This window comes from Bos mutus, chromosome 9 (assembly GCF_027580195.1).
Source record: "Bos mutus isolate GX-2022 chromosome 9, NWIPB_WYAK_1.1, whole genome shotgun sequence".
In the NCBI taxonomy this organism is placed as follows: Eukaryota; Metazoa; Chordata; class Mammalia; order Artiodactyla; family Bovidae; genus Bos; species Bos mutus.
Genome location: NC_091625.1, coordinates 7372857 through 8526289, shown reverse-complemented (window position 1 = coordinate 8526289; position 1153433 = coordinate 7372857). Strand labels below are relative to the sequence as shown.

The following is a 1153433-nucleotide window of genomic DNA, read 5'->3' as shown; positions in this document are numbered from 1 at the left end:
CCAGCATCTTTTTCAAGTTATCCAAACTTAAAATACAGAGATCAACATTAAGAGCATGCAAGTATAGGGAAAACAGTGCTTCCTGTCATCTGGCTGACTCCTCTAAGTAGGAGTCCTTTAATAACCCATTGCTCACTCACAATGAACTCAAGGTCTGTTATCAGTTGCAGCATTTTTAAACTGTGGTCCTGATGCTTAGCTAGTCAGTGATTTACAGAATTACAATAGTGTTTGGTTTGGGACAAAGTTTAACCAAAGCTTCCTTTATTTCTAGCCTATTAATGATGTACTGTACCCACCTTGTGGAAGTGTCAAATTTCTTTATCCTACATTGGTGAGTATAGCCTCATTAAGAACACAAAATGTGTAAATACTTCCGGAAGAGGAGAGCTATATATATGTCAGCTAGCTTGACACTGTTGTGTAGAGACACCTCCTCAGTCAGTAGAAATAGACCTGTGGTTATGTTTAACAAAAACTGCCAATCTGAAATTCTCTTCAAATTTCATATGCAATTACCTGCAATTTGTACTTTATCACATTTATAGCATACATGTATGTTTATTGCGTATCTTCAGTGTGCTAGGCAGTGTGTATAAAGGAAGCATGGTTCTAGTCTTTGCAAGATTTTGGGAAAAAAAAGGCTTCGCAAAATTGTAGCATGTCACAAACATAATATGCCTCTGTATAAATATGGTCACATGTGTTTAAAATATATAAATGCTACAATTCTACTTTTCTATTTTGGCACTTAAATTTTTTTTTTTTCTTATTAAGTTGTTTTTGTTTAGTTGCTCAGTTGTGTCCGACTCTTTTGCGACCAGTAGACTGTAGCCTGCCAGTCTCCTCTGCTCATGGGATTTCCCAGGCAAGAATACTCAAGTGGGTTGCCATTTACTTCTCCAGGGGATTTTCCCAATGCAGGGATTGAACCCGTGTCTCCTGCCTTGGTAGGCAGATTCTTTATCACTGAGCCACCAGGGAAGCCCCACTCTTATTAAGCAGACCCAGGTAGATACACAGTACAGTACCAGACACATGAATCAAAATTTGAGACTCACTGCTTCCCAGACTCATACTTTTTCTGAAATGAGCTTGAATTTTAAAAAGATTTTTTAATGAAGGAGGAATGATGTTTTAACAGATGGCAGATGGGAACTTGTTCTAGGTTTTTGAAATAGCATAAACTGTCCTATAAAGTATCTATAGAAAGAGAGACAGAAGGGGAAGGGAGTGTTGTTTCTTGACTAGTGCGCTGGAAACAGGTGGGGGAAGCGATCATGGTGATACAGGTAGGTGGGCTGCGGAGACTGATGTGGACATCCAGACTGACTGGCAGTTCAGGATAGAGTACCATCGAGAGCTGTAAAGGAGGAAGATCATTCTTTTGCCCAGCAAATGAAGGACTAGCTATTTTCTAAGGGAGAAGAGATAGAATACAGAAAGTGAAAAGAGGAGACTTAGCATATGGTGAACATTCAACCCCCTAGAAAGCACTGCAGCTGCCCTCTCTAACTTCCCATTATCATCTAAGCATCAGCCTCTGAACTGAGTGCAATGAGAAGCCAGTTTAAATGAAGACTCTACTTTCCGTAAACACACACCTATCAGCAGCCCCACGCAGGCATGCTTCAAGTCCACTGTGCTGTACTCACACTGCTGAACAGGAGATGCTGGCCCCAGTCCTACAGAACTTGTAGCCTGGGTAGAGACAAGAAAATAAGTAAGCAAGCAAGCAAATATCTAATCAATTATACTATTAATGGATGGTGTGAAAAGGAGATAAAGCATGCAGTAAGAGAGACTATTGAGAAATGTTGTGGGGGGTGATAAAACTGTTTTGGACAGCATCGTATTAATAGAAGGTGCCCTGGGGAGGAGACATTTGAAATTAGTTATGAGACCTGAGAAGTCTGCCATCAGAAGAAAGAGTGTTTCCGGTAGAAGGAACAGCCTTTGTGATGACCTTGAGGAAGGGAAGAGCTCAGTGTGCTTGATAACCTAAAGCAGGCCAGTGTGGCTGGGTCAGGAACTCAAGAAAAGGAACACGAGAGACGAAGCTGGCCTGATCACAGTCCTGTAGGCCTTAACAAACTACTTTATTTTGTTCTAAGTGAAATGGGAATCATTAGAGTGTTTCAACAGGAGTGTGACATGTTCAGACTTATATTTTTAAAAGACTGCTCTGGTTACTGTAGCAAAAATAGCTGTAGTAAAGTAGGAAGGATTATACATAGACTTTATAATAACTTAGGCAAGAGTCATTAAGCAGTGGCAGCTAAGAGAATCGAGACAGGTTTGTTGTTGAGTGGATAAGACTTGAAGATCGATTATACATAAGTGCTGAGAAAGAAAGAGGGATCAGAAACAGCCCCAGGGGAGTGGTGGTGCCACACAGGGAAAATTGTGGAATATATACAGCAAAAAACCTGGGGACTGAGTATTGTAGGCACTATATTTGAGATATATATGAAGTTTGAGGTGCCTGTAAGACATTCAGCTGGAGCTATCAAACAGACATCTGATATCACAATGAACATCTGCGTCTGGAGCTCAGGGGAGATGTCCGAGTTACAGATACACAGGTGGAGGTTACCAACGTGTATGCGATAGAGGAGACATTCGTATGGACATACACCTGTTCTGTGGATGCGAAACACCCAGGGCACGTAAATGGGTATGTCTTACTATAAAGTTAAATTTGCCATCTTTGCTATCCCAGGTCCCATAAACTTTGGATTTTACTCTAGAATGGGTTTTAGTGCCTAACAGGATTTTGTGGAAACGTCAGGATACATTTAAAGACGGAAGGATTACTTTGTTTTGAAGACTACGCTCTGCCAGGCAGAAGGTGAAGAATCCAGTTAGGACTGTTTAACAAGAAACCCCATCCGTCTTCAGTTCTGAGTTTGTTACCTTGCTTCTGCTGTTGGGCCCAAAAGATTTTTTCTTTATCCCTTTCACAGATGGTTGAGGGCATCTGCATTAAGTCACCAGTTAGAATCACTGCATTATATTATTCTTCTTGCCTTTTAGCTATTATGATAATAATCAAAATTAGCATTTGGAGTGATCTTTTATAGCTTCAAATTGTTTTTAAAAACATGAACTAATTATTCCTCAGTACATTCTTGTGTAACAGAGTTTATGGATGTAAAGATGGGAGAGCAGGTAAATCGATACTGTTTTGACAGATGTTGTTTATTCAAACCAGCACTGAAATTGCTGGGTGAAATTTCTTAGCTGATAAGTACAATGCATTTACTTTTAAAAGAATGACAAAGAATGAATTCATGGCCATAGAAAAGTTATATTTCAGTTATTCTGAGAACTAAAACTGAATCTTAAATACATAATTATATGGATAAAATTACATATAACTACATATTCACTTAAAGCTTTATAATGCTATTTTTATTATATTTAACTGTACCTTTATATGGGCTTCCCAGGTGGCACTAGTGGTAAAGAATCTGCCTGACAGTGGTGGAGACATAAGAGATGTGGATTTGATCACTGGGTTGGGAAGATCCCCTGGAGGAGGATATTGCAGACCACTGCAGAATTCTTGCCTGGAGAATCCCATGGCCTGAGGAGCCTGGTGGGCTGCAGTCCACGGGGTCACAAAGGGTCAGACACGACTGAAGTGACTTAACATGCACATACCTTAATATATGATATATAAAGTATAACTTTATATACAACTATATATAAATATAATTAAAAGTTTGCCTCTTTATGAGTCTTGGAATGTCAACCATTTCACATAAAATACCTGGAATAAACCTTTATGTATTCTTAATCAGAACAAAATAATAACATAATAAACATAATTTAATGTTTTCTAGATGACAGGATCATCATTATAAACATTTGTTGTCGCACTGCCCTACACTATGAGGCCCATGTCCCAGGAGCTGTAGATTTCCTTCTGGTTTGCCCACAAGAAGACAAAGAAGGGGAGGACTCTTGCCTTCATCAGCTTTTGGCACTTTGCTCCATGATCCTGCCTGTAACTATTTTCCTAAATTCTCCTTCATTTAGGTATTTCTCATCAGTCTCATGCTCAAGCCAATGCCCAAGGAACTCTACTGGGTAAAAATCAGTAAATTTTAGGAAAATGTAAACTTTTTTCTACATTTAAATATTCATTTTTTATTAAGTTCCTTAGCTTTGTTGGAAAAGTGAGCTATAATCAGAATAATAGAAATCCACTGTATTTATATGCATACATGCACAAAAAAATGATTCTAGATTATTAAATTCAGATGGCCATTTGGATTATCCTCCTGGTATCATAACCCCAAGCTAAGATGGTAACATAATAACTGCCTGGAAATAGTGAGCTCCATAGAGCCATGAACATGGCTAATTTAAAATTTTGCTTGCAAACATGGATAGACCTAGAGATCACCATACTGAGTGAAGTAAGTCAGACAGAGGTAGAGAAATATCATATAATATTGCTTATATGCAGAATCTAAAAAAAAAAAAAATCTGATACAAATGAACTTATTTGCAAACCAGAAACAGGCTCACAGACTTAGAGAACAAACTTATGGTTACCAGTAGGAAATAGTTGGGGGAGATACAGTTAGGGAATTTGGGACTGACATGTACACACTGCTATATTTAAAATGGATAACCAATAAGTTCCTACTGTTTAGCACAGGGAAGTCTGTTCAATGTTATGTAAGAACCTAAACAAGAGCAGAATTTGAAAAAGAATAAATACATGTATTTATTTTGAATTACTTTGCTGTACACTTGAAACTATTACAACATTGTTTACCAACTAGGAAAGAAAATGAAAGTGAAGTCGCTCAGTCGTGTCCAACTCTTTGCGACCCATGGACAGTAGCCTGCCAGGTTCCGCCGTCCATGGGATTTTCCAGGCAAGAATACTGGAGTGGCTGCCATTTCCTTCTCCAGGGGATCTTTCCAACCCAGGGATCAAACCCAGGTCTCCTGCATTGCAGACAGATGCTCTACCATCTGAGCCACCAGGGAAGCCCTTACCAACTATACTCCAATCTAAAATAAAAAGTCAAAATTTTTGCAGTATGGATTTGTTTCAGGTATGTATGATTTAATAACTTTTAAAAAATTGATAAATACTGCAGCACTGTTTACAATAGCTAGGATATGCAAGCAACCTAAATGTCCATCAGCAGACAAAGACCGATGTTGTGGTACACATACACAATGGAATATTACTCAGCTATAAAAAAGAACAGATTTGAATTAATTCTAATGAGGTAGATGAAACTGGAGTGTATTATACAGAGTGAAGTAAGCCAGAAAGGGAAACACCAATACAGTAGATTAACACATATATATGGAATTTAGAAAGCTGGTAATTATGACCCTACATGCAAGACAGGAAAAGAGACACAAATGTAAACAGACTTTTGGACTATGTGGGAGAAGGTGAGGGTAGGAAGATATGAGAGAATAACACTGAAACATGTATATTACCATATGTAAAATATATGACCAGTGCAAGCTTGATGTATGAAGCAGGGCACTCAAAGCTGGTGCTCTGGGACAACCCAGGGGGATGGGGTGGGGAGCAGGAGGAATGGGGTTTAGGATGGTGGAACACATGTGCACCCGTGGCTGATTCATATCAATGTATGGCTAAAACCACCACAATATTGTAAAGTACTTAGCCTCCAACTAAAATAAATTAATTAAAAAATATTAATAGAATTTACACCAGACCACTTTACCTGTCTCCTGAGACACCTGTATGCGGGACAATAAGCAATAGTTAGAACTGGACATGAAACAACAGACTGGTTCCAAATTGGGAAAGGAGCACAGTCAAGGCTATATATTATCACTCTGCTTATTTAACTTATATACAGAATACATTGTACAAAATACCAGGCTGGGTGACTCACAAGCTGGAATCAAGATTGCCAAGAGAAATAACAACAACTTCAGATATACAGATGATACCAGTTTAATGGCAGAAAGTGAAAAGAAACTAATGAACTCCTTGAGAGGGTGAAAGAGAGTAAAAAAGCTAGCTTAAAACTCAACATCAAAAAATGAAGAAAATGGAATCCAGTCTCATCACATAATGGCAAATAGATGGGGAAACAATGGAAAGAATAACAGACTTTATTTTCTTGGGCTCCAAAATCACTGAGATGGTGAGTACCGCCATGAAATTAAAAGACACCTCCTCCTTGAAAGGAAAGTTACAACAAACCTGCTGCTGCTGCTAAGTCGCTTCAGTCGTGTCCGACTCTGTGTGACCATAGATGGCAGCCCACCAGGCTTCCCCGTCCCTGGGATTCTCCAGGCAAGAACACTGGAGTGGGTTGCCATTTCCTTCTCCAATGCATGAAAGTGAAAAGTGAAAATGAAGTCGCTCAGTCGTGTGCAACTCTAGCGACCCCATGGACTGCAGCCCACCAGGCTCCTCCGTCCATGGGATTTTCCAGGCAAGAGTACTGGAGTGGGGTGCCATTGTCTTCTCCGACAAACCTAGGCAACATATTAAAAAGCAGAGACATCTCTTTGCTGACAAAGTTCAAATAGTCAAAGCTATGGTCATGTACAGATGTGAGAGTTGGTCCATAAAGAAGACTGAGCACCAAAGAAGTGATGCTTTCAAATTTTGATGCTGGAGAAGACTCTTGAGAGTCCCTTGGACTGCAAGGAGCTCAAACCAGTCAAACCTAATGGAATCAATCTTGACTATTTCTTGGAAGGACTGATGCTAAAGCTGAAGCTCCAATACTTTGGCTACCTGATGCAGAGAGCCAACTCATTGGAAAAGACCCTGATGCTGGGAAAGATTGAGGGCGAGAGGAGAAGAGGGTAATAGAATATGAGATGGTTGGATGGCATCAGTGACTCAATGGACATGAAGTTGTGGAAACTCTGGGAGGACAGTGAAGCCTGGCACACTGCAGATCATGGGGTTGCCAAGAGTCAGACACAACTTAGTGACTGAACACCAACATCCACATTAATAGATAAAAGGATGAAAATAATTTTATTATCTCAACAGATACCTATAAATATCTGAAATTCAACACATCTAGAAAACTAGGAATAAAGGACAAAATCTTACAAAGGTTAGCTATTAAAAACTCTACAGAAAACATACTTAATAGTGAAATATTGAGGGCTTCATCCTGAGGTTAGAAATAAGACAAAGATGTCCATTCTCACCATTTAAAAATAAAATAAGTCATTGGGAAGCCTTTTATCTGAAGGTACATTCCATCAGAGAGGAGATCACAGAAAGAAATTGCAAGGTATGCAACAAAGTCCATGACCAGGAGAGAAAGGACTTATTCCCAAGAACAGGAAACTGCACAGCAATATGAAACAAAGGTTAAAATAACTATGTTTAAAATCAAAAGGGTAAATCAAGGGTTTTTCAGAGAGAATAACCAAGAAATAGAATCCATGAAACAAGACAAAATATTTTATGTATGTATATTTGTAAGTATGTTGTTTGTATGTATCTATGTATCATCTTTCTCTCTCCCTCCATTCTTCAAGGTCTGTTTAAATCTAAAATCCATGTCTTATTCCTTTGTTTCAATAAACTGCCTCCAGAAATCATTAAAAAATTAGGGAAACTATTTCAATATCCATACTGTTGGTATTGAAGTATTTAAAGTTAGATTTTTGTGAAAGAATTAGTAAACGTAGATTAGAAAGTTGTACATTTGTTATTAAATCTAGAAAAGTGAATTTATATTCAGTTTTATATTCAAATTTATATTCACAATTAGTTTTTTTCAAATAATGAGACATAGCCATGAAATATTTTAAAACTGAAATAATTGAATCTGACCATTATAAAATTAGTTTTTTTTAAATCTTAAACCTAAGCTAAAAACCTCATCGTCTTTTGGTGCAGGTTGAAAAGTACAGGTTGACTTTTTAATTGTACTTGTTTAAACATAAATATTAACTTTCCCCATGAAAGAAACTAATAATACAATGAACAAATTTTGTAAACATGACCAATACAGTATTTTGCATTTTTCTGATATCTGTGTCCCAAAATGTTTCATCTACTCTGACATTCTACAAATCTACAAAGAAAGTTCGTGGGGTTAGCACCTTTCAGTTATTGCAAAGAAATATAAATAAAATGTTTATAAGATTCTAAGAGTTTATTGTTTGTATACCAGAATGCTAAACTCTAGGTCATAACAATCTAGTAAATGTAGCTATAAAAATGAGTCAAGATGGAAACATTGGCCTTTTAGCCAGTAAATGAATCACTTGATAGGCTCGGCAGTATAATAAGCTTACCATTCAGAAAATTCACCAGGATACATTTTTGTCTTATGCAGACAAGCCATAAATTTGGGCAATATGCTATATTTTACCTTTTGTTTTGTTTTGGAAACTGTTATTGAGAGTGATTTATTGACAATATTTAAGTTAAGTTTTTTACATTAAGTGATGGATTTTTTGACTTGAAGACAAAGTATAGCTTCAGTTCAGTTCAGTTCAGTTCAGTCGCTCAGTCTTGTCTGACTCTTTGCGACCCCATGAATCGCAGCACGCCAGGCCTCCCTGTCCATCACCAACTCCAGGAGTTCACTCAGACTCATGTCCATCACGTCAGTGATGCCATCCAGCCATCTCATCCTCTGTCGTCCCCTTCTCCTCCTGACCCCAATCCCTCCCAGCATCAGAGTCTTTTCCAATGAGTCAACTCTTCACACGAGATGGCCAAAGTACTGGAGTTTCAGCTTTAGCATCATTCCTTCCAAAGAAATCCCAGGGCTGATCTCCTTCAGAATGGACTGGTTGGATGTCCTTGCAGTCTAAGGGACTCTCAAGAGTCTTCTCCAACACCACAGTTCAAAAGCATCAATAGTTGCTTTATTTTGTATCCTGAAGATTTTTGTGTTGAGTAAAGCCGCTCTCAGATCCGGAAAGAATAGAGCTAATCCCACGTGAGCTGACATCTATGCTCTTCTATTTCCTCCCTGACACTTCATTTATGATTAGTGTTAACTCTTCAACCATGCGGAGTTGCTACATTACAGAAAAGACAGCAAAGACTCATCCAGGGAGACGTGCAGGCCAGAGTTAGCTAGGCTGGGGATATATTCCCAGGTTTGGGAAAATTAGTCCAGCATTAGTCTGAAGGAAGCAAGGATCTTCGTGCACTAACAGCTGGTGTTGCAGTATCTGCCTGTATCACAGTAAAGAAAGAATTGATTTTAATTTTTTACCCATTTTGGAGTGGTATTCTGGTTGGATTACTTCTAGATGTCTAGTATCAGCTGGGAAGGAAAGGGCATTTATTATGGATCTGAGATTTGGGGTGATAACCAATCAGAGAACCCACACTCCTCATATTATTAAATTATCCTAAAGTTCACTGTCCATGTGTGCTAAGTCGTGTCTGACTCTTTATGACCCCATGGACTATAACCCACCAGGATCCTCTGTCCATGGGATTCTCCAGGCAAGAATACTAGAGTGGGTTGCCATGCCCTCCTCCAGGGGATCTTCTTGACCCAGAGATCAAACCAACATCTCCTGTGGCTTCTTCATTGCAGGCAGATTACTGCTGAGACCCTGAAGAAGCCAGCCCACCCCTCACAAAGCTCACTACTTTAATAATAATAATATTAATAGAAGTTATTATTTATTGAGCCTTGACTAGGAAAATTTTGTCCTAACCTAGTTGATTAAATGAAGCCAATGTGGACTTTTTTCAGTTTAAGGTATTTGTGCTTTCATTTGGTTTTTGCATATATTTATAAAATATATTCATATTTATGTTGCAAATATATTTAAATATCATATTTTAAAATTAACGTACTGTAGTTGTGCTGTGCTTAGAAAATTTGGCCCTTTCTGCTCTATGTGGGTCCAGGCCACTGTTGTTATTTGAGTTATATTTGAAACTGGTATCACGTATGATTAGTTTTGTATTACTGGGCCCACTGCCTTATCTAATGAAGATAATTGTGCCAGCTATGCTGGGTTGTTATGACACATTTAGGACAATGTGTGACAAAGAACAATATACAACAAGCAGCTGTTAAACTTCTTTTTAACATTTTAACAAGGCTTTGTTTTCACAAGGAAAGTTTCTAGACATCAGAGGTTATATTCTCTTGGTAAAATTCCCAATACTGGAAAGCATCCCAGGAGACTTCTGATACATGCTGTTCAGCTTCTTGATTCTGAATGATCAAGTAAGAAGGATTCAGAATTTAGGAGCTTTCTGGTGCCACAGATAAATGAGTCAGTAGAATGCAGTGATAATAAATTGGAAGATCCCATGGCATAATTTAGTACCCGTTCAATGATCTGCTAGCTGTTCATTGATAATGGTGTTGTCCTGCCTTAACCAAATTTACTACTGACATTAAGTGGGGAAATTAAATTCTTGTGATTATCAACATCCTATTGCTTAGCATCAAAAAAGCAGCTTTCTGGTGGGATTGGGTGTTATCATAGACCTTAGGCCTTAGAACAGGAAGGGCCATCACTTTTAGGGAAGCATCATGGAAATGTCTATTGATTGTGGAAGTGTCAGTAGGTATTTATAGATATTACTATTTTTTTTGCAAGACAGGCTCTATGCCAATAGACACACAATCTCACATTTATCAAATTAAAAAAAAAAAAACGAAGTGAAAATACAGACCACTGGGGTGGCATGGAAGGCAATGTCACTGTCATATACTCAATTTCATCTCGGAAGAGATAGAAGACCTCCATGTTTCAATGTTGAGCGTCTTCTAATGGTTCTCTCCAGAATAAGCATTGTAGTTCCATTTTAGACCCAGTCATCAAATTCTCTTTGGAGTTTTGACCATTCTGTTAACTCAGAAATGCTAATATCTTTCTGTTAGCTAATCTACAATTTATGTAGGAATTTTTTTTCTTGTGACCTTTTCAGCTACATAACTGATAAACTGGGATGATCCTTTGTGTTTATTTAGTTTTAAGGCTTTCTGTTACTCTCTGTGCACCAACTTTTCTAGCATCATGTGCCTGATATAAAGTTCAACTTTTAACTTCAAGATAAAGTCAAAATCCTTTCCTTTGATAATTTCATAATATGTCATTGTGAAAATAGCTCATTATGGCTAGAAAAATTATATATATATATATCTATAATACATATATTTTTATATGTAATTTTCTATATTTATATGTAAATACAGAAAGTGAAGTCACTCAATCATGTCCGACTTTTTTATGCGACCCCATGGACTGTAGCCTACCAGGCTCCTCAGTCCATGGAATTTTCCAGGCAAGAGTACTGGAATGGGTTGCCATTTCCTTCTCCAGGGGATCTTCCTGACCCAGGGATCGAACCCTGGTCTCCTGCATTGCATGCAGATGCTTTACCGTCTGAGCCACCAGGGAAGCCCAAATACAGAAAATTACATATCTATTATTTACATATAAATATTGAAAATTACATATAAAGATATATGTATTATTCATATTTATCAGGGAGAAGGCGATGGCACCCGACTCCAGTATTCTTGCCTGGAAAATCCCATGGACGGAGGAGCCTGGTGGGCTGCAGTCCATGGGGTCGCTAAGAGTCGATCACGACTGAGTGACTTCACTTTCACTTTTCACTTTCATGCACTGGAGAAGGAAATGGCAACCCACTCCAGTGTTCTTGCCTGGAGAATCCCAGGGATGGGGGAGCCTGGTGGGCTGCCGTCTATGTGGTCACACAGAGTCAGACATGACTGAAGTGACTTAGCAGCAGCAGCAGCATATTTATCAGCAAATTCATATGAAAAGCAAGAAATGTGTTTAATAGCAAGCATTGTATAGAAATGTTAACTCCATGGGGTAGGAGACTAATTGCACTGATATTTTTAAGATACAAATTATACATTATAGGAATTCTGGCCTTCTCTATTTTACACAGGGAGAAATGAAGAAACCAGACTCTAATTTTTGTTTTTAATATAAATTTATTTATTTTAATTGGAGGCTAATTACTTTAAAATATTGTATTGGTTTTGCCATACATCAACATGAATCTGCCACGGGTGTACGCGTGTTCCCCATCCTGAACCCCCCTCCCACCTCCTTCCCCATCCTAATTTTTGTGTATGTACTCTCTTCCCAAGATTGATTTCAATTCCTAGGAATCCCGGAAAGAGATAAGCAAGAGAGAATGTCATAGACCTTCAGATTTCTCTCTCCTTTTCAGTTTATTTTCCTTTGAATTTATTTTTGGAAAGTGGTACAGGTATGTTAGAAATTTAGCTTTGCTGATATTTGAATGCATTGCTGAGTCCTCTCTTTCCCCTCTAAAGAGTCAAAGTAATCTTTCATCTCGGTGATCCTTTAGTTTTATCTGCATCTCCTCTTTTCACCTCCATTTTTTTCTCATGTAGGTTCTTTTTGTTGTTCTGCCATCATCATACTTTACAGAAAGATTTAAAAGGCAGTTTTTTTTTTGTTTTTTTTTTTTATCAGTGTAGTACAGTCCACTAATTGCCTATTCAAATGCCATCTTTCCTACTTCCTTAGGGAATAACCCTGCATTTCCTCCAAGCTGTGATGTGTATTAGGTAAAGGCTCCTGGTCACAGCCTGCAGACCCAGTGGCCATGAGTGTTACTGGGCAGGACTCCCAGCAGGCTCCTCACAGGGCTTACCTTGCTATGAGGTGGGCCCTTTGCCCACCTTCTTTCATCCCTCTTCCTGCCAGGAAAACAGATGGAATGGACGGTAAGGTGACCCCAAGCAAGGAGCGCATGTTCTACTTGTAGAACAAAAACATATGAAGAGCCCTGGCCACCGGTAGCCTGGACCTGCCAGACTCCAGACTCCCTACCTTCAGACCTCAGTCAAGTGAGAGAAAAACCTTTGTCTTGCTTAGGCAATGTATTAGGATTTTCTATGGTGAGCTGCCAAATCAAATCCTGTATATGCATAAGTATACATGTATACAGGATTTGATTTGGCTGCATAAGAGAATATGCAAATATATCTCAAGTTTTAGAAATGTCTATATTGAATAGAATTTGTATGTGTGTATGGTGTGTGCATAACATATACCTGTGTAATACATATATTCATTGTAGAAATTTGTCAGAATATGAAAGAGCATAAAAAATTTATGTAGAAACCACTAATAACTCCATCACAAAGAGACCTACATTGTTAAAAATTTTTCCCTCCATTCTTATTTTTTAAGAAAATTTTTTACAAAACTTTATTTACTCTATATCTTTTTATATCCTGTCTTTTTTCACTTACAGTTATATCATTAAATTTTGTTCCAAAATCTAATTTTAATAATCACACAGTTGTCTGTCATTTAGAGTCACTGTGATTCATTTACCTAATCTCCAACTGTTGAATATATAATTGTCTCCCACTTTTTACTAGGCTAATTTTAAATCAATCTTTCTGTACATTTATGATTATTTCTTTAGAATAAATTTATGAAAATGACATAGTTAATCATATTTTAAAGCAGTACAAGCATTTCTAAAGTCCTTGACAAATTCTGTCAAATGGTCTTCTATAAAGAGCATTCTCTTCACCACTAGTACAGAGTACAGCCATTTAAAATACCTTGTGTAACTTGACTGATAAAAAGTGACCTCTCTTTTTTAAGTTGTGCTTATGTGATTACTAATGAAGTCAAATCTCATTTCATTAATTTCTAAAAAATCATCACTTTTTATTATCAGTTTATAAAAGTGCATTGTAGATTAAGAATTTTGACATTTTGGGTTGGATTTGCATTGTATTTTCTGACACAATACTGGCACCTCGTAAGTACTAACAGATGTTTCCTTTTTTTTTCCTTTGGAGAGAAAACTGTTCTTTGAAATTTTATTCTTACATAACCATAATTACTTATTAATGAATATATGAGACTTAGGAAACTGCACAACTTCTTCTTTTTTCAGAATGTTGTTACTTTTGGGGGCTTCCCAGGTAGCAATGATGATAAAGAACCCACCTGCCAATGCAGGAGACATAATCCCTGGGTTGGGAAGATCCCATGGAGGAGGGCATGGCAACCCTCTTCAGTATTCTTGCCTGGAGAATCCCTTGGACAGAGAAGCCTGGTGGTCCATAGGGTCGCAAAAAGGAGGCCATGACTGAAGTGATTTAGCATCTAGTTACTTCACAATGTTGTGTTAGTTTCTACTGTACAGCAAAATTAATGAGCTATACACATACAAATATTGCCCTGGAGGAGGGCATGGCAATCCACTCCAGCATTCTTGCCTGGAGAATCCCATGGACAGGTCATGGGGTCGCACAGAGTTGAACTGAAGCCACTGAGCACACACACATGCATATACATATCCTCTATTTTGGGGGGATTTCTTTCCCATTTATGTCACCACAGAGCATTGAGTAGAGTTCCCTGTTCTATACAATAAGTTCTCATTAATGATCTATTTTATACACAGGATTGGTAGTGTATATACGCCAATCTCAGTTTCCCAACTCATCCCACCCACTTTTCCCCTTGGTATCCATACATTTGTTCTCTCTATCTGTGATTTGGAGCATTTTCTTTTAATATTTAAAGATAGGAACACAGGAAAGGGGAGCATTTTGGTTTGTGGCAGAATATAAAAAAGAGAAATTCTGTTTTGGGTAAACTGTTTAGAGTGTCAATAGGGCATCTAAGTTAGAGTTGTCCACTCAGCAATCTCCAGGAAGGGGTTGGGCACCACTTATGGTGCATGGAGAAAATATAAGAATCTCTGATTAAATTTATTTTTAATTTTTTTTATGAAAAGAATTAAAATTTACTAAATGTCATCATGGATGGGCACTGGGGTTCCTGGGTTGTCCTTCTGTTTTTTTTTTTTTTTTTAATAGGATTGATTATACATAGTAAGTAAGATTCCCTGCATGTAGAGTTTAATTTTGCACTGAGACTGGGCTGACAGTGGCCCCTCACAAGTCTAATCAGGGCCTTGCCACACAGTAACATTATTGGATAAATGGATTTACCAAGCCTATTATGGAGTTTAATAAATATACCTCAGGGAACAGAAAAGAGGCTTAAAATATTAGTATGGAGATTACAGTTTGAAAATGATATCTATAACATAAGCACCCATGCACACAAGAAACTGTCAGAGTAACACTTGTGGCTGGAGCTCTGTGTCAGCCACACTCCGTGGTTAGAAACAGTGACAGTCTGCTCAGATCTAATAGAGTCTACCAAATGCATTCACATTATCCACATTAAGTTTTCTTTTTTTTAATTGGAGTATAATTGCCTCACAACTTTGTGATGGCCTCTGCCATCAACATGAATCAGCCGTAGGCATACCTGTGTCCACACCCTCCTGAACCCCCTCCCCCTCCCCCTCTACCCCTTCAGATTGTCACAGAGCTCCGGCTTTGGGTTCCCTACAGCATACATCAAACTCCCGTGGCTGTCTATTTTACATCTGGTAATGTACATGTTTCAGTATTATTCTCTCAAATCATCCCACTCTCTCCTTTTCCCACTGTGTCCAAAATTCTGTTCTTTATGTTTGTGTCTCTTTTACTGGACATAGGATCATTAGTATTGTCTTTCTAGATTCCATATAGGTATATACATGAAGTTTTGTAATAACATTAAGTGAGAAAATAACTGCCTTGTGAACTATAGAGAAAGTATATTCAAAGTGAACATCTGGATGTCTTTCAATCATTGAGCAACCTGTGCCATTGACATACACATATATACATACACTTATACACTCACATGTACCCCACACCCATTTTTCTTTTCCCCATACACATCTAAGAAATTTGGAAAGAGAATATTCTAAATACAGAAAAGATCTTCATGACCCAGATAATCACGATGGTGTGATCACTCACCTAGAGCCAGACATCCTGGAATGTGAAGTCAAGTTGGCCTTAGGAACCATCACTATGAACAAAGCTAGTGGAAGCGATGGAATTACAGTTGAGCTATTTCAAATCCTTGAAGATGATGCTGTGAAAGTGCTGCACTCAATATGTCAGCAAATTTGGAAAACTCAGCAGTGGCCACAGGACTGGAAAAGGTCAGTTTTCATTCCAATTCCAAAGAAAGGCAATGCCAAAGAATGCTCAAACTACCGCACCATTGCACTCATCTCACACGCTAGTAAAGTAATGCTCAAAATTCTCCAAGCCAGGCTTCAGCAATATGTGAACTGTGAACTTCCAGATGTTCAAGCTGGTTTTAGAAAAGACAGAGGAACCAGAGATCAAATTGCCAACATCCACTGGATCATGGAAAAAGCAAGAGAGTTCCAGAAAAACATCTATTTCTGCTTTATTGACTATGCCAAAGCCTTTGACTGTGTGGATCACAAGAAACTGTGGAAAATTCTGAAAGAGATGGGAATACCAGACCACCTGACCTGCCTCTTGAGAAACCTATATGCAGGTCAGGAAGCAACAGTTAGAACATGGACATGGAACAACAGACTGGTTCCAAATAGGAAAAGGAGGACGTCAAGGCTGTGTATTGTCACTCTGCTTATTTAACTTTTTTTTTTTAATGTTTTTAAATTTTTATTCCTTTATTTCTCATGTGTTCCCCATCCTGAACCCTCCTCCCTCCTCCCTCCCCATACCATCCCTCTGGGTCGTCCCAGTGCACCAGCCCCAAGCATCCAGCATCGTGCATTGAACCTGGACTGGCATCTCGTTTCATACATGACATTTCACATGTTTCAATGCCATTCTCCCAAATCTTCCTGCCCTCTCCCTAAGCCTGTTCTATACATTAGTGTCTCTTTTGCTGTCTCGTATACAGGGTTATCGTTACCATCTTTCTAAATTCCATATATATGCGTTAGTATACTGTATTGGTGTTTTTCCTTCTGGCTTACTTCACTCTGTATAATAGGCTCCAGTTTCATCCACCTCATTAGAACTGATTCAAATGTATTCTTTTTAATGGCTGAGTAATACTCCATTGTGTATATGTACCACTGCTTTCTTATCCATTCATCTGCTGATGGACATCTAGGTTGCTTCCATGTCCTGGCTATTATAAACAGTGCTGCGATGAACATTGGGGTACACGTGTCTCTTTCCCTTCTGGTTTCCTCAGTGTGTATGCCCAGCAGTGGGATTGCTGGATCATAAGGCAGTTCTATTTCCAGTTTTTAAGGAATCTCCACACTGTTCTCCATAGTGGCTGTACTAGTTTGCATTCCCACCAACAGTGTAAGAGGGTTCCCTTTTCTCCACACCCTCTCCAGCATTTATTATTTGTAGACTTTTGGATCGCAGCCATTCTGACTGGTGTGAAATGGTATCTCATAGTGGTTTTGATTTGCATTTCTCTGATAATGAGTGATGTTGAGCATCTTTTCATGTGTTTGTTAGCCATCTGTATGTCTTCTTTGGAGAAATGTCTATTTAGATCTTTGGCCCATTTTTTGATTGGGTCATTTATTTTTCTGGAGTTGAGCTGTAGGAGTTGCTTGTATATTTTTGAGATTAGTTGTTTGTCAGTTGCTTCATTTGCTATTATTTTCTCCCATTCTGAAGGCTGTCTTTTCACCTTGCTTATAGTTTCCTTTGATGTACAGAAGCTTTTAAGTTTAATTAGGTCCCATTTGTTTATTTTTGCTTTTATTTCCAATATTCTGGGAGGTGGGTCATAGAGGATCCTGCTGTGATTTATGTCAGAGAGTGTTTTGCCTATGTTCTCCTCTAGGAGTTTTATAGTTTCTGGTCTTACGTTGAGATCTTTAATCCATTTTGAGTTTATTTTTGTATATGGTGTTAGAAAGTGTTCTAGTTTCATTCTTTTACAAGTGGTTGACCAGATTTCCCAGCACCACTTGTTAAAGAGATTGTCTTTAATCCATTCTATATTCTTGCCTCCTTTGTCAAAGATAAGGTGTCCATATGTGCGTGGATTTATCTCTGGGCTTTCTATTTTGTTCCATTGATCTGTATTTCTGTCTTTGTGCCAGTACCATACTGTCTTGATAACTGTGGCTTTATAGTAGAGCCTGAAGTCAGGTAGGTTGATTCCTCCAGTTCCATTTTTCTTTCTCAAGATCGCTTTGGCTATTCGAGGTTTTTTGTATTTCCATACAAATTGTGAAATTATTTGTTCTAGCTCTGTGAAGAATACCATTGGTAGCTTGATAGGGATTGCATTGAATCTATAAATTGCTTTGGGTAGTATACTCATTTTCACTATATTGATTCTTCCAATCCATGAACATGGTATATTTCTCCATCTATTAGTGTCCTCTTTGATTTCTTTCACCAGTGTTTTATAGTTTTCTATATATAGGTCTTTAGTTTCTTTAGGTAGATATATTCCTAAGTATTTTATTCTTTTCGTTGCAATGGTGAATGGAATTGTTTCCTTAATTTCTCTTTCTGTTTTCTCATTATTAGTGTATAGGAATGCAAGGGATTTCTGTGTGTTGATTTTATATCCTGCAACTTTACTATAGTCATTGATTAGTTCTAGTAATTTTCTGGTGGAGTCTTTGGGGTTTTCTATGTAGAGGATCATGTCATCTGCAAACAGTGAGAGTTTTACTTCTTCTTTTCCAATTTGGATTCCTTTTATTTCTTTTTCTGCTCTGATTGCTGTGGCCAAAACTTCCAAAACTATGTTGAATAGTAATGGTGAAAGTGGGCACCCTTGTCTTGTTCCTGACTTTAGAGGAAATGCTTTCAATTTTTCACCATTGAGAATAATGTTTGCTGTGGGTTTGTCATATATAGCTTTTATTATGTTGAGGTATGTTCCTTCTATTCCTGCTTTCTGGAGAGTTTTTATCATAAATGGGTGTTGAATTTTGTCAAAGGCTTTCTCTGCATCTATTGAGATAATCATATGGTTTTTGTTTTTCAATTTGTTAATGTGGTGTATTACATTGATTGATTTGCGGATATTGAAGAGTCCTTGCATCCCTGGGATAAAGCCCACTTGGTCATGGTGTATGATCTTTTTAATGTGTTGTTGGATTCTGATTGCTAGAATTTTGTTTAGGATTTTTGCATCTATATTCATCAGTGATATTGGCCTGTAGTTTTCTTTTTTTGTGGGATCTTTGTCAGGTTTTGGTATTAGGGTGATGGTGGCCTCATAGAATGAGTGCTTATTTAACTTCTATGCAGAGTACATCATGAGAAACCCTGGGCTGGATGAAGCACAAGCTGGAATCAAGATTGCCGGGAGAAATATCAATAACCTCAGATATGCAGATGACACCACCCTTATGGCAGAAAGTGAAGAAGAACTAAAGAGCCTTTTGATGAAAGTGAAAGAGGAGACTGAAAAAGTTGGCTTAAAGCTCAACATTCAGAAAATGAAGATCATGGCATCTGGTCCCATCACTTCATGGGAAATAGATGGGGAAACAGTGGAAACAGTGCCTGACTTTATTTTCTTGGGCTCCAAAATCACTACAGATGGTGACTGCAGCCATGAAATTAAAAGATGCCTACTCCTTGGAAGGAACGTTATGACCAACCTAGACAGCATATTAAAAAGCAGAGACATTACTTTGTCAACAAAGGTCTGTCTAGTCAAAGCTATGGTTTCTCCAGTGGTCATGTATGGATGTGAAAGTTGGACTGCAAATAAAGCTGAGCACCGAAGAACTGATGCTTTTGAAGTGTGCTGTTGGAGAAGACTCTTGAGAGTCCCTTGGACTGCAAGGAGATCCAACTAGTCCATCCTGAAGGAGATAGATCAGTCCTGGGTATTCATTGGAAGGACTAGTGTTGAAGCTGAAACTCCAATACTTTGGGCACCTCATGCGAAGAGCTGACTCATTGTAAAAGACCTTGATGCTGGGAGGGTTTGGGGGCAGGAGGAGAAGGGGACGACAGAGAATCAGATGGTTGGATGGCATCACCTACTCAATGGACATGAGTTTGAGTGAACTCCGGGAGTTGGTGATGGACAGGGAGGCCTGGCATGCTGTGATTCAAGGGGTCACAAAGAGTCAGACATGACTGAGTGACTGAACTGAACCGAACTGAAATTTTATAAAAATATTTCATTTTATTTGGTATTTGAAACCCCTTGTTAAAAACAAGCTATACTGTCTAATGAGTTTCGAGCACAATTAGATGAGATCAAGGAAAAACATATTTAACAGTTGAGTATTTGCTTTTAATGATGGCCAGGGCCTAATGGAAAATGCCTCATGTAGATATCAAAATAAACTGAACTTAGAAACTGACCTGGAATCTAATTAATCATAACAAGATACTAAGCCAAGAGTTTAAAAAATAAGGCATTATATTTAATCATATTGTACTCAATATAGTTGGGCAGTTTTGGTAAATAAAACTTAAACGTACTGAAAATTATTACCTTGAAAATTTTAATTTAATCTCAAGGTAAAATATTGTATATTTGGACAACTGTCACAATGTATGTAACAGTTAATATATTAGTATAAAATGATCAATAAATATACATGTATTGGTATTGCATTGTCAAAAAATTATGGACATACAGGAACATTAAGCTCAGAGACCACTGATTCAGGAGACCACTGGCAATAAGAATGTGAGACTGCCCTTTTGAAGATAATTGGGTGATTAAGTCATCAGGGTCAGCATGTCAGACAAGAAAAGGGTTAATAAGAGCTCCTCTGTCTCATGACCATTTAGAATCAGTTTCTAGAGTAGAAGCCTAGAGGACACACAGTCCACAGAATTGATACTAGAAACCAGGGTGAAAAGATCTCCCCACATTCAGTTTTGCCCCCACCATCTCTCATTGCATAAGTCTGAGCAATGAATTCCTCAGAAATTTAGACTCTGTATTCGTAAAATGTAAATGATACCTAATTCTTATAATTACTCTGAGCATTTCTGAGACAACCTGTGCAGGATACTTCGCCTCTCGCCTGGCACACTGGCGGTGCTCAACCATAGCAGTATTTCTCACGGCATCTTTACAAGCACATTTTCAGTAGCCTGTTTGCTCAATGTGATGTTGTTGGAGAAATCGGGTATCTACTAATTATCAGAAAAGGCTGAATTTCGTCTGAGAATAGGAGTCACTCCCATTTTTTTGTTTGTTTGTTTTCATGACTCCAGCGATATGAATTGGTATTTACTCCAGTTTTGAGGTTTTTGGATGGATATGGTTCTGGTTGGTGGATAAGATTATACAAGGCTCATATTACCTATAGTGGGCTTCAAAAAGCACTTATGTTTAATGTCATCTCTGATCCCAGTCCGTCTTGAATTTAAATCCTTTTATTAGGTCCTTTTGCTTTTCCCCTGTGATGTTTATTAAATCATATTGCTTTATAAAAGCATCCCTGTGCACTCTTATCTCACTGCTGCGTCTCTCCACCCATCCCACTGTGCTCAAGATCCTACTGCTAGACCATCTGTTTCTGAGACAGAACACTGTTACTGAACAGTGCTGCTTCCCTACCAGGAACTCTCGAAAACATCTTTTGTAGACTTTCTAGTCTAAATACAGGGGCTGAGAAATTGATATTTTATCAGCCTCCAAAGGTCCAAATGGTACTCAGAAAATGCAGCCTTCAACTGATCTTTGTCCTTAATTATTGCTGTCAGTTAACTGTCAGAAGAAACGATGCCTTAACCTTTGGCTTTTCATCATACATCTAACGGTCTGGGGACTTCCCTGGTGGTTCAGTGGTTCCCTAGTGGCCCATGCTTCCACTACAGGGGGTGTGGGTTCAATTCTTGGTTGGGGAACTAAGATCCCACAAGCTGTACAGTGAGGCCAAAAAATAATAAACACATAAAAAATAAAATTCAAAAAATCTGCACTTGAACAAATGAAAGTCTGGATGAAGGCAATCAAGAGAATGAGGTTGAGGGTAATGGTAGCTGATCTGAGTTTCCACCCATGTCTCCTTCCCTCAAGTCTTTCCCACCTCCTGGAAGCATCCTTTTCTTGTGACTATTAGAGACCTCTGTGTTTGGACAGAGGCAGACTCTGTGTCTGCCTCCTCTGAAGCCCCAGGGCCTTGGCTGACATCCACACCTCAGACCCCATGACATACAGAAGGGGAGCAGAAATCACCTGTGGGAAGAGCTCTCTATTGTTTTTTATTGAAATATAATTTGCCGGGAGCCAGCATGAGGAACTCCCTCCGCCCGTGGCAAAGGTCATGAGGAAGGAGGCTCAGCATATGCAAAGGTGGGATCGAGCCTCAGGAGTCCCCCTGGAAATTCTCGAGCATCTTCCCCCAAAACCAGAGTCTGCCTACTTTACTACTTTGTGCTCTCACCTACACCTCTGACTTTATGGGGGGCTGTCCCCCACCACCTCTCTCTGAAAAAGAGTTAACTTACAGCTTCAGTTAATAAAGTTCCTAGGCGTGACAAGAATGTTTCAACCTACAAACTCCTTTGGAAGTCCTCTAGCCTGCCTGAACAGGTTCTTCCAGCCACATGTGATTGTTCACAGCCTCCCAACCGTGAGAGGCATGAGATGTTCTAAACTTTCTAAATACAGATTCCTTTGAGCAGTTAAAAGATTGATTAGAAATTGTATTGGTGAAGGGTTTTTCACTTGTTGGGCCAATGTTTGCTGCTAAGTTTCCATATCCCTTACCTACTGTGTCCCTGGGAGTGTATTGATTAATATAATTGGTGTATAGAAATGTAAGTAATAGCTTTAATGTTTGTAACCTTGGACCTTTGAGTTAATTCTTTTCTTGTTATAGCCCACCACAACTTTGCCCTATAGGAATGCAACTTTATCTAATGCTTTCGGAGGGTGGCGCCTGACTTTAGAATAATCACCTTTAGATAAAAATAAGTTTTCTGAAGAAAGGATCATAAAATGTTAACAGGCCTCCTGGCCAGAAGATGATGTAAATCACCTAAACTTTTGCATATGATTAGTTTGCAGGAAGAAAGCCTGGCTTACTGCTGACTCTACCCCTTCCCCCATTATCCTCTATGCACAACTTAAGGTATAAAAACTACTTTGGAAAATAAAGTGAGGGCCTTGTTCACCGAAGCTTGGTCTCTCCATGTCGTTCTTTCTCTCACCTTCTGGCTGAATTCCCATCTGGAGCATGGAGGCTCGTCAAGCCTACTAATTTTGCCTGGGCTTCTAAGATCTGACCGGGGAGGCCTTAGTGTCTCCATTCCTTCGGGAGAACGGGAGGATGCCTGCGGCCTATGTAGGTGACGCAAATTCCTTGTCTTGGAATTTAATTGACTTTCCACGTAAACCAAGTTATTCAGCCTCTTTTCTTCACTAAATTTCTTCGCTGCTCTATCCTTATTTAATCACTCTTTATATCTTTAATTCTATTGTACCCTGATCGCAGAAGCCGTCTCCCCTTCGAAACCCCTGAATCCTGCTGGGGCTGGACCCTGGTAATGATTGATGTAGAACGTCATGTAAGTTTACAGTATATGATGTGTGGAATCAATACATTTACATATCATGTTGCAGCAACCACTGTAGCACCAGCTAACACCACATCATATCCCATCATTGTCCTGTCTTTTTTGTGTGTGATGAAAACATTTAGGTCTAGTTTCTTAGAAACTTTGAAGTTGTTAGATACAATCACAGTGCTGTGCGCTAGATCTTCAGAACATATTTATCTTCTAACTGCAAGTTTATACGCTTTGACCAATATTTCCCCAGTTCCTCCACTCCCAGTCCCTGGTAACCACCATTCTATTGTGTCTCTGCAAATACAGTATGGTATCACTCATATGTGGAATCTAGAAATGCACTATATTCTATGGGAGGAAAAATATTTTTAAATTCTGTTTTTAAAATGTTCAAATGGAATGGCCTTTGCTTATTTATCTTTTAATATGCTACTAGTTTATTTATTTATATCTTGGTTTCTCCAAGATCTTAAGGCAAACTCTGTAGGATAGACTCAAGGGAAAGATGGGAGAAATGCTCATGCTGTTATACCCCCAAGGCAATTGTTCTTATACCTGGCTGCATATAAATATCATTGGGAAAAGGTTTTCATCTCTTCCACTGCTAACTGATTAAGCAATAAGTAAATTTTATTGAAGTATCATTGACTTACAGTATTAGTTTCAGGTACACAATTTAATGATTCAATATTTTATTGATTATACTCCATATAAAGTTATTATAAATTAATGGTTATATATCCCTGTGCTGTACAATATATCTTTGTTATTTATTTTATCCATAGTAGTTTGTATCTCTGAATTTCCTATACCAATCTTGCCCCTCCCCGCACCCCCCCCCCGCCACCTCTCCCAACTGGTAATTACTAATTTGTTCTCTACATCTGAGTCCATTTCTATTTTGTTATATTCATTCGTTTCATTTCTTAGATTCTACATGTAAGTGAAAACATACAGTGTTTTTTTTCTTCTATGTCTGACATTTCACTAAGCATAACACCCTCTACGTCCATTCATGTTGTTGCAAATGGCAAAATTTTATTTCTTTTTATCCTGAGTATTATTACAGCATACAAATATATAATGCACCTATTTTATTAATTCCTCTGTTGATGAACACTTAAGTTGTTTCCATAGCTCAGCTATTGTAAATAATGCTGCTATGAACACTGGGATTCATGTCAATGTACTAAAGATCCCTTTGTACCACATCCTCATCAATGTTTGTTATTTGTAGACTTTTTGATGATAGCCATTTTAACAGATGTGAGGTCATATCTCACTGTGTATTTCCCTGATGATTAGCAATGTTGTGCATTTTTTCATGTGCCTGTCAGTCACCTACATAGTTTTTTAGGCGGGGCGGAATATCTATTAAAGGTCTTCTGCCTATTTTAAATCAGTTTTCTAATATTAAGTGAATTAAGGAGTGTTCTATCCTCTTTATTTTATTGGAATAGATATTAGTTCTTCTTAAATATTTGGTAGCATTCCCTTGTGAAGCAGTCCAGTCTTGGACTTTTGTTTGCTGGGATTTTTTTGGTCACAACTTCAATATCATCACTAGTGACAGATCTGTTCAGACTGTCTATTTCCCTCTTGATTCCATCTTGCAAGGTTGTATGTTTCTAGAAATGTCTCCATGTCCTCTGTATTATTTAATTTGTTTACATATAACTGTTTATAGTATTCTCTTTGGAGAAGGCAATGACACCCCACTCCAGTACTCTTGCCTGGAAAACCCCATGGATGGAGGAGCCTGGTGGGCTGCAGTCCATGGGGTTGCTAAGAATCAGACTCGACTGAGTGACTTCACTTTCACTTTTCACTTTCATGCATTGGAGAAGGAAATGGCAACCCACTCCAGTGTTCTTGCCTGGAGAATCCCAGGGACAGGGGAGCCTGGTGGGCTGCCGTCTATGGGTCACACACAGTCAGACACGACTGAAGCAAACTAGCAGTATTCTCTTATGGTTTTGGATACCTCTATGGTATCAATTGTTATTTCTCCTCTTTCACTTATTTTGTTTATTTGGGACATCTCTATTTTCTTCTTGGTGACCCTGGATAAAGGTTGATCAATTTTCTTTATCTTTGCAAAAAAACTTTTTCGGTTTCAGTGATCATTTCTAATTTTGTCTCTATTTTAATTGTTTTCTAATTTTTATTAATTCCTTCCTTCTGTTTACTTTGGGCTTTGGTTATTCTTCATTTTTCTAATCCCTTTAAATAGTAGGTTAGGTTGCTTTATGATATTTTTCTTATTTCTTGATGTATTGTTGTAAACTTCTCTCTTAGAAGCTTTTGCTTCACTTCATACATTTTGGACAGTGGTGTTTCCATTTTCATTTCTCTCAAGGTATTTTTTAAAATTTCCTCTTTGAATTCTTCTTTGACCATTTGGTCTTTTGGTAGAATGTTGTTTAGTCTCCATGTGTTATATGTCTTTCCCTATAATTTTTAATAATTTCTATTTTAGTGCTTCTGTGTTCAGAAAAAATGCTAATATAATTTATATCCTCTTAAATTTGTTGAGACTTGTTTTGTGGCTTAACGTGTGATCTATCTCAGAGAACATGCTGAGAAAAAAAATGTGTATTCTGCTGTTTTTAGGTAGAATCCTGTAGATTTCTAAGTGCAACTTGCCTATTGTGTCATTTTAGACCAATATTTCCTTATTGATTTTCTTTCTGGATGATCTGTCATTGATGTCAGTGGTACATTAAAGTTCCAGACGATAATTGTTTTATTGTACATTTCTCTCTTAACATCTGCTACTGCTTGCTTTATATATTTAGGACCTCCAGTATTGGGTGCCTATATGTTGATAAGTATAATATCTTCTTCTTTTTATGTCTTTATCCATATATAATAAATACCCTTCTTTGTTATAGGCTTTCTTTTAAAGTCTACTTCATTGGATATTAGTATAACTATCCATGTTTTTGTTGTATTTTCCATTTGCATGGAATAACTTTCCTTTCATTCACTTTTAGTCTGTGTGTGTCTTTAGCTCTGAAGTGAGTCTATTGTAAGTACCATATAGAGTTTTTAAATAAATCATCCACCCTATGTCTTTTGTTTGGAGCATTTACTCAACTGACATTTAAAGTGATATTGATAGGCATGTACTTCTTGCTATTTTGTTCAGTTCAGTTGCTCAGTCATGTCAGACTCTTTGCAACACCATGGATGCAGCATGCCAGGCCTCCCTGTCCATCACCAACTGCCAGAGTTTACTCAAACTCATGTCCATTGAGTCGGTGCTGTCATCCAGCCATCTTATCCTCTGTCATCTGCTTCTCCTCCCACCTTCAGTCTTTCCCAGCATCAGGGTCTTTTCAAATGAGTCAGTTCTTTGCATCAGGTGGCCAAAGTATTGGAGTTTCAGCTTCAGCTTCAGTCCTTCCAATGAACATTCAGGACTGATGTCCTTTAGGATGGACTGGTTGGATCTCCTTGCAGTCCAAGGGGTTCTCAAGAGTCTTCAACACCACAGTTCAAAAGCATCAATTCTTCAGTGTTCAGCTTTCTTCATAGTCCAACTCTCACATCCATACATGACTACTGGAAAACCCATAGCTTTGACTAGATGGACCTTTGTGTTTTCTTCACAAGGGTAATACAGATTTCTTACAGGTCTATATCAGTCCCATTGGATTTTAACCAGCTGAGTGGACTCCTCTTCCCTGGTATTGGATCGCAGGACTTGGTTTCCAACACGTGGCTCCAACCACTCACTCTCCAGGTGGTCCTCAGGTGTGTGATAACCCTTTCCCTCTGAGCTCCTTCCCATGCTCCCAGAGCCATGGGTCCTGACCTTGTCACTTCTCCCTCCTTACCTGGATCTGTTTGAATCTTTCTTACAGCCTTGATTGTACAGGAGTCTTTCTCCCAGTCTCCAGTTTGCTATCATTGAGCATTGCTCCATCTCTAGATGGAGATGTATTTCTGATATGTTTGTTGAGGGAGATGAGCTTGCCATCCTCCTACACTGCCATATTGATCTCTTCAAGAAATTTTTCTTTAATTGTATGTTTTGAACCCTAAATTTAAGTTCCTGAAACTTACTGAATGCAAATGTCTGTGGTGGGTCCCAAGAGCCCACCTGATACTTCATCCATCAGTGACAATCAGTGTTTCTGAACTGCATTCAAGAACCATATTTTCCTCCTGCCCAAGAGCAAGGTCTATGCTTCTTTTCTCCTTGGTACCTCTCTTTGTTGTTGTTGTTGTTTAATTGCTAAGTTATATCTGACTCCTTGCAGTCTCATGGATTGTAGCATACCAGGTTCCTGTGTCCTCCACTGTCTCCCAGAGTTTGCTTAAATTCATGTCCACTGAGTCAATGATGCTATCTAATAGCCTCATCCTAAGCCACCCTCTTCTTTTGCCTTCAATCTTTCTGAGCATCAGGATCTTTACCAATGAGTCAGCTTTTTGCATCATACGGCCAAACTCTTGGAGCTCCAGCATCAGCATCAGTCTTTCCAATGAATATTCAGGGTTGATTTCTTTTAGAATTGACTATTTTGATCTCTTTGCAGTCCAAGGGATTCTCAAAAGGCTTCTCCAGCATCAAAATTCTAAAGCATTAATTCTTTAGTGCTCAACCTTCTTTATGGTACAACTCTCACATCAGGACATGACTACTGGAAAAACCATAGCTTTGATTAGATGGACCTTTGTCTACAAAGTGATAACTCTGCTTCTTGATATGCTGTCAGAGTTTGTCATAGCTTTCCTTCTGAGGAGTAAGCATCTTGCAATTTCATGGCAGCAGTCACTGTCTGCAGTTATTTTGGAGCCCAAGAAAATAAAAACCTGTCACTGCTTCCACTTTTTCCCTTTCTATTTGCCATGCTGTGATGGGACTGGATGCCATGATCTTAGTTTTTTTTTTTTTATGTTGATTTTCAAACCAGATGTTTCACTCTTCTCTTCACTCATCCTCATCAATAGGTTCTTTAGTTTCTCTTCATTTTCTACCATTAGATTGGTATCATCTGCATATCTGAGGTTGTTGATATTTCTCCTGGCAATCTTGATTCCACCTTGTGATTCATCCAGCCTGGCATTTTGCAGGATGTACTCTGCATAGAAGGTAAATAAACAGGGTGACTATATACAGTCTTTTTGTACTCCTTTCCCAATTTTAAACCAGTCCATTTTTCCATGTCTGGTATAGTTGTTTTTTCCTGACCTGCATGCAGGTTTCTCAGGAGACAGGTAAGATGGCCTGGTACTCCCATCTCTAAGAATTTCCCACTATTTCTTGTGATTCACACAGTCAAAGGCTTTAGTGTAGTCAATGAAGCAGAAGTAGGTGTATTTCTGGAACTCCCTTGCTTTCTCCATGATCTAATGAATGTGAGCAATTTGATCTATGGTTCCTCTGTTTTTTTCTGAATATAGCTTATACATCCTGGAGTTCTCAGTTCACATATTGCTGAAGCCTAGCTTGAAGGATTTTGAGCATAACCTTGCTAGCATGTGAAATGTGTTCAATTGCATGGTAGTTTGAAAATTCTTTGACATTGTCCTTCTTTGGGATTGGAATGAAAACTGATCTTTTCCAGTCCTGTGGCCACTGCCGAGTTTTCCAAATTTGCTGACATATTGAGTGCAACACTCTAACAGCATCATCTTTTAGGATTTTAAATAGCTCAGCTGGAATTCTGTCACCTCCACTATCTTTGCTCATAATAATGTTTCCACTTGACTTCAGACTCTATGATCACATCATCATGATTATCCAGGTCATTAAGACCTTTTTTGTATAGTTCTGTGTATTTTTGCTACTTTTTCTTAATCTCTTTTGCCTTTGTTAGGTGTTTACCATTTTTTCCTTTAGTATGTCCATCACTGAGTGAAATGTTCCCTTGATATCTCCAATTTTCTTGAAGACAGCTTTAGTCTTACCCATTCTATTGTTTTCCTCTATTTCTTGCATTGTTAATTAAAGAAAGCTTATTTATTTCTCCTTGCTATTCACTGGAACTCTGCATTCAATTGTGTATATCTTTACCTTTCTCCCTTGCCTTTTGCTTCTCGTCTTCTCAGTTATTCTCAAGGCCTCCTCAGGCAAACACTTTGCCCTCTTGCATTTCTTTGGGATGCTTTTGGTCACTGCCTCCTGCACAGTGTTATGAATCTCTGCCCATATTTTTTCAGGCACTTTGTCTACCAGATCTTATCCCTTGAATCTATTGGTCACTTCTACTGTGTAATCATAAAGGACTTTATTTGACCTGCCCATCTCAAGTGGCCTTGCATGGCATGACTCATAGCTTCATTGAGTCAAGCCAGCCTCTTTGCCATGACAAGGATGTGATCCATGAAGGGGTTTCCTCTCTACAGTCTCCTTTTTGGAGCTTTTCCATAAGTGGCCTTCATACTTCTCCTCCCTCATTACCCATGACTGCATTAGTTAGAATAAGGAGATTAATGTTAAGGTATAATTGTCATGACAAATTTAAAATAAGAAGCCCAATTCTCTCTGCAGAAAATAAGAAAAGAGACATCCCCTCTCTAATTTATTTAGAGCACTTACTTTAGTAAGCTCTTTCTCCATTCTGTAAGATTTTGTAAATCCTTTTGAGTGCTAGATAGGCTTTTGGTCAGCTTTATGACACAGGAATGACTTTCTCAAGACCCATCCTTTGAAATGTAAACATCAAGAGTCATATGCCCAGGCTCTCCATCTCTGTGGGAAGGCTGGAGACTAATTTTGAGGGTGCCTGCCTCCAAGCTGCAAAATTGCCTCCTGTCACAAAGAGATGAGGAGATTATTTTTCCCCTGGATAAAGCCAATTAGCTAATACAAATGGTCACCCCAATAATCAGTTGAGCCAGGATGAAGTCTGTGTAACAGACGGTGCTGTCAAGCCCTCTTACTTAAGCACTAGTCACTGTTCATCCTGCACACACATGGAGCATGCTGTATCTGCACTGAGGTATAAAGGGTGAGATTTCTGTCTTTGTACCTGTTTGTGGACTGCCTGTGATGCACATCACACTCTGGTTTAATGCTTATTCCATAAGGAGGCTGTTTCTTTTCTCCTCTTCCTCTGTGGGAAGGTTTTCTGGGTTGGGAAAAGATTTGGTTTTTAATTATATTTTCCTAACATAATCAGTGAAGGGAGGACTCATGAAGTAAGGAAGAATATTTACAGTGAATAAGATAAGTTTTACAGCTGGAGAAGTCCCTGACAAAGGTGGGAGTGGAAATATGGAGAGTGGTCTATAATAGGGTATTGAGGAATGGATGGGAGCTGAAGTGTACACGTGACTTAAGGCACCTAAGAAGAACTGCTACCTTAAAAATAAAAGGCAGTGTGTAACTTTTGTTCCTGTTCCATTGGTGCTGAGGTCTCAGAATGCTCTGTGGGCTTCTGGCTTTTCTAATTTTCTAAAGTAGGCAGATCTGGGCTGAAAGTGAGAAGCCAGATAAAGGAGTATGATTTCTGTCTCAAAGTTGGCAGAAACAGTGCAAACAGTCATAACTTAATGGCATAACTTAATGACATATGTCATTAGGTCATAACTTAATGACTTGACATTAAGTCACAACTTAATGACATATTCTGTTTAAGAAAAAGAGAACTTCTGACAAGAACTTCAAGAAAGCAACAACTAATGAAGAAATCAAGACAATTTGAACAAAATGTTCAGTTCAACCTGGAGAAGAAGGCTTTGGGGATCTGGACAGGAACACTTTCACTACAATAAACAAAAGACTAGAGAGCTGTTCTGTTCCTGAGCCATCTGACAAACTGCTGCTTCTTCCATAATTTCACTCCCTCTACAGATAGGCGACTGTCTGTCTCCCCAGGAGGCTGGCCTTTGGGCTACCCTAAATGGTGAATGAAGAGAATTGGGAGCAAGCAGCTTTCATGTATGCAGAAATCAGGGTTCATGTGGTTTTCACTCACTTCTACCTTCAGCAGCTCCTGGCACTTATATGTAGGTAGGCTTTTGTCTGGCACTGAAATCAATTCACTTGTAAGAATGTTCTAAGGGCTCTGCTGTCAATTAATGTGAAGAGACAGACTACACATCACCATTTAAGAACTGCAGGCTGGGTTTTTCATGAACGGCCCTATTCCTTGTAGATAAACAAGCTTTAACCTACCTTCCGTAGTTCCACAGGGAACAAGCTGCCCGTGTCTTGGCTCAGGAAACATTTGAGCTCTGCTATTCAAGTCCTTCACAAGTCAATACTTTCTATTTTCTTCATGAGCTGGGACAAATATAAACAGTACCTGAGTAGCTTTTTGTTCCAGCATTTAAATATATCTGTTTCATGTGCAATCACCTTGGCAGAAGGTATGGCTGTATAGCTTCCAGGGCTTCAGAGCATCTCATAAATAAAGGGAAGAATTTGAACATAGAATTGACTTACTCACTTCAGTGAGAACATGGCACATCTGGCCAGTTTATTATCCCTCAAGGTGATGTTCATTTTCTCATGATGCTGCTACTAGACAGCATACAACTCTGCCTAAATGTCCATCACATACATTTTCAAATGACTTATCCTGGGACAGATTTTCATTTGGATAGTTTGTACATTATGATTCAGGTGTTGGGAGACATCCAGTGTTTAAAGAATGAGAACTTGTGAGCTCATGAGTATGTATGACTACTTTTGCCAATATTTATTCAAACAAATCCACCAAACAACCTGAGGTTATGTATGGGGACCCTGGAAATAAAGATTAAACAACAACAACAAAAACAATCCCAATCTTTCATAAGGCTATGTCATCATTGAGCACAAAAGTTCAAAACACTTTACTCAAAGAATGTAATGCAGTGTATAATCTCAGTTGCCCAAATTCATTGTACTTACTCTTAAACAGGAAAAGAGAAGAAAAATACCTCAGGATGTGGCCAGAAAATCAACTGCTTTGACTAGTTCATACAATGTGGTCAGATGGACAGGAGTGAAGGACCAGTCCAGCATGAGCAAAAATATGGAGATGTGGGAGTGGGCATGGCTGATTCAGCAAGTTCTAAAATCACTGGCTCGTCTGCAAGAGAAATTTCCTCTTGCAAAGTGTATCACTTGGGATGAGTTATAAGTGTGGAGAAATCCTAATTATTGGAGGGCTTTGTTTAAAATAGAATTGCATGTGTCTCTCACGTAAAATCCCAGAGCTATGCGATATGAGGGTGGTTGAAACACTCTGACACCAAAACCCAGAATCTTTCTATCTTGTGGCTCTGGTTGTGCAAGCTAGATTTTCCAGTCATATTGGCATCATTCTAGCTGGAAGGGAGGAGGTAAAGAAACAAAAAAGAGACTTTCATTTTTAAAGACACTTTCTTCCTTTGAGGACAATTGCTGGAAATTGCACACAGAAGTCCACTGGATTCTCATAGATTTCATTGGGACACCAGGGAAACTAAAAAATGTGGTCTTCATTTCAGGCTAGCATGTGCTTAGCATGACAAGCACATGAAAAAAAAAAGAAAAGAAAATTTTCTTTCTGTTAAAAGTAGAAATAAATATAGGCATCAATAAGAATAAACTAGACATCAGTGCCACAAGGAATAATGTGGAGTAAAGTGGAGTATTTAGAGTGATTCTGGATCAGGACTCTGCAAATGTCTTCTCTCAAGGACTAGAGAGCAAATATTTCAGGCTTTGTGAGTTTCTGATGTAACTTCTCAACTCTGCCACAGACAGTAATGCAAAAGCAGCCATAGACAATAGGTAAGAAAATCACTGTGGCTGAGGTCTCAAAAAGCTCAGTTTCCAAAAAGCAGGAGGAGAGCAAAACTTGGCCAATGTACTACATGTTTTTTTTTTTTTTAATTTTATTCCTGGTCTAAATTATAAACTTTTCTTGGAAACGCTGTGTACAGGACAATATGAACAAAGAACTCGCCATGGTGGAAGGATCTCTGGAGAGATTTGGAGTATCCAATAATATCCAATAATAATTTGGATATTATTTGGAGACCTGGAGTCCAGTCCTAGTCTATCGGTTTAGATGTGCAAATTTAAGGAAGTTATTTTGCCAGTATGGACTTAACAGAAGAAGAAAATAGTAAGAAGAGTGGCAAAAATACACAGAACTGTACCCAAAAAAATGGTCTTAACAGCCTGGATAATCACACTGAGGTGATCACTCACATAGAGCCAGACATCCAGGAGTGTAACAGTCAAGTGGACCATAAGAAGTATTACTACAAACAGAGCTAGTGGAGGTGATAAATTCCAGGTGAGCTATTTCAAATCTGAAAAGATGATGCTGTTAAAGTGCCGCACTCAATATGTCAGCAAATTTGGAAAACTTAGCAGTGTCCACAGGACTGGAAAATGTCAGTCTTCATTCCAATCCCAAAGAAGGGCAATGCCAAAGAATGTTCAAACTACCACACAACTACACTTATTTCACATGCCAGCAAGGAAGTGCTCAAAATCCTTTTTTCTAGGCTTCAACAGTACATGATCTGAGAACTTCCAGATGTTCAAGCAGAGGAACTATAAATCAAATTGCCAACATCTGATGGCTCATATAAAAAGCAAGGGAATTCCAGAAAAAAAAATCTACCTCTGCTTCACTGAATATGCTAAAGCCTTTGACTGTGTGGGTCACAACAAACTTTTGACAACTCTTTAAGAGATAGGAATACCCAGACCACCTTACCAGCCTCCTGAAAAACCTGTATTCAGGTCAAGAAGCAACAGTTAAAACCAGACATGAAATAGCAAACTGGCTCAAAATTGGTAAAGGAGTACATCAAGGCTGTATATTGACACTCTGTTTATTTAAATTATATGCAGAGTACATCATATGAAATGCTGGGATGAATGAAGCACAAGATGGAATCAGGATTTCCAGGATAAATATCAATAACTTCAGATATGCAGATGGCACCACCCTAATGGCAGAAAGCAAAGAGGAACTAAAGAGTCTCTTGACGAAAATGAAAGAGGGGAGTGAAAAAGCTGATTTGGAACTCAATATTCAAAAAACTAAGATCATGGCATCTGGGCCTATACCTCATGGCAAAAATAGATGGGGGGAAATGGAAAAAGTGACAGATTTTATTTTGGGGGCTCCAAAATCACTGTGGATGGTGACTGCAGCCATGAAGTTAAAAGACGCTTACTCCTGGGGAGAAAAAGTATGACAAACGTAGACAGTGCATTAAAAAGTAGAGACATCACTCTGCTGACAAAAGTCCATATAGGGAAGGCTATGGTTTTTCCAATATTCATGTACAGATGTGCGAGTTGGACCATAAAGAAGGCTGAGTGCTGAACAATTGATGCTTTTGAACTGTGGTACTGAAGACTCTTGAGAGCTCCTTGGACAACAAGGAGATCAGAATAGTCAATCCTAAAGGAAATGAACCCTGAATAGTCACCGGAACAACTGGTGCTGGAGCTGAAGTTCCAATACTTTGGCCACCTGATTTGAAGAGCCTCAGCTTCTTGAAAGAGACCCTGATACTTGGAAAGGATTAGGGCAGGAGGAGAAGGGGGCAACAGAGGATGAGATGGTTGGGAGGCATCACTGAACTCAATGGACATGAGTTTGAGCAAACTGTTGGATATAGTGGACAGAGAAGTCTAGGGTGCTACAGTTCATGGGGTCACAAACAGCCAGACAAAACAGAGTGGCTGAATAACAAGTTTTGCCTCAGAGAGTAACAGTGTCCTCATTTTTCAAATGAAGAGATTGAATAGAAAGTCTCTAAAGTTATTTTCAATTCCAAAAGATGAAGGAGATAGTGGAATTAAGATGTCTAATTGGAAAAGTGCTGCCCCTGCAGCAGTTTGTCTAATTGTGAAGATACGAATCTTGCAGGAAAAGTGGAAGAAACGGGGAAAAAAAAAAAAACAACTGATGATGAGTTAGATAAGGTGATTAAGGAAAATCATGAAATGCCTACCAGATTTTCAGCAGTGGGGCTGAGAGTTTGGTCCCACATCAAAGACAGAAACAGAGGGAGATTCCACCTTCAGTAAAAATGTCAGGAAGAATGATTCTTCCCCACTCAGATTTTTCCCCTCTTTGTCAAGGGTCAGCAAACTTCTTCTGCAAAGGGCCAAATAGAAAATGTTTTAGGCTTTCCATGCCATATAGTGTCTGTCACAGTCAACTCTGCCCCCTTGCAATGACAGTAGATGTAGACAAATGGGCGTGGTTGTGTTACAATAAAACTGTATATATAAACTCTGAAATTTAAGCATTCTATAGTGTTCAAGGGTCACAGAATATTATTTTTTATTTAGTTTCTTTTTTAGTTTTTAAATTAAGAACGTATGATAACACATTTACAGGAGACTTGGAAAACAGAAAGCTTGACTATATATTACAATTATTTTTAAGGAGATGAATTAAGATTTTAGTTGAAGTTTCAATATCAAACTCTCAAAAATTTGTAGAATAAATAGTCCGAAAAAAGTAAGATAGAGTAGACCTGAAAAGCACTATGAAGCAATTTAACGTAATTAAGATTTTATATAATTTCCACACAACTGGAAGATACAAATTCTATTCAAGTTCCCATAGACTTTAAACCAAGAGACACTGAAACACATCCAAGAACATAAAACAAGGGGAAAAGTTGTCATGATCTAAACGTCTTGAAATCATACAGAATTTGTTCTCTTATCACTGTGGAATTATGTTAGAAATTGATATCAAAAGATATCTTAGAATAACCTACATATTTTCAAGGGCAATGTGACCTTTACCAAGAGAGATCTTTGACTTAATCATTGAAAGCCTCAATAAAGTTAGAAGACTGAAAAGACACAGGGGGTGATCACAGAGAAAAAAGCATTTAAATGAAAAATTAATATCAGAGTGAGAAATTAATATCAAACATACTTTAAAATCCCATATTTTTGGAAATTAAATCTTCACTTCTAAATGATGGGTGTTTGTAAGAACCCTTAACAAGGAAAATTAGAAAATATTTGGGTGTTTGTAAGAACCCTTAACAAGGAAAATTAGAAAATATTTGTAACAAAATAAAAATGAAAGGAGAATTTATCAGAATTTATTGCATGCAACTGAAACTGCTCAATGCAACTAAATACAGTGTAGAATTTTGAATAAGATACGAAAACAAATAATGGACACACATAAAAGTTTGTGAAATTTGAACAAAATCTGTACTTTAGTTAATAATACTGCATTACAGGTTAATTTCTTTTTAACAGCAGAGTATTTCTTTATATTCTCAGAATTGAGTTAGAAGTTTCAAGCCTCATTCAATTTTTTAAAAAGTCTCTGCTGGGCATACACACTGAGGAAACCAGAAGGGAAAGAGACACGTGTACCCCAATGTTCATCGCAGCACTGTTTATAATAGCCAGGACATGGAAGCAACCTAGATGTCCATCAGCAGATGAATGGATAAGAAAGCTGTGGTACATATACACAATGGAGTATTACTCAGCCATTAAAAAGAATACATTTGAATCAGTTCTAATGAGGTGGATGAAACTGGAGCCTATTATACAGAGTGAAGTAAGCCAGAAGGAAAAACATAAATACAGTATACTAACGCATATATATGGAATTTAGAAAGATGGTAACAATAACTCTGTATACGAGACAGCAAAAGAGACACTGATGTATAGAACAGTCTTATGGACTCTGTGGGAGAGGAGAGGGTGGGAAGATTTGGGAGAATGGCATTGAAACATGTAAAATATCATGTAGGAAACGAGTTGCCAGTCCAGGTTTGATGCACGATGCTGGATGCTTGGGGCTGGTGCACTGGGACGACCCAGAGGGTTGGTATGAGGAGGGGGGAGGGAGGAGGGTTCGGGATGGGGAACACATGTATACCTGTGGCGGATTCATTTTGATATTTGGCAAAACTAATACAATTATGTAAAGATTAAAAATAAAATAAAATTAGAAAAAAAATAAAATAAAATCAATTCTGAAAAATTCCAAGCACTCTATGAATGAATAAAATGAACAAATGGCAAAAAAATAAATAAATAAAAATAAAAAGTCTCTAAAATAATAAACTTTCTAGACTTTTAGCAGTAATAGTATTGCTAGAATAAATGGAACTATATCAAAGTTTTATGTGAATATATATTAGAGATACAGCATTCTATTCATATTTAGTCAAACAGTGGAATCAACATATCATAATTCTTTAGCTAGGAAAAATTCATACATTTTCTAGAATATATATTATGCATATTTTATATGTATATACACACAAAAGCTTTATTACTATCCTTAATAAAGGCCTGAGAAAGAACAACAAAAAAAGAGACAGAAAACTGGCAAACATAAACTAAATGAAATGGGACCACTGAATATAAAATATAAAAAGTGAGACAAACTAGACAGAAGTAAAAGATCATCATATGGTTCAGTTGTTATTAAACATAGCTATTCACCAGAATCATATCTGGAGCTTTGCAGGAAAAAACAATATCTGGGCATTTGTATTTTTCAAAAAATTCCAAGATAATTCTGTTGTGCATCTGGATTTTAAAAACTGATTACAGGCTTTTCTATTAAATGGTAGTTTTAGTGATAAAGAATTCTATTATTTTCTCTTGACCAATCATCATACAACAGTAGTATTAAAAATACAAGTTACATAATCACAATAGTAAATAATACTTAATCAGTTTTCACAATCAATAGCCAGACAAAATATAGAAGATAATTACAGTTGCAAGTCATAATGGAGACCTGATTAACCTAAGAGTGTAAATAACTACTTATAATTTGGGGACTTAAATAGAGTGATGTAATAAGTAGAAGTGCTTACATGCACATGTTTTCACCCACACAGCCAGTCTATATCTTTTGGTTGGTGCATTTAATCCATTTATATTTAAAGTAATTATCAATATTTATGATTCTATTACCATTTTCTTAATTGTTTTAGGTTTATTTTTTTTGTAAGTCTTTTCCTTCTCTGGTGTTTCCTGCCTAGAGAATTAGCTTTAGCATTTGTTGTAAAACTGGTTTTATGGTGCTGAAATCTCTAAACTTTTGCTTGTCTGTAAAGCTTTTGATTTTTCTGTCAAATCTGAATGAGAGTCTTGCTGGGTATTCTTGGTTGTAGGTCCTTCCCTTTCATCACTTTAAATATTTTGTGCCATTCTCTTCTGGTTTGTAGAGTTTCTGTTGAGAAATCATCTGATAACCTTGCAGGAGTTCCCTTGTGTATTGTCATTTTCCTTTGTTGCTTTTACTATTTTATCTTTGTCTTTAATTTTTATCCGTTTGATTACTATGTGTCTCAGTGTTTTCCTCCTTGGGTTTATCCTACCTGGGACTCTCTCCACTTCCTGGACTTGGTTGACTGTTTCCTTTCCTATGTTAGGGAAATTTTCAGCTATTATCTCTTCAAATATTTTCTTGGGCCTTTTATCTCTTTTTTCTCCTTCTGGGCCCCCTATCATGCAAATGTTGGCATATTTAATGTTGCTCCAGAGGTCTCTTCATTTTTTCATTCTTTTTTCTATAGCCTGTCTTGGGGCACTGATTTCTACCATTCTGTCTTCTCTGTCTCATCCTCAGTTATTCTGCTATTGATTCCTTCCAATGTATTGTTCATCTCTGTCCTTTAGTTCTTGTATGTCTTTGGTAAATATTTCTTGCATCTTCTCCATCCTTTTTCCAAGATCGTGGATGATCTTCAATATCATTATTCTGAATTTTTCTTGAAGGTTGCCTATCTCCATTTCATTTAGTTGTTTTTCTGGAATTTCAACTTGTCCCTTCATCTAGGACACAATGCTCTGCATTTTCATTTTGCTTAACTTTTTGTGATGTGGTTTTCTTTCTGGCCACTGCAGGACTGTAGATTTTCTTGCTTCTTCTGTTTGCCCTCTGGTGGATGAGGCTAGGAGGCTTCCGTAAACTTTCTGATAGGAGGGACTGGTGGTGCGAAAAAGTAGGTCTTGCTCTGGTGGGCAAGGCTGAGTTCACTAAAACTTTAATCCAATTGTCTCTTGATTTGGCCTGAGGCAACCCAGCCCCAGAATCTGCAGGCTCTATGGTGGGATTAATGGTGAACACCGAGAAGGCTTATGCAGAAGAATGCCTCCCAGGACTACTGCTGCCATTGGCAGTGAGCCCCTGCTAACCCACACCTACACAGGAGACCCTCCAACACTAGCAGATCGATCTGGTTTAGTCTCCTATGGGGTCACTGCTCCTTTCCCCTGGACTCTGATGTGTGCAAGATTTTGTTTGTACCCTCCAAAAGTAGAGTCTCTGTTTCCCCTGTGAAAAGTCTTGTGGAAGTCCTGCAATCAAATCTTGCTGGTCTTAAAAGGCAGAGTCCACGAGGATTCCTATTCCCTTTGCCAGATTCCCAGGGAGGAAATCTGACACAGGGATCAGAACCTTCACAACAGTGGGAGAACTTCTTTGGTTTTATTGTTCTCCAGTTTGTGTGTTGCCCACCCAGTGAGTATGGGATTTGATTTTATCGTGATTATGCACTTCCTATCATCTCATTGCAGCTTCTCTTTTGTCTCTGGACACAAGGTACCTTTTTTTGGTGTGTTCTAGCATCCTCCTGTCCATGCTTGTAAACAACTAGTTGCAATTTTAGTGTCCTTGCAGGAGATGAGCACATGCCCTTCCACTCTGCCATCATGAACCAACTCCCCCACAAGATACTACTTTTATATTCATTTTTTTTCAATCATTAAAAAATAGACAACGTATTTTTAGTTTGTAGGCTGTAGAAAAACATGTGATGGGACAAATTTGGTCTGTGGACCATAATTTGCTGACTCAGTCTATGTGTAAGTAATTCTCTAGAAAGCAATTCTCTAGATTTCTGATCTTTCTCAACAGTCTTGGTTTGGAGCTCTGGAAAGAGAAACTGGGTATGTGTAGCTCTATCTCTTCTATTCTCTTTGCTCTTAGAAGCTAGTGGTACACTCTAGTTTGCTCCCACCAAACTGAGGATGTAATCAACACATAATAAAGCAAACTATTCTGGTTAAGACAAGGTAATTTTATTTATTTCATTTGCCTTCAGATGTAAAACACATCCTCCGACCCAGATTTACCTGCTTGCTTTCTGACCTGCAACAAATTGATCTTATTGGATCCAGAATTTGAACCGTAAGAGGAGAGCTATTTATCAGGCAACCTCAAAGAATTTGGAAGTGGACACATGTTCCTAGAGGACAACAAATCTTTGTTTCAGAGACTTGGTCCCAGACAGTAGTGACTGGACAAGTGCCTAGGACTTAGGAGTTACTGGGTAAAGGACTGAGTATGTGAATACAAAAGTGTGGGAATGTCCATCTTGATACTAGAAATAGGATTCTGAAATGGGGGTAGGGGACAGAGGTAGGTTGACTGTAAAAAAGAAAAGAAAAGAAAAAAACTGGGGCTATCCTCCTTCAGCTCCAAAGCTTCCCGTCAAATGATGCACAGAATAATCAATGATTTTGACTCAAGCCATCAGGATCAATAAGGAAGCCTGGGACAATTAAGAACTTAATGGAAATCATTAGGTTCTTCCTGTTACAGAAATACGGATTTGACTTTAGAGACATGAACATAATCAATATATATTTTTTTTAATTTTGAGGAGCTGTTTGACAAAAAAAATCGTTAACTCCCTTTTACTACAAAGCACATTTTTGTACATCTCACAGGAGTGAAAATCGCTCAGTCATGTCCAACTCTTTGCAACCCCATGGATTATAGAGTCCATGGAATTCTCCATGCCAGAATATTGGAGTGGGTAACCTTTCCCTTATCCAGGAGATCTTCCCAACAGAGGGATTGAACCCAGGTCTCACACATTGCAGGTGGATTATTTACCAACTGAGCCACAAGGGAAGCCCTCAGAAGGACAGAGGGAGAAAATTCATTAAAAGAGATTTATTTAAATTCTTAAGTAATGTGTATAAATACAACAGGCAAATTGACAGCAATTATTGGAACTCTTATGCAGATTTAAAACCAGTGCTAAATGAGCCTGCATTTTAGTTTTGTAAGCAATCTTATCTCTTGTTTTCATTCACCTTTTCTTCAGGTTTTCTTGCTTTTCTAGAGAAGCTGTTCTGGAAAAGACCGGGGGCCCGTGTCTCACTCCCTGCAACTGTGCATGGTGTTCCCCTTACTTGGTACACACTTCACATGGCTGATCCAAATGCAGCCCTCTCTTTAAAACAAAGTCCAAGTTTCACCTCCTTTAGGATGCATTCATTGACTACCCAACTGGCATTCATGTCTCCCTTCTCTAAACACTTACAGCTCAAAAAATCTATTCCTTTTGTTCAGCAAGATGGATGCTGTGAACATTCAAGTTCAGTCACTCAGTCGTGTCCGACTTTTTGCAATGCAATGAATCGCAGCACCAGGCCTCCCTGTCCACCACCAACTCCCGGAGTTCACTCAGACTCACGTCCAATGAATCAATGATGCCATCCAGCCATCTCATCCTCTGTCATCCCCTTCTCCTCCTGCTCCCAATCCCTCCCATCATCAGAGTCTTTTCCAATGAATCAACTCTCCCCATGAGGTGGCCAAAGTATTGGAATTTCAGCTTTAGAACCAGTCCTTCCAATGAACATCCAGGACTGATCTCCTTTAGGATGGACTGGTTGGGTCTCCTTGCAGTCCAAGGGACTCTCAAGAGTCTTCTCCAACACCACAGTTCAAAATCATCAATTATTCAGGGCTCAGCTTTCTTCATAGTCCAATTCTCACATCCATACATGACTACTGGAAAAATCACAGCCTTGACTAGATGGACATATGTTGGCAAAGTCATGTCTCTGCTTTTTAATATGCTGTCTAGATTGGTCATAACTTTCCTTCCAAGGAGTAAGCGTCTTTTAATTTCATGGCTGCAGTCACCATCTGCAGTGATTTTGGAGCCCCTCTTCCCCCCAAAAAAGTGACACTGTTTCCACTGTTTCCCCATCTATTTCCCATGAAGTGATGGGACCAAATGCCATGATCTTAGTTTTATGAATATTCAGCTTTAAGCCAACATTTTCACTCTCCTCTTTCACTTTCATCAAGAGGCTTTTTAGTTCTTCTTCACTTTCTGCCATAAGGGTGGTGTCATATTTGAGGTTATTGATATTTCTTCTGGCACCTTGATTCCAGATTGTGCTTCTTCCAGCTCAGCGTTTCTCATGATGTACTCTGCAAAGAAGTTAAATGAGCAGGGTGACAATATACAAACTTGACGTCTTCCTTTTCCTATTTGGAACCAGTCTGTTGTTCCATGTCCAGTTCTAACTGTTGCTTCCTGACCTGCATATAGGTTTCTCAAGAGGCAGGTCAGGTGGTCTGGTATGCCCATCTCTTTCAGAATTTTCCACACTTTATTGTGATGCACACAGTCAAAGGCTTTGGCATAGTCAATAAAGCAGAAATAGATGTTTTTCTGGTACTCTCTTGCTTTTTCCATGATCCAGCGGATGTTGCCAATTTGATGTCTGGTTTCTCTGCCTTTTCTAAAACCAGCTTGAACATCTGAAAGTTCACAGTTCACGTATTGCTGAAGCCTGGCTTGTAGAATTTTGAGCATTACTTTACTAGCATGTGAGATGAGTGCAATTGTATGGTAGTTTGAGCATTCTTTGGCATTGCCTTTCTTTGGGATTGGAATGAAAACTGACTTTTTCCAGTCCTGTGGCCACTCCTGAGCTTTCCAAATTCGCTGGCATATTGAGTGCAGCACTTTCATAGCATTATCTCCCAGGATTTGAAAGAGCTCAACTGGAATTCCATCACCTCCACTAGCTTTGTTCATAGTGATGCTTTCTAAGGCCCACTTGACTTCACATTCCAAGATGTCTGGCTCTAGGTGAGTGATCACACTATCATGATTATCTTGGTCATGAAGATCTTTTTTGTACAGTTCTTCTGTGTATTCCTGCCACCTCTTCTTAATATCTTCTGCTTCTGCTGGGTCCATACCATTTCTGTCCTTTATGGAGCCCATCCTTGCATGAAATATTCCCTTGGTATCTCTAATTTTCTTGAAGAGATCTCTAGTCTTTCTCATTCTGTTGTTTTCCTCTATTTCTTTGCATTGATCGCTGAAGAAGGCTTTCTTATCTCTTCTTACTGTTCTTTAGAATTCTGTGCTTAGATGCTTATATCTTTCCTTTTATCTTTGTTTTTAGCTTCTCTTCTTTTCACAGCTATTTGTAAGGCCTCCCCAGACAGCCATTTTGCTTTTTTGCATTTCTTTTCCATGGGGATGGTCTTGATCTCTGTCTCCTGTACAATGTCACAAACCTCCGTCCATAGTTCATCAGGCACTCTGTCTATCAGATCTAGTCCCTTAAATCTATTTCTCACTTTCACTGTATAATCATAAAGGATCTGATTTAGGTCATACCTGAATGGTCTAGTGGTTTTCCCTACTTTCTTCAATTTCAGTATGAATTTGGCAATAAGGAGTTCATGATCTGAGTCACAGTCAGCTCCCAGTCATGTTTTTGCTGACTGTATAGAGTTTCTCCATCTTTGGCTGCAAAGAATATAATCAATTTGATTTTGGTGTTGACCATCTGGTGATGTCCATGTGTAGAGTCTTCTCTTGTGTTGTTGGAAGAGTGTGTTTGCTATGAGCAGTGTGTTCTCTTGGCAAAACTCTATTAGCCTTTGCCCTGCTTCATTCCGTACTCCAAGGCCAAATTTGCTTGTTACTCCAGGTGTTTCTTGACTTCCTACTTTTGCATTCCAGTCCCCTATAATGAAAAGGACATCTTTTTGGGGTGTTAGTTCTTAAAGGTCTTGCAGGTTTTCATAGAACCATTCAACTTCAGCTTCTTCAGTGTTACTGGTTGGGGCATAGACTTGGATTACTGTGATATTGAATGGTTTGCCTTGGAAACAAACAGATCATTCTGTCGTTTTTGAGATTGCATCCAAGTACTGCATTTCGGACTCTTTTGTTGACCATGATGGCTACTCCATTTCTTCTAAGGGATTCCTGCCCACAGTAGTAGATATAATGGTCATCTGAGTTAAATTCACCCATTCCAGTCCATTTCAGTTCGCTGATTCCTAGAGTGTCGACATTCACTTGCCATCTTGTTTGACCACTTCCAATTTGTCTTGATTCATGGACCTAACATTCTAGGTTTCCATGCAATATTGCTCTTTACAGCATCGGACGTTGCCTCAATCACCAGTCACATCCACAACTGGGTAGGTGCCCAATATGCTTCTGGAGATGAGTGAAGAAATAACTCCAGAAAGAACATTCAAGACCTACCCCCATTTGGCAAACATGAATCTTGACAAATCTAGAGGGGAATATTTTCTGAATGTGCAAACTTATTCTGTTGCACAGTATTTATAAAATCACTTAACATATGAGTAACTATAAATGGTGTACTGTTAACCGTTACTATTTGTGTGATTGTGCCTAATTAAGACAGGTTGTGACTCATGTTCATTCTTCAGGGTTTTGATGTAACTCCATCCCTTTTTCTATTGATGGAAGCCTAGCTGAATATGAGTGAAGTTTGATATTATGTGGTATTCCATGTATCTACTGCTGAGAAAGAAACCAGTCCAAATTTTGTAGCTTCAAACAACAATATTGATTTTGCTCACAAATCTGCAATGTCGGCATAGCTGTTGGGATGGGTCCACTTTGTGCCACTAGGGGTGGCTCAGCGCAGGGCTGAAGGGTCTACAAGCAAGCTCATGGATGGAACACTGATGGCAAGTTTTTGGGGGCAACTGGTCAGAAGAGTAGACTGAGCAAGGAGGGGAAAGCCTCGCTTCCTTCTATGTGGGTCTCTCCACGTGCTGCTTGGGTTTCTCACAGGGAATAACTGATTTCCAAGAGCAAACATCCCAAGAAAATAAGGCGAGGGCACAGGACACTTTTATGACCTTGCCTCAGAAGTCACATGAGTCCCTTCTCCATTGGTTGAGGCAGTCTCAGAAGCCTACTCGGGTCCAAGGAGGGAGCAGAAATGTGGCCTCTTGATAGGGAGTAGCAATATTCTAGAAGAAGATGTGTTATAGGAGGTATTGCTACAGTTTTCTTCGGCGTGTATAGCCTGTCACAATGTGTTTATTTTGAATGAATGGATTTCAACCCGCTAGTATTTTAACCACACTTTAGCTGGTTTATAATCCAGTGTTCTACATTTAATTTTATATTGGCCTTAAGTTATTTTCTGCTGGTCTCAGTTGTATGTGGCTTATTCCCCAAAACCAGTTTAAAGAGCAAGGACCACATCTATAGTTTTTAACTGCTCACTAGGCTTGCTGGGATGCAGGACACCTAGGCAATTCAAAAGTACTCATTGAAAGATGAGCAGAGTTTTGTGCCATAAATTTTGTCTAAATAAAGAACTAGTGCTTTAAGCAAAATCTGAAGAAGTGGTTAAAAAAATAAAAAAGACTCTCCTACAGCCTCTCCCTCACCTCACTCACATCACACACTTGTCTCTTATACTCAGGAGTATAAAATGGTGCAGAATTCAGGAAGCAGTTATGATGGAGCAATGGTGGGGATAAAGCCCAGTGTGACTACACACCTTGAACCATTTGATAAATCCAGAAAATTGGGCAGAGGGAAGCAGTTATGAAAATCAGATGGTTTCTATCTCTGTCCTAAGCATCACTTTTTTTTTAAATTTTATTTTATTTTTAAACTTTACAATGTTGTATTAGCTTTGCATCACTTTTTAAAAAAATTTAAAGAAATGCCATACAATATTCTGCTCCTGTCTTGGAACTTCTATAATTTAAATCTCTCTGTCATATGTGTGTACGTTTAATACCTTGGAATGATTGTATACCTTTGAGGAAAGTTACTTTTTAAAATTCAGTATTTATTTCATCTGAGCAGGGTCTTTGTTGCAGAGCTCGGGCTCTTTGTTGTGTAGGCTTTGCTAGTTGCAGTGGTCTCAGCAGTTGCAGTGTGTGGGCTTAGATGTGGCATGTGGGATCTTAGTTCCCTGACCAAGGAACAGATCTGGGCCCCCTGAATTGGGAGCACAGAGGCTTACCCACTGGACCATGAGGGAAGCGCCCAAAATTACTTTTTAAATAGAGATTAAAAATTCATAAGGCCTTGGTTAAAAAAAAAGAAAAAGAAAAAAATTTGGTTCAAGATGATGGACTATAAGGACATGTGCTCATTTCTTCCTGTAAGAGCACCAAAATCACAACTAGCTGTTGAACAACCATTGACAGGAGGATGCTGGAACCCATCAAAAATAGGCACCCCACATCCAAAGACAAAGGAGAAGCCACAGTGAGATGGCAAGAGGGGACAATCGTGGTAAAATCAAATCCTATCCCCACCTGGCAGGTACCCACAAACTAGAGAACAGTAATACCAAGAAGTTCTCCCACTGTTGTGAAGGTGCCAATCCCAATGTAACACCTGACCCCCAGCCTGGGGAGCTCGCAAGGGGACTGGGAATCCTCAGGCAATCTGACTTTGAAGGCCAGTGGGATTTGACTGCAGGACTTCAACAGGACTGGGGGAAACAGAGACGGCACCATTGTGTCATTATTGGTCAAACAAAGACGGTCACTACATAATGATCAAAGGATCAATCCAAGAGGAAGATATAACAATTATAAATATATATGTACCCAACACGGGAGCACCGCAATATGTAAGACAAATGCTGACAAGTATGAAAGGAGAAATTAGCAATAACACAATAATAGTGGGAGACTTTAATACCCCACTCACACCTATGGATAGATCAACTAAACAGAAAATTAACAAGGAAACACAAACTTTAAACGATACAATAGACCAGTTAGACCTAATTGATATCTATAGGACATTTCATCCCAAAACAATGAATTTCACCTTTTTCTCAAGCGCACATGGAACCTTCTCCAGGATAGATCACATCCTGGGCCATAAATCTAGCCTTGGTATATTCAAAAAAATTGAAATCATTCCAAGCATCTTTTCTGACCACAATGCAGTAAGATTAGATCTCAATTACAGGAGAAAAACTATTAAAAATTCCAACATATGGAGGCTGAACAACACGCTGCTGAATAACCAACAAATCACAGAAGAAATCAAAATTTGCACAGAAATGAATGAAAATGAAAACACAACAACCCAAAACCTGTGGGACACTGTAAAAGCAGTCCTAAGGGGAAAGTTCATAGCAATACAGGCATACCTCAAGAAATAAGAAAAAAGTCAAATAAATAACCTAACTCTACACCTAAAGCAACTAGAAAAGGAAGAAATGAAGAACCCCAGGGTTAGTAGAAGGAAAGAAATCTTAAAAATTAGGGCAGAAATAAATGCAAAAGAAACAAAAGAGACCATAGCAAAAATCAACAAAGCCAAAAGCTGGTTCTTTGAAAGGATAAATAAAATTGACAAACCATTAGCCAGACTCCTCAAGGAACAAAGGGAGAAAAATCAAATCAATAAAATTAGAAATGAAAATGGAGAGATCACAACGGACAACACAGAAATACAAAGGATCATAAGAGACTACTATCAACAATTATATGCCAATAAAATGGACAACGTGGAAGAAATGGACAAATTCTTAGAAAAGTACAACTTTCCAAAACTCAGCCAGGAAGAAATAGAAAATCTTAACAGATCCATCACAAGCACGGAGATTGAAACTGTAATCAAAAATCTTCCAGCAAACAAAAGCCCAGGTCCAGACGGCTTCACAGCTGAATTCTACCAAAAAATTAGAGAAGAGCTAACACCTATCCTGCTCAAACTCTTCCAGAAAATTGCAGAGGAAGGTAAACTTCCAAACTCATTCTATGAGGCCACCATCACCCTAATACCAAAACCTGACAAAGATGCCACAAAAAAAGAAAACTACAGGCCAATATCACTGATGAACATAGATGCAAAAATCCTTAACAAAATTCTAGCAATCAGAATCCAACAACACATTAAAAAGATCATACACCATGACCAAGTAGGCTTTATCCCAGGGATGCAAGGATTCTTCAATATCCGCAAAAAAATCAATGTAATACACCACATTAACAAATTGAAAAATAAAAACCATATGATTATCTCAGGTTCGATGCACGATACTGGATGCTTGGGGCTAGAGCACTGGGACGACCCAGAGGGATGGTATGGGGAGGTGGGAGGGAGGAGGGTTCAGGATGGGGAACACATGTATGCCTGCGGCAGATTCATTTTGATATTTGGCAAAACTAATACAATTATGTAAAGTTTAAAAATAAAATAAAATTTAAAAAAAATAGATGCAGAGAAAGTCTTTGACAAAATTCAACATCCATTTATGATAAAAACTCTCCAGAAAGCAGGAATAGAAGGAACATACCTCAACATAATAAAAGCTATATATGACAAACCCACAGCAAAAATTATGCTCAATGGTGAAAAATTGAAAGCATTTCCTCTAAAGTCAGGAACAAGACAAGGGTGCCCACTTTCACCATTACTATTCAACATAGTTTTGGAAGTTTTGGCCACAGCAATCAGAGAAGAATAAGAAATAAAAGGAATCCAAATTGGAAAAGAAGAAGTAAAACTCTCACTGTTTGCAGATGACATGATCCTCTACATAGAAAACCCCAAAGACTCCACCAGAAAATTACTAGAACTAATCAATGACTATAGTAAAGTTGCAGGATATAAAATCAACACACAGAAATCCCTTGCATTCCTATACACTAATAATGAGAAAACAGAAAGAGAAATTAAGGAAACAATTCCATTCACCATTGCAACGAAAAGAATAAAATACTTAGGAATATATCTACCTAAAGAAACTAAAGACCTATATATAGAAAACTATAAAACACTGGTGAAAGAAATCAAAGAGGACACTAATAGATGGAGAAATATACCATGTTCATGGATTGGAAGAATCAATATAGTGAAAATGAGTGTACTACCCAAAACAATTTATAGATTCAATGCAATCCCTATCAAGCTACCAACGGTATTCTTCACAGAGCTAGAACAAATAATTTCACAATTTGTATGGAAATACAAAAAACCTCGAATAGTCAAAGCTATCTTGAGAAAGAGGAATGGAACTGGAGGAATCAACCTACCTGACTTCAGGCTCTACTACAAAGCCACAGTTATCAAGACAGTATGGTACTGGCACAAAGACAGAAATACAGATAAATGGAACAAAATAGAAAGCCCAGAGATAAATCCACGCACATATGGACACCTTATCTTTAACAAAGGAGGAAAGAATATACAATGGATTAAAGACAATCTCTTTAACAAGTGGTGCTAGGAAAACTGGTCAATGACTTGTAAAAGAATGAAACTAGAGCACCTTCTAACACCATACACAAAAATAAACTCAAAATGGATTAAAGACTTAAACATAAGACCAGAAACAATAAAACTCCTAGAAGAGAACATAGGCAAAACACTCTCCGACATACATCACAGCAGGATCCTCTATGACCTACCTCCCAGAATATTGGAAATAAAAGCAAAAATAAACAAATGGGACCTAATTAAACTTAAAAGCTTCTGCACAACAAAGGAAACTATAAGCAAGGTTAAAAGACAGCCTTCAGAATGGGAGAAAATAATAGCAAATGAAGCAACTGACAAACAACTAATCTCAAAAATATACAAGCAACTCCTACAGCTCAATTCCAGAAAAATAAATGACCCAATCAAAAAATGGGCCAAGGAACTAAATAGACATTTCTCCAAAGAAGACATACAGATGGCTAACAAACACATGAAAAGATGCTCAACATCACTCATTATCAGAGAAATGCAAATCAAAACCACCATGAGGTACCATTTTACCCCAGTCAGAATGGCTGTGATCCAAAAGTCTACAAGCAATAAATGCTGGGAGAGGGTGTGGAGAAAAGGGAACCCTCTTACACTGTTGGTGGGAATGTAAACTAGTACAGCCACTATGGAGAACAGTGTGGAGATTCCTTAAAAACTGGAAATAGAACTGCCTTATGATCCAGCAATCCCACTGCTGGGCATACACACTGAGGAAACCAGAATTGAAAGAGACACGTGTACCCCAATGTTCATCGCAGCACTGTTTATAATAGCCAGGACATGGGAGCAACCTAGATGTCCATTAACAGATAAATGGATAAGAAAGCTGTGGTACATATACACAATGGAGTATTACTCAGCCATTAAAAAGAATACATTTGAATCAGTTCTAATGAGGTGGATGAAACTGGAACCTATTATACAGAGTGAAGTAAGCCAGAAAGAAAAACACCAATACAGTATACTAACGCATATATATGGAATTTAGAAAGATGGTAACAATAACCCTGTATACTAGACAGCAAAAGAGACACTGATGTATAGAACAGTCTTTTGGACTCTGTGGAAGAGGGAGAGGGTGGGATGATTTGGGAGAATGGCATTGAAACATGTGTAATATCATATATGAAACGAGTCACCAGTCCAGGTTCGATGCATGATACTGGATGCTTGGGGCTGGTGCACTGGGACAACCCAGAGGGATGGTATGGGGAGGGAGGAGGGAGGTGGGTTCAGGATAGGGAACACATGTGTACCTGTGGAGGATTCATTTCGATATTTTGCAAAACCAATACAATATTGTAAAGTTTAAAAATAAAATAAAATTTAAAAAAAAGAAATAGAGTTTTATATCACTAAAAATATCATTTAATTTGAAAAAAAAATGTGTAATCACCTTTTAAAATCTAGATGTACATTAGAATTACCTTGGAGTTATTTGAAAAATGCAAATGTCCAGGTATTATTTTTTTCTCCAAAGCTTCAGATGTGATTCTAATGAGCCGCCATGTTTAAAATATACTGGACTGGATGATGATCTTTTACTTCTATTTAGTTTGTTTCACTATTTCTGGTATATTCAGTTCTCTCATTTCATTTAGCTTACATTTTCCAATTTCTCTGTCTCTTTTTTCTTGTTGTTCTTCCTCAAGTCTTTATCTAATATAGTAAAAACTCTTTTGTATATAATATATAAAATATATTTTTTAGAAGACTTGTGAATTTTTGCCTAGTTAAAAATTATAATATTTTTATTTCATGTGTTTGACTAAGTATGAATAGAATGTTATATCTCTAATTTATATTCACTCAAAACTTTGATATATTTCCATTTATTCTGGCATCTACTATTACTGCCAAAATTCTAGAAAGCTTATTACCTTAGTCATTTTTTTAATTGAACAAGACTTGAAACTTCTAATCCAGTTCTGAGAATATAAAGAATACTCTGCTGTGAAAAAAAAAGAAAAAGAAAAAGAAAAAACAGGATATTAACATGTGATGCAGTATTATTAACTAGAGATTTTTTCAAATTTCACAAAATTTAATGCTAGTGCCATTATTCAAGATTCCACATAGTAATTGGAGCAGCTTCAGGTGCATGCAATAAAATCTGATAACTGTTCTTTTTATTTTTATTCTGTTACAAATATGTTCTAATTTTCCTTATTAAGGTCTTTGATACATTTTTCATTTAAAAGTGGACATTTAATTTCCAAATATATGGGGTTTGTTAAGTATCTTTGATGTTAATTTCTCACTTTGATATTAATTTCTCATTTAAATGCTTTCTTCTTGGCGATCACACTCTATATCTTTTCAGCCTTTTAACTTTATTGAGACTTTCAATGGCTAAATCAAAGATCTTTCTTGGTAAATGTCACTTGCACTTGAAAATTGGTGGGTTATTCTCAAAAATCTCTTCATACTGATTTCTAACATAATTCCACAGTGATAAGAGAACAGACTCTATGATTTGAATATGTTTAGACCATGACATTTTTGCACCTTGTTTTATGTCCCTGGATGTATTCCAGTGTCTTCTGGCTCATAGTCTGTGGAAACGAATAGAACTTGTATCCTGCATTTGTGTAAAAATTGTATAAATGTTAATTATTTTGAGACTTCCCTGATATCTCAGTTGGTAAAGAATCCGCCTGCAATGCAGGAAACCAGGTTTCAACCCCTGGGTTGGGAAGATCCCCTGGGGAAGGAAATGGCAACCCACTCCAGTATTCTTGCCTGGAAAATCTCATGGACATTGGAGCCTGGCGGGTTACAGTCCATGAGGTCACAAGTGGCAGACAGTACTTACTGACTAAACCTCCGAAACTCAGCTGGTAAAGAACTTGCTTGCAATGCAGGAGACCCTGGTTCGAGTCCTGGGTCAGGAAGATCCACTGGAGAAGCAATAGGCTACCCACTCCAGTATTCTTGGGCTTACCTAGTGGTTCAGCTGGTAAAGAATCCGCCTGCAATACTGGAGCCTGGGTTCAGTCCTTGGGTTGGGAAGCTCTCCTGGAGAAGGGAAAGGCTACCCACTCCAGTATTCTGGCCTGGAGAATTCTACGGACTGTATAGTCCATGGAGTCGCAAAGAGTCAGACACAACTGAGTGACTTTCACTTTCACACTTAATTATTTTGAATTGGTTCATAGTGTTTTTCAGGTCTACTATATTCTTCTACATTTTTGCCTATTCATTCCATTAATTTTTGAGAGTTTGATGCTGGAACTCCAACTAAAAATCTTAATTTATCTACTTTAAAATAGTTGTAATATATAGGTGAAACTATATGTAAATTTTTTCCATATTTTTCAAATCTCCTGTAAATGTGTTATCATACTTTCACAATTTAAAAAATAAAAAGGATGAAAAAAATTTAAAAAGCCTCATGATGAAAGTGAAAGAGGAGAGTGAAAAAACTGGCTTAACACTCAACATTCAGAAAACTAAGATTATGGGATCCAGTCCCATCACTTCATGGCAAATAGATGAGGAAACAGTAGAAATAGTGGCTAACTTTATTTTTTGGGCTCCAAAATCACTGCAGATGATGATTGCAGCCATGAAATTAAAAGACGCTTACTCCTTGGAAGGAAAGTTATGACCAACCTAGACAGCATATTAAAAAGCAGAGATATGACTTTGTCAACAAAGGTCCATCTAGTCAAGGCTATGGTTTTTCCAGTGCTCATGTATGGATGTGAGAGTTGGACTATAAAGAAAGCTGAGCGCTGAAGAATTGATGCTTTTGAACTGTGATGTTGAAGCAGACTCTTGAGAGTCCCTTGAACTGTAAGGAGATCCAAACAGTCCATTGTAAAGGAGATCAGTCCTGGGTGTTCGTTGGAAGGACTGATGCTAAAGCTGAAACTCCAATACTTTGGCCACCTGATGCGAAGAGCTGACTTCTTGGAAAAGACCCTGATGCTGGGAAAGATTGAGGGCAGGAGGAGAAGGGGATGAGATGATTGGATGGCATCACCAGCTCAATGGACATGGGTTTGGGTAGACTCCGGGAGTTGGTAATGGACAGGGAGGCCTGGCGTGCTGCGATTCATGGAGTTGCAAAGAGTCAGACACGACTGAGCAACTGAACTGGAATTGACTTGTACAAAGTATGTACAAATATCTTTGCGCTATTGCAGGCTTAGGTCCAGACCACCAGAATAAAGCAAATGTTGCAGTAAAATTATCCACACAAATTTTGGGGGGTATATAAAAGTTATGTTTACACTCTAGTCTATTAAGTGTGTAGTAGCTTTATGTTTAAAAAACAATGTACATATCTTAAAACTACTTTATTTTGCAAAACTACTAACCATCCTCTAAGATTTTAACATTATGTCTAAAAAAACAACTTACATACCTTGATTAAAAAATATTTTATTGTGAAAGAACAGTAACCATCATCTAAGCTTTTAGAGAGTAAGAATCTTTTTGTTGATGGAGGGTCATGCTTTGATGTTGGTGGTTGCTGATTGATCAGGGTTGTGGTTGCTGAAATTTAGGGTTCAGTTCAGTTCATTTGCTCAGTCATGTCTGACTCTTTGCGACCCCATGAATCGCAGCACTCCAGGCCTCCCTGTCCATCACCAACACCCGGAGTTCACTCAACCTCTTGTCCATCGAGTTGGTGATGATATCCAGCAAACTCATTCTCCGTCGTCCCCTTCTCCTCCTGCCCACAATCTCTCCCAGCATCAGAGTCTTTTCCAATGAGTCAACTCTTTGCATGAGGTGGCCAAAGTATTGGAGTTTCAGCTTTAGCATCAGTCCTTCCAAAGAACACCCAGGACTGATCTCCTTTAGAATGGACTGGATGGATCTCCTTGCAGTCCAAGGGACTCTCAAGAGTCTGCTCCAACACCACAGTTCAAAAGCATCAATTCTTCGGTGTTCAGCTTCCTTCACAGTCCAATCTCACATCCATACAAGACCACTGGAAAAACCATAGCCTTGACTAGATGGACCTTTGTTGGCAAAGTGATGTCTCTGCTTTTCAATATGCTATCTAAGTTGGTCATAACTTTTCTTCCAGGAGTAAATGTCTTTTAATTTCATGGCTGCAATCACCATCTGCGGTGATTTTGGAGCCCCAAAAAATAAAGTCTGACACTGTTTCCACTGTTTCCCCATCTATTTCCCATGAAGAGATGGGACCGGATGCCATGATCTTAGTTTTCTGAATGTTGAGCTATAAGCCAACTTTTTCACTCTCTTCTTTCACTTTGATCAAGAGGCTTTTTAGTTCCTCTTCACTTTTTACCATAACGGCGGTGTCATCTGCATATCTGAGGTTTTTGATATTTCTTCTAGGAATCTTGATTCCAGCTTGTGCTTCTTCCAGCCCAGCGTTTCTCGTGACGTATTCTGCACAGAAGTTAAATAAGCAGGGTGACAATATACAGCCTTGACGTACTCCTTTTCCTATTTGGAACCAGTCTGTTCCATATCCAGTTCTAACTGTTGCTTCCTGACCTGCATATAGGTTTCTCAAGAGGCAGGTCAGGTGGTCTGGTATGTCCATCTCTTTCAGAATTTTCCACACTTTATTGTGATCCACACATTCAAAGGATTTGGCATAGTCAATAAAGCAGAAATAGATGTTTTTCTGGAACTCTCTTGCTTTTTCCATGATCCAGCGGATGTTGCCAATTTGATCTCTGGTTCCTCTGCCTTTACTAAAACCCGCTTGAACATCATGAAGTTCACGATTCACGTATTGCTGAAGCCTGGCTTGGAAAATTTTGACCATTACTTTACTAGCCTGTGAGAAGAGTGCAATTGTATGGTAGTTTGAGCATTCTTTGGCATTGCCTTTCTTTGGGATTGGAATGAAAACTGACTTTTTCCAGTCCTGTGGCCACTCCTGAGTTTTCCAAATTCACTGGCATATTGAGTGCACCACTTTCATAGCATCATCTTCCAAGATTTGAAAGAGCTCAACTGGAATTCCACACCTCCACTAGCTTTGTTCATAGTGATGCTTTCTAAGGCCCACTTGACTTCACATTCCAGGATGTTTGGCTCTAGGTCAGTGATCACACCATCATGAATATCTTGGTTGTGAAGATCTTTTTTGTACAGTTCTTCTGTGTATTCTTGCCACCTCTTCTTAATATCTTCTGCTTCTGTTAGGTCCATACCATTTCTGTCCTTTATCGAGCCCATCCTTGCATGAAATGTTCCCTGGTATCTCTAATTTTCTTGAAGAGATCTATGGTCTTTCCCATTCTGTTGTTTTCCTCTATTTCTTTGCATTGATTGCCGAGGAAGGCTTACTTATCTCTCCTTGCTATTCTTTGGAACTCTGCATTCAAATGCTTATATCTTTCCATTTCTTATTTGATTTTCTCTTCTCTTCTTTTCACAGCTATTTGTAAGGCCTCCCCAGACAGCCATTTTGCTTTTTTGCATTTCTTTTCCATGGAGATGGTCTTGATCTCTGTCTCCTGTACAATGTCACAAACCTCCATCCATAGTTCATCAGGCACTCTATCTATCAGATCTAGTCCCTTAAATCTATTTCTGACTTCCACTGTATAATCATAAGGGACTTGATTTAGGTCATACCTGAATGGTCTAGTGGTTTTCCCTACCTTCTTCAATTTCAGTCTGAATTTGGCAATAAGGAGTTCATGATCTGAGCCCCAGTTAGCTCCCGGTTATTATTTTTGCTGACTGTATAGAGCTTCTCCATCTTTGGCTGCAAAGAATACAATCAATCTGATTTTGGTGTTGACCATCTGGTGATGTCCATGTGTAGAGTCTTCTCTTGTGTTGTTGGAAGAGCGTATGTGCTATGAGCAGTGTGTTCTCTTGGCAAAACTCTATTAGCCTTTGCCCTGCTTCATTCTGTATTCCAAGGCCAAATTTGCTTGTTACTCCAGGTGTTTCTTGACTTCCTACTTTTGCATTCCAGTCCCCCATAATGAAAAGGACATCTTTTTTGGGTGTTAGTTCTAAAAGGTCTTGTAGGTCTTCATAGAACCGTTCAACTCCAGCTTCTTCAGTGTTACTGGTTGGGGCATAGACTTGGATTACTGTGGTATTGAATGGTTTGCCTTGGAAACGAACAGAGTTCATTCTGTAGTTTTTGAGATTGCATCCAAGCACTCCATTTCAGACTCTTTTGTTGACCATGATGGTCACTCCATTTCTTCTAAGGGATTCCTGCCCACAGTAGTGTGTGGCAGAAGCGTGCTGGCTGCGAAGAACCATGCAGCAGAAGGGCAACGGACCACACAGAAGCATGGCCTAGAGGAGTTACCCCACGTCTGAGGTCAGGACTGGTGGCCAGGAGGAGCTACCCCATGCCCGAGGTCAGGGCCAGTGGCCAGGAAGAGCTACCCCACGTCCAAGGAGCAGTGGCTGTGTGGGCACAGGAGGGCCAAGAGGAGCTACTCCACATTCAAGGTCAGGAGGGGCAGCTGTCAGGAGATATCCCTCGTCCAAGGTGAGGAACAGCAGCTGCGCTTTGCTGGCACAGCCCTGAAGAAATACCCTACGTCCAATGTAAGAGAAACTCAAATAAGATGGTAGGTGTTGCGAGAGGCATCAGAGGGCAGACACACAAACCATAATCACAGAAAACTAGTCAATCTAATCACACGGACCACAGCCTTGCCTAACTCAATGAAACTAAGCCATGCCGTGTGGGCCACCCCCGCCAAGATGGGCAGGTCATGGTGGAGAGGTCTGACAGAATGTGGTCCACTGAAGAAGGGAATGGCAAACCACTTGAGTATTCTTGCCTTAGAACCCCATGAACAGTATGAAAAGGCAAAATGATAGGATACTGAAAAAGGAACTCCCCAAGTCAGTAGGTGCCCAGTATGTTGCTGGAAATCAGTGGAGAAATAACTCCAGAAAGAATGAAGGGATGGAACCAAAGCAAAAACAATACCCAGTTGTGGATGTGACTGGTGATAGAAGCAAGGTCTGATGCTGTAAAGAGCAATATTGCATAGGAACCTGGAATGTTAGATCCATGAACCAAGGCAAATTGTAAGTAGTCAAACAGGAGATGGCAAGAGTGAATGTCGACATTCTAGGAATCAGCAAACTAAAATGGACTGGAATGGGTGAATTTAACTCAGATTACCATTATATATACTACTGTGGGCAGGAATCCCTTAGAAATTTAGGGTAGCTGCAGTAATTTCTTAAAATAAGACAACAGTGAGGTTTGTCATATTGGTTGATTCTGTCTTTTATGAGCATTTCCTCTGTAGTATGCAATACTGTTAGATAATATTTTACCTACAGTAGAACATCTTTCAAAATTGGAGTCCATCCTCTCAAACTCTGCTAGTGTCTTATCAACTAAGTTTATATGGTAATCTAAATCCTTTGTCATCATTTCAATAATCTTCACAGCATCTCCACCAGGAGTAGATTCCCTCTCAAGGAACCACTTTCTTTTCTCATCCATAAGAAGCAACTCTTTATCCATTAAAGTTTTGTAATGAGATTGCAGCAATTCAGTAGCATCTTCAGACTCCATTTCTAAGTTCTCTTGCTCTTTCCACCACATCTGCAGTTACATCCTCCACTGAGGTCTTGAACTCCTTCAAAGGTTGAAATCAATTTTTTCAAACTTTTGTTAAAGTTGATACTTTGACCATGAATGTTCTTAATGGCATCTAGAATGGTGAATCCTTTCCAGAAGGTTTTAAATTTATTTTTCCCAGATCCATCAGAGGAATCATTATATGTGACAGTTATAGCTTCATGAAATGCATATCTTAAATCATAAGACTTGAAATTCAAAATGACTCCTTGATCCATGGGCTGCCAATCGGATGGTGTGCTAGCTGGCATAAAAACGAATTGCCAGTCCAGGTTCAATGCATAATACTGGATGCTTGGGGCTGGTGCACTGAGACAACCCAGAGGGATGGTACAGGGAGGGAGGATGGAGGGGGGTTCATGATGGGGAACACGTGTATACCTGTGGCAGACTCATGTTGATGTATGGCAAAACCAATACAATATTGTAAAGTAATTAAAAAAGTAAAACAACTCTAAATATAAAAAAAAAAAAATTCTCATTGTCCATCTCCATCAGAGCTCTTGGGTGAACAGGTGCATTATCAATGAGCAGGAATATTTTAAAAGAAATCTTTTCTGAGAAGCAGTAGACTTAAAATATTCAGTAAACCATATTGTAGATGGATGTGCCATCATCTTGGCTTTGTTGCTCCATAAATAGAGCGTGGGCAGAGTGGACTTAGCGTAATTCTTAAGGGCTGTAGAATTTTTGTATGATAAATGAGCACTGGCTCCAAGTTAAAGTCACATTAGCACCTAACAGGACAGTCAGCCTGTCCTTTGAAGCTTTACAGCCAATCATCAACTCCTTCTTCATAGCTACAAGTCCTTAATGACATTTTCTTCTAGTGGAAAGCAGTTTCATCTACATTGAAAATCTGTTGTCTGTGTAGTCACCTTTGTTAATTCTCTTAGCTACATCTTCTGGATGACTTGCTGAAGTTTCTACATTGGAACTTGTTACTTCACCTTGCACTTTCTTTAAACTTCATTAACCAACATCTTTTTGCTTTTTCATACTGTTCCTGGGGTTCTTAAGGCAAGAAAACTGAAGTGGTTTGTCATTCCCTTCGCCAGTGGACCATGTTTTGTCAGAACTCTCTACCATGACGCATCCATCTTGGGTGGCCCTACATGGCATGGCTCATAGTTTCATTGGGTTAGACAGGCTGTGGTCCATGTGATCAGTTTGGCTAGTTCTCTGTGATTGTGGTTTTCATTCTGTCTGCTCTCTGATGGAGAAGGATAAGAGGCTTATGGAAGCTTCCTGATGGGAGAGACTGAGGGGGAAACTGGGTCTTGTTCTATTGGATGGGGCCATGCTCAGTAAATTTTAATCCAACTTTCTGTTGATGGTTGGGGCTGTGTTCCCTCCCTGTTGTTTGACCTGAGACCAAACTATTGTGGAGGCAGTGAAGATAATGGAGACCTCCTTCAAAAGGTCCCATGCATGCACTGCCATACTTAGTGCCCCAACCCTGCAGCAGGCCACTGCCAATCTATGCCTCTGCTGGAGACTCCTGGACACTGACTGGCAAGTCTAGGTTAGCCTCTTGTGAGGTCACTGCTCCTTTCTCCTGGGTCCTGGTGCACACAGTTTTGTTTTTGCTCTCCAAAAGCCTGTTTCCCCAGTCCTGTGAAAGTTCAGTAATCAAATCCCACTGGCCTCCAAAGTCAAATTCCCTGGGAGTTCTCAGTCTCTTTTCCAGATCTCCAAATTGGTAAATTTGTTGTGGGTCCTAAAAGTTTCTTAACAGTGGGAGAATTTATTTGGTATAATTGTTCTGCAGTTTGTGGGTCATCTGTTCAGCAACTCTATGGTGGGGTTAATGGCAACCTCCTCCAAGAGGGCTTACACCACACTCTGTGTGACCTAGGTCTACTACACCTAGAGCCTCTGTCCCTGTGGCAGGCCACAGCTGACTGGCATCTCTGCAAGAGACACTCAGACCCTCAAAGGCAGGTCTGGCTTTGTCTCTGTAGGGTCTCTGGGTCCTGGTGAGCACAAAGTTTTGTTTGAGCCCTCTGAACATCTCTGGCAGGTATGGGATTTAATTCTGAACAGGATTTTGCCCCTCCTACCCTCTTGCTGGGGCTTCTCCTTTGCCCCTGGACTTGGGATATCTTTTGTGTGTGTGGGATCCAACATTCTCCTGTCAGTGGTTGTTCAGCAGTGAGTTGTAATTTTGGAGTTCTCACAGAGAAGATGAGTGCACATCCTTCTACTCCACTATCTTGATTCAAAAAACGAATCCAAAATGTAGCACTAGGGTGCAATCTCAAAAATGACAGAATGACCTCTGTTCACTTCCAAGACAAACATACAGTATCACAGTAATCCAAGTCTATATCCCAACCACTAATGCTGAAGAAGCTGAAGTTGAATGGTTCTGTGAAGACCTACAAAACTTTCTAGAACTAGTACCCAAAAAAGATGCCCTTTTCATCATAGGGACAAGAAATGCAAAAGTAGAAAGTCAAGAGGTACCTGGCATAACAGGCAAATATGGGATTGGAATACAAAATGAAGCAGGGAAAAGGCTAACAGAGTTTTTCCAAGAGAACACACCGGTCATAGCAAACATCCTCTTCTAACAACACAAGAGATGACTCCACATATGGACATCACCAGATGATCAATACTGAAAGCAGATTGATTACATTTTTTGCAGCCAAAGATGGAGAAGCTCTATACAGTAAGCAAAAACAAGACCAGGAGCTGACTGTGGCTCAGATCATGAACTCCTTTATTATACAGTTCAGACTTAAACTGAAGAAAGTAGGGAAAACCACTAGATTCATTCAGGAATGACCTAAATCAAATCCTTTATAAAAAAAATAGTGAAAGTGACAAATAGATTCAAGGGATTAGATCTGATAGACAGAGTGCCTGAAGAACTATGGACGGATTCATGACATTGTACAGGAGGCAGTAATCATGGCCATCCCCAAGGAAAAGAAATGCAAAAAGGCAAAATGGTTGTCTGAGGAGGCCTTGCAAATAGCTGAGAAAAGAAGAGAAGGGAAAGGCAAAGGAGAAAAGGAAAGATATATCCATTTGAATACAGAACTCCAAACAATAGCAAGGAGAGATAAGAAAGCCTTCCTCAGTGATCAATGCAAAGAAATACAGGAAAACAACTAGATGGGAAAGAATAGAGATCTCTTCAAGAAAATCAGAGATACCAAGAGAACATTTCATGCAAAGATGGGCACAAAAAGGAAAGAAATTGTATGGACCTAACAGAAGCAGAAGATATTAAGAAGAGGTGGCAAGAATACACAGAAGAACTATAAAAAAAAGAATTTTCATGACCCAGATAACCACGATGGTGTGATCACTCACCTAGAGCCACACATGAATGTGGAGTCAAGAGGGCCTTACCAAACATCACTAGGAACAAATGTAGTGAAGGTGATGGAATTCCAGTTGAGCTATTTCAAATCCTAAAAGATGATGCTGTGAAAGTGGTGCACTCAATATGCCAGCAAATTTGGGAAACTCAGAAGTGGCCACAAGACTGGAAAAGGTCAGTTTTCGTTCCAATCTCAAATAATGGCAATGCCAAAGAATGCTGAAACTACCACACAATTGCACTCATCTCACACGTGAGCAAAAGAATGCTCAAAATTCTCCAAGCCAGGCTTCAACAGTATGTGAACCATGAACTTCCAGATGTTCAGGCTGGATTTAGAAAAGGCAGAGGAATCAGAGATCATATTGCCAACGTCTGTTGTATCATTGAAAAAGCAAGAGAGTTCCAGAAAAATAACTACTTTTGCTTTATTGACTATGCCAAAGCCTTTGACCTTGTGGATCACAACAAACTGGAAAATTCTTCAAGAGATGGGAATACCAGACCACTTTATCTGCCTACTGAGAAATCCATATGCAGGTCAAAAAACAACAGGTAGAACCAGACATGGAACAACAGACTGGCTCCAAATAGGGAAAGGAGTACCTCAAGGCTGTATATTGTCATCTTATTTATTTAAATTATATGCAGAATGCATCATGTGAAATGCTGGGCTGGATGAAGCACAAGCTGGAATCAAGACTTCCAGGAGAAAATCAATAACCTCAGAAATGCAGATGATATCACCCTTATGGCAGAGAGTGAAGAACTAAAGACCCTTTTGATGAAAGTGACAGAGGAGAATGAAAAAGCTGGCTTAAAACTCAACATTCAAAAAACGAAGATCATGGCATCCAGTGTAATCACTTCATGGCAAATAGATGGGAAACAATCGAAACGGTGACAAACTTTATTTTCTTGGGCTCCAAAATCACTGCAGATGGTGACTTCAGTCATGAAATTAAAAGACACTTGCTACTTGGAAGGAAAGGTATGACCAACCTAGATGGCATATTAAAAAGCAGAGGCATTACTTCGCCGACAAGGGTCATCTAGTCCATCTAGACAAAGGTCCATCATAGTCAAAGACTATGGTTTTTCCAGTACTCATATATGGATGTGACAGCTGGACTATAAAGAAAGCTGAGTGCCTAAGAATTGATGCTTTTGAACTGTGGTTTTGGAGAAGGTTTTTGAGAGTGCCATGGACTACCAGGGGATGAAATCAGTCAATCTGAAAGGAAATCAGTCCTAAATATTCATTGGAAGGACTGATGCTGAAGCTGAAACTCCAATACTTTGGCCACCTAATGAGAAGAACTGACTCCTTGGAAAAGAACCTGACGCTGGGAAAGACTGAAGGCAGGAGGAGAAGCGGACGACAGAGGATAAGATGGTTGGTTGGCATCACCAACTCAATGGACATGAGTTTGAGCAAGCTCTGGGAGTTGGCGATGGACAGGGGAGCCTAGCGTGCTACAGTCCATGGGGTCTCAAAGAGCTGGACATGACTGAGCAACTGAACTGAATTGAGCTGAACCAACATCTGCTAGCTCCAAAATTTTCTTCCATCATTTCCTCACCTTTCTCAGCCTTTAGAGAAAGGGAGTTAGGGCCTGGCTTTGGATCAGGCTTTGGCTTACAGGACTACTTTAGCTGTTCTGGTCTTCCATCCAGACACTAAAATTTTCTCTATCTCAGCAATATGGCTATTTCCCTGTCTTATCATTCATGTGTTCACTGGAGTAGCACCTTTACCTTTTTTCCAGAACCTTTCCTCTGCATTCATCCCTTGGTTGTTTGGCACAAGAGGCCTAGCATTCTGTTTTGGCTTTTGACCTGCCTTCTTCACTAAAATTAATCATTTCTGGCTTTGATTTAAAGTAAGAGATGTGTTCCTTTTCCTTTCACTTGAAAAACATGGGGTTTTCAAGTATAGGGTTATTAATTGGCCTAATTTCAGTATTGTTGTCTCAATACTGAACAAGGGAACAGGGAGCTCCAAGGAAAAATGAGCTGGGTGGGAGGGCTAACTTGGGAGTAGGGCAGCCAGAACACAGGCAACATTTACTGATTAAATTTGCCATCTCACATGGGCACTGTTCATGGAACCACAAACAATTGCAGTAGTAACATCAAAGATCACTGATCACATATCACCATGATAAATATAATAAGAATAAGAAAGTTTGAGATATTGTCTACATTACCAGAAATACAAAGTGAGCAAATGCTGCTGGAAAGCTGGTGCCGATAGAATTGCTCCATGAAGATTTGCTGCAAACTTTCAGTTTGTGAAAAGCACAGTATCTGTAAAGCACCATAAAGTGAAGTGCAATAAAATGAGATGTGTCTATAATTGTAGGTGAAGAAAATTTTTCCCTTCTTCCTTTCTAGATTATTTGGTTGGTCTAATACTTTGGCCCTGGAGAAGGCAATGGCAACCCACTCCAGTACTCTTGCCTGGAAAATCCCATGGATGGAGGAGCCTGGTGGGCTGCAGTCCATGGGGTCGCTAGGAGTCGGACACGATTGAGTGACTTCACTTTCACTTTTCACTTTCATGCATTGGAGAAGGAAATGGCAACCCACTCCAGTGTTCTTGCCTAGGGACGGGTGAGCCTGGTGGGCTGCTATCTGGGGTCGCACAGAGTCGGACATGACTGAAGTGACTTAGCAGCAATACTTTGGCCACCTCATGGGAAGAGTTGACTCATTGGAAAAGACCCTGATGCTGGGAGGGATTGGGGGCAGGAGGAGAAGGGGACGACAGACAATGAGATGGCTGGATGGCATCACCAACTCAATACACGTGAGTTTGGGTGAACTCCAGGAGTTGGTGATGGACAGGGAGGCCTCGTATGCTGCGATTCATGGGGTTGCAAAGAGTCGGACACGACTGAGCGACTGAACTGAACTGAATGATTAAATTGACATAAGACTCATTGGAAAAGACCCTGGAAAAGATTGAGGGCAGGAGAGAAGGGAACGACAGAGGATGAGACGGTTGGATGGCAACACCGACTCAATGGACATGAATCTGAGCAAACTCCAGGAGATAGTGGAGGATAGGAAAGCCTGGCATGCTGTGGTTCATGGGGTCACAAAGAGTCAGACATGACTTAGTAATTGAATAAAAGTAACAAGACATATTAACGGGGGGTGGGGAGGGGAGAAGTAAATTTAATTTTGTAAATGTGGGAACTCGAAAGATAGGAGACTCTCAGACAATTACTCGTGGTTTATATATCATCCTGGGGCTTCCCTGGTGTCTCAGTGGTAAAGAATCCACCAGCCATGCAGGAATTACAGGAGACACAGGTTCAATACCTGGATCAGGAAGATCCTCTGGAGGAGGTCATGGCAACCCCCTCCAGTATTCTTCCCTGGAAAATCCACCGACAGAGGATCTTGGTGGGCTACAATCTATAGAGTCGCAAAGACTCAGACACGACTAAAGCAACTTACCATATGTACACATACCATCATGAGCTACAGACAAGGGGTAGGTGTCTGGGTGTTCAAAAGGGAGAAAGACAATTCAGAGGAAGTGGAAGGTGAAACGATCACTAAACAGATGTTTCTCATCAGGTGTTGTGGGGAGAGAGAAAATTAGCCAAGATGGCTTGGTCAGGCTTTCACGCCTCACGTTTTGTAAATAAGGACTATGTAACAGCTGAGATCATTTATAGCACTGCGCATGTGCATCACGAGGTACTCACGTGGAATCAGGCAAAATTACTTTTATAACAAAAGTAATTTTTACAACAAAGTTACTTTTGTTATATGCTGCTGCTGCTAAGTCACTTCAGTCGTGTCCGACTCTGTGCAACCCCCGTAGACGGCAGCCCACCAGGTTCCGCCGTCCCTGGGATTCTCTGGGTAAGAGTACTGGACTGGGGTGCCATTGCCTGCTCCTTTGTTATATGAGCTCCACCCCAAAAAGTGGTGTCATTACTGCTGCCCCACGACTGTGTCCATTGGTCAGCCGCGAGAGGAGAGAATATAGCGTGTCTGCTGCTATGACTGCTGCGTCAGCCAGGAAAGAAGACTGTTATGGCCACTGTGCTAGCCAGGCCAGAGGTTGTGCTGTGTTTGTTTATGCCATGGCTGTTGTCCTGAGAGAATAAACATGTCTGCAGTTCCTACGGGTCCTCGAGTCTTCTTCCAGCCTCTTAGCTCGCCCCTTGCCTTCCCTGGGTTCAATGAACAGTGTGAACAGCAATGGCATCATGAGCAGATCAGCAAGACAGATGTCTTTCTTACATAAAAAGTTATCTTTGGTAATAGCTCTGGTAATAGTTCCTGGTCTAGGCTCCCTGTGTAAACTTTTTTAGGCAGTTAAAGAGGAGGCTAAAAAAAAAAAAAAAAAAAAAACACAGAAATCTTTTCCTGAGAGGCATGTTTTAGGGTCACTTTTTCTGCTCATCTTCATAATACATCTCAATCTGAGCATTTTTTAATTCACAACTTCATGGTGGGCAGATTTCTAAGATAGTGTTCACACCTTTGCTTAATCCCCTCTTTTGAGTATGGACGGAACCTAGTGACTTGGGCCTAAAAAAGCAGAATGTATTAAAGTGATAGGATGTCACTTCCATGATTTTATCACCAAAGACTCTGCTGGATATCATGGTGAGATGTTATCTCCTGCTAGAAAGTTCTCTCTTGCATTCTTGGATTTCTCACTTTGATAAAACAAGTTACTGCATTAAAGAGTTCATGCCAAGAAGCCAAATGTGTCTGCCAACAACCAGGAAGGAAGACTCTCAGTGCAAAACCCAGAAGGAATTAATTCCTTTTGTCAAACTCACAAATAAGCTTGGAAGTAGATTCTTCTCCAGGTGGGCAGCCTGGCCGACACCTTGATTAGAGCCTGTGAGAGACCCTAAAGTAGGAAAAGTAGCTAAGTTTCATCTAGTTTTCTGACCTTCAGGAACAGAGAGAGAATGAATTTTGTCACTTGAAGCCACTAAATTTTGGAGTAATTAGTTATAACATGGCAATAGCTAAATAAAGTTAATGAATACACTGTGATGACTATAGCAAATCTTAATCCTAACTTCTATAAGAAAATGAAATGCAACTGTGTTTTGGAAAATATAACTACCCCAAATCAAGTTATTGATATGCAACTATATATTTATTTTCTTTTTCATGACTGTTATTCTCTTCTTGAAATGGTTCATTAATGAAAAGACTGGTATTGGAGTGAAAAGACAAAATATACTAAGTTTAAAAGCACTGGTTGCCGGTGTAAATTATTTCAAATTTCTTCAGGTGCTGAGTTTTGGTAAATGTTTTCAGTAGCATTTTCTTTTCACTCTACACTTAATGATACAAATTTATGTTTGACCTCAATGATAATTCTGTCAGTAAGTCTATATCATAAACAAATGCTGGTTGACTAGAAAGCAATAAATGTAAGAACAAGAACTGAGATGGTTTGGGGTTTAGGTCACTCGAGCAAATGAGCCATCCTGTGGGCACCAAAGTAATGTGTAGGATTGTAGAGTCCCCGTAGCAACAAGAATTTATATTTAGCATAAAGTTAATTGCAAATCTCTTTGGAAATCCTCCTGCCAAGCCCATGTTGAAGGAAAAGCAGTTAAATGAATTCATTTCCTTCATTAAGAAATAATTGTCAAGTGGTGTTAAAATGATGATTGTATAAAATGCCAATTAGTCATTATTTCTCTCAAAACTTTGGTCTCACAAATCAAATTTGAGTTTGTCAGGCTTACTTTGCTTCCTTTGGTGTGATGAAAGATAGCTTGTAACATGAAAAGTTGCTTATGGAGGAGTGGGAAGCCCTGAAAAGGCAGGAGTAAGTTACTTTTCCACCAACAGTTGACAGTAGCTTGCAGTGATCTTTGTTGTGTGCATCTTTTTAAGAAATATGGACCCCTTTATGGATTAGAAACATTCATCCTGTGCTATTTGTACCAGATTCATATTGTTTAACAGTTTTAGTCTATGAACTAGATGTTCCTGGGAAATACCTGTTATGAATGAGTTATTAAGATAACCTCATGGGAAAAATTAAAAAAGAATGATTGCTTTTCAATGATGACAATTTGTTTAATGGGGCAATATTTTTCCTTATAGAACTTACTGCTTCTGACTAAAGGTAAGGAGTGAACACAGGCAGAGCTGCAGCCTGATGGTTATTTTCAGGTTGTAAGGGGTGGAAAATTGCTCCCAGCATCACCTGTAACTGACAGTGGGAATAAAGCTGCTGCTTTGGAATGGCTTACAACTTTTGATTTTTGTTTTCACAGAAACAATTTGGACAGGAAAATGTAAATCAATACAGAGAGTCTGTGCTAAGTGTCTGGAATTTGGTAAAAAAATTTATGTGAAGAGGGATATGCTTTTGCAATACCAATGATTAAGTAGGCTCTTTTCCTTCAACTCTTACAAGAAACATTAATATTCATCTTTATAGTTATACAATTTATGGGATTTACTAATAACTGCTCATTTGGGGATATTTGGAGAACAAAAAATATGCACAAATATGAAACAAAAATGATGCACACTCCCACTGCTTAGAACTACATGTTATTTTCTGGCATAAATGTGTGTATGTGTGTCCAGTTTTGCCTCTTACTGTCCAGTTTTAAGTGAATAACCTAATCTCCCTGAGCTTTGGCTTCTCTACCTATAAAATGATAACAACAGGATTTTCATAAGATTGTTGTGAAGATTAAATTTATACACAAATAAAAGCTATTTTCTTATGTACATAGATTTTGATTCAAATTGATATGTTCTACACATGATTTTTAAAGCATTAGAATTATGTTAGGAAAATTACTTCTAGTTCATGAAATAGCCTTTTAGGATATGATTTAAAATGGCTAGATAGTATTTTGTCAGATGAATGGATCATAATTTATTTAACAAATACCTTTTTGTTAGAGATGTCATTTTGTCATTATAAATAACACCCACTCCTCTTTTTACTCCATATTTACCACAGATCTGACTCTTTCTTTAAAATAGAGGAAATGCTTTCTTAAAATGTATTTATTTTTAATTGAAGGATAACTGCTTTATAGTATTGTGTTGGTTTCTACCAAACATCAACATGAATCAGCCATAGAAGAGGGGAAATTATTTAATCCAATGGTATTTATGTTTTTAAAGACTCTTTGTAAATATCGTCATTACTCACCAACCTATACTCCCATAGGAAATCTTTGAGACTTCCTTTTACCCAAACCCAAATATACTAAAAAAAAAAAAATCCCTCTTACTCTTCTAACTCCTTAAAAATCCACACAAACTTCAAAACCAGAAACTTGTATCAATTTTAAGTGGATAAAAATGATATTTTAATTTCCATTTTTTGTTACTAGGGAAGCTGATTTTTGTCTTTATTGCTTATTTCTATTTATTATTGTTGTTTTGGTCTGAATAGTTACCTTAGAAAGCTTTATTTAGTTGCTTTAGATACAAGTTTAGAGACACTGATAAGGAAAGAAAAAGTAATTCTTTTCTATATCTTTGATTAAGGGCACACAGCCAATGCCACAGCAAACTGCTACTCTGTTAAAACACAGGTAAATTAAGTTTATTTCAGCTTAACTGAAAATTTAGCTTAAAATTTAACTTAAAGTTAGCTTTAAGTTAACTTAAAATTTAATTTAAAATTTCAGCTTAACTAACAACTGACAAAGTTTATTAAATCAGCTAATGTCTTTACTGATCTGTTTTAAAAACCAAACTATAAGTGAGATTTACTTGACTTGTGTCCACACGAGGGCTCTCATTGCTGTTAAACGTCACTTCTGGAGGAAACTTTTCCTTTTAGAGAAGATGCTTAATAGTAAATCTCATTTGATGATTAAATACCTTGGTCTTTAGGAATGTTCCACTATTCTATGTGAAATAAAATGTAAAGAAAAATGTTATAGATGATGTGATTAACTGCCTAGAAAATCCAAGAGAATATACAAACTATTACAACTGGGAAATGAGTGCGACAAGTTGGCTGAATACAGAAATCACTGTGTGCATTCACGCTAAATCGCTTCAGTTGTGTCGGACTCTTTGCAACCCCATGGACTGTAGCACACCAGGCTCCTTTGTCCATGGGATTCTCCAGGCAAGAATACAGGAGTAGGTTGCCATTTACTTCTCCAGGGGAACTTCCCGACCCAGGGACTGAACCAGCATCTCTTACCTCGCCTGCATTGGTAGGCAGCCTCCTTATTACTAGGGACAGAAATCACCACAAGAAATCAAATGCATTTGTATATACTATCAAAACCAGTTAGAATGTGTAATGTTAGAAGTTATTTTGATATACGAAAAAGCCCTAGGTAGTAAAATTAAAATATAAACTGAAGCACATTAAACTTTTCAAGAGTTATTTCAGCATACATCAGTTTGAGCTAGGAAGCTTGGCTTTCCCTGGTGGCACAGTTGGTAAAGAATCCACCTGCCAATGCAAGAGACACAGGTTCCAATTCCTGGGTCAGGAATATCCCCTCAAGAAGGAAATGGCTACCCACTTCAGTATTCTTGCCTAGAAAATCCCATGGACAGAGGAGCCTGGTAGGCTATAGTCCAGGGTGTCACAAGAGCTGGACCTGACTTGGTGACTAAACCAGCAACCACCACCAGCACCAAACCAGAAGTGGTTAAGAGTGTTCTAACACCAGGAGCTAGGGAAGAGATTTTTACAGAGAAAATATGGAAGTCAAGCCAGAAAATTGTTTGACTGACTGCAGCTTAAGCAGTTACCTTATTTGGGAAAGTCTAGTTGGCTGTCGGAGAGGGCAATGGCACCCCACTCCAGTACTCTTGCCTGGAAAATCCCATGGATGGAGGAGCCTGGTAGGCTACAGTCCATGGGGTCGCTAAGAGTCAGACACGACTGAACGACTTCACTTTCACTTTTCACTTTCATGCATTGGAGAAGGAAATGGCAACCCACTCCAGTGTTCTTACCTGGAGAATCCCAGGGACAGGGGAGCCTGGTGGGCTGCTGTCTATGGGGTTGCACAGAGTTGGACACGACTGAAGTGACTTAGCAGCAGCAGCAGTTGACTGTGATTGGTTTTTATTGTTTGATTTTCTCAGACTCCAGTGTGCTGAATCTGAGGTTTTGATTGCTTATGTAGCTACCAAGGTATTGGGGCTGCCTCAGTTTTACAGCCTCCTTCTTTAATTATGGTCACAGTATCTAGGGATAAATATAGCAAGTCATTTGGATCTATTATAGAGAAAATCTTAAACCTTTACTGATGATAGACCTTAATAAATAGAGAGAAATACCATGTTCCCCCTGGTTTCACTTTTTGTTGTTGTTGTTCAGTCACTAAGCATTTCTGACTCTTGCACACCAGGCTCCTGTGTCCTCCACTATCTCCAAGAGTTTGCTCAAATTCATGCCCACTGAGTCAGTGATGCTATCTAACTATCTCATCCTATGCCACCCCCTTTTCCTTTTGCTTTCAATCTTTCCCAATATCAGGGTCTTTCCAATGAGTCAGCTCTTCATATCAGGTGGCCGAAGTGTTTGAACTTCAGCTTCAGCATCAGTCCTTCCATTGACATTCAGGGTTGATTTCCTTTAGGATTGACTGATTTGATCTCCTTGCAATCCAAGGGACTCTCGTGAGTCTTCCCAGCACCACATTTCAAAAGCATTGATTCTTTGGTGCTCAGCCTTCTTTATTGTCCAGCTCTCATATCTGTACATGACTACTGGAAAAAATGATAACTTTGACTGTATCTTTGTATCTTTGTTTGCCAAGTGATGCCTCTGCCTTTTTGATACACTATGTTTGTCATAGCTTTCTTTCTTGCTTTCTTTCCAAGAAGCAAGCATCTTGTAATTTGATGGCTGTGGTCACTGTCCACAGTGATTTTGGAGCCCAAGAAAATAAAATCTGTCACTGCTTCCACTTTTTCCCTTCTATTTGCCATGAAGTGATGGGACCAGATGCCATGATCTTAGTATTTCAATGTTGAGTTTCAAATCAGCTTTTTCACTCTTCTCTTTCACCTTCATCAAGAGGTTCTTTAGTTCCTCTTCACTTTCTGCCATTAGGGTAGGGTCATCTGCATATATAGGGATATTGATATATATCCTGTCAATCTTGATTCCAGCTTGAGCTTCATCCAGCCTGGTATTTTGCATGATGTACTCTGTATATAAGTTAAATAAGCAGGGTGTTAATATACAGCCAGCCTTGACGTACTCCTTTCCCAATTTTAAACCAGTTTGTTGTTCCATGTCTGACTCTAACTGTTGCTTCTTGATCTGGATGCAGGTTTTGCAGGAGGCAGGTAAGGTGGTCTTGTATTCCCAACTCTTTAAGAATTTTCCACAGTTTGTTGTGACCCATACAATCAAAGGCTTTAGCATAGTCAATAAAGAAGAAATAGATATTTTTCTGGAATTCTCTTGCTTTTTCTATGATCCAGCAGATGTGGCAATTTGATCTCTTGTTCCTCTGCCTTTTCTAAATCCAGCCTGTACATTGGAGGCTCTTGGTTCATGAACTGCTGAAGCCTAACTTGAAGGATTTTGAACATTACCTTGCTAGCATGTGAAATGAGTGCAATGGTGCAGTAGTTTGAACATTCTTTGGCATTGCCCTTATGTGGGACTGGAATGAAAACTGACCTTTTCCCGTCTTGTGGCCACTGCTGAGTTTTCTAAATTTGCTGACATATTGAGTACAGCATCTTAACAACATCATCTTTTAGGATTCCACATCTTTAGCCAAGACAATTTTAAAAGAGAAGAAGGATGAGGATTGTTTATTTCTTTCAGATTAAAGAAAACATAAGGAAAGGAAAGTGAAGTCACTCAGTCATGTCCGACTCTTTGCGACCCCATGGACTGTAGCCTACCAGGCTCCTCAGTCCATGGGATTTTCCAAGCAACAGTACTGGAGTGGATTGCCATTTCCTCGTCCAGCGGATCTTCCTGACCCAGGGATGGAACCCAGGTCTCCCGCATCGTAGACAGACGCTTTACCGTCTGAGCCACCAGTGAAATCTTATGCACATAAGACTTGAGACTTATGTTTATAAAAACTTGTTAAATGCTGAGTTTTCATTATAAATTAACTGAGAAACTAATATATGGTGCTGGAAAAAAATCACTACATATGAAAAACGATAGGATTTCATTTTCAACTTATACTCTCTTTACCTCAAAATTGCAGGTATAATAAAGCATCAAATATAAAAAAATAAATTCTAAAACTTTTGTTTGACAATTTTTTGTGACATACAAATAATGAAGAGCTTCTTAAAATACAACGTGCACAAATCATAAATGAAAATATTTATCAATTTCTCTATGTCAAAAGACATCATTGAATATGAAAATAAGTTATAGCTTTGGTTAAGATATTTGTAAACTATAGATCTAATGAAAGATAAGTTTCCCAAATATATAAGGAACATCTACCTTCCCTTAAGAATAGGAACACATATATCTGTTATCTAGCTAGTTAGCTAGCTACATACCTATGATTCAGAGAATACTGAAAAACCAGTAACTGAGGGTTGAAAATAAGTTCAACATCAGTCATTGTACAGTCAGGAGACATTATTTATACCAAACATTTGAATACAGAGATTTTAAAACAAAAATTTAACTCTTAAAGTGGTTAACTGATAACAGAAGTTAGAAAGGACTCTAAGGGCATAGAAGTTACTAATGAAGAAAGCAGCTACCACCTCCAGGCTGAGGGAAAATGAACAAGAAAGGAACTTAGGTTACTCTGTCTCCCTTCTCTGTAAAGTTGCCAACAGGAAGACATTTTCTGGGCTAGAAGTGGCCTATAAGAGTGTCCAGCCAGGCAGCTGAGACACTTGCCTAAGGGGAAGAGTAGGCTGGAGTCAGGCCACACAGGCCACTGAAGTGAGTACACACCATCAGGACTCTTTCACACCAGTGTGCTGGCTGCTGTGGTAGATAAGAAAAGCACACTGCCCTGAGGGAGGGACATCCCTTCCTCTTGCTGTGGCTTTACACTCCTTCCAGGGGCCTCTACAGATAGAGCCATAAGAGGATGAAAATTTAGAGGGTGTTGCTCCAGTCCCATAGAGTAGGATAAAAAGGGTGGACTTGGAGCTGAGAATCAGTAAAATTGGTGCACTGGTAATCAGGAAAATGTACATAAAACACGTGGTTACCACTAACAAAACTTCAAGTGGTTACCACAAAGGTATGGTAAGGATAGCAATCATGCATTGCTGATGAGAATGTAATCAATGAAGATGCTTTAGAACTCAAAAAACTGTCACTGATTTATTTTGGCTGTGCTGGGCCTTTGTTTCTTTGTGGGCTTTCCCTTGTGGTGGTGAGCGGGTGTATCCTTTATTGCGGTGGGCTTTATTGCATGGGCTTCTCATTGCAGGGGCTTCTCTTGTTGCAGAGCACAGGCTCTAGGCGTATGTTCTTCAGCAGTTGCTGCACACAGACTCAGTAGTGGTGGCTCACAGGCTTAGTAGTTACGGTGCGTGGACTTAGTTGCCCTGTGACATGTGGAATCTTCCGAGACCAGGGATCAAACCCATGTCCCTTGCATTGGCGGAGGAATTCTTATTCACTGCACCACCAGGGAAATCCAAGATTTTTTTTAATGTATTTCTTATTGAATGACAAATTCCTTAAATTCTGTAGTGCTTTACAATTTTCAAAAGGTTCACATACATGATTTCATATAATCCCATGATAATCTTAAAAGAAACTCCTACTGTGCTTGCCCACTCCCCTCTCCTCTCCCCACTGGTAAGCACTAATTTCTTCTCTATATCTATGGGTCTGTTTCATTTTTGTTTGGTTTACTACTTTTGTTGTACTTTCTAGATTCCACATTCAATATTTGTCTTTCTCTTCATAATACCCTGCAACTCCATCCATGTGGCTACAAACAAAATGTCATTCTTTTTTATGGCTAAGCAACATTCCATGATATTCCATACACACACACACACACATAAACAATGGAATGAAGAAGATGTAGTGTGTATATGTATATATATATACACACATAGGAATAAAAATACACATAATGGAATATATAATATTATATCTATTTAAAATATATATATATATATTATACAATAGAATATAATATGATATATAATATAAATATAATATTGTAATAAAATATTGGGTATTAATGTTATTATATATTAATTATAATTAATTAATCTATAAATAACATATTAATTAATACATAATATATTAATATTATCATATAATGTATATAATATACATTATTGTTATATTAATATTACATATTATATATCTAGTATATTTAATATATATTTTATACATTTTATATATATTTGAAAATATATAAATAATATATAAAATAAAAAATATATAAATAAAGAAAACATAAATATAAATTATATATATTCTATATTATATATAAATTAAATGTTATAATAATTGACATTAATATGTATTATATATATTGTGTATATATTATTTATATATTATAATATATTATAATTATAACAATATAATAAAATATTATATATTATATATAATATATGGTATAATATATATTATAGAATATACATAATAATTACAAAACATATATTATAATTATAATATATATAACATATAAATGTATATAACATATACATTATACATAGCATATATATAGTATAAATATTATATATCCTATATAATATATATTAATATATTAACATACAATATATAATTATATATAATAGATATATAATATATAAGATATATATAATACATAAATAATATAATATATAATATATATTAATATATATCATTATAATATATAATATATATGTGATATATATATTTTATAATATGTATATTATATATATAATATAATATATAATATGTATATGTAAATATTATATATTTATATTAATATAAACATATAAATATATTAATGTAAATATATATTATAATATTATAATATATTATATATATTCATACTTATATATTTATATATATTAAATACATAAAAATATATTTTTTTATATATGTGTATATACACATATATAATATTATATATTATATTATATTGTATATTATATAAATATTTCATATATATATAAACTAAATATGTTATATAAAATATATAATTATATATATTCATATAATATATTCATATTATATATTTATATTAATATATACACAAATATATATGTTATTTATATTTTTTATATAGAATACAATATATATTAAATATATATTATATATCAGATCAGATCAGATCAGTCGCTCAGTCGTGTCTGACTCTTTGTGACCCCATGAATTGCAGCAGGCCAGGCCTCCCTGTCCATCACCAACTCCCAGAGTTCACTGAGACTCACGTCCATCGAGTCAGTGATGCCATCCAGCCATCTCATCCTCTGTCGTCCCCTTCTCCTCCTGCCCCCAATCCCTCCCAGCAAAAGAGTCTTTTCCAATGAGTCAACTCTTCGCATGAGGTGGCCAAAGTACTGGAGTTTCAGCTTTAGCATCATTCCTTCCAAGGAAATCCCAGGGCTGATATCCTTCAGAATGGACTGGTTGGATCTCCTTGCAGTCCAAGGGACTCTCAGAGTCTTCTCCAACACCACAGTTCAAAAGCGTCAATTCTTCGGCACTCAGCCTTCTTTACAGTCCAACTCTCACATCCATACATGACCACTGGAAAAACCATAGCCTTGACTAGATGAACCTTTGTTGGCAAAGTAATGTCTCTGCTTTTGAATATGCTATCTAGGTTGGTCATAACTTTCCTTCCAAGGAGTAAGCGTCTTTTAATTTCATGGCTGCAGTCACCATCTGTAGTGATTTTGGAGCCCAGAAAAATAAAGTCTGACACTGTTTCCCCATCTATTTCCCATGAAGTGGTGGGACCGGATGCCACGATCTTCATTTTCTGAATGTTGAGCTTTAAGCCAACTTTTTCACTCTCCTCTTTCACTTTCATCAAGAGGCTTTTGAGTTCCTCTTCACTTTCTGCCATAAGGGTGGTGTCATCTGCATATCTGAGGTTATTGATATTTCTCCTGGCAATCTTGATTCCAGCTTGTGTTTCTTCCAGTCCAGCGTTTCTCATGATGTACTCTGCATATAAGTTAAATAAGCAGGGTGACAATATACAGCCTTGACGTACTCCGTTTCCTATTTGGAACCAGTCTGTTGTTCCATGTCCAGTTCTAACTGTTGCTTCCTGACCTGTATACAAATTTCTCAAGAGGCAGATCAGGTGGTCTGGTATTCCCATCTCTTTCAGAATTTTCCACAGTTCATTGTGATCCACACAGTCAAAGGCTTTGGCATAGTCAATAAAGCAGAAATAGATGTTTTTCTATTCATATATATTATACAATATATATATAAATATATAAAGATATATATTAATATATAATATATATGCCTGGGAAATCCCAGTGATGGAGGAGCCTGGTAGGCTGCAGTCCATGGTGTCTCTAGGAATCGGACACAACTGAGCGACTTCACTTTCACTTTTCACTTTCACGAATTAGAGAAGTAATGGCAACCCACTCCAGTGTTCTTGCCTGGAGAATCCCAGGGACTGGGGAGCCTGGTGGGCTGCCGTCTATATGGTCGCACAGAGTTGGACATGACTGAAGTGACTTAACATAGCATAGCATAATATTATAATATAATATTTTAATATATATATATAATATTATAATAGAAAATAACATATAATATATTATAATATTATAATGTATATTATAAATATCATATTATTAATATATATTAATATATTATATGTATAATGTATGCATTATATTATATATAATATATTTGACAATATAAAATTATATTATATATAATATATATTGAATATATAATATAATATATATAATATGATATATAATATGATATTCTATTAGAATATTATATTCTAATATATATTAATATATAATATTATATTCTATATTCTATATAATAGAATATATAATATATTCTATTATAGTCTATTCTAATATTTTAATATTATATTCTATCTTTTTATCCATTCATCTGTTGATGAAGCAATCTAGGTTGCTTCCATATGTTTACAATTCTAAATATTGCTGCTATAAACACTGAGGTACATGTATCTTTTTGAATAGGTGTTCTTGTTTTTTTCAGATAAATACCCTAGTGGGATTACTGGGTCATATGGCAGTTCTATTTTTAGTTTTTTGAGAAGCCTCCACATTTTTTTCCACAGTGGCTGAACCAATTTGCATTCCTACCAACAGTGTTGGAGGGTTCCTTGTTCTCCGCATCCTTGTCAGTATTTGTTGTTTGTCTTCTTTTTGATGATAGTCATTCTGACAGATGTGAGGTGGTGTCTCACTGTGGTTTTGATTTTCATTTATCGGATGATTAGTGATGCTGAACATCTTTTAATGTGCCTGTTGGCCATCTGCATATGCTTGTTGGAAAAATATCTACTCAGTTTTTCTGCCCATTTTCAAATACCCAGGTTGTTTGTTTGCTTGTTGCTGAGTTGTTTGTTTATATATGTTTGATGTTAACTGTTTATCAATCATACCATTTGCTAATATCTTCTCCCTTTCAACAGACTGTATTTTCATTTGTCAATGGTTTCTTTTGCTGTGAAAAAGCTTTTACATTTAATTAGGTGCCATTTGTTTACTTTTGCTTTTGTTTCCTTTGTTTTAGGAGATGGATCAAAAAAAAATATTGGTGCAGTGTCAAAGAGTGTTCTGGCAATGTTTTTCTCTAGGAATTTTATAGTATTCAGGTCTTTAAGGCATATTGTTTATTTTTACATATGGTGTTATAGAATGTTCTAATTTCATTCTTAACTCTCATTCTTTAACATGTATTGCCATGGTTTCCCAGCACCATTTATTGGAGATACTGTCTGTTCTTTCCTCCTTTGTTTTAGACTAGTTGGTCACAGGTGTGGGTTTATTTCTGAACTTTCTATCCTGTTCAATGATCTATATGTCTGTTTTTGTGCCAGTACCATCCGTTTTGATCACTGTAGCTTTGTAGTGTCATCTGAAGTCAGATAACACGATTCCTCTAGCTTGATTCTTCTTTCTCAAGATTGTTTTGGTGGTTCAGGTTCTTTTGTGTTTCCATAAACATTTAAAAATTTTGTATTCTAGTTCTGTGAAAAATGCCATTGGTGATTTGCATTGAAATTGTAGATCCCTTGTACAGTACAGTCATTTCAACAATATTGACTCTTTGAACCCTAAAACAGTGCATCTTACCATCTGTTTGTGTCATCTTCAATTTTTTTTGTTTTTGTTTTGTTTTGTTTTTGGTCCATCATATGGCTGGCAGGATATGAGTTCCCCAACCAGACACTGAACCTATGCCCCTGGCAGAGGAATTGTGGAGTCTTAATTGCTGGACTGTCAGGAAATTCTCTTCAGTTTCTTTCATCAGCATCTGATAGTTTTCTGACCATGGGTATAATACTTTCCTAGGTGGGTTTCTGCCTAGGTATTTTATCCTTTTTGATGCAATGGTAAATGGAATTGTTCCTTTAAATGAAGTAACTTTGAATAGTAATTGTCAGTCGAGCAAAGCTGAAGATGTGCAGTTCTCATCACCTGTAATTCCACTTTCAGGAACACACAATGCAGAAAACCTCCCACATATATACAAGAAGATGTGTATGATGGTATATATTTCCAGATTTATCTTTGATAATGAAAAATTGGGCAGAAAAAAATGTACACAGGGGCATTACACAATAAATTGTGGCTTTTTCAGTATTTATGCAATAATTTGAAAGTATAAAATGTCTACAGATATCCATATTGATAATTTTTAAAAACAATGTGAGTTTAAAAAACAGAAGTCACAGAGGCCATCTTTAATATGACATCATGTATATATATATTTTAAAGATGCAAACTAGTCCTCTATATCAGAGATCAATAAACTTTTCTGTAAAGGGCTAAACAGTAAATATTTTAGTGAATATATATAGTCTTTGTTGCATATATGCTAATTTTTTTCAACCCTTTAAAAATATAAAAACTATTCTAACTCATGGGCATACGTAACAGGCCATGGCTGGATTTGATACACAGAGTATATATTTTGTATACCTCTTCTCTGTTTTGTTTATGGAAATGCATGCATGTGTGTATTGCTAGCCATCCTGTTTGTGACACCAATTGTCCCACAGTTGTTCACACTGTCCATACTGTTCGCTGAACCCAGGGTAGGCAAGACACGATCTAGGAGGCTGGAAGGAGATTTGAGGAGCCATGGGAACTGCAGGCTTGTTTATTCTCTTCTGGCCAGCATGGCAGCCAAAACACAGCCTCTCTCCTGGCTGATGCAGCAGCCATAGCAGTAGCCACAACATAACCATAATGTAGCAGTAAAATAGCCATGACATAGCCTCATATAACATAATCATGATACCACTCTAATGTGGCCCTAATGCTGTAGCAGCCAGGGCCCTTTGATGAAGCTCTTACAGGCATACCACACAAAGCAGCTGGTGACCGAGCAAGTACCTCGTGACTGAGCAAGAACCTCCTGATGTGCACGCACAGTGCTATAAGTGATTTCAGTTGTTACGTAGTCATTATTTACAAAACATGGAGTAAGAGGACCTGAACATGCCATTTGGACTAATTTGCTCTCCCCCTACAATGGGAAAGCTACATACATAGGTATGTGAGAAGGCTACATAACAACTTTACAATTTTAATATTTCCTAGTCTGGGGAAGCAAGCGCATGATATTTCTCCCTTATTTTGTATCTGTATTTTCTATATATTTAGTATGTGTTTCATAATTGAACATAACCTGAAGAAACTATAAAGAAAACCATTCGCATACTTAACTAACAGAGTGGGACTAGTATATTGCAGGTATAATCTAGTTGAAATAGGCAATTGAAAAGTATTTTTCTATTAATTTTTTTTATTATTTATATAACTATTAGAATTAAAACTGAAAGTATGTCTCATTTTTAATATGTTTGTAGTTGTTTCCCATAATATGTAAGAAGTGATAAGGGAAAAACTGCTTAAGAAAACAAAATGTGAAGAAGATAAAAGTGAGGTCTAGAGATAAAAGAGAAAATTATTTGAGACAGATAGAGCCCTTGTGATGAAAAAAGATAGAGAAGGCATAATAACAGAGAAAGCAACCATTTAAAAGGATGGGTTTAAATGGAGACATTATCTTCATAAACAATGCCCATATCATGCATTGGGGGATAAGAAAGTTATTTCTGTTCTCAAATCCTTATGGAGAAGCACTAATACTTGAATTATAGAGTAAAACTCATGACAGATTTTATTTAACAGTGGTAGTTATTTGCATTTAAAACTATTTTGGAATCCAGTTGTTTGTTATTGGTTTGGTAATAATAAAATTCAGGTCACAGAGATCCATGCTTTGCAGAAATGCCAAGGAGATAGTCATAGTTCCTTGTCAAATGGTTGGCATTCTTAAGTTTCTGTTTCATTTTTGCTGAAGGTCACGGCACATCCTTAACTTATGTGCAGCGTAATGTAGTTTAACATTAAAAATGAGTGTCTTCTTTTAATTGTAACTTACCTAATATCATTGTATTATCTGCCAGGAAAGCAATTTTAAAAGCAATTTTAAAAATATGACCAAGCCAAAAATAGAGATCATTATGCAGAAGCTAGCACATGTTCAAGGAGGTCAAATGCTCTTCAGAAGCATTAATTAAAAATTGTAGCCCTCTAGAGAAGTAAATAAAAATAATTTTTCCTATAGTGCAGTAATCTTGACAGAGTAGAAGACTGTATTAGTGTGAACCTTAGTTCAAAGTCAAACGATGAGTCATTACCAGGGATGCATAGAAAACTCAAGATTCTCATTTCTCTTCCCTTGAGAAGCTCCTGTACAGCTAAGTCTCTGAGTGCTAATAACCAAGGAGACAGACAAACAAATAAAAAGACAATGAAGTCTAGATCTAACTACAGCACTTACATAATGATACAGGTCCTACTCTGCTTTAATCACCGCTGTCCTGGCCCTCCGGGTTTGATTTCCCTGAGTATAGTTACTGCTAAGTACTCATAGGCATTCTCAGCTTATTACATGATATATGAGAAACATCTTTAGCCTTGGGGGAGAAACCTACTCCAGAAATTTGACATTTGTTTTGGGTGATGAAACAGGTGATTACATCTACCGATGTAAATGAATTGCTCATTAAGAGTACATGTACGGTTATGTTCACAGTAAAGTGAAAATCATTGTGCATGAGGAAGTTTAACCATTTACACAAACACTTGAAAGATAAGGTCTTTTAGAGCATTTAAAAATTCATATCATTATATTTCAAGATGAAGGGGTAATTGTTTTCAGGTTCTATGATATATGGACAATAATCCCTCAGCAAGATTATTAGCCAGATATGTAACTGATATGTTGCAAAATCCACAGTTAGTAATATGGAACAAAGGAAATATTAACCATACATTTTTGGTTGTAAATGGGACATCCCATTGTCAAGATTGACAAAGTGATCACTTATTAGTGGTCATGAACAAGATCAATTGTTCATTAATATATTTTTATTAAATCAGTAGATTCTGTTTAGAGGCTTCATTCAGGAATTTGTTTTCTTAAAAAGGTATTACAATTGCTCCAACCAACTTAAAAACTAACCATAAAATCCAACCAGCAAGTATAGGAAAATCATTCACATTTAGAGCACAATTTAGCAAATTTCCCCTTGTAATTGATTTCATGGAATATTGCCGGGCTGGCGTGTTTCTTTTTCTACTTCTACTGGAAATACTGGACAGACAGGGCAGCAACACTTAGTGCAGGGTTATAATAATAAGTCAAATTAAGTTAAAACAACATTTAATTAAGATAAAGCAACATTAATCCAATGGTTTAGCTTTGAGTTTGGCAGCACCTCTTCCTCCATGTTGCCAAAGTCGTAATCTCATGAGTGTGTCTCTCAGCTTGTATACAAGAGCTGAATGTGGGTAGTATCCTTTTAGGCTTCCTTGAGGATCACGTGCTTTCCTCTGTTCAGGCCATTTTCATGTTTACTCAATGCAATTGTTTCTAAGCCTCTTGGGACCAGTAAAGTCCCATAGTCACTATGTCAACCTCATAACTGTGATACTTATCTAAAATCTAGACTCACATGACAATGAACATTTCATGATTTGCCACAGGATGAGGAACTTCTCTTTCTGGGAAAGACTGAGGGCCGGAAGAGAAGAGGGCGACAGAGGATGAGATGGTTGGATGGCATCACTGACTCAATGGACATGAGTTTGAGCAAACTCCAGGAGATAGTGAAGGACAAGGAAGCCTGAAGTCCATGGGGTTGCAAAGAGTCAGACACGACTTAGCAACTGCACATCAACAACAGTAGTTGATTTACAATATTGTATTAGTTTTAGGTGTACAGAATTGTAATTTAGTTATATATATTATATAATGAATATATATAATTTTTGGATGCTTTTTCATTATAGCTTATTATAAGATATTAAATACAGTTATCTGTGCTATACAGTAAGTCTTTGTTATTTATCTATTTTATATGTAGTTCACTTCAGTTCAGTTCAGTTCAGTCGCTCAGTCGTGTCCGACTCTTTGCGACCCCATGAATCGCAGCACGCCAGGCCTCCCTGTCCATCACCAACTCCTGGAGTTCACTGAGACTCACGTCCATCGAGTCAGTGATGCCATCCAGCCATCTCATCCTCTGTCGTCCCCTTCTCTGCCTGCCCCCAATCCCTCCCAGCATCAGAGTCTTTTCCAATGAGTCAACTCTTTGCATGAGGTGGCCAAGTACTGGAGTTTCAGCTTTAGCATCATTCCTTCCAAAGAAATCCCAGGGCTGATCTCCTTCAGAATGGACTGGTTGGATCTCTTTGCAGTCCAAGGGACTCTCAAGAATCTTCTCCAACACCACAGTTCAAAAGCATCACTGACCTAGAGCCAGACACCCTGGAATGTGAAGTCAAGTGGGCCTTAGAAAGCATCACTACGAACAAAGCTAGTGGAGGTGATGGAATTCCACAGAGAAATCTTCTGGCATAGACATCAGAAGGGTATGAAGTGTTTGAGGGTCAGATGTATTATATTTTTACTTCATTATAATTTGTTTTTTTACTGTGTCGGGGCTTTCTCCAGAGGAACAGAATAAATAGGATGCAAATATATTAATATAAAGAGCTTTTTTTTTTTAAGAAATTGGCTCACAGGATTAGAAAGCCTGACAAGTCCAAAACCTCCAAGTTAGGCTGGCAGGTTAAAGATCTAAGGAAGCGTCATTGTTGCAATCCAAGTCCAAAGGCCATTTGCTTGCAGAATTCTTTGCTCAGGGGAGGCCAGTTTTTGTTGTATTCAGGCCTTAACTGATTGGATAAATTTCACTCACATTATGGAAAGCAATCTGTTTTAGTCAAAATTAATCCACCAACTTAAATGTTAATCTTACCTAAAATACACCCTCACAGAAACATCCAGTATAATGTTTGATCAAATATTAAAACACCATGGTCCAGACAAGCTGACATAAAATTAACCACCTCATTTACCACCATGACCATCAGCTGGAAGAAGACATGAAAAACCTTATTTGTGACTCCAGTTGCTTCCCTGGAAGAGGAAATTTTCCACTCCAGTCTGGAAAATACCATGGACAGAGGAGATGGTGGGCTACAGTCCAGGTTGTCATGAAGAGTCGGACATGACTGAGCAACTAAGCATGCACACGCCCAGACCACCCTACATAGAAAACCATGTAAGTAGTAGGAGAGACTCTGACAGCTGAGACTATTCTGGTATAACTTACAATCCTTTGTCCATATTGTTTTGAGAAGTTGAAGCCTCATTGCGTAGAGTCACCAAGGTGGGTGGGAAAGCATGTAAGAACAGTCTTCAAAAGAACCCTTGCAAAGTCTGAAAGGCATAAGGTTCTGTAGAAACACGTGGATTAATATCAAAATTTTTTTTTTACTCTACAGTGGGTAGGGGGGCTTCCCAGGTGATGATAGTGGTAAAGAACCTACCTGCCAATGCAGGAGACTAAGAGATACTGGTTCTATCCCTGGGTCAGGAAGATCCTCTGGAGAAGGGTATGGCAACCCACTCCAGTATTTTTGCCTAGAGAATCTCATGGACAGAGGAGCCTGGCAGGCTACAGTTGGTCCATAGGGTTGCAGAGTCAGATATGACTGAAGTGATTTAGCACAAATGCACATGGTGGATAGGAGATGGTGCTAGTGGTAAAAAAAAAAAAAAAAGAACTTGCCTGCCAATGCAGAGATGTAAGACACACAGGTTTGATCCCTGGGTTGGGAAGATCCCCTGAAGGAGGGCATGACAACCCACTCCAGTATTCTTGCCTGGAGAACCCCATGGACAGAGGAGCCTGGCGGACTACAGTCTATAACATCCCAAAGAGTTGGACACAACTGAAGTGACTTAGCACACACACATGGTGGGTAGGAAGAGGCACAAGATGAAGATTTTAACTCATGTTTTGTTCTCCACCTCAAATTTTATGGAAACTTCTGGCCATTTGATTTTTCAAAAAATCTTTGTGTATCCTCCAATAAATTTTGTATAACATCTGAATACCTTTGCTATAATTTCCACATACCCTTTAAAAAGTAGACTTTATTTTTTAGAGTAGTCTTAAGTTCACAGAAAAATTTAGCACACAGTATATTTATCTACTGACTCCACACATGCAAAGCCTCCCCCACCAACAGTCCCCATGAAATCATGGTACTTTTCAAGGGAAGTAAGACAGCCAACCTTGTGGGCAGTGAGGCTCCTCAGGGATGGTCACTGGGTGCCTCCTCACTGCCATCTTCTGCTCTCTGCCAGATAAGCTTTCCCCTGAACTTTGAGTCTGCAATTATCCAGATGAATCTTCCCAATACTGTGAAGGAGACTACCATCTATAACAGTTGTTAGGCATCAAGGGGATAGTTTAAAACCACTGCAATTAGCTCCTCCTTTCATCAATATTGGACTTCCCTGGTAGCTCAGACGGTAAAGCGTCTGCCTACAATGTGGAAGACCCAGGTTCAATCCCTGGGTTGAGAAGATCCTCTGGAGAAGGAAATGGCAACCCACTCCAGTACTCTTGCCTGGAAAATCCCATGGACAGAGGAGCGGTAGGCTACAGTCCATGGGGTCGCAAAGAGTCGGACATGACTGAGTGACCTGGGAGGTGTTGAGACATCAGTCCATACACAGCCATTTGAGGTGAACAGGGATCACTTTGCTTCCTCCAAGACAATACTCCAGGAAGATGGCACGCTTCACAGTCAGCCCTCAAGAGAGTTTTAACCACCTTATTTTGCTTTTCCTCCCAGGGGTGGTAATGAGACGCTACAGCTAGTGCCAAGGTGTTTCATTAAATATTGTTTCCTCATAATTTTTCAGAAGATGCATCCTTACCCTCTGCGGACCAAAACTCACAGTCGCTTTTAACTTGAGATTGTTTCTTTTCTTCCGAATCGCATTCTTTTCCTCTCTAACTTCTTTACACTGCCTGTGGTTCTCTCCCCTCCACAGAATCATTTTCTTCCTGGTTTCCTTTCCTCAATGGGCAGGACCTCATGGTTTTGTAGTGCATATGATAATCAGTGGTATAATTATTATAATTATTGGGCTGGATTATGGTAAGTGTCCATATTTGTAAAAACGATTTACTAGGTGTTCACTCTGTGTCTGGTCCTGTAAAAGCACCTAAAAAAATGCTCGCTCATTGTGTGCCTCCGTGTGTGCATGTGTGTTTGTTCGGCTGTGTCTGACTCTTTGCAACCCCATGGACTGTAGCCAACGAGGCTCTTCTGTTCATGGGATTTTTCCAGGCAAGAATACTGGAGTGGGTTGCCATGCCCTCCTCCAGGGATCTTCCAGACCCAGGGATTGAACCCATGTCTCCTGAATTGCAGGTGGATCTTTTCCACTGTGACATCTGGGAAGCCCACTATCTCATTATCTCATTTAAATCCTTACATCAACCCTGAGGGGTAGTTACTATTATCTCCCTGACAGATGCTGCAATCAAGGCACAGAGAAGCTTTTTAAATTTTAGTTATTTATAAACAATAATAGACACAGAACACAACATAAAAAAAACATCTTTTCATGCTGTGTGGATGGTGTCATTTGGTCTCCTCACTTCAATATCTTTTGACATGACTGCATGGATACATGCTATGAGAAGAACACCTGTGTCTTCTGTTGACAGGTACCTGTCCAAGGCCATCCATACTGCTCCACGAAGGGACTTGTGGTTACTGTTCTGACCTAGATTTCAGACCTCAGCAACAACAGTCTCTGTGCAACAGTGAATTCCATATCAGATAGAACTCTATTTAACAGCCTCAAATCACTTTCTTTCAATTGCAGGGGAAAGTCTCCATTCAAATGGAAGTTTCAGAGAGTTCACATTGCTTTAGATGGGTTGGAAAACACAGTTGGGTTTAAATGCTCACATGGTGCCTTTCTCTCTATCACTATGTAGTTTGATCTGTAAAGCCACTTTCTGGGAGGGATTGGTCTCTGTCGTAGTAATTAAGTGAGCAGGCTCTTGAGTTAGCCTGGCTCATCCTGTGCCTGCTTCATCAATGTCTGGGAAATGCGTGTGGATTGCAGAACCTAAGTGTCAGTGTGTTCCTCTGTGAAGTGGAAGCAAACTCATAAAATCGTATGGATTAAATAAAATATGTAAAGCATTTAGTGCAGTGTCTGATACATAAGAAGCACTCAAAATATACAAGAAGCTATAATCATTAATGGGCTTCCCAGGAGGCACTAGTGGTAAGAGAACCCTCCTGCCAATGCAGGAGACTTAAGAGATGTGGGTTTGATCCCTGTGTTGGGAAGATCCCCTGGAGGAGGGCATGGCAACCCACTCCAGTATTCTTGCCTGAAGAAATCCATGGACAGAGGAGCCTGGCAGGCAACAGTCCACAGGGTCACACAGAGTTGGACACAACTGAAGCCACTTAGCATGCATCATCATTAATAATAATTATTATATTAATGAATAACATTATTAACAATAAATATGTGACTTCATTCTTTTATATGCAACACAGTAGTTAAAAGTCTGGGCTCCAGAGCAGGGTCCACATTTTCTGTGACCCAGAAAACCTTCACTACCTGATACTTGGCACCCTCACCTGTATAATGGAGCCAATAAGAACACAGACTTTATATGGTAGTGAGAAATAATTTGGATTAGATAATATACACAAAACACTTGCTTAAAAACTCAATAATGATTGCTATTGTTATTCTTATCTTTCCTTCTTGCATTTATTTATCTGTGATGGTTTCCTCCTATAAAGAAAAAAATATATATCATTTATTTCAGCAAATAGCAAATGCGAAGCTTATCTTGTTATAGAAGTGCCCTTTCCCTAACAGGGGTCTAAGTCTCTGCACAGAAGGCTTCCTGCTAATGTTGCCATGTGCATAGACTGCCCCACATATAGCTCTATGTAATATTTGCATCTGATTGACAGCAGTGTGCATATCCTGTATGAATGCTCAGGAGATAAGTCATTTTGAGTGACTTATATATTATTCATTCTTTTAACATACATATTGAGAATTAGCCTATTAACACACTTGTAGGTTCTGGGGCCACCACAGCACAGAAAGGGGGTCTATTTCAAAGAAGAAAGTTTGGTGTATCATCAGTTCAGTTCAGTCACTCAGTCGTGTCCGACACTTTGCAAACCCATGGACTGAAACATGCCAGGCTTCCCTGTTCATCACCAACTCCTGGAGTTTGCTCAAACTCATGTTCATTGAGCTGGTGATGCCATCCAACCAGCTCATCCTCTGTCATCCCCTTCTCCTCCCGCTTTCAATCTTTCCCAACATCAGGGTTTTATCAAATGAGTCAGTTCTTCCTATCAGGTGGCCAAAGTATTGGAGTTTCAGCTTCAGCATCAGTCTTTCCAATGAATATTCAGGACTTACTTCCTTTAGGATAGACTGGTTGCATCACTTTGCAGTCCAGGGAACTCTCAAGAGTATTCTCCAACACAAAAAGCAATTATGAAAAGCATCAATTCTTTGGCACTCAGCTTTCTTTATAGTTCAACTCTCACATCCATGCATGACTACTGGAAAAATCATAGCTGTGACTAGATGGACCTTTGTTGGCAAGGTAATGTCTCTGCTTTTTAATATGTTGTATATGTTGGTCATAACTTTTCTTCCAAGAAGCAAATGTCTTTTAATTTCATGGCTGCAGTCACCATCTGCAGTGATTTTCAGTTCAGTTCATTTCAGTTGCTCAGTTGTGTCTGACTCTTTGCGACCCATGAACCGCAGGATACCAGGCCTCCCTGTCCATCACCAACTCCCGGGGACTACCCAAACCCGTGTCCATTGAGTTGGTGATGCCATCCAACCACCTCATCATCTGTTGTCCCCTTCTTTTCCTGCCCTTAATCTTTCCCAACATCAGGGTCTTTTCAAATGAGTCAGCTCTTAGCATCAGGTGGCCAAAGTATTGGAGTTTCAGCTTCAACATCAGTCCTTCCAATGAACATCCAGGACTGATCTCCTTTAGGATGGACTGGTTGGATCTCCTTGCAGTCCAAGGGACTCTCAAGAGTCTTCTCCAACACCACAGTTCAAAAGCATCAATTCTTCAGCACTCAGCTTTCTTTATAGCCCAACTCTCACATCCATACATGACCATTGGAAAAACCATAGCCTTGAGTAGACGGACTTTTGTTGACAAAGTAATGTCTCTGCTTTTTAATATGCTGTCTAGGTTGGTCATAACTTTCCTTGCAGGGAGTAAGCGTCTTTTAATTTCATGGCTGCAATCACCATCTGCAGTGATTTTGGAGCCCCCAAAATAAAGTTTGGCACTGCTTCCACTGTTTCTCCATCTATTTGCCATGAAGTGAAATGGCTATCTGAGGAGGCCTTACAAATAGCTGGGAAAGAAGATAAATGAAAAGCAAAGGAGAACAGGGAATATATATCCATTTGAATGCAGAGTTCCTAAGAGTAACAGGGAGAGATAAGAAAGCCTTCCTCAGCTATCAATGCAAAGAAATAGAGGAAAACAATAGAATGGGAAAAACTAGAGATCTCTTCAAGAAAATTAGAGATACCAAGGGAACACTTTATGCAAAGATGGGCTCAATAAAGGACAGAAATGGTATGGACCTAACAGAAGCAGAAGATATTAAGAAGAGGTGGCAACAATACACAGAAGAACTGTACAAAAAAGATCTTCATGACCCAGATAATCTTGATGGCGTGATCACTCACCTAGAGCCAGACATCCTGGAATGTGAAGTCCAGTGGGTGTTAGGAAGCATTACTACAAAGAAAGCTAGTGGAGGTGATAGAATTCCAGCAGTGATTTTGAAGCCCCCCAAAATAAAATCTTTACTTTTTTCCATTGTTTCCCCATCTATTTGCCATGAAGTGATGGAACTGGAGGCCATGATCTTCGTTTTCTGAATGTGGAGTTTTAAACCAACTTTTTCACTCTCCTCTTTCACTTTCATCAAGAGGCTCTTTAGTTCGTCTTCGCTTTCTGCCATAAAGGCAGTGTCATCTGCATATAAGGTTATTAATATTTCTCCTGGCAATCTTGATTCCAGCTTGTGCTTCATCCAGTCCAGCATTTCTCATGATGTACTCTGCATATAAGTTAAATAAGCAGGATGACAATATACAGCCTTGGCATACTCCTTTCCCGATCTGGAAACAGTCTGCCATTCCATGTCCAGTTCTAACTGTTGCTTCTTGACCTGCATACAGATTTCTCAGGAGGCAGGTCAGGTGGTCTGATATTCCCATTTCTTTAAGAATTTTCCACAGTTTGTTGTGATCCAACAGTCAAAGGCTTTGGCATAATCAATAAAGCAGAAGTAGATGTTTTTCTGGAACTTTCTTGCTTTTTCCATGATCCAATGGATGTTGGCAATTTGATCCCTGGTTTCTCTGGCTTTTCTAAATCCAGCTTGCACATCTGGAAGTTCATGGTTCACATACTGTTGAAGCCTGGCTTGGAGAATTTTGAGCATTACTTTGCTAGTGTGTGAGATGAATGCAATTGTATGGTAGTTGAAGCATTCTTTGGCATTGCCTTTCTTTGGGATTGGAATGAAAACTGACCTTTTCCAGTCCTGTGGCCACTGCTGAGTTTTCCAAACTTGCTGGCACATTGAGTGCAGAACTTTCACAGCATCTTCTTTTAGAATTTGAAAGAGCTAAACTGAAATTCCTTCACCTCCACTAGCTTGTTCATAGTGATGCTTCCTAAAGCCCACTTGACTTTGCATTTCAGGATGTCTGGCTCTAGGTGAGTGGTTGCGCTATCGTGGTTATCTGGGTCATGAAGATCTTTTGTGTATAGTTCTTCTATGTATTCTTGCTACCTTGTCTTAATATCTTCTACTTCTGTTAGGTCCATACCATTTCTGTCCTTTATTGTGCCCATTTTTGCATGAAATTACTGTATCTTACTCAGTGGTAATTTGGGGTTGAGGACAAACTAGTGAAGTATGAATGTGGAAAAAGGAGTCTGGAAAATATCTGCTGATGAGAAACTGAGAATGGGAAGTGCAGATATTGATGATGTGGGGACGCCTGAGGTGTTTTATCCTGAGTCATGAATGGCTGTTCCCACTGCCTTAAACAGTGAGGTTTCTGTTTCCCTGTCTTATTACTGCAGTCCTGCTCTGGCCCTGCCTGTCTCCCTGTCCATCACCCATGACTGTGTAATTTAGTAGACTTCTCAGTGACTAAGATGTTTGCTAAATTGTGTCTCTCCTTTGATATTTGTCTGATATTTTCATAAGGGTCAGAGAGAGAACCTGATTTATCCCTTTTTCCATTTTTAAGTTTGGTAATTATTGATTAGAGGTAATCTATAAAAGAAAGGTGGAGAAGGCAATGACACCCCACTCCAGTACTCTTGCCTGGAAAATCCCATGGATGGAGGAGCCTGGTAGGCTGCAGTCCATGGGGTCGCAAAGAGTAGGACATGACTGAGCGACTTCACTTTCACTTTCATGTATTGGAGAAGGAAATGGCAACCCGCTCCAGTGTTCTTGCCTGGAGAATCCCAGGGACGGGGGAGCCTCGTGGGCTGCCATCTATGGGGTCGCACAGAGTCGGACACGACTGAAGTGATTTAGCAGCAGCAGCAGCAGCATAAAAGAAAGGGGAGGTTCAGATAATCAGATCCACTTTCTATGGTGTTTTTGTTTCTGTAATAGCCATCTGACTAGTTCATAAAGATCAATCTATGCTTAAAGTGCCTGATGATGAAGTGCTCAGGATTACATGTAGGTCATATGTACTCTCTTGTTTTATTAGGAATGAGGGTGGAGAGGAGAGATTATTAGGTATTGAGAGCTTCATCTTGAGCAGATATCTCTTTAAGCTTCTGACAAGTCAAGAATTAAAGCGGGCTTTTCTTTTTGTTACAGTTGTAAGAAATCTAGGTCAACAAAAAACCTGCACAGAGATGCTCTATTTTTTAACTTTTTATTTTATATTGGAATATAGCTGATTAACAATGTTTTGATAGCTTCAGGTGGACAGCAAAAGGACACATATACACACATGTATCCATTCTCCCCCAAACTCCCCTTCTATTCCAGGCTGGCACATGACATTGAGCAGAGCTCCCTGTGCTATAGAGGAAGACCTCATTGGCTATCAATTTTAAATATAGCAGTGTGTACATGTCAACACCAAATTTCCTTACTATCCCTTCTCCCCACCCTTCCTCCCTGGCAACCATAAGTTCATTCTCTAAGTCTGTGAGTCTGTTCTTTTTATAGATAAGTCCATTCATGTAATTTCTTTTTAGATTCTGCATATAAGGGATGCCATATGATATTTCTTCTCTGACTTTTTGCTCTGCATGACAATTTCTAGGTCCATCAATATCTCTGCAGATGTGATTATTTCGTTCTTTCTAATAGGTGAATAATATTCCATTGTGTATATGTACCACATCTTCTTTATCCATTACTCTGCCAATGGATATTTATGTTGCTTCCATGTCTTGGCTATTGTAAATAGCACTGCAATGAACATTGTATTGCATGTATAATTTGTTTATTTATTTTAATTGCATGATAATTACTTTACAATATTTTGGTGGTTTTGACATGAATCAGCCAAGGGTGCACATGTGTCTCCCCATACTGAACCCCCTTCCCACCTCTCTCTCTACCCAATCCTTCTGGGTTGTCCCAGAGCACCAGTGTTCAGTGCCTTGCTTCATGCATCGAACTTGCACTGTTCATCTATTTTACGTATGGTATTATACATCTTTCAATGCTATTCTCTCAAATCATTCCACTCTCATTTTGTTCCACATAGTCCAAAACTCTGTTCTTTACACCTGTGTCTCTTTTGCTGCCTTTCCATATAGGATCCTTGTTACCATCTTTCTAAATTCGGTTCAATTCAGTTCAGTTCAGTAACTCAGTTGTGTCCAATTCTTTGCAACTCCATGAACTGAAGCATGCCAGGCCTCCCTGTCCATCACCAACTCCTGGAGTCTACCCAAACCCATGTCCTTTGAGTCGGTGATGCCATCCAACCATGTCATCCTCTGTCGTCCCCTTCTCCTCCTGCCCTCAGTCGTTCCCAGGATCAGGATCTTTTCAAATGAGTAAGCTCTTCGCATCAGGTGGCCAAAGTATTGGAGTTTCAGCTTCAACATCAGCCCTTTCAATGAACAACCAGGACATATTGTATTGGTGTTTCTCTTACTGACTTACTTCATTCCGAATAATAGGCTCTAGTTTCATCCACCTCATTAGAACTGACGCAAATGTGCTTTTTTAAATAGCTTAATAATATTCCATTGTATATATATGTACCACAGCTTTCTTATCCATTCATCTGCCAATGGACATTTAGGTTGCTTCCATGTCCTAGCTATTGTAAACAATGCTGCAATGAACATTGGCGTACACATGTCTCTTTCAATTCTGGTTTCCATAGTGTGTATGTCCAATAGTGGGATTGCTGGGTCATATGGCAGTTTTATTTCCAGTTGTTGTTGTTGTTGTTGTTGTTTTTCCCTTGGGAATCTCCACACTATTCTCCTTAGTGGCTGTACCAGTTTCCAATCCCACCAACAGTGTAAGTGGGTTCCCTTTTTTCCACACCCTCTCCAGCATTTATTGTTTGTAAACTTTTTGATGGCAACCATTGTGACTAGTGTGAGATGATACCTCATTTTGGTTTTTATTTACATTTCTCTAATAATGAGTGATGTTGAGCATCTTTTCATGTGTTTATTAGCTATTTGTATGTCTTCTTTGGAGAAATGTCTGTTTAGTTCTTTGGCCCACTTTTTGATTGGGTTGTTTGTTTTTCTGGTATTGAGCTGCATGGTCTGCTTGTATATTTTGGAGACTAATTCTTTGTCAATTGTTTCATTTGCTATTATTTTCTCCCATTCTGAAGGCTGTCTTTTCACCTTGCTTATAGTTTCCTTTACTGTGCAAAAACTTTTAAGTTTAATTAGGTCCCATTTATTTATTTTTGTTTTTATTTCCATTACTCTGTGAGGTGGGTCATAGAGGATCTTCCTGTGATTTATAACAGAGAATGTCCTGCCTATGTTTCCCTCTAAGAGTTTTATAGTTTCTGGTCTTACATTTAGATCTTTAATCCATTTTGAATTTATTTTTGTGTATGGCATTAGAAAGTGTTCTAGTTTCATTCTTTTCCATTTGACCAGTTTTGCCAGCACCACTTGTTAAAGAGATTGTCTTTTCTCCATTGTATATTCTTGCCTCCTTTGTCAAAGATAAGGTGTCCATAAGTGTGAGGATTTATCTCTGGGCTTTCTATTTTGTTCCATTGGTCTATATTTCTGTCTTTGTGTCAGTACCATACTGTCTTGATGACTGTAGCTTTGTAGTATAGTCTGAAGTCAGGCAGCTTGATCCTTCCAGTTCCAATTTTCTTTTACAAGATTGCTTTGGCTACTGAAGGTTTTTTGTGTTGCCATACAAATTGTGAAATTATTTGTTCTAGTTTTGTGAAAAATACTGTCGGTAGCTTGATAGGGATTGCATTGCATCTATAGATGGTTTTGGGTAGTATACTCATTTTCACTATATTAATTCTTCTAATCCATAGACATGATATTTTTCTCCATCTATTTGTGTCCTCTTTGATTATTTCATCAGTGTTTTATAGTTTTCTATATATAGGTCTTTTGTTTCTTTAGGTAAATTTATTTCTAAGAATTCTATTCTTTTCATTGCAGTGGTGAATGGGATTGTTTCCTTAATTTATTTTCCTGTTTTTTTTTCATTGTTAGCGTATAGAAATGCAAGAGATTTCTGTGTACTAATTTTATATCCTGCAATTTTACTATATTTTATCTTTTTAAATCATGTTTTTCTCCAGATATATGCCCAGAAGTGGGTTTGCAGGGTTATATGGTAGCTCTATTTTTAGTTTTTTAAGGAAACTCTATACTGTTATTCATAGTTGCTGTACCAATTTACATTCCCATCAACAGTGTAGGAGGGTTCCCTTCTCTCCACACCTTCTCCAGCTTTTATTTGTGGAATTGTATGTGATAGCCATTCTGACTGGTATGAGGTGAGATAGAAATGCTCTGCTTCACTCACAAGACTTTTGGGTAAACTATGGCCTATCTTCCTCCAATCTTATCATATTTATTCTGTCATCCAGCAGTTTCTGTTTCCCAGGTTATTTTTCATTCATTTCTTTATATCCTGGAGTATTGGGATATGATGTTCAAAGAGCAGCTTAATACTTACTGAGAGAGTTAATAGTGCTGAATGGCATCCCTGTTGGTGACTTGGATATGTTTAATGGCAAAAACAGTAATGCTGGATTGGTGTTTTTTTTTTTTTCCCTCAAGTTTGACCTAGTCAGCCCCTGTATTTATACCCATCACACAAGGGATAAATCTTTTTTTATCTTTACCTATCTACTCCTTCTGAACTGGAATAATATCCTGAAAGGAAAGTTTCAGTGCTTTTAACATATATTCATTTTTCTTACCTCATTGCAAGCCCTCTGATTGAACATGGTGAATGCATGCATGCTTAGTCCTGTCCAACTCTTTGTGATGCCATGGACTGTAGCCCACCAGGCTCCTCTCTCCATGTAATTCTCCAGGCAAGAATACTGGAGTGGGTTGATATTTCCTACTCCAGGAGATCTTCCCAATCCAGGTTGATCTTTTCAACCCAGGGCTTGAACCCACATCAAATGCAGTTCTTGCACTGGAGGGCAGATTCTTTACCACCTGGAACATCCAACTGAATATGGTACCATTTCCAAATGTACAATAGGTCTTCATGAAGTTAATCTGCCTTATGTATAATCTTGAAATCATTCCAGAGAACTCACAGAAATCTCACAGGAAGTAATCAAGCCAAGAAGCTTAATTTAACAACAAAAATAAAATAAAAATGAGGTTGAATGACTGTATATTAAATATATATATTTATGTATATAACACATATAAGTATATATGTGTTAAATAAATATATACATTTATATATATAAACACAACCAAGACTAGCCTGTTGTCAATCATCAGATATTTTCAGCATGGATAAGTCTGCCAATTCATTGAAAGTTTTATTTGAAAAAATGTAGTAAACTTAGGGTCTTGGGTTTGGGGTTGGATGGAGTGGATGCAACCTTGGGAAGTACAGGATTCTTCTCTTGTTCTATCATTGACTTTGAGAGATCAAGACTGGAGATGTTCCATCAAAACTGTAAAAACCCAGCTGGTTCTCAGATTAAGATTTTGAGGGATCAAATTACTCAGTAAAATGATTTATTTGGGGCCTTGGATGAGTGAATTGGCTGATAACAAAAATATCTGTCTTGTATGTGATTTTTAAAAATCTTCACTTGTGACTAATATTTGTGTATTTTTATGTTATTTTTAAGGCAATGATTTAAGACTTTTTTTTTTAATAGTACAGAGCATAAGTTTCAAAACCAAACATTTAAATGAAACTTCAAAATATCAGCAAAGCATTGTTCTGCCTGATATTTTGTCTCTACTGCTTTGCCCCAGGGGTTTGTAGACCCAACAGTTTGAAAGTCACTGTACTAAGATTTAAATTCCTAACAAGCTACGTAGACCAGTGGTCAAGAGGACAGGTCCTGAAGATAAATGAATTTAGGCTTTAATTTTATCTCCTAAGATTTATTAATCTTGTGAACTCATGGAAAGTTATTGAACTTTCCATGTGTCATTTTCCTTACTTCAGAAATGAAGATGATAATATTATCAATGTCATAAGGTAGTAAAATTAAATGAGACATTTTAAGTGTTCTTAACCTTTAGGTGCCATGGAACCCTTTGGTGCAATTGAAGATAAGATTTTTCAATTCATAACATAATACATATAGAATTAAAATAAATCATTTTGAAATAGTTAGCAAATATGAAAGATTGTGTGCCATAGTAATATTCATGATTCTTTACAAATTAAATAGAGACCTGATGACAAGTCTAATAATTCATAATTTCAATGAAGTAATGAGTGTAAATATTTCAAAGTATCTGTTGTAAGTGTGATGAAAATATTTGCGATTTCTATTGAAATAATTGCTAAACTTCTGTTGAAAGAAATTCCAAGTTTATGTTAAAGGCTAGTGAAAATAAAGATGTATTTTTTCCATTCAAATTTATATATCCCTGAATTATATTGGATTACTATTTAAAACCTTTGTATTAGAAGGTTTTAGCACAATATCTTATAGGTTAGTGGCTTAAGATACATCTATTGTTCTCACAATTATTATCATCATCATTGCCACCACTGTCATCATTTCAGAAGGCAGGAACATATATTTTGAATTATTAATATAGCAATAATGTTTGAAGGTTCTTAGCAGATACTGAAAATAGTTTAAAAGTTGAATATTCACTAATAATACGGAATAAAAAATGACAGTATAAATTTGGATATTTTCTTAAAGTCAAAACATAAAGGATTTTAGAAATAACAATTACATGACTTGCAATCTCAAAAACTTTTTTCATTTATATCTTGGGAAAAGTTTTCTTTCTTTTCAATTATAAACTAGTATGTTATTCCCATCTCATTACTTATTTCCACATTTTGTCACTTTAAAATAACAAATGGGACCTAATTAAAAGCTTCTGCACAACAAAGAAAAATATAAGCAAGGTGAAAAGACAGCCTTCAGAATGGGAGAAAATAATAGCAAATGAAGCAACTGACAAAGAATTAATCTCAAAAATAAACAAGCAACTCCTGCAGCTCAATTCCAGAAAAATAAACGACCCAATCAAAAAATGGGCCAAAGAACTAAACAGACATTTCTCTAAAGAAGACATACAGATGGCTAAAAAATACATGAAAAGATGCTCAATATCACTCATTATCAGAGAAATGCAAATTAAAATCACAATGAGGTACCATTTCACGCCAGTCAGAATGGCTGCGATCCAAAAGTCTACAAGCAATAAATGCTGGAGAGGGTGTGGAGAAAGAACCCTCTTACACTGTTGGTGGGAATTCAAGCTAGTACAGTCACTATGGAGAACAGTGTGGAGATTCCTTAAAAAACTGGAATTAGAACTGCCATATGACCCAACAATCCCCCTGCTGGGCATACACACCGAGGAAACCAGAATTGAAAGAGACATGTGTGCCCCAATGTTCATCACAGCACTGTTTATAATAGCCAGGACATGGAAGCAACCTAGATGTCCATCAGCAGATGAATGGATAAGAAAGCAGTGGTACATATACACAATGGAGTATTACTCAGCCATTAAAAAGAATACATTTGAATCAGTTCTAATGAGGTGGATGAAACTGGAGCCTATTATACAATATGAAGTAAGCCAGAAAGAAAAACACCAATACAGTATACTAATGCATATATATGGAATTTAGAAAGATGGTAACAATAACCCTGTATGCAAGACAGCAAAAGAGACACAGATGTATAGAACAGTCTTTTGGACTCTGTGGGAGAGGGTGAGGGTGGGATGATTTGGGAGAGTCGCATTGAAACATATGTATTAGCATATGTGAAACTAATCAGTGATCCAGGTTCAATGCATGATACAGGATGCTTGGGGCTGGTGCTCTGGGATGACCCAGAGGGATGGGATGGGGAGGCAGGTGGGAGGGGGGTTCAGGATGGGGAACACATGTACGCCCGTGGGGGATTCATGTCAATTTGTGGCAAAACCAATACAATATTGTAAAGTAATTAGCCTCCAATTAAAATATATTTAAAATATTTAAAAATAATAATAAAAAAATAAAATAGAGCCACTAAGAAAAAACTAATAAAATAAAATTGAGTCACTTAGAAAAAAATAAAATGAATAGGTAAATGATTTGACTTTGTAAACAATTGAAAGTTATATAAATCTCTTCAGAAGCTTCTCAAAGAGGCAGCAGTGGGAGAATTCTATGGCAATATCCAGTAAAAATTCCTAAATTTTTCCTAACCATCTCTTAACCCTTAACCCATTTATGGGTATTACTCCCACCAGTAGATCCTTTCTTCCTGTGGTTCACAAGTCATAAGCATACAGCTCAATAAATTCTTAACAAATTGAAGTTACAAGCACTTTGATCAAGAAATAAAACATTACCTGAAGTCCCCTCATGCTCTTCGGTTCTGCTGGCCACCAAGAAGGTAACAAGAGCTGACTTTTAGCATCTTAGATTAATTTTGTCTGTTGTGCTGTTAGAAACACACAGAACTCTGGAGTCTAGTTTAATTTAGTCAACATCATGTTTCTGAGATTCACTCACACTAATTTATGTAAAGTTATTAGTTGCTGAATAGCATTTCATTCTGTCAACATATCATATTTTGTCCATTCTTCTTTATAAGCATTTGGATATTTTATAGGCATTTTGGATTAAGAATGATGCTATGAATGTAAACTCCTGGGCCTTAGCTGAATGTCTGAGTGATTTCTGTTTGGCATTTACCTGTGAGTGGAATTATTGTGTCTGATTGTATAAGCTAGCACACAGGAAGGAACTATCAAGTGAAGGTCACATAAATGACAGAGATCTTATCCCTAAAGCAAACTTGACGAAATAATTTCATTGGAAGATGACTGACAATTTCCAAAAGAGGAGAGAGAGGTCAGAGCATCAAGGATTGCTTCTTAGGACCTGTCTTCCCTTGCCCAACACATCCCACTGGCCCAGCATAACAGATGAGAACTCCATTACATTTGCAGGGTCGCCTCAAATGTTGGGAGCATTTAAACTGTGAAGCCACAGAGCTATGTTGCTTAGGTGAGATTCTCCAGAGGGCCATGGCTCATGTATCTTGGGTTCTTTTTCTATAGGTAACCCTTAACTAGGGTATCCTACCAAGGGCATATCAGATTTAAGATCTCTTCTCCCAGATATCATTCGCCTATTTATATGGAGGTCTTATTATAAAGGAGATTAGACTGGATGACCTCAAGAGCCTTTCTCCCAAGAGTTCTCCTTGGTAAGGGGCAGTGAATGGATTGAAACGCAGTTGCTTTAACTTCCTCCTCTCAGCACGGGCAGCTTTAATAGTCAATGAAATTCAGTCAATGAAATTTAAAAGTGGTTGTACTAATTTATGCAATGGCAACCCACTCTAGTACTCTTGCCTGGAAAATCCCATAGACGGAGGAGCCTGGTGGGCTGCAGTCCATGAGATCGCGATGAGTCGGACAGGACTGAGCGGCTTCACTTTCACTTTTCACTTTCATGCATTGGAGAAGGAAATGGCAACCCACTCCAGTGTTCTTGCCTGGAGAATCCCAGGGACGGGGGAGCCTGGTGGGCTGCCGTCTATGGGGTCACACAGAGTCAGACACGACTGAAGTGACTTAGCAGCAGCAGCAGCAGTACTAATTTACTCCACAACAGTACTGTGTGAATATTCTGATTGCTCTACATTCCCACCAACAATTACATTGCATTATTCTTTGCTAGTTTATTTTCCTTTTCACCATCATGGTAGGTATGTGATTAAATCTCCACACACCTGAAGTTTTCATTTCTGTGATGACTGATAAAACTGAACATCTTTTCATATATTCACTGGCATTTTGGATATTCACTTTTGTAAAAAGTTCAGGAATCTCTTCCCATTTTCTTTTTTGAATAGTTTACTTATTTTTAATTGGACGATAATTGCTTTCCAATATTGTGTTGGCTTCTGCCATACATCAACATGAATCTGCCAGAGGTATATACATATTCCCTCCCTCTTTGACTTTGTGGATCACAACAAATTGTGGACATTTCTTAAAGAGATTGGATACCAGACAATCTTACCTGTCTCCCAAGAAACTTTTATGCAGGTCAAGAAGGAACAGTTAGAACCAGACATGGAGCAACAGACTGGTTCCAAAATGGAAACGGAGTACAAGAAGGCTGTATGTTTTTCACCTTACTTACTTAACTTATATGCAGAGTACATCACACAAAATGCTGGGCTGGGTGAATCACAAGCTGCAATCACAAGCTGGGAGAAATATCAACAAATATTTCTTCAGATATACAAATAATACCACTTTAATGGCAGGAAGTGAAGAGGAACTAATGAACCTCTTGATAAGGATCAAAGAGGAGAGTGAAAAAACTGGCTTAAAACTCAAAAACCTAAGATCATGGCATCTGGTCCCATCACTTCATAGCAAAGAGAAGGGTAAAAAGTGGAAACAGTGATAGATTTTATTTTCTTGGGCTCCAAAATCACTGTAGATGGTGACTGTGGTCATGGAATTAAAAGATACTTGCTCCTTGGAAGAAAATCTATCACAAACCTAGAGAACATGTCAAAAAGAAGAGACATCATTTTGTCAACAAAGGTCCATATAGTCAAAGCTATGTTTTTTTCATTAGTCACGTAAGGATGTGAAAGTTGGACATAAAGAAGCCTGAGCACCAAAAGGAAATCAACACTGAATATTCATTGGTAGGACTGATGCTGAAGCTGAAGCTTCAGTATTTTGGCCATCTGATGAGATGAGACAACTCATTGGAAAAGACACTGATGCTAGGGAAGATTAAAGGCAGAATGATCAGGCTACAGAGGATGAGATGGTTGGATAGCATCACTGACTCAATAAACATGGGTTTGAGCAAACTCCCGGAGATAGTGAGGGACAGGAAAGCCTGGCACACTGCTGTCCATGGGGTTGCCAAGAGTCAGGCAGGACTTAGGGACAGAACATCAACCTTAATTCTTGAACCTCCCTCGCATCTCCCACCCAACCCCACCCATCTAGGTTGTCACAGATCACTGGGTTGATCTCCCTATGTCATATAGCAAATTCCCACTGGCTATCTATTTTACATAATGTAATGTATGTTTCCATGCTACGCTCTCAGTTCATCCCACCCTCTCCTTCCCCCACTGTGTCCAGAATTCTGTTATGCAAATAAACCTATTTGCAGTACCATCTTTATAGATTCCATATATGTGTTCATATATGATATTTGTTTTCCCCTTTCTGACTTACTTCACTCTGTGTAATAGGCTCTAGGTTCATCCACCTCATTAAGACTGACTCAAATTCCTTCTTTTTTATGGCTGAGTAATATTCCATTGTATATATACCATAGCTTCTTATCCATTCAACTGTTCATTGACATCTATGTTGCTTCCATGCCCTAGCTATTGTAAATAATGCTGCAATGAAAATTGGGGTATATGTGTCTCTTTAAGTTATGGTTTTCTCAGAGTATATGCCCAGTAATTAGATTGTTGGGTCACATGGAAGTTCTATTTCTAGTATGGAGATTCCTTACTGTTCTCCACAGTGGCTGTATCAATTTACATTCCCACCAACAATGCAAGAGAGTTCCCTTTTCTTCACACCCTCTTCAGCATTTATTACTTGTAGAGTCTTTAATGATGGCCATTCTGACCAGTGTAAGATGATACTTCATTGTAGTTTTGATTTGTATTTCTCTAGTAATGAGCAATGTTGAGCATATTTTCATGTGTTTATTAACCATCTGTATGTCTTCTTCAGAGAAATGTCTATGTAGATCTCCTGCCCATTTTTAGATTTTCTTTTCTGTCTCTCATGGAAGTTTTGCAGCTTTATACAAGTATACAAATCTTGTAAGTTTTGTTAGATTTAGTCTTATGTACTTAATTTGGGGGTTATTAATGTGAATGGTAGTAGTATTTTAAATTCCAATTTTTCATTTCTAATATACAGGAAAGCAACCAACTTTTGTAGATAAGCCTTGTATCCAACAACATTTCTCTTTTTTTAATTTTATTTTATTTTTAAACTTTACAATATTGTATTAGTTTTGCCAAATATCAAAATGAATCAGCCACAGGTATACCTGTGTTCCCCATCCTGAACCCTCCTCCCTCCTCCCTCCCCATACCCTCCCTCTGGGTCGTCCCAGTGCACCAGCCCCAAGCATCCAGTATCGTGCATCGAACCTGGACTGGCAACTCGTTTCATACATGATATTATACATGTTTCAATGCCATTCTCCCAAATCTCCCCACCCTCTCCCTCTCCCACAGAGTCCATAAGACTGATCTATAAATCAGTGTCTCTTTTGCTGTCTCATACACAGGGTTATTGTTACCATCTTTCTAAATTCCATATATATGCGTTAGTATACTGTATTGGTGTTTTCCTTTCTGGCTTACTTCACTCTGTATAATAGGCTCCAGTTTCGTCCACCTCATTAGAACTGATTCAAATGTATTCTTTTTAATGGCTGAGTAATACTCCATTGTGTATATGTACCACTGCTTTCTTATCCATTCATCTGTGGATGGACATCTAGGTTGCTTCCATGTCCTGGCTATTATAAACAGTGCTGCGATGAACATTGGGGTACACGTGTCTCTTTCAATTCTGGTTTCCTCAGTGTGTATGCCCAGCAGTGGGATTGCTGGATCATAAGGCAGTTCTATTTCCAGTTTTTTAAGGAATCTCCACACTGTTCTCCATAGTGGCTGTACTAGTTTGCATTCCCACCAACAGTGTAAGAGAGTTCTCTTTTCTCCACACCCTCTCCAGCATTTATTGTTTGTAGACTTTTGGATCACAGGCATTCTGACTGGTGTGAAATGGTACCTCATAGTGGTTTTGATTTGCATTTCTCTGATAATGAGTGATATTGAGCATCTTTTCATGTGTTTGTTAGCCATCTGTATGTCTTCTTTGGAGAAACGTCTATTTAGTTCTTTGGCCCATTTTTTGATTGGGTCATTTATTTTTCTGGAATTGAGCTGTAGGAGTTGCTTGTATATTTTTGAGATTAGTTGTTTGTCAGTTGTTTCATTTGCTATTATTTTCTCCCATTCTGAAGGCTGCCTTTTCATCTTGCTAATAGTTTCCTTTGTTGTGCAGAAGCTTTTAAGTTTAATTAGGTCCCATTTGTTTATTTTTGCTTTTATTTCCAATATTCTGGGAGGTGGGTCATAGAGGATCCTGCTGTGATGTATGTTGGAAAGTGTTTTGCCTATGTTCTCCTCTAGGAGTTTTATAGTTTCTGGTCTTACGTTGAGATCTTTAATCCATTTTGAGTTTATTTTTGTGTATGGTGTTAGAAAGTGTTAGAAAGTATTCTTCACAGAGCTAGAACAAATAATTTCACAATTTGTATGGAAATACAAAAAACCTTGAATAGCCAAAGCTATCTTGAAAAAGAAGAATGGAACTGGAGGAATCAACCTACCTGACTTCAGGCTCTACTACAAAGCCATAGTCATCAAGACAGTATGGTACTGGCACAAAGACAGAAATATAGATCAATGGAACAAAATAGAAAGCCCAGAGATAAATCCACACACATATGGACATCTTATCTTTGACAAAGGAGGCAAGAATATACAATGGATTAAAGACAATCTCTTTAACAAGTGGTGCTGGGAAAACTGGTCAACCACTTGTAAAAAAATGAAACTAGAACACTTTCTAACTCCAACAACATTTCTATAATTCAGTTCAGTTCAGTTTAGTCACTCAGTCGTGTCTGACTCTGCAACTCCATGAATTGCAGCACACCAGGCCTCCCTGTCCATCCCCAACTCCCAGAGTTCACTCAAACTCATGTCCATCGAGTCAGTGATGCCATACAGCCATCTCATCCTCTGTCGTCCCCTTCTTCTCCTGCCCCCAATCCCTCCCAGCAACAGAGTCTTTTCCAATGAGTCAACTCCTCGCATGAGGTGGCCAAAGTACTGGAGTTTCAGCTTTAGAATCTGTCCTTCCAAAGAACACCCAGGACTGATCTTTAGAATGGACTGGTTGGATCTCCTTGCAGTCCAAGGGACTCTCAAGAGTCTTCTCCAACACCACAGTTCAAAAGCATCAATTCTTTGGGGCTCAGCCTTCTTCACAGTCCAACTCTCACGTCCATACATGACCACTGGAAAAACCATAGCCTTGACTAGACGGACTTTTGTTGGCAAAGTAATGTCTCTGCTTTTGAATATGCTATCTAGGTTGGTCATAACTTTCCTTCCAAGGAGTAAGCGTCTTTTTAATTTCATGGCTGCAATCACAATCTGCAGTGATCTTGGAGCCCCAAAAATAAAGTCTGACACTGTTTCCACTGTTTCCCCACCTATTTCCCATGAAGTGATGGGACCAGATGCCATGATCTTAGTTTTCTGAATGTTCAGCTTTAAGGCAATTTTTCACTCTCCTCTTTCACTTTCATCAAGAGGCTTTTGAGTTCCTCTTCACTTTCTGCCATAAGTGTGGTGTCATCTGCATTACAAGGGTTTTGTTGTCAATTCTTGGGATTTTCTACATAGACAATCATGTCATTAAAAAAGGTGGGGAGGGGCAGTGTTTTTCTGTGTTCCTGATCAGTATATACTGTATTTCCTTTTTTTGTCTCTTTGCAATGGCTAGGACTTTCAGCACAGTTTGAATAGAAATGATGAGAGACCATTCCTTCTCCCCATTTTAAGGAGATAACATCCGATTTCTCATTGTAAGTATGATGTTACCTGTAGGGCTTTTTTGTAGATGTCTTTAGTTTGGGTTGAAGAAATTCCCCTCTATTCTTAGCTTGCTGAGAGTTTTTATTGTGACCAGAAGTGATATTTTGTCAAATACATTTTTGTATCAGTTGATATTATCTTGTTTTTTCTACTTTATCCTGGTAATATGTTAAATTACATTGATTGATGTTTGAATGCTGAAACACTCATGTCTGGCTGGAATAAATCTCACTTGGTCTTTGTTGTATAATTTTTATATACATTGTTGGATATTATTTGGTAATATTTTTTGAGGATTTTTGCATATGGTGGCTCAATGGGTAAAGCATCTGCCTGCCATGTGGGAGACCCAGGTTTGATCCCTGGGTCAGGAAGTTCCCCTGGAGAAGGAAATGGCAAACCACACCAACACTCTTGCCTGTATTCCATGGACGGAGGAGCCTGGTAAGCTACAGTCCATGGGTTGCAAAGAGTCATACACTACTGAGCAAATTCACTTCTTCATACAAGTTATGGGTTTCAGTTTTCTTATTTCTTTCTTTCTTTTCCTTTTTTTCTATTAGAGTAATGCTACTCTTACAGAATAGTTAGGAAGCATTTCTTTTGCTTCTATTTTCCAGAAGAGCCTGAAAGACATTTCTTCCTTAAATGTTTATGAAATTTATCAGTGAAACCATCTGGTCCTGGCATTTGATTCAACTTCTTAAATAGATATGAAACAATTGAAGTTTTTCTTTTTCCTTATGTGTTTTCTGGTAATTTTTTTATGCTTTTATTTATTTATTTATATTATTATTATTTTTTTAACTTTACAATATATTGTATTGGTTTTATCATATATCAACATGAATCTGCCACAGGTATACACGTGTTCCCCATCCTGAACCCTCCTCCCTCCTCCCTCCCTGTACCATCCATTAAAAAGAATACATTTGGATCAGTTCTAATGAGGTGAATGAAACTGGAGCCTATTATACAGAGTGAAGTAAGCCAGAAAGAAAAACACCAATACAGTATACTAACGCATATATATATGGAATTTAGAAAGATGGTAACGATAACCCTGTATACGAGACAGCAAAAGAGACACTGATGTATAGAACAGTCTTTTGGACTCTGTGGGAGAGGGAGAGGGTGGGATGATTTGGGAGAATGGCATTGAAACATGTATAATATCATATATGAAATGAGTTGCCAGTCCAGGTTCGATGCACGACACTGGATGCTTGGGGCTGGTGCACTGGGACGACCTAGAGGGATGGTAATTTTTGTCTTTAAGAGAATTGGCCTATTTAATCTGAGTTATCAAATTCAGGGGTATGATGCTGTTTATAATATTTTACTTCCCTTTAATGTCCATGGGCTCAGAAGTGATTAATATTTTATATTTTTATTATTAGTAATTTACATCTTTTCTCTTTTATTTTCTTGGCTAGTCTGGCTAGAGATTTATGAGTTTTATTGAGCACTTCAAAGAACCAGCTTTTGATTTTGTTGATTTTTAAAATAATTTTCCGAGATGCCAGTCCAGGTTCGATGCACGATACTGGATGCTTGGGGCTGGTGCACTAGGACGACCCAGAGGGATGGTGTGGGGAGGGAGGAGGGAGGAGGGTTCAGGATGGGGAGCACGTGTATACCTGTGGCGGATTCATTTTGATATTTGGCAAAACTAATACAATTATGTAAAGTTTAAAAATAAAATAAAATTTAAAAAAAAATGAAAAAAAAATAAAATAATTTTCAGTTTTACAAATTTCTCTGCTAATTATTTCTTCTCTTCTGTTTGTTTTTAGTTTAAATTATTCTTCCCTCTCATACAAGTTTAGAAAGATTATAAATGCTTAGATCATTCTTCTTTTCTAATACTTACATTTAACGCTATACATTTTCTTCTAAGCACTGATTTTCTGTATTTCACAAATTTTGATGTTCTATTTTGTCACTTAAGTTCAAAATTTGTAAAAATTTCTTTTGAGACATTTCTTTGACCTACGTGTTACTTATTAGTGTGTTATTTAGTTTACAAACATTTTTGGATTTTCAAGCTTTATGTTCAGTTAGTTCAGTCGTTCAGTTGTGTCCCATTCTTTGCAACCAAATCAGTTCAGTTCAGTTCAGTTTAGTCACTCAGTCGTGTCCGACTCTTTGCGACCCCATGAATCGCAGCACGCCAGGCCTCCCTGTCCACCCCATAGAATACAGCATACCAGACTTCCCTGTACATCACCAACTCCCGGAGCTCCTTCAAACTCACGTCCATTGAGTCAGTGATGCCAACCGACCATCTCATCCAATGTCATCCCCTTCTCCTCCTGCCTTCGATCTTTCCCAGCATCAGTCTTTTCCAATAAGTCAGTTCTTCGCATCAGCTGGCCAAAGTATTGGAGATTCAGCATCAGTCCTTCCAATGAATATTCAGCACTGATTTCCTTTAGCACTCATTGGTTTGTTCTCCTTGCAGTCCAAGGGACTCTCAAGAGTCTTCTCTAACACCACAGTTCAAAAGCTTCAATTCTTTGGTGCTCAGCTTTCTTTATAGTCCAACTCTCACATCCATACATGACTATTGGAAAAACTGTAGCTTTGACTAGACAGACTTTTGTTGGCAAAGTAATCTCTCTGCTTTTTAATATGCTGTCTGGGTTGGTCATAACTTTTCTTGCAAACCACAAGCATCTTTTAATTTCAAAGCTGCAGTCACCATTTGCAGTGATTTTGAAGCCTAAGAAAATAAAGTCTGTAAGTTTCCATTGTTTTTCTATCTATTAGCCATGGAGTGATGGGACTGATACCATGATCTTAGTTTTCTGAATGTTGAGTTTTAAGCCAGCTTTTTCACTCTCCTCTTTCGTTTTCATCAAGATACTCTTTATTTCCTCTTCACTTTCTGCCATATGGGTGGTGTCATCTGCGTATCTGAGGTTATTGATATTTCTCCCCATAATCTTGATCCAGCTTGTGCTTCATCCAGCCTGGCATTTCTCATGATGTACTCTATATATAAGTTAAATAAGCAGGGTGACAATATACAGCCTTGATATACTCCTTTCCAATTTGGAACCAGTCTGTTGTTCCATGTCCTGTTCTAACTGTTGCTTTCTGACCTGCATACAGATTTCTCATGAGGCAGGTAAAGTGGTATGGTATTCCCATCTTGAAGAGTTTTCCACGCAGTAACCTAAGTCTATGCCCCAACCACTAATGCTGAAGAAGCTGAAATTGGACAGTTCTATGAAGACTTACAAGACCTTCTAGAACTAACACCCACAAAAGATGTCCTTTTCATTATATGGGACTGGAACGCAAAAATAGGAAGTCAAGAGATATTTGGAGTAGCAGGCAAATTTGGCCTTGGAGTACAAAATGAAACAGGGCAAAGGATAACAGAGTTTTGCCAAGAGATCGCTGGCAAGTGAAAACACCCTCTTTCCAACAACACAATAGAAGGCTCTACACATGGACATCACCAGATGGTCAACATCGAAATCAGATTGATTATATTCTTTGCACCCAAAGATGGAGAAGCTCTATACAGTCAGCAAAAACAAGACCTGGAGTGGACTGTGGCTCAGATCATGAACTCCTTATTGCCAAATTCAGACTTAAATTGAAGAAAGTAGGGAAAACCACTAGACCATTCAGATATGACCTAAATCAAATCCCTTACAATTAAACAGTGGAAGTGACAAATAGATTCAAGGGGTTAGATCTGATTGACAGAGTACCTGAAGAACTATGAACAGAGGTTCAAGACATTGTACAGGAGGCAGTGATCAAGACCATTCCCAAGAAAAAGAAATGCAAAAAGGCAAAATGATTGTCTAAAGAGGCCTTACAATAGCTGAGAAAAGAAGAGAAGGGAAAAGAAGGGAATGGAAAGGAGAAGAGGAAAGATTATACCCATTTGCATGCAGAGTTTCAAAGAATAGCAAGGAGAGATAAGATAGGCTTATTCAGTGATCAATGCAAAGAAATAGAGGAAAACAATAGAATGGGAAAGACTAGACATCGCTTCAAGAAAATTAGAGATACCAAGGGAATATTTCATGCAAAGAAGGGCACAATAAAGAACAGAAATGGCATGGACCTAACAGAAGCAGAAGATATAAAGAAGAGGTGGCAAGAATATATAGAAGAACTGTACAAAAAATTCTTCATGATCCAGATAACTACAATGGTGTGATCATTACCTAGAGCCAGACATCCTGGAGTGCGAAGTCAAGTGGGCCTTAGGAAGCATCACCACGAACAAAGCTAGTGGAGGTGATGGAATACCAGATGAGCTATTTCAAATCCTAAAAGATGATGCTGTGAAAGTGCTGCACTCAAATGCCAGCAAATCAGGAAAACTCAGCAGTGACCACAGGACTGGAAAATGTCAGTTTTCATTCCAATCCCAAAGAAGGATAATCCCAAAGAATGTTCAAACTACCACACAATTGCACTCATCTCACACACTAGCAAAGTAATGCTCAAAATTCTCCAAGCCAGGCTTCAGCAGTACATGAACTGTGAAATTCCAGATGTTCAAGCTGGATTTAGAAAAGCCCGAGGAACCAGAGGTCAAATTGCCAACATCCATTGGATCATAGAATAAAGCTTATGTTATTGATTTCTAATTTAATTGCATTGAGGTTCTAGAACATATTTGAATGATTTCTATTCTCTTAAATTTCTTATGGTATAATTATGGCCCAGAACATTGCTTGTCTTTAGCCATATTTCATATCAGTTTGAGAAGAATATATATTCTTCTCTTCTTTGATGGACTATTCTATAAATGTCAATTATGAACACATCTAGAGATAGAAAGTGCTATTAAGTTCAACTATATCCTTACTGATTTTTTGCCTGCTCATCTGTTGATTACTGAAAGAAGGATGTTGAAATCTCCAATCGTAATAGTGGATTTTTCTATTTTTCCTTGAAGTTCTAGCAGACATTTTCTCATGTATTTTGATGCTCTGCTGTTAGGTTTATCTGCATTTAGGACCATTAGGTTTTCTTTATGTTATTGTCTTTATGTTAATGTCTCTTTATATCCTTGGTTATTTTCTTTGTTCTGAGGTTGGCTTAGTCTGAAATTAATATAGCTACTCAAGCTTTCTTTTGATTAGTGTTAGCATAGTTTATTTTTACTTTCAACATATTGCTTAACATAAGTGGGTTTCTTGTAGACAACAGATAGTTGGATCATTTTTTTAAAAGTCTACTCTGCCAGTCTCTGTCTTTAAATTGGTGTATTTAGACTACTCACATTTTGTATTTAGACAAAGTATAATTTGATTATGGATATAATAGAATTATTATTTACCACACTTGTAACTGTTGTCTCTTTGTTATATTAGTTTTCTTTCTTTCCTTGTGGTGGTTTAGTCACTAAGTCATGTCCAACTCTTGCAACCCCATGGACTATAGCCTGCCACGCTCCTCTGTCCATGGGATTCTCCGGGCAAGAATACTGGAGTGGATTCCATTTCCTTCTCCTTATTTTCTGCCATATCTAGTTTGGATTGAGCATTTTATATATGAGTCCATTTTTCTCCTGTCTTACCACATCAATTATATTAAAAAAATTCAGTGGCTGCCTTACAATTTTCAGTGTACATATACAACTCATCTAAGTCAACTTTCAAATACAGTTTTAACACTTCAGGTTAGCACAGGTAACTTATAGTAGAATATCCCCAACTTCTCCCTCCTATCCCATACTACATTGCTGCCCATTTCACTTATCCATAGACTATTATCACTCTATACTATTATTTTGAACAGTTATTGATTAGATCAATTAATAACAATAAAAATTAAAAATCTAAAAGATTTTTACCTTCTTTTATGCTCTTCCTTTCTTTATGTAGATCCATATTTCCTGACCTATATTATTTTCTTCCTTCAGGAAGAACTTCCTTTAACATTTTTCATAGGCAGTTTTTATTTGTTTCAGAAAGGCTTTATCTCTTCCTTTCAAAACAGTAGATTTTGCATTCTACTCTCCCCTTGATACATATTTTCTGACAAGAAGTTCAAGATAGTTCATATCATTGTTTCACTATAATTATTTCTCCCGACATCTTGACTTTTGACTTGTTTTAAGATTTTCTCTTTGTCTTTGGTTTCCTGCCATTTGAATATGAAAAATCTAGGTTTGTTTATTTTACCTTGTTTCATGTTCTCTGAGATTCCTGCATCAGTGGTTTGGTATTACTAATGCTGGAAAATTCTCATTGCTCAGACAGTAAATAATCTGATTGCACTGCAGGATACCCAGGTTCAATCCCTGACTGGGAAGGATTCCCTGGAAAAGGGAATGGCTAGCCACTCCAGCATGCTTGCCTGGAGAATTCCATGGGCAGGGGAGCCTGGTAGGCTAAAGTCCATGGGGTCGCAAAGAATCAAACAAAACTGAAGGACAACACAAGTCATTTCTTTCTTATTTTTCCTCTGCTTCTTTCTTTCTTTTCCTTCTGATATTCTGATATTTCCTTATGATAATAGTGTATGCTATACCTTTTTAAAGTGACCCACAGTTCTTGAATGTTCTGTTCTTTCATTCTTTTTTTATCTTTGCATTTCTGTTTTGGAAGTTTCTATTGACATATTTTTAAGCTCAAAGATTCTTTCCCCTGCCATGTTCAATCTACTGATAAGCCCATCAAAAGCATTCTGCATTTTTGTTACAGTGCTTCTGATTTTTGGTATTTACTTTTGATAAGTTCTTAGAGTTTCTATCTCTCTGCTTACCTTGCCCATGTGTTCTTGCATATTTTCTAGTTTTTTCCTAGTTAGTCTTCAGCATAGTAATTATCCTAACATTGAATAAGTTATCTGATAATTACAAAATCTGTCATATTTGAGTTTGGTTCTAATTTTTGTCTCTTTATTCTGTTTTTTGTTTCTTAGTATAGCTTATAATTTTTTGTTGACAGTCAAACATAATGTATCAGGTAATTTACTATGGTTTTATGTTAAGCAGGTCAGGTGTTGGGCTTTAACTTTTGCTGTAGTTGCAGGCTCCAAAGTCTTCAGTTTCCTCTAATATCCTTGGTTTTGTCCCATCCCCTTCCTCTTTTGTTTGTTTCCTTAAGAACTTCTCCTAAAAAGACTCTGTTGCTTGTAGCTCCTTTGCTTGTGAACCACTGTTTTATTCACTGGAGCTTTGCTGAGGTGGTAGGTTTGAGGGAGGGGAGAAGGTCTATAATGTTGTGATTAAACCTCAGGCTTCCAGTGGACATGTGTCCTTCACAAGTGTCCCTGACTCTTTTCTCTCCCCTCAGGTAAGACAGGAAGGGTAGAGGAGACTGGAGTTGGGGCGTGCCCTTCTTCCAAGTAGGATAAGGAGCTTATAAAGTCTTTTTCCTTAAGGAGCAGCCCTTTGTTATGGGGGAAAACTCAGAATGTATTTCAGAATGGTTACTTTCCTCCTCCTTTCTCAGAAATGTAAGAGTGTTTTCTTTGAATCTTCCCTGTGAGAACCTGCTGGGGTTCCTGGAAGTAAAATTTGTAAACTTGTGTCAGGTATTCTTCTCTTCAAGTTAGTCCACACTCAGCCTCCAGCAACTCACCAGAATTACCATTTAACTGCTTCTACCAATTTATGGTTTCAGCTGCTTCTGCTCCAAGTGAATTGGTCTCTTCTGTGATTTTCTATATTCACCTTATTTCTCCAGATCTTGAGGTGGTGGTTTGCTCTGTGACCTCAAACCCGTAATGGGTCCAGGAAAAGTTACTAATTTTCAGGTTGTTTCGCTTTTTTCTTGTTGTAAGAATCAGAGCAACTACTTCCAAGCTCTTCACATGTCAGAGCTGACACTGGAAGTTCAATATATTTTTTATAATTAAAAATTATATCAAATTTTGTATTTTTTCAAACTTAGGACCAAGTAGAATATCTTTTTTATAATTAAAAATATACAAAACTCTGTTTTTTCAACCTTAGGCCCAATATAAAATTTTCACAGAGTTGCTTAGTTAAGATGATTTTAAGATGCATAAAACTGAACCTACTTTTCAGTTCAATTCAGTCCCTCAGTCATGTCCAACTCCTTGTGATCCCATGAACTGCAGCACTCCAGGCTTTCCTGTCCATCACCAACTCCCAGAGCTTGCTCAAACTTATGTCCATGAAGACAGTGGTGACATCCAACCATTTCATCCTCTGCCCTCCCCTGCTCCTCCTGCCTTCAACCTTTCCCAGCATCAGGGTCTTTTCCAATGAGTCAGCTCTTTGCATTAAGAGGCCAAAGTATTGGAGCTTCAGCTTCAGCATCAGTCCTTCCAATGACTAGTCAAGACTGATTTTCTTTAGGATTGACTTGTTTGATCTCCTTGCTGTCCAAGGGAATCTCAAGAGTCTTCTCCAAAACCACAGTTCAGAAGCATTAGTTCTTCTGCACTCAGCTTTCTTTATAGTCCAACTCTCACATCCATACATTCTAGAAAAACCATAGTTTTGGCTAGACAGACCTTTGTCGGCAAAGTAATGTCTCTGCTTTTTAATATGCTGTCTAAATTGGTCATAGCTTTTCTTCCAAGGCACAAGCATCTTTTAATTTCACCATCTGCAGGGATTTTGGAGCCCAAGAAAATAAAGTTTGTCACTGTTTCCATTGTTTCCCCATCTATTTGCCATGAGGTGATGGGACTGGATGCTATGATTTTAGTTTTTTGAATGTTGAGTGTTAAGCCAGCTTTTTCACTCTCCTCTTTCACTTTCAAGAGGTTCTTTAATTCCTCTTCATTTTCTGCCATAAGGGTGGTGTCATCTGTATATCTGAGTTTATTGATATTTCTCCCAGCAATCATGATTCCAGCTTGTGCTTCATCCAGCCTGGCATTTCACATGATGTCTGCATATAAGTTAAATAAGCCGGGTGACAATATACAGCCTTGATATATCCCCTTCCCAATTTTGAACCTGTCCGTTGTTCCATGTCCAGTTCTAATCGTTGGTTCTTGATCTGAATAGGAGGTCATTCTTAGGAGGCAGGTAAGGTGGTGGTATTTCCATCTCTTCAAGAATTTTCCACAGTTTGTTGTGATCCACACAGTCAAAGGTTTTAGCATAGTCAATTAAGCAGATGTTTTTCTGGAATTTTCTTGCTTTTTCTGATCCCATGGATGATGGCGATTTGATCTCTGGTTCCTCTGGCTTTTCTAAATCCAGCTTGAACATCTGGAAGTCTTCGTTCAGGTACTATTGAAGCCTGGCTTGGAGATCATAATGTAACTACCAACAAAATATTAAGGTTTAGAAGTAATTATGCTTATCTTTAAAATAGACCAAGCTTTCTACCTTTGGGGGTTGTTTTTTAGGGGAGTGGGGTGGGGAAACAGTATATCATTACCTATTTTTTTCACATTCACCATGTAATTGTAAAATGTACATAATTTATTAAACCACATACTTTAGGGTAGTCAAATTTCAATTATTCAAAGGCTGGTTTTACTTATAGATTGTCAGTAGCTATGCTTTCTCATATTTTGCTGGAATGTCTGATTTGGGTCAGTGTTCTTATTCAAATAAGACTTCCTAAAGTGGTTGGGAGTGGGTAAAAAAGAAGAAGGAAAAAAAAAAAACCCAAACCCTTTTTTCTCTGTTAGAAGCATCAGGTAAGAAGTGAAGAAGAAAATAGGAACTAATAAAGTGAAGTGTCGAGATTGTGGAAATGAGTTAGACTCTACCCTAGACTTGTTATTATCCTTAATTGAGTAAGGGATATAGAATTTAGGACTGGAAACAGTTTGGTGAATGTTATTAAGGGAAAGACCTTGCAAAGTATGAGATTCAGTCTCTTCACCTTGTGAAAATTTTCACTTCATTCACAATGGCTAGCAGAGTTTTCAAAGACTTTAAATAATTTTCATCATCAGAAAAGGTTATCCTATTCAAGATTTAACAAGTCTTCTAAAAACGCACTTCTGTGACTATATGCCTCCATTAAAGAGCAAGGGTTATACATTAGCATTTTGGGTGTTATCTCTCAGTCCCTATGAGCTATATAATGAGGTCTTAAATTATTTTCCTGCAGATGATCAGGTGAATCTATGGAGCTTTGTTTCTGAAGAGCATAGTATAAGCTAAGTTGGAAGGCAAATAAAATGCTTCTATAAGAATTAACACTTATTTGGCAAAGTATAGCTCTGTGATTTGCATTTACAAGAAAGTATCATTTAAAGCAATTCAGATATTAAATTATTGTTACTGCTTTCAAAACACCCCAAAGTTTAGTAGGTATAAAATGATAATAATTTTTACTGATTTCAAGTTTGTTCTACTCCCCACACCACAGGCCAGTAAAACAACAGATGAGTTACTGGGTCAAGGAATAGAGACTTTACTTGGAAAGTCAGCAGACCAAGAAGATGGTGGACTCATGTCCCAAAGAGCCATCTTGCCTGAGTTAGAATGCAAGCTCCTTTTATACTAAAAGAGGAGGGAGTAAAGTCAAACATTTCCTGATTCCAGTCAACCTCTGGAAGAAATGGGTTCATTGCATCCTTCCAGCAGCCATTGACAGGTGGGCCTGGTCAGGATGTTTCCTGTGAACTTAAGGTATTCTAGCTCATGCTTATTACCGAGGAGGAAGGGTTTGCAGAGATGGGCCATTTTAAGGCTATAGGCAATCTCCCTTTAGTGATAAACTCATACTAGAACACAAATCTTCTTCTATATTACATAATCTTTTATCTTTCATGGTTTTTGTAGGTCAGGGATTTGAAAAGGGCTCTATAGGGTAAGTTCTGTCTTGAGGATTGCAGGAAGTGGCGATCAGATGCCAGCAGGAGCTGCAGTATTATCAAAGCATGCATAGGGTCGGGGCTCACTCAGCTGGCACTTTAATGCTGGCTCCTTCCATGCAGGTTTCTTCAGCAGGCAGCTTGAGTGTCCTCATGGCACAGTCACTGGCTTCCCCCCAGAGTAAGCAACCGTCTTAGAACCCAAATGCCTAAGGTGGAAGTTGCAGTGCCTGTTATAACTTCACCTTGAAACTTATAGCAACTCCCACTGTGTGCTGTTGGTCACCAGTAGTGTGATTCAGCACAGGAGGGTGCTGAGCAGGGCATAAATTGAAGGAGGCATGGCTCGACGTTGCCTGAACTTCCATTGCTTGTTTTTATGAGCGTGCAATAATTGAGTTTTAAATTTTTATTTATTTTTGTAATAATTTATTTTTTAAATGTGTTATTTAAAATTACTTCCCCCCCACACAATCATTCCTTAGAAGTAAACCCATCACTATTATTCAATTTTCTTATACTTCTGCAATTATTTCATTTTTATATAGCTCAGTATGCATTGGAGAAGGAAATGACAACCAACTCCAGTACTCTTGCCCAGAAAGTCCCATGGATGGAGGAGCCTGGTAGGCTGCAGTCCATGGGGTTGCTAAGAGTCAGACACGACTGAGCGACTTCACTTTCACTTTTCACTTTCATGCATTGGAGAAGGAAATGGCAACCCACTCCAGTGTTCTTGGTTGGAGAATCCCAGGGATGGGGCAGCCTGGTGGGCTGCCATTTATGGGGTTGCTCAGAGTCAGACACAACTGAAGCGACTTAGCAGCAGCAGCAGCAGCAGCAGCATAGTGGAGGGGGTTTCCTTAGTAGCTTAACTGGTAAAGAATTTGCCTGCAAAGCAGGAGATTCCAGTTAGATTCCTGGCTGGGGAAGTTCCCCTGAAGAAGGGATAGATTACCCACTCCAGTATTCTTGGTCTTTCCTGGTGGCTCTGAAGGTAAAGAATCCGCCTGCAATGCAGGAGACCTGGATTAGATCCCTGGGTTGGGAAGATCCCCTGGAGGAGGGCATGGAGACCCACTTCAGTGTTCTTGCCTGGAGACTCCCATGGACAGAGGAGCCTGGTGAGCTAGAGTCCATGGGGTCGCAAAGAGTTGGACAGACTGAGTGACTGAGCACAGCACAGCAGCCTAATGGACTAAATTTTATTCTCATTTTTCTCTCATCAATATTATATATATTCTTAAAAATAGAAGTAGAAAAATATTTCTTTATAATATCAATATGAAAAACTTGTCAGATCCATTGACTAAAATCCGGTTCTGTGTCTATAGGAAAACAGTCCACATCTGTATTTCCTAAGAGGTTATTCTGTGTGCAACAAGTTTCAAAGTTAGATACAATTGTGATATTTTGGGTCTTGCAAACGTAAACAGACTTTGTTTTATTTTGTAGCTGGATTCTTTCACAGCACTAATCTTTAATATGCTACATTCACTGCAGATTTCTACAAAGGGAATATAATATGGACCATTTTTCAAAGTTACAGGACCATGGGACAGTTTCCCCTTAGGACATTTTGCATTGGTGTTTTGTGAAATACATTCTATGAAATGCTTAAATATCTTATTTCACCCATGTGTTCTCTCTCTGTTTAAAGCAGTATTTGGGCTTAAATCCTTTTGCATGCCTTCCTGTAATTCATTTCCCCTTGCCACAGCCAGCATATTCTTTTAAAATGCAGCTATCCCCCAACTGCATCCAAAAATTCAAATCAAATTCCAGTTTTGCTTATGGTTAAGTCCAGTGTCCTTCATGAGCACTTGCATGGTCTGGCCCCTCCATGAGTGGGTGTGCCCCTGTCTTCACTGGGTCACACTGACCTTCCCTCGGTGTTTATTGCTTGCTATGCTTTTCCCACTGCGGGATATTTCATTGGCTCTATCTTCTACCCTTTTAACAGCTCTGTGTATCTGATTCCAGCTGATCCTTCAGATCTAACTTCAGGTGTTAATTGAAATTTGCCTCACTAATCTTACTTGGTTAAATCTCCCAACTATAAGCATGTTCTACACTTTGAAGTACTTACAATATTGACAATTTTGTAATTATTTGTATTATTTGATTACAGCCTGTCTCCCACAGTAAATTATGTGCTCTCTTAGGGCAGGGACTTTTGACCACTGTATTAGATGTTCTATCACTATTTGTAAGAGACTGAAGGGACTGCTATCAGGAATCCCCCTGTTCCTTCTGTCAACACTCTGATGTGGGTTCAGGCTTTTATCATTTCTTCCTTAAATTGCCATTGACACCTCCTAGTAAATTTCCTTCATTCCAATTTATCTACTTTCTAGTTCTTATTGAGCACCACAATCAGACTCCTCTTCTGAAACTACAATAATCCATGTGTTACTCTTTCATGAAAATGCTTTAAATGGCTCTCCAGGATTCAGAGAAGGATTTACAAACTCAGAAACCATCAAGTGAGGTCAAGTGGAAAACATTTGCTGCTGTTAAAACCTTCAGACCACCAGTTTATGACCTCGATTTATAAATGTCTAAATATGATGTCTAAATCCCTCAGCTTTATACTCAGGACTCAGATGAGAATTTAAATTGAATTTCCAGTTCTAATCTGCTAAACTGATACATCAATCACAGTTTCAGTCAAAAATCGCCTCTCTGATTATCACCTCCTGAACAACTTTCACCCTAACTTCTAGACAACTCTCCGGTCACTACATTCCTTGGGCTTAGAATCCTCTTCTTCCAGATACGTACCTTTCAGAGCCTTCAAAAGCAGAAATGTTTCTTATCTCCTAAATCACTACCCCCACCAGGGTTTATTTCTCTCCCTTCATTGCTAATTAGCAACAAATATAATCCCTACTATCTGCATTTCCTTGTCCAAAATGTCCTTATTTAGAGTATGCATAATAAATGTTTATCAATTATTTTCTTTAACATTCATCAGCAGCTGTAGTTAACAGGCAAAAAGGTAGCAAAAGCTCCTGGGAGCATTACTTGTTAAACTGAGAATTTGTCATTTTTATTTATTTTCTTCAGTGAAGCCACCAAAGCAAGTTTCTTCAATTTCCCCCATTATTAACATCAACATGTATTCATTCAACTATGTTTAAGACACTACAAATATTAGAAAAATAAAATAGCTTTTAGGATGAAAGTACAGCCAAAGGGGCTGCCATCCTATCCCATAGAAAATAACGGAGAAATTTACTTATATTATTTCTACTGGTTCCAGGGAAAAGAATGCATGAAATAAATTTGAGATAGAGCATTGTGAACAATGCTTGTCTGGAATGTATAGAAAATATTGAACAGAGCAGCAAACCGATTTCCAAGGAAAGTGCTGTGAAAATCCTGGGAATAATCCAGTAATGAAGCATTTCTGAGCTGGGTTGGCAGTTCCCTCAGTGATGGACTGGAATCTGAAAGGACCAGTGTGATGGTGGAGAAGAAATGCAGCCACAGCAGAACATAAGGACTTCATAGCAGAGTCAGGACTTCAGTGCTACTCTTGGATCCTAGAATTATTGAACTATTACGCTTGCCATGAAGAAAAGGGTAATATCTATTGCCCACTTTCATTTAATATACTCTTATTGTGCTTTATTTTGAACAACCAAAAGCTCTTCATTTAAAGCAGAATCAAGAATAGTCTTATGAATAGAGACACCAAGTTCTTGGAATTTCTTTCTCGCTGGGCACATAGCATGGAGTCAGTCATTAGGAATTCTTTTTTCACACCCAGAAGTAACCACATTAAAAGATCTCACCAGAAAAAGTTATTAAAATTGTGTGAGATTTTGAAATGGAAATTTTATGTTTCACTTCGGTAAGTGGTGAGGCAGCATATATATTGTATAAAGGATCTACTACATCTAGTATTCTGTTTGTATGATTCATGTAAGATTTATGTACAATACTATTCAAATTATCATGTGTAATTAATGTTATTGATTTTAATGTAAATACGCTACTTTATTGATTTTTGTGCCCAAAGGCAGCCTCTATATTTTCTTGCATTGATGTAGACTACATTATGACTAATTTCCACATTTTCTCTCCACTAACCTCTAGTCGATTTTCCATTCCTGTGGCATATTAACCAGATTGGCCTACTGAGCACCATTCCATGCCCTGCTACACCACAGAAACTAGTGGCTTGAAATCACACCCGGAGATTCACTTGAAGCTGGGGTTCTGCATGTTTGTGGGTTCCTCCAAGCAGATAAACCCACAGAAAACTGGAGGTGGAAGTGAGCTATCAGAAGAAAGGGGCACCATAAAGGGAGAGGATTTCTGCTGGGCAATATGTTTGAGAAAAACTATGCAGTTCATATGTTGGAGTAGAACAGATGTCGGGGTGTCTTAGGTGGTAAAATTGGCAATCACATCCTGTAGGCACTTGCAAATGACTTTAAACCCTCTGGTTTTACATTGAGTAAGACTGGAAACCACAGAAGATTTTGAATAGAGACATCATCTGACTTCATTTTAGAGGAATTGCTTAAGCTGACATTGAAAACAGATTGTAATGTGGCAGGGTGGTATGACCCTTTTAGGAGGTCATCACAAAAATCCAAGAGGGAGGTGATGATGGCTCGAGTTGGATGTCAGCAGTGGAGTGGGGTGGAGAAGGAAATGGCAACCCACTCCAGTATTGCCTGGAGAATCCTGTGGATGGAGAGCCTGCTGGGCTGCTGTCCATAGGGTCGCACAGAGTCAGACACGACTGAAGCAACTTAGCATGCATTGGAGAAGGAAACAGCAACCCACTCCAGTATTCTTGCCTGGAGAATCCCAGGGACAGAGGAGCCTGGTGGGCTGCCGTCTATGGGGTCACACAGAGTCAGACATGACTGAAGTGACTTAGCAGCAGCAGCAGCAGGAGAAGTGGAATGGAGAGAATAGTCAAAGCCTGGATATATTTTGAAAGAATGCGGAAGGGTTTCTGGGTTTTCTCATCCTAGATGACAGATCACATTCCACTGGAGAGTTGCCGAGTGTATCCAGGAGAGGGTACACACCCATGTCAAATGCCCACCAGCTAAGGAGGGGGTGGATGAGAAACTGACAATGTGGATGTTACAAGTGAGCAAGATAAGAGTGGTTTGGGCATAAAAGACACACTGGAATACATTGAGAGATAATCGGAGGGCAGTTGGAGGCAGTGTGGATGGTGCTGTCAAGGAATTTTGCTCTAGGAGAGCAGAGTAGTATGGTGTTATCTGGCAACAGGTAGACAAAGAAAATCCTTAATTTTTCAGTATGGGAGAAATAATAGTGCATTTTAGTGCTACCAGACAAGCAGAGAAAATGTACTGATGCAGGACACACAGAAGAAAATTTCTAAAACCATGCCCTCAAGGAGGAAAGAGGAGATGGAGTTCAGGTGGATGCCCTGGCTTTGGATGGAGGCAGGGATAGCTTGTTCCTAAATGAGAAGGCAGAACCCATGGGTGCAGATGCAGAAAGGGGCTGGAAGCTCTCTTCTGGTTGCTTCAATTTTGTCAATGGATGGATTCAAGGGCCTTTGAGTTTGAGTGAGTTTGAGATGATTATTGGGTCAATTAATGAGTAGTTAGACAAGCAGTGATGTATCGTTCTCAGGTTAGTTCAGGCTGAGTCACATCTTTGCCCACTGTCTGGGCGTGGATGGATGGAGAGCGGGAAGGGTGAGCAAGAGAATAGAGTCTGAATTTTGCTAGGAGGACATTTGGCAAGGAGTAGGGCCAGGCACCAGGGCCCGATTCAGGAAAACTGGGGCTCAGAAGAGGTGTGGATGGCAGCCATGGATAGGATCTGGGAAACTATGAAAATCAAAGCAAAGTGTGGGTGGTGTTGGATAAAGAGAAGGGGCTCAGCTTTGTGTGTGTGTTTAGGATCCAGAGACCCCATCCCAGGAACAGCTAGCTCCCAGCAGAGACCCTCGCTCCCATTCTGCTTCTGTCTGCTTAGGTGCTAGCAGGGCTAAACTGACTCCTGGAAGCCCTTTGTTACCTAGAGCTTGAGAATCCTGTTGAAACAAAGGGAAAACTGCAGAATTCAATTTATTTTTCATCTATCTACATAATAGTGGAATCCTATCAATTATTTTAATGTTTTTACACACAAGCATGTAAATTTAAGCAAATAACTGAACACTGGGCTTATTGCAATATGGCCTCTGTTATCTCAAAATAAGACAATAATTTCTTAGTAAAGCAGATAGTAAATTGTTGTGATAATATGTTGCCTCTAAACAACTCAAATGTTTGTATACACTATAACATGTTATTCTGGGAGGCATGCACCATGGTAGCTGAGAATGCTGTGTGTTAGAGAGTTTAACATCCAAGATTACAAAGAGATGATTGATGACGGATCCAGACCCTGATTCTGATTCAATGAACGCGTGTTACGTTGCTATGGGCCAGATACCCCGATGGGTGTCTTGTTTCAGCCTCTCTATCTCCAGCCTGCTACTCATTCCAAAAAAAGATCATCTCAAGAAAGCTCCATCACCAAAAGGACTATTTTTGCTCATGCCTTCTATTGACCAATATACTCCCATTATTTTCACTCTAAGTGATTTCAAATTACGTCTGCAAATATTTTCACAAGGAGAAGCTATAACTATTTCTTCTGCAGAACTGTAATTGCCTATGTTCTGATTTTTTTAAATATCATCTTCTGAAGAAGTCTTTTATAAAATGGAGACTATTTTTGATTTGTCTTTCAAAGGAGAAAAGTGTTGGTGTTTTTAGTGGTAAGGCAATTAATAGCAGTGAATTCATGTCCTGCCATTCCTCCAATGAATACTCTGTTCTTGACTTCAGACTAACGTGCATAACAGAAAAACCAGAGGCATAAGAGAACTGTGCCACTTCCGCACCTGCATTCATCTTGGAGGCAGGTGTTTATAGCTACTATATATGGGTGTTCAGATAATACGGTGCATTTTGTCATAACTATGTCAGAGCAAGTAATCAGACTTAAGAAAGAGATCTGTGCTTAAAGAAAACTGTCTACGTTGACAAAGTTGATCTCTATAAAGAGCTAATGGGTTTGACTCTTTAACTGCCTATGTGGAGAGCGTTATGAAGACAAAACTTTGAACAATGCCAGAGGCAGTGCAGGCTAAAGCTTCAATTATTTACTGTACTAGTGTTTTAAGATCAATATTCCTTTAATATATACAGTTTGGAGCCAGGATAGGACTTTATGTCTCAGTATTTCACTCTACCATCCATGGAGGTTTTTCTTTAAGAATATATGTGGCTATTTGAAAATTCCATCATGTGTGAGACTTGGTATGTGTGATAATAAAACATTTATATTAAAAGTCTTTCTTTAGGAAACATGGTGCCAGGAATTGGTACACTTGTTATGCTCTAAGTTTATTGATCACGTTTTCTGATTTTCCTCTGCCTAACCATGTTGCTTATCTGAAACTGAGCTTCTTAATAGAGAAGTGCAAATACCAATGGGCATAATTACTTTAATAAAGAGCTAACACATTAGAAAAATCCCATTGGAATTTTCAGAAACTCATATTTAAAAATCGGTTTTCCTTTAAAAAATCTAAACAAACTAGAATTGAGTGATTGCATACCACCTTCCTTTACATTTTTGTACCATTTTTATTTAGATTTTGAATGAATAATGCTTTCATATATTTCAAAAATTAAAACTAATATAAATATATACATAGAAACATAGGGAACTCTGCTCAAGGTTATTTGGCAGCCTGGATGGGAGGGGAGTGAGGGGGAGAGTGCTGTTGTTCAGTCACTAAGTTGTGTCCATCTCTTTGCACCTCCATAAACTGCAACACACCAGGCTTCTCTGTCCTTCACTATCTCCCAGAGTTTGCTCTAACTCATGTCTACTAAGTCGGTGATGCCATCCAACCATCTCATCCTCTGTCATCTCCTTCTCCTCCTGCCCTCAAACTTTGCCAGCATTAGGGTCTTTTCTAATGAGTCGGCTCTTTAAATCAGGTGGCCAAAGTATTGGAGTTTCAGCTTCAGCAACAGTCCTTCCAGTGAATATTCAGGACTGATTTCCATTAGGATCAACTGGTTTGATCTCCTTACAGTCCAAGGGAAGATTGAATACCTGTATGTGGTATGGCTGAGTCCCTCCACAGTCCACCTGAAACCATCACAACACTGTTAATCAGCTATACTCCAATATAAAATAAAAAGGTTCTTAAAAAGATATACACAGAGAAGCTTTGCTACTATCTCTGTTTTCTTCCATCTCCAATAAGGAATAGTTGCAAACTATTATTTCCTTGATACTTTTTGTTAAGAATCTCTATGCTCTCTGGGAAGGTAGCCATCCTTTTCAAAGGAAGATCCATTCCAAGTGAAGCCAAGTGAGGTGTGTTCTTGTTTGTTGTTTCATTGAGTAATTACAACAAACACTATGCAAACAAAAGCTATAGAAAGCATATGTGTTTCTCTTTCCCTCTTGGTCTGCATAAACACATAGGCATATCCTCTCTAACAATGGATGAGTCCATCACTCCATGGATTTTAAGCACAATAAAATCACGGTGTATACTGGTACATAGGAAAGGATTCAGTTGTTCAAAGGAAGAAATCAAGTCAAGCAAAACAGCCCCTGCAGAACTGACCTCTTCAATAAAAATGACCAAGTTTTAAATAAATCTAATGTGTCTGTTCAACAGGACTCAAGGTGGTCTTGCGTTCATATAAACAGAAGAATTAGAAAGTGGGACAGCTTTATTTCAGATGACTTTTGATTACTGAATTTGAAAAAGCAGTCACTGAACAGCGTGTCCAACTCTTTGCGATCCCATGGACTGTAGTCTACCAGGCTTCTCCGTCCATGTGATTTTCCACGCAAGTGTACTGTAGTGGGTTGCCATTTCCTTCTCCAGGGGATCTTCCTGACCCAGGGATCGAACCCAGGTCCCCTGCATTGCAGGCAGACGCTTTACCCTCTGAGCCACCAGGGAAGCCCGAACAGCAGATTAGAGACCATCAAAACCTGGATCAGTGAACTAGAAAAGCAGCACAGGAAGATCTCAGAGAAGATAAATAAAATAAATTAATAAATAAAGGACTAGGGTACAAAGAATGTGGAGGATAGATACAGAAAATCAAATATAGGCATAATGAAAAATACCAAAACATTTCCCTAATGTAAATGAGTGTGATGGCCACCTGGACACATTTAAAATGCTGTGTCCTGAGCCCTGTCTTCAGAGATGCTAGTTGAATATGTTGGGGATTGGACTGAGGTCAAGGCTATGGTTTTTCCTGTGGTCATGTATGGATGTGAGAGTTGGACTGAGTGCCGAAGAATTGATGTTTTTGAACTGTGGTGTTGGAGAAGACTCTTGAGAGTCCCTTGGACTGCAAGGAGATCCAACCAGTCCATTCTGAAGGAGATCAGCCTTGGGATTTCTTTGGAAGGAATGATGCTAAAGCTGAAACTCCAGTACTTTGGCCACCTCATGCGAAGAGTTGACTCATTGGAAAAGACTCTGATGCTGGAGGGGATTGGGGGCAGGAGGAGAAGGGGACGACAGGGGATGTGATGGCTGGATGGCATCACCGACTCGGTGGACGTGAGTCTCAGTGAACTCCGGTAGTTGGTGATGGACAGGGAGGCCTGGCGTGCTGCGATTCATGGGGTCGCAAAGAGTCGGACATGACTGAGTGACTGATCTGATCTGATCTGATATCTGTCTTTCAAAATAAGAACATGGAGTGATTTTAATGATATAAAAATTCAGGGAAACACTGCCACAAATAATGTATACATATGTATTAACCTATGTATATCATTTATATATGTAAATATATATGATATTATTTCCAGAGGTTTTAAAAAGACGGTCTTCATATTAAAGGGGTCATAAAATACCAAGCAAAATTAATGACGAGACATAGTCTAGTAAATTGAATTTCAAACATAAAAGGGAAAGTCTTCAAATATCCAGTCAAAAAATCTTATACAAGGCAAAAATATCAGTTTTGTCATATTTCTCTTCTGACACTAAACACTAGAAGAGGAAGAAGAAATGTCAGCAATTGTGGCAAAAAAGCTTTACTCCCTGGAAAGCCACTCTTCACTGCAGTAGCAGACAAACAATGGCTCAAGAAGTATTTTAACTGCTCACCTCTTCTGAAGTTATTGCACATAGGGGAACATTAATTATAAATTAGAAATGGGAAAAATGTAAGCCTAAAATTGTTAACATAGCTTAAAAAGCCAAACATAAAACGTACTGAATTAGAATATAAGTAATATCCAAAAAGAAAATAATAATAATGAAAATCTAGAATTTTTCATTTAATTTATTTTTTTAAACACTTTAAATAATTTCCAACTCTCAGAAGAGTTGCCTGAATAGCATCACGAATTCTGGAATACCCTTCTCCCAAATTCAAGTTTTGCGATTGTTCTAACAATGTTCTTATAGCAAAAGGTTCCATTCAGAACCACAGATTGTATTCAGTTGTGACATCTCTCTAGCTTCCTTCAGTCTAGAAGAAATCCTAGTCTACCTTATTTTCATGACTTTGATATTTTTGAAGGTAAACTATTTTGTACAAGCTTTCCAAATTTCTGTTTGATATTTCCTCTTGATTATAAGCATGTTATGATTTTATTTGCTGAAATAATAAAGAAATGATGCTGTATTCTTCTCATTATTTTTTTTTTTTTAAGGACAGATTATTTCAACAAAATCTTGGAGATGGGAAGAAAGGAGGTAAAAATATACTAAAAATACACTAACCTTTCACTTTACATGTGGTTGTCAATAAACATGGTTTACTTTTTACCTTGATAGACAGTACATGTTAAAATGTAATTAAAATTTGAAGGTGATATGGGTTAGCTGGATGCACAGCACCTGAAATGAAGACTACATTTCCCATGTCTCTGGGCAAGTAGGTGTGGCCATGGCACCAGGAATGAGTGGGAGGAAATCCCGGAAGAGAAAGAGACACAAGGATGAGCCTCCAAATTTGTGGACTAATTTCTCAAATTCTTGCTTAGCTCCAGAACTGCACATGTTTGGAAGATGCCAGCATGCCCCAGGGGAAAAACAGCAGTTGGAAGGCTGAAAAAAACAAAAACAAGCAGTTCAGAAATTTTCACAGCTACCCTGATGCTGGAGAGATAGAGTTTGAAGTTTGATTCCCATCAGTTTAATGGTGTTTGGGAAACATCCCAGGTTTTCCATGGAATCCAGAAAGCAATGTTTAGGAATGAGACCCATGTCTCAGGAGTAAGGGCAGAAATCGAATGGACCTGCTTTATTTAGCAAAGCCTGATCAATTTAATTGTTTTCAGCGGGGGAAAAAAGCCTCAATACTTTTCAGAGGAAGATAACAGTTTTTTACTGGAAGCCAAGTGCACAAATAAATCAGTAGGAGGGAACAGCTCAGAAATAAACCCAAATAAGCATAATGTATTAGGTAATACTAGGTTTGATTGCGTTTAACTGGAGAAAGAAACAAAACAAATGAAAACTCCTCAAGATAATTGCTGTTTAAAAGTTCCGCAGTTTACCACCTACCAGTCTTTGTTGCTGTTGTCCAGTCATCCAGTCATGTCCAACTCTTTGCAACCCCATGGACTGTAGCACGCCAGGACTCTCTGTTCCCCACCGTCTCAAGTTCATGTCCATTGCATAGGTGATGTCATCCAGCCATCTCATCCTCTAACACCTTAATCTCCTTCTGTCCTCAGTCTTTCCCAGCATCAGGGACTTTCCTGATGAGTCAGCTGTTCTCATCAGATGAACAAAATATTGAAGTTTCAACTTCAGCATCAGTCCTTCCATTGAGTGTTCAGGGTTGATTTCCCTTAAGATTGAATGATTTAATCTCCTTGCTGTCCAAGGGACTCTCAAAGGTATTCTCCAGAACCATAGTTCAAAGGCATCAATTCTTCAGCGCTCTGCCTTCTTTATGGCCCAGCTGTCACAACTGTACACGACCACTGGGAAGACCATAACTTTGACTAGATGGACCTTTGTCAGCAGAGTAATGCCTCTGCTTTTCAGCACACTGCCTAGGTTTGTCAGCGTTCCTGCCAAGAAGCAAACATCTTCTGATTTCATACAATAAAAAAATCTCTAGGCCTATGATAAAACAGAAGTTGTAATTCATAGTCAAGAGGAAAATATGGTTAACAGAAACAGAACAACAGATCACCCAGACGATAAAATTAGCATGATTAAACTGTTAGAAAATCTACATGGAAAATATGGAAGTAATGAGAAGGAATTAAGAAATTTCAGGCAAATGAACCAAATGGAAATCCTAGAACTAAAAAATTACAATCTCTGAATAAAAATTTAATTATATGATATTAATAGATTGTATACAAACCACTGTTTGGCAAAAAAAAAAAAATTATATGATATTATAAAGCTCAACATTCAGAAAATGAAGATCATGGCATCTGGTCCCACCACTTCATGGGAAATAGATGGGGAAACAGTGGAAACAGTGTCAGACTTTATTTTTCTGGGCTCCAAAATCACTGCAGACGGTGACTGCAGCCATGAAATTAAAAGATGCTTACTCCTTGGAAGGAAAGTTATGACCAACCTAGATAGCATATTCAAAAGCAGAGACATCACTTTGCCAACAAAGGTTCGTCTAGTCAAGGCTATGGTTTTTCCTGTGGTCATGTATGCATGTGAGAGTTGGACTGTTAAGAAGGCTGAGCGCCGAAGAATTGATGCTTTTGAACTGTGGTGTTGAAGAAGACTCTTGAGAGTCCCTTGGACTGCAAGGAGATCCAACCAGTCCATTCTGAAGGAGATCAGCCCTAGGATTTCTTTGGAAGGAATGATGCTAAAGCTGAAACTCCAGTACTTTGGCCACCTCATGCAAAGAGTTGACTCATTGGAAAAGACTCTGATGCTGGGAGGGATTGGGGGCAGGAGGAGAAGGGGACAACAGAGGATGAGATGGCTGGATGGCATCACTGACTCAATGGACGTGAGTCTCAGTGAACTCCGGGAGTTGGTGATGGACAGGGAGGCCTGGCGTGCTGCAATTCATGGGGTCGCAAAGAGTCGGACACGACTGAGCGACTGATCTGATCTGATCTGATACATGTTTCATTGTCATTCTCCCTAATCATCCCACCCTCTCTCTCTCCCACAGAGTCCAAAAGACTGTAGATTTCTACCTGACACCTTATATCAGGTAAAAATATGTAAAGGAAAAAATATGTAATTTTTGTATAAAATTATAAAATATTATTATAAAATATTTAAAGTAAATCATGGAAGATTACACAAAATGTAGGTAATATTTATATTATTTCAAGGTGGGGAAGGCTATTCTCAACATGGCACTAAACATACAAGCAAGTCTTTAAAAAGTGAAAGATTTCATGGATAAAAATGTTTTTATTATAAAATTAATAACCCCTCAAGTGTAAATACAAAGTATAGAAAAAGGAAACGTATTGGTAGCATATATATGTTACTGGTTTTATTGGACTGACCAAAAATTTCGTTCAGGCTTTTGAAAAAACTTGAACAAACTTTTTGGCCAACCCAATATTATAAAAGTATCAATTAAAAAGTCACATTTCAAACAGAAAAGGAGGCAAAGAGCAGGGGAAAACTTGGTAAATGAAGAAGTATAAATGGATAAGTATAAATGGATTAGAAGCATGTGGGAAATGTCCCATCTCAACAATAGTGAAAGATGCCGCTGAAAACACAGGAGTTGCCATTACATAACTGTCAGGTTAGCAAGTTTATAATGTTTACAAGGTTGGTTGACAGCAGTGTGGAGACTGGGCAAACACACAGTGTGTTGAAATGTAGGATAATACAACCTTTCTAGAAGTCATTTGTGAAGCTGCGCATGAATATCACTATAACTACAGCATTCTTAGACTTAACATTTTATCAATAATTCTAAAAATTTATGCAAAGGAAAGAAATATGTGAAGATAGATATTCAATGATATACAAATGTGCATATTTATAGTACAAAAAGAAAAACACTAGCCATTAACATTTAAAGTGGTTATTGTTAAGTATATACTTATTGCCATGTTGCTACTTGTTTTTGTAGTTCTTTTCTGTCCTTTTCTTCTTTTTGTGTCTTTCCTTGTGGTTTGATGATTTTCTCTAGTTTGCTTGCATTTCTTTCTCTCTAGTTTTTGTGTGTCTATTTGTATTTGCAGTTTTTGATTTGTGGTTAGCATGGGCTTCATATGTGTTATCTAACTGTATCTACTCCTTTTAAACTGTCATTTAACGTAACATGGAAACTTACAAGGCCATTTGTAAAATAGATAGCCAATGGGTATTTGCTGTGTGACTCAGGGAACTCAAGCAGGGGCTCTGTGATAATCTAGAAGGGTGGGATTGGAAGGAGATGGGAAGGATGTTCAGGAGGGAGGGGACATGGGTGTACCTATGGCTAATTCTTGTTGATGTATGACAGAAAATCACAAAATTCTGTAAAGCAATTATCCTTCAATGAAAAAAGTAAAAAAATAAATAAAATGAATTAAAAAAAGAAGAAAAAGCATATTATAAAGATCATTTTTTACTCTCCTTTCACATATTTTTGTATCTTAATGTTATATTTTATATATTCATGCTTATCCCTTCACTATATTGTAGTTATACAATTGTAGCTGATTTTACAGTTTTTGTCTTTTAACCTTGTCATGGCTTATTTAAATGAATGATCCACAGCCTTTACTATACATTTGCCTTTCCTAGTGGATTTTTCCTCTCCTATAACTTCTTCCTTTTTGTAGTAACCTTTTGTTTTCTATCCCAAGAAGACCCTTTAATGTTTCTTTCAGGATAGGTTTAGTATTGATGAATTCTTTTGGCTTCCGCTTGTCTGAGAATTTCCTTCTCTCTCCTCCTATTTTAAATGATAATTATGCTGGGTAAGGTATCCTAGTTTGCAGGCTTTCTCTTTCAGGAGTGAATGTATTATGCTACTGCCTTCTGACCTGCAACATTTCTGCAGAAAAGTCTTAGTATTATGGTCATGGGTTCCCTTGTAACTGACTCTTATTTTTAATTTTCTTTTCTCTTTCTGCCTTTAACATTCTCTCTTTATTTTTCAATTTTGCCACTTTAATTATGAAAAGCCTTGGTGGGGATCTGTTTGGGTTCATCCTGTTTGGAATCATCTGTGCTTCCTGTACCTGGATATCAGTTTCCTTCTTCAGGTTCAGAGGGTTTCAGCCATAATTTCATCAAATGCTCTTTGGTCCCTTTTATGTTCTTTGGGGATCTTATAATCCAAATGTTGGTATGACTAATGTTGTCTCAGAGGTCCCTGAAACTGCTTTCAATTCTGAAAATTTTTCTTTCTTCTGTTCTGATTGGGTGATTTCCATTATTCTGTCTTCCAGGTCATGTATGTGTTCTTCTGTGCCACCTAGGCTACAGTTAATGAGACTGACCCTTGCCAAGTTGTGCTTCATTGACACAATGAATAAAACCATTAGTGATTATAACATAGATACATGCTTCTTGCTATGTTATCTCTCATATGTTAAGTGAGGAAAATCAGGTTTCAAAGCAAAATGCATAGTATGATCATATTGTGTTAATAATTAACATTACACACATTCATACAGATGAGTACAGAAATGTCTCAGGTTTGCTAGATATACAATAAAAAAAAACTTTTGTGATTTGAACACCCACAGATTACCATGTTTAATATTTTGAACCTTATTATTTAATGACTGAGTGACTTTTTCACTTTTACTTTTCAGGTTTGCTAAGCAAAATAGAATTTAAAGATGGTTTCTGTAGACTTTTTAGGCGCTTCTTAGGTTCTGGCTATATGCCTTGTTGTGAGCATATTGAGTAAAATAACCTTTAGAAAAATGAAGGTTACTGCCACATAGCAATTAGCATCACATTTGAGGGGCACTTTGGGTTGAATAGGTTTCAGTGGGTTGGTGTGCTTATTGCATATAATGCTGTCGGTAGGGGAAAATGTGTCAGGGTTCCAATAACATTCTCAGGGATAAAAAGCATTGCAGGACAAGAACTTCTCAATCTGTTCTAGTCACTCTGTCCCTTTGGCAACCATTTGCTCTTTGGGCCATTATGAGTCCCTGAAAAAACAAGAGACAATCTGTGTTCATACTTTGAGTGGCAAGTTTAATTCAGACAATCTGAAAATTTAAGAAAAAGATCCCATCCACTCTCTCTGAGCTTTCTTTTCTGCTCAAGTCAGCTAAAATTCTTCCAACTTTCCACAGCCACAGTGGGGCTCAAACTTGTGTACACAGAGCTCTTTTGGCACAATTCAGTGCCAGCATCCCATGGAACTCAGTCCTAAGCTGTCAAGAGCTCCTTTTAGAATCACATCTTTGGTTTCCTGGGTGATGGAGGCAACTGCACTCATGTGAGAACAATACACAACTTTGTTACCAGGAGTGTGAGCTGCTTGAGTTCTGTACAGGAAGGAAGAAAATCAGAACCTGCACTGCACTTAGATTAAGCTTTGTGGAAAAAATGTGGGGAATTAAACTTGGAATATGGCATTTTGCACTGAAATATTAAAACAAATGTCCATAGGAACAATATAGTTAAAGCACAGTGAGTGAATAAACCTCTTTCTTCTCTCCCCAGTTTGGAAAACTACAGGCCCCTTTTAGCTATTGGTGTTGATTTTTTTAAAACTGTTATTACAAGTCATTCTTACTTTGTACTGCTGTGCAAGAATATTAAATGGCTGTGCAAGCTGACACCACGCATGGAAATCTTAATCACAGCTGAGAAAACTTATGATTGCTCTGTGACTATTAGAAATTGTCATTAAAATTTGTTACTTTTGGTCTTAAGTGCAGAAGGAGCTGTTTTTAAAGACTAAAACTAATATTTGCTTAATATACTGCTATTTAAAATGTTAGAAAGTGTTTCTTTATTTATATTAAAAAAAAACTTTCAAGGGTAGCTTAAACAGTGATGCCGTTACTCTTGTTGCACACCTGCCCTGGCCAATTATCACATTCCTTTTTAGGTCTGGATCAACTTCCCATTTGTATTCTTTCAATGCTGTGAAATATCTCCAAGGATTCTTTTGGTAAGACATTTTGCCAGCATCACTTCCTCTCAGACATCATCCTTCTTTGCCTCACCACCATTTCCTCCTGTCTATCAATAGCCTCACCTCACCAGGCTTTCTGGCTGCAGGTCTGGAGCCTCCTCAGTGGTAGCTGTGCCAACATCCCCACAGTCAGTGAGACGCCATGTGAGTTCCAGTCAAATATCTCTCCCCATGTAATCACTTCTGGTTTCTTTGCTGTTCCTCCATTTGTGCTGATCAGTTCCCTCTTTGAGGATCCATTTTTGAAACAAGTCACATGAAAGGAGCTGGATGTCTTATGGATTCACCTGGAGACACCACTGCAGGAACAAAAGGGATGGCATGATGTTACTGCAACTACCCTGATGCATGTATGCATGCATGTATGCTCAGTCATGTCCAACTCTCTATGATTCTATGGACTGTAGCCCACCACACTCCTCTGTCCATGGGATTTCCAAGGCAAGAATGCTGGAGCAGGTTGCCATTTCCTTCTCCAACCCTGATGCATATATAGCCCGAAATATCATGTCATCTATAGGCTCATTCACCTCATTAACAGCAGTAAAGTCAATAATTTTCATAATTTGAGAAGAATTTACATGCAAACTCCTCTACTAATGAGAAATTTCAGTAGTAGAACCTACTACTAATAACCTAGAATGGGAGACGAGGAGGCAACACAAGCATGTGCTTTCCTACTTGTGAACTGAATGGGCTCTACAATGGCAGGCTTTGAAAGAAGCGACATGACTGGTCATGATCATGAAGCACACCTGTGGGCTCTTATTTACTAGGTGATTTGTGGATGGCAGCTGGCAGCCAAGTGAGTGCTTCATGCATTTGCTCACAGTGATGACAACAAGGTAACTGGAACTTGAACTGTGTGGTTGGGGTCTGCTGCTTTTTAAACGAAACTGTGGTGACTAAAGTTCTTACAAAGTGAGAATGGCAAGTCCTGGATCAGAGTTACATCCTCAAAACTTAGGTGAGAGAAGACACAGCTCTGTGTGGAAAACTAGAGCCACTTCTGTATTTCTAGGGACAGGACTCTTCTGAACTGTCGAATCTAAAGTTGTGAATTCACTAACAAATCACTTTGGTAATCCTAAAGACTCAGTTGTGTGAATGAGCTGTCACATATGTGAAACTTTTGAAATGTGATGATGGAGAAGACTCTTGAGAGTCCCTTGGACTGCAAGGAGAACCAACTAATCTATCCTAAAGGAAATCAGTCCTGAATATTCTTTGGAAAGACTACTGCTGAAGCTGAAGCTCCAATACTTTGGCCACCTGATGTGAAGAGCTGACTCATTGGAAAAGATCCTGATGCTGGGAAAGACTGAAGGCAGTAGGAGAAACAGACGACAGAGGATGAGATGGTTGGATGGCATCACCAACTCGATGAACATGAGTTTGTGCAACCTCTGGAAGATGGTGATGGACAGGGAAGCCTGGTGTGCTGCAGCCCATGGGGTTGCAAAGAGTCAGACACAACTGAGTGACTAAACAACAGAAATCATGGAGTACAGCTGATATGAACCAAAACTGACACAGAGTGAGCCTGTTGGCAGAACTGTGGGCTTCCAATGTGGTGCTAGTGGTAAAGAGCCTGCATGCCAATGAAGGAGACATAAGAGAAGTGGATTTGGTCTCTGAGTTGGGAAGATCCCCAGGAGGAGGGCACAGTAATGCACTCCAGGGGAGCCTAGCAGACTACAGTCCATAGGTCACAGAGTCAGACACAACTGAAGTGACTTAGTAAGTGTTGGCAGAAGTGTAGAAAGGGAAAAGAGTTGCTCATCTCTGTGTAATCAGAAGGAAATTAGGAAAATTGGAAAAAATGTGGAGTGGTTCTGAACATCATAAGTAAACTGGTTGTTGTACAGTAGCTCAGTTGTGTCCGACTCTTTGCAATCCAATGGCAGCACAACGAGCTTCCCTGTCTTTCACCATCTCCTGGAGCTTGCTCAAACTCATGTCCATTGAGTCAGTGACACCATTCAACCCCCTCATCCTCTTTCGTCCACTTCTTCTCCTGCCTTCAATCTTTCCCAGCATAAGCGCCTTTTCTAATGAGTCGGTTGATTGTATCAGGTGGCCAAAGTATTGGAGCTTCAGCTTCAGCATCAGATCTAATAAATATTCAGGAATGATTTTTTTTTTTATGATTAACTGGTTTGATCTCTTTGCAGTCCAATGGACTCTCAGGAGTCTTCATCAACACCGCAGTTCAAAAGCATCAGTTTGTCTGCACTCAGCTTCATTTTTGGTCCAAATCTCACATCCATACATGACTACTGGAAAAACCATAGTTTTGACTAGATGGCTTTTCATTGGCAAAGTAAAGTCTCTGCTTTTTAATATGCTGTCTAAGTTAGTCATACCTTTCCTTCCAAGGCACAAGCGTCTTTTAATTTCATGGCTGCAGTCACAATCTAAAGGGATTTTGGAGCCCAAGAAAATAAAGTCTGTCACTGTTTTCATTGTTTTCCCATCTATTTGCCAGGAAGTGATGGGACCAGCTGCAGTGATCTTCATTTTTTGAATGTTGAGATTAAAGCCAGCTTTTTCACTCTCCTCTTTCACCTTCATCAAGAGGCTCTTTATTTCTTCTTTGCTTTTTGCCATTAGGGTAGTGTCATCTGCATATCTGAGGTTATTGGTATTTCTCCTGGAATCTTGATGACAGCTTCTGCTTCATCCAGCCTGGCATTTTGCATAATGTACTCTGAATATCAGTTAAATAAACAGATGACAATATACAGCCTTGACGTACTCCTTTCCCAATATAGGACCAGTCCATTATTCCAAATCCAGTTCTAACTGTATCTTCCTGAAATTCATACAGGTTTCTCAAGAGACAGATAAGATGGGCTGGTATTCTCATCTCTTTAAGAATGTTCCACAGCTTGTTGTGATCCACATAGTCAAAAGTTTTGGATGTAGTCAATAAAGCAGAAGTAGCTGTTTTTTCTGGAATTCTCTTGCTTATTCTATGATCCAACGGATGTTTGCAATTTGATCTCTGGTTCCTCTGCATTTTCTAAATCCAGCTTGAACATCTGGAAGTTCACAGTTCACTGTTGAAGCCTGGCTTGGAGAATTTTGAACATTACTTTGCTAGTGTGTGAAATGAGTGGAATTGTGCAATAGTTTGAACATTCATTGGTATTGCCCTTCTTTGAAATTGCCACTGATGAGCTTTCCATATTTGCTGGCATATTGAATACAGCACTATAACAGCATCAACTTTTAGGATTTTAAATAGCTCAGCTGGAATTCTATCACCTCCACTACCTTTGTTTGTAGCGAGGCTTCCTAAAGCACATTTGACTTCACATTCCAAGATGTCTGGCTCTAGGTGAGTGATCACATCATCGTGATTATCTGGGTCATGAAGATCTTTTGTGTACAGTTCTTCTGTGTATTCTTGCCACCTCTTCTTAGTATCTTCTGCTTCTGTTAGGTCCATACCATTTCTGTCCTTTATTGTGCCCATCTTTACTCTTATTTCAACAAGACAGGAGTTTCCCACAGGGCCCCCTGGTATTGAAGGAAGTGGATTACACTAACATTTTCTTCTTGTCTTTTCCTTTGTAGTACAGTGAATGCTTTTTCTGGGGTCTTTATATTATACCAAAATAGAACATTAAAAAAAAATTAAATGGCTAACATACTATCTGAATAATTAAAATAAAATTTGAAAGAAGAATAATTTCTAATAAATAAGGCAAATATTGTGTAGTGAACAAGAAGACTTTTTAAAAATGACTTGTGGTCATTAAATCAATTAGCAAAAACATTTAAAACTTATTTTAGAATAGGAAAGAATTTGTCAAAATAGCTTTCAGGAAAGTAATGAGTATACTCAAGAATATTTAACACTCAAGATACCAGATCCTGATTTTGATGCATTTTGTGAATCAGTTTTGGAGATGATAAAATGCAAGAATTCCATGAAGCATACAGTTATTTGCAGCTTCATGAAAGGCAGGCAAAATAAAATACAGAAATAGTATGGACTTAACAGAAGTAGAAGATATTAAGAAGAGGTGGCGGGAATACACAGAGAGCTATAAAAAGAAGATCTTAATGACCCAGATAACCATGATGGTGTGATCACTCACTCACAGCCAGATATTGTGGAATGTGAAGTCAAGTGGGCCTTAGGAAGCATCACTATGAACAAAGCTAGTTGGGGTGATGGAATTTCAGCTGAGCTATTTCAAATCTACTAATGCTACTAAAGTGCTGTGCTCAATATGCCAGCAAATATGGAAAACTCAACAGTGGCCACAGGACTGGAAAAGGTCAGTTTTCATTCTAGTTCCAAAGAAAGGCAATGCCAAAGAATTTTCAAACTACCACACAATTGCACTCATCTCACATGACAGCAAAGTAATGCTCAAAACTCTCCAAGCTAGGCTTCAACAGTACATGAACTGATAACTTCTAGGTGTTCAAGCTGGATTTAGAAAAGGCAGAGGAAACTTTATTTTCTTGGGCTTCAAAATCACTGCAGATGGTGACTGCAGCCATGAAATTAAAAGGCACTGACTATAGTTCAGAAGGTAAAGAATCTGCCTGCAATGAAGAAGACCCGAGTTCAATCCTTGGGTCAGAAAGAGCCTCTGGAGAAGGGAATGGCAATCCACTCCAATATTCTTGCCTAAAGAACCCCATGGACAGAGGAGCCTGGTGGGCCACAGTCCATGGGGTCGCAAAGAGTTGGACACGACTGAGTGACTAACACTACTACTGTGCCTTGGAAGAAAAGCTTTGACAAAACTAGACAGCATAATAAAAAGCAGAGACATTACTTTGCCAACAAAGGTCCATCTAGTCAAAGCTATGGTTTTTCCAGTAGTCATGTATGGATGTGAGAGTTGGACTCTAAAGAAAGTTGAGTCCTGAAAAATTGATGCTTCTGTGTTGAAGAAGACTCTTGAGAGTCCCTTGGACTGCAAGGAGATCAATCCAGTCAAACCTAAAGGAAATCATTGAATATTCATTTGAAGGACTGATGCTGAAGCTGCAGCTCCAATACTTTGGCCACCTGACTCATTGGAAAAGACACTTATGCTGGCAAAGGTTGAAGGCAGGAGGAGAGGGGATGACAGAGGATGAGATGGTTGGATGACATCACTGACTTGATGGACATGAGTTTGAGTAAGCTCCTGAAGTTGGTGATGGACAGGGAAGCCTGGCGTGCTGCAGTCTATGGGGTTGCAGAGAGTCAGACACGACTGAGTGACTGCACTGAACTGAAAGAAAGGTAAACACATGAAGTTAACATCAGGTGAGATGATTATAGAAAAATGGTGCTAGTGGTAAAGAACCTGCCTGCCAATGCATGAGACATAAGCCACGTGGGTTCGATCTGTGGGTCGGGAAGATCCCCTGGAGGAAGGCATGGCAACCCATTCCAGTACTCTTGCCTGGAGGGCTACAGCCCATAGCATCACAAAGAGTCGGATATGGCTGAGTGACCAAAGAAGCTCGAATTGTACATGTAGGAGCAATAAGTAAAATACTGTGAGAACAGGTAAGAATAAATTCGGTTTCATCTTCAGCTTTGGTTCTCTCCCAAAGATATTGCATTAGAAAATACACAGAATGTGCCTCTGCATCTGAGGTTTTCTGGAATAATTGATAGAGTGCCTTGTGAATTGGATTTATTTCCCAAAATGGGTTTAGCAGGCTTGGAGAAAGGGCAGCTGGGAATACTGCAATCTGGCTGACAAACCAAACCCTTATGATGGATGTGAGTGGGTCCAGCTGGAGGGAGGAAGGAGGTGGTGGAGTGCCTTCCCAGTCACTATTAGATATGATCATAATTAGCATTTTTATTAAGGAATCTGAATAAGGAGTCAAATTAATGTAAAGGCTGAAAAATGAAGTAGGAGCATAGTTTATAGCAGTGGGGAATGTCATAAAATACAGGTAGGGGAAACTAAAATATCATGAGAAAAAGAAAAGGAAAAAAAACAAATAGAAATCTAGTTCTGTAAGATGAGTCATTTCCATAGAGAGTTTCATCTGAAGCTTAATTATAAAGTGCTCTGAAAATGCATAATAATAACTAAAGTTACCTGCATAGACAATAAACTTGAGCATACGTTGCGGTCAGGGTTTTGTCATCTGCAGTGAATTAATTATTCTGCCCGCCTACACCCGTATCTCATCTGTGCTGAGGAAAGGCTGGGATGAAATGCCTGAATTGGAGCCTCTGTAGCCAGAACTTCATATGTATTGTCACACACACACATCCAAATGGGATTTGACAACAAATCTCATAAATATTCCCATTGATTATGAGCTAACACTGGACTCCTTTTATTAATGTAATCACAGATGTAGCAAATAATCATAGCGTCGCACAGAGTCGGACACGACTGAAGTGACTTACAGTGAGTGAGTGAGTGAAGGCAAATAAAGGGTCTGTCCTGAGCATGCCCCCGGGTTGGGCCCTGAAGGAGAAGTCCTTTATTCGAGGGGTGACAGCAGACAAGCCCCTGAGGAATAGCTCCATGCCTTCCTCCTCTGTGTACCTCTGACAGTCTTTTTGTTTCCCCCTCATACATCTGGATATCCAAAGAAAACATGATGCTGGCTTTTTTTAATATCCAAACTCCCTTTTGCGATACAGTTTCAATTCTCTGATTAATTGAGAACCTTCAATGATAAAGGGATTTCAGTGTCTACACTTTAAAACCATAGATCTATCTTTTTAAAAGAGTGTTTTCTGAAGCTCTTGGTTGTCCAGGCATGAGCCAGCTTGTAGTAGCTCTTATTTAATACCAAATACAAATTCCAAACATTTTTCTAACATTTAACATTTATACAGTTGCTCTTGTGTTCATTTTGATAGTGGAATGGGCAGACAATGTTTTTAATTGAGCAGCAAATCTAATGTAGCCAGTGGAAACCAAATTGGAACTCATAAATTCACTTGAGAAGGCTTCCTAGGTTACAGCCCCCCTAGGAAAAAAGAGAAGCATTATCAGCAAGCTGAATTAAGGGTGAATGTTTTTCTGGTCTTTAAGGAAAATTTTTTCTTCAAATTTTATTTCATTTTTTGCCTTTCTGCTCTCAAGTCAGTCGAAATCGCAGTTACAAGAACAATTCTGACAACTTTGCCCCAACGGCCAAGGCATTCAAAGCCACTCAAATCCATTCTGCCCTACTGTAACACTTGTTCTATTTTTTAACCTCAGACTAAAGTCCACTCAGCCTGACAGATTCTTTTGTTTATCATTGTTGCCTCTAAACACACCATGCCGTTCTTTCTCTTGAATAAAAGCATTTTGTGAGTGAAAATGGTATGAAAGTAAACGTCTAACTCTCTAAAATCTTTACCTTTACATCTCTACTGGAAATAAAAAACAGAATGAAAGCAATGAAGTAAAACAAAATAAAATCCCAAGATAACCAATACAAACAACCAATGGCAACAATAGAGAAAACAATAGCAAAACATCAGGAATTTTACACTAAGAGTGCATTCAAATCAAGGGGGGAAATTAACACAAACCACAAAACTAAAATCTTTTATTGCTTATTTATGAATGCCTTTTTTTGTGTAATTACAACAAGCAGTTATTCTGCTAGTTAAGCCATATAGATATTATACAAAGAAACAGCTTATTTTATCAATCCTTATAACCTCACAAGAGTACAGTATCATTGTTCCTACTTTGCAGACAAGAAAGGAGACACAGAGAAGTTTAGAACTTGCCCAGAAACACAGAGCCTGAAAAGGTGTTGAAGGACCCACAATCAACCAGCTGTTCCCACTCAGCGAGTGCCTTTTATTTCCCATTTTTGGTAACTCCATACTTAAGAACTTAAGAAACATATCTCACTCATTTTTAAAGTGAGGCTCAGTGATGCAAAAGACTCAATGGCAGTGCAGAGTGGAACTTCTCACTGCTGGGAGAAGCAAAGTGTTTGCTCTGTTTTCAACTTTTTAGTTCCAATTTAATCTCGTACAGCACAAGATGAGTGTTTATGTTGAGCTGCCCATACTCTGCAGAGCAAGAAAAAAATACAGAAACTTAGTGGGGAGACATGCGAAGAGCTGACTCATTGGAAAAGACCCTGATGCTGAGAAAGATTGAAGGCAGGAGGAGAAGGGGACGACAGAGGATGAGATGGTTGGATGGCATCACTGACTCAATGGACATGAGTTTGAGCAAGTTCCGGGTGTTGGTGATAGATAGGGAGGCCTGGTGTGCTACAGTTGATGGGGTTGCAAAGAGTCAGACAAGACTGAGCGGCTGAACTGACTGATATGCTAAAATGTGGTTGACAGGAAGATTTCTTGCATTCTTTCTGATGGAGGGAAGACGCAAATTGATTATGGACCTTCATGACCACTGTAAGAATCTTTTTTGCCAAATAAAGTAACATAACCCTGGGAATGAGATCTCCCACATTCAGTCTTATCCATTCACAAGGGGAGGGGATACACACAGTGCTTGCACAGACAAGCCGGGATCTTGGGAGGCCAGGTTAGGATTCTGGTTACCACAGAGTAAGAGAAGCTCCTGTGAAGTTTGTTCTGGCTACGTACAATAGAGGGAAAAAAAACCCACTGATTATGACATGTATCTGTTGACAATGTTGAACTTTCCCCAAAAGATCCTGGGAAACAGCTGTGGTCAAGATAGCTTAACCTCCAGCTTTTTGTGTTTGGGAAACTAAGTGAAAAGACTCACTCTTCCCTGTATGACTTCAGTATATAGTTCAGGGATACTGCCTTTGTTTACCTATGATTAGACAGACAAAGACCTTCCAAATTCTCACTCTGCCTCGTAAATGATTGGCTAACCTGCTTTGTCTCTACTAATTGAAGCAAAATGCCCATGAATCTGATTTGATCAAATTTGGTTAGGTTTCTCTCCTTCCCCTAGGCCCTTGAACTTTGGTTCACCATCAGCTGACAGTGACTGCAGCCATGAAATTAAAAGACCCTTGTTCCTTGGAAGGAAAGCTATGACAAACCTAGACAGCATATTAAAAAGCAGAGACATTACTTTGCCGACAAAAGTCCATACAGTCACAGCTATGGTTTTTCCAGTAGTCATGTATGGATAAAGAAGGCTGAGCACTGAAGAACTGATACTTTTGCATTGTGATGCTGGAGAAGACTCTTGAGAGTCCCTTGGATTGCAAGGAGATCAAACCAGTCAATCCTAAAAGGAAATCAACCCTGAATATTCATTGGAAGAACTGTTGCTAAAGCTGAAGCCCCAGTTCTTTGGCCACCTGATGCGAAGAGCCAACTTATTAGAAAAGACCCCGATGCTGGGAAAGATTGTGGGCAGGAGGAGAAGGAAGCAATAGAGGATGAGATGGTTGGATGGCATCACCAACTCACTGGACATGAGTTTGAGAAAACTCTGGGAGATAGTGAAGGACAAGGAAGCCTGGCATACTGCAGTGCATGGGGTTGCAAGGAGTCGGACATGACTTAGAGACTAAACAGTAACAACAGCCTGCATCAGGTCCTCCCCAAGAGTAGGCCCACCCCCAGTAACGCCTCCTCCGACCTACTGTCCTCTCACTGCCGTGTCCAGCCCATCTTGACATCCATCCACTTTCCTGGAGCAGGCCCCCTCTGGTTAGCAGATCTGACAGTGGGGACATCCTCCCTACCACAGTAGCTCTTAGTCTTCTCTCTTGCAATAATCCTTCTGAATAAAGTCTCTCCTTAAATGAAATGCTGGTGTGTGGGGTTATTTTTATTTTAACATACATCTGTGCCTTTCAAAGGAATATTCTACTCAACTAATGCAATTTTTTAAGCCATTGCTCTGAGAGCAGGACAATTAATCCTCCATCTCAGCTGCTGTGCACTGAGACAATGGTCCAAATGGGTCCCACAGAAATCTCCACGGAGTCATAGTCCCTTTCCTTGGAGCAGTTAATTAAAAATCACCCCTCTCAGACTCCAGTGAATTTAATCTTGCCAGCTAAAATTAACACAACTGAAAGTAAGTAAGAATTTCAAGGAAAAAAACTTCAAGGAAAGGTCAGAACAGTTTTAAACGTATGAGATTGCCATAGATGTTGGCAGTGTGGGAAGACTATTTTTACTTAGAGGCTGAGATAAGATAGAAGTTATCCTACCCCTCTTACTCACTTGTGCCCTGGCATCCATAAAATAACAAGACCTCATAGCCTATCCAGAAACTATTAAAACCACTACACCTTCATTTGGAGCTTTTTAGAGTTCTGATGAGGACAATTTCAAGTTATAACTGGGTTTTAATATTTTTCACAAAGCATAGTAGTTAACCATTATTACTTTAATAATCAAATCTACTATGAGACACAAATAAAAGATGTCAGTTACATTTACAAGGACGAACTTATTCTTTGATGTTAGGTAGGTCCAGGTTTTCAAAACTTGGATTAAGAAAGCTCTTTGGACTATTGAGGAAATTTGGACCTTCTCTGTCAAAGTTTAAGTATTCGTTTCAAATTTTGAAAGCCTCATTTCTACCCAGGAGAGTTCACTTTTCAGATTAAGAGATTTGAAAAGCAAAATAGAACTCAAAGCTTAAAATGTATGGAGATAGGCAAGTTTTAAAATCTCTCCTGGGCTGAATTCTCAGTAATAAACATTAGATTTTTAGACTTGAATAATGTCATTTGCCATTCAACATCTATCATACAACATAGTTTATAAATGGAAACGAAAGAAAAACGAATCAATTTAATGCATGTGTGATCTAAGACCTGATATATTTCTCTAACCACTAGCAAAACAGAAAATCTGCTTGATTTAACATCTCTTTTTCTTTGTTAGCTTCCCTCAGGGCTCAGACCATAAAGAGTCTGCCTGCAATGCAGGCACAGATTTGATCCCTGGGTTGAGAAGGTCCATTCTTGCCTGGAAAATCCCATGGGTGGAGAAGCCTGGCAGGTTTCAGTCCATGGGGTCAAAAAGAGTCGGACAGGACTGAGCTACTAACACTAACAGTTTTGTATGTTAGCGTAAGCAATGTGGTCATTTGATAAAGGATATTAAAAGACTGACTTAACGAGAATTAAGTGGGCCCATGTCAAGTCCTGTCATCATAATCTCCACCTATTTCTTGTTCACATAGGAAGGCTTTCTTATCTCTCCTTGCTATTCTTTGTAACACTGCATTCAGATGGGTATATCTTTCCTTTTCTCCTTTGCCTTTCTCTTCTCTTCTTTCCTCAGCTATTTGCAAGGCTTCCTCAGACAAGCATTTTGGTTTTTTGTATTCCTTTTTTACTGGGGATACTTTTGATCACTGCCTCCTGAACAATGTTACATACCTCTGTCCATAGTCATTCAGGCACTCTGTCTATCAGACCTAACCCCTTGAATCTATTTGTCACTTCCACTGTACAATTGTTAAGAGATTTGATTTAGGTCATACCTGAATGGTATGAAGCACAAGCTGGGATCCAGATTGTCAGGAGAAATATCAGTAACCTCAGATATGCAGATGACACCACCCTTTTGGCAGAAAGCAAAGAGGAACTAAAAAGCCTCTTGATGAAAGTGAAAGAGGAGAGTGAAAAAGCCAGCTTAGAACTCAACATTCAGAAAACTAAGATCATGGTATCTGGTCACATCAATTCATGGCAAATAGATAGATAGGGAAGCAATGGAAACAGTGACAGACTTTATTTTTGGGGCTCCAAATCACTGCAGAGGGAGACTGCAGCCATGAAATTAAAAGACACTTGCTCCTTGGAAGAAAAGTTATGAAAAACCTAGGCAGCGTATTAAAAAGCAGAGACATTACTTTCCCAATAAATGTCCATCTAGTCAAAGCTATGGTTTTTCCAGTAGTCATGTATGGATATGAAAGTTGAACTCTAAAGAAAGCTGAGCATTGAAGAATTGATGCTTTTGATCAATTGATTTTGGTATTGGAGAAGACTCTTGAGAGTCCCTTGGACTGTAAGATGATCAAACCAGTCCATCCTAAAGGAAATCAGTCCTGAATATTCATTGGAAGGACTGATGCTAAAGCTGAAGCTCCAATACTTTGGCCACCTGATGCGAGGGACTGACTCTTTGGAAAAGACCCTGATGCTGAGAAACATTGAAGGCAGGAAGAGAAGGGGATGACAGAGGGTGTAATGGTTGGATAGCATCACTAACTCAATGGAAATGAGTTGGAGCAAGCTCCGGGAGTTGGTGATGGACGGGGAGGCCTGGTGTGCTGCAGACCATGGGGTCACAAAGAGTCAGACATGACTGAGCAACTGAACTGAGCTGATACATAATGGCTTATCAGTTTTCCCTACTTTCTTCAATTCATGTCTGAATTTGGCAATAAGGAGTTCATGATCTGAGCCACAGTCAGCTGCCAGTCTTGTTTTTGCTGACTGTATAGAACTTCTCCATCTTTGGCTGCAAAGAATAGAATCAATCTGGTTTCTGTACTTACCATCTGGTGATGTGTATGTGTACTGTCTCTCTTGTGTTGTTGTAAGAGATGTTTGCTATGACCAGTGCGTTTTTTTCACCTAACTCTGTTAGCCTCTGCCCTGCTTCATTTTGTACTCCAAGGCTAAATTTGCCTGTTACTCCAGATATCTTTTGAGTTCCTACTTTTGCATTCCAGTCCCCTATGATGAAAAGGACACACTTTTTTAGTGTTAGTTCTAGAAGATCTTGTGGGTCTTCATAGAACTGTTCAACTTCTACTTCTTCAGCATTAGTGGTTGGGACATAGACTTGGATTACTGTGACACTGAATGGTTTGCCTTGGAAAAGAATTGAAATAAAATACTGCATTTTGTACTCTTTTGTTGACTATGAGGGTTACTGCATTTCTTCTAATGGATTCTTGTCCACAGTAGTAGATACAATGGTCATCTGAATTAAATTCACTCATTCCTGTCCATTTTGGTTCACTGATTCCTAAAATGTTGATGTTCATACCTGCCATCTCCTGTTTGACCACTTCCAATTTAGCTTTGTTCAAGGACCTAACATTCCAAGTTCATAAGCAATATTATTCTTTATGTGGAAAAGCAGAGGAACCAGAGATCAAATTACCAACATCCTTTGGATCATAAAAAAGCAAGAGAATTTCAGAAAAACATCTATTTTTGCTTCATTGACTATTATAAACCTTTTGAATGTGTGGATCACAACAAACTGTGGAAAATTCTTAAAGAAATGAGAATATCAGACAACCTTACCTGCCTCCTGAGAAACCTGTATGCAGGTCAAGAAGCAACAGGTAGAACTGGACACAGAACAACAGACTGGTTCCAAATCAGGAAAGCAGTACATCAAGCCTGTATATTGTCACCCTGCTTATTTAACTTATATGCAGAGTACATCATACAGAATGCTGGACTGGATGAACCGCAAGATGGAATTACTATTGTTGGGAGAAATATAAATAATCTCAGATATGCAGATGACACAACCCTTACGGCAGAAAATGAAGAGGAACTAAAAAAGCATCTCAGTGAAGGTGAAAGAGGAGAATGAAAAAGCTGGTTTAAAACTCAGCATTCAAGATGGCAGAGGAATAGGATGGGAAGACCGGTTTCTCCCCGACAAATTCATCAAAAGATCATTCAAATGCTGACCAACTTTCACAAAACAAATTCTGAACCCTGGCAGAGGACACTGGGAGCCCAGAAAGGCAGCCCAATCTCTTCAAAAGGAGGTAGGACAAAATATAAAAGAGAAAAACAGTGACAAAAGGTTTAGGGATGGAGACTCATCCTAGGGAGGGAGTTGTGAAGGAGGAGAAGTTTCCTCACAGTATGAAACCCTCTCACAGGCTTGTCTGTGGGGAGTTTTGGAGTCTCAGAGGGCAACATAACCAGGAGAGAAAAAAAAAAAAAAACTCCCAGAATACACACCTAACTGCAAATACAAGCAGAGAAGGAGAAGTGGCCCAGATGCTCACGTCAAATATCAGTGAGTTGGGGGTGGGCAGGCAGGCGTGGGCTGCATCATCGGTCCTTAGGGTAAGGATCAGGCCTGATTGCCCTGAGGACAATCTGAGGGAACTAATGTGAGATAGCAACCAAAATGATGAGATTGCCAGAAAGACAAAAAAAGAAAAAAAGCTTTCCTGCGAAAGGCTCTAATGATGCACAGTGACCCCTGGCACACTCACAGAACAAAGGATAGAGCAAATACCAAAGGAGAGCAAGCCAGTTGCATACAGGGCCCTCCCTCCCTGGAGGCAGAAAGGCAGGTGAGTGACAGCCAGAGCCAGAAGGCAAGGGGCTGCTGCAGTCTCAGCCTCAGAGACCTCATCTTCCACAAACTGTGAGCAGGCTCCCAGTTGCTAATCATGTCTTCCCGGGATGCTGGACGGTTGACCCTTGCCAGGAGTGTCACAGGCTGAGACCAGCTCTCCAGAGGAGACACATCTAGAACTGTGCTCTCAGGACACACCCCGGGAATTCGAGTGACCCAGACTGGGGCGGTGATTACGACACACGTCTCACCTGGGACAGTGCATTCTCCAAGCACCTGGACGCCTGAGCTGCTCAGACCTGGGAAGGGCACAAAACACACAGCACATCCAGGTCTATGCCCTTGCAGAGCACCTGAGACCCTGAGCAGCTTAGACCTGGGAAGTGCATGAAATGCAGGGACCACTTGGAACAGTGCCCTTGCAGTGCACCCTGGAGCCTAAGCAGTGTAGACCCGGGAAGCACACGTTGCCTTGGGGTGTGGCATGGTCCTTCCACTGTGAGCACTCCCCACACACGCCAGCATTATTTGTTTGCACTGTCCCTCCTGCCCCACAACACAACTGAACAAGTGAGACTAAATGAGTGGCCACCTTTGCCCTCTTGTCTCAGGGCAGAAATTAGACACTGAAGAGACTTGCAAACAGAGGAAGCCAAAATAAACAAAGGGGGGACTGCTGTAGAAGTTACAAGTGCAACAGATTAAAACCCTGCATTTAATACTGGAGACTGTGTATTTGATGGGCACCTATAGACCTTGAGAACAAGTACAAGCCAGAACAAGGGACTATCTGACACTGACCTGACCCCACACTGCCCACAACAGCTCCAGACAAATCCCTAGATATATTTTTATTATTCAGTTCAGTTCAGTTCAGTTGCTCAGTCGTGTCCGACTCTTTGCGACCCCATGAATCACAGCACGCCAGGCCTCCCTGTCCATCACCAACTCCCTGAGTTCACTCAAACTCACATCCAGCCTATGATCACTTTTTAATTTTTTTAAAAACATTTTAGTTATTTATAACTCCTTTAACTTTCATTTTTAAGCTTTTCAAAAAACCTACTTTAAAAAAACAAATTCCATACATATTTTTTAAAACTTTTGTGATTATCTTTTATATTTTTATATTGTATTTTTGAGAGTCTAAACTCTATTCTAGGTTTTTTTTTTTCCTAATTTTATTTTATTTTTAAACTTTACATAATTGTATTAGTTTTGCCAAATATCAAAATGAATCTGCCACAGGTGGTTTTTAATCTTTGTTTTTCAATATTTGCTATAAATTTTGTACCTCTAAGAATCTAATCTTCAGTATCCATTTTAACTTAAGGATTTGATTACTGACTAGATTGCTCTCTTCCCTTTTGACTCTCCCTTTTCTCCTCCAGACTTCCCTGGTGGCACAGATGGTAACACGTCTGCCTACAATGTGGGAGACCCAGGTTCAGTCCCTGGGTCAGGAAGATCGTCTGGAGAAGGAAATGGCAAACTGCTCCAGTATTCTTGTCTTGAAAATCCCATGGATGGAGGAACCTGGTAGGCTGGGGTCTGGTACATGGGGTCACAAAGAGTCAGACACGACTGAGTGACTTCACTTCATTTCACTTTCTCCTCCAGGTTACATCTATCTCCCTCTTCCCTCTTCTCTTCTCTGTGTAACTGTGAATCTCTCTTGGTGTTCCTGGGTGTGGAGAATTGTTTCATCAATAACCTAGGGTTTTATCTTCTATGCTATATGGATGGAGAAGTCTTGAAGCTACTGTAAGAGAAGGACCAAAAGCCAGAAGCAAGAGAGTTAACTCCAAAACATCAGAGAACTCCTGACTCCAGGGAACATTAATAGACACGAGTTCATCCCAAAGTCTCCACACCTACACTGAAACCAAGCTCCACCCAAGAGCGAACAAGATCCAGTGCAAGACACACCACACTAATTCTCCAGCAAAACAGGAGCACAACCCTGACCATTAAAAGACGGACTGCCCAAAGCCATACCAAACCCATAGACATGCCCAAATTCACCACTGGACACTTTTTTGCACTCCAGAGAGAAGAGATCCAGCTCTAACCAACAGAATGCAAACTGGGGAACCTTGACAAGCCATTAGTCCAACCCCATCCACAGGGAGCAGACTCCACAATTAAGGGGAACCACAAACTTCCATCCTGCAGAAAGGACACCCCAAAGACAGCAACCTAAACAAAATGCAGGTAAAGGAACATGATATAAAAAACAAAAACAAAACAAACAAACAAACAAAAAAAACACCAAACCAAACAAAAGAAGAGATGGAAAGTCTACCTGAAAAGGAATTTAGAATAATGATAGTGAAGATGATCCAAAATCTTCAAAACAAAATGGAGTTACAGATAAATAGACTAGAGATAAGGATTGAGAAGGTGCAAGAAATGTTTAACAAGGATCTATAAGAAATAAAGAAGAATCAATGAATAATGAATGATACAATAACTGAGATCAAAAGCACTCTGGAGGGAACCAACAGTAGAATAACTGAGGCAAAAGAGAGGATAAGTGGAGTGGAAGAGAGAATAGTGGAAATAAATGAAGCAGAGAGGGAAAAAAGAGAATTTAAATAAACGAAGACAACCTCAGAGACTTCTGAGACAACGTTAAACACCGCAACACTAGAATCATAGGAGTCCCAAAAGAAGAAGACAAAAAGAAAGGGCTTGGGAAAATACTTGAGGAAATAAATAAATATAAATAAATAAATTAAAATTTCCTTAATATGGGGAAGGAGATAGCCACCCAAGCCCAAGAAACCCAGAAAGTCCCAAAGAGGATAAACCCAAGGTGAAACACCCCAAGACACATATTAATCAAACTAACAAAGATCTAACACAAAGAGCAAATATTCAAAGTAGCAAGAGAAAAGCAACAAATAACACACAAGGGGATCCCCATAAGGATAACAGCTGATCTTTCAATAGAAACTCTTCAGGCCAGAAGGGAATTGCAGGACATACTTAAAATGATGAGAGAGAAAAACCTACAACCACGATTACTCTAACCAGCAAGGATCTCATTCAGATATTAAGGAGAAATCAAAAGCTTTACAGACAAACAAAAGCTGAGAGAATTCAGCACCACCAAACCAATTCTTCAGCAAATGCTAAAGGATCTTCTCTAGACAGGAAACAAAATAAAGGTTTATAAAAAATGAACCAAAAACAACAAAGTAAATGGTAATGGGATCATATTTATCAATAATTACCTTAGATGTAAATGGGTTAAATGCTCCAACCAAAAGATAAAGACTGGCTAAATGGGTGCAAAAACAAGACCCCTTTATACGCTATCTACAAGAGACCCACCTCAAATCAAGAGACACATACAGACTGAAAGTGAAGGGCTGGAAAAAACATATTTCATGTAAAGTGGACCAAAAGAAAGCAGGAGTAGCAACATTCATATCAGATAAAATAGACTTTGAAATAAAGACTGTGATAGGGGACAAAGAAGGACACTACATAATGATCAAAGGATCTATCAAAAAAGATATAAAAATTATAAATATATATGCACCCAACATAGGAGGACATCAATATGTAAGGCAAATGCAAACAAGTATGAAAGGGGAAATTAATAGTAACACAATAATAGTGGGGGACTTTAATACCCAACTCACACCTATAGATAGATCAACCAAACAGAAAATTAGCAAGAAAACACAAGCTCTAAATGATACAATAGGCCATTTAGAACTAATTGATATAGGGCATTTTACCTCAAAACAATGTAATTCATCTTTTTCTCAAGTGCACATGGAACATTCCCCAGGATAGATTACATCCTGGACCATAAATCTAGCCTTGGTAAATTTTTAAAAATTGAAATCATTTCAAGCATCTTTTCTGATCACAATGCGGTAAGATTAGATGCCAACTACAAAAAAAAAAAAAAAAAGAACTATTAAAAATACAAACATAGGGAAGCTAAACAACAAGCTTCTGAATAAACAACAGGTCACAGAAGAAAGCAAAAAGGAAATCAATATATTCATGGAAACAAATGAAAATGAAAACACAACCCAAAACATATGGTATCCAGTAAAAACAGCACTAAGAGGGAGGTTCGTAGTAATACAGGCCTACCTCAAGAAACAAGAGAAACATCAAAGAACCTAACCTTACTCCTAAAGCAACTAGAAAAGGAAGTCATGAGGAACCCCAAAGTTAGTAGAATGAAAGAAATCATAAAAATCAGAGCAGAAATAAAAAAGAAACAAAGGAGACCAAAGCAAAAATCAACAAAACTAAAAGCTGGTTCTTTGAGAAGATAAATAAAATAGACAAACCATTAGCCAGACTCATCAAGAAACAAAGGGAGAAAAATCAAATCAATAAAATTAGAAATTAAAATGGAGAAATCACAAAAGACAACAGAGAAAGACAAAAGATCATAAGAGACTACTATGAGCAATTATATGCCAATAAAATGGATGACTTGTAAGAAACAGGTGTGGAGAAAAGCAAACCCTCTTACACTGTTGGTGGGAATGCAAACTAGTACAGCCACTATGGAGAACATTGTGGAGATTCCTTAAAAAACTGGAAATAGAACTGCCATATGACCGACCCATCAATCCCACTGTTGAACATACAAACTGAGGAAACCAGAATTGAAAGAGACACATGTACCCCAGTGTCCATTGCAGCACTCTTTACAATAGCTAGGACATGAAAGCAGCCTAAATGTCCATTGACAGACGAATGGATAAGGAAGTTGTGATACATATACACAATGGAATATTACTCAGCTATTAAAAAAGGAACCCATTTGAGTCAGTTCTAATGAGGTGGATGAAACTCGAACCTATGATACAGAGTGAAGTGTTTCAGAAAGAGAAACACCAGTACAGTATACTACTGCATATATATGGAATCTAGAAAGATGATGACAATGATCCTATATGCAAGGCAGCAAAAGAGACACAGATATAAAGAACAGACTTTGGACTTTGTGGGAGAAGGCAAGGGTGGGACGATATGAGAGAATAGCATTGAAATATGTATATTACCACATTGAAAATAGATAACCAGAGAAAATTCGATGCGTGAAACAGGGTACGCAATGCAGGTGCTCTGGGACACCAAAAAGGGTTGGATGGGGACGGAGGTGGGTGGAGGGCTCAGGATGGGGAGACACATGTACACGTGTGGCTGATTCCTGCCAATGTATGGTGAAAGCCACCACAATATTGTAAACTAATTAGCCTCCTATTAAAATAAATAAATAAGTTTTAAAAATAAAAAAATAAATTTAAATGCAGGAAATTAAAAAAAAAGAAACCCAGCGTTCAAAAAACTAAGATCATGGCATCCAGTCCCATCACTTCATGGCAAATAGGTGGGGAAGCAATGGAAACAGTGACAGACTTTATTTGGGTTCCACTGTTGATGGTAACTGCAGCCATGATCCTTGGAAGAAAAGCTGTGACAAACCTAGACAACATATTAAAAAGCAGAGATATTACTTTGCCAGAGAAGGTCTATATAGTCAAAGCTATGGTTTTTCTATTATTCATGTATGAATGTGAGAGTTGGTCCATAGAGAAGGCTGAGTGCCAAAGAAATGTTTCCAAACTGTGGTGTTGGAGAAGACTCTTGAGAGTCCCTTGGACTGCAAGGAGATCAAACCAGTCAATCCTAAAGGAAACCAACCCTGAATATTCAATGGAAGCACTAATGCTGAAGCTCCAATACTTTAGCCATCTGATGGGAAGAGCTAACTCACTGGAAAAGACCCTAATGCTGGGAAAGATTGAAGGCAGGTGGAGAAGGGAACAACAGAGGATGAGGTGGTTGGAAGGCATCACCGACTCAACAGACCTGAGTTTGAGCAAACTCCAGGAGATGGTGAATGACAGGGAAGACTGACATGCTGCAGTTCATTCAGTCACAGAGTCAGACATGACTGAGTGACAGAACAACAACCTATTTCTTCTTTCCTAGCCTATGTTTGAAGACACTGAATAATAACACTTAATCATGAAAGCTGATATGATGGGTTAATATGAAATTCTTGTTATTAGGGTACTTATATATTTAAACATTTCTACAATTTACTGAATCTCATTAAACTTGTATCAGATAAATATCTTGCAGATCAAAACATGGAAGTTTTAGCATCATAGGATTTTGAGCACACTAGGACCAAGAAGGAACAGAATTTGCTCCTCAAATGTAATTCAGGTACCATTTCAAAAGAATAATAGGAGGAATCAACTTTGTTGAGATATTTCAATTATTAGAATATCAATACTATCAGTCTTTTAAAATTTTTTTAATTGTGGTAAAAGTCAAATAATATAGAATGTATAATCTTAGCCATATTTAACTGTACAGTTCAGTGGCACTAAGTACACACACATTGCTGTGCAACTCTCACCACCATCCATATCCCAAATTTTTCACTTTCCTGAACTGAAACTCTATCCCGATTAAACACTAGGTCCCCATCCCCATACCCCACTTCCCAGTCCCTGGCATCTACCAATGTACTTTCTGACTCTATGGATTAGACTGTTTTATGTACCTTGTATAAGTGGAATCAAACAGTATTTGTCTGCAGCTACACTGGCCTAAAGCTCAACATTCAGAAAACTAAGATCATGGCATCTGGTCCCATCACTTCATGGCAAATAGATAGGAAAACAGTGGAAACAGTGGCAGGTTTTATTTTTGGGGGCTCCAAAATCACTGCAAATGGTGATTTCAGCCATGAAATTAAAAGACACTTACTCCTTGGAAGGAAAGTTATGACCAACCTAGCATATTCAAAAACAGAGACATTACTTTGCCAACAAAGGTCCGTCTAGTCAAGGCTATGGTTTTTCCAGTGGTCACATATGGATGTGAAAGTTGGACTGTGATGAAAGCTGAGCACCGAAGAATTGATGCTTTTGAACTGTGGTATTGGAGAAGACTCTTGAGAGTCCCTTGGGCTGCAAGGAGATCCAACCAGTCCATTCTAAAGGAGATCGGTCCTGGGTGTTCATTGGAAGGACTGATGCTAAAGCTGAAACTCCAGTACTTTGGCCACCTCATGTGAAGAGTTGACTCATTGGAAAAGACCCTGATGCTGGGAGGGATTGGGGGCAGGAGGAGAAAGAGACGACAGAGGATGAGATGGCTGGATGGCATCACTGACTCGATGGATAAGAGTTTGAATGAACTCTGGGAGCTGGTGATGGACAGGGAGGCCTGGTGTGCTGCGATTCATGGGGCCACAAAGAGTCGGACATGACTGAGAGACTGAACTGAACTGAACTGAACTGAACACTGTATATTGGAATGCATTTTAAAGGTTAACTTAATATATGTCCTACAAACAGATTGTACCTTCTGCCACACTCCCCCTCCCCCACCCTGTGCTAGATAAATTATTGTTACCCAGTGTGGAACCACGATGTCAACATCATCACCACTTAGAGTCAAGACATAGCCAGTTCCACCACCAATTCCTATGACCTAATCTCAGTGGGACCCACACTTGCGTTCAGTAACTCTTTAAATGACCACTGGATGCATCTCTTATGGCATCCTGAGCATGGTGCTTTTCTGGTCTCTTCCATCTTCAACTTCACTCTTATTCTCTTTGCTCTTTATAACTGATTGCATATCAAGACTGAGATTCATGACATGACTTATTTACAGATTTTCTTTATCTCAAGCTTTCTGCATCTGTTCATCATATTCTTCACCTTCACCCCAGAACAAGTGAATTCTTTATTCCATTCCCTCACTCCCTCAGGCACCTTGTACATATTAAATATTTTTTCACTGGCTCCTGTCCATCTGCCTATGGATATTGTCAAGCCATTATTTTTTTTCACATTTTACTTCAAGGTCATTTTTTTCCTTTAAGGCCTTTTTTAATAAATTTGCATATGTCTGTTTACTCACTGTTTATGCAAAAACTCTGTCCTCTGCAGTTTGGCTATTTCCCAACCATCAGTGACTGTCAACATCTCCATTGATATCTAGTTTACAAGTCTTGAGAAAGAAAAAAAAGAGTAGCCCCTAAGATCCAAAAACACTCCACAACAGGGCTTTGCTTATAAGCTAGTCTGACTCTCACAGCAAGGCCATGCTGGTCTCTTGTTGGACACAAACCATGTCAAAGAACATCAATATCAGAAAACGTCATTCTAAGACCGTCATAAATGGGATAAAAAAAAAGCATACAAAATACCAAACATCCCTCCTTAACTAATATGAATGACTACAACTTCTTTACCAACTACATTTTTGTTTATAGAAAGTTATCTATATGGAGAACTACATTCTAGTTTGCCTTCCTTATGGATAACAGTTATTGAGATACTCAATGAGGGTGTGTGTGTGTGTGTGAATTTCCTGGATCAAGTCACTGTAACCCATTTCCTGACAAAGATGTCACATTTCCTCTCCACATGGAGAAAAACCCCTGATAGTGAGAAAGAAGAATGAAGCTGATAAGCAGAAAACTAGGGTTAGAAATGGAGTGTGTCCTGAGGCTTCCATCGGGATTCCTGGCCCCAAAAGTTCCTGAGGCTTCATGCATCTCTGCCTTTGCAGGAGTTTGTGTGTTCAGCTGTTCCTCGGATTCTGAGGATTCATTTGTTTGTCTTACTTCCTAAGCTCCAGCTGGGTTCCTGTCCCATGGAATAGAAAAATTCCAGACTGATATAGTTATTCACATTCTTCTGCTGGGCTGCCCCTTGGTCTTTGTGACCAGACCTTTATAAAGAAGATGACCCATGTTCCTGGCTGAGAATTATAGAGGAGGATGTACTTCGAAGACAGACCCCACTGACTTTGACCCTGATGTGTAGTTTGGGTGATTATCATCGTCATGCATAGATAAGACCTATACTAGATCTTTCTATGATCCTCCAGACATTTTTAATTCTGGAAAGATATTCTAAATGAAAAATTACTTTTTTTGATATGTACTACCCTTAGAAGATTTACATGAGATGAATATGATGGGAAAGTAAATGGTACATAAACTTCTGGAAAGGAAAACAAGACATCAACATCTAGCTAGATAAATTACATTCTGATTTGAATTTCCACTTTTTTCTAAAGAAACACACTTACATTTAGGTTACAGTGCTGCACTTTGCAAAGATAGTAAACTGAAATCTTAGTAAATAAAAATGAATGAGATCACTAACAGGTTTCTTATTTTGTTACCAGAATTTTCCCTCATCATCTGGAAAAAGATCATTGGTGTTAGTTCTAACAAGTGAGTCAATGCAGGGAAAGGGACAAGTCTTCATATTTAATTCTAGGCAGTCTCTGTTTGTGATGAAAAATGGTGTTGCTCCAATCAATTGGTTCTTTCAAAATCTCATTATTTATAAACAAATACTTACCAGAAAGAGCGAAAAAGAAGACTAGAAGAAAAGATACTTGATTTCTTGAACACAGTCAATGTGGCATTTCAATTAAGGAGTAATAATTAGGTGAAAGAAATGTGTTTTTTTTAATATTATATTCATATGTAACATGGTCCACTAGAGAGTCCTGAAAGGTAGCACTGATTTCAGGAATCATTTATTCAGGAAGTTTTTATTGAGCACTTGCCCTATTCCATGGGCTATTCTAGGTATTCACAGTATAGTGCCCTGTCCTCAAGGAGATTACATTCTCAGGTGAACAGCAATCTATCAAGAATCCACAATATGATTGGTCTTCATATTTCTAGACAGTGCGTGTGAAAATGATCACCATCTTTCTACACACATGAGAAAGTTACACCATTCAGATGGAAGTACAAAAGCAGGTGTCACTCAGCAAATTTTACAGGAAGCAGGACCCTTTGGATATGCTCTTGCACCTGAATACCTGTTTTGCCAACATACTGAGGCTTGGTCACATGGGGTGAGGTCAACAGCTTTCTTTCTTCTATTTATAAGGGAATGATATAATTCATGTTCCAAACTAGGAAACATTAGAAAGTAAAAGGAGGCACTAATAATAATTATGTCCTGGCAGCCTTCTGAAGACCCCTTATTCCCATGCACTCCCTCTGCTGGTGAGGTCTGAGACTTTAGACAGCCATCCTGGGCTACCTGGCAAGACGCTGGAGCTTCCAAAAAAGCTGGCTGACTGTGGAGATACATATGAGACTCCAATTTTAACTTCCCTGGTTTGTAGAGCTAGACAAACTGTCAGCAAGGAGCCCTCGATATTTTGACAGCCTTGTCCCCAGTTCTACAAGGGGGATGACGTTCTCTCCAAAAAAAGACCAATCTTTCTTGCTTTATCAGCTTCCAAAAGGGCTAAAGTAGAAGTTTGAAATTTGAGTCCCTGGGAGCCTGAAAATGATGAGTGAATTGTGTGAGAGCTCCCTACAGCGCCCCTGCTGGGTAATGGAGCACATAACAAACTTCCTTAGGCTACCACACCAGAGGAGTGGGACAAGAAGGTATGACTTACAACAGCCATTCAGTTTCTAATATTTATGATATAATATGTAATGCTCCATAAAGGTTACACTTGTGCTAGTCCAGGTAATACAACATGCAATCATTTTGCTTGACACATGTTAGTGCAGGAGATTAACAGCTCTGAATAGATTGTTATTATTTATTATGATTTAACCTTGATAGCATTCCACTAGGGGCTTCCCAAGAAAAAGAAATGAAAAAAGGCAAAATGGTTGTCTGATGAGACCTTACAAATAGCTGAGAAAAGAAGAGGAGCAAAAGACAAAGGAGAAAAGGAAAGGTATACATTTGAATGCAGAGTTCCACAGAATAGCAAGGAAATATAAGAAAGGCTTCCTCAGTGATCAATGCAAAGAAATAGAGGAAAACAGTAGAATGGGAAAGGCTAGAGATCTCTTCAAAAAAATTAGAGATACCAAGGGAACATTTCATGCAAAGATAAGCACAAAATAAAGGACAGAAATGGTATGGACAAACAGAAGCAAAAGATATTAAAAAGAGGTGGTAAGAATACACAGAAGAACTATACAAAAAAGATCTTCATGATCCAGATAACCATGATGGTGTGATCACTCACCTAGAGCCAGACATCCTGGAATGTGAAGTCAAGTGGGCCTTAGGAAGCATCACTATGAACAAAGCTAGTGGAGGTGTTAGAATTCCACTTGAGCTATTTCAAATTCTTAAAAATGATGCTGTTAAACTGCTGCACTCAATGTACCAGCAAATATGAAAATCTCAGCTGTGGCCACAGGGCTGGAAAAGGTCCATTTTCAAGCCAATACCAAGGAAAGGCAATGCCAAAGAATGTTCAAACTACCACACAATTGTACTCATCCCACACACTAGCAAAGTAATGCTCAAAATTCTCCAAGCCAGACTTCAACAGTACGTGAACTGTGAACTTCCAGATGTTCAAGCTCGATTTAGAAAAGGCAGAGGAACCAGAGATCAAATTGCCAACATCTGTTGGATTATCGAAAATGCAAGACAATTCCAGAAAACATCTACTTTTGTTTTATTGACTATGCCAAAGCCTTTGACTGTGTGGATCACAACAAACTGTGGAAATACCAGATAGGAATACCAGGTAAGCCTGCCTCCTGAGAAATCTGTATGCAGGTCCAGAAGCAAGAGTTAGAACTGGGCATGGAACAATAGTGTTGGGAGGCACAGTGCAAAATAGCCTTGAAGGAGAAAGTCCATGGGGAAAATGGTGAAGGGCCAGAAGTACCCAGGCATTGTGTACTGATTGCTGAAGAACATTTCCTGCCTTTGGCTATGCTCGGCGCCTAGATTTAACAATTAAACATTAAAGACGTTGCTTGAGAAAATGGGTCATAGATAAATACATGGGTCATTAAGAATGCGCTGTTCCTTGAGGTATCTTTTACTGATTATATCCTAGCCTTGTACGTGTTCTGCTGACTCTATGCTCTAGGCTCTTTGTTCCTTGCTCCTATAAAAAGGCTTGACTGCAGAAATAAACTTGTCAGTCCTTGCAGAGACTGTCCAAGTGTTGTTCTTTCAGGCTCACCATTTCCAAGTCCCAGAGACATATCTCCAACAAATAGACTGGTTCCAAATCGGGAAAGGAGTAAATCATGACTGTATATTGTCACTCTGCTTATTTAAATTATATGCAGAGCACATCCTATGAAATGCTGGTGGATAACGCACAAGCTGGAATCAAGATTGCTAAGAGAAATATCAACAACCTCAGATATGCAGATGACACAATTATGGCAGAAAGCAAAGAAGAATTAAAGAGCTTCTTGATGAAAGTGTAAGAGGAGAGTGAAAAAGTTGGCATAAAACTCAACAGTCAGAAAACTAAGATCATGGCATCCAGTCCCATCACTTCATGGCAAATACATGGGGAAACAATGGAAACAGTGATAGACTTTATTTTTTGGGGCTCCAAAATCACTGCAGATGGTGATTGCAGCCATGAAATTAAAAGACCCTTGCTCGCTGGAAGAAAAGCTATGACCAACCTAGACAGCATATTAAAAAGAAGAGGCATTACTTTACCAACAAAGTCTGTCTAGTCAAAGCTTTTGTTTTTCCAGTAGTCATGTATGGATGTGAGAGTTGGACTATAAAGAAAGCCAAGTGCTGGAGAATTGATGCTTTTGATCCATTATTTTTGGTATTGGAGAAGAATCTTTGGAGTCTTGAGAGTCCCTTGGACTGCAAGGAGATCCAACCAGTCCATCCTAAAGGAATTCAGTCCTGAATATTCATTGGAAGGACTGATGCTGAAGCTGAAACTCCAATACTTTGGCCACCTGATGTGAAGAACATTGGAAAAGACCCTGATGCTGGGAAAGATTGAAGGCAGGAGGAGAAGGGGACAACAGTGGATGAGATGGTTGGATGGCATTACCAACTCAATGGACATGAGTTTTAGTAGGCTCCGGGAGTTGGTGACAGACAGGGAGGCCTGGCGTGTTGCAGTCCATGGGCCGCAAAGAGTAGGACACGACTGAGTGACTGAATTGAACTGAGGGACTTCCCCGGTAGTGTTAGGGGCAAAGAAAGAATCTGCCTGGCAATGCAGGAAACATAAGCGACTTGGATTTGATCCTGGGTAGGGAAGTTCCCCTGGAGGAGGGCATGGAGACCCACTCCAGTATTCTCACCTGGAGAATCCCATGGACAGAGGAGCCTGGAGGGCTACAGTCCATGGGGTCACAAAGAGTCAGACATGACTAAGGTGACTTAGCATGCACGCACATGCTCCACTAGTATTGCTATTCAGTAAGACATTCTTTGTACTTTAAGAAAGATCTATTATGTTATTTAAACTCATACGCATATGTGAAAATCTGGGGGTGGGGAAAGGGTGCGAGAGATTTAGGGGGAAGCTTGCCTTATCTGGAGGTGGGGGGCTTCCCTGGTAGCTCAGAGATAAAGAATCTCTCTGCAATGTGGGAGACCTGGGTTTGATCCCTGGGTGGGGAAGATACCCTGGAGAAGGAAATAGCAATCCACTCCAGTATTCTTGCCTAGAGAATTCCATGGACAGACCATGGGGTTGCAAAGAGTTGGACATGACTGAGTGACTAACACTTTCACTTTCACACTTGCCTTATCTGGGGTCGGGGGTGGGGGGTAACCGTTCAGTAATTCCCAACAATCAATTGCCTTCCTCAATCAGAAAAGTGTGATGTGTTGAAGAACCTCCTCCAGCCTATGTTGAATGTTCTGCAAAGACAAAGTATTTAAAATACACCGTGATAAGTCAAGGAAGTTTTAAAATGAAAATGAAATGTTCACCCAACAGGTTATAAAGGCATTGCAAAGCACCAACTGAATGATGGCTTACAAAAAGTTTAGAAAAATGTCTATGACATGGAACAAAAGGGTAAGGAGATATACAAAATTCAAATTGTGAATCACCCTTTCTATATAAGTCACTTTAGCCAACTAACATCATGTAATCTTGGGCTGGCTATACATTGGCTGCAAAGCAAGACTATCTTCACCTAGAGTGTTGTTACCATTGTGATTTAGACATTCTCCTAGAGATCAGTTGGCCTCCGCCACACTTCACAAACCCACATGTTCATCTCTCATCCAAATGTAACAGATCCAAGACATGCTGCTCAACTAAGACACAGAGAATGTCCATCCTGAGCTCATCCCCTTCTGAGATTTCTTAGCCCCTCTGAAAAAAAGATAGGTTTATATTTGAAAAGATGTGATAGTATTATGGACAGGTCATTTCATACAGTAAATCTGATTTCATATCTCTTTATTAACATAAGATGAAGGATAAAGCAACACAGAAAACAATAATGTGAAGTGTAAAATAAAACACTTGTATTGCTAAGGATCATTCCTTAACATAAAATCTCAGTATTTTCCTGACTCTAATATAAAATTTCTAGTTTTTATTTTCTTTTACTTTTGAAATGTATGCATGACTCAATGCCCTTCAATCTGTCTTCTTCCATTTATATTATCATATTATGGAAAGAAAGATGCCAAAGATATGCAGAGGCCAAGTCCACCCAATTTGATATTCTAAAATAACTCCCAATGATGTGCAGATGAGAGGATTCCTGGTTCTGGGGCAGAAAACAGTCTTCAGCTGCTTCTCTACCACTTATTTCTCTGGGCTTGCTTAAAATATATAGTAAATACATATTTTTACAAAGGCACCGCAAAGATTCAGAAATACATGGATAAGCTGAGCTGGAGAGATTTTATGCCTGCCTCTCTTTTCCCACGTTGTGAGCTTCTTCAGGGTTGCATTTATTTATTTAATTTTATCCCCAGCACTTAACAAAATGTTTGGCACGTGAAAAGTTGGTGCTCAAATATGTTTGAATGGATGAATATAAAATATGTAGAGATGAGAATTAATAAGAAAAACTGAGACGGGCAAAGGGACCAGTCAGTTTGCCATCCTTTACAGATACACGTTTTTACTGGAGGTACGGTGAACAGGAAGGTCTGGGTTCCCTCTCTTTCTCCTTCTCCCATTTATCATCATAGAAAAATAAAGCACATTTGCTATTCACTCCTGTTTTTGCCAACTGTCTGCTGCCTGAAGGTTCTGACTCCTGTTCCAAAAGAAAGTGCATTCTCCTGGTTTTGCTTTTTTTGGTAAAAGGTCTGTGCTTCCTACTGATGCTCAGTTGCTTCAGTCGTGTCTGACTCGTTGCAGCCTTGTGGACTGTATTCTGCCAAGATCCTCTGTCCATGGAATTCTCCAGGCAAGAACACTGTAGTGGGTCTCCATGCCCTTCTCCAGGGGATCTTCCCCACCCAGAGATCAAACCCGGGTCTTGTGTGTCTTCTGCATCGCAGGCGGATTCTCTACCACTGAGCAATGGGGGAATCACAATTACCTTGATCCCCATCTGAATGTGGCAGGTTCTCATGTTGGAGACTCAAGAGAGATCATGAACACACACACACACACACACACACACACACACTGAATTACTGAATAAACCTAGTTTTGCTCAGGGTTCTCAGCGATCCATTTCCAGCTAAAATCTTCTTCCTATTTTTTTCCATATACTTGTTTAGCAAGGGGTCATGTATCTGGTTTTTATTCATCACTGGGGAACTTTATGATGAGAACACCACCTTGACTTCTTTGAGTTAACCATCTTTGCAATTATTTCACTAAGAAAAGCCATGACATTTAGTTAACTATATTTTTGCTCATATTTTATTATTTCTTAAAAAAAAACTTCATTGTAGGATAACTGGCATATAACAAACTGCACATATTTAAGGTGTATAGTTGGTTAAGGTTTGGTGTATACATTCACAAGTGAGGCAACCATACTCAAGAGAATTAGCATACTTGTCACCCCAAATTGCCGTTTGCTATCCAAGCCCAGTATCTTCAGGGTCTTGGATCATTTTTGAAAGAAGTGAGGTAAGAGAGTGGATCCATTTTTTTAAAGTTATTGTCTCTGTCCTATTCCATTCCTGGGGTATAAGTAAAACTCATGAGAAACACGTTGTTTTTACAGTTTGTTGTTGTTGTCATCTAGTTACTAAGCAGTGTCCAACTCTTTGAGACCCCATGGACTGCAGCACACCAGGCTTCCCTGCCCTTCACAGTCTCCCGAAGTTGGTTCATAACCATGTCCATTGAGTCGGTGATGCCATCCAACCATCTCATCCCGTCGTCCCCTTCTCCTCCTGCCTTCAATCTTCCCAGCATCAGAGTCTTTTCCAGTGTGCTGGCTCTTCGCATCAAGCAACCAAATTATTGTAACTTCTGCATCAGTCCTTCCAATGAATATTCAGAGTTGATTTCCTTTAAGACAGACTGGTTTGATTCTCCCTGCAGTCCAAGGGATTCTCAAAAGTTTTTTCCAGCACCACAATTCAAAAGCATCAATTCTTCAGGATTCAGCCTTCTTTATGGTCCAATTCTCATATCCATACATGACAACTGGAAAAACCATAGCCTTGACTATCAGTTCAGTTCAGTCGCTCAGTCGTGTCCGACTCTTTGCGACCCCATGAATCACAGCATGCCAGGCCTCCCTGTCCATCACCAACTCCCGGAGTTCACTCAAACTCATGTCCATCGAGTCAGTGATGCCATCCAGCCATCTCATCCTCTGTTGTCCCCTTCTCCTCCTGCCCTCAATCCCTCCCAGCATCAGAGTCTTTTCCAATGAGTCAACTCTTCACATGAGGTGGCCAAAGTACTGGAGTTTCAGCTTTAGCATCATTCCTTCCAAAGAAATCCCAGGGCTGATCTCCTTCCGAATGGACTGGTTGGATCTCCTTGCAGTCCAAGGGACTCTCAAAAGTCTTCTCCAACACCACAGTTCAAAAGTATCAATTCTTCGGTGCTCAGCCTTCTTCACAGTCCAACTCTCACGTCTATACATGACCACTGGAAAAACCATAGCCTTAATTAGACAGACCTTTGTTGGCAAAGTAAGGTCTCTGCTTTTGAATATGCTATCTAGGTTGGACATAACTTTCCTATATGGATCTTTTAATATGTTTAATAGGATTGAAGGTAGGAGGAGAAGGCGATGACAGAGGATGAGATGTTTGGATGGCATCACCAACTCAATGGACATGAGTTTGACAAGCTCTGGGAGTTGATGATGACAGGGGCCCTGGCGTGCTGCTGTCCATGGGGTGACAAAGAGTCGGACACAACTCAGTGACTGAACTGAACTGAACTAGGTTTGTCATAGCAGTCCTTCCAAGGAGAAGTGTCCTTTAATTTCATGGCTGCATTCACCATCAGCAGTGATTTTGGAGCCCAAGAAAATAAAATCTGTTACTGCTTCCACTTTTCCCCCTTCTCTTTGCCATGAAGTGATGGGATCAGATGCTATGATCTTAGTTTAAGACTTCATTAGTTCTATTTTACAGCACTGCTGAGGGTTGCATTTGGTTCTTTGTGTGGCAGAGAGAGCTGGTTGTCTCCTAATATCCATGTTTCTGCTTTGCTTAATAAAAGCTACCCTGCATTGTAGCTGGACAGGCACATATCTTCTCAATTGACAACCAGGTTTCCCAGTTTTCCTTGCAGTTGGGTGTGACCAGGTTCAGTCCCATGGGGTGTAGACAGGAGGAGTGCCCAAGAGTGTCTTGAGGGAAGGCATGTACGGCTCCTTCAGCGTCCCTACTGGCCAGATGCATTTAAGACCAGGAGACGGAAGTTGGAAGCTGAAGCTGGGAAGCCAAAAAACAGAAGACACTATCTCAGCTTGGGACTCTTAGGAAAGTGTAATGTGGGAGAAAAACAACTTTCTGTCTTCTTCAAGATACCGTTACTTGGGGATTTCATTGTTGTTCTTGCTACCATATCCAAACATATTCTAATTAGTACCCTTCTATTTTATAAATAAGGAAAACTTGGACACAGAGTGGCTAAGTTAACAAAACTGCTTTGAACTATCTTATTATAATAATTATTTGTTTCCTGTAAAACTCAAGGATAAAGTCTACAATTTGAAATCATTCCAGTGAGGGTCATAGAATCTCAGACATCTATTTAGGAAAATGTTCCAGCAAGATTGGCAACTTGAAATGCTTGCATGGCTGCTTCTTTGCAGGCTTCAATATAAATCCATAAAGTCTGTTCCTAAGAATTTTCCTTTGGACAAATACTTGGCTAGATATACTAGCATCATTTATTATATACAGAACATTAATATTCTTATTTTTCTAGGCCTGTGCTGTTTGGCCTTCATGAGAGTGAAGTTAGAAACTTTTGTAGATTGATAACAAGTTGATTTGATATCATCAAGGAAATGGCCCCAGAATGATGGTTCCTTAATGCTCTGCCAGGAAAGACTGAGTGTTAAATATGTCATCATTTTATACTTTTTATACCCAGAAAGTCTCATCTGACATTATCTCAGTGCCACAGCTGCACTGATTTTCCTTGCTACCCTCACACCCCTCAGCATTTGAAGCTCCTTTATTAGAATGGTAGATATTATGTAATGAAGGTGGTTCTGAAAGACCGTAACATAACAGACGTTTACTGCTGCTGAATTGAAATATCAGGTTCAGCAGATGAACATGTTGCCTAGCAACTGATACTGCAGGCTCCAGCGACTGCTCATGCCCACTGAGATTGACAAGGGAGTCATCGCAGGCTGTCTGTACCTTCCTGTTTAGCAATTCTGACAGTGAGACCAAAGCCCCTGAAGCGAAAGGGAGTGATTAAATATTCACATTTAAAGAAAGAAATATATATGTATATATCATGTATATACAAAATGCACCATCTATAATACAGTTAGAAACTTTTCTTAAGGAAACCCTATATTAATTGAGAGAGAGCAGGAGTGAGAGAGAGAAAGCCTGGAGATGAAGGAAGTAGATTAGGATTTGAAAAAGATCAAGATGGAACAGGGACCTACCACGGCCTTTGGCTGTCCATCTTACACTGAAGTGCAGTTTATTTTGGCCGTGAGCCTTATCTGATGCATGCATGACTAGGCATGTCCAGGAAAATTTATCTTTGACTACAGCAACCATGAAATGACTGTTGAACATCTGAGCAGGTGGAGCTCCGTGTTCCGTGTGCTGCTTTATATGCAATCGTAGCTATGACGTGTCTGCCCCAATTGTCCAGCAGTATCAGCCATCTGACTTAGCAGTGCACATTTTCATCCAATGGGGATGAGATTTTATGTTTTCTTATCGTCCAAATAATTACTATGAAGGGTTTCTTTTCTAAACTGTTTCACAAATGGCGTTCATTCTCTGAAGTTTGTGAAACATGTAAACATGAAGCATCATTTAAAATGTATTTCTTTGAAATAAATATAGAGTTTATTGTGCATGACAATCCTTTTGTAAAACGTTCAAGCAGGGAATTAAAACCTCTTTTGTTTTAGGGGAAAAGAAAAATTCACCTTAAGATGCCCCATATTTTGGAAGTAAATCATTGATTATAAATTCTGTCTTACAACAAATAAAATTAAATTCATGTTTTGCTCTCTTGAAGTTAATATTTTTAACCTCATGGATATAACACACATAACACAACTAGAGTATTTTAAAAATACATATCCCTTCTGGCCTAACTGGAATTTATCTTAGAATGTGTTTCTGATTCTTAAAAACATATAAGTTCAAAGATCCTCAATAAAGTACTGATAATAAGAACAAAAATTTGATACCTTAATTGTCTATTAATAGGGTACTAGCGATGGCACCCCACTCCAGTACTCTTACCTGGAAAATCCCATGGACGGAGGAGCCTGGTAGGCTGCAGTCCATGGGGTCGCTAAGAGTCAGACACAACTGAGCAACTTCACTTTCACTTTCATGCATTGGAGAAGGAAATGGCAACCCACTCCAGTGTTCTTGCCTAGAGAATCCCAGGGACGGGGGTGCCTGGTGAGCTGCCATCTGTGGGGTCGCACAGAGTCGGACACGACTGAAGCGACTTAGCGGCAGCAGCAGCAGTGACATAATTATTGTATAACCATAAAATGAAGTACAAAGAATCTATTTTACATATACATATATATGTATAAGTGTATATGTGTGTGTTGCATGTACATATGTGTGTATATGTGTTTGTGTGTATTACATGTATGTATGTGTATATATGGGCTTCCCCTTGTGGCTCAGCTGGTAAAGAATCCACCTGCCATGCAGGAGACCTGGGTTCGATCCTTGGTTGGCAAGATCCCCTGGAGAAGGGAAAGGCTACCCACTCCAGTATTCTGGCCTAGAGAATTCCATGGACTATACAGCCCATGGGGTCGCAAAGAGTCAGACATGACTGAGTGACTTTCAGTATTATTCACTATGTATCTATATATTAATATACATACACATACCTACAACCTAAAAATATACATTTTTGCAGGAAATATATTCAAAATGCATTGTTAAGACAAAATTTGAAGAAGACAATATAAAGAGAAACAGAATACATAAAATGTTTATATGCCTTTACAGCAGTTATTTTTGGAGAAATTTTTTAGGGTGCACTGAAAGGTGAGTAGGGGGCTGTGTTTTGCTGTTTACCATAAACATTTATGCCTTTTAAAAAAGAATCACAAACATGTAAACCTTTTATAATAAAAAATGCTAAAACATGCATTGCTTAGTACCAATACATTGTTTCATTCCTGCTTTGTGCAGACATATGCAAACTGAAAAAAATTTTTTCATATCATTTCAGCACAGCATCTTTACAATCATCTTGTCCTCAATAATCCTATTAGTGAAAAGATCGTAGAGAATGTCTCAAGGTCTTCCTTGGGTCTTATGTGTGTTTCTGGGGTCTTAAGTAAATTAACTCATGAACTTTCTGAATTACAGGCAATTATCTTTTAAAAAGTCTTGAGAAGAGTTAGGGGATTAGGAAGGAACACATGTAATACTGATCTCTTTCTTTGGAGCACCAAAGCCAGTAATATAATTACCTTCTATTGAGTCTATTTCATTCCCCAGTAAAATAATGAAGCAAGCAGCAATGAAGTGGCCCTGGAGCCTTGATGATCTCTTGTGCAAAGAGCGATTATTCAGGGATCTGCAGAGTCAATATTCTAATTGGGAGGAAACCCTGTGTCCGCCTTGGATGGTGTCTCCCCACTGACTGCTCCTATGGAAACAGAGCTCAACGCATCTATTAGAGAAAAGCCATGGACGACTTCGGTGCTGGAATTTTGACTGCTTACGAGAAAGGTCTGATTTTTTTTTTGGTGGTTTCCTAACCCTGATCTAAAATGAGATGTTTCAAATACCATCAGTTTGGGTTTTTTTATTACTGCCAGAGCATCTAGCTTCTGATTACCAAAGGTTTTCCAGAGGGAATGTTTAAGTACAGAAGCTCCTAAAGGTATGTGGTAGCCAGTCAGTGGCAGGCTAAAGGAGAAAAGCGTGAGCTATTTAAGAATTTGCACAAACTAACTCCAGTTTCTTTGTAATATCCAGGTTACCCCGTGGAAAAATCAGAGTCACCCAGTGTGAAATGAATGAATGAAGAATATAGCTTATTTATCCCAGTAATGGGGATTACTTCTAAGCAGGTTTTCTTGCGTATGGAGAGGTCTGTATTAAGCCAGATGCCACAGTGGACTGTCCCCTCCCATACGCCATCAGCACTTCCTGACTACTGTATTCATGGCATGCTTACTGTAGTAATTGACTTTTCCTCCCACACAGGCCCAGAAATTTTGCTTATAAAATCAAGTGTTGCTCTGTCCCAGTCATCACTGCTGTCTAACAAACAACTCAAAATGCAGTGGTTCGAATCCATTACCGTGGATGGTGGTCAGAGAGTCTGTGGGTCAGGACTTGGAAAGGGCACAGCAAGGGTGGTGTGTCCCTGCTCCTCGTCTGGGGCGGCAACTGGGGGAACTCAAGGGTTGGGGGGCACTGGCTTGTTTCGAGGCTCTTTCACTCGCATGACTATGCTGGGGGTCAAAGACCCACACCAGGCCCGGTGTGCCCATGATGTGGCCTCTCCACGTGGCTTGTTTCCTCAAGGCATGGGGGCTGCAGGGCAGTCAAGCTCACATGGGCACTCGAGATTCTAAACACAGGCCTCCAAGCACACAGCTGAGGCTCGCAGTCCCTTTATGGCCCTGCCCCGAGTGTCACATGGTATCACCCCTACTGAGCACTGTTGGCCGAGGCAGCCACCAGCCTGCACAGATTCCCAGGCTAGAGATGCAGACTCTGCCTCTGGGTTGGAGGAATAGCATGGGGTTTTAAGATTGTGTTTTAAATTACCACATTCTCATTTACAGAAACATAGTGACATGTTTTGTTGGCCATGGAAAGTTTCTGAACACAAACAAATATCATCCACAACCAGACCTCTGAAGGCATAATTATGGAGCATCTGCTCTTTGCCAGCCCTGTGTGAAAAACCTGCTATGTAACACCTCTACTTAACTGTAGCATTTTCAAATTGGACTCTGAAAAACAAACCTTAGAGTGGGTAGACTGGACTGGAATTTAGGGAGCCATTTTGTGTAACATTCCATGTAATACAGAAACCCTGTCTGCACGGCCCTGCCTGTCCTCAATTAAATTTCCCTTGAATCTCCCTGCCATGGGGAGCACACAAATTTATGAGGAGAACTGCTCCACCACTATAAATACTGTGACTGTTTTAATTACATTGAAATGCATCTTCATTTTCATCTTTGGTCCTGATTTTGCCTATTACAGCAATACCAATAAGTACAGCCCTCTCCTGTGTGATTGGTTTTTTTTAAACAACTGAGAAAACTGATATATTTGCTGTGACTTTTCTTTTCTCCAAGCTAACTATCTTCAGAGCTTCGAGCTTTTAGTCAAATATCTGAATTTCAGGACATGTATGTTCTGAATCAACTTCCTCTGAGTGCTTTCTGCTTTGTCCATTTTCTTTCTAAAATGCAGTTCCAATACTAAACAGCAATCACATTTGAATTGATCAGTGAGAAATCAGCTATAGCTGAAAATCACCTCCTTTGATCTGGACAGTATATTTCTATGAATACAACCCAATTTTGCATTTGCTATTTAAATTAGCCACATCCTACAACTGGCTTAGCATCACTCATGCCAGACAGCTCTGCCCAGTAATTGCTTGTACAGCCCCCGAGTCAGAAGCTTGATTTGACATCTTAGGTTCATTTTTTCTACCTATATGACCTTAGACTAAACACTTTGCACCTCAGCCTCCCCATCTGTAAAATTAAGATGGTAGTACTATGGCTGTGACACTGCATATAAAGTATTTAGTGCTGTGCTTGGAAAAAAATCTATAATCTGTAGATATCAGCTATTCAACCAAGTCTAATTTACATAAATTGCTATTAAGCCAGCCCCCAGTCCCCCCAGAACACCTGCGTTGTGCAGGGTTTTGAATATGAAGTGACCAGGTGGATCAGTGGTAAGGAATCTGCCTGCCAATGCAGGAGACACGAGAGGCATGGGTTCAATCCCTGGGTTGAGAAGATCCTCTGGAGTAGGAAATGGCAACCTGCTCCAGTATTCTTGCCTGGAAAAGTCCATGGACAGAGGAGCCTGACACGCTTAGTCCATGGGGTTGCAAAGAGTCAGACACAGCTGAGCACGCAGAGACATACCTTCAAATTATCCCTGTATATTCCATTATGTTAGCTTGGACATCAAACCAACTGGCGTATATTTTATTCTTGGTCTGTTGTCTTAGGCATTTCCTCTGTTTTGTATCATCTGCTGACTTCTTTGCTGTGTCTTCTCTGTCTTTGTCAAAGCCACTGATAAAATATTAAATGTGCCGGGACATTAGGTCAAAGAACCAAGCCACTGCAAACCCTTCTCTCTTTCTCCCACCCCCTCACCCGCAAAGCCCTCCTCACGCTGTGAGTGACCCTCCTGGAGTGTCCTGTCCAACCACCAATACCGGCACCCAACAACCTCAACTGTATTATTCCTTCTAAGTCTGCATCCCTGAGGCTCTGAACAGCCCTGGTCCACTGCAGGCACTCAGGAAAGAACCAAGCCATCACTGCAATCAGAGTAGAGTTCCCTACTCTACTCAATACTCTGCAATGACCTATATGGGAATAAAATCTAAAAAGGAATGCATGTGTGTATATGTATAATGGATTCACTTTGCTGTACACCTGAAACTAACACAATATTATCAATCAACTAGACTCCAATAGAAATCAGATTTTTAAAAGTGCTGTGGACATGTGAACGAGACATCTATGAATATAGCCTTCAGGAGTCAGGGAGGACTTCTTGGTGGTGGTGATGTTAGAGCTGGGCCAGGGAATCAGGAGAATTGTTCCTGATGCTGGTGCTGTTTATAGACAAGAGTACAGTAACTTCAAACCCACAGGGACAGTCCTGTGCTGGGGCTCTGAGGGTAAAGGCTTGTTACTTATATTCAGAAAACTTAGCCCTAGGTGATTAGAGTCGATGGAAGGAGTGTGTGTGTGTGTGTGTGTGTGCGCGCACGTCTGTGTGAAAGGAGGGAGAGAGAGAAGCAGGGAGGGAAGGAGAGGGTAGGAGATGAGGCTGGAAAAGCAGAACTCGATTTTTCAGGGCTTTAGTTCAGTTCAGTTCAGTCGCTCAGTCGTGTCCAACTTTTTGCGACCCCACGGACTGCAGCACGCCAGGCCTCCCTGTCCATCACCAACTCCCGGAGTTTACTCAAACTCATGTCCACTGAGTCGGTGATGCCATCCAGCCATCTCATCCTCTGTCGTCCCCTTCTCCTCCTGCCTTAGAGCTTTGCTGAAGAGCTGGGCTCCCTCCAGTGGGCAGAGTGGCGCCGCGAAAAGTTTTCTAAAGCATGGCTGTGGAATAATCAGGCATTGGTTTAGAAAGGTAACTGCAGACAGGAATGGGTAGAGGACCGAACCGGGGCAGTGGCAAAGGGAGAGGAGATGATGGAGCTGACTGATGCAAGAGGGTTTTGCAGGTGAAATCCACAGGGCCTGGTGGCCCACGGAAGCGGGATGGGGAATGCAGGCAGAGAGTGGTGCGGGGCAGAGAGTGGTGCGGAGCCCGCGGGCCTCAGTAAGGGTGGGTGGGACCGGTGAAGGTGAGCGGCCACTGACCAAGGCAGTGGCCGGGGCTGGGAAACACAGGGGCTTCAGTCCTGTTGCTTTGGGAGTCTGCGTCAGCAAAGGCAGACAGACAGCAGTCAGGCATTCAGGATGGGGAGGAGGTGACTACCCATGGGCTCAGAGGGCCCAGCGTGGACCCGAGGAGCCTAGAAAATCAGTGCCTGGACATCTCCCCCCATTACCTGTCCTGCTCAATCCGGACAGCAAACTCTTACGTGCTTATACAGATGTGAGAGCCTATAACATCACCTACAGGGGGTCTTTCTTTAGGATGTTAAGAGGAGACTAGAAGGAGGAGTTGAAAATAGCAGCCCCCACGCTAGGAAAGGAGAACTAAACACGGTGAAGTTCAACCCAGTGATGGGAAATCTCTAAATAGCAAAGCTTGGCACTCAGCTACATCCAAGACTAGATGTTTTTTTTTGTTGTTATGAAACTGGTGAAAGTCTTCAGTCAAATGGGGCAAAGGTAATTATTTCTTTTCCTCCGGGTTCTACTGATCCTATTCTATATTCCCTGCTGTCTTTGTCCCACACCAGAAAGTGCTCAACACCAGCATTGAGCAATTGGTCTGTAACTGCTCAGATTTCAATCAGAACAGAGCCAGTATTGCATTCAGAGGTTCTTTATGTCACATGCCTTATGCTAGAGACATGCTTTCAGCTGTTACTCACTCCTGGGCTTGCTTTCCCGCATGACTGGTCTCTCCTCACCCTTCTGTCTTGACTACTTCCTCTTTATTTTGCCCTTGGGAGCTTGGTATTCATTCCCTAGGGGAGTAACAAGGAGCTAAGGAATACTGAATAGAGAATAAAGAAAGTATTCCTCCTCCCTTTTTCCAGAAACAGATGAATTCCCAATTGTAATCAAATTGTGTTACCCCCACTGGCCTGACATTTGCCATATATGGCCTGACATAAATCCCTGCATGATTTATTAAAATGTTTTACTCTCTTCTGTACTTGTGGGGTTTCACCATTTTCTTTGCTACCCTCGAGTGATAGATAAAGGCAGAAGTGTGCATGGACATCCTGCTGAGCAGACTGTAGAGGTCTGAGGGGCCCTGGTAAACAATCACACGCACCTAAAGAGGAGCGTGCGGTTTTTTACTCTGATTCTTGAGAATCGTCAGTTCCACTTCTTTTTCTCTGAAATTATCATAAAGCCATTCACTTAATAACCTGTTCCAGAATTCTGTGGAGACAGATACTAAGCACACTGATGTATGGTTTTTGGAACTCCTGCAACTCTTGCTCATCTTGCCAGCCACATCCTGAATACACTCAGAAGCACTGAGTTCAGCATTTCTCTGCACCATCCATCTGTTCCCTGAGGCTTGTGTCCATGCAGAGGGTTGGTGCTCTATCACCATCTTCTTGCCTCTCCTAAAAATGAAAAGTGAAAGTGAAACTCACTCAGTTCTCTTTGCGACCCCATGGACTACACAGTCCGTGGAATTCTCCAGGCCAGAATACTGGAGCGGGTAGGCTTTCCCTTCTCCAGGGGATCTTCCCAACCCAGGTCTCCCACATTGCAGGTGGATTCTTTACCAACTGAACCACAAGGGAAGCCCAAGAATACTGGAATGGATAGCTTATCCCTTCTCCAGCAGATCTTCCAGACTCAGGAACCAAACTGGGGTCTCTGCATTGCAGGCAGATTCTTTATCAACTGAGCTATCAGGGAAGCCCTCTTGCCTCTCTTATGAAATCTACATCCTGAAACTTCATATTAATCTTAGAAGTTATCTTTTAACTCTATGCTAGAAAATGTTGGGGGGAAATGAGATGATCTTAAACTCTGTGAAAAACATATAATGCAAAAGTTACATGTAATGGTCTGTATAGTCAAAGTTATGGTCTTCCCAATGGTCACATGCTGTTGTGAAAGCTTAAACAAAGAAGAATGCAGAATGCCAGAGAATTGATGCCTTCAAAATGTGGTGCTGGAAAAGACTTCTGAAAGTCCTTTGGACAGCAAGGAGATCAAACCAGTCAATCTTAAGGGAAATCAACCCTGAATACTTGTTGGAAGGACTGGTGATGAAGCTCCAGTATTTTGGTTATCTGATGTGAACAGACGACTCATTGGAAAAGTCCCTGATGCTGGGAAAGACTGAGGGCAGAAGGGGAAGAGGGCACCAGAGGATGAGATGGCTGGATGACATCACTGATGCAATGGACATGAACTTGTACAAATTTCAGGAGGTGGTGAGGGACAGGGAAGCCTGGCGTGCTGCAGTCCATGGGGTCGTAAAGAGTTGGACACAACTGAGCCACTGAACAACAACAACAACAGTGGGAAAGTTATTTGATCTACTTATGTTAAATCTAATACTCTAACTTGTATTTTAGAGCATAGAGTCCTTCTCTAAATCTGTTTTATTTAATGTTCTTTTAGAACATTATTTTGTCAAACTATCAAGTTCCACCACTTCTCCTCACCCTTAAAGTCTCACCTGGATTTTACCTCTGCTGTAATTTTTTCTCAGGATCTTCTTAAGACCATTACTAGCAAGTGTAAATGCATACACTCAAAGCCCATCAAAACAATGCTTAAACTACCTGGACCTTTGTCTTCCTTACAAGTCAGAGAAGTCCAGTAGCAGCAACAACTCTTCTGGGTGTTCAAGTTGTCAGGGACCTGGGTCCCTGCAGCATCTCCAGCTGTTCCTTTTACTCTTTGGATTTGGTTTCACAGTCCCTGATGCAGCTTCACACTTGTATTACAATCAGCAGAAAGGAGCCATGGGCAACCTGTCCTTTTCCTGGGGCTTTCTAGGAGCCCCAGGTAATATAGTAACTTCTCCTCACATAACATGTCCACACAGCTGCGAAGAGGTTTGGGACACATAACCCTTTGACCAGATAATACTGTAACCATTTAAAAATCTAGATTTTATTTAAGAAAAAAAAGGAAAGGGAATTCCTGGCAGGCAATCAGCTGTCTTTGCTATATTGTTGTTCCTAAAGTCACCTTATCCTTGTCAAGTGAAGTAAAGTGAAAGTCGCTCAGTCGTGTCCAACTCTTTGCGACCCCATGGAATTCTCCAGGCCCTCATTGCAGGCAGATTCTTTACCATCTGAGCCACCAGGGAAGACCCTCCTGAGTGCATTTTTTTTTTTTTGTAGTCTTATTCTCCTTTCCATAAGACATGCAGCTTCAAGGATGCATCTTAGCTCATCATTGGATGTGTCATTCTCAGCTTTTCTCACAGCCCCTCATGGGAGTCAGGGATGTTAAGGGTGAGTGAGAGTCCCTTGATATTTATATTAAGATTCTCACGATGGACTGTATGTGATGGGTAAGCTCCTGTTTGGATTTGGTAAACACTGGAGAGCAAATCATTAGAGAAGAGCAACTTTAACTCTCACCTAGGGGTTCTCCTGTGTCGCTAGGGAACTCCAGACCTTCCCTATGTAGAAACACAGAAACATGGAAACCTATGCTGGCGTTTATTCCGTCGCATGAAGTTGCCATGTGGGAAGCACAGCGTGCATCTGACTGTTTCCTCAGCTCGCTTCAGCTGTTCTGTCTCTGACACTCAGCGTTTCTCCCTTTCCTTCCTCATTGCATTAGAGGTCACAGTTCCTGAGTTCTCATGTCCCTCAACTCTGGGGCTGACATCTAGTTCACAGGTTCAGGACCTCCATGGCTGAATTTTCACACAGTGTCCCTGCAGTGCAAGTCTTTCCGCGGTGTTGCAGACTGAGGACCCCTCTTCTGTTGACGGTCCCCAGAGACATCTAAAATTAACTAAGCTGCCAATTAAACTCTCCAGACCCTCACTCATCACTCTACTTTACGACCTTCTTCAGGTGTCATCTATCCAGTGACTGCCACCACCATCCATGTGGCTGCAGGATCTAGATGTAAGGAAGCATCTCTGCACCTTCCTCTTCCTCCCAACCCTAAGTTCTGTTGATCTTACTCCCTTAAATCCAATCACTCTTCTCTGTCTTTTCAGCCACGTGACAGTCACCTTTCACTTACTCTGCCACTTCCTAATGTGTTTTTCACGTCTACCCCTACCTAGCTTGTCTCTATGTTATGTCCAGAGTAATGCCTTCAAAAGACAAATCAGAAGACAATCACTCTCATGTTTAAAATACTCCAAAGCTTTCCCCATTTTCTCTTGGGTTTAAAGACATAGTTCCACAGCATCACTTACCACACTCCATTTAGTGGAGGCTCAAAAGCATCCTGAATGCTTATGTATTCTTCAGCACATGTCCTCCTCTGGATATTTCATTCTGGTTTACCCTTGAGCACAGAAACTTTGCACACACTGCTCTCTCTGTCTTCGGCCTCCACCCAAGTCACAGGAACCAGCTCTTCAGCATCACATCACTGCTCCATCATCACTAAGAACATGCTCTTGGAGTCTGCAACAAGGTCGAATCCTGCTTTTCTTTGCTCTCAGGGCACTGATACTAGCCTTTCCCTTTTTATGAAGCTTGTTTTAGGAATTCCTTTTCAACAGCAGTCTCCAACATGAGACTGCAAGCTCCCCAAGGTCTGGCACCATATTTGTTTTCTCCATTGTGTCATCAGTCCTCAGAACAGCTCCCAGCTCATAGTGGGCATTCAATACCTGCTTGTTGGATGCATGGACTGCTCTAGTAAATCCTTCATAATGATGAGAACACACTCTGTAAGACCTATGCTGCTTTTGGCTGATATTCAGGAGTTTAAGGCAATCTCCAAGCCAGTGGGCAGCACTGGGAGTGGAGGTTTAGATGGGGCTGGGTGTCTACCTGTGGTTCATACTTGTCCACAGGAGTCTGATGGTAAACACAGCTGACTCTAAGCCAGATTGAGATGATTTTGGTCTCCTTCTGTGCCCCTTTTCTGCCTCTCTTTCTGTCCCTTTTGCTTCCTGTTCTCAGATTCCTTGCTTTCTGTTAAAACTGGAATGCCCCTGACACCAGACACTTCACTTATCTTCATCATCAATCTCTGCTTTCTGTGCCATTTTTGCCCATTGGTATTGATCCTGTACCTTCTCAATTTCAGGCCCTGTTTTCAGGATCTGTCTTCTGTTAAAACAAGTATGGTTCTGAGTTGGGTCATGTCATCCTTCCTTGCCCTCCCCTTTCCTAAGTTTTGTTCTAGATGGGAGCTGGGCCCTTCATGGGCCAGAGGTACTGGACACTCATTGCAGGGGCGTGTGAATGATGAGAAGTGAAAGTGATAGTTGCTGCATGGTGTCCAGCTTTTTGTGACTCCCATGGACTGTAACCCACCAGGCTTTTCTCTGTCCATGGAATTCTCCAGGCAAGAAAACTGGGTGATGAAAAGGATGGGTCCCCTATTACAGACTCCTCCAGGACTCTGCCTTTTGAAGCAGCTGAGGATGGTTGGTGCAGGATTTTCCCTACAAGAGCATTTGGCCAAGTGGGAGCATGAAATTCAGTGCATACCCTGTGTGTGTGGGAGCTATCACCCAGGAAGGGGGGTCACTGTGAGAGCCACAGGCCCTGCCGTGGCCTCTGCTCTGATCCCAGGGGGGTTCCCAGCCAGGCTCCCTCCGGCTGCAACCTTCAGGCTGCTCCAGCCCAGTCCTCTCTGTCTTTCTCCAGCCTCCAGATTCCTCTCTTCAGCTCCTCTCCTGTCCTTTCTCATTCTTTCACCCACAGCTCCCACATCCATGCTCTATGTTTTTTTCCCACTTCTGATGTGATTTTATTTTCTATTTCTTCCTATAAATTTGCCTCTTAGCTTTTATTAAACTCATATGTACACATTTCTCCAAAGAAGACATACATATGGCCAACAGGCACATGAAAAATGCTTCATATTGCTAATTATTAGAGAAGTGCAAATCAAAGCAGCAATGACATATTATCTCACACTGGTCAGTTTGGCCAACATCAAAACGGCTATAAACAATAAATTTTGGAGAAGGTGTGGAGAGAAGGAAACCTTCCTACACTGTTGGTGGGAATGTAAATTGGGGTATCCACTATGGAGAACAGCACAGATGTTCATTGAAAAACTACAAATAGAATTGCCATATGATTCAGCAATCCCCCTCCCAGACATATGTCCAGAAAAAAATATAATTCAAAAAAATACATGTACTCCATGCTCAATAGTGGAATTATTTACAGTAGGCAAGACATGGAAACAACCTAAGTGTCCATTGATTGATGGATAAAGAAGATGTGGTATATATATGTGTGTGTATATGTATGTGTGTGTGTGTGTGTATATATACAATGAATGCTGTATACAGTGGAATACAATGGACTACAAATGAAGCTTAGGTTTTATATATTTTATAGATGTATAATATATACATATATATGCACAGTGGAATACTACTAAGCCATAAAAGGAATGGAATAGCATCATCTGCAGCAGCATGGATACACCTAGAGATTATTATACTAAGTGAAGTAAGCCATACAGAGAAAGACACATATCATATGACATCACTTATATGTGGAATCTAAAACATGATACATGAATGGATGTATCAGATGTAACAGATGAATGGATAAAGAAGATGTGGTACATACATACAATTATTCAGCCATAAAAAGGAATGAAATTGGGTCATATGTAGTCATGTGGGTCTGTCATACAGAGTGAAGTAAGTCAAAAAGAGAACAACAAATATTGTATATTAACATGTATGTATAGAATCTAGAAAATTAGTGCTGTTTGCAGGGCAGGAATAGAGACACAGATGTGGAGAATGGACTTGTGGGCACAGTGGGGGAAGGAAAGAGAAGGCTGAATCAAGGGAGTAGATTTGATGTGTGTACACTACCATGTGCAAGACGGCTAGTAAGAGGCTGCTCTGTAGCACAGGGAGCTTAGCTCAGTGCTCTGTGATGACCCAGAGCGAGACCTGAGAGGGAGGGGATGTATGTGTACTTACAGCTCATCCACACTGTGGTACAGCAGAAACTAGCACAACATTGTAAAACGATGTTTCTGCAATTAAAAAACTTTAAAAAAAATTAAAAGTGATACAAACAACTTATTTATAAACAGAAATAGATTCACAGACATAGAAAATAAACTGATGGTTACCAAGAGGAAAGGCTAAATTAGGAGTTTAGGATTAACAGAAACACACTACTGTATATTAGATAAACAACTAGGACCTACTGTGATGCATAGACTCAATATCTTGTAATAATCTATAAAGGAAAACAATCTAATATATATACAAATCATTTTGTTGCTTATCTGAAACTAGCACATTAGAAATCATCTATGTTTTAATAAGCACTTTTTAAAAAGTCATACCGACACACACTCAAATGCCAAACGGTTCTGTAATCTTCTTGTGAGAACCTGTAGACTCTTCCCTGTATACCTCACTCTTCTGCTCCCCATTCAAGCACTATGTGTGAGCACTTCCTGCAAGCCATGTAACACTCCAGGTGCTCTGGATACATCGGTCATAGAGGTCAGTCACTCAGCTGTGTCTGATTCTTTGCAACCCTGTGAGCTATAGCCCACCAGGCTCCTCTGTCCATCGAATTTCCCAGGTGAGAATACTAGAGGAGGTTGTCATTTCCTCCTCCAGGGGATCTTCCCGAGGCAGAGTTTGAACTTTCTCCAGATACATTAGTATGCAAGAGTTGAAACCCCCTGCCAGCATGGGACTTCTATTCTTTCAGACAGGGAAGGCACAGATGAAAAATAATACCAGTGGCAAGCAAGCAAATTACATAGGATGTGCCGTGGTGGGCAGAGCTGTGGGGGAGAAAACAGCAAGCAGAGGGGACTCTGAGTATGGGGGGGAGGTGAGGCTAGAACTCCAAGACAAGCCTCACTGAGGAAGAGTTGAGGGGGTGAGAGGATCAGTTCAGCTCAGTCGTTCAGTCGTGTCTGACTCTGCGACCCCATGAATCGCAGCACACCAGGCCTCACTGTCCATCACCAATTCCCGGAGTTCACTCAAACTCATGCCCATCAAGTTGGTGATGCCATCCAGCCATCTCATCCTCTGCCATCCCCTTCTCCTCCTGCCCCCAATCCCTCCCAGCATCAGGGGCTTTTTCAATGAGTGAGTTCTTCGCATTAGATGGCCAAAGTGAGAGGTTAGCCTGCAGGTAGATATATGGGTGAGGTGTGGCCCATGCAGACCAGACAAGGCAGCAAAACAAATCAGGCAGCAGAGCTGGTGCGAACAAGGGAAACTAGGAAGGCAGTGCAGCTGGAACCAAACCAGCAGAAGGCAGAGGAAGGGATGAGAACAGACATGCGAGGGAGGCGAAACCTCGGAGAGCAGTCCAAGTTGGAATAGCAACTTACAACTTTTGGAGCAGTTTCCTTGGTTATTGAGCAGGTACTGTAAAATAATAATCTGGTTAATTTTGATTTTTAGGTTTTAAATGGTTATTTCTTTACCCTCCATTTTAGATGCCAGAGTTTAACTCTTTCAGGGGCTTCCCCAGTGACTCAGATGGTAAAGAATCTGCCTGCAATGCAGGAAACCAGGGTTCAATCCTTGGGTCAGGAAGATCCCCTAGAGAAGGGAATGGCAACCCACTCCAGTACTCTTGCCTGGAAAATCCCATGGACAGAGGAGCCTGGCAGGCTACAGTCCATGGGGTCACAGAGTCAGACAGGACTAATACTTTCACTTTTTTTAACTCGCCTACCCATACCCACCACCAACATACATTTCACCCCCTCCCCTTTCCCAATATAGTTATGTTGTAATTTATTTAGATCTGTATCAATGACTTCATTATTAAAACTGTGAAAGTGCTCTTCACAGTTGAACTATGTGGTACATTTTATCATTTTATTTCTGTGGAGGGTTTGCTACTTCAGTGGTTTCTCTTTGCATGGTTCCTATACCCTGAGGGTCCCCAAGATCCTTTCAGGATGTCCAAGAGACAAAACTGCTCTAACACCAAGATGTTATTTGCCTTTCCCACTAGGTTGATATTTGTATATTGAAGATGTAAATGCAACAGCAATAAAAATTCTAGTGATTTTCAGCTTAATTCTGTTTTTCTAACCTGCAAGGCATTCTTAGTAGAAAAACAAAACAAAAATAAGTAAAAGCAAAAAGTCCACAAAGCCAGTTTCACATGAGAATGGCATTCGTGAATCTGTAAAAATTAACTGTGTTAAATCTTGACCCTGAGCACATGTTCTTTTACTGTTGTGTAGGACAGAATCCCGAAGTACTAACCTGTAACTCACTTGCAACTGCGATATAAACTGAATGATCTACTTGATTTGGAAAGTAACATGTTTACTTGAAAGAATGAATTACAAATAGCTACCCTCGGGCATTTGGGAGACATTTTCTTGAAACTGAACAAAATGAGCCTGCCACTTCAAGGAAACCGACTGACAGTATTTGTTGCCAATGGTAAAATTTTAGTGTTCAAGTGAAAACTAGAATTCTGAAAAACTCAAGTCTGCCACGACAAACTTTATAGCTTCCCCAAACTTAAAGACTGACGGTGATATGAATAAATGTGATTTTTTGATAGTATATAAATGAAGTGTTTTATTTTTTAATAAATTTTATTTTATTTTTAAACTTTACAATATTGTATTACTTTGGCCAAATATTGAAATGAATCCACCACAGGTATACATATGTTCCCCATCCTGAACCCTCCTCACTCCTCCCTCCTCCCTCCCCATACCATCCCCCTGGGTCGTCCCAGAGCACCAGCCCCAAGCATCCAGTATCGTGCATCGAACCTGGACTGGTGACTCGTTTCATACATGATATTATACATGTTTCAAGGCTATTCTCCCAAATCTTCTCCCCCTCTCCCTCTCCCACAGAGTCCATAAGACTGATCTATACATCAGTGTCTCTTTTGCTGTCTCGTACACAGGGTTATTGTTACCATCTTTCTAAATTCCATATATATGTGTTAGTATACTGTATTGGTGTTTTTCTTTCTGGCTTACTTCACTCTGTATAATAGGTTCCAGTTTGGTCCACCTCATTAGAACTGATTCAAATGTATTCTTTTTAATGGCTGAGTAATACTCCATTGCATATATGTACCACTGCTTTCTTATCCATTCATCTGCTGACTGACATCTAGGTTGCTTCCATGTCCTGGCTATTATAAACAGTGCTGCAATGAACATTGGGGTACACATGTCTCTTTCCCTTCTGGTTTCCTCAGTGTGTATGCCCAGCAGTGGGATTGCTGGATCATAAGGCAGTTCTATTTCCAGTTTTTTAAGGAATCTCCACACTGTTCTCCATAGTGGCTGTACTAGTTTGCATTCCCACCAACAGTGTAAGAGGGTTCCCTTTTCTCCACACCGTCTCCAGCATTTATTGCTTGTTGACTTTTGGATTGCAGCCATTCTGACTGGTGTGAAATGGTACCTCATAGTGGTTTTGATTTGCATTTCTCTGATCATGAGTGATGTTGAGCATCTTTTCATGTGTTTGTTAGCCATCTGTATGTCTTCTTTGGAGAAATGTCTATTTAGTTCTTTAGCCCATTTTTTGATCGAGTCGTTTATTTTTCTGGAATTGAGCTGTAGGAGTTGCTTGTATATTTTTGAGATTAGGTGTTTGTCAGTTGCTTCATTTGCTATTATTTTCTCCCATTCTGAAGGCTGCCTTTTCACCTTGCTAATTGTTTCCTTTGTTGTGTAGAAGCTTTTAAGTTTAATTAGTTCCATTCATTTATTTTTGCTTTTATTTCCAATATTCTGGGAGGTGGGTCATAGAGGGTCCTGCTGTGATGTATGTCTGAGAGTGTTTTGCCTACGTTCTCCTCTAGGAGTTTTATAGTTTCTGGTCTTATGTTGAGATCTTTAATCCATTTTGAGTTTATTTTTGTGTATGGTGTTAGAAAGTGTTCCAGTTTCATTCTTTTACAAGTGGTTGACCAGTTTTCCCAGCACCACTTGTTAAAGAGATTGTCTTTAATCGATTGTATATTCTTGCCTCCTTTGTCAAAGAAAGGTGTCCATATGTGCGTGGATTTATCTCTGGGCTTTCTATTTTGTTCCATTGATCTATATTTCTGTCTTTGTGCCAGTACCATACTGTCTTGATAACTGTGGCTTTGTAATAGAGCCTGAAGTCAGGCAGGTTGATTCCTCCAGTTCCATTCTTCTTTCTCAGGATAGCTTTGGCTATTCGAGGTTTTTTGTATTTCCATACAAATTGTGAAATTATTTGTTCTAGCTCTGTGAAGAATACCATTGGTAGCTTGATAGGAATTGCATTGAATCTATAATTTGCTTTGGGTAGTATACTCATTTTCACTACATTGATTCTTCCAATCCATGAACATGGTATATTTCTCCATCTATTAGTGTCCTCTTTGATTTCTTTCACCAGTGTTTTATAGTTTTCTATATATAGGTCTTTAGTTTCTTTAGGTAGATATATTCCTAAGTATTTTATTCTCTCCATTGCAATGGTGAATGGAATTGTTTCCTTAATTTCTCTTTCTGTTTTCTCATTATTAGTGTATAGGAATGCAAGGGATTTCTGTGTGTTGATTTTATATCCTGCAACTTTACTATAGTCATTGATTAGTTCTAGTAAGTTTCTGGTGGAGTCTTTAGGGTTTTCTATGTAGAGGATCATGTCATCTGCAAACAGTGAGAGTTTTACTTCTTCTTTTCCAATTAGGATTCCTTTTATTTCTTTTTCTGCTCTGATTGCTGTGGCCAAAACTTCCAAAACTATGCTGAATAGTAATGGTGAAAGTGGGCACCCTTGTCTTGCTCCTGACTTTAGAGGAAATGCTTTCAATTTTTCACCATTGAGGATAATGTTTGCTGTGGGTTTGTCATATATAGCTTTTATTATGTTGAGGTATGTTCCTTCTATTCCTGCTTTCTGGAGAGTTTTTTTTTTTATCATAAATGGATGTTAAATTTTGTCAAAGGCTTTCTCTGCATCTATTGAGATAATCATATGGTTTTTATTTTTCAATTTGTTAATGTGGTGTATTACATTGATTGATTTGTGGATATTGAAGAATCCTTGCATCCCTGGGATAAAGCCCACTTGGTCCTGGTGTATGATCTTTTTAATGTGTTGTTGGATTCTGATTGCTAGAATTTTGTTAAGGATTTTTGCATCTATGTTCATCAGTGATATTGCCCTGTAGTTTTTTTTTTTTGTGGGATCTTTGTCAGGTTTTGGTGTTAGGGTGATGGTGGCCTCATAGAATGAGTTTGGAAGTTTACCTTCCTCTGCAATTTTTTGGAAGAGTTTGAGCAGGATAGGTGTCAGCTCTTCTCTAAATTTTTGGTAGAATTCAGCTGTGAAGCTGTCTGGACCTGGGCTTTTGTTTGCTGGAAGATTTTTGATTACAGTTTCAATTTCCATGCTTGTGATGGGTCTGTTAATATTTTCTATTTCTTCCTGGTCCAGTTTTGGAAAGTTGTACTTTTCTAAGAATTTGTCCATTTCTTCCACGTTGTCCATTTTATGGCATATAATTGTTGATAGTAGTCTCTTATGATCCTTTGTATTTCTGTGTTGTCTGTTGTGATCTCTCCATTTTCATTTCTAATTTTATTGATTTGATTTTTCTCCCTTTGTTTCTTGATGAGTCTGGCTAATGGTTTGTCAATTTTATTTATCCTTTCAAAGAACCAGCTTTTGGCTTTGTTGATTTTTGCTATGGTCTCTTTTGTTTCTTTTGCATTTATTTCTGCCCTAATTTTTAAGATTTCTTTCCTTCTGCTAACCCTGGGCTTCTTCATTTCTTCCTTTTCTAGTTGCTTTAGGTGTAGAGTTAGGCTATTTATTTGACTTTTTTCTTGTTTCTTGAGGTATGCCTGTATTGCTATGAACTTTCCCCTTAGGACTCCTTTTACAGTGTTCCACAGGTTTTGGGTTGTTGTGTTTTCATTTTCGTTTGTTTCTATGCAAATTTTGATTTCTTTTTTGATTTCTTCTGTGATTCGTTGGTTATTCAGCAGCTTGTTGTTCAGCCTCCATATGTTGGAATTTTTAATAGTTTTTCTCCTGTAATTGAGATCTAATCTTACTGCATTGTGGTCAGAAAAGATGCTTGGAATGATTTCAATTTTTCTGAATATACCAAGGCTAGATTTATGGCCCAGGATGTGGTCTATCCTGGAGAAGGTTCCATGTGCGCTTGAGAAAAAGGTGAAATTCATTGTTTTGGGATGAAATGTCCTATAGATATCAATTAGGTCTAACTGGTCTATTGTATCTTTTAAAGTTTGTGTTTCCTTGTTAATTTTCTGTTTAGTTGATCTATCCATAGGTGTGAGTGGGGTATTAAAGTCTCCCACTTTTATTGTGTTATTGTTAATTTCTCCTTTCATACTTGTTAGCATTTGTCTTACATATTGCGGTGCTCCCGTGTTGGGTGCATATATATTTATAACTGTTATATCTTCTTCTTGGATTGATCCTTCAATCATTATGTAGTGACCATCTTTGTCTCTTTTCACAGCCTTTGTTTTAAAGTCTATTTTATCTGATATGAGTATTGCTACTCCTGCTTTCTTTTGGTCCCTATTTGCATGGAAAATCTTTTTCCAGCCCTTCACTTTCAGTCTGTATGTGTCCCCTGTTTTGAGGTGGGTCTCTTGTAGACAGCATATGTAGGGGTCTTGTTTTTGTATCCATTCAGCCAGTCTTTGTCTTTTGGTTGGGGCATTCAACCCATTTACGTTTAAGGTAATTACTGATAAGTATGATCCCGTTGCCATTTACTTTATTGTTTTGGGTTCGAATTTATACACCGTTTTTGTGTTTCCTGTCTAGAGAATATCCTTTAGTATTTGTTGGAGAGCTGGTTTGGTGGTGCAGAATTCTCTCAGCTTTTGCTTGTCTGAAAAGCTTTTGATTTCTCCTTCATACTTGAATGAGATCCTTGCTGGGTACAATAATCTGGGCTGTAGGTTATTTTCTTTCATCATTTTAAGTATGTCTTGCCATTCCCTCCTGGCTTGAAGAGTTTCTATTGAAAGATCAGCTGTTATCCTTATGGGAATTCCCTTGTGTGTTATTTGTTGTTTTTCCCTTGCTGCTTTTAATAATTGTTCTTTGTGTTTGATCTTTGTTAATTTGCTTAATATGTGTCTTGGGGTGTTTCTCCTTGGGTTTATCCTGTTTGGGACTCTCTGGGTTTCTTGGACTTGGGTGATTATTTCCTTCCCCATTTTAGGGAAGTTTTCAACTATTACCTCCTCAAGTATTTTCTCATGGTCTTTCTTTTTGTCTTCTTCTGGGACCCCTATGATTCGAATGTTGTAGCATTTAATATTGTCCTGAGGTCTCTGAGATTTTCCTCATTTCTTTTATTCGTTTTTCTTTTATCCTCTCTGATTCATTTATTTCTACCATTCTATCTTCTAATTCACTAATCCTATCTTCTGCCTCTGTTATTCTACTATTTGTTGCCTCCAGAGTGTTTTTAATTTCATTTATTGCATTATTCATTATATATTGACTCTTTTTTATTTCTTCTAGGTCCTTGTTAAACCTTTCTTGCATCTTCTCAATCCTTGTCTCCAGGCTATTTATCTCTGATTCCATTTTGATTTTGATTTCAAGATTTTGGATCAATTTCACTATCATTATTTGGAATTCTTTATCAGGTAGATTCCCTATCTCTTCCTCTTTTGTTTGGTTTGGTGGGCATTTATCCTGTTCCTTTACCTGCTGGGTATTCCTCTGTCTCTTCATCTTGTTTAAATTGCTGAGTTTGGGGTGTCCTTTCTGTATTCTGGCAGTTTGTGGGGTTCTCTTTATTGTGGCGTTTCCTCGCTGTGTGTGGGTTTGTACAGGTGGCTTGTCAAGGTTTCTTGGTTAGGGAAGCTTGTGTCGGTGTTCTGGTGGGTGGAGCTGTATTTCTTCTCTCTGGAGTGCAATGAAGTGTCCAGTAATGAGTTATGAGATGTCTATGGTTTTGGGGTGACTTTGGGCAGCCTGTATCTTGAAGCTCAGGGCTGTGTTCCTTTGTTGCTGGAGAATTTGCTTGGTATGTCTTGCCCTGGAACTTGTTGGCCCTTGTGTGGTGCTTGGTTTCAGTGTCAGTATGGAGGCGTTTGATGAGCTCCTGTCAATTAATGTTCCTTGGAGTCAGGAGTTCCCTGGAGTCAGGGTTTGGACTTAAGCCTCCTGCTTCCAGTAACCGGTCTTATTTTTACAGTAGTTTCAAAACTTCTCCTTCTATACAGCACCATTGATAAAACATCTACGTTAAAGATGAAAAGTTTCTCTACTGTGAGGGTCACCCAGAGAGGTTCACAGCGTTACATGGAGAAGAGAAGAGGGAGGAGGGAGTTAGAGGTGACCTGAATGAGATGAGGTGGAATCAATAGAAGACAGAGTGGGCTAGCAAGTAATCACTTCCTTATGTGCACTCCACAACTGGACCGCTCAGAGATGTTCATGGAATTATACAGAGAAGAGAAGAAGGAGGAAGGAGACAGAGGTGGCCAGGAGGATAAAAGGGGGGAATGAAAAGGAGGGAGACAGAACCAGCCAGTAATCAGTTCCCTATGTGTTCTCCACCATCTGGAACACACAGAAATTCACAGAGTTGGGTAGAGTAGAGAGGGGTTAGGGAGGAGACACAGGCAACCTGGTGGAGAAAAAGGAGAGTCCAAAGGGAGAGAGAGCAGTCAAGCCAGTAATCTCGCTCCCTAGTGAAAATAGGTACTGAAGATTGGGTTCTTAAAGGTACAAAATTGGTAACAAATACATAAAAGCAAAAATTAAAAATCTAGAGTAGAGTTTGGAATTTCAAAAATATGATGTTAAAGAAAAGAAGAAAAAAAGAAAGAGAAAAAATGAACAAACAAAAAGAAACAAGGTCGCAAAAATTATAAAGAAAACATAGGTATAAAATTGATAACTAATACCAAGAAGCAAAAGTTAAAAATCTAGAGCAGAGTTTGGAATTTCAAAAATACAATGTTAAAAAAAAAGAAGAAGAAAAAGAAAGAGAAACAAACAAACAAACAAACAAAAACAAAGTTGCAAAAATTATAAAGAAAATACAGGTACAAAATTGATAACAAATACCAAAAAGGCATAAATTAAAAATCTAGAGTAGAGTTTGGAATTTCAGATATACAATGTTATATAAAAGAAGAAGAGAAAGAAACAGAGAAAAAGAAAAGTCACAGAAATTATAAAAAAAACTATAGGTACAAAATTGATAACAAATACCAAAAAGCTAAAATTAAAAATCTAGAGTAGAGTTTGGAATTTCAAAAATACATGTATACCTGTGGCGGATTCATTTTGATATTTGGCAAAACTAATACAATTATGTAAAGTTTAAAAATAAAATAAAATTTAAAAAAAATACAATGTTAAAGAAAAGAAGAAAAAAAAAGAACAAGGTCAAAAAATTATAAAAATATATATATATGAAGTTTGCTTAAAAAAATAGGGTTTGTTTGTTTGTTTGTTTTTTTTTTTGCAAAGTAATAGGTTATAAAAGTGAAAATTAAAGGACTAATAGAGGATTAAAATTTTTTTTTAAATTAGAAAAAAAAGAAAGAAAGAATGATCGTAAAAATAGTAAAAATATATCTAGGACTTTCTCTGGTTTTGTTGTGAGTATTGTGGGTTCAGTTTATTTTTGGCTAGTTTCTTGGTCTGACTTATATTTCTCAAGATCTATAGGCCCCTTCCTATGTAGTCCGTACTAACCACAGGGTTTTAATCTATTGCCTGTAGCTTCCAAGGCCGTTCCCTCTGTTATAGCTTCTTCTGTTTGCTGGTCTCTTCAGTGTCTGGTTTCCGCCCTGACACAAAGGGAATGGTGGAGGACAATTTTTTTTTTTAAGGCTCACTTGTTCAGTCGCGCTGTGGGGAGGTAGGGAGGGATGCTGCAAACAAATAACACTGGCGTGTGCTTGCAGTGCCTCAGCCACACTGGGTCTGCCCCTGCTCACTGCGCATGTAGCCTCCCTGCCCACACTGCTCAGGCTCTAGGTTGCTCCTCCAGGAACCATCCGTGGCCGGCCCTGGGCTGCCTGCCCCTCCCAGGTCCAAGCCGCTCATGTTCAGGCACTCGGGTAGTCCTCAGAGCCCCAGACTTGGTTGGGCCTGCGTTTTGTGCCCTTCCCAGGTCCGAGCAGCTCAGGTGATGAGGTGTTTGGTGAGCGCGATTGCTGCAACTTATCGCCTCCCCGCCAATCGGTTATCTGGGTGTAAAACCGGCGCACCTTCTCAGGCAAATGTTGGCCGTCCAGACCCCCAAGAAGTTTTGGTTAGCAAAGAAGCCTGCTTACAGTTTTATAGATAATGTCTGTCTGGGGCTGCGATTGCCCCCTTCCAGCTCTGGCTGCCTGTCACCTGAGGGGGGATGGTCTGCAGCCGGCTATCTCTGTTCAGTCCTTTGTTCCCTGCGCAGGCCTGGTGGTGTCTTAGGTTAGGGCTGGCTTTTCGCGTGGTAGATATCCCACAGTCTGGTTTGCTAGCCCAAATTATTTTGCTCAGATAGCGCTCAGGGTATTCAGGCCAGATCCTTACTCTAAGTGATGCAGCCCGCACCACATCTCCTTGCCCAGCCCCCGCTTGCTAGTGGCGTGTGCAGGCATCTGTGCCGCTTCTCCACTGGGGGAGTTACCATAGGACTTGCAATCTGCGGGTTTTAATTGTTTATTTATTTTTCCTCCCTGTTATGTTGCCCTCTGTGCTTCCAAGGCTTGGCACAGATTCGGCAGTGAGAAGGTTTCCTGGTGTTTGGAAACTTCTCTCTTTTTAAGACTCCCTTCCCAGGACGGAACTCTGTCCCTCCCTCTTTTGTCTCTTTTTTTGTCTTTTATATTTTTTCCTACCTCCTTTCGAAGACTTGGGTTGCTTTTCTGGGTGCCAGATGTCCTCTGCCGGCATTCAGAAGTTGTTTTGTGGAATTTACTTGGCGTTTAAATGTTCTTTTGATGAATTTGTGGGGGAGAAAGTGTTCTCCCCATCTTACTCCTCCGCCATCTTAGCTCCTCCCTCCAAATGAAGTGTTTTAACATTAGGAAGAACTTCATAACTTGTCCAATATTTTCTAAATGATCAGAGTATGATATTACAAAACCATTCAGTGTGCAAGATACATTCAAAGTACAAGACAGACCAAGGCATTTAATGTAAGAGAATATGAAAGATTTACAGCTATGATTTCAGATTCCACATTAAACTAATTTTTAAGATACTCTTGCTGCTGAGTTTTGGTATAGTATCAAAGGAGAATATCCAGAATAATTGGAAAAGACTCTCCTTTTCCAATCACACACCTTTGTGGCCTTGATGTTTTTCATCTACTTCAACAAAAGCCATGTGTCAGAACACACTGAATGGGTGCACTGAAGGAATACAGAACAGATCTTAGAATCCAGCAGTCTTCTCTTCATCCAGGCATTCAAGATATCTGCAAAATATCTGAAATACTGCTATTCTTCTCATTAAATTTTATTCAGTTTTGGAAAATAGATTATTTCTAAAATATGTGACATGCTAACAGGTTATGGATTTATTATTATTTTTTTTAATTTTACTTTTTGCCACAGGATATGCAGAATCTTAGTTCCCTGACCAAGGATCAAACCTGTGCCCCCTACATTAGAAGCACAGCGTTTTAACCATTGGGCCAATAATAAAATATTATTGTTATTTTTAAATAAATAAATATCATTTGAAGTGATCACATTAGATTTCTAATCTGCATAGTTCAGATATTTTAACAAAGAAACGATTTGGGGAATGGTCAAGAATTTTTAAGAGGTCCTGAGAACAAGAAGAATTGGGAGCCAGTGTGTATGAAGGACCCAGGACTGGGTGTCCACTCCTCACACCCCTGCAGCCTGTCCTAGTACCCCGAGAACTTGACATGCCAGCTCTCCTCTGGTGATGCACTAAGGAACAGGTACTTTGAGATGGTTTAAGTATAAGAGGAATTGTTTTAATTTTAAGAAACCTGAAGATTTCTGTATGTGGCAGAATCATGATACAAGCCTCATCACTCTGGCAGCCACAGCTCCGGGGTTTGTATGGTTCCAGGTGGGTCAAACTCCCAGAACACAGGTGAGGGTCAGCTCCACGGCTAAAGCAAAGCAGAGATCAGAACCTTTTTTTTACCTTTAAATTTTCTTAAACATCTCCCTTTCTGTAGTAGGTGATGCTTCAGAAACAGTTGGCTGGTCAGTGTGTTTTCCTTCTTATTTTACTTGAAATACTTGGGCAATGATCAGGGGGAGAGTGAGGTACTTGCTATGGCAAATTTTTGTTCTACAGTAAGTTGTGCAATCAGTGTTTGGGGATTTTAATGAAACCTATTTTTTTTTTTTTTTTTCTTCTGGAAATTGAAGAATTCAATTGGAGTTTACGCTGATCATCAAATGGTGGTAAAACCATCTCTATGAAACTAATTTTAATCATTTGATTGGAAGCAATTTGCCAACAGAAAAATCTGTGAAAAGATTTTTCAATCCTGTTCTAAAAAGTCTTTTAGAAAAATCTGTAGTTCGATAACATTTTTAAGGGCAGCACTAGCTCTCATTGTTGGGCATTAAGTGGCTGAAGGGAATTCTCTGCATTCCTTGAGCAGATCAAGGTCCAGGAAGCCTGCCCATGGGTGGAATTTCAAATCAACACTGGCAGAACTTTTTTCTTTCTGTACAATGTTCTTTTTCTAAGAAATCCTTGTGTTTGTTTTTAGAAATAACAGATCAAGCTCAGTTCAGTTGAGTTCAGCTCAGTCGCTCAGTCATGTCCGACTCTTTGTGACCTCATGAATCGCAGCACGCCAGGCTTCCCTGTCCATCAAGCTCAAAGGTCAACAAAACATGATTGCTGTGCTATTTGCAAATATTCCATTATGTCCGGAGAGCCTGGAGTCAGTCACTGAGGTGGAGGAGCTTTTCTAGAATGTTCCTGGACGTGGAGTGGTGGACAAGGTGAGATTCAGGTTTGGGGAGAAGTTGATGATGGCTGCCTTTGAGCCTCAGAGCTTGGCAAGACAGGTTATGCAGGGCTCAACTCATCAGGAACAGACTAGGTAGAAAGCAATTACTTAAGTGAACACGATCACTTTGTGTTAGAAGAATTGATTTGAGAAGCCAGATTCAACTTGTAATCAAATGGAGAACAGGCCTTTTAGAGATAAGGCAGAGGAAATAAACAAGCACACCTCACAGGGTCTGTGCTCCCTGTCACCAAGCAGTATTGGTGAGTCGTGGCATTCTGTCACTTCCAATCCTTCCCAGCCGATGTCCCCAAGCACCCTTTCAGCTTGCTGATCACATCAGGAAATGAGTTGGCTACCTGATAATCTGCTTTTTAATAACTTAGTTTCTAAATGCATTTGTTATCCTTGTCAGAAAAGAAAAAGATTTCTTTATTCTCAGGAAAAGGAGTAAATCATTGCTGCTAGTGGGTATGTGCACAGTCTTATCTTGTATTTTCAACAGCCTTTTACTCTCTCCAAAGAAACACAACATTTCCACATCACTTCTCCAGTAAGATTATGTAACCAGATTATGTTACAAAACAGCAATGGGCTCAGTGTTGTTTCCTGTAATGTGCTAGTGTGTGATGATGCTCTTAAAGTGTTTGCAGTCCAGTTTGGGAGCATTCATAGTTTCACTTTCATTAAAAACAAAAATTCAGTAAAGGAAAAAAATGTATAAACTTCCAAGGGCTTTATCAAATAGTAAACTGAGGCATGTACTATGAACTTCTCTCCCAAGGCAAAAACAAGGGGTACTTTTATACTACTTATAAGCCATGGGCTGGTAATGAGATGGCATAGTCCATGAAGAAAATTTATATTCCAGAAACTTCTGCAATGGAATAAAAAATCACATGGCTTCTTTAATGACATGAATTTCCTCAATATGATCTCTATGTGTTTTGATAAAATGATTCATTAGAGTGTTTATTTTCTTGGGTTCTAAAACCCCTGTCAACAGTGCCTGCAGCCATGAAATTAAAAGACTCTTGTTCCTTGGAAGAAAAACTATGACAAATCTAGACAGCATATGAAAAAGTAGAGATATCACTTTGTTCAAAATGATCCATATATGAATAGAATGGGCTGATTTAATTCAGATTACCATTATATCTACTCCTGTGGGCAAGAATCCCTTAGAAGAAATAGAGTAGCCATCACAGTAAAAAAAAGGAGTCTGAAATGCAGTGCTTGGGTACAACCTCAAAAACAACAGAATGATCTCTGTTCATTTCCAAGGCAAACCATTCAGTAATTCAAGTCTATGCCCAATCCAGTAATGCCAAAGAAGCTGAAGTTGAATGGTTCTATGAAGACCTACAAGACCTTTTAGAACTAACACCTAAAAAATACGTCGTTTCATCATAGGGGACTGGAATGCAAAAGTAGGAAGTCAACAGATACCTGGAGTAACAGGCAAATTTGGCCTTGGTGTACAGAATGAAGCAGGACAAAGGCTAATAGAGTTTTGCCAAGAGAACACACTGGTCAAAGCAAACACCATCTTCCAACAATACAAGAGAAGACTCTACACATGGACATCACCAGATGGTCAATACTGAAATCAGATTGATTATATTCTTTGCAGGCAAAGATGGAGAAGCTGTATACAGTCAGCAAAAACAAGACCGGGAGCTACTGTGGCTCAGATCATGAACTCCTTATTGCCAAATTCAGACTTAAATTGAAGAAAGTATAGAAAACCACTAGACCATTCAAGTATGACCTAAATCAAATTCCTTACAATTAAACAGTGAAAGTGACAGACAGATTCAAGGGATTAGATCTAACAGACAGTGTGCCTGAAGAACTATGGACAGAGGTTCATGATATTCTACAGGAGGCAGTGATCAAGACCATCCCCAAGAAAAAGAAATATAAAAAGAAAAAATGGTTGTCTGAGGAAGCCTTACAAATAGCTGAGAAAAGAAGAGAAGCAAAAGGCAAAGGAGAAAAGGAAAGATATACACATTTGACTGCAGAGTTCCAAAGAATAGCAGGAGAGATAAGAACCAACACAATATTGTGAAGTTGAAAAATAAAATTAAAAAAATAAATAAAAACTAGATTATTAAAACAAAAAGAAAGCCTTCCTCAGTGATCAATGCAAAGAAATAAAGGAAAACAATAGAATGGGAAAGACTAGAGATCTCTTTAAGAAAATTAGAGATACCAAGGGAACATTTCATGCAAAGATGGGCTCAATAAAGGACAGAAATGGTATGGACCTAACAGAAGCAGAGCATATTAAGCAGGGGTAGCAAGAATACACAGAAGAACTATACAGAAAAGATTTTCATGATGCAGATCACCACAACGGTGTGATCACTCACCTACAGCAAGATATCCTGGAATGCAAAGTCACGTGGGCCTTAGGAAGCATCACTAAAATAAAAGCTAGTGGAGGTGATGGAATTCCAGTTAAGCCATTTCAAATCCTAAAAGAAGATGCTATGGAAGTGCTGCACTCAATATACCAGCAAATATGGAAAACTCAGCAGTGGCCACAGGACTAGAAAAGGTAAGTTTTCATTCCCATCCCAGAGAAAAGTAATAATAAAGAATGCTCAAACTATACCACACAATTGCACTTATCTCACACACTAGCAAAGTAATGCTCAAAATTCTCCAAGCCAGACTTCAATAGTCATGAACTGTGAACTTCCAGATGTTCAAACTGGATTTAGGAAAGGCAGAGGAACCAGAGATCAAATTGCCAACATCCACTGGATCACAGAAAAAGCAAGAGAGTTCCAGAAAAACATCTACTTCTGCTTTATTAACTATGCCAAAGCCTTTGACTGTGTGGACATAACAAACTGTGGAAAATTCTTAAAGAAATGGGTATACCAGAACACTTTACCTGCCTCCTGAGAAATCTGTGTACAGGTCAAGAAGCAAGAGTTAGAACCAGACATGGAACAATGGACTGGTTCCAAATTGGGAAAGGAGTATGACAAGGCTGTATATTGTCACACTGCTTATTTAACTTATATGCAGAGTATATCATGTGACATACTAGGCTGGATGAAGCACAATTTGGCATCAAGATTGCCAGGAGAAATATCAATAACCTGAGATACACAGATGACACAACCCTTATGGCAGAAAGGGGAGAAGAAATAAAGAGCCTCTTGATGAAACTGAAAGAGGAGAGTGAAAATGTTGATTTAAAACTCAACATTCAGAAAATGAAGATCATGGCATCTGGTCCCATTACTTCATGGTGAATAGGTATTGAAACAATGGAAACAGTGAGACTATTTTTGGGGGGGCTCCAAAATCACTGCAGATGGTGACTGCAGTAATGAAATTCAAAGACACTCACTCCTTGGAAGAAACGCTATGACCAACATAGACAGCATGTTAAAAAGAAGAGTCATTACTTTGCCAGCAAAGGTCTGTCTAGTCAAAGCTATATTTTTTTCCAGTAGTCATGTATAGATGTGAGAGTTGGACCATAAAGAAAGCTGAGTGCCAAAGAACTGATGCTTTTGAACTGTAGTGTTGGAGAAGACTCTTGAGAGTCCCTTGGACTGCAAGGTGATCCAGCCAGTCAGTCCTCAAGGAAATCATTCCTGAATATTCATTGGAAGGACTGATGCTGAAGCTCCAATACTTTGGCCATCTAATGGGAAGAACTGACCCCTTGGAAAAGACCTAATTCTGGGAAAGATTGAAGGCAGAAGGAAAAGGGGACAACAGAGGGTGAGATGGTTGGATGGCTGGATAGACATGAGTTTGAGCAAGATCCAGGAGTTGGTGAAGGACAGGGAAGCCTGTTGTGGTGCAGTCCATGGAGTCGCAAAGCATTGGACCTGACTGAGCAACTGAACCAAACTGCAGTAGTAATGTATGGATGTGAGAGTTGGACCAGAAAGAAGGCTGAGCACTGAAGAATTGATGCTTTCAAATTCCAGCACTCTAGAAGACTCTTGAGAAGCCCTTGGACTGCAAAGAGATCAAAGCATCAATTTAAAGGAAATCAACCCTGAATATTCACTGGAACAACTGATGCTGAAACTCCGATACTTTGGCCACCTGATATGAAGAGTCGACTCATTGGAAAAGACTCTGATGCTCAGGAAGGTTGAAGGTAGGAGGAGAAGAGGAAGACAGAGGATGAGATGGCTGGATGGCATCACTGACTTAATGGGCATGAGTTTGAGAAAATTCCGGGATACAGTGACGGACGGGGAAGACTGGTGTGCTGCTGTGCATGGGGTCATAAAGAGTCGGACATGACTTAATGACTGAACAGCAGCAGCAGCAGTGTTTATAAATTGAATGTGTCAAATCCTTCTTTGGAGAACAGATTCTGAAACATCCTCAGATTCAGCACACCCTCCCTTGGGTAGTATAATTATTAGTAGATCTAATTTGCCATCCCATTTTTTACATGAATAGAAAGCGATCATGTCCATGTACACATGGCCCCTCCTGTTTTCCTGTTCCTATTCTGTTTCTCCTCGGCCACATATTTTCCTGTCCAATGGACTCTTTTCATCTCTTACACACAAGAAATCAGAACATTTGTTCCTCTGGGCCACAGGGAATACTGGTGTTTACTTTTGTAACCCAGTCAAGAGTTTAGACTGAATGAACTCTTGAAGGTAAGAAACTTTATTCTTAATCTTGATCGGTACTTCGGAAAAATATAAAAATGGACTTCAAGCAGATGGAAGACATTCAAGCATTAGTTTCTAGATACAATATTTCTGTGGTGCCATAAGTGCGTTTCCCTAGTGAGTTTATACCATTTACTAGAGAACCAATTTTCTCTAGACATGGAGGTAAAATATCTGTATTGGAAAAGCAATTAAGATGCTTTATTTCTTGGTCCCAGCCACAGCTCGCCCACAGCTGGAAGTTCCCTGGACACCGGTCCTTACAAAGGATCTGTCGCTGACTATCCCGTTCAGTGTCTCGGTGTGTCCTCTGCATTCCGTTACCTCCTTGTTTCGTCCCTTCCTCCCCTGCCCTTTGCCTTCAGGACACTAACAGTGCTTCTTGCCTTTCTTTTTGTGCAGCATTTCACAAGGACTAGATTCTTTTTGATTCCTGTGAGTCTTCATGCTCTGGGCTAGCAGAGAAGGTCATGTTTGTTTGTTCATCCCAAAATGCTTTCTACATTTGCCTCTTCTATTTCTTCCAGCTTAGCTCTCAGTTCTCATCTCTCTCCCTGTTTTCCTACCTCCTTCTGCCTCTTCCATTTCCCCCATCTTCCTCCACCAGCCCCTAAAGTTAATGGTCGTGTTTTGAATCCATGTGTTGCTGGAAAACACAGGTCACCAGGCAAAGTGGCAAAGCAATATTCAGTCTCTAATTTACATTTTTGAGGCCTTCTGAAAAAAGCTTTTTATACATTTTTGAATAGCAGGAAAACTTTGATATACAAAAATTCAAAACATCTAGGCTTATCTAGGGGCTTCACTGGTGGCTCAGATGGTAAAGAATTTGTTGGCAATGCAGGAGACCTTGGTTCGATCCCTGGGTCGGAAACATCTCTTGGAGAAGGGAATGGCAACCCACTCCAGTATTCTTGCCTGGAGGATTCCATGCACAGTGGAGCCTGGTGGGCTGCAGTCTATGGGGTTGCAAAGAGTCAGACATGACTGAGCAACTAACACTTTCCTCCCCAACCTCCAACAGGCTGATATAACTTGAAACTTAGAAGAAAAAGGAGTCATTTCTACATGACCTGAATTCCTGCATTTGTGGTTGTGAACAGGAAGTAGACTGGCTTGTTTAAACTCCTTCACCATTTTTGAGGAGGCTCTGGTCAGACTACGCAATTTTGCAAGATTTTGATCTGTGACTAGATAGATGCCTGTGAATGCCTACTGGCTTTTCTTGGATGCATATTTAAAAGAAGCAAGATGATTTCTTTTAATGATGAAGTCATTTTTAGAGATTTTTCTCTTTGAATGTCAAATAATAAATTTTTTTTGGGGGGTGCAGAGGGGGAAACAAAACCTACCATGCTAGAATTATAACATTGGAAGTTAATTACGCTAATTCAGATGGGGTCAGAAAGGTCTCTGCACAGCTGCAGTGAAGTGAAGCATTGGAAATTATGGACAAGGGCTAGCATTTTGCAATATAAACACATGGTGTTTGTGATGTTGATGTCAACAGGAAGATGTGGTCTGCTGCCTCTCAGGAAACACATCAGGTAAACACTTAGAAAGGGTCTCTGCTTGGGCTCCTGAGAAATCTGGATGCTATGTGCTTACTTACCATTTCTTGGCTGCTCCAAAATAGCACATACACAATCACCTTTAAAAATCAAGATACAAAATAATCTCTAGGATATGATGGCCTTTTGATAACATAAAAATTATTTTAAAAAGCTACATTCCTCCTTACAATTCAAGTATTAATATTTTGAAGTGTCTAAATACAGGGTAAAAAAATCAGCTCAGTCCCAGGAACCATGCTGAGGACAAATGCCTGAGGCCTGCTCAGGAGGCCCCCAGGATGGTTTTCTGTGAAGTCGTCTCTAATTTGCTACCACACTTATCAGGGACAGAGGTGGTCTCTTCCCTGAGGCTTTTCCATGGCCAGAGGAGAGAAACTGACCCACATTGAGGCTGCTGCCTCACCCTGGCTCAGTCGGACTCTGTCACTCAGTTCTGGACAGTTTCAGAAGCACCTGGCAAGTGGGCTTCCCAGCCACTGAGGACACAGCTAGGGAAACTGGGGAACCATGATTTGGATGGGAGAGCCTCGGTTCACAGCGTGAAAGGGTGTGCTTTATATTTGCACCAGGCCCTGGGAAGAAAAGTGAATCCACTTTTCACCTGTCTGATAAATGACCAAGAGTGAAATTGTGCAAAGAAAGGGCTTGATCCAAAATCTTCCATGGGCTGGGCCATTTGATACGGCTGATCTGCCTGGAGCTTGAGTCTAAGGAACCCTGGAAGTGAAGAGGAAAGGGAAAGGTACCCAAAAGGTGGCTATATTCCAAGATCCAAAACTAAGAGGTAAGAAAAATCATCTTCGTGATGGCTTCAGCAGGGAGGGCATTTGCTCAGAGTGTTCTGTGGGATCATCTCTCTTTTTAAAGGGAGTCCGTCTGTTGAGATGATGAGATGGCTGGACTCAGAGACGAAGAGGCCTTGCCAGGAGTTCACTTTGTTCTTTCTTGTTTTCCTGAACTTTTATCTTTTGGTCTTGCTGTGTTGTCTGTGGGATTTTAGTTTCTCTGACCAAGGATCAACCTGAGCCCCCTACAGAGGCAGTGCAGAGTCTCGACACTGGACCACCAGGGAAATCCCTCCTTTTGTTCTTTACTCTGCTTTCCTGATCCTTAGGTCCCTAGGAAGTTTAGGCAACAAAAGAATATATATGTTGTTGTTTAGTCACTAAGTCATGTCCGACTCTTTCTGACCCCATGGACTATGGCCCAGCAGGCTCCTCTGTCTATGGAATTCTCCAGGCTAGAATACTGGAGTGGGCTGCCATTTCCTGCTCCAGGGGATTGTCCCAACCCAGGGATCAAACCCATGTCTCTTATGTCTCCTGCATTGGCAAGCAGGTTATTTACCACTCGTGCCACCTGGGAAGCCCCATGAGTATATGTGTGTGTATATATATATGTCTATATATATAGATAGATGGATAAATAGATATGATCTGCTTTAGTAACTTGATAACACTCTCTAAGCGAAGCTCATTTTGAGGTAAACCCTCTCTCACCTTGTGCATAACCAGACCCAGTTTTGTGTGCTGGGGAGATTTCTGGTGGTTCTTCCTTAGCATTTTCTGCGTAGAAGAGGAGAGGTCCTCTGGATGCCCATGTCTCTGCTTGATTCTGCAGGTCTGTCCTTCATTCATTCCAAACACTTGCCAGTGAGTTTTCAGCAGAATAATTGGGAGCTTAGTCTCTGGGGTTTTCAGCAGAATAATTGGGAGCTTAGTCTCTGGGGTCAAACTCTGAGGACGTGTCCCGGCTCTGCCATTTGCTGCCTTGTGTGGTGTTGGAGGAGTTACGGATCCCAAATGGGAATAATGATAGAACATGCCTCTTAGGCTTGAGGATTAAATGAATATTTATGCATAAAGTATTCACAAGCATTCAGAAAGAACTTAAGATTATTACCAAAATCTTGGTTTTTGGAAAGTCATCTTCATGGGTGATTTTTGAAAGTAGAATAATGTTCTCCATTTTTTTTTTTTTTTATTCAACCAGATACTGGGGAAGCTTTGTGCTTGCAGAACAATGTTCTGACTGTGAGAAACTGGTTTTAGTGATTGTACTTAAGTCTTAACTATTTACGTGTATTACGATTCTCTAAAGGAAGAGCACCAATAGGATGTGTGTATGTGTCTGTGGGTATAATTTTTTTTAAAGAGAGATTTGAGAAATTGATTCAGGTGATGGAGAGGGCTAGTGAGTCTGAATCTGCAGAGCAGGCAGCAGCTGGAGACTTGTGGAAGAGCTGGTGTTACAGCTCTAGTTCTGAAGCCATCTAAGGGAAGAATATTCCCTCTGTTGGGGAGCCTCAGTCTTGATCTCTGAAGGCTTCCCCCGATTACATAAGGCCAACCCACATTATGGAGGGTAATCTGCTTTAATCAAAGTCTTATTGGTTGGAATGTTGATCTTTTCCAAAATATACCTTCATCATGACTGGTGTTTGGCCAAATATCATGGTCTAGTCAAATTGAGAAATAAATCAATCATCACATTATCCTTTAAGAAGAGACATGTCAGACACAGAAAGACAAATACTCTATGATATTGCTTATGTGTAGAATCTAAAAAGTACAACAAACTAGTGATATAACAAAAAAGAAGCAAACCTATAGATATAGAGAACAAACCTGTGGTTACCAGTAGGGAGAGGGAAGGGGGGACAGCAGTATAGGGGTAGGGGAGTGGGAGGCACAAACTATTGGGGTTAAGACAGGCTCAAGGTTGTACTGTACAACAAGGGGAAGATAGCTGATATTTTGTAATAACTGTCAATGGAGTGTAATATTTAAAACTTTTGTAAAAAATAAAAAATATTTTCATGATCTCCTATATATGTATATTGGGCTTTCCAGGTGGCACACAGGTAAAGAATCTGCCTACCAAAGCAGGAGACAGAGGAGACATGGGTTTGATCCTTGGGTGGGGACGATTCCCCTGGAGAAGGAAATGGCAACTGATTCCAATATTCTTGCCTGGAGAATCCCATGGACAGGGAAGCCTGGTAGGCTACAGTTCACAGGGTTGCAAAGAGTTGGACACAACTGAGCATGCATGCATATACATATGTGTACATTTAAAATAAAACAGGGTTTGCATAAAGACAAAAGGTGGGGGGATGTGAGAATAATGTCTATAATGTTCAGGAAATATATAAGGGTGTTATTTATATAGAATTCACCTGCAGCATGAGGGTTCATGAGAAACACCTCTTGGCCTTTTCTGTTTACAGAGGAGATGTTGGCTTTTATCTTAGGGGCACTGTGAACTACAGAAGGAATTGCAGTTTCTATATTTGCACAGGTTGCTAGGGAGCTCAGAGCTGTCACTTGTTTGTAGTCCCAGAGAAGAGTCTAGAACCTTGAGGCATATATTTTAAGTGTTAAGTTAGCCTCTGTATCACCTTGATTGTCTTTCCTCATGTTTTTTTACTTATGTATCAGTGTCTTTCCCAAGAGTTTGATAGCATAAATCCATCAAATAATTGTAATTCTCTTTCTTGGTCTGTCTGTTCTCAAAGATACTAAGTCCCTGAAAATAGGGATCATGTTTTGTTCACTGTTGAATCACCACTTCTTAGATGCTATGTTGGTATCTAGTCTGCAATGGACTCAACTATTTGTTGAATAAATAGATTAATGTATATATATTTTATAAACTATCCCAAATTCACTTCAGAATAAAGCACAATACAATTACTACATAAAATTACCTTTTAGTCTCTATGTAAAATTCTCTATGCGTTTGAGGACTGCAATTCTAGATTTGACAGGGAGAAAAAGAGAGCTACTGGGTGACGCCAGGCATTCATTTCAGAAGTTGACACAATAATCTTTGTGACTCTTTCATGGAGAATTGATTATTAAAAGTGAGCTGGCTCCTCTTCCTGGAGTTTAGTGGCTTTGGTGAGGAGGAAGCTCTAAGCAGACTCTCCTCAAGAGGGCTTGAGGCCTCTGACATTGGTGGTTGCCGCCAGAAGAGTCATTTTCAAGATGAATTGCTGTCTTTGGGAGGGATGAGAAGTGCTTGATGCTTTGAGGTGATGAACACTAGTGGATTAAGCTTGCGGATATCTTAACAGTTTAGTTAGTTTTCAGGTGTCAGTGAGTTTACCTGTGACCAGGAAGATCTTAACCTTCCCCTCACTTGACCAAACTTCAGACAGGATTCTCCTGGACTCTAGGTCCTTGACCTGCCTTGTCTCTTATTAGAGAGAACTTGGAATTCCACCTGTGCAGAGCTGACTCATTTGACTCCCTGATGCTGGGAAAGATTGAGGGCAAGAGGAGAAGGGGATGATGGAGGACAAGATGGTTGGATGGCATCACCGACTCAATGGACATGGGTTTGGGTGGACTCCGGGAGGCCTGGTGTGCTGCAGTTCATGGGGTCACAAAGAGTTGGACATGACTGAGCTACTGTACTGAACTGGAATTGTAAATTCTCTGCCTCTGTGAGATGTAGTTATTTTAAAAAGCTTCTTGCAGGTTTTACAGGCCAGGAATATATTTCTCAAGCACCTGCACCAAGTCTATGAAAGTGCAGGAAGGTGACCGCTCCATCTCCCAGTCTGGAGGGAGGGGGTTCAGGAACCTAGCATCACCAGGAGCCTGTGTCAAGGGAAAAGGTACCTCCTCATCTGTACCCATATCCCAGCTCTATCTGATTTACAAACCAAAGTGCCTTTTTTTTTTTTTTTTTTTGCATTTTAGAAAGTTTAGTATTTCTAAACCAACACCTCAAGACCAGCAAGCTGTATGGTGGAAAGATACAAGGAGTCAAGCTGAACTTTAGCCCATCCTTGAGTTTAAACAACTATGAGATTAACAGGTGGTTCTAGTGGTAAAGAATCTGCCTACCAAAGCAGGAGATGCAAGAGACATGGGTTTGATACCTAGGTCGAAAAGATCCCCCAGAGTAGGAAATGTCACTTCACTCCTGCATTTTTGCCTGGGAAATTCCATAGGCAAAGGAGCCTGGTGGGCTACAGTCCGTGGGGTCGCAAAGAGTCGGACACGACTGACCATGAGCATGAGCATGTGCAGGAGATTAAACGTGGAAGATGGAACAACCTCCCCTACCTGTCTGTCTGTCCCAGAATTGTCTGGCCACCAAGAAAGACACCCCCTGTTCAGTTGCCTGGTCCCCCCATCCGCTCATCCCACTCTCTGACCCAGTTCTTTCTTGTCTTGCTCAATCTTCCCTCCTGCATGATGTTTGGGATGCTCTGAGTCTCACAGGTGGAGTGTTCTCCCTGTGTCAGCAGTTCTCGGCCCTACTGCAATAGTTTTTATAAACAGAGGTACTCCGTACCTACATCTGGACTTGTTTTATGACACCGATAATATGACTGCCATTTTCATCAGTTGCCAAAAGTTCTTCAATCTCTATGTTCTTCTGGTTCTCTTATTAAACCTCTTTTCCGTTGTACCACACCAGTTACAGGTAACTACAGAAGTATCTCAGGAGGGCAAAGTGATTTTTTCATCACTTAAAACTCTGTGTAGATTGACACGCTAGAGACATGTTTGTCCTATGTTCTTCAATAAAGTGCTCCAACATGATAGAATTTCATGAATTAATTTTGACATAGATATCTCTGGAAAATTTAAAACTAATGAAGTTTTCTAAGAAGCTGAGAATGATTCAAAATTTACAAGTTGAATTTTCTGAAACAATGGCTTATTGACTGCACCTTTTAAAAAAAAAGTTCTTGTGACTGTGTATTTTTACCAAATGTCTGAATCCAGTCTGAAAACTCAGGTTGGATTCTCTCTTCTAACTCTGTTGCATGTGTTCAGGTAATAACACAATGCGAGGAAAACTAAATACATTTCAAGTGGGTTTGAGAAGTCAAGCAGGTGCAAGTAGAACCACACAATGGATTTTAGATCCAAATCTTTTAAGACCACCTGTTATTTTGGATCAGCCATGCTTTTCTACTCCCAGAAGCTCCCAGTCTCAGCATCCCAGGGCACCTAATGCATGTTTTCAGTTCTCTGCCTCTGTGACTCGCCTGAAAAATATCTCCACTTATCATTATTTGATTTGGGAACTTAGTAATCTAGAAGAAAAAAACTGGAAACATTATGGCATCATAGGAGAGGTCCCAGAGCAGAAGTCAGAAGACCTGGGCCCTAATATTGGGTTGTATATATTTATGGTGATCTTATGTCACCTGCTAAGGTGGTCAGCTGCTTCTGAGCTGCATCTTGGATAAGTGATTCTTTCCCATGTGGTAATCTGAAGGACAAAATGATAACATGGGGGTTATAGGAGCTTATTAATATTTAAATAATATAAATACTTGTTTCACACGCGATCTCATATTTATTTTTATTTCTTTATTTTTGGTTGCACTAGGTCTGCACTGCTGCCTGCGGGCTTTCTCTAGTTGCAGCGAACGGGGACTCCTCTTCATTGTGATGGGAGGGCTTCTCATTGTGGTGGCTTCTCTTGTTGCAGAGTGCATGCTCTAGGTGCAAGGACTTCAGTAGTTGTGGCACACAGGTTCAGTAGTTGCGGCTGTGGGCTCTGGAGAGCGGGCTCAGTAGTTAACATGGGCTTAGTTCCTCCACAGCATGTGGAATCTTCCTGGGCCAGGGACAGAACCCTAAACAGAGTATAGACTTACAGAAATACACACATAGTGATTGTTCAGTAAACTTTTGGGGACATGTGACTTGATATGTATAACTGTAAGCAATACTAAAATAAATTCCACAAATAATTCAACACATGTTTATTGTGTGCACATTATTGTGGTAGATCCCTTATGAGGTACAAAAATGCATCAGACATGAATCCTGCCCTCCAGGCACTTACAGTCCATCAGAGAATATCAGAAATGTGTATAAGTAACAAGGTAGAAGATCTAGATCTTAAAAGTCCTAGGAGAGGTACAGAAGCAATGCCATAAGAGTTCACAGGAGAAATCATTTTCTAGTTTGGTAAATCATGAAAAAGTTTATGAGGATGAAATATAAGGTGTAACTTGAAAGTGTTAGTCGCTCAGCCGTGTCCAACTCTTTGTGACCATATGGTCTGTAGCCTGCCAGGCTCCTCTGTCCAGGAATCTTCCAGGCAAGAATGCTGGAGTGGGTAGGCATTTCCTTCTCCAGGGGATCTTCCCCACCCAGCGATCAAACCCTGGTCTCCTGCATTGCAGGCAGAATCTATACCATCTGAGCCACCAGGGAAGCCCCGTAAGTCAAATCTGGTCATGAGGCAGGGACTGTCCGGCCCAAGGGCACCAGGACCCTGGCAGGTGCTGAGTGAGCTTTGAGGGACGTGTTCAGACTGTCAGGGGACCGCTGTACTCAGCACTGTGCCTGAGTCCATGTATGTAAGTACAGTGCACACTCAGAAGGCACGGACTGCAAGAGGGCGGCCTTAAAATCATGATTCCGTGATACTGACTGATTTGGATTTTCTTCTTACAGATTAAAAAACAAACAAAAGCACCCCAAGACTTCACATCCTTCTTAGAGTAACCAAAACATTTACCCTAACATTTTTAAGTATGCAATTTTTGGTTAGGTTTCATGTATTACTCTAGTATTTAGAGTTATCAGAACTAGGGAAAAATGGTGAAAAAAAGTAAGTTTTTGTTTTATGCCCTTGAATATTACGATTTTAGAAGAAATATTAGTCTAATATATTGAATTTATGTTTTAAACATATATAATTTTCAAACCTATACTTGTGGTTTTTTATTTTCCATCAAGATTTCACAGTTTGGAATTGAGAACTGTGTATATGAATTTCATTCCCTCTAGAGGGTACTAAGATGGAGCAGAGTGTTATGGATTTTATATACATACATGTATATATATGTATATATACAGGTGTATTATACACCTATGTATAGGTGTATATATATACATGTATATATGCACACTTGCATATGTGTGTTTATACATAATAGAGAAAGTGAGAGAAATTACTAAATATTCTTGTCACCATAAAGTCACCTGATAAATTTAATAAGCATTAAATATTACAGTTACATTGTAATTAGCATCATTTATTTTATTAAAAAACAGTCCTTTGTTATATTATATGCTTTTTAGCATAATGATATCATTTTATTTTTAAAATCTGATTAAAAATATACTTCTCACACCTGGAGTACAGGAAGGGTGTCTGACAGGAGTTGGGTTTTAAGGCTCGGCTCAGAGGCGCGCCTGAGATTGAAGCACCTTGGCGTCTGCCTCGTGGCCCGTGGGCTGGGGTCCCCTGGTCACTGGTAGAAGGAGCCCACCACAGAAGACCACGGAGTGCAGGCTTAACCAGCAAGCTAATCTAAATAAACATCCGAGAAGTTTTGAAGCCCCCAATATCCTCCCCACTCCCTTTATTTTTCCCTCAGACTATAAAGCACAATCTCCTCATCTCCTGAAAGGATGAGGAAATTGCCCGAATCCTCCCCACCCCAGGGCTCCCAGGTTCCTCTGGTGCCGCTTTGCAGGGTGGGGGGCATTGCTGTGCAGGTCCAAAGCCAGACAGAACACCAGGGAGGCTTCTGCAGTTGGCTCATCTCAGATAAAGCATCTGCCAAGTACATCCACTCCCTTTTCCTTCTGCTAGAGGATGTACAGATACGAGTTTTTTTTTAAATCCCAAGTTCATCTTCCCATATGCTGTGAAGAACAGTAGTACAAGTAGTTTCTTTTGTGGAACATGCAGTGAGCTTCATTACTTATAGCAAACACTGTCTCTGTATTATTTTTTTTGTACGGTAACTTACTATTTTCTACTAGCTTTTCTTTTTTTTTGCCACGAGATAGAAAAAACATGATATTTATGTAAGAATATGATGCCAGCAGATTTCTGACAAGCCCCATTTACATGGTACATTGTTCCACAGGGTGTTTGAGTAGAAAATACAGAAGCACTATACAAACCTACTATTACATTGGAGAAATCATTAGCCTCAAAGGAGTAATAACGGTATGCTATTAAAACCATGAATACATTTTCAATATCTGTAATGAAAAAAAAACTTTATAAATATGTAAATTTCTGTTCAACAAATCCAAAATAAAATGCACTAAAAAACTGATATGTAGACAAAAGTTTATTTACACCATACAACATTTTAAATATTTTATACACAGCTGCAGCAGAGAAAGCTACTCAGAGCTTTCTAGAGAAAACTGCAATAATAAAGATGTGAAATATATTATTCATATAAAAGTGAGATTATTACTTTATTGCATTTAAAGCAATGAAGAATGTAGCTCAACAAACATTCATTTAATGACAAAAACTTTGCTTTTATATTATAAAGTAAAAAGTGTAGTAATGGCCAAACAGACTGTTATAAACTTTAAAAACTGCATAAATATGTACATTGTGCTTCATGGTGAAGTTTTTTGAAAACTAAACCATATGAAGCGGTTACAACATGAATCGTTGCTTGAGGTTTATCTATAAAGATTACCTTACAAATCCATTCCACGGGTACTTACAACACAGGGCAGTCAGGACTGTACACCTGGGCCTCTCTCCACTTGCCTGACCAGGGAGAAGTTACCAAAGCAAACATCACTGACATTTGGCACGTGGAGATGCTGACGTAGGAGAGTCGCATTGTCTGGAGAGAAATGTCAGGCTTCCCAAGTCTTAAGCGTCAGTGCAAATACATTTTGTCTCCAGCGCAGTCCATTTTGATTCTGTTAAACTTCTGTTTGAAAGTCCCCCTCCTGCACGTCCAGAGGCAAACTCAGACATTTCTCCCACTCTGCTGGTCTCAGTTCCAAAGCATCTTTTGCCTCTGTGTCTAAGACATTGATTGTGGTGTAATGTTGGTATTCACTGGGGTTTTTGAAAGTGTCCCATGGATTCTTGTTTGGTGCTGGGTTTTCCTGTCAAGAAGAGAGGGGAAGGGAATCATTTATTTGATGACTTGGATGGCCGCTAGTTGAAATCTCCAGGAAGAGAGCCTGTTTTGAGCTTAATCCAGTTTATGTGGTTCAGAGATGATTGGAAATTGTGGCCAGCTGCAGGAAATGGTTTTGATTTCAGTTTTCTTTCATTGAACAAACTGATGAACACCTTCTTTGAGTTACCCTAAAATGTTCCAGCAATCAAAGGAAGTGAATAGTAATATAACAGGCAATGTAGATAATGTTTTGTTTGGGAGCATCTTGTAAAGTGTCAGGATGGCTATAGGTTCAAGTAGGAAGGAGCATTTACACAAAATGTAGAACACTTACATATTTTGGCAGAATCTTTGGTGAGATTAAAGCAAATTGAGGCTATGTCATAAGGAATGTTGTGTAATATTAAAAACTATAACCCAAACTAGCCTTACATTATAAAATAAAATTTTAGATCTCTATCTTTGCTTAGTTTTTCTTCAAGAAATTACCCGTTTTAGAATATGAAAATGCTATGTGCGATCTATTTTTTTCTGCTGTATATTCTTCACAATTTCCTATACACTTGCATGACACACTACCAAAAATCCTTTCAAAGAGCACAGCTTTTTGCAAGACATATCCGGCAATATAAGGGTTTAAAAAGAAATGTCTATAAGCTATTTCTTCTGAAGTTTCATAGTCCACTCCCTCTAATTACCTAAGATTTAAGATCTGCCTAATTATAACTCTGCCAAGAACTTCGATGTTGTAGGTGCTTGAGAAATGTATGAACAGACATCATTTGTGGTTTTTATATCCTGATATTGGCTAGAAGTTAGCAGTAAAATTGCTTTACTGTAGTAGCCAATATACTGTAAAGTAATTAGCCTCTAATTAAAATAAATAGGTTTATATTAAATAAATAAATACTACAAAAAATTTTAAAAAATGTCATTTAAAGATTTCTATAAAGTGAGGGGCTTTGAACAGGATTTACTACACTGAGTAATATCAAAGACAAGAAGACAATCATGACTGAAATCTCCTTAGGAAGAAGAAAACAGTTCATGGTTGTTGAATCCGTTCCTTACCCCTCCACACACAAATTCTGGCCTTCTACTAACTACAATCAATTAGCAGGGGGAATAGAAAACATGTACCTGAATAATTGTTTGGATTCCACTCAGTAGATTAAACATCATTCTCCAGTATAGTCAAAAGACACAGCTTATAGAAATATTTATAACTAGATTATTTTTCTTTTTTTAAAAATTGATTTATTTTTAACTGGAGGATAATTGCTTTACAATATTGTGTTGGTTTCTGCCATACATCGGCATGAATCAGCCATAGGTATACATATGTCCCCTTCCTCTTAAACCTCCCTCTAGAACCTCCCACCCCATCCCACCCCTCTAGGTCATCATGGAGCACCGGTCTGAGCTCCTTGCATCATACAGCAAATTCCCACTGGTTATCTGTTTTATATATGGTAATGTGTATATTTCCATTGTGTTCTCTCGATTCACCTCACCTTCTCCTTCCCCCACTGTGTCCACAAGTATGTTCTCTATATTTGCATCTCCATTGCTGCCCAGCAAATAGGTTCATCAGTCCCATCTTTCTAGATTCCATATATATGCGTATAAGTAGAAATTACATTATTAAAATTCTCAATATGTTAGCTATTTTCAGCACTTGTTAGCCTTAATCATGAAGACATACAAGAAAAAAAATAGCTAATAGTGAAGATTTAATAAAATGTATAACTTTAAGGCATGTACACAGGGCTGATTCTGATTTAGTCAAATACCCTAATATCTCATGAATTATAGTCCTAGAACTCTACCCTTCTCTCTCTCTTTTCTTTCCCTTTCTCCCTCTTTGCTTCCTTTCAATCCGTGTTTATTTATCAACTGCTCTATGCTGGCATCATATTAGGCACTTGGGAGAGAAAGGCGATACATCCAATATAGAAAAGCACATGGTCCATGAGGGAACACAGATTTAGAGCTCGGTACACACAGGTCCAAATTCCAGTTGCTCCATTCCATATGAATGTGACCTGGAACAACTGACTCCATTTCTCTGAACCTCAACTTTAACATCTGCAAAACAGGTATGCTTTGTCTTTTGGGCCAAAGGATTTAGCAAAAGGTGCAGCTCATCACCTATTTTAAGGGTTGCAAAGATTAAAAAAAAAATGTGGAGAAGCTGAGCATAATATTTGATTTCAATAAATACTCAGTAGATAGTAATTATACTTGTTATAAAGGTGTCAATAGTTAAGTGGAGGTATAAAATATATAGATATAAACACACCTACAATCCAGAAAAAGTACTGTGGGAGTTTGGAGGAGGGTGGAAATACAGCTTCCTTTTGTGGAGAGCACAGAGACCTTTTTGAGGAAAATGACTTTAGGCCTGGCAGAGAAGAACGCGCTTTGTCAGGAAGACATATGAGTGGCTGGAGGTCAGGTGGCTGGAAAAGTATGTGTACTAAGTTCAAATCCAGACAGCGTAGAAATGGGGCCTCTCAGAACACAGACCAATTTATTTCAGTTGTAGTGAAAAAGAATATTAGAAAAAAAAATCAAGCAAAGATGAAAGTCAGATCATAAGAGGCTTTGTCTGCCAGGCTACTTCTCAATTTGGAATTTATTTTGTAGGCAATGAGGAATGGTTGGGCCTTCGGGGGCACTATAGGGATCAGAACAATCAGTCATCAATGGAAGGGTTCAAGGGCAGAAATTCTTCTGAATCAAGCCATGGGGTGGATTTATCCATCTTGGAGGAGGGTTGTCTCAAGGAGCTTTAAGGGAATCCTAAGTTTGACAGAGAGCTAATTAGTTCAATCATAAAAGAAGTCAAAATATGTAAAGTGCTAGTTCATTTGCTTTAAACATGACTTCCACAAATATTGTATATTAATGCATACGTGTAGAATCTAGAAAAATGGTATATATGATCTTATTTGCAAAACAGAAAAAGAGACACAAATGTAGAGAAGAAACATATGGATGCCACAGCGGAAGGGAGGGTAGAAAGAACTGGGAGATTAGAAGTGACATACATACACTATTGATACTATGTATAAAATAACCAGTGAGAGCCTACTGTATAGGAAAGGGGACTCCACTCAGTGTTCTGTGGTGACCTACGTGGGAAGGAAATCTGAAAAAGAGGGGATAGATATGTGTGTGTGTGTGTGCATAGCTGATTCACTTTTCTGTACAGCAGAAACTAACAACACTGTAAAGCAACTATAATAAATATAATTAAGTGTTTCTTCATGTTTAGAATAAGTGTGATTTTCCTTTTATATTTTAAAGATCCAGTACTGCGGATACAGGAAATAAAAAGGCTAATTTTAAACTTTGTCAGGATGTCTTGTTTCTAATTTCAAAGAGTATTGTTGCCTATACACAGCTGATTGAATTTCTGAGTTAGGAATACATTAATGAATGAGGTTCATCTCCTCTGGCATCCTACAGCACTCCCTGCGGAGCTGCGGTTCCCACCACGGCTCAAAAGCGTGTGGATACCCTTGTGTGGAGAAGACCACCACAGCCAGCAAGCAGGGCAGGAAGCGGGAAGCGGGGGATGCGGGCCACCCATCTTCCTCTGTGGTCGGAGGGTGATGGACTGTCATGGAGAGACTGTGACCTGTTCAATGGTCCAAGGAACGATCACCCCTGGAACAGCCTATGGGGGTTACTGAATTCAACAGGGAGAGCCACCTGGACCAGGAAAGCTTTCAATGGAGGCCTGAATCTTGATACAAAATTCAGTTAGAATAAGTTCCTGAATTGATGCAGTTGTATTACATTCATTTGTTTGTTTTTGAGCTCAAGTGTAGAATGGAGATGTACTTAAACTGAAGCACGTGTGATAAAGGACTAATAAACGATAAACTCAATATAAGCCAACATGCATAAGGCTTCCAAAAATGCTAATGTGGTCTTAGGCTGTATAAATAGAAAGAGAACATTCATAGAATAGGAGAATTCAGAGCCACCTGAAACATGCCTGTTTGTTTCCCCAAATTTCCTCGCCAGGGCAGACAGATAAGTAAGACAGGTGGGTAAGTCCCTCCCCGCCTCCATCCATCCTTCTTTTCCCCCTTCACTGATCTTTTCTTCCCTCCCTCTCTTCTTTCTTTCCTTCTTCCAACCTTTTTTTCTGGGGGGAAAGCGAAAGACCCCTATGCCTATTCTGTACGTTGATGGGGCTGTTAACCACACCTATTCCTTGGAGGAGATTCAGGTGCTGTCCTGCCTAGAGGCAGGGAGATAGATAGAGAGGTCTTCTGGTTTCCCTTTTATTCCCCAGATTCTACATAATTACAGTCATTTGCATTGAAAGGCAGGTGTTGTGAGTTAGTAGCCAGAAAAAAAAAAAAGGAAACAGACTTTATTGAGGTTTGTGTTTTGAAAATCTCTTTCTCCACCCAATTAGGCACTGTTTCATTAGCAACATGCCACTATGAATTATAGGATAATAAATTCACTCACATGTTCCTTATTAATCAAAACGGAATAAGGATGTTTTTTCCCTCTGTTCACATGTATTTAGGACAATAGTGAAGCAGCAATGACAACTATCCTCCCCACTCCTAACCTCCCAAATGATAAATATTTATAAATCTTTTCTAGAAGAGGCAGGCTGCTGCAGAGATGTGCTGTAATTAGGATGCTATTTTGGTTGTCAGGAAACTGAGATACAGATATTTGTGCCATTAATGATTTAATACCCAGACCATACAAGGGGAAATTACAATCATATTATAGCAGTCAGCCAGCTGTATCTGTTGCATAAGTCTTTCAAATTTGTAAGCATAACCTTCTCCTTTTAAAAAGAAAACAAGAACTTTCTTCAATTCATTTCAATGTTAGCTTTCAGGATTTCAAAATGAATAGCTAATGAGTTTAGAGCTAATTTCAATGGTGCAATTTTCATTTTCCTGCTAACTAAAAATTGACAGTTTAATATTTGGTGGTGTTGGGGGGTGGGTAGATGAGAAAGAACACTACATATAGTGTTCTCTGTATGCTTCGTGTTGATGATTCCACATAATGCATGATTCTTGCTGTATGGAGGAAAATAGATTGATATACACAAACTGTTTAGAGACCAGTGACGAGTTAAAGTCTACAATATTTCATTTAACAAATGCAGATTAAACTATTTGACATGTAAGAAATCAAGAGTGGCCATTTATTGATAACTTACTTTGTATGGCCATCATGCTTTTTAGTACTAAGAGGAATACAAGCAAAACACAGAGACACATAAATGCTTCCTCTTGATAAGTGAATAGCATTAATTAGAAAGCCAGGACTAAGACTCATACATGTATGAAAGAATTACTAGCATGAGAAGGTGACCAGAAACACCTCAGAGGATGTGTATTTCAGAACACCAGAGGCTGGGAGGAGGACAGCCAGCCAGGGTGAAGCTGAGAAAAAGTGCCACACTTGGAGAGAAGAGGGTCAGAGGGTGGGCCATCCCAGCTCTAATTCTCAGAGCTGAGTCAGAGAGTTAGCTAGTGGCTGGTAAGGCCCCTCCCACTTTGGCAAGTGTGAAGATCCAAGGGGCACATTATCAGACTACTTTCTATGCTCAGTTTAGGAGAAAACTGAGCTTCAGAAATTGAGCTGGGTAACTTGCTGAAGCTCAGATAGTTCTTGGCTGAGCTTTCTGCTACAGGTCTTCCGCAACTTACCATGGATGAATGGTAAGTTCATTCCCATGAATCTCATCATAGTTGAAAATAACATACGCTCAAAGTGCATTCAGTACACCTAATCTACTGACCACCATAGCTTAGCCAGGCTTTGTTGTTGTTCGGTCACGAAGTCATATCCAACTCTTTGCGAGCCCAGGGACTGCGGCACGCTAGGCTTCCCTGTCCTTCACCATCTCATGTAATTTATGGAACACTGCACTGAAAGTGGAAAACAGGGTGGCTGTCTGGGTACAAAACGGTTGTCAACGTGTGGCTGTTTATCCTTGTGGTCTCAGGGCTGACTGGGAGCTGTGGATCTCTGTCCCTGCCCAGCATCATGGAAGAATACTGGACCACACATCACTAGCCAAGGAACACACCGACACTCAAAATGTAAAGTGTGACTTCTTCTGAATGCACATTGCTTTTGCACTATCATAAAACTGAAATATCTTGTTGAGCCATCATACTGATTTCTAGACCCATGATCCAGTGCTCTCACAAATAATGGCATAGCCTTCTCTGGAGCTCTGACCGTGCCATGCACACAGTAGTTGCCAAATATCATTGTATATGATTAAGTCCTATGCTAGGATTATAGTTAGAAGGACCAAGTGAAGAGAGTGGTCAAAACTAACGATCAAAGCCCCCAGCACTGATGCATATCCTGAAACTCTGGGGGAAAACCTACCTCTCGAGTTTCAGGTAATAACTCTCTCTCTACAGATAGGTGTGCTTATTATCTATATGTTATATATTTATAATACATCTTATTTATATTATATAGGTTATATACATTACATGTTATGACTTTAAAATGCCAGGCATTCAAATGAAAATATTTAATCAACTCTTTGGAAATTTGAATTAACTGGCTTTTAGCTCTGATAATAAAAAGGCCAGGTGAATCCAGCACATTTATATATATATATAAAACTCATTCTCATTAGCCCTTATACTTGAGAACATTTGAACTATGAACAAAAAACTTTAAAATTCTGTTATTCCTAATTTGCCTCTGAGTACAATTCAAAGCACCACTGGGGGATTTTTTTTTTCTTTCTATTTTCCATTCTTGTATTCCCAAGACAGCATCAGCACCAATGAAGTGATGTACACTCACCAGACTGCTTGTATTTGGTATATCCCGAAATCTGTCCAAAGTTTGAAATTTCTGATTGAGTTCCTGAAACAGCTCCATGTGCCTCTTCCTTGTATGCATAACCTTCTGCAAAAGAAAGTATGATGGCTCACATTTCTAATCTGATTTATGCATTAAAAAAAGAGATTTAATATTTTATTACACTAATAAGGGAAATCAAGTTTTGCAGGTACTAGGAGGTCCCAGAAGATGCCACAAAGGCAAATGAGCTGCACCAAGCCCTTGTCTTACAGTCAGCACTTCCAGGACATGAAGAATTGGTTTTTTCTTCCACTTATAAGATTAGCAAAAAATAGTTTTCTCTTGTGGGTGAATAAAAATGCAGCAGTCATTTCTGTGTAAGATTTTCATCATTTAAAGTTAAAGCTGTTTTACAAAAATTGCTACAATATAAAGAATGTTTAAAAATTTCAGACTGTAAAGCACCAGAGTCTCTCAGTGTTTGTCACGGGAAATATTACTTTTTATGTTTCATTTCTATGAACACTAAAATCTTGGCTGGCTCTACTAAAGAGGGAGCAAAGTCCCAGGCTATGCCAATTAAGGCTAACTCAAAGCAATAAAGTGTCTGAAATATAATGCTGAACTAAAAATCTTACACTTTCCCTGTGAATAATGATTGAGCTTCACAGAAGGAAAATCTGACCCATAGGTTTCATATATTTGTTTACAAAATGGTACAGAATCTTAACAATTAGAATTCAGAGCATAAATTGTGTGGTTGATGAGCTTCTAAAACCATAGATACAAATACATTAATACTCGTCATCCCCAATTATATACTTTCTTCCAACTTCATCACAACTCAACAAATAGAGTCCGAAATAAAAATGACCTTGGGGGAAGTATCATGAGCTGAATCTTTTTCTATTACAGAGCATTTAAAAGAGCACTAACAAAGGAGGGATGGGTAAAAGTTCCCCTGTATTTAAAAGTGTTATTTTAAAGGAGAAAATACCTTCCTCAATTGTGATATTTGAAAGTTTAAAATATCAAAGTTTTGGTGGTTCTCCAAGATTATGCCTTCATGTTTATGCAAGATTTTATAGTCTTTTTAAGCATGGGCTTCATAACTCACCATTTGCTCTTGCAGACTGCATAGGTATACCATATTCATGTCTGAGCTATGATTTGAACATTTGGTCTATTGTTTTAATTACCAAATATTTTCAAAACTAAGAATTTGTTTTGAAAAAGAAATGCAACTTTGGGGAAAGATTTATAATGCCCAATTTTGTTCTCAAAAGACACATGTGTAGAAAACTTTATCTCCTGGAGAACAAAAAAAGGCAAAAGAAAAATGCAAATGGTATCTTTAACATTTGAAAAAGGCTTGTTCTCTCTTATGCCAACTTAAATTTCTTATATTTAACGAATCTGTGTTTAGGCAATGCTTTGTTTAGCTAATTTTTCTTTTTTCACTAGCCGACTTTAATACGAGAGAAATTCGGCTGTTTTAAGTGTTGCTCTACTGGATTATTTCCACCTCGGCTCCTCTGAGTTCTAGGAGTTTGCTGTTGATGAATCAGGTGGGGAGGATGGGAACATGGCATCATCACTCATGCAAGGAGCATAAACACAGCATGAAGCTGCAGGGTGATTAACTTCTCTTCAGTTCTGGGGAGAATACAAGAAACAGATCTGTAGGATTTACAGAGAAACACTGGGCATACACCACTTGACTAGTGATGGCTGATGCAGATTGCTGTGAGGCGAGGATTTGCAAAAGCAACGCAATGGAGGGATTCTGAGGACCAAGTAGCTGGCAAACAACGCCGTACTTTCTATCCTGAGGGACGCAAATATTCCCAGGCAGCAGCTGGTCCTAAGACACTGTCTAAATTATGGGTCTGAGTCACAATGAGTGCTTTAAAACAAAACAAAACAAAAAAACTATAGTTGTCAGTATATTGACTTCGGCTTGAACTACCATATAGTGCTTTTCCTGATAATGAATCTTATCACAGTTATTTTGTGTTAGGGTGCAGTAGGAGTGATGTCATAATAACGACATTTCTCTAAAGAGATTCATTCGGTCAGCTAATACATATTCATGACATCACATACTGAGCTAGACACTGGAGTAACAATACTGTGCAAAATCTGGTAGAGTCGCTGCCCTTTTATAGCTTGCACTATAATGGGGGACACACTTCAATCACATAGTTTAATTAGACTATGGTGAGGAAAAACAAGACATGCTGTTATAGGAGTAAGTGATTGGGGAATTTGCTAAGAGAAATCCAAGTGACTCAGATTCCAAAATATTTACATATTTATTTTATTTTATTTTATTTTAATTTGGCCATGCTACATGGCACGTGGTATCTTAGTTTCCTGACCAGGGATTGAAGCCACATCCCCTGCACTGGAAGCATGGAGTCTTAACCACTGGATGGCCAGGGAAGTCCTACATATTCATTTTTAGGTTAAATTCTCAAATCAGTTATTCCTGCATTTTGTTTGTTTTCTTTCTTCTGTTTTATGAAAGAGAATTCCTACTGCAATTTTTAATCTTGTGCCCCAATCCCCTTTCCTCAGGGAGATGATTCCTTTCTGAAGAGGACTCATTCTCTTCTAAGATGGTTGATGTTATTGGTATCACTTGCCCGCTCTGAGGTGGCTCTGTGCTGAGTTGGTCTGGGCTGTCTCTTTCCACTCATGTTTTATCTCATGAGAGGGGTCTGACTTTGCATTGGGAAACTGCCAATCAAGGTCCTGACCATCCCCTCCTGAGAGGTGAATTTTTACGTATCCTTCCAACAAAGTTCTCTTTTGTCTATCAGTCAAAGTCACTCTGTCTCTTGCAACCAGATATCTCTAACAGATAAATCATGTTTAATAAAGCCAAGTGTCAAATATATTCCATGGAAAGGAGGATACTGATAGGAGTTTTTAAATCATATGCTCTGATGGAATGAGGAGCACCTTTTTCTGAACCGGGTGGATTTTGAAGAGTTGGATTGTTATGACATTCTTGTGTATATGGTGGGCACCAATCTGATGTAACCAAAGAGTAGTTTATGATGTTCTCCAGAAGCTCATAAAACTACTCTGAACAATAAAGCTCAAGGACCCTGAAATGAATATAAAATCAAATGAAAAATTTAGATGCTGAAATCTGGGCCCCTTCCTACCTAGAAAGATAACTGCAAAAACATCCTCAAACCAGATCATCAGCCTAGTTTGAAACTGATACCTTGTCATGGCCTGAAATCACCATAGCAGTGATGGCCTACTGGTTCCGAGAAGAGTACCACATTGTGGTTGCCAAGGGACAGCGCGTGAGTCTCAGTGTGACCTTCCAGGCATGATCATCTTGTTCAAAGACTCAAGTATGTCTTTCCGCTTTTTTAGTGGGGAAAGATCCATTGGACAGCCAGCATCACAGTGAATAGTGGGTGGTTTCTAACCCAGTGATGTTCTGGGATAAAAACTTAAGCTGAAGTTTTAGTTGTCACAGGTGATATGAGATTCACCTATTTGCTTAAATATTTAATTATTTGAAGCAATTACACCTTTGATGATTTTCATTACCTAAATAGAGTTTCATACTTATAAATCTTACTGATCCATTTTGATGGCTCTTTCTGAATTTTGCTTTTTTGCTGTTGTTTTTCTTGGGGTTTTTTGTTTTTTTTTTTTTCTTTCTGGACTTTTACTGACCTTAGGGTTTATCCATTTACCTTTTTCATTCTTTTTCATTTCTTTTGCAAAGAAATTGATTTCAGTGACAAAACTGCAACTTAAATAAGTGGAGTATTTAAATAGTCAAATATATTCTAATTGGCAACACCACATAAAAATCAGTTCCTTCAGTTATAATGCCTGTCAAATACTACAGGCATCTTTTGCAATAAAGACAAATACTAGACAAAGCTCACTTTCACTTAGATTATTATCACTCAGCCTTTTTTCAAAGCTGTGCTGCTATCCCATTCTAAAAGGACCAGCCACCTAACTGCACAAATGTAGTGTCTCCCAAATAGCTTTTTTAATAGGACTTTTATCCTTCATTTATATCTTTGTAACTCAAGGAAGGTAGTCTTTGTGGCCTTTTAATTGTTGAAATAAGGGGGGAATTGATATGCTGTCAAGCACTTTCATGAAATTTCAGATATTTGAGAAAAATTAGGATGTAAATAAACTTCATGTCTTGAGGTCCTACTATATTCCAGGCAGTCTCCTTAATTAAATGCTTGTCAAAGCTAGTAGTTTTAGATCTGGACAAGCTTGGATTTGGATCTTAGTTCCATGGCTTTCCAGTTGTATGGTAAAAGACAAAAAACTCAAATCTCCTTAAGCCAGAGTTTCAGTTGTCAGAATAACCTTGTAAGATTGCTTTGAAGATTTAAAAAGGGTTCTAAATCACTTATCACTGGAGCACACAGGTAAGAGCCACTTAAGAAAAGGTGGCTGTATTATCTTTCCTAATCCTCACAATAACACTGGGAGGTAGTGGTCATTACCTCACTTGACTGATTAGGAGATTTAACTTGAGAGGTCAGTAAAGCTTGCAGCTCACACAGGTGGTGGGAAGCTGAATACCAAATCCAAGTGAATTCTCTCTGCATGCTGCTGTTTTAGGTGGACCCCATGGATTCAGGGAGCATCCTTTATCAGACTATCCAAGTTTGTGATGATGCCATCTCATTTTTCAGATGAAAAGGAGATTAAAACATTGAGGGTGGATGAGAGGGCTTCTGTTGAGAGCTCATGAACTCTGTGGATATCAATCACCCTGCAATGGTCTCATAGCCAAGCACTGCAATTTTGGCTTGAAGGCTATTCTGCTCATCTTGTTCTCTGAACATCTTGTGGGCAGTGACTTTGAATCCCTGACACCCAGCACAGTGCTTGGCATTCAGCTGGTGCTCCACAGACAGGTATGGAATAAATTAAATGAATGAGGTGTCATAGACACATAGGTAGACAGACACAGAAGGCCATCACCAACCTCGCCTTCTCTCCTTCTGTTTGAAGGTTTTCTCTTCCAAATTCAGAGTCTAGAATTATAGAGTTGGAATCTCTTTAAGTTTGAATTACAGATAAGATAGGTATTACCACTGCATATATTAATTTTTTAGAAATGGAAGGAAGTGGTTAGAAAAAGTTGGAGAATCTCCCAACTATAAACTTTAGACTATGGGGCTGGGAAATTGTGTGCTGTTAGGAATTAGACACCGCTTGGCCTTATAGAGTTCTTCTGCCATTGTCCATATAATTAGTATAAAATTAGGGTTATTTTTCTTCTTCTTGTTGCTTTGAATGTGAGCCTTTAATTCAGCTCTTGCTGCTGCTGCTAAGTTGCTTCAGTCATGTCCGACTCTGTGACCCCTAGACGGCCGCCCACCAGGCTCCCCCGTCCCTGGGATTCTCCAGGCAAGAACACTGGAGTGGGTTGCCATTTCCCTCTCCAATGCATGCATGCATGCCAAGTCGCTTCAGTTGTGTCTGACTCTGTGCAACCCCATGAACAGCTGCTCTCCAGGCTCCTCTGTCCACAGGATTCTCCAGGCAAGAGTACTGGAGTGGGCTGCCATTAATTCAGCGTGGGCTGTTGAATACTAGTCTGCAGTGGTGTTAAAACTCATGTGAAGGAAACAACACATACTACAGGAATTAAACTTGATTCTCAAAGTCATATTGTGGGAAGGGGATGATTTAAGTACCTTTCTTTGGTCAGAGTCCCAGTGTACCCATAAGACAGAATCTGTTGACCCTTGAAATGCCTGGCATTACAGTGTCAAATATGTTTCTATCTGAATAAATATGTACCCAGGGCTTAAAAGAAACCAGACAAAAAAATGAAAGAGGTGTGTATATATATATACATACATACAAATATATCTGAGTGACAATTGCTGTCACTCAGAGTATACTAGCTACAGATAAATAATTTTGCAACAGTAGTTTAAATTTAGTAAGCTAGAAGAGAAGGATATAGCCAAGTTTTCAGTGCACAAACTCTTCCCCCCAAAATATACTGATTGCATAACAAAAGGCACACACAGCTAGGGGTTGGGTCAAAGCACGAAGGGGTCTTTTGTGAATAAGACATTTGTAAGAAATCATGCTTTCAATTTAGAAATTAATATAAATATTTTCTTTTATATCACAGCTTAGCTGTGTTCATAAATGATATAAAGTTAGTATAAAATAATATTTTATCTTACTTGACTATGTTCCCCCAAATCGTCCAATAAAATCAAGTGCCCACCAAGACAGGTCACAATTACCCTGGGTCTGTGCTGCCTTGTCCCCTCTGCCAAGTGGGAGAAGCGTGGATTGACTGGGTGTGGGGGCTCACCAGGAACTTCAAAGGAACATTCTAAGGTGTGTTTAAGAGGCTGCATGGTTCCCATGTTAGAATGTGACAAGGTTTATCCCCACATTTTTGCAAGAGAAGATACACAAAAGACACCTCTCTCTATGTATTTTTAACATGGAAATGATAAAAATATATATTACAGTTTCAGGAAGGAAGTTTGTATTCCTAAGAATTCTTTGAGCTTTGTCGTCAATCCAAGACAGACAGTTTAAACCACCTGCCAAATATTTTTAATTTCACATAATAAGAGGCACCTTTATCCCCCAAGTATTAAAATACAATTCATCCTAGCTAAATGTCTCCTTTGCTTCCCTGGATGTGTTTGTGGTACTAGCAGAAGCTCAGGCTCAGACCTGCAGAGCTGTCTTTCTTTGGCTTCCTTGCCCTTTGACCTTGACTCTTCAGTGTCCTTTTAGCCTACCACCTCTGCCCTCCTGGGCTTCCCTGGTGGCTCAGAGGGTAAAGCATCTGCCTGCAATGTGCAGACTCGGGTTCGATCCCCAGGTCAGGAAGATCCCCTGGAGAAGGAAATGGTAGTCCACTCTAGTACCCCTGCTTGGAAAATCCCGTGGATGGAGGAGCCTGGTGGGATACAGTCCATGGAATCACAAAGAGTCGCACCCGACCGAGCAGCTTCACTTCTGCTTTCCAACACCTCTAGGAGGTAGATGCTCGTTTCTTCTTTCCTAGTCTAGTCACTCCCTAGTTTATATTTCAGCTTCCTCCCTCACCACACTACCATCTCTCCTTCCTATTACTGCCACATTCATCTTTCCATAGCCCAAATCAGAACTAAAAAAATTCCTCATTAAAAGTAAACAAAACAAAATACAACAGAAAAAACTCAGGGACTTTTAGCAATGAATTAGGTAAAAATTGTTCCTAAGGTATACAAGCCCTTCACTAGATGGTTTATAAACCGCCTCCTCGGTCTGTTCTTGTCTTCCATACGACCCAGGTTACAGTGAATTTTGACGTGCTTCTTGCTCATTAAACATGCAAGGGCAACCTCCACGCCTTTTCCCCCTCTGGGGATTTCTATCTGACATTACTAGCTCCTTGAATTATACATGACATGGTATCTTTGAAGTCTAATGTGGCTATCATCTTTGAGGTGTTGCCTCCACTGTGGTCCATTTTCTATATTGCTCTCTGCTCCACCTCAGATATAGTGTTTGACCATGTTTTATTAAAGTGGATCAGATTAAAAATTCAAATTTTCATCACTCACTCGACAAACACTTACTGGAGGGTTACGTATGCACTGTACCACCTCTCTGCTTAGAGTTGGGAATACAAACTCAATAGACAGTTTGGTCACAAAACATAGGGTCAATACTAGAGTAATTTCTGTATACTTTCTAGAAAGTAAGAATCTATATTCCACAATTTTATGACCAGTTTACTTGCCGTGTTCTTTGCTCAATGCTGTCTTGGAGATCGGCACTATGAAACGGCTCCTCCCATTTACGACACTTACCCACAGGGTTTTTGGATATGTGAGTTAAGAGAATGTTGTTATCATGTGTGGATTCTGGGGAGTGAGTGAGGCCTTCACCTGAAGGGAAGATGCTTTTAGGTATCCAGGAGGCAAAGTTTGTCTGGCAGTGGTTTAAATGTCTGAGTTGGCCATTGTGTGGTAAAACTAGCAGGCTCAGGTGGGTGTTATCAGAAAGTTTGACATCAACATTGTTTAATTTATCCAGCCTGAATTAAAACAGGGAGGAGACAACTTGGACTCATCCTCAAGGAGTATCCATAGAGAACAGATAGATTGTATTAAAATTTGTCATCATTTAAATGCAGCAACAATTTCTCTGAACACAGTCCATGAAACATCTGTTATATAATTATAGTTGCACATATACTAAGGGGAGTAGTATTAAACCATTCAAATCATGAATCAAAGACATTTTCTGGCAAAACCTGACACCAATAGAAGTCATGCAAGAACCAAAGTAATTAAAGAGCACAAGAAAATATCCAGAGTTGCAGTGTTGCAACTTTTTGTTGTCTTTTTGTTATCAGCAGATGTTTTCATAATACCCTGGTTATATGTTGGAATCCAAAGCACAGGAAGAAAGATCAGCTTAAGGAGTCTGTTACCAGTTGCCACAGAGAAAATTTTTAAAAAGAACAGTTTTTCTAATTTTCCAAAGGACACAGATTTCTTTTCAGTGCTGGCAATTACATAACTTTAGTTGGTTGCACTGAGGCTTAATTTTAGATCTAGATTTTTACTGTATTTTATCAGTGATGCCTAGTGGGTTAATCTCACTTCTTCCCTTCCCCCTACTAATAACTAACTGCTTTCAGGAATATGTGTATACACACACACACACACACACATATATATGTATAAATATATACACACGTATACATATATCAGGAACATATACATATACAGGATGATCCTCTCTTTTGGCTACCTGAAGAATTAATAGGAAAAAACCCTAAAATATCTGTTCCTTAAAAGGTACTAAAGAATCTAAAAGTGAAGAGTTTTGCTTATTTTCTCTTTGAATTTACAGTCTTGATACTTATATCTTAAAATTTAGGCTATAATGAAATATCTGTCCTGTGCCAGTTTAATATTGATGCAATTGAGCCACATCAGTACTAAAATGTGCCATATCATCATTGAGGTCAGACTCATCATCACTATTTTGTATCTTGTACAAATTCTACTAAAATATGTCTTTAAAAAATCTAATTCTCCTTAGACTCTATTCAAGGTAAACTCTGGGCTTGCTCACCACTGTTGTAAACAGAAACTTCCGTCTCCCTTTTGACACTTGATATGCATTGCTGGGTTACAATTTTCATCTACGTAAATGAAATGATGGAATTATGAATTTCCATGTTCTGGGAGGCTTCTAAAATTTTAGGATATCAGCTAAGAGTATTAAGTTCTATGTAGGCATCACAACAGTACAAATATGCTGGAAAAAATTGATAATGCTTTATATCCAATTATGTCAGCAGGCTATGAATCATATCCAATTATCAAGATGCATAAGTGCATTTTATGTGATGCTCAAACATCATTAATTTTGTGCTTAGCACAAGCTGCTCAAATGGTATGATTTCAGTAATTTCTAGCATCAATATTACAGCATCAATATAAATTCAATGCAAATCGGAAAATGAACATCTTCATCTGTTTATATCTGTGAAAAAGCATTTACCAAACAGAGGAGCATGTTGAAACAACACTTGCTATTGGAAAAACGAGTCTAGAATGTACCACAGGGAGCCTGAGTCTGGCAAGTCAGTCCCAAGGAAACCTAGCTACCCAGCCAAAGACCCCTCACAGGTGCTCTTCACATCATCACTGAAGTAGAACAAACATGACCATTTTAAATATGAAAAATATTTAGAATATCAAGAAACCAAAATTCCTACTTCCCAACAAACTGAGGGATTTAAACAAATTGACCAGATTCAACTCTCACCATAAATAGCCCACATGTCTTAGCATTATGAAATGGAATCTTTAATTGTATGTAATATCTCAGACTCAGCACACATTTAAAGCAATCAGAACTTACATTTTTTCTCTAAAACTAGTTATACATTATGGATTTTAATGAAAAACATGACTCCTCGTTTTAATTAAAAAACGTAGAACTCTTACATAGCTGCACAGAGTAATATGCTTAAGTAATTATACACCAATTTCAAATTCAAATAATTAAAGTTAAAACAAAAATAATTCTTAGACACTTACCTCAAAATCAAGGTCTGAATATCGTGATTTTCTTCTCTGTTAGATATTTTTTAAAAAGAGAAAAACCAAAAAAGTTATATTTAGTATTAAAATAAAAATGATTATTTTCAATAAGATAATCCTGTTTCTTTGTGATATAAACACTTCCTTCACAAAAGAATCTCAACATTTTTATGATCTCAAACTATGCCATCCACATTATTCCATTTTCACTTTGGATTTCCTTTAAAATTGGAGAATATAAATTTATAATATATTCCTTATCTTGGCCTCAAGTCTTTTTTTTTTTTCAATACAGAGAAATTTTTAAGGGGAAATTCACTTAAAAAGTTCAATCTTGAAGGAGACTTTAGGCCTGCTACAGCAAAACTACTTTACAGACACAAAGGATTCAAAGCTGTGGAGGAAAGGCATCCAGTCATCTCAACACTTTCCAGCCATTACCCCCTCAACCTTCATTTCTACCAAATTCTACCTAACCTTCTGTCTACATGCCAAAATTCTCTATGGGTCTCATCCACAAATTTCTCCGTGCTTGGTAATCTTCCTTGACAGCACAATCTTTCTCAGAGCTAGGCATGAAAGTATTTGCTCTTATTTTTCTTGCCTGCAGATTCCCCACAGACAGAGGAGCCTGACAGGATGCAGTCCATGGGGTTGCAAAGAGCGGTACACAACTGAGCAACTAAGCACAGCGCAATAAAACAAGTAGCAGTCTGCACCCCAGTAGAACACAGATGTAGACGTAAATACCTCACTATGCCTCAGAATCCGGAGAAGGCAGTGGCACCCCACTCCGGTACCCTTGCCTGGAGAGTCCCATGGACAGAGGAGCCTGGTAGGCTGCAGTCCATGGGGTTGCTAAGAGTTAGACACAACTGAGCGACTTCACTTTCACTTTTCACTTTCATGCATTGGAGAAGGAAATGGCAACCCACTCTGGTGTTCTTGCCTGGAGAATCCCAGGGACAGGGGAGCCTGGTGGGCTGCTGTCTATGGGGTCACACAGAGTCGGACGCGACTGAAGTGACTTAGCAGCAGCAGCCTCAGAATCTGTTAAACACTTCCTGAATCTAGTTACAGATAAATGTCTTGATAAAATCAGGAAATGGTTAAAATGAAATTAATGTGATTATTTAATATTAGTATAGGGCAGGTATTCTTAACATCTTCTCTCAATCATTCACTGAATTCGTAGAATTATTAGGTATAGAAGGAGCTATCTGATAAATATAGACAATGTCCACGAAATTATTGGCGCTCAAAAGTTTCCAATACAGGCTTTTTTTTGTTTGTTTGTTTGAGAAAGTAGGAATGAAAAACAGAGGAAATTAATAAATATTAAAAAGATGAACTATACAGGCAGTAGGGAAGATATATAAAACTTCTTCTGTTTTTTTTTTTTTTTCTTTCCTCTTCTCCTATCCAAATAGCTATAGTGTGAAGTTCAATAACCTGAGGGAGTCATGTCCAAGATAATGGAGAGATTCTTGTAACTGTTGAATATTAGGAGAGAAAGAAAGGAACTAATGCAGTTCATTGGAAAATATGACTAAATTTCTGCAGCCAGAGTTAAAATTGTCCCTATAGACCCTGAACCTTCCCTAACCAACTTTCCAAAGCATGTTGCAGTAAACAGAAGGTGATACACCCAAAGAAAGATTATGTTTAAAACAAAAAAAAGGTTTACAAGTTCTGAAATAATTTGATTTTGGTGGAGCTGCTTAAGACTTGAGAATCAAATCCTTCAGTAGGGTCAAAGAGAGGCAGAGAAGGAACTGCTTTATTCAAAGGAAAGTCACCCTGCTGACCCCACTCTGCTTCATGTCCCAGTTCTGGGGGCATCCTGGAAGGAGAGGTGTGTGGGGAAAGCCGTGTAACCCAGGCTTCCTTGGCCACCCCCTGCCGCTGTTATCAGCTGCCCATGATGTATGAGCCGGGCCTCAGCGCCCTGCATCCTGCTTTGCTCTGAGATGTTAGACCAAAGGTCAGGGCATCCCTCCTGTTCTTGGGCGCTTTGCCTTCTCGGCACTGTGACTCACCAGGACACTTTTGCAACTGTACATTAAGCAAATTTCTTTACTAATACAGCAAAATTCAAGCATGGAAACACTTAGTGTTAAGCAATTACTACAGAACATTAGTCACGCGCTTTGGGTTTCATTTGAAAATTAAATAGTGAGACCTGATGGAAAAGGTTCAGTTATCCAGCAAAGAGGCCTGTCCACTGCATGGGCTGAGGGCTTCTCTGTTGAAAAGATCCTAACAGCCATATGCTGCTCTCTTGTTTCTGAATGCAACGATGTGTTGCCTAAGAACTGGAAATGCGGATGGATACATATTGCTGTAGACCTTAGATTTCAGGCCCAAGATGGGAACCATCCCAAGATGGGAACCCAGAGGAGCAGCAGAGAGGGGTTGTCCCTGCGAGAGCAGGTGCCAGTTATGTGGCTGTGAAATATGGAAAATAAAATGGATATACGCCCATAAATAAGTTTCTGTTTCATTTCATTAATATCACATTATAATGTAAGGGATTAGGCTAAGAAATGAGCACATGAAGCAGACTTCTCAAAAGATAGTTGGGTGGACGGGGGTAGGTAGGCTGGAAAATCCAGCAGTGAAGACTTGAAATTAAAGAGTTGAAAAAATATGGCAGATTTTTAGAGTCCAAGGGTAATAAAATATGTGTAATATTGACCAAGTGTTTCAACCTTTTATAAAGTGCTTTCACGTTAGAACATGCTAGCTGGCCTGTAGGTTGGTTAGGAAAGAATTATGCATTTTCCCGGTTTATGAATGAGGAAAACTGAGGACCGGAGGAATTCAAATAACTCGCCTGCTTCACCAGGGTAGTAATCGCGTGAGCTAGGATTCCCACTCAGCTCTCTGACTGCAAAATCCTGTGTTTTTTCTCCACTGTTGCCCAGTGACTATCCCATGGTACAAGGTTCATAGCCAAGATGGTTCATAGCCAAGATTCACGTGATAGTTTGCTGACTTTACCTGGAACTCAGCAAGAATAACATTGTAGGATCCAGTCAATCCCAGGATGACAGCAGGAGCCTGAATGCTTTGCAAGCCTGAAGCAGCATCAAGCATATCAACTGCTACATGTCAATTATATTTTAAAAGAGAAAAAAGTCTGATAAAGTGATTCTAACATGGGCTAGTTTATGAGCCAAGATGCAACAACACAGTGGCAGACTTCACTCCACAATGGGTTTCCCACTGCAAAATCAATTTTATCCTAAGGAAGTATTTGCATTGGAAAATCTGTGATGGAATGGAAGGACCAGAATGTTAACTTCTGTTCTTCACTTCCTCATGATAACACTCACCATCTCTCAGTCTGTTTTGCAGTGTGTGGAAGAATCTTTCAAAGCACTGAAATCTGTGGAAACTGTGACTGCCTTACATGCTTATTCAAACATACCTCTGAGCTCTCTGAGTATTATTATAAGGTAGGAAAGTGGTTAGAAATAACCGTTACATGTTTAAAAGATGAGAATCAATGAAGAAAAGTGATCAAGTCAAAACAACTTTTCTGATAAGTTGATAATTGAAGAAATGCTACATATAAATTTAAAATACGTCAGGATGTGGCTGCATGCATACTCAGTCATGTCTGATTATTTGCAACCAGATGGCCTGTAGCCTGCCAAACTCCTCTGTCCATGGGATTTTCCAGGCAAGAATACTGGAGTGGGTTCCTATTTCTTACTCCAGGGAATCTTCCCGACCCAGAGATTGAAAAGTCAGGATGGTGCCAACATATTTTATGAAGATAAAAATATCCCTCTCTCTATGGCCCCAAGTTCCCAAATAACTTGATATAATTTATCCTTTTTGCCATAGTAGACGATGTTTCTTCTATGCTCTTTCCTTTTCTTAATTTCCCACTTAGAACTCATCCCAACTTGTATTCTGTCCTCAATATTCCATTAACATTCTTCTTATTGAGGTCTCAGAAGAGATCCATCTGGTCAATTTCCAAGGTTATTTTTCTCTCATCTTACTGGACTCTCAGAAGCTTTTGAGAGTTAATCACTTCCTCATTAAAGCACTCATTTGTCTCAGCTTTTCCATTTATTTTCTTTTCCTCCCTCTTATGTACTGCAGCTCAGCCAAGTCTCCATCGCTGGCTCTTTCTCATCACCCTGCTTTTAAATGTTGAGTTGCATAGTTGTCTTTTTTTCACATATTCTCTTTTGGATGAACTCATCCACTCCCATGGTTTTAAATACCATCTCTTAAGTTGCAAACACCTTATTCCCAGGTCTTCCCATCACAGGAAATGTTGCGTATCTAGTTCGTTGAGTGACGCTCTTTGGCATCACTGTTCATCCGCCAGCAGTGCCATCTGTTCATCATGTGAACACAAAACACATCTTGATCTGCCCAATCTTCTCCACCTCTGCTTCTCCTCCATAGTCAAAGGCATCCTTATCTCTCATCTGGATGACCTCAGTGGTCTCCTAACTGTCCTCCAATTTTCTGTTCTACACCTTCTCCCATTGCCACTGGATCCTAATCCTCTCTTCCACACTATCAAAGTGATGGATGAATGGATGGAGAAATGACCATGAGAAATGCTTATCTGTCTCATTTGCTTCTCTTCTTTTACAAGGCTCTAAAAAGTCTCGTCTCTTCTTCCTACTCCAACTCTATAAGAAGCGTGCCCCTCACTTCACAAGTCTTCTAACCCTATGGGATTTCTTTGGAGGGAATTATGCTGAAGCTGAAACTCCAGTACTTTGGCCACCTCATGCGAAGAGTTGACTCATTGGAAAAGACTCTGATGCTGGGAGGGATTGGGGGCAGGCAGAGAAGGGGACGACAGAGGATGAGATGGCTGGATGGCATCACTGACTCGATGGACGTGAGTTTGAGTGAACTCCGGGAGTTGGTGATGGACAGGGAGGCCTGGTGTGCTGCGATTCATGGGGTTGCAAAGAGTCAGACACGACTGAGCGACTGAACTGAACTTAACCCTATGAGAACATTCCAAGCTCTTTCCTACCTCAGAGCCTCTTCACTTGCAGTTTCTTTTTCTTGAAACATCACCTGATCCCTTAGCACCTCACAAACCATGTTCCTTCTTAACTTCACTTTTCAATGGAGGTTTGGAAGTCTTCTCAGTTCTCCTCATCTAAAGAAGCCTCTCTCTCACACATTCCACGGTTATTGCCCAGCACAGCACACTTTCAGATTATTCATTTGTTAACAGTTCACCTTCTATCTCTTCCATAGGGTTTATTCACCAAAGGGGCAGGATCCACATCTGTTTTGACCACTTTTATATCTCAAGCACCTTAGCCTAGAGCCTGGCACAGTAGTAGACATTCACAAAATTAGCTGAAAGATTGAAGGAGCTACACTATGGAAGCCAAACAAATTCAAAACAATGTGACTTGTTTTTCTGGTTTTATTTTTCTCAGGAAGACTCCAGGAGAATTTGTATAAGCAGGTGGACTATATACACAAAGAAAACCATTTTGAATAGATCAGCTGACAGCCAAGTGGATCAAGACCATTTAGAGGAATTCAGGCCTATCACTAATAGAAGGAAACATTCTTTAGGATGAATTCTGAGTAAGAAAATGCCCACCAATATGGGGCTACTCAGGGGAATAGGATGTGCACAGAGGTGTCTCTGCACAGCGAAGTCTTGTAGAATGATAAATAATTTCTCAAAGGGAATACTTCATTGTCTGTGTCTTTGCAGATTAAGCTGGACAAGATCTTAGAATATTCACAGTGAGGAATAAATTCCATGGACTAATAAATGCCAATATGAGTGCCATTAAAAGTTTCCATTACAAACTGAGCAATGAACTCACTCAAGTGAGAAAGCTTTGATGTCATATCCATTCAAAATATCTGAGTAAATGAAACTTGAGAATCATTCATTTTGAAAAATGACTTATTAGAGCTAATTTTGCTTGCCTAATTTTGTGTGCCTGCATAAAAGACAAAATCCCCTAACCCAGCAGCAAAAACAAAACACTGAAGAAGGAAAAGCCTTTCTTTCACCACAGCTACATGAGGGAAAAAAGTTTACATAATAAAAAGATGCTTCTGCCCAATGGTCAGTTCTATAATTGTTTCTGTTAGTGACGGAGTCTCTAGTCCCCAAGCATGGCCATAATACTTTGTCTAATATCTTGAATATTGACTTAATTATAGCAATCAAGTTTCTGCAGCAATATTTAAGGTATAATGGTAATCAAATAATAATCACACCACCTTACATCTAAAGCGCTCTTTACAATTTTCAAAGGATTTTTCACACACATTATCCAATTTGATGTTCACCGCAGCCATAAGGGAGGCACCTGTGATGTGACATTATAGCTAAAATGTTTTACCTTTCAAAGCCATTATATTGAGATCTCCAGAATTCATGTCCAGAGGAAAATTGGCATATAAAACGTTAGCACAGAATGCTGTCCCTTTTTATGCACTTAGAAACAGAGAGAGATTTGGCTGAGCGTGTTTTGAGATACATCGTTAAATTTATACCTGAATACTCAGAAAACCTGGAGCAGCAAAACTTTGTTTAAAACAGCAATTGTGCGATTGACTATCTAATTCTGTTTAGTTACAAGAAAAGCTTAGGCCAGATATGTCAGGAGAATAAGAGAAACCACTTAAGTGCTGACACTGGAGCAAAGCGTTTCACAGGAATCCAAGTGATGGAGGAGCCGAGAAGCCACATAAGGGGCCACAGAGGAACGCAGGGATTCACAGGAGAAGAAGCTAGTGCTCCCCTCCCACAGGGACAGACAAGGGAGATGGCACAGCGACCTGACCCCGGGGGCTGAGGCATCTAGCCAAGGCTGGAGGCACCACAGAACTGCAGATAAAGACGCAGGTGCTGCCCAAAGCAGAGCGAGGAGAAACACCTTGGCTTCCCTCTTCTGACCAGCCTCCAGCCTCACAGTGTTTCCTCGTGGCCAGCCCTCTCACCTAGCCAGAAGCCTGCATCAACCCCCAAGAGACCCAGGGGCACGGGGGTCTCTTGACTTGGAGCCACATCCAAGTTGAGAAGACTTTTGAGTGAGGAAATATGTCCTATTTAGATATACCAGCTACCAGACACAGAGTAAAGAGTGGTGTGGCCATGAGTCCAGACAAATACTGACCTATCTTCTTATACTGATATATCTATAATTAAAAAAAATAAGTAAGTGGAACCACAGCCCAAGGTTTAAACTATATCTCACAGTCCTCAGTGGCTTGAGAACACAGATCCTCCTTTTCCCTCACTTGCTTCACAGGGGCTTGTAGTTGTCTATATACACACCATTCACTCGACACATTTTGTTCCTTAACTGAAAGGAAAGGACTTAAATCCTAATAACAACCTCATCTTTCTTAGCTTTAAGGAAAGCAACTAGATGATATCCAGGCCTGAAGCCATCATGAGAAATTCTACCATGGGCATATTGCAATGAATCCATAATTGTGGAAATCTAAAAATTTTCAGACTTGCTTAACAAGTCCGTTCTGGGAATGGATACAGTTTGGAAAATGGCAGCTAACATATTTCGTGAAAGAAAGAAACCAGAGAGTTTTAAGAGGGGAGAGAAGTTGGATGTACTTTTATGCCAAAAACAAAAGAGAACAAAAAACACAACTTGATGCATTTATGAAACTTTCTACACGGAATAACTGGGGGTTAGCTGCACAGGCTCCCCCGGAGGTCGGAACCTGTTCTGCGGGCACAGTCTTGGGGTTGGGGAGTCGCCCTCTCGCTTTGGTGCCTCCTGCTTACTTGAATAAACACTTCCACCCACTCTTTGGCTTTGTTTTCTCTCCTTTGCCTCTTGCTGTTCCTCGCCTGCACTTTTCCTCAGCAACACTGTATTCTGTGCAGCACTGGCAGCTTCCACCCTCTTCTTTCTTCCCCCCACCACTTCCCACCTCGGCAAATTGCGAACACCCACTCCTCTGGAGGCGACTTTCTGAATCACTGTGAACATCTTTTCATGACACCCTTGAGAAGCTCTGGTGGCATCTGGCTGTCCTCTGCTGCCCCAGCTTCCTGGGCAAGAGGCCCCTGCGGCTGGGCCCTCCTTTCTCACTCCAGGAAGACTCAGACTGCGCCAGGGCCTCATGTCAGCCAGAGGGCCACTCCCTTCTGTCTTCCTACGCTCTTCCAGGTCTCAAGACACCTCCTGGCTACTGCTGCTCCCCACGCTCCATGTTGATGCTCTAGGCATCTTTCTGCTTCTCCTCTAGTGTCAGAATATCATCTTCCCTGATGGTTGGCTACAGACATTGTGGCAGTTAACCACTCACTCTGCCCACAGAGGAAGTCACACCAGACTGGACCTTCACGGCCATAGTCCTGCTCCCAAACTTGGCTAGCTGTACACATCTACGCTTCATCCATTCCATGTCATTATTCCATATGACCAAGTGTCTGACCTGGGTTAAATGAACTTTATAAAGTGATTCTCATGTTAACATTCAGGCACATGATTGTCTCTTTGAGTCAGTGTAAAATTGGTGAGGATAGAAAGATTCAGGTCCTATACTCTCTGTGCACTTGCATGGTAACCTTGAACAAATGACTTTACTTCAAGGATTAGAAAAACTTATGCATTGTACAGAGGTGTTGTGAAGATTAATTAATTCATATTTTAAGGTGATTTGATGATCAGCTAATGAAAGATGCTATATAAATGCTAATTTTATTATTCATTCCCACATCTATATATTCAGCTGCCTCCTAAAATGGTCACCCTAAGCAATTACTCACTATTAAACTCTTTGAAAGAATGAAAATGAAAAACTGAATTTACATTCTGAATCCTGAATTTTCTTCCTTTTCAAGATGTGAGCCTTGTGATTTCTAAGTCATTTAAGTGCAGAGCTTTTGGCTGAATCATACTGATACATGATGCTTATATTTAATACAGAGATTTGGAAAAATTACCATGGAACAAAGCAGCACTTGGAAATCCAGTCTATTGTTCAAGCATACACAATCTATACAATATCAAACCCAGAAAGGTTTTTAGACATAAAACATTTTTAGAACAAGCAAAATATTGTAATGTTTCCATTCTAATCCCTCTAGCACATTTTAAAGAGTCATTCTATGTAGAAAAACTTCATATGGTCATTATGATTATTTATGGTATTATGTTCTTATATTCATAATCACTGAAATTCTTTGAGAAACTTTTCTGACTTTGAATAAATGTTATGTAGTTTGTGTTTACGTGGTCATTATTGTCATAGACCTGCGACTGTTGGGGATATGCAAGTTAGAGACAGACACAGTAGCCCTTCTGCTAGTTCAGAATGATAGCCTGTTTTTGTCTTGAGGGAGCTCCAGCCACTCAGGACTCAACTTGGACTCACTGCCCCTATGCCTATGGTTCCAAGGAATGATTTTCCTCAGAAACTGTCTTTTGTTTAACACTGATTTAGAATTTAGGGATTTATCCTAGATCTTGTCTGCATGCCTATTTTGGTCTAGAATTCCCTCAACTCAGTTGGGAAGAACCTCAAAATTATACCACACAAGTTACTATAAACTTTCAGGATCTCTCTTCATCTTGACATAGTACAAGGCACAGCTTTGTGGGGAGAAGGGAGGGGTAATTTGCTCTGGGCACTTTTGAACACTAGAACCTAAGATTATCAGCAAACATCTGATAGAAAGAGCAGGCAACCAATTATAACGTATTGTGAGATAATCTGTTATGTTAAAACAATTGGAAATGCATATAAAATAAGGCATGTATTGCACTGTATACTGAACATATGCAATATATCAGTAATGTTGTTGTTGTTGTTTAGTTGCTAAGTCATAACCAACTCCTTTGTGACACTGTGGACTGCAGCCCACCAGACTCCTCTGTTCGTGGCAAGAATACAGGAGTGGGTTGCCATTTCCTTCTCCAGGAGATCTTTCTGACCCAAGGAATAAACTTATGTCTCCTGCACTGCAGGTGTACTCTTTACCACTGAGCCACCAGGGAAGCCCATATCAATAGTGCGTTTATAGAAAAATTTTAAGGTAAAGAATATAAAAGTCACATACAAAATAGCAACAGGGTGTCTATCAAAGACTATTATACATGAGTTGTCTTATTTGACTTAGATATTACTTGATTAATTGTTATAAAATATGAGCAATATTGATACCTGTTGACTACTCTTTGCATCACTTTGTGGGTAAGAAAGAAGCTGAGGGGAGCTTGCTTTATTGCAAAAATCATGTGGTTGGACCTCAGGGTCCTGTCTCTTGGCCTGCTTAATTTATATGCCTCCCAAGAGTTCACAATTTAAGACCAAAACATTTAGTGGTCATAATTCTTCAAGAGCTAAAAGCAATATACTTATTCTGAAAGATATCAATCTATGGTAATCATACGTTTATAATAATCAGTGTAATGGTAGACCTCATTGAGACATTTCAATTTTGTTATTTCAAGAGCTGCCCTCAAACAAAAAGTCCAGATCTTGGTTAAAGTCTTCAATGTCATCCAGAAACTACTTTAACCATCAAAAACCTCTGGTACCTGAGAAACGTCAGGAGGATCTTCTGTTTGTTCAGGAATGCTCTTATTGGTTCCCATTATGACAAAATTATTACATATAAGTATCTTTTTAAAATAAAGAGGGTTTCTTTAAAAAAATATAGTCTTGAGAAAGGGGATTCTGATGCTCTACTGGAAAAAAACAGAATTTTAATCCCAACATAGCAATATAAACGCGCAAAAGCTAAAGCTAAGGGTGCTGCACTTCTCCCCAGTGCAGTGCCCCGTGACTCAGTTTATCTAGCTATCTATATCTCTCATCTATCAGTCAGTCTATCTACCAGTCTCTCTATTGCTCTATCAATCTATTTATTGATCTGTCTACTTATTTATCTATCAGTCTATGAATCTATCAGTCAGACTGTCTATTAGTCTATCTGTCTTTCAAATATTAAGGGAAGACTTGGTCCATTGCTTACTTCTAAAGAACTCATCGATATCGTTGATCCAGTTTCACTTCTTGATAATCCTGCATTTTCATCCAACTCAGAGGCCATGAAGTTCTTCACAGCTGTGCGAGGCTCAAAGGGCAAATTCTGCATATGTTCCTGGGGTGCGAGATGTTGCTCTAAGTTCATATTGAACTGGTCCATGACAGGAGGATTCATGTTGAATTCAGGATTCACTTTGTAGTGCAATAACCTTTCGTGGGGCAGGGTTTCCATGCCGATATTCATTTTGCTTTCTTCTTTCATTGATGGCTGGGTATTTACAGAACTTCTGGGCATCACAATATAGTCACTCTCCATCATTCTCTCTTGAGGATGGACGATGTCCATATCCGCCCCTCTCAAATTATCATCCGTACATAAGTACACAGTTCTCCGCAATTCACTGTTCTCTTTTTTCAAACATTGATTGCCTAGCTCATTCATACCCATGGGCATGTGTAGACCTGTGGGCTGCTGAATAATGACTTTGGAAATGACGTTTCCAGGCAATGTTGAATAGCTAAGTGCTTCAGTGTTTGTTCCTTTTTCTTCTTCATCATCATTCAGAGAAATCCTGGAAAGGGTGCCTGTTATTGTTGCTGCTCGGCAGGGACCAATATCCTTATGAAGAACTGTGAATCAGAACATAAAAGCAATAAAAGAAAGTTAATGCATGCTTATCGTTTATTATTATATTCTGTTGTTCCTTGTTTTACTAAACATTTTCCTTAATAAAATAAAAATTATCAAAAATTACATTTCTATTTTTTGTACCTGGTCCAGATAACTGAATCTTTCTATATTGATTCTGATATGCTCTGATTCTGATATGATAGATCTCAGGTGGCTAAAGCAGATCTGAAAACTGATAAAAAGATTTGCAAAAATCTCAGTGCCCTAACCTTAAATAACTCTGCCTTACTTTCACAGGAAAGGAAGGTTCCCTGAGAAATTTTCTCCATCAGTGTACTGCAAAGGGCTTTATAAAATTATGGATATATTCACAAGAGTTTGACTTTTTCTTAAAGGGTTCCCCTCTGCAGTATTCTACAAGTTCTACTCATTAAAATACTTCTTGAAAGAGGTAATCAATGAGAATTTCATCCCACGTTGTCAGAAATACCTTCAAAATTTATGCATGTTGAAAACTAAGGAGTATTTATCTATGAAGTCCATATGGTCAGGTAGATACAGGGTTCAAATGTATTTATCATTTTCAGTCCCATGAAAAGCAAGGTCTTTTCTTTTTACAAGATCAATTCATCCATATGCTCCAATGCTCATGAGTGGGTATTAAAAGTGCCAACTGACTTTAAGCAGAAAAAACTGTATAAGTCTCTAAAACTTCCAGTTTAAGACTGTGAAATACTGGCTTTGAAAAGTTAAAAAATGCACAATAGCTTGTAGCAAGAAAGAGAACAAAATGAAAACATAAACCACATCAAAGAAAAAACCATCAACAGAATAGTTCAGAATTATTTATTAAAATATATTTTAGTTTCTCTTTTCTGCCTCTCTATAAAGAAGGAAGCCATAATTTATGTGTCGTGGAGGCAGAATGACTTGAAGCCTGCTTAGTTGTGAACAGCTGTCAGTTTCAAAGTCTAAGAGAATGACATTCTGAAGAAATATTCTTGGTGATGGTCGTGTTGAAAACAGACAGACCAGCTCTGTGTGCTCATTGGTACAACAGGGGCTCCCAGCGCTGCCTTATCAACAGGCAGAGCCCTTTTCACTGATTGCTTTGTTAGGCATGGAGAAGGCAGTGGCACCCCACTCCAGTGCTCTTGCCTGGAAAATCCCATGGACAGAGGAGCCTGGTGGGCTGCAGTCCATGGGGTCGCTAGGAGTCAGACACGACTGAGCGACTTCACTTTGACTTTTCACTTTCATGCATTGGAGAAGGAAATGGCAACCCACTCCAGTGTTCTTGCCTGGAGAATCCCAGGGACAGAGGAGCCTGGTGGGTTGCCGTCTATGGGGTCACACAGAGTCGGACACGACTGAAGCGACTTAGCAGCAACTAAAGTATTTGGTTTATTGTCTCCTTGTGAGAAGTCTCAGACATATTCAGGGTTACCCATCATTACCAAGTTTTCAAATAGCATCTTAATTGTTATGCATTAAAGCAAGGGTTGAAAATAGAAAATTCTGAATGTTTTTCCCTATCACAAAGAAGAGACGCTTTCAAATTATTTCAAGACAGGTATCATTCACGTAATATCTCTTATCTTAGAGTTACTGTATTTAATTTTGCACTAGGTTTCTCTCTCTTTTAATATATTAAAGATGTTATTCAATTATAGTCCAATAAAAGTTTTTTTAAAAGAGCAGAAAAAAAGCTAAAAACAAAACAAACAAAGATATTAAATCTACTCTACATCGCATATTTTTATTAATCCATAATTTGGTGTGACTTTTTATATTTAACTATTCTATTTAAGAATTAGAATAATTCCATTAAAAAATTATTTCCAAACATCTTAATGTAAGGAATTGGGATTGTCAGGAGCAATTTACATAAAAATATTCAGAGATAAACTATGTTAAATTAATGCATTTAGTAATATTCCAAAAAGTAGCCCTTAAAATAATTCCAAATTCTGGCAAGAATCTTTAAATCTTAAACTGTAAGCAAATATTAATCCAAAATTTATAGCAATATAATTTAAAGGCTAGTTATGGGGACCTATTATATTTTATTAAGTACATATAGATAAGTTTTTACTTTTGTGATATATCATAAACTACAATTAAATCTTGGTACTGGATATTGATTGCATAATCTGCATTTCCCTGGTGTCTCAGTAAAGAATCTGCCTGCAGTCAAGGATACCCAGGTTCAATCCCTGGGTCAGGAAGATCTCCTGGAAAAGGAAATGGCAATCCACTCCAGTATTCCTGCCTAGGAAATCCCATGGACAGAGGAGCCAGGTGGGCTACACTCCATGGGGTCACAAAGAGTTGGACACAACTGAGTGACTAACACTTTCAATTTCAATCTGGATTTGTATAACATATATTTAGTTTGTATAAATATAATTTGTAGTTATAGTAGCACACTTTTATCAGTGATACAGCCATCTTTACTGAAAATTTGTATATCAAATATTTGGGGAAATACAATTCATCTTATGAAGCAGTGTTGACTCTATATGAGAAATGTAACTATTCCTTTGACATGCTCAAAATGTAGATATCCAAATTTTGAACACACAACATAAACAAATCAACACCACCTACACATACAGACACGATGTTGAAGTGATGAGACTTTTGAGAGAAATAAATCAAGTAGTGAAAGGCAAAATGCAAACAAAACCAAAACAAAGCAAAAAGCACTTGAATATTTTGCATAATCAGATACGTGCCACTCTTTGGGAAAGGAAATTTCAACAAAACTTGGAGAAAGATTACTCAGAGACCAGGAATTGAGGCTTTGACACTGAATATACAACGTGGAAGGAAATCTTCAGAAAAACACAAGAGCAAGTTCTTGATAAGCTCAGCTAAAAAAGGGCACAGACCGAAAGTGAAAACATTAAAAGATTTTTTTTCTAATAAAATAATGGTACTGGCCTAATATTAAGAATACTAAATCTCTGGATGCAATGAATCTGGGGAAATGCATATTTTAACAAAAGAGAACAAGATGAGTATCATTCCTTTATTTGTAAAGTTTGGAAGAAGACTTATTTAGAAGGCATTCTTATCAAAGTTTCAATGGCCAAAAAATTTCAAATGGATAGAATGGTAACTTATAACTAGTAAGATAATAGCAAATAGAGATAAATGCAAAGGCTAGTTTTTCTTTAAGGGAAAAAGAAAAAAAGCAGAACCTTTACATAATCATAGCCTAGGAAATCCCTGACAGCTACTACAAAAAGTCTTGGGATTATTATTTTACCAGCTGCTATGAAATCAGATGTGAATGTACACAACATTAATATAAGGAAAAGAGCCAACTGTGATAAGTGCTGGCTAAAATGGGCACCATACTTAAAATTTGGGTACCATAATTTTAAATGACTGACCCCAGGGGGCACGATGTCTGCCTGGGAGGATGCTGAGCAATGAGTGAAGGAACACAGTTTGCTTAATCTTAAAAAAAAAAAAAAGACCGGGATTGGGCTAAATAGTATTTGCTTTCAAATATCTGGATGAAGGTTATGTGGATATTCACTGTTATTCTCAAAGGTGCCATTAGAACAAATGAACAAAAAATAAAAGAAAGTGTATTTTTTCCCAGTATAAAGAGGCATTATTCATCTGCTTTTGGTGGTATTCACAGGCTGTATATTGCCACCCTGCTTATTTAACTTCTATGCAGAGTACATCATGAGAAATGCTGGGCTGGATGAAGCACAAGCTGGAATCAAGATTGCTGGGAGAAATATCAATAACCTCAGATATGCAGATGATGCCCCCTTTATGGCAGAAAGTGAAGAATTAAAGAGCCTCTTGGTGAAAGTGAAAGAGGAAAGTGAAAAAGTTGGCTTAAAGCTCAACATTCAGAAAACTAAGATCATGGCATCTGGTCCCATCACTTCATGGGAAACAGATGGAGAAACAGTGCAAACAGTGTCAGACTTTATTTTTTTGGGCTCCAAAATCACTGCAGATGGTGACTGCAGCCATGAACTAGAAAGATGCTTACTCCTTGGAAGGAAAGTTATGACTGACCTAGACAGCATGTTAAAAAGCAAAGACATTACTTTGCAAACAAAGGTCCATCTAGTCAAAGCTATGGTTTTTCCAGTAGTCATGTATGGATGTGAGAGTTGGACTATATAGAAAGCTGAGGAGTGAAGATTCGATGCTTTTGAACTGTGGTGTTGCAGAAGACTCTTGAGAGTCCCTTGGACAGCAAGGAGATCCAACAAGTCCATTCTAAAGGAGATCAGTCCTGAATGTTCATTGGAAGGACTGATGAAGCTGAAACTCCAGTACTTTGCCCACCTGATGCGAAGAACTGACTCACTGGAAAGGACCTTGATGCTGGGAAAGATTGAAAGCAGAAGAAGGGGACAACAAAGGATGAGATGGTTGGATGGCATGCATCACTGACTTAAAGGACATGGGTTTGAGTAGGCTCCGGGAATTGGTGATGGACAGAGAGGCCTGGTGTGCTGCAGTCCATGGGGTGGCAAAGAGTCTGACACGACTGAGCGACTGAACTGAACTGACAGGCTGGAGGACAGCTACTGGGGACATGGTCACAGGACCCAGGTCTCTAAGCAGGGCGTGTGCATGCTCTGTCGTGGTCCCCTCTGCAAATACAGCAATAAACCTATAGTACACACACACACACACACACACACACACACACACACAGTGGTGTTTCATCCTTCCTACATGGATGATGAACCTGAGGCACAGAGAGACACCAAACTGACTGGACTTGCACCTGACAACCAGTGAGAGGTGGATGGAAGGCTTCCATCTCCAAGTCAGTGCTTTCCTGTGATCTGTGCTCCCAGTCAACCATTTTCACCTCCTCCCATTCCCCATTCATATTCTCTCTCTCTCATTCCCTCCTCCTCTCCCACATTTGCTATTACAATGCTTCCAGGTGACTCAATTTGCTCATCTATAGGAATATATGATGTGTAAACTACAGCACTTTCTTTAAAACCAAAAAAAAAACATAAAAATGATTCAACATCTAATGATTGCATTTTCAAAATTCAAATATTCTTACCTGATCGACAAGCAATGTCTACATCCTTTTCAAAGTCTGTCTGTAACAAGAAATAATAAGACATAGAATCATCATTTAATGAAGACCTCAAGCTTATACTGACCAGAGTATCTGAAGTTAACAAATATCTGACTAGGCAGTACCAGGATATTGTTAATACTTTGTGCAAAGGAAGTTTCTCAAGGAATAATCAAATGCTTTCAAGAGTATTTTCTAGCAACCATATGTTGGATAAAATCAGTTGGAAATATGTTGTACAGTTTTAATAAGGCAATATTGTACCTATGGTCCTCTAACACCAGATATGAAAGAACAGAATTTTAAGGCAATTCCTTAATGAAATTAATTAAGGAATTTCAATTTCACAATGAAAATACTAGAATGTGAAATATTGTGAAGATACGTAAATAAATGTCCTTGTTATTTACATTTTAAAAAATTCACTTTGAATATATTGTTAATACTGTAATATCTTACTATATAGCTTTGTCAAACCCTTAAAATCAAACTAGGGTTTTCTGATGCAAATCTGACAAAAGCCTTAGGGTTTACGGATTAAAGTTGAAGATTAAACAATACTAATCTGGCCCAGAGCCTGCTAGAGTTTAGCTCCATCCTCATATTTTCTCCAAACTTTTATTGTAAACAAATAGTTGTTGCTGTTCAGTCACTAAGTTGTGTACAATTCTTTGCAACCCCATAAACTTCAGCATGCCGGGCTTCCCTGCTTCACTATCTCCTGGAGTTTGCTCAAACTCATGTCCATTGAGTCAGTGATGCCACCCAACCATCTCATCCTCTGTCACCCTCTTTTCCTTCTGCCCTTAATCATTCCCAGCATCAGGGTCTTTTCCAGTGAGTCAGCGCTTCACATCAGGTGGCCAAAATATTGGGGCTTCATCTTCAGCATTAGTCCTTCCAATGAATAATCAGGGTTGATTTCCTTTAGGATTGACTGTCACTATTTAATGGTGAAATTATATTAGCCTGTTTTAATCAATATTTAGATTCAAGATATCAGTATTTATCTCTTTATTTTTAAAAAGAAATTACTCTTTCTCCTGTTTTAGTTACTAGCATATCATTTAGGCTATTTTTGTGTTGCTTAATACAAACACATTGATAATAAATCAGGTATATTATGAAGAAAACTCTATTAAGCCTTGCTGTTAATGACATAGCTTAAAGCTCACTTCATTTCTAAAATATATGGAAGTGATTATGTGTAAAGTATCCCTTATTTGAACAGCAGTCAGAACTCATGCACAGTGGTTGACCATTCTGCTGGGAGCATGTTTGCCCTTCCTGCTTTTAGGGTGGTGGTCTTTGTCGTGGGTCTCCCCCCAGGCCAGGTCCCACCCCAGGGATCCTTGTTTCCTTGGTCTGGAGTGCAGCTCCTCTGAGGAGTTTGAAGGGCAGGCAAGGTGAGGACCACGGCAGGTCTGGCTTTCAGGCCAGAACTGCAGGTGCAGCATGTTTTGATCTGTAAACAAACATGATCCTACAGATATACTGCTAACCCTAATTCTGTGTGAGGATGAACATACCCCCCGGGTGTTGCCCAGAAACCCCACACTCAACACACCAGTCTGCCAGTAACACATCCAGGACTCCCACCCAGTCCGGACGCAACCATCATCTGGTACTGAAGCTCCAAGTCTGTGACTGAACTACAGTCCAACTCAAGAGAAATCTGACACTATTTTACTAGTAAGAACAATTGTTTATTCCCTTGAGAAACCATGACTGAATCAACACTCAGAGGGGAAGTTAAAGCTCACCATGATTTGAGCATGCCCGTTGGGAAATGAACTGGAAGAATCAGCATTGATTGGGTCCTGACAGTTTCTCAATCGACATCTAAATGCATCCTGAACCTGTGAAAAAAGGACAAACGTTCATTTTCATCTCTCTTGGTAATTACCAAACACTGTCTATATTGGCAATTGACTGAGAAAACCGTTATTGCTATTTTCATGATCTCACACACATTTTGTTTGCTGTTTTCTATGACCAGAGAATTCATCACTTGCCATCATCATAGACGGAGGTGCTGGGGACTCCTGAGCTGTGCCTATGGCTGTGTCTCGCTCAATACTAATCATTCTTGCCAGAGGGCAGGCTTATTTCCATTGCTACAAACAATATGCCTGTCTTTCAAGGGGGGATTTACTATTTGGTATGGCATCATCTTCATAATGGCTTTAAACACTGTGAAAAACGAGATGATCTGTTGGCCAAAATTGATTTGGGAGTTTCCTTTTTTTGCCTTATGTAAGACATACTGGGGAGAACCTTTCTTGTCTCCCTTCAAGTACTATATGCCCTGATGTCCAAAACAAACAAACATATAAACAACGACACAAAAAGATAACAAAAATGACTGTTTCTGGTTGAGCGTCATAAAAAAAAAAAAAGAAGAAGAAGAAAAGAAAAAGCACTTTAGCAAGACCAGACTTATTTACAACTGGATTCTGAGCAAAGAGCAAACACATCGACAGGAAATGAAGATCGTTAAAGCCGTCATTAAACACCATGTGGGTAAACCTGAATAGATGAAAGCAAACCCACAAATCAACTGACAGCTACTCTGATCCCCTGGCGCCCCCTGGCCAGCCAGTCCTCTAGCTCCTGTGACTCACCAGGTCCCTAATGATGGGTGGGCGTGAGCATAGGCTGAGTCAAGGGCAAGGTCATTTTATGAACATCTGGCTTTTCCAACCTCATACCATTAATATTTCCTCCTTGTTATGATCTGTCTTTTGCGGTTACAAAACAAAGCACAGATGATGTGGCATTCTACTTTCCCGAAGCACATGGTAGAGACCACCCAGGGAAACACATAATGATGTCCAGTTTTGAGAAGCACTGGAATAAAATATCCTATCATGGTTTTGTTTTTGAGATGTGCAGAACTTATCTATTGGCCATGAAAAACTCTAAGCCTATTAAGTTGTTTTCAGCTTCTCTCATCCATTTCATAAATTGTTAGCAGCCTCCTTCCCAAATGGCAAGACTTGGAAAGTGATATGAAGCTTAGTCACCACTGAGCCCTGGCTGAGCTCCATCATGAGAGCTCCACCCACATGGATTTCGCCCCTCAGGTTCTGATCCTGGTGATGCAACCACTGTGGTGTGCTCAGTCACTCAATCGTGTCCAGTTCTCTGTGACCCCCATGGACTGTGGCCCACTAGGCTCCTCTATCCATGGAATTGTCCAGGCAAGAATACCGGAGTGGGTTGCCATTTCTTCCTCCAAGGGATCTTCCCGACCCAGGGATCAAGCCCCTGTCTCTTTGTGTCTCCTGCACTGCCAGGCTGATTCTTTACCACTGTACAACCTGTTCTTCCCAGGTTGTACTTAATACATGCTTACTTAATACATTGCTCTGTGTTATTATGTTATAAGGCTTCCCTAATAGTTCAGTTAGTAAAGACTCTGCCTGCAATGCAGGAAACCCGGGTTTGATTCCTGGGTCAGGAAGATCCCCTGGAGGAAGGCATGGCAACCCACTCCAGTATTCTCACTGGGAGAATCCCATGGACAGAGAAGCCTGGCAGTTTACAGTCCATGGGGTTGCAAGAGTCAGACACGACTTAGCGATTATATTCTAAGGTGTGTGCTAATCAAATCATTTTGAAAAGCAATCTGAGTCACTGGCAGTACCAGCTATGATTTCATAGATATGTTTCAAACTTACATCTGCTGCATTGGCAGGTAGATTCTTTACCACTGCTCTATCTGGGAAGCCAATGTAACCACTATAGCTATGAATTAAGAGAGGTGGGGATGGGCTCCACATCCTCTGACCTCTCTTTCACTCTCTAACTTTTCTTTTTTCAACCATTTTTAATTGAAGTACAGTTCATTTACAATGCTGGGTTAGTTTCAGGTGTATTGTGGGGTGATTCAGTTATACATACATATGTGTATACGTGTGTGTTAGGTCACTCAGTCGTGTCTGACTCTTTGCAACCCCATGGATAGTAGCCTGAAAGGATTCTCTGCCCAAGGAATTCTGCAGTCAAGAATACTGGAGTGGGTTGACATTTCCTTCTCCAGGGGATACTCCCAATCCAGGAATTGAACCTGGGTCTCCAGTATTGCAGGCAGATTCTTTACTGTCTGAACCACCAGGGAAGCCCATATTTATACATACTTTTTCAGGTTCTTTTCCATTATAGATTATTACAAGATATTGAGTATAGTTCTCTGTGCTATACAGTAGGTCCTTGTTCATCTATTAATATTTTATATATAGTAGTGTGTATATTCTGAGAGGTTTTTTAGGTGGCCCTAGCGGTAAAGAACTGACCTGCCAATGCAGGAGACATAAGAGACACTGGATTGGTCCCTGCGTTGGGAAGATCCCCTGGAGGAGGGAATGTCAACACACTCCAGTATTCTTGCCTGGGGAATCCTATGGACAGGGGAGCCTGGCGGGCTACAGTCCATAGGATCGCACAGAGTCAGACACGACTGCAGCGGCTTAGCATGCACACATATTCTAATATTTCTAAATCTGGAATTTTCTGGAAAAAAAAGAACAGGGAATTGCCTCACACAACCAGGTGAGGCAATTTCCCAGAGTCTCTTTCAGACACATCAACAGAAGTTTAGGCTCAGTGAGATTTAGCCTGAACGTGTTTTCCTGAAGATCTGGATAAACATTGGGAAATAAATCATCCAGCTTCTCCTTTGAAGGAGACATCATGTGGACAAACTAGACTCTTTAGAAGCAAATACTTCTTAGATTAAGAAGTCATAGCTGTAGGTCACAAAAAGACACAATTAATAATCAAAAAAGATCATTATACACTAGGGTAATGAGTCTACTGTTAGATGATCTGTGTTTCTGTTTCACAAAAATTTGCATTTGGGGGAGAGCACTAAGAAAGCATATGTTTGTAGAAGAAAAATTCTAAGTACTAATGTCAGAAAAATAGGTACTTGCTAATTTTTTGTTTGTGCCCCAAGGCAACTGTTAAAGAAGAACAGTTTATAAAGGAAGATAAGCAGTATGTTAGAAATGTTGCCTTCCAGGGGCTGGTCACACAAATGTTTTTCAAGTCTGCTTCTAAACACCAGCATATATAAAATATGAAAGTGGCCCCTGGTAAAACAAAAACGTTAATTTAACTCTTCTTCACCAGCTACTCTTAGGTCTTTGAAGTGCAGCTGTCAAAGATATTTTTGTCTGACAATGAAATGTGGAAAAGCAACTCCTCTAAATTTCTCAAAATCCACCCTCTGATTGCTTGAAGGAAATATAACAGAAATCTCTTTTTCATAACACACATACAAAAACTCGATACCTTAAACCACCAAACTTTCAAATATGACAATGGATTAAGGGTATGTCTATCCTGGAGAATGATGTCAGCTGCATGAGTCAGTCAATGCTAGTCACAAGAAATATAGAACAGAAAAGCATAAGAATTCTGCAGTAAATTCAAGGTTATTTTAATGGTCATATATCAATAAATGCCATGATTTAAGTGTTGAATTCTCTGACACTTTTAGTGCCTCTATTCCTTTTAATTCAGAAAGATCGGTAGCAGAAATTCCTCTGATTTAAAAAAAAAAAAAATCTTAAGATTGCATTCAGGCAAGCTAGATGAGCTAACCTTAAATATTTATTGAATACTGACAGGGAAGAATTATTAGACTAGATCTCACACCACATACTTTTATCACAGAAAAGGATGTTTCAAGCAAGACAGTACTTGGAAGATGCATCTGTAGTTATTTGGAAACATTTTGATAATTAAATGAATATTCTATCAAGGAAGCAAAGAGACTTTTATCTTTGGTGAGTTAATTTAAATTGTTTTTGTGAAGAACAACTAAAAGTTAAAAAAAAAAAAAAAAACAAGTTTCTGAGGACTTTAATTCCAAACAAGGAGAAAGCATAAAAACAAACATAAGACAGAATTCAGATATGACTACTGCATGCTGAAATTAAAGTTTTGTGTCAAAAGTCATATTTACAAGACTGGACAACAATAGTCCTTACGCTTTTCCTGCCTCATGATTAAGATGGAAGAAAAAGAATTGTTAGAAGATTCATATTCACTATTTAAGCAGAGTCCTCCCTCGTGGCTCAGATGGTAGAGAATCCACCTGCCAATGCAGGAGACCCAGGTTTGATCCCTGGGTCGGAAAGATCCCCTGAAGAAGGGAATGGCAACCCACTCCAGTATTCTTGCCTGGAGAATCCCATGGACAGAGCGGGCTTCAGTCCATGGGGTCGCACAGAGTCTGACATGACTGAATGACTTTAACTTCACTTCACTCCTTAAGTTGACTATCTGTGGAAAACAAGTCACTTACTTTAGGTACCAATTTAAAGGTTCTTTTTAGATACTAAAATCATTATACCTCTGAGTTCTTCCAATATCAATCAATTTTTAAACTTATGTAGGACCAGTAAATATAATTCTTAAACAAAACTGTCTAGAATAATTATTTAACACAAATTGTGGCACAGTTAATATCTAGATTTCAAAACGTCTTATTTTTATAATACTCTGCCACAGATATTTCACCTTAATTGACAGCCAGACAGAGGGTTAAAAAGCATCAGTGGTGTAGCAAAGAAGAGATATGTGAATAGCCTTGGAATATTTAGGAGACTTTACAGAAAGCTGACATCATGTTGTGAAATAAAAAAAGAAGTGTCAAGAAACATCTTCAAATATATAGTGAGGTGACCACAGCAAGCTATCAGGTGTCTTCTGAGACGACCCGTCAGGCACAACCAAAGTTACCTTGGCCAAATCTTTCTGGGGGCAACTCTAAGATCTCCTGAGAAAGCTATCCCCCCTTTTCCTGTGTATGGGTTCCTGGGAAAGAACAGCGTTCGGAGGTCTGCAGGGTGTATCTCGCTCCTGCCCCTCCCCTGGGGACACTGACTCAGTTCATCTCAGCAGCAGCTAGCAAGAGCATTTCTGCTGGGCTTTGCTCTGAAGACAGCGGGCAATGCCACGATGAAAGTCAGTGCCAGATTTAGAGTCTGCTGGGGAAGAACACGGAGCAATGCTTGGCGGAGCTGCAATTTAGAGGGAGCTCCGGGAGAGAGCTGCACTGCTGGAGACTGGCTCTGTATTTAGCTACAGGCCCCAAATCTTCACCTTTTAAGAAGACAGCTTTACCTCCGGGTTGTCTCCCTTACTTTCTAATTTCCGAGGATCGTTTATTTGAGATTGTTAGACTAGGAGAAGAGCTTAACTTTTTTTTTCTTTCTGAATCTAATATCAACTATTGTTTCTATTGATTCATAGTTGAATGGCTTTTAAATTACATTAAATTTCATATCATTTCACCAGTAAATGAATGAGTGTTGTCAGTTTCATGTGTATTATACCAGTTCACAGAAGCACCATGAATAACTACACATAATTAAAGTATTATTTGACCTCTCTGATAGGAAAGGAAATGAACAAACATGGTTAATCATTTCCTATATGTTGAAGGAAAAATATGGACTTTGGTCCCAGATTTCAGTCCTAATGACTTTCTATTGGAATTCTCTAACACTCAAGGGATTGTCACTTAGTCTCAAAATTGTTGCAGAGTTTTACGTTTCCTTGTATCAGATTTAAGGGTCACAGAAGCTGCCCTCGATAACATTTCACATGTGTGATCTGAAAAAGTGTAACAGCATTTCTTTAGCACAGGATGAGAAAAGAAGGAAAGGGAGTCACACACCAGACACCTCCACCCACGCCTTCCCGGAAGATACTTTGAGCCCCCTGCTGTCCATGTCAAGGCAGAAAACAAAAGCTTTATTCCTGACCTCTTCTTACATTTATCTTAAACCTTTATTCCAGATGTACTCAACTTCTCCTCACCAGTTTAACACTGTTGCAAGCTGGGGCTCTGTGGTCTGAAAGGAGAGAGAAGGGAGCTAGAAAGCCGTGGCTGGATGCTACCTGGCAGACACACCAGAGTTTGCCAATCTCTGCCATGACCTCTCTGCGTCTTAACTTGTTCACTGATGCTATATCCTATGAGTCAACCTGGTTTCACCCTCTTGCGAAGCTCCCTGTATGGAGTTGGAGAACCACAATGTGGATCAAGATGGACAGAAATATTCATGACAGAACTGAAATTATGCTCCAATCAGAAAAGCTGAACTTGGAAGGAAAGATAAGACTAACAGTCTATTGACCAAGAAACGGGATGACTCCTGAGTGCAAGGAGGCTGGTGATATCTGGGAGAAGCATATAGGGCTACACATGGTCCTTGCCTGCTCCTGTACACGTGCCTATTTAAAGGCATCTCTGTGTTTCCTACCCTTTGTTCCAACTAAAATCCAGCTTTATTGTGGTACCTTTAGCCATTCTCCCATTTCCAGACACACATTCTGTCTTATTAAAAACTAGACAAACAAAATAAATCTTTAAATGAAAATTTTTTTTTGGAAGCTTCAATTCAACCTGACAAAGATGAAGCTCTTAGCAACTCACCTCACTCTCTTCAACCCAACTCCCCTCCAAGCAAGAACCCTGACCCTCCCCACCCTGGGCTACTCACTCATTTTCTGAAATCTCTTCCTTGTGACATACAGTGGCCTCTTTTCAAGGCCTCTGCTCACCATCAAGAGAAAGCTCTAAAACACCACTTAGTGCTGCACCCTTAAATGTCGACGGTTCTGTTTTTCTCTAGGCGCCACGGTCAGAGCCATCAAAAAAAAAAAAAAAAAAATCATCCTGTTTTCCAGGATCATGTTATCACTTGCTTTATGCCTCCATGGGCCCCAGGAGGTCTCAGAGGAGAAGCAACTCTTTGCAACTCACCACAAGCTTCATTTCTAAGAAGCCATACGCCCATGGCCCTCTCTCCATTTTCCTCCACGTGAAACTTTCACTTTCTTCCTCAGGACCCCTACAGGTTCTGAAGTCTTCTATCACCCACCCCCTCATCTTCCAAGACCACTGAAGCCCCTGCCCTCTTTCCACTGAGGACTAAGATGTACCTTCTTCTGTAGTACATGGGTCCTACCAAATTTCCCTGCAACTCAATCTGGGAGAGTCATGCAACTCTCCATCTGAACTATATTATGTGCAATACACCTCTTTTCAAATTGCCATCAAGTACCATTACTGGTTTCATTTTTTAAAAAAATAATATATTTGGGAGAGAATATTTGTTTTAACTGAGATAGTTAAGGTGGCTTGTCTGCCTTGTATATTCACTGTTATATGCTTGTAAATAACTTTGCTCATCTGTATTTTTATGAAAATAATAGTCAAAATGGGAATTTGACAAAAAAAAAAGGAGGGGGGACTGGAAGGGAGTGGGAGATTCAGAAAGAAAGAAAACCCTGTTCATGTTTATTTTAAGCATTTGCTACAAAATCGCTTCCCAGGTTTGGATGAAGCTTCTGGGACCTCATCTGGTGCAGCCCAGCCCTCCTGCCAGCAGCAGGGAAAGAAGAGAGACGAGCTTGGCCCTGCCACTGAAGCTTCGGAGCCGCCCCAGCATCCTCATACACCGACACGACAAAATGATCCATTTAGGCACTCTCTGTTCCCCCTTCCTTTCAGCGAGAGGGTTTTATTGTAGCTTATTTCGTACCACAGTCTTGTTATTTTCCCCCTCTGCCATCAAGCTGTACGATTGTCTCAGATCCAGGCACAGCCAGAGACAGCAGCCATGAGAAGAATGCAGCACCAGGGAAGCGGTTTCCTAGCAACCGGAACTATTTCAAAGCGTTCATGGCTCTGGTGTAGTTAGGCTTTCCATAGCAATGCAGAGAATAGTAAACAGTGGGTATGTCGTTATGTGCTTAATGCAAATGAATTCTAATCAAGAAAGCACACGGAACTCTCCTCCGTGCTCTGTGGCGACCTAAATGGGAAGGGAATCCAAAAAAGAGGGGATACATGTAAACATACAGCTGATTCACTTTGTTGTACATCAGAAACTAACACAACATTGTAAAACAGCTCTACTCCAATAGAGATTAATAAAAAACACTTAAGATGGAAAAAAATGACGGGTAAATGAAGGAAACACCTACATTTTCTATTTTCTAGTATATCATTATTTTCTATTAGATCCTTATCCTTATCTTATTAGGTATGACACATTAGCTTTCAAGATGTAGGTTTCTGAAAGTCATGTGTTGTGATCAGATAGTTTAATTTTTAAAAAATTCTCATTCCCTCTTTGCATTTTCTCTTTTGTCAGAGACATCTGCTAAAGCAATTTAAAAGAGAAAGGGGCTTCAGAAGAAGCCATACTTCAAGAATATACATGTTATGAAATTTAAATATTAAGATCTCAGTCTGGAGTCACAACCAATTACTAAGCAAATAATCAATCTGATTTATTTTTTTAGAAAAGTGAAATATAATTGAGATCATACCAGAATGATCCTTTCTCCTTTCTTTCTTGACATGTAATAGTTTAGAAAAATTTGATCCATTGAAAGCAGTGGTGCTTTAAAAATGAATGAAGAGAACCCCCCATTAACATTTAAAATGCCAGTGTTTTACAGTATTTTATTTCTTTTCTCCTTCTTAACCTGCAAAGCTCCTTTCCTCCCCTGTGCACACCCACCTGCTTCAGAGAAGACTGTAGAAATAAACACGGGGAAAGCCTTTTGAATCATATTGGATGAAACATTAAAGACTAAAGACAACCAAATTATGTTAGCATGTACCAAAATACACAGAAACAGAAATATGTTTATTTGTATCCAGCCTCTCTCTAAATTGAAGGAAATATTCCTTAGTTTGCTCATATACTTTTCTTGTTTGTTTTTTAAAACAGCTTTATTGGGATGGGATTTACATATCATAAAGGTCACCCATGTAAGGTGTATAAAGGCTTTTAGAAACTAACCTAGAATCCAATTTGAAAATCTTTTCATCACCCCCAAAATAAACCCAATACCCACTGACAGTCATCCCTTATTTTCTACCAACCCCCACCCCAGCTCTAGGCAACTACTGTTGTCCTTTCTTACTATATACTTTTACAAAAGAAGTCCAGGGAATTCCCTGGCTGTCCAGTGGTTAGGACTCTGTGCTTTCACTGCTAAGGGTCCAGGTTTGATGGCTCGTTGGGGAACTAAGACCTTATAAGCCATGTGACACAGTCAAACAAATAAATTAATTAAAAAATAAAATATAAACATCTAGCATAGATGCTGGCACATAGCAAGGACACCATAAATTTTAAAGAAATAAAAAAAACAAAGAGTACATACAAATTATTTTGAATTGTTGTGAAGGAAATGTTGTAAAGTGAAAAAAATCAGTAGATAAAAAACTCCTATCAGATTATCAAGTAGAGTGATAGATCTGAGTCATTACCCAATATTTTACAGGTAGCTATTGAGTTCATCTGCTCTGGTGTTTGTTTTTATGAAATGTTTGTTCGCAGGAGACACTAAGGACATGGAAAGGTGCCTTGTTCTCCTGGACTGTGGTTAATGCTAGGGCTGTGTGTCCACACACAGCCAGATAGACCCATCGCTAGTGTCTGGCAGTTTACATTTAGAAGGTCAAAAGAAAAAAAACCTTCTATGAATTCAGTAAGATACCCTTATGATGCATTCTTTGGAATTTGCAAAATTTAAGAGGCTCTTGGTTTTTCAGTAACAATTTCCACTGAAGAATTCTGAAAGAGACTTGTATTTCTTCTCTGTGTATTTTAGCAATGTTACAGGGTATTTTTAAGGGTTAATGCAAAACTACTGAATATGCAATTTATGATTTCAGTGTTAAAATGAGAGACATGACACTCTGTTATTAATTTATCAACAATAAAATTATTCAATTTGAACTAATCATTGAAAATGGAACAACAGGGCCAAAAATCCATATTTTGCTTCCTATTAATACAGAAAATATATATTTACAGACACGTATTTAACAGAAGTATTTCTATATGATTTAATTTAATTACTCTTAAGAGAGTCCCTCTTAAGAGATCCAACCAGTTCATCCTAAAGGAAATCAGTCCTGAATATTCTTTGGAAGGACTGATGCTGAAGCTGAAACTCCAGTACTTTGGCCACCTGATGTGAAGAACTGACTCCTTGGAAAAGACCCTGATGTTGGGAAAGACTGAAGGTGGGAAGAGAAGGGGATGACAGAGGATGAGATGCTTGGATGGCATCACTGACTCAATAGACATGAGTTTGAGTAAACTCTGGGAGTTGGTGATGGACAGGGATGCCTAGCATGCTGCAGTCCATGGGGTCGCAAAGAGTCAGACATGATGGAGTGACTGAAACTGAACTCTTAATTCATGTTTTTGATAATTTTTAATCCAATTAGCAAGTATGGAAAAGTTCTGGTGGAACTGAATTTTTGTGCCAAGTATTTTTCTTCATGTAAGCAGCACAAATTTGATAATCAGCCAACAAAATATCTGTCACTTTAAAACCTGAATATTTTGATCATAGCCTAAGGCTTTTTAGAGAGCTTATTTTTGAAGAAAAATAAAGACTTAATTTAGAGATGGGACATTTTCTCCTCTTTAACACCTAAAGTATTAATATCTTCTGAAAATCTTATGCAGATAAATCATGTATCTTCCTTACAGCCCACATTGTTCATCCTGAATCATCAATCAAAAAAGTATCGTGTCCACACACTTAGAACAATTTTGTTACATAAACATTTTAGAGATAATATTAACACAGAAGACTCTCAGGATAGTGAGTGAGTCAATTCCTAGGCAGATTGAGAAGAAGTCCAGGGTCCCCAAGGAGGAGAAAGGGGCCTGGGGCTCTTGAAGTGGAAATGCTATGCTATGCTATGCTAAGTCACTTCAGTTGTGTCCAACTCTGTGTGACCCCATAGACGGCAGCCCACCAGGCTCCCCTGTCCCTGGGATTCTCCAGGCAAGAACACTGGAGTGGGTTGTCATTTCCTTCTCCAATGCATGAAAGTGAAAAGTGAAAGCGAAGTCACTCAGTCGTGTCCGACTCTTAGCGACCCCATGGACTGCAGCCTACCAGGCTCCTCCATCCATGGGATTTTCCAGGCAAGAGTACTGGAGTGGGGTGCCATTGCCTTCTCCGTGAAGTGGAAATAGGGGTCTGGAATTCTCAAGGAGGAGAGAAGGACAAATGTTTTTCCCCTCTATATTCCTTAGTCTTAGTCAATTACACAACTCAGTTTAAACTGTACTGAGGAAAGTTCAGTCGTGTCTGACTCTTTGTGACCGCATGGACTGTAGACTACCAGACTTCTCTGTCCATGGAATTTTCCAGGCAAGAATACTGGAATTCCCTTCTCCAGGAGATCTTCCCAACCCAGGGATTGAACCCAGGTCTCCCGCACTGTAGGCAGACGCTTTACCATCTGAGCCACCGGGAAATCCAAACTGTACTAGGGATTATAAAACAACAATGTATTGGGCTGGAGGACAGTTTCTCCTTCCTGAAAACCTGACTAATCCTGATATCTTAGAATGTATTATGGGAGTGGGTCTGCCAGGATCTTTCTATTGTTAAATTCTAATCTTGTTATCCTAAAATGTAAATTGTGGGAGTGGGTCTGGTAAAATTTTCACAAACTTGAGACATTCTTTTGATTCATTGTAATAACAAATTAAAAGGTATATAACTCCATTGCTAACACTAGCAAGGGGGTACTCTTTCTGCCCCTTCTGATGCCTATGTCAGAAGCTTTCTCTATCTTCTTTATACTTTAATAAAACTTTATTACACAAAAGCTCTGAGTGATCAAGCCTTGTCTCTGGCCCTGGATTGAATTCTTCTCCTCTGGAGGCCAAGAATCCCAGCATCTTTTCGTGGTTCAGCAACAACCTTTCAATAGTTATGGTCGGAGAAGAACATTTTTATGCAACTTTGGCCTATGAAAAATTCAACACTTAAAAGGGTTTTAATGCTGATATTCTAGGTAGTAATTTGTGATGTCCTGGCAACGGTGAGCTAGATCAGATCTTTTAAATGATGAAATTCCCTTTCCCCTTGCAATGTGAAGTCATTCTTCTGTTTTCCTTGTTTTTCATCATACAATATTCTTGGAATACACTTGTGGGTTTATGGCTGACATCTGTATTATACTAAAGGAACTCAGAAACGTTGTTCTCCTCATCTGGTAAATGAGGTTAAAAACTTTGCTTACCTTCACACATCACTGAAGAAGCTATGGGATGTGTAGTCAGATGACATGTGTCATTCTGCAATATGCACATCATAATAAAGTTCTCATGCAAGCTAGATAATACAAAATGACAGCGGATACCACCTTCTCAAAATTACTAGCATGGCACTGTGTCACTCTGTGTTTTAGTCACCACCATCCCCAGAGTAAATGCTAAAATGACTCAGAAACCTTGTAAACACTGTCGGTGCTTGCAAGCACTCAGAATAATTTTTGCACCAGTTGGAAAACAATATTTTATCCCTAAATAATTTAAGTGTGAACTCCATCACTCATCTGGATAGATTTGGTGCATGTCAGTCTCAGTTCATGAAGGATGACTTCCTTCTGTCAGTGCTATCAGCAAACCTCACCAGAACCTGGAAAAATGCTGTGATTATAGACCTACAGTCCTTGGGGACTGTCCATCATGCTCCACTGTGGCCATTTTTTTGGAGGGGGGTGGTGTGTGTGTGTTTTCTAAGCATCAAATCCATATCAAAAGCATCCCTTTTGAGTAACCTTAACCACACCTTAGTACAGAGACAAAAGAATTGCTCATTCATCTTCAACATTTTCTACTTAAAACAAAATTAGTTAAGTATGAGGAATGGGGTTACGCTGTGTGTAGAAGCACAAGTTAGGGAACAGCTTTAAGAAACAACATCATATTATTTTTTACAGATAGGCTGCCCACCCTCTTATCTATACCTGTGATTGCATCATAGCCTCTCTTGGCACCTCTGCTGATGTTTTCCCTTGCTTCATCCCATTTGTTTTAACCTGTCATTTTCAGAGTCCAAAGAGTCCCCTTTCCCTTAACCTTTTCCTTTAGCATTGACTCTCCAACAATTGTCTTTAGAGGAGACCAGCTTTAATCTCAAGATCCAGTTATTAAAAGAAAAGATCCTATTTATTAACACGGAAAATACTCTTCTAAGTATCATTCTTCATTCCTGCAAGAATGATCTTTCTCACCTCTCTTCGAAGAATGCAGTGGACCATGACTATCACAAAGCCTTGTAATGAATCAAACACGGCAAAAAGTATCTGAAACAGGATGGAGCGTTTGTCTGTCATGGCCAGAACTGCAGACATCCACGTCAGAGCCAGAAGGGGCAACACCACACAGGAGCTCCAGAGAGATGCCCTGTTGGAAGAGAAGAAGGGACGTTATGTAGCTGCACGTCCACCTCAGGCCATAACCTAATCCCCGTTCAACAAAGCATTCTTGTATGTGGCACCAATATATTAACTTGGAAGCCACAAAGCATATAAGATTCCACAGTTTTACTTATTTTTTGATAAGCAATCCCACAATAGTTATAAAAACAGTTGCAAATTACAAACATTTAAGTATGATCTTAGTTCTAATATTAGTGAATATGATTTATTTTCCATCATAGCATTTTCTCACATGCATGGTAAAAGATTTGTAACAAGAAGATGTAAATGATTGGGACTAACATGGCGTTACTGGCGGTGGTGGCTGATAAAGCTGTTGTTGAAACTACTCCACACTTGGCACATTTGAGCGTCAAACCGCTATGAGGCTCACTCATCTGACTGCAAACAAACAGAACACCCACAAAAAGAACAAAATATTGAATTGTCACCAAAAAAAGTTGCTGCTATAAGTTAGCTTTTAAATATGATTTCATGCAGAAAAACATATTTATCAAAGAGGAATTCTCTTGGTTGTGTTTAAAGATGCATTTATACTACACAGTATTTTTGTAACATTTACCTCTTAATAATATGGGCCTTTGTTACATGTAAAGCATATTTCAATCATTTATACCATAAATGGCCCTTGTATCTACAGGTCAAAGTTGCCCAATACACTGAGTTAAACATAAGCATGTATTTGTGTGGAAATACAGTGAAAACCCTTTATTCAGAACCTTGATAATCAAACAGGTAAGGATTCCTAGTTTCAAAGATTTTCAATGTCATTTACAGGAGGAACATAATATCAACTAAAACCTTCTGAAATACACACAGGTATCTCAGAACTCCAACATAAGGAGATACATATTATAAGCTTTTAGTCCTATGAGGAAGATGTAGCCTTTAACCCAACATATTTACATTTTGAAATTTCATTTAGCATCAATGTACTGCCTATATTTTAGGATGATCTGAATAGAGAGATTGATAAATTTGATGAAGTATTAGTTGCTAATAAATAGAGTGGTAGCTTAGCTTTAATATAGTCACTAAGTTCAAAATGTTCTTTCTTTTTTTTTTTTTTTTTTTAATTTTATTTTTTAAAAAAAAATCACATGCTCCCCATCCTGAACCCTCCTCCCTCCCAACCTCCCCATACCATCCCCCTGGGCCTTCCCAGCGCACCAGCCCCAAGCATCCAGCATCGTGCACTGAACCTGGACTGGCATCTCGTTTCATACATGACACATTTTGTCACAGACATAAACCTAATAGTTTTTAAATGGTATATTCAAGTCTAGAGGATTCTGCAGGCAAATTCAGATTCAATCTACTATCTCATAGAAGCAAGTCACACGATGTAGAAAAACTTGACATACATTTCTTTAGAAAAGAGTATTTTTTAAACGAAAGGTTTAACAGAACCTTACCCTCTTAGGAGAAACGAAAATGGAATTATTTGAATCAAACTTCAAAACACCTTGAAATAATTTTCTGTGGTCTCTCATCCATTACCATGTGATGTTTATGTGTAAAATACAGGCTTTCCCTATATTTTGACATTTTAGGAATCAGTGAACTAAAATGTATTGGAATGGGTGAATTTAATTCAGATGACCATTTTATCTACTACTGTGGGCAAGAATCCCTTAGAAGAAATGGAATGGCTCTCACAGTCAACAAAAGAGTCCGAAATTCTGTACTTGGGTGCAGTCTCAAAAATGACAGAATGATCTCTGTTAATTTCCAAGGCAAACCATTCAATATCACAGTAATCCAAGTCTATACCCTGACCAGTAATGCCAAAGAAGCTGAAGTTGAATGGTCCTATGAAGATCTACAAGACCTTCTAAACTTAACAGCAAAAGAAGATGTCCTTTTCATCATAGGGGACTGGAACACAAAAGTACGAAGTCAACAGATACCTGGAGTAACAGGCAAATTTGGCCTTGGAGTACAGAATGAAGCAGGGCAAAAGCTAACAGAGTTTTGCCAAGAGAACACACTGGTCATAGCAAACACCCTCTTCCAATAACACAAGAGATGACTCTAAACATGGACATCACTGGGTGGTCAACACTGAAATCAGACTTATTACATTCTCTGCAGCCGAAGATGGAGAAGCTCCATACAGTCAGCAAAAACAAGACTTGGAGCTGACGGTGGCTCAGATCATGAACTCCTTATTGCCAAATCCAGACTTCAATTGAAGAAAGTAGGGAAAACCACTAAACCATTCAGGTATGATCTAAATCAAATCCTTTATGATTATACAGTGGAAGTGACAAATAGAATCAAGGGACTACATATGATAGACAGAGTGCCTGAAGAACGATGGACAGAGGAAATCATGAGGAGGCAGTGATCTAGACCATCCCCAAGAAAAAGAAATGCAAAAAGGCAAAACGGTTGTCTGAGGAGGCCTTACAAATAGCTGAGAAAAGAAGAGAAGTGAAAGGCAAAGGAGAAAAGGAAAGATATACCCATTTAATGCAGAGTTCCAAAGAATAGCAGGAGAGATAAGAAAGCCTTTCTAAGTGATCAATACAAAGAAGTAGAGGAAAACAATAGAATGGGAAAGACTAGAGATTTCTTCAAGGAAATTAGAGATACCAAGGGAACATTTCATGCAAAGATGGGCAGAATAAAAGACAGAAATGGTATGGACCTAACAGAAGCAGAAGATATTAAGAAGAGGTGGCAAGAAAACACAGAAGATTTTCATGACCCAGATAACTATGATGGTGTGATTACTCACCTAGAGCCAGACATCCTGGAGGGTGGTCAAGTGGGCCTTAGGAAGCACCACTATGAACACAGCTAGTGGAGGTGATGGAATGCCAGTTGAACTATATCAAATCCTAAAAGGTGATGCTGTGAAAGTGCTGCACTCAATATGCCAGCAAATTTGGAAAACTTAGCAGTGGCCAAAGAACTGAAAAAGGTCAGTTTTCATTCCAATTCCAAAGAAAGGCAATGCCAAAGAATGTTCAAACTACCACACAATTGCACTCATCTCACAAGATAGCAAAGTAATGCTCAAAATTCTCCCAGTGAGGTTTCAATACTATGTGAACCAAGAACTTACAGATATTTAAGCTGGATTCAGAAAAGGCAGAAGAACCAGAGATCAAATTGCCAACATCTGTTGTATCATAAAAAAGTGAGAGAGTTCCATAAGAACATCTACTTCTACTTTATTGACTATGCCAAAGCCTTTGACTATGTGGATCACAGCACACTGTGGAAAATTCTTCAAGAGATGGGAATACCAGACCACCTGACATGCCTCCTGAGGAATCTGTATGCAGGTCAAGAAGCAACAATTAGAACTGGACATGGAACTATGGACTAGTTCCAAATTGGGGAAGGGGTATGTCAAGGCTGTATATTGTCACCCAGCTTATTTAACTTATATGCAGAGTACATCATGAGAAAAGCTGGACTGAATGAAGCACAAGCTGGAATCAAGATTGCCGGGAGAAATATCAATAACCTCAGATATGCAGATGACACCAAAATTATGGCCAAAAGAGAAGAACTAAAGAGCCTCTTGATGAAAGTTAGAGGAGAGTGAAAATGTTAGCTTAAAACTCACATTCAGAAAATTGAGATCATGGCATCTGGTCCCATCACTTCATGGCAAATATATGGGGAAACAGTGGAAACAGTGACAGACATTTTTTTGGGCTCCAAAATCACTGCAGATGGTGACTGCCACCATGAAATTAAAAGACGCTTGCTCCTTGGAAGAAAAGTTATGACCAACCTAGACAGCATATCTGGAGAAGGCAATGGCACCCCACTCTAGCACTCTTGCCTGGAAAATCCCATGATCGGAGGAGGCTGGTGGGCTGCAATCCATGGGGTCGTTAAGAGTTGGACATGACTGAGTGACTCCACTTTCACTTTTCACTTTCATGCACTGGAGAAGGAAATGGCATCCCACTCCAGTGTTCTTGCCCGGAGAATCCCAAGGATGGAGGAGCCTGATGGGCTGCTGTCTATCAGAGTCGGACACGACTGAAGCGACTTAGCAGCAGCAGCAGACAGCATATTAAAAAGCATTAAAGATATTACTTTGCCAACAAAGGTCCATCTAGTCAAAGTTTTGGTTTTTCCAGTAGTCATGTATGGATATGAGAGTTGCACTATAAAGAAAGCTGAGCACCAAAGAATTGATGCTTTTGAACTGTGGTGCTGGAGAAGACTCTTGAGAGTCCCTTGGACTGCAAGGAGAGCAACCAGTCCATCCTAAAGGAAATCAGTCCTGAATATTCATTAGAAGGACTGATGTAGAAGCTGAAAGTCTAATATGTTGGCCACCTGATGTGAAGAACTGACTCATTTGAAAAGACCATGATGCTGGGAAAGATTAAAGACAGGAGGAGAAGGGGACGACAGAGGATGAGATGGTTGGATGGCATCACCGACTCACTGGACATGAGTTTGAGTAAATTCTGGAAGTTGGTGATGGACAGGGAGGCCTGGTATGCTGCAGTCCATGGGGTCACAAAGAGTTGGACTGAACTGATCAGGTTTTCCCAGTAGTTTTTTAAAAAACTAATATTGTGGTGGACCATATTTAAACTAAAAATGGTAGAACAGAGAAAGTGACAAGGGCCTCATAATTTAGAATGTCTGGTTTCTTTTAAAGAGGTGCCTTAAGGAGGGTTCGGGATGGGGAACACATGTATACCTGTGGCGGATTCATTTTGATATTTGGCAAAACTAATACAATTATGTAAAGTTTAAAAATCAAATAAAATTAGAAAAAAAAAAAAAAAAAAAAAAAATAAAGAGGTGCCTTCATTGGTGAATTGAACTTTGATAAGATGATAAATCTGAAATTTATTAAGTAAGCAGATTAATCAGCAGACCCCATGAGAAAGATCAAAACTCTGAGTTAGATGTGGGGGTAGAGAATATGATTCTAAACTATTCACTTTACTGATTCAACTTAGGGCAAAGGTATTAGCCACAAGTATCCAGACTTTTCCAAATAATAACTAATAACAGTCTACCCAGTTTGGCTCAGGAATGCTTCAGTGGCCAGTGTGTTTGCATCTGCTCCCAGAAGATTGCCTATACCAATATTCTTCACATTATATGCTTCATAATAGTAGATAAGAAAGTTTCATTGCAGGAAAAAAGAAGAAAATGAAATATCTTATTTGAGATGCTCTAAAAAGACACGTCATTTTATCTTATTTTCACTCTTTTCCAAATATCACTTTATATATGATATGTTGACATTTGCAGTAAATTCCCCCTTGGTAACTAACTATCCTTTATGTATTAGAAAACGTTATTCTAGTTTGGGTATTACAAAACTTGTCAAATTATTGTATTATTGTTTTAATATGCATTCACCCATTCTTTTATTAATCTTTATTGAGCATAAACTATTTGCTTGTCAGTTTCTAATAATTGATGATGAAAAGAAGAAAGGAGATTAAGAAGTAGGTAAAATGGGAAGAGGAATATGTTGATATAATAGAATATGTTGGTACTATATTTGATTCCAAATTATAATGTTTCAAAGGAAACATATGCATATGTATATATATTCTAATAACCTGAAATGGTCTATATTTACAATTAGAGTATCAATTAAATTAATCAGTTAGCTTCTTTACTAATGTTTCTTTAGATAATTCTGATTATGTTCTTCACTGAAGTCTGTGTTATTGGTCTCACTGCTTCTCTGGGAACTAAAAATTAGCTGCAAATGTTCAGGTATGAAAAATTCATTCAGTCACACATTGGAATAGAGAGCAAATTTCAATCTTTAAGCTAAAATAGCATTTTCTATTATAAAAAAAAATTAAGCCTAGAATCATTAATTTATTAATAGTCTTTTTCTGCTGTGGACAGTAACCAACATTCTGCTGCTTTAACTTGTATTAACTTTATTTGTATTTCTCCAGTAGTGGCCTTTCAACAAGGAAAAAAAAAAAAGTTTGACTCAGTTTTCCCAGTAAAATAGATGCAACTTCTTTGACATTTTTAGAAACAGGTATTTTAAAATTAATATGTAGACTGAAATGGATACTTTCTATATTCATAAGGATAATGTCATTTCTCCTAAACCTATGTTATGCCTTACAAAGAGTTACATGAATCAAACTGCATATTACATATAAAACAATCAAATGAGAAAAACAATACTGCCTGACTTTAATAAATCCCTAGCATTATGCTTATTCTGATAATCTCATCTCTTTTCCTGACCTCAGTGTCATGAATGGTGGAATCACGGGTGCTTGCTTGACAGAAGTTCAGGGTCCTTTGCAAACAAACTGTCCAGCTTGGCTTCTTCATGTCACCCATCATAACAAGAGTCACCAGTGCTGAGTGAGTGCTTGCTTGCTACTTGCTAGATACTTGAGTGAATGCTTGCTTGGTATTTGCTAGATACTCTAGTGAATGCTTTACACACTTTTTTTTCCCATATACTTTTATCATAAGGCAAGAGTTATTACCCCCATTTTATAGGTAAGAAGATTGAGCTTCAGAAAGATGAAATAACATGCCTAAAGACACACAAAGCTAAGAAATTGCGGAGCTAAATACTGAGCATGATTTTCTCTTTTACCTCCAAGCTTTATCTTAACCACTAACCCACTCCACCCTCAATTTCAGCAAGTAATTATACAACTTTACATCACTAGTGGCAGAAATGAGTTTCTATATCCAGTACCCAGTATGAACAATTTATTCTAACATGATTAACCTAGGCAGAAATAACTGAAGTAGCTGTTGCTCCAATTCTAACCATACATCAGACTATTGATTAATAGTGTGAAAGTTTCAAATTTAAATGGCATAGGAAGCTCAGTGTCTATCCAAGCTCAAGTCTGCCTGTTTAAAGTTGCTTTAAGAGACTTATCTGAAGTGAAAGGGGTCTCCAGATGGGAAGTGATTCCCCCTCAGAAAGGAACCACCAATTATGTGTTTATTACATCATTGCAGTTCTAATGTTTGATTTGAATGATATCCAACTTCACACTGAAAGCCATTAAACCTAATCTTTTAATAGGGGAAAATGCCCAACCTATCTTGTCTATTATTACATAGATTATAAACACATAAATGACTTAAAATTCCCACCAGCCAGTGATAAAATACTATGACCATTAAGGATACCACAGATTATTAAAGAAATGAGAACATCTGGGGTAAGCTTTGAATGGGGGTACAGTTAAACAGAAAGGAGAAACCTATAAACATTTTATAAGAAAAGATACAAAGGGAAATTCAAAGACATTACTATTTAATTCAAGGTTTTACAAATTTATGAGTTAATGATATAACTTTTAAAAGCTGCTATCAACCTGCTTATGAAATGTTATTAAGTCATTAGATATGGTGATATTATAATACAGTAAAATTAAAGGAGATACTTTGCAAAATTTTATAAGTGGTTAAAATGTACAAGTGAAAATTATGAGTAACTTTCTAGCAAGTTATAGTGAAAATGTCATAAAAATGAATGTATGATAAAACTAGTGTTTCCTGACTATTTCGAGTGAAGAATTTTTCTGATATATACAATGAACAAATAAAAGGCAATATTTTTGCCCTACTAAGGTTTGCTTGTCCTTATTCTGTTGTGTCCCATGCTGAAATTAGGTTCAATCTACCCTCCTTTGTGACCAAAACTAGGAGGTCTTTGAAACTCTCACCCAAGAACAATTATTCAAGTCTAGCCTTAATATTTAACCTTCTTGTCTTACAAACAGGCAATACACACAAACAAATCCAGATTTTCTTAATGGACTTTTTAATTATTTTCAGATTTTGCTGACACCTCTTAAGAATAGCCCATTGGAAGCTCGAATGGCATAGTCCACCATACACACCGGTTTTTCAAGAACAAAATCCAAGGCCCAGTCAAATGCAGGCGGTGATCTGGGACTGGTGTGTGGGACGTGCTGTAAAGACCCTTCAAAATCCACCAATTGCAGCTTACCCGGCTCTGTGTTTGAGCTTTTTATCTAGGATCCCATCTCTTGAAACAAGTTTATTAAATACCAAAATGCCAATCACCATGTTGACCTGTCAGACAGAAACAAAGGTTGAAGGGAATCAGGTCCCTGATTTTTCTCAAGAACCCACTTTTATCCATTCACAACCTTGGCAGAATTATGTACTCACAATGGTAGTGACAGGAAGCCCTTCTCAAACATTTCATAAGTGCATACAGGAAAATAGGGCAATTTACCAGTAGTGTCAGTGTCCATCTCTTAAAGGATTCTCGTGAGTTGGCTAGGTGGGTTACTTTAATGTTCTAAAGTACATTCAGCCCATTTACTGTCCATGCTTTGCAGTTAACATTGAGGAAATTAATATTGCACAGGCTAACTTTTAAATTGCCATATTATGCCAATCTAGCATTCTTTTCTCTGACTCATCCTTGAATAAAACAAATGGACTAATGAGCTTTACACTGTGTCTGGGTATCAGAAGATTATGTCTTGCAACGTGCAGCCAGGGTAAGTCCTGCCAGGCAGAGGTGCTAAGGTTTGTCATTGCCCGCAACTGGGAGAACAGAATGACTCTATCCTTCATGCTGTGCAACTATTTTCTCCCATGAGACTGGGGGCATTTTAATGCACCTTGCTTTTCTGGACAAAGGGGAAAGCCTATTCAATTCACCAGCAACCTTTCAGATGGACACTTACACTAATTTTTATACTGTGCTCTATTGAACCAGTCTCAGCATCTCTAAGACTCTTCTATCCATTTAAAAGGTCTCTTGCATAACACAGCTGAGACGAAATCAGACATATTCATCTTTCTCAAGTCAAATTGTAAAATGCTGCAGAGAGAGCTGTGGTCTAGTTGTAGCGGCTTTATTATAAGTGCGCTGGGTTCTCTAACCTACTGGCACTTCCTGATAAAGGAATCCAGTACAATGCTGAAACCAAGATAATCAAGGAAAAATATTTTCTCCTTTTTGCCTTCCTGTTCCTTACCCTCCACAGTCAAAAGAATCTTGGTGTGATACCCATTGCAAATGGTGAAGCCTGTACATTGCAACTAGTAGCTTGCGAAAAATCTGTTTTAAATGAAGCAGGATGACTGGTTCATAAAAAAGAAACTTCTACTTTTCCAATATACTTCGAGCAGATGGAATATAAAGCTAGAGTCTGCTTAATTACTGGTGTAAAGAAGATCCAAAGAAACTGTTAGGTAAAGGCTTAGAAGGGGCTACTCTTCACAGCTTCTTAACAAGATACCATTTGATCAAGCGAAAGACTGACTCATCTTCGTATATCTATATTTGAACTAAAAAACTGTATTCTGTGGATTCTATTAATCTATAATTTAAACATGAGAGAATTCATCACCACTCCAAAGACCTTTTGTCTTTCAATTACACACATACTCATTGTTTCTTCACTTTAGGGTTATATGTATATTAATCTAGATGCCTAGGGAAATAATTCAGTTGATTAAATAAAAATTCAATGCAGTGGATAGAACTATGTCTGATAGTTTTAGTTTTCCTATGCTCTTCTAACACTCATGCCTAGATTTTCTTGTAAATCACCAACAATTTCTGCTCCCTTTTATAATGTAGAGGAGGAAGAACAAACTTTAAAGAAAGAAAACCACATAGAACTATTAAGAAAGATATCTCCAGCTTCCAACTTATTGAATGATTTGTTCAAGAATCGAAAAGGTAACTTTTCAGTTAGAAATCTGATTGTACAGTGAAATGCATCTTTGTATTTAATTCAGATTGTTTCTTTTTTCTCTGACATTTTTCAAAGATTTATTACATAAGAAAGATCTGTAATCAATAAATTCAGAGACACACAGAGGAAAGGCAAGTTTGTGGAAAATTTTCATGTTCCTATAAATAAACATGCAAAGGAATTATTTTGTGATTCAAAAAAGAAAAATTTGTAAAACTTCATGCATAAATATGGTAGGGGTTCTCAACTAGAGGGGGGTGATTTGTACCCTCAGTGAACATTGCAAAATCTCTGGAGACATTTTCTGATTATTACAACTTGAAGGGTACCATTGCTATTTAGCAGGTAGATGCCAGTGGTGCTGATAAACACACAGGACAGCCCCACAACAAAGAAATGTCCAGTTCAAAACATCTGCAGCAGTGAGGAGGAGAAACTTTGACACATGAACATACATTTTCTTGTTGATATTTGGTGTCAGCCCCAGACACCAAATTAAGAGATCTGAATAATTATGTAGATCATATTACAAAAGTATAAAGGTGTAATAGTGTAAAGGTGAAATAATAATAAATGAGGAAATTCTATATGTTAACAAGGAAGAATTTACCAAAACTTACTCAAACTTCTTCACAAATGTGAAATTCCTGAAACAGAAATCCCATACTCTCATGCTTAATATTCTTCAGGCTTCAAAATAAGAGTATTTTAGTGTGATAAAGCGCTGGGTAGACATCAACATTAAAATTTAAGTAATGATTCATCAAACTTTAAAATTTCTGCACAATCAATACGAAAGTGTCACTCTAATGGAAGCAAAGTAGACTTTCTTTGTTAAGAAAAACAATTTAGCTGATTTTGGTGTTTACCAGGACAACAGCGGCTGCAGGTCCCACAAAGGCGTAGAGCAGACCTCCTTCAAGAGAGAGCCAGCAACTGGAAAGAACATCAGATAAAAACTAACACCAATTAGTGACACGTATTACATCACTAACGTGTGACACAAACAGTTTGGACTATGTGCTTAGTCTTGGAATTCTGGCATATTTCAAGGGTTCATAGTTTTTTAAAAAAATACAAGGAAGATATGGAAAAAAGCTAAAATTAGTGCACTTCGTGAGTAGCAAATACCACATACCTCTCACAGACAAGAAACTTTGATTATGAGGCTTTACTGTCAGGCAGTTAAAACATTTTAGACAAATTACTGTTGCAGTGAGATTTTTACAGTGACTTTCAGTACAAATGTAACTATTAAGTTATGCAAAATGCTGCTTTATATCCATTATGGAATTTTTCAAGTATACTCTGAAGCAGAAACAGTGTGTTTTTAGAGACTTATATGTGCCATTTACCTGTTCTTCCTTGAGGCCATTGAGATAGTGGAAGATATTGGTTTAAAAGCCATCATTGCAGGGAACAGAAAATCTACATTTTGTATGTTTTTTTTTTTCTTTCTTCCAATTTTACTTTTTCCCAGACTGCTAAAAAATCACTAAAGATAAGCTTTTGAATGAAAATAAGTATATCTGTGTTTGTTTCAATTAATAGATTCCCCAAGAGTTGCAGGTTTTCATGGACAAAGACAGTAAACATTTAGGTACAAATGCTCATTCTGTCACATCAAAGGACTGTCAAGAGGTCTTCCAGATGCAGAGTCGTGTCTACCACTTCATGCACCTCTCCTTAACCTCTGACCCTTTCATATTAGTTCTCAGTCCCCTGAATCAGCATGCTGCCTCCAAAATGAACAACAATCAACAATAAACAATACCTGGGGCTTCCTTGATGGCTCAGTGGTAAAGAGTCCACCTGCCAATGCAGGAGACACAGGTTTGATCCCTGACCCAGGAAGATCGCACAGGCCACAGTGCCACCAAGTCTGTGGGCCACCACTATCAAGCCCGTCCTCAAGAGCCCAGGCGCTGCAACTGTTGACCCCACATGCTGAAACTACTGAAGCCATTGCTCCCTAGAGCCCACGTTACGGAACAAGAGAAACCTCTCAGTGAGAAGCATCACAACTCGAGATGAGCCCCTGCTCACCGCCACCGGAGAAAAGCCCGTGCAGCAACAAAGACCCAGCACAGACAAAATAAACAATCTTATTAAAAAGAACACTTAACAATACTCTTCTCTCCTCTTCTAAGAACTTTTTTATATTGGCTGTGGTGGTGGTTCCATGATTCATGCATTTGATAACTCACAGGATTATATACATTTAATAGTGCATGCTACCATGTAAATCAGTGTGTGTGTGTGTGTGTGTGTGTGTTTTCAAAGTCTGCATCTAGTTATTGCTCCTTGGTCATAACAGCAATTGATAAAATTCTACTTTCCCACTTTGAGATCAACAATGTAATGTCTATTAAAAAAAAACCACAAAAACCACCTGGAGGAAAAGCCCTTAGGTATGATAGAACACTTCAGTTTGGCGTCTCCAAGACTGCCACTAAACTTCTCCTGCAGTTTTGTGTAAATTCATCTTCAAATTGGTACTCTCCTGCTTGTACTGCATTCATTTTCAAATACACTCCTTGAGAGCTGGAACTGTGCCATCTATGATCCTACTTCTTTCCATATCCCCACCACAGTGGATTTCAAAAAGAGTCATGCTATTTTGAAAAATAACAGATTAAAGGCAACGGTGCTATAGGAAGACAGCTCTACAGTATACGCTCTCAGCTCATCCTGTAGGTTGTATGAGAGAAACAAGCGCTCTGATGATGTGAGTTCTTGCAATTCTTTGGAAGTTTCCTTGGGATGGCAAGTCCAGTGGTGTCTCTTGGCACACTTTCCACTTAGATGAACCCACCAAGGGCCTAATAAGCCCCAATTCCTATCTCAAACCTGAAGACAATTAAACAGGACACCTCCTTTTAAGACTTACACTTCTAACAAGATGCCATCCTTCTCCCCATTTCTCAGCTGTCTCCTCTACTTTAAAGAGCAGATGAAGCAAAATATGAGACTGTACTGCTTTACATTTGAAATATTAAATATAAACTTGACAAATTCTCCCACAGAATGTTCTCAGTTTTACAGGTCTGATTAGGGTAGGCTGGTACCACATCCCCCTTTTACTCCCTTCTAGTTTCTTCTGTAGCCCAGGCATTCTATAATGTGGTCTACTGATCCCCTGGCCTTTGAATTTGAATACATATCTCCCTAATACAGCAACAAAACTTGAAGTAACATGACAAAATATGGTTGCTGCCAGTATATATTATCATCTGTGAAATCAGAAGCTCAGATCAGAGTCCTATTTTAAAGTGTAAACGTGTCAAGATTTATCCAGGTCTTTAAAAATGCATCTGAGATGGAACATGCAATGTAAATATAGAAATATTTTACAAATTATGATTCTACTTAACCATTAATACTGGAATGACCTATATGGGAATACAATCTAAAAAAAGAGTGGAAATGTGTATATATATATATACACATATAACTGATTAACTTGCTGTATAGCAGAAACTAACAGAACATTGTAAATCAGCTATACTCCAACAAAAATTAATTTCAAAGAAAGAAAGAAATTAAGACTCTGGTGTTCCAAAGAAATGGGAAATTAAAAGAATTCTGAACAGCCCTGCAGCATTTAATGCCGAACTTTTGTGCATTTAAGAAACCTTATATCATTCCTCGTAATGTGACTTCAACCACCGTTAATGACTCAGTGACAGAGTACAAGCCATCAGCGGTGCCAGCCAAGACTAATGAAGCATATTTGACAGTTTACTTAATTATAAATAAGATTTATCACCGTGGACGGACTTACTAGTGATCAGTGCCATATCCTTTTGTCCTGGTGAAGCCTACGGATGTGGCCACCACTAACGCTGGTAAACCTGCAAGAAAAGCATTGTCACATTTCACATTCAGCTTCTGCCACTGTGCACACGGGCTCAAGCAAAGCCAGGACAGACCCGGAACACCGAAACTGGAGGAACTACCTATGGATGGATCACTTCATAAAACATTATAAAATTTTTTCCAAGTACAAAAATATGAGCGTGATAGCTGGGTTTTTAAGTCAGTGCATTTCTCTGATGTTGCTAGGTTACCACTGCATTTGACATGGGTTTAAAAGAAACTCATAACAGAGATTTAGTATATCTTTTTAAGTTATTTTTTCCCTAGGGGTTTACATTCCTATAAAGGAATTTATAGTTATAAAATCAGAAAGGCAAAAAAAAAAAAAAGGATGTTCTGGGGTGATGGAATATCACAGAAGTGGAATGTACAGTTGACCTCATATTGATCCACATCAAGCTGTACTTATAATAAGACAGAAAAATATATCTCATCATTTAACTCTTTGTGATTTACTTATACTAACAAGAATGTAGGAACAAGGTTAAAGGCCCTGAGGATCTTTAGGCTTCCCACTCATCCTCTTTTCACAATCCTGAATGAAGGTCAGCGATTTATGCCAATTTTTCTTCATGAACCTCTAGGTAGGTAACACTCCATGCCTTAGTCCCTCTTGGCATTCAAGTGCCAGCATCCCTGCAGCAACTCTGACCCGACATCTTTTACTTTATGCTTCTACGAATCATGCTTACCTTGCTCAAGTTCAACAGAAACTCCCTGTGTTTGGTGAGTGGGATTCAGTCTGACCTAAGTTGCTAGCTTTTTTTTTAAGTTCTAGAAGACCGTGCTTTTTTTTTCAGGAAGCCCATGCTTGTTTTTTTCCGATTGAAAAGTTCATCTTCTGATCATCTACCTGTGTCCCCTCCACTCATCATTTTCCCTCCTATCATTTTTCCTTATTCTGGCTATTTTCTTCTGGAAATTTTCACATGATACCATACCCCTTCAGGAGGTTTAAATTATGGGAACTCCAAGGGACACAACTTTTTTTTTAAACAAATACTGGTCTGTGTGTGTGCATATATATATATATGTGATATGTAATATATAAAGTACATATGTGTGCATGTACATTTATACATGTGTATACATACACACGTGCATGCATGTGCACACACATATGTAAAATATCTCTTCTTCCCTTTCTCTTTTCTTCCTTCTTGTCCTTCTTCTTTTCAATATAGGTGACTTTTTTGATTGACTAGACCAAGTTTGTCAGAAAAAAATATCCTCTTCTGGGTCCTAAGCTGAAAAGCTAACAGTCTTCATTCCATGTAATTTAGATTAACTTCTTTCTAAATTATTATGTTGCACTTTGCCATCATGAAACTCATATGCCACTCTTCTGCCCACTCTCAGACCTCCTCACAGTCTAGAACCATTGGTTTAGCTTTTTCACTACCCAGAATAGTTTAATATTAGCTGTAAACCTGGAGACCCTGTAAAGCTGTACACCCTTCTCTTCAAGATCACCTTTGGTAATGATGTTAAATAATTTAGCTAAGGTTCCTGTAAATTGCTATTCTTTATACTTCAAGGGAAGTCTTCATTTCCCTACATACTGTAGTTCTTGGATCTAGTCAAAGCCTGATTCAATACCATTCCAGCTTTAGATGGTCTTTATCATGAAATTCAAACAAAAATTGTAACACAGTGTAAGAACATTGCATTCTCCAGTCTCTTCTTAATGGCTTTCCCCCTTGCCTGTGCAGACACAACAGCCCTTGGCTGAAATCTGATGGATAACCTTGGTGCTCCTGGTCTTGTGTTTTTCTAGCATGGATTATTCTGACATGGTAATAAGTCCACTTATTTGTGATTCTTTAGGCTACCTCTAGCATTCATTTGTTATATCTTTGGTCCAAATTTCCTCATTTATTTTTAGTGCAAGTCTTTTGAAACTCAAAGGCAAACGTGAAAAAATCCTGAGCTTTTTCTAAAACTAGTTCTTTAATTAATTAATTCTAATTAAACTAAATGAATTCATTAATTTCAGTTAAACTTTAGAATTGGCCCTTTGAAATGTATAAGTCCAAACTTTAGAATTGGCCCCCTGAAATGTATAGGTCCTCCAGATTCCCATTTCATACGGCACTGTGAGAGGAACTTTTATTAATGAAAAATTAATTCATCCTCAGCCTGTCAGCAATTTTTGTGCTTCCTTTGAGAACTCCATGGACTAGCCATGTGGTTTCATTCATGGTCTAGATGACTTTCTCTTGTGTCGTGAATAGCTCTCTTGAAATAGACACTTTAAAGCTTTCTGAACTTTGCACTGAACTGAACTTCTTAAGACATTTTGCATTTTCAGAACCTATAGTAGAGAATACTTTTGATTTCTTCCCTGTAGATACCTTACATCTCATTTACTACCATGTGAGCACTATTGATTACCAACTGACCAGCTATGTGTCCATCCAGTATTCACTCTTTTTAAAGTTCCACAACCTCAAAGAATGTTCCAATATGACTAACATCCTATATTTCCACTTCGACATACTGAATTAGACACAAAGAAAAGTAGCCTGGGGATAATCACAGTTTCCAACTTCATTCATTACAGCAGCGTTCAAAGTCATTTTAACAAGAGCATAAAAGAGAATAGCAATACGCTTACCCCATCCAAGGCACAAAAAGCGTTTCCTTATAAGCCGTGTTCTAATTTTTCCAGTTACAGCCATATATGATTGCCACGCTTCAGTCAAAACCCAACAGAATGAAGCCAGGAAGAAAAAGTGCAGAAATGCTGTGGTGGTCGTACAGATGCTCTGTGGAAACAGAAAAGACTCAACTCAACACGGGGGGGATCATGTGTCTTTCAGAGGGTTGTTAATCTCCAACTCATTGCTTTTACTTCAAATATCTACTTCTTCTTTGTGCCAGAGTAATTGTTTACAGAAATTAGAAACCCTGGAGTCTTTAAGCTGTACAGTGTCTTACAGAATAAAAGTTCTAATGTCATTTGTGTGCTCAATTTTTTATGAGAAGAAGCCTGAATGTAAATTTAAACTCAAGGGAGATTCAAGTTACTACTTTCCTTGATTTTTTTTTCTTGAATCATAATTATGGGAATGGTCCTTTCTCTGGTTTAATATAAGTTACAGACATCTTGCATAATTCTTTTGGCTACACTGTTCATCCCTCCTTTTAAACCAATAATGCTTTGCTGTTTTATCTGCTGATGTTCAGATTATATCACCACAGTCTCTCAAAAGAAAAAAATTACTTTGCTTTTATACAATGTGATATTCAAAGTATAAGAGCAAAGTACAAAAGGAGGTTTGGCTAATAGCCTAGAACAAAAATAACATATGTATTTTAAAGTACTTAATACATTGTGTGTGTGTACACAGTCGTCAGTCACGTCCAACTCTTTGCATTGCCATGGACTGTAGCCCACTGCTGCTAAGTCACTTCAGTCGTGTCCGACTCTGTGCGACCCCATAGACAGCAGCCCACCAGGCTCCGCTGTCCCTGGGATTCTCTAGGCAAGAACACTGGAGTAGGTTGCCATTTCCTTCTCCAATACATGAAAGTGAAAAGTGAAGTCACTCAGTCGTGTCCAACTCTTCGCAACCCTGTGGACTGCAGCCCACCAGGCTCCTCTGTCCATGGGATTTTCCAGGCAAGAGTACTGGAGTGGGGTGCCATTGCCTTCTTCAAAGGGGTGGAGGGTTACTGAGATATATATAGGAAGCCCACTAGGCTCCTCTATCCATGAAATTTTCCAGACAAGAATACTGGACTGGGTTGCCATTTCCTTCTCTAGGGGATCTTCCCGACCCAGGGATCAAACCTCTGTCTCTTTGTGTCTCCTGCCTTGGCAGGTGGATTCTACCATTGCATCACCTGGGAAGATACTTAACACTTTGCTCTGTGTTATTATACATCACTCTGTGTTATTATATTATAAGGTGTGTCATAATCAGATCATTTTGAAAAACTAGCCACAGGCAGTACACAGCCGTGATTTCACGGATATGTTTCTTTGTGTAACTTAATCAATTAAATGTGTCACCATTAGTTACTTATGACTCATCTGCAAAGACGAGCAGCTTCATTTGGGTAAAGGCTGCTACTTACTTCATTACTAGTATAATTTCTTTGTGTAAATCTTGCTAAAATGCAAGTCTTTGTAAACTTTCCTTTGTCAGTTTCAGTCTTGGTTATTTCCAAAAATTGAAAAAAGGAAAACATGGAGCTACAAAAAAGATCACTAAAAACTCCTAACAAAGAATTAAAAGTATTAATACAATCCCACCCTTCTCCCTCCACTCTGATCCACTGTCTTTAATACCTTAGCCCACATTATTCATATTTTTAATTCTTTCAAAATTCACCAGATGTTCAGTCCTTCTTATCCTACAGAAAGACCTTGATCATGTTTATCTCATCAGGTGGTTTTAATGAGGAGGGATAATATACAGATGCTGAGTAGGACTATAGTAGGCACTCAGCAAGTGCTTAACCGATTACAACCACAGTCATTATTTTAAGTAGAACAAAAACAGGGTGTTATCAGTTTTCAGCATGGGGTTCCTTATCTCATGTGGTACTTAAATATACTTGGTGCTTAAGTTTATTCTTATAAAACTAATAATTTTCAGTCTGAGAAAGTCATGGATTTCCAGCATCCTCTTCCTCATCAGTTTACTCCTGTTTCAGCCAGAAACAGGAGTAGGAGATTTACCCAACTCTGATTCCTTCTGTACTTGAGACACTGAGACTTTTTCCAAGTTTGAAGTTTAAACATCAGCAGGCTGATTACTTTGCTCATTCCTGATCTGCAGTCTCTTGCAGATTTGAACTTCAAAGATAGCTTTTCCATTCAATTCCTGAACTAGTTACATATTCTAATTCACCTGTCATTTCTTTCCATCCTTTTGTCTCACCTCAGTAGCTTGTGTTTATTGATTTATAAACTATCAATACAGGGTTATCTAAAACAATGTAAAAATGCTGAATTATTTAAAGGCTAAGTGCTAGATGCATGGAAATTTTGTAAGAAATAATAAAATGCTCAATATCTCAATATAGAGACTTTTAATTTGCTATCTCTATATTATGTTGATTACTTTGGGACTTCCTTTAATTCTGATACAAATTGACATACTAATAACAAAAATAATTTGGGGCTATTGACATTCATATTTTAATAATTCATGCCTCTCTGGACAAAGATATGGCCACAACATGTAGGGGGAATAAATGGTAACAGGAGAAGTAAGACCCTATGGGTGGATGTATTCTACTATGGTCAGGTCAGGTGAATATTCATAAATGACTAGAAAGTGCTCCAAGTATGGAGTTAAGCTGTCTCAATCTAAGCAAAGTGTATATGTGAACTGAGAGGTCTAAAGTCAAGCGTGCAGCAAAAACCTATGATGCCGGGAGAGAGAAGGAGCTACATTCTGCTTTATTATCATATGAAGGGTCAGTATAAAGTCAGATACTGCACTTCACGAAACACACATTGATCTTTCTACTGATACATTCGCTAAGTTGTCTTTTAAAGTACAACTTTTACAAACAGCAGTCTTCAAGTAAAGTCTGTTATTTGCACATTTGTTACATCAGTTTCCACAAAGTGGCTATTCTAAGTTTGGTGTTCAGGATTTTTTAATTTCTTCTCAGGTAGAACCTAAGTCCCATCTCAGTAACCCACAGAGATCAACCATCCTTTGGATCCTGCAGTACTGGGATTTTTTCACTTTTTAAGTCAAACGTTGATGTTCCTTTTATGTAAGTGTTGATATCATGCCATCTGCTCACCTCTTCCTACCCAGACACACTAAGGTGACCTCTGCTCTCACATTGTCTTCTTATTCAGCCTGCGTGTCTGCTCTAAGCTCCACCACAGCTGGGAGTTCACAGCTCACCACTCCAAACACAAGACTCACTAGCTCCTCCAGCTCTTCAGTCAATTCTTCGACTCCTCGCCAAACCTCAGTGTGGTCCCCTCTACAAATGACGAGTGTTGCTGACAAATACTAGAAAACTTGAAAAGGTACTTAAATTGGCAAACTGATGGTGGTTTATACCTATAGACTTCACATACACTCTTCATCCCAAGTCCATAGGAATGATAGAAAATGTTTCATAAAATAACTGGAAAGAAAAATATGTAAACAGTGGTAGACTAGCTACTACAAGGAGTGCCTGAAAAACAGAAAGCCAATGAAAGTAGGATGAATACCAGGGTTAAAGCTACCCATTAGGAGCAGAGATTAAGACATGGAAAGTAGGAGATTTAAGATATATGGATGGCACAGAAGTTCAACATCTGTTTAAAAGTATTTTCAGAGGGAAGAAAAAGGGAATTCTGGGAAAATGGAGCATTTAAAGAAATCTTATGGGGAAATTTCTGAATAACATTAAAGATTCTTTAGCTGAAAGATAGCTAACACACACACACGTACACACACCCTAAGATATATTGCAATGAAATTTGTGAACATTAAGAATAAAGAGAAAATCTTAAAAGCTGTCAGAATCAAAAGAAAGATCACTTACAAAAGAATAAGAATCAAACTGACATTGGACTCTTTGTGAGCCACCCAGGATACAAGAAGACAAAAGACTATCTTCAATATTTTATGGGAAAATAACTTTGTTGAATTCAACACATAGCAAAACTATTATTCAAGGAGAGGTAGAAATAAAGACATCTTTAGAATGGTAAGGAACTTTGAAGTTATTACCTTAAGAATTGCTAGAGAACATAAACCAATAATAATAAGAAATCCAGAAGTGCAGAATGAGACAAAAGCTAGTCTCATGAATATCAGTATTAAAATATATTAAGTCTAAACAAATGCTTATTAAACAATAAAATATATATTGATAACATAGCCACTTGGATATAAAACTGAATTTATATCCAAAAATAAACTCAGTCTTATTTTATTTGCAGGAATATTTCAGATACTGATTAACTCTAGATTAGAAAAGGATGTTTGAACATCTATGTTAATAATGTTAAGGTTACCACAAAAAGCAGAAACAAATAATATATTTGCAAAAGAGTAGAAAAATAGAACTAAGAAAAATTTATCAGTCCAATTAAAGGCAAGCAAAAGGACAACTAGAAAATACAATAAACAGAAAAATCAAATGATGATACAGAAATTTCCAATTACAGAAATCACAATAAGTGGGAATGCTTTAAATTCACTAGTTAAAAGTTAAGAATTTTTATCCCAGATAAAAAAAATCCAGTAATGAATTTATAAGAGACCTCAAATGCAATGACATAGGAAGACTGAGAATAAAGAGATGAAAGAGCTAAATTAAGCAAATGCTAATATGCAAAAATCAGATGTCACAATGTTAATATTGAAAAGAGCATTAAAAAAGATGAAGGAGTTTTCATACTGACAAAAGGAGCAAGCCATAAAGAAGTTTCCAAAGTAACATATTTCTATGAAACTCATAAAAATTTTCCAAAGTATATGGAACAAATACACAAAAATACTTAGAAAACTGCAAGGATAAATGTCAAACTAAGTTTAAAATGAAAGACAACCTATAGCTCTCAGAAAGTCATGGAAAATGTGGAGAAAAATAGTAATATGGAATTCTATGATGATCATAAAAGTGATTAATCTTTTTTAAATATTGTAGATAAGAAACAGAGCATGTACAATTCTTTAAAATACAAATAGAATATTTACAGAAGTTAACTAGTCCTAGGACAGAAAGGAGAATAAGATAAGCTTAAGAAGTTTGATAACACATAGAATATTTTCACAAACTATAGTACAATTAATTTAGAAATCAACATTAAAATTCTGTACATCTTCGGGGGGAAACTTTTAATAACTAATGATTTAAAGAGAAATTAATATCCAAATTACAAACTATTTAGAACTGAAAAACAAAAGAAAAACTTGTGCAATTTTGGTATGACAGTACTCAGGGTTATAAAAGCCTTAGATAGAAAACAATACAAAATGAAAATAAATAGGCCACTTAAATCAGAAGAAATTTAACAAAGGCAAAAGCAGAAATTACAAACGAAAACTCTTAAAGACAGTAAAATTGATCCATAAAATCTAAGCTGATTTGAGAGGCTGATAAAGCAGCTAAATCTTTGGGTATTGTGATTTTTTTTTGAGGGTAGAGGAGAATGAAAAATAAGTAACATTGAGAATATAAAAACTTTTTAAAATTATCATAAAAACAGCAGGCACTGTATATATAAAATTGAAAACTTATGTAAGATGGACATTCTTCAAGGAAAACATAAATGATCTAAATAGGACTGAGATAAAAAATTAATCCTAGATAAAATGGAAAGTTAATAAAAAGTAATAAAAAATCTTCAAAAATGATAAAAATTGCAGAAAATTTTACAGGCAAATTCTAACAAATGTATATATAAGCCCCATTTTATAAAATATTACCAGGTCAAAAAAAAAAAAAGATTAGATGTACCTGACTCATTTGACAAGGCTGGTATAACAATGACACCAAAATGAACAAGAAAACTATAAGCTTTGATTCTTTCATTTTTCTACATAAATGTGAAAGTATTAAATAAAAGATAAAATCCACAAATACAGAAAAAAGATAATAAGTCACTATCAAGTAAAAGTGTGTTTACTAAAACAGGATGATTTCAATGTTAAAAATGACCTCAATATAATTTATTATATTAACATTAATGAAGACAAGTTATCATATCAAGAAATGTGAAAGAATTTGATAAAATTCCAGTTATCACTTAAAATATCTTCATTGTATATTAGAAATAAAGGAGAACATTCATACTTCATAAATGTTATATCTCCAAAACTTATGATTAAAATTGTATTTAACAGTGAAATATCAGAAGCATTCCCATCACAAATAAAAGCAGTATGGCCAACATCACCTCAACTATTCTAAATTGTTATACGAGGTCCTCACCAAAACAATACAAGAGAAAGCAATACAAAAGGAAGAAATAATATTGTCATTATTCTATAAATATATCTCCTTACTAGAAAACACAAGAAGATCCATTTTTTTTTAAGTAATGGAAACAATAAGGAGAATCAAGAATGTGGCTGGAAATAAGATCAGCATACAAAAATTGTATTGTACAGTGAGATCAATACACAAAACTAACTTCCTAATGCACCAACAATGTCTACCGGAAAATGTAATATAAAATTTATAATGAATCATGAAAGATTCATATCTCTTCTCCTTCCCAAGCCATGTTGAAATGACAAAATTTCAAGCCCCAGGAAAAAAGAGAATAGGCTGTAGATAGGAGTGCTGACATTCAGAAGATGCTGAGAGAAGAAGGGGTGACTGACTTAGAGTGGCAGAGAGAGTTACATCCTAAGTGCTTAGGGGTAGACAGTGGGGGTGGAAATTATGATTGTAATGGAGCCAATTCACTCTGAAGACCTTCTGTGGGTTTAATGCTTTTAGATAACACTTTACTCCTCCAGAAGCAGAAGGAGGACCTAGTTTTGCATGGGACTGAAAAAGAGCCAGGTTGGCTGAAAACTCTACATACAGAAGAGCTGAAACTGTTTCCTTCCAGCTCAGGGCAGCCTAGTATAGTCACAGTGAGGTTTAGTTTCTGGAAAATTCAGTGGCTGGGTTCTAAACTCAGACACCAGTTTCATTAGGGGTACAAGGCAGATACAAATGTATGCATTAACTATTGGCTCCTCACTCTAATTTTCCTTCATTTCTACTCTCAAATTGCCAGCAGGTCAGAGGTTAAATTTCTCCCCCAAAGGGGAAAAGTCTTCATACTCTGGCTCATCCTTGATTAACATACTACACAACCTTTCAAAAAGTCTATCTACCCTAGTAGAGAGCTTCAGGTCACTTTTGAGGACCTTGCTTTTATATATATAAATATAACAGAGAAGAAGAATCAGATAGCTGAGGTTATCTTCCAACATGAGAGAAAGAAAAACAAAGCCAGCAAAGAAAAAAAAAAAGTGAGGAGTGAGGAGAGATAATAGGGGCAACCAAAAAATAAAAACTTCTAAAACAGATTAAGTCATTCAGAAGCTGAGAAAAGATATTGCACCAAAAACTAAAATCACTAGGGAAAGATTATCAGATGAAAGAAAAATTCCTTATTCATATTAACAACTATAAAACACCTCAAATACATTTAACAAAATGTACAGGAGGTTTATAGAAAATTATAAAATTTAATAGAAGAACATAAAACAAGACATTACTAGTGTGTGAGATGAGGGCAATTGTGCGGTAGTTTGAGCATTCTTTGGCATTGCCTTTCTTTGGGATTGGAATGAAAACTGACCTTTGCCAGTCCTGTGGCCACTGCTGAGTTTTCCAAATTTGCTGGCGTATTGAGTGCAGCACTTTCATAGCATCATCTTTTAGGATTTGAAATAGCTCAACTGTAATTCCATCACTTCTGCTAGCTTTGTTCGTAGTGATACTTCCTAAGGCCCACTTGACTTCACATTCCAGGATGTCTGGCTCTAGGTCAGTGATCACACCATCGTGATTATCTTGGTCGTGAAGATCTTTTTTGTACAGTTCTCCTGTGCATTCTAGCCACCTCTTCTTAATATCTTCTGCTTCTGTTAGGTCCATACCATTTCTGTCATTTATTGAGCCCATCTTTGCAAGAAATGTTCCCTTGGTATCTCTAATTTTCTTGAAGAGATCTCTGGTCTTTCCCATTCTATTGTTTTCCTCTATTTCTTTGCATTGATCGCTGAGGAAGGCTTTCTTATCTCTCCTTGCTATTCTTTGGAACTCTGCATTCAGATGCTTATATCTTTCCTTTTCTCCTTTGCTTTTCACTTTTCTTCTTTTCACAGCTATTTGTAAGGCCTCCCCAGACAGCCATTTTGCTTTTCTGCATTTCTTTTCCATGGGGATGGTCTTGATCCCTGTCTCCTGTACAATGTCCTGAACCTCCATCCATAGTTCATCAGGCACTCTCTATATCAGATCTAGTCCCTTAAATCTATTTCTCACTTCCACTTAATAATCATAAGAGATTTGATTTAGGTCATACCAGAATGGTCTAGTGGTTTTCCCTACTTTCTTCAATTTCAGTCTGAATTTGGCAATAAGGAGTTCATGATCTGAGCCACAGTCAGCTCCTGGTCTTGTTTTTGCTGACTGTATAGAGCTTCTCCATTTTTGGGTGCAAAGAATATAATCAATCTGATTTCGGGTTGACCATCTGGTGATATCCATGTGTAGAGTCTTCTCTTATGTTGTTGAAGGAGGGTGTTTGCTATAACCAGTGCATTTTCCTAGCAAAACTCTATTAGCCTTTGCCCTGCTTCTTTCCATACTCCAAGGCCAAATTTGCCTGTTACCCCAGGTGTTTCTTGACTTCCTACTTTTGCATTCCTGTCCCCTTTAATGAAAAGGACATCTTTTTTGGGTGTTAGTTCTAAAAGGTCTTGTAAGTCTTCATAGAACCGTTCAACTTCAACTTCTTCTGTGTTACTGGTTGGGGCATAGGCTTGGATTACTGTGATACTGAATGGTTTGCCTTGGAAACAAACAGAGATCAAAGAATGCTCAAACTACTGCACAATTGCACTCATCTCAGAGGCTAGTAAGAAATGCTCAAAATTCTCCAAGCCAGGCTTCAGCAATACGTGAACCATGAACTTCCAGATGTTCAAGCTGGTTTTAGAAAAGGCAGAGGAACCAGAGATCAAATTACCAACATCCACTGAATCCTCGAAAAAGCAAGACAGTTCCAGAAAAACATCTATTTCTGCTTTATTGACTATGCCAAAGCCTTTGACTGTGTGGACCACAATGAACTGTGGAAAATTCTGAGAGTGGGAATATCAGACCACCTGACCTGCCTCTTGAGAAACCTATATGCAGGTCAGTAAGCAACAGTAAGAAGTGGGCATGGAACAACAGACTGGTTCCAAATAGGGAAAGGAGTACATCAAGGCTGTATATTGTCACCCTGTTTATTTAACTTCTATGCAGAGTACATCATGAGAAACGCTGGACTGGAAGAAGCACAAGATGGAATCAAGATTGCCGGGAGAAATATCAATAACCTCAGATATGCAGATGACACCACCCTTATGGCAGAAAGTGAAGAGGAACTCAAAAGCCTCTTGATGAAAGTTAAAGTGGAGAGTGAAAAAGTTGGCTTAAAGCTCAACATTCAGAAAACTAAGATCATGGCATCTGGTCCCATTACTTCATGGGAAATAGGTGGGGAAACAGTGCCAGACTTTATTTTCTTGGGCTCCAAAATCACTGCAGATGGTGATTGCAGCCATGAAATTAAAAGACACCTACTCCTTGGAAGGAAAGTTATGACCAACCTAGATAGCATATTCAAAAGCAGAGACATTACTTTGCCAACAAAGGTCCATCTAGTCAAGGCTATGGTTTTTCCAGTGATCTTGTATGGATGTGAGAGTTGGACTATAAAGAAAGCTGAGCGCTGAAGAATTGATGCTTTTGAACTGTGGTGTTGGAGAAGACTCTTGAGAGTCCCTTGAACTGCATGGAGATCCAACCAGTCCATTCTAAAGGAGATCAGTCCTGGGTGTTCATTGGCAGGACTGATGCTAAAGCTGAAACTCTAATACTTTGGCCACCTCATGGGAAGAGTTGACTCCTTGGAAAAGACCCTGATGCTGGGAGGGACTGGGGGCAGGAGGAGAAGGGGATGACAGAGGATGAGATGGCTGGGTGGCATTACTGACTCGATGGACATGAGTTGAGTGTACTCCAGGAGTTGGTGACAGACAGGGAGATCACGTGTGCTGCAATTCATGGGGTCGCAAAGGGTTGGACATGACAGAGTGACTGAACTGAAGTGAAACAAGACATAAGTAGATGGAAAATATGTACATGAATTGGGAGCTTCAATGTCATGTAAATGTCAATCTTCTCCAAATTGATAAATATGCTCAGTGCAATTCCCATCAAAATTTTTTTAAGTTGGCAAGTCACTTTTAAGTCATGGAGAAAACCAGATACAGAGAATTGTCTAGAAGTCTAAAATGAAGAATAAAGCAGGATAGAGGTTTTCCTAAAGGCATAAAACAGAGTAACATGTAGTCAGATGATCACTACCCCCACCAAGCATATGATGCTTTAGAGACACTAAATAACTTGGCCAATGTCTCACGGTTACTAAATAAGGAGGAGGGGTTAACACTGACTCCAGAGCTTGTGAAAATCGCTCAGTTGTGTCTGACTCTTTGTGGACCCATGAGCTGTAACCTGCCAGGCTCCTCTGTCCATGGAATACTCCAAGCAAGAATACTGGAATGGATAGCCATTCCCTTCTGTTGGGAGCCAGCGTGAGGAACTCTGCCAGTGGCAAAGGTCATGAGGAAGGAGGCTCGGCAAACTCCTTGTCTTGGAGTTTTATTGGCTTTCCATGTAAACCAAGTTATTCAGCCTCTTTTCTTCACTGAATTTCTTCAATGAGCTATCCCTATTTAGCCACTCTTTATATCTTTAATTCTATCATATCCTGATCGCCGAAGCTGTCTCCCCTTTGAATTCCCTGGATCGACTAGGGCTGGACCCTGGCACCCTTCTCCAGGGGTCCTTCCCGACCCAGGGATCAAACCCCAGTCTCTTGCATTGTAGGCAGATTCTTTACCATGTGAGCCTGCAGGGAAGCCCCCAGAGTTTGTGCACTTCCTCAACTACCATAACTGCACTGCTTTTAGATGGTATTTTTTGCTCATTAATAGCCTAATCCTCAGTTTTTTCATTCTTTTCAGGCCTCAATTTCCCTCCTAACTCTTATATCAGATGAGTTTGCCTTCAACATTGCTGATGAGGTACAGACCACAAATAGTACTGACACTCTTCATATTCCATGGGACCCTTAACTTCCTCTACACTCTCCTCCTTTCCAGAGCTGACATAATAGAGCTAAGACAAAGGTTCACACACTGCTTCGTTGACTGTAAAAACGAGGATACTGACAGCACCTACACTGTAGGATTGTTGCAAAGATTAAATTAATATGATCTATGTGAAGAGCTTGATATACAGCAACCACTCTGGAACTTACATTTGGTCAACTCTATACTCTTTCCCTTTAATTAGCTCCTATATGCTTATAAACATAATCTCTTAGCCTACAAATCTGTTAAAATATTTATCTTCAACCAACAAACTAATCAATCAACCTTCTTTTTATTGACTTTTTTTGCACTGGTTCTCATTGGGTTGTTTTCTCTCTTTCCAACTGTCAAATTTCTTGAAAGGTTAATCTGTTTATCAATTTATGACCAGCTCACGCATTTTCTTCCTATCATCCAGCATCAGCCCTGAATTGCCCTTCCACAAGAATCACCCACAACTTCCTAATTTCCAAAGCTCATGAATGAAATTTCTTTTTAGTTTGCCACAAAAACTCTGGACCTCAACATTCTCACCTGTAAGAATGTCTTTACTATATGACCCTTAAAGGCTTCCCTAGCTCTAAAATTCTACAGAACTATGAATACTCTCTAATGAAAGATTTTATCAGGATACTTTTTCTTGAACTAATTTAGTTCTTAATTAACTTTGGACATTTATGTTTTCCCAGTAAATTATTGGGACTTCCCTGGTGGCTCAGTAGTAAAGAATCCACCTGAGAATGCAGGAGGCACAAAAGATGTAGGTTTGATCCCTCGGTCAAGAAGTTTCCTTGGAGTAAGAAACATCAATTCACTCCAGTATTCTTGCTTGTGAAATCCTATGGACAGAGGAGCCTGGCAGGCTTCAGTCCATGGGGTCACTAAAAAGTTGGACATGACTTAGTGACTAAACAACAAATTATCCATTTCATACATATTTTCCAATGTCTTACTATCTGATTGTATATAAAGTTCTCATAAGTTTTAAGAAATACCATTTGTTTATTTCTAAGATTGCATATCTGTTTGTTACTTCTTACTAGGTTTATCAAAGATGTCTGTTTTACTAATTTATTTCAAACCTTAATGATTCTTTAATTCCAACTTGAGAAATATTTTACATTATTACAGTGATGAATTTTTCAAAGTGTGAAATATAATTATTTACTCTCTTCATTTGGCAGATCTTCAAAAATTCTAAGCACAAAATACTGTGTTTACCTTATTTTCAGCATTCAAATAAATCAGAGAGAAGGGTGTTAACTCTGAAAAGTAATCTTAGAAAATTATTTTATAAATGCTTCAAAAAGCTAAAGAGAAAATGCTTTTGATGAGAGATATATGATATAATAAAACACCCATGGAATAGAGAATGCAGATAAACCTGATTTTGTTACAAACATGAAAACCAGAATATTAAGATGAAGCATTCCAGTAAAATACTTATAAACTCTCAAACACTATCAATATCTGTATACTTCAATTGCAGTATTTATGGAAAAATCAAGAATTATTGCAGTTATCACAATACCTTAGCAATCTTAGACAAAGTGAAATAATCCTTAATATAAACAAATTCTTGTTTGAATTGTTTTAACTTTCCTGTATTCACATACAGAATTGTCCATAATAAATGAATTATAAATATGTATATTTTGCTGCTGTTGCTGCTGCTAAGTCGCTTTAGTCGTGTCTGACTCTGTGAGACCCCATAGACGGCAGCCCACCAGGCTCCCCCGTCCCTGGGATTCTCCAGGCAAGAACACTGGAGTGGGCTGCCATTTCCTTCTCCAGTGTATGAAAGTGAAAAGTGAAAGTGAAGTTGCTCAGTCATGTCTGACTCTTCGTGACCCCATGGACTGCAGCCTACCAGGCTCCTCCATCCATGGGATTTTCCAGGCAAGAGTACTGGAGTGGGGTGCCATTGCCTTCTCCAGTATATTTTGCTATTACCATGCAATAAAACATGTACAAGACACATACAATATAATTTTTGGATGCACCTATAACTCTTTCCATATGAATATTGCTACAGCTTATTACCATCATGATTTTCAAAGACAGTTCTTTAGAGGCTACACTAATAATTTCCTATTTATAGTATTCAGAAAGTGGTAGTTCTTAGGCTAAAATGGATTATTGTCAGGGTGAAATAAGATTATGAATAAAAAGGGATTTATAAAAGGAAATAAATAACCACACATACAGTAAGTACACAATAAAATTCTAGGTGCTAATTGGCAAAACAGACTTATTTAAAGATGTTTTACTACATTGTAAAAGATGAAGAGAAAACTAACTCGTCAAGAATCTCCTCGATCTTAAACATTAATTTTACAGCAATGCTGCTGCTGCTAAGTCACTTCAGTCATGTCCAACTCCGTGTGATCCCATAGACGGGACCAGGTCAATATTTATAATGAGTACATGAAGCCCCAGGAGGTGGTGTCTGTAGCTGCACAGGTAGCAGGTGAAGAAGCATGGCATCTTTTCATGCAATACACTGCCTTGTGTTGCAAAGAACCTGCTTTCACTAATATTTATAAATATAAATATGGTGTTACCATATCATTTCAAGCCACCAAAAATTCTTTTTGAAATAAGTGTATAGGTTTTAAATAAACAGATGTTACTAGAAACTAACAAGATGATATTATATGATTTGCCCTCACTGTTCAAATCACTATCAACTCAAACAGAAAAATGCACCATTTAAAAGTATAACTTTTCAGTAACAAACTTTGGTGAGGATGTAGAAGAGGGAACCCCAGGATACTGTTGGTGGGAATGTAAATTGGTGCAGCCATTGTGGAAAATAATATGGCAGTCTCTCAAAAACCTAAAGTAGAGCTGCCCTATGATTCACCAATTCCACTCCTGAGTATATGTCAAAGAAGATGAAAACACTAATTCTGAAAGATACATGCACCCCAATATTCACTGCAGCATTATCTACAATAGCCAAGATATGGAAGCAATCTAAGTGTCCATCAACAGATGAATGGATAAATACTACTCAGCCATAAAAGCATATGAAATGTTGCCACTTGCTATAATATGGATGGGCCTGGGGTATCATGCTTAATGAAATGTCAGATAGGTAAAGACAAATAATGTATATTACTACTTATGTGTGGAATCTAAAAAATAAAGAATATATAAAACAAAACACAAACAGACTCACATATATAGAGAACAATCTTGTGATTAAAAGTGGGGATAGTGTTGGGGCAGAAGCTGGGGATTAAGAGTTCGGCAAGCTACAAACTTAGTCAAACTACAAGGACATATTGTACAGCACTGAGAATCCAGCCAGTATTTTTAAGTGGAGTGTCATCTATAAAAAGATTGCATCAGCATATCGTACACCTGAAACTAATATAGTAATGTAAATCAGCTATATTATAATAAAAAGAAAAAAATTGCTGAGAGAGTAGATTTCACATTAAGTCCTCTATTAAAGAAAACAACAACAAAGGGACACAGGCAACTTTCGAAAGCGTAGGGTGTATCCACGACCTTGATGGTGCTGATGGTATCATGAGTATTTGTGTATCTTTAAACTCATCATATTGTGCACATTAAGTATGTACAGTGCTTTATTTATCAATTAGATCTCAATAAAGCTATTTTATAAAAGCATAATTCTTCTTATACAGATTTCATTGACACATATGCAAATATTGAATGGGATGAATCAATAAAACCAGTAAGCACTATGGCCTTAAACATCATCATTTCACACAGTTAAATGAAAATTTTATTGTATTAAGGACTCAATCAGAAACTTTCTGTTAATGTCACTTTATTTGACCTCCCTCATTCTATAGTTGCCGTGATGTGCTACATCAACAGCAATGTCACTTGTAAATAAGAGAAGAATGTCTCTCATAGGCCCAAATACTTAGATTATGCATTGTTCTCCTTGGATGCAATGGAAAATATCAACAGAAGAGATATGATGGACTTCAGTTCTCTCTTGGAAACTCTTGGCTCACCATTAAAAGTTGTAATACTCACTCAAAACCAGTGGCACAAAACTATGATGAGGAAACATATTATTATCTCTCTGATTCATCTTCTCTGACAAAACATTGAAGAACAGAAGACATTGCTAACAGAAGAAATTGCTAAATAGATATGTATGATATGCAATATTTGATGACTACTGCTGCTGCTGCTAAGTCGCTCAGTCGTGTCCGACTCTGTGTGACCCCATAGACAGCAGCCCTCCAGGCTCCTCCGTCCTTGGGATTCTCCAGGCAAGAATACTGGAGTGGGTTGCCATTTCCTCCTCCAGTGCATGCATGTGACCCCACAGATGGCAGCCCACCAGGCTCCTCCATCCATGGGATTCTCCAGGCAAGAATACTGGAGTGGGTTGCCACTTCCTTCTCCAGTTAATGAGTAAAGGAACCATATCAACATTTGCTAAACATGAATACCCAAAACAATGGTAACTCTTATTTCCTAGATTTATATAATTTCATTTTAAAATAAAGCAGTACTATTAAAAAGAAAATAAATGCTAGATAGATGTCAGAGACACAAGTGTATTCCACAGATGTCAAAAATATGGATCTTGCAAAAAATATGCTCATAATTTGCAGACCTTGGAAAGTTTGTTACAAATAACACGGAAATCCGGTTCTTTGAAACATGTCCGTTGGGAATCCAAACATTTGTACATCACACACAGCAGATGCTTCATTATATACTGTTATCTCCAGGCTTAGGAAATAAAAATTTTATTCAAAATAAAATTTAATTAGGCCACTTACTATATAAGGCCAAGAGTTCATCTAAAGCCTTACTAATAACTTGAAATCTTCAAAATGTGTTATAATCTCTATTACAATCTCTTAAAAATAACTCACATTATATTCTGTATCTGTAGAGGAAATCATTCATCAGTGAGTTTGCATCCTCTGGTGTAAGCAAGCACCATATACAGTTGCTCAAAAAGGGGTTATAGTAACTCTAGTGTAAAGTTGCCTTCAGTGTATAATAGCAGAGCAAATAAAACCCTATAGCCTTGTTGCTAAGGTTTCTATGTTTTGAAGACATTTCTTCGATGACTTGGAAGGCAGAGGACAATGACAAGAAAATATTTTTAATATCAAGAAGACATTTATTTATTTACTGTTTATCAAGTTTAGTCAACAGTCTATTTTGTGTTATGAGACTATTTCAATGTGGACTGAAAACAATTTTTGATCCAGAGACACCATGATGTGAAAGGGTCCCAGATTTTGTAAGCAGGCTAGTATTTATCAACCTTGAGTGGACAGAGTTATCTCCTAGGGAGCTCTGAAAAAAATATGCATCTATTAGTGCTATTCCCTAAGACTCTGATGTAATCAGTCTGGGGTGTAACCTCTCCGTTTTAGAATTGCTAAGGTCCCCCCTTATGATTCCAATGTGCCTCCAATATAGTCAATGGCTCCAAACATGTGACCTTGCACCAATTACTCAACCTCTCATAGCTTCAATCTTTCATCTGTCAGATAGAGGTGAAATATCCAGTACATAGGTTCATAAAATTACATATAATAGATGCAAAGTGCTTAGCTCTTTGTGGGTTCTAAAAAGGATTAGTGACAATGACTATCCATGAGAATTCTAAACCCATTACAGTAACTTATCTAGTCTTAGTTGGTTCCTAAAATTCTAGAAAGACTAACAAAAATGGACCCCTCTGCTATGCATTCATGTTTTAATTTATAATGCCATTAGAACTGATATACTTCTTTATAGAACCTCTTATGAAAAGAGAATCAAGCACCTAACAATGAACAGTGTGGAAAAAAAAAAAAAAAAAGCAGAGTAACGCCATCCTTCGTGGCACTGAGGAGGAAGCCACACTCCGCAAATACCTAAGGGAAGAGGCCTGATGCTGAACAACAGCCCTCACAGGTAAGTTGCGCAGTTCACTCAGCCAGTTATGGGACTCTGGGAATGATGAGTTACAGAAATCCCAATTCTCCACAGGACCAGTTTTGACCTTGAGATTGATTGCATGGCTCCTTTTGTGCTCGCCTTTTAGATATCTATTTCCTTATCTCTGAGCCATCCAGCTCCAGATATTGCAAGTCCAGTATGTCTAAAAACAAACCCTTTTACCCTTCCTCTCTAGTTAGCTTCTCTTTCTGTGTTTGTTATCAGTGAAACAACACCCTCATGCTCAGGTAGAAATCTAGGTATCATCCTCATAATACCACCACATCCAACCAATTACCCATTCCTCTTTGAATACATTCAATTGGGAATATCTTCCCTTTCTTGCTTGCCTTTTTTTTTTTTTTTCCTCAGCTATTTTTAAAGCATCCTCATACAACCACTTTGCCTTCTTACATTTCTTTTTCTTGGGGATGGTCTTTCTCCCTGTCTCCTGTACAATGTCATGAACCTCCGTCCATAGTTCTTCAGGCACTCTGTCTACCAGATCTAATCCCTTGAATCTATTTGTCACCTCCATAGTATAATCCAAAGGGATTTGATTTAGGAGGTCCAGGGAATAGCAAGGAGAGATAACAAGGCCTTCTTCAACGTACAATGCTAAAAAATAGAGGAAACCGATAGAATGGGAAAGACTAGAGATCTCTTCAAGAAAGATATCAAGGTAGCACTTCATGCAAGGATGGGCACAATAAAGGACACAAATGGTATGGACCTAACAGAAGCAGAAGAGATTAAGAAGAGGTGGCAAGAATACACAGAACTATACAAAAAAGGTCTTAATGACCCAGATATCCATGATGGTGTGGTTACTCACCTAGAGCCAGATATCCTGGAGTGCAAAGTTAAGTGGGCCTTAGGACATGTTGCTACAAAAAAAAAAAAAAAAAGCTAGTGGGGGTGATGGAATTCTGGCTGAACTATTTAAATCCTAAAAGATGATGCTGTTCAAGTGCTGCAATCAATATGTCAGCATATTTAGAAAACTCAGCAGAAGTCACAGGACTGGAAAAGGTGTTTTCATTCCAATCTCAAAGAAGGGCAATGACAAAGAATGTTCAACTACTGTGTCATTGTGCTCATTTCACATGCTAGTGAAGTTATGCTCAATATTTTTCAAACTGGGTTTCAACAGTACATGAACGGAGAACTTCCAGATGTACAAGATGGATTTAGAAAAGGCAGAGGAACCAGAGATCAAATTGTAACATGGGTTGGATCATAGAACAAGCAAGAGAATTCCAGAAAAACATCTACTTCTGCTTCATCGATTAAGCTAAAGCCTTTAATTGTGCGGATTAAAAGAAACTGGAAAATTCTTAAAGAGATGGCAACATCAGACCATCTGAGAAACGTGTATGCAGGTCAAAAAGCAATAGTTAGAACAGCTGACTGTTTCATAATTGGGAAAGGAACACAACAAGAATATATATTATCACCCTGCTTATTTAACTTCTATGCAGAGTATATCATGCAAACTGCCAAGCTGGATGAATCAAGCTGGAATCAAGATTGACGGGAGAAATATCAACAACCTCAGATATGCAGATAGTATCATTATGATGGCAGAAATTGAAGAGGAACTAAAGAAGCTCTTTATGAGGGTGAAAGAGGAAAGTTAAAAAGTGGATTTAAAACTCAATATTAAAAAAAAAAAGACAAAGATCATGTCATCCAGTCCCATCACTTCATGGCAAATAGAAGGTGAGAAAGTGACAGATTTTATTTTCTTGGGATCCTGAAATCACTGTGGATGGTGACTCCAGCCATAAGATTAAAAGACACTTGCTTCTTAGGAAAAAAAGCTATGACAAAACCAGACAGTATATTAAAAAGCAGAGACACCACTTTGCTAACAAAGGCCCATATAATCAAAGCTATGGTTTTTCCAGAAGTCATGTACCAATGTGAGAGTTGTACCAATATGAGAGTTGTACCATAAAGAAGTATGAGTACAGAATTGATACCTTTGAACTGTGGTGCTAGAGAAGACTCTTGAGAGTCCCTTGGGCAGCAAGGAGATCAAACCAGTCAACCCTAAAGGAAATCAACCCCGAATACTCACTGGAAGGACTGATTCTGAAGCTGGAGCTCTAACACTTTGGTCACCTGATACAAAGAGCCAACTCATTGGAAAAGACCCTGATGCTGGGAAAGATTGAAGGCAGGAGGAGAAGGCGGCAGCAGAGGGTGAGATGGTGAGATAGTATTGCTGATTCAATGGACATGAATTTGAGTGAACTCCAGGAAACAGTGCAGAAAAGAAGAGACTGGTATGCTACCATCCATGGGGCCACAGACAGTCAGACACAAGCTAGTGATGGAACAACAACAAAAATTTGAATACATGAAATAACATGACTCCACTGACTTCTTTCTCCAACCTTAGCTAGGGCCACTATGCACTCTCTCCTGAACTCCTAGTGATGGAGTGAGCTCTCCCTGGAGAGAGCGCCCTTCTGCTGGCTGCACCTCCAGCTCCTTCAGCAGCTCCAGAGTAACGTCAGCAAGATGTCCCTGTCCCCTCCCCTCAACAAATTAATCAAGGAAAGGTCTTAGGATATCCCGGGCAGGTACAAAGAGGAAAGATGAGGTGTAGTTCTCAGTACTTTCATATTTGTTCAAAGGGAGTATGAAGACAAGATTTATTTTCACAATCAGAAATACTAAATTATGTGTGAATGTTATGTGAAGAATCCAATAGAGAGAGCAATTGTGAATCTGGAGTGACAGAAAACTGATTACATCAAGTTTGGGAAAAAATTTGACAGAAATGCAATCTGAAGCACACGAGAACAAACCTTTGAGAAGGTCCTGGTTTAAAACAGGGAAGAGAAAGACTGAGTGAAATGTAGATAAGGTGGCATACTTGTGGTGGGAAGGTAAGATCATTCCTCTCTGTGATGGCTGGTGGGTTCTTTCTGGAGGAGGGGTTGAAACAGTTGCTGAAGTTACAGAAGTAGGAAGGAGGTCAGAGGTTTGAGTACATTCAAAGAGTCTAATTCTCTCTATTGAAAACTGGAGAGTGAGATAACATGGAATTGCTAGACAGCTCTGAAGCCTCTATCCAGCTGAATGACCATGCATTTATCTGCTCATCACCACCAGAAAACCAAAGACCTAGAGCGTAGACCCCTGTCCAACTATGAAACAAGAATTCCAGCCCCCTGCAAAGGCTTCTTTCTGGGTATTTTATTGGGTTCCATCTTCCATGGACCACCCAGTACACACAAGCTTCCGTTTCCTCCCCCTTGAACTTCTCATTCCCCTCCCCTTGCTGCCGTGCCCTCAGAAGACTGAACCCAGCTCCATGGAAACAACTCACACTACTGCCAGGAGCAAATCGAGATTTCAGTCCACGGGCTGGGGTATTCTGAAATCACACTGTATCAAACCCCTCATTCTGAAGCAGGACGAAGATGTGTCTCAAGCTGCTTCTTATCTTTTAATAAACAATTACTTTTGAAAGTTCGGAACCCTACCAGGCTCGGTTCTCAGCTTCTCAGCATGTGGGACAGACAACTATGGTCAGAGTGCTGTAGTCCAGACTGGACAAAAATAACAGCTGGCAGAACAAACTATTTCTAGTACCATCACTTTTACAAGAAATGACTAGTATTTATGGAACACACTCATATATTAGGAAAGAATAGTTTAGCCCAGACAAAACCAAGGTAATCTTTTCTTTTTCTTTAGCATGTCTTAATAGGCTTTGCTGTTGAGGAATTTAGGGTCAAATATTTCTTGAGGATCCAGTGTATGCAAAATCTTGTATTAGGCAAGTTACAAGCATTTTATACAAGAACATAAACATATAAATTATTTAAGTATAACATACACCTGCAAGTAGTTATTACATATGTGTGTATTTAGAAGGATTTCTACAAGGAGCAAGATCAAGAGGGTAAGGACACTTCAAGTACTGAATTTAAGTTGTTGGGTTTTTTGTGTGTGAATAAAACACATTCTTAAAATCACTTAATTTCTTTTGTCAATACAGAATAATAGCTAAATTTTATGAGGACAATTCACTTTTAAATCTGGAGCTCAAATGATACTAGCAAAAAGTTGATTGAAAAAAAGGAAGTAAAAACATTATTTTGCTTTATTTTCTGGGCATTAAAAATTAGCAGCATATTACATAATAGCCTCACATTTTGTTTAGAAATGGTGACAGCTGAATTACAATGTTTCTGGGTTGGCCAAAGTTTTGTTATTAAGCTCCTTTGGTTTTAATATGACGTGTCATACCTATACCATTTGCTTTTATCATATTTAAATTTTTTATGTAAAACCAGAAAAGCAAAAAAGTGTCAACAGGAAGAGAAGCAAAATTCAAAAGGCCATTAAGTCAAAAATAGGTCTCACTAAATATTTTAAGTATAGTCCTTTATTCTTATATCATGACTTTAAATTACACAGTTTAAAGTAATGTGGATGAGCTGAGAAACTCCCTGTGTTTTTACTGGCAAGCAAGAACACAAATGAGCGAGATACGGGCTCAAGGCTGAGGGGGAGAGTGTGAGGAGGGGAGGAGGAGTTGAAATGTGTTCCCAGTCTCCTCTGGAGAGCTATAATTTCATTCCCCTCATTCTGAGAGGGTGAAAACTGCTCCTCTCACCCCACCTCCGACCTTGCCGCCTCCTATTCTGCTGCATGCATTTTTGCCTTCTGAGGAGAGGCGTGGCAGCAAAGTTAGTATTGGAGGAAGAAAGAGAGAAGAAAGAAAACGCAGTTACATCCAGCAACCTGTCCTCCTCCTTTGACTACAATGTCTTAATGCCAGGATTCCTCAAGAAGAGAGCTTTGCTGCAGAATCAACTCAACTCCAAGAAACCAAATATATAAATAATGGTATCATTTCAAATCCAGCTAATATTACATAAATAATATCTGTCTTTTCTAAGTACCTACTTATTTATCTTATTCAATTCAAAATGAGTCGCCAAGTGTATGTTTCTAAGAGAAATCAGATTATGATTCATATTCAGTTCTGAATTACAGGCTCTCAGTGCTTGAAATATTCTCTTGTAGTAAATGAAGCATTTTCAGAGGAATACACATTCTTTCAGGTTTCTAGGATCCCATTTAATCCATGACTATAGCAAATAATGATTGTATCTCAGAATAACATAACACATATGAATTGAAAATAATTTTGTCTTGTTTATTATTGCATGATCTTCTGGAAACATATTTTTATGGCAATTTCATAGATTATAGCTTATAAGGGGAGAAGGCAATGGCACCCCACTCCAGTACTCTTGCCTGGAAAATCCCATGGATGGAGGAGCCTGGTAGGCTGCAGTTCATGGGGTTGCTTAGAGTCAGGCACGACTGAGCGACTTCACTCTCACTTTTCACTTTCATGCATTGGAGAAGGAAATGGCAACCCACTCCAGTACTCTTGCCTGGAGAATCCCAGGGACAGAGGAGCCTAGTGGGCTGCCGTCTATGGGGTCGCACAGAGTCGAACATGACTGAAGTGACTTAGCAGCAGCAGCAGCAGCAGCAGCTTCTAAGGATCAGGGATTTTTCATTTTTTTAAATGTTCAGTGGAATATCTGACCCATAGATTTTATCTACTAATTATTTGCAATATTAAAAAGTTAAGAAAATAGCTCTGTTATCAATAATTTTAAAATTATTGGTCTGAATATTTAATCTGTTCCTTGGTGGTGATTAAGTGTGAGGAGTTACCTATCATTACTTTGTGGGGATGATAAGCTTCCTTTGATACTTGTTCATTCCTTGCTTTCATAACAGAATCTCAAAAACAAAACAAAACAACAACAACACATGTGGGCAAGTGAGGCTCCAGAATAAAGACTGAATTTTTCAATCCTTTGTTTTAAGGTTATATGATTAATCTTATAATCATAAGGTTATGATTCTTGCCAATGGAAGATACATAAAAGTACTGTGGGAAAATAGTATGGAAAGTGTGGAAAATGTCTTTTTTTTTTCCCTTTTCCTTTTTGTTGTAAGATGGAAGGTTTACATCATGGCTAGAGTTGGAGCAGCCAGCTTAGGCATTGGAAGGAAGTTGCAATGACAGAAAATAGTTGGTATGACAGAAAATAGTTTGAAGGAATTTGGTTCCTAATGACAAGGAGCTGCCTATACTTATATTAAATATGGAATAAACTTTTATATCTTTTAAATCACTCTTGTTTTGGGTTTTCCCATAACTTAGAGCCAAATTTAAGTCTCAATATTACATTTGGTTGTCGCTGTTCAGTTGCTCAGTCATGTCTGACTCTTTGTGATCCCATGCACTGCAGCACTCCAGGCTTCTGTGTCCTTTACCAACACCCAAAGCTTGCTCAAACTAATGTCCATTGAGTCGGTGATGCCATCCAACCATCCACCCTCTGTCATCCCCTTCTCCTCCTGCCTTCAATCTTTCCCAGCTTCAGGGTCTTTTCCAATGAGTCGTCCCTTTGCATCAGGTGGCCAAAGTACTGGAGCTTCAGCTTCAGCATCAGTCCTTCTAATGAATATTCAGGACTGATTTCCTTTAGGATTGCCTGGTTTGATCTCCTAGAGGTCCAAGGGGGTCTCAAGAGTCTTCTCCAACACCACAGTTCAAAAGCATAAATTCTTTGACTTCAGCTTTCTTTATTGTCTCACATCCACTCCTGACTAGTGGAAAAACCACAGCTTTAACTACGAAGACTTTTGTTGGCAAAGTAACGTCTCTGCTTTTTAAAACACTGTCTACGTCTGTCATAGATTTTCTTCCAAGTAGCAAGCATCTTTTAATGATATGTGGTATCAATATGTAAAAGAAAGACTTATATTACCATGCTCTTAATTTATAAAATACTATATATTGCATTTAATGCACTCTGTGAACCAGTTAGAATGAATTTCACAAACTTGCCAAGCACTGAAGTAAATCCAAATATTTGCACCCCATTTAATGTACTCTGAATCATATCATTCTTGACTCCAATAAATCTCTCTTTACTTAGCAATAAATTATATTTGTGAAGTTTGGTAGGCTTTACATAGTACATTAAAACCCAGTATCTGTATTCATGTACAGATGTAAGAGTTGGTCCATAAAGAAGGTTGAGCACTGAAGAATTTGATGCTTTTGAATTGTAGTATTGGAGAAGACTCTTGAAAGCCGCTTGGAAAGCAAGGATATCAAATCAATCAATCCTAAAGGAAATCAACCCTGAATATTCATTGGAAGGACTGATGCTGAAGCTGAAGGTCTAACACTTTGACCACCTGGTGCAAAGAGCTAACTCATTGCAGAAGACCCTGATGCTGGGATAGATTGAGGGCAGGAGGAGAAGGGAGCAACAGAGGATGAGGTGTTTGGAAAGTATCACTGACTCAATGGACACGAATTTGACCAAACTCTGGGGGATGGTGAAGGACAGGGAATCCTGGCTTGCTCCAGTCCATGGAAACGCAAAGAGTCGGACACGACTTAGCAACTGAACAACAACATCTCCTTTGATTCTTTCACTTCATAGAAAAAGAAGATATAATTACTATAATTTTTATTTTTGTTAAAAAATAAAACATGCCCAGTGAAACTGAGTGACTTTTCCAAAGTCACACAGTAGGGGCTAAGTGAGGATCCAAAGCCATGGTTTTTTATTTATTCCAGATCTCATTTGCTTTCCTGGATTTGTTTCAGTTGGAAATGACCAATATCATCTAACATTTATACACTGGAGCAGATCCTAGACATCTAAAACTTCTTGCTAAGCAAAATTCTCACCTTGTTACTCCCTGCCTTTCTAGCAGATGGAAGTCAAGATTCCTGGGCTTCATATTTTTCCTAGTGTGATACTGCCACCAGAATTTACACGTAGTTTCAAATTTAGTTCATAACTTGGGATGAATATTTTACCAACATATTTGAGACTGGGTTCTCTGCAGCAAGGAGAATAACATTTGTGCAGCCACATACCCCAACTATTCCCCCATCTGCAGGACCAGTGACCTGAGTTCTTCCAGTGGGGTGACCAGTTGGGTTGGACTATTGTAATAGATTAGAGCAGCTGGGTATGTGATCTTTATTACAGATCTCCAACCCAGAACTTGGTAGGTTCATAAGGAAAAAAGTTCTTACTTGCTTTAGCATATCAAGGCAGAACTAGGACAAGTAGAGAATTTCCAAAAGGGTCAGGGAAGGGTGAAGAAGAGCCATCCAGAAGATGTGGTTACAATGCAAGCCCCCTTAAGCTATTAGTTTAAATAGGATGCTGCAGGAACTCAAAATGTATCAGTGTTCAGATTATTCAAAAACCAGAGATTATGATACTTGATACTTTTTTAACCTGACTTATTTTTAATGTGGATTACTCAAGCATGAAGACATCTCTTAGCTTTGCTTAAAATGTAGCAGTTAGCACAAGTGTGACTCTGAAATCCATAAGAAATTTAACTACATTTTTAATCAGTTTCCATGTAATTGGTTCTTCAATATGATAAGTTTACAGAAGATAATGACATTAAGAGATTTTTGGAATCAAATACACATCAATGAAAAGGAGCGATTGCTGAGAATGCAATGAGACTGGGCTTAGAACTCCAGCTTGAAACTAGAGCAAGAGCACAACTAGGAAAGCAAGAAAGTTGTCAGTGGCATAAAAGAGATATATTTACAAATATAACCTATACAACACCTTGAGAACAAAGCACAGAGTAAGCAGAAGGATGGGTAGCACTGCCCTACAATGTGACAGGGATATAGCAAGAAGCTACAATCTCACAGTGAGTAGGAATGAATGAGATGGGAAACTGGGAAACCTCGCTGGCTCTTCCAAGTCTACCACCTGTCTTTCTATGTTCCCAGGCCTCGTCCTCCAGGATAAGCACCACTGTGTTATCACAGCTTGTTTAATTTTCTGTCCACCCCTAGCCACAAACACATTAAGATGACAGGACCAAAGAGGGAGCTTATGTTTGCTGTAACTTTATTGCTGTTCATCATGATTAGCCTAGAATCAAGCCTAACCTGTGTTAAGAAATAAAGACCCCCAGTTGCTGAATGAATGAGTGAGTGAGTGAGTGAATCACTGAATGAATGAGCCCCTTCTCTTTTCTTGCTTCTCTGTTTCTAGCTGCTAAGGTGCCTGGCTTCTCTCCCTGGATGCAAACCTCCTGAAGCAGCTCTATCTCTAGTTCCCTTCTTTATATGTTCCTGAGTCTAGCATACAGGTTCTCAGTTGATGAATTCATGATGAGAAGATATTCTTAGCTTTCTCATAACTGAGAAGAGGCAGCATTTTATGTTCTATGTTTGACAAAGACTGGTGACTTTGGATAAAGGCAAAATGAAAGAGAAGTGTTATTGGTCTTGCTTTTACAAAGAAACTATATGCTGGATGACAATACATCAAGACATCACTGAGCTTACGGAGATAATATTATGATGGTGCTGGGTGATTACTGACACATTCCTGATTTCTATGGAATAAAAGAAAATTCATGGTGATTTACCAATCTCCATTCAAACAGCAAAAAATATTTAGAATCAATGAAAACAGACTATATGAGGAATTGAAGAACAGGAAAAAGCTCTGTGGTCAAAGAAAAAGCCTGATAGAGATTACTCTGAGGTCAGGTGGACTGTTCACCTGCAGCTCCACAAATGTGACCACAACCCTACGTCCGGTCCCTATGTGGGCTGGTTGACTCTGTTTTACTCTCCCACCGCTTCACACACTCTGATACACGCAAACTTGATGGGCCCAGCGTAACTATGATGGAACTTATGTGTAGAAAAGTGTAAATCTAACCTGAATTCTAGAAGAAAGATTAAAATGACCTGGGAGCCTCTCCTTTTCAGCAGAAGGGCTACAAGCGAAGAGAAATAAAAGATGACTTGATCATTCAAACAGAAAAGTAACTCATCTTCTATCAGCCAGTCATCTCTATCAACCAGGAAAAAAGCAGACTCTGGAGTGGTCACAATTTGAACATCTTGTAGTTAATAATCAGTTCAGTTCAGTTCAGTCACTCAGTCGTGATGGATGTTACTTTCTCTTAGGATCAGACATATTTGGAATAGGTATAATTTAGGAATATTGTATATTCATTAAATGTCTTTGTTTTAGTTTTATTTTATTTCATTTTGAATGGCTACTCTGGGCTTAGACTTTACAATGGTCCTTCAAGGAAGTATTACCACTTGTTATTACTATTATCATATACAGATGGGGATAGTGAGGTCAGACAGGTTAATCAACATGCTCAAAGTCCAGTAAATTTAATGATCCATGTTGAGATTCAAATCCAGACACACAGAACTCCTTAGGCCATGCTCTTATATGACTATACTTCCTCTGAAGTATTTGAAAATTATGATTAATGTATGGTACACAACAGGCTTAGACACCAGAACATGCTATTAGCTAGAATACTTCATTTGAAAACCATTTTAGAAAATAGACTAGTACATGCCTTCAAAACTGACAATGCTGATAGAAAGAGCTACCCTTACTCTAGAGGCAGATAAACTGAGAAAAACAAAGAAATACTATACCTCCAAATATGCAGCAAGCTAAAATAGGAGTATAATTCATTACCAACTTCTGAATAGTCAACTGTAGCATTCAGTATGGCAAAAAATGGAATAGTATAAGAAACAACTGTTTGGACATACAAAGACTGAAAGAAGAAAAAAATTAACTTTCACTTGAGTTTATAGTAGCTAAGATTTCAAATCAATAGCCAGCTGGTTCCAGACTTATGGTTCAATTTACAATTTTTAAACTTTATGATGGCGTGAAAATGACAGTATTCACTTCACTTTGAACCTTACTTCAAAGTTTGCTTTTGATCTTTTTCTGGGCTAGGGGCATGTGGTCTGATCCTCTTCCATGATGCTGGGCAGGGGCAGAGATCCACAGCTCCCAGTGAGACCCAAGGTCACGAAGGTGAACAACTGATACATTGACAACTATTCTGTACCCAGACAGCCATTCTGCTTTTCATTTCAGTACAGTATTCCAGAAATTACATGAGATTCTCAGCACTTTATTATAAAACAGACTTTTCTTTACATGGTTTTGCTCAGCTGTTATAAATGTCTGAGCATGTGTAAATTCGGCTGGGCTAAACGACGATGGTCGGTAGTTTCGGTGTATTAAATGCACCTCCAGTTACAATATTTTCAATGTATGATGGGCTTTCCAGGACATAAGCCCATTTTAAGTCAAGGAAGACCTGCAGTTAAAACAGAAAAAAGACAGTTGCAGCATCTAAGATATCTATTAATAATTTCATTTTAAGCTCCAGGAGCTGTACTTACACTCCCATGTGAGTAGGAAAAGAGTCTCAGAAACAGACTGTCCCAGGGAGAAGACAGAACATTTGATTAAAAAAAAAAAATTCTTTGAAATCCTAATATCAGAGGATTAAATTTACTTAATATGTTCAAGCCACATGGATGATATATTTTTGTTTTGACTCAAAGTCTGGAGAAAACAAAGGAGGTTTTCTACAAAGATTTAATAATGCACTAAATAAAATTTTGAGAAGAAAACCTACAACACTAATAACCCAAGGATTAAAAGTTTGAGTTGCTTTGCTATTCAGTTATGAAAGTGGTAAAAATGTGGTTAAACTTGGAAATTAGAAGTGTATAAACCCCTTTTCTTTAAACTTATGATTTGTCTAAAATGTTTTAATTAGAAGAATATTATTGAATGGAAAAAAAAATAGAAAAGTCAAAATCATATAAAATTAAAAGTCTACAGTGGAGCTATAGCAGCATTTGAACCTTGAGAACAATTACAGTGTGAAGAAAAGTGTGTTGAGGTCAAGGACAATGTCCTTCAGAGAAGAAGCACAATTCATAGATTATAATTAAGCTAATGATGCGGTTCCAGTTTATGACTAAAGCAAACACCAAAGTCTCGAAAATAAAAGCTGTTATTCCTAGGCCTCCCACGAAACAAAGGTCATCTAGAGATAGGTCAGTTTTACAGATCATTTTAAAAATAATACTTTTTATTGCGTAGGACAGAAGACCTAGAATGAAAGTCAACAAAACAAAACAACCAGGAAAAGCTGAAGAAAAAATGCACTCCAAAAGAATCAGATGATGTGAAAGGAAGTGAATAAAAGCCACAACTTTGTGAGATGGAAAAACGCTGAGTGTGAGGTACCCAGGATATTCCCACCCCATCCTCGACTCAATGTCAGACAGACTTTCTCTCACTGCAGGAGGCCCATTTCCCTTTCCTTAGAGCATTCACTTTAAGAAACTTGGAATTGCAACTGTTTCTCTGACCCCTGGAGATGTAAATCTTTTCTGCCACTCAGGATGTCTTTCTCAAGGACCAGGGAGCCATGTCAGGAAGGCAGCACTTGCTCCCAGTCTCTGTGCGAAGAACAATTAACCTTCCCCACCATCCCCCAGGGCTTCTCCAGTCACTAACCCCAGTGTTCAATAATCCTCTCACTTTTTGATTCAGCAGAGTTGAGTCAATCTCTTTGTCCCGTTGCAAGTGTCTTTTTCCTCTATTTCCATAAAAAGTCTTCCTTGACATTTTTAATGATTGTCCAGTGCATTTCTTTCTTTTTTTTTTTTTTATTTATTTTAATTTACAAGAGGAAGAGACTTAGTGCCATGGACTGCCTTGTATATGGTTTCATATGACTCACAGTAACTCCTGAGTGGCCTCAACTCACAGAAACTTCCCGAGACCAAGGAACAAAACTAAACATACTTAATAAGTGGAGGAACAGGGTTTAAACCATGAGCTCTCTCTATGGAAGGCCAAAACTAATGGCAGGAAGGATACACATTAAAAAAAAAAAGTAAAGTGACAGAAATTTACTTGGAATGTATCTTTCCTGTTAAAAACAGTGTCATAAATAAGCAAAACTAAAATGCCTATTTCAAGTGCAACTCAGAAAGGACCCCTCCTGTTCATTTGCTTGGCTCTTTCTCCGGAACACCAGCCGGTGCCCTTCCTTCTGAGTCCATCTTATAGGATACATGAACCTCTTGCAAACGTGCAGTTCTCCTCTCATTTAAGGCCAAACCCAACATCCATCGTCCCTCTCTCTGTACCAGCTTTAGCCACCTGATTGCTGTGGGTGAGGGGAGATGTCAGAGCTTTTCTTTGCCTTCCTCACACCCTAGTGATAGGAAATAAATGAACTTTAAGTAACTTAACCTTAAAAAGTATCCTCAAATAGAGTTTTCTTGAGGTAGAGTTTTCCAAAAACTTTAAAAAGTGATCTATAGTATTTTATTAATAAAAAGCAGGCAGGAATTTACAGAGTCAAATTTCCTTAGTATTTATTGTGCTGGATTATATTGGTTCTGTCAATGTCACATAATGAAAAACGCTGGACTGGATGAAGCACAGGCTGGAATCAAGATTGCTGGGAGAAATATCAATAACCTCAGATATGCAGATGACACCACACTTATGGCAGAAAGTGAAGAACTAAAGAGCCTCTTGATGAAAGTGAAAGAGGAGGGTGAACATGTTGGCTTAAAGCTCAACATTCAGAAAACTAAGATCATGGCATCTGGTTCCATCACTTCATGGCAAATAAATGGGGAAACAGTGGAAACAGTGGCTGACTTTATTTTTCTGGGCTCCAAAATCACTGCAGATAGTGACTGCAGCCATGAAATTAAAAGACACTTACTCTTTGGAAGGAAAGTTATGACCAACCTAGACAGCATATTCAAAAGCAGAGACATTACTTTGCCAACAAAGGTCCGTCTAATTAAGGCCATGGTTTTTCCAGTGGTCATGTATGGATGTGAGAGTTGGACTATAAAGAAAGCTAAATGCTGAAGAATTGATGCTTTTGAACCGTGCTGTTGAAGAAGACTCTTGAGAGTCCCTTGGACTGCAAGGAGATCCTACCAGTTTATCCTAAAGGAAATCAGTCCTGGGTGTTCATTGGAAGGACTGACGTTGGAGCTGAAACTCCAATACTTTGGCCACCTGATGCAAAGAGCTGACTCTTTTGAAAAGACCCTGATGCTGGGAAAGATTGAGGGCAGGAAGAGAAGGGGACGACAGAGGATGAGATGGTTAGATGGCATCACAACTCAATGGACATGAGTTTGGGTAAACTCCAGGAGTTGGTGATGGACAGGGAGGCCTGGCATGCTGTGGTTCACGGGGTTGCAAAGAATGGGACATGACTGAGTGACTGAACTGAACTGAACATATTGACAAATAATCTCCATAATCTCTACTGGGGACAGCTATGATCTCCATTACCATCACCACAAAACTAAAAGAACCAAGTGTTGTTGACCAAATTTGTAGTTTCTATGGTTGATTCAGATGTGCATCAATCAGGTTGATCCAAGTAAAGACACAAAAAAGATGGGAGTTGTGCCAAATGCTGTTTCAATGTGGCAAGACAATAATCTAAGCCTGTGATAACCAGGTTTCCCAGGTGGTGCTAGTGGTAAAGAACCTGCCTGCCAATGCAGGAGACGTAAGAGACGTGGGTTCAGTCCTCTGGTTGGGAAAATCCCCTGGAAGAGGTCATGGCAGTCCACTCCAATATACTTGCATAGAGAATCCCACAGAGAGAGGTGCCTGGCCAGCTACAGTCCACAGGGTTGCAAAAAGTCAGACATGACTAAAGTGATGTAGCATGCACACATGCATTATATAACCAAACTCTGATTTTACTCTGTGGACATGCACTTGATATCCTCAAAACAACTTTTTAAAAGGTCACAAATTTTCACAATGAAGAGTGTATATGAATGGGTCAATTATAATACTAGTATGGGGTCTAATGAGCCATGAGGTCCCATGAAATTGAGGACAAGTTGCAAGGTGGCTTCAGACTATTCTCTTGAGGGTACCATCAAGTATCATATCTTGGTCTCCTCTTCCTTATGAAGAAGGAGGATAGGACAGGTATGAGGAAAACACAATTCAAGTTTTTTTTTTTTTTAAGCTTGGTAAGTAAGGGGAGTTATTTTTATTACTTTGAGAGTGGCCATCTGTTTTTGAGGAATTCAAGTGAGAATATGACCATTCACTTGACACGGAGTAATTTTCAGATAATAAATTTTCATCACCTTCTGTGCTGGAATGTTACTTGAGCTAAAAGATACTACTCTGTCTCATATTTCTCTGACATGTTGAGGGATCTAATTATTTTTAAGAAAGACATAAATTCCTATTAAAGCTTGAAAAATATTGCCATGTCCCAAAATGTGCATTTGGGAGAAGTGGGGTTAGCAAGAAGAAATAAGATAAGTAAGAAAATAATGATGAGACTGGAAATAATGCTGAGTCTCTTGTTTGTAACATTATTATAGGAAATAAACATCTATGCTGGTTATTTAACATGATTAATCTTCATGAGTTCATTTAATTTCTTGAAATGTGTAGTGCAATTTTGTCGATTGTACTTATTACAGCTATTAACAATAATAACCCCATCTCACTTTGACAATTCAACTTAGTTAACATGGATATTATGATAGGCGGTTCCATGTTTGGTGGGAGTCACCAACAAAGCACAATTTATCAGTTGGCTTAAATTTCAACAGAAGTAGTGAGGGTAACACAGCAACTCAGACTAGCTGGAAGATATCATTAACACTCTATATATGCAAACATGATGCTACTAGTCCGTCCAATAGGAAACACATTCTCTGATCCCCCACCAAGATGTCAACATGACTTCTGGCCAACATTTGGAATAGGACAAACAACTGGAGAAAATAAATACAAGCACACAACTCTTCATGATTTTGCAGTTGATTATATAGCTTATAAATTATTGATTTTCCTTCTTTGACTCTTTGAAGAACAGTCTAGTACTGTCAACAGTAAAGGTAGAATATTGCATATCTTTAACAGTTCAGGGAGAAGGAAATGGCAACCCATTCCAGTGTCTTTGCCTGGGAAATCCCGTGGACAGGGGAGCCTGGTGGGCTGCTGTCCATGGGGTCACAATGAGTCGGGCATGACTGAGCGACTATCACACGCTTAATAGTTCAGATACAAGTGCTATGGAGCTCTGCCCTGGTGTTTGCATGAGGAAGCATCTTCTCCCAGGACGGAAGAGTAACCATGGTGATGATTGCAATCACCTCTCTTCTCTCTCTGCTGAGTGGTTTAAGGGGTTAAACATTATTGTTCCCATATGGTATGCCTTCTCTCATGCCTTCTCTCTTGGGCGCAGGTTGCCCACTCTCAGATCGCTCAGCCCTCTGGTGAGAAAACGCAGGCCCTCTCTCTGATCTGCCTGTGTGTCCAGGAGAGGAAGTTCAGTTTGGAGACGGTGGGGGGAGCAGGATTACTAGTCACCTAAAAATTAAGGCCAATTTCCTCAGGCCAGTTTTACCTGCCTCAGTCTTGACCTATGGCTCAATTTGTTTCTCAACCACAAGGCTCTGATGACTACTTCAGAAATCCTGACTAAAAAGAACAGGAAAAGTCTGTGACTATTGATCACATGCAGCTCTAGTTGTTTTGTTTCTATTGTTGTTTGTTATTTATAGATTAGGTCTTGATTTCAAAGATCTTTTCATCTCCTAACATGGATAATTAAAAATTGGCTGCAGTTTTTAGTATCATCCAGCAGTCAAGCTGATTACTTTCCTTTTACCTCTATTGTCAAGTCTTGGCAGTGTCTGCCGGGTCAGCCAGAGCATGCATGATGCAGTGAGAAAGGGTTATGAGCAAAGGCACAGAAGAGGAGAAACAGTACAGGAAAAACAGATCGTGATTTTTATCAGTAACTATGTTCCCAGTGATGATGTGGATATGGTGACATAGAATATAGAATAGAAGTTTTGGCACTCAAATTAGGATTTTTTAAAATATAAAATCTTATTCTTTAGTAAAAAAAAAAGATCAGAAGTCAGATATATGTCAAATTCTTGTGCCTTCCAGGAAAAAACAAAGAACAACAAATCTAGGAACTAAATCATTATGTAACTCAGGCAGCATATCTCCTGAAGCGTTATCAAGAGAACAAATGTGAACATTTCCAGGCCCCACTGCACAGGTTTTATTTCCATTATATAAGTACCATATGTGTAGGTCTTATTTTAAGAACTAGCAGTGCACTGCCCCAGTAGAATGACACGTGAAAGAGGGCCAATGTGGGAAGTGTCAGAGCGAGTTGCAGAGAACCCAAAGGCTGCTGCTCACCATCAAAGGCTCTATATTAGGTAAGAGGCAGCATTTAGTTGAATCACTACCACTTCCCCACCCCTCTGCCTGGCATGCTGAAATATCCCACTTCTATTTTTCTCTATCTGTCCTATTTACCTTGTAACTGCACAGCAAATTTAGGTACATCTAAATATATAACGCCTTCTGAAATATGAACTATGAAATGTGCATGTGTTGGTAAAAGATTTCAATTGTCAGAAAACATTTTATATCTCTGACTCTATCAGGGGGCCTGTTCTCTTTAGTTCAGATGCATGCACAGAATGACCAACTGTGCACAGGAAAGATCACTGCAATCTATACTTTTTAAAAAGCTTTTCAATGAGCTATATCAATGATAGTACAGTCAGGAAAACAGAAAACTTTCTAGGTGTTGCAAATAGAAGTAATTCAATACAGGGGACTAGTCAAACATGGGTGAGACGAGCTGAGGAGACCAGCAGAGGACAGTGATGTGACCCAGATGGGACATGTGTGGGAAGCTTCCATCATCACCATACTCAGGGGACTCCTCAAACCCTTAGACCTGGGCAAAGTGAAAGCTGCTCTGGGCTCTTCACGTTAGAACGCCTCTCTCTGCTCCTCCCCAGTGATATTTCTTCCTAGCTGGAGGGAAGTTTCCTACCTTCCAGAGAGAGAAAAAAAAAGACCTCTGAGTCAAGAAGACATACCTTCCCAGAGAACAAGCTCTGCCCCTTCCTAGACCATGTCCTAGGTCTTGGCCTTCTCATCTGAATGGACAAAGCTTTCCTCTAGGGCTGGAAGGGGTCTTTTTCCTGGGTCTGTTCTCTCTCAGATGGCACAGATACCTGGAGCCAAGAGCATGCGGTTATTCTCAGGAGACGAGTTGCTGGTAGTGTTGGGCAGGGTGAGCGTGGGGTCTGCAGTATCCATGTAAGTGCACTTGAAGCTCCTCACCGTGTGGACAGGAACCAAGAGAGGCAGGAGAGGGGGTGGGTCGCAAGCTCGCGGCCTGAGAGTTCTGAACCTGAACCTGGCCTTCCAGCTCTAGGTTCCTCTGAGGAACATAAAGCGTCAGTGTCAATGTGATTAGGGGATTAGTGGACACCTGTGGGCAGATAATTCTTGGATTGGATTGGCTAGATTAAGGCAAAATCTCCACTTATGGGATTCTCAGAGATTCTAGATGTGGAGAAGAGGAATGACAGACATAAGCTGCAGTGTGTGGGAAGTAAATGCCCCACCCTAAGGAGCAAGGGAAAAAGGTATTTATCCTGTGGATTCCCAAGAAAATGATTTTATTTTTAAATCTGTCATCATTGAGGTGTATTTGTCAAACAGGAAAGTGGGAAATGCTTTGAGCTTGTATTTGCTTCATATAACTTTTGATTATTTTACATATTTGGGGCATCCTTTTGCAGCCTCACCGTGGGTCCTGCAAATGTTGGGACAGGCTGGCCAAAGACCAGTGCTGGAGCCTTCCAGTGGGAGCTGAACACATGTGAGGGCTGCTGGGTGGGAAATGGGACAGCCCAATGCGAACCAGAATCCCAGAGGCAGTGCAGCCACTGTAAGCAGAGAAAGACTGTCTTCTCACCACCTCCTCTCTCTAATCCTCCTCCAGAGTGTCCCACGAGCCAGCCTGCCCAGGAGGCAGGAGGCAGTGGAGTGTGACAAGTGCAGTTCCCTGAGATCTGGAGCAGAATAGAGTGGAACCAGGGGCAAGGAATGGAAGTGAGAGCTGACAAAGGATATCCCACAAACCAAGCAAATAAACTAATGCATTCTGTTCAAGACTCCTTGATCTGCTTCAGAAACCTTCTGAGACCAAAATGGATACTATGTACACACTCTTTTCAAGTCTACATTGGAGCAGTCTCCAGGAGAGATCACATGCTAGGCCACAAAACAAATCTCAACAAATTCGAGAAATTTAATCAAGCATTTTTTCTCTGGCTACAATGGTAGGAAACTCGAACTCAATTACAGAAAAAAAGAGGAGAAGAGCAAACATCTGCAGACTAAACATGCCACTAAAAAACAATAGGTCAAGGACAAAATCAGAGAAGAAATCACTTATACGGGGTATCTAAAAAATAAACTGTATGTAGCAAAACAGAAACAAAGTCAGAGAAAAAAAACTACTGGTTACTAGCAGTGGAGAAAGCAGGAAAGGGCAAGATAGGAGTACAAGATTAAGAGATATAAACTACTGTGTATAAAATAGATAAGCAAGAAGGATATATTATATTAATACAACACAGGAAATTATAGCCATAATCTTATAATAATAATTTAATGGAGTATAACCTGTAAAAATACTGAACTACTATGCTGTGTACCTGAAATTAATGTAATATTATAAATCAACTATGCTTCAATAGACAAAAAGAACTGTACATATACATATATATATATACATATATATATATATATACACACACACACACACACACACTCAGACACACATATACATACACTATGTCTTCTATATTGTTTTCTAAACAAGGGAGAGAGTTGGGGTGACCTCGGGAACAATCTGCAACCTCTCTTAATAAGAAGATTTCATTCTATTTCCACTATCTCTAGGAAATGTTTGCCATTAGGTTAGGGATTGCTATAGGCTTACCTCATTGAAGAAACCACAATCTATACAAAATTGGGGAATTCTGTAAACTGGGCTTCATGTTAGAAAAATATGGAAAATATTGTGAGTCACTCCATTCTGAATATTAAAAAATAAATGCAGTTATTTAATTCTGATGGTACTAAGGAAGCTAAATTCATAATAATAATAAAGGAAATGTGAAATAAGAAGCAGCAGAGTCTTTGGGGGAAAACTATGTATTTCTATGTTTGAATCCTAGTTCTGCTGCTTAATAGTGGGCATTATATATCTTTCAATGAAATACTGAAACTCCTTTAGCCATTGTTCTCTACTCCTTCAAATAGGGTTAATAACATCCACCTATTTAGTGACAAGTTATAATCCATGCATGTAAGCACACATCTGTTATGTAGCAGACACACTCAAATGATGGTTACTAATATCTATGATGGTAAGAATCACATTCATAATAGAGATCATTGATAGAATTCTGAGGTTTATCACAAGGAAGACACATACCCACAGGCTAAAATAGCCTTCATTTCTATTTTCCAGAAAAGTAAATGAAGACATTCTCACAAAAATGTGAGAAACGTTGAGAACAGGATGACCAAGTTTCCTTAGAAATCCATTTCCAGTGTTCAATATTTTATTTCTCATTGCTAATCTTAATGTTTCAGTCAAAGCTTTTTCTGTCTATACAATCAGTTTTGACTAAAGTGAAAGCTTAACATAAATGGAATATCTGCTATCATTCCAGTAAAGGTCATAAACTTTGGCTTAGAATACTAGATGTTTAGAAAACGTATTTTGAGTAAAGGTCAGCCTTTTTAGGAGCTTGCTTTAGATATTTTCATGTTAACGTTAACTTTACCATATCTTTGACAAAATTATATTACTTCCTTAATGAGTGTCACAGGATTTTGCCTGTGGCACTGTTATATATGGTAAACATATAATGGCTAGAAAATTCCTTAGCTAGGGTTTTAGATTTTGCTATGAAATGTATTTACTTATTTGTTTGAAACAAAGACTCTGTTTTTATTACAACACTAATGCTTGCCAGAGAGTAAAAAGGAGATAGAGCTACATAAGTGTATTTGAACATCACATACTTTTGAATTTAAGGAGCGTTAGTTGTATACCGATGAATAGAATTAAAAACTTACTCAAGTCAGGAAGTAGTTATCTGTATCTGTAGGACAAGCAAAACATGAATTGAAGCCACTAGTGACCTATGCTTGAGGTGTCCTACCTGTCTCCCGGGCTTTTTCTTCTGCATCTCCTGCCTTCAAGGGTTAATGTTTTGACAGCTCCACCACCAACCTTGTTACTAAGTATTTTAGAACCACTGCTGCAGCACTTCTGCTGGGTGTGATTGCTGCTTTCCTGTTTCTGTCACTCCCTTCTGTAATTAACCTTGCTATTTTTAGCCACAAAGCTCAAATCTCGTGCCAGGCTCCTCCAGGATTCTATTTTCTATTTCAATGGCCTGTTCCTGTCTGATTTTCTCCTGGGAAAGGATCTGTAATCACTCAGTTATATTAATGATTTTGCCCCATCACACACTTTTCACTCTGATAATCTTCCACACAATTCATCCTCTGAATTTAGCAACTGGAACTGAGTCATTGACTTGCAGCCACAACTCTGGTTCTGAGGTGTGTGAGCATTAATAACTGGTGACAGTTAAAGTGCCTACTAAGAAAATTCAGTGTTTCCGTGGGGTTTTAACAGGCTTCTTTCCTGTTAACCAAGAAGATGAAGTCATTCTGCAATGACCGTATCTTGCACAACCATGCATCACGCAGCTGCTGACCTTCTGTAAACGAGGTGCACAAGATGCAGGGCAATTCGTTACAGACAGAAGCATACCTGAAGGCCAGACCTTGCTCTGGGCTTGGGCTGCAAAGCCCTATTTGCAGTGTAGCCAACAGTGCATGGCTGGGAGTGATGGGGGAGGTTATGGGATAGAAAGGCACACCTGCATTTGTCGCAGATCCTATGCTGAGGCCTGGGGGAAGGGGCGTCAAGACCATGCACACCTGGCAGAAACTCTCTTTGGTGCCATGTGCATGTAAGTATCAGTGAGTCACAAACAGGCTGTGCAAACGGGTGGCTGGGAGATACAGCTGCAAAGAAGTCTGAGGCAGAGCTACAAAGCTTGAAACAAATCTATTCTTATGGAATTATGAAGGGGAACAGGCAGTGAAAAACATCCCCCCCACCCTTTTCTTTTTCCTTTTGGTCAGAGCAATATAAAAGTGCTAAGATGGAATTTTAGCGGTTTTGACAACTTGGGCCTTGACTGAAGCCCACCCTTGTCTAAGGAGTGGCAGCTCTGTGGGGGCTCTGGTGCCTGGAGGTATATTCAGGTGACTTAGGTTGTGATGCGTGTGGCAGCTGAGGCTCTAACAGCTGGCAGGATCTGATTCCCTCCTTCCTCAGTGATTGGTTTAAAATTCACACAATTGATGTCACACTCTTGGGGAGAAAACTGGGCTCTGTATTGGGAGGGAAGTCAATGGTGGAGTGTCCTCGTCTTACTTGGGGGCCATAGGACAGACAGTTCTCTCAAGCTATTTTAGTATTTCATTAGCTACTTGCTTTTTCCTTTGGTTGTTGTTTGGGGAGGCTGCAAACAGACCACAAAGGGAATGAAGGTATGCTGGAGGCGGTTTGCTTTGGGAGTAGGGGTGTGCATAGGGACGGGGGCCATGGAGATGAGGAGGAGGTCAAACAGAGTGGGTTCGACTGCAGGAGAGACGGCTCTGCTTGTACCAACCATGGTGCCTCGACACAGTAAGAAAAGTAACTCAGTAGAAGACATTTTTTTCTAGCATCCCATGTACAGAGGTGCCATCATTATCAACAAAAATTGTGAAGCAGGTCTTTAATTTCAAACAAATAAATGAACAACCACAGTGGGAAAGGGAAAACCACAACGTTGCCCAGAAAGTACACCAGTGTTTAAGCTAATGACTCCCTCGGGAAGATAGATCTGCAAGAATTGTCATTAGACTGTTGAACCTTAAGCCGATCCATCAAGATGTAACGATGGAAGAAGATTTGAGGGAAACTTCATTTCAGCCTGTAGAGAATGGTCACAGTGAACCTGAAGGAAAGCAAACGTTTTCAGTCGCAATGTAAAAGGTACGGTCAGAAACCACGTTGGATTGCTGCACATGGAGAATTCAAATATCCACCTTTTTTTTTTTTTTTTTTTTGCTGTTTCTGAAAGTTGCCATGTGTTTTAAAATAACTTACCCTAGACATTAGAAAACAAAATGATTGCACTGAGACTTTTGGAGATATACTTTTGGGTTTCGCAATTACAGATTCACACAGAAATTCAGGCAGTCATACAATTTACTTTGATCCATAAGACCACAATTTGGTTTATTGGAGGACAGACTGAGGCAAATTTATATTCAGAGAGGAGTGTACAGTAGAAGAGAGTGTGGGGTTGGGGTCCTGGTGACAGGTTTAAGTCTTGACTCTCACATGTATTCCCTCTGTGACCTTGGCCTTTATGAGCCTCAGTCTCCTCAGGAGGGAAAAAATGGGGCAATTACACTGACACTGGGTTGTTGTGGAGTTTCAATAAATCAACATTTGTGAAGGTACTTGGCTCGATGCCCACCACATAATCACCTCATTTTTCTTTCCTACTGCAATAGTTTCTTCCACAAGAAATGGTGGTGAGTGCTGACGCAACTTATTTCATTTTTTAAACAGAATCCACATGTGAAAATGTTCCCATTATCGCCTCTGCTCAGAGGAAACTTTAATCCACTTGGAGACTGGAGAGCTTGTGGCCCCTCCTCACCCAGTGTCCTCTCTACTCTGGGGCAAGTGTCCAGGGGCAGACACGGCACGCTCAGTCAGTGAGGACACAGCACAGCCTTGCCAGAAAGAGCCTGCACACGCGCACCACACACACGTCAAACCACACTCACCACAGACACACCGCACCCCCACACACATTACAGACACACCACACACACACACACACACCACACACACAGCCCACACCCCCACACACGCTACAGACACACCACACACCACAAACCACACCTCCCACACACATGCCTTATGCCACACACACCACATAGCACACACACATGCCTCATACCACACATACCACTCACCCCCCCACACATATGCCTCATACCACACACACCACAGACACACCACACACACATCAAACCACACTCACCACAGACACACCACACACACACACTATACCCCCACACACACTACAGACATACTACGTACACACACCACACCCCCACACACATGCCTCATACCATACACACTACAGACACATCACACACACCACAGACACACCACATACACACACCACACCCCCACACACATGCCTCATACTACACACACCACATACCGCACACACCACACCCCCACATGCCTCATACCACACACACACCACACACATGTCATACTACACACACCACACACACACCACACCCCCACACACATGCCTCACTATTCACCCCCCCACACATGCCTCATACCACAGACACCACACACACGTCAAACCACACACACCACACCCCCACATGCCTCATACCACACACACACCACACACATGTCATACCACACACACCACACACACACCACACACACACACCACACCCCCACACACATGCCTCACTACTCACCCCCCCACACATGCCTCATACTACAGACACCACACACACGTCAAACCACACACACCACACCCCCACATGCCTCATACCACACACACACCACACACACGTCATACCACACACACCACAAATACACACACACACCCCCACACACATGCCTCACTACTCACCCCCCCACACATGCCTCATACCACAGACACCACACACACGTCAAACCACACACACCATACCCCCACACATGTGCCTCATACCACACACACAACACCCCCCACACACTACAGACACTCCACACACACCACAGACACACCATACACACACACCACACCCCCACACACATGCCTCATACCACACACACCACACACACGTCAAAACATACACACCACAGCCCCCCACATGCCTCATACTACACACACCATGCACACGTCAAACTACATACACACCACACCCCCACATATGTGCCTCATACCACACACCACATACCACACACACTCCACACACACCATATACACACCCCTCCCACACATACCACTCATACCACACACACCACACAAAGTCTCATACCACACACACTGAAAACCCCACAAATCCCACACACACCTCAAACCACGCGTACCACACACATCCCCCACACACCACACATACCACAAAATCTCCCCACATACATAATCTCATACCACACACATAGCTCATATCACACACAGTACACACCACACACACACCTCACATACCACACAATCTCCACATCCCACACATCCCACAAGTATCACACACACCTCAAACCACACAAACCAACACATGCCCCCACACTCACATACCACACAATTCCCCCACACCCTGTATTACACACACACACACACACACACACACACACACACCATATACACCTCTCACCAACACATGTACTGTACACACCCACATACTCAAAAACTACAGCCTTCAAAGCATTTTAATTTTTCTTTGAGCGCACCTAATGTTCATATATTATGAACAAAACATTCTGTGATGTGGGTATAGGATCTAAAGCTGCAGACTTTGAAATGGTTGCTCATGTGTAATGATTGAACAGATTTCACAGAACCTGTGTGTTACATGGGCTTGATAAACAGTCAGTTAAAGAAAAATGAGCAGAATGTTAGTCATGCCAACTTTAACCTCATCAGAGAGGTTAACAGAGTTGGCCACTAACATTATGTATGTAATAGAACAGGTATTATATGGTCATTTAATTCCAGAGAAGACTGTGAAGATTTTACAGGAGCTCAATTCTACCTCCCTTTTTTGAGTTATATTTCTGATTGATTCCTTTTGCTTATAATAAGTTACTCCCAAACGAACAGTAAAATGGATTCCATGGTGGATTTAAATACTAGGGCTTTGAAAACAAAGCATTTATACACATTTCAGTTTTGAAAAGGCTCCAAAACAATTTCTCCTGGTTTAATGCTTGTAGGGACAACAACTGCCTCCTCCACTTGGATCCAAGGGTGCTCTCTGGCAACCCCTTCTCTGGATCATTCTACCTCACCTGACAGCCCAGTCCCCTGCACTGGGGGTGTCTGGCACACACGGCCGTGGTGACAGCAGCTAAAAAGGCACAGGTCAGCAGCATCTCCTTTTCAGCTTGGGGTTCCCACAGTGCCATCAGAAGTGAGCCCTTGTGACAAGGAGGAAGGAAGATGCCCAGCATTAATCGTGGAGGAATTAGGATAAACAAGTAGGTGAGGAGATATTAAAGCAAAGGGTTAAGAGAAAGGAAAAAAGATGTAAAGTGTATGAGGGACAGTGAGATCAGGCAAATGTTAAAGAGAGATGGGAAAATACAAGGTTTATAAATGAAGGGTATATTTCTGAAAGGTGTCTAGAACCAGAAGGAAAAAATCATGATTAAGAATGAGGACTGTCAGGAAAAGCTAGCCAATGTCAGCCTTTCCTTGGAAACCTTTTTTTGTTTGTTTATTTATCTATCCCCCTCCTTTTTTTTTAGCAGCCTGTCTTGTAGAAGCATCAGTGGAACAAGAGTGGGCCAGGGTAACAGGGAGGCCCATGATTCAGAGGTGAGAAACCGAGTTTGGGCAGAAGCTGTATAAGGAAGCAGAAGCATGATTCCTTTGCCTCCTTTCATCAGGGAAGAATTTAATCAATGTAAAGCTCTTGATTTGCTTGGGGAGGCCAGTGTTGGTGGTAGAACTAAGCTGGTGTCTGCCTCAAGATAACAGGCAGGCAAACAGGCCCAAGTCCAGGAGAAGGTTCATGTAAAGAAGAGGTAAGAGGCAAGGCTGGATAGGGGAGGTGTGGACGGTGATGCAGAGTCTCAAAGCACAGAGAGAGGCTGGAAGGTGCCGTCACCGGTGCTTCTGGGGAGGAGACCATCACATCGAAGTCCCACTTTAATAACCCAAGTGCTCGCTGAGAAGGGAGTCGATAAAGAAGATGTGGAACATATATACAATCGAACTCAACACAAAAAAGAATGAAACCTTGGTATCTGTGATGACATGGACCTAGAAATTATCGTATTGAGTGAAGTAAGTTGGTCAGAAAAAGACAATATGATATCACTTATATGTGGAATCTAAAAAGTGATACAAATGAACTTATTTACAAAACGGAAAAAGACTCATACACATTAAAAAAAAAACACAACTTATGGTTAAAAAGGGAGAAAAATGGGAGAGGGCTAAACTAGGCATTTGGGATTAATAATATATACACTACTATAAATAAAACCAACAAGGACTTACTGTATAGCATAGGGGACTAGTCTCAGTATTTTTAAATAATCTATAAGAGAAAAGAACCTGAAAAATTTATATATTCAGTTCATATATATAAACTGAATCACTTTGCTGAACACTTTAAACTAACACAGCATTGTAAATCAACTACATTTCAATTGAAAAAAAAAAGATTGGGGAGTGAGTGGGGTGGAGGACTGTGTGGAAGCAGGGCTGTGTTGAGGCTGTTGCAGGAAGACGGGTCTGTGGGGATGCAGGTGAAGGAGCCAGGCCACAAATGAACTTATGAGAGGAGGTTCACGTTCTCTTCCCTCACCACTCACTCTCTAGAAGCAAAGTCACTTCTGTTTCCTTTGGCAGAATTTCTCTTTAGGCTTCTTAATATTGGAAAATGGTACCACTCTCTCAATCTCCATGGAATATTTTAACATTTATGCCTCTTGAGCAAACAGACCTAAATGAAGAACCCATAAATTGTAAAACTTTCTGTGAGTATTTTATTACTCCCCAAGGTGTTAATTTTTTTATTGTCAATTTTAATCATTTTTTTTCATATTCAGTGAGTAACTATATTCTTAATGCTTTTTTCTCTGCAATTTCTTGCCAGTTTCATTTATCAAATCCAACTTTTTATTTCCTTAGTGTTTTTCTTATAATTCTCCATTCTCTCGATTGGTTTTACACACCTATCACAAAGCCTTAATAATAATCTTTTTTTTCTTTTCTCCGTTTTTAATGATTAAGGGTAACCTAAGTCACACTAAATATTGGTACATACCCATGACTAGACATTTCAGGAAGCCCCTTTAGTCAGGTTAAGTGGCAAAGTTCAAATAAATCTAAATAAACCCAAGTTACTTTTGAAAGCAAGATACACAATGCCAAGAGAAAGTTCCACTTCAGTTTGCATTTCTTCTCCTTTAGAAAGATTCAGAGAAAGGGACAGATGTTGAAAAGCCATAACCAGGACTCTTTGCCCAATTTCATATGATGCCGACTCGGTCTTAGCTGGGTAAGCTGTCTTCATTCTGACAGTCTGCAGCCCTCTCAAGTTGCCCGGGTGGGAATCATGATGCTGCTAGTTAAGCAGTTCAAGTCAGCTGATATGATTCTATTCTCTGACCTTTACCAAGAATACAACAAGGATCAATTATTTTCATTACCCAATAGAGTGCAAAGAAAAGCTGGACTACACATGTAGTGGAAAAATATGATGACTTTGCATAAATTATATGCCTAAAGGCAGTGGCCAGAGAAAAGAGGTGGAAAGTGGGAGCAGAATGAGGGCAGCCAAGGAGATCTCGGGACTCCATGTCAGGCCAGCACTGCCAGCTCATGAGAGGGCAGATGGACCTTCAGTTCTGCTCTGCTGGACAGGCTCCAAAGAGAAATCTTAAGAACAAAGGGGATTAGAGCTTCTTTGTCACCTACGGATAATAGAAGCAAAAGTAGTCTTGGGTAGAAGCATCATCATTCCAGAGCCCCTTTTTGTGGAATAAACCAATAGCTGATGAGTCACTGTTATTTTTCTTTTCAGGGAAGAGATTACAGATTCTAGGAAGTGTATCCTGCTCTGGATTTTAGTAGGGGAATATATGTGAAGTTCAGCTGTTGCTTGACACCACTCTGCCTGAATATGCTTGCTTGGTCTACTAATGTCACACTTCAAAACGTGAAGGCCTTACCCACTTGGATTGAGACTTCTTTGGAATATCTGAGAATCTCTTGGAATCTGTATCAAATTAAGGAGAGTGCAGTAAACACTGAGAGTTCAGTAAACACTGGTTTACTGAAAAGGATATTCATGGACCCAATGTAAATTTACTGTCTATAGTTCCTACTTGTAGTCATAGCTGCTACAAGTAGGAACTACATAGCTGCTAGCTACTGACTTTTCTCCATATGCCAACCAATGTGCAAAACTTTCTGAACAGAAGGAAACTGAGGTGTGAAGAGCTCTGTAACCTGCCCAAATTCAAACAGTCATGCTCTGTCTGAATATAGGCTCCACCATAAGAAACCAATACAAGGTCCAGCTTCTCTGGCGGGTCTTCCCTTGTGGGCTGGAGAAGCCCTGCTTCCTGCTGCACCTTGTCTGTCTGCACAGACACGGCAGTTGTTACACAAGTGGCTGGGTGGCATGATATTCATGCTCTGACCCCTGAAGAGAAGGCTGAAGCGTGCATTGTCTAAGCACCAGGACTTGCCAGCTCTTCACTGATATCATTGGCAGATCAATCTTGATTTTCATTACAGTCTCATCTCTTGCTCAAAGCATTTTCTAATTGTGTCACTACCCTGTTACCAGGCAAAAGCAAAAAAGATATATCTTTTAATATGTCTCCCAGTCCCTTTGGCAATCTTCTAGAGAGTAAAGTTCCAATAATTTTTCCAGGTGCATCTCCCTTTGTCCCGTTTCTGACACCCTGTGTCTGAAACAGCCACCAGACTGCTAACCATAGCTCTCTTCCTGCCTTGTTTTTCTCCTTTGCACATTTTCCTCATTCATCTACCTCAATATATTTATTTTTTGTCTACCCTTTCTTTGCTGGCTCACGGAATTTTACCTGAACCACCCAGCTTCCATGTATCTTAAGATGCTTGGAATTGCAATATCACTTTGGTTCTGTATTTTAAGCTACTTAAGGGCAGATACTGTGCTGTGTTCAATTTTCTCTCTCTTATATGGTTCTAATCTAGTGGTTGGGAAATATTAACATAATTACTTACTAAAGCTTCCACCTCATAAAGTCAGATTTAGTTTTGCAGCTTATGGTCATCTGATAAATACTGGGCAGTTTAAACCTCAATAATCCCATTATTAATTCTTTTACATATTTTCCCATTGTTAATCCTTTTACATATTATGTGAGGCTTTATGTAGGCTGGGACTCTTTCATTGCTCTAGAATCTCGTGTCTATTATCCTTTTATTCTCACAAAGGCCATCTCTTTATTTGGTTCTGGGAATAAGTATCAAGCATCTCACAGCTTCCTAAAACAGTGGGTGCATTTCTATGTTTAAGCCACTTTTTAAGTCAGATACTGACATCTGTCCCCTTTTCCAAGTGATTCTCATCTGGTGCCCTTTTTTTGGGAAAACTGAAGGGGAAGTGGAAGCAGGACCCTGCTGGGGGGCTGGGAGAGATGGATCGCCATCCTAAGTCTCCGAGTTCCTGGTACTCAGGCAGGGTCTTGGTGGATCCATGCTGTGAACTGCCCTTGACGCCTCGTGAGCCCTGCTTGCTGAAGGCAAGTCCCCTCAGTGAGCCCCTATTGAGCTCTACTTGTTCCCTTTCCCAAGAACACATCTGGATAGGGACCTGAATAAATTCACAAGGAGGCTAGCTTATCCTCACCATCAGGGAATTTATGTTTTGTTTCAGGGGTATGATCTGCCATGCAGAACACAACACATTTCATCCTTGGTCATAGCTTTCCATCATGTAGCTTTATTTGGCATCCAACACAGGGCAAGGCTTTTGTATTTGTCTAAGAGTGGATTCTCCCAAAAGGAACCCTCCCACGCTGTGGGTGGGAATGTAAATTGGTGCAGCCACTATGGAGACAGCATGGAGGTTCTTTAAAAAACTAAAAATAGAGCTACCACATGATCTAGCAATCACATTCCTGGGCATATATCCAGAGAAAAGCATAATTTGAAAAGATACATGCACCTCGATTTTTCACAGTAGCACTATTTACAAGAACCAAGTCATGGAAACAACCTAAGTGTTCATCGACAGATGAATGGATAAGGAAGATGTGGCACATATCAACTATTACTCAGCCACGAAAAGAGTGAAATGATGCCATTTGTAGCAATGTGGATGGACCTAGAGATTATTCTAGTAAGTGAAGTAAATCAGACAGAGGAAGACAAATACCATACGATCTCTCTTATATGTGGAATCTAAAAAATGATACAAATGAAAATAGTTGCAAAACAGAAACTCACAGATTTCAAAAGCAAACTTATGGTCACCAAAGGGAATGGTAGGGGAGAATGGAGATAAATTAGGAGTTTGGGATTAACAGATAAACACTACTATATGTAAAAGAGGAAAACAACAGGACCTACTATATAGCACAGGGACCTATACTCAACATCTTGTAGTAATCTATAATGGGAAAGAAACTGAAAAAGAATATATATACGTATGTATATGTGTGTGTGTGTGTGTGTGTGTGTGTGTGTGTGTGTAACTGAACGCTTGCTGTACACTTTAATAAAAAAGGAGTGGATTCTCCTAAAATGAGCCTTTCTCTGTAGCCCCCTTTATCTGGCCTTCCCTGGACCTGCTCTCTCATACAAAGCAATTCTGGAGGGCCACGGGTGGTTCCCGTTTAGCGGAGCTTGGAGCTGAGAAGCACAGGCACTCCGAGAAGGTGCTACAGGGGCTTGTTGTTGCTAAGCCACATCTGACTTCTTGTGACCCCTTGGACTGTAGCCCACCAGGCTTCTCTGTCCATGGGATTCTCCAGGAAAGTATACTGGAGTGGGTTGCCATTTCCTTCTCAAGCGGATTTTCCCGACCCAGGGATCAAACCTGCATCTCCTGTGTCTCCTGCATTGGCAGGCTGGATTTTTACCACTGAGCCACCAAGGAAGCCTACAGGGGCATGAATGCTTCCCAGCCTGAGTTGGGCCTCTGGGGTCTGCAGAGAGGAGACACCTCCACGCTGGTGACAGCTCTTCTATATGAAGTGCTCACAGCCACAACACATTCACTGTGGGTGCCACACTTTCAAGACACTCTTTTACCAGTTTCCTTCCTTAGTCCCCACATGCTCTATTACCTGTTTCTTGGAAAGCGAGTCAAAGCACTCACACTCTGAGAATCAGTATATGTGTCTGAAAGTGGGTTCACTGTTGTTTAATTGCTAAGTCATGCCTGACTCTTTGGGACCCTATGGATTAGCCTGCTAGGCTCTTCTGTCCATGGGATTTCTCAGGCAAGAATACTGGAGTGGGTTGCCATTTCCTCCTCCAGGGGATTATCCCGTCCCAGGCATCCAACCCATGTTTCCTGCATTGGCAGGCAGATACTTTACCTCTGAGCCACCGGGGAAGCCCATATCCCCTTGTAAGTAGGTACCAGAGCCTGGTAGTAGATGCTGTTGGTCCCTATGGGTGAGCAGAGAGCGCCAGACAAGTGAAAAGCAGACCGGAGAAGGCCTGCCCTGGAGCCCACGCTTCACTGGCCGAGGATGCTCTAAATTACTATCAATGCTCTTCCTTGGTCTGTAGCTTAATTAAATGCTGCAAGGCTGCCTGAATTGCTTAGTTCTCCAGGTAGCATTGTCCTTTCCACTGAGCTTCATATTAATTAATTGGCCTGCTGCTGTATTTCAGGAGGGGATTCAGATACGCCAGTTACTAGGACATTTTAGTTTGATAGAAAGGAGATCCCACTGAGATTCTGTTTCTTTTTACAGAGAATTCTTTTTCTCCCCCCACCCTTTGTTTTTTCCCCATTTTCTTTCTTATAGATTTTGGGCTTTTTTTCTGGTAGTCACAGAAACATGCAATTTTATTTTGCCGTTGAAGCCTGCTGGGGCGTTTGCTGTTTGGAGTTCGCGGATAGCTTTGTCTTTGAGAACCAACTCTGATACTCATTGTGTGCCAGTCATCATGCTGGTTTCTTGGGATGAGAGAGATTGATTAAAATCTGCTGCTTTCCAAGAAAGTAACACAGATCCTTGGCTGGCACTTACTGTGTGCCAGGCACTCTTCTAAGTGCTTGTCACATATTAAGTCATTTCATCTTCACATTAATATTAGATAGATATTATTCCCATTAGAGATAGGTAGATGGATAGGTAGATAGGTAAATGGATGGACGGACAGACAGACAGATGGATAGACAGACAGACAAGGTAATTGGGCCTAGAGAGGTGAAAACACATGCCCAAGGTCACATAGCCAGGGGTGACGGAGCCGGGGATCCAAAACCAGGCATTCTGAGGCCAGAGTCCTCAATTTTGTAACACAATACTGCCTCTCAGGAAGACACAGAGAAACGAACATCTGTATAGCACTGATTTTGGTTCCTCAGTGGGATGGGACCCCAAATGAGAGCTGAAGGGTCAGTTCTACCTGGCGAGGTCAGGAAAGGCTTTAAGATTTGTGAGCTACAAATGTGAAGTGTTTTGTGGCTTTGCCCATTGAGATCCATAGGTGATCTGGCCTCGGCCTCCTATTATAAGGAAGACTATTGCTCTGCAGAAGCAGAATAGACAGCCAAAGTGAAAACCAGGAATGCTTACTTTTAAAAGTCCCATATCTTGCCCCTGCTCCTTCTCTGGCCATCAGCTGGCCCCCAAAGAAGGCATCTCCTGCTCATCTCTAGGGGGTCTGGCCAGGAACCAGGGGCACAGACACCCCACAACCATGGGAGGCTGGTGACTCAAGCAGCAAGGGGCTTTTCTCTAATATATTTTTTCCTCCTTGGAGGTTTTGTGGAAGGACAAGATACAAAGTGGGAGTACTGGCTGCCAAGTGTAAGAAGATGAGACACAAAGGTGGTTTCAGTTTAATGCAAGTGAACAGATCCTTCTCAACCTCACATGCTGCCCTTTAATTCTGGGCACAGGAAAAACTTAGCATCTTTCCTTTAAGAGGGCTGCATTCTATAGGCATTGCAATTTTACTATGTGGTCAAAGGGGTTCATATTCCAACTGAATTGGTTATGTTAGCAGGTACTAACCTTGACATTGGTAATGTCAGGATGAAGCCCTTTTATCACAAATTTCAAAATCAGTTGCCCTTGAAGTACAGAAATATATATATATATATATATATATATATATATATATACATACATACATACACACACACCAAAAGATCAGAATCAGAGTCAAATTTTAAATGTAGGCAAGGGGACATTATTTGAGAAACAGCTAGATAAATATACACATATATTTTAAATGGCATGTGAGGTATCGAGGAATCAAGGAAGGGAAGTGAGAAGTGAATTCTTGGAATAGAATTCTTGTTATAGGACTGTGAAAATCAGAACACTGAAATAAAATGCTTTCATTTTCTTTCCTAAGAATTCCATGAAGTTCCTTACTTTGGGATCATATCTAAATGTGCTATTAGTGAGAGTTTAAATACAGTGAGTACTTTTCTCCATGCCAGGGACTGCTAGGTATTTTATATATCTCTTTGATTATCTTTAATCCTCCAATAACTCTCTAAGACAGACAGTAGTAGTACCCCTACTTTACAGATGAGGAAATTGAGACCAAATCAGAGTAGGAAAGCAAAGATACAGGAGTTTGAACCTGGAACCCACACTCTTCACTAGAATGCTGAGTTAGCTCTCATAGCTGACTATGAACACATGTTTACTAATTTTTGTAAATCTGGTTGTCATATCTTAAGTCCAAAAGAATTACAGATGCAAGAAGGTTGATACAGGATTTATTAAATTTATGCTTATGATTAGCTAAGTACTATTCCGCAAAAAAAAAAGATTGGATGAGGTACAGAACAGTGCATGCATGTGTGCATGCTGAGTCACTTCAGTCCTGGTCCTGTCCAGCTCTGCGACCATATGGTCTGTAGCCCACTGGGCTCCTCTGTCCTTGGGCTCTCCAGGAAAGAATACTGGAGTGGGTTTTACATGACTTCCTCCAGGGGCTCTTCCTGACCCAGGGATCTAACCCACATCTCCTGAACCTCCTGTATTGCAGGCAGATTCTTTACTGCTGAGCCACCAGGGAAGCCCAAAGAGCAATACAAGGTATCAAACAATGAGAGGAACATAATTCATGAGATAACACAGGAAGTGTAATACACCAATTGTCAAAACAAATTAATTCATCACTAATATTCTACTGTTTTGCATCATGAAGAATTTATCAAAGTTTACTAATTCAAATGTGTGATGGTTAACTCTTTTCTAAAACCTTGAAATGAAGAAGTTACAGTGAAGTTACTTGCTTTATCATAAATGCAACTGATCATAAGGTATGAATAATTTTAATGCATGAATATATAAAACTGCCTTTCCAGAATTCCACAGGGTTGGAAAATGTTAAACATCAGCCATTTTTCCACAGTGTCTGCATGGTGCATTGACATTGGAATTCTGTGAAAGTGGTTACGAATTTCGTATTGCAAAACCCAATTATTTGAAGAAACATCTTATTTTCCCTCAAAAACAGCTTTGTCAACCCTTAATAAGAAAAAATGACATAGTGTGTGCAGAGCAGGATACTAGTAAAATGTAGCATGAATGTCTCCAAGGATAGAACATTATTCATGTTACATGATAAACAGCCATAACAGTAATCATTAACATCCATCAAATAAATTCCTGCCACATTCCAGATATGATTTAAGCACTTCATTGAATTATTTCATTTAGTACTTAACACTACTACAGGTGAGTTCTATAATCACCTTCCTTTTACAGCTCCTGAAACTACAGAAAGGGTGACCAATAAGTTGCCCCAGGTCTCACTGGTGCAGCCAGTGAGCCAGACCGCTGGCTTTGTTCTTAATCATCATTTCTTCTGTTTCCTAATGATAATGATGGGGATGATGATGGTGGCGATCAGGGGTGAGAGGCGCATTAGCCCCCTGGAAGTCATCATTAGCAGACCACAAGTCTAAAGCACGACTACCGTCCTACCCAAAACTCATACTGTGGCAGTTTCTGAGATGACAGTGACAAACCCCTATGAAGTCCTTTGGAAAAGCTTACACTCCAAATCCACAGTCCCACTTGAACTGAGCCAGCTCCATGACAGGCCATACAATCTGATGTTCTCTCTCCATAAGTGCATAAAATGTGTTTATGCCGATACTGGACATGAAGGACAATGATCCATTCAGCTCACGAGAGGAACAGTGCGACCAGTTAAGAACAGTGTTCCAAAATCCATTCTGGGTGCACAGATGGAGCAGAGGTTTAAGACTATAGTAATGATTTTGTGTTCCTAAAGCATCCTATAAATAAGAAGACGCCAGAAGGCCAGAAGGTCCTTAGGCGGATAGATGATGAGGGGAAAGCAGTGAGGTGAACTAATTCACATCATCTGCATATGAGCAATGAATTCATCCTCAGAAGAGCCCTATTGATTCCCCACTAGTGGCTGATAAAAAGATCCTGGAAAGTCTTCTATGGGCTCCAGAAGAAGAAAGGTTAAATATAATCTGTGGTTGCTGTTCAGTCACTAACTCATGTTCAATGCTTTGCCACCTCATACATAGATTGTAGCACGCCAGGCTCCTCTGCCCTCCACTATTTCCTGGAGTTTGCTCAAACTCATGTCCACTGAGTCAGTGATGCTATCTAACCATTTCATCCTCTGCTGCCTTCTCCTTTGGCTTTCATCTTTCCCAGCATCAGGGTTTTTCCAATAAGTCCTCCCTTTGCATTAGATGGCCAAAATATTGGAGCTTAGCTCCAACAACAGTCCTTCCAATGAATATTCAGGGTTGATCTCCTTTAGGATTGACTGGTTTGATCTCCTAGCAGTCCAAGGGACTCTCAAGAGTCTTCTCCAACACCGCAATTCGAAACCATCAGTTCTTTGGCATTCAGCCTTCTTTATGATCCAATTCTCACATTCATACTTGAAAAGACTACTTGAAAAACTATAGCTTTGACTACAGGGATCTTCATCAGCAAAGTCATGTCTCTGGTTTTTAATGTCTCTTCTTTTTATGACAAATGCTGTCTAGGTGTGTCATAGCTTTCATGCCAAGGAGCAAGCATCTTTTAATTTCATGGCTGCAGTCACCGTCCATAGTGATTTTAGAGCCCAAAAAGAAAATCTGTCACAGCTTCCACTCTTTCCCCTTCTATTTGTTATGAAGGGATGGGACCAGATGCCATGATCTTAGTTTTCATTTAATGTTGAGTTTCAAGTCAGCTTTTTCACTCTCCTCTTTCATCCTCCTCAAGGAGCTCTTAAGTTCCTCTTCACTTTCTGCCATTAGGGTGATACCATCTGCCTATCTGAGCTTGTTGATGTTTCTTCGGCAATCTTGATTCTGGCCTGTGACTCATCCAGTGCAGCATCTCACACGATGGACTCTGCATCTATACGGCCTTGTTGTACTCCTTTTCCAATTTCGGACCAGTCAGTTCTTCAATGTAAGGCTCTTACTGTTGCTTCTTGACCTGCGTACAGGTTTCTCATGAGACAGGTAAGGTGCTCTGCTGTCCCCATTCCTTTAAGAATATTCCACAGTTTGTTGTGATCCACACAGTCAAAGGCTCCAGCATAATCAATGAAGAAGACATAGAAATTTTCCTGGAACTCCCTTGCTTTCTCCATGATCCAATGAATGTTTGGCAATTCAATCTCTGGTTCCTTTGCCTTTTCTAAACCCAGCTTGTACATCTAAAAGCTCTAGGTTCAGGTACTAGTGAAGCCTAGCTTGAAGGATTTTGAGCAAAATCTTGCTAGCATGTAAAGTGAACACAGTTGTATGATAATTTGAACAATCTGTGGCATTGTCCTTCTTTGGGATTGGAATGATAACTGACCTTTTCCAGTTGTGAGACCACTGCTGAGTTGTTCAAATTTGCTGATATATTGAGTGCAGCACTTGAACAGCATCATCTTTTAGGATTTGATATAGCTCAGGTAGAATTCCATCACCGACACTAGCTTCGTTTGTAGTGATGCTTCTTAAGGCCCATTTGACTTTGCACTCCAGGATGTCTGGCTCTAGGTGAGTGATCACACCATCGTGGTTATCTGGGTCATTCACATATTTTTTGTATGGTTCTTCTGTGTTTTCTTGCCACCTCTTCTTAATATCTTCTGCTTCTGTTAAGCCCTTACAGTATCTGTCCTTTATTGTGCCCATATTTGCATGAAATGGTCCCTTGATATCTTGAATTTTTCTGAAGAGATCTATAGTTTTTTCCACTCTATTTTTCCCTCAATTTCTTTGCACTCTTCATTTAAGACTATTATTTCTCCTTGCTATTTTCTGGAACTCTGCATTCAGTTGAGTATATCTTTCCCTTTCTCCCTCATCTTTTGCTTCTCTTCTTTTCTCAGCTATTTGTAAAGCCTCCTCAACCACTTTAGCAGTGTGTGAGTCCTAGTCATGTCTAATTCTTTGGGACCCTAAGGACTGTAGCCTGCAAGGCTCTTCCCTCTGTGGGATTCTACAGGAAAGAATACTGGAGTGAGTTGCTAATTCCTCCTCCAGGGGATATTCTCGACCTAGGGATTGAGCCTGTGTCTCCTGTGTATTCCTCATTGAAAGCTGAATTCTTTACCACTGAGCCACCTGGGAAACCATGGACAATTACTCTGCCTTCTTGCATTTCTATTTATTTGGGATGATTTTCTTTGGGATGTTTTGCCTCCTATACAATGTTATGAAGCTCTATACAGTAAGCAAAAACAAGACTGGGAGCTAACTGTTGCTCAGATCATGAACTCTATTGCAAAATTCAGACTTTAGTTGAAGAAAGTAGGGAAAACCACTAGACCTTTCAAGTATGACCTAAATCAAATCCCTTACGATTATACAGTAGAAGTGACAAATAGATTCAAAAGATTAGGTCTGAAGAACTGTGTGTTCATCAGAACTCACTGAGGAACTTCTTAGTGCCTGAAGAACTATGGGCAGAGGTTTACAACAATGTACAGGAGGCAGGGATCAAGACCATCCCCAAGAAAAAGAAATGCAAAAAGGCAAAATGGTTGTCTGAGGAGGCCTTACAAATAGATGGCAAAAGGCAAAGTAGAAAAGGAAAAATATACCCACTTGAATGCAGAGTTCCAAAGAATAGCAAGGAGAGATAAGAAAGCGTTCCTCAGTGATCAGTGCAAAGAAATAAAGGAAAACAATAGAATGGGAAAGACTAGAGATCCCTTCAAGAAAATTAGAGATACCAAGGGAACATTTCTGCAAAGATGGGCTCAATAAAGGACAGAAATGGTATGGACCTAACAGAAGCAGAAGATATTAAGAAGAGGTGGCAAGAAAACACAGAAGAACCATATAAAAAAGATACTGATGACCCAGATAACCACGATAGTGTGGTCACTCACCAAGAGCCAGACATACTGGAATGCAAAGTCAAGTGGGCCTTAGGAGGCATCACTACAAACAAAGCTAGTGGTGGTGATCTAATTCCAGCTGAGCTATTTTAATCTAAAAGATGATGCTCTTCAAACACTGTACTCAATATATCAGCAAATTTGGAAAACTCAGCAGTGACCACGGGACTGGAAAAGGTCAGCTGTCATTCCAATCCCAAAGAAAGGCAATGCCAAAGAATGTTCAAATTACTGCACAATTGCACTCATCTCACATGATAGCAAACTAATGCTCAAAATTATCCAAGCTAAGCTTCAACAGTATGGGAACTGAGAACTTCCAGAAGTTCAAGTTGGAATTAGAAATGGCAGAGTAACAAAAGATCAATGGCCAACATCCATTGGATCATCAAAAAAGCAAGAGAGTTCCAGAAAAACATTTACTTCTACTTTATTGTCTACACCAACAACTTTGACTGTGTGGATCACAACAAACTGTGGAAAATTCTTAAAGAGATGGGAATACCAGACCACCTGACCTGCCTCCTGGGAAATCTGTATGGATGCCAAGAAACAACAGTTAGAATTGGACATGGAACAACAGACTGCTTATTTAACTTATATGAAGAGTACGTCATGTGAGATGCCAGGTTGGATGAGGCATAAGATGGAATCAAGATTGCCGGGAGAAATAGCAATAACCTCAGATATGCAGATGACACCACCCTTATGGCAGAAAGCGGAGAGGAACTAAAGAATCTTTTGATGAAAGGAGAGTGAAAAAGCTGGCTTAAAACTCAGCATTCAAAAAACTAAGATCATGGCATCCAGTTCCATCACTTCATGGCAAATAGAAGGGGAAACAATGGAAACAGTGACAGACTTTATTTTCTTGGGCTCCAAAATCACTGCAGATGGTGACTTCAGCCATGAAATTAAAAGAAGCTTGCTTCCTAGAAGAAAAGCTAATGCAAACCTAGAAAGCATATTAAAAAGCAGAGACATTACTTTGCCAACAAAGGTGTGTCCGGTAGTCATGTGTGGATGTGAGAATTGAACCATAAAGAAAGCTGAGCACCGAAGAATTAATGTTTTTGAACTGTGGTGTTGGAGAAGACTTTTGAGAGTCTCTTGGACTGCAAGGAGTTCAAACCAGTCAATCGTAAAAGAAATCAGTCCTGAATATTCACTGGAAGGACCAATGCTGAAGCTGAAGCTCCAATACTTTGGCCACCTGACGCCAAGTGCCAACTCTTTGGAAAAGATCCTGATGCTGGGAAAGATTGAAGCCAGGAGGAGAAGGGGACAACAGATGAGATGGTTGCATGACATCACTGACTCAATGGACATGAGTTTGGGTAAGCTCCATGACTTGGTGATATACAGGGAAGCCTGGCATGTTGCAGTCCATGCAGTCACAAAGATTCAGACATGACTGAGTTACTGAACTGATACTGATACAATGTTATTAACCTCCATCCATAGTTCTTCAGGCACTCTGCCTACTGGAATCATCTATTTGTCACCTCCACTGTATAATCATAAGGAATTTATTTTAGGTCATATCTAAACGTCCTAGTAATTTTCCCTATTTTCTTCAATTTAAACCTGAATATTTCAAAAAGGAAATCATGATGAGCCACAGTGAGTGTGGAGCTTCTCCACTTTCATGTGCAAGAATATTATATAATCTGTCTCATTTTAGTGCTCACCATTTGGGGATGTCCATTTGTAGAGTTGTCTCTTCTGTTATTGCAAAAGGGTGTTTGCTATGACCAGTGTAATCTCTTTACAAAGCTCTGTTAAATGTTGCCCTGCTTCATTTTGTACTCCAAGGCAAAACTTGACTGTCATTTTGGGTATCTTTTGACTTCCTACTTTTGCATTCCAATCTCCTGTGATGAGAAGGACATCTTCTTTTGGTGCTAGTTCTAGAAGGTATTGTAGGTCTTCATAGAATCGGTCACATAATATGATGTATGTTAAAAAAAATTAAAAATAAAATAAAATAAAAAAAATTCAAGCCATGTATTTAGAGGAAAAAAAAAAACTTTGGTCATTATTAAAATGTCTACAAATAACAAATACTGGCAGTTGTGGAGAAAAGGAACTCTCCTATACTGTTTGTGGAAATATAAATTTGTGAAGCCACTATGGAGGTTCCTTAAGACACTAAAAATGAAGTTGCCATATGATCCAGAAATCCCACTTCTGGGCATACATCCAGACAAAACTATGCTTTGAAAAGATACATGCACCCTTATGTTCATAAGCACTATTCACAGTATCAAAGACATGGAAGCAACCTAAATGTCCACTGACAGATGAGTGGATAAAGAAGCTGTGATATATATACTATTGAAGATATACTATGGACGATAACTCAGCCATCAAAAAGAAGGAAATAATGCCATTTGCAGTAACATAGATAGACCTAGAGACTGTCATACTAAGTGAGGTAAGTCAGAGGAGAAAGACAAATACCATATCGCATCACTTATATATGGATTCTAAAATACAGCAACAATGGTCAACAACAAAACAGAAACGAACCCACAGAAACCTGTGGTTGCCGAGGGAGGAAGGTGAGGGAGGGAGGGACTGGGAGCTGGGGATTAGCAGACGCAGACTACTATATACATAGGATGGATAAGTAACAAGGTCCTACTGTATAGCATGGAGAGCTGTATTCCATATCCTGCGATAAACCATATGGAAAAATATGAAAAATGATATTCATGTATTGAGTCATATAACTGAGTCACTTTGCTGTACAGAAGAAATTAACACAACATTGTAAATCAACCCTACTTCAATAAAATTCAAAAAAACAAAGCTTTGACAATAATTCAACCATCTTCCTCTTTAACAGATACTCCCTTTCTCTCCACCTGCCTTGGAGTATTTTTATTTTGGATTAACTCAAATGTGAACTAATATATGCCTGAGAGGTTGTTTACTAGCTTCTTTTTTAAACTTCTTTGAATGCCACCTAATCACAACCCTGATTTAATAAGACAGCTTATTTCTTTTCTTCTCCTCCATTTGGCCCTTTGCTAATTTCTAGCTTTTCATGTCCTTTGTGGACGTACTTAAAATGATTCTAGTTTTCCTGATGGTGTCCACTCTCCCTCCTAAGTATAAATGAAGACATTTTATGGAAATAAGGTGAATACCAGATGCGATAGAAATCTAGGGGAATCCTTTTCCAAATCACCATTATCTTTTTCTATGTTCTGTCTACAATTTTTACTTTACGAGAATGTTCAGTGGGATATAAAATTTGAATGAAGGGATATTTTATAATGTAATACAATTCAGGGCCATGCAAAAGGCTATAACTAACACTTGATTACCACGAAGATGTTGCAGTTCGAGTAAAAAGGAAGAAAGAATGGCTAGGACTTATTTACTTGGATTTGGTGAAATGATACTAAAAGAAATTTTATAGCATATGTATTGAATATGCTTATCTCATTTTTTTGGTATTCTTCTTTCCTCCATCAAGCATTGACCACTGAAACTCAGGAGAAATTATTCCATTAACCTCAAAACACTCAGAGGTCACTATAAATAAGTATTTTAATATAATCGCATGTGCCGATAAAATGTCTGCACATCTGCTGAATTTTGTAGAGTTTCATCCAGCCCTGGACACTATTTGACTTACAATTATCATTTTTTATCTTTAAGGTCTTCTTTAACCACAATATATCAAAGATAAATGAAGGGATGTATCATGGCATATATTTTATAGGAAGAGATTTTCTGACTGTGTTTCACAGTGGTATCTAGATCATACAGACCACAAACTCAGATCCTTCCCCTCCTTCCCCCAACCCTAAGAAACTGAAGTTTAAAAAGCACGCTACACAGAGGCTACTGTTGGGATTTCTGGACCAACGAGGAATTATCATTACTTATATAATAATATGGCTTCCTCCCCCTCTCCCTTTTTATTTATCATGCAAATTTAAGTCTCCTGAGCATTTTTTTCCTAAAGAATTGCAGTTGAAGTAAAGACGGATGAGAAAGCTATAAAGTAGCGACAACTCAAGATCTGAAACATTTGAGATTTTGAACAAGGATTTTGAATTTGATCTATTCCATGTAGCGGTCAGTAGGATTCTGGAAAGAGGCAATATTGGTCAGATCTCAACGTTCTTGGCATGCCAGGTGTACACTGCAGCACTGGGTTGCCTACTAGAAGCATAGGATGGTTAGTCTCTATAAGCCCATGACAGCCCACAGTATTCACCTTCTCTGTCAAGAAGAACTCTCCTCCAAATCAAAGAGGACTGTGTGAGATCTAATTAGGGAGTCCACTGAATGCAGAATCTAAGTGGGGAGGAGTAGCACAGTGATACATTTCTAAGAATTGGTTTCATTCCTCAGTGAAGGGTTCCACTGATGTTTTACTGTGGCTCTTTCCAGACCCTCCTCAGTGAGTGCTACGTGGCTTCAGTCATGTCTGACTGTGCAATCCTATGGACTGCAGTCTACTCTGTCCATGGGATTATCCAGAATACTGGAATGGGCTGCCATTTCCTTTTCCAGGGGATCTTCCTGACCCAGGGATTAAACCTGGGTCTCTTACATCTACTTGCATTGGCAGGCAGATTCTTTACCACTAGCACCACCTGGGAACCCTGCTCAGTAAGATGATGCAAAAAGCATTCCCCTTTCTTTTGCCTGATTGACTTCTTTCAGAGCGCCACCTCATCTGTCCAGTTGGATTTAGCTCCACAGTTCTTTGCTTCTTGGAATGAACATTGCAAGTCAGGTAAAAACATTTAGCTGCGCATGACCTGGGGATGGAAGGGTAAAATCTCACAAAATTGGTTTGGCTTAGAACCCAGAGAGTTTTCCCAGAGGTAAAAGGTTTGTGTTCCAGCATCACAAACATTGATTTTTGTTTCTTTCTTCGAAGACATTTTAAAATGCAACTTGGAACTGTGAACATTTCAGGGTACGGATAATGTTTTCATCTCCTTCACCTTGTTTTGCTCAAAATGCCCATTTCAGCTCCCTTTAGGTTTAAATAGAAATTTGAGAACCTGGGATGTCTCTATTCACAATTTTACTCCAATGTCTAAAGAGACCCACCAGCATCACTCCTCCTAGCTGACTCCCACAGACACAGCTTAGAATCCAGAGCTGTCCTTCCTATTCTAATTTAATGCATCATCATCTGTGTCACTGGGTAGTAGGTGAGTGATGTGAATTTACCCCAGGAAGACATGGTTTTCCATAATCACAGTCCATATGGAGATAAAGGTCCATGGACCATGACCCTGTCCTTCACCAGAAACAGAACCGTGTCATATCTGAAGTCTCTGTAAAACCTTCCACAACTACCCGAGGCTGTCTTCTTGATTTTCCTCAGCATTAGTGATTGCACAGAGTGACACAAAAAACCCTTGAAAGTCATCGTATTATTTTTAAGTGTTTAACATGCAACATTTCCAAAATGGGGCACCAAAGATAATGACCAAAACCAAGGGAAGAAACGGCTTCTGAGGCTGTTTGCCCCTACACCCACTCACTGCCCAATTCTGTCTTCTACACACTGACCCCAGCTGCTGGCCTGAGTCTTCAGATTCTTGGGTAACACAAATGGCCCAGATGAAGGATTTCCAGGTGTATAATAAAACCCACATGAAACTAAATTTTCCATTTTTCTAAACTGCAAGCATTTACCTTTCTCATCATGCTGGATGTGGTCAATCAAACTGCAATTCTAAGTGGCCTCCTTTTCTTTTAGAGAGAACTGAATGTGATAAATGGGTTTTATACATGTTCCCATAGGTAAACTGAAACTTGAATTAGCAGAACCCTGGTGGCTCAGACGGAAAAGAATCTGCCTGCAATCCAGGAGACCTGGGTTCAATCCCTGGGTTGGGAAGATCCCCTGGAGAAGGGCATGGCAACCCACTCCAGTATTCTTGCCTGCAAGATTTTGTGGACAGAGGAGCCTGGCGGGCTAGAGTCCATGGGGTTGCAAAGAGTTGGACACAACTGAGTGACTATGCATGTGAGGCACAGAAGTGGGTTTTGACGGAAAAAAAAATTTTTTTAATGGTAATAAAGCAAATAATTATCAGGAATGTAATAAAGGGGAAACCTGACTTATGAAATGACTGAAAATTATTTGTTCTGTGCCCAGATCATACCAGATGCAGGGGAACAGGTGAGGGTCCAGGCTGATGGTGAATCTTTCCGTCCACTCCTCTGCTCCCCAGGTACCCACCCCTCTAGCCACTCAGCCTGGGGCTCATCTCTCACCTTCCGTGGCACAGGCCGCCCTTTCCTTACCCGTCTCTGCTCTCTCTTGACTCAAGTTCCTGCCACATACTGCAGCGAGCTTGGTTTCTCTCGAGTTCACTTCCCCCTACATCTGTACCACGACACAGGGATCATGTAAACCTGGCTCCCCTCCTTCCCTCCAACACACGCTCTGGGTCCTGACTGCACTTTGATGCTGGGGAGTGTTTACTGTTTACCCACCCTGCCTTTCTTTCTTGTCAGGCAAATTGCCATGGATATATGCCGGGTGAAAGTGTTAGTCGTTCCGTTGTGTCCAACTCTTTGCCACCCCATCAACTGTAGCCCTCTAGGCTCCTTTGTCTATGAAATTCTCCAGGCAAGAATACTGGAGTGGGTAGCCCATTCCTTTCTTCAGGAGATCCTCCTGACTTGGGGATTGAACCCAGGTCTCCTGCATTGCAGGCAAATTCTTTACAGCCTGAGCCACCAGGGAAGCCCCTTTGATATGCCGAGTCCTTTGCCAAATACCATGCCCTGCGTGGAGTGTTCCCTAACATCTATCTCCTCCCCACTCCCACTTGTGCTGTGCAGATTGACTTCCTATCTTCTCTTTTGAGCTAGAAAACAGCCATACTGTGTCCTAATTATCTGCTGACCAGCCTGTCTCCTCCAGGGCAGGAAGTAAATCCACTTGTTTCTGCACACTTAGCACCTGAGAGAAAGGAGAGCTAAAACAATAATTCTCAGCACACGTTCCAAATTCAGATGGAAATTTCTACAACTATTTGGAAAAGATTTTCCTGTACCTATCTACTGGCCAGGATGTGTGTGTGTGTGTGTGTGTGTGTGTGTGTGTGCATGTGTGCCCACGCATGTGTGCACACACATGGGCATGATTGCTTTTGGTTTATATCGATTTTTCTTTACTTCTTTTTATTCTTAATTTGTTCAGAAATATTTTTGTGAGTCACTTTTCACCTTTCAGATAAAAAGAGATGTGTGGTATCTGCAACAATAAGAAATGCTGCAATTTTGCTAATAAACAAGGAAAGATTCAGATTTTCTTACTATGCTGTGCTAAGTGGGGAATGAATTCATATTTAAGAAAGAGAGACCAAATAACAAGGCTGAAACAAAAAGGCTTTCTTATGAATCTGAAACCCTAATTATAATATTTTATCCCTATATTTGAAGGATGTGGATTTACCTGAGCTTTCAAACAGAATAGACATATTCAGCCATAGTAAGGAGAAGGGGTGAAGGGTGGGGAAGAGAGAGACATAGGGTGGGAGAGGCATGGTGGGGGAGAGGGATGAATTCATTTACATCCTTTCTGATCTGAAATAAGTTAGATAATATATTTTACATGATGCCTTGGCTTTAAATAGAAAACTAAATTTCAGAATAAAATGCCATACTGCTACAGAATTAAGGGAAAGCTGATGCTATCTTGTTGACTTATATTCTACCCCAAATATTATTTATAAACAGAAAAAGAATCTGGATGAATACATTAAAAAAATTTATTTAACTTTTTGGACCTCTTGGCTTAATCTTAATCTGTGGTCTACAAAACAGTCTCATCACTGTGTGGTTCTCTCTTTTCATTCATTGATCCATTCATTCATGAATGTATTAGTAATGTAGCATGTACTCATGACCGAGCCACCCAACACAAAAGACAAAACCTTTAAAATACTTTTTATACAGCCATCTGGTCGTCTACCAACTGACCCCCTTGATTCTTACCCTATGGTAACCAAATCTAAACACATGTTTACTGTGATCACCCTTTCCTTATTATTCAATTTTATTTCATATTAATACTTTCTCACATTTAATACCTCTCTTATGGGCAAAGGATGCTCTTTCAGTTTTTACGACAATACTGAAGAATTCTTCCATTAATGACACAATTTGTAGCTTTTCTGATTTAAGGCAAATTACGCATGCCTTTATGATCACTTAGCATTTGAAGGAGATTGCTGTCAACTGATCTAAAGCCAAGAAAGAGACTTTTCTCTGTGTCAGCCTTTCTTCTTGTCGCTGTGTAGCCAACAGAGTGCTCCTTTACCATTAATTCATTTAACTGGTGAATGTATTTGACATTATGTACCTGAAATTCTAATCTGAAAAGCCTGGTGATCTAAAACCCAACTTTGACAAGAATTCACTGCTGGAAGTCTAATATCAAAACGTCAGCCACAGTGGAGGAACCGTGCTCATTAAGAGTAGCAGGCCCATCACAGACTCCAAAAGCTGCCACAATCAAGCACACAACTCTGATGAACCGAGGTGTATAGAAAAGAAACAGTGTCTTTTATACCTTTGCATTCTAAAATACTGTCCCTTAATTAACAAAATTGCTCTCAAACCTTTAATTTTACATGCTACTTCTAGTATTTAGAGAAAGGATTCTATAGGACATTGAAGTGTGATGTAGCTTCTAAAACACATCAGTTCTTTGTAAATTTCAGAAGGAAGTTATTATATAGAGAATCCTATTTAATAAATGTAAAGTACCAAGGATATGATATAGTAACTAAATGAAACATTTTAGTGATATAAATTTTACTTCTTGGACCATTTCTTAGTCCTTTCCCATAAAAATCACACAATACTACAAAATGATTATTCCTGTAAGCACAGCAATAATGAAAATTCTGGATTTGTTTGGAGATATAAATGATTTAATGCTAGTATTGGCTATTTTAGAAATGTCAAAGCTAATGCAAGCTAAAGAAATATAAACCTATTTGATAGCTGTGCATTTATGCAATTCAAATTCTGATAAAGGAGAACCACTTGAAATATAACTAATGTTGAATGAATGATTATAAGTGTAAACTACTTTGTCAAAATGTACACATCAGCTTATTTCAAATTACAGGAACAACTATCACTTTTAAGATGAATTTTTTTACATTTAAAGACATTTTTACATGATGGATCTTTTTAATATTTTTTTAATCCTCTTCAAATGAAATCTCAAGGAATACCTGCATTTGATGAAGACAATTTTCAATACTGCATTTTTCTCTGTACAATCTAACCAGCACCTTGGTGTTCTGCTGTAGCTAGACAACTGTTCAGCTGTTTCTGGAGTTCCACAAACTTAAGCTTAACACTTGGTTCTGTCTGAACAGCTGTATGACCTTGGGAAAGATTGTTAACATTTGTATGTTTCAGCATGTTTATTTATAAAAGGGGGGCGGTGAAAGAACCTATTTGAATGGATAGTTGGAGGACAGAATGTGATGATTTATGAAAATGCTTAGCATCGTATGTCACAGAAAGTAAATGCTGAATACATATTGGGTGTAATAACAATGCTTATGGTGATGATGATTATAAGTAGCAGGAGTAGCAGACCAACTGCACATTTGAAATATTTGAACCAAAAGAACCTTTTGACCATCTGTTCATCTCCTTTTAGAAATGAAAACATCAAGACTCAGACAGCTTCAGTGACAACCCCACCATGTCAGCCCTTGTGTGCTCTGTAGAGCGCTCTGTTAACTAACCAGCCGACCCTCTGCCAGTCCAAGGGTTTCTCTGGTGGCTCAGTTGGTAAAGAAATCTGCCTGCAATGCAGGAGACTACCTACAATGCAGGAGACCTGGGTTTGATCCCTGGGCCTGGAAGATCCCCTGGAGAAGGAAATGGCAACCCACTCCAGTATTCTTGCCTATGAAATACATGAAGGAGCCTGGCAGGCTACAGGCTATGGGGTCATGAGAGTGGGACATGACTTAGCAACTAAACCATCACCAATGCAGGGAAATCAGCGCTAATGTTAAGGTAACAATAGGTTTTACTCTAATGAACAAAGAGAGATCACGTATGACGGAAGAGCAAAGTTAAATCATTCCATAGATTGCTCAGAAAATCAACAGAGAGTTTCTATCTAAAGAGCTGGTTTAGAGCTCAGAAAAAGAGGTCGCAAAGACTGAGTAATAAAGAGCACAGCACCTCCAGGACAGGACATGTCAGCAGTTGGCATGGACGCCCATGATGCCCTGGGTGTCTGAGAGCAAACCCGTCCTCTGGCTGCTCTGAACTGTGGGGTCATCTTGTCAAAATGGTGATGGCTTAGAGAGAAGTCTAATAGGAACAGTAATAAATTCAACTGGATATAATGTCATAACCATTTAATGTAATACACTGGGCCTGACTTGGACTTCCTACTTAACCAAAAGGAAGCAGGCTCTTTGAGAGTATAGCTCTTCTTCAGTTTATGATGGCGTTACCTCCTGAGAAACCCATCATAAGTTGAAAATATCGTAAGTCAAAATGCATCTAATCCACCTCACCTACCAGCCATTATAGCTTAGCCTAGCCTACCTTGCACTGTGTTCAGATACTTACATCAGCCTATAGCTGTGCAAAATCATCTAACATGAAGCCTATTGTATAATAAAGTGTGAAATATCTTGTGTGATTTTTGAATACTGTACTGAAAGTGAAAAACAGAACAGCTGTTTTTGGTTGTCATAATGGTTGTCAGCGAATCAACTGTTCACCCTCATGATCTTGGGACTGACTGGGAGCTGCCCAGCATTGTAAGAGATGACAGGACTGCACAGCACCAGCCCACGAAAAGATCAAAATGCAAAGTACAGTTTCTACTGATTGCACATGGCTTTCACATCATCTTAAAGCGGACAAATAGAAATTCAAAACTGTAGTTGCGGACTGTTGGTGCTTAGTTCAACACTCAAGAAACTAAGATACGTTCATTACTTTGGCTTTCAAATAATTCTATTCAGAACTTGGATTTAAATATTACAATTGGACATTAGGAAAATATAAAAATAGACTCTCACATTTAAAAACATGAAAATTATATAACAAATCTTCAGCTACTTATCCAAATGCTATCACTGGACTATTCAAATTCTTGTTGTCTGATTTTTAATAAGACTCAAAAAGTTGAAAAAAATAACACAACCACACATCGATCTAAAAACATTCTAAATGCTTTCCAGGGTCAGTTATTTTCAAAAAAGGGAATCTTCACATCTTCATATTTTACAAATTGAGAGACTTGATTATGCTTTTTGCTTTGTAAATAAATACTCTACATTCCTGAGTATTTTAATACAAATCAGAAACAGACAACAATAGTGAATCAGGATTTATTTACTGATGAATCAAGCATTACACAAAAGTAACATTATTATCCTCAGGCCATAATTCTCAGAGCTACTCTCAAGATTTTACAGTCATCAAAAGGTGACGGCAACACTGCCAACCCTGCTGGCAGACAGATTCACTGCTCGGTGGCCAGGCGGTAAGCATCAGTGCTTAGTGCAGGATGACCTGAGTTCCAGACCTAGTGCAAATTGCTTAACCTAAATCTCACTGAATAGTAAATGGAACTAAAATCAAGTTTTCAATTGTGTTAAACAACATTGATTTTATTACAGCAATAGTTTTTAAGTGTCCAGTGGCTTCTACATAAAATAAGCATTTTACTTGATATTTCAGGTTATATGATTATATATAATTTATGCATGTATACATATATAAATAAAATGTGGCTCTTACAAATAGTTTAATGGGAAAAGATTATTGACTAGCTTGCTGTTGAATAAAATGTGACATTGAAACTGGTGAACAGATTAATACCTGGACAAGTACAAATGACTCTTACGTTCTGTCTGCCACAATAAATCTTTTGTAGACAGAGATTAGCCTATTGTGCCAAGATCTCCAGAGAAAATAATGTGCACTGGCCCTCAAGGAGAGATGTTCCATCTATATCTCAGTAATGCTCCCAGAGACTCTGGGCTGTTCCCCAACTGTTGCAAAGAGTACATAGAACTGAAAAACGAAAATAAGTACCCTTGAATTAAAAACAAGCAAACATGCAAACACACTCAGATTCTGCTTTCTTTTTTTTACCATTACAGTCAACACAAAACAAGGAACACCATTCACAGCCCTTTGACACACACAAATATCTAATTATATTCTTTATCTATCCAGTAAATATTTCAAGTCAGTCAGTAGCTCTGAACCATATTTTCCTTTTCAATTTCCTCTCTTTTTGAAATTATCAGGCAGAAAAATATAAACATAAAACTTATTGACATAAAAGTACTACTCTTTCAAAAAACTGTTTCTGTAAACTCTCTTTTTCTTAATATATTTTTTGAAAAATTAAAGCAACTTGAAATATTTTTTTATGTACATTTTTTTTTTAATGTAATTTTTTTCAGTTACTAAGCATGTAAATAATAGGCCATGGAATGAAGCAGGGACTGGGGTAAACAAGCTGTATTTGCCTTGAAGGAGTCATTTGTCTTCTGTAGAAAAGCAGGTTATTTCCAAAAGGGAGGGCAATCCGTTTACTTCAGTCCATCACAGATTTGGGTTAAGCTAATTGAAAATGTGCTTCAGGACACATGTGGAGATAGCATTTGCAGAAAACAGAAAGAAAGGAAGTGACCAGGAGCAATTTCTATTTTTAAAATTAACCATTAAGCTCAGGTTTTTTGAGATCTTGGACTAGAGAAATCATATTTGGGAGTTTTAAAAACATTTGGTCAAAATTATTTATTTTTGGAACGAGTGATTTGGTAATATTCATCTAAATCGGGGTTAAATGTAGAGATGTTTTCATAAGTAGGTTAAATTTTAATAATAAAATTTACAGATTTTCTTTTAAAGAAATACATCATGTTAGGCAGTTTTTTCCACCTGGAAAATGGGGGTTGTTGGAGGAATGAAATGTGAGAGAATTTTCAGTCCTGCTAATGAAGATTTTCCTTGTGGAGGCTGGGTAGGTGGTGAGGGATGCTATGTGTGGCTCTCTGCTCTATAGATAACTGACTATCCCATCCGTGTCAATCATGCGTGTAACCTTATAGGGTCTGTTAATAAACTATGTGCCCCCCTGGCTGCAGAGCAGCAACACTTGTGATGCTTTGTACGGCCCTCATTCCCTGATCTCAGCCCCACAGGCTCTAATTTAGACAACTTCATGGATCAGTCCCAGGACTCCCAGCTTTAGAAAGCTCAGTGAGTTAACTCCAAGGAGTAACCAGAGCTGAGAACCACTGTGGAAGGCAATGTTTCAGTTTATTTGTTCCTGCTGAAAGGCTATTATTTGGACTTCAGCAAGAAATAGAAAGAGGGAGAATGAGGGAGTAAGAAGGCTAATTATATTTTGGATAGTGATCTTACAAAGAGAGAAACCAAAGGAACCATGTTTCTTGAAACTCACGATTGAATTTCCAGAAATTTAGTGCATCAATAGAACACAAAAAATGAATAAAAAGTTGAGAATGCCTTTGGACCTCTAGGTTACAAACAAGTGGATATTTTTCTGGCAACTAGGAAACGATGTTTCGTTTTCATGTTGGAAAGAACTCTCATCTCAGTCCATTGTTGTTATTTTATATCCTACAGGATAGCTTGGTGAGTGTATGAGGCGAGCTGTGATGCCTGCCATTAACAGGCACTTTTGAGAGAAGATCTAGAGAAAAGATGCTAGTAAGAGTTCATGCAGCAATCTGCGATAGAGAATGTAGCACCAAATGGGTTTTGTAGCAAAATATTCAAGTTATTGTATAAATCCCAAAGAAAGGGAAGAGGGAAGACACGCCTGTCTAGGGAGAAAGATGGTCTTAGGACAAAGAAGGACAGAAAATTAAAAAGGTGAAAGATATACTAAGAAGATACAGTAATAAAAACAGAAGTGAGAAAGAACATATTTTTCAGACTGACAGTTGAAGTTAAGACTGATCACACTGAGAGTTTTTAACGCACGAAAGCAAAGCCCCGCTGGGCTTGAAATAGCCATGGCGGTTTCCAGGTCTAAATTTCCTTAGTCTATGGATCACAGATATACTACTTGTAATTTAACTTTTGTACTACAAGTAAAATAAATTTCCCTAGAGAGATTTCCTCCTCACTTTGTAAATTGGTTTTTCCAAGAAATTTTAATTGGATATAGTTTTTGCATAATATCTGTCTTAGATTTGATTTAGAAAATGGGGAGAAGCAGCAAATAACGATAGCAGTGAATAATGATATGTCCATTCCTGATGAGCACATTTCTGTGTCCAAGGATGTTGTTCCTGAGCCTTCAGTTTTGACTTCAGAGTTAAACTGGCTGCTATGAAACATAAGGACATCAATGGAGTGGGAGGAATATTTTATTTACACAGCAGATATCTAAGTGAGGTTCACCTGGTCCACATGCAAATGGAGGAAGAGGAGGTTTTTTTTTTTTTTTCTGTTTCTGTTGCTGATTATTTGCTTTGATCAACTATCTACCTCTCTGCTTACTCATTTGTAAAGTGCGGTGATTTGAGCAAAGTTAATTATTAAGACATTACAGTTAACCCTTGATGATGTGGGAGTGTGGGGTACTAAGCTTCCTCACTGCCCCAAACCTCCATACAACTTACAGTCAGCCCTCTGAATGCACAGTTCCTCCATACTGGGGATTCTTCATCTGCAGGTTCATCTGACTGTGCATGGAGTAGTACTACACTATTTACTACTGAAAAAAATTGCTTTATAAGTGGACTCAGGAAGTTCAACCCATATTGTTCAACGGGCAACTGTATGTAAATTCCTGTGAGACATCACATCTACTTCCTTTACCATTCAATATGCCCGGAACCTCACTTTCCCATGAAGCTTCAAATTAATTAAAAAGCAGACAAGTGACCTGTCCACATTTTAACATGAACTTGGAACTTTGAGGGCTGCAGTTCTTGAATTTAGCCTTAACTGTGTTCTTGCCTGGAGAAGCCCAGGGACGGGGGAGCCTGGTGCGCTGCCATCTATGGGGTCGCACAGAGTTGGACACGACTGAAGCGGCTTAGCAGCAGCAGCAGCAGCTAAACATAAAGGTAACGTACACAAGACTGACATATAGGCGACCACAAAGCAAGTATCTCCGCCGGATCGTGTGGGGTCCAGAACGGGCTGCACTGAGAGGACCTGAGAATGCTGCTTAAGAGAAACTGGCTCAACCCAGGACTCATGCGATCACCCTGTGTCAAAATGCAAAAGTCCTTTAGGGGCCACTGTGCAAAAGTCTCCCTTCTCGTCATCATGATCTTGGAAAGAAAAACTTGAAGTTTTTTGGAAACATAATTATCAATCTTAAGTGTTAGTCACTCAGTTGTGTCCAACTCTTTGCGACCCCATGGGCTGTAGCCTCTGTTCATGGAATTCTCCGGGCAAGAATACTGGAGTGGGTTGCCATTCCCTTCTCCAGGGGATCTTCCTGACCCAGGGTTCAAACCTGGGTCTCCCGCATTGCAAGCAGATTCTTTACCATCTGAGCTACCAGGGAAGCCCACATCTATCTTAAATACCTACCTTAAATATCTATCTTAAATATCTTAAATTCCCTGGTGGCTCAGTTGTAAAGAATCTGTCTGCCAATGCAGGAGACACAGGTTTTGATCCTAGGGTTGGGAAAATCCCCTGGAGAAGGAAATAGAAACCCACTCCAGTATTCTTGCCTGGGAAATCACATGGACAGAGAAGCCTGGCAGGCTACCGGGGTCCATGTGGTTCCCAAGAGCAAGGCATGACTTAGCAACTAAATAACATCAGTCTTAAATTCAGCAGATGCATGAGAATGAGGATTTGTGTCACCTACAGGCATCAATAGTAGCATAAAGAATACTCACTGAATCAGTGACACATTACTGTGTAAAGACAGAGCCGCTTCCTTCCCTTGTCTTATAGTGAACTGAAGAAAGTCCCAGAAAAGTGATGTCCATAGCTTCCCAAGAGCTACTTTCCACTGAAGATAAATGATACTTGCAATTAACTCTAACTTTAGACTCTACTTTTTAATAAATAGATTCATTATACTTCTTGAAACCTTTTCAGTCAACCAAATGGCTCCCTTTGGGGGAAATTTGACATGTGTATTTAGAAAATGCTATGTGTAAAGTCTCAGATACACTTAAAACAGCCTCAGATTTACTTAAAACAATTGTTGGAATTTTCATGTGAGACTGATGAGAAAAACTGATGACCTGCCAATAAGTGATAATTTTTTTTGGAAAGATAGTTAGAAGCAATTAAAAAGAACATGTCATGAAAACATCCTGATCACCCACAGAGAATATCATTTGTGTAAGGAAAGAACTGGTATTAATAAGAACAAAAATGAAAAAAAATATATAAAAGTTCTCCTCCTTGAAATAAAAAACAAAGCTCATCATTCATATGCTTTTAAGTCTGCTTATCTTTTCTACTGAAGACTTCTGGTTTCTAAGGTACCAAAAATTTATATATGTCTAGGGAAAAAATGAAATAAAATGAAGATTCAAGAATTAATACAATAATGAAATTATCCATGTTTCTTTAAGGTAGTTCTATGACCCACAATGAAATTCTAAAGAAGAGCACTCTCTTCTATTCACCAGAATTCATGTATCTTGGACCCCATCCAAAGTGTGATGATTACAGACCAGAAAGGACTGGTTATGTCTGATCCTCTATAACAAATTGTGTTACCTTTCCTCCTACAAGTTACTTTTCCCCCTATGTATTCCTAGGAGGTATGGAATGCCTTTGAAGACAAGGCATGCTAACACTGACTATAAATGCTTATAATCTATTAATACAGACCCTCTAATCTCAATTGTGTGATAAACATTCATTGACACTATATTTTTCTAACACTAACAAATAAATGCCAATGTACGTAAGGAGTTCTCAGTTAACCTTGGGTTCTTTCAATTCTGGTCATGTTTGACTGTATACTATAAAATCTTCCTTTATTCGAAACCAATGCAATATTAGAAAGCAATCCTCCAGTTTAAATAAATTAAATTTCAAAAACCTATTAGAATGCTTTGGCCTTCATTGGCAATTTTCAATATGAGTGATTCAAATAAATTCTACATAATCTAAACCTGGGCTTTCCAGGTGGTGCTAGTGGTAAAGAACCTATTTGCCATGCCAGAGATGTAAAAAAACATGGGCTCAGTCCCAAAGTCAGGAAGATCCCCTGGAGGAAGGCACGGCAACCCACTCCAGTATTCCTGCCTGGAGAATCCAGGATAGAGGAACTCGGCAGGTTACAGTCCACAGGGTCTCAAACAGTTGGACAGGACTGAACAGACTTAGCATGCTTGCATGAAATATAAACCTATCATTAACGACCAGTATAAAACATCATTATATATAATGACTTGGAAAATCATTCCATGGCATGAAACATGGATTCACACATATGCATGTGTTTATTCTTTCAGGGTTTTGTCATTTTACATGACATCTGAACAGAAGTATAAAAAGGTTCTTGAATAAAACACTTGAATGATTTAACTGAGACTCCACAATTTTCTAAAAGATGAAATAAACATATAGAAATTGGCCTATTTATATAATAGTTGGAGTTATCCTGGCAGCTCAGACAATAAAGAATCTGCCTGCAATGAGGGAGACCCTCATTGCAGGTTCAATCCCAGGGTCAGGAAGATCCCCTAGAGAAGGGAATGGCAGCCCACTCCAGTATTCTTGCCTAGAGAAGTCCATGGATGGATTCAGCAGGCACTGAATCTATATTTTGAGGTCAAAGTTATTTTCAGATCCATACAACTGATAGTTCTTCATTCTAGATGAACTTTGATTCCAAAGGAATATATTAAAAGTTTTTCATTTCTGCTAATATAACCTAAAAAAAAGAGTCCAAAATGCAGTACTTGGATGCAATCTCAAAAACAACAGAATGATCTCTGTTTGTTTCCAAGGCAAACCAATCAATATCACAGTAATCCAAATCTATGCCTCGACCAGTAATGCTGAAGAAGCTGTAGTTGAACAGTTCTATGAAGACCGAAAGATCGTCTAGAACTAACACCTCAAAAAAGATGTCCTTTTCATTATAGGCGACTGGGATGCAAAAGTAGGAAGTCAAGAAACACCTGGAGTAACAGGCAAATTTGGCCTTGGAGTACAGAATGAAGCAGGGCAAAGGCTAACAGTTTTGTCAAGAGAATGCACTGGTCATAGTAAACACCCTCTTCCAAAAACACAAGAGAAGACTCTACACATGGACATCACCAGATGGTCAATACCAAAATCAGATTGATTATATTCTTGCAGCCAAAGATTGAGAAGCTCTATACAGTCAGCAAAAACAAGACCAGGAGCTGACTGTGGCTCAGATCATGAACTCCTTATTGCCAAATTCAGACTTAAATAGAAGAAAGTAGGGAAAACCACTAGACCACTCAGGCATGACCTAAATCAAATCCCTTACGATTATACAGTGGAAGTGACAAATAGATTCAAAAGATTAGATCTGATAGAGCACCTGAAAAATTATGGATGGAGGTTCATGGAATTGGACAGGAGGCAGTGATCAAGACCATCCCCAAGAAAAAGAAATGCAAAAAAGGCAAAATGACTGTCTGAGGAGGCCTACAAATAGCTGTGAAAGGAAGGGAAGTGAAAGGCAAAGGAGAAATGGAAAGATATACCCATTTGAATGCAGAGTTCCCAAGAATAGCAAGGAGAGATAAGAAAGCCTTCCTCAGTGATCAATGCAAAGAAATAGAGGAAAACAATAGAATGGGAAAAACTAGAGATCTCTTTAAGAAAATAAGAGATACCAAGGGAACATTTCATGCAAAGATGGGCTCAATAAAGGAGAGAAATGGTATGGACCTAACAGAAGCAGAAGATATTAAGAAGAGGTGGCAAGAATACACAGAAGAACTAGACAAGAAAGATCTTCATGACTGAGAAAATCACGATGGTGTGATCACTCACGCTCACCTAGAGCCAGACATCCTGGAATGTGAAGACAAGTGGGCCTTAGGAAGCATCACTACAAACAAAGCTAGTGGAGGGGATGGAATTCCAGTTGAGCTATTTCAAATCATAAGGGATGTGCTGCACTCAGTATGCCAGCAAATTTGGAAACTCAGCAGTGGCCAAGGGACTGGAAAAGGTCAGTTTTCATTTCAATCCCAAAGAAAGGCAATGACAAAGAATGTTCAAACTACTGCAAAATTGCACTCATCTCACATGCTAGCAAGTAATGTTCAAAATTCTCCAAGCCATGCATCAACATTATGTGAACTGTGAACTTCCAGATGTTCAAGCTGGATTCAGAAAGGCAGAGGAACCAGAGATCAAATTGCCAACATCTGTTGGATCATTGAAAAAGCAACAGAAACTTCAGAAAAACATCTACTTCTGCTTTACTGACTATGCCAAAGCCTTTGAATGTGTGGATCTCAAGAAACTGTGGAAAATTCTTAAAGAGTTGGGAATACCAGACCACCTAATCTGCCTCCTGAGAAATTTTATGCAGGTCAAGAAGCAACAGTTACAATTGGACATGGAACAACCAACTGGTTTCAAATTGAGAAAGGAGTACATTAAGGCTGTATACTGTCATCCTGCTTATTTAACTAATATGCAGAGTACATCATGAGAAATGTTGGACTGTATGAAGCACAATCTGGGATCAAGATTTCTGGGAGAAATATCAATAACCTCAGGTATGCAGACAAAACCACACTTATGGCAGAGAGAGAAAAAGAACTAAAGAGCCTTTTGATGAAAGTGAAAGAGGAGAGTGAAAAGCCTGGCTTAAAACTCAACATTCAGAAAACTAAGACCATGGCATCTGGTCCCATCACTTCATGGCAAATAGATGAGGAAACAATGGAAACAGTGAGAGACTTTATTTTTTTGGGCTCCAAAATCACTGCAGATGTTGACTACAGCCATGAAATTAAAAGACACTTGCTCCTTGGTAGTAAAATTTTGACCAAACTTGACAGCATATTAAAAAGCAGAGACATTACTTTGCCAAAAAAGGTCCGTCTAGTCAAAGCTTTGGTTTTTCCAGTAGTCATGTATGGATTTGAGAGTTGGACTATAAAGAAAGCTGAGCAACAAAGAATTGATGCTCTTGAACTGTAGTGTTGGAGAAGACTCTTGAGAGTCCCTTGGACTGCAAGGAGATACAACCAGTTCATACTAAAGGAAATCAGTCCTGAATATCCTTGGAAGGATTCATGCTGAAGCTCAAACTCCAATTACTTTGGCTACCTGATGGGAAGAACTGACTCACTTGAAAAGACCCTGATGCTGGGAAAGATTGAATATGGGAGGAGAAGGGGACGACAGAGGATGAGATGGTTGGATGGCATCACCGACTCTATGGACATAAGTTTGAGTAGACTCTGGGTGTTGGTGATGTACAGGGAAGCCTGGCGTGCTGCAGTCCATGGGGTCACAAAGAGTTGGACACAACTGAGCGACTGAACTGAAATGAACTGAATAAAACCAAAAAATCTAATGCAAGCTAAACTTATGGAATTTCTGAAATTCTATCTGTTCTAACAGCTTGAGACCTTTGCGTTACAAAAACATGCATTTCCCTGCAGGGTTTTGAAAAGTTTCCCAGCAACACTCATTAGGAAAGGCCACAGCTATAGATTAGCTTTGCTGCTACTATTTTCCTTTAAAAATAGACAACTTTCTATTCAGTACTGCATCTGCATATTATTATTCAAATACAAACGTCTGTTGTAGAAGAATGTGAAGATAATGCAAAATCACCAAAATCAAGTGAACTGCTATGACTTTAAGATAAAATTTTGTCCTTCACTGTATTTACTGACAAATACCATTAGGAAAGATTTTTGTTTAAGAGAATAGGGCAGATTTGGTCCATATATAGGTAGACAATATTCCTAAATAAATTTTAGATTTAGGAACTGATTCAGATGTATAAGAAATAAAATAATTTGCATCTCTAGTATGCTGATATATCATGACCAAGTTGTTAGGAAAATGAAATAGCAACTACTAATGTCCACATTTTAATACCAGGACACAGGGAAATTAGAATATATGGATAAAACATGCTAAGATGGAGTTTATAGAAATCACAATAAAAATGTTAGACAAAAAATCATTTTTGCTTCTAGGCAGGAATCCTAGACTCTTAGAGCCATAAGGAAATGAAAGGCAGGTTCCATTTAACCCCTCCAAGCAGAGTCCAACCCTGCTTTCATCCTGGCCATCCAACCTTCACCAAACATATACCCACACATTTCCATTTTGCTGTTAGGCAAACTGCTGTTGAGATGAGCTAGACTTGCCTAAGATCATCTCTTGATGAGTGACAGGGTTAAGATTTGGGACTGGGACCCCTTTTTGCTGTGCCAAGCTTACTGTGAAAGGACGTCTGGAAGGAGGTCTAATACTAAGTAAGACAAAGCTAAAAGACTTATTTCTGCTCCCAATGAGTCAGGTCACTCCTTAGAGAAAGCCTGGTGAAACATATGGAGGTAAATGGCCTCACTATATAAAAACACAGACATGATGGACTATAGCCCACCAGACTTCTCTGTCTATGGAATTTTCCAGGCAAGAATACTGGAATGGGTTGCCATTTACTATTCCAAGGAATCTTCCCAACTCAGGGATCAAACCTGTGTCTCCTGCATTGGCAGCCAGATTCTTCATCACTGAGCCACCTGGGAAGCCCCTTAAACACCAAACAATTCCCCTCAAATCTGCACTAATCCAGTCTGGTTTGCTATGTATTAAAAGAAAAAGATACTTTAAAATTTATTTTTAAGTTTAACTTTTCATATGTTCCTCCCTCACATCCTCTCTCCCTCTGTAATATAATTACCAAGAAGAAAAAAAAAAAAATCCTATAACTCAGCACAAAGTACAGCACACATACATACATACATTCATGAATATTATATTTAAAAATAGACTTTATACAAGGTATCCCAAGGAAGAGATGGTTTCTGTTCTCAAGAATTTGAGTTTAGAAAGATTAAGTTTTTTTAACTTCTAGTTAACTTTTCTCCAATTGCCAACTATAATTTTATAGTCAGGAAAATATGGATTATCATAACCTAAAAGCGAAAGATTACCCAGCTTAAAAAATTCTAGAACTTATTTTTATTCTCTGCTATATTCAATGCCTTCTTATATCTGATTTCAGAAGCATATATAATATTTATATGTGTATATAATATTTACATATTTGGACATTATTGAAAACAGATAAGTAGGAATAAAAATCTACCAATATATTCTTGTTAAACTTTTCAAGGTGAAACTAAACATATTTCCCTGAACACAGGCACAGGAGAAATATTAATAAATGTAGTCAGAGGGCTGCCAAAGTTGGCTGCAACAAGGTTAGTCATTGAAGACGTCTATCTTTTACTTAAAATTATTCTCCATGTAGGCCCAGCTATTGTAGAGTCTCATTTGCTTGGAGCTTAGAATTTGCATTAATTTTCTGTGAAAGTACTGACTCACTTTCTTATTAAGCAAATTTGAAATGCTATGATATTTTTGGCTTTGCCAAATTCCTTTGTCTTAATACCTAGTGTTTTCTCCAGGAAGGTCAAAGAGTTAATATTAATCTTCATGACACTGCTGTGACATATTCTTATCCTTATCTGACACATGGTAAAGCTGAGGTCAGTAGAAGATTACACAGAATTGACCAACACTGGAGAAGTACTAACAGCAGAACTTCAGCTTTGCATTTCTTACTCACTTTTCCCCTTTCTTATACAAGCTCTTGAGACTAGTAATTCTGAACCAGGATGCTCATCAGAACCACCTGCAGGGTATTTTCAGTCTATTCATGACATTCTTGAGGGCAAAGTCTGGGGAGGATTCAGGGACAGTGAAGACCCTCCATGTGGTTCTAAGTGCCTGAGCTCCTTCACCGGAGTTGACCGCCACTGCTGTCTCGGTAGTTCCCTAATATTCGCACTTCGGTTCTTTGCGACTGACATGTACATTCTAGTATATTTTAAATGGATAATCAACGAAGACTTACTGCATAGCACAGGAAACTCTGCTCAAAATTCTGTGATAGCCAAAAAAGGAAAAGAATTTGAGAAAGTAATAGATACGTGTAGATATATAAAACCGAATCTCTTTGCTGTATATCTGAAACTAACATAACTGTTAATCAACTATACTTCAATATAAAAGTTTAAAAAACATATTTCCCTTTATAAATCATCTTTTAAATGCTTATCCCATTATGACAATTTAATAATTTCTACATTGGGACCCTGGACTATATACTGTTTAGTCTTTGAAAAATGGTTGTGAAATCTAATATTTTTGACATATAAAGGTAACCTATTTTTTATTGACTTTATAATATTCACTTTATTGAATGCATTTACTTTAATATTTTCATAATCTGCATAATTCTCACGGAGAAGGCAATGGCACCCCACTCCAGTACTCTTGCTTGGAAAATCCCATGGATGGAGGAGCCTATTAGGCTGCAGTCCATGGGGTCGCTAAGAGTCGGACACGACTGAGCGACTTCACTTTCACTTTTCACTTTCATGCATTGGAGAAGGAAATGGCAACCCACTCCAGTGTTCTTGTCTGGAGAATCCCAGGGACGGGGGAGCCTGGTAGCTGCCGTCTATGGGGTCACACAGAGTCGGACACGACTGAAATGACTTAGCACAGCATAATTCTCAACCTTTTTCATTTCTATATACCTGTGGATTGAACATGCAGACATTCCATATGTCGACAAGTTGTCCCTTATGTGGCTCAGCCTCAGTTGTGTCTGATTTTTTTTCTGACTCAGTTGTGTCTGATTCTTTTACGATCCCATGGACCACAGCCCACCAGCTCCTCTATCCATGGGATTCTCTCAGCAAAAACACTGGAGTGGGTTGCCATTTCCTCCTTCAGAGGATCTTCCAGATCCAGGGATCGAACTCATGCCTCTTGCTTCTCCTTCATTGGCAGGTGGATTCTTTACCACTAGTGCCACCTGGGAAGCCTGTTCCTTTAACTGGCATTCTATGAAAAGGACTCCAAAATTATATCTTATTCATGTTCCCTTAAAGTTCCAAGAATAAGAAATAAGCATGGCTGGGTGGGATTACTCTTTATATTTAAAAATATAAAAAAGAAACTCTTCTCTATTAACAATATTTTCAACTCTGAAACTTGGTAGTTGTTCTGTAATCCTCAAGAAGTTCTTTACTGATCTTAGAATTCTCTCTACCTGCAGAAGTAGTTGTCTCTTTTCTCTCCTTCCTTGTGAATACAATTCCATTTCTGAAAATGGAGTCTGAGCATTTTCTTTATGTTGCTAGCTATGGAGATTTCATTCAAATTCTCCTCTTTTCCAACAAATGGGCCCTGGAGGCTCAGCTCGGATACTCTTCATGGCTGGACTTGACTGGAGGCTGGGGAAGAGGCATAAACACACTCCAGCAATCTCTACTGTAAGCTAATCACCACATCTCTACAAATGGATAGATTTGCCAACAGGCGTTAAGGATACTGTTTGAGTTGCATTGCGTGAATCCCCAAAGAATCTCATTTTCCCTTGATGTGCATGCTGCTACTGCTAAGTCACTTCAGTTGTGTCTGACTCTGTGTGACCCCATAGACAGCAGCTCACCAGGCTCCCCCGTCCCTGGGATTCTCCAGGCAAGAACACTAGAGTGGGTTGCCATTTCCTTCTACAATTGATGTGCATAGCTGAGCTCTATTATCACCACAAGAAATTACACGTGGGTATCCAGGGGAGAATGCATGCTGAAAATGCACTTTGCTCACAAAAATCACACCATCTCCTTTGGAGACACAAAAGCAGACCAGTCAACTCAATCTTGAATATAATCAGCAGACAAAAATGGAAAATAATTAACTTTTCCCCCATCTTTGGAATGCATTTTTGTCATTTGTTTTCAATCGAGTTTATCACTGCTTGCAAGTCGTGAAAATAAGTAAACAGTATTTTGTTTACTTCAGATGGCATTTCTTTTTTACTTACAACCAATAGTTAATAAACCCCCAAATGAGAGGACTGCTGGATGCAGGACTGCCATTGATGCAAATGAGTGCAAGATGGAATCTTTGCACATTTCAGGGGAAAAAAAACATATGTCCTTATTGAATAACAAAAAATATTCAACAAAGAAAATCTGGGAAATAACTATGAGTTTTTTAGCTGTAGGATTTAATGATCAAAGAAAATGCATCACTTTTTCTTGACCATATAGAAAGCAAAAGGAAAAATGATAACATAGAAATAGCTATGCTACATATTCCTATTTCTGTATCTCTGAAACAGCCTCTGAGGGGAAAATAGAAAAGGCTTTCTCATTGTAAAACACAATTTATACTCCACAAGGTCCTTTCTAGTATTTGGGAAAAAACAGGCACACTCATGGTTGCACTTTATTAGGAAAGAAGGAGCAAGCCCTATTAATGATACATGGGTAACTGTCTTATTTTACCTTTTGAATAACAACATTAATTATGTTTGCATTAATAGACAAAGAGTGGCTATTTTCAAATATGTGGATGCTGAGCAATTTAAAGGAAGTCAGATAGCAAAATATTACCTACACTTCAAATAAAAAACCCAGTCAGTGAAATTTAAAACATCAATGGTCTCCAGACCGAACAGTCACTTACTGGATTTTTAAGCTTATTCTCATTCATTGGAAATGAAGTGAAAGGTGGTGGTCTGCTTGGCACCGATTCTGTTTATTATGCTCTTTTCTTCCCCTCAATCTGAGAACTGCTTTGCTCCCGTGCAAAACTGTGCCTCTCACTCGCTGGAGGGGAACACAGACGCTCACTCTCTAATTCTCTGCAAAGACTTTTTGTGCCTAGTCATAAAAGGTATCAAGAGACAGGCCTTCATGCCTAAAGACAAAGTGGTCTGTGAACTTTTGATCTTAGACACAATTTTGCCTCAGCTGGTAATTAACAAGCTCAGGAAATGTAAAGAAGATAAATTCAGTCTGTAATTGCATATGTTTTGATGAAAACAGATGCCATCTTGGAAGGAAAATGCGCCACATTTTAAAGAAAACATATGTAGGAAGTAATCAAGCGAAAAGTCCCCAAAGAGTGAAGGATTAAAGAACAAAAGCAAGGGGAAAATTGGTTGGAGAAGAATATTTTCCCTAGAGCAGGACACAGATCCCCCGATGGACCTATGTTCCTCTCAAATGTTTCTCCCGTTGAAACAGGAACATTACATCAGAGCCAAAACAAAACTGCAGTTTATAACTCTAATTTCTTTCTCAACATCCTATCCAACTGGTCAAAAAATCCCAATGATTCTGCCTCATGAAGTCAATCCATACCCACTGCTACTAATTTAATAACAGTCATTGAAAGCAGATACCGGTTCTTTCCTACATTAACCAGTAGCGTCAGTGCAATGCCAGCAAAACGACAAGCTTTTTTGTTGTTGTTGAAATTGACATGTTGATTCTAAAGTGTATTTGGATATTTAAAGTTTCTGGATTAGGCAAATCTAGGAAAGGATCTAGATTAGACAAACAATCTTGAAAAGGAATGAAATTCGGGAACTCAAACTTTGATTTCCAGACTTACTATAATTTTATTTTCTACAAAGGTACCAAAGTAATTCAAAGGGAAAAGAAAAGTCCTTTCAACAGACGGTGCCAGACAGTTGGGTATCCATACAGAATAAAACTAGACTCCAACCCCTATATGTACAAAATAATATAAAAACATTATTTTGTTGTACCAAAGACCTATATAAAAGCTATGACTATAAAGTTCACAGAAGATAATATAGAAGACTATCTTTATGACCTAGAGAAGTAAACAAGGATCTCTTACAGAATACTCACAAAATAATAACTATGAAAGAAAAATGTGATAAACTAGACTTTACAACATTAAAAGCTACTTAACTTAGCAAAAGATGCCATTAGTAAAATACAAAGGCAAGCCACAGACTGAGATAAAATAATATGCATCTATATATATATCATATATGTGAAAAAATATACCCAGGTCTCCTGCATTGCAGGCAGATTCTTTACTGCCTGAACCATCGGGAAAGTGCCAAAGTGAAAATGTTAGTCGCTCAGTCATATCCGACTCTTGGGACCCCAGGCTCCCCTGTCCCTGGGATTCTCCAGGCAAGAACACTGGAGTGGGTTGCCATTTCCTTCTCCAATGCATGAAAGTGAAAAGTGAAAGTGAAGTCATGCAGTTGTGTCCGACTCTTTGCGACCCCATGGACTGCAGCCTACCAGGCTCCTCCATCCATGGGATTTTCCAGGCAAGAGTACTGGAATAGGGTGCCATTGCCTTCTCCATACAAAGCAATAATAAAAAGACAATCCAATTTTTAAAAGGAAGGAAATACTTAGAGACTTCACAGAAGTGGCTCTAAAATGGCATAAAAGCACATGAAAAAGAGCTAAAAGCTCTTAATAAGCTACTACTTATTAGGATGTAAATTTAAATGTTCACAAGGGTGAATACGAACTATCGTGACTGCTGGTGCAGTGTGAAACGGTACAACAATTTTTAAAAACTGTTCTGCAGTTTTGTTTTGTTAAAAAAGAAAACTCTAATTTATCAATATTCTGTGGTAAACTATATGAGAAAATAATCTGAAAAAATGGATAGATGTATTAACTTTGCTGCACACCTGAAATTAACACAGCCTTGTAAATAAAATATACTTCAATAAAATTGAAAAAAAAATACTTTACTTCTTTTTAACCCAGCAATTCTATTCCTAGGTATTTAACCAAGAGAAATGAAAATTCTTGTCTGTCCATAAGCTTTTATAGGAAATTTAAAGCAGCTTTATTAAAAAAAAAAAAAAAAAAAAAAAAACTAAAGCTGGAAATAATCCAAATGTCTCTTAATTGGAGAATGGGTTAAAAAATCGTGGTACAGTCACACAATGGAATAACACTCAGCAACATAAAATAACTAACTCCTAACACACACAACGTGCAGCTCAGAGACACTGAGACGAGTGGAAAAGGGCTGAATGGAAGGCACTCATTCTTAGATTCTATTTACATGAACTTTCAAAACAGACAAAACTGAGGTGTGATGACAGAAACCAGACCAATGGCGGCCTCTGGCAGAGGTGGTTGGAGGCAGGCAGAGAGCGTTCCAGGTGGGGGGAATGTTTCCAGTCTTGACTGTGGTGTTGCTTACTTGATGCATGTCGGTAGTAACGCCCATTCCATCATTCACTGTACCTTCCCCTGTATGTACACGGCACCTCAAGTAAAAGCTTGCTGTTTGCCAGACATTGTCTCAGGTGTCATTTTATTTGATCCCTATAACGTCCCATCCCCAACTCTAGAAGGGAGTGCTAGACCTCCTTTCCATCCATTGAGGAACATTCGAGAAGTGTCTGCTATTGTGTCGCAGGCGCTATACTGGCACTGATTACACAGCAAATGATGTCCCCTCCCTTCTTATGGAAAGATAAGATGACCAGTCATAGTGATTATGATGAAGAAAAATAATGAGCTCCTTCAAAAGAGCATTGAGCAACTGTACTACAGTGAAGGAAAAAAATAAATGAGCGAGAAGAAAACGTGAGAGTGTTCTGGGTTGAGGAGTGGCATTCTAAGGAAGGTCTCTGAACAGGTTAGATGTGAGCTGTAGCCCTCTGTCGGTTTGCTCAGCTGGTCCAGGAGTGAGAGGCCGAGAGAAGGGCAGGGACCCAGCCCCGAGACGGCAAGAGAGCAAGGGCAGGCCCCGCAGACAGAGGTGAAGGCGTGTGAGTGGCCTGCGGGCCACTGGGCCAGGACTGGAAGAGAAGCGTCACTTCTTAGCCAAAGGATTTAAAGCAGACAAGTGTCACAGTCTGATCTACAACTTTAAAACATCACTAGGCTGGTGTGTGGAGAACGGTTAAGCAACTGGACAAAGGACGCAGAGCCAGTGTGTGACAGAGCTTGAAGACTGAGGATGAAGGAAGCTTCCACTCCACCTGCAGGGACGAGCCAACTCACAGCATGTCCTCCAGCCAGGCAACCTCCAGATGACCGCGGGTCTCACGTCTGACTGCACCCCCAGGACAGAGGCTGAGCACAGTGGCCCACTGAGTGAAAGTGAAAGTCACTTAGTCGTGTCCGACTCTTTGGGACCCCATGGACTATACAGTCGATGGAATTCTCCAGGCCAGAATACTGGAGTGGCCTGTCTCTTCTCCAGGGGAATATTCCCGACCCAGGAATTGAACCGGGTCTCCTGCATTGCAGGCAGATTCTTTACCAACAGAGCTATCAGGGAAGGCCGGCCCACTTACGTCATGCCCAAATTTGTTACTCAGAAACTGGGAGGATGGCAAGTAATTCTTTGTTGTAGGGCCATTAAATTGGAGGGAATTTGTTTCACAGCAATTTCATCTTACAGAAGGTGCTCTTCCTTTGGTATGCAGGATTCATTTTGCAGCTTTCTTTCAGAAATTACGAAAATACGTAATAAAAGTTTCTAAACAGAGAAACAGATGCTCTTATTTTTAATAAAAAGAAACAAAAGTAAGTATCTGTTTGAGTAAAAAAAACAGAAAACCAGAACCAATTTAGATGTTGTAAAAGTAATATACATCATTCTTTTCTACTAGGAAAAATCATTTTAAAATACAAATAGAATTTAATTAACAATAAGAATGTAAAATAGACACCCATAAGATTCATTCAAAATTCTTTATAGTCCTATGGGTCATCTACCACAGACACATCTATAGAGATATGCAAAAACTACGTGTATTATAGTTTGACATAGAACATATATCCAGGTCCTCATCATGAATATTTGCGAATTGAAATTTAATTTCACATATAATTTAATATTATATGTTATTAAAATGATCATTTTATCATACAGTTCTACTGCTTAAACTAATGATTTCTTCTTTACATTATAGTTGAAACTTTAATTTTTTAGTTTGCTAGCAGCCTAGATAACTATAAATATTTTAATTTATGCATTTTGAATGTCATAAATCTTAAATTTCATAGTTAGGACCTAAATGCAACTCAGTCATATGCCTAATTCATTTTTTTAAGGCTTAAGATTTTAAATGAGCCAACTAGCATCACAAAAGAAGTTTAATCTTCAAATGCATTCATGTTTTTTGGTAAGAGGCATTACTGCTTGTGCTTTAGTTCTAAGTTTTGCTATAGTAATGCTTATGATCTAATATACATAATAATTATTCAATTTTTAGGCTAGAGTGAGGACCAGAGGCTGGGAGGTGAAAAAGGCCATTTATGGTTGAATTCAGTGGGATTAGCTGGACTCTGCCATCCCTCCTTCCTGCGTCAGCTGTTACCTTTATGCCCAAGACTGTCAGATAAGAGACACTCTCTAAAAGGGGCTTTACTACTTATTGCTGTACTGTAAGAAGCTTTCTTTTACAAAAAGCTAGCTTTGTTGCCTGATGCACGGGCGACTGTTAGCTGCTTTCAGCTTCTTCAATTCATAAAAGGTCCTGGTTGGTTGAGAGTGATTTGATTCTAATTTCATTCTAATTTTGTATATACTGGTAACCAATAGTCACCATATGTGAAGAAACTCTGGGTTTAGTCATTGCTCCAAAGAAGGAATTCAAAGTGCTTTCCCCTCCTTTATCTCTGCAGAAGCCTTTTCAAAAACTGTTAAAACTCTCCTGTTCTAGTTCTGCAGGTGGAGATTCAGAACTGAAGGTCATTTTTACATAAAAGTATCAGCCTAAAAATGGATTGGCCTCAGCTGACATTGTAGTTCTTCCATTCACTTGTATGGTAGATGCTTCTAGAAAACTCAAATTGCCCACAGTCAGCAAACGATGACTTCATGCCGAATCCACCACATCCATGTCCTAATGCACATGTTGATGTAGTTTTTGAGCTACAACAGCTATGCTAAGAGTTGTGGTGGAGGGTACATGGCTCACAAAGTCCCAAATATTTATCACATGGCCCTTTACCTTCCAGACTTACAAACCTTTGAATTAGATTCTGAATTATTTATGAAAGGAGTTCTCTTTGGACACAGAGTTAGCATAACAGAATACTGAAAAATTTGTTATCATCTTATCTCAAGGGACTTTCACTTTTGTGAGAATGTGATTTAAAATGGTTCATTTTAAGGGGTCATTTTTTTAGTACTTTGGGAGGTATTCAGAATTCTCATAAACATTATCAGTCATAAAGATACAACACAGTTCTCGTGTTGACATTAGACAAATTTCTGACCATTTCACGTTATGTACCAAGAAGAGGGAAAGTGAAAAAATCATACATTGGGATAAACTTGTTATTCATCTGCTGGTTTGATTCTAGGAGATAAAAACAGACACTCTTTAACCTTTTGTCGTACTTTTGGAAAATCATTCAACATCTCAAATTCTCTCTTAGATAACTCAGCGTCAAGTTAAAATCTGACTTACGGTCATCATTTAAAAACCATAAATAACAAATGTTGCCAAGGATGGGAGGAAAGGAATCCTTGTACATGGTTGGTGGGAATGCAAATTGCTGCAGCCACTATGCAGAGCAGTATACAGGTCCCTCAGAAAACTAAAAATAGAGTTACCATATGATCCAGCAATTCCACTCAATGGGCATATCTGGAGAAAAGATACAAGTACCACAATGTTCAGAGCAGCACTATTTCTAATAGCCAAGATATGGAAGCAACCCCAGTGCTCGTCAACAGACGACTAACCTAGGAAGATGCAGTGTGTGTGTATATATATATATGTATATATATGTATATGTGTATATGTGTGTGTATATATATACACACACACATAATTACACACACACAATTACAAAAGAACGAAATAATGAAAAAGCCATAAAAAGAATGAAATAATACCATTTGCAATAACATGGATGGACTTAGCATATTACGCTAAGTGAAATGTTACACAGAGAAAGACAAATACTATATGATATCGCTTATATGTGGAATCTAAAGAATAAAATAAACCAATGACTATAACAAAATAGAAGCAGAGTCACAGATGTAGAAAACAAACTAGAGGTTACTACTAGAGAGAAGGAATGAACGGGGGGCAAAAAAAGGGTAGAGCACTTGAAGGTACAAACTGCAATGTATAAACTTAACTACAAGGATACATTATACCACACGGGGAATATAGCCAATATTTTATAATAACTGTAAATGGAGAATAATCTTCAAAAATTGTGAATCAGTATGTTGAATGCTTGAAACTTTCCTAATGGTGTATATCAACCACACTTAAATAAAAAAAATTTCCAAGTAAGCACCAAAAAAAAATAAAAAAACATTGACAGCAAACCATAGTACTATAAGCTGCCCCAATATTTTGCAAAATATTTTAGCTCTCTTTGGAGAGAGGACACTGTAGGAATGTGGAACCAAGTCATTTCTAAGATTATTTGAGACTTAATCACAATCTCTTTCCTACTGCCTTGCCATGCTCTAATCACTGGAGAACTTGGCATTGCTTATTGTAAATCATATGACCTTTAAACCAAAAAGTAGATGAGATTCAGAATGTCAGGGAACTCCCAAATTATTTATTTTCCATGTATGCAAGGCTAGTATATCAAAAGAATATACAACCCAGTATTATCAGCCATGATATGTCTCCCCCTCCAAAAACAAACAAACAAACAAAAACAAAAAACCCAAATTTATCAAAAACAAATTAAAAATTGAACAGAAAACAGATGACTCCAGGGCACCTGGAGTCAGATGCCCTACTGTTGAGCCACAAGGTCCTTAAAATATGATTCAACTAATCATCTCTTATCAAAGAAAGGTCTCAGAACAAGCCTTTAGTATTTTTCTCAAGCTCTTTCTCTCATCATAAAACAACAAAAACATAAAAATTGATCTAGGCTGAAATTATTCCAAATAAGTCCCCCAATGTACAAGTGACTTTACTGCTGTTATGTGACCCCTCATTTCATAGATAGAGCCACAGCTTCATTCATTCAACATTTATTGATTCCATACCACGTTTAAACAAGTACTAATACTAGTGGTCTCACGGTAAGTGGGCAAAGTCGATCAGTAAATGAAAGTTATAGAATAATGTTGTTGGTGCTAAATACAGAGGTATGTATATACCACATGCTAGGGCTTCCCTGGTGACTCAGAAGGTAAAGAATATGCCTGCAGTGCAGGAGACCTGGGTTCAATCCGTAGGTCAGGAAGATGCCCTGGAGAAGGGATACTACTCCAGTATTTTTGCCTGGAGAATGCTATGGACAGAGGAGCTGGACACAAAGAGATAGGCATGACTGAGTGACTAATATGTTCACTGACTTTCCACCACATCCTATGGAGGTGTTGCAGGGCTACACAAGGATGATTTACCAACTTCCAGAGGGTGGTAGGAGTTTTATCAGGCAAAGTGAAGAGTAAGCACAGAGGCAAGGATGGGTCCAGTGCACATGGGCTAGGGTGCTCCGGGAAGCACAGAAATGGGCCTGCAGAGCGGGCTAGAGAGCAGATGTAGGAGGCCAGATGCTCTGCTGGAGGCCATCTCAGCCTGGAGAGACATGAGTGCTTTCATAACTCATCAGCCCAGAAAGAGTGCCCTTTTTTATGTCCTACAAATCCAGTTTACATACTAGAAGCAGCTCTGAATGTGTGTAATGTTCAGAATGTGGGGTTAACCTCATGAGTCCTACAGACCCACTGTACAGTTAGGAGAAAGACTTAATCGGGTGGGTGCTTGCTTTTCCTTTACATTTAGGAACTTTTGCATAGTAATATGTTAATACAAACAAAGGCTAAGTGAGCAGACCAAAGCAAGAAGAATGTTCTAGCATTCTAGAACTAGAAATCATGAAAGCCAGGTCTAAGGTGGGATGGCTGGGATAGACACCAGTGATTGGCCAATTTGAGGAGTTTCTAGGTTATCTGGAAAATATTTCTGTACAACTGCCTAAGAATAAATGAGCAGAAATAGCTGGAGTATGTTTGACACTCTCCAAAGCCCTGCCAGCACACAAGTCTCCCTGATTATTTCTTGGGGAATTTTGTCCAGCTCTGGAGACTGACCCAATAACACAAATTGAATGTCCAAACTGGCTTCCTTGTCCTTCAAGATAATCTGCTTTCTGATACTGCAACCATTTGAGTCACTCCTTATTGTCAAATTATTCCTCTTTCATCTCCGGTGCTTGTTCCAAACCCATTCTTCACATTGATCTTTTGCTCTGTGTTGAAGTTGACTTCGACAATGTGATCCTTGGCTCATAACACACAAAACTGGAACCATAGAGTCAGGGGATAAGAAGGTTGAAGTGGGTCAAGAGAGTCTCTCTAATCCCACTGCCTCCACTCTGTGAGCCCCACACCAAAAGGATACAATAAACCTGACTGCCAGGAGCCAGAGGAAATCAGGAAACTAACCTACTCTTCAGTTCCGTGGTCTAATGGTTTTCAGGAGCCCAGGAGAATCCTGGTAGAGTGAGTAAGATATCTCAAAATGGACTCAAATGAATCACATGTAAGCTTACTACATCCAAATCCTTTTACAAACATCATAGCAAGTCAATAAATGGGATTAAAAAAATCTAAATAAGAAGCTTTGACCTCAGCCACAGAGATCACAAACAAATTTGAGACAAAATAGACTGGCATTTGGGACATTCTTGGCAGGAAGTGACTTCTATGAGTGAAATTATGAAAAAGCACATTTCTTTTGAAGGATGAAAACATTATTTTACATGACTTCTCAAGTGAGAATATTCACATTTGTGGGCTTTCAGAGTTTCTTTAACTAAAACCCAGAAACCAGATTGCCTTTAAAGTAAGCCATCAATCACTTGGAGCTTAAATCAGGCCTTAAGAAAATAGTCTTGTTCACCATGTTGGCCTAGATTCTGTCTAGAGTCAGGGACCCTGATCCTCTTAAAACTAACCACAGCTATTAGCTCCATAGATACAAGCCTAACTGATGAATTCAAATAAATGCATTTACTCATTCATTCAATAAAGGTCTATTAGATATTTGCTGTACTTAGGTCCTATGTTGTCAGTGAATTTAAGAATGAATATAACCCAGCCTTGCCCTAAGAAGTGGATAACCTGGCTGGAAACAGGTAATAGAGTACAAGATAGCAGTCTTGCACCAGGAATCACAGAGTCTCAGAGCTGGTGAACCTAACTGTGGAGGACAGTGAAGGACTTCCCGCAGGAGGAAGAGTATCAAAGGATGAGTACGAGTCAGAGGAAGATGTTTTGGAAATCGGATGGGGTGCAGGGGAGTAACAGTGTTCCAAGTAGGGGGGGAAGCAAGAAATAAGCTACCTCCATGATTCTGATGAACTATAAGTAGATTGGTATTGCTACTGTGATAAAACAAAAGTCAATAAAGTAGAGCAAAAATGGAAAGGTCAGCCTAGGTCATGTTTAGCATTTCTCAAGTTTGATAAACTGCAGAGCTATTTCTGAATACAATTTATTCCTGAGCCCCAACATATTAATGCAAGAAAATCAGTGACTAGAAACCTTCATAGATAAATAAAACATGCTCATTTCTTGTGTCTGAGCAGAGTTTGAAAATCACTTCTGTAGTAAGTGAGACAATAACAAATATTTGTCCAAGGCAGTGGAGTGGTCAGATTTCACTTTTAGCTCCATGACCTGTGTTACAAGGTAAAGAGTGGGGTTAATGATGCTGGAAGCAGTAGACTAGTGAAAGTGATTCATAGCTGATGGAGGCAAACATCTGGATTTGAGAAATAGGTGAGGGTACACCTGGCCCAGGCCTGGTTTATTCGATTTACCAAGTGAGGGAGAAGGAGATAACTCTCAAGAGTTCCAACACATGTAGCTGGGTTGGAGAGGACAGAAAACACATACAGTTTATATTGTATAAAACACATACATTTCTATATAATGTGTTTGAGTGTGGGGTGGAGACAAAACGGGGAATTCAGTGGTGAACAGAAAATTTGACACAAGGCTATATGAAGCTCCAGTGTATGTCCATGAGTCATCATCGTCACCATCACTATGATCACAGCAACTGTTTAAGGAGTCTTACAAAGTGCCTCATATATACAGTCATGTAACCTTGACAGAAATACCATAAGGGAGATACTGAGAAGAAGCTAAGGTGTATCGAGCCCAAGATCACAGAAATAGAAAGCAGGAGAGGTAGCGTGCTTGGGTCCCTCTGGCTTAAAATGCCTGATCTTTACTTTTACCCCAAAGAGATGGATGTCTCCAGAGAAACCTGGAGAGCTCTGACCTAAGGATGGGCAGACTGTTTCAGAGGGTAGCAGGAGAGACAGATTGGTGGATGAAAACACACAGTCAATATTCCTCCCCAGAAGCTGAACACGTATACATTCAGAGGCCAAGCACGGAAGTAAACGCGTGAAGAATGTGGGTCTCTGGCAAAAGGCAGCCATGGGAGAAATGGCTGAATTAGGGAGCGCTTCAACCAATGAAAGTATTAAAATTCAAGACTTTATTTTAGAAGAACACAGTTCTGACAATTCAAAGACATCTTCCATTAAAATAATCACAGCCTTCTAGTTTGGCTCAGTTTTACTGATTATCTCTACACAAACTATATAACAAAAATATGACAACATTGATAAAGGTGAAGTAAGCACCAATGTAGGAAGAAAACTGTGTACAGTTTGTGACTTTTAAAAACTGCTCCAACACAGTTTTTGTATTTTTCGCAAGACCGAATTAAAAGACACGGCTTATTATGTAATTCAGTGGCCCAAACATAAAGAACTATGAGAGAAATTCCTTCCAAAGAGTGATAAAGATGTGTCTGCATATCTGAAATAATTTGTGAAGTTTCCCTTGACCTGTCAATGAGAACTTTTGCTAAGTCTCCTAGATCTCCTGGGATTAAAGTTAGTATGTATCTTCACCCTCTTACATTTAACTATTATTTTTTAGAATAAGGATGTCTATTCAGGATGTCTGTAATTTATTTTATAACGCGTTGGTGTTCTTGGTATGATACTATATTGGTGCCTGTTATTTTAATCTTTAATTCTAGGAGCTGTCTAGGAATGCACAGAACAAGGTGTTCAGCTGACCTTGTATTTGAAAGGGTCATACTCCAGAGTCTAGCAGAGTCAGCTGAAAGACCTTTTGATTTGGGTAGATCTGTCCACAGTCAACACTTCAATTATGAGCTAAATACAAAAGATTGATTTTTACTGATGAACTAGTGTCTAGGCAATTATTATGGTGGATGTATCAGTGGCTTCCCTTTGGTGAACATAAAGGTAGTCGACATATGCAGATGAGATATTATAGCTAAACGTCTTAATCTAAATGGACTGAATGGAAGATTCCATTGGTGCCTATATCCTGTACCTTTTAGAGATGAGGCCCATAGTTTTATCCCCAGGTGTACTGAGTCCAGACAATGGGTTAGGAGGATTCCTGATTGAAAGATGCTGACTAAAGGCACAGATGCCTGCTTCTAGAGTGTTGCTCTGTCCACCTCAAGGGAGTGTGCTTATAAGATGTGATGAAAGTATCTAAAATGACAGAGACCCACAATTTCACTATGTTTACAGAACAGGTTTTGCTCTTCATTTGCTAATAAATGTTTATCTAATAAATACCTGACTGTCTGATTGAAATTAGACTTGGCTTGCTTTCATTATAACCTGGTACTGAGTTTTTGGTTGTGGGGAGAAGCTCTCTCAGAATCTTCTTGGGTGTTCACTACTATATAACCAAAATAACAATTTTGCTAATTTTGGCTTCCATCAGTAAAAAGAATGCTGCTGCTGCTGCTAAGTCACTTCAGTCGTGTCTGACTCTGTGTGACCCCATAGACGGCAGCCCACCAGGCTCCCCCGTCCCTGGGATTCTCCAGGCAAGAACACTGGAGTGAGTTGCCATTTCCTTCTCCAGTGCATGAGAGTGAAAAGTGAAAGTGAAGTCACTCAGTCGAGTCCGACTCTTAGCGACCCCATGGACTGCAGCCTACCAGGCTCCTCCATTCATGGGATTCTCCAGGCAAAAGTACTGGAGTGGGGTGCCACTGCCTCCTCCGAAAAGAATGCTATGAAATGGTTAATAAGATAAATCATCTCAAAGTGTTCTAGAAAAAGATAGGTATACATTTTTCTGATAAAAAAACTATTCTCTGAAAATATGTTTCCAAAATACTAGGTCCAAAATAATCTACATGGCTCAACAGAAAACATTTGCATACTTTAAAGTACAAAGGAAATTCTAAAAATAAACAACATTTGAGTGATAAAAGAACATCCTGGTTGAAATTTAAAATGCACAAAGAAATCAAAGGGCAGAGACATTTTATGAGATAACTTGAAATACAACGAAGTCAGTTATAATTACATTTTATCACTGCATTTTAAGAAGAGATATAAGAAATTGCATTTGATTCCTCTCTCTGCTGCCAGCAATTGAATCTATAGTTCAAAGATTTGAATACATCATATTTTAAACAATGGATCATTTCAGCTTGTTTCTATCCCAACTCAAAAGAAGGCAGAGATACTCAGTAGTGAGATAATTGAATCAATTATAATTCGGAAAGCAATTTAGAGAAAAATCACAGTCTGACACTTCAAAACTATTCTGGACCTCAGCATCAAATACCAGTTTCAACACAAACTACCCATGATACCTCTCAGAGGCAATACCAAAGAACCTGTTCATCAAGAAATCCTCTCAGATGTTTCCAAGTATGGAATGGTAAAGCATTAGTCAGAGCTTATCAGGGAAATAAAAGATAGGAATTTGATCAATTACAAAATGCCCAGGGCAGTGATGGGATCCTACACACAACCTAAAAAATACACTGTACTCACTGATCATATATTACTTTTTAAAAATATTCTTTTGAAGTTTATACAGATCATAAGTTCATACAGATATTTCATTTTGCAAGTTTTCTTTTTTTTTAATCATTGATCTCATAACAGTGAAGCAGGTATAGCTTTTCACAAACTGCTATTTCACATAAAAAATAAAGTGAGGTCGATTAAATTGAATTCAGCACGTGTATCATAATCAAATATACAATTATTTCCCCTGGAAACCTGATTTTGTTGAGAGTGATTACAAATAAAATCCTAGTGGGTTACATTTTTCTTTCAAAGTCACTCCATAGTGGATTATCCTAAGCTAAGAAGATCATTTACTCAGACTTAATAAAGCAAAATTAACATAGCATGAGAAAAAAACCCATAATTTTTCATTTTCTTCATCACCACCACCACTTACCACCCGCTCCTCCCCACAAGCATAAACAACTGTAGGAGCAGAAATAAGCACAGTCTGTCTGGAACAGAACCACCAGGATCCCAAAACCACATAGAACCTATTCTGCAAAAACAAAACTATGCTGACTTTTTTTTTTTAAAACCAAGCCCAATGTCAGTCATGCTGCATAATCAGAAATGAAAAATAAAATTAGACTTGTCTTATTTTGCCTTTGATGTTATAATAATCACAGATATCCAAAAGACATTCTAACTAAAAACCAAAAAACAGGACATTGAGAAACTGGAAAAGCCCAAATGGGCAAGTAGAATGGAATTTCTCAAGACTACTCTAGTTTCTAAGTATTACTATGATTTAGACCTATTCAACATAGGACTCACTTGCTACATGTAGCCACTGAGCACTTGAAATTCACCGGGTTCAAACTGAGATGTACTATAAGTATAAAATACAAATCAGATTCTGAACACTTCATTAAAAAATGTTTTAAAATATTGTATTAACATCTAAAAATGTTACTTATATGTTAAAATGGTCATCTTTTGGATATACTGAGTTAAACACATTATTAAAATTGATTTGGCTTATTTATTTTTACTTATTTTAAAGTGGCCACTAACATATCACTATCAGATAGGTAGCAGGCATGTGTGGCCAACATTGTCTTTGTATTGTACAGCAATGATCCAAAAGACATAGACAATAGCCATTACAACATGTAGAAAACCTCGTGGGAAATTCTACTAGTCAAACCATTTGGCTCAGAACTTGTAAAAACTTTGGCACATAGTATAAAACAGTTTTTACAGCATATTTCCTAAGGAAGACCATGATGTTGGGAAATAAGAGTGTTTGGAGGGTAAAACATGACAGAAAGGGAGGCTCTGGTGGGGAAAAAAAAACCAACTTCAACCACCAGCTAAAGCTAACTCTAGCTCAACTTTTTCTGGTGCCCAGATCCAGTAGGTGACTTCTGCTTCAGAGGGAAACTCCTTTTGCAGGGAGGTTCAAAGATGAAGAGTTAAAAGAATTATGACCAGGTGAGAACAAGTATAGGAGTTCTTCTAAGATCCTGCTCAGGGAACAGTAAGAACAGGGGTGATGTGGGCGATGATTGCCTGCTCAGTATTCTTGGGCTTCCCTGGTGGCTCAGCTGGTAAAGAATCCGCCTGGAATGTGGGAGACCTGGGTTCAATCCCTGGGTTGGGAGGATCCCCTGGAAAAGGGAAAGGCTACCCACTCCAGCATTCTGGCCTGGAGAATTCCATGGACTCGCAGAGTCGGGCACGACTGAGGACTTTCACCCTACTTGACTTCCAGGCCCCTGGGGGGTGGGTGTCTCCCACGCTACACCCGCACCCTTCCCCCTCACTGCCCCTCTCTCCTTTCCTCCCCAGCTAGTTTGAGCCCACCCCACTGCCCTGTGGCGCCCAGCGTCCCCTTGGCTGGCTGCTTCTCACACTTCTTTCTCCTCTCAGTTTCAACTGCACCTTCCTCACTCTGGCCTTTCTGTCTGACTTTCCTTTTCCGGTGCCTTTCTTTGCAAACTTATGTTTAACAGTCAGAAGGGAGACCTGAAATATATTTTAATAAACTTTGCATTTTCTTATCTCATCAAAGGAAAGAAATGGGGCAGGGGGAACAAACCCTAGGCACTCAGATACATGAAAGGTGGATGCGCCTTTTACTTTTGCAGGGCCCCTTTCTGGACGCTTACTGCTGTTCCCTGTTTTGTTTGTCTGACCCTTCACTGTCTTCCAGTCTTCCTGCAGCCCAGACAGAATACAGGTCAAAACAAATCTTCATCAGAATCATCTAAGTAGTTTTCCAGGACTCTCAAGACCCAAAATCAGATCCTTTGGGTGGGAATCAGATTCTAAGGAGTGCAAGTTTAGTAAAATAATAAAACTATCTATAATTTTCTGATGTTGATATCTGTCCTACAAATACCTAATATATTAAAAGAACCAATTGAAAAGTATATTGGATGTTCCAAGAATAACAGGGTATAGGGAAAAAATTCAATTATTGACCTTAGTATTTGAAAAAAATTAAGAACAGGCCCAAATTGACAAATATTATCAAAGCATTTTTCAACATAATTTCTTTGAGATTATGGCCATTTAATTTAAGATTTCTATTAGTGGTTTCTTGGAATGTATTTCAAAGTCATATTGTAAAAAGACTGACAATCATTCCTCAAAACACACAGTTATTTAACTCAAGTCATACATTTTTACATTCTGCTGAAAATGATTATTCAGTTAAAGAACTACAATACTGTTGAAGTGTAAAACTACTTTTTAGTTAAATTTTTTTGAAGGGCATAACATGTAGAGTCATTTTCACCTAATGTTCTCTTCGATTATTGTCTAAAAAAGCTTTTTAGTGGATTTTCGAGAGCTATGTTACACTTGTTAGCAATTTACATCTGAATTTAGGAATCAAAATGTTAATCAATTAGGCCAAAACACAGGAAATCTTATTACAATTAGGATAATGAATTAAAAATTCGTGCTTTTGATGTTTCAAAGTTTTGAACTCATAGAGCTTTGATATAATGTTTAATAAACACATATTTCTACTATTATAAACAGCCTCTCAATCCCCAAGAAATTAAGTCAAAAGCATGTATTTCTATACTGGAATACATAATACTTTTATTCAGAACAAGATATTTTTACTTTTAAAAATAATTTTGTCAGAAATTCCCCATTTTATTAAGAAAAAACATTTAGATTATCAATAAGCAACTTTAGGTCACAACATAAACACAGAAAGAGAATCAAAATCATCACCAACCATACCTTATTATGTGTCTGAGTTTGTCCAACCAGGATGAGGATGTTGGATGAGATGATAGACAGGCAGAAGTTAATTAGAATTATGGACCTCTCAGAGCGGATGTACCTAACCAGAGAGAGAAAGAGTGCCCGACTTTAAAGTTCAAAGGAAAGAGGAAAAATTCTCTATTACACAAATTGGCGGAACTCATCCAGAAAAAGATACACTAAGCTGCAGGCTTTACATGAGAAAACATATAAAAACCAATCATTTTTAAGAAAGACTATGGCAAAACCCACCACAATATTGTAAAACGATTAGGCTCCAATTAATATAAATAAATTAATTTAAAAAAAGAAAGATTATTCTTTGAAACTCAATTTTATAGTGACATGTGATATCCAAAAGACCTTTAAATTTTCTTTTCTTTAGACCTTACTGTAGACAACATGGCATTTCTGACAGAGGCTAAGTTGTACCTCTGTTATCACCATACAATTTTTTTACTAGAAATAAAAAATTTCTTTGAACTATGTAAATTAGTATAAGAACTTTTACTATATATGTATATATAATATGCTAATTGTCACCAGACTCATCAATGGGTGAAACTCTAGAACCAAAAAGAAAAAAAATCCAGACAAATTCTGAAATATCCCCCCAGCCCCACACCATTTACTAGAAAGATGCCATTATTTTCATGAAACCACATTTGCATCCACTACGTTATTATCTCAAGTTTTTTAAGTACTTAGGTTGTTACTCTTTACATTTTTCTTTTCCTGAGTAATTGTTCCAGAAATCAAGAAAAAAGAAAAGGAATCTTTATTGCTAAAGATCCCTTTCACTTTCATGAAACTACATTTTCATCCACTACGTCACTGTCTCAAGTTTTTTTAAGTACTTAGGTTGTTACTCTTTACATTTTTCTTTTCCTGAGTAATTGTTCCAACCAAGAAAAAAGAAAAGGAATCTTTATTGCTAAAAACTAACCCCGGTCCACAAATTATTCATCATTAGGCTAGAAAATTACTTGGCATCTGGCACCCCACTCCAGTACTCTTGCCTGGAAAATCCCATGGACGGAGGAGCCTCGTGGGCTGCAGTCCATGGGGTTGCGAAGAGTCGGACACGACTGAGAGACTTCACTTTGACTTTTCACTTTGATGCATTGGAGAAGGAAATGGCAACCCACTCCAGTATTCTTGCCTGGAGAATCCCAGGGACGGGGGAGCCTGGTGGGCTGCTGTCTATGGGGTTGCACGGAGTCTGACATGACTGAAGCGACTTAGCAGCAGCCATATTTTACCCTTATGAAGAAGAGTTTATATACGGTCTGTCACATAATTTTTAAGTGCATCAAGAATGTAATTCATGGAGAAAACTGCTCAGAATCAAATATTCTACCAGCTGTTTACCCTAACAGGGTAGTAGCTATTTCGCTTTCCTGTACCCAGTGGCAAATCACTGAGTGCCAGTTAAAAAAAAAAAAAAAAAGATGTATTTGTTCTTGCTGTGTATTTGAGACTGTTCGATTTGTATTAGAACATGAAATCACTGTCCACAGCAGGCGTGGGCTTCCCTGTGCAGGTTACATGCAGGTGCGAGAGAGCAGGAGACACTTTAGAAAGTAAAATCTATCAAAGTTCTTTCTCTCTGCTGTGAGGAATATGAAGGCAGAGGCCCTACATTCCACCACATAGTTCCGAAAAGAGTGCAGAACAGAAACAAGAGTAACAATAAAATATAAAAAGCAATTTTTAACATAAGAGAAACTTCCTTTCTTCACAGAACATAGAAGGAGCCTAAGTTGACTCTCAATTAAAAAATAAAAATGGGCTCAAGAGTAGCTTAATCTTGTCCCTGCATTATCAATATCTAAAAATATAATAAACCACACACTGGGATACTGAAAACATCATCAAATGTTAAGTTGCTTCTTATTTTGTGGGTGGGATATGTATCACAAAAAGTTTAAGGACTGCACAAACTGACCCTTTATGTGATATGAAAGGCTTCTATGACACCACAAGTACATAGATGTTATTTAAAAGTTTTCATTGATATTATTTAGTCAGTAAATAGAAGAATCAGGGTAATAAGGACCTAGACTGACCAACCTGCAGAGTTTTTCCATTTTCATTTCCTTTGTAGTATTGTTGCCTTAAAATTTTATTAGTTATCTCAACTTTGAAAACTTTTTATAAAAATGTTTTATGTTTTAAACAAAATTTGTGAATGCATCATTTCAATATATGGGCTGAAAGACATGCTCAGTTGCTCTTTGATGTAATAACATAACTCCACAGAATATATTTATAGGTGGAGAGAACGTCACAGTGGATTCATTTTTTGATGAACATTTCTAATAAGCTATGCGAGACATCAACACATTTCAAAGTAGTAATTATATATAAAATAATTCTGATGTTCACACATTTTATATATTAGGAAAGCAAAAATTATAAATCTCTTAATTAAAAAAAAGGCAGCTGGATCCTGAGCATTCATGCTATAAGAGCCACTTAATATCAATAGTTTTTGAATCTTGAAACTTCTATCAAATTATTAATATTACTTCAATTCTTCTACCTGTAGACAATGAGCTGATGGCCACTAACTGTTAGGAATTCAAATTTATGTTTTTTCTGGGTACTGTCTTTTATACTTCTAAGTGTCATGTCAAAATTGGGTAGATACTTTCAGCTGGTAATTCCTGGAAAACTCTTACAATAGGTGATTTTCCTGGATTTTCTGTACTACAGAAAACTTTACTAGGGACTAATTAATCCCATACTTCTTGGATAAACTTTTTATATCATTTACACCAGCAGTGTTTGTGCTAGCATTAGCCATATGTGTTGAGGTGTGAAGAAAAGGTGAAACTGGTGACTGAACTCCATGTAATGAGAAATGGAACTTAGTCCTGAATATCTCAGTGAATATGAATTATGATGCTATTGATGAACTGTGATACCATTACCTAGTATCCTGGCCTGTAAACACTGCCTCATTTCCTTAGAAGAACCTTTTAGGCAACTATGGGAGAGAAAGGCTTCTTTCCAGTCTTTGCCTGTCTTGCTCTTATATTATCAGGACAATGCCTGATTGACTGAGCCCTGAACCCAGGATTCTACTGTCTACTATGCTATGCCTAGACCAAGCATCTCTTTCGTTTCATAAGACTGATCATAGATTATTAGATTGTCTTTCTTAGCATTTCACTACCCTTCATGGGAAGGCAGAACTTCTGTTACCTATCTACACCAACAGACCAAGAATGTATACATACTTTAGTTTTGTATGAAGCATAAAAATTTTAATATCTTTGACAATATACTATCCTGGACAATTAACTTTTGTCTTCAAAAGAGTAAAAAATGTAACAAAAAACTTTTTTTCGAAAAATAGATGTCAATCAAATGACTTTTCTTTAATAAATTATAATTAATTTTTGGATAGAATTTTTTTTGTATTAAGTGAAAGATAAGTAAAATACTAGGGCTGGCAATCTTTGCAATTTTAATATTTCAAGTATTCAAACAATAATATACAATTATCTAGTTATTAATATAGCAACTGTTTTTAGAATATTTTTAACTAATAAAAATGGATATAAAAATGTTTAACATTTAAAAATTTATTGGGAAGTTTTGTTACATACTAGCTAACAATATGTCAGTAGACATAATAAGCCTTACAAGTCTAATATTCTCATTAATAGAATAAGAAAAATCTTAGGAAAATACTATATTTTCACATAATATCAAGCAGATGCAGTTTCATATATTATGGAACAGTATTTTTCAATCACTTCCTCTTGTCTATGTATTTTTTCTGACTTCTTTTAATCAGTTTGTCAAAATCTGACTTATTGGAAACATTCAACCAAGAAACCTTTTCTAAAGCTTTATGGTATTTATTATGTTAATATATTAATATTATAGAAGATTTTACTCATTGTCTGGGACACATTGACTTTATGTGTTTAAAACAAGAATTGGTAGACCATATTTCTATAACAGAGAAATTAATTTGACTGTATCAATTAAACTCTCAAACTCAATAGCAGTTGGGATAAGTATAAACCACACATTGACTGAATTTTGGGTATTAAGAATACTTGGGGATAAGCAACTTGTTGAAGACTACCATCATTTGAATTGAGTATGTGTGTGTGTATGCTTCACTTATTTTCTTATCATAGGAAAATATAGAGAAGAAAATTAAGTAAACACTTACTTAGCACTTTTGAGTTCATTTATTATAGTTCAAGCAAAGCAATTATAGCTGTTTTAAAGGTACTTTTTTCAGTAAATCAAGAAAACATGAGACATATAGCAGTTATCATATTCTCTGATTTAACTCTGAATAACAGCATTCCATTTGAAGTGTGTTAACTGATTACATACCTCCATAACGCTGCATAGACAACTGCTAGGGTGACCAAGGCCAAGCAAGAAAGGCCACTGCCTACGATTAGGGTAACTGAAGGTGTACTGGAGGATTCCATGATCTGCAGATTAAACAAAAGAAGCACACAAAAAAGAGAGAGAGAAAGAGGATTTTTAAAATAAATTAAAATAACTTCTAAACTCAACCAAACTATCCTAACACTCAAAAATAGCCAATATAGTTGTTATAGTAATCAGATAATTATCCAGTAACCACTCTGTTCACATATTCTCAACCCCTAAAATGACTAATTCTAGCTACTCCCTCTCTCCCACTGTGAAGTAATGAAGGCCTTAAGAGTTTTCAGTGCTTGATTGTGGCATATACCCACTTATTGCTTTCTAAAATAAATCACTGAAGTTACAACTTGGTCAGCATTAACGTGTTAAATTTTCTCTAGCTGATATTTGAAGCAGTATTCATTTTTCTTCAACTTACAACAGTTCAGTTATTTTACAATATGTGCTTTTAGCGAAATGTACCTTGATCCTCCTATTTACAATCCATTATGTTATACAAATCTGGTAACTAGATATTTTAAAATGTTCAAACTTTCTGACTTTTGACAACTTTGCTTTAAGTCAAGTATCCTCTCATTTAATTTCAGTAGCTTGGCCTCCTAGAATATAGAGGAAAATCAAATTTCAGATATAAGACCTAGAATATATTTTGTGATTCTTTTTTCTGTGAACAAACTATAGAGTTAATTTTCACAGTCAATATCATTCTCTAAATATATGACCTTGAAAAGTAAAACCTTATGTTTTTTAAAAAATGTATAAAGATCACAAGCAGTCACTGATTTGAGAGATTTCTTTCTTCAGACACTAACATGGTACTAACTAGTAAAATCTACTGTTTTTTCATATTTTTAGTATTAGAAGTTTAAAGAAATATACTTTAAGATCAAGTGTGTTCCTAATCTTAGATATGTACAATGAATTTTATAGATATTTTTGGTTATCAAAATAAGTAAGAGTGATGCATATTTAGGCCAGATTTAGACAGAAAGTCACATTTATCTTAATAATTATATCTTACCATTTCAATTTCTGAAATAATTTTTCAAAATACCTTTGATGAGGATATTGTTTTTCTTTCAGACAGTTTATATAGCTGCCTGTTTCAGAAACTAGTTTTGCAAACCTATATACTTCTAAGGAATGATTTTACAGTTTCTGATAGTCCATACTTTCACAAAAACTTCATTTAATGTTTTAAAAATAAATACCCAAGGACATCCCAGAAAACCTGTACTGAAAATATCCAATGCAGATATGCAATGTGTTTGGCTATAGTGTCTGGGGTCTTCATTCTACTACTAACAGTATCCTTACAAATCCCCCAGAACAGATTTCGAGTTCTAAAATAAAGGTTAAGCTGACAATTATTTTTATTTGAAAGTTTGCAGCATATTAGCAATATGATTGGACTACATACTTAAAACTATACTGCAGAAATTTCAAGTTAGAAGACATAAAATTGAGTAGAATTTAGTTATAGCACACCAACTAGAATTCATTTCACCAAGCCACTGTAGCTAAGGAGGAGATGAACCCAATTTTGCCACCCTGCAACATTTTCCATTTCCCCATTTAAAATGCAGTTCCCTGGAGAAACACTCTCCACAACGTCCCTGCCTTTGCATTAAAGCCGTGTTTTCCCTTTGTTACTTACTATTTCTCTAGGTTGCTGAGCCAAAATGGCGAAGGTAGAGAGACGATCACATAAGCATTTCGTATGGGATGCATCGGTAAGCACAGTTTTACATCCCTGGGTGGACCACGTTCCCAAAGAATCGTTCCTGCAAAGTGTGGGGGGAAGATCGGGATAAATACGCCTGACGGCCAATTCCGTAAAGAAGCAAATGCAGTTTAATTGAGAGAATCGTCTACTGTAATTCCCGTACAGGAAAAAGGAAAAAAAAAATCTACTTGTTGTTGAATAGGACGTAATTTAGATGCATCTCCAGTAAGGCAAAGCGAGAGTGTTTGGAGGAAGCAGGCGGGCGGCGGTGCAGCGTGCAGAGAGCTGTCCAGCGCCGGAGGTGCTGAAACCGGGACTGACTCTGTCCAGCCCTCTGCGAGGAACGGCGGCAGCGGCGGCGGCACGAGCAGCCGCCAGAGCGTTGGCAGCCACTTCCTATGCTCATCGGATCGTTTCAAACACTCAGAGTGTAAAGAGGCTTTTCACATTTCATACCAGCTCTGATTCCCGTCCCGTATTTTTGGATCGTGAATGTTGGCTTTTAAAACGAGGATTTCTCTGAAAAGCCTGCCTAAAAGGTTAGATAGCTCGTGTTGGGTGATAGAATCTTCTCCGCTGTTGGTTAGGGATTTTTTTTCCCCCTCCCCTTAGAATTAGCTGCTGTGAAAATTTCACCCTGGAAATGGGAAGCAGCAGCAGCAGCAGCAGCAGCAGCGGCATCAGCTGGTTCCGACTCTCATTGCCTTTGCCTGGTATCCAGGGGAGGGGTGGGTCTCAGACAGAAGCTTCCCACTCCACACTTCACTCAGCCCGAGCTCCTCTGAAGCCCTTGACATTGCTCCCCCCATCCCCACCCACCTCTCTTCCCGGGGTGGGGCATTAAGCGTTAAGCTAACCTGGAGTCTGCTACAACATATAGCAGAATAACTCCACCTCAAAGTCTGGTAGGAAAGGGGAAAGAGGGCCTGCTTCAATGTTCCCTTTGGTGTAGCCATTCAAAATTCTAAAGCATATGGTTTATTTCCCACCCCAGCAGAACAATAAAAATGGTATCAACCTACGCCTTCTTGAGGGGGTTAAAGATGGGGGAGAATCCACCCCCGACTGAACTACTCCACAAGAAGAGGAAGGAAAAAAAAAAAAAAAAAAAGCTATGGAGTTCAACCAATCAACTTGATTATCATTACACGTGTTATATACTGAATGCACCAATTGTCACCTCCCCTCCCTTAGGCATGGAAACTCTCCGATTAGCAAACCTGTGTGTATATGTGTGCTTAAATTTCAAACCAAGTTACTATCTATGTTAAAAATGACTCTAAAACTCCAGAAGCAGAACACATGGCTTGATGTTAATTTTGATAAGGTACTTTTTATTTCACCTACTCTATATCTATGAATGCCTAAAGCTATTGGGCTAAATACGAATGCAGTCTATTTCAATGACAGAGGTTTCACTGTGATAGCTGGACCTCCAGGTTGAGTTGTAGAATATAATTCACACTATCCCTATTTTGGTATTTAGATGCAATATCTGTTTAACATTCATTAATTTTATTTTAATATTGACTTGATATCATTAATATTCATGACTCAAAATACTGTTAGTTACAACTTTTTTTAAACAGAAAGTATAGACTATATTTGGGAAGAGGCACATAAAAATTATAACTAAGTTTACCCGAGTACTTCTAAGTATTAGCCAGCTAATATGAGTCAGTTAAAAATTTGGTAGGTCTCTTTTCTTTCTCATGATGTCATAGAACCATATATATATATAATTGACTGTCTGTCTCTTATGTCTATCTTCTTGTGACAAACAGTTAAGGCCAAATAAAAAATGTTTATCTCAGTAGATTAAAGTTTAAAGAAGAATGATACATTTAAGAGAATCTGACAATTTTTAAAGCATAACATTGCATTATTCATCCTGGATAGCAGCTTATTCATCCTGGAAAGCAGTATTTCTACTCTCAAGATGCAGTCCGATACTTACACTTTTCACATTATGTAGCTATGACCAATAAACCAAAACAAAGTCTTAACCAGGAAAAAAACTTTACTGCAAATAAGGCCTCATAAGAGACAAAGTGGCATGTTTATATTTAGGTAGCAAAAGCTTGTTTACTCAAAAAATGTTAGCTATCACTAACCTTTGACTGTCAGATATAGTCTATGTTCAATACAATGTTGCCATACTCTGAAGATCATGTAAATTTTATATGACATCTTTAGAAAAGTAGGTCAATTTACTTTGCTCTGTACAATGATGTAGTGCTGAACTGATCCAGCCCCAGGCAAAACTGGGAAGTAAGTGACACTGGTTTCCATTTTTTAATCTTTCATTCCCCCCAAGCATGAAATGTTTCTAATCTCACTGGGCCCCTTTTGATGGGTCCCCTCTTAAGGTTACATAACCTCTGTCCTTAGTTTTCTTTGGAATTATTATCCCTTTGTTGACTTTATCTGATTAAACTAAGATAATAAAAGTGACTGAGTACAGTTTGATGTGTTCTCTTCAGTTTAACACAAGTCATAAAACACAAATAATGCATCTGGTGGCAGAACACCAGAATATGATGATGGGTAGGAGTGAAAATTTTGATAGGTGAGGGGTAACTAGCAACTTCTATACTTGGTCACTTCCAAGAGTTGAGTAATAATAAGTGTGATGCCATCAGATGTTAAATTTTATATTGTTTCATAAAACCTCTTGATATTATAAAATCACTAGCATACACATTACTATTATTACAAAAACCATATATGTCACCGTATTTCCAAACAGTTCATAGCTATTCCAACTGTACAAAATTCTTTGAAAGCATGGCACATGTATCTGATTGATTTCAGGGAGACCTTATAAAACAAACTGTTATGGTGGTAGAGATAATGTGAAGCAAAACGGCTTCCTTAGTCTGCACAGAACAAGGTTTTAAAACACGTGGACTATTCCAGCAGTCACATTATTCTTCTAATTTCAGAGATTTGCATGCCATGATTAATGGTATAACTGTGAATTATTTTTAGTTATTAAGTGTACCTTGTCATCAATGGGGCAAGCAAATACAATGAAATATGTATGAACATTAAAGATATAATAAGACTAACAGACTGAGGACGTCAGAAACAAACACAAAATTGTGATACTGAAAAATCACATCTTTTTTTTTTCATAGTGTCTTTTCTGGACACTAATTTTTTTTCAAATAGTTTTCAAAAATAACTAGGCCTGCAGAAATTTCATATAACCAGCACATTCTTTGTTGGCTACACCTACATTCACCCATGTTAGCCATTAGCTGTCATCTATACCTATTTTCCTTCTTCCTATTATTAGGCTGGATAAAAGAAGAACAGAGTCTGCCTGTCACAAGTACTCGAAAATACATACTCACAAGCACAGAATTCTGTGAAAATACAAGACCCCAAATCTATTACTTCCCAGCTTACTATTTATTTGAGGCCTTTCCCAATTTGCTAAGTTTATATGATATTTCTTTGGCTCTGAATTCATTGTTGGGTTCTTGATTTCATGGGAGAACTAAGTAATATAGCAAACAATTATATTATTTAGCATTTACAATTAAAGAAAAAGATTATCCATTCACTCCAATGAAAAGTTGTTAGTAAAAAACTTGACAGCAATAACTCACAGTGACACATTTCAAAACTGTGTCAAGAAAACAAACTTGTATCTTTTGAAATACCAATACAGCTAAATATTCCTCTCAGATCAGTCTTTTATAAACTGTTTATACTGCTTCATGGTACATCAATATGTAAAGTGTTTATCATGAATAAGTGACACACTTTAGGAGATTTATTATAAAATCTCAGGATGTTGACAGTCAGTTTATTCAAAATCAAAATAGCTACAATATCACTTCAACTGGCATGCTTCAATTTATGGGGTCGCAAAGAGTCAGACACAACTGAGCAACTGAACTGAACTGAACTGAAAAAATTAATACATAGCTTCTGAGTACACTGTCCTTAAAATGTATGTGCACTGAAGGAACGTGCTTCCCGATCAGAACGGTCATTAATGTCTAAGAATTAGGTGAATCTGTATCACTTTTAATGTATATGCTACACTCAAATGAATAATATATATATGTCTCTTTGTATAAATTATTCTCATAATACAGAAATTTTGGAGTACAGATAAGGAAATGTTCTCAATTTTGAGCAGAAACAGTCTTTAAGGGCAATCTAGTTTCCAGGACATTGGAAATACTGAGAGATTTGTTATCTCTAGCAACCATTACTATGCCAGAATACAATGAATCATAAAATTAGGAAGTTTTGTGAGAAGTAACCTTAGTGATCACCTAGCCCATTGGTTTTCACCACTTATTGTATATTAAAGCCATCTGGAGACCTTTAAAAATTAAAGTCTGAGGTGGGGCCTGGAATTATTTATTTTCCCCAGATGATTCTAGTGTGCAGTCAGGGTTGAGAAGCCCTGATCTTTCACCAAACACTTACTTTTACAGATGAGGAAAGTGAAGCGCAGTGAATCTAGGAAGCTTGTGGAAGGCACAGAGTGAGACACAAGGCTGTCTTTCTCATTCCTAGAGATTTTACAGATGAGGAAAGTGAAGCGCAGTGAATCTAGGAAGCTTGTGGAAGGCACTGAGTGAGACACAAGGCTGTCTTTCTCATTCCTAGAGATTTTTCTCAATACTAAATTTTAGATGTAATCTGTTTTAAAACAGAATTAATGAACAGTCCTATGAAGTATAAGGTCTGCATGTCATGTTATCTACACTTGCAAATAACATGGCCCTTGTGTAGTGGTTTTTACCAAGTATGATTTATCAGTGGATGAATTTAGCTAAACACAGATTATAAAACTGTTGTGTTCATCTTGTTTTTTAAGCGAAATATACTATGATGTGTCACAAACACTATTTTATACCAGTTTTTCATGACATAAAGCATCTTTCATCTCTAGTGAGGTCATTTATAGTTTTGGATGATATAAAAGTTGAAATTCAAAATACTGAAAACATGATACTAAGTAAAAGTAATAAGCTCCTTTTCTTTCTAAAAGTAATATCTTCTGTATTTAGGTTCAGTAGGAGATGATTTAAGATTTCATAAATTATCATAATGGCTGCATACAGTATTATATACTAGTATACACATACATATATAAATCATTTTTACTGCAAAATGAATAAAAACAACAAAAAACATTAATATTTCATTCACTGTCATGAAATTTAGGAGTGAGTACTTTGCAACAAGAAAGAAGAGCACTTATCATCCACGAAGGAACCTGAAATTAGTAGTGACTCCTCTACCACCTTAAATACCACCAGAATCCCAATGTTTCACCTCAGTTCAGTTCAATCGCTCAGTCATGTCTGACTCTTTTCAACACCATGGACTGCAGTACGCCAGGCTTCCCTGTCCACCAACTCCTGGAGCTTACTCAAACTCATGTCCATTGAGTCGGTGATGACATCCAACCATTTCATCCCCTGTTGTCCCCTTCTCCTCCTGCATTCACTCTTTCCCAGCATCAGGTCTTTTCCAAGGAGTCAGTTCTTTGCATCAAGTGGCCAAAGTACTGGAGTTTCAGCTTCAGCATCACTCCTTCCAATGAATACTCAGGAATGATTTCCTTTAGGATTGACTGGTTTGATCTTCTTGCAGTCCAAGGGACTCTCAAGAGTCTTCTCCAACACCATAGTTCAAAAGCATCAATTCTTCGGTACTCAGCTTTATAGTCCAACTCTCACATCCGTACATGACTACTGGAAAAACCATAGCTTTGACTAGACAGACCTTTGTTGGCAAAGCAATGTCTCTGCTTTTGAATATGCTGTCTAGGTTGGTCATAACTTTTCTTCCAAGGAGTAATCATCTTTTAATTTCATGGCCGCAGTCACCATCTGCAGTGATTTTGGAGCCCCCCAAAATAAAGTCTCTCACTGTTTCCATTGTTTCCCTATCTATTTGCCATGGAGTGATGGGATCAGATGCCATGATCTTAGTTTTCTGAATGTTGAGCTTTAAGCCAACTTTTTCACTCTCCTCTTTCACTTTCATCAAGAGGCTCTTTAGTTCTTCTTCACTTTCTGCCATAAGTGTGGTGTCGTCTGCATATCTGAGGTTATTGATATTTCTCCCAGCAATCTTGATTCCAGTTTGTGCTTGCTTCATCCAGTCCAGCATCTCTCGTGATGTACTCTGCATATAAGTTAAATAAGCAGGGTGACAATATACAGCCTTGACATACTCCTTTCCCGATTTGGAACCAGTCTGTTGTTCCACGTCCAGTTCTAACTGTTGCTTCTTGATCTGCACACAGATTTCTTAGGAAGCAGGTCAGGTGGTCTGATATTCCCATCTCTTGAAGAATGTTCCACCTAGATATGAACTAGTTCTAGGAACACCCTACACTTAGATCTTCCCAGCACTTCTCTGTGCCTATTCATGCTTTCTGTCCAACACTAGAACATTAGTTGATAAATTCACCTTACTTTATTTATAAAATTAACACTCTCCATGCCACAATAAAATGTTAGTGCTTTTGAGAACTGTATCCTGTATGAATTTGAATCACTGAACTACCACTTTTCACTTAGTAAGGACTTAATGACAATTTTTTGTTCAGTTAATTTAACAATCATTTATATTTCAAGGGATGGATTTTTAATACTTTTGGACCCAGACAGAATGTCTTAGCTCTAAATCATCTGCTGTCCTTCAGCGTATCGTAGAAATGCAATCTGAAGAGTGTCAATGAATCTTAATAGGCTTATGTATTTGCTTAAGGTCGTTAAACATCATCTGTTGATAAATTCTGAAAGATTTGGCATCCTGCAATGATTATGCTCAATCCAGCAGTAAGGCCTAAGTCTTCACTAACTAGCCAGTGAGTGTTTTTCAAATACCAAAGTGGAAGACACATACAAAAAAAAAAAAAAATCTAACATTTTCTTTCCTAGGAAAGTCGACCTTCTGGTTGGGAAGACTATACAATCCAAGAATGTTTTCTATCTGATTAGTTTTACAAATTGTTCCAGAAAATTCTTCCAGTACTGCCCTTCTAATTTAAGGCACTATCATTTTCTCTCCAGATAAATATTATTATTGGGCTCCCTGTTCCTTCCTTGCTGAACCTTATTGAACCCTCAAGTTCAATTTCAACACAGCAACCAGAGATCCTATTGACACATACGTGAACTTTTGTTGCTCTGTTCAAGACCCTCTCAATGGTTCTTCTCACCTCACATGGAGTGAAAGACAAAGCCTGTAAGCTTGTTGTTTCCTCACCGTGGCATTTTTGTGCTGTGAATTCTCAGGGCTCACAATGCATTCCTCAAAGACAGTCATGTTGCTGATGTTCTCTCACATCCCAGAGGTCTCTGCCTTTATGTCATCCTTCCAGAGATGTCACTGACTATCCAATTTAACATAGTAACTCCTCCTTTGTAGTAGGCTATAACTAGCTCAACTCCTATACAGTTCTTCTCATCAAGAGATGGAGGTTTTCCTTCCTCTTGCTGTGAATCGTGGTAAGCCTGTGGTTTGAATTGGTCAGAAAAAATGCAGTGAAAGTGATCTGTTTGAGCTGAGGGCTCAAAAGGTCTTACGGTTTCCAGCCTCATCATCCTGAAAGTCTGCTTTCCTGTGGGGTGGCACGGGCTAGCTCCACTGAGGGTGAAGCAGCACCAACCACCAGGTATGCGAGTGAGCCCATGTTAGGTCATCCACCCCTAAGTAGAGCTGTCAGTCTACTGTAGCCTCGTGAGTGACACCAGATGAAACTGCAGAAGAACCAACCAGCTTAACTGAGTCAAAGAGCTGAATCATGGAATTACGAACGACATGAAACAAAGCCACTAAGATTTGAGGTGGTTTGTTATACAGGAAATGATGTGTTACCCAATACTTTCCTACATGCCCTGCTCTTGACCTTATTATTGATCGACTCTTGCCTGTAGCACTTACTACATCTAACACATTTATGTATGCACTTTTTAATTCACTTTTTCCTGTCTTTGCTTACTAGAATGCAAAGTTGCAGAGAATAGTGATATCTATACATTCATTTGTCTTCTTAGATCCTAAACAGAGCTTGACACATAGCAAGTGCTCAATAAATATTTGTTGAATGAATACCTGGTGTAGATTTTGACCTAGAGTAGCTGGACTTTCTGACCTCATCACTTCATTTCTCAACAAATATTATTAATCTTCAAAGACATTCAAACACTGTGCTAGATTATTTTATGGCCACACAGATTTCCACTTTGCCTTTTGGAGCCTGAGAGCTTCAGTGGTAATTATTTTGCAGGTGTAGCGTCATTGCCATTTTGTCATAAAATACACACTAAAATCAAGAATATGTTGCTCTTGAGGGTGACTGAATATCATTTGCAAGAATGGTAGCACCAGTTTTATTTCCAGTAATGGCATCTGTTCATTTACCTACTTAATTTTAAAACTGTGGTAAGAACAGTTGACATGCGAGGCACAGAATACACAGCTGACAATAGCCAGAATGTTGTACACAGATCTCTGGCACATAATTATCTTGGATAACTGAAACTTTACCCCACAGAACAGAAACTCTCCATTTCCTCCTCTCCCAGCTGCTGGCAACCACCATTTCCAAAGTATAAGCAACAAAAGCAAAAAAAATGACAAGTAGATGATATAAACCAAAAAAAAAAAAAAAATTCTACTTAACAAAGGAAGCAAGAGAGTGAAGTGGCAGCCAACAGAATGGGAAAAAATACTCTTGAGCCACATAATGATAAGGAGTTAATATGTAAAATATATAAGGAACTCTTACAAATCCAGAGCAAAAAGAAAAACAATTAAAAAAGGTATAGTAGTATCTTTTTTGTTGTTTTGTAAACTGGAAGCACTGAGAATAGAAAGGAGTATGGGAAGTAACACCATTAAGGGAATCAATCTACTGGCTTATAAATATGTATAAACATCTTCACCATGATGTATTAATAACGAAAGGTTAAAATATGCAAGATGCCATCATTAATTAGTCAATAGGCAAATAAAAATAATCATGCTAATGAAAATAACAGCTAACATTTATTGAGTGTCTATTCAATGTTAGGTGCTGTGGTGGATACTTTAAACACATTTACAAAAAAACCTAAAATGAAATATCAAGGTTGATAATATTGACAAAGAGACTTAGTGCCTCCGTTCAGGACCATGAGGACCCTGGAGACAGAAAAAAGCCTACAGTTGGAAGGTACCTGGATATCTCCATCTGCCTAGGATCCACACAACCATGGAGGCCTACCTTTGTCCTTATTACATATGTTTAAAATAAATAAATGTCACCAAGAGATGGTGACATTCTTAACGCCATCCAGCTGGTGCAGAGGTACACCAGGAGCTAAGCCTGAGCCTGTATACCTTCAGAGCAGATTCCCAACCCTCAGTTCTCTCAGCGAGGGGAAGACAGGGAGTGCACAGCTTGAGCTAGGAACATTCAAGGGGATACTCAGAAAGGGCACCGTTTTGGGAACTGAAGTCTCAGATCATCATACTAGTGAAGTGATTCAGATGGAGAAAGAGAAATATCATACTGTATTGCTTGTATGTGGAATATTAATGGTACAAATAAACTTACTTACAAAACAGAAATAGAGTCACAGATGTAGAAAGCAAACAAGATTATCAAGGGGGAAGGAAGGGAGGAATATATTGGGAATTTCAGGTTGACATTTACACACTACAGTATATGAAACAGATAACAAAGACCTACTGTATAGCACAGGGAACTCATTCCTTAAGACTCTGAAGGGGCCTATATGAGAAAATAATCTAAAAAAGAGTGGACATATGTATATGTCTAACTCATTCACTTTGCTGTACAGCAGAAATTAATACCACACTGTAAAGCAATGGTACTCCTTGCTGTTGTTCAGTCACTAAGTTGTGTCAAATTTGTCGTGACCCCATGGACTGCAGCATGCCAGGCTTCCTTGAATTTCACAATCTCCTGGAGTATGCTCAAACTCATGTCCATTGTGTCAGTGATGCCATCCAACCATCTCATCCTCTGTTGCCCCCTTCCTCTCCTGCCCTCAATTTTTTCCAAGCATTAAATCTTTCTCAATGAGTCGGCTCTTCGCATCAGGTGGATAAAGTACTGGAGCTTCAGCTTCAACATCAGTCCTTTCAATGAATATTCAGGACTGATTTCTGTTAGGATTGACCCATTTGAGCTCCTTGCTGACTAAGGGTCCCTCACGAATCTTCTCCAGCACCACAGTTCAAAAGCATGAATTCTTCGGCACTCAGTCTTCTAAGTCTTCAGGACCTTAAGGTCCTGCTCTCACATCTTACCATGCCTACTGGAAAAACCATAACTTTGACTAGATGGACCTTTTGTCAGAAAGTGATACCTCTGCTTTGTAATATGCTGTCTAGGTTTATCATAGCTTTTCTTCCAAAGAGTAAATGTCTTTTAATTTCGTGGCTGCAGTTACTGTCTGCAGTGATTTTGGAGCCCAAGAAAATAAAATCTCTCACTGTTTCCACTTTTCCCCCATCTATTTGCCATGAAGTGATGGGACGAGATGCCATCATCTTAGTTTATTGAATGTTGAGTTTTAGGCCAGCTTTTTCACTCTCCTTTTTCACCCTCATCAAGAGGTTCTTTAGTTCCTCTTTCTGCCATTAGAGTGGTATCATCTGTATGTCTGTACTTTTGAATTAATTTAATTAAATTAATTTTTAAAAATCTCACAGAAAACATGTGAGAAGGGTTTCATGAAAAGGGCCTGGAAAGGGCAAATACTTAAGAGAATAAAAAGAATTGTGTTGAGAATGGTCACTGTGGGCACAGAGGCCATTAAGAACATTTTAGAGAATGATTTTAGCAGAGGGCTCATATGGAGACTAGATTTCTGGAAGTTAAAAAAGGAAGCCTGTGATATCAAAGAGTTTAGCAATAGAAGAAAAAAGATTGCATGTGAGTCAACATATAAACATAAAATTTTATCAATTATGTTTTTACTTTGAGGTAGGACTAAATCTCCTAATGTCTTCCAACACAGACCTTAACAGTTGAGAGATGATTCTGATAGGATGTAGCAATGGTGAAATAGTCGTTCAGTCGTGTCCAACTATTTGAGAACCCATGAACTGTAGCCCGCCAGGTTCCTCTGTCCATGGAATTCTCCAGGAAAGAATACTGGAGTGGGTCATTCTCTTCTCCAAGGGATTTTCCCAACTGGGGACTTGAACCCAGGTCTCCTACATTATAGGCGGATTCTTTACTGTTTGAGCCACCAGGAACCAACACGTTCCACAATTTGTTGAAATAGAGGTTCCATAATTTGATTCAGTGTTGGGATTAGAAAGGAAGAAGGAAAAAGAAAACAAACAAACTACTGAACCTCCACAGGGAAAAGTATTATTCCTGTCAATAAAATGAAAGAACATTCAAGAATAAAATCTCATTGATATCATTTTAAGTCTTTTTTGTCCTCAGAAATTTCCCCAAAATTTGTTTAGACAAATTTAAAAGAAAAAAAAAAAAAGAGTCAAGAGTAGAAGCAATGGACAGAAGAAAAAAGTGAGAGAGTGAGGCCATTTGAGGGATATGGAGTTCTAATTTTGAATGGAACTTAAAGGGGCTTGCTTTAACATATTTTAGTTTATTGATAAATTATTTATGGTATGTCTACTAAAATAGCAAAAAGACAATTTAGTTCTATCTATAACTAATTTAAAAAAGATTTCCAAAGTCATTCTAGGGTGTGGGTAAAGAAAGCTCCTAGAAATGATTTTTCTCTGCATTTCTTTCTAAAATAAACATTTCTTGAACCACTGAGGGTGAGTTAATCTCAAAATCACAAAACAATTCATTGTATTTGGATATTTTCCTCCCTCAAAAAACAAAACTGTTTACCTAGGCTAGTAACCAGTTTTTAGTCTGATATAATCTACAACAACTGAGTGTACAACCGTGAAACAGGAGTATAACTGAAATAAAATAGAGCAGATTTAAACATAAGTTCCTTTCCCCACTAGTTCTCAGATAATCTGGACACAAAGCAGTCCTGTGTATCCATCTAAATTGCTCTTTTCCTGATTCTAATGGCTTTTGTTTCTTTTTGCAGAGGATTAATTCCAAATATGTAAAATACACATATAAAAAAGACTAAATGTATATTTGACAAATTAATTACAGTAGTTGCTTCAGGATATTGAATTATAAGTATTATTTATTGCTTCTTTATATTTTTTGTACCTTTGTATTTCTCCCATTACTATATTACCTCTATAATAAAAAATTCTTTTGTAATTCAAAAAATTATCTGAAATAAGAGGAAGCTAATATATTATTACCATAAGATTAATTCTTTCATAGTCTTTACTTGTAAAAAATGAATATTTATTTGTAAGTACTTTTATAATTTGAACCAAAATAGTCCCCTTACCAGAAAGCTAAAAGGACAACTTTAAGAAAAAAAAATATATATATAGCTTTCAATATGTACACATATTAATGTGTGACTCAGGAATATAAGAGTTTCAATATTAAATGGATTATCTAAGTCTTTTATTCTCAAGTCATTTTGTAGTATATAAATATTTTCTCTTAAACTAAAGTAGCATTATGGCACAATGAATTGAATTAATAATGACTGGGCTCATAAACCAATATTTAGTTTTATTACTTTTCACTATTTACCAAGGAGGTGTAATATTATATAAACTTTTGCTAAAGTTAGATAAATAATCTATCCAGATTTATAGTGATAAAGCAGAGTTTGCAAATTGATATTTAACCTCTGACTTACAATGGTCATCTTGAAGCTTTAGCCAGAACATCCAGTTATTACTATTTTGCAGAACATGCAGTAAAAAAGAGACAACTTATAAGAGAGCATGCAGTCCTACGCTTGCAAGTGAAGGTCTGCTGTTTATCCTGGAAATTTATGCTACATATTTTGGGATGAGATGATAAGTGTAGAGAGTTCTTAGAGTTCCTAGCACCTTGAAGTCAAATCACCATACTGTTAACAAATTATCAACCAAAAACAGTTCATAAAACACTGTGAAAGGTACAGTAGCCTTCTATATGTGGAAATCCCGGTTTAAAAAAAAAAAAAAATTCCACAGCAGAATCACTGAGTAAGCATCTAAGGCAGCTATTTATATTACATTAATTTTTTATCATATTCTATTTGAGATTATAATTATGACATGGTTTGGCTGTAACCTGGTCTAGTCATGCTTTTGGCACTGGGTCACAGGTCAGCTGGTTTCCAAGTTAAAAACTGGAGCACATGCCTGCAATGTTAATCCAAATTGGAAGAGCAGTTCTCAAAAATTTACAGTTGAGACATGAAACTGAAGCACCACTTATGAGTGGGAGCTTAATTCACTCAAAATTCTGATGCATTAATTCTGGGACAAAGCTAGAAATCTTTTTTTTAACACTAGAATTATCATTTCTAAGAAACTGAAATTTTAATTATTAGGTTAATCATACATCAAAAATTATGATTCATCATTGACTGCCTACACAAAAATGAAAAAAATGAGAATTCACTGAACATATATATATATATATATATAGTCAAAGTGACTATCTGGGTGGTACAATATTCTCAGAACTCTGAGAAAGGGAGCCCTGCATATTGGCGGACTGTTTCTCTGCTTTCTTCCCCATGGTATTATGTGCAATTAGGGAACCTGGATATTAGTAGAGAGGAAATAGAAATTACTGGAGTGGCAGAACAAATTATTAGTATGTACAAACATGTGTCCATGAAATTACCTAGTCTCTGAAAAAACTGAATTCGATTAAAATATAAACTAAGAAAATAATTGGTTAACCTCAACCAAGTGGTTCCTGAAAAGTGAAAGTGAAGTTGCTCAGTAGTGTCCGATTTTTTGTGACCCCATGGACTGTAGTCTACCCGGTTCCTCTGTCCGTGGGATTTTCCAGGCAAGAATACTACAGTGGGTTGCCACTGGTTTCTGGTCATACATTTATTCAACCAACACACTAATTTTGCATCAGCCTCCAATTCCACTCATTTGCAACTATTGAATTCTTTACAAACAAATCAATATCTCAGCATTGCAGTGTTTAAAGTGAAAAATCTCACTCAATGAAAACCACGCTGCAAACGTTTTATGCCTACTTGATGACAGAGATGAGTTCTTATACCAAACCAAACTTTGTAATAATGGCTTCAGTAAATATTCTTTTCATCCGTTCTTTTCCCCTTCTAATTAAGATTACACTTAGAATTTACTTATGACCAGTTTCAAAAGAGCTTGCCAGTTTTCCTCCCTTCTGTATCATTTATAGACTTAATGGGAAAATCAATGTCCTTGTCCTTCATAGTTGCATTGTTTTTGTTTTTTAAAGTCACAGATGTGGCAACAGGAATCATGGTTTCTGATGTCAGCACCACCATAGTCTTATTATCTGGAGGAAATTCTTAGCCTAAATTGGGACTCAGTACTCAGGGAGTTGGTGATGGACAGGGAGGCCTGGCGTGCTGCGATTCACGGGGTCGCAAAGAGTAGGACACGACTGAGCGACTGAACTGAACTGATCCTCACTGATAAAGTTAAACAACTGTATGTTCTATCTATCTTTTGGGGATTGCTGCTGAATACAAAGAAGATAACAGACATTCTTGTCTTCAGTCTCTTCAGTTGTGTCCAGCTCTTTGTGACCCCAGGGACCACAGCTTGCTAGACTCCTTTGTCCTTGGGGTTTTCCCAGCAAGAATACTAGAGTGGGTTGCTGTGCCCTCCTCCAGGGGATCTTCTTGACCCAGGGATTGAACCCATGTCTCCTGCATCTCCTGTACTGCAGGTAGATTCTTTACCACTGAGCCATTTATTTAGTGGTTATATTGCCCAAGCATTATTAATGGGAACAAAAATACTTTTCTGAAAGCTAAACGCTTTATATAAATGTTGTATCATCACAATGAGGACATGTATCATTTTACCAACAAGAAAACCATATCAGAGGAGTCACGTGAGATGAACAAGATTATTGATTAAGGATTATTGTTCTTGTCATGGCGTCATAACATTTCCAGGCTTCAGAGTCCTGGTTTGGAAGACCAAAAGTTAAAAGAAGTAAAGTCATTAATGTCCTCTATGAAGAAGAAAAGAGATGATATGATCTGATTTTTCATGAATTTTTTGATACTGTAAAGACCTTAAGAAAACAGAACCCTGAATTAGCAAATCTCTTTGTGATTACAGAATCACACAGCCAATAGCTAAATTACATATTGTTTTTAAGTCTCGGGTGGCTAATGAAACATCAAGACAAAATATGTATGTACAACCAGGGAAAGAAGCCATGTCAAATCCTTAAATGAAATGCAAAGGATGTGATCTTTCTATCTCCTAAACACTGCCAAGAAATTATTAATGGAAACCTCCTACTGAAACTAGTCTCTCTGGAAATTATGAATATTTAAAACAAATGCCCTCATAAGTATGGTCAAGAAGAATAATGTGTAAAATTACAAAAATGTAGTAATATCTACAAAATTCTGGCTTTATGGGAATTTGAAGATAGATCTCTTTTGTGCAAGGCCATAGATTACCCACCCCTCACAAAACAAAAGGGTGCTAGGATAGAAGACTTCTACTTCTGACCACAGTTCGCAGGGAAAGCGTTGTTCCCAAAACATCCTGGATCACCCACCTGGCCAGGCATTTGCCAAGCTGACCACTCCTGACTGTGTGTCAACGTGACCAGAGAGAAGCGATGGAAGCCCGTGCTTAATTTCTCGGTCATAGCACAAGCGAAAACGACAGTAAAGAGGCAGGAGTGGCTTTGTATGAATCATGTAATGTGGCTTTTTAAAGTTCAGTGCTTAATGATGCTTAATATGTAAGTTGATTTTTAAATTCTGACATAAAATGTGAAAGAATGGTATTTTATGAATTCATGGGTAGGTGAGATTAAGGCTTTTTCAGTGCTGATTTAAACACCATAAAATACTGACTTTTGTAATTTAGAGAATATGAAATTCTTCTTTAACCTCACTCATTTGTAAATTTATATAAAATGTTTTAATGCCTTTTTTGTGCTCTGCACAGTATAGGTTATAGAGATTGCAGAGACTGAAAGGTACACATTGTATAAAGTGAAGACAAACATGTAGCCTGTCCACTCGCACCCCCAGTTAAGAAAATTTCAAAACTCTGTAACCCAGTTAGAGTCTGTAATGGTGTGGTGAGTGAACTGGTGATAAAGGGGAAGAAGTGCATGAATTCATTTCTCCAAAGATTGGCATTTAAAGAAATATACTTAAATGTATACATACTTAAATGCACATAGTTTAATAAGTGTGTACTATCTTTCTCTTATGCTGTGATTCTGCTGGTACTATGGTTTCTTTAACATTAATAGGTTGAGATGTGAAAATTCATGGTTGAAGGACAAGCCCTGAACCCTCCATTGCATAATTAACATTTTAATGAGCAGTTGAGACCTTTCGTGTTTTGGATCTCAACCATTTGTCCCCTGAGTGGAACTCAATCTGTTGAGCTCAGAGCGTGCAGTGATTCTATCTTTGTGAGACTTTTAAACAAAAGTAGATCACACAGGCCACTGTTTTAGCTTGATACTGCTCTCTCCTTTGTCAGCAGAGCTCACTTATATTCAAAGGGGCCATGTCAGAATCCAACAACTAGTCTTCAGCTTAGCTTCTTTTTTAATAGGTACAAAAACTGTATCTACCACACACATTTTAGAAGTGGCTAATTTTCAGTTACTGACCAACTAAATGCAGTTCCCTTCATTTGCAAAGTGTACTGGGCAACTGCTATTTGGAAACCCGGCAACTTGAAGAGGAAGCATTGGGTGATGCTTGTAATTTAATTATTTGTAAATCAAACTTTGCCTCACACATGAAAGGCAATAAAATTCTTCATTGGAGATAAGTTTGAAGGTCACTAAAAATCTATTTGGTTTGAGGTTTCAGAATACAAAGTAACTTAAAAATGTTCTAAAAGAACACTTTTACTCCTAGATAAAATCTTTCAAAAACATTAAAAACCAATCTCCTGTTTTCATTACTATGCAAAAAAATGTCATGAGAAAAATTCCTGTGGGAAAGTTTCAAGCATCTGAAAAATGAAGCCTATAATAGGAAAGCCTTCTCTGTCATAATTAATACAACATCACTAATATAAAATTCGGGTTGCATCTCCTGTCTTCCTGTCTCATTTCTGACTACTGCAGACCCATAACTATAATGCATGTTACACGTATAGCACAATATTTGTTATATTATTATTCTTATTAGATAAAGGCTGCAGAATCTCAGGGAATTTTAACATTTATTTCTTAGTGACAAGAAAGCATAGCTCTAGTTATCTCTAAAGATGTGAACATTAATAATGCACATAGATATCGAAGCAGTTCAACCACCGCTTTAAATTTTGCTTCCTGATTCAGGCATAAAACCAAGGACACTGTGCACATTTTACCCATGAGTTACATAATCTTTTAGCCAAGTTGCAGACTCCAGGTGTGTTCATTGTACCCTTTAGCTTTCCTTTTTTCCTTTAAACCACAGTCAAGGATATTAAAAATTAAATAAATAAATAAAAACTTAAAGTATAGAAACGTCTGCCATATTTAGTTGACTGATTTTATGAAGAATAGTTGTCACATGGTATCTGCCACTGAAGAAATACCATCTGGAGAAGAAGATTCCAAGTTCTCCAAAGAGAACTTCAACATAATGCTCCACAAGACAAACTACCAATTTTTGTAGCCAACTATCTAGGATACATAGGAGATTCCAGGAAAGCAGAATTGTTCCTATTGAGGATGCAGTTGGGAAGACTGGTATGAAGACTGCTCATTCTCAGAATGGCACATAAAATTCACTTTGTACAATTTCCAACACTGCAATTCTAAAACAAAGAAATTACCTATATTAAAACTTCTCTAACTCAGGCCATTATATGTATCTTCATGTTCTAGGGTTTAACTGTGGTCACGCAGAGGGACAGACACAGGTTCAAACACAGCCCTAGACAGTATAATAAACACAGTCTGGAACAGTAGTTTTACATTAGTAAGGTGGTTTCTGGACACATGAGACAAATGCTGATAGAAATACGGTCACTTCCAAGTAAGAGTAATGGTATTCCATGAATCGGTTTGGGAAAATATTTAAGGACCCAGTAAATGTACAGAAAATCTGTTTTGGGTGACCTTGCAAAGTCCTGTAGACTCCAACTGTACCTGCTGAGGGCTACCTCCTCCCCTTCCAGAGTTGTCTTCACTTAATTAGGCTACTTTTGCTACCAGTCTTGCCCAACAAAGCCTCCTCTGAAGGCAACAGATTCTCTATGGAAAGTCAAGCCCAGAAGAAGAGGAAGGAGAGGGAGAACTTGCTTTTGGAATCCCATGTCTATATCCCAGGAGTTCAGTATAATTTCTTTCAGGTTCTGAGTACAGACATCTTATGGTAACTTATTTATTCATATCCTTGTGAGTTCACTTTCTTCCATATCTTATAAGAACTGCTCACTGCTACTCAGAGCCAAAATACAGATTAAATAGAGTCTTGTTCATCCATCTACACCGGGAAGCCAACTACCCAGGGCTGCGGTGTAAACAGAATGTTGGCACAAATGGGGCTTTAGAGATGGTAAAATATTACTAATGGATTCTGAGAATGGACTGTTATTTAAAATAAGAGCAACCCCCATTTGTACAAGACTCAGTCTTGATGTTAATGGGTTCAAACATTCAAGGACAAGTACTTATGGACCATTTTGGACAGAAGAGTTCATATTAATTTAACAATGGCTGCTTCTTTTGCAATATAATATTTGAAAGACCTAGATTTTTTTTTAGAAGGAGATAAGGTTTTTATAAGCACACCAAAAGATATTGAAGTTAAGTGCAAAAAGAAGTGTCTCAGACCATCTCCTAGTTATCAGAGGCCTTGAATCCCTATTTGAAACTAAATACCTATGTACTCCAGGGCTTCCCTGTTGGCTCAGTTGGCAAAGAATCTGCCTGTATGCAGGAAATGAGGGTTCGATCCCTGGGTCAGGAAGATCCTGTGGAGAAGGGAATGGCCACCACTCCGGTATTCTTGCCTGGAGAATTCCATGGACAGAGGAGCCTGGTGGGCTACAGTCCATGGGGTCGCAAAGAGTCAGACACGACTGAGCGACTATCACTAACTAACTAAGCTATGTAGCTGCAAAGGGGCACATGGGGAAAAGGGCTTAGCCTTTGAATTTTTAAAATTAATTACTCTTAATTCTCCCAGATTCAAATCTCACTTTCAGATACTCCTCAGGGAAGACTCAAGGACAGAGAACTCTCTCCCACCCGATGGCCAGGGGAGCTGTGACGAGAAGCAAATTGGTTTTTGAATCAACCTAGCAGCACAAAGGAGGAAACATGCTAATGCCAAATTGCCCATGTTGCCAGGCCTCTTTCAGCCTAATCGAAGGCCCTGCGGGGCCAATGCTGAGATCCATTCCTGCAGCTCACGGATGCTGCGTGACACCCTGACTCCTTTGCCTTTCTGCCAGGCCACCGTGAACAAACCACTGCCTTCCTGCTGCATCACACAGCCCTCCTCACCAGCCCATGTTACTGGCTGGAGGTAATCTATGACTGTCACATTCAGGAGTAAGCGACAGGAAAAAAAAGAGATGCTCAAGGCTGGATTTTCCCAGTTTTATTCTGTGTGCGCTCTATTGCTTCATAGAAACTTTTCCCCCTAAGTTTTAACTGCAATCACTGAAAAGATGTCTCTAAGACAGTAGGGGTGAGGAGACCAGCCACTGTCACAGACTGGCCTTGGACACCTTGCTGACAAGCCTTTGCAGGCTGCCTCCAGAAATCATGCAGAGTCTCAGAGGCTTTGTCTGTGCTGATGAGGGCCAAGTCTTTGGAAAGACCCTTTTGGACACAGTATCTACAGCCACTTGGGACTCAGAGAAGCTGAGGGCTGGCTGGACTGGATCCAGAGTGGCTGCAAGGAGATATGAAGATTTACATATCCCTCTTGTTCCAGGAAGGACTGTGCTCCTTGATGCTTTGGCCTTTTCATGAGGCCCTTCCTGGTTCCAGGACAAAACAGGCTGCGGCTTCCTTGTGAGGCTAGCTGTCCTGTGCTGTCCCAACTCTAAACCTGATGATCTGCAGTTTCTCTGTTGACTGACAGCTGATTCCATCATCCCACTGAAGACCACTAAACATCAAAGCCCCTGTGATCCCCCAGGCCCGAAATCTAAACACAGTCACTTTTAGGACTTTCAGGTGGACTCTTCCTAGTTATTCTGTCCACACAGATTCTTTATACCTTGGGATTCCGTGGAACCCTTCTAGGGCTTTCTAGGTTATTTTTCTATTGACACAGAACTGGCACCCACAGGAGTCTCCATTTATATGTGCTTGTAATTCCTTTGCTCAGAGTACTCCATATCCCAAGGTTTTCCTGTCCTCTGGTCTTTCATGGTGGACATTCACGCAGCCCTGGGCTCACCAGGCATCGCACACAGTGTTGGCAAAGCTCACTCATCTCTGTGCCTCTCTCTGGACCGCTGCAGCAGGCTTGCATGATGGAGGGGAGCTGCACCACCTTAACCCCAACTAGCCCTGCTCTTCCCTCAACAAGGTGTTAAAATCCCTTCAAATCACTTAGCCTTGTGATTGGAACCTTGATCTTGAAACAGAGGAAGCAAATTTTCTCACTACTTCTGGGTATTCAAATGCAAATGACCCAGGCAGTAGTCTTTGAGGATGTCAAGTAGTTCTGTTTAGACCCATTAGCGCCTCTCAATCAAGCCGATTCTTTGGCCTAAGGCCTCCCATCCATCCATCCACTTAAATGAAGTGTCCACTATTGTCAGGCATTTACAAGACTTTGGGGAAGATGAGAAAGATACTCTGTCACCAAAATCACTATAATACCTTAAGGAGAGTGAAAAAGTTGGCTTAAAGCTCAACATTCAGAAAACTAAGATCACGGCATCCGGTCCCACCACTTCATGGGAAATAGATGGGGAAACAGTGGAAACAGTGTCAGACTTTATTTTGGGGGGCTCCAAAATCACTGCAGATGATGATTGCAGCCATGGAATTAAAAGACGCTTACTCCTTGGAAGGAAAGTTATGACCAACCTAGATAGCATATTCAAAAGCAGAGACATTACTTTGCCAACAAAAGTCCGTCTAGTCAAGGCTATGGTTTTTCCAGTAGTCAGGTATGGATGTGAGAGTTGGACTGTGAAGAAAGCTGAGCACCGAAGAATTGATGCTTTTGAACTGTGGTGTTGGAGAAGACTGTTGAGAGTCCCATGGACTGCAAGGAGATCCAACCAGTCCATTCTAAAGGAGATCAGTCTTGGGTGTTCTTTGGAAGGAATGATGCTAAGGCTGAAACTCCAGTACTTTGGCCACCTCATGCGAAGAGTTGACTCACTGGAAAATACTCTGATGCTGGGAGGGATTGGGGGCAGGAGGAGAAGGGGACGACAGAGGATGAGATAGCTGGATGGCATCACTGACTCGATGGATGTGAGTCTGAGTGAACTCCGGGAGTTGGTGATGGACAGGGAGGCCTGGCATGCTGCAATTCATGGGGTCGCAAAGAGTCAGACATGACTGAGTGACTGAACTGAACTGAACTGAAGGTCAATATTTAGCAACAGCTTAAAAATATGATGGGCAGAATATACATTTATTTCTAATATAATCTCCTTTGCCAGTAGAATATTTTGCATATAATCTTTGTATTCTAGAAAGTCAAGACAGATAAATCAGTTCAGGAGATTTAAATTTATTTTAACAATCTAGGTCAACTGTGAAAAAGAATTAATGTGTAGGCAACATTCTGCTTGAATATTATTGGGACCTAAGAAATTTATTTCAGTGTGTTATAAAAGACAGCTACCCACACGTCTCCTCTAATAAGAAATGACAAAAATTTTGTTTTAACTGTGGGAGGAGGTCTTTAAATCAGTAATAAAAACCACCACTAATAAATCCTATTATGATTTTTTGCTTTTTTGTACTTTTTTTTCCATAAGTCTTTAAAATGTTTAATGAGAGAATATATTAGGTCTCTTGTAGGTTTTATAATCCTTTGTTCAAGCAAAATAAGCTTGAGTTTAGTCAGTATTTTCCTGAAAAGAAAATGCCCAACTTTGGAAAGCAATGCACATTTTATAAGGTTAAAATTTGAACAAAATATATACATATATATATGTGCCCACACACACACACACACACACACACACACACACGCATGCATACACACACATGCCATTTCCTCCTCCAGGGAATCTTCCTGACCCAGGGATCGAACCTGTGTCTGCTGCACTGGCAGGTAGATTCTTTACCACTGAACCGCCTAGGAAACCCTCAAGCCAGGACTAAGAATAACAAGAAATAGGAAGGATCATAGTTTATTTGTTCTCTCTCTTTAGCATTTTATTTTGAAACAATTTTAGACATAAAAAGTTGCAAAACAGTACACAGACTTCTTTTTTTCCCATAGAATTCCTGTTTATCCTTCACCCAGCTTTGCCTAACAGGTTCATCCGACACAACCACATGAAATTAACCTGAATCATGAAATTAACATTAGAACGCACTATTTCTATGCTACCAGAACATACTGGTCTGCAAAGCTTATTCAACACTCAGCACTTGTACCCCAGTGTCCTTCCTGTGATGGGCCATCCCGTCCAGGGTTCAGCCCTGCATTTAGTTATCCTGTCTCCCTCGTCTTTGGTCTGTGTCCGTTCTCACCCTTTGTCTTTGTGATCCTGACCACTGTGGAGAGTACTGCCCACTGACTTTTCAGAATGTCCCTCAATTTAGATGTGTGTGCATTTTCTAAACAGTAGGTTGAGGCTGTGCATTTTTGACAGGAATGTCACAGAAGTGATGTTTTGTCTAACTTGGTACACCGCTTCAGAAAAGCACATGACGTATATAGGTCTTATTACTGGTGAAGTTAACTCCAATCACTTGGTTCAGGTTGCATCTACCAGATTTCTCCACTTTTTCCATTTGTAATTAAGAAACATCGTTGAGGTGATATACTTTCTTTTGAGACATGTATGCTTCTCTTTTTGAAATTAAAACATGGATGATTCCAGGGCAACATTTATAGGGAAAGGAAGCTTATTTCCTTCTTAACACCTAGCATGCCCCACAGTCATCCTTAAGGCTCACCAGAGAGTATTTGTCTTAATTTTAAACCTCAACAGATTTGGAAGTCAAGTCACCAATCTGGCTGTCGTTTCAGTCACTTTTTAGGTTGATCTTTGCCAGAAATTCCTTCCACAAATAGGGTGGAGCTCTGGAATAGAATCCATGGCTCAACAATATAAAGGTAGTCTCTTTGGCCTAGCATGAAAATAAAATAGATCTGAATCAGGAGGAACTCAGTATCTAGTCAAGCAGTCTGTCGACAGTGTTCAAGGGCTGCTGAGAACGGTACCTGATCTTGTACCCAGATCAGGTACAAGACATGGTCATTTATTACCAAGCTAACAATCCAATGCAATACTAGCCCCAACTGACAACTGGCACGAAAAAGGGAACTGAAGATTTTCACATCCACTGTGAGCATGCACGTCTCTATGTCTTTGCTAATGCTGTCCTTCCTTCTCCCCTCTGCGTTGGTCAGATGACATCTCCTCTGGGAACCTTCCTTGACCTCTCACTTCAAGGATGCTGGGACCCTCCACGTCTGGAGAGCATTTATAGCAAATCACATGCTGTACAGTCGTTGTTTACTGAAGCCTGTTTCACCCCTACTCAGCTTTCAGGTCCTTAGTATCAGAAACTGTATCATTCTACTTGGAGCCACAATAAATAGCTTGGAACATATCAAGTGGTAAATACTGAGAAATTAACTACATACTTCAAAACCACTGAAACAACAAATCTTATACTTTTGCTAGGAATGGGGTCTAAATTAAGCCTTATGATAAATATGAAATACTTTTTTTTCAATATGAACTACTTTTTGTTCAAAAAATGCCATGAAACATAAGGAACCATGCTGGGCAGCTACAGAATGTTCTGTTTGACGATGTTATAAAAAATTAACAAACTGAAACCTGACTTAAATAGAGGGGGTAGACTAGAAGAGGAACTCTCATTCTTTGTGATGATATGAGAGTCCCACAGGAAAGAGAAAATCTTTTCTTTCCTGGCAAGGACTCAGCCAATGCAAAGCCATGGACGATTTGTTCATTCCAGCCCTCCGACCTTCCTTTTCCCTCTATAAAAGGGTTTCTTTCTCTTGTCAAGAGGGAACTTGCATATGTCTCACTGTGGTGGCACACCCTGAATTGCAATATGCTGCTGATCCTGAATAAATTCATCTTTGTTGGAGAAATATTTGGCAGTCTATTTATTTTAGGTAAACAGTTTCTTTATCCCAAAGTCAATATATGGTAAATGTTAACTTTTAAAAACAAACACAAAAATAATCCTGTATTTGTGTAAAGGTGTTTAGAGATTGCCAGTCAAGGTTGGTGAAACAATGTACACACCTGCCTCCCATTCACAACGATGAATTTGGAACAAGGCTTCCTGGAAACCAGACAGAGGAATGTCACCCATGCTGATGCTGCTGCTAAGTCACTTTAGTAGTGTCCGACTCTGTGCGACCCCAGAGACCACAGCCCACCAGGCTTCCCCGTCCCTGGGATTCTCCAGGCAGGAACACTGGAGTGGGTTGCCATTTCCTTCTCCAATGCATGAAAGTGAAAAGTGAAAGTGAAGTCACTCAGTCGTGTCTGACTCTTAGCGACCCCATGGACTGCAGCCTACCAGGCTCCTCCATCCATGGGATTTTCCAGGCAAGAGAACTGGAGAGGGTTGCCATTGCCTTCTCCAATGTTACCCATAAGTAAATGCGATATGAGAGTTAAAAGCAAAATGACTCTCTGGTTTGTTGGACTGTTCTCATTCCTAGAATGAGTATATAGGGAAGAAAATTGTAAGCATTTGAGAGCTTTTTAAAAAGAGAATGGGAGATATGAACAAACAGCCTAATTTATTTACATATGTTCATTTTAATCTTGTGCTAAATATTCACATTCATCACAATATAAAGTGATTTCTCTATGAAATCAATGCTTACCTATAACTTGTAGCTACTCAGGTATCTCATTAGATTCCTGGATTAAAGTGGAACATTATTTCATCACACTAAGGTACATTTTTGTCAAGTTATATGTCAACTCTGTTACACAAGATAATATAATTTTTTCCTCTCCTTTATAAATTTAAAACTAAAATAATGTCTGCTACCTCCTACCACCGAACTATTGCTGCAAAGAGGCATCTCAGGGCCACAGGTCAATGAGATATTTCTAAAACCAGCAAGATGAAACACTGGTTCAGTCTTGCAGATAAAGGTTACTTGCAAAGACCCTCAATCAAACACTGCCCATTCTTCTTTTCCAATCATTAAGTTTTCTTATCAAACTAGTACTTTCATTGTCTGCAATGGGATCTGAAATATGGATAACTAGCCAATTAAATATTTCAAATATTCTGCCTAACAAATCAAGGAGAAGCACAGTCAAGGAGTGTAATTTTACAAATGTTCATTAGTTTGGAGGAATAAAAGGGCTTCAATTTCTACTGGGGAGTCTTCCTTTTTCCCCTTCTTCAAATAAAACTTTTATGGAAACAGTTGTAAATTAGCCCTCTCTTGTTAGGCCACTTTTTGAAAAATTCATTGCTCCACATAAAGTGAGAATTCAGAATAGTGTGGTTTGAATTACTCCTAAATACAAACTCTAGCATTTCTTCCATTTCAGGCTGAGGAATTCAATGCATTGACTTAAATTTTTAAATGTAGCTACATGTGATTTATGCTTTCACCTATTCAGCAAAATAACTGGAGGGCAATACTGGAAAAGGCCAACATCAAGCACATTTCACAGGCAAATAAGCAACAAGTAGGATGAGTTTTAATTTTCTTTTTAAGATGTTTTATTGTTCTCAGTGTGGTTACTTCGAATTTATTTGATTTTATGCAAGTTTACTATGTTAATATTGGAAATTAATTGTTCTCCTACATCAGAATTTATACAAGTCAAAAATATTAAACTTCTCTTATATCTAAGAATAAAAATAACTCCACTAAATAGAATAATAAATGATGGTCTTGGGTTTCTCTCTACTTCTCTTGATACATCTCTCTAGATTATGTAATTTCTGAACATGTATCCCCAAATCAAAAAATGCTGAGATATGTAACATGTGCAGCCAAGTTGTAATGCATAGAGAATTGGTCTCACAAAATCACAAGATGGAATGTGATATAATTTGGTGGCTAAGTATTTGGCTTTTAAAGTCATGTACTCGTATAAGCAACAAATATTGCTCCAGGCTCAGCTGTAGATTCTGAGGATATGGTAATGAACAAAGAAACATTCCTGACCATACATTTGAGTAGGAAGAAGATGATACTATAAATTGATAAATATTTAGTATAATGATACATACAGAGCCGGTATGAAATTAAAATGATACATACAGAGCCGGGTATTAAATTAAAAGACACGTGCTCTTTGGAAAAGCTATGGCAAACTTAGAGAGCATGTTAAAAAGCAGAGAAATCACTTTGCTGACAAAGGTCCATCTAGTCAAATCTATGGGTTTTTCATAGTCATGTATGGATGTGAGAGTTGGACCATAAAGAAGGCTGAGTGCCAAAGAATTAATGCTTTCAAATTGTGGTGTTGGAGAAGACTCTTTGAGAGTGCCTTGGACAGCAAGGAGATCAAACCAGTCAATCCTAAAGGGAATCAACCCTAAACATTCATTGGAAGGACTGATGCTGAAGCAGAAGCTCCAATATTTTGGCCACCGGATGCAAAGTGCCAACTCATTTGAAAAGACCCTGATGCTGGGAAAGATTGGAGGCCGGAGGAGGCAGGGACGACAGAGGGTGAGAGGGTTGGATGGCATCACTGACTCAATGGACATGAGTTTGAGAAAGCTCTGGGAGATAGTGAAGGACAGGGAAGCCTGGCGTGCTGGAGTCCATGGGGTTGCAAGAGGTTGGACACCAAATAGGAAAAGGAGTACATCAAGGCTGTATATTGTCACCCTGCTTATTTAACTTCTATGCAGAGTACATCATGAGAAACGCTGGACTGGAAGAAACACAAGCTGGAATCAAGATTGTTAGGAGAAATATCAAAAACCTCAGATATGCAGATGACACCACCCTTATGGCAGAAAGTGAAGAGGAACTCAAAAGTCTCTTGATGAAAGTGAAAGTGGAGAGTGAAAAAGTTGGCTTAAAGCTCAACATTCAGAAAACGAAGATCATGGTATCCAGTCCCATCACTTCATGGGAAATAGATGGGGAAACAGTGGAAACATTGTCAGACTTTATTTTTCTGGGCTCCAAAATCACTGCAAATGGTGACTGCAGCCATGAAATTAAAAGATGCTTACTCCTTGGAAGAAAAGTTATGACCAACCTAGATAGCATATTCAAAAGCAGAGACATTACTTTGCCAACGAAGGTCCGTCTAGTCAAGGCTATGATTTTTCCAGCGGTCATGTATGGATATGAGAGTTGGACTGTGAAGAAAGCTGAGCGCCGAAGAATTGATGCTTTTGAACTGTGGTGTTGGAGAAGACTCTTGAGAGTCCCTTGGACTGCAAGGAGATCCAACCAGTCCATTCTGAAGGAGATCAGCCCTGGGATTTCTTTGGAAGGAATGATGCTAAAGCTGAAACTCTAATACTTTGGCCACTCACGTGAAGAGTTGACTCACTGGAAAAGACTCTGATGCTGGGAGGGATTGGGGGCAGGAGGAGAAGGGGACGACAGAGGATGAGATGGCTGGATGGCATCACCGACTCGATGAACGTGAGTCTGAGTGAACTCTGGGAGTTGGTGATGGACAGGGAGGCCTGGCGTGCTGCGACTCATGGGGTCGCTAAGAGTCGGACACGACTGAGAGACTGAACTGAACTGAACTGAGCGATTAACAACAACAAGAGCAGGGTAGGGACCCAGTCACTGACAGAGAGGGTCCAGGCTTCTACGTGGGTGAGACTGGCCTCTTTAACACAGTCTTCACATTGTTTACAATATGCCTACCTCGCAGGGTTGTTGTTACACATTAAATAACATCATCCAGGAAAATGTTTTGGCAGTACCTAGCACTTAGATGAACTAAAAATGTATACATATATTATAAACTTACAGGATTAGGTTTGGCAGAAAACCCCAGATAATATTCCTTTTCACTTACAAACTGATGGAAGGTTACCCAGGGCTATGTCAGGGACCCCAATCCCTTCTTTTTTATTACTTCATCATGTGTGACCTCTGGTTCAACACAAAGGTGCCTGATCCAGCCCCAAGCAGACCATCTCTGTTGCAGTCAGCATGAAAAAATAAGTGGAATCAGAATTTTCTCTCTTTCCTGAAGGATATTTCCTCAGAGTCACATACATCACTTCTGCTTGTGTCTTCTTGACTAGAATGTGTTCATATTTAGGTGAAAGTGAGGCTGGGACATGTAGAATTTTTGTTGTTGTTTGTTTTTAAACCTTAATATTGTGTTCCAGCGCAAAAGGAAATTGGCTATTTATCACAGAAAAAGGGGAGAACAAGGGTAACAGTTAAAATATCAAATACGGGTAGACTGTATTACTGAAAATATTTTACATAAGAACCCAGGCAAGAAGAGCCTCTGGAGCATCTGAGAACCTCCTAAAATCTTAGAGAGAAGAGAAATGTTGTAACAATGAGGACCCCAGATGGTGTGAGTTAAATAAAGCTTTCTTGCATGGAGTGGACATTAGCTAACTATTTGATTCAGTGTTTTTATAGTAAGTGCACTAAGCAATCACCCATTATACAATGATGTTTCACTAAGGCCTATTTCTAGCTGGGTTTGCTGTAACAATTACACAAATTATTTCCGTTAACTTGAGGGATGTTTTAAATGAAGAAAATATTTGAACATATGATATGAAAACATAAAATAAAATCAATTCAGCTTTATTATACTAGATTTTGCTGAATATTATATTAGGTACATGTTAACAAGCACATCATAATTTTTAGAAATTGAAAATTCTATAAAGTACATGACATTTACTGTCTACTTTTAGATGTTCTTAACTTTGTCCACTAGTACCAGAACTGTAAAAGAAACTGGTGGTAATTTACAACAATCCCATAATTTTACAGTCGTAGAAACTAGGGGTCAGGGAGGTTAAAAGTCTTGCTCAAGGAAAAAACAACTAACGGTGGCAACTGGAGGGTAAGTCTTCTGATTTTTTAGTTGTTTTGCAAAAATAATAGACATAAACTAGAGAAAAAAATAGACCAAGCAGATGAATTTCATGAACCCAGTTCTTATCAGTTTCCTTAGAACACTTAATTCAACAGCAGAGAGCACACAGATCAGATCAGATCAGTCGCTCAGTCGTGTGCGACTCTTTGCGACCCCATGAATCGCAGCACGCCAGGCCTCCCTGTCCATCACCAAGTCCCAGAGTTCACTGAGACTCACGTCCAATGAGTCAGTGATGCCATCCAGCCATCTCATCCTCTGTCGTCCCCTTCTCCTCTTGCCCCCAATCCCTCCCAGCATCAGAGTCTTTTCCGATGAGTCAACTCTTCGCATGAGGTAGCCAAAGTACTGGAGTTTCAGCTTTAGCATCATTCCTTCCAAAGAAATCCCAAGGCTGATCTCCTTCAGAATGGACTGGTTGGATCTCCTTGCAGTCCAAGGGACTCTAAAGAGTCTACTCCATCACCACAGTTCAAAAGCATCAATTCTTCGGCGCTCAGCCTTCTTCACAGTCCAACTCTCACATCCATACATGACCACAGGAAAAACCATAGCCTTGACTAGACATCCATTTATCATACATATACACATATACATGCATATATATAGCTCAATTTCTTATGAATACATTGTTGAGATCTTTAAATATTTTGAGCTTTTCATAAATAAGAATTTAACCATTTTCATTAGTATTACAGGAAAAAAATATGATTTAAGTGCCAACTAAAAAATATAATGTCCAGTGAAAATATTTTTGCCTCATGGGAAAGGGAAAATATTTTGAGGGCTCTGGGCTTTTGTATTGCACACAGAATATTCAGGCTTGAGAGCCAAGATAAGATGCAGAGAGGCTTTGGAAGTTTAAGTTAATGTATCCAAGATAAAGGACAGGCTCGTTCTTAGTGCACTGCTGGTCAGCCAGCCAGTTGGTCCAACACCATTTATTTAAACTGAATATGTTTGGGGCACAGCTTTGGAATGTTAAAAAATATGAGAGTTCTGTTTCTTCGATCAGAACCGTTAATCATTGTAAAGGTAACTGAGAAATTTCTCAAATGAAAAACCACCAGAGGCAACATATATATAAAATTAGTAGCAATCCTCTTAGCCTCTGTACCTAAGACCAGAGGGATCACTGGAATTTCTCATATACAAAATTTTGGCAGTGAAGTGAAGACAATTAAACCATGAGATTGAAATGGATACATCTCACCAAAAGAGATTTCCAGGTCTTCAGAAGGAGGCATAATGTTCAGTTTACGCAGAGTTGTGTGTAACAATACTGATATGACTGTTGGTTAGAAGAAAGATGTGTGAGACATGAGAAGGTAGGGGTCTTAGAGAACAATGCAAGCACTGGAAGTAGAAAGCACTGTCCCTGGAGAAGTGATCAGGGGCTAGTTGCTGAAGGAATTTAAAGGCCACATTTCTAAGACTGGCCACCTTTTAGATGACTGGTCAGCACTGAGAGGTTTCAAAGGAGAAGGACATGACTTCCACCAACTCCAGTAACTCCTATAACTCCCAACATGTGTGCAATCCTAGTATACTTAATCATGGGTAGAATAAAGGGAAGGATGAAGACAGAACATTGAAAAAACTAAAAGCAAAGACAAGAGAAAGGGCTCTGTCATTGTTTTGACCCTAAAGTCAAGGTCTCCACTCAGTCCTAACAATGCCTCCTTTTGCTGATAAATGATGTTGAGCAAAGTATAGTTGTTCAAAATCTACTCAAAGATAGTAACAGTAAAACCACGGCACCAGACAATGCCCTTGTATCCTCCCAGATTACAGCATGACTTAAAACGGTTTCCACAATGTCTTTGCATAACACAGTGCTAATTTCACAAGAAATTTTTGATGAAATACATGTTTTCTTAACTGAGCTCCTTTCAGGCCTCTGCACTCATATCCTTCAGCACTTGGGATCAATATGTTACATTACATGATTACTATCTGTCATGGTGTTAGTTTTCACATACTATTGGCTGTTATGATTATTCACTAGCAGCTGGGAAGACTAATTTATTACTTGGCTATTTTCATTGAAGGTCATGTAACTCCAACATACCGTCAAAGCATTTTATCACATTCTGCAGGCTCTGCCAGAGAAAGGTTTTCTTCTACAACACCTCAGGTTTCTGTGGAATGTATAATTTTTTCAACCAGCAAAGTTAAACAAGTAAGTACTTCTGGTGGCTGTCAATAAAGTATCTGATTTCTCAAATGCCTCTGCTCTCATATGTAGCTTTTTCTTAATTCAATTAGTTGTAAGAAATGGGGTTTATAAAAATTCAGCTATCTATGCCCTCAACCTTTACCTATCAGTTGGAGACTACCTTAGTTTTAAATATTATATGAACTCTCAACTAGTAAAATTCACTTTATTATTTCAGTACGTAGAATGCTTTCAACTCTGCCTAATAAAAAGTCTATTGATATTGCAAGTATAAATTTTGGCTTATAGGATTTTGAGACAAGCAGAGAAAGGATTTATCTATCTACCTATATAAATAAATGGAATGGAAAGTATGGATTGGAATGTTGTAGAACTTAAGTGAAATAATGCAACTGGTTAAGTGTTATTGTTCTAGATGCAAAAGACAAAAACAAAATCAGAATCCACTTCAGGAGATGGAAAAAGTATGGAAGTTCTTGGGATATGTCATAGAAACTATAGAAAACTTTGCAATTAGATGTTAGTTCAGTCTCAGAATTTCTAATATTGAAAAGCAGATGACTCAAAAGCATCAATTTCATGAGATAGCTTTCCCATAAATATTAGGATATTTATAAATAAAACATGGCCTCACTAGATGAAACATGTGAGTTAACATAAGCAATATATCCTCAAAACAAGCCCAAATTTAACTTCTGAATAGAGAACCCTCATGAACCTGGCCTCATCCTGGTAAACCAAGTTGGAATGTCAGAGTCATGTCCTGCTGGCATACTCTGAACAGAGTTCAACACACAAAGAATATGTTTGTATTCAAAACAACATACAACATACAAACATATAATAGAATTCAGCTTTTTACATGGAAAAGATATTTGATTATGATGGTAGTGTCATATTTCTGGATACTTCATTTGTGTAATTTTAAATTAAAAGAAGACAATAGAAGACATATTGGTCCTGGGCATACCTGGAGAAAACCATAATATGAAAAAATACATGCACCCCAATGTTCATTGCAGAACTATTTACAATAGCCAAGGCATGGAAGCAACCTAAATGTTCATCAGTAGAGTAATGGAAAATGAAATATGATACATATATACATTGGAATATCAATTCAGTTCAGTTCAGTCACTCAGTCGTATCCGACTCTTTGCGACCCCATAAAGTGCAGCATGCGAGGCCTTCCTGTCCATCACCAACTCCTGGAGTTTACCCAAACTCACGTCCATCAAGTCAGTGATGCCATCCAGCCATCTCATTCTCTGTCGTCCCCTTCTCCTCCTGCCTTCAATCTTTCCCAGCATCTGGGTCTTTTCAAATGAGTCAGCTCTTCACATCAGGTGGCCCAAGTATTGGAGTTTCAGCTTCAGCATCAGTCCTTCCAATGAACACCCAGGACTGATCTCCTTTAGGGTGGACTGGTTGGATCTCCTTGCAGTCCAAGGAACTCTCAAGAGTCTTCTCCAACACCACAGTTCAAAAATATAAATTCTTCAACACTCAGCTTTCTTCACAGTCCAACTCTCACATCCATACATAACCACTGGAAAAACCATAGCCTTGAATAGACAGACCTTTGTTGGCAAATTAATGTCTCTGCTTTTTAATATGCTATCTAGGTTGGTCATAACTAGTCAACCATAAAAAGAACAAATTTATGCCATTTGCAGCAACATGGATGAACCAAGAGGTTGTCATGAGTAAAGTAAGCCAGATAAAGAAGGATAAATATCACATGATAATGCTTATACATGAAATCCAAAAAAGGATACAAATGAACCACTTTACAAAACAGAAATAGAGTCACTGGATTTGAGAGAGGTGGGAATATTATGAGGTGGTTGAAATAGTCTGTTTGGGGAAAGAATAGGCTCCAAGCAGGAATTCTGGTATGTAAGTAATCTCATGGAAAGAGAGATACAGAACAGGGGGACCTGAAGCTGATGTTATCTGTGTAGCTATAATCCAGAGTGGACAAGAGTATGGTAATGCTGACAGTGATGGAGTTAAGAACACAGCATATAAAGAAGGTAAAAGGGTCTACTTTTGATAGTTTAAATCAATAAAGGAAAGATGTATAGAAGAGAACGAAGCCAAGAACAGAACTCCAGAACACAGACACGTAAAGGAGTTAGAAAACAAAACAAAACAAAAATTGTAGCAATCAGAGAAAATGAGGAGGAGGAAAGGATCAGAGACAAAATACTATGAACGGGGCAAGAGACACACACATAGATACAGACACAAAGGAGGATGGGAAAAGGCAGCAGAGAATTTCAAGGCCCAGTAGTCAACAGGTCTTACATGTCCCAGAGGAGGGTTCAGAAAGAAACAGCTGAGACCAGGTCCCGGGAGCTGGGCACTCTAAGGAGTCAGAGGAGGAAGTGAGATCCAGCCAGTGTGGGGACAGTGGGAAGGCAGCAGGCATAAGACCATCTTGGGAACACTGCTCAGTAAAGCCCTTTCAGAAATGGGGTGTTAGTTCACGAGGAGCCAGGGAAATGTTTTAAGATAACTGAGAAACAATGAAGGTGCTATTTATTGTTCATGTATTTCTTCTGAGGGAAAGAATGTGGAAGTGTGTGAAGAAATAGAGTGATTTATGGGGCAAAGTCCTGTAAGGAAAGACTCAGTGGAGGCAAAGCAGTGATCTTTGTGTTAAAGCTACAAAGAGGCATGCTCTGTGAAGCATTTTTGTCATCTTACATCATGTAAACAAATGTATATATTTCTCATTTCTTCAACAAATCAATAACTATAGGAAAGCATGCTCTCAGTCCTCTGGAAACTACACAGATACTGGGTTCTAGCTTTGGCTTAGCAAAACTTCTCTTCCATTTCTTCATCTCCAACCACTTTAAAAATTTCACTTTGGGCATATAGGAACTGGCTTCTTCTAGTTTTCCCAAAGCCACCTGCTTGCAGATTTGGGAGATCTCCCAGGAGATACAGCGAAGCAGTCTTTCAGAGGCTGCCATAGATCCACCTTCAGCTGCTCTTCTTAGATCACAATGGCCACTTGCTTTTCTACAGATGCTTAGGTTTCCATTTTGAACAGAAACATTCTATCTTGAATCAGAATTTTCCACTGGATAAAAATTGCATTTAGCATCTTTTTGGGAGCTTAGACTCTGACACAACTTTTTTTTTTTTTTCAGGTGTCATCAGAGTTTCTGTTCTCAGACCTCTGCTCCTTTCTACTCCACACATGTCTCTCTTTAGTAATTTGGTCTGTCAACGTGGGTTTAACTTCATTTGTATACTGATGACAACAGATTGATGTTATAAAATTAGCCTTAATGTTCTCTCTGCCACATCTGTGCTACATGCTCGCCAAACTAATGTCAAGGATAGGGTATCTAGAGATTGTCTTCAACTGATCACTATAAAAATAGTTGTTTTCATGAAATGCAGGCACATTCTTATTCCTTGGTTTCTCCTTCCCAGTTTCTTCAAACTTCATACTGTAAACCAACACTTTGAACATGAGAATACCAGGCCCAATTGAGTTTTCTCTTTTAATTTTTCTAATTAAAAATTAATTTCTGGTTTAAAAAAGAAAAAAAAGCAGTATGCATAGAGCAGAAAACTGGTGACATCAAGTTTTAGCAATTTAAATATAAAAACAACACTTTATTTATATTTCAGAAAGCAAATACCAGGGAGTAAAGCCAAGATGGCAGAGTAGGCCCTAAGCTCATCTCCTCCCAAAAGCACACCAAAATTACAATTATTTGCAGAACAATTCTCTATGAGGAGGTTCTGAAGACTACCAGGAAATATTTCCCACGGCCACAGGACTGGAAAAGGTCAGTTTTCATTCCAATCCCAAAGAAAGGCAATGCCAAAGAATGCTCAAACTACTGCACAATTGCATTCATCTCACACGCTAGTAAAGTAATGCTCAAAATTCTCCAAGCCAGGCTTCAGCAATACGTGAACCGTGAACTTCCAGATGTTCAAGCTGGTTTAAGAAAAGGCAGAGGAACCAGAGATCAAATTGCCAGCATCCGCTGGATCCTCGAAAAAGCAAGAGAGTTCCAGAAAAACATCTATTTCTGCTTTATTGACTATGCCAAAGCCTTTGACTGTGTGGATCACAATAAACTGTGGAAAATTCTTCAAGAGATGGGAATACCAGACCACCTGACCTGCCTCTTGAGAAATCTCTATGCAGATCAGGAAGCAACAGTTAGAACTGGACATGGAACAACAGACTGGTTCCAAATAGGAAAAGGAGTACGTCAAGGCTGTATATTGTCACTCTGCTTATTTAACTTCTATGCAGAGTACATCATGAGAAATGCTGGGCTGGAGGAAGCACAAGCTGGAATCAAGATTGCTGGGAGAAATATCAATAACCTCACATGTGCAGATGACACCACCCTTATGGCAGAAAACGAAGAGGAACTAAAAAGCCTCTTGATGAGTGTGAAAGAGGAGAGTGAAAAAGCTGGCTTAAAGCTCAACATTCAGAAAACTAAGATCATGGCATCTGGTCCCATCACTTCATGGGAAATAGATGGGGAAACAGTGGAAACATTGTCAGACTTTATTTCTGGGGGCTCCAAAATCACTGCAGATGGTGACTGCAGCCATGAAATTAAAAGACGCTTACTCTTTGGAAGAAAAGTTATGACCAACCTAGACAGCATATTAAAAAGCAGAGACATTACTTTGCCAACAAAGGTCCGTCTAGTCAAGGCTGTGGTTTTTCTAGTGGTCATGTATGGATGTGAGAGTTGGTCTGTGAAGAAAGCTGAGCACCGAAGAATTGATGCTTTTGAACTGTGGTGTTGGAGAAGACTCTTGAGAGTCCCTTGGACTGCAAGGAGATCCAACCAGTCCATTCTGAAGGAGATCAGCCTTGGGATTTCTTTGGAAGGAATGATGCTAAAGCTGAAACTCCAGTACTTTGGCCACCTCATGTGAAGAGTTGACTCATTGGAAAAGACTCTGATGCTGGGAGGGACTGGGGGCAGGAGGAGAAGGGGACGACAGAGGATGAGATGGCTGGATGGCATCACCGACTCGATGGACATGAGTTTGAATGAACTCCGGGAGTTGGTGATGGACAGGGAGGCCTGGCGTGCTTCATTCATGGGGTCGCAAAGAGTTGGACATGACTGAGTGGCTGAATTGAACTGAACTGAAAGACATAAAGGAGAAAGAACGCAAGACGGGCAGGAGGAGCAGAGGGAGGCATGGTGTAGTCAAGACTCATGCTCCTGGCAGCAGATGACTGGCCAGTGGGAGGGGAATCACAGTGAAGAGCCCGGAGGAGTGAGGGACTCAAGGCTTCCACTGGGCTCCCCAGCTCAGAGTTCCAGCACCAGGAAGGGGAGCCCCAGGACGTTAGGCTTTGAAGGCCAGTGAAGCATGCATTCAGGAGAGCCAGAAGGCAGTGAGAAACTGTGACTCTGCTCTTAAAGGGCAAAAGGAAAATTTCACATGCCCCAAGTTCCACTGCTTGAAAGAAGCCTGGATCAGATGCATTCTCTGGCATTGGAGAGCCTTCCTGAAAGCCAGGAGGCAAGAGAGACTCCTTCTGGAAACAATGATCCTAGTGGCAGTCATTTCTGGGAGCTTTTTCTGGGAGCATGAGGACACTGATACTGGAAAAGACCATTCTGGAGACCTCTCATCAGTCTATAGTACTCCCTCCAGCAGGCCAGAACCAGCCCGTGTCCCACTGGCCCTACAGTCAGCTTCCGTGAGACTCAGCCCCATTAATCAGTGAGCTGGCAGGTACTGCACAAGACGCTCTGGCAACCAACTGGGCCAGGGGAAGATCCAGGCTACCAGTGCACCCACAGTAGTCAGTACCACCAACAGAAGGGCCCCTGCAGCCAACATGAGGGGCATCCTTAGAGCACAGATCTGGTAACCAGAGGGGAGGGTGCTTCTGGGCCCCATCGGATGTCTCCTCCAAAGGGCCACTTCTCTAGGTTGAGAAATGTAACCAAGCTACCTCATACATAGAAATAGACCCAGAAAATCAGGCAAAATGAGGAGAAAGAGTAACATGTTCTGAAGGAAAGAACAAGACAAAACTCCAGAAGACCTAAGTGAAGTGGAGATAAGTAATCTGCATGATAAAGAGTTCAAGTAATGATCATAAAGATGCCCAACAAACTCAGAAGAATGAATGAATACAGTGAGAATTTTTAACAGAGAGTTAGAAAATATAAAGAAGAACCAGAGACTGAAAAATACAATAACTGAAATAAAAAATATACTAGAAGGAATCAACAGTTGATTAGATGACACAAAGGAGTGGAAGAATTAACTGGAAGACAGAGTAATGGAAATCATCTAAGATAAACTGAGTAAAGAAAAAAGAATGAAAAAAATGAAAATAGTTTAAGAGACCACTGGGACCATTTCAAGCACACTAACATTTGCATTATAGGGATACCAGAAGAAGAAGAGAGAAAGGAGAAGGTAATTTATTTAATAACATAATAGCTGATAAATATCCTAACATGGAAAAAGAAACAAATACCAGTCACACGAAGAAAAGAATATCCCAAATAAGATAAACCCAAACAGGTCCACATGAAGAAACACTACAATTAATTATGAATGTTAATTATAATTAATTAAAAATGAAAAATAAAGATTAAAGGAGAATATTAAATGCAGAAAGATAAAAGTAACTAGTTATTAATACATACAAGGCTACTCCCATAATGCTATCAGCTGACATTTCAGCAGAAACTTTATAGGACAGAAGAGTGCAGTTCAGTTCAGTTGCTCAGTCGTGTTCAACTCTTTGCAACCCCATGGACTGCAGTACATGACGCTTCCCTGCCCATCACCAACTTCCAGACTTTACCCAAACTCATGTCCATTGAGTCGGTGATGCCACCCAACCATCTCATCCTCTGTCGTCCCCTTCTCCTCCTGCCTTCAATCTTCCCCAGCATCAGGGCCTTTTCCAGTGAGTCAGCTCTTTGCATCAGGTGGCTGAAGTATTGGAGCTTCAGCTTCAGCGTTAGTCCTTCCAGTGAATATTCAGGACTCATTTCCTTTAGGATGGACTGGTTGGATCTTCTTGCAGTCCAAGGGACAGAAGAGGGTGGCATGATATATTTAAAGCGATGAACAGGAAACACAGCCATGAATACCCTACCTGGCAAGGCTATCAGTCATATTTGAAGGAAAGAAAAACAGAAGCTAAATGAATTCAGTACGACTAAACCAGCATTACCAAAAAATTATAAAGGGGTTTATCCAAGTAGAAAATAGATAATAACAACTAGAAATATAAAAATTATGAAAGGATTTTTCATTTGCTAAAAGCAAATGTACAGTAAAGGTGGTAGATCATGCACTTACAAAACTGGTAGGAAAGCAAGAAAGACAAAAGTAATAAAATCATCTATACACACAGTAAGTAGTAAGATCAGATCAGTTGCTCAGTCGTGTCCGACTCTTTGTGACCCCATGAATCGCAGCACGCCAGGCTTCCCTGTCCATCACCAACTCCCAGTGTTCACTCAGACTCACGTCCATCGAGTCAGTGATGCCATCCAGCCATCTCATCCTCTGTCCTCCCCTTCTCCTCCTGCCCCCAATCCCTCAATAAGTAGTAAAGGGATTCACAAAACAAAAAGATGCAAAACATTAACAACAAAGATACTAATCAAATCACAAGAGGAAAGAGAAGAAAAAAGAACACAGGAAACTACGATAACCATCAGAAAAAAGTGAATAAAAAGACAGTAAGTATGTACCTATCAATAATTACTTTAAATATAACTGGACTAAATGTTCCAGTCAAAATACACAGCGTTGCTATATAAATAAAGAAACAAGACTCACATATGCTGTTTACAGGACACTTAATTCACATCTAAAGACACACATAGACTGAAAGTGAACAAACGGATAAATGGAAAAAGGTATTCTATGTAAATGAAAACGAAGAGAAAAGTGGGGTAGCAATAGTTTTTATATCAGACAAAACAGACTTTAAAACAAAGACTATAACAAGAAACAAACACTGTAACAGAAAACAGAGACCAATGCATAACGATGAAGGGATCAATCCAACAAGAAGGTTTAACAACTGTAAACGGATATGCAGCCAACACAGGAACACCTAAATGCATAAAGCAAATGTTAACAGACATAAGGGGAGAAACTGACAGCAACACAATGATAGTATTGGATTTTAACACCCCACTTACATCAATGGACAGATCATCCAGACAGAAAATAAACAAACTTTGGCCTTAAAGGACACCTTAGACTCCATGAACTTAATGGATATATATATATAACATTCTATCCTGAAGCAGGAGAGCACACATTCTCCTTAAGTGCGCCAAGAACATTCTCCAGGATACATCACATTCTAGACCAGAATACAAGGCTCAGTACATCTATAAGACTGAAATCATATCAGGTATCTTTTCTGACCACAATGCCATGAGACTAGAAATCACCTTAAGAAAAAAAAAAAGTGCAAATAACAAACATTCGAAGACCAAACAATATGCTGCTAAATAACCAAGAGGCCACTGAAGAAATCAAAGTAGAAATTAAATAATACAAATGAAACTGAAAACACAATCAAAAATCTATTGGACGAGGCAAAAGCACTTGTTAAGAAGGAAGTTTATAGTGATTTAAGTTTACCTCAGGGAATGAGAAAAGTCTCAAAAAAAAAAAAAATAATAACCTCACCTTCCATCTAATGGAACCAGAGAGAGAACAAAGTAGAAGGAGACAAACAATAAAGATCAGAGTGAGAATAAATGAAATAGACATAAGATAACAAAAGAGAAGATCAACAAAACCAAGAGCTGGCTCTTTGAAAAGATAAAATTGTGCCCATCAATGGATGAGTAGATAATGAAGATGTGGTAAATTATATGCAATAGAAATTATTCAGCCATAGAAAAAGATAAAATCTTGCCAGTTCTGACAACATGAAGACGTGGTGACCTATATACAATATAATATTATTCAGCCATAGAAAAGAATAAAATCTAGCCAGTTGTGATAACATGTTTGGACTTACATTAAGTAGAGTAAGTCAGACAGAGAACGACAATTACTTCACGATTTCACTTCTATGTTGAATGTAAAAAAAAAAAAAAAAAAGCCCAAAGAACAAAACCAACGAACAAACAAAAGAGAGACCAACTTATAAATACAGAGAACACACAGATAGTTGCCAGAAGGGAAGGGAGTGTGGGCTATGAATTAAGAGGCGCAAACTTCCAGTTATAAAACAAATAAGTCGAAACATAGGAATATTGTCAGTAATACTGTAGTAACTTGTATAATGACAAACAGTAGCTAGACTTACTGTGATATTCATTTGTAAAGTACGAAAATATTGAATCACTATGTTGGATGCCTGAAACTAGTACACTATTGTAAGTCTATTATATTTCAATGAAAACAAAGAAAGCAAATGCCAGGACTGATTGGCTATATACCTTTTCATCTTAAACTGTCTTTTGATCAATACAGAAATGGTCAAACACTTTAATAACAAAATAACTAACATTTGAATAAGGTTATAAAGATTTCCAAGGACACTGATGAAAACGCTCACTTTGACTTCATATAAAAGCCTTGCAAGAGAGATGTTATTTTTGCCCTCACTTTACAGCCAAGAACAAGGAGAATAGAAAGGTCAGATAACCTTCACAAGATCAACAATAAAGCAGGTCACTGATAAGGACCAAGTCCAGTATTTTCGCGTTCCAAGCTTGAGTTGCTTTTATAATTTCACATACTCTGCAAGTCATGTGTACAGTTTCTGAGAATGGTCATGGCTTCTATCATGGTAATGCTTTGTCCCAAACCACTGAACCTGAGAACAGGCTGATCCTTCCTCTCCTTTAAAGACTCGGATCCAAACTTAGCTTTTAGAATATCAGAGGAGTTACCTTGGTAAGGCTGAACATCAGGAAAAACATTATCTTTTCCTGGTTTTAATAAGAAAGGTTAATGTTTATAGAACAATAACCTCATACCAGGAACACTATTAAGGGCCTTACATGAATTATTTAATCAGCACAATAATATTTTGCTATTATTATCCCCAGCTGGTGGTTCAGATGGTAAAGAATTCGCCTGCAATGCAGGTGACCTGAGTTCCATATCTCACTCGGGAAGATCCCTGGAGAAGGAAATGGCAATCCACTCCATTATTCTTGCCTGGGAAATCTCATGGACAGAGAAGCCTGGTGGGCTACACTCCATGGAGTCTCAAAGAGGTGGAAAAGACTGAGTGAGCAACACTTTAACTTTCACCAATGCAGAAAGTGTGGCATTGACAATTTAATTTGCCCAAGACCATTCAGCTGACTTAATAAACAGGCTGATTCCAGAGTCTGTGTGGTTAACTTCTGTATATATTCCCTTTTAGCTAAAATACTTGGAATGCAGTTTCTCTACTAAGAAATCTTCTCTAGAATAGTAATGTAGCACCTAAGTAAGCACTGGAAGAGACGGACTAATCAATGGAAAAAAAAAGTGAGAGGAAAAATGATTTTGGTGCAAGTCTCTCCCCTGCAGAGATATTTACTGACATACTCATTGCTGCCGGGTATTTCTGCTTCACATCCATGGGTAGCCTTAGTATTCTGGCAGAACCAACACTGGACCTGTCTTCAGTTACATACTTAGTTGCTTGAGGGTTCTCATCATTTGCTCCAATGAGTCCAGATCTTGAGTCCAGATTCTTATAAAATGATCAGACTTCTTTTGTTTTTAGGGTATGATTAGCATGCATAAAGTGGTATTTTGGTAACTGCTCTGAAGTAAATGTACTTGGATCACACTGTATTTATTTATTCATTGAGGGGATTCAAAGTACTCTCAAAATCTAAACTCCTTCTAGACAACAGGCCCTATGTAATCCTACCCTGTTAATCACTCCAGACTTGTCTCACAACTTTCCCTGGTGCTCTCTTATTTGAATTTTTTCTTTTAAGCCAAATCTATTCCGGTTTCAGAGCCTTTCTAGTTAGTTGCTTGTGCCTTTGTCAGAGCTGAAGTAAACTCCCCAGTCCGCAGGTGCTCACTTCATTCAAGCATCTGCTCAGAAGTCACTTCTTCCCAGAGTCCAGAGTCCTACCTCATTGCCTTATCTAAACACCACTCCACCTATCACGACATTACAAAGTCACACCCCATTACAAGTGCTTTTCCTGTATACCACTAAGTAATAACAGTGTGTGTTCACTCTCATTTTTCTACACTAGAATACAAACTCAGGGGAGTAGGGGCCCTGTCAGCTTATTGATCTCTGTAGTTACCAGCACCCTAAACAGTAACTGGTTCCCTGAAGGTGCTTGAGAACCAGTTTTTCCAGGCATTTCTCTAGATTCTGGACATAGCAATGAACAATACTGATAAAGCCTTGCTCTTACAGAGCTTATACTCTGGTGGAGAAGGCTGATTAAAATTAATGATTTGTTATGTCAGATAGCAATGAATTAATAAACTGCATACCTATAGTACATGCCACCGTTAAGAGGTTCAGAAACATGGAAGCAGAAAATAGCATCCTATGTGACAAATTTACAACTATTCATACAAATATATAAGAATAAAAGACTATGAAAAGACAAAACAGTGATTACGGAAGAGTAAGAATGTTAGGGAATCAGAAGGGGAAAGTTTTGAATTAGGCAATGGAAGATGGGGTGGGTGGATGTGAGCAAAGGGAGGAAAGGCTTTGTGCACATGAGATTAATTTCTTTCCAAAATACTGTGTGAATCCTTCTTTATTTTGGATTCTCTTATTTCCTCCCAGCCTTTCAACTGCCTAGCCTCCCACCTTTGGTTGGCATTATACCCAAGTCAATAGAACACCCACACTTGATGCCATTATAATATGAAGGTTTAATTTATACCTAACTCCAAACTTTTTTGGTGCCTCAACTAAAGATCCTCAATTAGATGAGAGAAGAGGATCAGGAGTCCTACATTTAGAGCAGGTGAGTGGAAATGTAAATTTGTAAAAATCAGTGGAGATTTACACTGAGCATCTAATATACCACAGTTATTCCTTTTCCATGAAATAGCATGTCCAAGGATACATGTGTTTATGCATATTTTCTTATCCTAAAGCCCAGAATTCAAGTTTTTCATTTAAGTGTATAAGTGGGTAACTGAAAAATCCAAGTGTAAAAAAACATCCTTAGAATAATGTTCATAAGAAGAAAGAACTTCTGTTAACTACTCTTATTCTACACACAAGAATAATAAATAAGATGTTGGTAAGAACTTTTGGAGGTGATGGATATTTTTATGGCATGGATTACGGTGATGGTTTTAAAGGTTTATACTTATCTCCAAAATCATCAAGTTGTCTACATTCAATATGTGCAGTTTTTTGTCTATGTCAATCATACCTCAATAAAGTAGTTTAAAAAAATAAAGCACATTGCTTTCAAAATTTAGACCAAACTTAAATCTAGTTACTCAATGTAATATGCATATATATGCAACATTATAAGCAATTACCATTTGTAAAATACATGAGTTGGTATGTAACAACCAATACTGGAATTGGTGATGGACAGGGAAGCCTGGCATGCTGCAGTCCATGGGGTCGCAAAGAGTTGGACATGACTGAGTGACTGAACTGAAAATATATACATTTAAAAATAAAAATGCTAATATATTTTTGATTTGAAAAAGTAGCAAATAAACTAGTTGAATAATAGCATCATTGAATATGAAAATAGAGAATTAATATTAAGTTGACCAGTAAAAGTTCAATTTACACCAAGACCAACTATCATAATTGTCATCTTTTATCTTCTGTCTTGCATTCAAAGGACCCCAGTGTATATAGTATTAATATTAACAGTATGACAAAAGAGCGAGGGTAAAGAGCAATTATTTCAAGTTCTCATAGCAACCCAGCAGGACAGTAGTAGTCTCTCTGTTGCAGTTGAAATACTGGAGCTCTGAGAGATAAAATATTTGCCTGCATTCAAGTACAGGTCCGTCTGATCCTAGAGTCTGTGCCTCTTTCATTCTCCCTTACTGCCTTTCATTAGATAAAAAATAACCATTTGTGAAAAACCAAGGATTTCTCTTTTTTAAAGAGAAAAGCCAGAAGGGATAGCAAATATGTATGAAGAATTTCGCTTGTGGCAAAGCCTTCCCCATGACTAGGGTGCAGACAATGAGAATCTTACACGCCAAAATAAAATGTTTGGGTTTTACTACATGTAGAGGGTTGTCATTGATCAGTGGCACCACCTCACATGTCTGTATCGGGGATAGTTCACAGGAGTTAGTGTTTGTGAGGTACTCAGAACAGAACTTGGCACCTAAAGCTGTGTAAGAATTAAACAAACAAATCCTTAATCTTGTGTTTTAACTATTCACTAGAGGAACTCTCTTATGCATGTCACTTTTTTCCTCTAGGAAATCTATCCAGCTAAATATAAAATAGTATGCCCACCTAAACTTTAATTAGTTAATCATGTGTTAATTTGTTTTTAGTGATGTATCATTGACCTATGATATCATATTTTTCTCAGGGATACAATGCAATGGCAATATTTGCATATATTGCAAAATGACCCTCACAGTAAATCTAGAGTATCTTTTTAAACAAAAACAGGGGAACTACAGAGACCTCATTTGCTCTGCTCGTCCATCATGAAAATGTTATGGACTGAATCTTTTACTCTCCAAATTCATATGTTGAAGTCCCAAACCCAAGTGTCTCAGAGTTTTATTTGGAAAGAAAGACTTTCAATAGGTGACTAAGTGAAAACGAAGCCCTTATGGTGAGTCCCTGATCCAACAGAAGCAGAGGCCTTACAGGAGGAGTGAAGGACACACTGAAAAGGCCACAAGAAGAGACAGTGAGAGATGGGACTGTCTACTGGAGGAGGAACCAAATCTGCTTACACCTGGATCTCAGGCTTGCAGCACCTGGAACTCTGAGAAAAGCGTCCGCATGTTTGAGCCACCCAGCTCGCGTCGTTCTGTGACGGTGGCTCTAACAAACACCAGCAACAGACTTAAGCTGTGTGACATTTTATGAAGATTGACATGATGGATCTATTATTACCTGGAATGAGAGTTAGGACTTTAGTTCCCACAACATTAGCAACGGAGAAGATCTTTGCTACGCAATTAGGAGTTTACATGCTGGTGCTTACACTATACGTGTCCTAAAAAGGGAAACTTCTGTTTAGCAGTGACTTGAGATTCTCTGGGCAGTGTGCAACTTTTATCAGAAGAATATTCATTTTTCCTTTGAAATCAATAGCTGTTTCCTAAACTCCAAATTTCTCAAGATAAATAAGACCCTGTGACATGTTTATACTTTCACGAAGCATTTAAAAAAGGGAGTCATTTAGACTGGTGTTTAGAAAAATGGTCAAGGCCGGGAAGAAAGACAGGGACTGTATGTTCAGCCAGTATTGGCACAGTGCAGCCTTGTCTGGCCTTGTGTATGGAAAATCTCTTTGTGCACTAATTGCTCCAAACAGAAACCAATTGGTGCAAATCTGACTTCCCTGGGTCCAAGAAGCATGAAGAAGGGGTGGAAAGAAGAATGAGAGAAAGATAGGTAAGATCTGGGCTTTCAGCTGCTTCACGCTGTATGAAGACCAGCCAGTCTCTTAAATTTTGAGGAGTACAGTTTGCCATTTGTACAGTTTTGAAACGGTTCCACTAACAAAACTGAAAACTGAAAAAGTCTGATGTTTCCAAGTTCAGTTCAGTTCAGTCGTTCAGTCACGTCCAACTCTTTGCGACCCCATGAACTGCAGCATGCTAGGCCTCCCTGTCCATCACCAACTCCTGGAGTCCACCCAAACCCACGTCCATTGAGTCAGTAATGCCTCAAACCATCTCATCCTCTGTTGTCCCCTTCTCCTCTTGTCCTCAGTCTTTCCCAGCATCAGGGTCTTTTCAAATAAGCCAGCTCTTTGCATGAGGTGGCCAAAATATTGGAGTTTCAGCTTCAGCATCACTCCTTCCAATGAACATCCAGGACTGATATCCTTTAGGATGGACTGGTTGGATCTCCTTGCAGTCCAAAGGACTCTCAAGAGTCTTCTTCAACACCACAATTCAAAAGCATCAATTTTTCAGCGTTTAGCTTTCTTTATAGTCCAACTCTCACATCCATACATGACCACTGGAAAAACCATAGCCTTAATTAGACGGACCTTTGTTGGCAAAGTAATGTCTCTGCTTTTGAATATGCTGTCTAGGTTGATCATAACTTTCCTTCCAAAGAGTAAGTGTCTTTTAATTTCATGGCTGCAGTCACTATCTGCAGTGATTTTGGAGCCCAGAAAAATAAAGTCAGCCACTGTTTCCACTGTTTCCCCATTTATTTGCCATGAAGTGATGGGACCAGATGCCATGATCTTAGTTTTCTGAATGTTGAGCTTTAAGCCAACATGTTCACCCTCCTCTTTCACTTTCATCAAGAGGCTCTTTAGTTCTTCTTCACTTTCTGCCATAAGGGTGGTGTCATCTGCACATGTGAGGTTATTGATATTTCTCCCAGCAATCTTGATTCCAGCTTGTGCTTCCTCCAGCCCAGTGTTTCTTATGATGTACACTGCATAGAAGTTAAATAAGCAGGGTGACAATATACAGCCTTGATGTACTCCTTTTCCTATTTGGAACCAGTCTGTTGTTCCATGTCCAATTCTAACTGTTGCTTCCTGACCTGCATACAGATTTCTCAAGAGGCCGGTGAGGTGGTCTGGTATTCCCATCTCTTTCAGAATTTTCCACAGTTTATTGTGATCCACATAGTCAAAGGCTTTGGCATAGTCAGTAAAGCAGGAATAGATGTTTTTCTGGAACTTTCTTATTTTTTTGATGATCCAGTGGATGTTTCCAAGGATGCAGTGAAAAGCAGGTATAAGAGGGGAGGCTTACCCCTTGATTCCTAGGACATCGAGATGTCTCTCTCTCCACCACTCAAGCAGAGTGGGGCCAAGGTGCCTGCCAGCACCAAGTTCTCCCTATAAAGAAGCACCCATCTCTGCAATGGAATCCAAGCGTTTGTCCACCGGATGAATGAGAAACATTAACAGCTAACATTTAACATTAACAGGTGGTGGTCCCAGCACTTTACACATAAAAGCATGTTAAAGTCTCATAATCTTGTTAGTGCATTATTACGATTACTCATTATATGATTGCTATTATGTATTATTATTACAACTCCCTGTTCAGAGATGAGAGAAACTAAATGCCTAAGGTCACACAGAAAATAAGCACCAAGTTGGTCCCAGAACCAGGCAGTGTAGCCCCAGAGGCTCTGCTCTTAAATATCAAGCTCTATAGACTCTAAGAGGGGCTACCCAGGTGGCACAAGTGATAAACAATATGCCTGCCAATGCAAGAGAGGTAAAGAGATGTAGGTTTGATCCCTGGGTCTGGAAGATCCCCTGGAGGAGGAAATGGCAACCCACTCCAATGTTCTTGTCTGGAGAATCCCATGGACAGAGGAGCCTGGAGGGCTACAGTTTATGGGGTCACAAAGAGTTGGACACGACTGAAATGACTCAACATGCATGCAGACTCTAAGAATAGTGAAGTTCTATTTATGAGCACCCAAATACCTCTCGTATGGTTGAGGGGTTACCCTACCTAGGGATTAAGAGAGTTGATCACCATTACTGAAGCCATGAAATTAAAAGATGCTTCCTCTTTGAAAGAAGAGTTATGACCAACCTAGATAGCATATTCAAAAGCAGAGACATTACTTTGCCAACAAAGGTTCATCTAGTCAAGGCTATGGTTTTTCCAGTGGTCATGTATGGATGCGAGAGATGGACTGTGAAGAAAGCCAAGTGCCGAAGAATTGATGCTTTTGAACTGTGGTGTTGGAGAAGACTCTTGAGAGCCCCTTGGACTGCAAGGAGATCCAACCAGATCATTCTGAAAGAGATCAGTCCTGGGTGTTCTTCGGAAGGAATGATGCTAAAGCTGAAACTCCAGTACTTTGGCCACCTCATGTGAAGAGTTGACTCACTGGAAAAGACTCTGATGCTGGGAGGGATTGGGGGCAGGAGGAAAAGGGGATGACAGAGGATGAGATGGCTGGATGGCATCACCAACTCGATGGACATGAGTGTGAGTGAACTCCAGGAGCTGGTGATGGACAGGGAGGCCTGGCGTGCTGCGATTCATGGGGTCGCAAAGAGTCAGACATGACTGAGAGACTGAACTGAACTGAAACCGGCTCTTAAAAAGTAGAACCAAATCTAGAAGCTAATACCTCTCACACTCACACTCCTTCTCACACAACCAAAATCTATTTGGGGCAAGAGGGTGGAACTCAATGCTACTTCATGTCTTTGCCTTAAGCTGCCAAACCATGCCCTTACTAAGAAGGAACCAGATAGGTATTAAGAAAGCCTGCCTATCTTCATTCTGGAACACCTGGAGAGGATGTAGTGACAGCATCCGGGCCCAGAGAGAAAGGCCTCCTCAGCAGTGGTCCAACCCAGCCAGCATCCCCATCGCCCCGGGTCCCCATGGGAGACAGGACGGAGTACCAAGTCCTGTCACGTGCAGCCCCACGCTCTCAATGCAGGTCTGCATGGAGATGCTCGTTCCCACCAAACTTGGGTTTGGATGAAGCTTCCTTCCCTTTTCTTAACCATCAGTCATATGCCTTATATGTCAAAGAATTAAAAGGGAATCCGCATTTCTTCTCTTGTAGACATTTACAGCAAATCCTCGGGGCTTCCCTGGGGGCTCAGACAATAAAGTCTCTGTCTGCAAAGCAGGAGACCTGAGTTCAATCGCTGGGTCAGGATGATCCCCTGGAGGAGGAAATGGCAGCCCACTCCAGTGTTCTTGCCTGGAAAATTCCATGGACGGAGGAGCCTGGTGGGCTACAGTCCATGGGGTTGCAAACAGTCAGACATGACTGAGCGACTTCACTCACATAGCGAGTCCTCAGGTAAATGGAGAAGCAAGAAGGAGAGAAATTCTAAAGTGGAATTTGTTGCCTTGAAGATTTACAGAGAGAGTGAGAAGGAAGAGAAAGACAGGGAGAAGAAAACATTCTGAAAATGCAATGAATACAGTGGATGGAGGAGACGGATAAGGGAGGTACTGGGAGCTGGAAGGACAGTGAGCACCAGGGGTCAAGGACCAGAACACACTACAGATTGATCTCATTCACTGGCTTTATTTTTCCCAACCAGACTTCACCCAGGTTTCCCATGGGTCAAGTTCTGAAATAGTGTCATCTTAATTTATGTTATATTTCGTAGTTCACATAGACCTTCTCATTCCTTAATTTACAGAACAAATCTATGACATGCTCAAAGTAGGTCATTATTTGATTTCCAGGGTAGAAAAGCAAGATCCAAAGGGTCAAATAGTTTTACAAAGGTCACACAGCTGGTCTGAGGACCAGCTCAGGTATCCCACAGTCCAATATTCCACCAAGCTCGGGTTCTCTTTTCCAAAGGATGCTCCCTTGGGGTGGTGCTCTTCCATGTGGTCTCACAGTGGCAGGAAAGGTAACCAGCATCTCACTGTTTCCAATTGTCTCTGTCTCTCCTGATGCTGTATGTGATTGAGCTGAGAAGACAGAACTGAGAAAAAAGTACATATACCGAAGTGCACCTGCATCCACCATCTGAGCTATTCCTTCATAAAGTTCTCCTTTTCAGGACAACAAAGTTTAAGGGTCATGAAGTAAGAGAATACTTAATTCATTTCAGGTTTTTTTTTTTTTCTTGCTGGTATGTACTTCCCATCTTGCCATCAAGCTGCTTCATCACACTCTGGCCTACTCTGGGAGAAGAGGGAGCCACAGAAGTGGGGTTGCTGAGTCAGGGGGAGCAAATGGCCTATTCAAGGAATGCAGAAGGTAGGAGCAGGCAGAATGGGTCTCACAATAACCTTGAAGAGTCAATTCAAGTCTTGATTTAAAAGTGAGAAGAAATCTAGTTTAAGGTACCTTAACTTCATGGTTTGCTTGAACTCATGATATTGAAACATAACAAAAAGGATGATCATTAGCATCAATTCCCCATTTAAGTTCCAGGGAAATAATAGCTTAACCAAGGATGTTTCCTCCCCAAAATAATGAATTTGCAAGAAAAACCTTGCAGTTGGCAGTGAAAAGTTATAAGCATCTGTAGACAAAAGCTCTCAGTGGGTTGGGAACATGTCTGTCTTGTTCATAGTTGCTTCAGTGCTACCAACATTAGTGCAGAATATAACAAGCTCTTGAAAATCTCTCTTTAATAAAAATGAATAAATGACTATGAAGGAAACAGAAAAAAATTTCAAAATATAAGCAAGATCTCATAAGTGAGAATCAGCACTACAGACACAAAGAAATGGATAATCCAGCTTGGTCTTCTTTGAAATAAGAAAAACCAATCATTGAAAGACTTCAAGTTTTAGAATCATTTCACTGTTTCCTACTATAGATGAGAGAGGACTTGCAGGTCAGAATTCCTGAGGCTCAGATGAAAGCTGAGGATTATTAGGATGCCAGGACCATGCCTGTCAAGTTGCCCTTCCCTGATCCTCACAACCTAGTTTTAAGTTTCCAACTATAGACTTAGATAAGGAAATATTCACTCACAGTGGTCCCAAGAGTGCATGGAGCTTACTTTCCAGGCAACAAGGTGGGGTGGAAAAAACATTTAACTAGGAGTAGGAAGCCTAGGAAATGGCAACCCACTCCAGTGTTCTTGCCTGGAGAATCCCAGGGACGGGGGAGCCTGGTGGGCTGCCGTCTATGGGGTCGCACAGAGTCGGACACGACTGAAGTGACTTAGCAGCAGCAGCAGCAGCAGCAGCAGGAAGCCTAGATTCTTGTCTTAGTTTCACCACTACTGACTATATAAATAGATATAAAATTCTTAATATTTGGAGGCCAGTAGTATTTCATTTCAAGGAAGTAGCAATATTTGTTGAGAGAATTACATGCAATCAAGTATATGAAAACATTCTGTAAATGCAAAAAGCACCATACAAATATAAAACACTATTATGATTATATTCTGCAAAGGACCTCTCTATCTTAAAATAGGATTAGATGCCATTAGTAAATAAGATTAAATAAGTTGTATGTATCTTACAAAGTAAAGAGACCAGAATTTTATTGATGAGCAGTCTAAGGTCAACTGCTGACTCACTTTAGCAGAAATTGGCCTAAATTATAATAGATGTGTCTATTTATAATTCTGAGAGATTCCCTAGGGAGACTCATATTGAATAAAATGGTATTTTTACCAGACAGAATTCTTTTCCACAGAAATTAATGTGAATATTAATATGAGCTACTCTGGTGCTAGTCACTTTAATAATTCCACAACATTTCTAACAAAGCAATAATAATAGATGTTTATGACTTTTCTTGTGCTAAGTCAAGATAAATCCTGAAATCTTTCATTGCTGATGAAAAATCTTTAATATGAAACAACTCCATTGTGGACAAACAGTAGAGAGAATTCTATACATAAAAAGTGCTGGTATAAAGGCAAGCATTAAAACATAGTTGGACCAATAATTTTTAGGTGAATATTTCCCAAAGGGACTGACCCTCTGGTGGTCAATAATGAACCATTCAAGTCTTGTGACTTCATGAGAGAAAAGATGTTCTTGATAAATTTGACAGTTTTTGACATTCCTGTATTATCCCCCATTGTGGAACTGTAGTTATTCTTCTATTTCTATGTGTTTCTAAAGTACACACAGGGCAAAAATAAACACAACATTATAAAGCAATTATCCTCTAATTGAAAATAAAAAAAAAAATAAAGTACACACAGTTCTCCAGAACAAATGCTATTAACTTCAATGGGCATCATTTCATGAGTGACCGTGAGGAAAAATACAGACATTATTCCTGTCCCATTAAATTCAACAATTTACCTTTTACCATAAAAAACCACAGAACATTTGTGATATTATTTTTATCTTACTATATGTACTTAATTATATTATGTATGAAGAAGCATTTAAAATTAAATTCCACTTATTTGTGAAGTTCAGTAAAGATAAATGGAGGCAAATGGTTTATTCAGAGGAGCACCTTTCAAATAAACTTTGTTATATATTTTTTTAAAAATTAAAAATGCTTAATCTTGACCACATAGATAATTTTAAATGAGTTTTACGATTTTTGTTTTTAATATGATTTGGACATACAATGGCACCCCAAAATGTACCTGTTGTGAAACATCATGAATCATAAAAAGAGACTCTGGGAGGGAGACATAATGAAAATGGTCTTCAAATATTTCATGGATAGTAATCCCCAGAGTAGAAGGCATTTTTTTTTTTTTGGCTACTCCTTGAAGCATGCAGTCTTAGTTCCCCAGCCAGGGATTGAACTTGGGCCCCCTGTAGTGGAAGTGCAGAGTCTGACCCACTGGACCACCAGGGAGATCTATAGTAGAAGGCATTTCATGGAGAATGCTCCTTGTTCTATCAGGGTAGAAAGCAAAAAACAAGAAAAAAAAAAAAAAAAACCTTACAGTTTTATGAAAATAATAATTCACTGAATCTGGACCTCACTCCCTTCTGCAGCCACAGCCAGAACAAGGCAATATTGATCACTTAGCCTTCCTGAGAACAGACGCAGAGAAAGACGGGAGTCTTATAAAAGAAATCACTTCTCAACAGGACTGTTGAAAAGAACCAGTCTGAGTTCCTTTGGTTTACCAGCACTTTGGTCATCACTTGGACAAGCCATAGAACAATTCATTTTCTGAATGACCCCAAACTAAAGGGAGTCCACAGCCTCCAGCCTCCTTGCTTTTTGCTGATGTCAACACTGTTCTGGAACAAGGAGCTTGGTGAGCGGCCAGGCTGGCTCATTCCGGGTCTCTCACAGCTTTTCCCTTTCACATTTGCTGTGCTCTCCTCTCAAGAGCCTGTTCTGCAAAGCTGTGCAAGCTTCATAGACAGGTGGGCTTGTGGGAATGCCTACACGCAGAACATCTCCCTAGACAATGCTCTTCTTTGATTTGTGTGAAAAGTGATTTTCATTCTGCTTTGAAACTGGCTAAGTTCCAGGAAACCAAACTCATCAGGTATCAGCTTCAAAGGGGACGTGAAGTCGCAATATGAAAATGTTATTGATGGCACATGACTGCCTAAACGTCGATACTACATGAGTCATGTAATTTCAGTTGACAATCGTTTTGTTGCTGTTTTATTAGGTCACTCATTTGAAGAATGACTTGAATGCCCAATGGAGCATCACACCCAGCTTCCTTTATCCTTCTGAACAGGCTTTCCCCAACTCCCTCTGTAGAAGAAACCTCTGACAAGGCTAAGTGATTACCTTCTCCCCTTATCAACACACATGCATGCACATTCACACACACACAGAGATTTACTCTGTGTATTTTAAAATCTAGTATTCTGATTTCCTTTCTCTGTTTGATCACTTTGGTCCTTCTGGGCTATTATGACTTGATGTGTTTGTTATTAATAAAGGCATTTCTTACACAAAGATATATATATATATATATATATTTTTTTGAAATATAAGTCCAAAATGCATCAGCTGCCAGATTCTTGTATAGGGCTGTCATTTAACATTTGGGAGTTCACAATATGCTAATTGCTTCTCAGATCATACAGAACTCATCTGTATTCTTTGCATCCTAAGAGTCAATGGTAAGTAGGTTCTGCCTTTGAAAGATAAGGCACAGACATATTTTATTTCTTTCAGTTACAGGAATAGAGCCCTAAATAGAGCCTCATGAAATAAGATCAACATATGCTTCTTGTAAAAGAAACGATAAGAATGAGTAAAGAGTTCAGGAAACTCTTCACTATTCAGGGGGTATAGACAGAACAGAGGGAGATAAAACGCAAGGAGAAATTCTGAGAGAGAAGGCTCTGGTGCTTGTATCATTATGCCATGTTCTGTTCTGCACTGTGCTGAAAATGTTCCTGGATCAGTTTAACCTGATGCCTTAGCTACATAGCAGTTTTTCTTTCATGAATGACGTGGGAGGGTTTATACACTCTCCTACCAGTCCTGTGGCCAAGGAGAGGTACAGTCCAAACTTTCAAACAATACATCAGTGAATAAAAATCTGTGAATCTATAAGAAGAGTTTTCATGCTGTATTCTTCTCTGTTCTGCGTTTTGTTAATACTAGAGTTAGATGAGGCAGGTTACATGTATAGTATAATCATAGATTCTTGAATTTTCATTACACCCAACTTCCAAAATGGCTATACAATATATTTTTTGCCCTGTTTTCCCATACATGTTGTTTTCCTCTAAAGAAGCATTTGGGGGCTAAATCCAATTTAGAAAAAATAAGAGAATTTATGTAATATTAAAAAATAAAACAATGAAGTGAGAATGTGAGTGCTTCAAGTCTATGAGTGTGTAGTGTGTGAATGGCTCCTGTGCTTAATTTAAAAGAATGACTGTGATTCAGAAAACAATCTTTTTGCTAGACTGTGTATGAAGAAAATAATTTAAAACTTCCAAATCATACATTTAAAAATTAAATCTCAAGTATTCTTCAATGGCATCTGGTCCCATCACTTCATGGTAAATAGATGGGGAAACTGGAAACAGTGACAGACTTTATTTTCTTGGGCTCCAAAATCATTGCAGATGGTGATTGTAGCCATGAAATTAAAAGATGCTTGCTCCTTGGAAGAAAAGTTATGACCAACCTAGACAGTTTATTAACAAGCAGAGACATTACTTTGCCCACAAAGGTCCATCTAGTCAAAGCTATGGTGTTTCCAGTAGTCATGTACGGATGTGAGAGTTGGACTATAAAGAAAGCTGAGCGTTGAAGAATTGATGCTTTTGAACTGTGGTGTTGGAGAAGACTCTTGAGAATCCCTTGGACTTCAAGGAGATCCAACCAGTCCATTCTGAAGGAGATCAGTCCTGACTATTCATTGGAAGGACTGATGCTAAAGCTGAAACTCCAATACTTTGGCTATCTGATGAGAAGAGCTAACTCATTTGAAAAAAGCCTGATGCTGGGAAAGATTGAAGGTAGGAGGAGAAAGGGACGGCAGAGGATGAGATGGTTGGAGGGCATCCCCGACTCAATGGACATGAATTTGAGTAAGCTCCGGGGGTTGGTAATGGACAGGGAGGCCTGGCGTGCTGTAGTCCCTGGGGTCGCAAAGAGTTGGACACGACTGAGCAACTGAACTGACTGACTGATTCTTCAAGTACCCCAAAAAATACACCCCATGTAAATTGTTGATTTAGAATGACAAGGGTATTTCTGAAAACATTTTCATTTACATTGTTTTCTCTTCCATCAGCAATCATTCTTCTGGGTTCATATGAAAGCATTTTTTATCCTTTCTACAGATCCATGTATGCATTTTTTTAAAAGAAATCAATAAGATAGAAATATATCTTGAAAGGTCAAATTCTTCCAGTAAGGCAACAATGTCAGGCCAGTTTATAACGTTAAACATAAAAATAATGCTTCTTTGAACTTGATGAATATTTTAGGATGGTAAATTCTATATGTGACAGAAAATTACAAAACTCCATGTATAACTAAGGTACACTGGATTAATGATGTATTTGGTATAGGTTTTTTTTTTTCTTGTACATTATTTTTAATTTGTTACAATTTTTCTTGATGGTGGTGGAAGCTACGATGGCAACAGTCATTTTTATTTGGGATGGAGGAAAGAAAGATTACATTTGCATTTTTCCAAGTCATATGAGAAAAGTCAAACTGCCACATTCATTTTCCTGTTTCTTAGAGCACGTAGGACAGATACAAACAAATGATGAACATGACACTGAAAGCTGGCGGATAGGGACCCGTTTCTTTGTAATGGATGGACCTACACAGAGTCACTGGTTTCAATCATGGTTTGTTAAGGTTATTAGGATTCAAGAGTGCCTTGAAACCGCTGCATCCATTTCTTTATGGACAAACTGTCACGGTCAGCAGCCTCAATTTTATTTGATTTATGAAGAGTAAAATAGTATTACTCCCTTTTGTCTACATACCCTAACATTTTCTAGAGTTATTGCACCAGCTTTTATTGAATTTATTTTTATTTCAATGGGAACAAGATGGCCATGTTAATTAATTTTCATAATAATTTTATCATAGCAGCATGGAGGGTGGAAGGCACAATTTTTTACATTATCTATATTCATAAGGCGCAAGAAATAATATGAGGATGTTTACTTCCATAAAATGAGTTTGTTCAGACCTGTGAAGTTTGTTTTCATTCCTATCTCTTCAAATCTATAGTATTTCATCCTCCTCCAGCAAGTGCTCAGTCGTGTTCAGTTCTTTTGGGCCCCCATGGACGATAGCCCGTCAGGCTCCTCTGTCGTTTCCCAGGCAAGAATACTGGGGGGTTTGCCATTTCCTCCCACAGGCAAACTTCCCAACCCAGGGAACGAACCCACGTCTCCTGCATTGGCAAGCAGATTCTGAGCTGCCTGGGAAGCCTGTAGTATTTCAGAAATACAAACCTCTATATCTCAAAGGATCAGAATTTAAGGATGTGAGTTAACATTTAAGATTAAAATTGGATCCATGTTTATTTTTCACACATATCGTGTAAGTTCTTAATTGCAGATTGAGGAAGAAAAGAGATTAGTAATGTGACCATGTCCTCTGAGAAGTAGCTGAAGGATTTTTAATGTATAATACTTCTTTGGTAAGGAGCTCTGTACCAGAATTTTGAGTCTACAGCATTCAGCAATTTAAACTTACTGGAGCACTTCACAAATTGGAATTCCAATTTGAAAGAATGAAGGTCTTCTAAAACTCCAAAGCACTCCAATAATTTTAAATTATTTTCTACTTCATAAGTTCAGAGTCCCTACTGCTTATAAAGAGGCACTTATAATGAAAAGGAAAGTACCACAATAATTTCAAATCACCATGTATGGTGTAGGACAATTTTAAGACTGAAGTACTTACAGGTTTTCCTGTTTCATTTGAAGACTTTCAATTTGAAAGTAAGTCAAGCAGTTTTTACAATGGAACAATGCAAAATACACTCAGTGATTTCAAACTGAAACAAAATCTATGGCAAAAAATAGAGTGCACAAGGTTATGGAAAAATATATACATATCGTGTATCCCCTGAAATACAAAGGAAACTTAAACTGCCTTATAAATTAATTGGTATAAAATAGTGGGAATTTGGGAGGGCAACATTCATGTAACAGAAATGTCATGTTTTAAAGTGATAACTCAGAGGCAGCTACTGAATTTTATGATGAAGGATTAGAAGAACAAGATCTACATGCCAAGATTGAACGTTTGATCCAGTGCTGCGCTGGGATCAGCTCCTTCAGGCTCACGAGAACTGATCATGCACACCTCTTCCTCATTCTGGGCTGTTACATAACATTATGTTGGTAGCTTGAAAGAAGTCATGGTAGCAGTATTTATACCATGGAAATTGATAAAGGCTACCAATGAGTTCCTTTTTCTCTGAAGAGTTAGTTGTTGGACATGTATCAACACACCACTGGTGCATTATATCCAATTCATTTCTATGTTAGGCTCTTTCAAGTGACAGGAGCAGGGACCCATGCAGATTGCCTCAGATAATGGAAAGGATAATGGTGCTTATGCGAAGAACAAGGGGGAAATGGCTCTCAGCCAACTGAAGAGTCCCAGGCCAACTGGGACAAAGTGACCCAAATAGTGAAGAATCAAGAACATCACACAAATAAGCGAAAGGTCCATAGCTAAGAATCCAGGGTAGCCTAGAAGCCTCAGCAGATGCGTCTTAGCTTAGCTTTCCTCGGCTAGATTTCTGTTTCTGCATGCAACTCCATGCTCATCTCCCCTCCATACCTGGTTTCTTCAGATGCTACTTTGCAGTTTTTCTCTATGTCATAATTTATGCTTACTCATGGTTTTGAATTGCTCACATTTCCATCTTACATGCCTCAAGACCCCTCTTATCTTATGTGTGTGTCCATGTGGGTCTATCTTTTCATCTTATGTCCCTGCTGCTGCTGCTGCTGCTGCTAAGTCACTTCAGTTGTGTCCGACTCTGTGTGGCCCCATAGACGTCAGTCCACCAGGCTCTCCCGCCCCTGGGATTGCTTCCTACCAAACACAATTATTTCTGTATTTCCAAGTCAAAATTACTGAGTTTGGAAATCTGTGAGCCAATTTCTGCCATGAATATCCTCTTAGTGGAATCATGGAATTTTGTAGAATTGAATTGTTTATTGTATATCTTCTTTAGGTATTAATGGAAACACAATGCCCACTAAGAATACCCTTAAACAAGAGAAATCATCAATATTTTTGACTATAAAAATCTACTTGGCTAAAGAACTATAGTAAAATGTACATGTAATAAAATAGAAGAGATGCAAAGATAGTGCTCTGGACATTCAAAAGAGGGAAAATATATTTCTGAATACATGAAGGCAGTTTTAAAGGAAATAGTTTAAATGATATTTGCAGATGGATAATTTGGAGTAGGAAATGGCAATCCACTCCAGTATTCTTGCCCGGTAAATTCCATGGACAGAGAAGCCTGGTGGGCTATGGTCTCTGGGGTCACAGTCAGACATGAGTGAGCACACACACAGATGGATAATTATTAATAAAACAATGCATCAGAAGATGGCATCCTAGGCAGAAGGAGGAATCTGTAAATTTTGGGGGTGAGTGCATTTCTCCATATGTCTGTCACATTTCTGCATACATTGGGAGCGAATCACTGATGGCAATTTTTTCTGGAATCTGTTCCAAGATAGAGACAGAATCCCACTTTGGAGCAAGGGGTGGGGATTCCCCCTCTTCAGTGTAAACTACTGAAGCTTCCTAAGCTCAGGGTTGGTGCCTCTCCTGGAACACAACCCACCTTTACTGTCCTACTCTCTGTGCCGACCTGTATGAAGTGGGGCTTGAGGAGTTAGCCCCCAAAATGCTGACACTCCACAATTTTTCTGCACTGAAAAGTCAGGTTTCCTTTGTTTCTCTTCCAAAGTCTCATGGAGCCCACCAGCACTTATGAAGCTATAGTAGGCCACCTTACTTGGCTGCAACTGGGAGGGAATCTTGGATTCATTACAGTTCTTGACAGAAGCATGATGTATAGGCCATGTTCCACGTACAGACCAGAACCTGCCTATGTATACAGGAGACCTGGAAAGAAACACTGAAAAATCCACCAGGAGCCCCTCTGCCTTTGACTGTCAGGATGAGGTGTTTGCATTCAGTTAAATAGTTGGTGCTGAGCCACGGAGAGTTTTTTGAGAGATAAATGGTTTCAGAGACATACCTGAGAAAGGTTAGTCTGAGATCAGTGTACATATAGGACTGATTTGAGTGAGACAAGGAAGAATTAGGGAGGAGAGAAAAGAGACAGCTAAACAATGATGACACCCTTGTCTTTCAGATCTCTACTGGACCTGTGGCAAGGTAAATAAAGAGGTGGCTTTGACTTGAGGCTCAGGGCAGAAGCAGGGTTTACAAGAATTCATTCTCTATTGGCCAGACTTAAAAAGGAAGGAAGAACACAGAGTCAATCCCAGGAGAGGCTTAACAGAGCCCACATGTTTGCAGTAATTCTTCTTTTGCGAATCAAACCTAAGGAAATAATCTTGAAGATAGAGGTTTATACAGAAAGTTAGTACCTCAATATTATTTATTACAGAGAAAGACTGAAAATAATTTAAATATTCAAGTTTTAGGAAGTGATAAGAGAATTATGCCATAACCATTCAACTAAAATATTTACTAAAATATTCAAACTAAAATATTTTGTGAAATATATTTCCTTAATGAAATATTTAAAACCATATTTACATGTAAACTATTTAAATATTAAAAGTATATTTATTTGATAATAATAGAAATAAAGGAAAAAATGGTATGATCTTGTATATGCTGTGTGCTTAGTCGCTCAGTCATGCCTGACTCTTTGTGACCCCATGGACTGTAGCCTGCCAGGCTACTCTGTCCGTGGGGAGTCTCCAGGCAAGAATACTGGAGTGGGTAGCCTTTCCCTCCTCCAGGGGATCTTCCCAATCCAGGGATTGAACCCAGGTCTCTCACACTGCAGGTGGATTCTTTACTGTCTGAGTCATCAGGGAAGCCCATGAATACTGGAGTGGGTAGCCAATCCCTTCTCCAGGGGATATTCCTGACCCAGGAATCTAACTGAAGCCTCCTGAATTGGAGGCAGATTCTTTACCAGCTGAGCTACCAGAGAAGTCCCTCAATTGTATAAAACTCTTCAAAAACTTCTGAGGGAATTTAGCCTCTAGATAATGAAATTAAGAGTATTTTCAACTCTACACATCTTTGCATCTTAGATATTTTTATAATGTATTTTCAATACCTTTAAAAGCTTAAAGTTATTTAAACCAAAAACTGAGTTTATGAATTCAACCTGTGTGACTGTCAAAATGTAGTCCTATCTGTTAAAGAGATATATTATACAGGAAGAGTAACGAAGGAGAATACACATCATAAATAAAACATCAATAAACCTAAATGAACCATTTCATTTAAAATAATGAGAGTTTTACATATTATTTATTTTCCAGTAAATGACAGAAAATCCTTTTCTTCAGTTGTCTGGATTCTGCAGCCTACCAGCTAAAGTATTTTCTGTGAGAAGGGCTTAGATAAAACATGGAAGTGAACAAATGCCCCTTCTCCCGTGTCCACCCTCAGTTCAGTCAGTTCAGTCGCTCAGTTGTGTCCGACTCTTTGTGACCCCATGAGCTGCAGCACACCAGGCCTCCCTGTCCATCACCAACTCCCGGAGTCCACCCAAACCCATGTCCATTGAGTCGGTGATGCCACCCAATCATCTTATCCTCTGTTGTCCCCTTCTCCTCCTGTCTTCAATCTTTCCCAGCATCAGGGTTTTTTCCAATGAGTCAGCTCTTCGCATCAGGTGGCCAAAGTATTGGAGTTTCAGCTTCAGCATCGGTCCTTCCAATGAACACCCAGGACTGATCTCCTTTAGGATGGACTGGTTGGATCTCCTTGCAGTCCAAGGGACTCTCAAGAGTCTTCTCCAACACCACAATCCACCCGCACTTTCTGCTTTATCCTCTTTTCTCCTCCTGGCCACAAAACCCTCAGGGGTGCTCCCAGCATTGTTTCGTTTGCCCCCCATCCTGAGGTTTTCTCCTAGTAGTGAGGATTCACACACTGTTCCACTCTATGACCTTTTTTTTAATCTACTTCCAATTATTTTTTCAGTATTTCTGCTGCTCCTTCCAGGTCCTACTCTCTGTTAGGTAATAATGAATAGTAATGACTTAGAAAAAAAAAATAAATCCTATAAGATTAATGAACTATTGGAATATCTCTTCCATTTACCCAATACTTTCATTGTATGAAAATATATGTGTCCATAAACTTATGGTTACCAAAGGGGTGGTGGATAAATTAGAGTGTGGGATTAGCATAGGCACACTACTATATAGGCAAACTATGCTGTGCTGTGCTGTGATAGTCAGTCAGTCGTGTCCAAGTCTTTGCGACCCCATGGACTGTAGCCCACCAGGCTCCTCTGTCCACAGGGATTCTCCAGGCAAGAACACTGGAGTGGATTGCCATGCCCTCCTCCAGGGGATCTTCCCAACCCAGGGATTGGACCCAGGTCTCCCGCATTGCAGGTGGATTCTTTACCATCTGAGCCACCAGGGAAAACCAATAATACTGGAGTGGGTAGCCTATTCCTTCTCCAGGGGATCTTCCCCACCTGGGAATCAAACCAGGGTCTCATGCACTACAGGCAGCTCTTCACCAGCTGAGCTACCAGGGAAGCCCATATAGACAAAAAACCACATATAAAATGAAAACCTATAAGGACCTACTGGATAGCACAGGGAACTGTATCTGTAGTAACCTGTAGTTCATAAGGGAACTACAATATCTCAAACTATAACTCAATAGCTTGTAATAACCTCTAAGGGAAAAAAATCTAAAAAGAATAGTTACATATATATAATTGGATCACATTCCTTTTCATCTGAAACTAACACAATATTGTAAATAAGCTAAATTTCAATAAAAAAATAAAAGAAAAAAATATAAAAATAAGTAAATAGGGTTTTCCTTGGTAACCCAATGCCTAAGACTCCATACTCCCAAATCAGAGGGCCCAGGTTCAGTCCTTGGTCAGGGAACTAGATCCCACACATAGCCACTATGAGTTCACATGTTGCAACTGAAGATCCGTGTGCCATAACTAAGATCAAAGATCTCATGCGCCTCAGTTAAGACCTGGCACAGCCAAATAGATAAATAAACATTAAAAAAATTAAATAAGACTCAAAAAAAGAAGATACATGTATTCATCTTCATCTCTGCCATTTCCATCTTAGTCCAAGATGTAGCTATTCTTCACTTTCTCCTACACATAGTTTTCTTACTCCTGTCTTATCCACTAAATGATCCATCAAAGTATAAATTATAAGTAAATAAAAAGTTAATTTAAAAACTAGATCACTTATTCTCCTGTTTAAAAGATTACTTAGTGGCTTCCTGGTTTCCTTAGGAAAGAATCTGAATAGCTTTCCTGACCTGGAGGGCTCCATACGGTCCATGCATTCCAGGCACACTCTTATGCTGTCTTCTCTCTCCTGTGGTGGGCTCCCCATCGCCCTGCAAACCACTGCTCCCATGGAGACCTCCCTAACTGTACTCAGCAGCCTTTCTCTGCTGTTAAGTCCCTCTTGAGCTTGTTCACTTATTATCTTTCTTTCCCCCAAAGTGGATCACGTTTGTGTGGGCCACTGCTGCCCGCCCGAGGAAGGGCAGGGCTAAACAGAGGTGGAGCTGTCCTATAATGGAAAAGACTCGAAATACCAGTGGTTAAAGGAAAATGGATGTATATCCCCTCTCCTGTAAAAGGAGTGTGGTTAAAAGTGATACGGAGGCTTAGGCGGTTAAGAGTGATTTGGAGGTCCCATGATCGCATCAGGAGCCCAAGCTCCATGCTTTCTGCTCTGCTATCCTCAGCATACAGCCTCCAACCTCAAGGGCACATCACAGTCCAGAAGGCAGCTATAATCAAGCTATGAAGTACGAGACCTCCAAGAAGTCACAGGGGACGTTCTTGCAGCTCACTGGCCAAACTGAGTCACATGGTCACGTCTCTTCAAAGAGGACCCGGAAATGTAGTGTTAATTCTATGTGGCCATGTGCCAGAATCAAACATCAGCTTGTCTTTGTAACCTTGCTAAAAGCCCCCTAATCATCACTAACAACCTTCCTGACTCCCAATTAAGATGCCCACTGCAGTAAATACCCTATAGTGTCCCAACCAGTCACTTAAAACCAAACTTCCAGCTTGAATTTTCTTTGTCTTGACACTATAAAAATTGGCTATTAACCCATGAAAATGGTCAGCTTCCCCTGGTCTGTCAGGAGGTTGGCCGACTGTATTTTCAGGGCCCATTTTATCTCTGCTCTTTGCTCTTAATAAATTCACTCCCTTCTGGAAAAAAAACAAAAAACAAAAAACAAAACTTGTCCATAACTAACGAAAAAGAAGAAACTGGATCCAGGGTTGCAATCTCTCACATGGGATACAGAGTTAGACCAGGCTTCTTGAGGCAAGCAAGGCTTCTCTCTACGTTTTATCCACAGCTGCTTAAAATCCTGTTGTTCACATTGAGAGAGAAACAGAGTGGGGGGAGAGACCGAGGCATGCACCCGGGCTGCTTTCTCAACAGACACAGGAAGCGCCTTTCTTCTCCATCCCAGGAAATATCTCCTCCAACCTCAGCAGTCACAACCAACAACTATATCCAGGGGAAACGACTGAACGCGTTAGCATGGGACTAAGTCTTCTGCACTTTTCTATAGAACCAGATGTTGAATTACCAAGGCTGTAAGCAAATGGACTGTGGCTGGCAGCTGAACAATGAGAACAGTTACCCAGAGCAGGACAAGACGGTGAGCAGGCCATTTTGGAAGCTGCATGTATTTCTCAACATATCACACAATATATACATGATGAGCAAAAATGTGTGTTATCTTTTATTTTTATTCAATTTATATATTTATTTCTTGTCCTCATTAATTAAAATCCTCTCAAGAACTACATTGTTTAATATGCGAGCCACCAGCCACATGTGATTGCAGGAATTGATATGTGTTTTGAGTGTAAGCTACATACTGGCTTTCAAAGACTTAGGGTGAAAAACAATGTAACTAAATATCTCCTCAATAAATTTTACATTGATTGTGTGTTAACTATTACAAGTTTAGATCTATTAGGTTAAATGAAAATTATAATTAAAATTAAGTTTACTTTTGAATGTAGTTACTAGAAAATGTTAAGTTACATAGGGGGCTCATGTTGTGTTGCTCAGTCGTGTCCAACTCTTTGCAACTCCATGGGCTGCAGGGCACCAGGCTCCCCTGTCCTTTAATATCTCCCAGAGTTCGCTCAGATTCTGGTCCACGGAGCAGGTGATGGTGGCTCATATTATATTTCAATTAGCATTCATCAAAAAGGTTTTCAATTGTCTTCTAAGACCCTGTCTTACTTGAGCTTTCCACCTGGACTTCCTCTATCTTCAAGCAAACGTGAGCTACTTGCAGCTGACAGGCTCTAATTCCATACCTAAAACCCACTCCCTACTCCCTTTTCAAGCTCTTTGCGCCAAGGCCATGTCTTCCAAAAAGTGGTACTGTGATACCTTTCCAACTTTCTTCCCTTTCTCTGACTACCATCCAATTTACCTGTGCAGGTTATGGCAGGGAACACCACTTACTATCTATTACAGTGGATTGTTTACATGGTTCAGCACCTATATAGACATCATGTTTTCTTTTCTGGGCAAAAGTTTGGCTTCTAAACATTTGTTGCTGCTGCTGCTGCTGCTAAGTCACTTCAGTCGTGTCCGAGTCTGTGCGGCCCCATAGACGGCAGCCCACCAGGCTCCCCCGTCCCTGGGATGCTCCTTTGTATCGCCCCTTTAATCCCTTCCTTAGGCACAGGGGCTGCCGCACTTGCGCTCATGAACTCCAGAGGTTGGGCTCGGCAGCTGTGACGCATGCGCTTAGCCGCCCCACGGCATGTGGGGTATGCAGGGATCAAATCTATGTACCCTGCACTGGCAAGTGGATTCTTAACCACTGAATCACCAGGGAAGCTACTGAGAGTCCTACTCTTGAAGAAAAGCAGTGAAAGTGTTAGTGGCTCAGTCATGGTTGACTTTTGGTGACCCCGTGGACTGTAGCCTGCCAGGCTCCTCTGTCCATGGGATAATACTGGAGTGGGTAGCCATTCCCTTCTCTAGGGGATCTCCCCGATCCAGGGATCAAACCCGGCTCTCCTGCATTACAGGCAGATTCTTTACCGTCTGAGCCAGGAGGGAAGCCCGCACTTGAAGAAAGGCGAGAGTGATGCTAAGGAAAAGCAAGGGCCTCGAGGGATTTGAAAGTGATAAAGTACTAGTTATGTGGCTTAAAGGAAAAGCACTTGCTATGAAAGCTAAAAGTATGCAGTTAAGAATCCACATTATATGGAGCATACAGATTCAGATTTTCAGCCAAATGCCCTATTTTTCACATACACTTAGACTGAAAATGGTTCAAGGGAAAGAAATCATATACTTGGCCTTGTTATAAAAATTTGGAAAATTACTTTTGAGTGTCTCAAAGCAATTCAGTCTAAAATACTAGTAAAAACGTTCTGGGCCCCTTAAGAGCAAGGTAAAGAAAATCCATCCAAAGCTTCTCCTTTGGGTCAACTTTTGCTCATCAATGATACTTAGAAATTGCTGTGTTCCCTGAAGTCTGAATGGTCTTCTTGAACTGACTTTCTCGTAGAATTATCAGGTTTCAGAAGTGCACCAGAGAGCCTTCTAACCAATTCTAAATTTTTCTGCACTTAGTCAGTCAGGGACCCCAAGGCTGCTAAGACAGAATAGAAGCTGTGAGAAGGATGCAGCCCAAGGTCAGGCTGTAAACTATCATCTAAGCAGGCCATAGCTGCCAGGAAAAAGTTCATGAGCCACACTGCATTAGACAAGGTTGAACCTCCCAGAGCTTTAAATTGGAAACCAATAGTTCTAAAATATTATCCTCATTGTATTTTCCCCAAATCTTTATATTTAAGTTCAAAACTATCATTTGTAGCAGATACAACTGGTAAGGTCCTTAATACCTATTGTATTTGATTTTTTTTTTCATTTATAGCACACATGTTTTGAGATAGCTTACAGCATTGTACAACATAAATTTAAAATAAATAAGAGAAACAGGCAAAGAAAATAAGGGTAGGTAAACTATAGTAGACACATTGAGCACACTGTACATGCCAAGAAACCTGAAAGCAAAAGTCACTCAGTCCAGTCTGACTCTTTGCGACCCCATAGACTATGCAGTCCCTGGAATTCTCCTGGCCAGAATACTAGAGTGAGTAGCCTCTCTCTTCTTCAGGGGATCTTCCCAACCCAAGAATTGAACCGGGGTCTCCTGCATTGCAGGCAGATTCTTTACCAGCTGAGCTATCAGGGAAGCCCCTAAGAAACCTAGATAGTTGCTAAATGTGGGTGACATCTCAAAAGAATCTGCATTTCTAGTAGTCAGCTGTAAAACTGTATAATGAAGATTTATGGTAAGTGAACAATTTTTACCAGTCCATCCATCTGATCTTGTTTCTCCTACAATAGTATTTCCTTCCTTTTAAGGTATATTTGTACCCTGGATAGAATGTCTACAAAAGAACTGTCTTTTTTCCTGCATAAACTTAGATGGAAGTTTATTCACTACTGTAGGTATACATTACAATATTAGAAAAAGCCAGTGAAACTGAATTCCTTTGAAACATATCAAATTTTCATGCTAAATATCACAAAACAAAAACATCAAGTTGAGATATTATCTTACAGTAAAATAATTAGTGATATGCTTTTTAAATAAATTTAATTTATAATCAATGTATCACTTCTTATAACCACTGTAGACTGATTTTTCAAACAGAAAATTAAGATAGAGCAAAAGACATTCTGTTAATAATTCTGGTATGATATAAGCAATTCTGCAACTTTGCTCACAAAAACTACATGAAATCAGTTCTTGCAAAATTTGAAATTTCAGTTTGTGATTGATTTGCATCAAAATTAAATTTTAAGTTAGATATTTAATATGTAATAACCAATGAGAGACTGACTTATTAAAAGGATCTGACTGTCCTGGTGCAGATAGATGCTGCTGTGAAGTGGGCAGGTTGTTTCAATGGGGACCAATTTCATAGAACATGACTTTATTGAGGAACATTTTCCTTTAAGCAACCCATGGTTCGCTATCATCATCACCATAACTTGGGTATTCAGATGGTGAAAGTTTGGGTAATTAGTATGCCCCAACATTAAATAGTCATTTAACTTCATTTGTTGCATCTCCATAGATTTTGCTCATCCATGCTAGAATTCTGCTTTTACTTCCACATTTAATTATTCTGATAACTATAGTCGTCTTAGTCTGACACTGCATTTTAATTGGTGAAATCAAACTTGGCTTTTGCCCTGTTCTTTCCTAGTTGGTACTGTGCTATAACATTCCATTGATTAAACATCTTTCCTTGATGGTCACTTGGTTTTAGTTTATTTGATTCTAAAGTGTGCATCAAGTCAGAGTTTCAGGCCACATAGTGAGGTACAGACAATGTCAAACTTCCGGAATTTTCTAAGAATTGACTTGTAATATGAGTCTTGATTTTGCATCCCTGCTCCAGGGATAAAAGTAATCTTTAATGCGAGCAGATCATGCATTGTCCTGCACTCTGGACTGCAAGGTGATTCCAATCCAAGTCCCTACCAGTTATTTCTCTGACCCTTCTTGGGCATACAGCAAAAACTCTGCTGCTGTGAGGACCTCATTGAGGTTGGCTTCAAACTTGAACCCTGTCAGTACTAGGCACCCCAACCCCTTGCACTGGCAACTAAGAACTCTGGAGACCGCCTTAGACCCTCTGCCCAGCTCCTGTCCGGGCTGCGCAGCATTTCCATGGTACAGCCTTTGGACCTGCTGGGGGACAGAAGAACCCTGGGCTCTGGTTACTGCATTGGACTTTCTTCAGGAATATGGCCCATGTCCCTTCTGTTCACAAACAAATCTGAGGAGATGTATTCTCCTCCTAGCTTGGAAGAGCTTATTTAAAATCAGAGGAAACCAGAAAAGCCCAAATTACTAAATCTAGATGTTTGGAAAGAAATCCAGGGAAAAAAACAGTCAACAATCCTAAACAAATAGGGATTGAGTTTTACACACTGGAAAGATGGAGGCATGAAACAGAAAGGACAATTAGCTTTAGAAAAAGAAAACGTATGTCTTGTATATCTGAGTTTTTGTCCTGAAATCTGTACCTTCTAAAAATTCGTATCGCGTTGTGTCATTTGTTTTCTAAAACCAGCAATGACTTTCTACCAAATACAGACTGAAGTTCCAACCCATACTGGTCCTCAGAATCCTCCTGACTTGGCCCAAAGCTTCACTTCCAATCCATTCTCTCTGATTATAAGCTAGAAACACAATTATCTATTTGCCAATTTGCAAACATGTACAGAGCACAGTTGTACTTGAGCTGCTCTGTAGGTAATGCATAGCCCCAGCAACAAAGTATGAAAAACTTGGAAAGAAGGAAGTAAGGTTTCCGCCTTTCTGACAGTTAAACTCTAAATAAATATGCAACAGAACAGAGAAGGTATGCCAAAAACAAAACAACAACAACAAAAAAAAGAGAATGTCATCAGATCAAGACTTGAGTATAAACTAATTGTTAAAATAAGCATCCCTCAAGAAAGAATTTCTTTTTTTAGTATATATATTTTATTGACATGCAGCTATACAATATGTACAAGATGTGCAATACTATACAAGTTACAGGTATTCAGTTCAGTTCAGTCGCTCAGTCATGTCTGACTCTTTGTGGCCCCATGGACTGCAGCACGCCAGGCCTCCTTGTCCATCACCAACTCCCAGAGTTTACTGAAACTCATGTCCATCGAGTCGGTGATGCCATCCAACCATCTCATCTTCTGTCCTCACCATCTCCTCCTGCCTTCAACCTTTCCCAGCATCAGGGTCTTTTTCAATGAGTCAGTTCTTCGCATCAGGTGGACAAAGTATTGGAATTTCAACTTTAGCATCAGTCCTTCCAATGAATATTCAGGACTGATATCCTTTAGGATGGACTGGTTGTATCTCCTTGCAGTCCAAGGGACTCTCAAGAGTCTTCTCCAACACCACAGTTGAAAAGCATCAATTTGTCGGCACTCTTGCTGCTGCTGCTAAGTTGCTTCAGTCGTGTCTGACTCTGTGCGACCCCATAGATGGCAGCCCACGAGGCTCCCCCGTCCCTGGGATTCTCCAGGCAAGAACACTGGAGTGGGTTGCCATTTCCTTCTCCAATGCATGAAAGTGAAAAGTGAAAGTGAAGTCGCTCAGTCGTGTTGGACTCCTAGCGAGCCCATGGACTGCAGCCCACCAGGCCCCTCCATCCATGGGATTTTCCACGCAAGAGTATTGGAGTGGAGTGCCATTGCCTTCAGTATGCAATGGAGTTATTCACAATTTTTAAAGGTTTCACTCATTGATAGTTATTATAAAATATTAGTGTATTCCCCATATTGTGCCCTATAATATCCTTATAGCTTATTTCATACATAGTACTTTATATCTCTTAATTCCCTTCTCCTCTTCTGCTCTCCCCACTGATAACTACTAGTTTGTTTTCTGTATTTGTAAGTTTGCTACTTTTTTGTATTTTATTCACTAGTTTGTTGTATTTTTTAGATTCCACATGTAAGAGATGTTATGCATTATTTGTCTTTCTTTAACTTATTTCACTTAGCAAAATAGCCTCCAAATCTACCCACGTTGTTGCAAATGGCAAAATTTTATTCTTTGTGTGGCTGGGTAATACCCATTGTGTGTGTGTGTGTGTGTGTGTGTGTATATATACACACACACACATACACTTGGACACCTAGTTTGCTTCCATATCTTGGCTATAATAAATAATGCTACATTGGGGGTACACAAATCTTTCTGAATTACTGTGTTTGTTTTGGTTTTGTTTTTTGGGATATATTCCCTAGAGTAGAATTGCTGGATTGTATGGCAGTTCTATTTTTAGTTTTGTGAGAAATCTCCATAGTGTTTTCCACAGTGGCTGCATAAATTTACATTCCCACCAATAGTGTACTAGGATTCCCATTTTTCCACATTTGTGTCAATGTTTGTTATTTCTGTTCTTTTTAAAATGTATTTATTTTTTTAAATTAAAAAAATTTATTATATTATGTTTTTACTTTACAATATTGTATTGGTTTTGCCATACATCAGCATGAATCCGCCACAGGTGTACACGTGTTCCCCATCCTGAACCCCCCTCCCACCTCCCTCCCCATACCATCCCTCTGGGTCATCCCAGTGCACCAGCCCCAAGCTTCCTGTATCCTGCATCGAACCTGGACTGGTGATTCGTTTCATATATGATATTACACATGTTTTAATGCCATTCTCCCAAATCATTGCCCCCTCCCTCTCCCACAGAGTCCAAAAGACTGTTCTATACATCTGTGTCTCTTTTGCTGTCTTGGATACAGGGTTGTCATTACCATCTTTCTAAATTCCATGTATATGCATTAGTATACTGTATTGGTGTTTTTCTTTCTGGTTTACTTCACTCTGTATAATTGGCTCCAGTTTCATCCACCTCATTAGAACTGATTCAAATGTATTCTTTTTAATGGCTGAGTAATACTCCATTGTGTATATGTACCACAGCTTTCATCAAGACAGTATGGTACTGGCACAAAGACAGAAATATAGATCAATGGAACAAAATAGAAAGCCCACAGATAAACCCACGCACCTATGGACACCTTATCTTTGACAAAGGAGGCAAGAATATACAGTGGAGAAAAGACAATCTCTTTAACAAGTGGTGCTGGGAAAACTGGTCAACCACTTCTAAAAGAATTAAACTAGAACACTTTCTAACACCTTACACAAAAATAAACTCAAAATGGATTAAAGATCTAAACATAAGACCAGAAACTATAAAACTCCTAGAGGAGAACATAGGCAAAACACTCTCCAACATACATCACAGCAGGATCCTCTATGACCCACCTCCCAGAATACTGGAAATAAAAGCAAAAATAAACAAAAGGGATCTAATTAAAATTAAAAGCTTCTGCACAACAAAACAAACTATAAGCAAGGTGAAAAGACAGCCTTCAGAATGGGAGAAAATAATAGCAAATGAAGCAACTGACAAACAACTAATCTCAAAAATACACAAGCAACTCCTGAAGCTCAATTCCAGAAAAATAAATGACCCAACCAAAAAATGGGCAAAAGAACTAAATAGACGTTTCTCCAAAGAAGACACATAGATGGCTAACAAACACATGAAAAGATGCTCAACATCACTCATGATCAGAGAAATGCAAATTAAAACCACACTGAGGTACCATTTCACGCCAGTCAGAATGGCTGCGATCCAAAAGTCTACAAGCAATAAATGCTGGAGAGGATGTGGAGAAAAAGGAACCCTCTTACACTGTTGGTGGGAATGCAAACTAGTACAGCCACTATGGAGAACAGTGTGGAGATCCCTTAAAAAACTGGAAATAGAACTGCCATACGACCCAGCAATCCCACTGCTGGGCATACACACCAAGGAAACCAGAAAGGAAAGAGACACGTGTATCCCAATGTTCATCGCAGCACTGTTTATAATAACCAGGACATGGAAGCAACCTAGATGTCCATCAGCAGATGAATGGATAAGAAAGCTGTGGTACAAAATTTATTTTTAATTGGAGGATAATTGGTTTACAATGTTGTGTTGGTTTCTGCAGTACAACAACATGAATCAGCCGTAAGTATGCACACATCTCCTCCCTCTTGAACCTCTCTCCCGCCCCCTCACACCCCGCCTCTACGGGTCACAGAGCATCAGGTTGAGCTTGCTTTGTTTTACAGCAACTTGTAATGTCTCACTGTGGTTTTGATCTGCATTTCCCTGATGGTTAGTAATGTTGAGCATCCTTTCACATGCCTATTGGCTGTCTGCATTTCCTCTTTGGATAAATGTCTATTCAGCTCTTCTGCAATTTTCTAATTAGGTTGTTTTCTGGTATTGAAATGTATGAAGGTGAAGTGAAAGTTAGTCGCTCAGTCATGTCTGCCTCTTTGCGACCCCATGTTCTATTAGTCCATGAGGCTCCTCTGTCTATGGAATCTTCCAGGCAAGAATACTGGAGTGGGTTGCCATTCCCTTCTCCAGGGGATCTTCCCGACCCAGGGATCAAATCTGGGTATCCAGCATTACAGGCAGATTCTTTAACATCTGAGCCACTTTAGATATTAATCCTTTATTGGTCAAATTGTTTGAAAATATTTTCTCCCTGAGTGTAGATTATCTTTTCATTTTGTAGATTGTTTCCTTTGCTGTGCAAAAGCTTTTAAGTTTAATTAGGTCCCATTTGTTTACTCTTGCTTTTATCTTTACTTTAGGAGGCTGATCAAAAAAAAAAAAAAAAAACTGCTTTGATTTATGTCAAAGAGTGTATTGCCTATGTTTTCCTCTAGGAGTTTTATGATTTCCAGTCTTACATTTAGGTCTTTAATCCATTTTGAGTTCATTTTTTGTGTATGGTGTTAGAGAATGCTATAATCTCATTCTCTTACACACAGCTGTCCAGTTTTCCCAGCACCACTTATTGAAAAGACTGTCTCCTTTCCATTGTATATTCTTGCCTCCTTTGTCATAGGTAAACTGACAAGAAAGAATTTCTTAAATCTCACGTGAATCTGTGATCAGTGACAGAGCCTCGATCGAGCAGGCAGTCAGGAGCAAACGCTGACTGAGAGCTGACTGTACTGCTCGCCAGACGGTTCCCTGTCATCACACCAGCACAAGATGGGGCTGTCCCTATAATGCAGATGGAAGGACAGGTATACAGCATGTAATGCAACCCCAGGATTTAGTATCTGTGAGCGCAGATCTTTGCCTCTTTTGATCACTGTTGTAGTCCTCAGTGCGGTGAGTGGCACACAGAGGGACTCAACATTTGTCGGGAAATTATGTGCTCCTGGTAATTTTTTAGTTATGATGTAACTTCTTGTGAATGTATACATCAGGGAATGAATGATGAATTAATAAAGTATCACTTTAATTTATGTATTAATATATTGGTTTGTGATGAATTTTAAGTTGAACAAATCTTCTAAAAACTGATGACCCCTAGAAGTATTAATATTCAAGTTTGTGAACCTATAAAGCTCAGAGTAAGACCATGTGCCCACACCGAGGTCCTCTTTACTGTGGGAATCTGAGAGGTCAATTGATCTTCCCTATTCAACATCCCTTCTCCAAGCTACCAGGTGGTGAGAGTGCTAAAGAACTCCCTCGCCTATGCAGGAAACCTAAGAGGGGCGGGTTCTATCCCTGGGTCAGGAAGATCCCCTGGAGGAGGGCATGGCAACCCACTCCAGTCTTCTCGCCTGGAGAATCCCATAGAGAGAGGAACCTGGCAGGCTAGAGTCCACAGGGTCTCGTAGTCCAATATGACTGAAGCTACCTAGCACAGCACATAAAGAAGGAAGTGGATGAATAATTCCATTAAATATTTAATAACAAGTATACACACACACAGGGGCTTTCCAGGTAACTCAGTGGTAAAGCATCTGACTGCTAATGCAGCAGACATGGGTTGGATCCCTGATCTGGGGAGATCCCCTGGAGGAGGGCATGGCAACCCACTCCAGTATTCTTGCCTGGAGAATCCCGTGGACAGAGGAGCCTGGCGGGCTACAGTCCACAGAGTTGCAAAGAGTCAGACACAAGTGAAGCTCCAAGCTACAGAACCTTCCATTTTCATCATTATTTGTCCACAGACCAGGCTCTCCTAGTCTTCCCAAGGTTCAATTCTTCCATATTCAGATCGCATAGGAAACACTCTGTCAAAGAGTTAACAGAGGGTGTTCTCCCCACACTGTTACAGGCAGAAACTAAAGTGTGCCTTGCTGAAAGATGATTAATATTACTGATGACATAAGGTAAACTTCCATGTGCACTGAAAGTATTTGGTACTCAGCAAATGGCAGCTATTATAAGTATCATTTCAGCAATTTGCTGGTATCCCTAATACTGCTTTTTAATTCAGTTCATTCTAATAAGCTTTTTAGATAAACTTCTTGACTCAAGGAATTAAAATTTAACTTCTCTGTGCCTGTTTTTTTTTTTTCAACTATAAAATATACATACAAATAATACCTACCTCATACATTTTTGTGAGGTTTAAATTGTTACATGTATGTATGCATCTATATATTTATATATACGGCTTCCCTGGTGGCTCAAATAGTAAAGAATCTGTTAGAACAGAGCCTTACGCAATTACAAGCCTGGAATAAATATTAGCCATTACTATGAGTACTATTAGCAATACTTCTAAAGTTTAGAGAACTGGCATGTGAGTAAAGATAATTATGAATATGACAGTTATAATAGTAAGACAGGGAACTGCAGAGCTATGTGAAAGGACCAGAGGTAACTCAAAGAAACAAGAGATGACTTTTATTAGGGCCCATTGAAGGAGACTTCCTGGAAGAGGTGAAATGCAAGCTTGTTTGTGAAGGGTGATTAAGGTTCGCCTAGCAGATAAGTGAAGGGATTACAAGATGACAACACCAATCCAAGGAAGACACGTGGAGTCTAGGAGACCATGGTAAGGCTGTGTGCGAGGTGAGCTAGGGGGTATGACTGCTGGGGCAGAGGGTCGTGACTGATGGCATAGAAGGGACATCTAAACAGCTTGTGTCCTACTAAACAGTTTGCATTTTATCTTGGAATTCTTAAGGTAAAATTCCTAGACCTCTATCAGGCGTAGGAGATGGGTTTCAGGAAGATCACAGCCACCTAGAAATTAGGTACAATGTCTTGTGTTGTAAATGCATTTAAGTGGGAAAATGATACTTGGCTTTCATCAGCATTCAAAAGGGTTTGCATGATCAAAGTGAAGGACCACTGTTACCTGCTGAAGATAAAATTAAGATTTTTAAGCAGGATCACACATCGTTTTAGAAAGGCCCCTCTATTGGCAGCGAGAAAGAAGTCTGGTTAGAGATTTGAGGGATGAGTGAGAGCCTCTGAAGGGTCCAGGCAGAGATGAGGGCCTGTGGGAGGAGACAGTGGGCATGCCCCAGAGAAGATGGCCAAGTTCCCTTGGTTTTAGAAGGACGCATCCATTCTGCAAGAACCTATGAATGCCTTAGATAGTCCAGTCACTGTGCTAGCTGCCACAATAGAAGATCCTAGTCCTCATAGAGCTTTGAAACTAAAAGAAGAAACAGACAACAGAAAATCACCTAATTATTACTGTGATAGGTGCTATGCCTAACCCTTAGATAGACATTTCCAGAGTTCAGGGACTATGTCTTAATCCTCTGTTTTCTAACAATGACTTGCCCACAGGAAATGCTTGATTAATGCCTGTTTCATGGAATAAATATCTCAATTTATCCCTGTGTGGTGACCTGTTCTGAGGGCCATCTTTCCCAACAATAAATACATCCCCCCTTCATGGATTATAGCCTTATCGTGGTGATGGGGCTTGAATCTCAATGAAGCTATGGCCCATAGAAGGGAGAAAAGTGGAAACAGTCACAGATTTTCTTTTCTTGGGCTCCAAAGTCACTGCAAACTGAAGCTTCAGCCATGAAATAAAAAGATACTTGTTCCTTGGAAGGAAAGCTATGGCAAACCTAGAAAGCATATAAAAAAGTAGAGACATTACTTTGCTGATGAAGATTTGTATAGTCAAAACCATAGTTTTTCCAGTAATCATGTACAGATGTGAAAGTTGGACCATAAAGAAGACAGAACTGAAGAATTGATGCTTTTGAACTGTGGTGCTGGAGAAGACTCTTGAGAGTCCCTTGGTTTGACTGATCAAACCAATCAGTCCTAAACGATATCAACATGGAATATTCATTGGAAGGACTGATGCTGAATCTGAAGCTCCAATACTTTAGCTACCTGATGCAAAGAGCTGACTTATTTGAAAAGACCTTGATACTGGCAAAGATTGAAGGCAAGAGAAGAAGGGGACGACAGAGGATGCTGCTGCTGCTGCTGCTAAGTCGCTTCAGTCATGTCCAACTCTGTGCGACCCCATAGATGGCAGCCCACCAGGCTCCCCCGTTCCTGAGATTCTCCAGGCAAGAACACTGGAGTGGGTTGCCATTTCCTTCTCCAATGCATGAAAGTGAAAAGTGAAAGTGAAGTCACTCAGTCCTGTCCGACCCTCAGCAACCCCATGGACTGCAGCCTACCAGGCTCCTCTGTCCATGGGATTTTCCAGGCAAGAGTACTGGAGTGGGGTGCCATTGCCTTCTCTGGACAGAGGATGAGATGGTTAAATAGCATCACTGACTCAATGGACATGATTCTGAGCAAACTCCAGGAGTTGGGGAAGGACAGGGGAGACTGGTGTGCTGAAATCCAGGAGGTCACAAAGAATCAGACATTTAGTGACTGAACAACAACAACAACAACACAAGCTTCCTAGCTGGTGCCCATACTTGCCTTCCTATCCTTTCGGGGCAGTGTTTTGCTTTGAGAAAAATATCTTTCCCTAACCTAAAATTTGCAAGTTATAAAAAAATAATGAATTCATTTCTTCAGGTATATCATGAAATCATTTCAATGGCTGGATATGTGATTACATCTGCATGCCTCCTTTCTACTTTGGGGAAAAAAAATATAAGAGATATAGAACTGAATTAGACATAACTTCTACCCTCAAAGATCTCACAACCACATGTGGATGATTCTGCCTTTAAGTGAGACAGGTAATACTGAAGAAGGAACACGTTCATACCTGTCAGTTGTCTCATTAAGCACTTAGAAATACTGGTCTAGACTTTAGGAAACATTAGAAGAAATCAGGGGTGAAACTAGAAATGGCTCAAATAATGCAATATTTGCTCTTAAGCTTACTTACTTACTCAAATAATGGAATACTCTCTCACTTTTATTGAAAGAGTTATGCAATATTTACAATTCAACCAGCCCCTTAATCTACCCTCAGGTGATGGGAATCTATCTTACCTGGGCTTAGGGTTGCTTTACAGGAGTGGTTCTACTATATCCTAAGTGAGTTGATTAGCATCTATAAGGCCAAACTAAAAAATGCATCTTGTCTCTCCCTCTTTTAATTTTTTTCGTACGGTTTGCATGGTTTCACTTGGTGATTTTCTGAATAACACTTGACCTTTTCAAACTTATGTCCATTTGTACTTTATTGAGCATCAATTATCCATCTCATGGCAACATGGGGAGTACTTGGTTTCAGGGGAGGTAAGAAACGTTGCTTGGTTAAAAAAAAATCGGGTCTTTGAAATATTTTCTGACAAGAGCTAACTCTTCTATTTATTTTGCTAAGTCTGAAGTAATGCTAAAGAAAACGCTCCCTTACACTCGGGCTGCTGTCTGCAGAACAGATTACCTGAACCTGTCTTGTGCTGACATGATGGGTAATGGTTAGGGCGTCTCTGCTCCTGTCTCTCTTTTGGAGATGGTTTAAAAAAAAAAAAAATTGAGAACACAGTGAACTAAATGTCAGCCAAAATCAATGTCTAGGAGGTGAGAACAGACTGAAGCAAATAAGCAAGCCAAAGAAACTGAATCCTCAGCCAGAGGGGCTAACCTGCCCCCTGCTGCCGTGAAACTACTGAATGTCTCAACATTGGGCATTACTGATGGGATGAGGCAGGCTGCTCACCTCAGCTTATAGGATAGTTTCTTGGTGCAGAGTCTCATCAAACTGCTGAGCTTTCAAAAAAAAAAAAATTAGAACATCATGTATTCCCATGCAAAAATAATGTTATTAAAATAACATTCAAGTCTACTTATGACTTTCTCACACTTTGAAAGCCACTTATTTCTACTTGTAAATTAAAATCACTTTCCCTTTATTTTATGAAATGTTGTTCCATTTTTTTATGTCCATTTTCTTAGCAAATTTAACAGTCATTGTGTCCTTGAATATATTCCTAATTCACACCCTACTCTAAGCTTTCAGAGAGACAGAGATGTGTTGAATGTCTGTACTTAATGTATTTAAAACCATCAATTGCCTTTATCTTGGAATGCTGTTAGTGGTCAAACTTAAAGTACCTTTTCTGATAGTCTAGGTTGAAGCCTCTCTAGATTTAAATACATGCTTAATGGTAAATAAGGGGACAAAAGTGTACTGAAACCCTTAATGGAATATAACTCCACACAAATCTTTTTATATAATCTTGAAAGTTGTTTTCAAATATCTCATTTATAGAGGAAGTTTAGACCAAAACTTGGAGGCATAATTATTAAATATGTTGATTAAAAAGAGCTAATTTTCAAAACAAAAAAGAAGGTTAATTATACACAAATAAAACTCATCATGTAAATTATTGAAATAGCTTTCAGAAGTCTCACCTCTTCCTTCACCTCTTCATCACGTGGCATGCTTCCCTGTCACTCACTAGCTTAAAATTATTTACAGCAATGGTTCTTAGAATATTGCCTCTAGACCAGCACAACCATAATCACCTTGGCCACCAAAATCTCCCACCTCCTGGTGTTCACAGCCTTCCACTGACTATGGCTGGATCGAGTGACTTATTTCTAGCAAACAGAATATGGCGGATATAACGGGATGCCACTTTCAAGATTAGGTTAGAAAACACAGTGGCTTTTACCTTGGGGCTGCTCTCCCGTTTGCTGGCTCTGAAGAAAGCCAGTTGCCATACTGTGAGGTGTTCTGTGGAGAGTCTACATGATGAAGAATGAAAGGAAATCTAAATAACAAACAATGCAATCAAATAATTGGCCTAAGACCCCAGAAAAGATATTTTTCCAAAGGAGACATACAGATGGCCAACACTGCTCATTATTAGAGAAATGCAAATGAAAATAACAATAAGATATGATCTCATACCTGTCAGAATTGCTATCATCAAAAAGTCTACAAATAACAAATGTTGGAGAAGACATGGAGAAAAGGGAATCTCTGTATACTCTTGGTGAGGATGTAAATTGGTGCATCCATTATGGAAAACAATAGAAAGTTTCCTCAAAAAAAAAAAAACAAAACAAAAAAAAACCAAAAACAGAACACCACATGATCCAGCAATTTGACTCATGAGTATATATCCAAAAATATTAAAGCACTGATTTGAAAAGATACATGCACGCCAATGTTCACACCAGCATTATTTATAGCAGATAAGACATGGAAGCTACCTAATTGCCCATCAGCAGGTGAATGGGTTAAGAAATGAACAATGGAATATTACGTGACCATGAAAAGGATGAAATTCTGCTATTTGCAACAATGTAGATAGACCTATAATGTATTATGCTTAGTGAAATAAGTCAGACAAATACTGGATATCACTTATAAGTGGGAGATATAAACAATACATAATGTATAAGCAAAACAAACAGATTCACAGAAAGAGAAAACAAATTTGTTGTTACAAAAGGAAGAGTGAAAGAAGCAGGGACAAATTAGGGGTAGGGTTAACAGGTACAAACTCAGTTGAGTTCAGTTCAGTCGCTCAGTTGTGTCTGACTCTTTTCGACCCCATGGACTGCAGCACGCCAGGCCTCCCTGTTGATCACAAACTTCCGGAGCTTACTCAAATTTATGTCCATAGAGTTGGTGAGGCCACCCAACCATCTCATCCTCTGTTATCCCCTTCTCTTCCTGCCTTCAATCATTCCCAGCATCAGGATCTTTTCAAATGAGTCAGCTTTTTGCATCAGGTGGCCAAAGTATTGGAGAGTTTCAGCTTCAGCATCAGTCCTTCCAATGAATTCAGGACTGATTTCCTTTAGGATGGTCTGAATGGATCTCCTTGGAATCCAAGGGACTCTCAAGAGTCTTCTCCAACACCACACTTCAAAAGCATCAATTCTTCAGGGCTCAGCATTCTTTATAGTCCAACTCTCAAATCCATACATGACTACTGGAAAAACCATACCTTTGACCAGATGAACCTTTGCTGGCAAAGTAATGTCTCTGATTTTTATTATGGTGGCTAGGTTGGTATTAACTTTTCATTTCATGGCTGCAGTCACCATCTGCAGTGATTTTGGAGTCCCAAAATATAAAGTCACTGTTTCTACTGTTTCCCCATCTATTTTCCATGAAATGATGGGAACAGATGCCATGATCTTAGTTTTCTGAATGCAGAGTTTTAAGCCAACTTGTTCACCCTCCTCTTTCACTTTCATCAAGAGGCTCTTTAGTTCTTCTTCACTTTATGCCATAAGGGTGGTGTCATCTGCATATCTGAGGTTATTGATATTTATCCCAGCAATCTTGATTCCAGCCTGTGCTTCTTCCAGCCCAGCATTTCTCATGATGTACTCTGCATATAATTTAAATAAGCACGGTGACAATATACAGCCTTGATGTACTCCTTTCCTGATTTGGAACCCGTCTTTGTTCCACGTCAAGTTCTAACTGTTGCTTCTTGACCTGCATACAGATTTCTTAGGAGGAAGGTCAGGTGGTCTGGTATTCCCATCTCTTTAAGAATTTTCCACAGTTTATTGTGATCCACAGTCAAAGGCTTTGGTATAGTCAATAAAACAGAAGAAGATGTTCTTCTGGAACTCTCCAAAATCACTTCAGATGGTGACTACAGCCATGAAATTAAAAGACGCTTACTCCTTGAAAGGAAAGTTATGACCAACCTAGACAGCATATTAAAAAGCAGAGACATTACTTTGCCAACAAAAGTCTGTCTAGTCAAGGCTACTGTTTTTCCAGCAGTCATGTATAGATGTGAGAGCTGGACTCTAACAAAAGCTGAGTGCCAAAGAATTGATGCTTTTGAACTGTGGTATTGAAGAAGACTCTTGAGAGTCCCTTGGACTACAAGGAGATCCAACCAGTCCATCCTAAAGGAGATCAGTCCTGGGTGTTCACTGGAAGGACTGATGTTGAAGCTGAAACTCCAATACTTTGGCCACCTGATGCGAAGAGCTGACTCAACTGAAAACACCCTGATGCTGCGAAAGATTGAGGGCAGGCGGAGAAGGGGACGACAGAGGATGAGATGGTTGGATGGCATCACCGACTCAATGGACATGAGTTTGGGTGAACTCCGGGATTGGTGATGGACAACCGGGTGTGCTGCGATTCATGGGGTTGCAAAGAGTCGGACATGACTGAGCAACTGAGCTGAAATGGACTTGCTTTTTCTATGATCCAGCAGATGTTGGCAATTTGATTTCTGGTTCCTCTGCCTTTTCTAAATCCAGCTTGAACATCTGGAAATTCACAGTTCACATACTGTTGAAGCCTGCTGCTGCTAAGTTGCTTCAGTCGTGTCTGACTCTGTGCGACCCCATAGACGGCAGCCCACCAGGCTCTCCCACCCCTGGGATTCTCCAGGCAAGAACACTGGAGTGGGTTGCCATTTCCTTCCCCAATGCATGAAAGTGAAAAGTGAAAGTGAAGTCGCTCAGTTGTGTCCGACTCTTAGCGACCCCACGGACTGCAGCCTACCAGGCTCCTCTGTCCATGGGATTTTCCAGTCAAGAGTACTGGAGTGGGGTGCCATTGTCTTCTCCGGTTGAAGCCTGGCTTGGAGAATTTTGAGCATTACTTTGTTAGTGTGTGAGATGAGTGCAATTGTGAGGTAGTTTGAGCATTTTTTGGCATTGCCTTTCTTTGGGACTGGAATGAAAACTGACCTTTTCCAGTCCTGTGGCCACTGCTGAATTTTCCAAATTTGCTGACATATTGAGTGTAGCACTTTCACAGCATTATCTTTCAGGATTTGAAATAGCTCAACTGGAATTCCATCACCTCCACTAGCTTTGTTCATAGTTATGCTTCCTAAGGCCCACTTGACTTTGCATTCCAGGATGTCTGGCTCTAGGTGAATGATCGCACCTTCATGATTATCTGGGTCATAAAGTTCTTTTTTGTACAGTTCTTCTGTGTATTCTTGCCATCTCTTCTTAATATCTTTTGCTTCTGTTAAGTCCATACCATTTCTGTCCTTTATTGTGCCCATCTTTGCATGAAATGTTCCCTTGGTATCTCTGATTTTCTTGAAGAGATTTCTAGTCTTTCCCATTCTATTGTTTTTCTCTATTTCTTTACAATGATTACTGCAGAAGACTTTCTTATCTCTCCTTGCTATTCTTTGGAACTCTCATTCAAATGAATATACCTTTCCTTTTTCTCCTTAGCCTTTCATTTCTCTTCTTTTCTCAGCTATTTGTAAGGCCTCCTCAGACAACCATTTTGCCTTTTTGCATTTCTTTTTCTTTGGGATGGTCTGGATCACTGCCTCCTGTATAATGTCATGAACCTCTGTCCATAGTTCTTCAGGCACTCTGTCTATCAGATCTAATCCCTTGAATCTATTTGTCACTTCCAAACAGATACAAACTACTATGTATAAAATAGGTAAGCAACAAGGTTACACCATCCAGCACATGTTATCTTCTAATAACTTATGTGTGTGTGCCAAGTCAGAATTTAATCGTGTCTGACTTTCTGCAACACTATGTACCATAGCCTGCCAGGCTTCTCTGTCCTTCGGATTCTCCTGGCAAGAATACTGGAGTGGTTTGCTCTGCCTTCCTCCAGGGGATCTTCCCCACCCAGGGATTGAACCTGCGTTTCTCAAGTCTCCTGTATTGGCAGGCAGGCTGTTCACCACTAGTACTACCTGGGAACCTTGTGATAACCTATAACAATCTGCAAAAATACTGCATCACTGCATTGTACACCTGAAGCTAATATAACATTGTAAAGCAACTTTAGTCCAACTGCAAAAAAAAAGCAAAATGAGAAGGAAGTCTTGAAAGAAAAGAAGCAAGTCATCCAGTCAAGCTTTCCTTTCCAATAAGACCACAGCACTAGCTGACACTTGATTGCAATCCTCACTGAATTCTTCATCCACAAATCTGAGATAATATATGTTTGCTGTTTTCAGCCAGTCAGTTTTGAGATGGTTTGTCATGCAGCCATAGTTAATGAATATATCCTGACACTTGTTATATATGCAAATTCAAGGATCTACTGCACACCTACTGAACCAAAAGTTATGGGGGCAGAGCTCAGCAATCAGTGTTTTCACAAGTCCTCCAAGTGATTCTAATGTGCTTTCAATGTGGAACCACTGCATTACAGGAGAAAGCCTAAAATCCTTATCGAAGCCCACAGGACCCTTTCTATGGGCAAAATACATTTCATAGAGAAAAGTAACGTCCCTAAGATCACGAGGATAACTTAGAGTGATGACCCGGCAGGAGTCTAACCGTAGCCTTTGCACATGGAGCCTCCCAGAACATGCACTGACCGTTCTGTGAGCTCCCTGTATTCTCTCAAGTCCTGAGGCCCCTTCCCTCTTGACGGCAAAGATATGTGCTCATTCATTTATATTTATTGAAAGCTTATTATATGCCTGGAGATATTCCAGACATTATAAATTTAGCACGGGAAGAAAAGTACACAAACCAACAAACAAAAATTATTCCTTTAAAGCTTACATTCTAGTTGGGTATTGGGGGAGACAGCCTGAAAGAAAATATGTGAAAAACAAATAGTTATTCTGGATGATTATTTTAAAATAGCATACAGTAAATCAGCGAAAGTATATAAATGATCTGGTGGTGGTGGTGGAGGGAGGGTGTTAAAAATAATAACTTGGAAGGCTGACACTAAAATATAACATTGGAGCAGATTCCTGATGTAGGCAAGGGAGGCATTTTCTGGCTTGGGTAGGTAAAGGATCTCCATAGTTAGAAATAAGCAAGTCATGTGCAAAAGTCCTGAGGTAGAGATGCCTGCCATGTTGGGAAAACACAAAGGAGACCTGAGCAACTGGACTTAAGGAACAGATAGCAGGAGAGAAGGACAGAGAGAGAAAGACAGATGCCAAGAAGGGTCACATAACATATTGTAAGGAATTCTGGGTTTTCTCTGCTTGGGATGGGAGGCTGTGGAAGGGTGTTGAGCAGAGGAGATGGCTCAGTTTAACGTACAGTTCAGTAGATCACTTAGGCTGACGTGTTGAGACTTAACGGATAAGGGCAAAAGCGAGAAGCACAGTCAGAGTAGGTAGAAACCTATTTCAGTAATCTGGATCAAGGAAGCTTGGGTCCTTCAAAGATCATGGAAGCTTGGGTCATGATGACAGCAGTGGGATTCATAAGAAATCATCAAATTCTGGATACATTTTAAAGACAGCTGATAGTAATTACTAAATGATTTGATATGGAGTGGGAAAGAAAAAGGGTCAACTTTTCTGGTTTGAGCAACTTGAACAATAGAATTGGCTTTTACTGACATAGAGGAGAATGTGTAAATTGTAGGTTTGAGGGAAAAGTTCAAAGCTATGGGTTTGTAATGTGAAATTTGTGAAGCACAGTAGCTACCAAAGAAATGTCCAAGTAGAAATCAGATATACAGAGACATTCAGAGGAACAATTGATGATGCAGATATAAATCCAGTAGTCATCTGTTACTAAATAATATACAGTATTTAAAACCACAAGAGTGGCTGAGGTTATTAAGAGAATGAATACAGATGATATCCTTGGGACTCTGAAAACAAACATGTCTACTCAAATACAGCCCTTTCTCCCTGCCTCCTGTCCTTCCTAGACATCTACATAGCAAACATCTACTATCTGCTCAGCAACCAGCTGGACCTGCTTGTTCATTTCTCTCCCCAACTATAGCAAGAGCCCATCGAGCTGGAGTTCATTTATATCCACCTTTCTATTCCAGGTAACTGGCATATGCTGCTGCTGCTAAGTCGCTTTAGTTGTGTCCGACTCTGTGCGATCCCATAGATGGCAGCCTACCAGGCTCACCCATCCCTGGGATTCTCCAGGCAAGAACACTGGAGTGGGTTGCCATTTCCTTCTCCAATGCATGAAAGTGAAAAGTGAAAGTGAAGTCGCTCAGTTGTGTCCAACTCTAGTGACCCCATGGACTGCAGCCTACCGGGCTTCTCCTTCCACGGGATCTTCCAGGCAAAAGTACTGGAGTGGGGTGCCATTGCCTTCTCCGAATTGGCATATAATAAGCCTTAATTCCATGTTTTTTTGAACATGTTGTTAAATATAATCAACATTACTAAGACTTAAGGTAAGAAAATAAAACACAAAAACTTAAAAAAATCAGTTATAGTCTGTACATAAGATTATGACCATGGTTAAAATGCTGGTGGCATGTAAAGGAAGGCCATTCATTTTTACTTTAGAACCTCTAAGTTCTACTAAATGATGGAAGGCTTTTATTAGGACATGAAACAAAAGTGGGTCAAAAAGTTATGGAAAGAATTTCAGGAACAGTGAAAGAGATACATCAGAGGGAGTTGATTTATAGTTACTTATGGGCATCTACATTTCAAATTCTCTGTCGAAGACTAAAGGATATTTTGGAACTCTAGACTTTAGACTAAAGCCATATTTCCTCAGTTTCCTTCACTTGCAAACAGGGAATAATTTCACAAGATGAGGGGGCTTGGAGCATGAGAGAAATAAGAGGAGATGAATAATGTTGTAAGAAAACTGGAATTAGGAGTTTGGTTCTGACTTATTCAGATCTTCGAAAGACTGAAAAATTGTGATAATCAAATGATATTATAGTCTGTATTACTGTATTATTTACTTTGGTGTTGGGAGAAAACCAGCTCACTCTGGAAAGTGCTCTTATGTTCACTTTGAAGTAGATGAGAAAAAGCTGAGTGGAAGCAAATGAAAAAAAATGATGTCTTCAAGCAGTTTTCAGAGAAAGCTGTCCTGACAGTTTAGTAATGTTGAAAAACCTATAGATAGGAATATTTCTTTCCTCATAAGATCCTCCAATGAGTGGTATCAATAAGAAAAGCTTATTAGTAAGGTAAACTCAAAATAAATTTTCTTTTTCTTTCCCTACTTTTATAAAACTTTATTTATAAGTGAAGCATAATTCTTAGTTGTAATGTCTTTCAATTAGAACAATACTCATCTATTTACACTCTTCCTGAAACTGCTCAAGCCTTGTTTATATTGCTTTCTTTGACTGAACTTTAGCTGAGGGTGAGAAAATTAATACTTAATGTAATGTGTGTTTTTCAATCTAGGTTTAATCATCTTCGGTTATATGGAATTAGAGATGGGAGAAAGCAGATTCAATTATCCAAAGCTATTCAAACAATTCAATAAACATTAATCAATATCATTTAGTACCCAAGGAATTTTATTAGGTGTTATGGAGGGAAAGGGGAGGAAGAAATGAAGAAAACAACCCATGTCTTCAAATTATTTACAATATAATACAGAGGAATCATAGACTTAAATAGTGAATAAGAAAAGCATCATAAATTTTCATACCTATTTTACTTGTATGATAAAATTAAGTATAAGATGGCATTAAAGAGGTTCAATTACTATTTGCTGAAAAAAATGAATGCTTTTGGAGAATATTTCAGACAGGATGATTCTACTCCAAGTTAAAAAAAAAAAAAAAAAAACTAGTTGAAAGAGGTCCAGACAAGAGAAATTTGTTAATAAATTGCACTTAGAAATAACTTCAGATATAGGTAGTTCTCTGGTTGAAGACTTCAGCAGTTCAGTGATTGCAGGACTTCAGTTATTCTTTGATATACATGGGCTTTCCTCATGGTCACAAGGTGGCTGCCACCACTCCAACCATTGATCCCTAATTCATAAACATTCAAAACCATGCATGGATGGGAAAAGAGAATCTTATCAGGAGGATTTATCTTTCTCTCTTTTTTTTATTTTTTAAATATATTTTATTTTTTAACTTTACAATATTGTATTGGTTTTGCCAAATATCAACATGAATCCACCACAGGTATACACGTGTTCCCCATCCTGAACCCTCCTCCCTCCTCCCTCCCCATACCATCCCTTTGGGTCATCCCAGTGCACCAGCCCCAAGCATCCAGTATCGTGCATCAAACCTGGACTGGCGACTAGTTTCATATATATTATACATGTTTCAATGCCATTCTCCCAAATCAACAAACCCTCTCCTGCTCCCAGAGTCCAAAAGACTGTTCTATACATCAGTGTCTCTTTTTTTATCAGAGAGAAAATTTGTTAACAGAAGCTTGAGCCTCCTCCTCCTCAGCTACACACACACACACTCTTTCCTGCAATCCCTTACCAGAATCAGATGGTCAAACCCAGAAATGAAATCGGAGAAAGAACATGTATGGCATTTGAGCTTTTGTTGTTAGACATGAGCTCCACCAAAAAAAAAAAAAAAAAGGAAATTGCTGCTGGGTAGGAAGCCAATAGGGGATTCTCTCAGAAATGGCATCATAAAGTACAGTAGTTGCTTTGAGCAATGTACAATATCCCTTCCTCTCCTTGCTGCCCACCCCCTCCCAAACTCCCTCAGGGAGTATACAAGCTCCTACACATCCATGCACCCCAGGGCCTTGGTGCCTGGTGCTTGCAATATTTCACACATCTGTACTTCTGTGGCCTACCTTTTAGTATTTTTTGTGACCATTTAACAGTGTATATCAAGTACTGTTCTTAGCATTTTATAAATTTCAACTCATGCAATTTTCATACCAACTCTATTAAGTAGAGTTTTGCTTCTATCCTCTCTGCTTATAGACAAGGAAACAGAGGCCCAGTAAAGTTAAGTAACCTTCCCCCTCTTACATAGCTAATAAAAGTGCAAGGCAGGATGTGAAGAATAGAGTGGACCCAGAGTGGGCAACTTGACCACTATGTTGGGCTACTTCCTCAGTGGCTGGAGGAGACCTGGTATCTGCTCTGATCTGAAGCTGAGGCCTCCTGGAAGACAGGTTGGTTACCTGTTGCTAAGTCACTTCAGTCGTGTTCGACTCTGTGCGACCCCATAGACAGCAGCCCACCAGGCTCCCCCGTCCCTGGGATCTCCAGGCAAGAACACTGGAGTGGGTTTCCATTTCCTTCTCCAATGCATGAAGGTGAAAAGTGAAAGTGAAGTCGCTCAGTCATGTCCAACTCTTCACGACCCTATGGACTGCAGCCCACCAGGCTCCTCCGTCCATGGGATTTTCCAGGCAAGAGTACTGGAGTGGGGTGCCACTGTCTTCTCCGTTGGTTATCTAGTGATAACTAATAGACATGATGATGACACAGCTTGATCAGGAAGTAAGTTGTGCCACCTAACATTCTTGGGCTTTATTTATTCATTTGTAAAGTGAGGAAAGAAACGTGACCTCTAAGATCACTTCCTTATTAAATATTCAGCAATAGAATTGACAATTATTAACAGGAGTAAGTTTGACAAAAGTTGAAAATCAGCCTTTAGTTTCTTAGCAACACTGGTCTTTCTGATATTTCCACTTCTGTCTCTCTGTTGTCCACACAGCAACCTAAGGGATCTTTTGAAATTAAACCTATCATGTTGCATCTTTAGCTGAAGAGTTCCTGCTGGTGATGATGTGGAGAACAGGAAACCCTCCTACACTGTTGGTGGGAACATAAATTGGTACAGCCACTACAGAGAACAGTAGTTTCAGAAATCTAAAACCAGAACCACCACGTGATCCAGCAGTCCCACTCCAGGGCATGTATCCAAACAGAATTATAATTCGAAAAGATACATGCACCCCTATGTTCATAGCAGCACTATTTGCAATAGCCAAAATACCAAAGCAATCTAAGTGTCTATCAACAGACGAATGGATAAAGACGATGTGCTAATGCAGCATTACTCAACTATAAAAAAGTATGCAATTTTGCCATTTGGCCAACGTGGATAGACTTGGAAGGCATTTTTCTAAGTGAAACAAGTCAGAGAGAGAAATACAAATACTGTATGATATCACTTATATATAGAACCTAGGAAAACAAACTTATGAATATAACAAAGAAATAGACTCATAGAGCACAAACTAGTGGTTACCAGTGTAGGGAAGGATGGGGGAGGGCAGTAAAGAGGTGGGGAATTAAGAGGTACAAAGTACTGTGTGTAAAATAAATAAGAGACAGGAACATATTGTTCAATAGAGAAATGTCACCAATATTTTATAGTAACGATAAATGGAGTATAACATTAAAAAATGGTGAACCTTGATGTTGTCTACCTGAAACACGTAAGTCAGCATACTTCAGTAATAATAAAAATGCACACATGCACACAGTACACACACACACAAGTATCTTCACAGAAGGAAAAAAAACAACTGATCGTGTTGTTCCTTTAGCTAAAGGGCCCATGTGACTTCTCATTGCTTGTAGAAAATATCCAAAACCCTTGCAATGTCCTAGAGATGCATGATCTGATGCCAGAGAAAACCATTCTCTTACCTAATGTGTCACTCCCCACAGTGGCTTGTTCTGACCTGCTGTCTCAGCCCTGCCCTCTCCCCCAGCCTCTCTGCTAACTCAGCCATTCTGCATCACGCTATCCTGCCTCTTCCTTCACAGAAGCTTTCCCAAATCATCTTGTTCATTAACTTGAGGACACAGACAGTGTCCATTTTTAAACCAACACCTTGAATAATAATACCTTGTTGAAAAGGAGCTTCTCATTACTGTGAAAGATAATTACAATATTTGGAGACTTAATTGAGAATAAGTTCTCAATTACATATTTTTAAATTAAATCAATCAACATACATAAAAATATGAATGTATCCCCAAATTATCTTTATATTTTTGTTTATTTTTGACTTTCATTAAATATTCATAAAAAACCCAAGGACATAGATAGTGTCATATTGCCAAATTAGTGAAAAGGACGAATTTGCCTTGAGGTTTTGGTCCTATTTCAGTATTCAAATAACTACTATCATGCCATTTCTCTCATTTGCAGCTTCTGAATGAAGAAAAAACTATTCTCCATCTTAATTATGTCTTTCTCTTCTCAGAGCAGTTGAAAGTTTTGCAGTTTTTACATACAGATTGGTTTATGAAAAATTTTTAACTCATTGTGATTATTTGTACTAGCTACCATGGCTCAGAATCTGGTAAAGAATCTGCCTGTAACACAGGCGACCAGGGTTCGATCCCTGGATCAGGAAGATCCCCCGGAGGTGGTCATGGCAACCCACTCCAGTATTCTTGCCTGGAGAATCCCATGGACAGAGGAGACTGGCGGGCTATGGTCCATGGGGTCACAAAGAGTCAGACACGACTGAGCGACACACTTTCACTTCTCTTCGTGCTTCAGAAACGGCTCCCTTATGAAATGCCAGCATTATACTGATTGGGACTGATGGCTGCTCTCAACTCCCTACTAGTGATGACTCAATTTACTCCTGCATCGAACAATCCTTTAAAGATACTATTGGCTTCAATTTTATAATAATATAGAATTTATAATGTACCTTGGCACAGGGCAAAAAGTATGTACACTGAGATATTAATACATGATGGCTTAATGTCAAATTTATATTTTTTTGGAATTTGATTTCTTGAACTCAAAACATAGTGAACTGTTATTTTTATTTTGTCAGATAGAAAGAGCCCACACCACCTATCTGGTGGCCAGCACCAAAATGTAGAGGTTTCTATTGCCTTAAAGTTAATGGAGGTAGGATTTGGGGGAATGTGTCTGCAAGGGGAATGCTGCCAAGGAGTGAGGTATTCAATTGCTTTCTTTCTTCCTTCTTCTTAAATATATTGGACACATCCTTCCATAGGAGACAGTTTGTCACATTAGGGTATTAGCTACATGAGAATTAGCTCTCAAATCCAACTTAATAAATTAGCTCTAGATTTAGAACACTTGTAAAGACTATTAAGAGTTTCAGAACTACTTAAGTAACCAGATGCCAGCGAAATGCACTTTCAATGTTCTCTGTTCTCTTTATCACTTTGAAATTGTCAAAGCTACTACAATTTTAAAACCTTTACACTAGGCGTTCTTTACTTATAAGAATATGCCATCTCAGCAAGGAGCAAGGGCCTTGATAAACATGATGAAATTCAATACCTGTTGTCGGAATGAGTGGATAAATGGATGGATGGATGGAGACTGTTGGTCAGCTCACGTGCACCGTTCACTCCAGCTTAGCAGACAATGAGCATCTAAAGTGAGTCCTCAGGAAATTGAGTTGAAGGGTCTTTTGGCATTTAGACCTGCCCTCTAGGTTGGAGACTGCTGATAACACAGAAGCTCCTTACCACTTGCTGTGAGCTAAATTAGTGGTCGGTATAAGCTCTGGAACCTTCCCAGGTGGCTCAGTGGTAAAGAATCCACCTGCCAAACAGGTGATGTGGGTTCGGTCCCTGGGTCACAAAGATCCCCTGGAGAAGGAAATGACAACCCACTCCATTATTTTGCCTGGGAAATCCCATGGACAGAGCCTAGTGGGCTACAGCCCATGGGGTCACAAAAGAGTCAGACACAACTCAGCAACTAAACAACAACAAAAACAATGTAAGTTGCTCTGAGCAAGCAGAGGGACAGACTGAAGGTGTGACCTGAATTTGCCAAGAACAGATAAAGTATATGGAGAGAGCCACTGACAGCAGACAGAACAGCAGGGAGAAAAGTGTGAGTCAGCATGACTGCTGTGGAAATAACAGCTAGTTGACTGCTGGGAGGCCGAGGCAGGTGCAGCAGGAAGAGAGAGGAGGATGGAGCTGCCGCTGGACCACAAAGGCATCCTAAACCACACTGAGGAGCCTGCTTATTATTTAAGGAGCAAGAGGGGAACCAGAGAAAGAGAAAATAGTATGGTGGAGAAATGGAAGAAAGATTCAAAATCCAAAGACCACGGGTCAAATCACGTGTCGTACTGCGCCTGTGGATTATAAATGCAGGTCTCTCACCATCACAGAGAGAGTAGGAACTGTCCTTAAACCCCAACATTGATCTATTAGGCAGACAACGAATAAACAAAGAGTCCAGTTTTGATGTGTGGATGCAGTAGTGAGGGTCGTCAGTAGGTCATTACAGCTCAATTTGCTTTACTAACATTTGGCAAGGCCTACTTTCACTATGTCTGTATTGCAGCTTATTATTATTATTATTTTTTTATTGGAGCATAGCTGCTTTACAATACTGTGTCAGTTCTGGTTGGACAACAGAGTGAATCAGCTCTATGAACACATATAGCCCTTATCCCTTGAGCCTCCCTCCCATTCAGCCGCCCATCCCACCCATCTCGGTCATCACAGAGCACTGAGCTGAGCTTCCTGTGCATTACACCAGGTTCCACCAGCTATCTATTTTGCACATGGTACTGGACATACGTCAATGTTGCTCTCTCAATTCATCCCACTCTCTTCTTCCCCTGCTGTGTCTACATGCCTTTTCTCATATCTGCATCTCCATTGCTGCCCTGCAAATAGGTTCATTTATATAATATTTCTAGATTTCACATATATGCGTTATTACACGATACCTGTTTTGCTTTGAGTTATTTCATTCTATATGACATCTGTGTCTCTACAAATGACTCAATTTCATTCCTTTTCATGCCTGAGTAATTCTCCACTGTGTGTAGGCACCACAGCTTCTCTGTCCCTTTTCATGCCTGAGTAATTCCCCACTGTGTGTAGGCACCACAGCTTCTCTGTCCCTTTTCATGCCTGAGTAATTCTCCACTGTGTGTAGGCACCACGGCTTCTCTGTCCCTTTTCAAACCTGAGTAATTCCCCACTGTGTGTATGCACCACACCTTCTCTGTCCGCTTTTCTGTGGATGGACACAGGGTGCTTCCATGTCTCGGCTGTTGTGAGTGGTGTGGCTGTGAGCACTGGGGTGCATGTGTCTTCTTACCAAACTCCAACGCTGGACTTTTCTTGGGGTGGGGGTCTGAGATAAGTCAAATGACATTTGTCTGTTAGAGTCCATTTGAAATTTCCCTATTTTCATAGAGGCATGACTTGACTAATCCTTCTTGAGGACAAAGATACTGTGTTGTACACCGCTGAAAGAGCTTTCCATTTCTGTGAAAGACAATCACAACTTTTGGATGCAAAGTGCCACCTCCTCTCTTCTTGATTGTTCCCTCCATTTACCTTTCAGCCTGCTTTTCTATATTCCTTCTCAGGCTTTAAAAAAAATCCTCAACTTCCCCTTCTCCATATTATTCCATCTGCTGTCAACCTTGACAAAATACCCTATACGATTTCCTGAACCACAATGCTTTGTGTATAGAAGCAGGAGGAAGGTAGAGTCTTGAAGGACAACTGCCTCCCACCACAGGTGGATCTCTGTCTCTATGCTACCCTTTCTGGCTTTTGTAAAGTTTTTACCTTTTCATAGAGCTTATAATTGAAGATCCAATTCTGTGCTGGGTTTCTTGGTTTTTTATCTTTTAGACATACTTCTTTCAGTATCTGGGAGGACTCTGTATGCAGATTTCACTTCTAGGGCTACATATTGTTGATTATGACTCTAAACTCAGCACCTGAATTTGTTTTATTGTCTTTTCCTCAAAACTACAGCTAAAATATATATTAGAAAATAAGTGTGATCATAAATTGTCTCAGTGCAACTCCAGGACCCTTGGTTCAGCCAGAGATACATAAATGATCCCCTTTAAAATTTACTAAGACTTTACATATGTTATTACAGTATAATATTAAACACATAAACTCAATTTCTCTACTTGCTCACAACCTGTCTAGATATTAAAGTAGATACTATTGTAGAATACTATATAAAATAAATGTAAATGTGTCACTGAAAATAACTGTGTCTCAGTTGTGAAGGGTCAACTTTGATATCTATAAAACAAAACGAATACTGAATTCTGCTTCTGAATTCAGGCACTTAACACTTGTAGCTTGAAAAACTGTGTAGCCAATACAACTTCCTCTCTGAGTGACTTGGGACATACAGAATTAGCTATTCGTTTTTGTGATCGGGGCAAGTCACTAACTGCACCTGTAATGAACCACCTGTTCACCTAATTACAGAATCACAGATCAGGTATTCTGGAAAGCAATTCACTTTCTACATTTCAGATTAAAGATACAGATTTACATAATAGGAGGACATTTATCCCACTAATGGTTTCTAATAAATTCACACTCAATTTGCATTCAGGAGAGTCACATTTGGGACATGAATTTAAACTCTATGTTTCCAAGATTTCTCTCTGGTGGTAGCTGTGGAAGCTACAAAAAGTAATGGCTCCACCAGATAAATCCATTTTGAAGAATTAAGCGTGGAATAATGCCTGTATTTTTGACACATAAAAATAAGATTTAGAGCTTGAAAAGAAGTACAATTACTCTCTCCTCACCCCAGAAGGCCAGCTTTAAAAATGAAAAAGAAAATTTGCTCACTTTGGTTGGGCCCTTCCAAATACATAATGTAAACAACTAGCCAAACCATTCACAGTATCAGAAATATATGAACAAGGGCCCCTAGACAGAGATTAGCTGCATTCATTCATTCAGCAAACACTTAATGAGTACCTGCTCCATACCAGGCACTGGTTTAAATGTAGCTATAAATATTAAGACAGACACAAATTCCTCCCCTAATAGAGCTTGCATGAGGGCAGGAACAAGCGAAAAACAAAATAATTAAGAAAAATAATCCAGTATTTGGACAGTAAATGGTAAGAAGAATAGAGAAAGTGAAAGAAGGGAGATAAGGAGCCAGTGTTGGGGCAGAGATTCATATTTCCGAAGGGTGGCAGAGAACGTCTCCCTGAGAAGGTGATGTGTGAGAAACTGCTAACAGAAATGGGAGAGCAGGTCCTACAGCATCCAGAGGGAAAACCGTCCAGTCAGTGAGAAGGTTGCTCTGGAAGGCGCCAGTGTGCAGGGCAGAACCAAGGAGGCCAGAGAGACATGGAGAACAAGGAAGAGAGAAGTAGGAAACCAGGAAGAAGAGGACATAACGGAGAGGGGTTCATGTACAGCCTTGAGGGTCACAGCACAGACTAGACTTAATATTTCAGTGAATAGTCTGCGAGATACTTTGTCAACTCAAAACAGGATGAAGGAAAATGTAGTTGTAAAGCTTTAGAAATTGAGAAATTGGGGTATCTGAGCTGTGAGCAAACCTGAGTCCTTTAAGACGATGAAATAAAAACTCAGAGCAGGTGAGATTTACCCACATATTATCAGTCAAAAGCTAAATTCTAATTAGACCACATATGCTGTCTGAGCGTCTGAGAGAGGTTCAGGAAGGTGTGTGTCTTAGCTTCAAGGAGCCTCAAGATTTGAAGGTCAGTATCGATGAATTTAGAATCAGCAACCTAAGCTGAACAATCACAGTAATAAAGTATTGAGGGGAGAAGGAATTCTCTAACATTATGCTTTGATCTTGCTTTTGGCAAGTACTTCCTAACTTATTGAAAGTTTTTAATCAGATCATGTTCCATGAGGAGATTTCAAATAGTTAGATTGATCTAAGTTGGATTGATCTATCCCTACATTTTCTCTCCTGGACTTAACTCAGACTGGTCTCAAAAACTGTTTACAGGACATATGACAGTGGTTTGCACGTGCAGAGTGCATTTGTCTTGTCTACAGTTAAGAATGAGTGGCATGCGTAGATGTGCAGAGCTTTCTGGGGAATGCTCCATGGCCGTTTGGCTCAGTGTGTGAGGCTTAAAGCTAATTAAGTTGAGAGCGTGAGTTCCATCCCATGTGGGCATGTACCTTGGCCCCGTCACAGCTGTAGAATGCATCCCAAACCCTGGCCAGCTGTCTTGAAAATGTATGTCCTTGATCAGAAGGACAGAATCACACAAGTCAATCACTGTGGATGAAAAAAAGATTGCTCAGCGCACATGCCATGCTGATAGTGACAAGCAGCATCCTCGTAAAGCTCACGGTGATCAGTCTTGACTTGGAGGAAGCTGGAGACTTTCCTAGCTCATGACAACAAAGGCAGACGAGCAGCAGCACTGGTTCTTGGTGTGGGTGCATCCCCTCCTGTGCGGGGCCTCTGCTGAGAGTGTCTTTCTCAGTGGGTCTCTTTCTGTTGGAGTATGTACATGTTCTAATCTGGGATGCGGTCAAGTAAGATTGCATATTTGTTTGTTTTCCTCGATGCTCTACTTAAAAGTCTGAGTCCAGTTATTGTTTTCATGAATTATCCTATTTAATCTTATTTATGAGGCTCTTGAATTCAGAGTATAAAATTAATGATATAATATTACCAATTAGTATGTTGCTATGAAGCTTAAGAATATTTTCACTAAGAATCTGAAAGGACAAGGTTTGAAAGAGATCAGATTCTAAAATGGCATATTCACTGAGTCATCTAGGTTATAGTACAGGAGCTAACATGTTATAGCAGCAAGAATATTCATTCTAGTTCTCGTCTGTGCTGTGTGGCTGACTTATGGTAAAAGGGGGGCATTTTATTTCTGTGCTTACTGCTACTGCTAAGTCGCTTCAGTTGTTTCCGACTCTGTGCGACCCCATAGACAGCAGCCCACCAGGCTCCCCTGTCCCTGGGATTCTCCAGGCAAGAACACTGGAGTGGGTTGCCATTTCCTTCTCCAGTGCATGAAAGTGAAAAGTTAAAGTGAAATTGCTCAGTTGTGTCCGACTCTTAGTGACCCCATGGACTGCAGCCTACCAGGGTCCTCCATCCATGGGATTTTCCAGGCAAGAGTACTGTAGTGGGGTGCCATTGCCTTCTCCATTCACTTCTGTGGGTCTCAGTTAAAAAACTGCTTTAGATGAAGTGATCTCTGTTTCCTTCAAGATATAAAATATTTCTAGTTTGTTCACTTCATATTGAGAGTAAAGTGAAAAATATGTAATTGAAGTCAAGATATACTACTCATTATTAACACAATGGGCATTGGCCCTAGACAATCCTGTGATCTAGGCTTGTCTCTTAGTTAGTACTGGGTGAGCTTGTGCAACTTACACAACTTTGAAAACTTACTTGTCTTCTCATCTGTAAAACAAGTATACAAATATAAAAATGCAGAAACCATTTTTGAGAGGATTAACTTAGGTAACATACTTCAATAATTGAATGGAACATAAAAGTAAACAATGGTAGCCATAATGATCTTTGCTCACATATTTCCACATACAGTTTATGAATATAAATCATTTCATCATTAAGTAAGTTACAAATCAAAACAGTTCTTCAAGACGACCATATCTAACAGATGGGTCATAGCTGAGTTACAATGAAGATACACCCACAATAAAATGCCTCAGTGAAAGCAGAATGCCCTGAAATTCCGAGTCAGCAGGTACTCTCGACATAGTAAAGAACAGGGCACAGAAGGACCAGGCCTAATGTCAGTGGATGGCACTGTCATTTTGGGCATTGGACCTGCCGCAGAAACAAGTCTTTGTGGTGCTGCCACCGGGCAGAGGGGCAATGACCGAGGGGCCAGGGGGCATGGGTGAGTGGAGGAAGCTTGCAGGACACTCCTTGGGGAAGCCCAGCTGCCCGGGAAACCAAGCATCTGCTGTGGGGAGAGGCTGAGGTGAAAGAGGCATGAAAAAGGGGTTGAACAGTTCCAAAATCATGACAGTCACGATATTCTGAGAGGCTGAACCTGGTAAGGTACCTGCTTTCATGACCCCATGAGACACGAGGGGCCCTTGTCCCATGATGAGTCATCTTTCTCAGTACTGCTCGGTTTTCAAGTAGAAATTCCTGGACTTGTAAACTCACAAATCAAGGTCTGCTTGTTCTGCACAGCGCCATGCACTGGTTAATTTTAAATTAAAGTAATATTTTCCTCTAGAGTCTTCTGATGGGCGTAAAGCAATTTTTCTCCGCGAACATTTTGCCTCTTATAACCTTTGCTTTCCTTAGTCACTTGAATTACAATGTGAACTTAATCACAGAGCTCTCTCTTTCAGTCTTAATGGCAACTTTACAAAAGAATATTCTTATTCCTCATTATAATTCATTAGCTTAGCATTTTATAAACTTAATTTTAATAAATCTCATTAATTTGGAATTCAAGGAAGAAAAAAAATAGCAACCATCAGTTAAAAAAGAATTCATAGTATACTGTAATTCACTTTAACCACCAGAGAGCCAGCCTCTTTTCTCCAAGGAAAGGACTTATGAAATAATCAAGTAAGTTGTAGAAGAGTGTGTGGAAGTCGGGGGTCGTTAAGGCAAACTTTAAATCTCACTCTCACTTGGGCACATTTATGTGTGAACACTGGCTGCCACTGAATAAGTTTTTCAGTAAGCCATGATGATGCCATTATGGCACCAGGTAAGGACAATTAGAGAGCTACACCTGAGCCCTAAACAGCTCTGGAGTTGGCAGCTGAATACACACAGACACATGGAGACACAAGGAGAACCCTGAAATAGTTATACACAAAGTGCCCACAGCTAGTGTCTTCCAACTGTGCCTTTCCTGATGCTGAGACAGTGTCGCTGAACAAAGCAGATGTGACAGAGACTGCCAGCTAGCTTCCAAAAAGCTTTTCTTTCTTTCTTTCACCTTCGTGGGGATGGAACCAATTAGGACCCTATAGGGACTTCCCAGGACAGACCCCCTTTCCCACCCACAAGTCCTCTGCCAGCCTTCTGTCTGTAGAAAAGCTTTAGTCAAAGAATCAATTTAATCAGAGAAGTGAGACGTGCAGAAAGGAAAACAGTCAGATTAAGACAGAATAATAATAGCTTCAGCCACTGAACAAAGTTAAGGACCTTTAGTTTCTCCTCAAGGGCTACAGATATTCTGAGCCATGTCCTTGAGTTGCTTTGCAGATTGTGAAACCTCCATCAGGTGGGAGAAATGAACTGAATACTGCCCCCAGACTGTCCAGAAATAGAAGGTTGATGATGTTGACTCCTGATTACCTCACCACCAACCAATCAGAAGAATGTCCAAAAGCTGACCACACATCTCACAACAGTTTCCCTCACCTTGTCTTTAAAAACCTTTCCTTGAAAGCCTTTGGGGGAGTTTGGGCCTTCTAAGCACTAGCTACCTGCACTCCGTCCCTGGTGCCCACAGAAAATGTTGTGCTTTCCTTTACCAAGATCTGGTGTCACTAGATTGGCTTCACCGAGCATGCTGGCAAATGAATCCAACTTTGGTTCAGTAAAAGGAACATAGTATACCATAAATTTCTAGCTTCTTCCTTGTAGCTGGGTATGGTCATTATTTTGTCATTATCTCTCATACATCATGCTATGATGTTACTTTATATTATATTTATCATTGTTTTTGTTTGTGCACTTGTATGTATATTGTATATTTGTGTACTTTATTTAGGTTTGATACAGTTTTCACCAATAAAATGTACCTAGAAGTGGTGGGTACCTCTTTCAGGCCTGGGTCATTAAAACCTCCCATGCTTGTTCTTCCCTGTTATTCTCCATTTTATCTTGCACCAAAGCAACTTCTGCAGATACGTTGCCGGTGGAAAAACATCCTCCCCTGTGTTGCTGCATGACTGGCTGGAGGACGGTCATCCTGTTAGCCTCTTCATTTGTCTTCACCACATGAACTTTCAACAGAAGGGGAAAGGGATCTATTGGGTCTGCTGCTGCTGCTGCTAAGTCGCTTCAGTCATGTCTGACTCTGTGCGACCCCATAGACGGCAGCCCACCAGGCTCCCCCGTCCCTGGGATTCTCCAGGCAAGAACACTGGAGTGGGTTGCCATTTCCTTCTCCAATGCATGAAAGTGAAAAGTGAAAGTCAAGTCACTCAGTCGTGTCCAACCGTTCGTGACCCCATGGACTGGAGCCTACCAGGCCCCTCCGCCCATGGGATTTTCCAGGCAAGAGTACTGGAGTAGGGTGCCATTGCCTTTTCCCATTGGGTTTGAGCCATGGTAAATTAAGGGATTCTTTCCTACAGCAACTAGCATAATGAGCCTAATAGGGAGAATACTACTATTTGAGAAGCTGTTCTTTTAAGTTTCTGATATTTATTTGTGTGTTTGTTTTAACTTACCATAGCATAACTGATCATATAAACTAGATAACTAACCAGAGGAAATGTATGTTCATTGATTCACTTTAGCATTTTATGAAATGATGGTAACTTAGAAAAGGATAAAACTACTACATAGAACTTACTGGGCAAAGAGTAACATAATTGAGAGAAAAACAAGTCTGTATAGAGACAAAGGAAAAGTATTCAGACGTTTGTCAACACTACTGAGCCACTGAACTGAACTGAATTGCTTTATAGAATTTTGTTGTTTTCTGTCAAACCGCAACATGAATCGACCATAGGTACACATATATCCCGTCCCTTTTGAACTTCCCTCCCCTCACCCCACTCCAGTACTCTTGCCTGGAAAATCCCATGGATGGAAGAGCCTGGTAGGCTCCAGTCCATGGGGTCGCTAAGAGTCAGGCACGACTGAGTGACTTCACTTTCACTTTTCACTTTCATGCATTGGAGAAGAAAATGGCAACCCACTCCAGTATTCTTGCCTGGAGAATCCCAGGGACGGGGGAGCCTGGTGGGCTGCTGTCTATGGGGTTGCACAGAGTTGGACACAACTGAAGCGACTTAGCAGCAGCAGCAGCCCCTCTCCCTCCCCATCGCACCCCTCTAGGTTGATACAGAGCTCCTGTTTGAGTTTCCTGAGACATACAGCAAATTCCCATTGGCTATCTATTTTACATAAGGTAATGAAAATTCCCATGTTACTCTTTCATACATCTCAGCTTCTCCTCCCTTCTCCACTTGTCCATAAGTCTATTCTCTATGTCTGTTTTTCCACTGCTGCCCTGTAAATAAATTCTTCAGTACCACTTTTATAGATTCCATATATATGTGTAGAATATATATATATATATACACATATATATATATATATTAAAATAGAAGGAAACTAATAGTGAGGAATTGAAATCTGTTCTGTGAGGAATTGGAATCACTGGCCCTACAGAAGATACTATCTTTTCATATTAGTTAGTATGTTTATTATACAATAATAAAACACCACAAAGAGCTGGGCATTATTCAAAGTAGAGAGATAAATAATTTCCTCTAGGTTTACATAAAAACAAAATAGGTTGTTACTTGAAGTCCTAAATGTAGTTCTAAATGAAAGGTTCTAAATCTAAAGGTTCTAAATGTAGTCTGGGTATTAAAATAAATAAAGACAATTCGAAGAGGAACCAAAATAATCAAACAAAAAGTTAAAGACTGAAGAATTCTTCATTATGAAGATAGAAAAGGATAGTAGGTAGGGTAAAACCAAAAGAAATACAGTTATGAAGGGAATTTTTAAAAGAAAATAGATGTGCTTGTGGAATTCCAAATTTATTGACCTATAGAAGTCTACAGAAAGTTTAATATTAAATATTAAATAAAAGAAGGCAATTACTTTTAAAAGAGTAGGATGCATATTCTGTAGTGAAAAGCATTGTAAGTATTTCCTGTGGACCGGCCACTACATAAAGAAGGACTTATTTGCAATTGTAAGTGATATACTCGTAGAGAAAACTAGATGTTAGATACATATTCCTAATTTGAGGGCAACTATAGATATATAATCCAGTTCACAGGGTTGCAAAGAGTTGGACACGACTTAGCAACTGAACAACAACAATCGTGGGTTATAAGCCTTTTTCCCCAGAAATTATTTTATGATGAATATGGGAATGGGGAAAAATACAATTCTTTACTCATGATGATTTTTCTTACATTCTACAGTAAGTCTCCCTCATACGAACTTTCAATTGTGAACTTCCAAAAATGTGAACGTCCCCTTGTATATCAGCTGTTGTACGGCACTGCTGTACTTTTTAAGGTACTGTGGTGCTGGTTTAGTTGCTAAGTCATGTCCCATTCTTGCGATGCCATGGACTGTAGTAACCCACCAGGCTCTTCCGTCCATGGGATTTTCCAGGCAAGAACACTAGACTGGATCGCTGCTTCCTTTCTCCAGGGGTATTCCCAACCCAGGGATCGAACCCAGTGTCCTGCACTGCAGGCAGATTCTTTACCAACTGAGCTCTAGATGTGCTGAACTGTAAGTTTAAAATGTTTCTTTGTTTTCTGTGTTTGTTTTTTACTATATAATTTGTGTGAAAAGTATCATAAACCTATTATAACATGGTACTATATAGCTGATTGTGTTAATTGGGCACCTAGGCTAACTTCATTGGACTTATGAACAAATTGGCTTACAAATGGATTCTTGGAACTGAACTTGTTCATACACAGGGCGCTTACTGTCATTTTTTTATAGCAACAGTAGTTTACATCATATTTACAATAATGCAGATATATTTTTATATGCATTCACACACTTGTATACAGACACACATGCACACATGTGGATACAATACACAAACATTTAAATATATATGTAACCCTTGTGTATGCTCAGTTATGTCTGATTCTTTGCAACACCTCTAGGCTCCTCTGTCCATGGGATTCCCCAGGCAAGAATACTGCTGCTGCTGCTAAGTCACTTCAGTCGTGTCCGACTCTGTGTGACCCCATAGACGGCAGCCCACCAGGCTCCCCTGTCCCTGGGATTCTCCAGGCAAGAACACTGGGGTGGGTTGCCATTTCCTTCAATGGATGAAAGTGAAAAGTGAAAGTGAAGTTGCTCAGTCGTGTCTGACTCTTTAGCGACCCCATGGACTGCAGCCCACCAGGCTCCTCCGTCCATGGGATTTTCTATGCAGGAGTACTGGAGTGGGGTGCCATTGTACTGTAGTGGGGTGCCATTTCCTTCTCCAGGGATCTCCCCATCTCAGGGATCAAACCTGTGTCTCCAGCTTGGCAGGTGGATTCTTTACCACTGAGCCACCAGGGAAGCCTCCATATATGCATACATACACATATATGTATACTATGCTAACTAAGAGCATATTTCTGAAATTGTTTCTTTTCATTAAAGAATATGCTAGGAAAGGCATATCACACAGTTATTATTCAGTTTTGCTCCCTGTGATTTTCTTCCCTCTTCAGTGAAGACTAAATCAAAGTTATGTCTTGGTATATTTCCTTGTATTTCATCTCAATTACACAGGGAATTTCTTGTAGAGGGAAAGTTTTCTGTTTTACATTCGGTTTATTGCTGCAGACTAACCTGTTATGACTTTACCAAATTCAACATTTGGCATATTTTTCTTTTCTTAATTGTCCCTATCACCTCTTTTCTTGGTTATTATGGGCCTTTTTATCCTGAGGCAGATTTTGATAACCATAAGTCAAAAACTACAAGTTGCTGAATTTTCCAAGTCAGACTCGAAATTGGTCCTTTGGTATCATTTAGACACAAGATACTGCAAATTCCTAGTAATTAAGACGCTTTAACTTGCTGGATTTTTCTGTGCAAGGACATTTTTTTTTTTTTTAATGACATAGAAACATAAATACCAGGTAATCTGTATTTATAAAATTTGTATGTAGAAATTAATTCTTTCTCCTTGCTTAATATGACAGAACATTTATTAGGTTGAATGAAGAGAATTGTTGGAAAAATAACTACACTTTTACTGGCATTAAATTAGCTGATAAAGAACATTTTTATGGGCCTTATTGAAATCGATGTCAGAAGGTAAAAATCTGAATATACTTCACTTAAAAAGGCCTGATATAATTTATCAAATCCTTTCCACATAAAATGTATCTGTTATTTTTGCTTAATAGTACTTACATAACTTAGGCTACTTCTGGAAGAAACCAGAAGATAAGCCCATAATGGACAAGAAAAATCTCTAACTTAGCATAACCAGTTTTGCTTCTTATTTGGAATTTACAAAGCTCCTTCCTATTTTGCTTGCCTGGAGAATCCCAGGGACGGGGGAGCCTGGTGGGCTTCCGTCTATGGGGTTGCAGAGAGTCGGACACGACTGAAGCAACTTAGCAGCAGTAGCAGCAGTTCCTATTTTGACATCTGTTGATAACCCTTTAATTGGCTAAGTACTTTAAGTCTCCTCTTAAATAAAGTTCTCAATGTGTTGAACTTTATACCCCTCAGAATACACTGTAAAAAAAAGATGATCTTTCGAGAAAACCAAAAACAACATTGTCAACAGGATTGTTTGTATGCCAAAGGTGCAGTTTACATTTAGAAACATACACATTAAAATACATGTAATCCACCTTGTCTGACTGAACGTATTCTATGGAAATGCTACTCTTAAAATTCTTTTGATACTAGCTTGTATTTCCTTATTGTCCATCTGTTCATATATGCTCTTAAGTTAATTATTCTCCCATTATATTAGTTATGTATATAGAGATGCCCCCTCAATAAGAGAAGCCACTTTACTATGTTCATTAGGGCAGAAAATGTCCTATTTATCAACCTGTATCCTCCTGTCCTCTCTTTTCAAAGTTGTTAATGTTTACTACTATACTTTAAAAAATGCAATAGAAATCATATGTGGGACATGACACAGGAAGAGACACGATAGTTAAAGAGAAGCAAAACGGTCTTGAATTTCAATTGTGTTCTCACAATTCAGTTGGCAAATAAGACTCACAAAGCTATCTGTCAACAATGTAGTGTCTGGTGACCAGAATAAACCACAAGTGCTCTAAAAGATATAGAATTTTATGGTGATGAGGAAAAGTTTTCAGAACAAGTGGGACTAAGCCTGACCCCTCAATGGAAAGTAGGACTTGAATATACAGGGAAGAGTAGAGAACATAAATAGTGATACCAGTATGTGAAGGGAGAAGATGGTCTGTAGGGAGAATGTTTATTTGAAGGATATGCATGAGATGGAGATAAAATAGTGGAGTAGAAGGATTGAGCTCACCTCTTCTCATGAAAGAGGAGCCTGGTGGGCTATAGTCCATGGAGTAGCAAACACTTGGACACAACTGAGAACCAACTTTTTCTTTCCTCTCATGAAAACACCAAAATCACAACTAACTCCTGAAGAACCATTGACAAAAAAAAAACTGGGACCTACCCAAAAAGATATTCTACATCTGAAGACAAGGAAGAAGCCACGAGAAGACAGCAGAAGAGGCTGGAAAATAATGACATTACAGAGGTTCTCCCAAAGGAGTTAGAGATCCATGCTCCACGTCAGGCTCCCCAGGCTGGGGCTCTGGCACCAGGAAGAGGAGCCCCTCAGAGTACTTGGCATGGAAGGCCGGTAGGGTTTGATCACAGGAATTCCACAATACTGGAGGAAATAAAAACTCCACCCTTGGAGGACACACACAAGGTCTTGTGCACATTAAAATCCAGGGGAAAAAGGCAGTGATTTTACAGAAACCTGGGCTAGACCTACCTGTTGGTCCTAGGGGGTCTCCTGGGGAGGTGGGGGAGGGCAAGCAACTGCGGCTCACTGGTGGGGACAAGGACACTTGTGGTGAGGTACTGGTGCTCTTTAGTATGAGTCCTCCTAGAAGCCACCCTCTTGAAAACTAGATCTGGCCCAACCCAGTGGCCTGAAGGCTCCAAGGCTGTGATGCCTCAGGCCAAACATAAGAGGGAGAAGCACAGCCCAAGCTGTCAACAACTCAGGGCTGCCCAAAGTATTCCTGAGCCCACAGCTACCTCCAGACATACCCCTTTACATAGCCCTGCCCAACTGAGGGACAAGACCCAGTTCTACCCACCACTGGGAAGGCACCAGTCTCTCCACCAGGAATACTGCACAAGCCTCTAGACCAGACTCACTCACTTGAGGGCAGACAGCGTAAGCAAGAAGAACTACAGTCCTACAGCCTGCAGAACACAGCTTGCAAACACAGATGTTAGACAAAATGAGATGGCAGAGAAACATGTTCCCAAAAAAGGAACAAGATAAAACTCAAGAAGAATAAACCAAGTGAAGTAGAGATAGGCAATCTTCCTGAAAAAATAATTCAATGTAGTAGTACTAAAGATGATCCAAGATCTCAGAAAAAGAATGGAGGTACAGACTGAGAAGACACACGAAATATTTGACCATGAGACAGAAGATTTAAAGAACAAACAAAACTGACTAATACAGTAACTGAAATTAAAAATACACTAGAAGGACTAGCAGAATAAATGAGGCCGAAGAATGAATAAGTGAGCTGGAAGACATAAGGGTGGAAACCATTGCTGCAGAACAGAAAAAGAAAAAAGAATGAAAAAAAAAATGAGGAGAGTATAAGAGACCTCTGGGACAACATTAAAAGCACGAACATTCACATTTTAGAGGCCTCTTATAAGGAGTTGAGAGAAAGGACTTGAGAAAATATTTCAAGAGATAATAGCCGGAAACTTCCCTAGCATGGGAAATGAAACAGTCACCTAAGCCCAGGAAGTGCAGAAAGTCCCATAAAGACTCACAAGCTCCCCAACCTTTTTGGCACCAGTTCTGTGGAAGACAATTTTTCCAAAGATGGGGATGGGGGATGGTTCAGGTAGAAATGCATAGACCAATACTGGCCCATGGCCTGGGGGTCAGAGACTCCTGCCAAACAGGATAAACACAATGAGGCACACACTGAGACCTAAGGTAACTGAATCGACAAAAGTTAAAGACAAAGAAGAAATATTAAAAAGAAAAAGGGGAAAACCACAAATAACACAAAGGGAATCCACGTAACATTATCAACTGATTTTTCAGCAGAAACTCTGCAGGCCAGAAGGGAGTGGCACAGTATATTCAAAGGGATGAAAGGCAAAAACCTATCATCAAGAATACTCAGAAAAGCTCTCATTCAGATTCAATGGAGAAACCAGAGGCTTTATAGACAAGCATAAGCTAAGAGAATTCAGCACCACCAAACTAGCTTCACTACAAATGCTAAATGAATATCTCTAGGTAGAAAAGAAAAAGCTGTGACTAGAAACTGTAAGATTACAAATGGGAAATTTGTAATCTTAAAAGTAAAGTCAAAATATACAGCAAAGGTATGAAATCCTCCACACAGAAATATGATATCAAAATTGGCAATCATGAGGAGAGCATAAATGCAGGATATTAAAAATACATCCAAAATTAAGAGACCAGCAAGTTAAAGCAATTTTGTGTGTGTGTGTGTGTATAGTATAATTACTATAGACAGACCAGCAATTTAAAACAACCTTGGGTGTATGTATATATATATAGTTACTATACTATATCAAAACTTCATGGTAACTGAAAACCAAAAATCTACAAAAGATATATACAAAAAAACAAACAGGATTACAAACTCAACATTAAAGATACCCATCCTATCACAGGACAAAATAACAAAAAAAAAAAAAAAAAGAGGAAGGGAAGAAAAAAGACCTTCAAAAACAAACCCCCAAAATGAATAAAATGGCAATAGCAACATACATATCAATATTTTCCTTAAATGTAAATGGCTTAAATGCTCCACCCAAAAGATATACACTTGTTGGATGGATACAAAAACAAACCCATATGTGTGCTGTCTACCAGAGACCCACTTCAGACCTAGAAACACATATAGACTGAAAGTGAGGGCATGGAGAAAGATATTCCATGGAAAGAGAAATCAAAAGAAAGCTGAAGTAGTAATACTTATATCAGACAAAATAGACTTTAAAGTAAAGACTTTTGTGAAACAAAGGGCAGTACATAATGATCAAAGAATTAATCCAAAAAAGAGCTATAACAATTATATATGCACCCAATATACAATCACCTTAATATTTAAGGAAAATGCTAATAACCATACAAGGGAAAAAAATCAGTAACACAGTAATATTGAGGGACTTTCCTCAATGGACAGATCATTCAGACAGAAAATCAATCAGGGAACACAGGCATTAAATGAAGCATTACAGCAGATGGACTGAGTTGATGTTTATAGAGCATTCCATCCAAAAGCAACAAAACACACATTCTTCTCAAGTGCACACGGAACATCCTCCAGGATTCACCATTTTCTGGGACACAAAGCAAGCCTTGGTAAATTCTTTTTTGAACACAACACTGTGTATGAGATTGGAAATCAACTACAAGGAAAAAAAAAAAAGCTAAAAAACACAAACATAGAGGTTAAAAAATATGCTACTAAACAGTTGATGAGATCATAAGAAATAAAAGAAGAAATTTAAAAAGGATCTAGAGACAAATGAAAATGAAAGCATGACAATCTCAAACCTATGGAATACAGCAAAAGCAGTTCTAAGAGGGAAATATTTAGCAATACAGTCTTACCTCAAGAACTAAGAAAAATCGCAAATAAACAACCTAAATTTACACTTAAAGCAAGGAGAGAAGGAACTAGCAAACCCAAAGTTAGTAGAAGAATAAAAATAATAAAGATCAGAGCAGAAATAAATTAAATGGAGATAAAACAATAGAAACGATCAATGAAACTAAAAGCTGATTATTTGAAAAGAAATAAAATTGATAGACCTTTAGTGGATTCATCAAGACAAAAATGAGAGGACTCAAATCAATAAAATCAGATATGAAAAAGGAAAAGTTACATCTGACACCACAGAAATACAAAGGATAATCAAAGATACTAAAAGCAACTATATACCAACAAAATGGACAAACTAGAAGAAACACATTTTTGAAGGTACAATCTCCCAAGACTGAATCAGAAAGAAATAGAAAATATGAACAGACCAAATATAAGTACTGAAGTTGAATCTGTGATTTTATTTTTTTAAGTAATTAATTTATTTTAATTGGAGGATGGTTACTTCACAATATTGTAGTGGTTTTGACATACATTGACATGAATCAGCCACGGGTGCACATGTGTCCCCCATCCTGAAACCCCCTCCCCCCTCCCTCCCCACCCCATCCCTCAGGGTTGTCCCAGTGCACCGGCTTTGAGTGCCCTGTTTCATGCATCAAACTTGGACTGGTCATCTATTTCACCTATGGTAATATACATGTTAAAATGCTATTCTCTCACATCATCCCTCCCTTGCTTTCTCCTAGAGAGTCCAAAAGTCTGTTATTTATATCTGTGTCTCTTTTGCTGTCTTACATATAGGGTCATCATTATCATCTTTCTAAATTTCATATATATGCATTAATATACTGTATTGGTGTTTTTCTTTCTGACTTACTTCACTCTGTATAATAGGCTCCAGTTTCATCCACCTCATTAGAACTGATTCAAATGCATTCTCTTTAATGGCTGAGTAATATTCCATTGTGTATATGTACCTCAGCTTTCTTATCCATTCGTCTGCCGATGGGCATCTAGGTTGCTTCCATGTCCTACCTATTGTAAACAGTGCAGTGATGAACACTGGGGTACACATGTCTCTTTCAATTCTTATTCCTCGGTGTGTATGCCCAGCAGTGGGATTGCTGGGTGATATGGCAGCTCTATTTCCAGTTTTTTAATAAATCTCCACACTGTTCTCCATAATGGCTGTACTAGTTTGCATTCCCACCAACAGTATAAGAGGGTTCCCTTTTCTCTTGAATCTGTAATTTTAAAACTCCCAACAAACAAATGTTCAGGGCCAGATGGCTTCACTGTTGAATTCTATCAAATATTTAGAGAAGAGTTAACACCTATCCTTCTGTTCCAAAACACCTATCCTCAATTTCAAAAAATTCCAAAACACTGCAGTTGAAAAAACACTCTCAAACTCAATCCATGAGATGACCATCACCCTGATACCAAAACCAAACAATATCACCACACACACACATAAACAAAATTACAGGCCAATATCATTCATGAACATAGACACAAAAATTCTCAACATGATACTAGCAAACTAATCTAACAATACATTAAAAGGATCATACACCCTGATCAAGTGGGATTTATTCCAGGGATACAAAGAGTCTTCAATATATGCAAATCAATAAATGTGAGGACACCCCACTAACAAACTGAAGAATAAAAATCATATGATCATCTTAGTAAATGCAGAAAAGCCTTTGGCAAAATTCAACACCCATTTATGAATAAAACTCTCCAGAAAGTGGGTATAGGGGGAGCATACCTCAACATAATAAAGGCCCTATACGACAAACCCACAGCTAACATCATATTCAATGGTGAAATGTTGAAATCATTTCCTCTAAGATCACTAAAAAGACAAAGATGTGTACTCTCACCACTTTTATTCAAGATACTTTTGAAAGTCCTAGCCACAACAATCAGAGAAGAAAAAGAAATAAATGAAATCCAATTGGAAAATAAACTGTTACTGTTTTCGATGACATGATATAGATAAAAATTCTAAAGATGCTACCAGAAACCTACTAGAGCTCATCAATGAATCTGGTAAAGTTGTAGGATACAAAATTAACAGATACAAATCTGTTGCATTTCTCTACACTAACAATGAAAGATCAGAAAGAGAAATTAGGAAACAATCCCACTTATCATCACATCAAAAGTAACTAAATGCCTAGGAATGCTGCTGCTGTTGCTAAGTCGCTTCAGTCATGTCCGACCCTGTGCGATCACATAGATGGCAGCCTACCAGGCTCCCCCATCCCTGGGATTCTCCAGGCGAGAACAGTGGAGTGGGTTGCCATTTCCTTCTCCAATGCATGAAAGTGAAAAGTGAAAAGGAAGTTGCTCAGTCGTGTCCGACTCTTAGCGACCCCATGGACTGCAGCCTACCAGGCTCCTCCGTCCATGGGATTTTCCAGGCAAGAGTACTGGAGTGGGGTGCCATTGCCTTCTCCAATGCCTAGGAATAAACCTACCTAAAAGGAGGCAAAAGACCTGTACTTCACAAACTATAAAATTCTAATGAGAGAAATCAAAGATGACACAAACAGATGGGATGATACACTATGTTCTTGGATTGGAAGAATTAATATTGTGAAAATGACTATACTACTCAAGGCAATCTACTAATTCAATGCAATCCCTATCAGGTTACCAATGCCAGTTTTTTGGCAGATTTAGAAAAAAATATTAGAATTTGTATGGAAATACAAAAGACCCCGAACACCCAAAGCAATTTTGAACAAGCAAAATGGAGCTGGAGGAATCAAACTCCTTGACTTTAAACTACCCTATAAAGCTACAATAATCAAAAAAGTGTGGCACTGGCACAAAGAGAGACATACTGAGCAAAGGAATAGGAATATAAAGCTTAGAAATAAGGCCATGCAATTATGGTCAATTAATCTATGACAAAGGAGCCAAAAATATGCATTGGAAAAAAGACAGCCTCTTCAATAAATGGTGCTAGAAAAATGCACAGCTACATGTAAATAATGACATTAGAACATTCTCTAACTCTAAACACAGAACTAAACTCAAAATGAATTAAAGATCTAAGCATAATGCTAGATGCTATAAAACTCTTAGAGGAAAATACAGGCAGAACACTGTTTGACATAAATCACAACATGATCTTTTTTGATCCACTTTCTAGAGTAATGAAAATAAAAACATAAACAAATGGAACCTAATTAAACTCAAAAGCTTTTGCACAGCACCTGAGCTATCAGGGAAGCCTTTGCACAGCAAAGAAAACCATAAACAAAACAAAAAGGCAACTTACAGAATGGGAGAAAATATTTGCAAATAATGGGACTGACAAGGAATTAACCTCCAAAATATAAAAAGAAGTTCATACAGCTCAATATTGAAAAAACAAACAACCCAATAAAAAATGGGCACAAGATTATTTTATAAATAGATATTTCTACAAGGAAGACATACAGATGGCTAGAAAGCACATAAAAAGATGCTTACACTGCTGATCACTACAGAAATCAAAGTCAATGTACAATGAGGTCTTACCTCATTCTGGTCAGAATGACCATAACCAAGAAGCCTACAAACAAAAAACGCTGAAGAAGGTGTGGAGGAAAGAGAACCCTCCTATACTATAAACTTGTCCAACCCCTATGGACAACAGTATGGAGCTTCCTTTGAAAACTAAAAATAGACCTGCCATATGATCCAGCAATCACACTCCTGGGCATATACCCAGACAAAAGTGGATATATAATTAAAAGATACATACACCCCAATGATTATTGCAGCACCATTAACAACAGCCAAGATATGGAAACAACATAACTGTCCATCAAAAAATGAATGGATAAAGAAGGCGTGGTACGTATACACGATGGAATATTACTCACCCACAAAAAGCATAAAACAATGCCATCTGTAGCAACATGGATAGACCTTGAGCTTATCATAATTTATGAAGTCAAACAGAGAAAGAGAAATACCCTATGATATCACCTGTATGCAGAATCTTTAAAAATATAGAATGAACATATACAAAACAGAAATGACTCACAGACATAGAAAACAAATTTGGTTTCTATGGTTATCAAAGGAGAAAGGTGCTGTGCAGGGGGTTAAATTAGGAGTTTGGCATTAACATATATATACTACTATATATAAAATAGATAAACAACAAGGACCTACTGTATAGCACAGGGAATTCTATTCAATATTCTGTAATAACCTATATGGGAAAAGACTATGAAAAAGGATAGATACATGTATATGGATAAGTGAATCACTTTGATGTACACCTGAAACTAACATAACATCGCAAATCAACTACACTCAAAGATAAAATAAAAAATAAAGCATATGTGTGAATGACTTTTCAAATAGTCCCATTTTAAATTTTTGTGCTTTAACTGCTAAGACCCACATGGCACTATACTTATTGCTATTACACACACTGTGAACTTGTATTCAAATTTAAAGCTACTTTTTTCAATACCATTTGGTGCTAGACATAATGAGAATATTCAGTGTCATCTCTCTACTCTATTTTAAATATAATTTCCAATATTAACTTTCAGTACTCTACTGTTTGACCTCCATGATAATGCCATGATTTTTAATTAAATGTCTTATGCTGAAAGGCTATTGAGTTAAACACTCTTCTTTTTTCTGATTTTGAGCTAATTTACATTAGGTTTTAACTTTGAAATAATTAACGGCTATCTTCCAACACTTGAAATGCATGGCTTCTTCTCAGAATATCTTCTATTTTAATGATTCTTAATTCTCATCTGGAGATTTTCATAAAAATATAATTATAAATTGAGGGAAAATTAGCAAAAAACTATATCTTATATCTTTTGCTATTGAACAAAGAATAAAAACATGTTCCAGAAATAGACGGAGAGAGGTCTCTCAGTCTTCTTGGTGGAATATCTAGTGAAGAATGTATCTCAAGAAGAAAATGATACAGAAGGAAGAAGTAAATTTAGAAGGAAATAATGAGTAAAGAATTTGTTAATCAGATGTAAGTAATTTTACTAAGCATGACTTTTAAAAGAAAAATAACAATGGCTATATTTGGAACATATAAACATAAGGTAGATATAAAAGTCTAGAAAAAAATAATGAGTAAGTGAGGATCATGTGGCAGGAGTTAACATTACAAGTCTTTGTAATGTTCTGGAAAAGGGCTGAGATACTGAACACAATAGATTCTATTAAATCAAGTTTATAATTTACAAATAATGGACAACCATTAAATGAAAAGAACGTACAATTACTAAAACCAGAGGTAGGGCAAAAAGGGATTATAAAGGTTCAAATTATCTAAAAGAAATAAAAAGAAGGAGAAAAAGAAGTCAAGGGTATAGGACACTTCTAAATCTACTAAGTCCATTCAGGAAGCACCCTCCGCTTCTTTGGCAGGGTGTTGGTGTCAGTGGGTGATGTGAGCATGTCAGAGGGCACATGAGCGTTGAATAAATTTGAGTTGTGAACCCCGCAGGCCCAGGTAGTCAAGATGACACACAGCAAGAATGATAACCAGGGATTTCTCATCATCTTTCAGGCCAACTGATCTCTACAAAAACTGGTTACATAATTAGAGTAGATTACTTACTGGGCTTCCCTGGTGGCTCAGAGGGTAAAGCGTCTGCCTGCAATGCAGGAGACCCGGGTTCAATCCCTAGGTTGGGAAGATCCCCTGGAAAAGGAAATGGGAACCCACTCTGGTACTCTTGCCTGAAAAATCCCATGGATGGAGAAGCCTGTAGGCTACAGTCTATGGGGTCGCAAAGAGTCGGACACGACTGAGCAACTTCACTTTCACTTCACTTACTGGGAAGGGAACCCTGTATTTAGACAGAGTCTGGAAAAGGTATTCAAGTTGAGGATAGACTGCGTTTCTGCACTGAAAAGGATCCTTAGCAAACATTTCTTTTTCTGATTTTATAGAATATAAAGACTCAGTGAATAATAAAAGGCCATTGTTCAGTGAGACAATTTTCCTAGCATCTCACATGAACTGTTGTCTGATATTGACTGACATGGGACCAAGATTGGGAGTCTGAGCGATTATGGTGGGTGTAACTCAGGTAGCAATAATGTAACAAGTGTGTAGCTGTTTAAGAATAAATTGACGTTCCAGTCCCACCGACACTGATTTCTCACTTTTCCTGTTTAGTTTTCTCTTTTTCCAATATTCCTTTCCCCTATCCCCCAGTACTCCTTATTCTTTTTGCAGTGCTACCCTCCAACTTCCATACATTACCTTTTTCTCTTTCACTTTTGTTTTTAGCCCGTCTGCATCATCTACAATCTAGTGGCCCAGCTGGTAAAGAATCTGCCTGCAATGCAGGAGACCTGGGTTTCATCCCTGGGCCAGGAAGATCCCCTGGAGAAGGGAATAGCAACTCATGCCAGTATTCTTGCCTGGATATTCCATGGACAGAGGAACCGGGCAGGCTACAGTCCATAAAATCACAAAGAGTTGGACATAAGTGTTTGACTTTCACTAAAAGTTCTATTAGGTTCCAGAGGAGTTTATTTAATTGCACACATATACTCTGAATTCCTACTTCCACTAGCTGAAGTAGTGGAAGTATAAGTTAGAAGGTAGAAGGTAGAACTCAAGAGTTGCCTAGTTTCAAATTTTTGTTACCTTACATACTAGCTGTGTGGCTTTGGCCAAATCACCTAGTGTATTTCAGATCAGGGCTTCCCTTGTGGCTCAGCGGTAAAGAATCTGTCTGTCAATGCAGGAGATTCAGGTTCGATCCCTGGGCCGGGAAAATCCCCTGGGGAAGGAAATGGCAACCCACTCCAGTATGCTTGCCTGGGAAATCCCATGGATGGAGGAGTCTGGTGGGCTACAGACCATGGGGTCACAAAGAGTCAGACTCAACTTAGTGACTAAACAACAACATTTCAGATTAACTCAACTGTAATGATAATAATAATAACACCTATTTCATTAAGTTGTGAAGATTAAGTAAATTAATGCATGAAAACAGAGCAGAACAGTACCTGACATACAGTCAGCATATACACGCTATCTTTCCTCACATACTCTGTGTACTGTTTCAGTCTCTTGGTACACACAGGATTCAAATGTAGTTCATGTCATGGGGAATTTATAATCTACTGATGTCCCAGAAAGCTAAATTATCTAGCCTAGGAGGAGGCTGGCTGAAACAAGCACTACATGGAGAAAAGAACTGGTCTTCTAAGTTCATTGCATCATTATTCAAGAGAGGGAAGCAACTTAAGTGTCCATCAAAAGGAGAATGGATAAAGATGATATAAAGTATTATTCAGTCATGAGAAATAACAAAATTCTGTCACTTGTGACAACATGGATGGCCCTTGAGTGCATAATGCTAAGTGAAATAAATCACAGAAAGAGAAATACTATATGAGATCACTTACATTTGGTATCTAAGAGAGATGAGCTCATATAAATGGAGAGTAGATTGGTGGTTACCATGATGGGAGGTGAGAGAAATGGGGTGATACTAGTCAAACAGTACAAATTTCTGAATAGAAGACTAATTCATTCTGGGGGATCTATGCACAGCATTACGATTAAAGATAATACTGTACTATATACTAGAAAGTTGCTGAGAGATTAGATCTAAAATGTTCTTATAACAATAAAAAGGTAATTATACAATGTGATGGAGGTGTTAGCTAACACTACAGTGGTAATTGTATTGCAGTATATCTGTATCAAATCAACACTCTGTATATCTTCAAATTACATGACCTTATCTATCAGGTATATTTCAATATACTGGGGTGGGGGGAGACTTAGAAGTGACCCAATTGACAGCAACCCAGAGTAGGAAGATACCTCAAGTTTATCCTTAGATTTTATGAATGTCAAGTTGTGTTGTTGAGTTGCTAAGTAGCATCTGACTCTGTGACCGCATGAACTGCAGTATGCCTGGCTTCCCTGTCCGTCATTATCGCCTGGAATTTGCTCAAATTATATCCACTGAGTCAGTCAGTGATGCTATCTAACCACCTCATCCTCTGCTGCCCCTTTCTCCTTTTGATGAAAGTTGAGTATTGTAAAGCAGTAAGAATTGTGGAATTATGATTAATGTCAAACTGGGGCAGTAAGGCCCCCAAACTGGAGGAACTACGTTCTTTGAAGATAGTCTGAAAATAAACAATTTAAACAGCATCAAACTTGCACACTGAAAAAAGGTGAGAGAAGCAAGTAGCTCCATTCCATTTACATTTTTATTGTGTGGCTTGTTGAGAAAGTACTAAAAATAGATTGCTTGGCTTCAAGCCTGGATCAATGATTCTTGGAGCTTTTTTTTTTTTTTCTCTTTTCCTTTGGGGAAGAGGTAGGTTTATATTTGCTATGTAGTTTGCCAAAAAGCAGAAAAAGACTTTAGAAGAAATTCTATGATTATAGTTACTATCTATTAAAGGCAAAGAGGGAACATTTTAAATTATCAGTATTATCCCTGCAGAATAAATAATTGTCTTCAAATCATGGACTACAGGATCCCCTAACAGCTTTCTTCATTTAAATCGAGGGTTTAAATTTTAATAAATGACTCTAAGCTGTGGATTTTGTCATTTTGGCTTTGGAGAATTAAGTCTTTTAAGTAAAATTGATGTAGCAAAGATACAGAAATACATTTGACTTTCAAATAAAGGGTAGCCCTCAGATACTTTTTCTTAGGAGCAGACAGGTGACAGTGAGGATAAGCAGATGTGCCTTAAATACTGATAATAAGCACACAAAGTGTTCACAGGCAGCTTGTGCTTTTCACAGATTGGGTGCAGCCTAGCTATAATGTCTCACTGGAAACAGAATACCTGGATTTTTTGCTAATGGAGAATCTGTCCATATGTGAACACATTATGCTGATGCTTAGCATTTGATTTCTTTTTTCTGTGGGGAGACAGCTCTAGTGTCTCTTTAGGTGTGAGTATGAAGGAGACACTCAAAGGCACCTGTGTTGAAAAACCATGCCAGAAGAAACACTGTTACCTTGGCTGTAATCTTGCCCTCACCTCACGCCAATTCCCAGGCACTGGAACACACCTGGAGCAAAATTTTAACATTTTTCTGTTGGTAGAAGCTGATACCAAGGTGTTCACAGTATCAAAAAATTTTGGAATAAGAAATCACACCTAAATATGAGGTTAATATATTCTGGAATAAAATATGATCTGTAATGCAAACAAATAAAGGAAAAAAGGTTGCTTTTTTAAATATAAATACACATTAATTGGTTGATATTATACCCTCCATTTTATAACAGAGCGAACGTAGACACAGAAGGCTAAGTGATACGTCACAAATCACACAGTGATTAAGTAGAAACCAGATTAGAAGCTACATTTGTAGTTTCAAACCTAGAAATAACTAGACCATCATAATAACCATCACAATAAGAAAGGATCACAATAACTGACTTCATGTATTTGAAGATACCTGGGAAATTGTCTAAGACTCAGAGTTTACTCACGTTCGAGAATGAGAAACTAGGAAGCCACACATAAGTGACATAAATATAAAACAGCATAGTTTTTTCTTTTAGGATAAAGAAGAAAACAAAAATTACAGAAGTTTCCATTTAGGTGTAAGTATCAATAGTTAGACTGAAAGTGGGAGGAAAAGGGGACGACAGAAGATGAGATGGTTGGATGGCATCACTGACTCGATGGACATGAGTTTGAGTAAACTCCAGGAGTTGGTGATCGACAGGGAGGCCTGGCGGGCTGCAATCCATGGGGTGGCAAAGAATTGGACACAACTGAACCACTGAACTGAACTGATCAGTAGTTAATTTCCAAAAGAAATACACTATGTGATTTATAAAACACATTTTCTCTTAGCATTTTCAAAGCATCACTGCCTATCAAGACTTGAATATGATGATGAAGGTGGTAGTAATTACTGACAGATAGCACAAAGCAAAATTTAATGGCAGATTTAGACATTATCTGGTATTGAGGCTTCAGACCTCAAAAACAATTTTATGTAGTGTATGGGTCAGACTGACTTGTACAGGATCAATTTTAACAGGAGTCAGAGATCAGAAATAGACTCATAAAGAGATAGAACACAGCTTAGGAACTGTCATGATAGAAACACCTAATTTTGAATCAGAGATTTGCAGACCGCCATGCACTCTTCATACAACAGATGGCAAAGAATCCAGTTTGAAAATTGCAATTTAGGAATACCATCTTCAATGACAAATAACTCAATTCAAAGGCAAGAGTCGTAAAATTTGCTTTGTTTCAAATTCATGTCAGCCAATACATGGATTAATCATTAATATGAAGATGTCAAGCAGGAAATGATGCCAGCAGCACTGTGTTATCATTTTTCCCTCTAGTGCTGAATCAATTCATATTTACTGATTTGCCTAAAATACGTTAATGCAGAACCTGATTCAAAGTCTAAACAGAAATTATAATAAACAAAATGTGTCTTAGTGAGTCTGAAGTGAATGTTTTAACACTACTTCTAAGCTTTGGAATTTAGGATTGAGAATGGGAAGAAATCTGTTTCTAACCTACTCTTCAGTTTGTAAAGGTCTGAGGCAGATGACTTTGGGCATGCTGTGAGCGACTTTTGATGAGTCCATGTGATAACCACGTTTGGGCCTCAGAGGTTGCTGGGACATTGATGAACCGCCATGGTGGTACCTAAACCCAATCTCAGAGGGAGACACGTGGAATATTTTACCTCTTAGCACTGAAGCACAATTACTGTTTACTTAGTGATAAATTAGGCATTTTATCAGACAATATTTGTAAAGCACCCTACTATAATGTACATTACTAGGTATGAAGAGCTCAAAAGTTATATAGTTAACATTAAGCTATGGGTAAACATGAAACTCTTTATGTATTTATGTTAGAATTGTTCTTGGTTTTCTCTAACATGGGCCCTGTCTTTTCTCCAGCCCTACAGTTTCCTCAGTCACTTCCAGATTAAAACAGTGTCCTTTGGGTGAATACAGTCATATTCAAACATTTCCAGGATCTCTTTCTCGTTCAAGTCTCTCCCCAAATTCCCTTTCCTCCTACTCAAGCTTGATGTAAATATGTATCAGAAAAGTCCAAGGAATGTTTTCACAAAAGGAGCCTATAAACAAATTGGTGACAGGCTGTGAGTCTGGTTCGGGCCACTTCTCTGTTGGCCAGTCTTCATCTCATTGGCCCTGTGAGTACATCCAGCTTCTGACTCCAGGGTGGCTCATTTGATGGCTTTGGGGCACCCAGCTAAGTGACCATCTACAGTCTCCTGATCTCATGTATCTCCCATCTCTCTACAGCCTGCTGGTGGTGTTAGGAGAGTGGATTAACAGGCGAGGTCCATTCTAGCCAGGGAATAGGTGGCTAAACTTCCTTTGAGTTGAAATCCTGAAATTCGCTTTCAGGATTTCACATCCACAGGTGGGAACAGGGAAGACTAAATGTCTCACTTCTCCTCTCCATACACTGTTCTCAAAATTTCTTCTCTTCTCTCCAGCCTCTGACACCATCTCACTTCCCTGTGCTCTATCCTAGGTTTAATATCTTCCTAGCAGCAAACTCCAGAAGAAGGCGATGGCACCCCACTCCAGTACTCTTGCCTGGAAAATCCCATGGGCGGAGGAGCCTGGTAGGCTGCAGTCCATGGGGTCGCGAAGAGTCGGACATGACTGACTGACTTCACTTTCAGGCACTGGAGAAGGAAATGGCAACCCACTCCAGTGTTCTTGCCTGGAGAATCCCAGGGATGGGTAAGACTGGTTGGCTGCTGTCCATGCGGTCGCACAGAGTCAGATACGACTGATGCGACTTAGCAGCAGCAGCAAACTCCAGTGAAACCACCCTGCCTTACTTCACCTGTGGAAAAAGGGAGTCTGGTCTGAGGGGATTAAGGTTCTCTGATCTTGGAGCTGAAGAGGTAACGGCTATTGTTCTCAGCTTGGAGATCCCACTGTGTAATCAGGGAAACTCATCTTAGAGGTGAAAGGTCAAACTGTATGGGAAGAGGAGGAAGGGAAGCTCTTGATGATCTGACCCCCTTGTGCTACAAACTACTATGTTAGCCGCAGACCTCTGCCACTCACGGTCCTGATTCTGAAACCCAGGCTGCGGAGTGCAGGTTAAAAGATGTGGACTTGCCTTGTGTACCCAACTGTGGGATACAGTGCAAGCTTTTCATCATTGTGCGGTCTCCCCCATTCACTGAAATGACATCAGATATACTCTGAGCACAGGTCCTGAAGTCCAGGTAGGAGTTCTGATACCACGGGTGCAGATGGGATGAGACTGGAAGGGGAACCAGCAGAACCAGCTGCCTTCAAGGTGAGAGGTGAGCCTTGTTGTTTTCAGAGATGCTCTGGGCAGCTCTCAGAGTCACAGGAGAAATTAAATCAAGAGGGGCTGGTCAGGTCCCTCTTCCTATTTAGATACACATGGAATGATCTAGTTACCCTCTGAGAAGTCCCCAAGGAAACTGATTAATCTGCCTGGGGAGGGCTCCGAGACGGGGTTTGAAAGCTGGAGCAAGAACAGAGTGGAGGCAAAGGGGAATCTGGGTTCCCACAAGTGGTGCAGATGGATGGCTCAAACAGGGAAAGGGAGCCCCTCCAAGAGGGACGTCAGAGGGCAGCTGCTCGCTTGGTCTGCCTGCTTGTCCTCCCCCGGCCCTTGGAGGAAGCCTGCCTTCCTGCTACAGTCCGCTGGTAATGGAGACCCTGAAAGGAGTCTTCCCAGCCAAGGGAGACTATCCAGAGGACTCCCCTGTGTCAGATATCTGTATACAAGATAAACCTTTGTCTTTCTCCCATTAATATGGACTGACAACTGAGTACTTCCATTAATATGGACTGACAACTGAGCACTTCAAGGCATGTGAAGAAAACTCATGGCAAAATGAAAAAAAAAAAAATACTAAGGAATACACATAGATTGGCAGACTCTTGAGGAAATAGAAACAATCTGGGGAAGAAAATAACTTCCCATTTTTCTAATTGTTTTCCCCAGGGGATTTGATAGCATATTGCATACAGAGAAAAAGGATAGGCTTCTATGTAGAAAGAATGAGTCAAAAAGAGAGAAAATATCCTTGCAAATTGAAATCATAATTGCTTGAATTTTTCAAAAAAAATAACAGGAACTTCTCAATGATAGAATGAAGTTACTGAACACTGAAGATAAAGAGCTAACATTAATTTATCATTTTCTATGAATTGATTCATACCAAACAACATTCCTACAAGGCAAGTATCATGGTTATTATTCTCTTGTTATAGATGGAGAGTCACAGACAACACGGAGATTAAGTAACTAGCCCAAGGTCATAGAGCGAGTAAGTGACAAAGACGAAAATTCTAACTGGCAGTCTGTGGTGTAGAAACAGATAAATATGTGGAAATTATAGCAAAGAAAAGTTAGCAGACATAGGAAGAGCTAGAAAATCCATCACCCTTTTTTTTAGGAATGTTAGAAAGGATGAGATAATGAAGAGAAAATAATCCAAGAAATTTTCATAGAATTGAAAGATTAGAATCTTTAGCTACATGAGAACTTTTGGAGGCCAAAAGAAAAAAAAAGAACTAAAACCCCTACCTGGGCACAAACTCTATGTAAAATATAAAGATACTGAGAAACGCTAAACATGACAGGGAGATGGAAGTCTCATCCACTAAAGACAACAAACCAGAGCTCCCACGTGATGATACATGGTTTGGAGCAACTGTGACTTCAGAGTTTATGGGAGAATGACTTAACCCCAGAAGCTTATTTCCAGGGAAGTTCTTGGTCAAATGAAAATACAAAAGAAAGAGATCCTTGGATGGAAGCCAGGTCGTGTAAGCCCTCTGCCAAAACTCTCGAGTTCCTATTTCACACCAGGTATTTCAGACCTGACAAAGGCCCACAGGGCTCTTTATATTTTGCATCTTGTCCCCATCTCTGAAATCTCAATCCCCCTCTCTGATCATACTGGCCAACTTGCTGCTCCGAGATCTGCTCCGATTCCAGGACTTTGCAGTCCCTCCTCTGAGAAGTCTCTTCTTCAAATATGTACCAGGCTCACTCCTTCACACCCGTGAGGTCTAGACTCAAATGTCACCTTCTCAGAGATTCCTTCCCCAGGCTCTGTATGTAGAATTACCTTTGCCTTACCTCTCTATTATTAATATTCTTTTCCTTGTTTAATTTTCCTTCATAGGATGTATTACACAGCACATACAGCCTATTATAAAACCTACTGATCTTACTTATCGTCTGCCTGCATACACTGGAATATAACTTCCAGACGTGTATCTATTTAGTTCCCAGTTTAGTTCATTGCTGGGCTCCCAGGTATCCAGAGCAGTAACAGAGATACATGAGATGTTCAACATTCTTTTTCTGAATGAATGTTGAACACATTGCAAGCATATTATTAGAGAATTCCAGAGGCAGGAAATAAAAGTTTCCAAACCAGGCAGGTAAGTATTGACTTAAATTATACTTGTGTAAAACAAAACTTTTTAACACTATTATCTAATATCTATTACCTTCACTGTCTACTGAATATATAAAAATAAAAAGTGGTAGTTAATTCTTAATTTCCCAGACTAGTGATGTTAGTCTATGTTCTGAAAATTTATTCATTTCTATGCAGACCATAACAGCTCATCAATCAAAACCCTAGATTAATTAAGATTAGCATAACCAACTATGAGGTGACACTTCTGTCTGGTAATCAGTCTGGTCAGCTGCCATGGCAAGAATATGTTCAGTTCAGTTCAGTCACTCAGTCGTGTCCGACTCTTTGCGATCCCATATGTTAGTGACTTCAAATATAAAAACTCATGCTATATGACAAGTCTTTCAAACTTTAAAACATTGCTTTACCACCATGTAGACTTGGTTTTAGCAGATAACCTGAGTATCTTATAACAAAATGAAAGAAGAATGAGTTTTCCTGGAAAAAAGCGGTTCCAAGACTACATCTCTCTTTATTTTTAATTTATATGAAGACTTCTGTAAAATTCATAGACGTCATACCCTGCATTGTCTAGAAAAGTAGAAAAGTAAACCTCAAGTTTGCAAACTAAATGTAAACAGATGCTAAAAGATAAGCACATACACTTAGAGAAGCCAATTCATATTGAAGTAGGTGTTTCTATTTTGTAGTAAAAATACAGACTTCTATTTTCTTCCCATATTAATTCAACCAATTCTTCTTTCTATTGAGTCACACAAGTAGCATCATCAATCTGAGATTTGTTAAGCAATCATTTTTACTTGAGTGTTAAAATCTAGCAAAGTTTCAAGAAAAATTCTGATCTTCCATGTAATCATTACTATTTCTTCTTGAAAGCAAGAGGATATTAGTGAAAAGTACTATACCAGTTATGACCAACCTAGATAGCATATTAAAAAGCAGAGGCATTACTTTGCCAACAAAGGTCCTTCTAGTTAAGGCTATGGTTTTTCCTGTGGTCATGTATGGATGTGAGAGTTGGACTGTGAAGAAGGCTGAGCACCGAAGAATTGATGCTTTTGAAGTGTGGTGTTGGAGAAGACTCTTGAGAGTCCCTTGGACTGCAAGGAGATCCAACCAGTCCACTCTGAAGGAGATCAGCCCTGGGATTTCTTTGGAAGGAATGATGCTAAAGCTGAAACTCCAGTACTTTGGCCACCTCATGTGAAGAGTTGACTCATTGGAAAAGACTATGATGCTGGGAGGGATGGGGGCAGGAGGAGAAGGGGACGACAGAGGACAAGATGGCTGGATGGCATCACTGATTCGATGGACATGAGTTTGAGTGAACTCTGGGAGTTGGTGATGGACAGGGAGGCCTGGCGTGCTGCGATTCATGGGATTGCAAAGAGTCGGACACGACTGAGTGACTGAACTGAACTGAACTGAACTGAATTATACCTCCCCATTCCCAGCCTCTTGTCTCCCTTCCTAATTCTTTGAAGATGCATAGGGTTGTTAGCCTACCTTGTTTTATTAGGTTTCTGATAGCAATCCAGTGGCGCAGATATCAGTATCTACCCTTGAATGAAGTGAAGTGAAAGTCGCTCAGTCGTGTCTGACTCTTTGCAACCCCATGGAATTCTCCAGGCCAGAATACTGGAGTGGGTAGCCTTGCCCTTCTGCAGGGGATCTTCTCAACCCAGGGACCAAACCCAGGTCTCCTGCCTTGCAGACAGATCGTTTACCAGCTGAGCCACAAGGGAAGCCCATCTACCCTTTACTGTTACTGCTGCTAAGTTTCTTCAGTCGTGTCAGACTCTGTGCGACCCCACAGATGGCAGCCCACAGGCTTCCCCGTCCCTGGGATTCTCCAGGCAAGAATACTGGAGTGGGTTGCCATTTCCTTCTCCAATGCATGAAAGTGAAAAGTTAAAGTGAAGTCACTCAGTCGTGTCTGACTCTAGCGACCCCATGGCCTGCAGCCCACCAGGCTCCTCTGTCCATGGGATTTTCTAGGCAAAAGTACTGGAGTGGGGTGCCATTGCCTTCTCCGATCTACCCTTTAGCGATAGAGAAATTAAGACTCAGGTAGAGAGACCATCTTGCCCAAGTCAGGTGGGATTTTAACCCAGGTCTTCTAACTTCAGAACCCATGGTGTTCCCATTCTGTGACAGTGGTGCAGGGTCCTTGTCAACAACACACAGTGTTTCTCAAACTTGAGAAAGCATCAGAATCTCCTGGAGGGCTGGATATCACACAGACCACTGAGTGCCACGGCTCAAGTCTCCCATTGAGAAGGTTTAAGCTGGAGTTCAAGAGTATGAGTCTCTAACAGGTTCCTAGGTGACGCTTCTGCTGCCAGTCCAGGGACCACACTTTGAGAAGCACTGCAGTAGACAAAACATAACCTCCCACCTTCTGGATTCAAGGTCCTGTTCCCATCCCACAAACCCAGTCCATGTGTCACTTTCTCCATCCTGCTTAATGGCAATGCCTTTGGTTCATATTTCTGACCCCAGCCTCTGAGGTCATTCTGGAATCCCCTTCAGCCCACGTACTGTGAATCCAGTCTTTCAAACATCCTATGGTTTCTGCTGCTACCGTCCAGATAGGGACACCCAGGTCACTGAGACGGCTTCACATTTGGCCTCTCTGCTGATACCACCCACAGCCTGTTGTAAACACAGTAGCTCCAGCAAGATGCATTTAAAATGGAAGTCTATATCACTCTTGTGCTCTAGGCCATGACATTTTCCCAGAGCCAAGCCCTGAGCCCCTGTGATGGCCTGGGAGGCCCTACATGACGTGGCCTTCAGAGTCCCTGAACCCCGCCTCCGGTTGGTCTCCCCGCGGTGCACTCCTGCCGCCCGGGGCTCCTTGCTCTGCTTGGGCAAGCCTGCTGCATTCATACTTAATACCTTTTACCCCAGGGCCCCCCCTGGCTGAAATGCTCTGCTCCAGATGACCACAGGAATACATTTCCTCGCTGCCTTTGCGTCTGCTCCACTCGGCCATCTCCATGAGGGCTATGCTGACCACACCGCCCCATGATCCCCACCCGTGTCCCACTGCTCCTTTGCCCCCCACCCTTTTAGCTTCTCCACATCGTGTGTTGCCTTCTGTAACCCAGTCTGCTTGTGCATGAGGTTTCTTATTGCCTCTCTACCCGTGTTAGAGTCAGTGCTCGGGGAGGACTGAAATCTTTGTCTGTCTTGCTTACCGCTATGTTCCAAATCCTGACTAGGGTCTCACACGAATCAGGCATAAATAAATATTGTTTAATGAAATGAATGAATTTCAGAAGGAATTCCTATGTGTATACATTCCTATACACAATAGGAAGGAATTCCTATTCACCTAACATGTCATCAGATTGATAAATTCCATGCCAACAATCTGCTCTAGAATCAGCCCTCATCAATATTCTCTCTGAAATAAGTTTTTTAGCTCAGCTAGACAGAGAAAATAAAATTATCAATAATTTGTGACTTCTACGTAAATCAGAGTTTTCCTGTGACAGTGATTAACTGGCAAAAAGGCATCTGTATAGGGGTATGTAGACTCAAACTACTATTAATAACAAATGCCAGTTTTGAGAAGTCTATAATCTAAAGTATCAGAATATGTCCATTACAGCAGCAGCTCTAATTCTTTTTGAGCAGAATAAAATATGAGCAAATTAAAGCTCAATTCATATTACTTTAGGGCCTATTTATCATATGCTCTTCATTTCAAGGCAAAAACAACATTAAAATATTGTCACAAAAAAACAGTTTTATTATAGACAGACCAAATATAAACTTGATTATTACATAATCACTTTGAAAACTTTGTATGGTAATATATTCACATGTAAAATAAGTATATCCACATATTCAGGCATATTTTTTGATAAAACAGTGGTCTATGGGTTTCTGGTACCAATCAGGTATTGAGAACATCTGGGACTGTAGTCTGACTCCCTAAACAACGAATCCATCCTTCAGTCTGGGGTGATACCTTCTCCTGCAGCAGCTGGAGACCTGAAATGAAACATGTCGGAGAGGCCTACAGGCAGAGCTGAGAGTCACTCAGGTTTCATCAGTCACTCGCCCTCACATGAGGGCTGAATTTAGAAGTGAGGGGAAGAAGAAGTGCACCAGGTGCCAGGCATGCAGTCTGTGGTACAGACTGGTGTCTGACTTTCCTGCAGGCAGCTTCTCAATCACGTTAGAAGCATCACTTAACCCAGATGGCTGGCTAAGTTCTGTGCTGAGTCTTTGACGATCTCTTCTAGGAACTCAGCCAGTGGATTCAGTAAGCCATTTAATATCACATGCTAACCTTGGGAAAGTGAACAGTTTCCTGGTAGTTTGGCTCTGACCAGAAAAGAATCCCAGGTCCAGTATTCAGTCACCAGTGCTTGAGGTAGAAGAAGCTTCTGGCCTCCAAATGGGTGAATCATACTACCTGGAAGGTTCTCAATGCTCGTTTAGTTCAACTGTTTCATTTTACACATAATGAAAGTGGGAGCCAACTGCTTTCTCAGTGTGATTGATGACCAAGCCACAGCTAGATGTCAGGTGCGCCTGACTACCTGTTCAAAGTAATTCTTGCTATAATCACATAGACTTGGGCCCAGATTATTCATTATACTGCTACTCTGTGACTTTGTAAAATGCATATATTGGTAGAAGAGTCAGAAAAATAGGAAAGGAAAATCTGGATGTTGCAATGCTGTTATCTTTACATGTCAAGAGAGGTATTCTGGAAATGAATGATTCAGCTTTGCACTGACGACATCAGTAATTCCTGAAATAGGCAGTAGTGAAGGGGCCTGCGTGACGGGACGGTGCACTCTTTCATGACAACTACATCATAAGTTCCTGAACTTAATTTTCATACAATTCAATGAAACACATCATACTCGGACACAGGAAGACAACTGTTACAGGGCATTGAAAACTTGTCTTGGGTTTGAAGCCTGCTGCCGTAAAGCTCGAGATAATAATAAAAAAAAAAATCTGAAAAGCAAGTTGTTCTTGATTTATCACTCTTATTTTGGAACTGGTTGAGATAATTAAATTTTAAACTAATGTTTATTCCTGAAGTATTACCTATATTGCCAGTGAGAGTTTGGCTTACTGTAATATGGCTGTGATATTACTTATTAGAGATGATGATTTAGATGACAGAGGTGTATCTTTTCTCTTTCCTGCTTTCTAAAGACAGAAAGAGAAATTAATCTATGCCTGATGGTCTGGGAATCAGAAAAACATCAGGAATGTATGCTCTGGAGGAATAACATATCTGCACTTTATCAAGGGATTATGCAGTTCAACAGTACTGGAGACTACAAATATAATGGAATTCTACACACCCCTACCAACAGTTGTAGAAATATATCTATTGTCATGGAACTATATTAATGGTACAAATAATTGAGAAAGCAGGGCATAAAACTGTATATAAAGCACAAATCCATTTTTGTAACTATATTCTCCTTGTATCCATAGCCAGATCTATAGTAACATTCTGGCTAAATTTAGAAGTTTTGAGACTGTGCATCAGCATAGGTGATGGGACTACAGGCAATTTTTTGTCTGGATTTTTTCCAGGTTCTTTCAGACAATATATATTGCTTTTGGAATAAGAAACAAATAATAGTTGGAAATGAGGAAGGAGATTTAGAAAAGGCAGAGGAATCAGAGATCAAAGTGCCAATCTGTTAGATCACAGAAAAGGCAAGGGAATTTTTAAAAAAATCTACTTTTTCATCTACACTAAAGAGTTTCACTGTGTGGATCACAACAAACTGGAAAATTCTTCAAGACGTGGCAATGCCAGACCACCTTACTTGTCTCCTTAGAAACCTGTATGCAGGACAAGAAACAATAGTCAGAACTGGACACAGAACAATGGACTTGTTCAAAAATGGGAAGAGGATGTCAAGGTGTATATTGTCACCCTGCTTATTTAACTTAGATGCAGAGTACCTCATACTAAATGCCGGGCAGCATGAAGCACAAGCTGGAATCAAGATTGCTAGGAAAAATACCAACAAACTCAGATACGTAGATGATACCCACTTTAATGGTAGAAAGCAAAGAGGAATTAAAGAACCTCTTGATGAGGGTGGAGGAGAGTGAAAAAGCTGGCTTAAAACTCAACATTCAAAAACCTAAGATCATGGCATCTGGTCCCATCACTTCATAGCAAATAGATGGGGAAAAGGTGGAAACTGACTGATTTTATTTTCCTGGGCTCCAAAATCACTGTGTTTGGTGACTGCAGCCATGAAATGAAGACATTTGCTCTTAGGAAGAAAAGCTACGACAAACCTAGACAGTGCCTTAAAAAGCAGAGATATAACTTTGCCAACAGATGTCCAAATATTCAAAGCTATGGCTTTTCCAGGAGTCGTTTATGGATGTGAGAGCTGAATCATAAAGATTGAGTGCTGAAGAACTGATGCTTCAAATTGTGGTGTTGGAGAAGACTCTTGAGAATCCCTTGGACAGCAAGGAGATCAAAGAAATCAATCCTAAAGGAAATCACCCTGATATCATTAGAAGCATTGATGCTGAAGCTAAAGCTCCAGTACTTTGGCCACCTGATGGAAAGAGGTAACTCATTGAAAAAGCCCCTGATGCTCGGAAAGATGGAGGGCAAAAGGAGAAGGAGGAAACAGAGGATGAGATGGTTGGATGGTATCACTGCCACAATGGACATGAGTTTGAGCAAACTCTGGGAGATGGTGAAGGACAGGGAAGCCTGGCGTGCTGTAGTTCATGGGGTTGCAAAGAGTAGGACACGATTTAGTGACTGAACAACAACAATAGTTGGAGGCGGAGGAGGCTTTGACCAATGGCTTTGACTTATGAGGTCAGCGCAGCCCAGCTGGAGTGCAGGCCAGGAGCGCATCAGTCGAGGTCCAGGCCCTCAGTGCCCCTTGAAGCAGTAATGTGGCTGCACATCAGCCAGGCACGTTAGAGCAACTGGCCTGCCTGCTGCCGTAATGCGCCCGAGGAGTTCTGCCGCCTGCCCAACAACCGTCTGTCCATTAATGAAAGCTGTCTTCTGAAAACCATATTCCCTTATTTGTTTGTATATCTGCCCTGGCAACAAAGTTTGTTTCTTTAATTGTCCATTTATTTTCAAATTACATTTTGTTGGGGTCTAGTTGATTTATAATGTTGTGTTAGTTTCAGGCGTACAGCAGAGTGAATCAGTCATACTTATACCCCCTCTTTTTTTACATTCCTTTCTCATATAGGTCATTACAAAGTATTGAGCAGAGGTCCATAGTTTCAGATTACACATATCATATGATAGAATCTGGATGGAAAGCAATATCATGTGATATTTCCCTGTTGAACTACTTCACTCATTATGACAGTCCCTAGGTTCATCCATGTTACTGCAAATGGCATTATACCTTTATCTCACTCTAGAGATGTTACCCCTAAGGAATACTATAGCTCTCAGAAACCCCCCCTTCCTCATACTATCTGGGACAAAAAACTGTCTCTAGCTTTTACCGCAATCAGTGAAACCATGATTCACAATCCCTGTTTTCTCCTGTTCCCTCCTATAGCTTGTTTGGTCTCATCACAGAAGCAACCAGCCGCACCCACTGGGGCCTCTCCCGCCCTCTACAGGACTTGCGGTTTCTGAAGGAAACCCCGCACACCTGAAGTCTCTTTCTCTGTTCCAGTGTATCTGTCAACATCCTATCGGTTCTGTTCTTCTGGAGAACCCTGACTGACATATCCACACCCACCTTGACTTAGATGTAGTAAGAGCTGGGTAATATTCAAGGATTTTGGAGCCAGAGAAAGGAGAGCAAAACCATGGTCTTGAACGAGCTCATCACTTTTCCAAGCCTCAGGGTCTCTACCTGTGAAACGATGCTAGTAGTCCTCACCTAAGGGTTGTTGATCCTGGAGAAGGAAATGGCCACCCACTCCAGTATTCTTGCCTGGAGAATTCCATGGACAGAGGAGCCTCACAGGCTACAGACTATGGGGTCGCAAAGCATCAGACATGACTAAGCATGCAAAGCCTGTCATAAGGATTAAAGTGAAATACTTAGGACAAAGCCTGGGACAGGGGACAATCCCTTGAACCCAAGGAGTAGTGGTTCAAAAAGAAAAAAAGAAAGCCATGTTGAGGAGTTATTGGGAGGCTCCATTTTTCCTTCCAAAATGTCACTGTTTGGGCCTGTCACTCTCCTAGGCACCAGAAATCTGCAGGATTTATATGCTAGTGTTATACTAGGGGCCTATGAGACCAAGTAATGCAACCGTCTGTTTTAAGATGCACTTGAAAGAGCTTCCTTGCTCCATAAATTCCAATACCCAGGCTGACTCAGGTGACATGATTAATGACTATCTAAATCAGATCTAAAGTAACAGTCATTGAATTATTTGAGACTGCAAAACAATATTAGGAAAAGCTGTACAGATAAAAACTAAGTTCACTGTCGCTCAGAAAAAGACTTTGAATACATCACTTAGCAGAACAAAATAATTGACTAATGGCCTTAATCATGTAAGTTTACCCTCTCATTTTCATGCCAGGAAATGTTGCAACAGTTAATATAAACTTCAGAACTAGGTAATATGTAAACATATTTAGTCATTTTGTATAAATATTTACAATCTATTGAAGTGAAAACTTGCTTTCTCATTTAATTTACTCAGAATTATAAAGAAACTGGAGTTATGCATTCTATTGCGGTTATTAATTATAACTGTTACTTATCTTAGCTTTTTTAGAACTTGAATTTTTGTTAGTTTGTAAAATCACATAAGTATTAGAAAAATATTTCTCTGGGAAGTAACTGGAAGCGTGCATATATGTATGTGAATGCTAAATGCATGATACATGTAATATACACATAGATATGGGTATACAGATATGTACATGAATAAGACGAATATTTTATGGTATTAATGTTATGGAAACATGGAAAAATATGAAGGAGCTCCATACTTAAATTGTTACCAGCGCTCTCATTTCTCTAGTATTAGAGTCCTAGAAGGTTTTAGCCAGAGACTACAGTTCTCAGCCTTATGGCTACCTGGTGGGACACGTGGTTTTGAGTGAGTTTTGGTCTGGTCAGTGGGATGCGATGGTCAGAGAGGAAGCAATCAGACCAACAGCTCCATCACATTCCGTAGAGGAAAGTGTTTACCATCTACCTCTTTTCTTTCCCTTTCTGCTATTCTGCTGGGTTAAATGGAGTTTCGGTCTTTGGTGCAGAGACGGAAGGCAAGCCAAGGACGACAAAGTGGTACCCCCAGTTTGGGAGTGGTCCTCAGGTGAACTCCTGGACTGAGGCAGCTACTCGCTCTGGACTGCCTGCCCATTCACAGACTCTTAGGAACAGACAAGGTAACTTCTTCCTTGCTTGAACCCCTGCACTTTTTATTGTGTTGGTTCTGGTACCTTACTCTATTTCCTAAACATCACAGAGCCCATCTATAATCAGGAGACACCCAAGCCAAACAATGAGATCACTGCTGATTCTGAGAGAGTCCCAAGCCCCTGGGATCTAGAACTGGTTACTCCGTGGCCACTGCAAGGGACCCGCTCCCCAGTGCAAACCAAGAGGTCAGCCAGGTGGAAGGTGACTCTGTCATCGAAGCTGTCACAGACAGGTTTTGAAACTGATGCTTCTTATGTGCTCAGTGGTTCTGTTTCTTCTTTTGTTCACAAGCCGGAAGTGAAATGCCATTTTCATTAAAAACTCTTCACTGCATCAGCTGCAATTATCTTGGTTTCATGTCACAGAAAACTCAACCCAAACTGAGTAAACAAAGGGTCAAGCACGTTGAGCTATTTAGCTGAAGAATCCACTGTTAATGGAAAGTGCAGGGGTGGCCTGAGGCAGACACTCACGATGTTACCAAGGATATACTCACATTCTTCCCTTTTCTCCATACTGTTTCCTACATGGCAGTTTTATCCCAATGCTGGCTCCCCGAGGTCACAGGACGGTTGCAGGCAGCAACCTGGGCTCCATTCCATCTTATTCAGGTCACATAAAAGGGAGGCACATTGTTGCAGAAAAAGCCATGAGGTGCAGTTTTACAAATAACGCTCAGTCCAGTACCCACACCCCATCAGTCAGTTAACTTTGATTCAGGCTAGTCAGCATATACCATTGCCTTGGTCAGGAATGAGGTCAAACTGACACAAAACCTGTGGCTTTATCTGGTGGAATGAGTGGTTTTCCTAAGGACAGTGCGATATTCGTCCCAGAAAGAGTGAGAGCACATGCTGGGCAGCAAAGCAGCACTTAATGTATTTCAGCCCCAGCATGTATATCTGGAAGGTCCCTAAGTGACTGTAATGTGCCTAAGTGAGATATGATTCTAATAATGCTTCTGTGTGGAGAACATCCTATTTGTTGATAAAAGAGAGTCTCTTTATACTACAATATTATTTCCTAAAAATAATATTATTTTCTAAAGATATTAAATCATCAAAGAGAAACCAAATCCATTTGATACCCTGAATAATGATAAAAAACATAATGTATTTTCAAGAAAATTTTGCTAAATATATTCAATTTCTGTGAGGTTGAATGTCCCACAAATGGAAAGTTTAATGATGCATATTCCACAGAGAAGCTTAAGAGCAAGATTTTAAAATGTTCATCGTATGTACACTGAAGATAACAAGTATCAACATTAGGAAGGTTGTTAATTTTTCTGCTTTCTTTGTATACCTCTGGTGCTATCAACGGCCTGAAAATTGGGTAGTAAATGTTTATTGTTTACCACTTTTGATGGCTTTTGTATTATTATACAAAATAAATGGGGTTTTAAAATTACTGTAACTTTAAAAACAACTTATCTTCTACCATTTTAATAAGAAGAAGGGAAATGATAAGGATGAAAGAGTTGTTTAAAGAAAAGTGTTAGTGACATGATTACATGCTATGCTATGCTATGCTAAGTCACTTCAGTCGTGTCCGACTCTGTGTGACGCCAGAGATAGCAGCCCACCAGGCTCCCCCGTCCCTGGTATTCTCCAGGCAAGGATACTGGAGTGGGTTGCCATTTCCTTCTCCAATGGATGAAAGTAAAAAGTGAAAGGGAAGTCGCTCAGTCATGTCCGACTCCTAGTGACCCCATGGACTGCAGCCCACCAGGCTCCTCCGTCCATGGAATTTTCCAGGCAAGTGTATTGGAATGGGGTGCCATTGCCTTCTCTGGACATGATTACATACTTGGTATCAAAATAAATTCTATGATAATAAGATTTCATCAACACAAGGTATTTTTAAACTTCTTTATTGTAAGTTCTATAGCAATTTCCTATGTAAATTATGGTGACTTAACTAAGTCACAGCACAGGGTACTATGTTCAATATTCTGTGACAAACCATAATGAAAAAGAAAATAAAAATAATGTGTGTGTGGGTGTGTGTGTGTGTGTGTGTATATATATATATATATATATATATATATATATATATATATATGACTGTGGAGAAGGCAATGGCACTTCACCCCAGTACTCTTGCCTGGAAAATCCCATGGACAAGGTGCCTGGTAGGCTGCAGTCCATGGGGTTGCTAAGAGTCGGACATGACTGAGCGACTTCCCTTTCATTTTTTACTTTCATGCATTGGAGAAGGAAATGGCAACCCACTCCAGTGTCCTTGCCTGGAGAATCCCAGGGACAGAGGAGCCTAGTGGGCTGCTGTCTATGGGGTCGCACAGAGTCAGACATGACTGAAGTCCTGAAGCAGCAGCAGCATATATGACTGAGTCACTTTGCTATAAATAAGACATTGTAAATCAACTATATTGTTGTTTAGTTGCTAAGTTGTGTCGACTCTTTTGTGACCCCATGGACTATAGCCTGCGAGGCTCCTCTGTCCAAGGGATTCCCCATGCAAGAATACTGGAGTGGGTTACCATTTCCTTCTCCAGGGGATCCTTCTTCTCGACCCAGGGATCAAACCTGTGTCTCCAGCATTGGAAGACAGATTCTTTACTACTGAGCCACCTGGGAAGCTGAGAGAGTCATTTCCTAGGCAGGCTGATAAGAAGTCTAGTGGTCCCCAAGGGGAGAGGGGTCTGGAACTCTCAAGGAGGAAAAAAGGACAAACTTTTTTTTCCCTCTACATTCCTTAGGATTATATAACAATAATGCATCCTGCCTGAGGACAGTCTCTGGATTAAACCTTCTGGCTAACCCTGTTATCTTAAAATGTAAATTATGGGAGTAGGTCTGGTGAGGTCTCTACAACCTCCAGACATTCTTTGGATTCATTGGAAAGCATATAACTCCATTGCTAACACTAGCAAGGGGGTACTCTTTCTACCCGCTTCTGATGTCTATGTCAGAAGCTTTCTCTATCTCCTTTATAATTTAATAAAGCTTTATTACACAAAAGCCCTGAGCGATCAAGCCTTGTCTCTGGCTCCAGATTGAATTCTTCTCCTCTGAAGGCCAAGAATCCCGGCGTCTTTCCGTGGTTCAGCAACAACCTTTCAAAGCCCGTAAATCAATAAAGTTTTAAAAAAATTATAATCACTTTTTTTCCATTTTCAACACAGACTGACTTGGCCATTATAAATTATTCACTGCTACTAGGGATATATATCCAAAATATGGGCATATTCCATCTTCAGCTCAATATGTGGAATGTTTTAATCTCATTGTTTAGCATGGGAGCTATTCTAGAGTGCATACCATAGCCTAAAATAAGTAGCAACAGTTCATATGATTTTTTGAAAAAGAAGGCCATCATAGTATCACTGTGCCATTTCCATTTTGAACGTACCATGGCTATTCTAAACAACAGTAACAATAACACCTTAAGACAGCGAACTTGCACACAGAATCGCCCTTAGAAACTAGACTAGGTACACCAATCTAGTTTAGTTTCTAAGGTCGATTCTGTGTACAAGTTTTCACTTTCACTTTTCACTTTCATGCACTGGAGAAGGAAATGGCAACCCACCCCAGTGTTCTTGCTTGGAGAATCCCAGGGATGGGGAAGCCTGCTGGGCTGCCGTCTATGGGGTCGCACAGAGTCGGACACGACTGAAGTGACTTAGCAGCAGCAGCAGCAGGTACACTAAGCCTAGCAAATACTAGTTAATCTTATCACCTTCTTTCCCCTACTAGATCACCAAAACAGAGCTCTGAAAGTCACTCACCTGCCATCCCCAATTCAGGGAACTGGAGCAGGGAATTTGCCATCAGACAATCTGGAATGAAGCTCAACTCTTCCCTTGCTGGTTGGGCAAGTCACCTAATCCTGAGAAAGCTCAATATTCTCCTCTATTAAATAAGGCTAATAATACTTACCTCACAATTCGAGAATTAGATAATGAATATGACACCCAATAGTATGCTTTTTGGTAATCAACATTAGCTATAACTACTTTATTATTCACTTTATTGAGTTATCTCATGTCTAGCACAGTCACATACTGAAATACAAAGGAAACTGAGGGGCTGGGATGGGTAGGGCTGGAGACAATATTGATTCTCACTGGCCTTCGGCCACTGATTTTGGAAGCATACCCAAACAGTTGTCAGCAGAAAATGACTTCTCCACCCCTCTAAAACACAAAAGACACTTCTTCTTCTTGACTGTTTCATTAATGAAATAGAAGAAATCCATCCTTGGCTAAATCATGTCATTAAACTGGCTCTTACTTTGTTTATGCAAAGAGAAATAAAATCCCAGAATCTTATACACAGGCGTCTATGGTGGGTCGTTTTATTAAAGCACAGATCCAATGTGTCACCCTCTAAGTGAATGCCCTCCAGCGGCCTTCCATCACCCTTGGACACTGCCAACCAGGAGGTGCTGTGCAGCCTGTGTGCCCAAGATGTTTCCTGTGGCTTCATAATGACCCACAGCACCCCTACCACAACATTTACTCTTTACTGAGTTTCCCAGCTCAGAACATATATTATGCAATCAGCTCCAAATGAGGCCCAATTTCTTCCCCACCACACTCCATCCCCACCACACACACAGCTAGCATCTCTGATTGCTGAGGTTAACAAACCCTTTCCTGCCTGAAGGCCTACCTGCACTCTACCAAATCCCTCCCAGGATAACTCTTACCTATCATCAGGCCTCAGTTTGACTTTATGTCCTCAAAAAGACCCTTGGATTTCCCCAAACTAAATTGTGACCTGCACTGCATTCTCTTCTCCCCTCTCATCTTGTCTTTACTGTCCCTGCCCTTAACACAATCTCCCACCTCTGTCTGTCCATCAGTCTCTCTCTCATACACACACATCAGACGTTGAGGGCATGTCTTTCTCATTTCTATGCTGTATTCTCAAAATATGTTTTGCATATGCTATTTGATTTCCATCTCTTCAAATCCATTGCAGAGAGCTTCATATCCTCATTTCAAATACAAGACTCAAAAAAAATGAGAAGTTCACCAGCTACAGATGGAGCTCACATTAGAACTCAAGTTCATTTGACTTCATGTCCCTGCCATACATGCTAACATGCTGATCTGATACTCTAGGTACATGCTCAGTTTTCCTACACTCACTGTACCCAATCTCAGGTGTATAAGAATCACAAGGTCAGGGAATCTCTTGGCCAGGTTTGGCATTTACAGTCCTTCCTAAAAGAAGGAGATATAACAGCCTCTGTGATCTGGAGCTAAGATTCCTAGTCTTTTCCACTGATTTACTCCTTCAGTTAAGTTCAGTTCATTTCAGTTCAGTTCAGTTGCTCAGTCGTGTCTGACTCTTTGTGATCCCAGGGACTGCAGCATGCCAGGCCTCTCTGTCCATCACCAACTCCTGGAGTTTACTCAAACTCATGTCCATTGAGTCAGTGATGCCACCCAACCATCTGATGTTCTGTCGTCCCCTTCTCCTCCTGCCCTTAATCTTTCCCAGCATCAGGGTGTTTTCAAATGGGTCAGTTCTTTGCATCAGGTGGCCAAAGTATTGGAGTTTCAGCTTCAGCATCAGTCCTTTCAATGAATATTCAGGACTGAATTCCTTTAGGATGGACTGGATGGATCTCCTTGCAGTCCAAGGGACTCTCAAGAGACTTCTCCAGCACCACAGTTCAAAAGATTCAGTTCTTCGGTGCTCAGCTTTCTTTATTCTCCAACTCTCACATCCATACATGACTACTAGAAAAACCACAGCCTTGAATAGACGGACCTCTTTTGGCAAAGTAGTGTCTCTGCTTTTTAATACACTGTCTAGGTTGGTCATAACTTTTCCTCCAAGGAGTAAGTGTCTTTTAATTTCATGGCTGCAGTCACCATCTGCAGTGATTTTGGAGCCCCCCAATATAAAGCCTGTCACTGTTTCCACTGTTTCTCCATCTATTTGCCATGAAGTGATGGGACCAGATGCCATGATCTTAGTTTTCTGAATGCTGAGCTTTAAGCCAACTTTTTGCACCTTAGTCTACACAATCAAGCCAGTGTCTTCTTCCTCGGCTAATGCTTTTTAGCTCTATGATATTAAAAAAAAAAAAAAAAGTATATATTTTGTAACTGCTAGTAATCCACACACTCTTGGTTCACTTCTCACAATGACAAAGCTAATATAATCTAAGATGGGCGTAAGTAAGAAGGAAAACTCTTTTACTCCTGCATAATGCTTTGCACACATTAGATACAATGAATATTGGTTAAGTGAATAATTTTCAAGGATTCTAATATATATTTAATGTGATAGACTAAAATAATGTAGGTTTGAATGTGATCTTTTTATACACATTCAGTGTACTTTAAAAAGAAACATCAATTTTAAGAAAGCTGGATTTTAAAAACTCTTGCTTTTTAAAAAACTCATACCTAAGCAGAAATGTATTTAAGGTTTTTACTATTTTAAAGAGCCTAGTTAATAAGAAAAAAACACTTCAAGACACCATGTAATTTTCCTGTAGAAGGTTAACAAAGATTAGTCATATTCTATTGCTTTGCTATTTATGAAGAGCATCAAAGATTTATTTAGACATTCTTTGATGAAGGTAATTATTGAACAGATTCATGAATAATAGTAGCGTGAAGATCCTCGAGGAAGTAATACAAGTTTTGAGAGACTGGAGAATCGGGCCAGATTTATGTTCACATGAGTTCACATGATTGCATCTAAACTGCTTCCACTTGTTTCTTTATAATAGGAAGTTTTTATCCTGGCCACACGCAGAGGCCACAGATACAGGGTAAGGATCCTTCTTGGGGCACTCTGCTGCTGCTGCTATGTCACCTCAGTCGTGTCCGACTCTGTGCGACCCCGTAGACGGCAGCCCTCCTCCGTCCCTGGGATTCTCCAGGCAAGAACGCTGGAGTGGGTTGCCAAAGCACACTGAAATCCTGACGTGACCTCCTTCGGCTCTGCAGACCACTCGGTTCCTCTTTTCCGTGGCCGTTGGCATGCCAGTCATTCTTATACTACTGCACAGTTCAGTGTGAACAGATAATTCATGATGAACGTTTTCCAGTCACGCTGGTGTGTGCTCAGTTGTGTCCGACTCTTCGCAACCCCATGGACTACAGCCCACAAGACTCCTCTGTCTATGGAATTTTCCAAGCAAGAAATATTGGAGAGGATTGGCCTTTCCTGCTCCAGAGGATCTTTCTGACCCAGGGACCAAACCCACGTCTCTTGTATCTCCTGCACGGGCAGGCAGATTCTTTCGCACTAGCACCACCCGGGAAGCTCACAACAGAGTCCCTCGAGGAAAGTCCCTTTTCTGGCTTTCCAATATAGAATACCACTAAAGCCTTGGAAAACAGCTGAATCCATTGAATTCTCCTGGGGAACAAATAGATCTGACCATCGACGATAACTGAAAAAAGCTGACTGAGGAACAAAAGCTTTCACTGACTTAGATACCCTTCAAGCAGTGACTGACTTCCTCTTGGGAGGGAGGGGGAAATACAAACGCATTTTCTCACATTTTTGGTGCTGCTGGGACAGGAAAAATAAGGCCCAATAAAAGTAACAGGTGGCAGAACTATGACTCTACCTCCGCCTGTCAGGCTCTGCATACCAGCATCCAATTAAATGTAATTTACACCTTTTTACAACCGTATGACTGAAACCGCACGGCTAGATGGGCACACCTCAGCCAGGTGATGAGGACCATGGCAAATGCCAAAATGTGAAATGTAAACAATGTCAACATATGTAAAAATGAAACAAAATCATTATCAGATTTGATAATACTGCTATGAAATAATGTCCTTCAGCTTATTGCTATTTTTGACACAAAACTTAACTTTTACAGATGTGTTTGGTTCTCATAGCCTGGTTAAGAAAAAACCTTCTTAGAATCACAGTTACCTGTGTTTTACTTAAACAAGACTATTTCCATGTTCTCTACTGAAGTTTGCTTCATTCTGTATTTATTGATTTCATAGTATTTTAACAACTGAGGAAAAAAAATAGTGAAGAAAAAACATATATTAAAAGTGTTTGATTTTCTGCAAACTGATCTGCCATGTAGGGAGGAAAATCAGCTCATGGCAAGAGGCTGACGGATGGTAAAATCAACCTTAGATTATTTTAGCTACTATGCTGAGACACATACATGGAGATGTGAGCTTTAGGTGAGACATTTCTTGCAATCCAGAGTGTAGAAATTATACCAACTATACAGCCATTCCCAGTACTGTTGCCTGGAAAATCCCATGGATGGAGGAGCCTGGTAGGCTGCAGTCCATGGGGTCACTAGGAGTGGGACACGACTGAGCGACTTCACTTTCACTTTTCACTTTCATGCATTGGACAAGGAAATGGCAACCCACTCCAGTGTTCTTGCCTGGAGAATCCCAGGGACGGGGGAGCCTGGTGGGCTGCCGTCTCTGGGGTCGCACAGAGTCGGACACGACTGAAGCGACTTAGCAGCAGCAGCAGCATACAGCCATTCCATTTATCACTACTATTAGTATCAACTGGCTTCCTACTTCACTTATTTAAGGATCAGTTCTTAAGCCATTTGCTATAAACCACAGCATTAAAGTAAATTCACCTTCCAAATGTTATCAAAACCATAGAAAACTCATCTGTTGTGATATTCTGCTTCTCCCAATAAGAAGGTACTTTATTTTCATTTTTTAAAGTTAATTGTATTGGAGTATAGTTGCTTTACAATGTTGTGTTAGTTCCTACTGTACAGCAAAGTGAGTCCATCATACATATACATATTTCTCCTTTTTGGCAGATTTCTTTCTCATTCAGGTCACCACAGAGCATTAAATAGAGTTCCCTGTGCTAGACAGTATGTTCTCATTAGTTATGTACTTTATATCCAGCATCAATAGTGTACATATGTCAATCCCATATTGTATTATTAATGCATATATATGGAATCTAAATGGTACAGATGATCCTATTTGCGAAGCAGAAATAGAGACACAGACATAGGGAACAAGTTATGGATACCAAGGGGGATAGGGGAAGGGTGGGAGGAATTAGGAGACTGTGAAGAAGGTATTTTAAAAGAAAAATATCTTTTAGATAAAAATGGATGGATAATAAAACAGAATATACATATTTGCATAAAATTCTTTGAGCAGGCAATAAATAACTTGTTTAAATATAAATTTTTGTAGAAATTTCCAGGAAAGTAAATTACCAGAAAATGGGTAGATTAAAAAAATATATTGACTTATTGAGTTACTAGGGAAGTTGTACTGAAATAAATATTATGTTTTCAGTGTTACCTTTTGGTATCTTATTACAAATGTGTTTGGTTAGGAGTTGCCATGTATTTTCTTTATTATATTATAGAAAAGGGAAGAATATTCTTCACACAATAATTTTATTATGTTCATAGATTTTTATATCAAAGGCTTCAAGAAATCAAATAAAAACAAACCAAAAAAATCTCAAACTAAAATTTAACAACAGGCAAAATTTATGTTCTGTCTTAGACCTTTAACAAAATATAAAGTTTCAGGGAATATCAGATACAAATAAAAATTTCAATTTCATAACATTATTATCTAGTGCATGCATTTTCAGGTGTAAGTTAAATATTAATAACAGGACCCACAAACACCTTGAGAGATAGGTCCTAATTGTTAATTAGTTTGCCCACAAGTTCTCCCCCTGTTACCACTTGGCGATTGTTAAACACAAATACTTCTGCCTTAATATACACTTCTTTGTAATTATAAATACATTTTGCAGAAGTTCACTTGGAACTATAGATGACAAAGAGCTTTTCTGAGTGCAAATGTAAGAAGATCCATGCAATTTTCTTCTTCATGATTTTCACAGTTCATTATAGGGTGGAACTAAGGATGGCAGCTATAGGAAAGACTTTAAAATCTTTAATCCATTTTAGGAGCTCAGAAAACACTTTTAAAAGTTGGAGAAATGCCATAGATTTGTCATAATTAGTAAATATCCAAGGGTTCATTGCTAAATGAGATTTTTTTTTTCTTAACCATGTATTAAGAAAATGTGATTATGGAGGCAGAAGGTAAGGGCTTTTTTACTTGATTGACAAGGGGCACACTCTAGTTATGTTGTGTATAATTAAATCTATAAAAATAACCCGTTTAATGTAGTCATCTAAGCAGAGCTATATAAAAGTTTTCTTGATGCCTACTTTGTTTAACAAAAATTAGCTTCTCTTGACATACTCTGTGTGTGTGTGTGTTCAGTCTCTCTGTCGTGTCTGACTCTTTGCAACCCTATGGAATGTAGCCCACCAGGCTCCTATGTCCATGGGATTTTCCCTGTAAGAATACTGGAGCCATTTCCTCCTCCAGGGGATCTTCCTGACCCAGGGATCGGACTCATGTCTCCTGCATTGCAGTTGGATTCTTTACTGCTTAGCCACTGGGAAGTTCCCTTGACATACTGGCATGATCTAAATTCCATTTCAATAAATAATGTAACACTTTCATAGTTATGACTTATTTATTTCAACTGAATGAAATATAATTTTAGTATACCAGAAATACTTGAACTCTTCTAAAGATCAGTTTACCTGAATTTCATATTTTATGCTCAAAAATGAATTGGGCCATTTTCCTTACAGAGGTCAGCAGCTTTTTTATTTGTTAGTTGTTTTGAAGACAATCTCTGAGCACTTTGTAATTTCCATTTTGAGAATACCATGGAAATGAATTCAGTCTGAGCATATTTTCCCTGTTGGAATTTTTGTCATGAGAACAAATATACAATATAAATAATGCTTTTTTTTAAAGTAAAAAATACAAGAGGAAAAGAACAATAGAAGAATGAAATGAATTACACTTTGGGTTCTATGGGTTGTCTATTCTTATGGAGAAATTTGAATACATTTAAACATAAGAATAAGCCTCAGTATAAAATGAAAAACTGCATAGTGATAATTTATTCATGAACCGACATAAAGTATATCAAAAAAGGTTACAAGTTTCTTTGAAAGAGGTCAGCTATATCTGGACTCTCATTACCAGTCCAATCTGTTCCGTAAATCAGATGTGGCACCAGGTAGCGTCTTTTCTACCAAGTAATCAGTGCAAAATTATAGAAGCTCTCTTTTCCCTTTGGGCTCCACCAGGCTACCTTATTTGTCCCACTGTTCAGTGATCCGTAACTTAATACCACCTTATACTTAGGTGAGCCCCTCCGCTCCTGTTAGCCCAGGAACTCGGCCTCAGTCATGGAGCCGGAGACCTCTGATCCCTAACACCATGTATTCAGATGGCTATTTCTTAAAACCTAAAACACATCATAGACACAAGTTTGGATTTCTTGCAGGGAAATTCAGATGTACATGTAAAACATGAAACATATACAAAAACACACATTATTTGTAATATCTTTGCAGGTTTATTCTAAGGTGCTCACTATACTGACTTATTTAACTTTATTTGTAAAAATTTCAGGACAGGTGCATCTCTTATGTTTGGGATCACTTTATATAGTTCACTCCAGCAAATTAAATGATTCTAATGGGAAGGCTTCAAGTTGACTGACTGGGAAAATTTTGTACTTAAGTGTTTTCAAGATGGAGAGTCTTAATATGGTATATCAGGAGAAAATATAATATTCGTGCTGGAGTAGGTTGTTTGGGTTCAAATCCCATTCTATCCTCACTAGCTTAGTGATATTGTAAAGGCTTTTTAATTCTCTGTGCTTCATTTTCTATTGTATAAAATGGAGATGGTACTACTTTATCAGGCTTTATGAGATTAAACATATTTATATACAAGAAACATTTAGAAAAGTATCCTGCACCTAGGAAGTACCATATAAATGTTTCTTGGAAGTATGGTAAATAGAAGTTTGAGTCTATTCTTTCATAATCTGTTGAAAGAAAGCTATAAACAGCATGAAGACCCAAGGCTCAGTTCACCTCCAACTCCTGTGTTTCCCTCTCTAGCCCATTTTTCTGTAGCATACCTTTGTGATACTGACGGTATCCAACATTTGCACTTCAAAACAAGCGGATAAAGTTGTTTTAAGAAAAAAATACACAAAAATTAATTTTGCTGTAAAGAGCTATAATCCATACGCCTATATGTATAACCCTCAGTGAACCAAATTATTCAAGTAAAATTTTTCACGCTGTAAGCATTTTAGATTTCTTGAAGGGCACTGTTAAAAGTGATCATATCCAAGCTGTCCTTAATCTACCCAAACAAAGTAGGAGATGAAATCTCATTTTGAATTTAGAAACTACTCTGTCTTCTTCGCCAACTTTGAGAGCATATCAGTGGTTTCTACACTTTGGGGGTGCTCGCCCAGGTCTGCAGCTGGGACTTCACAAGCCTCCTTCTCTCTTCCTCCCTCCTTCCTTCTCTCTCTCTTTTTTTTCCTTCCATTAAATATACACTTTTTCTAAGAAGGAAATTGATCTTAAAGTCTTCTGATATTTAACAGTATTTATCTCTGAAATTATGATACCAATTTTTAAGATATCTTCTGAAAAAGTTCAAGCAATTGGAATAGTATCAAGGCCTTATGTTACTTGAAATTAGAAACCAGTGTAATCAAGGAGACATCTGTTTATGTTCCCCTGGCCCATACACCACAAAGCATTTATTTTAGGAGAAAGGCAACTGTTTTATTTGAGTAAAAGCTCCCCAGTTATTAAAAAATTGGATAATTTAGCTTTTGCCTTTCTTTCCTCTTCCTTCCTTCCTTAAAATGAAAGCAACTTTACTTAGGAATCTAAGTCACACACACACAATATTAGTTTAGAAAAGCAGGCATTTTTCTTCATTCATGTTAGATGCTGACATTCATAGCTGTGAATATCACTGTTTCTCTGGTTATCACTCCACATACAAAGGACATAATATACACTGCAGTAAATTGGATATACCTCTTAACTGTACAACAGAATAAGCGGAAGCATAAAACACAGTTATTTGTTGGAGGTTATCCGTGCCTCAGTATACAAATAACTTTTTGAGATTTATTATGAAGACATTATTTTCTCAGTGAACACTTTATGGACTGAAACAAATTTGTTGTTTGTTTTTATTTTCTAGCTATTCTACATCCAGTTACAGCCCTTCCAGTGAATAATGAATATGTGTTTTTTTCACAGAATATAAAGGACAAAAGCAATCGACACCCAAAATAAGAAAGATTGAAGGAAAACATTAACATATGAGATACATTTAAGAATTATAGATGTAAAAAGAATGATTTACAGGGAATTCTGCACCACAGTGGAGCAAAACTCATCCACACATATTCCTCTGCAAATGATTATTTCTAATAAAAGTTAAAATGATATCTAGAGGGAGATCAGTAGTTGTTTATTTTTTTTATAGGAGATACTCTTTCTTAATTTATTCAGGTAAATGAGTTATGTGTCTAAATCCAATAACAAAGTTGATAAAATTGACTTTAGAAGAATTATCTTCATTTGGAATGACTGCATTTTTTCCTTCCTTGTTCTTTATGGATATTAATTCAAGAGCCACAAATATTCACATAAGGAAACAAAGGACTAAGATATTCCATATGTCATGTGTAGATCTCTGTGGTTGATGATTTACTTAGTTCAGCTTACATGATACTGGGCAAGGACTAGTTAAGCAGACCAGCCCTTGGATGGTCTCACTCAGAGTATGGCCTTGCATCTAATGGTTATGAAGACTGCATTTCTGCCTTGGGGGAATGAAGGAAATGTGTTTTTATCTCAAATCCCCATTGGAAGCACAAATGTGTTCAGAGTGCATGGGGAAACAGTGGAAACAGTGTCAGACTTTATTTTTTGGGGCTCGAAAATCACTGCAGATGGTGATTGCAGCCATGAAATTAAAAGATGCTTACTCCTTGGAAGCAAAGTTATGACCAACCTAGATAGCATATTCAAAAGCAGAGACATTACTTTGCCAACAAAGGTCCGTCTAGTCAAGGCTATGGTTTTTCCTGTGGTCATGTATGGATGTGAGAGTTGGACTGTGAAGAAGGCTGAGTGCCGAAGAATTGATGCTTTTGAACTGTGGTGTTGGAGAAGACTCTTGAGAGTCCCTTGGACTGCAAGGAGATCCAGTCTATTCTGAAAGAGATCAGCCCTGGGATTTCTTTGCAAGGACTGATGCTAAAGCTGAAACTCCAGTACTTTGGCCACCTCATGCAAAGAGTTGACTCATTAGAAAAGACTCTGGGAGGGATTGGGGGCAGGAGGAGAAGGGGACAACAGAGGATGAGATGGCTGGATGGCATCACTGACTCGATGGACGTGAGTCTGGGTGAACTCTGGGAGTTGGTGATGGACAGGGAGGCCTGGTGTGCTGCGATTCATGGGGTCGCAAAGAGTCAGACACGACTGAGCGACTGAACTGAACTGAACTGAATGAATGAGCACCAAGTGGTAGGAAGTGCAGCAAAATGAAAAATGAAGAAGGTCACCCTTTTATGGAACATGTTGGAAAGAAGCAGGGCCGCCCTTGGAAACTAAGGATGAAAGTTTTACTGAAACTTGAGACTTTCTGCTAAGGGTCTATACTTGCCATATACTGATATAAGGAAATCAGAACTAGATGTAAGTTTTAGTAGAATCTGAAAGCAAAGAAATTTAGGTTCTGCCAGAATAGAAGCTGTCACTCTCTTTGGCAGTTTGACTCTATGGTATCACCAGCACCTTGAGTTAAACTATAACAAGGGTTCAGAATCCTGTCACTATTGCCTTTTAGACTAGATAATTCTTCCCCATCGGGGACTCTCTTGTGGATTGCAGGGTATTCAGCAGCATCTCTGTCCTCTACCCAGTAAGTAGATGCCAGTGCACCCTACTCCTGTGTGACATTGTCAGAGGTCCACTGGGTGGACCTTCACACCCTCAGCTGTGAACCTCCGGAATTGATGCTAATATCGAAACTGCATACAATATTTTTATAGATATAGGAATTTAAAATTAAGTTAGTTACAGATTCCCCAAAACTGGTTCTTAGCGAGGGCACTGGTGAAGTGCCCTAATGAAGTGCACCAATGAAGTTTGCACTGAAATGAGATTAAATGAGAAAAATATAAGACAGCATAGTAACCTTCTGTCCTAAATAAACGTACTTCACTTTTTTCATTAACAATTTAAAGTTATCATTTTATATGAAAATTATCCTTTCTTTAATGTTCTTATCATAATAATGTACAATTTTATTTGGATTTTAATCTAGTAAAATAAGAAACTAATAGTTATTTGTTGGGAGCCAATAATATCCCAAGCTAATACCTCATAAGTATGATTATGTATCTCATGATGGGAAGGTATCTCATGATGCGTTTCACTCATTCTTAAAAAAATTCTTGTGCAGTTTTCCTAGAGTCCCAAGTGAATAACACTTGAACTTGGTGGTTCATTTTAGTCATGATTCTGGTACTTAAAGTAGTAAAACTCAGGTAAAGCTGTATTCCTAATTTAATTAAAGTTTGACTTGTAGGTTCATGTGTGTGAACAACACAGAATAAAATAAAAGGCTGGGGGAAAATAACTGAGAAAGTAGAAGTAGTTTATTCAAGTCAGAATTCATTCATTTGGCAGTTCAAGAAAATAACCTGTTCTACCTAAATGAACCAGCTGTGTAAATGAGGCCACAAAATATGTTTCATTTGCTAACATAATTATGCTTTTTATTTTTATATGGATTATTATAACTACTTCATTCAAAATAACTCATAAATGTTTAAATCTGTTTTCTAGGTTCTTTGGAGGGAAGACTATAATTTTTACCTACAGTGAATATAATTGTGTATTAAAATAATTCTGGGAAACAGTTTCAAAATACTTCATAGTATATGTAGCAGCCTATGAGATACATACTTACATCTCAGGGACAAACTGTTTCAAGCACATAGACAGGATGGGTTAGGTATATTACATTGATTTCCATAGGAAATGCTTCTTATTGAACAATTCTAGGGATCACGAAAAAAATGCAAAATGTTTTCAGCAAAAAATTAGTTATTTCATTCATGATCTAGCAATTATTTAAAAAAAAAAATGCATTCTTTAAGTAAAATCATTTGACCTAAAGCTGTTCATTGAGTAATATTGTTGTTCATTTGAAATGTTTAAATCCACAGAATCATTTATATTATTCTTATTAATTTGACCATTCTACAGAGCTTAACCCGCATCATAGATATTCTAATATCATGATGTGGTGATACCCACATGACCTATCTTTAAAAATTATTCAACATTCTCAAAGATAAAAGGAAATAGAATGTAATATTTACCTCTTATTACTAGTTAAAGCTTTTAAAGTGAAATTGCATTCTTAGTGTCCTCTTTTAATCTAATACTTGAGGACATCATTATTTATATACTGCAAAAATTCAAACGGCTCACAGAGAGAGCTTGTGAGTTTCTTTGACTCAATGCAAATTCCATTTGGATTCCTGAGAGATCTTGCATTTCACTAAACATGTCATTTGAAATGCAGTGTGGTTAAAACACAGAACAGAACCTCTGGGTCTCTGAATGGTTCCTTCAGATTAAATGAGGCTCTTACAGAGATCAGAAAGGTATTACCCTCTTCTATGGCAAAGATGAGATTTAATATGTTTGAACAGAGTGTACCAGTGACTTTCAAAACTGGGTAGGAGCTATGACAACAAAGTCATATGAATAGAAATGACCAGAGAAAGATTTTTACAAAGGAGAAAGTTAAGCACAAACAATAAGCAAAGTTACATGGCTTGAGCTTAGGGAAGTATCAGATTTTAAGTCAAAAAGCTGAGAGTTTAAGTACTTAAGGCAATGGGAAAGCTAATATTTAGGGTTTTAATAAATTATAAGCATTTTAGTGGCATCAAATAGTTACCATAATAGCTAATGCTCCTCTTAGTCTAGGGGAAGTCTGTGTGTGTGTATAGATGCATAGAATAGATATAATAGGTGATGACCACAGAAGTAGAAGAAGTTCTCCTCTTTTCTGAGCAGAAGACCATCATCAGAAATTAAAGCAAGCTCACAGAGCTCCAGGATTTGTGTTGGTTTTATGTCCTGATGTGAGGCATTGTCACATTAAAAAATAAATAAATAAATAAACATCTGACTATAGCAGTTTACAGTGAAAAGTTAGGAAGCCTAAGATGTTAACTTATGACCTAGAGAGACTTTCTAGACTTTGTCACATTAGAAATACTTCAAATGAGGTCTTTAGAAAGTTCCAGAGACAATGAAGATGTGGTACGTGTATACAATGAAATATTATTCAGCCATTAAAAGGAATGAAATAATGTCACTCAAAGCAGTATGGATGGAGTTAGAGATTATCATATAAAGTGAAGTAAGTCATACAAAGGAAGACAAATATATAATATCGCTTATATGTGGAATCTAGAAAAAGGGTACAAATGAAGTTATTTGCAAAACAGAAATAGAGTTACAGACATAGAAAACAAACTTAAAAGTTACCAAGTTGGGGAAGGGGTGTGCAATGAATTAAAAGATTGGGATTAACATATATACACTATTGATACTATGTTTAAAATAGATAACTAATAGACAGGAGCTGTGTGGCACCCCACCCCAGTATGCTTGCCTGGAAAATCCCATGGACAGAGGAGCCTGGTGGGCTGCAGTCCATGGGGTTGCAAAGAGTTGGACACGACTGAGCGACTTCACTTTCACTTTTCACTTTCATGCATTGGAGAAGGAAATGGCAACCCACTCCAGTGTTCTTGCCTGGAGAATCCCAGGGACGGGGGAGCCTGGTGGGCTGCTGTCTCTGGGGTCACACAGAAGGACTGAAGCAACTTAGCAGCAGCAGCAGTGTATAGCACAGGGAACTCTATTCAATGCTTTATGGTAACCTAATGGGAAGGAAATCTTAAAAAAAGGGTGAATATCTAATTCTCCCTGCTGTACAATAGAAACTAACCATTGTAAATCATCTATATTTCAATAAAAAAGTAATTTTAAAAAATAAATAAAAATGTAAATTTCCAGAAAGAAATGGAAAATTCCACTAAAAGGTGCAGTCAGTCACAGAAAAGTCAGACAAAACAATGAATACAAATGTTGATTTTTTTAAAAATAATCTTTAGAGGTGTTCTAGGTATCCTGATCTTTATTGTATACTATTGTTCATTATTTATATCTGTTCTATATGTCTGCTGCTGCTGCTGCTGCTGCTGCTAAGTCGCTTCAGTCGTATCTGACTCTGTGCGACCCCATAGATGGCAACCCACCAGGCTCCCCCATCCCTGGGATTCTCCATGCAAGAACACTGGAGTGGGTTGCCATTTCCTTCTCCAATGCATGAAAGTGAAACGTAAAAGTGAAGTCGCGCAGTCATGTCCGACTCTAGCGACCCCATGGACTTCGGCCTAGCAGGCTCCTCCGTCCATGGGATTTTCTAGGCCAAAGTACTGGAGTGGGGTGCCACTGCCTTCTCCGGTTCTATGTCTACACAATATTAAAAAATAAATTGTCTCAACTAGTGTCATATGGGACATATAGAAAAGGAAAAAAAAAATACTCAATATAACAGTACAAACAAGGGAAAGTTTGTGGGGAGATGGGGGTGTGGAGGGTGTACCATCCCAGGTTATTGAAATATTAAAGTAATAAATTGCAGTGGGCATCTGTTTGCCAGGTTTGGGGAACCACTTTTTCTTTCATCAGCCCAGAATTCATTAACTAAAAAGTGAAAACAATACTAAAGTATGACACTTTTTTTCCAGACAGTCAAAGCTATTAAAACATTTTGGTAAACAAAAAATCTTACTGCTAAAACCTATTTTGTTAGCCTGGACTTTAAATTTACTCATTAATCAGTCTTCTCTGACTGATCATCTTAACTATCATCGTTTTCACTAGCTCAATATGTTGGCTGTGACTCTGAGCAAACTTAATGACTACCCAACCCCCAATGTCACATATAAGCTATTGTCAACCATGCCTGCAAGGACCTCGCCCCTGTGCTTCTGCAGGGCAACACTCAACCTTCATAAAATTTAATTCAGAACTCTTTGCTGAAAGCCTTCCATGACCAAACTTTGCACTCTTACTGCCTTTTTTTTTTTTTTTTTTTAAATTTTACTTTACAATATTGTACTGGTTTTGCCATACATTGACTTGAATCTGCCATGAGTGAACATGTGTTCCCCATCCTGAACCCCCTCTTACTGCCTTTTTTTTTTAATTAGAAATTGCAAAACCAATTCAGTACATCTACTGTTCTGCTTATTCTTGGCATTTAATCCAGATTTTCTTGATTGTTAGAACAGAGTGAGTGCCATATTTGAAAAGTAACCTGCAGAAAACCACAGGTCATTCAAAAACACAGAGTTTATTAATTCTGACTTGGATAATTAGAACAAAGGCATACACACTAAAGAGGGAGTGAGTAATGAAACATCCCTGTGCTTAACAAAAGCCTGAATATAAGGCTGGGCTGATGCCTTCTGAGACACCCGCAGCTTTGGTTTGCTTCATGTAGCTCACTCATGTCAGAGGCAGCTTGGGATCTGCATCATTGTAAGCCCTCCTAAAAGTGTGTTGATACCTGCATCTTGAAATTCTCTAGTTTTCTGCCTCACACAGGAGAGATCCAGGCTTTGGTGACTTCTCTGCAAATGGGCAGGTATCCAAATAGAGCCCCTAAGCCACATTATCTGACTAGAAATTTATATTTTTCAATGTACATAAGCCATTTACTTAAAAAATAAACTATGATCTTATGTGCTATATAGTCAACCATGAATATCTGATTGATATATCAGAAAGAAAGTGTATTTGAAGGAATAGTGAAAGCCAACATCTGATAACCATGTTAAAAACACAGAAGGGTACATTGCTTTCAGTATCTGCTGAGTATTTCAATCTTTTCTCTTCTGGGTACCAACTTAACTTGGGTTTATACATCCAAATGCTCAACATTAGCATCTGTGAGTTAGTCTACTAACTAATTTGGGGTTTATGCTCAATCAGAACATAGTCTAGACTAATAAACACCAGTACTAGCACCTTTGTTAGCAAACACAGTAACAACTAATAAAAAGAGTTTTGAAAAGAAAAATCTTCATCTTTAATCATTTAAATAATTATTAGGTCATTTAAATAATTTAATATTTAATAACATGATTTATTAAATCATTTAATTATATTTAATGATTTATTAAATCACTTAATAATATGATTTAACAATCATTTAAATAATTATTCGAGTATGACAGAATCATCAATTTGGATGTCAAAGTAAAACATATCAATTACACTTCCCTCCACGAGAAAACAATGGTCCTCAGAGAGAAGGTGAGGCATAGACCCTCTGCTGTGGAGCTTAGAAGCATCCTCCACTGTTCTCCGTCCCTCTGCCCTGTGTCCAGGTGGTCACCAGGTCCTGTTGGTTTTCAGTCACAGGCACTCTTCCTACCTGTCCACACCTCCTCATCCCCGTCTGCTGTCCAAACTCCTTCCTGTCTCACCTGGAGTTCTATGGGGCTCTGAAAAAGTTTCCTGCCTGCTATCTTGGTTCCTCTGGTCCAGGTTCTTTCTCCATCACTATCTAACTTTAAAAAAAAAAGAAGGTTTCTTTGTATATTTCTCTGGTTTAAACATTTTTTGCGTGTGATTTTCTGTACCTTTCAAGAAAAAGTCCTAACTCTGTCACAAGGCAAACACAGCTCTCCCCTCTCTTTTTCTGACCACCCTTAATTCTTGATCTGTTTATCTCCTGTACTTAGGCTCCAAGCATCCCTGAGAGGCTGGATGCTCCAACATCACCATCCACACCCTTATACATGTTGCTGACTCTGTGTTGTAAACTTCCTTCCTCTGCTCCTCACTCAACACTTCCCTACTTAATTCAGGAAACAATTCAGGCATCACACCCTCTGAGAGATCATCCCTGGATCTCAGAATCCTACAGGTTCTGTATGCACAATTCTGCTTAAAAATGTATCCATGTGTTCACTTTTCTGTTTTCATCACTAATGATAACTTCCTGAAGGAAGGGTACATGATTCAGTAGATATGAGTTGGGGCAAAATCTGTGTTTTTAACAAAAGTTCTCTAATATCAATGGTTCTCAATCAGAAATGATTCTGCACCTCCCCATCCTTGGGAGCACTTGGCAACATGTGAAGTCAAGTGGGCCTTAGGAAGCAGCCCTACAAACAAAGCCAGTGGAGGTGATGGGATTCTAGTTGAGTTATTTCAAATCCTAAAAGATGATGCTCTGAAAGTGCTGCACTCAATATGCCAGGAAATTTAGAAAACTCAGCAATGGCCACAGGACTGGAAAAGTTCTGTTTTCATTCCAATCCCAAAGAAAGGCAATGCCAAAGAATACTCAAACTACGGCACAATTGCACTCATCTCACAAGCTAGAAAAGTAATGCTCAAAATTCTCCAAGCCAGGCATCAACAGTATGTAAACTGTGAACTTCCAGATGTTCAAGCTGGATTTAGGAAAAGGCAGAGGAACCAGAGATCAAATTGCCAACATCCACTGGATCATCAAAAAAGCAAAAGAGTTCCATAAAAACATCTACTTTTGCTTTGTTGACTACACCAAAGGCTTTGACTGTCTGGATCACAACAAACAGTGGAAAATTCTTAAAGATATGGGAATACGAGACCACCTGACCTGCCTCCTGAGAAATCTGTATGCAGGTCAGGAAGCAACAGTTAGAACTGGACATGGAACAACAGACTGGTTCCAGTTGGGAAAGGAGTACGTCAAGGCTGTATATTGTCACCCTGCTTATTTAACTTATATGCAGAGTACATCATGAGAAATGCTGGCCTGGATGAAATAAAAGCTGAGACAAAGATTGCCAAGATAAATATCAATAACCTCAGATATGCAGATGACACCACCCTTATGGCAGAAAACAGAGAGGAATTAAAAGAATCTCTGGATGAAGGTGAAAGAGGACAGTGAAAAAGCTGGCTTAAAACTCAACATTCAGAAAACTAAGACCATGGCATCTGGTCCCATCACTTCATGGCAAATAGATGGGGAAACAAGGGAAACAGTGAGAGACTTTATTTGGGGGGCTCCAAAATCACTGCAGATAGTGACTGCAGCCATGAATTTAAAAGACACTTGCTCCTAGGAAGAAAAGCTATGATCAACCTAGACAGCATATTTAAAAGCAGAGACATTGATTTGCCAACAAATGTCTGTCTGGTCAAAGTTATGGTTTTTCCAGTAGTCACGTCTGGATGTGAGAGTTGGATTATAAAGAAAGCTGATTGTCAAACAATTGATGCTTTTGAACTGTGGTATTGGAGAAGACTCTTGAGAGTCCCTTGGACTGCAAGGAGATCCAACTGGTCCACCCTAAAGGAAATCAGTCCTGAATATTCATTGGAAGGACTGATGCTAAAGCAGAAACTCCTATACTTTGGATATTGATGCAAAAAACTGACTCATTGTAAAGACCCTGATGCTGGGAAAGATTGAAGGTGGGAGAAGCAGGGGATGACAGAGGATGAGATGTTTGGGTGGCATCACTGACTCAATGGACATGAGTTTGAGCAAACTCCGGGAGTTGGTAATGGACAGGGAAGCCTGGCATGCTGCAGTCCATGGGGTCGCAAAGAGTCGGACACAACTGAGAGACTGAACTGAATTGGAGATATTTTTGTTTATCACAATTAATGAGGAGTGGAGGGCTCCCCTGGTGGCTCAGAGGTTAAAGTGTCTGCCTCCAATGCTGGAAACCTGGGTTCGATCCCTAGGTCGGGAAGATCCCCTGGAGAAGGAAATGGCAATCCACTCCAGTACTCTTGCCTGGAAAATCCCATGGACAGAGGAGCCTCGTAGGCTACAGTCCATGGAGTTGCAAAGAGTTGGACATGACTGAGCGACTTAAGGGTCGGGGGGTGGGGAGGGCTCCCAGTGTCTCATGGGTAGAGTCTGAGACACCACTACACATCCCATAGTCCAGATGGAGAGAAGCTGTATGTTGGGAGAGAGAGCGCTCTAGGGGCTCAGCACTATCACAGCCTGGATCACATCCCTGAGCAGATAGGAGGAGGTGAGGTGCATTCTAGAAAGATGTAGCTTAAATGAACATGACTGCAAAGTGCCTCTTCAGGTAACCATAAATCTTTAACCAGGATAAATGAGGTGTCAGTAAATCATTAATTTAATTAATGCTCACAGTAGAGGCTCAGAAAAGTTTCCGATATTCCCAGGTATACTGCACGGGAGATACTGGTTCAGACAAAAATGATCTAACTGTTCATTCATTGATTCTTTCAACAAAAATTCCTTTTGATGTCCATTTATTGAGTACCTAATTGACATATTTCAGAAAAAACTGTAATATTCCACTTTATTTATAAAGTTAATGATTGTGCTTAAGTTCAGGATGCATCTCAATAAATACCCTGTGTTAATAATTTTTGACATGTTTAATGACAGTTTTAACTGATTTCTGTCCTGTTAGCATCTTATAGTGCTATTTGTTTTTTTTTTTTTTTAATCCCTTACTTTCAACAGAAAGTATGAAATTTCAGATAGAAATCTGCAGATGACTTAACTGAGCATTGTAAACTTCAGAGAGCAATACAATGCTTGATATTTAGGACTTGAGAGAGTTTCCATTAATTAACCCTTTCTCTCCATAAAGTGAACATATCACTCCCTGGCATTTCAAGACAACTGTAAGCCTCCTTTTCTAAACCTGTAATATCAAAACATAAGAATCATTTCTTTCACCAACTGTGGTTGATTTACCATTTAGCAGAACAAATTAAGAACTTATCCAGTAATTATGAAAATAATTTCCTTCTTTTATTGAAATGCTTTGCAGCCGCAGCAGCTTAGCACATTATTATTCTGGGTGGCGTAGGTGTTGTTGAAAGGCAGTGTGAAAATAAGAGTCTGAATTATGAATTCTTCCCATGAACACTGAATACAAAGTGTTGTATTTTCTGTGGCAAAAGAGAATGCATTTCTTTCTTGAAGAGAAAAAAGAATGAGAACATTTTAACTTTTAGGAATAGATAAGACTGCTATATTGAGCTAGATGATCTATCAACACTGAAATAATATTTTATTATTTATGTCATAAAACTTACATTATTTAACATATCTATTTAGACAAAGGAATAACCTGCACAAATTTACTATAAAATTGAACACTTCAGTTAAATGCCTTCTCTGTCTAGGAACTGTTCTAGGTGCTGAAAAAGCTGCAATGTATGATAATGGGATTCTCAGAAACCAGGGATGAGGAGAGATCTCCTAAGAAAGTGAATGAAACTGTAGAAAATGTACTTTCTTGTCCTTAGTTTTTGAAAGGTATCTTACCTTTCAGGAACTTGTCATCTGTACACAGAGCAGGTTGAAAAGATCTGTCAGGATCAGACCTACATTTAGCCAAGGCATAAATGCCTTTTAATTACAGTGATTACTCAAAGGAGAGCTGCTCAGCTGTGACCTACACTCATGCATGGTCTGAGGTCATTTCAGAGGTGTTATATTTCTTTAGCTGCAACATAGGCTAATTGTCCATAAGTTGCTTTCCATCTCTATCTATACTGTTTACATAGTTTCTTTTATTTTCCCAGCATCAGTTCAGTATGTAATAGCTATTTAGAAACCAGATAGTCTATTTTCCACGTATTTCTAACGTGAGACCGTGTATGGTAATGGATTTAGAACAGTGACGTTAAATTCTACCTTGTAGAATTCTACCTCAGCTGTCTTGTCCTGAGACTTTTAAGTTGACAAAAATTGAAGAACCTAAATCAGGTTCCCTCTGTAGGCAGCAGATATGGAGGAAGACTAGGTCTGTTCTCTGACTTCAGTTTTAGTACAGGCTCAAGTTTCAAGTTTTAAAGGGCCCATATATGTGTATGATTCCCCAAAAGGAGCTTACTGGTTGTAGAATTTGGTAAGTATTATTTTATTGAGACTACAAGTTACATTACAATTATGTCTCTAGTAAAATAGCTCAGCAGTGTGCAAAATTTTCCTTGCTACTAGAACACTTTTGTGTGTGTGTGTTGGGGGGGTGCCCTGCTGGATTAATATAACTTTAAAATCTGCTTAGTTGCATGTTTCAAACACACAGGAATCCACAGATAGTGATTCTCTAAGTGGTCGCCACTATGATCCTGGAAATAGTTTAAAATGTACTCTATTGGAAGACTTCCTTCAATGCTACTGTTATTCTTCTCTTCCCACTCTCCATTACACCCCAAAAAAGCCCAGCACCGGGTTTCAAAACCTAACTAGATTCTCAAATATGGTTTCATAAAACCTAGTAACCTAAACCACACTTTTAAAGACTACAACCACTCCGACTAGTGAGATGGAACAATACCACTCACTTTGACTTAGCCTTCTGAGTAAGCCCCCTTAGAAGAGTGCTCTTATAACACTTACGACAATGCAGGGCAGTGAAACTCGTCCAGTTCTTGCCAAAGCCCAGTAGTATAAACAGTGTTAAAAAGCGATCACATAACAACAAGACATACAAAAACAGCTGCTTTGTAGAAAGCACAGAGCGTCCAGAAAAATCTTCTGTGTATTTTATATTCCTATACAGTGTTTAATCTTATATTTAAGATATTAACCTTGTCCTTTATATATTTCCAAATTGCTTTCCTTTCTATAGGCCACATTTACACATATTTTTAAATGAGTTCTTTTGTTTTCCGTCTTTTCAAGGTAAGGCAACTTCAATAAAAACTCCAATTTGACTCCAAATAAAAATTTTAAACTATTGTGGTCATAGTTGTTCCTTGATTTATACCTCTTAAGTATACTTATGTCCATTATATCAAACAAATAAAAATGATTAGAGTAGGTTTAACTTTTTAATGAAAATCATAACTACTACACATGTTCTTATCCTGTTGTTTCTCCTCAGTGTTCCCCACAGTTCAATCAACAACTGTGTATTTATTATCAAATCTGAAAATTATTTTCCATACCTTGATCTCACATTCCCTAATGTTCACTCACACCTATATTTCAGATAATTTGGAAGAGAATATTATTTTAAAATTTTAAAGATATTAACAGATATATACTGAGTGTCTTGGTTAATGGGGTCTAAGGAGAGATGACATTACCTATCTTTAATTACTGAATGTCTTTAACACAGAAGTTGGCAAACAATTACTAACTATGGTACAATTGAACAGTTCTGAGACTTAAATTTTTTTAATTAAATAGCAAATTAAGAAATGTCCAGCCTGTTGTTTATAGGATATATAAGTTGGAGAAAATTTTGCTTACGTCATGCAAACAGCTGGGAAAAAAGTGGGGTTCTAAAATTATCTAATACAGATAACTGGTAATTTAAACCTGGACCTTTTCAGAAACAGAACCACCGACATTGGTGAATTAAGAGACGTTCAGTAGTGGTCTGTCCTTACCAGCCAGCACACTGTTAATCCCAGGAATATTTTAACCTAATTTAAACATAATACTTAAACCTAATTTTTAAAATCCTGTCAAAAGTAATTCCTGGAATCATCCCAGGGCCTGTAATAGCAGTATAAATTGGAGAGAAATGTTGGATGAATTACCAATTTTGCTATTATTGATTTTTAAAACATTTAGTTTAAGTAAATACTTTGAAAACTGACTTCAGTGACTGTGAGGATGGCTGGGAAAAGAAGGAGCTATGGGGAAGGGGCAGAGCAGGTACAAACACCAACGAGAGTTTCCATGGTACAGACAAGTCTCTGGGCAGCATTGCTTGGTTTTACTTCATTCAGGCTTTTTTTTTTTTTTTTTTTTCACTTTCTGTCCTATAATCCTACCCAAGGTATCTTGACATCTTAAAAGACTATTTTTCCAGATACATGAGGCCCAATGTTGAGAAATGGGAGTATGCATAGTTATCCTTCCCTGCCAGAATAGCCCACTAACTAACCAGTAGACCAAACAGCTCACCCACCCCTCCACAAAACTTTACTGAGCTTCTGCCACATTTAAGTTACTGAACCAAGCATGTTAGGGCAGTTTTTCTGTTGATTCTCATGATCCTATGCAATAATCAACATTATGCTCATTTTAACTTTTTAATCATCTGGGTTTTAGAAATATTTAATTTTATTATCATATTTTTCCTAAATTATTGATTAAAAAGTTGAAGTTAATTTTCAGTTTCATATCCTCAAATAGGTAGACAGCTTTCCAGATAAACTGAGAGCCCCTCATGGCTATAATACTTTCAATGAACTTTAAAGAGGAATATTGCGCAATATTTGGAGTAGGCAATGGCAACCCACTTCAGTATTCTTGCCTGGAAAATTCCTTGGACAGAGGAACCTAGAGGGCTACAGTCCATGGGGTCGCAGAGTCAGACGCAACTGAGCACACATGCATTGTGCAATATTCTTCCTTCAAAAATTATAGTCTTTCGAGTGGGTCTGAAAAAAGCATATATGAGCCCTTGAAAAGACTAGCGAGGGGGGGGCACTTTCCACCCCCTTCTGATGTCTGTGTCAGAAGCTTTCTGTGTTCCTTTTCGTACTGTAATAAAACTGCTGCGCACACACACACACACACACACACAATTGCAGTCTTTTGAGATCATTATTCATATAATAAATAATTGACTGTAGAAAATTGTAAATCTAGAAATCATTTGCAATATTTTGGATCCAGAATGCCTATGGATAAAGTCAAGGAGTTTTTCATTTCTAAATTTTAGTGGAAAGTATAAAATGAATTGATTCTGCCCCTTTAGTAATTTTTGAAAAATTTTCAACTGTTTCAATTTCAGAAAATATTTAAATTTAATAGCTTATGTCTACTGCTTCTAAGGCATTACACAATGTATAGTTGGGATAACGACTGTGGTGGGGCCAGAGGGACAGACATTCAGACCAAAGACAGAGTGTAGATGAAGAAAGGACATTCATCGATATCACAGCTATTCAGGTAACCTAGAAAAGCATCTGGTCAAACCTGAAGACCCAGGGATAGATGCTGAAGTGCTACCTTGGAAACTTGTTAAATAAATATTATATAACAAATGGTGGCATCTTGGAATAAGTCAAAGGAATATAAACAAATCAACTGAATTAAATGGCATGCTCTATTCTCTTATCTTGATAAAAGCCACCATGACATTTTTACCTTTTAACACACTATATAATTTATTTATAGATTATGTTCTTATCACCCCCTACTTCACCCATCCTCCCATTTAAGTTCCATGATTCAGGTATTTTTGTCTGTTCACTAATACATGTGTCAGGCACCTTGAGCATCAGAACAAATAATAGGGTCTCAAGAAAGATTTATCATATTAATTAATGAATTTACTCAGCACTATTTGCAAATCTTTTTGCTATGCATAAAATCTAAAAAGGTGAATAAGACACACTTCCAGTCCTCTAGATACTCAACTCTAAGGAAATATTAAATTGCTATAATGAGGCAGAAAATATAGAGTTATCAAGAGCAGACAGAAAATACTTCAGGCAGTGCTTCCCAACAAACGTACAAGGGGATAAGGTGAGCTGTTCAGGGATTATAGGTGTGATAAGGCATTGATTTAGAGTTCCAATTTCCAGCAATAAGTTCTTTTTTCAGATCAGTCCTTCCATGTGAATACTAATAGAAATGCTGGGATACATGAGGAAAAAATGTGACAATGATCCAGCCCTCGTGTAGAATCGGAGCTTGTGTTGACATTACCTGGATAAATCAGGTAACCTCAAGACTGAATTGAAATCCTGGTTAGTATTATCACCAAGTGCTCAGAAGAGGCAAAAACAAATCATCCTTGGAAGATGATACCTTAATAATAGGCATCAATCCTCACAAATAATATTTTAAGAACAGATAGCATAATATAACCTAGCACATTTGGAAATAAGGTCCTATGAGTAAAAATTAAGAGAGAAAAAAAAAAAAAAAACAGAACAGACCCACGAAAATTCAAATACAGAAATCACTAATCACCAATTATGAGACTGTACTTACTAAGTTAAAATAAATAAAACATAAGTTTAAAAATAACTGAATAAGCTAGGAAAATCTAAAAAGTAACCTAAAAGATAAAAATGGAAATTCTAGAAATGAAAAATGGCAATAACTTAAAATCAAAACTCTGTGGATAAACAAATAACAAATTAGACAGAAGTGAAGATAGAGATAGTAAACTAAATTGTTAAGATAATTTTTTCCCCAAAATACATTACTGAGAGAAAAAAGAAACCAGAGCAGAAGATCAGGAAGAGAGTTTATGATACAAGGAAAACAGGAAAAAACATTTTCAAAAGCTCTAGATACAATGAAACATTATAGGTGAATATGTATTTGAAATCAACAATGATGGAGAATTCTCCAGGATTAATAGAGTAATGGTCCCCTCACCCTTGGGCACCTTAACCTGACTCAGCTTGCAAACATTTCATTTGTTTGTCCCAATGTGTTGAGTAATTATTTTTTATGTGTGCCAAGACATGAAAAATGCTGGGGAACATTTTTGGGGGCAGGAGTTGGCAATTTTTTTTTTTTTTTAAAGGATTAGATAGTAAATATTTTAGGACTTGTGGGCCACATGATTTCCATTGCAATGACTCAAGGCAACAGATGCAGGACAAAAACAGCCATAAACAATATATAAACAAACAGACGTGGCTGCGTTCCAATAAAACTATACTGAAACGGCTATCAGTCTGGGTTGATCCCACACGCTGCAGGCCATACTTTCTTGAACTTGTCCTGTGCGTGTTCAGTTGCGTGTCTGACTCTTTGTGACCGAATGGACTGAGTCCACCTGGCTCCTCTGTCCATGGAATTTTCCAGGAAGGAATACTGGAGAAGGATGCCATTTCCTACTGGAGAGGATCTTCCTAACTCAGGGATCCAGCCCAAGTCTGTTGTGTCTCCTGAATTGGCAAATGGATTCTTTACCAGCAGCACCACCTGAGAGGCCCCAGTATACTTTGCCAACCCGCACTTTAGAGCATCAAGGATTGCAATGAAGAATATGTGGTGTGATTTCACTCCCAATATCAGTCCTGATAGACAGAATACCTGAAGAACTGTGGACAGAGGTTCATAACATTGTACAGGAGGTAGTGATGAAAGGTATCCTTAAGGAGAAGAAATGCAAAAAGACAAAATGGTTGTCTGAAGAGGCCTTACAAATACCTGAGTAAAGAAGGGCAAAAGGCAAAGGAGAAAAAGAAAGACATACTCATCTGGATGCAGAGTTACAAAGGATACCACGGAGACATAAGAAAGACTTCCTATGTAATCAATGCAAAGAAATAGAGAAAAACAATGGAATGGGAAAGATTAGAGATCTCTTCTAATTCGCCAAAATGGACAAATTTAATTCAGATGACCATTATATCTACTACTATGGGCAAGAACCCCTTAGAAGAAATGGAATAGCCCTCATAGTCAAAAGATTCCAAAATGCAGTACTTGGATGCAATTTCAAAAACAATGAAATGATCTGTTTGTTTCCAAGACAAACCATTCAATATCACAATAATCCAAGTCAATGCCACAACCACTAATGCTGAAGAAGCTGAAGTTGAACGGTTCTGCTGCTGCTGCTAAGTCGCTTCAGTTGTGTCCAACTCTGCTACCCCATAGACGGCAGCCCACCAGGCTCCTCCCTCTCTGGGAGTCTCCAGGCAAGAACACTGGAGTAGGTTGCCATTTCCTTCTCCAATGCATGAAAGTGAAAAGTGAAAGTGAAGTCACTCAATCGTGTCCTACTCTTCGTGACCCCATGGACTGCAGCCTACCAGGCTCCTCCATCCATGGGATTTTCCAGGAAGAGTACTGGAGTGGGTTGCCATTTCCTTCTCCATGAGTGGTTCTATGAAGACCTAAAAGACCTTCTAGAACTAAGACCAAAAAAAAAAAAATGGATGTCCTTTTTATCACAGGTGACTGGAATGCAAAAGTAGGAAGTCAAGAGATACCTGGAAGTAACAGGCAGGTTTGGTCTTGGAGAACAAAGTGAACCAGGGCAAAGGCTAACAGAGTTTTGCCAAGAGAATGCACTGCACATAGCAAACACCCTCTACCAACAACACGAGACACGACTCTACATGTGAACACCACCAGATGGTCAATACCAAAATCAGACTGATTATATTCGTTGCAGACAAAGATGGAGAAGCTCTATATAGTCAGCAAAAACAAGCTGATTGTGGCTCAGATCATGAACTGGCATGCAACAGCCAGAGTGGAAGGCAGCGGGCAATCTCGGCCCCAGAGACCAGCATCCTCCACCAAACTGTGAGCAGGCTCCCAGTTGCTAACCACGTCTTCCTGATATCCTGGACAGCTGACATCTGCCAGGAGGGTCACAGCCTGAGATTAGCTCCCCAGAGGAGGCACCTGGCACACTTGAGATGGTGCTCTAGCGGCGCACCCAGGAAATCGAGCGGCCAGGACCAGGGAGGTGATTAAGACGCACTGTCCGCCAGGGACAGTGCACTTGCCAAGCACCTAGTCACCTGAGCTGCTCAGACCTGTGAAGGGCACAAAATGCACACCCAACCGAGTCTCTGCCCTTGCAGAGTACCTGAGAATCTGAACCTGAGCAGCTTAGACCTGGGAAGTGCATGAAACACAGGGCCTGCTTTCAACAGTGCCCTGTAGAGCACCCTGGAGCCTGAGCAGTGTAGACCCTGGAAAGCATACACGGCTGTGAGCTGGGGCAAACCCAGGGTGGTCCACAAATTGCAAGCACTCTCCACACATGCCAGTCATATTTGTTTGCAGTGTTCCTCCCTCCCCACAACACAACTGAACAAGTGAGCCTAAATAAATGACCACCTTCGCCCCCTTGTGTCAGGGTGGAAGTTAGACACTGAAGAGACCTGCAAACAGAGGAAGCCAAAATAAACAGAGGGAAACACTCTGCAAGTGACAGCTGCAACAGATTAAAACCCTGTAGTTAACATTGACTAAGCACTGAAAGGGGCCTATAGACCTTGAAGATCCCCTGGAGAAGGGAACGGTACCCACTCCAGTATTCTAACCTGGAGAATTCCATGGACTGTATAGTCCATGGGGTCACAAAGAGTCAGACACGACTGAGTCACTTTCACTATAGACCTTGAGAACAAGTATAAGCTAGAACAAGGAACTATCTGAAACCGAACTGACCCCACACTGCCCACAACAGCTCCAGAGAAATTCCTAGGTTTATTTTTACTATTATCAAACTTTTTAATGATTTTTAACTTTAAGTTCTTTATTACTCCTTTAATTTTCATTTTTATAACCTACTATTACCTTGGAAAAAAAAAGACCCTATTTTTAAGGAAAATTTCATCTATATTTTCATATATATTTTATATATTCATATATATTTTATAATTTTTGTGATTTTGTTTTGTATTTTTAATAGTTTTTTTTTTTTTTTTTTTTGAGAGTCTAACCTCTACTCTAGATTTTTAATCTTTGCTTTTTGGTATTTGTTATCAATTTTGTACCTTTAAGAATCTAATCCTCAATATCCATTTTCACTGAGGGGCGATATTACTGGCTTGATTGCTCTCTTGCCTTTTAACTCTCCCTTCTTCCCCCAGGTTACCTCTATTTCCTCCCTCCCCCTTCTCTTCTCTACTTAACTCTGTGAACCTTTCTGCATGTTCTGGGTTGTTGAGAACACACAGGGAATTGATTACTGGCTAAATCGCTCTCTCCCCTTTTGATTCCCCCTCTTCTCCTCCTCAGAGAAGGCAATGGCACCCCACTCCAGTACCTCTTGCTTGGAAAATCCCATGGACGGAGGAGCCTGTTAGGCTGCAATGCATGGGGTCGCTAAGAGTCAGACAGGACTGAATGACTTCACTTTCACTTTTCACTTTCATGCATTGGAGAAGGAAATGGCAGCCCACTCCAGTGTTCTTGCCTGGAGAATCCCAGGGATGGGGGAGCCTGGTGGGCTGCTGTCTATGGGGTCGCACAGAGTTGGAAACGACTGAAGTGACTTAGCATAGCTTCTCCTCCTGTTCACCTCTATCTCCCACCTTCCTCTTCTCTTCTTCATATAACTCTGTGAACCTCTCTGCGTATCCCTGGCTGTGGAGAATTGTTTCACCATTAACCTAGATGTTTTAACATCTGTGCTGTATGGATGGAGAAGTCTTGAGGCTATTTTAAGAATAAGGCTGAAAGCCAGATGCAGGTCTGGGAACATCAGAGAACTCCTGATTCCAGGGAACATTAATAGTCAAGAGCTCACTCAAAAAACTCCAAACTTACACTGAAACCAAGCTCCACCCAAGAGCCAACAAGTTCCAGAGCAAGACATACCATGCTAATTCTCCACCAAAGCAGGAACACAGAATTGAGCATTAAAAAGACTGGCTGCCCAAAGCCATGCCAAACCCATAGATACCCCAAAACTCACTACTGGACAGTTCATTGTACTTCAGAGGAAGAGATCCAGTTCCACCCACCAGAACATAGATGCAAGCTCCTCTAAACAGGAAACCTTGACAAGTCACTTGTCCAACCCCACCGACAGGGAGAAGGCTCCACAATAAAGAGGAACCTCAAGCTTATGAACTTCCAGCCTACAGAAAGGGCACCCTAAACACAGCAATCTAAACAAAATGAAAAGGCAGAGAAACATTCATCAGGTAAAGGAACACAATAAATGCCCAGCAAACCATACAAAAGAGGAGGAGATAGGGAGTCTACCTGAAAAAGAATTCAGAACAATGATAGTACAGATGATCCAAAATCCTGAAAACAAAACGGAGTTACAGATAAACAGACTAGAGACAAGGACTGAGAAGATGCAAGAAATATTTAACAAGGACCTAGAAGAAATAAAGAAGAGTCAATCAATAATGAATAATGCAGTAAGTGAGAACAAAAGCACTCTGGAGGGAATCAACAGAAGAATAACTGAGGCAGAAGATAGGATAAGTGAGGTGAAAGATGGAATGCTAGAAATAAATGAAGCAGAGAGGAAAAAAGAAAAAAGAATTAAAAGAAATAAGGACAACCTTAGAGACCTCTGAGACAATGTTAAATACCTCAACATTTGAATCATAGGAGTCCCAGAAGAAAAAGACAAAAAGAAAGGGCATGAGAAAATACTTTAGGCAATAATAGTTGAAAACATCCCTAAAATGGGGAAGGAGATAGCCACCCAAGTATAAAACGCTCAGAGAGTCCCAAACAGGATAAATGTTTAGGACATTTACAAGGTGAAACACACTAGTACACAAATTAATCAAACTAACGAAGATAAAACACAAAGAGCAAATATTAAAAGCAGCAAGAGAAAAGCAACAAATAACACACAAGGGGATCTCCTTTCAATAAAATGTCTTCAACCAGAAGGGAATGGCAGGACATACTTAAATGATGAAAGAGAAAAACCAGATTACTATACCAAGCAAGGATCTCATTCAAATATAAAGGAGAAATAAAAAGCTTTACAGACAAGCAGAAGCTGAGAGAATTCAGCACCATCAAATCAGCTCTTCAACATATGCTAAAGGATCTTCTCTAGACAGGAAACACAGCAAAGATTTATAAACCTGAATCCAAAACAACAAAGTAAATGGCAACAGGATCCAACCAAAAGACAAAGACTGGCTGAATGGATACAAAAACAAGACCCCTATATATGCTATCTACAAGAGACTCACCTCAAACCAAGGGACATATACAGACTGAAAGTGAAGGACTGGAAAAAGATATTTCATGCAAATGGAGACCCAAAGAAAGCAGAAGTAACAATACTCATATCAGATAAACTAGACTTTTAAATAAAAGCTGAGAAAAGAGACAAAGAAGGGCACTACATAATGATCAAAGGATCAATATAAGAAGATATAACAATTATACATATATATGTACCCAACATAGGAGTACCTCAGGACATAAGGCAAATGCTAACAAGTATGAAAGGGGAAATTAACAATAACACAATAATAGTGGGAGACTTTAATACCCTACTCACACCTATAGATAGATCAACCAAACAGGAAATTAGCAAGGAAACACAAACTTTAAAAGATACAATGGACCAGTTAGACCTAATTGATATCTGTAAGACATTTCACCCCCAAACAATGAATTTCACCTTTTTCTCAAGTGCACAGAGAACATTCTCCAGGATAGATCACATCTTGGGCTTTAAATCTAGCCTTGGTAAATACAAAAAAAACAAAATCATTTCAAGCATCTTTGCTGATCACAATGTGGTAAGATTAGATGTCAACTACAGGAAAAAAAAAAACTATTAAAGATAAAAACATATGGAGGCTAAACAACATGCTTCTGAATAACCAACAAATCTTGGAAGAAATAAAAAAGGAAATAAAAATATGTGTAGAAACAAATGAAAATGAAAACAGGACAACCCAAAACCTATGGGATTCAGTAAAAGCAGTGCTAAGGGGAAGGTTCATAGCAATACAAGCTTACCTCAAGAAACAAGAGAAAAATCAAATAAATAGTCTAAATTTATACCTAAAGCAACTAGAAAAAGAAGAAATGAAGAACCCAAGGGTTAGTAGAAGAAAAGAAATCATAAAAATTAGAGCAGGGATAAATAAAAAAAGAAAGAAAGGAGACTATAGCAAAAATAAAAAAAAACTAAAAGCTGGTTCTTTGAGAATATAAATAAAATAGACAAACCAATAGCCAGACTCATCAAGAAAAAAAGGGAGAAGAATCAAATGAACATAATTAGAAATAAAAATGGAAAAATCACAACAGACAACACAGAAATGCAAAGAATCATAAGAGACTACTATCATCAACTATATGCCAATAAAATGGACAACTTGGAAGAAATGGACAAATTCTTAGAAAGGTATAACCTTCCAAAATAGAACTAGGAAGAACAGAAAATCTTAACAGACCTGTCACAAGCATGGAAATTCAAACTGTAATAAAAAATCTTCCAACAAACAAAAGCCCAGGAACAGATGGTTTCACAGGTGAATTCTACCAAAAATTTAGAGAAGAGCTAACACCTATCCTACTCAAACTCTTCCAGAAAATTGCAGAGGAAGGTAAACTCCCACACTCATTCTATGAGGCCACCATCACCCTAATACCAAAACCTGACAAAGACGCCCCCAGAAAATAAAACTACAGGCCAATATCACTGATGAACATAGATGCAAAAATCCTCAACAAAATTCTATCAAACAGAATCCAACAACATATTAAAAAGATCATACATCATGACCAAGTGGGCTTTATCCCAGGGATACAACAATTCTTCAATATTGGCAAATCAATCAATGTGATACAGCACATTAACAAATTGAAAGATTAAAACCATATAATTATTTCGATAGATGCAGAGAAAGCCTTTGACAAAATTCAAAATCCCATTTATGATAAAAACTCACCAGAAAACAGATATATCTCAACATAATAAAAGCCATATATGATAAACCCACAGCAAACATTATCCTCAATGGTGAAAAATTGAAAGCATTTCCCCTCAAGTCAGGAACAAGACAAGGGTGCCCACTCTCACCACTACTATTCAACATAGTGTTGGAAGTTTTAGCCACAGCAGTCAGAGAAGAAAAAGAAATAAAAGTAACCCAGATTGGAAAGAAGAAGTAAAACTCGCACTGTTTGTAGATGACATGATTCTCTACATAGAAAACCATAAAGACTCCACCAGAAAATTACTAATCAATGAAAATAATAGAGTTGCAGGATATAAAATTAACACAGGGAAATCCCGTGCATTCCTATACACTAGTAATGAGAAAACAGAAAGCAATAAAGGAAACAATCTCATTCACCATTGTGATGAAAAGAATAAAATACTTAGGAATAAATCTACCTGAAGAACCAAAAGACCTAAAGATAGAAAACTGTAAAACACTGATAGAAGAATTCAAAGATGACACAAATAGATGGAGAAATATACCATGTTCATGGATCAGAAGAATCAATATAGTGAAAATGAGTATACAACCCAAAGCAATCTACAGATTCAATGCAATCCCTATCCAGCTACCAACGGTAATTTTTCACAGAACTAGAACATATAATTTCACAATTTGTATGGAAACACAAAAAACCTCAAATAGCCAAAGCAATCTTGAGAAATAAGAATGGAACTGGAGGAATCAAGCTGCCTGACTTCAGATTACACTAAAAAGCAACGGTCAACAAGACAGTATGGTACTGGCACAAAGACAGAAATATAGATCAATGGAACAAAATAGAAAACCCAGAGATAAATCCACACACCTATGGACACCTTATCTTTGACAAAGGAGGCAAAAATATACAATGGAGAAAAGACAATCTCTTTAACAAGTGGTGCTGGGAAAACTGGTCAACCACCTGTAAAAGAATGAAATTAGAACACTTTCTATCTCCATACACAAAAATAAACTTAAAATGGATTAAAGATCTAAATGTAGGACCAGAAACTATAAAACTCCTAGAGGAAAACAGAGGCAAAACACCCTCTGACATAAATCACAGCAAGATCCTCTATGACCCACCTCCCAGAGTAATGGAAATAAAAGCAAAAATAAACAAATGGGAACCAATTAACCTTAAAAGCTTTTACACAATGAAGGAAACTATAAGCAAGGTGAAAAGACAGCCTTTGAAATGGGAGAAAATAATAGCAAACAAAGCAACTGACAAATAATTCATCTGAAAAATATACAAGCAGCTCATGCAGCTCAATACTAGAAAAATGAAATACCCAATCAAAAAACGGGCCAAAGAACTAAACAGACCTTTCTCTGAAGAAGACAGACAGATGTCTAATAAACACATGAAAAGATGCTCAACATCACTCATTATCAGAGAAATCCAAATCAAAACTCCAATGAAGTACCATCTCACACTGGTCAAATGACTGCTATCCAAAAGTCTACAAGCAATAAATACTGGAAAGGGTGTGTAGAAAAGGTAACCCTCTTATACTGTCTGTGGGAATGCAAACTAGTATAGTCACTATGGAGAACAGTGTGGAGATTTCTTAAAAAACTGGAAGTAGAACTGCCATACGACCCAGCAATACCACTGCTGGGCATACACACTGAGAAAACCAGAATTGAAAGAGACACATGTACCCTAATCTTCACTGCAGCACTGTTTACAGTAGCCAGGCCATGGAAGCAACCTAGATGTCCATTGGCAGACGAATGGATAAGAAAGTTGTGGTATATATACAGAATGGAATATTACTCAGCTATAAAAAAAGAACACGTTTGAGTCAATTCTAATGAGGTGGACGAAACTGGAGCCTATTGTACAGAGTGAAGTAAATCAGAAAGAGAAACATCAATACAGTATACTAATGCATGTATATGGAATTTATAAAGATGGTAACAATGACTCTATATGTGAGACAGCTAAAGAGACACATATAATGAACAGACTTTTGGACTCTGTGGAAGAAGGTGAGGGTGGGATGATTTGAGAGAATAGCATTGAAACATGTATATTACCATATGTGAAATAGATGACCAGTCCAAGTTCTATGCATGAAACAGGACACTAAAAGCCAATGCACTGGGAAAACTCAGAGGGATGGGATAGGGAGGGAGGTGGGAGAGGGGTTTGGGATGGGGGACACATGTACACCCATGGCTGATTCATGTGAATGTATGGCAAAAAGCACCACAATATTATAAAGTAATAGGCCTCCAATTAAAATAAATTAATTTTTTAAAAAATTCTTCAAGCTAGGCTTCAAAATTATGTGAACTGAGAACTTCTAGATGTTCAAACTGCATTTAGAAAAGGCAGGGGAACCAGAGATCATATGGACATCATCTGTTGGATCATAGAAAAATCAAGAGAATTCCAGGAAAGCATCTACTTCTGCTTCATTGACCATACTAAAGCCTTTGACTGCGTGGATCTCAACAAACTGTGGAAAATTCTTCAAGAGACGAGAATACCATACCACCTTAGCAACCTCCTGAGAAATCTGTATGTAGGTCAAAGAGAAACAGTAAAAGCCAGACATAGAACAATGGACTGGTTCCAAATAGTAAAAGGATTATGTCAAGGTTGTATACTGTCACCCTGCTTATTTAATTTATATGCAGAGTACATCATGCAAAATGCTGGGCTGGATGAAGCACAAGCTGGAATCAATATTGCCAGGAGAAATATCAATAACCTCAGATATGCAGATGACACCGCCCTTTTGGCAGAAAGCAAAGAGGAACTAAAGAGCCTCTTGATGAAAGTGAAAGAGGAGAGTGAAAAAGTTGGCTTAAAACTCAACATTCAGAAAACTAAGATCATGGTATCCAGTCCCATCACTTCATGGCAAATAGATGGGGAAACAACAGAAACAGTGACAGACTTTATTTTCTTGGGCTCCAAAATCACTGCAGATAGTGATTGCAGCTATGAAATTAAAAGATGTTTGCTTCTTGGAAGAAAAGTTATGACAAACCTAGACAGCATATTAAAAAGCAGAGACATTACTTTGCTGACAAAGATCCAAAGATCAAAGCTGTGGTTTTTCTAGTAGTCATATATGGATGTGAGAGTTGGACCATAATGAAGGCTGAGCATTGAAGAATTGATTGTTTTGAACTTTGGTGTTGGAGAAGACTCTTGAGAGTCTGTTGGTCTGGAAGGATATCAGACCGGTCAGTCCTAAAGGAAATTATTCTGAATAGTCATTGGAGGAACTGATGCTGAAGCTGATACTTTGGCCACCTGAGTGAAGAACTGACTCCTTCGAAAAGACCCTGATGCTGGGAAAAACTGAAGGCATGAGGAGAAGGGGATGACAGAGTATTAGATGGTTAGGTGGCATCACTGACCTGACAGACACAAGTTTGAGCACGCTTTGGCAGTTTGTGATGGACAGGGAAGCCTGGTGTGCCACAGTCCATGGGGTTGCAAAGATTCAGACATGACTGAGTAACTGAACTGAACTTATTAGTCCTCAGAATGCATATTAAAGGCAAATGCAATGTATCTTGAACTTTACATCTCACAATAATGGACATAATGGGTTGTTAATAGTATTAGATACACATGTAAATTTTATCAGTTAAAAATGATACTTTATACACTAACAAATCCAAAAATATGCTTTAGGAAACTAGATTAAATTGCTTAGAGCTTATGATGTAATTTAAAACCTTCTAATTTTTTTTTTATTGAAAAGGATGAAACAGGAAAAAAAACCCTAAATAAAGGTGAAAAATATAATTTTAAATTATAATGGGTTTATAAAAAAACACACATCTGTGGATACATGGAACTTCAAAAAGTAATGTACAGTCTAAGAAAAGCAAAAGTAAAGAAAGCATCACTTAATTTCATACCAATGAATCTTTAATTATATTGGTAGTTTCTCAGAAAATAAGCTTTTTCTATTGCTTTTTGCAGTGCTTTTAGAATAGTATTTGTGTTTTGTGAACAGAGGCAAAAACTTTATCAATTATAAATCTGAACACCAGTAACTATTATGACTTTGGGCATGGTTGTTATTGACCACAGTAATATATTTAGTTTTTTAGAGATTGGTTAAATTTTAATTTATAAAACTCATATTTTGATAATGTAAGCATCTAATAATCTTATTTATGTTACCATGTGAATATTTAAGGGGAAAAAGCACATTGGTTTTATTTTACTAGAGAACTGATCGTTGAATCTGAACAGAAAATGGTAAATTCCATGAAATCCGGACATCTTAAGACACAAACACTGGTAATATAACTGCTTCTATAGGTGATCCATATGGGCCCTGAATATATCAACTGAGGCAGAATTACATCAAGTGCCATTCAGAACTAGCTATTTCTTCCAATTCTAACTGCAGAGAAGCAGACATGTACTCAGACACTGTCCAATAAAATTTAACAAACTGACACCTAGGACTTACATTGGACATATTAGAAATTGTGAATAACAAAGTCAATTTGGAATACTGAATGTCAGACATTTATTTTATACTCATGTAATTTCTTTCCAAAGTACTGACTTTATGAGGTACTCAGTTAAATTTTAACTAGTTTTCAAAGATAAATCTATTCAAAAGAGTAAAAATGCTTCTTGAAGCTAAATAGTTTTAAAATCCTGTCTCTGGTTAACTGTAAAAGAAATTCTAGAAGTACTGATGTACTAGAATCATGACTGTAAGTATGCAGAATATTTTGAAAATAGATTTTCTTTTTTTCATTGCTTCTGAAGAAAATGTTTCAGTTAGATAGCTGCAAGTCTGTAAAAGATGCTTCCATTTTACCATAACAAGAAGAGCATACATTTACTGTTTTACATAGCAGTTCTTGTTCTTTTTTTCTTCCAGTTTTACTGACATACAATTGACATGCAGCACTATATAAGTTTAAGGTGTACAGCATAATCATTTAGCTTTTATACATCATGAAATAATTATCACAGTAAGTCTGGTGAACACCCATCATCTCATACAGGTACAAAACTAAATAAATAGAAAATAATTTTTCCCTTGTGATGAGAACTCTTAGGATTTGAACTCTTAGCAACTTTCATAATAACATCTAGCAATGTTAATTACATTGATCACATTCTACATTATATCCCTGGAATTTATTTACCTTATAACTGGCAATGTTGTACCTTTTGACTGCCTTCATTCAATTCACCTTCTCTTCACTCCCGCCTTTGGTAACCACAAATCTGATGCCTTTCTTGTATAATTTTGTTTGTCTGTTGGTTGGATTTTGAAGTATAATTGATCTCTTTTCTTTCTTAACTATTTTATAAATTTTCTCCAATAAGATCTCTTCGTTCTTCCTTTAGTTCCCTTATAATAATTGTAAACCATTGCTATTATTAAGTTCTGCCTTTATCAGTTTTTCCCAAGTCTATCTGTCAGTTCAAAGACAGCAATTTGAGTAGAGCACATAAACTATGCCTTATCATTCAGTTATTATTCAGAGGATAAAGGTTGGTTGAAGAAGGCCTTCTTGTCTCTCCTGCTATTTTCTGGAACTCTGCATTTAGTTTGGCATACTATTCCTTTCCTCCCTTACTTTTCACTTCTCTTCTTTCCACTGTTATTTTTAAAGCCTCCTTAGACAATCAGAAAGACTAGAGATCTCTTCAAGAAAATTAGAAATATCAAAGGACCATTTCATCTGAAGATGGGCACAATAAAGGACAGAAATAATAAAGACCTACTAGAATCAGATGAGATCAAGAAAAGATGGAAAGAATTCACAGAAGAACTGCACAAAAATAGTCTCTCATTTAGAGCCAGACATTCTGGAGTGTGAAGTCAAGTGGGGCTTAGGAAGCACTGATGCCAATTAAGCTAGTGGAGGTGACAGAATTCCAGCAGAGCTATTTAAAGTCTTAAAAGATGATGCTATTAAAGTGTTGCAAACAATATGTCAGCAAATTTGGAAAACCCAGCAGTGACCACAGGACTAGTAAAGGTCAACCCTCATCACAGTTCCCAGGAAGGGCAGTACTAACCAATGTTCATGCCACCAGATAATTGCATTTATCTACCATGTTAGTAAGATTATGCAAAATCCTCCAAGCTAGGCTTCAGCATTACTTGAACTGAGAACTTCTAGATGTTCAAGCTGGATTTAGAAAAGGCAGAGGAACCAGAGATCAAATTGTCAACATTCGCTGGATCATAGAAAAAGCAAGGGAATTCTAGGTAAACATCTATCTCTGTTTCAAGGACTATGCTAAAGCCTTTGACTTTGTGGATCATAATAAACTGTGGAAAACTCTTAAAGAGATGGGAATACCAGACCATTTTACCTGTCTCTTGAGAAACCTGCATGCAGGTCAAGAAGCAATAGTTAGAACCTTACATGGAACAACTCACATGGAACAACAACTAAGAAGTATGACAAGGCTGTTTATGGTCATCCAGTGTATTTAACTTATACACAGAATACATCCTGTGAAATGCTGGGCTGGATGAGTTACAAGCTGGAATCAAGATTGCTGGGAGAAATATCAACAGCCTCAGATATGTGGATGATATCATTCTAATGGCAGAAAATGAAGAGGAACTAAAGAGTCTCTTGATGAGGGTTAAGGAAGAGAGTGGAAAAGCTGGTTTAACACTCTATTTAAAAAGCTAAGATCATGGCATCCTGTCCCATCTCTTCATGGCAAATAGGAAGGGATAAAGTGGAAGCAGTAACAGATTTCCTCTTCTTGGGCTGTAAAATCACTGCAGATGGTTACTGCAGCCATGAAATTAGAAGACAATTACTTCTTGGCAGGAAAGCTATGACAAACCTAGACAATGTGCTAAAAAGCAAAGACATCACTTTGCTGACAAAGGTCTGTATAGTCGAGGCTATGGTCTTTCCAGTAGTGACGTACAGACGTGAAAGTTGGACAATAAACAAGGTAGAGCACTGAAGAATTGACGCTTTCAATTTGTGGTGTTGGAGAAGACTCTTGAGTATCCCTTGGAAACAAGATCAAACCAGTCAATCTTAAAGGAATCAACCCTGAATACACTTTGGAAGGACTGATGCTGAAGCTGAAGCTCCAATACTTTGGCCACCTGATGTGAATCGCTGACTCAATGGAAAAGACTCTGATGCTGAGAAGGCAGGAGGAAGAGTGTGATAGAGGATGTGATGGTTCAATGGTATCACCAATTGGATGGACATGAACTTGGGCAAACTCTGGGAGATGATGAGGGACACAGAAGCCTGACATGCTGCAGTCCACTGGGTCATGGAGTTGGTCATGACTTGGAGACTGAACAACAACAACAAAGGTTGGTTATCCAATAGTAGCAATGTTTTATATAATTGCTTTGAACTTCTAAGAGCTAGCATATCTTTATTAAAGTATATTTCCTGACAGTATATGTTTCCCTAACAACACAGGTATGTTTGTCACCTGAAGATCAAAAACAGGGATAACAAGCTCCCTGGAATGATGGGATTTGGCTAAAGTGTTAGTTTTATATTTTCTAGGAATCATACTGTGAGATCAATGAAATGATGGCTTACAATATGAATAAGAGAGAAAGATTTCATGGGTATTAAGAAATAAGGATAGCAAAAGTAAAAGAGAAGAACACTTCAATTACATGATTTTGAGATAAAACAAGCCAGTGTCAGTCTCAGTCAAGATGTGACTATTGCAGCTTGCAACTCCAATAAATCAATTTAAAATGTAGAGAAGTAAAAGTCTAGTCTACAAAAGCTTTTGGCTTCAACTATGAGGCAAGAAAATAAGTTATAAATTGATTTATGAACTTGTTTATCAATCATTAATAAGTTACAATGAAAAGTCATGCAATTAAAACTCTGGAGAGGGAGATCACGATTGGCAACTAGGAAAGTGTGGAACTCACCTTCCAGGAACACATCAAAAAGACATCTACATGTGGAGCGATTCTTACTGAAACTAGCAGAAAGGCTCCTGCACCACCAAGGCTGTAAGAAAGATTCCTATATAATCAGGTAGGATGGGGACAGAAGAGAGTGGGTGGCGGGGGGCAGGGAACACAGAAGTTAAAAATTTATCAGATGAAGAGTTCAAAGCATTAGGAATGATAGCTGAATTAGGGAAAATAATAGATTAACACAGTGAAATTATAACAAGGAAGTAGAAAATATGAACAAGAACTAATCAGAACTTAAGAATATGATAACTAAAATGAAAAACACATTAGACAGTATTAGCAGACTAAGTAATATAGAAACACACTTACATGAACTGGAAGACATAATGATGTGAATCACCAAATAAGAACCAAATAAGAGAAAAGATAACTGACAACAGTTTAAGGGACCTCTAAGACTCCACATTCAAGGTTAGGAGGGGCAGCGGTGAGGAGATACCCCTCATCCAAGGTAAGGAGCAACAGCTGCGCTTTGCTGGAGCAGCCATAAAGAGATACCCCATGTCCACTGAAACCATAATCATAGAAAACTAGTCAATCTAATCACACTAGGAACACAGCCTTGTCTAACTCAATGAAACTAATCCATGCCCTGTGGGGCCACCCAAGACGGGCGGGTCATGGTGGAGAGGGCTGACAGAATGTGGTCCACTGGAGAAGGGAATGGCAAACCACTTTAGTATTCTTGCCTTGAGAACCCCACAAACAGTATGAAAAGGCAAAATGATAGGATACTGAAAGAGGAACCCCCCAGGTCAGTCGGGGCCCAATATGCTACTGGAGATCAGTGGAGAAATAACTCCAGAAAGAATGAAGGGATGGAGCCAAAGCAAAAACAATACCCAGTTGTGGATGTGACTGGTGATAGAAGCAAGGTCCGATGCTGCAAAGAGCAATATTGCATAGGAACCTGGAATGTCAGGTTCATGAATCAAGGCAAATTGGAAGTAGTCAAACAGGAGATGGCAAGAGTGAATGTCGACATTCTAGGAATCAGCGAACTAAAATGGACTGGAATGGGTGAATTTAACTCAGATGACTATTATATCTACGACTGTGGGCAGGAATCCCTTAGAAGAAATGGAGTAGCCATCATAGTCAACAGAAGAGTCTGAAATGCAGCACTTGAATGCAATCTCAAAATGACAGAATGATCTCTGTTCATTTCCAAGGCAAACCATTCAATATCAGAGTAATCCAAGTCTATGCCCCAACCAGTAATGCTGAAGAAACTGAAGTTGAACAGTTCTATGAAGACCTACAAGACCTTTTACAACTAACTCCCAAAAAGATGTCCTTTTCTTTATAGGGGACTGGAATGCAAAAATAGGAAGTCAAGAAACACCTGGAGTAACAGGCAAATTTGGCCTTGAAAAATGGAATGAAGCAGGCCAAAGGCTAATAGAGTTTTTCCAAGAGAATACACTGGTCATAGCAAACACCCTCTTCCAACAACACAAGAGAAGACTCTGCACATGGACATCACCAGGTGGTCAACACTGAAATCAAATTGATTATATTCTTTGTAGCCAAAGATGGAGAAGCTCTATACAGTCAGCAAAAACAAGACTGGGAGCTGACTGTGGCTCAGATCATGAGCTCCTTATTGCCAAATTCAGACTTAAATTGAAGAAAGTAGGGAAAACCACTAGACCATCCAGGTATGACCTAAATCAAATCCCTTAAGATTATACAGTGGAAGTGAGAAATAGATTTAAGGGACTAGATCTGATAGATAGAGTGCCTGATGAACTATGGACTAAAGTTCGTGACATTGTACAGGAGACAGGGATCAAGACCATCCCCATGGAAAAGAAATGCAAAAAAGCACAATGGCTGTCTGGGGAGGCCTTACAAATAGCTGTAAAAAGAAAAGTGAAAAGCAAAGGAGAAAAGGAAAGATATAAGCATCTGAATGCAGAGTTCCAAAGAATAGCAAGTAGAGTTAAGAAAGCCTTCCTTAGCGATCAATACAAAGAAATAGAGGAAAACAATAGAATGGGAAACACTAGAGATCTCTTCAAGAAAATTAGAGATACCAAGGGAACATTTCATGCAAAGATGGGCTCGATAAGGACAGAAATGTTATGGACCTAACGGAAGCAGAAGATATTAACAAGAGGTGGCAAGAATACATAGAAGAACTGTACAAAAAAGATCTTCATGACCCAGATAATCATAATGGTATGATCACTCACCTAGAGCCAGACATCCTGGAATGTGAAGTCAAGTGGGCCTTAGAAATCATCACTATGAACAAAGCTAGTGGAGGTGATGGAATTCCAGTTGAGCTAGTTCAAATCCTGAAAGATGATGCTGTGAAAGTGCTGCACTCAATATGCCAGCAAATGTGGAAAACTCAGCAGTGGCCAGAAGACTGGAAAAGGTCAGTTTTCATTCCAATCCCAAAGAAAGGCAATGCCAAAGAATGCTAAAACTACCGCACAATTGCACTCATCTCACACACTAGTAAAGTAATGCTCAAAATTCTCCAAGCCAGGCTTCAGCAATACATGAACCTTGAACTTCCAGATGTTCAAGCTGAATTTAGAAAAGGCAGAGGGAACCAGAGATCAAATTGCCAACATCCACTGGATCATGGAAAAAGCAAGAGAGTTCCAGAAAAACATCTATTTCTCCTTTACTGACTATGCCAAAGCCTTTGACTGTGTGGATCACAATAACTTGTGGAAAATTCTGAAAGAGATGGGAATACCAGACCACCTGACCTGCCTCTTGAGAAACCTATATGCAGGTCAGGAAGCAACAGTTAGAACTGGACATGGAACAACAGACTGGTTCCAAATAGGAAAAGGATTACCTCAAGGCTGTATACTGTCACCCAGCTTATTTAACATATATGCAGAGTACATCATGAGAAACGCTGGGCTGGAAGAAGCACAAGCTGGAATCAAGTTTGCCAGGAGAAATATCAATAACCTCAGATATGCAGATGACACCGCCTTTATGGCAGAAAGTGAAGAGGAACTCAAAAGCCTCTTGATGAAAGTGAAAGAGGAGAATGAAAAAGTTGGCTTACAACTCAACATTCAGAAAATCGAAGATCATGGCATCTGGTCCCATCACTTCATGGGAAATAGATGGGGAAACAGTGGAAACAGTGTCAGACTTTATTTTTTTGGGCTCCAAAATCACTGCAGATGGTGACTGCAGCCATGAAATTAAAAGATGCTTACTCCTTAGAAGAAAAGTTATGACCAACCTAGATAGCATATTGAAAAGCAGAGATATTACTTTGCCAACAAAGGTCCATCTAGTCAAGGCTATGGTTTTTCCAGTGGTCATGTATGGATGTGAGAGTTGGACTGTGAAGAAAGCTGAGTGCTGAAGAATTTATGCTTTTGAACTGTGGTGTTGGAGAAGACTGTTGAGAGTCCCTTGGACTGCAAGGAGATCCAACCAGTCCATTCTAAAGGAGATCGGTCCTGGGCATTGTTTGGAAGGAATGATGCTGAAGCTGAAACTCCAGTACTTTGACCATTTCATGCGAAGAGTTGGCTCACTGGAAAAGACTCTGATGCTGGGAGGGATTAGGGGCAGGAGAAAAAGGGGACAACAGAGGATGAGACGGCTGGATGGCATCACCGACTCAATGGACGTGTGTTTGCGTGAACTCTGGGAGTTGGTGTTGGACAGGGAGGCCTGGTATGCTATGATTCATGGGGTCACAAAGAGTTGGACACGACTGAGCGACTGGACTGAACCGAGGGCAACACTAAGCATACCAATATTTGTATTATAGGAGCCCCAGAAGGAGAGGATCACCAACAGGCGGGGGGGCGGGGGGGGGGTTGTGGGGGTGTGACTGCCAAAAATGTATTCCATGAAATTATGGGTAAAAATTTTCCAGAGCTGAGGAATCAAACAGATATCCAGGCATAGAAATCACAGAGAGTCTCAAAGAGCATAAACTGCAACAGGCCCAGATCAAGACATATCATAATTAAAATGGCAAAAGTTACAGAGAATTATAGAGGCAGGAAGAGTAAAACAAAGAACCATACAGAAGGTAACCCCCATAAGGCCACAAGCTGATTTTTCAAAAATGTTGCAACCCAAAAAGTGTTGCTTAAAGGGAAATACTTGTAACCTAGGATAATTTACCCAGCAAGATTATCATTTAGAATTGAAGGAGTGTTAAAAAAATACCTCTCATTCAAGCACAACTTAAAAGTTGTTATCAATAGTAAACCTACCTCAAAGAAATGTTAAAGGGTCTTTTATAAGTGCTAAAGAAAAGGTTATAGCACAAAGTAAATATATATATACATATATATATGTATATATATATAAGAGAGGAAAAATCCTGCTGTAAAAGTAAGTGTATGATAAAGGCTGAGGTTCAACCACTTAAATAAGCTAGTACAAAGATGTATAGAAATAAAGAATAAAAGCAACTATAACAATAATAATCAGTATAGGGATAAACATGAAGAAGTAAAACATGTAGACAAAATGTGAGGGAAGGGAGTTAAAAATGTAGACCTTTTAGAATGTGTTTGAACTCGAAGGACAGGTAAGGACTACCTGTTTAAAACAAATAGATACAGTTATAAGACAACATATATGAACTTCATGGTAACCACAAATCAAAAAATGTACAATAGATATACAGGAACTATAGGAGAATAAAAAAAAAAAGCATACCACAACAGAAAATCATTAATCCATAAAGGAAGAAATTAAAATGAATAAAAGAGCAGTGAAAAAAGAAAAATAGTCAGAAACACGTAATACATGGCAATAAGTAAATAGTTACCAATAATTACATAAATTTCAACAGACATTGCTCTAATCAGAATACATAAGGTGGTTGATTGGGTTAAAAAGACAAGACCCATCTATATGCTGCTTACAAGAGACTCACCTGAAATCTGAAGAAATATACAGGATGAAAGTGAGAAGATGGAAAAATGTATTTCATGCAAATGGAAATGATTTAAATAAGAATAGCTGTACTCATATCTTATAAAGATAAAATACTTTTAGAAACTCAAAACAGACAAAGAAGAGCATTATATAAGAATAAAGTGATCAATAAAAGACAAGGTTATATTCATTAGCATATATGCACACAACACAGGCACAGCTAAATATAAAAAGCAAATATTAATAGACTTAAAGAGAGAAATTTACAATAGTACAATAAAAATAGGGGACTTTAGCACCCCAGTGCCATCAATGGACAGACAGGTCATCCAGGTAGAAAATCAATAAGGTAACAACGGTCTTAAATGACACAACAGACCAATTGAACTTAATAGATATGTATAGGACTTTACAACCAGAACCAGCAGCATACACATTCTTCTCAAGTGTACATGGAATATTCTCCAAAACAGACCATGTTAGACCACGAAACAAGTCTCAAAAAATTATACAGAGTGAAGTGAGTCAGAAAGAGAAAGATAAATACCATATTCTAACACATATATACAGAATCTAGAAAGATGGTGCTGAAGAATTTATTTACAGGGCAACAGTGGAGAAAAAGACAGAGAATAGACTTATGGACATGGGCAGAGGGGAGGGGAGGGTGAGATGTATGGAAAGAGTACGTATTACCATATGTAAAATAGATAGCCAACGGGAATTTGTTGTATGGCTCAGGAAACTCAAACAGGGGCTCTGTATCAACCTAGAGGGGTGGGATGGGTAGGGAGATGGGGGGAGGTTCAAAAGGGAGGGGATATAGGTATACCTATGTCTGATTCATGTTGAGGTTTGACAGGAAGCAGCAAAGTTCTATAAAGCAATTATCCTTCAATAAAAAATAATTATACAAAAAAATTGGAGTGTATAGAAATTACATTAAGTGTCTTTTCCCCAAAGAAAATAATACAAAACTAGAATTTGACTACAGAAAGAAAAGTAGGAAAGAATGAAAATACGGAGATCAAACAACATGCTACTAAAAAAAGCAGTGGTTCAATGAAGAAATCAAAGGTGAAATCAGAAAACATGCAGAGACAAATGAAAATGGAAACATGGTTTCCCAAAACTATGGCATGCCCAAAAGCAATTCTAAGAGGGAACTTCATAGTTGGCCTTCCTCAGGGGCTTATTTGGTAGCTCAGCACTAAAGAATCTGCCTGCCAATGCAGAAGGAAATGGTAATCCACGCTAGTATTCTTGTCTGGAAAATCCCATGGATAGAGAAGCCTGGCAGGCTTCAGTTCAGAGGGTCACAAAAGAGTCAGATATGTCTTAGCTACTAAATAACAAAAACACCTACCTCAAGAAACAAACAAAAATCCCTCAAATAAATAACCTAATCTACCACTTAAAAGAAGTAGAAAAATAAGAACAAATAAAGCCCAAAGTCAGCAGAAAAGAAGAAAAATTTAAGAATCAGAGAAGAATTAAAAAAAATAGAGACAAAAAAGAAGAAAGAAGAAATAAAAATAAACGAATCCAAGAGTTGGTTTCTTAAAAGGATTACAAAAATGAGACATTTTTAGCTATCTCACCAAGAAGAAATGAGAAAGGAATCAAACAAAGTAAGATATAAAAGAGGAAGAGTAACCAATATTACAAAAATACAAAAATTATGAGAACATACACCAACAAATTGGACAACATAGAAGGGATGAACAAATTTCCAGAGACAAACACTTACCAAGAATGAAACAAGAAGAAACAGACAATTTGCACAGACCAATTACCAATAATGAAATTAAATTTGCAGTTAAAAAAACATTCCCAGCAAACAAAAATCTAGATCTGGACATCTTCACAGGTGAATTCTACCACACATATAAAGAAGAACTAATACTTATCCTGCTTAAAGTATTCCAGAAAAACTGAAGAGCACAGAACACTCTCCAATTCATTCTATGCTGCTGCTGCTGCTGGTAAGTCGCTTCAGTCGTGTCCAACTCTGTGCGACCCCATAGACGGCAGCGCACTAGGCTCCTCTGTCCCTGGGATTCTCCAGGCAAGGATACTGGAGTGGGTTGCCATTTCCTTCTCCAGTGCATGAAAGTGAACAGTGAAAGTGAAGTCACTCAGTCGTGCCCAACTCTTAGCGACCCCATGGACTGCAGCCTACCAGGCTTCTCCGTCCACTTCATATCAAAACCAGGCAAAGATACTACAAAAGCAGAAACTTAAAGAGTAATACCTGCAATGAATATAGATGTAAAAGCAAAATATTAGTAAGACAAATTCAACAATATATAAAAAGTATGGCACACCATGATCAATTTTGGATTTATTCAAGGATCATAGGACAGTTCAATATTCACAAATCAACCAATGTGATAGACAACATCAACAAAAAGAAGGGTAAAAATTACATGATTATTTCAATGGACACAGAAAAATCATTTGACAAACTTCAGAATCCATTCATGATAAAAACTCAGAGTGGATATAGAGGGAACATATCTCAACATAATAAGGGCAAGTTACGGTAAACCCACAGGTAACACTCAGTGATGAAAAGCCTTTCCCCTAAAATTAAGAATAAGAGAAGGATGCCTACTCTTACAATATCTATTTAACACAGTACCAGAAATCCTAATTACTGCATGAGACAAGAAAAGGAAATAAGACACATGTAAATTGGAAGAAAAGAGGTAAAGCTGTCAACTATTTGCTGATGTTATGATGATATACATAGAAAGCCCTAATGTTTACACCAAAAAATCTATAAGCATTAATAAACAAATTCAGTAAAGCTGCAGGATAGAAGGCTATAGTGAACTATTTAAAAGAGGAAGCAGTAAAATAATTTCATTTAAATTATCCTCAAAAAGAAATAAATTTAGCACCTAGACTCTGAAAACTATAATATACTGATTAAAGAAAATAAAGATGATACAAAGAAATGGAAGTATACTTCATGTTCTTGGGTTGGAAGTATTGTTAAAATTGCCACAGTATCCAATGAAATCTACAGATTAAACGTCATACCTATCAAAATCAAATTTTTCACAGAACTAGAAGAAATAATCCTAAAATTCATATTAAACAACAAAAAAAATCCTGAATTGCCAAAGGAATCTTGAGAGAAAACAACAAAGCTAAAGTTATCATGGTCCCTGAATTCAGATAATAATACAAACCTACAGTAGTCAAAACAGCCTGATACTGACACAAAAATAAACACGCAGATTAATGGAACAGAAGAAACAAACTCAGGAACCTATGGTCAATTAATACACAACAAAGGAATGAAAAATATACAATGGAGGAAAGACAGTTGCTTCAATAACTGCTCCTTTGAAAGCCTGACAGCTAAGTGTAAAAATATGAAACTAGAACATTTTATCATACCATGTACAAAAATAATCTCACAATGCATTAAGACCCAACTATAAGGTCTGAAGCCATAGAACTCCTGGAAAAGAACACAGGTATAACACTCTGACATAAATTATAGCAATATTTTTTTTGATCTGTCTACTAAGGAAAAAGAAACAAAAAGGAAAATAAATAAATGTAATCTATTAATAATTAACCTTAAATGTGTTTGCACAGGAAAGGAAACCACTGACAAAACAAAATGACAACCTATGGAATGGGAGAACATATTTGCAAGTGATGTGACCGATAAGGTGTCCATTTCTAAAGTATATAAATAACTCACACAATTCTATTTTTAAAAGCTAACAATTTAAAAATGAGTAGAAGACCTGGATAGACATTTTTCTAAAAAAAAAAAAAAAATAGATGGCCAACAGGCACATAACATCACTATTTATTAGAAAAATGAAAATCAAAACTAAAATATGGTATCATCACCTCACACCTCTCAAAATGGTTATCATCAAAAAGTCTACAAATAACAAATACTGGTAAGAATGTAAAGAAAAGGGAATCCTAGCACACTGTTGTAGAAATGTAAGGTGGTATAGAAACTATGGAAAACAGTATGGAAGTTCCTCCAAAATCTAAAAATAAGACTACCACATGATCCCACAATTTCACTCCTAGGTATATATATATATTAAAAAAAAAAAAAAGCCCCAAATACTAATTTGAAGATACATGCACCACAAATGTTCATAGCAACAATATAAATAATAGCTGAGACATAGAAGCAACCTACATACACATCAAGGGCCTCCCTGATGGTTCAGTGGTAAAGAGTCTGCCTGCCAGTGTAGGAGACACAGGTTTGATTCCTGGGTTGGGAAGATCCCCTGGAGAAGAAAATGGAAACCCACCCCAGTATTCTTGCCTGGGAAATTGCATGGACAGAGGATCCTGGTGGGATACAGCCCATTGGGTTGCAAAGAATTGGACATGACTTAGCAACTAAACAACTGCAACAAGTTCATTGACAGATGAACGGATAAAGATGTGAACAATGAAATACTGAAATATTACTCAGCCATGAAAAAGGACATTTGCCATTTGCAACAATGTGAGTGGAACTTAGAAGGCATTATGCTTAGTGAAATTAGTCAAACAACTCTGTTTTCATTTATATATGAAATATAAAAAATAAATCCAATTATATGCATATAACTGAGACTCACAGATACAGAGAACTAGTAGTTACCAGTGAGAAGAGGGATGAGAGGACTACAAAATTGGGGTACAAGATTAAGAGATACAAACTATTGTGTACAAAATAATAAGTAACAAGAACATTTTGTACAGTACAGGGAAATACTGCCATTATTTTATAATAAATTTTAATTGAAAGTGAAAGTGAAGTCGCTCAGTTGTGTCCGACTGTTCCTGACCCCATGGACTGTAGCTGACCAGGCTCCTCCCTCCATGGGATTCTCCAAGCAATAGTACTGGAGTGGGTTGCCATTTCCTTCTCTAGGGGATCTTCCCAACCCAGGGATTGAACCCGGGTCTCCTACATTCCAGGCAGACACTTTAACCTCTGAGCCACCAGGGAATCAATTTTAATTGAGTACAGTCACAAAATGTTGTATCACTATGCTGTACTACTGAAACTAATATACTATAAATCAACTGAAATAAAATAAAGAAAAAAACGAATCTCTAAAACATTTTCTGAGAACAAACACAATATTTCACAGACCTGTTAGCAACAAATGGTGTTGCTGAGAACAGGATAAATATTATAGCTTCAGATGAAAGGAAGACTTATGGATTTTCTAGGGAATGTCATCAACACAAGATTCAATACCCAAAAATCCAAATTTGGAGTAGTACCAAAAATGTGCAAATTATTAATCACACAAGTGTAAAAACAAACGTTTTTGTAACTAAAATAAGCCTTTTTGTGATGTGAGCAAAGTATTTTCAAGTTATTCCTTGGGTCAGCCACAAAGAAGCAAGTGCCTTTTAATTTCATGGCTGTAGTCACCATCTTCAGTGATTTTGGAGCCCCAGAAAACAGTCTGTCACTGTTTACATTGTTTCCCCATCTATTTGCCATGAAGTGATGCGACCGGATGCTGTGATCTTAGTTTTCTGAATGATGAGTTTTAAGCCAACTTTTTCACTCTCCTCTTTCACTTTCTTCAAGAGGCTCTTTAGTTCTTCTTTACTTTCTGCCATAAGGGGGTTGTCATCTGCGTAACTGAGGTTATTGATATTTCTCCAAGCAGTCTTGATTCCAGCTTGTGCTTCATCCAGCCTGGCATTTTGCATGATGTACTCTGCATATAAGTTAGATAAGCAGAGTTATACAGCACTGACATATTCATTTTCCTATTTGGAACCAGTCTGTTTTTTCACGTCCTGTTCTAACTGTGGCATCTTGACCTGAAAACAGATTTCTCAGGAGGCAGGTAAGGTGGACTGGTATTCCAATCTCTTTAAGAATTTTCCAGTCTGTTGTGATCCACACAGTCAAAGGCTTTAGCATAGCCAATAAGGCAAAAGTAAATGCTTTTTGGAACTCTTTTGCTTTTTTGATGAATCAGCATATGTTGGCAATTTGATCTCTGGTTCCTCTGCCTTTTCTAAATCCAGCTCGAACATCTGGAAGTTCATGGTTCATGTACTGTTGAAGCCTGGCTTGGAGGATTTTGAGAATTACTTTGCTAGTGTGTGGGATGAGTGCAATTGAGTGGTAGTTTCAACATTCTTTGGCATTGCCTTTCTTAGGGATTTGAATGAAAACTGACCTTTTCCAGTCCTGTGGCCACTGCTGAGTTTTCCAAATTTGCTGGCATATTGAGTGCAGCACTTTCACAGCATCATCTTTTAGAATTTGAAAGAGCTCAATGGAATTCCATCACCTCCACTAGCTTTGTTCATAGTGATGCTTCCTAAGGCCCACTTGACTTCCATTCCAGGATGTCTGCCTCTATCTAGGTGAATGATCACAGCATCATGGTTATCTGGGTCATAAAGATATTTTTTGTATAGTTCTTCTGTGTAGTCTTGCCATCTCTTCTTAATATCTTCTGCTTCTGTTAGGTCCATACCATTTCTATCCTTTATTGTGCTCATCTTTGCATAAAATGTTCCCTTGGTGTCTCTAATTTTCTTGAAGAGATCTCTGGTCTTTCCCATTCTGTTGTTTTCCTTTTTTTCTTTGCATTGATCTCTGAGGAAGGCTTTCTTATCTCTCCTTGCTATTCCTTGGAACTCTGCATTCAAATGGGTATATCTTTCCTTTTCTCCTTTGCCTTTAGCTTCTCCTTTTCTCAGCTATTTGTAAGGCCTCCTCAGACAACCATTTTGCCTTTTTGCATATCTTTTTCTTAGGGATGTTGTTGATAACTGCCTCCTATACAATGTCACAAACCTCCATCCATAGTTCTTCAGGCACTCTGTCTATCAGATCTAATCCCTTGAATCTATTTCTCACTTCCATTGTATAATCATAAGGATTTTGATTTAGGTCATACCTGAGTGGTCTAGTGGTTTTCCCTACTTTCTTCATCCCACTTTCTCATCATAAGAAAAAAAAGTTTGCAACTATATAATGGTGACAGATAGCTTCCCAGATGGCTTGGAGATAAAGAATATATTTCTAAGCAGGAGACATGGGTTCGATTCCTGGGCATGGAAGATCCCCTGGAGAAAGAAATTGCAACCCACTCCAGTATTCTTGCTTGGGAAATTCCATGGACAGAAGAGCCTGGTGGGCTACCTTCTATGGGGTCACAAAAGAGTCACACATTACTTAGTGACTAAAAAACAAAACAACATTGGTGACAGATAGTAACTAGACTTTTGATGGTGGTCACTTAGCAGTGTAAACAAATATGGCATCATTACGTTTCATACCTGATACTACCATAACGTTACATGTCAAATACTTCTTAATAAAAATTTAAGGTAATCTGATTACTACACCAAAATTTAAAAAATGAATTCTAATTTCAACTGTGCTACTGCAGTCTTGAAAGCATCATTTAGATCAATGCTTTTCTGATTAAAAAAATGAGCCATATCTCTTCATTATTAACTATGCTTGGTGTCTTATACTCAAAATTAACATAACTGCATCGATAAAACTATTGTGTATGTGAACATTATCAAAATAGAAGAACAGATGTGAAAAAACAAACAAAAATTTGTCTTAACCTTCATTGTTTCAAATTCACCCAGAAAAACAATTTAATGATGAAGCAGTCTGTTAAAAAGTATGACAGGATGGAATTTCTGTCACAGAGGAAAGATTTTTGATCATTCTTCAGATACATCAAGGAAATATGAACTGCACTGATCTCTGGAGATAAGATGATTTGAAAGGCAGCTAAACACACCTCTCACTGAATAGTTTTCTTCAAGGACAACTACAAAGTTGAGGTTTGTAAAACCAAGACATGTTCTTTGTGATGGATAAGAGTCAGCAGATGTTAGAGAAAGTAAAATGTGATTGATTTGTAAACTCAGTGCTGACCTCAAGCACCAATAGTTCCATAAATTAAACTTAACACCTTAGAAAAACTGAGAAAACAAACCAAGAGAAACAAAAAATAAGGGAATGCCACGTTTTCTATAATATTCCTGTAAGTCCCAAAGATCTTTTGGAATAACCAGTGCATTCTCCTACTTGGATCAATATAGAAACATATTCTATCCACTAAAAAGATAATGAAACTAAACAAAAGTTGGTTATTATTCATGGAGATATGCAAATGCCTATAATCATGTGTGTAAGATGGCATGCTTTTCTTGAGTAGAAAACAATTAGTTTTTTTTTGGTAGACTTTTATATTCCCCTTGGCTATACAACATACTAAACAGTGACTTAGAATATACTATGAACATCTTCTCTGGCTACTGGTAAAGAAGAAATCTTGCAGAAATTTTACTACAGTGGATTTCTTCATGTGGTTTTAAAAAGAAAAAAAAAAAAAATCACATCAATGAGAGCATCCAACTCATGTTATTACCAGGGCAAGTTGAGACTCTCTTTATGTACTAAGGTTCCTAGGAAAAGAGGATCCTAGAATATCTGACTCTAAAGAAAAAAAACAAACAAACATGATTCATACCACTGAAAAGAAAAAAGGAAAGAAAAAACATGATTCATATCATTGATTTTTCACCCACTATTTTAACCTGCATCACTCTCCTAAGAATTAGCACATTTCCAATAGGTTTGTTTTTTACCTAGAAATCTAAGAACATCCCTCTTCTAAACTCTCCAATAACTACAAATAGGAGACAAGCAACATCATAAAACCCTGAATACACATCCAATTAAGCGGGGAGAACACTGGGAAAATTCTTAGAATACATAGAATGTGGTGTGTTAACTGACAGCATACACGTGGTACTACTTTTTGAGATTGATTGACATTAATTTCTCCTCCATGCAAAACAAAGAAAAAGAAGATTGTATAATCTGGCTACTACACTGAAAAAAATGCACACAAGTACTTAAAGTATGGGAGTCTAATTAAGCCTTAATCATGGATTTTTCTGCTCTTTGAGACCTTAAAATCTCATAGCATTACCAATGAGATTAAGATGATTTTGACCAGATATATTGCAAGTACTTGTACAAACAAAGCAATACATGGAAGAATGATTCATCCTTATTTATTGAAATTATTTTCTTTTGTCTTCCTGAATTCATAAAATATAGAAAAAGAAAATTAAATGTCACTCAACATTTTCATAAGAAAACACTTTGAAGGGCCATATAAATATTGCATTACTCTGATAATAGATTCAAGGTTATGCAAGTAATGTATTGGCTAAATGACCATAGAGATTGCTATTTTATTCTGCAATGCTAAGCAGAATCACTAGGGCAAAATGTTGAAATAGCATTTGAGCTACTATAATTTTAAAACAGTAGAGCTTTTTTCAAAACCTCATGGAATTCACATTGCAATGTGCCTTACACATGAGGTAATGCAGTCCTATCTTGGGATATAACCTGATGGCATCATCACACACACAAACACATTCATCATGCTGTCTTGCACCTTCAAAAAGGAGACTCTTCTCAATGAGTGTAACTCTATCCCACTAACTTATCATATTCCTGTGGACTAGAAGGCAGCTGAAATAACTTAACGTGCTTTGAATATTTAGTCCAAAGTAATGTAAGGAAACATCTGTCACTTACGTTTTTGAGTCATCCCATAACACACAATAGGGATTCAAAGTACCCTAAAAGTAAGAAGAAAAAGAATAAATTATCTTGAGTAGGTGTATTAAAAAACTGAAGTATTCCGTGAAATGCAAACGGAATGGCACATTTCTTATCTCGCAGTAAGATACTTTAAAGATTCCACCTCTGTTTTGCATAAAAATTTGCATGTCCTTCCTCATAGTTTTAATGGCTCATTTAATGAAATTCTACTCAAGAAAACTTACATCTATTCCAAATATCATAACCCATATTTCATTTTTTAAAATTATAAATGAAAGTTTAATTTACCACACAGTCTATACTTTTATATTTATACTTTATTTTCATATACAACATGGTTTATACTTTTATGATTTCTATTTGATTTTTTTCTCTAAAATACTAACTGCTGGATTATTTCCTTTAAGAAATACTTGTAGTAGTTAAATCACAGTAAAACATTCTGTATTAGGTACCCTCCTTGCCATGTCCTATTCTGTTTCCAGGGGTGTAGCTTCTAAAAGACAAGAGCATTTCCAGAGAGTCTGTGGACTTGCAATATTTTCTTAACCAACAGAGCATAGTTCTATAGAACCACATCTAATAAAGCTATGGGGGAAACATGCTAAATTTTTATTTAGTTTAATGATTATGTACTGAGTAGCCACGATGACCTTCAGGATGACACAATGAGTTTTCCACATTGGATAATCCACCGGGCACACAGTTTTGAAGAGCTCTGATTGATGGAATGTTTTACTTTTGGTTTTTCTGTCACATTCACGGGGCCTTATCGTTCCCTTTGAAACTAGCCTAGTAGTTCTTCTCTGTGATATCTTTAGCTATCCACAGATCCTCTTGTCTTTTCTATTAAACATACTCTGCTGCTTTCAAGTTCTCTCATTCTCCATGACACTCATCTTCTGGAGTGCTTACTTTACAGTGTGCCTAGGAAAACATCCACCTGAGCTGCATGCACAGAACAAAGCGGAAATTTGCCTCTCCAGTATAGGTGGCCTAATCCTAATAACCCACACCAACAGTGTATGGGATATTTTGGTAGTTTTCTCCTGAGCTTGACACATTGTATTCTCTCAGGAAAGATTTCTAAATCCTGATATTGACATCCCACACACTCACTACTTCTTCTAAACTTTGGGTCACTGCAGGATGAAGACGCATCACGTCTATGGGCTCATCCAACAAGTCACTGATATCAAAATGATGAATAAGCCAAGACAGGTGAAAGTTCCAGTCCTGAAACAGACTACAGGCACCTTCCCACAGGTGGACAAGCTCCTTCAGTGATTGCCAGCTATGAACTTGCCCTCAGTCTTGTTTCCAAATAGATAATTACTGGGGTAGATCTGGCAAAGCAATATCTTCAAAAATCTAGGCAAGTTCTTTGGGAAACATTGCCTCTCTAAGTACTATTCACTATGTTCATTCTAGAATTATATTAGAAAAAGAAAAAAAAAAAACACAACTTTGGCTCATTATTCTAAAGTTGGTGAAATCTATCCCTTGGACTGCAAGGAATCCAACCAGTCCATCCTAAAGGAAATCAGTCCTGAATATTCCTTGAGAGGACTGATGCTGAAGCTGAAACTCCAATACTTTGGCCACCTGATGTGAAGAACTGACTCAATGGAAAAGACCCTGATGCTGTGAAAGACTGAAGGTGGGAGGAGAAGGGGATGACAGAGGATGAGATGGCTGGATGGCATCACCAACTCAATGGACATGAGTTTGAGTAACCTCCAGGAGTTGGTGATGGACAGGGAAGCCTGGCGTGCTGCAGTCCATGGGGTCGCAAAGAGTCGGACATGACTAAGCGACCAAACTGAACTGATCCCAATTTTATTAGCATTTTATTTGGGATTTGACTAACTCCCATATGTTAGCACTGTTACCATTCTTCAGAATCCCTCATAGACCAGATCTCTAAGATATCTTTCTTCTAATAAGACACTCATACCTATAAACCATGCTCTCAGAGCATAAAAACATTCCCTTCCTTGAAATGGGGTATAGTCTTATAGAGATTGATGAGGAACATGTGGAATGTTCATGTAACAATAGAGACATGCTCAAAATAAATATAGCTAGTCATAATTTATTTTTTAGGGGACAAATGATGGACAGAGCATCATGGCCTGTGTTACAGCAAGTTCCATGGAAGAAGTGGGTTCTTATCTAGTCATTACGTGAGGCAGAGATATGTGGATGTTCATGAGATGAAGAGGTGATGGCATCTCAAATTTGTTTCTTTCTCTGTCCTATGAGACCCTTTCTAGTTTTACCTGAAATTCTGACACAGCTTCTGACTTCCTAACAAGTCCTCAGCAGAAATACAATATTGTATCATAAAGTTATTTTATATATATCTAGAGTTCTATTGAAAAGAACTCAAGGCAATTTATAGAAAAATTATCCTTGGAATATGACAATGAAGGGCATGGCCGTGTGTACACTGGATATAGGCAATAAGCATAAAACCTTGAAATTACAGGTCCTCTATATTGAGCTTGTTTCTTTAGGAATGGACAAGTGAGATTAAGGTCAATCTCTATATAAAACAGCACAGGATACTGATGATAGGATTAATACTTCATAATTATAATTCATAACAGGTTACAAGAAAGTTAGAAAAGAAATAGAATATAAGCTTAATTGTTTAGATATTTCTTTCTGTTTTACCCCTCTAAGAAAACTAATTTTCACTTAGGATGAAAGTATGAAGGTGAGAAATGCCTTTTCTACTCTTACCCATACCTCTGTCAAATCTTAGTTTCATCCCTACCTTCCTCACTCTAACTGCTTAGAGCTCATGCTTTTCTCTCTCTCTGTCCTTTCGAAAATTTAGAAACAATCCACATGAGAAATATTATAGGTTCTGATATGCACCACTCCGTCTTGCTTTTTACTGTACATTCTGGGACCTACACAAAAGACAGATACACCTCTGTGAATGTTCATTCCAGAACAGTCACCCTGTGGGGCCGTGGGCTGAGGTCAATTACATAAACATCTGAAGTTTACAGAAATATGCAGAACAAGCAGATTAGAGGATCTTAGTACCTCGACAGACCAGTAACTTAAGGAATAAGAATGTGAGATGGTTATAGCACCCCAATTTTTTTAAATTTAAATTTATTTATTTTAATTGGAGGCTATTACTATGGAAGAAAAAGAGAATAAATATTGGAATGCATATTTGGTTATTAAAGTTATGAACATGAAGACCAAAAAAAAAAAAAAAAATGTGAGATGGTAAACAAAGCAAAATCAATGATGAATGAATTCTATACATGGAAAAAAAAACTGGCTACAAGAAACCACTTGTAAAATATTTGTTATAATTTTAAGATACTTTTCTCAAAGGCACTCTGCTGTAAGATCTGTTATGAGGAATTTATGGAAAATCAATAATAGGAAATGGTGAGCTTGACAGAACGGAGGAACATAATATAATGGCAGAAGCAAGGGGAAAACAGGCTGTGAACTAACTCACAGAAGGGGATTTAAGAAATTCATGAAACTAAAAAAACAAAGATTGTCTGGTAAATGAGCTAAATGGACTAGAAATTAATCTATAGAGCAGTCAATATAATTGATACTTAAAATATTAAGACTGAATGTGTTTGAAAACTTTTTAGAAAGAATATGCTGTTCTTTAAAAATAAGTTTTTGGCCAAAAAAGTGTCTCCTGACTCCATTCAAAACTGTAAAGTTGAACAGTACAGTTGAGTTAAACATTACCACTCACCCAGTTTCAAGCATTTGAAAAGTGTACCAAGGGTCACATTTTCTAGTTACCATAGATGTTCTAAACATATCATTTGTACTATCTTTAATAGTCTTTGATATTTTATTTTACTTCTTTCCTCTGTCTCAACATCAAGCAAATCAATACAGAGCATCCTTGACTGATGATGAGCAGGTTACATTCTGATAAACCCATTGCAAGTTGAAAATACTGTAAATTGACAATGTATTTCATACACCTAACCTGTCGAACATCATTGCTTAACCTAGTCTACCTTAAATGTGCTCACAACACATTAGCCAAAATTTGGGCAAAATCATCTCATGCAAAGCCTGCTGTACTGAAAGTAAAATCAAGATGGTTTTATGGGTACAGAATGGCTGTATCACAATTGCCCACCCTCACGATTGTGTGGCTGGTTGGGAGCTGTGGACCACTGCCCAGCATCACAAGGGAGTAACTGCATTTCTCTAGCCCAGAAAAAGACTGAAATTCAAAATCCTAAGTGTGGTTCCTACTGAATGCGTATCACATCCCACCATCAAAAGGTGAAAAATCATGAATGAGGGGCTATCTGTATATCTATTTAACAGTATAATACATCACTGGCTTTGTCTATGTGTTTCCATACATGGTCCTCTTTTCCTTTGGTCTTACGTAACTTCCCTAGTTTCTTGTTTGTAAAAAGGGGAATTTAGACATCTTTTCTAGCACTACCCCGTAGAATTACCCTAGAATGACATTTATTAATGACTTCCTTTTCTTTTTGAAAACTCTCATCCAAGTCTTTTTTTTTTCACCTATGTAATATTTTCAGTACATCTCACAATGGTAAATCACTCTCACAAAAATAAGTCAGGAGAGAGCTAAGATGATGAACAAGTTCATCGACTCATGCAAAAATCGCTTAGCAAATATCTGTTACATTCCAGATAACTTGGAGGCACTGGGGACACAGCATTGAACAAAACAAAGCCTTTGCCTCACAGACTTAGCTATAATGAAGGGGGCAGGGAGAGAGACAAAGAAAAACCCAAGGAAATACACAATATGCTAGGGGGCAATATGTGCTGTGTTGAAAAGTAGATTACACTGAGTAGGAAAGACTGGGAAGTGAATGGATTGCAATTTTGTACATTGAGAAGGCTTAACCAATAAGGCTTGCCAACAAAGGTCCATCTAGTCAAGGCTATGGTTTTTCCAGTAGTCATGTATGGATGTGAGAATTGGACTATAAAGAAAGCTGAGAGCCAAAGAATTGATGCTTTTGAACTGTGGTGTTGGAGAAGACTCTTGGGAGTCCCTTGAACTGCAAGGAGACCCAACCAGTCCATCCTAAAGGAAATCAGTCCTGAATATTCATTGGAAGGACTAATGTTGAAGCTGAAACTCCAATACTTTGGCCACCTGATGCGAAGAGTTGACTCATTTGAAAAGACCCTGATGCTGGGGAAGATTGAGGAGAGGAGGAGAAGGGGACAACAGAGGATGAGATGGTTGGATGGCATCACTGACTCAATGGACGAGTTTTGAGTAAGCTCCGGGAGTTGGTGATGGACAGGGAGGCCTGGCGTGCTGCAGTCCATGGGGTTCCAAAGAGTCAGACATGACTGAGCAACTGAACTGAACTGAACTGAACCAATAAGATGATATTTGAATAAATACCTGAAGGAGCTTGTTTACAGAAAAGATAATAGTCATAATAAACATGAATTTTGACCAAGTTACTTCAATTTTTCCTTGGAGTTTTTAAGTTCTGAATAAATTCAATTCACATGAAATCTTAATTATGTTCTTGTTACCTTAATGTTTTCAAGGTGTTTTCTCTGGACTTACTCTAGAATCACCTGGGATGCTGATTAAAATGGTAGGTTCTTTGGCTTCAGGAACTTTGAGATTGGGGCTTAACCTAGGAGGAGGCATTCTTACAACTACTTCTTCCACTCCTCATAATTTTTAATCCACATTACATTTGTAGAATCATGGACACAAAAGAGGGGCTTCCCAGCTGGCTCAAGTGGTAAAGAATCTGCCTGCCAATGCAGTAGCCACAGGAGATACAGGTTCAGTTCGATTCCTGGGTCAGGAAGAGCCACTGGAAAGGAAAAAGCAATCCACTCCAGTATCCTTGCCGGGATAATCTCATGGACAGAGCAGCCTGATGGGCTACAGTCCACTGGGGGCTGCAAAAGAGCCGGACATGACTGAAGTGACGACTGAGCATGCATGCATGCACGCACACACAGACACACACCAGAGATAACATGGCTACTTCACTCTGCTTTTCTTTGAAGTATTCAAATGTTTAGATCTCATATTTCACAGTAAATTCCTAATCTGGAAACCTTTTAACTTTCCTGTACCTTTCATAGCCCTCTTGAAACAAAAATGTCCTCTCATCTGTAGAGGAAAAGCAAGCTTGTAGACAACGCTTCTAAGGACGTGGAGAAGGGCAGTGACCTTCTTAACACTGTTCCAACATTTCCAGGGCTCTGGGTCATATGTTCCAGGGCAAGTTCTTCTGTCTCATCTTCCCATGATTGAGCGCGTTGAGTTCTTGTATATATGGAGAGGAGATAGACTGTTCAACTGACATTACAAAGCCTCTATTTCTGAAATTTTATATGTAAAGGCATTACATTAAAAAGACCTGGATTTTGCTAAGCTTATCCTGCACTTCCATCCCACTTTTAATTGTAATTGTTAAATAACTGCACAAACAAAGTTTGGGAATTCCTAAGAACATTCCCAAAACACCTGATCTGACCCACCAAAGACTAGTTTATATCTTGCCTATAATTCAAATACTTCTTGAGAAGAGCGACATCTTAAAATGCTCAGGAATGCATTCTAAGGGAAGCAGAATTCTAGTAGAGGTAAATCTTTCCACACTCATATCTCTGACAGGTCACTAAAACGGATCAGTGAGCGGAAGCCCTTTCTGGAGCCCTTTCTGTATATCTTTTAACAAGTAAACATCTTTATAATCCCTGAAAGTATAATACACCACCTAAGGGGATGATGCCATTGAAAATAATATGCAGCTTAATAACAGGAAATCGTTTGTTGCATGTTCTCCACACTTCTTAAGGTTTTCAAGAATATTTTAGTATTTTTAAATGATACTTAAAAACATCTATATCTGGGTCTAACTCTCCTTTTTTGATAGGGTGGCTGAGATACACCTGGAGCCCAAAGAACTTCACTGAGAATGCAGCACTGTGTTATTGCTTAAAAGGACATGGAGACATAGAATTTTTCCATTTATTTGCATGAGTTTTATAGAAAGCAAAGCATTGAGAATATTAGCTAAATCAAGAAGAAGGAAAAGAGCTGTCTTTAGGTAAAGCAGAATGGTATATAGGGCAGTGAAGTGAGAAATGCAGAATATGGTTCTATCAGGACAAGTCATGTCCTCCAGAAGCTGGCAGCTGTTCAGTTAGTACATGGGGAGGGCATGCTTCTGCTATCTAGGTACTCAAGAATCCACATTACCCAGATGACACTGATTTTGTGGATGTGATAACAGCTTGCTTCTCTGATTCCTTAGCTATATCACCAATCACAGAATGTACATTATTTCCTGACACATTTTTTTTATTGAAATAGAGGAAGTAGTAAAAGTAGAACCAGTATCAGAAATTATTTACATGTATATCTTTCAAAGAAAACCACTATCTCCACATCTATGTGTTAGTCTTCTTCATATGTGACTGCGAACTAGATTCCGTATAGATATAGTATACAGCTTTTCCTTCTTCCTTTAAATCCAAAACGATGTAACAATGTGTCCCAGTAGTATTTTCATGGGGTCCTGGCAGAGACAAGAGCTGGATGGACTGTTTTGGACAGTTTCAATGTATCAGCTGCCAGCAGAGAAATTTCTTCAGCTGCTTTAAGAGCACAATACATCTACAAATGTCAGAGTTGCTCCTGACATCCTCCAATTTTCCCTAACATCCCACTACCAGCTTACAGTGGCCATTCTCATTGTCTGGCATGATAATCAGCAAGCCGAAATGTAATCTGTAGTTGCTGACTGACTTTCACTGAGAAATATATGATTATTATTGTAGTTTATCTGTTAAGGTACACACATATATTATTTTCATAATAAAAACTTGATTTTGCAATATTCCAATGCAAATACAGGTTATTAGTTTTCTATTGCTGCTACTACAAATTAACACTCTTAGCAGCATAGAACAACACAAATTTATTATCTCACAGTTTTTCTGTGTCAGGAGTCTTTGTGAACTTAGCTGGATTTCTGCTCAAGAGATTCACAAGGCTGGAATGCTAACAGGATTGGAGTCCTTTCTGGATATGAGGATGAATCTGCATCTAGCTTCATCCAAGTCTCAGCATAATTGAGCTCCTGTAGTTGTAGGACTGAGGTCCATGCTTTCTTCTTTGTTGACAACCAGGGGTTGTTTTTAGCTTTTAGAGTCTGCCCATATTCCTTGGCTTTCGGTCCTACTCCTTCATCTTCAAAGTCAGCGATGGCAGGTTGAGTCCTTATTACCTTGCTTCTCTCTGACCATAGCTGGGAAAGGCTTTCCAGTTTTAATGGTTAATGTGAATGGGACCGACTCACATAATTTAGGATATTTGCCCCATCTCAGTGTTCTTACCCTTAATCACATCTGCAAATTCCCTTCTGACCTATAATATATTCAAGTTATGAGGGCTAGGATGTGGGCATCCTGGTGGGGGCACACTCTCTTTACCATACAGGGGGTGATAATATATGCAGTCCAGGGACTGAATCTGGCTTGCTACCTACTTTGGTAAATCATATATTGTTGTAACAGAACCACATCCATTTTTACATACTGTGTACGATTGCTGTCACACTGCAATAGCATAACTGAGTAGATACGACAAGGACCATTATAACTCATACGCCCCAAATGCCTGACTCAACTGCAACTGCTCCAACAATAGCATAATTAGTCTAAAACTTTTTGAAGAATAACAATGTTGTATTATGAATAAAAATAAACTGAATTTGAGATGTAAGTGGGAAGCATGCTTACTCAAGTTTAGGAATTTAGGATATAACCAAAAAAACTGTAGCTAAAGAATAATTTCTATCTCAATTTTAGCCGCTGGCAGAACCATCAATCTGCTTGTCTAGTTAGCATTTCAAGACTCTCCCATTAAAACTACCAAGAGTTTTGAGCAGGCAAAACATCAGAAATCTCTTCCAACTGGACACAAGCTAGGGTAGAAAGTAACTTAAAAAGTAAAGGGATACAAATATCCTTCTGTGGAAATTACAATCGCATAGACTGAACTTATTCTTTAAGCTTTGCCAAGTGATTTTTAATTCCTTGGATTGTTATTGGCCTGTGCTATTCATGAAAACATCCACTAACGAACGTGGGGATTTCTCTTTATTGTTTCTCATGCTTCTTAATAGAAAAAGCATATTCATTAGTTTTCCATTGTGTTTTCCACTATGATTTACAAAGCCATGACTCATGACTAATTTTAGTTTATAAACATAAAACAAACTCCTTAATTTGTTAGGTAGATCCTATTAGTATTCAAGCAATATGGCAAAGAGAATAAAACCTACAAGCCTGATTCCCATGAGGTCATTTGTAAATATGATCAATTTGAGAACTACAAATAAACCCAGTAGATTTTTCTTAATACTGAAAGATAGCAGGTTCACCCTACCTAGACCATGAAAGCTGTTACTCAGGGAAAGAAAGAAAAGGAAAGAGAAAAACTGACTGCAGAGACTGCAGGCTAGTGTGGGCCAATCTACCCCTCTACAGAAATGGAACTCTATTAAGACATTTTGTTTGGAAAAAGGGGACTACAGGCTTGCAAAGCTGATAGAGCACAAGATAACTGAAGTTCTTCAAACTCATCTTTAAAGATAAGGATGTTATATATCTTGGACAGTCAGCAGGCCCAGATCAGTCAGGACCAAGGAATCCTATTGGTGGGTGTATGTGTGTGTGTGTGTGTGTGTGTGTTTCCTTTTGTGTGTACTTACAGACCCACTCAACTCCCCTTATTTAGGTCCCAATAATTACTTTCAATAAATGTATTAACTTTCCTTGCACATTATGGAGTCTAATAATACTTAAGTAATATAACATGGAAAACAAAATTACTTTTCTCAGAAAAGCAAATTTGGTATTTCTAATAATGAAGCAATTTCTGTGTTCAAGCGCTAAAGACCACAAAACTGGACTCTGCAAATTATAATAATAAAGTCATGAGCCTAGAAAACTGAACTAAAAATAGTATCTTACTCTTTAATGACTTATGAGCTGGTTAAAACTGCAAATGGCTTTGCTGAATACAGTATGCAATTTCAAGATTCTATGTTCTTTTACCTAGTCCTACCAGTTCCCAAGGGTCTCATTATACCTAACATGCTTTAAATGCTATTTGTTAAAAAGCCTGTTTTTAAAAAAAAAAACACTTTTTTTTTTTAAACAAACACTAACAGGCTTTTCCCTAGACTCATTAGAACTATTAATTTTCATTCTTCCTTTTTCTGCACATGGTATATGGAACAGATACAATTTGTTAGTCATTATTCTCTTCTGAGCTTAGTAAAGTGCAGCAGATACATTTGCTGTAAGAAAACAGGTGAAAGTAGACAGTGTTGATATTAGCAAGATGTCATATTTGAAACAGGTCAACTTTGAAGGCAACACCAGTGATAATGTATCTGTGTCAATATAGTTATAATGAAATTTGTGTTTGTTGTAATCCACTTTAACTTCATGTTTGAGATACATCTTTTCTTCACATTTTAGTGAAGAATACTTTATGCTAGCGTAGGCTCTTCTGACTACCTCTTCAATGAAAATATAACAAAGTCAGAAGATACTTTATAAGACATTCAATAAACCAGTCATATATTCCTTCCCTCAGGGAACAATAAAGTCTTTGAGACAGTCTCATCTGCATGGTGAGTATAAATACAACAGGCACGGAGACTTCAAGCAGCAGAGCGTGAAGAGGTGTGTGAGGGAGGGATTTATAAAGTGGAGGAAAGACAAGCGATGAAGCAGCAAGAGCACCTCCACTGCGTGGCCTGGAGTCAGGTGGCCTTCAAGGACACGCATAGGTGGGTGCCGCTCTGACCCAGGAATGCCTCGAGGCATTTCTTCTCCAGAGTAAACTTCTCTTCTCCCTCAGCCCTTCTGTGTAACAGATTTGTCTACATTATCTCAGATCCAGGCCTTTGGCGGTGGGATAGTATTGTTTTGGGAATCTGGTCAACTCAGTCAAAACACTGAAAGAACCAATTCGAAGTCACTTGGTAATCAGCTCATCCTGCTTATACTCTTGACTCAGTGCCACTCCAGAATCTAGCTAGGGCTTCATAAAACGTATTGACCATATACTCTAGTTTCCATACATAGAAAATAACTTTTTAGATGTGCTGTATCTCTTTGAAATTGAATTGACAAAATATGCTGCCAGAAAAGTGTGACTCAAAAAAGTTTAAATATGTTCATTTCAAATAGTTTTATTCAATTGAAATAATGAGACTGTTTTATCAACACTATTTTACAGTTAATCTTTCTTCAATTTATGATAAAAATACCATTTAATTAACATGTTCTTTGAATTCTCAATAGTGATTTAACCTTTATTTTGCAAAGTTTTGTGAATGCTCATTTAGAGAAGTGTTTTCTCCCTAATAAAAAGGGAGCAATGTAGGCAATTAATATCTCTTAATATTCTTCACCGATGCTTATAACTCAATAGACATTACCATGATAAAAATATATATACAAACAAATATGTAAACAAATATTTTATAATACATGTGGAACAAGCAAAGGAACAATTTCCTTATTCAAAAGTAATGTTGAAAGTATCTCTTAGTTTTCAGTTCAGTAGTGATATTAGAGCCATTATAAGTTATGAAGAAGTACATATAATAGAAATAAGACACATTGTCAAAGTTAGAACCAGTATGGACACATTTTGGCAAAAGTGCGAAAAGACCTGATAGTTAAAATACTAATCATAATGTTTAAAAATCAGTGCTGAGAGATGTGAGGTTTACATTAAACAATCTAAGAAGCCAGAACAGCTTTTTAAAAACTGGTTTATAGGAAAGATGATTGTCATTTTTTAATAAAATGTATCTGAGTTCTTTAATATCAGAAATTATAAAATACTAGGAAAAGTACAGGTTTTATAACTAAAGGATGTGGGAATAAATTCCATTATGTCATTCACTTTGGGAAAATGACAATCACTCTGTGCTTTCATTAACTGTACTTAAAAGCCAAGTTCATAGAAAATTTGCAAGGAGTAATAAAAAAAAAAAAGAACTATGTATGTGCAACATAGGAGATTGTCTTACTTGAACACAAGTATTGTAAAAGCATAATTAAGAAAGCCTTAATAGGAATCACCTTCTTTGCCCCTTAAATCAATGAGTTAGGTATCTGAGGTGAATGTATAAAGGATAAGTATATGGTTTAAATTTCCGTCTATGGCCTAAACAAGGTCTGAAGAATTTCATTTGCATTTGGATGAATTCTTGTTACAAGGAGCCTCCTCTGATCCTGAGTGTAGAACATTAAAAAGCCACTCCACCCACTCTCCAACCCTGGGGTACCCTGCAGGACAGCACTCCCCTTTGTATTATGTCTGTAGCTTCTGCTGCTGCATGCATCTTACATCGTAGTCTTTCTCACCAGGTGGCGAGACTGGTTCTCATCTTGACATCCCCCATTGCCTAGCTTAGAGCCCAATAAAGATGTAGGCACTGACAAACTATTAAGTACTATATTGGAGAAACTGAGAGTTCTATTATGAACAAAAACATAGGATAATATGTCATCTTGTTTCTATATAACACATATCTTCATAAGAGAGAAATTCATTTGCAACTCTGAAGAGTTTAGAAAATGTGTTCTGGTCTTATTAGTCCACAGAATGACTATTAACCTCTTTAAAAGGTCAATTCTATAAGAAACTCAAAGCTAAATGAATGATACTTACATTAGCCAAATGAGCTAGCTCTATCTCCAGGAATGAATCCGTTGTTTTGGGTTCAGGCCTTATGGTGACCACGATGATTTTGGAATTGACGACAGTATAATTTCTGAAACAGAATAATTATGATTAAAAGGAGAAAGGATTGAAAAGGAATATTAATTCATATGCTCAGTACATGTTGTGATGACACTTTTAATAAATGTATCTAGGCAAAGACATAGAAACTACACGAACAGATTTAAAACATGATCCTTGAAGTAGTATTCATGGAAAGATATAGTTGATTTCTTGTTATAAATATACCCTACCTGGAACTAGAAAGCTTTAGAGGGAAAAAGCTATTGCTGACTGTTACCATTTTAAATGCAGGAAAGATAGAAGAGCAATAGTACCGACAAGCTTTCGATTACTTAAATCTGATTCACCTGTGAGATAGATGCATTGTGAATTCAAACCTTCAGGCGATCTTTAAACGAATATAATCCATTTATCTCAAGGTGGACTTAACAGTTTTGCTATCCAGGAGACCAGATACTTTTCTTGCAAAGTGCTGTCTTTGCATTTTTTTAAACTTTTTCAAAATTCATTAAGATGAATGACTGGTAAGTAGTGTAGAATGAAAACAAGTAGAATTTAAATATCAATAAATGTTGTTAATTACTGACCATCATTTATTTCAATAAAAGATATTTTCAGGCCACTTCTTTATCTCAATATGCTAGATATAAGGAACACATTTGCATTTTGAAATATCTCACCAATATAGTTCACTCACAAAGAAGTTTTCAAAACAATTATATTTATAAGCTACAAAAAAATATCTATAAGTATAAACCTATAAAACCAAACCAGATGTTTCTTGCACATGTTTTTATCCAACAGGTATAAAGTGTTTTACACCTTCTATTATATAGAAATTTAAAGATTTTATTATATTTGAGCTATTTGAAGATGTATATATTCCTTCCTTCTTGATTTGAAATAAAGCACCTGCTCTTCCATAGATCATTTACTATTCTGGGGAACTCATAACAGGTATCAAGACAAACTCACTTAATTTTTCCATCTTTTTTTGTTGTTTAAGGCAATATTTATAGTTAATAAAATTCATCAGTTTTAAGTCAGTAGTCAAAAGCTTTCAGTAACTGTACCAGCAAATCCAGACAACCCTCCAGTTTCCTTAAGACTCTTTATACTTGATCCTTTCCCATCTCCATGGTTCCAGGAAACCACAGACAGGTTGTCATTATAATTATGCCTTTTGAGAATTTCATTTAAATAAAATCATACAGTACATACACATGTGTGTTTGATTTAATTCACATACCATAATGATTCTGAGATGCATCCATCCTGTTTCTCTTTATAGCTAAGTAGCATTTCATGACATGCAATTTCTGATCTACTCATCATTTCAATGAGCAACATTTAGGATGCTTCTGATTTTTAGCTTTTATGATTTTGAGTAGCTATTCCATATTTGCCTATTATGAATAACTGGTATGCATACATTCTGGATGACACATATTTTCACATTCTTGAGTATGATTAGAATTGCTTGCTCATGTGGTAAAAGCATGTTTAATTTTTTAAGTTACTGCCATATGTTTTCTAAAATGTCTGTATCATCAAAGTCATATAATTCCAATATTGTAGAATCATGTTGAACCTCACATTCTTTGTGAAAATCATTTCTCTAATGAGATAATCTTTGCCACAAGATTTCACCAGAAAAAAAAAACCAAGTATACTACACTTGGAGGAATATTTAGTAGAATATTTAGTAGCAGAGAGACTATAAACAAATTCTGAGTGGGATAACATTTTAACCCATCTCTCATGTATTTAGCAATGTCAAATAAGAAAATTCTTAAACACTCAGGAAGTTTCATTGTATCCAGTCTAACAACAAATAGTAAAAAAAAAAAAAAATTTGTTTTAATATTCTTTAGAGGAGTGTGTTTGCAAACAAAGAAGGCTGGTTCACTGTTATTTATTTCATTTAATATTAATGAGCCAACTGAAGATAAGATATATTGAGAAGGATATAAAAGCAAGCTCTAAATGCCAAACTTCCTTTGCAAACTGACTTTTTCCTGTTTTTTCATGAGCAGAAGTGATCAGGGGACCAAATGAGAGTAGATGGAATTAATTGTGAGTTGATGCTAGGTGATTAATTATATTAGAAGATCTGACAGGATTCCCAGAAACAATATATACATATATATCTCATCATACATATTTGTGTGTGTGTCTGTGTGTGCATGTGTGTGTGTGTATAAAACACTTGGAGTTGGGGAAAATACTCGGGTGTCACCACCAATAAGAACAAAAATAAAATAAAATATGGAGATTTCTCCCACAGGACAGTCCTAGGACACAGACACAAGTTTCCTTCTCAGGAATGAATATATTTCAGTTCAGGGAGTTTACCTGAAACAAAAATATTTACACATTACTCAAATTCAGTCTACTGCTTTATTCTGGTCTTGTTTATAATCCTGTATTCCTGCTATAAATAAAACCAAAAGATTATAAAATGTTAATTTTAACAACTGTTAAAATGATATTATACAGAAACTGTATTATTTTAGAAGATGTATAAGTGAATAATTTATTGGAATATACAGATGTGAGGATTCCAAATAATGTCAAGATATTTATGAAGTTCTCTTTGTCTTTTGGCTTGTGGAGATTTTAGCCTCAGGAAACTGAGCTGTAGACAACCAAGTGGCTTAGAGAAGCTAACTTCTGTAGGGTATTTAGTCTGTTGCTAAATCAGCCTGGTGGAGAAGGTTCCTAGAAGATTAATTCCACCTATGGTTTTTGGTAAGTATGTGTGTATGTGTTAGGGTTAACTTATATGCAGAGTACATCATGAGAAACGCTGGGCTGGATGAAGCACAAGCTGGACTCAAGATTGCCAGGAGAAATATCAATAATCTCAGATATGCAGATGACACTACCCTTATGTCAGAAAGTGAAGAAGAACTAAAAAGCCTCTTGATGAAAGTGAAAGAAGAGAGTGAAAAGTTGGATTAGACCTCAACATTCAGAAAACTAAGATCGTGGCATCTGGCCCGATCACTTCATAGCAAACAGATGGGGAAACAGTAGAAACAGTGGCTGACTTGACTTTCTTGGGCTCCAAAATCACTGCAGATGCTGACTGCAGTCATGAAATTAAAAACCGCTTGCTCCTTGGAAGGGAAGTTATGACCAACCTAGACAGCATATTAAAAAGCAGAGACATTACTTTGCCAACAAAGGTCTGTCTAGTCAAGGCTATGATTTTTCCAGTAGTCATGTATGGATGTGAGAGTTGGACTATAAAGAAAGCTGAGCACCGAAGAATTGATGCTTTTGAACTGTGGTGTTGAAGAAGACTCTTGTGAGTCCCTTGGACTGCAAGGAGATCCCACCAGTCCATCCTAAAGGAGATCAGTCCTGGGTGTTCATTGGAAGGACTGATGCTGAAGCTGAAACTCCAATACTTTGGCCACCTGATGTGAAGAGCTGACTCATTTGAAAAGACTCTGATGCTGGGAAAGACTGAGGGCAGGAGGAGAAGGGGACAACAGGGGCTGAGATCATTGGATGACATCACCAACTCAATGGACATGAGTTTGAGTAAACTCTGGGAGTTAGTGATGGACAGGGAGGCCTGGCGCGCTGCGGTTCATGGGGTCAGAAAGAGTCGGACAGAACTGAGCGACTGAACTAAACAGTGTATGTGTAGCAGGGAGAGAAACTATGTGTTCATATGTATAATAACTTTATTTAGAATACATTTGGGAAGGGATATGCATTAATGTATTTATGCAGTTGGATGGTCTCATCACACTTATGTGAGCACCCCCTTCACTTTGCGTCATTAATATGTACTAGCTCTATCACAGCATCCACTGATACTATGCATGTCTCCTCCCATAAGATTTTAGTTCAAGGAGGACAATATTAGTATCCAGCATTTATGTATCCTGAGTACATTACGTTTGGCACATTTTAGTGATAACATGATAATATACCAAAAAAATATTAAACTTTTGACCAAGTTTTAAAAAATAATGTCAGTATCACAGTATCCAAATATTTAGTGAAGGAAAAGCAAGCAAATACACATTATTCAATAGTTGCTTTTAAAAAATATGCAGTGTACAAAATTAATTTATTCCATCAACTTATTCTAGTTTGCATAAGTGAATAGCTGGCTCCTCGTGTGTCATGTCAGACTTTGTGATCTACTAATGCCTCCTGGCTGGGTTCACATTTGTATTCACTGCTGGAAAAGCAGATCTTACCGCTAAATGGATTTCATGACTAAAGTAATAAAGTTCTTTCTTGTCCTTGAGATTTGTGCTAGTCAGAACCTGAAACATTTTAAAATGTGTAGAGTTCTTTATTCAAACAAGGCTCAAGTTATTCTTCACATTATTAAAAAGGCTTAAAGTGCAGATGGTACATAAAACATATCTTAAAGAGAGTAAAAAGTGAGAACAAAATGCAGTGCAGCTCTTTACAAGAGACTCACTTTAGGTATAAGGTCATAGACAGGCTGAAGTTAAAGATGCAAAATGATACTCCTTAGAGATGGTAACCAACAGAGAGCAAGAATGGATATATTTCTATTCACAAAACAGACTTTAAGCAAAAACTATAAGAGACAAAACAGACTTTAAGCAAAAACTATAATAAGAGACAAAGAAGAACATTAGTTAATGATAAAAGGGTCAATTCACCAGGAGGATATATAACAATTATAATGTATGTACCTAAAAAGAAGTTCTCACACTATTGTAAAAGTTCTAGGGCCCACAACAGATTCCCCAACCTGGGGATCTGGCAAAGGGACTGAGAACCCCCAGGGAATTTGACTTTGGAGGCCAGTGGAATTTGATTATAGAACTCCCACAGGACTGGGGAAACAGACTCTTGGAGAGCACAAATAAAACCTGTGCACCAGGACCAAGGAGAAAGGAGCAGTGACCCCACAAGAGACTGAGCCAGACTTGCCTGTGAGCATCCAGGAGTCTCTGGTGGAGGCGTGGGCTGACAGTGGCCTGCCATAGGGTCAGGGGCCCTGAATACAACAGTCGGGGTTGTGGGGAGTGCTGGCATAAATCCTTTTGAAGGAGGTCACCTATCATAGTTTGGTCTCAGGCCTAACTCCCGGGAGGGAACACAGCCCTGCCCATCAACAGAAAATTGGACTAAAAATTTACTGAGCATGACTCCCCCGCCCCCTCACCCCAGATCAGAGCAAGACCCAGATTACCCAATAGCCAGTCCCTCCCATCAGGAAGTTTCCACAAGCCTCTTATCCTTATCCTTCAAAGGGCAGACAGAATGAAAACCACAGTCACAGAAAAGTAACCAAACTGATCACATCGATCACGGCATTTCTAACTCAAAGCAACTATGAGCCATGCTATGTAGGGCCACCCAAAATGAACAGGTCATGGTGGAGAGTTCTGACAAAGCATGGTCCACTAGAGAATGGAATGCCAAACCACTTCAGTATTCTTCCCTTGAGAACCCCATGAACAGTATTGGTAGGTAGTTAGAATAGGAAAAAGGAATCCAAAATGGCGGTAGCTAAAAGACACAGGGAAAAGCATGTGAAAAGGGAACAGAAGAAAATCCATGACCTGGAATTAAAAACCCAGATGAAACAAACACAGCCCCTTCCTGGCTAACCCTAATTTGCATAGAGCAAGAGAAGGGGAAGGAAAAACAAACTTATAACAGAGGGAGCCAAGTCAGGTTGAGGCCTCTCCTTTGGGGTTGACCCGCCCTCAAGCCTTGGAGACGTACTATCCTTTGTTTGCCGAATAAAGCTCTGAGCCATAAAAAAGCTGTAACAGTGGTCCACCATTTCAAATCTTTGTTGCAGTCCAACAGAATCGAGGAAATTAAACCACTCACCCAACAATATGAAAAGGTAAAAGGATATGACACTGAAAGAGGAACTCCCCAGGTCAGTAGGTGCCTAATATGCTACTGGAGAAGAGTGGGGAAATAACACCAGAAAGAATGAAGAAACAGAGCCAAAGCAAAACAACACCCAGTTGTGGATGTGACTGGTGATGGAAGTAAAGTCTGATGCCGTAAAGAACAATATTGCATAGGAACGTGGAATGTTAGGTCCATGAATCAGGGTAAATTGGAAGTGGTCAAACAGGAGATGACAAATGTGAACATCGACATTTTAGGAATCAGTGAACTAAAATGGACCAGAATGGGTGAATTTAATTCAGATGAAAATTAAATCTACTACTGTGGGCAAGAAGCCCTTAGAAGAAATGGAGTGGCGCTTGTAGTCAACAAGAGTCCGAAATGCAGTACTTGGGTGCAGTCTCAAAAATGACAGAATGATCTCTGTTTCCAAGGCAAACCATTCAACATCACAGTGATACAAGGCTATGCCCAAACCAATAAAGTCAAAGAAAATGAAGTTCAATGGTTCTATGAAGACCTACAAGACCTTCTACAACTAACACCAAAAGAAGATGTCCTTTTCATCATAGGGGATTGGAATGCAAAAGTAAGAAAGTCAAGAGACACGTGGAGTAACAGGTAACTTTGGTGTTGGGAGTATGAAACGAAGCAGGCCAAAGGCTAACAGAGTTTTGCCAAGAGAACGCACTGGTCATAGAAAACACCCTCTTCCAACAACACAAGACAAAACTCTACACATGGACATCACCAGATGGTCAATACTGAAATCAGATTGATTATATTCTTTGCAGCTGAGGATGGAGAAGCTCTATACAGTCAGCAAAAATAAGACTGGGAGCTGACTGTGGCTCAGGTCATGAACTCCTTATTACAAAATTCAGACTTCAGTTGAAGAAAGTGAGGAAAACAACTAGACCATTCAGGCATGACCTAAATCAAATCCCTTATGATTATACAGTGAAAGTGACAAATAGATTCAAAGGATTAGATCTGATAGACAGAACTATGGATGGATGTTCATAACACTGTACAAGAGGCTGTGATCAAAACCATTCCCAAGAAAAAGAAATGAAAAAAGGCAAAACGGTTGTTTGAGGGGGTCTTACAAAGTGCTGAGTAAAGAAGAAGGGCAAAAGGCAAAGGAGAAAAGGAAATATATACCCATCTGAATGCAGAGTTCCACAGAACAGCAGGAGAGGTAAGAAAGTCTTCCTCCATAATCAATGCAAAGAAATAGAGAAAAACAATAGAATGGGAAAGACTAGAGAGCCCTTCAAAGAGATTAGAGATACCAAGGGAACATTTCATGCAAAGATGGACACAATAAAGCACAGAAATGGTATGGACCTAACAGAAGCAGAAGATATTAAGAGGTAGCAAGAATACATAGAAGAACTATACAAAAAAGACCTTAATGACCCAGATTTCCATGATGGTGTAATCACACCTAGAGCCACACATACTGGAATGTGAATTAAGTGGGCCTTAGAAAGCATCACTACAAACAAAGCTAGTGGAGATGATAGAATTACAGCTGAGCTATTTGAAATTCTAAAAGATGATGCTGTGAAAGTGCTGTACTCAATATGCCAGCAAATCTGGAAAACTCAGCAGTTGCCACAGAACTTGAAAAAGGCGGTTTTCATTCCAATTCCAAAGAAAGGCAATGCCAAAGAATGTTCAAACTCCTGCACAAAATGCTCAAAATTCTCCAAGCCAGGCTTCAACAGTACGTGAACCAAGAACTTCCAGATGTTCAAGCTAGATTTACAAAAGGCAGAGGAACCAGAGATCAAATTGCCAACATCCATTGAATCAAAGGAAAAAAACAAGAGAATTCCAGAAAAATATCAACTTCTGTTCTACTGACTACGCCAAAGCCTTTGACTGTGTGGATCACAACAAACTGTGGAAAATTCTTAAACAGATGCGAAAACCAGCCCACCTTACCCACCTCCTGAGAAATCTTTATGCAGGTCAAGAAGCAACAGTTAGAACCAGATATGGAACAATGGACTGGTTCAAAATTGCAAAAGGAGTATGTCAAGTCTGTATATTATCACCCTGCTTATTTAACTTATATGCAGAGTACATCATGAGCAATGTCAGGCTGGATGAATCACAAGCTAGAATCAAGATTTCCAGGAGAAATATCATAACCTCAGATATGCAGATGACACCACCCTTACGGCAGAAAGTGAAGAGGAATTAATGAGCCTCTTGATGAAAGTGAAAGAGGAGGGCGAAAAAGTTGGCTCAAAACTCAACATTCAGAAAACTAGGATCATGGCATCTGGTCCCATCACTTCATGGAAAATAGATGGGGAAACAATGGAAACAATGACAGACTTTATTTTCTTTGGTTTCAAAATCAAGTGGATGGTGACTGCAGCTGTGAAATTAAAAGATGCTTGCTCCTTGGAAGAAAAGTTATGACAAACCTAGACAGGATATTAAAAAGCAGAGACATTATTTGGCCCACAAAAGTCCATACAGTCAAAGCCATGATTTTCCAGTAGTCATGTATGGATGTAAGAGCAGGACAATAAAAAAGGCTGAGCAAAGAACTGATGCCTTCCAACTATGGTGCTGGAGAAGACTCTTGAGAGTCCCTTGGAAAGCAGGAGATCAAACCAGTCCATCCTAAAGGAAATTAGTCCTAAATATTCATTGGAAGGACTGATGCTGAAACTGAAGCTCCAGTACTTTAGCCACCTGATGCAAAGAGTTGATTGATTAGAAAACACCCTGATGCTAGGAAAGATTGAGGGCAGCTGGAGAAGGACGACAGAGGAAGAGATAGTTGTACAGCATCACCAACTCAATGGACATGAGTTTGAGCAAGTTCTGAGATGGTGAAGGAAAAGGAAGCCTGGTGTGCTGCAGTCCATGGGATTGCAGAGTAGGACATGACTGAGTGACCGTACAACAACAATAATTGAAAGAACAAAAACTACATGATCATCTCAACTGACGCAGAAAATTCAGTTGAAAATTTCAATACTGTATCATGATAAAAAACTGGAAATAGAACTGCCATATGACCCAGCAATCCCAATGCTGGGCATACACACCAAGGAAACCAGAATTGAAAGAGACACGTGTACCACAATGTTCATCACAGCACTGTTTATAATAGCCAGGACATGGAAGCAATCTTGATGTTTATTGGCAGACAAATGGATAAGAAAGCTCTGGTACATATACACAATGGAATATTACTCAGCCATTAAAAAGAATGCATTTGAATCAGTTCTAATGAGGTGGATGAAACTGGAGCCTATTATACAGAATGAAGTAAGAGTAGAAAGAAAAACACCAATACAGTATACTAATGCATATATATGGAATTTAGAAAGATGGTAATGATGACCCTATATGTGAGACAGCAAAAGAGAAACAGATATATAGAACAGTCTTTTGGACTCTGTGAGAGAAGGTGAGGGTGAGATGTTTTGAGAGAATAGCATTGAAACATGTATATTATCATATGTGAAACAGATCACCAGTCCAGGTTCGATGCATGATACAGGGTGCTCGGGGCTGGTGCACTGGGATGACCCAGAGGGATGAGATGGGGTGGGAGGTGGGAGGGGGATTCAGGATGGGGAACACATGTACTTCCCATGGCTGATTCATGTCAATGTATGGCAAAATCACTACAGTATTATAAAGTAATTAGCCTCCAATTAAAGTAAATGAATTAATTTAATAAAAAGTTTTAAAAATTAAAAAAATAAAAAGGAAAATCAATGTAAACCTTAAAAAAAAAAAGTTCACCCAATTATGGTTTAGAAGGAATGTACCTCAACATAATAAAGGCTATTTGAAAAGCCCTCAGCTAACATCATTCCCAATGGTGAAAAACTAAAATTGTTCACTGTAAGTTGATGAAGAAAGCAAACATGCAATATATTGTCACTTCTATTCAAGCTAAACCTAGAATTATTAACAGGTAGGGGTTCTGTAATAGCCTAACAATCAGGCAAGTAAAAGAAACAAAAAGCAACCAAATTGGAAAGGAAGAAACAAATTTATCTCACTTTGCATATAAAATGATCTTAACATGTAGAATACCCTAAAGATTCCACAAAAACCCTCTTAGAACTAATAAACACATGAGCAAGGTATAAGATGTAAAATTAACACACAAAAATCAGTTGCAGTTATGTACACTAACAATGGGGGTTTCCTGGTAGCTTAGTGGTAAAGAATCCACCTGCCAATTCAGGATCCCTGGGTTGGGAAGATCCCCTGGAGAAGGAAATTGCAACCCACTCTAGTATTTTTCCCTGGGAAATCCCATGGACAGAGGAGCCTGGCAGGCTACAGTTTATGGGGTCACAAAAGAGTTGGACACAAATTAGCAAACTAAACAACAACACCCACAATGAATAATCCTAAAAGGAAATTAGGAAAGCAATCACATTTGAAACAGCATCAAAGAGAATAAAATACTTAGGAATAAACTTAACCAAGGAAGTGAAGAATTGTATGCTGAAAACCAAAAAACATTGTTGAAAGAAATTAAAGACGATAGGAGCAAATGGAAAGACATCCTGTTTTTATGAACAGAAAGACATAATATTGTTAAAATTTCCATAATGCCCAAAGCAATCCACAGATCAATGCAACCCATATCAAAATCCTAATGACCTTTTTGTAGAAATAGAAAAAAAATTCTAAAATTCATATGGAATCTGAAAAGATTCTGAATAGTCAAAACAATCTTTAGAAAGAATATGAAAGCTGGAGGTACTATACTTCTTGATTTCAAAACATGTTACAAGGTTATAGTAAGTCAAAACAGTATGGCACTGGCATAAAGACAGAAGATAGAACATATAAACATCAGTTGAATAGAATAGAGAGCCTAGAAATAAACCCTCACATATATGGACTAATTATTCTTGACAAGGCTGACCATAAAATTTGAAACAATAAACTCCTAGATTAAAACATAGAAGAGCTTTATGACGTTGAATTTAGCAGTGATTTCTGATATGACACCAAAAGTACAGGCAGTAAAAGTTAAAATAGACATATGATTCTACACCAGACTTAAAAATAGTATCGTAAAGGAAATAACTGTCAGAGTGAAAAGTCAAGTATGCAATAAGACAGAATATTTAGAAGCTATATATATGATAAATGATTATTATTGAGAATATTTAAATAAATTCTAAAGTGAAAACAAAGAATAAGACTGAGAAATGGACAAGAGACTTAATTATCTCTATGAAGGTTATATGTGAAAGGCCAATAAGTATATGCAAAAGTACTCAACCATCACTAATTATCATGGAGAGGCAAATCAAAATCACAAGGAGATATCACTTCACATCCATTAGGATGGCCACTGTCAACAAAACAGAAAATCATAAGCGGTGAGTAGGTTGTAGAGAAACTGGAAGCCTTCTGCACTGTTGGTGAGAACGTGAAATGGTGTAGCTCCTATGCAAAACAGTACACAGATTCTTCAAAATTCAAAAGTTTAATTACAATATGATCTAGAACTCCCACTCCTAGTTATATATCCTAAAAAACTGAAAACAGGATCCTGAATAGGTATTGACACACCCATGTTCACTGCATTACTATTCACAGTAGCCAAGAGGTGGAGGCAATCCAAATGTCTATTGACAGATGAATGGATAAAGAAAGTAAGTTAATACAGATGATGGAACATTATCCAGCCTTAAAAAAGAAGGAAATTCTGTCCTATTTTACAACATGGATAAGCTTTGAGGACATCATGCCAAGTGAAATAAGCCAGTAACAAAAAGACAGATACTGTATGATTTCATTTATACAAGGTTATCTAAAATAGTCAAATTTTCAGAAGCAGAAAGTAGAATCATGGTTTTAGGGGTTAGGAGGAGGAGGTCAAAGTGGAGTTGCTGTTTAAGAAATATGCAAAGTGAAAAAATTCTAGAAATCTGTTGCACAATACGCATCATAGAGTCAACACTACTATTCTGTACACTTTACAGTGGTTAAGATGGTAAATATTGTGTGTTTTTACTACGTTTTGGGCTTTCCAGGTGACACTAGTGGTAAAGAACTCCCCTGCCAATGCAGGATATGTAAGAGAGGTAGATTTGATCCTGGGTCGGGAAGATCCCCTGGAGGAGGGAATGGCAAGCCACTCCAGTATTCTGGCCTGGAGCATCCTATGGACAGAGGAACCTGGTGGGCTACAGCCTATGGGGTCACAAAGAGTCAGACAGGACTGAAGTGACTTAGCACTAAAACAATGTAATGCAGTGTTACAAAACAAATATCAGTAGAAGGGATTGTGGAACTAATTGTGCAAATAACATATAGCCAGATAAGGTACAGTAAAAAGGAGTTAATGAGGAACTCCGCCCGTGGCAAAGGTCACGAGGAAGGAGGCTCAGCATACGCAAAGGTGGGATGGAGCCTCAGGAGTCCCCCTGGAAATTCTCGAGCATCCACCCCCAAAACCAGAGTCTGCCTACTTTACTGCTTTGTGCTCTCACCTATACCTCTGACTTTACGGGGGCTGTCCCCCACCACCATCTCTCTCCTGAATAGGTTCTTCTGGCCACATGTGTTCACAGCCTCCCAACCGTGAGAGGCATGAGATGTTCTAAACTGTCTAAATACAGATTCCTTTGAGCAGTTAAAAGATTGATTAGAAATTGTATTGGTGAAGGGTTTTTCACTTGTCGGGCCAATGTTTGCTGCTAAGTTTCCATATCCCTTACCTACTGTGTCCCTGGCAGTGTATTGATGAATATAATTGGTGTATAGGAATGTAAGCAGTAGCTTTAATGTTTGTAACCTTGGACCCTTGAGTTAATTCTTTTTCTTGTTATAGCCCACCACACCTTTGCCCTATAGGAATGCAACTTTATCTAATGCTTTTGGAGTGTGGCGCCTGACTAATCACCTTTAGAGAAAAATAAGTTTTCTGAAGAAAGGGTCTTAAAATGTTAACAGGCCTCCGGGCCAGAAGATGATGTAAATCACCTAAACCTTTGCATATGAAGAAAGCCTAGCTTATTGTTGACTCTACCCCTTCCCCCATTATCCCCTATGCACAACTTAAGGTATAAAAACTACTTTGGAAAATAAAGTGCAGGCCTTGTTCACCGAAGCTTGGTCTCCCCATGTCGTTCTTTCTCTCACCTTCTGGCTGAATTATTCAGCCTCTTTTCTCCACTGCATTTCCTCACTGAGCTATCCTTATTCAACCACTCTTTATATCCTTAATTAACGTTTAATTAAGCAATTGTTTCCTGATCCTCGCCGAGGCTTTCCCCACTTCGAATTCCCTGGATCCACTGGGGCTGGACCCCGGCAGTAAACATATTAAAATTACTGTAGCCTCTTTCTATTTTTAAAGTATAGTTCGTGCAGCTTCTAACCTGAAAGCTTTCATAATTGTTTTAAATGAGCTTTTCAATTAAAATAAAACCAAAATAAAATAGGTGATTTCATATATTCCAGGAAATGGAGACTGCATCAAAATCATTAAGCTAAATACATTTACTTAAAAAAAAATAGTTTCATATTGAAGTATAGCTGATTTACAATGTTATGTTAGGTCAGGTATACAGCACAGCGATTCAGTTATACATATAAATACACCAATTAATTTTCAGATTCTTTTCCCATATAGATTAGTACAGAGTACATTGTATATCTCCCTGTGTTATATAGTAGGTCCTTGCTGATTATTTACTTTATATGACGTAGTGTGTATGTCTTAATCCCAAACTCCTAATTTATTTCTCTTCCCCTTTCCTCTTTGGTTACTATAAATTTGTTTTCTATGCTGTAAGTCTGTTTCTGTTTTCTAAATAAGTTCATCCCTATCACTTTTTTATATTCCAAATATAAGTGATATCATATGATGTTTGTCTCTGACTTATTTTACTTAGTGTGATAGTCTCACTTATGCCTAATACTAAAATCAGCTGATGGCTGCTAAAAGTAGTTGGGCTAACTTAGAACTTGGAAAACAAATGACAATTTCAAATTAGGTAACACCTAGATCCACAATGAAGCCAAGGGATCAGAGGTTTAAACTAACTTTAAAACAGTGTGCCCAAATTAAACTCATTTTTAAAAAAATAATATACTGACTTTGTAATAGTACAATAATTTATAGCATTAGTCATATAAATTTGTTACCCCATGGATAATTTTAATTTCTAATGTCCTTACCATAGGACATTATTAAAAGATACAGACTACTACAAACTACAATATTTCATTGCAAACTCAGAATGAAGAGGCAAAGTTCAAAATCTGGTCCTCAAACTGAAGAAAACATGTTCTTGGTGCAACTCAGTATTTCAGATCGATTACGTTCAAGATGTATTGGTATAAATGTGATTATGTTTTTGTTTTTCTATTATTTACACTATTTTCTGGTTCATTGCTATTCTTGTTTGCTTTTAATTCCTATAATATTAGGAACTCAGTTCAGTTCGGTTCAGTTAAATGGGCTCTATTTCCTAAATATGAAAAAAGTTAGCATCATTTATCTTTTATGTTGGTGTACTTGACAGCAAATTTATGTGATTTTGCATTATTGAAATGTTTTCTTCCTTTTTGAAAAAATAGTTCTCATGTTACTGGCTAATGAAAATGTTAGTTAGTTTGGTTTATCCATATTTTTTCTAGCACTTTAATACTACAGTGTAATTTGCATATAATTTTAATTAGGTCCTTTATAATGAATATTAATAGCTTCATTTATGCACATTTTTTCTTTTTTTTAAAGCAGGACTACGTCTTCCATCTGGAGGAGGACATGGCAACCCACTCCAGTATTCTCGCCTGAAGAATCCCATGGATAGAGGAGCCTGATGGGCTACAGTCTATGGGGTCACAAAGAGTCAGACATGACTGAGCGACTAACCACAGCACAGCACATCTATACATCCTATGAGGAAAAGTACACATTACTCCCATACTCAAAAGTATTGTAATTTTCCTATATAGCTGGAACTTGGCTTTATTAGATGAATTAGAAAATGGGTTGATTACAACTGTTTCTTGAACTCTTTGGCTTGAATGCATGCTTGGATATACTTTTCTTCCTTAGAGATAATTTCTATTAGATAATCATGCATTTTTACAGGCTCCTGGATTTACCAAATTGTCCTACTAAAATGTACTACAGTTAAACCCTCAACAGGGTAAGAACTGTGGGTGGTTATTAGTTCCCTAATGTGCATAGAGCCTGTGTGGATGCTCTCAGCACCCTCAAAGGATCCCTGACCTTTGCTGGTCAGCTTTTAGCAATCAGTCTCAAAAGTGGTCATGAGGGGTAGGAAGAGTCCAGCCCTTGGTGTTAATAGCCTTGGCTGGGGCCACCAAATTGACCCCTAGCACTTTGAGGTACCCATGCATGGCTACCTCCTCCTGGGCCTTTCAAGTTTTTCTGCAGAAGATACACATGTATCCAAAGGAATGTAGAAATCTGTACTACTCAAAGAAATAGATATGTGAGCATCCAGAGGCAGCAAGAGAGTGAAAGATAATGGTTTTGGAAAACCAAAGACTTGAGATGGATTAGAATCCACCCACCTTCGGGACACAACATCTTGGGCTCAGTTCCTCTATTGGCAGAATCAGATTGTGGACAGAACTAACTTTTAAAGGGCCTGTGGCACTGGCTCTATGCTTTTTACTGTGAGATATTATTCTGAAGAATACAACTGGGAGGCTGAGAATAGCCCTCACTTAGTTTGGACTTGAGTAGAGCACATTTCCTTCAGATAAAGTCACAATCTGAATCCACTTAATTGTAAAAGGAAAAACAATCCAACAGTAAAATTGAGGTTGCAGTTTGAAGAAGAGTTGAAGGTATATTAGGGCAAGAGAGGAAAAACAAATATCTAAATGAAAGAGTCAACATGCAAAGTTATTGCTATCTTTATATTAAGGCAAAATTCTAAATGATATCTATTCGAAACATTATCAAGTTCTTCTTGGTCTGCACCAGGGCAATTATGCAAAGTATTGTTTTAAAAATACTGTATTAAAATACAAAACTCCTGGAGATTTAACAGCAAGCCTGACATTATTCTGTGTATGGGAAAATTGGCTTCAAAATATTCAACAGATAATTATTAGTAAAATGATCACAGAAGAAAATGTGTCATGAATATCTGATAAATAATAACTAAACATATAGAGTAAATTTGTGTATTTTCATGTTGAATTAGAAGATATGTCTTTTTCTCTTGGATTCAGATCGCATAGTCAAATTTTACAGTGAAGCAACAAAATATATGTATTTTATTCCTTTGTTCCTAAAATATTTTAATAGTATAAAAAGAAGGCAAAAAGCCAAAGAATTGATGCCTTCAAACTGTGGTGTGGGAAAAGACTCCTGAAAGTCCCTTGAACTTAAGGGAGTCAATCTTAAGGGAGATCAACCCTGAATACTCTTTGGAAGGACTCATGCTGAAACTGAAGCTCCAATATTTTCGTGTAAACAGCCGACTCATTGGATGCAAACAGCTGACTCATTGGAAAAGACCCTGCTGTTGGAAAAGGTTGAGGGTAGAAGGAGAAGCAGGCATCAGAGGATGAGACGGCTGGATGGCATCACTGATGCAATGGACATGAACTGGGGCAAACTCTGGGAGATGGTGAGGGCCAGGGGCCTGGGTGCTGCAGTCCATAGGGTTACAGAGACTTGGACACGACTGGGAGATGGTGAGGGACGGGGGGCCTGGGTGCTGCAGTCCATGGGGTCACAAAGACTTGGACACGACTGGGTGACTGAACAGCAGCATAAACACTAAACTTCTTTGTACCTCAATTTTTAAAAAACTGGCTTTTTATATAGAATATTTTATCAAAGACAATTATTCCAGTAAACATTTCTTATGCATTTATTATTTATAATAATAAATATAATGCACTGTTCTGGGAGTTCTGAGAATAGAGGAGACTTAAAAGAATTAAGACAGTTGGGTGAGGAGGGATGTTGCATAGTGAATATTTGTCGAGTGACTATGTAACAAAAGCATCACTCTTGTCTTCTGAAAGGCTTCTTCTACTCACTAGACTTTCTGAAACAATTTTTTGGAAAGAAAAAAACAAACAAAACTTAGTGGTTCATCATTGTACAGTGTGAAATGAAAGAAAATGAGGAGGAAATGCTAATATTTCACCTTTCAAACAGTGCTTAAACAAACTTTTTATCCTAAGCATTCTATGGTCATTATTTCTAATGAAGCTAAAGGTGAATATTGTCTTCCTATAGTCGTTTACCTAGTTACTTTATCCTTAGGAAGTGTAAGTGGGTGTTGGAGAAGGAAATGGCAACCCACTCCAGTGTTCTTGCCTGGAGAATCCCGGGGATGGCGGAGCCTGGTGGGCTGCCGTCTATGGGGTCGCACAGAGTCGGACACAACTGAAGCGACTTAGCAGCAGCAGCAGTAAGTGGGTGTACATAGTCACAATTCTTATATAAAGGTTATTAAGAACTTCAAATAAATGTGCCAGAATGCTAAAATTCTACAATTTTACTGAAATAAAGACAAGGAATTTTTGAAGTTAAAAAGAACCTTTGAGTTCAACTGAACGATTTACACACAGTCAGTGACTTGCCCAGAGGCTAATCTGAATCTCTGTCACAGGTCGTACCAGTGGAGTACAGTTCTGGACTTTTTCAGTTTATGCATTAAACTGCCCACAATGTAGCCATTAATCCTCCCACAAGTGATCACTGCTTCTGCCATGATGTAAAAAATGTTGAAAGTTTTTTTTTTTTTTTTTTTTAAAAAGGCCCATTCAGTTCAGTTCAGTTCAGTTCAGTTGAGTCGCTCAGTCGTATCTGACTCTTTGCGACCCCATGAATCACAGCACCCCAGGCCTCCCTGTCCATCACCAACTCCTGGAGTTCACTCAAACTCATATCCCTAGATAAATTTCCAATTCTCTTCACTCTGTGAATTTATGAAACTTAGACTAAAACTTAGATGTGAGAGTTGGACTGTGAAGAAAGCTGAGTGCCGAAGAATTGATGCTTTTGAAGTGTGGTGCTGGAGAAGACACTTGAGAGTCCTTGGATTGCAAGGAGATCCAACCAGTCCATTCTGAAGGTGATCAGCCCTGGGATTTCTTTGGAGGGAATGATGCTGAAGTTGAAACTCCATTACTTTGGCCACCTCATGCGAAGACTTGACTCACTGGAAAAGACTTTGATGCTGGGAGGGATTGGGGGCAGGAGGAGAAGGGGACGACAGAGGATGAGATGGCTGGATGGCATCACTGACTCGATGGACGTTGAGTCTGAGTGAACTCCTGGAGTTGGTGATGGACAGGGAGGCATGGCGTGCTGTGATTTATGGGGTCGCAAAGAGTAGGACACAACTGAGTGACTGAACTGAAGTGAATTAAGACTAATCTGACTTTGTGTAGGTGAGCGAATTCTATGGTGTTATTCAAAATAAGATCAACCATAATGCAGCTCTGTTTGACACGTAGCAGTGAAACTAATTCACAGTCTAAAGCATTACACACTGAGTATTTCATTTGCATTCACTATGTCCCTCTGCAGCAAACAGAATGAATGTTGCACATAAAGGTGCTTCTATTTTAAAGTTGAACTGAAGCAGATGATGACTGAGTGACTGAAAAGCTTATAAATTTCTTGTTATGTTCAATTGAAATTAAAACCCAGATCATCTGATTTTGAGTTAGTGCCTAATCTAGAATTCTTGCAAGATTAGGTTTACACAAACAAACTGCCAATGGAAATAAGGGGCTAACTTTGAGTATCTTTTAACTTTCTCCTCAAATAAATATACACAGAGATAGATGCAGTGTAACTCCAAATTAGTTTTAGCTGTGAGTAACTGTGCAGACCAATGTGTTTTAATAAAACCCGTGGAAAAACTGAAAGTGAAAGAATTGGCTTTGAAAAGGTATTAGCAGAACCAAACGAACCACAAACCTATTTAAATTCAGGAAGCCCAATTTCCATCCAGAGAAGAACAGAGTTAAAGAAAGCTAGATTTCTGAGTTGTCTCTGTGGTTGAAACCTCCCCTTGGATGACAACCAACTCTATCAATTTGCTCCATAAAGATTTTCTCCAAATAATCTTGCAGCCACTGCAACTGTTGCTTCTTTCTTGGGAGGTCTTTTCCTACTGGACTGAACTCTAATTGTTTTTATTTATTAGCCCATTTGTTATACCCCTGGTATAATGTACACATCAATTTGCAGTCTCTCCCCTCGAAAAACTTAGCGCTTTACTCAGATGGGAGTGAGGAAGTGCTCACAGCCCTGGGGCTGTATTTAACTAAAATACAGTTTTGTCTCAGTTCTCCACTGCGAGCTCTGCTGGAGGAAACAGATCATCAAGAGTGAGGACAGCATCATCCAGACAGATGGACACCTTGCTTTCCGTGTGCGTTAAGTGCTCAGTAGTTGAGTCCTGTCAGACTCTTTGCGACCCCATGGACTGTAGCCCACCAGACTCCTCTGTCCATTGGTATTGTCCAGGCAAGATTACTGGAGTGGGTTGCCGTGCCCTCCTCCAGGGGATCTTCCTGACCCAGGGACTGAGCCCGCGTCTCTTGCATCTCCTACATAGCAGGCGAATTCTTTACCACTGCACCACCTGGGGAGCCCATGTTTTTCTTTCTTTTTTTTCTGTGAAAGTGAAGTGAAAGTGAAATTCGTTCAGTTGTGTCCAATTCTTTGCGACTCAGTCCATGGGATTCTCCAGGCTTGAATACTAGAGTGGGTAGCCTTTCCCTTCTCCAGGATATCTTCCCAACCCAGGGATTGAACCCAGGTCTCCCGCATTGCTGGTGGATTCTTTACCAGCTGAGCCACAAGAGCAGCCCAAGAATACTGGAGTGGGTAGCCTATCCCTTCGCCAGCGGATCTTCCAGACCAAGGAATCAAACCGGGGTCTCCTGCATTGCAGGCGGATTCTTTACCGATCTGATAAACCAGTTAAGACAGCAGAACAAATAAATTAATGTTGGTAGAATTACTATTTGTAATTGTTTCTTTTTAATGTCTGGGAGGAAAGAAATCAATGGATTTCTTCCAAAATTACTCCTCTAATTGAACAACAGCATTCTTTCTTAATGTAACTGTAATTGGATATTTATTTAGAAGCAAATTGAGATCTTGTGCCAGTGAACAAAACGTGTGTTCTCAGCCATCATGACACTGCTTTAATTTCATGTCATGCTGGTAAACAGTAACATTAAGTACAAATAAAGCAAGAAGACAGATTAATTTTAAAATGACCCATTCTATTATAGAGCCTTGAGGTTTTCTTTTTCTTACGTTTTTTCCCTCAGTCAAGGCAAGTCAGAATTACAGGGCTATAATCAGGAACTAAAATTGTCTTTCCTACTTGTTTTGCAATGCCATGATATGCTAATAAGCTGTTCATTAAATTGGTATTTTCTATTTCATTTAAGAAAAGCCCTTTGTATTACCAAAGCTTGTTTGACTATTTTCATAGAATGAGCTATAATCACATTTCTGGAATAATTTACAGAGATTACAACAGCTTATTACTTTGTAGCTTACCTCAGAGTGGGCAAAATTAGATCTAAGTTTTTGTACAGGACTGCTCCAAGAACAAAGACCGATGATTCATCTAATTCTAGAAAGAATAAAATTTAAACATATTAGCAAAACAGCAAGAAAAATACTATGTCCTATAAAACTTTTAATCTCCTAATTACAAGGGGATTCCAGTATTTACCGATGCAAAGTCAGGAATAAGAAATGCTTTCTTAACCGTGCCGGGCAATTGAGCCCACACACTGTATGTGTTAATCATGACCCAGAAGACATGTTTTCAGTGGGTTTTGTGTCATGAAGTAACCTTCCTTCAAGCTGAGACAAGAAGTGACTGTAGTTATAGCAAAAGAGCTTAAATTCCAGGTGATGTGGGGAGACAGCCTATGCTCTTTGGAGCTCTCAGTTAAAATGTCAGACCTCCAAGGTAAGGATTGAGACCCCACTGTCACTACTGAAAAGGGTCATTCAGTTTAAGAGGCTACCTAAGATGTTCTTAAAACTCAATTCTTTTCTGAGATTTGGTTTTATGTATCAATTTTTTTAAGTGAGGCAGAAATAATTTATTTTTAATGGAATAGAAAACACAACCTATTTCAATACCTGAATTTAAAATAGTGTGCCACATGCTTTACACTGGGGTGAGACTGTCAACACTGAAAATCTGACCATGTCATCAGCAGGTCTACAATATGCACTTGTATTTTTTTTTTTTTTAACATTTTAATAGATCTTTTACTCAAGTAAATTAAGATTTTAGGTGACACCAAATTGAGTTTTCTATAGTAACAAAATGACCTTAAGATCATGATTACAGACTAAATTGCTAGTGTAGTATTGAACTCGTATATTTTTTGCTCAAGGCCTAAATCGCTTCACATATTTACCTTTTGATGACACAGGAGTGAAGATGCTTTTTGGAATGACCACCCTGTCTTCTGAGTTTCTTGCCCAGTCAACCATCCCCTTCCTTCCTTTCATTGGGAAGTTGATGTCTGTTAGAACAGAGGCTGCAGGAAGCTTCTGAATGCTAGCCACTATTAAAAAAAGAAGTAATGATGTTAACTAAAATCTTTCAGTGTTATCAAAATTGACCAAATTAAACCTTTCAGTATAGTCAAAAGAAAATTTCTAGTCCAAATTATGTTTATCAGAGCTATAAAACATACATACTTATTCCTCCATATTAGATGATGCTCATTAAGGCTGTGACTGTTTTTCTTATTAATTTGGTTTCTGTTGCTGTCAGCGGAGATCATACAATGATGTTCAGTGGTGCACATTCAGAGCACAAAACGTGCAGACATACTGGTTGTTTAGGATGGGCCTCCATTCTAATGGTTAGAAGCCCATGCCATATTTTTTGTTAAATATTTTGATTAACACACTCAACTCACAGACTGACATTTTCATTTAAATCTGTACTTTGTCTTCAGAACAAAGTTTTCTGTGCTCACCTCTGAACATTGCCATTGGAACAATTATTTCACGGATTGGATTGGGTATCATGAACATGAAAAACAAGCATATTGCTCTGGGAGACAGAACTGTCAGATTCAAATAACCAAGCACCAATGCCAAAACCACAGAGACAATATAATATGCAGAATTATTCAACAAGTAGAAGAGCAATAACAAACAGTTCTTAAAATGTACACCCATAATTGAAGGTAATAAATGTAATAAATATGTGAAAAAAGAATTCTGTGTTTACTCAATGAATAATATGTTTGGTAATGCCTTGGTTGGTTGGTGGTGGTGGTTTAGTCACTAAGTTGTGTCTGACTCTTGTGACCCTGCCAGGCTCCTCTGTCCATAGGATTCTTCAGGCAAGAATACTGGAGTGGGTTGCCATTTCCTTCTCCAGGGGATCTTCCCAACCAAGGAATTGAACCCAGGTCTTCTGTATGGTAGGCAGATTCTTTACCAACTGAGCTATGACTTAATATATATTTTATTATACATATATATATATACATCAATATATAACTATATGTAATAAAACTATGATAGTAAATACTCAAGCACTTATTGATTATATATATCTTCAATGATTACTTAATTTGTAAATTTTACTTAGGTCCATACTTGACTTAACATTAAAGTTTCAGATGTCCTATGTATGATTTAAATGGAAAGATAGTGGGGAAACCCTAAAAGCTATCACAACAGAAAAGCCGTAGTAAGAAACCATTAGGCTCCTCATAAATGTATTTCATTTGAAAGAAACTTGTAATTTAAACAAGAGAGAATGAAAATTATGAATTTAACAATATTAGTTGTATAAACATATTACTTCACCACTGGCTTAGTTGCAAATTAAATTGGTTATATATTACTATACTTTATGAAAGCTCTTTCAGACTATTATACACATCCATTATCAGAACAGAATAGAATTTCATTTGGCCTGTAATTTGACATAATAATGTTAAAAAAGGATTTTGTAACTAAATGTTGAAGGAAAAGGGTGCCGGGTAACATTAATTGTTATGGATGTGAAATGCTATTTTGGGATAGCATCTCTAATTATTTTAGTCTCTTTAATAATTCAAACAACATAGTCTTTATGCTCCAGAAGTCAACCCAGTTTATCTGTCCTAAAGGGTCCAAACACTCCAGTGCATGTAGATGGACAGACCAGCACATTGGCAGCATGCTCTTTCTTAAGGGTCTTCCAGGCCTCATTCAACATGCAAAGCTAAGTGCATCTACTTCCAAATTCCTTGATTCTAACTTTGGTTGTCTTGGTGTTGAGAGGAAATTTATTTCACTTCGTTGGTCTAAAAACTGATGAAAAATAATAAAGCCTTTTCTGATTTCTGGTTTCTATTTTAAAGGAAAACAAGAGATAAACTGTTGGATTCTGAAGTCTATTAATTCCTATGGCTTCTATATACATTGAAAAGAAAATAAAACAGAAAAAATAAACAATCAAAAAGAAATAGATGTCATATGGAAGAAGCTTATTCTGTATCAATTGTATATCACTTTATCCTAAACAAATGCGGGTTCAATACATTACTCTTAAATATATAAAAATGAGATAATTATACATGCATGCATCTCACTTTATGAAGTGCATTCATTCTTCAGTTGGAGGTACACTGGGTGTTAAATGACAACCATATAGATTTAATTGATTACTGATTCTAGACTAAAGGAATACAAAAACCACTTAGAATCACTTATCTAACTTCTGTAGGAAGTCCTTTAAATTGTGCAGTATTGCGCATAGGAAGTGTATAAAAACAAACATGTATGCATTAATTTTATAGAAATGCAGTTCATAAAGTAAGATGGCATTTTAAATAAATACATGATAAAAAGAGATATGACTTCATAGACTGACAAGATTCAAATACAGCCTCAATTACCAGTATACAAGTTCTTTAAAATAGGCAGTATTTAAATGTGCACATTTTTACCTTAAACCTACGTAGGAAGATGCTTAAGGTGACACTGTCGTTCTTTATGTTGGTGCCGTGATTAACAAGAAAGCCTATTTCCATACAACAAAAATGATTTAAAGACGGCTTTTATTTTTTCCTTCTTTCAGTCCCTGTAACAGACACTTGGACCAACCCAGTCCTCAATTCCTTCCCTTTTTCACTCAGTTTCTCTAAAACCTTCATGTAAAATTTAAATGCAATTAGTCTTTAGGGAACTAGGGAGCTCAAAAGAGGTAAGATTAAAAACAAATGCCTTATATATATCCAGAGAAAACCATAGTTTGAAAAGATACATGCACCCCAATGTTCACAGCCGCACTATTCACAACAGTCAAGACCCGGAAACATCTTATATGCCCATGGATAAAGAAAGCGTGGTACATTTGTACAAGGCAATATTACTCAGCTATAGAAAAGGATAAAATGATGCCATTGCAGCAACATGGATGGACCTGAAGATCATCATACTAAGTCAGACAAAGACAAATACTGCATGGTACCACCTAAATGTGGACTCTAAAAAATAACACAAATTAACTTACTTTTACAAACCAGAAATAGATTTACCGACATAGAAAACACAGTGACAGTTATCAAAGGGGAGAGAGGTGGGGGAAGGATAAACTAGGCAGTTGGGATGAACAGGCATAAAATACTAATAGATACTCCACAAGGACCTACTGTATAGCACAGGGAGCTATATTCAATATTTTATAATAACTGATAAGGAAAATAATCTGAAAAAGATATATATATATATATATATATATACTAATATATATTTGACTCACAGTGTTGTATACCTGAAATTAACATGACATTGTATGATGTCTTAAGACATGTCTAGAGTATATACGTGTCTAGTGCTGACAAAGAGCATCAGTGCAGAGCATGAGGCACAACCTGCATGCTTTGCTTCCATAAGTTGCTGCATAAAATCCAGTCGTGAGGATTCAAATAATATAGTGTCTTTCCTCAAAAACTGAGAAAATATCTTTCTTACAGAAGACTAAAGTGGTTAGAAAAAAATCTCAAAGGACATAATGTCCCTGAACACATAGGCGAGTCTTGAATGCTCCAAGAATTAGCCTAAATTCACTGTATCGTGTCTTCATTACAACACTAGACCTCATTTCTCATGTAATAAAAATAGGTGACTCACCATGGATAAGCCTTGGAGCAAACCCAGCTGCCTTTCATTCTGCATGTTCACTGCTTTCCTTCTGCATTTGGAATACAGCATAAAACCCTCTGGGAGCACCATGTCTGTTACTGGCCAAGCTCTCAGAGGGTTCGAGTTTCGTATAGATTTTTGCTCATCAGAAAGCATAAGGGAATTTATACAAAGGATCTAAAAGCACATGAGTCATTCTTCTGTTTTTGTTTTTGTTTTTTTGTAACCACTGAGTTCTCCTTTGCTTCATCAAAGCAGATAGGGTGCCTCTAACTTGTTCCTGAGAAAAATCATGATGTTTTAGCCCTTTGTCCTTATTGACTGAGGTCCTGGACAATGGGGATTCTGAATGATTCATCCTTGTAATGTGTATGGTCCACTACAAGTTGAATCAGCTGCATTATGAATAAGAAAAAAAATAAGGAATAAATAAGGAGCTTGGGCTTAACATATACACATCAATATGCCACCAAATTTGGAAAACTCAGCAGTGGCCACAGGACTGGAAAAGGTCAGTTTTCATTCCAATCCCAAAGAAAGGCAATGCCAAAGAATGCTCAAACTACCACACAATTGCACTCATCTCACACGCCAGTAAAGTAATGCTCAAAATTCTCCAAGCCAGGCTTTAGCAATACGTGAACCGTGAACTTCCAGATGTTCAAGCTGGTTTTAGAAAAGGCAGAGGAACCAGAGATCAAATTGCCAACATCCGCTGGATCCTCGAAAAAGCAAAAGAGTTCCAGAAAAACATCTATTTCTGCTTTATTGACTATGCCAAAGCCTTTGACTGTGTGGATCACAATAAACTGTGGAAAATTCTGAAAGAGATGGGAATACCAGACCACCTGACCTGCCTCTTGAGAAACCTATATGAACGTCAGGAAGCAACAGTTAGAACTGGACACGGAACAACAGACTGGTTCCAAATAGGAAAAGCAGTACGTCAAGGCTGTATATTGTCACCCTGCTTCTTTAACTTATATGCAGAGTACATCATAAGAAACACTGGGCTGGAGGAAGCACAAGCTGGAATCAAGATTGCCGGGAGAAATATCAATAACCTCAGAGATACAGATGACCACCACCCTTATGGCAGAAAGTGAAGAGGAACTAAAGAGCCTCTTGATGAAAGTGAAAGAGGAGAATGAAAATTTGGCTTAAAGCTCAACATTTAGAAAACTAAGATCATGGCATCCAGTCCCATCACTTCATGGGAAATAGATGGGGAAACAGTGGAAACAGTGTCAGACTTTATTTTTCTGGGCTCCAAAATCACTGCAGATGGTAACTGCAGCCATGAAATTAAAAGACGCTTACTCCTTGGAAGGAAAGTTTTGACCAACCTAGATAGCATTTACCAACAAAGGTACGTCTAGTCAAGGCTATGGTTTTTCCAGTGGTCATGTATTGATGTGAAAGTTGGACTGTGAAGAAAGCTGAGCACTAAAGAATTGATGCTTTTGAACTGTGGTGTTGGAGAAGACTCTTGAGAGTCCCTTGGACTGCAAGGATATCCAACCAGTCCATCCTAAAGGAGATCGGTCCTGGGTGTTCTTTGGAAGGAATGACGCTGAAGCTCAAACTGCAGTACTTTGGCCACCTCATGTGAAGAGTTGACTCATTGGAAAAGATTCTGATGCTGGGAGGGATTGGGGGCAGGAGAAGGGGATGATAGAGGATGAGATGGCTGGGTGGCATCACCGACTCAATGGACAGGAGTTTGAGTGAACTCCGGGAGTTGGTGATGGACAGGGAGGCTTGGCTTGCTGCAGTTCATGGCGTTGCAAAGAGTCGGACATGACTGAGTGACTGAACTGAACTGAACTGAACATATAAAACAGGGGTCTGCCTAGATGGCTCAATGGTAAAGAATCTGCCTGCCAATACAGAAGACACAGGAGACATGAGTTTGATCCCTGCGGGGGGAGGATCCCTAGGAAGAGGAAATGGCAACCCACTCCAGTTTCTTGCCAGGAAAATACCATGGACAGAAGAGTCTGGTGGGCAACAGTTCATGGGATCACAAATACATATATATGAACTAGATAAACAGCAAAGACCTATAAGGGTAAAGAATCTGAAAAATTATATACATATATACACACACACATATATGAATTACTTGGTTGTATACCTGACACTAACACAACATTGTAAATCAACTATACTTCAATTGAAAAAAATACACAATGAGAAAAAATAAGGCCCCTGGAAAGAAAATGCTAGGGACTGAAATGCACAGATAAAGGCTGCAGGAATGAACAGAATGGGCAAATGAGAGCCAGTGGAGGAAAGGGGCAGTTTACTAGAGTCAGGTAAGTGTAGACTCTGGATCTGGGCCTGGATTCAAATTCTGGGTGTTTTAGGCTAACTATGATGTCCTGAACTTTTAGGGCCAGTCCCAGTTCATTTCTGTTATTTTATACGATTATGATTAACACCACCTATCACCTAACACCACCTATCTCAAAAGTCTCATTTTAGAAGATAAATTTCAAGTTCATTTTACATGCTGTGTGACCCAGGGCAAATTGTCTAACCCCTCTGTGCCTCCATTTCCTCTTCTGTACCATGGGAATAATAATATTATCTATCTCATTGGAATGTTGGAGGATGAAATAACTATATGTCAAGCAGTGAGAGCTGGGGGCTGAATCAGTACCTGAAGCACGAGTGGTCCTAGGGAACTGTTGGCTATTCTAGTAGGTTTCCTCATAATTACTTCCAAGGGAACTAGGGAACCACCTCATCGTACATCCATAGGATGATAAAGCATTTGAATTTTGCATTAAACATTCCTTTTTGGTTGTCCTTCAGTGACCTTAGGCATGAAATTACATAGTCAAAACTTAATGTCGAATATATTCAGACCAAAGGCAGGAAGTGCACTTAAAATAAATACAGGTCATTCTTCAGTACTTTAATGCATCAACTTTAATGTACCACCTCAGGAGTGACTAACAGTTCCCTTTAAATTCATCCTTTCCCTTCCTTCCCTCCTCCACTCATCCCTTTCTGTCTCCCTTCCTTCTTTCCTTTATTCTAGTAGCTTCTGACAGAGGCAAGGCACTGCCTTCTCTGGTTATTTGGTTACCCAAGGTCAGTCACATTAAAAATCTATCTCCTCCATTGAGAAGGGAAATGACTATGTTGTGGATGACAAATTCAGTATTTCTGTTGCAGTCATGGCCATTGCCTGCACAAAGAACTTCAAAAGCACTACTTTTAGGCAGTGACCTAAGTGCTAAATTCAATGACCCAGGTCCTGTAATGAGTAGAGGAAACTCCCCAGGGAAGGCACGTCATAATCATAAACACAAGCGGAGGGGCATACAGAACCTCTTTACGGGATGCCCTAAAAGCTGTCTTTCTCACTGCCTTCTACTACTGATGCTTCCAATATATTTAAAATTCACACTGTATTTCATGTCAATTAAGACGGGACAACTTACAAACTGGATCCTGACTCACTAGTATTAGAAAACTGGCCAGTTATCCAAATGAAAGTGCTTGTGGAAAACATCACTCAACATTACTGGATGGTTACCCGCACAGTTTCAAAGTCCCATACATAATACTTGGGACGGAGGGAATGGTGCATTGCCTAAGTGTGTTAGAAAGCAACTCAACAATGGCACCCCACTCCAGTATTCTTGCCTGGAAAATCCCATGGACGGAGGAGCCTGGTAGGCTGCAGTCCACGGGGTTGCTAAGAGTCGGACACGACTGAGCAACTTCACTTTCACTTTTCCCTTTCATGCATTGGAGAAGGAAATGGCAACCCACTCCAGTGTTCTTGCCTAGAGAATCCCAGGGACGGGGGAGCCTGGTGGGCTGCTGTCTGTGGGGTCGCACAGAGTCAGACATGACTGAAGTGACTTAGCATCAGTAGCAACCATAATGGAAAAAATATGAAAAGAAAATGTATATATATATATATATATATATATGTATAACTGGATCACCTTTTATATGGCAGAAATTAATACACGACTGAAAAATCAATGGTACTTCAATAAAATAAATTAAGAAAAAAGAACGTGACTCAGTTTTGCTCAGGAGCCCATAGCAAGCACATGGGAGCTGAGCAGAGCCTATATGTAATGTGACTTCTGTGGCACTTAGCAGCTTAAGAAGCCATTGCTTTTATACTTCTTTGGCAATGCTGAGTGGCTTGCAAAACACTGAGGGTATTTGGGAGAGAAGGGAAGGACAGCTGACTTTTATTGCATGCTTGCCATGGTCTTGGCACTTGCCACTGTTCCTTAACTGATACAGCATGCATTAATATTTATTATGTAGTTCCTCTGTGTTAGGCCCTGTTCCTAGTATAGTACTTGGCTCAGATGCCTTAAACATGATACACTATTTACTATTTAAAACAACCCTAAGAGGTACTGGTGTTATCAGTATCCGTATTGTTATTATCTGTGCTTTCAGTTTAAATGAGGAAGAGGGCTCTAAGTGGTCACATTGTGATTCAAATCTCCGCTTGCCTACTCAGAAGCACAGGATTTTGCGCTGTGTGGTGCAGTTTGTACCTAACGCATAACAGAAAATTTACTTTGCCTTACTCTAATATTTTTGTGCTAAATACAAAAGACAGACATAATGATTCAATTAGAGGAAATAAAACAATCTTATTTGCCCAACAGAAGATCAAAACTAGATATCACTGAAGAACCGTGGTTAGCAAAAGGGGATGCAAGAACCGTGGTTAGCAAAAAAGCATAAACTATACACACACATAGTTTAATTCATTCATCATAATCTTCATGTTCTAATATCTTTATGAACAATCACATTTCAGGTTTCTTCAACACTGTTTATAGGAAACAGACATTCAAACGGACAGATTTTTTGGTTTCCCTTCTCCCCATCCAACTTCCCTCATTTATGCTGTCTCCTTCCCAAAGGCTGGGACTGGAGCGTTAAGGGTCTTGGGGAAAGAACAGGCAACCCTGGAGCAGACTGCAGCTTCCGTTTCCTGGGAAACAGAGCTGGTGGGCGGGGCGTCTGCAAGGAGAGGGTGCTGAGCGCTGAGAGCATCGATCAGTTCGGCCTCCACCATCCCTGCTACAGGGAGTAACAACCCCACATCCCAGAGCAGCACACAGAGATTTAGGTGAGAAACATCCTTCCTATTAGAGAGTTCACTGACTTGTTTGACGAGAGATTGCAGGACCCTCTGATATTTAGAAATAGACAAACTCAACAGGCAGCTGAGAAAGTGGCAAGTCAAAGATCGTATTCAACATGCTACTTTCTAAATACCTGCTGTATATATATTGAAACTTTAACCGTTTTGTATATTCCTTTGTGGCATTAAAATCAAAAAGTTTGTAAATTAATTGTGGATTATCAGCTTCAGATTCTATTTTTTAATCCTTAGCCATTTCAAAGCCTGGGAGTCTCTGCACTGCAGGGCACTTTTCTGATTTCTGCTTTTGAACTTCTGGCCGAACTTCAGCGATCTCTGCAGAGGCTCCCCTCAGCTTCCTCTCAGATACTACTACTCGGCATGTATTCCTGCTGATACACATGGTCACCCCCAGCCAGACAAACACATCACCTTGTTCAAGCTGAACTCTCTTAACTAGGGGCTGGCAGACTACAGCCCATAGGCTGGATCTGACCTCGCAGCTATTTGTGTATGATCTGTGAGCTAAAAATGGTTTTCAGACATTTAAGTAGTTGAAATAATCAAAAGAAGAATCGTATTTCTTGGCACATGAAAATTAAATAAAATTAAAATCTCAGTGTTCGCAAATTAAGCTTTATTGGGATACAGCCACACCATTCATCCACGTGAAGCCTACAGCTGCTCTCAGGCCACAGTAATACACTTGGACAGTTATAGCAGAGACTGTACTGTCCACAAAACCTTAAATATTTAGTACGTGGCCCTATACAGAGAAGGTTCGCCTACCCCTGTTACAGACAAATGTTGGAGAAGCTATTATTAAATATTATAATCTTTCTTTAAAGAGAAATACATTGTAAAAGCATTTTAATTTCTGTACTTTTTCTGTTAACTACTGCATGTTCTGACTGCCATTTTCTTTCTATGCTATGCAAAATTTAATGAGGGAAATTTTAAGCTGATTATATCAGTTCTATTTCAGTTTTTAAAAAGGGTATGTTTTGTGTACTTTTATAAAGAGGCACTTATAAATGGTAATCTTCTCTACACAAGTAGTTCATTATTTCATTCCTAACATAAATAGAAAATAAAATATGATATGCAGAAAATTTTTGCATGTATACCTGAATTTTAAAGCCAAATCGATAAAGAAAATGCTTTACGAAATAAATTTTCTCTCTTCTCTGAACCTGTGAAATGAAGAGCAGTATTCTTGCAGAGGAAGGACCTTCAGATGATAATAAACCAAGAGCAGAGAAATAGGCGTGCTTGTGTATGCATCATTGTGTGTGTATGCCTGTGTGATGTATTGTTTTGAGATCTATGGGTATTTAAACCTTACTAGAGGAGTAAGAATCAGGCACCCATATACGCAGGAAACAGCAACTGAAGTCCAGAATCCCAGGGCTTCCCAAGATAGTGAATCATCCATCCCCAGAACAGTAACAGCATTGCCAAGTGCCAAGACTTGACAAGTGAATGATCATTGTGGACTGGAGTTCTCTCTGGAAATTCATTCCTCTAGCAAACTTCTTTTGAGCCCTGAGAGTATTCCAGGAACTGTCCCACCACTGAGGAACTAGCAAGTGAGCAAGAGATGCCGAGTCTTTGCCTTTAACAAGCTTGCAGTCTAGTGGGAAACACAGATTTGGTAAGTGAAGAAACAATTTGGATGATTTGAGGTGTGACAGGTGGTATGAAAGAAAGAACCAATGAGGTGGCATGTGATCAGTTTGCCAAAGATGGCCTCTTTGAAGAGGTAGAACGTGAGCTGAGATCTGATGGATGAGCATAAGTGAGAGGAAGAAGAAAGAGCCAGTGCAGACTCAAAGCCTGGAAGAGAGCCAAGATGTCCAGGAGCATCAGAACAGCAGTGTCTGGGTATAAGGTGGGGAAACTACAATGCCCTTGAAAAAGAGTAACATTTTTAATAGAATATAAAGGTTTAAGTAGACAAGTAATCAAAGAAAAGGTTGAAAATGAAATTTTGGACTAAGTGACCTGAGATCTACAGCATGATCAAATTTAGTACTTGGAGATATGAACTGGATGTCTTCTAGTAAGAAGTAATAGTTGATAATGTAAACATGGATAAGTTCCCCCAAAGAGAGAATACAATGAACAGATTAATTCATTCAACAGATATTAACTGAATATCTATCACATGCCAAGCACAGTTCTGGGCAAAGGAAATACACCAGTGAACAAAACAATCCAAGCCCCTGCCCTCATGTGACCAGCATGGTATCAGAGGAGAGCAGACAGGGTACAAACAAACAAAACCAGACCAGATGTCAGTAACAGTAAGTGATCTTCGGGAGAATGGTGAGTGGGTAGGGACCCTTCCTAAGTACAGGAAGCTTTGGTGGTCAGGTGGCTTCTCTGCAGACATCAAGGAGATGGCAGAAAAGAGGCTGCAACGTGTATAGGAAAGATTCACTCTTAGAGGGTAAAGAGAAGCAAACAAGGAAAGATACCAAAAATAAATGGAGAGCAAAAAAAGAAAAAATAAACAAACCACAATAGTAAAGTAGCTGTGAATAATAATGACGTGTGATAAGTTGCTTCAGTCGTGTCTGACTCTGTGCAACCCCATGGACTAGAGCCTTCCAGGTTCCTCTGTCCATGGAATTCTCCAGGCAAGAATACTGGAGTGTGTTGCCTTGCCTTCCTTGAGGGGAATCTTCCCAACCCAGGGATCGAACCTGTATCTCTTATGTCTCCTACATTGGCAGGTGGGTTCTTCAGAATGAGTGCTACCTGGGAAACCCTTAACAATGACAGACTGGCTTTATAAGGAGATAAAGCCTTTATAAAGATTATTGAAAAGCACCACTGGTTTAGAAAAATGAGAACCATACTCTAAAATTAGGTTCCAGCCATGCTCTACTGCAGAGCTAATCAGTTTTTTAGACAGGGCCAAATAAGTAAATATTTTCAGCTTTGAGGGCCAGCAAACTTACGTTGCAACTACCCAACTCTTCTAGTAAGATGTGGAAGGTGCCACAGACAATTCATAAATGAATGGTCATGTAAGAAAACACTGTATTTAACTATAGAAGAAAAAATATCTGATGTGACCAACATAGTGGCTCTTTCATTTAGTAAACAGTGTTTTGGATCAAAACTCTAGATTTTCTGCCACCAAGCATTTTGTCTCCACAGAAGGTGCTGCCAGGTACTCAGATATTCAAATAAAAACCTAAGGGTTGTTCCAGTTTTCCTTCACTTCCTAAAACCATAAAGCAACACCTCCTCTCAATATTATCTCTAGCAAGTGTCTTATCACCTCTCTTCCCTCTGTTTCCATTCCAGATCCCTCTTGAAGCCTCCAGAATGTCACCTGTAAAACTCTCACTGTTTGCAGATGACATGATCATCTACATAGAAAAGCCTAAAGATACCACCAGAAAATTACTAGAGCTAATCAATGAATAAAGTAAAGTTGCAGGATATAAAATTAACACACAGGAATCCCTTGCATTCCTATAAACTAATCATGAGAAAATAGAGAAATTAAGGAAACTATCCCAATAACCATTGTGATAAGGGAATAAAATACTTAGGAATAAATCTATCTAAAGAAACAAAAAATGTATATATAGAAAACCATAAAACACTGACAGAAGAAATCAAAGATGACACAGATGGAGAAATATACCATGTTCATGGATTGGAAGAATCAATATAGTGAAAATGAGTACACTAACCAAAGCAATCTATAGATTCAATGCAATCCCTATCAAGCTACCAATGGTAATTTTTCACACAACTAGAAAAAATAAATTCATAATTTGTAAGAAAAAAAACTTCGACTAGTCAAAGCAATCTTGAGAAAGAAGAATGGAACTGGAGGAATCAAGGTGCCTGACTTCAGACTATACTACAAAGCTACAGTCATCAAGACAGTATGGTACTGGACCAAAGACAGAAATATAGATCAATGGAACAAAATAGAAAACCCAGAGATAAATCCATGCTCATATGGACACCTTATCTTTAACAAAGGAAGCAAAAATATACAATGGAGAAAAGACAATCTCTTTAACAAGCAGTGCTGGGAAAACTGGTCAACCACCTGTAAAAGAATGAAACTAGAACACTTTCTAACACCATGCATAAAAATAAACTCAAAATGGATTAAAGATAGACCAGAAAGTATAAAACTCCTAGAGGAAAACAGAGGCAAAACACTCTGACATAAATCACAGCAAGATCCTCTATGACCCACCTCTCAGAGTAATGGAAATAAAAAATAAACAAATGGTATTATACATGTTTCAATGCATTCTCCCAAATCATCCCACCCTCTCCTGTGGTGGATTCATGTTGATACATGGCAAAACCAATACAATATTGTAAAGTTAAATAATAAAAAAATAAAAATAAACAACAACAACAACAAAAATAGAACTAAAAATAATAATAATAAACAAATGGGACCTAATTAAATTTAAAAGCTTTTGCACAATGAAGGAAACTATAAGCAAGATGAGAAGACAGCCTTTGAAATGGGAGAAAGTAATAGCAAACAAAGCAACTGACAAAGAATTCATCTCAAAAATATACAAGCAGCTCATGCAGCTCAATACTAGAAAAATGAAAGACCCAATCAAAAGCTGGAATCAGGATTGCCAGGAGAAATATTAATAAGATATTTCTTATATCAATATCAATAAGATATCCTCAGATATGCAGATAACACCACCCTTATGGCAGAAAGTGAAGAGGAACTAAAGAGCCTCTTGATGAAAGTGAAAGTGGAGAGTGAAAAAGTTGGCTTAAAGCTCAACATTCAGAAAACGAAGATCATGGCATCCGGTCCCACCACGTCATGGGAAATAGATGGGGAAACAGTGGAAACAGTGTCAGACTTTATTTTGGGGGCTCCAAAATCACTGCAGATGGTGACTGCAGCCATGAAATTAAAAGACGCTTACTCCTTGGAAGGAAAGTTATGACCAACCTAGACAGCATATTCAAAAGCAGAGACATTACTTTGCCAACAAAGATCTGTCTAGTCAAGGCTATGGTTTTTCCAGTGGTCATGTAAGGATGTGAGAGTTGGACTGTAAAGAAAGCTGAGCACTGAAGAATTGATGCTTTTGAACTGTGGTGTTGGAGAGGACTCTTGAGAGTCCCTTGGACTGCAAGGAGATCCAACCAGTCCATTCTGAAGGAGATTAGCCCTGGGATTTCTTTGGAAGGAATGATGCTGAAGCTGAAACTCCAGTACTTTGGCCACCTCATGTGAAGAGTTGACTCATTGGAAAAGACTTTGATCTGGGAGGGATTGGGGGCAGGAGGAGAAGGGGATGACAGAGGATGAGATGGCTGGATGGCATCACTGACTCGATGGACATGAGTCTGAGGGAACTCTGGGAGCTGGTGATGGACAGGGAGGCTTGGTGTGTTGCAATTCATGGGGTCACAAGGAGTCAGACGTGACTGAGTGACTGAACTGAACTGAACTGAACTGAATCAAAAAATGGGCCAAAGAACTAAACAGACATTTCTCCAAAGAAGACAAACAGATGGCTAACAAACACATGAAAAGATGCTCAACATCACTCATTATCAGAGAAATGCAAATCAAAACCACAATGAGGTACCATCTCACACAGGACAGAATGACTTCTATTATGTAAAGTTTAAAAATAAAATAAAATTAAAAAAAAAAAAAGAAAAAAAAAGTCTACAAACAATAAATGCTGGAGAGGGTGCAGAGAAAAGGGAGCCATCTTGCAATGTTGGTGGGAATGCAAACTAGTACAGCTACTTTGGAGAACAGTGTGGAGATTCCTTCAAAAACTGGAATTAGAACTGCCATAGGAGACAGCAATCCCACTGCTGGGCATACATACTGAGGAAACCAGAAATGAAAGAGACACATGTATCCCAATGTTCACTGCAGCACTGTTTATAATAGCCCGGACATGGAAGCAACTTAGATGTCCATCAGCAGATGAATGGATAAGAAAGCTGTGGTACATATACACAATGGAATATTACTCAGCTGTTAAAAAGAATGCATTTGAATCTGTTCTAATGAGGTGGATGAAACTGGAGCCTATTAAACAGAGTTAAGTAACTCAGAAAGAAAAACACCAATACAGTATACTAATGCATATATATGGAATTTAGAAAGATGGTAACGATAACCCTATATGCGAGACAGCAAAAGAGACACTGATGTATAGAACAGGCTTATGGACTCTGTGGGAGAAGGCGAGGGTGGGATGATTTGAGAGAATAGCATTGAAACATGTATATTATATGTGAAACACATGACCAGTCCAAGTTTGATACATGAAGCAGGGCACTCAAAGCCAGTGCACTGGGACAACCCAGAGGGACGGGGTTCAGGATGGAGGACACATATGCACCCGTGGCTGATTCATGTCAGTGTATGGCAAAACCCACTAAAAATTGTAATATTTTAACATATTTAGCCTCCAACTAAAATAAATAGAATTTTTTTTAAAAGAAATAAAAATGTAAATGAGACCGTGTTGTTTTCATACTGGGAGTAATTCAATGGCTCACCAGTGCTTTTAGAGTAAACCCACACCTACCTGAAGGTCTTCATGTAGCTGGTGCCTGCCTGTTTGTGAGTCATGACTAAAGCACCATCCACTGCTCCCCCCGGTTGGCTGCACACTGTTTTTCCTCTCCACCACAGGGCTCTCCCTCTCCACCTAGAAGATTCTTTCTACTCTTATCCTTGAATCTCTGCTAAATTGTGCTTTCCTTAGCTCAGTCTACCTGAACCACCCCATCTAAAGAGGTTCAACTCCCCCATTTCCTCTCTATCATATAATGCCGGGGTCCAGCCCTGGTGGATCCAGGGAATTCGAAGAGGGGACGGCGTCGGCGAGGATCAGGAAACAACTGCTTAATTAAACGTTAATTAAGGATATAAAGAGTGGTTAAATAAGGATAGCTCAGTGAGGAAATTCAGTGGAGAAAAGAGGCTGAAATAAGGATAGCTCAGTGAGGAAATTCAGTGGAGAAAAGAGACTGAAATAAGGATAGATCAGTGAGGAAATTCAGGGGAGAAAAGAGGCTGAATAATTCAGCCAGAAGGTGAGAGAAAGAACGACATGGGGAGACCAAGTTTCCGTGAACAAGGCCCGCACTTTATTTTCCAAAGTAGTTTTTATACCTTAAGTTATGCATAGAGGATAATGGGGGAAGGGGTAGAGTCATGCAGTAAGCCAGGCTTTCTTCCTGCAAACTTATCATATGCAAAAGTTTAGGTGATTTGCATCATATTCTGGCCTGGAGGCTTGTTAACATTTTAAGACCCTTTCTTCAGAAAACTTATTTTTCTCTAAAGGTGATTAGTCAAGCGCCACCCTCCAAAAGCATTAAAGTTGCATTCCTATAGGGCAAAGGTGTGGTGGCTATAACAAGAAGAAGAGTTAACTCAAGGGTCCCAGGTTACAAACATTAAAGCTACTACTTACACCAATTATATTAATCAATACACTGCCAGGGACACAGCAGGTAAGGGATATGGAGACTTAGCAGCAAACATTGGCCCAACAAGTAAAAAACCCTTCACCAATACAATTTCTAATCAATCTTTTAACTGCTCAAAGGAATCTGTATTTAGACAGTTTAGAACATCTCATGCCTCTCACAGTTGGGAGGCTCTGAGTAATCACATGTGGCCGGAAAAACCTATTCAGGCAGGCTAGAGGACTTCCAAAGGAGTCTGTAGATTGAAACACTATCACACCCAGGAAATTTATTAACTGGAGCTGTAAGTTAACTCTTTTTTTCAGAGAGAGGTAGTGGGGGACAGCCCCCTGTAAAGTCAGAGGTGTAGGTGAGAGCACAAAGCAGAAAGTAGGCAGACTCTGGTTTTGGGGGTAGATGCTCGACAATTTCCAGGGGGACTCCTGAGGCTCGATCCTGCCTTTGCGTATGCCAAGCCTCCTTCCTCATGACCTTTGCCATGGGCGGAGTTCCTCACGCTGGCTCTCTGCAGTGATAGAATTCCAGTTGAGCTATTCCAGATCCTGAAAGATTATGCTGTGAAAGTGCTGCACTCAATATGCAATATGCCGGGAGATGGCTCCCGGCAATATAACTTATTTATTTTTTATGGCTCTATTAACAGGTAACCTGGAGAAGGAAATAGCAACCCACTCCAGTATTCTTGCCTGGGGAATTCCATGGACAGGGGAGCCTGGTCGGCTACGGTCCATGGGACGGCAAAGAGTTGGACAAAACTGAACACGCAGCACATTAACAGGTAAATACTATTCAGTTTTACATTGATTCATATATTATCTGCCTCCCACAGTAGACTATACGCTCCAAAAGGAAAGGAAGTTTCCATTTTACTGCTGTGTACCAGGATCATAACATCTAGTAGTTTTGACACAACTCTCCATGTTTTTAATGAATGCGGTGTTCCAAAGGCTCACTAGCATGCACTGGAGTTTAATGTGATATCTTTGGGCTGTGAAGACAAATACACATGGTTTTCCAATTACTTTGTGATCTTTGGCAAGTCATTTAATTGCTCTTGCTTTTGACCATCTGTAAAAAATAAATAACCTTTCATGAGGATTAAGCCAAAGAGAGTTATCACTTAGCAACCTTTTGGCTAAGATCAAGCGAAGCCAAAGACAGCTCATTTTTTATACACGGTAGGACATGACATAGGCCAATTTCCTTCTATCCTTCACTTCAACCATTCTGTACCTTGTGTAAAATACTGTGGAAGATCCAAAATTTTAGAAGAAAATAACTCTTATATAGAAAGAAACTACAATAAATGCTGGAGAGGCTGTGGAGAAAAGGGAACCCTCCTACACTGTTGATGGAAATATACATATTTACAATGTGTGCATATATATATATATATATATATATAAAACATATGTATGTTATATATATATATATATGTATAACTGAATCACTTTGATGTACATTTGAAACTAATATAACGTTGTACACCGACTATACTCCATTAAAGTTATTTCTTTTCAAATGAATACATAAGTTCTATATTTGTGAACATCATTTCTTTCTCTTCAAGCTCCAAAAAAAACATTTTGGTTTTTGGATTGTGAAATCAAAAACCCAAAAATAATCCCTAAACAACAATGTACTTTTATTCCCCGTTTGCATGCATGCACAAATAAAAATGTACACTCTGAGACTGAGTGCTCTATTTCACTACAGTAATCTATGTTATTAAAAACAGCATACAAACCAATTACAGTTTTGCTTCACCTATGCAGTCTAAATTATACTGCTCAATAATATAATTACTTTGCAATTAATAGATATTTTAGAAGTAAATATTATATACTTTAATACACTATGATATTTTTGAAATATTAAGGAGTCTTAGAATAAGTTTTAAGGATGATTATCCTCTTTAATAAACACTAATGTATTTTAGGGAATGTAAAAGAAAAAAAATGAAGGAGTTAGGGAAATTTAAAAGAGAATTAATTAGGCAATGAGTCTGGGGAACACAAACGGAGATTGTCTAGAAAAAAAGGAGGTAGAGATTAATGTTCTCAAATAATGAAGACCAGATGCTTCAAAAGGAGGAAGGTTTATAATTCTAAAAATAATAAAGTAGCTCAAATGGATATCAAAGTTGATAATTAAAATGTTTTGTAGTGGCAAAGACAATGTGTAAGTGTCTTCATCTTAACTATATTTCCCTTTTAATAATTTCTATGTATCAACTTTATTTCATTTTAGAACATATATTTGGATATATAAGCTATTGTCCACTATAAATCATTCCTTTATGAATTGTTAAGTCCCTATTATAACATCCTACTTTGTGGTTATCAGCTACAATTTGAACAAAATACTGTTCAGCATAGAAAGGTTTTCAAAGCCTGTGACTATTGCGTTTTCAAGTCAGTGTAACTTTTTTTAAAAAATATCTTTAGTGTTTGATGTAACTTTAAAGGAAAAAAACACTAATTTTCTCCTAAGCTCAGAATATCTTAGAACATATACACACAAGCACATTCCTTCACATCTGCTCTCTCATATTCATAAGCCACACACAAAAACAGAAGATAAAATTAAAGGGAACACATTAAACTAGCCACATGTCATTACTTACATTTCTAAAGTTAAAGTTCTTCACATGAAAAATTTAAGTGAATAACTAATGCAAAAAAGTAGTTTTTGACTATTCAAAGATATCATTTAAGAATAAATGAGAACTAATTCACTTATGAATGCAGGAGGATTTAACACTGCAGAATTATTTAATGCATCTACAGAGTTGGTTTATACATTTTTGCAAACAACAGGTGACGTATTACATGTTAAGGGACAGAAATTATAAAATTAAAGCTGAAGAGATTTGCCTCTCTAAATCATTTACAAGAGCTAGGATTTGACTAATGAGAAATAAATACATGGAAGAGAGGAGCTTCTTAAGATAGCGAAGTGCAAGTACCACTGAAATGTTTGTGGATCATTAGTGGCATCCTACTACAGAAGACAGCCCTGGAACTAACACACTTCCAAACACCCAGACACAACTCTAGTGACTTTCCAGATTTAGTTATTGCATAAACCTGTAAATATAGGATCTGGTTGCCTTGTGAAATAAACAGTATATGTACTCTTGAGATTAAAAACAACTACAACCATTCATCTCTCAGTGGACATTTAGGTTGTTTTCGCGTCCTGGCTATTGTAAGTAGTATGCAATGAACACCGGGGTACACGTGTGCTTATGTACTGTGGCTCTCTGAGGGTATATGCCCAAGCAGTGAGGTTGCTGGGTCATATGGCAGATTTAGTTCTTAAAGGAACTAACACAACATTGTAAAGCAATTATATTCCAAAACGTGTTCATAAAGCAAACAGAACAACAATCAAAAACATAGAGTCTTAAAGGGTAGATAGGTTGTAGAGCAATTATCCTTCAAATAAAAATAAATTAAAAAAAAAAAAAGAGTAGGTAGGAACTTTAGAAGCTCCCTAGAGGGGAAGACTGTGCCTATGGGAATGGAGGGACCTAACCAAAGTCCCATATTCCATCAGCCAGATGATGTGTATATATGTGTGTGTACATATATGTATATATATAGATGTGTGTGTATCTGTGTCTATATCTACATATCTTTAATTTTTACTGTAACTCTTCAGGAAAGAGACCGTTACTTCTACTTTTGAAAGGAGCACCCTGAGGGGTTTGGAGATGAAATGGCACAGAGAAGTTCAGCTAATTGCAACACAGCCAAAATTTGCAGCTGGTCAGGTTCCAAAGCCAGCAAGTCTTTCTAGGTACAAAATAGCATCCCAGCATTCACTGAAATAAAGAGCATCAGTCTTTAATTTGGGTCAGAGTTTTCTGTCAGACTCAGATGACAACATTTTTACTTATATTTCTGGAATTCAGTGAAGGAAACAATGGAGACGAGGAACAATTTAGTAAATAATTCTTGGTCTGATCAAGTAAAATATTTGCAAAGGTGAAACCATAAAAAGAAAAAAAAAATTAAATGATAAAAGGAATTAGCACTTCTTTTCACTGGTTATTGTTGTAGAGGCAAACCAGTATTGCCATAGAGATAAGCAATTATTTCCATAGAGACAGTTAAAATAGGACTGTTTTTCATATTCACACAAACTCATAGTAACATCCTTCTAATTCAGTTGAACAGCAAAATAAGAAAGATGGCCTGTGTGTGACAAATTTAGTGATTCCAAATCCTTACTGCATAAACCAATAGAGACCAGACATACACAAATGTTGCTTTTAGTTAGCTTTAGGTTTTCTATTTCTAGTCCAGTCTATAAATGAGCCTATCAGACTCTGACGTTACTGTTTCAAACAGAAGAATGAAGTCAGACTGAGAAGACCTATCATTCCAGCATCATTATATATATTCTTTTTCAAATTCTTTCCCATTTAGTTATTGCCGAATGTTGAGCAGAGTTCCCTGTGCTCTACAGCAGGTCCTTGTTGGTTACCTATTTTACATACAGCAGTGTGCACATGTCCCTCTTTTAGAGGCAGTGTCTCAGGGCACTAGGAAGCGATTCCGTCTCCAGCATGGGCCTGTGCTAATCTGAAAGCCTTTCCCTGACTGGAATCTTCCCCCTGATGTCCAGCTGATAGACTGAAGCAAAGAACTGATCCCTTTGGGCAAAGCTCTTCACAGCTTCCAGAGGCCACAAAAGGGACAGCAACTTTTTTGCTAAAACTCATGTTCTTTACCAAGAACAGTTAAAATTCAAATCCAGAATGTCTGTGGTTAGGTCTATGTGCCAACACGTGTGAAACCCAAGAAATCTCAGTCTCGTTCTCACCAGATAGCTTAATTTCTGAAACTGTGGCTTTCTATCTCAGGGCAGCTTTTACCATCCGTGTCTAATAGACAAAGATGTAGCCCTAGGAAACACTTCTTCATCATTCCTGTAACATGCCTTTCATACTTTCAACTTTTTTAAGACAGAATTTATTGAAGTGTAGTTGATTTACAATGCTGTATTAATTTCTTCTGTACAATAAAGTGACTCAGTTCTACATATATATGTATGCATATATATGTACATACATAAATTTACACTTATATATTCATATTTTCTATTAGAGATGATCACACTAAGCAAAGTCAGACAAAACAAGTATTGCATGATGTCACTTACATGTGAAATCTAATATATAACACAAACCATCCTTTAAGCTTTAAACTCTTCTTTCACAGACACACACAGTGATGCTAGAAGCCAGTTTGTCCTCTGCTTTTCCTGTTCCTGCTTCTACATTGCTGAGCATCCCTGTGATCCTATACGTTGTACATTTCCAACTGAGCTTTGTGTGACCTCATTAGATTTTTTCAGACAATGAGCATTTTCCCAGTACATACAAAAATCCAAAAGAAATGACAGGACTAGGCCAAAGATTTGGTCTTTATCTGGGCATTCTCTCCTGGACAGTTACTGAAGGGATGGAGAATGAATGAATGACAAATAAGCTTACGAATTTTTCTCCAGCCAAGATATGTTATAAAAGATTCAGAAAAAAAGCATTATTCAAGCATCCTTTAAAATGTGCAATTGGTCAGAAAAACAATTTTGAATTTTCTAATAAAATAGAAATATATGAAAAATGATACAATAAAAGAATACAAACATTAGAGCTCATTTTACTTTGATGTGTAATAGAGACTCTATGAGTAAGATTCCCCTAGAGTCATATCAAAGGCTACAGTGAAGTTCTTTATATAAGAGAAGAAGGTTAGAACGTGGTTGGCTGAGCAACATAATCCAACCAATCCTTAACTTTCAATTACTAAGATGCCAAGGGATAAAAATGCATCCACTCTGAACAGGAAGCACTGATGAGATCACACTGCGTGGGTGCCCTTAACGCTCTGGCAGCAAGGTTGCATTGGGAGCATTTGTGAAAGAGTTAATTTGGGAAACACTCTAATACTAAGGATGCTTTACCAAAACATTTCCTGGAAAGCCTGAGGAATAAAAGTAGAAACAAACAAAAACATTTTCCTATGTATTGTACTCAAATGGCACCACTGAAAAGAGTTCCTTAGAATAACAGTCGCTTTATGGCTAGGGAGTTTTCATTAAAATATGTAGAGATCAAAGAGTCAATCTTAAAGGAAAGGAGTCAATCAAAGGAAATCAACCGTGAATATACACTGGAAGGACTGATGCTGAAGCGGAAGCTCCGATACTTTGGTCACCTGATATGAAGAGCTGACTCATTGGAAAAGACCCTGATGCTGGGAAAGATTGAAAGCAGGAGGAGAAGGGGTGACAGAGGATGAGATGGTTGGATGGCATCACCGACTCAATGGACATGAGTTTGAGCAAACTAAGGCAGAGAGTGAAGGACAGAGAAGCCTTTTGTGTTGCAGTCCATGGTGTCGCAAAGAGCTGCACAGGACTTAGCCACTGAACAGCAAGTGTTACTTTTGTAAAAAACGCTATTAAGTAACAAATGCTATTAAGATCAGGAGACCGCATGAGAGATTTATAGCATGGCAGTAGTTAGGATTCCTGAGAAGGCAATGGCACCCCACTCCAGTACTCTTGCCTGGAAAATCCCATGGACGGAGGAGCCTGGTAGGCTGTAGTCCATGGGGTCGCTAAGAGTTGGACATGACTGAGCGACTTCACTTTCACTTTTCCCTTTCATGCATTGGAGAAGGAAATGGCAACCCACTCCAGTGTTCTTGCCTGGAGAATCCCAGGGATGGGGGTAACCCTAGTGGGCTGCCGTCTGTGTGGTCACACAGAGTCGGACACGACTGAAGTGACTTAGCAGCAGTAGTTAGGATTAGAGCGAAGAGCTGGCACAGCACAGGGACACTGGAGAAAACGTTAGGATATCTGGGTTACTTGAAATGAGAAAGAATAGTTATTAACAAGGTTTTCTAGCTTGAGTTTTTTCAGGGACAAGAAGCATTATTTTAAAATGACTTCATGAGTATGGATGTATAAAACATAGATAAACAGATAGATAAACCTGCAACTATGTAACTATTATTATATGCTCAGAAAACGAAGATCATGGCATCCGGTCCCACCACTTCATGGGAAATAGATGGGGAAACAGTGGAAACAGTGTCAGACTTTATTTTTCTGGGCTCCAAAATCACTACAGATGGTGACTGCAGCCATGAAATTAAAAGACGCTTACTCCTTGGAAGGAAAGTTATGACCAACCCAGATGGCATATTCAAAAGCAGAGACATTACTTTGACAACAAAGGTCCATCTAGTCAAGGCTATGGTTTTTCTTGTGGTCATGTATGGATATGAGAGTTGGACTGTGAAGAAGGCTGAGCACTGAAGAATTGATGCTTTTGAACTGTGGTGTTGGAGAAGATTCTTTAGAGTCCCTTGGACTGCAAGGAGATCCAACCAGTCCATTCTGAAGGAGATCAGCCCTGGGATTTCTTTGGAGGGAATGATGCTGAAGCTGAAACTCCAGTACTTTGGCCACCTCATGTGAAGAGTTGACTCACTGGAAAACACCCTGATGCTGGGAGGGATTGGGGGCAGGAGGAGAAGGGTACGACAGAGGATGAGATGGCTGGATGGCATGACTGACTCGATGGACGTGAGTCTCAGTAAACTCTGGGAGTTGGTGCTGGACAGGGAGGCCTGGCGTGCTGCGATTCATGGGGTTGCAAAGAGTCAGACACGACTGAGAGACTGATCTGATCTGATCTGATAACTATTTTAACCCCAGTTAACTTATAAAAGAATATAGATCTACTGTTAATTTGAAACACAATCACATGATAAGAGTTTTCGGTGTTAAGGTCCAGGGTTATAATTATGACAGTATTACTAGTAGAAAATAATATTTTTTTAATTGGAGAGAAAAAAAGTGCCTTGCAAAGACCTTTCCAACTCAGATAATAAACCTACTTATTTTTTATATTCCAAAAAATTTTTAAAAATTACAAAGTACTTGAAGATGGACTGACAAGTTTATGGCTGGACTTAGTTGATTCATAAGTGTTCTTTCATTCTTGAGCTCCCGTGACTTTATAAAGAGAAAAATACAAAAATGGTAGGAAAGGTGGAATTTATTAAATATGTTAACTGGCAACTCAATCTGACGGCTTTAAAAAGTCATCTTAAGGAACAGTTTCATTCTAGATTTTGACCAAGGATTCAGAGGTTTTAACAATGACAGAATACTGATGGCTTCAACGGGTAAAGCTGCTTAAGCTGTAAGAGCAAGTATTTGTGTCGGCCTCAGGAAGCAAGAGTACGTAAAAAAGAAACAGCATGGTGACTAAACAACCTCTATTATATATGTAAATTTGCTAAGAGAGTGGATCCTAAAAGTTCTCATCTCACACACACACACAAATTGCAACTGTGGTCATGAATGTTAACTGAAATGATTATCTTAATCATTTCATAATACATATATCAAATCATTATGTTGTATACCTACAACTGATACAATGTTATATGTCAACTATAAAATGAAAAGGATTTAGGAAAAAATAAACCAAACAATTTTTTTTGGATCCTAAACTGTAGAGACATTTACATGGTCACTGAAGTAAGTTTTAGATGTTTGTTTATAGTATACAGATTTGGAAATCAACTTGTCTTATTTTTGTTGTTGGGTTCTTGGAGACATAATGGAGACATTTCCTTGACTGTCTCTTTCACACCCTATTTCTAACTGTCAGGACATTTAGATCAACCATTGAAATACCTCCAGCATCTGACTTCTTGTGTTATTTCCACTGGCATTGGGTCCAAACCATAGAGCTCTCTTGCCTGGCCTATTACAATAATTACCCTCCCATCTCCACATGTCCATTCATAACCTCAACTGTCTCCATAAGTCAGAAGGGTCCTTTCAGGACAGGCATCAATCTGGTCTGGTTTTTCGGCTCAGATTCTTCAGTGGTTTTGCATCTAGTTCAGACTTACGGTCAAAAGCCCTCCAATGGTCTGGTCCTCAGCCCCTTTCTGACTTCAGCTCCTCCACGGCCCCTCTGTCAGCCACCCCACCATCACTGGCCTCCTTCAGGCCTCTAAGATGTCGAGCACAAGGACACATCAGGGCCTCTGTACTTATTCCTTCTGCTGGAAAAGTCTGTCACACACTCAGGGCATCTCTGTTCAATTAGCACTTCTCCACCATCCACCCCCTCCGCTCTCCCCTTTCTGACCCCTCCTGATGGATTCTTTTACTTGTCTTCATATCACTTAGTATCACTGGGCGTGTTAGATGGTGCTTGATTGACCTCTGTCTCTGCTACAAAACACAGGTTCCACAGAACAACAGCTTCATCTGGTCTGTTCACTGAGAAATCCCCAGAACCTAGAACAGAACCTGACACTCTCTTAACACCAATTACATCTACGAGTTATTACCAGACTAGTATACTGACACTAGAGAGCATCTGAAGGGGTTTCAGTTGGGTTGAAAGGAGAGCATGATATCCCCAGGAGGAGTAGGTCTTTCCTGCCACTAGAAGCATCAGGTATGACCTTTTCTCAGCAGCCTCCCCAGACACTCACCGCTGACCATTTGGAATAATTGGTCATAGAAAATGCAATAAGGTAATTCCTACTAAACAAGAAATTATTCAAAGAACTCAATGCTGCATAGCGTTCCAAACCATAGTTTTAAAAACAATGTTTGAACTATGTATTTTCCCAAGGAAACTGGTGTGTTAGTATCATTAAAAAAAAAAAAAGACAAGTATTTTTAGTTTGTTCTTTCTGACCTAAGGAAACACATACCACATGCTTCACATGTCTAGCAGGAAAAAGTATAGTGAGCCAGGCAGATGAGGTAGAATCTGATGCTTTCAGACTCAAGTCTCGCTGACTTAACCAACATCAGGTGCTACAGATAAACAACCAAAAAGATGTTAAATTATGTATTTTTCAGGCTTGATGTCAACTGACTACAGGCGTCTGTTTTTTCAAAGAAACAAAGCTAAGCAAGTGATGGAGATGTACAAACAATGAATGGAAGCAGGGATAGGAAAATAAACCTAGAAAGAGAAGCCACTTTATTTTTATAATTACATCATCAGACTGAAGGTAGGTTTCTCAATGGAAGAACAAGATATTCTACTAAAGAAATGATTAAACTTACCTGTGAGTGTAAGAAGGAACATAGATGTGATGTTGATGAGACAGCGTTGTGGAGAGAAAGGAGATGCCAAAATTGTATTATGCCATTCTTGAGATTGAATTTGGATTCGATTCCAGAAAATATCAAGTGTGAATGTTCATTATGAAAAGCCCAGTGTCTTATATTTCTAAACCAAGAACAGACAGCAATATCTAGCTTGGCGAAGAAAAGTGTTTTAACGTTAATATTTTAAAGGCATTGGCCTTATTGGATTAACAAGGGAAAATGGAAACTATACTTTCCAGAATATTCTATGTCTTAGGGTGTATATCGGAGAAGATGATGGCACCCCACTCCAGTACTCTTGCCTGGAAAATCCTATGGATGGAGAAGCCTGATAGGCTGCAGTCCATGGGGTGGCTAGGAGTCGGACACGACTGAGCGACTTCACTTTCACTTTACACTTTCATGCATTGAAGAAGGAAATGGCAACCTACTCCAGTGTTCTTGCCTGGAGAATCCCAGGGACAGGGGATCCTGGTGGGCTGCCGTCTATGGGTCGCACAGAGTCAGACACGACTGAAGCGACTCAGCAGCAGCAGCAGGGTGTATACAGGAGTGACTTCTGAAATTCCTTATTAAAGCTAATAATTATAACATATATTTTGAAACTTTTTTAGCCTAATAATATTCCTTTTTTATTTGATATTACCAACTTTGAATAGTTTTGAAGGAACAGCTGTGAGACAGCAGTAAGCAACATTGATCTGTGCAAAGTAAATCCTTAGAGATAACTGTATCAGAATGTTAAGGGTGAATCCATTTCCAAGCTAAAGAGCTTGGAAATATAGATCTTGTTCATTGGGCATGCACTTTTCCTATAGAACTTTTATGTTACACCATCAGCTATCATGCAAGATGTTTCTTAACTCTACTGTTCTGAACTTTATTAGCAATTCATATTAACTACAGTATTCATTTTGACATGTTCTCTTTCTCCTATTAATTACATGACATTGATTTTTCTACTGTCTTATTCTGGAACATTTTATACTGACTATCTCTGACTATTATTCTGACACCAGCAACCATTCTTTGGTTTTTTATTTTCCCTGTCGACATTGATTGCTGTTCAATAACTTACATGATTTCCTTCCAGTATAATGTGTAAATCTTATCTGACCATAAAGTATATTTCTTAACCTGGTTTATTACTATACCTACTTTTCCAGGTGAGAATGTATTCTAGAGATCTCTCCATAGTCATACATAGAGATATTTTTTCTATTTGGATATAATTGAAATATAACATTAGTTTCAAGTGCACAACATAATGATTCAATATTTTTATATTTAGTGAAATGATGACCACAACAAGTATAGTTAACATCCATCACCACACATAGTCAGTGGTACTGTTTTTCTGGAGAATCCCATGGACCAAGTAGGACCAAGGCCTACTCTCCATAGGGTCGCGAAGAGTTGGACATGGCTGAAGCAACTCAGCACCCACGTGCACACACAGGTATCATCTTCCTTCTTACCCTCTTCCTGTTCTGAGAATTGAAAAAGCTTCTTTGGCTTCAACTATCACTTCTCTGCAGTTGACTACCAAGCGTATATCATAACTATTACTTCTCTACCAAAGCCTAAGACTGTTAAGTAGAAAGTTAGGCATGAGCAAGGAGGGGTAGCCTCGCAGATTCAAGCTGATCTTTAAACCCCATCTCAGACAGGTCCCAGTGCAGCCCAGGAGAGCTCACAGATACCCTACAAAATAACCAGAGACTGTTCCAACTCAGGCACAGGTGCCCTAGGCACACGTGCCCTAGGCACACAATGGATACAATCTAACCACAGGGGCTTCTCCAACATCTGGACATGTGCCCTTGATCACTGCTGTGTTCTCCAGTGACCTTAGACAGCCAGGAGCCCATTAAGCATTCATAAATATTCTATATATACATATACCTTATATAACAGACTGAATTATGGGAAAAGCATGCACAATAGAGCCTGTTGTTACGTAGCTTGCAACTGTCAATCCAAATGGTCAGTCCACACCTGCTTAGATGAATATGTAAAAGCCCTCTCTTGAAAACCCCCATACCTCATCCTTCTGAAGCCAGTACCTCTCTTGGCTTGGCCTACCTCTCCCTTGAGGTGTTCTTTCTCTTCTTTCCTTAATAAACTTGTTTTTGCCACATGTAAGACCTCAGATTCTTTGCGTTCTTACCAAGAGCTAACATCCACAAAGGAGGATCCTCTTTGACCCTCCTAAAACTGGTAACAAGACCACATTTTATTTTTCACTGGAGAGGTACATTTGCATTTAAACATTAATATGTGAAAGACACTCTCAAATGCTTGTTGAATGAATAAGATCCCAGTTCCTTCCTTCTTTATGACACCTTGTTCAGTTATGGAATGCCATCGTTTCTACCTTCAGAGTCTCAAACTGGTGACCATGTTTTGGGTTCTTTTCTATCACCAACTCTTAATTATCTCCTGCATGGAGATATTATAAAATATTATTTTAAAATATATTATAAAAAACCTTCTAGTCTTCAAGTCGTTCTCAATTTCAACAAATCATATTGCTGATGTAACTGGTGTCTCTCCGGGGCACAACTCTCGCATATGGCCAAGCCTAAGGAGCTCCCTATGCTCTTCAGAACCAGAAACTGTCTTACACCAGGTCTCAGCATGCCTCTCCAACTTAGTCTCATTTCTTTCACTTCTGTAAATGGGCATCTTTATCAAAATAGACCACTTAGCCTATAAACGCTATCTCAACTTTGAGAACTCTATTCTGTTTTTGCTAGAAGAACATTCTGGAATGTCACCACCTCCTTGCCACTCACTGTCCCTCCGACTGCTGCCCTGTCAACAATCCAGCCATCCTTCACAGTATACTCTAAATGATTCTTTCTTAAGAAAAATTTCTAGTTCTTTGTGTGGAACAGCATCTCCAAGAATGAATTTCTGTAATGTTGGTTTACATGACACCACATACCAATGCATACTTGGTATTTTATTCATCTATGAAATCCTTTTAGGTGTACAACTAGACTGCAAAATCCTTGTAAGATCACTCATACATTTTAATGACGTGGATCACTGAGGAAAGGCTTTGCTTAAGAGATAAATTCTTATTGTTTTTAATTGAACACAGTCAGTAGACCGCAACATGCCTCACATCACTGATTATTGAATTCAGTTTGGTGAACACAATTCAGGTTTTAAGTCCAAAATTAAAACAAGTAATTTCTAAAGAATAGGGTATTCTTACCAACAAATAAGGCAAACACAAGGTGTTCCTTGAAGTGGTTATGGAAATGACTAAAAATATAAAAGAAAACTATAAAACATTCTGCAGTGACTTTATGCAAATCTAGAGCATGCAGAAAGGGAAGAGGAACTAAAGAGCCTCTTGATGAAAGTGAAAGAGGAGAATGAAAACGTTGGCTTAAAGCTCAACATTCAGAAAACTAAGATCATGGCATCCAGTCCCATCACTTCATGGGAAATAGATGGGAAAACAGTTGGAACAGTGTCAGACTATTTTTTTGGAATCCAAAATCACTGCAGATGGTGATTACAGCCATGAAATTAAAAGACGCTTACTCCTTGGAAGGAAAGTTATGACCAACCTAGATAGCATATTCAAAAGCAGAGACATTACTTTGCCAACAAAGGTCCGTCTAGTCAAGGCTATGGTTTTTCCAGTGGTCACGTATGGATGTGAGAGTTGGACTGTGAAGAAAGCTGAGCATCAAAGAATTGATGCTTTTGAACTGTGGTGCTGGAGAAGACTCTTGAGAGTCCCTTGGACTGCAAGGAGATCCAACCAGTCCATCCTAAAGGAGACCAGTCCTGGGTGTTCACTGGAAGGACTGATGCTGAAACTGAAACTCCAATACTTTGGCCACCTCATGTGAAGAGTTGACTCATTGGAAAAGAATCTGATGCTGGGAGTGATTGGGGGCAGGAGGAGAAGGGGACGACCGAGGATGAGATGGCTGGATGGCATCACTGACTCGATGGACATGGATTTGGGTGAACTCCGGGAGTTGGTGGTGGACAGGGAGGCCTGGCGTGCTGCGATTCATGGGGGCGCAAAGAGTCAGACATGACTGAGTGGCTGAACTGAACTGAACTGAACTGAGAGCAGCTGGAATGCATGCACTTGCCCTCTCACTCTGGGTCAGGTGAGACTGCACACGCCCTGTTCTGTCTGGGACTGCAAACAACGTCACATCTCCTGCTCAGTGACTGGCTTTATGCTACTGCCTCCAAGAATTCTAAATAGTTTTGAGTCATGAGTTTGACTTTCATCCCCAAATTCTATTTTCTACTATAATAAATATGCAAATGCTAAAAGAATGGACAGTTTCAAGAGAGAATGGCTAACAAGGCACAGGGGACCTGAGTCTGAAGTATGAGAAGAGGTTTGATTTGACAATAGGGAGATTCCAGAAGGCTTTTCTGAGAGGCATTTCAGGAAAGTGATGAAACATGGGGCTGAAAGGAAGAGAGGAGAAAATGTTTGAAGAGAAAGGGTAAGAAGTCAGTTTAAACTCTTCAAGACATATTTTTCTTGACCAAAAATAACTTTAATGCAAATAATAGTAAGATATAGCCACACTGAGGTAACTGACAATATTTTTAAAAATATATTTAAAAATTCAGATTTTTACTCAAAGTCAATTACTTCCTATTCAGTATATTTAGAACATATACAGTATATTTAGAATACAACAGTTTGATAAACTAAGGCATAGTGAAATTTAAGTCTCTCTGTAGACATCAATGTTTCATATTCATTCACTTATTCAGTAATTATATAAGCTATTTAATAGTGTTTACTATGTGCTCACTAAATTTTATTCACTACAACTTATCATTTGTCTATTTGAATGTCATACTCACACAAGACATACAAAAAATATTCAATTATCTTATGAATTCATTGGCTTGTTTAACATCTTTGTTCATAGAATATTTTTCCCAAGTCTTGTGTTAATAAACTTCTTGAGGTCACAAGTCTTTTGAGAAAGCGATCAGGGCAATGGACCTGTTCCCTCCCACAATGAACATGCTACATTTATACGAAAAAGTTCATAGACTTTTAGCATGTAAGAGCATCTCAGTTATCATTGATACAGGTAGGGACACTTTTCAGATAAAAGGAGCTTCAAAAGTTTTCATGTGAATTATTTCCGAAGAAAGTCTAAATCTTTCTAAGACATGTCAGTCATTTTCCTGCCATCTTAATCGATTGCAGGAAATTTTATCCTGATAAACAAGTGTTGCTCCCACAGGCAGTATCGGCTCCACCCTGCTAGTTTCTTTCAGAGCTTCTTTTTCATCATCTCAGCTATTCCATTTGCTATGTATGTGATCCTAACACCACCATCTCTGCTCCTAAACCGTTCTACCTAAACCAGGAACCAGGAAAAACAGAAATACTGAACCTATATTTAAAGTTGAAATAAACTAAGCTATCAGCAAGGTTCTGAGACTCTTAATCATATGGTCTTTCTTTTATATGTGGTTATTCAACTCTTTTTTTTTTTTTCCTCAAGAGTTTATCTCTATTCCCAGAAAAGTGAGGAGGCTGGGCATACTGGCTTTATTTAAAAAAAAAAAAAAAAAAATTGTAATCTCTGAAAACATGATGATCTTTTAAAATTCTTTGTGGAGTCTTACTCTAACACACTAAACAAGAATAGCCAGAAGGAATAGCAAACTTTATTAGTTACTACTTTATTTTTCACTAACATGCTGTGTGTGTGTTTGGAGGCCTGCAGGCATGTGTGTGTAAGTTCCATGTTGAATAACTAATATTTGGACTTAGGATATAAAATGAATGCTAACTCACACATTTCACAATTTGTCACTGCAAATTATTCTCTCTGGGTGTCCTTGTCCTAAAACATTGGACATACCTGACAAGACAGTATAGTCATGTTTTATATATATACTAGTATCAAATATGATAACATGAAGAATATGAATAGTAAGTAATTATTATTGGTATCCTCTAGCTTGATATAACTGGGTTGTGATGGCTAATTTTATGTGTCAACTTGACTGGGCTAAGGGATGCCCAGGTGGCTGGTCAAACAACATTTCTAGGTGTGTCTGTGAGTGTATTTCTGAAACAGACTAGTATTTGAATCAGCAGACTAAGTATAGATCTCCCTTACCAATGCAGGTGGGCATCATACCATCCACTGAGGGCCTGAATAGAACAAAAAGGCAGAGGAAGGGAGAATGTGCTTTCTGTTTAAGCAGGGACATTCATCATCTCTTACCCTTAGACTCCAGCACTCCTGATTCCCAGGTCTCTAAATTCAAACTGGGACTTACCCCATTGGCTTTCTTGGCTCTCAAGCCTTCAGGTTTGGACTAGAACAATACCGTCATCTTCCCTGGCCTCCAGCTTGCATAGGAAGATCTCAGAACTTCTCAACCTCTAAAATTGCATGAACCAGTCTCCCCAGATAAATCAATTTCCATGTATCTACATATATCCTACTGATTCTGTTTCTCTGGAGAATTCTCACTAATATATGGATATTCTTTGGAAAAATCTTAAATATTATTGAGGATAACCTTCTTCTGGTCATCAAACAACAGTAAGTCAGTTCCTGTGCTAGTATTTGGAACAATAACAATGAATAAAATCTCTTCTGGCTAGTGTAATAATTGGGGGATATTTATGCACAGGACATAACTTTTTCTTATATGGACAGTCAGTGATGCATAAGTGAGCAGAAGGCCAGACAACCACACTGTCCTTACACAAGGCTGAAGGCAATATAGGACGATATTGGTTTTATTTGCAACATTAAACTGCTTTGAGTTACCATGCTTAATATACTTCTTTAATAATGATAAAGGAAGTAGGTGGATCTAGGTAAAGCTTAATTTTAATACAAAAAATACACAAAGTTTTCAAAAATCTATTTGGGAAGTCAAAAGAAAGGTAAAGAGGAATAAACATCTGCAATTGATGGCTATTTTTGGAATTTTTGTTGTAAATAATACAAGTAACACAGGGAATTTGACATGCTACTATTCAAACAGCCTAGTTACTACACTCTGAGACTGGCTCTGTTTTTTAAAGTTTTCTTCCAAACACATTCTGAATTGGTGCCATGTTTTGATCCGATACTTTTAGCCAGTAATGCATTTTAGAATTAGATGTTAACATTTACAAAAGTCAAGAAAACAATAGCTCTTTGCTTTTACCCTTTAGTTTTTTTTTTTTTTTCCTTTGTAAATTATTTTGCAAATTGTCCAATTTTGCATAGCACACTTCCTGGTTCCTTCCTCCCCTCAAAATTCATAGTCCCTTAGATGAGTGGTTCCATCTTGAGTGATCAGCAACCCCAAAATCTCTCAAGGGTTTTCCTTTCATTTGCCCCAAATTCACAGCCCAACATGGCACCCCCTTTCCCCAGAGACATTACCTTTCCTCTCTTTGCCCAGACAAATTTGAATGGATATTTAATTTGAATTTTCTCTGATTTCTGAATCCGTCCTACTGAAAAGATACTATTTTCAGTCATTTTTTTTTCTCATTGCCCATAGCAAAGACTGCTCCCTTCATCCCTGAACCAGAACAAGATGCTAGACATGCACACTGGGGAGAAGTCTGGGGTCTCCACCATCTCCAGAAAGTGGACTAAGACATAAGTCTAACTCAGAAGACATAAGTCTAAGCCCAGGTTTGATTCCAGGGTCGGGAGGATCCCTTGGAGGAGGAAATGTCAACCCACTCCAGTACTCTTGCCTGGAAAATCCTACGGACAGAGGAACCTGGTGGGCTACAGTCCAAGGTATCGCAGAGTCGGGCGCGACTGAGCAACTAACACTTTCAGTTTCTTTCTAACTCATAAGACCTCGAGCTGCATAAAGATGGCCTAAGGGCAGGGAACCCTCTCCAGACCTTTGAGTACTCCAGTACACAGGTTCTTATCAACTGAAGAATACTCCCGGTAGTCAGCCATCCATTACCTGTTACAAGTTGAGGCTACCCTGCTGGATGATATCTCAGAGTCAAATGAGTCCCTGTAGTTCTAAAGGACTCAAGTATAGAATGAACCACCACACCATAACCATAAGGAAGTTATGTTCTATAACAGTTGAACTCCCCTGGTTAATCCCTCTACCAAGTTAGGCCTCTTTCTGATCTGCAAACTAAAACTTACATAGCCTGTAAATACGAATGTGAGGTAAGATATCTAGATTTAAGCTCATCATTACCTACAGTTAAGGGTCTTTATGTGAAGACTGCAAAAACATGACAAATGAAAGAAAACGAGAGTCCCAGTAACATCATGAGAGAAATCTTTAAAGAAACAAAACTGTAAACAGTGCTGTGATGAACACTTGGGTACACGTGTCTCTTTCAATTCTGGTTTCCTCTATGTATATGCCCAGCAGTGGGATTGCTGGGTCATATGGCAGTTCTATTTCCAGTTTTTTAAGGAATCTTTACAATAGCCAGGACAGGGAAGCAACTTAGATGTCCACCAGTAGACAAATGGATAAGAAAGCTGTGGTACATATACACAATGGAATATTACTCAGCCATTAAAAAGAATACATTTGAATCAGTTCTAATGAGGTGGATGAAACTGGAGCCGATTATACAGAGTGAAGTAAGCCAGAAAGAAAAACACCAATACAGTATACTAATGCATATATATGGAATTTAGAAAGATGGTAATGATAACCCTATATGCGAGACAGCAAAGGAGACACAAATGTATAGAAGAGTCTTTTGGACTCTGTGGGAGAAGGCGAGGGTGGGATGATTTGAGAGAATAGCACTGAAACATGTAAATTATCATATGTGAAACAGACTGCCAGTCCAGGTTTGATGCATGAGACAGGGTGCCCAGGGCTGGTGCACTGGGATGACCCAGAGGGATGGGATGGGGAGGAAGGTGGGTGGGGCTCTCAGGATGGGGAACACACGTTCTCCCATGGCTGATTCATGTCAGTGTATGGCAAAAACCACTTCATGTTTAAATGCCATTCTCCCAAATCATCCCACCCTCTCCCTCCAATCCAGGTTCCATGTACGATACTGGATGCTTGGGGCTGGTGCACTGGGATGACCCAGAGGGATGGTATGGGGAGAGAGGAGGGAGGAGGGTTCAGGATGGGGAACATGTGTATACCTGTGGCAGATTCATGTTGATATATGGCAAAACCAATACAATATTGTAAAGTTAAAAAAAAAAAAAAAACCCACTACAATATTGTAAAGTAATTAGTCTCCAATTACAAAAAAAAGAAACAGAACTATAAACCTGTATTTGCTCAATGCATATACTATTTAGGAAGAATATTTCTTTGTTCTTGCAGTTTTTCTTTTAACCACAAAGAGAAATATGCCATTCAGTTAACATAACTGCTGGAGGCAACAGCAGCCAACAGACCTGTGGCTTTGCTTCTCTGTGTAATGTCCCCTTATGAGAGACAGTGTTACAGGCGGCTAAAGAAGGAAAGATGCTTCCGTTTTACCTGTGCTAACATTACGGAACTACTACAGAGGGATCCGAGAGACACACGGTGTCCAAGGACTCACTCAAGAAAACTTCAGTGGCAGCAGCACTGTGACAATGACCCCTAAAGGTCTCTCAAATGTTGTCCCAGCCCCATGGAGACTGAGCACTCCCTTGGGACACTCAGCAAGAAAGTGGCTCCGCATCTTTGAGAACAGTGTTCAGAAGCCCACGAAGGTTTATTTTTTATATAATCACATAGCATATACTGTATATTTTCAACATGAGATTGGACAGTAATAAATGCTTGGTATATTTCTGTGCAGATAAATACAAGTAGGCCTATGTAAATGTATACATACACACATACACGTGCAAGTGTGTGTGTGTGTATGTGGGTATAACACACATGTTGTTTGGCCCATCGAAAAACCAGACACGAAGTATCCATAATACATTAGCCACAATACTCAAAGATATGAGCAATGGGTATGACAATTAGAAACATATGGCTCAGATACCTGCAATGATTTTTTTAAATTTCAGTAAGATTTTGGGAAAACATCCTATTTCTTACCTACATTTCCAGTCATTAAGTATGAATTCTGAAAGTCCATCATCCCCATTCCAACAATGTGTATAAAATCTTCAATCACCTGCATTAACTCTATCGAGCCTGGATAAATCTACAAAAATAAGCAAAGGTTAGATGGAATAAAAAAAATCTACATAACAGAAAACATAACGAGTTAAAAAATGACACAATGAAATAATAAATCAGCTCTGATTTATTTGAACATGTTTCTACAACTAGCAAAGCTGTAATTTTTGTTTACTTCTTAAATTTATGTTTATTAATTTTATTTATTAATATTTTAAACCATCTAATATTTGTATTTCTTGCACTAGTAGTTGAGAATAGTAACAAACATCACACAGCAAGAACTCTGGAGATGATAGGATACCATGATTGACACTTCATAAATCTAAGAGACTCAGACACCTAACACATTGTACACTTAGAAGTAGCATGTCTTCACTTTTGATGGGCTCCTTTCCTCACTTAATTACAACATAGAACAACCACTGAAATTTGAGGGCTTTTTACATTTTCTTTTCTTTTCTTTTTTTTTTTTTACTTAGGATCTACATGATGAACACTGAGACAAAAAAAAAAAAAAAAAATTATCAATACCATCATAAATATTTACATACTGTGACGTTCACTGCAAAATAACTATCTTGGGAGAGACACATTTCTAATAATTATAATAGCTACTGTATCAATAATAATGTTGGCAATACTTGCAAGATAATAACAGCTCTAGTGTAGGTATCTTACACGTACATACACAAGATACCCAACACCAGACACTTCACAACACTAGAAACAGATGTGTGTTTGCTAACAGATGACCTGATTCTGGCAATAGCTCATAACGAGTGGAATGTGAGGTCCATTTAAAAAGACACATGAATTTTAGCATGTGTAACCCATCATGCTGAAGAATTCAGCCCTCATTATATAACCATATTAAAGCAGAAAGTCTTTTGAAGTTAGGTTCATTTCTTTTAGTCATTCAGCTTCACTGCAGCTTCTAGCCATAAAAAAGTTAAGTGGATTAGAGAGTCTTAGTGGCTTCCTATTTGCAAAAGCTAGTGCAGAAGGGGAGGACATACTCTAATTAGCAGAAAGACACCTTGGGCAGGGTGGCCAGTAGAACCGTATGTATATTTACAGGAGCTGTGGCTGCACCAATCCAAAAATCAGACACTTCAAATGCATCATAGACTTACATATAGCTGAGGACAAGAACAATGGCTGATAGTTCAAAATGTATGCCATAGATAGCTGTAATTTTTTTAATTATGGAAAGATTTGGGGAGAAATGCTATTTCATTCCTACAGTTAGTCATAAACTATGAATTTTGACAGTTCATTCCAAAAATGTACAGGACATTTCCATCAACTCCAAACTTCCTCCTGCTACTGTATTTTTCCTTCTGTTTTTGTATAGGTGTATGTGTCTATGAGTATGTGTAATATGTGTAAATACACATTAAATAGAAGAGGCTTAATTCTCCCTGTTGAAAATAGAGAAGAGACTCCCTCTGTAATTAACCCCTTGCTCCCCTCCCTTTTCTTAGGGGCATTTACTTTAGAAAATGTTGTTCAGTTGCTAAATTGTGTCTGACACTTTGCAACCCCATGGGCTGCAGCACACCAGGCTTCCCTGTCCTTTACTATTTCCCGGGGCTTGATCAAGTTCATGTCCATTGAATCCGTGCTGCTATCTAACCATCTCATCCTCTGTTGCCCTCTTCTTTGCCTTCAGTGTTTCCCAGCATCAGGATCTTTTCCAGTGGGTCAGCTCTTTACCTCAGATGGCCCAAAGCATTGGATTATTAGAAAATGAGTAACTGTTAAATCCTCTCTATGTCTTCTTTGAAATGTATGTAAACATTTTTGAAAGCTAAATAGCTTCTTCCCAACTTAAAGAACCAGGGATGTCTCTCAGTGGAAAGTGGTCATCAAGGAAGGCAGGACTCTATCTTGCATTGCTGTCAGGGGTGGGGAGGATCCTAATTCAGAGTTGCAAAACTGTCTGCAGGCATTAAGATACAAGAGCTTATTTTTTCTTTGAAGAAGTGAAGTGAAGTCGCTCAGTCGTGTCCAACTCTGTGTGATCCCATGGACTGTAGCCTACCAGGCTCCTCCGTCAATGGGATTCTCCAGGCAAGAATACTGGAGTGGGTTGCCATTTCCTTCTCCAGGGGATCTTCCCGACCCAGGGATCGAACCCAGGTCTCCCGCATTGCAGGCAGACGCTTTAACCTCTGAGCCACCAGGGAAGCATTTTTTTTTTTTTTAAGTCAATTAAGTAACAAGATGGTAATCCCAATTATCAAGTGAATTTAGGATGAACTGCCTGTGACAAATGGTGTTATCAAGTCCTCTTAAGCAAGAACTAGTTACTGTTTATCTTGAGGACAGAGTGTAATGACTTGCATCCTGTTTGGATGTTTGAAAGGGTGAAGTTACTCTATATCTCTTAGTGAATTGTCAGTGATACACACCACATTCTGGCTTAATGCCTGTTCAGTAATAAAACTGCTTTCTTTGTCATCTACCTTTGGGGAGAGGTTTTCTAGGGTGCAGGCAGATTTTGTTTGTAGCAGATTTTGTTTTGTTTATATTTTCCAAGCAGATTTCAAATATCATAGAACAAGGGCTGATATATATATATATATATATAAAAAATATATATATATATATATATATTTTTTTTTTCCCATAAAGGGTCAGAGAATAGCTCTGTGGCTCGTGGGGTGTCTGTTGTTCCAACACCCAGATGTGTCCTTGCTGTACCAGAGCAGCCATAGATCCTGTGACTATGCTCCCAAACTATTTACAAAATAGGTGTCAGGCTGGATTTGGACCAATGGTCATAGTTTGCACACTCCTGTAGAGACACACGAGCTTTCAGTATAACTAAGAAATGCCAGTCACAATATTATGATTGAAAATGACCCGTCCATTCCAACTACGATCTTAGTCTATAAAACAGTGCTATGTAAAATGCAGCCTTTTTCCCCCTACTTTAGTATCCTGAGATTTTTGGGCTTCCCTGGTGGCTCAGATAGTAAAGAATCCACCTGCATGAAAGAGATGTAGGTTTGATCCCTTCGTTGTGAAGATCCCCTGGAGAAGGGAATAGCAAGCCACTCCAATATTCTTGTCTGGAGAATTCATAGACAGAGGAGCCTTGCAGGTTACAGCGCAAAGAGTTGGACATGACTGAGTGACTAACACATATACTGTGGTTTTGGTAGGATGCTTTAGCAAAACATAATTTGGTCCTTCATAACTGGGGCTGATGTGCCATAAAAAAATTCTGGAATGACAGTTTGTTGTCCAAAAGTGTGAATTCTTGATGGCAAAACCCTTCTGACTTCAATATTCACCATTTTATGCTGCTAGTTTTCCAGGTGCACCCAGAGCTATGTTTTATTGAGCTATTCCTCTAAAATAGATAAACGATTCTCTCTGTAGATTTTAAACAGCTCTTATTTTCAAAGAGTTCACCCTTAGTGTCAAAAACCTGAAGATTCTTTTATTACGTGGGTACATTTATGACAATACGGCTACAAAATAGTTGATTTATTTCAAATAGTTGTTTCAAAGAAGCATTAAAGATAATAACTACTGAAAATATATTTAAAATATAAGAATATAGCTAACTCACAATCACAAGTAAATAGGGAGATTATGAATGTAGGATTTTCCATTGACAAAAAGTTCTGCCAATGTTCACTGATTGTTCAAGTTGGGATCTCATAGTAAATAATACCATCTGATGAATTATAGTCTTGTTTTAAATAGGGTAGTATTCATTTGATCTAAATATATCCATAGTGAATAGTGACCAGAATTCTGATGCACTCAGCCTTTGCAGTGTGTTCTACCGAGAGACACCGTTTTCTCACAGTGAGTGAAGGAGGTTCTCCTCTAGAAGGAAGCCAAGGGCAAGTATATAATTCAAAGTAGTAGGAAAAGATAGATTTAGGGTCTTAGACTAAGCAGTGATTTTTTTATTTTTTTCTTGCTATAGCCAGAAGCACAGCACGTGTACCTGATAATGAGGTGGACCATGCGGGACTATTTTTAGAGTTCCTATGATAACAGACATAGTGAGCTTTACTGCTGAAGGCCCAGAGCATGATCACAGAAGGAAGAGCAGAGAGAAGAGGAGCTCCCTGAACCTCAGTAAATACTCTCAGTTTCAATACTGCACTGCTGTCTTGGATTTTTTAACAAGGATCAAGTATCAAAAGAACTTAAAGCCATTTATCATTTATCATTTAAGTATCAAAACTTAAAGCCATTTAACATTCAGTTAAGTTAAATTTCCACAGGGTTTTTAAAAATATGCTTATTCTCCCTTTGTTAACTTCTAATCCACATTTTTGTGTTTAAGAAAAAATATTATTAACCACGCATCAGTCAGTATGGCACAAATGGCATTTTTCAAATAATAACTAGAAAGATGGTAACGATAACCCTGTATGCAAGATAGCAAAAGAGACACATATGTATAGAACAGTTTTTTGGACTCTGTGGGAGAGGGAGAGGGTGGGATGATCTGGGAGAATGGCATCGAAACACGTATAATATCATATGTGAAATGAATCGCCAGTCCAGGTTTGATGCATGATACAGGATGCTCAGGGCTGGTGCACTGGGATGACCCAGAGGGATGTTATGGTGAGGAAGGTGGGAGGGTGGTTCAGGATGAGGAACACAGGTACACCCGTGGCGAATTCATGTTGATGTATGGCAAAACCAATACAATATTGTAAAGTAATTAGCCTCCAATTAAAATAAATAAATTTATATTAAAAATAATAACTAAACCAGTAAGGCTATTCGCTACAGTTTAACGCTTAGCAGAAAGAGAAAAAAGCAGAATACATTTTTTTTTTACTAAGAATTCATTTTTACAACTCTTGGCATTGAATCAAAACAGACATCTGTATACATAATTCAGATTACACGTAACATCGCAGTAAATACAAATGATGTAACTAGTTAGTACCCCACAGTTTAGTTTGCAATATCTCCTTTTAGATTTGTTGTTTTCCCTATAGTCTGTAGACAGGAAAGAAAATGATGGCTGAGCTGCATAGTCATTATCTGTTAATACCTTAAAGTTAGATATTAAACCTACACCATTTTTTCACATTTTAAATATCATTTATTCCATAGATTGTCATGATAAAGGAGCTTATTTGTTTTCTCTAAATTTAGTATGAAATAATCTAGAATGACTTAAATTTTTCACTTTATGCTCTTGGAATAGCAAGCCGTTCCTTTTTTCACAGATTAAGAAGCTTGATTTAGCCACTTTCACTTTAAGTTCTGAAATAACCTGGTCTTACCTGCTGTGCATCTTCCCATTTTTCCTTGTTGTCTTCATCGAGAAGGTTGCTAACTATTTGAAAGAAGTTCTGTAAATTAAATTAGAAAAAAAGATTTAATGTTACATGAGGGAGCATACTTGCTGACAACATCTATTTGGACTGATAATGCACTGAAGGTCTAAACACTGCCATATTGCTTGATGATACCAACATACCATCCTGGAAGATCTCTGAGGATCCCTCAAGATCCTGGGATTTCCAGTGACTTTCCTACATATATATCCACCTCGGAAGATAGCAGAATAGGTACAACAGTTCTTTTCTCTCACAGTTATTTGTCCCTGATTCTGCTGTCTCATGCCACCATATGATTATTTCTTACAAAGAAGCCCTCTTTGCGAGCACCTGTAAGACAGCCCCGTGCATGTCTTATTCAAGTGGCCCACTTCCCTGGGACCCACGTTCGCCTCTCACATGGCTGTGTCGAAGGGCATGACAGTGAAGGCACAGCTGATGAGTGAAGCCTTCCTCTGCGGACCCGGGCTCTGCCCTTTTTGCTGGCTATATTATTTTAACGGTTACAACTACATATCGTAAAGATGGCATGCAACTTTTCAACAAGCACTCAGTAAATCTTGGCTATTTTCAAATCCTTGCTTTTGATTCCCCTGTCCCTTGCAGCAAGTCAGAACCAAGAAAGGAATGGTCACATGGTCCTGGGGATGTTCCAAATCTTTGCCCTTCCCCATGTCCCTGATGACCCATTGGAAACCCACTGACAGCACTGTGTCCTGGGAGTGCTCACCGCCAGTTTCAGCGTCCCCTTTCCAGGCAGGCAGGCACCTTGCAGGGTTCACTTTCTGTGTCACACACCCACACGGGCGGTGTTAATGCCTGGCACTTACACAAGGGGTGGTTACAAAGGATGGACCTCCCCGTCTTCTCATCCTCTCTCTGTCCTCAAAACACAGGGGCCAGGAGAGGAAAGCCAGGGTGCCAGTGACAGGGTCACGGGAGGCCCAGGAAGTGTACAGTGAACCTGCGACGTCTGTGTAAAGTGACACGGATGGTGGTCCCCGCTGCTGTCCTTGGAGCCCACCTCTTCCAACTAGTCTGCCTGGAGTTAGCAGGAACACGGCCTCACTGATCCACTCAATACATTTGCTTGGGGCAGGTCTCCCTTTGCGGGGTGGGGGGTGAGAGCCAGAACTTTTTTACCTCCTTAACCCTCCTGCCTCTCCAGCTGGCTTTTCAAAACAGGCCTTTATTCGAATTCTAAATTAATTGACCTGGGTGTTTTTAGAAGGAAAACAAAGCTGCTCCATTTCCTCCTGTGCTCTGAATCTGTTAGTATCTATATTTAATTGCCCTATTTGTGCTATTTATTTTAATAGTTCCTGGCAATCACATGGTTGAAACATGTTTTGAGTCACAGCCTCAATAAAAGTTACAGAATATTTTATGCAACTCTGGGGAAAGAAAAAAAAAAAAAAACGGGCAAGTCTGTGTGAGACTGGTTTTCTAATTCATTTAACCTTTTTGTACTACCAGCCATTTTTTCCACTTAAAATGTCCTGGTTGGAGTGATAACATTTTAAGAGCTTTGTCCATTGAGCTGTAACTCTACATAGGAGCAGAAAGAATTAACCTTCAGAGTTCTCAGATTGCCTGTGGCTGGTGAACTCAGCAGGGGATGTGATGCTAATGAGACAAAAGTTGCAGACTGTATCCCTGTTCACACCAGTGAGCAGAGCTGAGGTCCACGACCGAGCCCCTGCCAGCTCTCACACAAAATTCATGCCGCTCCTAACGAGGGTGCCACGCGAATGGGAAGCAATTTGTGCAAATGCATCTCCATTTCTGGGAAAGCATTTCACAGAGCGTGTTTTACTAACAGAGGGTCAGCGACGCCGTGCTGTACGCCAAGGCCAGTGCGAGCACACGTGATTCCTTGATCAAAATGATACATCCAGAGTTAGGTTTTTCAAAATCACCAGAGAGCATAATGTAAAAAACACAGATTTTTAAAATATACGTTCAAGCAAGCGGAGAGTCTATGAAAGGCTGTTGGACCACTCTCCAAGGCCAGTAAATAGTACTTGACTCTATCGGCGAGGAGAAATAGCACAGAATAAAGCTCTCATTCCATCTTCCTGTGGCTTAGGTTTGGAAATGGCCAGTTGTGGGGCCATGCAGGTCACAGGACTTTTCACTTTCATGCATCGTAGAAGGAAATGGCAACCCACTCCAGTGTTCTTGCCTGGAGAATCCCAGGGACGGAGGAGCCTGGTGGGCTGCCGTCTATGTGGTCGCACAGAGTCGAACACGACTGAATCGACTTAGCAGCAGCAGCAGCAGCAGCAGCTAAGGTCACAGGGGCTAAGTCAGAACATCCCAGGTGAGGGGGTGGGTAGGCATTTATGGGTATACTGGACTTTTCCTGTTTCTTAGAGTATCTTCCTCACATGCAATGCCTTTTTCACAGCAGGTGGTTAATAGGAAATAACAGAGTTATAAAGTCAGTATACCTGCATTTCTCCAAGACTCAAGCATCATTCCTTGGAGTTGACCCTGCTCTAATCTGTCTCACAGACACTGGGGAAGAGGTATATGTATGGAATCTGGAAAATTGGGGAGAGACAGACATAGAGAATGGATATGTGAATGCAGGAAGGGAAAGGGAGAATGAGTTGAGAGAGTGGTGTTGACATATATACACTACCAGGTGTAAAATATAAAACAGCAAGTGGGAACCTGCTGTCTAATACAGGGATCAACTCTGAGCTCTGTGATGACCTAGATGGGTGGGAAAGGGAAGTGAAGGGAAGTCCATAATGGTGGGGATATATGTACACATATGGAGGATTCTCGTAGCTCAGTCGGTAAATAATCTGCCTGCAGTGCAGGAGACACAGGTTCGATCCCTGAGTTGGGAAGATCCCCTGGAGAAGGAAATGGCAACCCACTCCAGCATCCTTGCCTGGAAAATCTCATGGACAGAGGAGCTGGTGGGCTGCAGTCCATGGGGTCGCAAAGAGTTGGGCATGACTAAGCGACTAACACTTACTTAATTATTTACGGCTGATTCATGTTGTTGTACAGCAGAAACCAACACAACATTATAAATCAAGTATACCTTAATTAAAAAAATAAATATGGAAAAATGTATTTCAATACATCAATTCACCTTGACCTCTGCTAAAGACCAGTGTGAGAGAACAAGGCAAAACCAAACAGAACAGAATTCTGAAGAGGGGACTCATAACATTTAGGTCACTGAATTGAATTTTTGAGAAAAATATAAAGAAACTTCCACAGCAGCAGATGCGCTCCTTGTAGTTTTTTTAGGAGTGCTGCTAACTGTGGTCAGATCACTCATTTGATGAATTATGGATCAAGTCCCTTAGCCCCGGAACTTCGTCTGACAGTGGGTTTCTGTTTGGTTTTGATCAAGCTCTGATCTCTATGACTTACACCAATTTGAAAATTGAGAGTCCTTGGCAGAGTCTGAGTTTGGAGCTTGAACTAGCTGACCTAGTTTAAAATTCCCCCATTACTTATTACTTGTATGGTTGTGGGCTTACGTGGCCCATCACCGCTTGCCTTCTCTGTAAGGCAGGGATGCCAACAGCTGCTGGGCAGAGCACTTGTGAAGCTCAGAGCTCGTTCTCCACACAGTAATCGGACACAAGCTAAGTACTCGATATATGGAAGCTTTATGATTTTATTCCCTTGGTGCTATCATTTTTATGACTGGCTGCATGATTTGTATTTACAGCCACATTATGGCCCGTGATTTGTTCAGCAGAAAACTCTCCTTCCTGCTCTCCCCTGGGAGGGGTTTCAGAGTTGTGATGGTGAGACACCTGCTGCGTGGCAGGCCCTGTGCCAAACAGCATGGGCACTGAGTTCAGGAGGCAGGACTCTGCTTGTCCTGGGCAGGAAGTATTCTGAAAATCAGCACAAGGAATGCACGTCACAAAGAGAAGTGCCAATGTCCCTGCCACATTCAAAGTGCAAGTCCTAGGTTTAGCCACACGAGACTAAAAGGACACTCACTTTTATGGAAAGCAGTAACTAACAAATTCTTTGCTCTGTGCCTGTCTGGCTTCCACTTGACAAATTTCTTAGGGACAATCTATGATTTTCTATAAATATACTGAGGCACATCTCTGCACATGCCTTTAACTGAATTCGTTAGAGAAAGAGAGCTGTAGATGAGGCTCCTAATCTGAGATATCTGAGCCACGGGAAGCATGTTCTCCTCCCTTCAATCCAGCAGCAAATGCCTGGGCACCAAGATGCAGAGACGGGCCCCAGGGAGTAAGAGTTAGTTAGCAGAATGGAATGCTTTCATGGATTGTGGTGATCCGACTAGAAATATAAGGGGATTGTAAGGAAAGCTTCAAAGACAAGCAGGGACACAGGGACACTCCACTAGGATTGAGATAAACACCTCAGGACAGTCGTGTATCCCCAGTCCAGACAGCAGATGCAGGTCAAGTGTGATCCAGCTCCTTCCTGCCTCTTCACCCCCTCTTGAGCTATCCTGCCCCCAACTCTCTCTACTCCAGGCTCAGCAGACTACTCAGAGCATCTCAAACACGATTCTACCCAGCTTCTGGATCCATACAATGTGGCTCCCTTTCTTCAACCATTTTTCTGTTTGTTTATTCAAAGAGCCGTTTTTTCTTTTTTTTTTTTCCCTTGCCCTCCACACATAGATTTACATGCCATTTCCTCAAAAAGGCTTTCAGATCACCACCACCCCTAAAGCACATGAGGTCTACATAGACTCTTTATTTATTTATTTCTGATTAGTGACCATTTTTATCTTTCACTTACCAGTACTGTTATCCTTCATGACTGGCAAAAAATTCATGGAAGAAGGAAATAGCCAGTATATGGAAGTAATCACCTACAAGAATGTGATGTGAAGGAAGGGGTCCTATCTACTAGAAGGGCTCCTTGTTCTCTGTTCTGTGAGCTGGTGTTCCCCCAAACCTGGAGAATCAGTATGACAGTCTCTGCAGCCAGGCATGAGCACCCCAGCAAAACCACCATGAGCTCACCCAGAAACAGGTAAGAGCTCCTTCACCCTAACGTCAGGCAGGCAGCAAGCAGTCGTAAGCACCACACACAGGGCAGCAAACACGATGAGCTGCAATTGTACTCTGTAGGTTTTTTGTGTGGTTTATCACATTTCTTAATTATGATGCATTTATGTGATGATCAGTGTAGGGCTTTTTCTTGACCAGCCTATCATTTAGTTCAGATTATTTCTATTTTGCTCACTCTCATGCCCCTAGCATACAGCACAAGGCATAGGCAAATATAAATACTCAAATATTTCAACTTGACTGGCTTCATTCCTACTGTGTAGAAGACCCTGGGATGAGCACTGGGGGAATAAAGATCGTGGATAAATGGTCCCTTCCCCAATGTGCTGCCTCCTTTTCAACACCGTCCTCTGCTCTATACACAGGGCTCTTGTATGTTTGTATGTCCAGGGAAGGAGATAAGAGTGCTTAGTTTTGCAAGTAAGGAAGCTGGTTTTCCTGATTAAATATAGGACCAGACTCTTCCTATTTCAATGGCATTTTAAAATTAATTTTTCTTGGAACATAGTTGCTTTAAAATGTTGTGTTAATTTCTGCTGTACAACAGAGTGAATCACCCACACATATACATATATACCCCCTTCCTTGTATTCCCTTCCAATTTAAGTTACAACAGAGCACTGACTAGAGCTCCCTGTGCTATACAGTCTGTTCTCATTAGTTTATTTTATCCATAATATCAATATTATATATATGTCAATCCCGATCTCCCAATTCTTCCCACCTCCCACTTGGTATCCATAAGTTTATTTTCTACAGCTATATCTCTATTTCTCCTTTGCAAATGAGATCATCTATATCATTTTTCTAGATTTCACATGTACGCATTAACAAAAAAACATTTACACACTACTATTTATAAGCTGGGCTTCTCTTGTGGCTCAGAGGGTAAAGAATCTGCCTGCAACGTAGGAGACTCAGGTTCAATCCCTGGATAACCAACAAGGACCTACTGTATAGCAGAGGGAGTTCTAGTCAATATCCTGTAATAATCTACAAGGGAAAAGAATCTGAAAAAAAATGAGTAAGTATGTATGTATAACTGAATCACTTTGCTGTATACCTGAAACTAACACGACATTGTAAATCAACTATACAAATTCTTTGAAAACGTCATTTTAAGTCTCAAGGCCATCATGAGCACAGACACCCACTTTTGGGCTCCAAAATCACTGCAGATGGTGACTGCAGCCATGAAATTAAAAGACACTTAAGAAAAGTTATGACCAACCTAGACAGCATATTAATAAGCAGAGACATTACTTTGCCAACAAAGGTCTGTCTAGTCAAAGCTATGGTTTTTCCAGTAGTCATGTATGGATGTGAGAGTTGGACTATAAAGAAAGCTGAGTGCTGAAGCATTGATGATTTTGGACTGTGGTGTTGGAGAAGACTCCTGAGAGTCCCTTCGACTGCAAGGAGACCCAACCAGTCCATCCTAAAGGAAATCAGTCCTGAATATTCATTGGAAGGACTGATGTTGAAGCTGAAACTCCAGTACTTTGGCTACCTGATGCTAAGAACTGGCTCATCTGAAAAGATCCTGATGCTGGGAAAGATTGAAGGCAGGAGAAGAAGGGGACGACAGAGGATGAGATGGTTGGATGCCATCATCGACTCGATGGACATGAGTTTGAGTAAACTCCCGGAGTTGGTGATGGACAGGGAGGCCTGGTGTGCTGCAGTCCATGGGGTCACAAAGAGTCAGACACGACTGAGCGACTGAACTGAACTGAGGTGCTATATAACTTTTAGACAGTGATTTAACCCTCACATCAGCACTATACATGGGCACCAGCATTCCACATGATGGAAGAGAATATGGTGGCATGCAGAGATCCAGTCACCTGGCGAATACAGAAGAGGATGTGTGGCCCTGATTCTTTCCCAGGAAGGAGCCACCTCTCTCACACACAGCTTGCTCTTTGTCCAATACTGTAGGCCTCACCCCACACTACATCATTGCCCATCCCTGGTGGAGTGAGAGCTGCCTTGTTTAGCAGCAGAAGGGCATCAGGAGAGAGAGAAAAATCCACTGCAGGTAGCAAAGCCGGGGCTTTGGGGAGTAAGAAGGCTGGAGAGAGGAATGTCCCTGGGAGAGTTTATAGCCCAAGGGAGAGGCTATGAGGGTGTAAGGGGACAATGGACGTGGGATGGGCGTGCGGAAAGACGCAGGGGACACTTGTGAAGCAGAAGTGCATGTGCTTTTTCCAGAATACTTCCTGCATACCTGCTATGTACTTGTCCCAATTCTGAGTGCTGGGAAAACAACAGTGAGCAAGACACTCACAGGTCCGCCCTCGTGGACCTTACACGGTACTGTGTAAGGAAAGTAAACTTAGGAGTAAGTAATCATCTAAGACATGACTTAAGGCGATGATACAAAAATAAAGTAGTGTATGGGGCCAGGGAGTCACTGGGCCGGGGAGGGGTATGCGTGTGCATGCTTATGTACACGTGTGTGTGGATGGTGAGGGCGTGTGCTGTGCTAAGTCGCTTCAATGTTTCTGACTCTTTTGTGAGTCCATGGACTGTAACCTCTCAGACTCCTGTGTCCGTGGGAGTCTCCAGGCAAGAATGCTGGAGTGGGTTGCCATTTCCTCCTCCAGGGGATCTTCCCGACTCAGGGACTGAACCCGTGTCTCTTCTGTCTTCTGCACTGGCAGCCGGGTTCTTTACCTCTAGCACCACCTGGTGTGTATGTGTGGGTTTTTGTGTATAAATGTATATATGTGTATCTGTGTGTGTATGAATGTGTATATGTGGTGTTTGTGTATATGTGTGTCTCTGTGTATGAGTCTGTGTATGAGTGTTTATGTGTGGATGTTTGTGTATAAGAGTGTGTATGTGTGGGTGTTTGTGTATATGTGTGTGTGTATGTGTATGAGTGTGTATGTGTGGGTGTTTGTGTATATGTGTGCCTGTATGCGTGCATTAGTGTGTGTATGAGTGTGTATGTGTGGGTGTTTTTGTATATGTGTGTCTGTGAATGTGGATGTGTGGGTATTTGTGTATATGTGTGTCTGTGTGTGTATGAATATGTGTACATGAGTGCGTATGAGTATGTGTGGGTGTTTGTGTATATGTGTGTATAGGTGTGTCTGTGTGTGTATATGAGTGTGTATGTGTGGATGTTTGTGTATATGTTGTCTGTGTGTGTATATGAGTGTGTATGTGTGGGTGTTTGTGTATATGTGTGTCTGTGTGTGTGCATTAGTGTGTGTATGAGTGTGTGTATGAGTGTTTATGTGTGGGTTTTTGTGTATATGTGTGTCTGTGTATGAGTGTGTATGTGTGGGTATTTGTGTATATGCGTGTCTGTGTGTGTATGTGTGAGTGTTTGTGTATAAGTGTGTCTGTGTGTGTATATGAGTGTGTATGTGTGGGTGTTTGTATATATGTGTGTCTGTGTGTATGAGTGTTTATGTGTGTGTGTATGTGTATCTTTGTGTGTGTATGAGTGTGTGTATGAGTGTGTATGGGTGTTTGTGTATATGTGTGTATGAGTGTGCGTGGGTGTTTGTGTATATGTGTGTCTGTGAATGTGGATGTGTGGGTGTTTGTGTATATGTGTATCTGCGTGTATATGAGTGTGTATATGTGGGTGTTTGTATATATGTGTATCTATGTGTGTATATGAGTGCGTATTGTGGGTGTTTGTGTATATGTGTGTCCGTGAATGTGGATGTGTGGGTGTTTGTGTATATGTGTGTATAGGTGTGTCTGTGTGTGTATATGAGTGTGTATGTGTGGATGTTTGTGTATATGTTGTCTGTGTGTGTATATGAGTGTGTATGTGTGGGTGTTTGTGTATATGTGTGTCTGTGTGTGTGCATTAGTGTGTGTATGAGTGTGTGTATGAGTGTTTATGTGTGGGTTTTTGTGTATGTGTGTGTCTGTGTGTGTATGTGTGAGTGTTTGTATATATGCGTGTCTCTGTGTGTATGAGTGTGTATGTGTGGGTGTTTGTGTATATGTGTGTCTGTGTATGTATGAGTGTGTATGTGTAGGTGTTTGTATATATGTGTGTCTTTGTGTATGAGTGTGTATGTGTGGGTGTTTGTGTATATGTGTGTCTGTGTGTGTGCATTAGTGTGTGTATGAGTGTGTGTATGAGTGTTTATGTGTGGGTTTTTGTGTATATGTGTGTCTGTGTATGAGTGTGTATGTGTGGGTGTTTGTGTATATGTGTGTCTGTGTGTATATGAGTGTGTATGTGTGGGTGTTTGTATATATGTGTGTCTGTGTATGAGTGTTTATGTGTGTGTGTGTATGTGTATCTGTGTGTGTGTATGAATGTGTGTATGAGTGTGTATGTGTAGGTGTTTGTATATATGTGTGTCTGTGTGTGTATGAGTGTGTATGTGTGGGGGTGTGTGTATATGTGTGAGTGTACATGTGAGGCTGTTTGTGTATATGTGTGTCTGTGTGTATGAGTGTGTATGTGTACACATGGTTGGATGTGTGTGTACAGTGTCTGTATGTGTGTGCATGTGAAAGGCTGCATTAGGTTGAAGAGCCAGTAGGAAAGACCTTTCTGAGGAGATGAGGTGTGAGCTGAAAACGGGGTGAGGAAGGGGCCATCAACCAGGGGCAGGCTCAGGACGGTGCCGGGAAACGACAGGCAGGCGGGCAACCTGAGGCGTTCAAGAGACAGAGAGGAAGCAGACGCAGCCGTGCGACCTTCAGTAGGAGCTGAGGGGTGGAGGAGGAAGACTGTTAATACAGGATGCGAGAGAGGCAGGGGTTAGTTCAGAGGGGCCCAGATCCCACCAGAGTCTTGTCACACAAGTTTCAGGAAAACACAAAATCTAACAGTGGCAAACAGGGGACAGGAAAGTGAGAAAGAAAACGAGGGGTCCCAGAAGGATCCTGTGTCGTCCACGGAGGCCGGGGGCGGTGGCTTCACTAGGGGGACAAGGCGATGTGGCGATGCTGGTGATGCCCCCTTAATCAGGGGACGAGACGATATGGCGATGCCTCCTTAATCAGGGGACGAGGCAATGTGGCAATGCCCCCTTAATCAGGGGACAAGGCAATGTGGCGATGCTGGTGATGCCCCCCTTAATCAGGGTAAAAGGCAATGGGGCGATGCTGGTGATACCCTCTTAATCAGGGGGAGAGGTGCCCAGGAGGCAGACGGCAGCAATGCCAGGCCCAGGCTCAGGCCCCTCAAGGACGGGCAGCCCCACGCCACACGGCAGACCCTGCGGGGCGTGCCTGGGCCAGCTGGCAGCTCCGCTGCAGCGGAGCTCAGGCTCCAGGGTGGAGCTGAGAGCACGTGTCCAGCCTCCACCGCCCCATAAGCCTGAAGCTCAGAATCTGTGTGTCCTGAGCCTTAGTGGAAATCTGGAGCCTTTCGCAGAAAAATAAAATTACCAGGAATAGAGCTAAATGGGATAAAATCAGGGTGCAAACACTGGAGATAAAGCAGACAGGAAGAGGACCAGGTGAGGGAGGTGACAGAGGAGGCGGGGAAGGAGAGAAGACTCTTCCCTGGGGAAACTGATCCAGATGAGACAGGCCAAGCCTGCAGCAAGGCAAGCATCCAGAGAGACTTCAGGCTGCAGTCTTGGTCACCTGGGAGGGTGCATGGCACACACCTTTCTTGGCTAAACGGGAACTCTGCCAGTCCTGCAAGATTCCCTGTGGTGGGCTCAAACTGGTCTGCCTCCTGATCCTTACCCTGAAGCTTTCAACCCTCCAAACGTCAGAAGGCAACTGTATTTGAAGACAGGGCCTTTGAACAGGTGATTAAGTGAAAATAAGGTTGGGTCCTGACCCAGCCTGACAGGCATGCTTGTGAGAAGAGGCACTGAGAACACACAGCAACATCAGGGGCGATGCACGCAGGGACGAGAGCCCTGGGAGGCCACAGGGAAAAGGCAGCCACTACATGCTGAGGAGAGAGGCCTCGGGGAAGCACACCTGCCCACACCCTGACCCTGGCCTTCCAGCCTGCAGAACTGCGATGCAACACACTTCTGTTGCTGCAGAACTGCGATGCAACACCCAGTTCATGGTATTTATTACGGTAGCCCCGTGACCTGACACATTCCCTGATAATTTAAGAGGAAAATTTGATAATAAATGAAACCACAAGAAAAGACTATCTGTACACTGTGCTTGTGCAAATGCCAATGTTTTCTTGCATCTGAAGGAAATAACGAGGGATTCCAAAAGGGCAAGACTGCTTATCAGATGCCTCATCATTTTTTCTTGAGCTCCACCAAAGCCGTTCATGTATACCACATGACAGGTACCAGTTGATAAGTGGCATTCCACAAACACCCAACTTTCCTGAGTTCCTCTCAGCTTGCAGCCATCTCCCAAATTCTGTGCACAGTAGGTTTTACTCGTGTTGATGGGTGAAGCAAGATGCGTTCCTTAATATCTCCCTCACTGAAGGCAGGTATTCAGCATTGAATTTCTTCTTTCCTTCTTTATAACAGGGGAACACCCTCAACACTATCTAGAGATAGCTTTGAGTTGCATAACTTCTCTCTACCCTGGAGAAAGAATAGGGAACCTTCTCAGGCTTCAAGCATTGAAAACAGCATCTGTTGTGACTCAGACTGATTGTCAGCTGGATTCAAACTGGCTCTCACAGGGCCAGGAATCCTGGCTACTGATTCAAGCCATCCTCTCATCCACTTGCTGGTTAACTATGAAATGGTCTTGGGGTGTCAGCCTTTCGGACTAATTCTTCTTTTCAGACTCCCATGCTTCTTGACATATTCCCTGCCTTTCTCCTGTGTTAAGAGTAGGGAAAGAAAAGAAAAAAATCCAGTAACCCATTCTTGCTTAGGTAGTGCTGTGAGGAACACTTGACCTTCCTTTGTTCCCAGGAGAGACAGCAAAATATACGTCTGCAGCAGCAGCAGACACGTGTGGTCCAGAGATGCTTCAGGTGTTTGCTCTGTCAGAATCTCACCTTCCCCAATCATAAGGGTCGGCAGGTTTCTTGACCTTTTACTGTGTGCCATGTGCGAAATTAAAAGATGCTAACTCTTTGGGAGAAAAGTTATGACCAATCTAGACAGCATATTAAAAAGCAGAGGCGTTACTTTGCCAACAAGGTCTGTCTAGTCAAGGCTATGGTTTTTCCAGTAGTCATGTATGGTTGTGAGAGTTGGACTATAAAGAAAGCTGAGTGCTGAAGCATTGATGCTTTTCAACTGTGGTGTTGGAGAAGACTCTTGAGAGTCCCTTGGACTGCAAGGAGATCCAACCAGTCCATCCTAAAGGAAATCAGTCCTGAAGATTCACTGGAAGGACTGATGTTGAAGCTGAAACTCCAATACTTTGGCCACCTGATGTGAAGAACTGACTCATCTGAAAAGACCCCGATGCTGGGAAAGACTGAAGGCAGGAGAAGAAGGGGACGACAGAGGATGAGATGGTTGGATGCTATCACCAACTGGATGGACACGAGTTTGAGTAAACTCCGGGAGTTGGACAGGGAGGCTTGGTGTGCTGCAGTCCATGGGGTCACAAAGAGTCAGACATGACTGAGCAACTGAACTGAACCGAAGTGAGGTGCTATGTAACTTTTAGACAGTAATTTAACCCTCACATCAGCACTATACATGGGTACCAGCATCCAGTCACCTGTCCAGCATCAGACAGGGGACAAGTAGAAGAGCCATGACCAGAAGCTCAGGACTCTGCCTACAGAGCAAGTTCTCTGAGTCATCATCCTCTACTACTTCCCTACATCCCCAGGAAATTATTAATTTATACTAATTATTATTATTATTAATTATAGGAAATAATTAACTATAGGAAATATTGTAGTTATTAATTAATTACAGGAAATTATTAATCCTCCTGGTTGCCTTCTCTGAAAGAGTACTTACTAGATTGTATTTGGTCAAGAAAATTAGGCTAATCATTACATGAGGGCCTTGGATGATCACAGTCATAGATGCATCCCCATCTGTCAATCCACTCTTTTGTACACAGAAAACAAAAGGGAAATGAAAGCAGAACAGAAATGCTACTTAAGGATCCTCGCCTACTTCTTGATGGGTACATGAGAAAGATCCAACGTACCTTCTTTCTCATCAAGTGTTTTAGGAGAGAAGATGCTTACCTTATCCAAAATCATCAGCTCTATTGAGAATTTAATTTCTTTCTTTTTGTTGTGTTGGATCTTCCATGCCACACTGGGGCTTTTTCTAGGTGCAGTGAGGAGGGGCTACTCTTCATTGCGGTGTGTGGACTTCAGCTTCCCATTGTGGCGGCTTCCCCTGCTGTGAAGCACAGATTTCTTCTCTTGTTCTCTGGTGCTTGGGCTCAGGAGTTGCAGCTCTCAGGCTCTAGAGCATGGGTTAGTTGCTGTGCAGTATGTGGTGTCTTCTGGACCAGGGATGAACCCTGTCCCCTGCACTGACAGGTAGCGTCTTTACCACTGAGTCATCAAGGAAGCCCTCGATGTGATTTCTTGACCTCCTAATTCTGAGAATTTTCCTAAGAAGATGGTTTGCATTTAAGAAACAAATTGGAAGTGGAAGTTTTCGGCCTCCTATTTAATCTAAGTTATTGGAAAAATGAATTTTCAAGCCTTAGGAGTATGTCAGGCAAACAAATGATTTTCAAACATTGAGAGGGGAACCTGTTTGAGGGTCCTGATCAACGTTTCATAACATGATAGACAAGAACAAAAAATGCAAGAGTGCATTACCTACAGAATAGTTAATGTTTTGTAAAAGTCTATTTTTCAGTTATATATTGATGTTAACTGTGTGTTTTACACAGTAAAAAACATTTGGAAAACACTGAGTTGGGCCAATAGAAGTTTCATCAGGAAACTAAAAGATGCTTGAAAAGAGACAAGTCCTCATATTCATCAAGTTTGAGGGCCACTGTACATGAGGAGTCTCTGTGGATACTCCATGTGCGTATTTTTTCCAGTTTTTCTTTCTTTACTTCCAATGATAAACCATCTCAGAGGCCTGCCTTTCATTCCATTAAGCGGATCTTGCCTCCTTTTCTTATCCACTATTGCTGAAACATGCTTGCCTTCTTTTCTCTGAACCTCTAAACCAGTGATGTGGCCAAGTCTTCCTCGACTCACGGATCCCCCTTCTCTACCTCAGCCAGACCACCTTTCAGAAACAGCACTCAGGTTTAGTACTTTGTTTATAGAGAATCACATCCAAACTCTTCTCTAGCCTTGGTTCTCCTGCCTTCATGACTGACATTTTCCAGTATGAATCTCATTTTTTACAAAACTTGGTCTTTTGAATGTGTCACATGCATACCATTACTATGTCTTTTCTTTTTTCTTTTTTTTTAATAAACTTTTTGGCCACAGCCTGTGGCTAGTGGGATCTTGGTGCCCATATGAGGGATTCAACCCATGTCATCTGCATTCAAGCATTGAGTCTTAATCACTGGACTGCCAGGGGGGGGTCCCAATTTTTACACCTTTTATTGGAGTTTGATGATTGTTTCTGCCCTAGCTTTCTTCTCCAAATTCTATCTCAAAGCCTAAGGTTCTTTTTTTATTGCTGCAGTTCAGACTCTATGTTTTGAGAGCTCCTGGAAGGGAGATACTGTAATCTCTCTTCCTCATTACTGGCCTAGCCTCATTCCTAAATTATCTTTTCCTTTAGAAATATTGTAAGCAGCCTGAGAGCAAGGCGTTAAGAGCTACACCACCAGTACTAATGGCATTACAGAGAACCTGCTGTCTGCCACATGATTCACAAATGGGTTGTTACATGTATAATCTGCATTTTTTCTAAGCCTCTCAACAACCCTGAAAAACAGATATCACTGGGCTTCGTTATTCATGGATTTCATATTTGCAAGTTCAATTACTCACTAAAATTAATTTCTAACTCACAAATCACAGTTCATAGCTTCAAGAACATGCATAGCATGGTGAGTTTGAGTCACCCCATGCACATGTACCCCGCTCAGGTCACAGGACCATGCAGCCCACATACTGTAAACAAGTGTGTTTCATGGTCGATTTAATGCCTAGGTTTTTTTCCCCCATATATTTTGTGCTTTTTGATGGTAATATCGCTGTTGAAAATGGCTCCCAGCATAGTGTTGGAGGATTATCTAGCATTCCTAAATTCAAGAAAGCTCTGGTATGCCTTAGAGAGAAAATATATGTATTAGGTAAGCTTTGTTCAAGCATGATACGTAACAATAATAATGTTTTATATAAACAAATATATAATAATGAATATATGATAATAACATACATATTGTTATATATACATAAATAAGTCAAACAAAGTCATGTATTAATTGGTTGATTAAATTATACTACCAGATTCTTGTAGGAATCCTTCCTGTATTTTCCCGGCTAGTAAATGATTCAGTATTCTTTCACTTATAGAATATAACTGCCATGATTAATGGAATAGACTCTACTACTATTTATTCTTTAGATATGAAGAAATAAGGTACATAAAGATTAAGCAATGTGTCTGAAAACATCAACATAGTTATTGGACAAATTTCAATTTGCATGTCTGATTCAACTTTGTAAGTTCCATAGTTCCAGGCATGGGTGGTGTAAACTCAACTTCCACTGATTATGCAACTCGGTATGAATTATCCCAGGGGTGAAAAAACAAGTAAACGGATAAATCTCTTTTTTTCTTTCTTTCTCTTAATTGGAGGCTTAGGGTACTTTTCTTTTTTGTAAAGCAAATTCCTCAAATATTACTATATTATTCACATTCACTAATTACTTGAACAAATATTTGCATGTCTACTATGCTCCCAGTGCCAGATTAAGCCCCAGGGACCTAATTGTCTTCTCAACAAGTTTGAAATTTACTGCTGAAAAGAGGCCTGGAAACAAATAATTTCACTGTTATGTGAAACACCTGCTCTAATAGGAGTACTTTGTTGTTTTTTCGGCACTAAGTTGTATCTTAGTACCAACAAAAAGATTCTTTGTGACCCAATGGACTGTAGCCTGCCAGGATTCTCTGTCCATTGGGTATTTACAAGGTTTCAAAAGGCAAGACAATTAGGAAAACACTGAATTCTGCCTGAGATCTGAAGAGAAGATTTTTGGACTAGAAATGCTTTTTGATCTGCATCTTGAAGGAATCTGCATCAGATTAGAAACAGGAAGACCAAACTACAGCAGAGAACCAATAAGAGCGGAAATATGGACATAAGGCCAAACCCCAGGGTTTGGAAAGAATATGCCTGAAGGGAAAAGGCTTTAGGAATAATTTTATACTAACCAGATACCCAAAATAAAACTACTACTATGCTCTATACTTCCAAGAAATAAAGGCACACCTTATTTTTCCCCTAATTTCAACAGACTGTGGCTATTCTATCTCACTTTCATCAATGTATCAATGGAGATAGAAGATTGATCAATGTGTTACTCTTTTACTGAATCTAGCATTAACTAGGCATTTTACACGGAGAAGGCAACCGCACCCAACTCCAGTACTCTTGCCTAGAAAATGCCATGGATGGAGGAGCCTGGAAGGCTGCAGTCCATGGGGTCGCTGAGGGTCGAGGGTTGGACACGACTGAGCGACTTCGCTTTCACTTTTCACTTTCATGCATTGGAGAAGGAAACGGCAACCCACTCCAGTGTTCTTGCCTGGAGAATCCCAGGGATGGGGGAGCCTGGTGGGCTGCCGTCTATGGGGTCGCACAGAGTCAGACACGACTGAAGCGACTTAGCAGCAGCAGCAGCAGCAGCAGCAGGGCATTACACATAAAAAGCCTTGCACAGAACTACACTTAAAAGAACGTATTCTCTCTAAACAGTTTTACTTAACATCTCTTTGGTCTTTGCTCTTTCCCCAGTTAAAAAAAAAAAGGATAAAAATTCAGTGGTGTCTATATAATTATTAATTTTGCTGTGAATTCAACAAATATTTGTTACACACCTTGTATAGTAAAGAATCTGCTAAATCCTATTCGGATGAGGGGGACTTGGAGCTAGGCTAGGATCCAAAGATTGATCAGGACTATTTTTTCTTTTGCAAAGATTCACACATGACTGCTAATAACTCAGGATGTAAAGAGATACAGGAGGAAACGTGTTTCTGGCATGCAGAGGCTGAGTACTGAGAGATTAATTTAGAAGATGGAGAGAGACTAAGCCAGTCTGAAAGCAAACAGAAAGCTAAGGCCTGGAGCCAAGAAACACAGCACATCCAGGAGGCAGGAAGTGGTTGATTTAGCTCTAGGTCAGGTCCATCTAGTCAAGGCTATGGTTTTTCCAGTGGTCATGTATGGATGTGAGAGTTGGACTGTGAAGAAAGCTGAGCACCGAAGAATTGATGCTTTTGAACTGTGGTGTTGGAGAAGACTCTTGAGAGTCCCTTGGACTGCAAGGAGATCCAACCAGTCCATTCTGAAGGAGATGAGCCCTGGATGTTCTTTGGAAGGAATGATGCTAAAGCTGAAACTCCAGTACTTTGGCCACCTCATGTGAAGAGTTGACTCATTGGAAAAGACTCTGATACTGGGAGGGATTGGGGGCAGGAGGAGAAGGGGATGACAGAGGATGAGATGGCTGGATGGCATCACCGACTCAATGGACGTGAGTTTCAATGAACTCCGGGAGTTGGTGATGGACAGGGAGGCCTGGCGTGCTGCAATTCATAGGGTCGCAAAGAGTCAGACATGACTGAGCGACTGAACTGAACTGAACTGAACTGTGAAGGGAGAGAGTGGTCCATGCTCATGGCTGGAGAGATAGGTTATCCAGGTACCGTGGATACACTAGAAGGCAAGACACAGGCTTTGGGTTGTCTTTCAGGCAACCTTGGAGCCCAGGTGAAGGGTTCTGACTTAATCATGACATAATCATGGCCATCCTAGGATAGCCAATGGGGCTTCCCTGGTGGATCTGCAGTAAAAGAATCCGCCTGCCAATGCAGGAGATTCAGGTTCAATCTGTGGGTTGAGAAGATCCCTGGAGAAGGAAACGGCAACCCACTCCAGTATTCTTGCCTGGGAAATTCTATGGACAGAGGAGCCTAGCCGGCTACATTCCACGGGGTGGCAAAAGTCGGACCTGACCTAGCAACTAAACAACCAGGACAACGGACATGATGAGTAGGGATGTAGGGAGAGATCTGAGGGAGTATGGAAGGAAAAAGGCCATGGAACTAATGCAGGCTGGGGTCACTGAAAGAAGGCAAAGTTAGGATACAGCAGTGGGAAAACAGGAAAGACAGATGGAAGAGGCACAGGATCGGCTGCCCATAAGGAAAGGAAGAGAAGGGAAAAGTCCAGATGATATTACAGGAGCAGCCTAAGGACCAGTAATTCTACCAAGGTGAAAATGCAAGAGAACATGGCACTTACGATGAATTTAGTTTATGTCATATGAAGTCTGATGAGCCAAGCCAATCACAAGTGCCCAGAGGCCCTGGGGAGTAAAGGCATAGAGGTTCTGGGTAAGGCTGTCATCAATTAAAGACAACAAATACATCCAAAAGGTTTGTGCAAAATGGTTTGTGGAAGGTAGAATAAAAGAGGTGCGAAGTCCCCTGGGATTTTAGAGATGAGAAAGGTCATTTTCAGATCAAGTCTGGGGCTTGCAGGACTGGCCTTCAGAAAGACTTGCAGCAACTTCACCTGGAGTGGGACAGGCAGAGATGAAGAAGGACTTCCAGAAGAAGAAGGCTTCAAAGACTGCAAAGACACCAGTCAAGACAGCAGAGTAGAAAAATGCAGCTCCTTTATGTGAGAAATGACCAGAACAGCACCTGCTGAGATTTTGTGTGCATGCCAAGGACTAACTACCGAGTAGGACAGAAAATCAGCAAGGTGTTTCTGACCAAGATAAAACAACACAATCACATTGCTCTATTTAAGTCAAACCAGCTGATGTCCATGACAAAGCCTCTGGTTACACTAATCGTTCACGGAGTCCGTGCCCTCCAATGAGAAGTTCATTCACAACATGACCCCAACACAACCTGGTAATTGTAATTTAAGTACGATTAAAACCTTAAAGTCCTACATTCTTGACGGTACAGAGAGGCCCAAGAGCTCAATGAGTACAGCTTTCTGCCTGATGTTTCCTTTGTAAATACAAGAATCTGACGTGTTTTGAAATTACAACTTGTACCTTACGTGAAGGAGTTCACATGTAATTTTTACAATGTAAACGCTAATGGATAGAAGTATTTCAGAACTAAGGAGAAAAGTTGTACTTGGCTTACTTTATTACATTATTAAAACTGGAAAACTTTCATTCTTTGTAAAGCAGCAAAGTGTTAGTTGATTAGTCATGTCTGACTCTATACAACCCCATGAACTGTAGCCCGCCAGCCTCCTCTGTCCATGGAATTCTCCAGGCAACAATAGTAGAATGGGTACCCATTGCTTTCTCCAGATCTTCCTGACCCAGGGATGAAACTGCATCTCATTGGAAAAGACCCTGATGCTGGGAAAGGTTGAAGGCAGGAGAAGAAGGGGGCAACAGAGGATGAGATGGTTGGATGGCATCACTGACTCAATGGACATGAGTTTGAGCAAACTCTGGGAGACAGTTAAGGACAGGGAAGCCTGGTGTGCTCCAGTCCATGACTTAGCCACCGAATAACAACAAAGTAATAAAAGTTTTGGGAGTTCCCTGTTAGTCCAGTGTGTTAGGAACAAGTACTTTCACTGCAGGGGCCTGGGTTTAATCTTTGGTCGTGGAACTAAGTTCCTGCAAGCACTGCAGTGTAGCCAAAAAAAAAAAAAAAAAAAAAGAATCGAAATGCTCAAATGACAGTATCTTCTACTCTTCCTCCCTGTAATGCATTTTTACAGTTAGAAATGTATTCCTGGACACAGGTAATATAATATTATATATACCACAGCCCCTCTAATTCTTATCGCAGCTACTATCAACAGAATATTTATATAATTTAAGTACTATATGAATCTCTATACAAATTAGGGCACAGGTATTATTTATGAATAATTCCATGATGCCAAAAAGCATTCTATTCCTCTTTCCCTTCAATCTCTGGTCAAAACAAAGCAAAACACAAACAAACAAACAAAAACACTGAAAAAGCCCACCCTCTGCATTCTCTAAGTGAAATGCAAATAAAACTCCCAAAGGAAGAGTGGGCTGAAAGAAAATTACCTGATGTGGGAGTTTTGCCAAACTTTTATGTTAATGAACTTCATGCAGAGATACAGAAGAACATTATGCTGGAAACACAAAAACTAACTCAAAAACCAACTCAGTATTCTTGGCAGGAGTACATCTAGCCTACAGCACAAGAAAACTTAAGCTGAAATCCAAACTAGTGTTGCATCAAATATGCTTTGTTTGCCATTCCACAAGCTTGGTCTTAATGGCAAAGACAATTCTAAAATTGGATGAGTACTTAAACTGTACTATGGGAAAAAAATGATGCCGTTCTAGAAGTTTGCCATAACAAGACAAACAGGCTGTTGAGGAGTTACTGAACTTATTTTCCTATCCAGGACAATTCTCTACTCGCCCAGCATTTTCAGGCAATAATTCCACAAAATTAAGTATGGCCTTCCCCCTTCTAATAACAAAACTCCGAACAAAACTTAAACCATGTCTTCTTTGCATGCTATAGTCAATGTGCTTTCATTATGCTTAATGTACTTTTAATAGTCTCCTATGGCAAGATGGTGTTATTAAGTGTGGGAATAAAAGATCCATGCCTACAACCTTGAATTTGCTATAGTGTCTTTTAGCCGATGGCTCAAATCACTTCACACACATTCTTACTCGCTCTCTCATTGAGGTGCATTATGTTTGTTGGGGACACTGAAGGGTAGAATGACTAAGGAATTGGGGTCACTTCCACAGCTCATACTGCACACAGCTTGGATTCTTCCCCAACAGGAGGGAGCACACCCCGCTCCAGACCAGGAATCCTCCAAGGTGGCTGTACCAGCTTCTCAGGCCCATAAGTGATCCCAAGGTCACTTGGTATTCCTTCATGGAATTGCCTCCCTTACCTGGACGCCATCAGAAGCAGGGATGTAACTTGCCCTTTTAAAGGTGTCCGTCACATTCCTGAGGATTTCAACCGACATCAGAAGATCGCCTGCATAGAAGTTTTTCCTCTGAGTTAAATCCAGCAGTGTCTTGGTGACCTGGGACATCCCATCACCCGCCAGCATTCTTTGCCCCTTTGCAAGGTGTTCTTTGATCTGTGATGGTCAACAGAACAGAATAAACATCAGAATCTTCATTACTGTTTCCCCACATAGCTTCATCAGACAAATGTGTTTAAAACTAAAGAGCTGACTTTCCAATAGCACTGCAAACCTTGGGAAGGTTTCAAGACTAAGTTGAATGTTTCCCACCGTAGCAAGGATGAACTGCCAGAATCTGTGTCCACATTTTGGCAGGCTTGATGGACTTGCCTTTTCTAGTTTTCAGAAAACATAATTTAGCGTTTCGCAGGAAGCATGTATTAATTTAGGGTTTTAACTGAAATAAAAATTAAAAATAGCTTTGCACATGGTAAACATGGGAGGTTGTTCAGTGAGGTGTGAGCAGAGACGGGAGACTATAAACACGTCAAAATATCCTTTTGTATTTAAGAAGCTGAGTTTAATGACTTTTGCCTTACTTCTTAAAGTAAACACATCTTTATGTAGCAGCAAAAAAAGTTTTCACAATAACATTTAGCTTAAGATAGACATTTAGTTAAACTTTAGAAGTCTACTATGATGAACATGACTGAACACTAGATTAATTTAGCTTTATTTTAAAAAGGAATAAACAACAACAAAATAAAAATCTCTCAGCTAGGTTTTCAGCAGCAGAATGAATCATTGAGGTGCAAGACTTAAATTAGTTTGATGACCAGAGAAATACACTGTCAGTTTTCATATTTGCTTATCATCCAGTCCAAGGGAAGAAAAGCATCTTATCACATGGAAGAATGTTACAGTAAAAGTATAGCAAGGATAAATTTACTTATTTAATAGATACACTAGCAAGGATACACTCATAGCAACGATACACTATATGTTTACTTATTTAATAGAAGGTTAATCTTTATCATCCCATTGCTAAATTTGTGATAACGTTAACTTATCAAAAGATCATGAAATACTTAGGAACTAACACAGCAGAGAAAGACTGGCCTAGAAAGGTTCAAGTATAATACTATAACCATCAATTTCCCATTAAGAAAAGTGTTAACAAATCCTTTGAGGTACAGCAATCAATCTGAATTAATTTTGGAGTTAGGAATTTTCTTTAAAATGTATTTTTAGGTGCTTCCTTGACACTTCAGACATTTAAATTTTCCTTAGCCTCTAAAACTCTAAACATATTTTGGGAAAATAAAAATCTTCAGAGACATGCTCTGTTATTTGCATTACATTAAAAACATAACATGTTAATGGAGTTTATTTCTTCCCATTTTCTTATTCCTCTCCTGGTCTCCCCTCAGTGCCAGCCATCAACACCTGACCCAGAGAATGGATGGTCCAGCAATGATTCAGCGGTTGCTTATCTCTGTGGTCTCAATGCTCGTCGCTATAGAGTGATACTTAATCTAAGATGCAGACACTGTGTTGGCCAATCAGAAAGAACGCTGATCCCCCAGTAGAAGCAGACTGGGGTACTATGAAGATATGTGCTACCAGGTTGAACTCCAGGCCTGCCTCTAAACTAGTGATAACTCAGAAATTTTCTATTCAGGTTACGTGTGCCATAATGTCATATTGTTTGCACTGGATATGCCACCCATTCCTCTCTCTTTTTTTTTTTTTTTTTTTACCACTCAGATAGTCCTGGTTCTTCTAAATATCTGAACTGAGTTAATCAGCTCCTTCTGTGTGGTCTTAACTCATACATCCATCAGCTACTCTATCACACTGAATTAAATATAATAATTTGCTTATATGTCTTCTGTCCCAGTAGTCTTTCTGGACTTTAAGGGTAGGCTTTCTGCCTTGTTCATAGCCTTAGAATATAGAACAATAAAAGTATGCTAGAGTGAACTCAGCTATGATATTCCGACTATATCTTTATGATGGAATATGATAGAATGGGCTGTAAAGCCAGGGTTGCCTAGGTTTTTATTTAAACATTTCAACTTACTATTTATATAATTGAAGTCATCGGAGACTCAGTTTGTCATGTCTCTTCTCAGCCTTGAAAAATATGCCTATACGGTTTCAAGTTTTAAAAACATACATATTTTTAATTAAAATAAACCCACACAAGCCTCCATAGTCAGCACAGCTATAGCATACAGAAAAGCAACTAGTTCATCGTGATCTGCATGCCTAAGAGATCTAGTTCCTGGAGACTCACACTTGTCCTCTGATTCACTGTGTTCTGGTCACTCTGGTCTTTTTCATCTTCCTCAATTTTAAGTACATGCTTGTCTCAGGGTCTTTACCCTGCTTCTCCTTTTGTCTGGAACAGTCTTCCCACAGAGATCCACATGTGTTCTTGTCATTTCCTCACAGAAGTCTTACCTGACTTCCTATCTAAAAGGCATCCTTATCATTCTCAATTATCTTACCTTTTTTTTTTTTTTACTTAGGTATTAATTTAGCTTTTCAAAAAATACCTTACCTTCTTTGTGCTTAACCTTAGCCTACCATTGTGCTAGATCTAATGTCTCATTGAGATCTTATTTCTCATTTATTTTTCTGCTTCCCACATTAGAACAGAAGCCATGTGAAAGAAGAGATTCTTGTGTATTATGTTTACAGTTATACCCTCAGTACCTAGTGGACTTAATATGTTGGACAAATTAGTAAATGAATTATTGAATGATTCCTCCTAAGCTCATTAAGTTTTTGGGATTAAGTTGTTGTTCAACCGCTAAGTCGTGTCTAACTCTTTGTGACCCCATGGACCGTAGCACACCAGGCTTCTCTGTCTTCTACTATCTCCAGAAGTTTCCTCAAATTCATGCCCATTGAGTCCAGGATGCTGTCTAACCATCTCATCTTCTGCTGCCCCCTTCTCCTTTTACCTTCATTTTCCCCAGCATCAGGTTTTGATTTTTCCCAATGAGTTGGCAAAAGTCCTGGAGCTTCAGTTTTAGCATCAGTCCTTTTAATGAATATTCAGGGTTGTTTTCCTTTATGATTGACTAGTTTGAACTCCTTACAGTCCCAGAAACTCTCAAGAGTCTCTCCAGCATCACAATTCAAATGCATCAATTCTTTGGTACTCAGCCTTCTTCATGGTTTAATTCTCACGTCTGTATATGACTACTGGAAAAACCATAGCTTTGACTAGATGGACCTTCTTTGGCAAATGGATATCTCTGTTTTTTAATATGCTATCTAGGTTTGTCATAGCTTTTCTTCCAAGCACCAAGTGTGTTTTAATTTCTATGGGATTAAGTTAGGCACACTTGGAAAGTTGTCCTAAGCTGTCCCACAGCATAATCCATAGAAAACACTGGTATCAGAGAGCATAAGATAAATAAACTCCCTGACCTGCAGAGACAGTGCAGCTCTTGGACTCAAAAGTATCTGCTTCAGTAGGTACAGTGTGAAATGGTAAAGAAAAATGAAGTTAATAAAGTCTACCCTAAATAATTTTGCAGACCTCAGTTCTCAGTTTGGTGCTCGCAGTACAAATCACAGCTGAGATGCTCAAAGCCAAGGAACACTTAGACAGTTCTCCACTAGGAACGTGGGGTAGCAATGATTGCCAAGGTAAACATCTGATTATTCAACTCAGCTGCCCATCTATTATTTTGTCAATCCCCTCCTATGCCCTGGAGGAGGAAATGGCAACCCACCCCAGTATTCTTGCCTAGAAAGCTACATTCATGGAGGAGCCTGGTGGACTATGGTCCATGGAGGCACAAAGAGTCAGATACGGCTGAGCAACTGAGCATGAGCACCTATACTGGTGAGAGTGTGATTCATATGGACATAATGCATCCTTCCCCTCAGACAAAAGCATCACAACATTGACTTGAATCTTGGGGAATGCACCATTCAGACATGTTTTCTGTTTGCAATAAAAATAATACAGAGAGCTTCGGATGTCTCAACTAATCAGAGCTAGGAAAGGCAGACTTTCATGTGTGGGTCAGCACCAAATTTGGCCCAGTCAGTAGAAATTAGTCATTGCCAGCTGACAGCTGCTTAGCAGGCTTATGTAGAATGAGCTGTTCTCAGTCTTGATCTTTGAGACAGATGACCAGACCACAAACCAGCTCTCACAACTGATACTAATTAGCATCCTTCCTGGCATTGTCTATATATGGAAGGCATTCAGAACAAATACCTTGTAATATTGGTACCCAGTAGCATAGGCTACTGGTAGCGTTTTTAAAGGATATAAAGGGTATTTGGGTAAGACACATTCAGAATGTATTTAGGTGAAAAACAATTACAGTTTCTTGACCTTCCTTCCATAACACAAGAGTTCCTACCTTGGGCCTACCCTTTCACCACTTTTTTCCAGAGTGATGAATCCATGTTTATCTCCTGGACTTTTTTCTCTTTTCTGGATCATGAAGAAATAGAGTTCAAAGTGGGTTTGCTCACCTCATCTTTCTTTGTTTCATACTGTTCCTCATTTGCATCTTCTGTTCTCATCTCCATGATATAATCCTTTGGTTAAACCTCGATGATTTTGAATCCCACCCATTCTTCAGTCTTCATTCTTTTCCAGTCTTTCCTTCTCTCAAAATATAGCCTGACTTTGGTACCTTATTTATATACCAATAACTTATCTTGTTTGGAGAAAGGCATGGCAACCTACCCCAGTATTTTTGCCTGGAGAATCCCATGGACAGAGGAATTTGGTGGGCTACAGTCCATAGGGTCGCAAGAGTCAAACATAACTGAGAAACACACACACACACACCCCTCATCTTGCTATTTCCTTTGAACTAATCTTTGTTTGTCTTCAAAATCAAAATCAGAAGTATGAAATTTGACTTGAATCCCACAATTCTTTAAGCTGAAAATTAAACTCAACAATTACCTTCTAAGCATTCTCTCTGAAAATCTTAGGCACACACTAGGTTTAAAGAACAGTTGGAATCATCAAACCTGGATTTAAATGTCGTCCAAGGGCTTCCCAGTTGGCTCAGTGGTAAAGAATCTGCCTGCCAATGCGGGAGACATGGGTCAGGTCCCTGATCCGGGAAGATCCCACATGATTCACAGCAACCACTAAGTCTGTGCGCTAGAATCCAGGAGCCGCAACTACTGAGCCCACCTGCTCCAACGACTGAAGCCCATGTGCCCTGGAATCCCTGCTCCACAGCAAAGAGGAGCTGCCATGATGAGAGGCTCTCACACCATGACTAGAGATCAGCCTCCACTTGCCTTAACTAGAGAGCAAAGTCTGTACAGCAAGAAAGATCCAGCAGAGCCCAAAACAAATAAATTAATGAATCATTTGATTTGTCTGCTAAAACAACCAAATATCTTCAGTTGCTAGGGTGGGCTAATACAAAGAGATTAAAAATGGATACAGCGACTGTTTTCCCTTCTTATCTTCAATTTCTAACTTCTCTAAATACTAGCTATGTTATGTTTCTCATATCCATCCTTCTTACCTGTGGGCAAGATGGAATCTGGTACAGGCTTCAAGGCCTATCATCACACTCTTAACAATACTCTCCTAACTGGTTTAACTGAGTGAGTCTTTCCCCAAGCTAATTATCCTACCTTTCACATCTCTGAACAAGTTGCTTCTCTTCTGGGGGGAAAAAAAAAAAAAGTCCACCAAAAAATCCATCCATTTTCATATTAAATCAAATATGCCCTTTATTATTTAACTTACAAGGCCAAACAAATATAATCCTAACCAACAATTCCAATCTTTTATCTGTCTCATTTTATTCATCCAACCCTAATCTCCTATTATTTCTATCCAGTGAGTTATCGTTTCAGTCTTTACATCTTTATTGCTCATTAATAATTCAATCCACTTTAATTTTGAACTCTTCATACTAGTCTTTACTTTTATTATTGTTGACTTTTAAAACCAGCAATATATTTAATCTATTAATTCACTATTGCTTCTCAACCACCGATTCTTTAATTCTCTTCTTCTTTCAGAGCATATTTTCCTTTTTTCTAATCTTTTAGTAAGGTTCTATGAATGGTAACTCATTCAATCTCTGATGTACTTTATATAAAAATTATACTCATTTTCAATTGATCTTTTATGTGAGAATGTTTTTATTTCCCTTTTAGCATTTTTATAATGTGATTCCGTGTCTCTCTCGTTGCAAATTACACAGTTGATCTTTTGTAGATTACCAGTCTTTTCTTAATGGTAGTTTTTAGTATTTTTCATTTTGTTTTTAGCACAATACAGATTAAGTTACTATGGACTTGCATATATTTATTCACAATTCTTTTAAATCTGAATATATTATCTGTCTTCCACATTGGAAAATTCTTAAGTATTAATTCATAATGCAGTCTCTATGTACTCTACTTCTGGATCACATTTCCGTTACATTATATACATTTCTATTAAATGTACACTAAACTGTCTCATTTTACTCTTATTTTTCTAAGTTCTCTATCACTCTTTTCATTTCTGTATCTATTCTGGCTTCTGCGTGATCTTTTTCCAAACTAACTTCTAATCACTAATTCTTTCTTCAACTATATCTAACTGGTTCTTTATTCTGCTCATTCGTTTCAGTGACATTATTTTCCACTTATAGAAGTTCTAGATCATTTTTTTCACAGTGTTGCATTTTTTAACTGTGCCTTCTGTTCTTTTATTGCTCAAATTATTTTCAACAAATACATGATCATTTCTTTCATACTTTCTAATATTTCTACTTGCATCACTGATTCCCTTGATTCTTGTGTTTGCTAACTCTCCCTCATGATATTTGATATTGTCAACTCATATTCATTGAGGTGTGTTTCATGCTGTTGGTTTGTGAAAGAGTTGTTAGGGACTAGCTTTGAGTGTGTTTCTCTGAGGGTGAGGGCCTCAGGCAATTCAATGATACTGTATCACTTTATGTTAATCTCCATGTTAATTCCTTCTATTTATAGTTCAGCTAGCCTTTCAGTTTCTGAAAGGTAATTTCTTCCCTCTTCTTCCTAAAATCTTGTATAAACTTAATTTTTTTAGACCCATCATAGACCTATAGAGTTTGTTTCATCCATGAAGCCAGAGAAGTCAAGATAGTGCCAGCTTGTTGCAGGGAGCTTGGATCAGCTTGTTCCACAACTTAGCCTTGTGCAGGCCATGACTCATGTGGAAGGCGCTCTTGTCACCAGCTTTAGAAACTGGTGACAAGTTTAGAAACCTGGTTTAGAAACAGGTTTAGAAACTAAACAAAGCTTTAGAAACTCAACTTCCAGTACCCAGGACTCATGCATAATCAGAAATCCTCCCAGGCTGCTCCCAGGAAGTATTAACTTCCCCCTATGACTCTCGCATTCATTTCTTCTTTTCCTTCACTCCTGATATCTAAATATTTCTGTCTTTCTTTTGAGCTCAGTTATCATGCACCTTTTAAAAACAGTCTTGATGTAGTTTATGCAGAACCTCAGCATGATCTGTGAAGTATTATGTTGGTCCACCCCACTGTTCCTCTACTGCCGTGGGTCCCTAATGCCAAACAGAATAAACTACTCACCATTCCCAAAGAAAGCCCAGGGATTCTGCTGTTACTCCCTGAATTATGTGCTTCTATGACTTTAAATGTTTTCTCCAAATCCTTTTGTTAAATTGTTATCTTTCTTTTCTCCTTCCTGAATTCTTTTCAGATAACTGCAATCATGATATGATCTGTACTTTCAAACCTCATAGAAGTGATCTTGCTCTATCTTACAATATTATAGTGTTTGTGTTCTTATCTCATCCATTCTATTAGACTGTAAACTCCAAAGGGCCTGCAGTTTCTTTTTCAATTTGTTTACCCTGTAATTTCCAGCACATTGTCTGAGGCACAAAGGTATCTTCTCAAAGTGCTTGTTAAATGAAACCAAAACCATAGAAGAATTTTCTTTTTTCCTTCTGTAACTGTGATCTTCAAAAGTAGACAATGTAAAAACATAGCTGTCCATGATTATTCAAAACAAAGAAGTATGTGATAATTAGGGAACATTTACATTTCCTGACAGAACTGCCTTTTAAGAGCTATTCAATTAATATAAGTAGGCAAATTTTAAATTTCTACAGTTGTTAAATTTCTACAGTTGGAAACCTTTTGAAAAATAATAGCAACAATTACCACAAAATATAATAGCATTTATTAAGTGCCTATTTTATGGCAAACATGGGACTAAGCATTTTACCTGATTTATCTCATTTGAGTTTTAAAATAATTGGAGGTGCTGTAATTACCCACATTTAACACAGACATGCTGTGGTGAGATGCCTTCCTGAGGAACACACAGCTCGTAAACTGTCCCAAGATTTGAGCTCAGGCAGTTGGATTCCAGGGTCCATACACTTAACCATTACACATTTAACTCAGGTTTTATACAACACTTTTGTTAGAAACTGTTAAAATGCTTTAATATTTAGAAGTTATCCTCAAACATGCTTGTTTTGACACTAAATCTTTTTCATATGAAAAAAGAATATAAAAATAAAGAGGCTTGGCAAGCAACTTTCCAGGCTGCTGAGATGCTGTCAATTATTAAGTAGTGGTCGTTAATTTGAAATGCAGTGTGGAGGTGTTCCTAAAGTCATTTACCAATCTCTATAAAAGATTTTATAGATATTGGAGTGGCAGCTGCATGGTGCTGGAGCAGCACCTGCGTGGCACTGGAGTGACTTTGAGGAGATACCCCACATCCAAGGGCAAAGGAGAAGCCCCAGCAAGATGGTAGGAGGGGCGAAATCACGTTAGGATCAAACCCCACACCTGCCAGAGACGCTCAGAGGGCTCAAACATAGCATGTGTGCACCAGGACCCAAAGATCCCACAGAGACTGAGACAGACTATGTCTGAGTGTCTTTTGAGGAGATACAGGTCAGCAGTGGCCTGCTGCAGGGGCAGGGGATCTGGGTGCCGCAGACGTGGGTATGGCATAAGCCACCTGATGGAGGAGGTCGCCATTAACCCTGCCATAGAGCCACAGAACTTACACAGGACTGGGAAACAGACTCCTGGAGGGCACCAACAGAACTTTGTGCACCAGGACCCAGGAGAAAGGAGCAGTGACCCCACAAGAGACTGACCCAGACTTGCCTGTGAGTATCCAGCAGTCTCCCGTGGAGGCGTGGGCTGCGGTGGCCTGGTGCAGGGTTGGGGGCACTGACTGGGACCTTCTGAATGAAGTCACCATTATCCTCATTATCTCCACCATAGTTTGGCCTTAGGTCAAATAACAGGGAGGGAACACAGCCCCACCCTTTAACAGAAAATTGGATTAAAGATTTTCTCAGCCTGGCCCCACCCATTAGAAGAAGACCCAATTTTCCCCTCAATTAGTCCCTCCCATCAAAAGCTTCCCTAAGTCTCTTATCCTTCTCCATCAGAGGGCAGACAGAATGAAAACCACAATCACAGAAAACTAACCAATCTGATCACATAGACCACAGCCTCGTCTAACTCAGTGAACCATGCCAGGTAGGGCCACCCAAGACTGAAAGGTCATGGTGGAGAGTTCTGACAAAACGTGGTCCACTGGAGAAGGGAATGGCAAACCACTTCAGTACTCTTGCCTTGAGAACCCCATGAACAGTATGAAAAGGCAAAGAGATAGGACACTGAAAGATGAACTCCCCAGGTTGGTAGGTGCCCAATATGCTACTGGAGATCAGTGGAGAAACAACTCCAGAAAGAATGAAGAGACAGAGGCAAAGCAAAATCAACACCCAGTTGTGGTTGGGAATGGTGATGGAAGCAAGGTCTGATGCTGTAAAGAGCAATCTTGCATAGGAACCTGGAATGTTAGGTCCATGAATCAAGGCAAATTGGAAGTGGTCAAACAGGAGATTGGAGAAGGGGATGGCACCCCACTCCAGTACTCTTGCCTGGAAAATCCCATGGACAGAGGAGCCTGGTAGGCTGCAGTCCATGGGGTCGCAAACAGTCGTACATGACTGAGCGACTTCACTTTCACTATTCACTTTCATGCATTGGAGAAGGAAATGGCAACCCACTCCAGTGTTCTTGCCTGGAGAATCCCAGGGACGGGGGAGTCTGGTGGGCTGCCGTCTATGGGGTTGCACAGAGTCGGATACGACTGAAGTGACTTAGCAGCAGCAGCAAACAGGAGATGGCAAGAGTGAACGTCAGCATTCTATGAATCAGCAAACTAAGATGGACTAGAATGGGTGAATTTAACTCAGATGACCATTATATCTACTACTGTAGGCAGGAATCCCTTAGAAGAAATGGAGTAGCCATCATTGTCAGCAAGAGTCTGAAAGGCAGTACTTGGATGCAATCTCAAAAATGACAAAATGATCTCTGTCCTTTTCCTAGGCAAGCCATTTAATATCAAAGTAATGCAAGTCTATGCCTCGACAAGTAATGTTGAAGAAGCTGAATTTGAACAGTCCTACGAAAACCTAAAAGGCCTTCTAGAACTAACACCCAAAAAAGAGGACATTTTCATTATTGGGGACTGGAATGCAAAAGTAGGAAGTCAAGAAATACCTGGAGTAACAGGCAAATTTGGCCTTGGAGTACAGAATGAAGCAGGGCAAAGGCTAATACAGTTTTGCCAAGAGAATGCACTGGTCATAGCAAACACCCTCTTCCAACAACACAAGAGAAGACTCTACACATATACATCACCAGATGGTCAATACTGAAATCAGACTGATTATATTCTTTGCAGCCAAAGATGGAGAAGCTCTATACAGTCAGCAAAAACAAACCGGGAGCTGACTGTGGCTCAGATCATGAACTCCTTATTGCCAAATTCAGACTTAAACTGAAGAAAGTAGGGAAAACCACTAGACCATTCAGGTATGTCCTTAATCAAATCCCTTAAGATTATATAGTGGAAGTGGCAAATAGATTCAAGGGATTAGATCTGATAGACAGAGTGCCTGAAGAACTATGGACAGAGGTTTGTGACATTGTACAGGAGGCAGTGATTAAGACCATCCCTAAGAAAAAGAAATTCATAAAGCCAAAGTGGCTGTCTGAGGAGGCCTTACAAACAGCTGAGAAAAGAAGAGACAGGAAAGGCAAAGGAGAAAAGGAAAGATACAGTCATTTGAATGCAGAGTTCCAAAGAATAGCAAGGGGAGACAAAGCCTTCCTCAGTGATCAATGCGAAGAAATAGAGGAAAACAATAGAATAGGAAAGACTAGAGATCTCTTTAAGAAAATTAGAGAGCCACGGGAACATTTCCTGCAAAGATGTGCTTAATAAAGGACAGAAATGGTATGGACCTAACAGAAGCAGAAGATATTAAGAAGAGGTGGCAAGAATACACAGAAGAACTATACAAAAAAGAACTTAATGACCCAGATAATCATTGGGTCATTGTGATTGTATGTGACTGGTGTGATTACTCACCTAGAGCCAGACATCCAGGAATGAGAAGTCAAGTGGGCCTTAGGAAGCATCACTATGAACAAAGCTAGTGGAGGTGATGGAATTCCAGTTGAGCTATTTCAAATCCTAAAAGATGATGCTGTGAAAGTGCTGCACTCAATATGCCAGCAAAATTGGAAAACTCAGCAGTGGCCTTAGGACTGGAAAAGGTCAGTTTTCATTCCAATCCCAAAAAAGGCAATGCCAAAGAATGCTCAAACTACCACACCATTGCACTAATCTCACATGCTAGTAAAGTAATGCCCAAAATTCTCCAAGCCAGGCTTCAACAGTACATGAATGGTGAACTTCCAGATGTTCAAGCTGGATTTAGAAACGGCAGGGGAAACAGAGAACAAATTGTGAACATCCATTGGATCATTGAACAAGCAATAGAATTCCAGAAAAACATCAACTTCTGTTTTATTGGCTATGCCAAAGCCCTTGACTGTGTGGACCACAAAAACTCTAGAAAATTCTTCAAGAGATGGGAATACCAGACCACTTGACTTGCCTCCTGAGAAATCTGTATGCAGGTCAAGAAGCAACAGTTAGAACTGGACATGGAACAGACTGGTTCCAAAAAGGAAAAGGAGTATGTCAAGGCTGTATACTGTCACCCTGCTTATTTAACTTCTATGCACAGTACATCATGAGAAATGCCAGATTGGATGAAGCACAAGCTGGAATCAAGGTTACTGGGAGAAATATCAATAATCTCAGATATGCAGATGACACCACCCTTATGGCAGAAAGTGAAGAACTAAAGAGCCTCTTGATGAAAGTGAAAGTAGAGAGAGAAAAAGTTAGCTTAAAACTCAACATTTAGAAAACTAAGATCATGGCATCTGGTCCCATCACTTCATGGCAAATAGATGGGGAAACAATGGAAACAGTGTCAGACTTTATTTTTTTGGGCTCCAAAATCATTGCAGATGCTGACTGCAGCCATGAAATTAAAAGATGCTTGCTCCTTGGAAGAAAAGTTATGACTAACCTAGACAGCATATTTAAAAGTAGAGATATTGCTTTGACAACAAAGGTCTATCTAGTCAAGGCTATGGTTTTTCCAGTAGTCATGTATGGATGTGAGCGTTGGACTATAAAGAAAGCTGAGCGCTGAAGAATTGATGCTCTTGAACTGTGGAGTTGGAGAAGACTCTTGAGAGTCCCTTGGACTGCAAGGAGATCCAAGCAGTCCATGCTAAAGGAGATCAGTCCTGAATATTCATTGGAAGGACTGATGCTGAAGCTGAAACTCCAATAAATTGGCCACCTGATGTGAAGAACTGACTCATTGGAAAAGACACTGATGCTGGGAAAGATTGAAGGTGTTATTAGAAGGGGCAACAGAGGATGAGATGGTTGGATGGCATCACCGACTGAATCAATAGACATGAGTTTGGATAAACTCTGGGAGTTGGTGATGGACAGGGAGGCCTGGCGTGCTGAAGTCCCTGGGGCTGCAGAGAGTCGGACATGACTGAGCGACCGAACTCAACTCAACTTATGAAAGATATTTGTAGTTTTATTCAAGTGGAGAGAAAGAGCCCACATGGGTACATGAAGGCTTCATTTCCCTTGGCCTGTATTTTTCAATTCTCTTCATTTAGTCACAGAAGTAGTTTAGAAATAGTTATAATTTTAACATTTCTTGTAAAGTTACTATTATCAGTGATTATATCTGCACACATTGCAGTACTTTGTGTACAATTTTGCTCCAAAGGACAATCCTTAAAAGTTTCTGTGTCATTCGCATTTAATAGTGTTGACAAGAGCAGCAGTGAAGGGAAAACATACAAACAAAAAACCTGAAGTCTAAAGACGGTAGCTTCTTATAGTTCTGGATTAAGCCTCCTTGCTATTTATGTAGAGAGATGTGATGAGGGTCATGGTTTAAGGAGTAGCTGTGTTCCTGAAATAACCTTATTCTTTTCACTTTATGCCTCCTTCTGGCAGTCACAGTTGCCTCTATTGTGTGAATCCTAAAAAAAGGTTTATCGTAGTTGCTCTGTGCAAACGACACACTTTAAAATCATATATTTATATATTATTTTCAGCATCAACTCCTACAGTCCATCTGTAAGGTATATTAAAGGTTTTTGCAGCTCTAAGTGGCTTCAATTAAAAGATAATTATAGAAGAAACTTCTTTTCCTAAAGCAACGGTCTAAATATGTACTTTTTGCTTCAGTTCATAACTGCCCACTTTTAAGACAAAAATCACTCCCTAGATGGTGGTCTTAAGTGGTTTACAGATCTATCTGATGTCTCCAGGAAAGATAGAGATCATCCTGCATAAAAAAGAGGGCAGCTCTTTTGTTTTAGTTATGTGAATACTTCTTAAGTTGCTCTATATTTGATACAAAAACACATAATCATCTTAGGCCTAGGAGTTCAAATTTTAAGAGAAAATTGTTTAATGACAACATGTTGGGGAGATTTAGCTAAATATTTCCCTGCATAAATTAAAAATGTACTGCCCAGAACTCAGGATGGACAGTATTTGACCACAGTGCATCAAGTACCCCAATTTCTTGCCCCAGGAATTTCTGAAATGAGAGAGAAGATGCCATGAATTTGAAGATTGCAAGGTACTATTATGAGAACAAACTGAGTCTTGAAAACGGAGCCAGGTATATATCCACTGCCTCAGTTCAGTTCAGTTCAGTCACTCAGTCATGCCCGACTCTTTGTGACCCCGTGAACTGCAGCAAGCCAGGCCTCCCTGTCCAGCACCAACTCCCGGAGTTCACTCAGACTCACGTCCATAGAGTCGGTGATGCCATCCAGCCATCTCATCCTCTGTCATCCCCTTCTTCTCCTGCCCCCAATCCCTCCCAGCATCAGAGTCTTTTCCAATGAGTCAACTCTTCTCATGAGGTGGCCAAAGTACTGGAGTTTTAGCTTTAGCATCATTCCTTCCAAAGAACACCCAGGACTGATCTCCTTCAGAATGGATTGGTTAGATCTCCCTGCAGTCCAAGGGACTCTCAAGAGTCTTCTCCAACACCACAGTTCAAAAGCATCAATTCTTTGGTGCTCAGCTTTCTTCATAGTCCAACTCTCACATCATACATGACCACTGGAAAAACCATAGCCTTGACTAGATGGACCTTTGTGGGCAAAGTAATGTCTCTGCTTTTGAATATGCTATCTAGGTTGGTCATAACTTTCCTTCCAAGGAGTAAGCATCTTTTAATTTCATGGCTGCAATCACCATCTGCAGTGATTTTGAAGCCCCCCAAAATACAGTCTGACACTGTTTCCACTGTTTCCCCATCTATTTCCCATGAAGTGATGGGACCAGATGCCATGATCTTCGTTTTCTGGATGTTGAGCTTTAAGCCAACTTTTTCACTCTCCTCTTTCACTTTCATCAAGAGGCTTTTATTACTCCATAAAACCTGGACATTTACAAAGTAAGAATAAGAGTACAATAAACTTATCTACTTGTGAAAAAAAAAATTAATAGTCTTAAATTCTAGTGAAAATGAAGAAGCACCATTCCTGGGCAAAGGCTACTGGTAGGTGAAATTTCTTAACACCAAACAAATCTAGAATGATTATTATATTCTGAGCTAGCACTAGGGCCTGTGCATGAGCTGAAAGCACTTTAGTGGTCACAGGCGGGGACCTAGACTTTCAGAGACCTGCCCAGTGGGACGCAGGGCAGTAACTGATCTTCCTTCCTGGAGGCTTTTTCAATTCTGTTTCTGTTACTGGAGTTTCCTAGTTCTAGAGACACTGCATGAGTCAGAATGGGACAGGTTATGCTGTGACAACAACTCCAAAACCTCAGTGCCTAAAAGCAAAGCAATCTATTTCTCAGTCACACTACATACTCAACTCAGATCATCAGAGAGGCTCTGTTTATCCTAGTCACTCCAGGGCTTGGCATGACAGAGGATGAAGGAGTTTGCACTGGCAAGGACATTCTCAGGCCTGGAATAACAAAGGCACCTCCACATACAAGCAGTTGGCTGAAACTAGTCACATGTGTATGCCTAACTTCAAGGGAGTGAAGAAGCACGATCCTTCCATGTGCTTCTAGGGATCACTTCACATAGCATGTCTTGCGATGGTACAGAGCCAGCCAGAACTCACTTCTCTGAATTCATCTACCACAACTGCAACCCTAGGCAAAATCTACTACAGTGCATCTTAAATTTTAATGTGTATATGAATCACAAAGGCAAATTTTCAAAGTGCGGGTCTGGTACAAAGTGCGGGTCTAAGAGTCTGTATTTCTAACAAGCTCCCAGGTGCTGCTTCTACTTGCAGTTTTGGGAAAACATGTTAGTTCTACCACAAGCATTCACTGCATTTGAATCCCAGAAACTCAAGTTTGCTGGAGAAAAGTCACGTCTCTTCTGGCCAGCTGTACCCTGAGTTCTTCATGTAACCTGTGGCAACCCCTAAACCTACTTGTTTCAAACTATCCATAAGGTTTATCACCCTGCCTTCTCGTTTCAGAAAAGGACACAGCGTCAGTTGCATGTGCTCACTCAGCCTTAATAAAGGGCACCGTCCTCACTCTTCTGGATTTTGCAGTGAGCTCCATAGCTTGCCATCCTGCTCCTTCAGCCTATCTTCAAGAGCCCTACGACCCTCTTTCATTATTGAATCACATCCCTCCTTACTGTCAATGGCTTCCACTGCCCTTAGAATAAAATCCATACTCTCAGCAAAGGTCTTTAAGGCATAGAAAAAAATAATTTTTTCCCTACCTAGTTCTCCAACTTCATCTCATGGCACTCTCTTCTTGCTCACTACCGCTGGCTACTGGATCAAGTTCCACTTCCTTAAAGACCTTAAGGTTTCCCCACGTGCTATTCTCAACAGAGGGCTGCCCAGGTGGCACACTGGTAAAGAGTCCACCTGCCAATGCAGGAGAGGGAAGAGATACAGGTTCGATCCCTGGGTCGGGAAGATGCCTTGGAATAGGAGACTGGAACTCCAGTATTGTCTAGAAAATTCCATGGACACTCTCCGCAGTAGAATATGCTCATGCCCTGAAAAACTCATTCTCTGCACTCTTAGTATATCTGAATCTATCTCATCTTTCAAGTCACAGTTGTAAGGTCATTTTCTCAATGATACATAACGCCTTTCTTATCCCAGTCAGTCCCCAAACTTTATTCCCTATGTTGGCACTTGGTTAAGTTCAGTTCCTGACATCTTGTCGTTTGGAATCATTTTCTCTCTTTTCTGGTCTACTTTATTTTGTATTTGTTGTGTGTGTCACACTCATGTTGCATCCTTACACTGTGCTGCACCTCAATAAAGTTCAATGTGTATTCGTAGAATAACTTATTGGGTAGTTGAATGGATGGATGGACAATTAAATAATAGAGTAGGCTTTCCTTTACAATATTTTCCTTTGGCATCAGCCTAAACAGGCTGTTCTGTACAGGTTTATTCTACTAAATCATTCCGTGGATAAATTTCAAGTCAGTAGATTTCAATCCCTAAAGACTAACTCTAACATTTCTTCATCAAGCCACTAAATTCATAACTGGGGCGAAGCTTCAAATTCTCCTGGGATTTATAGATATGATCAGTAATATGTTATAAGTTTTTAGAAAAGAGGAAATAAAGTATAACTTTAGATATATTTAATTATACATCTATTTAATATACTCCCTTACTATTTCCTAGAAACACTATCATATGTGCCTAAAATATTTTTATATTTTATTAATATAATACAGTGACAAATTATTATTTTAGTAGAGTATAGAATATATACAGAGTGTATATTCCTGTACGGCCAATGTATTTGCCACTATAACTAGAAAAAAATATTGATAGATTACAAAAATCATTTTCTTTAGAGCTTCAGAAATTTATGGAAGGGATAAGTTACATTTCCAGAAAGAAGAGATCCTTTTTGAGATAGGAAAACAATTTCAGCCAGTTTTCTCCCCGCTTTGGAATCTCTGCTAAATTTTGGCAAGAAATGAGGGGCAGGTGCAGCCCAGGCAGAGGCTCTGTAGGGTAGAAAAGAAACTAATGCTTTTTGGTTGCTCAGGGCTGGAGCGCTATAATGGGAATTGGAGGGCCCCTAAAAAGTCTAACTGGGATTTTTCCCAATGAAACATTTGCTGTATCTTTGGAATGTGTAGGAAGCTGAGGAGTAAGGATAAACACTTTTAAAAGGTGGACTGTAGTTTTCTCCATCCTTAAGTATGCCTTTTTCCCCTAGATCTGAAGAAGGAGTCCAGCTTTAAGCAACCAGTTGTCTCCACTCATGATATCTGATGCATTTGAAGTTGCCTGGACAGAAAGCTTGGACCCTCTGAAGGGTAGAGCTGAATCTTCTACAGTTTCTCAGGGCTGATGGGATGGCCACACATAAGCTCTCTGTCTAAAGTGTATAACACACACAGCGGAGAAAGGAGACTAAGGGGATATAGTCTTAAGAAAACTGAGAAACTTCTTGACCCAGATCAATCCTTGGCTGCATTAAAATTTCAGTTCCTCATTATATTTGAATAACCAAAGAAAACAGGAATGCTTTTTGGTTGACCTCAATATCGTCCCCAAATCCTACATTTGTTTTACACAATGCCTGAGATTTAATAAAAAATGATTAGATATGACAGACTATATGATGAAATAAAACAAGGCCTTCACAGATTATTCAAATAATAGATTTTGCTGATAAGAAATGTAAAATGATTGGTTAAAATCTTTTAAAAATAGAGAAGAAAAGAAGAAAAAATAAAATCTGTCCATCCTTTGATGGAGAATTCTCATAGAATTGAAATGTTACAAAAGAAAAATAAAAAAACTTAAAATGTATACTACAGACCAGGAGTTAGTGAACTACATATAGCCTGTGGGCCAAAGCCAGCACACTGCCTGTTTTTGTAAGAGTTTTACTGGAACTTAGCCACGTTCACTAATTGTCTATGGTTGTTCTTATGCTACAAAACCAGAGTTGAGTATTTAGAACAGAGACCATATGGAATACAAAGCCTAAAATATTCTCTATCTTGTCGTCCTTGAAATACATTGTAAACTTTGACATATGAATTGCTTAAAATAACAAGATTTAATTAACATCTTCCTTCTGATTTTTTTTTTCCAGTCAGCTCCCTCAGGGCAGATACCATTCAATAAATGTTAACTATTATCATTTGATGAACACTCAGGAAACTCATAATTTTATTCAAGATCTCATGTTAAAAATTTTGGGATTGTGAAGTTGAACTCAGATAACAAAACCTTAACATGTGGCCTTGAATAAAATTAAAAGCCTTCTGTCCATTTTAAAGGTAGTAATGTTTTTCAACTTTTCCTTGGCATTGTTGGATTATGCAATAATTATCTGAGCTCTGGAAGTGAGGACTCCGACAAACTTGGCAGAAACTTGAAACTTCTTGAAACTTGGCATCAAAAATAGAAAGGCAGTCACATGCCATGTCTTGAGTACTTAAAAGGAGAGAAATAATGTGAACATCCATTTTTTATACATGTAAATAGAAATACATTTATATGAATGCCAAATTAATGTAATTAGTAATAATAATAACATACAGCTACTGAGTGTATTCTGTAGACTGGTAATAACTCCATGTTATTGGCCTTGAGTGAACTTCCCATTGGTATTTTTTTAAGAACCCCCACATGGTTGCAATGTTCAGCCAGGATTAAAAAGCTATTGATCTAACTTCCCCCAGAATTACCCCCATTGTTTGCTGTGTTCCAGCCACATAATACTGCAAACAAAACAAAACAAAACACTGGCAGAACAAATTCTTGTTCTCTCAGGCTCACTCACCTTTATTTAATTAGTGAATATTCAAAAATTAAAATCAGGCTAGTTCCCCTGGTTGGCTAGACCATGCTGCTACTGCTGCTAAGTTGCTTCAGTCATGTCCGACTCTGTGTGACCCCATAGACGGCAGCCCACCAGGCTCCCCCGTCCCTGTGATTCTCCAGGCAAGAACACTGGAGTGGGTTGCCATTTCCTTCTCCAATGCATGAAGTTGAAAAGTGAAAGTGAAGTCACTCAGTCATGTCTGACTCTTCACGACCCCATGGACTGCAGCCGATTTTCCAGGACAGAGTACTGGAGTGGGTTGCCATTGCCTTCTCCAGGCTAGACAATAGCATGAGGTTATTTGTCCCAAAATTACTCACTCAAAAAAAAAAAAAAATAATAAGCAAATGTAAACAAAACTATGGTACCTATTGTTTTCTTCCTTTACTGTAAATAAGCTGTAGTCATAAAATGTATTGTTCTTTTTTAGGCAATGTTATGGATATTTGTGCAATGAAGTGGTAACCAACAAAGTGTGATATGTAAGAAGTTGTGTTGCAATGGAGCAAAATTCACCTGGAAGGCAGGGAAAATATATTTATATAAAGCAAAGGTTATGATGTGATTTCTTTTGTATTATGACTCCTACTCAGCTTCTATGAAATGGAAGGATTCAAGCTACCAAGGAATGGTATGGGGAGGGAGGAGGGAGGAGAGTTCAGGATGGGGAACACATGTATACCTGTGGCGGATTCATTTCAATATTTGACAAAACCAATACAATATTGTAAAGTTTAAAAATAAAATAAAATAAAATAAAAAGACTCAGTGGAGCAAAAGATGATCATAAATAGTTAGTAATTTACGCAAATACTGTGCAAATGCAGTAGATTAATTGTTTAATAAAATAAACCATAACAACAACAACAAAAAAGACATGATGAGAAACTCAAAATGAATCAGTGGCCAGTGTGAACTTCTACACTAGTAGTTTTGAAACATCCTCTACAGGACTGTGATCATCTTGGAGTGATAAAGACTGTTACTTTAGATCAGAAGATTAATGGGTAATGTACCTCACTGGAAGAGAGGGAGCAACTGGCAAGACCCCTTTTCCTGGAGTAACCACTACTCCTTAAAAAGAGACCACTAAAAACAAATATAAGATATTAACACATACATATGGAATCTAGAAAAATGGTATTGATGAACCTATTTTCAGGGAAGGAATGGAGACACAGATGCAGAGAACAGACTTTTGAACACAGTGCGGAGGGAAAGAGTGGGACGAATGGAGAGAGTAGCATCAACATACATACGTACATACACTATCAGATTTAATAGGCATAGCTGGTGAGAAGTTGCGGTGTAGCACAGGGAGCCCAGACTAGCACTCTGTGATGAGCTGAAGGGATGGAAGAAGGGGAGGGGAGGGAGGCTCTAGAGGGAGGGGATGGATGCATAATTATGGCTGTTTTGAGCTGTATGGCAGAAATCAACACAACATGGTAAAAATTAAAATAAAAAAAGGAGTCCACTAAGTTGAGTGATGTGAATTAACACTCTTCCGTCGAGGACCTGAGAGATGTTCCTGCTGGGCAGATAGCAACTTCCAATTCACAGTGACTCCCAATTCACACTGTCCAAGACCTGCGCCAGACCAGAGACCATTGCCTTCTTCGTGGACTTTTCCAGGAGAGACTTGTTACCCCCTTTCTATTTTCACATTTGAGGAATCAGTGGACTAAAATGGACCAGAATGGGCACAACTTAATTCAGATGACCATTACATCTACTACTGTGGGGAAGACTCTCTTAGAAGAAATGGAGTAGCCCTCATAATCAACAAAACAGCCCAAAATGCAGTACTTGGGTGCATTCTCAAAAACGACAGAATGATGTCTGTTTCCAAGGCAAACCATTCAATATCACAGTAATCCAAGTCTACACCCCAAGCACTAATGCTGAAGAAGCTGAATGGTTCTAAGAAGACCTAAAAGACCTTCTAGAACTAACATAAAAAATGGATGTCCTTTTCATCATAGGGGACTGGATGTGAAAGCAGGAACCCAAGAGATTTCTGGACTAACTGTCAAGTTTTTGGTCTTGAAGTACAAAATGAAGCAGGGCAAAGACTAACAGAGTTTTGCCAAGATAATGCACTGGTCATAGCAAACACCCTCTTCCAACAACACAAGACTCTAAAAATGAACATCACCAGATGGTAAAAATCAAAATCAGACTGAATATATTCTTTGCAGCTGAAGATGGAAAAGCTCAAAAAGTGAGCAAAAACAAGACCAGAAGCTGACTGTGGCCCAGACAATGAACTCCTTATTGCCAAATTCAGACTTAAATTGAAGAAGATAGGGTAAACCAGGAGACCATTCAGGTATGACCCAAACCAAATCCCTTACGATTATAAAGTGGAAGTGACAAATAGATTCAAGGGATTAGATCTGATAGACAGACACGGAAGTTTGTGACATTGTACAGGAGGCAGTGACCAAAACCATCCCCAAAAGGAGAAATGCCAAAAGGCAAAATGGTTGTCTGAGGAGGCCTTACAAATAGATGAGAAAAGAAGAGACGCTAAAGGGAAAAGAAAAAAGGAAAGATATATCCACCTGAATGCAGAGTTCCAAAGAGTAGCAAGGAGAAATAAGAAAGCCTTCCTCAGTGATCAATGCAAAGAAATAGAGTAAAACAATAGAATGGTAAAGACTAAAGACCACTTCAAGAAAATTAGAGATACCAAGGGAACATGTCATGCAAAGATGGGCTCAATAAAGGACAGAAATGGTATGGAGCTAACAGAAGCAGAAGATATTAAAAAGAGTGGCAAGAATACACAGAAGAACTATACAAAAAAGATCTTCATGACCCAGATAACCACAATGGTGTGATCACTCACCTACAGCCAGACATCCTGGAATGTGAAGTCAAGTGGGCCTTAGGAAGCATCACTACGAACAAAGCCAGTGGAGGTGATGGAACTCCAGGTGAGCTATTTCAAATCCTAAAAGATGATGGTGCTGCACTCAATATGCCAGCAAATTTGGAAAACTCAGCAGTGGCCACAGGACTGGAAAAGGTCAGTTTTCATTCCAATCCCAAAGAAAGGCAATGCCAAAGAATGTTCAAACTCCTGCACAATTGCACTCATCTCACATTCTAGCAAAGTAATGCTCAAAATTCTCCAAGCCAGGCTTCAACAGTATGTGAACCGAGAAATTCCAGATGTTCAAGATTTGGAAAAGGCAGAGGAACCAGAGATCAAATTGCCAACATCTGCTGGATCATCAAAAAAGCAAGAGAGTTCCAGAAAAACCTCTACTTCCACTTCACTGACTACGCTAAAGCTGTTGACTGTGTGGATCGCAACAAACTGTGGAAATTCTTCAAGAGATGGTAATACCAGACCATCGTACCTCCGTCCTGAGAAATATGTATACAGGTCTAGAAGCAACAGTTAAAACCAGACATGGAACAACAGACTGGTTCCAAATTGGGAAAGGAGTACGTAAGACTGTATACTGTCACCCTGCTTATTTAACTTCTATGCAGAATACATCATGAGAAATGCCAGGCTGGATGAAGCACAAGCTGGAATCAAGATTGCCAGGAGAAATATAAATAATTTCAGATATGCAGATGACACCACCCTTATGGCAGAAAGTGAGGAGGAAGTAAAGTGCCTCTTGATGAAAGTGAAAGAAGAGAGTGAAAAAGCTAACTTAAAACTCAACATTCAAAAAATGAAGATCATGGCACGTGGTCCCATCACTTCAGAGCAAATAGATGGGGAAACAATGAAAACAGTGACAGACTTTATTTTCTTGGGCTCCAAAATCACTGCAGATGCTGATTGCAGCCATGAAATTAAAAGACACTTGCTTCTTGGAAGAAAAGCTATGACAAACCTGTATTTATTCACTGTTAAATGACAGCATATTAAAAAGCAGAGACATTACTTTGCCAACAAAGGTCTGTCTAATCAAAGCTATCGTTTTTCCAGTAGTCATGTATGGATGTGAGAGTCGGACTATCAGGAAAGCTGAGGGCCAAAGAATTGATGCTTTTGAACTGTGGTGTTGAGGAAGACTTTTTAGAGTACCTCGGACTGCAAGGAGATCCAACCAGTCCATCCTAAAGGAGATCAGTCCTGGGTGTTCATTGGTGGGACCGATGCTGAAACTCTAATACTTTGGCCACCTGATGTGAAGAACTGACTCATCTGAAAAGACCCTGATGCTGGGAAAGATTGAAGGCAGGAGGAGAAGGGAACGACAGAGGATGAGATGGTTGGATGGCCTCAACCACTCAATGGACATGAGTTTGTGCAAGCTCCAGGAGTTGGTGATCACAGGGAAGCTTGGCAGGCCGCAGTCCGTGGTTCACAAAGATTTGGACACAACTGAGCAAATGAACTGAACTTCTGTTTTCACAACTCTGTGTTGTGTGCTTATCGTGTGTAATAAACTGAGGGACTAGTGAACAGAGTGTCAGCATTGTTGGGTGAATCTCCCACCTTCCTTCCCCTGGGCCCTCGAGATCCAGCAAGTCCATTCTCCCCCTCAGCCTCCCTGCCTCTGTCGTGCTCTATCTCCCCTGACTTCCCATTCCATCCATCTCCATCATTCTCTCTCTCCTAATAAAGAGTCATAAATGTAGAGCAAAACAGAATAAACAAAGTCCTTAAACCACAAATCAAGCTCCTTGACATCACTTCCCACAAAGTCAACCTTTTCGTGACTAGACAGATTATTGCTCCAGCCTCTGTATTTATTCACTGTTAAATGACAGCTTGAAAAATAGAAAGCAGAGGTTATAAGGCAGAATGACTTTAAAGGAAACATTTATACCAATTCTTTCCATTTCTGTGAATATAGAGGAATATCTGTGAGCTTTTTCAGTCCCCTATCACACACTCCTCTCCATGGAAGAAGTGACTTTTCTGCCTGATGAATTTATGAGATGGCATTGTCATGTTTGATTCAACTCCTTTTGTTCTAGAGCTGCTAGTTCTATGTCATCTGCCATTTCAGGTGTGTAAGTATGAACTCGAATGTGAATAAAACAGAGTGAGAGGGAGAGAATGAGAGAGAGAAATAGAGAGGAAGAGAGAGAAAGAGTCATCTTGATTGTTCAGTTGTAAGAAAGACTAAACGATCTGTTTAATTTGGGGGGTGGGGAACTGGCCCACTTGGCCCACAATATCACCCATTTTCTCCAAATCATTTAATAAGTTTAAAAAAAACTTAATGTATTCTTAATGTCCCTGGCCCCTGTACCTAGTTCTCAATAGGTTCTGAAGTTCTTTCTTTGTTGCTGGGTATAAATTCAAAAAATATCCCAGAGTATGAAATTAAATATTACAATATGGGAAAAAAAAAACCCTGAATTGTCCAAAACTCCCACTACATTGAACACTCTATTCCTTTATTCTCACTTTTTAAAATCTGTTCATTTGTCACTTTTTTAATAAGCAGCAGTTGGATCACAGTGTTCAGTTTTGTATCTTACAAAGTTTCCAAAAAGACTTCATGAAGTTGAGCTTATTGAAATTCTTCTTCAATGACCAAATTATTGCATAAAGTAAAATTGTAAAGCCCTCCACATTTCTAGATGGTTTTGGACTAGGAAAATTGCAGGTGAGGGATAATCCTATTAATTTCATGTGGTTAAAATTCACAAACATGAAATTTTGTGTATCACCTTCTTAGAACTCTCCAGCTGGCACATCCCCTTTCTGATAAGAAAAGGTGCAGTCATTTATGGAATATCTAGAACAATTTAGCACTGTGTTGAACACTAGAGAAATAAAGCTTAATAGAAATGATTTCTGTCCTCAAAGAATTCAATAAACGTTCAATATGACAGATGAGTAAGTTCCTATATTTAGCTAATTAATGATTCCTTTTTACCTCAACTGGTTTATAAGAGGTCAAAGAATGCACTCAACTAATGTTTGTTGACAATATGTCATTTTAAACTTAGTCTTCATATAATTTTATAAAATGGGTATATAAAATATTGTAATCTATGTATGTGTACATATATTGTGATCTATATGTGAAAAGTTGGAAAATACAGGTCTACTTATTTTAAATAAGTCTCTGCAGTGGGTGACAATTAACATTTAATGAGTTTCACAAATGTAGAGCAGCAAGAAATTAAATACCCCAAGAGAAATAGGACATTAAATTGTGAACCAACAAACTCTACTAGAAGAGAAGGTGCAGAATCATCAAAAGCAATTTCAGAAGTCTGGGGAATTAGAACTATTCTACATTGAAGTACTACCTAGCTTTGCTACTCAAAGTATGTGAAGCCATAAGCGTACAAGCATGCAAAGAAAAGGATTTAATTCCCATCTCCAACTGACCTTTGAGAGTACATATGATGAGCTCCATGTATTAGGTAAACACTCTTTAAGGCATCCTTCAGTGCTATACTTCCCTGAATTTGTAAAGGAGAAGACCATGGTCCCCAGGGAAGTACTAGATGAGTGTTTGTATGCATGTATAACTGTATGTATGTTTCTGTATGTGCATATAAACCAAATTCATGTGCAAATATACATATGACATCAATCCTATCCACCTATCTATCCATTCAGTTATCCACCTGCCTGCCTTTCTATCTATCCATTCATCTGTATTTGTCCATAATTTTTTCACATGTACATTTCAAGTTAACTTAAGCTCTAAATTTTACTCTTAATTTTTTTAACTCAACGCATTTTCTGTACCTGTAGATATTAATACCTCATAGTTACATAGCACATTGCAAACATCTCACATACAGTATTTCATCTACTCTTACTCAAAACCTCCAGAGATGCTAAGACGATGCTATCAATTTCATCTTGCATAGCAAACCAAGACTTGAGTGAGATCACATGACTTTTCCAAAGGACATGCAATCAGAAAATGGTGCCTATAGCACCAGATTCTAGGGCAGAGGATTTCAAATCAAAGACTCAGAAGGGAGCATGACTTCCAGAAAGAAGGTTAAGCTTTGGAACAATTACACCAGGGATGCAGCTTTCACTCTTGCCTCACTTAGCTGGACTGCTCCCAGGATCTTCAATTTCTTTCCATGTGACTAAGGCAGGGATGCCCATATTGCAGACGGTGGTGGGGACTGGAATTAATCTGTGAAAGTGCCCAGCGCAGTTTGCTTTGGTCGTCTGTGGGAGCTGAATGCCCTGAGGCTATTTCTTATTCTGCAAAAGCGTGCACTTGATTTCTGCCTGCAAGTGAGCAGGGGCACAGACACATGGGCTGTCCAATCACTAACTGAATGATTTCTACGTGACTCACAACATGAGACCATCTCTCCTATTTCACAGTGGGTTTCTATTTCTCTCCATTAGCAGATGACCTGCACTCACAGAAGGCAAGTACATTTAAGTATTATTATATAAAATGATGAATTTAAAAAGCAAACATTTTACACCAAGTGATATTATTCATTCTTAACAAATTTATAAGGCTTGATCTACGATTTACTTAATACAATTATTCTCATTCATTACCAAGAATAAATAAGAACTAAACATGAATATTAAGATTAAGTAGACAAAGTATCATGTCTAAAATTATGAGAAAATAAAATTCATTTAAAATTAAATTCACAATTTGTATGGAAATACAAAAAACCTCGAATAGCCAAAGCTATCCTGAGAAAGAAGAATGGAACTGGAGGAATCAACCTGCCTGACATTAGGCTCTACTACAAAGCCACAGTCATCAAGACAATATGGTACTGGCACAAAGACAGAAATATAGATCAATGGAACAAAATAGAAAGCCCGGAGATTAATCCACGCACATATGGACATCTTATCTTTGACAAAGGAGGCAAGAATATACAATGGATTAAAGACAATCTCTTTAACAAGTGGTGCTGGGAAAACTGGTCAACCACTTGTAAAAGAATGAAACTAGACCACTTTCTAACACCATACACAAAAATAAACTCAAAATGGATTAAAGATCTCAATGTAAGACCAGAAACTATAAAACTCCTAGAGGAGAACATAGGCAAAACACTCTCCGACATACATCACAGCAGGATCCTCTATGACCCACCTCCCAGAATATTGGAAATAAAAGCAAAAATAAACAAATGGGACCTAATTAAACTTAAAAGCTTCTGCACATCAAAGGAAACTATAAGCAAGGTGAAAAGACAGCCTTCAGAATGGGAGAAAATAATAGCAAATGAAGCAACTGACAAACAACTAATCTCAAAAATATATAAGCAACTCCTACAGCTCAATTCCAGAAAAATAAATGACCCAATCAAAAAATAGGCCAAAGAACTAAATAGACATTTCTCCAAAGAAGACATACAGATGGCTAACAAACACATGAAAAGATGCTCAACATCACTCATGATCAGAGAAATGCAAATCAAAACCACTATGAGGTACCATTTCACGCCAGTCAGAATGGCTGCGATCCAAAAGTCTACAAGCAATAAATGCTGGAGAGGATGTGGAGAAAAGGGAACCCTCTTACACTGTTAGTGGGAATGCAAACTAGTACAGCCACTATGGAGAACAGTGTGGAGATTCCTTAAAAAACTGGAAATAGAACTGCCTTATGATCCAGCAATCCCACTGCTGGGCATACACACTGAGGAAACCAGAATTGAAAGAGACACGTGTACCCCAGTGTTCATCGCAGCACTGTTTATAATAGCCAGGACATGGAAGCACCCTAGATGTCCATCAGCAGATGAATGGATAAGAAAGCTGTGGTACGTATACACAATGGAGTATTATTCAGACATTAAAAAGAATACATTTGAATCAGTTCTAATAAGGTGGATGAAACTGGAGCCTATTATACAGAGTGAAGTAAGCCAGAAAGAAAAACACCAATATAGTATACTAACACATATATATGGAATTTAAAAAGATGGTAACGATAACCCACGAGACAGCAAAAGAGACACTCGATGTATAGAAGAGCCTTTTGGACTCTGTGGGAGAGGGAGAGGGTGGGATGATTTGGGAGAATGGCATTGAAATATGTATAATATCGTATATGAAACGAGTCGCCAGTCCAGATTCGATGCACGATACTGGATGCTTGGGGCTGGTGCACTGGGATGACCCAGAGGGATGGTATGGGGAGGGAGGAGGGAGGAGGGCTCAGGATGGGGAACACATGTATGCCTGTGGGGATTCATTTTGATATATGGTAGAACCAATACAATATTATAAAGTTTAAAAATAAAATAAAATTTAAAAAAATTAAATTCATAAGAAAGTCTTTGGTTATACTTAATTCTGAAACATTTTAATTTTGACACAAGTAAAGCTCAGCGAGGTCAAATATCACCAAATACTTATATGCACATAAGTATATATTATTAAATATATGTATTTGTGTATAATTGTATTAATGTGTGTATATATAATATCATGTATGTATATACACATATGTGTGCTGTGCTTAGTGGCTCAGTCATGTTTGACTCTTTACAAGCCCATGTACTGTAGCCCGCCTGGCTCCTCTATCCATGAGGATTCTCCAGGCAAGAATACAGGAGTGGGTTGCCATGCCCTCCTCCAGGGGATCTTCCCAACCCAGGAACTGAACCTAGGTCTCCCACATTGCAGGCAAATTCTTTACCATCCGAGCCACCAGGGAAGCCCATGTAGGTGTATACATAATAGGTGTATACATAAATGTATATACACACAACAACAGAAATAAGGCTCTAGGTAGCCAAATAAATCATCAGTTTGATTATTGATTTGGAAAGTAAACATACTAAACAGCATTTGGTTTTCAGATATTTTAAAAATGTGCTTTTTTGGTTTTCTGATAATGAGTCAAACACATTCACTTCATTAACAAGGGTTCTACAAGCTATTTCTCCGTCCACGAATGAGAATGTTCTTTAGTTTTTGGTTTTTTTAAATTATGTTTACTTGTGAGCAACAGTAAGAAAATGAAAGAAAATATAAGCACAACAAAACTTCAGGGCTCTTAACTGCACAGCACCCCTCCAATGTTGGGTTCTCCAAGGCTCCACCTTGTACTTGGTTCTGAGCCCCGTAATGTGTGTTCACACAGGAAGCTTTCTCGACTGTCAGGCTGAATGACAACAGTCTCCGAAAATGACAATGACTTGCACTGGTAAAAAACCTAGCAACACTTAACTGTGCTCAAAATATTCATACAGCATATTCTGAATAATTCAATGATGTGTGGGAGGAGAGGGGCTATTTCTGGAAATTTGTCCCATGTCATCTTTTGTGAGCAACTAATTTTCTCTGATAAAATAACACTGTCTTTTTGTTTTGTTTTTGGTGTCTTAATGTCAAAATGCAGTGAAATTTTTGATACCTATATGACACAGCTTTATTATTTCCTGAGTACTAAAATATTAAAGAATTTAATTTTAATTTTAAAATGTATGGTATTTTGAAATAAGTCTTATGCACTAGGTAACTGATTTGTGCCAGTCATGATATATAGTTTAACTCATATAGATAAACCCAAGTAACAGATTTTATTCAGGACTTTTTCCCCAATAGACAAGGAATCTATTCATTTAAATAGCAGGATCCAAGCAGGATCCATAAAATCCCAAACCCTTGAAATAAAACAGTTTAGCACTGATTTATAAAAGTTAGCTTTTTAGCACAGACTTTTTTACTTCAGGTGTTATTTTCAGAGATTTTATCAATTTGACTATATAGCAGCAGACTAAACTCTCACACAGAGATCATTAACAGGAATTAAACAGAGCAAGTACTAAAGCTGGCTTTGCACCTACTGAATGCTGCAAGTGTCTGTACTCATTTGATATGCATCTTGCAAAGCTCGGCTGTTCCCAGAAGGCCACTCCGTGAAGACTGAGCGAGCAGCGTCTGCTAGCGGTGCCTGCGAGTCACAAAAACAGAGAGCTTTACGACAGGGAGGCTTGGAGGCAGGCTGAAAACCTGGGTTTGTACATTTTCACGCTCTAAACATGCAGGTAGATTGTTCCTTTGATTATTTTCACAATGCATATTACTCACACTGAGAAACCATTGAATCAGCAAAATTTTCCAGATCTCTTCATAGGCTCCACTTAGGAAATCTTTTACTAAAATTGCTTTATTAACTGCTTATTAGACAGACTTAGTTTTAGATACAGGACAAAACACAACAGAAGAACACAGCAGGCTGCTGTTGGTGGGTGGTCATTGTCTGGGTTTGAGGGTCATCCTACATTACCTGTGGCATTCATTGGGCACTGATTGAAGGCAAAGTCGCCTGCCGGAGTCCTCTTCCACACCATTGACATCAGATAATCCTCTGGGCATATTTCATAAGGTGCTGCAATTTAAAACAAAGGGACTTTAACACCCGTGGTGTTTATTTTTTAAATGCTGGCAATAAACAATCCTGAAATGCAGCTATCTGACTGAAGAGAGCTCTCTTAATTTAAGTGTGGTGTTTATTGAAATGTTAGAGATGTCTTCAGAAACAAAACACCACTAGCCTTCATTTCATTCCCTACAAAATCCTCACAGGAAAAAAGCACTTTCCAAAGAAAGCTTAGGCTTAAAAAAAAAAAAAAAAAAAGTCATTTGACTAGTCAAGGCTATGGTTTTTCCTGTGGTCATGTATGGATGTGAGAGTTGGACTGTGAAGAAGGCTGAGCGCTGAAGAATTGATGCTTTTGAACTGTGGTGTTGGAGAAGACTCTTGAGAGTCCCTTAGACTGCAAGGAGATCCAACCAGTCCATTCTAAAGGAGATCAGCCCTGGGATTTCTTTGGAAGGAATGATAGTAAAGCTGAAACTCCAGTACTTTGGCCACCTCATGCAAAGAGTTGACTCATTGGAAAAGACTCTGATGCTGGGAAGGATTGGGAGCAGGAGGAGAAGGGGACGACAGAGGATGAGATGGCTGGGTGGGATCACTGACTTGATGGACATGAGTCTGAGTGAACTCCGGGAGTTGGTGATGAACAGGGAGGCCTGGTGTGCTGGGATTCATGGGGTCGCAAAGAGTCAGACATGACTGAGCGACTGATCTGATCTGATCTGATCTGATTGTGGGGAAGAGAGCAAACTAACCAAGATGGTGTGCTCAGGCTCTCTCACTCCACGTTTTGTAAATAATGACTATGTAACAGTTGAGCTCCTTTATAGCACTGCCCATGCACGTCACGAGTTACCCGCTCAGTCACGGGCTACTTTGTGAGGTTTGCCTGTATATGCTTCACCTGGAAAAGCCCAGAAGGGTTGTGTGTGGTTATGCTGTGTTATGTATGTCTGCTGCTGTGGCTGTCGTGTCAGTCAGGAGAGAATAAACGTGTCTGCAGTTCCTATGGATCCTCGCATTTTCTTCCAGCCTCTTAGCTCACGTCTTGCCTACCATGGGTTCAGTGAACAATGTGAACAGTGAGATGATGTCATGAACAGGATCAACAATACAATTGATGTAGTCAACAGGAAACCCAGCTGGTAGAGGAGCCTGAGGCTCCACAGAAGAGGCGGAAGGATATCCAGCAGGTAGAAGAGCTGGAGACTCCACTGGCTGGAGGGAGCCAGCGGCCCCCACTTAGCATGTCTACCATGTGGCCACGATCCTTTCGGCATGGGTTCCAGTAGAAGACTGGGAGGCAGTGGACGGTTCACCAGATAGCACTGAAAAGGTGAACAAGGCAGCAAAGGCTGCTGCTGGCACCGTGGAATACATTTTCTTGACTACCCTGCAGGTGAATATGGATAGTACTCCCCATGAGGCTGCATCAGTGTGCAATGTGCAGTCACTTGGAAGAACTAGAGCAACATATATTGGCATTAGAGCAAGAACCCGGTGGCCCTGAAGAACCCAGCATCTCTGACAGCAAGGCGGTAAGTGATGGTGATAATTAATGCTCTGAGACCATGGATCCCACTTGGCAACAAGGCCTGTTGTGCAGCAGAAGGTGAAACATGAGCAGCCTATGGCCCGGGGTGGGCATCCTCAAGGGGCCCCAGATGTGACTGAGTTCACAACATACTGACCATATACTCAGGCGGAGTTGGTCGACTTGGTACACCATTTCGGCAAAGGCGAGGGGAACCCTTGGCAGTATGGCTCTTGAGACGTTGGGACACAGGTGGACAGTATCCTGTGTTCTGGGGATGGGGCAGAACGGCTGGCATCTATCACCATTCACCCCTCGTCGAGACAAAGGCAGCAGAATGCTAGGCGGCTCGCGGCTCACGCAGGGGGCACCTAACCCAGTGCACACCCTCATGGAATGGATTAACACTGCCATCTGCACCTTGTGGGTGAACGTGGGAGAGCCCCAGCATACCGGAAGTAAACGGTGTAACTATGCCGTGTTGACCCAAGTGGTGAGAAACCTGGGCATGAGGCAGTGGATATGTAACCCAGATGCCTGAGGTCCAGATGATGAGCGTTTTACTGGCGGCACTCCAGACGCCATTTGAACAGTGCCCATTGACCTCTTCTGGATCCCTGACTTCTATTCCCGCACCCTGTGTGGGGCGCCCCATCTACGAGGTGAACTCTATGGTGGCTAGCTTGGGAGAAGAGGGATGGCGTGCCAGACGCCATTTTGAACAGTGCCCGTTGACCACTTCTGGATCCCTGACTGCTGTTCCTGCACCCTGTGTGTGTGGGGGGGGTCCCATCTACGAGGTGACCTCCATAGTGGCTAGGTTGGGAACAATAGAGGGATGGCGTGCCAGACGCCATTTTGAACAGTGCCCGCTGACCTCTTCTGGATCACTGACTGCTATTCCTGCACCCTGTGTGGGGGGTCCCATCTACGAGGTGACCTCCATAGTAGCTAGGTTGGGAGCAGTGGAGGGATGGCATGCCAGACGCCATTTTGCAAGTGTGAAGACCCTGAAGGGGGCCTGAGCTAGCAGGGCTTCCATCAGGTATGCAGATGCCAATGTGGGCTGATTTGTGCCGAGGCATACCGTAAGGGCTGTGTCCTATGGTGTATAATGTAAATTTAGGCTGTGTGTTCCATGCTGTAGATTCAGTAGAACAGCTCTATTGCTAATCCTGTTGGGGCCGCCAACTGTCTCTCTGTTCACACTGCTGAAAGCAAGGCATGAGCTAAGAGGCTGGAAAGTCTCTCCCCACAACAGTGTATAAAGGCTGTGTCCATGATGTGCTACTAACCTCTGACACTCTTGCAGATTTACAACACTGTGAAAGCATTTGGAATCTTGTGGGTGAGCTGTGAATGCCCTCCTCGAAGGGGTAGGCCTGGCGCCTGTGGGGTTTTCTGAGTCCTTAATAAAAAAAACCATGGGGTAGAGTTGCCCCTTTGGAGGCATTCCTGCAATTTCACAAGGACAGATGGTGGACTGGACTTGGCCATGCAAGATAAAGGCACTCCACATATGGTGGGTGGTTCTTCTAGCCCCATGAGGGCAAGGACTGCAACATGAGTTCCAGGCGATACCTGGCATTGGGTTTTGCTATGTATTGGGGATTTAACTGTTTGTTGTTGTAGCTAATGCTGCTGCAAGAGGTAAATCCAATGGTCAGTGTCACTCACCAAGGGAATATCACATCAGATGGACTGCATGTAGAATGTAAGGTGAGGGAGCTTGAAGAGGTGGACTGTGGGGAGAGGGCAAATAAGCCAAGATGGTGTGGTCAGGCTCTTTTGCCCCATGTTTTATAAATAATGAGATGCATTTGTAACCGCTGAGAGCCTTTATAGCAGTGCGCATGTGCGTCAGGAGGTTTAGGCTACAGCTGAGCTCGCTTAAAGCACTGCGCATGTGCATCACGAGTTACCACTTGGTCACGAGCTACTTTATGTTCACCTGTATATGCTTCACCTAGAAAAGCCCGGAAGGGTTCTGTGCGGTTATGTTGTATTATGTTATGTCTGTTGCTAAGGCTGCTATTCCAGCTGGGAGAGAATAAATGTGTCTGCAGTTCCTACAGTTCCTCGCATTTTCTTCCAGCCTCTTAGCTCGTGCCTTGCCTACCGTGAGTTCAGTGAACGGTGTGAACAGCGGGACAATTACTGTCATGAACAGTATCCGCAATACACCTAAAAACTGAACATTATATCATATTCAGATGTATAAATAGTCTTTCCAATACTCATCATTATTCATAAAGTTCTGGGATGTTACAAAATAAAATGATTTCTAATAAACTGAAAGTCATATCAGAATTATTAACTGTAGGTGTCAACAGTAAATAAACATAAAGGACAAAACATATAACTTTGTTTTTCTTCATATAAGAGCAATAATGGCAATCACACTACATCATATAAAAATAAATGAATTATTTTCTTTTCCTTCAAAAGCTCAATTTGATTACTAAGCCAAGAAAGATAAAGGGAATTTCAAGAATAACAGATGCATACTAGAAATGATAGAATCTGTGAAAGAAAAAAAGCATATGTTGTACTAAACCTGACACCTTACTCCTAGAAAGAGCAATTGCCACTTTTCCAGACACACCTACTGTTCTGCTCCCACACAGCACTGACATTTATATGTTCATATATTTATCCTCACAACTTGCCTGGGATGTTAGGTCCTTTCTATCTTACACATAAAGGTGTGTCTGGCACAGAGATGGCGTCCAATGTTGAATGAATACATGAATGCCTATATATGAGTGCGATACCTGTGAGAAATTTCTTGTTCTGGGGACAATATGCTATATAAGTCATTCACAATAAACTATTGAGAAAACTGTATGCAGGTCAGGAAGTAACGGTTAGAACTGGACATGGAACAACAGACTGGTTCCAAACAGGAAAAGGAGCTCGTCAAGGCTGTATATTATCACCCTGCTTATTTAACTTATATGCAGAGTACATCATGAGAAATGCTGGACTGGAGGAAGCACAAGCTGGAATCAAGATTGCTGGGAGAAATATCAATAACCTCAGATATGCAGATGACACCACCCTTATGGCAGAAAGTGAAGAGGAACTCAAAAGCCTCTTGATGAAAGTGAAAGTGGAGAGTGAAAAATTTGGCTTAAAGCTCAACATTCAGAAACCAAGACCATCCATGGCATCTGGTCCCATCACTTCATGGCAAATAGATGGGGAAAGAGTGGCTGACTTTATTTTTGGGGGCTCCAAAATCACTGCAGATGGTGATTGCAGCCATGAAATTAAAAGACGCTTACTCTCTGGAAGGAAAGTTATGACCAACCTAGATAGCATATTAAAAAGCAGAGACATTACTTTGTCAGCAAAGGTCCATCTAGTCAAGGCTATGGTTTTTCCAGTTGTCATGTATAGATGTGAGAGTTGGACTGTAAAGAAAACAGCACTGAAGAATTGATGCTTTTGAACTGTGGTGTTGGAGAAGACTCTTGAAAGTCCCTTGGACTGCAAGGAGATCCAACCAGTCCATCCTAAGGGAGATCAGTCCTGGGTGTTCATTGGTGGGACTGATGTTGAAGCTGAAACTCCAATACTTTGGCCACCTAATGTGAACAGCTGACTCATTTGAAAAGACCTTGGTGCTGGGAAAGATTGAGAGTAGGAGGAGAAGGGGCCGACAGAGGATAAGATGGTTGGATGGCATCACTGACTCGATGGACATGGGTTTGGGTGGACTCTGGGAGTTGGTGATGGACAGGGAGGTCTGGCATGCTGCGGTTCATGGGGTCGCAGACAGTCAGACACGACTGAGTGACTGAACTGAACTGAATCTAGATACTAATTCTACTTCGGAGTTTAGGAGATCGTTAGGACCTATTAGAGTTGTTAGTAGATTAAGAATGCACTTTATTTGTCATCTTGAAATAATACTTTCCTGAAATAATAATTCACTGAGATGAGTGGTTTAAATGTGGGCATTTAGAACTGAGAGTTACACTGAAGAGCACCTAATCTATCTCCTTGTTCTTTATGGTTGGGGCACCAAGGCCCCCAAAGAAGAGGCTTGTCTAAATGATGGGACTGGTAGAGGTATCAGCAGGACTGATTCTGGAACTCTGACTCATGCACATCTTCTCTGCTACCTTGATAATCTCCCTCATATTGAGTTTATATGTGTGTGTATAACATATATATATAATCTAGATTCTCATTAAAACCCGCAGGCATCTGTCTCTGAGTCATGGAATCTTTGTTTGGCGGGTGGTTTAGCTGTTGATCCAACCTTCACCAGCCCCATATTCATAAATGCCCTGTCCTCACCCACCAATGATCTCCTAACAGCCAAACCCAACACACTCACCTTGGTCATCACTCTCAGAACCTTATGCATGGCACTTGTTCCTTTGACATCTCCCTCCTACCTGGAAACGCTTTCTTTAAGATCTTAGAAGGCTCTTTTCTCTCAAGCATTTGTACCATTCTTTCTCCCTGTCTCATTCACTGCATTTTTGCAGAATCATCGACCCCTTACATTTTTCTTATGTTAAAAGCTTTCCTTAGACAATTTCAAACTATTAATAACAGTAACATTATTGAGCCCTTACTAACCGTCTTACATGAATGGACTCATTTAATTTCCTCAACAACTTTATAGGATAGAGACTATTAGCTGCATTGATCAAATGGGAAAACATGCTCAGAGAGGTGAATTTATTTTTTATTCCAAATATAGATGTATTTATTACATGTAAGATGCAGGATATAAAGTGCTTCTATTCTTTAGCATCTTTCCTCTTCAATGCAATTTTTTTTCCTTTTATTTTAAATTCATTTTAATTGGAGGCTATTTACTTTATAATATTGTAGTAGTTTTTGCCATACATTGACATGAATGTTCAATCCAATTTTTATACCACATCAATAAAGTAATCTCTAAAATAGAGAGTAATCCCATAACGTGCTGCATGAAATTTTCCATGGTTTTCCAGTCATCTGATAGGATAAAAATAACTGTTCTGGCTGTGACAGAAAAGGCCCTTCCAGCAAGCCCTAACCCACTCTCCAATTGCAATTCATATTTATTCTCCCATGAACCAGCCAGCCACATAGAATCGTACTCCTCCAGATACTCCATACAAATTCACATTTCCTTGACTTTGCAGAAGCTATATCCTCCACTTAAAATACTCACGTCCCTCCTTGATTTTTGTTAATATTCCTGTTTATCTTTAAAACACATCTTAAACTGTGGATCGTCTGGGAAGCCTCCTCAGTACCTCAGTCACTGGATGTGCAAGTATTATAGCTCTTCTCACAGTGGACGGAAAGCATCTGGTTACATTTGTAAACCTTCTCAACTCCAAAATTTTGCCTTTTAGGAGACTAATTATGTTTTATTTATCTTTCACCTGCTGTAATGAACTGTTATGATGTCTAGCATGTAGTAAAGACCCAAAATATGTTTGTTGAGTAAATCAGTTTTACTGAGGAAACAATATAAGACTAGTGTCATACAGTAGAACTTTCCGCAATGATAAAGGAGAATTTCACTGTCCAGTATGGTGGCTTCTAGTCAATGTGGCCACTGAGCACTTGGAGTTTGGCAAGTAAGACTGAGAACTGAGTTTTAAATATATCTAATTTTTATTAATGTAAGTTAAAATTTTAATATCTACCATCCTGGACAATACAGTAACAGATGATAATTGTGTTTCTGTAAATGTCAACCCAAACTACTATAGAACATGAAAAGGAAAATTATGTGTTAAAATGCACAGAATGCATCTATTTTAAGAAAGCTATAGCAGTAATCAATCTAACATTATCATGACGTTTGACTATTCTTTTTGCTTATCTATATACCCAGCTTCTGCTCAACATCACCTAATTAACTCTTCCTTTGTAATCTTTCACTTCACTTGTACCTTTTTACTATTTTCAAACCCAAATTTTCATCTGTTCCATTGATGAAATTTGAAATACATTTCATGAAACTTATTGCTATAGCTTTCAGTTTTCTTTCCTGATTCAGTCTTGACATAAGTCAATGATAGAGCCACCTGCACCCTGATTTCTTCATTTCCAGGTAAGGTTTCTGAAAGTTTCTCACATCCATTGTTATTCCCAAGAGCGTCCTGCCCCAGTCCACCTTGGGAGTAAGAAAATCTGGCAATTACAAGTACCCACCGATAGCTCAGATGGTAAAGAATCTGCCTGCAAAGTGGGAGACCTGGGTTCGATCCCTCGGTTGGGAAGATCCCCTGGAGAAGGGAAAGGCTACCCACTCCAGTATTCTTGCCTGAAGACTTTCACTTTCCCCACTAGATGGCAAGAGTGGACCAACAGGGTGAAACAGTTACCCAGCTCACACCTGGAACTGATGAAGTTCAAAATCAAGGTGGGCTAGGATCAGTGCTCAATTTTTTAAAAAGGTACATTACTTGGGGGAAACTTCTCTCCATAAAAGTGCAACGCTGAGCGATTTAAGGAGCATCAGTTACAAGGCTCTACAGCCTTGCTCCTTCTTCAGGTCCTCCGCTTCCACTCTCACTGCCCCCTGGAGACTTCTCCAGCTTCAGGAGGACCCCACTCTAGAGCCTGTGCACCTCTTCTTTCTGCCCAGGACACCGCCCAGCTTCCTTCCCTAAACCTCCTCCTGGCTCCTCTCCACTGCCTTCAAGCTCCTCTGTAACCTGTCTTCTCAGAGACAGCCTGCCTGCCTGCCCTACATATCCAGTCCTTCCTCTGCCCTTGTGTTCTCCAAGACACTCCTAACCACATACATCTGCATGATTTTCTGCTTTATATATTATTTTTTGCCTCCTCCTGGTAGAATGTGAGCACCATGAGGAAAAGGATTTTTGTTTCATCCTTAGGACACATAGCATTTACAGGTCTGCTAAAAGATAGTGGAAAACTACTCCCTGGTAGCTCAGTTGGTAAAGAATCCGCCTGCAATGCAGGGGACCCCAGTTTGATTCCTGGGTCTGGAAGATCCGCTGGAGTAGGGATAGGCTACCCACTCCAGTATTCTTGGGCTTCTCTTGTGGCTCAGCTGGTAAACAATCTGCCTGCAAAGCAGGAGATCTGGGTTCGATCCCTGGGTTGGGACGATCCCCTGGAGAAGGGAAAGGCTACCCACTCCAGTATCCTGGCCTGGAGAATTCCATGGACTCTGTAGTCCATGGGGTCACAAAGAGTCGGAAACTACTGATCGACTTTCACTTTCACGACTACACACACACATGTATTTTTAACCCAAAGCTACCAAATATGCTCAAAAGGTCTATTTTCCCATTACTCCAGTGCCTAAGATGACAGAGAATACAGATGATTTTGCAAAGTACTGAGGACTCTGTGTATGTGTGTGTGTGAAATAGGTCAGTAGTAAATAATAAATTTCATTTAGAACCAATAAGAGTGAGCAGTTAGTTACTACACTTTTCCTAAAAATTAGCCAAAATGGGTTTCCATGGTACTGGATAATTACAAAAATTGATCTTGTATGGCTGTGCCTGACTTGGTAAGAGTCCCGGGGACCCTATTCAGAATCCTCTGATATGATCTGCATACAGTCTAACTGGTTAAAGAAAAAGCTGATTAAAAAGCTATTTTTCCAACCACACCACTCAAGTAAGTACTAATTCCCATTTGCCTATGACAATCACAAGGGGGTACTTCAGCCAATTCAAAAACAGAAACAAAAAAAAAAATCACAGTAACTTTATAAACCCAGAGAAGTCAACAAACTTTGTTCTCTGCCCTGCAAATTCATGAAGCTTAGCATTCATCATGCTTTTTGTACTGAGTTTCTACTTAGCACACAAGTGATAAGAAAGGAATATGCCAGGGGAATCAGAGATTCAAAGTTGCAAATTGGTCCAGGATTCTCAGCTTTTTAGAAGGAATGTCGAATCCCTCAGCTGTTTTAAATATTTCATCAAAAGTTATTTGACATCTTTGAAGATTAAATCTTTAAAAAAAATTAGTTCAGAAAATAGTTCTATTGCGGCTCATACCTAAAGCAGAACAGTGTAGACAGTAAAATGACATTTTATTTTCTTCCATCTTAGGTTGATGAAGTTCCCAGGAGTGAGAATCTTTCTGGGGTCGCCTCAGTGGCAGGTATGGAACTCATTCATTCTATAAATATTTGAGCCTCTATCATGCCCCAGTCTCCTTGATAAATACTATACACACACAAAACCAAACAAGAACAGTCAGGGCTTCTCAACTCCATGATAGTGAAGGACACGTAAGTAGAGAAACTGCAATGCAGCTGGGCGCCCACTATGATTTGGGAAGTCTGGGCTGCTCTAGGAGCACATCAGGGCAGGACTTCCTGAAGGATGATCAAGTGGAAGTGTGAAGAACAAGGAAGTGCCAGCCAATGAGGATGGGGAAGTCCTCAGGAACCCTGTGCAGCAGGATCAGCGGGGAAGGAAGAGCCTGGTCCATCCAAATCTTGGGGAACCTTTCAGGATGGCAAGGAGAACTGGGGATGGTCAGAGAGGGGTTACTGCAGGAGGGGGACAGGGTGAGATGAAGAGCTAAAATAGGGCTTTGAACTTAAGGGGAGGGACACGTATTGTCATGTTTTGAAAGCCATCCAGGCAGTTTGGAGAGCGGGTCGAGGGAGAGAGACACTGAAGTCAGGCAGGCCTGTGACAATTGAAATGGGGTAACCAGGGAAGTAGGGCTGGGGGATCACAGGAAGTGGCCAGGGAAGTGGGTGGATTCCAACCCCCTTAGGAGGATGGCAGGCTCTGCTCCACAGCTCATGTGGGAGGTGAGGACAAGAGAGAGAGCAAAGATGGAACTCGGGTTTCCGGGAAGAATGTCTGGTGTGCTCTGCCCTGAGTTACAGAACACAGGGAGGATGCGGCTTAGGAGAGATGCTGAAAATAGTTTTGATGTGGAGTTACCTAAGCACATCCTGGCATCAAAAAGCTGGCTGGTGCATTAAACTAAAGTGCAGGAGAGAAAGAAAAGCTGGAAATAGAGATTTGTGTTATTTTTTTTTTTCTGTTTAATGCTACCTGTGTGCATTTTGTAAATTATGAAATATATAATTAGTTCAGGCCACGGTTCTGTGCTCAAAATAAAAAACATATTATTGTGTAGCAATATGAACCATTTGCTTTTTTATGCCTCAGCAAAATGGAACCACGACTCCGTTTTATCAGCTGAAAAATCCCACTGTTTACTCTCACTAGTGTAAAGATATAAAAACCCATCTGTAAGATACAACTGTACTTGAAGGCACAAGTACACAGTTAGCATGCTCCCTTAAAACAAGGTAGCAATTACCTAGTGATTAGCTGTTAATCTGTCTATTCAAACTGATTTTCTGTCTCTTAAAAATAGCAAAAATTATACAGGACTTAAATCAATTTGATGTGGAAAATTAGTTTTCCCCACTTATGCTAGAATTTCAGCATTAAAGAGAAATTGATTCTACACTGCAGAGCTGCATGCAGAAAACAGAAGAAAAAATATGCATGATGCATGACCCCACATTTCAAATCTGACTTGCTGCCAACTCTCTAATTCTAATGTTTCAGGAACCCCCTATCCTGGGGGTGCAGAGGTAAATGAGATCGATTCTGCCTTTGTGCTCACACTGCTCTAGTTCAGCAGCGGAACCAACACATATGAAGACTTCATGGTGCTGCTAAGGTATGAGGGAAGAAGAGGGGTATTTATCAAATATGTTTCTTAAGAGCCTTCCTTATATGGAGAATGACTATTATCAGTCTCAAGCTGATACACCGTCACAACAGCAATATTTACACACCCCTATGAATCAGGCAGTCTTCCAAGTGCATTAAATATTTTTAATTCAAATAACTCTCATAACAACCTTCAAAGTGGCTGCAGTTATTTTCGTCTCTGTGATCATGGGGAAAATAAGGCCGAGAGAAATCGCTCTGTGAGGAGGTAGTAGACCTCAGTCCATCAAACAGCTCTTTCAGCCTATACCACTTAGAAGTCTGACTTTTTAACTTGTTAAACTTGTCTCTAACAAAGACACAATATTTGTATTGATAGTGATTAATTAATCCCCAGTCCTCCCCCTGGGAATGGAGGAGAATGTAAGTCGATATGAGGCCAGACTCCATCCTCCTTCCTGATACTTCCCTGATCCAGATATTACACAGCTGTATGTGTGTGCACAGAGTAGCTCTGAGCATGGAGACAGGCAGTGAAAAAGCACCTCTGCTACAGAGGATATGTGTCCTTGAGGCACACAATTCACCTCAAACGGGTTCCGGTGACACCCCAGTTCTTCCTGCACCAGGACTGTACAACCATGTGCTCTGCATAAACCATTCTTCCTTGTCCACAACAGCTGGCTAATTGCCCTATGTTTCTCTTTTATTTTGGTTGAAACAAGAGTTGGGTAAGGGAATGTGAAATGCATTACCTGTATTTTTGTTATGAGCAGATTTCAGAAATAATCCCTCCTTACTTATGAAGTGTGAATACAATAAAATCCTGCAATCTTATTAAGGGGATATTGCAACTTGCAACAGTGTGGCTGAGGGTGAGAACCATTTTCCATTCTTTGCTAGTTTTGTCACCTGTATTTACTTACTTATACTCAAGGCCAGTGCAGCCTACTGGGTCATCCGCAGCATTGCCACCAACACCTGGGAGCTTGTTAGAAATGCAGATTCCCAGGCCTGGACCAGACCTACTGAATCAGAACCTTGGGACAGGACCGGCCCATGAATCTCCATCTTAACAAACTCTCTGGGTGATTATTCTGTCCACTAAAGTTTGAGGTGCATGTATCTTTTTGAATTATAGCTTTGTTTGGATATATGCACAGGAGTGGGATTGCTGGATCATGTGGTAGCTTTATTTTTATTTGTTTTGAGGAACCTCTGTACTGTTTTCCACAGTGGGTGCACCAATTTACATTCCCACCAACAATGTGGAAGGGTTCTCTCTTCTTCACACCCTCTCCACCATTTGTTATTTTTAGTAATAGTATTTTTAACTATGGCCATTTTGGTGTAAGGTGGTATCTCACTGTAGCTTTGATTTGCATTTCTTTAATAATTAGTGATGTTGAGCATCTTGTCATATGCCTGCTGGCCATCTGTATGTCTTCTTTGAAGAAACATCTATTTAAGTCTTCTGCTCATTTTCTGATTGGGTTGTATTTTTTTGTTATTGAGTTGTATAAGCTGTTTGAACATTTTTGAAATTAAGCCCTTGCCTCCTTTGTTGAATACTAATTGTCCATAGGTGTATGGGTTTATTTCCAGGCTCTCTATTCTGTTCCATTGATCCATATGTCTGTTTTTGTGTCTATATCATGTTGTTTTGATTACTGTGGACTTGTAGTATTATCTGAATTCTAGGAGGGTTATGCCACCTGTTTTTAAATTTTTCCTCAGGATTGCTTTGGCAATTCTGGGTCTTTTAAAGTCCCATATACATTTTAGGATTATTTGTTCTAGTCCTGTGAAAAAATGCCATGGTAATTTGATAGGAATGCATTAAATCTATAGATTGCTTTGGGTAGTATGGTCATTTAACAATATTAATTCTTCCAGTCTAAGAGCATGGGATATCTTTCCATTTCTTTGAATCATCTTCAATTTCCTTTATTAATATTTTATAGTTCTTAGCATATTTTTTCACCTCCTAGGTCAGGTTTATTACTAAGTGTTTTTTGATGCAATTTTTTAAAGAATTTCTGTTTTTCTTTTTTTTGTTTTAATATAAATTTATTTATTTTAATTGGAGTCTAATTACTTTACAATATTATATTGGTTTTGCCATATATTGACATGAATCCACCACAGGTGTACACGTGTTCCCCATCCTGAACCCCCTCCCACCTCCCTCCCCATACCATCCCTCTGGGTCATCCCAGTGCATCAGCCCCGAGCATCTTGTATCATGCTTGATGCAATTTTAAAAGGCATTTGTCAACTAAAGTTTGAGGAGCACAGCTCTGGACAATTCAGAGAGGCACTCAGAGAAAATAAAAACTCAAAAAATGCAAGTATGGTGATATTTTCTTCCTACTAAAAGAAAGTTAGTCAGAAACCAAATAAGTGGCTCTGAATATCTAGAGTTCAGAATCACAATAACTGCTCCATCTCTGTTTAAGTTGCTATTACAAAGATTTTCTCAGCACATTCCACCTGCAAGCTTTGCTCATCATTTGTAGACAAAGCAATGGTGACTCCAAGAAGAACATTTTATATATAAATTAAGTGTAACATCTGCCTGTGAATGGCAGGTTCCAAGTTCCAATTTAGCAACCACTGACTAAAGATTCATGGATCCTAGAACTGGGCTCTGGGTAGAGCAAGCCCTTCCCTGGAACAGAGCAGAGAGGCCTTGTGAAGCCTAGGCTAACACAGGTGAATCCAGGGGAAAATTGGGGGAGAAAAAAACAACCAAACAAAAGACTAAAAATAGTACGTTTTCACATTGTAGCAATATAACAAAATTATTCCACTAGTTTAAGCCAAAAAGCTTGGGTATATAACGAGACTGAGATCAGTAAAATCATTATTTGGTGAGTTTGATCAATTTAAAATTTGGGCAACTTAATTATCTCCCCTGTAGCTCTTTTATTTCTTAACTAGCAGTAGTTTTTAAAATAATAATAGTTTTCTCGTTCTCTTTCTTATGAAGACAGGGACATTGATGATGCTCTTTTTAATACTTTTTGTTTATCTATTTACCAGGAAAGAAATATCCTAATCTTGTTAGGAAAATATTTCATATTTTCCATTTTTAGTAGATGTCATAAGAGCTTTTGATTAAATCCAGATAATTAATCGTTATTTTCATTAATTACCCAGAGATGTGCATATATTATACTTTACTTTCTTGACAACAGAGGGTCTCTTGGCAAACTTGATTAATTTGTTTTGTATCCAAATTAAGTTAAGCATAAAAATAAATACTAATTTGTTTCCAGCAAGATGAATAAAATTAAGAATGAACAATACTATAAATAGCACTAGAAAAATCAAATTATTTCAAGAGAAACCTTCAGCTTTGACAAAACGAGAAAAAATGACTTAGCAACTGTTAAGATAATTTGAAAGTTTTCTCAATTTATATTGCCAGTGTGCAAATTAGGAGCAATCTAGTGGAAGAAATTAGAAAACCTAGGCTCCTAATTATAAAAGGAATATATACTGACCATACAGAAACAACTGCTCTGAGTTGAAAAGCCAGTATATCGTATAAATAAAGTCCACTGTGGAAAACTAAGTTATTTATTATCCCTGCCTTTTTGAAAAAAATAATCTGGAGATGACATTGATGTGCATGGAAAAGTTAAAGGATAAATATTAAAAGAAACCTACTTTTATTTTGATAAAATTTCTATACAGAGGCAGAAGTATTGTTGAAATTAGTCACATTATAGTCCCATGTTAATGGACAGTGTGATTTGTATGAAGGTGAAAGATAAGGATATATTTTCAAAAGCTTGGTCCATATGATTATCTTTTTACCCCTGTACAAGCATTAATTTGTGAACTGTTTAGCTAACTCAATAATTCATTTTAATTAAAAAATGTTAGTTACATACTTGGAGATGATTTAAATCATAGTTTTGAATAGAGAAAAATGAAAGTATCAAGGTTAATGTCAAAAGTATATATTTATATAATCTAAAAAGTGTTTACAGTTTTATATAATTTTTCAATCTCCCCGAAATCATGAAAGCCAGCAAATAAGCCTAGCAAACAAGGTGTAATATCTTTTTTTGTAAATAGGTATGTAAAATGTTTTCCAAACAGCAGGTGGCAATCTTTATAAATCTGGTTACAAGCAGCACCATCTTCTATCTGTATTTGCAGATGAAAGTCAGTGTTAAAGGACTGGTTAAGAACCTTGGCATGCTCAGACTAGTTTAGATAACTTCAAATATTAAAAAGGGTCTTATTTAATTATGCTTACTGTTCCAGTGAAATTTCTCCCAGGGCAAAATAAATGCCTTTGTTTAATGCTTCTTAATTTTTATGACGCACAGGAGAAATTTCACAGTGCTAATTTGTGTAGATATCCTTCTCAACAGAATCCTCCATGCTGGTTACTTCTTATCATTCAGGATTCATATGGCTTTAAGAATGAACAAAACTAATTTTAGATTTTTTAAAGCTCTACAAAGAACACAACTGACTTATTGTTGCCCTCAGAGTCTAGTTTCTGTTGCTATTATCTCTGAACCATGAAAAGTCTTTAGAATTCTAAATATGGAGAAAAGAAAGTTTTGATCCCAGATAACTCTTAGAATTCATTGAGTTTTTTCTAAATTGAAGTAGTCATGTTAGATAAGAGACAGAAATCCATAGTTGTTGTCTGAAAAGGAATCTCAAACAGGTGCAGTCATCACACTCAGCAGGACCAGACAGCCAGAGTTGGCGAGCTTGCCCACAATTAACAATGGCAACATCAACTCTAATTGGGTCTTCGAATCTCTAAGTTCAGAGTTTTATACACAGCAATGAAATCTTAAAATTCCATGCTATTAGCTTTTCTGTCATGTTTACAAAATTTTGCCAATGATATCATTCTAAAATCCTAATTTTCACTTATTTATTGAGTCTTGAGTATTAACAGTGTTTTATGAAATATACACACTCATAGGAAAGAGTCTCTGTTCCACATGAACTTTCAGATATATGTGATTGATAATATGGTCAATTTCTGACCTTTCCTGTATGCTATGCTTATGTGTAAAATCCTCTAATGTAGCAATACTTCCAGGTTTTCTCTATGAATTAAGACCTGATGCTGTCATTTTAAAGTGAGTTCCTCATAGGGATTTCCTTTCGCAGTGAGAATGGGGCAGGTAAACCGAGGTGTCCAAGGTCACACATCAGGATGGATTAACAGTGAAATTTACAAGTTTCTGAGTTTCAGTCTTATATTTGTATTTTCTCACGTATCTATTTTCTACTAAATAATCTAAGGCAACTTGTTCTCAGTAAACAATATTTCATAAAGATAGTTACAAAAATGATACCCCAAACTATTAGTAATTTTAAACATGTCTACCCATGTTATTGTTCATTATGCCTACTCATTTTGCAGCAAACAATTTAAAAACATACAGAAAACAGTCTATGACACAGAAACAGAGGAAACTTCATACATTAGGGAAAGAAGGGAATCACCATTTATCAACACCAATACTTTAACTGAGGAAACATTATCTTTAACCAACGGCAATATTTTTCATCTTTTTTTTTTTTTTTTTGAGGGACCAGTGTATGTCCCCGGGGACACTGAGCGCACTCACCAGGACAGCGCTGCTCACTGCATCTTCGCACTTCCTCGCCTGTCCCTTCGCAAGGCTGCCCGGTCACGGCCGCGCCCTGGCAGGTCCTCATCCTTCTCTCCCAGCCTCCGTCACAGGACCTGGAGCAGCCACTCCAATGACCCCATTGATTCCACTGCCCATTGGCTGAAAGAAACACACCACCATGGTCAACAGCAGAAGTGCAGTGCTAACCGCTTTAGGTATTCAAAAATCTGAGGACCACGATTGTTCAGTTTTCATTAGTCTACCACCACAAATAACGTATACACAAATATTTGACTTTCTGGCCAAATTTAGAGCACTGTGATGAACAGAAGCTTCTATAGGTTTGTCAGGATCTGGACAAATGGACACTGAGTTTTAAAAGAGTACAAGAGCAGCTCTAGACTTCATCGATTTACATCAATATTTAGTATAATCTAATTAATTTCATCTAATTTAAGAAGCTGCTGAATTTTGTTGCCTTCTTAATACAACATACAGTAGAATGAGTTTTGGTACAATTGGCTTCATTGAGTAGAAATGTATAATGATCGGTTTATCCCATGACTGTCCTGCATGGCTCTGTCACAGAACTTAATGGCAGGCATCCTTAAAATGCAATCCTCAGGCCTCACCTGTGCACTCGGGGTTGTAACACTCTCTGCTCTCTGCCCAAGGCCCCCTGCACTCCGAGCCCCCGTGTGCAGCTGCAGTGCACAGCCGGCTCCTCTGCTGGGTCCCATTCGAGCAGGTCGCCGAGCACTGGCTCCAGGAGCTCCACTCCTGCCACTGTCCATCGACTGCAAGGCAGAAGCAGAGATGGTATGAGGAGGTTTCCAGGAGACAAGGCTGTACACAAAGTAGACACAGGTCTTTACTGCACTTTTCAGATGCTGCACTTGTGACAAATTAGATTCTTTAGTGACCTTGTGTACAGCAAGTGTATCAGTGCCCTTTTTCCAACGACATTTGCTTCCTGTGCCACATTTTTAGTAACTCTGACAATAATTCAAACTTTTTATGATTATTATATTTGTTATGGTGGTCTATGATCAGTGATCTTTGATGTGAATGTTGTCACTGCCTTGGGGCACCAGGCACATACAAGACAGGGAACTCAACAGATAAGTGTTTTGAATGTGTTCTGCCTGCTCCACCCGGCAGCTGATCCCTCATCTCTCTCCCTCTCTTTGAGTCTCCCTATTCTCTGAGACCCAACAGTAATGAAATCAGGCCAATTTGCAGAAGGAAATGGCAACCCACTCCAGTACTCTTGCCTGGAGGATCCCATGGACGGAGGAGCCTGGTAGGCTACAGTCCACGGGGTCGCAAAGAGTTGGACACGACTGAGTGACTTCACTTTCACTTTCAAAGGCCTCTAAGCGTTCAAGTGAAAGGAAGAGTCATACATTTCTCACTTGAAATCAAATCCCAGAAATTAATAAGCTCAGTAAGGAAGGTGTGTTGAAAGCTGAGGCAGGCCAAAAGTCAGACCTCGTGACAGTCAGCCAAGTTGTGGATGTAAAGGAAACTCTTAAAGGAAATTAAATGTGCTACTCTTGTGCACACTGGAATAAACAAAGCCTTCCTGCTTATACAGAGAAAGTTTGACCGGTCTGGAGAGAAGATCCACACCACCATACCATTCCCATATGCAGAAGTCTCATCCAGACATAACAGGGCCCTGAAGTGAAGTTGCCCAGTCGTGTCTGACTCTCTGTGACCCCTTGGACTGTAGCCTACCAGGCTCCTTTGTCCATGGAATTTTCCAGGCGAGAGTACTGGAGTGGGTTGCCATTTCCTTCTCCAGGGGATCTTCCCGACCTTGGGATTGAACCCAGGTCTCCCACATTGCAGGCAGACATTTTACCTCTGAGCCACCAGGGAAGCCCAAACTCCCTTCCCTTCAATGAGGGCTGAGCGAGGTGAGGAAGCTGCAGATGAAAAGTCTGAAGCCGGCAGAGACGGGCTCATGAAGTTGAAGTAAAGAAGCTGTCTCCCTAACATCAAAGTGCAAGGTGCAGCAACAAGTGCTGATGTAGAAGCTGAAGCTAGTTATCCAGAAGATGTGGCTCAGAGAATTCATGAGGGTGGCTACCCTAAACAACAGATTTTCACTGTATACAAATAGCCTTTGATTGGAAGAAGATGCTGTCTAAGACTTTCATATTTGGAGAGGAGAAGTAAATGCCCAGATTCAATACTTCAAAGGACATGCTGACACTCTTGTTAGGGGCTAATGTAGCTTTAAACTTGAAGCCAGTTCTCATTCACCATTCTGAAAATCCTAGGGCCCTTAAAGTATGCTAAATCTTCTCTCTCTGTGTTCTATTAATGGAACAACAAAGCCTGCATGACAGGACATCTGTTTACAACATGGTTTACTGAATATTTTAAGCCCACTGTTGACCTACTGCTCAGAAAAAAGATTTTTTTTCAAAACATTACTGCTTATTGACAATGCACTTGGTTACCCAAGAACTCTGATGGAGACAATGAGACTAATGTTGCTTTTTCATGCCCGCTAACATAATGTCCATTCTTATGGATGGAGATCAAGGAGATATTTTGACCTTTAAGTCCTATTATTTAAGAAACACATTTTGTAAGCCTATAGGCACCAGATATAGTGATTCCTCTGATGGATCTGGGCAGTGAAGAAGAAACCTTCTGGAAAGGATTCACGATTCTAGATGCCATTAAGAATATTCATGATTCACAGGAAGTGCTCCAAACACTAACAGAAGTTTACAGGAAACTGACTGCAATCTTCATTGACTTGAAGGGGTTCGAGACTTAAGTGGAGGAAGTAACTGCAGATGTGGAAACAGCAAGAGAATTGGAATTATACGGGGAGCATTAAGATGTGACTGCTGCTGCTACTGCTAAGTTGCTTCAGCCGTGTCCGACTCTGTGCCACCCCATAGACGGCAGCCCACTAGGCTCCCCTGTCCCTGGGATTCTCCAGGCAAGAACACTGGAGTGGGTTTCCATTTCCTTCTCCAATGCATGAAAGTGAAAAGTGAAAGGGAAGTCGCTCAGTCATGTCCAACTTAGCGACCCCATGGACTGCAGCCTACCAGGCTCCTCTGTCCATGGGATTTTCCAGGCAAGAATACTGGAGTGGGTTTCCATTGCCTTCTCCCAAGATGTGACTGAATTACTGCAATTTCATGATAAAATTTGCAGGGTTGAGGAATTAGTTGTTATATATAAGTAAAGAAAGTTTCTTGAAGTGGAATCTACTCCTGGTGAAGATGCTGTGAAGATTATTGAATGACAACAAAGGATTTAGAATATGACATAAACGAAGTTGATAAAGCAGAATATAAGTTTGAGAGGACTGACATCAATCTTGAACGTAGTTTTATTATAGGCAAAATGCTATCAAACAGGATTACATGCTACAGAAAAATATTTCATGAAATGAAGAATCAGCCAACGTGGGAACTTTTCTGTCTCATTTTAAGAAATCCACTTCCATCTGAGCCCTCAACAACAACCACTTTGACCAGTCAGTAGCCACCAACATGTGGGCAAGACCCTCTACCAACAAAAAGATTACAATTTCCTGAAGGCTCAGATGGTGGTTGGCATTTTTTAGCAATAAAGTATTTTAAAATTAAGGTACGTACATTGTTTTTAAGACATAATGTTATTATGACACACTTAAGAGAATACAGTATAATGTAAACATAATTTTTATGTGCACTGGGGAACCAAAAAATTGGTATGACTTACTTGATTGTGATATTCCCTTTATTGAGGTGATCTCGAACTGAACCTGTGATATTTCTGAGGTGTGCCTATACAAGGGTAAACCAACCTTGAAGATGAAGGCCAACCAAGACACTCTACATGAATCCAATTAGATGCTATTACCCTCCAAACAACTATTACCTCATTCTTCATTTCTATTTACTTTTATGTGTCTATTATTTCATTTATTGATTTATTTCTTCAAATATATTTATTGACCACTTAAAAAGACAAGACCTTGATTTTGGAGATGGGGACAGATAGCAATGAATATAATAAATAATGATAATTACAGAGCTCATATTTTAGAAAAGGACTCCCCAGAACAAGTTGAACAGTTAGTTACATGCCACATAAGTTAATTCTATAGCATTGCTGCAAAGGATGATTTCAAGACAGAGTGAGACAAGAGTTTTCAGGGTCTTGGGAGTCTTCCCTGACAAAGCAAGTTTTCAAGTGCACTTGAAGGATAATAGGAAGTCCCTAAGAAAGCGCTTATTCCATGAAGATACAGAGGTGCTGGGCGGGACTGAATAAGGGGCATTGTGAGCATCACCCAGACAGCCAGGTGAATAACTACCAGGGAGGTCAGGGAAGAGACAGGGGCCAGATTTCAAACTTTTTGTAACCATGTTAAGGATTTTAGCTCTTTGCTCCGATCGTTAAGCAGCCATTGGAGAATTTCAACGGGACTCGGATCGTATCTGGTGCAGGAAAGCAGAGGAGGGTCTGAGCTGGAGGAGGAAACCTGCCAGGGTGGCATCCTGGGGAGATCAGGGACGCGAGGGAAGGGCCCTGAGCAGAGAGAGGGCCCTTTGTGTTAAGTCAAATTCCCATTTCCAGTGGGAAAATGGACAATTAAGAAGTTAGAAAGAGAGGGGTATGTGAATTTAATTTAAAGAATTAGATAATTGACCAATTGTATACAAAAGAATTTCTTTTAGTGTCAAATGTGGAACATTTATTTTGTCATCTTGGAATTAAAAAAAAAAATCATTGATTATGTTCTAAGGTGGCGGAAAAGGTCACTTTTCATTCCAATTCCAAAGAAGGGCAATGCCAAAGAATGTTCAAACTACTGCACAATTGCACCCATTTCACTGGCTAGCAAAGGAATGCTCAAAATCCTTCAAGTTAGGCTTAAACAGTATTTGAATTGAGAACTTCTAGATGTACAAGCTAGATTTAGAAAAGGAAGAGGAACCAGAGATCAAATTGCAAATATCTGTTGGATCACCGAAAAAGCTAGAGAATTAAAAAAAAAATCTGCTTCATTCACAATGCTAAAATCTTTGACTGTGTATATCACAACAAACTGAGGAATATTCTTAGAGATAGGAATACTAGACCACCTTACCTGTCTCCTGTGTGCAGGTCAAGAAGCAACAATTACAACTGTACATGGAAAAATGGACTGGTTCAAAATTGGGAAAGAAGTATGTCAAAGCTTATATTGTCACCCTGCTCATTTAACTTATATGTAGAGTACATCATGCAAAATGCCAGGATGGATGAAGCACAAGTTGGAATCAAGATTGGCAGGAGAAATATCAACAACCTCACATATGCAGATGACACCACCCTTATAGCAGAAAGTGAAGAGGAACTAAAGAACCCCTTGATGAAGGTAAAAGAAGAGAGTGAAAAAGCTGGCTTAAAACTCAGCATTCAAAAAATGAAGATCATGGAATCTGGAATCCAGTCCTATCACTTCATGGCAAATAGATGGGGAAACAATGCAAACAGTGACAGACTTTATTTATTTTCTTGTCCTCCAAAATCATTGCAGATGGTGAATGCAGCCATTAAAGACACAAACTCCTTGGAAGAAACGCAATGACAAACCTAGTCAGTGTGTTAAAAAGCAGAGACATGACTTTGCCGATAAAGGTCCATATAGGCAAAGCTACGTTTTTCCAGTGGTCATGTATGGATGTGAAAGTTGGACTATAAAGAAAGCTGAGCACCGAAGAATTGATGCTTTTGAACTGTGGTGTTGGAGAAGACTCTTGAGAGTCCCTTGGACTGCAAGGAGATCCAATCAGTCCATTCTGAAGGAGATTAGCCCTGAGATATCTTTGGAAGGAATGATGCTAAAGCTGAAACTCCACTACTTTGGCCACCTCATGCGAAGAGTTGACTCCTTGGAAAAGACTCTGATGCTGGGAGGGATTGGGGGCAGGAGGAGAAGGGAATGACAGAGGATGAGATGGCTGGATGGCATCACTGACTCGATGGACGTGAGTCTGAGTGAACTCCGGGAATTGGTGATGGACAGGGAGGCCTGGCGTGCTGGGATTCATGGGGTCGCAAAGAGTCAGACACGACTGAGCGACTGAACTGAACTATTATATATAAAACAGATAAGCAAGAAGTACCTACTGTATAGCAAAGGAAACTATACTCTCCTGGTGGCACAGTGGTATGAATCTGTCTGCCAATGCAGGAGACACGAGACACAATGTGGGTTAGTTCTCTGAGTCAGGAAGATGTCCTGGAGTAGGAAATGGCAACCTGCTTCAGTTTTCTTGCCTGGGAAATCCCATGGTCAGAGGAGCCTGGCAGGCTACAGTTCACAGGGTCACAAAAGAGTTGGGCATGACTTAGTGAGGAAACAACAACCACAATAATAACGGACAAGAGGGAAGAATCTGAAAAAACACTGGTACATATGTACATATAACTGAACTACTTGCTGTACTCCTGAAGTAAACTAAATCAACTATACTCCAATAAAACTTTTTTTAAGAAAAGAGTATCACAATATCATGAAAATATCTGAACCAAGAAGGAAAAAAGAAACGTCTTTCTGAAATGGTAGTGTTATTTCACTAAATGAAAAAAAAAAGTTGGTTTCTGAGAGGTGGAAATTAAGAGCTCTGTTTTGGACATTTAAGCATTTCCCAATCCGACCTGTACATTACACTTCAGGGATAAATGGTGAGATACTTGAAAACCAATTATCATATGATACACCTTAGGTTTTTGTTTCATAACCACTTAGCTAAGTACCACACAAGCCATGAAGAGACTTTTTTCTTCTTATCTGATGCTTGCTGGAGAATCCGAGGCAGGGCTGATGCTGCCTCTCCCAGCTGCATTTAGGTTTGCTCTTCACCCGGGCGAGCTCAGACCAGAGACCATCAAAGCACTCCCCACCCCATCTCCACCTACTCAGGTGGGACTGTCCTACACACTTACAGGGACAACCCCAGACTCTGCAAACCCATGAATGTGAAAACACCTCAAAGCTTTCTTTCTAGAAATCTGTGCTTGCTGCTGCTGCTGCAAGTCGCTTCAGTCATGTCCGACTCTGTGTGACCCCATGGACAGCAGCCCATCATTTTCCCCTGCCCACAGGATTCTCCAGGCAAGAACACTGGAGTGGGTTGCCATTTCCTTCTCAAAAATCTGTGCCTATTGCAAGCTAATTAGGATCTTGTCGTTCTGTCAGAAAAGTCTTCCTGATGATTTGGGGAAATGTAAATAATCCAACAGACTGGTTCCAAACAGGAAAAGGAGTACGTCAAGGCTGCATATTGTCATCCTGCTTATTTAATTTATATGCAGAGTACATCATGAGAAACGCTGGGCTGGAAGAAACACAAGCTGGAATCAAGATTGCTGGGAGAAATATCAATAACCTCAGATATGCAGATGACACCACCCTTATGGCAGAAAGTGAAGAGGAACTAAAAAGCCTCTTGATGAAAGTGAAAGTGGAGAGTGAAAAAGTTGGCTTAAAGCTCAACATTCAGAAAACGAAGATCATGGCATCCGGTCGCGTCACTTCATGGGAAATGGATGGGGAAACAGTGGAAACAGAGTCAGACTTTATTTTTTGGGGCTCCAAAATCACTGCAGATGGTGATTGCAGCAAAGAAATTAAAAGACACTTACTCCTTGGAAGGAAAGTTATGACCAACCTAGATAGCATATTCAAAAGCAGAGACATTACTTTGCCCACTAAGGTCTGTCTAGTGAAGGCTATAGTTTTTCCAGTGGTCATGTATGGATGTGAGAGTTGGACTGTGAAGAAAGCTGAGCAGCAAAGAATTGATGCTTTTGAACTGTGGTGCTGGAGAAGATTCTTGCGAGTCCCTTGGACTGCAAGGAGATCCACCCAGTCCACCCTAAAGGAGACCAGTCCTGGGTGTTCATTGGAAGGGCTGATGCTGAGGCTGAAACTCCAGTACTTTGGCCACCTCATGCGAAGAGTTGACTCATTGGAAAAGACTCTGATGCTGGGAGGGATTGGGGGCAGGAGGAGAAGGGGACAATAGAGGATGAGATGGCTGGATGGTATCACCAACTCGATGCACGAGTCTGGGTGAACTCCGGGGTTGGTGATGGACAGGAAGGCCTGGCGTGCTGAGATTCATTGGGTTGCAAAGAGTCAGACACGACTGGGCAACTGAACTGAAACAATCCAAAACAGGCTTCCGAGCTGGCACTCATGGTCCAAAATCCACCTGCCAATGCAGGAGACACAGTGGCCTGGGTTCAATCCCTGGATGGGGCGGATCCCCTGGAGAAGGAAATGGGAACCTACTCTAGTATTCTTGCCTGAAGAATCCTATGGACAGAGGAGCCTGGTGGACTGCAGTCCACGGGGTCGCATAGAGTCAGACATGCCTGAAGCGACTTAGCACGCAGGCATGCATGCAGACATTCCAAAACTGGTCTTGCAGGCTGTGGATGCCCTCCTTAGAATCCACACTGTGACTGGCGTCCTTCTCCTAGACTCATGGACAACTGTGCTGATGAAGACGCACTACGCTCTGCCCTCCTGTAACCCACAGTCTGAGCGGCTGTGGTGGAGACAGATGACGGTAAACAAGGAAACACAGGAGAAACAACAGTCTCATCCGGAAGAGTTCTGAAGGCAGAATGACCACAGAAGAGCTGAGTTCCCATCACTAGGAGGAGCCAGAGACCTGAGCTCCATGGAGGGCTCCACCCAAGGAGGGCTTGGGGGCAGGAAGGCTTTGTGCATTTCAGGAAAGAGATGAGTCTGGGGCTCATGAAGAGGGCGACACAGCAGGAGGTGGGTCCTGAGGGCAACAGAAGACAGATCTTGGGGGGTCCAGTAGGTACAGGACCAAAAAGCTGAAACGCCACGAGAGGACTTGATAGTTGTGAAGAGACGTGGCGTCATTCATATTTGAGCCCTTCTATTTTGTGGATTTGTGCAGACTGGGTTGCACAGGGGCAGGAATTGGTGTGGCAGACGTTAGTGGACTAGACTACAGCCCAGACAGGGGTAAATGGTAGGACCTGTTACTGAACTGGGTTAGAGGAACTTTCAAACAGGTCAGCAGGCATATAGCCCTGAAATAAAAATGTTTATCTGGAACATGTTGAACCTGCAGTGCCATTATAGACATAACCCAGGGAATCCTGCATTGAATAAACTTTGTTTAAAGTTGTCTCTCCCAAATTTCCTCCCTCCCTCTTTTCTTCTTATTTTTTCTTTCATGGAACACCATTTGACATCACATTATAAGGCATAATTTCTTCTGTGAAGAGCCAACATTTTCTTGGGCTTTTCATTTTCTCTTCATTTCTATCATCAGCATTTGCAGTTGGGCTTTTTAATTGTCATTTTTCAATTTAAAAACTCCAAATGCCTATCACCTGTGAACCATCACACAGAGGTGTCTAAGGATGGAGAATGGGAGGCCATATTTTAAATCTGGGAAGATGCTAAGATCAGCCAGTCCTACCTTCACAGCAGTACTTCCTTATAAAACAGAGCCACTCTGCAGACACAAAGTTTTTTTTTTCAGTAATGTGACACATGAGACATTTTCTGGACACAGAAAAATTAAAATTACCATGTTTAAATTGTTAGATTCCTGGGTTTTACTTTGTTATATAAGCTTCCTTCTGCAGTTGTGTTCACTTGGAAGAAAAATCTGTCTCCCATATGCAGGGAGTTAGTTCCTATGATATATTTTATTTTACTTTATAACTTTAAAATTTTTATTGAAGCACAATTGATTTAACTGTTGTGCTAATTTCTTCTTACACCAAAGTGATTCAGTTATACACAGATATACATACTTTATTATATTCTTTTCCATTATGGTTTATTCAAGGATATTGAATATAGTTCCCAGTGACTATGATACATGTTAATGAAAATACTATGCTTCAGTCTATTTTCTCATCTTGAGAATAACTAGTGACATTCTAGAACTGGTTGGATAACAATAAACACAAGTTAAAGTCATGAGTATTTTGGACACGAAAACCATCATTTCAACAACTGTTCTGGGTTGATTATTGCTGGCTGATTAAGTTACTGATAGGGAAGAGTTGGGGGACAAAAGCTGCCTTTTAGGCTATCTGACTTAGGAATGGCAAAGTGGGAGAGCCTTGATTTTTATTGAATTGAAAGTTACCCAGAAAATGGGAAAGACTCCTTTGGAATATAAGACTGAAATATGGAAGAACCATATGCTGAAGAGCTTAAACTTATGTTTCCTATCTGCCATTTTTATATAAATGACAAGAGAGGAGACATCAAAATGAAATATGCTTTAAAAAAATAGAATTAAGGATAGTCTTACCAAGTTATCATGGTAAGAGTAAGGATTTAAAAAAGTAAGATGAAGTTAAGATAAAGTTTAAATGAGAAAAATATTAAATAGTAAATGAAAACAATCCAGAATTAACACAGACATAATGATTTTTTTAAAAAATTTCATAAGCTAAGCACCGAAACATCACCAGAATAGTGCTTAAACATCTGAAATGACACAAAATGAATACAATCACCACATAATAGACCAGAAGGTTAAGATTATAAACTACAAATTAATTAAAGACCAGGTTAATGAGGTATCATTTGTGTTGTAAATTATAACGTCCTCATGCTGGGAGATCAGGGACCTCTCAGGTCCTGAGTCAGATAGGGCCAAGTCTCCGCACCTTTCCACTCACTGTCTCCCCAGGAGCTCCCTGCAGAGGGACAGTGGGAGGTCACCCTCTCACAGATGCTGAAGAATCAAAATACTAGCACCGCAGGAGACTGAAGCCTCGTGCTCATGGTAACAGACATTTGGGTCCAGCTCTATTGCTCAGGACCTACCATCGGGTGGTTCTTTCTTTCTTCTTGGAGTTTATAAGAGTCTGCAAATGTATCTGGAAAGTACAACCAAATCAGATCTCTCTAGAAAGGTTCTGGATCCTAAGGAATGGATTTCTCAAATGCAGGACTGCTCAGTCCCATAGACTGACACTTACGTACCTACTTCTCCTTAGAAAAATCCTGCCCAAAGAATCTCTTTTGAGTATCTGGTTAAGCCTGTCCATAAGAAGCAAAGCTCAAAAAGTATCATAATATCCTGAGTTTATTACACCAAATCCCTCACTTTTCAAGTAATGCTGCTGCTACTGCTAAGTCGCTTCAGTCGTGTCCGACTCTGTGCAACCCCAGAGACGGCAGCCCACCAGGCTTCCCCGTCCCTGGGATTCTCCAGGCAAGAACACTGGAGTGGGTTGCCTTTTCCTTCTCCAATGCATGAAAGTGAAAAGTCAAAGTGAAGTCGTTCAGTCGTTCCCGACTCTTAGCGACCCCATGGACAGTCCTATCTAAATCATGATAAATACCCTCAACTTTGTTATTTTATACTCATAGAACATTCCTAAAATATGAAGGGTAATGAATACTGGCTCTACTTTACAAATGAAAGTGGGGAATAGAAAACAGGAAGAAGTTGCCAAAGTAAATATTTACAATTAAGGACTGGGATGAAACCTTCATCCATGTCTTGTGGATTCCAGACTACTGAACCATATTCATTCATTCAGACATAGTTCTTATAGATAAATGAAAACTTGTCAATAATTCCTTATTTCAGTCTCTCATCTGTCACTTACATATTATTTACCCCTGCCTATCTTCGATATTATTTGTCCTCTACTTCATAAATATATATCAGAAGGAGAATTGTTAAGACAGAAACAAGTAGGGCCAAACTTGAATCACTTGTTCCTCCAGTCTTCAACTTTGGACAAAGGGAAATAATTATTACTATTAATATAAAGCCAAATACTATGAAAGAAATTATAATGAACCTTGAGACTTTGAAGTAAACACTTAAACATTTATTTTCCCCAAATAATTTAATTTTGGAAAAGATAAGGTAGATTTTATTTTGCATATACACATCTATATAATGTTAAGGGAGGGCCTACCTGGGAAATGCAAACATTTCATAATGCCTGTTAATTTTCTCCAGATGAATATTAATCAAAATCACTAACAACAGAAACCTCTGAAGTCACCATGGAGGAGGGGTCACCATCCTGACAAACTTAGCCAAACTTCAGTGCTATTGGCAGCCTCCCTGGTGTCATAATGATGTGTTATCTCTTGTTGGGCCTAAAACCATCACAGCACATGAATACCAGACAAGGTCACTTGGAGACTGTGATCAAAATGAGGTAAACCAAAACCACTTCATGGACAAAGACAGGTCGCAGTGGAACACACAATTCTCAGAACGCACATTCTGAGAGAGGAGTTGTGTTCTCCTCTCAGCTGAGTGACACACCAACTCAGCTGGTCTTCACTTGTCCTAGATATTTACTAAGATACTAAATCCTAGAGTTGCCCCCCTCACCCTGACACCATCAAATGTGAAGCAAAGTCCTACTTTAATAAACTTTCTGTGAAATCACCCACCACAAGCCCAAACCATTGGTAAGTCTTTCCTAATACCCTCTTGGGCTTCCCTGGTACCTCAGAGGTAAAGAATCTCTCAGCCAATGCAGGAGACTTGGGTTTGATCCCTGGGTCAGGAAGATCCCCTGGAGAAGGAAATGGTAACCCACTCCAGTATCTTGCCTAGGAAATCCCATGGACAGAGGAGCCTGGTGGGCTACAGTCTATGGGATCGCAAAAGAGTTGGACAGGACTTGGTGACTAAACTGCAACAACAACACCCTCTTACTAAGATGCCCTGCAGTTCCCTATGTTAATTCCCCCTCACTGTGGAGAGTGACAAACCCAACTTGTTCAACGACAAGTGTCATCCTGATGGACTCTCACTGGAGTGCACTGACATGATAATACTACTAATATTTATTAACAGCATTTGCTAGTTTGTTAACTACCAAGTTCTCTCCTTTAAAGCATCTCATGTGGCCTTCTCATGAAGAGGGTGTTACTATTCTGTCCTCAATGTGCAGCTGAAGAAACTAAGACCAGAGGAGCAACACAGATGTGAAATGTGATATCTAAATTCAAATATGTTTTCGCTTGCAAAAACCAAAGATCTTTCCACTACAACACATTAATGTATTTTTAAATAAGAACAGAAATGCCCTACAAAACATCTGGATGAGCATTAGAAATTTGGATATGTATAGGTGGAAAGAATCCACTTAATAATTGGATACAACCAGGAATAAAGTTGCACAGAGAGATAAACAGGAAATACAAGAGCACTTCTTTGTTGTCAAATATATCAACTAATATCATTGTGAACTTGATGCTCAATTAGTGACTGCAATGAAAATTCAGAGAAAACAGAAAGCACAGGTTGGACTTCCAGAAATTCTGGGTATGGTGAGGTAATAGAAACAGATCACAAAGACCACTGGACACACAGATACATACATACATCCTTCCATAGTATGACACTTGATTGGTACTGTAGATGAGAAAAGAGGCTCCTCTGTCTATGGGGATTCTCCACGCCAGAAACTGGAGTGGGTTACCATGCCCTCATCCAGGAGATCTTCCCAAGCCAGGGATCAAACCTATGTTTCTTATGTCTCCTGCACTAGCAGGTGGGTTCTTTACCACTAGCACCGCCTGGGAAGCCCTGAAGAAACACATTTGCTGTGCTAAGTCACTTCAGTTGTGTCTGATCTGCGACCCTATGGATTGTAGCCCACCAGGCTCCTCTGTCCATGTTCTCCAGGCAAGAATACTGGAGTGGGTTACTGTGTGCTCCACCAGGAAGAAACACATATCATCCCCATAATGAAGTGGATGCTATGTAGGAATGAAGAGTGTTGTTCACACTAAATGATGAAATGTGTTTGATCTATGCAAATTCTGATCAGTTCAGTTCAGTCACTCAGTCGTGTCTGATTCTTTGTGACCCCATGGACTGCAGTATGCCAGGCTTCCTTGGCCATCAGCAATTCCTGGAGCTTACTCAAACTCATGTCCATAGGGTCAGTGATGCCATCCAATCATCTCATCCTCTGTCATCCCCTTCTCCTCCTGCCTTCAATCTTTCACAGCATCAGAGTCTTTTCCAATGAGTTAGTTCTTCAAAATTAGGTGGCCAAAGTATAGGAGTTTCAGCTTCAGCATCAGTCTTTCCAATGAATATTCAAGATTGATTTCCTTTATGATGGACTGGTTGGGTCTCCTTGCAGTCCAAGGGACTCTGAAGAGTCTTCTCCAACACCACAGTTCAAAAGCATCAGTTCTTCAGCGCTCAGCTTTCTTTATAGTTCACCTCTCACATCCATACATGACTACTAGAAAAACCATAGCTTTGACTAGATGGACCTTTGTTGGCAAAGTAATGTCTCAGCTTTTTAATATGCTGTCTAGGTTGGTCATAATTTTTCTTCCAAAGAGCAAGCATCTTTCAATTTCATGGCTGCAGTCACCATCTACAGTGATTTTGGAGCCCCAAAAATAAAGTCAGCCACTGTTTCCATTGTTTCCCCATCTATTTGCCATAAAGTGATGGGACTGGGTACCATGATCTTAGTTTTCTGAATGTTGAGGTGTAAGCCAACTTTTCACTCTCCTCTTTCAGCTTCATCAAGAGGCTCTTTAGTTCTTCTTTGCTTTCTGTCATAGGGTGGTGTCATCTGCATATCTGAGGTTATTGATATTTCTCCCAGCAATCTTGATTTCCTACTGATAATACATGACATCCTATTCTTATCTGATACTTTCCTTAGTCAATGTCCAACTTTCTCCCATTCCTTTTGAGCAAAGGTAAATCACTTGCCTCCTTGCCATACGAGGAGAGAAGGAAGGAAGGAAAAGTTAGATCTGGTATTTCCTAGTTTGAGTCATTAGTAACTGATTTGTGTACTATATCTAAACAGTGACTGGTGTTGGCTGGGGCAGTCGGCCAGAAATATATAGAGCAAAATGTGTTTCTTAAAAGCTGGGAGGCTGTTCTCACATGACCCTACACTAAAACATCACTGCCCATGATCAGAACTTGCACGATCAAATCTTGCAGAAGTGGTGACCAGAGACGCAATTTTTTGTTGTGAATGTTTCCCCTGTTTTCTTCTGCTCTGTGGCCCATGTCAGCCTAACCAAGGAGAACCAAGTGTGGGTCTTACCCACACTCTTCATCACGGTCACATTTCTTATAATGGTTTTTTTCTTTAAGAGGATATCTTAGGAATCTCAGGTAGGATGGCTATAAGAAATGTAGGTTGAAATCACTTAATATTCAAATTGCTATCTTTTATTAAGACTAGAGCATTTATTTGTGTTTTTCAGAATTGCATTCTATTTTTCACATGCCTGGGTTTCCCTTGTGGCTCAGTTGATAAAGAGTCCGCCTGTAATGCAGGAGACCTTGGTTCAATCCCTGGGTTGGGAAGATCCCCTGGAGAAGGGAAAGGCTACCACTCCAGTATTCTGGCCTGGAGAATTCCATGGACTGTATAGTCCATGGGGTGGCAAAGAGTCAGACATGACTGGGTGACTTTCACTTTCATTTTTCACATACGTGTTTCTAAATCCTCAGAAGAGATTGCAAATTTCTAGAGATCAGGGATTCTACATAATTCTCAGCCGTGTTTTACATCTAGTTGATAGTTAATAATGCTTTATATTCAGTGAAGATCCCTGAAATTAGTCATAATTAGTTCTACTTCTTCTTATATGTCTGGATATCCAACTGTAATGATCTTAGAGTGATTTCAGTGATAGTACGATACAGGTAAAACACTAGTAGCTTGAAAACACACATGGTTACTACGTGAGTGATACGTGATGTATGTGCCTGCAGAGGAGCCAGTGGGGCAAAGCTACCATCTGTGGAATTATGACTGAACACCTCTAAGTCATAACTGGATCAGCTTAGAAAAATGCATTTTCTTATCTGAATTCTAACAACTTAGCAGCTCTATGTACTCATATCTAAGCTTTTCATGTCTAGATAAATTAATGGAAAATGGACTATGAAAAATCCGGCTGACAACATTTTATTGATTGGTGCCATTTTATCTTTGTACTTATGGGGATCAACTGAGGTAAAGAATTAATTAAAAACAAATATATCCAAAGATATTCCATAGTTAGCTATTATTCTTTACTTCCCAGTGTTGTCTATTTTTTTTCACATTCCATAGAAAAATGAGTGAACTCTGACTACCTATAAATATCACAGCTTAGTTGTTAGAAAAAAATTCTAAAATGTGCATAAGTTAAATCTTTGGGGAAAAGGCAGAGCATAAATATACATGGATATGTCTGGTGTGCCTATCTGTATATTTACATAGAGATAGACAAAAGAACTTAAATAGATTTTCTGGGAATGATTTAAAAATAAGGAATCATGATTTTGACACCTTAGTATTCATAATACCTGAATACTGAATCATACAGTTATATTCGCAATTCATAGGATTCATAAAATTCTAAAAGTAAAAAGTATATTACTCAGTATAACTGCTACATATTTACATGTATACTCCCAAGTGTAGGAACCCTAGTCTTCGTCTGAATTAAAAGAGTACAATTAAGCTTGTTAGATGACTGTTTCTTCTCTGCATTTTGAGTGTTTTTCATAGTCCTCAGATATTTTAGATTCTTAAAATTTCCAGAAGAACTTTAAAACATTGTATTATAAGATAAGATATTAATGTGGGGAATTTAGAGGGCAAATGGGACTCAATGTGAGTTAAGTAATGTGTCTGGAGTTCACTACTGGGATCCCAGCTGTTTATTGCATGGAGAATATGTGAGTGCATGGGTCAGTGAGAAACTCTCCCAAACGGAAGATGCTGCTTATTAATACTGGTCTGCACATTTTTGTTAGACTTTTCCATTTGCTACTCATACCTGTGTCTTCTTCTAGGAAGTATCTTTGCTTTCCTGGGAGATTCTATCATTGTTTGTGTTCATTTTCTCCCATAAATTGCAAACCCCTTCAAGCTAGAGATCAGTCTTTTTCATTTTGTAGGTATTTGTTTTATGTGTGAATGTTTCAGCATCCTAAATAACAGCATTAGGAAGACTTTTCTCTGGAGCAATGGTGGAAATTATCAAAAGGTAAAACAGAATTGAAACATTTTAAAAGAAAAGAAAAAAATGTAAATACACTTGAAGAACAGATTTTACAGTCCTTATAATCATATCAGGATTATATATCACTTATGATCTAACCATTTTGAATATCTAGCAGTGAATGCAGAAAGTCTGATTTTCTAGCAAATGTCTATAATCCTCTTATTGAAGGACCATCTCTACACCAGACTCTCTATTTACAGTGTGGAAGCAACAGTCCATTCAAGTCTTTGGGAAGTCTTATAATTTTTCCAGGAGAGAAATCCATGTGTAGGATAAAAGTCTTAGTGGGAATCATTAATATGCATATTTATAGAATTTCAATAAAGGTAAGCATCCCCTGGTACACAGTATTAATTATTAATACTTCAAAATTAATGAAATATTAATATATACAACTGCATACAATAGAATCAAGGAAGGCAGCTGGCTTTATTTAAGCAAGAATCAATAAAGAAAAGGCTCATTTTCCAATGCGGCTAAATGAAGGTTGTACTCTTAAAATCTCTTAGGTATCCTGGGGACCATATACAAAGATCAGAAACACAAAGCTCACCAAATGCAGAACAGGCTCACCTGGGCAGAGGGCGATATTACACGGCTTATGATGTGTCTCCGGCCCTTCGCACGGCCTCCCCCCATACTGGGGCGGAGTGCACGACCGCGTTCTGGTTCTCTGGCCTCGACCACAGGTGAATGAGCACAGACTCCACGGAGACCACTCCTCCCAGACTCCATGGACTGCAATAAAGCAAAGAAGCTTCAACAACAGAAACCGAGACGCAAAGTCAAAGATTACTTTTTTAAATACATAACTAAGAAAAAAAAAAACTCATCAAATAGACAAGTATGAAGGTATTTTAAAAATTCATTTGAATTACTCTTATTTGCCACAAGATGTAAGTTAACTCAAAAATCATTAAAATAATATAAACTTGCATGTACCTTTGTATTTGAACAATTACTTATGTCATATAGTTTATTATTATTTTTTTAATGGAAATGTACCTATGTCATGGTAAAACAGTCATGAGTTACTTCACATCTATGTAAAACTAACTAAATTTCTTAGAGTAACCCTCTGGAGTTAAAGCTGAGTTTAAATAGAGAGGGTCAACTTAATTTTTTCAACATTTAAAAAGTTTCAGGATTAATAAATTTGATTAATAAATTTTATGATGTCAGAGAATCGAAGGTACATATTTTAAACAGACCTCACATTTTATAAAATGTATTTTTGCCATTTAAAATCTGTGGGTGTTTAAAGTCACTGTTTTTTGAATAAGAGGTAAATTTCAAATTTCTATTTATTTGCTAAGAGTCCCCTCTTTCCCTAGGTTTAACATGAGGGGCAAATATGAAGACCTATTTCTAATAGCCAGGAAACCAGAAGACACCTTTCCTCCTCCAATAACTAAATGACACTGGTAATTCTCCTACTAAGTAAAACTTCTTGAAAAAACAAATGATTTAATTAAGATTATGCTTCATATAACTATCAATACATCAGTACTTCAAATATGCCATCATGATGAATTCAAACTTGACTGGAAATACTAACATAATTTGTGTTCCTCCATAATAAACACTTCACATAAATATTGATAACTTTTGCCAAAAGGCCATTAGGGTTCAAAGTTTAGGTCCCTTTCTTGAACTGTCAAATCACCAGTTCCATCCCAGTTTTTAACATTTGGGGCAGTAAGCAGTAGCACTCCATGGATAATACATGTATTATATCCACTCCATGGATAATACAAATCAAAATAAACCAGGCAAAATGTGCTCTTCAGGTCAAAAGTTCTTGTCTTGATACTGAAACTCTATCTTACTCTTGAAAGTCCATGAGCAAATGCTTGATATAACACCTACAGACATGAGTAGGGGGAGTAGAAATTTATACTTAAATAACAACAAAAAAAAGATGCTCATTTTCTCTTCAACATTGGTCAGGGCAAGTAGAAGTAACAGAAGAGTTATTCAAGTAAATATAGTACGTCTAGAATCTCCTTCACGTATCTGCTGACCAAGTTGTTATTTTAAAAACACAGATACAATATCCTTAATTATAAGGCAGTCTGTTCTATTTATACTATTTGCCCCAACTTGTGAAAATGTGTTCAAATATTGGAAAAATTAGCCAAATTTAGGCAATAGTCAATGAAATATTCTTTAAGATACTGTGAAACTAGCTGGCAAATATATTTCAAACACACTGTATAGAAAAAGAGAGAGTGAGAGAAATTAAGATGTTTGCATTTTTCCCATTTAAGTTTAGGAACACCAAAAATAATTTGTATCTATTGGTATAAGAATAAATAGTATGTCTATATTTAAAGTCTAAGGAAAAAACATATACAAATACCTATATTTACATATGGGAATATATGATTAATTATAGCAGAATATTTTAAAGTAACATATACAAACATTTAGTTATGTAAAATGCATACCTTTAAGCAATTTTTGCATTTATGTTTAGTTACCAAGTTTCTTCATTTAAAAAACACCATTTCTCCCTTATTTTCTGTATAAGATGTTAATAGTCTATATAGTATTTTTATTTCTCGTTCTGTTCGTTTTCTCTTCTATCAAACTGCATTGTTCCAAGAGCAGTGAACAATCTCAGAAGAAAAAGCTGCTAAACTGCCAGGTTTTTCTCCAAAATCTTACTGAAATGTTAATTAATCTTGATGACTTAGTTAAATTATGAAGCTAGAATCCTCTGAAAAGTAATCTTACCTCCTACTTTTTAAGTCTTTATTGTTTCATGGTGAAATTTCGTGACTCCTCCACATCATTTTTAAAAAGCAAAAATACTTGTTTTTTATTTGAAAAGGACATAAAATTATCAATAATTTTTACGATACTATTGAATTAGGAAATTAGGGCACAATTTTTTTTATAAATTTTATAAATTATCTTCATAAGATTTAGGATAAAGGTTAAATATTTTCATTTTAATGAGAATTCATTATATAAACTTTTCTTTTTAGAAAAGTATGAAAAGTGATCTAGTGCATTTGAAAAATATGCCTAGATGCAAATCAAATCAATCTATTTTTATAGTTTCCTCTTTAGATACCAGCTGTAATATTTCTATTTCATCTCTATTCTATCTAGAGATGAAATGAAGAATATACAATATGCAAATTATATTACTACCAGATTTTGAAATAAGTATACAAATTATGTTGTAATTTATATTGGGATGTATAAGATAACTCTAAGTGAAAGTTTTCTTTTTTTTTTCTTAAGAAAATAAATGGATATGAAAATATGACCTTAAAAAAAAAATTCAAAACCACTCCTTAGCCTAAATAAACATTTATTCTAAAATACTGCAGTACATATAGAATAGATTAGTAGTTCTCAACCAGCGGCAACATTGCCTCCCCAGGGAACATCTGGGAACATCAGAGACATATTTGGTTGTCACAGCCTCAGGGGAAGAAGGAAGTCTCCTGGCATCTGAAGGGTAGGCGTCAGGGATGCTGCCAGACATCCCTGCACCTTCAGGCCAGCTCCCCACAATAAAGATTTATCCACATCAAAATGTTGATAGTACCAAGGTTTCAGAAACCCTGGAAGAGATCATAAAACTGTAAGTCAGAAAAAAGAAAGAAAGTTGCCCAGTCATATTTGACTCTTTGCTACCTCATGGACTGTAGCCGACCAGGCTCCTCCATCCTTGGGATTTTCCAGTCAAGAAATTGGAGTGGGTTGCCAAAACCAGGTCAGTAAATACACAGTCTCACATAGCTCTCTAATTTTCTCAATTTACTTTCTGTTTATCTCTAGCATTTTCTTCTCTAAGCAATAAAAGTTTCTAAGAAACTATGATGTCAAGGCAAAACTTTTGTAAAAGGCTGGATATTTTAGGATTCATATTAGAAATAACACATTATTATGCAATTTAATTTTAAAAAACTCTTTAAATGTGAATAATATGGGTGAATGGTAACTAATATATAACACTATTGATTAACCTTTAATAGCACAAATAAATATAAGCTCTAGTTCTATCATTCCATACATTTTGTGAAAAGTGACATTTAACATTCAATTTTTCCTTGTGTCATTTTCATTAACTAAATGGCAAATGCACTTCTTTATACACAGTGTGACAAGTAGGTTATTTATTTCTGAGGTAACTTTCTTCTTGGGAATAAGCTATTATTTCAGAAAAAAATATTTACACTATTCCAAGTACTATCTCAGATTTTAAATTCATCTTTTTTTTTTTTTAGTGTTTTCATTGTATGTTGTATAAAAACATACATATTTACCAGCATGGCAAATAAGTGAACAAAATGTTGAACACAAAATATTTCAAACAAGCACAATCACCATCTGAAATGTATCACAGTTTCCTGTAGTGGGATAATTATTGCACATTCAAAAAATAATAAAGTTGCTAAGTTATTCTTCATGTTTGGAAAATTAAAAAGAAATCAACAAAACTCTTGTCAAGATCTTTGATTCAATATCAGAACTATAATAGTGGTTAGATGATTAGAAGATACAGATTTCTTATCATCCTTACTATTTAGAAAGACAAACCTCTATGTACGTGGAGGTGAAGAGGAACCAATAATTAGTATGTACTTCTTCAGTAGGCATCACGGTAGGAGGTTTAAGAAAATGAGGACAAACTTGACCATCATAGAATATTATTGTTTTCTGGACCTGAGACACAGAGTGAAAGGGAGAACATGCTGGTCCCACGACAGATGGTCTCCATGCCCAGGGATGGGTGAATCAACATCGTCTGGCAGGAAGATGGAGGTTTTCATTTGCCAACCAGGTGAGTGTTTATGGCTAGTATCTGGAAAGTAAGCTCTGAACAGAGAACTGTGGGGAACTCCTCAGCCCCACTCAGACCTGCACTTAGGGATCTGTTAGCCATTAGATTTTATTCCTGTACATTGAAAGGATCTTGACTCTTCAAAAGGATGCTGACAAGGTAAGTGTATAGGTCAAGTACAACCTAAATTTCTCTTGACAGTTCTCTCCTTGTCCAGTACAGAGCCCTTAATGTAAACACTGTTAAGTAGAGGCCGGATTTAAGTACTAGTCCAGACAGTGCACTGTGCACTTAACACACACTCAGCAGAAATCCACTAGCATTTTTCATGAGCTCCTTTTACCTACAAAATTTAGAAATGTTATAATTCCTAAAATGCCCATCTCCTTACTATTTGCTTTTCTGCTCTTGCCTAATGTGTATTAGAGTCCACTTTGCTCTGTGACTCCTGTTTTTGTTTTTTTTTTTTTGGTCTTCCCCATCCACAACTTCCTTAAGCATTTTTCCCTCACTTTATAATTTTCATTTGATGTTCCTTCTCATCTAGTCTGATTCTCTCTGATGCTCATTGACTTTTCTTGTTTTTAGTGGATTTATTGCTCTTTTCCTGCTAATTCTACCTTCCATTCCTCATAGATTTCTGCCCTGTTTATCTTTTTTTTTTTAATTGAAGTAGAGTTGATTTACAGTGTTTCGGGTGTACAGCAAAGTGATTCAGTTATATATGTGTGTTATGTATATATCTATTCTTTTTCCTGTTGTTCTGCTCTGTTTATTTAGTTATTTTTTACTTTTTGATTTTGGCTGCGTAGTGGGGCCTGTGGGATTTTAGTTTGGTGACCAGGCATCAAATCCACTGGCCCCTGCAATGGAAATGTGGAGTCTTAACCACTGGATCGCCAGGGAAGCCCCACTGTTTATTTTTTAATTCTACTGCTATGTGCCTTCCAAGCCCCTGACAAAGGGATCTCCCAGCTCACCAAAGCATTCCTTTTTCAGGACTGCTTACCACTTTCTTCCCTTTTTATTTTTACCAGTGTGTCTTTCCTTTTATTGTGATAAAAATATACCAAATGGAAAATTTATCTTCAGATCTTTTCTAAGTATACAATTCAGCAGTATTAAGTATATCCATATTGTTGGGAAACAAGTCTCCAAAAAATTTTCATTCTGCAAATCAAAACTCTGTCCCTATTAAATAACTCCTCCTCCAACTTGTTTTTGAATGGGTTGCCCTTGCCCCTTCTGGGAAATCCGGACTATCCCTGCCCTGGGCCACCCACTTTGTACTTTTGCTTTTAGCAACTGCAGAATCAGCTTTCTCTGGAAGTGGAACTTTCCAGAAGCCTTAAGCACACTTCACCAGATGAAAGGCAGTGCAGTGCCCAGCCCTTTCCTTGTGCCCATCTCACTCCAGAGGATCTACATGGGCTGTGAATGCAAGTCCATTGTCAACTGCAGGAAATGAGTTTGCATCACCCATCCGTCAGATGGCTGAGCATAAGTATAAACCTGGAGATTCACAGGATTATGTGCTTTGGACTTCTTGAAAGAATCCTGTTGGTACTCATTTTACAGGAAAGTCAGAGTTCTGAGAAGAAGAAATGCTCATAATATGCATATATGCACTGCCTGCCAAAAAATGAAGCAACATGGAAAAATTGGATCCTAAGTGGGTAAGCTATTATGCTATAAAGAAGACCATCTTTTTCCATTAGTGACTTTAAGTTTACAAAGCAGAGGATAGCTTTGATGAGGGCAGTCACTTGAATGAAATAAACTAACAGAAAGTCCTTTGGTTAGGGGCACTTTTTTTCTGATGGGTTAAATAAGTGGTAGGAAAATAGCTGACTCCCTTAAAGGTTGTATTGCTGCATTAACCACTGCCTAAACAGTGCCTACTGATCACATTCCAGGATGCTGGCAAATTTCACTGTTCATCCAACATTCAATTGGACTTTTTCACCTTTTAAAATAAGACTTTGAACCTTAAATACCATGAGAAACAGATACAGAAATATCAAGCTTATAGTTTCAAGTGGGTAGGGAGTCACTTATATAATTGCTTGACTGCTCTGAAAGCAGAAAGAAGCACATACATAATAAAATTTCACAGCTGAAAACAAATTACACTTATTCACTCTTATTAAAATGTCTATACCCAGTTCATATGAAAATAACACATTGTTCCAAATGCGTAGCATGACACAATTCAATAACATCCACAGTTGTAGTTGCTGCTAACACTACCTGGACAGAGGGCAGTGTTATTGCAAACCCTTGATTCTCTTAATGGGCCGCTGCAGTGTGTCCCGTAAGGTGATACACAAGTTCTGGTTCGCACCTGCGACCCCTGACCACAAGTAACTGAGCATGTGCTCCACTGGGACCACTCTTCCACGCCAGATTCACCTGTGAGCAAGACAACAAACAAACATGAAATACCGTCTTGAATATTCATCTAGTAAGCATTATACCACAGTGACATTATGACATGCAAGGATAATTTCAATGTAAAAACATGACAGTACATCAAAGCCATACAAAACCATTTCAGAGAAAAAGAAATGTAAATAGAGATCCTATAACACTGATGCAAGGTTCACCTTAGCTATAACCTTGTTAGCAAGACTCTACTTCACAAATCCACTGGGCCATGGATGCTATGAATGGACCAGTCGGTGTTTTTCAACAAGGAATGAATGATTGTTGGAGCGATTCTTTTCAAACCAGTCTAAGGCTCTGTACTTGCTTGGAAGAGAAAGCAAAATGCATCGCTAAACTTACTCTGGCTTTGATGAGCAGGCATATATTGATGCATCCTTCCCCAATTCTTTGTTGCATAATCTCCTTTCTAATGCTGAATTAGGTAGGGCCCTGGGAGTTTGGGCATATCTAATTTTTATTGTGTTGAACATTGACACTTATTTATAATTTATTCCTAGTTCAATTCCTAGTTTTTCATCCTATAACAGTTATTCATTTGTGATAATGTTTTAAAATGTTCTGCTCACAATTTTCCTCAAAATGAATTTTAATTGAAATAAAGGAAAATTTCTCTATGATTTCTGTTAATTTAACCTGGAACTAGTTTTTACTAAAAACTAGGGTTTTAAAAGTCATTGAATGTCTGAATTCATTAATTTTCTTGGAGTAGATATCACCCTGAAACTATGTCTCCCTTCTATTATTATCCAAAGTCACGTCCCAAGGAGATGTAAAATCAAGAATTTCTAAGACAATCCCAAGAGCTCCTATTGATAATTATATTCTGGTCATGGTGTTCAGAATAGATTTTTGAAAACTGGTTGGAAAAGTTGTAGTTGCTTTTCTCCAAATACAAAGTCAGGCCATTTACCTACTGGAAGATACTAGTTAAATTTAGACTTTGTTGAACAGTACTTTTCCATCATTTGGCAAAGTGTTTCTGAAAGCTTTGTATCACTGATTATATAAACCAAGGAGCAATTTATATTTTATAGGTTTCACTTAGAATTTGCCTTGGGAATAGAATTCAAAGGATAGAATGTGATAATCCATGTGTCCACCTTCTGTGGAAAGGTTAGTAAATGACTTAGAAATGATTTGCAGTGTAACTCAAAGCAGCTGATCCACAGGCGGGGACTCTAGGACAGAAGGAGATTGGATCAGAATGTAACTCAATGTTCTGATTTCTTCACTGAGAAGTTATTTTTTCCAAGAAAAAGAGAATCAGCTGAAATAAAACGCGCATTTGATAAAGTAGTTCTAGTTACATTCTGTTGTAAGCGTCTTATCTCAAGGCCCAGGACAATTAGGTCACAGACAAGCATGGGTCCACCACCCACACTTTGTATGTAGGAGAAACATTTGTTCTTATATTGGTCTGCATTATGCACCCAGAGGTATAAATAATAGAATGCATTTATAACTGGATGTATGTCATAGGGTACAGTGGTAACTGGGATGACAGTTTATATTAAGTAGGACATCTTTTCAGTGTTGTGATCAATGTTTGTCTTGGTCATACTCTAATCACCACCCTTGATTATTCCAGTATTTTTTGCCTCTACCAATTTATATATTCTAGTCCATAAAATGTTATTGAATGACATTTGAATAATATTTAAAGCTATGACTAATAGTTTATGCATTTACATTAAAGAATACTCTATCAAGGTTGAAAATCATTATTTTAGAAACCAAATAATATAACAATGGTTAAAAATATCTACACATGTATATATAATATATACGTATATAGTAATCAAAATTTAAACTTAAATTTGGGGAAAATATAATGAAATTTTTTTTTCTTGTGATAGTTGAACTGGTGTTTATGATAAGACTAAGTGAAGTAGAAATATCATGGTTGAATATTATTAATTAAAAGCCAGAAAACTTTGAACATTGTGAATTCTATAATAAGTAAATGATAAAAGTTATGAATACAATTAGTTCTATTTTTCCACAAAAGCATTGCATTGTTATGATGGCAGGAAAAAATGTTTTAATTTAAGTGAGCAATGAATCAGGATCACAAACTACTTTTAAGTGCATTTTTGTACAAATATTTGAAAATTTAGGTTGCTTCTGTATGTATGAAGCTACAATGTTGTTGAAAAAGCTAGACAGTGATGCCTAGGTTGGAGGGACTGATAATTATTCTTCAGAATTGGCTAATTCACTCTCTCAAACTGATGGTTCCTTTTGCTGATCGAAACCAAAATAAATAAATGGATAACATATATATGGGCTTTCAAATTACTAATCAAACCTTGCCATTAAAATATTGGTCAACCTATAAAAATGACCTTGTTATATCTCCATCTATAATTTCAAGTAATACTTCCATGCAGTAGTTACATTTTCCATTCTGCCCATGGCCTCATCCCAGAAGGGCATGAAGGCTGTTCTAGTCTTGGGGCTTTGTGAGAAACACTTTCCAGCAAAATTATTTTATAAAAAATGCACTGATATTAAAATAGTAAAGTATAACACAATGTATACTCTTTTTAATATATGTGTCTTTGGAGAGAGCACAAACTACTATAATTTGGTTCCTTAACTTGTAACTGAAGGCACATTACACATGGTGTAGAAGGATTCAGTATCTACGGAACTTTTAAGGCCCTTTATTCTGACATAAAACATGAAAGGAAACTAGAAAGCACTGCACGTAGAGTCAGAAGACCTGTGTTTGATGGAAATCTAATGCATATTAGCTCTGAGACCTGGAGAAAGTTACTTTATTTTTCTGAATCTCTCAGTCAGATGTGTAACATATCTACCTCAAAACCTATTTGTGAGAATTAAATGAGATAATGTATGAGTGCATTTTAAGCTATAAACAAAAGATTAATATAAAATGTTGCTAGTATGTAAAAATTATGAAATTAGAAATATATTTACAATTTTATTTTTCTGTCTTAAATAACATGCAACGTATTAATGTATTCTATTTTCTCCACTGGAATAAAAGACTAGTTTCCTAAACATTTTTATAAGATCATTTTATAACTATGACGTTAAAAAAGCATCAGTGAGTATAATTAAAATGGCTTAAGCCATTTTGTTGGCATTTAATTTAGATGTCTATATATCTTATCACAGCATTTCATTTCATTCGAACATTGTACATGTATGCCCAAACTAACCTATCTCAATTACCTAATTGACTAAAATGATCGAGTTAGTTTGATAAAGTAATACAACCTTACTAAATATTACTCTTCTAAAAAAATTGCCACTTAATTATTATTTCATAAAAAGGGTTGACTGATCAGACTGGTTGAAGAGGCCAGGTTACTCATTTTGAAAGGAATTCTTAAATTTTAAGGTCTGATAGCTGCTGCTTTGTTTTCCCTCAGGACTAATATACAAATATATTGTATTTTATTATTCAGCTTTACATCTATTTTATTATTCTTTGTTTTTAAATTAATGTTAGCAAATGATTATCATTGTTTATATGTAACACTCATTTATTTTGTTTTATAAATAGAAAAGTTTTATTTGGTGAAATAGATGTTTTATAAATAAAAGTTAACTTTCATAAAATTTTATTGTGTGATACTCAGCTGTATTTATCCCAACTACCTAAACATCTAGAGAAAGTATAACTCAAAAAATATTTAAGGGGAAAAAACCCTCTCCGTTTAGCTTTACAACTGTGAGTGTCAAATTATGCATTTTAAAAACTAATAATGCAGTTTTCTAGTCTTTTATCAGTATTATAGTAATTTAAACTTAAAATCAGTCTTATACCTGTATTTATAGTTGCTTATCTTTGGATTAAAATGAAATTAGAAATATATACTAGCTATCAAATCAAGCATTCCATCAATATTTTCAGAAGTTTAATTCTGAAGTTTATTGACATTTCCAACTTATTGTTCACAGCATGGAGAAACAGTTTTAAAGCTCTTCATGTATCTATTTAATAAGCATTTCATCTATTTTACCAAATCATGTGTTACTATATAGTAGATACAAAACAATGCTTGGAAAATAATGAGTAAATTAAAACAGAAATTAGTAATAAATCACTAAGAAACCATAATGTTCCTTGTGATTTGACTTTGCAAAAAGGTTTTTGGCTGAAAACTCTGAATTCTCTTGGTATGTGTCAGGCAAATCCAAAAATTAAGTTTATATAAAAAACTTGTGCTACATTCTTGGAAAATTAAAACTATGGTTCTTCATTTTATTAATAAGTGACCGTAGTTTTAGGAATTTTAGTAAGCCAGTGTCTGCCACTTCTTTTGCAAAAAGTCAAGACACCTCTAATCTTAGAAGGCTGAGTAGTCAGCCCATGCTCTATGCTTTATTTAGAGACAAACACTCCCTAATCTCTGGTCAGTAGTTGAATTTTTGATCCCTGTAAGGGAGAAAAATACATTTAGAAATTTGAAAATTTGCCAAAACCTAGTCATGCACTTTTGCTTTTGCACAATCAAACAGTAAAAACATAAATAAGCTTTTCTTAAACAAGAAGCTGCACAAAAAGCAATCCAGATAAGCAAGCTTTCTTCATTTCTGGATTTGGCTGTAACATGTAGTTTTACAAAGCTAAAAATATGTTCTTAATTGTAGAATTCATTCTAAATGTTCTTTCTGTTCTGAGAATTCATTGACCTATTTGCCACTAATATATTCAAGTCTACGACTACTAACCCATTACTAAGAGCACAATTCATTAAGAATATTTGCAGTTTTTAAGCTGTAGATAAAAATCTAGTGTTCTGAATAAATATTATCTGAAGAATATATGAACTAAAGGACATATTCATTTTTCAAGAGAATTTCATCAAAATTTCTCTGAATGTTATGTCAAAAGTTGATCATGTACTTGAAACTTCTGTAAAAATAGTAAAACACATCATCTAGATTGGGACATATAAGACTTTGTGAAGACATAGATAAAACTGTTAGTTTGCAATTTCCTGAAATAAAAGTGATGGCTGAAAATAGTCACAATACAGTTTAGTCATATTTTCATCTAAGAACATTCTACATGCAGTACAAAGAGGTGGAACTATAGCCCACTTATTATGATGAGCCAAAAGAGGAATGTATCTATATTTGGAGGGGATGTATTTAAGAATAATCTGATTTATTTAAAATTAAAATGTTATAAACCAAAAAAGTTATTCTATTGATATTAAATTACTAGGAGTGTTTTACAGCTATGAATAAAGACTGTCAACTTTTTATTATTTAGCTCATATAAGAAAACTCTTCAAATTAAAAATATTAAATTCTAAAAAAATTTCTAATTGCTATACATTTTAACAATCAATTAATAGTTAGATGGTGCAAGACATTTGAAAAAAATATTAAACATATTAAACATTAAATTTCATCATCTAAAGTCCTACTTCAAATTTTAATTCTGAAAAGTCAAAATAATCATTTGTTGATGAAATAACTTTGTTGACTTTCTGTAAAAGTTTAATAATACATTTTAATTAGTTAATTAACATAAGTAATAATATGTAAATCCTAAATGTCTCACGCCGAAAGCAAAATAAATCTTACACATTTTTGTGCACTTTCAATTCACAGCTACTTCATTTATGGACTTTAACTGGTGACAAAAAAAAAAATGGCTCAAAAAAAATATCAGCTCCAAAAACTGACAAATGTGCAGCAAAAGATTATGAAAACATGCAGTGGTTTCATTAAATTAACAACAATAAATAGAAAAATGTAACTAACGTATTACCAGTTTGTGCCATAAATTTAGCAGCATCAGCTTGTTCCTGAGGGACCCTTTTTTCATGAACAGATCGAGGTCGCTGACTTTTAATTGTATGATCTCCCATCATTCCAAATTCTAAAGACAGAATAAAGGTATATGAAAGCTCGTGTGTAGACATTTCTCACAAATCACATCACTGTCTCATGCAATATGTTCCTACACAGATCTAGAAGTTACTGATTCATTCCATGATTCTAAATTTTCTAGGCTCATCTGCTTGGAATATTTCTAAACTCCAGTCAAAAAAAATCTATAAACAAGAGCAAGATTTCAAGAGACAATAATAACAGTCAGTGAAATGAAACATCGGGTTTTAAGTCAGCTTAATTAACAGAAGTAGTGTATTCTTGTCTGATCATGTTTTGAAGCAATGCATCCGAAAAAATACAACCACAGTGCTAACTTGTTCTTCAGAGAATCCTGACTGCAAAGCGGTTGCTGCTTTGCCGAAGAGTGATCACGCCCACAGGTTTTTTCAGCACTTTCTTGTGGAGTGAGTAATCCTGTAACCTAGCTCACCTACGGCAAACATTCACTTGATGAACTGTTTTTCCAAAGATGAAGTTGACCTTGGTGTCCTCCAAAGCTTATAGAAAATGGTAGCTTAAATAATTCTCATCTTCTCCTGCCTTGTCCCCACATAATTCTTCATCTCTTTTCTAAGCACTTTTAAATGTTATGTTTAAGAATGAGAATGACTCCAGGTTTTTTCATTTAATCCTTTCAATGTATACCTCCTAAGAAAGGAAGAAAAATCTGGGCATAACTCAGAGACAGATGGGGGAGAGAAAAAAATAAGCTGAACAAAAGAATAGATTCCACATAATATATATTTTTAATCTATACGCTTAGAACTCTGTAAGAGTTCCATACTTTTCACTGCTACTATAAAATAATTTTTGTAGCCTTCCAGGCTCCTCTGTCCATGGGATATTCCCAGTCAAGAATACTGGAGTGGGTTGCTATTTCCCCCCACCGTGGGATCTTCCTGACCCAGGGATTGAACTGGCGTCTCCTGCACTGGCAGGCAGATTCTTTACCACTGAGCCACTAAAAATAATTTTAATAAAAACAAAGCCTCATGAATGGCATGTTTTGTTCTGGCTCACCGGAGTGCAGGTGTTGGGAGGGCATTGCTGAGGGCCAGAGGTCAGTGGTGCTCAATGTTACAAGAAAATTGCTGGGCCTTTAAGACCAGGTCTTTTCTACATGACACAGATGATTGGGTAAAATACGTTCTAATGATTGTGCAGCTCTATTGCTAGAACTAATAATCTCAACATTTAGGAATGGGTAATTTCACCAGCTTATTGTTTTGGCTTTTCCCATCCATCTTTAAATAATCTTCTGCTAAAATACTACGGTGTACTTTGTGCAATTAAGCAGTGCATTTTTGTATGCACAGCTCTGATCTTTTGTGTGAAGAGAAAACATTAGCATGTGTTTTGTCCAGCCTGGCAGCTTTCCTCATAAATATTAAAAGTATGGCACCTGACAGATTGATTTATCAGAAATCCTTGCCAGACACTCTACACAAGTGAACATCCCATGAGAAATTTGAGAAATTTAAATGTGTGTTTTTGTCAGTTTAGATAGAATCCAAGGCAGGAAACTGAAATTTTCATAAAATGTCAGTTGGTTTAATCTTGTAAAATCCATCACTGTTTCCCATTGCTGCCAACGACCTTTCAGTGCATTTGTTTATGTGCACTGTAGGTTCTGCCTAAATCATGCTTCATTCTACTAATAAGAAGCATCTAATCACATATCATTTAATGATTTTGGAAAGTGACTACTTTGAAAATTTATATCTAGATTCATGCACTACCCAATATTTTAAAATATTATATATAACTGAAATTTCTCTGGATCTGAAATAGCAAAGGAAATGGAGTAGTAATTTTTATTAACAGTATGCTTTACCTTCTGTCCCCTTGAATTTATCATTTAAATTGTGTATGTGTCTGTGTCTTTCACTTAGGGCATCTGAATCAGAGTACAGGTTCACGAAAATAATCTGGAGGCTCGGACACCTAGACTAAGGCAGTTTGGGCACCCGGAGAGTGAAGGACAGCGAAAGAAATTATCCCATGCCTACAACATCCTAACTACTAGGTAACTTTATTACCTGCTTTAGAAAAGGCAATTCTTCAACTCAGTGGCAGTATGATAATAGCCTGCAATTTGTTTTCTAAGGAAAAACAGTTTACTGTACAGGGACAATGATGCTGAAATTTAGGAGTCTGAGGATATAAGCTGACACTGCTGAGATCATTTTAAAAGTATCATATTCAATTTTGAATAATTCTGAAGTTTAAACATGAGTTTACTTATTTTTTTAAAATAGGCATTAGTTATTTCAGTGAATATGTCATATTATTAGCTGGAATGTAATTGAAGTCTCCTGAATATATTTATATTACAAATTAGATTTCTATATTCTTCAATCTAGTCACTTCTACTTATTAATCACCAATGTTATAAAATATTAGTGCTGATGCCTTATCATGGGTCATAGTATTTAAAAAAGTCTTCAATCATATATGGACATTATTACATAATTTTTATACAACCAAAACTTTAAATGAAATTTTTATTATTGCCATCAAAACAACTTATCTAAAATTACTTTAAAAATTAAAACTATTAAGAAGTATTGATGTAACCAAATTCCTTATAAGACAGATGACATGTTAGCCATTTATTTATTTTTCTCAGATGGAAAAGCAACACTATGGTGGTATTTTTTTTAATGTTCTAGACTGACTGTTTCAGACCTAAAATAATCCCAATTTGTAAGTGACATATGTAAACTCTTATCTAATTAAATGACTTTCTCTTGCTAATGTTTATGTGCCAAGTGTTTGGAAAAAAATAAACATCTTTGTTTAACTGTTATTATCAATGGTGAGGTTTAACAACAAACGTTATGGCTCCATCCATATCTCACAATGGGATACTTTCAAATATCGGTATTCTCTTTCAAGATGATATTATCTTCTTGACTTCTTATGAAAATAAAGGCCAATTAAATCATCCAAACTTTAAAAATAACAAGCTATTATGTTTGCTATTATTCTCTTACTTGGTGAGTATGAGAGAAGGTAAACCTTTAGAGTGTTATACTTTCTGAATAAGTAAGTTCTTCATGATTGTTGATCCATATTCAAATGATTCAAAGATCATATACTACATTAGTTACATGAGAAAATAGCATAGCCAAATAAAAAGATGATCTGCTTTGGTGAAAGCAATGAAAAGCAAGTTATGGAATCAGATGAAGTCATGTATAGCATAATATTGTGTATATACATATGGTATATGGCTTATGAAAATACAGGGTTATTTCCTATATCTTTATACTGATACTATCAATGAAGGGGTCAATAAACAACTGTGTTCATGTATAAAACTCATATGGCTTCCATGTTTAGGCACATTTTCTCATACAAACTCTTTCGCTGCACTTCAAAAAAAAGCAGTAGCCTCTGGAAGTTAGATACAAATTTGTTGCTTTAAATATAGTTTTATGTCTTTTATTCCCCCACCCAGGACTTATAAGTAGATGACTAAGAAACAAATACACTCGTAAACTGACTCTTGGTGTTCAATTTTCAGTTATGAATTTTTTTCTGGAAATCAAGGGTTATAATAAAGTGAAATCATCAATAAGTTAACACACACATAATTCATTATTTTACCATGTGTTTATTCTTCAATGTATGGACAAGTAGAACATCAGATTATTTGATAACAATTGTTACTGCCATCTAGCTTGCAATATAAATATTAACTTCATGTTGTCAGATAGCTTTCGCTCACCTTTCCACAGAAACTATTCTAGCTCACTATTGCTTCTCAAGAAACTCTCAAAGTTATGCTGTACTTTTATGCTACAGCCCCATTGCACGACTTTTGGTCATGAAAATGGTCAGGCCAATACACCCTTTCTCTTAATTTCCTCACCTGAAACATCTTTTTCTCCAGGCATGCCTGCAACAAAGCCACTGCAAGTCCCACCCCCAATGGCACCACCACGATGAACTAACCAACCAATCAGCATCAGCTTCCATATGCCTTAGCTTCTGTCTGTTTTATGTCAATAATGGATTTTCAATTATTAGATTAGGTGCCTTATTCCCCCAACTAGATTATAAACTTCTATGAGAAGGAAGTACACCTTATGAGATTTAAAACCACCTCCTGCTTTGCATAGCTAGGGTTCAATATTTATTCTATAAATAAATTTTATTCTATGAATTGCTTCTTCAAAATGCAAATTTTTAGATGCTGAGAATCATTTCTCTAATATTCTTTGGTGAACAGTTCAGTGGGTAAAAAATAAAATTCTTATAAAGTACTTAAATGTTAGGTATGCATGATTATGATGGTCAACATTTCTTTAGTCAACAGCATTTACTATATATTTTAATGTATAAATATACTCAGGTTATGAAAATAATTAAAATACTATTTTATTTAGGACTTAAATCTCAGTGTCCTAAAACAAAGCTTAATGTTTTAAAAAACCACTTAATTTTTGTCAATTATTTACTATGTTAAGTATTAAAATTGCAAAGATAAGTAAGAAATAGACTCTGATAATTTCACACCCAAGAAAAGCCAGTAAACATGGCCTGAGCCTTTCAAGTACATAAATTACTTATCTTAATTGAAGTAATTAGCTACACTTACATGTTATTAAATTTATTATTTTTACACTTATTGGAAATAGAGTTGGCACAGTTCTTTTTCATGCAAATTCTTTTGTGTGCATAAGACTGCTTGGAGTTCTCTAGGTAGTGACAAGGAGCCAGATTATCAGTCATTATAATATTCTTCTGTTTTCTGAGATTTTTTTTAAAAACATTTAATGTGATTAGACTTAAAAATTGAATTCTCTCCCTCACCAAGTATTTGTTGAGCGCTTGTACAAGCAGGTGATTTATGGAAACAAATAGATGATTGAGGAAAAGACTATTATCTTTTGTAGTCTGTATCATCAAAGACATTTCTAGAACTTACATGAACCATTGGAAACAAGGAATTTTAAGATTAGGCATCATTAGTTGAAATTCTAAAGGACACCGGTTACGAAAAACCTTTTACTGTTAGTTATAAATGTTGTTGTTCAGTCACTCAGTCGAGTCCTATTGTGTGCAACCCTTTGGACTGTATAGCCCGAGAGGGTCCTCTGACCATAGGATTTTTCAGGTAAGAATACTCCTGTGGATTGCTACTTCCTCCTCCAGGGGATCTTTCTGACCCAAGGATTGAATCCATATCTCCTGCCTCTCCTACACTGCAGGAGTCATCACTGAGTCAGTGAGTCATCACTCAGTCATCACTGAGTCATCGGGGAAGCCCCAATTTTAAACATACTAATACTTTAATTTCCCCAAAGAACCAAACAGGAATAGACTAAGTGAATAAATGACAATTTCCAAAGAATTAATTCAAGAATGACCATTACATAATAAATATCAGGAAATATTTAAGTAAAATACATTTTTAGAGGATCACAAAATTAACGCTAATGTCTAAAATAAATTAATTTCTATTAAGAAACACTAGAAATCTGAGCAATCCATTATTAAAAATTAAAAGATTACTTGATATCCTTTCCTTCAAATTACTTCTTGGTTTCATTGCCATAATCAGATACTTGGTTATAGGAACCAAGATGCTGTTTATTATAAAAATAGAATCTTGCTTTTGAAAATACTACCACAGAAATGATACTTTTCAACATTGGCCATTTCTCTGTTAAGTAAATGGGTGATTTTACAGCACTTCTAAATTGGACAAAAGATAGTATAATCAAAGGGTATGCTGTTAGTATGTCCATAGAAAAACTAAAAATGATCAGGTGTTTTAAGTTTTTAAATTACAAAACCCAAACTATTTTATAGAAACAATTGTCAAATATATTTAGTATCGATACTCTTAGACAACAATGATATATTTTAATTTACTGTATTTCCAAATACAAGCTTTGAAAAATAATTACATATAATAATAGATTTTTTAAATCTCTTCTCAAACATGTATTCAAAAATTATATTATAAAGCATCTTATCTAGAATGATTCCAGGACATTTGGGGTATAAACCTTTGCATCATTATTTTTATACTAACTCTGACTTCTGGGAAATGTTAGTAAATTGGGTACACCATTCCATGTAAGAAATCATCAATGTCGGAATTATTTGTTAATATTTAGTTAGTATATATTATCCAATTGCATTTTATGATCTCATCTCTTTCTAAGATAAGTTGAATTTTTATAAACTATCAGGAGTGATTTGCTTGAAAAATACTTTATTTGTTGGAGATGAGTAAAATAAATATAGTGTGTGTGTTAGTTGCTCAGCTGTGTTTGACTCTTTGTGACTCCATTGACTGTAGCCTGCCAGGCTCCTCCATCCACAGGGTTTTCCAGGCAAGAATCCTGGAGTGGACTGCCATTTCCCTCTCCAGTGGGATCTTCCCGATCCAGGGATAGAACCCGGGTCTCCCGCATTGCAGGGAGACTCTTTACCATCTGAGCCATAGTAAGGCTTAAAATAAATATAGAAACACATAAATAATAAAAGCAATTCTACTTCCAATATCAAACTAGTAGTATTCATCTCTTCTTGTTGACCTGCATCAGAATTTAACATTTTAGCACAGCAGTGGCAAAATAAGATGCTATGCTGTGAGTTCCAGCACCTTTGTAGGGAACTAAACCCCTCATACTGTAAAATGAATCTTATTGCTAATGTGACCCAATAAGATCTTAGGGAATCTGAATGAAAAGAAAGTGAACTGGGCTGTCCCTGGATGAACCATTTCTGTATTTTCCTAACAATAACAGGGCTGACTGGCTTTCTGCCAACCTCTCTGACATGACAGGGAATCGGGCGCATAGAAAGCCTTTTTTGGGCCTTATGAAGAACCCTGGAAAGTATCTCTCTCTAATAAAATGAGAAACTCTTGTAGGATTTTAGAGGCAATGAGTGAGAAATCATGGTTTGATTTGCATTTAGGTAGATTATGGTAACTGAAGAATGGAGAGCAGACTGTAGGGAAAAAGAATTAGAGGCAGCATAAACTATGAAGAGTGGTTGCAATTGTCCACATACAACCATCTGTGATTGGGCAGAGGGTCAGGTTCGACGGACAGGTTTCTGGCAGCTCCTAAGGGTAGAGGAGCAGATAGATGGGGTACCCCCATTAGATAAGAACCAGAAGGACACACAGAATGCTGGCCAGCCCCAGCTTACTGCAGGCTGAGTACATCTTTGGGGTCCAAATCATTGGCAATTAGAGTGCATTTCAATGCCCCAAAAGCTTACAGGAAAAGTGTTTTATAGAAAAGTTTATGTTTACAAAAGTCACACATTTTAGTATAATATTTTTGATAGATGCTACCTTTATGTACATATTTATATATTATACATATTATATAATCTATATATTATATATTATGTATTTGTTTAAAATGTTTAAGAAAAATAATCCCTTTATGATTTTTTATGGTTTTTCTTTTTTTTTATTTTATTTAACTTTACAATATTGTATTGGTTTTGCCATATATCAAAATGAGTCTGCCACAGGTATACATGTGTTCCCCATCCTGAACCCTCCTCCCTCCTCCCTTTTATGATTTTTTAATTAAAGCTCATATCCATTTGGGACTTTTCAACTTGCTAAAGTTCAATCTCATTTACTATGACAATATACGTGCATGTGTGATCAGTCGCTTCAGTCGTGTCCGACTCTTTGCCACCCTATGGACTACAGCCTGCCAGGCTCGTCTGTCCACAGGATTCTCCAGGGAAGATTATTGGAGTGGGTTGTCATTCCCTCCCCCAGGGGATCTTCCCAACTGAGGTATCCAACCACCAAGTCTCCTGCGTCTCCTGCACTGTGGGAGGGTTCTTTACTGCTGAGCTACCAGGGAAGCCCACTCTAACAGTAGAGCACAGAATAGTTTAACTGAAAGAAATATCACCCTATGCATATTTACTGAAAGAAATAATTTAATAAGATACTCCATGAAAAGAATTAGTGCATTCAACATTACAACTGAAAGTTAAAAGATTAGGTAAGTGGTTGTTTGACCAAAACAGTTCAATATATATACATAGTGGGTATTCCATGAAATGACTGTTTTTTTTTTTCATAAGCACTGATAATTCAGAAACATCTTTATTGCACTTAATTACATTCACTTGATTCACATGATCTCAAGGATGTATCTGGAAGTAAGAAAAGAGCATTTCCTCTGACATTTACACTTTTTGACCTATTTTGTTCCTACATAATCTATTTTTTAAGTAAATAGTTCTATTCATGTTTTACCATTTATCTACTGCTATATTTCTACATTTTATTACATTTTAGTTTAAAGCATTATTGTATACATAGTTACTGAAATAATAAAACTGACTTATTTAATGAAAATGATTAAGATGTACATAGAGTGTTTATAATTATTTCTAAAAATAATATAATACTATCTTTACTAATCCCTTAACACAGCTTATTTTTAAGGGATATGTGAACACATGTGAATGATATTTTCAGAATTTTTCTAGGATAAAAACTATCCTTATAATCAATTAACATATATTCAAACTTGTTTCCATAGGTTGTCCTTATTAGTATTGAAGCCCAAGAGGCATTCAAAAAGAGAACTAAAAACAATTTGCAGTATCATAGAAGTGCTTCATATACTTCCAGAGAAGGAAGACCACTGAAACTCAGGTGGAAGCTGCAACTTAATGTCGCAGTGGACAAGTGAATGGTCAACCAGCAGAAGCAGCTTCTGTTTGAGCATCACACCTGAGCTTCTCTTAACCTGCTTCCTCCTCTTGCAAAAGGGGATTCTAGAACAGGTTTCTGAGGTCTTCTGAAGCACTAAAACTGCATCATTTTCTCAGGTCAAAAGTTGGCAAATGGACCTGTGGGCCATCTCTCAGCAGACCCAGAGGCCTAGAGGCTGTGCCAAGTTTGCCTGGGGTGCTCAGAAAAAACAGGCCCCAGAGTCTAAGGAAAACATGGAGCTGTAGCTGCTTCTATACCTTTGCTCAAGTCACTCAGTGTGGAATGGAGACAAGCCTGGGGCCTGGAATGCTTTGCTGCAATGCTACACCTGGATGCACCTCTCTTGGGTAACAAAACACAAAGAAACTGTATGGGACTAAAAGTAACTGTGTGCATGCACATTTAAGGCAAATTCTGGACCCCAAAGATACAAAGAGGTGGAAAAACCCAACTGCCACTTTTGAAGAGACTGGAGCAAAAACCAGGTATCAGAAGCAAAAGCAGGGTACCATATATGCCCCTGCACTCAGCAGCACCTAAGGGGTGGGCAAAGCACCTAAGCCCCTCTGTGGGTGGACTCCTCTACACACCCCTTCCCTCACCCCATATAAGGAAAAAGCTGACTCCCCGACCCGCCTTCTGAGCAAGCAGGGAAACTGTTGTTTCTTTTCCCAACCCTCTGACTCAGCAGGGGCCCCTATAAAGTTTGCCTGAATTTCTTGTCTGGCCTCTAACAAATTCCTTTAAGGAAGTCAAAAGTCCTGGACTGTAACAGAACAGGTCCCTGGGTGAATGAGGTTCAATGGCTCACTCTTATCTGACTATTTGCAACCCCATGGACTCCAGGACACCAAGCTTCTCTCTTCTTCACCATCTCCCAGAGTTTGCTGAAATTCATGTAAATCAAGTCGGTAAAGCCATTCAACCATCTCATCCTCTGTTGTCCCCTTCTCCTGAATTCAATCTTTCCCAACATCAGGTTCTTTTCTTTTTTTTTTCTCATTAAACTTTTTTAATGGGTCTCAAATTCTGTGACAGGTTTTTGGTCAAGTTGTTTTCATTAAAAAGTACTGATTTTAAAAATAACTTAAACTGCCACACACAAAACACATGGTCCACAAAAACATTCTCCTTTCCTTCTGAAGGTTTTACGATGCATTGTTATCATTAACCAGTCTTTTACTCTTAAACTTAAATGGCCAATTGAGACAAACAGTTCTGAGACCGTTCTTCCACCACTGATTAAGACTGGGGTGGCAGGTATTGGGGATAATACTCATTTAGCCTTCTGAGCTTTCTGGGCAGACTTGGTGACCTTGCCAGCTTCAGCTGCCTTCTTGTCCACTGCTTTGATGACACCCACAGCGACTGTCTGTCTCATGTCATGCACAGCAAAACGGCCCAGGGGAGGATAATCAGAGAAGCTCTCGACACACACGAGCTTGCCAGGAACCATATCAACGATGGCAGTATCACCAGATTTCAAGAAATCAGGGCCATCTTCCAGCTTTTTCCCAAAACGACGATCAATCTTCTCCTTCAGCTCAGCAAACTTGCAAGCAATGTGAGCTGTGTGACAATCCAGCACAGGTGCATATCCAGCACTGATTTGGCCTGGATGGTTCAAAATAATCACCTCAGCTGTGAAGCCAGCAGCTTCCATGGGTGGGTCATTTTTGCTGTCACCAGCCACACTGCCATGATGGACATCTTCCATAGACACGTTCTCGACATTGAAGCCCACATTGTCCCCAGGAAGGGCTTCACTCAATGCTTCATGGTGCATTTCTACAGACTTCACTTCAGTTGTTACATTGACGGGAGCAAAGATGACCACCATGCCAGGTTTGAGAACACCAGTCTCCACACGACCCACAGGGACAGTACCAATACCACCAATTTTATAGACATCCTGGAGAAGCAAACGCAAGGGTTTGTCAGTTGGGCGAGTTGGTGGCAGGATGCAATCCAGAGCTTCAAGCAGGGTGGTTCCACTGGCATTGCCGTCCTTACGGGTGACTTTCCATCCCTTGAATCATGGCATATTAGCACTTGGCTCCAGCATGTTGTCACCATTCCAGCCAGAAACTGGCACAGATGCTACTGTGTCGGGGTTGTAGCCGATTTTCCTAACGTAGGTGCTGACTTCCTTAACAATTTCCTCGTATCTCTTCTGGCTATAGGGTGGCTCAGTGGAATCCATTTTGTTAACGCCAACAATCAGTTGTTTCACACCCAGGGTGTAAGCCAGAAGGGCATGCTCATGGGTCTGCCCGTTCTTGGAGATACCGGCTTCAAATTCACCAACACCAGCAGCAACAATCAGGACAGCACAGTCAGCCTGGGATGTGCCTGTAATCCTGTTTTTGATGAAGTCTCTGTGTCCTGGGGCATCAATGATGGTCACATAGTACTTGCTGGTCTCAAATTTCCACCAGGAGATATCAATGGTGATACCACGCTCACGTTCAGCTTTAAGTTTGCCCAAGACCCAGGCATATTTGAAGGAGCCCTTTCCCATCTCAGCAGCCTCCTTCTCGAACTTTTCAATTGTTCTCTTGTCGATCCCGCCACATTTGTAGATATGATGGCCAGTCGTGGTAGACCTCCCTGAATCTACGTGCCCAATGACAACGATGTTGATGTGGGTCTTCTCCTTTCCCATTGTGGCTTAGGTTTAACGGTGGTTTTCATGACACCTGTGTCCTGGCAGCAAGCCCGTTGTGAAAAAGCAAGACTTTTCTAATTAGTCAGTTCTTTGCATAAGGTGACCAAAGTATTGAAGCTTCAGCTTCAGCATCAGTTCTTCCAGTGAAGATTCAGGACTGATTTCCTTTAGGATGGACTGGTTGGATCTCCTTGCAGTCCAAGGGACTCTCAAGAGTCTTCTCCAATACCACAGTTCAAAACCATCAATTCTTTGGCACTCAGCTTTCTTTATGGTCCAACTCTCACATCCATACATGACTACTGGAAAAACCATAGCCTTGACTAGACAGACCATTGTTGGCAAAGTAGTATCTCTGCTTTTTAATATGCTGTCTAGGTTGGTCATAGATTTTCTTCCAAGAAGCAAGCATCTTTTAATTTCATGGCTGCAATCACCATCTGCAGTGATTTTGGAGCCCAAGAAGATAAAGTCTGTCACTGTTTCCATTGTTTCTCATCTATTTGCCATGAGGGGATGGGACTGGATGCCATGATCTTAGTTTTCTGAATGTTGAGTTTTAAGCCAACTTTTTCACCTGCCCCTTTCACTTTTATCAAGAGGCTGTTTAGTTCTTCTTCACTTTATGCCATAAGGGTGGTGTTATCTGCATATCCGAGGTTATTGATATTTCTCCCAGCAATCTTGATTCCAGCTTGTGCTTCTTCCAGTCCAGCATTTCTCATGATGTACCCTGTATATAAGTTAAATAAGCAGGGTGACAATATATAGCCTTGATGTACTCCTTTCCTGATTTGGAACCAGTATTTTGTTTCATGTCCAGTTCTAACTGCTGCTTCTTGATCTGCATACAGTTTTCTCAAGAGGCAGGTCAGGTGGTCTGGTATTCCCATCTCTTTCAGAATTTTCCACAGTTTATTGTGATCCACAGAGTCAAAGGCTTTGGCATAGTCAATAAAGCAGAAATAGATGTTTCTTTGGAACTCTCTTGCTTTTTCGATGATCCAGCAGATGTTGGCAATTTGGTTCCTGGTCTCTGGTTCCTCTGCCTTTTCTAAAACCAGCTTGAACATCTGGAAGTTCATGGTTCGTGTATTGTTGAAGCCTGGCTTGGAGAATTTTGAGCATTACTTTGCTACCTTGTGAGATGAGTGCAATTGTGCAGTAGTTTGAGCGTTCTTTGGCATTGCCTTTCTTTGTGATTGGAATGAAAACTGACCTTTTCCAGTCCCGTGACCACTGTTGAGTTTTCCAAATTTGCTGGCATATTGACTGCAGCACTTTCATAGCATCATCTTTCAGGATTTGGAATAGCTCCACTGGAATTCCATCACGTCCACTAGCTTTGTTCGTAGTGATGCTTCCTAAGGCCCACTTGACTTTGCAAAGAAGTCTGGCTCTAGGTGAGTGATCACACCATCATGATTATCTGGGTCTTGAAGATCTTTTTTCTATAGTTCTTCTGTGTATTCTTAGCACCTCTTCTTAATATCTTCTGCTTCTGTTAGCGCCATACCATTTCTGTACTTTTTTGTGCTCATCTTTACATGAAATGTTCCCTTGGTATCTCTCATTTTCTTGAAGTGATCTCTAGTCTTTCCCATTCTATTGTTTTCCTCTATTTCTTTGCATTGATCACTGAGGAAGGCTTTCTTCTCTCTCCTTGCTATTTTTTGGAACTCTGCATTCAAATGGGTATATAGTTCCTTTTGTCCTTTGCTTTTCACTTCTTTTCTTTTCACAGTTATTTGTAGGCCTCCTCAGACAACCATTTTGCTTTTTTGCCTTTCTTTTTCTTATGGATGGTCTTGATTACTGCCTTCTGTACAATGCCACAAACCTCTGTCCATAGTTCTTTAGGCACACTCTGTCTATCAGATTTAATCCCTTGAATCTATTTCTCACTTCCACTGTATAATCATTGAGCGATTTGGTTTAGGTCATACCTGAATTGGTCCAGTGGTTTTCCTAATTTCTTCATTTAAGTCTGAATTTTGCAATAAGGAGTTCATGATCTGAGCCAAGTCGGCTTCCAGTCTTGTTTTTTCTGACTGTACAGCTTCTCCATCTTTGGCTGCAAATGATATAATCAACCTGATTTTGGTATTGACCATCTGATGATGTCCATGGTAGAGTCATCTCTTGTGTTGTTGGAAGAGGTGTTTGCTATGTGCAGTGTGTTCTCTTGGCAAAACTCTGTTACCCTTTGCCCTGATTCATTCTGTACTCCAAGGTCAAACTTGCTAGTTTTTCCAGATATCTCTTGACTTCCTACTTTTGTACTCCAGTCCCCTAGGATGAACAGGACATCTTTTTTGGTGTTAGTTCTAGAAGGTCTTCTAGTTCTTCATAGAACCTTTCACCTTCAGTTTCTTCAGCATTAGTAGTTGGGGCATAGACTTGGATTACTGTGATACTGAATGGTTTGCCTTGGAATCAAACAGAGATCATTCTGTCGTTTTGGAGATTGCACCGAAGTACTGCATTTCAGACTCTTTTGCTGACTATGATGGCTACTCCTTTTCTTCTAAAGGCTTCTTGCCCACAGTAGTAGATATAATGGTCATCTGAATTAAATTCGCCCATTCCACTCCGTTTTAGTTCACTGATACCTAAAGTGTCAATGTTCACTCTTGCCATCTCCTGTTCGACCACCTCCAACTTACCTTGACTCATGGACCTAACATTCCAGGTTCCTATGCAATATTGTTCTTTACAGCATCAGACTTTACTTCCATCTTCAGTCACATCCACAACTGGGCTCTGTTCTTGCTTTGACTCAGCCCCTTCCTTCTTTCTGGAGCTATTTCTCCACTCTTCTCCAGTAGCATATTGGGCACCTACTGTCCTGGGGAGTTCATCTTTCCATTTGATAACTTTTTGCCTTTTCATACTGTCCACAGTGTTCTTAAAGAAAGAATACTTAAATGGTTTGCTATTCCCTTCTCCAGTGGACCACATTTTGTCAGAACTCTTCACCATGACCCATCCATCTTGGGTGGCCTTATACAGTGAGGCTCATGGTTTCATTGAGTTAGACAAGGCTGTGATCCAAGTGATCAGTTTGGTTAATTTTCTGTAACTGTGGTTTCCATTCATCTGCCCTTTGATGGATAAGTATAAGAGACTTGTGGAAGCTTCCTGATGGGAGGTACTGGCTATGGGGGAATCTGGGTCTTGCTCTGATGGGCAGGGCCACGCTCAATAAATCTTTAATCCAATTTTCTGTTGATGGGTGGGGCTGTGTTCCCTTCCTGTAGTTTGGCCTCAGGCCAAACTATGGTAGAGGTAATGGTGGTAATGGCAGCTCCTTTGAAAGGACTTAGACCAGGACTGTTGTATTAAGTACCCCTGACCCCACAGTATCCCACTATTGACCCACACCTCTGCCACAGACTCCTGGATGCTCACAGGCAAGTCTGGCTCAGTCTCTTGTGGGGTCACTGCTCCTTTCTCCTGGGTCCTGGTGCACACAAGGTTTTGTTTGTGCCCTCCAAGATTCTGCTTCCCCAGTCCTACACGTGGAGAAGGCAATGGCACCCCACTCCAGTACTCTTGCCTGGAGAATCCCACGGATGGAGGAGCCTGTTGGGTTGCCGTCTATGGGGTCGCACAGAGTCGGACTCGACTTAGCAGCAGCAGCAGCAGTCCGGTAGGAGTTCTGTAATCAAATCCCATTGGCCTTCAAAGTCAAATTCCCTGGGGGTTCTCAGTCCCTTTGCCAGATCCCCAGGTTGGGAAATCTGTTGTGGGCCCTAGAACTTTCACAACAGTGTGAGAACTTCTCTGGTATAATTGTTCTTCAGTTTGTGGGTCATCTGCTTGGTGACTCTAAAGTGGGGCTAATGGCAACCTCCTCCAGGAGGACTTAGGCCACACGCCACACCTCCCAGGTCTGCTGCAGCCAGAGCCCCTCTCCCTGTGGCAGGCCACTGCTGACCTGTGCCTCCACAGGAGACACTCAAAGGCAGGTCTGGCTCAGTCTCTTATGGGGTCCCTGGGTCCTGGTGCATACAAGGTTTTGTTGAGCCCTCCAAGTGTCTCTCGTGCGTATGGGGTTTGACTGGATACCTGATTTCACTCCTCTCACAGTCTTGTTCGGGCTTCTCCTTTCTCCCTGGGTGAATGTCTGAGCACTAAAGCAAGGTTTACTTTGCAGGTGAGGCTTCAGATTATGCAGTTTGAAAAGCTGTAGCCAGCATCCTCATTGGAGAGGGATTTTTTTTTTTTTTTTTTAGAAGACAATATGTTTTCAAAGGCTTCTGAGCACTAATGCATTCCATTCATTTAATAAACATTAAATTTGCACTTATTATAATCCAGTCAGGACTCTAGACACTGGTGATACACAGACATGAACTGAACAGACAAGAATTTGTTTTTGTGAGAGAAAATTTTATAGTTATTCCTAGTCTGATATACAAGGCTTATAAGTCTTACATAAATATTAAATTTATTAGCCAGTCCTTGGACAGCTTCATTACAAGTGGTCAAAAATACATTAGTCAGATTCATAACTTTTAATATCATTGTTTCATTCATAAACTGCTGCAGATAAAGGGAATTTAAGTAATATTTCATCTGTATCATTCGATGGAGGATGATTAAGAGATCACTGAGATGAAAACTTGACACAAAAGCCAGGTTACTATGTCCAAATTCATGCTGTGGTCTCATTGGCTTCTCTTCTATTATCCCAGAGCTTTCTTTCCTTTCAATTTTAATTGATTTTGTTATACATGGATCTAGTCTTTATGTGCACTATGCGAAAATGCTTGTTTCCTCATTCCATTCACTATTGTTATATTATACCTCTTAAATGCTTTTATTTTTGTAAACTACCCAAGAAGACATAAATATAGCTTCATTATAGCATGCCTCTCTATTTTCACGGGGTCATACATTTACATTTATGCAGCCATCAAAGGTTTGCTCTCAGAGGAAGGAGCCATAGACACAGTTTTGATGTCACCTCCCCTCCCAAAAATACTTCACAACTCATAGTTCAGGGAGGGAAAATGTTAGATTTTTTCTTGGTCTACTATCTCTCAACATACATCTCTCTTCAACCTGAGTAGTGCTTCTCCTTGTCCAATTTTGCTTGATATTAATACTGTTACTGCTGCTTTGTTAACACCTTTGTCTGCTACATCTTTTTCCATATGTTTTCTACTCTTCAGTATCATTTTGCTTTAAGCATATATCTTACATAAAACATGTATAGCTGTATTTTAAAAATCACATTGATCCTCTTCCTTTTAGTAGGAAATAAAATCATCTTAATTTATCATATTTATCATAATACTGGACTTATTTCTTATATCTTAAATTTTTTACTTAGCATATTTTCTTGTTTTTTCATTTTCCCCCTATTTAATTCTTTTGGATTGATAGCAATTTTCACTGTAATAGTTTTTATTTAGATATCCTTAAATTATTGGTGTTCACCAATTTTATCACATGTACTTAAATAAAGCTTTAAATCTATCAATATCTATAGTTAATTAGTGTTTGTACTCTTTCCCAAACCAAGACAAGAATTTTAATGTGTCATCCATGCTCCTCTGTCTTGATACTCATGTATCATTATTTTCCATATTCATTTTCAAATTATTGTACATCATTCTTCAATAATTAGACTTGACTATTAGTCTCAACTTAATCTAACTCTCATTAGTCTCAACTTAATCTAACTCTCAGTATCAGTTTCTGTGTTGATCTCCTTTCTTAGATTTGCTTAATTCTGTTCAAGTACCTCTTTTAACAGAGAATGGTCTAACATTGACCCATCTGGCTGTCACATTTGAATGCTGGTTTTACTAGACCTAGAAACTTAAGGTCAAGGATTTTTATCTTAGTTCCTGAGGCAGGGATTGAACCCGGACCCTGGAAGTGAAAAGCACCAAATCCTAACCACTGGAGCACCAGGAATTCCCGAGGTTGAGTATCTCTTTTCCTCAGTGAACACTGACGATAACTTGTACACAGAATGCAGGTATCCATTGTCGCCTGTGAGATGTCTACTGGTAAAATGGCACCCCACTCCAGTACTCTCGCCTGGAGAATTCCATGGACAGAGGAGCCTGGTGGGCTACAGTCCACGGGGTTGCAAAGAGTTGGACACGACTAAGACAGTAACACATACAAGAGAATCTGCTTTTCTTTCTGGAAGTTTCTTTGGAGATTTTTCCTTTTATCATTGGAGTTCTGAAATTTTACCAGTGCATGTCTAGATATGGGTCTTTCTCACTCAGCTTACTTGGAACTCTGTTCCCTTTCCATACAAGGACCAGCCCTTTAACTGAGCATACTCAGCAATTCTCTCTTAAGCCAACTTCCCCTTTTCTTGGTTTCTATCCATATCTGGTGTGGAGGTTTGAAGGTGCTGCAAGCTGCCCTTTGCTTGCATTCCAGCTTCTCTGTATCCCTTAAGAGCATCCTCTGAGAAAACTGAATCCTGACTTCTGACTATTAAAGTTAAGTGCAAACCATATTACTTTCCATGTCATTCTCTGAAGAATTCTCTCTCCTACTTACATAAACCTTTCAAAAGAGTGTCCTCTGATTCTCCACTCTCCCCTCGTCCAATAATGTCAGGCATTCTGACTTCAAGCCTCCTTCCCTGAATGAAACCGCTTTCTGGAAAGGCAATTGCCTCAGAAACTGTCACATTCATCTTGATTCCTCCAGCATTTGACACCCTCCCACTCTGCCCCATCCCACAACTTTTCCTAAAATGTTCATCCCCCTTGGTTTGCAAAGCTGACGATTTGATTTTATTCCTCCTCCTGACTGCTTTGTTTCCTTCACTGCCTTAGTGAATCTTCATCCTCTAAAGCTAAGTCTTCCCCTCAACATTCTCTCCTTGAGAAATTCCACCCATTCCTACAGACTCCGGTATCACTTTTGGAAAAACAACCATCAGTCTCCCACTCCTGTAGGCTGATCTACATCTTGAGGCCACCCACACTATAGTGCCTCCTAGTTATAGTGATACAGTTAGGATATATGAAAACAAGCTTATTACCACCTTGGTGAGAGCTGGTCCTAGACATGCATTCCAAATTTATTTTTAAATAAACGTATGGCGCTCAGGATAAATCATTCATGAATAAATAAAGAGCAAAATAAAATAAAAGTTGACTAGAAATAATGCAGAAAATTTTCTTAGAGTTATCAAAAATTTCTTGATGAACCAGTTTGATTATGTAAAGATAAGCCCTAAGGTGAAATCTGGAAAACTGACAGTGATAAAAGAGAGAGATTAGTTTGCATATTAACAAGTAATAATTTGAACTTTACTGAGGCTCCCAGGGAGACAAGGTGAGGCTTCCTGAGTAAAACAGAGGAAGGAGGTGAGGTTAAAAAGAGGATTAAGGAGTAAGGGGAGAACCATCCAGAAAATGCTTGAAAACTGAGACCGCAGGAGGAAACTGTGAGATTCCACATGGAAATAATATCAGAAGCAATTTTAATAACAGTGATATTTAAGTATAAAGGTATATACTGTGAAATAAAATCCTTCTACACTACAACTAACTTTTATTAAAAGCATATACCTTATATTTGTAATATTTAAAAAGAGGTGTTACAGAAATTAAAGATTGATTTCACACTGAGGTTGGCAAGGGGCAGAATAAAGAACAGCCCCACCTACAAAATACAAAGCAATGGCCTAAATACATCTAAGATTGAACAGGCAGGAACACACATAACCCCTCCCTCAAAACATCCCTCGGGATATCGAGAGTATAATAAATTTATAGCTGCAAATTAGGCAGAAGATCAAGCCACGTGTTTGCTTAAAAATTACACTAAAGCTAGCATTTGAAAGGATGGAGAATTTGGAAACATATTGATGGTAACTTTAGGATTACAACCTGACATTCTTATATTGGGCTCTTATATATGGCTCATGCTATAATATCCATTATACACAGTCTCTCAGCTGATTTTGTACTTTCTGTACCAAATGCAAACACCACCCTGATATAGAAGGGAATCTAAAGTTGTTTACTAGTCATTGCTGGGTTCTACTGAACTGGTGGCTAAGTGGCCAAGTGGCCAAGGATTGGCAAAGGGAATTAAGGATGGCATCTCTTATGTGCTAAATTCTTCCTGACTTTGGTTTTGGGCTTTTTCTTCTTCCCTGACCCCAACCTTCACAGAGCACAATAGTTCTGATTAGCTAATTATTGCAAACTGCTCCAACAAGACTTAAGTGGGAGATGTAATTAAAATTTTGCTTCTCAGAAGGAAAAACAATGTCATCTTAGTGCTGTAGCTTTAAGTTTTTAAATGTTTTCCAATTAATTATAATATCTCTTCAAATCTATGTATTATATAAGTTATTATTCCTTTGCCAGAAGTCTATATCAGGATATGTCTTCTAGGCTGGCATACACCTGGCGTAACAAGTTATTTTAAAGTGAATATACTAGGGTTTTTGATGACTAAAGTCTGATGAGTCAACATTGTAAAATAGCTGTACCAAATCTCAATTTAAACTTTTGTTGCATTTTGTAAAGTATAGAATTCAGAACTTTTGGTCCATTTTATATTCAGATGTGGACATTAGTGTTTTTAATGGAAACACTGATAAAGTATAATATGTGGAAAGAATAGTGCTCAGAGTGTCAAAAAACAGTGAGAATTTTCTCAAAAATTATAGTCTCATTTTGGAAATAAATTTTGAGTGCCTAATGGATAAGGTGCTTTAGAGAAGAGAAACCGTCTAACTTCACTATAGAACTATAGGGCTCCAAATGTGATAAAAATAGATTCTTATAATAATTTTAAAAAAAACTGTGTATACTTAACTTGGGAAAAAAATTCAGGAAGAAACAGTGATTTTCTTTGAATATTTGGAAATTCATGTGCAGAAGGATTAAAAATAAGTGAACAAATAAGAAAGAATACAGGGGAAAGCGTCAAATCCATAGGAAGAATTTTCTGACAACTCAGAGTCCATAAAAAGGAGTGAGTGTCCACATGAAGTACCAAAGTGTTGACTAGCAGAGGTGCTTAACTAGTGGTGTGACTAGTCAGTTCTCCACAGGGATGTATCTCTGATTCCTAGAATCTATGATTCTCCCCATTCCGCAACACTGTATTCTGTCAATTTTTCAACTGTCCTGTGTCCATCCAAACAATTTCCAAACTTGTCAAGGTCTCTTGAGCGCCACCATCACCACACAGGTACACATCCGACTAGCTTCTCGCACTGGGACCATTGCAATGACTGTCTAACTGCCTCTTTTCCACCACCACTTCTGCTCACCATGCAGTCTCCTCATGGCAGAAAGGCAGACCTTTTAAAAGGTAAAACAGATAATGTAAACCTCCTCTCTAAATTCATTTCATATCTTTCCAACTCTTAGAATAATATCTAAACTCCTTACTCTGGGTCTTACTAATAGGCCTGTGTAATCTGCCCAGCCTACATCTCAAAAAACCATCTCACATTCTTCTCCCTATGATTAACCATGTTCCAGCCATATTGACCTTTTATTGCCTAAAACATATACTGATTTCTTTAATTGGGAAACTTTTCTGATCTTTTCATGGTTGTTTCATTCTTGTCATTCTTCAGTTCAGTTCAGTCACTCAGTCATGTCCAACTCTTTGCAAACCCATGGACTGCAGCATGCCAGGCTTCCCTGTCCATCACTAACTCCGAGAGCTTGTTCAAACTCATGTCCATGGAGTCGATGATGCCACTCAACCATCTCATCCTCTGTCACCCTCTTCTCCTCCTGCCTTCAACCTTTTCCAGCATCAGGATCTTTTTCAGTGAGTCAGTTCTTCACATCAGGTGGCCAAAGTTTTGGAGTTTCAGCTTTAGCATCAGTCCTTCCAATGAATATTCAGGACTGATTTCCTTTAGAATGGACTGGTTGGATCTCCTTGCAGTCCAAGGGACTCTCAAGAGTCTTCTCTAACACCACAGTTCAAAAGCGTCAATTATTTGGCACTCAGTTTTCTTTATAGTCCAATTCTCATCATCCATACATGACTACTGGAAAACCATAGCTTTGACTAGATGGACCTTTGTCAGCAAAGTAATGTCTCTGCTTTTTAATATGCTGTCTAGGTTCATCATAGCTTTTCTTCCAAGGAGCAAGCATCTCTTAATTTCATGGCTTAATGCAGTGATTTTGGAGACCAAAAAAAACAAAGTCTGTCACTGTTACCATAGTTTCCCCATCTATTTACCATGAAGTGATAGGACTGGATGCCAAGATCTTCATTTTTTGAATGTTGAGTTTTTAAGTCAGCTTTTTCACTCTCCTCTTTCATTTTCATTAAGAGGCTTTTTAGTTCTTCTTCGCTTTCTGCCATAAGAGTGGCGTCCTGTGCATATCTGAGGTTATTGATATTTCTTCCAGCAATCTTGATTCCATTGATATTTCTTCCAGCAATCTTGATTCCATTTTGTGCTTCATCCAGCCCAGCATTTCACATGATATATTCTGCATATAAGTTAAATAAACAGGGTGACAATATACAGCCTTGACATACTCCTTTCCCGATTTGGAACCAGTCTGTTTTTCCATGTCCAGTTCTAACTTCTTTTTCTAACCTCCAGTTCTAACTGTTGCTTCTTGACTGGCATACAGATTTCTCAGGAGGCAGGTCAGGTGGTCTGATATTCCAGTCTCTTGAAGAATTTTCCACAGTGTGTTATGATCCATACAATAAAGGCTTTGTCATAGTCAGTAAGTCAGTAGTAGATGTTTTTCTGAAATTCTCTCACTTTTTCAATGATCCAACGGATGTTGGCAATCTGATCTCTGGTTCCTCTACCTTTTCCAAATCCAGCTTAACATCTGGAAGTTCATGGTTCACACATTGTTGAAGCCTGGCTTGGAAAACTTTGAGCATCACTTTGCTAGCGTGTGAGATGAGTGCAATTGTGCAGTAGAGTCATACAGAATAGTAGAATGTTTGAACATTCTTTGGCACTGCCTTTGTTTGTGATTGGACTGAAAACTGACCTTTTCCAGTTTGTAATTCTTAGTTAAAATCTCACCATTTTCCAAGAGGTTCTCCTTGATCACCAAATACAAATACAGTCATTCTCTAAGACCTGATTTTAATTCTTCACTGAACTTATCATTATCTGTATTGTGTTTGTTTCTGTTTTGTTTAATAACTGTATCCAACAATCCACTAAAATGTGAGCTTCATAAGACTAGGAGTCTTTTCTGTCTTGTCCATCACTGTATCATGTGCCTTGTAAGTGACTGCAAAGTATGTTGCAATGTTGAGAGAGAGGAAAAACAGAGAAAGGAGAGAAAGCTATTATTATTGAGTATCATGATCTTAATCTTACTGCGCTCTGGGTGACATCCTCTAAATCTATTTTCTGTTATGTTGCTCTGTATTTCTTCTTTATTATTTCTATTCTTTTAGAAAAATCACTTTAAACATATCTGTTTTGTGGCCTATTTAAAGATTTTGCTTGTGTGTTTTCTCATTCAGAGTGTGCTCCTTGCATTACATCTGCTGATTCTCCTGCATGGTTTTTGCTTTCTCCTGTATTTTATTTTGTATGATTCTGTGTTATTTCTACTGAGGGCTCATCTTGCACAGCACTTTCCCCCTCCATGAAACTCATATAATCCTCACTGTAAAAATATCCTTCACAGCCATAAATTTCTTGGCTGTAGGTTGATATATCACAAAACCATAAATGTGCATCATATACTTGCATGGCCTGTGCTAGTGTTTGCTTCTTTTGTTGGGGTGGAGGTACCTTTTTTCTTCCCACCAAGGCTCTTGAGGAAGGCAAGCTTCTTTCTCACTCTTTCCTGCAGCTATTGAATAAAATTTCTCTAAACTCCCTTTGATAGAAAAGGGAATTCAGTGAGGCCTCCAGCTTTACGTAGTTGTTTTTTTTTTCCCCGAGCCTATGCTGGCTGAGCATACTCTCCTCTCCATGCAGCAACACTGAAGTCATAAATTCTTAACCATCTAGAGCTTATAATGACCCAAAACACTCAAAAGCGCCAACTGACCCTATACCTCACTTTTGTCTTTTTGTTATTGCTGCTGTATTTTATGGATACCTATATATATATATATATATATTTTTTTTTTTTTCAGGATGGCTCATGTTTGTTATCCCACATTTATTCAGCATTTCTATGAGTTTTCATTAGGGCTGGGGTCCATCCACATCAGATCATTCTGCCATATTGTTCAAATTCTTTCCAACAAGTTAGCTACTCTATTTAAGTGCTATCATGAGTTAAGTTCTAGTTCCCTCTTAGATATTGAAATGATGAAGTTTCAAGAGAGAACTTGACTTGTCCATCATTATACAGTTGAAAGTGTTTGGGGTCTGGGATTAAAAAAGTCACATATAATCGATGACCACAGCAGGCTCTCAAGTATAAGGCCATATAGTTAATATAAACCCTTTCTAACTTAAAATTAATTTGATATCCTTGCACTTTGAATGGCTTATTTTCCTAAGTTGGAATATGTGGTTTCATGGTGTTAATCATGGTGGAATACATAATCAGGCTAATGTTTGCTCAGAGCTTTTATAATCTCAGCTGCAGATCCCTTCCAATTGCTTTGTGGATTTTCCATGATACACCATGGGAAGGAAAATATGTCAAATTAACAGTTTCACTATGTGAATTAATATTAAGATGCCTCCCCAAAACTGTAATCTTATAGTGTCATTAACATGAGTTTGGATAATGGAAATATTTTAATAGTAAGTAACATATCATACTGCTCCTTTCCTAAAATTTTTACCCTTCACAATATTAGTCATTTTAATTTGTGTCTAACAAAATTTTCTTTTTTAAGTATGAATAAAGAGATGCATTTATATTTTCAATGAAGAATTTAGAAGTGTGAGTACTAGGCCACATTAGATTCACTCTGGAAGAGGCACATAAAAAAATCAGAGGAATTTATATATTCAATCTTTAAGTTACTGAGAGTGGAAAGGCTTTAGTTTTGGTTCCTCTACAGACTGTAAAGTTTTTCTGACTCCAATTTTAATACAAGAATTAAATTCTCACAACAGTACTCAATTCTTCTTAGTAAATGGCTGAGAAAGAACTGAACTTTTTTACCAGACAAGCAATCTGTTAATCACTTGTAAAGGTCAGGACTGAGCCACACAAGAACTTGATTTTTCACTTGTGACAATGCTCTATGTTCTTTTCATACCCTATGGTTTCAGAGAACCAGAATTTCCCACTACCTCAAAACACTAGGTTAACCTCAAAAACAAGTCTGAAAAAAATATTCTTTCAGACATTAAAAAACATGAAACATGAACAACTACCAAGTGATGTTTGACATTTAAGAATGACCTTTGTGCAGCAAATAAAGCCATTTTCCAAAAAGCCAACGTTCAAACATTCCCAGAAACACATTTGCAAATGAAAAGACATCACCAGCTAAAAAAGTAATTACTAGCCATAAACCTTTTTTTTTTTTTGCAAACACCATTGAAATTAGTGAAGTGAAATCCTCAGATTAAGTAGAAATTCTCCATCAATTCTCATGCCACTTTTGTAACACTGCTGAATTAGATTTGGAAACTTCACTGAATCAACATAAACCACCTTCTCTTGCAGCCTCCTCTGAAGATGGAGAACACGTTTTGCTGGTATCCAGAGAATCTCAGTGAATTTACTGACTTACAGATTTAAAGTAGCTTCATGGTTGACTGTCTTGACCACAGGTTTTGAGGTCAAAATCTCCTACTGCTTCCATAAAAGGCAATCTCCAGGCTTCCTGGAACAGACTGTCTGGAAAACTGTAGATAGAAGCATTTTGGTCCTACCCTAAGACCAGCCAGTAAGTGATATCAATAAATACATTAACACAGTTACCATAAAATGATTATATGAAATTAATTTCAGAGTCCACATACATGTGTCAATGTTTTCTTTCTCTGGTGCTTAAATGAGGATACCTACATTTCTTTGGCATTTACTATGTCACTACCCTTTGGTGGAAAGATGGAATTTGTTACCTCTTTTATATTTAAGAATTATGACCCCCTCACCCATGTAGAGATGAGAAATCAAATGATAATGTAATAGTATCACTTGCACTATACAGAGTGGTCATTCAAAATCAGGTGTGACTATGTTCAATGCCTATGTTTTCTTCTTTAAAGTATTAAACTAAAACAGAGGGCACAGTATCCATCCCCTGAGTAAAAGCAATTCAAGTTCATCATGATAAAGATGTCAGAAAAAATATTATGTTTATCCCTATTCCACCACCAAAAAATTCTTACCACCATTATTTCCAAATTTTAAATGCTCTTTTGGGGAGAGGCATGTGTAATAAGATGTTATGAGGTTTTCTTGAGAACTTGTACCAGAGGCAAATTAACAGTGCAAAGATTTCACTGTTGAGAATACATTCACTGAATTAAAATCTCCAATATCTCCCACAGACACAAGGACAGATTTACAATTGAAAGTCATCCCAAGGTAAGAGTATTGACAATTTTTTTTTTCCAAAAGGAGAAAAAGAGGCCTGTGGAGAGTCACTAATAAATTTAGGGGTGACTGAAACCTCTCCTGATTGGACATTCACTTAAATCATCAGGCTCTCTTATCAGCTGGGTGCTCTCAGATAAAGAGGAGGAGTTACCAGTGGAAGACACTTCTGTGAGGCCACATCAACCACAAATGCAGAGTGTATTAGATTTTGCAGCTGAAGGAGGTGAATGAGGATCTGGATAACCTCAGGGTTTAAGGATAAGATTTAGAAGCAATGGAAATGGTACAGTCAGCAATCAGGAAGTCACAACATGGAAGTACTTTTGAGAATTTTATGACTTCACTTTGAGCTTAAGGTGAGAGTGAAACTTCTTAGTGGAAATGCTAGCAGATGAACTAAGGAAGTCAATATGAGGATATAGGTTTATTGACTTTTTGCTGTGATAAAGGTTGGGTGAGGTCTACAAAGCAAAGAAGGACCAGGAGCTGCTTTTGGAGAGAGCCCACATTGGGGTTTGGAAGAGGAAAGTGGAACACTGAAATAAGATTATGAGAAACAGCGAAAGGAGACAGAACTTAAGAGGGTGTTTCATCCAGGGAAGCCCAGCCTTCAATTAATGAAAGGGAGTTGAGAAGGTTACTGGATTTGAATATTAGATAATCACTGGTGATCTTTAAGAATCAAATAATTTCCAAAAAAGGTAAAAGAAAAATAACTTGATAAGAAACAGAAATATTAGAATTGAATACTGATCAATAATAGAAACTCAATCTCTTTTTATGATTCTAATGAATGCAGTGAATAAATAAAATATGAATAAATTAAAAGGGGAAGAGATAACTAACATTGATTTTAATATTAAGGAGACTATGATATTTGTAAATATTAACATTACAATTTCATTGAAATTAATAATTTTCAGAAAAATTTAGCAATGTTAATTCAAGAAGCAGGAAAAATATTTAATTGTCCAATAAACAAGGAGGACAGAAAATGTTGTTAAAGGACTATATGCCAATAAGGACCAGCTTCATATACAATGGGAAGAGGTAGCTTTTAAATTTTTATAACGAAATTATTTCCTAATATAGACAAAATGTTATAGAACTTGCAAAACATTGAAAACTATCTAATTTGTTTTATAAAGTTAGGGTAACAAAGGTAGTAACATATAACAAATATGGTTAAAAATAAAAAGTGTAAAGCAAAATAATTTATGTGAAAACCCTAAATAAAACACTAGGATGAAATTAATGGTACATGAGTGGAAAAATCTCTCATAACTGGGTAGGGTCCATTTGAAGAATTAATTATGCATCAATGTTGGAAAACATTTGAGAAAACGTATAACTGAAACAGATCTAGAAAAGCCTAAAATTCATCAACTTCTTGTAATTAAAATTATTTCAAAACTAGTATAAAACAAAGACTGTTGCCCACCCTCCAGTTCTCCAACGATCAAGTCATTAGCCAAGGCAGTTGGCTAATGTCACCAAGGCAGTGACACAGTGCACTTGGAAAGGAATTCAGGATAAAAAACAGATGAGGTTCTCTGTACTTTGAAAAAACAGACCCCTAGATAGTTAGGATGTATTTCTCAGGAAAAAAATCAGGTGAGCCCTAGGCTTGCATCTTCTGATACCTAGAGGAGCACTGAAACTATTAACTGAGATACCTGTTACTCATGGCCAGCAGTCGGAGAAGGCGATGGCACCCCACTCCAGTCCTCTTGCCTGGAAAATCCCATGGACAGAGGAGCCTGGTGGGCTGCAGTCCATGGGGTCGCTAAGGGTCAGACATGACTGAGCGACTTCACTTTCGCTTTTCACTTTCATTCTTCACTTTTATGCATTGGAGAAAGAAATGGCAACCCACTCCAGTGTTCTTGCCTGGAAAATCCCAGGGACTGGGGAGCCTGGTGGGCTGCCGTCTATGGGGGTCGCACAGAGTCAGACACGACTGAAGCAACTCAGCAGCAGCAGCAGCAGCATGGCCAGCACTAATCCTTCCCTGTGATGTATGCTTGGCTTCATGTGCCCTCTTCTCCAAGATCATATAGACACTGGTCTCTCCCCTTAGCTCTGGAGGAACAGCTCCTCTAAGTTATTGACCAGCTGTCTCCCAGGCTATAGTCCTCAATAAGGTCCCTGAATAGAACTAAAGCTCACAGCTCTCACATAGTGTGGTTTTGTTTTGTTGTGCTACTTCAGTCAAAACTGAGAGTCTTCAGATAAGGAAAAATAACTAAAAAAACATCAAGTCAATTGTTCCATCATACTTAGAAATGAGACTCTAGAGACACCCTCATAAGTAAAAAGCACAAAACAAGGATGCTTATAATAACAATGACTACTTTGCATTCAGTTCAGTTTAATCGCTCAGTTGTGTCCGACTCTTTGCGACCCCATGAAAGGCAGTACGCCAGGCCTCCCTGTCCATCACCAACTCCCAGAGTTCACCCAAACCTATGTCCATCGAGTCGGTGATGCCATCTAACCATCTCATCCTCTGTTGTCCCCTTTTCCTCCTGCCCTCAACCTTTCCCAGCATCAGGGTCTTTTCAAATGAGTCAGCTCTTCGCATCAGGTGGCCAAAGTGTTGGAGTTCCAGCTTCAACATCAGTCCTTCCAATGAACACGCAGGACTAATCTCCTTTAGGATGGACTGGTTGGATCTCCTTGTGGTCTAAGAGTCTTCTCCAACACCACAGTTCAAAAGCATCAATTCTTCAGCACTCAGCTTTCTTCACAGTCCAACTCTCACATCCATACATGACCACAGGAAAAACCACAGCCTTGACTTGACAGACCTTTGTTGGCCAAGTAATGTCTCTGCTTTTTTGCACTGGTTTGGAAGTATTAATAGAATCAGCACAACTAGACTCAAAACATTTATACACCACAAAATAATGGAAAAAAAAAACTGTCTTTATTTGCAGACAAAATTCTTTACCTAGAAAGACCAATTTTAAAACTAGTAGAATTAATAAGATTTCATTATGTCTGCATATGTGATAAAAATATCCAAAATAATAAATAGCCTTACTACAATAAAAATAATAAAGTAGAAATATTTTTTAAAATATACTAAAAATAAATTATAACACAAGTAGTTAATTTAACAATAAATATGCAGAGGCTATCTGAAACAAAACTACAAACGTCAATCAGAATTATAGAGTGTGCTAGACATAGTGCTTCATAGTATGATAATATGACATATTTATTCCTTACAATTACCCTCTGTATATTATTCCTGAGAGGCTTATAAAGATGAATAGACATGCCTAATATCTCAGAGTTAAGTGGAAGGATGAAGAGAATGGAAGTAAGAAAAAGGGAGGAAAAAGATAAAGTGGAGATTACAAAGGCAAATATACATGGACATAATAGATTTTATTGTAAAAGACTTTCTGAACACAATATTTTGTTTATCATAAACATAATCAATATAACCTAAGGTTTGGCAACAAACCAGTGAACATAATTGTGGTGCTATTATATGAATACACAATTAACAGACAAAAAATGATAATAACTAATACACATGCTGACTCCATTAGCAACCTAGATACAATAAACTGTAAGAACAAAAAGTTATTTTAATGTATTAGATTAGCAAAAATTAAATGTTAGACAATCCTTTTAAAAGCTCATTTCACAAAATGAGCACTCAAAGAATGCTATTGGAATCCAAATTATTTCCAACTTTGTCTTTAGCAATGTGGCAATTTTTATCAGGAACATTAATACTGTCAATATTGTGTATTGACTGGGAAATTCCATTTTTCTGAATATACCTGATTAAAAATATTGGAGATGTTGTCAAACATTATGATCAAATTTTTGTTAATTTCTAAAACTGAGCAATTAGAAACTAAGGAATTAGTAATTAATGAAATTAATGTAGCAAGTAAAAACTATTTCCAAGAAATTTTAGTGGCAAAGGAAAATGATCTTGCTATATTTATAAGCACAGTACAAAAACAAACAAACAAAAAACTTAAACAAAAAACCCCAAGGACAAAAATATGCCTATATCTACTCTGTGACATTATAAACAATTTTTGTGTATCTTTATAATCAACTGTCTTTTCCAAGTGATCCACAATGATTACATGTTATTTCTAAAAGTCAGGAAGAGAGCATTTAAAAAAAGTTTGCTTTCAGCACAATTTCTCTAGAATATACAGAGGAAAACTAAATTCATGTATTTAAGGAGGGTAGGTAGGGAGAAAATGGAGACTGGTCAAGTTTGTGCCTTCTATAACCATGAAAAGAAAGGAGGAAATTGGGACAACAGCCAGAGGAAAGAACGGAGTCTGAATATTTGGGAAACTTTTTAACCTAATTTATAAAACTCATTTCCAGATTGAAGACAATCAAAGAACTGCTGTGAAGCCAGGAGCCATGGGGAGGCTCTCCATCCCTCTCTGAGCTGAGCAGTGATGACGTGGGGGATGGAGGTCATGGACCAGCCTGCAGCAGGTGTCTCTGAAGTGGGACACCTGTAATTATTTGCTTGACCAGCCAAGCAGAACAAGAAGCCTGCTGGAGGCCTCATTGCTTAGTGATTAAAAGAGATCACAGCATATTTTCTACAAATGTATCCATTCCCAAGTAGCCTTACAGCTTAAGTCCATAATAAAGGAAGTGTTTTTGCTCAATCCTTATGGACAGTAAATTATGAGATCTCATGGAGTAAGAAACAGGATGAATTTATTCATTATTCTTAATGTCAAAGTCTTGGGAAGAGGCTTTGTGGAGTTTAGGTCAGCTGTCAGAAAGGGTAAGAGTAGCATTAATAACACAAGCTTAAGGACTAACAATGGAGAAGGCGATGGCAACCCACCCCAGTACTCTTGCCTGGAAAATCCCACAGACGGAGGAGCCTAGTAGGCTGCAGTCCATGGGGTCGCTAAGAGTCAGAAATGACTGAGCGACTTCACTTTCACTTTTCACTTTCATGCACTGGAGAAGGAAATGGCAACCCACTCCAGTGTTCTTGCCTGGAGAATCCCAGGGACAGGGGAGCCTGGTGGACTGCCGTCTATGGGGTCGCACAGAGTCAGACACGACTGAAGTGACTTAGCAGCAAGGACTAACAAGGGTTTCCCTGGTGGTTCAGCAGTAAAGAATCTGCCTGCAATGCAGGAGACACAGGAAACACAGGTTCGATTGCTGGTTCAGGAAGATCCCCTGGAGGAGGGCAAGGCAACCCACTTCAGTGTTCTTGCCAGGAAAATCTTACAGACAGAGGAGCCTCACAAGGTACAGTTCACAGGGTCACAGAGTCAGACAAAACTGAAGCGACTGAGCACACAAGGACTAGTAAGAGAGGCCCTTATTAGTATCCTAAAGCATATGCTGTCCACTTTTAGGAATGGAGCTCTAAAAACACAACATGGCATGGACCTATTATTTGGGACTATTACTAAAGATATAATTATAAAGTATAATGATGCAGTACACTGGCCAGATTTTAATAACTAAGATATAGGAAACAGCAACAACAACCTAAACAGACATTCTTCTTCATTACAATGTCAACCAGTATGAGCTAAAGTTGGCAGCTACACACAGTGGTCATGTCCCTCTTCACAAATGGAGCAAAATTCAATTCTCATGTAACATCAACAATGTGATAAACATGCCTTACTTTAAACTAGAAGAAAAGAAAGATCTACGTTCTTAAGTGTCCTAACATCACTGAAGCGATGGAAATCACAACATCTCATCAGGTTGTATGCTTGAAGAATAGATGACTCTGAGGACTACTTTCAGTATTTGAAAGAGAATTGTGAGAGAAATGGTCAAAACAGAAAATCACAACAGAGGGGTTTTGGACACCCATGGTTGGAAGTATGTCCATGAAAACATCCTAAATGTCCATCAATAAGCAAGGGTGAAATTAGGATTCAGCTAAAATACAGACTATTCTGGAAGCCATGAACCATTTAGTAGATGCATGTGTATGGACTTGGAAGGACCTCCAAAGTACACTGTGAAGTGAATAGTGTCAGATAATTTGCACCTGATTCCATTTATTCAAAACTTCACTAAAACCTGAGTGCACTCGTGTGTGTGCTTGTGAGCACGTATAAATGTCTCTAAAGAATCACACCAACTGTTAACATTGGTGACTTCTTTGTATCGAGATCAGATGGAGAAATACCAAGGTATGTGATCAATATATTCTTGTACTGTTGGGGTTTTTACAATAAATGTTACAGTAAAAATTTTACAAAAAAATACTAATATTCAATGATTCACTAGGATAATAGCATTTAAAAACTGTCACTGAACAGCTTTTGAAAAACAGTCCATGGATTACATAAAAAAAGGTCAAGTACAGGAAAACTCAGAAAGGTTCTAATCTTTGTAAATCTGCATAAAAGAATGGGACACTGAGCATCTCACAGGCAATTAACTGTAAGCTGGAGGTGGCTCTGGACTGCAGGTACATACAGGAAACATCTAAAAGCTGAGCTTTAGGGAACTTAACTGAAGAGGGAGGTTCTCAGACAAGGAGGCCATGGTGCAGATTCACTCTTCATCTCTACATCACTCCCCTCATTTCACCAATGATGTGGATATTTCTTTCCAGTGAGACCAACTCATTTCTTCAGTGAAAGTAGAAAGAAATTCTGATTCCAATGAGCCCTGTGTCACTTCCACAGATGTGGTTATACACATCATTTTGTTTCTAGCATAGGTGTACTTATATGGACATCCTCACACAGTTCTTTGCAAGATATGATTTTCAAAATGAATAATTTCATGCTTATTTTGGCACTTTTAAAACATTTTTATTGGAGTACAGTTGACTACAATGTTGTGATAACTTCAAATGTACAGCAAAGTGAATCAAACATATACATATATCCACTCTTTTTCAGATTCTTTTATAAAATATTGAGTAGAGTTCCCTGTGGGTACTTTTCTTAATGTTTAATTAAACCAGGCTGATATGTGCTTCATCAGAGATTGTGTGATACTGAAATCACTAAACCAGAAATGTGAGCTCACATAGAAGAATGTGACACTCCCAGCATATCTGTGTAAAACATCCTAAGACTTAAATTTTGCTTTATCTCCTTTCATTTTCAAATGTTTAGAAGAAATAAACTTACACCATGTTTTTAAAAGGTTACATTGCCAGGGAAATATCTGTTATAGTTTTTTAAATGCCTCTCAGTGCCTAAGTCAAATCTGTTGAATTTATGTTGGGGAGCCCCAGGAACAAGGATTTGTAACAAGTGCCTGGTGATTCTGCAGCCCATCTCTACATCCAAAGAATCATCTGCTCCTGAAAATCATTTATCAACACCACACACTGTTTACAAAATGATTTTGTTTGGTTTAAAACATGCCTTAACAATTTCACATGAAATCTGTATTTCTGACTTCTACTTATATGTCTGATATCTGGCAATTAAACCTTCTTCTATGAAAAAATAAAATCTTTAGACTAAATATACCCTTTTCCAGTCCCTAGTGTCTCTCAGTTCAGTTCAGTTCAGTCACTCAGTGGTGTCCGACTCTTTGTGACCCCATAAATCACAGCACGCCAGGCCTCCCTGTCCATCACCAACCCCAAGAGTTCACTCAGACTCACGTCCATTGAGTCGGTGATGCCATCCAGCCATCACATCCTCTGTCGTCCCCTTCTCCTCCTGCCCCCTATCCCTCCCAGCATCAGAGTCTTTTCCAATGAGTCAACTCTTCGCATGAGGTGGCCAAAGTACTGGAGTTTCAGCTTTAGCATCATTGCTTCCAAAGAACACCCAGAACTGATCTCCTTCAGAATGGACTGGTTGGATCTCCTTGCAGTCCAAGGGACTCTCAAGAGTCCTCTCCAACACCACAGTTCAAAAGCATCAATTCTTTGGGGCTCAGCTTTCTTCAAAGTCCAACTCTCACATCCATACATGACCACTGGAAAAACCATAGCCTTCACTAGACGGACCTTTTTGGGCAAAGTAATGTCTCTGCTTTTGAATATGCTATCTAGGTTGGTCATAACTTTCCTTCCAAGGAGTAAGTGTCTTTTAACTTCATGGCTGCAATCACCATGTGTAGTGATTTTGGAACCCCCCAAAATAAAGTCTGACACTGTTTTCACTGTTTCCACATCTATTTCCCATGAAGTGATGGGACCAGATGCCATGATCTTAGTTTTCTGAATGTTGAGCTTTAAGCCTAGTGTGTCTACCAGTTCCTAAATGCCTTTCTTCTTTCTTACTAGTTTCACTAATTAATTTTACCTGTTAGAACTTGTGATTGCCAAGGGGAAGGGGGTTGTGGGAAGGATGGATTGGGAGTATGGGATTAGCAGGTGCAGAGTAGTACATAGTAGTATATAGAATGGAAACAGCAAGGTCTTACTGTATAGCACAGGAAACTATATTCAGTAACCTGTTATAAGCCACAATGAAAAAGAATACATGTATGTGCATATATATGCACATATTATATATATATTAAATTACCACACAATTGCACTTATTTCACATGCTAGCAAGATTATACACTAAATCCTTCAAGCTAGGCTTCAATAATACTTGAACCAAGAACTTCAAAAATATATAAGCTTGATTTAGAAAAGGCAGAGGAACTAGAGATCAAATTGCCAACATATGCTGGATCACAGAAAAAGCAAAGGCATTTCAAAAAATCATCTACTTCTGTTTCATTGACCATGCTAAAGCCTTTGACTATGTGGATCACAGAGAACTGTGGAATATTCTTAATGAGATGGGAATACCAGACCACCTTACCTGCCTCCTGAGAAACCTATATGCAAGACAACAGTTAGAACCTTACATGGAATAATGGACAGGTTCAAAATTGGGAAAGGAGTATATCAAGGCTGTATATTGTCACTCTGCTAATTTAACTTATATGCAGAACACATTGTGCAAAACACTGGGCTAGATAAATCACAAGCTGGAATGGATTGCCAGGAAAAATATCAACCTCTAATTTGCAGATGACACAGCTTTAATGGCAGAAAGTGAAGAGGCAGAAACTTCATCAAGTTGATGAAGATCAAAGAGGAAAGTGAAAAAGCTGTATTAAACCACAACATTCAAGAAACAAAGATCAGCATATCCAGTTCTATCACTTCATGGCAAACAGATGGGGAAAAAGTGGAAACAGTGTCAGATTTCATTTATGTGGCCCTCAAAATCAATGAGGACAGTAACTGCAGCCAAGAAATTAAAAGACGCTTGCTCCTTGGAAGAATAGCTACAGAAAACCTAGACAGTGTATTAAAAAGCAGAGACATCACTTTGCCCACAAAGGTCCATCTAGTCAAGGCTATGGTTTTTCCAGTAGTCACGTACAAATGTGAGAGTTAAACCATAAAGCTGCAAGCTGAAGAACTGATGAGAGAGTCCTTGGACTGCAAGGAGATCAAACCAGTCAGTTCTAAAGAAAATCAACCCTGAATATTCATTGGAAGGACTGATGCTGAAGCTCCAGTCCTTTGGCTAACTGATGCAAAGAGCTGACTCCATGGAAAACACCCTGATGCTGGGAAATATTGAGGGCAAGAGGAGAAGGGGGCGACAGAGAATGAGATGGTCGAATGGCATCACTAACTCAATGGATACAAGTTTCAGCAAATTCTGGGAGATAGCGAAGGACAGGGAAGACTGGCATAGGGCAGTTCATGGGGTCGCAAAGAATCAGAGAGGACTTAGCGACCGAACAACAACCATAACCATATATATATATACACCATGTGGCACTAGTGGTAAAGAACCCGCCTGACAGTGTAGCAGGAGACGTAAGATACGCGGTTTGACCCCTGGGTCAGGAAGATCCCTTGGAGGAGGGCAGGGCAATTCATTCCAGTATTCTTGCCTGGAGAATCCCCATGGACAGAGGAGCCTAGAGAGCTATTAGTCCATAGAGTCCCCAAGAGTTGGACATGAGTGTAGCTACTAGGTGCATGTACTCAGTCGCTCACCCATGTCAGTAATTCGTAGATATATATATAAGAAAATATGAATTACTTTGCTATACACAGAAATTAACACATTTTAAAACAAGTTGACATAACAAAATTCATTATTTTTTTTAACATGTTAGCATCTAGACTTGAAATTTCTCATACCTACATATGATGTGGCTATTCTATTTTATAACTCAAACCTAATGCCTGCCTTTCAGACTGAACCTGGTAGTTCAGTTCAGTTCAGTTACTCAGTTGTGTCCGACTCTTTGCGACTCCATGAACTGCAGCATGCCAGGCCTCCCAATCCATCACCAACTCCCGGAGTTCACCCAAACCCATGTCCATTGAGTCCGTGATGCCATATAACCATCTCATCGTCTGTTGTCCCCTTCTCCTCCTGCCCTCAATCTTTCCCAGCATCAGGGTCTTTTCCAATGAGTCAACTCTTCGCACGAGGTGGCCAAAGTATTGGAGTTTCAGCCTCAGCATCATTCCTCCCAATGAACACCCAGGACTGATCTCCTTTAGGATGGACTGGTTAGATCTCCTTGCAGTCCAAGGGACTCTCAAGAGTCTTCTCCAACACCACACTCCAAAAGCATCCATTCTTCTGAGCTCAGCTTTCTTCACAGTCCAACTCTCGCATCCATACATGACCACTGGAAAAACCATAGCCTTGATTAGATGGACTTTTGTTGATAAAGTAATATCTCTGCTTTTTAATATGCTATCTAGGTTGGTCATAACTTTCTCTTCCAAGGAGTAAGTGTCGTTTAATTTCATGGCTGCAGTCACCATCTGCAGTGATTCTGGAGTCCCCCCAAAATAAAGTCAAACACTGTTTCCACTGTTTCCCCATCTATTTGCCATGAAATGATGGGACCAGATGCCATGATCTTCGTTTTCTGAATGTTGAGCTTTAAGCCAACTTTTTCACTCTCCTCTTTCACTTTCATCAAGAGGCTCTTTAGTTCTTCTTCACTTTCTGCCATAAGGGTGGTGTCATCTGTATATCTGAGGTTATTGATATTTCTCCCAGAAATCTTGATTCCAACTTGTGCTAAAAGCTGTAACTAAATTATTTGGTTTGATTCATCAAAAGGGCCTTGGGAGATGACTAGAATTTCTTCAGATCGAATGAGTGAGATTTAGTTATGGCTTCTAGGGTGTTATAATTATTGTAATTGTTATCAGTATTATAGGCAGTATTATCATTTTATCAGGTTTCAGATAGAAGCCCTATACTTGCAGGTATCTTAATTAAGTAGGACTTCCATTAAAAAATACTAGTAGGCATTGGGTGGTTAGCTCTTTTATAATGATTAAGTCTGATCTCTAGAATAATAAATACATAATGAAGCAAATAAGTATGTGTTGGATAGGTTATAACGTTTTTAAATATGAAGATCAAATTTGCCCTCTTGTTTTTCTGGGCTCCAAAATCACTGCAGATGGTGACTGCAGCCATGAAATTAAAAGACACTTACTCCTTGGAAGGAAAGTTATGACCAACCTAGATAGCATATTCAAAAACAAAGACATTACTTTGCCAACAAAGGTCCGTCTAGTCAAGGCTATGGTTTTTTCTGTGGTCATGTATGGATGTGGGAGTTGGACTGTGAAGAAGGCTGAGCGCCAAAGAATTGATGCTTTTGAACTGTGGTGTTGGAGAAGACTCTTGAGAGTCCCTTGGACTGCAAGGAGATCCAACCAGCCCATTCTGAAGGAGATCAGCCCCCGGATTTCTTTGGAAGGAATGATGCTAAAGCTGAAACTCCAGTACTTTGGCCACCTCATGCGAAGAGTTCACTCATTGGAAAAGACTCTGATGCTGGGAGGGATTGTGGACAAGAGGAGAAGGGGACGACAGAGAATGAGATGGCTGGATGGCATCACTGACTCGATGGATGTGAGTCTGAGTGAACTCCAGGAGTTGGTGATGGACAGGGAGGCCTGGCGTGCTGCAATTCATGGGGTCGCAAAGAGTAGGACACGACTGAGCAACTGATCTGATCTGATCTGATCCACTCATTATACAAAGAAAACATACAGATAACCAACAAAAAGATGAAAAACCGCTCATCACTCATTATTAGAGAAATGCAAGTCAAAACTACAATTGAGGTATCACTTTACACAGGTCAGAATGGCCATCATCAAAAAATCTACAAAAATAAATGCTGGAGAGGATGTGGAGAAAAGGGAACCCTCTTGCACTGTTGGTGGGAATGTAAATTGATACAACCATGATTATCACCCTGCTTATTTAACTTATATGCAGAGTACGTCATGAGAAACGGTGGACTGGAAGAAGTACAACCTGGAATCAAGATTGCCGGGAGAAATATCAATAATCTCAGATATGCAGATGGCACCACCCTTATGGCAGAAAGTGAAGAGGAACTCAAAAGCCTCTTGATGAAAGTGAAAGAGGAGAGTGAAAAAATTGGCTTAAAACTCAACATTCAGAAAACGAAGATCGTGGCATCTGGTCCCATCACTTCATGGGAAATAGATGGGGAAACACTGAAAACAGTGTCAGAATTTATTTTTTTGGGCTCCAAAATCACTGCAGATGGTGACTGCAGCCATGAAATTAAAAGACACTTACTCCTTGGAAGGAAAGTTACGACCAACCTAGATAGCATATTCAAAAACAAAGACATTACTTTGCCAACAAAGGTCCGTCTAGTCAAGGCTATGGTTTTTTCTGTGGTCATGTATGGATGTGGGAGTTGGACTGTGAAGAAGGCTGAGCGCCAAAGAATTGATGCTTTTGAACTGTGGTGTTGGAGAAGACTCTTGAGAGTCCCTTGGACTGCAAGGAGATCCAACCAGCCCATTCTGAAGGAGATCAGCCCCCGGATTTCTTTGGAAGGAATGATGCTAAAGCTGAAACTCCAGTACTTTGGCCACCTCATGCGAAGAGTTCACTCATTGGAAAAGACTCTGATGCTGGGAGGGATTGTGGACAAGAGGAGAAGGGGACGACAGAGAATGAGATGGCTGGATGGCATCACTGACTCGATGGATGTGAGTCTGAGTGAACTCCAGGAGTTGGTGATGGACAGGGAGGCCTGGCGTGCTGCAATTCATGGGGTCGCAAAGAGTAGGACACGACTGAGCAACTGATCTGATCTGATCTGATCCACTCATTATACAAAGAAAACATACAGATAACCAACAAAAAGATGAAAAACCGCTCATCACTCATTATTAGAGAAATGCAAGTCAAAACTACAATTGAGGTATCACTTTAAACAGGTCAGAATGGCCATCATCAAAAAATCTACAAAAATAAATGCTGGAGAGGATGTGGAGAAAAGGGAACCCTCTTGCACTGTTGGTGGGAATGTAAATTGATACAACCACGATTATCACCCTGCTTATTTAACTTATATGCAGAGTACATCATGAGAAACGGTGGACTGGAAGAAGTACAACCTGGAATCAAGATTGCCGGGAGAAATATCAATAATCTCAGATATGCAGATGGCACCACCCTTATGGCAGAAAGTGAAGAGGAACTAAAAAGCCTCTTGATGAAAGTGAAAGAGGAGAGTGAAAAAATTGGCTTAAAACTCAACATTCAGAAAACGAAGATCGTGGCATCTGGTCCCATCACTTCATGGGAAATAGATGGGGAAACACTGAAAACAGTGTCAGAATTTATTTTTTTGGGCTCCAAAATCACTGCAGATGGTGACTGCAGCCATGAAATTAAAAGACACTTACTCCTTGGAAGGAAAGTTACGACCAACCTAGATAGCATATTCAAAAACAAAGACATTACTTTGCCAACAAAGGTCCGTCTAGTCAAGGCTATGGTTTTTCCTGTGGTCATGTATGGATGTGAAAGTTGGACTGTGAAGAAGGCTGAGCACCGAAGAATTGATGCTTTTGAACTATGGTGTTGGAGAAGACTCTTGAGAGTCCCTTGGACTGCAAGGAGATCCAACCAGTCCATTCTGAAGGAGATGAGTCCTGGGATTTCTTTGGAGGGAATGATGCTGAAGCTGAAACTCCAGTACTTTGGCCACCTCATGCGAAGAGTTGACTCATTGGGAAAGACTCTGATGCTGGGAGGGATTGGGGGCAGGAGGAGAAGGGGACGACAGAGGATGAGATGGCTGGATGGCATCACTGACTCGATGGACGTGAGTCTGAGTGAAGTCCGGGAGTTGGTGATGGACAGGGAGGCCTGGCGTGCTGCGATTCATGGGGTCATGAAGAGTCAGACATGACTGAGTGACTGAACTGAACTGAACTGATGATGAAAAACAGTAAGGAGATTCCTTAAAAAGCTAGGAATAAAACTACCATGTGACCCAGCAATACCCCTACTTGGCATACACTCTGAGAAAACAGTAATTTAAAAATGCACAGTACCCCAATGTTCATTGCAACACTATTTACTTAGACATGGAAGCAACCATCAACAGATAAATGGGTAAAGAAGATGTGGTACATCTATACAGTGGACTATTACTCAGCCATAAAAATAAATGAATTTGAGTCAGTTGAAGTGAGCTGGATGAATCTAGAGCCTGTTATGCAGAGTTAAGTAAGTCAGATAGAGAAAAACAAATTTGTATGTTAATGCATATATATGGAGTCTATTTAAATGGCACTGATGAAACTTCTTGCAGGGCAGGAATAGAGATGCAGATGTAGAGAACGGATTTGCAGACACAGCAGGGGAAGGAGAGGATGGAACAAATTGAGAGAGTAGCACTGAAATATATACATTACCATGTGTAAAACAGATTGCTAGCAGGAAGCTGCTGTCTAACACAAAGAGCTCAGCCTGGTGCACTGTGATGACCTAGAGGGGTGGGATGGGGTAGGGTGGAAGGGAGGCTCAAGAGGGAGGGGATATAAGTATACTTATGGACAATTCCCACTGTTGTATGGCAAAAACCAACAAAATGTTATAAAGCCAAAAAATATTATAAAGTATTTTAAAACAATAATATAAAAATATTATAAACCAAGAAAATATTATAAATTTATAATAAAATTATCCTCCAATTAAAAATTAATAAAAAGACATGTGTTCAGTACTTTTATGATAGCTGTTCATTACAACATAGACCATCTTGGCTATTTCTCAATTTTAAGTAATAAGATATTTAGAGATACAGTACTCTTAAACATCATCATCATTCTATTATAACCTTGAAGCTGTTTAACTTCAGAATATTAGATCTGTTATGTACTGTCATCTTTTACCACTGACTGTTACTTCGAAAGTTGTTCTTTCCCCAGACAATTCATCTCCTTTCCACAAAGACCATTTTAATGTTGGATCACTGGGCCTATTTATAGGAAGCTCGTCAGAATTGGAAATCATGGGCCAATTAGTTTTTCTTAATCTTTATCCCAGATTAAATTATATGCCCTGGATTTATAAAGAAGTCCAAATTTAAAAATTGTATAATCATAAATACATATCAGAACATATGGATTGATGTGCTGTACAAACCTGCTTCAGTTGTGTTCAACTCTTTGAGACCCTATGGACTGTAACCTGCCAGGCTCCTCTGCCCATGGGACTCTCCAGGCAAAAATACTGCAGTGGGTTGCCATGCCCTCCTCCAGGGGATCTTCCCAACCCAGGGACCAAATGCATGTCTCTTACATCTCCTGCATTGGCAGGCGGATTCTTTACCACTAATGCCACCTGGGAAGCCCCATATGGATTGATGCTTGTTTCTACATTCCATATTCAGAGAGCCTCCACAGGCAGCAGAGATCTTGTAAAGGACTACTCCCTGATATTAAACAATGTAAAAAGTACACTGAAAGCATATTACACGAGGCTAGTTGTTGTCGTTCAGTTGCTAAGTCGTGTCTGAATCTTTGTGATCCCATGGACTGCAGGATGCCAGGCTTCCCTGTCCTTCGTTATCTCCTGGAGTTTGATCAAACTCATGTCCATTTGTCAGTGATGCTATCCAACCATCTCATCCTTTTTTACCCTATTTTCCTCCTGCTCTCAATCTTTCTCAGCATCAGGGTCTTTTCAAATTAGTCAGTTCTTCACATCAGGTGGCCAAAGTATTGGAACTTCAGCCTCAGCATCAGTCCTTCCAATGAATATTCAACATTGATTTCCTTTAGGATGGACTGGTTTGATCTCCTTGCAGCCCAAAGGACTCAAGTCTTCTCCAACACCATGATTCAAAAGCATCATTTATTTGGTGCTCAGTCTTCTTTATGGTCCAACTCTCACATCCATACATGTCTACTGGAAAAACCATAGCTTTGACTAGATGGACCTTTGTTGGCAAAGTGATGTCTCTGCTTTTTATGTTTTTATTTTTATTTTTTTTTCCAGCTATAATGTTTATTTTTTTTAAATTTTATTTTCAAACTCCACACAATTGTATTAGTTCTGCCAAACATCAAAATGAATCCATCACAGGTATACATGTGCTTCCCATCCTGAACCCTCCTCCCTCCTCCCTCCCCATACCATCCCTCTGGGTTGTCCCAGTGCACTAGCCCCAAGCATCCAGTATCGTGCATTGAACCTGGACTGGCATCTCATTTCATACATGATATTTTACATGTTTCAATGCCATTCTCCCAAATCTTCCCACCCTCTCCCTCTCCCACAGATTCCATAAGACTGTTCCATACATCAGCGTCACTTTTGCTGTCTCGTACACAGGGTTATTGTTATCATCTTTCTAAATTCCATATATATGCGTTAGTATACTGTATTGGTGTTTTTCCTTCTGGCTTACTTCACTCTGTATAATAGGCTGCAGTTTCATCCACCTTATTAGAACTGATTCAAATGTATTCTTTTTAATGGCTGAGTAATACTCCATTGTGTATATGTACCACTGCTTTCTTATCCATTCATCTGCTGATGGACATCTAGGTTGCTTCCATGTCCTGGCTATTATAAACAGTGCTGCGATGAACATTGGGGTACACGTGTCTCTTTCCCTTCTGGTTTCCTCAGTATGTATGCCCAGCAGTGGGACTGCTGGATCATAAGGCAGTTCTATTTCCAGTTTTTTAAGGAATCTCCACACTGTTCTCCATAGTGGCTGTACTAGTTTGCATTCCCACCAACAGTGTAAGAGGGTTCCCTTTCCTCCACACCCTCTCCAACATTTATTATTTGTAGACTTTTGGATCGCAGCCATTCTGACTGGTGTGAAATGGTACCTCATAGTGGTCTTGATTTGCATTTCTCTGATAATGAGTGATGTTGAGCATCTTTTCATGTGTTTGTTAGCCATCTGTATGTCTTCTTTGAAGAAATGTCTATTTAGTTCTTTGGCCCATTTTTTGATTGGGTCATTTATTTTTCTGGAGTTGAGCTGGAGGAGTTGCTTGTATATTTTTAAGATTAGTTGTTTGTCAGTTGCTTCATTTGCTATTATTTTCTCCCATTCTGAAGGCTGTCTTTTCACCTTGCTGATAGTTTCCTTTGATGTGCAGAAGCTTTTAAGGTTAGTTAGGTCCCATTTGTTTATTTTTGCTTTTATTTCCGATATTCTGGGAGGTGGGTCATAGAGGATCCTGCTGTGATGTATGTCGCAGAGTGTTTTGCCTATGTTCTCCTCTAGGAGTTTTATAGTTTCTGGTCTTATGTTTAGATCTTTAATCTATTTTGAGTTTATTTTTGTGTATGGTGTTAGAAAGTGTTCTAGTTTCATTCTTTTACAAGTGCTTGACCAGTTTTCCCAGCACCACTTGTTAAAGAGATTGTCTTTAATCCATTGTATATTCTTGCCTCCTTTGTCAAAGATAAGGTGTCCATATGTGTGTGGATTTATCTCTGGGCTTTCTATTTTGTTCCATTGATCTATATTTCTGTCTTTGTGCCAGTACCATACTGTCTTGATAACTGTGGCTTTGTAGTAGAGCCTGAAGTCAGGCAGGTTGATTCCTCCAGTTCCATTCTTCTTTCTCAAGATAGCTTTGGCTATTCAAGGTTTTTTGTATTTCCATACAAATTGTGAAATTATTTGTTCTAGCTCTGTGAAGAATACTGTTGGTAGCTTGATAGGGATTGCATTGAATCTATAAATTGCTTTGGGTAGTATACTCATTTTCACTATATTGATTCTTCCAATCCATGAACATGGTATATTTCTCCATCTATTAGTGTCCTCTTTGATTTCTTTCACCAGTGTTTTATAGTTTTCTATATATAGGTCTGCTTTTTAATTCATTGTCTAGGTTTGTCATAGTTTTTCTTCCAAAGAGTTTGTGTCTTTTAATTTAATGGTTGCAGTCACTGTCTGCAGTGATTTTGTAGCCCAAAATAAAAAATAATGCGATCAGAGAGACTGAAATCATGTTGTCTAAGTCCTTCATTCTACTCAGTCACACAGAGGTTAAGTTGAGAGTTCCAGCACCAAGATCACTAGGTGGAACGTTTTTTCAGTTCATCAGCCGTATGGGAAAAGAAGCATATAATTATATTTGGAATTTCTTTCACATTTATAGCAAATAATATAGTTAGTCCCTCTGATGCCTTATCTAAACAAGATTCTAGGATTTTTCATTGTTTTTTCAATATTATCATACAAACAAGTATATTAATCACAATTTGGTGCTGAAACTCAATGACCAGTATCTTATTTGCTAACTTTTTCTTTATTTTATTCTACATGTAAGTTTAGGGACATTTCTGAATTTTTTTTTGGTGTAGTATGTAGAAGGACAGTGGGCAAAATTATTTGACTTTTTCACAGTGAATAAAACAGAGTCTCCAGGCTACTTAAGACATGACATGCTATTTATTTCTTGCTTAACAAAAGATAAATTAAAATAATTTGACACTGCCATATGTTAACAATCATATTCTAGACAGAAAAATAATTACTACAGATGGTTTGATTTAGTGTCCTACAGAGGTTGAGGGAATAAACTCTCTGTTGTCAGTACAGTTTTTGGTGTAATAACAGACACACTATTCAGTGAATAAAATATCCAAAGTACACGTGGCTCTTCCTGTCATTTTGAATCAGAGGTGGCAAAATGAATAACGCCTAATTACTTGGAGACTGGCTTCAGAATATAGATAGAAAACATGTGGTACAAAATATGGATTCTATATACACCAGGATAATGTTACTAAAATCCTGATGCCATGAGAGATAAAAGGTGTGTTGAGAATCATCTTTACTCCATCATGTCCACTTTATGCCAGTTCTTATGCTGAACTCATGCATTAAGGATAATATGTTTCTTACCCTTAGGACAGATAAAGGAAAGTGAAGTTGCTCAGTCGTGTTTGACTCTTTGCAACCCCATGGACTGTAGCCTACCAGGCTCCTCCGTCCATGGTATTTTCCAGGCAAGAGTACTGGAGTGGGCTGGCATTTCCTTCAAGTTAATATTAAATATTATCAATAGAGTGGGCTTCCCAGGTGGTGGCTAGTGGTAAAGAACCCACTTGCCAATGCAGGAGGCAAAGAGACACAGGTTCAACCCCTGGGTCAGGAAGATCCCCTGGAGGAAAACATGCCAACCCACTCCAGTATTCTTGCCTAGGGAACCCCGGGGACAGAGGAGCCTGGTGGGCTGCAGTCCATAGGGTCTTAAAGGGTCAGACAAGACTTAAATGACTTAGCATGCATGCATTATCAATATGGTACCACTTCTCTCATTTTATAAAGTATTTAAAATATTTTTGAAATGTTAAATATTTTTGAAGGAAAAAAAAGCACTTAACCATAATACTATCATTCTAATTCAATACATTGTATTGCCTTTTGTGACTTGCCTTCCAAGTTTTGTCCTTTGGAATGTCATAGCAGTGGATGGTGGCGGTGGTGGTTTAGTCGCTAAGTCAAGCCCAACTCTTGCCATATCATGGACTGTAGCCCGCCAGATTCCTCTGTCCATGGGATTTTCCAGTCTAGAATACTGTCATTTCCTTCTGCATGTAACAGTGGATAAACAAATAAATAAATCCACAGATGACAGTGTTGGCAGGAGCCTTGTGTCTGTTCTAGGAACAATAAGTGCTGCCTCTTCCATGATGGATGTGTTTCCACTGGTAATCCTTCTGAGGAATCCTGGCACACTGTAGCCTCAGCGCTGGTCTCTACTGCTGGCAGCCAGGTGCACACACTGTTAGTGTGTGGAGGCCCACGTTGCTGAGCCCACGTACAACCTCCTTCCTTGTCACTGTGGCCACTTTAGTCATAAGGCACTTTGGCAAGGAAAGGAATGGCTGGGGATGGAGACTGAAGTTCACAGAATGAGCCATTCTATCCACTTCTTTATTAAAATTCATCTCCTCTGAGTTCACCCTTTAGTGAGCCTTGCAGTGAGAAACACATATCTTCAGACTCGTCTATCTTGAGAGGTCTATCCATGTACCTCTTCCCCAGACGTTGTTGTGATCAATTTTTCAGGTACATTTCTCCCAAGTCCCTGATAACCTAGTCAAGAATTTAGCCATGATCTGTGGATCTCACTTGACTTGTACTTCTGGTTATATAGTACTAAGTATCAAATACACTTAAGAACATCCTCAGAAACGGGATTACAGGGCTGAAGGTAATAGCTAATGACTTTGAGTTATTATTTTCACACTACCATCAAGTTTTTTCACTGCCACCAAACAATACATGAGCATATTCATTTTACTGCCTTCTTATTGGTAATTATTATACATTTTTAAAATTGACCAAACCATTGTATGCCAGGCACTGTGTTCAATGTTTCACCTTTTAAATTTCCTTTATTACTTTCAAGACAAAATATCAAGTTTCATTTTTTGCTGTTTACCCTCAGCATAGTGTTCATGTCTTCTTAGTCATCTGTTGAACTCTTGATTTAAAATTATTAATTCACTGGAGTCTTTAAACAGTGTATTTTAAATAGTGTTACAAATGTTTCACATTTTTTAGTCAAAGGTTTAAAAATAGAATTTTTCACAAAAATTAAATTACAAATATATAAATTATACTTACAACTATATAATTATAAAATATAAACATACAATTCATTTAAAAGGGAATCATTTATAACTTCTCCTTTCTAAGATCATGTGTTGCCCTGTGCTTAGTTGCTCAGTCCTGTCCAATCTTTGCAATCCCCTGGACTGTAGCCCGCCAGGCTCCTCTGGTCATGGGGATTCTCCAGGCAAGAATACTGGAGTGGGTTACCATGCCCTTCTCCAAGGGATGTTCCCAACCAGGGGATCAAACCCAGGGCTCTTGCATTGCAGGTGCATTCTTTACCAACTGAGCCACCAGGGAAGCCCTTGTGACAGATTTAAACTTAGGAAAATATTTTTCTGAGACATATTTGATCCTATTATTGTTATATTTAATTTTTTTTACATTTACATTTTACTTTTTTTTTTTTTTTACATTTGGCCTACAGTTTGCTTCCTAATGATATAAGAATGGCAGATGCATTTATCTAGGGAATTTTGCTGCACACAATTTTTTTTTTTCCAAAAGGCTTTTAATATTAAGTTGTAGGTAACTGTCAACTAATTTCTTAAATAAATATTTTTAGAGTAGTCTTATTTTTACAGAAAAGTTGGGGAGACAGAACACAGGGTTCTTACCACCACAGACCCAGTTTGCTCTGCCATTAAAATCTCTCATTACTATGGTACATCTGGGACCACTAGTAAACCGATGTTGTTATTAATACATTATCTATAACATTATTAGTCTATCTATAACATCATTAATAAGTCCATGTTTCTCAGATTGCCTTAGATTTTTAACGTCTTTTTTAACATCTGTCCCAAAATCCTAACCAGGACACCACATTTGTTTTATACGTCAAATCTCCTAAGGGTCCTGTTGTTAAGATAGTTTCACAGACTTTCCTTGTTGTTGATGACATTAGCAGCTCTGAAGAGTTCTTGTCAGGTGTTTTATAGAATGCTTCTCAATTAGCATTTGCCTGATATTTTTCTTACAATTAGACTGGAGTTACAGAACTTGGGGAGGAAGGTCGGAGGTGAAGCGCCATTCTCAAAACATCATACCAAGGGTCCAGGACATGAAAGTGCCTGGTCACTGCTGGAACTGACCGTGGCCACCGTCTGGGGCAGTGCTGACTAGTTCTTCATCTCCATCACGAAGTTATTCCCCTCTGCTTTTCATACCGTGCTCTGGAAGAAAATCACTATGTGCCATCCACACCTAAGGAGTAGGGAGTCACAGTCTAGCTCTACTCTTTTTATTTTTATTTTTTAAATAAATTTATTTATTTTAATTGGAGGCTTTATTACTTTACAATATTGTATTGGTTTTGCCATACATCAACATGAATCCGCCACAGGTGTACACGTGTTCCCCATCCTGAACCCCCCCTCCCTCCTCGTACCATCCCTCTGGGTCATCCCAGTGCACCAGCCCCAAGCATCCTGTATCCTGCATGGAACCTGGACTGGCGATTCATTTCATATATGATATTATGCATGTTTCAATGCCATTCTCCCAAATCATCCCACCCTCTCCCTCTCCCACAGAGTCCAAAACACTGTTCTGTACATCTGTGTCTCTTCTGCTATCTCACATACAGGGTTATCGTTACTCTTTTTAAAATAAGAGCCCAAAGTAACTTTTCTCTCAAAACAAATACTCTGGGACTTTGCTATAATGTGTTTCTCTGCATTTCTTGTAGTAGATATGTTAAATATCAAGTGCCAATGTTTCACAATGATATTATCTTCACTCCTTTTCCTTCTGCAATCCTTTCTTTACAGTATTTAACCATGCTTCCACCAGCAACACACACCAGTTGAGATCACTTGGTGGGCTTATTGCTAAATGTGTCCTAACCTGGGAAAAGCAGAGCTGAGATTAAAATCTAAAACGTCAAAGAAGCTGGGAGAAAAATTTAAGTCAAAGGTTGATCTGGGAATCTAGGTGAGGTACCTGTAGCAGAAGCTGGGTGAGGCCAGGGGACCAGGAGATTTACTGACTTTCAGTTAAATCATTTTTTTTGCCTTGTTCATTTGTTTATTTAAAGCTATTGGCTCTGATTCCACAAATCATGTGATAGAAACCATTTTCCTTATTGTTGAGGGCAGCAACAAAACCAAGGTGCCTAGCCCAACAGACAGGTATTTTTATCTCTGATGATCAGATGGGATCAGGTGACAATTTAGAACATCATTTTTCTTTAAAATTCTTAATAAAACATCAGATATTCAATCTTCATATACTTTATCATTCCCTTTACTGATTATCTCCTTTACCCATATATTTTATGCTTTCCACTCAAGAAATAGGTTTGTGTCTGCAAAACTTCACACCTACAAGATTTTACCTTTGCAAGTAGGATTAATTAAGGCAGGATGACAGCTGGGAGAAGTTATAGTCAATTAAAAAGAGAAGAATTGGTTCTTGACTAAAGGGAAATTCATGTCATAATTTTCTGCTTGCTCCATAACTTTAGAATTGCAACTGTTTAAAAAGTAGTTTCTTTGTTTCTTTCTCTCTCTGATCTCTATGGACAATCTTTTTCTTTAAAGGCCAATGAATTGTCTGGATTTATTTTATTAATGCCACCGGCTTTCTGTTATATATCATATTAATTTGCATATTTTATCCATTAAAATATAAAATATGTAAATATTTTATAGATACACATAAAGAATTTTTGAAAAGAGAAATTTCTACATCATTTTATGGTAATCTCTGACCATGGTCCCAGGGTAATGTGGATTTTTCATCTGGTCTTCCTTCTATAAAGTGCATATCAAGATATAAAGTACTTTAAAAAACAATTTTAAATTCTCCAGTTCTTTCATATATTTTTCAAAACCCTTTGTGATTATTAGCTGCCAGGTCAACCATTTCTAAGGGAATTATAGCTTTCAAGGGTTACTTGAACCTGAATCCTTATCCTTCTCTTACCCATCATTAGGACTTTATGTTCCCCTTAAAAGAAGCTTCCAGTTCCATTAATCTTTTCAATCCACAGAAAGGCTGTCCTAATCTTATTTCTGACTCGTATCTTTATACCAGAACTTTAAGTTCCCTGTGAAACTGCTGCCCATATAAAGATTTACTGCTGTTTTCATTTTTCTCAACTCCATGCTAAGCTGCTAAGTCGCTTCAGTTGTGTCCAACTCTGTGCAACCCCATAGACAGCAGCCCATCAGGCTCCCCCATCCCTGGGATTCTCCAGGCAAGAACAAGGGAGTGGGTTGCCATTTCCTTCTCTAATGCATGAAAGTGAAAAGTGAAAGTGAAGTCACTCAGTCGTGTCCAACTCTTTGCGACCCCATGGACTGCAGCCTACCAGGCTCCTCCATCCATGGGATTTTCCAGGCAAGAGTCCTGGAGCGGGGTGCCATCACCTTCTCCGGCTCAACTCCATAAATTCCCTTTAATAACAGATGACATATTTTGTTTTTAAAGGTATTATTTTGATTCTTTATACAGCTTTTTTTTTTGTCTGCTAATGTAGTACAGTTTTATTATAATATAAACTGTTTCTTCAAGAATATATACACTGATGACCATTCAGCAAAGAAATGGCATCACAACATTCCTGGCTACCACTCCACCCCCAATGTGTTCAGATCTCACTTACCTGCTGTGGGTCTTGGATATGTTGTGTTTGTAACAAGTTTCTTGGTTACTCTATTCACCAGGAGATACTGCGAAACAGTAATCTGAATATCTGGCATACTGTGTAATACATTCATTCTCTACCAATATCTTAAGACTTGATTAATGTTTAGAGAAATGGAGTATTTTCTATATGAGAAATTCAGTTTAATCCTCTTAAATGACCTAGTGCAACAAACACTCCTCCCCTCCTATAGAACACATGGCAGATCTATGGGGTAGATCACAGACAGATTTGTTCAATTTCATCCTTCTGGTACATTCTAGAACCCCAGACTAATAAAGATGCCTTCTTAAACATCACAAAAATTTGCAAAATCCTGGACACTAAATACACATTCCATAGAACTTGCAAAAATAAAACAAAGAAAAGTTCAAATGCAAAAGACATTATATTTCAAATCAGTGTGACTAATTACAAATATTTAAACAGGAAGTGTAGTCTGCACATATTGAACTTAGGAAGAAAATCAGTCTCAGCAGAATCAGCTTGTGAAGTCAATGAAATATTTTCTGAATTAAGAAAACGGGGATGTAAGTACAGCTACATCTGGGAAAGGACTATTATGCTAATGATTATTGTATGTTTCAGAAGGGAACATCTTCTAGAGTTTTTGTTTCCTGTGTTTAAAAACTATGTTTAATGTCACTTCAGTTATTTTTCCCACTAACTCCCTTTACCTATGAGACCCAGGGTTTGACAACAGTGTTGTTGTTTATTTCCAAAATGATCCTTTTTGATAAACTAAAGATGAAGTCCGTTAGGATTCACCAAATGATGATGGACTTCCGTCTAATTATTTACACAATAAAACACTGAAATAAGAAACATGTTAATTCACATAGCAGTTGAATTAATTGCTATTTGAAGTAACAAATTAAGCTTCTATTTTAACTCTTATGATTTGAAGTGAAATGTTTATGCCAAAATGACTGGGGTACACCACATGTTCCTCAGACTCATTTAAATTTTTGAGATCAGGATGAGTTAGTATTTTGACAGAGTGATCTAAATAATTACCTCATCTGCATTTCACAAGCTATTACTGCAATTTTTTCATACTAACCAATCCATCTGTGTATATAACATGGGTTCACAAGGTAATTATCTACTTTCTGACATGCCCCTTTGGGCAAGGGAGGAAGATAAAGGAAACACATGAGTCTTTTGAGGGCTCATGTTGTAATTCTCACCACTTGAAAGTCATCTGCCTTTTATTTACTCAAATTCTCTACCTAAGGAGGCACAGTGTAGCAAGAAAATAATGATACAAAATTTGTAACTCATGCAGCACAGAGAATCCTTCCCCAGAAGAGACATTCTAGAAGTTAACTGTTACATCAGAAAAATATTACAAAGCTCATAAAATATGTCCCATTTTTATGTCCCAAGTTATCGTTCAGAATTCTAAAACAGAGACCCATTTTGCTTTCATTCTTTAATGTAGGACATTACCAAAATGTACCATATTCCTATGGGGGGAGGTTTCATGATTATCTAATTTAATAGGCACTACCTGGTAAGTAATGGGTCATGCAGTAACTATGTTAAATCCACGGGGAAAATGAAGGAATTAGAAAAAGATTTCAAATGAAAGGCTATTTTACAATATTATTCATAAGAGTGTCTTCAATTTGGGGACACGTTTATTGGAATATTTTTTATACTTAGGCTTAATTTTATATTACTAAAATATGTCATTTAAAAATCACATATTTTATTTATACTTAAAGACGCTTGAACCTTGGAAGAAAACTTATGACCTAGACAGCATATTAAAAAGAAACATTACTTTGCCAACAAAGGTCCATCTAGTCAAAGCTATGGTTTTTCCAGTAGTCATGTATGGATGTGAGAGTTGGACTATGAAGAAAGCTAAGTGCCAAAGAATTGATGCTTTTGAACTGTGGTATTAGCAAAGACTCTTGAGAGTCCCTTGGACTGCAAGGAGATCCAACCAGTCCATCCTAAAGGAGACCAGTCCTGGGTGTTCATTGGAAGGAATGATGCTGAGGCTGAAACTCCAATACTTTGGTATTTCGCATCGCAATACCTGATGCAAAGAACTGACTCATTTGAAAAGACCCTGATGCTGAGAAAGATTGTGGGCAGGAGGAGAAGGGGTTGACAGAGGATGAGATGGTTGGATGGCATCACCGATTCAATGGACATGGGTTTGGGTAAACTCTGGGAGTTGGCGATGGACAGGGAGGCCTGGCGTGCTGCAATCCATGGGGTCACAAACAGTCAGACAGACTGAACTGAACTGTCAGTTCAGTTTGGTATATTGTTTATACCAATATAAGGAAATTTTATGCTTTTCAAACAAAATTGTATGCTTTTCAAACTTCTGGAGTTACTTATTTGGGTGTGGGTCTAAGTTTCAGATGAAGGAAGATATTTAAGTTTTTGAATAGAGTTCTGATGTCTCAGTGGGTAAGGAATCCACCTACACTGCAGGACACATAGGAGATGCAGGTTCGATTCCAGGGTTGGGAAAATCCCCTGGAGAAGGAAATGGCAACCCATTCCAGTATTTTCTTGCCTGAAAAATCCCATGGACACAGACTGGCAGGTCACAGTTCAAAGGGTCGCAAAGAGGTGGACATGACTGAGCACCTAATCAACTTTGCATGCACACAAAGTTAGAATTAGAAGGCGTTTTTTAAATCCAACTTTATTTCCCAGAGACTTCCCTATTTATAAACACTACACATCAGCATAAAAATTAAATACACAGGATTTAACTTTTAACTTAGATTTGGAAATAAAATTAGAATTCAGTAAACATATTCTTTTGAGATAAAATGTTCATACTAGCATATTCAGTTAAACTTCTGTTTTCTCCTTTATTTCCTTCTTCTTTCACTGTCCTTTTCCTTTTGTATTTTTAAAACATTCATAGCAATGAAACAGGAAGCATAACAGGTGGGGGGTAGGGAAGAGCTGCTTGCCCTGGAGGGGGATTTCTTCTTCTTTTAAATCCATAGATATGAACCATCATTTTAAGTACTAAGGAAAAATACTAGCTTTCATATACATAATTTCTTTACATTTGACTTAGACAAAGGTCTTTAAAAACAGAAAAAATGTACCATCAATTTCATTCCTAGTGAAATAAAATTTTATTAACAGTATCATTCTCTGGTTACTTAAGTAGTAGAAGCAGTTCAACAGGGTAGCACTTTATTTCACTCATACAATGAAGGTAAACAACTCTTTTCTGAGCGATAAATTGGTCCTTATTTCTCATGCATTTTCAAGCCAAAACAGATCTTTCTCTAACAAACTGCCAATCTGGGACCCAAAGGTTTTATTTCATTTTGTTTTCTAATTGGTAATAAAAGCAATGTCTACCTTCCATTATTACTGACAAATTAAAAAAAAATACCCTGAGAAAATGTAGAAGTGCTTTCAAGGATCGTAGATGTCTAAAGAATAGATCAGAAATAGGCATTGGAGGGGTAGCTAAGAAATAAAATCTTCCTCTGGGGTAGGAAGAAACTGAGAGGCTGGGAATTCCAGACTTGAGGCTTTTATGAATATACCATCTTATTCGACATGAAGTACTACTCAAATTGTATCATTCAATACATTATTATCTTAGTTTCTTCTTTTTAATGGACTTTACAGGTACACAATTTAACAAACTGTCTGTGTAAGTTGCTCTGAGCATTTGTCTGCCGAGATGGGCTCATTCCACAGCAACAAGAAGTTATTTACAGAAACTTGCTTGCAGTTGCATAGTCTTTGTCAGGCAATCCTTGTCGGTACTTGATCAACAATGGCCCAATATTTGTTGCACACACACTATGTGCCAGGTGTTCTGAGAGGTTTGAGAAACAGAACATCTGCCCTCAGAGTTTATAGTCCAGTGAGGAGGGTGAGGGAAATATATAGATTGCTACTGCTGCTAAATCACTTCAGTCGTGTCCGACTCTGTGCGATCCCATCGACGGCAGCCCACCAGGCTCCCCGTCCCTGGGATTCTCCAGGCAAGAATATTGGAGTGGGTTGCCATTTCCTTCTCCAATGCATGAAAGTGAACAGTGAAAGTGAAGTCGCTCAGTCGTGTCTGACCCTCAGCGACTCCATGGACTGCAGTCTTCTAGGCTCCTCCGTCCATGGGATTTTCCAGGCAAGAGTACTGGAGTGGTGTGCCATTGCCTTCTCAGAATATATAGATTATTGAATACCAATTTTGACCAGTGGCATAAAGGAAGTAACACCTACATAGAGACGTGAAATACCAAGAAGTGACACCAGAAAGGACAGGAGGAAATGGAGGATGAGGAAGGGGTAGGCATTCAAGAAATGAGAACACAGGCCAGGCCTGGAAAGTTTCAATCTGCGCCAGAGAGCTGATGGGTTTGGGGCTTTGGCGAGGAAGGCGAAATCATAGATTTCTCCTTGCAGCCATGATGCAGTAGCTTGGGTCTTACTCCAGACACTGAAGAGCCTTTGGGGAATTTTAAGCAGGGAAAGGACACATTACACTTTATATATTTGGAGTGTCACTTGGTGGCTGAGTGGAAATGTGATTGCAGTGAGATAATAGTGGGGGAGAAGCCTCAGAAATACTTATCAATGCAGCAACCATCAACCTCATGTGGCTGTTAAGTTTAAACTAACTGAAACTAAATTCAATGGATCATCGAAAAAGCAAGAGAGTTCCAGAAAAACATATACTACTGCTTTATTGACTATGCCAAAGCCTTTGACTGTGGATCACAATAAACTGTGGAAAATTCTTCAAGAGATGGGAATACCAGACTACCTGACCCATCTCCTGAGAAATCTGTATGCAGGTCAAGAAGAAACAGTTAGAACTGGACATGGAACAACAGACTAGTTCCAAATAGGAAAAGGCGTACGTCAAGGCTGTATATTGTCACTCTGCTTATTTAACTTCTCTGCAGAGTATATCGTGAGAAATGCCAGACTGGATGAAGCACAAGCTGAAACCAAGATTGCTGGGAGAAATATCAATAACCTCAGATATGCAGATGACACCACCCTTATGGCAGAAAGTGAAGAACTAAAAAGCCTCTTGATGAAAGTGAAAGAGGAGAGTGAAAAAGTTGGCTTAAAGCTCAACATTCAGAAAACGAAGATCCTGAGATCCAGTCCCATCACTTCATGGGAAATAGATGGGGAAACAGTGCAAACAGTGTCAGACTTTATTTTGGGGGGCTCCAAAATCACTGCAGATGGTGACTGCAGCCATGAAATTAAAAGACAGTTACTCCTTGTAAGAAAAGTTATGACCAACCTAGACAGTTTATTAAAAAGCAGAGACTTCTTTGCCAACAAAGGTCTGTCTAATCAAAGCTATGGTTTTTCCAGTAGTCATGTATGGATGTCAGAGTTGGACTATAAAGAAAGCTGAGCACCAAAGAACTGATGCTTTTGAACTGTGGTGTTGGGGAAGACTCTTGAGAGTCCCTTGGACTGCAAGGAGATCCAGCCAGTCCATCCTAAAGGAAATCAGTCCTGAATATTCATTGGAAGGACTGATGCTGAAGTTGAAATTCCAATACTTTGGCCACCTGATGCTAAGAACTGACTCATTGGAAAAGACCCTGATGCTGGTAAAGGTTGAAGGCAGGAGGAGAAGGGGGAGACAGAGGATGAGATGGTTGGGTGGTATCACCGTCTCAATGGACATGTGTTTGAGTAAGCTCCTTGGAGTTAGTGATGGACAGGGAGGCCTGGCGTGCTGCAGTCCATGGGATTGCAGAGTTGGACACGACTGAGCGACTGAATGAACTAAACTAAGATTTAAAGCTCGGGTCCTCATTTGGCACATGCTGGCCCCCAACCTGGACGGCACAGATGGAGAACACTCCCATGACTGCAGGACCTTCTCCGGGCAGTGACATTCAGGGACCGCATCCACGTCTTCCCAGGCTCCATCCTCAGCTCTCCACCTTCCATGGAACCTGCCGGTGGTAAGATCCCTCTGGAAGTCCCCACCTCACTCCCTACTTCCCCACTCTTCCACTTCCATGCCCCTTCCTATGCCTCCTGCCTCATCAGCTCTTTCCTCTTCTCTTCTCTGTTCCAGACACAGCTTTCCAACAGCCTATTGTGAGCTTCCTAGAGCTTCTATGATGGCAGTGTAAATTCAAGATGTCCATTTGCTGTTGTTTAGTTGCTAAGTCATGTCCAAGTCTTTGGCACCCCGTGGACTGTAGCCTGGCAGGCTCCTCTGTCCATGGGATCTTGCAGGCAAGAATATTGGAGTGGGTTGCCATTTCCTTCTAAAGGATATCTTCCTGACCCAGGCATCAAACCTGGGTCTCCTATATTGGCAGGTGGATTCTTTACCACTGAGCCACTTGGAAAGATGTCCATAATCATATTTTTCCCCATGACTACTAACTCCTCCTGATCTATTTTATTAATGGCACTACCAATTTCCTAGTCACCAGATGCAAGTGCTCTGCATCCCTTTCTCAGGCAGCCATTCAATCATACATAATCTACTTTCATGATTTCTCTTACATACTTCTCATTTCCAATATTGCCTAATTAATTGCTGCCTGGGCTAATTTAAAATTTCCCTAATAAAATTCATTACAAATCAGCATTGGAAGATTAATCTTCTTGAATTAAAAGAACTCCTTGCTCAAAGATACATACTCTTCTTCCAGTACAGCTTTGAAAATAATGTTAGATTTCCAATTTTACTACTGTTTTGACCTCTTTTCAACAGCTTGTTTCCTGTTGCAGGAACTTGTCCCCTGCATTCCACCCTCAGACTCCATTCACTCAATCCCTTTTCTATCCACTGAACATCTCCCCTCCACTCATGACTATCCAAACTCGCCTTTAAGATCCATCGTATAACAAATGCTACTTGCTCTCTGAATTCATTCTTTAGATTAAAAACCTGATATTTACTCTGTTTAATCGCCAGTAAAATTTTAATGTCCTTTTCTTGAATTTAAAAATTTTCACTCACCATTACAGAGTTTATTAATATACTATGTTTGATAATTTCTAAGCTCAAGAATAGTGTAGACATATCTGAGGCAACATCTAGCACCCATTGCACAGAATTAAGTAGAATATACACACACCTCCACATTTATATTTCATTGTGGCTCTCAAGCAATACTCTGCCTTGATTTATACCGGTATCAAAAAAGTCTAACATCCTTGTAAAAATTGCTCAAGTATAGTGTCGATGAGCAGCACTGATATGCATCAAGATATGCTGACATCTTGATGAACCAAGTGTCTTATTGTTTCCTTAGGACTTTACTGAAAGAAAGGATTTAAAGAACAAATACCTTCGTCATTTACATCGTAACACATACAGAAAATATCACTGAAGTTTTATTATTTGCATATTCCTTCAAAGAATTCACTTGGACAATTTTGAAATTCATAATTAGCTGATGGTCATGTGTAAATGAGCTTCCCAGCTGGTGCTAGTGGTAAAGAATCCACCTGCCAATGCAGGAGATGCCAGAGTTGCGGGTTCAATCCCTGGGTCAGGAAGATCCCCTTGGTAGGAAATGGCAACCTGCTCTGGTATTCTTCCCTGGAAAATTCCATAGACAGAGGAGCTAGAGGAGTCCATGGGGTAGCAAAGAGTCCGCCATGACTGAGCATGCATGCACACACATGTAGACAGATGGACAGACTGACAGATAGATACAAAAGAATATGGGAAGTTTGCTCCATGATGTTAGGTTAATCTTGCAAATACTATTAATGCCATCAGCACTGCTCATTTAGATGCTAGGGATATTTATTTGTTGACAGCTGGAGCACCAAAGTATAGACTCGAAGGCAGATATCATATACCTGGTTCTGTTCGGTACTACTGGATAAACTCATAGTCTCAGGTCAATTAACTGTCCATCAAAATCCAGGAATCCAATGTGGATACAACTTTATAAGACTTATTGTTCCAATATGCTACTTTTTGTTGTTATTATAACTTAAATTAGGCATGGAAATCAAAATATTAAGTTGAAATAAAGTCTCAATTTCAATATTTGGATAAGCAGAATAATGTTGATTTATTTAGTCACTACAGGTCATTAGTCATGTCACCAAAGCATTTTTGTTAAAATTTATACACTAATCCTACTTTTGTCCCACTATTTTACCTATCCTATTTAAGCATATCTTCTCCTGATTATCTACCTTACCAGTCTTGCCTTTAGTCATTTCTAACATTAAAAAAAATATATACCTAAAAGAACATACATTATTGAATATAATTTTTATGTTTATTACTTTCTATTTATTCATTTGGGCCCATTAATGGATTTCAAGTTAAATGTGAAACATTAATTTGATAAGAAATTAAGGGAGTAATAAAAAGTTTCCAATCTCTGAACATGCACACTCCTGTTTCCACACCTCCCCATGTGCTCTTCACTCAGACTTCGATGCTCTTCAATCCAGAAACCTGCAGAGTCCTCCCAGGACGAGCTCCACTGCCAGTTCCTCCAAGTGACCATCACTGACGTCCACACAATACTAAGAACCTCAGTCCCTCTCTAACTCCTTACTGTGTAAATTTTTCTTCACAGCTCTTATCATCACCCTTCATTATCTTTTGTAACAATTTATCAGTCTGCTTGTTACTGACTTTCCACTTAGAATGCAGGTAGAGGTCAGAAGCTTTATTCTTTATCATGTATCTGACAGCCAAAATGTGTGTTTGACACCTGACAAACACAAACTGAATAAATAAGGAGAACAAAATGATTTAATCTTTGGACAGTGCAAATCTACATGATTTCTACCTGTTCCAGAATCAGGAAATCTATGTTCCTGAATGGATTAAACTGTTAATTATGGAGTGGATCATTTTATACTATTACCATATCTCTTATTAACACATGGAAACAATTATTAAACTGCATTAATAAGTCAAGGCTGTATATTGTCACCCTGCTTATTTAACTTACATTCAGAGTACATCCCTGATATCTCAGTTGGTAAAGAATCCACCTGTAATGCAAGAGACCCCGGTTCGATTCCTGGGTCAGGAAGATCCGCTGGAGAAGGGATAGGCTACCCACTCCAGTATTCTTGGGCTTACCTTGTGGCTCAGATGGTAAGGAATCCACCTGCAATGCAGGAGACCTGGGTTCGATCCCTGGGTTTGGAAGATCCCCTGGAGAAGGGACAGGCTACACACTCCAGTATTCTGGCCTGGAGAATTCCATGGACTGTATAGTCTATGGGGTTGCAAAGCGTCGGACATGACTGAGAGACTTTCACTTCACTTCAGAGTACATCATATGAAATGCCAGGCTGGATGAAACACAAGCTAAAATCAGGAGTGCTAGGAGGAATATCAATAACCTCAGATACGCAGATGACAAACACCCTAATGACAGAAAGTGAAGAGGAAGTAAAGAGCTTTTTGATGAAGGTGAAAGAGGAGAGTGAAAAAGCTAGCTTAAAATTCAACACTCAAAAAGCTAAGATCATAGCATCTGGTCCCACCACTTTATGGCAAATTGATGCAGGAAAAATGGAAACAGTGACAGACTTTATTTTCTTAGACTCCAAAATCACTGTGGACAGTGACTGCAGCCATGAAAGTAAAAGAACTAGAAGAAAAGCTATGAAAAACTTAGCATATTAAAAAGAAGAAACATCTCTTTGCCGACAGAAGTCTGTAGAATCCAAGCTGTGGTTTTCCCAGTGGTCATGTACAGATGTGAGAGCTGGACCATAAATGAGGCTTAGCGCCGAAGAACCGATGCTTTCAAACTATGGTGCTGGAGAAGACTCTTGAGTCCCTCGGACTGCAAGAAGATCAAACCAGTCCATCCTAAAGGAAATCAAACCTGGATATTCATTAGAAGGACTGATGCTGAAGTTCTAATATTTTGTCCACATGATGCAAAGAGCCAACTCATTGGTAAAGGCTCTGATGCTTAGAAATACTGAGAGAAGGAGGAGAAGAGGGCAACAGAGGATGAGATGATTGGATGGCATCATCGACTCAATGGACATGAGTTTGCACAAACTCTAGGAGATGGTGAAGGACAGGGAATCCTGGCATGCTGCAGTCCATGGGGGTCGCAAAGAGTCAGACACAACTGAGAGAATAAACAACAACAAGCCTCCTTTTGTCACGAATCTCCTGCACATACTTGAGAAGTGTGGTTATGCATGCTTTGCAAAAGTATTTTCTTCCTACCCCTTATTCTGTCTCCTCTTTTTGCACCTCACTCGTTCCCGAACACCATCAAATTCTGATCTCCCACTGTCAATCTTACACTGTTCCTCTACCCCCAAATTTCCACCTACAGCTTCAGTTTTAACCAGGACACATTTTCTTTAAGAAATTACAGTTCTGTGTAAGAGACAGAAAGGCCCTCTTCTGTCCTGCAGGAAGCAGAGCTCTTGGAAAGGGGGCCAGAGAGAAAAGGGAAAACTTAGTTCTTGTCACTCACCAGGTAGGGGAGCAAAGATTTCAATTTCTATGATTACTCACGCTAACTAACTTGGAAGTTTTCCACATTATGCTGGCTGTTCAAATACTGGTGAATATAAGTTCTACCTTCAGTGGCAGTGCAGGGCGACCACTTAAATTTTGGCTTTTACATAAAAATCTCTGTTGATATGTTTGAGGTGTTTTTGTGACGACAATCCCCATAAGAGAATGGTAAAATAAATTACATAAGATACGTTGGAAATATCACCACATTTTTCATTTTAATTAAAACATACATTGAATAAACAGCTTAGGAAAATGAGAGCTACTGATGTTAAACAATACCAGGTGCTTAACACCTGGAAAATACAAAATCATTCTTTTGCAATAAAATAATAGAAATAAAAATCTAATTATTTAAGTAATCTTTTAAAGCTAGTTGTGTTGGCTGATGCTCATAAAAACATTTAAGAAATTGGTTTTAACTCTTGTGGAAAATGGGCAAAGAATAAGAACAGGCAGTTCAAAAAGGAATAATACTAATGACCAATGAACAGAAGAATATAATGCTCACCTACAAATAACTTACAAATGCAACTTAAAACCCTGAGATACATTTATTCAGCTAATAGACTCCTTATGGTTTTATTGTTGAAAGAGTGAGGAAATCAGTACTTACATATTCTACCCAGGGGATTATGACTTCTGTAAGACAGTTTGAAAATATGTATGATAAGACTTAAAATTGTACAACTTTGAAGTAGCATATTCTTTAGAAATTTACTCCAAAGAAATAATCAGACAAGTGTGTCAATACATGCACACATGTGTGTATATATATACATATATATATGTATCTATACGTGTGCCTTTCTCTATATGTGAGTATGTAAACATTTTATGATAACATTTACAGTAGAATATATTAAGAACCATGTAAAACATACTAGAAATGTACTGAAATAAAATTTAACACAGGTTATAGGAATGATGATGCTTACAATTTATTCACTGAAAAGACATTCAACAGCTAATTTTGATTTGAGAAAAGCAGGTCACACAACAGTAGATACAAATACTACATTTTCAATACAAAAAATATGATCACATTTCTGTAATAAAAGATATTTTATGTGCATTCAGAAGCTATAAGCTAACCCAAATCAGTGGTTATGTCTGGATGGTATGATGATAGCTGATTTCAATTCTATTTCTTTTTCCTGTTTCAGTTTGCTTAATCTGGATGAATTTTTAAAAAATAAATTTAAAGGCACTTTGAAAAATTGCCTAAAAAATAAACAAGATATTTTGGTTGGAGACAGTATGTTAAACAATGAACTGTTAAACTCATTGTTTGGAAAGGAACTGTGGATAGTTCCAACTATGATTTTGGAAAGCTATTACTAAAGGAGAAATGACAGTGTATATGTGACACAGTCCATATTTCTGACCAGTGGTCCATTTTACTTTCCAGGAAGAGAAAGGTTATCACACTTAAGGGTTATCATGGCCTAAGCCATGTCCAATGGAAGAAAACCATATGGAGGACCAAGTACAGCCACGAAGCAATGAGCAGTCCTTCTGGTTTATGAAAAGCATGAGTTAAGCAGAGAGACTGTCAGGGAACGACGCCAAGCAGGTAGACACCAGCCACTAACACTAGCGAGGCTGAACACCCGGATTTGACAGCAGCAGCAGTACAAGGGCTCTTCCCTACCATCCTCACAATCGGGTGGCGGTGCAGGCTAGGACTAGACCACGTGTCTAGGTGATGGGTAAGCTCTATATCTTATTGGACAGCACTGCTCTGCTTAACTTACTGAACTAGATTGTGTCCAACACTCCAGTGGGTTAAACAGTGACAAAACCGTTCCCCAAATTTACAAGGTGCAGATTTTTGCTTTCTTGGACTCCTCACTTTCCCATGAGTTCCATATCCAAACAATTATCCAGTCCTGTCTCATCTTGTGTTGTTACTTTCATTTGATCTGTCAAAAATTCTCCTTACTTTCCATTTTCATATTCATCACTTCAAGCTTTATTGACGCAGGCCAGGATTCTGACTCCAGGCTTCTAAATGTGATGACAATTTCTTCCTTCCAATCCGTTTGTTAAGGTTTTCACTGAATCCTTTTGACCAATTTGATTTTAGCATCTCCTGCTCCAAAGGGGCAGATCACAAGGGGTCCTGTGATCTGTGTCATGACTTGATATGATTTGCAGTCAAACTGCCTGACTTCTGATTATTTCATCAAATTGCAGTGATCTCAAAACATCTTCTGATTCCCCCTTCTATAATCTCCACTACTATTAGCTCTGAGATGTCCTAAGTCCTCCACTCATATCATTCAAATTCTGTTTTTCAAGATCCCAAAAGAAATGCCTGACCACTGCAGGCCTCTGAGGCATTATTATCTGCTCAATTGACTAAGGCATTGTACATGGCTTGCATATTATACTTCCTCTATGCTTGTCCTGAATTGTGCTTTAAATTGGTTATGATTAATTACCATTCCCTAAGTTCCAGTCTTTTCTATTCAATGAGATTGCAAACCCTCTGAGATCAGCACAGTGGTCTTCACATAGGGTATGAGGAGTCCCAGGTGGGAAAGGAAGCCTTTGAAAAAACATCTTCAGATGATTAAATTCTTCACATCTGAAAGGATGTCCTTGAGAACCCCACCTTTTCAAAAAGGCGTATCTTCACAAAGCAAACCACCAGCGTCTCTGTTCCTCTCGGGCTGCCCCTGTACTTAATGAAAGCCCTAAGCTGGCCTTAGCCATCCCATGACATACTCTCTGTCCTCTCTCCACACACTCGTCTTCTTAGACACAGACTAGGTCCTGGATCTCTAGGCGATTTCACCGCTCTGCCTGGAACCTGGTTCTGCTTCCCTCTACCCGCTGCGGTGTCTCATTGCTCAGATTTCTATGCTGTCAGAGAAAGTGCCAACTCTCACTCAAGTTCGGGTCACCCCACTATTGTCTCAGGACATCCCTGTGGCACTGGTAGCAATGTCCATGCAGCGGCTCATTTCTGTGATGCTGTGCTGTGTCTCTTCCTGGATCCCGGGCCCCATAGCACAGAAATTGTGTCTGTCTTGTCCACTGCTTCATCCCTGCACCCAGCAAGGTCGCTGGCAGGAAGGAAGTACTCAGAGGATAGAAAAGGCTAGTGTGATTCCTAAAATTACATCTGACTTAGATGAACTTTGGAGACCATGAAAACCAGACTGAGTAAGAGATTCAAATGCAGCACTTGAGTTCCAGTCAAATCCTCTTTGAATTCTGCCACTCTCACAATACCTCACTGAACAAATATCCATTGACAGAACACCGATCGAAGCAGTTTGCTTGACTTCTTGTTTGAATACAAGCCTCATTAATTCTAATGCAATTAAATAAATGCAATGTCTATGCTACGGAAACACACATTACTATAGGTAATATGAGACAGTCAATGGAAATTTACTGTATGACACAGGGAACTCAAATCCAGTGCTCTGTGATAAGCTAGAGGGGTGGGAGAGAGATTCAAGAGAGAGGGGACATACATATATCAATGGCTGGGTCATGTTGGTATATGGCAGAAACCAGCACAATACTGTAAAGTAATTATCCTCCAATCAAAAACAATTTTTTAAAAATGAAATGTCTACATTTTTAAAGATATCTTTAAAGATATCATGGATATCAGTTATTTCCATCTGTATACTATGGTGATTCTTCTAGAAAGCAGCTTGGGGACAGCTTATCAGAAGTACAGGTTATAGCGTATCTAATTTCTTTATCCCTTATTACTTGGAGAAGAAGGGTTTTGATCTTTCTTTTAATCATTTGCCTGAAAGAAAGATAAACATTATAACATGGTCAAGTAAGAATTAAGGATAATGATTCCTCACATATGCCTTTCTATATGAACAGTTTTGGAGCATCTCAGAAAGATACATTTACCATCCTGAACATTTTTCCTGCTCTGAAGGCTGGTTCTTCACACCTAACTCACAAAACCAGTAGTAGAAGCAATAGTTAATGGGACTATATTCTTTCTTACCAAATTAATCTTCCAAGGAAATAAACTTTAGGGGTCTCTTTGGTATTCCATTATTTCAAAAAGTCTTTTTAGGTGTTGTTTAAACACGTTTACAGTAAAAGCAATGAAGAGGAGGAAATCTATATTGCCACAGAAAACATCTGATGTAATTTGTACAAACTAGCATAGTCCATGAGGTCCATGGGATCGCAGAGAGTCAGACACAACTTTGTGACTGAATAACAACAAAAAGCATAATTGAAGTTCCTTATGTCACAGGATAAGGGAGAAGCCTACAGATCACTCAAAAGAGGGGGTAAGCCCATCTACAGAGAAAATTCAATTCAGAGAGAGAACATAAAGGATATTATCACAGAATAGAATAAGGTGATGCAATGTGAAAGAAGGGCAACATTCTTTTAAGGCTGGAAATAATCTATTTTTTTTAAATCACAACACAGCATTAGCATTCTACTGCTCATTTTATACAATAAAATGGAAACCTACAGCTGTTCAGATGGAAGAACAGCATCGCATTTACATGGAAAACTCCCAACAGGAAATGAGACTTCAGTATCCTGTGGCTTAAATGTTACACATGAAAGAATAATAACTATTATTTGCATGCAAACTACATGCATTACCTATATTGAATCACTACTTCAAAAGATTTTTCTGAAACACCTCAGGACTCTACAATCTAAATATACTTTTCCCTTGTGGTAATGGAGCAATTACTGATAATATCCATAATTTTCTGGGAAATAAGATCCATATTATGTCCCAGGTTTAGAAACAGCATTAGAGGAATATTTATGAAATTAATGGGAATGTAACATTTCTAAGTCAAAGTCAAATAACCTGTAAGAGAACATTAAAGATTTTTAATGGATCCAGTTTATCAACACTTAAGAGGATACAATAGTGTACGGAAAAGGATTCATAGATTTCACACAAGCAATTATGAATGGATTATCATAATCACAGACCTGCATACATAAAATCGGGATGTAACTTGTCTAGTGAAATAAAAACCATAATTATAGTAACACTTAAAAATATACATCAAATATTTTGTTTATTCCAGGATGGAGCAGATGAAGATGATAATCATTTTTACCATTTTAAACTGAAACACAAAGAAAAAAAGAAGCAAATCCTTGTTTTATTCATTTATCAAAATTGCTAATTAAAACCTATCTATCAAAAGAGAGTGCTACTTTCCAAAACATAAATCAGAATGTTCCACAATGAACTCTAATCTCCAAGAGATTCCATGACCTCTAACCTTTGAGACTAAAATCTTCTAGCCCTTTGTTCAGACTGCAGTGTTGCCTTTTAATAAGATTTATGTCATGACTTATCCCCAAACACTTAGGCACACTAACTGGAAAACTTCATGAAGAAAAGAAATGTGTCATAGAATAGAGCCTTATGGACCCAGGCTCACTTAGGAAGTATTTCCTGAAGGAGTCATTGTTCACCATTCAACATATACTAGCCAACCACTTACTTGGTGCCCAAATGTGCAAATCACTGAACAAAACAAACATTGTCCTTGCCCTCAAGGAGCTGTTATAGGGAAGAACAAATCTGACTCCATATTCGATCTGTTCCTTTTACTTTAACCCTTGCACTCTATTGCCTGACCACTGCACCTTTTGTAAAAGAATGTTGCCTATAGCCTGAAATACACAGGATAGCCCATTCTTTTTTTTTTTTTTTTTTTCTTTTTTTTTTTAATTTTATTTTTAAACTTTACATAATTGTATTAGTTTTGCCAAATATCAAAATGAATCCATCACAGGTATACATGTGCTCCCCATCCTGAACCTTCCTCCCTCCTCCCTCCCCATACCATCCCTCTGGGTCGTCCCAGTGCACTAGCCCCAAGCATCCAGTATTGTGCATCGAACCTGGACTGGCATCTCGTTTCATACATGATATTTTACATGTTTCAATGCCATTCTCCCAAATCTTCCCACCCTCTCCCTCTCCCACAGAGTCCATAAGATTGTTCCATACATCAGTGTCTCTTTTGCTGTCTCGTACACAGGGTTATTGTTATCATCTTTCTAAATTCCATATATATGCGTTAGTATACTGTATTGGTGTTTTTCCTTCTGGCTTACTTCACTCTGTATAATAGGCTCCAGTTTCATCCACCTCATTAGAACTGATTCAAATGAATTCTTTTTAATGGCTGAGTAATACACTATTGTGTATATGTACCACAGCTTTCTTATCCATCATCTGCTGATGGACATCTAGGTTGCTTCCATGTCCTGGCTATTATAAACAGTGCTGCGATGAACATTGGGGTACACGTGTCTCTTTCCCTTCTGGTTTCCTCAGTGTGTATGCCCAGCAGTGGGATTGCTGGATCATAAGGATAGCCCATTCTTAAGGCTCTGACCTTTAAAGGTATAATACTTTTCCATTCATATAAAGATAAAATGTTTCAGAACAGAGAATAATATTTGTCTTGGAGGTTTGTTTACAGGAACATTGTGGCCTGACCTACAGGGACAATCGCAAGAACAAAGGATTCCTACACCAAGAGGTTTGCAATAACCAGCTACTGCCTACCCACTCCCAGCCCCTTGTAGTATAATAGAAGAGTGAATTAACCTGGGTAATTTGGTTCTTTGGGACACTAGTCCACCATCTCCTTGGTCTTCTGGCTATTCCTAGGCCCTACAACTGATCTCCAGATTTATTGGCCTGTTGTGTGCAAAAAGAACAATTTTGGACTTGGTAACTGCTACTGCTAAATGTTGCCAAGAAGTAACAGAGAAATTGGAATAATATGTGTTAGGTGCTCTGATACATGAACTGTGGGATGTCAGGGATACGTTTCTCAAGGCAGGCATCATGGCAAGTTGAACCCTGGTGAACGTGAAAGACCTTGACAGGTAAAGGTGGGGTGCTTAGTGCAAATGATAGGATGCTGTATTAGTGGACCTAACAGAATGCAAAGGAACAGGATTTGAGTGGAGAGATGAGATCTCAGCTGAGGCTGTAAGGACGGGCCTTGCAGTACACACTATAGCACACACTTGTTCTACAAACAAGGAGCTGATATTAAAAGCCAAATGTATGTGTCTTCTGATGTATCTTCATAAAAACAATAGAAATCATGAATATTGGGTAGTATCATTGAAATAAAGGCATCTTCACGAATACGAAGGTAATTTAGGTAATTAACATAGGTAATTCTTTCCTAAAAGGTCATATTTACTAGAAGGTAAATCTAATAATTTTAATAATGATAACCAGGTTGGTTTTTGAGAGAAATCACCCTGCCATGTAGAGAAAAGAGAGCAAGGAGGTAGAATTTGTATTTTTTAGTCGTAAAACTGTGGATTTGACAACGAATATGTAAAAATATCCAATGCATACTTTTTAGGACTCCTTTTAAAGAACTTTTAAAAGCTGAGGCCACAGTAGTGTGGGCAACTTTCCCCCAACTCAGTCCCCAGGCAGTAGGGTGCCAGCTTACAAGCCCTATCAGTGCCCTTCCTGATGAAAATGGGAAATCAGATACTCCTCATATTTTCTAACCAATAAAAGTTAGGAAAATAAGCAACAAAGATGTCTTTTTTCATTATTTAAAAAATTATTTTCCTTATTAATTACATTTATTTTTCTCTAATTTAAATGAAATTTCAAAACATTCTATGTTCATTGCAGACAACTGGAAGAACACAAAAGCATAAAGTAAGAAAATATTAATTGCTTTTCATCACCAACCCCTCAGAGATAGCCACCACTAGTATTCTGATGCACCTTCTTGTTAATGTCGCACAAACTTGACAAAGATAGTATTGAACTATTGATTAGCTTTATAGTCCTTTGTCTTTTTACCTTTTAAGGTAAGATCTAAATTTGTATGATTAAAAATAAAAAGATCAACAACAATGCCTAGAATATTACAGGTAGCCAATATTTGTTGAATAAATATATGCATGAACTAATATTAGATTTTTCCAGAGGATGATGGCTCTTTTGACTTTCATTTTCCTGTAAATATACTGTAAAAAACGCCCTGCCTTCTCTCTGAATTGCAAAGTCCCTTCTGGTGCCTTCTTTAAATTTCTTCTTTATACAATGCACACTCTTCAAAAAGCATTGATTTGGTAGCTAGTATGAATTAGCAGAGTGTGTTTCCCTCATGATAGGGTATCTATCTAGCAAGCCTGAAATGACAGTGTTGTTAGATAGCGTGGAAAGAGTGGCTTTGGAGGATGGGGTAGCAACAAAGATAATTTAATGCAATGGAAGCTTTGACTGTATAAATTTTTTTAAGAAATTTAAGGGAAAAAACTGACTTTCAATGTCCTCTTTTTAAAGTGATAACATTATGTAATAGTACAAGAAACAAGAAGGGATGATGCAGGCCATCTTTAACACTACAACTTATGGCCAAGACTCAATTCAGTTGCAGGAGTTGTTATCAGTGGGGGTGGCCCATCCTTCTGAGTCAATGTCCCAGCCAGAACCCAGTCATATCCTCCTCTTAATCCCAGGGAGCGGCCGTGTAAATCTGGAGGTCAAAAGTCAGGACCTCTGGCGTACTAAACCTTTTGGTTATATAACAATATCCCATGACTTAGAAATCTCTCCTCTTTATATAGTTCCAAGCAGTCTGATCATAGCTGACTACTGTTATGAATGTGCAACAACTGTACATGGCCGTTTTATAGGAACTAGTTTGCATCTCACAATCTGTGATGCTGTCATGTAGACATGCTTTGAATTCAACTGGCCTGGGTCAGCATGCCAGTGGGAAGCGTGAAAAGCCTCAGTGTCCGCTTTGGCTCAATTGGCCTAAATTTTATTGAACATAGGAATTAACTAGTATCCCAAGATGACTCGGATGGTGCCTGAGCTATAATTTTTCAAGGCCTGATCACAGTTTGTATTCAGAAAAGATGCACATTGAAAGACTGACTCTCTGATTTATTCTTCTAATAATTGTTTTATATATACTGTAATTTTATTTCAATCACCCAAAGTTAGCATGTAGGAAATTTAAATGAAACAGTAAGCTAGAAACAGTAAAGAACCAAAAACTCTAAAAAGGAAGTATACCTAAAGCATGAGAATTCAACATTCACTAGAGTTTCATATGTCAGTTTTGATAAACACATGACTCTTGCAAATTTTGAGACAAACTTTGAAATCATGATGACTAGTCTGAAGAGATTTCAGAACCAGCACTAAGATTTGCACATTCAGTTGGTTTGCAATTGACTTGTTATCTATTTACATAGTGTATAGTACAGATTTTTACCAGTCAGATCACATTTTAAGGAAAGAAGTATCTTCCTGCTGGTATTTCTTAGCACATAAATTTCTAAAGTACATCAGAAAACCAAAGGCTTATTGACACAAGGTTCTTTTAACATTTGGAAAATAGAGACAGAAACATAATGACAGGAAGCAAGTGACTGAATGCGGAGGTCCCTGAGTAAGAAGTTCACCCATCAGTAGTGTCCCTATGTAATTTCTCTTCTTCCCCTCTCTCCACCACTCTGCCTGTTGCTCTCTTCTTCTTTTCTATAAAAAAATTATTTATTTTTTAATTGAAGGATAATTGCTTTACAGAAAATTCTGTCGTTTTCCATCAAACCTCAACATGAATCAGCCATAGGTATACATATATCCCCTCCCTTTTGAACCTCCCCCTCTCCCTCCCATCCCACCCCTCTAGGTTGATACAGAGCCCCTGTTTGAGTTTCCTGAGCCACACAGCAAATTCCCGTTGGCTATCTATTTACCTGCTGCTTTCTAATCTTGACTTTAAACAAGTCAGCTACAAAAAAGAAACTGTTTAATTTAGATGAGTCCAAAAAGGTTCTGACAGGTTTACATTTCAAGAATATACTGGATCTTAATTTTACTGTTATTAAGTATTAATTTTACTGTCCTTAATTTTATATATGTATAATTAGGCATTAGTGGTAAATAATCCACCTGCCAATGCAGGAGACATAAGAGACACGAGTTCGATCCCTGGGAAGATCCCTAGAGAAGGAAATGGCAATCCACTCCAGTATTCTTGCCTGGAGAATGCTATAGACAGAGAAGCCTGGTAGACTTCAATCCATTAGGGTCGCAGAGTCAGACACAACTGAAGTGACTTAGCACACACACATATTAATTATACATATATAAAATTTTGTTTTTTAAACTGATTTAAACTCTAAAAGGTGAGTCTAATAATTTTTATATACTTTATCACAAAACTGTTAACTCTGTCACTACCATTAAGGAAAATGTTCCGTGTATAAGTTTTTTTGAACTCATATCTTATTTAATCTTTATCTATATATTCTTGCATTATTATATCCCATCTTGCTGAATAGGAAACTGAGTTTTAATCTAAACACTGTATGTAGCTCTATAGCAATTACAGTTAAAGGACATGAAAGTGAATTTGAATACTGTACTTTAAGCCTCACCAATTTAGAGGATATTATCTTCTGCCATTGCCAGGAGAAATATCAATAACCTCAGATATGCAGATGACACCACCCTTATGGCAGAAAGTGAAGAGGAACTAAAAAGCCTCTTGAGGAAAGTGAAGGTGGAGAGTGAAAAAGTTGGCTTAAAGCTCAACATTCAGAAAACGAAGATCATGGCATCCGGTCCCACCACTTCATGGGAAATAGATGGGGAAACAGTGGAAACAGTGTCAGACTTTATTTTTCTGGGCTCCAAAATCACTACAGATGGTGACTGCAGCCATGAAATTAAAAGACACTCACTCTTTGGAAGGAAAGTTATGACCAACCTAGATAGAATATTCAAAAGCAGAGACATTCCTTTGCCAACAAAGGTTCGTCTAGTCAAGGCTATGGTTTTTTCAATGGTCATGTATGGATGTGAGAGTTGGACTGTGAAGAAGGCTGAGCGCCGAAGAATTGATGCTTTTGAACTGTGGTGTTGGAGAAGACTCTTGAGAGTTCCTTGGACTGCAAGGAGATCCAACCAGCCCATTCTGAAGGAGATCAGCCCTGGGATTTCTTTGGAGGGAATGATGCTGAAGCTGAAACTCCAGTACTTTGGCCACCTCATGCAAAGAGTTGACTCATTGAAAAGACTCTGATGCTGGGAGGGATTGGGGGCAGGAAGACAAAGGGATGACAGAGGATGAGATGGCTGGATGGCATCACTGACTCGATGAACGTGAGTCTGAGTGAACTCCGGGAGTTGGTGATGGACAGGGAGGCCTGGCGTGCTGCGATTTATGGGGTTACAAAGAGTCGGACACGACTGAGCGACTGATCTGATCTGATCTGGTCTTCTGCCATCATGCCCCTTTTACAATAATTATATTAATACTTGCATGGAATTCTCATAGTATACATTTTTTAAAATAGTATTCTGAACCATAACTTTTAGCATGCCAATGGATATTAAATTGTTAAATTTAATTAAACAATTAAATTTAGTTAAAATTGCCACAAACTGCTAATCATAAGTTTAATATAAGTATAGTGGAACTTTATTAAGATTTGTGCATTATAGTAATATAGCATGATATATACAAACATGCATTGTACTCTAATTATGCTTGACTTCAGCTAACTGTCTTGCTTTTGGAGCTGGCTTTAGTCATCAATATTTGATTTTTATACTGGCTATGTGATCATAATGAAGGGCTCTCTCTCATCTCTGTCTCTGTCTCTCTGATGGTATAAAAGAGTCTGTTATTTCATTTTATAGGTGCCGTGGTAGACACCTACTTTTTTACTTCTCTGCTATATACAATATATACTCCTATACACCCATTCTCCAGGTGAAAATTCTCCTATTTCCTCTGGGGAACGAATTTACTCCTGCTTTAGTCCATGTCGTCTGGGTAACACTGATGCTAACTGTCCTCCTCGGGTTGTGGAGTGGATGGAGGATCCTGTGGAGTGGATCCTGGCCCATCCATCAGAGACTTCTTGCTGGTAATGGTAAGCTCAGGGATGGGAATGAATCTCAGGCTGAGACAATGAAACCCTCCCTGGAACTTTCACTGAGGTCACTGGGAAGAAGCACGCTTGGGTGTTTTCTGCCAGGGATGCCAGCCAGAGTGGTGGAAAACTGCTTTGTCACCAACTGGAAGAGATTCACAAGAATGAAGCCAATCAAATGGCAATCAGAGGAGAGAGAAGGGAGAGTCTGATTTCTGAGCGCTGGCCCCAGTCAGTAAATAAACAAATCCTCTCTCTTGTTGAAGCCATTTTAAGTAACTCATGCAAATGAAAGAATTCTGACTAAAACTGAGGTGGTCACAGAATACATACATTTATACACTTTTGTACCCTGGATTTATCAAGACTACAAACATCTCATAAAAGTAATTAAAGGATTATCCATTATCCTACATCTGCTTCTTTAGTTATCTTCCTAAGTTTCTTTAATATAAATAGCACAGAAAAAAAAAATCTAAAACATGAAAGACTTCCTATAGTTTATCTTATGTCTATAAATTTTTATATAATTCTAGGTAACTATTTTTTTTGCAATTTTCAACAATCCATCAAATTCACTGCAAACACTACACCCTCGGCAAAATTACTTAATTTTTTTAGACAGACAAAATAAACAGATACACATTATTTAATCTTCTGTACCAGGCAGCTGTATATAAACACAGTTTTAATTAAGTTCCTTGAAATTTTATCTCTCTCTTATAATAGAATAGGCACTTAAAATCCTCTGAACTTAAATTAGGATAAAAATATTGAAACATTTTCAAATAAGCACAAGGATCAAAGAATATAAAACTATTATTTAAAAAGTTACTCTACAGAGGAATGGATAAAGACAATACGGTAGATTCATACAGTGAAATACTACTCAGGCATTAAAATGAATGAAACAATGCATCTGCAGTGTCATGGATGAACCTAGAGAGAGTCATACTGAGTGAAGTAAGTCGGGCAGAGAAGGAGAAATATATGACATGCTTTATGAGTGGAATCTGAAAATAAAGAGTACAAATGAACTTACTTAAAATCCAGAAAAAGACTCACAGACTTACAAAATAAATTTATGGTGCTGGGGGCAAAGGATAGTTAGGGATTTGGGGTAGGTCATGTCCACACTGCTGTATTTAAAATGGATAATCAACAAAGACCTACTGTGTAGTACATGGAACTCTGTTCAGTGTTATGTGCCAGCCTGGGTGGGAAGGGGCTTTGGTGGAGACTGGATACATGTGTATCTATGGTTGAGTCCCTTCCCTGTTTGCCTGAAACTACCACAACACTGTTAATTGGCTATACCCCAATACAAAATGTTTTTGGTGTTAAAAAAATTAAAATTAAAAAAAAAGTTACTCTAAAAAATTCTCTTGAATATATTAAAATCTAAAAGGAGTAAAATAAAAGAAATTTCGAGTTTTAATATAATGAGAAGTTATAGCAATGAGAATTATAGCTATCGTGGAACAGTTGACATGATCCTATGTGAATTAGACACTGAAATTCCACTAAATATCATAGCCATTTCTTCTGATCTTGATCTTCTGATCTTGATCAGGTACTTGAATTGTGAAATAAAATTACTTGATCCAAATTTTTTAAAAAGGAAGGAAGTTTAGAGTGATAGATTAACTGAGTTATCAATCTTGCAAAACAATTTATCTTTGTGATGATAATTCTAGTTAACAACTAAGATGGTCTATGACAAGAACTGTTATAAATTAGTTGTAAACTATATTTTCCCCTTCCCTCTCTTACTATACATCAATGTAAAATGCTTGTCAACCAATGAATTGCAAGGAAGGAAATATCATTTTATCTTCAATTCTTCAGAAGGAATATTCAGATACATGTAATGAGGTAAAATTCATTAAAACTGGGGCTATGCTGGGAACAAAGGCCACTTAGGAATCTCCATTTGGAAATACCTTCCCTCCGCTGCCTTCAATGAAATCATGATCAGTGAAGAAATATCAGTTAAAAAAAAGATTAAGGGCTTTTTATGGGGATAAAATAGTCTTATGTGGACAGGAAATATTTTTTTATCTATCTCCAAATTATGAGATTATGCTATGGCTTGTTTAGGGATTGTCTTGAATCTAAATAAATAATAAATTTTAAGTAATAATAAAATTTAAATAATAAATGAATCCCTAATCCTTTCTTTTGAATTTATGTATTATGCTTCAACATGTTTTTCTCAGTGGTGGCAACTTTCTATGTAGACATATAACTGTTCTCAAATGCTGCCACCTAAAGGTTAAAATTGGGCACAGCCTAATAATGTCTGGAAATCAAAAAAGTATCTTTCTTTACCTAAGATACACAGAAATCCAATCACTTCATTATATCCAAGTACCAACTTACACATACATGTATCTATATGAATGCTTCTGAAGAGAAATATAGAAGTCAAATATTAAATAATTAATGAGTATTTTATCAATGGCCTTACCAAAAAAAGGAAAAAAATATTTTAAAGAATGACTTAAATATGTACCAAAACAGTATTACTACTACTACTACTACTAAAAATTAATGCTTTGCAAGTCATTTTACAAATGAAAAAGTTTGAAGTATGTTTTCTGATTAAACATGTAAGGTTACATTATAAATAAATGAGACCCATTACTGGTGCCGGTTACAAATTGATATTTCAGATTTTCAGAAAAGGTCAGAAAAATTCATTTTTGCAAACTAGTTAAAATCATCAATAAAAAGCAACCTTAGCCATATGCAAAAATATTGAGGACACTCTGAAAACATTTTGCAGAATACGAATGCCCAGGTCAAACCCAGCTGACATCCAGAGAAAGACAGTACTGAAATTTAACTGTTAACCTATGGAATGTTTTTATAATTGTGTTTTTGGTAACCCACAAGAAGAACGATAATACAACACAGTATTCTTACACAATGGTATATGTCAATTATAACTCAATAAAACCTGGAAAAATAAATTGTGTAAACTTACAATTAAATTATATCAAACATGAAAATAAACAACAAAGCTAAATAAACATTTTGCAGTGTTTATTCATGATTTCTCATAAGGACTAACATTATCTGGAAAATTTTGGCTAGCAAAAATGTATTCTAGCAATAGATTGGTGATATTAATATACAACTGTTGACACCATCAAAAACATTTGGTATGATTATTTACCAAAATCTTCTCCAATAATTTCAAGTCCCAGGCACTACCTATGAAGATATTACCTAGCGTCACCTTTAGAAATCAATAAAATATTGTTTTGGCTTTTATATCTCTGTCTTATGAGTTCAGTTAAGACAAGTTTATTTATCAAGGATTGATCATCTCCTGGTAGAATAATACATTCAGCTTCAGAACTCATAAAGAATGCTCTGCAGACTGCACCAAGGGAATAACACACCAAAGAGCAGGTCACCTTTCGGTTGGATGTCTTTTTAGCTGTGAGTCATTGTGTGAATGTGACAGCCATCGTGAGACAGGAAGGTCCTTGAAGGCAGAGACTGTCCACTTGGTTCATTCAATCTCTAAGCTCTGGTACACTCCATACACATTTATTGATTGATTGGATAAATAAATATACTGTTTATATTTAATAATTAAGTTTTTAACTATATCACATATGGATGGAAATAATTTTCAAATATAAAATTTGTATCCAAAATAACTTTTACTAAGCTTCAGTTGAGCTTATGCTTTAGCACTGAATATTAATGGAAAACATTGATAAATTACTTTCCACATACAGCATATGGACAATAATAGTGCTTGCACTTTTCTTGGGCAAACATGACATACATTATTAGCAAACTTTCTTATTTCCCCCCTTCCCATTTTTATTCTTTTAAAAATTATAATTGCTTGCCTAATAAAATAATCTCAGAAAAAATTTCACTTATTGACCTCAAAATAATTTACTTGAAATAAGCTAATTTTTCTTAAACGTGATTAAAATAGTATCAACAGAGCTAATACCTAAAATACTTTAACCCTTTGAAACCCAGAAGGCATAGACTCAAATCCCTCTTTTCTGTTATCCCAACAAAATACTCAATTTCCTTAATTCTTAAAAGAGCAATAATAATACCGTAACCCACAGGAAGGTCGTGTCAGCAGAATGACTGAAACAAAATAAGATCTGAATAAATAACAGGCATATATTAGGAAGAAGAATGTCTGGAAACTGGGGCTCTTTCTCATAGTTCTAAGCGGACTGTGCCCTTGCTGCTAGATGTGGTCCTAAAACATGTCATCAGCTGGGGGAAACCACTTGTTTTAAGAGCAATGGCTTATTTTCAAGCTTCCCATTGAACTCTAACAAAAGTGTCACCTGATTTAGGCAAGTACTGATAAGAAAGAGAGCTAAGGCCCATTTTTTTTTGGTAACAGTTTTGCTTTGGAGAAAGGAGAAAAAACATTTGTATCCACATTGATACTTGTCATCAGGGCACTGCTCTGCCTCAGGACCAGCCATTCTAACATCCAGGCTCTTACTGGCAACATGAGGCATCATGCGGGACCAAGACTGTTCTCAGTGAACACCCTGGCTCCACTAAAAACAATGTTCAATCATCAACATACTTTATTCATGACTCTTTAATTCACATTTCTGAAGAGCCCATGTACTCTGTGAATCATGATCACCAAGCCATGACACATTTGCATGGATGGACTGATTAATTGAACAATTTAAGGAAAAATTCCATGAAAGTCACTAAAAGCTATTTAATACATATTTATCAATGTTATGTTAGTAACATAACATAGTCATCATGTTAATAATTAATGGACTGTGACTTCATTTGAATCTCATGTATGGAATTCTGCTAGGATCTGGCTGTATACATATATGTGACTAAAATATTAATACTGGCCTTCTCAATCTTCCTAAAATCATGTTGTTTTTGTCTTAGGTACATAAAGAACATTTCCAAGTTTGCCTAAATATGAAGCTTAACATACCAATGCACAGAAAGCTAATTCAGGGCACAGACAAATTTTTATTTATTATTAACTTTCTAAGAGGCTGGGTGTAATCCGGACTAACTGCTCCATGAGGTAGGAATTTCAAAAAGCATATTTAAGAGTCTACATTGAAATAATCCATAATCCATAACTCATAGATTTGAAAAATTTATAGTCATGAGTCAAGCTTAGAAACTTGAGTGCTACCTGAAAGAGCAATAATATGTCATAAGGTTGTAACATGTTATTTCCCAGAAGGTTATGTTTTAAGAAAACAGTTACAGTAGTAATATTTATGTGAATTCATACATTTTCATTCTTGTCAAAAGCACCTACATAAAACAGAATATTATCCCATCCTATTAGAAAGCCCTGACATTAACAATAATGTCACCTGACATAAAACATATGCACAGGCAGCATTTCTGAAAGTGAAACCTCAGAGTTGTATCTACTGTGATGAGTGGTATGTTAGCACCCAGAGATCTTCAGTCTGGAATCACTACATTTATACTGCTGAATAACCAATATAATTTAAGCTTTCATTTAATATCTAGGATTTTCTGAGTTATGTTAATGAGCTTGGAATGAAGAAAGAATACATGCTAAATTTTATAAAATAATTTTTAGAGAAATGTAATACAGCATTTTGAATATTTAATAAATTTCCTAGTATCATGAAGTTATGACTCCTTCACACTCCCCTTCCTAAGAGTGAATATTTTATGAATGCTGCTTCTTTGGTGAAAAAACTTAGATCTTGTAAGATCTTACGCTTTTCACTGCTGGGATTTAGAGTTAAAGATTTAAGGTCAAATCTTCCGTATTATTACTTCAATGTTATTGAAAATAACAACTGAAAGCACTGGGTTATCATGACATTGCCCTCAGGGCAGACAGAACCCGTCTGCCCCCATTTCTCAGCTTCACTTATTTAATCCTTCCTGCTGATGAACTGACTCTTGTCTTATCACTGGTACTTACAGCACCCACATCTGTTATCCTAAATGTTGCCCCAGTTATTTCTTCTCCAGGGATTAATGGCATTACATCCACAGGATTTTCATTAGCTTTCCGGGAGAAAAATACATGAAATACAGCTGTAATCCAAACTACAATCTTACACAGAGTAGCCAAACCTAAATCAGACTGTGTTCACCTGCTCTTCAGAAATGATTTGCATCCATTTTCTTTGCTGAGACTGGTTCAGAATTAAACAAAGCTAATGCATTTATCATACTAGATATTAATACTATATATTTTAAGACATCTTGAAGGATTTTTCATAATTTTAGTCACTGCAAACTCTTCATTTGTAAAGGGCTAACTCAGTTCTTTTGATTTCCAGCAATGCCATTTCCCAAAATCCTGCATGTCTTCCAGGAGCTAAGGACACAGAGAAACATGTGGTCGTGGGTTTGTTGAAACTAGAGAAGGATCAGTCTGTGGCCATTAGGTAAGTGCATTTATGAGTCCAAACACCCAAATACTCAATACATTTCTCTCCTAATTCCCTTTCTTTAGGAATATATACATATATCAATATAATTTTCATTATATATATATATGTAGTGCTTGTGTTTGTGTGTGTTGTGAATTGATTCTAGAATATTTGAGCTTCCTCAGTTAAGAATCAAATACATTAAAATTCTAACTGTGGTCCTGGAACTTGGCAAAATGTCTCCAAATGGGTCACCAATTCAGAACCAATGTGTCTTTCTTGTTCAGAGCAGCTAAGCATCACAAAGTCCATTGGAAGTCATATTTTGGGTTACACTTAAGAGCAAATATAGCCACATAAACCACAGCTTGACTACAGTTATTTTTTTTTTTCGATTTCAAGAAGTACATCCTTAATTCAATGACAAAATTAAACCACCAAATTAATAAAGAATCCATCCTCAATGTGACCAAAACTTTTGATGTATTCAAAACAGTAAACACTAACAAAGCCTAATCTGGACACTTGGAAAGCTATATGTAGGTGAATAAAAAAAATGAAGCTTAAAAATTATGACAGACTTTTGATGCAAAGGATTGCTCTTCTATTTCTTGCTCGTCTCATATACTTATTTTTTTTTTTAAATCCCTTTTCTAGTTGTTTCTTCTGTTCAAACCATACCTTTCTGACAATTGTTTTCACCTTCCCCATTTTTTTTCCTGTCAGTAATTCAACTTAGCTATTGCATCATTTAAAGTATGTAACAGGTGGCTAAGTTAGCTCCCAGTATTTCCACAGGCAACAAATGGTACCTAAGCCTGGCATGCACTTAGCTTCAAAGAGGCCCTCATTTGCTGCAACTTGACAGGAGGCACTGACTGCTACAAATACAATACATATTGCCTTATCTGAATTATAGTAAGCTTTCCAACCACTATCCAAGTGTCAGAGCCTCATACGTAAGGATATTTATAGCTTTTTTAAACCACTTTTTGCAGTTGATTTACAATGTCATGTCAGTTTCAGGTACACAGCATAGTGATTCAGTTATATATATATACATATATAAATTCCTTTTCAGATCCTTTTTCAGTATAGGTTGTAGTAGACTGAATACAGTTCCCTGTGCTACACAGTAGGTCACTCTTAATCTGTTTTACAAATAGTAGTGTATATATGTTAATCCTAAATTCCTAATTTATCTCTTTGGTTTACACAGCTTTTATTTATATGGGAAGTACAGGAAGAGAAAATGAATTTATCAAATGTAATTAAAATTATAAAAATTACTTATAATCATTGAAAATAATTTGTTATATAAAACCTTAGCACAAATTTAGGCATCAGAGATGATCTTAGGAAGACACATGCTTAGTCGTTCATTTGTGTCTGACTCTTTGTGACCCCATGGGCTGTAGCCCACTGGGCTCCTCTGTCCAAAGAATTCTCCAGGCAAGAATATTGGGGTGGGTTGCCATTTCCTTCTCCATGGGAAGACACAGGCCTTGTCAAAAGAAGAAACAGATGAACTCAAGTGAAGTACTATTTACTCCACAAAAATGTTCGGTCTTGCTTCCAGGTAGATGTCAGGGTGATAAAAGCTAATCTGACCAGAGGGTAATGTGGAGTCCCACTGAGTATGACATAAGTCTGATACGGTTGCACATGTACCCAATATTGGAATTTACTGTTTGCAAGGTTAGGGGGATAACAGGGACTGTGTAAACCTGACGGGAACACATCCCCCGACAGGGCTCAGCTGTGGACTCAGCTTCACCGGATGGCTACACAAGCCCATTGTGTTTTCATGCTGGTTTTGACTTTTCAAAACAAGCTGAGAATCAAGATTTCTATGTGAAATTTCCAAATATTTAAAAGGTTTTTAAATTTATTTTTAATTGGAGGATAACTGCTTTACAGCGTTGTGTTGGTTTCTGCCATACAGCAATGTGACTCAGCCATGAGTATACATGTATCCCCTCCCTCAAGCACAGCTACTGTTGAAAGCTGCCTATGAGTCACCCGTTGGTTTTTCACAGAGTCAGTCCCCCAAACCCCTTCTACGATACCCATTTGGTGGTATATTTAATGGTTATTTCTCATGGGAAACTCAAGGCAATGATACCACTGGTTTCAGACACAGGATGTATACAGTAAAAGTCCTGTGGGTACTTACATCAAGGAAGATGGGCTTGCCTTATACGGCACAAGAATATTGTTGTTTTTTTTTTTTTTCAAAGCTCTGTATATGTCTCTTACATAAAACTGGATTTTAAAATAGCTCTTTATGATTTTCCATATGCAAGAGTGATTTCAGAACTCTAAATAAATTGAAAACACACTTAACCAAGTGATTAAATTTAATATCAATGACCTAAAAAAAAAAAAAAAAAGAAAACATAGATGTTTTTTCCTATTTTCTGTATATTAGAAATGTAACTTTTGCTTTTATATTGTATCCATAAATTGAATGATTTAGCTGACTTGACTATACAAACATTGTTTACTAGGTTTTACTGTCAGCTTTTACTCTGTGCATCATAAATGCTCAATTTGATCTTTGATTTTCCTGCATGATTTCTCTCCTTGTTTCCAGTCTAGAAAATTTAAGCTTCTATAGATATAATTATCACTCTAAATTTGAAGTATGCATATGGCATACTCAAAAGCAACCAAGGGTACTCCTTAAAATTTCTACTGCAGAAAATCTCTCTGAATAATTTTAACTGTAGTTTTAATCATAGTTAAAATGATAAATATATAAAGAACTCTATATGTCAACTATAGGCTACTCACATTTCTGAAATGACTATGAATGTGAGGGTGTTTTTCCTACTCCTATATTTAGCAAGGAAATGATAGATGGAATTAGTAATTGCAATGATAAATGCAGAATAATTGAAATGTAAGCATCTTGTGATTAGCTTCTCTCTGATGTGCTTTAGCTTCCAGTTGACTGCTGAGAAGGATAAAATCTTTGAGGTTAAACTCATTACATTGGAATCTTCTGGAAATGATTCATTTTGCTTTGAGAGGCATCAGGAAAGCCAAAACATAAGAGTTTTAGAGCTGGATGGGATGCTGAGATGAAGTTAAAATGTGTGTGCATGTGCACGCATGCGTGCGTGCTCACACACACACACATACACCCCCCACTATCTGCCAGTCTTGTCTCCATAGTTAAATTCAGAATATAAAACACTTCGCGGTTACTGCCCTTCCAGGAGTTTGTATTTTTGGATTGCAAAGCTGCATGTCATCTCACATCTGGCATATGCCGACACAGAAATATTGCACAAATGTGTATCATAATATTTATTCAAAACATCTCAGAGAATGATAATAGTAGTTATCAAGGTTATGACAATTCCTTAACTAGATTTTCTAAAATAAACCTAAACATAGCAGCACTTTATGCTCCCTTCAAAGCAGGCATTTGGGGAGCAAGGGAAAATAAACATGTATTTTAAATGTGTGTTGTGAAGCTACTGAATAACTGCTGAAGCCAATTCTGTGGTTTTGGCTTACAAATTATATTCTGCATAAAATGATATGTGGTCCCCACAGAGGAACCTCATCCTAGAAGCAACAGCATGGGAAGGGGGACCAGTGCCAAACCTGGGAGGAACTCCTCTCTCTGAAGAGAGGGCCTGGAGCTGGGGGAGATAACAGGACCCACCCTGTCCCAATTCTGGAAACAGAGGGGCAGAAGGGAGGTGGAGTGCCTGTGGGGAGGTCCTGTGAAAAGCTGGTGCTATTGCTAAGGAGTCACGGTGGAGAGGAGGTAGCTGTTGTCTGACCAGCAAATCTGGCCAGATTTACTCGTCTGACTCAGACCCTTTGGACAAAAGAAAACCAGAGGGAGACAGCAGGTAGGGTGAGTGGAGGGGGCAGGACGGGCAGGACTGTCACGCTCAGCATCTGGCAAAGGAAGGTGCCCATGGTCCGTGTGGACACGCAGAAGGTCAAGGACCGGGGTCCTTGGCTGGCAGCCCGCTCGGGACGAGCCTTCATCCCCTGGATGCAGGCACCTCTGTGGCTGGAGGGCGACAGTGCCCCACAAGGGGTGTGGGGTCACGTTCCAGAAGGCTCTCGCCCTGCCTCACCAGGGAATTGAGCTGCAGGAAGGCCCTGCAGGACCTTCCCACGAGACACCAGCACTGTTTCCTCCCATCAAGGAGCAGGTGAACTCTCAGAGTGAGATGGGCTAAGAAAAGCCAGGCCCATGCCTTCCACAACACTCCAGGCTCCTCAGTCGGGCCCAAGTTTGTGCTTTGGAAAGAAAAGAAATGAAACTTAAGTTTGAGAACTGAACCACGCTTTTAATTACCAAATTCACAGGAAAAGCTAGCAACATCTTCAAAACGTTGTTAGGGGCCAGGAAAGGGTCTGAGGGCAATTAAAAAGATTAAAGAACTTAAAACCACTTATTTTATTTTTAATTTCCTGCTGGGTTAAATGTCTCTAGAAACTGGGATTTCAGCAAGAGTCAGGTTACTTTGGGTCTCTCTTCTATTCTATTCCATTCTATTTTACTCTATTCTGTTGTGTTCTAGTCTTTTAATCAAAATCTGAAGAGGCAGCTGAAACCAGAGGTACAGGTAACTTTGCAGACCAAGGTTCATGGGAGGCAGGCCAATCTGTCAGTCCTTTGAATCATTCAACAGGCCAAATATCAAAAAGAACTTAGGGTATAGGTTTACTTTTTCAACTGGAGTCAGAGCTTAAGAAGACTAAGAAAAATAGTCTTGCTCTAAACAGCACTTCATTCACGCAGTGCCTGCTTTATTTATCATCTAGCGAATTAATAAGCTAACGACAACCAACTATCTTCAGAAAACTAATGTTTCAAACCTCAGGGCCTGAGCAGATGAGACTGAAATAAAATCTCCTGCGTTTTCACTCAGAACAGATGAACCGGCCAGTAGCTTGAGCAGAGAAGCCATCTTTACACACTTAACCCTTCAGTTGCACTAATTAGGATTACGAACAGAAGCACAAAAAGACTCCAACTAATAGTGGCTTAAAGAAAAAAGACGACATATACTTTGCCCTTAGTTTGGAGTATCTTTGTCAGCTTTCTGCTCCACTATCCTTAGGGATGGTGTGACTCTCATACTCTCCTCGTCAGTGGGGGAGTTGTGAGTTCCAAGCAGCTGGGCAGACAGAGGCAGAAAAGCACACAGCTTGCTTTAAGGCTGAAAACGGTACCCTCTCCCTTCACATCTTTGCCCAGAATTAAGGTGCATGGCTGTCCCTTCCTGGTAGCCAGGGCTCAGCTGAAGGTTCTACTACGGTAGAAGGAGACAGCGTCTAGGGGCCAAGTAGCAACCGATAGTTGCTACACACATACACCACTTTTACAACAAAGTTAACTAGACACAGATAAAATCGTATTTAGGGACTAAGTAACCATAAATTCTGGGCAGTCCAAATAAGTATTACAAGCCCTGGTACTAAGCTTTTATTCACACTAGAGCCCTTATATCCATACTACTGGCTTTTAATCTGACCAAATAATTTTGATGATATGGAATAAAGCCCACAATTCAAGAGAAGCAACCAATTGTGAGAAAGAACAGGAGATGAAAAAGGAAGAATTACTGAATTATAATGAGCATTGGTAGCCTGAAAGTAAATGTAATTAAGAAAAATGATTAATGAAGTTCATTATGAACTTTCAAAAAAGGCTGGGCTATTTTATAGAAGGCAGGGCTGAATATGATACAGTTTTGGAGTGGCTCAGTTAAGCTAATTTCTGTGCTTATAGACAACAATAATCAGGCATTTCAAAAACTCAGTTATTCAGAAAAGTTCATTCTCCATCTGAGCGTTTCACCTTAATGTGTCCCTGTGTACATTCTTAAATGTGTTCATCACATTTATGTTTATGTTTTTGGACATAGAGATTTTTTTAAATGCTTGAGATTGTAAATTAATTGCATTACACTTAAGGAAGATTAAAAATTATATTGAATGTTAGTAACTAGGATTCATAATCATTATAATAGATATATTCATTTTACCCCAAAATGACATTATAACTTATTCTAATTGCTAAAATATTCAGTTACCTTACACTTGTCAATATGCAATGAGAAACATTACAGACCATTCTTATTTTATAAATATAAGGTAGTTTTAATAGCAAACATCTTTTTACATTAACCTAAGAGAGAATTTCTATTAATGCATTTCTTTTCAGTGAATACATGTGATCATTTCTTCTCATCCAAACTGATAAAATTGGATTTATGAGTATCTAAAATATCTCTGAAAATCCAAATAGGTGGCAAATACAGTGTGTCAATTAATGAAAAGAAAAGGACTAATTTATTTGCACGTCCGTTATAGAATGTCTTGTGGGAAAATGTAGACAACTGGGAGACACTTGGAGATTAAAATGGTAGAAAATATGCACCAAACTTACAATTTCAAAATTGCAATAAAAATGAAAATTATATAATTATTAACTTCAGGGAAGGCAAAAAGTAGTGAATATAAGGAAAAGTAATCACACTGTAAACAGCTTATACATACTCATAATAATGTATACATTTGACACTAACCTACACCAGAATTATGACCCATCCTATAAAGAATTTTGGGAGGGTGCACATTCGTGATGAAGCAGGGAAAGGGTACCTATCCTAATCTTCTATAGTGAAAAGTTACAAAACCATTTCTAAACCTGCAAATCAAGAGGAAGCAATGCAAATATGCCCTACAAAGACTTGAAGGTAAACACTGAGTGGATCATCCAAGAAGTGGTGGCCTTAATGGTAAGGGGAGGGAGAAGGATGCTTATTGTCTGAACAAGCTTATTTTAAATGTTTGTCTTTTTTTTTTTTTATCTTTTATTTATTTTTTAAATTTTTTTTAAATTTTATTTTATTTAACTTTACAATATTGTATTGGTTTTGCCATATATCAAAACGAATCTGCCACAGGTCTTTTAAACTTCCTTTGTGGCTCAGCCGGTAAAGAATCCACCTGTAATTCAGGGGACCTGGGTTTGATCCTTGGGTTGGGAAGATCCCCGGAGCAGGGAAAGGCTACCCACTCCAGTATTCTGGCCTGGAGAATTCCATGGAATGTATAGTCCATGGGGTTGCAAAGAGTCAGACACGACTGAGTGACTTAAACTTTCACTTCACTTTAAAATAAAGGCAAAAATAAAGGAAAGTGGTTGTTGTTCAGTCACTCAAGTCTTGTCTGACTCTTTGTGACCCCATGGACTGTAGTACTCCAGGCTTCCCCGTTCACCACTATTTCCAGGAGTTTGCTCAAACTCATGTGCACTGAGTCAAATATGCCATCCAACAATCTCATTGTCTGTCGCCCCCTTCTCCTCCTGCCTTCAATCTTTCCCATCATCAAAGTCTTTTCCAATGAGTCAGCTCTTCAGCTCAAGTGGCCAAACTATTGGAGCTTCGGTTTCAGCATCAGTCCTTCCAATGAATATTCAGAGTTGATTTCCTTTAAGATTGACTTGTTGGGTCTCCTTGTAGTCCAAGGGACTCTCAAGAGTCTTCTCCAATACCACAGTTCAAAAGCATCAATTCTTCGGCACTCAGCCTTCTAATGGTCCAATTCTCACATCCATACATGACTACTGGAAAAACCATAGTTTTGACTATATGCACCTATGTTAGCAAAGTAATGCTTCTGCTTTTTATTATGCTGTCTACTTTGCATAGCTTTTCTTCCAAGGAGCAAGGGTCTTTTAATTTCATGTTTACAGTCACTGTCCACAGTGATTTTGGAGCCCAAGAAAATGAAGTCTGTCACTGCTTCTATTTTTCCCCCTTCCCTTTGATTTGCCATGAAGTGATGGGATGGGATGCCGTGATCTTAATTTTTTGAATATTGAGTTCTAAACCAGCTTTTTCACTCTCCTCTTTCACCTTCATCAAGAGTCTCTTGATGAGATGAAATATGGGGAGGGAAATTTAACACATAGAAGCCAGGTGAGCTTGGCTAAGGTAGCTGGGGCAGACACGGGCACCTGCTGATGCTTTCCATGATGGGGAGCAAGTTACTCAATCTCTCTATCACTGGTGTCCCACTCCCCCCACCCCCTGCTGTGAGTTGTGATAATACTGTCTTCATGGAATCATGCTAAAAATGAAAGGAGGTTATGTTGCTAAAGAGTTAGCACTGCTTGCTGTCCAGTAAATACACAGGGTCTTGCTCAGTTTCATCTGCTTTCTCCTGAGTTGTTATTATTGGTACAGGATAATACACAATATTATTGAATACCAGGATGAAACACTGACTGTTCCCATTTCATTCATGGTGTCTACAGAGACACTACTTTGCCAACAAAGGTCTGTCTAGTCAATGCTATGGTTTTTCCAGTAGTCATGTATGGATTTGAGAGTTGGACTGTGAAGAAAGCTGAGCACCGAAGAATTGACTCTTGAACTATGGTATTGGAGAAGACTCTTGAGAGTCCCTTGGGCTGCAAGGAGATCCAACCAGTCCATCCTAAAGGAGATCAGTCCTGGGTGTTCTTTGGAAGGACTGATGCTGAAGCTGAAACTCCAATACTTTGGCCACCTCATGTGAAGAGTTGACTCATTGGAAAAGACCCTGATGCTGGGAGGGATTGGGGGCAGGAGGAGAAGGGGATGACAGAGGATGAGATGGCTGGATAGCATCACCGACTCGATGGACATGAGTTTGGGTAAGCTCCGGGAGTTGGCAATGGACAAGGAGGCCTGGAGTGCTCCGATTCACGGGGTCACAAAGAGTTGGACACGACTGAGTGACTGGACTGAACTGAACTGAACAGGCTAAAAGCAAGCATGTATGCTAAGTGGCTTCAGTTATGTCTGATTCTTTGGGATCCTATGGACTGTAGTCTGCCATGCTCCTCTGTCCATGGGATTCTCCAGGCAAGAATACTGGAGTGAGTTGCCATGCCTCCTGCAGGGAATCTTCCTGACCCAGGGATCAAACTCGGATCTCTTATGTCTCCTGCATTGGCAGGAAGGCTCTTTACCATTAGCACCACCTGGGCAATTATATAGTGTCATTTCTGCTTTATTTAATTGGTCACACAAATCAGTCCTGATTCACTGAAGAGGGGGCCACACAGGGAGTAACTAGCAGGAGGCTGGTTACTGTGGGTTTCTAGGGAAAAATTCATCCCCTATGGGGATTTATACTTCCCTGGTGTCTCACACAGTAAAGCGTCTGCCTACAACATGGGAGACCTGGGTTTATCCCTATGTCGGGAAGATCTCCTGGAGAAGGAAATGGCAACCCACTCCAGTATTCTTGCCTGAAAAATCCCATGGACAGGGGCACCTGGTAGGCTGCAGTCTATGGAGTCACAAAGAGTCAGAGACAACTGAGCAACTTCACTTCTTCACTTCATAGGGATTTAAGAGAGAAATGCATAGAACAATAGCTTCCAAACTATGTTGGGAAGCATCCATTGACTGGACAAGCAGAAACATTTTAAATGTCTTTCTTATTTTATAATTTCCCATTAGGCTCGTTTGTCTGTAACTTTTTTGCCAAACATTCTAAAACCCGTAATAAAACTTTGTCCTGATATAAAGGTGGAAATTTCTTACAAACCTGTAAATCAAGTCATATTTGAGCATTAACAGAGAGTTTTGCTTTTGATATGGAAGAGTAAGCTCTCAGTTCAGTTCAGTTCAGTCGCTCAGTCGTGTCCGACTCTTTGTGACCCCACGAACTGCAGCATGCCAGGCCTCCCTGTCCATCACCAACTCCCAGAGTCCATCCAAACTCATGTCCGTTGAGTCAGTGATGCCACCCAGCCATGTCATCCTCTGTCGTCCCCTTCTCTTCCTGCCCTCAATCCCTCCCAGCGTCAGGGTCTTTTCAAATGAGTCAGCTCTTCACATCAGGTGGCCAAAGTACTGGAGTCTCAGCCTCAGCATCAGTCCTTCCAATGAACACTCAGGGCTGATCTCCTTTAGGATGGACTGGTCTTCTTCTGAAACCCAAAATCCACATCTTCTCAGAGATGTAAATCAGAACCCTAACCCGCAGAGTCAGGCCGGGCCACAGGGTGGGTGTGGCTCCTTGCCGTGATTTCTGGTCCAGAGTGAAGCTACACAGTGGAGGAGCACTTTGCTGTGCTCCGGGCAGAGGCTGTCCATTGACTGGATTGATTCGAGGCTCTGTTTCCTGAAATTCCCATACAGGTTTTACCACCTGGTGGACAGAGCTCTCCAAAACAAACAGGCTCCCGCCTCCCAGCATTTAGGTTTGTGTTGAACTCTGGCAACAGAGATGGACCATGGGCTTATCATCAATGGAAGGAAATATCAGTGCTCCTTAGGTTCTACATTTGCTAAGTCCTTGCTACCAGAGGTCAAGTTCCAACTACAGAAATCAGGTAAAACTCCCAAATCTAAAGAGGTGGCATTGAAAGAAACCAGGGAAAAGGAAATAGTAGCAACTGACATGCTGAGCTTTATTTCTCAGCCATAGACATACCCTGGGAACCCAACCCTTATCTTATAGTAAGAAGTCTTTTTAGCCATTCAAAAAATGAAATAAAATTACAGTGCTATGGTATGTTCAAAAATAACAGTGCTCTGCATAGGGAACTCTGCTCAATGTTATGAGGCAGTCTGGATGGGAAGGAAGGTTAGAGAAGAATAGATGCATGTATAGGTATGGCTGAGTCCCTTTGCTGTCCAGCTGAAATAACTACAACATTGTTAATCAACAATCAACTATACTCCATATTGAAGAAACATTGTATATTTGTTACTAATGAAGTACATTTTTAATATTTAGTAAAACAATGAAACCTATAATGTTATCATTTTTCCATTGCTCTTTGCAGAATACTTTGTCATCATGTAACACCCTCTTACAAAATTATTTTGTTTAATAATGGTGCATATTGGAGAATAAAAATGTCTGATCATCTCATATAGAAAGGCAATACACTTTTAGCATAGTATATTTATTTTAAGAAATCATTAATAATATAAAGGCTTTAAACTAGAAATTATAAACGCTTTTAGTTGTCAGATTTTTTTTTATTTTTTGGTTTTCTTTTATATTTAAGTATTGAAATTTTAATTTTATGGTCACACATCCTATGTTCTGGCAGACTCTCATTCAGATAGTAGCCATGAAGCTATTTGAAGACACATAAAGCTATATCTGCTCTTTGGCAGTGGGGGCTTAGTCTCTAAGTCGTGTCCAACTCTTGTGACCCCGTGGACTGTAGTCCACCAGGCTCCTCTGTCCATGGGATTTCCCAGGTAAGAATACTGGAGTGGGTTGCCATTTTCTCCTGCAGAAGACCTTCCCAACTCAGGGATCAAACCCATGTGTCCTGCATAGAAGGCAGATTGTTTACCACTGAGCGACCTAAGAGATTCTATATCTGCTACTTATAAGTATTCAAAATTAGAGTTCTTATTGTCTTTAAACAGCCTAGTCCACAATCACCTTGATTATAGATATTTAAAAATGTTCAGAGTTTGTATCTACTAAAAGGCAGCAGTCAAAGAGTTAAACAGAAGACCTAAACTTTCTTAAAGGAAATAATAATGAAACACAAAGCAAAAGACATGGGACTCAAGGGAAGTTTTTATGTCAAAATAAGTTTGGAAGCAGGTAACTTCTATACCCAAGCTGCCCTGCTTGGGTCTAGCTCCCCAGGCAGAGACAGGAGAAGTGAGAAGCTATATGCAGGTGGAGGGTACAGGGAGTGGTTCCCGGGGCAAGTTCAGCAAGAGCCAGGATGCCCTCCTCGGATATCCTGCCCCGAAGGAGAAATGCATCCAGCTGGGGAGAGCCTGAGTCTGCATCTGTGGGAATGTGATGGTGGAGGGCAGAAACTGGGTCACGCTCAGATCAGAAAGGCAAAGCAACCAACAGAGAGAGAAATGCGCCCCAGCTTCAAAGCTGGAGAGAAAGAAGTTGAATATACAGCAGATAAGAGGTGGCAGTTGAGACTCTAAATCTGCAAAAGCCTAGCACAGACAGTACATTACTTTTCTGCATAGCCAAACCCTTTGCCAGGATGAAAACAGTTCCTGATGGGCGAATCCTCTCTGCACCACCCAACCCAGCTCTAAAAACTGAGTTCTTGAACTTGCAAAAATGAAAGCTAAATAGAGAAAAAAACTATTTCCAGAAAACTAGCAGCCACGGGCAGAGGTCTGCAGAGATAGCTCAAAAGAAAGAAACAATAACAATAAGTGCTATAGCGGGACTGTTGACAGAGTGTGTGTCCATAGACTCTTTCATCATACCAAGACAGAAAACCTTTAGAATGCGTCTTGATAGGAAGAAGTAGCTGTCCTTATATAGATCACTACAAAACAAACACAGCAAGAAACGAGCAGATGGTGCAGAATTAAGAATCAGGATGATTAATAAAAGGTCTGTAAAGGATGAGGTTGAAGAAAATTCCCTCTGCACACGCGTGGTTAAGGATTTCAGCAAGACTGAAAGTAAACATCACAGCTTTACTGTCTGTCATCTATGCTATTCTTATTCATGTTTCAGTGAACTCTCTAATAAACTGTACACATTATGTTCCACGTGTAATTTCAGTCATTCTCACGTCATTTACCTTGTATTTTGCAAATCCAAGTTAGAACAATCTGTACAGTTAGTGTTAAATAAAGACATAAAACAGATTCCAGGTTCACAAATACTGAGAACATTCCCAAACATAGCATATAGCAGTGCTGTTCTCCTCACAGAGCTATTAATTACGTTTCTTTACTCAAAATATTAACAGAAATATTTCAGATTTTAGTTAGTGTCCCCACTGCCCGCATGTTTCTCTGTATAATAACATCTTGATTTCTTTGTTTCTCCAATAACAAAATCCAGCTTGTATTTTTACTTACAAAGATAAAAATCACTACAGAATGAAAAATGTTATAGAGTGTTTTGCCAACAATTGAATGAAACCCCTAATTTATTTCAAATTTATGGTTATTAAATATTGGTATTCAAAATATTGGTATTCAAAACCTGAAAACAATACAGGTTATGAAATCTCTACTCAATTATAACATAAGTTAATTGCATTTTTCCCAAATGCATTTTTCTTTTTATTTACTCTGGGTGATTCTGTCAGAAATTACTGTACAAAGATATATCATAATTTGTTCTGCTTTGGCTTGTCATGATTGCAGCAAAGATTAAAAGCTAACCCATGGGTAAAGATAAATTATATACACTAATGAATTACAGTTTCAGGAGAAAAAAATATCTGGGCTCTAGAAGGTAGAGAAAGCAAAGGATACATGATTTCAGGGATGAACGTAAATACTGATCCTGGTCAAACTGATCCCATCTGCACTGAGGACGTTTTTGTTGCTGAGTGATTACACACAGTGCCTCATTTAATATTCTAGTCACAAAGGTAACATGGTTTCCATTCCTGGCATTTTACTCAATTGAGTCTAAGAAGCAACTCATTATTCCATACTCAGAGCCAACATTTTCTACTTGAGACACAATTTTAACAAAATTAACGGGAGAGGAGGATGGTATTAATTCATTTCCAGCTAAATTAGTTCTCCCACCTCTGACAGTCTGCATTGTCACCATGTGCATCAGTGAAAGCTACAAGGCTTTAGTTAAAGAAAAAATTAGCACTTAAAAGACACGAAGTCATGCTTTGGTAGCATTTTTTGCAGAGGGAGACCATTAAAAAGATGCCACTAATGATGTTGACATAAATCCTAAAAGGTGGATCTTTTTTTTAGATGAACATGTCCAATCAAGTCAAAATGCATTTATTTACCTCTGAAAGAAAACAATTTCAGATGACCTTAATGAGTTTTTTGTCAACAACTCAAATGTTTATCAACAACTCATTTTGTCAACAACTCTTTAAAGACACACAAGTTATTGGGTATACACTGACAGAGTTTTCTACCAATTATATAAAATAATTTGAGCATTTTAATCAGAGATCCATTACCATAATTCTATTTTTCTATATTCAGTTCAGTTCAGTTCAGTCACTCAGTCATGTCTGACTCTTTGCGACCCCATGAATCGCAGCACGCCAGGCCTCCCTGTCCATCACCAACTCCCGGAGTTCACTCAGACTCACGTCCATCGAGTCAGTGATGCCATCCAGCCATCTCATTTTCTATATTAGGCTAACTTAATGTGTTCAACATATACTAATTTAACTACTTAAAAGACTCCTAGATCCCTGTACAAAGTACTTTTATCTGTAGAGACCTTACTAACTAAATATAATACACATGAAGTACAAATATGATTTTTCAAATATAGAGTTTAAGGCTCTAACAAAATAGCTGATAAATCTAGACACTTGTGATTGGAACATTTTTGTAAGTCCCTGATCTTTGAATATGATTTTTAATTTCATTTTTTTAAAAAACAAGAAATACAAACCATCAGTTTATTTAAAAAGTAGAATAGTAACCACTGGCTTAATGCTAAAGGACTTAAAAATCTACTGTAATAGATTATAATAATCAATGTTAAAATGAATAATAAATAGAGATTTTATATATGTGCTCTGCCTCGCTCAGGTAAGAAAAGAAAACTTGGTCATTGTACAATGCAAATAAATAGCTTATGTTTTTATGAATCAGTCAACAATACTAAGAAGAGTATAAACTGTCTCCACGAAAGTCATGTTTCGTACAACTTGTATGTATTATGCTGAAACTCTGCAAAGTCATTTTACCTGCCTATCAGAGGAAAAAAATTCAAACATATATTTGAGGATCACCCACATACACTATGATAAACCTGTCATTAATGAAGGACTATTTTTTTTAATGCAAGGTGTTTTACTTATTATTTAAAATTATCTATTAGTTTCTTTTTGGCTGTGCTGGGTCTTTGTAGCTGCGTGTGGGCTTTTCACTAGTTGTGGTGAGCAGGGGCTACCCTTCATTCGGTGTGCAGACTTCTCTGGCTTCTGTAGTTGTGACACGTGGTTCCTTGGCTGTAGAGCACAGGATCAATAGTTAGGACACACAGCCTTAGCTGCTCCATGGCATGTGGGATCTTCCTGGACCAGGGTTCAAACCCATGTCTCCTGTATTGGCAGGTGGATTCTTTACCACTGAGACGCCAGGGAAGCTGGCAGGTATTTTAAAATGCCACAGTCTGTGTAGCATAATTGTCTCTGAAATATAATGACCATTAAAAATCACATGTGGTGTTGGGAGAATCATTTGACGATGTATTGCAAAACATTAAATACTAAATAGGGACCTCAAGGTTAAGAGCACTAAAATAACTTCAGTTTTAGAATTCCCTTCACCAAAACCAAATATTGAACAACAAAGGGTCATACAAAGAAAAAAATAACCAACATACCCAGACAAGAAACGAGGCCAACATAATATAATAATCTTCAAAAATTAGCAAGCAAAACAGGGAGAGAGGGAACGCTTAGAGGAAGAAAACAAGGAAGGGGTGAAGAAGGCAGTGGGGAGAGAGAGAAAGAGTAAGATGAGCCCTGCACAAGCCCTCTGGAGAGTCGTTCTGATATCAGCACTGGTACCTTCCTCTGCCTCTGAGTCACCACTGAGTCACACACACCCTTGATCTAAACATGCTTAATCTGCAGAGAAGCAAACTTGAACTGCCATCCCTTCAGGACTACCCTGTAGCTCAAAAGGTAAAGAATCTGCCTGCCATGCAGGAGACCAGGGTTCTATCCCTGGGTTGGAAAGACCGGTGGAGAAGGGAATGGCAACCCACTCCAGTATTCTTGTCTGGAGAATCCCATGGTCAGAGGAGCCTGGTGGGCTACAGTCCATAGGGTCACAGAGTCGAACACAACTGAGCGACCAACAGTTAGCAAAGTGGAGTAGAAGTGAAGATTCTGGAAGGTATGAAATAATTGGAGGGATGATTGAAGTCCAAGGATTAACTTTTTGAAAATCATATATGCCCTCATTCATAGTTAGATATAGTGAGTCCATACTGAATAACTGACAACATTTCAGATGGAGAGAAAATCTAACAAAGACTGTGGGCCACCTCATCTCACCCTCCCACTTCCACTCACTCTGTCATTACCTCAGGTTTTAAAAATTAGCCTATTTTTCAATAGATTAAAGAAGGCAAGAATACATATAAAGAAACGACAGTCTCTTCAGTAAGTGGTACTGAAAAAGCTGGAGAGTTACATGTAAAAATGAAATTAGAACACTCTCTAACACCATGTACAACAATAAATTAAAAATGAATTAAAGACCTAAATGTGAGACTATAAAACTCCTAGAGAAAAACAGGCAGAATACCCTTTGCAATAAATAGCAGCAATATTTTTTGGATCCATCTCCTAAAGTAAACCCAGAGGGATAGAGTGAGGAGGGAAGCGGGAGTAGGGTTCAGGATTAGGGGACACATGTATACCTGTGGCTAATGAATGGCAAAAATCATGATAATGTAAAGTAATTACCCTCCAATTAAAATAAAATAATTAATGAAAAAATAAAAACAAAGTTATTCTTTTCACTCCAAAAAAAGAAAAGAAAAGCAGGAATTAAACTTGAAACTAATTAAACCAATTAAACTTGAAAGCTTTTGTACACCAAAGGAAAGCATTGAAACAATGGAAAGACAACCTACTGAATGGGAGAAAATATTTGCAAATGATATGACTGATAATGGGTTGATATCCAAAATATATGAACAGCTCATATAATTCAGCATCCAAAAAACCCAAACAATCCAATAAAAATGGGCTGAAGAACTGAACAGACATTTTTCCAAAGAGGAGATGCAGATGGCCACCAGGCATATGAAATCAACAGGCATATGCTAATTATCAGGGAAATGCAAATCAAAACCACAATGAAATATTACCTCACACCTATCATAATGGCTGTCATCAAACAAACAAACAAAAAACACACACACACAAAAATGTCAGCAAGGATGAGTAGAAAAGGGAATTTCCTACATTATTGGTAGGAATGTAAATTGGCACAACCATTGTGAAAAACAACATGTAGGTTTCTCAAAACACTAAAAATAAACTACCATATGACTTAGCAATTTTACCTCTGAGAATGTAGTCTTAAAAAAAGAACTAATTAGAAAAAAAAAGCAAAAACAAAAAACATGCACCCCTATGTTCAAAGCAACATTACGTAAAATTGTGAAGGTATGGAAAGAACCTGAGTACCCATCAACAGATGAATGGATAAGGAAGAAGTTGTATATTTACACAATGGAATAATACTGTAATCTAGTGAATAAAACAACAACAAAAGACAACAGACTCACAGAGAACAAAATGATGCTTATCAGTGGATTACCAGTGGTTACCACAATACAGAAGTGGGGGAGTGTGAGTCACAAGCTATTGTGTGTAAGATGAGCTTAAGGATATATTGTACAGCATGGGGAATATACCTAATACTTTGTTGTAACTGCAAATGAGAAGCAATCTTTAAAATTGAATATATATTTTTTAAATTTTAAAGTACATACAACTAAAATAAGGGGATAAGAAAACCAAAGGTATAGCCCTTGATCTGCAGCTCTGAAAGAAAACTTAACTGAAGTCAGATATAGCAGGAAGAGAGTAAACATGTCCTACATATTTTATCAGAGCAGAGAACACCTCTGTAGAATTCCCAATATGGCAAATAAAGACAGAAGGACCAAGTTTGTAACAACAAAGAAAAATAATTCATGGAACAAAATGAAATTCCTCATAATTATCTCATGATATAAAATAACATTGAGAATGAGAATTCTGCAAAAATGAGCTCAAAGATGAGATGAATGGACTACATAAGATTTAAATGTCTATAAAAAGCTTGATCATACAAATCAAGAATCACAATTCCACCACTACATAACAATACACACAACTTAAGAACAGTAGAAACAAAACTAATTAAAGATCAAATAATTGATATTTAGGAAACAATGAGGTTTATATAGCGAATGCTGACTTTTTTTAATGCAAGGAATTAAAATGATTAAAGTAAAACAAATATGGAAGCAAGACTATAATCGCAAGGGAATTTTACATAAAGATCAATAATGTTTGTGCAGTACTGAAAAAGTGGAAGTGTTAATGGCTCAGTGGTGTCCAACTCTGAAACCCCATGGTCTGTAGCCCACCAGGCTCCCCTACCTATGGAATTCTCCAGGCAAGAATACTATAGTGGGTTGTCATTCCCTTCTCCAGGGGATCTTCCCAACCCAGGGGTAGAACCCAGGTCTCCTGTACTGCAGACAGATTCTTTACCATTTGAACCACCAGGGAAGCCCAGATGCCCACAATGCAAGAAAACATGCATTTTAGCAAATCTGCAATATAAAATAGTCCCTTCCATGAAGAAGTGAATCTATACATTAAAGAATACACTGTCTTTCAAACAAATTTAATACAGAATAGTCAAGGCCAAAGCATGGCCCAGTCAACTGACTGACTCTACAGTCCTGTATTCACCCTTAAATAATTTCTTAGTAAACCTCATGCTGGCAGCAAATATTTCCAACTTTCAATGCGAGAGGTAGTAAAGCAATGTCTACAATGTTCTAGGGTAACAAAAGTGAAACCTGAGAATTCTATAACCAGTAACAATATTATTTATGTAAAAAGGCAGTGAAAGTTAAGTCACTCAGTTGTGTGCAACTCTTTGTGACCCCATGGACTGTAGCCTACCAGGCTCCTCTGTCCATGGGATTTTTCAGGCAATAGTACTGGAGTGGATTGCCATTTCCTTCTCCAGGAGATCTTCCCAACCCAGGGCTCGAACCCAGGTCTCCCACATTGTAGACAGATGCTTTACCATCTGAGCCACCAGGGAAGTCACATAGGCAGTAGGCAGACACTATTCTTAAACAGGAAAACATTGAGATAATGCCATGCTCAGAAGCCCTTGTTGAGAAAGCAAAAAAGAAACAGACAATAAAAGGTAGACCATTAATTTTTCCAATTAGGAGATAAATGAAAATTAACAGCGAAGAACTGGAAACCTATGGGAAAAGTACTGGTGAGGGAAACGAATCCAGTTACACGCAGATCACTCCATGGATCTGAGGTTATGGAATGAAAGATGAAAAAGGTAAAAACGACCTGCTATATGCTTGTTAACATATGTATATATATATATATATGTTAATATGCCTTGTTAAAACAAGTGGGAATAGATTGATCTTTTAATACAGCATTGAGAAAGTTAAAATGGAAGTAGATATTGGATTGGCCAAAAAGTTTGTTCAGGTTTTCCTTAACAGCTCACGCAAAATCCCAAACACACTTTTTGGCCAACCCAACAGTTTGGAAACAATGACTCTACCTTAAAAAGGGTACACTTCCTTTTGCCTTCTCTCCTGGCTTCTCCTTTGCCTTTTCCTCCTTCCCTGACCTCCTCTCCACTTCCTCTGCCCCCTCTCTTTAACCTTACAGGCATATTTTAACTGGTACTACACTGTAGTGTAGAATTGTTAAGGGAAGCACACTGACTGAAACTGCCCACCCTGGATAGACCCCACAGCCATTTGCATGAGTTGCTTTATGACAGGTAGTCCTGGTAAGGAACAGGGAACTAATAAGCCTCCGCCAACCGGAAGAGTTCAAGAAAGGTCAAAAGGAGACACCACATGTCCAACCACCTCCCAGAATCCTCCTCTCTGGTGTCCATCTTGGCTGAACAAGGCCTGCACCACCAGGAAGGACTCTGAGTCAGAACGACTGGCTAAAGACAACCAGGAGCCTAATCCTGTCACCATAAAACCCAAGACTGCAAGCCATATGGCAGAGCTATTCTCCTGGATTACCCTCCTGCTCTCCACCCAGGCGTCCTTTCCCAATAAAGCCTTTTGCTTTGTCAGCTCGTGTGTCTCCTCAGACAATTCATTTCAAGTATTAGACAAGAGCACAATTTCGGGCCGTGGAAGGGGGTCCCCTCTTCCTGCAACAGAATCATCTGCTGCTGCTGCTGCTAAGGCGCTTCAGTCGTGTCCGACTCTGTGCAACCCCATAGACAGCAGCCCACCAGGCTCCCCCATCCCCGGGATTCTCCAGGCAAGAGTACTGGAGTGGGTTGCTATTGCCTTCTCCAATGCATGAAAGTGAAAAGTGAAAGTGAAGTCGCTCAGTCGTGTCCAACTCCTAGCGACCCCATGAACTACAGCCCACCAGGCTCCTCCGTCCGTGGGATTTTCCAGGCAAGAGCACTGGAGTGTGTTGCCATTGCCTTCTCCACAGAATCTGGGTGCATGGGTGGATGGATAGATGGATAAAAACATGGAAATATTTTTATAACATGGGAAGCCTAGTATAAATAGTTTTTTAAGTTAAAAACTCAACTTTAGTTTCATTTGAGTTTCATAGAAGAAAAATACACTGATATGAAATTGAAGGAAAATTTTAGTGTTCAGTAGATGATTCTGTGAACACTAAAATTTTTCTTCAATTCATATCAGTGTATTTTTCTTCTATGAAACTCAAATGAAACTAAAGTTGAGTTTTTAACTTAAAAAACTATTTATACTAGGCTTCCCATGTTATAAAAATATTTCCATGTTTTTATCCATCTATCCATCCACCCATGCACCCAGATGTTTGGCTGTATTTCTGGCACAGAGAGGAAACTGGTGAATTGAAAGATGAGCTGGTGGTCAGTTCATGTTAAAAATGATTATTTTAGAGTGGTAGAATTTAATTTTTCATCTTTGATTTTCAGTATTGGTTGTATTCTTTAAGCATGTATAATTATGGCCAACAACAAACTTTTTTTTCTTTAAAAACTGGAAGCAAATGTGTCAGCTAATTTTCAGCAGCTGACTCCTAACGGAAGATCAGTGACAGGTTTGACTTGGATAATGTGGGTGCTTAATCCCTATGTGTTTACAGCTTAGCTACTCATCCCTTGATATTTCCTCTTTTAAGGAAGAAATCATTTGAAATTTTATCAAACCATTGTAAAAACTGTAAGTCTGAATTTAACTGTGCAATTTAGCTGCCAGTGCCTGTATTCTGGTCATTCCTTAGACTCTACTGCAAAATCCCCAGACACAGATTCTAAAATGATATTAACAAGAATATGTCATAAAGTACCTCCACTGGGAAAGATTTAATTTAAGGACATTGATGTTTTCCAAAAGCCCTTTTTCATGATTCAAGAACCATTTTTCACCTACAAAACATGAAAGCAAATATCATTCCTTTTCAAAAACTGCCTGATAAAAACTCAAACACTTCATTCACCACAACAAGCCTGACAGAGCATTAATATTTTAAGAAATTAATCAACCTTAGAGAACAATCTTCTGTTTTACATCTAAAAAGATTAAGTCAGGTTATGGCCTTTTTATTTACCAGGAAAATACATAAAGAATTGGGTTAGCCTTTGAAAAATCAATGTTCAAAATTCAACAGACAATGCACAGGATGCTAATATCACTCAGAAAAAGCTTTTTAATGTTATTGTATGTGTAATAATTGTTATATTTTATTAAATTTTGGTAGCATTGATCATGGAAAGAGTAATAACTATTAGGGTGAAATAAATTTCAGCAAAACAAACGAAAGCATTTTAACATTATTTTGTTCCTCAGAATTTTCCTTTTCCCTGTTGATTTCAAAACTGTGAGTCTATAAACCACAAAAACAAGCATATTTTAGTAGAATTATGTAAAACATGGTAGAAAAAATGTTTTGAGTCAGAAAGAAAAGACCCTTTAAAAATAAAAATGGCATCTTTGGCAGCTAGTTTCTTGGATTAATGCAAAACAGTAGCCATTATGTTGTTTCTATGACCTTTTACTCTTAAGAGTTAAACTTGACTTTCTACCTGTTTTCCTAGTTAGTACTTCTTAAGAGTAAAAATCAGCATTTTCCATCCTTTTTTTAGATGAAAGTATTTGTCACTGTTAATGGGAATAATAACATTCCTTTTTTCATATAGTATTTACTAAAGAGCAAGATAAAGTCAAGAGACCCTGGGGAGTGAATATCCAGCCTGGAAGATTTATGCTTTTCCTTTTACCTCTCTTTATTGCTTTTTAAAAATGTTGTTTTTTTTAATAGTTATCACTGTGTTGTTTTATGTTTTAATTGCCCTAGTCCTTTTTAATGTATAAACGTTTTTCAATTCTGTTCAAAATCATTTAATTTTACAATACAGTTAACAAGTTTTAGCTCTTTCATTTTTAAAAACTATTTTATTTTGAGATCTTTTTTGGACTTAATTTCTCAGTTGACTCAAGTTCTTAAATTTTTACTTTGTTAATACCTCTTTTCTTATCTTCTTTCTTCTTCTGTTTTGCAAATGTCATCCTCTGGTTCCTGTTGAACTTGTCTTTTACATTACAGTTATGCCTCTGGATTTCACATGCTTTAAAAGTGGCCAATTTGGAACAGGATTGCAAGCCTACAACTAGACAAAGTCTACACCACCAACAGGAAATTCGAACTTTATTCTACAAGGATTCGAACTTTCTTCTAGAAGCATCTGTCTAAAATTAGCTCATCAAAAGTTATATCCCTGGGTACTGGGAAGAATGATAGAGCAAACATCCTCAGGACAGTAACTGCTGTTCACATATAAATGGTAAATTTGACCTTTTAGATGGCACTGCCTCTGACATGCTACATAATCAAGTTACCATATAAGAAGCTGTACATTCTGAAGTTCATGGTTTCAGATAAACTTGGAACAAATGTGCTACTAAGGTGGAATGATGGCAGATTAATATATACAACTTCACCCGACGTTCCTGAGAAGCAGGGTGATGACTAATTCCTACGAGAAAATGACATAAGAGGGTCTTGTATTTCTATCATAGGATGGATATAAAGATCATATTTCTAATTTGCACCACTCTGTTCACAACTCGTCACAGCAAGGGACAGAGAGACTCTGAGATCATGTGTCCATTTACCCTTTCCTTTTCTGTTGACTTCTCAGAACCGACAGTACGTTTAGACCCACTTTTATGCTAGTCTTTACCTTGACTTATTTTTGTTCCGTAGGCATGGCTCAGATGGTAAAGAGTCTGCTTGCAATGCTGGAGAACCAGGTTCAATCCCTGGGTCGGGAAGATCCACTGGAGAAGGAAATGGCAATCCACTCCAATATTCTTGTTTGGAGAATTCCAAGGACAGAGGCACCGGGCAGACTACAGTCCATGTGGTCGCAAAGAGGTGGACACAACTGAGTGACTAACACTTTTGTTACAATTATCTGTTCAAATTCTATACATCTCTCTAAGCTGTTTCAAACAGATTTTGGAATATAGTATGGTTACTAAAGCAAGCACACACAAACCCATGAAATCGTCACCAAATAGCCCTTTAAATTGGTTGATCCAATCAAAAAATGGGCCAAAGAACCAAATAGACATTTCTCCAAAGAAGACATACAGATGGCTAACAAACACATGAAAAGATGCTCAACATCACTCATTATCAGAGAAATGCAAATCAAAACCACTATGAGGTACCATTTCACACCAGTCAGAATGGCTGCGATCCAAAAGTCTACAAATAATAAATGCTGGAGAGGGTGTGGAGAAAAGGGAACCCTCTTACACTGTTGGTGGGAAGCAAACTAGTACAGCCACTATGGAGAACAGTGTGGAGATTCCTTAAAAAACTGGAAATAGAACTGCCTTATGATCCAGCAATCCCACTGCTGGGCATACACACTGAGGAAACCAGAAGGGAAAGAGACACGTGTACCCCAATGTTCATCGCAGCACTGTTTATAATAGCCAGGACATGGAAGCAACCTAGATGTCCATCAGCAGATGAATGGATAAGAAAGCAGTGGTACATATACACAATGGAGTATTACTCAGCCATTAAAAAGAATACATTTGAATCAGTTCTAATGAGGTGGATGAAACTGGAGCCTATTATACAGAGTGAAGTAAGCCAGAAAGAAAAACACCAATACAGTATACTAACGCATACATATGGAATTTAGAAAGATGGTAACAATAACCCTGTGTACGAGACAGCAAAAGAGACACTGATGTATAGAACAGTCTTATGGACTCTGTGGGAGAGGGAGAAGGTGGGAAGATTTGGGAGAATGGCATTGAAACATGTAAAATATCATGTATGAAATGAGATGCCAGTCCAGGTTTGATACACGATACTGGATGCTTGGGGCTAGTGCACTGGGACGACCCAGAGGGATGGTATGGGGAGGGAGGAGGGAGGAAGGTTCAAGATGGGGAACACATGTATACCTGTGGTGGATTCATTTTGATATTTGGCAAAACTAATACAATTATGTAAAGTTTAAAAATAAAATAAAATTTAAAAAAAAAATGGTTGAAGCATCTTTTCCACTTCGCTTATCAAGATAACAGGTTCGACACAGGACACTGGATGCTTGGGGCTGGTGCACTGGGACGACCCATAGGGATGGTACGTGGAGGGAGGAGGGAGGAGGGTTCAGGATGGGGAACACGTGTATACCTGTGGCGGATTCATGTTGATATATGGCAAAACCAACACAATATTGTAAAGTTAAAAAATAAAATAAAAAAAAAAGATAACAGATGTAGAGAGGTGAAACTAATTACATAAAAGTCAGCATATAAGTAACAGATCTAGGATGCTAAAATTAGGACCCTGATTCCTATTTAATGAATGAGCTATTTCAGTAGCTCATTTGGCTATGCTACAATTTTAATTTTCTTTACAAAACAGTTTACCAAATCAAAGAAATACATTGTTGTTTGCTGTTAAAACCAATCTGAATAGGTAGTATTTGCCAAAGGAGGTAATGGTGGAATGAGAAATGGGAACAATGAAGTAAATCCAGTTGAGTTCAGGAATTAAAGTTGCTGTTAATGTTTGTTTCCTTCAATACTTTGTTAAGAGCAAAAAAGAAAGTGAGGCAAATTGATGCATTATGTGTTATGTTAGTCGCTCAGTTGTGTCTGACTCTTTGCAACCCCATGGACTACAGCCCACCAGGATCCTCTGTCCGTGGAATTTTCTAGGCAAGGATCCTGGAGTAGGTTGCCATTTCCTTCTCCAATTGCTGCATATGCCCCCCAGAACTACATTTCTGCATCTTGTGTGGTAAACAGATGAGCTACAAGGAGAGACGGGACCAGGAATGGAGCAGGCTGCTCGTTCTGACAAGAAATTGTCACGACAGAGCTGGCGTCACTTTCTCTGTTTTGAGGGGATTGGGGGAAATGAGCCTGATAACACACGAAGGTTCTGAAAACCAGGTTTACTGCAGCATCTACGGACTGACAGGCTGACGGACTGACTGACATACTGGTAACAGTCTGCAGAGACCCTGGCATCCCTTTACCTATCATAGTTCATAATGCAGGTTGGCATTTCTCTGTATATATGCATCTTTTTCTGACTGCTTCTTTTTCCCTCTAATTTTTTTTTTCACATAAAAGTGAAATGTAGGTTTTGAAAATTCAAAATCCAGAATGAAAGCAATGACTGTCAGAATGGCCTTGGAGGTTAACATGGACGGGAGATCCAACAGGTCAGCTTGAGATACCGTTTGGTAGTTGCTACTACAAATAGCTACTGTTAAGTCACTTCAGTCGTGTCCGACTCTGTGCGACCCCATAGACGGCAGCCCATCAGGCTCCTCTGTCCCTGGGATTCTCCAGGCAAGAATACTGGAGTGGGTTGCCATTTCCTTCTCCAAACAAATAGCTATTAAACCTGGTTAAATCCTCAGACAGCAGCATCCTCCTTAAAGAGCATGAGTGGGAGTCCTAGTGCAAGAGTGGCTCTAAATGAAAAATCCACTCAGACAAAGCTGGGCCTTCAGAAGCCATGCAACAGACTCCAGGTCACCGAAGCAATTTTTCGAATGAGAAAGAGCATAATCCTGCTGTGGAAGGCTATCTTTAAGCTCATATTTATTTCCTGGGCTAGGACCATAAGCGATCCCCGAATGATATGACTCAGTTTTTAGCCTATTTCAAGTCTTCAAGAAGAGCAAATGAAACTTTTTATTGTTACCCTTCTATCTTTAAAGGACATGCACTTCAAAGAAATTCTGGCACTTATCTACCTTACATTGTACAAATTACAGATTAATTCTACCATATTATTTCATAAAATATTTGAATAGTTGCAACAAATAGCATACACATGCTATATATAAAATGATTAATTATATAAAAGTTAATTTAAGGCAAAAATATATCAACTATTACTGACTTCTACAACCTTTGGTGCTTAAATTATAGTTTGACTTATTAGCATCTTTATTCATTCTTTAATGCTCACACATCTCATGGTGCATCACATGACAAAAGGAGTGGTCCTAAGAATCAAGACTGGTAATTAATTCCCACACCCCAGGAAAGATTCATAGCCAGCAAGTTAGTTACAGAACAAAGCTCTTTTTGTTTATCATCTCATTCCTGTTTTCTGGTGTGTATGATTCTAGGAAGTCATGCATTTCCTTCCTGTCCAAAGGTCTGAGCAGGAAAGAGCTGGTGAGGTGGCACGGTCAGTGGCTGGATTGGTGAGTGCAGAGTTGCAGAGAGGAAAGCTAAACACTTTTTCAAGTTCTCTACATTAGGGTCCTCACAAAGAAGCTTCCTTTTTCTAAGACACATGGACTTTGAACACCCCGAGTTCACAATCAAATGAAAACGAACATTGAAGTTAAACACAGCAAATCTGTGTGTTCACTCACTCCACACATCCTCTTTCACAGACATTTTACTCTTGAAATAAGGTCTATGGAGATGAGGAAAGAGATTATGCATTGTTAATTGTTATTCTTTAAAAGAGACTGAGAAAAATAATTCTTCCCCAGGAGGCTAAACCGCTATCAGCACCTACAGCAAGTAACTCCTAAGAATTGCCAAGGGCCCGATGTGTGAATGTAACCTGGAACGTCCAGTTAAAGATGCAGAAGTAAGGCTCTGCTTTCTGAAACTAACCAACAAGAACACAAATACAGGCAAGAAAAACGTGTCTTGGTGAAGCTAGAAAATGGCCACAGTCCTGAACCACAATCTAGGATGATGAGCAGCAAACTGGAGAAGTAAAAACCGGTCCAGGTCCAAGGAAGAGGTAGAGTGAGTCCCTGCCCCTGCAGCTCTCAGACAGCATAGAGCCCGCAGGCCAGCCCGGCATCCGTCATCTGGAGAGGAGACAGAGGTGGGTAGGCACATAGGAGGGAAATCCCTGAGCCCTCATCACAGATGGGAAGACACTCATCTGTGCCAACTCCAACACCCCAAGTTCCCAACACAAGGAAGGCCTTCGACTGGTCACGCGGAGGAGAAAAGTCACCTCTGCACCTGTGTTTCGGTGCATTAGCGAAAAGCAAGGTGAGATGCCCAGGACGGGCGATATGTAATGACTCACTAGGAGCCTGCTCACAGCGCCACTAGCCAAGAGCAGAGAGCTCTCCCTGCTTGGTGGGGGCTGGAGAGGTGCAGCTCTGGCAGGAAGGAGCTAATAATATCCCGCCAGCCCACCTCCCCCACCGCAATAACTACAAAATTGCTGGGCGGGAGAAAAGAAACAACCTCCACCAAATGATGAGAAATATTTGAGAAGAAAATTGATCTCAACCAAAATCAAATTTTACAAATGCCACAAGAAAAACAAAGAAAAGGACATGAAAAACTAAAGACAGATGAAGAAGCTATGGCAGGAAACTTATGCTGTAAAATAAACAAAAAAACTATAAAAGACTCCTTGAAATCCAAGAAATCGCAGAAGTTTATGACCTCTCTAATACATGGGAGAGAAGAAAAAAAAGAACAGGAGACAAAATTTGAGCTGGAAGAGCCAGAGTAAAAAGAAAAAAATGGTAATAGGATTATACCTCATGCTATGTGGGGTGTAATTTGGTTTCTTAATAGCTCATTTAGACAATTTTCATTTACATTTAGGATAGTTATTTTTTTCCTATGATAATTGAAAAAGAAACACAACACACATTTCTTTCTTATGAAAATAAGAGAACAAAGAAGCACTGCACATCATTTGCATATATTTTATCTAAAAATAAGCTCCATGGGAAGATCAATCACTTCAAATCACCAAGCAACATCCTAAGTTGATTCCAGTGATATCAATTCAAGATGAATCAGAAAATTAGTGCCAGACAGTGATAGTAAGTCAGTGTTTCTGCCTGCTCTGTGCAGCCTGGCAAGATCCAGCCCTGTCCCCAGAAAGCAGCACGTAGGTACATGGAAAACATCTCATACCTCACCTTACTTTAGCAGACCCAACAGCAAGCATCTTATCTTGAAGTCCCTTGGTATAAGGTCATAGTATTTTATGTATATCTAAACATAAAATTTACTTTTAAAAATAAAAAATATAAAAGGTTTAAGGTAGTCTGATGATATCATTCTGTAACTAGTGTTGACAAAAATTTTTGAAGTTTCTTTTAGGTATGCTAAATATTCTGAGGGTTGAAATTATATAAATAAATATATTTTTAAAACCTTATATGGCCTAGATGTTGGATTTTTCAACTGAAATATTTTCAATCTAACCATACAGTAATGCTTAGTTTGAGGGAAAAAATAACATTTATGCCCGATTTCTCCAAATCTTAAAGGCTTGAGGTCTGACCCAGATCTTCAAAACAGAATCTTGAACTTCATTTTATAAACAGTATTTCACAAGCCCTTCTGATTCCGGACGTGATGTTAGTACTTTCTTGCTTTAGTGACTCATCAGATTGAAGCAAGAGGCCACCCATAAATATATCCTTCTACGGTCCCTCCGCACTGAACAGATGGGAGTATCCATGAATAAATTCAGCAAACTTAACTCAGAAAATAAAAGACCACAGAAACACTGGCTGAAGTATTCTCCTGAAGGAGTTCAACTTGGCTGCAATCTTCTAGATTTCTGTTCCTCCACGCAAGGTGGCTATTTTTTTAATGTGCTGTGTTTTATAACTTTTGAAATCAGATACACTAGTTACAGAATGGAACCATCAGACTACCCTGAAACCTTTGTATTATTGATTTTTAAAAGTAAATTTCATGTATAGACAAACACAAACTCTTAAGCACAGTGTCATTTATTTGCCCCAAATCCAGAGACTTTGAAGTTCACGTGATTATTCATACAGGGTTGGTTATTTGTGTTGATCTGCACCTCGGCCTGGTTGAAATCTGACCCCTGTACATTATGAATGAAAGGCAGAAGAACCCGGGGACGTCAGAGCCTGCTGTGAGAGCCTGTGACTGGGTATGCTACAGAAGGGAGCTAGACAGAGCTGCACAGAATGATAGCGTTTATTAGTCTCTGTTTACGCGTTACTTTTCTTTGTATGGCACAATTATATTAATTTATAAAAAGGAGACAGTTCCCAGATTGTCAGAGTCGTTTGTATTTATTCATTGATTCTTACTAAATGCTTGTATATAAGCACTTTCCTTGGTGATGAGGGTACTGCAGAGATCAAAAAAGATAAAAATCGTGCCCACATGAAGCTTACACTCGGGTGCAAAGGAAAAGGTCTTCCTCTTGACTGCTTATAATACCAAATAAATTAACATTTTTTCTCATTTTTAAAAATAATTTATAACTCCAGAAAAAAAATTGCTTTAAGTTTTTGATGTAATAACTATATCTTTTCTTCCAACTATACCAGAATTAAATCATGTGTAAGTTATGAATCTTTTAGCAGAGTAATTGTCAAAAAACTAGTTATTTTTTCGTTTTTAATAAATTTGCAATAATATTAATAAACTTCTGTTTTAGTAAGTTAAATAATATTTACATAGTGATATACTGATTTCAGGAAAATAGAGATGATAAAAATTTTGAGTTCAAATACATTTTCATGTAAAAATGCTTAACTAGCTAAAATAATAATGAATATTTTTCTTTTATCTACTTGAAAATATAAATATAATAATACTTTAGTCCAATGCTTAGATTTCAACTTTTGAACTTGATCAAAACCACACTGTGAATGACTTGATATATTGTACTCCTTTGGCAGTAAAAGGCCTTCAAAGTACCAATAAAATAAACTTAATAACTATAATATTTTCAAGTTTTTGTCCCCATACTCATTAAATTTTTTAGTTTATGTACACTTCCTTAACATTATTTTTAATAAAAAGTTTTGCATTCTATCAACTTGTTTCATTTATAAAATAATTGAAATTTTTTTAACTAATTCATCATGAAATGTTACATAGAACTGGATCAAGAAACATTACAGTATCTTAGATTTTTATATTGCCTACATATACCCTTTCCTGTACAAAATGGAGATGGCTATTTTGGTTTATATACCCTTTCCTGTACATAATGGAGATGGCTATTTTGGTTTAAAATTAAAAGCCTTTGAAATAAACATGCATTTTTTAAAGTCACGTCTTAAAACTTACATTTTTATAAGTTTTAAGGAATATAAGGAGACATCTTTATATTCCTTAGGTGTGGGCTGAATGAATTTTGAGCACTCTGCTGGAAACCGTACCCAGGAAGGTACATGGCAAGCAGATGCTAGCAGGTCAATACTGGAGGATCGTCAATACAGGAAATCCAGATATCAGGCAGAACAAAGATAAGGTGCTGCTCCTCAGAACAAATGTGCTACCGACCAAAAAGACAGCATTCTTTGAATTCATTTTCCAGCTATATAAATGGATTTGTAAATAGTCTCTCCACTTCCATCCACGCACTGCCCCTTTATTTTTAATCAATAATGCAAATATGACCATGGCTAAGACTTAATTTGTGTCTCTGAGCAAAGAGTTAAAGTTTCACGCAGAACTCAAACCTTAGGTTGGTCGCATTAGTACCATTTTAACCAATCGAATCACTAGTCAAAGTTGTAACAAGAAAAATGAAGAAGCTAATTTTTAAAACTGTAAAACATTCACTGTGCTTTGTTTTAAATTCCTTTGCTGTTTCAGGAGCAAAACTTAATCTTATTCAATTAGGTAACTAATGTGTACTGATATTTTGTTGATATGATACATTGAGAAATATTTTACTGTATCTCTAATTTTGGACTTTGGGTGTGGAGGCAAAGCAATGTGGGAAACTCAGAGATGAGTCAGAAGACTCCTCTTACCATGGAAATTAAAGATTGGCTGAAGAAGTAAAATACCTAAATGATTACAAAACAAAGTATAAACATTATGCATATTTATTAAACACTGTAATGATAGTGACTTTTAAATAAATGGTAGCTTAATCAATTATACTTTATTGATGTTTTTATACTTTATTCATGAATCATAAATAGTTATTTTAATAACTGAGTTGGATTTAGATGTAACGCCATTATTTTAAAATGCTTTTTGGGGACTTCCCTGGTGGTCTAAGACTCTGTACTCCTAATGTAGGGGGCCTGGGTTCTATCCCTGGTCAGGGAACTAGATGCCACATGCCTCAACTAAGACCTGGCAGAGCCAAACAAATAAGTATTTTAAAAATAAAATAAAATACTCTCTGAATGTCCTCATTTTTTTTTTTTTTTTTACAAATACTGTTAGGACAAATAACTTTCAGGGTTCTAATGTTAATTCTATTCAATCCTATTGGTTCTGTTGTTGTTCAGTCATTCAGTCATGTCTGACTCTTTGTGACCCCATGGACTACAGCACACCAGGCCTCCCTGTCCTTCACCATCTCCCAGAGTTTGCTCAAACCCATGTCCATTAAGTCGGTGATGCCATCCAACCATCTCATCCTCTGTCGTCGCCTTCTCCTCCTGGCTTCTATCTTTCCAGCATCAGGGTCTTTTTAAATGAGTCAACTCTTTGCATCAGGTGGCCAAAGTATTGGAGTTTCAGCTTCATAATTAGTCCTTCCAATGAATATTCAGGAGTGGTTTCCTGTAGTACTGACTGGTTGGATCTCCTTGCTGTCCAAGGGACTTTCAAGAGTCTTCTCCAACACCACAGTTCAAAAGCATCAATTCTTTGGCACTCAACCTTCTTTATGGCCCAATTCTCACATCCATACATGACTACTGGAAAAACCACACTTTGACTAGACAGATTTTTGTCAGCAAAGTAATGTCTCTTCTTTTTAATATGCTGTCTAGGTTGTTCCTAACTTTTCTTCCAAGGAGCCAGCATCTTTTAATTTCACATCTGCAGTCGCCATCCACATTGATTTTGGAGCCCAAGAAAATAAAGATTGACACTGTTTCTACTGTTTCTCCATCTACTTGCCATGAAGTGATGGGACTAGATACATTGATCTTTGTTTTTTAAATGCTAGGTTTTAAGCCCGCTTTTTCACTCTCCTCTTTCACCTTCATCAATAGGCTCTTTACTTTAGTTCCTCTCCACTTTCTGCCATAAGGGTGGTTTCATCTGCATATCTGAGGTTATTGATATTTCTCCAGGCAATCTTGATTCTAGCTTGTGCTTCCTCCAGCCCAGCATTCCCCATGATGTACTCTGCATATAAGTTAAATAAGCAGGGTGACAATATACAGCCTTGACATACTCCTTTCCCAATTTTGAACTTTCCATTGTTCCATGTCCAGTTCCCACATTATAGATCATAACCCGCCAGTCTCCTCTGTCCACAGAATTTTCCAAGCAAGAATACTGGAGTGGGTTGCCATGACGTTTTCCAGGGGATCTTCCCAACTCAGGGATTGAACCCAGGTCTCTTACGTCTCCTGCACTGGCAGGCAGGTTCTTAACCATCAGCATCACCTGGGAAACATTCAGGGTAGATTTCCTTTAGGACTGACTGGTTTGACTTCCTTGCTACCCAAGGGACTCTCAAAAGTCTTCTCCAGAACCACAGTTCAAAAGCACCAATTCTTCGGTGCTCAGCCTTCATTATGATCCAACTGTCACATCCATACATGACTACTGGAAAAACCAAAGCTTTACCTATACGGACCTTTGTTGGCAAACTGATATCTCTGCTTTTTAATATGTTGCCTAGGTTTTTCATAGTTTTTCTTGCAAGGAGCAAGCATTGGATACTAAGTCCAATTTAGACTATACACTTTAAAGTATGCACAAGTTACTAAAATGAAAGGCTCTGATTTAAACTCCTTAATATTAGGCCACCAACAAGAAAAAGGTAGCCACAAAGTTCATATTCAGTCACTGCCCATGATCCTGTTAGCAATGTCATCACTGACTCTCCAGTCCATCTGGGCTTAGATCACAGTAGGAACAGTCAAAAGTGATCTGTAAGAGGCCTTGGCATTCTAATGATGGATGGTTGGAAATATTCCTTTGGGGCTGCTGCTGCTGCTAAGTCGCTTCAGTCGTGTCTGACTCTGTGAGACCCCATAGACAGCAGCCCACCAGGCTCTTCTGTCCATGGGATTCTCCAGGCAAGAACATTGCAGTGGGTTGCCATTTCCTCCTTCAATGCATGAAAATGAAAAGTCAAAGTGAAGTCACTCAGTTGTGTCCGACTTTCAGCGACCCCATTGACTGCAGCCTACCAGGCTCCTCCGTCCATGGGATTTTCCAGGCAAGAGTACTGGAATGGGGTGCCATTGCCTTCTCTAGTTCCTTTGGGGCAGGGGACATAATTTACAACATAATTAGTTTAAGTATAGGTTATTTTTTCCTAATTTTTGAAGTACAACTTTTCGTTTCATTTGACTTTTTCCCTCTTCTCAACACTATCCCCCTTGACTTCCCAACTTCATCTCTCCTGGTCCTCTTCCCACCATTGGATGACTTTCTCAACTAAAAGCTTTCCCAGAGATGCACACTTGACCATCTTCTCCCCAGAGCCCCATGGGCTGTCTCCAGGAGATCTCACTCATTACCTTATTTAAGGACTCTGAAAACTTAACAAGACAGACTGCTGTGTCCCATAGACAGAAAATCATAGTTTTGAGTAATCTGATGAATACAACCCAGTCTTCTCTCTTGGGTTCTGCCCTCATGCTCTCAACTGCTCAATGACCTTTCACCTAAATATTCCACACAAATTTGCAAGGCTTCAAAGTCAACTCGTCTAAAATCACGGAAACAAGGCTTTCCTTCTGTCTTGTCCATTTTAACATTCATCATTCACCTCAATGAGAAAGCAGCCTTGGGGTCACTGTGCCATTTTTGCTCTCTATGCTCACAGCTGGTTCATCACTGTGGTTCTTATCATGTCTCTACAACTTTTCCAAGTGTGTCCTTTCTCTATACTCCTTTTTGATTGGGCAGTCCATTACTGACATTTTCAGGACTATGGTATTTTCAAGTATATCATTACTGACCACCTAGGCACAAAAAGGAGATCCAACCAGTCCATTCTAAAGGAGATCGGTCCTGGATGTTCTTTGGAAGGAATGATGCTAAAGCTGAAACTCCAGTACTTTGGCCACCTCACGCGAAGAGTTGACTCACTGGAAAAGACTCTGATGCTGGGAGGGATTGGGGGCAGGAGGAGAAGGGGACGACAGAGGATGAGATGGCTTGATGGCATCACCAACTCGATGGACGTGAGTATGAGTGAACTCTGGGAGTTGGTGATGGACAGGGAGGCCTGGCATGCTGCAACTCATGGGGTCGCAAAGAGTCGGACACGACTGAGCAATGGAACTGATCAATGGAACAAAATACAAAGCCCAGAGATAAATCCACGCACATATGGACACCTTATCTTTGACAAAGGAGGCAAGAATATACAATGGATTAAAGACAATCTCTTTAACAAGTGGTGCTGGGAAATCTGGTCAACCACTTGTAAAAGAATGAAACTAGACCACTTTCTAACACCATACACAAAAATAAACTCAAAATGGATTAAAGATCTCAATGTAAGACCAGAAACTATAAAACTCCTAGAGGAGAACATAGGCAAAACACTCTCTGACATTCATCACAGCAGGATCCTCTATGACCCACCTCCCAGAATATTGGAAATAAAAGCAAAAATAAACAAATGGGACCTAATTAACCTTAAAAGCTTCTGCACATCAAAGGAAACTATTAGCAAGGTGAAAAGACAGCCTTCAGAATGGGAGAAAATAATAGCAAATGAAGCAACCGACAAACAACTAATCTCAAAAATATACAAGCAACTCCTACAGCTCAACTCCAGAAAAATAAATGACCCAATCAAAAAATGGGCCAAAGAACTAAATAGACATTTCTCCAAAGAAGACATACAGATGGCTAACAAACACATGAAAAGATGCTCAACATCACTCATTATCAGAGAAATGCAAATCAAAACCACTATGAGGTACCATTTCACACCAGTCAGAATGGCTGCGATCCAAAAGTCTACAAATAATAAATGCTGGAGAGGGTGTGGAGAAAAGGGAACCCTCTTACACTGTTGGTGGGAATGCAAACTAGTACAGCCACTATGGAGAACAGTGTGGAGATTCCTTACAAAACTGGAAACAGAACTGCCTTATGATCCAGCAATCCCACTGCTGGGCATACACACTGAGGAAACCAGAAGGGAAAGAGACACGTGTACCCCAATGTTCATCGCAGCACTGTTTATAATAGCCAGGACATGGAAGCAACCTAGATGTCCATCAGCAGATGAATGGATAAGAAAGCCATGGTACATATACACAATGGAGTATTACTCAGCCATTAAAAAGAATACATTTGAATCAATTCTAATGAGGTGGATGAAACTGCAGCCTATTATACAGAGTGAAGTAAGCCAGAAGGAAAAACACCAATACAGTATACTAACGCATACATATGGAATTTAGAAAGATGGTAACAATAACCCTGTGTACGAGACAGCAAAAGAGACACTGATGTATAGAACAGTCTTATGGACTCTGTGGGAGAGGGAGAAGGTGGGAAGATTTGGGAGAATGACATTGAAACATGTAAAATATCATGTATGAAACGAGATGCCAGTCCAGGTTCGATGCACGATACTGGATGCTTGGGGCTGGTGCACTGGGACGACCCAGAGGGATGGTATGGGGAGGGAGGAGGGAGGAGGGACCAGGATGGGGAACACATGTATACCTGTGGTGGATTCATTTTGATATTTGGCAAAACTAATACAATTATGTAAAGTTTAAAAATAAAATAAAATTAATTAAAAAAAAACTGAACTGAACTGAGGGATAAAAATTGTCAATGAAATTACAGAAAGTTCAAGAATGGAAATCACTTTGCTTTTCCAAATTTTTATACACCAGTTGCTTTAATTCAAACTAAAAGACATCACTGTTGTCTCTAAAAGCAAGTAACATCTAGATGTGAAAGCTGGAACAGGAAGTCCAAGTTCTATTAATATAGATTGCTTTCAGACATCGCCTCTGTGGATAGAATTGAAAGATCTAGGTTACAGAAAAATTTGGCTGCCATTATAAGTTCCAAATCTGAATATGAACCTTTTCTTACTTTGAGTATTTCTGCTTTTCCCCCCTTTATCTAGCATTGCCCACTGGAAAGTAAAAGGCAAGGTATTTCCAGGTCTGATACCATCATAGATCTTAAAACGTCGAAAGTAATACTTGTTAACGGAGACTGTTAACTGGCTCTGGTTATGACATAATTATGATTCACAAGAAATCAAAACTTTTCTTCAAACCAGACTCATATATCACTAATCTGTTCAAAGGTGAAAGTTCAGACAGCTCTTACTACATCTGCTGTGATAGTAAGATCTTAGTAGTTTATTGTGCTTCTTAATCAAGGTATAATTATACTCACTATGGATAATTTTGTAAACTCAGTATATCTAAAGAGCAGATGTAACTATTTCAAATATTCATTCTTGTCATTATGTTCTATTTCATATGAGATTAATTCATCTTCTAATAATAGCAAATTTCATTTAGAACTTGCTCTAATCAATGTGCAAAATAGTACTTCTGTTTTGAGATAGTCATTTAGATATGAATGTGGTAAAATTAATAAAAACCTGAAAAATCTGACTTCTAAGTAAGCTCTTTTGACTATACTTCAATTCAAAAGCAGACCCCAAAAAATAAGTGCCTTAAGTTACTAAGTGTATTTATTTGTCAATAAAAAATGCTTTCTGTTTTATATTCATCAAAAACAGGACATGCTAAGTTGATTCAGTCACATCCAAGTCTTTCGGACACTTGGACTGTAGCACACCAGGCTCCTCTGTCCATGGGACTCTCCAGGCAAGAATACTGGAGGGGGTTGCCATTTCCTGCTCAAGGGGATCTTCCCAGGGATTGAAGCCCTGTCTCTTATGTCTCCTGCATTGGCAGGTAGGTTATTTACCACTAGTGCCACCTGGGAAGCCCAAACACAGGACACTAGATATTAATACAGTTCTACAAATGCACGTTGAATAATTAGCATTTTCTCTGCCTCACAACCTATTAACTTCTAACAAGAAGGCACTGCTAAGCATGATGATTTTGGCATGTTGATATTCTTCACTTTGAATCAACACAGGTCAAAGAATGCAACCGGCACATGACACACCAAAACACTCAAATGAACAAAATTAATACATTTTTGAAAGTAGACATGTCTTTTTTATGTTCTTTCTAAAATATTAAATTAGTTCTAAATTAAGGAGAATACTGGTCCCATCACTTCATGGCAAATAGATGTGGAAACAGTGGAAACAGTGACAGACTTTATTTTTGGGGGTTTCAAAATCACTGCAGATGGTGACTGTAGCCATGAAATTAAAAGACGCTTACTCCTTGGAAGGAAAGTTATGACCAACCTAGACAGCTTATTAAAAAGCAAAGACATTACTTTGTCAATAAAGTCCATCTAGTCAAAGCTATAGTTTTTCCAGTAGTCATGTATGGATGTGAGAGTTGAAGTATAAAGCAAGCTACGAGACAGCAAAAGAGATACTGATGTATAGATCAGTCTTATGGACTCTGTGGGAGAGGGAGAGGGTGGGAAGATTTGGGAGAATGACATTGAAACATGTAAAATATCATGTAAGAAACGAGTTGCCAGTCCAGGTTCGATACACGATACTGGATGCTTGGGGCTAGTGCACTGGGACGACCCAGAGGGATGGTATGGGGAGGGAGGAGGGAGGAGGGTTCAGGATGGGGAACACATGTATAAATGTGGCGGATTCATTTTGATATTTGGCAAAACTAATACAATTATGTAAAGTTTAAAAATAAAATAAAATTAAAAAAAAAAAAATGAAAGCTGAGTGCCAAAGAATTGATGCTTTTGAACTGTGGTGTTGGAGAAGACTCTTGAGAGTCCCTTGGGCTGCAAGGAGATCCAACCAGTCCATCCTAAAGGAGATCAGTCCTGGGTGTTCATTGGAAGGACTGATGCTGAAGCTGAACCTCCAATACTTTGGCCACCTCATGCAAAGAGCTGACTCATTTGAAAAGACCCCAATGCTGGGAAAGATTGAAGGCAGGAGGAGAAGGGGATGACAGAGGATGAGATGGTTGGATGGCATCAATGACTCAATGGACATGAGTTTGAGTAAACTCCGGAGTTGTTGATGGACAGGGAAGCCTATAGTCCTCCAGTCCAGGGGGTTGCAAAGAATCGGACATGACTGAGCAACTGAACTGAACTGAAGGAGAATACCAAATTTTCCTCCCCTCCCTCTATTAATGCTAAAATAATATAGAATTTTGTATTAAATTTATATAACACCTCACCCTATCTCAAGTCCTTCATTCTCTTGACTTTTTGTCATACATTTCTCTACTCATTTTATATGCCAGAAACTGACAGGACTGAATTTTGCTTGGGTACCACCACAACAACACTAGAGCAGTTATTTAAAAGGAACGTGGATTAAAGCTTCTCTGTTCTACCTGAGACGCAGGCTATGTGAGGGATCAATGAAAGGGATAGCATGGACCCTGGGGCTGCATATTTAGGGATGGAACATTTTTTAACTGAATGAAAGACTGTCTAAATTCTGTAGTGCTTTGCTTCCTTGGTAGCTCACCTGGTAAAGAATCTGCCTGCAATGCAGGAGACCCTGGTTCGATTCCTGGGCTGAAAAGATCTAGTAGAGAAGGGATTGGCTACCCACTCCAGCATTTCTGGGCTTCCCTGGTGACTCAGATGGTAAAGAATCCGCCTGCAATGTGAGAGACCTGGGTCAATCCCCATGGTGGGAAGATTCCCTGGAGGAGAACACGGCAACCCACTCCAGTATTCTGGCCTGGACAGTTCCATGGTGTGTATAGTCTATGAGGCCCCAAAGAGTTGGACATGACTGAATGACTTTCACTTTAGTTTGCCCTGTCTTTTTGATTCTACACATATATGGCATCCTACAGTAGTTGCCTTTTTCTGTGTGACTTATTAATACTTTACTGGGCATAATGCCCTCCAAGTTCATCTGTGTTGTTTAATTCTCTTTTATGGCTGAGTATTTTATTGCATATATATACCGCATCTTCTTTATCCACCCACCTGTTAATGGAAATTAGCTTGTTTCTATACCTTGACAGTTGTACACAGTGCTACCACAAACACTGTGGTGTCTGTATCTTTACAACTTAGTGTATTTGTTTTATTCAGATATATACTCGGGCATGGGATTGATAGATCATATGTTAATTATATTTTCCATTTTTTGAGAAACCTCCATACTGTTTTCCATAGCAAATACACCAATACCACCAACAGCATATAGGAGTTCTATGTTCTCCAGATCCACAGAGCCAACACGTGTGGGTTTTTTTGATAACAGCCATGTTGACAGATGTGAGCTAATAGCTCACTGTGGTTTTCATTTGCATTCCTCTGATGATTAGTGATGTTGAGAATCTTTTCATTTGCCTGTTGACCATCTACATTCCTCCTTGGCAAAGGATCTATTAAGTTCTTCTGCCCATTTTAAAATAAACTGTGAGTTCCTTTTTTATGTTGAGTTGTATGAGCTATCTATATATGTTGCATCATAATCCCAAATATCAGTCATATTTACAAATAGCTTCTCCCATTCAATAGGTTGTCCTTTTCATTTTGTTCACGGTATCCTTCATTTTTAAAAAGTTATACAGCTAAGCTAGTAGGCAATCTCTTTCTGTGGAACTCAATACTTTTAATTTCCCTTTCTATCTTGTAAACTCAAACTCCAGTCACACAGTGAGCTCACAGAGAAGACCAGTGCAGCCCCCACTTCAGCTGCAGAATTAGGTCTGTCTGTCTGCTGCTGCTGCTGCTGCTAAGTCGTTTTAGTCGTGTCCAACTCTGTGCGACCCCAGAGACGGCAGCCCACCAGGATCCCCGTCCCTGGGATTCTCCAGGCAAGAACACCGGAGTGGGCTGCCATTTCCTTCTCCAATGCATGAAAGTGAAAAGTGAAAGTGAAGTCGCTTCAGTTGTGTCCGACCCTTAGCGACCCCATGGACTGCAGCCTACCAGACTTCTGTGTCCATGGGATTTTCCAGGCAAGAGTACTGTCTAACCCTCTGTTGATAACCACACAAGGAGCAAGCCTCGGAACCCACACTATTATTTGATTCCTGACTTCCCTGGTGGCTCAGACGGTAAAAGCATCTGCCTACAATGCAGGAGACCTGGGTTTGATTCCTGGGTTGGGAAGATCCCCTGGAGAAGGAAACAGCACTCCAGTACTCTTGCCTCGAAAATCCTATGGACGGAGGAGCCTGGCAGGCTAAAGTCCATGGGGTCGCAAAGAGTCGTACACGACTGAGCGACTTCACTTAACACTTAAGGTTTTAGTTATTGTTGAAATTCTCCTGATTTTGGGGTATCAGTAAAATCTTTTAGCTACACTGTTTTATTCCTCATTTTGTTGTTTGTATATCATTTGAATCAATGTGAAGCCACTGATTTAATTTTTGTTTAAATATAAACACGTTTTCAACCACTTGCTCCCGCAGGCCAGCACACACTTTAAGCTCAGAATCAACATGCTCCACTAAAGGTGTACTTTTACAGGCCAGTGAATGCTTTATTTCAGTTGGAAAATATTCTACATATTTAAGGCAGGGCTATCTCTCAGTTGCAGAAGCACAATTAAAAGTTCTTAAATTGAAGCTTACTTTTGGATGTCTAAATAACTTTTGCAGGGTGCGTGCTTTTCTTTCTTCTTTGAACAAAGTGGTGGAACATCTTCTTCCAGTGTAAACAACTTGCTGGCTTATTAAGACTGCATTTTACTCATTAAAATATGTTATCCAGGAAGCTCAGAACTAAGTACAATTATGAATATAATGAGCTTAATCTGTATACCTCCTAGGCAGCCAAACTGAATAGCAGGAAGCACCTGCCTCATGTACCTTGTATAAGTTAAAAAACAGACTAAATTAAGTACATTTTTAAAAAACAAAAATGTATTTCATTCATACTATACTTGCTAATAAATAACGAATGTCACTGTTTGCTACTTAATATACACTTATGCTTTTTAAACATTTTAAGAGATGTGGTCCAGCCTCATGGGATTAAAGCCTCATGGTAAAGGCTATTGTTAATCAATAAGCCCAGGACTGCATAGACGGTTATATCTGAGGAAAGTGCTCTGAAGATCTGAATGAAGCCTTGGAGTGGGTGCCCTTGCAGGCAGATGTAACTGACATGCCAAGGTTTATGGTGAGTAGGAGGCTCTCAGAGACTGAAAGGTCACTGTGGTTGGACAACAGAGGAGGCTGGAGTACACGGAGGGCTTCATGCTGTACTACCGAAGAGGACGCATTACATTCGTGAAAATACATGTCCATTTCTGACAATATTATAGATTATACGAGCAAAATATCCATCCGTGAAATGCCTCGGAACAAACATCCATGTAAACTCTGGGTCCTGAGCACAGGCTCCTCCACTCAGGCTGTGCTGTATCCACACCCTCCTGTATACTCCTGATCAGAGTCCTGGAAGTGTCTGCTCTCTCCTGCACCATTGATTTTTCTCTCTCTCCACTTTTCTCCATCTACAAACATGCCACCTGAATTTTCACCACCTAAGCAATACCCTTTTTCACCCCCACTTCCCTCTCTAGCTAATGGTCCCATGTTTTGCTCTGTTAAAAGAATCTTTCTTCTCCTCTCTTGCACTCACAGCGATCAGCCTGGAACACCCCTCCAGCTCGAACACTAAGGTCAGGTCACACCCTCTGGTCCACACCCTCAGCTGCTTGTTCACTTGTCAATGCACCACTACCCTCGCTTCCAGGACACCTGTCTCCTGGGCTTCCTTCTAACACGGGGCCTGCTCAGTTTCAATCCTGTACCCTGTGCCTTAAAAACAGCTCCAGAAGCTGGCCCCTCCTCTCCACCTCCACCGCTCGCTCCAGTAAAGCCACCGCTGCCATGTGGGCACTATAAGGACCCCAGCAGATCTTCTCACTATGCCTTTGCTCAATTCCAGCAGATCTCGACCTAGCAAGCAGGTAAATCCCTTTAAAATAGACCAGATGACACCATTTCTGTTTTCAAAACCCGCCCAAAGCTCCCCGTCCCCCTAGGAGATGATGCCTACCTCCTACCAGTGCCTCTGGAGCATGGCCCTGTCCTGGCTCTGAGCTCACCTTCTCCTGAAGCTCACTCCCCTCCAGCCACGCTCTCTGTTTCCTGGTCCTAAAGCACGTTGGGGCTGTTGCTCTAATGTTCCCTCTGCCTCGGGTGTCCTCCCACATAACTTCCCTACTCAGTCCCTCACTCCCTTCAAGTCTCTCTTCTCAGAGAGGCCCTCCCTCTCTCAGTATAGTTTTCAAAGCATAATTCCTGTTGTGGCTAACACTCTCTCCATTCTGCTGTTTTCTCTTCTGTAACATCTGTCCCATCGGACAAGGTCTGTGTGTTACCTACTCCCTCTAAGTACAGCCGTGGCCCTACTAGAGTACAAACTCTCTAAGGACAGAGGATTTTGTCTGTTTTGCTCATTTCTGAGCTTGGAACACATAGGATCATATCTGGAACACAGTGGGCATTCAGTAACTACCTGCTGAACATGTAAACAGATGAAAGATTTCCTTGTGCGAGAAAAACTGCTGGCACAAACACAGGGAGGAAACACCACCAGTGTGAAGTGTTAGTGCTGAGAAGTTACTGTAAGTGGTGGTCATTCTGCTTCTTAACCTATGGGGAGTGAAAAATGTATTAATTTCATTATTCTATTTTATTACTTATATATTACATATGTATGTATTTCCTTATATATTTGAAAATCCTGTATTATATATATGAAAATCCTATATTGTATAGATATGTGAAGTATTACACAATGTGAACTCTAAAGTGATCTTGGATACCTGTGGAGTGCCTAGAGGAAAAAAAAAAAAGTAAACTATCCCTCAAAGACCACTTCCACAGCAAATGTCAGACAACTGACCAGAGAAAATGTGCAAAATTATATACTCACAGTGCACAAGCAGTAAAGCCACCATGAGCATAATTCATCAATAACAACCAAATAAAAATCTGACCATAATTAGGCCACAAGAGGTTCAGACTATAGCACCAACTGGATGTCCATCACAAAACAAATACATCTAATATTAAGAGGGTGAGTTAATATTTGTAACATACTTGGACCAGGGCTTAATACAGAAGTACTATTCAAATATCTGTTACATAAACTTAAATATACGTTATATTCACTAACTTACCAATCACCTGGACATTTTAAAATTTATTTTTAATTGGGGAAAAACTGCTTAAAAAAAACACATTTAAAAGCAAAACACACAAAACAATGAATGAAATATGTGAAGGTAATAAGATGCCATCAGAAAAATGTTAGAAAAAAACACAAAAATAAGCAATGAAAATGATTTCCATTATGTTTATATATATATAAATATATATGTATATATAACTGTATACTTGAAATCTGTAAAGTTTATTTGATATAAATTATATCTCAATAAAGGTGACTTTAAAGAAAGTTATAGAAAGGAAAAACTGCCATTGAAATAAAGATGCAGTTCAGTTCAGTCGCTCAGTCATGTCCGACTCTTTGAGACTCCATGAATCGCAGCACGCCAGGCCTCCCTGTCCATCACCAACTCCCAGAGTTGACCCAAACCCACGTCCATGGAGTCAGTGATGCCATCCAGCCATCTCATCCTCTGTCATCCCCTTTCCCTCCTGCCTCCAATCCCTCCCAGCATCAGAGTCTTTTCCAAAGAGTCAACTCTTCACATGAGGTGGCCAAAGTACTGGAGTTTCAGCTTTAGCATCGTTCCTTCCAAAGAACACCCAGGGCTGATCTCCTTTAGAATGGACTGGATGGATGCAGAGAACGGTGTAAACTGTAGGTTAATCATGATATGAAAAGTAGTGAACTAGAAATGAAGTTAAAGATGCAACTCAGAATTCTTCGAAGAGACCAAAAGAAATGGAAATATAAAGAAAGGTTAGGAGACATGGAGAACAGGTACGTCCTGCCCAGCTCTAGTATGACTTTCACAAAGGTTGGTACAAGGAAAGATGGGACATATTCAAAGTTAAAATGGATGAAAGTCTCATAAACAATGAAAGACATGAAACCTCAAATGTAGGAAGACTCAAGTCCACAGCAAGTCAGACAATTATAAAGAATTCCACATCTAGGCTAAAACTTTGACACAATAGGACAAAGGGAAAAAACTGTAAAAAAAAAAAAAATCCTATGAAGGAATAACTATTAGACAAGAAAGAAACAATAGAAATCTAAAGATAGTGGAGTAAAATCTTTTTTTCCAAGAAAATAACAAAATCAAATACCACACTAAATTGTCATATAACAATGAGGGAATCATTATGAGTTTTTTAAAATATAAAACCCAAGAAAGTTTACCAGTAAGAGAAACTCATTTGGAACTTCTAATGATAGAAGCAATGGTGACTTAGTTTAAGAAATTCATTTCTTATTTTATGACATGACCCCTTATTCAAAACATCTTTTCAAATTTTTCCTCACATCATCAAACAGAGAACATCAAGCATGAATGGTTTTACATGAAGATTGCTAGTCACTGACATGGTTATTAACCAAAATATGACTACTTCTTAGAAAAATCATCCCATAAACAACTGGAAATAATATCCATGAGAGAAAAAAATGTCCATCATTATTTATAATGAAGGCCTTTAAAAAAACAGAGAACAAGAACATCGAAGGTAAACATGTTTCCTTCCATATTACCTCAGCATCTGACGGCTTAAATAAATCATGGAATAGAGAGTCAGGAGAACTGCTGTAATATTTTTGAGGTAAATTCTTCTTCCATCTTCTTTTCCAGCATAAAAGTAATACTTCCAAGTGTAAAAACATATGAAAAGTACCCGTACTTCTTGACTTGTTCCATTTTTCTCTATGCCCAGGTTTTCAGAATCGTGATCATATTGAATTTTGTGCTCTAAACCTTTCAATGAACGTTAAGAGTGCTTTTTAGTGGCTCCATGATATTCCACCGAGCAGACGAATGAAACCTGCCTGCCTCTGCCCCTCAGGAAACCTCTTTAGTTGCCGTGAATTATCTAAGAGTAGCAATCATTTTGGCGTCTAAAACATTTTGTGCTTAATGTTTATTTCTTCCAGTCAGATTCCTAGAAGTGGAATGACTTATTCTTTAGCTCGGAAACCAATACAGCTTTCCTGTCCAATGTAAAAGGAAATGATGCTTCCAAAGACTCTTCACTTAGTGGAAACATAGCCTCTTTGAATTATTACTAACTCCAGTGAGCAGAAGGTCATTTAATTCAGGGTCTAAAATGAAATGCCTCACAAAATGCTTGGATGACAATTTATATTTCTCAAAATCACTTATAGAGCTTCTTAAGGTACAGTCCAAGGCTCTAAAACTGAAACTTTACACAGAACCTGTTAAAATTGTGTTTATCTATGACAAGCTATTCCTTTGGCACATCCTTGGGGATCTGGTTCAAATAGAGATCAAATGGACCTTGCATGGCAGCTTTTGAATTTTAACAAGAAAAAACTGCTAAACAATAGGAATATTACTTTTCAGAGGACACAATAACTCTATTTGAAGACAGATCTTAAACTATTCTTATTTGACAATGCACCTCAAATATAGCAAACAGTAGGTATTTCAAATGGAACAAAATGTCAGAAAAGAAGGAAGTACTCAAAAAGGAGCCAGATCCTCTAATATCAGAAAGATCTCACCAGGCTGCTGATGACCACTGTGTCCTGACAAATTCTAGAATTGTATACATCAAATTATAAATAATTATTTCTTTTACCCCTAACTTCTCTTTTTATCCTTCTCCTTAACTTTATTATTCATAGATTTGGGGATGATGAAATTGGTTACATAAAAAGCTGTCTGTTAAATTGTGCCTAATATATTAGGAACATACTTGAGATCAGCCTCTCATCTCTTCATTTCCTTATGGCCATCAGCGGTGCTTTTCCTCATCTCACAGGCACATACATCCCTAGGCAGAGCCAGGAGAGCGACTTCCTAACAGCACAGAATCTGAAGTTACACTTGGTAGATTCCCGAGTTCTCTAAAGTTGAACAATTAACATGAACTCCTGGTACTTATGAATTCTCTATCTGTTAACATGAACAATAATAGTTCTGAGCATCTAGGATTGCGGTAAAATATTAAATGGGTTAATATTTGTCTTAAGAGTATAAGACACATATACAAAGTACAATCTTCATTTTAACTAGTAATACCAATATCTTTCCAATTACCCAATTGCATTATGGAACTAAATTATTTTGCTTCTTAATAACATACATGTCACAAATTTATAAATAATTTCATGAATGCAACAAAAGTTTAGATAAAACACTGCAGCTTTGCCATCAATTGAGTTTACTAAAATTATCAATCTTAGCCTAAGATTTCTCAATTTATACAATAGTGGATTTTATCAAGATTTTAAAAATAAGAAGCAGATTATATATATATATATATATATATATATATATATATATAGATATATAGTTCGTATCAACCACACAAGGGCTTCCAAGAACTTCCAGATGTACAAGCTGGGTTTAGAAAAGGCAAAGGAACCAGAGATCAAATTGACAACATTCATTGGATCACAGAGAAAGCAAGAAAATTCCAGGAAAAACATCTACTTCCGCTTCATTGACTATGCCAAAGCCTTTGACTTTGTGGATCACAACAAACTGTAGACAATTCTTAAAGAGCTGGGAATACCAGACCACCTGACCTGTCTCCTGAGAAACCTGTATGCAGGTCAAGAAGCAACAGTTAGAACCGACATAGAACAACAGACTGGTTCAAAATCAGGAAAGAAGTATGACAAGGCTGTATACTGTCACCCTGCTTATTTAACTTATATACAGAGTACATCAGTGGAATGCTGGGCTGGATGAAGCACAAGCTGGAATCAACACTGAGGGGAGAAAAATCAACTACCTCAGATATGCAGATGACACCACTCTAACGGCAGCAAGTCAAGAGGAACTAAAGAGCCTGTTGATGAAGGTGATAGAAGAGAGGAAAAAGTTGGCTTAAAGCTCAACATTCAGAAAACTAAGATCATGGCATCTGGTCCCATCACTTCATGGCAAAAAAAGGGGGAAAAGTGGAAATAGTGACAAACTTTATTTTCTTGGGCTCCAAAATCACTGCTGATGGTGACTGCAACCATGAAATTAAAAGATGCTTGCTCCTTGGAAGAAAAGTTATGACAAACTTAGTGTATTAAAAAGCAGAGACATCACTTGCTAACAAAGATCCATAGAGCCAAAGCTATGGATTTTCCAATAGTCATGTATGGATGTGATAGTTGGACCATGAAGAAGGCTGAGCACTGAAAAATTGATGCCTTTGAACTGTGGTGTTGGAGAAGACTCTTGAGAGTCCCTTGGACTGCAAGGAGCTCAGACCAGTCCATCCTAAAGGAGATCACCCCTGAATAATCTTTGGATGGGCTAATACTGAAGCTCAAATATTTTCTTCACCTGATGCGAAGAAGTGACTCACTGGGAAAGATCCTGATGTTGGGAAAGATTGAAAGCAGGAGGAGAAGGGGATGACAGAGGATGAGATGGTTAGATAGCATCACTGACTCAATGGACATGAATCTGAGCAAACTCCAGGAGATAGAGAAGGAAAGGGGAGCCTGGCATGCTGCAGGCCATGGAGTCTCAAAGAGAGACTGAAGAACAACAATCACAATAAATTTTTATAGAGACAAATAGTAAACAGATGAGGTCATTAACTCATGCCATCAAAAATGTATATCAAGCTCCAAAATGAGGCCACTTCCAATATATGACAACAGTATTGACTAATATTTTATGTAAGTAATAATATTTTATCTATTATTCTAAGCCTTATTCTAAGTTTTGCATGAATATTGCTTAGTCCATTTAATAAATATTTCAGAGCATTTTATACTGGGCTAACCATTGCAAGGTTAGAAAAATAAGTAAAATGTAGTCTCTGACTTTTTGGTGCTTACCTACTGAAGGGGGGATGAAATAAATACAAAAATAAACACAGATTTGGGAGAATGGCATTAAAACATGTATAATATCTTATAAGAAACGAATTGCCAGTCCAGGTTCGATGCAGGATACAGGAAGCTTGGGGCTGGTGCACTGGGATGACCCAGAGGGATGGTATGGGGAGGGAGGTAGGAGGGGGGTTCAGGATGGGGAACACGTGTATACCCATGGTGGATTCATGTTGATGTATGGCAAAACCAATACAATATTGTAAAGTAAAAATAATAATAATAATAATAAAATTTAAAAAAAAAAAACAAACACAGCATAAAGCCTTTGACTGTGTGGATCACAATAAACTGTGGAAAATTCTGGAAGAGATGGGAATACCAGACCACTTGATCTGCCTCTTGAGAAATTTGTATGCATGTCAGGAAGCAACAGTTAGAACTGGACATGGAACAACAGACTGGTTCCAAATAGGAAAAGGAGTTCGTCAAGGCTGTATGTTGTCACCCTGTTTATTTAACTTATACGCAGAGTACATCATGAGAAACGCTAGACTGGAAGAAACACAAGCTGGAATCAAGATTGCCGGGAGAAATATCAATAACCTCAGATATGCAGATGACACCACCCTTATGGCAGAAAGTGAAGAGGAACTAAAAAACCTCTTGATGAAAGTGAAAGTGGAGAGTGAAAAAGTTGGCTTAAAGCTCAACATTCAGAAAACGAAGATCATGGCATCCGGTCCCATCACTTCATGGGAAATAGATGGGGAAACAGTGGAAACAGTGTCAGAATTTATTTTGGGGGGCTCCAAAATCACTACAGATGGTGACTGCAGCCATGAAATTAAAAGACTCTTACTCCTTGGAAGGAAAGTTATGACCAACCTAGACAGCATATTCAAAAGCAGAGACATTCCTTTGCCAACAAAGGTTCGTCTAGTCAAGGCTATGGTTTTTCCAGTGGTCATGTACGGATGTGAGAGTTGGACTGTGAAGAAGGCTGAGCACCGAAGAACCAATGCTTTTGAACTGTGGTGTTGGAGAAGACTCTTGAGAGTCCCTTGGACTGCAAGGAGATCCAACCAGTCCATTCTGAAGGAGATTAGCCCTGGGATTTCTTTGGAAGGAATGATGCTAAAGCTGAAACTCCAGTACTTTGGCCACCTCATGCGAAGAGTTGACTCATTGGAAAAGACTCTGATGCTGGGAGGGATTGGGGGCAAGAGGAGAAGGGGACGACAGAGGATGAGATGGCTGGATGGCATCACTGACTCATTGGACGTGAGTCTCAGTGAACTCTGGGACTTGGTGATGGACAGGGAGGCCTGGCGTGCTGTGATTCATGGGGTCGCAAAGAGTTGGACACGACTGAGCAACTGATCTGATCTGATCTGAAAGCACTATAACATAGATGCCATAAGATGGGGTAAAAAAAAATAACTAGAAGAGTCAATTATTTATTTGTTCAATTAATATTTATAGAGCATTCACTACAACCTCTTAAGGTATTTGAAGTTTTATAAGAGAGAAAAATGATACAAGTCGAGATATATAGAGCTACAATAAAAGTAACTGGGTTAAATTAAGTCAACATGAAGGCAAGTAGTGGGTACAAGGTAGATCAGCTTTTCTGTGTAGGGCCTTGAATGCTAGTCAAAGCAGAAGGTCATGGAAGCTACTCTGAAGGAAAATTATACAATCAATCTGAATCTTCTAGCCTAGCAGAGATGCAGAATGGCCCAGGATAGGAAAAGAGATGATGTGGAACCAATTATAACGGTTTTTATTACAACAGCTCAGGCTAAACATAATAAAAGATGGAAGGCAATAGCAGGGGGAAAAAACAAGTAATTACTTTGAAAACCAGTCAAAGAGGAAAATTCCATAGCACAAAGCAAACAAGAAGCAAAAGGGAATGAGAAAGTAAGGTTTGCTTTGTAACTTCAAAGCTGTTATCTATTGCCAAAGTAAAAAAAGGAAGGAGAAATCAATTTCTATGGGGATATAGTGAGTTTTGCATTGGGACTTTGGGCGTTGAGGTGTCCAGTGGTACATCCTGGCAGAGATCCCCAGAAGCAGCTATTTAGACACGGGAGATGTCAGTACTGCATGTAGATATTCAGAAGACATTGCCCTAGAGGGACTGGCTAAACTCAATTTATGGGCATGAGTGAATATACCAAGAAGGAAGGTTATCGAGAGAGCAGTCATCTGAGGATGCAATCTGATTGCAAGAAAGAGAAAGGCAGGGTAACAAAGGAGACAAGGAGTGGAGAGGAAGTGCACAGTGTGCAGAGGAGAAAGTTTGTGTGTGCTGAGTGGAAGGAGGCCAGGAGTGCAGACACGGAGGAGAAGCAGCAGAAGCAGCATTCAGGCAGCCAGAGGGCTGTGGCAGTGGGGATGATCGGTTTTAATGGAGTGAAGCTGGCAAAAGCCAGATTTAAAGGGGTGGGTGAGTGCCATGGACATGCGCATGTAATTGACAATAAGCAGCTAGTTACACATGAAGCAAGGTATGTCCCATTGCTTTCAGACATCAAGGTGAGAAAAATGAAAGAAGTCTTTATATTCTGAAGGCTGGATAATTTCTTTAGTGAAATAAACAATACTCTACTCATTCAACCATCATTACTGTAACAGATGACAGCTGTGAAATTCCAGGATAAAGAAGCATCTGCCACGTGCTTTGTTCCTTTTAAGTCAAATGTTTTATATACTGAAACATGTACTTATCAAACTTTTATAGAAACACTGTTGATTTATTTGAAATACATCTTTCCTAGCAGAGCTGGCTTTCTTTAAGAATCTGAAAGAGAGAAAGTCTGGAAGATTAAATAAAGAATGGAGAGACCTTCTCGTCCTCGAATTTTCCATCTTTCAAAATTTTGTTTTGGCAAAATAGTGTAACATTTCTTTGGGTCTATCAGTTGGGGATACAAAGACTAGCAGCTTGTTTATTCTGGAATGGTAGATGATGAGAGTTGCAACTAGTAAACTGACATTTTATGGGAAGAAAATGAGGTCCAAAAAAATCTGAGGGTCCAAGGTCACAGAGCTAGGGGGAGAAAGCCAGGACTTGAACTTGTTTTCTTCTCCCAAGAAAGGTTTCAGGCTAGTTACACAAATTCTAAATTCTCCTCCTTAGTCTTCCCCACCAAAGCAAGCTGTTTCATTTTTCCAGTAGTGTATTCATAGATCACCGCAGCTTGGGCAGAGGGTCAGGGAGAGGAAAAGGAGGGAGAAACACTGGAGCGCCTGCCCCGTGCCATGCTGGGTGCTGGGTGCGTATGTCTTGGTGTTTATGTGTCCCCCGCTCCTTCACCTCTCATTCGGGGAGGTGGGCACCAGCTTCTGATTTTACGTAAAACAGTGGTGACATTAAAGGTGTGAACCAGTAAGCGGTTTGTGTGGAATTCCACTCACACTGCAGCCAGGGTGTGCAGATGGAGAGGCTGAGGGCCCAGGGAACCAGACCTGAGATTTGCATTCTTCTCCCTCTAAAGTCTTTGTTCTATTCTTTGCCCTTCTCTCCAAACTTAGCAAAGGAGGAGGAATGGGCCGCAGTTGCTAGTAGAAAAGCTACTCGATTCCTCAAAAAAATAGTAACTCAGTTACTCACTTTCTTTTCTACCACCTTTCACCCCCAGCCAAAGATAAAATCATGATGCTAAACATTTCAATGACAAGCACCACAGTCATTTTGCAGTAATAAGCAGGTTGTTGTTGTTGTTGAGTCACTCAGTTGTGTCCAATTCTTTTGCAACCCCAGAGACGGTAGCCCACCAGGCTCCTCCATCCATGTGGATTCTCCACGAAAGGACACTGGAGTAGGTTGCCATTTCCTTCTCCAAATAAGCACATCAGTTCAGTTCAGTTCAGTCGCTCAGTCACGTCCGACTCTTCTCGACCCCATGAATTGCAGCACACCAGGCCTCCCTGTCCATCACCAACTCCCAGAGTTCACCGAGACCCCCATCCATCGAGTCAGTGATGCCATCCAGCCATCTTATCCTCTGTTGTCCCCTTCTCCTCCTGCCCCCAATCCCTCCCAGCATCACAGTCTTTTCCAATGAGTCAACTCTTCACATGAGGTGGCCAAAGTACTGGAGTTTCAGCTTTAGCATCATTCCTTCCAAAGAAATCCCAGGGCTAATCTCCTTCAGAATGGACTGGTTGGATCTCCTTGCAGTCCAAGGAACTCTTAAGAGTCTTCTCCAACACCACAGTTCAAAAGCATTAATTCTTCGGCACTCAGCCTTTTTCACAGTCCAACTCTGACATCCATACATGACCACTGGAAAAACCATAGCCTTGACTAAACGAACCTTTGTTGGCAAAGTAATGTCTCTGCCTTTCAATATGCTATCTAGGTTAGTCATAACTTTCCTTCCCAGGAGTAAGCGTCTTTTAATTTCATGGCTGCAGTCACCATCTGCAGTGATTTTGCAGCCCAAAAAAATAAAGTCTGACACTGTTTCCACTGTTTCCTCATCTATTTCCCATAAAGTGATGGGACCGGATGCCATGATCTTCGTTTTCTGAATGTTGAGCTTTAAGCCAACTTTTTCACTCTCCACTTTCATCAAGAGGCTTTTTAGTTCCTCCTCACTTTCTGCCATAAGGGTGGTGTCATCTGCATATCTGAGGTTACTGATATTTCTCCCGGCAATCTTGATTCCAGCTTGTGTTTCTTCCAGTCCAGTGTTTCTCATGATGTACTCTGCATATAAGTTAAATAAGCAGGGTGACAATATACAGCCTTGACGTACTCCTTTTCCTCTTTGGAACCAGTCTGTTGTTCCATGTCCAGTTCTAACTGCTGCTTCCTGACCTGCATACAGATTTCTCAAGAGGCAGGTCAGGTGGTCTGGTATTCCCATCTCTTCCAGAATTTTCCACAGTTTATTGTGATCCACATAGTCAAAGGCTTTGGCATAGTCAATAAAGCAGAAATAGATATTTTTTTGGAACTCTCTTGCTTTTTCCATGATCCAGTGGATGTTGGCAATTTGATCTCTGGTTCCTCTGCCTTTTCTAAAACCAGCTTGAACATCAAGAAGTTCACAGTTCACGTATTGCTGAAGCCTGGCTTGGAGAATTTTGAGCATTACTTTTTTAGCGTGTGAGATGAGTGCAATTGTGCGGTAGTTTAAGCATTCTTTGGCACTGCCTTTCTTTGGGATTGGAATGAAAACTGACCTTTTCCAGTCCTGTGGCCACTGCTGAGTTTTCCAAATTTGCTGGCATATTGAGTGCAGCACTTTCACAGCATTATCTTTCAGGATTTGAAACAGCTCAACTGGAACTCCATCGCCTCCACTAGCTTTGTTTGTAGTGATGCTTTTTCTAAGGCCCACTTGACATTACATTCCAGGATGTCTGGCTCTAGGTCAGTGATCACACCATCGTGATTATCTAGGTTGTGAAGATCTTTTTTGTACAGTTCTTCTGTGTATAGATGGCAACAAAACTGGTGAAACCAGATTATTCTTTTTTTTTTTTTTCAAAGTTCTATGATAAGCTCTTTTTAATTGACTCTCTGCTACTCACAAATGCACTTGGCTTGAAATACAATCATAGCTACAATTTTATTTTTTAAAGTTTTTATTTAAGTATATTTTTCTTCACAATGTTGTGTTAGTTCCTGTTGTATAACAATGTGAATCAACTATATATATATATATATACACATATATATATATATACATATAACCCTCTCTTTTATTATGCAGCCATAAAAATGAATCAAATTGTGCTGCATTTGTAGAGACATGGATGGACTTAATGATTGTTAAACAGAGTGAAGTAAGTCAGAAAGGGAAAATAAAATATATATTAATTCATATATGTGGAATCTAAAAAATGGTACAGATGAACCTATTTTCAAAGTGGAAATAGAGGCAGAGATGTAGAGAACAAACATGTGGATACCAAGGTCGGGTGGGAACCATCCAGGATGAATTGGGAGATTGGAATTGACATATACAAACTCCTACGTATAACATGGGGCTTCCCAGGTGGCACAGTAGGTAAAGAATCCACCAAGGCAGGAGATGCAGGTTCGATTCCTGGGTCGGGAAGATCTCCTGGAGTAGGGAAGAGCAAACCACTCCAGTACCCTTGCCTGGAAAATCCCATGAACAGAGGAGCCTGGCAGGCTTCAGTCCACAGGGTCGCAAAGACGCAGGCAGGACCAAGTATGCACGCACATGTATAAAAGGGATAACCAAGGAGACCTAGAGTACGGTGCACAGCTAGTTCACTGAAAGCTTCCCACAGGTGCTAGACACTACCCCAGAAACTTGGCATAAATATTTTACCTGAAACTTGTAACCATCTTAAGGATTATTAGAAGACCCATTTTGCAGAGGTATTTTGAGTGTTGCTAGGTGTTTTGCTAGATATTTTCTACACACAAGACTTGTATGCTTTAACTCAACAGTCTTCATTTCACATTCCAGCAGCAGCCTACATTCAACACTCTTTTTATACTATACAGTGGTACTAGCTGGAGATGCATAGCGAGAAAAAACTAGCTAGAAAAATAAAAGTAATGCCTTAAAGGAAACAAAGGTGAAATACAGCATCGCAGGTCTTACACATACAAGGGCAAGTATAAAGAATAAATACCTTTTCACCATTTGTTATCTCATGGTTGATTAAATAAACAGATCCTTGGCATTTATATCAAGATAGTTACTGAGTCTTTTCTTCCACTCATTTATTCAACAAATACATATAAAATGTTCACAGTGGCCAAGAGCCTGGGGCTCCTGTGGGGTTAGCCTCCGAGGAACACAGAGATGAGGAAAACAGGTTTTTGCTGTTCAGAAATGTTTAGTCTAGCAGGGAGGAATGTATGGAACACAAGGATATTTTATAAAAGATATAAAAAGTATGTTGTGACAATTACAGGAGTTATCGTAACGAGTCTCTTTGGGTTAGGAAATCATCTCTGTGTATTTCTCGAATAATATTTGAGAGGATAGCACTTGGTGAATTCACAGTGGAGGAATGAGCTGCCAACAAGAACTCTAGAAGGACACAGAAGGATGGTATTCAACAGACCTTTCAGTTTAGGCGGGGTCATGGGCATCGTGAGAAGCCTGCAGGCCTGGCTGAGGGATGTGGGCTGGGTGCTCTTGCAGGGAGCTGGAGCTGATGCCCAAGCCCCGGAAGGCAGCCTACAGGGAAGGGCATTGGACACAGGACTAAAGCGGGTACAGGCAGTGTCAGCGCTGTCAGAAGCAACTTACAAACATTTCTGGATTTAGGTTTGGGTCTGTTTTCGTTTTCTCATTCACTGTAGCCTTTGTGCAATTCATGAATAACTTCAAGGCCAAGAAGGGAGAAACAACTGAAACTTTCTTGCAATAGAAAAGGTAGCTTGGAATCCATACCCGTTGAGAGGAAAATAAATAATGTATTTGTGTCATCAATAAGAATTTGCAAACCAAACTAATTAGGAGAAAAAAAGAGCTTTCCTCTTTAATCTGGTTGTCATTAATACTACAGGAATTACTTTTGCACTCCTGTAGAGCTAATTGCAAATCAATTTTATATAATTAGATATTAATACTGTTATGTTTTCTAATAACTCCCCATTTAACAGTGTCATAACTCAGTGCAGATTCTTAATCATTTTCATAATAATAAATAATCATAACTTTTATTCCAATAAGCATTGGATACTTATTTTAAACTAAATATTTCTAGGTTTATTTCAGATTTAAATATATCTCAGTATATTCAAGAGTGCTTAAATTAGTTATTCCAAGTCAATTTAACTTTGTTTGCTAATTTAAAATCAATTAATAGCATTTATTTTCCTGTATCAACTAATTTTTATATTTTCATGAAGAGGCTGTGTGCACTGCATTTAATATTACTTGATCTTTGCCTTCTTCCAGGGATGGGTCCTTGTTCTTCAGGAACTTTCAAAGCTAAAATAAGAAGAAAAGATGTTGGAAGACACCTCCCCGTCTGCCTACACTGTTGAGGGTTTCCTTTCAAGACACACAGTTTTATCACAACTAGTTTAAAACCAAAAGCACATATGCTCCAAAAAATAGGAAAGGAAGCTGAAATACCATGAATAGATCCTATTTTAAAGGCTTCTTAACTTTTAAAAATTGTAATGTCAAAAGGCAATTGCCTATTATCATATTCTTTTTAAAAATATTTTGTTCCAAAGTACTTTTACAGTTTAAAATTATGACATACTGGACCATTACTACTTCCGAGAAACTGCAAAAGATTTTAGAAGTTCTTTATTCTGAGGAGAATAATTTGCAGCTTAAAGCTTAATACTGCACTAAAAGAAACTACATAAAATAATTCTGAGTCTGGTAAATAAATCTATCAATGTGAGTGTGATAAATATGTGTAATATTATGATATTTTAAAAAAGCATCAGATATAACATATATCAACCAAATTCTTACAATTTTTTGGAAATATGTAAAGCAATATTAAAGTTTTGTGGAAGATTTTTGGCTGTGTATCTTTAACATATGTCTATTTTGTGCAATTATATATGCAAAAAAGTTTAAGGGCAGTGATTATTTTCTTTGGCTGAGTTTCATAATGCAAGAAGAGTGTTCAAGGAACCATTATCTTAAGCAAGGATGACACATGCATATATTCTCACATAAGTTACATGTGGGTATCATGAAAATTGAAAGTGGAAAGCACTAATATTTTTTGTGGATTAACAAAAAGTACACTAAGAAAATAAATATTTCTTTTGGGAAGTTGATAAGAAGCATCTCCTAACTCAATTAAATTAGAGAGAATGCTGTTTTACTTTTTCAAAAAAATTAGACTATTTCAGTTGACTGACAAATTTAGCCTGTTGGCTAATAATGCCAATGCTATAATTAGCTTATATAAAGCTTCAAACTATATAAGGTTCATCTTTTGAGATTCAGTATCTAGTTTGTGAAGACAGTAAAGACAGAAAGTAAGAATCGAAATTTCAGTCCTGACTTAAATCCTGTATTGAACACTTAAAGCATCTGAGTAACACTGTGAAGGGTTGGCTAAAGGGTATAAAACAAAGCATCCCTGGTTTTTCCAGTGGTCGTGTATGGACGTGAGAGTTGGACCATAAAGAAAGCTGAGCACAGAAGAATTGATGATTTTGAACTGTGGTGCTAGAGAAGACTCTTGAAAGTCCCTTGGACTGCAAGGAGATCCAACCAGTCCATCCTAAAGGAAATCAGTCCTGAATGTTCATTGGAAGGACTGATGTTGAAGCTGAAATGCCAATACTTTGGCCACCTGATGTGAAGAGCTGACTCATTTGAAAAGACCCTGATGCTGGGAAAGACTGAAGGCAGGAGGAGAAAGGGACAACAGAGGATGAGATGGTTGGATGGCATCACTGACGTGAAGGAAATGAGTTTGAGTGAACTCCAGGAGTTGGTGATGGACAGGGAGGCCTGGCGTGCTGCAGTCCATGGGGTCACAGAGAGTCGGACACAACTGAGCGACTGAACAGAACTGAATTCATGGCAAGTCAAATTCTTTCCAGCATCTGGTTCCTTCATGTGCTAGGTTAATGTGAGCCTATATACCTGCTACAAGGTGATATTAGGTCCACTATCTGGTATTTTTGTAAGCCTAATTATAACTGTGACTAAGATATTTAGCTGACACTACATAGCACAATTTAGCCCAGCATGTACAAAAGTTGTGTGCTATATTCAGGACGCTAAGAACCTTTAGATTCCGCGGGCTCAATTCTTAAAGAACACTGGGGAGCAATCGTTGTATGTACCTTGGTGCAGGCAAGGTTCACCGTTAAGTACCCAACAAATGACTCTTTGTGATGTGAATAAGCCTTCGTGTGCTACACAGGGCACTGACGTGTATACATATGCAGAAATAAGAATTCAGGCAGACTAATCTACCCTCATCATATTTAATAATGTAAATATTTCTATTATCCCTAAGGCTTTCTTCTGCCCACAGGATAAATTTCAAGTCTACTAAGCTGGCATTTAAGGCTTTTTCTACCTCGGTCCCAGACACATATACCGTCCCTCATACGAGGTCACTGCAATAGCCAGGTTCGTTTGCTAATCTCCTCCGTGTCTCCCAAACCACTCTGAGTTGCTGTGTCCGACTCTTTGCGACCACATGAACTGCAGCATGCCATGTTTCCCTGTCCTCCACTATCTCCCAGAGTTTGCTCAAACTCATGTCCATTGAGTCAGTGATGCTATCTAACCATCTCATCTTCTGTCATCCATTTCCCCTCTTGCCCTCAACCCACTTTACACATTGCACACTCCTACTTTTATTCATGCCTTTCCCTTTGCAGCTTTTGGCACCTGTTCAAATCCCAGGTTTGACTGGCCACATACTTCTAATTTTGCCATTAAATATTTTATTTACTACAACTGAAAATGATTTCATCTTCACTAAATTCTTATTTATTGACTCAATCACTCAAAAATATTTATATGTTTAATAACAGATCAGTCTTGTGTATGGGCTCCCCTTGTGGCTCAGCTGGTAAAGAATCCACCTGCAATGAGGGAGACCTGGGTTCACTCCCTGGGTTGGGAAGATCCCCTGGAGAAGGGAACAACTACTCACTCCAGGATTCTGGCCTGGAGAATTCCATGGACTGCATAGTCCCAGGGGTCACAAAGAGTTGGACACGACTGAGCGACTTTCCCTTTCTTTTTACTTTGTGTATGTGTGATTCTGTCTGTCATCATCATCGATTTCGGTATCTGTAGCATATCACACTTCTCCCACAACATCTTGAAAAGTACCTGGTCCATTCTGATGTAAGTAACTGCTTACAAGTAACTGCTAAAAAAAATAATTGATTTGGCATGATGGAGAGATATAAGAGTAAAAACTTATAAGTTTTATAATAAAAAAACATGAAATACAAGCCTTAGTCAGATCCACATGATTTATGCCATACATAAACTTAGTACTTTGGTTTGTTTGCACACAGATGTAGAAAACTCAAAAGGTTTCCAACATACAGAAAATGCAAGTGCCTAGGAATTAAAATTTTCTTATCATTATTATCTTACAGATATGAGTGTAGTTCAAAAGAATGGAAGTAGAATTAGATGTTAAATTGTATCAAGATTGGATATAGCAGAATATTCTGACATCAAAAAAATTATTGACCATGTGAGGTTAAGTGGAGTTGTTTGTTTTTAATTGATTTTGGAAATTTGTTTTTAATATTGAATATAACTTCCATAAAAAAGAAAGGGTGAGAAAATACAAAATGAATCCACATTGCTATTTTTGTTAAATAACTTTAAAAAACACAGTTAAAATTCCTAAAGCGTATGTGTTGAAAAGCACACTTTAAAATATAATTCCATTAGTCTTCTATCTACTTGCATACAAGCTTGGAGAAACACACTGCTATTCTTTTTTCTTAACGTGATCCCTCTAGCAAACACTGTCTATCATTTTATACTTTTAAAGACACTCTGGTGATACATTTTCCTATTGTTCTCACTCTTATCTCTTTCCTTTCTACCCCAACATGTTTCATATTTAGATTTTCATAACATTTTTCTATCTTTTCTTAATTTTTATTCACGTTTAACCTAATTATGATCTAATCATTGTTTATCTTACCACCACATACTTTGCACTTTTCTTATCAACTCAGGTGTATTGTGCAACCAAGAAAAATTCTCAAAATTGCCTATCTCAAACCACTTTCCCTAAAATGAGGAAACGGAGGCCTGGCAAGATCCGTCCCGTTTCTCAGAATCAAAACATTAGTGACAGTGTGACCCAGAAATGAGTCTCCCCACTCTCACAACCCCACCTGCCCCACGAAGCAGAACCCAGTCATTTTGGGATGAGCGCCTGTTTTGTTCGGGAGGGGTCCACCGTAAGTAACTAAAGGTCTTGTCATTGCTGGTGGTGTTCAGGGCAGTGATTCTAAATGGGCTGGTGTTTTTGACAGTGTGATAGTTTTCAGAAGCATTTACGGGACAAGCTGAGTTACAGACAACATTACTCCATCCTACCCTAAGGGCATGACATGGCTCACTCCTCCCAGGAAGCACAGTCTGCATTATCGGTCAGGAGTTAGGTGCGTGTCAACCACTGATCCTTTGAGTAATTTTCCATTTATGCTCCAACATGAGGTAATAATAACAATAACAACAGAATGAAAATGAAACCGGTACAATTCCAGGGAAAAAAAAGTCAGATGCTAACATCTTTAGACATCCATGAGGAAGTAAACACTCCTAAAAAATGTGGTAAAACCAGGAACCCACAAAATTCTCTTACTCCAAAGCTTAGAGCACTTTTGCATAAAAAATAAAAATGAACTTTTCACTAAATTATGTATGCTAAAATATGTATTTTTTGACATTAAATTTTCAGAGCTGTGGAAAGAATTGTCTTGATTTGCATAATATCCTTGTGTTGTGATTCAGCTTCAAACATTGGAGGGAAAAGAAGCAGAGACTAATATGTTTTTAACAGAGATTAAAATGTACAAGTCAAAAAGAACACCATAGGAAATGGATTTTTCACTAATAATCAATAGTTTCGACACTGATATTGGGAATATTTTTTTAAAATGAAGGAAACCCAAAATTAGCATTTGACCTTTGGGGCTGTGAATTCATTTCTCGTTTTTTTATGCTATTTTTTTCTTAGATGAGAAAAAAACTTTTAAAGTGTATAAAGAAATAAGCTTATGTTGTCAGAAGTTATAATTAAAATATTCCCTCAAATATATTGTAATTTAAAAATCCATATTAGCAATGATCAATCAGCACTAACTGTTATTTAGATGATATTTATAATATTTGCCTGGGCAAATTATATTTCACCATCAATAGATTTATAGTAAACATGTTGGCATGCAAACAGCATTTGGTATTCAAATTCTTCAAATAATTTGTATGCTTCAGCAATTCAGATACCTACACCTTAATTATTGTGTTACTTAAACATTAATTATACTTATCATTTGGGTTCACTTGAAAGAAAAACACTCTGTAGGTAAATAGTCATTCTATCCTAATATGCTCCTGCTTGCATTTCAAGGATGAGCCTTCTAACAGGAGTGAACAATATAGGGTGAATAAGTGCTCATCAGTTTCTGCTTTCCAACGCATTCCCCATGGAACATTTATTTTCTTAGCAGGTTCTGTGCATTTACACTGTTCTTAATGCTTGAGAACAAGTCATAATATATGACTAGTTTTTCTAAGCCAATATCATCTTTCTAAATCAGGTTACGGGTCAGAATTTTCAATTAACTTTATTTACACTTTAGTGCAACAGATTTCAAACTCTAGAGGGCACAAGATCATCTTTGGTGCTCCTGGAAAATACAGGTCCTTGAGTCCCATCCCAAGGGGAGCTGACTTTGCAGATATGGACCAGCATTCAGGAAGCTCTGCTTCTAACAAGCCCAGTTGCAGGTGGTCCTCCAACCACACTTGGAAAAAAAAAAAAAACTGCTGTAGCTGATTCTCTACAACTGCTATGCAAGAACCTTCTTTTATTCATTATGCATTCATTCTATTCCTCTCTCCCCTTGTCTTTTCTCTTTCCTCCTTTTTGCCCTTTCCTCTGCCCTCTTCCTTCCAGCTGATATCCACACTGAATGTATACAAAATGCACTTTTTGTGAGTTACCTAGTAGAGTATCTAAGGATGGTGAGGCATTCTGAGGGAAATTACGAAATATACAAATATTGAACCTGGAGTCTAACTTGATATATCCCATTTTATCCATTCCTAGTATACAGTATTTTGGGGCAATAGTTCAGAGAAAGAAAAAAAAAAAAAAAGAAACCATCTGCTAGTATTGAAAATGGATTAAAAAAAAAATCTTAAGTGTAGCCAATGTACAGTTAGGGATAGCAAGCGAGAAGTTTTGAGAAGTAAGGTGGTTTTCTCTTGCCAGACGTATATACATAACAGTGCCGTGGGACTGAAACCAGCTTCAGAGGTATTATCTGAAACAGAAGCCCAATTTCGACTTTGTGTCCAGCTGACAAGGTGACAGATGACATCACCAAAACAAGCACTGCTCCCTTTGATTGATCTGGCTGGACTTTTGACACTTCTAAATGTCAGGTCAGAAACTACCATACTGGAATCCTTGGAAGCCTGATTTAATTTTATTAAATTAAAAAAACTGTAATGGCTTCATTTTTTTCAGAGATGAAAAGAAAATCAGATCCAACTGACCTTGAAATATTCTTACTGAAATAATTTTACAAATATTTTAGAGCTTTCTTAAGGTACAACAAAGTTTTCATGACTAGGTGTTAAAGGAAATGCAAGCTGAAATTTACATACTTATATGTTTTTTTCACTCTCAGTCCTGGAAATTCTTTCAACTATTAATTAATGATACATTTAACTCACCGAGCTGTGTAAGTGGTTCCACTTATAAAGTGGCACAGTGTCCTAGACAAAAAGCTCTAGTTGCTTTTTTAAAACGTTTCACTATTTCTGAGTCCTTACTTAAGTGAAATACAGGTTTAAAAATTAATTTGGAAAAACTCTGTCTACAGCTTATGGATAACTGAGATACTACTACCTGGGCATGGTTACTATGTCTTTATTTTTATTGCGGAATTTATGCTCAAATGGCAGAGACTACATCACTAATCACTGTTGTGTTAAGAGAAATTAATATTTATTTCAATTTGATAAGAAAAAGTCCAATATAACCATTATCTAACCTTATATACAACTAAAACTGGGTTTTATTTGAGATATTTTGTAACATGTGTAAGCAAATTTAACAGTTCATGCTAGAAGAGTTCTTTTAAAATGTTCAAAAAGGCTAAGTTGTGTTACATCTTTGATGTCAGAAATATAACTTCACATAACCTTTTCTTAATCCTTTCTGGTGCAGATAGTAAAGCCTTAAAATATGCATACCTTTAACTATATTAGAATTTATTTTAAATAACTAATAAGACAGCTGCATAATGATATGGATACTTAACCACTGCAATGCAACAAAGTATATTCTAAGTGTATAATAACATATTCCAAAAAGGAAATACTATGCAGATAACTGTGATTTGTAAGTGCAAAATTGGTCATAATATACTATCAATAAGATTTCTGATTATAACTTGTATATTCTTTTATATATTATATAGTCACATTAAAAATACACAGATAATATAAATTTATGTGCCTGTTTGTATGAATATTTAATAAACTAACTAGATATATAAATATAATATTCAAAATATATTCTAATATATTAATTGTGATTGTCTGCAGGAAGTGAAATTCTAAGTACTTTTTCTTCTTAATTCAGGTTGCTTGCTGATTTATAATTCTACAATAAACCTGAATATTTTGTAAGTAAACAGTAATGAGAATATTATGTAAATTTTAGAATATCAGATCTCTAGACTACTATGTCGGAGAAGGCAATGGCAACCCACTCCAGTACTCTTGCCTGGAAAATCCCATGGATGGAGGAGCCTGGTAGGCTGCAGTCCATGGGGTCGCTAAGAGTTGGGCACGACTGAGCGACTTCACTTTCACTTTTCACTTTCATAAATTGGAGAAGGAAATGGCAACCCACTCCAGTATTCTTGCCTGGAGAATCCCAGGGACAGAGGAACCTAGTGGGCTGCTGTCTATGTGGTCGTACAGAGTCGGACACGACTGAAGCGACTTAGCAGCAGCAGCAGTTACTACTATGTAACCACTAGAATAATAATATAAAAGATTCTGACAATGCAGACAATTCTGTTTGGCAATATATTAATACACAGAACACTAATCCGTATATATGCTAAGATTACAATGTAGTGTTATTGAAAGGTAATACCAATGATTTATAGGTTCTGAAATTGTAAGGGCTTTTTAATATTTTAAATGTTACTAGTATAACAGTTTTTTTAAAAAATCTGAACTCAGATGCATAAATCCAGACATAATCTATAATATGAAATGTCTATCCTTAAGTTCAGACATTGAGAACCTAATTATTCTGAAACTCTGATAAACAGGTAAGGTCCTTACCGACTAAGAAGAAGAACATGGGCTGCGATTACATAAGTCAAAGCGTTCAGATGAAAGTTAACAACTGTAATCATGAGGACATTTTATTCATATTATGCTTAAAGGAAATGCCACAAGGTCTGCATTTTTTGTTTAAAGACAAAAACAAATCCTCAGGAGTTAAAAAATAATCCATCTTAACTTTAATACTTTAATTTCAGCAAATCATGAACACTGATTTTGCAAACATTCTAAAACTACATAGGAAATGTAATGAATGTAAGTGGGTAAAATAATTACCATGATCATCATTCATTCATTCACATCTATAATCACAGCCCCTCTGCTGAGCTCTGGCACGTAACTGCCTTATGCAGTCACGTAAGACTTGGTTTCTGCAGTTGAGATGTGACCTGGTTGGTGAAGGTAAGCTCCAAACACCTCCTCAGTGGCTACAGATAATCTGAACTTTTATCTCTGGTCTCTAGGATGCAGTAGGCGAGAATTTCAGAATGTGGGAGTTTCCCTTTCATGGGTTAAGGTAAAATAAGATGGAAGTTGCCCCATATTAGGCTTTCTTAACCATTCAGTCCCATCATTACAAGACAGTTTAATTCAGTAAATCCAATAAAATTACACTGAGAAAAGAAATAGCTATCAGGTGAATGATCAACATTCGGGAGAGAGTAAGAGTTTCTAAAATGTTCACATTCTGTTCTGTAGAGTACACAGTCAGTATAAATTCATTTTAAGCTGGCATTTTTCAGAACTATGGTCTACACATTTTAACAGAACATGACAAACCAGAGAATAGTCAGAGGTAAATCATGAAAGATGGAAAAAAAAAAAACACAAGAGCTACAGTTAATATTAACTGAACTTGAATGATTGGACTGTAAACTAAAAATTTAGAAATTATATTTTAAAATACTAATTTAAAATATTTAATTCTGTTGTTGTCATTACAACAAACACTTTGTCCCTAATTACTTCAAATTCACCACCTAAATTGTAGAAAAACTATTTTTTATCCAATCTCTTTCATCAATTTATTTTATAGAGATACGTAATTGGAGGAATATGGCAAAATTGTCCTCACCAAAGAGCTCTGATTGAAGACAAACTATCATTAAATAAATCAATATTTAGTGACCACTTACAGTGTGCTAAGCATTGTGAATGTAAAGGTAAATACAGACCGTAACCTGAGGAAATAGCATGATAGGAAAGAGAAAGTTTTAAAAACACTTTCAATATGAGACATGTACTATTATCGAAAATTTGTAATGCACATTAAAAAGTGTAAAAGCAACAGAGGCAGTTACTAATTTTCCACGTAATAATTAGAGAAGGCAGGTGGTACGGTGGGAGTGACATTTGGGAGATAATTTGCAAGATAAGCATGACTTTCTCAAGTTGAAAAGTGTGAAACAGCATTCTACACAGAGAGCAACAGCATTATCCAAGGCCGGAAGGTATGAGTGTGTGTGATATTTTGGAAGCCTTCTGGTGTGGTTCTAAAAGGCTGTGCAAAAGTTAGATTGTATTAAGATTAAGAAAGTCCAGGATATTCATTATGTAGGTAATCGGGACCTGATAGTTCAGGAATGGCGTGTCCAACTATATTTTCAGCTCCTAACAAACAGGAAAAAAAATCAGAAAAGTAGGAGAGGAGAGTGGATAATCCATATTCTTCAAACCGGAAGAGGGTACTATTTCATGAAAGAATGTTGGCGAAATGTGCAGAGAGTGATAACAAAGTCAGAAAGGCCATGGGTTTGGACTTCAGAAGCATGGCAGCTGTACAGGGTGACTGACATCCGAGTGCGTGGACTGGAGGAACACATAGAACTGATGTGGTGTCACAGATGCCCACTCCAGGACTCTTGGGCTTCCCTTGTGGCTCAGCTGGTAAAGAATCTGCCTGCAGTGTGGGAGACCTGGGTTCGATCCCTGGGTTGGGAAGATCCCCTGGAGGAGGGAAAGGCTGCCCACTCCAGTATCCTGGCCTGGAGAATTCAATGGACTGTGTAGACCGTGGGGTCGCAAAGACTCGGACACGACTGAGTGACTCTCACTTTCATAGATACCCACTAGTATTCCCACACACTTGTAATCAAATAAAAAGCAAGTACTAAGCAACACTGCAGTTGTTTGAGAAAGAAGCTGAAACAGGCGGAAACACTGCGGTTTGAAATGAACAAAAATAAAAACCAGGATAGTGCAGGTTGACAGGAAGAGGCCAATGGTAAGAAGGTACAAAGGTATGGGAGAGTAAAGGGCCACGTCCCGGACAAGGAAAGGGGTGCGGGGGGAGCACAGGCCAGTGATCTGGAAGGGGACACCGCGAAGTGCAGGAGGGAACCGGCGCGAAGGCGTGCGTGGACCTGCTGGGCGCAGGTACAGGTTAGTGGGGCTCGCGTCTCACAGCGGGTTTCTCAGTGAGTCGTCCACTGAACGAGCCATCAGGGCAGTAGGGCTGAAAAAGGGGGTACCTGTGACACAGCCGCTTTAGAGAATGAAAACAGAATGCAAGCTTGGACAGGGAAAGGGAGAGCTGAATAACCTGCAAGTCCTGTGAATAAGAGTCGACGAATTATAATGGGGGCCAGAAGGAGTCATTGGAGTCTCAGGTAAGTTGACATCTGATAGGAGTGTTTGGTGTCAGAAGCTTTCAGCTGGTCAAGACGAATTAGAAGAGCATTCCAACAGGAGAGAGAAAGAGAAAGAGAGGCGGGAGGCAAGCGTGCGGTGTACACACGCGAAATAACTTGGAGGCAGCTATTAACAGGCATACCTGTGAATGAAAGGTAGGTAGTAGAATAATATAAAGAAAGAAAAAAAGGATTTGGCTAGGAAAAAACCTGAGTAACAGGGGCCAGTGACACCATTAGAAAGGTAAGTCCAGTTAGACGGAGAGGACCCTGACTTCTTTAATGCCATATAAAGAAGTTTGACATTCATTCTGCGGCAAACAGGGACAAAGTTTTACATAAAGGGACTGGTTAAACAAAGGATTTTTAAAAGGTAACTCTAGTAGGAATGTGGAACCCAGATAGGATTGGTGGAGATCGAGTTTATAACCACCTAGCAGCAAAATCTAGTCCCCAGCTATTTACACAAATAAATTTGAAAATCTCTAACATTATCTGTACAAAGTTGATTCCTTAACCAAAAGTTCAGTTAGATTTATATTTCGCCTAACCAGTTGTTTCTGTAAATACACATCTCTATGATTATTGTGATACTCTGCTACCCTACACAAGATTCATGAACTTCAGAAATTCAAGATTTTATACTCCTTTTCAATATTTATTGTTTCCCATCCTCTAAGCAAATCTATTCAAAACTATTGCTTCTCCATTATAAGTTGATACAATTTGAAGTTTGAAACATAAAGAGAAATTAGCCAAGCATTATTGTCCTTCTCTTTCTGAGTCTGCAGTATGATACATCCAATTATCACCATGTTTGTCTCCCAAATAGTTCTCTTGTTTCCAGGAGTACAGTAAAATTAATCGATCTACTCAATGGAAACAGTTAGACCGTATTCAAAATTCAATTACTGTGGTATTTCTGTGTATATTTGTGTGTTTTTGCTTTATTGGAAAAGGAAATAGCCCAAGGTTTGGAAACTTGGATACATGTCTGAGTTCTAGAAAATTCGGCTTTGTGTCTTTAGATGCATCAGTTAACATTATTGGATTTCAATTTCTTCAAGTGAAAGATAAATAAGTTGGATTATTTCTTTTTCTTACCTAAGAAGAGAAGATACTATTCATGTTTGTTTTTCCTATCTGCTTCATTTTCTATCTGCTGTAGTTCAGACATGTCTGGACAGATTTGTCAGGCGAGGGGGACTGGAGAAGAGTGGATTTATCCATGCCATGTGCACCTCTTTCTTTGGCTTAACAAGGAAGGCGCCAGTACTGTGCTCTTGGCAGAGAGGTACTGGGGAGGGCAAACATGAGGAGGGCAGGACAGACACACTCTGTTGAATCTGAAGTCTGTTTGAAGTCCTAAACTGAAGAACAGTGATGCTAACACAGCCTCCAGGGAAAAGCATGACTCTAAGCAGGGGAGAGAAACATTTCTGTAAAGGAGAGAGTACCTGATGAACTCATGTTCTCTGAATGCCCAGAAATAACACAGGACAAAGGTGACTGAGATTTACCATCGTGCACACGGGTAACAGCAAGTAAAATATGGACCACAGCCCGCCAGGCTCCTCTGTTCATGGGATTCTCCAGGCAAGAACACTGGAGTGGGTTGCCATGCCCTCCTCCAGGGGATCTTCCCGACCCAGGGATGGAACCCACGTCATTTATGTCTCCTGCATTTGGCAGGCAGGTTCTTTACCATTAGGGCCACCTGGGAAGCCCAACTTAGCACATGCGGGAGCTGAAGAAAAGCAAAAGGAACTCTGGCTATTATCTCAGTAGCACAGAGAGTCCTTCTGTCTCAGAATCAAGTGTTTGCACCAGGCAGCTGGTGAAGTGGAGGCAGGTCTCCGTGGTCCCAGGAGCCCTGTGCTCTGAAGTCGGCTGCTTGCTCCTTCTTACCCACCAGCTGCCTGTTAGACACATTTCCCTCTTTCCTGTGCTCCGAACACAGAGGTTTGTACACATCTGGAGCAATAATACTCTTCTTTTTGTATAATAATTTTACATGCACTGTTCTTAAGTAGTTTTGTTTTTTTTTTCATTTTTAACATCTTCTGTGATAATTTTTTCTAAGAGAAATTCTAAACTTAAAAATGAAAACCAAACACAAAACAGCTATGGTAAGGACATAGGAAAGCAAGGGAATACTCTCCCAAATATTCTTGGGTAAGAGCCAAATGCTTCTACTGCTGCTAAGTCCCTTCAGTCGTGTCCGACTCTGTGCGACCCCATAGACGGCAGCCCACCAGGCTCCCCTGTCCCTGGGATTCTCCAAGCAAGAACACTGGAGTGGGTTGCCATTTCCTTCTCCAGTGCATGAAAGTGAAAAGTAAAAGTGAAGTCATGTCTGACTCTTAGCGACCCCATGGATTGCAGCCCACCAGGCTCCTCTATCCATGGAATTTTACAGGCAAGAGTACTGGAGTGGGGTGCCATTGCCTTCTCTGAAGAGTCAGATGACGTCTTATTGTATCATTAAGTTATCAAGTATAGTTAATTTACAGTGTTATATTAGTTTCAAGTGTACAGCAGGGTCAGGAGATATATATATATATGTTTATACACACACACATATTCTTCTTCAGATTATTTTCTATTATAGGTTACTACAAGACATTGACTATAGTTCCCTGTCTTGATATATACCTGTTTTATATATAGTAGTGCATATATACTATCATAATTACAAATTTTTAAACTAGCTCATTCAAAGGCAGAGTTCAGCTAATTTTTAAAATTCTGCAGGAACTCAAGATTTAATGATCTGACCTGTCAGTAGCAATTGATATAACTGATACATACCCTCTTTCCCGTGATATTCTCATCACTGAAATTCATCAGTAAGACGCCTCAATCCTCTCTGTGTTTCTCCCCACCCCCCACTGCCAGCACCTTCTCTGACTTCTGTGTGCTTCCAGGCTCACTCTCCCCGCCCTCTTCCGCCCTCTGTCCTCCAGTCCAGAAGATTCCATTCACATTCAGGCTGATGATTCATAAGTTCACACATACAGTTGGGACTCGCTCAACACTCCTGGTGTCATGTTCCAACCATGGACCCGACATCTCTCCATGAATGTCCAAAGGCACCCCAGGTTTCACAGGCCCCAAAATGAACTGCTCATTTCTCTCTTCCATATTCCGCCAAAACTCTTCCCACACCTTAACTGCTGAGTTCAACCATCTAGCATTCCTCCTCGAATGGTCCTTTTCCTCACATTGGAACTTATCCATCCATACGGCCATGTGCTGAAATACATACGGAACCTAAAGACTCCTCAAATCCTCACCATCCCCCTAGTCCAAGACATCATGATATCCTCCTGAGCTGCTGAAACCACTTCCTAACTTTTCTCTCTGCGTCTACATTACCTTCCGACAATCCGTTCTCTGTGCTCAACAGCTTGATATTTTGAAGACATAAATCAGATCTTGTCACTCTGATGGCCAAACTCTTCAGGGTTTCATTTCAAATGACATAAAATCCCAACTGTTCTCGACAGCAAGACCACTTCCTCTCTGAAACCCGCTTACCCGTTCCCCACACTGGCTGTCTCCACGGTCTGATGCAATCAGTCCTGCTCCCCAGGGCCTGGAGTCACTGTGCTCTCTTCCAGACCTTCATGCTGTTTTCTGCTTCCTACATTTCTCCAATTAAATATCACCACCATGGAGAGAAGGTATTTAGTGATTTTCTAACCATCTTGCACATAGACTGTTGTAACAGCCTTCCCAGCCTACAGCTGCTATTGGCTCACCTGCTTTAGATTTCTCTATGGCACTAACCACCACCTGGAATTACATTATACACTCTTTTTGCACACTACCTGTTTTGTCTACAGATTGTAAACTAAGAATAGGAAATTTGCCTTTTTATTATTTTTTTTATATGAACAGCACATAGCAACGCTAGCATTTAGTAAACACTTGATGTATTTGTTTTAATCACGGGTAATTATTCCCTCTACAACTGCTTCACTCCACACCCCCTGTCTTGGTGAGTGGTACCACTTCCTAGTCTTCCTCCAGGACCAGAAACCTGAAAGTAATCTTGGGCTCTGTCTTTCTCACTATTCAAATCCAAAGAGCCACTAGTTTCTGGAGATTTTTCTTCCTAAATACTTTTCTTCTCCCTTCTCCACAGCACTGCCTTAGTGGAATGGTGGCTGTGCTGGAAGTTTATGTGTATTTGAGTTTTATATTTTATTATCTGCTTTGGGATTTTATAACCATTCCCTAACTCAGCGGTCCCCACCCATTTTGGCAGCAGGGATTGGCTTTGTGGAAGACAGTCTTTCCAAGGATGGGGTCAGGGTGGCGGTTCAGACAGTAATGCCAACAATGGGAGCAGCAGATAAAGCTTCTCTTGCTAGCCCAGGGCTCATCTCCCGCTATGTGGCCTAGTTCCTAACAGACCAAGGACGACTGCTGGTCCACAACCCAGGGTTGAGGACCCCTGTCTGAATTAGTCTCCCTTATGTAAAATGGCACATCTTTCCCCTCCATTTGTGCTGTGCTTAATCACTCAGTCGTGTTCAACTCTTTGAGACCTCATGGACTGTAGCCTGCCAGGATCCTCTGTCCATGGCATTTTCCAGGCAAGAATGCTGGCATGGGCTGCCATTTCCTACTCCAGGGATCTTCCTGACCCAGGGATCGAACCTGCATCTCTTGCATCTCCTGCATTGGCAGGAGGATTCTTTACGACTGCGCCACCTGGGAAGCCCCTATTATGTAAGTTTGTTCAATTACCTTTCTTGCCTTAAACCCTCCTGTCTTCCCACAGCCCAGAGGGTAAGGTTAAAGCAGTCAGGTGGGTATATAAGATGTTCACTCAGCCTTGCTAGGATCCTACCTCTGCCTGTTGTCCTTCCACAGTTGGAGTTTAAGGCTAATGCACTTAACCATTCCTGACCAATTTATGGCATTTCACCCATCAATGTAATTTTTTTTTATTTAAGCATAGTAGATTTACAATGCATTGTTAGTTTCAGGCATATAGCAAAGTGATTGTTATGTGTGGGTGTGGGGGTGTGTGTGTGTATAGTTGCAACTGAGCAGCTTTCCACACATGTGAAAGCTGTTCAGTTGCATCCAACTCTTTGCAACCCCACAGACAGTAGCTCACCAAGCTCCTCTGTCCATGGGCTTCTTTCTCCAGGCCAGAATGCTGGAGTGGCTAGCCATTCCCTTCTCCAGGGGATCTTCCCAACCCAAGGATCAAACCAGGTTTCCTGCATTGTAGGCAGATTCTTTACCATCCGAGCCACCAAGGAAGTCCAAGAATACTGGAGTGGGTAGTCTATCCCGTCTCCAGCTGAACTTCCTGACCCAGGAATTGAACTGGGGTCTCCTGCATTACAGGTGGATTCTTTACCAGTTGAGCTACCAGAGAAGCTTATATATATATTTACACACACAAATAAAACTTCAGATTATTTTCCATTATACGTTATTACAAGATACTGAATATTATTTCCTGTGTCACACAGTAAATTCTTGTTACTTACTTGTTTTATGTATAGTAGTTTGTATCTGTTCATCCCATTTCCTGCTGCTGCTGCTGCTAGGTCGCTTCAGTCATGTCCGACTCTGTGAGACCCCATAGATGGCAGCCCACCAGGCTCCCCCGTCCCTGGGATTCTCCAGGCAAGAACACTGGAGTGAGTTGCCATTTCCTTCTCCAATGCACGCATGCATGCTAAGTCGCTTCAGTCATGTCCGACTCTGTGCAACCCCATGGACAGCAGCCCACCAAGCTCCTCGGTCCACAGGATTCTTCCTGCTAGGATATCCTAATTTATCCTTTCTCTTATCCCTTTTCCCTTTAGTAACTGTAGATTTGTTTTCTGTGTCTGTGAGTCTATCGCTGCCCCATTTCTTAGATTTTACGTATAAGTGATATCATATAATACTCGTCCTCTCTGACTTAGTATGTTTTCTGTCTCCATCCATGGTGATAATTGCTTAATTAGTCCTATTATATTTATCTCCTTTAAAAAAAGCTTATATTATGTATTGGATCAATACCTAATAATATTGTCTATAAAATTTAAATATTCAATATATATTTCTTTAATTTTTGACAGGTCCGCATATAAGCATCTACATATAAGTGATATCATATGGTATTTGTCTTTCTCTGTCTGGCTTACTTCATTTAGTATGATAATATCTAGGTCCATCCATGTTTCTGCAAGTGGCACATTTTCCCTTTTTATGGCTGAGTAATACTCCATTGTATATAGGTACCACATCTTCTTTATCCACTCCAGTCATCACTCATCAACATCTTTACAAGATGTCTTTCTGCTGGGAAGATCCTATTCAGAATAATTTGCTCCTCCTAAAAAACTCCTTTGCTCAAAGTTTTGAAAGCATAATTTTGAGTTCCTTTCCCCTGGAAGCTTCTCCTTCCTCTCCAGGCTGAGTCACCGTCTCATCAAAATCCTCTCTGCATTTTGAATGTGTTCCCAGTGCTGCACTCTGCATTCAGGGTTCCAATTCACTAGCTTAAATATTTGGTTTCCCTACCCATCTCAGAGTCCTTCGAGGGTGGGGACAATGTTTTATTCATCTTTTAATCCTCTACATGAAGACAGAACGGACTCAAAGCATAGAAAGCTTGTGAATGCATGCATATTTGCCAAATGTAATGAAAATATACTTCCGCAAAATTTATATCATGTATAGGTTCACTGTTTTTCAATAAACCATCCATTTTAATGAGTTTATTTTAAATTTTATTTAAAATGTTCAGCCTTGACTTGAAAAGCAAGTCTGTCGCTGAGGAAGGGGCAGCAGGAAAGATGTTCTTTAATCTTAAAAGTTCATCTTGTAGAGAACTGCTTACAACTAGAAAGGGAACAATGGCAATGTCACACTGAGAAAGGATGAGTAGGTGGAAGGAAGCCTGATGGGCACAGAAAACACAGAGGTACCTCCACTGGTGACAGGTTAGAACCCATCAAACCGAAATGCTTTTAAGTGGCTCACTGATAAATCAAATGCTATTATATGGTTTCAGCTCTCAGCTTAAGGCCTACAGTCCAACGGAGATGAAAGGAACAAGACTGAAGAGAAATACACGTTAGGAACATCTTTGGCCAGAGGAGGGCCGCCTGCCCCTTGAAGCCACAGTGGTAGGAACACCCAGTGAGATGACCATATCACGAATGCAGGACCTGGAAGTCTTGAGCTCAAGGTCAGTGACTTCACAAACAGAAGTCAAGCCCACCACTCAGAACCTCTACCCCCACACCTGTCGAAAAGGAATGTGATTCCTAGGGGTTTTGCAGCTGGACCCGGTGCCCTCCCACCAGTGGATGGATGGCTTCCATGTTTCGGAAGCAGCAGGACGCCCTTTTTTCCTTCTGCTGAAAATGGTATCCTGACGCCAATCTCCACCTTCTGAGACTCAAAGGGAGAGCAGCCCCAGAAAGCTTCCCCTTGCAGCTCTAGGAAGGACGGAATGCTTCTATATGTGGTCTGTTTTCCCCAATGTGCCTGTTTGTACATCTGTCTCCTCCCCCCCATAACCAGAAGCTTCTATCTCAGTGTTTGAAGATGCTAGACAGCCAAGCCACGTGTGTGGAGAGAATGGAATCAGGAATGACAGATATAAGCGGCCATCATCACGGCTCATTCCTTTCTAAGAATGTCTCACTCCAGCTGCCAGACAGGCCTTCAGATAAGGACAGGCAGACATTCTCGGTATAGAATATATCCCCTAAAAACCCTTGAAAATTAGGGAGACAAATACTCTGTGTCTCTGAAAATATTTTTAAGTAGCTCTTATCACCTGTGAGATTCCTTTCTCTTAGTTTACAAAGAAGAACGTACAGCAGAGACACAAGCATACATAAAATGTGTATGTTTTGTTCTCCTGTAATAATTTTCTCCACAGAGGCTACCTGTTTATAAGCACCTAAGAAACTGCATCCTGTGGTCTGGCAAACTCATTCTACTTTATTTTATTTCCAAAAAGAATTATGCCTAAGTTGTTATAAATGGGCAAAGGTATTGCCTGGACTGACTGTATCAGAAGATATAGAAGCAAACATTTCATTTCACGGTTCTCTGAATCAGGGCCATAATAGTAGGACTGTCACTGAGAAAGCAGAGACGGATGGAGTGAACCTCCAAGACGGGCCAAGCATATTCCCAGAAGATCCACATTCAGAAAGTGCTTCAGCTAGGCTTTTGGAGAAAACAGGGCATTCCCAGAAATCACTTGGAAAGACTGGTGGCAAAATGACTAAAGACACTGGACAAATCTAGACACCTTGAAAGAAGAGGAAAGAAAATGGGAACACTTGTACCCCAGAATATGAGGAAAGAGTGGAGCAGCTGTCAGGCAGAAGAGGGTTTAGACTTGCAATCTAAGAATGCAGTGCTTCAACAACAACACTGGAGGCAAATGATATTTCTGCAGACTCCAGTCAATAGAGTATAAAAAAAGAATATTCTGATAAATGGTAAAACACAGAATGGAATATGGCATATCTTGGACTGAAATGAAGTTCTGTCTGGATGCAAAATGGTATCATATATATGTGTGTGTGTGTGTGTGTGTGTGTGTATACACATATATGTATGTGTATGTCTGTATATATATATATTCCAATGCAATGGACATGAACTTGGGCAAACTCTGGGAGATGGTGAGGGACAGGGAAGCCTGGCGTGTTGCAGTCCATGGGGTCATGAAGAATCAGACACAATTTGGTGACTGAACAAATACACGTGTTTGTGTGTGTGTGTGCACACACGCTCAGTCGTTCAGTCGTTGTCTGACTTTTTGCAACCCCCTGGACTGCAGCCTGTTAGGTTCCTCTATCCACGGAATTTCCCAGGCAAGAATACTGGAGTGGGATACCATTTCCTACTCCAGAGGATCTTCTCCACCCAAGGATAGAACCTGTGCCTCTTGTATCTCCTGCACTGGCAGATGGATTCTTTACCACTGTGCCACCTGGGAATACATATATGTTCAGTCACTAAGTTTTGTCCAACTCTTTGCAACTCCATGGACTGTACGGAGCACACCAGCTCCTAAGTCCTCCACTGTCTCCCAGAATTTGCTCAAATTCATGTCTATTGAGTCAGTGATGCCATCCAACCATCTCATCCTCAGCTGCCCTCTTCTCCTCTTGCTCTCAATCTTTCCCAGCATTAGGGTCTTTGCAATGAGTCAGCTCTCCACATCAGGTGGTCAAAGTATTGGAGCTTCAGTTTCAGCAACATTCCTTTCAATGAATATTCAGGGTTGATTTCCTTTAGGATTGACTGGTTTGATCTCCTTGCAATCCAATCTCAAGAGTCTTCTCCCACACCACAACTTGAAATTATCAGTTCTTCAGTGCTCAGCCTTATTTATGGTCCAACTCTTACATCCATGCACGACTACTGGAAAAACCATAGCTTTGACTAGACAGACCTTTATCAATGAAGTGATGGTCTCTGGTTTTTATTATGCTACATAATCATCATTATTATAAGTAAGGAATGATGAGATTCAAAAACTTATGAAATCTAACCAAGTAGCAGGGGGAAGTTCTGAACACAAATCTACCTGGCTCAAAAGCTTTTTTCTCCTTTCACAAGCATGATTCTTAAGCATAGGCTTATTTTCACTTGGCAGCAAAAGCAGAAGTGATTCACAAAAATGGAACCTGAAATTCTAGGAGCCCATGATTACAACTTTATATAAAATCATCAACACACATTGAATATGAAGACTTCAAGCCAGTCTAGTTCACGGCCAGGTAAAAAGGGGAAAAAAATACTGTTCTTAAGCAATAATTATTAACAGTTTTTGGACTCTATTCGAAATCTAAAGAAAGAGACAGACTTTCTCTTCAGACGCTTTGCATTTTAATTCAAGGTGTTCTTGGACACCTTCAAGCTCACTCACAAGCATCTTCTGTTTACTTATTCCTTAGCTTAACCTTTTCCCAAGGACTTACGACAATTTCAGCTTTTAGATTCCCCATAAATATTCAACCTTTAAAAATTAAAATTGACTGAGGAAAAATTCTGATGTTTTGATTTGAAGAAAAACATTGATTTAACCTCTAGCTAGCTAAGAGCACCTTAAGATTTGCATTTCTATCACTGTATACTTGCAGCTGATTATTTTAAGAAATATATAACAGCTCCTGTTTCTCAGAGCATCCTCTAGCTTCTAGAATGTCTTATCGATCTGTATTTTAAAGGAATCTATCTCATTTACCTTAGCATTCTGTGCCTTTCTATACTACATACTGTGTTTTATCTCAAGATACATATGTTTTTTCCTTCAGGACTATTTCATTTGCCTTTAGTTTATAAAAGAAGACTTTAACTTTCTATTTTTATCTCTCTTTTTTCAAAATGCCACGGACCGTTACAAGTCTTAAGATGTTGTAAGTCTCACCACACCAGTTACAAGTCAAGACTGTGGAAGTGATGTGTCCCCAGGGCACGTGCACGAAAGCCCAGGTAACAGTGAACATCCCTGAGCTCACCTGATGGTTTAGGGACTGAGGTTCTCAATGCTACACACATGTTCACTTTCACGTTCATGGAAATGTTACTGAAAGGCCTAGCCACTTGGCTTCACCTGGGTACTTTTGACTTTAGTCTATATTTTACATAATTACAAAGTTGGCAAAAATAATGATGGTCAAGAATAATAAAGTTTATGATATTTTTCATAAACTTTATGAAAAGTTTATAACCTTCCCCAGAAAAATCAATTGAGAATGCTCTTGTTGACATATGGAAATTGAAGGAAGATATATAATATTATGCCATCTAAGGACTCCAACAGTGCCTGGTATTAAACGTTTAAATTATCTGAGCAGAGTTAACACTCAAATACAGGATTCACTCAAGCTGGATTTAAGTGATGGGTCTCCAACACCTCTGTGATCCTTCCTGCACACAGACCTCTTGGGGAGGAGCATCTATTGGACAGGGCTTCCAATCCCTGATTCAGGGTCTTCCTGAACTTCCTTACGTTCCTAACAGGCATATAGTTCTTCACTGTAACTCTCACTGCCTTCAAAACTAAAACGGAAATAAAGCCACTAAAATAGACAACTGGGTGGTGGATGTGCTAACTGCCGTATCTTGGGTGAAATACTTAATTTCTTTAGGGCTTACCTCATATGTAAAGTGGGAATAAGAACAGTACTCGCTTTACAGGGTTGTTGTGAATATTAAATAGACGAGCATATAAACTGCTATGTGCTCTGAGCTCAATGTGCTGGAGCTATTACCACAGCATCAGTTTCTTTCCCAGGTAGCATCTCATTCTGCAGAAGAGTAAAACATAAATGCTTGCATTTCAAAATGACTCTACAGCTTTTCATAATTCTTATTTTTCATTGATCTATGTTTATGTTACTATAAATACACACATAGTATCAAAACACGAGTTAATATCACACAGCTCTCCCTTAAGGGACTATACTTTGATTCACCTATTCACTCTGGCTAGAGCTTTGAATCATTTCCAAATTTAAATGATACATAAAATCTGCTAATATACATAAGCGATTTTTACCATGGAGGACCTCCAATGTTGGATTGGTTATATTGGATAAAGTAAAAAACAGGACATTTGAGCTGAAATACTGCTTCTCACATACAATTCCCATACTGTGATTTTTTAACACAGAATCCGAATGACACAGGTTTACACACATCTTGAGAAAGCAGCAGTGGAAAAATTCACTCTGTCCTGAATGCAAAGGTAGTAAATAACACACGAACTGCAAACAGTTTCCAGATTTAAAACATGAAAGACTGTTTTCAATGATGAGTGAGATTGTAACTAATACAAACTCGTGGGTAAAAGGGTGATATTTGTATCCAATTAAATTTTAAAGGACAGTGTATAACCTTGAAGAAAATTATGACTGTCCTAAGAATAAATTCATGCATAGAGCTAAGAAAGCAATTCACACTGGACTATGGAGATAAAGGAACAACCTATGGTTGTAAATAGAGTTGACCCTTGAACAACACCGGGGTTAGTGGTGCTCATCTTTCATGTAGCCAAAAATCCGAATATAAATATAGTCAGCCCTCTGTATACATGGTTCCTCCGTATCCACGGTTACACATCCCAGCACTCAATCAACGCTGTGTAGCAGTGCCGTCTTTGCTATTTAAAAAAATCCACTTAGAAGTGGACCCATGTAGTCCAAACCCATGTGGTTCAGGGGTCAATTGTAGTATGTAAAAATAGACACACACACACACACAGAATACAAAAGATACCGACTAATTTACTTAGCAAAACACTGAATGTAGACACGATGTGTGATCTGTGGGTTGCTAGAATTACAACAACAGACAGCGAATTTTAAAGATCAAAACCCTAAACTCCTATGGGGCTGGGATGCCGGCAGGGGCAGTAAGAGCCTGGAAGACCCACGAGGCAGGCTCCAACCGCCTCCCTCTGTTCTGTCACAGCTGTGTGCCCGTGAGATCTTCTTTTAGGTTTAACAAGGATCCCAAAATGAATTGAATCATAAAGCCAATTTTTTTTTTCCATGGACAAATTTACCAGAAATAATTTCAAATGCTTGATCACGAAAAATGAGGCAGAAAAATAAACAAAAGAAAAGCAGTCACTACCTAAAATGACCAGGAATAAATACATTCCCTGGAAGTAAATGACTGCATTGCTGAGGGTTTCTTTCCTGGGTCTCCTCGGCCTGTGGGTAGTGACCTTGTCAGGAAGCGGGGAGCCCAGGCCTTTGCTCAGCTCTCTGAATGTGAGCACTCTGGGTGATAAGTAGTCTTTTTAATAAGGTAGGGGAGAGTGTACCTGGAGCAGGACTGCAGCCATCAACCAGGGTAAGAGCCAACGGGGCCCCACAACGGATTACATGATGGCATCTCCTCCTTCTTCCCTCATCCCGGTCTTGCAGCTTCACGGGGCCCATTTAGCTCCTAAATAACAAGGAGGCATATAGCTGAACAGGGAGCAGAGATGCTCCACCTGGGATACATCTCAGCTATCACCAGGGGGAGGGGGAGGGGCACAGGGGAGAGCTGTTTATTGTTGATAGAAAATGTGTCATCGGAATGTAAGTGTCATTGTTTCTGCTCAATGTGAGACACGTTTACAGTAAATTGCTTCTGCTGAGGGGGTTTAAACAGTGAGAGGAAATGTTGACTGTGCAGAACAAATGAAGCCAAGCTGCCAGGACATCACAGATACAGACATGGGAGAATTCATATGGGAGGGTGGAGGGCTTCAGAACTATGGACAGCGTCACTGGGTAGCTCACAGAGAAAGAAAACCAAGGGTTACTCAGGTTCTATACCATTAAACAAGAGACTAGGCACTTACTGTAACTTAGCACTGAGAGCCCCGAAGCAATCCCCGGCATCCTAGCTCCCAGGACAGGGGCCACACTGGCCACTGTAAGGACCATGAGCAAAGCCAAAGTCCACCCTCTTCTCAGGAAGAGAGGAAGAGAAGGGGGCAGACAGAGTCACAGCCAGTTAGCACATTTCTCCAAGAAGACATACAGATGGCTAACAAGCACATGAAAACAAGCTCAGCATCACTCATTATCAGAAAGATGAAAATCAAAACCACAATGAGGTACCATCTCACGCCTGTCAGAATGGCTGCCATCAAAAAGTCTACAAACAATAAATGCTGGAGAGGGTGCGGAGAAAAGGGAGCCCTCTTACACTGTTGGTGAGAATGCAAACTAGTACAGCCACTATGGAGAACAGTGTGGAGATTCCTTAAAAAACTGGAAATAGAACTGCCTTATGACCCAGCAATCCCACTGCTGGGCATACACACAGAGGAAACCAGAATTGAAAGAGGCACGTATACCCCAGTATTCATTGCAGCACTGTTTACAATAGCCAGGACATGGAAGCAACCTAGACGTCCATCAGCAGATGAATGGATAAGAAAGCTGTGGTACATATACACAATGGAGTATTACTCAGCCATTAAAAAGAATACATTTGAATCAGTTCTAATGAGGTGGATGAAACTGGAGCCTATTATACAGAGTGAAGTAAGCCAGAAAGAAAAACACCAATACAGTATCCTAACGCATATATATGGAATTTAGAAAGATGGTAACAATGACCCAATATGCAAGACAGTTAAAAAGACACAGATGTAAAGAACAGTCTTTTGGACTCTCTGGGAGAAGGCAAGGGTGGGATGATTTGAGAGAGTAGCATTGAAACATGTATATTATCATATATGAAATAGATTGCCAGTGCAGGTTTGATGCATGAGACAGGGTGCTCAGAGCTAGTGCTCTGGGATGACCCTGAGGGATGGGATGGGAAGGGAGGTGGGAGAGGGGTTCAGGATGGGGAACACATGTACACCCATGGCTGATTCATGTCAATGCAAGGCAAAAACAACACAATATTGTAAAGTAATTAGCCTCCAATTAAAATAAATTAATAAAAAAAAACACCAATAGCCAAGGTGTTATAGAGTGTAGAACAAAGTCACTGGTTCTCACAAATATGCTTACCTTAAAAAATTTTTTTAGTAAAATAATGTTTACTCAAACTCCAGAATACTCCATATAACACTTTTACTCAAGACTCTAAAGTCTAGAGGTGATAAAATAGGAAAACAATGTTCATCTTTCTACCAAATTCTCTTTTTTTTAATTGGAGCATAGCTGCTTTACTGTCTGAGCCAAGGTTGTGTTAGTTTCTACTGTACAGTAAAGAGAATCAGCTATACGTGTACATATATGCCTTCTATTTTTAGATTTTCTTCCCATCTAAGTCACCGCAGAGCATTGAGTAGAGTCCCCCGTGCTCTACAGCAGGTCCTTACCAGTTTTCTATTTCATACCGAGCAGTGTATATGTGTCAGCCCTGCTCTCCCAGCTTACGCCACCCGCTTCCTTCTTTGGTGTTCATATGCATGGCCTCTATTTCTGCTTTGTAAATGAGATCACCTATACCATTCCTCTAGATTTCACACATACACATTAATATACGACATTTGCTTTTCTCTTTCTGATTTACTTCACTCTGTATGACAGTATTTGCAGGGACCTGATGGGCCTAGAGACCAAATTCTTTCTTAACACAGGTTCTTTCTCTGGCCAAGCTACAGGTTCTGCTGGCCCTGCTCCAGTGGACCGCTTTTCTAGCCCTTTTGCATTGACTTTTCAGACTTTGGACTCTTGATTTTCATTCCTAGAACTTGTCTTTCTGGCTTTCTAAACCATAATTTGGATTTGCTGACAAACATTATTATAATACCCTTGGCTTATATTATCACATTTAAGTGACTTCTAATTGACGTGGTTTAAACTATATTAAAAAAATCCAAAATGTAACGTGAATATTTTGTTCATCAAAGTCTCACATTTTTTAAATATAAAAAAATATATATATATATTTTACCTTCAAAAAACCATTTTAGGTCATAAATGTGATTACACTCTTATGTGGAAAATGAGGCACAGTTTCCTCATTTAAAGTCAGCCAGCTCGTCTTCTAACTCAGAGGCTCTGTCTATACTATATGGCATTCAGTCTTTCCCAGTAGGAAATTAAATTCTAAGGCAATTTCCATAGAAACAGCAGCAAACAAAGGAATGAAAAAAGGAATACAGAGCATCAACTAGCTTTCTTTATATTTTATATTGTAAATATTCATCATACTCATATGCATATATTTATAATTTGTACACAGAATTTTCACTCTTTTTAAATCAACACTTTCTAATTGTTACCTGCACAGTCACGAATCACTCTGTGAATATATATGCATATGAACACAGTGTGGAAAAGACAGAAATGAAAGTTCATTTTAGAATCATGACACTGACAATTTTAACTCTTTCCTTTAAGTAAAGCCTACTGAACATTTGATGAAGCTATTACCAAGGAAACTGGGACAGTAGAGATATAAGCTGTCATTTAAGGAGCCAAGGTTTTTCTTTTTTTCCCTTTTATCAGGCATGAAAAGTGAAAGTGGATTATTCTGTGCTACAGATTCCCTTACTTTGTTCTAGTAGCAGGCCAGGAGCTGCTGGCAGAGTTCCTAGGGCTGCAGGATGCAAACCTTTAATACCCTTTGCAATTAGTAGTTTAGCCCTGGATTTCTTGTCTCCAGAAGCAAGGCCCCTCAATTTAAAAAAAAAAAAAAAAAAAAGAAAGAAAAGTGAAAGTGAAAGACTTAGCTGCTCAGACATGTCCCACTCTTTGCAACCCCATGGACTGTTGCTCCTCTGTCCATGGACTTCTCCAGGCAAGAATACTGGAGGGGGTAGCCATTCCCTTGTGTAGGAGATCTTCCAGACCCAGAAACTGAACCCCGGTCCTTGGCATTGCAGGCAGATTCTTTACCATCTGAGCCAAGTCAATTCCAATATAAGCTCATTAATACTGAATTATTTCACTAAATAAATAGTGCTGATGAGGGTATAAGAGAATCAGAATGTCTTGCATTCCCCAGAACTGTGGTTATTGACCATAATTAAATCCAGCCACTTCCATTCTCTGCTCACCTAAACAACTTTAATCACAATATGTGGCAGCTATTAATATCTAGAGAACTTTGACATTCAAATAAATAAAATGGACACTATTAAATTCTGTGGAAAAAAAAACAGAAAAGGACATGCACTATTTCAATACTAAGAATTCTCTCTGCTTTGCTGATATGAAGCTGCCTACATTATAACATAGATGATGTATAACTCAAATGAGTGCCTACAAGGAAGTAAATCAAAGAAGCTAGGAAAATCATTTTTCTCATGTGGTAGTGAGCAGGCCAGAAATGCATTTCTACCTCTAAAGCACCTTGCAACATAATGGAAACCAGGTGAAGCTAAGTTTAAAGCTCATATAAAAGTATTCAATAGCTTTCTATTTGCTGAAGAAATTGATATCCTTGACAAGTGACATTTCTGAGATGTAGACAATTGCCAAAGGAAAAAAAATTAAATCCATCACAAAGTCCATTACTGAGAAGTAATAAATGTGTATGTGGATATAAAAGGAAATCAATATCCAGAAAAATTGGAGGAGTTATATGGAAATTTAATTTCTTTAAATAAATACATGGCATAATTATAACAGAATAATGAGGGATAATTCAGTTTTGAACAAAGTTAATAAAGAGCACAACCTAGCACTTAGCAGAAGCCTATTCAAATATCACCAACACCTTATCAAGAACATCTATTTCCAATGATAGAGAGGAATGAACAGTCAGTGGTCAGATGGAGCTGGTGGCATTTCTACTTGACTAGCCTAACACTTAGGCTCAAGTCTGTCTTTCCAGGATTTCCTCTGACATTCACCCAGTGCCAGAACAATGACTACGCATTATATGAACATGTCATAACAGTCACCTAACTGCAGGCAGGGGAGATCTAAAGCAAAGTGGGCCAGGGGCTAACATCCCTCCCTGCCTCTGACTGCCCCTGCCTCTTGGTCCCCCTGGAGAAACCCTCCAAGTTCAACTTGAGTGCACTGCCTCCTATGAAGTCTCCCCTGCCCCCTGGGACAAACTGGTCACTTATTCTTTGGCACCTACCCTATACCTTGAACATAGACAAAATCCTAGAAGTTGATTTTATCACACTTAGGGAGACAATGTAGCATAGGCCAAGGAGCATGGATTTTAGGTTTAGAAGGTTTGGGTCAGAATGTCGGCTATGCTGTGTTGTGACCCTCGGTAATGCATCTGACCTCTGGAAGCCTCAGTCTTATCATCTGTAAAATGGGAATAATAAGTACAACCCAAAGGGTTAAACAAGGAACTGCATTTCAATAGTTAATTATCGTTCCTGGCACATAAGTGGTACTCAGTGGGTAGTAAATACAAGTTGGATAGTAAATACAACTGGATAGTAAATACAAGTTGGCAGCAGGAATAAGGATAGTTGTTGTTTATACGGTGCCCCCTCCCTTACAAAACGGAGCCATTTCTTCCCTGCAGAGATAACGTGCAGTTCACTGCTGACCTTCAAGCTGAGCAACATGCCAACATGTGGTGTTTCTGTTTACGAATGAGTACACCTGCCCAATACTATTTGGCCCATGTGCTCTGAGATCAGCTCCCCACACTTCCTTTCTTCCACTTAGAATTCCTGTGGGTGTGAAACTCCATTTCCCTTCCTCACCAGCCTTTAGGCTTCGGCTGAGCTTGAGCTTCCTGGGTGGTGCAGTGGGAAAGAATCCACCTGAGAATGGCAGGAGTTACGGGTTCAATCCCTGGGTCGGGAAGATCCCCTGGGGTAGGAAATGGCAACCTACTCCAGTATTCTTGCTCATGAATTCCATGAACAGAGGAGCTTAGTGGGCTACGGTCCATAGGATCTGCAAAGATTCAGACACAATGGAACGACTGAGCACAGCAGCAATCTTGGCTGGTGGGAGACAATGGTCTAACAAAGTACCTCTGCTTCCTGGGACCAGCCACCCCATCTCGGCTTTTAGCCACTGCAGGGAAGGCAGACAGTCTCTGGTGCCTGCCAACCTGTTTGCTTCGCTTTCCCCTCGTGTTCTTGTTGCTCTCCCATCTAATTTTAGCTATCCTATTTTAAATGCTCCATATTAAATTTCCTCTATTGATTTATGTGGCACATATATGTCTTCCTAACTGAACCCAGTTTTTTTTTTTTCTGAATGGATCTGATATTTAGTCTCAGGGGCCCACAAAGCTTAAGTGGAAATAATAAAATATTTACTCAGCCTATTTCACAAGGTCCTTGTGTGGGATCCAGGAAAAGGCTGCCCATGAAAGTATTCTGAAACTATCAATCGTTGCACAAATGTAACATTTTGCTCTTGATGTTTTCAGTTGCAAAGGAAAAACTTAGCTTCACTGATCTATAGCGGCAATGTTCCAAATGATACTGGTGGCTTCCAATGACATCATGCTTATAATTTGCACAGTTGAATAAAGGGGAGGATGCAGTCCAAGAGATAACTGCGTTTGGCATAGCAGAACTCCTATGAGCTCATAAGTCAGAAGACACTGATAGAAACAGTGAAAACCATGGTTTTGCGGAAGACAAGGAATTATTTGGAAGACAGCCACCTTAGAGGTTTGCTCCAAGTCTTAATTTTGCAGATGAGCAATCTCATTAAACTCCACAAGAATTCAGGCAATGTCAGGTTACAGTATCTGCTTATTTGAGAACAACACAAGAACAAAGGCAAAACATAAATGCAGATAGGAAAGATTTGCTCAGGAAGTCCAGCTTTCAAGCAAAGTTTTGAGTTCTGAACCAAGGTATATTAGTTTAAGCAGCTATCTGAATCACAATAAAATAATTTAAAAAACAATCATTAAGACATGCTAAATAATGTTTTCTAAACTGCATAAGTCTGAAATCTAAATGAAGTCTGTAGTTAATGGCAGTGTACCAATGTCACTGTCCTTGTTTTGGTAATATATTCTGATTATATAAGATGTCATCACTAAAGGAGCTTGGAACTCTGTACTATTTTTAAAGCTTCTTTTAAAACCAAAACTATTTAATTCAAAATAAAAAGTTTGTGTGTGTGTGTGTGTTTAAGCTTCTTTGTATGCCAAGGGGAATGTATCACACAAGAAAAAATCCATTAAAATCTGAAGTGCAAAGTTTGCAGCATTAAAAGGACTATCTGGATGAAATTAGAAATATAGTTCTTACTCTGCTACACAACCAAGCTACTTATGCATTTTTCGAATCACTCCACAAACACATACCATCAAGTCATTAAGCGTGGTACTTTGTCACATTTTCCTCCTTAGGTCTTTTATCATTCGGGAGACGTCCTACCTTCTTTAATGAACCATCCTTCAGTTGGCCATGGGGTTCAAGTAATTTAAACTCCTGTGTTTGAAGTTTACTCACTTCCCCCAGGAACAACCAAGGACAACCTGTCACCAAATACCCTAACTCACTTCTCAAAATGTCAAACAGACCACCAACCTATCAGTCAAACGTGAGGCTCTGACCATTTCCCACTGATATTTACCTCTTGGTTCATACGGAAGATTTGTTTGAGGCCTAGGAAAATAAAATATCTGGACAAATAGCACCGCTCCATTCTCAACCATGTGGATGTTTGGGGACAGACTCTTAGGGAGGGTCCGCCCTGGATCCAGAGATGCCCGCAGTCACTGGGAAGGATTCCTGGAGTCCGGCTCCGATGGGAAACATGGTGACGTGATTTCTTACAACCATCCTGACTTTCCTCCAGATGAAAAAGCTACAGCATCCTTTTCTTTGTACAATGAAACCCTTCAACCTCAAAGACATTACTTTCAAAGAAACAACCATACTCTTCGGGAAAACTGCTCTACAGGATATGAAAGTGTCTGTCCTGGGGCTTTATCTCCTTCCAAATGTTACTTTCCCACACAGCACAGCTTGGGCAAGAAGCAGGGAGAGTGAGAAGCCAGCAGTTTCCCTCTCATCCCCTTCCTCAGATACAGAGTTGCAGAGGGTTCACCACATCCAGCATCGTTGCTGCCGTCTGGCTGGGAACGTTTTTATCTCAAGTACTCTATGTTTAGTATCTGTGATTAGCTCAGATGTATTTGTTACAGTGCTTGGCACACAAGATGCCGTTTGCTTCCTGAAAACTAGGCAGTAGGAGGTAGACCTATTATTCAGAAATACCTGGGCCCTGTCTCCGCTTTCTCCGCCCTGATGAGAGATCCTGATTTTAGTGTAAGATGGGTGTGCCGTGTGCTGTCGAGGATTCCCTCCCCTGGCCCTCCACCATGTGTCAGTGCAATTCTTGTGCGATGTCTACATTATCCCTGAGAGTCACTGGGATGCATATCTAGAAGGGAACCCTCCACGGCTTCAGAGACCCCCTGTTGCTCAGGCAGCATCACATGGCCAATGTGGGGATTCCGGGGAGTGGGCCTTGGTGGCGGGGGCGGTGCATGTTTGTGGGAAGAGAAAAGGGAGTAGGTAACTTCGCTCTATCTAGCTTTAAGCGTGCTTTGCTTCTACTGGGATTGCCTTTGCCTTGTCGAACACACAAACACATATATAATGTATTTACACATGCACTGTGTGTGGATCAATATAGAAAAATTTTTTAAAATCTTGATAGTAAAGTTGAGCATGTGATCTCTTCTCACCAGTCCCCATGCCCCCACCATAGCCACTGAGGCCCTCAGAGATAGTTTCAGCTGCTCTCATCTGTACCACTGTCTCCTTTCTTCACTGCAGGCTCATCTACATTGGAAGGCTCCCATTTTTTATGCCAGTCCTTAAGACTTGCCTGGTGGTTCAGATGGTAAAGCGTCTGCCTACAATGCGGGAGACCAGGGTTCGATCCCTGGGTTGGGAAGATGCCCTGGAGAAGGAAATGGCAACCCACTCCAGTACTCTTGACTAGAAAATCCCATGGACGGAGGAGCCTGGTAGGTTACAGTCCATGGGGTCACAACGAGTCAGACACCACTGAGTGACTTCAGGTTCTTTCTTTCTTTCTTTGGAAACCTGAACAATCATGATCACAGTTTTGACAAAGTCCAAACCAGAAGTGCCTTCTGTGTTCCACCAGATGGCAGTCCCGCATCAGGGAAAAGGGGGGGTGATGGTGGTGGTGGTTGTATTTTGGATACAGAAGTATGCAATTCTGGTATTTTCTGTGATGGGAAATACTGACAAGTATACAGGTTGGTTCAGTACAAAATGAAGTGTAGGTGTTTTGTACAAACTCATCACAAGTGATCTGTAAAAATACAAAAGCAAACCATGCGAATTCCCCGAATTAAAAATATTTTGATGACTAACCTAAACTTCTGGTACATGACACAGAGTTGAAAACAAAACCCACGAAACATAGAATACGTTCTTATAGTCACTATCCGGATTTGGTTAGTATCCTAAGTATACCTCTGCTTCATAGCTACAAACTGGTTCAACTTTTTCCTTTGGAAAGTGTTATGACGACATATTGCATAGCGCTAAGTTAGAACGCCGGCACACGTATGAGCAAGCAGCAAGGAATTATCTTTCTGTGGTGATAAAGGGATTCTTTAAAAAAATCTAGTTTTACCCAGCCACATGGGTGAATGAAACCTTTCCATCTGTCTCTCACAGCAACCTTTACCAAGGACCGCACAAGACAGTTGTCATCCATTCCTGGGGAATCCAGTCCAGAAGCGAACGCATCTCTCGTGCCAGAAGCCTGGCTCTGCTCCAAGACCGTGTCACTCTCTGGCAGTAAGTGATGCTAATGAAATAGCATCTACTTCAGAATGCCTGATGTGATGTCCATGACGGGCTAAAGGGCCAGCTCCACAGATAAGAATGGGCAGGCTCACGCTTGCAGCTTCTACCTGCAGAAACTGAACATGGCACTGGACCCGACAGGCTCTCTGGGTGTGTTGCCTTCACGATATGCTAAGCTGACTGGATCCAGGTGGTCTGGCATTACCCTGTTTATCAAGATAGCATTTTTCAGGATGCTATGGACATCAGCTAAATCAATGTTTAGCCTCAGCTTCCAGTTGGGTATTTTTGAAGCAAACTATTATCCATCTCTGTGCATGAGTCTTCTGGATCTTCATCTACTCTTAGCTTGAAGTCAGCTGTAAACCCCTGTGACAGATGGTTCAAAATCTTTTCTGTGGATCGGTGTTAACATATCATGCTTATCTTTAGTCATTTTCTTACTTCCGGAAGAGATTATTTAATTGTTCCCTATTCCTTTTGTTCCCACCAGCAGCTTTCCAGTAATAAAGAAGTTTGTGTTTCCTTTTTGTAGCCATTTGCCACCATTTTTTCACGTGTCCAGAAACACTTTTCCCTTGATCTTATGCCTCTTATCATGGATTATTTATTTATTCTGTTTATCAGTGGTAGGTAATATAAGTTTGTACTTTCGTTTCCTAATATACATTTATCTTGTAGGATCCAAGTGTATAGATATTTAGAGAGGGAAATTGTTTGGAAAAAGAAGTATTTTTATATTTCTTCCAGAACTTTGAGTCAGGCATATTTCTCTGTTTAGGTTATTAACAACCAAAATGTTAATTTCTACAGATACTTGTAATTTGCATCATTGCACAAGTGAACTAAAGCTAATTAATTTAACACAAACTCTATGAGCAATGGTAAAAGTACTCTACCACTATGTTTTTGGAGACAACACACACTTTTGTGCACCATTACAGTGCATGGTTTAATCTGCCCTGCACATACAGAAGGCATTAAAACAAAGCTTATCAAAGCCTACATTTACGACAATTGAATTACATCATATCACAAAAGCAAATTTCACATACTAAAGATTCAATCTTAACAAAGGAAAATGTAGGTCTGCTGGCTGTTTGGAAAGATTACCTATAATCAAGTAGCTAAATGGGTCACAATGTAACATTTTATATATTTTTCCTAACCCAAAGGCCCTGTAGAAAATTGACCTAATTAAGGCTCTGTAGAGAGCTTTTAATTTTTCCACTACTGTGAGTTTTACTTAGTTATGAAATGAAGCTTAATGATTTCTTTTTGATTATTTCCTATAAAAATCTTCAATAAAATCAAAGTAGATGAATAGCTTTAGAAACAAAAGTGCTACCCAACAGACTCCAGCCTTTCATTGTGAGGAGCCATTATAATCAGCAGTATCATTCTCCTTAGATTTGTTTACTTTCCATTACTCATAACTGCTTCTTTTAATTGGACCAAGCTAGCTTCCTTTAGACTCCCCTCCAGAGTGATGTTGGCAGAAATGATTGGCAGTTCCTTCTCCCACACGGTGTCATCCTGAAATTGCAAATGTCAGTTAACAGGCTTCTTTCTCTCTCCAATGTTTAAGAGTGGGAGTCTGCATTTAGCAGAAAGTAGTCTGGGTGCACATACTTCTGAATAAATGCATGTGAATCTATGCATTCAAATTCTGGAATCAAGGGCTTAAAAGAAGCCAGAAAGGTCAACCACTCCATCCATGGCTTGCGTTCCCATCTGTCATCTATTTGTCAGCCACTCCAGGCAGGTGAAACTATAGCCTACTTTCAAAAATCATTACATTTAACCCCTTCTCAGTTATTTGTAGTAGAGGGTTAAGAAGAGCAGCACTGACTTAATTTTGCAAAGCATTTTTTTGTTTATACCAGGACTTTTTGCACTAAGGCTCTTATTAGATTTTATGGCCAGGAATAAAGTGGCATTTCTTAGTCCCTCACCTCCTTATTTTTTGTATCCAATTAAAATTGAGGGACTATTAGCAGTGAAATGGCCAATAAATGCAGGTAGTGTGATAAGCATAAGCTATCAAGGTAACAGAGTCTGTGTTTGGCCCAACATCTGGCTCCTAACTGAACCTGTGCTCACCATGTACTTAAAGCATGTAAGGGAGCCTCAGTCATGCTGGAGTGACATTACAATTCCACCCTAATTTCCAAATTCTTATTTATCACACCACTAAAAAAAAAAAAAAAAAAACCTAAATCTATTATTAAATAAATGCTGCATGAATAAAACATTTTTATAATAAATCAGCTAGATGTTTCTTTTAAGGAAAATAAGAAAAGAAAAAAAAATTATTTTGGTGGCCAGGGTGCCTTAGCTCAAAATGAACTAAGGTTAACAGAAGAGGAAGCTCCCCAAGTTTATGTCATAATTAGCGGTGTCTTAAGGAGAGAAATCCGTGACCAGGGTGGATAAAAAGCAAGGAGATGCACAGAAAGGAGCCTTGCTATCTTTGCCATCATGGATGACATCAGGGACAAGCCTTGATCAGTGACTGTTATTTTATTTGAAACGGTTCCCACATCATGGCAGCAACTGTCCTGAGTACTTTACACACAGTAAGTCGTTTAATCTCGGGCCTGAGGATGAGGATGAGGTTCAGGGGCTTCCTGCCGCCATGTGCAGAGGACCGCAGGCCCGGCCTTACGCTCACTGCTGCTTCTGGAAGGCAGGCACTGTCGGCCAGCACGCCCCGTGGCCCTCTCCAGGGGCCTGCGGCGGCCGGGGCCCGTAAACGGCCTGTGAGGTGCAGGGTCAGCCTCAGTCTGTGCCCCAGGAACGGGGTAGTGTCCCCTTAGGTCACACACATGCAGAAAGGCGCGAAAGCCCCGCCGGTCCCCACTCTTTTCGGCTCCTATTGCTCTTCCCTCACCCCCCTCCCCCACCCCACGTCAGAAGCCACTAGAAAATGCAGGCTGGAGCTTAAATGGATGAAGGAAGGCAAAAAAAGAAAAAAAAAAACATTTTTTCTTCCCCCTGAGCAATTAGCTTGTGAGAGGCATGGATAAGGGTTTGTGGGATTTATCTCATTTAATCCTCATAAGAAAGGTTCTTAGTCCCGCTTTACAGGCAAGGCCGTGTTAGTCATGAGCCTTTCTTTCCCACCCCCTAGACTTCCCTGTCTCCTGCCCAATTACTCTCTTAAAAAACTGAAAATGTCTCTTGCCTACAAAATAAAAAATATGCTCCTTTCCAGAACTCCTCTTCCCAAAACCTTACAAGAGGAGGGCATATTTATAGAGCAGGATTTTGCTTAGGGGCCTGAATATATTTGTTGAATCCTGAACAGGTTTCTGCTAGAATTGTGTTTACTGCTATGATAAATACACTTGTTGATAAAATGTTGCTGTCGTAACTTTCACGTGGGTGAAAAATGTTTCAAAACAACATATTTGGGGAGCCAATTGGGATACATTCCCAGGATGCCTATTATATTTCACATCTTCAGAAACGTTTCTGAGAAACAAATGTGTCCTGGAAGCATGACCTTTTTCTGAACAGAATAATCATTGGAAAAGAAAATAGCAATCAACGTTAAAAGGCCACATTCCACTGCATGTCCTGTCTCCATAATCCTTTTCCTGTAATTAAAAGCATCCGAAAACCTGCTACAAAATAACTACAAAAGCAAAATTGGGGGAAATTAATTCCATCTGAGGTTGTTACAGCTAAATTCACCTGTTCCAGGAAGGGATCCTGAGAATACTGACACCAAGGATGTTTAATCAAAACTTCAGTGATTTTACAGCCTCCCCACCCCGCAAGAAAAAGGAAATGTGACAAAGCAGAAGGTTCAATATTGGTCTGCTGAAAAAAGGCATTAAAATACAGAGGCAGATCATTACAATTCTGAATCCAATTCTCGTCCTGTTCCCTACCCTTCTTCGGTTCCTTTTTTTATGACCTATGACTTAGCAGATGATAATACAAGGTATCACAGGGACACCTCGCTTATTCAGGAATACCTTATTTCATACAAGGTCATTTTCCAGAAAAGTTAAAATTTAACAATAGGCTTCACAAACTTAAAAAAAAAAAGAAACCTGAAATGTATTAGACACCATTCAGTTCTCTTTAGAGAGAACCCATCACATACAGTTTTATAAATTTACCTGTAGTTTAGGTGTCAAGGCACCACTTTGTCTTCCCTTCTTATCTCTTTGAGTTCACATGTGGACAGCTCACCATCCAACCTTTTAGGTTCCTAAGCCCTCTTAGGCTTCCCATCTTTATGTCTTGCTGCTTCTTTAATAAACCCAACTCGTCACATCACACTTCTGGTCTCAGCTGTCCAAGACACTGGTTGCTGCTGCTGCTGCTAAGTCGCTTTAGTCGCGTCAGACTGTGCGAACCCATAGACGGCAGCCCACGAGACGCTGGTTAGACACTGTCTAACCCAGCAGGACCCCACAGAGCCTTCCCAGGACAGATTCCTCCCCCATAACTCCTGCTTTAGTTCCTCTATCAAATAAACAGATAAAAGTGTCTGATGCACACCTCTGAGAAGTTTTACAAATGCAAAGACCCCCACCAAACAGAAGAACTTAATTTCTTGACCAGGAGCATGTAGCCCCCCTACTTGTTAGAGCCAGAGGACTGATGATGTTAACCCCTGTGACCCCACTCTGTTACCTCACCATCAACCAACCATCAGCTGGGCATGAGCAGATCATATATATCATGCAACCCCTTCCCTCACTTGGCCTTTAAAATGCTTCCTGGAAGCCCAACTGGGAATCCAGGTGTTTGGAGAACTAGCTGTCTGTTCTCCTTGCTGGGTGCCTGCAATAAATGCCATACTTCCTTCACTACAACCCAGTGTCAGTAGACTGGCTTATTGTGCACGGGAGAGTGGACCCAAATTTGGCTCTATAACAATATCTCCTTCCCTGAGAAATCTTCCCTGACCTTCCGAATCTGGGCTCCAGGTTATTCATGAGTTCTCACAAGCACCATGGACTTTCCAGGAAAGAACTGACCACACAGTCCTTATAACTGCCTGTTTACTCCTCGGAACATTTCACTGAACACCAAGCAGACCAGGAAAGGATTAATTTCTATCTATCTTAATTTCTATCTTACATGCTTTCAAACCTCTAGAGTTAGTACACTGCCCAAAGCATGGATATTCAACAAATGCTTGTTGAATGAATGAACACATCAATGAAATAAGCTACCTCACTATGCACTAATACTGGCTTCTATCAAGGTTTGTGAACTGGACAGGTTGGTATTGGTTTAGCTGATATGTTCTAATTCAGGAAGCTGGCAGTGTTTAGGATGATATCAGTTGTGTGAGGACAAGTCCTAACTCCGCCACATATGAACTGGGAAACTTTGGGAAAATTGGTCCGTTTCTTCAAACCTCAATTTCCTTCTCGGGTAAATGAGAAGTCATACTGAACCCACAGCTTGCTATTGTGGAAAGAATGAGACAATTTATGCAAATTTTAATAAACTACAAATAGCTACTTATGTCTTGCCTGTAATTACAATTACTAATATAGGGCTATCTTTGCCTACACTACCCTGAGCTGCCTTAGTTTTATTCTAATATTTTAAATGTCTTGACTTCTCCCATTAGAGTAACTGACACAATAGCTTCTCTCAGAATTGATTGCTTGTATGGTAAATCATTACTGGCACTTTTGTTCCTTTTTTTTTTTTAATCACATGTCCCAGCTATTTCTTTTTATGCTGAGCGTCTTCAATTTCAAATTTGCATCCTGAATTCCACACTTTCTCACAAAATCCAGCCCATAATTGCATGGGATTCCTGGGTACCTCAAGTTAAGAGCCATATCACTACCTCAAAAATCTGCACTGAAAATGATCTGTCACGTTTCCAGAAACCTGCTCCGGTGTCCACTTTCCAAAAGTCCCCTGATGGTTTCACAACCCCTTCCTGTGTTCAGGCTCAAAACCTCAGACGCACTTCCGGTGCCCTTGTGCACACATCCAGCTTCGAGACTCTCAGTTTCAGCCCTCTCCGTGATGGCCTTACTACTCAACTGCCTGGGGAGCCACTACACCCTCCTAACTGATCCACCTCAGTGGGCTTTCACAACTCTAACTTCTCCCACAAAGTGAAATGGAACACTTTCCATTTCTTGGTAGAGCTCTCCTCACAGGAACCCTCCACTTATAAACAGAAGCGAGCAAAAGCAGAGCTGTTAGAGACTTTCCAGGCCCTCGGAAGGGCCACACTCCATACCCAAGCACTTAGGATCCCAGGCAATCTGATCCACGGTGCCTGCGAAACAACCTCTTCTCTTTCAAGTTCCATTTACTTTTGTCTGTGCTTCAACCTTCCCTTTGCCTGCCAGTCAGATGCTGAAGGGCTTGGAGACCCCTTCCCTACATATGTTATCTAGCCAAGCACACCAAGAGCATACCATCTCCATCTCCTTTTGCTATTAAATTTCTCTTCATGGCACTGGAAACTACATGATATGAATAATCTGTTTACTTGCTCCTTATCTGTCTCTCCTTGTTAGAATATAAGGTCCCTGTACTTTGTTTCATTCACTGTTGTAGTCTCAGAACTCAGACCCAGTGTAGGCACTCAACACTTTCTGGATGAATGGATGCACATGGCTATTATCACAAGAGGCATTAAAATACAATAGCTGCTGTATTTAAATCTCTTTAAATATATGACAAATCTCTTTATTTTTTGAGTTGTTGTTCAGTCGCTCAGTTATGTCTGACTCTTTGCAACCTCATGGGCTGCAGCACGCCAGGCTTCCCTGTCCTTCACCATCTCCCGAAGCTTGCTCAAACTCATGTCCGTTGAATCAGTGATGCCATCCAACCATCTCATCCTCTATCATGCCTTTCTCCTCCTGCCTTCTATCTTCCCCAGCATCAGGATCTTTTCCAGTGAGCTGGCACTTTGGATCAGGTGGCCGAAGTATTGGAACTTCAGCTTCAGCATCATTCCTTCCAAAGAAATCCCAGGGCTGATCTCCTTCAGAATGGACTGGTTGGATCTCCCTGCAGTCCAAGGGACTCTCAAGAGTCTTCTCCAACACCATAGTTCAAAAGTATCAATTCTTCAGCACTCAGCCTTCTTTATGGTCCAACTCTCACATCTATACATAACCACTGGAAAAACCATAGCTTTGATTATATGGACCTTTATACGGACCATTTTTGAGTTAAATCTTTTTAAATGAATCATTTATTTAAATCATTAATTCCAATGATTTAAATAAATGTTTAGAATGTAATCTACATATAAGCATAGGCACATGTCTTACTTATATATCCGTCAATACTCAGCATGGTCTTAGCATGTTACAGATGTTCAATAAATGGTGAATTCAATCAAATCATACACAGACCTTGGTTATTTGATTTTTATGACTGCTCACTTTTCAATCCCTTAAGGGAAAATATTTTCCACACTCTGCTTATTCTGTTTTTGAAGTCACCAAAATCTGACATGTGGAAACTGAAACAGTTCAATAATTAAAGTAAAAGTTTACATAGCAAAAGTATAAGTTAAATATTTAAGATAATTCATTACAATCTGCTCATGGCCGTGTTCTTCACTTGATCAGTGTAAAAGAGCTTTCACTCGGCATCTGTGGACTAAGAGAAAGAAATGCGCTGTTCCAGCCGAACCGCACGATCACCTCTCCAAACGCAGAGCAATGGTAAGATGACCACCAACAGGGGCAATTTAGCTTTTCGGTGCCTAATAAGGAAGTCGTGCAAAAATGTTTGCTGAATGAAGTCCCCAGTGTAAAAGCAATGAGTCAAGGATATGAAGCTGGGCGTCTCTGCCTCCAGGAAAGACTCCCCGAGGCCCCCACCCCACACCCGTCCTCAGGGGTCACGGTATGCAGGTTCCAGCAGTAGGCTCACGTCTCATCTCAACTTCTCTGAACTCAGTTTTCTCTTATTAGCAACTAACAGGCTGGTGATATTTGGTAAGTACTTTTGTAGTTATAATAAAATGAGACCCAAAGAATAATGTTACATTATAGTTTCAAAATGGTGTGAATAAATTTTACTCTTTTTCTAAAGATGTTCTATAATTTTATGAAGATAGGATTATTTATAATTCAAAACAATTTTAACTAAATACTCATATTCATATATATCATATATTCACCAACCAGAAATGAATTAATAGCTGCTCCCTTTGAGGGCCTTTTTTAAAAAGCTGCTTGGCAGTCTATGTCACTCGATTCTTAGAATTCAGCCTATCAACTTCATTGCCTAACTTACTCTTACGGTAAAATTAATACTTTCATATTTACATGTTTCCTTCAACATCTTCAACCCTAATTTAAACTATTTGAATTATAGTCTACACAAGGTTATTATGGCATTTTTCAAACTTGAATTTATTTTTTTTATTTTATAGAGGAGAAATTTCTTTGCATTTTTAAAAAAATTCTGAGCTATTTACATAAATTTGATGTGTTCAATGTCATAGAAATAAACCAATGTCTTCTGAATTTTCATTAGAATAATCTTCAAATACATGTTAATTCTGAGAAACTAAGGTGAATAATGACCAAAACAAAATTCTTTTTGAAAAACAAGAGGGCAAGTCTGAGTAACAGAAGAGCAAAACATGACATCTTCCTTGTCAATTACCAACAGCCCATCTGAGTAACAGGTTCTCTCACTGAGAAAACAATTTCTTATTCCATCTAGATTGCTTATGGGTGTGGTATTAGCAGTTATGAATCAAGTAAAAAAATATATATAAAGTTTGCCAACTGTTCTATCAAAATTTTAGTTCCTTTTTTTTTTTTTTCTGGCACACATTCTAGATTGCAGATGCTAATGAGAGGCAGAAAGGCAAAAGATAATGCATAGAGTGATTAGAGGAGGGTCTACACACTCCCAACCTTAGAACCTGAGACAGAGACATGCATCACCAAAGTGATACAATATCAGTGATTCTGGCAACCACTTATCAGACAGTGAGTGTTGCTGTTCCCTTAATGTATTCCTTCCAGAGTGCCTATCTTACTGGCCAAAGAATCAATAAGAGCCCTGGGATAAAAATGAGAATGAAGTCTCAGAATCCAATTACTGAGGTTTGTGTATAAAACAGCAGAAAACAAAATATGCAGATTTCTTTTTCTCATTCTATTAGGATGATAAAGACAGTAGTTGTCTGTTCACAATGAAGACAGCCAGAGTAATTCAAAATACTGAATGCACAAAGAAATGCCATGCCATATTTTTAATGAATGAGCTTCAGTTAATTTCAATAGGAAGCCATTAAAAATTTTAGGCATTTTCTCAAGGGTGAATTCTCGGCTTCCCGCAACCAGACTTAGAATACATAGAGTTCAGAAATTACTTCTTACCTGATGGATAGCTATACTTTTCTATTTCTTTAATAAAATCTATTTCAAACATTGTTATCAGAACTTCATTTCCTAAACACAGCAAGAAAAAAATACTGTTATGTGTTATTTGTTTTCATAAAATTTAGAACTTAATTTTGAATATTTAATACTTTCAAGAACAATAAACTGAGATTATACTAGATCAAAATTCATATCAATATATTTCAAATATATTATGAACCTCCATGTTAGAGTACTTAATGTAGACTGAAATGTCTTTTATAAGTTTAATTATGCCACATATCAAGTGAATTTGTTTTATAAACAAAGGGTTGCATTCAGAATAGGAACAAAAAATTGACATTTGTGCTTGTAGATATTTTATTTGAATAAATGCTTTTTAAGTTTTGACAATGAATACACATTTTCTTCTTCATCTTCTCTAACCTAAAGGAGATTTACACACAGTCGCTAAGAAATAAACTGAAATACAGGCATACCTTAGAGATTTAGTGCAGGCTCAGTTCTTGACCACCACAATAAAGCAAATATCATAATAAAGACAGCCTTTTTGCAATATCTGTCTTTTCTTGTCTATTTGGTAAATTTTTACTCATTCTTCTATATAGCACACCTTATATATATACATATATATAACCCTAACCCTAACCCTACATTATGCTGTAGTCTATTAGAAAGACGATGTGCATACGAATGTTAAAGTATTTTATTGCTAAAAAATGCTAACCATCATCTGAGCCTTCACCAAGTTGCAATCTTATTGCTGGAGCAGGATCTTGCCCTGAGGTTGATGACTGCTGACCAATCAGGGTGGTTGGCTGCTGAAGGGTGGGGTGGCTGCAAAACAAATTCACTTGATATATGGCATAATTAAACTTATAAAAGACATTTCAATCTACATTAAGTACTCTAACATGGAGGTTCACAATACATTTGAAATATATTGATATGAATTTTGATCTAGTATAATCTCAGTTTATTGTTCTTGAACCCAAAATTAAGTTCTAAATTTTATGCAAATGTAACAGTATTTTTTTCTTGCAGTTTTAGAAATGAAGTTCTGATAACAATGTTTGAAATGCTATTTCAGGTGCAACATGAAGAAGGGAAAAGGAGGGGACAGTTGTGCAGTTCTGAACAATGTTTTGAAATGACTGAGAGAAAAATTTGGACACTTTCATTATTGGTGAGCATGATTACGGAGGGGACAGTGCTGATGCTCTCCTGCATGCAGGGCCGGCATCTGTCCAGGGGACCATGATTAGGGATGTATCTGACCCCACAGCCAACCAGGAGGAGCAGCTTTTCTGTCACCATGTTTTCAAACTAATCTGTATTAAACTGAGTAAATCCTCAGAAGATGTGGATCTTCTGGCGCCCCGGGAACTTGAACTCGGCCCGGCGGACGGCTTGGATCACATGATCTTTGTTCTGCAGCCTGGTGCAGGCGGGCATTATCATTTGGCCAATGTGGACCCTGGCCACTGTGCCCAGGGGCTTTCCAAAGACACTGCGCGTATCTGTCTGGAGTCTATCAACTCTAGCACAAGGCAACATCCTGTTGATGCCGATAACCTGGAAGAGGTGGAGCCACAGTTGGATGTGATTTACCACCGCTAATGGCAAAATATAACAACCTCAGGGCTGAGAGAGCTGCTCACCATCGGAGCCGTGGGCAAGAGTGGGAACTCATCCAGTTGCCTGGTGCCCCAGATGGTCTTGCACCTGAGGGGACTTGATGACAACTGCTGACCAATCAGGGTGGCTGGCTGCTGAATGGTGGGATGGCTGCAACAATTCCTTAAACCCAGACAGGAGGCTGATGAGTCCAGGGGTTTACATGACTGAGAGACATCTTTTCCTTTCATGCATTGGAATGATTATTCTTGCTGCAGACAGAGGAGCCTGTGGGCTGTTTGATAGCATTTTACATACAGGAGAAGTTACTGCAATACCGTGGATACTGCAAGTCAAATTTTTGGTTTCAAACCCTGGCAATGCTTTCTATCAATGTCTAAATTGATGCAATATTTTGTGCTAAAATTTAAAGTATTTTATTGCTAAAAATGTAATTCATCTGAGACTTCATCTTTACAGCATCTTCACTAGGAATCATTTTCTGTGCTCATCCATAAGAAGCAACTGCTCAAATGTTAAAGTTTTACCATGAAATTGCAGCAATTTAGTCAACACCTCAGGCTCCACTTCTAACTCTAGTTTTTTTTCCATTTCCATGACACCTTCAGTGACTTCCTCCACGAAGCTTTGGACCCCTCATCCATGAGGGGAGTCATCCATGAGGATTGAAATCAATCTGAAGTCCCTGTTAATGTTGATATTTGGACCTCTTCCTGTGAATCACAAATGTTTTTTAATGGCACCTAGAATGGTGAATCCTTTCCAGAATGTTTTCAATTGATTTTACCCAAATATATTAGAGGAATCACTGTCTAAGGTAGCTATAGCCTTAAACATGCATTATTTAATATAATCTGAAAGTCAAAATGACTCCTTGATCCATGGGCTATAGAATAGATGTTGTGTTTCCAAGCATGAAAACATTCCTCTCGCCCATCTCCATTGGAGCTCTTGGGGACCAGGTACATTGTCAATGAGCAGCAACATTTTGAAAGGAATCTTTTTCCTGGGCAGTAGGTCTCAGCAGTGGCCTTAAAATATTCAGTAATCTACGTTGTAAACAGATGTGTTGTCATGAAGACTTGTTACATTAACAGAGTTCAGGCAGAAGACTCAGCATAGTTCTCAAGGGCCCCAGAATTTTCAGAATTGGTGAGTGAACACTGGCTTCAACTTAAAATACCAGCTGCATTAGCTCCTGACAAGAGAGTCAGCCTATTTTTTGAAGCTCTGAAGCTAGGCAGTGTCTTCTCTTCTCCCGCTATGAAAGTTTTAGATGGCGTCACCTTCCAATATCAGACTGTTTCATCTAAATGGAAAATCTGTTGTTTGGGGTCACCACCTCCATTTATGATCTTAGCTAGATCTCCTGGGTGACTTGCTGTTTCACCTTACACTTCTGTGTTATGGAGATGGCTTCCTTCCTTCAGCCATAGGAACTGACCTCTGTTACCTTCAGACTTTTGCAACTTCCTCAGCTCTCTTAGACTTCATAGAATTAAAAAGAGTTTGCTCTGGATTAGGCTTAAGGGAATGTTGTAGCTGATTTGATCTTCTAACCAGACCACTAAACCTTTCTCCATATTGGCAATAAGGTAATTTGCTTTCTTATCTTTTGTGTGTCCATAAGGGTTACACTTTTAATTTCCTTTAGGACTTTTTCTTTACATTCAAAACTTGGCTAACTGTTTGGCACAAGAGGCCTGCCTAGCTCTTGGCCAGTCTTGGCTTACAACATGTCTTCCTCACTAAGCTGAATCATTTCTAGCTTTTGATTTAAAGTGACAGACATGCGACTCTTGCTTTCAACTAAACACTTGTAGGGTGATTAATTGTCCTAATACAATATTGTTGTATCCCAAGGACAGGGAGAGAGACAGGAAATAGTCAGTGGAGCAGTCACAACAGGCATGATGTTTATCATTTAAATTCACCATCTTACATGGGTACAGATTGTTATGCCCTAAAACAATTACCATAGTAACAACAAGAATCACTGATCACAGATCGCCATAACCAATAATAAAAATGTTGGAAATATGAGAATTACCAATATGCAACAAAGATGCAAAGTGAGATGATGCTATCGGAAAACCGGCGCTGACAGACTTGCTAAATGCGGGGTTGTGAAGGTTTCTTCAACATGTAAAAAACACACTATTTTAAAAGACAATAAAACAGGCTTTGTCTGTATTATAGGATAAATTCAGCTTTATCTCTAGAAAAAGGAGTTTTAGTGTGAGGCAGAGATTCTGAAATACACCAAGCATGATATTTTAATACAGATTCTCTTGTCCAAGGTTACATGTGCTGCAGATCAGGACAGGCTGCCCCCAAATGTGCCAAAGTGGCATATTGATTATTTTGAATCAAGATTAAAGGAGAGCCAGCTGGAACAAAAAGAACACTCTGGCCCTCCTTTGTCCCCATGAGAGCAGGAAACAAAGCTCCCATGGGAAGGTGCCCTACCTTTGGCCGTGGATGGAGGGCATCCTTATTGACAGAGAGAGGGGATTCAAGGTCCCGAAAGCTGTCTGAACAAACTGTGTTACCTCTTCATTTATCTGCTACCCCAAGGAAGACCTCTTAGTTTCATCAAATATTCACAACTACTTGATTCTTCGTCGAAAAAGGTACATTAACAACCTGATGCATTCACTTCTTAGCTCCCTTACCTATAGGGCCTCCACATTTATACAAATTAAATTCGTTTTTCTCCCTTTAATCCATCTATGTCAATCTGATTATTAGATTAGCCAAAAGACCTCAGAAGGGTATAGGAACACCCCTCCCTCAAAACGTAACCTAAGCTTCACAGTGGAACTGCTGTATCTACTAACACTTTACAATTTCAGTTCCTTTTCTTTATTGTCAAAACCTAGAAAATAACCTTAACAAACAAAATGTAACAGTCATGATTTTTATCATACAGGTGCATAGTATACATTTTTAAGTTTAATAATTTTTAATTTAAAGAACCGCAGATTTTTTCAACAAAAAGTTTTATTACACTATTATTTTAAAGGGAAAGATTATGCACAACTTTTCCCCTGAAAATCTTTTAAGCTGCAACTTCCCAAAGTGTAGCTAAATCAGTATTGTAATGTTATTTATTCTAATTCATAAAACTTAAAAGATGGGCCAACATATTGATTATTTTGACATCAGTGATGTAAAATAATTTATGCTTCTAGAAACATACAATTAAGGAGCTAAAAATAAATAACCTTTAATAAAGCACTTATTTTAAAGAAAGCCTAGAGTTTCAGAAAATATAGACTATTAGAGAGAATGTAATTCATCCAGCATTGGAAAATACGACCATGTGTAGTCAGAGTGTCCATGAGAAACCTAGAGAAGCTATTTATGTTGGGAACCATGGATTATAAACCAGTGCATTATGAATGAATTATTGTTCCTTAATCAGATTTCATCAAGTTGATCTCTCCATCAGTGGCTGATTTATGTATTTATGACTCACAGTACTGCATATTTGCATCATGAATAAACTATAACTTTTTTCTATAGACAACTTTCTATTGATATACCTCTTTTGGAGATTGTTCAAGTAGGATCAGTGGTTGTAGCTAGTAGTGAAATATCTAAAGAGAAGTTGGACAAGAAATAATAAAAATATTTTTTAAATGACTACTGATTGGGATCCTTTCATGGACTTGTTAACAGTAGTCTTTAAGGGAAATGGTTCGTTAAAACAATCAAGAAAACATAAATCAAGTAAGTATACAATTATGTTCAAAATAGCTTTTTCTAAGGCTTAGAAATTGCATCAAAGGAAAATAATGTTATTTTTGTTCATTAGGTGGCAAATTGTCTATCCAATCCATAATTCCAGGTCTAGAAGTAATGCAGTACCAAAAATCCATGCATTTCTATATGTAGAGCTATTGTGTATGAACTGGTGCAGACTCTGTAAAACAGTGCTCAATATGTGTATACTCCTGTGAAAAGTTCATACTACATAGGAAGCAGCTAGTACAGTAACCCCAGGAAAAGGTTTAGCCAAAAACTCATTTAATAGAAAACATAAAAAACTGAAAATAAATAATCTGAGCATTCAATAGAATAAGATATAAAAGAATACAAGACATGTAAGGAAGAGAAACGACTGAGGAAAAAGTAATTAAATGAAATAGAACCTGAAAACAAAACAAAAACATACACAATTGATATGGTCAATAAAAATAATTTCCTGTATTTTGAAGTAGAACCCAAAATATATCTAACAAAATTGAACAAAAATAACATAATAGCTCATATAATATAAAAGTGTAAAATAGATACGTCCTATATAAACTTTTTATTTTAAAATATGTAAGTTATCATTAAAATATTCACTATGTTTGAAAACATGAGTGAAACAATATGTTTCTAGAAATTTCTTAATATTTAGAAATACACGAATTACCAAAATTGACCAAAGAATAAAAATAGGTGTCTCATCCAGAATCATTTTGCAAAAATTATTTTTCTGTAATTTCAACAGATAATCCTTATACACATTGTTCCATAATATAGAAAAAATCCAATATTATCAAAATGTATGAAACTACTATAACTTGATCTTAGGATGATATAAGGCATCTCATGTAAAGAAAATTATAAGCTTGTCAAACTTATAAATAAAGATGAATTAAAAAGGTCAAGAACCTTGCAGGGGTTGATACTGATAACACACCGTCAACTGTGCAGCATGATTGACCCAACCTTCGACTGCAGTCATATATTTAAAATATTTATATATCATAGACAAGAAAGTTTTTTTCAATAATGCTCCAAATTTAGAAAATCTACCAATGTTATTTCATCACATAAATGATATGATCAAAGTAAACAGATGAAGAAAATATAATTGATAAACCTTAATGCCTATTCATTGGAGAAGGCAATGGCACCCCACTCCAGTACTCTTGCCTGGAAAATCCCATGGACGGAGAAGCCTGGTAGGCTGCAGTCCATGGGGTCGCGAACAGTTGGACACGACTGAGTGACTTCACTTTCACTTTTCACTTTAATGCACTGGAGAAGGAAATGGTAACCCACGCCAGTGTTCTTACCTGGAGAATCTCAGGGACAGCAGAGCCTGATGGGCTGCCGTCTATGGGGTCTCAAAGAGTCAGACACGACTGAAGTGACTTAGCAGCAGCAGCAGCAGCAGCAATGCCTATTCATGACTAAAAGCACCATAAAAAAAACTAGGAGTAGAAAGTTACTTCCTTAGTCTATGAAAGATAGTTCTCCCTCTTCCTCAAGAAGACAAATCTAAAGTAAAGATCATCTCTGACTGGTATAACTTTACTAGTATTCAGTAAGAATAAATGCATGAGTGCCTGGTATCACTTCTACTGTTCAACACTGTCCTAGAGCTCCCTCTCAGAAAGACAAAACTATGGCGAAAGTAAAGAAAAGGTATGAGAATCACAGAGCAGAGTCAAAACTGACATGTTCTACAGAAAACATATATTAAGCCTTTGACTGTGTGGATCACAATAAACTGTAGAAAATTCTGAAAGAGATGGGAATACCAGATCACCTGACCTGCCTCTTGAGAAACCTGTATGCAGGTCAGGAAGCAACAGTTAGAACTGGACATGGAACAACAGACTGGTTCCAAATAGGAAAAGGAGTATGTCAAGGCTGTATATTGTCACCCTGCTTATTTAACTTCTGTGCAGAGTACATCATGAGAAACGCTGGGCTGAAAGAAGCACTAGCTGGAATCAAGATTGCCGGGAAAAATATCAATAACCTCAGATATGCAGATGATACCACCCTTATGGCAGAAAGTGAAGAGGAACTCAAAAGCCTCTTGATGAAAGTGAAAGAGGAGAGTTAAAAAGTTGGCTTAAAGCTCAACATTCAGAAAATGAAGATCATGGCATCTGGTCCCATCACTTCATGGCAAATAGATGGGAAACAGTGGAAATAGTGTCAGACTTTATTTTTTGGGCTCCAAAATCACTGCAGATGGTGATTACAACCATGAAATTTAAAAGACGCTTACTCCTTGGAAGAAAATTTATGACCAACCTAGATAGCATATTCAAAAGCAGAGACATTACTTTGCCTACAAAGGTCCGTCTAGTCAAGGCTATGGTTTTTCCAGTGGTCATGTAAGGATGTGAGAGTTGGACTGTGAAGAAAGCTGAGCGCCTAAGAATTGATGCTTTTGAACTGTAGTGTTGGAGAAGACTCTTGAGAGTCCCTTGGACTCCGAGGAGATCCAACCAGTCCATCCTAAAGGAGATCAGCCCTGGGTGTTCTTTGGAAGGAATGATGCTAAAGCTGAAACTCCAATACTTTGGCCACCTCATGGGAAGAGTTGACTCATTGGAAAAGATTCTGATGCTGGGAGGGATTGGGGGCAAGAAGACAAGGGGACGACAGAGGATGAGATGGCTGGATGGCATCACTGACTTGATGGATGTGAGTTTGAGTGAATTCCGGGAGTTGGTGATGGACAGGGAGGCCTGGCGTGCTGCGATTCATGGGGTCACCAAGAGTCAGACACGGCTGAGCAACTGAACTGAACTAAACTGATGATCATTATATGAGCCCAGAGAATCTAAAAACTCTTAGAATGAATAAGAAAGTTCAAAAGTTGCTGGATATCAGGTCAGCATGTGAAATTTAGTAGTGTTGCATTAAACCAGCATTCATCAAATAGAAATTTTAGTAGAGAAATGTTGAGGAGTAAAATTTTGTAAAATAAAATGGGATGAAATTTACCAAACTGTGATACATTTTGGAAAGGAAATTTAAGAAAATAAAGGGAGACATGATTAAATTAGGCATTGCAATATGTTGACATATTTAAAAATGAATTAATCAGTGAACTCTATTCTAATCAAAATCCCATCAGGATTTATTTAGAGAACTTTTTTTTTTTTTTTTCTGATACAGGAAAACATTATTAAAGCAAAGAATGGAATAGAATTTTATTTATTGTTTTGGCCATGCTGTGCAGCATATGGCATCTTACTTCCACAACCAGGGATATAACCCATGCTTTCTGAATTGAAAGCACAGAGTCTTAACCACTGGACAACCAGGGAAGTCTCGGAACATAATTTTAAAGGAAGTTTTTAAGGGGATTCCATCTCTAGCACCTTGCTTCTTACATCTTCCTTGAGGAAGCATGCAAGATTACTTCAACCTTTTCCAGTGCTGCTGCTTTGCCTGCTCTTAGTAAAATCATCTTCCTTTCTGATTCTTGTTTGTCAGGAGTCATATATATTTCTTTACTCTTTTTTCATTTTGAATAATGGTCTTAATCTGTTTGGCATCCTACAATGTTACAGCTCAGTTATCATATTTTGTATTTCTTTTTTTCTAACTGAATCTTGATTTTCTCTAAAACGCTGACATGTTTTAACTTTTACTTGCTCTAGAACTTTATTCAATAAAACTGAAAGATATTTTGCAGGCAAGCCTTTGCAAGAACATTAAATATTGATTATAAGAATTGTATGGGAGAACAATTGTACACATAAATTTTATAAAGCCCAATTTCTGCTCATATCTAAAAATACTATTTTAAAAAAGGAAGAGAGACAACTAAGGAAAAATAACTTTTTTTTTCCAAAACAAGTAAATAACATGAAATGATCCTTAGTAATCAATCCTCAGGTGCACTTCTATTAAAACCAAAAATATGACATAAATACTTGCTATCACTGCTAATAAAATCTCATTAATATTTAAAATGTGCATCCCCAACATCCAGTAATTCTTGCAGCAGGAAGAAATCCTTAACAGGTGGGTACATGAAAATGTTTCTTTGTAATAAGGAACATAAAAAAGCAATATAAAAGTCTACCAATATGACACAAAAGAATAAAATAAGTAGTTCATTTCTATGAATCATTAAAATACAACAGTTAAATGCAGATTTCTCTCTTAAACATGTGTTTGTGTGTGTGTATCAAAAAGTTCATCTGAGTGTCATAATATTAATAAAGTAAAACAACCTAAATAGCTATATACAGGAGTGTTTTATAGAAACATAAAAAGTTAGGCTAAAGTTTAAATTATGACAGAATTTAGTGAGTTACCTGAAATCTAAGATCTGTGTCCCTCTCCTGGAAAACACAGAGACTGTAATGTGAGAGTCACAGAGGATTAAATGTGATATTACAAGTAAACCACTTATTAGAGTTTCTGACACTCTGATAAGGTTTCAGAAAAGGACAGGTGCTATCATTATTGTTAATATAATTCTTATTTTATTATTTATATCTGTAAGTCAAATTATTTGATCATTCCAAGTATCAGTGATCATATGATATTGCATTTAAAATATATGCAAATATGTTTATAATTTATTTAATTGCTTTCTTGTTTAGGTTAAAGGTTAAAATACATTCTTACCTTTTTTTTTTTACTTCTGTTTACTTTTCAAATAGTTATTTACCAGTCCTACTTATTAAACAATTCATTGATTCATCAATTTTGGGGCCACGTCTATTGTTATATGTGTACTCATACTTGGGCTTATGATGCGGTGGATTTATTTTGACGGAAGCTTAGGCTTCATCTGTATAATACCAATTTAATTATTGTGCCATAGTAGGTTTTAGCACTGAGATCAAGTTGCTTATTATTACTTTTTTTTTAAAACAAAACATAGATGTATTTCTCACTTGTTTGTTCTTCCATATAAACTTCAAGGTTACTTTTACAAGTTCTTAAAAAATAAATCTAAAAAAAAAACAGAGAAAAGGAAGAATGGCAAAAAAGTAGAGAGAAGGTTATTAAAAAGAAAAAGGAGAGGAGAATGGGAAAGAGGGAAAAGATAAAAATGCTGCAATAATATGTAGGGTTCGGCTTCCCAGAAGGCGCAGTGGTAAAAATACAACCATCAGTGCAGGAGACTCGGGACACACAGATTTCCTGGGTCAGGAAGATCCCCTGGAGAAGGAAATGGCAACCCCCTCCAGAATCCTTGCCTGGAAAAGTCCGTAGATAGAGAATCCTGGTGGGATGCAGCCTATGGAGTCACAAAGAGTCAGACACAACGGAGCGACTAAGCACACACACAAAAACATGGGGTAGTTTGGAGAGCAGTGATAGTCGTACAACACTCAGTTTAACCAGCAAGGGACGTGGTAAATCTCTCTATGATATTTAAATAGATTTGCATAGTTTAGCTTAAAGTGGATTTTAAATGTGGTGCTATGGCTTAAATCACTGGATGAATGATGAGAATAAAAATCTGTCCTTTAAATACCACTTGATATATTGCACATCACTCACATGTGGAATCTAAAATATGACACAAATGAACTCATCTTTGAAATGGAAACAGGCTCACAGGCACAGAAAACAGACGTGTGGTTGCCACAGGGAGAGGAGTGGGTGAGCTGGATTGGGAGTCTGTGATTAGTGGATGCACACTAGTATATACAGAATGGATAAACAACAAGGCCTTACTCTATAGCACAGGGAACTATCTGCAACATCCCGTGAAAAACCAAAATGAAAAAGAACGGGAAAAGGAGTGTATATGTACGTATACCTGAATCAAATACTCTGCTGCATAGTAGAAATTATACAAAACTGCAAATCACCTCTACTTCAGAAAAACAAAGAAATAAATAGGTCATTTTTATACAAAAGTATTAGGCAATAAAATGTTCATATACAGTACTTCTCAGGTAACCACAAACTTGACTTACATATTATCTGCTGCTGCTGCTGCTAAGTCGCTTCAGTCGTGTCCGACTCTGTGCGACCCCATAGATGGCAGCCCACCAGGCTTCCTCATCCCTGGGATTCTCCAGGCAAGAACACTGGAGTGGGTTGCCATTTCCTTCTCCAATGCAGGAAAGTGAAAAGTGAAAGTGAAGTCCCTCAGTCGTGTCTGACTCTAGCGACTCCATGGACTGCAGCCCACCAGGCTCCTCCATCCATGGGATTTTCTAGGCAAAAGTACTGGAGTGGGGTGCCATTGCCTTCTCCGTACATATTATCTAGCTGGTCTCATAAAAACATTTCCCATCTTTCCATTACTATTTTGGAAGACAGGCAAGTATGATGATAAGGAGAAAAATCTGACAGTAAAATAGATTAGCAGTTTCATATTTAAAAAACTTAAGACTTAATCTGAGGAAAGACAAGTTGGATCACGCACCAGAAAACAGAACCTATAAGAAGATTAAGGAGAAAATAAACAGGCTACTTAACACCAACTGCAGTCTATACAATAAAACAGACCATACATTGACATGAATCAGCCATGGGTGTACATGTGTCCCCCATCCTGAACTCTCCCACCTCCCGCCCCATCCCATCCCTCAGGGTTGTCCCAGTGCACCAGCTTTGAGTGCCCTGTATGGTAAAAACCAGTATAATAGTGTAATTAGCCTCCAATTAAAATTAATTAATACAAAAATTAAAACAGAAAATGTATGGCTGAACCATACACAATGTGATCACAGAAGCATAGTAACGCTGTGGACGCCTTGAAAAAAACCTACTCAATATTCTCTAATAATCTATATGGGAAAAGAATCTGAAAAAGAATGGATATATTTATATGCATAACTGAATCACTTTGCTGTACCCTGAAGCTAATGGCAACATTGTAAACCCATTATGCTGTTGTTGTTGTTATGCTTCTCTGGTAGTTCAGTTGGTAAAGAAACCGCCTGCAATGCAGGAGACCCGGGTTCGATTCCTGGGTCGGGAAGATCTGCTGGAGAAGGGATAGGCTGCCCACTCCAGTATTCTTGGGCTTCCCTGGTGGCTCAGCTGGTAAGGAAACCACTGATAGTGTGGGAGACCTGGGGTCAATCCTGGGTTGGGAAGATCCCCTGGAGAAGGGAACTTGCTACCCACTCCAGTATTCTGGCCTGGAGAATCCCATGGACAGAGGAGCCTGGCGGGCTACAGTCCATGGGGGTCACTAAGAGTCAGACACAACTAAGTGACTTTCACTTTCTCAGTTGTTACTTAGTCGCTAAGTTGTGTCCAACTCTTTGACGACCCCCTGGACTCTAGCCTGCCAGGTACTCTTCTGTCCATACTTCAATATAAAATAAAAACTAAAATTAAAAAAAAAGAAAAGAAAACCAAGCAACGCCCATGCAGGTACTCAGAGGGGCTGCCAGGGATACTGAAGGACTGCCCAGACCACAGGAGATGTGGAGAAGATACATCAGTGGATGCAGAGTCCAATTCCGGCCCAAGGGAGCCAGCACCAGAGACTGTGGGCAGACAGAGCCTGCCCCCAGGAGGTGCCAACTAAGTCCTGGTTGAGTCAAAAGATGGAACCGAATAGGGAAGTTTACGGTGTCTGTGTAAAGTCACAAATCCAACTGGGAGGAGGGGAGCCCTGCCCTGAAGGGCATGGAGCTGAGCTGGCTGCAGGAACCTCCCCAGAACTTGCTGCCCTGAGCAGTAACCTCAGGACCACCGGGCAGGAGCCAGAACGCTGGGGGAGGTTGCTGGAAAGGAAACCTGGTGAACTGACTTCTTTTTTCCCAACATGGAAATAGCCCAAGCTATTTAGCTAGAAGTCAAGGTGAAAAAAAAAAAGCTGATATACTTTAAAAATTATGTTTGGCAAAAAGAAAAATGAGAGCATTTGAATAGTTTCCCTTGCTTCCCCTCTATATTATACATCTAACTGCAACTGGCAAATGTATTCAGGGAACTGAATATGCTGCTCTTACGGCGTCAGCGCACAGGCTCCAATCGGACACCAAATCCTGTTAGATTTCATACCCAGTTAGGTCTTACGAGGGGAATATCACAGCAAATGGCACCGTCTTCTCTCGCTGGAATGCAATCAATAAAAGAGTCAAGCCCACCTGCACTGCAGCTGCTACTTCACAGACTCTTTGCCAGAAGCCACTATTTAATAGAGCTGTGGGTATGTTATGTTTGTGGTTTTCCTTCTGACAAAAAGTAAGATGAGTTGGACTGAAGGTTTGCCTTGACTTGCTTTTATAGTTTCTATTGTTTTGTGTTTTTTTTTAGGAAACAATACTTGGTAGTGTCATTTTATTTAGTTCTCTTGAAAGCAATCCTTTGATATTTTATGAATTACTTATCTCATTCTAATAAGGCTGAACATGTAAAATTAACCTCCTATACATTCCTAATTAGTTTTTAATGAATTTTAGTTTCTCTGTTAGGAAAAGATCTATCCAACTAACTACTAGGAATTTAATCTCCATTACTGAAGCATATGACAACCATCCCAAGGGGAAAAATGTCCTTGAAGTGTGTGTGTGTGAGTGAGTGAGAGAGAGAGTCAGAAAGAGAGTCATTCTCAGAAATAACTAAAATACCTAATTTTTTCCCTTCAACTTTGATGGCATATGGAGCCAGGATCATTTACAACTAATGAATGACTTCATTATGAAACACTGAGAAAAACAAAAATTATGATATTCAGGTATACTGAATTGCTTGCTTCTGCTTATGCCCTATGCTTTTAATCAAGATTTAATTTAAAAAAATGGAACTAACTAGCTAATTACATAATTAAATTGAATTTTCCAACTTAAAAAGACATTGACTAGAAGGAAACCAATGGTACACATAGTGTAGTAAAGGAATAATTTTTTAAAAAATTAAGACATTACTTTAGTTAATGAACAAGCATTCATGGGATTTTCTTAGGCTAAATTTTATAATGTATGGTAATATAATGAAATAATTTGTGCTATTAACATTCATTTTCTTCAACTATAACCCTTGTCTTTTACCTCTCAATTGACCTAGTTTCTTTGACTTTTCTGGAAAGAAAAGTTCTTACATATGGAGAAAATTTTTGTTAATACAATAATCTATGTTTGAACTGTATTTGAGTTTAAGAAATACTGGATATGCATTTTGGAAATATCTTGTACACAAAAGAATCAATTTGATTTAAAGACTTCATAAGGACCATTTATATAACATTAGGCCACGTCAAAAGTGAAATGTAAAAGTAATCTGGAATAAGGAAAGCAGTAGCCAAATGTTTCACACACTACACTAAAAATAAAAAGAGGCCAGACTACAACTAATACAGACAATGGAGAAAAAGGATTTGTCAAGAATGCTAGTTAATGAGGAGCACATGTTTTTTTAGGCAAAGATAGGTGAATTATCTTTTAAGAACTGAATAGAATATCTTAAAAAAGTTCAGAGTAATAATATAAATCTTTTCTACTCATAAATAAATAGAAAATTAAATATTTTGGAATATATTGATTACATTTTCATTTTGTCTCAGATATATGGAAAATAAATGCTTTTATTGAATAGATATGTACTCTATATAATTATAAATAATAATAGGGCACAAGCCATCAAAAAAACACATATTTAAATTACCCAGATTGTGTGTAATTTAGTTATTTTCTCAGCTGGTAAGGAAAACGTCAAGGTAGGCTGACACTTTATCATGGGAAGCCTCTCTCAACTGAATAATCTTTCTGGCTTTGTAAGCCATAACAGCTCACAGCATAGGATTTCATATTCTGGGTACCTAGTATATTTAAATAACTTTGAAATTATGCATGTTTGCAGGTATGTATATATAAAACTGTAAGTCTCAGAAATCACTCATTTGAGATAAAAAAACTGGTTGAAACTCAAAATGAATGAATCAATGTAGTTACCCTAAGCAGCTTTTAGGATTAGTAGAGGGGTGTTCCGGAGAAGGCAATGGCAACCCACTCCAGTACTCTTGCCTGGAAAATCCCATGGGCGGAGGAGCCTGGTAGGCTGCAGTCCATGGACTCTCGAAGAGTCGGACACGACTGAACGACTTCACTTTCACTTTTCACTTTCATGCACTGGAGAAGGAAATGGCAACCCACTCCAGTGTTCTTGCCTGGAGAATCCCAGGGACAGGGGAGTCTGGTAGGCTGCCGTCTATGGGGTTGCACAGAGTTGGCCACAACTGGAGCGACACAGCAGTGCAGCAGAGGGGTGTTCAAACAGACAAATAAGTGACTCATAATCCCACAAGCAAACTAACATACATGTCATAAAGCTCAAAACAGTTCTGAATACACACAAGGGAAGGAACACTTAATCATTCATTCAGTATGAGGAAATAAGTTACAACTGAAAGTTTTTTAACAATAAAAGTGATACAATGAAATTAGTTCTCAGTACTGATTTTGTTACAGTTGTGTTCCTGTAAGTGGACACCTGTCAGCAAACAAGGGATAACGAGTGAAAGAGAGAAAACTGGTGCTCCAATAACTAAGGTGCTGAAAATGCCAGTGGTGATGATAGTGGTTTGACAGGGATGCTGGGATGCTGCTGCTGCTGGCGATGCCTGGACTGACTAGTTACTGAGTGCTTCATGTGTATCAAGAGCTTGCTAAGAGTTAATATCCATTACCTCTAATCTTGATAGCAATTTAGCAAGGACAATTTTTCTCTGCTACGTGAACGAATGAGCCTTAGAATAATTAAATAGCTCTCCTTGGGTCACATTCATGTATAATCAGAGGCCAGAATGGAAAGGTGAGTATGCAAAGCTCCACAGCCCACATATGTAATCTTTCACCAGGATATTTTCTGTTAGTGCTAGGAGAGGGACACATTACCAGGAACACATAATAAGGAGTTTCTCATCAAAGCTGCAAGTGAAATCAAGCAGCCAGTAGCATAAATATTGTAAACAAATAACAAAATCAGTAACTTTAGAGGTCAGTGGTAATACCAGAGAGCATAGCCATGAGTGGTAACCATGGCAACCAGACTGTACGTGACTAAAATGGTGGTAAGATTCCAAGTAGTTCCAAGAGATAAGGAGACGTGGTATTATTTTGAGGGACTTGAAAGCAAGACTAAAAGAAAGTTCTTTCTTTCTTTCTTTCTTTGGTTTTGCTTATTATAATAGGAAATTCTCAAGCATCTTTAGAGTTCGCAGAAAAAGAGCTGTAAAAAGCGAGGCTGAAACTTGAGGAGCATATAGGGAAATGAAGGGGCACAGAATTAGAGAAATGAAACTGCATGTGAATAAAAGCACTGGTAGATAAGCTGGTGAAACCCAAGGATTTAGAAACTCTAGGTATTTTATTTTCAAATCAGTGGTCAGGTAGATAAAGAATCTTAGATTAAGAATCAGACAGATCAATAGATGGAGATCAGGAAATATCAAGATTCAGACACTAACTTCAGAGGTTCCACTTAGCAAATACAGAGTGCCCAAGAATGATTTTTTTTTTAAAGTACAGACAAACAGAGAGTCCATACAAAGATGAAGAGGGTGAACAAAACACAATGATGGGGGAATCGGGTGATGCTCACACATCTGGGCAGGTCAGGGTCCTGGTTGAGATTCTGCTCTGGAAGAGGTTGTGCTCCTTCTGATACAGAACAGAAAGGCAGGGAAGGATGACTACACACAGATCTATGACCAAATTGGAGGGGCGCTGATGGCATTCTCAACACTTTGTTGTTTCTAAAAGCACAGGGTAGCAGGGATCCGGGAGTGTGCAGAAGGCGTGAAGATGGGAGAAGAGCCAGGAGGTGTGTCCCAGCCATCCTGGGGACAGAATGGCAGCCCCAGGCGTGAGAAATGGAGCTCAAAACGGAAAGCACATGTTCTGTGATTAAATGTCCATTATCACACTGCAAGGAACACTGTACCCAAACAATCATAATCACTCCTGAAAGTAAAAGTGTCCTCCGCGCAGAAGCAGTGTGTGTGCAACTATTAGAAGACTGGGGTTTGGGAATAAACAGTCAGTGTTCCTTGTAGCAACTTCTTCCAGCATTAGATACAAACGTGTGAGAAACAAGACTGTCCTGAGCTCCCATCTGGTTTCTGGGCAGCGTGGGTAGCCCATGCAGACCTGGAGAGGTTTGTCTGGTACTGAATATGGCCTGCCTGAAAGCAAGCACCTTCATGACATCCTAACAAACAGATTTCCTTTTTTTTAAAGACTTTAAATTATTTTTATTGAAATATAGTTGATTCACAATGTTGTGTTAGTTTCAGGTGTATAGCAAAATAAATTTCAGTTTATGTGTTTTATAAATATATATATATATGTGTGTGTGTATATATATATATATGTGTGTGTGTGTGTATATATAGGCTTCTCTTGTGGCTCAGCTAGTAATGAATCTGCCTGCAATGCAGGAGACCTGGGTTTGATCCCTGGGTTGGGAAGATCCCCTGGAGAAGGGAAAGGCTACCCACTCCAGTATTATGGCCTGGAGAATTCCACGGACTGTACAGTCCATGGGGTCACAAAGAGTCGGACACGACTGAGCAACTTTCACTTCACTTTATATATGTGTGTGTGTGTGTGTTTTAGTCTCTCAGTTGTGTCCAACTCTTTGCAACCTCAAAGACTGTAGCCCACAAGGTTCCTCTGTCTATAGGGTTCTCCAGGCAAGAATACTGGAGTGGGTTGCCATTTCCTTCTCCAAGGGATCTTTCCAACCCAAGTATTGAATCTGGGTCTTCTGCACTGCAGGCATATTTTTTACCATCTGAGCCAGATTTTATACATATATATATATATATATATATATATATGTATAAAATAATGAATCCATAGACTGAACAATATATATATATATACACACATATTATTTTGTAGATTATTTTCTGTGATAGGTTATTACAAGATATTGAGTGGCATTCCCATGCTATATAGCAGATCCTTGTTGATTATCTATTTTATATATAGCAGTGTGTATACATTAATCCCAAACCCCTAATTAATCCCTCCCACCTTTTCCTTTTAGGAACCATAAGTTTGCTTTCCATGTCTCTGAGTCTATTTCTGTTTTGTAAATATGCAACCCACCATCACTCCAGCAAACAGATTTCCTAAACAATGAGCCTGAGCACTGAGTTCCCATTTTGTGTCCATACCTGAGCATTCGCCTGCTTCCACAAGCCCAGCTTTTGGTGCTGCCTCTGTGGCCACTGTTCCCCCTGGACTGCAAGTGCTCTGTATGCGCTTGAAATATTATCCTATTAAATTGTTTTAGTTCTTAACTCTCATACCCATGGGGTAGATAGGAAGGAAGCAGCGTTATTTAATTATAAAGTAACTCTCCCCTTAACCAAATGCTTTAAATTACACCAGGGCAATTTTTTCATTGGTGGCATTTAAATGAAAGTTATATACAGCTGTCTCCTCAGCAGGAATACTCTGTCCCCTACCCTTAATTTGACCTGAAGAGATTTTCCAGAGCTGAGTTAGCCAGCATGCCCATCAACCAGAACTCTAGACTTGGAAGACACATCTATCAGTGTTTTCTAAAATCTCTTTCTAACAGGGCCTGGGAAAAGGTAGAGGGGTTTTTACCCTACCTGAGAATTACCTTCCTTGAATGTGCTCACATACGAAAAGCATTTTATTTTAGTGGAAATTTAAATAAAGGGACGATGTCTACAGCAGAAGGTTGACACAAACAACAAAACACCATTTATCAGAAAACAGGACATCTTAAGAGGCAATGTTCCAAAGCAAACGCCCTCAGTTAATTCTTCAGAAAAAACACTTCCCCTGTGGCTGCAACCTTCCCACTTCCAGACAAGCAAAGCGCTCAGCCCCTGCTCTCCTCTCTTCTATCATAAAGATTTTGAATCTCCTCTTATTCTTGTGGTTTCTGCCTCCTTCCTTCAATTCCCGCGCGCTCAGCTTTATCTGGGCTGCTCTGTGTTCCCTTCAGACACCAGCCATCTTTTTTCATCTTCAAATGGCCACCTCCCACGGGGCTCCCTGCTGACGTTTCCTTCTCCTTTCAGGTCTGTGCATCCTGGGCAGGCAAGGGCAGGGGACCCCACCATTTAATTCTCCAAGAGAGACCGAGATGGACCATCACATCTATCATGAGCTCATTCCTAGAATCCCCCCATTTCAGTGACCCTATGGTTTCTCACACCCTTCTCTCCAAGGTCAAAAAATACAGACATCCTTCCTGTTTGCTGGGGCCCAAGTTGCCACACACTGGCCAAACCCCCTCCCCAGGGCGCATTTCAGGGAAACTCATCAAAGGCAGGACATTCGCTGTCTTATTTGTCTTGCTCCTTCCTTCACAGTTTTTTTTTTTTCCATAATGTGCATCTATTTATTATTTTTAAATTCATTTTATTTTATTGAAGTACAGTTGATTTACAGTCTCCTGCTAGTTTCAGTGCACAGCAACATGATTTGGTTATGCACATGCGTGCTCAGTCTCTCAGTCTCTCTTTGCGACCCCATGGACTGTAGCCTGGCCGGCTCCTCTGCACATGGGATTTTCCAGGCAAGAATACTGGACTGGGTTGCCATTTCCTCCTCCAGGGGATCTTCCAGACCCAGGGTATTCAGTTATATATATATATCTATGTATCTATTCTTTTTCAGATTCTTTTCCATTATAGGTTATTACAAGATACTGAATATGGTTCCCTGTTCTAATCAGTAGGACCTCATTATTTATCTATTTTATATACAACAGTGTGTATATGTTAATCCCAAACTCCTAACTTACCCCTCACTTCCCCTTTGTAACCGTTAGTGTGTTTGTACATAGTTCAGTTCAGTCGCTCAGTCGTGTTCGACTCTTTGCAACCCCGTGAATTGCAGCATGCCAGGCCTCCCTGTCCATCACCAACTCCCAGAGTTCACTCAGACTCATGTCTATCGAGTCAGTGATGCCATCCAGCCATCTCATCCTCTGTCGTCCCCTTCTCCTCCTGCCCCCAATCCCTCCCAGCATCAGAGTCTTTTCCAATGAGTCAACTCTTTGCATGAGGTGGCCAAAGTATTAGAGTTTCAACTTCAGCATCAGTCCTTCCAATGAACACCCAGGACTGATCTCCTTCAGAATGGACTGGTTGGATCTCCTTGCAGTCCAAGGGACTCTCAAGAGTCTTCTCCAACACCACAGTTCAAAAGCATCAATTCTTCAGTGCTCAGCTTTCTTCACAGTCCAGCTCTCACATCCATACATGACCACTGGAAAAACCACAGCCATGACTAGACAGACCTTTGCTGGCAACGTAAAGTCTCTGCTTTTGAATATGCTATCTAGGTTGGTCATAACTTTCCTTCCAAGGAGTAAACGTCTTTTAATTTCACGGCTGCAGTCACCACCTGCAGTGATTTTGTACATCTTTACACATAATCATATCAGCGAACAACTCGAGGAAATCTCCCCCTCCATCCTCACAATGTGCTTGAACTTGCTGTCCACTCACTTGTCCACTTAAGGACCCTCAGCCCTCAGATCCATTCTCATTAGTGCCCACAAGCCAGCTCTGCACCTTGTACCAGATGCAAAGGAGCGTGTAGGTCTGTTCCACAAGCATGTGCAGTCACACGGCACACATGAACTCCTGAGTGCACGCACATCCTGTCTTCTGAGGACTGCACCTTTGATGCTGTCACACCGACTTGTCTCGTGTCCTGTGACACCTTCAAAGCCTCATCTGTGCGGCTGGAGGTTCTCGTTAGTGATGTCAGCCTGAGAGGTCAGCCCTCATTTCTCACCCAGGCTCCCAGCCCTTCCATCAAGAAAACAGATCAATGCTCTGCACCCACAGTGAACACCCACACGTGTTACATGTCTACAGTCATGAAACTTCCCAAGTGCTGGTTTGTCTAACTGCCCTTCTCCTATTCCCAGCACATAACATTCCACACAGAAGCTCCCTCCTAGATGAGGGTGTCCTCTAGATTTCCTTATGAGCTATTGGAGCTCAGGACCCATATTTTCTATTTCATACACTTCTTACTCCTCAGGTCCCCTTTGCAGACTGCATAATAAGGAAAAACAAATCTGACTCCATGTTGGGTCTGTTTCTTTTATTTTAACCTTTGTGTTCTGTTGTTTTCACTATAAGTTAATCACTAAAGGCAGGTTGTCTATAGCTTAAAGCATACATAATGGGCTACCTCCAGGAACCCTGCCTCCTATGCAATGAGCATTAACCTAAATATCTTTGTTTAGCTCACAGCAAACATTCTGACCAGGCCCACCTGTGAATGGCTGCAGAAAAGAAATTAACACTTCCCCTCTGGAGTCAGCAGGAATCAGGAAACATTTGCCACCACTTACCACCTTGTTTTTGCTTTGCCTCTTCACCTCCCATCTCTCTGTTCTATTAGAAACAAAACAAAACAAAAGCAACAACTAGCATCCACAGCCAGGGAAGACAGTTCTTTGGGACATTAGTCCACTGTCTCCTCAGTCTGCTGACTGTCTGAATAAAGTCACTATTTCTTGGCCCAATAACTCCTCTCTCGATTTATTGGCCTGTTGTGTGGCAAGCAGTAGGAGCTTGGACTTGGTAAAAATAGTGCATATTCATAAAAATTTGTGAGCCATCTGAATAGTACTATGTTAAGTGCCAAGAGAGAAGACAAAACACGGAGCATGGGTGGTGAGGCCACAAGCACGGATGCAGCTCTGGGGATGGTACAGCCCTGTGCAGAGCCTGCTGTGAGAAGGAGCAGCAGGGCAAGCCCTTTCTCCTACCTTCTCAGTTAGAGCTGGTCTCCGTCATCACCTTTAATTTAGATTCCCTGCCCCTTGACCCCCGACTTCTTGGTCCTTAAGATTCTTTTCTGCTATGCAGAGGGCTGGCAGAAAAGATGAAAAATGTCTGCATTTCCTAATCCAACACGGGGATAATAGTGTTTGTTCTGCCTTAGTCATGATTAACATGAAGATCAAATATGAATTGTACCTGAAAGCAGTTTGTAATGTTTTATCCCTGGTTTTAACCTCTGACTTTCAGAGAAAAGTAAAGCTTGCTTCCTAAGTCACGGACCCAAACCTCAATGTGACACTAAGCTTTCCCCCTAGGGACTTGCTCTTTTATAGAATTCACGCCTCCTCTGGATTTATATTCACTTCATATTTTCATCCATTACCTCAAATAATATACCTTCTCTGGATACCAAAGTCCTTCTATTTAAAGTGATTTAATTTCTAAATCTCATTTTTAAATGACCTTGTGCTTTTAAAACTTGCCTCTCTGAGAGTCTAACCAAAATTTCCAACTTGGTACTCTTCTAAGACCTCCAACCAAATTTGATATGTTGCCTTAGGGATACACCAGCCCCTCCAATCAGCACCAGGAAGCTTTGCTTTTGTCCATGACATACTACCTTAAAAACACACCCAGTTAGGAAAAAACAACTTCACATTCACTCTCCTACTTTCAGTTGGTTACTGAGATTATTTTTTAGACTGATTTTTTTTTCTTATTTATATTTTAAATATACATATCTGCTTATTTAATCTTTTTTATTACTTGACCTACTGTTAAGACAATCGATAACAAAAAGAAGAGAGTGTATTAGCACGCACAGTGTAATCAGATGAGTAGCCAGGAAACAATACAAAATGGTCCTTTGTCCACTGTAATTTCTAGAGAAGTAGATCTCATAAACTCACTTAGCAGGCCAGAAATAATGACTTCTAAAGCCTTAAATATCTACTGAGACAAACGATGCCAATTGTAATCTCTCATGCATACTCAAACTGCACTAAGATAAAGCTTTAAATGTGATCATTTTAAATTCATATCTAAATTTTCTTAGATTAAAACTACAAGGGAGTAAACGGCAAAGCCAAATAACTTAAGAGCAAAACTCGTTTAAACAGCACTGTATGTATCTAAATATCATGATCACGATAACATAATATGTCAAATTGTGGAAGTTGGTGGCATTGTAAACAATTTAGTTAAGTACAATTTTACCATATAAGCAAAGATCAAATCAAACTTTAAGTTAATAAGAATATAATTTTTATTTTTAATTTTTTAAATATAAAAAGTAATGAAAGTAAAACACAGATCACAAAATCCTCATTTAGTACAGATTATTTTGAAAAGTAAAAAATTTGTAATAAGGTAGCTTTCTACCCTACACCCAAAGGTAAATAAAATATTTTCCCCAGATTTATACTCCAAACTTGGGCTTCCTAGGTGGTGCTCAGTTCAGTTCAGTTACTCAGTTGTGTCCGACTCTTTGCAACCCCATGAATTGCAGCATGCCAGGCCTCCCTGTCCATTACCAACTCCTGGAGTTCACTCAGACTCACATCCATCAAGTCAGTGATGCCATCCAGCCATCTCATCCTCTGTCATCCCCTTCTCCTGCCTCCAATCCCTCCCAGCATCAGAGTCTTTTCCAATGAGTCAACTCTTTGCATGAGGTGGCCAAAGTATTGGAGTTTCAGCTTCAGCATCATTCCTTCCAATGAACACCCATGACTGATCTCCTTTAGGATGGACTGGTTGGATCTCCTTGCAGTCCAAGGGACTCTCAAGAGTCTTCTCCTACTCCACAGTTTAAAAGCATCAATTTTTTGGCGCTCACCTTTCTTCACAGTCCAACTCTCACATCCATACATGACCACAGGAAAAACCACAGCCATAACTAGACAGACCTTTGTTGGCAAAGTAATGTCTCTGCTTTTGAATATGCTATTATCTAGGTTTGTCATAACTTTCCTTCCAAGGAGTAAGTGTCTTTTAATTTCATGGCTTCAGTCACCATCTGCCGTGATTTTGGAGCCCCAAAAAATGAAGTCTGACACTGTTTGCACTGTTTCCCCATCTATTTCCCATGAAGTGATGGGACCAGATGCCATGATCTTCGTTTTCTGAATACTGAGCTTTAAGCCAACTTTTCAACTCTCCTCTTTCACTTTCATCAAGAGGCTCTTTAGTTTCTCTTCACTTTCTGCCATAAGGGTGGTGTTATCTGCATATCTGAGGTTATTGATATTTCTCCTGGCAATCTTGATTCCAGCTTGTGCTTCCTCCAGCCCAGCGTTTCTCATGATGTACTCTGCATATAAGTTAAATAAGCAGGGTTGACCATACACAGCCTTGACATACTCCTTTTCCTATTTGGAACCAGTCTGTTCCATGTCCAGTTCTAATTGTTGCTTCCTGACCTGCATACAGGTTTCTCAAGAGGCAGGTCAGGTGGTCTGGTATTCCCATCTCTTTCCACAGTTTATTGTGATCCACACAGTCAAAGGCTTTGGCATAGTCAATAAAGCAGAAATAGATGTTTTTCTGGAACTCTTGCTTTTTCCATGATCCAGCGGATGTTGGCAATTTGATCTCTGGTTCCTCTGCCTTTTCTAAAACCAGCTTGAACATCAGGAAGTTCACGGTTCACATATTGCTGAAGCCTGGCTTGGAGAATTTTGAGCACGACTTTACTAGCGTGTGAGATGAGTGCAATTGTGTGGTAGTTTGAGGTGGTGCTAGTAGTAAACTATTTGCTGCCAATATAGGCAGTGAAGTTTCTCAATCCTGTCCAACTCTTTGCAATCTGATGGACTGTAGCCTACCCAGCTCCACCATCCATGGAATTTTCCAGGCAAGAGTACTGGAGTAGGTTGTCATTTCCTTCTCCAGAGGATCTTCCCGATCTGGGGATCAAACCCAGGTCTCCCGCATTGCAGGCAGACACTTTGCTGTCTGAGCTATCAGGGAAGCTCAGTACAGGAGACTAAGAAATGCAGATTCAGTCCCTGGGAAATGGCAACCCACTCCAGTATTCTTGCCTGAGAAATCCCATGACAGAGGAGACTGGTGAGCTACAGTCCACAGGGTTGCAAAGAGTTGGACATGACTGAGTGTCTGAGCAAAAAACTCCAAACTTAGTATAACCTAAAAATTGTTCAAATCTGTGAAAAAAATCTGTTCAAATCTGTGATTTAAGTTACCTGGGAAAGGGTAAGGAGAGGAGATTAATAATCAGAGTCAGTTGCATACAGATGGAAAAAAACACTTGCAGTCACTTCCAAATATAACCCTACACATTATACAAAAGCATTAGTGTCAGTCGCTCAGTCATGTCCAAGTCTTTGAGACCCCGTGGGCTGTATCCTCTCTCTTTGGAATTCTCCAGGCAAGAATACCAGAATGGGTTGCCATTTCCTTCTCCAGGGGATCTTCCTGACCCAAGGATCAAACCCAGGTCTCCCGCATTGTGGGCAGATGCTTTAATTTCTGAGCCACCTGGGCAGCCCCCCACAATGCAAATAAAAGTGCCTAAATTATGGAACTGTGACATTCGTCTAAAAATAACACTAATAAAAATAAACGGAAATCATTGGTGCATAAAGACTAATGTAATGTTGATAAGGCTGGGAAATACTGAAATACAGTTAAGACTCAAAACACAAGTTTACCCAATAAAAAGTTTTCCAGAGAAATAAAATGGTAGATAAGAAAGCAGAACTTTTCAGCAGGATGGCCTTTTAGACCAATTTGAAACACAGACATATTCTGAAAGTGAAAGTTGCTCAGTCACATCCAACTCTTTGGGACCCCATGGACAATACAGTCCATGGAACTCTCCAGGCCAGAATACTGGAGTGGATACTCCGGTATACTTCTCCAGGTGATCTTCCCAACCCAAGGATCAAACCCAGGTCTCCTGCATTGCAGGCAGATTCTTTACCAGCTGAGCCCCCAACCCACCATAAATCCTAGTTGATGTAAAAAGATAGGGGGAGGTTAAAGCAAAGTAAAAACTTCTCCCCCAATCTCCTGCCCCAGTGAATTTAGGGGACAAAGTCCCCAACACTGATCTCTGTCCACCTGTCGTATTTCCCTTTAGCAATCCCACCTCCCTTTCTCTGTTATCACATTTTGTCTGTTTCTCCCCAGCAAACCCTGGCTCCTGGAATCAGTGCTTAAAAAGCATATGAGATTATTATCCCAGAGTCAACTGAAGGATGTACACTAACCAAAAGCTCTAAGTTAACTACCAAGAGTGCAAACCTCAAATTCTTATTCTGAGTCCAGCATCTGATGATTGATATTTGGCACTAACTAGATAAATGCAGGTGTAATCAGAATTTATGAGCTGAGTCAGATGTAGTTAAAACAGAACCCAATATTTGCAGCTTATGATCTGGTGTGAAAAGCAAAAGACAGGAATAGACAGCCACACCTTAAATGCTTTTAGAATTGGAGAGGAAACATTAAGAACAAGATAAAAACAAAACGAGGCAAATTAGTTTGACAAATAAAAATTCTTGTTAAAAAAAAAGCAAACATGTCATATCCATCTGATAATTAGAAAAACTGCACATTTTTCTGCCCTTAAATTAAACACAGGCAGACGTCTTTCTACCATGCTAAAATTTTTCTACATGTGTTTTTCCTAATTCTCAGAGCTTAATGAGACATCATTTATTCTACAAAGAAGTACAAATATGGCCATATATATGGCCACAGTCTAAAATATGCTTATGATAATATGAAACTTCAGTCACTTTAAAGATCCTGCACTATTACATCATGGGTCTATGGTAACCCATGTGGTGCAGGGTCTGATCGCACCAGAAAGCGTCGCCGGCAGGGCCCAGGGTGGATACTAACACTGCACACAGAGATGCAGGAACGGCAAAGACTCTAAAGAACTCATCCTATTTATTTTACTTTGTAGGCACACTCAGTTAATGTTCCCAAATAAAAACAGTGCTGTAAATCCAACTTTAATGGAAACCAAGAAGCTGCAATACCAGAGGCCACCTGTCCCTGCAAAGTGGGACAGAGCCCATCTGCATTAAGAATCTGGATGGGGAGAGGCAGGCAGGGAGGCACAGGAGGCAGACTTCAGACAGACAGGGACACAAAACTGCTGTGCTGCTGGCGGTTTCACTTGAGCACGTCCGAACTCAGGCTGAGAACACATTCCAACCTCTGCAGGTCCAGCCTGACACGCTTCAACAAGCCACGCGCATCCAGGGTGGCAGCAGGTGAACAACTCATCAGCAGAGCAATTTCGCCAAAACAATCTTCCCACTTCAACAAATTCTCCATTTTCTGACCGATGGCTCAGCATAGCAGCTGAACCCTCTAAAACAAAGAAGAACTTCTCTGGTTCTCCCTGCACCAGTCTTCTGGCTGTCTTCAGTCTGGACCAGTTCCATGGCATCAGCTACCCTGAGATGTTTCCACTTGTCCAGAAATGCTAAAATAGATCCCTTGCTAAAAGACTCCTCACACATCTTCAGCTTTCTTGGCACGCTTCCCGGTAGGATCCTTCTAGAGTTGTCTTGGGACGATGCCCCACAACTTCACATCTGTCTGGGCCTTGAAGGTAGCTGCTCTAGGTGCTCCATGATCGAAGCAATTTCCCCAACACTCCTTCCTTCCCCGACACTGGTTGCCCATTCACTGTTGACACAGACTTCCATTTCTCCTTGATCAATCACAAAGAAGTTATTCCTTTCATGACCTTGCTGAATGACAATCTCTCCAGCAATAAAGGAAACTGGAAACATGGCATCAAAATGATTGCTTCTCTCACTATCATCAAGATGTGCAAACAGCACATTCTTTTCAACAGCTTTAGCTAAAGCAGTCATTGTCTTGTAACCTTCTGGTCCAACCTTCCTAACATAGGATGTGGCATCTTGCTTAGTGTAGACCTCAGCGTAGATGGCACCTTGTCGCCCCCAGCCCCTCACCGCTGGGTTGGTTGGAGGGAGAGAGACTTCATCCTTCCTTCAGTCTGCACAAGAGCTTGCTTTCTGCAGATTCTGGATCCGTTTTGCCTCCTTCTTCTCCAACCTCTCAAAGTATTCCCTGAGGAATGTCATGGCCTCTCGGGCCGTGCAGTGCACAGCTACATGATGGAGTCTTTGAACAGGGCCTGGATGTGTGCTTCTGGTCGTAGAGTTCACGTTCCCAGGAGCTGCGCTCCTCCTCAGCAGAGGTGCCACCAGGAGCCAGGGCTCTCTTCCGTCCTGGCGGTGGCCAGCGGAGCACCCTCTCTTGTCCTGTCTCCACTTGGTGAGCATCATTGATATTTGTGTGTATGGATTCTGTTCTCCCCATAAATCATGGATGGTGCACGAATATTGTTTATTAATTGGCTTCTTGTTTCTCCCATCACTAAAAGGTTTTGCAGGTATATACCAGATTTACTCATTGCACTATAATTTAATCAGTCAAGACCAGTAAATCACACATGTATAGCATATGCTTGACTCTTGGGGCAAAAACATCAGAGGTGCATCTTGAACTTGACCTGCAAAGTTCAAGAGCGCCAGACAACTGGACCTATCTTCCCATTTCATATATTTCTCTTTATTTAGACTGTATATTCTGAGACTCCCTATACCTTCCTATATCAGGAATAATCTACTATAACTGAAAAGCCTTTTTTAGGCTAAGTCAATTCTTAAAATTCCAAAAAACCTTTTTAGCCAAAAAAACCTTTTTGGGCTAAGTCAACTCTTAAAATTCCTAATTAAGTTAATTCCCTATGCTAGTTTTAATTTCTTATAATACTTATAATGCATAGCTTGTGATTTATTTATAGATTACCTACAGATCACCTTAATTTTTCATGTACACATTTTTATCCAATTACATAGGTTCCTGAAAGCTAGAACTTTTGTTATAAATATTAATTTTCTATGCTCTCTGGCATAGGCTGATGTGAGATGAATAGTCAGTTAATGATAATTGAATTAACACAGAATTATAGGAAATACATAATTAGCACCCAGTTATTCATGTCGCTACATCACATCCTTAGGGCCTTTATGTTACACACACAGAGGATTTACAGTGGTGTCATACACAAAGTTTGTACTCAATAAATATACACTTAATACATACTTATATACTTATTAGCAATACTTAATAATAGAATGTGAAGACACTCAGTCATGTCCAACTCTGTGACCCCATGGACTATAGCCCACCAGGCTCCTCCATCCATGGAATTTTCTGGGCAAGAGTACTGGAGTGGGTTGCCATTTCCTTCCCCAGGGGATCTTCCCAACCCAGGGATCGAACCCGGGTCTCCCGCATTGCAGGCAGATGCTTTACAGTCTGAGCCACCAGGGAATCCCAATAATAGAATATATATTACTTAAAAAAATAATTGCAATATCTCTTTTCCCTTAAATTCTCTCTGCACTTGAAACAGATTTTTTCTAGCAGTGAATGGGCTGCAATTTTGACAATAGCTACAAACAGATGTGGTAAAGAATCCTCCTGCCAATGCAGGAGACATAAGAGAGGTGGGTTCGATCCCTGTTTCAGGAAGATCTGCAGGAGAAGGAAATGGCAACCCACTCTGGTATTCTTGCCTGGAGAATCCCATGGTGGGAGAAGCCTGGCGGACCACGGTCTATAGAGTCGCAAACAGCTGGACATGACTGAAGGACTCAGCACACACATAGTGCAAACAGATGGGGGACTACGGATAGGATGTATTTTTCTTTTTAAAACTATCAGCTTTTCCTACTTCTCTACAGGTTGTACTTTAAATGATTTCACTGCAAAATGCTTCCTTGATATGGGGGAAATTTTAATAAGCCTTTTGGTTATGTAAATGTGTTATAATACCTAGGAGACAGGCATTTTGCATAATAATATGTTTTAAATAAGTTTCTTCCTTTCTCCATGAATTTACATGTCTGCCGTTTTATCATTTTATTTTATTTAACTTGGAGGCAGAGCTGTGACTGGGCAAAAGGGAAGTGAGATGGGGACTTATTTTCCTCTGCTTAGGCTTGGCAGATTAAGGTCAATGCAGCAGGGGGTGGGCATGGGGTCGGGGTGTGCACAAACTGGGGGCAACCTGGGTAAGGACAGTCTTATCGACAGAGGATGAACTGGCCTCTGAAATACAAGAAGACTCAGCAAGGGGTGCCCAGCAAGGGACAAGTCTTGTTCTATGCAGCCTGAGAGCAGCGATATGTAGCCTGGAGTTGGAGTCATTCTTGCCCATGTGGCACTTTCTGGAAGTCACGTGAGACAGCAGAGCTAGGATTCAGCTATGCACTGAGTCATGGGCTTGGTGAGAAAGCTGTCCAGGAGAGAAACAGCCACCCGGGAGAGAGAGGCTGAACATGAGGGGCAAGAGAAGCTTCCAGAAGAAAGGGTCAGCTCTCGGTAACCCAGTGCAGATGGGTGGGATAGGGTAGAACTCCAATTTCCAGAAATACATGGGGAATGGAGCCTGGTAAAGGCCCCACTTCCTGCAGCCAGGCCTGCTGCAATTCAGACAGTGGCTGTTCGGGCATTAAAGGCTGAAGGCTACAACTTGAGTTACATGCTTTGAAACTGTACATTTTTCTGGCCCATGTTATCACATCATCCACCAACCCATACCTCCCTTTAGTCAGCTCCTGCACCACCAGTCTCTCCCTTTGTCAATGGTGGGTAAGAAAATACACTGAAAGAAGGCCTGAATGAATCATCCTCATGATTTATTTACAGATACCATACAGCATTCTGATTGCAAGATCACTATATTATCCATTATAAATATTTCAAGGCAAACACACTCCAAGGGTTCTTTAAATATGGGTCCAAACTAACAAAACAGGTTATAAAAAGAAAGGCAGAGGTGAATGGAAGTCTCCCAGAACAAAGAAAATTGTTAAATGCCAGAGAGGAAAAAAATGCTATGGCCAAAGTTCTATGCAGAGACAAAATTAAAAATTAATTGACAAGGTATCTGTTCATACATATCTGCTACAGTGCAAATACACAGAAGAACTATATCTGATAACACAGACAAATAAAGGTTACTGTAATCTATGCATTCATTTATTTATAGGCTGTAAACAATGGGAATGGGTTTTTCCTGGTGACTCAGTGGTAAAGAAACTGCCTGCCAATGCAGGAAACTTGGGTATGATCCCTGGGTTGGGAAGATCCCCTGGAGAAGGAAATGGCAACCCACTCCAGCATTCTTGCCTGGGAAATGCCATGGACAAAGAAGCCTGGCAGGTTATAAAAGAGAGGGACACAACTTAGCTGCTAAACAACAACAGCAGCAAACAAAGAAAAGAAAACAAAAAGAAAAAAAAAACAAAGAAAGCAAAGGCATTCTTCTTGTGGCAATAAATAACACATATGCCCTATTTTGATTGACCTTCTTCCACTAATTCCTCTGATCCTCAGTCACGTATGCTGAAGCTGTGTACTCAATATTGTATAGTTCAGAAACATATAAAACCTTTTATAGCAATTCAGTGATCACAAGCCTCCATATTTAATGAAAGACCCTTGTTTAATATGAACTTCAATATAAAATATTCAGAAACTCCCTACTTCCTTTTAGAGCAATGGTTTTTATTCTTACCACAAAACATGTGGATAGTGATGTTTATGGCAGCAATGTTAATTGCTGAATTTCAGTAAAGCCAGTTTCATAATACATATGCTGAAATTTTAATGTAATTTTTTTCAGTGAGTAGCATGGCATAAAATGGAAATTCAATCAAATATTCTAACTACCACAGATACTTTACATCTGTTAATTGGGTTACCAATTAGTCAAGAATTAGAGCACACTATTATAGTCAATTCTTTAATTTTGATAAAGTTTCATTGTTTATGAAAATGATTGTGCTTCAGGAGCTTATATTACTATACCATCATATATGTTTATCAATGTCCTTACAGATGTTTAGAAATACCATACACCAGGTATCAAAGGCTTTACCCTAAGTTGACTATTCTGACTTATTTTTCAGTAGTCACAAAATTTGACTTGGAATGCTTTATATTCTGCAACTCTGCAAGTACTATTGCTGCAAATGTTAGCAGTATTTCTTTTTTTCCTGACAGCCAGCCTGTCCAGTGTTACTGGACAGATTCACACAGACATAAAACTTAATCATGATACACGTATTTGCAACCAATTTTATTCAACATTACAATACTAGACTAATTTGCATGCAGTATTGCCAACGAAATGCTAATACTGCTAATGACAATTTTTACCAAATGATAATATGAATACTGTGGGTATTTCATTGCCAAGAAAATGCTCAGCTAGATAATTTTATTTCTAGGTTTCACAATCTCCCATGAACTATTCACAGATTCTTTCATTACACACGTTTTTTTTTTTTTAATTAACATTCTTACCTACTCTGACTACTGCCAAATGTGCAAATGCCATTGGCTAAAATGGTTCCATTTATAGTACTTAGATGAATTATACTAAAGTATATGGAAATGGTGTATCAGTTTCTGAGTCGATTCTAGGAAAGTCCTTCTGTCACTTGAAAATGCATAGGTTCAAATGAATGAAAAGAATAAGTGATTAAAAAGCATGTCATCAGGCAGCAACACATTCTTAATGAATTGCTCCATTACCACAAACTCTGCCTTGAATATGCATGTTATATAAATGCTTGCCTTTGAGTGACTTCACTACTTTTGCTGCTCACTGCACATGTATGGATGATTCATTACCCTGAGAAGCAAAGGAGAGGCTCACATTCTCATAAGACTATTTTCTGTCCACATGGCCAGAGTCTTCAGTTAGATAGGCTATTGTACACCAAAAGCATTTTTTCATATATAAAATACAGATTAATATATAAATTCATGCATCACATATGACTGGATAATTTAATTCACAGAAGGTAATTTAATGTCCTGTTTCCATGGGCCTCCCTGCCTACTGTCCTGACCAGCTGAGCCCTGTGTAAGCCACCCTAGTACATGCTGCCGTAACAAGACAGTGACTTATGGCAGCTGTGAGATGACTCAGAGCCTGCTGCTTTCACGACCCATATATTCTGGCCAATAGACACAACAGCCCAATGACAGAGCAAGCTCAGTAATCCACGGGGAAAAACAACTGGACCACTGGGCTAACAGCATGGAGTGGAATATTAGAGGATGTGAAAGTCAAATTATCTTCAAAGGTATTAAATAAAATTAAAATGTGTTTAAAATGATTAGAGAAAGTCAAAAAAACATTACTAAAGAAATCAAATGGAAATAGAAGAAAGCCCAGGGATAAATAATAAAATGCTCTACTAGAAATAGAAGAATGAAAAAGGAGAACATTTTCACAGCAAAGAAAGTGGCTGAGGGCCACTGAGAAAACATCCATGTCCCAAGACCCTGTAGGGTGAGCTGTATTAAGATACCAGAAATAGAATTCTAATTACAACTGAGTATCACATGTCCCATTAAGCAAACTCCGATTTCATTGATTATATAAAGATCACAAGCATTTCCATAAACATTTCTAGATAAACTTACATAAAGGGTTCCTATAAACTAATAAAGAGACAGTAACAATCATAATTCAGAGCCCCTTGGACTGGATGAAGCACAAACTGGAATCAAGATTGCAGGGAGAAATATCAATAACCTCAGATATTCAGATGACACCACCCTTATGGCAAAAAGCAAAGAAGAACTAAAGAGCATCTTGATGAAACTGAAAGAGGAGAGTGAAAAAGCTGGCTTAAAACTCAACGTACAGAAAACTAAGATCATGGCATCTGGTCCCATCACTTCATGGGAAATAGATGGGGAAACAATGGAAAACAGTGAGAGACTATTTTGGGGGGCTCCAAAATCACTACAGATGGTGACTGAAGCCATGAAATTAAAAGACACTCCTTAGAAGAAAAGTTACGACCAACCTAGAGAGCATATTAAAAAGCAGAGACATTACTTTGCTAACAAAGCTCTGTCTAGTCAAGGCTACGGTTTTTCCCGTGGTCATGTATGGATATGAGAGTTGGACTATAAAGAAAGCTGAGCACCGAAGAATTGATGCTTTTGAACTGTGGTATTGGAGAAGACCCTTGAGAGTCCCTTGGACTGCAAGGAGACCCAACCAGTCCATCCTAAAGGAGATCAGTCCTGGGTGTTCATTGGAAGGACTGATGCTGAAGCTGAAACTCCAATACTTTGGCCACCTGATGCGAAGAACTGACTCCCTGGAAAAGACCCTGATGCTGGGAAAGATTGAAGGCGGGAGGAGAAGGGGACGACAGAGGATGAGATGGTTGGATGGCATCACCGACTCAATGGACATGAGATTGAGTAAACTCCAGGAGTTGGTGCTGGACAGAGAGGTCTGGTGTGCTGCAGTCCATGGGGTCACAGGGTCGGACAGGACTGAGCGACTGAACTGAACTGAACAGAACAATCATAATAAAAAGGCATAAGTTGGAAATGAACAAGAGGTATCCAGATAATACACAAATCATGATACATTAAAAATTACATTAGGAAACATTTACATTATGTTTCATTTAACCATTTATTGATATTATCCAATATTGGCAAGGTTATACCAAATATTCTCAGGTTTTTGGAGGTTAATTTTTAGTACTTCTTTTTTTAAAAAAAAAAAAAAAAAAAAATTATAAATATACATATCTGTGATTGAGAATCACCTTACAGGAATGCATCAGTAAGAAAATTTGTACTGAATTGTTGACTACAATAAGACTTTACAATAAATATGCCCATCACTAGAGGAATGATAGACAAATGCTATGCTGTCAGTAACTGTGACATCACTATCATCAGTATCATCTTTCTTACAAACTGTAATAAACAGACGTAGAAGGAGAGCTGTATTATATTGTCAAGTGCAAAAGGCCAGCTGCAACACAAGGAAATAATAAACTCTCACTGGGAAGAAAAGACTAACTAGATAAATGTGTGTGTATATGTATATATTTGTGTATATATATATATTCACATGTGTATATATCTGTGTGTATATATATATATTCACATGTGTATATATTTGTATTTATATATTCACATGTATATATTTGCATATATACATATTCATATTATATATTTACATAATATATAGGGATTTTCTAAATTCATTTCAAAATATACAGAGATATAAGTATATGATGTAAGATATATAGGTGTATATATACATATATGTGTGTATGTGTATATATAAATGTACAAGTATTTATACACATATATAAAAATGACATCATATAATGAATAATGCAATAAATGAAATTAAAAACACTCTGGAGGCAACAAATAGTAGAATAACAGATGCAGAAGATAGGATTAGTGAATTAGAAGATAGAATGGTAGAAATAAATGAATCAGAGAGGATTAAAGAAAAACGAATTAAAAGAAATGAGGACAATCTCAGAGACCTCCAGGACAATATTAAATGCTACAACATTCGAATCATAGGGGTTCCAGAAGAAGAAGACAAAAAGAAAGACCATGAGAAAATACTTGAGGAGATAATAGTTGAAAACTTCCCTAAAATGGGGAAGGAAATAATCACCCAAGTCCAAGAAACCCAGAGAGTCCCAAACAGGATAAACCCAAGGAGAAACACCCCAAGACACATATTAATCAAATTAACAAAGATCAAACACAAAGAACAAATATTAAAAGCAGCAAGGGAAAAACAACAAATAACACACAAGGGAATTCCCATAAGGATAACAGCTGATCTTTCAATAGAAACTCTTCAAGCCAGGAGGGAATGGCAAGACATACTTAAAATGATGAAAGAAAATAACCTACAGCCCAGATTATTGTACCCAGCAAGGATCTCATTCAAGTATGAAGGAGAAATCAAAAGCTTTTCAGACAAGCAAAAGCTGAGAGAATTCTGCACCACCAAACCAGCTCTCCAACAAATACTAAAGGATATTCTCTAGACAGGAAACACAAAAATGGTGTATAAACTCGAACCCAAAACAATAAAGTAAATGGCAACGGGATCATACTTATTAGTAATTACCTTAAACGTAAATGGGTTGAATGCCCCAACCAAAAGACAAAGACTGGCTGAATGGATACAAAAACAAGACCCCTACATATGTTGTCTACAAGAGACCCACCTCAAAACAGGGGACACATACAGACTGAAAGTGAAGGGCTGGAAAAAGATTTTCCATGCAAATTGGGACCAAAAGAAAGCAGGAGTCACAATACTCAGTATCAGATAAATTAGACTTTAAAACAAAGGCTGTGAAAAGAGACAAAGAAGGTCACTACATAATGATCAAAGGATCAATCCAAGAAGAAGATATAACAATTATAAATATATATCCACCCAACATGGGAGCACCGCAGTATGTAAGACAAATCTTAACAAGTATGAAAGGAGAAATTAACAATAACACAATAATAGTGGGAGACTTTAATACCCCACTCACACTTATGGATAGATCAACTCAACAGAAAATTAACAAGGAAAAAAAAAAAAAAACATGTATCTATAAAGTTCACTAAAGCAAAGCACAGTAAAATGAGGTATGGCAATAAAAGGCGTTAAATTTATCAAATAAAAAAAATAAATAAAGTGCTGAAAAATTTAAAAAAAAAATGACATATATATATATATGTATATGATTTACAAAAATCCTGTAGGATACAAATACTTACCGATTTTTAAAGTTTATTTTTTTCAACTTCACAAAAATATTTTATCTATTTTTTGATGTTTATAACAGCTTTATTCATAATCATCAGAACTTGGATGCAACCAAGATATCTTTTTAAAAATTTATATTGGAGTATAGTTGATTCACAATGTTGTGTGAGTTCCAGGTATACAAGAAAGTGATTCAGTTATACATATATATGTATCAATTCTTTTTCAAATTCTTTTCCCATTTAAGTTATAACAGAGTATTGAGTACAATTTTTTATGTGGTTAAGAAACACACAGCACAGAATGGACCATCTTAACTTCTATCAAGTATGCAGTTCAGCAGTGTTAAGTATATTCACATGGTTGTGAAATTGCTCTAGAACTTTTTCATCTTGCAAATCTGAAATTCTATGCTTAATGCTAATTCCAACAGTAAACAACAGTTCCCCTCTTCCTATGTTCTTTCCATTATACCAACTCAATTTTCAAACAAGAAACCCTATTTCTGAGAAGGAAGCATACAGATAGTATTTTTATTTTTCTCTTCTCCCTCTGTCAGAGTCAGGTCCCAGAAGAGGCAGGAAAACCATCAGATTCATTGTTACATGTATATCACCTGCGATTGGAAGGCTCTGAAGCCCTTTTACATCATGAAGAAGCTGCTCATTAGCAATGATCTGTGTTAAGACTGGGAAAAAAACACCCAAGTAATTTATTTTCTAGGATTTCTCCAAAAGCCTGTTGCAAGCCAACAGTAGGGAAAGAAATCACTGACTTTTAACTCCTATTTCAGAGAAAGTGTTGCTGTGTTATTTTCTTCACATGTTAGGTGAAATTCTTCACACAAGATATATGTGTATTCAGCCCTGTCACTAAACTTTCAACAAAGGAATCTGTTTAAAATCTTTATGAACTTTTTCATGTTGCCCTGCTTACCAAAGCAGTATCACCCATGAATGATGATGGGAGAGTTTACACACTTAGGTAAAATACCATAAGGAAAAGAATGGAAAGAAGATGGGAAAGATTTTTAAAGAGCATTTCATCAGAAGGAGAAGGACATGGCAACCCACTCCAGTATTCTTGCCAAGAGAATCCTGTGGACGGAGGAGCCTGGTGGGCTGCTGTCTACCAGGTCACGTACAGTCGGACACGACTGAAGTGACTAGGTGTGCATGTGTGCATTGGAGAAGGAAATGGCAGCCCATTGCAGTGTTCTTGCCTGGAGAATCCCAGGGGCAGAGGAGCCTCGTGGGCTGCCGCAGAGTCAGACACAGCTGAAGTGACTTAGCAGCAGCAGCAACAAAAGCAAATATATTTAGGCTCTGAGGAATTAGCAACATGAATTCACAATGCTCCCTCAAGAAGCCAATTTGCTGCAGTAGCCCTTTTGATCTGGTTTCAAAAAAGGGACATGCCATGCTGTGTAGGAAGGCCAGGCTGCTTGTGTTCAAATGCCAGCACCACTCCATGCTAGCTGTGTGACCTGTGTGACCTTGTGAAGCTGCCTTTATCTCCTCTGCCTCAGTTTCATAATCTGCATCATGTAGATAAAAATAGTATTTCTCAGAAAACCAAAATAGTTCATTTTTGCTGACAATTCAGTTCAGCTCTCCAATTCCTTCAGCTAAACTTCAAATCATTGCTGCCTGATGGATTGGGAAGGCTAAAAAACCACCAGCATCCTCTCCAACTATGCTTCAGGTTCTACAAACATACTCTTCGTTAAGAGTGTAAGAGAAACGGAAGACAAGGTTGTGTTCCAAATTAAATTTTATATATTAAAAAAAGTTACTTCTGTTCTTCTACAAATACACTGAAGCTAGTTTTCCAAAACACACAGACACAAGTAACTAGTACATTTTAATAACACATGATCTTGTAAAAGGATAACATTGCAACTATCGCATACATGGTTTTAAAACAAAAGCTCATGTAAAAATGGACGCCAACATTGGGGTCCATACAAGACCACGGTTCCCTGAGGTTAATGGTAAAAGTTGATTTTTTATAGATTTTATTATTTTATTTTAGGTCATCATTAGTTGATCTTCTTCATCTTTCTTCAAAAGATAGTTTATCTCTTTTTTCCTGATTGTTTTTGTTTATGTTTTTATTGAGGTATACTTGATTTATAATGTGTTAGTCACTCAGTCGTGTCTGACTTTTTGCGACTCCAGACTATAGCCTGCCAGGCTCCTCTGTCCATGGGATTTCCCAGGCAAGAATACTGGAGTGGGTAGTCATTCGCTTCTCCAGGGACTCTTCCCAACCCAGAGATCAAACCCGGGTCTCCTTTACCGCAGACAGTTTCTTTACCATCTCAGTGTACAGCAGAGTGATTCAGTTATACATACATATATAGAAATTTTTTCAGATTCTTTCCCATTATAGATTATTACAAAATATTGAGTAGATTTCTCTATGCTATACAGTAAGTCCTTGTTGGTTATCTGATTTACAGTAGTGTGTATATATTAGGAGTTTGGGTTTAACATACACAAGTTGATTTTTAAGGTGTCTTTATTATCTAACTATTATAAGAATGCTTATGTTTGTTTGTTGTTGCTATTTGTTTTCTGTTTATCACTTTATGGATTTGTGTACCCAGAGCCCTGTGAAAAGCTGGCCCAAACATTTAACACTGTATATAACTATAACCCTGAATATTCATTGAAGGACTGATGTTGAAGCTCCAATACTTTGGCCACATGATGCGAACAGCCACCTCACTAGAGAAGACTGTGATGCTAGGGAAGATTCAAGGCAAAAGGAGAAGATGGCAAGAGAGGATAAGATGGTTGGATGGCATCACCAATACAATGGACACGAACTTAGGAAAACTTCAGGAGATGGTGAGGAAAGGGAAGCCTGGTGTGCTAGAGTCTGTGGGGTCGTGAACAGTCGGGCACAACCTGGGGACTAAACAACAACATGATTTTAAGTAGCACAGACTCCCACTCACTACAATATACCTTGAGATCTGTTTTGAAAAGAATTCTTTATTGATCAGCAGAAAGCAGTAGAAACAGAAACCATTATCCGTGCCCCGTCAAGTGTACAACATCTGATAAAACGGAGATGTTAGCAAGCTGCGTGAGGATCTCCTACTCCTAGATATTGGAATTCGTCTCCTATGGTTGTACTTGTGTAGATGAATATTGTTGTTCACTTGAAAATGTTAAATCAGCATCTCCCTTAACAAGCTACAAACTTTGGCTATCAGTAGTCCAAAAAGTTGAATAAAAGTAAAGAAAACTATAGTAAGTCTCCTACATACAAAAGTGTTTTATTCTGAGAGCACATTTCTAGACCCAATTGGTTCCCATGTCCAACAAAGTTAGACTAGGTATCCAACTAGCACAACCAGCTAAATAGTACTGTACTGTAATAGGTTTGTAACACTTTTCACACAATTAATACATTAAAAAATAAATAAATAAATAAATAAAATATTTTTAATCTTACAGTACACACCTTGAAAAGTACAGTAGCACAGTACAACAGCTGGCATACAGGGACTGGTATTGAGTGAACAGGCAAGAAGAGATACCGATTGAAGAAGGGAGAGGAAGTGGGAGATGGTAGAGCTGAAGGATTGTCAACTACAATTGCAAGCTGCAATTCAACTCCTGCCTGACATTGATAGCACAAGTTCTGGTTCCTTGCTGGATTCAATTCTATCTAACCTTTTGCAAAAATGATCCAATGATGCCTGGGTAGCAGCTCTTTTTGTCCTTGTCATAGATGACACAGCTGTTGCGACCTTCGTGTACTGTTCTGTGTTCAGGTCCATTGCCTCAAAAACTAACAGCACCTCTTCAAGTAAAGAACACCCCCTGCCATTTTCTGCATCCTGAATCTCTTCAGTTCTTCACTCACTTCTTCTTCCTCCTGTCTCCCTTCATTTTTCCTCTGGGCCTCCAATTCCATCAGGTCTTCATCAGTAAGCTGCTTGGGTGCACAGGAAGGAGATCAGGGAAGTCTTCCTCTTGCAGTTCTGGCTCCAGCTTCTCGCTGAGGCTCCATGAGTTGCTCAAGACCTCTTTGGCCTCCTCACCCACCTTCTCAAATCCACAAAAATCGTGCACAAACTGCAGACAAAGATTCTCCCAAAACCCATTCATGGTGATGGCCATAACCTGATGCCAAGCAAAGTTAATGTTTTTATCACCTTGTAGTTGTGATAGTCCTTCCAAGTGAAAGTGAAAGCCACTTAGTCACGTCCGACTCTTTGCGACCCCATGGACTGTAACCCATCAGGTTCCTCTGACCATGGGATGTTCCAGACAAGAGTACTGGAGTGGGTTGCCATTGCCTTCTCCACGGGATCTTCCCGACCCAGGGATCAAACCCAAGTCTCCTGCATTGCATGCAGATGCTTTACCATCTGAGCCACAGGGAAGCCCATAGCCCTTCCAAAGCTGTTGCAAAGTTGCTCCTGATTCATCACTCACCTTTACTGCCTGACAAAAAGCATTAACATGAATAATATATCTCCAAAGTCACTGTAACTCCCTGGACCACAGGTTGGATAGGCAATATAGTATTCTGTGGCAGACGCACTGCTGTGACGTTTGCATGAGTCATCCATGGATGAGGGATAGCCCGGAGCACTGTTGAGCAGCAAAGCGGTGTTGAACGGGGTGTCCTTCTCCAAGCAGTCCTTCTCTACCTTAAAGATAAAGTGGTAGAAAAACAAATCCTGGAAATGGTTCTTATAACCCCGGCTTTGGGGTGACTCTGCCACAACAAGAAGAGAGCCCTTGGCTATGTTTTCAGGGCTCCTGGATTCTCTGAATGATAAACTAAAAGAGGCTTCAGATTCACATTGTGGAAGCCTTGTCACTAAACTATACAGTTAGCATACCCTTTGCTGTTTTCAGCCTGGCGTCAACTTTACCTCCTTACTGATGTAAGCGGTCTGGTATCTTCTTCCAGTACAGTCCTGTCTCAGCCACATTAGAAACCTGCTCAGGTAAATATGTGCCTTCATCAGCAATTTCTCAAAGCGTTTCAGGACGCTCTCTGGCAGCTACCAAATCTGCACTCGCTGCCTTGCCATTTACCTTTACATTGTGAAGGCTGGCCCTGGCCTTGAACCGATGAAACCAGCCATGGCTGGCATTAAAAGATGCTCTGATGCTTCACCGTGTCTCTTCTTCAAGTCTTCATGAAGGCTTTCAGATTTCTCTTGAATCAGCATTAAGCTGAGTAGGACTGGAGACTGATGCTGACCCTGCATCTATGCACTGAAAAGTTTCTCCATCTCTTCCGTCACTTCTCCAAGCTTCTTTTATATTATTGTGAACATCATTGGCACAGCAGACTTCACATGTTCCATGATTGTGTCCTTGTTCTTTAGAATCTTGCCAGTGGTTGAATGATTCATGTTATAAGAACAAACAACAACTACCATCTTTTTGTTTCACACTCTCTCAATCATTTTCACTTTTATTTCCAAGAGCTTCTTAGCAGTACCAGCTACATCACCATTGCATTTACACTTGCTTGCATACATCCTGGGCTTGAAATAAAGATACTGTACTATTGTACTCTATACAGTAATACACAGTAAAGTACACAAAAGCACAGCCACTTATAAAGGATGCACACACACGTGACAATGCATGCCAGAGACGTGAACTAATTTACATGATTAGACATGCAAATGCATGTTCTCATCTCTGAAAGTCTGAACTTGAAGGTTCGTATGTAGGAGAATTACTGTATTTAAAACCAAGCAGGGGATATAACAAAACAAAATGACCACTGATATTTTAAACTCTCCAACAAATAACAAGGTATGGCATGAGATCTATTAATAATTAACCTACAATTTGAATATGTTAACATATGTTATGTATTTTAGTCCTATGATTTTTTAAAAATAAGTCAGAGTTAAGGACAATTCACATCCCCAGACAACTAACCATATCATGTCTTTTTTCCCTAGAACTTCAACATCTCCCTGCCTCACTTGCAGCTGAGTTTATAATCACAAATTATAAATAAGCAAAAAAGAGTCCAAGGGCTCTTATCTGTGTATCTACCATCGACATGCACACATACCTACAGACTCGGGTTCTTTCATCTCCTGCAAGCTCCTAACTGAAGAAGTTGTACACCAGGATACATTCTCTTCTCATCTATTTAAAAATAAGCTTTTATCCTCTTGACTCATTATATCACCAAACTCTTCTCTAAGGAAAATTCTGATCAGCATACTAAAGCATGCTCAACTTTCTCCCACCTTAAAAACAAATCACAACAAAACTTCTGCATGACGGTACATATTTTGCCAATATCTAGCTCAGTGTCCCTTCCCAACAAAATGCACAGAAGGAGTTGGTTCTTCCAATCACTCTCTTCCTATTCATTCTTCAAGCTAATCCACTCAGGTAGTGGAGATTTCTGTCCTTCTATGATTCATCTCATTCAAAATACATGCAACAAAGAAGGAAAAAGGGACATTTTCAGGGGTGTCACCCCAGACGTCATAAAGGCGCTTCCTGTTGCATATACTGGCTATGTAACATTTGAAAAGGAGAAACAATATTTGGGATTCACTTACAAGTTGAATCAATTTTTTTTTCATTACTATAATCACCTATACTATAAGCACTCTTATGGCAGAAAGTGAAGAAGAACTAGAGAGCATCTTGATGCAAGTGAAAGAGGAGAGTGAAAAAGCTGGCTTAAAGCTTAACATTCAGAAAACTAATATCATGGCAACTGGTCCCATCACTTCATGGCAAATAGATGGGGAAACAGTGGCTGTATTTATTTTTGAGGGATCCAAAATCACTGCAAATTGTGACTACAGCTGTGAAATTTAAAAGATGCTTACTCCTTGGAAGGAAAGTTATGACCAACCCAGACAGCATATTCAAAAGCAGAGACATTACTTTGCCAACAAAGGTCCATCTAGTCAAGGCCATGGTTTTTCCTGTGGTCATGTATGGATGTGAGAGTTGGACTGTGAAGAAGGCTGAGCGCTGAAGAACTGATGCTTTTGAAAGGTGGTGTTGGAGAAGACTCTTGAGAGTCCCTTGGACTGCAAGGAGATCCAACCAGTCCATCCTAAAGGAGATCAGTCTTTGGTGTTCATTGGAAGGACTGGTGCTGAAGCTGAAACTCCAGTACTTCAGCCACCTGATGCAAAGAACTGACTCATTTGAAAAGACCCTGATGCTGGGAAAGATTGAAGGCAGGAGGAGAAGGGGACGACAGAGGATGAGATGGTTGGATGGCATCCCTGACTTGATGGACATGAGTTTGGGTAGACTCCAGGAATTGGTGACGGACAGGAGGCCTGGCATGCTGTGGTCTGTGGGGTTGCAAAGAGTCGGCCATAACTGAGCAACTGAACTGAATTGATAATCACCTAATTGTAAGGTAATACTTGGGTTGTAAAGAGAAATTTCATTTTTTCCTGAAAGGAAAGAAGTAACAAATAATTGTTAAAACATCTCCTCTTTATCTATTACAAAATCTACATATTAAATAATCACTTTGGTTAAAAAAATTGCATGGTAGAGAAGAACACTTAGTGAGGTCCTCACTGACCAGCATAATGCTAGGTCATTGGTCACTGTCCTCATTTTACTGACCAACAGCAGAATGTGAAATGTTACCTCACATCCATTCCCTGGTCTTCTCTTTCTTTTCCCCGTGGAGGCGCACAGCCTGTTTACTGCCAATAATTTATGTCTTGTTCATCACCATTTTCTTGGAACCTAAAGCACCCATGAATGGCTTCATGCTGCTCAAGGAATATGTTTAGTACTTTTTCTTTGGGTTTTACTGAGATAGAGTTGACATACATAACACTGTGTAAAGGTGTATTGCATAATGATTTGACTTAAATAGATCATGAAATGATTATCCCAATAAGTTTAGTGACCATCCATCATCTCATAAAGATATGAAATTAAACAAAAATTATATTTTACTTGTCATGTGGTCTCTTAGGATTTACTCTATTAAAAACTTTCACATACAACATACAACAGTGTTAATGATATTAATCATGGTGTACATTGTATTCCTTTCTCTTTCTTGATTGAGTACAGCACAGTACACACTTAGTTTTCTATCTTAGGAAGACTTTCTGTCTCCTTGGCTGTATCCTCACAATATCTCCAAATGTTAACGTTGGACAGACCCAGCTCATAGTTCTCACAGCTCTTCTCTATTTAAAGTCATTTTCTTCTTAACACCACACAATTACATTTTAAATTTTAATCTTAACTATGCACTGACAATGGCAACAGCATTGCCATGGTAATGTCAAAGAATGTTCAAACTCCTGCAAAATTGCACTCATCTCACATGCTAGCAAAGTAATGTTCAAAATTCTCCAAGCTAGGCTTCAACAGTATGTGATCTGAGAACATGCAGATAGTCAAGCTGGATTTAGAAAAGGCAGAGTAATCAGAGGTCAAATTGCCAGCATCCCTTGAATCACAGTAAAAGCAAGAGAATTCCAGAAAAACATCTACTTCTGCTTCACTGACTATGCTAAAGTCTTTGACTGTGTGGATCACAACAAACTGTGGAAAATTCTTAAAGAGATGGGAAGGAGTATCAGACCACCTTACCTGCCTGCTGAGAAACCTGTATACAGGTCAAGAAGTAAGCGTTAGAATAGGACAGGGAAAAATGGATTGGTTCCAAATTGGAAAAGGAGTACATCAAGGCTGTACACTGTCACCCTGCTTATTTAACTTACATACAGAGTACATCTATACTGTCACCCTGCTTATTTAACTTATATACAGAGTACATCGTGCAAAATGCTGGGCTGGATGAAGTACAAGCTAGAATCAAGATTGCCGGGAGAAATATCAATAACCTCAGATATGCAGATGACACCACCCTTATGGCAGAAACAAAGAGGAACTAAAGAGCCTATTGATAAAAGTGAATGAGGACAGTGAAAAAGTTGGCTTAAAGCTCAACATTCAGAAAACTAAGATCATGGCATCTGGTCCCATCACTTCATGGCAAATAGAAGGGGAAACAATGGAAACAGTGAGAGACTTTATTTTTTGGGCTCCAAAATCACTGCAGGTGGTGACTGCAGCCAAGAAATTAAAAGATGCTTGCTCCTTGGAAGAATGACCAACCTAGACAGCATATTAAAAAGCAGAGACATTACTTTGCCAACAAAGGTCCATCTAGTCAAAGCTATGGTTTTTCCAGTAGTCATGTATAGATGTGAGAGTTGGACTATAAAAAAAGCTGAGTGCCAAAGAATTGCTGCTTTTAAACTGTGGTGTTGAAGAAGACTATTGAGAGTCCCTTGGACTACAAGGAGATCCAACAAGTGCATCCTAAAGGAAATCAGTCCTGAGTATTCATTGGAAGGACTGATGCTAAAGCTGAAACTCCAATACTTTGGCCACCGGATGCAAAGAACTGACTCATTTGAAAAGACCCTGATGCTGGGAAAGATTGAAGGTGGGAGAAGGGGATTACAGAGGATGAGATGGTTGGATGGCATTCCCGACTCGATGGACATGAGTTTGAGTAAACTCTGGGAATTGGTGATGGTCAGGGAAGCCTGGTGTGCTGTAGTCCATGGGGTTGCAAAGAGTCGGACACGACTGAGAGACTGAACTTATTCACTGACAACTTCCACATTTTCATCTCTACTTGGACCTTTGTGAAACTCCAGACTAGTGTACACAGGGACCTCTGTTATACACAGACAATGTGAAATGTGTTTCCCAGATTTATTATGACCCAAACCAAATAGAATCTTCTTGCAAAGACTGGGCTTCCTTATCTCATTAAGGTCAACTTCATTCTTACAGCTGCTCATCCCAAAGTCCTCAGGCCCTTCCTCATGGGTTACTCTCTTTCCTCTATATTCCATATTGAGCATTCAGGAAATTGCTGGCTTTTGCTTTTAAATATAGTCAGTCTCTCGTAATGTCCCACTGTCTCCACCATGTCTTATTACCACAGTTATTGCTCTCATTCAGTCCATCACCATGTTCTGTCCTGGGTTATGGGAATAGTCTTCCAGCTGGTCTCTTGGCTTCCACTGTGGTCCTTCAACTGTTCTTAGCTCAGGGGCCAATGCAATTAAAATGTTTGTCAGATTACATCACTTCTCTGCACAAAATACTTGGAGAATTCACATTCTACTGGCCCACTACCGGGACCTGCAAGATGATACAAGTCCTGGACTCCACTCATTACTCAGACTCCACCTGTGACAACTCCCTCCCCTACTCAGGTCATACACGCCATGCAGCTGCTGCTGCTGCTGCTGCTGCTGCTGCTGCTAAGTTGCTTCAGTCATGTCCGACTCTATGCGACCCCATAGATGGCAGCCCACCAGGCTCCCCCGTCCCTGGGATTCTCCAGGCAAGAACACTGGAGTGATTTGCCATTTCCTTCTCAATGCATGAAAGTGAAAAATGAAAGTGAAGTTGCTCAGTCGTGTCCGACTCTTCTCGACCCCATGGACACCAGGCTCCTCCACCCATGGAATTTTCCAGGCAAGAGTACTGGAGTGGGGTGCCATTGCCATGCTGACTCCCCTTCAAATCACCATCAATCCTCTTATTTTATGTTTTTACACTTGCCATTTCATAACCATCTACCCCAAAATCTATCTGTCACATCTACTGTATAATCCTAAGGGATATGATTTAGGTCATACCTGAATGGTCTCATGGTTTTCCCTACTTTCTTCAATTTCAGTCTGAATTTGGCAATAAGGAGTTCATGATATAAGCCACAGTCAGCTCCCAGTCTTGTTTTTGCTGACTGTATAGAGCTTCCCTATCTTTGGCTGCAAAGAATATAATCAATCTGATTTTGGTATTGACCATCTGGTGATGTTCATGTGTAGAGTCTTCTCTTGTGTTGTTGGAAGAGGGTGTTTGCTATGACCAGTGCATTCTCTTGGCAAAATGCTATTAGCCTTTGCCCTGCTTCATTCTGTATCCCAAGGCCAAATTTGCCTGTTACACCAGGTGTTTCTTGACTTCCTACTTTTGCATTCCAGTCCCCTATACTGAAAAGGACATCTTTTTTGGGTGTTAGTTCTAAAAGGTCTTGTAGGTCTTCATAGAACCATTCAACTTCAGCTTCTTCAGCATTACTGGTTGGGGCATAGGCTTGGATTACTGGGATATTGAATGGTTTGCCTTGGAAACGAACAGAGATCCTTTGGTCGTTTTTGAGATTGCATCCAAGTACTGCATTTCGGACTCTTCTGTTGACTATGATGGCTACTCCATTTCTTCTAAGGGATTCCTGCCCACAGTAGTAGATATAATGGTCATCTGAGTTAAATTCACCCACTCCAGTCCATTTTACTTCACTGATTCCTAAAATGCCGACATTCACTCTTGCCATCTCCTGTTTGACCAGTTCCAATTGGCCTAGACTCATGGACCTCACATTCCAGGTTCCTATGCAATATTGTTCTTTATAGCATTGGACTTTACTTCTATCATCAGTTACATCTACAACTGGCTGTTGTTTTTGCTTTGGCTCTGTTTCTTCATTCTTTCTGGAGTTAATTCTCCACTGATCTCCAGTAGCATATTGGGCACCTACCAACCTGGGGGGCTCATCTTTCACTGCTATATATTTTTACATTTCTATACTGTTCATGGGGTTCTCTAGGCAAGAATACTGAAGTGGTTTGCCATTCCCTTCTCCAGTGGACCACATTTTTTTAGAATTCTCCACCATGACCTGTTTGTCTTGGGTGCCCCTAGACACAAGGGCATGATCATAGCTTCATTGAGTTAAGACAAGGCTGTGGTCCATGTGATCAGATCCATTAGTTTTCTGTGACTATGGTTTTTATTCTCTCTGGCCTCTAATGGATAAGGATAAGAGGCTTATGGAAGCTTCCTGATGGGAGAGACTGAGGGGGAATCTGGGTCTTAATCCAATTTTCTGTTGATGGGTGGGCCTGTGTTCCTTCCCTGTTGTTTGACCTGAGGCCAAACTATGGTGGAGGTAAGGAAGATAATGGTAGTTCATAAAGGTAATGGTAATGAAGATAACCTCCTTGAAAAGGTCTCATGCATGCACTGGGGCACTCGGTGTCCCCAACCCTGCAGCAAGCCACCAGCCACCCATGCCTCCACCAGAGACTCCTGGACAAGCACAGGCAAGTCTGGGTCCATCTCTTGTTGGGTCACTGTTCCTTTCTCCTGGGTCCTGGTGCACACAAGGTTTTGTTTGTGCCATCCAAGAGTCTGTTTCCCCATCCTGTGTAAGTTCTGGCAGCTGTATGGTGGGGTTAATGGCAGCCAAGAGGGCTTATGTCATACCCAGGTCTACTGCACCCAGAGCCCCTGCCCCTGTGGCAGGCCATTGTTGACCTGTAAATCCACAGGAGACACTCAGACACAGTTCTGGCTCAGTCTCTGTGGGGCCTCTGGGTCCTTATGCACACAAGGTTGGTTTGAGCCTTCTGAGCATCTGTGGCAGGTAAAGGGTTTGAATCTAAATGCGATTTTGCCCCTCCTACAATCTTGCCGGGGCTTCTCCTTTGCCCTTGGATGTGGGGTATCTTTTTTCGGTGGGATCCAACATTCTACAGAGATGGTTGTTCAGCAGTGAGTTGTAGGTTTGGAGTTCTTTCAGGAGAAGATGAGCACACGTCCTTCTACTCTGCCATCTTACGCCAGATTAGCTCTGATAGACAGAGTGCCTGAAGAACTACGGATGGAGGTTCATGACACTGTACAAGACACAGTGATCAAGACCATCCCCAAGAAAAGAAGGCAAAATGGTTGTCTGAGGAGGCCTTACAAATAGCTGAGAAAAGAAGAGAAGTTAAAGACAAAGGAGAAAAGGAAAGATGTACCCATTTGAATGCAGAGATCCAAAGAACAGCAAGGAGACACAAGAAAGCCTTTCTCAGTGATCAGTGCAAAGAAGTAGAGGAAAACAATAGAACGGGAAAGACTAGAGATCTCTTCAAGAAAATTAGAGATACCAAGGAAATATTTCATGCAAAGATGGGCTCGATAAAGGACTGAAATGGTATGGGCCTAACAGAAGCAGAAGATACTAAGAAGAGGTGGCAAGAATACACAGAAGAACTGTACAAAAAAGATCTTCATGACCCAGATAATCACGATGGTGTGATCACTCACCTAGAGCCAAATATCCTAGAATGGGAAGTTGAGTGGGTCTTAGGAACCCTCACAACAAAGAAAGCTAGTGGAGGTGATGGAACCCCACATGAGCTATTTCAAATCCTAAAAGATGATGCTGTGAAAGTGCTGCACGGAGTATGCCAGCAAATTTGGAAAACTCAGTAATGGCCATAGGACTGGAAAAAGTGAGTTTTCATTCCAATCCCAAAGAAAGGCAATGCCAAAGAATGCTCAAACTACCGCACAATTGCACTCGTCTCACACACTAGCAAAGTAATGCTCAAAATTCTCTAAGCCAGGCTTCAACAGTACTTGAACTGTGAACTTGCAGATGTTCAAGATGGATTTAGATAAGGCAGAGGAACCAGAGATCAAATTGCCCAACAATAGTTGGATCATCAAAAAAACAAAAGAGTTCCAGAAAAACATCTATTTCTGCTTTACTGACTACAGCAAAGCCTTTGACTGTGTGGATCACAATAACCAGTGGAAAATTCTGAAAGAGATGGGAACACAAGACCACCTGACCTGCCTCCTGATAAATCTGTATGCACGTCAGGAAGCAATAGCTGGAACTGGACATGGAACAACAGACTGGTTCCAAATAGGGAAAGGAGTACGTCAAAGCTGTATATTATCACCCTGCTTATTTAATTTATATGCAGAGGACATCATGAGAAAGGCTGGGCTGGATGAAGCACAAGCTGGAATCCTCAGTTAAGTTTACTCCTAGGTACTTTTTGTTTTGATGGATACAAATTTAAACAAGTTTATTAATTCTTTTTTTTTTTTTTTTTTACTTTCTCTTCCTGGTGAAAAAGTATACAACTGACTTTTAAACAGGGAAAACATGCAACATCACTAATAATAAAAGAGATAAAAATAGTATTGATAGTATTTTTCTACTAAAAAACAAGCTACAAAATACTCAGTGCTATGAAGGATGGGGGGAGCTGGTTCCTATTTGAAACAACTCTTCTACTTTATTCATAACTCCTAATACAGTAATTCCAGTTATGAACAATAATAAACTGCTGCTGCTGCTGCTGCTAAGTTGCTTCAGTCGTGTCCGACTCTGTGTGACCACATAGATGGCAGCCCACCAGGCTCCCCCGTCTCTGGGATTCTCCAGGCAAGAACTCTGGAGTGGGTTACCATTTCTTTCTCCAGTACATGAAAGTGAAAAGAGACAGTGAAGTCACTCAGTCGTGTCCGACTCTTAGTGATCCCATGGACTGCAGCCTACCAGGCTCCTCCGTCCATGGGATTTTCCAGGCAAGAGTACTGGAGTGGGGTGCCTTTGCCTTCTCCGAATAATAACTTGCTGCTGCTGCTGCTAAGTCACGTTAGTCGTATCCGACTGTATGCAACCCCATAGACGGCAGCCCATCAGGTTCTCCTGTCCTTGGGATTCTCCAGGCAAGAACACTGGAGTGGGTTGCCATATCCTTCTCCAATGCATGAAAGTGAAAAGTGGAAGTGAAGTTACTCAGTCGTCCCCAACTCCTAGTGACCCCATGGACTGCAGCCCATCAGGCTCCTCCGTCCATGGGATTTTCCAGGCAAGAGTACTGGAGTGGGGTGTCATTGCCTTCTCCCAATAATAACTTGAGACTTACATAAAGATTTAAGCATAGAAACAGTCATTGTTACATTATAAAGAAATGTTGGAAAACATCAGTAATTTTTTTTTAAGTTAAACAAATTATGATGTATTCACAGGCTAGAGTATCATAACCACATGTAGCATTTCCTATTACATAGAAGAAAGCCCATTATGTCTTGTTGAGGGAAATATTCTTATATAAAGATATGAGACATTAAAATGCTATACATGACTAACTCAAGTATACTTTTAAAAAGACAGACTGACAGACAATACAACAACTATTAGCAGTAAGTGATTTTGGGTGCTGGGACTACTTTACAAATGAACATAGTTTAATATATTTTTATTTTCATGGAGATATTCAAAGTGATCTATATTATAAAATTTTATTAATTATTTTTCAACTTCCTGTTACTGATAATAAGGACAATAATCACTCTTGCAATCATTATTATCATGATATCAAATATAATTAGTTTCATTTTGTTATAAAACATTGATAAGCTATTTAAAGTCAAAGCATTCTCCATCCATAATAAAAATTTCAATGCCAATAATTGTAGTAAAATATTTTTAGAGGAAAAGGAGAATTCAGTAGTCATTTTATTATAAAAATTTTTAAATCTTTTCACTTAAATGCTTTCATTAAAACTGAAGCATTCATCTATTTTAAGACAGAAGGACAAAAAACAGGTTTCCAGAGTTTGCCCCTAATATGGGATTATGCAATATCCAGTTCTTTTTCTCCATAAATTAAATCCAGTCTAATGCCTTAAGCCTCCATTGAATAGCTGTTTCAAGCAAGGCATGGTGATAGGATAACTCTTAGTATCCAGGCTAGAAACCTTCCCAGAGAATAAATTTGAAGGTGGAATTTTCCCTTCCCAATTTTGTTACATAATTTCAAAGCTTAACATGCTAAGAAAAAACTTTATATAATCAATTCAATTAAGCTAAAATTTAGTTTCCAATGTACTTTATTTTTTTCCAATATATTTTAATATAGACAAAATCACACTGTTCAACCATCACAACCTTCTCAGTACTTTCCACATTAATAGATGTATTTCTATTTTTAATTTGTAAACTTATGTTTACCTGTTTTCTTCTCTATCATATACATTTGTTGTTCAGTCATCAAATCATATCCAACTTTTTGCTATCCCATGCACTGCAGCATGCCAGGCTTCCCTGTCCTTTACACAACCTATAACTGTAAGGCAATTTAATCAATTTCTCAGATGCTAACAAATCGTCATTGTACCCTCCGTCATAGAAAAGCAAAATTGTGTTAGATATTCTCAGCAGGCTTTTAGAAACTGGGGTAAGCCTATTTTTTTCATGTCAGACACATCTTAGATTTAACTATATATATTTTATAGTTTAATTAATAACCTCAATTCTAGAACTTGATTATTCATTCTTTCAAGTAACTTTGTATCACATGCTATGTGTGTACTAAACATGACATGTAGAGCAGTAAATTAGATAGAAGAGATTATTTCCTGAAAGTATCAGGCTAGAAGTGAAAAAAAAAAACAGAGCAGATATTCCCAGGTATGTTGTGTGTTATAGAGATGGTTATGGAGCTCATAACCAGTGACCCTAGGTAGATACATCAGTCTCAGGCAAGAGGTGAAGTCGACGGTATCCAAAGCAAAGAGAACAGTAAAGACCATGAGGCAGAAAAAATCTCCATGAATTTTTAGTACCTGAAATGAGTCCCAGATGGTTTAAGCACATTATTGTGAATGAGGTGAGGAGTCAACAAGATTGAGGATGCAGATATACAGATTTTTTTTTTTTTTTTCAGTTTTTACCTGCAATGGGAAACTAAGAACAGTAATTAGGAGTACCGTGGGCAGTGAGATAATCATCACAGTTTTTGAGATTTTTTTCTTGAGCTTTAGCATTAGCATTAGCCATTTTCATAGCAGTATTGACCTTGTGTGAGTTCTGTATTTTATCACTTCATTTCACTCAGTCAAGTATCAGATGTCCCAGAAGAAGCCCAGGTTAAACTCCATCAATAGGGTAAGAAGTAGGAGGCCTCTCATGTGGCCTGATCAACAGACCTAATCTGAACCAAATCCTGGACTCTCCTTCCTAAATCATTCCTATAAACACTTCCAAGTTGAAAAGCTGACTATTCTTCCAAAAGTCTTGTTAAAAGGGCAATCCAGCGTCCTCCTCAGTCTTCCCTGGTGGTCTTTCAGTGATAAACATGCCTCTGGGTAGACTGCTGAGGAGCCTCCTCTCCACGGAATGTCCTTGTCCTCTGTATACATCCACCTGTTCCCATTTTTAATTACCATCCTCCAGTATCTGGGACAATCCTCAGTGTTCTTACAGAATGTTCTTATAGAATCCACGTTTTTCTTCTACATTACCATCACCCTGATATGCATTTAAATATCCATATGGTGCTTTCAAAATTTCATATCAAATTCAGTGTCTTCTTGTATCTACTCCTTTTGCACATCCCCAAAGCTTCCCTGTTGGCTCAGAGGGTAAAGCATCTGCCTGCAAGGCAGGAGACCTCGGTTCGATCCCTGGGTTGGGAAGATCCCCTGGAGAAGGAAATGGCAACCCACTCCAGTAGTCTTGCCTGGAGAATCCCGTGGACGGAGTAGCCTGGTAGGCTACAGCCCACAGGGTCGCAAAGAGCTGGACATGGCTGAGTGATTTCACTTTCACAAGACTGAAACCACATCTTTGGATAACAGGCAGAACCTCTAGCACTCAATGCATTTTGATCTTTTGCCCTCTGAATTTTCAAAAACCTCAGAACTCCATTACCATTAACTTCTTTGGTATTCTTGATAAGTTATAGCCTTGCTAAGTATTACTTTCTCCAAAGGTATCCCCAGCATGAGTAAACTCCAGTCAGGATAAAGGGGAAAGATGCTAAATTTCAATATGAATGCCTAGCTATGAATAGGTAGTAAGAACTTGACAGAAGATAATCTGTAGGTTCGCAGAGCTCAAAAAGCAAAAATGGGAAGGAAATGTTTAAAAATGAAACGCTCTGAAGCACACTGGAAGAAGAGGGACTAAAGACATCCTCTTTAGTCCTCTGCATTTGTATTCTACATCCGTCTGATACAAGCTGTCGTTAATAGTCCTTTCTTTCTCAAGTCCTGTGAGAAACTTCTGCCCACTCTACAATTTATTTAATTAGTTTTCTGGTACTAAATATTTCTATGAACCTCGTTTTATTTTCAAGTTCATATTTATATATCTATTTGTGATCTCCCCTTCTTCCATGAAAATCCCATTGGTAGAAGAGCCTGGTAGACTGCAGTCTGCAGGGGTCCCAAAGAGTCGGACATGACTTAGCAACTGAGCGTGCACGCACATACACTTCTTCCACGAAGGATCTGAGAAAGTTCCCTCTCTGTTTACTGATTAGCACTCTCGCATCTTCAAAGCAAAATTCTCATAAGGGTGGCGAGTAGTGGTTCTCAGACTATGGACCCAGACTAACAGCAAGTCATGTATTTCTGAGATGATATCAGAAACATAAATTTGGTCCAGTCCCAGGTCCGATCAGAAACACTGGGGTGGGGTCCTGTAACTTTTACTCCGGCTGATTTTGATGCTCTCCAAAGTTGGAAAACTATCAATTCTTTTCCTTAACCCTGATGGCACATTAAAAACATCTGGGCTATTTATTTATTCTTGGTTTCACTGGGTCTTCATCACTACCCACAGGCTTTCTCTAGATGCAGTGAGCAGAGGCTACTCTTGTCACGGTGCATGAGCTTCTCATTGTGGTGGCTTCTGTTGTGGAGCAAGGGCTCCAGGGCAGGTGGGCCTCACTGGTTGTGGCACACAGGCTTAGCAGTTGTGACACAAGGGCTTTTAGGTGCTCTGCATGCAGAATCTTCCTGGACCAAGGATCGAACCCACATCCGCTGCGTTGGCAGGCAGAGTTCCATCCACTGTACCACCAAGGAACTCCCCCGGGCTCTTTCAAGTAAGACCTTTGCCTGGGACTCACCACGGACCATGCGAAGCCCAATATGGTGGCAGCCCAGGTTCCCCAAGACTCTGATACGAGGGTGGAATCTCGCCTCTGCTTCAGCCCTGTCCCCCACAGAGCACTCCAGCCTGAACCCTGTCCACTCAGAGACACACTCTGCGAATCCTCCTGGACCCCTGACCCCAGTCCTGCAGACCTCTTCTCCGTCTGCTTGTCACACATTGTCTCTCCAGTCCCACACCACATGTGATAGGACGGTATTTATTCATCTCTGAATTTCATTTAATTGTTATAACTCAAAACAACTTCCTTTAAAAATAGTTCAGTGTTTAAATACTTTAAAACAATTAAAATTTTAAAACTAGTAAATTGTTTTTAAATTATCAATTATGTAATAAGGAATTATTTCACTATTATAAGGCCTAATACTCATATTAATTGATTTACAAAATACATCTATAAGGAGATAAGCTAAATATAACCATGAAGTTCGTACTGCATGTTTTTTTTACACTATTAAAAAATAAAGTCTTAGAAAACAACTTGAAAGTACAGAATAGATATGAGTATATATGCACATATCGGTGAAGGCAATGGCACCCCACTCCAGTACTCTTGCCTGGAGAATCCCATGGACGGAGGAGCCTGGTGGGTCACTAAGAGTTGGACACGACTGAGCGACTTCACTTTCACTTTTCACTTTCATGCATTGGAGAAGGAAATGGCAACCCACTCGTGTTCTTGCCTGGAGAATCCCAGGGACGGGGGAGCCTGGTGGGCTGCCGTCTATGGGGTCGCACAGAGTCAGACACGACTGACGCAACTTCGCAGCAACAGCAACAGCATGCACATATGGCAAGGTATATTGATATGCATTTAAGTTGTCAATGAACACTATTTAATTTATTCAAGTCTATTACTTTTATAAACAGTGATCAATATCTGCATATAGTGATAATATGATCCACACATCTGTAAGTTGGTAATATCCAAATATATCTCATTTCTTTTTCATTCTTGGAATTAAATCTAATTTTACATTGTAGAAGTGACTAAAATTATATTATTCATTGTTTTACTATAAATGAAAACAACTTAATTTAGGCATATGGTAAGCCAAAAAGTTCATAAATATCATGAGTTTGATCATTAGTGTTACTTCATATTATTAGAAAGTACATTTACTTGAAGAATATCATTTTTCAAAACATTTATGTTTTGATCTTGAAGCTTCTTAATAAAAGAATTGGTACTGTAGATAACATTGTAATGTCATAGTTTTAAATTTTAGGCTTTTGTTTTTTTCAGAAGTTCTTTTTGTGTGACTGGTCTATACTCATCTTGACATCTTGAAATGCAACTTAAGTTATGCATTAAAGTATAAGTACATTATAGCTGATGCTATTGCCTTGAAGCATAATGCATAAATCCTTATAGAAGACTCAAACAGAAATAATGTAAACCCTAGTGAAGCCATGTGATTTTAATCACTAAATAGTTGACTGATAGTAAATCAGTACCATAAGAATTAAGATATCTATGGGAAAACACTCTTTTAAGAAAAAAGAAAGATAAGTTATGAGATTACTAATCAAATATTCACTTATTTATATGTCTATCTTATCATCACTATTATTATCAAGTCTCTTTCATCTTTAGCAGACTTGGAAGAAGGACTTCTATCTACATCATTTGTATTTCTTTCTGATACTTTCTTAAACTTGCTCAAACAACACATCTGACTTACTTTTTTACTTGGCTGTAATCCAGATAAACCATTAATTCCTTCTTAATTTCTTCCTAAAGATTTGTTTTTCCCTTGTTTATGTGACTAACTAAGATTTTTCTTCTTCCTTTCTGAACATTACCCTGCAGGTCTGTGATTGACATCAAAGCAGTGTGCTGTCTCAATCTGTGGATTAACAAATAGGGAAAAAACTAACTCGGCCTCATGACTAACGAAAACAAGGACTCTCATGCATCAAGGAAAGCTACATATAATTTAAAAGCCCCATTTAATCCATTAGTTTTAGCATCTTCTACTACTACTTCCCCTTGTAACTGAGCTGTTGAAGATTATGGAATCTACCCTTGAGTATTACCTCCTCCTTTCCACGTCTCCTCCTAGAAAGGTGAGAGCCCAACAAGGACCAAAAAGAAGAAAACAGGAGAACAAGAGAGGACTGCATAGCCACAGCCCTTCATCAGCCAAGAGGAACGTGTAGCGTTCCTCTGGGTGGCGGGCAGCATTTCAACCCTGACGAACAATGATGTGCCCATGTTTCCTTCTTCCTTTTGGCTCCACAGTGCCTCTGTATTGGATGTGTGCTAGATGTGTGTCATAACACCAACATCTTAAAATGCAAATTTCTAAAGGAAAGAGACATTAGAGTGTTTAAATTCTATACAGCAGCACAGACATATATATAGAAACAAAATGCTACTCCTCTTGTGGGATTAATTTCATTCTCTTTCCTGATGTGTTATCAACCTCTTATCATGGATCATTCCAGAAGTTTAGGGAATGGGAATGACTTGTACAAGATCAAGATTCATTGTTTACAGTTAAAAAGCTACAAAATTTTTAAGTATAACATTACTACTGTACATTTAATTGAATGTAAGAATTTAGATATGTACCTGATTCAGCTTTGAAAAGATTTTAAGTGCCAGTCATTTATAAAGATAAATAAGACAATGGCCCTATTTCCCCAAACTTTACTGTTTAATCACAGAAGGAGACAAGTAAACAAATAGAATAGGATACAGTCTTATTTCCAAATACCAATTGCTTTATTCTTCAAGCATCCTTCTGCTACCAGACTATAAACCTCTCTAAGGCAAAGGCAATTTCTTATTCATTTTTATATTCCCAGAGCCAAGGAGACGGCTTTTACCAGTTCATAACTTGGCACAATAGATTTTTGGCTTCTAGAAGTGGGATCCATACTATAAGAATAAAGAGGGAAAAAATGTGTATTTGTAAATGGAGAATCAATAAAGCAAGGAGAAAAGCCATTATCTGACTATGCTTCCCTCAGCATGGCACTGATGTTAACTGCTCTGAAAAGTGCTACCATATCAGCAACAGTAATTGCAAGAACTACAGTTGAACAATAATGGAAACTTTGGCCCTGATTCTGTAAACAGTGTGGGAAATAGATTCTCAGGGACTCTTATGCCTGCATAAGCTAGCTCAGGGCCCTTCACTGCCTGCCCCAGAGCACAGAAGCCCCTGGGTCTCCAGAAGTCAGAGACATCCCTCCAGGCTCGGCTTCATGATGGTCACTCAGACCCCCCCACATGCAGCTTTCATCTGCAGCGTCCACCCCAATCTCAAGCACTGGATAGGGCACTCTGCATTGGAGATTACTTGGTTGAGAAATCCGATGGTGTATGTTTCCTTAAAATGACCAAGGTTCCTAAGAGAAACAGGGTCCTAACAATAAATAACAAAAGCTCATGGATTCATCAATACCTCGATACTGATTCCTAGGGTGAATTGAGCATTTAGAAAGGATTTTAAGTTCAAGATGACACTTTCCAAAGAGACATTATATTTTCTGGATGACTCGTCCAAGAGGTTCCAGGGACTGACCTCTAGACTGAGCATCAGCAACACCAACGCTTCTAACAAGGGGAGCTTCCAGGGCAGCTCTGCTATCCAAGGGTGTGGCCAGGGCAAGGCAACCAAGTGGATGGACAAGAATTCCCGTGGGGAGACTAATATCCCCATTAATGCTTTAAAAAAAAAAAAAACTTGATTACAGTGCAAAAATGTTCTCAATTTACTTCTAGTTTAATGTTTGAATTACTCTATGTCTTCTTGGCCTACCTCAGAGTGGCTTAGCTTAGTATGTTTCTCCCTAGTGGAAAGGAGAAAGGTTCATCAACGTCTATTAACGGAAAAAAGAAAAAAAAATAGTACACTGTGGAATTCTGGTTTCAGTAAAAACTTCTGATAGTTCTTTTGTCTCACTGGGAGCTACACACTATTTTGCTCATTTAAGTCAGAGCTGCACAGCACTGTTTAGTGATTAGGTTCAGAGGCCCTGGGGTCAAGTGATCCTGTTGACTCCTGCTCTGTCTCCTGCTGACTGTGCCAACTTGAGCTTCAGTTTCCTCACCCGAGAAATGGGGCAACAACAGTCCCTATATCCTAGGGATGCTGTCGAAAACAAATGACATGAATTACATACATAATTTAGAAGAATGCCTGGCACACAGTGCTATGAAAGTGTTCATCTCTGTGCATTTGTGTGTTTTTGCAAAGCAAAATATTTTGAAAAGCAAAGTAGACTCTATATTGTCTAGAAATTCAGTGGCTGCGAAAAAGATGACTTCATGGTTTCAGAAAGGTTTTTTGTTTTTTTTTTTTCAGTCCCACATTGCTAGACAGGGAGAGGAGGACTTTGTGGTATTCATAGACAGCCAAGCACTCAATTTGCATACAGAAATCCAGATACAGAAAGACGTACTACAATATTACCCAATATCATCTGGACACAGAGTGGGAAGTACGGCTCTGGGAGCTACCAGACAGCAGCAAATATGTTATCAAGCTGCAAAGGAAATCAAAATGTACTTTAAAATGTCCCTTTGGTGTTCTCTGTCAATATTTTATTTTTCAAAGAACACAGCCTATCTTCTAGAAATTTCATTAATGTGTTAAACCATCAAAATGTCAATTTGAGTGAAACTTACAAGCAAAAAGCCATTCTCATAGAAGAGATGGAAAAATCAAATCAAGTAAAATTCAATAAAAATGCCCAGATAAAATCAAAAGAAAAAAATTTATATTAAGCTTCTGACAAATACATGCCTGATTATTTCATTCTCAGAAACTATTAAAAGTTCAACAGTCCTCTTGGCGAAGGAGCTCAGCTGCACTTGGAGAATTGTTTTTTGTCATCTGATTGAAATGACAACCATTTTATCACCAAGAAAGATGTGTCAACTAGTTGGATGCAGTACACTTAAGGGAATTCACAGAAACCATTCCTAGCATCAATTTCTAGCTTTTTCACATTAGATTTTTTATTTCCAAGGAACGTCTAGAGAACTAAAAGCTCCAATGTTCCTTGTAAGACAAATCTTATGACCCTTCAAAAGTAAACTGAGAAAGTCCCAATGATAGAAGATACAGAACTGTAGTAACTCCTTACAATGAAAAACCATTCCTTAGCCTAAAAAGTGAGTTTTGGGAAAAGAGGGTTAAATTACAATGTACCGCCACAGATTTCTGTCTGTACTTCTTTTTTGTTTGTTTTCCCTAATTTTATGGAACAGTATTGAAAATAATTTGGAAAGTCTCTTTAAAAACAATCCAACTAGGAAAGAGCATCCTGCTGATTACATTGTGTTACCATTTTTTGATAACCTTTAATGCTCTTTTTTTTTTCAAAAATTATGTATCTATCTTTGGCTGCACCAGGTCTTCATTGCTGTGAGTGGGTTTTCTCTAGCTGTGGTGAGCAGGGACTACTCTGCAGCTACAGAACATGTATTTCTCTTTCTAGTGGCTTCCCCTTGCTGTGGAGCAGGGGATCTAGGGTGTGTAGCTTCAGCAGTTGTGGAGTGTGGGCTTAGCTGCCCAGCAGCAGCATATGGAGTCTTCCCAGAGGAGGGCACGAATCTGTGTCCCTTCAATTGGCAAGCCAATTCTTAATTACTGGACAACCAGGGAAGTCCAAATTTAACGTTCTGATGACCTTTGATAATTATATTAAATGATATATGCTTCTTTAACCTAAAGGATTTTTTAAAATTTTTATTTTATTGGCGTATAGTTGACTTACAATGTTGTGTTAATTTCAGGTGTACCAAAACATGATTCAGTTATTCAAATACATGTATCTGTTCTTTTTTCAGGGGTTTCCCCAGTGGCTCAGTGGTAAAGAATCCATCTGCAGTGTAGGAGAACCAGGTTCGAGCCCTGGGTCGGGAAGATCCCCTGGAGAAGGGAATGGACACCCATTCCAGTATTCCTGCCTGGAGAATCCCATGGACAGAAGAGTCTTGGAGGGCTACAGTCCAAGGGGTCCCAAAGAGTCAGACACAACTGAAGTTACTGAGTATGCATGCATGCACATATTCTTTATCAAGATTTTTCATTTCTAGTCTTAAATCAGTTTGCTAGGAGTTTGCAACTCTGTCATTATGGGCATTTTGGGCAACAAATAGCAAGCCTGGACAACAGTTCCAGGACTCTGAACGCTGTAATAAGGAATCATGGAAAATCCAAGCTGAAAGGGGACTGGACATCAGGGTTCACAAGCTCAAGCCCTACAGAGGCCGTTACCTGGATACATGACAACGGGACCTAAGGTAACCTAGGGGGAGCATTTCTGGTTGAAGATATTACAACTCCAACAGGTATGTGGGTTGTACCAAACAAGTCTTCAAGGGACTTCAAAAGATCTCAGTTTCAAATGCTGACCTAGTGCAGCAAGATAACTAAGGCCCACAGAGTGTGAAGGGCCCACGGGCACAAAGTACCACACCTGGGGTCAGAATTCAGCTTTCCTGAATTCCACCCCAATGCTCTCTCTGCTTCATCTGTTTCTTCTGCTAAAAGCAATGCATTCTGCTCCGTTTTTAACACATAAAAAGCACAGCAGGTCTAATGAGAAGACACAGAAGTCCAGAATCATATACAACAAGAAGTCAAAGGCAGTCCTCAAAAATCCCACAGCTCTAGGAATTTTCTCATAAAGATTTTGTATCTTCCATATTCCGTATCTTGAAATAGCCAAACCCCTCAAGTACAAGAGTTTCCTTGCCCTGTCCACACGGTCCATCTAAATTCAGCCCAGCAGTCTCAATTCCTAGGAGTCCAGACTGAGCTTCAAAACAGATGGCTGGAAACCATGCAGAACATTTCTGCAATGACACAGCTCATTTGTTTTTCTCTGCATAGAAATGACCTCTATCTTTCTGTTCACGGAGTAATGGATAATATACCAGACCAGGAATCAAGAGGATGATTGCAGAATTGGTTTTACAACTGACTGTGCACATTCTGGACAAGACCCTTAACCTTTTTCATTCTAATTTCCTTCTAAGTTGAATAGGTAGATAAGGTAATCCATAAAGTCTTTTTCTGTATCCCTCTTTTGTTTTTATGTGGGTGTACATACCTTTGGGTGAAAAATATTCGCACAGATGACAACAACAAAAAAAACTTTCTAGCAAATAATCCTCATTGCTGCTGTTGCTGCTAAGTCGCTTCAGTCGTGTTCGACTCTGTGCGACCACATAGACGGCAGCCCACCAGGCTCCTCCATCCACAGGATTTTCCAGGCAAGAACACTGGAGTGGGTTGCCATTTCCTTCTCCAATGCATGCATGCATGCTAAGTCGCTTCAGTCGTGTGCGACTCTGTGCGACCCCATGGACAGCAGCCCACCAGGCTCCTCCATCCACAGGATTCTCCAGGCAAGAACACTGGAGTGGGTTGCCATTTCCCTCTCCAGTGATCCTCACTAGAGAAAATCTAATCTAGACAGCATCCCTCTAACACTTACACTAACTCAACAATCTGCCTTTTACCCACAGATGTTATGGAAATATTTATAGTCAATAATATGAAGCTTCTAGCTGCCAAAACCATAGGCCTCTGTCATAGTCTTGATCTTTCTTAGACTTCTGCAAAATTTAGTACTGCTATTCGTCCTCTAGTTTTCCTTTATTTCCATCTTGATGTCTGTGCAATACTCCTGGAATCTATTTCCTTAATTAATTTACTTTCAGACTCTCAGGTCCTTTCTGTCAGCCCTCCCCTTAAACTTCTGTCAAATCTTCCCCTTCTCACCCTGTGCTGGCGACAGACTCACCCCTCCTCAGCATCAGCACTGCTATCTGGAGATACTAATGATTCTCAGATCCGAGCCCCTCACTCTGTCCTCTCTCCTAAGAGATCCTCCCAACTGCCCCCTAAATGCTGCACAGTTCAGTTCAGTTCAGTTGCTCAGTCGTGTCCGACTCCTTGGAACCCCATGAACCGCAGCACGCCAGGCCTCCCTGTCCATCACCAACTCCTGGAGTTCACCCAAACTCATGTCCATTGAGTCGATGATGCCATCCAACCATCTTATCCTCTGTCATCCCCTTCTCCTCCTGCCCTCAATCTCTCCCAGCATCAGGGTCATTTCAAATGAGTCAGCCCTTCGCATCAGGTGTCCAAAGGATTGGAGTTTCAGCTTCAACATCAGTCTTTCCAATGAACACCCAGGACTGATCTCCTCTAGGATGCTACACAGACACTGCTGCACAAACAACTGAAAACCTGCCATCTAGCAAACAGGTCTTTGGTTCGCATCCTCCACATCACCCAAGCTAAATCTACGGCATCATTCTCAAGTTGTCTTGTTCTTAGTTCTGACATCTAGTTGGTCACCAATTCTTTTCAATTTGTGACAAAAATGTTGAAAAACTCCCCTTCTGGGCACTGTCTCCTGACTTTGTACTTATCTTCAGCATGTGGATAGCTATAATAAGCTCCTAAATAATTTCTATCATTCTAGTTTTTCTCCTGTCTAACCCATCAACTGAACTCCTTAATTATCATTCTAACACAAAAATCTGATCATGCCACTCCCACTGCCTTAAAAATTTAGGACTCTAAACTCCATGAAGTAAATCCTAAAACTCTCACTGCATCCTATGTATGTGCGCAGTCGCTCAGTTGCATCCAATTCTTTGCAGCCCCATGGACTGTAGCCTGCCAGGCTCCTCTGTCCATGGAATTTTCCAGGCAAGAATACTCGAGTGGGTTGCCATTTCCTATCCAGAGCATCTTCTGGACCTAGGAATTGAACCTGTGTCTCTTTGCATTTCCTGCGTTGGCAGGCAGATTCTTTATCACTTTGCCACCTGGAAAGATAATGCATCCTATATCATCCTTCAGATTCTAGACTGAGCCCCCATTTTGCTTCCTCCTGCTTCTCCAGTGGGTAGAGGGGCACAACTTTACTCTTCTTGAAATTTGTGATGCATGATTCTATTACACTTTCCTTGAATGTCACATCCCTCTGCCTAGAATACTCCAACCCCTTCCTAATCTATGAAGCTTTCTTAAGCTCCCCAAAGCAGTTGATGGCATGATTCTCTGACTCCAGCAGCACAACCAGGAGATCTGACAAATATAAATATATTCATGGAAACTAAAGATTGAGGGAAAGAGGAGAAGGGAGTGACGGCATATGAGATGTTTGGATGGCATCAGCGAATCAATGGACATGAATTTGAGCAAACCTCGGGAGAGAGTGAAGGACAGGGAAGCCTGGCATGCTGCAGTCCATGGGGTTGCAAAGAACTGGATACAGCTTAGTGACTGAACAGTAAGTCAGATTATTACACATTAAGGTAGCACCATCAGTGCTGGGATAGCAGCTGCACACGGCTGTGTGGCAGCACTTGTAATGACTGTATTTCTGTCTAGCGTACAGGCCATGTCTCACTGTGGTGTGTGCTCCCTCGACTAACAAACTGCCTAGGCACCTTCTCCATAAACTAAAGAAAATGGTTCCTGGATAGTTTCTTCCCAATGACCAAAGTTAAAAATAGAGATAAATTGGAAAGACTCTTCCTAAGAACTCATAAAGAACTGTGAGTTTTTAAAACTGCAAGTTAAAAAAAAAAAAAACCTTAAAAAAAAATCACCTTTTAAATAAAATCTGTGCATCTTTGTTATATGCTCTAGCCTGAATCTGCCATGATCATAAATCTAAAAAACAAAAGGACACACAAAGTCAGTAATCAGTTCTCTTCTTTTGACATGTAAAAGTTCAAATCAAAATTTTATAGTTATTTACAATTTTGTGTGTGTGTATGTGTTTAAAGACGTGTTGGTATCCAGGAAGTAGAAAAGCTTGTTTTCACCATGAGCAAGAATTATTAAATTAGACAGTTTTTCCCAGGACAATGAGCTATTGAGATTTAGAGAACTGACCTACAGTTGACCGATATTTTGGCCATTCCTAAAAGTCAATAAAAGTCCACTGAACCTCTAATTTAATTTCATAGTCCTAATTTTGCAGTTAAAATCTGTTTCTAGTCAGAAATTTGGAATCCATGCTGACTAAAAAGAATTAGTATATGAAATCTGAACTTCTTAAATGTGATTCCAGGACATCTGTACAGTTCTTGAAAGTATTTTTCAAGACTTCAGTGTTTATTGGACCAGAACATAGTAAGAAAAATATAAAATAATCAACCTGATAAAAACAACCTTTCCACTTACACTATTTCCTGAATACTTCACATGCAGAAGCTTAACTACATTTTAACATTCAGGTCAAGGTTTCTCAACCTTGGCACTACTGGGCTGGATATCTTTTTGATGTAGAGGGCTGTCCTTTGCATTGTACAATGGTTAGCACATCCTTAAGTGGTACTAGATGACAATAAATGTCAGTACTTCTCCCAGGTGTGACACTCAAAGATTTCTCCAAACGTTGCCAATTGTTTCCTAGGAGGCAAAATGCTCTCCAGTTGAGAATCATTGCTTCAGATAGTGAGCAAATTGGCTTCTTTTGGTATCCACCATATAGCACCTCATTTAGCACTTTATAGGTATTCAATAAATAGTTCCTGGAATAAATTAGTAAGTGTGAATTACACTTAAGACTATGTCATATTCTATCTCAGCAATCCTATAATTATATATGTCTTAGCCCCAATGAGTATCCATGGCCTCCCTAGTGGCTCAGAGGGAAAAAATCTGCCTGCAATGCAAGAGATCTGCAATCAATCTCTGGGTTGGAAAGATCCCCTGGAAAAGGGAATGGCAACCCACTCCAATATTCTAGACTGGAAAATTCCATGGATAGAAGAGCCCGGTGGGCTACAGTCCATGGGGTCATAAAGAGTTGGACATGACTGAGTGACTCACACTTTCACTTCACCTTAGCTCAAGGAATATCCAGTCCATATATACTGATGAAAAGTGAGCGACCCCCGCCCCACACTCCTGGGAATAGTTAAAAAACCAACAACATTTGACTTCCTTATGTGTAAGTATACCGCTAGGACCTCCCTGGTGGCTCAGACAGTAAAGCATCTGTCTACAATGTGGAAGACCTGGGTTCGATCCCTGGGTCGGGAAGATCCCCTGGAGAAGGAAATGGCAATCCACTCCAGTACTATTGCCTGGAAAATCCCTTGGACAGAGGAGCCTGGTAGTTACAGTCCATGGGGTCGCAAAGAGTCAGACACAACTGAGCGACTTTACTTTCTTGTATGCTGTGTAATTTTTTATCTGAGCGAGACCACCACTTACCATCATTCCTCTTCAGAGATTACAGACTCCTCGTGCAACTGGGAAATAACATTGCCTTCTGAGAGTCAAACCGTCAAACCATCACTGAGCAGATACAACAGAAGTCATAGAAAGTCATCTTAAAGGGGTCAGATGCCTCCAAGACTGGCAGACCTTGGCTGTAACTTCACTGAATATATTAACATCAATGGAAGATGCCAGGGAAGAGAGAGCTGCTGACGCTGGGGAAACATCTTGAAGGTAACCATGGGGTCGGAGCAATCCAGAGACCGACTACATGTAGTGTAGCTCTCTGCCAGTCACATCTTCATATTATGGTTTTACAAGTAAACTACACGGGGAGGCAAATTATTAGAAGTTTGCTTGTTGAGCATAAAATCTGAACAAAAGAAGTTGTTTATACAACAGAAAGCTTAATATCTGCAAACACTCTTATTTGAGTATAGCCTTGGCCACAGGCAAAAATTTACCAGATGAATGTCACCGTAGAGAGCCCTCCAAAGACCACAGGTTGCCCCCCAAAAGCACGGTGCCCTACGGGCCTTTTCTGCAAGTAATTTCTTTCTTGGGGCTTCTAAGATATTTTTCCTTGCTTTTTAAAACTGCTTGCTTGTTTTCTTGGCTCATTTCTGAATGAACATCATCATATGCAAAAATTAAATATAGACAAGGTGGGGTCACTCCTTATATTGTCTTTTAGGAAAGAAAGAATTGATTTCTATTTGAGACATTACACACTGTCTCATATTACGGGGCAATTTCTAATCACTATTTTTTCAAAATAAAGAGCTGTTTGGGAACACACGCCAGCCTGAAATGAGGTCAAGCAGTGACTTTGAAACACAGAAAGAACCTGATAGAAGCAAATAAAACAAGGGAAAAATTTTTAACACAAGTCATTATTCAAGGCACTATAACTTCATCTTTGAATAGTAATAACATTCTGGGTACCTATGAACATATATCTCACGATCAATTTTTTAAATCCCTACACTATGCAAATTGATATCTGTGGTTTGCACTGAAATTATACATAGATCCAAAGAGTGCTGTATTTCAAATAATTTGGTAGGAAGCAATCATATTGTCAATCTCATTATATAACTCACAAAATAACCTGGGTGATGATAACGAACACACAGCTCTGCACAAGATGCATATAAAAATTGCTATTTCATAAAATATGAGTGGAGAAATTATAATAAAATTTTATTGCATAGTCAGTCACATTAATAAATATGATGAGTTAAAGAGATGCTTAATCTGTATTTCTAAATGTTTATTCAATGTGTCCTTCTCTTTCCGATTTAAACAGTTTCACAGTGGAAAGGGAGAATTTACCTAATATTAGGGGATGGCACCTCTTTGAGCTCATAGATCAATTTATGTATGGCCTTCCCTTCTGATTTACTTGAATGACTTAGAGGAGACCAGAGCACTTTATTTTACATACATACATACATATATTTTAAATATACATATTAAATGATAAGAGATACTTGCATGGTAAGTTGCTTTAGTTGTGTCTGACTCTCTGTGACCCTATGGACTGTAGCCTGCCAGGCTCCTCTGTTAATGGGATTATCCAGGCAAGAATACTGGAGTGGGTTGCCATGCCCTCTTCAGGGAATCTTCCCAAACCAGGGATTGAACCCATGTCTCTTATGTCTCCTACACTGGCAGTCATGTTCTTTACCACTATTACCACCTGGGAAGCCCCAGTGATAGAGATACCTATCAGTTCAGTTCAGTCACTCAGCTGTGTCCTACTCTTTGCGATCCCATGAACCACAGCACGCCTGGCCTCCCTGTCCATCACCAACTCCCGGAGTTTACCCAAACTTATGTCCATTGAGTTGATGATGCCATCCAACCGTCTCATCCTCTGTCGTCCCCTTCTCCTCCCGCCTTCGATTTTTCCCAGCATCAGGGTCTTTTCCAATGAGTCAGCATTTTGCATCAGGTGGCCAAAGTACTGGAGTTTCAGCTTAAACAGTAGTCCTTCCAATGAACACCAAGGACTGATCTCCTTTAGGATGGACTGGTTGGATCTCCTTGCAGTCCAAGGGACTCTCAAGAATATTCTCCAGCACCACAGTTCAAAAGCATCAATTCTTCAGCACTCAGCTTTCTTTATAGTCCAACTCTCATATCCACACATGACTACTGGAAAAACCATAGCCTTGACTAGATGGACCTTTTTTTGGTAAAGTAATATCTCTGCTTTTTAATATGCTGTCTAGGTTGGTCACAGCTTTTCTTCCAAGGAGCAAGCATCTTTTAATTTCATGGTTGCAGTCACCATCTGCAGTGATTTTGGAGCCCCCAAAAATAAAGTCTGCCACTGTTTCCCCATCTATTTCCCAAGAAGTGATGGGACCAGATGCCATGATCTTAGTTATAGATAAATACAAATGTGTTCAAAAAACAATTCAGACAATGACTGCAGCCATGAAATTAAAAAATGCTTCCTCCTTGGAAGAAAAGCTATGATGAACCTAGACAGCATATTAAAAAGCAGAGACATTACTTTGCCTACAAGGTTTCAGTCAAAGCTATGGTTTTTCCAGTAGTCATGTATACATGTGAGAGCTGAACTATAAAGAAGGCTGAGCACCTAAGACTTGATACTTTCAAATTGTGGTGCTGGAGAAGACTGTTGAAAGTCCCTTGGACAGCAAGGAGATCAAACCAGACAATCCTAAAGGAAATCAACCCTAAACATTTATTGGAAGGACTGATGCTGAAGCTGAAGCTCCAACACTTTGATTCGAAGAGCCAACTCATTGGAAAAGATCCTGACGCTGGGAAAGATTAAGGGCAGGAGGAGACAGGGGAGGCAGAGGATGAGGTGGTTGGATGGCATCATCAACTCAATGAACTCGAATCTGAGCAAACTCTGGGAGACAATGAAGGACAGAGAAGCCTGGTGTGCTGCAGTCCATGGCATGGCAAAGAGTCAGATATGACCGAGGAATTGAACAACAATACGTAAAAGATCTATATATAGGTATATCTACATCTGTAGATACCTACTAAGATTGAGTTGGAAATTCAGGTAGAAGCCTCACCTAATTTGAAGAAGAGAAAACATTCAGAAAGCTTGAATGCCATATTATAATGACCAAGACATGAAAATGACTGCTACAAAGGGAAACATCATTCTCATTTTTCCAATGTGAGCTTTGTCTACACTGGTTGACATGACAATTCTAAGAACCCTGTGAAACACAATATTCAGTGGATGTTTGACTGCCCTACTTACTCTCCAAAGTAACATCAGGAACAGCATCCCTTCCACCCTTCTCTTCATGTGCTGGACAGGGCTCTGAAACAGGTGCATACGCTTGATCCATCCTTTAATTTGTACTTTTCCACACCTACACAGTTCTCATTAAATGCATTCATGGCACAGGGAAGTTTAATTCAAGTTCAGTGAACACAAGTGCAGAGACGATAACTACACGTGTGAGAGCCCCCCTTTCTTCACCAGCAGTGACAATGCACACAAGCCCTGGGCCAGCCTCTCCACCTCCTTCTCACTTTGCCTTATGGTTACTGTGCGTGCAATCTTAGCACAAGCACACAAACTCACACATATAGTTTATGTGTGAATCTTTAGGTGTCTCTAATATCCTTCTTTCATGTTTATCTTGGCACATTTCATCTTTGAAACATGCCAGTTCTGGAAATGCTGAAGAACCCTAGAAAAAAAAAAATGCTAACTTAAAGACTTTTTATCTGTAAGAGTGGTGGTCTAACTTCTGAAATCAATTTCTTCGTTTAATATCCAAATCATAGAATTCATAGCCAAAATACATCTAGGGATCATAACAGAGGCATAAGAGCTATCTTGTCGATTTTCAGTTAATTCTTCTCTCCCTCTCCCTCTTATGCGGGCAGTTTGTCTTTGGGCAGGACTATTTTTAAACCTCTATGTTTTCCCTCTGCCTACATGGTCCACTATGCCTCAACTAGCTATCATATATTAACTGTGTATTAACTTAAATTAAAATTCAGTTATTAGGTTACACTAATCACATGGCAACTACTCAACAGCCACTTGGGCCTATGAATTTGAAGCACATACAAAGAATACTGTCCAACATCACAGAGAGACAGAAGCACTGAATGACACCAAGGACAGGGACTCAGACACAAACTAAGGCAGGAATGGGAAAAGGCGTTAAGTCTGTGTTATCTTTGCTGCCATAATAAATTTATTTTCCAACTATTTCTTCATTCTTTTCACCAATTATTTTATACAGACTGTGTCTATGCTCAGTGGCTCAGTCATGTCTGACTCTTTCACTCCCCATGGACTGTAGCCCTCCAGCCTCCTCTGCCCATGGATTATCCCAATAAGAATACTGGAGTGGGTTGTCATTTCCTCCTCCAGGGGATCTTCGCAACCCAGGGATCAAACTCACGTCTCCTGTGGCTCCTGCATTAGCAGGCAAGATTCTTTACCATTAAACCACCTGGGAAACCCTTTATACAGCTCACAGGATAGCAAATTTCTACAAAACATTCTCTTAAACACTAATACATAATTAGTATTCTGTATTATATACAAATACAGCACATATTCTTGCTCTGGGTTTGCCAAACTCTAAGAAACCATGTAGTAACTACCTGACTTTGAGGACCACTGGCCCCTGTTGATACTACTCAGCTCTACTGTCTTAAATGATGTGCCATCAAATGGGCACAGCTATGTTCCCAAAGAAAGGCAATGCCCAAGAATGCTCAAACTACAGCACAATTGCACTCATCTCACACGCTAGTAAAGAGATGCTTAAAATTCTCCAATCCAGGCTTCAGAAATACGTGAACTGTGAACTTACAGATGTTCAAGCTGGTTTTAGAAAAGGCAGAGGAACCAGAGATCAAATTGCCAACATCTGCTGGATCATGGAAAAAGCAAGAGAGTTCCAGAAAAACATCTATTTCTGCTTTATTGACTATGCCAAAGCCGTTGACTGTGTGGATCACAATAAACTGTGGAAAATTCTGAAAGAGATGGGAATACCAGACCACCTGACCTGCCTCTTGAGAAACCTATATGCAGGTCAGGAAGCAACAGTTAGAACTGGACATGGAACAACAGACTGGTTCCAACTAGGAAAAGGAGAATGTCAAGGCTGTATATTGTCACATTGCTTATTTAACTTATATGCAGAGTACACCATGAGAAACGCTGGGCTGGAAGAAGCACAAGCTGGAATCAAGATTGCTGGGAGAAATATCAGTAACTTCAGATATGCAGATGACACTACCCTTCTGGCAGAAAGTGAAGAGGAAGTAAAAAGCCATTTGATGAAAGTGAAAGAGGAGAGTGAAAAATTGCCTTAAAGCTCAACATTCAGAAAACGAAGATCATGGCATCTGGTCCCATCACTTCACGGCAAATAGATAGGGAAACAGTGGAAACAGTGTCAGACTTTAATTTTGGGGTTCCAAAATCACTGCAGATGGTAACTGCAGCCATGAAATTAAAAGACGCTTACTCCTTGGAAGGAAAGTTATGACCAACCTAGATAGCATATTCAAAAGCAGAGACATTACTTTGCCAACAAAGGTATGTCTAGTCAATGCTATGGTTTTTGCAGTGGTCATGTATGGATGTGAGAGTTGGACTCTGAAGAAAGCTGAGCACCGAAGAATTGATGCTTTTGAAGTGTGGTGTTGGAGAAGACTCTTGAGAGTCCCTTGGACTGCAAGGAGATCCAACCAGTCCATTCTAAAGGAGATCAGTCCTGGGTGTTCATTGGAAGGACTGATGCTGAAGCTGAAACTCCAATACTTTAGCCACCTCATGCGAAGAGTTGACTCACTGGAAAAGACCCTGATGCTGGGAGGGATAGGGGGCAGGAGGAGAAGGGGACAATAGAGGATGAGATGGCTGGATGGCATCACCGACTTGATGGACATGAGTTTGAATGAAATCCGGGAGTTGGTGATGGACAGGGAGGCCTGGCATGCTGGAATTCATGGGGTCACAAAGAGTCAGACACGACTGAGTGACTGAACTGAACTCAACTGATGTTCTCATAAAATATAATTTATAAACCAGGCATGGGCTAGATTGCCCACAGACCACATTTTCCCAACTCTGACTCTAGTTGATGGATAAGCACTTACATAATAGGTATACAATTCTATATAGATGTAAGATACACTGTGGTAAATGCTACTGCATGTTCAGTATCTTTAGGAAACTTAGAGTTGAGAGACAAATTTTGATTGAATGAACTGGAGATTTCCCAGAGGAGGGGAGATACAAAATGGTCTTGAAAGATGAACATGAGCTCAGTGAGTAAATATGAAGAGAAGGGGATTTCAGGAGGAGGAAACAACTTGCAGAAAGGCTTAACAGCACAGGACTTGCTCAATGAGTTGGCGGCAGATCACTGTAACTGGAGCTGACAGAGGCACTGGGACACATACTAGTAGGAGGCCATCAGGCTGTCTAAGACTATTCCAGGACGTTCTTTCCTAGCATCAACAGGAAGCAGGATTTCTCTAAGTGGTCTATGGCTCAGCTGCATCATCTCTGTTGTTTATTAAAGTTTATAGTCGTGGCCCCAAGCCCCCAAAATGTCAATTTAGTGGATTTGTAGTGCTGCTTAGAAAGTTCTATTCTGAGCAAGCACTGCTGATTCTGAGACACATTTTTTACATGTGAGAACCACTGACATACATGGTTAGTTAAAATATCTTTAACTGCAATTCCTAAATCATTTAACACAGGCTGAACAATTTTAACATTTTACATGGGCTGAACATTGAAAACAAGCTGAAGAGTCTTAGAATTATTATTGAGCTTGTTTTCAGCCTTCATCCTCCCTTCAATGAAAGTCAGTTTACTCTTCACTGTTTAAAGGAGTTTCAAGAAGTCTCTCCTCAAGCTAACTCATTTCAATTCACTGCATGAGCCTGTGTGTACTATATCACTCCACTCTACAGATGAATTTTTATAGTTTAGCTATTCCCTGTTCCAGGTTTCAGTTTTCTGAACTGAAATAACTCCTTAAAATGACTCTCACTTGCATCCCTTACTCACATGTTCTTGATCAACTGATTTGTCCAACGGAATTTTTCCATAAAACATTCTTGGAGTTTATTGTACACGACACAACATTACTGGAGTTTATCGTACATGGCAGAAATACACTATGCTTTTTATTAATTCACAAAATCATAAGAAAAATACAGTTGAACTCCATAGCTTCATTAAAGATAGCTAGTGATGTGAAGACCTCTCTAATCAATAAAAATCCATCAAATCCTTTAAAAAAAGAACAACTTCTTCCGGCCATCTCTTGGTACAAAAGCTCTCTTGGACCTAGGTATCTTCCAAGTAGAATCACTTTGCTGTAAAAGCATCACCTTGCTTATCTACATTAAAACTCGTTTTATCTTACCCACTCAGGAAAACTTTCTATAAAATAAATTCATTTTAATCATTTTGAACATTTAAGACATTTATAGACCAAAATTTGTTATGATGGTGTAGCATTCTAAAATCTATCATTTTTAAGGCAAAGGCTTTCATTTGAATTGGAGAAACTAACATCTGCAACCGGGGCTCTAAATTTGAAATTATTATGAACTACAGTGAATTATGTATAAATCTATTGCTATAAGGACCTTCTTAGGAGCTATGCATACTTAACATTTAAAACTGTTGATACAGCAGAATTAAGAACTTTCCTTAAAGATGGTCCTTTATTGAAAGGCTGTTCAGGCAAATTGAAGCATTTATAAATATGTTCTAAAACACAGTGGCACTTTTTAAAAAAGAAGGTCCTTTCAAACAAAACATTCATGGGGAGAACTTGAAAACTGCTGAATATCCCACATAGAGAGATAAGCACCTAAGTGAGATGTGAATAAAGCCTATCACCAGGTCTCTTCATGGAAATAAAGAACATGAGAAAATTAATCCTATAATAAAGAAAAACATTTGAATCTTAAGTTTACAGGCTCAGAGAAAGTAAATCACTTCCAAAAGTCAGAGCTTATCTCTAGGAAACAGGAGGGAAAATTGTTTTGCTTAGATGCAGACTCTTCACAAACATCCCAAATAGTCTAGCGGACTCCCCAGCAAGAGTTAAAAGCAGGGATGAGCTTGAAAAAGTTTAACATCTGGTTCTCCTGGGAAGTGAGGAAGTAGGAAGCTTGGATTTGCAATGTCTGCCAATTTCTGTGGTATAAATATTCCTAGTGGGTGATTTCAAGCCACCAGTATGAGGTCACTGAAAGTGGAGTCAGGAAGAAATGCCAGCTCTGTGAGCTGGTACACAGTGGTTCCACTACACCTCTAGAAAAGAAACCAAGATTAAGCTGTGACACTAATTTTAGCATGTCCAAATGAATATGGAAAATGCAGTCTGCATTATAAGACCAGTAAAACATAGGTCCACAATTGAAGGGGATTTTTAATATCTCCGGGATTCTTTCATGAGCATGAACATACTAAGTCACTCAAGCAGTTGATCAAATAGAATAATATTTCAAATCTACTAGACTGTACTTACATATACAGTACTTTTTAATATATATATGTATACACACACACATATATGTGTGTGTGTGTATGAAAGTGAAAATCACTCAGTTGTGTCTGATTCTTTGTGACCCCATGGATTATACAGTCCATAGAATTCTCCAGGCCAGAATACTGGAGTGGGTAGCCTTTCCCTTCTCTAGGGGAATCTTCCCAACCAGGGATCAAACCCAGATCTCCCGCATTGCAGGTGGATTCTTTACCAGCTGAGCTACAAGGGAACCCTAAGAATACTAGAGTGGGTAGCCTATCCCTTCTCCAGGAGATCTTCCTGACCCAGGAATCAAACCAGGGTCTCCTGCATGGCAGGTAGATTCTTTACCAACTGAGCTATCAGGGAAGCCCTATGTGTATATGTACATGTATGAACTGTTCAGTTTTTTTTTGTTTGTTTGTTTTAGTTGCTAAGTCATATCCAACTTTTTGTGACCCCATGGACTGTAGCTTATCAGGATCCTCTGTCCATGGGATTTTTGGGGCAAGAATACTGGAGTGGGTTACCAATTCCTTCTCCATGTATATTAATACATATTATATATTCAAACAAAATAAACAATGAAAATTTACCCTACAGCTTAATGAAGCTTCCCTGGTAGGGTGGCTCAGATGGTAAACCATCTGCCTGCAATGCAGGAGACCTGGGCTTGATCCCTGGGTTGGGAAAATCCCCTAGAGAAGGAAATGGCAACCCACTCCAGTATTCTTGCCTGGAAAATTCCATGGACAGAGGAGCCTGGTAGGCTACAGTCCATGGGGTTGCAAAAAGTCGGACTCAACTGAGCAACTTCACTTTTCACTTTAATGGAAGCAGATGACTAGATTAACTCCAGGTGTTTCCAAGGCATTGTTATAGAAGAATGGTGGTATAGTCACTGGAAGAAGCACAGATTTTAAAATCAGAAAGACAAATTGGAATGCCCTAATTATCAATCATGATTTGTGTAACCCTGAACTCATTTGACCTAGTTGTACCTATGAGTTCCTGTATTTAATCTAGATAATGCCAATTCTGATGGGATTATGCTTGGCACTAAGAGCTCATAAAGGTATAATGCCTAAACTGTCAACAAGCCCCAAAAAACACACACATCAACACACACATTCCAGGAAAGAGTACTTAATCTCCACGTTGTCTACCATTAGTCATTTCTGCTTTTACTTCTGGATGCCTTAATATGTCAAACAGCTTCTTTTTTACAACACCTGAGTTCATTTGTTTTGTCAGATGTAGCCAATACTGTCCTATTAGAGACCAGTAGGAATAAAATGGCTGATTTATAGGATCCTGGTGAGATTTATCACTATACTCGTAAAGCGCTGAGGGAAATGCCTAAAATACGTTATACTAGGTGCCACACATTTACCAAAAACTTCCGTCCTTCCTTTATACATCTGGAAGGATTAGTGGCAGAAAGACTATGCATGAGAAAAGGCAGGGCCCTAGCATAGGTACACCACGTATTAGTCCCATGACCTTCTCCAGCCCCTCAGTTGTTAAATTATTTAATAGAATCCAGTATTATCGACTGCAAAATATGATTGTGAGAATTAAACAAGAAAAAGCAAGTGAAAAGGTCTTCAAAATTGTTGGTGCTTGATAAACATCAGTAAACTTACTTCTTCAAGGCCGCCCCTACATAGATGGGCACAGAAGCTGGATAAAAATACAGTCGGCTCAAGGATGTACTGTACAACACTGAGAATATAGCCAGTGTTGTGTAATAACTGCAAACGGAAAACAACCATTAAAGATAATAGAAAGGTTAAAAAAAGATTTTTAAAGAAAAATCAATGAAATTGCACACATATATATAACTAAACACACACAGAAATAAAAAACAATGAAAAGCAAACTTGGGATAAAAAATTCTGCAGAGCTACCAACTAGAGGCTTATAGAGACATTTACAATTCCTGGTAATTCATTCAAGTCTCTGATGCATTTCTATGCAGAGGATTTAAGGTTTATTAATATTAAAGCACATCCAATTATTTTATCAGTTTACAGCTTTGCCCTCCTACCTGCTCTTTGCCATGAAAGAAATAGCTTCAAGGTCTTGCATTTTTTTCATAAATAAATATCATTTATTTAACGTATAAGTTTAATGATAAAAATTTTGTGCACTTTGCTAATACACTTTGTATGCTTTAACTCATTTGATTCCTTACAATTTCAAATGTGACATGAGTCATATTAAGCTTATTAATATAACCAGATAATATTTTACATATTAACCTTATTTTGTAATTCCTGAGAACTTACTTTCCAAGGATTACATAGCTGGAACTGTCAAAGAAACAGAAAGGAATTCAGATCTAACTCCAAAGTCTATATATCTTCAAACACTGACTACAGTATAATAGAAAGCATTTTAAAATTCAAAAAACCAATGTTTTTATAGTTCCCCATGGCTTAGAAATAACTCATTGCTATTCCTCAGACATGCCATACATCAAACTATAAAATATATCTCCCATAAGCCTGCCATTTTATAGACTTTTCAGTATTTTCCCCTTTATCCTGATTGCATGTACATTTTAAATTGAAACACCCTCCAGACAATGTTTCAACATGCCAACTGTATTGTGGTACACTGAACATTCCATCAAGCTGGGTTTTCCTATCTGATCATTATTTTTCATTGCTACTTTCCAGAATGTGTACGAGGGAAAATAAACAAAGGAACCTAAGTGTGGTTAGTGCACACCTGTGCATCACATCCCACAACCACCAACTGGTGATAAAACTTTTGTGTAAACACTGACAGCAGTGCCACATGACTTGGACAGAATGAAAAATACCATGTTTAATAAGTTTTAGACAAAAAGGTCTTTCCATAATTGAAATTCTATTTATTGTTTTGGATATAACCTCTCTTCTATCTTCTTGTCTTTTGGAATCAAAGAGAAAAGCTGCCTAGACTGCACTGATGAATGCTCAATTTTTTTGAAAATAATATACCATAAACAATAACTTTTTCAAATTCGAAGGACTGTATCAGAAATTAGAGCCTTAAGTATAGATTAAAACCACACAGGCACTCAAGTATTTTACAGATGTTCCCAAGCAACTGCTTACAGAATATAAATAAGAACAAAAGTACAAAATGTTTAGACTCTATGTAACCAAAGAATACTCTTTTAGACATCACTTAGCAAGTAGTTACTGCCCTACTAATGAGCAGAAATCATTCCATAATGTTCCTTCCACTGAAAACATATTATTCATATTTTCAATGTGTAATATATATTACATATCTCTGCAAATAATAATATAAAAGTTTTAATGCATTAAATGGATATAGACAAATTTTATTGGGATTAGAGACATGAATTTCAACTTTCTAGATGTAAAAACCCAATTTTAACTTCAATTTAGGTTAGATATGTGAATACCTAGACAGAAAGCAGTTGCCTTTGTTAGCCTTGGACTGTTCCAACTGTAGACGCCTGCTGGTAGCTTATAGCACAAGGGCCAAAAGCAGGCCATCTCTCAACAACAAGGCTGGCAATGGAAGACTCACAACGGGTAATGAAAGGAGAAGTCAAGTTGGCAAAGCAAATGCTAAAGTAGAGATGAGAAGTTTCTATTTGATCCAGAAAGCAACAGATAGTCAGAGACAGAGACACAAACACACACAAGGTGCAGAGATAGAAAGACAGGAAGGCAGAAACAGAGCAGTCACTCTGGACAAAATGCATGCAGGAGTCCATCTGGGAATGATCTGGTTATCATATAAAACATACCTAATAATTAAAAAACATGAACTCCCAGGGTACCCAGTGGAAAGGGAACTGGAATCTCCCAGGTATGAGGGCACAGTGTTTCAGGGGGAGAAGGTAGAACAGTATCTGGCTCTATGACCCAGAACAACATTCTCTGAATGATTTGTTCACAAAAATTGAAAACTGTGGAAAAGTGCCCAATCCATTTACCTCTGAGCCTTTCTGTTTCCATCAAGGTGTCGTTTTGTTATTGCTGTTCACACCACATGTTATCTATAATTAGACCGTAAAACTGAATTTGATTTGAAAGAAAAGGCTGAGAAGTACAAAGTATCTGCTGATTCAAAATATAACCTTCAGCTATTTTTGGTACAAGGTAGCCTTAATAATCCAAAAACAAGAACAATTAAAAAAAAATTCTGCCAGTGTTTGAAACCCAAAGGTATTTAAGTTCATACAATAACCAAAATCTATAAAGTTCCAAAACTAATTCATAAAAATTTTTTTCTCATTCTTCAGCAAAACCCATCAGTATTCAATAACATTTAATTTAAAAACATAAAAATTTTGAACTCTGGAAGTTAAAGCTGGCAAACTGCTTCCAAGGAAGAAAGCGGTATTTTTAACTATTATTAAGTGACTATTCCAAATAAGTGATTAAAGTTAAGACTCATTACTATCCATGTAAATCGGAAAAAGCAAAACCCATTCAACTAGTCTAAACAACCAAAATCACAATTTATTGAACTTCCATGTTTTTCTCTGTTTCTTCTTGTCTCTGTAGTTCTCCTTTTCCCCAAGTCCTTCTTCCTGTATTTCTACCTCTTTGTCTCTATCCATCCTCATTTTCACAATACTCTATTTCATGCCCTCTCATTTTTATCCCTATATTCCTTCTCCTCCTGAAATTCTGAGTCATGCACGGTACTAGTATTAAGAATATAGATTCCTAGTGATTTTGAACTGGTAAAATAGAATACGCCCCAGGCAAAAATTCACATTTGCATTCTAGTGTTAGAAGTAGAGCTATTAAAATGCAAAAAAAGTACGAGTTAAAAAATGAATTTTAAATAGTAACTACTGAAATGCCTGTGGTGAAGATCAAGACCAAAATTGCTAATATAGCTGTGCCCTTGAAACTGAGCAAGACCCTAAGAGGCCTTGCCGATGACAAATCTTTGAGTCCCTTTGCAGAAACGAAGACCCTAGCCCAGGTGGAGGTAGCTGATTACACGTTAACACTAAGCAGATAGGACTCCAGACTGTTTGAAACCAGAAACACCACCCTGTTACCTCATCACCAACCGACAAATTTATGATTACCAAAGAGTATAGCAGTGGGGGGAGGGGTAAATTAGGAGTTTGGCATGAATAAGTAACATTAATACACATAAAACAGGTAAACAACAAGGATCTACTGTAGAGCACAGGAAACTATATTCAGTATCTTATAATAACCTATAATGGAAAAGAATCTGGAAAAGATTTTATATATATATATTTATGTATCATATATATACATACCATATATATGTATTTATAACTAAATCATTTTGTTGTACACCTGAAATCAACACACTGTGAATTAACTCTAATTCAATTTAAAAAATTATAACTTTGAAGAAAGTCTAAGACCTGCAACGCTTGTCCCAAATCTTGCCATTAAAAACCCTTCCCTGAAACCCATTGGCGAGTTCAGGTCTACTGAGCAGTGTCTGTCCTTCTCCTTGCTTGGTGCCCTTCAATAGATGCTGTACTTTCCTTCCCCACAACTCCATGTTATGCCTTGCTACACAGCCAATGAGCAGATCCAAGTTTAATTCAGTAACACTAGTCACCAGAAATTGCTACCTCTTTAAAACCTTTAAAAAAAATTTTTTTTTTAACCTCTGCTGAACTTGACAAGTTGCAAAATAATGATACTCCACATATAAATTAAGCCTCTGTTCGACTTCTATTTCATAAAAAATCTTGTGCACTTAGAAAGTCAATGAATGTATTAAAAATATTTTGGCCTCAATTATTTTTGAAAGTCTAATTCATACTTTTAAAGGACATTTACCCCGGAGTTATTTTTTTTGTTTCCATAGCATAATAGTTATGCCAAGGACAGACAAAATCTTTATGATATAGTCACATTAAAGTTATTAATAAATTGGAAGACTGGGATAGACATATACACACTACTATATATAAAACAGATAACAAATAAGAAGCTCCTGTATAGCACAGGGAACTCTATGCAATACTCTGTAATGGCCTACATGGGAAAAGAAGGTAGAAAAAAAGTGGATGTATGTATATGTATAACTGACTCACTTTGCTGTACAGCAGAAACTAATACAACAGTACAAATAAATTATATTTCAATTATAAAAAACTACACCTTTCCAAACTAATGTATTATTGTAAGTCAACTACACTTACATAAAGAAAAATAAAAATTAACAAAACAAACAAAAAATATGCCTTCTCAACAAATCACGTTTCCCTTAAAAGCCACTCCTTCCAACTCTATCTCATTAAGTAAGGTATTTTCCCAGCATTTAGTTCACCACGAAAAAAGAACATTCGTGCTAATAAGGGACAAGAAGCATGCTTCTTAGGGTGATGTCATGATGATATATATATGCGCAGATATAAGTTGGATGGTGACTAGGGCCATGGTTGTGAACTAATCAGAAAGGCTGCAGAGAATGAAAGCAGCAGTGGGCCACAAGCACTCTGGACAGGAAGGGTTAACAGCTGACCCAACAGCCAGGTCAGCCTCATTCTGCTGGAGCCAAAATCTCATTGGCTTTGCTACACTGGCTGAGCCCCAGATAAAAACCAGAGGCTGGCAGAGGCACCAGTGCAGGAAGTCAGTCGTGGGGAATAGTAGAAAGCGCACTTAGCTCTTATTTCAATTTGAATTAAGACTTCAGAGGGTATGCATCTCTATGATACTCATTATTTACTAATTTTGTAAATTCTGTTTGCTTTCCTATGAACTAACCATAAAAACTCATGTAAAATAAAAATCATCTTGTGTTGTTTATAAAAAAAACTGCCTGGTGAAAGAGGGATTTGAAATTATAAACAGTTTACCAATCTTCTGGAGGGGAAAGGAGTCCAAGACAAAGAAAACGCTTGAACAGGTGTAAAAGAAGGAGACAGAAATGCAAGCAGTTCACAGCCTTGGTGGAAGGAAGGAAACAAGGCCCTGAGTTATGGATCTGGGATCTGGAAAGATAATGATCATATCAACTGTCTTCATTCACAAAGATGAAGAGACCTGGCCTGGGTGGGAAACAAAGAATATACAGCTACAGATGGAGAATCCTGGGGTTAATTCACAGCAGTGTGAGGGGTCAGAATGGAGAGCAGGAAAGACAACAGTGAACTTTCTCACCAAAGTCTTTCGTTTATTTCAAGAAATGGAAGGGAAGGAGGAAAGACAAGGAGGTCCCAGAAAGCAAACTACTGCAGGAGACTGGGGTGAGGCCTCTGCTGCTGCTGCTAAGTCACTTCAGTCGTGTCCGACTCTGTGTGACCCCATGGACAGCAGCCCACCAGGCTCCCCCATCCCTGGGATTCTCCAGGCAAGAACACTGGAGTGGGTTGCCATTTCCTTCTCCAATGCATGAAAGTGAAAAGTGAAAGTGAAGTCGCTCAGTCATGTCTGACTCTTAGCGACCCCATGGACTGCAGCCTACCAGGCTCCTCCGTCCATGGGATTTTCCAGGCAAGAGCACTGGAGTGAGGCGTCATTGCCTTCTCCTGGGGTGAGGCCTCAGGAAGATTTAAAACGATCAGTGCACACATCTGGGAGTTCAATTTCCACGAAGTGCAGCCAGCTGAACCTAAGGTAGGGGAGGGATGGGAAGCCTGCCGGCAGAGCCATCCCCTAATCTAAGGCTCTGAAAGGAAGGTGGAAGCCAGGGATGCCCTCTGATCATTAGCAGCTCCTGTAAAACAATGGCCTACAACGGGAGTCCCCAGCCCCTGCTGGGGCCTGTCAGGAACTGGGCCACCGCAGAGGTGTGAGGGTGAGAAGCTTCACCTGCACATACAGTTGCTCACCAACTCTTGCATTACCGCCTGAGGTCCGCCTTCTGTCAGATCAATGGAGGCATTAGATTCTCCTAGTAGTGTGAACCCCTACTGTGAACCACACAGGCACGTGAGGGATCTAGGTGGTGCACTCCTTATGAGACTATAATCCCTGATGATCTGAGGGGGTTGATGCTAGTGCCAGGCAACGGCTGCAAACACAGATCATTAGCACAATATTGTAATGTACTTGAATCATCCCCAAAACATCCCACACCCCCAGTCCTTGGAAAAATTGCCTTCTAGGAAACCAGTCCCTGGTCCCAAAAAGGATGGGCACCGCTGGCCTCCGGGAAGATCCCTACTGACGCACCTTCAGGGGTAGGGCGGTGCACCAGCACTCTTCCCAGGCCAGCCCTTCAAATTTCTTGTGGCAGCAAGAAAGAAGATTCTGCCTTGAACTAGAAACATCGTAACAGTGGTGTACACGTGGGAAACAAAAGCTCCACTCTTCTTTAAACAAAAGGAAAAGCACATCCACCACCAGGAGAAGAGCCAGATAAACCCAAATAACAGATGGCGCTAATCACTAGGATGCTACACTCAAAACAAACGGGAGTAACAAGAGCAGAGACTCAGAAGCACTCAGGATAAAAGGTGCTGCAGACAGAACAGGCAGGACGCAGTGAGCCAGGGGGCAAAAAAATGGAATCCACGAAGAGAATCGGGGAGAAGAAGGGCTTGCAGGGGATGAGGGTTCTCTGATTCTTCTGATAAGAGTGTAGGTTAAAGGTTACATTTGAAACACTTTTGAAAAAACACCACCTCCATCTTTGATTCTGCTGTCTCAGCATCCACCCGCCCCTGTCAGCTCAGGAAGATGGAGAAGTTGACAGCTGGAGTCCTGGAGCCAGGCTAGCTCTTTGCACATTTGCTGCAGGACATCAGGTAAGTGACTCCACCACCACTGGCCCTGGGTTCTTTGCTTAGAAAATACAGATAATAAGAATATCCCTTTTATGTGTTTTTTTGTGAGGACTGGGACGGTAAGCTTCCAAAGCATTAAGCACAGAGTCCATCACTCAGGAAGTATTCAGTAAGTGTTAATGTGTCAGTTATTTTTTACTATGGTTTTCATTATTACTAAGGTAAGATTTGAGATAATAGGGCATAAACAAGCATTAAAATAAGGGGCAGGAAGAACTAAGTGGTTTTTAGCTTCTTAGAAAACAAAGAGCATAATAATCTTCACCGAAAGGAAAACCGATTTACCAGAAGTGTTAATAGTTCTTTAAGAAAAATCACATATTTAGGTCACTTCTATAAACAGAAACTTCCGTTTGCCTATGTAGTCTGATATAAACAACATATCCAAGTTTAGTATTTTAATATAGGAGCTGTGTCCCTGATGAAAATGATATACCCCCTCCAAAATATCACACTATTTTGAGAAAATAGATGCTTTCTCCTTTTGGCATAGCCAACCACACACCCTCCAAGTCCATAGGCTGTGTACTCTCAGCCGAAATGCTGAGACCCATTTTAAACACTGAAAGTTTCTGCAGCTTGACAAAGCTAATAAAAAGCCTCCTGATTCTACCAACAAATTCATTAGTGAGAAAGCATGCACTTAGTATTCAAGTAACCTGATTGTTATGTAAAATTATTTTCTTAAATCTGATGCATATTTGCATGGGATGAAAGCAACATGTCATATAATTATTATAATTTTTGCAAAGTTAGATTAATTTAAAACAGTGTGATAGGGCTTCACACACATTTTGCCTCTTATAAAAGACATTAGAATACAATTAGTATGCAGTACTTCTACCTCAACTGGAAAAGAAAGGAATCACTGTGACCAATGGGAATGCGAGTCCCTATTAACAGGCAGACACAGCAGCGGGGCTAATGTGTTGGCATCTCATTTTGGATTTAATTATTGAAATAACATCTCATTTGCTTTAAGGTATTACAATGATCTCCTGTTTTAAATTGAAAAGTATTTCAGAATGAATGCGATTAATGAAGCAAAGGGTTCAAAATGTTCAGAGCAGTGAGCTTTAAAGCAGAACCACCTACATTTTAAACAAATCCCCACTCAAGGAGTGCCTGAGAAATGCATTTCCTTTCATTCCAGCCGCAGTGTATGTGCCCCTGAGTGAGGCAGAACAGTTTTTTCTTGCTGCTATTAAGTAAAAAAATTAGGTACAGATTGATAATAGGCACTGATATGAGCCAAGATCTTTTAAAAAAAAGCTCACTTTCAGAAGTTAACACACCAGTTATGAAACATTTGCTTAATTTTTTGTAAGATAAAACTATTTTAAAAATGAGAACAAGTGAAGCTTCAAATCTGACATTTATCAAGAGTCAGCCATTATCTTTTCTTTAGTTACTCTTGAAATAATTCAAAATATTTTTTAAAATATTCAGCACAGGTGTCAGTGGTTAAGATCTTTCAAAAGGCAGAACTCTTTCATTAGAAGTATCTTTAGTTTTTGTATTTTAAAAACTCACTGGGAGATGTTCCAGACTTCTGCTAATTTTACGGACTGTACGTGTCCATGAACGGAGCCCTTTAGAAATGTTGGTGGAATGTTTTTCTCTTAGGTGTGCACAACAGGCTAGTGCTCTTGAGGCAGACTGGGACCGGGGACTGGGGATACTGCAGTGCTCTACCTGGACAAAGTCTCCTGAGTCCACAGAACACAAAGAAACTAAAAGGGACTAAAAATAACTGTGCGCTTGTGCAGTCCCGGCAAATTATGGGCAACAAGATACAAAATAGTCCAAAAAGAAAAAAATCCGTCACTTCTGAAAAGCGGGGACAGAATCAGGGTATTGGGAGCGGAAGCAGGGTACTATGCATTTGTCTCTGCACTCACCACTGACCCCTGGAAACACTCCTACCCTCACCCTATAAGGAACCCACTCACCTCACCCTGGGGTGAAGGCAAGGGAACCTGCTACTCATTTTTACTGCCCTTCTGCTGGGTGGCTCAGATGGTAAAGAATCCACTTGCAATGCCGGAGGCCTGGGTTCAATCCCTGGGTTGGGAGGATACCCTGGAACATGGAATGGCTACCCACTCCAGTATTCTTGCCTGGAGAATTCCATGGACAGAGGAGCCAGGGGGCTACAGTCCTTGGGACAGCAAAGAGTCAGACACGACTGAGTGACTTTCGCTCACTGCTGCAGCGGGGGTCCCAATAAAAGCTTGCCTGAATTTCTTGTCTGGCCACTTAGCAACTTCTACTGACCGGGTGTGATCACTCTGACCAGGGTGCAAGTGGGGCTGGGGGTGGGGGTCAGAATAATTTCTTACAGATCGTAATATTGCTAGAATTCCTCCTAAAACCAACTCACCCAACTTTATTCTCCCATTTATTAGTTAATACAATTATAATGACTTGATAAATTTATTTTGAATAAGAACAAAGGTTATTTCTTAATAATTTATAAGTATAATTACTTACATGAAATTATATTTTAATCTTTAGCCTATTTGACTGGATTATATTAATTGAACATGTAAACTAGAAACAACTGATATAAGGGTAAATATAAACTCATTTTCAGAGTGTAGTTTTTTATAATAATAAATTATATATACCTGAATATCATCCCTTATAAACATACACACACATATACATACATATACATGTATGCATAAATACACAAATGATTTTACTTCACATTAACAGAAAAATATTTAACCAAAGGAGTTTCTTAAGGCATTTGGATATACAATACAGATGCAATGCTAGAAGAAAAATATCTACAGAGCACAATTAATCCAAAAAGATGTAATTTAAACTCTATTTCAGCTTTGTTTCAAGGCTAATGTCAATATAATCCATCAGATGATCAGTTCAAATAGCCTATATAGAAACAAAAAGAGACCTTTATTTGTTTACAGTTATTGTCAGCAAAATCCTTTATTCAAAACAAGCTTAATTATAACTGAATTACTTATGGGTGGATCTATAACAACATGTATGCATTAAAATAATTACATATCTGTGGAATAATAATAATATCAAATAAATATTCATTACATCCCAGGACTTGTCCTCAGAACTTGTATATCTTATCTTATTCCATGACAAACAACATTGTTACCCGTATTTTCAAAGATGTGGAAATAAGCCCACAGAGATGTTAAGTAACTTGCTGAAGGTCACAGAGGTAGTAAGTGGCAGATCCAGGATGTGAACACCCCAAGCCTGGCTCAGAGCACCATCCAAAAGCCCCAGCCACACAGACAGACATCTATTCTGTACACACACAGAGCCCCTGCCTTGTTCACAATCAGCATCTCTTTCTCATGGGCTAGGTAAAGCAAAAGTTTAAATTCACCAAATTAAATTGTTTTTCTGCGTTCACCACACTGCCGTATCTTTAACTTCAGCCCATTCTTGATATTTTTGAAGTATGTGGTAACTCTCCAATCAGAGGAAAGTTCAAAGTTTAGAAGCTCAGAGATTCAAAATATGCCTATGCTCAGAACACCAAGAACTAGGAAATTATAGTGACTTATGCTAAGTGAGAGTTGGACTATAAAGAAAGCTGAGCACCAGAGAATTGATGCTTTTGAACTGTGGTGTTGGAGAAGACCCTTGAGAGTCCCTTGGACTGCAAGGAGATCCAACCAGTCCATCCTAAAGCAGATCAGTCCTGGGTGTTCATTGGAAGGACTGATGTTGAAGCTGAAACTCCAATACTTTGGCTACCTGATGCAAAGAGCTGACTCATTTGAAAAGACCCTGATGCTGGTAAAGACTGAAGGCAGGAGGAGAAAGGGACGACAGAGGATGAAATGGCTGGATAGCATCACCGACTCAATGGACATGGGTTTGAGTGAACTCCGGGAGTTGGTAATGGACAGGGAGGCCTGGCGTGCTGCAGTCCATGGGGTCGCAAAGAGTCGGACACGACTGAGAGACTGAACTGAACTGATGCTAAGTGTCTTATATATTTTCTTTCTTTCAACCTTTCAATTACAAATTAGGTCTTACTGTTCACATTTTATTGACAAGAAAATAGCTTTCAAGGCAATGAACAATCTGTCTAAAGGCATCAGCCAGTCAGAGTATGCCTGATCCGTCACCACAAACCTCTCCAGTCTCCTGTGTCCTCCTCTCCTTGGCTTTCACTCCAGAGAATGACCTCTATGCCTGGGCTTCCTCGCTGCCTGGCCTCCTGTTGGGTTGGCCAACTAGGGTTATCTACTCTCCACTCCCCAATCTCCCATCCTTACTGGGCCAGAATTCTGGCAGTGGTTGCCTCCTATAAGCCCCAGCTTCCTGCAATGACCTTCCCTCTGCCTCTCAGGTCTGCAGATGGTAACAGCCTCCCTTCGGCCAGATGCCTCCAAAACCTCAACTAGACCTCGACTTTTAGACTTCCACGTCCATATCTGTGTTGTCCATTGTAGCAAAGATTCTGCTAAGTCACTTTACGGAGAATTTCCCATCCTCAGTATCTGATCACCTCGATATCTGACCAAGTTCCTCATTCTTAGATCCCCTAGGTGATACCTGATCACTCAAGCCCACCTTCAGGAAAAATCTTGTTGGGTCAGTTGAGCCAAACATTCCCCTTCCTCCACTTAGTAATATTACATCAACTGACCCCACCCTGGTCAATAAATCCCCATTGTCCATGCTGCATTCAGAGTTAAATCCAGCTTTGTTCTGAGGACCCTCTTCCTCTATTTCAACAGTTCCTGAATAAAAGCTGGTTTTGCTGCCGTAAGTATTGTCCAGTTTTTTTCCCTTTTAATACTAGTTTAGTCCCTGAGTGAGCACTTCCCATCTCAGGTTGGTCAACTCAACCCTTTCCACCTCTAAATGACCCCTTCCTTAAACTTTCTTCCATGAAAACTTCACGTATGCATCTGCTTCCTGGAAGACTCAGAGAGACGTAGAGTCATATACCCAGACTCCACCATGGCTCTTCAAATAAACACACACGTTATGCAGAAAGAAAGAGGAAGACCCTGATACTAGTTTTCTCTCTTTCGAGACCACTGCAATGCTGCTTGACATCAAAATGACCCTGGAGAAGAGGGAGGCTTCAGAGGGTAAGTCAGCCCTCTGGAACACGAGAGGGCATTCCAAGTCACTGAGCACTTACTGTGTTCAGAGGGCTGGAAACAGTGACCAATGAGCCATGCATAAAACAATACCTGCCCAAATCGGGCTTAGGTTCTAGTGCAGAAAATACAGGAGTCAACATGGTAGTAAGCACTACAGGGTGCTTACTTGGGAGAAAAAAAAAAAAAAAACATAAATGAGCCACGGTTTCCTTCAAGGACAAGGAGACAGACCAAGAAAAAGTGACTCTAAGCTGGTACCACAGAACAAAGCAAGCACATTCCAGATAAAGGGAGCCAGAGATCCATGATCTGGTCCAGCCATAACATTTCAAAAATATAGCCCAGTAACTATTTTTAAATGTATTTGTGATCTCAAAAATAATTTCCAGTACTGATAAATACATGTAAAAGATATTCTGTGATATCATTAAATTACTAAGAAGATGTTACAACTTTCAGTGACTGGTTTTTATTTTTTTCATTTAAATTCAAGACAAAAGTATACTTCTTGTTACGAGTATAGGATTTTATTTTTTAATGGAATTTAAAACTTTCACTTTTAAAAGGAGCCCTTTGCCACAAAGGGAGGCTTCTACACGGCAAAATATTTTTACCAAATCAAAGCATAAATATATACAGTTGAGGACTGTCAATTAACTGAACATTCTGAGACTTTGGTTGTTTGCTTCTTTGTTATCTAAAGCAAACCTATATACTCTGCTTCTCTATCTGGACTGCCCTTGAAGAGAAAGAATTTTGGTTCTCATGAATTTAGCCAAGATGCAAAAATGTCAGATCATTGTGAGATGGGTCTATAAACTGTGACCTCAATAGACTTATATAATCTAAAAATTATTGATGGAAATATTTTCTAAAAAGACTGAAAAGCTTTAAAGTAGGTGAATTCAAATTTGGTTCTGTTAAAAATAGCTGCTTCGTAGAGCATGCTGTTCTCATCTTAACTTTTAATGAACTCTTGAAAGCTCACTTGAGAATGATAATCAGGTTAACATTATTCTCTAAATGCCCCAAATTTAAAAACAGAGCAAAATTTTTACAACAACAAAGATATATGATACATGAGGTTAATAAGCCGTGATACTTGATGCCATACTTACCTCAGTATTCCAGGGGTATATTTCTTATATTTTATTTAAAAAAAAATTTGGGACTACCTGTAAATTAAATGCAGACAAACAGAAAACAGTATGGCAAGCCCTCAAAAAATTAAACAGAACTACAATTTTCCTCTAATTTTTAAACTGTCTGTAGTGTGTGCTCATCACCTTCATTTTTATATCTTAATTTTTTCTGACTATAAAACTAATACATTGTAAAATGTACCACATGTATATTATAAAATATTTCAAGAATTCAAGCAACTATAAAACATTTCATTTAGAAAACTGAGGACTGGTATTTTAAAACTTAAAAAAAAAAAAAAACAAAGCTACCTTACGATCCAGCAATACCACTTCTGGGTATACAACCAAATGGGATGAAAACAGGTTAGTGAAAAGATATTTGTACTTCCATGTTCATGCAGCATCATTCACAACAGTCAAACATGGAAACAACCCAAGTGTCCACCAGCAGATGAATGGATAAAAAGGTCCTCAGTTATAGCCATAATTGCTCTGAGAAATTATGTGAAATGAATAATAATGTTAATTTCTTACATTTCAATTATGAATCTGGCCTTGATGAATATATGATGATACTCCCAAAATTTCAAAGTTACAGTTATTTGAAGTCCTACAAAACAGTGGTAGTATATAAAAAAGACTGTTTAAATTGTATTTAAGCATGCTTTTCTTATTAACTTTTAGCTAATTAGGGGCATTACTGGTGACTTAGACAGTACAGAATTCGCCTGCCATGCAGGACACCTGGGTTCAATCCCTGGGTTGGGAAGACTCCCTGGAGAAGGGAATGGTGACCCACTCCAGTATTCTTGCCTGGAGAGTCCCATGGGCAGAGGAGCCTAGTGGGCTACAGTCCATGGGGTTGCAAAGAGTTGGACATGACTAAGTGACTAACACTTTTGCTTTTCTTCCAGGAGAACAAAATATTGATTATGAACCATAAATCATTGATTCTGAGTGTCAAAACTGAACTTGTTTGGAATCTACAAAATTTGACTTTTTTCTAGAATTTTATCATGAACTTTTCAAACATACAGCAAATTTGAAAGATTTTTCCAGTAAACAGCTGCAGCTGTACCTTAACTCTACCATTACTATACTTGTTTTATTAATATCATGCCCTATCAATCTTTCCCAACAACTATCAAACCATATCATTTTTATGCCTTTTAAAATAAACTGAAAATATAAAATTATAAACATAATGGTTTATTGTGTGTGTGTATGTATGCTTAGTTGTGTCTGACTCTTTGCCATCCCGTGGACTAGCCCATCAGACTCCTCTGTCCATGGGATTTTCTAGGCAAGAATACTGGAATGGGTTGCCATTTCCTTCTCCAGGGGATCTTCCCTACCCAGGGATTATAACTGCATCTCCTGCATTGGCAGCTGGGTTCTTTACCACTGAAACACCTAGGAATCCCCAATAATGACTTTTTTACATTTATTCAATTCTTTGAATTAATTTTAAAATCCAGGTGTTACTATAAGGCACTTTCAATAATACTGCTACAAGTTCAACTTTACATATTTTTAAAAAATCATCTATTCTAAGTACTCTGTGAAATAATGGTCAAAAGGACACAAATGGTATGCCAGTTCTAACTACACATAAATGTACCCAGAATTCTTACATATTTTATATTTCAGCCAAGTGCATCAGACAATTTCCAAAACAGAAACACTATTAGGAAAACAGAAACCACTCTAAGTGGTTCCAAAAGACAAAAATATTAACATGAGAAATTTATGATATTAATACTTTTACCTTGGCTGATGAGCTAGAGTCTCTCAGCTTCATACACATTAATGGGTTGGAAATATTAGAGGACTCTTAACACTGAACTCTAAAGAAGCTCATCAGTGTTCCCTTTGGCCCTCAGGTCCCTCCCTAGCCCATTCCTGTGCTAGGCTGGATTGTGGGGGGCAGTGATGGAAGGACTGAGTATCCCCACAACAGGCTGCCTCTCAACAAGCAATTCTTTAAGGAGTTTAAAAATAATTGGATGAATCAAGTAAATGTACTCAAAGACTTATATATAAAGTACACTGTGCAGATTGAAAGACAACTTACAGCTGCTTACAAACCAGAATCAATCCTCCCCAGCCTCTTTCATTTCTTCCAGTTTGGAACAAAATTAACACAAACTAAAAACCTGGGCTGGATGGCATCACCCACTCAATGGACAAGAGTTTGGGTGAACTCTGGGAGTTGGTGATGGACAGGGAGGCCTGGCGTGCTGCAATTCATGGGGTCGCAAAGAGTCGGACACAACTGAGCAACTGAACTGAACCGAAAAACCTCAAGTGTGTAGGAACACCATCTCTATCTTTAAAGAGTGACTAGGACAACGGATGAAAGTGGAACAGGTGAATTTTCCTGGTGTCATGTGTCTGTGGCATTTGATCTGGGAAACTTATGATTTCCCTTTTTTTTTTTTTTTTTTTTTTTTTGAGGTAGAACAATAATGAACAGCCAATTTAAGTGGCTTTTACAGCACAGGAAAAAAATGAGTTGCCAATCAAGAACTCCGAACCAAGATGTGGTTAAAAGAGAGAGAAAAGTGAAAGTGAAAGTCGCTCAGTCATGTCGGACACTTTGCAACACCATGGACCGTACTGGAATTCCAGTCCATGGCATTCTCCAGGACAGAAAACTGGAGTGGGTAGCCTTTTCCCTTCACCAAGGTATCTTCCCAACCCAGGGATCAAACCCAGGTCTGCCACATTGCAGGCAGATTAGTGGAGCCACAAGGGAAGCCCCTCCCAAGCCATAATTTACATAAATAGATACATCAGTCTAAAATTAGCCTGAAGTGTCTGCAAATTGTACAGTATTAATTCAAAGAATAAGTTTCCCCAGCTGTATTAAATAGGGAAGAGCTTGTGTCCATTCATATTATGGAACTCGATTCTTCAGTATTTGTGGTCCAAAATACATAGTGTGTAAGGAAATTATTTCATTATAGGTAAATCTTTTCTTTTAAAACAATATTGTTAATATTCATTTGTTCTTCTGGAGGGAAAAAAACTACAGAATAGTTAGAGATTTCTACGTTGAACTGCACTAGACAGGCATAAAAATCACCTGGGAAGCTTAGCACAAATTATATATGTGCCCAGATATACTCCTATGCCTGTGTCCGTCTTGCTGCTTTGTTTTACCAGAGTCACGAAGGCTGATCACATCATCGTATCCTCCATGGACCTTTCCCTAATCCACAGACTGGAATAAATACCAATGCTATTTGCTTTCCTACCAGCCTCTCTCTCCAGCACACTTTTATGCCATTATTAATAACCACATTCTCTCTATATTACCGGTTTAATGCCCCTGTGGCCATTGCTAACCCTCAGAAAGGTAAAATGTTGAGCTATGTCTATCTCATGCTATGATGTTCAATATCATTGAAATAAACAGGAAGATTGAAAAAATAAAATAACAAATGATCTAAGATGATTAAACAAAATAGAATGATTAATAAGACAATCTTATCTATGAATCAGAGTTTTCTATTTCTTGTGAAAAATTTAAGTCACCATGGTATAAATGAACTTTTTTACAATTGGTCTTTTCTCATTAATAGCAATTCTTTGTATTATAATCTACCACATTCTTAAAGGATTAATGTCCCATTTCAACTTTGTATACGACTAGGTTTTTCTGTTTTGTTGACCTCTCCAGTATTTCTCACCTCCAATCACATAAAAGCTTTAAGTTCAAAACTGTTCTACACTGGAAGGCAATTCAGTAAAATTAAAATATAATTAGTTTTCCACTGGTTAGTTATAAACACAACACAATTATAATTATGTCATCATTATAATATTATACTATAATTTAACTGTAATAGCTGTAACAGCTTGCACTTAGTAATCTATATATATGTATGTGTGTGTGAATCTATATACCCATTTGACCTTTACAATAACCTTAAACAGTAGGTATTATTCCAATTTTACAGATGAAGAGACTCAAGTTTACTTTACAAACAACGTCCACAATATTATCTGAATATTAATTGGTATAGCCACAATTCAACCTCAAGTTCCTCTGATTACACATTACATGAACTTGAAAATATTCAACAGCAAAGAAGAGTAACATGTCTGGGAATCAGGGTAATATGGAAAATGATGAAAGTGTCTGTTAAACAAATAGCTAGGTCAGTCCACTAGGATGATTGGAATTATTAATAAAATAACCAGTATCTTTTATTAGAATGGCCAAAATGCAGAACAGTGACGCCACCAAATGCTAGTGAGGAATGGAGCAACAGGAACTCTCACTCATTACTGGTGGGACTGCAAATGGTATCGCCACAGTGAAGAGCACTTTGGCAGCTCCTTAAAAACCTAAATATAGTCCCACCACACTGTCCAACAATCCTACTCCTTGGTGTTTACCCAAAGGAGCTGAAATTTTGAGCCAATCCAAAAACCTGCACACAGATATTTATAGCAGATTCATTCTTAATTGCCAAAGCTTGGAAGCACCCAAGATGTCCTCCGGTAGATAAACAGATAAACAAAGTGTGGTCCATCCAGACACTGGGATATTATTCAGGGCTAAAAAGCAATGAGGGCTGCACTGGTGGCTCATCGGTAAAGAATCCGCCTGCAGAGCACGAGACATGCGTTCAATCCCTGAGTCGGGAAGATCCCCTGAGAAGAAACTGGCAACCCACTCCAGTATTCCTGCCTGGGAAATCCCATGGACAGAGGCTCCTGGCGGGCTATAGTCAATGGGATCACAAAAGAGTCGGACATGACTTAGCAACTAAACAATAACAATGACAAAAAGAAATGAGACATAAAACAAACTTAAATGCATACTAAGAGAAGGAAGCTAATCAGAAAAGGCTATATGCTCTATAATCCCAATTATATGACACCTAGAAAGGGAAAAACTATGAAGACAGTACCAAAAAAAAAAAAAAAAAAAAACCAACAATGTCCAGGGCTGGTCAGGGAAGACTTGAACAGACGAAGTACAGAGGATTATTAGGGCAGTAAAAATAATTGCCATGATACAATAATAATGGATAATTGTCATTACACATTTGTCTAAGCAAAAAATGTATGACACCATGAGTGAACTGTAATCTAAACTATGGACTTTGGGTGAACATGATGCGTCAAAGTAGGTTCACCAGTTTTAACAAATGTGCCCCTCTGGTGTGGGATACTCATAAAGGGGGTTATGCCCCTGAGGGCAGTAGAAATGTAGGAAATTTCCATGTCTCTCTCTCAGAGGCATAACCCCCTTTATGAATATCCCACACCAGAGGGGCACATTTGTTACAAATTGTTGTAAATCTAAAACTGCTCTAAAAATAAAAGTCTTAAGAAATAATAATAATTTTAAAAACCCACAGATGGGTCAACAACAAAGAATGTTATTATGAGGGACTGAGCCTCCTAAAATTAAGATAAATGAGAGAAAAAAAAGAAAACCAGCATAGAAGGGCATTTCATGTGTTTTAAGAGCACAAATAATGTAACTAAACACCATTTTGCATGCTTAAAGAGAAAAACTTGGTCATTTAACACCTGAATTAATATAAGTAAGAATATCAATTGCAGATGACAAAAAGCAGATTTTATGTAAAATCTTTTAACTTTAAAAATAACAGAGTCCTTACTTTCAGAGGTCCATTCTGAAATAAACCATGAAACCAATGGTTAATTAAAATGAAACAGCAATTTTATGAAATTTACCTGTGTCAACATAAATGTAAAAATGATGTCCCACCAAAAATAATAGTATTAATTTTTAGGTTTAAGTACTGAAAGCTGTATTCTTCTTAACATAAAATCATGGTTGGACATTTTGATCTCAGGCTTGATCCATCCCATGCTCAGTCCCTCAGAGTGTATCTTCATAGGATTCTTTACATCATCTGAAGCCTTTTTATTATTCTCCCACTGACTAAGCTGACAGGTGATAATTCTCCAAAATAAGAAGCACCATACTATGATGGCACCGATTTACAGGAGAATGAGCTGTCCTTTAATTAATCAAAACAATCTGGGGTTTTCTAGACTTACTTTAAAGCTCAAGTACAGTTAACTACATTTTGGCTAAATGTGCTTTATATGAATCTTCTATAATGTACAAATAAATGGCTAATTTTCTCAACAAAGGGACTATACACTTTATGATCTCTAAAACTGTTTAATGTTCAACTCTTTGGAGCCAGATTGGAAATTATCCCTTAATTACTTATAATCATTAGGACTAAAATTACATGTTTATGATTCAGAATTTTTCATGTAATGTGAAACATTTGACTCTCAACATTTTAAACATTTTAAAATGAAGCTCAGAAGATCTGCTTTTTGTCACAACAATAAGATATCAAATTCCAGGAGCTTCTTTATCCTGTTTCATTAATTCAGTTGTGGTTTGTGCTTTACTTTTAAATGAGGTGGCAAAAAATTTCATAACTTTCACTTTTAGATGTTCTCTTTTTTTAGGATATAAAAGTGACAAAAGTCAATCTTCAAAATATAGCAAAGTATAAAATATTTCAAACCGCAAATTCAGAGATTGCATTATTAATATCATTGTATATGTCCTTTTTCTAATGCAGGAAAAACTATTTACTTTTAATTTCAAAAACAGACAGCTTATTTCACAGTGACACAATAATTTGTGGAAAAAAGAAAAAAAAAAAAACATGCTTTCCCTAAAGAGAAAATGATAAATTTTAGCAGTTCCCTTTGAGTATTGGTTGCTCAAAAAGTTCATTCAGGTTTTTCCATACATTGTTGCAGAACCCAACATTAAGACTCAAGCTTGGCTAATTCAGATCATGAAAGGTTACTATCAACCACTGACAACAGAATTTCAGAGAAGTTCTACCCAGGTAGGAAGATGAAGACAAAGCCACCAGAGGAGAAGAGGAGATTCAGATAAACAGACTCCATCAACTGACCACCACTTTGACCTCAGCCAGATATCACAGGGGCTGAGAGAAGCCACAACAGGAATTCCAGAGGTGTAGATGCCAAGAACACCTGAGCCAGCGGCTCCTTCTCCCACCGCATTTAATGTGCTACAGGCTGTTTTTTGCTTCTATAGGATCCAAAACTCTGGGAAATGATGCAGAGACTATTTGGACTCTCAGAGATCTTCACCGATGCCGACCAAGACACCAGCAGTCTGATCCCCTCAGACTGGCAGAGGTGACCAACAGTGAGAGCCACCAAGAACAGACTGGGAGTCCCAGCTGCTGTGGATTTTGGCAGTGGGGGGTAAGCCGTGCCCAGACACCAGACCTCTCCAGTCCCAGTGTCTAGGAGACCAAGAGACACAGAGATTGCATGCAATCCAGGGGACCCGTTCCCAACCCGAGGACACCTATCTGTAGGCTTTCTTTCACATCCTGAAACCTTCTTGGAAAATAAAGGAAAGGAGTCTCATGAAAGATGGGGAATTCAGTCAGAAGAGATCTTTCCCTGAAAGTTTAGGTTTGTTCCCATCTGCTCCCCTTCCCAGCCGCCTGCACCCATCAGTGACAGAGGAGCACAAGGAGTGACTATCTACTGAGAAACAGAGACAAGGTTTTCTTGCAAAAGCAGTCTCAGCCGCAATGAGTCAAATTCACATCTGACACGCCATATAGCACGTCCCAGACATGATTTTAGGACTGCAAGATATTTAGGAATCTAGTCATTTCTTTAAAAGCTTTGTCATCTCTCCACATTCCAGCAGTTACCTGTGCTAGACACTGGCCACATGTGGCAATTTACCTGTAAATTAAAACCAAGCAGAATTAAAACTTCAGTTTCTGAGTCACACTTGGCACACTTCAAGCGACCAACAGGCACACGTAGCCAGGGGCTGCCATACTGGACGGTTCAGATAGAGGATCATCAGAGCACATCGAATGGACAGCACCATGACAGACTATGAAATTAAAAGACGCTTACTCCTTGGAAGTAAAGTTATGACCAACCTCGATGGCATATTAAAAAGCAGAGACATTACTTTGCCAACAAAGGTCTGTCTAGTCAAGGCTATGGTTTTCCCAGTGGTCATGTATGAACTATAAAGAAACCTGAGTGCAGAAGAATTGATGCTTTTGAATTACGGTGTTGGATAAGACTCTTGAGAGTCCCTTGGACTGCAGGGAGATCCAACCAGTCCATCCTAAAGGAGATCAGTCCTGGGTGTTCTTTGGAAGGACTGATGCTGAAGCTGAAACTCTAGTACTTTGGCCACCTGATGTGAAGAGCTGACTCATTTGAAAAGACCCTGATGCTGGGAAAGATTGAGGGTGGGAGGAGGAGGGGATGACAGAGGATGAGATGGTTGAGTCGGATGGCATCACCGACTCAAGGGACATGAGTTTGGGTAAACTCTGGGAGTTGGTGATGGACAGGGAGGTCTGGAGTCCTGCAGTCCACAAGGTTGCAGAGTCAGACATGACTGAGCGACTGAACTGAATTGAACAACAGACTATACTATGCCTGCTGGCTGATAACAGGAGATGGAAAATAACCCAACATAGAAAAGAAGTATTCCTGATTTTAATTTTTGAAAGTTTAAACACATGGGCACATAGAAGTCCCAGATGTACCCACAACATTGAGGAGAAGAGAGCTTAACAAGACTGATGCATTCTCTAAAGGCAGAAACCATGGTCTGGAGAGGAAGAAGATTCCAATTCAGGGATCCAGGGATGCAGCGGAAGTAGGATATTGCCGGGATTTTGAAAAGCACAAAGGCTGTACTTCCTTTCCCTGATGTAGCTTGGGAGCAGTCAAATGACTGCCAACTATGAAAAGGGAGAGGGCACCAGACCTGAAGAGGCTGATCTGACACAAACACAGCATGTCCCTGAGGTTATCTATGGGAAACATAATCGAGGGCCATATGGCGTGACGGCCATCTCAGCAGACCTCTGTGTGCGCAGGCAGAGGACCGAAAACAAGACGGATAAGCCCCCACACACATCTTCCCTCCACCCCACTTCCATAACAATATCTTAACACCATTTACCTCAAACTTGGATAAATCTCAGGGAGCTGAGAGGCAAGGGTTGGATCAGAAAGTCACTGAAATTGGGTTTCTGCCATTCTAATTGATGGTGATTCCAAATGGGTCTATATGTCTTACCACCCAAGTTGAGAAATGATACTCATACCCTTCATACTTCCTTACAAATAGGATTTAATACGTCAATTCACCAGGCCCCTGGCATTATGCCTTGTCCAAAAAAAAAAAAAAAGGCCATTTTGTCAACAGTGCCAAATTCACAAATGATACTTTTGAATGCTTTCCAAATTTGGGGGTAGGTGCCATGTGTTCCTGGTGATTAATGTGCATCTAATTTGTCGATTAGTATAGAACATCCAGTCCTGCTGATATCATAAGTTCAGGATGGAAAAAAAATTATTTTAGCAGTTCACAGGCACAAATATACATGAAAATAAAAAAACCAATGTACATAATTGGAAAAAACACTAAAGAATAGAGGGTATCATAAATTACTTAATTTTAATCAAATCCAAAACTGTTCCTAAGGAATCAGGAGTGACTGTGCTATGTTCTAGTTAACTGATTAATATTATAAAATATGGAAGATTCTAGCACTGTCTTTTCAATAATTTCTTAAATGTTGAAGACTATCCGTAAAATACTGCAATGTTCTTCTCATGAGACTCATGACATACAGGGTATGTTTCAATAGATGGCCAAATCCCAAGCCTGGTAATTCATTTCATTTACTCTCTCTGTTACACAATTCATTTTCATAAGCTGAAGCCCTAGAGTTGGAATTATAGGGACATATGAGGAAAAATGCGGTCAATGAACTATATCACCCATTAAACTCACAACAGAGTGGAGATTTTTATTAAGAAAAATCTGATCTACAGCAATTTCCCACTATTATTTCCTTCCTTAAACTCAGTTACCTTTAAAATTGAACATGCTGTCTGTTTGCAGCTTCTAAATTTCCTTGAATTGATTCCATGAAGCTGAGCAGTCACAGAACCAACCAACAGCTTTTTTTTTCCTGTATGTGGTTTTAGATATGTCATCTCAAGAGCCCTTTTGAAAACATTATTTCATTGTTGACATTTTTAGGGAGGGAACGCTCTCTGCACGAGTAGCATCCACTTTCATTTCGCTTTACAGCCCCCTTTGCAGTAAGGAAAATCATTTTCTAAAATCTCAAAGGAGGAGTGAGAGTGAAAAGGCAAACTTTTTAAAACAATGATATTGAGTTTCAAAATTCTGTCAATTTCAAATTCTAGTAACACATAGAGCAATGAAATGTCTGATAAATTCCAACAGATATATTGGTCTCAAAAAACCATCGCAAAATATCCCTAAGGCTTCCCTTGCTAGTTTGATTTCAACATTAGTTAAGGATCATTGCTGATGAATGTGTATTTCATGGGCTTTTGGGTAGCTACAGCACAATTTTAACCTCTGGCATATTTCAGGTATTTTCTAACCAGAAATGGTATAACATCTGGAACATTTCAATGTAGTTCCTAACTTCTTTAAAAAAAAAAAAAAAGCACTTGAGAAGTTTAGTAGCATAAACAGCATTTGAGAAGCATGGATCACATTTTTTCAATATCCAAGCTTTCAGTAGTACTCTTCTTTGCGTTTTTTTTTTTTTCCCTCTGCAATTTTAAATGTGGAAGAAAGCAGATTTCATTACTCTAAACACAAAATTAACATCCTAGGGAATAATCAAAGTAGTTATTCCATATGTAAACAGCATTTTAAATGACATCAAAGTTAATGGACTCTAAAAAAAACTGATTTCAAGAGATTTTGCATAGTTACTTGAAACATTAGGAAATGTTTACCCTATTTTAAGTTTCCTAGGGAATATATTTGAAATTATTCTAGGAATAAATATTAAAATCCTCTTTCTTTCATAATTATAGTATGGTCTAAATATTGGAATACATCATAGATTTAGTGTATATGCGTGTGTACATACACAGGTGTGTAATTGTGTACATATAGCAATTTTTTGTCAATCCTCTTTGTGCTATCATTTATGCATTAAGATCTAGCTTCTTTCAGTGAATTCATTAGTATCTGTTAGAAAAAGATACTGCACTTGAAATTTGTAAGCAATCCAGATATGTATTTTAAATGAGGGCGAAATTTACTTAGATATTTATAAATTCTGGTCCTTTTAATTAAGGCCTAGGATAGTACTCACTCTCAGACATAGAAATTGGCATTTTAATAAATGCTTGCTATTAAATGCTTGCTATTATTATTTCCTGTTAACATTAGACCCTATTATAGCTCTCCATGTGCTGAAATAATCTGTAATTTAAAATATGTACTTATGAATTTATTAATGACATGAAATATGAATTTAAGAAAATTATATTAATGTCTTTCCAATGACTGCCATCATACCTAAGACTGCTGAATATGAAAGTAACAAAGAATCGATGCTTTTCAAATCCGTTACACTTGGGTGGGTGCATATTTAATACATTAAATTTAAATATACGGTCTTCAGCCTGGGAAGTCCACTAACTGAGATAGTTGGAGGTAACGAAATTTCCACCAGTGTATATAAGCTTCTGAGAGTCACAGACACATAAATTTTAAAATTTTCCCTAGAGGAAGAAAACTCAGACACTGAATATTCATCCATCAATTGACCAAATTCAAGTTCCTTGCTCCGAGGCTCTGGAAGGTTCCTGCAGCTGTGCCTTAGGTGCCTGCAAAGTCAGCAGCTATTTTCAGAGAGAAGACAGCAAACATGATGAGAAAACCACCACAGTGACTACCACGATTCAGGCAGTATTTAAGAAAAACAGTCATGTCCTCTATACAACACATTACATTTTAAGATCCATTCAAGTATTCAACAGATACCCCAACAACTAAGGTGGGCACATGATTACATCTAAACCTATGAGTATTTTAATCTACTTTGTCCTAAAGTCTACAGCAATGATAAATGAATGAAAATCAGTTAAAAGAATTTTTGGCAAATATTTATCAAGACCTTAAAAGATATAAAATAATGTGGCATTTTTAAAGTACCTACTTGTCTAGAAAAAAATATTCTCTTCATTTCATAAAAGGATTATTGCTACTCTTTTTAATTGTTTGAATAATTTATTCCTTTCGTTAAGAAAAGTATAACCCAGAGGTGGAGATTAAGATGGTGGAACAGAAGGACGTGGAGGTTATCTTCTCCCAAAAATACTCAAAAATACATCTACGTGTGGAACAGCTCTCACAGAATACCCACTGAATGCTGGCAGATCTCATACAATCAGTTCTGCAAGAAAGATCACCACGTAACCAAGCAGGATGAAAGAAAAAAGTAAAATAAAGCATAACACAGAGTGGCTTCTTTATGAAATGAATAGGAAAACAGACATAAAATAATCAAACATGGTGAAAATATTAAAGAAGGGAACTGTCATATTTGAGGTGCCCATTGTATGCTACATACCAAATAGAGTTATCAATAGTTTAATCTGTGTAAAGGTATTTATTCCTACACAAGGGAGTTCCTATCCAAGCGCATAATATTAAAGTTAGGCTTGGGGGTCAAACTCAATGTCCGAAAACCAGTCAAGTGAATCAAATTGAAGCTTTTCTAAATCAAAGATCTACATTCATCCATAACCCCAAGTGAACCGATGATTTAACATTATTCAGGGGTTAGAAATGCAAACTTTTCTTCTAAGTTTTTCTATATATTTAAAACACAAAGGAATTTGATTTTGTTTATGGAAAGCATAGCAATGGGCACAAACATTCATTCTGATGGCAGCAAACCTATTATTATGTCACCCAAAAAGGAGTCCTTTCAAGATTTAAATTTTTAGAGGAGGAAACTTGTAGCCCCTAAATATATGTTAAGCTATGTTTCCATGCTTCAAAAACACACAAACAAAGGGGCATTATAATATCTCCAAACCTTTCGGGGACAAACCTCCCACACACACACCAGAATTGCAGTTAGCCCCACACACTGCTCCCAGCAGCTCAGCAGCACATGAAGGCTAAGATGTGCACCCTCACTAATTATTCACTTCTCAGATTGCACCATCCAGGAGCTCAGGGAGGAAAGGCAAGGCCGCCTCTCCCTGGCTGAGAAGGGTGTTTCTGTCACACCCACGAAAGCCCATCCTCATCAACACACTGGACAAGGACTCAGGAGTGATCTCTAGGAAGTCGATGGTACAGGTCAGACCCTCAGTCATGTCCGACCATTTGCAATGCTGTGGACTGTAGCCCACCAGGTTCCTCTGTCCATGGAATTTTCCAGGCAAGAATACTGGAGTGGATTGCCATTTCCTCCTCCAGGGATATTCCCCACCCAGAGATCAAACATGCATCTCTAGCATCTCCTGCATTGGCAAAAGGATTCTTTACCACTGCGCCACCTGGAAAGCTGATGGTGCAGGAGCTGTAAGTATAAGGACCAGGAATGTCAAAGGACATGAGAAGAGGCCATCAAAATGCTGTCCGAAGGCTGGCCAGGATGTCAGGGGTCTGTGTTTGCACGAGGATTCATTGTGTGCTTAAAATATAATTCACCACCCTTTGACAAATATGCATTCTTCACAAACATGTTTAGTAATAAATCCCTCAATATTGCATGATTGTATGACTTCATATTATAACCGAGCAGGCCCCTATGGGCCTTCCCAGGACAGGCGTCTCCCCACATGTCCTCTTGCCTGCAGAAGAGCTGAAGTCTCCCGGGCCCCACCTGAGTCACAAAGTCTTGCCTCCATACTTAATGACTGAAAGGATGTGAACAGGTAGTGAACAAGAGTAGCAGTCAGATCAGGAGAATAAATAACAATGCAAACAGGCTATCAGCCAAATGCAGTCACAGGATCTTTGGTTCCTCCATGAAGTACACAGATAACAGTATATGATGTACATTTCCTTGGTTGTTTTATAGATGCTAAAACCTCACCCAGTGGAAGAAGTTAACTACTTGACCATAAGCATGTAGCCCCCAGACTTACTGGAGCCTGATGTTAACCCCTGTGACATCATCCTGTTACCTCACCATCAACCAGTCAGAAAACTGTGCATAGCTGATCACATACCCTGCAGCCAGCCTCCTTCAACTGGCCTGTAAACATGCTTTGGCGAAACCCCATCAGAGAGTTTGGATTTTTTGAGCAATAGGTACCCCACGGAGAAGGCAACAGCACCCCACTCCAGTACTCTTGCCTGGAAAATCCCATGGATGGAGGAGCCTGGTGGGCTGCAGTCCATGGGGTCACTAAGAGTCGGACACGACTGAGCGACTTCACTTTCACTTTTCACTTTCATGCACTGGAGAAGGAAATGGCAACCCACTCCAGTGTTCTTGCCTGGAGAATCCCAGGGATGGGGGAGCCTGGTGGGCTGCCGTCTATGGGGTCGCACAGAGTTGGACACGACTGAAACGACTAAGCAGCAGCAGCAGGTACCCCAAGCTCCTTTTCAGGTACCCTATAATAAACGCTGCCCTTTCCTTCACCACAAGCCCATGTCAGTAGACTGGCTTTACTGGGCACTCTGGCAAGTGGACCCAATTTGGCTGGGTAACAATACCACCTATGAATTTTTTATATGTTTTTCTTTTAGCCCCCATCATCAAAAAAAAAAAAAAAGAATAGGCAACAAAATAAACCAAATAAAAACTATAACAGTTTGCTTTCTTTTTCATGGAGTTTCAATTAGTGGTGTGCATGTGTGTGTGCTCAGTTGTGTCGGACTCTTGTGTGACCCTATGGCTCCTCTGTCCATGGAATTTTCCAGGCAAGAATATGGGATTGGGTTGCTATTTCCTACACTAGGGGATCTTCCAACTCAGGGATGGAACTCCTGCACTCACACAGGCTGATTTTTTAACTCTGGGCCACGTGGGAAGCCCCTCGATTATGGTAAAGAGAGCTTAGTTATTGGTAATATTAAAAATTCACCTAGACATGTACCCAGGTAATCCAATAGTAATGTGCATTATTCGAGACTTACTTTATTGTAGGGTATTTGGTACCTATGCTGGTTAATTCTGGTTTGTCCCCCCCAACATTTCATTACCTGCCCTTCTCCTGCTCTTTGTACTCAATGAACAGCAGCATACAGGGTCCCCGACCACTGCAGCAGCCAGTCAGGGGCAGCAACAGGAGACTGCAAGTCTGGGTTCCAGTTCTAGGTGATCCACCTTTGCCCCCTTAGGGGCCTCCGCCTCCCAAGCTCTGGGGCTAGGACTGCTGTCATCGACCCTACCAGACCTGGGGTGGTTGTTGACAACTTCCCTCCGTGCTAGACTGGGCACTTTAACTTGAACCCTGACCATACCTCCCTTCCTTAAACTGCATCAGGAAAAAACTCTGAGGGTGTCTTTTGTGTCTGCACACAAAGTGATAGAAGAAAATAAGCAACAATTAAGACAATGGGAAATCATCAGTAAAAGGATTACATAATCGTGGAAAAAAGCTTGTGTTTCTGTGTTAGTTGCTAAGTCGTGGCTGACTCTTTGTGACCCCATGGACTCTAGCCCACCAGGCTCCTCTGTCCATGGAATTTTCCAGGCAAGAATACTAGAGTGGGTAATCATTCCTTTCTCCAGGGGATCTTCCCAACCCAGGGATCACACCCAGGTCTCCCACATTGCAGGCATATTCTTTATCATCTGAGCCACCAGGAAAACTGGAAAAAAGCTTAGACTTCAGTAATAAACTCCAATCAGGTTCTACAGTCCATTTATAAAGGTAGGTTGCAAATCTGATTTCAAACTTTCAGAGGCCAGAGAAAATTTCAGCTTTTGGGTCCCTTTCTTTGCAGGATCTTCTTTTTTTTTTTTTTTTTCCATTATCTTTAAATTGAAGTTTAGTTAATTTACAATATTGTGTTAGCTTCAAGTATACAGCAGCAGTGATTAGTTATGCACGTATAGTTCTTCTTCAAATTCTTTTCCTTTATAGGTTATTATTAACATAAGACATTGAGTATAGTTCCTGATGCTATACAGCAGTTCTCCATTGTAAATTAGGATTTTGTGACTAACATGTAATCATTACTGCCTATCTCTGGAGTAGGAAAAGACAAGCTACTCCAATATTCTCGCCTGGGAAATTTCATGAATGGAGGAATCGGGAGGGCTACAGTCCATGGGATCCCAATGGGTCAAATTTGCATAAATAAGATACTTCAGTGGCAATCAGTTAAGACCACTGTCTCTTGGTAAGACAGTCTTGCCTCTATCATACTGGGTGATAATATAATGACCACAGGCAATCTGAGATCCAGCTATGATGAAGGTAATTAAAGGATTCATTTACTTTTGGTCTTCTGGGATCTATGCACGCAGTCAGAATAACCAATATATTATCATTTCCTTCCTCAGGTAGAAATGGATTCCTGGAATCCTCCTACTGGTTACTTTCTAGGCATTGTGACACAGAGGTTTTATCACAATAAAAGCATTTCCTACTGTGCCTAGCAATGGAAGGACGTGGGTAGTGGAGGAGAAAAAAGATTTGGAAAAAAGATTTGGAATTGTACAGACCGTGATATGACTTCAGTGGAAAATTATTCCAATCATCAGGCCTATAAAACTCTAAGTGGAGAATTTGGTTCTCATCAATGCCTAGTCAAAACAGAAGTTCTCTGCTATCAGCAATAAACTTGATAAACAACCATACTTACTCTCTTATGGATGGGAATTGTATGAAATAGAATTTATCATAACCCCAGGGTTTTCGGAGCACAAACCTGAAGCAGTACTACAAACAGCATGTCTGACGTTGTGCAAAGTTGCATGTTTTATTCATCTTGGCTATCAATAATAAAATACATGCTAGAGGGAAGATTGAATTAAGTTTCTATTTTTCTCAGGGGGATAAATATAAAATCAGTGTCTTATGAAGAGGAGATTAAAAAGCATGCAGTCAAAAATTTTGGAAAAAGTGTTAAATCTATCTCAGTCATTTAACTTCTGAAATGATTAAAGTATTGTTCTAAATTTCATGACATTTGTGGCATTTATCAGTTTTCAAATTTGCATTTTCTTATGAATTTGTTTCCTTGTCTCAAATATTCACATTCATATCTGTAGCTTCTTAGTCTTTCTTTTAAAGAGATTTCAAAATTAATCAAGGATGCAGATGCCACAAAACCCATTTTGTTCTGTTTCTTATTTCTCCCTGCCATGGTAAAGCTAAGATTACCAATTACATTAAATTGTTCTTAATATTTTTTTTTAATATTTATTTATTTGACTGTGTCAGGTCTTAGTCACAGCATGTGGGATCTAGTTTCCTGACCAGGGATTGAACCCAGGCCCCTCTGCATTGGGAGCTCAGAGTCTTAGCCGCTGGACCACCAGGGAAGTCCTTGTTCTTAATATTAAAAATTATGTGTATTTTTGTTAAGAGGAAGTATATATTTCCTTGCATTAGTGTCTAATCCACAATGGTGCATTAATAAAGGAATACAGAATTCAGATCAGTAATAATGATTATATTTTTAAAAAATTTAAGAATGAATATATAATACCCAGGAGAGAAAAATTAAGTTAAAAAATTCCATGAAATTAAACATGGAATGTTATATTTGGGGCACCCCTCTATTCAACATCCACTTGAATAACTTGTTGGGAGTTATTAGAGACATAAATTTAGGACAAGCTCTCGAGGGAAGGCGCCAAGATGGCGGAGGAGTAGGACGGGGAAAACACTTTCTCCCCCACAAATTCATCAAAAGAGCATTTAAACGTCGAGTAAATGCCACAAAACAACTTCTGAATGCCGGCAGAGGACATCAGGCACCCAGAAAAGCAACCCAACTCCTCGAAAGGAGGTAGGAAAAAATATTAAAGACAATAAAAGAGACAAAAGAGGGAGGGACGGAGTTCCGTCCGGGAAGGGAGTCTTAAAAAGAGAGAAGTTTCCAAACACCAGGAAACCTTCTCACTGCCGAATCCGTGCCGAGCTTTGGAAGCACAGAGGACAACATAACAGGGAGAAAAAATAAATAAACAATTAAAACTCGCAGATTGCGAGCCCTACGGTAACTCCTCCAGCGGAGAAGCAGCGCAGACGCCTGCATCCGCCATTAGCAAGCGGGGCTGGGCAGGGAGATGCGGCGCGGCTGCATCGCTGAGAGTAAGAATCTGGCCTGAATACCCTGAGCACTATCTGAGCGAAATAATTTGGGCTAGCAAACCAGACTGTGGGATATCTACCATGCGGTGCCAGCCCTAACCTAAGACACCGCCAGACCAGCGCACGGAACAAAGAATTGAACAGAGATAGCCGGCTGCAGACCTTCCCCCTCCGGTGACAGGCAGCCAGAGCCGGAAGGGGGCAATCACAGCCCCAGAGAGACATTATCTATAAAACTGGCTTCTTTGCTAACTAAAACTTATTGGGGGTCTGGACGGTCAACATCTGCCTGAGAAGGTGCGCCGGTTTTACACCCAGATAACCAAGTTGTGGGGAGGCGATAAGTCGCAGCATTGGCGCTCGCCAAACACCTCATCACCTGAGCTGCTCGGACCTGGGAAGAGCACAAAACGCAGCCCCAACTGAGTCTGCACCTCTGAGGACTACCTGAGTGCCTGAACCTGAGCGGCTTGGACCTGGGAGGTGCATGCAACCCAGGGCCAGCCTCGGATTGTTCCCGGCGGAACAACCTAGAGCCCGAGCAGTGTGGGCAGGGAGGCTACACGCGCCGTGAGCAGGGGCAGACCCAGTGTGGCTGAGGCACTGCGAGCGCACGCCAGTGTCATTTGTTTGCAGCATCCCTCCCTCCCTCCCCATAGCGCGACTGAACAAAGAGAAGAAATACAGCTCCACCCACCAGAACACCGACACAAGCTTCCCTAACCAGGAAACCTTGACAAGCCACCTCTACATACCCACACACAGCGAGGAAACGCCACAATAAAGAGAACTCCACAAACTGCCAGAATACAGAAAGGACTCCCAAACTCAGCAATTTAAACAAGATGAAGAGACAGAGGAATACCCAGCAGATAAAGGAACAGGATAAATGCCCACCAAACCAAACAAAAGAGGAAAAAGAGGAAGAGATAGGGAATCTACCTGATAAAGAATTCCAAATAATGATAGTCAAATTAATCCAAAATCTTGAAATTAAAATGGAATCACAGATAAATAGCCTGGAGACAAGGATTGAGAAGATGCAAGAAAGGTTTAACAAGGACCTAGAAGAAATAAAAAAGAGTCAATATATAATGAATAATGCAATAAATGAAATTAAAAACACTCTGGAGGCAACAAATAGTAGAATAACAGAGGCAGAAGATAGGATTAGTGAATTAGAAGATAGAATGGTAGAAATAAATGAATCAGAGAGGATAAAAGAAAAACGAATTAAAAGAAATGAGGACAATCTCAGAGACCTCCAGGACAATATTAAATGCTACAACATTCGAATCATAGGGGTTCCAGAAGAAGAAGACAAAAAGAAAGACCATGAGAAAATACTTGAGGAGATAATAGTTGAAAACTTCCCTAAAATGGGGAAGGAAATAATCACCCAAGTCCAAGAAACCCAGAGAGTCCCAAACAGGATAAACCCAAGGAGAAACACCCCAAGACACATATTAATCAAATTAATAAAGATCAAACACAAAGAACAAATATTAAAAGCAGCAAGGGAAAAACAACAAATAACACACAAGGGAATTCCCATAAGGATAACAGCTGATCTTTCAATAGAAACTCTTCAAGCCAGGAGGGAATGGCAAGACATACTTAAAATGATGAAAAAAAATAACCTACAGCCCAGATTATTGTACCCAGCAAGGATCTCATTCAAGTATGAAGGAGAAATCAAAAGCTTTTCAGACAAGCAAAAGCTGAGAGAATTCTGCACCACCAAACCAGCTCTTCAACAAATACTAAAGGATATTCTCTAGACAGGAAACACAAAAATGGTGTATAAACTCGAACCCAAAATAATAAAGCAAATGGCAACGGGATCATACTTATTAGTAATTACCTTAAACGTAAATGGGTTGAATGCCCCAACCAAAAGACAAAGACTGGCTGAATGGATACAAAAACAAGACCCCTACATATGTTGTCTACAAGAGACCCACCTCAAAACAGGGGACACATACAGACTGAAAGTGAAGGGCTGGAAAAAGATTTTCCATGCAAATTGGGACCAAAAGAAAGCAGGAGTCACAATACTCGTATCAGATAAATTAGACTTTAAAACAAGGGCTGTGAAAAGAGACAAAGAGGGTCACTACATAGTGATCAAAGGATCAATCCAAGAAGAAGATATAACAATTATAAATATATATCCACCCAACATGGGAGCACCGCAGTATGTAAGACAAATCCTAACAAGTATGAAAGGAGAAATTAACAATAACACAATAATAGTGGGAGACTTTAATACCCCACTCACATTTATGGATAGATCAACTAAACAGAAAATTAACAAGGAAAAAAACAAACAAACATGTATCTATAAGGTTCACTAAAGCAAAGCACAGTAAAATGAGGTATGGCAATAAAAGGCGTTAAATTTATCAAATAAAAAAAAAAAAAAAGAAACTCTCCAAGCCAGGAGGGAATGGCAAGACATACTTAAAGCGATGAAAGAAAATAACCTACAGCCCAGATTATTGTACCCAGCAAGGATCTCATTCAAATATGAAGGAGAAATCAAAAGCTTTACAGACAAGCAAAAGCTGAGAGAATTCAGCACCACCAAACCAGCTCTCCAACAAATACTAAAGGATATTCTCTGGACGGGAAACACAAAAACGGTGTATAAATTCGAACCCAAAACAGTAAAGTGAATGGCAATGGGATCATACTTATCAATAATTGCCTTAAACATAAATAGGTTGAATGCCCCAACCCAAGGACAAAGACTGGCTGAATGGATACAAAAACAAGACCCCTGCATGTGCTGTCTACAGGAGACCCACCTCAAAACGGGGGACACATACAGACTGAAAGTGAAGGGCTGGAAAAAGATTTTCCATGCAAACAGGGACCAAAAGAAAGCAGGAGTAGCAATATTCACATCAGACAAAATAGACTTTGAAACAAAGGCTGTGAAAAGAGACAAAGACGGTCACTACATAACGATCAAAGGATCAATCCAAGAAGAAGACATAACAATTATAAAAAAAAAAAAAAAATTTAGGACAAGCTCTCAAAGAAAACCAAGACAGAAACACAAGATGCATTTCTGCAATCTTACTGTGAAACCTATGATTGAACAAAAATCAGTGCAAAGGACAAGCTAAGCTGTCAGCCTAAATGAATATGAAATAGCCTGGGATTTGGGGAAGAACAAACTGGAGTGGGTGAGGTGGGTGCCCTCCTTCTAACAGAAATTCCAGCAGGAGTAGAAAGATAAACATCATGACTCAGAGTAGGTATCTTAGGCGCTGTACCTCCACTGAGTTTTTCAGGCTTGGGTGACTACCAAGAATTACACCCAATAGATGGACGAAGAGAAAATTATTCTCTCTTACAGAATGGAATACTTAAATTTAAAGAGAAAGTAAAATCTTCAAAAATTAGATGAAATCTACAATTAACCTTATTGATTGTGGCATAAGGTCACAGAAGAGATCAAAAGCCTTAAGATGAAGTCACCTTCACACCTATTCAGCTCCTGCACTTTTCTGATAGCGGGCAAGTTCCTTGATGTAAACGTTATCATCTGCAAAATAATGGGGCTACAGTTGAATTTCTTAGGTTCTTTCTCTATCCAAAAGCCAAGCCTGACAACAAGGTCCTATGACTGGTGCCTGGATCTAAAGAGCCACAGCTTTCCTGACTTAATTTTCTTTGACAAGTTACTCAATCTCCCCTTGACTCAACTTCCTCAAGGGCCAAACAGAGATAACAATATCTTTTTCTCCTTCTAATGTATTTGACAGGAATGGTGAAAAATTACACTGTTCTTAAACTAAAAGAACACACTAAACTTAGCATGCCATGGTGAATACTGCACCTCAGAAGGTCACTTTACAAATGCTAGTTTTTAGGGGAAAAATATGCTTGGGGACTTGCAGGTATTTTACAAGTGAAATTGAAGTCTATTAAAGCACATTTGTTAGCAGTCATAGCACTCTCTCACAGAACTTAACAAATTGCTAGTTATATAATATACGTTTAAGTTATTAATATGTATTCAACATCTTCTCCTCTGATAAAGGTAAGATACACAGTCAGTTGTTCCTTGTTGTTCTTCAGTCGCTCAATCGTGTCCTACTCTTTGGAAGCCCATGGACTGCAGCACGCCAGGCCTCCCTGTCCTTCACCATCTCCTGGAGCTTACTCAAACTCATGTCCATTGAGTCAGTGATGCCATCCAACCATCTCATCCTCTGTCGTCCCCTTCTCCTCCCGCCTTCAATCTTTCCCAGCATCAGAGTCTTTTCCAATGAGTCAGCTCTTCACATTAGGTGGCCAAAGTGGTATATAATAAATATCCAATGTGTTTTTACAAACATACATGGTTGAAGACATATGTTACATTTGAAGACCTTCAGAAAGAGAAATAGAACAATCTTCCACAATAATCCATTTCATCCAAAATTTTTAAAAAATTTTTATCTCTGCAAATTGCAGCACAGAAATGTTAGATTTCCACCTTGTACACAGGATTCTCAGCTATTTGAAAATCAGCTTTATGCTTCTGTGTATGTGTGTGTGCCCAGTTGTGTGTGACTCTATGCAGCTCCGTGGACTGTAGCCCTCCGGGCTCCTCTGTTCATAGAATTTTCCAGGCAAGAATACTGGAGCAGGTTGCCATTTCCTACTCCAGGGGATCTTTCTAACTCTGGGATCAAACCCACATCTCTTGTATCTCCTACACTGGCAGGCAGATTCTTTACCACTGTGCCACCTAGGAAGACCATCATCTATCCTAATTATATCTTTAGTTACATCTGAATTCTGCAGAAGTCCCTTCACCTCCCCACAAATTTCCAATTTTACGGATCCCACATCTTCCTTTCTCTTGGTTTACATATCATTTCACTGTATACCACTTAGAAACTTCCTGAGAAAGAATACTGGAGGGCAAATTTTTTCAAATACTTGGCCTTAGGGTGTCTTTAGGCAAGCATTATGTGGGATTGACCACTTAGTTGACTACAGAATTCTCAGTGGAAAATCATTACACTTGAAAATTTTGAAGGAATTTATCTTATACACAGTTTAGAATGTCTCCATGAAGTGACATTCTTCTTTTATTCACTTGATAACAAAGAATTCTTTGTCTGTTTATTTGAATGTATTTTTAAAATCTTTTTTAGAAATCTATTTTTATTGAAGTATAGTTGATTTACAATGTTGTGTTAGTTCAGGGTGTACAGAAAAGTGATTCAGTTATACATACATATTTTTTTCAAATTCTTTTCCCTTAAACAAAATATTAAGTAGAGTTACCTGTGCTAAACAGTGAATCTTTATTGGTTATCTATTAGTACATAGTAGGTGTATCTGTTAATCCAAAATTCCTAATTTATCTCATACACACACACCCATCCCCTTTGATAACAATAAGTTAGTTTTCTATGTCTCTGGATTTGTTTCTGCTAAATTCATTTGTATTTTTAAGATTCGACATATAAGCACCATCATGTGATATTTATCTTTCTCTGTCTGACTTATTTTGTCGTTGTTATTCAGTTACTCAGTCGTATCTGAGTCTCTGCGACCCCATGGACAGCAGCACACCAGCTTTCCCTGTCCTTCACCATCTCCTGGAGTTCGCTTAAACTCATGTCCATCGAGTCAGTGACGTCATCCATCCGTCCTGTCCTCTGTCTACCCCTTCTCTTCCTGCTCTCAATCTTTCCCAGCATTGGGGTCTTTTCCAATGAGTCAGTTCTTCACATCAGGTGGCCAAAGTACTGGAGTTTCAGCTTCAGCATCAGTCCTTCCAATGAGTATTCTGGGTTGACTTCCTTTAGGATTGACTGGCTGGATCTCCTTGCAGTCCAAGGGACTCTCAACAGTCTTCTCCAACACCACAGTTCAAAAGCATCAAATCTTCGGCACTCAGCCTTCTTTAGGCTCCAACTCTCACATCCATGCATGACTGGAACAACCATAGATTTTACTATAGGCACCTTTGTCAGCAAAGTGATGACTAAATTTGTCATAGATTTTCTTCCAAGGATCAAGCAAGTCTTTTAATTTCATGGCTGCAGTCACTTTCTGCAGTGATTTTGGAGCCCAAGAAAATAGTCTATTTCCATTTTTCCCCATTTATTTGCCATGAAGTGATGGGACCAGATGCCACAATCTGAGTTTTTTGACTGTTGGGTTGTAAGTCAGCTTTATCTAGTCTCCCCTTTCACCGTATTTTGCTTAGTGTGATAATATTTTGGTCCACCCATGTTGTTGCAAATGGTATTATTTCATTCCTTTTTTCATGGCTGAGTAACATTCTACTGTATTTAAATACCACATCATCTTTATCCATTCATCTGTCAGTGGACATCTAGGTTGCTCCAGTCTATTGGCTACTGTAAACAGTGTTGCTATAAACACTGGGGTGCAAGTATCTTTTTGAATTTTAGATTTCTCCAGATATATGCCAGAAGAGCAGGATTGTGGACCATAGTTTATTAACTAAAAATGAAATAACATTTGAATTTTCCATTGTCTCTACTGTTTATATGCCAGTTGTTTCTCTGTTACGCTTTTTTTTTCCCCTGGAAATTTTTAAAATCTTGCTTTTATTCCCAATGTTCAGAAGTTAATAATGATGCACTTATCACCCACATCCTTCAAATCACTGTCCTTGGAAATTGGGCCTAAATCTGGATACCATGTCCTGTACTCTTTATTTCTGAAAAAACTAATAATCAATTACATACTTATCTATTTATGTATTTTTTGCACATGATATTTTTCTATTTTTGGAATTTCCATCAACCATTGTTTCTTACAGATAGACCCCATACCTTTTTGATTCTTTCAGTTCTCACTATCCATCTTTGTACTTTTCCTACTTTCTATTATCTTATTTTTATACTACCTTATATTTGAACTTCTATTTTGCTTCTCATATCTTTAATTTCTGAGAGACTTTCAGATTTGTCAATTTTTTAAATTATTATTATAGAGAAACAATATATTCTTCCATTCTCTCAGGATAATAATTTATAGCTTTTCTGAAGCTTTCTTTTGCTCTCTGAAAGTCTTCATTTTCTGTGTTCCCTTCCTTTTTATTTGGATTTGTAACATTAGAGGTTTCCCTTAACTCACTGAGGAGTAAAGCACTGAATGAGTGGTCTGTCACTGCAGCTTGTGTCCAATCAACGGGGTTCACAAGATGCACTTCGAGCTTTTCCACCAGAGTTGAAGCTCCATGTTCAAGTGTGTGAAGGTCTTTTGTCTGAGCTGGGTCAGTTCCTGCTCAGTTTCCCAGAAGGCTGTGCAAGTGTGAGAATCAGGAGTCTTGTGGAGACTGAAGCACCATCTCTTTGTTGACAAATTTTCATGCTCTGTTTTGCAGAGCACATCACCCCACCCCACTCCATAACTGTGAGACCAAATCCAAATATTCCCTGGTTCCATATTTGTTTATTTTTAAAATACACAAAAGTATAGGCTCCTATTTTAAAAGAAAGATTATTTCCAAAAGGACATTTTATGATTATTTTAATGACAAGAATTAACATAAAATTAAATTATATGGTATATAGCATCAGTTCTACTCCAAAAGAAAATCTATTTACGTGTGATTGTCTATTATTTTAAACATGTCCTCAAAATTTTTCTGAAAAATTACCCTTTTATTCATATTACAATCTTTCATAATTGCAATTTATACCATATTGCTCTCATTTTCCTCCCAATGGAATCAAGTCCCTCTTAATAAAGGCTATATTAAAAGAGTAAGCCCTCATTAAAAGTAGGCCAGACATCTCAATTCAGATTTCAATGACCCCATTATACAATGCAGAATTAAATCTTAAGAAAGGGCCATATTCTGCATTTTTTAAGTGCTGGGAGGTCTAAAATATACATCTTTTGTCCCTGTTTTCTCCCTGAGCTAAAAGGTTATTATTAAAAAATCAGATTGAGTTTTGTCTTTTTTTCTAACTGACTTCAAATGAACTGAAATAAACAATGCAGTGTAATTAAAAGTAAGATTTGCAAAGCAAAAAATCATTGCAGAGGCTCAAGAACAAGCCAGATTAATAACTAAGACAGACTGGTAGACAAACCAAGTACATTAAATCCAGAGTGACAGAGAAAACTGGAGGCAGACATGAGAGCTATCAGGGAACTACCGGAAGAATACAAATTATTGTAAAACACAAGGAAAAAGAACAAGACAAAGCCTGCAAACCCACATTCCAGAGCTAGATTTCTCCCACATCTGTGTCACCACATATTGCAAGATTTTAAAGTCACAGAAAAATCTAGATTTTTTCAGCTCTTCTTGGTGGTATGAGATCAGTCAACACTCGTCCCATTTCCAACCAGGGATCAAACCTGCATCCTCTGTATTGAAAGGTGGATTCTAAACCACTGGACCACCAGAGAAGTCCCATTAAGTCATTATTTTTAATATGAATATTTACTCAATAAAAAGAAATGCACACTCACTGCAGAAATCGTTAAAAATATAGAATGTGTAAAGGAAAAATACTCATAATTTCACAATCTAAAATAATCACTATCCTGCTTGTTTTTAATACACATGTATTTTTGTTAACTTGCTTGCTAAAATTTAATAGCAATTATACAAACAGAATTTACCATGTCAGTAAAAGTTTTTGAAATAATTTTTTTCTATGACTGTATTACCTCATATCGTGTCATAATTTATTGCCCAAGGTGTGAGGACTATGTTTCTAATATAGCTTATTATAAATATTGCCATCATAAAAATATTTACTAGCATCTCACATTATTTTTGTAGACAGATGATGGAAAGAAGAATAACGAACCAATTTGTTTGAAACTATACAGGTAAACCAACTTACATAATTTTAGCCGTGTATACCTTAAGTCATAATCTGACCAGCGTTGATTAGTTTTGTTTTAAAATATTTAATTATTTGGCTTTCAAAAATCACTGAATCAGCTACTCATGTGTTACCTGTCATTTATTTTATTTACGGTATTTAGTATACACGGAATGTGAAATCAAGTGGGCCTTAGAAAGCATCACTATGAACAAAGCTAGTGGAGGTGATGGGATTCCAGTTAGAGTTGTTTCAAATCCTGAAAGATGATGCTGTGAAAGTGCTGCACTCACTATACCAGCAAATTTGGAAAACTCAACAGTGGCCACAGGACTGGAAAAGGTCACTTTTCATTCCAATCCCAAAGAAAGGCAATGCCAAAGAATGCTCAAACTACCGCACAATTGCACTCATTTCACACGCTAGTAAAGTAATGCTCAAAATTCTCCAAGCCAGGCTTCAGCAATACATGAACCGTGAACTTCCAGATGTTCAAGCTGGTTTTAGAAAAGGCAGAGGAACCAGAGATCAAATTGCCAACATCCGCTGGATCATGGAAAAAGCAAGAGAGTTCCAGAAAAACATCTATTTCTGCTTTATTGACTATGCCAAAGCCTTTGTGTGGATCACAATAAACTGTGGAAATTTCTGAAAGAGATGGGAATACCAGACCACCTGACCTGCCTCTTGAGAAACCTATATGCAGGTCAGGAAGCAACAGTTAGAACTAGACATGGAACAACAGACTGGTTCCAAATAGGAAAAGGAGTACGTCAAGGCTGTATATTGTCACCCTGTTTATTTAACTTATATGCAGAGTACATCATGAGAAACACTGGGCTGGAAGAAGCACGAGCTGGAATCAAGATTGCCGGGAGAAATATCAATAACATCAGATATGCAGATGACACCACCCTTATGGCAGAAAGTGAAGAGGAACTCAAAAGCCTCTTGATGAAAGTGAAAGAAGGAAGTGAAAAAGTTGGCTTAAAGCTCAACATTCAGAAAACGAAGATCATGGCATCTGGTCTTATCACTTCATAAGAAATAGATGGGAAAACAGTGGAAATAGTGTCAGACTTTTTTGGGGGGGGCTCCAAAATCACTGCAGATGGTGACTGCAACCATGAAATTAAAAGATGCTTACTTCTTGGAAGAAAAGTTATGACCAACCTAGATAGCATATTCAAAAGCAGAGACATTACTTTGCCAACAAAAGTCTGTCTAATCAAGGCTATGGTTTTTCCAGTGGTCATGTATGAATGTGAGAGTTGGACTGAGAAGAAAGCTGAGTGCTGAAGAATTGATGCTTTTGAACTGTGGTGTTGGAGAAGACTCTTGAGAGTCCCTTGGACTGCAAGGAGATCCAACCAGTCCCTTCTAAAGGAGATCAGCCCTGGGTGTTCTTTGGAAGGAATGATGCTGAAGCTGAAACTCCAGTACTTTGGCCACCTCATGCAAAGAGTTGATTCATTGGAAAAGACTCTGATGCTGGGAGGGATTGGGGGCAGGAGGAAGAGGGACAACAGAGGATGAGATGGTGGATGGCATTACCGACTCGATGGACGTGAGTTTGAGTGAACTCCGGGAGATGGTGATGGACAGGGAGGCCTGGCGTGCTGCAATTCATGGGGTCGCAAAGAGTCAGACACGACTGAGTGACTGAACTGAACTGAACTGAAAATATTTTATCTTGAGGAGTCAAATATATTTTATTTTGTTAATGGTTTCTTCCTCTGCTTTCTATGGTAAAATGTCCCAATGCCACTAAAACCAGAGAATCAATAAATTTGTTGAAGAATTATAACTATTTGTTCTTTTTTGAAAAAATTTATTAATACTTCTGAATCTTTATTTGGTATATGATGGAAAGCTTCTATACTATCTTTTTGTTTGTGGACATTAAATTTAGAGTATATGGCACAACTGAAAGTTAACAATATAAATAAAAATATTAAAGTAATTTATTATTCTGAATTTATTTTCTTAGGCTTAATTTCTATCATCAGGCTACCCTTATTGTTATCTTCATTTATGTAATAGGTTTTATGTTTAAGGATATTCCCAATTTGGAGTAAAACAAAAAATAAGATTATGTTGAGTATAACAGGCTGCATTAATTGAACACTTTAAGTATTCTTTGATCATCCAAGTGTCTGAAATATCACTGTTACGAGATTCTTGTAAAAGATGGTCAAAAGCCAGTAGAGTATATGTACCACATCTGGGTTCAGGAAAGAGAACTTTACCTGTCACGCACTGAATAGAAAGACACCCATCCATACCTGGTTCCCCAAGCACAGTGCCCAGCAGTTTCATCCCTGGATCCTTGGTTTCATGGTAAGCCTTGACAGAGGAACTGTCCTTGCTGGGCTAGCAAAATCTCCCAGACACCTGCTTGTATTTGATCTGCCTGCCTCCAAAAGCCCTTCTTTACTATTCATGCCTGTTTCCTCCTTACCTGGAACCCAACACTTCAATACTGTGTCACACTAAGGCAAACATCTGACAGTATCTAAATTTGAAATGGATAGCTATAGAATCTCTCCTGTATTAAATGGAAAAAAGTTCTACAGTGCACTAACCTAGTATCTAGTCCAACTGCAGTCTGATTGCTAAGGTTGTTGTTATAATTATTATTACTTACTGCCAATATGCTACTGGGGAAGAATGGAGAAATAGCTCCAGAAAGAATGAAGTGGAGGGGCCAAAGCAGAAATGACACTCAGTTGTGGATGTGTCTGGTGGTGTAAGCATGTCTGATGCTGTAAAGAACAACACTGCATAGGAACCTGGACTGTTAGAGTCTATGAATCAAGGTAAATTGGACATGGTCAAGCAGGAGATGGCAAGAATGAAAATCAACATTTTAGGTACAAGTGAACTAAGATGGATGGCAATGGGTAAATTTGATTCAGATGATCATTCTATCCACTTGTGTAGGCAAGAATCGCTTAGAAGAAATGGATAGTTATAGCCCTCATAGTCAACAAAAGAGTTTGAAATGCAGTACTTGGATGGAATCTCAAAAACAACAGAATGATCTCGATTTGTTTCCAAGGCAAACCATTCAACATCACAGTAATCCAAGCCTATGCCCAAACACTAAAAAAGAAGCTGAAGTTGAATGGTTCTATGAAGACCTACAAAAAGAAGCTGAAGTTGAATGGTTCTATGAAGACCTACAAGACCTTCTAGAATTAACACCAAAAAAAAAAAAAAAAAAAAAAAGATGTCCTTTTCATCATGGACGAATGGAGTGAAACAGTAGGAAATCAAGAGATACCTTGAGTAACAGGCATGTTTGGCCTTGGAGTACAAAATGAAGCAGGGCAAAGGCTAACAGAGTTTTGCCAAGAGAACACACTGGTCATAGCAAGCACCATTTTCCAACTCCACAGGAGATGACTCTACACATGTACATCACCAAGTGGTCAATATCGCAACCAGACTGATTATATTCTTTGCAGCTGATGATGGAGAAACTCTACAAAGGCAGATCATGAGATACTTACTGCAAAATTCAGGCTTAAATTGAAGAAAGTACAGTGAATCACTAGGTCTGTCATGTATGACCTAAATCAAATTCCTTATGATTATATAGTGAAGATGGCAAATAGATTCAGGGATTAGATCCGGTAGACAGAATGCATAAAGAACTACAGAAGGAGGTCCGTAACACTATACATAAGACAATGACCAAAACCATCCCCAAGAACAAGAAATGCAAGAAGGCAAAGTGGTTGTCTGAGGAAGCCTTAGAAATAGCTGGGAAAAGAAGAGAAGTAAAAGGCAAAGGAGAGAGGGAAAGATATATCCAACTGAATGTCCAGATCCAAAGAATAACAAGGAGAGATAAGAAAGCCTTCTTAAGTGAACAATGCAAAGCAATCAAGGAAAACAATAGAATGGGGAAGACTAGAGACCTCTTTAAGAAAACTGGAGATACCAAGGGAACATTTCATGCAAGGATGGGCATAATAAAGATAGAAACAGCAAGAACCTAACAGAAGCAGAAGAGATTAAGCAAAGGTGGCAAGATTTCACAGAAGAACTATACAAAAAAAGTGTTAACGACCTGGATAACCACAGTGGTGTGGTCACTAATCAATAGTCAGACATTCTGGAGAGTGAAGTCAGGTGGGCCTTAGGAATCATCACTACAAATAAAGCTAGTGGAAGTGATGGATTTCCAGCTGAGTTATTTAAAATTATAAAAGAAGATGCTGTTAAAGTGCTGCGCTCAATACGCCAGCAAATTTGGAAAACTCAGCAAGGGCCACAGGACTGGAAAAGGTCAGTTTTCATTCCAATCCCAAAACAGGTAATGCTAAAGAATGCTCAAACTACTGTACAATTGAACTCATTTCACAAGCTAGCAAGGTAATGCTGCAATCCTTCAAGCTAGGCTTCAACAGTACACGAACCGAGAACTTCAGATGCTCAAGCTGATTTTAAAAAGGCAGAGGAATCGGAGACCAAATTGCCAATATCTGTTGAACCATTGAAAAATGCAAGGGAATTCCAGCAAAGTATCTACTTCTGCTTCATTCACTATGCTCCTCCGTCCATGGGACTTTTCAGGCAAGAGTACTGGAGTGGGGTGCCATCGCCTTCTCCATATGCAGAGTACATCATGGGAAATGCCAGGCTGCATGAATCTCAAGCTGGAGTCAAGATTGCTGGGGGAAATATCAATAATCTCAGATATGCAGATGACACCATCCTAATGGCAGAAAGCAAAGAGGATAAAGAGCCTCGTGATGAAGGTGAAGAGGAGAGTGAAAAAGCTGGCTTATAGCTCAACATTCAAAAAACCAAGATCATGACATCTGGTCCTATCATTTCATTGCAAATAGAAGAGGAAAAAATGGCAACAGTGACAGACTTTATTTTCTTGGGCTCCAAAATCACTGTGGACAGTGATTGCAATCACGAAATTATTGAGTCCGCATCACAGACTAAAAAGACATGAGTTTGAGCAAACTCCGGGAGATAATGCAAACATGTAAGCCTGGCCTGCTGCAGTCCACGGGGGTCGCAAAGAGTTGCACACCACTTAGTGACTGAACAAGAACAAAAACAACCTGCCTAAAGGCCAGTCTGAATTTAGTCCAGCTCTATAATGAATACTCTGATACCACATTTAAAAGGGAAAAAGGAGAAAAGAGAAATAAAACATCTTGAGAAAGTCATTTTTAATTGAAAGTAGTGATGAATAGTAACCATCTTTACTCTGAAAACTAGTTAAGTATATTTCTATGTTGAGTGTTTAATACTGTTCTATAACTAGATCCATAATGACTCAAAAGTCAGTACTGATGCAAATTTTCCTACAAGTTTCTGATGGTTAATTTTATGTGTAACCTTGACTAGACCACAGAGTGACCAAATATTTGAAAAAACATTGTTCTGGGTGTGTCCCTGAGGGTGTAGCTGGGTGAGATTAACATTTGAATACACAGATTCAGTAAAAAGCCTTGGTCCTCCTCAGTGTTGTTAGGCTGCACCCAATCCACTGAAAGCCTGAATAGAAAGAAAAGGCAGAGTAAATCTCACTCTGCCTGACTATCTAGTCTTGTCCTGCCCTAGGACTCAGATTGGTACTGGAACTTACACCATCTGCTCTCCTGCTTGTAGACCATGCATCCTGGGACTTAACCTCCGAACCATATGAACCAATTCCTTATACATATGCGCGCGTGCACACACACACACACATGAAAATATATAAAAGAACAAATCTCTCTATACATACATGTATATATAATAGAAGGAGCAAACAAACACTAATGGTGCTGTTGCTCTGAAGAACCCACACTAACACAGAGTGAATAGTAACAACATGAAAGTTTTTTTAAAATACTTAGATAAAATGTGCCGGAGAAGGCAATGGCACCCCACTCCAGTACTCTTGCCTGGCAAATCCCATGGATGGAGGAGCCTCGTGGGCTGCAGTCCATGGGGTCACTAAGAGTCGGACACGAATGAGTGACTTCACTTTCATTTTTCACTTTCATGCATTGGAGAAGGAAATGGCAACCCACTCCAGTGTTCTTGCCTAGAGAATCCCAGGGATGGGGAGCCTGGTGGGCTGCCATCTATGGGGTCACACAGAGTTGGACACGACTGAAGTGAATTAGTAGTAGTAGTAGATAAAATGTGTAATTATTTTTTATGCAGGCTCAGCTGCCCAGCTGGGTCCAACTCTTGCAGCCCTAAGGACTGTAGCCTGCCAGGCTCTTCTGCCCATGGGATTATCCCAGCAAGAATATTGGAGTGGGTTGCCATTTCTTCCTCCAGGGGATCTTTCCAATCCAGGGATCTAACCCAGATCTCTTGTGGCTCTGGCATAGGCAGGTAGATTCTTTACCATGAGAGAGTTCTTGAGTGTGCTTATACATGTAGTAGTCATGAAATGTGCTTTTTTTTTTATCAGTATAAATGTCCCAATTAATTGGAATTTTCTCATTTAAGTGCCAACAGATTGCATTCAACTTAAAATATTTTCTACAAAAAGTCCTTTGGAAATGCATTTCTTCCTTTTTAAAACTATGCATACCAAGTATACCATAGATATTTCTTACTTCACGTCAGCATTTTGCCCATGCACTAATGAACTGTATTGTAACGTGAGCATTGTTCTCAGACTAGGGAATACACTGGTGTCATTGCAAGAGTTCAGGTTCTGGGTACAGACAATCCTTGGTTGTAAGTCCAGATACCACCTCTGGGATTTAGGAAGTCACTTACTTCTGGAATGGCTCATTTTCCCTTCAGAATTATGGAAACAGCATTAGCCCTAAACTGTAGAGTGACTAGAAAATTTCAGATACTATATAGACAATACGTCTCACATTACATGACATTATTAGCATCACAGTTTTCCATTACCTCTAATCTGAAAAATCAGATGACCAATACTATTAGAACTTTTAGAAATTAAGTTAATCAATCAATCAATCATCAAAACAGCTTTAAAAGCTCCTCTGATAAAGAATCTTTAGTAGCAACGATTATGATGATCATTTCAGCCCGATTAGAAACTTTTTTCCCTTCATGCAAATATCCAGGTATCTTTCAAAAGGTCTGAATAGCTAGAAATTCAACTTTATTAAAAGATCCTAACTTTATTAACTAATTTTACTTTAACTAATGTATTAAAGATACTAACTTATTACATCTCAGAAGATTTTGGAAAAGTTTTATGTTTTAGAATAGTGACACAATTCATAAAGAGAATTTGTTTTAGGGAAAAAAATTAAAACAAAAAAGTTTTAAAAATGTCCTAATAAGTTTCCAACTTTATCACCCAGACAACTTATATTTAATTTCTGTTAAAATAATAACATCACAGAATTTGAACAGAATTTAACTTTATTTAGATAACAGATTAAGAAAGCAGTAAAGATTGAAATAGCATTACTTCATGGAATAGTTTAGAGATTTCAAGGGCAGCTATGTAACTCATTTAACTATCACGTGTAGGCAAGAAAAGTTGCAAAGGTAATAAATAAGAAAACAGGAGCATTATTCCATAACTAGAATCTCTTTCCTTTTTGGGTGATTTTAAAGCATTGTATTGAAATCACTCTTTCTCTGTGTGCTATGTCCATATATTACTGATAAACTGATCCCTTACATTCTATCTAAATTATGGGATAAAAGCTCTGAGTTCTCGATGGTAACCCTACAACTTTGAAAAAGAAAATAAATTTAGCAATATCTAGCTTAATTGCCAAATTTTATTTATTTATATATATTTTTATAAATATGAATTCTATAAATCCACATAAGATATATACAAGTTATATGTATATAAAATATTCATATTTTGTTGATGTTATTCACTTGTATTCACCTGTTAGTAGGTATCTGAATGTATGCTTCAAGAGAAGGGTAAACTAACTATGAGACCAGTTTTAAATGATTTCATTCAGTCCTCCTGGCTCCAGATCCCCAGGCTTAGAAATTAATTTCTACCCTGTTGGGTGGCCTTGTGATTCCATTCAGAGTGGCCTAAAGACTTCAGGATGAAAGGAGATGAGGCACTCGGCTGCGTTTCAGACATAGAATCTCCACGGTACACAGCAGAGGCTATGCTCAGGCCCTCGCTCCAGAACTTCCCTTCCTATACCCTGTCCGCTGTCGGCCTTTCATTCCCCTCTTTGCTTGGTTTGTGGAGGTCTATTTTTACTGCTTCTATCCTTCCTTCTTTGTTCTCTCTTTCCTGTTTCCCAGTTCATTTTTTCCAGCTTTATTGTGGTATAATTGATAAAATAAAAAGTGTATATATTTAAGGCATAGAGTGGGCTTCCCATAGAATGGGCTCAGATGCTAAAGAGCCCACCTCCAATACAGGAGACCTGGGTTTGATCCCTGGGTTGGGAAGATCCCCTGGAGGAGGGCATGGCAACCCACTCCAGTATTCTTGCCTGGAGAATCCCACGGACAGAGAAGCCTGGTGGGCTACAGTCCACGGGTTGCACAGATTCAGACAGGACTGAGCAACTAACACACAGGCACACAAGGCATAGAATATCCTTTTTCATATATGGATACATATATGTGTATGTACATATATGTGTACATGTGTGTTCAGTCATGTCCAGCTCTTTGCAACCCCACAGATTGCAACCTGCCAGGCTCCTCTATTCATGGATTCTCCTAACAAGAATACTGGAATGAGTTGCCATTTCTTCCTCCAGGAAACCTTCCAGGTATCGAACCCGTGTCTCCTGTCTCTCCTACATTGTAGGTGAGATCTTTACTACTGAGCCACTTGGGAATCACTGTTTCACATATGTATACCTTGTGAAATGATGGCCACATCAAGATAGTTAACATAGCCTTCACCTCACATAGTTACAAATTCTTTGTGTGCGATGAGAACAAACAGGATCAAGACCCTTAGAAAATTTCAAATCACAGAAAATAAATAAAATCATATTAATAACTGCAGTTACTATGCTGCACAGTAGATGTTTAGATTATATAACCAAAACATAGTACCCTGGGACCAAAATCTCCCCACTTCCACCTCCTAGAATCTGGCAACCAGCATTCTGCTCTCTGCTTTTAGATGCTCCATATTTTTTTTTTTTTTTTTTTTTGGATTTCACGTGTGAGATCTTACATATTTGTCTCTATTTGGTCTATCTCCTTTAGCAAAATCCAAGTCCATCCATGTTATTGCAGATTTATTTCTTTTTTAAGGCTGAATATATACATGTATGGATGTGAGAGTTGGACTGTGAATAAAGCTAAGCACCAAAGAACTGATGCTTTTGAACTGTGGTGTTGGAGAAGACCCTTGAGAGTCCCTTGGACTGCAAGGAGATCCAACCAGTCCATTCCAAAGGAGATCAGCCCCAGGTGTTCTTTGGAAGGAATGATGCTGAAGCGGAAACTCCAGTACTTTGGCCACCTCATGCAAAGAGTTGATTCATTGGAAAAGACTCTGATGCTGGGAGGGATTTGGGGCAGGAGGAAGAGGGGATGACAGAGGATGAGATGGCTGGATGGCATCACCGACTCAATGGATGTGAATTTGAGTGAACTCTGGGAATTGGTGATGGACAGGGAGGCCTGGCATGCTGCAATTCATGGGGTCGCTAAGAGTCGGACACGACTGAGCGACTGAACTGATATACATATATGCGGGCTTCCCAGTGGCTGAGAGGTAAAGAACTCATCTGTAATACAGGAGGCACAGGAAAGGCAGGTTTGATCCTTGGGTCAGGGGGTCAGGAAGATCCCCTAGAGAAGGAAATGGCAACCCACATCAATATTCTTGCCTGTAGAATCCCATGGACAGAGGAGCTTGGCAGGCTACAGTCCACTGGGTCACAAAGAATCGGACATGACTGAAGCAACTGAGTATACACACACACACACATATATATATACATACATACATATATATATATATCTCTCTCTCACATTTTCTTATATATTCATCTATCAACAAACATTTAGGCTGTTTCCATATCCTGGATATTGTAAATATTTCTGCAGTTAACATAATGATGCAGATATCTTTTCAAGATACTAATTTCATTTACTTTAGATAGATACCCAGAATTGCGAATGCTGGTTTATATGAAGTTTAATCTTTAATTTTCTGAAGAATTGCCATACTGTTTTCCATAATAGCTATACTAATGTACATTCCTACTAACAGTGCAAAAAGGTTCCCTTTTCTCTACATCCTTGCCAACAAACTATCTAAAAAGAAATTAAAAATGAGTTCCATTCATAGTAGTGAACAATAAGCATAAAGTATTTAGGAATAAACTTAACCAGAGTTGAAGGAATTAAATAAGAAACAAACAAATTAATGTCTTTACATTTACCCCTGTCTTCTTTAACTCCTTCGTTAGTATTTTATAATTGTCAGTGTACTAGTCTTCCAACTGTTTGAACATTTCATGGATTACAAAATTAGTATTGTTAAAATGTCCATACTATACGTGGTGGTCTACAGGTTCAATGCAATCCTTATCAAAATCTAAATGACAGTCTTTACAGAAACAGAAAAAAACAATCTTCAACTTCATGTGGATCCACAAAAGACCCAGAATAGCCAGAGCAATCTTGAGGAACAACAGAGCTGGAGGCATGATACAAAATACATTACACAGCCATAGTAATCCAATCAATATGGTACTGGCATAAAGACAGAGACCAATGGACCAGGATATAGAGCCCAGAAATAACAACATACATCTACAGTCAACTGTTCCTAGACAAGGCGCCAAGAACGAAAAATAGGGAAAGAATAGTCTCTCCAATAACTAGTGTTGGGAAAACTGCACAGCCACCTGCCGAAAAATGAAATTTTATTCTTATCTCCCACTATATAGAAATTCAACTCATAAATAGTCTTAAATATAAGACCTGAAACCATAACACAGAAAAAAAATACAAGGAAAAAGCTTCTTGACATTTGCCAGGGCAATGATTTTTTTTTTTTTTTTTTTAAGCTATGACACTAAAAAACACAGGCAGCAAAAGCAAAAATAGGCAACTGGGATTGCACCAACCTAAAAATCTGCAGCACAAAGCAAACTGACAGAATGAAAAGGAGAAAATATCTGCAAACTAAGATGTCTGATAAGGAGTCAATAAGCAAAATATATAAGGAACTCAAACAACTCAAAAGCAAAAATAAATAACCCAATATAAAACCATGGGTTTTGGACATGAATAGACTTTTCTAAAAAGAAAATCAAAAGGAATTTCCCTGGCAGTCTAGTGGTTAAAATTTCACCTTCCAGGGAGGGAGGAGGGAGGAGGGTTCAGGATGGGGAACACATGTATACCTGTGGTGGATTCATTTTGATATTTGGCAAAACCAATACAATATTGTAAAGTTTAAAAATAAAATAAAATTAAAAAAAAAAATTTCACCTTCCAATGCAGTGGGTGCAGGTTTGATCCCTGGTCAGGGAGCTAACACCCCACCTGTCTCACAGACAAAAAATAAAAAGGCAGAAACAATACTGTAACAAATTCAATAAAGACTTTAAAAGGAAGATAGACAAATATGTAAAGATTTCTCCTTTTCTTGCATTATATTTTCCTCCTAAATATATCTACCAACAAAACACCTATGAAAACTAAATGTTAACATTCACCGTTCTCAATATTTTCTTATAGGACAAACAACTGAATTCAGTTTTTTTTTTTTCTTTTGATGATGTCTTTCTTTTGAGTGTGTCCTGAAGTTGCTTTTTATTTACTTGTTTCTCCTCAATAATGTTGACCTCTTTGCTTATCAGAGCCACTGTGATCAGTATAGAATGAGATTTCAAACAGAAGGTTACAGGAACAGTCAAAGGTAGAAGTAACTATTTCTGCCAATAAAAATGTAAGCAGAAGTGATACTCCTAGTCTATAACAAACTTACAAACTTTCCCTTTCCTCTGCTTGGGTACAAGAATCTCCATGTCCCTATGGGGTGCAGAGCCACAATAAAGGAATCTGAATCCTAATATCACCTCCTGAAGGAAGTGAGTGAGTGAAGTTGCTCAGTCGTGTCCGACTCTTTGCGACCCCGTGGACTGTAGCCCACCAGGCTCCTCTGTCCATGGGATTCTCCAGGCAAGAATACTGGAGTGGGTTGCCATTTCCTTCTCCAGGGGATCTTCCCAACCCAGGGATCGAACCCAGGTCTCCCGCATTGCAGGCAGAAGCTTTAACCTCTGAGCCATCAGGGAAGCCCTAAGGAAGCCACCCACAAAACAGGAACACCTTCACTGAACTGTTCTGTGAATAAGAAATAAATTTTTATTGTGTTCAGCTACTAAAACTTTGGAGTCTGTTTGTTTGTTTTTCTTTGTTCATTTTATTTTTTTAAAGTTTTTATTTATTTTTTATTTTTTTAATTTATTACAACAGTAAACATTATCCAATTAACATACTATCAGTCTCTTTTTTGGTCTAGACTTAAACATATTCATAGTAATCTAACAAATATTTAATTTTATGCAAGTGCCTTCTATACAGTTGAATACTGAAATCCCAGCATAAATATTCACAAGATGATTCATAGAAAAGGTGAAAATCTAAACAATAAATAAACTGGAATAAAATTTAAAAGAAAAGGAGGTTATAAAAGTCATTCACTTGTATTTATGTGCATAATACTAAAACATCTGTCAGGTAAGTCACTGGAGACTTTAAAATAACATCCTTTGAAGTTTTTTATTATAATTATAATGTTTGTTTTATTTGTTATTAGCATTATTGTTTTAATTTACATATTCTGATTTTCTGAATCCTGGAATTAATGGAGTGTTAAGATTGTTAGCCTACTGACAACCCTGAATATTAAAAAATCATACTAAAGTTCAAGCATATGAGAAATGCTAACAAAGGTAGATGAGAAACTGGCTATTAGACTCAATAGGGAAGAACCCTGAAAATAATGATCCAAACCTGGATGTACTCCCCAATGTCATACATTTCACTCTACCTAATTTTCTTCTGATCACATCCACATTCCAAATTCCAAATGAATGCAACTGTTTTTTTAACCACCATTTTTCATTCTATACACCTGTTATTAACCTGTTCTACAGCAGGGCTCACAGATCCAAAAGCTTACAGTGTGTAGTGGCCTTGCCCAGGACTTCTGGTTATACTTCCAGGATAGCAGTGAGTCTGTGATGAAACGCGGGAGGCATTTCTACAAGGAGCAGATATGAGGCTCCAAGCAATGCTTGGTGGAAATGCCTGTCTAGCGATTCTGAATCTTCTGATTTTTTTTTCCAGAAAAATGAACAATTCAGAGCTCCACATGAAACTAACTTTTGAGACACTGCAAAGCAACCTAAATACATGGTGAGCACAGCCCTGACCTGTGTTCTGAAGATTCTAACTGCCTGTGAATGAATGAGGGTATATTTTTAATTGCTGAAGAAAAAGCAAAGCAATGCTTTTGTTCCTCATTCAGGGGCAAAGATACTTTGGTCTCTCTTTTGATTCAACATGACCTAGAGAGACAAGATGGCATTTTCCATGATGATTTTATTAATGAAAGATCATCCACAAACAGGGGAGCCTGGTGGTCCATGGGGCCACAATGAGTCAGACACGACTGAGCTACTGAGCACACACATCACTACTGTTAACTTTTTCAGTGCTATACACCTGATGGCATCACTTTTTTTTTTTTTTCACATAACTGAGCAAAAAATTTGGATGCATCTTTTTGTGTAGTCCCCTCTATTATGACTTGAAATTACATTTTAAATTCCTATGACTCTATGTATATCAATAAATTCTGAATGTTCCACTGAAACATTCAGGTGGGGAAAACACACAAAAGGGAAAAGAAGTGACATCCCATAAAAAATTCTGAGCTAGTGTCTGCAGTGACAAGAAGAAAATAACTTCAGAAAGTAATTCTTCAGAAAACTCAGTTATCAAAGATTTGTTTTGAACCAAAAGCCAGTAGAAATGCACTGAGGACAGCAAATATTTCACCAGTTAAGAAAAGAAATCTATATGCAGTATAAAAAATAGACTTTCAGTTTTATATACAGTTTTTGATCTGTTGTGAACCTCTTAAGAAATGCAAATGTCTGAATAAAAGTAAGGACAGAATGTTGCCATATAAAGAAAACATTCTTGCCAAAAATTAATGTATGGCATACTTCCTGTTTACGTATTCTCTTTGCCAAAAAAGGAATGATGAGCACTAAATAGGATTTATTTAATATTTCCGGAGTCAAACAGCAAAATTCACTTAGAACAAACAATATTCTGAAATGGTTGGGTCCTGAGTAACTGTATCATTTTTTCTGCAAATTGAATTAGGGACTCTCGGAATTTTTAAAAAAGTATCCTTTTAAGAAAGCTATTTGTATTTAAACGCAGGAGTACTGGACTGGAAATCCTTGGCTGCCTGACTCCTTATATGCACAGAAGAAATGTATAATTAATTCAACAAATATACATTAAAAAGCACATGGTACGCATCACTATACCAAGAGCTATGGAGAACATAAAAGCAGTAAGATACTGAACTTGTCCTGGGAGATTCTACAGTCTGTTCTGTGGGAACAGAATACTACAGAAATATTAGAAAATAAAACAAGTGCCTAATAATGTAGCTTGAAAGAGATTCACAACATAGGTAGGTGCTTAAAGCGCAGTTCTTCGGCTGTGAGTTAGCTTTATTACAGTTTCACTACTGTATTAGCATTGCAGAAAGACAATACCATCCATAAAAATGGCACACTTTCCTTTAGGAAACAAACAACAAAATGTTGGAAGATAATTTTAAAGGAAAGTACTCTGTAGGTCAAAACATTTTGAATAAACAAATACAAGTTTTCTTTAAATATATAAATGATAAAATGGGACAAAGAAAGTAAAGCACTTTGGGGAGGGGGTGAATGGTAAACAAAATGATGAGTTGGATAAGAGAGTGGACCTTTCTATAATTTTATATACATGTTAAATGAGGATAAATCTAACCAGAAAAAAATAAAACTAAAGAAAATCATCAAAGAGCTGAAGTGACATTCAGAAACAATGAGTTTGTCAACTACTACATATCTGGGGATTGGGTGATTAGAAAGGGTCCAAATAACAAAGAGAGGACTTTTCCTAAGCTCCCCTCAGGGAGAAGGAGGGGCCCCCAGCTAGGTAAGGGGCTCCATCACCCAGGGCCTCTACTATCTGCATCTTATAGGCACGTTTTAGCCTCTTCACTTTGGTTTCATTTTTTCTTTGAATTATAGCATTTATTTCCCTCAACTTTATTTCTCAGCTCTAACTACTATTTTTAGATTTTAAACTCAGTTGCAGTTATTTTTTTCCTTCCTTGCTTTTGATCCTTTAGAAAGCCTATCTTAAATCTTCTGTGTACCTGTTTCTTTCACTACATTTTATTCTGGCTACTGGTTTTAAGCCTGAATTTAAATTTCATAGCAATAATTTATTATTTACCTCCTTTGCTTTCTCATCTTCTTTGAATTGACTACCAGTGAGACATAAGCTTAGATGAAGCAATGTCAACATATCAGACAAAGGACAATGGAGCTTATCTTACTCCCCACTACCCCGTGCTTTGCAATCATGGCTTCAGAAGAAAATGTTAAATTTTCTCTGACAATACCAACTGTTTGTAACTGCCAAATAAAAACTGTTGCTCCCCATCTAGTTCTTAAAGAAGGAAGTCACTGGCCACTGTAGTCACAGACCTTCAAAACCATCTGAAAGGACTTGAGAGAGGAGGTCCGGAGTAAGGCACTCTGTGCTCTGAGAAAAACTGGCAGAAAAGGTCTTCAGACAGTTAGATATTTTCAGAATATTTTATGAGCCCAACTTCTTGCCTCTTCTCATGTCTAGAAAAGCACTAAAATCATTAATGATGATATTGGCTCTTTGTGACTGGCAGCAAGCCTCTGCCAAATGTGTGGTTGACTGCAGGCACCCTATTCACCAAAATCACATGTAACACTGATTTCCACCCCTGCCCCCTCCACCGGAACTCCACCCCCTCTATGGAGCAATTCCTCAGAGCTACCTGAGAGGTTCTCTACTGGGCTATAGTCCGCAGTTCAGTTCAGTTCAGTTGCTCAGTCGTGTCCTTGCAACCCCATAGACGGCAGCACACCAGGCCTCCCTGTCCATCACCAACTCCCAGAGTTTACGCAAACTCATGTCCATTGAGTTGGTGATGTCATCCAACCATCTCATCCTCTGTCATCCCCTTCTCCTCCCACCTTCAATCTTTTCCAGCATCAGGGGCTTTGCAAATGAGTCAGTTCTTCGCATCAGGTGGCCAAAGTATTGGAGTTTCAGCTTCAGCATCAGTCCTTCAAATGAATATTCAGGACATTTATAAACAATGATATCCTTTACCATTTACTGGTTTGATCTCCTTGCTGTCCAAGGGGTTCTCTCTCAAGAGGCTTTAGAGTCCTGATTAACTAATCTCTTGCCCTCAGGGAGTGATTCATCTTCCCTGCGGGAGTTTGGGGGAAGGGGCTGGTGTTGGCTACAGAAACTTCTAATCTTGCAATCACACTTTCTCCAGGCAACCAGCCCCCTCAGGTTACCTAAGAGTCATCTAATTAACCTAAAAAAACATCTTTTCCTGCTCTAATCACAGAAATTCTAAGGGTTTTAGGAGCTCTAACACCACAACAGAAGACTCTACAGGGCAACATCACCAGTTGGTCAATAGCAATATCAGATTGATTATATTCTTTGCAGCCAAAGGTGGAAAAGCTCTATCAGATCAGATCAAATCAGATCAGTCGCTCAGTCGTGTCCGACTCTTTGCGACCCCATGAATTGCAGCACGCCAGGCCTCCCTGTCCATCACCAACTCCCGGAGTTCACTCAGACTCACGTCCATCGAGTCAGTGATGCCATCCAGCCATCTCATCCTCTGTCGTCCCCTTCTCCTCCTGCCCCCAATCCCTCCCAGCATCAGAGTCTTTTCCAATGAGTCAACTCTTCGCATGAGGTGACCAAAGTACTGGAGTTTCAGCTTTAGCATCATCCCTTCCAAAGAAATCCCAGGGCTGATCTCCTTCAGAATGGACTGGTTGGATCTCCTTGCAGTCCAAGGGACTCTCAAGAGTCTTCTCCAACACCACACTTCAAAAGCATCAATCCTTCGGCACTCAGCCTTCTTCACAGTCCAACTCTCACATCCATACATGACCACTGGAAAAACCATAGCCTTGACTAGATGGACCTTTGTTGGCAAAGTAATGTCTCTGCTTTTGAATATGCTATCTAGGTTGGTCATAACTTTCCTTCCAAGGAGTAAGCATCTTTTAATTTCATGGCTGCAGTCACCATCTGCAGTGATTTTGGAGCCCAGAAAAATAAAGTCTGACACTGTTTCCATTGTTTCCCCATCTATTTCCCATGAAGTGATGGGACCAGATGCCATGATCTTCGTTTTCTGAATGTTGAGCTTTAAGCCAACTTTTTCACTCTCCACTTTCACCATCATCAAGAGGCTTTTTAGTTCCTCTTCACTTTCTGCCATAAGGGTGGTGTCATCTGCATATCTGAGGTTATTGGTATTTTTCCCGGCAGTCTTGATTCCAGTTTGTGTTTCTTCCAGTCCAGCGTTTCTCATGATGTATTCTGCATATCTCTTCACGCCCAAGGAAAAGCTCTATAAACTCCGCAAAAACAAGACTGGGAGCTGACTGTGGCTCAGATCATGAACTTCTTATTGCCAAATTCAACTTAAATAGAAGAAAGTAGGGAAAACCACTAGATCATTCAGGTATGACCTAAATCAAATCCCTTATGATTATATAGTCAAAGAGACAAATAGATTTAAGGGACTAGATCTGATAGACAGAGTGCCTAAAGAACTATGGATAGAGGTTCCTGACATTGTACAGGAGGCAGGGATCAAGACCATCCCTGCTGGGCAGTTAGAATAGGAAAAAGGAGTCCAGAATGGCAGTGGCTAACAGACAAAGAAGGGAAAAGCCCACAAAAATAGAACAAAGGAAGGAGTGAGGAGGTCCTCACTCCAAGGACCTGAGTGAAGACCTCAGGTAGAACAAACAGCACTCCTAGCTAGCCCAATTTACATAGGCAGGCCCAGAGAGGGGGGAAAGACATATAAAAAGAAGAGCCAAAGGGCCGGGCATCTCTCTCCAGTGAGCACACGTGCTAGCTCCCTCGCGCTCTCTCTCTCTCCCCCTCTCGCTCTCGTCTCTTCATATCCTTTGGATCGGCATACCCTCACGCCTCTAGGATGTATTTTCCTTTATTTTCTAAATAAAACTGATCTGTCCGAGAGCTATAACACAGACTGTCCGAGAGCTGTGACGCGCCAAGGGCTTTAACATCCGTCACTTCAAATTTTTGTTGTAATGAGAGAGAACCAAAGAGATTACACAGCCATACCAATTCCCAAGAAAAAGAAATGCAAAAAGGCAAAATAGTTGTCAGATGAGGCCTATAAAAAGCTAAGAAAAGAAGAGAAGCTAAAGGCAAAGGAGAAAAGGAAAGAGATACTCACTAGAATGCAGAGTTCCAAAGAATAGCAAGTAGAGATAAAAAAGCCTTCCTCAGTGCAAAGAAATAGAGGAAAACAATAGAATGGGAAAGACTAGAGATCTCTTCAAGAAAATTAGGGATACCAAGGGAACATTTCATGCAAAGATGGGCTCAATAAAAGGACAGGAATGGTAGGGACTTAACAGAAGCAGAAGATATTAAGAAGAGGTGACAAGAATACACAGAAGAACTATACAAAAAATATTTTCACAACCGAGATAATAACAATGGTATGATCACTAACAAAGAGCCAGGCATCCTGGAACGCAAAGTCCAGTGGGCCTTAGGAAGCATCACAACAAACAAAGCTAGTGGAGGTGATGAAATTCCACTTGAGTTATTTCAAATCCTAAAAGATAATGCTGTGAAAGTTTTGTACTCAATATGCCAGCAATTTTGGAAAACTCAGCAGTGGCCACAGGACTGGAAAAAGGTCAGTTTTCATTCCAATCTCAAAGAAAGGCAATGCCAAAGAATGCTCAAACTAATGCATAATTGCAATAATCTCACGTTAGCAAAGTAATGCTCAAAATTCTCCAAGCCAGGCTTCAACAGTACGTGAACTGTGAACTTCCAGATTTCAAGGTGGATTTAGCAAAGGCAGAGGAACTAGAATCAAATTGCCAACATCTGTTGGATCACTGCAAAACCAAGAGAGTTTGAGAAAAACATCTGCTTTATCAACTACACCAAAGCCTTTGACTGTGTGGATCACAAAAACCTGTGGAAAATTCTGAAAGAGATGGGAATACCAGACCACCCGACCTACCTCCTGAGAAATCTGTATGCAAGTCAAGAAGCAACAGTGGGAACTAGACATGGAACAAAAGACTGGTTCCAAATAGGGAAAGGAGTACATCAAGGCTGTATACTGTCACCCTGCTTATTTAACTTATATGCAGAGTACATCACATGAAATGCCAGGCTGGTTGAAGCACATGCTGACATCAAGATTGCTGGGAAAAATATCAATAACCTCAGATATGCAGATAATACCACCCTTATGGCAGAATGCGAAGAATAACTGAAGAGCCTCTTGATAAAAGTGAAAGAGGAGAGTGAAAGTGTTGGCTTAAAACTCAATAGTCAGAAAACTAAGATCATGGCATCCGATTCCATCATTTCATGGCAAATACAATGGGGAAACAATGGAAACAGTGGCAGACTTTATTTTGGAGGGATCCCAAATCACTGCACATGGTGACTGCAGCCATGAAATTATAAGATGCTTGCTCCTTGGAAGAAAAGCTATGACCAACCTAGACAGCACATTAAAAAGCAGAGACATTACTTTGCCGACAAAAGTCCATCTAATCAAAGCTATGGTTTTTCCAGTAGTCATGTATGGATATGAGGCATGAATGGGATATAAAGAAAGCTGAGCACAGAAGAATTGATGCTTTTGAACCGTGGTGTTGGAGAAAACTCTTGAGAGTCCATTGGACTGCAAGGAGATCCAACCAGTCCATCTTAAAGGAAATCAGTCCTGAATATTCACTGGAAGGACTGAGGCTGAAACTGAAACTCCAAAACTTTGGCCTGATATGAAGAACTGACTCACTGAAAAAGACCCTGATGCTGGGAAAGATTGAAGGTGGGAGGAGAAGGGGACGACAGAGGATGAGATGACTGGACGGCATCACCAAGTCGACAGACAGGACTTTGAATAAGCTCCAGGAGTTGGTTATAGACAGGGAAGCTTGGTGTGCTACAGTCCACAGAGTCACAAAGAGTTGGGACACGACTGAGGGACTGAACTGAACTAGGAGCTCTGTGTCAGGAACTGGGTCTAAGAAAAAATGAACGTTTCTTATTATAAATTATAATATCACACCTTCCTCATATGAATTCCTGCACTATGATTCTGGAGTACTAAAATCTACATTTCTCAGACTTTTCTATGTGTAGAGTTTTTGGTTTGATTTAGTTTCACATTATTAGACAGCTGTATACAGTATTTGAAAGAGAGGTGCTCTCTGCGATAAGGATGCCCATGAGAACATCTGCCTTCAGGGCCCTGGTCCCTCAATGATCGTTGCTGAGAGACAGCATCAAGCTTCATATTATGGCTTTAGCAATTGCTGCACAGTTTTGAGCCAATATCCGATTCAGTAAATTCCTATTCTCTTACTCATACCAAAGGGATTATCTTGAGTTAGCTTATGCTCTACAGTATTTATCAGCTTAAAAACACAAACATTTATAATTTCTCAAGATTATTTGGATCATCTGTGTGATTCTTCTGAACCTCAGGCAGTTCCAGCTTAAGCTGGATGGTCACACACCTGAGCCCATGGTGGGGATGGCCGGGAAGGCTCAATACCGGAGGGATCACCAGCGTGGCTGGATCCTGTCTCCTATGGTCTCGAATTTGCAGGAGGCTAGATCTAATTACAAGCATTTTCAACGCCCCACTGGCCAAAGCAAATCACACAGCACAGGTGATGAAAACACAGGAACACTATCTCGCAGCTTCTCCCATCTAGCATCTGTTTCCCTAACTCATGGATCTGGGCTGCCCACGATGAGATGCTTATTCTGACAAATAAAACATGGCAGAAATAACATGCTTCTTGGAATCCTAGGCATAAAAATGTCGTGGGCACACAAGCCTTTCTGTGTTCCCAATTTATTGATTATAAGCAATATGCTTCATTCAGCCTTATTGACCTTCCCCTGAGTTCCGAGAGGCAGGCTCAGATACTTGTTAATCACAGAACAGAGGGGATGCCAAACAAAAGGAGGAACAGTAAGGAAACAATAGCGCAGCCTTGGATGCAAACTCAGAAACGACAGAATGATCTCTGTTCATTTCCAAGGCAAACCATTCAATATCACAGTAATCCAAGTCTATGCCCTGACCAGTAATGCTGAAGAAGCTGAAGTTGAATGGTTCTATGAAGACCTACAAGACCTTCTAGAACTAACACCTAAAAAAGATGTCCTTTTCATTATAGCAGACTGGAATGCAAAAGTAAGAAGTCAAGAGGTACCTTATGTAACATGAAAATTTGGACTTGGAGTACAGAATGAAGCAGGGCAAAGGCGAATAGAGTTTTGCCAAGAAAACACAATGGTCATAGCAAACACCCTCTTCCAACAACACAAGAGAAGACTCTACACATGGACATCTGCTGCTGCTGCTGCTGCTGCTGCTAAGTCGCTTCAGTTGTGTTGGACTCTGTGTGACCCCATAGACGGCAGCCCATCAGGCTCCTCTGTCTCTGGGATTCTCCAGGCAAGAACACTGGAGTGGGTTGCCATTTCCTTCTCCAATGCATGAAAGTGAAAAGTGAAAGCGAAGTCACTCAGTCGTGCCTGACTCTTAGCGACCCCATGGACCGCAGCCTACCAGGCTCCTCTGTCCATGGGATTTTCCAGGCAAGAGTACTGGAGTTGGGTGCCATTGCCTTCTCTGTGCATGGACATCACCAGATGGTTAATTCTGAAATCAGATTGATTATATTCATTGCTGCTGCTGCTGCTGCTAAGTTGCTTCAGTCGTGTCCGACTCTGTGAGACCCCATAGACAGCAGCCCATCCAGGCTTCCCTGTCCCTGGGATTCTCAAGGCAAGAACACTGGAGTGGGTTGCCATTTCCTTCTCCAATGCATGAAAGCAAAGACTGAAAGTGAAGTCGCTCAGTTGTGTCCGACTCTTAGTGACCTCATGGACTGTAGCCCACCAGGCTCCTCCATCCATGGGATTTTCCAGGCAAGAGTACTGGAGTGGGGTGCCATTATTCTTTGCAGCCAATGATGAAGAAGCTCTACACAATCAGCAAAAAAAAAAAAAAAAACTGGGAGCTGACTGTGGCTCAGATCATGAACTCCTTATTGCAAAATTCAGACAAATTAAATAAAGTAGGGAAAACTACTAGACTATTCAGATATGACCTAAATCAAATCCCTTACGATTACAGTAGAAGTGAGAAATAGATTTAAGGGACTAGGTCTGATAGACAGTGCTGATGAACTATGAATGGAGGTTCATGACATTGTACAGGAGGCAGTGATCAAGACCATCCACATAGAAAAGAAACGCAAAAAGGCAAAATGGTTGTCAGAGGAGGCCTTACAAATAACTGAGAAAAGAAGACAAGTGAAAGGCAAAGGAGAAAAGGAATATTACACTCATTTAAATGCAGAGTTCCAAAGAATAGAAAGGAGAGATAAGAAAGCCTTCCTCAGTGATTAATGCAAAGAAATAGAAGAAAACAACAGGATGGGAAAGACTAAAGATCTCTTCAAGAAAATTAGAGATACCAAGGGAATATTTCATGCAAAAATGGGCAAAATAAAGGACAGAAATGGGATGGACCTAGCAGAAGAAGATATTAAGAAGAGGTGACAAGAATAAACTGAAGAACTATAGAAAAAACATCTTCATGACCCAGATAACCATAATGGTGTGATCACTCACCTAGAGTCAGACATCCTGGAATGTGAAGTCAAGTGGGCCTTAGGAAGCATCACTATCAACAAAGCTAGTGGAGGTGATGGAATTCCAGTTGAGCTATTTCAAACAGATGATGCTGTGAAAGTGCTGCACTCAATATGCCAACAAATTTGGAAAACTCAGAAGTGGCCACAGGACTGGAAAAGATCAGTTTTCATTCCAATCCCAAAGAAAGACAATGCCAAAGGATGTTCAAACTACAGCACAATTGCACTCATCTCACAAGCTAGCAAAGAAATGCTCAAAATTCTCCAAGCCAGAATTCAGCAGTATATGAATCATGAATTCCAAATGTTCAAGCTGGAGTTAGAAAAGGCAGAAGAACCAGAGATCAAATTGCCAACATCCATCAAAAAAGTGAGAGAGTTCCAGAAAATCATCTACTTCTGCTTTACTGACTACACCAAAGCCTTTGACTGTGTGGATAACAACAAAATTAAGAGATGGGAATACCAAACTACCTGACCTGCCTCCTAAGAAATCTGTATGTAAGTCAAGAAACAGCAGATAGAACTGCATATCAAACAACAGACCGGTTCCAAATTGGGAAAGGAGTACGTAAGGCTGTATATTGTCACCCTGCTTATTTAACTTATAGGCAGAGTACATCATGCGAAATGCTGGGCTAGATAAAGCACAAGCTGGAATCGAGATTGCCAGGAGAAATATCAATAACCTCAGATACGCAGATACCACCACCCTTATGGCAGAAAGTGAAGAGAAACTAAAGAGCCTCTTGATGAAAATAAAAGAGGAGAGTGAAAAAGTTGCCTTAAAACTCAGCATTCAGAAAACTAAGATCATGGCATCCGGTCCCATCACTTCATGGCAAATAGATGGGCAAACAGTAGAAAACAGTGGCAGACTTGATTTTTATGGGCTGCAAAGTCACTGCAGATGGTGGCTGCAGCCAGGAATTTAAAAGCTTGCTCCTTGGCAGAAAAGCTATGACCAACCTAGACAGCATATTAAAATCAGAGACATTACTTTGCCAATAAAGGTCAGTCTAGTCAAAGCTATGGTTTTTCCAGTAGTCATGTATGGATGTGAGAGTTGGACCATAAAGAAAGCTGAGCACCTAAGAATTGATGCTTTTGAACTGTGATGTTGGAGAAGACCCTTGAGAGTTCCTTGGACTGCAAGACCAAACAAGTTCATCTTAAAGGAAATCAGTTCTGAATATTCAATGGAAGGACTGATGGTGAAGCTGAAACTCCAATACTTTGGCCACCTGATGGTAAGACCTGACACACTGGAAAAGACCCTGATGCTGGGAAAGATTGAAGGTGGGAAGAGAAGGGGACGACAGAGGATGAGAGATTGCATCACTGATGCAATGGACTTGAGTTTGAATAAGCTCTGGGAGTTGGTGATGGATAGGGAGGCCTGGCGTGCTGCAGTCCATGTGGTTGCAAAGAGTCGGACACCACTGAGCGACTGAACTGAACTACGGCAGGGTGCTGGTTCCCCCTCAAGGGCTACATGTAAAGATGTCTTTGAGCAATTTCACTGATACTAAAGCCCCCACCAGGTGGGAGAAGCTAACTGTATGCTCCCCATAAGCATGCAGACATCGAGCCATTGGAATCAGAAGGTTGAGGATGAGGACTCCTACTTACCTCACTGCTAATCAATCAGAACCATGTCCATAAGCTGATCACTCCCTCCTCTTTGGACCATTGCTATAAAACTCCTCCATACCCTCTCCAGGAGGGGACCCACAGTTTTAGGGCATTAGCCCGTGTGGCCCCCTTTGCCTGGTAAAGCAATAAAGCTACTCTTTTCTACTTCATTACCCAAAACTGTGTCCTGGGGATTTAATGTGGAGTCAGGGTACAGAGGAGAAGGCAATGGCACCCCACTCCAGTACTCTTGCCTGGAAAATGCCATGGACGGAGGACCTGGTGGGCTGTAGTCCATGGGGTCGCTAAGAGTCAGACATGACTGAGCGACTTCACTTTCACTTTTCACTTTCATGCACTGGAGAAGGAAATGGCAACCTACTCCAGTGTTCTTGCCTGGAGAATCCCAGGGACGGGGTAGCTTCGTGGGCTGCCGTCTATAGGGTCGCACAGAGTCAGACATGACTGAAGCGACTTAGCAGCAGCAGCAGCAGCAGGGTACAGAGGCCGCATTTGGCTTCAACTTCCCCCATTGCTCTTTTGGGGCCTTGAGAATCATGCTGTGATGAAATGCGATCCAGTCTACGAGAGACTGAGGGCACACGGGGGAGAGTCAAAGTGCGGTCAATCAGCTGATGTAGGAAAGCCACCTTACCTCCTCCAACTCCGTCGGGACATCTGAAGAAAGCTGTTGTACCCTTAGGTTAGCTGTGTAACCATCGAAACTTCTCAAGCCATTTATGCTTAAATTGCTAGTTATTTAACTAAACTTATTGCAACTTTTATCATAATATATATGTATTTCAGCAACAAAGTATGTCTTCTGGGACTGGAAAATTTTAACATTACTACACAGTACTTTCTTCTATACTCTTTGTATTCATAAGAAAAAAAAAAAACGAAACACATGGAAGCAAATGAAACTGATCCATAATCCTAGTAGAAGACAATTACATTTATGTGTGTTTCTATATAGTCTATACATGTAGCCATAATTTAAAACCAACCTCTGGTATCATAGTTACAATTTTCTATCTTTTTTCACTTAACATTATATCATGGGTCATATTACATTTTCTAAACCATGAATTTGAATATTCATATTCATATAAAATATAACTGAATTAATCATCTATTTATTATTGGGTATATGAATTTTTCCAGGTACTGACAAGTATAAAAAATACAGAAGACTATTACAGAAAGAGTTCTGTGAAAATTCAGCTAAATTCTTACAATGACAAATTATTGGTTTAAATCTATTGGTACATACTGCCAAAATCCCTTTTATATATTTTCCACTAATAGTAGTCTAAGAAAAGGCACCTATGACTTCACTGTTATTATCAGTATTATCTTCTTTAACATTTTTTTGACAGATTATAAAATTGGTATCCTAAATGGCATCCTAATTACTGTATCAGTCATATTCATTACTAGTGATGTTCAGTATTCTTATATATTTACTGCCCATTAGGATTTAGTTTTTTATTTTCTATTCATATCCTTTATTCTGTCATTACAGTATTTTTTGTCTATATCAATTTAAAATAATGCTATCCAAGCAGAGTGAAAAGCAAGAATTTGATTTAAAAGAGAGCTACTTATGCAGTAAGGACATTAATCTATATATTTAAAATATCTTTCCCATTTGGAAATTTGGCTTTTAAGTTTGATTATAATGTATTCTGATATGTATTAGTTTTCTTTTCCTTTTTTTTTCAGTTTTTGGTGGCCAATTTTATTAAAATTTTCTTTGCATTTACTATGTGTTTTCTAATATTAAATATCCTGAGATTAAATATAAATATTTTCTTACAAAGTTTGAAGTTATTTTTTTACATTTAACACAGTGACTTATTTACTCCATCTATACATTTTTTTCCATTAGCATAAGATTTGAGGGGAGATTTTAAATTTGTAGTTTTCCAAATAGCCTAGCCCTCAACACTATAGGTTGAATCTTTGATTGAATGTGTATTTGTTGGCAGTGCTTCTCTTACTGAATGTTAAATTTCTAAGTACATTAGGGTTTTAGAGCTTTATATTAAATATCACTGATAAATGTAAATTGTTGGGTAAATACAGACACTTTTTACTTATAACTTCACAATTACCTGATAATTAAATTCTCTTCAGAGCTCTTTCAATAAGAAGAATGTTATTAGAATAACATTTGCAAAGTTTACATTTTAAAATCCACCAGATTAGTAATTTGACTTTGGAAAAATTTACATTTTCATAATTCTTAGTTATATCACCTAAGAAAACAGCATAGTTTTACATTTAAAATATTGTATTTTCTCCAAAGTGGTATACTTTTTCTTCAAATTTTCCTAATAAACTTTTATTAAGGTTGTCTGTAGTTACGTTATGAAATTTTGCTATTGTTGCTATTGTGAATGGACTCTTTATCAAGTTGATTTCTTTTAAATTTGACTTGGAAGACATATTAATTCTAAGAATTGTTTGATTCTCTAAGGTTGCATGGGCTTCCCTCATAGCTCAGTTGGTAGATGCAAAATTCATATTGTCAGAGTTTCTAAAGTTTGCTTTATGAGTTTGTTGCCTTGAGTTAAACAGAGGAGGTACCACTGCTGTTTGAGCAGATAAGGATCTATGAATTAGCATTTTCACATTTAAATTCAATTTCACTAGCAGTGTGAAATCGCCAAGCAGTTTGATACATTCTCCTTCAATGTGTACTATGAAATGTTTGTTTGCATCATACAATGAGCAAATAATCACTGTAAAACTTAGCAAATTCCCCATTTAAGTAATTTTTAAGCCATTCTAGAATTATAAATCAAACTATAACTTGATCTCAGCTAACAAAACCAAGTCTGATATTCCTGTTTTAGTTATATTACCTTTCCCTCAAAGTAAAAAAAAAAATCATATCTATATGGAATACTGTCATTTGTTACAAGGTAATTAATGACTATAAAATAATCCACTAGAACCAGATAAACACTCTTTAATTCTACAGGTAGTACTACTAACAGCAGTGGGTCAGCTTCACATTTACAGAATACTAAAAATAATCGATCATTAATTTGCATATGACAACTTCTTTTCCAAAGAGTATAAACCACACTTCCTTTTAAATTACCTCATTATTTTGACCTTTAGCCTAACAAAATTCCATGACTTTTATATCAAGATATTTTACCATTCTTCTTAGGGTAATTATACTTATGGACTTCAAAAAAGAGTTTTGACATTCACAAGTCTTCAAAAATTAAAAGAAAAGTGAAAATAACTAATGGCAAAATTAATAATGTTAAGATAAAATCTACAGTTGTTACTTTTTTATAGCAAATTAATAACACATTCTTTTCCTTGAAATACCTTTATAGCCTGAAAGGTAATGAGCACTTACAAAATCATAATATGTCACTTTCTGGTGCCCCTGACCAAAAGAGAAACAGCTATTCTTCCCAAGAGAATTGTGACAGGTACAGGTATCCACCAAAAATTGTAACAAACAGGGCAGATGGGCACAAATAAAGACCTATTTGTTCACTTCTCTACCACAGAGGAACAGTCACATAGATACACAAAATCTTTAAAGTAGGAAGTGACCTCCAAAATATAGGTGTAGGAGTCAAAACCTCTATTTTGGCAGTGGTCACACACCTAACATAAATGTATAAAACAGCTGTAGGTAAGCTGTTGAGTGTGAAAAGAACCATGACTCCATGCCCTGATGAAGGCATTTAAACTAAAAAATGCTTTGAACATTGTGCTAAAACATCAAAACATTTCTCCAGGCAGATTCAGGTCTGTTAGTCTATGACTCTAGAACTCATCTATGAAACATGTCAATAACAAAGAACATGAGACTCACAGAAGTGTCTCATTTAAGGTGAGAATAAATAAAGCCTATAAATATATTGTGAGATAAATTATCAATAATTAAATGATAATTATTAATGATATTAAACCTTAGAATACATCTATTCATCTGTTAATGTTAGATAAACTTTCAAGAGATATTGAACCAGTAAACTTGGGAATACAGAAATTAGACACTAATATATTGATGCTTCTGTGATATAAATTTACATCAGTATGGCTGCAGCTTATAATAATATCAAATTACACTTTATGTAATATACTTCATGTATCGATCCATTGACATTAACTGCCACTCCAAAGATTAAAGATGAACTATTAGAATTATTTCATCAAGTATTACATTCAAAATATTTAGTTACTTATTTGAATTGATTCAGAATTTAAAGTGAATTCAAACAAAACAGACATATGATATTAGCCCCCAAAAGTTCCAACCATCATCACAATGATGGCGATGATGGTGACAGCTAAACATTATTGTGCATTTATTACAGTACGTGTGTGCATGCTCGGTCACATCTGACTCTTTGTGACCCCATGGACTACAGCCCAACAGCTTTCTCTGTCCATGGGATTCTCTAGGCAAGAATACTGGAGTCTGTAGCCATTCCCTTCTCCAGGGGATCTTCCAGACCCAGGGATCGAACCTGCATCTCCTGAATTGGAAGGCAGATTCTTTACCACTGAGCCACCTGGGAAACCCATTATAGCATATGGTTCTTGGCTAAGCCTCAATGCAGTTTTGGGCTATAGCTACTGTTACATTTTTTCGTTTGTTTTTTCCCTCCAGAGGTATACAAGTTGTACTAAGATATTATAATTTTAATTCGGGGAAAATTCTTCTGAGAAAAATATTTTGGACTACAGTTAAAGGCTGCAGGAGAGCTGCATTTTTCCAAACCTTTCCTCAATCCCTGAAATCCAATGAGCACAATGAAACACATATACAGGGCAAGACTGACTCCATTTTCATCAAAGAAACCATCATAAACCCCAAACACCAGTCACAGAGAGCCTACTACAAATACCACGAAGTGGGGAGTGTAGAGACAGAGTGATACTTCACTCCTCACCCTCCAGCAGGACACAGAGTTCCCTAGAGGGTCCTGGCCGAGACAGAGGGCTGAGCTGAGGCCTGGTGTGAGATCCAATGATTTAAATGATCTCATCTGATCCACACACTAGGCATCTGAACACAAAAAAATGAAAGACCCTCAACCAACCATTGAAAAGGAATTAAATAAAATTATTAAGGATTAAATAAAATCATTAAGAATAAAATTACTAAGACTGTGAATTCTGATGCTGCTCCAATAACTCGCTTGCAACCACAATCTCTCCACCCCCAAAATCAATCACTAGTCCTCCTCCTAGGAAACTTTTCAGCAAGTATCTGGGGGCAGTGAAGTGTGGAGTGGTGAAGACGGACTGCCCTGGTGCAGACCAGCGTTCTGCCCAATGAGTCCGACATTAATTATCACACAGAACCACTGGGCCTCAACTTTCTCATTCCAGTGTTGTTGCCTGGAGAATCCCAGGGACGGGGGAGCCTGGTTGGCTGCCGTCTATGGGGTCTCACAGAGTCGGACACGACTGAAGCGACTTAGCAGCAGCAGCAACATGAAAACACTAAGAGGACAAGATATATTATTCTGAACACCAAACACATCTTACATATTTTCATACTGCTCAAATAAATACAGTTTTGAGAATGATGGTCCATCAGCTTTATGAACTGATGATATTGTAAAATATAAAAAATGTAATTAAGATTATTCTTTTTTTCAAATGTAGAACACACTAAGAGAATTACAATAAATTAGGGCAAATGAGAACCCTGATCATTAACAAAATGACAAATATCACTCAGCATATTTTGCTCCATTTACAAATAATCCTTTTATCCCATGAATGGAACTTCTATGTTCAAATTCTGCTGACAGGGTGATTTTCCTATTGACTCTCATGCTTTTAGTGAAAATTAAATTTCAAAGAAACTGCCACAGTGCAGATGTTTTAGTTGGATTACTTGTAATATATAGATAATGTAACTCTAAAGATCACAATCTGTGCTATGCTAAAATGCAACACTTGAATCATCTGGCTTTCACTTAATACTGAAGTTTCTAAATGAAGAAGGCACAGCAGAAGGCCAAGGACTCAGTTCAGCTCTTTATATTTAATTCTGGTTGAAATCAAGGCAATGCACTCATTGATAGCTGGAAATTTCTATTTTAAAATTATTTCTATTCAAAAGCCTTTAACAACTTCCAAAGAAAGAAGGAAAACATTTCAAGCAGGCAACACTAAATCCTATCTTCTTTAAAGGCAAAATGTGTCTTTCAAAAATAACTCTCAGGCAGAACACATACAGATATTAATGGCAGATTTTAGCAAACGTAGGCAATTTAAGGAGCATAAGAGTAGCTGCATAGGTTTGGCTGGATAATTTAATTCTACCAACCTCAAATTGAAAACTCCGAAAATATAAAGATTTCTTCAAATATGAAAATGTGATATACGTGTATGCATAATTTACTGTGCAAATTTTTGGTAAATCAAGTTTTTAATTTCTAAAAATAAAAAAACTGTGATTCCAAAATCAAGAACTACTTTCAACAGAGTTTCAAAACACAAAACTGATGGGGAAATGGTAGAGTTCTAGGTATAAATTATGTAATGAATACAAACTATATTGTATAAAAAAACATCATTAAAATTATTTCCTAGAATCTAAGTAGTATACTTCATATTTATGAAGCTCTGAAAAATTGGAATAACAGAGGTAAGTTAAAAGAAAATATAAATTGTTTAAATTTTTTCTTATCCATTTTAGTTTTTTATTATTTTGAATAACTTGTTGAAAACTGATAAAATGATCAAAATAAAAATTTCTTGTTTGACAAACAGGATTATATCATATGTGGGAAGAAATTTGTAACATCTTCTTTCATGATATAAATAACACCAATTCTTAGAATCCCAGGTGTTAACTTTTTTCTCTTTACATTTTTCCCCTTAAAGTGACTAGTAGATCTAAAATAGTGATTTTTTTACTTTATGAAAAAGTGCTAATAAAGAAAGGCAACAAGCACTATTTTCATGATTCCCTTGTAATAAAATTAATGTTTATGCATAAGATACTTTTAACAAGACTAAAAATGATATTTTTATATATGACACATTGTAGGATAAACTTTCTATAATGAATGGATTTTATATACTAACATTATTTGAACAGTACTTTTGCAATTTCTATATAGTGTCATAAGAATAAAACCTTTAACTTAATTCAGTGACCCTTAAAACATGGTGTTTAAGAAATACTGAAATTTTGATTTGCATTTCTCTAATAATTAGTGATGTTGAGTATCTTTTCATGTGTTTATTGGCCATCTGAATATTTTCTTCGGAGAACTGTCTGTTAAGGTCTTCTGCCCAACTGTTGTACAGCAGAAACCCATGCAGCATTTTAAAGTAATTTTCCACCAATTAAAAAACAAATTACAAAAATGACAAAAGAAATATATTTTGACTATTCTCAGCTCTTTTCACCTTGCATAGCACCATTTTGATTTTAAACATTAGATTTTAAAATGCTTCGGGAAAAAACATAATTTCTATAATGAATGTCCCATGATAACAACTCCAAAATCCTCACCAAAAATTCTTTTTACCTATGCCTTAGCATCATTTTTTACCTCTCACCACCTTGCCACCCTTGAAGACTTTCACTGATCTTGCCCTAGACTCTAGACTTGACCTTGGCTCTCTAAGTTATTGCCAATTTTGATAATATGAAATAAATTATTCTTGTGAAAATTAACTTAGAGTACTTTCTCCAATTATTTACTGTTTTCACCAAAATTATTAAGCAGAAATTACATGCAAAGAACCGTTCTAAGCTTCTTAGATTAACTGATTACTTGATTTATGTGGTAAATACCATAGCTATTAAGTGACTGAGCTACAATATAAAAGTCTAATTGCTTTTTCACAGAACAAGGCCAATTTAATTATCTGCCAAAACCACAGACTCATCATTTTTGAACCATACTGTGATTGAACTTGAACCAGGTCCCCTTTGAAAATTATGAACCTGTCCCAGGGCCACAACCATCAAAAGTCAAGCCTTTTCTTTCCCTCTGGTACTTTATTTGAAAAACGTATCACCTCATGCCATTTTAAATCTCTCAGATTGATCATATAGTCTTCACCATTTTTTTGTTTTTTGGTTTTGATTCATCTTTGCCTTGGGGCTTCCCTGGTGGCTCAGACAGTAAAGACTCTGCCTGCAATGCAGGAGACCTGGGTTCGATCCCTGAGTCAGGAAGATCCCCTGGAGAAGGAAATGGCAACCCACTCCACTCCAGGCATGCAGGACCCAAGCTCCCCATCCAGGGACTGAACCTGTGCCCCCGGAAGTGGAAAGACAATCTCAACCACTGCATCGCCAGGAAAATCCCCAAAGGCCATATTGCTCCTTCCTTTCTGACTTCCTACAGTGTTTGCTTCTTCTCAACAGTGGCAAAATCTTAAATACTCTTCTCATCTGTGATATACTAAGTGTACTCCCTACTTCTATTGCATGGCTCTGATTTTGAGGCCAAGAACATGATATATGCAGTAAGTACCTGTTTACCCTTATCAATACATGTGGAACCTTACCTAGAGACACTTCTTAGAAAGTAAAGTTTCAAAACAGATATTTTGCACGTAAGATAATTCAACTCAGCAGACCACCTTGAGATATTATATATATGTCAATAATTATGTACTTGTGAACTATGATATAAAAACTACATATAATCTTATTTTTGAAAAATTGTTTTAGGGAAGGAAAACTCCAAGGATCTTTTCCCCCTTTTTTTTTTTTTTTAAGCAAATCCCTATAGCAAAAGGAAGCAAGAATTAATAGTACTTAATACTTCCTAGTGTTTGTGAGTGCACGGGAGATCAGTGTAAAAGACGGTCACTGCTGCGTTAACTCTCATTACTCCAGCTGTTAACCAGATGCTCAAAACAAGCAAATTGTCCTGAAATGTTTTTCTAAATTCTTTTTCTTAATCTGCTAAATTATCCAAATGCTGCAGAGAAGGCAATGGCACCCCACTCCAGTACCCTTGCCTGGAAAATCCCATGGACGGAGGAGCCTGGTGGGCTGCAGTCCATGGGGTCGCTAAGAGTCAGACATGACTGAGCGACTTCACTTTCACTTTTCACTTTCATACAATGGAGAAGGAAATGGCAACCCACTCCAGTGTTCTAGCCTGGAGAATCCCAGGACGTTGGAGCCTGGTGGGCTGCCGTCTATGGGGTCGCACAGAGTTGGACATGACTGAAACGACTTAGCAGCAGCAGCAGCAGAATATTTTTAATTATGCACCTAAAGTCCTGCTACAAAATTTGCATGATGTAAGAATTCAGAAGTAATTTAAATATATTTTTTGAAATAATGTAGTATAAAAATAATTAGTATTGGAGCTGATAGGATTTAAGATATATTAATATTGTAATAAGACTATAATATTATAAAATTCAATAAGAAACACAGAATAAAAAGTTATGGGGGAATATGTTTTCCTAGCACATACAAATGTGAAAGAAACTCAGGGAAATATAAATGGTAAAAGGTAAATGAAAAGAAAATGGAAATCAACCTTAAATCTTCTGATGTGTCTGAACTTTTCAGAGAATTATTTTGCAGTTATCTTTTCCTTTTTGTTTTGTGACTGACATTTACCTACATAAACTCTGTGAATTCCTCTTTTTAGAATAAATGGAATAGCTGTTCTTTTTAAGAAGAAAAATAATTTTATTTTGATTACTTCCTCTCAAGAAACTCTTAAATCCCCAAGACACTGAATCACTACCATTCAGAAGGAAAAGTTAGCATCAGCTTGATTTTCAGTATTTGAATATTATCACAGCTAAGAAAATTCCACAGAGGATGATTTTAGTCAGACTGGATCAGGATTTATTCTTCTTCCTAGTAGGATAGTATTCATTTTCAATGCCCAAGCATATGAAAGTTGAGAATTTCAAAAGAACATATCAAAATTAATTTAAAGACAAAGATCAAATATTCTCTGAGCAAGGAATTGAACTTTTCACCTTTGTTTCTTTTTTATAAATATTCTGTATTTTCTAGTATTAGAGACGTTTAATCTAACTATTACCTATTTTTGTCTAATATAAATGACATCTTCCCAACTTAAAATCATTAACTTATACAAAAAAAGATAATTGTCATTCTAATTTTATTTTGATCTTCTATGATCATAATTACAGAAAAGATTAAGCACCTCATTGTGTTAATATGGTACTAAGTAAAGTTCAAGGTAATTAAGCTGTAGTTTTTACCAACCATACACTTGAAACCTAAGAAATTCATATTTTATAGAAAACTATTAAAACAGATTATACGTAAATCTAAATGAACATTTTTATTGTTGCTCAGTCCCTCATCGTGTCTGACTCTCTGCAACTCCAAGGACTGCAGCCCACCAGGCTTCCCTGTGGGGAAGCCTTTACTATTCCCTGGAGTTCGCTCAACCTCATGTTCACTGAGTCGATGATTGCAAATATAAACATTCAGATTTGTATATTTATGAGTAGAAAGGATTTCATAAGCATTGGATGTCTCAGAGCAAGACAAAATCAATACTCCTATTTTCATCACTTGAGGTTTCCTGAGAGAGTTGAGATTGAAGGGTTCTGTGAATAATGGACTCGGTTGGAGAAGAAAGCTCCTTTACTAGGGAGTCTCTGACACAGGCAACAGCTTAGGAAAGTCTGAGGGCTAGCAGCATTAGCAGAGCAGAGGCTACCCAAACACAGGAGGAAATGGACTTTGGAGGAATTAAAATAAAATGTTATACTCTTTAAAAACATCCTATAATTCAAGGATTCTAAGAGTCAAGCACCTTTGCAATTATTCAAAATGTCAGATTGTATTCGTCTGCACAGAGTGAAGGTATATTGTAAGGATTAAAAGAGGGATTATTTCAGCTATTGCCCTTCTCAGTGTGATCCTGGCAGGTCACTCAGTCAGCCCTGCTGTGTCCCAGACACCTCATCTGGAAACTGGAGGCAGTAATAACAATACACATCTCACAGGACTCTTAGAACCTCGAAAGAGTTGAGATCTAAAATTATACTGGACACACAGTATTCATTACTACTATAATTAGAAAATAAACACACAAATAGATTAAAAAATTTACAAAAAACAAAGTTAAAAATTATATAAGCTTGGTGGACTATTTTGTTCCATTTGGATTCTCTTCAAAATATCCATTATGCACGGTACTTTTCTATTAATGGATTTCTAAAGTATACACCCCCTACTGAAGTCAGGCTAACTGAAAAATTTACATTTAGTGGTTAGGTTGTGCTATGCCTGGTGTAGGAAACTCTGAGTCAAAATAAATACTTTGTTAAACCTGTATTAAGGTTCATTTTAAAAATCTGAATATAGTTTTAATGATTCAGTTTGCTATACTTGATCAAAAGCACAAAACTGAATGTTTTTAAAAACTATTTACCAAGTATTAGGTTTGCCCAAACTCTATACAAGTTGATAAATTATTGTAAGTCAGCATTTTACCTAGTAAATTTGATGCCATCAGAACAATTGCATGTCTGGCTACCAGATCACATTTGACCTTGGAAATATTCCCAGCTGTGACCTAGAGAAAACAGATTCCAAACTGCCGTCTTTTCAGGACGGATACAAAAATACTTCAAGAAATTATGAAGCTCTCTCCGCATGTTTCTTTCCATATTTTACTCTGTTTCAAAATCCACCTTGATGCAAAATTTACCTAATTTGTATTCCTCAAAGATTAATACATTTAATTTCAATTACTTGTATGGCATAGAAATCTTTGCTTATTTACACATAGCCTTCTCCCCTTGAGAAAATAAGCAGTTCTGTAAAATTCCAATTTCTCCCACAGTATTTTTGGCACTGGGCATAAGGTTTTGGGCAAGCATTCATCTACTCATTCTCCTCCAATGCTAACTCTTGACACAAAAGGGAAGAAAGGATGTGTTTATTTTCAGACTATTTCTTTGACCAACATGGAGTGGAAAGCTTATTATGAAGTGATTCAGTGTACTTCTGACCTTCATCTACAGAACAGGAAAGCCAGACCTGAACACAATTGAACTCAAACTTACAATGAGCAGCTGAAAACTTAAAGCTTGATTACCTAAAAACCAGCATTAAGAGAAACTGACCACTTCTGCATTTTTCATGCATTTATCTTAACAGTGGGTTTGATTTTTTTTTTTTTTTGGTACAGAATACATTTTTTAAAAAGAAATGGCATAGAGATGATCTCTCTTTCACAGATACAGAAAATGTGATTTATATATATGAAGCAAATTGCCAAAGGTCACCAAGCTGGCGGAAGGCAGGGCTGGGAATCAAACTAAAAGGTTTGAACGTGCAGCTCAAATTGTCACTGCTTCCACTGACATCGAAAAGAAAAAGAAGAGCCAAGGGAACAGGGTTTTCCCAAGGACAAATCAGTCTCATCTGCAAATAAGTCCAATAATCCACCCAACCATCTATGATATTTATTATTGCAGGACAGGGCCGTTATTTCATATGCACATATGCCAATGAACTAATGAATTTAATCAAATTTACAAGTTAATACCATAAATAACAATAACATTTTTGGATGCCACTGTTCATTTTCTTAATGGCTTTCATATATGGTACAGTTTTACTTGCCACAGAATCCTATGAGTTTCACTCAACCAATTTTATTTTCTATAACTGAGTAAACTGGAGCTCAGACTGACTTGCCTCAAGTTATGGCAAATCTCATCCAAAAGGCAGTTATTCAGTCTTCTAAGTGCTCTTCTAAATACAAAGGATTCTAGAGTGTTAAAAATATTAGTATCTAATGCCACATTGCTAATTCTCTTGTTTATAAAGGCAAAAGTAAAAGTTTTAGAAAACTGAAAGTAAAAAGATATGATCTTTTGAAAAATATAGTATGAATTTATATTTTATTGATATTTTCTTACAGTAAGCCTTAGAATAAATGTTAAGAAGCAGGCAGCAAGCAAGATATTTTTCTAGGAGATCTGACTCTGCTCAGAAGAAAAAAGGGATTCAATGCAGGCCAGGAGGTAATTACAGCTTGCTTCATTTTTAACATGCATGCCAGTCGTGAGAAAGAAATCAGAATACAGATTTTAACTTGACTTAACCAAAAAAATGGGAATTCATTTAGACCATAATGTTATGAGGAAAGGACTCACCCAAGATACAAAAATATTTTCAGGAAAATACCCAGAAGTTGAAGCTGCTTAGGCAGACAAAATACAGTCCATAACGCTTTCTGATTCTGATTTAGAGTGGACCCGGGCCTTTGAGAGAAAATCATCTGGGGGCAATAACCATTTGTCAAACAATCTGTGAATATCACTGGCTAGTCTGTTTTAAGAGGAAAATGATGTGGGGAACAGAGTGATTCATTTCTGAAATGAGGAAGAAAGAAGAAGAGATATGGCAGCTTAACTCAGACTACTTTTCTCAGGAACGTGAAGATTCAGAGGGAAGAAAGGTTAAAGATACAGTGCGTTTTTCCAGACTGAATGACCCAGAAGGCATTTTAGTTTCTTGGAGGTCAATTAAATGAATTACTTTTTATTACAAATCAAAGTTTTATTTGTTGCACTAAAGAAAAAGCTTATGCAGGGTTTCTAAAGGGTTCCAAAACCATCCAATTAATGGAAGTTCATATGTATTGAGCCTCTATTAAACAGTCCAGGAATCATGTTAATTTTTTATGTTAATTACCTCAATCTCTCAAAGAAACTGAGGTTTAGAGAAATATGTAATATTCTCCATTAGAAGTTGAGAAAATGAGATTTGAACCCAGGAAGTCTGACTCTTAAATCACTATGAAATGTTGACTTGAAGCAATTTTCATTTTATATTAAGCTCTATAAGGAAATATCTAAATTAATGGCCATCAGATGTGTGGGATCTAATATGGAACAAGTTCCAAAGGAAGAAAATAATCAATGATTAAAGAGAATTTGAAAGTGTTAATTTGTTATGACATGATACATGTGAATTTCCCAGAAATGGCAAAGTGTACACGTTTATGAATTGACATTTGTTTTCAACTTTTAGAAACCTGCTTGGCAAATGATTTTTACTCTTAAATCCTAAGTAAAAAAAAAAAATTAATTTCTGATAATTAAGAAGATCCACAGAATACTGATCTGAATGTATTTATTAAAAAGGCTCCAAGTGAATTTTCAAAATATCAACTTAAATGTTAAAGCTTACCTTGCAAAAGGCATCTTTATTCTTTGCCATTCCTGTGATCTTCTCAATAGTGAGACTAGTTAGATTTATATCTAGTAAATATTTAGTTAGTAAATACAGTTTAGCAGGGAATATATCCTCAAGCTATTGAAAAAATGTTCATCTTTTCAAATCACATTGCATATAATACCTGTGAGTGTTTAATGCCACAGATCATACATAAGTGACTATGTATGTGTATGTGTCCCAAAGATCAGATATAAAATACAGGGAAAGGGAAAAAAATTGATAATTCACTGCATACCTAAATTTTCTTCAGAACACAATATAAAATGGAAAAAAGAATATATTTGTGTTCAATTTTTTTAAACTTCTCAGCTGCTTAGTATTCTGTATACCCCCATCGGAGTCTTGGAATGTGTCTAAGTAACGAGCATATTATAATGAAAACTTGAGGACAGGAGAGTCAGGGAAATAATGCAAGGCTCAGGCCAGTATAGTAAGATTTTCCCGAGTACTACCAACATTCACTCCTGCCAAGTAGCATTCAGAGGCACGTTTAAAGTTCACAGCAGCCCAGTGCTCCCTCCCACCTCTCCTGGAAGGGAAAAACACTTCTCAACATGGCAAAAGCCCACCTACTCACAGGGGAGGTTAATTACCGCTACATAATTAACCTCACAAGAAAATTGTTAAGATTAATGAGGCAGTGCTTACTAAGTGTTTATAAGCTCCCCTTCAACACCCATAGAAATATTTGTTTACCACAAACACCTACATGTATATTGATAACAGATTCTGTGCAAATTGTTGCAGTACAAGATCTGGGTGAACACATATATATCATGGCCTATGTATCTGGAAGGAAAAGAAGTACCCAAGGAGAAAAAGAGGAAGGGGGGAAGGAGGAATGAAGATAAAGAAGGGAGGGTGAAGGGCAGGTAACGGGCCAAGTTTTCACCTGTCAGTAAGAACCACCAGACCACAAGGAATGTCTGCTACTCAGTTCTTTGACAATCATGACTCAGCAAAAGACCACGAACCCTCGCTAACCTGGGTGAGTTTGAACATATATAAAAATCCAGTAGCTTCTGAGTGTATGTCAAAAGAATGGTCTCGTTATCTAAACGTACAACAGTGAGTGAAGTCGCTCAGTCGTGTCTGATTCTTTGTGACCCCATGGACTGTAGCCTACCAGGCTCCTCCGTCCATGGGATTTTCCAGGCAAGAGCACTGCAATGGGTTGCCATTTCCTTCTCCAGGAGATATTCCCGACCCAGGGACTGAACCCTGGTCTCCCGCATTGTATGCAGACACTGTACCGTCTGAGCCGCCAGGGAAGCCTAAACATACAATGCCTGTATTAATTTACACTTTTAATTAGGCTAGGACAATTAAATATTGATAAATTAATACTTAAAATGAGGTCCAGAGTGTCGTTAACAATAAATTGAAATTCAGCTACACCAGAGTACACTGTAGAATATTCAGGTGGGCAAGATCCTCCCCACAAAATATCACAGACCTGTCTGGCCACCACATCTTCACACCTGAATTACACAACAGGTCACCAGTGTGCCCCGTCACCTTTTAAAACCATCAGTTAACGCCACTGTCCCCCAATCCTACGTAACTGGACATTTTGTTATCAGCCAGAATATGCTAGGTTAGGCTGTAGTAACAAAGACAAATCTGAATACCCAGTGTCTCGAAACAGAAAAAGAACTTCCTGGCTCAGCCTTCAGGCCACAGAAAGGGGCTCGTCTCAGCTCACATGTTTAAGGACAGAAGCTGCCTGGGGAGGCCCTTCTCTCTGGCACAGGTACCCCTGCCAGAGGCAAAGAGACCACTCTGGTGATCTTACTCCAGCAATGAAATAACCCAACTCAGAAGCAAGCAGTAACACTTCTGCTTACCACCCATTGGCCAGAACCAGTCACATGATCCCATCCAGGCACAGCTGGTCCAGAAATCAGTCACGACGCATGCCCAGAGAGAGGGAAGGCTGACACTACTGGAAGAGCATTAATAACACTCCAGTGTCCACTCGTGTCCATAGAACAGATGCTAACGTGGTGAACAAAGGACCTCCAAAAAATTTTATGCCCTGATAACTTTAGTGTACTTCAAGATGTTTGACAGTCTGCAGCTGAACAGTTTGGGGAGTAACTAAACAATCAGGAAGAGAATCAGAATGAGTAACACCCCAAAACAGTACATTTGTAACGATTTAACACGAGGGCTTATAATTATTCATCAGATAAAGATCCAAAAGGATCCTAATACAATATTCGTATTTATCTGGGTAAACTCCAGTCTATGAGCAAGAGGTATGATTGCAATAAGCGAATTTGCAGGTTCGGAAACTTCAGGCGAAGAGGCTCAGAATCCAGATGATGAGACAGAAAGATGGACAATTCAGGTACTAGTCCTGAAACACGACATGCAGCCCCAGGACAAACTGACCCCAAGGAAAGAGAGATCCCAAGGAAAGTGTTCACAGGACAGGCAGTAGGGGATGGGGTGTGAAACACACATGGTTCACCTCTGGAGGTGGATAAGGCAAGCTCTGGGCTTCCTGCTCACTTCACCAAAGAAGTCCTATTTTTAATAAACTTTTTCATATATTGACTTTTTATTTGGAAAAAATTTCCATTGCTAAGGGGGAAAAAAGCTGTATTAATTCATATCCTATACATACTTACTTCTTTTGCATTAATCACTTCTTGTTACTTAATGGATTAACTTCTAGTCAGCCATATCACTGTGGTTTCTCTCCCCTCAGGATGCAAAGACCAGTGGCAAGTTTATGTAATATTTATTACTGCCTAGAATTCACTTATGCCCTTTATCACCAACTGGACACCAAAATATGGTCATAAGAAAATTCCAGGAAAACCACTAGACAAAGGGAAGCCATACATTTTTAAGAGAACAGACTGTTAATATATCACAAGCTAAGGAAGGCAATTAAAATGCTCTCAGTGGTACAAATGGAACCAGCAACCGTGCTTCATGGCCATTTACTTCATTGTAGTTGGAAGTAAAGCCGATTGAAAAGGCTGCATTTGGTTAATATCTCAGGCACCACTTAAAAAATATACATAGTTTGCCCTCTAAGTTACAAAAACCAAGGCCAGCCAAAGAGAGCCGACCACAAGCTGACATTTCTGTAAAGGAAGCTGACCTCTCTGGGAAGCCAAAATAAACTGAAATCTCTCAGGCCAGATACAGAAGCAGATCGTTGAAAATTTGCCAGATTTATGTGGAAAGATTATATAAAGTAAACAGATTTCTATCTTCTCAAGGTGCCCTCTTTTCCACATTACAATTAGTATGAGGAGCCAACATTAGAAAAAAATACTTCCAAAAGCATTCACTGTAGAATAAATATTTGTTATGTATCACCTACTCAGAAAAATCAGAGCTGTATATCAACAGAAGGTCAGAAAAAAATAAAGGTTAGTCCGTTTGTTTCTTTGGAAGTTATTTTCCTTTTTCCTTCTCAGGACTCTTCTGTGACGTGAAAGGCAACCTAAACACAGAAAGAGTTAAAACTGTAATTTTCTTAATGAAATTATAAGGGTAAACTTAGCTGCCTTGGTTTCTTTTTGCAATGAAATGAAAGAAAAAAAATAAAGTTCTATATTAGTCTTGTTTTTTTTTTTTTTTTGTCTTTGCTTGGAGTAGGAAATGTCAACCCACTACAGTATTCTTGCCTGGAAAATTCCATGGACAGAGGAGCCTGGTGGGCTGTAGTCTATGGAATCATCAAGAGTTGGACACATGTACTTGAGATGTATAATGAAATCAACAGGCAAAAGGATACTTACATTAGCAACCGAAATTGTTTTTTTCATTTTATATTTCCACTATTATAATGATATAAAATGAAAACTAAATATTAACCTGCCAGGGCTTTTTACATTTTATATGTGAGCCTTGAAATTACCAACTCACAAAACTTTCCTCGAATACCCAGGCCAGTTCAAATGTTCTGTGGTCACATCATCACTGAAAAATTGTATATGAATGTACACGTTACATGATTTTAAAACAGGCTAAGTAGTCAACAAGTCAACATGTACATATAGAAAGACTATTGGAGGAGTTCCTAAACTCAATGTAGTTATGAAGATGAACATATACTGATCCTGAGTTAGGATCAAGTGTAAAATAAACCATGTCAATTGAGCTTCTTAAAAAATGGCCAATTGGTTTTTACTTTGATTAGCTCAACTCTTTGAAGTGAAGTGAAAGTTGCTCACTCATGCCCAACTCTTTGCGACCGCATGGATTGTAGCCCTTCAAGGCTCCCCTGTCCATGGAATTCTCCAGGGAAGAATACTGGAGGGGGTTGCCATTCCCCTCTGCAGGGGATCTTCTGGAACCAGTGACAATCCCGGGTCTCCTGCATTGCAGGTGGATTCTTTCCCATCTGAGCCACCAGGGAAGCCTAGCTCAATCCTTTCAATTAGTAGGGTTAGCCAACCTGCAACTCTGCAAATGGCTAATTATTACATAAGACTGTTAGCACATTAAAAGGAACGATTTCAGACCAAGCTCAACGTAATGAGTTAACAAAATCACATACTCCTGTACCAGTAAATGTCCCAATAAGAAACAGACGATGTCTTGTAGTAAAGTAATGTGAGAAGAGAGTAAGGCATGGATAAAGCTTGGAGAAATCAGGGAGACAGAGTACAGTCCTAGGGTGAGAATCAGGGCATGGGCCTCAAGAGTGAGAGAAGAGAGGGGTTTCCAGAGAATCCAGGGAAGCCCACCTACAGGGGCTGTGACCTTCACAACAGGAGTGGGTTCTGGTCTGTTTCCCCCTGTAATAGCATTTCTCAATGTGCAATGGGGTAACTAAAAAATAGAACATGTTATTTTCTTTAAAACACAGATTGCCCTAGAGAATGATAATAAAACGAAAATCCAAGATAGACCTTGGTAAATCATCTTTCTAAATCTAGACAGGCTCTGCACTTGAAACACACTGCTCTTTAAACTTAATGTGCTTAGACTGAAAATCAATAGATTTTTGAAACTTACATCACATTTGTTTAAATAATATATACCACATAGAAAAAAAAACCTAATGAATGAAAGTTCTGATTTGTAAAGACGAGTCTATATTCAGTAGTAGAGCAATATACTCTGATTATTGTTCTGGCTGGATACCAGGTAATTTTTTTTTTAATAATTAGATCTATCCAACCATCCTAAATGACCGTGTCTCTTTTACATTATAGAAATGGCATTAAATATAAACTCCAAGAACACTTATGTTCAGTTGAAATAATATTCCCGTGATACATCTGCAGATTGGAATTCTTTTAGTCAGGTAAGATTTGGACGAGATGATGCTGAGAGGCCCTTATGAATCTGAGAATTTGTGATTCAGGTGTTCCAGAAACAGAAAGAAACTCATAGCTCTAAAATTCTGTAGTTTTTCATTTGGACCAGTCTATAGTAAAATGATGAGAAAGGAAAGCCATGGTCTTTAAGGTATAATCGGCCCATGTTGATGGAGCAAATAATAGGTGCCTCACACAGTTACTGCTCAAGTAGAATAATCTGTGCCACAGACCTCTGTGAACTGGAAAGCAATTTCTCAATGTCGGGTTTCCTTACATTCTTTTAATTTATAAAATGTTTAACAAAACACTCCACATCTTTCTTTTCTGAAAAGTGATACGTAGTTGAAGTTTTCTCTTTAAAAATAGTTATTAGAGAACAAATTATCTTTATATATGTGGTATAGATATTTTTAATAAATTTTTAATCAAAACTTTAAAAATTATTTTTAAACGGAAGAACACCAGTAGAAATGTCATGAAATAGATACTCTATACCATTGACCCAGGAAAGCAAATATTTCTGTGTGCCATTTCTATCTTTTTAACCCATTCATTGCTAAAAAGTAATTCACCAAGGTAGATTCTGGTTAGGTCCACAATTGGTTTAATGCTTTTGATTATATCTAAGTGCATGTAAATTGCATCCTCAACACTGTAATCTGGTTCCATCAGTGTTTCAATGTCTTTTCCATGCACATATTTGCTCTGTTTTCCCAAACAATTCTCAGTCTTTAAAGAATCTTGTTGTCTAGAAGTAATTTGAGAATATAATATCCAAGATTAGGTTAGCAGATAAATTATTTCACTTAATATGGGAGAAACTAAGCAGTAACCATTTTGCCTTCATATTTTATAACACGCTCTAAGCATAAGGGATGTGTCATAAGGGGAAAATGCATATCAGCAAACATGTCCAATTTCAGAAAAGATTCCTATTCAGGGAATTATTTTTGAGAGAAATAGCTCCACACTAATGTATTTACTATGCATTTGTTACTCATGGCACTTTCTGTGCAAACTAGAAACATATTACTTTATTAAGAATATCTTATTAATAATAAGAAGAAATATATTAACCTTTAATAAATAAGTATTAGCTAGGTCATTCTCTGCATATGAGCAAAATCCCTGAATGACAGTTGAAAGATAATTGAAAATAGAGCATTTAGCATTTAATTGAACACAGAACATTTTATGCAGTCTTATAGTTGGCATTCTGTAATTCAACTTTAAGAAAACATTAGAATCTTCAAATGAGGTCTAACAAATTTTTACATTTGTTTTCAATATCTGAATATGTAAGCCTTTGGAGGACTCTGAGGGCTCATTAGTCTATAACAACTAAACACAATTCAGTGAAAAAAATTCCAAAAATGTTCTACTTCTTTCCAAATGATTTAATATAGATTTAATTGTTTCAGGATAATTCCTTTTCAAAACAGAACTCAAAACATGAATTTAACTTTGCATAATGCAGCAAAAAGTAAAACACTTGGAAACTCCTTGATTTACATTTAGATTTTACAGACTTTAAAAAGGATCAGCAATGATATCCAGAGGACAGCTTTCCAGCCCTGGGATGACTCACATTCACTGGCTTGATCTATCTGATGTATTAGTCATGCCTCCATCAACACAAAGGTATCCAGATGCGACCTTTTCTTTACATAATACAAAATAGACATTCAGTCAACTAATGACCCTTTGTTAAATGCCCTAAATTCCTAAACAAGTTCAAATAATTATATGGTAATCTACTTCATTAGTTATTATCAATCATCTATCATTTATAGCCAAAAGATAAGAATAAAATAGAGGTTTCAAAAACTGAATTGAGGGCCTAAAAAAACTTGAGGATTAGACCACGTGTCTTCCATATGCAATCTCATCTAATTCAGCACTTCACTACAGTACAGTCAAGCTCAGTGAAGCACTGTCCCTTGTCAAGGATGCTACGAGGTGGCTGAGTCACTCTCAGGACCCAAGGGCATCTCATACCAAAATACACCTTTCATTTCAATGAACTGACACACTTAGAAAAATTGAATACCTCTCTGATCTGTATTAGTTAATTGAATTGGTAAAAGTTTCCACAGAGCTGACAGGAACTAAAATATTCCAAGCCATTAATTTCATTAGTTTTTTGGGATAATTTTTTTTTAACTACATAATGTCATATCCTGTTCTCTGGTACCCTGGGGAATAAGCATTTCTAACAACCCAAGAAGGGAAGCGGGGATACAGAACAGGTTCTCAGGTGAAGGTGTGGATTCAAACCCAGCTGATGGTATTTCAAAAAAGTAACAAATGTTGATTTTTTAAGAAACTATGATTTCAGATCCAAGGGCCAGATGACTTGATCTGAATTTGTAGATAATACAGATCAAACTGACTCTAAGGAACCCTGTATTTTATTAAAGTATTTCGTTTAACAAGAATATCACTTCTATTAGGAAATGAAGTATAGGAATACATGAAGTTGGAATCTAAGTAAATGAAATTCCCATCTCAGTTTTGAAGAAAACTAATGTGTAGCACATTTATCTGCAACTAACACTGAAGTTGGAATGACACACATGTGTACACAAGATTTTTCTGTTAATATTTTTAATTTACTGCCTCCAAAAAAAGTTGCCATATAATGGAGTTTTCATTAATACTACATATCTGAGCCACTCCCTAAATTGCTTGACAAAATTCTAAAATGGCAAAAGTAAAAATTAGGGCCTGTTACTTGGCCAGGCCTAAAATTTTAGTAGTATTCTACTATTACTATACATATAGATCATAATCAGGAATAAGTAACAGAAGCTCTAAACGACATGCAAATATTCCTCTTTCTTGGAAAGACTTTGCATATGTTTCTCTTCAAACTGTGGAAAAAAGATTTGGAAAATGTCATTTCTGGATAAGAACTGCTAAAAAACGTAGATAGAGATGAAGAAAATTAAAAAAACAGGTAAAAATTGGCAAATTTTCTTACTACTGTTTTTGTAGACAGCTGTATATAGAAAGCTATATTTATCACTCATCTATTATAATAAATGCATATGGAACTAACACTATTTCTCAATGACTCCATTCTTCTTGTGCTTTTAAAAATGTTATTAAACAGTACTTTGAGATAAGGAGCTGGCTAAATAACACCTTAATTGTACTGGAAATGTTATAAATGGTATTAACCTCAATTTATTGGTATAGTCCTTACATTTTTTATTTTGTTTAGCTCATTTAACATTCATTTCAACCAATCTTTATTGAAGCTCTGTTTAGACTGTGCTAGACAACTGGAAGACCAAGTCTGTACACCTGAAGACCTCACAAGACTAGCAGAGGAAGACGGAAAAATAAATGGAAATTTCAATGCCATACGATAGATGCTGGAACAGAAGTACAGTGTGTGCAAAGGGCTATGGGTCCACCAAGGGGAAGGACAAACGGACAAGATGCCACTGACTCAGGAGATCTCTGTACATCCTGATACAGGGTGGGATCACAGCATTCACAAAGGAAGTAAGAGCCAGGAGGCTAAAGAAGCAAGGGAAAAGTGACTAAAAGAGCGATGAGGCAAAAAAAACCCCACAAGTAGAAAGAAATGAAAACACCTGAAAATGAAGAGACACACAAATTGCTCTGGATGTGTGCCTACAAGTTCAAACACACACACACATACAGGCTAGACTTTATACAGGCACATGGTGAGACTTCCTTTGGGTGGATGATTATCAAGGATTAGCAGGGGCAGAATGAAAAGACAAGGAAGTGTGTGTGTCCAGATTTCCTGGAATCTATACAGGGATCCCAACTCCCTGCACATAAGTAGCGCCATTGATGTTAAGTAGGAAACAAAGCTTCCATTAAGGCTTATTACGTGATTTAGACACTCTGGTATGCAATTTCTCTCTCTTAACTGTTTTAATTATTTAAGTGAAGTAGTAAGAAATAAGATCATATATGATCTTTTATACTTTAGCTATATAGTCCAGGATCATCTGCGGTAAAAGAAAGCTATAAAAAATATTAAAGACCTCATGAATAAATACCAGTCTTGCCCCTACTCACATCTGAAAGCCAGGTAAACAGCAATGTTACTTTAGTTTTCTTTTAAAAACAGGTATATAGACTGTACATAAAAAGTTCTTTAATAACTGCCTGAAATAAGATGACATTATTTTCAAGAGAGTCCATTTTGCCAATTTACTAGACTTTCAAAATTAAACATAAAAATTAGGAAATGACAGCTAAGTTTCTATAATCACATGGCACCCTCAAATAAGTGAAATATGATCTTAAATAAGAAAATATTTAAATATAATAAAATTTCACAATTTAATGAAGCATCATTTAACAATTTACTTTTATAATATATTCAAGATAACACCTGTAATTGTTAGTGTTGTCATTTCAAACAGTAATAGTCTTCTTACTGTTTTCTGGTTATGAAATTCTTAAGTACATGAATGTTTGTTAACAAATATCTTAGTAGAAATCCTATCTCAAAACTGACATTCCATTGCTGAGAGCCCATAGTTTTCTCAAATACTGACTAAATATGATAACTCCAATGGACAGATACAAAATATTCAGTATTCAGCATATCTTTACCATCACTAGCAGCATTACATTAAAAATTCTGAAACTGTATCTACTGAGCATAAAGACCACTCTGTCAAATTTGTGCCACCTCCGTGACATAGTACACTGGAAAATACTTCTACTCAAGGCTTCTGAGTCAGTACTGATAACAGCAAATAACATGGGAGGCAAAAACCATGGAGGATGAACTTGTAAATATTCCCCTTATTCTCTTTTCACAGAGAACAGAAATCATAAAGTAATATACAAGTGGGACTTTTAAAACCCCATTTTAGAAGTTGAGATTACATGTTACCAAATAAAATGAAGACATTTTGGAATTAAATTAGATATGAGTAGCACCACCGTATGTAATTATTACATATAGCCCTCAAGCCCTGTGAATATCATTATGTGGTAGTTTATTCAAAACAGTAAGATTTTACATATCATTTGTATTGACTAAGATTTAATGTACTTTTTGCATAATTTGACTAAATTAAGCATCTGCAGATTTTCACATTCCTTTCCTACAATGTAACATGGCCTGAAAGGTCTTCTTTGAATGAAGTAAGGAGTACTATATACATATTTTATAGGAATTACTTACAAATGCATCAGCCACAATTATGTCATCAGGAATTACTTATCCTTACCTTTCTGACTCAGAACACCTAAGCAATTCAACAGTACAAATTTAGAAGACAAAGGATATAGGCTGTGCAATTTTACTGATACAGCACATATTCTTCCCCTATTACATAAACTTTTCCTCTTCAGCTCTATTAACATGTTAACAATTTTAAAACAATCACTGATTTCTCTATGGAGGCATTTCTTTCTCATTTCACCAGCTAATTAGCCAAAAGAAGCGTACAGCCTCCCCCAGGATTCAAACATCTAATGTCTAAAATCACTCTTAGTCATTTACTGAAACGAATGGCCATCTAGTCCAACTTCTATAAATCTCAGCCCTTTCCTAACCCACACCTCATGATCATGACTAGCAAAATCTCTAAAAATCATACTCCGTGAGAACACAACAACTTTGTTTTTGTCACTTGCTCTCATTCACACACACACACACACACAAAAGGTTGTATATATACCAAGATTCTTTTTCCACTGTCATCAGCAGTCAGTTTGATGATAAAATTTTAACCACTGAAGATACAAATTTTCTCCATTTTCTTAGAACAGCAATAGAACAGACAAGCAAAACCTGGATTCTGGTGTTAATTGTCTTATTAGCCAGCTTATAACATCACACTTTCCTCATGTACTATAGCTTCTTATTCTAAGGGACACTAATCGGTTTTAAATGGTGTTAAATACCATCCCTGCAGTTGCAAGTGCTTCTCTGGGATTTTTACTAGAGAAAAGAACTCCTGTAATTTAAAACCACTTTGCTTTCTTCAGTCACAGCTGTTAGGGAAACACTGACCTGTAGAAATCTTAAAGGTTTTTTCACCCTTCTCCCAGCGCCATTAGTCTGAATTTATTTTCTAAGGCTTCTTTGCCCCGGGTGCCATGCCTCTTCCATAATTCCCATCCCCCAAAAGGCTTTCAGCAGAAAAGTCAAGGCTTTTTGCTGGTTAAGCCGTTTTCTCTCTCTTTCCCCACTGCCCCCCACCCCCTTACAAAACCTTGGCTACTCTTAAAATTCTCCAACAACGTGTCAATTTTATGTTGGCCACAAAGACAACTTCTGTTGGGGGAGGAGAGCAAGGAGGGGCTGGAGCTTGGCTGTCCCTTTCCACAGACAGAGATCTTTGTGGCAATCAGAAAACATTTCCTGCATAAAAATTCAACATGCACTCTGGGTACAGGGTTGGGGAGCAAGAGAGGCTAGATACCAGCCGTGCCCTCAAATGAACAGAATGCATCCCCTAATCTTCCAAAGGGGAAGGCCGTTTTCTCAAAATGTGCCAGCTTTCCAGCCTTATTAAACGTAATCCACAGTCTCAGATCCTGGGGCAGCTTCCCCACTAGTCTGGGTGAAGCTATAAATCACTCCTGTACTTTTCCCTTTTCTTCTGCATTTCCGCTGCATGGCTTTCCATCTAGCTCGGCTCTGACAAGCTCAAGAGGGGACTAAGAAGACAGAACCAAAAGTCATGCTAACAGGGTACCAGGTCTTGCAGGACCTGCCTGTGTTCATTTGTAACCTTACAGTCTGTACTTCCAGTGGGCTTCCGTTGACCACAGAGCCAGTGTCGGACTCACTGTGCAAAGCATCTTTAACACAATGATGGGTCTCTGGGGGAGGGGCACCCTTGCCATCCCATGTAGGGGAGTAATTTGGTCCACATCGACATGCCATTGAATCTGTGTCACCTCTCAGCTACACCCCAAGTTCCAACCCAGAAAGGGGCCACAGATGAGACAGTGGGCTGAAGCCCCAGCGAGAAGCCTACAGATCCACTCCCAGGTCTCTGAGTGTCTCCATCTCCCTCAGGGGCTGCAGCCTAAGAAAGCAATAAAGCATCACCTCCCCAGCCACCCACCTCCATCTCAAACTGACTCCACATTTTTGCACCTATTTTCCCCTGAACACTCCCACTGGCATCTAAGGGCAGGTTGCTGAGCACCACCCCACCCTGCCACCCGTCTAAAACCTTGAAAAGTAAAACTAGCTTGAGAGACCAGTGAGGACCACAAATCAATCCAGAGGTGACCCAGGGATGTGGCAAGGATCCAGCCGGCGTGGGACACAGCACATTTCCGCCCTGTCGCCCCCCGCCCCCACCCAGGCACCCCTCTCGGCTGACCTTACCTTCTTTGGGCGGTCGCTTGGCCTCCCTGGTAAGATTGCAGACCTGGGTGGTTTGCAGCTCTTGGGTCAGGCAGCCCTCGGTCTGCTCATTCAGGGGCAACACCACGTTATTTAACAAAACCAGCGCCTGGTCGTCGAGCCCCCACTCTCCCAAGTGCTGAGGGCAGGTGCACTTTGTATACATGATCCCGCAGGACTCCGTTCTCCCATTTTCTGACTTTAAGCAGCTCTCCAACCAAGTGCATAACACATGGCAACCAAACTGGCTCGGGCTCACCTTGTTCAACACCAAAAACTCAAAAAAAGATTTCTGATCTTCTTCCCCTTTTTTCTGTAATCCTGGGAAATCGGTTGGAAAGACCCGACGTATTTGAATAAAATTTTTGTCATACTGTAGAAAAACGAAAGCATTCTTGGATTCGCAGAGTTGCATTATAGAATGATTCTTTCTTAAAAGATCCTTGATTTTTTCATGGGAAAAATGATCAAACTGATAAGCCAGGAGGGAAAAGTTAGAGCAGCTAAGGTCCTTTTTGGAAAATTTCAGGTAAATGCTATATTTGGTTGGATCTGGATTTTCCAGCGTCCAAGTGCAGTTTGTAAAGTTTTTGGGAAACATTTCACTTACAGAATACGATCCATAAATGACTCCCTTCACCAAAGTTGAACACCAGAAGTCTTGGGCAGCATTAAATCCAAACATAACCAGGAGATAGGTGGAAAATATATAAATCAGCAGGTTACGAACAGCCTTCATCCTATGTCATTTGGCCTGTGAAAATGGCAATGAAAGTAAAATGCAAGTAGGAGTCTATGCGCATTGATAAAAAGAAACTCCTTCCAATATTACAGCCAGCTGTTTCCAAGATTTCAGTAAAAAAGCCTTTTTTAAAAAGGGCAGGTAATTTTTTTATGCCATAAAACTATCTGTTGCTGTGTGAACAGCGCCCTCACGTGGCCCTTCGCAATGGCCAAATTCTCTACATTCAATTTTAAAATAATATTCAATAGATTACTAATAGGAATGCTCTTATCTACCAAGATTTCCTTCAAGTGCATTATGATTCTAGTGAAAGAAGAGGAAAACTCAGCTTTTTAAATATAACAACCTAAATTTTAATTTGAGATATTTTTAAGCAACCTAGACAAACCTTTTCTCCCCCTCAGCTCTCTGCCTGCAGTAAACAACATCACACAAAATCTGATAATCTAGGAACAGCTGTCGTCATATTATTTCTTTTCTTTTAAATGTGAAAAGCACGTATGACAAATGATAGCCTCAATTTAAAAAGCACAAATGATTATTTGTTGCAGCTGAAACACCATCACCCAAATGCTCCTACTAGCCTTTGCAGGGGCCACTATGTGAACTGATGGGAAATTCCTATGCAAAACTACAGGCATTCATGTAGATTAATAGAATTTGTAAACTATCACCCGAGAAAGGGCAGATACAGAAGGAAGACTAGCTTTCGGACATCATCATTGAGAACCACGATTTAAGGCAGTCATTTCAATGTGACATGCCTCCTGGGATACATAAAGTAGACCATTGTATTAGTATCTGTTTCCAAAGGCGTTACTAGTGAATAATCCCAGAACCACAGGAACTGAACTGGTTTCAGTCTTTTTTTTTTTTTATTAGGGCTATTTTACCTAGAGTTATCTACTGTAATTTAACATTTACACATGGTAGATACACTAATTAGCATTGTCTCTTCTAGCAGATTTCAATTACTGAATTGTTGCTACCTCTCCAATAACAGCTCCAAAGCTCTTTTCCTTTCCCCCTCTATTTTTTTAACCTGGTCTTACATAATACGGTAATTCTTGGTTATATTTACCTCTGTAAGTTGTTATCCAAAAGTAACTTGAATATTTTTCAGCTTTAACCTTTAAGAAGTTATTTCTTAGAATAAATGACACTGCTTTTTTGCTTAGCCTTTGAGCTGAGAAAAGTGATGCCAAGTTAATTTTAAAAGTCTTTAGGCTGCAGTCTCTTCCACTGTTCTGTAAACAGAGACAGACATACAGACATATAGATAGTTAAGAGTTTTCATGTCTTTGCCTGGGTCCTCTCTGAACCAAAGGATAAAATCCTCTTCCTCCCCATTGCATAACACACACCAATGCATGCACACAAAATCCAGTTTTGAAGTCCCTGAAGACAGATCTGCAATCCCCAGATCATGATTCCAATTCTATGTCTTCATATAAGCAAAAACAACTCTAATTCTAAATCTCCATATAGCAGCAGTTTAAAATAACATCAGAATTGCTGGGACTATCAAAACAGTGTTCTCAGATTCAAACATACAGCTCAATGAATAATGCATTTTCTTCTTGAGAAAATAAAGCCAAAGAGGATGTAAAGGTTAAAAAATAGGGAAAGTTATAGGAAATTCTAGAAATAATCCCCCCTTTTTCCCCCTGCTGTAGCACTTTGCAGGCAATGCAGGTCTGCGCAGTGTTCTTCAGGATAGAGTGTAGGCGTTGAGAGCCAATGTGACAGTGAGTGTCTAAATTAGGAATTCCATCCATGAAAGGGGGCTTCATTTTATAATCACTAACTCAAAAAGAGGTCGTATTTCTTTTCCTAATGAAACCCGGTACTTTTGCTTCCATCTATTTGACAGTGCATGTCTGCATTGCTGTGCTCATCAAGGATGAGAAACAGTGGATAAAAGGCTCTGATTTCACTCTTCGAGCCTGCTCAAGAAAGCCCCCTCAATATAACGCTCTTTATTTCGATCACTGGTATACTCCTTCGTGTACGGAGTCTTCTTTTATTCTACATAATCACAAATGGATCGCCGAACTCTGTCACCCCCACCACCACCCCCATCCCCCGCCAGTCCCCGACTGCAGGGCCACTTCCAACAATTATATCTTTCTCTTTAAGAAAGAAAGAACCGGGTTGCGGGTGTGTAAGGGACCCGGCCACCGAGGATTCAAGGATGCCATTTATTTATTTATTTGTCTCCTGCTGAGAGGCAAACTGGCGTTTAGTTTAGCTCCCCTCAAAACTGATTTTCTGGGTGACACTTTAGTCGAACATAGACGGCGCCATCACTCCACTGATTTTTTTTTCTTTCTCCCCCAATAGAAGACCCACGGCCTCCCCTTATCTTAACTTCCTTTTAACCTAACATTTCCCCCCACAAAATGACCCCGATCACACACAACCGCCAGATGTTCCAGGTCTCTCAGCCTATCCCTCCTGACGGAGCACATCTCTGGAAAACGAGACTTGCCTAACTTTTCAACTGCGGCGTTTAAGTCAATGGAGACCGTCAGGTCTGCTCGCAGCCCCTCCATCCGCCAGCAACAGCCTTGCCTTTCCCGATCCTTCCTCCGCAACTCCCCCACCCCGGGGGGGGGGGGGGAAGCTGGTGGCTGGCGACCCTGGCGGAGGGAAGGTGACCCCCGGACCCCCGTCCTTACCTTCCTCTCGGAACACTCGGGGCGCCTAAGGCAGCAGCGCAGGCACGCGTCCCAGCAACAGTGACGGAGAGACGCCCCTTCGGTCCCGAGCCCCGGAGCCCATCTTTCCCCGGCTAAGCTTAAAAAATCAGGATGGATTTTTTTTTTTTTTTTACGCGCACATAAGAGAAGTAAAAGAACGCGGGGATCGGGGGTGGGGGGAGAGAGAATCAAAGAGGGGAGGGCTGGGGGAATAAAAGCCCCCCAGGAACCCGGAGCCTACGCCGTAGCCAAGTGAATCCAACCTCCCACCGAGGCGCCGGCGGGAGCGGGGAGAGCCCCCGAAGACAGACGCTAAGGAATTTAAAAAAAAAAAAAGTGGCTGGCTTCACAGCCACTGGAGCTGTTTTTCCAGACCTGCCCCCCCCAGCAAAGCAATCGGCCAGGAAGCCAAGGAAGCGCGCCGAGCAGAGGCGGCGGCGCGGCCGATGCGCCGGGGCGGCGGGTTCACTCCGCGGGCGCCCGCGGCCGCCTCGGGAGGCTGGGGCTCCTGTCTTCCCCTCTCCCCGCTCTCCTCCCGCCCCTCCGTCTCCTCCCGCCCCACAGCCCGCAGGTACTGAGGAGAGGAGGGGGAAAAAAAAAAAAAAGAGCCTTGGCTGGGGATGCTGGTGATGTCGGAGAGCCGTGTGAATGCCGGGCGAGGAGGGAGGCGAGAGGGGAGCCAGATAGTAAAGCTCTGTGTCGGGCGTGCGCGCGCGACGCTCGCTCTCCCGGGCGCGCGGCGGCCGGAACGTGCGGCCCCCCAGGCGCGCGCCGGGCCCCGCGAGTGCTCGGCGGCGACGGAGAGAGCGCGCGCCCCCGGGCGCGCGCCGGGCCCCCGCGTGTGCTCGGCGGCGCGCGCATGAAGCGCGGTGCGCCCGGAGGCGGCCCGGGGCCCGCACGGAGCTCGGCCTGGTGGGGCGCGGGCGGCGGGAGGGGCGCGCGCGGGGAGACGGCGGGCGGCGCTCCAACCCCGGGCCGCGGTGCCCCTCACGTCACCGCTGCTTCCAGCCCGCACTTCACGGGAGCGCGGCTGTCTGCGCCTGGGAGGTCTGTGCACCTGCAGTTCCCAGCGCCGCTGCCGGCGGGGACTGATCGCCCCAGGGAGGCCAGGCCGGGGCTGCGGAGCGCGGGAAGGCGACCCCCGGGGCTAGGGGCGAAACTGCCGCACTAGGTCGCTTTTCTCTCTCCTTTTTTTTCCCTAGCGCCGACCTGTCGCAGCTTTTCTTTTCCGCACCTGGACTCGGAGGGATGGATCTCCCACCGCGGAGGGGGCAGGTCTCGCTCCCCGCAAACGGCGCGCGTACCCGGGAGGAACAATACTAGTTTTTTTTTTTTTTTCTCTGCGAGTCTGCAATTAACATCTTACTTGTTCTGGCTGATACGGCGACCGAGGTTGGGCGTCTGCGTTGCTTTCTGCATGGCGATGGGATCGTGCCTATGGGGTCGAAACTTTCGTTTTCGTAATGCATCCAGTTCTTTTTCGAGTTTCCCTAGTAACAGTTTGGGCACGGGGGTGACAAGGAGGGAAGGACTGGAGAAGGAGAAGCGACCAGATTCTCGATTTAGCAGGGAAAGAGGGGTAAATGTCTGCCACTCCCCACCTTGGTGTTCTTGCCTCCTGGACAGTTGGCTGACAAGTACTTGATGAACTAGCTTCCAGTACGTGCAGCAAAAGGTTATTTGCCTACCGGGTATGCCTCTACTTGTAAACGCAGTTGGTGCTTTGCAAAACAGGTGATAAAATAGTGCGTTGATGTAGGGGAAGAGACCATGCTGGGGTAATTCATACAACGTGTGGAGTCTTCCTCTGGGTGAGTTGCTTGAGCGGCAGGTGAAGTTGAATAAAACACATTTCCATCATTTTCTGTCCTTCTGCATTTTTTTTTTCTTCCTCATGTTGTTCCTCACCCCTGGGTCGATTGGATAGCCGGGAACATCGTTTTTTAAAAGAGGATTGTAGTGAAAACAGAAAGGTGTCCACGATCTGTTCACAGGAGTTGTCTGAAATGTTAAAACTGGTCCTTTACTGCTTAATATATATTAATAGGGTGACCCTCTTTAAGGCTTTTTCTTTTGGGACAAATGTTCAGAATAACACTCTGTAAGGGAAACAGTTAATCATTCCCCATCCAGCCGACTTTAACCGTGTTCCAGGAAAATTCACTGCTGAGAGCTGCTTGGGTGGCGTTTTGGTTTTGTGTCGTTTTGGGTTCGTTTCAATATTTTTTATTCATTTAAGAGAATGTGAAAGGAAAATAAGGTTTATGTCCGGGGCATAATCCAAAACATTGTGTCTTCAGCAAACACATTTTTTAAAATTAAAAAAAAAAATGCATTTAACAATACAAAGAAGCAGCACACATTTCATTTATTTCAACTTCCACAGAGATTGTGATTATGATACTTGCAAGACATTTTGGTCAATTCTGTTATTTTGCCAGAAGCGAAAAATAAAGAGACTAATGGCATGCAAAATAAATGGAGAAAAGGAGAATGTTGCATATGATTTGTACATAAAAAGGAACCAATGTGAGGTTTAAATATACTTTGCAACTAGAGGTTTCTCACATTTTCTCACATTATCTTGAATAGTGATTTAGTCGTTTCTTTCAAAATCTTGTGAGTCTCACAACAGTGACAAAAGAATAACAGCCAAAAGGAACAATTTAAAAAGCCTTAATCCTGAAGGGAAAGGAGCACTCACTCCCAGGGTCATTTATATTCCAGAGCAATGCGGGGCTGGGTTAGGGAGAAAGCCACCCTTAATAAAGCACTTCACCCTTCACACCGTTTCCCATAACCTTCATAAATTGCAGGCTACAGAGCCGGCCTGATGATCATCCTGCTGAGGTATATTTATAGCAGATGATTTGTGGATGATAAATATGCCAAGCAAGTGGCGGGCTCCAGTAACCCTAGGCTAGTCTGATTTGCTCAGGGAGTCAGAATCCAGAATCACAAAAAGAACGGTACATGGAGAAATCTGGTCTCTGGCCCCTGACAACAGCACAGTCCCAAGAGAAGCCGAGGGAGAACCACCCTGCTCCCGTCTGCAGAGTTCTACCAGGCGACGGCACTGCTGATACACAGACTCCAGCCCCCACCCCAAAAAAGGAGCGCAGCAGTTGAGACTCTGTATCCTGTCTCCCTCTTGAGACTGGACTATTTCGTACTTTAATGCAATTTAAATTCACCATTTCAAAGAATAATCATCAGCCTTCCTGTGGCCTTTCACAAGAGACACAGTTTCAGTCCCTGGGTTGGGAAGATCCCCTGGAGAAGGAAATGGCAACCCGCTCCAGTATTCTTGCCTGTAAAATTCCATGGACAGAGGAGCCTAGTGGGCTACAGTCCATGCATGGGGTCACAGAGTCAGACATGACTGAGCAAGCACTCATGGTACTCTTGCCTCCAAACTGCCAGATTAATGTATAAAGTAATTTTCATTTAAGTAACCCAGATAACCACAATGATGTGGCCTTTCACCTATACCCGGACATTCTAGAGTGTGAAGTCAAGTGGGCTTAGGAAGAATTACTATGAACACAGGATTGTTGGTATCTAAAGCCTAACTTGAAGGATTTTGAGCATTATCTTGCTAGCATGTGAAATGACTGCGATTGTACAGCAGTGTGAACATTCTTTGACATTGCCGTTCTTTGGGATTGAAATGAAAACTGACCTTTTCCCGTCCTTGGCCACTGCTGAGTTCTTCAAATTTGCTGACATATTGAGTAGAGCACATTAACAGCATCATATGTAGGATTTGAAATAGCTCAGCTGGAATTCCATCACCTCCACTAGCTTTGTTCATAGTAATGCTTTCTAAGCCCACTTGACTTCACTCCAGGATGTCCAACTCCAGGTGAATGACCACACCGTCATGGTTATTTGGGTCATTAAGAACTTTTTTGTATAGTTCTTTGGTGTATTCTTGCCATCTTCTTAATCTCTTCCTCTTCTGTTTTGACCATACCATTTCTATCCTTTATTGTGCTCATCCTTGCATGAAAGTTTCCCTTAGTATTTCCAATTTTCCTGAAAAGATCTCTAGTCTTTTCCACGCTATTATTTTCTTCTATTTCTTTGCATTTTTCATTTAAGAAAGCCTTTTAAAAATAATTTATTTTAATTGAAGGCTAATTACTTTACAATATTGTGGTGGTTTTTGCCATACATCATCATGAATCAGCCATGGGTGTACATGTGTCCCCTATCCTGAGCCTCGTCCCTCCTCCTCCCTACCCCATCCCTCTGGGTTGTCCCAGAGCACCAGCTTTGGGTGCCCTGCTTCATGCTTTGAACTTGCACTGGTCATCTGTTTTACATATGGTGATATACATGTTTCAATGTTATTCTCTCATATCATCCCACCCTCACCTTCTCCCAGAGTCCAAAAGTCTGTTCTTTACATCTGTGTTTTTTTTTTTTTTTTTTTTTTTGCTGTCTTGCATATAGGGTCATCAATGCCATCTTTCTAAATTCCACATATACATTAATATACTGTTTTGATGTTTCTCTTTTTGGCTTACTTCACTCTGTATAATAGGCTCCAGTTTCATCTGCCTCATTAAAACTGATTCAAATGTGGTCTTTTTTATAGCTGAGTAATACTCCACCGTGTATCTGTACCACAACTTCCTTATCTGTTTGTCTACCAATGGACATCTAGGTTGCTTCCATGTCCTTGCTATTGTAAACAGTGCTGTTATGAATATTGGGGTACACATATCTCTTTCAATTCTGGTTTCTTCAATGTATATGCCCAGCAGTGGGATTGCTGTGTCCTATGGCAGTTCTATTTCCAGTTTTTGAAGGAATCTCCACACTGTTCTCCATAGTGGCTGTACTAGTTTGCATTCCCACCAACAGTGTAAAAGGGTTCCCTTTTCTCCTTACCCTCTCCGGCGTTTATTGTTTGTAGACTTTTTGATGGCAGCCATTCTGACCAGCATGAGATGCTACCTCATTGTGGTTTTGATTTGCATTTCTCTGATAATGAGTGATGTTGAGCATCTTTTCATGTGTTTGTTAGCCATCTGTATGTCTTCTTTGGAGAAATTTCTGTTTAGTTCTTTGGCCCATTTTTGATTGGGTCATTTATATTTCTGGAATTGAGCTGCAGGAGCTGCTTGTATATTTTTGAGATTAATTCTTTGTCAGTTGCTTATTTTGCTATTATTTTCTCCCATTCTGAAGGCTGTCTTTTCACCTTGCTTATAGTTTCCTTCATTGTGCAAAAGCTTTTAAGTTTAATTAGGTCCGGTTTGTTTATTTTTGCTTTTATTTCCGTTACTCTGGGAGGTGAGTCATAGAGAATCCTGCTGTGATTTATGTCAGAGAGTGTTTTGCCCTTGTTTTCCTCTAGGAGTTTATAGTGTTACATTTAGATCTTTAATCCATTTTGAGTTTATTTTTGTGTATGGTGTTAGAAAGTGTTCTAGTTTGATTCTTTTACAAGTGGTTGACCAGTTTTTCCAGCACTTGTTAAAGAGATTGTCTTTCCTCCATTGTATATTCTTTCCTCCTTTGTCAAAGATAAGGTGTCCATAGGTGTGTGGATTTATCTCTGGGCTTTCTATTTTGTTCCATTGATCTGTTTTTCTGTCTTTGTGCCAGTACCATACTGTCTTGATGACTGTAGCTTTGTAGAACAGTCTGAAGTCCGGCAGGTTGATTCCTCGAGTTCCATTCTTCTTTCTGAAGATTGCTTTGGCTATTTGAGGTTTTTTGTATTTCCATACAAACTGTGAAATTATTTGTTCTAGTTCTCTGAAAAATACTGTTGGTAGCTTGATAGGGATTACATTGAATCTATAGAGTGCTTTGGGTAGTATACTCATTTTCACTATATTGATTCTTCCAATCCATGAACATGGTATATTTCTCCATCTATTTGTGTCATCTTTGATTTCTTTTATCAGTGTTTTGTAGTTTTCTATATGTACCACAGCTTTCTTATCCATTTGTTTGCTGATGGGCATCTAGGTTTCTTCCATGTCCTGGCTATTGTAAACAGTGGTGTGATGAACATCAGGGTACACATACCTTGTTCAATTCTGGTTTCCTCGGTGTGTATACCCAGCAGTGGGATTGCTGGGTCGTATGGCAGTTCTATTTCCAATTTTTGAAGGAATCTCCACACTGTTCTCCATAGTGGCTGTACTAGTTTGCAGTCCCACCAACAGTGAAAGAGGGTTCCTTTTTCTCAACACCCTCTCCAGCATTTATTGTTTGTAGACTTTTTGATAGCAGCCATCCTGACTGGCGTGAGATGGTACCTCATGGTACCCCAATGTTCATCACAGCACTATTTATAATAGCCAGGACATGGAAGCAACTTAGATGCCCACTGGCAGATGAATGGATAAGAAAACTGTGGAACATATACACAATGCATTATTACGCAGCTATTAAAAAGAATGTATTTGAATCAGTTCTAATGAGGTGGATGAAACTGGAGCCTATTATACAGAGTGAAAAAAGTCAGAAAGAAAAACACCAATACAGTATACTAATGCATATACATGGAATTTAGAGAGATGTTAATGATGATCTTATATGTAAGACAGCAAAAGAGACACAGATGTAAAGAACAGTCTTTTGGACTCTATGGGAGAAGGCGAGGGTGGGATGATTTGAGAGGGTAGCGTTGAAACGTGTATATTACCATATGTGAAATGAATTGCCAGTCTAGGTTCGATGCATGAGACAGGGTGCTCAGGGCTGGTGCACTGGGATGACCCTGAGGTATGGGATGGGGAAGGAGGTATAAGGGGGATTCTTGATGGGGAACACATGTGTGCCCATGGCTGATTCATGTCAGTGTATGGCAAAAACCACTATAATATTGTAAAATAATTAGCCTTCAATTAAAATATATAAATTAATTTATTAAAAAAAAAGACACCAAGTATCTGCTGCTTCCATTTTCAAGTTTTGGGATAGCTTGTTATGTAACAATAGATAACTGATGCATAACCCTATAGATTCCATACCCATTACTATAGTAATTTATTTAAAACCTTCAGCTCTTGCTTATATTTTCCTGGCTGAATGTACTGTAAAACTGCCTTCCTGAGCCAGCATCCATGCAGCAGAACATTGGTGAAGAAATCCACACCCTTGGGCACCCTAATGTCCCTGTGTATACACTGGGTTCACATGGCCTCACCCTATGGGCTGTTACTCTATCATAACTTAAGACTTGTAAGCTGACTTTCCCATTACACCCCCATATGAATATTTTGCTTTATCATTAAAGGTCCGTCTAGTCAAGGCTGTGGTTTTTCCAGTGGTCATGTATGGATATGAGAGTTGGACTATAAAGAAAGCTGAGCACTGAAGAATTGACTCTTGAACTGTGGTGTTGGAAAAGACTCTTGAGAGTTCCTTGGACTGCAAGGAGATCCAACCAGTCCATCCTAAAGGAAATCAGTCCCGGGTGTTCATTGGAAGGACTGATGTTGAAGCTGAAACTCCAATAGTTTGGCTACCTGATGCGAAGAGCTGACTCATTTGAAAAGACCATGTTGCTGGGAAAGATTGAGGGCAGGAGGAGAAGGGGATGACAGAGGATGAGATGGTTGGCTGGCATCACGGACTCAGTGGACATAGGTTTGGGTGGACTCCGGGAGTTGGTGATGGACAGGGAGGCCTGGTGTGCTGTGGTTCATGGGGTCGCAAAGAGTCGGACACAACTGAGTGACTGAACTGAACTGAACTGATGAATATTTTGCAGTTTTTACTTAATCGTTAAAACATAAAACTTCAGTTCAATACATCAACTCTGATAACTTTCTTCATTCTTCATTGATAAAGAGATGTGGTTGGATGGGAGCTCCCTTATCTTACAGAGCATATGAATTTTGAGGGGAAATTAACCCATGCATGTGTGCATGCTCAGTCACTCAGTTGTGTCAGATTCTGTTTAACCCCATGGGCAGAGGAGCCTGACAGGCTACAGTCCATGGAATTTTCCAGGTAAGAATACTGGAGTCGGTTGCCATTCCACTCCAGGGAATTTTCCTGATACAGGATTGAATCTGTGTCTCCTCCATTGGCAGGCAGATTCTTTACCTTGTGCCATCTGGGAAGCCTATATTCAACCCATAAAACATTTCAAAGGCATGTATCTCAAATCTAACTAATTCTGCTTTCACTTACATTTTTATTTTCCAAAGCATGTCATTTTTACTCAGTTGACTGTAGTAAGCTTCTACCTGGTATCAAATATTCTTCATTAATCCACTTTCAATCAATTATGCTCAAGGCAAAATGTGTTCTTTTAAAACATAATTTAAAATAGTCTTTTTGTTTAAACCCTAGTTGCTTTCCATCGTACATATATTAAATAAGTCCAAACCCTTAATCACAGCCTACAGACCTCACATCATGTGACTCCTGTTTCCCTTTCATCGTGCTTACTTATGCTGCCCACACTACTTAATCTTTCAGTGTCTCAAAGACACCAAGCTTTTCCATTCCTTATAGCCTCCCCACATAAGGAATGGACTTCCCGTCCCTTGATGTGTGGCAAAATTTTATTAGCCTGTCCTATTCTCATCCTTCAGGTTTCATCTGAAAATCATCTCTTTAGAGAAGCTTTTTTTTTTTTTTTAACCACCCAATCAATGGGTTCTTACTTTATATTCTTTCCAAGATACTTATTTGTCTGTTTCTTAGTATTTGCTAATTTAGGCAGAATGCCAAAGAATTGATGCCTTCGAACTGTGGTGCTGGAGAAGACTCCTGAAAGTCCTTTGGGCATCAGGGAGATCAAAACAGTCAATCTTAAGGGAGATCAACCCTGAATATTCACTGGAAGGACTGATGTTGAAGCTGAAGCTTCAGTATTTTTGTCATCTGATGCGAACAGATGACTCATTGGAAAAGTTCCTGATGCTGGGAAAGATTGAGGGGAAGGAGAAGAGGGTGTCAGAGGATGAGATGCCTGGATGGTATCACCAATGCAATGAATATGAACTTGGGCAAACTCTGGGAGATGGTGAGGGACAGGGAGGCCTGGTGTGCTACAGTCCATGGGGTCACAAAGAGTCAGACACCACTGGGTGACTGAATAACAACAACAGCAATTCTTAATTATTTAATTGTTCTTTGATTTTTTAGTAGCCTACAAACTCCATGATTGTATACTCTTCCCTAACACAGCACGAGGCACATGGTAAGTGATTGCTAGATACAGTGAATTCCCTATATGATACTTCGAACTTTCAAAGATAAGAGCATGCCTTCTCATGTCAGATCACATAAGTGAATCCACATGGCTGGTGTATATTGTCATGTATTGACAATACACATGTGATTTTGTGTATTTTACTGTATAGTACTACATAAAGTACAGTAGTATAGCATCTTTAATTCATGCCCAGGATGTCTGGAAGCAGGCGTAAAAGCAGTGGTATGTACTTGGTACTGCTAAGAACTGCCAAATGATAACAATGGAAAAAAAATGAAAATAATAGAGTGGGGTGAGGCAAAGAAGATGGTAGCTGTCACTCCTTATAACATGAATTGTTTAGTGATTCTAAAAAACAAGGACAAGATTATGGAACATATGAAGCCTATTGTGCTGATGATGTCAGCAATAATATTGAAAAAGTGTGGAAAAGTGATGGAGGCGATGGAGAAGCTTCTCTGTGTATAGGTGCAGGATCAGCGTCAGCACTGAGTCTCACATAGCTGAATGACAATTCAAGAGAAAGCCGGAAAACTTTACAAAGACATGAAGAAGAAACACAGCAAAGAATCAGAGGGCTCATCTTTTAATGCCAGCTGTGGCTGGTTTCATCTGTTCAAGCGTAGAGCCAACCTTCACAATGTAAAAGTCAGGGGTGAGGAATCAAGTGCGGATTTGGCAGCTGCCTGAGAATTTCCTGAACTGCTTCAAGAAATTATTGATGAAAGTGGATATTTACCTGAGCAGGTTTTTAGTATAGATGAGATACGACCAAATGGGAAGAGGAGAGGTTAATGCCAGGCTATAAAGCAGCAAAGAATAGGCTAAATCTGTTGTTTGGTGGCGATGCTTACAGTGATATGAAGCTGAAATCTCACTTAGTTTAATGAGTGGCAAGGTGGTAAATGCAGATTTGGGAGCTGCAGAGGAATTTCCTGAAATGCTTCCTGAAATTATTAATGAAGGCACATATTTACATGAACAAGCATTTAATGTGGATGAGGCAGGACTATACTGAAAGAGAATGCCAGACCAAAGTTATATCAAGAAGGAAGAAACATTGATGCCAGGCTAGAAGCAGCAAAGGATAAGCTAACTCTGTCACTTGGTGGCAATGCTTCCGTGATATGAAGCCAGAGCCTCTCTTAGTTTATCATTCAGAGAACCCAAGAGCCCTTAAAACATAGCCAAGGGCTCTCTTCCTGTTGTGTGTAAGAGTAACCCCAAAGTCAGGTTTACACAGGCCATTTTCCAGGACTTGTTTTTCCAGCACTTAATCCTGGAGGTAGAGAAATATTTCTTGAAAAATGACATCCCATTCAATATTCTTTTGTTGCCTAACAATGCTGCAGGCCACCCTCCATTCATGGACAATATTCATCCCAGAATCAAAGTAGTATATTTGCCACCAAATACTATGTTACTCATCCCACCTATGGACCAGGGAGTTACAGCAACTTTCAAGAAATACTATTCACATCACACTCTTTGTCAGGCAGTAAAGGTGAGCGACAAATCAAGAACAGCATTGTGATAATTTTGGAAAAACTATAAAGGTCATAAAAAAATTGCTTGGTGTGAGGATATGGCCATCACCATGAATGGGGTTTGGAAGAAACTTTGCCCACAGGTTATTCATGATTTTCATGGATTTGAGAAAGTGGGTGAGGAGTCCAAAGCGGTCTTCAGCAACTCAGTGAGCCTCAGCGAGAAGTGAGAGTCAGCCTCAGTGAGAGCTGCAAGAGGACGACTTCGTTGAACTCCTTGCTGTACACACAAGGTGCTTACTGATGAAGACCCCATGAAATTGGAGGCCCAGAGAAAGGATGAAGAGGGACAGGAGGAAGAAGAGGTGACTGAAGAGATTCAGGATGCAGGAAATGGCAAGATAGTTTTCTTTATTTGATGGGGTATTGTTAGTTTTTGAGGCACAGGGTCAGAACACAGAACAATACAGAAAGGTTGCAGCAGCCATTCAGAATGCAATCCAGGCCTACCGTGTTATCTATGATAAGAAAAAAGGAGCTACAACCCAGGCATTACTGGATCATTCTCTCTCTCTCTCTCTCTCTTTTTTTTTTTCCAAGAGAGTCGATAGAATTGAATCCAGCAAGGAACCAGAACCTGTGCATCAACCTCAGGCGTGAGTGAATTTGCAGTTTGCTCTCCATCTTCTGGTGCTGAGGATATTTCAGCTCCAATACCTTCCTTCTCTCCCTCCTCTAGTCGGTATCTCTTCTTGCCTGTTCACTGGGTGCCAGTCCCTGTATGACAGCTGTTGTACTGTACTACTGCACTTTTCAAGGTACTGTACTGTCAAATTAAAAATGTTTTCTTTATTTTTTTTTACTTGCTTTTATGTGTTATTTGTGGGAAAAGTATTGTAAACCTACTACAGTACAGTGCTATATAGCCAGTTGTGTTAGTTGGGTACCTAGGCTAACTTTGTTGGACTTAAAAATAGATTGGACTTACAAACATGCTCCTAGAATGAAAATTGTTCATATGTAGGGGCTTACTTTATTAAGCGAATGAGTTGGTTGGAATTTGCAACATGATAAACCCCATAGGTTGATATTAGCTGCGCCCACTGGAGTATTTTCTGTTTTAACAGCTGTGTAACATATATATGTGTCACAGCTCAGCTAGAGTTCTTTCTTCCCTGGACTTTATTTCTTGCAGTCACTTCTCATGTGCCTTGTCTCCATCTATATGGCTGCTTTCAGTTGACTTTATTTCAGTTTGCCACATTTCTTGGATGCCCTGATTTTAAAAATTGCTCCATACTTTAACTTTCTCATGTATAATAAGGCTGTTTATTCAGTTTAATTGAATAAATATTTGCTGAGCACCTACTTAACCAACCTCTGTAGTTGCAGGATGAATAATATTTCATGTTCTACCATTTTCAGAGAAGAAGGCTTTAAAGATCCTGAAACAAATCAAGCATTGATCTATTTTACACATAATCACTAAGCAGGTACTCCCCTTAAGGCATGTTGTAACATGTTTGGGAGTCAGAGGTGGTAAGAGTCCCACCATTGCTATGATTGTCTCTGTTGGTAGAGGTAACCAGTGAAAAACTAGCCACACTTAATTATATGTTGAAAATGTATCGAATGTCTCAGAGGACAAAGAAAGCACATTCTGAAAAGTGAGAAGCACGTGTGGTGGGGGAGGGGGGCATACAACCAGGTATTGGTGGGCAGAGAACAGTTTTCTGAGGAAGTGGCATTTAATCAAAGAGCTGAAGGACAGTGAGAGGTGACTAGTCATCTTCGCCAAGGGGAACAGAAGGTGGAAATACACTGAGGTGGGTGGGAGCAGAACAGGTTCAGAAAAAGAAAATAAAAGTGTGGAGAGTGAAAAACAAACAACAAACAAAGAAAAGGGTCATGGCAGTTGATGCTGTTGATATACATGAGGGTAAAAATCAGTAGGTGTTTATCCGATAGCAATGTTGATTAAAGAATTGTAAACAGAGAAGTAAGTCATTCATGTTTACATTTTCAATAGCTCATTCTCACCTCAACTTGAGCGGTTTGAGGAGGGTAAGAATGGACATGAGGAATCAACTTAGGAGGCTACTTTGTGACAATGGTGGGTTGAGTGAAGATGGAGAGAAGGAGAGGAATCCAAGAGACATTAGGAGGTAAAATCAATAAAATTTGTCAATGATTATATGTAGCAAGAATGATGATTTAGATAAGGGCAAATTTGCATACTGCTGGTTCATATTCAAGTGACAGTTTGATCAATGCATTTGTGTTTGTTTTTATTTATACAATTGAGTATTTATAAAATGTGTGTGTCTGCGTGTTTCTATGAGAGAGAAGGCAGGGGGGCCCACATGTGGCTTAATAACAGTCACTTCTTTTCCTCATAAAGACAGTCTGAGGAGGGCTTGGCTGGCGGGAAGTCTTTCCTCTGGGCCCTGCAGTGCCCACTGGGATGGACTGTTGGCCGGTATCGAGAGACGCTGCTTCCACGATGGCGCTCTCAGTAACTGGCGTTCGGTGTTGGCTGGAGATCAGGGCTCAGCAGGAGCCCTTGGTAGAAGGTGTCAGTGCCTCTTCGCATTGGCCCCCTCAAGGCTGCTCGGTCTTCCAGGCAGCGTTGCAGGGGTCTTACCTGAGACAGGAAAAGAAAACTGTCGGGATCTCAAGGCCTATATCTGAAAACATTACATCTAACGTAATTCTACTAGTCAAAACAGTCACTAAGCCTGCCCGGATTCAAGGTGCCTGTGGAACTGGTGTGGGGGATAGATAAGAGGAATGTCTTGGCTTAATCACCTCTCAGTGGAAGGAGTGTTAAAGAATATGTGACACGTGGTGCCCACTCTGTTTATTGACATCTTGTGGGTGGATAATATCATTCAACACCGTTCCACACTCAATGACATCTGTACATCTGATGTGCTTATCAAGTCAGTGGACTGTGTTAAATTGATCAAGTTCAAATAGAGTGTCCAATAAGATACCACTAGAAGCTTCTCCCCTTTAGAGTGTAAATTTCTGGAAAGAAGGGATATTGTCTTATGCTTTGATGAGGATCACCTGATGATTGTTTGTTGGCTAGTCCACTAACTAGGGTTTCCCTGATGACTCAGTGGTAAAGAATTCGCCTGTCTACACAGGAGACTAGGGTCTGATCCCTGGATGGGGAAGATCCCCTGGAGAAGGAAATGGCAACCCATTCCAGAAATATTGCCTGGGAAGTTCCATAGACAGAGGAGACTGGTGGGCTAGTCCATGGGATTGTAAAAGAGTCAGACACAGCTTAGTGACCAAACACCACCACCACCCAACTAACTGACATTCTTTTAGTTGTTATGGAATGCTTTTTAACCAAACGACCAATGCTTATCTTTCATTCCTCCAAGAATATGCCAGATTATGCCAAAAATCTTGTAGTCACAAGCATAGGCATTATTCTAATGACATTCCTCTCCTGCAACATCCTAAGAAGTAACCTTTAGATTAACAATATTGTTTCTTAGTATATCTAGGTTGGTTTCTATTTGTCATCATTTTATTTTCTATACAAATCACCTATTCAGTAATTTATTCTATAATTTTTCCAGGGATCAATACTCAATTTGTTAAACTATGATTTCTAGGAATTAGTTCTTTTTCCCTTTTAAGAGTCAATATGTACCATTTAAAGATGTATTCTTCCTGTGCCTATTTTTACTTTCCTGTTCAGTAAAGTTCAGTCTCTCAGTCATGTCCAACTCTTTGGGACCCTGTGGACTGCAGCAAGCCAGGCTTCCCTGTCCATCACCAACTCCTGGAACTCATTCAAACTCATGTCTATTCAGTCGATGATGCCATCCAACCATCTCATCCTCTGTCGTCCCCTTCTTTTCTCGCCTTCAATCTTTCCCAGCATCAGGGTCTTTTCCAATGAGTCAGCTCTTCTCATCTGGTGGCCAAAATATTGGAGTTTCAGCTTCAACATCAGTCCTTCCAATGAACACCCAGGACTGATCTCCTTTAGGATGGACTGGTTGGATCTCCTTGCAGTCCAAAGGGACTCTCATGAGTCTTTTCCAACACCACAGTTCAAAAGCATCTCAGCTTTCCTTATAGACCAACTCTCACATCCATACATGACTACTGGGAAAACCATAGCTTTGGCTAGACAGACCTTTGTTGGCAAAGTAATGTCTCTGCTTTTTAATATGCTGTCTAGGTTGGTAATAGCTTTTCTTTGACGAAGCAAGCGTCTTTTAATTTCATGGCTGTGGTCACCATCTGCAGTGATTTTGGAGCTCAAGAAAATAGTCTCTCACTGTTTCCATTGTTTCCCCATCTATTTGCCATGAAGATCTTTTTTGTACAGTTCTTCTGTGTATTCTTGCCACCTCTTCTTAATATTTTCTGCTTCTGTTAGGTCCATACCATTTCTGTCCTTTATTGTGCCCATCTTTGCATGAAATGTTCCCTTGGTATCTCTAATTTTCTTGAAGAGATCCCCAGTCTTTCCCATTCTATTATTTTCCTCTATTTCTTTGCATTGATCACTGAGGAATACTTTCCAGGATTCTTCAAAAATCACTGAAAATGCTTTCATATGAACACTTATTCCTTCTTTATACTGTGATGCAATTTTTCTAGACTAGGACATTTGAATCAATATAAAGGATTTAAGGGTCCTTTGAATATTTTCTTGATTGCTTGAGTATCATTTCACTCAAATATTGTCATACCATACTTTCAGGGTGAAAGATCATTTTCTTTTTAGTAGGAGATAAAAATCAAGGAAGAGATTTAATAATGCTGTTTTTCCTCTATCTCTATTATCATTAAGCATCCTGGGCTGTGAAGGCAGTATCTTCTTCAGACTTTTTATTATTACACATTTGAACATTTTGTTTCTTTTATCTTTCTTTATGTGGTCATCTTTTTCTCATCCTTACAAAATTTTATTTTATTTTGTCCTAGTGATGCAACTGACTGTCTCATTTAATTTTGGCCTTACTGAACCAGAGTTACATAGATTACCCACTGGGGCCAATTTACTTTCTTAATACATTTTTCCTTTTCTCTTGAAGTATTGTTGCTTCACAATATTGTGTTAGTTTCAGGTGTACAGAGTAATGATTCATTTGTGCATATACATATATGTGTAATATCTAGATATTCCTTTTAGATTCTTTTCCTTTATAGGTTATTACAAAATATTGAGTATCATTTCCTGTGCTGTACATTAAGTCTTTTTTGGAATTTTCTTAATACTTTAAAAACATTTTTCCTGGAAGATAAAATGATCTATTAAAAATTTCAGTGTCTTTTGGAGCGAGATTTGTTTACTGAAACCTCTTGTGCATTACCTGCATTTTAATACTGTATAGCATTTGACAGTTCCAACTTACAGAGAACGCATTTCCTCACCTAGGCTGTTCTTTGATTTTGCTTTTGGAATTTAAGTCTCAGGCAAATCTTCCATTTCCATATCAACACTGTCTCTCTATGATCTTAGTTGCTCTACTAAGGTAAAAATTGGTAAACAACTCCTTCCAAAATTCTCTTTTCAAAACTACCTAACCTTCTTAATTGATGCTTTCAGTGTCAACATCTGGAAGAATTTCTTTACATCCCAGAGTCTGCTCAGCAGTTTGATTTCCAGATTGCAGGCAGGGCACCCAGGTGACATGTTAATCCTTAGAACACTAACTATAAAGGAATTATTCAGCAACTTAAAAAGACAAACAAAATACGAATATGATATCAGCTATCTAAATGCATCTTCATGTTTTCTTTTTAGGAAAGGGAATAAGACACACCATGGATTTTATTAATCTTTTTTCTCTGTGCCTTTCTTGAATCACACTGAATTAGAACTAGTAAAACTCAACTTAATCTTCCAAAAGGATATAAAAATGCAGATTCCTACCAATATATTAAGTTTTCTAATAGGCTAAAAATGAAGTATCCTCATTGAGTATATTACCCTCTGAATTATTGAACATGTCAAACATAGGAAGAATTTGATGCTTCACACATTCAACTCTGTTTTATTTTACTCAAAATTTCATGCTGTCCATATGTCAGAAACTCCAGTAACAACAGAATATATACTGAGTCTCAATTTTGTTTTCTTCAAGAAATTAATTTATAAAATATAAAGAAAATCTAGATTAAGCACAAGTATTAGCAGCGATAAATCCTTCAGTTTATCCACTCTCCATTTTTCTACAGAAAACTCTATGGAATTATAAGATAGATTATGGATTTTCATAAGTATAAGCAACACCAGAGACAATTTACTCCTGTATTTCTGAAACTTGCCCCATCATTAGTGTCAATGAGGGTTTTCATTAAAATGTACATTCCTAAGACCCTTCCTCAAGGATTCTGATTCTCTAGATTATACAGAGTTAAATTTTTGACCTCAAACTCAAGTGATTCTTATGATCAGATAGTTCAGTTCAGCTCAGTCACTCAGTCATATTCTACTTTCTGTGACCCCATGGATTGCAGCACGCCAGGCCTCCCTGTCCATCACCAACTCCAGGAGCTTGCTCAAACTCATGTCCATTGAGTCAGTATAATGCCATCCAACCGTCTCATCCTCTATCATCCCCTTCTCCTGTCTTCGATCATTCCCACCATCAGGATCTTTTGCAGTGAGTCAGTTCTTCTCATCAGGTGGCCAATGTAATGGAGCTTCAGCATCAGTCCTTCCAATGAATATTCAGGATTGATTTCCTTTAGGGTGGACTGGTTGGATCTCCTTGCAGTTCAAGGGACACTCAAGAGTCTTCTCTAACACAACTGTTTTCTTTATAGTCCAACTCTCACATCCATACATGACTACTGGAAAAACCATAGTTTTGACTAGACAGACTTTTGTTGGCAAAGTAATGTCTCTGCTTTTTAATATGCTGTCTAAATTGGTCATAGCTTTTCTTCCAAGGAGCAAGTGTCTTTTAATTTCATGGCTGCAGTCACCGTCCACAGTGATTTCAAAGCCCAAGAAAATAAAGTCTGTCACTGTTTCCATTGTTTCCCCATCTATTTGCCATGAAGCAATGGGACAAGATGCCATGATATTTTTTTTTTTTTTATGTTGAATTTTAAGCCCACCTTTTCACTCTCCTCTTTCACTTTCATCAAGAAGCTTTTGAGTTCCTCTTCACTTTCTGCCATAAGGGTGGTGTTATCTGCATATCTGAGGTTATTGATATTTCTCCCACAATCTTGATTCAAGCTTGAGCTTCATCCAACCCAGCATTTCACATGACGTACTCTACATAGAAGTTAAAAAAGCACAGTGACAATATACAGCCTTGACATACTCCTTTCCCAATTTGGAACCAGTCCATTGTTCCATGTCCAGTTCTAACTGTTGCTTATTGATCTGCATACAGATTTCTCAGGAGACAGGTCAGGTGGTCTGGTATTCCCATCTCTTTAAGAATTTTCCACAGTTTGTTGTAATCAAAGGCTTTGACATAGTCAATAAAGCAGAAGTAGATGTTTTTCTGGAATTCTCTTGCTTTTTTGATGATCCAGTGGATGTTGGCAATTTGATCTCTGGTTCCTCTGCCTTTTCTGAATCCAGCTTGAACATCTGGAAGTTCTTGGATCACATATTGTTGAAGCCTAGCTTAGAATTTTGAGCATTACTTTGCTAGTGCGTGTGAAGAGTGTAATTGTGTGGTGGTTTTAACTTTCCTTGGCATTGCCTTTCTTTGGGATTGGAATGAAGACTGACCTTTTCAGTCCTGTGGCCACTGTTGACTTGATCAGACAAATTTGGGAAATAACAGCATAGCTCAAGGTCCTCACTTTACAGATGAGGAAACAGACACAGGTTTGAACAGTGAACTGCCCAACGTTACCCAGCTGGGCGATAACTGAGTTGAGTTGGGAAGATGGTTATTCATGGCCTCTTACTCTTTCCCATTTCCAAAATCATTTCTGTTTTGACATTTATATCTCAATTCCTGAAACATGATTATTCATCCAGTTCTGCTAAGTAGACTTTTTTTTCATTATATAAGATTATTTGAACAAAAAATATACCATATTATTTTCTCTTACTTGATGCTAGGATATAGGCACTGCTTATCTTGTTGCACTGGAACCTGCATTATAGCTCCGGATAGTGGACAACCTTCACATGGCAGGAAGCCATCTGGTGACCCCTTTTAACCGAGCCTGGATAGAGAGTTGCATAAATATCTTGTAACCTCTGAGAGCTTTGATGGTGCACTTTGAAATTAATTAAAATTGTTGATGGAATTCATGGAAGTAGAAGAAGGCTATTCTTAAAACTAATAAATTTTTAATGCTTCCATTTAAGAAGAATATTTATTATGTCTTTGTTCCTGAAATATACTTGCTGTATTTGAAATTATCAAAAAGATCATTATAACCTACAAGGCAAAGATAACCAAATGCATTAGTGCTATAGTATGGGTTTTGAGACAGACCAGTGTTTGAATTCTGACTTGGCTTTCTAGTGACTGTTTAGGCACAGGCAAGTCACTGCACATCTGAATCTTAGTATTTTCAAAAATCAGTTATTAAAACAATACCGCTTATTTCACATCATTGTCTTGTAGATTAGTGATGACGTGGGACGTGCTAAATATGGTGGAGGAAAGGAGAAGGGCTTCATTTATAAGAATACATGATTATTATAATTATGGCTTATATAATTGTAATAAATTACTATTATAATAAATTGGAGAAAGAAATGGCAACCCACTCCATTATCCTTGCCTGAAAAATTCCATGGACTGAGTAGCCAGGCCTGCTACGGCCCATGGGATCGTAAAGAGTCCGACACGACTGAGCAACTTAACTAACTTAACTTATTGTAATAAATGGTAATGATTAGCACTATTTACAAGCACATTGTATAACTCTGAGTCATCTATATTGATGCACTCATGCTGAGTCAAGCAGTGGTGATATAAGTCTGAGAACAAGAGTTTCATGTTCTCAGGGCCAAGGAGAGGTTAGACTCAGAACACCAGAGCTGAAACCAACTAGGCAGGAAAAGGGGCCCATTGGACTATTGTATGAGTCCTCAGTTATATTTTTTTTAGACAATAGGCTGGGCTTGTTGTATCAAATATTCCAAGCACTTGACAGAGAAAAGTTAAATTGAGCTAACATCACACTGTTAAAATATAATTATTTAAGATTATTTGGTTATATATATTTTTTCCTTGAAAAACAAAATAAAATCCATATATAGAAAAATATTTGAACTATTTTTCTAGAGATGGTAACATTCAGGTAATAAACTTTGCCATCTGAATTATTATCAATAAATCCTAAACATATTTAAATTCTTTTCAAAAATATTACTTGTATGATAGGATATAAATTAGGTTTCATAGATCTAAATATCTAAACATAAATCTGTCTTCATACATGGATATAGTATTCAGTTACTGTGTGCTTGCTCAGTCGCTCAGTCATATCTGACTCTTTGTGACCCCATAAACTGTAGCCTGCCAGGCTCTTCTGTCCATGGAATTCTCTAGGCAGAAATACTGGAGTGGGTTGCCATTTCCGTCTCTGGGGATCTTCCTAACCCAGGGATCGAACCTGCATCTCTTGGGTCTCATGAATTGGCAGGTGGATTCTTTACCACTGAGTCACCTGGGAAGCCCATTTAATTATTAGTGACATATAAAACCAGCATTCAGATATATTCCTATTTATGTTGAATATTTTTATATAATCAGACTTAGCTAACGAATAATAATTCAGGAACAATGTTGTCATTTTAAACTTAAATTTAGTTTTATATCTGTGAAAATAAGAGAAATAAAATATCAAGAAATCTATTAAAATTCTTCTACAGGTAAGAAAATGATACTGGACTCTTAACCTACTTTTCATTTCTGATTATTTAATTATTTAATAAAACCTTAATTTTCAAGGTGGCAGAAGAATGGATTCAAGACATATTTTTAAATTTTTATATTTTTCAATCTATGTGATTAAAAAGTTTGCTTGAAAGAGGGTATGAAAGTAAAGTTCTGGCCTGAGATGAGCATTTCCAGCTAATGTCAAGCTATTCATAACCTCATGAAAAACTTTCAGAGAATGTGACTTTGGTGGTATAATTGAGTGCTTCCATAATAAAATCCAAGTGATTGGAAAATTAAATTTCCATAGTGTTCTTACAGTAAAAAGTACATTCTAATAATCATTGAAAACTTAGTTTATATGAATTAAAATTTAATATTAAACTCTAGCTGTTTTTAGGTATGACTTTTAGAAGATGTTAGATGGTGTTAAGTGCCCACTGTTATGTGCTGCTAAATAGTGATGCTTTTCAAGCAGTTACTGGGTATAAGTGTTAATTGATATAACCACCAATATTTTGTTTTTATAAAAATTGTTAAATGTATCAATTATTTTAGTGTGAAAAGAAAAAAAATACTCATGGGCACTTTTGAAAAGAATGTTTTAGAAATTGTGAGGCAAATACTTCTTACCCTTCTGCTGCTGCTACTGCTGTTGCTGCTAAGTCGCTTCAGTCGTGTCCGACTCTGTGCGACCCCACAGATGGCAGCCCACCAGGCTCCCCCATCCCTGGGATTCTCTAGGCAAGAACACTGGAGTGGGTTCTCCATAAATAATCACCATGTAACCATGACATTAAATTCTTATCTCATTGATTGTGGAGTTCATAAGATTTCAGAGCTTCACTGAAATGCAATATGAATTTTAGAATCAGGTTGTCTCCCTTGTTACCTAAAGAAAATTAACATTGAGATCTGAATAGCATATCAGATCTAATATACTGCAGCAGAAGACTTTTGTTCTTCTTTGTAGTTTCATGTCTGTTGGAATATGGACTGGAGACAGATTTTAGGTTTAACAGACCTCATTTTTTATTAAATTCCTAAAACATCTGTTTGTTATTTTCAGTATTTTAATTTATGCTTTCTTTTTAACACAGATATTTTATTTCCACTTTTTCTCAGCTTGTTTAGCTATAAATTTATCTAAGAGATATAGTTATCAGATAAAAGAACACTTGAAACCTATGTATGAGAAGGGAATATTTGAATAAACTGCTAGAAACGAGAAAGAGCCAGTTGGCTTAAGTAATCTGGTGAATAAGGTAGCTTGAGCTTTGTTACCATAGGCTCTGCTATGACAACGGCTAGAGAAAGTGATAGGTGAGAGATAGGTGATGGATAGAGAGATGAGAGATGGGTGGCAGGTAGATAGATACGTATGTATATACATGCAGACAGATGGATGATAAGCAGATGATAGACATAGACAGAGAGCCAGAGCAGATGTCATTAGGAGTCTTCTATGGCTCCTCATATCTTAAAAGAATACTTCAAAAACCCAATTTCACATCTGTGAAGTGTTTATATATCGCAAACCACCCAACAAACAATTTGACATTACACATTCATGAGGGCATGGAAACCCACTCCAGTATTTTGCCTGGAGAATCCCCATGGACAGAGGAGCCTGGCCAGCTACAGTCTATGGGGTTGCAAAGAGCTGGACATGACAGAGCTTTGGAGTATGGAATGAAGTAGGGCAAAGGCTAATAGAGTTTTGCCAAGAGAACACACTGGTCATAGCAAACATTCTCTTCCAATAACACAAGAGAAGACTCTACACATGGACGTCACCAGATGGTCAACACCAAAATCAGATTGATTATATTTTTTGTAGCCAAAGATGGAGAAGCTCTATACAGTCAACAAAAACAAGATTGGGAGCTGACTGTGGCTTAGATCATGAAGTCCTTATTGCCAAATTCAGACTTAAATTGAAGAAAGTGGGGAAAATCACTAGACCATTCAGGTATGACCTAAATCAAATCCCTTATAATTATACAGTGGAAGTGAGAAATAGATTTAAGGGCCTAGATATGATAGACAGAGTACCTGATGAACTATGGACAGAGGTTCGTGACATTGTACAGGAAACAGGGATCAAGACCATCCCCATGGAGAAGAAATGCAAAAAAGCAAAATGGCTGTCTGAGGAGGGCTTACAAATAGCTATGAAAAGAAGAGAAATGAAAAGGGAAGAAAAGGAAAGATATAAGCATCTCAATACAGAGTTCCAAAGAATAGCAAGGAGAGATACAAAAGTCTTCCTCAGTGATCAGTGCAAAGAAATAGAGGAAAACAACAGAATGGGAAAGACTAGAGATCTCTTCAAGAAAATTAGAGATACCAAGGGAACATTTCATGCAAAGATAGGCTCGATAAAGGACAGAAATGGTATGGACCTAACAGAAGCAGAAGATATTAAGAAGAGGTGGCAAGAATACATAGAAGAACTGTACAAAAAAGAGCTTCATGACCTAGATAATCACTGTGGTGTGATCATTCACCTAGAGCCAGACATCCTGGAATGTGAAGTCAAGTGGGCCTTAGAAAGCATCACTATGAACAAAGCTAGTGGAGGTGATGACATTCCAGCTGAGCTATTTTAAATCCTGAAAGATGCTGCTGTGAAAGTGCTGCACTCAATATGCCAGCAAATTTGCAAAACTCAGCAGTGGCCACAGGACTGGAAAAGGTCAGTTTTCATTCCAATCCCAAAGAAAGGCAATGCCAAAGAATACTCAAACTACTGCACAATTGCACTCATCTTACACGCTAGTAAAGTAATGCTCAAAATTCTCCAAGACAGGCTTTAGCAGTATGTGAGCTGTGAACTTCCAGATGTTCAAGCTGGTTTTAGAAAAGGCAGAGGAACCAGAGATCAAATTGCCAACATCTACTGGATCATGGAAGAAGCAAGAGAGTTCCAGAAAACATCTATTTCTGCTTTATTGACTATGCCAAAGCCTTTGACTGTGTGGATCTCAATAAACTGTGGACAATTCAGAAAGAGATGCGAATACCAGACCACCTGATCTGCCTTTTGAAAAATCTGTATTCAGCTCAAGAAGTAACAGTTAGAACAGGACATGCAACAACAGACTGGTTCCAAATAGGAAAAGGAGTTCGTCAAGGCTGTATATTGTCACCCTGTTTGTTTAACTTATATGCAGAGTACATCATGAGAAATGCTGGACTGGAAGAAACAGAAGCTGGAATCAAGATTGCTGGGAGAAATATCAGTAACCTCAGATATCCAGATGATACCACCCTTATGGCAGAAAGTGAAGAGGAACTAAAAAGCCTCTTGTTGAAAGTGAAAGAGGAGAGTGTAAAAGTTGGCTTAAAGCTCAACATTCAGAAAACTAAGATCATGGCATCTGGTCCCTTCACTTCATGGGAAATAGATAGGGAAACGGTGGAAATAGTGTCAGACTTTATTTTCTGGGGCTCCAAAATCACTGCAGATGGTGATTGCAGCCATGAAATTAAAAGACACTTACTCCTTGGAAGGAAAGTTATGACCAACCTAGATAATATGTTGAAAAGCAGAGATATTACTTTGCCAACAAAGGTCCGTCTAGTCAAGGCTATGGTTTTTCTGGTGGTCATGTATGGATGTGAGAGTTGGACTGTGAAGAAAGCTGAGCACCAAAGAATTGACGCTTTTGAACTGTGGAGCTGGAGAGCTGGTAAAGAATCTGCCTGCAATGTGGGAAACCTGGGTTTGATCCCTGCGTTGGGAAGATCCCCTGGAGAAGGGAAAGGCTACCCTTCTCCAGTATTCAGGCCTGGAGAAGTCCATGGACTAAGTCCATGGGGTCGCAAAGAGTCAGACACGACTGAGTGACTTTCACTCGCTAACTCACTCACAGAGTCTCCATTTCATAGTTCTTAATGTCCAAAGCATTATTTAGCAGTAAGTTTCATGTTAAGAAAAAAAGATAATCTGTGATTCTTATTATCTATTCAAATATTTATAAAAGAATTATAATATTCTTGATATAGTCTTCATGAATTACTGTTTCTTATGCATATGTATGTATGTGTGTTTATCAAGGCTAACAGGGGGAGCAATAAAATAGAAAAAATATATCATCATGATAATAAATTATATCAAAATGGTTAACTTAAGAAAGTATTGGTGGTTTTAAAGGTATCATAAAAGAAGATTCAGGCAAGTCTAGCATCTGCCAAATAGTCATCAGAAAGGAAAATAACTTTAGTGATATTCTAACTAAATCCTTTGGCTAGGTTCATAGTCAGTTGCTTAGTTTAGCTTTTGAAGTAGTAACCTGGAAATAATTCATAAAGGTCTTTGCTTATTAAAAAGATTTGCTATTATACCAACAACACAGTCTCATTCTAGATAACATCCACATGAATAAGTGCAATGCTCTCCCTGTTGCCTCCAAGCCTTGGATTAAAAAAAAATTTTTTTTTTAACTCATAGCTTTATTCTCTTAGCTAAGTTCATATCCGCCTGGTTTCAAGCCAATTTTTAATTGAATTCAGTTAGTGTAACTGCTCCTTAGAGATGTCCATAAAATGTGCTTTCCCAGATTTTTTAGCAGAAGCCCCATTATCTCTGTTCAGCATTCCCAAGCAGACAGCAAAATTGCCATCAAGCTCTATCTTGCTCAACAACGACTCTTTAATGTGGTCACCTCATGGGCTTTGTGTTTCAATTATAATTTAGAATGAATTAAAATTCATTTAAATGGATAGCATCCTCTCTTACTACCCCAATGGAAATCCATTTCAGAATGTTCTATCTCTTTAAGGTAATTCAGGATAAAGTAGGTTATATTATATATCCTTAATTTTATGCCGTCAATCTTACTCTCCTTTATAATCCTCCATTTTCATTCATCAGCTGAATAAAATACAGTCAAATGTTTAAGACATATACTCTGCAAAGATAAAACATCAAAAATTTACATATAAGATAATATTTTTAAATTTAGGATTTTTATTTCAATATTTGAGTACATCAAGGCTGTATATTGTCACCATGCTTATTTAACTTGTATGCAGACTACATCATCAGAAATGCTGGACTGGATGAAGCACAAGCTGGAATCAAGATTACCAGGAGAAATATCAATAACCTCAGATATGCAGATGACACCACACTTATGGCAGAAAGTGAAGAAGAAATAAAGAGCCTCCTGATGTAAGTGAAAGAGGAGAGTGAAAAAGTTGGCTTAAAGCTCAACATTCAGAAAACTAAGTTCATGGCATCTGGTCTCATCACTTCATGGCAAATAGATGGGGAAACAATGGAAACAATGATAAATTTTATTTGGGGCGGGCTCAAAAATCACAGCAGATGGTGACTGCAGCCATGAAATTAAAACACAGTTGCTCCTTCGAAGAAAAGTTATGACTAACCTAGACAGCATATTAAAAAGCAGAGACATTACTTTGCCAACAAAGGTCCATCTAGTCAAAGCTATGGTTTTTCCAATAGTCATGTATGGATGTGAGCGTTGGACTATAAAGAAAGCTGAGTGCCAAAGAATTGATGCTTTTTTTTTTTTTTTTTCTATTAACCATATTGCAATTTTATCAATGGATGGAACAAAGGCCTATGTAGCATTTTTTCATTAAGTACAGGATCCAGTCTAGGGTCACACACAATACACTTAATATTCAGACTTCTTGAATTTCCTTTAATCTGAAATAATTTCTCGGCTTTTCTTTATCTTTTATGACATTGACATTTTTTATACAGTACATACATCCTTCCTCCCTTTCCTTCTCAGTAGAAAGATCATCATTTGGAGCTTCTCTACTGTTTCCTCATGATTGGATTAAAATTCTTAATATTATTCAAGTAATTTTATGTCCTTTCCAGGGTATCATATACAGTGGCACATGATGTCCATCTGCCCTTCATTGTTGATGTCAACTCTGATCTCCTGGCCAAGTTATGGTCCAGTTACATGGTCACGTGGTCACTATTTTTTTCTCTTGCAGCTAAGAAGCAATCTGTCAGGAGATTGCTGATCTCGTCAGATCTCCTGACGAATTGATGCTTTTGAACTGCAGTGTTGGAGAACACTCTTAGAGCCCCTTGGACAGCAAGGAGATCAAACCAGTCCATCCTAAAGGAAATCAGTCCTATATGTTCATTGGAAGGACTGAGGCTGAAGCTGAAACACCAATTCTTTGACCACCTGATGTGAAGAACTGACTCATTTGAAAAGACCCTGATTCTGGGAAGATTGAAAGCAGGAGGAGAAGGGGATGACAGAGGATGAGATGATTGGATGGCATCATTGAATCAATGGACATGAATTTGAGTAAACTCTGGGAGTTAGTGATGGACAGGGAGGCCTGGCGTGCTGCAGCCCAGGGGCTTGCAGAGTCAGACACGACTGAGTGACTGAACTGACGGTAGCACAGATTTTAGAATCAAGTTGTTCATGGAGGTGTGTAAAGTTATTTGCTACAGATTGAAGGGGCTTCCTGGTGGCTCAGAAGGTAAAGAATCTGTATCTACTGCGGAAGATCTGGGTTTGATCCCTGGGTTAGGAACATCCCCTGGAGGAGGATCTTCGTGGCCACCCACTGTGGTATTCTTGCCTGGAGAATCCCCATGGACAGAGGATTCTTAGGTGTCATATTATGGTGTTTCAGCATATTATACAAGTATCTCATAGAATGAATTCTAAGGTTGTGAAATCATTGATAGTAACATCATGCAAAGGTATAGAGATTTACATTTATGTTAGAATACATTCCCATGTATTAAATCATTTATGTCAACCCTGTGAAAGACTGGTATTTTTATTCTCATTTCATATGTCACGAGTTGGCATACTGCAGGCTGTGGGCTAAATATGGCCAGCCACTTGTTTGTGTAAATAAAATTTAATTGGATAACAGCCATGTCCAATCATTTACATATTTTAACGGCTGCTTTGGAGCTACAAAGACTGAGTTAAATAGTCATGACAGAGAAGAATAGCCCACAAAACCTAAAATATTTACTTTCTGATCCTTTACAGAAAAAATTTGTCCAACCTATTATAAATGACTAAACTGAAATGCAAAGTTTGACTAATGTTACAAATTTATATATCTAATTGAAAACAAATGTGCAATCACTCAAATCTAAATCCAACTCTTTGAATCCAAATCCTGGTTTATTTTCTCCTTAACATCATGTGACTATTAGTCTAAAACACCTGTCTCAACAGTGAAAAGCCTTAAGTTATATTTTTATTTGGTGTGATTACATAGATGCTATTTCAGTGTATAATTACTTAAATATCTGAACTCTACAAGGAGTAGAAATTATGTGAGGGGGAAAACCGAGACAACAGGAATCACATTCCATAACCCATGTATCGGTGCCCAGGAGCTGGCAGTACGAGGTTATATGTTTGCCTTAGGGAATGCAACTTTTCAGAAGCCCAAACTTAGGGACGAGGTACTCAAACAGAAGGCTATTGCTGGAACATGGAGTCAGAGGGAACTCTGAAGACCAACACTGAAGTTCCAAACAAACAAATAGAAATATTCTGGATTCCAGGGCACTGCGATGCCATCTGGTCAAACAGCTGCTTTTTAAACTCTTTGAGCACTTGGAGGCTCTCCTCTGGTTATTGAGATAGATTTTACTGTGCTAATAATAGCTGTCCGAGTTTTTGTCATAGAACTCACTTCATCATTTTAGCAATTACTCTGATAATTAAATACATTTACTTTCTTATTCCAATCTCTGTGCATGGCTTGACAATTTTAAAGAATTTTACTGGCTTATTTATAAAGTTCAGATTTTTTTAATGTCATTTTTCTTAAATATAAGCTACATTTTGTGTTAGCCCATTGCTTTGTTATACTTTATTCAAATATTTTCTTTCTCTTTAGCGGACTAATATGCTCTATTATTATTATTTTACTTTTTTTTTTGCTCCAAGTTCACTTTATTTAATATACGTCAATACAGATCTCATATGTGTTTAAATCACTCTGGCTTGTAAATTAAGTCCTTTGCAAAAACTAAAAGTTCTGGACCCCATTCTCACTTGCATAATACTAACAGATGAATAAGTCCCTTAATTTGTATGTTCATATTATGGATATGATATACAAATAATATATATCATTTAATAAGAAACATATTTTTGTTAAGACTATGATCAGTTTGAAGAATAAAATATTGAGAACTAAATATGGTAAAATTTGTATTTATGATTATTCACATTGTTGCCTATGCATAAGTACATTTAAGTACCTTCACACGTTGTATCATCCTGTGTATAATATTTTATATTTTTAATTAAAAATATTTTGAAATACATTAATAAAGTGAGTGATGTAAAGAGATATCCTTTTTGAATTTCAAAGCAATAAAGGGGAGAAACTAGCATTACATTATAAAACAATTTATGTAAAACTTCAAAATCATATAATACCTAGCAAAGAATAATAAGGGTAAAGGGTAATCAGCACAGTCAGAAAACAAATAGCAATTTCCAGGTAAGGGTTAACTCTGAATAAGAGGCCAAAAGTAAAGGATAGTGATAAGAGGGATTTAAAACTGTATCTAAGTTTTATTTCTTTGTAAGATAACCTGTGGGATATATTGAAAAAATTTGACATGTTAAATCTGACTATAGTTGGCCTTCAAACAAAGATTTGAACTGTGGCAAATTCAATTATATGTGGGTTTTTTCCAATAGTAAATTCTTTAGTACTACACAGTCCACTGCGGATAGAGGAACTGATATTTGGGAGCCAACTACAAATTATATTTCGATTCTCAGTTGCATGGAGAGAAAAAAGCACCTGGTCACGGCATTGTTTCAGGGTTGACTGTGTTTTTATTGTTTTGTTTTTATGCCACTGCCACACAGTGTTGATTACTACAGCTTTGTAATAACGTTTGAAATCAGAAAGAGTGCTGCCTACATTTTTGTCTTTCTTTCTCAAAATCATTTTGGGTTTTTAGAGTCTCTGTTGATTCCATATGAATTTTAGGGTGGTTTTTTTTCTGTTTCTGTGAAAAATGTCTGGGATTTTGATAAGGAGTATGTTGAATCTGCAGATGTTTTGGGGTATTATAAACTTAACAAGATTAATGCTTCCATGAATATGATATATTTTTCAATATATTGAGGTCTTCAGTTTCTTTCATCATCTTATAATCTTCAATGTACAGATCTTTCACCTTCCTGGTTATATTTATTCCTCAGTATTTATTCCTTTTAATGCTATTAAAAATTGGATTATTTTAATCTCTGATGCACATTGTTGTACATTAAAATGCAACAGAGTTTTGTACATTTATTTTGAATCATTCAAATTACTGAATTTATTTTTTTGTTCTAACTCATTTGTTGGATTTTTAAGATTTTCTGTATATAAGATCATATCTACAAACCAGTAATTTTACATCTTCCTTTGTAATTTGGATATCTTTATTTACATTTCTTGTCTGATTACTCTGGCTAGGAGTTTGAGTACTGTATTCAGTAGAATTGGCAAGAATGAGCATCTTTGCCTTATTGCTAATGTAGAGGAAAAGCTTTTAGCTTTTCACAGTTGAGTGTTATGTTATCTGTGAGTTGTCATATGTCTTTTATTATGTTGAGATGCACTGCTTTTGAATCAATTTATTGAGAGGTTTTATCATTCAAAGATGATGAATTTTGTGAAATACTTTTCTTTATTATTTGAGATGATCATAGGATTTCTATCCTTTATTCTTTTAATGTGGTGGATCACATTGTTGATTTGCATTATATTGATTCATCCTTGTGTCCAGGGATAATAACACTTGATCATGATGTATGATCCTTTTAATGTTCTGTTGAATTCAGTTGCTTAGTATTTTATTGACAATTTTTGCATCTATATAAAATAGGGATATTAATAATTTTTTTTCTTTAGTGTATTAGGCTGACTTTGATATCAGTATATTCCTTGCTTTAAATTTTTTGGAAGAGTTTGAAAAGAATTGATATTACTTCCTACTTAAATATTTGGTAGACCTCACCAGTGAAGCCAACTAGTCCTAGGCTTTTCTTTTTTACTTTGTTAGGAGAATTATGACTACAGATTTAATTTCCATACTCCCTATTGGAGTGTCCATATTCTCAATTTTTTATTGATTCAATCTTTGTGGTTGTATGTTCCTAGGAACTTATCTGTTTTTCTCTAGGTTATACAATTTGTGTCATATAATTTTTCATAGTAGTCTCTTATAATCTTTGGAATTTATACATTGTCAGTTATTGTAACTCCTGCTTCATTTTTATTTTAATTCTTCTCTCTTTTCCCCCTTAATTAGTTTCACTAAATTTTGCCCAAGCAGTAATGCTGAAGAAGCTGAAGTTCAATGGTTCTATGAAGACCTACAAGACCTTCTAGAACAAACATCCAAAAAAGATGTCCTTTTCATCATAGGGGACTGGAAAGCAAAACTAGGAATTCAAGAGATACCTGGAGTAACAGGCAAATATGGCCTTGGAGTACCAAATGAAGCAGGGCAAAGGCTAGCAGAGTTTTGCCAAGAAAACACACTGGTCATACCAAACACCCTCTTGCAACAACACAAGAGAAAATTCTACACATGGACATCACCAGATGGTCAATACTGGAATCAGATTGATTATACTCTTTGCAGCCAAAGATGGAGAAGCTCTATACAATCAGAAAAAGACAAGACGTGGAGCTGACTGTGGCTCAGATCATGAACTCCTTATTGCAAAATTCTGACTGAAATTGAAAAAAGTAGGGGAAAACCATTAGAACATTCAGGCATGACCTAAATCAAATCCCTTATGATTATACACTGGAAGTGACAAATAGATTGAAGGGATTAGATCTGATAGAGTGCCTGAAGAACTATGGATGCAGGTTCGTGACATTGTACAGGAGACAGGGATCAAGACAATCCCCAAGGAAAAGAAATGCAAAAAGGCAAAAGGATTGTCTGAGGAGGCCTTACAAATAGCTTAGAAAATAAGAGAAGATAAAGGCAAAGGAGAAAAGGAAGGATATACCCATTTGAATGCAGAGTTCCAAAGAATAGCAAGGAGAGATAAGAAAGCCTTCCTCGGTGATTAATGCAAAGAAATAGAGGAAAACAGAAGAATGGAAAACACTAGAGATCTCTTCAAGAAAATTAGAGATAAGGGAATATTTCTTGCAAAGATGGGCACAATAAAGGACAGATGTGGTATGGACCTAACAGAAGGTGAAGATGTTAAGATAAGGTGGCTAGAATACACAGAAGAATTATACAAAAAAAAGATCTTCATGACCCAGATAACCACGATGGTGTTATCATTCACCTAGAGCCATACATCCTGAAATGCAAAGTCAAGTGGGCCTTAGGAAACATCACTACGAACAAAGCTAGTGGAGGTGATGGAATTCCAGTTGGGCTATTTCAAATCCTAAAAGATGATGCTGTGAAAGTGCTACAATCAATATGCCAGCAAATTTGGAAAACTCAGCAGTGGCCACAGGACTAGAAAATGTCGGTTTTAATTCCAGTCCCAAAGAAAGGCAATGCCAAAGAATGTTCAAACTACTGCACAATTTCACTCATCTCACATGCTAGCAAAGTAATGGTCAAAAGTCTCCAAGCCAGGCTTCAGCAGTATCTGAACTATGAATTTCCAGATGTTCAAGCTGAATTTAGAAAACGCCGAGGAACCAGAGATCAAATTGCTAACATCTGTTGGATAATCATAAAGCAAGAGAGTTCCAGAAAAACATCTACATCTGCCTTATTGACTGCACCAAAGCCTTTGGCTGTATGAATCACAACAAACTGTGGAAATTCTTAAAGAGATGGGAATACTAGATACTTCCCTGCCTCCTGAGAAGTCTATATGTAGGTCAAGAAGCAACACTTAAAACTGGACATGGAATAACAGACTTGTTCCAAATTGGGAAAGGAGTATGTCAAAGCTCTATATTGTCACCTTGCTTATTTAACTTATATGCAGAGTACATCATGAAAAATGCCAGGCTGGGTGAAACACAAGCTGGAATCAAGATTACCTGGAGAAATATCAATAACCTCAGATACGCAGATGGCACCACCCTTATGCCAGAAAGAGAAGAAGAATTAAAGAGCCTCTTGATGAAAGTGAAAGGGGAGAATGAAGAGACTGGCTTAAAACTCAACAAAGATCCTGGCATCTGCATCATTTCGTGACAGATAGATGAGTAACTATGGAAACAGTGGCAGACTCTATTTTAGGGGGCTCCAAAATCACTGCAGATGCTGACTGCAGCCTTGAAATAAAAAAAAAAAAAAAAAAAAACACTTGCTCCTTGGAAGAAAAACTGTGACCAACCTAGAGAGCATATTAAAAAGCAGAGACATTACTTTGCCAACAAAGGTCCATCTAGTGAAAGCTATGATTTTTCCAGTAGTCATGTATGGATGTGACAGCTGGACTATAAACAAAGTTGAGCACCAAAGAATTGATTCTTTTGAACTGTGGTGTTGGAAAAGACTCTTGAGAGTCTTTCCCTTGGACTGCAAGGAGATCCAACCAGTCAATCCTAATGGAAATCAGTTCTGAATATTCATTGGAAGTACTGATGCTGAAGCTGAAACTCCAATACTTTGGCCACCTGATGTGAAGAACTGATTCATTGGAAAAGACCCTGATGCTGGGAAAGATTGAAATCAGAAGAAGAAGGGGACAACAGAGAATGAGATGGTTGGATGGCATCACTGACTCAATGGACATGAGTTTGAGCAAGTTCTGGGAGTTGGTGGTGCAAAGGAAGCCTGGTGTACTGGAGTCCATGGGGTTGCAAAGAGTTGGACATGATTGAATGACTGAATTGAACTGAAAGTTTTGCCAATTTTGTTTATATCTTCAAAAAACAAGTTCTTAATTTCATTAATTATTTACATTAATTTTTAGCCTCTATTTAATTTGTTTCTGCTCTGATATTTGTTCTCTCCTTTCTGCTAAGTTTGGCATTAGTATGTTCTTTTCATAGGTCCTTTAGGTGTTAAGATAAGTTGTTTATTTGGCATCATTTTTGGTGTTATTAATGTAGATATTTATTACTGTAATCTTTTCTCTTAGGATACTCTTTAATGTATACCTTAACTTTTGGTATATTGTGTTTCTTTTTTGTTTATGTTTTTTTCTATTTTGGTTGTTTCTGGATATTTTTAAAATTTCCTTTTGACTTCATCTTTGATCTATTGTTTTTTGAGGATTGTACTGTTTAATGTCTACATACTTGTGAATTTTCTAATTTCCCTTTTGCCTTTTATTCTAGTGTCACACCAATGTTTTTGGGAAAGATACATGATATTAATTCAATCTTCTTGAATTTCTTAAGATTTGTTTGTGACCTAACATATGATCCATCTATCATAGAGAAAGTTCCATGTAAAGTTGAGACAAATTTGCATATTGCTGCTTTTGGATACAATATTCTATAAATGTAGGTTAGATCCATTTGGTCTCAAGTTTAAAGTCCAGTGTTTATTAATTGATTTTCTGTCTGGAATATCCATTCATTGTTAAATATGAGTTATTGAAATCTCCTGCTTTTATTACATTTATATCTACATCTCCCTTCAGAAATGTTAATGTTTCTTCAGACTGTCTCTTCAATAAGTGGTGCTGGGAAAACTTGACAGCTACATATAAAAGAATGAAATTAGAACACTTCCCAACACCATACACAAAAGTAAACTCAAAATGGATTAAAGACTTAAATTTAAGGCTGGACACTATAAAACTTAGCAAAAAACATAGGCAGAACAGTCTTTGACATAAATCTCAGTGAGATCCTTTCTGATCCACCTCCTAGAGTAATAAAAATAAGCAAATGTGACCTAATGAATATTAAAAGCTTTTGTACAGCAAAGGAAACCCTAAATGAGATGAAAAGACAACCCTCAGAAAGGGAGAAAATATTTGCAAATGAAAAAACTGACAAGGGTTTAACCTCTGAACAGTCCATGGAACGGAATATCAAAAAACAAATGAACAAAAAAGGGGTAGAAATATAGACATTGCCGCATAGAAGACTTACAAATGGTCAAGAGGTACATGAGAAATGCTCAACATCCCTAATTATTATAGATATGCAAATCAAATATTACCTCACACATGTCATAATGGCCATGATCAAAAAATCTGCAAACGATAAATGCTGGAAGGGTGTGGAGAAAGGGAACCCTCTTACAGGGCGTAGAAATGTTGATTGGTGCTGCCACTATAAAGAACAGTATGGAGCTTCCTTAAAAAACTAAAAACAGAACTCCCATATGATGCAGCAATCCCACTCTTGGGCATATACCCAGAGAAAACCATAATTCCAAAAGATACGTATATCCCAATATTTATTGCAGCACTATTTACAATCACCAGGACACGGAAGAAACCTTAATGTTCATTGACAGAGGAATGAATATAGAAGATGTAGCACATATATATGCATACAGTAGAATATTAGTCATATAAAGGAACAAAATTGGGTCATTTGTAGAGATGTGGATGGATCTATAGACTGTCACACAGGCTGACATAAGTAAGAAAGAGTAAAATCAAATATATGTTAATGAATATATGTGAAATCTAGAAAACTGGTACAGATGAGCTTATTTACAAAGCAGAAAATAGAGACATAGATGTAGAAAACAAACATATGGACACCAAGGAGGAAGGGAGGGTGGGATGAATTGGGAAGTTGGAATTGACATATATACATTTTGTGTGCTCAGTCAGTCATGTCCAACTCTTTGTGACTGCATGGACTGCATGTAGCCTGCTAGGCTCCTCTGTCTATGGAATTTTCCAGTCAAAGAATACTGGAGTGGGTTTCCATTTCCACCCCATGGGATCTTCCTGGGCCAGGGATCAAACCAACATCTCTCACATCTCCTGCATTGGCAGGTGGATTCTTTACCACTGTGCCACCTGGGAAGCCCAATATAGATACACTATGTACACTACTATGTACAAAAAATAGATACCTAATGAGAACCTACTATGCAGCACAGGAAACGCTACTCAGTGCTCTGTGGTGACCTAGATGAGAAGGAAATTAAAAAAGGAGGGACTGTGTATATACGTATGAGGGATTCACTTTGCTGCACAGCAGAAACTAGCACAACATTGTAAAGCAACTATAATCCAATAATATTTTTAAAAGAAAAATGTTATTGTTTCTTTAATACATTTAGATATAACAATGTTGGATGCATATATATTTACAACTTTTATATTCTTTTGATGAATCGACTGCTTTTCATTATATAATGATCTTCTTTGTCTCTTGTTATAATGCTTAAAGTCTATTTTGCCTGATATAAATAGAGTTATACCTGTTTTCTTTTGGATTCCATTTGTATGAAAAATCTTTTTCCATCCCTACACTTTCAGGCTATATGTCCTTAAAACTAAAGTGAGTTTCTTGCAGGCAGCATAATGTTGAATCTTTTAAAAAGAATTTTATTCATCCACTTCATCATTTGATTGGAGAATTTAATGCATCTATGTTTAAAGCTTTTATTATTTATTATTTACCTATTTATCAACAGATGATTACTTGTTATTACTATCTTGTTAATTATTTTATTTGTTTTATAGTTACTTCCTCTTTCTATGCTATCATAGTGGTATGATGATTTTCTATAGCAGTGTGCTTTGATTCCTTTATCTTTACCTTGTGTATATCTAGTGTTGGCTTTAGATTTGTGGTTACCATGAAGTTTACATAAAACATCTTATTGTTACACTACTCTATTTTAACCCAATCACAACTTAACTTTTATTGCAAACAAAACCTCTACCCTTTTACTTCCCCCATTCCATGTTATGTTTTGATATTATATTTGCATCATTTTATATTGTGTATTCATTAACAAACTATCATAGCTATTGTTACTTTCAATACTTTTATATTTAACCTGTTACAAGAGTTAAGTAATTACATACTACTGTCATGTTATTAACTTGAATTTGACCATTTACTTTTACAAGTGTATATTATACTTTCAAATGCTCACGTGTTATGATTTTGCCTTGACGAACTCGTTTTAGCATTTCTTGTAAGGTGGCTATAGTGGTCATGAACTCCCACAGTTTTTGTTTGTCTGGGAAAATTTTATCTTGGATTTATTTTTGAAAGTTCGATTTGCCAGATAAAATATGTTCGGTTGGCAACTTTTTCTTTCAGTTCTTTAAATCTGTTAGTCCACTCTCTCCTTGCCTGCAAGGTTTCTGTAGAGAAACTCATCAGTAGCCTTAGGGAGGTTCCCTTGTACATGCTGTTGCTTTTTCCTTGCTGCTTTCAAAATTCTCTATTTTTCTGATTTTTGGTAGTTTTTTTATAATGTGTCTCTGTGAAGTCTTCCTTAGATTGAATCTGCTTTGGACCTAGGAGCTTCAGTCACCTGGACAACCATATCTCTCTCAAGATTTGGGAAGTTTCCAGCCATCATTTTTTTACATAATCTTTCTGTTCATTTCTATCTCCTCCTCACCTTTTGAGGCTTCTGTGATATGTGTATATATATATATATATATATATATATACACACACACACACACACACACATATGTATACATATACATATATCCAAGTTCGATCTCTGGGTTGGGAAGATCACCTGGAAAAAGCAATGGCTACCCATTCCAGTATTCTTAATAGGAGAATTTCAGGGACAGAGGAGCCTGGTGGGCTACAGTCCATGGGATCACAGAGTTGGACACAGTTGAGCAGCTAACACTAAAAGTCTTCTGTGATGGTCTATTTTATTTTTCATTGCTTACAGTGTTTTCTTCAGCTTCGGAATTTCTTTCTGCTTATTTTTTTTTTAAGATTTCTGTCTCTTTGTTCAACCTCTCATCTTGTTCATGTATTGTTTTCCTGATTTTATTGAGTCATCTGTGTTATCCTATAGCTCACAGATCTTCCTTAAAGCAATCAATTTGAATTTTTCCTCAGGCAGTTAGTAGATCTCCATTTCTTTGAGGTCAGTTATTATAAAGTTATTTTGTTCCTTTGGTGATGTCATGTTTCTTTGACTCTTCATGTTCATTGGAGTCTTGCATTGTTGTCTTTGTGATTAAAGAAGCAGTCATGTCCTCCAGTCTTTACCAACTGGCTTTAGAAGAGAAATACTTGCCTCAGGCGGTTCACCTAGTGATTCTGAGGCTTTATTTGGCCTTATCGATGGATATGCCCGCTCCAACACTTCTTGTTCTCTCTTGGGCCTTCCCTTGATCCTGCAAAGTGAGAGGATTTTAGAACTTCCAGTTTGTTTTCCCTTGGGCAGTGCCTCAAAACGGTCAAGTTTGTGAATCTTCTTCCAGTTTCACAGAGTTGGGAGGCTTTCTGTGTGTGTTAACCAGCTGCCTGGAAAAGCTTATACGTGCTGTCCTCAGGAGTATGTGCTGGGACCTGACCATGGTAGAAGAGATGTGCAGGGCACTGAGGCATGCAGAGCACTGAGGCATTGTGGATGTATGTATGCCAGTGTGTAGAAGATGTTCCCAGGAGCTTGTGGACTGGCTCTTGGAAGCAATCCATGAGGAGACTGATAGAAAAGAATTGTGAATTGGTGAGGAGCATCGCTTTCATGAGTCCTGAACTCTGGTTGCTCTGCTCTAACTTCTCCTGATCCCTCAATTTTGCAGATCACCTCAGTATTCTGAGTAGGGCAAGAAAGAATGGCGTCTTTGTGCAGTGTGCTGCTACAGGCACTCACTCAAATATTCTCATTTCTCCCCACGGGAGAAATCATGGGCAGAGGGCTTCTCTTTTGGCACTGACCTAGGACACTTGGAGAAAGGACTGATGTGGGTAAAGTGAACTTGTTTTCTTACCATACTCAAATCCTCTGTCTCAGACTTTTTGCTCCAGTGATGCATTGGAACTTCTCCACTGGACTCTTGAACTCCCAGAAAGACATTCTCATCTGTGAATGATTGTCAAAACTGATGTTCTGCTCAGGGGCGGGGAAGTGATGGTAGAGAACTGTTCTGTCATCTTGCTAATGTCCCATTCTTAATCCTTGTTATGACATTTGAGACTTTTGTCTAACAACTGTTTAAAAAAGAATATGTGTTTGGCTGCTTTTAGAAAACATTATCTTCGTGATTACATTTAATGACAATATAATATTACATTATATGAGTGCTCCATAATCCATTTAAACTTTCTCTTATTGTTGATAATTTTGAAAGTTTCCACTATTTTGATACTATAAACCATATCGCCATGATCAAACTTTTTGCACATTTCTAGCAACATTTTAAGATAAATCCCTTCTGAGTGAAACAGATGAAAATTTGTAATTATTTCTGTACATATTGCCAAATTATCAAATGTCGTAAATGAATTTGTTTACTTTGCATACCAAATAACAATTGGTAAAAGTGAACAATTCAATAAGCCATCTCCCACTGCAGTATTTGTTTCTAAAAACATTTTTCTATTGATAAATAAGTAAGATGTATTATGGTTTCTTTAAGAAATTTTACTTTTGGTCATTAGTAAGAATTATTTTAAATATGTATTGACTATATATCTTCAGTGTAGTAGAATGGTTAAGGATACAGCCTGCCTCAAAGAGAGAGATGAGTTTGAGACCAAGCCCTGATATCATTGGTTATATTTCCTTTGACATGTTATTAACCTAAGTCAATATTTTCTTTTATGTATTACTTTGTTGAAAGTTAAAGTGTTAGTCACTCTGTGCTGTCTGACTCTTTGCAACCCCATGGACTGTAGCCTGCCAGGCTCCTCTGTTGATGGAATTCTCTAGGCAGGAATTACTTTGTTCAGGCTGCTGTACCAGAGTACCACAAATTGGATGGCCTATAAACAGAAAGTTATCTTTTCACAATTCTGAAGTTAGAGATTTGAAATCAAAATGTCAGCAGTATTGATTCCTTTTGAAGGTTGTGAAGGAGATTCTTTTGAGGCCTCTCTTCTGGATTATATATGGCTGTCTTCTCAATGTCTCTTCACATATTCTTTCTTCTATGTATATCTATCTCTATATCAAGATTTTTCATTTTGTAATGCCACTGGACATATTGAATTAAGGCTCACATTAATGACTTCATTTTAACCTGGTTACCTCTCTAAAGACCCTAACTCCAGATAAGCTTACATTACAAAGTACCAGGGTTAGCACTCCAGCATCTTTTTGGAGGGGATGCAAGCAACTCATAACAGGAATAATATTATCTTATCATAAGCTCATTGTGAAGATTAATTGCTGCCATGTACGTAGCACAGAATGTGGCTGAGTAAAATCAATATCAATATCAGCTAGTATTATGAGTTAAGGTTCTTGCTCATAAAATCATTCCATTTTTCCACTAAGGTTATTTTTTTGAATTAATTTGTAAGAGACGTTTCCATATGAACAATTAAATTATAAATGTAAACATATTTTCCTCAGTTTTCAAGTCTTTCTAGTCTCAATTTACATATTTCAAGTGTATTTTATAAACAAATTTATTGTCCTCTTTGTGTGTGTGTGATTTCTGTCTCTCTCTTTTTTCCTTTTTTCTCTTTTTACATTCAGGGAATGTTTTCCCCGTAGTAGGATGAATTTTACATGTGCATCTTTATTTTAATCTGATTATTTAATTATTTGATTTTCTCCTTGCATGCACATCTCCTCCACTTAACTGTAAGATAATCCAAATCTTTGATTGTGGGTGATACCTGTGGTTATAATAAGAAAGTACTCCAATGATTAGATTAGGTAACGGGGCAAGATGAAAGTATTAATATCTTGAAGATGAAATTGGGATTTCTAATCAACTAAGTTAATCAGAAAAGAGATTGTCCTGGATAAACTGGACACAAATGAGCCCTTTGAAAGAGAGTGTAGAAGCCAGAGATGGAAGAAGTCAGAGAGATTTCCAACAGGAAGAGATTCTGTTGTCCTTAAGTGAATGATCTGGCATCTTGTGGAGAAAGTCATGTGCCAGGAACCACGAGTGACATCCAAGAGTGCGGACCTCAGTCCTACAGCCGCAAGGCATTGAATTCTGTAACAACCAGTTAGCTTGGATGAGCACCATGAACATCAGATAAGGTAGCAGCCTGGGTTGTAGTTACAGTACAGCTTCCCAAGATCCTGAACAGAGTAACCAACGTGTATACAGTCTTCACATTCAAAGAAACTGAGATGATACATTTGTGTTTTGTAAAGCCATCAAACTTGTGGTAATTTGTTACATCATAATGGATAATTAATACTCCTTATCATATACTTTCAGCACTATTCATGGATTCCTAATAGATAACCAAAATCCCACATTTTCAATTTTTGAATATTTATATATCCTTGAGTCTCTTGGAAGAATCAATGTGTTTAAATTGCTTAACCTTATAATTATGACTTTGTACATATATAAATCATATTATATGATTTAATCTGGTGATTCAGATTACACTTTGGATCTCTTTTCTAAAACATCTAGGCAATTTTCAACAGTTTATTCAGTTCAGTTCAGTTCAGTCACTCAGTCGTGTCTGACTCTTGGCGACCCCATGAATCACAGCACATCAGGCCTCCCTGTCCATCACCAACTCCTGGAGTTCACTCAAACTCATGTCCATCGAGTCAGTGATGCCATCTAGCCATCTCATCCTCTGTCGTCCCCTTCTCCTCCTGCCCCCAATCCCTCCCAGCATCAGAGTCTTTTCCAATGAGTCAACTCTTCCCATGAGGTGGCCAAAGTACTGGAGTTTTAGCTTTAGCATCAGTCCTTCCAAAGAACACCCAGGACTGATCTCCTTCAGAATAGAGTGGTTGGATCTCCTTGCAGTCCAAGGGACTCTCAAGAGTCTTCTCCAACACTATAGTTCAAAAGCATCAATTCTTCGGTGCTCAGCTTTCTTCACAGTCCAACTCTCACATCCATACATGACCACTGGAAGAATCATAGCCTTGGTATTAGGTATAGATAAAATAGTGGATAAAGTATTCTTAACAATACAATAGCAGTAAGGAAATGAAAATGCAAGCCATGAGCAGGGAGAAATTATTCACAATATACATGGGAATAGTATTTACTAGCAGAAGTAAGTATAACATACAAAGACTTTTAAATGTTTGTACTAACAACCTTCCCCGGTGGCTCAGTGGTAAAATCTGCCTACAACGCTGGCTACACAGGAAATGCAGGCTCAGTCCCTGGGTTGGGAAGATCCCTTGGAAAAGGAAATGGCAACCAACTCTAATATTCTTGCCTGAAGAATCCCATGGACACTGAGCCTGGCGGGCTACAATCTATGGGGTTGCAAAGAGTTGGAAACAACTGAAGCAATTTAGCATGCTGCTGCTGCTGCTAAGTCACTTCAGTTGTGTCTGACTCTGTGCGACTCCATAGACAGCAGCCCACCAGGCTCCCCCGTCCCTGGGATTCTCCAGGCAAGAACACTGGAGTGGGTTGCCATTTCCTTCTCCAATGCATGAAAGTGAAAAGTGAAAGTGAAGTTGCTCAGTCGTGTCCGACTCTTAGCGACCCCATGGACTGCAGCCCACCAGGCTCCTCCATCCATGTACTAAAAAGCTAACATCAATAATTTCCTAGCTAATTGAACTTTGGAGCTTCTCTGGTGGCTTAGATGGTAAAGAATCTGCCTGCATTGCAGGAGACCCACGTTCAAGGCCTGGAACTTTTTCAATGATTTAAGAAATAATCTGATTAAAATAATTAGCATAGTGCCTTATCTTTGATATCAAGTTGCTTTAAAAGCAACTTTTAGAACTTTTGTAAAAAGTTGAGAAAAAATCGGGTGTGACTATTGTTGAGGTCCTTTAATGGACCGGAACCTGGTGATCCTGAGTTGACCGATAAGAAAGTAAAGGTGAGAGAAAGAGGTTGATATTCCTTGGTTTTTGCAGAAAGCTAATAAAGTCCCTAACACGGGGCTTGCTGTGTTCACAAAGGCCTCAGGCACCCTCTCGATGGTGTGAAAGCACAGGGCACCTTCTCAAGAGGGTCTTAGAAGCCTGGGCAGGAAAGTGAACTCAGAGAGCCTCTGCGCTCCAAAAAAATAGCCTGAGAGAGAGAGAAAGAAAGAGAAAGAAAGACTCGGGGACCAAAGCTCTGATGGAGCAAAGGTGTTTTATTCAACATTGTGTAGGTATTTATACTGTCTTACAAGATAGCTATTTTCAGCAGAGATAAAATAAAAACTTACAAGTTATCAAGGAAATATGAGGTCATCCATATGAAAGAGAGAGGGTTGTAAATAATCACTTTTAGCATATGGTTCATAAGAAGGAAGAGTGTACTTATCACCATGTAGAAAAAGTAATGAAGGAAATCCCTGGATTCCTCAGCCCCCGGGAGAGGCTTGCCTCTCTTCTTAATTCCTGAATATTCAGGAATTAATACGGAACAGAGAATTCCTGACAGATCCAAAACAGCACACAGGAAGCCTCCTGTTAAATGCTTCCTGACAGACTATGAAAACTTTGATATGAGTAAAGGAAGAGATGACCAGGGTCTCACCTTTACCAGGGACCTAGCGTTATTAAAGTAACTCACACAACCTCTGACCATACAGACAAAAGAGAAACTGGCAAAGGAACATCTTGAAGCCAGGAGAAGATTGATAAATTAGGAGAGATGGTTTTCTGGATTATGCAAGAGCTCCCAGTAGGCCTCCACTATACTCTCCTCCAATCAAGATCTCTTGGTAAACTGCTGTTAAGAATTATATTTAGAATGTTATTTCATAATGTTATTCATAGAAATTTAACTACATCAAATGTATAACAGAAAACCACAAAATTCTATAAAGCAAATATCCTTCAATTAAAAAATAAAGTGACAAAAAAGAAGAAAAAAATGTATACTTTTCTGCTACTTCTTTAAGATGTTCAGAATCTTTCTTCACCCTATCTTCCCAGGCACAGTTATGTTTCTCTTGAGTCAGACTATTCGTTTTACAGCCCATAACTGCATTATGATAATTTCTCTCTCCATTTCTTTTTTTCTGGCTATTTCTTAGCCATAAATTAAATTGAGTGTAATAAATATATTCACTGAGCTCCTCTTCTATAGAGGAAACTGTGAGAGAAGCTAAAATGAATTCAAATACTGTCTTCATTGCTGCAGAGTCTTTTACATGCTGGCTACTGAGAAGATGTACAATATAAAGAATGAACAAATTAATAATGCTAATATAAATATCTTTCTACCTTTCCGTCTGCTCCTTCACTTTGAAAAAGAGTTATCAAGATTCATTTCCTCTCCAAAACCTTCTTTAGTTACTCTAATTGGTTTCTTAAAAAAAAGAAAAAAAATACATTTTATGCCTAAATACCACCATTGAGCTCAAATAATTTATACAACTACAAACATTAAAATATTACCAATGGATGTAATTCAAGCAAGTGTAGGAGAGGCTGCTGTTTGTTTAAAAGTTCTTACCTTTTAACAAATGCAAACTATGAGTAATGGAAGTCAAATTGCTTTGCGTTTTTCAAATAGTTGTACTGTATTGGCAAAGGATTTTAAAGAAATTGAATTAATCTGTTAGCTTTAATTATAATTTGTTTTTAAGAGACCCAATGATAGTTACTCTAATTCCTAAAGATTTCTTTCTTCTATAACTTACATCCGATACTGGCTACTTAAATTGTGATCGAAGGGCCAGAACTAATTAGAAACAAAGACTATCAGGCCCTACTACAGGTCTATGCAATCCGAGTGTGCCTTTTTAGGAGATCCTTGGTAACTAATAGGTACATAAAAAATTTGAGAAGGTCTATACCTTGAAACTTGATGTTTTGGGAGTTATATCATCTGTGTGTAATTGGTTATTGTTTCCTACCTAGGTAACCTTTTAGCTGTCAGTCACAGAGATTGTCACAATGCCTACGTGGCAATTGTTGACCTGGTACATAATAGGCTCCGAATAATTGCTTGTTTACTGATCATATTCAGACATTGCCAAGACGTTTATAATTCATAAAACTTGTCTTACTTGATATACAATACTTGGCAACAATGGGAATTGTAGTTATGAAATTCTATCACAATAACCAGAAGAAATATTTAACATTGACACACTCATCTAACATACAATTCATTTTGAAAATTTTTCATTTTTCTATCAGTATTCTTTTAGCTTCAAAAATATCCAGAATCCAATTAAATTGAAAACACTGTCTTTAGTTGTAAAGTCTCCTTTTATTTAGAAGAGCTATCATCCCCTTTTTTAATGCCTTTCATGATGTTGGCATTAAAAAAATAACATTTCAGGCCAGTTGTTTTATAGAATGACCCTCAATTTGAATTTGTCTGATTAGTACCTTATTAGGACATTTGGATTTAATATTGGTTTGAAAATAACATTAAATATGTAGTGTCCTTCTCAGTGTATCACAGCAAGAGGCACACAATATTTGTGTGTTCTTTCTGTATTGAAAATCTTTAATTTTGAAGGCTTTCCATTACAAAGGTGTCCTTTTCACTTTTTAATTAACAAGTAATATATAAATATAAAAACTTTCAGACCTATGTGAAAATCTTATTCCCAATACTCATTCACATAATGGCTTTAGTATCAACTGATGAATCCTGTGTACATCATTTATTATTTTTGTGGTTTCTAAAGGTAATTTTTGCATGCTAGCAAGGTAATGCTCAAAATCCTTCAAGTTAGGCTTCAGCAATATGTGAAATGAGAACTTCCAGATGTATAAGCGGGATTTAGAAAAGGCAAAGGAACCAGAGATCAAATTGCCACATCTGTTGGATCATAGAAAAAGCAAGGGAATTCCAGAAAAACATCTACCACTGCTTTGTTGACTATACTAAAGCCTTTAACTGTGTGGGTCACAACAAAATGTGGAAAATTCTTAAAAAGTTGGGGATACCAGACCACCTTACATGTCTCCTGATATGCAGGTCAAGAAACAACAGTTAGAACCATACATGGAACAATGGACTGGTTTAAAACTGGGAAAGGAATATGTCAAGTCTGTATATTGTCACCCTGTTTCTTTAACTTCTATGTAGACTACATCATGCAAAATGCCTGGCTGGATAAAGCACAAGCTAGAATCAAGATTGTTGGGAGAAATATCAGCAACCTCACATATGCAGATGACATCACCCTAATGGCAGAAAGCTAAAAGGGACTAAAGAACCTTTTAATGACAGTGAAAGAGGAGAGTGAAAAAGCTGGCTTAAAACTCAGCATTCAAAAAATGAAGATCATGGCATCCAGTCCCATCATTTCATGGCAAATAGAAGGGGGAAAAAGTGGAAATGGTGATATACTTTATTTTCATGGGCTCCAAAATCACTCTGGATGGTGACTGCAGTCATGAAATTAAATGATGCTTGCTCCTTGAAATAAAAGCTATTACAAAATTAGACAGTGCATTAAAAAAACAGATATCACTTTGCCAAGAAAGGTTCATATAGTTAAAGCTATGGTTTTACCAGTAATCACATACAGATGTGAGAATTGTTCCATAACGAAGACTGAGTGCTGAAGAATTGATGGTTTTGAACTGTGGTGCTGGAGAAGACTCTTAAGAGTTCCTTGGACAACAAGGAGATCAAATTAGTCAATCTTAAAGGAAATCAACCCTGAATGCATTTTGGAAGGACTGATGCTGAAGCCAAAGCTCCAATACTTTGGCCACCTGATGTGAAGAGCCTACTCATTGGAAAAGACCCTGATGCTGGGAAAGATTGAGGGCAGGAGGAGAAGAGGACAGAGAATGAGACAGTTGGATGGCATCATCAACTCAATGGACATGAGTTTGAGCAAATTCTGGGAGATAGTGAAGGGTAGGGAAGCCTGGCATGCTGCAGTCCATGGGGTCACAAAGAGTCAGACAAGACTAAGCAACTGACCAATAACAAAATGTAATTTTTAATCCATCTTCCTTCTACAATGATGATTCATCATTCTTCTCTTACCCTTCCATTGCATTTTTAACTATCACTAATGACTCAGTTAGCACACAAACACATTCCATGTATGATGCTTCATTACTGTCAATATTATTTGTGATGTTCAAAGTCTTTTGGATAGAAACTCCTTCAAGCTGGCTTCTGTCTTATGACATATCCTCTTACTCTCAGCATAGTAGCATGATATTCTGGCTTATCTTACTTTGCACCATTCACAGTTCAGTCCCGGAATCTGCCTTTTCTCCAGCATTCCTTCCCCACTCCCTTTTTCCTGATGAAAGGCATATAGCAAGCAAACATGGGCCCTGGATGTGTGCATTGCAATTGTGATATGACTGCTTGAGGCCTTTCCAGGGATCAGAGCATGGGGACTCATGTTCATGTTCATATTTCCAAGTCCAATGCCAAAGTGATGGTATTTGGAAGATAATTAGGTTTAGATGAGGTGCTCATCTTCAGTCCTCATGATGGGATTAATGTCCTTTCAAGAAGAGAAAGAGATGAGAGTTTGATTCACCTATTTCATGTGAGGACACAGAGAAAGAGCGGTCATCCCCATGTCAGGGTGAGGGCTCTCAGCAGGACTTGACAATGTCGGGTTATTATCTCAGACTTCCAACCTCGAGAACTGTGAGAAAATGAATTTCTGTTGTTTAAGCCACCCCGTTTATGGTATTTTGTCATGGCAGCCTGAGCAGCTTGAAACAAGGTCCTTCTACATAATTACCATGCTCCTTATCTTATGCTAAAGAACCATGTTGCATGTTATAAATTACCAGTAATAAAAATGTGTTTTCTTTTCCCATTGCTTAACCATGCAAGAATGTAAGAATAAAATCTCTGAGTACCTGTTTCAAAAAAATCTGTAATAGTTAATAAATAAATAAACTATGAGGACATATTATTGTACAACACATAGAATATAACCAGTATTTTGTTGTAACTGTAAATGGAATACAAGCTTTAAAAATTGTGATTAACTATGTTGTGCCTGTAACTCATGTAGTGGTGGTTGTGGTTTGGAAACTGAGCTGCTAGGAAAACCCCAATTGATGTAGTATTGTACATCAATTATACTCTAATAAAAAAATATATAATCAGTTCAGTTCAGTTCAACTGCTCAGTCATATCTGAATCTTTGTGACCTCATGGACTGCAGCACGCCAGACCTCCCTGTCCATCACCAACACCCGGAGTTTACTCAAACTCATGTCCATTGAGTTGGTGATGTCATCCAACCATTTCATCCTCAGTCGTCCCCTTCTCCTCCTGCCATCAGTCCTTCCCAGCATCAGGGTCTTTTCCAATGAGTCAGTTCTTCTCATCAGGTGGCCACAGTATTGGAGCTTCAGTTTTGTCATCAGTCCCTCTCATGAATATTCAGAACTGATTTCCTTTAGGATGCACTGATTTGATCTTGTTGCTGTCCAAGGGGCTCTCAAGAGTCTTCTCCAACACCACAGTTCAAAAGCATCAATTTTTCAGTGTTCAGTCTTCTTTATGGTCCAAATCTCACATCCATACATGACTACTGGAAAAACCATAGCTTTGGCTAGATGGACCTTTGTCAGCAGAGTTATGTCTCTGCTTTCTAATATGCTGTCTAGGTTTGTCATAGCTTTTTATCCAAGGAGCTGGCACCTTTTAATTTCATGGCTGCAGTCACCATCTGCAGTGATTTTGGAGCCCAGGGAAATAAAGTCTGTCATGGTTTCCATTTTTCCCCATCTATTTGCCATGAAGTGATGGGACGAGATGCCATGATCTTAGTTTTCTGAATGTTGAGCTTTAAGCCAACTTTTTCACCCGCCTGTTTTATTTTCATCAATAGGCTCTTCAGTTCTTCTTTACTTTCTGTTATAAGGGTTGTGTCATCTGCATATATGAGGTTATTGCTATTTCTCCTGGCAATATTGATTCCAGCTTGTGCTTCCTCCAGCCCAGTGTTTCTGATTATGTACTCTGCATATAAGTTAAATAAGCAGGGTGACAATATACAGCTTTGACATACTCTCCCAATTTGGAACCAGTCCATTGTTCCATGTCCAGTTCTAACTGTTGCTTCTTGACCTGCATACAGATTTCTCAGGAGGCAGGTCAGGTGGTCTGGCATCTCTTTAAGAATTTCTATAATAGTCTGGATTATTCAGAAGATTTTGACTCTCTTCTGTTCCCCCTTTGGGTAGACTGTACTTCCTGTCTCAGTATGTACTGTATTTGGCCACGTGTTTTTTCTTGGCCTCGTGGTAGGCTGAATGTAACCCTTGACTCTAGGTTTGGCCATCTGACTTGCTGTAACCATTGGATTAGAGTAGTCATGATGCATGTGAAATTTAGATTGTGTTCTCACAGTAGGGCTTGCTGTTCCACCACTGCCCCCTTCATCTCAGGCCTCTGAATGAGAACATGTTGAGTGGAGGAGGCATCAAGAAGCCGTAGGAGACCCCTATGTGGAATCAGTTTAACATAGATCCTCAGTGCAACTAGAGATTATCGTATCAAACAAAGGCAGTCAGAGAGACAAACGTAATGATATCACTTACATGTGGAATCTAAAATTTGCACAAATGAACTTATCCACAAAACAGAAACAGACTCATAGACACAGAGAATAGACGTGTGGTTGCCAGTGATGCCGAGCAAGGCCCTTTGGAGCTCTTGGGCACAAAGCCCTTCTATGTCCCCTTTTCCTTTGATTATAGAAAACAGGCTTTATTCAGCCTCCATGACCTTCTCTAAGTTCCAACAGAGATTCAGGCAGTTGTTAATTGGTGAAGGATGGGGATAGGAGACCAGGGAGGAGAAGTCAGGAAACAATAGCGCAGCCTTGGGGCAGGGTCCTGGATATACACAACAATATCTTTGACCTGATTTGCAGATACTGAAACCTCCTCCAGGTGGGAGAAGTTAATGATTAATGATAGTATGCTGCCACAATCTTTCAGAACCCATACCAGCTGGAACGTGAAGGTTGATGATGCTGACTCCTATTTACCTTACCATCAACCCATCAGAAGAACATCCATGAACTGATCATGACTTATTTGAACCATCACTTCTCACTCTCCTCTCCAACTGAGGACATATAGTATTTTTTTTGAAGCAGGAGCTCGCTGTGTCCCCTTTTGCCTGGCAAAAAAAAAAAAAAAAACTATCCTTTTGACTTCACCTAAAACTCTGCTCTGATATTTGATTTGACACCAGTGCACAGAAAAGCTGAGCTTTCTGCTGCATCAAGGGGGAGGTGGGGAGAAAGAGGGATGGACTGGGAGTTTGGTTGATGCAAACTGTCACATTTAGAATGGATAGGGAACAGGATCCTAATGGACAACAAAGGGGAATATATTCAATATCCCATGATAAACAATATGGAAAGAGTATTTAAAAAGAATAGATATGCATATATAACTGAATCACTTTGCTGTATAACAGAGATTGGCACAACATTGTGAATCAACCAACTTCATGAAAAACTTAAAAAATGAAGTGGACGGAAATTGAGCATATTAATTAATAGATCTTCAGATATATGGTTGCTTTTTATGCCATCAAGAGTTTGTGGTTGTATATATATAGCATTAGCTCCTTTTATTCTGAAGAAATTTAAGTTGTTCTTAGGTGTCAATATTGAAAGCTTAATATGATGAGATATATAGTCTATTACCTTTCGAGATAAACTGATATTCACCCATTATTCCAACCTCAAATAATAAAACCAATACACAGAAACCTAAATTAGAATTGGGAGACCAGCAGGGGGAGCTCTCACACCCTGTGATGATAGCTAAACCCAACAGGAAGGAGAAAGGCTCCTCTTCTTTCCTGGCAAGGGCTCAGCCAATGAAAACCCAAGGAGTCTTTGTTTACTGTATCCTCCCAGCTTCTTTTCCGGTCTATAAAGTTATTCTCTTCTCTATTTTTGAGGGTACTTGCTTGTGATTCTCCATGTTTGCAAATTAGGAGCTTCCCTTGTGGCTCAGCTGGTAAAGAATCCGCCTGCAATGTGGGAGGCCTGGGTTTGATCCCTGGGTTGGGAAGATCCCTTGGAGACGGCCCGTCTACCCACCCCAGTATTCTGGCCTGGAGAATTCCACCGACTGTATAGTCCTTGGGATCAGAGAGTCAGGTACAACTGAGTGTCTTGGACTTTCACTTTCACTCCATGTTTGCAGACCCTGAACTGCAATTCTCTGCTGATCCTGAATGAATAAACGCATCCCTAATGGAGAAATATCTGGTAGTCTATTGGTTTCAGGTCAACATATTTAACAATTTTTAAAATCTATTTTTGTTCAGTGTTAGGAGAAAGGCTTGAAAAGCAAATTGCTGGAGGGGAATATATATAGTATTATTAATTTCTCTTTTATACTAAGTGTACATGTCAGTTAAAAGCTGTGAGATAGGAAAGCCTAGTGGAAGGGGAAGCATAGTGTTTGAATTTCTTGCTAGTACCAAGAAATATACATGTAACTCTAATGAACAGCCGGCTTTCTGTGGAATATTATCACATGGTACTGGCTGAAATCTGTTTAAATTCATATATAGTTCTTTGCAGAGTGTCTTTATCCTTGTTTTTGTTTTAGAATGCATCTGCAAAAATCTGAAAATAAACTTTCTTTAGAAGGTGAATTTGTTAAAAATTTATTCTCTGACCAACTTGTTTTTCCCATCATGAGTATATTTTCTTGTCAGTCACTTTCTTAATGTTGCATTCCCATTTTTATACCTGTCCACTCTTGAGAAAATTGTATACACTGTATGTTATAGGAAAAATTGTTCATGAAAAGACTCTGGATAGTTTAAAGATCTATATGTGCAATATTTGTGGTCAATGTATGGGAAAATATTAAACAATCTTCAGAAGCATACATTATATAAAAAAAAGACCACTGGAATTATGTAAAAATTGAGAATTTTTGTGATGTGAAAGACATCACACAGATCATAGAATGGAAGAAGACACTGTCATAACAAAATATAACATTATTTTTATATACAACATAACATTATATTGTATATCTGAAATATACAATTGATTCTTATATTAAAATGAAGAAAGCACGCAAAACAGAAAATGAGCAAATGATTATGAAAAAGTAATGACCAGAAAAGTAAACCCCAAACTTCACTAGTCTATGAAGAGATTTTAAAGTTATTGTGATCATATAAATCCAAGTTAAAAAAAAACTTGTAATTTCACTACAACTCTCTCAGCCTAACCCAAAATGAAAACCTTTGGTGTTTGTGTGCTCTGGGGGAGTTGTAGTTTGGTGCAGTTGTTTTTGAGAAAAGTGTGCTACTGCTTAGTCATCATTTACCTTCCTGAACATAAGATCCAGAGTAACTTTTATACAGTTCCGTGGTGGATTGTGTATGTGTACCAAGTTAACTGTGAGCGGTTCTTGTATCTCCGTTTTAATGGAGTGAAAAAGATGTACTTGACGCATAGTTAGATACAACTGATCTGAAGTCCCCATGACGATAAGGGTGAAAAAGCTGAGAAAGATTTAGCTATACAACACACAAGCAAGTCTCTTATGAAAGTGAAAAATAGCAGCACACAAAATGACAATATACATCTTGAGAAATCATAGTCAGATAGATTAAAGGATTGCCTTGGCAGAGAGATTGAGGAAGAGTAAGGGATAGAACGTTTCACTTTCATGCATTGGAGAAGGAAATGGCAACCCACTCCAGTGTTCATGCCTGGAGAATCCCAGGGACGGGGGAGCCTGATGGGCTGCCGTCTATGGGGTCGCACAGAGTCGGACACGACTGAAGTGACTTAGCAGCAGCAGCAGCAGCAAGGGATAGAAGGGAATCAAAAAGCACTGAGGAAACCAGAAGGGAAAGAGACACGTGTACCCCAATGTTCATCGCAGCACTGTTTATAATAGCCAGGACATGGAAGCAACCTAGATGTCCATCAGCAGATGAATGGATAAGAAAGCTGTGGTACATATACACAATGGAGTATTACTCAGCCATTAAAAAGAATACATTTGAATCAGTTCTAATGAGGTGGATGAAACTGGAGCCTATTATACAGAGTGAAGTAAGCCAGAAGGAAAAACATAAATACAGTATACTAACGCATATATATGGAATTTAGAAAGATGGTAACGATAACCCTGTATACGAGAAAGCAAAAGAGACACTGATGTATAGAACAGTCTTATGGACTCTGTGGGAGAGGGAGAGGGTGGGAAGATTTGGGAAAATGGCATTGAAACATGTGAAACCTCATGTATGAAACGAGATGCCAGTCCAGGTTCAATGCACGATGCTGGATGCTTGGGGCTGGTGCACTGGGACTACCCAGAGGGATGGTGTGGGGAGGGAGGAGGGAGGAGGGTTCAGGATGGGGAACACATGTATACTAATTAAATAATTTTCTATTAAAGAAAAAAAAAAAAGATGTATTTTGAAAATGTAAAAAAATATATATATATAACTAGCAAAAAAAAAAAAAAAAAAAAAGCATAAAAAGATGGTAAAATTAATCAAAATTATAAGCCCTGCTCCCACATACCAACTGTGTGATTGAACCTTAATAATTGATATGAAACCACCAAATAAGAGAAAGCTCCTCTGTTGTTACAGTAACAAAATGTGGCATGAACACATCTTTACATTAAATGGCTGTGACTAGGTGATTGTCTGATAGCTTTTATAAACCCGAATGGATCTTTAAATATAAAGAATTTTTAAGATATGAATTATTCTGCTTGGAAGAATTGTTAAGCCACAATCTTTCAAAAACATTTACATGCAACCTATGTTTTTGTGCTCTAAAATCACTAAAGGTTCATATATGGAACATCAATTTCTGAAATGTGTATGCTGGGGAACATACTGCACAAAGGCAATTGAGATACCGTTATTGAGCATAGGTTTTGAATTGGTCTCCAATAGGAAGTTAAAGAAGGGATTTGTGATTAATATTAAATTGTATTTCCCCCCAAAAGAAGTATGAAACAAAGTGGACTGTTACTTCTATGCTGAGCATTCTGTACATAAATTATTTAAAATTTTCATGTCCCAGTTGAAAGAATGACAGTATTATTACTTAAGTAAAGGGGGAATTTCCTCCATGGATAGGCAATATCCACTAATAGCTATGAGCATTTGCCTTTCTTCAGTGATGAACACTGTTTAAAGGAGAATTTGATGGATGAATGTTATTAGTAATTTCTTGGCCACAGAAAAAAATCATCGAGCTTTCATCATAGAGTACCAAGCAGCTTGTGTCTTCTTAGCAGGTACTCTACTTTGGATGTTGTTAGACTCAATTTAGAACAATTAATGCTTTCCTCATTTTACCCAGGCAACTGAAGGAGTTAATAGTTGTTACCTTATTTGAAATGATTTTTTTTCCTACTGATTTATGGAAATTATCAAAATATATAATGATATTTACTTCAGAACTGCAAAGCAATTAGCAACATTTGTCAGATATTTCACAGGATAAAATGTGTCTTGGTGATGGAAACAATGACATCATTAAATAGTGGTTCCAGTAAGCTATTCTTGTTACGAGTCAATTTGGTCTTTAGCAAGGCCAAAATACACTCAATAGTTTGACCATAGAATGTCAGAAAAACAAAAAGAGTAATTACCCAAGTCCATGACCACAGGTAGATAAGCTCCTGTGCTGAAACTAATTGGACAGAGATGAATATTCTCTGTTTGACCTAATGTGTTATTTTTTCTGTCTCATAGTTAGATATGATACTTAAAAAAATACTACTACACCAGTATAAGCCCAGTTTCATATAGAATTCCTGTTGTTTTCTGCTTGCTGATTTCAAACTAAATCAAAGGAATCGCTCTAGGCTAATGTGCAGTGCTATTCTCCCCTCAAACCAGGATGAGCATGGGGTCTGGAAAGCTAGAATCAGGAAAAAAGATTTTAATATCACCAGAATATTTATATGCTATTCTTAGAATTTAACACACGAATGTAACTGCACTCTTAAATCCTCCCTCTCAAGTATGGACGAGGAGAGCAGAAAAAGGATAAATTCTGAGAGTTAGTAAAAAACAAAAAAAAAAAAACTGTTTCCCATCGCAGATATGTGACTTTGTTTATTTTGAAGAAATGCTTGATTTAGAAGAATCATTTCTTTGGAATGTAGCATAAGCTTTTAAATATTTTAAGATCGTTGTAGAACAATTCTCTTTCACAGAATTAGTCCCTTTGTTGCAATATTTGGCATTACTCCAATGGGAATTCAACCAACTAAAATGTTGTGACAAAATGATTATTTAAGCTCACTGAAAGCTTCTCTTTCTTTTTTTCTTTCTTTTTTCCTTCCTTTCATTAAAGCTGAGTTATGTGTTGTACTGCAGTTTGACTCATAACCATAAAATTTAAGATGGCAGGCACTTAGGGTATCTGTATCCATTTGCATTATCACATGGTCGCCCACTGCTAGGTCCAGTTCAGAAAAAATAGGAAAACAATAGGGAAACTGCATATTCTTCAAGTGCCAATTGCTACGTGTGTGTGTGAAAAATATTTTCTTCTTCTTCTGCTGCTGCTGCTAAGTTGCTTCAGTCACGTCCGACTCTGTGCGACCCCATAGACGGCAGCCACCAGGCTCCCCCATCCCTGGGATTCTCCAGGCAAGAGCACTGGAGTGGGTCGCCATTTCCTTCTCCAATGCATGAAAGTGAAAGTGAAGACGCTCAGTTGTGTCGGACTCTGTGTGACCCCATGGACTGTAGCCCACCAGGTACTGGAGTGGGGTGCCATTGTCTTCTCTGTTTCTTCTTATATTCAGATATCTTATATTCAGATATTTGGTTACTACTTTTGTTAATTTTTTAAGCCAAAACATATTTTACTTTGATAAAATAATTAAGATATGGTTGCTTTATATTACTTATTAATAGAATACTGCATTTAAATTAAAATGTCTTGTGAATGTGACAATTTGAACATTGTGGGGAATATAGTCAATAATCGTTTAGTATCTTTCTATGGTGACAGGGAGAAGGCAATGGCAACCCACTCCAGTACTCTTGCCTGGAAAATCCTATGGACGGAGGAGCCTGGTGGGCTGCAATCCATGGGGTCGCGACTGAGCGACTCCACTTTCACTTTTCACTTTCATGCATTGGAGAAGGAAATGGCAACCCATTCCAGTGTTCTTGCCTGGAGAATCCCAGGGACGGCGGAGCCTGGTGGACTGCTGTCTATGGGGTCACACAGAGTCGGACATGACTGAAGCGACTTAGCAGCAGCAGAAGCAGATATTAACTAGACTTATTGTGGTGATCATTTTGTAATATATAAAAATATAGAATCATTATGTTATAACACAATGTTATAGATCAATTATACTACCAGAAACAAACTCTTAGAAAATGAGATCAAATTTGTGGTTATCAGAGGTTGGGGTCAGTGGGTGGGAAATTGAGTTTAAATAGTCAAAACCTACAAATGTTCAGCTATAACTAGAACTTAATCCTCTGCTTGAGAAATTAAGCAGGCGCTATTGCACTATCTAACTTAGTCTTTGAAATCTATAATTCAGTGTCATGAGGGAATTTATACTAGGCGTGCATTATAAAGATGCTAGTTTTATTCATTCTAAAGCCTCAGAATATATTCTTTAACCTTTGAAGAAAAACTTTTATTGGTATCTATATTTTATGGCTAGAAACTGTGAATACAAATTCCATTTACAATTTTAATTGAGGTCACAGGAAATTGAAACAGTAGAATGTGAAGATTTTCTTCAGGAAAATAAAGTTAAATGGCACCATCAAACTATGCTACTTAGGCAGGAAATGATGCATTTACCTCAAAAAGAGGGAGGGAAAGTTATTAAGAAAGTTCAGCACAAGCTTTGGGCCTCCGTGGGTAACTGACATTAAAATGGCATTAAACCCCAGGAGGTAGAAGTATAGAGTTTTGCTGTCGTTAGCTTGGACAAGATATTGGCTGATATAGACCTCGGTCTGGAGTCAAATTATTTTGTAATTTTAAAACCTGAGAGATAGTAGCTGTAAGGGCTTTTTGCAATGGTCACCTGGAAATAACTGTCCCTGACAAGAGATTACCTGGTCTTTTCCATATGATGTTGATGATAATAATAACACCTTATAGTATTTTGCAACATTCAAATACTGTATCTCTTGCAGATAGAACCCAACCAACCTTGGGGCAAAGGTACTATTTTGAACTTTAATTTTTCAGTGGAAGACCTAAAGTTGCAGCATGAATTGTCTATGATCATATAGTAATAAGTGACAAAAAAATATAGATCATGAATCTTGTTCCTTTGAGTCTAGGTGCTTTGCCTTTTTATTTCACTAGAGTTATTACAAAGTGTTATCTGAAAGGATGAACTTTGATATGTTTAGATAACAGAACATGTATTTTCAATAGCATCGTTAGGGAAGCATGGTTAGGGAACATATTTTTTTAAAATTTTATTGTATTTTAGTTCAGTTCAGTTCAGTCGCTCAGTCGTGTCCAACTCTTTGCAACCCCATGAATCACAGCACGCCAGGCCTCCCTGTCCATCACCAACTCCCGGAGTTCACTCACACTCACATCCATCGAGTCAGTGATGCCATCCAGCCATCTCATCCTCTGTCGTCCCCTTCTCCTCCTGCCCCCAATCCCTCCCAGCATCAGAGTCTTTTCCAATGAGTCAATTCTTTGCATCAGGTGGCCAAAGTACTGGAGTTTCAGCTTTAGCATCATTCCTTCCAAAGAAATCCCAGGGCTGATCTCCTTCAGAATGGACTGGTTGGATCTCCTTGTAGTCCAAGGGACTCTCAAGAATCTTCTCCAACACCACAGTTGAAAAGCATCAATTCTTCGGTGCTCAGCCTTCTTCACAGTCCAACTCTCACATCCATACATGACCACAGGAAAAACCATAGCCTTAACTAGATGAACCTTTGTTGGCAAAGTAATGTCTCTGCTTTTGAATATGCTATCTAGGTTGGTCATAGCTTTCCTTCCAAGCAGTAAGTGTCTTTTAATTTCATGGCTGCAGTCACCATCTGCAGTAATTTTGGAGCCCCCAAAAATGAAGTCTGACACTGTTTCCCCATCTATTTCCCATGACGTGATGGGACCAGATGCCATGATCTTCGTTTTCTGAATGTTGAGCTTTAAACCAACTTTTTCACTCTCCACTTTCACTTTCATCAAGAGGCTTTTTAGTTCCTCTTCACTTTCTGCCATAAGGGTGGTGTCATCTGCATATCTGAGGTTATTGTTATTTCTCCTGGCAATCTTGATTCCAGCTTGTGTTTCTTGCATCCAGCGTTTCTCATGATGTACTCTGCATATAAGTTAAATAAACAGGGTGACAATATACAGCCTTGACGTACTCCTTTTCCTATTTGGAACCAGTGTGTTTTTCCATGTCCAGTTCTAACTGTTGCTTCCTGACCTGCATACAGATTTCTCAAGAGGCAGGTCAGGTGGTCTGGTATTCCCATCTCTTTCAGAATTGTCCACAGTTTATTGTGATCCACACAGTCAAAGGCTTTGGCATAGTCAATAAAGCAGAAATAGATGTTTTTCTGGAACTCTCTTGCTTTTTCGATGATCCAGCGGATGTTGGCAATTTGATCTCTGGTTCCTCTGCCCTTTCTAATACCAGCTTGAACATCAGGAAGTTCACGGTTCACGTATTGCTGAAGCCTGGCATGGAGAATTTTGAGCATTACTTTACTGGCATGTGAGATGAGTGCAATTGTGTGGTAGTTTGAGCATTCTTTGGCATTGCCTTTCTTTGGGATTGGAATGAAAAGTGACCTTTTCCAGTCCTGTGGCCACTGCTAAGTTTTCCAAATTTGCTGGCATTTTTAGTGCAGCACTTTCACAGCATCATCTTTCAGGATTTGACATAGCTCCACTGGAACTCCATCACCTCCACTAGCTTTGTTCATAGTGATGTTTTCTAAGGCCCACTTGACTTCACATTCCAGGATGTCTGGCTCTAGGTCAGTGATCACACTATCGTGATTATCTGGGTCGTGAAGATCTTTTTTCTACAGTTGTTCTGTGTATTCTTGCCATCTCTTCTTAATATCTTCTGCTTCTGTTAGGTCCATACCATTTCTGTCCTTTATCGAGCCCATCTTTGCATGAAATGTTTCCTTGGTATCTCTAAATATCTTCTGCTTCTGTTAGGTCCATACCATTTCTGTCCTTTATCGAGCCCATCTTTGCATGAAATGTTTCCTTGGTATCTCTAATTTTCTTGAAGAGATCTCTAGTCTTTCCCATTCTGTTGTTTTCCTCTATTTCTTTGCATTGATCGCTGAAGAAGGCTTTCTTAGCTCTTCTTGCTGTTCTTTGGAACTCTGCATTCAGATGCTTATATCTTTCCTTTGCTCCTTTGCTTTTCACTTCTCTTCTTTTCACAACTATTTGTAAGGCCTCCCCAGACAGCCATTTTGCTTTTTGCATTTTTTTTTTTTCCCATGGGGATGGTCTTGATCCCTGTCTCCTGTACAATGGCACGAAACTCATTCAATAGTTCATCAGGCACTCTATCTATCAGATCTAGGCCCTTAAATCTATTTCTCACTTCCACTGTATAATCATAAGGGATTTGATTTAGGTCATACCTGAATGGTCTAGTGGTTTCC

The 1153433-nt window shown here is 38.9% G+C and overlaps 1 protein-coding gene and 2 pseudogenes across 1 annotated transcript; all 3 read right to left on the bottom strand.

Moving 5' to 3' along the window:
* Positions 1-207881: 207881 nt before the first annotated feature.
* Positions 207882-1094441, bottom strand: ADGRB3 (adhesion G protein-coupled receptor B3). Its single transcript, XM_005897466.2, has 32 exons — positions 1094312-1094441; positions 1092712-1092877; positions 1090868-1091639; positions 744155-744265; positions 738199-738360; positions 731718-731882; positions 714721-714885; positions 714083-714247; positions 697179-697280; positions 696736-696842; positions 666679-666873; positions 645620-645688; positions 640257-640365; positions 603670-603819; positions 602789-602864; positions 582280-582382; positions 569505-569548; positions 378309-378435; positions 376589-376692; positions 372200-372302; positions 273736-273886; positions 271024-271093; positions 268109-268175; positions 265508-265593; positions 257830-257928; positions 257341-257512; positions 244007-244102; positions 242226-242265; positions 236513-237156; positions 225532-225567; positions 215432-215536; positions 207882-208583 (listed from the first exon to the last, which is right to left on the bottom strand). Exons 3-32 carry the CDS (start codon positions 1091622-1091624, stop codon positions 208395-208397), a joined length of 4569 nt encoding a protein of 1522 aa, XP_005897528.1. The 5' UTR covers positions 1091625-1091639; positions 1092712-1092877; positions 1094312-1094441; the 3' UTR covers positions 207882-208394.
* On the bottom strand, positions 754068-755709 carry LOC106700913 (elongation factor 1-alpha 1 pseudogene; annotated as a pseudogene).
* On the bottom strand, positions 949241-950467 carry LOC138989215 (cAMP-dependent protein kinase type I-alpha regulatory subunit pseudogene; annotated as a pseudogene).
* Positions 1094442-1153433: the final 58992 nt, after the last annotated feature.

Bases quoted from the DNA above. Each gene is read 5' to 3' on its own strand.
- ADGRB3 (XM_005897466.2), bottom strand. From the start codon at position 1,091,624: ATGAAGGCTGTTCGTAACCTGCTGATTTATATATTTTCCACCTATCTC. The intron at 582,383-602,788 runs GTAAGCTACAAA...ATTCTGTTTCAG, and splicing joins CTAATTTTGCCCACTCTGAG to AAATTATACTGTCGTCAATT. The intron at 257,929-265,507 runs GTAAGCTGCAAT...GTTTGTTTGCAG, and splicing joins AAGCTCAAACACAGAGCCGG to TCAGATGAGTGAGCCTCATA.